Genomic DNA, 1009234 nt, shown 5'->3' with positions numbered 1-1009234 from the left:
CTTGTGCTTGCTTCGGCGGCACATATACTAAAATTGGAACGATACAGAGAAGATTAGCATGGCCCCTGCGCAAGGATGACACGCACATTCGTGAAGCGTTCCATATTTTCTCTTCCCGCCTCACTACTGTTGTTCACACAGCCCTCAGCAGCAGGAGAGGCTCAGCAGGGCAAGCGGCGGCCTGCTCCATTTCTGCCCACTTTGCCCTTGTCCTGTTTTGGGAGGGACCAAAGGGGCCTCCGGCAGCACAAGGCATCTCCTGCTGCTTGCCCTGCCCAGGTGCCACCTGCCGTGTCCCCGGCTGCCTCCCACGCAGCCTGACAGACAGAAGAGGACCACTTTCTGGGAACAGCCAGCCCCGAGACACAGATCGGGAGGAGGGAGAGGAAGAAGACACCAAGCAGGATGTCCTTCCGCGGGAAGCCTCTCACCTCTGGGATGACCTCGAGGCACCGACGCCCAGAAAGGAAAGCCTCCTTCTCCGAAGGCCACGCCTTTGGCCCTTTGCCTCCCTACCGATTCTTCCTCGCCAACAGGGGTCTCCCTCCACGGCACACCTCTCCTTGGACAGACCTAGCAGGATGTAGACTGGCCAGGAGCCCTCACACAGCTCGCCTCGTCTCTCGGCCTCTATCTGCTGGGCCCTTCACTTCTTCCAGGCCCAGCGGACCGCACTCCTGCCACTGCAGAGGATACTGATTCCCAGTATGCCAAGCCCTCATTTGCATATCATGACCTCTGCCACTTGTGCTGGACTGGCATTTTCTCTTGCCCACCGGACAGCGGCAGACTGTCCCCATTCGAGGGGCCAGGGACGCAAGGAGGAAGTCAAGGACTCCGGTCCACGGGCGTCTCCCTAGAAGTTCCGTGCCTGCCTCTCTCTCCCTCTCTCTCTCTCTTTCGCTCTCTCTCTCTCGCCCTCTCTTCAAAGTCTCACCCTTCCCTGGCCTATTTAGAGCTTAAGACCAAAAAAAAAATAGGTTGTGTTCCATTTGGTTGCACATATAGTAAAATTGTAATGATACAGAGATCAGCATGGCTCCTGTGCAAGGATGCCAGGCACGTTTGTGAAGCGTTCCATATTTTCTCTTCCCGCCTCACTACTGTTGTTCACACAGCGCTCAGCAGCAGGAGAGGGGATGCTGAGCTGACCACATCAGATCTCTCCCTGATTCCTGCCTGCTTAGCCCCTAGCCTGTCCTGGAAGGGACCAAATGGCCTGTGAGCAGCATAGTGGTATCTCCTGCAGTTTGCTGAGCCCAGGCAGTTAAGCGGGCTGATGGAAAGAAGAGGACTTCTTTTTGGGACCAGTGAGCCCTTTTTCTGGGACCCCAGTCTATAAATACCCCTCTGAAACCCCACCCCCACTCATGCATCTGATGAAGCAGATCTTTTCCCACAAAGGCTTAGTCTGTAAGGTGCCACAATAATTCTTATTGTTCTCGAAGCTGTAGACTAATACAGCCACCTCTCTGACACTGAGTCATCATGGTATAATATGAAAAATGATCGGTTGTAAGAGACATTTTGTTTTAAAACTATCTGATTTACGTATGTTCATAACTCACTTTGCATAAATTATCCAGATATGCTGACAGATACGTATTTCCTAGTTTTTAATAGCAGATTTTAAAAACCGTATTGTTTCATATTCTTCAGGATAGTCCATGTTATGAAGGGTAGGTGAGCTCTTGCTACTCAAATGTATGGTTAGTTTTGCAGTATTTTTTTTTTCCCTGTCAAGCTATCAAATTTCTAAAAACCGTGTTCTAAAGTTTCCTCGTGGATATCAGTTGAATGTGCATCTTGGTCACTTACTCATGGCTATTTTTCCTCCATCTCAAAGCAATCCAACATTGCTGCGAATTGGTTTGGCTTTTCATCCCCCACCCCACTGAGAAGCTCTTACTCTGTGATTTGGTCTCATTCTGGCTTGCGGTGTAAGCGAATTAGGAAGACTGTGAGCAGTGTGTGTTTCTATTGTGAATTTGCTCCTCTCAGTTGGCTTTGGTGAACGACTCTTCATGGACCTCTCGTAAGTCTGAATCTGCCATTTGGAAGGAGCAGTGCAAGTGTTGATACAGCCCTGGACCAGCGCCCAAAGGGGCTCCAGACCTCACCTCCCCCGGGCAGCGCTGCTCCATGACCCCGCGCAGGGCCGCAACAGAGCCCGCCTGGCTGGAGACTGGGGGGGAGGGGGTGGGGGGGGCGAAACGGGTCACATCAGTGGGCGCCGCGACCCCGCAGGGGTTGAGGGTAAACGGGAGCGGGGCTCGTGCGTCATCGTTCTGCGCCGGGGCCGGCGGGTCACGTGCCCCGTGTTTATCTCGTTGCGGCGGGTCGCGCGCGCCACCGTATCGCCGAGGGCCGCGCGCCCCCTGCTGCAGTTGGCGTCGCTGCCGCTGGCGGGACTCCCCGCTGGGAAGTGCGCTAACGACGGCCCCCGGTGAGGGGCGCGCCTGGCAGACGGGACCCCGCTACCCCGCGGGGATCGCTGCCGGCACGGTGAGTGGGCAGAGGGGACTCAGGACGGCGCCTGGGCGGGGCGGCCCGCGGCTCCTGCGTCCGCTTGGCTCGAGCCGCCCCCCGGAACAGAGATGTGCCCCAGCGCGGGAGCGGGCCGGGGACGCTGCCGGAGGGGCTTGAGGGGGCCGAAGGGGCTGGAGTGTTTGCAAGGTCGCGGGGGCGGGGATAGTGCGTGTGCCCGGGTCTCAGGCGTGTTGTGACCTGCGTGTGGCCGCGCCAGACAGGTGCTCAATGCTTGTTTGAAGTCAGCAGCACCTGGAGGTGCCCAGCAGGTCTCTGAGCTCCCGATGGGGGGCGCGGGGGGCACACCAGGAATTCGGTAAGGGGTTTAAGCTAACTCTGTTCTGTGATATTAATGGAGGGAGTGTGGGGGTCTCAGATGCAGTCTGCGTGCAGAAGGGAGCTTGGGTAAGGGATTTGGGGTGCAGCAGTGTGTGTGGGCTTTGTTTGAAGGTGGGGTTGTGTCCTGGGTTAGGAGACTGAGGTGCAGGAGGGGTTGCTGGGTCTTGGAGTGGGTATAGGTACGGGAGAGGATCCTTACATGGAGGAAGACTGTACGAGGGGATGCAGGGTTTGGAAGGTGTTTTGACGCGGGTCAGGAGTACAGGAGGGGGTGCAGGGATCTGAGTTGTCCTGTTGGGTAGGAGATTAGGGGGCAAGACCTGGGAGAGTTATAGGTGCAGAGAGTTTGGGTTATGTGGGGGTTGGGGAGAGAGGGTTGGAGGAGGGAGTGGCTGAGGTGCCAGAGGCATGCTCTGACCAGGAAGCATGTTACCTGTGCAGCTCCTGGTCAATAGCACAACAGGTTCTTCATCTAGGCTCTCTGCCTTTCATGCCCCCACAGGCCTTTCCAAGCACCTGAGTCTAGGGGCCCGTGTGCACGTGTGTGTGTAGCCAAGTGCTTTTCTGAATGCTGGGGGGTGGAGGGGTACTTTGCACAATGCCCATCCTGCAAGCAGAGAGTTGCCGTTAGCTGGAAACTGGCCAGCATGATCTGCAAGATTTTGCTGGGGCAAAGGGCCGTGCATGAAGCCTCTCCTCTCTGGGATCATAGCATACAGAGACATGCACACAGCTTCTGTGAGTGCCAAGTGGGGCGGGATAGGCAAGGAGCCTTGCTGAGCCTCCCAGTGGACCATGGGCTGGATTTAGCAGTTTGGCAGACCAGATCCAGCCCAGAGGCTGTATTTTGCACATCCCTGCTCTATGATAACCTTTTTGAGCCTGAACTGTGTGTGAGGTGATTTAATTGGTATATTTGTTCCTGTGCATTTGTGTAAATATTTCAGTGTTTGAAATTAGCATTTGCAGTAATGACTTAGAATACTGACATTTGCATTTTTACTATTATTTCTCTTTATTTGTAAGCTTACAATGTCATTACCAGCAAAGAGATGCGGTAGACCTCCTGTATTGTCATGCTTGGAAAAGAAAAAGAGGAAGCAAAGTCTCGACAGAAGAAGAGGGAAAACAAGAATATATGTGGGAAACCATATTGATCGATGGTTGACTCTTAAGGAAAAATTGGATTTCAGAAATGATGCCGAAGTTGCAGGATTTTTACTAGATTTGTAAGTAAAAATATCACCGTATTTAGTAACACTTAGGGGAGCCGAAGACTGTTCTCAAAGTTAATTTAATACCAAATTTTTTTTGTGATATAGATACGACAGCTATGACCCATTGTCAAAAGCATCAGTTTGTTCTTTGCCTGAAGGTGTGAGAAGAATTATAGTGAAAGGAGAAAGAGAGTTGCCAAACTTGCCAGATGACACTTCTTTGATAACAGCGGATGGAACGTTAGTGACATTCTTTATTTCTACATGATTAATATAAACAGGTTTGAATTTGTGTTGGAAAGATGACAGGAGAGTCTTTTTTTAATTAACATTCTGAGAGTTCATGGACAGCAGGGGTGGGCAGTAATTTGGAGGGTAGGAGACACTCCAAGGTTTTAGTAGGTGGGTCAAGAGCTGCACTTTTTTGTGAAGAGGTGGGGGGTCTGGGATAGAAATGTTGTAGGTTAATCAGTTAACTGGTAAACTTCATCCTAAACCAATGAGATTTACTGGTTCTGGTTACCTGGTAGGGGCTGGAGCAGCCCCCTGCTGGTGTGGACAGGAGGTTGCTCCAGTCCTGCAGGGTGCAGCAGGTTGTGGGGGATGCTACAGTGTGGATGGAACAGCCCCAGTTCTTGGGGTGCCACAGTGCTCAAGCCCGGTTACAGTAGCCCCAATCCTTGGCCTCCGTTTCCGTAACTGATTAGCCGGTTAAACAGTAAGTTTACCGGTTAACCATTTAACCAGGAGTTTACATCCCTACTGTGGGATGGAGGTTGGGTGCAGAAGGGAGCTTGGGTAGAGGACTGGGGTGCAGGAGAGAGTGGGATATCTGAGGTGAAGGAGGGAGCTGTGACATGGGGCCGGGTATGAGTTTTGCAGGGTCTGTGATGGTTATGGGTTCAGGAGAGGATTCTCGTCTGTAGGAGGGAAGTGGGAGCAGGTGCCAGGTCTGAGAAGGAGTTGTGACATGGGGAGGAAGGCCCAGAGGCTTTGGGAGGTGACCTGGGGTAGGGGATTAGGGTGCAGGAGAGGATTCTGGTCTGGGGAAGATGTGTAGGAGCAGGTCAGGGTCTTGGAGCGATTTGGGGAGCGGTACCAGAAACAAGCTCTACCTGAGCAGTGCTAAGCTAAGGAGATCTTGGCAAGCAGCACTCTCAGGCAGGCTTTCTTGCCTGCCAGCAGCCCCAGCCCTCTGTCTGTTTAATGTGGCTCTCTGTGCAGGGAAGGAAAGCTTCTTCCCTAGCAATATCTTTCAGCTCCTATTGGCTATTTTCATGCACAACACTCACGTTTTGCAAAATCTCTCAGCTGCTGTTGGCCTGAAACCGGCAAATGAGAGCTGAGAAATGGTGATTTGTTGTCCTGCCACCAGCAAAATCTCTCATCTCCTATTGGCTGTTTTGTGTGCTGCTCTCACCCCCCAAAAATCTCTCAGCTTCTGTTGGCTGGAAAATGGCCAGTGGGAGCTGGAAAATAGTTCTGTTGCCTCTTCTGCCAGCAGAATTTCTCAGCAAACCTTGGCTGGTTTTATGTGCTGCTCCAAATTGCAGCCAAATCTGTCAGCTCCCATTGGCTGCCTTCTGGCCAATAGGACCGGAGAGATTTTGCTGAGGAGTGGGGAAGCACCTCCAGTTCTCCCCACTCCATGGCCTTAGGGGCAAGTGTCAGGCTTGATGGGCTGTATCTTGCTCACCCGGATGTTGAAAAATCAGCCCTTTGTTTTAATAAAATTGGAAATCTCATAGCATTCACCAAAGAGGTGGTGGCTTTCCCTTCTGTTATCTGTAGAACTTAAAACTTCTAATTATATTTCAAAGTTGAATGTATTTTTTCAGGATTCTTGAAGAGAACAAAAGTAAAAGTAAGCAATCTCATTAGTTAATTATGCATATTTTTCTGATACAGGTATGACGATAATGATCAGTTGCCTAAAGAATCTACTTGTTCTGGACCTGAAGATGTGAGAATCATAACGGTTAAAGAAGAGAGGGATTTGCCTGACGACTGTTCAGCAGAGACAGATGACACGTTAGTGATGCTGTTATTTTAGCATGTTTTATGTCTCAATATTACTTTGCAGCCATTTACTCACTTTTAGTTTTGCTTATTGGTAATCCATACCATTCGTGCTTTTATCGTGTATTTAAAAACAACTTCAATGTTTTTGACTGGTCCAGATGTGGGGAAAACCTGAAGTATGTTGTGGGAAAATTGAAAACCTTAAGGGGAACACACAGGAAACCTGCATCTCAATTTGCTGCGTTCCATAACAGTGCGCAAAGCTTACTGACATAACAAGAAAATGTAGGGTTTAGGTACTTTACTAGAAAATTATCAGTACATTTTGATACTTGTAACAGAATGCAACTTGGTGATTAATGTGTGTGCAGTTAACTTTCTTGGAAAAAACAATGTTTCGTTGTTGCCTGTTTTGGAATATTATATACAAAGTGACATGTTAACCTATCTAAAATAGTGTCATGTTCCTCGAGGCAACCACACCATCAGTCGACTCCACTGGTTTCTTTTACCGCAATACCAACAGTAACTGGGGCATTCACAGTTGAGCTCAAAGGCACCTCAAATAGGTATGCTTGTCCATTACTCTTTCTTTAGGTTTCAGTTATCCACAATAGTATTACTGAATGCTTTAACTTGGTCCATAATTAGTTATCTAACTTTCTTTAAAAATGTATTTTTAATGTGTGCAGGGAACACTGAGAGCCTAGGACATTACAATGGCATTGCATGGTGTGTCCAAAACCCTCGCTAATATGGTGAAGTATGTAAGGCATGAAGCATGTGTTCACATGAATCTTTTCTGCTGTTCTTTTTGGTAACTTTGTTAACTTTTACTACTTTGATTTTTGACAGATTAACAAATAGAGGTTTCAGCAAGCGACTCCTCTTGTGGTTCAGAAGAATGGAAAAGTAGAGGAAATAGCATAATCGATGAAACATATCATATTCAAGTACATTCAAGAGAGCATCATATTTTGGCAACAGAACTTCTGTTTGGTTTAGAAAGCAGCAGGGATCTGAGACTGATTTTTGTGAGACTGATATATCATGGGTAAGTGAAACTTTATATTTAGTACTTGCTTTATGCCTTTTTAGTATGTCACAATTATTCCACAAACTGAATGATCATTATAATTTTCTAAAAACCTACCGTTAGGTAGGTATATAGTACTTCAGAGTAATCCTCATCTATGTGAAGATAAATATATGAATTAATATTGCTATGGTGCTCTGAAATAGAAAATCCTGGGGTAAATGAGTGTTAATAAACAGGTCAGATCACTAGGCTTATGCATGCTTAAATACATGCAGAGAAATCTTAGCCATGCTTAAGAACTAGCAAAGTTGGGAATATTGAAGTCTCTGTCTCATTCATGGACCAGGAAGCATTTAGGGAGCTACAAACTACCTAAGAGTTTTTATTTAATTGTCTTGAATGGCTGAATATGGATATTGTTCACATAAAACGCTATCTTAGTAGCATACATATGTGGCCATCATTAATTTAGTATCTGATCACCTCACGATCTTTGTTTTTTCACAACATGACTGTGAGATTGGGCAGTAATGTTATCTCAGGCTGTCTAGATTACAGTGATTTGTCGACAAGTTTTTGTTGGAAGATATCTTCCGACAAAACTTCTGTTGATAGATCAAGGCCAAATTGCCAAGTGGATTGAAAGCGATCCGCTCTGTTGGCAGAGAACAGCTGGACTTCCCATCTGCTCTCTCGACAAAACAGCCAACTGGAAGCACAGTAGACAGGGCTTCCCACTGTCCAGGAAGCCCCCTCTGTCAACAGAGGGGCCCCCCAGAATGGCCGGACCGGCTTCTGTTGATAGATATCTGTCGGCAGAGGCATTATGCCTCATTGGGAGCAGGATAAGTGCTGCATTCTGTTGATTGTGTGGTTGGCAGAACACTTTGGGAATCTCTGGATACTCCACAGGTTTTGTTGACAAAACCCTCTATTGTAGACATAGTCTCATATTACAGATGGGTGAGACTGAGGCATGGAGAGAGCAAGTGAGTTGCCCAATGACACACAGCACATCTATGGTAGAAAAGGAGATTGAACCTAGTTCTCCCACATCTGGGACTAGCATCCTAACCAGTTAAGCAGTGATGCTTTAGATGGATAGGAGAGCTAATAAGGTGTCAGCATCTTAGAGAATAATTGAGTTCACCTTTTTTCAGAAAGGTGGTGATGGGTGTTTTAATGCACAAAAAATATTGATGCCCAACAGTCTTTCTCCTGGCTGCAAAGGTTTGAAAACATACTTCATAGAGAAAGGCGGGTAGGTGGGCAGGTACGTTCCTGGTGCCTTGGGATTGTAATGCTCTGTTGACTTTCCTGTTGTTTTTTAAATATGCAGAATATATTTTCATTATAGGTAGATATATGAGAGTGGGGTAAAACAGTATCTATATAGTAAGTTCTCATTGTGGTTTTCTAATTACACCATAATACTGGTTTATTTAGCAGGATACAACAGCAGTTTGTCTTCCAAGCACACTAACTTGTTAATTTTGTAGGTGTCTTTCAGAGGTCACAGAGGGTAGCTCTGTATATCATAGGCCTTCTCAGAAACTTTAATGATTTTTTTCTTTCTTCATTTTGGAATTCCATCCATCTGATGTTACCTTTAGGTTTTTTGTTTTTTTTTTTTTAACTGGAAGCAGTTCTTGAGTAATTGGGGGTCTTTATTGGAGGAAGGGTGCTGAGTGAATAAGTTTGTAATCAGAAACATTGGGACTTAAAATCCATCTCCATCAAAGTATCTGCTGGCCGTTAAGAGTAGAAAGATTTCTGCCAGTGGAGGAAGAGAAAAGTTAATGTGGTAATAAGGGAGAAGAGATTCCAATGTCTGAAAGTCTGTTTTGAACAATAAACCATTAAAAGAACTTTGGCTGAGGGGAAGCAGTTTGAGCACTTCTCCCTGGGTTGCTGGATAAACTAATTCTTTTCTAACATGTACACTCTGATTATACTCCACCTTAGAATGTTGGAATGCTAGCCATGTGATCACACTGATTGCTTTCAAGTCATTCTTTCAGTTCAGTTGCTGTGAGTATGGAGCTTGCTGTCCCAGCAAATTTTAAAAAGCTGCTTGTTCTGCTTATTTGATATTTCTTCTCAAAAAGGAGAGGAAGAAGATTATCCTTCTGTGATGAAAGGGTGGGGTTTTCTGGGGCTTAATCCTGGAACATAAGTGGATATATATATCCAGACCAAATGCATTTTTGTTTTCATGTTATACAGGGGGGTGGGTTTTTTGTTTTTTTTTTTTTGGCCTGAGCAAAAGATCAAATCTGGGGGATGAATTGGTGATGCTCATTGGTACTGCTCACAGAGCAACATACTAATACAAAGCTGTGTTTCTGGGTCCAGTTATTCCTGTCCATGCTGAAGTAGTTCTAGCAATAACTCTATTTATTCCTAGACAATTTCCACATTTTTTTTTTTTTGGTTCTGGGAGCCACTCTGCATGTAAGAATCCTCTCCTTCAAGTAATTTGTCTTACTTTAGAGGGCTGGGAAAATACTGTCCAACTTTGTTAGTTAAATGTGACCACGACCATTTTTAAACAAAATTCAGAGTTTGGTGAGCCATCCAGTAGCTACTAACCTGAAGACTTAGTCCCTAACAATGTAAGGGAAGGGAGGTGCATAGCAGTGGCTTTGAAGTTCAGATTGTAGCTTCAGGAGATTAAAGTTTTTAGAATCAATGCTCTGTTATGATGAATGGAAATGGCTCATGTTGCTGTTAAGGATAGCCTTGTGCTTTGTGTAGCCATAGAGGACTGTCTTTTTGGCTCTGTCTGTGCTGAGGCTTTTTGGAAACTCCCATCTTTCTCTGGGCAGTGTTAAATGATGTGATTTTTAAAATGTTTCTAACCAGTTTGGAGTTATGTTGGGAGACTTCTGAGAATTTTCAAAGTAAGCTAGATCCGTTAGGTCAGAGGTCTGCAACCTGCAGCTCTGGAGCCATATGCAGTTCTTTAAGGATTTCTTTGTGGCACCTGATGCTATAATTGCAAAGTAAAAGCAAAAAACCACTCCTGATTATTTTTGATAAACAGTGAATGCCTAAAAGCCCAACAGTTAGCCCAACTCATATCTAACTAGCAAATGCTATGTGATCTCGACACTTTGGATAGCTCCTCTTTTAATATGTGCAGTGCATTGTGGGATAGGATACTGTATCCATGATTTAATTGTGTTGCTAATAAAGTCTTGATTTTGAAAAGGAAAAGGAAGCTTGAGGCATTCCTGCTGCGAAGGACAAAACGCATTTTAAGGGGGGGAAAAAAAACCCTGAAATTAAACATGAAATAAAATTGGCATGATTAAGTGGGTTCAGGAGTAAAAAACAGGAAGATAATGGTACAAACACACACATGTAAAGTATGAGGCAATAGAACATGTAAAACGTTTATGAACATTCTGCGGTAAACATGTATTGCATTACAAATCAATTGTGTGTGTGCTGTTCTTAAAAAAGGGGTTACAAAAAGTATGGTTTGAAGTTATTTATTAAGGACTGTCTCATATTCACGTGCATTATGGCTATTGAATTATTGACTTTTACTGAATTAAAAAAAAAACAAATCTCTTCTTGCCCTTTTGGTTGCCAGACCCTGTACTAGTGGAAACTGTGTAGTTGAACTTCACTGGGGATGGGACAAAATTTTAGGGAGCCTGTATGGGACATGATCGCTTCTTGGAACGGTGGCTATTTGGATAAGATGCTGATGGATCTAGTTACTAGTGCATTACTTCTGTTCATGCAGTGTAGCAAATGATGTGGAGGAGGCTACTTTGTAGTTGCACTAACACCCACTTGGTATTTTTGCTGCTGTATGGTGGCCTTGGAAGTATGAGGGAAGGGACTGACTCTCAGCCCTATGGAAATACCCAGTATTGCACCTTGGTGCAGAATTAGGGTTTGAACTTAAGTCAGGTCATACCTCTAAGTGTTTTGAATAGATTCAGTAAGACAATATAGCACTGGTTCAGATATGGGGGGGTATCTTTTCAGTCATAAAGATGAAAACATTTTTAAAAAAGCTTAAATTGTCTAGAAAACAGGTAAGATGGCCAGATTACCTGGGAAAGTTTTCTGCTAAACATTGGCAAGTGGGTTATTCTCGAGCTTTGGCCATTTCTGCTAGCACATTATGAAATTAAGGGTCCGCTGTACCAACACAGAAATTCAGACTTCTCAGTAAAATGAGACCGGTTGTATTCAGCTTTCTTTTTCAGGCTGTTTTGTTGATATTTGCCTTGGAAGATGTTTGAATCTTCTATTGCTGTTTTATTGCTATAATTAGAAAAGGAATATATGTAACTATTTTTGTTTTTAGAAAAATAAGATACAATATTTATTAAGTTATTTTGTTTGTAGCAATATCTGCTAATTTGTATTGAACCATAGGGAGAAGAAATATTGTGAAAGTGTAGAATGTCAGTAAGGTAAAAAGTATGTGTTGTACATGCAAATAGATCATTACCAATTTAAATAGTTTCATGTAGTCCAAAAATAACAGGTAACAAATTATTCATGTAAGATTCCACTGACAAGTAGTTGACTTAATATAACCAGTGAAAAATGAAAGATTATTTTTATTTAGGTTCCTAAAAGTCAGAAAAAACACTATAATGATCATTGTCACATTACTTTTCAGGCTGGCCAGCAGGAAGACTATCAGGCACTTACATAATGACGCTGAGACGTTTTTGATCACTTCTGGTTTTGCTGTGAGGATATTTTTTATTATGGAGAACTTATTGTAAGTTGTAGTATAAAATTCCATGTTAATGGTTGAGCAACAAATTAAACTTCATTAACTGAAACTACATTGTGGTATGTTAACATTAATAAAGAGTGTGGAGTGAACTATTTTATTATGGGAATTCACAATGAAAACTTCATCAGTGTCAGACGTGGCTCTTTGATGGGAAGGAGAAACAGCAAAGTACACCAACACTAACAGGATGACTTCTGATCAGCCTGAGACTGATGGCTTGTTTTCTGTTTTATTTACACCTTAATATATAGTGGTAATGGTCAGGTGACATTCCAGAGTCAGTAGTACCATCTCATGTTCATGTTTTCTTTCTTTTTTTATTCCTAAAGTCCTTTTGCTATGGTGCAGGTTCAGCACATGACTGGATTTTCTACAGAGATGTTGTGCACTGATAGATGAATTTTGATAGGTAGCCCTGACAAGCATTTGAACGAGCTTTCATTTACAAACAGGAGTTAGGCTATAATCAGCCAGTTCACATACCATGTAAAATACTTACTTGGTTAAATTTCAGTGTTAATTTGATCTCTCATATATTAGTTTTATTTAAAAAAATAGTGCTTTTTGAACCTTTGAATGATTTACATTTCAGTTGCAAAGACCACATAAGCATGGGACATACATAAGAATAATTACTAAAGCTCAGTAGAGTAGTTGTGATTCTGAATATAATTGTAAGTGTGTGTGGGTGTGTAGTTATTAAACATGAATAATCCTAACAAAACTCTGGGCGGAATGATTTAGTTGGGGTTGGCCCTACTTTGAGTGGTGGGGCTGGACTTGATGACCTCCTGAGGTCTCTTCCAACTCAAATATTCCATTATTATAAATACATAATTGAAATATTTATACTGTTAAATTTATTATGGGAAGAGACAGGAAAACCGATCACATATGCATTATATCTTCAGTCTAAAGCAAAGTACTCCTGCAGTGGCCGTCCTGCAATGGATAGCATCTGAACATATAATCATCTGTATGCTCTATTTTACTTTACTGTTGAATTTTTCTTGAATTTCTATTCTAGGCTATGTACTTGGAGTTGAAAGGAATTATGGAGGAAAGAGTAGGGACTGTTTCTTTTCTTTTGTGTCTGTCCAATGTGCTGTGATTATATGCAGAAGTTTATACACAGTTGAATATTTTAAGTGGCACGTTCTGGGGGGTCGAATTGGATGGTGGTTTTGCCAAGTGCATCAAGTACAGCAGTAAAGTAGAATATATGTTTAAGTACAAGGGGGGGGAACTTGTGGCCATAAAAGTTAGTTCTGCTGTTGTGCTATGAATCTATTCAGTAGAAAAGATTTACAGGCAAATGACTGTTTATGTTTTGAGCCAAAATGTAACTAGCCTCCCAGCAACATGAAATGTACAAGTGCATGACTCCAGCAAGCTTGTGAAAGGATGACATAGTTAGCCACTTCTTAGTTATTAGCTTACAGTTGAAGTGCCTAAATGGATAAAACTGCCACTCTGTCACAGGACAGATAATCAGAATCTTTAAAAAACAAAACAAAACACACCCACCCACCCACCCACCCCCTGAAGAGTTACATTTCATGTCAACCATTCTTTAGTTACAGGACATAGCCTACAGCTGTATGATTTAAATAGGAAAAAAATGTTTGCTGTAGAAGGTTGTTGTTTTGGTTTTTTTTAAATAAAATAAATGCAGCATTATGGTTGGAGGTTTTTGTGTGGCTATAGGTTTTGTATTTACTTTACTGAAATTCAGAAAGAGCTACTAAATCTTTGAAGCATTAAGTATTCTATCTGTATTTAAACTGGGATACCCTTGGAAACCTCCATGTAAATGGAGGCACGTTTATTAGTGTTTTACATGGAAATCTAAATACAAAAATAACTACTCCTAAATTTGGCAATTGTTTTCTCGCATTCGTTTGTTTTTGTAAACAACTTTTCCTTGTTTTAAAATAATAAATTCTCATTATATGGATTGAAACACTTCAAATGCATTTAGTTTAGAAGTAATTACTTTTTTGGTTAATTATTCTAAAATTTTCAGGAGATCCAGTTTTCTTTTGAACAACTGTTGCCATTTATTTAAAATAAGGAATAATTAGCCCTGTAACATTACACCTGACGTCTGAGTATTATGGGAGTAGGTCTCCCCCCCACCTTCAAATAAACATGTTTGGATGTCTGTGTTGTAGTTACACAGGAGAGCTATGAATTCCTGTGAGGAATAAGTAGTGGGAACAGATACACCTTCGAGAAATGCAGGCCTGTTCCTTTATACAGTAAAGAATAAAGAAAATATGGTAGTTAATCAACCATTGTTTTTATAGAGAATATACTTCTATTTTCTGTGAGACAGTAATAATTCTGTATCTATTATAAAGGCATATGTTCAGGATTTGTCACGAAGTCATAAATCAGAAAGGGAAAACAAGTAACATTACTTTGGATATGTACTGGGGACTCAAGTTTTTGGTTCCAGTCTCAGCTCTTCCATAGACTTACTGGATGATTTTTGTGGAAGTCACTTTTTTCTATGACTTCATTTCTTCACTGATTTAATCAAAAAATGCCTCCCATGTGGGGGAATTGTGAGGTTAAAGCGTGTTTTGAGTCTGTGAAGGAAGGCGCATCAATACAAAGTATTTAATTAATAAATAAGGCTCAGCTCTAACTGTGATGCTTGTAGAAGTGGAAGCTAAGATTTTCCAAAGGTTACTAGTGATTTTCTTCACTGATTTTTAAAGTATCCAGGTCAAGATGGCTTAAGAGCCTCTTTAAAGAGTGTCAAGTTGGGCAGAGAAAACTGCTAGTCACTTACAAAAATCTTAATCAATTATTTTTATGTTCTAAATGTATACTGGGTAGACAGGTCTGTTAGAATTTTTGTCATGAACACTTGGAAACAAATTTCCTTGTAAAGTTAGTCCACAGACTGCATAGTGAAGAACTGGTGATTTGAAGCAACACTACCTCTGTGCAATGAACTAGTTGACTTAATCTCAGTGAGTCCTTAAATTTGACACAGTTTTCTTTGCTTGCAGGATTTTTTCCCTTTTTTAAAAGAAAGTAAAAGTTAATATTAAGCAGGTAGTGGAGAGAAGGGAAGCAGGGGGTGCTATTTTTCAGTGGCAGGGAGGGCAGAGATGGATGACAGAAATAGTGGAGAGTTGGCCTAGTAGCAAGTTTTGGAGGGGGGCGCTGTGAAGGATGGCATGAGAGGAGTAGCAGTTGTGTGTGAGGTGCACAGAAGGAGCAAGACTGTATGGGTGATCATTTTGTGTGGTAATGGGATTTCACTGTGGGTGGAAATGATGTAGCATAACTGCAATCTGAATATTTTTATGGCTTTTCCTAAGCCACAAGTGGTCTCTAATTCCACTTTTCTTTCCCTGTTCTAATGCCTCAGCAGCAGAAGCTCAGCTTCTCCCTTACCAACATGACACCAGAGTCATGGTGAGTGGACGTTTTGCGTGGAGTCATTTGGGTTGTTGAGAAATAAATTAGGCAGCTTCTATAGGTTGTACCTCTGTCATATAGCATCCTCAGGACTTGAATGGTCCTGGACAAGGGGCATTGCTGGATGAGGGGAGGTCAAGTTGGTTGCCTGGAAGGGCTGGCCCCCACTCCGGCCGGCCTCCCCCGCCCCCCACCGGGCAAGGGCTGCCAGGCTCCCCCTGTACATGAGAGTTGCCACGCGCCAGCTGCAGGGCTGCCAGAACTGGCTGGGGTCCCTGGCTGCTCTCTGGTCCAGAAACATCCCTTGTCTCTCTGGACAAGGCATGTTGCCAGACAAGAGAGTGCCAGATAAGGGAGTTTCAACTTACAGTACCAGTTCTCATTTCATTTCTTTTCAAATATACTTTACCTTATGTTGAAAAAAAGTGGTAACTTGGATAGCAAATTTAAAAACTGCTCTGTGTAAAATATGCTATCAAAATGTTTGTGAGAGAATTTTGGAGTTTGTGGTTATGCTGGTCCTTTAACAACAAGGCTTAAGTGTTTATATTGCAGTGCTCTCTCTACCAAACTTACAGAATCATTGACCAAAATGTATTATGGAAAATTCACTTGTTTCCTGATGAAGTTGTTTTATATATGGAAACTAAATTAATCATTGATGTGTGAAATGAAGCAGTTCCAGTCTTGCTTTATTTGCAATACTCAGTAAAATGATAGGCCTGTTTGTCTGTGTATCTATACACTCCAGTTTCTTTTATTTTGGAAGTCTGGGATGGTACTGCAAAAGAGAGGCTAGAAAATGTGGCATGTGCACTCATCTTCCTTTACTGTATTCTTTTCTCTTTGCCCGTTTCACCGCTATTATAACACATTTTTTAAAAAAGTCATAACTTGTCAGCATGGGAATAATTGTCTTTCAGTTTCTCAGCTTAAACATGGTTTTTATGTCTGCATTGTGTAGGTATAAAAAATACTGGGTTTAGATACTTTTTTTGCATGTGCAGTATGACCTGCACAAGTATATGTAACAAGTGGTTTTTTTTATTAATTTTCAGATACGCGACAAGGGACTTAATTTCTCAGGCATTTAGGGAAAGCATGGGCTCCACTAGGTGGGTCTTGAACACCATGTCTACTGTTGAGACATCTTACTTTGTTTCTAAGTATATTTCACACATTGATTACTGCATGTTTATACCATTGTGAAAACTGCGTTGGAGCTCGCAGAACATGGGGTTGCATACCTTTCTGTAATTCCTCTGTTTAGGTGAATATGGAAGAATTAATCATTTAGTTAAGGTTGGTTTTTCCTTAAATTATTCCATCGCAGTCCAACCAAGGTAAGTGGAAAGCTGTGTGCGTATCCTCTGCCAGGACAACACTCTAGGTTGAGGAGAAACTGGACAAGGCATTTTGAGGCATGGGTATTCTGCCTACTTGAAGTTTCTGTGTTTTCCCCCTTTACAGATGAGAGAATAAAAGAGGAAATTTTGAAAACAGAGGAGCACTTCTGATTAATTTTCCAGTGGATAGAGGAGCTACTGTTTTGGGAGCTTGGGGGATTGCCCTTACACAGCTGTGTAATGTGGCTGGAAGGGTAGGTTACTACTTCCCCGTTGCCCTTCCTGCATGAGTAGGATAGATTTATGGCCCCCATGCATGTGGATGTGCAGGTATTATTGCTCACAGGTTCCTGCCTAGAACAGCCTCTCCACACCACCCCCAGAGAAGGAGGAAGGAGTAGGGAAGATCATAGCTTTGCCCCCAACCCATGCCATCTAGCTTTTCTAGCTAGTCTTAACAAGAGGGGGGTGACAGGGAGAGAAAGATAGGTGTGTGCCACACCACTTAATGGTTTCACAGATTTAATTCCCTCTAATATACCCAAAGAAGTCTAGGAGAATGCTTTACAATGCTGTATCAACACAAGGCTGCCACAGTTGAGCCCTGATTTAAAGGTGGGAGAGGCCAGTTTGATTTAGGCAGAGTTTCTCATCTGCCACACATAATGCAGGCATTGTACATTAATAAATGTATGTGGACCTGATGCAAGCTACCTTTGTGTGTAGATCCAATGCATATATTGTACTATCTGAACTGGATGCATGTCATATTCTAAAAATGTATACAACACTGCATGTAAGTTTATGCCTGAACATTGGACAGCTGCAATTCTAATAGTAGAAACTATAAATCCACAGAAATAAACTTTGGTGTAGGCTGAAAACGTCACACCAAATGATCCTTAATTAACTTACTAAAACATTAATATAGCCACAGATGATGCTGGAAGAGCTAAAACTATTGCCCCCATTATTGAAATTCATAGGAATACCCTACACATGGGCCATGTCTACACTAGCCCCAAACTTCGAAATGGCCATGCAAATGGCTATGTTGAAGTTTACTAATGAAGCGCTGACATATATATTCAGCACCTCATTAGCATGTGGGCGGCCGTGACACTTCGAAATTGACGCTGCTCGTCCAGACGGGGCTCCTTTTCGAAAGGACCCCGCCTACTTCGAAGTCCCCTTATTCCCATCTGCTCATAGGAATAAGAGGACTTTGAAGTAGGCGGGGTCCTTTCAAAAAGGAGCCCTGTCGGGACGAGCTGCGCGGCGGCGAGGAATGTCAATTTCGAAGTGCCGCGGCCACCCGCATGCTAATGAAGCACTGAATATGCATTTCAGCACTTCTTTAGTAAACTTCGAAATGGCCATTTGCGTGGCCATTTCGAAGTTTGGGGCTAGTGTAGATGTAGGCATGGACATAATCAATTCCAAATGAAATAGTTGGCTTGTTATTCTGCCACCTCCTGAAACTTTTGATGCTGTAGTGACATTTTTATAGTTAATAACTGTGGATATATTATGGTTTAATTTTGTACATAAGTAGTTGGATTAATTACTTATTTGTGAACAATAAGATACTGCTTCATTCATGGTAGCTGCAGTAGCAGCAACATGTAAGCTTTTCAGAACCAGGACCTTTCTTCATGTATGTGTGGAAATCACTTAGTACATAGGAGTGGTGCTGTAAATCACTCTAGCTAATTTTACAGGCTGTTTATACAGTAGCCTTTAATTGAAAATACCCTTGATTTAACATGTTCACTGGAAGTTCCGTGTAACAAGACTGAATATAAGTACAAGTAATGTTATCAAAGCATTCAGAGTATGAAATAGTGACAATTTAGTGTGTCACAGATGCTATATATGAGGATCACATACTTCTATTTAAGATACCTACAAAAATCACAGTCTTGACTCTTAATAAAAATACCAGGCAGATTCTTAAAACACGCTAGACTTAGGATATCCACAGCTGGCAAACTTCTTAAATACCTTACTTACACTTTCAAGATTGACTTAAAAACAATCTCTTGGGGTATCAATCTTAGAATTTGTCAAACTGAAATACATATATCAAATTGCACATGACACAGGTGGCTGGCACCTAGCCTGCTGATCATAGGGAGTAGAGAGAATGTGGTTTGGGTGCCCCGTGTGTGTTTCCAGATTTTCAGGCTTCTTAAAACTGGTAGTTTCTTGGCATTACACATTTCTTTAAATTTAATGGGGCTCTCCAAATTGTATTCCTTTTAATTTTCTGTTACTTTTTAAAAACATGGAGTTAATTTTTATCTTGGCATTTTATATATAGTTTCTTGGATTTTTTGTTGTAAAAATATACCTTCAGAAAATGCCAAGGTACACTTTTCCGATTTTAAATATTGTTATTGCATATGTGCACAATATTTCTATGTTTCTTCGATGTATCATATGCTCTGTAATTATGCAAGCTATGTATCTATTCAGATATTAAATTATGAATATTTAATATTTTCTAGATAATTACTTTTGTAATTAAAAAGCCTTCTTAGTTATTCCAAACCTTTCAGCCATTCACAAAAACAATTGGAAGGAGCTGTAGCCTAGATACCTTTTTTGTGTTGTTGTGGTCCTTTAGACAAATACATGCTCTAACTTTCAGTGACCAATTAAAAATAGTAGTAGAAATTTAGTGCTATTAGGGATCTGATTTTAAAATGGCAAACTTAGGAAATAAAAAATGCTGCTTTTTTCTGAGCATTGTGAGTCAAAGATGAAGTGGTAACAGCTTTTATTAACCATCTTGTCTAGGGCATTCAGAAAAATAATAGCTAACTTTTTTTATAGTTCCTTTTTTTTCCTGCCTCTTAGAATCCTTTGGCAGTTACTAATTTATTAAAAACTCTGTAGCTCCTTGTGCACCATGAATTACAAAGGATCTCTCTGGTATTAGTTATATTAATGAACTGTTTATTTTAGTGTCTTGAATAAACTAGGAAATGAGAGCTCTTAGGGGTGGGGGAAAGAACTTTAAGAACTAAATGAAATTTTCTGTGCTGAATGATGCTTTGTTTCCTTCTTTCCTCCTCCTGCTGAAGAAAAAGCCTGGTTAGTGATGCAATTCAGTGATGTTTCAGGGTTCAAGTCAGCTACAATTTCAGCTTTCCAGATTGCCTTTTAAGATTGGAATGTCAGTTCAATTATTTTTATTTAAAGAGGTGGATGACTTCCAAAATTCAAACCCATCCCCCACTTAAGTGACACATTTTGTTCTAAAATGTCGTCTTTACATTGTGACAATATTAAAAAGAGGGTTACACTGGTGTTAACATTCTATATCAGCTGTTGGGAAACTGAGACATTGTCACCCAGGATGATAATTATAGATGAATGCACTCTGAGTGCATAGTCCATGGACTCTTGTCAGAAGGAAACTGAAATTGGTTAAAATCCTGCTTTGTGAATGTACGACTGTAGAATTCTTACCAGTGTCAGACCCCTGCTGGCTCTCAAATATGGAGTTAGCCATGATAAGCAATAAATGGTATAGCATGCATCTTTGATCATGGTACATATTGGGTTTTGTTTATATTGCTTAGTATAATCCTGGTTCTGGAGAAGTTACTGCAGCTCCTGGTCTGGTGTATTAATCTGCCTTTCTTGTAAGGAAGAATCATCTCTAAAAATACAGCAATTTGGGTGTCGATTTTGTTTTTAGTATGAGTTTTTTGGATCTGTCAACAATTATAGGCTGATACAATTTTGTGTATAATAAGTGTACAGTATTGGAATGTGATATGTTTGTCTAAGCTTCAATGTGTAAAAAGGTATGAACATCTAAAGCAAAAGTGGAATGTGTAAAAGTAGCCAAAAAGTGAGTCATGAGTAAAAGCTATGGTAAGCATGCTGTTAGGATTTATAGCTCTTTGCTTTTTGTTTAATCAAAACAGAGCATGAAATGAAAGAGAGCATGCACAAGGCCTTATATGGTATGTCTACACTTCAGTGGGAGCTCGTGCTTGAGGTTAGACTTGAACGTAGCACTCCCTTTCACCTGCACAGTAGTTGTGCTAACCTGAGGCTCAGACCCAGGATCCCTGGACCTTGCAGGGCTGGAGTGTCCACAAACAAGTCAAGCTGAGATTCAGGGTCCAAGCCCTGTTGCTTTGCAGTGTGGATGCACTCCTGTTTCACTTGGGTTCTGGTAGTCTGCCAGAAGAATCCCAAAATTCCATGGGACAGCTTCCTGAGGCCTCTCTATCACAATGTATACAGTCCACTGTACAGTAGACCTGCAACTTACACAATTTTGGCTTATGTTTCTTGCAATAATGGGAGTCGAAATTGTAAGTGGTAGAAAGACAGACAGGAACCCGGTGGCAGCCTGGCTCCCAGCTCCGCACCACGTGAAACTGACCAGCACAGGGACTGGGGACCAAAGGAGGCAGGACGCCTCCCCCACCCAGTCCCAATGTGCGCAAAATTTGACTTACACCGTGGTTGCCCAGGAATGCAACCAATGCGTAAGTCGGGAGTCTACTGTATTAGAAATGGCCCCCTTGGTGAATGGCAGCAGCTCAGATAAGCATTGAACCGTTCTTTTCTGGTCACAGAACTGCAAGCACAGTATCAGAGGACCTGTTGGGTCTGTAACGGAGAGGAAGTCAGTGAAGTCTTTTTTATAAGCAAACAGTTCCATGGTCTTGGAAGAACAGCCAAATTTTGGTGAATCTCAGGTCTGAAGCAAGCAGACTTCAGCAAAAGCACAAATTGACCACCCATACTGGCAGATAGTATGGACAGATGATCAGTGTAGGGAGTGCATTAAAAGGTTGAAGAGCAAGCAGCAGAAGACCAGAGACAAGAACCATACCTCAGGCAACTGGCCAACAATATGCCTACTTTTTGACTACTTTGACAAGATTCTGATCACTTCGGCCTGTTACCAGCACAGGGAGCAAAGTGGGCAACTGCTCCGGGGCCTGGCAATTTCAGAGGGCCCAGGGCTCCCAGTGGCCACTGCTGCTGCAGTAGTGGTGACAGCTTGTTTACCAAGTCCTTTAAGTTTCTGCTGGAACCCTGGCTGCATGCTCTGGATGATGCTAAGGGTTGGCTGGGGGTAGAGTCCAGGCAACACTGAGGGTTGTCTGCCCCCATCCTAGACTCTTCCACCAGGGACTGTGTCAGTTCCAGGAGACCGGAGCTGCACCCCTGTTCCCTCAAACCTTGCTCTGAAGCCTGACAGTTTTGTCAGCACCCATGTGGGCACCGTACCCAACACAGAGCCAACTGTATTTTATGATGATCTGGTCAGCCAAGATGATGCCCTGTTGGCACTTTGCTCCAGCATGGGGACTGATGGGAGCCAGCTCTAGGCTCCCACTAAGGAACAGAGCAGGGTGTATATTAGAGACAGCAGAAAATTCAGTCCCCACTTGGAAGAGCTATTTGATTCAACTCGCCTACCAAGGAACAGCCTGTGGTTGAGTCTGCAGAAAAGCTGGTGGAGACAGAAGTCACCACAGAACCTGGTAAGTATATGACCCAAATGTACCATTTATTATTACAATGACGGGAGGGATTTCTGCTGTAAGAAGTAATGCAAAAATATCTTGCTAGTAATTTGTGGCCACAAGCAGCAGACGGTCTCATAGTGACTTGGTGTCACCAGTTTCCCTCAATAAGTGAAGTTCAAAAGGGTGACTTGAAATTTCAGATATTCTTTAGCAGCTGTAAAGATTATTTTAACTGTTAAATCATAGGTGTTTGCTAGGGACGTTCAGGGTTTTCTTTCAGTAATAAATGCGCCACTCTGTAACTGGTTCTCAAGGGTTCGTGGAACAACATTTGAACAGTGTGTGTGTATTTGGGAAACAGTATGCTATTTCCAAATTTAGTCCATTTAATTTAAAGGTAATCCATGCAGTCTCATGGTTAAAAAATCTCTTCTCTAAGGTATGACTGTTTTTTTCCTTGTTTTTTCTCCAAGAACTATGCCTGGTACAGGGAAGAGGAACGCTGTAGATTTCAAAATGTTTGTATGCATCAACAATGGAGTAAGCCACATGTGAGCTACTGCAGCACATGTTAATTCCCTCATAGCTTACGATCCAAACTTGACTGCTGAGAGCTGTGAACTTTCCAGAAGCAAAAACTGCAAATGATCAGTTACACTGCAGTTACATTTTCTAGGCTTACCCCTCCCACTTCACTAACAGATGTGCTGTTCTACCATTAAACATTTGAATACAAAGTAAACTGCATACACTGCAGGTGTCCCTCCAGCAGGTTAGAATAACATCTCCCTCTGCCACTAGGCAAGACAAGCATTTATGTCTTTCACAATATGGAGGTCTTGAAATTACATTTAAAAAAACCCTATTTTTCCACAAAGGCATTATCAGCACCTGCCACCAGCCTCCTCACCTGTGTTCCCTCTAATTTTTTCCATCCATGGGTGGAATAAATTTTGTTGTGTGTAGCAAGGCATGTGCAGATGTGCAGCATCATAGAAACACATGCTGCTGGCTTCGGGCAGATGTGGGGCCGCTGGTAATCAGCTTGGTGGCGCCTGAATAACTTCTGGGTGGTCATCTAAGCACTCCACTTCCAGGAAACCCTGTTCCCCACCATGGAAATTTGTTAGAAAAATTTTATTGAATGGAAAAATGGTTATAATTTTAAACTTGCCATGGTCTATGCATTTCTGTGACTGCAGTTTCCCAAAGCTGTATACAGAGACAGTCTGAGGACTGAAACATTTCCTTTGTGTTATGCATGGTTCATTTTGAAAGTGTAACATTTTATTTTGGAGATACCGCAAAGATTAATTCTGTGCTCCTTTGAGCTAGTTTAAACATTAACCCCCTATTTAATTTCCTAATTCAGGTCTCATATCCTGTTCCACCTTCTCTTTTGCAGGAACTCAGTCCTTGACCCAACATTACTTCATGGATCATTCCAAAAGGAAGCATTTCTGTGATGTTTATGAAAAGGAAGACCAGCAGATAAGGTACCAGAAGAAGGTGACAAAAGGCTGGAACAGTGGCATGCTGACAGGTGGAAGGACAGGTTGAGATTCAATGTACAAGTGGCGGATGACATGTTTCAACAATGGAGTAGGCACCTACCACATAACTCCTGGCGTAAGAACGGCAGCTAAGGAGAAAAAAAGAGCCCAACAGATAACCAATTCAGCAAGTGCTGTGCACGGTTAGTGGAAGAGTACATCTGTTGTTGCCTCCTTAACTTCATGGCATGATGCCCATGCAACATGCTCTCAGTCCAGCAGAACTTAGATAATTCTGTTCAGAGTGGCCTGTGCATTAAGAACTTCTGAGTGGCTGGGCAGGGCAACTAAACCCTGTGCAACCTTCTTTCTTCAAACACTCTCCACCTTCTCCCCCTTCAGTCTCCCCCCGCCCAAGGAGATCTCCATCTTCGCTTTCTTTAACCCCTCTTCAGTGGAAATCTCACCACCATCATCACAGAATGAGGGGAGAATATGTAAACAGTGCCAGAAGAACATTGTAGCAGAGGATGTGTAATGGTAGGGGATTTGTCATGTATTAACTATTTCGTGCCCATGTGTTTGGGTGGTTTTGTAATAGCATCAACCCTACCCAGGGCTCTGATTGTTTTACTGTTTTAGAATATGTTAACAAATAAAGGATGTTATATCTTCAAGAAAATTTAATATAATTGCATCGCATCATAGAATTATGGTTTGAGACGATAAAGCTAAAAGCATGTTGAAGTGCAATTAATGCACTTTCTTGCCAATGCTGCTTTTATTTAGCTATGCACATTAATTCTTATTTCAATAAATGTGTACATGCATTCCTCCGCAACCAAATTCATTGTTCATCGTTTTATTCAGATTTACTACATGTCAGTCAGGATCACACCCCTCCTCAGAATCATTGCTCTAAAAAATGAATAAGCTGCTTTTTGTCCACAAGCACATTCTTACAGGTACTATCCCCTGCACACTCTTTGAACCATGCAAGTTCGTACTGTGAAAACACAAACCATCTGTGACTTCTGCTGCTTGGGTCCAGCCAGCTCCCACAGTGGTAGCTATACTTCCTGGTCAAGGGCACTGATCCCCTTGCTGTCAGAAGTCCATTCAGGGAAAAAGTGTTCACCTCTGACTCCCAAGGCTGTGAAGAGTGCAGCAAGCCACATTAATGCAGACAGTGTTGATGACACTGGCATCCAGATGGGTTTTTAGACACCTCCAATGTGATTTTTAATTTGCCAGTAGCACATTCAACAGTGATTCAACATGCACAGAGAGTATTATTTGACCTTCTTTTGCCAGTGTCTGAAATCAGGATATGACTTTATATGCCAAAACAAAAGGGAATATGCAAGATCTACCGGAATAGCACTGGGGAAAGCAACAACGTTTACGTCAATGTCATTTGGTGGGAATAATGTTCTAACGTGCTCATGAATGCAGACTGTCAAGTGGAAAGAAACTCTGGCATCAGAACTTTTCCAGTACAGCCCATGTGGACATTCAGAAATCTGCCTCTGTATTCTACTTGTTCAGGGGTCTCAAATTCACAATCGAGGAACCATTTGTAGCCACAACAGTTCCATGGCTGTTGGCACATGTCTCTGCGGCCTTGAGCGGCGAGGTCTGTACCTTCCTCCTAGTCCAGCCCCTGCTCTGCCTCAGTCCTACTTCTTCCCACCCCGTTCCACCCTTTTCCTGTATTGCACTCCTTCCCTCAAGCCCTCTCCACCAAGACTGGGAGATTTTGGCAGAATGGAGCAGGTTGCTGTATGGTTCCCACTGCTGTGGTGAATGCGGGAAAGGGGGAATCCCAATCCTTGCTACTGGCCACAGCTCACTCAGGCCTCTGCAGGCTAACCAGAGCATGGAGAATGGTGCCAACTCTGTAAGGTGGTTAGAGTGGCTAGCACAGGGCCTAGGGAGGCCATGCCAAACTGTCTTATGGATGGAACAGCTGTGTGTGCACTGCCTCCAGGACACAGGGACAGTGGAGCAGAGTTAGCAGTAGAAGGCATTCTAATCCAGCTGTGCTGTTGGTGGTACTGGAGGCCTGGGGGGAGTGAGGGGGTGGAATTAAATCACAGCAGGTGGGGCCAGGGAGTATGCAGGCTGGTAGGCAGAACTGTCAGATGCATGGGGAAGGGACCAAAGAAGGCACTCCCCCAGAGTCCTGCCAGACACAGGTGCCTGCTGACCCACTAGGAGGATTTGAGGACTAGTATTGGCCCAGAGGTAAACTGAGTTTGAGACACTTGCACTAGTGCCTGCATAACTATGGAGTAGTACCCTTTGTGGTTACTCCCTCAGGAGGGCAAACTGGGGGCATGAGAGTCCCATCAGTGATCCCAGCAGTTAGGAAACCCCATTTCCTCAAAGCTGGCAACTACCCCTGGAATATATTTAATGCATGCCACCTTGGGAGATGCTAGTCAATTACCTTAGTTGCTTCTGCCTGCACTTTACCGACAGGCAACCTTACAACGCCAAACTGTTTGGAAATGGACCTGTAGCAATCTTGGGGAGCCAGTTTCCCAATGGTTATAAAAACCCACTTCTGGACTGGCCAGGGTGATCTCAGATGTGTGTCTGTCTGTGTTGGAGGGTGGGGACAAGCTGCTCACAAAATTCCAGAAATGTGGCTTTCTTCATGTGAAAGTTCTGGAACCATTGCTGGTCTTGCCAGGTCTGCATGATGCCATTGGCCTGCCTGGCTGTGCTTGTGGGCCTGCACCAGAAGCAGGAGTCTGCGTAGGCAGCACAGGGAGCAGCATCTCTCTATGCAAATCTGGGGTGCCAGTATACGCTCATCTCCTCTTACAGATCCATCAGGAAATCTGTCAGGTACCTTTGGTAGGACAGAAAACTCCACTGAAATGTCTACCAGTAGCTGCTGAGTATGCTGCTCTTACCAGACATAGAAGTAAAAATGCGAGCGTGAGAAGTTTATCAGAAAAACACCTCTTTCATGTTGCTGTGAGTGCACAGACCAAAATTACTGCTTTGCAGGTGTTGTCATCAGGTTGTTCAAACTGCTGCTCTCCCTGCACATTACAGGAAAAGTTTTCTTACAGTGCACCATGACTAAAGTGGCCATATTTCAGGAGAGTGCTAGGAACTCTGGGATATGGTTACTTTGACTTGGTTCTGTGCACTGCAGTGTGGATGCTAGCGCCCTAGGTTTGATCATGGATTAGGGAAATCTTAGTTGAGGGTTAAAGATGCTTCAGCCCAGGTTTTACTCACACGTCAGCCAGCTTGAGTCCCGCTAACCGTGGGTTTATATTGCAATGTAGATATGTCCATAGTGTTGTGTTAAGGTCATACCTTGTCAACCACCCACCCACCCACACACACAGGAAATCCTCATGGCTAAAGTTGATGTCACAAAAAGTGAAAAACAACAAGAAGTCCTGTGGCACCTTATAGACTAACAGATAATTTGGAGCATAAGCTTTCATGGGCAAAGACCTGCTTCATCAGATGCATGAGTGGTGGGGGGGGCAGGTTTCAGAGGAGGAGTGACAGGTGTTTCTTTCAGTGGTGGTTGCTCAAGTGGAATGCAGGAATAGTTGGGGGGTTTTTTGTTTGCTTTTTTTTAAGGGTTTGGTCAGAGTCTCCATAATCAATAATAGTCCTTGATTTCTTTCAGAGCTGCTTTATGCGATCTGCTTGGATGAAAATGTTTGTTTGGGTGTTGAATGTGAGATGATCCGTTCTCTGAAATTGGGGTGATGGCATATGTCTGTCACACGTTAAAGAGTGATGGTGCCAAGATGGGGAGATATACGTATGGGAACCTTTTGTTCAGTAGACAAGGTCTGCTGCTCTGTTCTGTTAGTATACACAGTGTTGCTCTGCATACACTATTTGGATGCACTCTTAACATACAGTCCTGCCAAAGCACGTTGCATGCTGTGGACGGGTCCATAAAGGTCATTGTTAATTTGAAGCCCACTTTTTGAAAGTGAGCTTCCATGTATGTTGTCCGGATGATTGTGTGACTGCAGGTACTTTGTCTTACCTAGAGACTATATTATGTTATACATAGCAATAATATTGGCCAGTAGATTTCCAGAACACTGGTTTCTCTCAGATTTCTGGATGGCAGTGACCTTTGCTTCCTTCTATAACATGGGTATTTGGCTAGGTCTATGCATATTGTTAAAAAAGGCTGTCGGCCTGCCATGGCCATTCTGATTTAGGCTTTTCAGAAATTCTGGGAAGATACTGTCCGAGTCAGCCAATAAGAGTTATGGCCTTATCCACTTCTTTAGTTAATGGCTTTGATGGATCAGTGTGGCTGGGCAGTTGATAGAGAGTGATAATGAAGCTCTTTCTTCACTTTCATAGCATCTGTGAGGCTTTTGTCCATCTGTCTGGTTTAGTGAAATGCAGCAATTCCAGGAACATGTTACAGCAGTTGGGTTATCAGTTGTCCTATACTCCTGATCGTCCATCTCTGAAGATCTCCCCCGCTTTTGTCTGCCAACCAGAGGGGAGTACAGGCTTTCCTGTAGTCATGGGAAATGTTCCTTTGGCAGTCACTTTGAGGGAGTTAACTGTTCTAGCTGTTTTGCATTTTCAGGCATTTGGTTAACGACTCTTTTACTTAGCTGTTTCTTTCAGTCTTCCTGAGGTTCCAGTGTGGTTTCAGTAGTGATTACAGAGACTTGGAGATCAACGTGTTTAACCAATAATCTCTCCATGCTACTTGTGCTGTGTTGTTTTTTCCCCAGGAAGAACAAAGCTGCCTCCAATAAATCATGAGAATTATTCTTCTGAGGAAATTCTAATGTTCTGTTCTGTGCCATAATTGTTTGTTTACCATATTCATCATTGTAGTATCCAAGAGTCTTCCAGGAGTGTAGTAAGCAACGTACCTAGGATCTGTCACGTTGTTTGTTCTCTCCCTCACTCCCTATAGGGAGAAGTGTGTGTCTTGTTTCAGTAATGTCTTGTTTCAATATAATTTACTAGTATAGCTTTCAAGAGAGGCCTTAGCACTGCCACTACTGTGTCTTTCAATTGTCAGGATCTCTTACAAATTGAGTAATGTATGCAGCTTTATTTGCTCCATTTTTGACAAGATTTAGTTTTCTTTTGTCACAATGGCTGTGCTGATAAGAGACTGAAACTTTACTTCCTGACATGGGTCAGAGTTATGAGAGGTTAGAACCCTGTCATACAACATGGGCTAAACCCACTTATTCCAGCGCTTACTGTTACAGAGTGGGAGCATCCTATTAGGGGTTTCATACAGAAAGAACAATCTCTCTTAATTCTCTTAGCACATCCTGCCATTGTTACTCAAATCTCTTGATTTGAGGATGTATAGAAATTATCCTGAAGAGTGTATAAACATTTTTAAATAGTGTATTAGTAAAGTCTCAATATATGATGCTTGCTTACAGAGATTTCAAAATACAGTGTGATTAAGGGTTGATTAATTATTCCTGGAAAAAAATGCAGAAATAATTTCTGAGCGTGCCTCTACTTAGTGGAAGATTGACCCGCTGGCGGTCAATCTTCTGGGGTTCAATGTATTGTGCCTAGAGAGGCCATGCTAAATCAAACATTCAGGGTGCAGTTGTTGACCCCAGTATTAATGGCAATCACAAGGAGTAAGTAAGACAACTGGAGTGTTTCTCCCGTCGACCTCCTGCTGTGGGGATGGCAGCAAAAATCAATTTAAGGTATGTCAACTCCAGCTCAGCAATTCTCATAGCTGGAGTTGTGTATCTTAAATAGATTTCCCGCCCCCCAGTGTAGACCTGGCATCAGCTTAAAGAGAGTCATGGCACAGTATTTTAGTAGGTCCTTATCCATAGATTTTGCAGTTGTCAATAACTATTAAATACCTATAGTGAGCAAAACACCAAATTAATATAAAGTACCAAGTACGGTTACAATATAATGCTCAGTACCAAGCTGGAGTGAACTAACAAAACTACTGATGTTCATTTTTGGCAATGAGATCATGGTTGTAATAAACAATCAAACTTAACCATGATGACTAATACTAAATACAGGCAACACTGCAATCAGTGTGTGTTTTGCTTCTGTGGTATAACAACTTGTTTTATGGGACAAAATTAGCATTTTGGGAGTGAAGTGGGAGAACTACCAGATTAAAAGTGTTTCTCAACAGTATATCCCAATTGTTAAGGAATTGTTTCAATAGCAACAATAATATAGAATAGTAAAAAGTTATCCAATTAACACTTAATTTGGCAAACATTATTGTACATCCAATATTAGGTTGAACTACAAAAATAATGGTGGGGTTAATATTTCCAGTTAAAATAAGCCTTTGTCTTGATTTAAAAAAAAAAAAAACAAAAAACCAAAAAACTTATCGTTGGTTTCTTTTGAGTGCCTGTGTGGATTTGCTGGTGTTTTTTAAACAAATATTTTCTCTCTGTGGGAGTGCACCTGGAGTGGGGGAGCTGGTAGATTGCGTTTTTTGAATATCATACTTCTGTGTGAATGTTTTAACTTTCTCTTTCTTGTAATGCCTTAGAAATGAGAGACCATACTCCCCTCCTCCCCATTTTTTAAACTTAGTTTGCTTTTGCATTTATTACTTTTTGGTTGGCATTAATTTCACTGTGTTATTTGCATAATATTTGTTTCTTTTTTGGGTGGGTCTTTCACTCATCAACACTGGAGAACGAATATTTTTAAAAACAGGGAAATCGGTTTGTAAAACTACAAAAATTGACATAGGAACTTGGGCCTGATAGCACCTGAAACGACTTTAAAAAAACCCTAGGTTTCAAATTTACAGTGGCCCTTTGAGCTGCTGTTGGCTCTGCTGCATCACATGGCTTCTTACATTAGACACTGTTATCTGTAAAAACACATACTGTTGCCTCTGAAACAGTCTCTAGGGCAACTGCAAGCTGTGTTTCATTGACATAACTGCCTGGAGTATGCTCAGGTGGTGATTGTTCTGTCTGCCCCACCCCCAGGGCCCTTCTCACTGTTTACAAACACACACTGCCTAGGTCACTGCCCAGACATTGTTGATGATGTCATCTAGAAAGCACATGTCTCTCTGCAGCTTCAAAGCTTGCAAATATCTCCCAGCAGGGTGGTGTAAAGTGCACTTTGGAGGGGAGGGGTCTCAGCTTGCTCCCCACTGATGAGGCAGACACCTTCATACACCTTATTGCTGTTCCCATGCTGCATGCTTTTAGTTAATCAGAGATTATTGCTCTGCACGTTGCAACCTCCATAAGCAGCTTGGAACTTGGAGCATCTTGGGTAACATGGTTTGTAAACCAACTGCAGACATATGTGCTGGATACAATAAGTGGCATGGATTTCTCAGTTTGCTGGACTGGAGCTGATTTAGAGAAAAACCTGTCATTATTCACAGTAGTAACATATAATACTTAGCCTCAAATGTTTTTTGACGATAATTAGCATTTACATATCAAATACAGCTGATTAGTTTTGACTTTTTCTAACTATTATGATATCATCTACCTATTTTTTGGAATTTGTTTTAGATTTTTTTCACCCATGTTTTTTCAATATCCAGTAGATTAGTACAGAAGAACAATGCAGATTAGGGGGTCTGGCTTAAAAACTCTTCACAGCCAAAACAAAAACAAAGCAAAACAATGTTCAAGTAAACTAGACGAGGGATATTTAATTGTGTTTTCTCTAAGGGTTTGTCTACAACAGACAGTGGATTTATTGCATCTGCTTAGATGTGATAAATTGACCTCTGAATGCTCTCCAGTCAATTTCACTACTCCACCAGAATGAGAAGAGTAGCTGAAGTTGACAGGAGAGCAGCTCCTGTTGACCTTACTGCATGGAAGACGCTGCAGCAGGTATGTCAACTTCAGCTACGCTGTTTGTGTAGCTGCAGTTCCATAGGTTAGGTCAATGTGGGGGGTGGAGGGTAATTAGGCATAATTTACTTTAAAAACTTCCTAAAAAAATCACACATTTTGATAAAGATTTTGGTACTGGTTTTTAAGATCTGTTTTGTGAAGGCTAGCGTTCCTGCTGTGAGAGAAAAGTGCTGTTTTTCTAAAATTAACTTCTTGAAAATAAAAGTAACGCTTCTCAGATGACATTTTTGATTTTGCTGGATTTTAAGTTATAACAACTGAATTTTATAGATGTTTTAAGTGTATGCATGGCAATTATTTATTAAGTGAGAGATTTCCACACAAGGTCTCATCCCATTGGAATTTTTTTATATCTTTGTTTAATTTTAACGTTATCTTGATCAATGGCAAGATATTCAATTTGCCACTTGCAAAGCAAACCATTAAACTAGGGCCTTAGTCCCATAAAAACTTAAACAATTAAGCAAGAGATTAGTTGTTAGTGTGGTCACTCGCTTAAAATAAAACATGTCTGTAAATCTCAGCAGGATTGGGGCCTATATTTGGGAGCTGTTGTTACTACTTACAATGGCCTTGCAAGCTGATAATCGAGAAAATGTGTGTGCTTCTCAGGGGAAAACCCACATAATTTAAGGAGAGATAGCTCTTGAGAATTTCAGGATCATCAGTTTCTCTTCAGCTCACCTCCATTCAGCAATGTGAATGTTCTATGTTTTGTAAAACAAGAAGTAAATGAAATAATATAAGGATAGAGTACAGCTTCTGAATTTGAAATATTTAATTGTCTTTAATTGGATCCATAATGTTGTTTATGTGAGCTTTGTGGTTTTTGTGGATAAATCCAAACTCAGAGGAATCATATGAGAGACTTCTGTAACAGGGGGATTATTGATACATCATTACGGTTGAGAAGATGCTAACATCAATTTCCAATGTGTACTTGTAGGCACTCAATATACAGATCAATTGGGCTGCTTTATAATACATTCTGTCACATGGGTTGAAATACGCATATCTGGAAAATGATACTTTGTTAACCCATAAGTAGGGTACATGTGTAGAGTAAGTATGCATGAGAGAAATCCTCTAGCTTGTCCTGAAATTATTTTTACCTTTCTTAGAAATACAGGTTGGGGTATCGTAGATCATGCCAAGAATTATTTTATTTTAATTTAAAATGGATATAGAGAGTGTATGGATGAACCCTTATATACCAAGTAACAGTTCATTTTAAGGTTGAGTAATAGATGCTGAAAATAGGTCTCTTTAACAGAATTGCTGACAGACCATGATGCTAACAGGTGCTGCTCTAGTATGTCAGAGTGGATTAGACAACGTTCAGCTGTTTAATAAATCAGGACTAAGCCAGTGGGGTGCTATGTGCCCACAACTCCAGGAGGTTTTAGTGAGACACTTACACACTCAGTGCACTCAAAAGATTGGAGTCTGTGGCCCAAATCTACACCCCAGATCCTGGCCTTAATAGGCCAGATGGCATTTGGGAAGATGAATCTCCTTCCCCTTTCCCCAAGACTGTGAAGCAGCTGTGGTATAATTTGTGGCCCCATATGTAGTCCCATTTCCCCTGCACCAGGAGAAGGGGACACATGCAGTGATCGATCTTTAACCTCACATTGAGAGACCAAGCACAGAATGTCTGAGTTTTATACAGAGGCTGTGGCTGCACTGTGTCTGCCTCCTCTCTTCTCATTTTGTACAGCAGAATGTAGAAGCACAAATGGGAGTCTTGCTGTCATGGATCCCTCTTTCCCTGCAGAGAAGGGGTGGGGGAATTTCCTCCTTGGTGAGGAAAGCAGAAAAATTCCTTCTGTCACCTCATTAAAATTGCTGTTACCAGTGCGTCAGTAAGATAACTTGCTTCTGAATGCTGTGTAAACTCTTTTGCAAACAAGCATACTGGTTACAGGACATTTCAAAAGATAATTTATGATTGCATTTAGTACTCTGTATTCTAATTTAGTGGTTGATATTTAAATATTTTTTCTCAGCGGGTTAGCTGCATTAGTCTATAGCATCACAAGTAACAGTTTCTATAGCACCTTAAAACTAACAAACTTATTCGACCATGAGCTTTCGTGGGTAAGACCCACTTCTTCAGATGATTGGACGCTTAGAATCCAGGGTTTAGATGGGGAGGGAAGTAAAGGAAGGAGGAAAAAAGGACTGGGGTTACATGTCACTAGAAGGACCAGCAGAGGATGCAAATTATGTTAAGTGGGATGTGTCCCATTCCTGAGGACACCCAGAAGGGGAAATTGCCCTTGTAATGCATAAGATAGTAGAGGTGTCTGTTAAAGCCTAATTTAAATGTGTCAGATTTGCAAATGAATTACTGTTTAGATGTCTCCCTCTGTAATCTTGTGGTAAAATTATTTTGTAGAAGAATGACTACCTTAACTTCCCTGGACATTCAATAGTGGATTTAAAAGTGGGTCTGTCCCACAAAATCTATCACCTAAAAAATATTGGTAGTCTTTAAGGTGCTACAGAACTGCTTTTTTGTTTCTTTGTTTTGTGAAGATACAGGCTAACAGAGTTATCTCTCTGGATTTAAAAGTGTACCTCTATGGCTACGTCTGCACTATCCCAAAACTTCAAAATGGCCATGGAAATAAGAAGGATTAGGAATAAAGGTATTTCGAAGTTGGTGGGGTCCTTTCGAAAAGGACCCCTGCCTGGATGAGCCACACAATTTTGAAGTGCCGCAACCGCCGGCATTCTAATGAGGCGCTGAATATGTATGTCAGTGCTTCATTAGTAAACTTTGAAATGGCCATTTCGAAGTTTTGGGTTAGTGTAGTCACGACCTATAGGTTTATGTGTACTCTAATTCCTGATGTTGGTTTTATGTCCATTCATCCTTTGGCGCAGAGACGGTTAGTTTTATCCAATGTACATGGAAGAGGGGCATTGCTGGCATATATCACACTAGTTCTGTACATTCTTTATGCAAACAAAAGAGTTCAGTGTGAACATTTCATATTTAGCACAGTTTGAATACTAGCTGCTCTTTAATGTGTTTTTTTATCAGTTCTATTTTGAAGATGCTATCCACTATTAAATTAGTATTAATAGATGAAACATGCAGGCATAAGGGCAATTCAAAGTGAACTGTCTGTAGCTGGCCAGTTTTGCCTGGTTCCTGTTCCAACCTTCCTCTTCCCTCCATTCCTTGATGTAGGCCCTGTGGCAATCAACTTTATGGCAACCCTCAGCTCATAGTACCTTAAAGACCATAGCCAGTTATCCTAAACCAGGGCATCCCTTAGACTGCTCTAATTTACACCTGAATCAGTGAAGGGGCAGGTTGAAATTCAGGAGTCATAACTGCTTCCTTGAAGCCCCCTTGGTATCTGTGCCTAGCATATCTTGATGTAGGAGAAAATCTATCTTTACATCTCAAAGTATGGGCAAGATTAATCAAAAGATCTTGAATTGAGCCCACTGCAATATATGACTGTGTGTTGGACTCTTTTTTATTATTTTTTTTTAATTTGGAACTGGTAATGCACATATCTGTGACTGTCTCAGAGTAACAAGTATATATATGGATGTCAACCTCATTCACTGTTGGCATAAGCAGGCAACTCCCTTGGCTTGGAAGGTGTAGCACTTGCTCACGCATTCAGTGAATTTGATCCTAAGATCACAGAACACTGGCTTGATGTTACTTTGCACATAGTATGCAATGTGTGTGTGTGTTTTTTATAGCATGCATGTTGCTATATATTCTTACTATACACTTTAACAGTAGATACAGTAAACTCTTGTTCATCTGGTGTTTGATCAGCCGGAACTCTCAAATAACTGGCAAACCTGGAGCCATGACACGGCTTCCCCTTCTTACTCTGCTGGAGAGGAGAACTGAGTGTGGGAGCAATGCCCTACCCCTCAAGGGGTTGGCGTGCTCAGCATCTGCCATGCATCCCTCTATGCTGTGTATGCGGCCGGTAGGTTCCTGTGCTCTCCCACCCTATGTCCGCAGCACAGCCATGTGCGAGCCCTGCAGTTGGCTCCTGCTGTCCCCACCAAAAGGTAAACAGGGAAGCAGTTAAATGGGAGCTGATGCTGGGGGATGGGAGGAGCTGAACTTTCTTATGGAGCAGGGGGCACTGATCTGTGCTTGTGCCTCCTCCCAGCTGCTCTCTCAACTGGTATATTTGATCATCCTGCAATCTCCCAGTCCTGCGGTTGCCAGATATGAAAGTTTACTGTATTAATATATATTATCTTGTTAATCATTATATTTTATCCTGTTAATTTAAACTTAAAAAAAAAGGTACTTAAAATCGTGTAAGTTTTGGACTAGATATCTGATCTGCCTTTTAATAAGTGAGTTCTGTTTTAGTTAAAGCATGAAAAAAATGCATTTCCAAATGTATTTTAAGTTCTCTAGGGAGGCATACATATGTCTCTAAACACCTTGACAGATTGCTTACATAGCTAATATTTTGAAACATTCTGCTTGGAAATAAATTGACTGTTAGTCACTATTTCATCAGTATCTATTGGCGTCATCTAACAGCCAAACCAAAATATCATGGAGACTTTTAAGATCTTCTGTTGAAGTGTTTGTGTCATGTCTGTATACAAATATAAATAGGCTTCTTTGCAGGGGGTATCAATATGCAACATCATGCTCTAATGAGAGATGTTAAGACAGGGGTCCGGAATCAAAATAGCAAGAAGAGCCATTTTTTCGAATTCTGTTTAAAAAAAAAAAAAAAAATCAATAATTCAAGAGCTGCAACGCGTGTGAATACAAGACGGTCCTTAATAAATAACATCAAACCATAGTTTTTGAAACCCTATTTTAAGAACGGCACATACACAATGATTTGTAATGTGATACATGTTTACTGCAGGACATACACAAACTCTTTACATATTCTGTTTCCTCATACTTTACATGTATGTTTGTACCACTATTGTCCTGATTTTCACTTCCGAACCTATTTTATTTATGCCAATTTTACTTCACTTTTAATTTCAGTTTTCTTTCCTAAAATGTGTGTTGCCCTTCAAAGCTGGAATGCCGCAAGCTTCCTTTTCCCTTTAAAAAGCAAGACTTTATTAGCAATATGATCAAAACACAGTAATGTATTTTATATCACAATGCACTGTACATATTAAAGGAGGAGTTATCCAACATTTCATGATCACATATCATTTACTATTTAGATATGAGTGGTTCATTGTTGGGCTTTTAGACATTTACCATTTATCAAAACGAATCAGGAGCGTTTTTATACTTTGCAATTATAGCATTAGGAGTCACAAAGAAGTCCTTAATGAGCCACATATGGTTGCAGACCCCTGTGCAAAGACGTATAGCTGTGCTATCATATTCACATTTTAAGCACACATGTTCTTTTGAAGGCAAAGACAATGCATCTGTTTGCATTGTCTAAATAGAACTATACATGTCTTACATGTTGTACAAACTTAAATGATCTTCCCTTATTAAAATTACATTTTTGGTTGACAGTTTCTATAAGGCAAACCCTTGAAAGCAGGAAAATCAATAATTAAGATATTCAGTTACCTGTCCAACATTGTACTCACATCTTCCCTTTCTACAAGCTACAGCGTCTATCACTTCACTGTGTATTTGTAGCAAGAAAATGTCCCAATTAATGTTTTAATTATAGGTGAATACAATAATATGTAAATGAGATATAGGTTTTTAATTGGTAAGGTGTTTTGTAAGTGGAAGTACTTCAAGAGAAGCTTAACATTTGAAGATTTTAGTGCAGTTAGCTAGGGCCTTTCTTAATATTTTCATATGTTTATACTTCTGGCCCTATCTCTAACTATTAAAACCTTGAACAATCCTTAGCAAATGCCATGGCTCATCTGACATCTACATTATAAATCTAGGTGGGAAAGAGGTGGAGAAACTTGCATCCTTTTGACATACTTGTCTTATAGGTATTTTACAGCAGAACCCTCAGTATAATTTTAAAAAAAATAGAATAACTCCTTTATGAAACAGGCTGCAGGCAAAACTAGGGGTTAAATGTGAGGATGCATGTGAGAAAGTTAGTTTCTTTCACTTCCTACTTAGCTTCTTCTGGACTCAACAGAGTAAAATCTCTTGTGCATTGAGGGAGGAGGCTTAGCTGCTGACAATCATATTATGTAGCCCAAATGGGGCCTTTGTCAAAGGTGCGTTCCAGAGACGGGGTGATCCTCTGGCAGCTGCCTAGAGTGTAAGTACAGAGGAGTGGGGCTGGCTGTAGCCCAACATCTTCTGGCCAGCAGCTGTGGAGCCCGAGCTGGCCCCCCTTGGGAGCAAGCCACCCCTTCCACTGATGGGAGATACCAGAAGTGCAGCTGGTATCTCCTCACATCTTATGGTAGGGTCAGGTTTTGTGTTCATGGTGGCATGTGTGTTGTGCAATACAAGACAGGTTGTCTTCAGAAATAGGAAAGTTTGATTTAATGTAACTACTTCTTGGAAGCACCCTTAATGTGGAAAAGCAGCAGTCTTGTGCTTGCATCCCTACCTTGGCGTCCAGGTGTCTTAACTCCTCCAGTCTTTGCAAGGTCAAGCAATTCACTGGCCTCTGTGTTTTAGTGCCTGTCTATCAAATTGGGTCTTGTTTACATATAAAATTTATACAGATTTAACTACATCTGTTTAGAAAGGTACTGAAAGCTGTGTGAATGCCTGGTGTGGACACACTTTAAATGGGTTTCAGTACCCATCAGAGGGTTGTACTCATGAACTAAATCAGTATCTAAACTAATTTAATTAATATGTGTACCTTTATGTGTTGAGAGAGAAACCTATAGGAGGACAAACTCATGAGTTGATAAACACTTGGCCATCCTGACAGCCTACAGGCTGCAGGCAACTAATTCTTTCTGAAATAGCACCTAGAGTAAACATAACTCAGGTATTTCTATTTTTGTTGTTTTAGTTTTCCTTTTGGTGGCCTCTGATATAGAAAAAGAGGGGAGTAACAGTGGGTGAAAACTGCTGACAGTATTTTTTCTGAAGTGGCTTCTATGGTGTACTAAAGGACAGGTGTCAGCTGTTTCACCATGGTGCGGCTGCCCTAGTCAGCCCTCAGGGTGATGTGGGACTGTGCAACTCTCCTGCATCAAACTGGAGCTCAACCACAGATGTTGGCTGGGAGAAATAAATATATTGCATTGCAAATGTCTAGATGTGTGTAAAGCTTGGTGGTGACAGTAGACACCATTCCTCAGGGGCTTCCTGTCTGAGTTGTCAGAGGGTGTAAAAGCCCTTGGCCAATTGTGCTAGACAGAAATCTGGGGTGAGACACCAGTGAGCACAGTGCCCTCTGCCTGCTGGGGCAGGGGCTTGTAGTTTAGCTGTCACAGCTTGTCCCTTGTTCAGGGCCGGCCTGCTTGTGCCTGTCATGTCCCTCTAGCAGTCTAAGCTAAGGTTTCTGCATGGCGGGGGCTGTGCAGTGCAAGCGCCTCCTGGAGTCGCTCCCGCTCTACCCAAGTGTTCCACTCCGCGTTTTCCCGACCTCCGGGCGTTTGCCTTGTTCTTGGAGGCTAACAGGCTAACTTGTTGAGCTGCGCTGGCCCCAGCGCCTCTCGCCATTGGCCGGTACGGCATAGCCCCATGGGCGTGCGGGCCGTGCATTGGCCAGGCTCGGCCGTCCATCAGCAGGAGGCGGACTGCGTCAGGTTGGGTTGAGTGGTGTCCCCTTCCCTGCTCGCTGTCTGGCGGCGGCGGCTGCGGCGCCGGTGCGGGTGGAGGGGGCAAGGCGGGCGGCCCGCTCGGTCGCTCGCTAAGATGGCGGCGGCGGCGGCCGTGGCCCGGCTGGAGGGCCGCGAGTTCGAGTACCTGATGAAGAAACGCTCGGTGACCATCGGCCGCAACTCGTCGCAGGGCTCGGTGGACGTGAGCATGGGCCACTCCAGCTTCATCTCCCGGCGTCACCTGGAGATCTTCACCGCCGCCCCTCCACCGCCGCCGGACGGGCCGCCGCCGCCGCCGGGGGATGCCGGTGGCGGGGCGGGAGGAGGAGACTTCTACCTTCGCTGCCTCGGCAAGAACGGAGTCTTCGTGGACGGCGTGTTCCAGCGGCGCGGGGCGCCCCCGCTGCAGCTGCCCCGAGTGTGAGTAGGGGCTGCGGGTTCGGCGACAGCCGGGGGGCCAGGGGAGCGCTGCCCCCGCTCCCGACGGGATTCCTACTGGAGGGAGGGCGGGAGGCGCGGCCTCCGCGCGCCGGCTGTCCCGTTTCCATTTTGCTGGCACATGGTGCCTGACAGGCAGGGAGCCCTCTCCGGCCCGGGGACACGCTGCGTGGGTGTCACGCGGGCTGTCCAGAGCAGCCCGCCACTGCTCTCTGCAGCCCCCCCCGGGAACTGCCTTCGCAGAGGCTCCCTGCACGTTGGGTGCGCTGGTTGGTGTCCCTGAACTGTACCCACTCGTCCAGCGCGACTCTCCTTCTGGGGCGGCCTGTACCGCACAGGTGGCAAACATGAAATCACAGGAGCCTCGGGGGCGGCTTTTGGCGTGTGGTAGCAGTGTGCGATGGGAGCACTGCACAACTCTTAGGGGCTGCGATTGTTGGTAAACGGAATCGAATCCGTTCTTGCATATTGTTTGTGTGTTGCAAAGGAGAAGTCAGTTACCATGTACCTGGGTTTTCAGATAACCACTAAATCAATTTTGCTATAGTATTTGTACTGTTTTAATACTCTTGTAGAATTTTATATATGTTCTGTGTAGTTTGACTAATTCATTTTTATGGTTCCCAAAATTGAATTGTCTGTCTTCAAATATTAGTACTCAGAATTTTAGTGTAGTTCCTTAGGTAACTTAACAGTGAAGAGAGTTTGCAAACAACAATATATTCATTCACTTTAAGTAATTTTTTTTTTTTTCGGAATATTTTTCTGGTGAAGTGTGAGAGGCCTGGGATTTTTAAGGGTGCACTGATTTACAATATACATTCCATCCTTTGAAGTTACATGTGAAAAGTGAGGCATATGTCACATTCTAGGCATCCAAAATGTAAATATTTCAAAACATAGAGTAGTTTAACTAAAATATACACAACTTTTTTCTTTGCCAAAGAGTATTTCTAAAATGATGTAGGATTATGTTTTATAGAAAGCATGCCTTCACTGACAGAAGAATCTTGTTACCATGTAGCTTTTTACCTTTATTTTGGAGACAGAGGGTGTGGCTTTGCTATTTTACATTTTTATGTAATTTAAGCAGTTCACCCATAAAAATAATACTAGCTTAAATGTGTGCTTTCTAGGAAATGCTAATTCTGACGGGGCTTGCTACGTGGCTGTATGTGTAGTGCTATATAATCATAAATGCAATTGGATGACTTGTTTGACCTCTAACAACTGTAATGTCTTTTTTGCTTTTTTACCGTATTGTGATAACTATGTCAGTCATATGGTTAATCTATTTTTCTTCCCTTTTATAACTAGTTTTTAAAATACCTTTATCAAGAGATATTCATTAAAGACGGGGGCAAGAATGCACTGATTTTTAAGGAATCCAAACATTTTAAAACAAGCCTTTAAATTGTTACATGATGTACTGCAAATAGACTTAAAATTAATTTGAGCAACTTAATCTGGTAGTAGGTTTCTGCAAAAAGCTGGGGTCATCAAAAGCAAAACATTACATTTACTGTTTGCGCCTGTTGTTATCACTGGATCTTGAATTGTATTTTGCTTTAATCCTTTTAAGTCTGTAATCTTACCACAGAATTCTTACAGAGGCAGGGAGTGCTGACTTGTCTTCAGGATAATTTTACACACCACAAACCTTGCTTAGTGAACGAAGGTGAATTTTTACGTAAGATTAAATTATTTTATGAGTATAGGTTGAGTTAAGTAAACTAGTATTCATTTGAAATTTCATCAAATGGTAGCATAGGTACTTGGACTACACTAGTAAGGCTAAGCTTTGCAAATTGATTAAGGTAATATTTCCTGGCTACTGAATGTACTGGTGACTTTCAGTTGAGCCTTGTGAACAGGTTAGTAAACCGACAGCCATTGTCAGAAATTGTAGAATAAGTAGCGTTATACACGAAATAGATTATTTCTGTGGATGAGAATAACTTTTAAAACTGTAAGCTGAGTGATTGGTTGGCTGCCCATGAGAGATCCGGGTGCCACCCAGGTGATTAGCAGAGTACTGACAGCTACCCACAGTGGGCAGCATGTTTGTATCAGTGGTGCATATTTGCACATGCTATGGTGCACATAAGAAAACTTATTCCACCCATGGAGGGAAGAAAATAGAGGGAATACTGCTGTAAAGCATGCAAATTGATGATGTCGCTAGCAGGCTGTTGAACAAGATCTATTTTTTGCTAAATGCTGTTGGATTGCTTATCTTTATCATTTCTGAAATATTTAAAAGACCACTTTTTTGGATATAAGGTAAGCTTTAAAAATGTATTGTGAAGTTGTACCTTTCTAGTTTAGGAAAGTTCTCTTGTAGCAATGCTTTGGCAAATCCAATGCAGACATCAGTTGCTTATATCAAGTAATTATTGTGAAGTGTGAATAACTAATGTTGTTTGTTGAAGTCATGTCCTTCAGTTTCACTGTCAATTTAAACTGAAAGACTGAGAATTATCTGCAGAGATTTAAATATAAATAAACTTAATTTGAGTTCAGATGAGCTAGCTGCTTTAATTGGGAAGATGTATTTTAAAGTTATATTTTAATTTCAAAATGAATGATGTTTATTCATATCTATGTACACATGGCCCAGGAGGTGATCACTCAGACTTAAAAAAAAAAATTCTAGTAAGTTGCCAACAATATGTCTGACTTGTAATAATACTGTAGTTTTAAAAATTGTTCAGTGGCAAATAAGCTTAAACAAATCCTGAAGCCTGACTGATTCAGCCTTTAGTTTTAATGTTTCTCAACCTGAGGGTGGAGAATAATCTTAAATTTTCATTCATCAGAAGATTATTTATATAAAGATTAAAAATATTGCTGTAAACGTTTACAACAGAATAGTATTCCAGTAGCTAAAGCCTGTAAGATTACTTGCAGTTAAACTGTTACATCTGAGTATGGATATTTTCTGGATTTAAGCTTTGGGATGCTATGGGATAATCTTGAATATATGGGTGTTTTGTTTTTATGGTTAATGGCCACTCTTTTTGTAGGCTCTGAATACACTGTTATAGGTGTGAAACCAGTTGCAGTAGTTAATTCAGCAGCCTTATTCCCAGAGCAGTTTTGATCTCGGTGCTGGTGCAGTAACAAGGAAGTAAACAAAAATCCAGGGTACTTTAAAGTTCCAGTAAAAACCCATGGATTTTTTTTTTCCTCTTAATGGCAAAGGGAACACAATAAGTAAAGATGGAAGAAGAGCTTTCCTGATTTCTCAGTAGTAGTGCAAAAATGAAACTTATAACAAAAATCCATCTGTGCTTGAAAAAAATAATTAAAATATTTAATTTGTCTCTATCCCTGATAAGCATCTAAAATTGCAAGGTCCCTGCCCTCTGACATAGTACAATTAATAGGTGAAAGTGATATAATTAAATTTTTAATGTTACAGGCCTACCTGGTTCTGTAAGTAAGGAGCTGAAATAAACTTTATCAATGTGCTGCAGAATACACACCTTAAGAAACTGGAAAAAGGGAAGCTGTGACAGTTTGGTAAACATAATGGCATTTTTGTTCCAATAAGAGTATTACAAAGATGAACACTGTGTAATGTTTAATTACTATATTAGTTGACTTTCTGAGTCACTGAAGCTTTGTTTTGATTACACTTTTCTGAAACTTTCCATCACAATTTACATGGCTTTTCAGTCTGGGAGCACTGTCAGCAGGAGCAGTGTGGTTTTTGTTCTCAGGCCTAACATGGTCACATATACACAAAATAAGTCACTTAGCTAGAAGAACAAAATGGGGGAAAATGTAGTAACAGTTTTGCACTCCACAATGAATACTGCTTTGCTCTGTGTAAGCATTCTGAAGCATGGCGAAGTGTTTAGAAACCTCTGTTAAACTACTTGAGCTTGCTTATCTTTAAGTAAAATCCATTGTAATTACCTTTGTAAGACCCACATTTTGATTTTTGTTTTGTTTTGTTTTTGTTTTTAAATAGTTTCTGAATTGGATCCAGTTGAAGTCTGTGTCAGAATTCCCACGGGCTTAATTGAGACCAGATTAGGCCAATAAATCATAATGAAATTGGAGAATTGAATTTTAAAATACTGTATGTGTGTTGTGTATTTTTTCTCCCATTTTGACCAGAAATAGAAGGTAAACCTATAACAATAAACTCTTTCCCTGGCAGTGGTAGGTTTCAGTATAGTGCAGTACATAGTGATTTTTTTTTTTTTTTTTTTAAATTTGATAGGGTCACTTACAGCTGATGTAGGATATGCAAAATAAAGTGTGATGTAACAGCTGTTGTCCAGTCTTAAGGCAGTAAAGTCAATGATGATCTCTCAGCTTTTAAGAGATGTGTGAATCAGAGTTTTGAAGTAGGCCGCAAGTTTGCTGGTCAGTATGAACTCAAAGTACTGTATAGCATTTCAGCAGTTAATTTGAAGAACGAAAAGTGTCTTTGCTAGGAATAGAAGCAGTTGGCTACAGTGTTGTTTAACTTTATTAGTATTTCTTCCATATTGTTATCAGGTTAATAATTTTTATGTAGGCGGTAATGTGCATGTGAGTGCTTGAAGGTACGTGAAATTTGGTATTAAGTGTCCTGACACAGTACACCTGGTATTAGGGCATTTTGATGAAATCACAGACTTCTATCTTAAGTAGTACTGATGGGGTTTGGCGCAAAAAAAAATGAATAAAAATTAATATAGTGTGTGAAATAGTAATCTGCATATAATGCAGGAAGGTACATAATACTTCAAACTCACTAAAGAAGTGCAGGTGTTCAGCACGTTGTGACTCCTCTTGCAGCTGTAAAATAAAATCCCAGTGCAAATTTGCACTGCTCTGAAAACTACAAATATTATTTGTATTTTTATATTTATGTACCAGCACCTTACTTATTCTGAGGGAGGACTAAGTTACATTTTTATTTATATGTTGTCCAGGCCTACAAAGCTAGGGCTGTATTAATACCGTTAAATTATGGCATCTTCTGACTCATTAAAACTAAGGTCTAACTCAACTTGTACTTAGTGAAGTTACTCTTTTGTTCAGCATTGTTTTATTGGGGGGGAAAAAGAGCTATTTCAGTGCCCTTGTTTATTTGAACACTTGCCAATGCAATATCTTGATTTATGGGCACAAATCCAATTATCGTATAAATTGGGTTCACAGTTATACACATGCTAGATGGAAGGTGTCACCAGGGTTGAGTTACCAGTTGAGATGAATGGGAGGGTAGAAAGACAATTGTAGTTTTTCTGGCATATGTTCAGTTCATGTTTTAAAGGACAAGCAGCAGTGAGCTTAAATTGCAGCATGGGAGGCTTAGGTTGGATATTGAGAAAAACAGCTGAACTGTCCAGGTAGTTAAGCGCTGGAATAAATTGCTGAAGAATCTCCATCATTGGGGGAGATTTAAGAGGAGATTAGCTAAACATCTGTCAGGGGTGATCTTAGATAGTGCTTGGTCCTGCTATGGTTGCAGGGAACTAAACACAATGACCTCTTGAGTCCCTTCAAGTTGTAGTATTCTATGAATATAAGGAGTGGATTAATTTCTACAAAAAGTTCATATTCTGTAATTTCGAAGTGTCACAGCAGCTAGATAAATACCTCAAGCAAGCTGTATTTGGTATACAGACAAGATTTGACTTCATTGGCCTAGATAAAGTTGTTTGAAAGAGACAAAGTTCAAATGTCGCTGAAAGCTATGGGTGAGGTATTCATTTGAGGGCTTGATTGGGTGAGTGGCTTAGAATTTCACACAGATGAACACTAAACTAACTTATCTGTTCTTAAATTTTAAGCATAATATTAAGAAAAGTGAGAGCTGGCCTCGGACCTGTGAATCAGACTTGAGAATTTTATAGTTTTTTAGACTGGGCCATGTGTAGTCTATTGACAATAATGTTTAAGGTTAATTGGGAATATGTTTAATTGGTATTTGTGGTTACTTTAAACTTATGGGTAGCAGACGTAGAATCTCAGACAGCAAGCACAGTGAAATCACACTTCACTGTTCATTTAACAGTGACAGAGAGATAGTCCTTAGTCTATATTCTATCAAAACAAAAAAGCAGTCATGTAGCATTTCAAAGACTAACAAAATAATTAGTGCTATATGACTGCTTTTTTGTTTTGATCATTCACAGGTTTAGGTGCAAACGAATGTGTTGTGAGTAAAGATAAAACATGCTATGTGAAGTGAGACTGCAGAAATGAACATATTTATATAAAGTGGCCTTTTTATATAGCACTTGCAAGACAATTTCACAGTTCAACATTGAGATTATCAATTTGAGTGTTGATGTTTATAGTTTTAAAATAATATAAATATCCAGGCACTAATCTATTGGTATGCTGTATGGAGTACAATATGCAGTCAGACTAATATGGTATTTTCTATGTCTGTAAACCTGTTTATGGTGCCTTATATTCACGATCTGATAGCACCTGCAATGTGCCCCTGTAAAATGATTTCACATAGGAGAGCTTCATTGCCTTTTTTAGTAAGCTTATAAATGACCACACTCCTTAGTTAACTGTAAGAGGAAATATATTTTCTGTACTGTAATATGAATTAGTAGAAACCAGGAAATTCATTCCAAGAATTGGCAATTTTTCTGTCATACTGTTACAACTCTAATCATGTGAGAAAAGAGCGTGGTTCTTTCGTAATACATGCATAGAGTAGACACGATGATTTCCTGCAATTTTATCTCTTTTGGAATTAAACCATAATGTCTTTGAGGTTTTGTTTTGCTTTGGAGGAGGGGAGAAGAGTAACAAATTGTTCTGCATTATATTTTTGTTGCCACTAAGATTAATATGCAGAATTTAAGATGAAAATTACTTGGTTGGGGTTGATTAGTCCTGCTCGGAGCAGGGATTTGACCTAGATGATGACCTGAGAGATCTTTTAATCAGTGTTCCCTCTAAATTTTCTGTCAGTGGGCAAAATAAACTTTTTTGTTTTGTGCACGAAGGCTTGAGCAGCACCAAGAGAAACAAACGCGTGGCTGTCCGCGCTCTGCTAATCAGGTGGGCGGCACTTGAATATCTCTAGGGTGGCCGCCCAAGCATTCATCTTACAGGTAACACTGTTTCCAACCCTAATCTCGTATGGGTTCTGTGACAAAACAGGGAAAATGGCACCACGATATCTTTTATTTCCCTCCACAAACCCAGAGTGGAATAGTATTGTATTGCTGGTTTGTTCTGCCTCATCATGAGAATAGTTATGACCAGTAAACAAGAGTTATGTGTAACATACTACACCCCAAAGATGTCAAAGTAATTAGGACATGTCATACATTTTAAGCCTGGATGAAGGTTATATTTTAGAAAGTTGTCCTCTCTGAAATAGTATTACATTGTAGGGGTCTATTCTGCATTTCTGGGATGTGGTGGTTGCGTAGTGCACAGTACAAATACTTATTTCCTCATACCAAGACCAATACTGCCTTCGCTACATTTATTGAAAAATACAAGAATGTCTTCAAGAAATCCTAATCTTAGTTTTCTTGTTGAAAAGTGTATAAATATTAGAAAATTAAAGGTATATATTTTGTAAAAAACTTGAACCTTTAAGTTATTCAGCGATGTAAGGTCATGTTTTCTACTACAACTAATGAGTTTTATACAGTACTAAGTGTAATAACTAGTTGACCTCTCCCATGAAATTCCATGTTGAGTTTTTTGAGAAGGTGATGGCTTTATCAACTGTCTCATTCATTATGACTTTTAAAAGCTGAAATGTAGTGATAGTTGTTTCCTTTGCCCTTGGCCTCTGAGGCGTTTTTTTAAATCTAATTATAGCTGGGGGGTCGGTGGGGGAAGAGATGGACAGACTTGTTAATTCTGCAACTATTCCTTGTTGGATGTTACAGTAAATGAATGTCATGTTCCTAAATTGAGATTTCATTACTGTTTTGAGGTTTCAGGGCTTTTAATAGGTAGGTGTAATGCAGGCCCAGTGTTGGTTCGGTGTGCTGTTAACAGGAGCTCCTGTCAGGCCTGACTTACTAGAACTAACACACTGTTATAATCTGTATCTAACGGGTTATGCTAAGATATCCTGTACCAACTGGTAATATGGTGATCTGAAAAATCATTACATGGCATTTGTATGTGTGTGCATATAAAAGGTCATAACTATGCACTAAAATTAAGTCCTTAAAATGTTTGGTAAGCAGCACATAAGACCAATCTGCCTTAGACAAAGGAGTGTATATTTACTTCTCTGGGCAGCCTGGGTGTCAGGCAGAGAAAGGTAAGGTGTAAGTATATATATGGCAAGCATGTCAAACATGCGGTCCCGTTGAATTTTCTTGCAGTTCTGGGGCTGGGAGCTTGCTGGATCTCTGCCAGCGGCTCCAGCCGCAGGGACCTGTCTGAGGTAGCCTGGTAGCCCTTGAGTTGGGAGCCTGATGGGGCGTGGAGGCCTGCCATCATCTCCAGCCCAGGAACCCACTTGGGGGAACTGTTGTGTTGAATAATGTTTTCCCTTTTCCTTTCTAGTTCACTCCATTGTTCCTTCCTATGCTGCCTCTATCTTATAGATTGTGGCTCTGTCTTTAGACAGTGTCTTAAGTCAGGGATGAGGGAACTTTTTATGTCCGGCCCCACTTTTTGTCCCGGCAATTAGCAGGAGCCTCTCAACCACTCTAGTGAAACCAAACCAATGGAAATTTTGGCTGTGTTCATATGAGAGAACCTTTTTGGCACGTGTATGAAGATAAGTGTGTAGAATGTACAAACTGTATTAATTAGTATATAAATGTGAATACACAGAAATAAAAACTGTAACGCATTTCAACATTTTTAATGAGATGGACGAGCCTGAGACCCAGCAGCCAATCTTGCTGTCCCCCCCCAGCTTATGAAATTTCACATCCCCCTCACCTACTCTGTACACCTCTGTCTTGAGTAACTCTTCTGTGTTTGGCCCAAGTCCACCACCACATTAGCACAGAACAAAACCAGTCCTGTCCAGTCAATGTCTTTACACATGTCAATCTATGAAAAAGAGTGAAATTGAAAGTCCAGAGCTCTGAAAAAGCAAGAGCTGGTTGTTAGGTTGGATACACTAGAGTTTTGTGAGACTAAGTGTAGGTGTAACATGTTTATGGTAAGATTTAGTTATAACACTTATTTTTAAATTAGAATTTTAGTATTTTATTGATGATTTTAAAAAAAAACTGATTTTTTTAAAATATCTGATTTTTTTGTACAATTGTGTTCGTGTGATGTCGAATATCACTTTTACAATGTAATATGCTAGGGGAAGGCAAAATAAGGCCTGTGGGCTAATTCGAGCTTACCAAAGCACTAGATCTGGTCCACCACCATCCTGTGGCCCAGCTGGAGCCTTAGGCAGGCTCCCTATCTGCCACATACCAAGTCACAACCCGAATCCCTGATCACAATCTCCTTCCAGACCCTGCACCCTCTCCTGTACCCCTTGTCCAAGTCAGATTCCTCTCCTGCATCCATATCCCCTCCCAGAACCTCACCCTCTTCCTGCACTCTTATCCTCTGTCTCCTTCACCCAAACTCCCTCCTGTACCCATGTCACCTATTCAGTGTTCTCTTCTGCACCCGACCTTCATCCCTTGACCTTGCACCTCCTCTGTTAATGTCAAAGAAGTGTGGCCATTGACCACTTCTCATTTCTTGGCATGCCACCCTCCTATCAAAAATTATTGTCCACCCATGAGTTAGAAGTATGGGTAACTCTGTGATTATAGGTTAGTTAGCCTGAGATCCTTCGTGGGCAAAATAATGAAAAAGCGTTAGAAAAGGAAGGGATTTAATACACAAAGGATTGATCTTTTCAACCAAGCACTGTTTCATTTTTTGAGATTACAAAATGGCTCAATAAGGATACCCTGTAGATGGAATATATGAAACATTTTTTTAAGGATTTGACATAGTACGTCACAATATTTTGATTTATAAAATTGGCATGATACAATATCAATGAAGTGCATGTTAAATTGATTAACAGCTGGCTAACTGACAGGTCTGGGGAATTGTCATTGGGTGGGTGTGGGTCTAGTGGAGTCTGCAGGGTTCAGGATTAATCCCAATGCCATTCATCAATGATCTGGAACTAAATACAAACTAGTGCTGATAATACTCGAGAATGATGCATAGATTGTTAGTGTGGTAAATAATTTTGCGGACATGGCAGTCATACAGAGCGGTTGAGGGTGGGCCTTGACTAATAACCGTTCAGACCAATTTTAAAGTTAGTCTAGAAATAAGGAGTGGAAAGATAGCCATTCCAATGTATTGAGAAACTGTGTCTTGGAAAGTAGTGACTCTGAAAAGGACTTTGGGGTCACAGTGGTTAAACTTTCAGTACCATACTGTTTCAAAGAGGGCTCGTCTGTTATTTGAATATATAAACAGGAGTAATAAATAGGAGGCGGAGGAGGCAGGTTCAACTGATACTGGACTATTGTGTCTAGTTCTGGAGTCCACATTTTTAAAATAACGTTGAATAAGTTAAGAATGGGAGAAAGAGCCACAACAATGATTTGAGGACTGGAGAAAATACTCTTTCATAATTAAATGCAGCAGCTCCATGAGTTTGGTTCAGGATATGGGTCAGACACAGTTCATCGGGGTTAGCTGCTTGTGGGCCCGCAAATGGTTTGTATAACTGAAGCATCTTCAGCCATGGCTGCTTGCAGCTGTAGGGGCTGCAGTTCACTGTTTCCAGCTAATGGGATGTGTAGGATGCAGTGGCCCAACCTGCAGAGCTTGCTGCATTGGCCAGGAATGCTGAACCATGTCTACTGGGAGCTGCAAGCAGTGGTGCCTGCAGATCCTCTAACAAAGTGGCTGGAAGCTGTTAGCAGCTGACCCTTATGAGCTATGTGGTCTTGGTCTTGAGGTTCCCCAGCCCTATTTCAGTTTAAGAGAAAAATGCTGAGAGGTGGCTTGTGGGAGTACCTTTACAGACAGTATACTAGGTACTAAAGGGCTGTTGAATTTGGAGTGACAAAAGCCATAATCTGGAATCTGAAGCCAGATGTTCAGTTTAGGCACAAATCTTAGAACTGGAAGGAACCTCAAGGTGATCAAGTCCAGCCCCCTGCAGTGATAGTGGGACTGAGCACACAGACCTGGTCTAAGATGCTCTTAATAATTTCCAATAATGGCGTTCCATAACCTCCCTAGGCAATTTATTCCATTAGTCAACCACCTTGACAGTTAGGAATCTTTTCCTGATGTCCGGCCTAAACCTCCCTTACTGCAAATCAACTCCAGTACTTGTCCTATCAAAGGTTAAGGAGAATAATTTTTCTCCATCGTCATAACAACCTTTCAGGTATTTGAAAAGCACTTATGTCCCCTCTCAGTCATCTTCTCTTTTCCTGACTTAAACCCATTTTCTTCAATCTTCCCTAGGGTCATGTTTTCTAGACGGTTAATTGTTTTTGTTTTTCTAGTTTGTTGAAATCTTTTTTGAAATGTTGCACCGAGAACTGGACACAGTACTTGAGCTGAGGCCTAATCAGCCCAGAGTGGAGAAAATCTCTTCTATCCTGCTTACAGTACTTCTGCTAATGTAACACAGAATGATTGTTCTTTTTGCAACAGTGTCAGTGTTGATTCATATTTAGCTTGTGGTCCACTGTGACCACTACATCCTTTTCCATAGCACTCCTTCATAGACAGTAATTTCCCACTTTTTATGTGTGCAACTGATGGTTCTTTCCTAGGTGAAGTACTTTGAAATTTCTTCCTGTTTATCTTGGACCACTTCTCCAATTTGTCCAGATCATTTTGAATTACAATCTTATCATCTGAAGCACTTTTAATCCCTCCTACCTTGATATTATTTACAAACTTTAGAAGAATACTTTCTAACCTATTTAAATTGTTGATGAAGATACTGGACAGAAGCAGTCCCAGAACTGATCCCAGCAACCCCCACTTGTTATGCCTTTCCAGCACTAACTATTCTCTCACAATGGTTATCCAACAAGTTATGCACCCATCTTACAGTGGCTCCATATGTGTTGTAGTTCTGTAGTTTATTGATAAGGAGGTCCGTGCAAGCCTATCAAGTGCTTTAGTAAAGTCTAGGTACACCTTGTCTACCACTTCCTGCTTATACACGTGGCTTGTTAGCCTATCAGTGAAAGTTATCAGGTTGACTTGACATGATTTGTTCTTTACAAATCTGTGCTGACTGTCACTTACCAAGTTATCTTCCAGATGTTTACAGATGTTTGTTCCGTTATCTTTCTTGGAACAGAAGCTGCACCAACTGGTCTGTAGTTTTCTGGGTTGTCTTTATTTTCCTTTTTATGGGTGGGCACTATATTTGCCTTTTTTTCAGGCTTATGGAATTTCTCCTGTCTTCGTCCATGACTTTTCAAAGGTTATGGCTAATGGCTCAGATTCCACCTTAATGAGCTCCTAGAATATTCTAGGAAGCATTTCATCAGGCCCTGGTGACTTGAAGATTAGGCACCGCTGTCATTTCCACATTTTCTGTTTTTCCTTCTGCATTGAGCGGGGGGCCATCCCTGTCTTGTGTCTTCCTCCTGCTTCTAATATATTTGTATAATGTTTTCTTGTTCCTCTTTTGTCTCTAGCTAGATTGACCTCATTTGTGCCTTCGCCTTTCTAATTTTGCCCCTACATACTTGTGCTTTTGTTTATATTCATCCTTTGTATGTTGACCTAGTTTCCACTTTTTATAGGATTCTTTTATGATGTTTTGATCATTTAGTATCTCTTGGTAAAGCAGGGTGGTTTCTTACCATACTTCCTATAGTTTCTGTGCAGTGGAACAGTGAGCAGTTGTAACCTTAATGTCCCTTTGGAAAAACTTCCAGCTCTATTTCAGTTGAAAAATCTTGCTTCCCATTAAATCTCACCTACTAGGTCCCTGAGTTGGCTGAAGTCTGCCTTGTTGAAATCCATTATGTTTGTTTTGCTACTGGTGACATACAAAAACCCGTAGAACACTTCAGTCTCCCTGGACATTCAGTAGCAGATTTTAAAGTAGCTTTCCTGCAACAGACACTTCAAAACCAGACTGCAAAGAGAAACTGCAGAACTACAATCATTTGCAAATTTGACACCATCGATTTAGGATTGAACAAAGACTGGGAATGGCTGGCCAACTACAAAAGCAGTTTCTACTCTCTTGCTGTTCACACCTCCAAATCAGCTGCTGGAAGTGGACCACATCCTCCTTGATGGAATTGGCTTACCTAATGCTGGCCTTCCTCTTGCTTGGTACTCCCTTCTTTTTATGTGCCTGTATATTTATACCTGCCTCTGGAATTTCCACTCCAATGCATCTGAGAAAGTGGGTCTTTGCCCACAAAAAGCTTATTTTCCAGTATATCTGCTAGTCTATAAGGTGCCACAGGACTTTTCCTTGTTTTAATTTTGTTCTCCCTCCTGCCATTCCTTAGCATGATAAATTTTCATGATCACTTTCACCCAAGCTGTGCTCCTCTTTCAAATTCTCAGTTCCCTATAAAATCAAATCTAGAACAGTCTCCCTCTAGTAGCTTTCTCCACCTCCTGAAATAAAAAATCATGTCCAGTACATTCCAAGATCCTGTTGGTTACTCTGTGCATTACTGTGGTGTTTTCCCAAAAGATGTCTGGATAATTGAAGTCCCCCATCATCACTGAGTCCTGTGTTTTGGATGATGTTTAAAAAAGCCATTTTTTTTTCTTGTTTAGGTAGTCTGAGAACCTTACCATCACCTTTTGTTTTTTACCTTTTAACGTGACCCATAGACACTAAGCTAGTCTCTCTCAGGTCCATCTCAACCTCCGTCAAAGTTGTATACGTTTTTAATATATAAGCCAACGTCTTATTGCTTTATTCCCTGCCTGTCCTTCCCGGGCACATAATACCCTTCTATACTAGTATTCTAGTCGTGTATATTCTACAAGTCTCTGCAATACCAGCTTGTGTCAGAGTGGTGTTTGTTTACTATCATTTTAAGTTCTTCCTGCTTATTCCCCATACTCCTTGTATTTGCATGCAGACAACTAACATACTCATTTGATTTTTACACATGCACATGCACACACCCAGTTCTGCCTTGTATCTTCTTTATCCCTCCTGTTTCAGCCCATGCTTCCCCTGATTGCTGACCAGTCTCCCAGATGTCCATGTTTTTGACTTACCTTTTGGCTATTGTAACTTGCCCCCATCAAAACCAGTTGAAAGGCCTCCTCGCTAGGTTAGCCATTCTGTGTCCAAATATTCTCTTCCTCAATAGATGGACCTCATCCCTATTCCTGGAACAATATCCCATAGTCAAGGATGGCAAAGCCTTCCTGGTGACCTCTTCTTCCACCCAGGCGTTCCCCTCCAAAATGCATCTCTCTCTCTCTCTGCCTGCACAGCTATTGTCAGTCATAGAGGAGGATTAACTATATCATTGAGTCCCCAGCTTTATACCTCATTGCTGCCCCCGTCCCCAGAGCTCTGGCTGGTAACAGAACCATGGAGGTCATGTCTGAAACAGAAGTTCAATTTCTGGTCCTCAGATCCTTTGGGATCAGCAGGTTGTTTTAAAATTTCCAAAGGGAATCTGCATTTCCATTCAGAATGTTTTTAGAGGTCTTCAGGTGAAAAAAGGTTGAAAATCACTGCTTTAAAATGAGGTACAGCTTTTATTTGTAATAAGTAGGCACTGAGGCTGGGATTGGTTTTTCATATAATTCTTGAACTGATGAATAACGTCTGTTTTGACACTTGTATGCATCTATATTTTTCTGCTCTAGACTCAGATTCAAATTTAATAATGTATTAATTTTCTTAATCATGTGATTTATCTTGCCACCAATAAATATCAAAATCAGTTGCTTATTAACAGTGTATGTGCAGATACTTGTTGTGAAATACAGATAGTAAGGCCAAAGCCTTTTTATCAGTCTTGATACTGGAAGTAAGTCAGGTCGCTATCTAAACAGTGTGGAAAAATGATTTCTTTTTACTCATTTAACAGGAATTAAATCTGGGTTTTCTAAAAATAAATGAGAACATGACGGGGGGGCGGGGAGACCTTTATGATCTGGAATTTTGAGCACAGGGTTGTGAAGGTTGTGATTTCCTAATCTTAGCTCTGCAACTGACTTGTCATTTGTGCTGGTGGCAATTTGTTTAACCTTTTTGTCTTTTCTCATTGTAAAATCTGGGTGATGACTTATTGCTAAAAGGTGTTGGGGGGTGAATGTCTGTACAATACTTCGAGCATGTAAAATGCTGTGTACATGCTAAGTATTTTTTTATTGTACCCATGGTTTCAGAATTGTAAACCACTCCCTATGCTTGTTCGTGTCAGAAGAAGAGTGTGTCTGAGAACTAGAATAGTGTGTGAATGTAACATATTGTTAGAATATATAATTGGATTCAGAATCCAAAACTACACTGGGAAGAAATAACTTAAATTGCCGTTTAAGCACAAATATTTCTGCAAAAATGTGAACATGGAATTTTGATATTTTAATGCTGTGGATCTCAGTGATATAAAATATTGTATGAAGCTGTAGCTTAAATCCTATATAGCTATGGAACTACAAGCACTTAGCTTTTTTTTAACACAACTAAGTATGGAATTAAGGACATTAAAGACTTAAAATCCAGACTGCATGAGCTAAATAAAGGCTTTGTGTGAAAACATGGTTTGTTGTATATGGTAATATGGGGATGCTCAGTGCTTTGTGGACAGAACTCTTACCTCAGTAAATTTTTATTATAGATCAAAGAAAGGAGGTATATGGCATGCAACTAATATAATTTGGATTTACACAAATATGCTGGTCCCAGGTGTTATGTTTCTTTTAGTTTTGTAATTAAGTGTATTTAGATCTAGAAACAGTGAAGGATGAAGGAATAGTAATTTTTATAGGATGTCCTTGAACTAGGAGATCTAGGAAGCTTGGAACACAAAGTGGGTGGTGGAAGAGTATTAATGTGTACAGGTCTGTGTGGGAAAAAGTTGCATGTGAGAGGGAGGAGATGGAAGAAATTGATAGAGCATAGTGCACAAATGGGGAAATAATAAAAAAATTAAGACAAATCAGAATGAATATACTTATGTAGAACTTGAATGTAAGACTGAGGAGTTGAAACTTAATTTAAAATGAGCAAGTAAGCAGCAGGGGGATTTGTGCATGTGGGAATATTATAACAAACATGAGACAAGGAAGTTTTGATTTTTGCCTCTGGGGTCTTGTGTGTTAAGAGGGGAGAGAGGAAGTTGCAGTACTCATTTGATGAAGATAACACAGGCCAATATTTTTACATTGGGGATGGTTTGGAAGTAATGGATTTTCGAAAATATTCAAGGGGGGAGATGTAGCAAGACTTGATAATAAGTAAGGGTGGGGAAAGAAGTTGAAGATGAGAAAAGCTTGAGTGACTGAGAGGTGGTTGTCAGCCTAGAACAGAATAAAGGGATTTTTGGGTTTTTAGCATTTAATTTGAATAAATATAATTGAGGAAGATATTGAGTCTCATCAGGCCATAAAGGTGGTAACGGTAGCCATAAGAGCAGGTAAATTCTTCCATGATGCAAGTGTTGTGGGGGCAAGGAAATGCCATTAATAGGCTACAAAGGCACAAAAAGAAAAGGGAAAATAGAGTAACCACTGAAGGCATGTTGGCAACATGAGAGAAAATAGTGTCAGGTAAGGAGAGCTTCTCAGTGAGACGGGTTATAAAGATTTGTTTACAGTTTTTGCCACTCTTTTTTTCTTCTCTGCCTCTGCTCGTCTGCACTGCAGCAGGACCTCTTAAATTGCGCCCCTGCTCTCCACTGGACACAGTCCTGGGCAAGGTTCTGCCAAGTGTTGATGCTGCACTGTTGGTCTATTGAAGGAGGTAATCTATCTCTTATGATGTGTGAATGAGAGTCTGGGCTGACCACTGTTTATCTGGAGGAGTAGGCACAGCTTTGTGCTGCTGTTCCATGGGTGGTCACCCAGGTTCCACATTTTGTCTTGGGGCTAGTCACAAACCACAGCAGATTCTGGGTGCAAAAAGCAAGGACCCAGAATGCCTTTGTGTTCAACTAGAAAGTATTGACCGTGTAAGCATTTCCATCTCCCTTCACCGCTTTGTGTGTGTGTGTTAATATAAATTAATTTTTGTGGAAATACTCCAGAGGCCTGTGGCAAAATGTTAACCAGGTTGTGCTCTGTGCTGTACAAATATTTGTAAATAAATGGTATATGTCTTGAAGACTTGGCAATATAGTCTTAGCTAACTCTTTTTATTAAAATGACCTGAAATATGGACTCTCCAGTCATACGTTCTGAGTTATAGTAATGGCATTAAGTGCTAGTCTCCTGCCTTTTTCCTTACAGCAAGTTTGCAACTGCATCACCCAGATCAAGTGTAAATACTACAGTTTAAAAAAAAAAAAAGAAGTTACCTTGTCAGTGCGAGTATGTGTTTTAAAATGAAGGTAGAAATGAGTTTTCAGTTTAGGGTAGACTTTTCAGTTGTCATTATTCATTCAAGTTTCTTGATATTGATAATCCCAGCAAACATTTATTGGACCTGAAAACCACAGTGCATTTGTCAGTTGAAATGATCAAATGACAAGCACATACGCAGCATACAGGAAAGAGATTCAGTAGGTAAAAACCACAGAAGAGCTTCAGTTATTCTCTTAAAAATTAAAGTTGAGGTATTTCTGCTTTAAAAAGTGTTGCTGGTACATAAGATTGACATTGTGTTTAAACAGTGCTGAGACATCCTGGGAATATGTATTGGTTGCATTTCTCAAAGTTCACAGTGAATAGAATTGGTCAGTAGTAACAGAGAGGTAGCCATGTATCTGGTCAAGAAAGAGTTTAGTCAGAAAATGCTGCTTTGTCAAACTCTCTAAGGCTGTGTCTCCACTAACCCTCTTCTTTGAAGGGAACATGGTAATCAGCCTGAGGGAGAATACTAATGAAGTGCTGTAATGAATATGCAGCACTTCGTTAGGCTAATTCTCCCTGCAGCAACCTCAGAGTTCCCTAAAATTTTGGGGAGTAAGAGTACTTCGAAGCTGCGTGGATACTTCGAAGTGCCTGTGGCTACATGGCATGCTAGTGCTTGAAAGTTATCACCTTCCAAGTTGCCTAAATGTTTAATGCAAACTTTTTGGAGTTGACAGATCTTCTCTTTCCAACTTGAAAGCTGTGAGTGTCCTGTTTTCAGTAATAACATAACTATCTTTCAGGAAACGAGATATTTTAAATGTTACTGAAACTATGTTTTGGTCAAGCATGGTTGCTTGATGAGCCTTTTTTCTTCTCATGAGGATTTTTTCCATTGTGGAATGACAGGTGGAGAGACATAATTCAGCCAGGCAGGCCCTGCAGAGACGGTGCTGGCATGGTATCTCCCAGGCAGTGTGTCTTCAGACACTCCATGAAGAATCGCAGAAACTGTGTTTCTTGTTTGCTGTGCCCTTTTACTATACCCTAGGCTTGGAATATAAAATGGGTCTTTTACTGGAGGATATACTAGTTACCTGCTCTTAGTGGAAAATAAAGTGAAACCTCATACTTAAATGCAATCTCTTGCCCTCGAGAACAGGAACCAACTTCTTAAGTCTCTGCTTTTATCGGGGCACGTTCATCTTTGTTTAAAGAGGCAGGGAAAATTATTTCCAGATAGTCTCAAACTGGCTTCTTTCTTCAGTAAAGTCCACTTTCTTTGACTTATCGTGAAGTTTGAGGTTGTCCAACCTGGGGGTCCAGGTTTTTCTTTCTCAAATCCTTTCTTGGACGTGATGAAACGAGATTACATTTTTCAGCCTACTACTTCCCTCCTTTTTAATTTGCCCCATAGTAACCTCCCACTAAGCTGTCTGCCTCCATGATTGGGAATTGGTAGTTTCTTATTGAGGCAGGTACTCTTTCCACCTCAAGGATTCCGTCCTTGTCCAGTTCAGTGTGAGGTCTGTACAGAAGGTGCATCAGTTGGTAGGGGAGGGAATTACTGTTCCAGATCTCTGATGCCAGAATCACAGAAGATGTATATGGTAGTTGATTTGGCCCCCCACTATCCAGGAGGTAGGGAACCATTACTGCCCTTTTTCAGATGGTGAAATTGAGGTAATGAGAGGTTAAAAGACTTGTCTAAGGTCACACTAGAAGGGTAGAATTCTCATCTTTCAGTTCCCTTTGAAGTGTCTTTCACACCCAACTCTCCAGTAAACCCTTTGGAATACTCTAAAATTACTTGCCGCAACCGGGCAGTTTGAAATGGTGTTACTGTTTGCTGCCACTAAGTGGTCAAACCCAGCCCTCAGATACACTGTCTAGTCCGGGGTCAGCAGCCTTTCTGAGGTGGAGTGCCGAGATTTGACCTTTTAACGTCTCTGTGTGGTCCAAGTGTCAGTGATACTTTTTAAAGTAATTAATAGTCCTGTTTACAACTGCTTCATTAATAAATAAAGATGCAGAGCTTTACTGTTTCAGTCTCTAAATCTCCATCCTGCTGGGTTTTTTAATTCTCTTAAAAATGCCTGGGATTTTAATACAGGTTGAACTTCTTTTTGCCCGGATTCTCTGTTTGGCAATATCTGTGGTCCACAGATGTTGCTGAACCCAGGAGCTCTAACCATAGAGGTTGCTAGGTGCTGGGAGCTCAGCCAGTCTGCCAGGCAGCCGCACTGGCAGGAAGCAGAGTGGCAGGGACCCCAGGCAGCCTGGGGTGCACAGCCGGTGGTAGCCCTAGGTGGGGGGGCCCTGATGGCCAGTATGTGCAGAAATGCTACTGCCCCATTCTGGAAACCCCACTGCTGACAGGGAGCCAGCGGTGGCCTTGGGTGGGGAGTCCCAGCTGGCCTGTGGGGGACAGCTACCAGTGGCCCTGGCAGAGAGCCACTGCAGCGAGCTGCATAGGAGCAAGAGGTGCAGGGCTGAGCTCCCACCCGTGTGCCAAATGAAATGGTTCACCTGCCGCTCCTGGCACGTGTGCTGGGGCTTGCTGACCCCTGGTCTAGTTTCTGTCTCAGTAGGATAGTCCTGATTATAACAGTGCTCTGATGGTAGAAGATGGAGGCTGGAAGTGATTACTAGCCCCAGCTTACCATATAGCTGTAAATAAAGCTCGTCTTGTGAGGACTGAGTGGCAGTAATAAGTAACCAGATAATTTATTATCGTGATTTGCCACCAGAACGGATGCTTGTTAATCCCTCTATGGAAAGAATCCATAGAACTTGTTCCTTACATACACTGCTGATGCTAACTGTCACTGCTTTTAGCTGCCGCCTTTATAAATATAATGGTTGTTGCGGAAGTCTCTCTCACAAAAACACATATGCTGATGCAGCTGACTCAGCTCCCAAAAGGAAATGTAAAAGTATACTCTAAGAAAATGTGGTTTTCTTTCTGAGTATTGGAGTATTATCTCTAGCAATCCCTCTGGCCTTAGGAATAGTTATGATGGGGACCAAGAAGAATAGTGTTCTACCCTGCCTGTACCAAGGGGACATCTGCTGTTACATACTATGCTGTATTGTAGATGACATTTGTGAAACAAAACAAATTTCTGCCCTGAGTTGCTTACAATTTAACAACAAATTGTGTATAATAGAGAAGAAAAGCAGTCGCGGGGGGGCGGGGAGCGCACATAAGTTAACTATTCAAGTACCAAGCAGAAGGACAAATTGGAGGCTGAAGAGAGCAAATCAAGAAAGAAAGCATTTCAGCATGATCATCTTTGGCAGTTTAACCACAATTCATAGTTGGATGGAGGATTACATTTTGGAGTTTCTAGAGTTATTAGTGTACGCTCATCCCTCGCTAGATGAGCAGAATTGGTTCCCAAATTTCTGCTCATAGGTGAAAACTTGTAAGAAGGACACTAAATTTCCATTAAAATACACGTCAAAGTCTCCGATTTGTTCCAAGTGCTTGTAACTCAAAGAAGGAATGGCAGCATGTGGCACTACTTTTGAAAGGTAAAAGAACCTTTGGTTTGGTGGGGGTTGGGGAGGGTTAAAGGCTGGGGGCAGTTTGGGGCCATGAGTGGGAGGGAGGGAGGGTTAAACCTGGTGGCAGGTTGGATGGTGGGGGTCAGGCAGCTGGGGGTTGGGTCCACAGGGAAGGCAGGGGGTCCAAGCTGAGGCAGGTTGGGTCCACAGGGAGGGCGGGGGGTTCAGCCTCAGGCAGGTTGGGTCTGTGGGGCCAGTGGGGTTTCAGGCTGTGGCAGGTTGGTTCTGCAGGGAATGGGGTAAAGCTCGTATTGGGGGAGGTGTTCACTCATCTAGTGAACAAAGGTATATGTGTTTGTCGTTTTAGCGAGTACTTGTAAGTAAAGTACTCATTTAATGAAGGATGACTGTATAGCAAAAGACTACAGTTTTAGAAGTGGAGGAATAACTTTAGAAAGAATTTGCTTTCGTCTTTGCTCTTGAAGAATTAATGCTAGCCACGCTAGTCTGCATCTGCAAAAACGAGAAGTCCTGTGGCACTTTATTGACCAACAGATTTTTTTGGAGCATAAGCTTTTGTGGGCAAAGACCCACTTCATCAGATGCATGTCATGCCCACAAAAGCTTATGCTCCAAAAAATTTCAGTAATATTCACTGTGACCGCTTCCAGATGTATAATTGGTGTAAAAGACTTCTAATATTAGTTTTGAGTCTCCTCTGTCAGTGATGTTCCATTGAATTTAAAACATTTGATAGTTGTTGTTAGTCTGATTCTGATACCAGATTTAGCTTCTTGTTCTAGTTGGATTTCATACACTGGAAGATTGAGTAGTGCAGGGCTAATTATTTCCAGATAAATATAGGCAAGTACCCTGGGGTTTGGGCTGCTGCAGTTACAATGACATTGCATTTCAACTTAATGGTCCCTGGGCTCTGATTAAAGAACCAATGGCTGTTGGTTGTGTTATACTAATGTACTTTTTGTCCTACTTGTTATTAGTCTTTGTGAGAACTGCCTGTGCAAACTTTTTTATGTGAGGCTTGAGGAGGAGAATGTCTTAGACCTTTTGGGAGATTTAGACCAGGATCTTGACCAGACAGTAACACAGATGCAGTATTGGGGCCATACTGAAGAGCACTAATAGGGAGCAAAGATTTGGGGGCATATGGGGAGAGGCTGATAGGGCTGTTCATTGTGAGTGAGTATGGCTTTTATTCATAAATACTTTGGAGGTTCTCAAATACTATGGTGGTGTGAGATCATAGTGATACCTAAATAGCAGTTGACTAGTCATATTTTGAAGACATGCTAAATGGAGCTCTGTGGAGTCTGAAAGGTTGTCTCCTCCATTACCGGAAGTTGGTCCAGTAAAAGATGTTGCTTCACCTTTGTGTCTCATATCCTGGACCCAGAGCATGGATGGTTTTCTGAAATCATAGAATCCTAGGACTGGAAAGGACCTCAGGAGGTCATCAAGTCCAGCTCCCTGCCTAAAGCAGGTTCAACCCCAACTAAATCATCCCTGCCAGGACTTTTTTCAAGCTGGGACTTAAAAACTTCTAGGGATGGAGATTCCACCAGCTCTCTATGTAACACATTTCAGTGCCTCACCACTCTCCTGGTGAAATAATTTTTCCTAATATCCACCCCACACCTCTGCCTCTGTAACTTGAGATCATTGCTCCTTTTTCTGCCATTTGTCACTACTGAGAACAGCCTCTCTCCATCCTTTTTTAGAACCTCCCTTCAAGAAGTTGAAGGCTGCTATCAAATCACCTTTCACTCTTACTGTCTGCTAACAAAATATGCCCAAATCCTTCAGCCTTTCGTCATAGGTCACATGCTCCAGCCCTTAATAATTTTTGTCATTCTCTGATGGACCCGCTCCAGTGCATTCACATTTTATACTGGGGGGGCCCAGAACTGGATGCAGTACTCTAGGTGTGGCCTCACTAGCCCTGAACAGAGGGGAATACTAACTTCTCTAGATCTGCTGGAAATGCTCCTCCTTATGCACCCCAATATGCCATTAGCCTTCTTGGCTACACGGGCACACTGTTGACTCATATCCAGCTTCTTATCCACTGTAACCACCAGGTTTTTTCTGCTGCACTGCTCCTTAGCCAGTTGCTCCCCAGCCTGTAACAGTACTTGATTCTTCTATCCCAAGTGCAGGACTCTACCCTTGTCCTTGCTGAAATTCATCAGATTACTTTTGGCACAATCCTCTATTTTATCTAGGTCACTCTGGACCCTGTCTCTACCTCTAGGTTGGTGTCATCTGCAAATTTGTTGAGGGTGCAGTCCATTTGCTCTGTGTGGAGCAAGAGTCAAAAAAGTGAACAGAAGTTTAGAAACTATTAGGAAAAGAATCGATGAGCTAGAAAATATAATGCCACTGTATCGATCCAGGCTGCATGTGTAGTTCTAATCCAGTCGCAGGATATTAGAATTGGAAAAACTACAACAAAGGGCAACAAAAATGATTAGGGATGTGGAAGAGATTTCATAGGAGGATAGGTGAGAAAGACAGACTGATCAATTTGGAAAAAAGATGACTAAGGGGGAGATAAGAGGTTTGGAAAATCCTGAGTGGTATGGGGAGAATGAATAGGGAAGTGTTATTTACCCATTCACATATTATGTGAACCAGGGGTCACTTAATAACATTAATAGGCAACAGGCTTAAAACAAATGGAAGTACTTCACACAATGCCCAGTCAGCCTGTGGAACACTTTTTGCCAAGAAATTTTATGATCACCAAAACAGTAACTGGTTCCATGAGAGAAATGGCTAAGTTTCTGGAGGGTAAGTCCATCATTAGTCAAGGTGCTCAGGGTGTCTATAAATCTCTGACTGCCAGAAACTGGGACTGGACTTGGATTTACTCAGTAATTGCTCTATTCTCTTAATTTATTCTGAAACATCTGACACTGACCATTGTCATAGAACAGCATACTGGGCCAGAGGGAGCACTAGACTGACCCAGTATGGCTGTTCTTGTGGTCTTACGGGAGCAACACAGGTACAATAACAACACCTCTATATAGGAAAGGCAGACATCCTTGCACACCTCCCCTCCCCCGAAGAGTGTAACATTTCATAAAGAAGAGAAATTCAAGTATGTGGGGAATTGATAATCTTTCATCAGTCTGAATCCAGAACAGGTCCATATGATCAAAAGTTACTGTGTTGTGGCTACTTGATGGTCCCTCTGTTTTCATTGAACATATGTTCATATTACTATTGGCACCAACTGGCAAGGACCCTTGTTGGCACCATCAGTTGCAGTTGGTTTTGTTTATTGCACAAAGTTGGCTGTTGCAGAAACTGACTGAAAAACGCAAGCAGCGGTAGCAAAGCCATGGCTGATTGGGAAAGGAACTGCACTGTGGGAGACAGGCTTTGATAAACCTAAATCCATCACTGAGGTGTGTAAACATGGCAAGAAAGGTATGTGTGAGTAAAGACTGAGGGAACTGTATGAGGAAGCTGTTTGATGTTTCAGATAATATTTAGTGTGGTGGTTTTAAGTACAGATGATAATTAGCATGATGGTGGTTTTAAGTATTGCAGTTCTGTGGCTTACCAGTTGGGAAGTGATTAACAAGCCGACTTGTACTTTTTAGGGGGAGGCATCTTGTTCTTAGTTTTTGTAATCAAACTCCTGTTTCCTGCCTTGAAGGAGTGGGGCAGTCCACTGATGATATGGCTTTCGTGAGGAGTTGTGTAAGTCTACAGTCACCCGTTTAAAATGATATACTTCATTATTACAACAAATACAGGTAAAAATGAAAAATATATATCTGCAATTAAGCTGAATAGTAACAGATGGAGCCGTGCTAGTCTATATACTATCAAAACAAAAAAGCAGTCAAGTAGCACTTTAAAGACTAACAAAATAATTTATTCGGTGAGCTTTCATGGGACAGACGCACTTCTTCAGACCATAGCCATACCCGTCTGTGCTGGCATAGCTATGGTCTGAAGAAGTGGGTCTGTCCCATGAAAGCTCACCAAATAAATGATTTTGTTAGTCTTTAAAGTGCTACTTGACTGCTTTTTTTTGTTTTGATACAGTTAAATTGTTATGGCTCTATAGAAGTGCCTGCCTTGTCCTCATCTTGCTGTCTTCCAAACCCACGATCCTCCATCTAACCCTGGCCTGGGTCAAGCTGCCCCTTATTCCAGAGACTTGCCTGTTGTGCTGCAGCTTGTGGGCTACCAAGCTAAGTGAAACCCCTAGCAACTGGTCCCCACCATAGGGCCCTGCCCTCCCTACCCCAGTCCTATTACCTGCCACCAGTGTGTGTGAGAGGAGTGGAATATCTGAGAGACCATCTACTCTATCCTTCTCATGCTGCATGAGTAAAGAGTCTACAGCAGTCAGACAACCTGATACCTTGCCCTTCCTCCACCCCACTCCCCCCATCACCCTGGGGGCTGCCAGCAAGCAAGCAAGCAACAGCATGTTTAAGCAATCTGTTTATAGAGTTCATCTGCCTGCTTTCTCCAGCTAGCTCTTAAGCAACAGGGGCCGTCTGTTCAAAGAAGCTATCTCTTTAAAATTCATGTCCCTGCTTTGAAACCTACCGGACAAATCACTTGTTTTTTAAAAATAAAGTCAGTATGCTTTCCAGTGAGATTTAAAAAAAAAAAAAAAAAAAAAAAAAAGGGGAGAGTCCTGGCTAAAACGGGACGGATGGTTACCCCACCCTTTGTGGTGCCTATCCCATTTCATGAGAAAATAGTGAGACAAGGAACAGACGTGTTGCGCATCCTGCCGTTTCCAAGCCAGTGCAGCATATCCTTTAGCTTCCAAAATGTTGTTGTCTCTGGGGTCCCTTTCTCATTTAGATGTAGCCGTAATCTTGTTAGTCAGAAAATCTGTGCTCTTTTTGGAGATTTGCTATGAAATTGGTGTCTTTCTAATGAGGATTCTGGTCCACTAGGAATTAGTGACACAACCAATTTCATATAGACCAGCAAAAATGCTAGTAGATATGGATTTCTTGTCACTACTAAACTGTGTTGGATTTGAACGAGATGATCTAAAGGGCTTTCTATCCCATTGCCAGTCTTCTGCTTCATTGGTGGTCTCTTCCCTTACCGCTTTCTGAACACTAAAGTGAAAGTCGTGATTTCTTTTTCTGAAGTTGTTGGAATTGTCTCATGAGAATGCAATTAGCTTTAAGATACAGTTTTGTAACTGAGCTAGTTTAATGTTCTAAGCTCTTAGTGATGTGGTTTCTGATCCTGATTAAGGGAAAATTAGTTTTAAAATGCCAAACTTTGACTCATATAGAAAATAGGTTAATACGTTATGGCAAATTTGTCATATGTTGAAAAAAGTTGGAAGTTTACACAATGTTACAGATGTTAAAAACAATTGTCTTTACAGACGAATGCATTGAATGCTCCAGGTATCTGTAACAGCAATGAAGGGTCCTGTGGCACCTTATAGACTAACAGAAAAGTTTTGAGCCAGCATCTGATGAAGTGAGTCTGTGCTCACGAAAGCTCATGCTCAAAACTTTTCTGTTAGTCTATAAGGTGCCACAGGACCCTTAGGCGCTGTTACAGATCCAGACTAACACGGCTACCCCTCTGATACTTGACACCAGGTATCTGTAGTCTTCCTTTTCAGTTCCCGTTTCATTTCAAAACCTTTACTGCTTTCTTTAAATTCTGGAAAGGACATATATGGTCACAGAGAATAGCTTAATACTAGATGAAGCCATACAAATGCCCCCAATAAATGTACGCACCATTTTTTTTTTTTTTTTTGTATTTCTGACTTCCCTCCCTCTTTTCCAAACTTAACCATTGGTGCTTGTTCTTGTAAAGTGTAAAAACACAAATAGCGTACAGTCTTTCACTGTTCCAGCTGCCAATATTAATGATCTTCTGACTGCACAAATAAATTGAATTATGAGTTTGAAAACTGGCTAAAATGGTTACTTACGGTTTACTAGTATTTATCTTTGCCACTGTATTTGTCATTGATATGCTTAAATAGAACTGCCAAAAATAATTTGGTAAATGTCCAGTTTTCAGTGCTACCTGCTTTCGCAATGAGGATTTTGTTTATTTTCATGGATTGTCTTCATGATAGAATGTTTGTGGGTATCAGTGAACAAGATGTAGCATCTGTGCATGGAAATTAGGAAGTTCTAAGTAACTGCACTTTTGTAGCAAAGGTAAAAGTTTTGTCTTGTTACCATCTGGTTGAAACCTAAATCAAGGTTTCTAAATTTTCAGACATGGCCCCCTGTTTGTGTCTGAACATAAACATGAAACTTAATATATAGCGGCTGTGGGGCATATTTTCAAGAAAGACTGGAGTTCTGGTTTGTCACAGTAAAATGTGTGCACACGCTATTTTAAAGGTATAATTGAAATGCTTCCATGTTTCTCTTTTTAGACATAGGAATAAGTTCTGCTGTGGAATTTTGAAAAGAACATATGAATGGTGAATATGTTTAAAAGATATGCAAGTTTATTTTTATTTCTTTGTTTATACTACAAAGTAATATGTACTGTTATTTTTATATTATCCAGTGTTTGTGCATGGAACAAAATAAATTTAATGGTATTAAATTACAGTTCTTTATTAAAGTTAAAAATCCATCAAATGTCAGTTGTGAAAGATGAGGGGAAAAGATCATTTCACAATACCTCGACACTTGTATCTGAGAAATCAAGGTAACAGGTGGTTTACCAGGCCAGTCAATGTACTGGGGAAGCTTGACTGAGCAAAGTTCACAGGTTTTTTTTTATATTGAGCTCTAATACACGTAGAGCAGCTTTGCAGATTTTTGCCCACATGAGGCAACTTGATTGTTGGAAAATTTCTTACATTTTCAGTTTGTCCTGGGGTGCTGTGGCAGACTTTAATTTTTGTAGTGTTCCTTGTCAAAGGATCTGAACATATTTCACTAACTTATACAGCTATACTAACATGATTTCCTCTGAAGGGAGGGGGAGACTACTACAGAGTTAGAGCAACGAAGGGTCCTGTGGCACCTTATAGACTAACAGAAAAGTTTTGAGCATGAGCTTTCGTGAGCACAGACTCACTTCATCAGATGCTGGTCTTGGAAATCTGCAGGGCCAGGTGTAAATAAGCCAGCGCGAGGGTGGGGATAACAAGGGGATACTACAGAGTTAGTTACTGCTGTGGAAAATTTTGAATAATACAGGCTAGTTTTCATCTACCCTGTAAGTCTTGGAGCTGCAGGGTAGGGGGTTTGTTTAAGCTTGGGATGGGGTGGGTGGCAGTTTGTGGCTGCTAGAGGTTAAGACTGTGGGGCCAGGTTTGGGACTGTTTTGTGTTTGGTCCCTGGAACATATAAAAAATTGCCATGTGGCCCCTGATGGAAAAAAAGTTGGCCACCCCAACATAGTCTTAACAACTTGTCAGTTCTGTGAGACACTCTACTGTTCATGTGTTCGGAAGTTATTTAGCCTGATTTAAAGGAGTTTTTCAGCTAGCAGTACTGTAGATCAGTTTTCCCCCTAAAATGGGCATCGGACAAAGATTTGGAGTGAAGGGGTAGGATTCTAGGGTTAAAGAAAAGGAGTTAGAACATCCAATTTTATGTGCTTCCTGTAGTGCTTTAGACAAGTCACTAACTTCTTTGACTTTTCCCCTTCTGGAAAAGTTGGGATAATACCCAACTTACATGTGTGTTCTGTGGTTTAATTCATTATGTTGATCCTTGTAGTGCTTTGAGATCCTCTGGTGGGAGATGGATGGATGTTTTCATTACACCACAGATGTAACAGAGAGGGTAGCATTCAGTTGTACATCAAATATAATTATTTGCTTTAATTTAGTTGACTATAAATTTTATTCTTAACTTTAGTTCTACTAGTTGGGTGTTTAGACTGGCAGAGATATATTTAGGTAGGTTGTTTCAGCTTAAGTGATGTGATTGTCATTAACATATTCATGTTAAAGTAGCTAGCTTCTTTGTCACTCAGTGTTGAGCACAGAACCTGGTAAATAAGGATGAAGACTTCCTTTCACAGCTGGTCATTTGGAGGGCCTTGGGCTTCCTGAAATCAAGTTTTCTCTCACAACTTTTCCAAGCATATGGTTAGAGCAGTTTACCTAAAGTAGTACATTCTTACAATATGACTTTTAAATGAATGTGTTATGATGTCTGGTAATGGGTTCTAATAATTTTGCAGAGTCATTTTAGAGAGAAGATGGGCATGTGAAGAACAAAGGTTACAGGCCCCAAAGGGAACTGTGTTTCAGGAACTCATAGATATAATTAGAATCAACGACTTAAACTAAGAGCTCTGGGAATCGGTTTCTATGTGATAAATTTTAAGTTGGCATCAAATTTGTGGGTTCAGTTTTCAACTCTCCTGTTGACCCTTGGAAAGATACTCAGTCTCTCCATGTCTGTTTCCTCATTTGTAAATCTTCAGAATACTCAATGCGAGGATCACTTTCTGTAATATTTATTTTTTGTGCAGAACAAAATTTCCAATATTGTCAATGTCTTGTTAAATTTAGTAATGATTACTGTGTATTTCCTCTTTGCTATCTTCCCCATGTTGTACTTTTCTGTTCATATTTTAATTGTGTAGTGTGACTGCACATACACAAGGTCGTAGCCTCTTAGGGCCTCTCTTGAGGTGTTTTGTGGATGAGAATCTGTACATTGTACTTGGGTCTATACCAGTTGTTCTCAGTCTGTTGATTCATTGTCAGTTGTAAAAAACTCATTGTACTATGTCAGCTGCATCCTCTGCTTGTACGGTCCTGACAATATGTGGGTTGCAGCTGCGTGCTGATTGGGCAGCAAGTGGCTCACAAATTGAGAACCACAGATCTAAACCCGTTAGTGGTACAGTATGTTAAAAACAGAGCTTAGAGCAAAGCTGAAAACATAGATGTCTGTTAGCACTTCAGGCTGCACCCCGTGGGCAGTTGTAGCGTATACCCAGTGATACAGGTGGAAGAGGAGTCTGGCAAAATTATGTTTTCTGATCATCCAGAGTAGATTTACAGGTGAAAAATAACATTTATGTCTGCTTGAAGTTGGGATAAATATGAAGAACTACTTATATCCTTTTGCTCACGTTTTCTGTGTGCTGTTGTAATCATGGATTAACAGATGAAGTAATGGACGGTGTTAGCAAAAATAGAGACTGGGCTTCTCGGAAGCTGAGGCATAGTCTATACGTAAAACTTAACTTGACCTAGCTGTGTCACTGAACAGTTTGTTTTTGTTTTGTATGTTTATTTTCTAAAGACATCATTAGATTCACTAGCTGTTGATCTACCTACTGCCTCTGTTGGGAGTGGATTAAATGTACTGATGTGGAAAAAGAAAACCCACTTCTATTTCTGTAGCAGCTGTCTACATGCTGTGATACTACAGCAACACGGATGCAGTGCCATAGGTGTGCAGCTTTAGCAGGTGTAGTGTAGACAAAACCCCTAGTGTTAAGGAGACTTCATACTTTTGCTTCAGAAGAAAACTTGAGGGTTTTGGCATAACTTGTGATAGAATGTAGGTATCTGGTAAAGAAGTAAATGTACCTCACTCTGCTAACCTGTGAGCCATAATTGCCTTTTATAATTATGCACACATCAACATCTCATGTCAGCACTCTTTCTCTACTTTTCATTGTAAGGTACTCTAGAACACTAAAATGCTCACTTTTTAAGTATTGTTAGTTTAATAGGGGTTTGCAGGAAAATCTGTTGCTGACAGTATACTTAAAAGTGAATAAAGATACTATTAGAGTGCAGTGTTTCCACATGTTCCTTTGCAGTCAAGCAGTACCCCCAAGATGTGCTGGAGGGGAGAAAGGTTGAAGTGACTACCTGTGACTGGCCCACAAAATAGTAAAGGAATATAGCACTGTTATTTTGTATAGTGTCTACTTTTACTAAAAATTAATACATTTTATAAAAAGCTAGAGTGTTTCAGCACAGTTGAAAATGTAGGTTTACATTTTTGCTGGTAATAGGAGAATGCATTCTAAAATGTAACTGTGGATGGAAGAGAAAGGAATTGATTTTATTTTTGTTTTTAACTAAAAGTTATGGTGTAAGGATAGGATTGTCAGGTGCTCAAATAGCCATTTTGTAAATGAGGTACAGGTATAGGCATATCAATTTTTAATGTAAATTTTATCATTTTAGGATTAAGTTTATTGATAGTGACCACACAGCCAGACTGCACACTGCTTTTGTATACAGAGATGCTAAATACTTGAAAATGCAGTGTTTCCATAGGCAGTGTTTCTTTTGTATTCACGGACTGGGGAGCCTCAAATTCCAGAGGCATTACATGAGCAGTTTTAATGAATTAGTGTCTGGTTTTGCTGCAGCAGATGTGACAAGCAGCTTTATAAGCTGTTTCCCATCGATCGCTATTTTCCAGCTCTTTTGTGTCTTTCTTTTGCTTAGAGAAAAGCAGTGAAGAGCTTGGTTTCTACAGTAACTGCTGCCTACATTCCTGCCTGCAGGCCAGTTTCTTTCACTATCCTTGCTGCCTATGCTGGGCTACTGTATTAGGTTTCTTTAGGGTTGTTTGTTTCCCCACCCCCTTGTGGCTTTAATATTTCACCATGTAACAATGAGACAGTCTTGTGGTGGGAATTTGTAGTTTCAGTGTAGGGATTTCTAATTAGGCAAAGCACACTTCCAATGTAGACTAACACCAGTATCGCTTGCAGCTGATGAATGCCAAATTTTGTATGTCTGGTACTTGAAGAACATTAAATATCTGACTGCAAATGAAAAATTATGATGTTGGCTGAAAATCTGGGATGCCATTGTCATTAATGTGTATTCTGTATCAGTATGGCAGAGAATGTCATTCAGTATGTGATATCGATAGTGTTGTTCACATACATTTCAATCCCTGATAGTAGTGAGGTGACTGTGAGGGTTGCCTGGCTTTTTTCAGCCTTCACACTCTCAAATGTCATTTTAAGCAACTGGAGTGAAAACACACACACAATACAACGTTAAATTATTTTTGGGAAAGAAGTGTTAAGTACATATGTTTATACTTCCTGTTTGTTCATTCCCAAGTATGCATTAGCTGATAAAGGTAAATATGTCTGTGAATATTTGTATTGTTCCTCTTTCTCAGCCACCTTCAATATCATTGTGTCTTAGTAACATTCCTTTTCTCTGTCTGAGGCGAGGGAATTCCATATCCTTCTAGAAGTAGTCAGTAGCCATTTCAAAAGGAGTACTGAGATCTTTATAGACTTTGAATGTGCTCACTTTTTCCCCTCAACCTGCAAGGTTGTACCTTGAATCTCTTGGTTTTGCTGGCATGTTTCTGTCTGCCTTTTGAGATTCTGCAAAATTGTAATGTTGATAAGGTTGTGCAACTGGAGTATTATCTTGACATAGTTGGACACTTCATTTGTATTGAGTCCTAATTTACATGCGAGGTTTTGCATCACAAATCTGAAACTGTGATCGTTCCTTTCATAGTTGTTAGAACTTGTGAACAATAACACCATTTGCTAAAAATATAGAAATGTTTAAATGGAAAAATGTGCCTCATGCAGAAGAGATCTACTTGTCAGTGAAAGGATACTGACGCCTTCTCCCCAAACTGTCTTGAAGCTGATTGTTGCAGAGGCACTGATGTTGTGATATTGGTGGGAGACTAGGTTTTTCAACTTTCAGCTCTTTGCCAGTTATGCAAAGGAAGTTTCAATAACTTATAGCCGCATAAAACAAAAAAGCAGTCTTGTAGCACTTTAAAGATTAACAAAATGATTAATTGGGAGATGAGCTTTTGTGGGACTGACCCACTTCTTCAGAACAAAGTACACTGGCACAATGAGAAGTTAACAGAAAAATAGGAAAAAAAGAAAAAAGTGAAAACTGATGAATCAGCTAACAGGACAGGAGGAGAGGGGGCAAACGGTGGAAAGGAGGAGAAAATTGCTTACTGCAAGTGAGTTGCCTGAGATCACTACAAATATCAAAGATAGGGAAACTGTCCTTGTGATGTGTAAGCTACGTACTATCTTTTTTGAGGACAAGTCATAAAGTGTCAAATTTGAGAATAAACTCCAATTCAGATGTCTCCCTTTGTAATCTGGTGTTAGTCTTTTTGTTTTAGTTTTCAGGTCTTGGATGCTATGGCCTGCTCCATTGAAATGCTCAGTGATGGAGTTTGTGTATTCAGATTCCTAATGTCTGTTTTGTGTCCATTCTTTGGTGAAGTGATTGTCCAGTTTGTCCAATATACATAGAGAGTCATTGTTGGCATATGATGGCACTTACAACGTTGGTGGAGGTAAAGGAATATGAGCCCCTGATTGTGTAACTGCCGTGGTTAGGTCCAGTGATGGTGTCCCCAGAGTAAATATGTGGACAGAGTTGGCAATGGTGTTTGTTGCTGGGATAAGTTCCAGGATTATTTGTGGAGGACATGCATCCCCCCCCCCCGCCCCCCGAAATAGTTGTCCTTACTTAACGTGCAGCTGCTCTTGATGACTTCATTTAGAAAAGTTTAGTCATTCAGTAAATGGCCAAACTTAACTGAGATGGAAATAGGTCACAGATTAACCAAATCAGGATTTATTTAACACCAAACACACATACTAATACCCCACCGCAAGCCCAGATTGAAAATTTGTCTTCCTGCTTATACGAAGCAACACTGCTATGTTGCTTGTGTAGTTATTTACATTGCTGGCAAAGGGTGTGGCCTACAGTAGGGGTGAGCAAACTTTTTACATTGGGCTGCACTTTTCATCCCTGAAATTAGCAGGGCCCCCCCCACAACCTGTCTAATATAATGCAAAATGACAGCAATTTGGGTTGTGTTTGTATGAAAAACATAAAACCCTTTTGGCATGTGTAAGAAAATATGTATGTAGAATTTTTAAAATCTTTGTCATGATAAAAACAGTAACATTTCAACATTTTTAATGAGATGGATGACCCTGAGACCCAGCAGCTGATCATCCTGCATCCCCCTTAGGAATTGTCATGCCTCCTGAGGGGGCCCACCCCCAATTTTGCACACCCATAGTCTACAGCAGATAGAAGAACTTCTTTTTTAAATAGATTTTAGTGTTTTGAAGTTTTCATATTTCAGTACTCTTACTGTTGACTTTAATATTTAGCAAATAAATTTCCTGAAGTCTTATGAAAAATTCACTCTAATTTTTCACACCATACGTGAATTTTTATGATTTAGTCACAAAATGCCTAAAGCTGGAATTTCTGCTGCAAAGACGCGTACAGATAAAAAAGCAGCTTAAAAATACACTGGACACCAGAACCTCAAGATTTGGGGGGAGAAGATTCAGAGTAATACCATTTTCATTGCAAGAAAATTACTCTTTCCTCTGAAGTCTCTGTTACAGCATTTCTTACACTGTTAGTAGTTGTCTTATTTGGGTACAGTAATCCCCTGAGATACACGCATTTGAAATGTGCATATCTTGCATGTATGTGAGGGTGTGTGTGGGGAGGATCAGTGCCGTGGTGGGGTAGACCCCGAGCCCTGCAGCTGGAAGCTGGCAGAGCCAGCCGTGAAGTCCCCGGCTGGGGGGTTGTGAGACCCATAACCCCACAGCTCGAAGCTGGAAGAGCCAGCTGTGGGGTCCTGGGGCAGGGAGACCTCACTGACCATGTCTGGGAAGCAGCTGGGCTCCTAATCCAGCCATCAGTGGCAGTCCCTGATGAGGCTGCCTCTTGGTGTCCCTCTCCTTGCTGCTTACAGGACCTGGGAAACTGACCAGCCTGGTTCCTGTCTCCTCTTGAGTTGTGCGAAGATGTGAGTTACGCAGGGGTTGCAGGAACACAATCTCTGCGTAACTCGAGGTTTTACTGTACTGGTGATACTTAATTTTTTTTTTTTTTTTTTGAAAAAGGTGTACTTTACACACACAAAAAAGTTGAGAAACACCTAGATTATAAAAACAAAGAAAGATAAACCTAGGTTAAAGTCGAGTTTACTTAATAAAACAATTTTAAAAATGAGGCACTGATACTAAATATGTACCACTCACAAGAACATTCCTTCCTGCACCTTTTCAAAAGCAGCTTTGCTTTTGTTTGTTTGTTCATTTAATAAAACTACAATAGAATGTCAGAACTACGAACGGACTGATCAACCAAACACCTTATTTGGAACCCGGATTACACAATCAGGCAGCAGCAAAGATTTTAAGAAAAAGCAATCACAGTACAGTACTATGTTAAAAGTAACCGAGGGAGAGAAGTATTTCTTCTGTGTGAAGTTTCAAAGCTGTATTGAGTCAATGTTCAGTTGTAAACTTTTGAAAGAACCACCATAATGTTTTGTGTAGAGTGACAAATGTTTGTTACAAACAGCCTCTGTTATTCTCAGGATATTTGTAACTCTGAGGTGCTACTATATAAATCTGTAAGGATCATTTTGCAATATGGTTTTTAAGGTTTGTTTGTCAATAATCATTGGCAAAGCCTGTCAGAAATAACATGTGAACATGGCCATCCTTTGTATCCTTGGCACATCTGAATGATTTCAGACCTGTACATATCTGACAGATTTCAAGAGTGGAGAGGGCAGAAATGCGTGTGATATTGTTAGATTATTGTTGATCGTGAGCAAAAGGTAAAATTACCTGAAATGATCTGATGGTGCCATGGTTAATAACAAAATTCAATTTAGGTATGTTCATATCTGTGTATGTACACGTAAGCAGGACGTATGCTGTATCTATTTTTAATTGGGTTAATTTCTAAATGCTATACTGTTTGCCTAGTAAGACAGGAAAAAGAAGTATTTTAAAAGTTCATTCGAGTTTTTAATGAATGTATACAAAATTAAACATTTCTCATATTGTTTGCAAAACTGGATTATATGATATTTAAAAAGTATACAAGGCAAATGTGCAAACTTAAAAGTGACAATTTTTCATGTTAAATCTGTCTTAAAAAGTCTATTTTTCAAAGCCTAAATCAAGGCTACACTTACCAAGACCCTTCATTTCTTTATGGCCTATTGCTTTTGCAGTTAGGCACCTTTTAGTATTGTTATATGTGTAGTAAATAAAATCATTTAGGAGGAAAAAAAAAAGCAAAAATTCTTTTAACTAATACTGGTGAAATTATATACACGATAATGTCATAAACACTTATCCACCTGCTTAACTTCACTTCTCTGAGTAATTTCACAAGGGAACTACTCAGAGTAAAGTTAAGCAGCTTCGTAAATATTTGCAGGATTCAGGGCCACAGTGGACAAAATGCTAACAATGAATACATTTTGGAGCACTTGTTGGTTCTCTTACATAGTTACTAACAATTCATTCTGCTTAAAAACTGAGGTTTGAAATTTTTCTGTGACAATTATTGATTGTTAGGAACACTAAACAATTTACAAGTTAATACACAAAATACACTATTCCTTCTTGATGTCATTGGTCAGATGTTTTCAAAATAATACCCCATTTGGAGTGTGTTTCTAGTTCATCTCAATATGGACTACAGGCAATTTAGAGAGAGCTGCATCTGTTAAAATAATTTGTAGACTTAATACAGTTATAAAGTCCGAAATTAAAACTTTCTAGTGTTGATTAGATGTGTGTATAATATGAAGATAATTGCAGATCATTATCCAAAATACGTTATTTACTACTTTAATCAGGATAAAGTGTTGCTTGTGAGTTACACAAAAAAGTCTTATGTATTACCTGTAAGGTGTGTGTGTGTGTGTGTGTGTGTGTGTGTGTAAAATATAAAAATAACAAAAAAAATTGTTTTTATTTTTCAGATGTACATTCAGGTTTCCCAGCACAAACATCAAGATAACGTTCACAGCTCTGTCCAATGAAAAGAGAGAAAAACAGGAGTCCCCAGAGTCTCCAGTGAAACCTGTGCAACCCCAGATCTCTCCCTTAACAATAAACATTCCAGACAATATGGCTCACCTGATCAGCCCTCTCCCTTCTCCTACAGGAACTATCAGGTATTTAAAATTTGCAAAATTGCTATCGGGTAACACCCGGTTACTGAATCAGTACAGAGATGTAGTTCATATGATGTTGCCTTCCTTAAGTAATATGTTGGAGCTCAGAGTAGCCTAAGATGAGCCTTGGAGTAAACTTATAGCATTGTGGTTTTGTAAATATACAAATCTGTTACAATCGTTAATGGTCTGACTTTAAATTGACAAATGGACGAAATTGAGGTAGGGCTGTACTCTGAATGCATCCTTTTGTTCCAAGTATTCTAGAATATGTAGAGCAGTGAATGTGCCTAAATTTCCCAATGGAATTGAAATATTTGTACACAGAAGTCAATTTAAGAATTAAGCATCAATCTTAATTTACAGTTTTCTTGCCTTTGGTCCTCATTCTACCTGTGATAACATTTTAATATAGCTTCTATTTTTATTTCTGTTGTTAATGCCATTCTTAAGCACTTGGCTGAAAGCCAGTGTCCTCAGTGAGTATGTTAGGAGAAGTACATTTTAACAGTTTGGCAATGCTTTGTAAGCTAATGAATAAAAGAAGAGTCTCTAGCTAGTGACTGCAGTGACTAAACTAAGCTTTTTCATCTATAGTATATCAGCAGAGCATCAGTGGTACAGTAAACCCTCAAGTTAGGTGGGGGTTGCATTTCTGCAACTCCTGTGTAACTTGAATTTTCCCTCCAAGTCAAGGGGAGATGGGAACCAGGCTGCAGGAGTTGGGAAACTGACCAGCAGAACTGGTCAGTTTCCTGGCTCCCAGAGTGGCAGAGAGCCAGGAACCCAGGGGCAGCCTGGTTCATGTCTTGTTGCCACTTGTAGGACCTGGGAAACCGAACAGCTGCTCAGTTTTCTCGGGTCCTGCAAGCGATGGGGAGCTGGGAATCATGCAACAGCCTGGCTTCTGGTTCCTCTCCTCTTGCAGAGCCAGGCAGCACACTTGTTCAGTTTCCTGGCTCCAAGTAAATCAGTTGTTACCCCGCAAGACAGATTTTGATTCCAGTTTTGTGATGGTGCTTGCATGGTGTTTGGAAATCATGCATTTGGAAAAAGTGATTTGGTAGTATAGCAGCCTGGGGTTTTTATTTAAACCAGGAAAAAATTGTTTTTCACGAGAAATGACTGCGTTCACAAATGTTGCAAGAAATATGTCACCACTGCTTTTGTATTTTCTTGGATGTTGCAGTTATCTCTCAAGGCTATTAAACAACTTTTAAACTATACCATTAAAATTGCAGCAGTTCTGAGTGTTTGGCTAGCCTGAAACTTTCTCCTTTTAATTCATCCTGCTTTGTAAAGGATTTGGAAACTTTGATATCATGTGTTGCTGTGTGAATACATGGCTCAGTGAGCTAAATAAAGGGATGCTGTCAGTTGATATGTGTAAAACTTACATAGCACAGTACTGACCAACAGTTTTTAAAAAGTGCTGACCCTCTGACAAGGCCCATTCCATACATCATTGTTAAAATTCCACCTTCCCTGCTGGATAGTCCACTAACAGCAAACTCTAAGTTTCGGAATTGTGGGAATACAAAGTTTATCTAGAAGAACAGTGTTTTTGTATGTTACTGTGTCCGCATACAAGAATATGGCAAGCATGACAAAGGGAGACAGCGAAATCTTCCAGTCTGCCTGCAAAGCAGATCCTTGCAGATCCTACTTTGTGTCTCATTACAAATTGTATCCTTTAACTCTAGTTTTCCTTGAAGTTTTAGATTTAAAATAGTCTCTTTAATTTGGAACAACGCTAGTGGAAGACCTCATATACCTGCTTTTATTTACATAGGTGCATTTTTTGATGCTGCTGAGAACAGAATTGCATCCTGTAATGATGCAAACCTTTTGGGGCTTATTGCATTACTTGAAAATATGTAACCAATGAAGGGAAATTCTGTCAGAATACCTCTTTGCACAGCTGCCCTCAGGTGCTTTATAAAAGGTGGCAAAAAAAAACCCCTTTCAAAAGACATGGTAAGAACTAATTGGAATTTTAGAAGTAATATTTTATTCCTTACCAACATAAAGGCGCCTTAGCAAACTGCCAATTATAAAATTTTACCTTTTTCTACTGATTAGTTGATATGCTTTCCCCTAAGTCATCATCTCGCTAATCTTTGGCCTATTCAGTTACATGAGGATTTGTAATATTGATGCAGCTCAGCGTTTTTATGTAATTCTAAATCAATTTACTGGAGTATTTGATTAAATAAGAATCACCCAGAGCTCTCTTCTAGCTTGTAACTTTATTTTCAAATATGCTGTTTCATCCAGACCCATTAATACTTCAAGATAACCATTGTTTGTGACTAGGCTTAAAAGCAAGCATGAGGTGGAAATCTCTCACAAGACCTATTTTTTGAAAATTTTCACATGGGAGGTTCAGATGAGTATCTGGTTGTATAAGTAGACAGACTCTCAAGTGACACGGACACACTATCAGTAATCTTAGATAAACACAATATAATTTACAAAACAGTTAATCCTTCTTTCTTGGAAGAGAGAAGCTGAAATCTTGTTTGACAGGTTTCTGCCTGGAGTGATTTTGATTCTTATGACAAGTTATAAATTCCATTTTCTAAGCGTTTATGATGAAAATACTGACAGACCCTTTAAGACAGTCTGGGCACGCTATTGGTTGAACCTCTCTCGTCATCCACTCATATGTTGTCTGGCATGATTTTAGTTAGCTGGATGTCACTTATCATGGGTTTGGCCAAGTTTCCTTTAGTCCCATAAAGTTTGTTTACACCCATCTGTCCTGGCTTTCAATGTTCTCTGCTGTTATTTAGCTATAACTTACCCCTAAATGTCTTCCAAGAGCTAAATAATTAGCGGAAGTGTTGATAATGCTGCTGGACAATATTGACTTTCCATGTGGCCCAGCAAATTCTTTCATTTCACACCAGTCAGGTCCTAAGGGTGCTGAACTAGAGAGGTTCAAGCTGTAGTGACTTTTCCTGCAACTAGAACTATCTGATTACACAAAATATGGTGATATACTGTATAACAAAATAGTAGGATCCTTTTTTTATATTCTACAGTGCTGCAAATTCCTGCCCATCAAGCCCGCGTGGTGCAGGTTCTTCAGGGTACAAAATGAGTCGTGTAATACCATCTGACCTACATTTAATGGCTGACAATTCACAGTCAGAAAATGACAAGGAAGCATCGGGTGGTGATAGCCCAAAGGTAAATGTTGCACAGAATAAAACTATAAATAAAGCATTGGCACTAATGTTGGAAATTTGTTGTGTCTCTATGAACTTGGACATACTTTGGCATTCAGAAATTGAAAAGAGATAGGAGCCAGAGCTCTTTTGTGGTTTGGTGTGCTCTTTAGCTTGATTTTTTTTTTTTTTTTAAAAATCTAGATCCCCATTGAAGATTTTCATGTCTGTATTGGCTTCTAGTAATTTTCATGACCATTATTTCTTAGACAGTAGATTCATAGTCCTTGCCTAAATGTTGCATTTGTTTCTTTTATGTTTAGTGTCATCTTAAATCCTAATTGAAAGAGAGAATTTTTGGCTTTTCCTTTTGAAATCAGGCCATCTCGGAGTGTACAAAAATTAAGTTAACTGCATTTTGTAAATTTAGAGGTATACTACTGTAAAGTTTCTGGAGGTAAATAATTTAAGGATTTTTATTTTTTTTATAGGATGACTCAAAGCCACCTTATTCCTATGCACAGCTAATAGTACAAGCAATTACAATGGCACCTGATAAGCAGCTTACACTAAATGGAATTTATACGCACATAACTAAAAACTACCCATACTACAGGACAGCAGACAAGGGCTGGCAGGTAAATCTCATTTCTACTATTTCTTTTGAAAGTCATGAATAAATATGACTATTTGTATGGTAAATACACCAACTTGTTTTATTTATACTAATTATATTTATGTTCAGTAGATTTTTGGTGGACTGAATGGGTCATAAATGCGTATGTGATCAATTTCTAATCCTAAAATCTCAGGGTTGGCGGGGACTTTGGTTTACCAAGGCAGCATTATATTCTATTCCCTAGGTTTTCAGTAGGGCAATTTACAGGATTTCTGTTGAAGAAAAATATAAATATCAGTAGAAATGGATTTGTGTGTTTTTGCCATAAAGGAGTGAATGCTTTATTTTAATTTGTGTTTTCATTAACATATTTGGCTTGTTGAGGTAACATTACAAAGTAAGATCCCAAGTACTCTGAATACAAGTTTGTTGAAAGCTTCACTCTTGATCTTAATCCCTCCTTAGCTACTGGTGTATTATATATCTGGCTTTACCTTGTACTGTCAGCTGCCTCATCTTTTGATTATGCTCACACAGGGAACTAGAAAGTTCCATTTGTCCACTTAAAACTGATGAGAATCTGCCCTTGCTGGGTGTGAAATGCTACGCAGAATTTAAACTTTGTTAATAAACATATTTCTAAGAGAACATTTGCGAGGATAACTAGTTGAATATAAACCAAATGCACTGCTTTTTTTTCCCAAGTACAAAAACATACAGCTCCAGTGCCACCTCTTCTGCTGCTTTTAGTTCTAACAGGTGACAACAGAGAACAATTATCAAGACTGGTTGGTTTCTTTCTGCTCTTCAGAACCTTGTGCATGCCTTTGAAATCGCTGTGTCAATTATGTAATGTCAGTTTCACTGCCTCTTGCTCAGAAGAGTTTTTATCTGCAACAGAGGCAGATACCAGAGTTATTTTCAAGGAAAGGACAAGAAATGCTGGCTGAGAAGGGGTAGTGGCAAAGTTACCTTTCATATTCACAGCTAGTTAAGTGCTTCCATCTTCCCAACAGTAGGGCAGACAGTTCACATTTGATCATGCCAACTAGCAAGAAGTATATATAACAGACGGATCAGCCTGGTAGGCATCCCAATGCCCTTTTCAACCCCAGGAGCTTGAGAATACCACACTTACGGGCTTCTCAGTAGGGACTTGGCTGGCAAAGGGCCATGCACTTCTTAGCTTTTGGTGTGGTATACATGTCTAGTAAATTATTCAGACTGCTAAGTTGTGTTTTTTTTCTCTTTCATGCACACAGTATAGGTTTTTTGTGTGTGTAGTTTGTGTAGTCAGTTCTGTTCCATTTAAAAAATATTTTTGCAAGCCTTGTATAAGATATTCCAGGATTTTGTCAAAAGTGTGTTTGTATTTGTATGTGTATTTTTTCCATAGACCCAAGTGAGCCAATTCAGAATCATATGATTATTTATAATATGCACTAAGACATCTAATTTTAAAATTGGGTGCTAGATCACTGCGTGTTTACTTTGAAACAGAAGGGGGTGTGCTGTGCCTGCCATTTTGTTTTTTGCAGAGAATTGAGTAAGAATTACAACTGTGCATAACAAGTATAGGAAAATATAGCAAAATGAAGTAAGTGGCTCTTTTGGTCAGGAATCTTGTAAAATATTGCCATAATGGTAGGAAGCTTCTAATTTTTAATAGTATTCTTAGCTTCTGGCTTTAGGCAGTAGATGACCATTTTGGTGAGTAACCTCTATGCTTCAGGCTTAGATTTTTGGATAATTATTGCAATGCTTAATCAGGTTATAGAAACATTGATATATATCATAGAACTTTTTTTAAGGCCCATTTTTGGACCCATTCTGTTGTATGTTTTTCCTTCAATCCCACACAAATGGATTCAGTGTTCTCTTCTAGCTAATGGTGACACAAATACAACTGATAAACTTATATTCTTCACAACTTCTGCTAGATCTGGTTGTCTTTGTCTTTGATAGGAGAAGCCCCTTGTTTTAACATCAGATTGCACTGAAGAAAATGTAAAAGAGTAAAATTGCCCTAACTTCTTTAAGTGTACTGTCACGTTCATAAACCACATCAGAGGCTGACCTATGACTAGGTTTGGATTTAATTATGGAGATTCTGAGACATGTTAATTTGGTTATTATGAAAATTTTTCCCCATGTGTTTTAGTGCTAACATTCAGTGGATCAGAACTGGATAGTTAGTACAAACCCCAATGGTTTCATTTGTTGCCCTCCACCTGAATTATCAAATTATGAGAGGTCTCAGTGTGATAGACTTTCCCTTTGCATCAGAACATTGGTACCTTCACAAATATTTCCATCTAAGTACGCTATGAAGTTGCTATGGATTTTAGTCTTCCTGCCGCTGCATATTGGGTACATGATAAAATGCAGATCACAGCAAAGTAAGCTGCTAACCCTGGGGAACTGCATTTGGACCTATTGCCATTCAGAGTTTTCCTAGGCCTACCAAATCCTTGGCATTTCTGTTGAGACTGTCAAGTGATTTGAGATCTTTCCATGTTTTGGGGCATTAAAACCTGGGAACATAAGTTACCAAGAGAATCCTCCTCCTTTGTGTGGCTTCTGGTAAGGAAAGTTGAACTGCCAACTATATAGCTGTAGCTGAAATTTCTTTAATCAAACTTTTCCTTTCCTTGCTATAAAATAATGAGTGTTATTGTACAAGATCAGAATCGGCGTATATGGTATGTTTTGGCAGCCCAAAGGGGAAACGGTTTCAGCTTTCATTTTGAGCAGTGGAGAAAGGTATGGTGTTCCAAGTATTACTAATTTTTCTTTCTGTCCAGTGCTTTGTCTACATCTTTAGAAACCATGTGTTGTGATTGCTGTCTTCCTTGTGAGAGGATTGAAATGAGATTCCCTTTAGGAGCTTGTTAACATTTATTCATTAATTGCTGGGAGAGGTTTGGGCAATGCCAAGATTCCTTTCCCAGCCTTAGTGTGCTGCCTTTAGAGCGCTCCCATGCATCTGCTACCCCGAGGAGCAGGAGACTTGAACCCTCAGTCTCCCAAACTACAAACCACTGCACTAGGCCACATTCTTACTCTTTAGTAAAAATATATATGAATTCTACATATTTTTTTATGTTCCATAGAATTCAATACGCCACAATCTCTCTCTGAATCGTTATTTCATCAAAGTACCACGTTCCCAGGAAGAACCAGGCAAAGGCTCATTCTGGAGGATAGACCCTGCCTCTGAAAGCAAATTAATAGAGCAGGCTTTTAGGAAAAGGCGGCCTAGGGGAGTACCTTGCTTTAGAACCCCTCTGGGACCACACTCTTCTAGGTAAGGAAAACAGATGAACAAACAGACATTGAATTTTCCGAAGTTTACCTTAAATGTTAAATTTCCTGCTGGAAGTAACAGAGAACAGTGCTTTAATTAGTAACATGTTGGTATGGTAAGACTTGAATTCTAATTCTATAACAGAACCAAAACGATGGCAGTTTTTAGCCATCAGGCACATACAAATCAGATAGTTTTGTATACAGCACTAAAATCAACAAGTTTAGTTATTCTAATTTAAAACACTGAGTCGGGATGAATTCTGTATAACACACCAATAAAGACTGCCCTCATACACGAGGTTGGTTTTCTATTGCTTTTATAGTGCTAATGTGCTGGCTCAATTTACCGAAGTAATTGTTAGCTTGTTAATTATGGAATTATGAAGGGCTTTCTGTACTTCATTGTTACATAATTATGATTTTAATTGCCAGCTTTATCCCTTCTATGCTTTTAAAAAGTGTTTGCAAAGAAAATGTCAGGTCTCAGCTGTTACTATTTCATTCACGTACAGATGACAAATATATTTAGTTTGATAATGTTTAACAAATATTCTTAACGGTGACATATATAGCCTTAATTTTTAGCTATGTAATGATTGTCTCCCTTTTCTGTTGCTGGCTTGCTTTGACTTACTCTTTATATAGCTTCTTATCATTATGCCTCCCTCCAACAGACATTTGTGCTGTTGCATGGATTGCTTGGAAACACGCCATCAGAAAATGTCCCAATGTTTCTGTTCCCTTAACTTTAGCCAAGACTTCCTTTGAATTCTCCTCTTGGCTAGCAGAGGCTTTATGCAGAATCAAAATCATGGATTTGATGGTACTTGTTTGGTAGAAGGCAAAGAGTTCCCCCTCAAGGAAAGTACATGTATTACAACTTTTTTAGCAGCAGTGTCACTCATCTTTCACAATTAACTTAATATGCCAACTGCTGCTTTCATTTTTTTTTTTTTTTTTAAAATACAGAAGTGCCCCTGCTTCTCCTAATCATTCTGGAGTGTTGTCTGCCCACTCCAGTGGTGTACAGACACCTGAGAGCTTGTCAAGAGAAGGATCTCCAGTTCCAATGGAACCTGAGCCTGGTGCTATCCAGCCAAAACTAGCAGTAATACAAGAAGCACGATTTGCACAGAGTGCCCCAGGTGAGAATTTTTAAAACTTTTTTTTTTTTGTGTGTGGTGATGAGGGAAGATATGTTGTCTGAAACAGTCTAGGCAGAATTCTCTCACTGAGAAATCACTGAATGTTTTCAGATAGGTAATGAACTTGTTAGCTTTTAAGGCTTAACCTGGAGAAGTTCATAAACTTGGTGTGTGACATATTTCCTGAAAATTACTAGTAGGGTCAGTACATTTTCATTCAGGTATGTATGCTCATTCCAGCATAGATAGATGCTTACTTTGCTGATAAGCAGAGACTGTACTCAGTTAAGGAAAGCAATAGCATATCAATGACATCTTTTCTAGAAAACTATTCTATCCTTTCGTGCAGCACACATTCTTCATGGGCAGAACATGAATTTGGATAAAAACCTCTATTAGGAATGATTGGTGAAAACCAAAGTGATTTCCTGGATCGGGGTTGCTGTACTAAATAACATCTTAATTTAGTGCGTATATGCGACCGTTTTGCTCTTACCAAAGGTAGGGGGCAAGAGAAACAGAAATGAAAAGGGTTGAGGTATTGAATGATGAGAGTTTCTTTTGTATTGACTCTTCCTGCCCCAATATTTAGCTTCGTTGTATTGGCAATTTTATTTGTGTTCTAGCTACCAAATTTCCTAATGATATCCCTTATGGTACAATGAAGGCTGTGTAGATATTTATTTAGGCCTCATGACAAGATATATGGAGCCAGCAACGGCAGTCCAATTGTTCCAACTCTACATGCTGAAATTGTAAGGTGCGATAAGTCTTTATTATCCGTGCCTGAGCTCTTTTTGCAGTCTGTGAAAGGGAGTAATGAGTGGTGTTGCTTTTACAAGACTTCGCTGTTCAGTGTATTTAATGGAATGATTAACTAAAAACATATTTGATTTAAACGTCCTGTCTAATTTATCTTTGTCTGTTTTGATAGGATCACCTCTATCTAGCCAACCAGTTCTAATTACTGTACAACGGCAGCTACCACAAACTATTAAACCCGTCACCTACACTGTTGCAACTCCTGTGACAACTTCAACATCTCAGCAGCCTGTAGTTCAAACAGTTCATGTTGTTCACCAGATACCAGCTGTGTCTGTGACAAATGTGACTGGATTAGCACCAGCAAACACTTACACTGTAGCTGGACAGGCAGTGGTTACACAAGCTGCGATGGTAACCCAGCCTAAGGTAGAACCTCAAGAGAATGGAGACCACAAGGAAGTAAAAGGTGAGAACTGTTCCAGTTCAGTGAATCTGATATAGCGATTGTCTAATGCTTTATGTATCTTTTTTAAAAATCCCTTCATAGTTGCAAAAGAAAAACAGTATTTAAAATTGAATTTTTGTTTCATGGTAACTTTTCAGATACTTTGAGATTATTAATAAGATTAATTATGTTCACTGGCAGGATAAAGTAACTAAACTTTTTTCTGTTTGGTCTGAAATTGTGTGATCTTGACATAACATTCAAGAATGTTTGTTGTTTTCCAGTTAAAGTGGAGCCTGTACCTGCTATTAGCCATGCTACAATAGGAGCTGCCAGTCGCATCATTCAGACATCTCAGACCACAACCTTACAGACAGTTACTATAGTGCAACCAGCACCTCTAGGTCAACATCAGCTACCAATAAAAACTGTAACACAGAATGGAACGCACATAGTACCTATCACCACAGCGATACAAGGGCAGGGCAACACTGGTAAGCTTTTGGCCAATATTTCTTATAGCCATTTGATTTCCATTTTAGGAACTACCTTCAGAATGAGCAAACTTGTAGAATTTCTGAGACTGTCCATTGAAAAATCTCATTATTTAGATTGCATCTCCTCTGCTTTTACTAACACAGATGTCTGTTGGAGTTGCACATACAATTTCATTTTGGATCATGTAGCCTTATGCATGTGAGAGAAAAATTGTTGGTGTTTCCTTTCATTGGCTGTTACCAGAATGGGAATTCAATCTCTGAACTTCTTAAAGGGGCACTTTCAGGTTTGACAATTTAAGTTAAACCCAATGTAAAAATAACTTTTTCTTTAGTTCTTGAATCTCTGTTCCTGCAAAACAAGGGCTGCAATATGACTAAAATGGACAACTAGTTTTCTGGGTGGTTAAGAACAAACTGGGTGCAAAGCATTTGCTGGACGGGGGGGTTGGTATCTGCTTTTTAGGTGAGTCTTCTGTTCTACTTTCTCCAAAGTTTGTGAAGAACAAAATATTAACATTTAAAACGATTCTAGAAGAGTCTTTTGCAAGTATCTTGCATATCTTACTACCTTTGATGTCTCAGTTTTTGCGTATGCAGTCTGATTAGATGGTATAACAGATGTTGCTATTGAATATAGCTTCTGGCTTGGTTTGCTGATTATATCTAATTTCATGCTTATTTGTTTTTAGAGTTTCCCTTTGAAATAAATATGCCCAAGGTGGATTAACAATTAGGGTTTAAAAAGAATCTATTGGTTATTTAAAGCAGTTTAATCTGTATGTTGCTAATTCTTTGCTCTTTTTTCATTTTATACATGGATATCGATGAATTATTTTGTATTGGTTTCTTTAATGATGTTTGCTGATTGCTCTTAGAATTTCAGATTTTATATGGGTACTGCTTTCTAAGACATTTTCCCACTCAACTTGCTCATGTGTGCTTGGGAGAGTCAAGTCCAGGGCATTTTTAACATACTTTACTGTGAGAATAATACAAACTCAGACATCAGATGCAACAGTAGCACAGGCTAATGGGGTCATCAGCTAACACCCCCTTCCAACATAATGAGCTTCCACAAGTAGCATATCTGGTATGTTTCAACAAAGCTGAACTCCTCCGTCAAGGTTTGTAGTTGAAGTCAGTTAAGAGTTCTTGAAAAAGCCATTCTTGAGTGCCTGGCTTTGTATTTAGGAACATAATTTTAGGCTTCTATTCTTAAGAATATCATCCTTTTGTATAAAAAAAGTTGGAATATTTTTGAAAATCTGTGTAATTTTCATTGCTCGTCCTGTTTTGTTCTGAAATGACTAAAAATTTGTCACTGCAAGTTTTCAATAAAAATACAGTTTTAGTCCCTGATGATACAACCAGTTAGATGTGTACGTAATTTTCAGCTCTGGTGAAAATTACAATTTCAGTTAACAGCAACGAAGGGTCCTGTGGCACCTTATAGACTCACAGAAAAGTTTTGAGCATGAGCTTTCGTGAGCACAGACTCACTTCATCAGATGCTGGTCTTGGAAATCTGCAGGGCCAGGTATTAATAAGCTAGAGCAAGGGTGGGGATAACAAGGTTAGCTCATTCAGCAAGGGTGAGGCTTACTACCAGCAGTTGATCTGGAGGTGTGAACACCAAGGGAGGGGAAGCTGCTTCTGTATTTAGCCAGCCATTCGCAGTCTTTGTTTAAGCCAGAGCTGAGGGCGTCGCATTTGAAGATGAATTGTAGCTGAGAAATTTCTCTTTGGAGTCTGGTCCTGAAATTTCTTTGCTGTAGGATAGCAACTTTTAAGTCTGCTACTGTGTGGCCTGGGAGATTGAAGTGCTCTCTTACGGGTTTTTGTATATTGCCATTTCTGATATCTGATTTGTGTGTGTTTATTCTTTTACGTAGAGACTGTCCAGTTTGTCCAATGTATATAGCAGAGGGGCATTGCTGGCATAAATTACATTGGTAGATGTGCAGCTGAATGAACCCACGATGGTGCGGCTGATCTGGTTAGGTCCTGTAATGGTGTTGCTAGTGTAGATATGTGGGCAGAGCTGGCAACGAGGTTTGTTGCACGGATGGGTCCCTGAGTTAGAGTGACTGTGGTGCGGTGTATAGTTGCTGGTTAGGATTTGCTTCAGGTTGGCAGGTTGTCTGTGGGCAAGGACTGGTCTGCCTCCCAAGGCCTGTGAAAGGGGGATCATTGTCCAGGATGGGTTGTAAATCCCTGATGATGCGCCGTAGAGGTTTTAGGTGAGGACTGTAGGTGATGGCTAGTGGTGTTCTGTTGGTTTCTCTCTTGGGCTTGTCCTGTAGTAAGAGGCTTCATGGCACATGTCTGGCTCTGTTGATCTGTTTTTTCACTTCCTCAGGTGGCTGTTGCAGTTTCAAGAATGCTTGGTAGAGATCCTGTAGGTGTTTGTCTCTGTCGGAGGGGTGCGCACGCACACACACACACACACCCCACCCCACCCCCCACCCCCTCTGTAGGAGAGCACTTCAATCTCCCAGGCCACACAGTAGCAGACTTAAAAGTAGCTATCCTACCGCAAAGACATTTCAGGACCAGACTCCAAAGAGAAATTTCTCATCTACAATTCATCTGCAAATTGGACGCCCTCAGCTCTCGCTTAAACAAAGACTGTGAATGGCTGGCTAAATACAGAAGCAGCTTCCACTCCCTTGGTGTTCACACCTCCAGATCAACTGCTGGTAGTAATCCTCACCCTTGCTGACTGAGCTAACCTTGTTATCCCCACCCTTGTTCTGGCTTATTTATACCTGGCCCTGCAGATTTCCAAGACCAGCATCTGATGGAGTGAGTCTGTGCTCACGAAAGCTCATGCTCAAAACTTTTCTGTTAGTCTATAAGGTGCCACAGGACCCTTCGTTGCTGTTACAGATCCAGACTAACACAGCTACCCCTCCGATACTTGACACCATGCAATTTCAGTTAAGGGAAGGTAATTGTGACTGAAAAGTGCAGAAGCCACTCTTAATACCTTAGCCCCTCTCTAATGTGTTTTGCATAACCAGGATGGCAGTATAAAGGTGATAAAATGCACATTCTTAGAAGATAGCTCATATTCTTCATTGGTTTACACTGTAACAATCAGTGACTCCAATGGCTAAGAATGGTGGCAACGTACCCCCCTCCCAATTCTTTGGCCACAAATAGGATTAAGACTCTAAGGGGAAATATCTTCTGCAGCCAGAAAATTACAGCTCTCAGCCAGAATGGACAAAAGGAAAATAAATTTGGCCATCACCTGGAAAAGGAAGCTAGATAATGTATGCAGCATGGTGCTTTATGAAATCATGTTCTGAATATAGTGACTGAATCACCAACATCTGAAGTAACAGCTTTGGGAGTTTAGTCAAAATCAGTTTAGCATCACACAGCACCATAATTGAAACTAAGAAGACTGTTTGTTTAAAAACTGATTTTGCTTTTGCCCATTCAGCAAAGACATTAATGGGTGCAATGGAAACTGATAATTAAATAGGGATGAGAGTATTTAGTTTTTCAGACTAGACACAGGCTTCATTAACGCTATTAAAAAGAGTTAAAAGCCACTTGCTTCTTCAAATAACATATATGGATATATTTCAGATAGCTCTTATTTTAAACTTCCTTTACAGGTTTCAGATTAATCTGTTCTTACTAAAGTATAGTAGAAAATGCCCTTTCAGTTACTGTGTGTGACCAGCAAGCAGCTTAATTGCATCTAATGTCAAGATGATTTTCTAATATGGAGTGTTTTCTCACAGTGAGACGGTGTTCCTGCTATAGCCTTTTTGCTGGTTTTTGCACAGCTCATTAGCTTTCTAGTGAACACTGTGCTTAACTCTATCTGATCTCTGAATAACCATCAAGGAAGAAGACTGCTTTTTTTTTTTTTTTTTTTTTTTTGCTGGGGGGGGGGCGGGGGGAGGGAGACGGCTGCAGTTAACACATAAGGGAAGTTATTTTCCCTTTTCCCACCCTTTTTCTTGACTATTTAAATGGTGAGTTCTTCAGGGCAGGGATTCCACTGTTTGTATAGTGACTAGAAGAATGTGCCCTGAATCCAGTTTGGAGCCTGTGATTCGCTCCTGTAAAATAAGTCATAATTACAGTGCTTGTATTGTCGATTTCAAAATTAATTTTGGAATCTGAAGTTTTCCTTCTTTTCTTTTTTTTTTACAGCTGCTGCAAGTCCTTTGCATATGTTAGCAACCCATGCATCCGCCTCAGCATCTCTTCCAACAAAACGCCAGAATGGAGACCAGTCAGAACAACAGGAACTTAAACGTATCAAAACCGAGGAGGGAGAAAGCATAGTCATAGCTGTTAATGTGGACACCCCAACTGTTGCAGTGAGTGATCAAGGCAGCCAGAACTAGAAGCTAGTGGAGTTTTTTTCTTTCTTTTTTTTAAAATTAGCTCCATGGTGCCAAAAGGAGACACTTAAATGTAACACCTAAAATATTGGAACATGTTCTCACGCAGTGGGGAAAGGGGCCCTGTGATCAGACTTCAACTTTCAGCACTGAAAAAACAACACAGGTGGCCTTAAAACTCAGTAATTTAAAAAAAAAAAACTGCAAAACATCTTGTTCCAGAGGCTGTGACCCTGCTTGTCCTCACCCCCTACTGAACAAACTTTGTATGCTGAGGAGAACATCCAGTGTTGGGGAGGGCTGCAGCTTTAGGAAGTCTTCATTGGATATTTTAAGACTGAGTATCTCAGTGTAATGGCAGCATGATAAGCGCTTAGTGTGAACTGGTTTCAAATGATTGTATATTCCTTAAAGGGAACAGAGGCAAGGAGCCATTTCCTACATCTTGGCAGCTAGCCTTTCATAATGACCTACCCAATGCAGTTGTTGGTAGATATGCAGTATTTTGTTGTTCACATGTGGAATTAGAAACTTTCGAGGTGTATTTTCATTTCTTTGCAAAATAATGGGGTCTTTGACATTTCAAATCACTCCAGTTCTACTCCGGAAACTTTGGAATCACACAATACTTTTCACGTGAAATTTTGTTTCGTAAAAAACTGAATGTAGGGTTTTTTAACCAATGGAATGATTTACTTTTGTCTGTCCTGTTAAAGTTCAGATAAATCTACTTTATTACATCTTCAAAATGTCATATTTTAGCAGTTGCCTGATAAATTTAATCAGATTTTATTACCATGTGTAGTGATCAAATGCTTCTTCGGGCTTGCATGTAACTGATTAGAAATTACAATGTAAATGAGCCGTTAACTGACGTAAAGAACTGCTATGAATTTGACCAGAGCTGCACTTACCTGTTTCTCTTTCTTGCTATCTTTTGCTGTTTGTTACTTTGTGTTGACTTTGACTGTCCCTGGCATAATTTTCCAGTCTAAAGTAAAACAAGAGTCTCGCTTAATATTGTGTATGTTTAAGATAACAGACTGTTCTTCATTTAGAAAATATAAAATTCTTCTTTATCAAAGTCCTTTTAAAAATTTAAGAGTAAAAATTATCTTGTCAGAGGTATATTCAGTATTTTTAAGCTTAAGCACCCATCTGTAGAAATTAATCTGACCAGTTTATCCATAAGACTTTTGATGTCGTACACAGACCCTCTGAGGTCTACATTAAGAGTAGCTGTTGTGGTTTTCTAACAGTGGCTACCATATAATAATAATAAAAGGGGTTTTTTTTAAGTGTGTATTCTGCAGTTGAACAGTTTAAAATGTATTGGTAATTATTCACTTTAAAGTAGTAGGTTCCACCTTACATTTCCGATTTCAATGTAAAGTTTAGGCGGCTGTTCAGTCTTCAATTCATACAATGACTTATTCCTTCGTAAGGGGAGATGAGTGAAGGCTGGAGAGTGGGCTTTCACTTTGAATTCCGGTCTGTTACTTTCTGTTGTTATGTCATTATTTATATATTTTGCATTTCAAAGAGAAAAAAATCTGTATTTTCATGGAGGATTGAAACAGTTTATATTTAGGCAGCTTTAGGAAACTATTTACCTGAAGACCAAATTGAGAAATCTGTACTATCGTGTTAATCCACTAAATGGAATTGTTACAATGTCAATGCAGATAATACATATTAAAAATTATGAAAAATACCGTACACTGAGTTTGTAAGAGGCATTTAAAACTAATCCATGATGTAAAATTCCAAAATTTTATTCAGAGTGCTAGAGGGAGTTTAAAAAAAAAAAATTCAGGTCAGTAAGCATGCCTTGGTAGTAATCTTGTTTTTGTTATTGGACATTTCATAAATTGTATACAGCCACATAGATTTAATTTAAAATCAAGGCATAATTGGATATAAACTTACTGATTTATTGGTTGGTTTATGTTCAGAAGTGAGAGTCTGTTCACCACGAGAAATAAACAAATCAGTGCAATCTTTATAATAAAATGTTACCTTATTCAGAAAGTGTCACTAAGTTAAACAAGCAAAGTGTTCTTTGCTCTGTTGCTTGGACCTGAATGTTTAATCAGCAAAGGGCAAGGCTGACAAACTGGTCCTGATAATATGAAACAAATATGGCCCTAACTCTGTAGTACCTGGAACAGTCTGCAAATGGAAATTTGGTAGCAATCTTGATTTGAAACCATTTTAGATGCATGGAGTTTGTCACAGGAATTTGCCTTTATTAAAGGAGAGGAAATCCTGTGTGTGAACTCTGCAGAATGTGTTTCTTTTAATTTGTGTTTCCAAGCAATGTTTTAAAATATTCAAGTACAAAAATGCATAATCTCTTTGATGGGTGCAGTAAAGGATTTAATTAAAACCATGTCATGTTACTTTTAAATAGAACTGTTCCTTTGGCAGTTTATTATACTGTGTAGTATCAGACACATTTGGCGGCCAGAAGCATCTAGAGATGGTAAGGCATAAGGTAAGACAGGCTTCTTGGGAGTCTAAACACACTAGGACTTTTCTTGGTGTGGTCCTGATGACCTGACTGAATCAGAGTAGAATGTTGTTCACTCTGAAATTTCACAGGCTTTTGCATTGACTAAAAACTTCTTCAGATGCATCATAAATGTAGTACTTTGGCTTTCCTTGAATATTGATTAGTCTCTGATCCGATTGCCTCTTGTAACAGTGAAGTACTGTATTACCTGCTCCTGGATTCCTTCTCAGGTGTCCACCTCTTTTTTTTTTTTTTTTAAACCCTGCTCTTTATGAAAGGCTGAAAGTGTCTAATATAAGCAAACCAGCTTGTAGTACTGCACATGGGATTTGACCAAAGCATTTTATAACTTCCTGCCTTACTTGGAGATTGTCTGCAATTGGCTATACTTTGCTGATTCAAATATGGAAGATTAAAATATTCACTAGCATCCAGTACTAGTCTGAGTCTTGCTCTTATGCTGACTTCCCTGTGTGATATGATTAGTGTCTCCAACACCCCATCTCTCAAAGAAGATGACACTTAAGACATTGGAGTGGCATGGATGGTGGTCGCTTCACTTCAAGCAGGATTTCAACCCAAGCCTCTGGGAGATAGGATCTTCTTTTGTCCTTTAGCTTCTCCTTGTGATGACCTACCAGCTATTGAAATGGTATATTGCAAGCCACATTCAGAGTCCAATCCTAGTCTCACTGTACCAGCAGTTGTGTTTTGTCCTAAATACTGTTTGTTCTAGGTGAAGTTTGACATATTTGTCTGCCACTCTGCATACATGCACAATGGCTTACAGTTACACTAGTCTTGTCTGCACTGTCAATCTACTTGAGCTATACAAATAGCAGGGCTGCAGTTGACATACCTACTGCAGCAGCTTGCATGTGATAAGGTCAACAAGGGCTCCTCTCCCCTTGCCACTGATTACTCATCTCATTTTGGCTGAGTACTGGTATTGAGAGGAGTGAGCTCAAAGTTTGATTCACCACTTTAAAGGAGATGCTATAAATTGATAGCTGATGTATCAGTCTATCACATAGTGGAAACAAGGCCTGATTTAGAAATGGTAGCCTGTGCTAACTACAGGGGTATCTGTGAAAGTGCTGGGGTGAGTAATCCACTTTCTAGTTTAGATAACTAGACAAAAGAGCAGTGAGAACTCATTTTCATTTTTTTGTTCCAGCACGAAAGATTTAAATCACCCCTTTTAATAATTTAAAATCAAAGTAGGAACCTTGATTTAAATCAGTCTTAATCATATGCAGTGTACTTGTTTTTTTCTAGGAGATGTTGATTCTTATTGGCTGTTAACCATTAAATATGTAGATTTGCAACTAAATAGAGCCTTTACACTAAATTTGGTACTACTTTTTGCTCACCAGGAGGATAAAGTATATTTATACAAATTTATGTAAGTACCTGTATAGCTAAGCACATTTATTCAGATTTTTTTATTGTTTCAAAATAGCAAATGATGCATTTCCTTATTTACTAGAGTAATTTTTTACTTGTGATGTGTGTCAGTCTACAAGTGGCTGGAAGTTGGAATTCAATTAAAAATGCACAAACAAAACTTGGATTGTTTTTTATTAGTAAAATAAATGTACCTTACATGTGCTGGATCTCTAAAGAAAAAATGATCAGTATAGCTGAATTTGTGTAGTGAGTGAAAAGAACTGATTAGTTCAGGTTGTCATGCCCCTCAAGTCATAGAGCTAGTAGGTCTTATCCTCCTAACTCATTTGAGTCTGGAATTAAAAGCAAGGTTTCCTATTGCTTTAACTTACAGCTGCTTAGTTTTGAATGAATGAAAATAATTCTCTTGAATCCTGGAAAAAAAGGGTTAGTGCATCAGCAGCTTGATTCTAGGTACTAGCCAGTGTCATCCAGCACTTCAGCCTTTAAAACTTCATCTGCATTTGTATACTAGTCCAGCATGTTTGTTTATAGTTCAATAGATACAGTATGTCTAGGCTTTAAGTTGCTATAACTTTACTTGTAAAATGGTAAATCAAATTCAAATATCTCCCTGCATTTGTTCATGAAAGATTCAGGGACTGTATTAGCCTCTTCCTTTTGCTGAAGCTGTATGGGAAACAGCACAATTTCCAGCATTGTAATTAAAGAGTCTGCAAAATGTCATTTTGACAGAGGTAGCCAAAGTACCCTGAAAGTTATGAGTAAAAGTGCAGCTGCTGTATCTGGATATTTGAGTACAATTAAGATTTAACTTGTGCATGTACCTTTACTCTAGTAGCTTTCCAACTGGTCACAGGTGACTTGTACTTTTACTCAAGTAACTCTTTGGGTACTTTTCCTACCTCTACATTTTGAAAGGAGATCTTCTAGAAGTCTTAATACCCCACCCTGAAGAAAAACATTCTTTGTTAGTGTGCAGAAATTCCACTGACAAAGTAAGAATGCTGCACACGTGTCTCAGTGGCTAACCATTTTTCTTTTCAGATTCTTGGGATTGCACAGAGATTACCAACACCTTTTCATCCTGTGTTCAAAGGCCTGTTCCTGAAGTTGTAATGCATATGAAGTCTTTTGGATTAAGAGACCCCTGTTTTTGATCAGCAATAAACTGTTGTGGGTCTTGCCAGTACCTTAGCAATACAAAAGTTCATTAAATCAAGAAGGTCCTGTTATCTTGTCAAAGCTGCTTGGTTTGACTTTTTCCCTTGATAAATACCTGCTAAATGGTAGTTCATCTAAGCAATTTGCAAATGCTTAAGTTGGTTGCTTCAGTATCTTTCCCCATAGTAGGAGGATAGTAGTCCAATGCTCTTTGTTCACTTTTTGGCTAGAAAAGGCACATAGTGATGCTGTTGTGCTACACCCTGTAGTACCTGGAGCTAAATGCTCCCCTAACAGAGCAAGAGCTGCTGCCCTAAGAGGAGTGGAAATTCTTTAGTCCAGGGTTTGGGCTTTGTAGAGCTTGCACCTTGCCTGGTTTGTGCATGGGGCTCTGCAGGGGCCTACTTACCAGCATGCAACAGTTGCAAGCTTTGAAGCTTGGGCAACAGTACATAGTGTTGTCTGATGTGATGCTACTCAAAAGAAAAACTTACATTAAAATATGTAAAAGGGAATAGTGCATATTAGCTGTAACATACAAATCCAACACCCTTCCTGATGGCACGGAGGAACTGAGGTTAGGAAGGGCTCTAGCAGCACCCTCTATGGTACAGACCAATCCAAGCATAGCCCAGGCAGCTGCTGTAGCCCTACTGCAGGGGAGTGAACATGAACTAAACACTTCACCAGTAAGAAACAGTTTCAGCTCTTTCCCTCCCCCTTCAAAAGTTAACTACTTAGCTCCTTAAAAAGGGACATCAGCCACTCTTAGGAAACAAGACTGATGGGGTACTACAGGAAAGAACTGTTGCCTTCTAATGGAAGTAGTCTTAAGAGGGCTGTATGCAACACAACCACCAATTTAGCTATTCAATGTTATGCATATTAACTATATTTATCTAATTGAGAGAGAATCTTTTGCTTACCTCAAATGAATAGAGCAAAATTAGTCATTTATTAAAAAGAAACATTACAAATAAGTGTGCAAAATAAATGATTAAATACACAAAAGCAACATGCAAACAGCCACAGAATCTGCATTAAAAGTTAGTCCAGTTTATTACTGGACTCCAAAGAAATTTGCAGCTAAAGAGAACTAAGACTTCAATCTGTGAAATTAAAGCTGTGGTGCTGTATGAATGTGCCTCATGTAATGTAGTAGTAGTGTTCTATTTATCAACTTAAGAAAATGTGCCTTATTTCCAAAAATTAGTGATCCATAGTTGCCCAAACTGAAGGGGCAGAGGCAAGAGAGGGGGATGCATGTCAGCTGACTGGATGTTTGCCTAAGTGCAGTTAGGTCAAACCAAACACCATCCAGAAGTATGCAACACTTCAAAAACCATTTGCAGACTTTGAATCATAACAAGGCAACATAATTCACACCACTTATTTTAGAAGTACCCCACTGCAATTAAGGTTTACCTGTACTGGATGTGTTTCAGAACAGAAGGAGCCTCCCATTAAACCATGAACATTGTTTCCACACCATCCTATGCCATTTATTTCACAGGCTGAGTAGTGGTTAACTACAACAGCACTATCTAAAGTGTGCCTTTGGGTCAAATATGTACAGTTTGGCACCACTGAAAATTACATTAGTACTGATAGTTAATTCAACTTAACCAAGAACATGAGGGTTTACATAACTAAATCTGTGCCCACAAGGTAACTGCCCCCTAACTCCAGCACAGAGGGCAAGTACAGCTCCCGGGGGGGGGGGGGGGGGGGTTATTGTAGCCATTGTGTCCTCTCTTCCCTTCTCAAGGCAAGCTGCTGGTTACCAGTTCGGTTACCTAGCCTTTAGTCATTTCCTGCCCCTTACAGAGGTTCAGTGGAAGTGATGTAATATGCTCAATAGCTTTTCACAGGCTTTCCTGAAGTTTGTACAAAACCCCTCTAGTACATGGCTGGCACTCATCTGCACGCTACATTTCACAGTTTAACTAAAAAGAGAGACCCTGGTGGCAGAATTTGTTGAAAGCCACTTCTTGAAAACGGAAGGGCTGACAGAAACCACTTTTTTCCTAGTATTGAAGAAATAGCATGAGTTTAACAGGCAGAAGTCCTCTACATCAGAGCTTTTGGCTGCCAGTGACAAGGCTTCTCAGAGAGGTCTGTTGTACATCTTCATCAGTATTGGACATACCTACCCACTCCTACAGAAGCAGAATAACCAAGGCAGTACTTTGACCAAAACACTTTCTTCCTCAGTTTGGTCAAAGCTTGTCATCAGTCATTTCTAGAAACTGAGCATAGACATCCCTTGCGCATTCCCCTTTTTGGTTGAATAAGAATTTGTAGTAGCTACCATCAGCGCATATTGCTGGAGGAAGAAAAAAAAAAAAAAACACACAACACACTTTATGGTTAAGTTTTACACATGAAATAGCACATTTCTCCAACAAGCATCTTTTCAGAAAACTTACTGTTCTTGGCCAACTAGGGGCCACCTTGTTGACCTGTTTGGCTGGCTGGCAAAAGTTAAATTTCTTTAAGATGTTCCTGCTAAGCAGCATTCAATGCAAGGACAAAAGCAGTTTTGCTCTGCTCAAAGCACACATTAGTGGTCCTACACCCACAGTTCTCATTAGCACAGCTCCTATGGAATCCCACAGGCTTGACCCCCCAGGAAGGTTGGCTTGCTCATTTTTCCAAACACGATGGGCCTTGCTGTGGTTACCATAATCCCTCCCTGGACTGACAAGCTCCAGTGCCTTAGCCAATTATCCTTTCTAGCATAAGAGAAGAACCTCTGTCTGGTCAGGGGCCACTAGTGAAGCCCCACACACCACCCACCTCACTGATGTAATCCCCAACTTGGGCTCTGGGGTCTGAGCAGGAGTGCAGGTTCCAGAAGAAGGCATACTGTAGGAGATGGGGGCAGGAACAGGCTGGGGATGGGGGTCTAAGCGGAAGGAAAAGTGCAGGAGGTTGCGGGGGGGCGGAGTATGGACAGGAGCAGTCAAGGGGCACAAGGTCTGGGTAACTGGAATGCAGCTTATCTGCTCACCACCAGCCACACATGGCTCTGCACCTCCTCAGTCTGTTCCCAGGCATCATCATCTGTTGCTCAGATTCTCAACAAAAAAAATCTGAAGCAGCAGGAACCCTTTGGGCAGGCAGCAGAGGCTGCTGCTGCTCTCCCTCCCGTGACCAGCAGCGGACCCCAGAGCTGCTTCCTGCTCTCCTATCCTGGCCTCTAGCCAAGCCCATGAGCTAGACCTATCCTGATCTAGCCTGTGAAGCTTGGGGTGGGGGTAACCCCCCCACTCCACTGCAGGCTGGAGTATATGATGGGAAGCCCCAAGCCTCAGGGTCCAGATCCAGACTACGGGCCAGGGATTCTCCACCCATTTTATAGTATTAAAATAATCCATCAGCACTAAAACTTGGTCACAGAGGCAAGAGTGTGCCAGGGTTTGCTTTTGAAACAACCCTTGGTGAAGGTCAGGTGACTTACCTATGACAGCATTTGGCTCTGTTCCAAAGGCACAAATGCATGGAGAGCCTGAGGGAACCTGGAATTTGGAAAAGCTCCATTTGGAACTGAAGTACTTGGGGAGGAAGCTGGCGGAGGCCAAACTGAGAACAGAGAGAGAAGATGATGTACATGAGAGCCACAACAAGGATTCTGATGCCACCTCTCTAAATGTTATGATGCAGGTCCAAAGTAAGACCTGTATCCTGGCAGTGCCCCCTAAAATGCAATGCCAGAAACACAAATGAGGTCCACTAGAGGACTTCTCCAGTACTGAAGGAAGTTTTTTTTTGGGGGGAAAGGATTTGCCTGTGTGTGTTGTGGCAGCATAAGTTCTCTGCCTCTTCTCCTCCCCGCCCCCCCATACCAATGATTTCTCTTCAAACAGCAGCAGGCTGAGTTTTTGCTTCATTAAGTGTTACTATGGAAAAAAACAGCTTCACTCTGAAGAAGTCTGGGGGTGGAAGTAGAACATTTGACAGACTTGCCAGCAAGTGTTTAATATCAACAGTTAAAACCCCCCAAACAAACAGACCTCAAATCAGCAGGCCAGAGAACAGACGAAAGCCTACCTAGATTGCTTGTTCCTTTTGGGGTCTTCTGCAGCAAAGATATGTACTGTGCCATGATCACTTGATACACAGATTAGGGATGCATCCTGATTGAAATTGATGCTGTAGAGACATAATTGCAGACTTGTATTTAGCCTTCCTTCCCTTTAGTGGCTTGATAGGTAAGATACATCTATTATACTTAACCTAGAATTAGTGAGGCATAAAACCACAAACACTTAGCACTTGAAACCCCAGTTAAGCCTGTACACGCAACCTGAATTTCAAAAGGGACCTTGTCCTTTTGTCATCAAACTCCCTCCCAGAGGAGATGATATTTCAATCTCAGCACAAAGAGACCCATCAAAGAGAGCAAGTATATTACTGAAGGAAGGTTGGAGAGCAGGGGGGGAAAATAAGCTTACCAGTAGATATTAGCTGCTTGCGAACCTCTACGTAGCTCCTGGATTAAATGCCCTGATGAAGTATCAAATATTCTTATGAGGGTCCCCTGGAAAAAGTAAATTAAGCATTTTTTTTTTTTTTTTTAAGTAAAGATGGAAGAAATCTTGAGCTATCCTACAGTCATAGAAGTATTACATGATCACCACATGCAAACACCAACATCCCAAAACACCAACACTATCTTTGTCAGAGAAATCCTAACTGACTTGTGTAGATTTATTTTATTTTATGAACCAGGAGGATCCCTCATTAAGATTATGCTTGAAAGTACCATAGTCTCCCGTCCTACCCGCTACGTATTTTATGGCATGGTGCCTTTAGTAATGTACAGATGGACCAATTGTAACACTCTGAAATGTTACTAGAGTCCTGATACTGGTTTAGAGGAACATTTTTCACATTCAGAATTCATCCTCAGTCACTAAACCAAGACCAGACAGGATAAGGCAGGCTAAGCCACAAAGCTTAGTACATGTTCAGAATTTTCTGGAAGGATTCTCTAGGCACTCGAGTCCAACCTAAACATTCTTCACACCACCTAGCATCAGGCAATCCCCACTGCAAAAACACTGGTTGCAAGTGCTCTGAAGGTTAGGATTAATATTCAAAGAGATCTGGACATAACCAGAGAAATAAAGAGTCTAAGAGCAGCGAAGTACTCCACTTTGGAAGGAACAAGCAGTTGCATGCATATAAAATAGGGAATGACTGCCTATGAAGGAATAGTGTGGAAAGGGACCCAGGGGTTATAAGGGATCAGAAGCTAAATGAGTCAAGAGTGCAACACCATTGCAAAAACACCCCAAACCAACGTTCTGTACTTTATTGGCAGGAGTGTTGTAAACAAGACATGAGCAATACTTCTTCCACTCAGCTCTGCTTAGGCCTCCACTGGAATGTGGCACCAATTCTGGACTCCACATTTCAGGGAAGATTTGCTCAAATTGAAGGGGGGGAAAAAAAAAAAAAAAAAAAAAAAAAACCACAAACAAAAATGATTAAAGGTCTAGGAAACATCACCTAAAAGGAGAGACTGAACGTATTGGGTTTTGCTAGTCTTGAGAAGAGCAAAGAAGAGGTTTCAAACACATTAAAAGATTGTTATGGAGGAAGAGCGAGAAAAATTGTCTCTCTAAACCTCAGGGGATGGGACAAGAAGTTTAAACTGAAACTAGACATTAGGAAAATCTTCCTAAATATCAAGATGGTTAAGCACTGGAATCAGTTGCCCAGGAGGTCACAGAAGCTCCAGTGGGGACATTCCTTGACAACTAGCAGCATGAAAAGAAGTCAAGTTTAAATCTGCTTCCATCTACCTCCTGTACTGGCTGGCTTTAGAGAGCTTAACTGATTCAGGAGTACAAGGCCCCCCGACTGAGTGGAAACTTGTGTGTCTTAGATGCTTCTAGAAACCTGCACCTAAAAAAATTATGCAAAGGAAGTTATTTGCTGTTTTATATAGTTAGGTGATCTGATTGTGACACCAATATTGAAAACAAGGTGGACAAACAGGTATATAGTCCTCTAGTCCTCAAAGTTAGGAAGGCTTTACTTTGAAATGGAATGGTCCTCAACCGATGCATCGTGGCATTGAAAAATCCACTTGTATTCCATTGTTAGTAACTTTTTAAATTATGCAGTTCTAAAGGGTCTGGAAGAGCTTCTAGGGAGTATTTTACAGTGCATGAAGCTTGGAAAACCAAACAAACATTCTCCAACATGAAGATCAAGTATGTTCCTCAATCTAAAGCTAAAAAAGGTCAAGTTTAACTGAAGCCAGCAAAAGACTGGATGGTAGAGCACCTGACAGACTTGCAGAGTGCCCTCCCTTCCAGAAGTGAGCTCTTTATTACTATGTTGACCAGTTACAGGTTTTTACAAGGTAAGCTAGGATAGTGGAAGAGGACAATATGTGCCAAAGCTTGAGGTTCCCAGGAGGTTGTATTTCAGTAACTCCACAAATTCCTTGGAAGCAAAATTAAGAATCCAGTATAGTAAAAGCGTATTCTTGGTTCCAGACAGCTGGATTCAACTTGAGTAGATCCACTGGGTTTACTGGATAAAGTAATGTTGCAGCTCAGGGCTGCCAAAGTAGTGACAGATATCCAGGAAAACAGCTTTGCTGAGGGAGCAGTAAAGATGAATGGAAAAATTCTATGGGCACATATCCAAGTCTCAGTAGCTAGGTTCCTTCAGTCACTCTTCCAATAGTTACATTGTAACAAAGCCTTTGTGCCATTAATATTGGGACCACAGGGCGTGTATTCATAAACAGCCATAGGTAATGGAGCAGTTGCTTACTTTTTCTGATGCTGTTGCAATTCTTGTTCCCTGCAGGTTTAAAGCTATGCAGCTCAAGACTCCTTCATGAGCTGGTATGTCTACAGGAGGCTTTTCTGTATTAGCCAGATCCACAATCTGCACATGCCCAGTGTGTGTTCCAGGGAATGCAAGAAGGGAGTTATTACTATTTGGACATAGGACACAAAGACCTTTAAAAAAAAAAAAAAAGACAAAAGGAGCAATTTATTTTCAAGATATTAAAAAGCCCACACCTATGCTTGTTTTTCCATACACCGCAATAATTTTAACATAAGGAATTCCTAAAGTCACATGTTAAATTTAGAAATGCATTTCTGAAATTTGTTGCAAAATTTCTAATGTCTCCAAATACAATCCAGCAGTAAGGACAATGCATGTACAAGCAAATGTTGGGGGTAGTTTAAAAGGAGCACAACAAATGAACACAAATTGATCTGAGAGACTGCAATTCATCCCTAAGTACAACCAGTATAGTCCATGCTCTATCTAAGAATGTGGACATTTTCTCCAAGTCGCTTTACAGGTCTGATGTATTACTTACCATAAGGTGTTCCAAAGTCCATAGAAGTCTGACAAAAATTAGTTTGCCCAGCTAAAAGATTTTATGCTAAAAAATATTTTAATTGGGAAGGGCAAAATTAGCTTCTACATATGAAATCAGAGCCAAAAAAGTTAAAAATCAGAAGCAGGTCATCTTCTGAAGATTTATGTGCAGGTTTCCTTTGAAAATGAGGACAAAGGTCAGAGATAGGGAAGATCACTTTTGGGGGCAGGGAGAGAATATTGGCCCACAAGTAACAGGCCATAATATTCTTCCGTGCAAGTTCATTTGAGCACGTAGCGATTGTCTCATTTTATCCACAGAGTTGTTACCAGGGAATTGAGTGCTCTGGATGAGTTACACCACATGACATGACAGACATTGTGTGGGACCCATGGATCTTGATAGGTATTTTGATCACTGTAAACAGGGAAGATAGGGCTGCAGGTTTTGCATCTGTTGTTCTGGCAAGGCCAGGTGCTATCCAGAATTGATATGCCCTGGACTGTGGAGAGCTTGTTTCTGAGGGGCTTGGAGAGGTTGGAGGGTTGTTTGAAGGACAGAAGTGTGGTACAGGAAAGATGTTTGGGTTTCAACTGCTTAATGATCCCCCTGTGGATTCCAGTGTGGGGTAGGAGGTTGACAACTTGGGCCATGCTATCAGGTGGAATTGGGGGGGGGGGGTTGTTATTTCCCTATTTGAGCAGTTTCTCTCACTATTTGGGTGGCCTGTTCCATGATGTTGGCTACTGTTCTGTTTAGCAGGACCTAATCTTGATTGTTAGTATTCTGTTGGAAAAAACACTCCCATTTGTAGAACGCACCAATTTGTGACTTCATGAATCCGATGCAGGAAAGGGTAGCACAATCTTTGACAAATCAAATCCACATATGATAAAACCAAAGCGAGCTCTTTCCTGCAATAAAGATTCATGAAGCATTGTGAAATAACGCTAACTATCTACAACAAAATCATCCCACAAGGGTACAACTGTAGTGTTCCAAAACAAGACATTGGTAAATGAAATTAAACAGAAGATGAACAATAAAGCAAGGAATCCACAGTATATAAGTAGTGTAATGGTAAAAATGTGACAGACTAAAAAAGTAACAAAAGGTCACAAAAGAGCACCTTTATGTTCAGGACTAACCTTTAGGGTTGTAGCAGGTTTCAAAGACGTGCAACTGGTGGGGATTGTGGGTGAATGTAAAAACTTTAATCATGGAGTCCAAAACTACCACAATTCTGGAACAGATAAAAAGGAAATATCGTCTAAATCGAAAGCAGGGAACAGAGATAGACGGACACAGCCACTGCTGCATAATCAGAAGTAGAAATAGTAATGCTACTCAAGTAGGTTTTTTTCAAAATTTATTTTTGTGGTACTTTGACTTTTACTCAAGTCTTTTTTTCCCCCCCCCCACTCTGCTACCATGTCCAGATGTACTTAGTTACTCGCTACTTTCACCATGCCACTGACTCTTGCAAAAGCCAGCATTCTGCCAACCATGCAGTGACTTTTTTTAAAAGAAAAGAACCAATTAACAAGTACAATGACCCTGTGAACAATGTAGCTTTTCAAAGGCTTCCTCAACACCTTCTTCATTCAAAAACAGTATCTATGCATGGGTGGAGGGCTTGAGCTTCATTGGCTGGATCCAGCACATAGGAGAGAAGAAGCGTGGCACTGTGCGCTGCTGCTAACCCTCCCATTGGCTGGGGGAACACGGAAGTGAAACTGCTTGTTTTGGCCAATAGGGGCAGCAGACAGTGGTACCTGGAAGTGGCAGGAAGTATGGAGCCAGGTAAGTGCCAGTCCCTGCATCCCCATCCCTCTCCCTGCACAGCTTTCTCAGCCCCAGTCAGCTCCTGCACTCCCCTCCCACCCTAAATCTGCTCCTGAACTCTCCCTTGCTCCTGCACCCTTCTCCCTGGCCACACACCCCAACCCCAGCTCACTCCTGCACTCTTCCAGACACCCCACTCCCAGCCTGCTCCAGAACTCTACCTGCCAGATTAGGGATGGAAAAATCCCATTTAATTGTGGGTGGAGAGCACCCCAGTAAGGCCAGAGCAACCCCCGCTCCACAGCAGCCCAGTCTGGGAGTGTCCTCCCTGCCTCCTGGCCAGAGCAGTCCCTATCCAGAGCAACCTGGGCGTGCCATGGGACAGGGTGCTCCAGCTGGACCAGAACAGTCCCTGTCCTTGGTGGTCCTGAGTGCACTTTGTGTGGAGAACGTTCCAGCAGGGCTGAAGCAGCCCTGGTCCCAGTGCAACCCCTAGTAATTTGAAATTTCTGTAGTTTGACTCCTGTATTTGTTTTGGTCATTCTTAATCTTTATAAAAGAGTGCTGTGACTATATTTAAATTCCATAAATGCATAGTATAGAATACCTGCGTGTGGGCATGTAACAGGTTGGACAACTTCACAGAAAGCAGTTACTAATGTTTCACAGGCATGACAGAAAGGCATAGTGGGGATATGCAAGGACCAGTTTTGGGCCCAGTATTTTCATCAAGGATTTAGATAAAGGCATACAGAGTAAGCTTATCAAGTTTGCAGAGTTGGGAGGGACTGAAAATGCTTTTGAGGTTGGAACCAGATTTCAGAGAGGTGGTTTGAGGAAAATATAATAAAGACAAAAGTGAAGTACTCCACTTAGGAAAGAACAATCAATCAGTTTCATACATACAAAATGGGAAGGGACTCCCTAGGATGGAGTATGGCAGAAAGCGATCTAAGGGTCATAGCAGACTACAAATTAAGTATGAATCAGTGTGACACTACTGCAAAAAAGGCAAACATGATTCTACAGTGCATTAGCAGGATTGTTGTGACCAAGACATGAGAAGTCATTCTTCTGTTTTATTCTGAGCTGATTAAGCCTCAGTTGGAGTATTGTGTCCAGTTCTGGGCAACACATTTTACAAAAGATGTCAAGGAATTGTAGAGAGTGCAGAGAAGAGCAACTAAAATGATTAAAGGTCTAGAAAATATGACCTAGGAGGGAAAATTTAAAGAAATGGGTGTGTTTAGTTTAGAAAACAGAAGGCTGAGAGGCAGACAACATAGCAGCTTTTGAAGTACCTAAAAGGGTGTTACAAGGATGAAGGAGATTGATTATTCTGCTTAGCCTCTGAAGATAGGACAAAAAGCGATGGGTTTAAACTGTCCAACCTAAACCTCCCTTGCTACATTAGAAAAATGTAGCCTACCTGTCAGGGTGATTAAGTACTGATATGAATTACCTATGGTGGTTGTTGAATCTCCATCATTGGAGATATTTAAGAACAAGCTGGATAAATATCCAACAGGGATGATACAGACAGGGCTTGGTCCTACTGTGAGGGCACGAGACTGGATGACTTCTTGAGGTCCCTTCCATTTCTAAGTGTTCTATAATATACACAACACACAAGCGTGTGTGTACACATGCACACTGTGTGTGTGTAAAATATACACATGGGGAAAATGATGATTCCCTATGATAACTTACGTGGTTAACCACAGGACACCTACTTTTTACTTCTGCATACTTGTGTACAATTAAGATGCAACATTTGTATTTTTACCCAAGTAGTTTTTCTGAAGAATGTTTTCAGTTAGTTACTTCCCTTCCCCACCCCCCAAGTGTAGTAGTACTTTTACTTGTAACTTTTGTGGGTACTTTTTGCCATCACTTTGCATAATTATTTCAATTGTACAGTGTCTTCGTCATATTTTAGTTTGATCCTTACACTTTTACCACCCCAACCAAGCGTAACTGCAGTTCCTAACAAAACACTGTCATGGCTGTGGGTTAACCTACATAAGTGATAAAACATGTAACAAGATGGACAAAGCTAACTGTTCACAAACTGAAGCACAGGTTCCCACTACAGACCAATAGCAACTCCCAACAACATTTTTCTGTACATGACAAAGCAAGTAAGTGTCGGTGATAAGAAGCTATATACCAACCTACTTGAACTATGATCCACTCTTTCAGAGCTTATCCAAAAGTCCCATTTTATGTAGGATTCTAGCAGCAGACATATGCTTTATACAATTTCCTTCCATGGACATCTGAGAATCTCAAAAATACTTCAAATAATTTTTACTCATACCTACCTATCTCTTCGCAATTTAACTGCTTTGACTTCTGTTGAAAATTCTATTTCAATCACTGTCTTCTTTTTCAGATCATCCCAGATCATCACTGAAATGGTGGAAAAGATCTCATCAGAATAGCAGTTATCTTTCATTTCAGATTTCTAATAAGTTTGACACAATCACTTCAATTGGAAAGCACTTATATAAATTTGAAAAACTAACAATGAGAGACGTTTGTTGGACACTGGTCCTGATTTTGCATTCAGCCTGAGCATACAGCACTGAATGGTTGCTTTCCAACTCCACCTCCCTCCCCACAGTCTGCCCAATTAAACAGTAAAGAATTAAGACAGAATCACAACTGTCAAGGTATTACTAGAGTATTAATATCCCAAGTGTTTCCAAAATGCTTTACAAACTATGTACAAACAAAAAAGTCACTTTACTGATCTCTAACAGCAATGAAGGGTCCTGTGGCACCTTATAGACTAACAGAAAAGTTTTGAGCATGAGCTTTCGTGAGCACAGACTCACTTCATCAGATGCAGCATGTTAGTCTATAAGGTGCCACAGGACCCTTCGTTGCTGTTACAGATCCAGCTAACACGGCTAACCCTCCGATACTTTACTGATCTCTGAAATTCAACCAAGTCTGTAAAGGAACTTGGATCTGTTTAATAGTATACACATATCAAATACTTTAGGATAAGAAGTGACCAATTGATAAGAAGTGACCAATTGAAACCAGAGGATTTAGGCAGCTAGATTAAATTACGGAAATAAAACTAGACATTAAGACAAATGGACAAAAATGACAAGTGGTCAAGACCCGCCCCGTAAACGCTATCTAAAAAGCTAGCACCTCCAGTACAACCATGACATCATTCCATATAAACTGAAAATACTTCCACTGAATCAAACCATATTGCATCACCAGAGGTTTTTCTTTAGCTTTCTCCCATGAAATTAAATGGATCAGAGCATCTTAGTAAAGTTTTAGGTTGTATAGTTGCAGTATACAATACACAGGCTGACACTTCAAAAGAAAACTAAGGTGTGGGATTGGATGCCTTGGTGATTTGATCGAAGAGAAAGCCTCCCTGTCAGGTCAACTGCTTGAGTAGGTTGATCAGTTTCAGTGGATTCATATTTAAAGACAAATGCAAATAGGTCCAGTTGTTATTAGGATGAAATACAGGCTGCTTCACCGTTACATCACGAGCATTCATTCTAAGCTGGCAGTGTCAAAAAACAACAACACCCCTACACTAAAATGGGATTTTTACAATTCAGCAGTGAGGGCAGGCAAGCTTCACTGACCTGGGAACAAGAGCTTAGTGAACAAGTGAAAACACCAAAACTAAGTGCCAATCTTTCAGTCTTTGTGCATCTCAAGCCATCAAGTTGTCCAGTTCAGAAAGACTTGGTCACAGAAGTGGCTTTATTATTATTTTGTATTTTGCCTAATATGTTTAGAGAGCTTGACAAACATTAACAAGTGCTGAGTGTAACTATGGCTTCCCGGAAACTTTCCAATATTGTCAAGATTGACTGAACTGTAAAACTATTACTGCAAAAAAATTTGTAATGATTTCCCCTATGCTACCCATCTTATAAACACAGACTTTTAAAATATTATGTATTTGAAAGTTTTAGCAAATTTACAAATCACTAGCCAAGCTTGCAGCTCTGTCAGATTTCCTTTCCATTTCTCCATGGCAGATTTCTATTGGCATGAGGTCTGAGTGATGATGAAATCTCAATCACAAATGCAAGAATGCTTAAGTACAGCGTTTCTCAAGCAGGGATCTCCAGGAGCTTGCAGGCCCCATTGATCAACTCTTTCCCCTTCCTCTGAAGCAGGCTCACTACATGCTCTGATTCCATGCAACTCCAGAAAGCGGCCACCAGGTCCTTGCAGCTCCTAGGCACATGGGCATCCAGATAGGCTCTGTGCAATGCCCCAGGCCACAGACCAATGCCATAGCTTCCATTGGCCAGAAACCACATCCAATGGGAGCTGCAACAGGAGCAAAGACAGTATGTGGAGCTTCACTAGCCAGCCATGCATTTAGGGACCATGGGGATCTGGCAGCCACTGCCTGGAACCCACAGTAAGTGCCACTGGAATCCCACACCCAATCCAGAGCTTGCACATTCCAAAGCCCAGACTGGAACCCCCACCTGCACACCAAATCCCTCACCCCACAGCCCGCACTTTCCTCCCAAACCCCTTTTGCAGCCCAATGAAAGGGAGAGAGAGTGGGAGAAAGCAAGCGACAGAGGGCGGATGAAATGAGTGGGGTATGGACAGGGCCTTCAAGAAGGACCAAGGCAGAAGGTACCTAAAAATAAAATGTAAATAAAAATGCAAGTATTCAGGTTGCAAAAGTTTGAGAATTATTCTTAGAAGGTTTTTTCCTGTTTTTAAAGAAAGTTTATTTTCAACAGCTCTTAGCAAATGGTGAGCAAGTCACTCACCAAGTAAAATGATGCACAGGTTGTACCTCTCTAGTCTGGCACTCTGTCAGTCAGCAACGTCCGTAATCCAGCATAATTTAGTTAGCTGGATGACTGCTTATTATAGGTGTGGCCAAGTTTCCTGTGGCCCCATAAAGTTTGTTTACAGCCACCAGTCCTGGCTCTGTGCTGTTACTTAGCTGTAATTTACCCCAATTGTCTAAGAGACCAGTAAGCAGGGAAGTGGTAGTAATGCTCCTAGACAATATATGGACCTCTCCTGGTCCAGCAAATTCTCTTGTTTGGCACCAGTCAGGTCCCCAGAGTGCTGGACAAGAGAGGTTCAACCTGTAGAAAAGAACCACAGATATTCCAGAGCAAACATAACACAAGAAGTCTGGAATCAAATTCTGCCGTGACACAAGCATCCACAATTTCTCTTGACTTAAGACGAAGACACACCATCATTTGATGACTTCAATATTAGAGACCTGCCAGCTTCTTTGGAAGAGGGGGGAAAAAAAAAAAAAAAAAAATCTAGCTTGGGGTTTGTTGTTGGACACAGATGGCAGAAAGTTTATGCTTAGTGGTCAATACTGTACCTTTGTTAGGTGGATATTTTGGCTTTTTTCCTCCACCAACTAATGCTAAATAGTTGCACCGAAATAGCATTTCAACATGGCCAATGCCGCCTTCCAGAAATTCTGTAAAACAAAACAGGAAATGTGTAAATATACTCAGCTATTAATTTCACTGCAGAACAACTAATAATTGGAACATTCTCCTCTTTTTAACTAAGTGTGACATTTAAGGATCTCTTACGGAGTGTAAAATATGGTTCAGGTCAAGACCACAAGAAAATGCACTGTTATGTGTGTAAGGTTCTCTCAGTTATCCATGCTGTGAAAAAACTGCACAGATCTCCCCTCCGGACCCCAGCTGGATACGAAGACAATCAGAAGAGTAATTACTCTTAGCTGTAATGAGCACCTCTTCTCAGTAGACACCACAAGTTACATTGAAAAAAAAAAATCCCAGGTTATTCAAAAGTTGTTTATCAGTTAAAGAATTAGGTTGTCCCTCCCCTCCCCCAATGAATGATACTGAAGTGTAAAATGGAAAATAAGCAGGTATTTATTTATGGTATGTATATAGCTTGATGATCCCATTAAAAGTATTTTTCTAGTAGAGTAACATTTTTTGAAGGCAAGAAGAAAGTTTTTAGGAAGGATTTTGAATAAGAAAAGTGGATGCTTAGTAAATACAGACTAGATAGGCATGCCATGTTTATGGGCACCATTGGGGGGGGCGGGGGGAAAAAGCAGAGATGAGGCAAAGCTAGCATCAACTATGGTGATAAAGTTGTACTAGGTGCCTCTTACTGTTTATTTTCCCTTGCAGTTTATGTATTTAAAACAAAACTAAAAGACAGACTGTATTCTAGTCAGTTTTGTCTTTTGGGTCTCAAGTTCTATCATCCTTCCCTACAGCTTCAAGGGGAAGATGGAGCTGTTCATAAATCTCACTCTCTGCCCAGTGAGCTCTATGGTCGCCAATACCTGGTGGAATAAAGTTTCATAGTTGTAGGGCAAGTGCTTAAAGTTCACGCCCATCCCCCTGCGAGTCTCATTTTCAAACCCTGACATCACAGGCTCCAATCTCTGCAGTTAAGTACTAAGTCCTGGTTAGTATTAACGTGTCATAAGTGACAATTCAATGGGTTATGAAACACTGCTTTGCATATAGGGTACATACTCCATTAGGATCTTGACCTGGATCTGGTATTGCAGGTTGCCAGTACAGCATGTGGGTTGGGGGAAGAATATGCTCCATCTGTTTTGCTCTGAACACAAATCAGTACATGCATATCCATTTGGAGCTTCTTCATGGTAATCACTTCCATCACAAAGCAGCAGTGAACCAGCTGGACTAGGAGGTAATTATACCTGGATCCCCAAAGCTAGAGCCAACGGGCATCCAGAGCAAGAGTCCACAATGACACTATTCCAGCCTCATATTGATGGTCAGTGTGCAAATGCCCTACCATTACAATTTTAGACAGTTACCCCAACACAGATTGTCCACTTACCACCACCACTTCTCTCTTGCACAGATTACTTTTCAGCCAGGAAACCAGCATGATAGTGCTTTTTATGTCTAATGTGAAGGTACGACAGCCACTATACTTGAGAACTGTAATGGAGTGGATGCAGCTCAAACACTGAGGGAGTGGAAGCAAGATATTCAGCATGGATGAGATCAAGACAGATGTCACTAGTACTTTGGTGCAACGTTCCCTCTACTTGTTCCATCCACGGGCAGATTAAATGATGCGCACCAAGGCATCTGCAAATTCCACCACCAGCAGAAACACGTGCTGCTGGCCGTGGGCACTTTGCTGATCAGCTGGGCAGCACTTGAATCTCTGCTGGATGACCACCCAAGCACTCATCTTACAGGCAACACTGGTTAGGGGCTACATCCCTCTTTGGGCACCTAAAGTACGTGCACATGACCCAGAGACATCCGCACTACTGGAAGTTAGATGAGAATGCTTAAGATAGATAACTGGAAAGCAGTGAGGCTCTTAGGAAACCTCTGAGGTTTCACTGACAGGCAAATGGAGGGCTCTATGAGAAGGGATTATACCTGTGGTGTAAAAAACACAGCCATTCCTCTCAGAACAGATGCAGCCTGGTTCATTTCACTGGTTAAAAAGGATTTTCACCAAGGCTTGGTCTACACTAGGTAGGTAAGTCAACTGCACACCTGCAGCCATCCAAACAGAGGGAGTAAAAGGGTCAACTTTCGACCCCAGAAAACTAGATTTTGTGCCACGCTCTCTCATGTGCACAAAACAAAAACAAAAAAAAAAAAAAACACACACATCGAACTCCAGAAGATCGACCCTGACCAGGTCAATCATCCCAGAAGCACAGACATAGCCTGAGTTTCTGGCAAATTTTATTTTTGACCAAAACTATATACACCTATGATCCATATGGAGTACAAGGATTTAAGTCAAGTAAGTCAAAGCAAATTTTACCTAACAGATTTGGGCAGAAAAAGCTCCACACTTGACATGGGGCTCTAGTTTATAATATACATCTGAATCTGTAGTTTAGGCTATGACTTTAAAGAGCCACCAGAGATCTTTCTTTAAGTGAAGGTTACTCACCTCTGCAGTAGCTGAGGTTTTTCAAGATGAGAGTCCCCTTGGGTGCACCACTCCAGGGACGCACCAAAGCCTAGAGTGGAGCATCCATGGGGACATCTCTCAATGAAGAGCCAACACTTAGAACATATTACAGACAGCTCCTCTAGTAACCAGGGCAGAGGTTTCAGTCCGATACTAGCTTTGAGCCTATGCTGCTGAGCCTGTTAGCTCAGACAGTAGAGGACTACCAGAAGTTCAACTGCTAATCTAGAAGTGGCATGAATAAACTTGCTTAGGAGCTGGTATTGTCCTCCATGACTGAAGGAACATCATTGAATAAGGACTCAATGCACAAAGAAAGTAACCCAGGCAAGAGTCCTGCAGAGAAGACAAGTAGGCTGGACTTTCAAAACAGAACTAAGAAAAATGAGAAAGCATCTCCCACCTTGTTTCTCCTTTTCTTTGAGAGGGTCTGCATTATAAACTCTGAATCCATTTTCCATTCCACATGCAAAGCATCCTTAAAAAAAGAAAAAGCATTAATTATGAAGCGCAGGCAAAACAGAGTAAGTCAGAGGGCTGGGAGGCCTGTGTCACTATTCAAGAACTTTAAGACCAATGAAATTTCTTTCAAGAAGAACATTGTCTGTCTTTAATAGTTCAAAATGGAAAACAAGTAGAAACTGCAGAGATGGCTTTTATACTTTGTTTCAAGGTTAGAAGTTCCTGGTGTGTGTAAACAGGTGGTGAAGAAACAATAAAAGGAAAGGAGACATTTCATCAAACGGGAGGCAGTTTCACCTTGAGTCAATAGAAGGGAACCACAGTACTAGCATATCCTTAATGAATCTTACACACTCAGCGTTTCCTCAATGGATGGTCCATGAGCTGTCACCAGAACCTAAGATCCCCTTGACATAGCTTAGGAAGGCAGCAAGCCAGTGCCTGGTCTCAAAAAGGTTGATAAATGTCACACTAGATTATGACATAATTATATGCAGTGAAGTATCTGCATGGCACCACAAATATTCAGAATCTTGTGATTAAGTATTATCAATTACACACTTAGATAATTTTAAGATATGCTTATCAGATATGACAGACCTTGAAAAACAAGTGTATTCAACAGTTTTGTTTCACCTGAAATTTGAACTAGCCTGAATCAGCAAATTATCAATTTCAGAAAAATTTGCTGAGGACTGACAATCTCCTGTACTTATATGCATGGACCTTCCAGGTCAGCAGTCAAGACAACAATCGGTGTACAATGAAAACCCTACCCCTCTCAGAGACCTGAAATACTGCCAGAATCCTGAAGTTATCCAATAGCCTAGAAGTTTGAGGGAAAGGGGATGGAAGAAAGTGACAGGAGAAGTTGGTGCTGAGAATTCTGAATAAAGAATCCAGTGATTCAACAATTAATTCTCTTTTCCTCTGTTTGGTTGCCATTTTACTTTAATACAGTTTCATCTCAAATATGACCATACACCAACTTGATTAGCTGGAGCTCAGCCATTCTATCATGCACAGGATGCATGTTTTGGAGTGTCCTTAGGATTCCTGACTTAGCTCATAAAAAGCAACAATTACTGCAGGAGCACTGCTCCTCCTGTTTGTATCAGCAAGTGCTTGGCCACTGATTTCCAGGCAGTGCAGTACCAGGCTTTTATTCTGCAAGCACTCATTGCTAGCAGACCCCTGGAGCAACATAAGCAGCTACCTCTGAACCTGCTTTCAGTAGCTATCTCACAAGAATTGAGGAGAAAGATCAATGGATCTTATTCACAGGCACCCATGTACTGGTCTGTAGAGCACAACTTCATGCTAAGCCTTGAGATTTCTGCTTGGCCCAGTTTCTAAAGCAGTTTTGTGTATGTACACAGAAAAAGGGCAAACTGTTAATATTGCCAATGAAAGTTATTTACTAAATATAACATTAAAGATGCTTTAACATTTTGAATGAACTGCAACAACGGAGTTTACATTTAGCTTTAATATTAGTGAAGTACCATAATTTTATGACAAACCCTAACGGAGTGTATGTTACAAGATATTAACATTTGCTAGATTGCCCCTGAATGCTTTATAAAAAGGCAGACTTCCCAGAGAAAGGCAAGTTCAGACATTTCCTGGAAACTTAACAGAAGACAATATAGTTAACGTATGTCTACAATGCAGCTAGACGTATGCCTCCCAGGCCAGGTAGACAGACTCCCACAAGCTTTGCTTGGGCTAGCTCACTAAAGATAGTCTTGTCGACACTGCACTATGGGCAGCAGCTGAAGTTACCCACCTGAGCTCAGACCCAACAAGTCAAGTGGACTTGGCCTTGGACACAGGACTGCCAGACAATAGCTGGATTCTATTACCAGCACAGCAGTGTGACCTTTGGGGGACCAGAGGGAGTGAAAGGAGAGGAACCCCCTTCAGTATGTGAAACTACTACTTCCTTAGCACAGTGAGAGGGTTTAAAAGTGCTATCAGGTATTATACTAGTTAGACTATATAGTAAACCCCCAATTTAATGCAGGGGAAAAGGGGTGTTCGTTAAACCCAAACGTTCATTAAATCCAAGGGTTTAGTGCCTCTCCCCTGCCCCCAAATAATGCTGGCAACTCACTGGACCTGCTGGAGCCATTGCAGCTGAAGCCACCACCATGGCAGCACCTACCTGTGTACAAGCCCCACACCAGTAAGAGGCGCACATGGTGGCTCCAGAGGGGCCTATGGTGAGTTGCCTCACATACTTTTTTTTGGGGGGGTCCCCCCCAAGACTGGTGGATTTAGCAGACTTCAGGAACAATGGAGGTCTAGTGGACATCTCTTATTCCGGAAGTCCACTAAATGGGGGGCCATAAAATAGAGGATTTACTGTATTTTACAGTACAAATATCACCTCTGGTAACAGGAAAATAGTTACAGTAGCTTGCAATAAGCTGCTCCTCAGATCAAGAACTACTTTCCTAAAGTCCACACAACTCCTCTGCACATACTGTTGGTGCTACCAGAAATAATTTGTCAAGTGCTTTGAGATCCTGGGACAGATCTCAGAATTAAGATTATATCAAATTTTACATTAATAGAAACTGACAAAAGTAGTTTGTTGTGAAGTACTCGATAGCACTTAGCCTCTTCTGCCAGATAATGACCCTTTAGTTCAAATATTTTTAAAAAGTTTGTAATGAAACACACCAGTCACAGACTTAAGTTCTTTTCCATCCCCATTAGATCATCCTTCTCTTCTTCTTCTGAATACAGGATTGGCTATTCTGGAGTTAAGAAATGAGGCTAAGATACTCACACTAAGTTTCAGCACTCCAATGACTCACTTTTCTATTTCTGGTTAGTAACAAAATGGAAGAAGTACAGTTTTGCTCCTAGGCACGGTTATTAGAATTACATTCACGATAATAAGGAAAAATAACTAATAAGATAAACATCTTTAAAACCTCTCATCACGCTAGCAGGTACCATACTGGTTTAGGCTATATTTTAAAGTCCAATATACCAGTAATAGGCAAAAATAGCTATAGTAACTTGAAAACAGAACCTCCCTCACTTTGCCAGTATTTAAAACAGATGATTGTGAGAATAGGTACCTAACAATGCAGTTAAGGGAAGTCCCTGAGCTCAGGCTCTATCTTCCTAAAGCTTGTACAACTCCTTTGTACGTACTGGTGTGCTACCATAATTAAATAATGCTTCACATCTGGGGCATCTTTTTCTGACAAATTCAGAGGGTGGGAGCAAAGTTGAGTCAGCATATACAACACTGTCCTAAATGGCATCGTTAATAAGATAACTAGACAATTATTTCTTTCCTAAAGACTACATCATTCAAAGTTGAGGGAGCCTAACCCACCCCCTCTCACTCCAGACAAGATATCTGGCACTTATTTCATTCTGGAAACAATGAAAGTTGCAACATCAAGATTTTTTTTAATTCTAAACTGAGCATCTGATGCTGAGACGGGCAGAATCTTGTAGCACTGGCTACAGGACCCAATCTTAAAATATACTTCATCACTCCTCACTAGGCTTAGCACATACAGAATAAGGACCAGAGTTAATCTCTAATGTCTGAAGACACATTCTCAATGGCAATTAAAGTTAACTACAATTTTGTTGACTAGATTAAGACTTATTCTGGACAAAAAATTTGGTACTCATTCGCAAGACTTCTCCCCTCACTGCTTCCCCTAAACGCAAGGGAAAGATACTTTCTCAAAAGACTGATACTTTGTATGCTGAGATAGCAGGATTAGGAACATATACACAGTTTCTTGGGACAGACAACGATGGAGATTTTCAAAAAGCATCAGAAACAACAATGCACCTAACTGCTATTAAAAGTAAATCAGATTTAGGCACTTAAACTTGTGCCTTAGAAAGTCTCATCACATTTCCCCGAGAAAGGAGTGCCAAACATAGGACTTGAAGATTTAATTAGTTTTTTCCCCCACCCAGTGGTCTCTATATATCATTAGACAGAATAAAACTACTGACCTATTTTTATTGTTGTGTTTTAACCAAAATTTAAAAGTAATGTTTCTCAAAACGCACACACCAGGGACTTTTGTGTTGTCATAGCTTCCAGGGCATCCTACTCCATGGCTGGTATCAGTGGCTGGACTCTGCCCATCTCTGGGGATCAAAGGTGGAAGACTGGGCAGGTCAGTGATTTAACTGTCCCAGGGCTGGAAGGGTTAGGCTTCAGCCCTTGGGTGGTAAATGCCATTCCCCATGATATTTTTTCCTCTTTTGCCTCCCCCCACCCCATCCAGTTATCCTGATTTCCCATATCCACCTTCACATTTAGGGCTTAACACACCACAAGCAGTCCTGTAGCACCTTAAAGACTAACAAATGTATTAGGTCATGTGCTTCTGTGGCAAAGACCCACTTCCTCAGACTAACACAGCTACCCTCTGAGCTTATTTAGGGCTTAATCTTCCCCCAGGTTCACCTTGGCTAAGTAAGTCCGCCGTGATAAGCAGTATTTATATGTTTATCATCATTTTTCACAGCAGATTAAGTAGCTTTTTTTTGGTTGCTTGTTATAAAAAACAATCTGGGGAAAAAAACCTATCCCATTCAAATTATGATTTAGGCATGTATGTGTGCATGTGTGTTTTTCCTCAAATTAAGTATTTAAGAAAACATTCAGAGCTGCATTCTGAGGGCCCCTGTGGGGCAAACTGTTGTGAGAACCGCTGATTTAGCACACAAACTAAAATCTCCTTTGCTAACTTGTACAAGATAAAATACAATTTAAAGTAATACAGGTACATTTGTATTGCAGAAGGTTTTACAATGCAAGTTACAGCTATTTGGGCATATCTACAGAATGAATGACAAATGAAAAAAAATCAAGCCCCCGGTATTCAGCATAACAGATGATTCAAACAGGAGAGGCAGACTTCACTGAGAATGGTGCAGAGCTACACAACAGAAGCTAAGTGGCTCCACACTGGACAGAGAAAGATGGAAGGAAATAGTGAGAGAGGCATCAGACACCAATGGGTGCTGAGCCATGGTTTTTGAGGACAATGAAGTACATTCAGCAAATTACTTCCTCAGTGAATTTCAAGAGAACCTCTTTTTTAGGACAGAAAATTAAAAAGCCTTGTAAAAAGCTACTCTACAACTTAATCTGCCACATCAATGATTAGTGATTTTTTCTGTGCCAAAATTAAAAATCTACTTTTCAGAAAGTGACAAGGATTGACCTTCTAAACAGGAAGGACATCAAAAAAGTCACTAATTGTTTTTTAAAATTCTGATGACATTGTGGCTCCAAAGCATTCTTTTTAGACTTGATGGCAGTGAGAAATGAACAAATGGAGGGCATGGCTCTGCAAATACCATATAGAAACCTCTAGTTTAAGAGACCCAAAAGCTGCTTCAACACTGGTAAAAATCCAAGTACACAGTGCCCCACCAGCCATACTAAGAGTGGAAACAGTAACATACACAACAAGATGGTAGCAAAAGGCACTCTGAAGTGATAACTTTTACTATTACCAACATGAACAGCGATAAACTATATACCAGAGTTTTCCTAGTACACGCAAAGCATTTCTAAACATAGTTGTTGCAGAAGCCACACTAAAAAAGGTTCTAATTCTGATATTTCCCTTCCAGCACTAAAGCTAAAAGCGTTACCTACTGTCGCACTCTAAAACTCAAGCCACTTCCAAAACTTGCACTGAGATTTGATGATTCACAGCAGTGGTGCACCAGACCCCAGAGTTCAGTCATAAGTCCGAACAGTGCCTGGGGCTACCGGGACAGAGGAAGGAAAACGGCACAGGAAGGGACAGAGGAGAGGCTCCCACACAGCACTGGAGGATCATTTCAGCCCCATTCTGGGTAGCAACAGATCATGCTCCACTTCACCACCACGGTGAGCTCCAGCCCCTCACCAGCTGGGGGGCTAGTTCGTGGCGCCCCAAAACTTTTCTTTGGTTAGAGATTTTTAGGGGTGGGTGGGGGAGAGAGAGAAAAAAAGGGGGGGGAAGGGTTGAGGACAAAAGGACGGAGTATTTCCCCATTGTCCAGCTCCCACACTCAACCCCCCCCAACCAACCTTTCCCTCCCTTCACCCTCTCCCTCCTTCCCCTCCCCCAAGCCCTCAGCCAACCCCTCCCCCTCCAAAATCCCCCTCTCTCTCCAGCCACCCCACCGTCCCTCCCTCCCAGAGCCCGCCACTCCCACCCACCCCAACCGAACCCCGCAGGGACCGCGCATTTCCCGAGCTGCTCCGACCCGCGCCCCGTCCCTTGGCCGCCCCCGGCCCGGCCCGGCCCGGCCCGGCCCCTCACCGTGGTCCTGGTTGAAGCCGGCGTACAGCAGCCCGTTGCCGTGCGGGTTGGCCGGTAGCAAGTTCATGACTCCTGCCGCTCCGGGCTCGGGCCGCGGCCTTTAAAGCATCGCGACCGCCGGCGGACGCAGCCCACACGCCGACACTCACCGCGGCCGGGCGGAGATAGGGACAGGCCAGCGGCCGCTTCCGACCCCGCCAGGCCTCGCTCCGAGCCAGACAGCATCCACCCGCCAGCCGGGGAGCGCCGAGCAACCGAGCCGCCGCCGGCACCGCCCCCTTCTCGGCACGGGGCCGCCCCGCCCCCACGCGCGAGGGCTGGCGGGAGAGTGGGGACCCGCTGTCCCTCAGTGGGGTGCTGGTAGGGAGCCACCGCCCCCTGGGGCCTGGAGCGCTTCTCTAGGGCTTGTGTGGGGAGGTATCTCCCGTCACGTCCCGCGGCTGCTTGGAGGGAGGCCCACATATGAGGCTGTCCCAGGTGGAGCCTGGATGTGGGGACTCCTTGAGGGCCTAGAAATCCGTCAGAGGGGGGTCTTTGCCCGCGAAAGCTTCTGCTCCAGAATGTCCATTAGTCTGTTAGGACTGTGGCACAGAGGTCTTTAATGAGACCTTTTGCGTCCCCATGCAAAAAAGCAGATCAAAAGAGCGAGCTGGTCTTTTGAAAGAGTGTCCCCGCAGGCCCTGCTCTTTCGAAAGAACAGGACGGGGATTGAAAAATCAGTCCCCATGAGGACTGCTCTTTCGAAGCATCTACGAACGTTTGCTTTCAAAAGAAGCTTTCGAAAGGGGGTGGGGGGGGGCGCTTTTCCTGATACAGGAAAGGAAGAGTGATTTCGAAAAGAGCACCACATTCTTTCCGTTTACTTTCAAAAGAACGTTTTTTGTGTGTAGGTGCTTCATGGGATATTTCAAAGGAGACCCTTTTTGAAAAATGGTTTAAAATAACTTGCTAGTGTAGACGCAGCCTGGTTGTTTTAGAAACCCATCATGTAGCACCCGTGTTCCAGATGGGTTGAGGTGGCAGGTTTCTGTTGGGTTATAAACACGCATCCGCCTACTGAGGAGCACTGTAACCTCCCTGGACATTCAGTGACGGATTTGAGAGTAGCCATCTTTCTACAGAAGGATTTTACTACAAGATTACAGAGGGAGCCATCTGAATTGGAATTCATTTATAAATTTGACCACGTTAACCTTGGTCTGAGTAGAGATCTTAACTATCTTATGCATTACAAGGGTAATTTTCCCCATGTTTGATATATGCAGGAATGGGGAGCAGCCTGCTTAATTTGCTTCATTAACTGGTCTTAATAATAGCAGGTAACACCTTTTCTTTCTGTCCCTCCTCCCCCTCACTATATAAATCCTGGATTTGGTTTTTCCTCTCCATTTTTTATCTGAAGAAGTGGGTTTTACCCACAAAAGCTCATGATCTCATAAATTTGTTTAGTTTAGTTTGTTTTTTGTGAAACTAAAGGAAGGAAAGAGGATAAGGACAGTAAAACTAAAGGTTGAAACACAGGCTGTGGCTACACTATAATTGCTGTTTTGGGATACAAATTACACATGTATCCCAAAATAGTGACACGACTATTTCAAGTGCAGTAGTCCGTTCCAGTACCCCTCATACCCGGAAACTTAAAAAAAGGTGCTTATTTCAAACTTCAGTGCCACATGGATACAAATTGCGTAAGTTATTTAGAGTTACGGCTATAGTATAGCCATAGTTTAACACTCTAACCATTTTCAGCCAGTCACTTCGTATTTCAATTTTATTATTATTCTTTAGTAAGCATTGCCTGTTTTTTCATTGTTACTAACTATTAATACTGTTTTAATTTCACATGCTTCAGAGGTTGTGAGCCTATGAGCTACGTTATAGAGGTAAACTGCCTTTTCTGACCACTCTTGAAATATCTGCTGTTGAGATGTTCATGGGAATATATTTTAAAATGGCAAGAAGGGAAAACAGTATTTTGTTTTGCTAATCTCAGTATTTTTATTATTCCATACAACAAAGTGAACATAGTGTTACTAAGTAAGGCCCTGATCCTTCAATGACTTTTGCACATGCTTACTATTACCCACTGTGACTATTCCCAAAACAAAGTCACTGTGAGCTCAGTGGGATTGCTTACAATCCATAACTTTAGGCAGATACCTGAGTCTTTGATGAATCAAAGCCTGTGACTATAAAGTCAAGATCTCAAAAACTGAGTAATGCCAGGATCAGTGCTTTCCTTATGTTGTCTTACATGATGAGGTACAAATTTTTCCACAGAGACCCAGCCTCAATCAGCAGTCAGAATGAACAGTGTTTACTGAACAAGGTGGCCACTCAAATTTCCTTTTATCTTTGTTATGCACTCTGAGGGACCAGGCCTTATTTATTACACTCTAAATTGCATCACTTGGTTGCAGCCAGAAAGGACCATTATGCCAGTTGCTGAGCCCTTGAGCACAGAGACATTCTGTCCATGTACACTTTTCCTGAACAATGCCGCATACGCAGGAGTTCTTAGCTGGCCAAATCTGCTGACTTTATGGTTCTTTTGTACTAAGGATACAGAAGAGAGACCCACATTTACTTGTATACAATATTTGTAGCTTCTCTTGCTGTACTGTATCAGCCCACTTGCCATGTGTGTGTATCTACTGTGCAGTATGCAGTACCATTGCAGCCTTTATCAGCAGCACAAAAAGAGGTGAATTTTCATCCCTCTGATTGAGAGGCTTTGGATACAATGTGCCCAAGAGGTCCACATTCAGGGAGTGGCTTTTGGACTCTCAACTTCCCATGGTATCCCAGAAAGGCTGTTATTCGTTTGTGAGCTTTTCCTTCACAATATGGTCTAATAATAGCCTGAGGCCCTCTCTAGATGACAGGGATTTGTCAACAGAAGATTTTGTCAGAAGATATCATTCGACTTCCCAGCCGCTCTCTCGACAAAATGGCCAACTGGAAACACAAATGCCCAGTATCCTGGAAGCCCTGTCTGTTGACAGAGGCCCGCCCCCCAGAATGTGTAGACCGGCTTTCCGTCAATAGATCTCTGTGGACAGAGGCATTATTCCTTGTGGGGAGTGGCATACAGCTGTCAACAAAAGTGCTGCGTTCTACTGACTTACTGTTGACAGAATGCCATGGGAATCTGGACACTCCCTGGGTTTTGTTGACAAAACACCAGTTTTGCCAACAAAACCCTCTAGTCTAGACATAGCCTCAGAGCTGTAACCATGTTAGTCTGTATCTTCACAAAACAAAAACAGTTGTCCTGTAGTACCTTAAAGACTAACAATATTATTTATTAGGTGATGAGTTTTCATGGGACAGACCCACTTCTTCAGATCTGGAGAATAACTCATAACTCAGACAAATATAATTTAAAAAAAATAAAAAAAGCTGAAGAATCAGCTAGATGGAGGGTAAGTACAGGAGCAGTGGCGCTGCACTAAGTCATGTTTGCCTATGCTATAGAAGGAAGTAGGGTAGGTTGTGTGCAATGTAATTTGAGCGGATAGGTAAAAGGTTTTTGTTTTTAAAAGCATCTATGTTAAATATCATGCAGGTACCTCATGAAGTTGCATTGGTGCAGTTTACACATTTTTAATAAGACTGCATAGTCAAGCGAAGAATCTTTCTCTGCCTAGCAGCCAACACACTTTGTTTCTTTGAAACTACAGTTGAGAGGTGGAACAATAGCCAAATCCTAGGGCACTACCTTGCCTGCTTTGCAGAGAGAAGAAAGACACTTTGCATTTGTTTGCCTATGCCGGACACGCCTCATAAATCTAAGGATATTGAATGTTGTGTGTGTGCTTAAACACCTGGAAACACCCGTCCTTTGGAATAATTAAGACAGGTATACAGTTTACAGATGAACAAGAACTGAACTTTACTCTTTTGTGGATGATTTTTTTCTTTGGCATTTAACTGCAGGCACAACCTTCAATGAGTCAATGTTTTTCCTCTCACCAGACAGACTGATCTCTTTTGTTTTGTTGAATAAAGGAAGAAAAAAAGAGTTCTAGTCATCCATGTTTTGGGAAACAATTTCTTTATAGTCAAAGGGAAACGTGTATAAGACCAAAATGATTACGGGGTGGGAACACATTACTTACGAGGAGAGGTTGAGGGATTTATTTAGTCTACAGAAGAGAAGAGTGAGGAGGAGATTTGACAGCAGCCTTCAACTATCTGAAGGAGAGTTCCAATGAGGATGGAGAGAAGCTATTTTCAGTGGTAACAGATAACAGAATGAGGAGCAGGTTGCAGTGGGAGAGGTGTAAGTTGGATATTAGGACAAGCTATTTCACCAAGAGGGTGGTGAAGCACTGGAATAGGTTACCTCGAGAGGTGGTGGAAATTTCCATCCCTAGAGGTTGTTAAGTCCCAGCTTGACAAAGCCCTGGCTGGATAGATTTAGTTGGTTTTGGTCCTGCTTTCAGCAGGGTGTTGGACTCAATGGCCTCCTAAGGTCTCTTTCAATTCTATGATTCCATAAAAATCATGGTATTTTGTGAGATTTGAATTCTGTCCCACATTTGCATAGGCAAGTTACTTAACCTCTTTGTGACTTACTTTCACAGTTTGGAGGATGGAGAAGATAATATTACCTACTTCACAGGGTTACAGGGCTCATTCAGGACTTGTAAATTGCTGAGAAAGCTTTAGTGGCAAACACTAGAGTATGTTATAAATAGCACCCTTTCTGTTTTCTGTTCCTGCCTTTCCCCACAACTCCATTTGCTCACCAGCCTCTGTGGTCAGTTGGCATTTCTTCTTATGTTCTCCCACAAATTCAGACTGTAGATTTCTGAAGACAAGGAACTTGTTATAAGGTGGTCTATAAAGTAACATGCACACTACATAATGGAGAATGCCGATACATGAAAGACTAGCTATCTTTGATAGTTTGTAGATGGAGTCTTCCCTCACTCTTTCTTAGCACTTTAGCCTACCAAAGGCAATCAAAGAGACTTTCTCAGACCCTATCTTTTTAAGGTAGTCCATAGCATTTAATTGAAAACTGTATTTCTACTGAAGAGTTTTATTGGACAGTTAAAAAATGTACCTCAGGGAAAAGTTATTTTCTGTTCAGCTATATAAATGGAATAATTTCTATAGTCCTTATCTCTTCTATCCTTATTACATTCTGTAGGACTTTTCCAGAGCACTATTATGCTCAAAGGTTATAGTTTTGGATATCCAGCTATCAGTTTGAGCCTTTGGTAGCAGTGAACGTAGTAGAAGCAGGAATTGGTCCTCGAATGTGGATGATTATTATTCATTTGAGGCAACATAGCCTGTTGTATTAAATACAGAAAATGAGAAATCTGATTTTACACCCAATACTGCCCTATTCCCTTTGTGAACTATGTCACATCATCTTGTTCAGGGATTTTCTTTTTACATGTATTCACTACATGTGAATGCTCAGTCTGAGATACCTAGAACATATGGCTTGCACTAGCTTCCACTTAAGTTGCATGAGCTCAGCATCTCAGAAATCAGGCCTCTCAAGTTGTGGAAATTTAGATGTGACAGACCCTTTGAAAAAAAATGAGACTTAACCCAATTTGTTTTCTCTATCTGTAACACGAACAGAAAATAGTGAGGTACCTCACAAAAGGTGTTGTATTAAAATGAATAGAGCACTGTTATTAAAAGCCATTCCCTTCCCTCCAAAACAGAAAAGGGTCATGCTTTTCAGTGTTTGTACCAGTAAAGCCAGTGCTTCTTTGCACTTTCTTGAAACATTTATTTCATTGCACCATTAGAGCAATATTAAAAAAATCTACTATATAAATAAAGTACCTTTTTGAACACAAATTGAAATATACAGTTTAAGAATGTGACAACACAAATTGATTTTATACAGAAATTAAAAGCTAAAAGGAGAGAGAACTGATCTAGTACCAATTAAAAGAATGCTTTAATCTGATCCCCTGAAATAAACACATTATTAAAGAAACAAGTATAAGTCAGTTGTAATGGTTACCATTTAGGATTTGCTTTGGCTATTTGGCTTTACGTATCAAATTTTATTTTGGAAAATGGTCTCACTGTCCCAACTTTCTAATTCCCTCTTGTGCTTATTTGGTTACCCCTTCTTCATTGTCAGGACTGAGCTTGGAGAGGGAGGGGAAGTTTTCAAGACCCCAATTGTAAATTAGTTTGATGTTTTAAAAAGAATCAACATTTTACACCTTTACTATTAGACCACAAGTACAAAATGTCAAGTTGTGAGAGTGTCAGAGTTAATCATGATAACCCAAATAATAACCTGCCTTGGTGTCAAGAGTGCCAGAAGAATTTGCTCTGCCCTTGCAAAATGGGGACCTTCTTTCTATCCATGTGCCTGCTTTGAGATGTTCTCCCTGGCTGCACCTGCAAAGATCACTGAGAAATAATAATCCCCAAAAGAAAACAGATGAGAATAAAAGAGAAAGGGTGGATGTTTTCCCTCAGATTTAATCTGTATAACAAGAGCCTCTCTATACTTAAGTATTACCATCTGATCTTCTAACACATCTGCATCTTGTTATCATTTATTAATATTTGTATATAACCTAGTGGGCTAAAAACCCAATATAGCTTTGGCATTTCACACTTGATAGTCTTGCACTACATGTGTTTTGTTGCTATGGAGATGTAGGGACATCTATGATGATGGAGAACTACTGCAAAGATGTTACCAAGTTACATTTCAACAGAGGCACCTGTAGATGCTGCAGTGCGGCTACTTACCCTTTACATCAAGAGCAATAAAACTGGTATTATCATTCCTCTGTATATCAGTGAGCGTAGTGTCATACTATTTCCATCAGACATCTTTGCCCACAAACTGAGTATTTAACTCACTATGCCTGTCAAAATGTTCACTGTCATTTTTGAAGATCTATGCTGTATGAAGGGAATCCCCATGATCTATGAAATAGCCTAGCCATAAAAGGAGAGCAAGCCACTTCTTAAGAATATAAAACAGGTTTTGTTTTACCAGGAACATTTATTTTTAAATATTGTTCTCTCTCTATAAAGCAGCTCTTTAGTCACATTCCTCTCACTGCTGTTGTGACTACTGTCTTTGGCATTTTCTTCCTATAACTACCTTTTAAAACATCTGGTACAAAAAGGTAGGTTTACAGAAAAATAACAATATAAACCACAGATTAATCCCCAAAAGTATTAAATAACATAGCAAAAACTTTATCAAATCTGTTATGTACGTATATATGTAGTGTATAAACACTAATAGGACAAAAACATGTTGTGCATAATATTCTATATACACATTTGCAGCTTAGTTAAATTAGTGCTTTGAGGTTAGCAAGGAAGTTGTACAAAAAATAATCAGATCCACTATGGGAATAGTACTAGACTGTCTCACCATTTGTAAAATTTACAGTGTATACAATACATTGCATTTAAAAAAAATCTCTGAATCTATTCACTGACATGCTAATTTTTGACTATTTGCAAATAAAATTTAGATAAAACAGATTCTGACCTATTGAACTACACAAATAACTTCCAAGATCTTAGAACAACTCAATAAAATAACAATTCTCTTTATAAAAAACACATCTAAAAACAAGGGCATTGTGCACATCAAAAATTCGAATCTAAAAATCCAAAATAAAGTGTGACATCCATTTCTGTTGCACTGAACACGTCATTCATTCCAAAGCAGCATTGTTATAGTGAGCACATTCTAAAACAAGTTTTTTCTTATTTCTGTCAATGTAGTGTGATACACAGCAGATGCTCAGTTATTCAACAGGACTTCCTGTGCTCAAGGCTCCATGTGAAGAAAATCAACCTGGTTTTTCAGCCACACCAGGTTTAGGAAATTTTACAGCTGTTTCTTGTACAGTTTTTGGGAGGGCTCTGTGGGGGACGGATAATTTTAGCTTTCTTCAGGCTGTTCCTTTTGTTATTGTTGCTGGTAGTGAGTGAGTATGAGCGTCCATGCATCATCCTGGCATTAAGGCCATTGGCCATAGAGAAAGATTTGAGATGGCTTCGTAAGGCAACCGGGAGAGGGAGCTTGTCCACAAGATGTACAGGGGTGCAGGAGACTATGGCACGGCAGCAGAGATCTTGCAGGCTCAGTACTTTAAAAACAAATAAACAAAGTTGTATTATCATACATAGCATGCCTTTGTCAGCCACATGGTGGCAGCACCGTGTGATGCGTGTCCACAGTACTTTTTTAAACCAATCATCTTACTTTTCCCCTTATTACAGTTCATTTATACCCTTCCTCCAGTACCAGATACTTGCCCATAACTCTAACCTGACTTACAGAATAAAGGTCCAATCCTGCATGCCCTGTGCACACAGAATGTTCATTGACTTCAGGGCAAGATCTTGCAGATTTGTCCCCCAACTCCTGCACAAAGTTGAACAGGCTAATAATACCATTTTCAAGAACAAAGCAGTGATTTGGGAAACTAAGAGACATTTCAAAAATTACTTTAGTTTTTGCCTCATTGAAAGTCAAAGATTAAATTTACCCAACACTTCTACTGAACTCTCATTGCACTGCTTTCCATTTAGCTGAAATCCTCTCTGAATAATAAGACTATTCTTTGAAGCTTTTAATCTTTCACTCTGGTACTTAAGGGAGATATTTATGGAATGAAGACAGCTATGCATCATTATTTACCTGCATATTTATTAGTATCCAAGAAACCTATGGTTCTGTTACAGTCCACTGTTTGTGTCAAAGCCATGGGAAGGCCCAGAATATGTACTTTGGGGAAACATTTTAACAACCAGAATGAGAGAGAACTTTGAGGCAAATGCACAGATGGTTTAACAGTCTTATAGGATGTGTATTTTTTTTCTCTGCTCCTCCTTTTCCATGCTTATATCTTGGAATCAACTGAGGTGATTAATTAATATATCTGTTTCAGAAATTACTCTGTTGAAGCATAAACCATAATCACAGTAAGACAGAGTCCATCCTGCGAGATCCTGAGCATCCTCACTTCCAACTGGCTTGAGAACAGAGGGTGGTCAGCATCTTGTAGGATCAGACCTATAAAATATGATTGCTATTCAAAATGAAACTGTCAGAATGTGTCATTTAATGAAAGACCAACTGATAAGATTATTAAAAACCCAGTGTCTTTATGCTTTTATTTAGCCAAAAAAATGAATAAAGCATGTGAGCTACATGTCTCAATGTTTTCAGGTTTTCACTATTATCCTTAGGCTTTCAGAGATTCAGTATGACAGTTCTCAGAGTGATGAACAAGAATGAACATATTATGTTTTGCCTACCCTTGTTTGGCCTCCAGAGCCGGTCCATCCCATGTCTCATTAACACTATCCTTGCCAGCTCAGTAAAAGACTCTGTGATGTTAAAGTTACAAAGTGGGCTAACTTCAAAAAAAGTCATGCCTAGTCTCTCAGCATAGGCTTGTGCTTGTTCAGTGGAGACTTGACGCTTAAAGGCTAAATGAAGGCGGTTTCCAACCAGGATTTTAGGTACGCCAGGGGCATGCTGAGAGAAGAGAAACAGTAAGAGATTAGTGTTATAACCCTTCACACCATTTACCAAGAAAATACTTTACCAAGAAAAAACAGCTTTTTACAAAAACTCAGAACCCATGTTCTACCCATGAAGCATGGAACATGGCAAAAGAATGCATGACATGAGGCAAAAGTATCATCAATGATAAGCGAGTAGGCTGGGATGAGAAATTAAGGGACTATGCTTAGTTGTTATTTCCTCCCATTGTTTACAACCATCTTTCTCCAAAGCATCTTCAGTCAGAATACAAATATGTATTTTCATTGTTAAGCTACTTCTGTAAAAGCACAATTACTCTATGTTCACAGCTAAATTCAGGGCAGAATTAATTTTTGGGTACGTAAGCACCACACAGACGGCGTATGACTGCAGCACATATAAACATACGCAAGATCTTATAATCTGTCTAGCATGGGTACGAATAGCCATGAAGCTTCTTCATGCCCAACTGAGATCCCGGGTAATTACTTGGTGAACTGCACTGAAGCATCCCTCGCCCCACCCCTCTTCCCCACCTGCATTAGTCTTGTTATACAAAAAATTATATTCTGGGATTCACTTTACCTCATTTATCTCCTTTATCCATCGATCAATGCCATCAAATGACCAGCGATTTGTAATGTCATACACCAGTATCACCCCCTATGTGAAAGAATGTTAACACAAAGTTCACTTAACATATAAAATGTACAATCCCTGCAACTAAAACTGACATGTCAGAATGTAAAAACATTAAATATAATGTAGCTGCACCAACATCTGAGACTGTGGTAAATGACTGAATATATAGTATCCCCCAATCCTTGACAAATTTACATTACGTATTTACCTTTCTGGTCAGACACAATTTGAGACAGTTTAGCATATACACTTGGGTTTTTGCTCCTTGAATAACATTCCCACGACACTTCTAGCTTTTACTGCAGTCTCTATTCAGAGGTGTAATGATAAGAAGGGCTGGATATGTCTGAAGAGTGTACAGTATACACACTCCTCCTTCTTTTGGTTCAGATATAGTGATTGCTAGAGGGCAGTATTAGCCATGTAATTTCTCTAAGGATTCCCTTCCCCCACCCCACCCCTTCTTACTGTAGCATCCAATTGTGGTATCCTGTTAGGCTTGATACCCTTCCTCTCAATGATGATAGCAAAATTATGAACCATAGGATACCAACATGAAAAAGAAACTTACAAAAGTGCTTTACTTATGCGGCACATTTATACATAATTTTACAACAGCCACGTGGTGGATTTGGCCTTTTACAAACTCACCTTCCAAAATATACAGCTCTAACCTCAAAGAGCTTACAATCAAAGCCCTTAATCCTGCTGAGGGAACCATGTAGACAGAATCCTGCATGCACATGACATCCCATTGATGTCAACTGGGGCTCGTTTATGTGGTTTAGATTTTATCACCTTAGCTTGTTATTCATCACACTGCTGAGTGATAAGGAATGCCAGAGTTCACAGAAATATGACCAGGCAGTGACTCAGATCAGGCACATAAAAATCATGATAGTTCAATACAACAACAAGAGGTTCAAGTCTGCTGTGGGGATGAAAGTAGAGCCCAAAGGGTGGAGTCAAAGATGGGGTGACACTGCCAGATCAAAAGGTGACCAAAGGGAACCAATATAATTTCAGCAACTGTGTTTTGAATTATTTGTAGGAGGCACATGGATGTCCACGAGGTTGAAGACAACCTGGCTACAGTAATCCAGACAGGAGATGATCAGTGCCTAGATAACAGTTTAGACTTTAGAAACACAGAGAAAGGACTGGAATTTAAATTAAGTTTAACTGATTCAAAGAACCCTGGGAGCAGTTCTGATCTTGAGGGGAAGCTAAGATTATGCAGAGAGAGTCTGAGGAAAAACCCAAACAGATAAGGTAGAGCAGAATCTGGGACCCATTTATCTCCTGTGTAGGATTTTCTGCAACAATGTAGTAACATTCTGCTATAGCAAGTCAGATCTTTCCTTTTGGGACCAGCTTCCCCTCTTCTGGCATTATCCAACCTTCTTGGTTTGCATGCTATGCAAATTTACAATCTTCTTATAATTACCCCTCTTTTAAGCACACACTGAAATCCGTCACTATCAACAAAACACTAACGAGCTTGCTTAATTTTAAGCACATGCTTTACTGAATAGGGAGCTGCTGAAACAGAATCTGAAAGTATAAGTGCTTAATGCTTAAGATAAAGGGAGAATTACTTTGGGTAATGACAGACTGTTGTAGTTCCTAGGGCCTTCTGGGAGGGGTAAGAAGTAAGACTGTGCACCAAGCCAGTGCACCAAGCCAGACCATCACTTCTTAAATTTAATCTTGGTCTTGATTTACTTAATAAAAATATAAAGAGATGCTTTGTGCAGGTTGCTCCTGTTTCTTTCCCCCAGAAGAACCCTGTGTTGTATTCAGAAATATCACAGAATCTTATTCTAATTTACTTCATAGTGTGAACGCTAAGAGCCAGTGTAATAAGCTTCGCTACTCTTGTGATATATCTTTATCAGCTCTACGTTCATTTATCTACCAGCAATTACATATTACAATGAAGATAGTTTTGAGCTTACCTGAGCACCTCTTGAATACGAACGAAATATGGTGCAGAATCTCCCTTGCCCAGATGTATCCCTAAACAAAATAAAAGTTACAAGCTATTGAGAGAAGCAGGCAACATTTTATGTTAAGAATTAGATTTTATCAGCTCGTACTGACTGGAGAGTAACATTTTCCTACCATTTCGCAGGCAATAGCAGCCTCCAATACACAGAAGAGTTTTTCAATCCTCTGCAGTTAATAATATGTTGTCTTGCTTTCTATGCTCATGTTCTAACTGTTTTCAAAAAATAAGAGGACAAGCTCTTCTAAGCCTTACACAAGCTATTGACAGTGGAAAACAAGGAATAGTCAAAAATATTTTACAGAACCCTGTCTGGAGCTTATTTCATCCAAAACAAGGTTGTTTTCTGGTTTCTGAAAGAAAAGCCCATCTTTTACAGCAAAAGAAGACAGCAAATAGATGATGTCTACAGGTGACCCTGGTGTGACTATAATAAATTCTCAATGGAGGGGCACAAGAGTGCCTTGTAATGCCTCGGATGATGGCATGGGACCTTGTGAAGAGAAGCAAAGATGTGTTTTTGAGGCTTTTTGGGAAACCGAACGTGTGTCTACCCCAAAGTCTCTTAAGAAGAGTATATAGGATCCATCAGAATCAAAAATTATCAGCAGAATATTATGATTCCTCATGGCAAACTTCTTATTTCTGAATAAACTACAGAAAGACTTTCAATCCGTTATCCCATATAAATGTGCTGAAGGCTTAACATACATAATTCTCCTATGAAAAGCCATGAAAAACCCCTCTTCCTGGCAGCTTCTCAATGAAGCTTGGTGTTCGGTTTCAACAGTGCCTTGTATAAAGTGGAAGAAACACGAAGAAAAATAAGTACTTGTGTATGAAACCAATCAAAACAATCAAGAAATTATAATGCACAAGTGTTAACATTAATTAAATGATGAATAATTGTTTGATCTAATTTTCAAAACCATAGAAGTATAAACATGAAATCAATAGCAAGCTTTACACGAGTTGAGAAACAATAAATAAATTCTAGCTTTGAAAAATACATGTATATATAAGTCCCTTAAGTGCTTTTAAAAATACCAGCCAAAATAAATGCTTGTGTGAATGTGCAAGTTAATCCACATAGCAAGACAAACTACTGCCATTGCTATAAAATGGTACTTTGTGACAATTGTGGCAATGGCCCCTCTTTCTCTGGCCAGTGTTTGAGCCAGCAGCTCTCCCCCTTGCCAGCAGTTCAGCTGGTTCACCATTTTTGGTTTGCCTTTTCCCTACTCCATAGCAACCCTTTGGTCTGACGTTGTCGCACAACATAATTGGTTTTAGGCCCACAATTCTTCACTCCTTCCAAACCCTGCTTGTGTATAGCAGGGAACAGACTCCAGCTCTTCAGTTCCTGCTCCTTTTCTGCCCATGCCCTGCTCCTGCTGCCCAGTGTGCCCCTTTGTGCTGGAGGTTGCAGGGAGGATGGCTGATGCAAGTGCTAGCATTATCTCCTTCAGATTACATCAGCTGGGAATTCATCTACCCAAGGAGTTGTCTACCAGCCATCTTCGACCATTTTAAGACACAAAACTGCCTTAGTGGACCAGAGATCCACCCCCAAACATTAGACATCCATTCCAAAAGACTTGTTTGCAATGTCACTGCTTTTCCCAGAAACTGTAAGAGGTGCTATAATAAGATACTGTCAGGTGCCAGTCTTACACAACAGTGAATGCACTACAAAAACATAAGTAGAAATATTTTGCCTCACAAAGGCTCACCTATTTGTGTTACAGGTGTTTAGATTAATTTTTAGTCAACTTTACTGTTATTACTAAACCACTGTTTAGAGTACATTAACATCCATTCTGTGATAAGATACTCATATTGCCACCTTCTCCCCATTATCTGTGTAATATCTATGCACTTCCAAATCTTTTGTGTATTTAATCTCACAACCCCTGCATAAATTATAGAAAGACTATAAAGGCAGAGGTAGGAAAGCATTATTAGCAACACTTCACAGATGGCAGAAGCAAGCCAGAGACCAACCAAGCAAGCTAGCTGCCCAAGGTTACAAAAGAAGCCTGTGGTGGGGAAGAGAACGGAATCCAGATTTTCCAGTGTCTCGGCTATTGCCCTACCTAAACACCAGACCATTATTCTTCCCTTTGCTTGGCATTTTCAGAGTCCAGAAGACAGACAATACCTGCCCTTAACAGTTACAGTCCACTGACTAATACTGTTTAAAAGGCATTGAGGAAGAACAATTGAATGAATACTTACCACAGCTGTAGTTTTATTCGACGGCCATCCAGAAGTATGGTCGTTGTCTTGTAATCAATACCTGAAAAAAAGGTCTTGTTTAGAATTAGAATCTTAGACCATCTGCACTACATACAATGTCTAGACAGTTAAATCTGTAATGCAAGTTAACAAGAAGGAGCAAATATAGTCACTAGAGCAAGGTGTATGGGTAAAACATATCCTGTAGATTTGAAGTTATGGGGACCTCAAAGCATGAGTGTGGTCTCCTCATTGAGGAGCACATTTTCCCAGCTCTGTCTGATGGGCCACCTCTATTCCCATCCATGATTCTACAATACTCTGCCAGTTAAATGCTACTGCTTTCCTTCTGTTTCTCTGGATACGCTGCCTTGTTTATAATACCCCCTGGAAATTCCTCTCCCATGGTAACTCTACTGGCAGCTATGAGTTCCAGGAACAGCTCTCATGCTCTCTTACGAAGCAGCTGTAAGAACCTGCCCCAGCTTCTTCTGTCCAACTCTTCTCTCATCTCTATTGAGAGATTAAGGTCAGAAAGGGACTGCTTAATCTATTCTAATTTCCTGAATAGTACAGGGTGGGCAACTCCACATACCAAGTCCTTACCAAGCCCATAACTTTTGGTTGAGCTACAGTATATCTTTTAGAAAAAAAGTGGGTTACCCCCTCTAGGCATTTAAGAGTAGCTCTGTCTCCATCCTCCTGGCACATGAAACATTAAGGCTACGTCTTCTCTTGGGCAAAACTTCGAAATGGCCATACTAATGGCCAAATCGGACAATATTAACGAGACGCTGAAAAGAATATTCAGCGCCTCATTAGCAGGTTGCCAGCCGCGGCACTTCAAATGTGCCACGTTTCGCTTGCGAGCAGCTCATCTATACGGGGGGTCCATTTTGAAAGCACCCTGCAAATGTCAAAATCCCCTTATTCCTAGCATGGACATTTTGAAGTTTTGCCCAAGTGTAGACATGGCCTATATAAATAGTACTTGTGATGGTATGTTTACAATGCAGACACCAGTCCACTACAAACTGGATCAAGCTGGATGAAACTATCACTCATTACACATGAGCAACATAAGAGGCTGTCAGATTTGTTTTAAGTCAGTCACTTCCTATTTAATTCAACATGCTTATTCAAGAATTCTCCCAAATCAGGGATGCAAGGTGGGGAGTGCAAACAGCTAGTAACAGATTCTGAACTTCTCTGCAGTTAGCATTAGTCACTGTGACTTTTTTAGACATGAATCATCAGGAACAGCACGAAACTGTAACAATGATCTCAACAGATGTTGATTGTGCAGTTGTAGAAATGTAATGGTCTTTCAAGATATTATTCACTCATCTATGGAATAGCTTCTTCTGGCTTCAGCTTTAAGGATATACAACCTGCAATAGGGATACAATATTTGAACTTTCAAAAAAAGGGGACACCTCTGACAGGTGAGCCCACCACTGGGATCAGTGGGGCTCCTTGCCTGCAGGCACTCAGGTAAGCAAACCATTTGGTGGCCTGCCAGCAGCAAACCTTGTTCCCCGGTTATGAAATTTCACACACCCCCAGAGGGGCCCACCCCCTACTTTGCATACCTCTGTACTAGATGACATTTGCAGCTGACGTGCCCTAGAGATGTTACAAATGTAAAAGTTAACTTCAGAAGTTAGACATTTAAGTCAACTAAATGTTGGTTCTGTCTTCTAGATAGATCACTGCTAGGGAAAGCCAATAAAGCACAGTTTATTGCTTACAAAGTGTTAAAAGTATGTGTGGCTTCTTTTAACTCCAAGGAACACCTGTTAAGTTTAGGAACTTCTAATTCAGGGACCCCTTGCCAATTTCACTTCATATTTGGGGAAAAAAAAGTTTTATCTTGGCCCCAGATCCTATCTACCAATGGTGAAACTGCTTAGATTTTTGTGCTTTTATAGGATGGCAGTCCCCTTCCACCCCCACCCCAACCCTAAAAAAGGCTTAGAAATGGACCTCAGTAACTAATTTTAACTGTAATGTGACTGACATCACTTCATAATCTAAACTAACATTACTACAGTCATTACCAGTGCCACAAAAAACATTTCCAAATATAGATCTATAAAAATGTTTGTGGCTATTTCTGATGATATTCAATATGGGCCACATATACTTTTACCAGTGCAGCTGCCTATATTCGCGTGTAGGATGTTGCTTCGAGTAAGCTTTTTCCTTTTTTAATATAATATCTTTTGAGTCAAAGTAGTTTCCTAAAGATAATAAAATGCATATTTACAAAAAACAACCCAAGGAAAGAGAAATTGGTTAACAAATTAAACATTAAAATAGAGAATGCCAATCTAAGACACATCACTGTCAGTTAAAGGATATTATCTTGTAAATCTGCCAGTCCATTCTTCAGCAGAATTTCTTAGGTACATTAGATTACTTGACTTTCTTCAGTGAACATGCAGAGTGTATTTAAAAGGATACTCACGTTCATATAACACTACGAAAAAATTTAATATCTCATTTTAAAAAATACTTTTAAGCCTTGAATTTCAAGTAACAACCCACTCCGTTACTGCTGGGCAACTTTACATAAATAAATTCAGGAAACTGGTTATTATACTGAGGTTCAAAAACAACGGAGAAAGATTGTGTGATAGTTTTCTTTTAAGGCTCATCTGTTCCATTCTTATGAACATGACAGACTTATAATTTAAAACATATAAGAAGCCTGCTAAGTATATATCCCACTCATAGGAAAAAAGGCAAATAATTAACATATACCCTTACAGTACTGTGTGCATAACCTTTTAGGAAGCAGGTTTGCAAACTTCTTTTTTTGGTCTCATGAAATATTATGTAGGTGTATTTTGTAAGTTACAAAACAATCTCAGTGAAGTTTGAATGGAGGAGTTATTTGCATAAAAAGATTGCTACTTCGTTGAGCTTAAAGTTTTACATTTCAGCTTTCATGGCACAGACACTAAGCCTACATCTAAACTGCTACGGAGGATCGACCTGCTCAGGGTTGATCTTTCAGGGTTTTGTTTCACGCATGTGCAAAATGGTGCTTTCCTGGGTCAAAGTTGACCCTGGAATGCCTTGTAAGTGGCAAAGATTAAAGAAGGTTGATGGGAAAAAACACTCCCATCGATCTTCTTCCATATAGACAGCCATTGAAGTCAACCACCGATAGATCAATTTTAGCTAAGCAATTGGCTAGATGGAGCTTTGATCTGACCCACTATGGCTGTTCTTATGTTCTATGCATATTGTACCAGCTAAATTCACACACTGATATTTGTCAGGCCCGAATCATCTATTACACTAGATTTCATCAGATTTCACATTTAGGAAACCTGATGGAAGAGACTAATCTAGTGAATTCAATATCAAGTCTGATCTTTTTAACTTTATCAGATGCTCTGCCCACCTTCCAGAAGTTCTGGATTCCAGCAAAGCAAGTCCCCATCCTAGCAGTGCACAACTCCATTAATTTGCACATCTTCAACATCTAACAGTAGTGGATTCCACCCACTAGTGAAAGCCTCTTCTCCTGTCGGCAGTGTCACCACTCATCCACCACCCCATAGGAGTAGTAGTAGGCATCCTTCAGTCTGCATAGACTATGGATCGCGCCCTTTATAGTTTCAATTGAGGACTTCATTTACAGCATCTACTGTGACTATGAAGACCCACACGAGAGTGACAGTCCTTGCTGCATCTCTTGCAGATGTGGTGGGTGTCTGGCAAGTCCTTAGTGTGCTTTCTGTGTGCTCGCTTCTCCTCTGCTAGCTGTCTGATCCTCATCTCGCCCTTCTGAAGGCCCTTGTGTAACCCCTGCCTCCATCTGCTGCGGTCGTCTGCTAGTTCTTCCCAGTTGTCCAGCTCGATGTCTACCTCTCTGAGGTCTCTCTTGCAGACATCTTTGTAGTGCAAATGGGGGTGTCCGGGAGGTCTTTTGCCAGAGGCAGCTCACCATACAGGATGTCTTTTGGAATCCTTCCATCATTCATCCTGTGGACGTGGCCAAGCCAGCGGAGCCGACGCTGCCTGAGGAGGGTGTGCATGGTTGGGATTCCAGCTTGCTTGAGGACGGCGGTGTTGGTCACTTTGTCCTCCCATGATATTCCAAGGATGCGCCTGAGGCAGTGCAAGTGGAAGGTGTTCAGCCTCTTTTCCTGGTGGGCATACAGGGTCCAAGTCTCGCGGCCATAAAGGAGAGTGCTGAGGATGCAGGCTCTGTAGACTTGCATTTTGGTGTGAGTGTACAGCTTGTTGTTATTCCACACTCTCTTGCTGAGTCTGGACAGAGTTGTGGCCACTTTTCTGATCCTCCTATTTCGCTCAGTGTCCAATGACATGGTGTCAGTGATGGTGGACCCGAGGTACACAAACTTGTGGACGACCTCTAACGTATAGTTGTCAGTGCTGATTGATGGGGATTCAGCAACATCCTGACCGAGTACGTTTGTCTTCTTTAGGCTGATGGTAAGCCCAAAGTCCTTGCACGCTTTGGAGGACTGATCCAGCAGTTTTTGAAGCTGGTCTTCTGTGTGAGACACTACAGCAGCATCGTCTGCGAACAGCATGTCTCTGATGAGGACTTCCCGCACCTTAGACTTACCTTTCAGCCTTGCAAGGTTAAACAGTTTCCCATCAGATCTTGTGTGCGGCAAGATGCCCTCTGTTGAAGATCCAAAGGCATGCTTCAGGAGTGCGAAGAAGATCCTGAACAATGTCGGAGCAAGCACGCATCCTTGTTTGACACCGCTCCTGATTCTGAAAGCATCCAATAATGCGCCGTCATATTGGATGGTTCCTCTCATGTCTTTGTGGAACGACTGGATCATCTTGAGTAACCGTGGAGGACAGCCTATCTTGTGGAGCAGTTTGAACAGACCATCCCTGCTGACCAAGTCAAAGGCCTTGGTCAAGTTGATGAAGGCTATGTAGAGTGGCTTCCTCTGCTCCCTGCACTTCTCCTGCAGCTGCCTTAGAGAGAAGACCATGTCAATGGTAGACCTCTCTGCACGAACCCGCACTGCTATTCGGGGTACACCCTCTCAGCAATCTTCTGGAGTCTGCCAAGGATGACGCGAGCGAACAGTTTACCAGTGATGCTTAGGAGGGAGATTTCACGGTAGTTGTTGAAGTCGCTTCTGTCTCCTTTGTTCTTATACAACGTTACAATGTTAGCGTTGCGCATATCCTGTGCAACCTCATCCTCTTTCCAGCACAGGCACAGCAGCTCATGTAGGGGTTCCAGGAGTGTGTCCGCGGCACACTTGATTACCTCTGGTGGTTCACCATCCTGGCCAGGGGGCTTTCCTGCTGCAATGCTGTCGATGGCTCTCTTCAGTTCATCCACAGTCTGTTCTTGAATTCTAGATATTTCAAAGTTTTCTTGTTTCCTAAAACATAACAAGCAATTGATTTGCCCATTCGTTTCTATTCCAAAATAGCTGGATCTTTTAGTTACATACTGGAATTACAGACTGTTTTTCATAAGAACACCTTTCAAGTGTGTTTAGGTATTTCAAAGTGACACAGAAGTTCGCATTCCATCAACTGTCCTATCCCCTTGGTCCAAAAAGATCCCACCATCATAGGTGCAGGAACTAGGCATGTGGGACAAGCTGCAGCACCCCTAGATTTCAGCTGGGACTCTGCCACCAGCCCTGTGTGCCTGGGTCTTGGCTGCCAGTGCCATGCCCCATGCTGGGTGCAAGCCCGGATTCTGGCTGCCATCCAGCTTGGTGGGGGACAGGGCAGACATGGTAAGGAGGCTGACTTTCATCACTCCCACTCTTCAAAGTTTTCCCATGTCACTGCCCAACCATGAACTGACATGGACAAACACTCAGAGAAGAAGCTGTCGATTGAGTCATCTTCAGACATGCTAAATGTCCAAGGCAGCATGGTAAACAAAGGACAATCTTGCTCGTTCACTGTGATGCCCAAATATTAGCTAAGAAGCTTGCAAAGAAGCTTGATAAAATTCTACCCTAATGTATTCATGTAAATCAGGTGAAGTTCATCCATCACAGTCGTGGCTCTGACAATTTGCTTCAGATGATTAGCATTATTTTAGGATCCTCTTACTGACATATCCCTGGGTGCAAAAAAGGCCTTTGACTGTGTGCGTCTCCTGGCATTACCCTCCATCCATACCCAACGAGTCCGGCTCCAATAGCAGCCCCTGCCACTCCAGTGGCTCCTCTGGCCCCAGCTGCTCTGGCAGCTCCTCTGGCCCTGATGGCCCCAGCCGCTCTGGCAGTCCCCCGAGACCCAACAGCTCCACCAGCTCTGGTGAGTCACCAGCATTTATTTGGGGAGAGAAGGGCCAGCGGACAGCATCTGTTATTTCTGAAGTCTGTTAAATTGGGGTCCATTAAATCAAGGGTTTACTGTACATGATGTTTAAAAATCAGATTCAGTTTACAATAATGTTATCTAAGATGGCAAAATGTGTTGAACCCATATGAAAAATATTTGTTGAGAAAAAGAAGGAAACTCCAGTTGGCACCAGATAGTGAATTGTCTCTTAACTGAAGTAACAGCCAGTGAACTATGCCCATAGAGAGGAAGTAGAGAGCATAATTGAAATCGCATGTAATTCCATCCTGTCCTAATATTTACTAGTTAGTGATGAAATAGTTTGTTTTTATCTTCATATCATTACAGACTTATCTTGCCATGGAAATTAGAACTAAAAATGTTCCATTACAAACTTCAGTATTTCCTCTCCTCCGCTCCTCCAAAAGGAAAGGATATCAGAGACAGGCAGTAGCTCATTAACTGAATGTTTACTACAGATTTTGGTTAGAATCCTCAGATGAAAGGTGCTATATATAACATGTTATTGTGTATAAGTATTATTAGCATTATAGGGGAAAAAACATGCTTCCCTTCTTTTGGTGTGTTTCAGTCACAGCTTTCAGAAAAGCTGGAAGGGACTATCATCCTGCATGCTTCAGAAATCTCACAAAACTCATCAATTTTTTTTTTTAAAGAAACATACAGAATGTTATACAGAAATGGTATTTTTGTTCAGTCTCTCTGTTCAAAGGGACTGCATGAAAAAGAGATGATCCTCTTTCAGTTCATTCTCTATGAGCATGGCCTTGTTTCCCCTGGGGCCTGCTCCTCATTGGGAGATTTACCGTTAACTAATATAGGAGCAGAAACAGGCCTTAGATATTCCTATATTCTATCTTGAGAAACCACCTGCTTACAGTCATGACCACTGGGTTTTATATTATGCCCCTTTCAAGCTAATCCATCCAGCATGACTTTTTTTTTTTTAAATATTTCTCCCAAAGCAAAGACAGCCTCTCTCTCAAATGGCACTTTTTATAAATCTTGATGCATGTTTGTATAACAAACAAGACCTCGCACATAAATTATGTTGTGTGAATACTCACTGTATATACTATGACTCCATCTCTTCGTCAGTATGTCTGCATGTGTGCCCATACACATATGTGCTCTCTCTCTCTCTCTCTCGCTCTCTCTCTCTGCCCTCACCATAGAGTTTTACCAATCAACATCACCAGACAGACAATCTACCCCTACACACAAATGTATTTTAATGAATACCAAAGCAGTTTACTTTTACCAAAATGACAGACATGCTAGAGCTACCTTTCTAGCCAACAATGCTCAGAGTTAAGTTTATTTCAGAATACGTTACAAATTAGAGAAAATGTTGTTTTTCAGCCTAATATACATATTTTTAAATCATATTATCCTGGTTTTTAAAAATCTTTTCCAACAGCAATTCTGCACTCATGCAAAACTGGTGGAAGATCTAATACAAAAAGAGTTGGAATGGTTTTCTAAGAGTGCCAATATTCGTAGGTCTCAATTCTTTCCTCATTTTCACACTGGCATACCTGTGTCATGTTTTGTGCTCATTTTTTTTTTGTAACATATTTACAGTCCAACATTTGTCGCTGCAGACTGAGAGGAGCTGGAGCCGGGGGGAAGCCAAGAGTGAAGAAAAAAAAGAGAAAAATTAAATATATGGAACTGTATGGATAAGTACAAAGAGAATTTGGTACATTGTGCACACTCATGTTTGCGTTTACTGTTTTAAATCCTCCATCAAAGTGAATGTACGTGACAGCTATTTGTAATGTCTTTGAATATACAGAATACTAAGGGGCTTATTCTCTGAGGCTATGTTTAGACTGCAGGCTTTTGTCGACAAAACCTGGGAGGGACCAGATTCCAAAGCACATTCTGTCAACAGTAAGGTGACAGAACGGAGTGGTTTTGTTGACAAGCCGTACCCTGGTTTGCCACAAGGAAAAATGCATCTGTCAAAAAAAAAAAAAAAAAAAAAAAAAAAAGGCGGGTGTCAACATTCCAAGGGCGCCTGCTGTTGACACAAGAGGCCTTCAGGATGTCATGCAGGTGTCCCAGGGGGGACACTGTCCACAGCACTCTGTGGTTCCTGCCTCTGAGCCTTCTTAAATCCGCAAGGAGCCCAGGAAATCCCATGGCAGGAAGCTGAGCGCGTGGGAGTAGCCGCGCAGCATGCATTTCCCTCCACACCCACACTGGAGCAGACATGGCAGAATGCCAAGTATCCCGTGACCCCTCTGACCCTCAAGGAAACAGCCCCAGGGGTCCCATGATCCTCCCCAGTGCCCCAAGAGGCGTGCATTCTGTGCAGCCAGGGAAGAACAGTAAATGGAAACTTGGCAAATGTGATGTACCCTCATCCTACAAAAAGTACAATGACTTTCCGAAAAGTTGTCTTATCTGAGCTTCCCTAAGAATTTGCTTTTGGATTAATGTGAACAGGGCAACTGATAGAAGTGCCAGGTCCCTGGGCAAGGTGATGATGGGGAGGGGTGGCCTCAGGATCCTGGAAGGGGCAGGGCCTCAGATGGAACGGGGTGGGGGGGTGGGATGACCTTGGGTCAGCCTCCCCCCACCCCCTCTTCAGTGCCACCTGGCACTCCAGCAGCAACTTAAAGGACCAGGCAGGCCTGAATGTGCATGCCCAGTTGTTTAGGTATAACAACTGCTCATTTGGCTACTAAACTATAACTGTTTGGCTTCTTGTGCTATTTACACAAAGGCAAGATTGGAAATACAAAAGACTGCTTTCCAGTTCTTACCAAACTTTAGTTTACTTACTTCTTAAGCGCAATGTTTAAAACACAGCCAAAGTTTGTACTAGGTAACTGCTTCAAAATTCAAACAATAGTAAAAACAGATGCAATACTTCACATTTCGCAACATATTCTAGAAGAAAAACACAATGGCCTCACATCTTGGCACTTAATCATAAACACATTTAGTTGGATCAAGAGAATCATGTACTCAATTCACTGAAGTTAGTGAAAGTCTTTCCAACGATTTCTTTCGGGGTTTGGATCAGGCCTCAGATGAAGAAACTGATCCTAAACAAGCAAACCCACTTCAATTAAAAAAAAGATCTAGCTGTGAGTGGGACAAGATGCATGCAAGCTTTGTAAGTTGAATTTTGTGAATCTACGCTGTGCTACCACAAACACTGTGAGAAGCTAAGACGACCTTTGTCACACTGCAGTATCCTTTGATAGAAAAAGGGGAGATCCAAAATATGTATGTTATACCATAATGACAGCATTTTCCTGAATCTATATATTATACATTCAACTAGCAAAAAGAGAATATTTGAAAATGTTTTTGCAACCTGGAAGACACGCACATTAAGTTCACTCTCTATAGTAAAAAGACAAAACTGGGTAGTCACAGCCAGCACATACATACAATGGTTATTTAACTTTTTATAATAACGAAATGCAACAAATTCTTGCTGGTAAATTCATAATTCACTCATGTTTGTTTTGTCAGTAAACCTTGTTTGTCATTGATTCAGTCTCCACTGAGGAACTTTCTTTAAAGCAGAAGGTTTCGTGATCCTTAGACACCTTTGCCTCCAACCTTGGAGCCATGACAGTCAACACCTGAAAAGTCAGGCACACTACCCATGCAGCACTGGCACTTACAATGACAGATTTCACCAAAAACTGTTTCCAAGTCCAGCAGAAAAACTTCTTTAAAATGCGAGACTCTAAATCATGTTACAAATATTAATAAATTCAGACACTCCATGAGGAATGTTATGGGGCTATAACCTGGTTTCCCCCCTTTACAGATGACATTCCTATAAATCTCAGAGTTCAAAATTCATGAGACTCCCTCAGAAATACATACACACATCTACATGATAAATCCCATGCATTTGGGTTCTGGCTTCTGATTTAGCTTTCGGCAGAAAGCCTCCCTTAACCTCTGTGTGCATTCATCTTACAAGACAAAAATGCAACACAAAATGCATGCAAAAATGGAGTTTTTTTTTTTTAAACAAGGTATTCTCTATTAGAATTTATAGTATAAGCTCTGCCATAGTTCCCTGTTCCTTACTCTCCTGTCCCTGGATCTCCCAGTTTTTCTTATGCCCTCTCCAGAAAGTTCCAACTTGATCGACAAACTGTTCTGTACCTGAGAGAGTAAGTAAAGTAGGTATTTGTTCCAGCACTTCCTGAGATTGCACATGGATTACCCTCCTTAGTACACTGGAGAAAGATCCAGTTCTCTTGTGCTCTCCCATCTTGCTGTTTCTTCAAGAACCCTCTTCTCTTAGCTGCTCAGAACCAGCAGGATGGACAGCCCCTGCAAGCCTGGGTGCAAGATGTGTGGGGCCTGGCTTCTTGCCCCCAGAAGGGGCAGAGCTAAGGGCAGTCAGTCCTTAGAACTGCCTGGAGCCTGGTGCTGCCTCCCTTCCCAGAGTTCATGGCAGCAGTGGCTCCTGGACCTCTGGGGTCTTTTGAAATGCCGGGCTCCTAGGCAGTTGTCTCCTTGTACCTCTTCCCCTACTGGCAGGCCTATTCTGACCACAGGAACCACAGTCAGCTGCCTCTTAGGAAATGGAACCACTCAGCAGCAGAAACTACAGGCAAATGAGCCAGAAAATCCTACACTTTGTCTACACTATGGCAGTGTGGTCATAGTACCAACGGCGGGAGACAGCTCTCCCTGGGGAGTAGGTAAACTACCTCCCCAATCACAGTTGCCAACAGCTTTGGGAGCCTGTTCACACTGGTGCTTTAGAGTGCTGGGGCTTGCTCTGCCAGGGGGAGGGTGTTTTTTGCACCCCTGAATGAGAAAGTTACACCACAGTGATTTGTGAGTGTAGAGAAAGCTCTTAGTTGCTCACTGCCATTCAGGAGATCGGGGACAGAGTGCAAAAAGCTGCCCCTAAATTATGATACAAACAATAGTCTTTCAATGCTGGCAATTCTGAGACTGAAGACACTGAAGCACAACAGGTTAGTTTATTTGTTCCTTATACTGAAGAATCTGTGGCAGAACCAGGACCCTGTAAATCTCTCAGTCCCTTGCCAATGCAAGAAAATGATTCGTCCTGTTAAGTATGGAACTCTTGGATCAACTGGGATCTACATGGACATATTACAAACAGGTGCAGGAAATCAGAGCTAATGCACAGCAGTTTTGGAGACTTTGAGAGGATGCCAAGTGAGCAGAGAGAAAAACAGCAGTAGAGTGTTGCGTATTCAATTCGCAATTACCAGTACTCCATAACTATTATTTGTATCATAATTTTGGGGCAGCTATTTTGCAGCTGAATGAGGGTCATGCACAGTGAAGGTGCCACATGTATAACCAGGGAGAAGCCTCTCAGGCAGGGCCATCCTGAGGATTTATGGGACCCTACGCAAAGGTATTAAATCCTGTACCCAAAGGCAGCCAAGGGGGATGATTTTTTAGAGATGTGATTTTTGTAATCCCCAGCAACACACTAATGAAATATTTCTAAAGAGATTAACACAGTTAATTCGTAAACTGACAGCATCTACCTGAGGTTGGCAAATGCCTGTTAACTTTCACAAGTTCAGCATTCTGTTAATAGGTCTGGCAGACTTTTTCACTTTTAACTAGATCCTCTTTGGAGGAAGCAGAGCCACAGAATATGGATAGAAAGATGCGAGTGGGTGGACATTAAGAACAAGTAGTGCCCCAAGTTTCTGGGTACCCTACACAGCTGCATATTCTGCATATGGGTCAGGATGGTCCTGCTCTCAGGGAAGACGTGGAGCTAGCAGAGGAGAGTTGGCTTTGTGGAAAGAGAGCCGGGATGCTGACATGCCACTTCAGAAGCGTTTCAAAACTGAAAGATTTTAAGTCACCAATGAGAACTGAAGGAAAGCAGAAAACTGAAAACACTGAATGCACTCAATTGGTTAATCTGACTTGACAGACTGGATATATACATTGTCGTGACACACCTAGTAGGAAAAGATTATAAAAGTAAAGCGTGTCACGTATTCACTACAAACCCTACAGTTTAATGTGTAGTGCCGCTGCCATGCCTGTCATTGCTATATTTAATTTTAGCATTCACTAGTAATCCGCAACAAAAGCACTGCTACACACATATACTGACTAGCGCTGTACTTCTCTTACACCAGCTGAGATTTGTTAGCAAGCAAAGAGCCAAAGAAGCTTTAATTGAAACCATAATGCTTCCCAGGAAAATGTCCTTTTTCTAAGATGGGGGGAAAAGGTGAAAATACAAAAGACATCTAAAAATAAAGAAGTACAGCAAACCACTACAAGTACTGGGAACTATACAGAGGGTGGTCTTTAAAGCAAGATAATAATTTTAGTGTATCTACTGAGGTGTAGCAGCAATGAAGGGTCCTGTGGCACCTTATAGACTAACAGAAAAGTTTAGAGCATGAGCTTTCGTGAGTTAACTCACTTCTTCAGATGCTGGTCCTGGAAATCCAGGATTTCCAGGACCAGCAACTGAAGAAGTGAGTTAACTCACGAAAGCTCATGCTCTAAACTTTTCTGTTAGTCTATAAGGTGCCACAGGACCCTTCGTTGCTGCTACAGATCCAGACTAACACGGCTACCCCTCTGATACTGAGGTGTAGAAGCCTTAACGCCGATTTCTATTAAAAACACAAGCTAAGAGAAAAAAGTAACTCTAAAGTCATGTATGGCTACCCTTGTGGCTTGAACACATGCAATTTTAGAGCATCTTAATGAAGATGATGTACACCCACCAGTATACTATCTTAAAATTAATCACAGTACAAACTCTGAGTATTCATTCAAGCAATGAAGTCTGATGAGAGACAGTAACTACCGTACATGAAAATACAGATACTATCTTTAGCTACAAGTACTTGTTTAAATATATTATTTATTGGCAGAGAGCCTAAAGTTTTCCATTATACAGAGACATGTACGAACAATTTCTCACTACCAGAAAGACTCCTGCTTTAGCAGGTTACGTAAAAGTAGAATTTTTTTTCATATCCAAAATGGAAGTTAGTATTTTTATATTGAAAACCTTTAAAAGAAAAAAGATTATATAAGTGTCAAGATAGATGAACGCACAAAATACTGAAAATGTCATAAAAGTAACCTTGGTCTCTTCCATTCTATCACCCTCAAACAATGTAGTGCTTTTGAACAAAGCCAAAAGATCTCTGTAGTGGAGAAAAACATTATGCAATATGCACACATCTGTTTTTCCTTCAGTGATATGTGCAGTTTTCTAGATGGCTGAACAAAACCTCTTATCAATCTCAACACAAAAAGCAGTCAAGTCAATCTGAAGGAGTAAAAGAAAAGAGCCTATATTTCTAGCATAAATGTTTATAAAAATGTTTGTGTTATTCCACAAATCAGTCTACACCAAAGGATTTTTAATCAAATAAAATACATTAGTTTCCAGTTGAGTAGAAAGATGATATAAAAGTCTGTTTTCTGCTGGACATCAGTGTAAATTATCAGAATTACAGATTTCCAGTCAAAGATTAATTATTCCCTATGTAATTTTCTACATTAAACTGTCTGCCTTGCAGATGTCAGAGAAAAAAATCCTATGTAGGCTGAAATTAGATAGTTGTCAACAAAATTACACTTCTCTCAAATTTTAAGCTAAAACACACCCTGCTTGTAAATAAAGACTAACATTTAAAAGCACAATATTGCATTACAGTTTCACTAGATAGTTAAAGAGGTGCTTGCATTCTCAGTATTTACCTGGGCTTTAAGTCTTTTTAAGACAGTCTTCATGCTGAAATGTTTCATATTTTGCCTTAGTCCACAGATGCACTTTTACCAGAGACTGAAGAAAATCAATTTATTTGAGTCTTAAATCATGAAAATTTGATTTATATTTAAATAAAAGATAACCAAATGCATTTTTTGCACACCAGTAATTTGAAAGTGGTTTGAAGAGACAAGGCTCACCGTATGCAGTCCCCAGTAATTATGTGTTAGTAAGCAGGAAGAAAGATTTGTTACAAATTAAGACAAGAACATAGGCATGAGAACTAGGTATGCAGGGGGTTGTTGTGCTGCAGCAACCCCAGGTTTTAGCCAGGGCTCCACTGCTGGCTCCCCTGCCCCAGTCCCAGCTCCCAGAGACCAGCTGGGTGGGGGAGAAAGAGAGACAGTATCCCCTTCATTTGAAGTGTTCCTGGTCAAGAATGATTGAGATAATGCTTTGTGCACACAAAACATTTTCCCTTGTTGATGCAACTGTGCACTGAGTGTAGCTATCCACAATACCAACACACTGGATTTTCCCTTCCCCACCATTCTCTTCACTGCACAGCCCCTTGTATCCCCCTTACTAGAGCTACCCTTTAAAAGAGCACGAGAGAGGCCACCAAGACTAGTTGGGTCCCTTTGCTGGTTTGGGGCTGTAACTTCAAATTTCTCTTTGCTCTATATATGGGATATTTTGATTAGTTTGTAAACACCAATGGGCACCTCTCCTTTTCCCCTTTTGTTAATGGGCATGGAAATGGATATAATATATATATAACTTTAATTTTACAATTACTAATTTAAAAATTCAATTCTCAGTTAAGCTACCTTTGATAAGAAAGTACTGAATTTATGTTGTTGATTAAGTTTTATAACACTTTTCTACTCTCATACAGATATTAAATTTGTTTTCAATGAAGGATTTCTGGGCAGACCTAATCATACTTTTCCTAAATACATCTTCTGTATTTTAATTCTGTACACATATGTACCAGTTCCCTTTTCAGTTCTACTGCTGCAATTATTGGGCAACACCTTTTTACAGAGCCTGGGAAGTATCCTGCATTTAGCCTCACTCCAGAGCAGCAGATAAGGTGATGCAACTGACCACCACCAAAACAGTGAAACCAACCATACATTAAGGCTATGTCTACACTAAAGAATTTTGTAGACAAAACTGGGGTTTTGTCAACAAAACTCGCAAAGCATCTACACACATAATACGTTTTGTCTACAGAAACTGTCAACAAAAAAGACATGTAGATCCTCCAGGGACCCTTTTGTTGACAGAGCGGATCAAAAGATTGATCCACGTTTATTGTGTGGATGCAATCTGTCAAAAGAAGTTTTGTCAGAACATCTCTTCCGATAGTAAGTTCTGTAGACAGATGCTTCTAGTGCAGACATAGCCTATGTATTGCTTACTGTGAAAAGCAAAAATTAAAAGAAAAGTGTTTGTCTCTTTTCATCTCAGATGCTATTTGCAACAACAGATAGAAATTTAATTTTAAAATTTAGAGTGTCCTTTTAAAGTGACAGAAAATAATTTGGCTTTCCCCAATGCAACTGTAACTGAGCCACATTTAATCACATCTAGCCAGAGACTCATGTTGCTAAAGTGAAGATTGATAGACTTAACAACAGTGTTAGGGAAAATAACAGGAAACATAGTAAGAAGAAATAAGTAAAGACAGTATTCTCAGAGATGTAAAAAAAACTTTTGTTTAAGTATGTGCCAACTAAAATCTAGACATGCAAAGGGTAAGCATATGGACAATGAAAACCAATATAACTTTCTCACGTATGCCAGGAGTTAGTTAATTTAATTACTAAACATCAAAGCTATCTAATTAAATTACTTCTTTTTTTACATTTATAATCCATCCTAATGGTAGTCACCCACACTTTTAGTAGAGTTTTTTTCTGTGTCTTGCAATAAACAAAGTGAAAGATTGGATTTATAACAGAGGCTTGGTCCCATCTTTATGGCAGGCAGACAAGGTTGTCTCTTTGCAGATAGCCATACTTTAAGAGTGCATGGCATTTTTACAGAAGCTACTGTTTAACAGGAAAATTTAAGGTACTGAAATTCACACTATACAAACAAGAATATATTCCAAATGTGAAGAGAGTTTCTGGTGCTGTAGGAAAAATAATCTTAATCTTCTGACTTTGGAGTATTCAAAAATCTCAATATTGAAGCTGCATTAATCAATCACTGTCTCCTCTCTCCTTAGTTTTATATCACATTGTCTATTATCCCATTCCCATAACTTTTATCTTTCCTTGGATTGTAAGCAGGGATCATCTTAGTCCTAAACATCTGAAAGAAGTGTCCAGAATTTAATAGACATTACTGTTAATAAATGATCAGTGCAAGCAGTTGGCACATGCCTGTGTTGGGGTAACTGGGCAATGATGAATGGGAATCCTGATCCAAACCTATTCCTGTCATTCTTGTCTGAGCTGCTACAAATACTTTCTACTCAGAACAGGACTGACGAAGTTGGTCTTTGCCCACAAAAGCTTACATTCCAATAAATCTGTTAGTCTATAAGGTGTCACAGGACGACTCGTTGTTAGAACAAGACTGCAATCTAGTTCAGATGATTTTGTCGTATTTTGAAGATTGCAGATGTTTGCTAATTCATCCTTTTATTTCTCATGCATATAACCTGATTGGTCTTTTCTCAAACTTGATACGCAGCAACACAGAGCAAGTTTGTCAAACATGCGGCCCCCTGCAATCAAATTTTTTTGCAGCTCCAGGACTGGGAGTCGGCTGGGCCACAGAGCCCTACTGGCAGCTCCAGCCTCAGGGACCGGGCTAGGGCTGAGGAACCCCAGCAGTTCCAGGGCTGGGAGCCACCTGGGGTGCAGCACCCTGCTGGCAGTTCCAGTCCCGGGGACCCAGCCACAGCCAGGAAACCCTGGCAGGCTAGGGGCTGGGAGCCAACCGGGGTGTGAAAACCCACCAGCAGCTCCAGCCCCAGGGACCCGGCCACATCTGGGGAAACCCCAGCAGTTCCAGGGCTGGGAGCCCTGGCAGCAGCTCAAGCCCCAGGGACCCAGCCAGGGCTGAGGGAACCCTGGCAGCCCTGGGGCTGGGAGCCAGCTGGGCACAGAGTACCTTAAATTTATATTTAAATTAAAAATATTATATGAACAAATAATTTTACATATCACATTTTATGAACTATTAATAAAACAATAAAATTCATATTAAAGTGTTAAATTCTCAATTAAATTTATAGTATTATAATCAAACAAGACCTAAGCAATTATAAATATCTAATGTGCAGAAAAATAGGTACCATCATACTGATGTACCTGAGCTACGCCATGTCAGGACAGATAGTCTATCAACAGAAGAGTCAAAGTGGGAAGAATGGGGTATGAAGAAATGGAAAAGAAAACAACAGAACTTGTCTCTGAAGAAGGCTGGAAGAGCTATAGGTCCCTGTGACTACTTTGTCCAAGTAGGATTTCCTTTAGTATTGAAGGCTGAAAATAGCCCTGATTCTGTGACAAGGCATACTGACCTGAATAACAACTGTGGATTGTGTCAAATTACTTAATGCCTGAAGTGAGGAAATACCAAAGCCTTTTTACCAAGTGGCTGATGAAGGGTCCTGGGAACTGGGACATCTTGAGATTTCTCTGCGTCAGGCATGTCAAACTCAAAGCCTACTAAGGGCTGCACAAAAACTGATAGCCTTCAGGGCCACCACAGAAAATGTACTTCTATCGGAAAGTTGTAATTTATTATTATAGATTATGTTTTAGGTACAAGATGGATCCAAAGAGCGATCTGCTCTGTTGACAGAGAGCAACCGGACTACCCAGCTGCTCTATTGGTAAAACAGCCACCTGGAACCAAAGTTGGACAGGTTTGCCGGTCACCAGTTCCTTTCAGGAGCCCTGGCAAACAGCGCCCTTAAAAGGAGCCCTCCAGATACCCGTTTCCTGCCTCTGCTGCAGATGTGCCTACCTCCTCAAGGGACAGCACAGCTAGCGCAGTGCTTCGCATCTTTGTGGGCAACACCGCTGATTCCAGGGAGCCATGCCTCCAGAGCTGCCCCTGGGCTTGCAGTGGGCATCGGCCCCACACAGAGATGCTACAGCAGCTGCTGAACTTCCTGAAAGCCATCCTTCTCTTCCTCATGGATGGTGAGACCAAGACCACCTGTGAGGATCTTGCTTTGGCTCCAGGAAGTTCACACCTGCATCTGCCCCCCTGCCCCTTCCTGGTGCAGTTCTGAGTGGTGGGACCGTCTGATCATGGGGGCAGTGGAATAACACCAGTAACTTCAGAACTTCTGAATGCAGAAGGCCAATTTCCTGGAGCTCTGTGCCTGGTTCGCCCCCACCCTTCAGAGACAGGGCACCCAGATGCGGCCTGCCATCTCCCTGGAGAAGTGGGTCACAGTCGCCCTCTGGAAGCTTGCCACCCTGACAGCTACCACTGGGGCCTTCCTCATGGAGGTAATGCACTCAGGCTGCTGTCCCGGCATGGCTGAGAGGGGGTGTCCCAGCAAAGGGGGACCCTTAGAAAGCAGGGTCAGACGTGTGAGGGAAGCCCCATCCCTGGGGGACTATGATGTCCCTGCTCGGTGGGGGGGGGGGTGTGGCCTCATGGGGAGAGATCCCAGAGAGCTCGGAGGGGAGGGGACCCTCCTGGGGCCTAGGGACTCCCTCCCTCAGTTCCTGATGCGTGCGGTCTGTTGCCTTCCTCTGCAGGTCATGACAGCCATCCACACAATCCTGCTGCATAGAGTCATCTGTCCTGGAGAAACTGACGAAGTTCTAGCCGGATTCGCTGCCGTGGGGTTCCTGAACTGCGTAAGGGACATCGATGGGACAGGTAGCTCCATGATGACCTGCGCTTGCAGGGACCACCCCCATCCCCTACCACTCCCATTGACCATGATTCGCAGCCAATGGGAGTGGCAGGGATGGAGCCTGCAAGCAAGCACAGGGTCAGAGCTTCTCTGTGCTTCCATTCCCCCAGCCAGATGGATGGGAACACCAGCATGTAGAGCTGCTTCCCCCTGACCCAGCCAGGCAGAGCCTGCAGACCAGATGAGGTCCATGGCTTGCATTGATCTGACAGGCAATAGTTGGCAGGGAGCCAGAACCGGATCACCTTGTTGAGGGGACAGAACTCTGAGCCTCACGGGCTGGATCAAGGCAAGCAACAGGCAAGATCTGGTCTATGGGCTGTAGGTTCTCCATCCCAGCTCTAAGCATTTATTATTTTTATATATTGTTGTAGTGCATAGGATTCTCAGGCATGGACCAATACTGCACTGTGCTAGATGATGTACAGACACAGAAAAAGGGTGACTTTGGCTACATCTACATGAGACACTTTACAGCACCATAGCTGTATCACTGCAGATGCAAGGTCTCCTAGGTAGCCACTCTAAGCTGATAGAACAGTGCTTCTCTCATTGAATTAACCTCATTAACACCGTTAACACTGTCTATAAAGTGCCACAGGATGCAGACTAACTTGGCTACCCCTCTGAAACTCATTAGCACTGATGTAACACTGCCATCTCCATAGGTTTGTATAAATCCCTGCCAACTGAAGCTTTCACTTCATGCATCTGACGAATTGAGCTCCAGCCCACAAAAGTTATGCTCTGATAAATATCTTCATCTTTAAGGTGTCAGAAGACTCCTCATTTTTACTGATAACTGTGTTAGTGTAGACACAGTCTCTGTTTCACCTTTAATTTGCAGGCTTGTGATGTTAGACATGCATAACTTTAAACTCTTACCTAGAATCTACACACATTAATTCACAAGATGTTCCAACCAAACACTGCCATGATTTTCCATTTCTTCCACGTCTCAGGAGAGAGAGGAGAGTTAAGGTCTCATAAATAGCCTAAATGCTTAAATCTTTAGAACAGCTTGTGGCAGTGGACACAATGGTGGTGGGAGGAGGGAGGGAGAGAGAAAACTATGTTGGTAGCAGAATTTGAAGGGGCTATGTAAGCTAAAACCAATGTGTTGAAGTACAAAGCCTCTGAGATATAATATGCACTACTCAGACTTGGGATGTTGGACATGTTAATTAGACTCTTAATCTAGCTGTATACTTGTCAGGGGACTATTTGCCAGCTGTCTTCTGTCAGTAGAACATTAGTGGTGGAGTTTTCAATTTCACTAAAACATAGGTTTTAAACCAAAAAGGAAAAACTTGAGGGAACTGTTAAGTCCTGCATGTAATGTCCAGATCGGCAAGGTTGGTAGGGGTGTCTATGCAGGGTGAACGAAGTGAGTCTTTGGCAACTGTGACAGGTAGGGGCAAGATTTAGAAACGTAAATAACCTAATTTCCATTTAAAAGCACCTTCAGCAAGCTCAGTAATTTGTGATTGCTGCGTAGGCTGAGACACAGCTGTGATAAAAGGCGTTGAGTTTTTTTTGGTAGGGCGTGAGTGGAAAAGCTATTTATTTCTCATGAAAAATTGACTTGCTGGTTATAGTATGACTTTGACACTTTGCTGCAACTTGTGTTGTTCACAGCTGTTGATGTTGAAATACATGGTAGATTCAAGTCCTCTCATCCTACATATAATTTACCAATGTGACAGAACAAAACCAGCAGTCACATAGCACTTTAAAGATTAACAAAATAATTTATTAGGTGATGAGCTTTCGTGGGACAGACTCACTTCTTCAGACTAACATGGCTACCTCGCTGTTACTATTCAACGTGACAGAAATTTGAAAGAAATGTGATAAATCAGTTTCAAAAGGGGATGGTGACTAAGCAATCGTTGGTGAACCAAGGGTAGAAAATATACATACTTCGGTGGACCAGTGGTGTGCTTCAAAATCATGATGGTGCTTACCTACCCCTGCTTGGCCTCCTCCTCCCAGAACCTCACTCATGCATGCGTCACCTGAGACACTCTCCCACTGCTGACCTTCCCCTAAGATCCCTGCTGTTCCCATCTCTTCACTTGATCTTTGCATGGATACAAAATTTTTATCTACTGATATAAACTGGTATCCACAGAGCTGCAGGGCAAAAGCAGCAACATGTTAGGCTGCTGCTTCCAAGAGCCAGAGTCCCATGCCAACACCACCTCTCATTACTGGTGTAGCTATGCTGCACCCTGCCCTATCCACTGTGGTGGGCACCAGGCTCCTTGGCAGCTTTCCTTGGCCATGCTAATCTGTACCAGCAGCTCATATGCCCCCCAGATGGGATACTCAGACTGCTGCATGGAAGGAACTTCTATGCGGGGCTGTCACACTAGTGTGAGTGGGACAAGGTGCTGGTGAGCCTGTTGCCTGCACCCATGGGTGGGACTGGGAGCAATCTGGCTACACCGGAGCATCTGCCAGAGCAAAGGCGCTGGCCCCCTCTGAGTGGCAGACTGACATACCACTGCTTCTGCTGCTGCAGTTCCTGGTACAACCCTGCAGATACCCAGGTGCCCATTTATATCCATGCAGGGCTCTGTTCTTCACTCCCACTCCCATGGCCAATTCCAAATGCTTACTTCTCTTTGACCCCTCCCTCAAGGGGCCCCTGCTATTGCCTCTTCGCCCCTTTCCCTGATGGTGACGCTCTGCCAGTCGCACTTCTCTGCACACTGCCCTGACACCAGGGCCACTCCCAGAGGGTTGCGGGGCCTGAGACAACCTCCCCTCCATGCTGCCTTACCCACATTATATCCCATTTCCCAAGTCCCCACCCTGCACTCCCTGCAAGCCTCTTCCCTAAGTAAAGTGACCTGAGGGATTAGCAGGACACCTGGTGCCACAAGCAGAAGTCAGGCCTGCCTCTGCACTCACTGGCAGCAGGAATCTGAGTGACCTGGCCCCCAACCCACTCCATTCCAGTGGCTCCCAGCTGTGTTGCTCTGCTTCTCACCACCACCGAGTGCAGGGGCAAAGAGAGCTGCGCAATGCCCTGCTTGCAATTTAAAGGCTCCAGCTGCTGCTAGTGATTGCAACTGGGAGCCCCAAGCCCTTTTGGACCCTAGTACAACTTCCTTCTTTGTCCTCCTGTTGATGAGCCTGTCTGGCAGAATCTGGTGCTGCTTTGAGTGGATGTGTCCTGGTCTGAGCAGACCTTTTGTCTGATGGTGAATCTGGCGAGGTGTTTGAGATGGATAAACAAACAATCACCTGTGCGTGAACACTTTACACAAAAGCAATCACTGTATGTCTAATATACCAGTCCTTCTCCTCAAAGAAAACCTGAGCAGCACTTTCAAAACGGGATCCTAGAACATTAAATTCATAACTTTGCTAGACACCAAGGCTACATCTACACTACAGCTATCTGTTGACAGACGTTATTGTCGGAAGAGATGTTCCAACAAAACTTCTTTTGACAGATCGCATCTCTGTATGAAAGTGGAATGATCTTTTGGTCTGCTCTGTTAACAAAAGGGGCCCCCTGGAGCATCTACACAGCTTTTTTGTCTCCCTCGCTGGGGACAGCCAGGTAAGTCAATTGTAGATAAGTCAATTCCAGCTGCATGATTGTCATAGCTAGTATTGCGTATCTACAATTGCCTTTTAAGGTCTAGTGTAGACCTGGCCTTTGTGTTTCTCTCCTAACAGATGTTGAGCCAAAAAATAAATTATCTTACCCAGTTTGTCTGTCTAATATACTGGGACTGAAATATCTACAACAACACTGCATACAGATTCTTACTTGTTAATTTCACTTCTGCCTCAATGAGCACCAGTAGAGGCACTTTTATGTGTAGCAGCCTTATTTTAATAGCTATTCTGATATAGTTTATTCCAGAATAGCTTATTTCAGAACAAAGTTGCTGTGTAAAACATACCCTTACATTTAAAGTTACATGAATAGTAATCCACATTTTTGGCTTTTTACACTCAGCACATCATTTGCCGACTACAAATTAATTTTATAATAAGCATTTTTGTAGAAAAATTTTAAACATACTTTGTGATGCACAAAAGTTACAATGAGCACATGCTTGAATCTCTGTTTAGCACATAACATATTAACAATGCATGTTTATTTCAACAGCTGTTGGGTTGCAAGCTAAAAGAAATACTTTGTATTATCTTGTTTAGTTATACTTTGTTTAAAAAAAATAAAGTACAACCATCAATGTGTAAAAGGGATGTTGACTTTGTGTTCCTCTGTGGAACTGTTGCCATTGAAAGCAAACCATTTTTAAGGAATGAACTAGAACACTCCTAAACATTCTGCTGAAATTACTCTAATTTATAAACAAAGAAGAATTTCTCCCAAAGCTCAACTCCCCTCTTTACTTACTGCTCACAGGGAACACAGACCAGAATATTAGGATAGCTTTCGATCAAATGACCCCCTACTACAACCAGCGATGTTTACTTCTTTGATAAAGCATGTCTCTCAAGTCTTAGCTCCCAAAATAGTTCTTAAGTGAAGACTTGCTGGCGTGTAACTTGAAATCCAAATGGAGAGTGAGTCTACTTAGTGTTTGGTCCTTCCAAGAGGTCAGGGAACTGGACTCTAGGAGGTCCCTTCCAGTTCTAGTGTTGTATGATTCTACCTTCCCATTCAATAACATACTTGGCAGTAACACATCATACCACTTCTATGCTCCCTGCATCCTTCCCATTCCAGCTATGCCTGGAGACACCAGAGCCTTCTCGAGTGAGAGCTCTGTGGATGCAGCCGTTTCAAACGTGTCAGACAATTGGCAGTTTAAGGATTTAGGTGTGTCATTCTGCCTCCCATTCAAATGTAACCGCTCTACAACGGAACTTGATTGCTATAGTCTGGAGTAGCCTAATGGTGGCTTTAAGCATATATCGTTAAAAGGGAGGCACGGGGCAGCACACTGAAGTAGAGAAGTTCATCACTGTCAAAGTGGAGAGGTGGGAGAGCCTGGTAGCACTGAATTATTCACAAGAGAAGCGGGGAAGTAAGGGGAAACGAGTTACCATGTCAAATACACTTGCAGGAGTGGTATGGCCTCAGTCCTACTTACCCATGTTGTACCCATAGGGTGACTCCGTGGCCCCATCCTGCAGGCTAGCCAAGATCTCGCCTTTGCCCACGTCGCTGTCCCCCACCAGCAGAAATTTCAATAAGAAGTCATAGGCTTTCACTGGGCTGCCCACGTGGCTCATCCTCTTTCTCCCGGGCCCCCTCGGCCAATCTCTCCAGCGATTCAGCTCCCAGAGCCCATCCCGGGCACCCGGGGCGGGGGGTGGGATCACCGTGGCAGGAGCAGCAGCAAACAGCAGCCGGGGGCAAACGTAGGCATGTCCGACCAGAGCGCAGCCGTTCAGGGCAGGGGGCTCCGGCCAGTCCCGGAGGCGGCGGCGTGCACGATCCCCTGCCACCGGCGGGCCCTGCCTGCGTGATCCTCCGGGAACCGCTGCAGCCTAGCGACACCGGCTGGGGGCGAGCCGCGCGGGCGGGGGCGCTGTCACATCGCAGGCGGCGGCGATGGGGCCGCGCCCGCGCCCGCGCCTCGGGGCAGTTACCGACCCAGGGGGGCGCCCGCCACGTGTGACGGGACGGAGACGGAGGGCACCTCTGAGGGACGGAGCCGCAGCTGCTCAGCGGACGGGGTGCGCTAGGGAAGGGAGGAAGGTGCCTTCCGAGGAGGTCACGGGCCAAGCCCGGGCCACAGCGCGATCCAGTCGCGAGGTTCCCAAGCGCAGGTGCGCGACGCCCAGTCCGGCGGCTCCACCTGCCGCGGCGCCACCGCCCCGGCTCCCCAGGGCAGCGGGGGAGGCGGAGCCCTACCCGGGCTGGAGCTCAGTCCCCGCTCCCTCAAGCGAAGCGCCGGACTGGGTCTCGCGCTGCTCCTGGCCGCGCTCCGCGGTCCCCGCTGCCACCCCTCAGCTGGGCTAGGTCACCCGCCCTGGGCTGCACACTCGACCCCCGCCCGGCCCCAGCACCGTGACAGCCGTCCCGGTCCCGGCCCCGCCCCTTTGGGCTCCCATTGGTGCGCCGGTATCCTCGTTCCCACCCCGTTTCCTATTACAGCCTTGTGTGGAGGGCCCGCCTACCTCCTTCTCCATTGGGCAATGGGTCGCCCATCTGCGCCCGCCTCTTCTTCTACTGGAACACTGAATCTGTCATTCCGGCCCTGCGCTGTCTCCATTGGGCAGCAGGCTTTCGATGGCCCGCCTTCACTTGCCCCCATGGGGGCACAGCGGCTCAGTTGCTAGGGTAGTTCTTCCGCGACGTTGTTGCTGCACTCCGTCATCGTGGATTTCCCCGCCCCCTGCAGGAATAGGGGGTGGGGCCTATTTCGTTGAGGGGAGAGGTTTGGCGCTGTTTAAACTGGCGCCAGGGTCGCCGGTTCGATTTCCGCTGCCGCCCCTGGGCCCTTGCCCTACCATCAGTTCAGGGGCTCGAGGCTGTGGGGAGCTGCCCTCTCTCACAGCAAAGCTGTAGCTCAGGAGTTTCTGCCGCTGGCTGTTAGCTTCACTAGGGCCTGCCCTGCTGACAAGGCTGGGCAGTGCAGTGCAGTGCAGCGTCCTGATGGACCCTGGCTATCTTTGAGTCTCCCAAGGTCAGTTCTAGCATGGGGCTTGGACAGCCATTGGCCCTGTTAGCTCATTAGTGCCCCTGTGGGAGGAAGACAGCTTTAATCTTGGCCCTGTAACCTAATCTGCTGGTCTGACCCAGGGGCTGTTTTTTGCTCACATCTCAGAAAGCACATGTGAGAAGTCAGCATGTGGGGAGGTCACTGTAACAGGTGTTTCTACCTTTCTAGGGGCATTGAGCCGCGATGTAGCCAAGTGAGGTGGGACGTGTGCTTCAAGCCCATCTAAAAAGTCAAAATACACATTGAGAAAATTCAGGATTTTCACTGATTGTCTAGAGATGGTTCCCCTGGAGGCTAGAATTGTTAATTATAGTGCTATAATTGGTCTTGGCACAAATAGCAAAGTCTTCTCTACAACAAATGCCTGTCTTTGCCTGAAACTGATTGCTTGGCAGGATTTTATATAACCAAATATCTGCACTCTAGAAATGCCTCACTCTTTTAAGGTAAAGTTCCAGCCATTCTATTTAACTATTTACAAGTAATATTAGTTCTTAGACGTCATACTACTTGTCAATACCCTATGGCTATAAATATTTGTTCCACAAAATCATTAAGTTTCAAAAAAATCAAACACTGCTTGACTCATTGCTTTGGTTTGACACTGAAGAGACAGCATTACAAGTAGATAATAATGCAAAGTGGAATGGAAAAACTGGAGGTTGTTTAAAGCCATATTCTTTTGAAGTGTGATTTTTATCATATTTCACAGGGTTAAGCTGGGCAAGTAGTGAGCCAGGTGACCTCCAAGCAAAATCTCCATATAGCTGGGGGAAAAAAAAGTGGTTGTAGTACTGATTTTTTGCCAGTGCTGAACAAGTGTCTCAACAAAGTACTACTAAGCGGTATGGTGCTGAAAGTGGTCTGCTGTGCATACCCTCTTTACCCTTCCCTGTCAAAATCAGCAATATAAACTCTGCACGTCTACCTTAGGCTATGTCTACATGGCAACGTTATTTTGGAATAAGCTATTCGGGAAGAGATTTTCTGGAACAGCTTCTTTCAGAATAGCACATCTACATATAAAATGCATATCAAAATAGTGCTCAGCTGTTTTGAAGTACCACTGATGTGTAGATCCTAGGACAAGGCCCCCTATTTCTAAATAGAAGCCCCCTACTTCAAAATAGCCCCTATTCTGTGTCTATACAGCCCTTATTTTGAAATATCTATTTCAGAGTAGGTGTAATTCCTTGCACAATAAGGTTTACCAAATTCAAATAAACCATTGGCTATTTCAAAGTTATTTTGAAATGCCGGTTGCATGGTGTAGATGCTCACAAAGTTATTTTGGAATAGTGGCCATTATTCCTCAATAACTTTGCTATGTAGACATACCCTTAGGCTGTGTCTACACTTGCATTCCTCTTTCGAAAAAGGTATGCAAATATGGTAATTTTAAAATGCAAATGAGGTGAAAATTTGCATATTGACACCTCATTTACATATTCTTATTTCAAAATAGCTTCTTTCGCAAGAAGAAAACCAGTGTAGACACTGCTCGTTCGAAAGTAAACCCCATCTTCAAAAGAATCCTTCTTCCCATACAAAAGGGAAGAAGGATTCTTCTGAAGATGAGTTTACTTTCAAAAGAGCAGTTCTTCTTTTGAAAGAAGCTATTTTGAAATAAATATGCAAATGAGCTGTCATATATGCAAATCTGCATCTTATTTGCATTTTATTTACCTAATTTGCATACCTCTTTCAAAAGAGAAATGCAAGTGTAGACACAGCCTTAGAGATAAGCATTAGTCACGCTAATATACCTACACTAAATCAATGGAAAAAAGGAGCAGACAAAGCCTTACTGTTAAAATTGTAGTTTTATATTGTCTGCAGCATTTCATAGCAAATAAGTACAGTATTGGTAAATAACATGTTCCAAAAAGTCCAATAATGTTCAACATAAACATGTTTTTCTAATGTGGAGGACAAATATAGAGCTGCCACTGGCATAAAATACATATTTTTAAAAGCAGTAAGACGTACAAGAGTTAGAGGTGAAACTAAGGAAACAATGGCTTTGGTTAACACAACAGTATAATGCTGTGCAACTAGAAAATATAGCTGCATACATGAATCTTTGAACTGGAAAAACAAGCGAATCTTGTCTTGCTCTTTTTTGTTTTGTTTTGCTGGAAATCCAAGCATCATTACTAAGAACGTACTACTGTTGGAACCAGCAGCAAATACAGCCTGTCAGGGTTTACTCTGGGTCATCTCCCTTATCATACTTTTTACTGTAAACAAAAGAACTTTCTTCCCTGCTAAATACTGTGCACATGGGTGTAACAGAAAGCCAGTCTATAGGAGTTAAATTTCAAAGCTTCATCCCAGTCTCAAGCCAAATTATTTCATTATTTGTTTAACCCTTTGGGATTAGATGTTCCCAACCTTTGCAATGCATACAGACTTAACAGCAACTTGCCAGAGGAAAATGGTCTGTTTCTGGGTGGTGCTGAGCACCTTCGCCTCCCGTTGACTAAGGTTACCATATCTGAACATTCAAAAAAGGGAATACCCCGATACAGAGTGTATGAAGCCACTTCTATTTTCTACAATCATTTTTATGGATCTTTTTTTTTCCAAGGATATGTGTATATGCACATTGTATGTATTGCACATTGCACTTGGGTGTTGGGGAAAGGGTTGATTTATATTTATATAGCATGTATGGACTAGTGAATGATAAGGGTTAGCAGGTGTAAAATTAAACATGCAACTTTTCTGGAATACTTACAAAGTACATGAAATTCAATGCGCATATACACATATTTGGTGTGTGTATCCATGTCAGTCTCTAGGTGCATACAATGTACAGATGTGTTGCTTGATTTGCAGAAACAGGAATATTCTGAGGTATTTTACTAGTTTTCTGGTTAGTAGCATTCAGTCAGAATTTTTTAAAAGAGAGTTTATTAAATAGCGTACTCTGTGATCAAGTTTTGGCTATCAGACCAAAATAGAGGAATCCAATTGGAAGCTGAGATCTGAAAAATTACCACCTCCAAATCACAGTAACTTTTGTATTCAAACTTTAAAAAAAAAATTATATACATGTATAAGATTTTTATAGGAAATTTTAAGACTGCATTACTCTAGACCAGTGGTTGCCAATCTTTCCACTAGTGAGGCTGCCCAATCACCATCTACCCAAACCACTTGTGGACTCCCATCCAAGCCAATTCTATTTTCTATTATCTTTTTTTATCTTCTATTTTTTTCATGGACCCCCAGGCTAGGAACCACTGCTCTAGACCATTTCATGGCAACATGAACATAGCACAACTAGAATCGTCTGCATGTATGTGTAATGTATATACTTTATTTCTCTGACCTGGCACAGAACGCTTGCATTTCTGTCTTTCATTTTAAATCAGGAATTTTCATTTAGCATGCTCACTCTGTTGATAGTTATATCTCTATCTGCTCCATTTATTACTTTATGGACTCAAAGTCCAACTGAGTATATCAAATTTGTTTTCTGCAATAAATTCTAGTTTCAGTAGTGTGATAATGTGATCTTTGGCTCAATGTATGAGCTGACCGAGGAACTTTGCTGTACAGTAGCACGTGGCAGAAACTACTGCTTCTATGTGTATATGTGAGAAGTGTGCTGATTTTTCTGGCAGTTCCCTGTGCCAGATTTCGTATTTCTAATTTTTAAATTTTAGCTTACAGACATTCTGCTGTCTTGGTGGCTTTCAGTCTTTTTGCAATGCAGGCAACATTCTATACTGGTTAGAGCAAGGGTCAGCAACCTTTCCGAGGTAGAGTGCTGAAATGTGACCTTTTGAGCTCTATGTATGGTCTGAGTGCCGGTGATACTTTTTAAAGTCACTAATTGTCCTACTTACAACAGCTTCATCAATAAATACATTCAGACGCAGAGCTTTACCATTTTGGTCTTTAAACCTCCGTCTGGCCAGATGTATTAAATATCTAAAAATGTCTGGAATTTTAATACAGGTTGAACCTCTCTTATCTTGGATTCTCTGATCCAACAACATGTGTGGTCTGGCAGGACCACAGATGTTGCTGAATCAGGGGGCCCCAGCCACAGAGGGTGTTAGGGACTGGGAGCTCAGCCAGTCTGGCAGGCAGCCCCACTGGTTCAGAGCAGAGCTGCCCATGGCCAGGGCAGGGAGCCCTAGTGGCCAGGGACACAGGGCTGCTGCTTGCCTTGGATGGAGAGCTGAATGGGGGGAGGGGCATGGCTGAGCTCCTGCATGCATGCCAAAGAAAATCAGCTTGCATGTCAAGGGTGGCATGTGTGCTTCAAGTTGCCAACCCCTAGGCTAGAGACTAGCACTGGACGGCAGGAGACTAGTGTTCTAATCCCACTTTCATGCTAGCTTGTTTTGTGATTTCAGGTGAATCACTTCAGTTCTCTGTGCATCAGCTTTCCCATCTTGAACATAAGGCAAAAAATTATTTACCACACGTATTGTTAATGAGCGTTATGAGATTTAAACAGTTAATAGCTGTAGAGTTCTCTCAGATCCTCGTATGGAGTGTGCTGTATAAATGGTATTAATTATGATAAATTACATTATTACATTTCGCAACTGTGTGTTTTGTTTGGGTTTGTTTGTATAGTTGTAAAACCTTTCTGCTGGGGGTAATCCATTCATTCTTTACATTTTTTCAGGTTTAATTATGGTAGAGTTTTCCTTCTGGAAAAGTAAAGGAAGAAGAGGAGCTGAATTCTTGATACGATAAAACTGATGGTTAAATTGCACTTCACTGGATTTTAACTGTAATGTTGGGGTTGTTTATATTGTGAAACATTGTAAGAAATATGAAAAACAAATATCATTTTTATTACAGGGATTGGGTGAGTTGTTTTTTGATTGTTTCTAAGCTATAGCATTAAAACATATTTGTCAAATGTTTATTCTGATGTCAAACTATGAAGCTCTGGAATGGTTCCCTTTTCCTGAATATTTCCATTTACCTTTGACATTTGCTTGTAATCATTTTTGGAACAAGCGCTTGGGACAAGCCCAGGTTTGTTTTGCACAGTAGTTCCTAGTCCACTAGTCCTGTATAAAGTGCAACTTCGAATACGCCCACAAGTTCCTTAACCCATTGGTTGTTCAGGAAGATCTTTTAAAAAAATCTGCTAATCTGCTTTAAAGTATCATCACTACCTGGTTAGCAACAGGTGAATATAATGTTTTTTAAAAACAGGAAAGGAAGTAAAGATACAGGGAGTTAGTATGTATAACTAAGGCCTGGGTCTTGCAACCACTTTTGCATCTGCTGAGCTTTACTACTGTGAGTAATATGTTTGCAGAATCAGGGCATAAGTGCTGTGTCATTTGGTTTTCTGCTTGTTTCATTTACTCTTGTTTGCTCATAGGGCTACTCAGAGTCTGCTGCTGTAATAGAGAGCTACAGCAGAGCAGCCTGCACTGAAGCAGCTGTGCTGTAGTGCAGATGCTCAAAATCCAGAGGCACAAGCTCTTCAGTTGCCTTAATTCATGTGTGCGCAAACTTTTTACGTCAGGCTCCCCTTTTTGTTGTGATATTAGCAGCCCCCTGCCCAAACCTGTCTAAGGTAATAATAAATTTTAGTTATGTTCATATGGAAAAAAAATGTCAGCATGTGTAAGAAAATAAGTATGTTGAATGAAAAACTTTCTTAATTGGTATATAAATGTGAATGCACATACATAAAAACAGTAATATATTTCAACATTTTAAAGAGATGGATGAGCTGAGACCCAGCAGCCGATCATGCTGTATCCCCCTTTATGAAATTTCATGCCCACCCAAGGGGACCCACCCGTCATTTTGCACACCCCTGCCTTAATGCCCTCTTTCTTCTTGGCAGTCAGTCAATAACGAGTAGGACATCTTCATGTCACCCTGCCATTTGTGAGTCCATTGATGGCTGATTCTGGAGCCGCAGGTCTTATTGTAGAATGGGCAGGTGTTGGTAGCTGTTGGAGGAGAGAGGAGCAATTTTTGAGGCTCTTTTCTTCTTCTCTGCCTCTCCTTATCTGCGCTGCGGCAGGACATCTCAAATTGCGCCACCCTTTCACAGATTACTGTTCTCTACGGGGGACAATCCTGGCGAAGGTTCTCCCAAGTGTTGACACTGATGCTGCACTTTTTCATGTGTATCTTCAGCACATCCTTATATTGTTTCCTCTGGCCCCCAGTGTTCCTCCATCCTTCTTCCAGCTCAGAAAACAGAATCTATTTGGGAGGCCCTGATCAGACATCTGAACCATGTGACCAGTCCAATGAAGTTGGTGAATGATAAGGGCTTCAGTGCTAGTCATGTTCAAGTCTAGTTAGCCCCCCTGCACTGGGCGCCAAAAGCATAAACAGTTCCAAATTAAAAAGAAAAGAAAAATTTCCAGGATGAAAATGTTATTAAGGCTGAGGTTACATATCAGTAACTCTGAGGTTAAACCTTATTTGCATTCTGGCTTTAGTACAGGAAAGATGAAGAGAATTAAATACATCTAGCTGGGCTAAGCTAGTCCAAAGTAAAGAAGTAAGATTCTAATGATATTGGAAGAATTATCACATAAATTAGGGATGGATTTTTTTTAATGTTGTGAACCAGGAATAATGGGATTAAGTTAAGAAAGGGAAAAACAGGGTAAATATAAAAGTAAATGTCATCATGACATTAGAATGTAGTCAAGTATGGAACACTACCCCAAGGGAAGTAGTGGAATTACCATCAGTTGAAATATTTAGGACTAAACAAAATATAAATGGAAGAGTGCAGTCCTGCACTGTCAGGGAGATGAATGGGAAACGGATAGTACTGTTTCGTCACCTTTTTGGACTCATTACTCATTTGTAAATGTTTCTGTCCTGTGGCAACCCCCAGTAAATAATCTGGATGGAATGGGGGGAGACTTCAGTGAGATCCTGCCCCCAAGGGGCATTGGGTCCTGCATGACACTTACTCCAGTGGTGACTCCAGCAACTTCTGCGCTGTTGGGCTGATTGGGCCTGTCTCACCTCTACAGGGGATGCAGCCTTTGAAGCTGCAGCACTGCTTAGGGGTGTCCTTGCCCTCCTGATTGAACCAAATTTGTGAGAGCAGAATTGTGACCTGGCTCATGGGGTTGCAGTGCCACTCACTCAAATTTGGCTTACCTGGATTCTTGTCATCACGACAGCTAGGCTAAACCTGAGTGATGCAGTGCCTTGGCGCAGGGAGGTGAGCCTAGTCCACATGCTAGGACAGAAGCTGTCAGGTGAGCCTTCAAAACACTCTATAAACCACACCATGGGCAGCAAAGAGTTACGGGGTTATTTTTGGGCCCAGCCAGTGCCACCACCTCCTCCTGAAGCAAATGCTCCCTCTGGTGGAGAAATTAAATGATAGCCAGGTAGTGGGAAGTCTGAAATCTCTAAGGGGTCTGAAGAGCCCTCTCAGAGGAATGGGAGGATCTAGACCAGAAACAGAGTGGGAAGTGTCCTGCTCTCCCTTACATATGGACCTTGGGCATTGGTAATCTCTGTTTTAATGGACTATTTATTTTCTGGTTTTCCCACCCTGGAAAAGCCTTGGACTGAGCTGGGGTAGATTGCCCTCTGTAGGAAGTTGTCTAGAGAGGGAGATCACCAATAGCCCCAAAGGGACATAGGCCTGGTAAACCAGGAGGACCAGGATTCCCCTAACAACAAGAAGCCCCCATCTGTTCCTAGAGGCTGTAGCTCGGCCATGCTTCCTGACCAACTCCTGAGTAAGGAGCAATTCAATTTTGAGTCCTGATCCACAGATTAAAAATCCCTGATCCAAAGGATCTTCTCCATTTCCAAATTTGGAAATTCTTAGTTGCAATAGAAAATCCTTTGTGAAATAAATAAATGAAAACAGATGTCCAGTAGGAAAGGAACACTATCATGCTGCATAATATAGCTTCTCTGATTAGTTCCTATTAGCAAAATATTCTTGTTGAAGAACAAAATGAGTATGATTCTGTAATAACCAGAAATAAAACCACATACTTTTAAAAAGCACAGTACTTTTTTTTTCACTGACAGGAGAAAAATATGTTTTCCTACAGTGTGTTTACATTCTTCCCTCATAAGCAGAAGAAAACAGTTGGCAGGGAAATAAGTTCAAAGGGAACCGTTTTCACATTCTGTTTGGGAAATAAAATACTCCAAAAGAGAGACAACTGGGGGCCATATGAACTGACTAGCCTGGGTACCTGCACCTTGTGGACTAAACAACCAGGGGAACCTCTAGAATTATTTGGCCTAGTCCCTGTTTTGACAAACGCTGGAGGGGAGGAAGGGTGGGAGAAGGTGACTGTGAAAAACAAGGTGTCCCCTTTGGTCTTTATGTCCTGCTGGGCCATGAGCCTCCCCCTCCCCCAAAAGCACATGCAAACAGTGACTAGTCGTTAGTTTTCATTCTCTTCCGGGGTTCAGCTCTTCTCCCCCCATGCAATGTGCAAAAGCAGCGATCCCCTCCCCTCAATTCACTGAGCATCAGCCACCATTATCCCCCGCCCCATACAGACGCGATCTCCTCTCTGCCCCAATGCAAAGCAATAAATACCCCTTCTTCCGGCTCTACCCGAACGCACTTGATTCCCTTCTGGCTGCCTCTAATGCAACAGTCTCCGGCCCCGCCCCGCCTCCCTTCTGGGCGCTGAGCTGCAGGGGGCGCCCTAGGCCGAGTGCAGGCGGCGGTGGACACTGCGCATGCCCCGTGGAAGCGGGGTTGGCGCACGGGGAGCTGCATGGAGGCCGCGCTGAAGCGGGAGCTCGGCACTTCGGTGCTGCGGCCCGCGGGCCACTCGGGCGGCGGCTGTATCAGCCAGGGCCAGAGCTACGACACCGACCGGGGCCGGGTCTATGTGAAGAGCAACTCCAAGGCGGAGGTGGGGCTGTAAGGGGGCTCGGTTAGCGGGGGGGGCGGGGGACCCTGGCGGGTAGCAGGGAGGCTCGGTTAGTAGCAGACGGCTGGGGGCCTCTGGGAGGCTGGAAGGGGGCTCGGTTAGTGGCGGGAGGCTGGGGGTCCCTGGGGTAGGTCTGAGTCGTGGCCAGTGTTCCCGCCAGGCTTCTGCCTCCGTGTGCGGAACGAAGTTTGCTGCGTGCGCCAGTGTGGAGATGGTGTGTGGCTCCTGGGGTGCAGAGCAAAGCCCATTCTGCGCGTGGGTGATCTGGTGTGAGGGGAGGGCCGGCCCAAGAGCAACCCCCCCTCCTCCCCGCAGTGTCGTAGATGCGGGGGGAGACATTATCTGTACAGCCTACTTCTGCCCTGACCAGCCGGGTCCGATGGCAGCAGCTGGGGGTCACCTTCCTTCAGCCCTTTCCCCCGATTCTGTTCACCAGGGGGTGCAAGTGGTAGCCTGGTCCCTCTCCACCACCACAGGCCTTCCTGGCCTGGGGATCCCTGCTTCTCTGTGGAGAGGCCGCAGCACAGCAGAGCAGGCTGCCACACTGCCCGCATTGTGAGGGCTAGGAGAGGCCAGCCACAGCTGCTGCCACTCCCTTGTCCTGACCCAGGTGTTCACCCTCCCATCCACAGGATGGCTGAGGCAGCTTATGTGGGGCCCCCAAAAGTGCAGGGCCTGGGTGGCTGCCCCAACTCATCCTAAAAATGGGAGGGTTGTGGGCTCAGGGGTTCCACTCTTGATAGGGGGTGAAAAACCTGGCTTGGGGTGCAGGATCTGGGGTGGGGTAAAGGATAAGGTGTTTGGGGTACAGGAGGGAGGTCTGTGCCAAAGTTGGTGAGACCTAAGCTGGAGTATTGTGATCAGTTGTGGGTGCCGTGGACATGTTGTGGACAAATGATGTGGGCAAATTGGGGAGATTCCAGAGACCAGCAAAAATGACAAAAGCTTTAGAAAACTTAAAGTAGGAGGAAATGTTTTTTAAAAACACAACACAAATTAATCTTGAGAAAAAGCTGAGAGGGATCTAATAGGTTAATGGTCATTATAAAGTAGATGGATGATTGTTGGCAAGGAAGATTTAGGTGTCAATGTTAGGAGATATTTTCTAGCTTCAGGGATAGTTAAGATCTAGACTCAGATTTCAAGGGAGATTGTGGCATGCCAGTCTGGAAGCTTTTATGAACAAGCTAAATACCTGTCATGCATGGTTTTCTCCTCCCTGAGTGTAAGTGACTAGACTGGATGATTTCCCTTGATTTCTTCCCACTCTGTATTTCTGTGGCCTGGTCTACAGAACTGGTGTGCCACTCAGCAGGCCGGACTGCTGCCAGCATATGCCAATTCCTCCATTTTGTCTGTTCTGGTACATCTCTGTTTGTGTCTCCCTCACATTCTTCCTTGTGCTGGCAGCCCCTGGCTAAGCTCTGGACAAACTACAGCATGAGGTTTGCAGGTGTTTGCAATGTGGATCCATGGTTTTGGGGTGCAGGCAGCCCTAGAAGAGAGGACTACCCCCAACCCTCTCTCACTGAGCAGCTTGGGGCCAGGTGAAAGGTGCCTGCCCACAGCCCCTGCAGCTCCAGTGGGCAAAACTGGGGCGGGGCACCTGTCTTCCAACTGGAGCAAGACGAGGCTATGCTGGGTGGGGCCAAGGAAGGATTGCCTGTACCTGGCAGTGGCAGGCCCACTACAGAGGGGCCATGGGAAGCAAGGAGAGAGGCACCCTCACCTCCACCCCCAGCCAACATGGAGCAGCTGCAGCTAGGGGGAGCGTCCCCTCCTCACTGACGTTGGCAGAAGGCTGCCGGAGCAGCACCATGTTGGTACTGGCAGGTAGAGGTACTTCTGCTCTGATTGCCAGAGCTTCAGGCTGGTCCAGGAAGCACAGATGGCACTGTGTGGCCATCCTGAGCACTTGCATGGGGTTTCTTAGGTAGCTGTTTGCCTGTTTGCCATGCATCTTTTATAGCCATCATGTCTCTTCCTAACCTTCCTACCCTTTCCTGTATGGTGATATGAGAAGCAGGACAACGTCACTGAAGTATGCTCAGGTCCTAGCTGGAAAGGTGCTCAAAGAACTTGTCTAGTACTAGACCTTGAACACCTAATATGGATGGCAACCTAGTAATTCCATTTGGGCCACAGATAATACATATATAATATGTATGGCAATAATTCTTTCTGCACATTTGGCAGTGCTTTAGAGAACTAGGAGGAGGATGGTGCTGAACAGTAAGTGTGGTGGCAGGGGTATTAAATCAGAAGTCCTGGAGTTATTTTCTATTCAGCTGGCCACTGTTCTCTATGCGTTTGCATGCATCTATAGATGCAGAGTGCTGATGAAAGCAAACCTTCACTTGACTCTATTATAATGTTGTGCTGTGTGTGCAGTAATGCACTGTATCAGCAGTATACAATTTGGTTTTAGTTACTTACTCTGTCAAAATTTGCAGCTGGCTGAAGCCTGGCATATTTCAGACAGATACAGTTTTATTTAACCAATATAGGTATTTGTAAGTCATAAAGTATCAAACTCCTTAACAGATAATCCAAGAATTTTTTCTTGCCTACCGTCTGGGGAGTTTGTAATCAATGCAAACTGCAGTTTGTCCTGTGACTTTAATTCCTGTATCTGGCACCAAACTATTCTGTTTCATTCACTAGTCAGCTATGCTTAATTAGTTTTCATTAGTTTCATAGGCTGCAGCTTCTTTAAGAGGTCTTCTGTCCAACCCTTTCTCTGCTTGAATACTAGTAACTTATGTTACTAGCCTTGTTGAAGTCATTTGGAGAGTATCGCACAACAAGAATGGCATTGGCAGAATCAGGCCCTAAAATTGGAACTTGAATACATTCTCACTTGAAAGACCATCATAACTGCAGTTTAGCCACAAAGTCTTTCTTTGTATTTCTCCTGAGAACACAAACTTAAGAGCAGCCACTATTTTAATATTTATAGGTAGAATTTCAGGTAGACTATTAATTCTGTGCAAAGCTATACAGAATGCCAATGTGTAATAATTTTTTTTAACGTATCCATGAATGATGTTAGAAAATTCATTTTTCTACTCAGATGCTACACATCATGTTGATACAGTATTTTTGTCAGGAGTATGCATGTGGAAGGAGCTTTTGATGTGACCCTGAATTTGCTTTCATTGTTGTTTTTTCCCTGACACTATACATGTGAGAAGCCACCTTGGTTTTATAGGGACAGGCTTATAAGGAGGAAAGGCTATAATTCTGAAATTGCTGTCAGGTATTTGGGTCAAATTTAGTAGTCAAGGCATTACAATTCTGGACTGCTGATACTTTGTATGTGCTCTAGCAAAACACCAAGCTACTCTCTGTTCAAAATATTTAAATCTCTTTTACTTGAGAAAAGACCTTCATTTAGCCAGAACATTTTCCAAGGTGAATAATGCTTTTCCTCTATATTTGACAGGCCAGAAGAATGTTTGAGGGAGAAATGGAAAGTTTATCAGCCATCATGCAAACACAGACGGTAAAGGTGCCCAAACCTATCAAAGTTATAGACGTGCCAGGAGGCAGCACTCTGTTTGTGATGGAGCACTTGGAAATGAGGAGTCTGAACAGGTAAATTGTAATTGCTTCTTGCTGCAACCAGAAATGTAGCTCTAAGGACAGACCATTTCCCTAGCTCCAGCACAGCCTGGGGTTGGAGAGAGTCCTATCTCACTAGCAGCCACAGCTGGGAGTCAGGTCATCTCAAACTTCCCACTCTCACTTGCTTCCACCCATGTCCTATTTCTCTCTCCCGCCCCCAGCCAGCTTCTCCCAATCCACATCCTCACCAGGGTCCCTGAGACACCTAATTTAGTGGAGCTGCCTGTGTGATTCCACTAGTTGGCTGCACAGCCCTTCATTCTCTCGAGCTGGGCCACCCAGGTGCACACCTTACAGAGAACTATTGTCTTGAGTATTATATGGTAGGCTTCTATTTTATTTTGTGGGAAGAGGTGCAAAATTATCTAGAGAATATGACCTTGTGCTTGGAAAAAGTCTAAGTAAGGAAGGTTAGAATGAGAGATGATGTGAGCTTAGAAGTGTAGAGGAGTAGATTCTTAGGGAGTTTTTGAAAAGCTGAAGGATAACTTTCAATTCTGTTTGTAGACAGATAGAAAGTCATTGAAGTTACTGCAAGGGATTTAGTTTCCTGGAGCATGAGAGCAGTTTAGCTTTAGCATTCTGGTCTCTGATGTTGAGATCAGAGGTCTCAAAGAGCCAGAAAATTGCAATAGATGAGGCTTAAGGTAATGAAAGGAATACATTTGCTTCCAGGTAGAGAACTTTTCCACATGGTCAGCAAATATATATGAGTAATTTTCTGCATATCAAGATGTGAACTCATTAGTTACTATATGGTTCAGTGATGATGATATAACTTATTATGGTTTCTTAGACACTCAGCAAAGCTTGGAACACAGTTGGCTGAGCTTCACCTTCACAACCAGAAACTTGAAGAGAAGCTGAAGAAAGAGGGGAACACTGTTGGTACAGTATATATTTGTCTGTAAATTTAATGTCAGAAAACTAATTATCAGATAACATATAAAACAGGCATTGGCTATAATGACTGTTACTTTGGGAACATGTATTCAGATCCAATAACATTGACACACGAATGAACTTGGAACAAATACCTTTTTGTACTTAAAAAAAGATTATAACTTAGTATAAAACTCTATCTATTTCATGGGCAGAACATTTCTTAGATTTGGTGTCCCCACTATTTTTTCCAGATCCATGCCTACAAAAGCCTTGTTTTAGAGGTGACATACGACCAGATGGTATGATTAAAATTAAATCTGAAACGTTTTCAGTCCTGTTCTAAAGTTAACTGAAGGCAGTTTTATTAAAGATATTGTGCTGTAATCTGTCTGCTACCAGCAAACTGCTGTACCTCCATCTGTTTTAAAGCTCACCTACGCTGCAAGTGCATATCTTTGTAATCCGGTGTTTTTATTTTTTTTGGTTTGCAAGGTAAAAGTGAGGGGCAGACAGACATCCAGTCTGTGGATCGATTTGGCTTTCATACAGTCACGTGTTGTGGCTATCTTCCACAAGTAGGTTCTGCTTAAATATTGGATCTTATTTAAGCTATTGGCACTTTTATTGTTTATATTCTTAGGGGATTTTAACTGTAACACTTAGCTATATATTTTTCTAATCATGGAAGATCAAATGCTTGGCTTGTAGGAAGTGAGTTTTTGCTTTGCTTTGGAAACAGAAATGGCCAGAATTAGTCTAGATGTAGCTCCATTGATTTCAGTGGAGTGACACGGGGACATAATTTGCTCCTGATAGCTTGGAAAGCAACAGCCCAAGACAGTGTTTGGAGCTACCTGTGACATTTCTGCTATTGCCTTTATCCCATGAATACAATTTTTAAAGAAGACTAGAACCTTTCCTGAACACTGGCTATGATAGAAACTGAAATAGTAACAGCCTGCACTGGACAGCTATCAAGACACAATTTTATTTCTTCAAAGGTTATATTTTTAAAAAAAAATGTTATTCTGTGTGTCCAGTACCTAACTTGTGATCTCACTTTTCTAGGTGAATGACTGGCAGAATGACTGGGTGACTTTCTATGCCAGGCAGCGAATTCAGCCCCAGATGGATATGGTTGAAAAGAATTCGGGAGACAGGGAGGCAAGAGAACTTTGGGCACAGCTTCAGGTAGCAGAGTTCCCTGTGATCTGTAATGTATTAATAGGTAGGGGTAGGTTAGATGACTTTTGTTTTAATAAAGAAATTAGCTCCATGTTTTTGTGAGAAAGGGTCCCACAGACTCTAAACCACCCTCTTTGTGATAGTAGAATGGCTTCATGTAATGCCCCCATAGAGTTTTTCAAACTTCAGCGACCTGAGGACCCTCATTTTGATTTACAGCTTTTTTTTGGGGGGACCCCTTGCTCTGCCCCTTCACCATGGCCAGGCCATGCCCCACCCCTTCTCCAAGGTGCCCGTTGTTGCTCGCTCTTCCACTCCTTTACTTTTACCAGGCTGGGATAGAGTATTGGAGTGAGGGGGTGGTGAGCACTCCAGCTGTGGGTATGGACCCTGGGTTGGGCCAGGGATGAGGGATTTAGAGTACACGAGTGGGCTGTGAGCTGGGACAGCAAGGTTGGGGTGTTGGGGCGAGTACGGGCTATGGGAGGGAGTTTGGGTGTGGGAAAGGATGGGCTGGGGAAGGAGATTGGGGTGTGGGATCCCATTGGTGTTTACTGTGGCCATCAGGTCCTTCTAGCCCCTAGGTGCATGGACAGCCAGTGAGACTGTGCGCAGAGCTTTGCTGGCCATCCACGTGTCACCTAGAAGCAGGGCAGGTATGGAGCCTGCCTGAGAGGGAAGGGGAGGAATTGATCAGTGGGTCCCATGACCCCCCTGGAGTTCCCTCAGATATATCAGTCTGAGAAACCCTTTTCTGAAGCAAATCCTTATAAGCTAGTCCTTTGGGTAGTGCTGTGCACTTTCAGTCAACAGATCTTAGTTTATCTTCATATCTCCTGCCCAACAGACAGGGAATGGTATGTGTAGGGGAATGCCATAGGTTACCATTTCATGTATGGGTTGCCTTTGTCTTTTTAAGTGGATGCACTTAGGCTGTTTTCTCACTATTTTGTAGAACTCTGTTCATGGTTTACTAGGTTTCTTACCCCTTCTTCCGGTGGGCAGGGCAGTTGCTTTGAATTTGTTTGCAACTGGCTAAATCTGGAATACTGGGTGAAATTTTCACTTTTTGGCTTTTTGAACACCAAAAAGCAATTGTGGCATATACTAAAGTTAAGAACAAGTGACAAAAAGGCAAGATGGTTTCTATAACAGAGATATGTCCCTGTATTTCAGGCTTGTGGATGGAGTACATGGTTGGATATGACTATGGTCTTCAACCACTAGTGTCTGTGATTCTGGAAAAGTAGAAATCATGTTTATTCCCCTCTGAACTTTGTAATTTAAAACATCAAAAGGTGCTAGTCTGTTTTGATTTACAGTTAACCAATTAATTTTTAAGAATTTTTAATTCACGTTCCATAAACTTTATATGTGGGCGTGCTTACTCTGGTAATTTTAACATCTGCTGTCTGACATAATTTACATCCTTCATCTTGAGGCATCTCACTGGTAACTCTTGCTTTCTTTTCCCTCCCCAGCTGAAGATACCCAGTTTGTTTGGTGACATCGAGATTGTTCCTGCTCTCCTTCATGGAGATCTGTGGGGAGGAAATGTAGCTGAGGATGACTCTGGCCCCCTTATTTTTGACCCTGCCTCCTTCTATGGTCATTCAGAGTATGAACTTGCAATAGCAGGGATGTTTGGTGGCTTTAGCAACTCTTTTTACTCTGCTTACCATAGTAAAATTCCCAAAGCTCCAGGGTTTGAGAAACGACTCAAACTGTACCAGCTTTTCCACTATATGAATCACTGGAACCATTTTGGATCAGGGTACAGAGGGTCTTCTCTAAACATCATGAGAAACCTGGTAAAATGACTTCACCCTCAAACAGAGTGACTCTCCCCACACTTAGGAAAATGCACACTTCTTGGTGAGGCAACTACCAACTGGTAAAATAGATACTTGATCCCCTCCCTCTTTGCACAGCTAAAGATCTAGAATCAGAGTCCTGCTGAATCCCAACTGTGACATTTTCCAACCTGATACAATAGTCACTTGTTGCAGGAATAATTCATTTGCTGTTCAAGGAAGTATGAATTCCAGAGTTACATGAAAGAGCTTCCAGTGTCAGGGTGGGGTTGTACAGTTTTGTTTGGGCAGGTTGAATCAGAGAAGGTGACTCTTGTGTGCAGGTGACTAGGAAGAGGTCCTTTTGACAGAGACGAACTGTGCCACATGTTGCTAAGTGGCTGCACTTGCACATTGACTCAAAAATCAGCATGGAAAGCTTGGTGACATGGCATGATGGCCTTTCCTTACATACCAATATAATGGCTGAAGACGTTGCTCAGTGAGACTTTCTTCCTAGCTTGCTTAGCCAGATTCTTTTCAGCCATGCATTTCTAGGTACGAGTACCAAAGGAAATGGGTGGAGTCCTCTGCCCATTCTGTTGCATAGCCCTGTGTTCAGATGTCTCAAATGTTCTACATTTTGTGTGACACCGTGTCTTTGGGTCTTGGTCCATTCTCAGACAACTAGTATCTATGAGTCACCCAGCTTCCAGTTAGCATCTTTTCAGAGCTCATACTGTCTTGCTTTTTTAATAGCGCTGTTGTCTGATAGGATTTCCTCTCCTGTTGGATGTCTTCATGCAGGGCTGGCTGCATGTATTTTTGGGGGCGGGGGAAGGAGGTGCTGCTGGCTGGCACACATAACTGCCAATCATTTTTGCAGTTGCCATCACCCACATGTAAAGAGAGGGTGGTTCAGTGCCATCAGATTAGTGGGTAGTTTCTGCATAATTTGTCCAGAGTACATGCAGCTGGAGCTATAAAGTGTCTGTATTTCTGAAAGACCCACAGGTTGCACTACTTCCCTGTTGGCATTAGGAATTCCAGACCAAGGGAAGTCAAAATTGGACTGTGGATGCGTATAAAATCATCTTATACTCAATACCTGTCACTAAAATTTCTTCAAAGAATTAATACAGGAAAACCTTAGGTTTCAGGATAGTAACTATTCCATGTGTGCTTGCAGCACAATAACACTAAATCGATACTTCTGCTATGTAGTTTTGAGCTTCTAATGAAGTTTTGACAAAAGGAGACCAAGTAGGTGAGAGAGATGCATGATTCCTTATGTTGCGTGTTAAGCATATCGAAGTGCTTTTTTTATTGACCTAACACGTTTCTTTTATTTATTTTTTTTTTTTTTTACTGAATTTGAATCAGTACTCTGATGTGTTGAATTTCTCTGACTCCTGGTGTTGCAGCACACACCAATATGAATTTTGATGACTTCTATTAGAATATTTCTCCTCTTCACTAGTCCTTGTTTCAGTGGCTGTTAAGTGTTGGCTGAAAAGAAAAGAAAAAAAAACAGAAAACAGAAAAATCCACCAAACATCTTGCTTTGCAACATAGGCTTTTTTCCATCTCCTACTGTTTAAATAAAATATTAGTCTCCTAATCGATTATTGTTGTCTCTTGTGTGTATGAATAGCTTGCAGTGTACTTTCATGACTGGGAAGCTGCTCTAAACTAAGGGAGAATAAACAAAAATGGAAATACGTTACTGTAGTGTGGCATTTAATTTCTGGCCATTCAAACAGTGGTCTTTCCCTTCGAATTAGTGATTTATTTTATTATCCTAATTTATGCAGGTGATCGGAAGATACTGTGGAATGGACAACTGGATGTATTTCTGGCTTCTCTATCTTATAAAAATTAAATGGAAACCAGAAATCCTTTCTTGGTAGGGGCTCCTTTTTAAATATAAGTACGGACTGCACTTCTAAAGCACAGTTGAGAGTTCAAGTTTTGAAGAGCTAGAAAATATTAAAAAAAAAAAAAAAAATCAAACATGGAGTGAATCTGTATGTACTGCAACTTACCCAGATTAGAGACCTGAATACACTACATGTTCACAGTGCTAGCATATGTCAGACCCAAACCATGTTTTATAAGCAGTTTAAGGGTTAGGAGGTGTCCTGAGCTTCCTCTCATTTGTGCATCTGCAGACTTGAATGGAATCACACATGACTTTCAGAGGTCTGAAATCAGAATCAAGCCTTATATCACCACCCATCGCAAGCAAGATTTTGTCAGGGCCTTCAACAAAACCAAAGGATGCCATTAATTTCCCTGACTATGTAAAATCACGTGAAAGGACCAATCTGTCAACTTTTATGATAATACCTTTATTAATCTCTTACAGTGGATTGTGTTAGGCCACCCTTACGCTGAGTAGAGCTTCATTCCCCAGTGGGATTACCTGACAAACTATTTCTCAATTGAGCCCTCAGTTTGCTGCTTATCAGTAACAAATAAGTGTAGTGATTTTTCCCAGTCAGAGAGGAACTCTAAAATAGTGAAAATCTAAAGTATATCTTTAAATGCAAAGCAATACTAAGGAATTTCAAAGGTGGCATTTAAAGAAAATAAACTTTTTATATAAAAAAGTCATATTTTGTGTTTTAAAGGCTCATTCAGCAAAGTTCAAATCAGTATTAATACTCAGTGCAGCAAATTGCTTTCTAACATCAAGTGATAGCCATGAGCGAGTGTCACTGTAGTTACCGTTTGCTGTTTTTGATAGAGCTGGCAAGTTCTGCTCTTCTTTATTCAGGTGCAGCTCCACTCCCAGCAACTTCAGCTCTGCCCAGAGTTTGCAATTTGATCTTGAGAAGTGCTGTGCCTCTATTTCAGCAATGGGTAACTCAGGCTAGTGATTGGGCTTCAGCTCAGTGGACCACACGATTGTGTAACCAAGATGGTCTTCTGGGATAAGGTAGTTTTGCCAACTGCAATTGCATCCCTAGAATTTGCAAGTCGTGCTGATTGAACTGTAGCAGTGCTTGGCTGCAAAGGGAGGGAACGACTCTTACACTCAGTGTCATTCCAGTCAGCATGCACCTCAGTTCACGTTCTCTTGCTTTAGCTATGTGACGCTTCAGTAATACGGGTAGGAAAAAAATGGATGAACACCACCAGAATCTGGCAACGCTGCATGTAGGTTGTGGTAACAACATGTTGGGCTGCCAGTAGGGCTGCATTCTCCCCCTGGCTCATTTTAAATGGTATTGGCTACAACCATAGATATTTTTTTCCCCATCTCTGAGCAGAATAAACTTTGTTATGTGCACCAAGGCATGTGCAGATGTGCACCACTAATAGAAACATATGCTGGTGGCTGTAGGCCCTCTGCTAATTGTCTGGGCAGCACTTGAATCTCCTGGGTAGCTGCCACCTTGCAAGCTGACAGCTGAATGAGCACTGTTGAGGAAGATTCCATTGAATTGCATTTCTTAATGTATTGAGAGAACTATTGATTTGTACTGGTGACCATTTCTGCTAATGGATTCATTCTGACAACAGGAACTAAGTGCCTGTAACAGCAGCAAATGATACAATGGAATGCGAACTCAATAGAAATATGAAAGTACATTTTCCAAAGAGCTAAACCAGGTTAATGTAATTAATCTTGCCAGCCTTCCTCAGGGGAATATGCCAGGAGGAGGGAGAAAAATCATTCTCTTTAATCTCTGCTGATAGGACAAGCCGCAATGGGTTTAAATTGCAGCAAGGGAGGTTTAGGTTTGTCATTAGGAAAAACATGCTCAAGTCAGGGTAGTTAAGCACTGGTATAAATTGCCTAGGAAAGTTGTGGAATCTCCATCATTGGAAATTTTTAAGAACATAGAGAAATAGTTGTCAGGGATGGTCTACATGGTGATTGGTCCTGCCATGAGTGCAGGGGACTGGATTGGATGAGCACTTGCGGTTCCTCCCAGTTCTACTATTCTGTGATTCTGTAATCTCATACACTGGGACATACAGGGTCTCCTCAGTGATCCTGGATAAAGAAACCCAAAGTAACCTTGCAGGTTAGGGTGATTTTGATATGGCTTACCAGGTCACAGAATAAGGCTATTTTATGTGTAGTTATGGTATATATGAAGTCCAGAAAAGGCTGAATAAGTAATCCCTTTCCCTGCTCTTCATGGCGCTCTCTTCATTTTCCGTTCATAGTTCATTGTTTAAATGTTAGCCTTTGTGATCTGACCATGGTGCTGAAATGCTGATGGGACAGAACTGGGCTTTCTCCAAGGTGGTTATTTTGGGGCATTTCCAAATCGGTTTATTTCCATTGTATTCAATCAGGATGATTTAAACATGTTGTTTTAAAACAACAGTTCAACTTGATAATAGGTTTTGACCCACCTCTAAATCAACGTTTCAGTTCTAGCCCAGGTCAATAGCAGATACTATCTCATGGCTGTTCTATAACCTATGTGAAATAATTGGCTTAGTAAGCTCAGTCAAGTTCTGAGTAGATAAAGATCCACAGCACAAAAAGACACCACATCAGTTGGCAACCTCCTTAAAAAGCTCATTAAAGAAGCCACAAACTAATTGGACTGTGGAGATGGAAAGTGAAGCCTAGGGTGGGGCTCAGGCACAGTCACTGCAGTAAGGGTGAAATGCGGCCTGCTGTATCCTTTGCTATGCCTGTTCAGCAGTTAGAGAGAAGATTTAAGTTGCCAGGCTTGACAATCTGGCACTTTTCCCTAACGCTCTCTGGAGTTCTCTGCTCAGTGTCCACAACTGGTTCCTTTATTACCACCTATAATCACTCTTTTTGCCATTTTTAGTGGTCCCAAAATTACATGTGTGTTTCTGTGCCATTGGGATCCTCCTCCTCCTGTAAAGCAAAGGCCATATTGGTGGAGCCTTCTTCAGGATCTCTACCTGCCCTGGAAATCAAATAGACTGTCCCTTCACTAGCCACACATTACAGCCATGCAGTGGTGCTGCCATCTGCCAGAGGCAAGGTGGAATGGGGGTCCTGCTCTCCATCACTGAAAGAGGCAGGGTCAAGTGTGGAAGTGAGGGGTTAGAGAAGTCAGCCCTAGTCTGCCTACTGCATGTGGAGCAGTGGCGTAGTGTTTTTTGGCATTTCAAAGGGGCCCAGAGCTCCAGCTGCCACCACTGACAAAGTAACTCAGTGCCCCTTTGAAATGCTGGGCCTGGGGGCAACCCCAGGATGGTGGGCCTACAGCCATCTGATTTTTAAAGCCTAACAGGTACAGTCCAGGATCCAGGAGAATGGAAAACAAATGGTAAAGTTTTACAGACATCTTTTAGAGAAACACTGTGGAGTGAGGTAAGTACTAGCATCCTTCACCGATTATTTAATTCTAGTGAACAGGTAGGGTGCATCTACACAGCAAAGTTATTTCAAAATAGCAGCCACTGTTTCAAAATAACTGAGCATCTACACAACACAACCACTATTTCAGAATAGTGGATGCCTTTTTTTGAAATAGGCAAGATTCCTCATACCTCATGAGGTTTACCAATTTCAAACTAGGTATTTTGGAATGGGACTGTGTAGACTGGGAATAGAACCTATTTTGAAATAAGCCATAGTGAGTTCAGTGATTGCATTTTTGAAGTAGGCTCTATGTATGTAGATGCTCTATTTCAAAACAGCTGAGCACTATTTTGACCTGTATTTTGTGTGGAACTGCGCTATTTCAGAATAAGCTATTCTGGGATACCTCTTGCGGACTAGCTTATTCAGGAATAACACTGCTGTATAGACACAGCCATATTATTCATCCTGTTGGATGTTGGTCCCCCTCACTAAACCACTCTATAATTTGGAACAATTAATTTTTACTGTCAGCTTCTGATCAGGGGAAACCCAGTATTCAAGTATCAGGAGATTGCTATCCCACCCCTCACTTTAAAAGTTGAAACATCTGTAGCTATTCCAGATCGTGGATCCCTACAAAGCTTTTACATGTTTCCATTTTGACGGGTGGCAGAGGATGACCTCTCTCACTGAGTATTGAACATTCAACTCTCACCTTGATGCCAGCCACCATCACCCACTTGCTTCATTTTCACAAAAAAATCTTTGTGTTTTCTCACATTGGGCCCCCTCATGATTGGGAGGAGCTCCCTGAAATTACCTATAAAGCTTTCTCATTATCCTCCTTCAAATTCTTCTTTGTTGTGATGCCTTAAAAAATAAAACAAAAAAACCAAACAACTGTTGATGGTTAGACTCCTGGTATGCTGAGACCACTACTTACCACACTATCCAATATTGTCTTATTATTCGCTTGTCCTCTCCTGTCAACCTGTCAGTATCCGTCTGTTGTCTCTGATCTTAGACTGCAAGCTCTTTGAGGTAGAGACTTTTTGTTCTTTCTTTGTACAACACACGCCGCCATGGGCCATGACTGGGGCTCCTAGGTGTGTGGCAAGTGTGCGTGAGAAACAGAAATAGTAAGTGCCATTGCCCTTTTCTGTGCTGTTCGTAGATGAAGATTCTGTACAGATTCCATGACATGTAAAACATTGCAGCTCATCTTCCTGGCAATTTGTGGGAAGTAACCTTTGGAAGGGACAAATCTAACTCTATTCTGTTGGCTAGGCTGCTTTCTATAGCTATATAGAAAAGAGTAACAGGAGTTGAAAAGCTTGGAGCATATCCCAGTTCTTATTCTCTACCTACCACAAGAAACTACTCAAGATCTCCAAGCTTGAGTAATAATAGTAATTATGATTAATAGTAATACCCAGCTCCTACGTAGCCCTTTTCATTATTTTAACTTTGTTCATTTTATCGTTCGTTGGAGAACTAGAACTGTTTTCGGACAGAGGTCAAAGGAGTTAATTCTAAACACAAAAAGAAGTCTGCATTGATGAAATCAGTGTTTCTCTAGTAGATCTAATCATTCCCTAACCTTTGTGTCTCTCACAAGCTGCTTATCGTTATCCATATTCACAAACAAAGCTGTAAAGAAAGATAAACTCGTGATAAAATCAGCTGATCATCATAGAGTCCTCGGGCTGGAAGAGACCTCAGAAGGTGATCAAGCCCAGTCCTCTGTCCCTGGATTATGATTTATGTTTATATAAATTGGTTGTATGTTAATGGCAGGGAATCCATTTTGTGAAACAAAATGGTAATTTGGTCAGGTGACCTTCAAGTTGACCATTAGATCTTCTCACATTTTTCTTGTGGTAAACAAATTCCAGCCGAATGTGGATTCCAGTCAGAAATCCTATGAGGCTTCCCCTGCAGATGCAAAATACATGGGGTTTCTGGCATGGGTTTTCCCACCTTGGAATGTTTAAAAGGTGAGTGTGGGATCAGTTAGACACTGCCTATGCCAGTGAGAGAGCTGCACTCCAGAATATCATAGAGGCTCCAATCAAAATACTAGCCAGCCATTTGTTACCAGAAGGCTCCGTTCCAGCCAGTAGCCTGAAACTCCTAACATATTCCGTTAGATGTTGAGGGATCATTTAGTGTTCGTCTCTGAAGACTCCACATGAGCTAACAAATCTGCAGTCCTGAGCAATTGATCAGAACTTTTAAGAAGGTTTCTATCAACTATTTATATTTACCTAAATTGTTTCCTGGCTGAGGGTTTTATACTGGGTCTTGGTGTTATACCACAGGGTCTGACTAATATATTTTTGTCATGATTTTATGTTGTTTACAAATGACCCCTTTTACCTCCCTTATTTGTACATTTATCCTTAATAAACTTTCATTTGTTTGGTTTCCATAAATCAAATCCTTTTCTTTATTATTACAGGCAACAATCAGCAGGTGATTGAGATACTGGCTGGCACTGACATGGGGTAGGGGACCTATTTTACTACGGGGTCCCTTACAGCTTTATCTTAAAATCTGCAAACCTAACAGCTGCTGTTGACGGCAATAGGAATCTTTCCACTGACTGTAATTGGAGCAGGATCAGGCCATAGGCATGAAAACTAGGAATGTGAGGGAGAGTCCTGTAGCAGGTTTTTGCCCTGGCTTCCCTGTGCCCAGGGTCTGGCCCCACCAATCCCATGTCTGGCCTCTGGGTCCCATTAATCCACTGTCCCATCCTCCAGATAGCCCCTCTGGGGTCCTGCTGCCCACTATACCCACAGGTTCTGCAGCTGCCAATCCATGGGATGCAGGCCACTGGCCCTGGAGGCCAAGCTGTTGCTCCGGGTCCTGCTACTGGCCCAGGGTTCCACAGTCATCTCCAGCTGGGGCTAGGCTGCCGACTCTCCCAGACCGGACAATGTGTGCAGCAGTGGCATGTGGTTTGTCTTGTTCAGAAGAGTTGGCAGCTAGGTGTGACCTCCATCTGGGGCAGTGAGGGGCACAAACAGGTTGAGGGAACACAGCTCAGCGCCCACTACCCTAAAAATAGTTCTAGTGTCACTGGGTCCCCTGAAGATGGCACACGGTCAAATGTGTCAACTGAGACATGGTGGTTCCTAGTGTATGCAAAGCAAGTTTGAATGGGGAAAAACTATTGCTTCCTCCAAACCCCAATTTACTGATTTATGGTTATGTAGAAGCCTTTGGATATCCTGATCTCAGCCACTCACAACACCACAAAGCTATGGCTCCTGCACAGACCTCCATAAAACATAAGCAGTTTATGTCCCCTAATTTGCATTGCAGAACTGCCTCTAGTGGCTGATGATTTAATCTTTCTCTCTCTGGTATTCATGTGAGCACAGAGCGCGGGGGCGGGGGAGAGAGAAAAGACGTCACGCTGATATTTGTCCGCATGAGGAACTACAAATACCGGCAGGTCTCTGGCCAGCCATGGAAGGACCCCAGCAGAGTGCAACAAATTATTTTTTTCCCTAAATATCTATTTTAAAAACCAGTGAAAGCGCTAATCTCTAGAAATAAACATTTCTGGCAAATTTGGACTGATTTGATTTTTCTATCAGTTCTTATTTTTCCTTTCTGGTGTGTGTCAATTTTTACCTCACAGCAAAGACACAGCAAAAAAGGGAGGACCCAGACCTTTAATCCTGTTTTCCAGTGGTTCTGAGAAGAAACAATTGCAACAGGCTCGCGTTAAGCGATGGAAAAGCTTCTGAAAGCCGAACTGAAGACCTCCGTTCTGAAAGCATTTGGGAGCTCAGGAGGAGGTTATATCAGCCGAGGGCAGAGCTATGAAACTGACAGCGGTCGAGTGTTTGTGAAAATCAATCACAAGCCTCAGGTTAATGCTGATAATATTGCTGCATGTTCACTGCAATGTGGTTAATTGTCTGGAGAGGTTTTTTGATGACTGTAAATTGTGTTTTCAAGCTTAACGTATTTTTCTCCTTTTAAGACTGGAAATCTTTTAAAAGCGTATTCTAGACAGCAGGTCCAGGCTGTTAATGTTTATTTGTATTGCTGTTATGATGCTTCTTGACAGTACAAGGTCTGAAAGGACTTACATTGTGCGTAGAACAGAGCAGTTCCCTCATGCTTAGAATTTATTATTAGGCTGAGTGAAATTGCTATTCTCATTTAGGGCTGAGGAACAGCAGCAAAATAGATTCTTTTATTGGGGAAGGGCTTTTGCCCACAAAACCCAAGATCTCTTGTGATCTGCAGAGGTGCTGAGTGTCTGTAGTGCTTCTTGGCACCGTGGCAACTGAACTCTACAGGAGATATGCCTCCATCATCTTCTCTATCCATTCTTGCTACTCGGTTCTCCTGAACACAGAGTTTCAATTGGTGCAGTGAAAATTGAAATATGGTAATTTAAATCATGGAGAGATACACATCTTGGAGAGCTGGGAGGGACCTTGAGAGGTCATCAAGTCCAGTCCCCTGAACTCACAGTAGGATCTATCACCATGACTGGCGGACTTTTTTAAAAATCTAAACTGCCCCACACCCTCGGAAGGCCCACGTCAGGGACTGAGCTCACAACTTCAGGTTTATAAGGTCAATATGCTAACCCCTGAGCTATCCCTAACAGCATCAGAAAACCTGAAACAGTTGTGGGAGAAGGTAGGACTACTTCCTAAACTCCACTTCCATCTTGATCCTACCACACAGTCTGATCCCCATGGAACTGAGAGGAAGAAGGGAGCGTGCTGTGGCATTGGTGAGCAATGAATTTGAATGTTCTTATTTTTTCTACCCTCTCTTCACAGAAATAGGGAAGGAAGTGGGCCACTGTTACGTTACATTATTATTTAAATTGTATGATATGAGAGGAGAGAAGGCCAGCATTTGCCTGGATAAGGGTGAGAGTGTTGTCATGAGCTATTCAACACATATATGGTTAAAGCATTGCCACTTACTCATGGAACCTAATCATTTTTGGGGAGGATTCCTAGAGCCCTACACATGTATCCCTTCTTATGTTTTGTGTAAATCCAAAATAATAAAAGTACTGGTTAGCATTAGGTCAAAACTTGAAATAATACTTAAACACACCCTCCAGTTCCAAACACCTTGTAACCTGGGGAATATTAGCATTCAGATGTGATGTCTGTGGATTGGGCTGTTTTCTAATCAGACCAAGACTATTGGTCAATTGACAGCTGAGACATAGGAGTTCGAATATGTGGTCTAGTGGAATCCAGATGCACAGAGGAGCTGAGGGAGATCCAGCTCGGGCAACTTTTTGACCACCATCTACTGACTGATTTTTAACACACAGTTGTCATAGACACCCCTGGGGACCTGCTTTCAGGTAAGAGATATTGGTGCTGTGTTGGTGGAATTTGCTTTAAAAAAATAGAATGACTGCTTTAGCCAGGAGAAGAGAATGAAATCAGCTTGACATGTGCACATTGGGATTTGTGGTTCTTCCACATCTGGGAGATTTTTAAAATGGATGATAATATTTTGCTGAGCGAGGGTATGTCTACACTAGGAGATTAATTCAGAAGAGTGTAGCAATAGCTCTGTGGAAACTTATAATGCTAGACAGCTATGGGTCAGTGGGTAACCAATTTGGAGTGGGTAAATCTTCAGAGGGGGCTGCTGTAATCCAGGTAGCCAAGGCAGTCAGTACTCGTCTGTGACAAAGGGCAGCGACTCTGGGAAATGTGCAGGACGTAGTGAATGGTTTTGCCACTATAAGGTTCCCTAACTGTGGTGAGGCAGTAGATAGAACACAGATCCCTATCTGGCACCAGACTACTTTGCCACAGAGAACATAAACTGAAAGGGTGTTGTAGGCACTGGTGGCTTGCAAGGGCCATCTCATGGACATCTAAGTGGGATGCTCGAGAAAGGTGTGGATGGGAGGAGGGTGCCAGGGTTGTGGTCTAGGCAATGGGGGGGCATACCTCTGTGCATCGATGCTACTGCTGTTGCCCGCTTCCCTGGCTGGGGGAACAGCAGTGTGGAGAAAAAAAAAACCTGGAGAGACTTTTCTTCCACTGCCCTTTCCACTCTCCCCACAAGGGAAGCCTCTCCTGGCAGTGCTATGCTGACATTCCCCCAGCCAGGAGATGGGGAGGAGGAGCAGCAGTGACACTGGTGCGTGCTGCCCTTACCGGGTAGAGTCCATGGGCCAGATCGGTCCCTGGCTTGCCTGACTCCATCTGGTGAGGCTTGGGGCTCTGCAATCCCCACCTGCCATGGGCCAGATGCTGGGGAAGGGAGCCCTGAGCCTTGAGATACAGATCCAGGCAAGCCGTAGTCCAGATCTGAATCAGGGGCTGAGGGTTCCCTATTCTTGCTTTAAGACTTCTGAAAGAATGCTCCACAGCTCCTCCCTCTAAGATTTTGGAAGGCATGTCCAAAATCCTCCACCCCCACTCCAGACCCTGTCCCTGCTCCAACTCTTCCTTCAAGTCTCTGTCCCTGCCCCACCCCCCATTCCATGCTTGCCCCATGTCCTGTCCCTCTTCCATCTTGCCACCATTCCACCTTGTTCCTCAATCTCCTGCCCCACCTCTTCTCACCATCCCAGCTCCTCTCCCAAGCACACCTTGTCCCTGCTCCTCCCCTCTCTAGTCTAGAACTTCCTGAATAAATCAGTTGTTTGTGGTGTTCTGGAAGCTCTGAGAGGGTAGGAAAGGAGCTGGTTAGTGGGACCACCAGCAGGCGAGAGGCATGGGTGGCAGAGGAGGGCAGAGGGGAAACTTGGCTGGCAGTGAGGGCTCTGCCCCCATTAATTTTTCCTCATGGATGCTTCAGTCCTAGAGTCAGTGCCTATATCCTTACTAATGCCTGTACTTGCCGCATGTTGAATATAAATAGTTTCCTCTCTCTGTGTGGAGCTCCACTGACCTCAACAGGGCAATAACAATAATAGGATTGGGGCTTAAAGGCCTGATCCTGTCTATAGTCTTAACTGCAGCAAGGTATCCATTGACCCTAAAGGAGGTTTATCAGTGTAAGGAGTGCAGTAAGGAGGGCACACAGTCTCTTCCTTCTCGTAAAAGGCCTTTCTGTGCCATCATTAAGGATGATCCGGTGCTGTGGGCACTAATCTAGAATTCATGAAACCTGGCTTGAAGTCTCTGTTCTGCAGCTACAGACTCCTCGTGTAAGCCTAGGGATGTTACTTAGGGAAAAGAGAGACATTCTCTAAAATGGGGATAACAGCACACCATTACATCCCAGGAGCACTGTGAGGTATTTAGTTACTATGGTAGTAAGAGACATGTGAGTACCTAAGATAGGCTAATGAAAGGGGTTGACTCCTAAAATCAAATAGGAAGTAACAAAAGTGCTTGGAGATTTCTATTACTGAAAACCAGAAAGCAGGTATGCAATAAATATGTAGCAGAAAGGTAAAACTTCCCTTACAGAAGAAAATGTGAGAGCTTCAGTCTTAGTTCAGTGGGATTTTTGAAAGAAAAGACATTAATTATCCAGGACATGCTCTTACCTCTTCTCTAACTAAATAAAGGCAAACGAGAAAATACAGCTGAGAATTTATAGCCCGGTAGATGGGAAACTGATAATTCCAGGTTATTTTGTTCTAAAACATGCAATTAAAATGGATGGAAAGACCAATACTATCACTTTAAAAGTCACACTACTCAGCAGTAAGTAGACTGTTTTAATTAATCTGATCAGTCTCCTCTGATTAGTCACAGTTTAAAGGTTTACACCTTTATTTCAACTGGAAGGAATTTGTGCTTTTGCTGATGATTACCTGCTCTACCTATCTATAAGGCCAGACATTAACTGCACATAGCTGCTTTGTGTATTTGGAAACAGCAACGAAGGGTTCTGTGGCACCTTATAGACTAACAGAAAAGTTTTGAGCATGAGCTTTCGTGAGCACAGACAGATGCATCTGAAGTGAGTCTGTGCTCACAAAAGCTCATGCTCAAAACTTTTCTGTTAGTCTATACGGTGCCACAGGACCCGTCACTGCTGTTACAGATCCAGACTAACACGGCTACCCCTCCGATACTTGTGTATTTAGAGTATTAAATTTTGTAATCTGTTGTACTGTATTGAACTTTCAAGAAAAGCAATAACAATACACTTAAACAAATTTATCCTGATTAAGATTGAACCTTGCTAATTTGCTGCTACATTTTATTATTAAGAATAGTAGATTTATGGACTTATAAACAACAAATATTTTCCTATACATGTACTGCAGAAATGCATCATTTAGGCCAAGGATATTTGCTCCAGTGGAATTCTTGTTTCTTGACAGGCTAGAAAAATGTTTGAAGGTGAAATGGCAAGTTTGGAGGCTATTCAGAAAACAAACACCCTTCGAGTGCCCCAGCCCGTTAAAGTGATTGACCTTCCAGGAGGGGGTGCGATGTTTGTCATGGAGTACCTGAAGATGAAGAGTCTCAGCAAGTATGCCTGAACTTCTTCCTTTCATTGGTACTATGATTTTGAGAGTCTCTGCTATACTTCTGTTGCCTCAGTGGGAATCTCTGAGAGTATTCACTATTGTCTGCAATGGCTATCACTGGCCTGTCTAGCAACTCTATAAAACAAAGTAAAATTGAAATTAAAATCAACAATAAAGCTTCTGTGCCAAATTCTCTGCTGAATTTGGCACATTGTCTCAGCAATGTGTGATTTATTCATCATAGTTCATTTTTTACATTTTTACATTTATATGACAATATGAACTTGGTGCTGATAGGTGCTGTCTGCCTACAACTGGGTTCACTTATTCTAGTGTTTTCTCTTCCTCCTGATTTTTAAAACTGTCTCCTACTTTACAGAGTTATTCCCTATCTTCTCTAGTTTTTAATTCTCTCTTATTTAAGAACTGACGTTTAAAGGAATATTTTGAATAATCAGCTAAAGAATGTATGGTTTTATTTCCCTGATCTTACAGACACTCCGCAAAGCTTGGAGAACAGGTAGCAGATCTTCACCTTCACAACCAGAAACTGGGAGAGAAATTAAAGAAGGAGGGAAACATTGTTGGTAGAGTATAGATATAAATGTACTGGTGTAACTCATTTGGATATATAACAAGAAGTCCTGTGGTACCTTAGAGACTAAAAAATTTATTAGGTCATGAGCTTTCATGGGTAAAAGCCATGTCATTTAATGCATGTAACATTATAATTATAATGACTGGAGAAAACCAGTTTAAAATACCAAATATATAAGTATATTTTGATCCATGGAATATCAAACTAAAATAATGTTAAATTCTTTATTTAGCTCTACTTTTGCAATAAAAAACAAACAAACAAAAAACCCCTGCTGACAATTATAAAATATTTCTCTTAGTGAATTTTCATAATTTTTCATGTATAATTTTCATAACATAAAAATGTTGACTCAGATTTACCTTTCAGTATCCCTGTAAGACTTTCATTAGCATGAACATAAATTATATAACCCCCTGAATGTTTTCTAACCAAAGTAAAAATAAATAACTATTAAACATACCTAGAGTTCAGATTCACTTTACTTGTTATAAACATCTAATAACATTTAATAAAATATACAGAAATTCCCATGTGCTACATGAGAGATCTACTATACATTTGAGTGTTTGTGCATCTATCTAGGGGTCACTAAATAAAATTAATGAGTAGCAGGTTTAAAACTAACAAAAATAAATTTTTCTTCACACAGTGCAAAATAGGTCTGTGGAACTCCTTACCAGAGGATGTTGTAAAGACCAGGACTTTTACATGGTTCAAAAAAGAACTAGATAAATGCATGGAAGTTAAGTTCATTAATGGTTACTAGCCAGGATGGGCAGGAATGATGTCCTTAGCCTCTGATTGTCAGAGGCTGAAAACAGATGACAGGAGAGGGATCACTCAATGATTACCTCTGCTGTTCACTCCCTCTGGGGCATCTGGCATTGGGCACTGTCAGAAGACAGGATACTGGGCTAGGTGGACCTTTGGTCTGACCCAGTCTGGCCACTCATATGTTCTTATGTCTGTGTGTCCATCTGTCTGTGAGTCTGTCTGTTCAAGAACTCTTCCTAAATGGCAAGAGCTAGGACCACCAAATTTGGCATGCAGGTTTCTTTTATCATAACTGAAACAAGGTCAGGTTTTGGTTGTGTCAAGACAATGGGATAAGTGTGGAATGCAATTGCTTCAAATGGAAAGGGAAGCATGTGAGAGAAGGGACAGTTGTACTCATGAATGACCAGAAGGGGGCAGCAAGCATTCCCACCCCACAGAGCAGCTGCTAGCTGGACAGACAGCCCCTGCCACCACAGCTTGTCCCCAGAGACCCGCTGCCATGCAGCCCCTGCTACCCTGGGCCAAAGCCAGTGGGCGGGCTGTGTGTCCACCACCCTCCTGGGCTGGGCCTAAGGAGAAGTCATAGCGTGGAATACATGGCCACCAAGGTCTAGCCCCAGGAGTCAGGCAATGCAAAGTCTTCCAGTGTTTTATAATTCTCACATTCAGTGAAATATAACACTTCATGAATTTAATAAACAGAGGAGTTAGTTCACCTGAGTATAACTGATCTTCAAGGCAAAGTTAAATCTGCAGGGTCCTGATCCAGGCTCCACTTAAATCACTGGAAGTCTTTTCAGTGATTTTGAGTATGGCTTGATCCAACTTCTGCTGATCTAGACATGAAGCAAAACAAGATTGTGTGTTATTTCTGGGTCAGTGGTATTCACATTTAATGTCCAACTTTTCCACCTAGTTGTATATGCATAGTTTCCACTGATTTCTGGGGGAGAGAGGGAAGGACAGAATGTGCCACATGGTGGTAGGCCTACTACTGCATTATTGTAATAGTTGAGTGATGTTGTAAATAATTTACAGTGTGAGAAACTGTCAAAAGTCTCATTTAGGAGGTAGCTGGGTAAAGTGGTTAAATCAAGGGTCCTGAAAATCAGGAGAAGTGGGTCCTGTTCCTGATTCTGCCACTGACTTGCTCTGTGGCCTTTGCTAGTCACTGAACACACTTGTATCTCAGTTTTCGTATCTGAAAACTAGCCCGGATGTGTTACAGCTTTAAGTAGGCCTGTGATCCTCCAAAGAAAAGAGCTATATAGACACATCAGAATTATTGCTGTTAGTTTTTTTCAAGAATTTTGTTTACCCATTATCTAACATTTCACAAAACTTTAACTACCCCCCCGCCAAAATAAAAAAGCATAGTCATAACAGAACTGGACTAATAAACCTGAAGCTCTTGAAAAGTTCAGGATTGGGGACAAAAAAACAAAAAGACCCTGACATGATCAGTGTTTTTCTTGTTAGGTAAGGGTGCTGGATATTCTGATCCTCAGTACGTGGATAAGTTTGGGTTCCATATAGTCACATGTTGTGGTTATATACAGCAGGTAAGTCAGAGTCCTAGGACAATTATTACATGTTAAAATAAGATATAAATTCTATATTCAGTGGATTATTTTATTTACAGTAAAGCAAGATGTGTTCTCACTGTCTCATTTTCATCTTACGGGGTTTGTTTTTCTGCCCAGGCCCTTTATTTTCTTGGACTGACAAGGTTTTGTTCCTAATTAAAAATACAAAAGTTCTGATCAACAAAAAGCTTATTAATTGCATAACCCTGTGTCAGTCACTAATCAATGGCTATTCTGTGCAGTGATTAAAGTGGGAGTCCTGTGGAATATATTGTATAGGATCATGTAAAAATGATAATTGATATGTGTGAGGAAGCAGAATTAAAATTACATGAGCTATCTTAGATTTGAAATTTCCCAGTTTTTGTTTGATCTTCCTAATATTTGAGTGCTCTAATTTTGCAATTTTAATTATGATGTTTTAAAGTAGCTTGTGTATGCATCTTAGCACATGAAAGGCTGGAATAATCTAACCACTTGTTGAACTGCAGCCTCTTCTGAGGTGGACCTGAGAGTACACAGAAAGCTCACACAGCAGTTTTGGTTAGGAGATTAAGACTATTCATTGGTTCTCCGACATTCAGACCTCTTGCTAAGAAAGGGGTCCCTTCACAAATCACTTCTGTCCCCTTCCAGACCCACTGTGTTGTTCTCAAAAGATGAAATTTCCTCCATCATAAGGGCCAGTCATGGCAATGTCTGTGCAACACTTAAGTTTCACTTAAAACCCTCAGAGCAAGTTTTATATAGTGGATGGGCTTTTTGCTGGCTCTCTGCACAGGGGGGTTATTAGTTGTGAGAGAGCCATGATTTGAGAACCATAACCTATTTGTTGTATCAGGGGACATTTTGGTTAACCAGAGGTAATGTAACTTGGATGAAGGTTTAGATATTTTTAAAGTGTGCAAGTGGTAGGTTTATATCTCATATGAAAGATGCTCCTTCCTTAAGATGGACTCAGAAGGAAGAGTAGATTTATGTGAACGATCAATACAACATCTAATTATATCCTAAAGTTTTCTTTGTGGTCACCCATACCAGAAAGGTCAAAGCCTTGAACCTGTTTAGTTTACAAGCGCAGAAGTAGCAAGGCAAAAGCCCATAGTATCAATATGCATATTAATTTTACAGAGACATCAACTGAAAATGATTAAGTATCCGTTACAGTGCTGTTTCCTCTTCTATTGATCATGATATCCTGAAATCTTGAGCTCTCATTTTCCAGGTGAATGAATGGCAAAGTGATTGGCCTACTTTCTTTATATGTCACCGACTTCAAGCTCAAATGGACTTGATTGAAAGAGATTATGGAGACCGAGAAGCAAGAGAATTGTGGTCACAGCTTAAGGTATGCTAAAAAAATACCTTTATGCATTTTAGACAGCTAAAACATTCACTGTACTTCTAAAAATATAAAAAGATGAATACTTCAGTGGAATGTTAAATGTCTTTACGGAAGACTTTATTAAACAGGGCTAATTTCATGCAGATCCAGATGGCAGAGTAAAGTAAAATGAGTCTCTGTTTCTGTAATAGCCCTTTAAAATGGGTGCAGAAGACAGCACTGCATCTTGTCCTCAGAATGTACATTTTAGATTCCCACCTTACATTGACTAGACTCTGTACCCTGGCGAAAAAGCCAGAGCATCTGTGAATTTCAGTTCATTTTAATAGATTGGGTGTTTGTAGATCAGCTACGCCTTTATTCCTGGTATTTATTGCAGGATTAGATTGTTATTCATTGACTAGAATCTAGTCAAGACAAGGTCAGGATTCTTGTCAGTCTCACATGTGCCACTGTTACTTCATTATCTTTGTCATGATATTTAACCCCTTTCTTAATTTCCCTGTCTATCCAATAGATATTGCAGAGTTTAATAAGTGCTTTGTGATCTAGGCTATGTCTAGACTACAGGGATTTGTTGGCAGAAGTTTGTATCAGAAGGTATCTTGTGACAGAACTTCTGTTGACAGATTGCGTCCAGACTGCAGGGTGAATCGAAAGAACAATCCACTCTGTTGACAGAGAGTGGCCGGATAGCTTGGCCACTCTGTCAGCAAAACAGCCACCCGGAAGCACAGCAGACATGGTTGCACGGTGTCCTGGAGGCCTTTTCTGTTGACAGAAGGCCCCCCGAAACTTCCAGACTGGCGTTTTGTTGACAAATCTCTGCTGACAGTGGTTTTCTTCGTCATGGTGAGCTGGTTATGTCTGTCAAAGTTACTGTTGACAGAATGCTCTCGGCAATCTGGACGTTCCGCGGGTTTTGTTGACAAAACGGCCATTTTAATTCAGACATAGCCCTTTAATCTAGACAGGGCCCTAGAGGTGAAGGGTGTAATGGAAGTGCAGGGGCTACTGGGGCCAGTGGGGGGAGGGGTTCAGGGAGGGACACCCAGAGTGGTGGAGGTACCATGTGGGGGTACCCCATTTAGCAATTAAAATTTTGCTAAGGGCAAAGGGAGGTGGTGCACCTTCTGAGCGCTACCACAAGTCACCTAAGCAGAAGTGCTTCTTGTTACAATAAAAGCACATTATATCATATGCCCCCTTATTCCTATGCTTCTATGATTTTACAGTGTTATAGGTAGGGCTATGATAATTCAATATCATAGGAGTTGGTTTTGCAGATTTAGCAAAATGGACAATTCCAAGTGCGAGTTATTAAATGAGTCTAAAATCGTCCGGAACTGTTTGTTGATTCTGTTCAGCTGTTTTCATTCACTGCAAGATTCTACAGACTCAAAACAATATTGTTACAGATATACCTTCTGTGGAGGGCTCCCCTTGATGGCACACAATGTGTGCATCTACATTAGGAACTAATGTCAAAGTTAGGTGCTACTTCAAAGTTGCCTTCAGAGAGTCCACACACATTTTTCCTTATTTAGAAGTTAACTTCAAAATAGGGAGTCCAACTTTGAAGTCCTTAGTTCGTTCCCAGGAATGGAGTAGTGCCCTATTTTGAAGTTTAACTTGGAAGTAAGGTGTGTGTAGATGCTCACCTTTGAAGTTTGTTACTTTTAAGTTATTTTTGTAGTGTAGACATGGAATAAGAGGAAATGTTGCCTCTTCCTGTGCTTTGACCTTTGACAGGATTCACTAGCTCAAGAAGGGAAAGCTAGAGAGACAGTGAGTAATCACGTGGCTGCTTGGTTGGTTATCAGAACCACTGTTCTGTTCTGACACTAAAGCATAAAGTTTGTAGATCTTTGCTCCATAATGGCACTTAGTGAGACTCTGGATTTTGATGCTATAAGTTGTTTACTTCTTAGAACTGTTCCAGCAAAGGGTAGTTGTCCTTTATTATTGGAATAACGGGTATCGTCTATGCCTGTAAGCAATACTGAATGTGGGTACAAGTGAATAATCCATTTAGTTCACTTCTGGCAGACTTTATCAACAAGAATAATTCTTACACATTTAATTTGCTTCTGCAGTCATTGACTGTAGTCCAAATAGGGCTTCCTACTGACTGAAAAGAGAGGGTGACTTTTTGATTGTGTCATTTGTATTCTGTTGCCTTTTAGTTTTTTCCTTGGCCAAATTACAGTTTTTGCTTATTTGTTCATGCATTTTCAAGCTGAAGATTCCCGAGATGTTCCACGAAGTGGAGATTGTTCCTGCTCTTCTTCATGGGGATTTGTGGGCAGGAAACGTTGCAGAAGATGATTTTGGCCCAATTGTCTTTGATCCTGCTTCCTTCTATGGCCATTCTGAATTTGACTTAGCAATTGCTGGGATGTTTGGTGGCTTTAACAGCTCCTTTTTCTCTGCCTACCACAGTAAAATCCCCAAAGCTCCAGGTTTTGAGAAACGAAACAAGTTGTATCAGCTTTTTAATTATATAAACCACTGGAACCATTTTGGGACAGAGTACAAGGGACCTACTTTAAGTGTTATGAGAAAGCTTTTAAAATAACCTTTTTGAGGGTGTTCCTCAAATAGAATCTATTATAGCCTTTTGCTAATTCACATCACCTACTTGTTGATAGCAACACGAGAAGAGTGACACATGAATGAGAAACCCATACGGCAGGCAGATGTGGGAGGAGAGTGCACCTTTGCACACAGACAAGCCCATTAAATGCTTGCGGTGGTTGTATAGTTTCTGCATTGTGTACTTGTTTACTAGCACAGATCCACAATGGTGAGTTAGGAGACCGTGTACCATCTTATCCAGTTGATGAAGTCTGGTGGATGAAGAGCAGTCTGATAGTCTAATCTCATTCTCTCATTGGAGAACCCACTTTCCTCCACTCTTTCATTGCCCTTTCCCTCTGCTCGGATGTTATTGTGGGTTTCACAATAGGAATAATTAGCAATTTACCACCACCATTACCTCCTCTTCTCCCTTTGACTTCTGCTTCTCTGTTCCCTTCTATCCATCTCTCAGAGTATTGGTGCCAGCAACTGTTGGGGCCAGGGGGAGACTTTGGCTTTGAGGGAGTTGAATTATGTATACATTTGCATATTGCAGGCTATAAGTTAGTATTTTACGCTTATTAAAATGTTTGTTCTAAATATTTTATGACTCTCTACAAGAAAAAATCATTTGATATCCCTTAGAGGTAGTCCTCTGTGCCTACTTGAAAATGAAACATGGGGCAGAAAATGGATTACCATTACATAAGATGTAGATAAATATATATTTTCTTTAAAACAACCTTTTTAAAAATATATCAAAGCACCCCCTGCAGCCAAGCAGGCTTAGTTATTTGAGAAGAAATCAACAAGGCCCAAATATTATGCGGATTGGTATTCATTACATTTAAATATATAGTAGGGTAAACTACTCTATTCTATCATTGCTGTTTTACTAAGGGTATACTGTCAAAATGGTGAGGTCCAAAGTTGAATTGTTTTATGCCTGTTTCTGGAGTTCCTCTAATTGTTTGACAGCTCTGTCATTCTTTGGAGCACCACAAAGAGACTGGATGTTTTGCAGATTCATAAGCACCATTGTTATTTATTAAGCCCCTCCAACAGTTCATCTGTATATCCTCATACAGGAACATACCTGTTTACATAAACTTCTCCCTTAGCCTGTTTTTCAGGGAGGGAGAGGGAAAGACCCCTCAATTCTTAATCCTTTCTTTGTCTCCTCTCATTGTACTTTCTTTCTCTTCTTCAACCATTCCTTGATGGGTTTGTTGTTCTCAGTAGCTCAGCAACCTCCTGCTTAAATTAACAACTATCTCCCAAATAAATCCACTCCAGGGGGGAATACCCAGTACCATAGTTACTAGAATGCTGCATTAGCACTAGGCTCCTAATACTCTTTTCAAGGTGTTGATCAGCTTTTCTAAGAGACTCTGCTTGTTCTCCATCTTTAAACAAGAACATAGATATGGTATTAGCAATCCAGATTTGTGAGCAACCATACAACAAATCTAATTATAACTGCTTTTGTGCAAGAAAAGAAATGGTAAAGAGTAATTAATTTGATAAATATGTCCATTAATAGTGTTTATGGGGGGAATCATGCTTGTAATTTAAAGCTTTCAAGGATTTATAATGACTTTATTTACTTTATTTATTTACTTTATAATGAATTACTCTAAAAACAGTTAAAATAATCAAATATGCTTGCTTTGCCACTTTTCTTTTAGTGTTAGCACTGCTATTATGAATCACAATTGGAAAAACACCATCTTTCCAGTAACATAAATCACAACAGCTATTGAAAGAATGTAGATTTCTGTTTATATAGTTTTCATTCTTTTTATTTAGATTAGTGTCATTTTAAACTTTCAAACTTTGGACAGGAACCAACTGAATTTTCTTTGTTGTTCAAAAATGCAACAGCAGAATGAAAAGTCAGATTAAAACCATATTACTTCTGAATTGAATTAAATGAGGCCAAATTATCTCAAATAATTGAAATTATGATGCTTGGTTCTGTGATTGAAATGGAAAGATGGAATAATCTTGCTTATGTTCTAACTAAAAGTCACAGTGTAGTTATTAGATGGAGAATTCAGGTCTGAGACAACCAAGTTCATGAGAGCCAATACGCATTAACTAAAATGTAAATTAAAATACATGTACTACTTTATAAAGATGTGAAGTTAAGGTGTGCACAAATAAAATCTAGATACTTGCATTGCAATAGCATGATCTTGATGTGTCTGCGATCTTGTGATTACAGCTTTTTTGTGTTTGTGAAATTGAAACTAATAAGCGGACTGTTATTTGGGAGGAGGTGGAATTGGGTTGGAACTACTAAACCCAAGAGGTATAGCAGGAAGGAACAAGTAGAAAATTAAATGGTGGGGTCTAGGTGGGCACCCAGTAGAGCAGGACTGGGCAAAATACAGCCCGTGGGTCAGATCCAGTTGACCAAACCACTGGATCTTGTCTGTTGACACAGCAGGGAGTCTCGAGCAGGCTCCTTACCTGCCTTCCCACCCCTGCATGCCACTCAGAAAAATGTCTGCAGGGTCCTATTTCTTTCAATAGCTGTGAACCCGGGAAGGGACGAGGGGAGGGGGAGGAAGTCTACAAGCACTGCCCCACCCCATTCAATCCCATTGCCTGGTTTCTGGCTAACTGGAGCTTCCTGTCTGAAACACTCCTCCCTCCCGCTCTTCCCCCAGCCCCTGCAGTTCAATCCTCTGCATCAGATTACAACCCTCTCATGCCCTAAATCACAACCCAAACCCCTACCTCCCAGTCCCTTGACGCTGGTCACAACAGTCTCCTTCACCCAGACTTCCTCCCAGACTTCATGCCTTCTCCTGCACCTCAATACCTTACCCCAAGCTCCATTCCAGATCCCACATCTCCTCCATTAATATAATGGAAGAGTGCAGCCCTCAACCACTTTCCAAATTCTTCGAGTGTGCCCCCCCTGCAGTACAGTGAACTTGCCAACTCCGGGATTGCCCAGGAGTCTCAAGGAATTAAAAATTAATCTTTAAAGTTTATGTAGTGGGATGAAACCTCCAGGAATATATCCAACCAAAACTAGTAACCTTACAACAGTGGATGAAAGTACGGTCCTGGAATAGATTTGAAGAATGGCTGGAGGGTGAGCTGTTGAGCTGTAATTAACCCATGTGGAGAGTGTCTGGGGCTAGCCGATGGCCCGCAAGAAGGAAATATGTGTAACATAGGGGAGCGCTGTCACATGGTAGCAGCCATTTTGAGTATTTACACAGAGAGACTTTTCTCCCAGACATAGACTGAATGAAAATTTCCAGTTTTATTTCCAGAACAGAGTATGACTGGTGTCAGGATGGGAGACTGTCTTATTCTATGCTAAAACAGAGACTGCATGTTTTTGAATGAACTATGTAGACAACATGGAAAGGCTCAAGAAATAGTAATTATTTTGTCAGTTGGGGCACAAATCTGTTCCCCTTCCAGGTAAAAGGGGAGCCAAACCATTTCACTGTAATATGGGTGAGGTTTGTTGCTTTGGAATCAGCATCTTCATCTGGGGCATGCCTCTGCTTTGCCTCCTGGTTGGGCACGTAACAACAGTTATTAGCCTTGACTCAGATCCTAACAGGAGAGGAGACAGAAGCCATCTACTCGGGCCACATCATAAGCAGAGTAGCCACAGTCCAATCCCACCTCTGGTTCAGAGTGGGGCAACAGCACAGTCAGTGAGTTTAGCTTACTTGCAGCTGGAGCAGCAAACAGTTCAGGCTCTGCTTCAGGTTCAGAGCAGGATAACAGCATATTTAATCAGCTTAGGCACGCTTTCATGTAGTCCCTCCCCCCTTACTCAGGCTGTCACCCGTAGATTGGGTGGCAGATGTGATATGGGCCCACTTACTCCACTGTATCCCAGCCCAGGGACCTAAAAATGACAAACTGGACTGCTACTGACTCGGTGGAGATCCAAACTTACCACTCTGTCAGCATTACAGCCGAACAGAGAGGTAGCCATGTTAGTCTGTATACTTGCAACCCCAGGCTTGCATGTTCAATCCTTGAGAACACTTAGGAGTCTAGGGCAAATAAAATAAATATATATATATATGTATCAGGGATGGTGCTTGGTCCTGCTGAGGGGGTAGGGGAGTAGACTTGATGACCTCTCAAGATCCCTTCCAGCTCTATGAGCTATGTATACATGAAACAAATAAGCAGTCATGTAGCACTTTAAAGACTAACAAAATATTTCATTAGGTGATGAGCTTTTGTGGGGCAGACCCACTTCTTCAGACCTGGAGACCATTTCCAGTACAGCACTATTTCCAGATCTGAAGAAGTGGGCTTGCCCCATGAAAGCTCATCACCTGATACTTTATTTTGTTAGTCTTTCAACTGCTACATGCCTGCTTTTTTGTTTTCTTAGCCTAACAGGAGTCTACCATCCCTGGGCCACCTCCACACATTATTTATGAGGCGATGCGCTTTCCTGGGGCAGACCCACCTTTGCAGATCTGGAGATATGTCATTTGCAGTACAGACCGGCAGCTATTTAACACAGAGGTTAAAAAAGTAAATACCCCAGTCATCAGTTTGCACCGGTGTGGGATCAATTTCTCCAGGGGCCTAGATAGCCCAGGCCAGTCATCCCCTTCTTCCAGGTCTACCATCACCGGGCAGCACAGGCAGTCAGAGCAAGTACCCATCCCTCACTTGTGACCACGCCCCTCTGCTTCGGGGTGGGGGGGTGAGACTGGTCTGGCACCGCCCCCCCGGATATAGCCAGGTGGTCTTCCCCTTGCGACCCTGACCGTTGGCCCGCCGTTCGGCGGGGATGTCGCCCCTCCCCCCAGCGCGCCCCGGTCGGAGGGTGGAGACTGGCCATTGTCGCTACCAGCCCCGTCCCCCTTCCTCCCTGCGTGCGAGCGGCGCCTCTGCAAAAGCCCGTCTACCCCCGCCCCCCGCCGCAGGGAGAGGGAGGGGGCCCGCGTTCGGAAGTGGAGCCGCACGCGACTCGTTCTGTCCCGCGCGGCGCTCCGTAGCTGAGCAGCTGGGCGGGCGGAGTGGACCTGGGAGCGGAGGGCCCGGCTAGCGGAGCGGCGGTTGCCAGGGTACTGCGGCAGCTCCCGGGCCGCCGGCTCTGGGCTGCCCCAGGCGGATGGCGTGAGGGGCCCTGGGGGAGGGGGTAGCTGGCGATGGCGCGTCCTCTCCAGCAGGGCTCCCTAGCCCGGGGGGCGGGGATGGGGCACTGGGGAAGCGGCACCCCGCGTGTCGGAGCTGACGGGGGGAGGGAGCGGGAAGAGTCAGCCATGGCAGGGTGGCGCCTCCGTCAAAGCCCCCCCCGCACCCGTGGGGTGCTGGATCTTGGGCGGGGGGCACAGGGGCTGGAACGGGGTGGGATGCCACCCCCACCCCAGCTTGAAGTGGGTTTGGGGATGCACAGTATGGCTCAGTGGATCTCTGCCCCACCCTTGTCCACATTGTCCCAGCGCCCTGCGGTGGTTATCCACCTTGAGTCCCGCCCAGCCCCTGGTGGCGGATGTTGGGACAGGCTTGCTGGTGGACCCTCTTTCAATCCCACCCACCCCCAGGTGTGGGATGTTGGTTTGCGTGCGGGGACTCCTCTTTCATCTCACTCTGCCTCTAGGGGGGTTGTGGGATTTAAATCAATTGTAAAGGATTGATTGTTCTTCTGTTGCCAGGGAAGAACTGGCTGCTGGAAATGGCATTGAGTGAAATGGGTGATGGCTCTGAACAAGAACAAGAGCAAGGCCGGTGCCAGGAGCCAGATGTCATTGCCAGGGGAAATATACTGGAGAGTTTCACAGAGAGTGAAGAAATCAGAGGGTTAATTAACAACTTGAGAGGAGTGTATGGGGACCTGGGAACACGAGAGGTGACAATTGAAAAATTCATAGGTAAGATTTCGTGTTTTGAGGATGTACAACCTAAAGGGAGTGCATTTTTATGTTGGTTGAAATATTGCCAAAAGTCAGAGGGTAAACAAATGTTTTAAGACCAGTTCTTGGTCGCAGAATTATTCAGAAGGAGTTTAGTTTTATTATTTTAGTCACTTGACCTTTCAGATAATGTACCAAGCTTATTAGTTATGATAATGGGAGACAGTGCTATCTTGTTTCTCTCAGCTGTCATGTAACATAAGATCCTCTCAGGGTATCAAGGAAACCATTCCAGAATGAACATGCACTAGGTTTAGGTATATTTTTTTTTAAATAATTGACTAGGGCTAAATTATCTATCCTTAGACTCGGCTCTAGTCCCATTGAAGACAGTGCAAGCAGGAAGTAGACTTTTTTAGTTAGCCCTTGTCCTGATAATGTCAATGATTAATTATTAGTTTCATGAAATGAAGCATTGCCATCTAGCTCTTAAAGCACAGGTCTTGGACTTGGAAGAGCTGAGTTCTGATGCCAGTTTAGTCATTTACCTCCTGTGTGACTGTTGAAGGGTAATTTAAGTTTAAATAATCCCATATGGTTGTGAATTTTTTATGATCAGTGTTGCTGATCATCTGTGCTTTCCACTGAAGTCAACAGGAATCATAGTAGCTTAGCAATTTTGATAGTCAAACAGCATCTCAAATTAGACACCCCAAAATTAGGGATGCTTTCTGAAAACTTCAGCTTTAGGTCTTGTTTGTGTGTTCTCCTGTCTGTAAAGTATAACTAATATTGAAGTATGCCATGGAATATTGTGAACATTCAGTCCATTATATGTGAAATGGTTTGAGATCCTTCTGTAGATGTTCAGTGTATATCAACTAGCAATTGTGGCTAAACTGAGAGAAGTGTCAGAGAGCAGTGACAGTTATCAAAGGTGATACCTGCAGCAAAGATAGGTGAGGTAGATATCAACTAGATGGGCCAGATAGTCATAACACATTTCACTCCGTGTAAACCTGGAAAAAGTGAAGAAGTGACTTTCTGTTTCCAACAATTATTTGGGTAATATCACAAAACACATGTTTGGCTTTTAAATATATATATTATTTCTATGCATATATTATTTCTAGAGTTGAATGTTGTTTGATGTAATTACTATTGAATATATCATGTGTTTCATGGAAAAGGACTTCTTGATTAGAATGTTCAGGTTGTGCGGTTAAGCACTTAAGTCAAGAAATCCCCAAGTTAAAGTTGCATGTGCAATCTTAAATTTGCTTTGTATGGGTCACAGTACAATTGCATTCTCTTTTTCAGACACTGCACTACAGTGTATTATACAAAAAAATAGGTCTACAATCTTAAATACACATGCATGATATTATTCAGTTTTTAAATGAATGAATAACTGTTTATTTTTTATAATGTTCCAGTCTGTATGTCTTTTGTGAAATAAGATAAAATATATTGCTAACATCTTGACTACCGCATGCAGGTGTGGTGGTTGTTCCAACTCACGAAAGATACATTGGAATTGGAAAAGGTTTGGAAATGGGCAACAAAAATGATTAGGGGTATGGATTAACTTCTCTATGAAGAGAGATTAATAAGATTATCACTTTTCATCTTGGAAGAGAGATGATGGGGAGCTCTGACAGAGGTGTTCAAAATCATTATTGATGTGGAGAAAGTAAATAAGGATGTGCTCCTACTTCTTATAACACAAGAACAAGGGGGTGCCCAAATGGAATTAATAAGCGGCAGGTTTTAAACGAACAAAATGAGTTATTTCTTCATATAACATACAGGGAGACTGGAGAACTCTTAGCAAGAGAATGTTTTGAAGGTCAAGAGAGTGTTCAAAAAAAGAACATGATAGATTCACAGAGGATAGGTCAATCAATAGCTATTAGCCAGCATGAGTAGGGATGGTATCGTAGTTGCTGTTTGTCAGAAGCTGGGAATAAAGGAATGGATCACTTGATTGTTTCCTGTTCTGTTCATTCCATTTGGGGAACCTGACAATGGCCACTGTTGGAAGACAGGATTCTTGGCTAGATGTGCCTTTGGTCTCACATAATGTGGGCATTCTTATTTTATTTCTAATATTGTAATTTATTTTGTCATTACCCATGCTCCATATATTTTCTTTTCACCTATAAGCACAGCCTTTCCAGAGAGCAGTTGTTAGAGAACGAGGCAGTAAGCTGCAAAGCTAATGTAACTATATTTTAGCAAATTTTCACTAGTACTTGTAATGTTATATGGTATGCTTGAGAGCAGGCACTGTCTCTGTGGACCTTGCAGAGTAGAAAAGCTTGAGAAAGGGCTACAGCATGCTTTACCTGGAGCAGAGGGGGAAACCTCACTCTGCCGCTCCTTAGAACAGTGGTGGGCAACCAGTGGCCCATGGACCTCATGTGACCAACTGGTGCTCCACCTGTGACCCATGGACTCCCTGATTGTCCTCCTCCCGCATGTGCACCGGGGCCCCACATTTTCTACTCTGCCCTGCTCCCTCCCAGCACTTTTGGAGGTGCCTCAAATTGTCCGATTCATGCCCCTCCCTTTCCCTCCCAGAGGTGGAATACCACAAACAGCTAATTTGTGGCATGCCAGCTCTGGGAGGGGGAGGAAGGAGCAGGTAAGTTTAGGACTCTAGTGCCCCGGTGTGCAAGAGTATGTGGGGCATATGGCAGGGCCGTGGGGCCACAGGTGGAATTCCAGTGGGTTACAGGCTGCTGGAGCCCACTGACATGGAGGAGAGCCACTCATGCAACCTGCTTACTATTTGGGTTAGCCAATCCCTGCCTTAAAGGTCTATGGCAGGGGTTGGCAATGCCTGGCATATGTGCTAAGAGTGGTACGTGAGCCGCTTTTGAGCAACATGTGGAGGAAGCTCAGCCCTGCCCCTTCTCCGCCTGTGCAGCTGGGGGACACAGAGGGAGAGAAGGGCGAGTCCTGCCTGCTCATCTAGCAGGGGGCAGGCAAAGCGCCTGTGCCACCACCCTGACTTCCTGCTCCCTCCGTGTGGAGCAGAGCAGGTAAGTCAGGGTGAGGGGAGTTCTGTGGGGGCAAGGCTGCAGGACTGCTGATGTGGGGGTGGGGGAAGGGGGTATCTGTGGGGTGCCCCAGCAGGCTCTGGCTCCTTGCTGGCTGTGGCACCCTGTTGCCCCTGGCTGGCTTGGGCCCTGCGTGGCCGCAAGCTAGCAGGGTCTTGCTGCCCTTGGCTGGCTGGCAGGGGCTCCCTGTCCCCTCTGCGACTGCCAGACAGTGAGACTGTACATGCTACCACTGTCTACAGCACACTTTACGTTGCTCAGGGGTGTGAGTCAGTGTGGCCCTCCCAACAAGCAATGTAAGTTAGACTTACCTAAGTGCTGGTGTGGACAGCACTAAGTCTGTGGGAGAACTGCTGCTGCAGACATAGCTACCGCCACTTGCTGAGTCTGGAGTAATTAAGTCGGCAGGAGAGCTCTCCACATCAGCTTAGTGCTACTTGTAAGGTCTCTGGTGTAGCCACAGTCACAGTAAACCCACTCAGGTACTGCTCAGTTGTTTTTCTGACCCCCTTCTGTGGGAGTCAGTGGAGTTTTTGTTTGCGGTTGCTTAGGTCTAATCACACAGTTCTTTACAGGCAGAGCAACTATTGATTTTTAATATGATATTGGCTTTTGTGAGACTTGCAGACTTGTGCTTGCTGCTAATAGGTAGAATGGCTGTGTTACCCATCCCAGTGGAGTTTACTGCTGAATTGCTGTGGGCTGCAATTAAGGGCCACTGGACCTGGCAGAGCCCAGCTCTCACATGGAGGAGATTGCTGGGAGGAGGGGGAAGGAGCTAGAGGGTTCCTGGCAGTTAGTGTGTCCTGCACACCTTAAGGGAAGGAGCCAGCAGTGTGCAGGAATTGTCACACAAGCCTCAAACCCAGCAGCAGACTGTTTCTCCCTCTGGATCCCTGGGCTCTGAGGGATAGGGGTGCAGGTGTCTGGGGTTAGGGGACACAGCTGAGCTCTGGGAGGAAGGTGGTGGTTATCTGGGTTGTGAGGGGGACACAGCTGGGCTTTGGTGGGGCTGTGTGGACCCTGTGCCTAGGCTTTTGGGGAAAAGAGGTGCAGGTATCTGGGCTGGAGGACCAGCTGGCTGGATTCATGGGGAAGAGGGGTGAGTATTAGGTTGTGAGACAGCACGGTTGGGCTCTAGGGGAGGGATTATGGGTGTCTGTCCCACCAGCTGGCATCTGGGGTAGAGAACAGGAGCTAGATTTCCATAGGGGTTTCTGTAATCCTGGAGGAATTTTTGTGTGTCTATATTGTTACAGATGTACTTACTAATAGGTGTTTTGAAATAAATACTACAATAATTGAAAGTGGTGTGATTATGAAGTGTTATTTTATCAAATAATTTTTAGAATTTTAAAATATCTTATGCAAAATTTTTAATTTTATGGGGTGGAATTGTTAGGCTTTTTTTCCCAGAATGCCCCCAGGAGTGGGACAAGTAGGGATGAACATAATGATATTAGCGTGAGAGTTCTCATACATCACTGCACTGCGATCTCCTTCTGATAATAAAGATTACTACATGATAACTGTGAGAAAGGGGACTCAAGCCTGAGCCCTGCTGTACTGGGTTGGTGGAGCCAGAGTGCAAGCCCTACTGCTCTGGCCATGGCAGGAGGCAAAGCCAAAGTGTTTTTGGGGTGCTTGCAAACTGAACCCCACAACCTCGGTTTGATGCCTTTTGGCTTTGGCACTGGGCCTCAGCTAGCTTAATGCCACCCTCGGTGACTCCATTAAAATTGGGTCACAAGAGACCCACTTTGGGATCCTGGCCCATAGTATGCAATCTGTTGTATTAGTGGATCTGTCAAAGTTGTTTCCTTAGTGCCATCTAGTGGTATTTATGGCATGTTGCTGTTAAACTTGTATTGCATCAGGGTGCTAATAGTTAATAGGGTGAAGAGAGGAAAAAAACACAAGGGCTTTGTCTACACTAGCATTCCTCTTTGGAAAGGCATGCAAATGAGGGAAATTGAAAATGCAAATGAAGCACAGATTTACATATCTAGCACCTCATTTGCATAGTCTTTTGAAAGAAGAAAAGCAATGAGGATGCAGCTGTTTCAAAAGTAAACCCCATCTTGGAAAGAGCCTCTTCTTTTTTTTTTTTTTTAAAGGAAGAGGGGCTCTTTTGAAGGTGGGGTTTACTTTTGAAACAGCTGCATCTTCACTGCTTTTCTTCATTGGAAAGAAGCTCTTTCAAAAGGTGATGCAAATGAGGTGTCAGATAAGTAAATATGTGCCTCATTTGCATTTTCAATTTCCCTCATTTGCATATCTCTTTCCAAAGAGGAATGCTAGTGTAGACACAGCCAAGGAGAGGAGCAAATGAACAGAGAGCAAGACGGTTTGCACAGGAAAGGAAATGTAGAAAAAAGGAAGCGTTAGAAGGGTGTTATTTTTGTTTTAAAGGACAGTGTGTGTGTGTGTGTGTGTGTGTGTGTGTGTGTGTGTTCTGAGAGAGATGAGAGGTACGGAAGAAGAATAACCAAATGACATGAGAAGGAAACATGCAAAAGACAAAAGATACGTTTTAGACAATGTAGTGTGGCTCGAAAGCATCATCATTTAGGCTAGTATCTTGATTTGCCTGGCGTTTACATGTCTTGTATCTCCATCTCAGCATGTTCTTTTGTTGCAGAGGTGATGCAATTTTTCTTGGTCTTGTTATTCTGAGACTTGCTGTTTAATTGCTTTTTTGTTGTTTTGGGCAAGACCATTACTACTTCATCTTGATTTTTTTGGTCCATTTTCCTAAATGAGCAAATTTCAAAAATGATCAAGATTATATTTGATGTAGCACTTCTAAAATGAATCTTGCAGGTTGCTTGAAGTCAGAATTTCTCTGGAAGAAACTACATTGGTGTAGTGGGAGATGTGGAAATCTCTTGGATTTGTACAGTGTTTGACTGTCAGAAAGGGGTTCTTTAGCGTGTTTCTGTAGTGATTTAAATCTTATTCAGGCAGGACAAAAGAAATCCACTTGCCTGCAGTTAGTAGGAAACATCTCTGGCAAGTTGGAGTTAAATTTTTTTTTTTTTAAAGTTAGCCCTTGTACTGGTGAAGAAAGCCTTCCAAAAGTGAAACAATACTGTATTCTTTTCTGAACGCCTCAGGTAGCAGCCTGCACCCCTGAGCTCCCAACCCTTCTCCTCTCTGAACTTCTTGGTGCTAGCCCAGATCGTGCTCCTGCACCCCAAGCCCCTCATCTTCAATTCCACTACAGAGCCTGAATCTTCAGCCAGAGCCCTCTGCACTCCAATCACCTACCTCAGCGTGGAGCACCCTCCTGCCCAATGAATCCTAATTTCATGTCCCACCCCAAAGCCCAAACCACCATCTGGAGCCTCGATCTCCTCCCTAACCGCTGCTTCATAACCATTCATGCCCATCCATAGAATTTCCGTACCCTGTTGTGCCCTCAGATCTGCCTTAGTGGGAAGTAATATGTCTGTAGGTGTCTAGTATGAATCTTGTACTACAGTAACAATACTGGTAACCCCTCTGAGAATGTTATACTCTTTGGTATTCTTACAAGCCACGGAGGGTGGTGTCAAAGGTGGCAAAACTTTATATTAAAGACGTTTGTAGCATGGAGTATATTTAAATACAGTGAACACCTTTTCATTCTAAAGAGAGATCTACACTATAGGCTAAGGCCCTAACTGTACAGTTGCCAGTTCTCATAAACGTAGCTCAGACAGGTGCTGAGTATGTATTCCAGGGGTTCTGACAGGTTTATACTCACCACAGCTAAGTTACGCCCCCACTATCCAGGCTATTGCAACTACGGTACTATTTATTGTGGCTACAATACTCTTATCAAGCTAGTGCAGGTATATGTACGTGAGATGGAAGTCACTCCCCTACCTCATAGTGTAGATGTAGCCCAAAGGAGGACCTTTCTCTTGAAACACTTAAATCTCTCTTTTCAGTTATAATGGACAAGTACCAGGAACAGCCTCATTTGTTGGATCCGCACCTAGGTAGGAATGTCATCTCTGTATGTTTTTTGTCTATATGCTTTGATACAGACTGATAAACTTAAATGGTTCTTGTTTGTCTTGTTAGCCTACTGTGGCTGTTGTTGAACTGTGTGCAAATATTGTTAAACAGCAAGAGGTTGTACCTTCCTTGTCCGACCCCTTTGAGACCTGTCCCAAATGAGGGGATTTGCTGAATGTGTTAGGCTTCCTGGCTGGCCTGTGGGGGCGCACCAGCCTGCTGCTGCAGGTTTTCTGCCCCTAGGCTGCCTGGAGGAGGGCCCCACTCCTGCAATGCTCCCCAGTGGAGCTGCTGGGCTCCCCTGCCCTGGCCAAAGTCCCTGCGGCTGTGGGGCTGCTGGTGGGGCTCCCAGCCATAGCACTGCTGGCCTGCCCATGGGCTCCCCATGGGGCTCTATGTCCTAGCTAGCTCCCTGCTGCAGGCTGCCAGGCTTCACCAGCCGTGGGTGGGGTCCCTGCACTTTTGGAGTTGTCGGAGAGGATCCGTTCCTGAAGGGGGACTGCCTGGCTCCCCCTGTCTGACAGGGGTCCCTGTAGCTGCACAGTTCACGGCTGGGCTCCCCACAGTGGGGCTCCAGGTAGTGGGGATCTCACCCTGGCTCCTTGCCCTGGGGCCCCCATAGCAGGGTGCCAGCAGGGTTCCCTGCCACTAGCAGGGCATCTCTGCAGCCTCACAGCTGGAGCTCTCTTGTCTAGGCGCTCTGGGGTGCAGCAACATCCATGGTACTGCTGGATAAGGGATGTTTCTGGACGAGAGATTTTCCACCTGTACTTACTAACATTTCATGATGAGGAACATGCAAGCTAATTTTCATGCATCTTGTTTTTTTTCTTTTTTTCTCCTCTCCCCTTTCTTCCCTAGAATGGATGATGCACTTATTGCTGGAAGTAGTTCGAGATAACAGCTCTCCTTCTCCACTAGTACATCTGGCTTTTAAATTTCTTTATATCATTACAAAGGTATATCTGAGTTTTAAAAATGTAGAAAGTTTCAACAACTTATTTTGTTGGTTACTAATTACTTTCTTTTTAAAAAATGTGGAGCGATCTTTTACTTCAAAATATTGCAGTTGTTTTGAATTAAAAATAACTTGCACTGGGGTATTTTAGAACACATTAAAAGATTATACAAGTATAAAGTAGTCACCCATTTTTCTCATAGTCTGTGTCTACATTTGAATTCCTCTTTCAAAAGAGGCATGCAAATAAGATGCTGATTTACATATCTGACATTATTTGCATATTCTTTCAAAAGAAGAAAAGCAGTGTAGATGTGGTTCTTTCGAAGGTAAGCCCCATCTTTGAAAGAACTCTTCTTCCCTTTTACATAGCTCACTCTGTTCACTCACTGCCTCTGGAGCGAGTCATGGACTTCTCAGTAGCAGCCTTCTTGGAGCCCTCTGTCTGGCTTCCCTGGGAGGCAGCGAGCTCAGGTTTCGCATTGGGCAACAGCTGCAGCTGCTCACACATGGCTTCGCTTGTCTGCTGCTCGGTAGGAAGCAGGGCTGGGCTGGAGGTGGAAGACAGTGGAGACTTGGGGAAACAGCAGAGGCCATGGGGGGTGGGAGAGGCCAATCGTTCTGTGCCGCTCTTTTGAAATTTTGCACCCCACCCGAGGGGGCACACCATCCACTTTGTACACCCCTGCCCTAGAGTCTAGTCTAAACCTCCCTTGTTTGTTATTGAAGCTCATTGCTCTTTGTTCAGTCCTCAGAGATCAAGAATAATTTTTCTTTCTTCTCCAAGTAACAACCTTTTAGAAACAGGTTGAACCTTTCTAATCTGGAACTCTCCTGTCCGGCAACGTCTGTAATCCAGCATGATTTTAGTTAGTTGGACAACACTTTATCATGGATGTGGCTAAGCTTCCTGTATTAGAGAGGAAGCCGTGTTAGTCTGCATCTTCAAGAACAACAAGAAGTCCTGTGGCATCTTAGAGACTAATAGATATTTTGAAGCATAAGCTTTCATGGGCAGAGACCCGCCTCATCAGATGCATGAGGTAGAGGGGTATTTAAAGAATGGGGTCCCAGTAAAAAGGAGAGCCAGAGCTGACAAGGTCTATTCAGTACAGGTGGAAATGGCCCATTAGTAGTAGTATATATCAAAAGAGATAAAAACAAGTCAGATCAGATGGGGGATGTGGCCCACTGTCAGAGTCTAATGTGGAGATGTTAACACCCAGGGCAGAGAAGCTGCTTTTGTAAAGGGCCAGCCGCTCCCAGTCTCTGTTTAATCCTTGGTTGATGGAGTCAAATTTGCAAATAAATTGCAGCTCAGAGATTTCGTTCTCCATTTGATTTTTGAAATTTCTTTGTTTTAGGACTGCTACTTTTAAATCTCTTATTGAGTGTCCAGGGAGAGTGAAGTGTTCTCCCACAGGTTTTTGTGCATTATCTTTCCTGATGTCTGATTTATGTCCATTTATTCTTTTACAAAGGGAATGACTGAATAGACCTAGTCAGGTCTGGCCCTTCCTTTTACTGGGACCCCACTCTTTAAATACCCCTCTGAACCCCCACCCCACTCATGCATCTGATGAAGTGGTTCGTTGCCCATGAAAGCTTATGCTCCAAAATATCTGTTCGTCTATAAGGTGCCACAGGACTTCTTGTTGTTTGCTAAGTTTCCTGTGGTCCTGCAAAGTTCCTTTACAGCTACCAATCCTGGCTCTCAATGTTCTGTGCTGCTATTTTGCTGTAATTTACCCCTAACTGTCTTCTAAGAGCCCAGTAAGCAGTGGAAGCATTGTTAATGTGTTAGATAATATTGACATCCTGTGGTATGGCAAAATGCTATTGTCCAGCACCAGTCAGCTCCCGGGGTGCCAGACGAGAAAGTTTCAACCTGTGTTGGAAAATTATTGTCATGTCCTCTCTGTATTCTCTTTTCCAGGCCCAGTTTTTTAGCATCTTCCTGACATGTTATATTTTCTAAAACTTGACTCAATTTTAGTATTTTAAGATATAAAGTAACTTTCAATTAATATATCACCTCTATCTATTGAACATCATATGGAAGATGCTTTGTAATATTGTCTTTGTAATATTGTCCTTTTAATGTGTTCCATTAAATTATGAAGTCATTTCTTGGATAGGTACGAGGGTATAAAATTTTCCTCCAGCTGTTTCCTCATGAAGTAGCTGATCTACAGCCTGTCTTGGATATGTTTGCAGATCAGAATCCTAAGGACCATGAGGTGAGATTTCCTTCTGTTTTCCCTGCTATGTTTGTGTTAAAAGAAAAAAATATAAAGGAGGTATTATGCAGGAATGAAAAAGTGCAATGTAGTCTGATGCAATTCATCTATCTCAAATGGGATATAAAAGTGTATATTACCCATCACAAATGAAACCCTTAGAAATGTCAAACTGCGTAGCTAGGTATAACTTTCTGAAGTATCCTTTTGAGAGGAAAAATGTAGTCTTTCTAAAAGATGCTTGTTGGATTATTCCATTTCTATTTTTGGTAGTAGGGAGCCGTGTGAGGAGTTTTGAGTGTTAGTAGAATCGGTGTAAACTCCAGCAATACAAGATATCATGACTAAAAATAAACTTCAGTGGACAAGGGAAATTTGAAAGGGAAAATAGGAAAGGCTTAAATACTGCAAAAATAATGGGGAAAAATAAGTGGAGGGAAGAGGGGAAATAAGTAAGGGACTAAGGAACAGTTTTTATATTTATAAAAACACTTTTATAAAACGTGTTCTATTCCAGATCTCTCTGGATAAAGGGGTTTATATTATAGTTTGTTACATCAAAATGATGGAATACTGTAGGGGAAGAAAACCTGCAGAAGTAGGATAGTTCATTCTTGTTTGAGGCCTGAATTTCTGTCCATATAAGTTGGCATCAGCTGAATATGTTTTAAGTGGAGTCCTGCACATGGATACCCATGGAGCTGCAGGCCTCTACCAGGAACTGCACTGGTGAAACCAGCAGCATGTTGGGGGTCACTGCTGCTCCCACAAGGCAGTGTCTTATGCAGGCAGTATCTCCAGTGTGGCTGTGCTTCTCCAAACCCCATGCGCTGGGGTGGGCCCAGGCTCACTAGTACCTCTCCGTGTTCATGCTCGTTTATTCAAGTAGCTTGCCTGCTCCTGGACAGAAACACAGACCTCTCTTGAGAAGGACTCTTCTCTGAGAGTGTCCTCCTGGGAGAAAACAAATTATATTTTGGGGACATTGAGAAAAATTGTAACAAATTTGAGTGAAACGTATCAGTTATATTATTCAACTATTCAGTGCCCAGTCCTGAAAAAACCCTTAAGCTGTTTATATGGTGGCACCTGTTTTCTTTTCAGTGAGGAGTAAATTCAGGAGACTGAGGTATCAGACTATGCTATGAAAGGACAAAAAATTATTTTAATATGGAGCCAGCTGATATAATGGTTGAGATTGCTGAGAATTTTCTAGACACACAAGTCTGTTTGCTTAAATATTTTTCTTCTATCCAACAGCTTGACATGGTGTGAAGTGTAGTTTCTGAATTCCTGCCTAATGTGGCGATTGGGTCCAAAATTTGTGGTGTTTGACAACTGCATGGGGAAAATTATACAAATGTCTTATTACAATTTTTTTTTAATTTAAATTCATTCCTTTATATTGGTCAAGGAACAAGGCTCCTTAGTATGAAACAGTGAATTGCATTGTAGATGAGGTTGAAAATCCACATTTACCAGTTACTAATTATTAATATCCTTTTGTTCTTGCTTATGTTGTGGTCCATTATTATTAATGACCAATGCACAAATAATAAAATGGTCAAACAGAAATATGGGGTGTTTTTATTAATAAATATTTTGATTAAAATACAGGAATTGTATTCTCTCAGTATTAAATAATTTAATAGGAATTGCCAAAGACACTTCTTCTCAGAACTTGAATCTGTGAATAAGATCTTTCCAGAGCATAGAACAGAAATATGTATACAAAGGTTGAACTTGCTCGAGCAGTGAAATGTGATTTCTCAATAGGGATGTTAAAGGTTAACTGGTTAGCTGGTATAGGCTGGAACGGCCTCCTGCCCATCACATGTGGGGGTTGCTCCAGCTCTGCAGGGCTGCTGAGAGCAGGGTTTCTCTAGCTGGGCTGGAATAGCCCCATCCACAGCGGTCCCATGGGGCAGGGTCAACCGGAAAGAGGGCCTCAGCTGCCTCCTCTCCTCACCTTTTTAATCAGTTAACCGCTTAAACCTAGCGTTTAACTAGTCAGCTACTTAATTAAATGGGATTAAGCAGAGACATGAGAAGTTATGAAAAAGTTGCAGATGCTTTCTCTTGTTAAAATTTTTAGTTATGTAGAAATTGCCTTCCAATGGTTAGAGATGTATCACTCTAGACTACACTCCTATCAGAAAATGTTTTATTTACTGGTACAAGTAACATCTAAAATACAGTAAGAGATTAAAGTGAAACACATTTCTTTTTGGTTTTGTGCACACAAAGTTACACTTTTTCACCTGTATAGTCTATTTCCCCATTGTTTGTGGTGTTCCTTCTCACCACAAGAACAGAGAGAGAAATTTTTAAAAAAGACCCAAGCAAACAAGAAAATGACAAAAGCTAATTCATGTGGTTTTTACAGGGACACTCAGGAGAGCTGTGGTACTTGACGGTACTTTTAAACTTAAAAATGGGTAGATTTCAAGTTCCTTTAATTTGATAACAGCTGTGGCAGGACTACCAGATATCCACACTGAAGTTGATTAATCAGGACATACTGCAAAGACAATTCCCCAAACCAGCAGTTATTCTGATAGTTAGATTTGTTAATGCAGCAGCATAATAGCTTTTACCATACCTTATTATTGCTCAAGAGTCAGAACCGCAGTTCCCTTAAAGCAACCCAGCCTTGAGCTACTACTCAAGGGGCCAGTCACGTGTGATGTGGTTTACTGAATGTCTTGTTCTTCATAGTAAAAATTCTACAGTCTCAAGGGATCAAATAGATTACCTACCAGGTCAATGACTATTTCAAATCTTAAATCAAAATGTGCTTAAAAAGGAAAAGGGGGAGTATATGGGTTAAAAGACAGACATGAATACAATACTTAGGTCAGTTTCATTCTTAGGTCAACATTTAGGTAAGCGTTAGAGTTGTAAAGAGATCTTTCAGAATAAGTTCCTTGGATGATAGTCCAATATCAGAGTAACCCAGACTGGAGACCTCAGTCTTGTAACTGAAACTTCCCCTGATAGAGCTGAAGCAGATCTGAGATGGTAGGTACTACAGTTCTTTTTATAGCTCACTGTCAGCCTCTTGATAACAAGTATTTCTTGGGTGAAGCATTGTGGCTTTGAAGCAAAACTGACAATTAGCTTCATAGATTAAAGTAAGGCAATTACACATTTCTAACCATTTACAAATATATTACTACAAATTCAAAGAGAAGTTAAGACAGTGATATTGTTATGCCCAAACTTAATCAAAATGCTAATATTCTCTTTTAGAGTTTTGAACCATTAGAACATAGTGACAGACAGGAACCTCTGGTTGTGTTGTCAACATCTAACTATACATGTAAATATGCAAAATTACCATAGTCTGTGATGTCTCTAAAGGTTGAATTCAGTCCCTTTATCCTGTTAGTTGGGCAAAATTGGGCAAAGCATTGCACTTAGGAAGAAAATATCTCTGTGAGTCTGGTTGCTTATTGTGGCCCCAGCCACACTGCTCATGGAAGTGCTATGGTTGGAGGCAGCTGGCAATTGTCTATCTGTGCGCCTCCTGTGGGGAGGCAGCAGATGTGAGAATACTGCCCTCATAGTCACAGCTCCCATTGGCTGAAAACTGGCCAATGGAAGCTGCGGAGGTGGTACTTGCAAGCACAGACAGTGCGAGGAGACTCACTGCCCTCCTTTACCCAAGGGGTATACAGAAATATGCTTGCCAACAGCAGCTGGCAGCTTTGAGCCCACACCTCCTCTATTAATATAGTAGAAAAGTGAAGCCTGTGATCACTTTCCAAAATTCTTGGAGTAGCCTCTCACAAAAATTATTGCTCACCTCTGTGCTAGTTTCTTAACCCCTTCTGATTCAGTGACAGCATTTTTTAGTATTTGGCGATGCCACACTCCTGTCTCCTTAGATATTTTAGGGCATCTCACCTCTGAATGGTTTTCCCAGTGGTTGTTGCAGACTCTTGAGACCATTGGCTGTGTTTTTGCTCTAACAGTGTACTTGAAATAACCAAAACAAGTTTTTCATTGTATTTTTTTCGTAGACGTGGGAGACTCGCTACATGCTCCTGTTATGGCTCTCCATGACATGTCTGATACCTTTTGATTTGGCTCGTCTTGATGGAAATATCCTTTCTGAAGGACGCAGTCGAATGCCAATAATGGATCGCATACTCAAAATAGCAAAAGTAAGTGTTACTTGATTTTTGTATAGTATATGACCCTTTGACCTTTTGATTCACAGGCCTCATTTGCTTATGTAATGCAAAAGAGCTTAGTTCACCGTTCCAAATTCTGCATATACAGTTTTTCCCATTCTTTAATATCTAATAGGCTATTTTCATTCTTGTAAACTGGTAGATTATTTAATTGAAAACTGTGTAATATAAGTACATATCCTGTTAGACTAGGTGATTTCAGACGTAAATAACTAGTTATTTAGCCGCAATTTTACCCCTAACTGTCAGCTGAGAGCCAGTAAGCAGTGGAAGTGTTTGGTAATGCTGCTAGGGAATATTGACTTTCCGTGGTCCAGTATCATCTGTCGTTCAGCCCCAAACAGGTCCGAAGGGTGCTGGACGAGAGATGTTTAACCTGTATTATAGATATTAGCCTGTACTGCTTTAGTGCAAAGGTACAGAAAAGATTATACCACTTTGATGTCTGAAAGCTTGTGCCTTGCCAAATGGAAGATGGTTTAAACTTCTTGTGCTTGTAGGCTCAGCTTAATGTTTATAAGAATGATCATTAAGAAGTATATATTTTCAGATTTGTTGTGTAGTTTTATTACTTACTCTGTCTCTGCAAACTCTTTGACAATTAATTTTCTTTTTTCCTTTAGTCTTACCTAGTTGTCAGTGATAAGGCTCGAGATGCAGCTGCTGTACTGGTTTCCAGGTAAATCTAGTGCTGGTCTTGGCAGAAAAGAAAAGTGTAATTTTCCCTTTTAGTTTCTTAATTTTTAAAAGATTTCTACTGGCAGTACTGGGTGTGTTTACAGGTTTGGCAGGAGTACATGTAATACTTTACTTGTATAAACCTAGGCCCAAAATATGGCTTGCGATCACCATTACCATCAGTACAGCCCAGAGGGATGCAAGTGTCCACCTGTGGATAGACATCAATATCCATAGATCAGCATGGCTCTTCTCCCGGTAGAGAGATCGGTCAGCGGAGAGGAGTGTGCTCCCGTGGTTCTCGGGAGCCAATGCCCTGTACTGGCAACTCCTTCAGGCAGTCTGGCTGTACTTCCCCAGCCCTGCCGCCAGGAGGTCTGTACCACCACAGACAAGAGACACTGCAGCTGGCGGTGGTACAGCTGCACTGCCTGGAGGAGCTGCAAGTCCAGAGCACAGAGTGCTGGCTCCTGGGAGCAACAGGACGATGTTCTTCTCCATTAGCCACACTGTCGCTTGGGAGTAGAGCCCTGTGGATAAAGATATATACATGTGTTGGTAGATGTTTATATTTATGTAGGGGTCTAGCCCTCAGGCAGCCGTTTGGTCTATCTGAAATAAGCATGCTCCTTTGTGTTTGGCTATGTCTAGATTACAGTGATTTGTTGACACAAGTTTTTGTTGGAAGCTATCTTCCGACAAAACTTCTGTTGACAGATTGCACCCAGACTGCCCAGCTGCTCTATTGACAAAATGGTCAACCGGAAGCACATCAGACAGGGCTGCCCAGTGTCCTGAAGCCCTGTGTGTTGACAGAGGACCCCAGGGAACGCTCACACCAGCTTTCTGTTGACAGATCTCTGTCAATAAAGGCACTCTGTCTCATGGGGAGTAGGGTATGGCTGTTGACATAAGTGCTGCATTCTGTTAATTTACTGTTAACAGAACGCCTGGGGAATCTGCATGCTCTCTGGGTTTTGTCGACAACACCCTCTAGTGTAGACATAGCCTTTGAGAAGATGGGTGTCTAACACAGTTGATGCTTTTAGCAATCTTCATCAGCACTTGCAACAAAATGGAATTTAAATTACATTATTTTGCCTGTGAGGAGTGCTATTTAGTATTCAGAGATTGTGGGAAAATAATTCTCTACTGTTGATGATTATGTGGATTATGAGGGGTGTTCTATCTTCAGGTTTGTTAATCTGGAGTGTTCTTAGAACTCTAAATTCAGCAGGCGGACTAGTAATATTTAATTTCATTCTGTGTATCAGGCCTTTTGTCTTCTTTCTACTGCTCTCCCCCAAACAGTAGCACTGCTGTATTCTCTGGTTTTTATTATCAAAGAAGCCTTAAAGTAAATTAGATATAGGAAGATGGAACACCCTAAAGCTACTTATCCTAGTCACACATGATCAAGTACCAAACAAACCCGCCAGTAATGAAGTGACAACAATTCTGTCTGTCATAGGCTAGCAAGATCAGAAGCTTGTCTCTTGTGAACAGGTTTTAGTTTAATAAAGATGTTACTTCTCCTATCTTTCCTTTGTAATAGGCCAGTGGATGTATATTTGGTGCTGACAGAAGCCTGTCCTCGTTTTCTTGTTCTAGTCAGTTTTAAATGTCTTATCTCTATTGTTTTTCAAATGTTGCTTCTATGGGAAAATGAGCACGGCACAAATTGGGCTTCGTAGTCGCTCAAAAACCCACCAATAGGTTTGTCAGACAACATATTTGCATTGAGGGATAGCAGAAGAATAATTTTGAGTGTTCGTCACCTACTCTGCTACTTCCCACAAGGACAAACCAAACCAAACTCTTCAAAAGAGCTAATCTGCATCTTTTTTTAATCTTCTTTCTCTCACTCCCAAAAAGTTTAAAATTCCATCCTTCGCTTTGCACTGTAAATTCAATGATTATAAAGCAGGGTTTTCCAAATTGTGTTCCATGGAATCCTGGTGTTCAGTGTCATGTGAATAGGTGTTCTGTGGAAAAAATTTCTATGCTAGAGATAACAAGAAGTCCTGTGGCACCTTCTAGGCTAACAGATGTTTTGGAGCATAAGCTTCTATGGGCAAAGATCTGCCTGATCAGATGCATCTGATGAGGTGGGTCTTTGCCCATGAAAACTTGTGCTCCAAAATATCTGTCAATCTATAAGGTGTCACAGGACTTCTTGTTTTTGAAGATACAGACTAATTTGGCTACCCCCAATAAAATATTAAGAAATTATGTGTATCGAGAACACTAAGGTTTCTACGGAATAGCGTTTCTCATTCCATAGCCCGAGGGGGGTCTGCAAGCCCTTTCAGGGGGCCATGAGGCCTCTGCCCCCCCAACCCCCCACCCAGAAGCAGGTGGGGCTCAAACTGGTATATCCACCCCCCCCGCAAAGGCAGGAGCTGAGTGGGCTAGCACCGGCAGCCTCTTCTCCTCAATACTGGAAGTACTGAGGGGCTGAAGGTTGCACACCTCCTACAAGCCAGATGTGCCATGGGCTGAACGTGGGAGTCCCAACCTTGACTCCCAAGCTGGGAGCCATGCTTGAGAGCCCCCTCGCACCCATACACAGCCCCGAACTACCCGCTGACTCCTCTGAGAGTGGTTTTCAAGTCTTTTGCTACGTCCTCTCTTTGAGTTGTATTTTTGATTGCAACCCCCCGCAGCCTAGACAATCTGGGTGACCTGCTGAGGTGAGTCATGGGGTCGAGGTAGTGCTCCTTGCCTCGACTCTGCTGTGCAGAGTTTGTCTGAGCCCTCCTGGTCATGGGCTGCTGAATATGAGAGAGTTTACTGCATTGCCATATCTCTTACGGTGTGTTGAGGATTAAATAAAAGGTTTTTCACATGCTTAAATAAAGGAACTACGAATACAGAGATATTTCTTGAAATATCTAAGACTAACATGACTAAGCTGCTCATGATTCATACTGAGCAGTAATGCATCTTTTGAGCAAATTTCTTCAAATTTGCAGAGGGTGATCATTTTTATTTGAGTGCAGTGGCTTTTCATAAAATTGAAATAGGAATAATAATATAAAGCATCTTTTTTGGGGATTCCTGAAAAACCTAATAATTTGTATTTCATGACATTTAAATTGATACCTTTCTTAAAAATACCAGTTAGAGGCTGTTGTATACCAGTTATAAAAGAAATGAAATATGCTAGGTTAGGACTTCTTTTGAAAATGGCAAGGTTAAACATCTGGAAATTGGAATGTTCCTGACAAAAATGTGCATTTGACAGTTGCCTTTAGGAACAGAAACCAGTTTGGGTAAAAAGAAGAAAATACAAATTGGATTGCTCTGGAAGGATAACTTGAAGTGTTTTTTTTCTGTGACAGGTTTATTACCCGTCCTGATGTCAAACAAAAAAGAATGGCAGACTTCTTGGACTGGGCCCTTTCAACATTATCTAAATCCTCCTTTCAGACCATGGAGGGGACTGTTGTAATGGATGGCATGCTTCAGGCCCTGGTAAAAAGTGTTGATACTATAAAAGATAATCCAAGTCAATTCAAGCATTTATGTGTTTTGTTCCATAGTGTTCTGTTGCTGATACTAACTAGCCTGTTAAATATTTAAAACTTGCAGAATTGTGTTTTTCCAATAGATTGTTTGTTTGGGTTTTTATGGAATAGCATTTCTCATTCCATAGCCCAAGGGGGGTCTGCAAGCCCTTTCAGGGGGCCATGAGGCCCCTGCCCCCCCCACCGACCCCTAGTCAGAAACAGGTGGGGCTCAAACTAGTATATCCACACACACACACACATCCCGCCCCCCCCCACAAAGGCAGGAGCAGAGTGGGCTAGCACTGGCAGCCTCCTGTCCTCAATACTGGAAGTAGGGAGGCTGAAGCTCGCATACCTCCTACAAGCCAGATGTGCCATGGGCTGAACGTGGGAGTCCCAACCTTGACTCCCAAGCTGGGAGCCACACTTGAGAGCCCCCTCGCACCCATACACAGTCCCGAACTACCCGCTGACTCCACTGAGAGTGGTTTTCAAGTCTTTTGCTAAGTCCTGTCTTTGAGTTGTATTTTTGATTGCAACCCCCCGCAGCCTAGATAACCTGGGTGACCTGCTGAGGTGAGTCATGGGGTTGAGGTGGTGCTCCTTCCCTAGACTCTGCTGTGCAGAATTTGTCGGAGCCCGCCTGTCCTGCACCCTCCTGCCCGCAAAAAAGAAGTACAACTGTGCCTATGCCCAAGGGTCACCCACCTGCCCTCTCTGGGCCCAAAAGTTTTTATTGAGTGGTGCCCCAACAAGAAGAAAGGTTGAGAGCTCTTATACTATAATTCTTCTAAATACAGTATGTGATTTAGTGCAGGGTCTCTCACTGGTGACTTGTTCTTTGCCACTGACAGATTAAAGTGGGTACCCTACCTAATTTTTAACATACACATTTGAATACATACTTGGTCTTTTCCTAATTCACTATTTATTTCCAGTTTGTTACAAAAAAGCTGAAACAGTGGCATAATAGTGCTATTAATTGACAATTTCCAAAATGGAAAGGCTTAGAGTTTCAATAGCCTGTACCTCTTCTGGAATAACATTTTAACTGCTTTTAACAGGCTATTTTATTTAGAGTGTTTTTGTATAATGTTTTTTTCTTTAAGTGCATGTTACATAGTATTATTTTTGTATTTAGTCTGTTTTCCAGCTCTTCCTATCTCCATTGCACTGCTTGTATTAAGTAGTACTAATTGTTGGTAAATCAAAAAAGTTTATTCCAAGATTGACATTAAAGAATAAATTTTCTCCTATGAGTAGTCTATTAATTTAGTATAGTGCGTAATTATAATTACTCTCTTAATCAATGATCTTTTGGGTGATTGTAACCTGTGTGATATGTACAGATGTTCAAGATGTCATAAAGATCATGTTTTTGGTTTGTCCTTATTACACGTGGATAATTTGGGGATGACACACGTACATGATGCAGCACTTCACAATATGTAGTATATTGTAATCTGGCATTTATTGTGATGTTTTTAAAGCGCCAAAATAGTGCATTGTATTTTGGTTAGCTTTTCACTGAAGTTGAAGTAACATGAGTGCCGTTAAATACAATATGTTCTTGCATAATCTAATTGGTTTTAATATTTTGTTAGTCTTTAAAGTGCCACTTGTCTGCTTTTTTGTTTTAATTGGTTTTAGGCTTTGCTAACGTGCAATGAGAATTTCCATAATTTACATAAATTTGCCACTCTTAAATAACATCACTATATGTTTGTTGTTGTGTATTATTAAACATAAAAGCAAGTTGCTGGTGCTTGAGTTGACATTTTAGTTTTGGTTTTCCCTAACTATATTTAGAATAACTTGTTTTAAGCCTTGTTCAAGGAAAAGGAGGTATTGTGCCATATGCACTGCAGTGCTTTTTCAAAAGAGTTAGAACACTGTTTCATCATTGTTTGTTGTTCTGAAGTACGTGATGAAACCTGCAGGGCGTATATTACATTAGTGTGCTGTCATTCCTTTGAATTTGGCTTTAGATTTATCCACTTGTTCATTAGTGCGTTGTAAGCGAAACAGGTGAACACTTCACAACTAGAATCGAAACCAGAGTATGACTTAATTTTCCTGGAAGCAACAGGCTTGATATGATGATTTTATTTTCTTCCCCTTGTGGGGAGGAAGCAACTGTTTGGAAAATTTGTCATTTGTGTCTTCTGTTTGGTAGCTCTCATTCAAGCCCTTATTGGCATTGTGTAAAATGCCCTTAAAACTTGTCCTTTAATATCAATTATAGAAATGAGAAACAAATGAAATTGAAAGGAAGAGAGTACAAGTAAATGAGTAATTTCTTTCAGGAAATCGATTTTAGGGAGTCTTAATTTTTTATAATGCACACCTGGTGAAGTAAGTCAAAGTATAGATCATCATGAGTCAAAATACTGGTATTGCCTCTTGCTTGGATAGGCAATATGCGTTTTGTCCTGTTAATCCTAGTTGGAATTTTGTGTAACTTATATTCAGTAAATCATTTCTGGGGATGTATGGAATGAAATGTAGCATTGGTGTGTGACCGCTGAGATTTTTTAATAATCTCAAAAAAGAGAGGGGCAGTTCTTTTCCTGGGCTGCTTCTGGTATAAAACTATTGTGTGATGTCCCTAACATAGTGAGTTTTTGTGTATGCATTACATCTAGAATCTTGTCAAATGAGACAAACTAATCTTAGCTTATAAATATCACTGGGGTGATGACAGAAATGCTTTTTCAGAGTCATACTTTGGAATTTGCATTCAGTGAGCCTGGAGGTGGCAAAAATGTTTTGAATTAAAATGAAATGCACAAATTCTTTCAGTGCACTGCAGTGTACAAATTTCAATTCTGATAACAGTGAATCCTCCACCTATTGCAAAAAACTTTCTTTTTGTGTGGGGGAAAATCTTGTCTATAGTAATACTCCACTGATTACACACAAATGGGAGAGTTCTACTTTGCTTCTCTTTAGTTTTCCTCTTCTTGGTTTTAAATTTCAGTGCCTGGTTATGTTACTGTTTAATCTAACTCAGCATTTTAAGTGGAGCAGGCAGTATTGTGTCATGATTCCTGTTGAAACATGCGCTATGCATTACACATCTAAATTCCAATGAGGGGCTTGGTTTTTTTACACCTGCTGACAGTAATACATCATTTCACAACAGGTGTGCTCTAGCAGGAAGCACTGCTTGTAGTATTTCAGATGCTGTTTTTTAAGAACTTATTATCTTTTTCTATAACTAAAAAGCAACATTTTAAAAATGTATCATATGTATATATGATCTTGCATTTCTCTAGGATACACAATGTCACAAAAACGGCATTATGAGAATATGATTTTAAATTTGTTTATGGGAACATCTAACATATTTGAAATATCTGCATTCTAAATTATCTGTGTCTGAAGGTTTCCTTTTAAACCTGCCATTATATCAAGCAGTCTTTTAGATATTGCTGTAGGGTGTAGCACTCCCAGTTCTTGCGTGACAGAGATGACATAATGCAGAGGTAGCTTGGGGCATTGAAACTTATTAAATCTTATTTAATTTTTTTTATAAGTGACTCAGTACAGTACACAAATGTGAATAATAATTAAAAATAAAACGCCCTACACAGTGATTTGATGAAACTTGGAAACCTGAAGAATACATTTATTTGCATCTAAGAACAGGGAATTTTTCAGAACTGCCTATAGTGCTAGGATTGTTTGGTAATGGTTTCACACATATGAATTGTGCCTCAGAGGAGAGACAGCTCTGCTACACTGTCCTTTCTGACCCCGAGGCACAACTAATAAATGTTTGGCGTAAACATGGGACAAGTTTTCTTTTAATATTTTTGGTACAGGTTGAACCTCTCTAATCTGGAACTCTCATCTGGCAACATCCATAATCTGGTGTGATTTTTAGTTAGCTGGATGGCCACTCACCATGGCTGTGGCCAAGTTTCCTATGGTCCCATGAAGTTTGTTTACAGCCACCAGTCATGGCTCTCAGTGTTCTGTTCTGTTATTTAGCTGTAATTTATCCCTAAATGTCTCCTGAGTCCAATAAACAGTGAAAGTGCTGGCAATGCTGCTAGACAATACTGAACTACTGTAGTCTGGTAAATTCTCTCATTTTGCATTGGTCAGGTCACAAGGGTGCTAGATTAGAGAGGTTCACCCTGTATTATGTGACAATTAGTAATTTTGGGATGGTCTGTTGATCTTAGGGATTTTATCTTACAAAAGAACATTGCTTAGTTGTTTAGGGCAAGAGAAAAAAGGAGCACAAATGTAAGGAGAATGAAGGGAGAGAGGAGAGACTGATGTGTCTTTCCAAACATTTGCCTCTTCACTGCAGAAAATCTCTGTTGCCTCCATGATACAGTGAAGTTTTCAAACTTTATGCTGTCACTTTAGCAATTTTCCTTCCTATCTTTCTCAAATCAAATCAACAATTTATTTACTTATACTTTTCATAAGAGTTTTCACAGTGATAAGTTTGAAGTTCAGAATTTCAAGTATCAGAAGCTAGCTTAATTTCTTGCCAAGCCTTTGTTGCCTTGGGCAGCAGATATTCAAGTTGTAGTCTTTCAAATCTGTATGTGCTCAACTAATCTAATTCTTGACCTCTGTGTAGTTAACATGGACATGAGTTATGCAGATAATCCCCCCGCCCCCTAAAGTTTTAAAGTATTGCTTATACCCGTGTACTACTTGAATGGGACAACACACTATAACTTCTGTTTTGCCTTGGATTTCTTTCCTATGTCCTTATTAATATGATAACCTACTTTTCATACATTATTGTCCCCTTTGAATTAGCTTTTGAGTGTGGTGTGGAGTTTAGCAATTCCTGGTGGTAAAATTTTGGTATTGAAATATTTTATACTGCAAACCAAGAACTTTTAACAAAATATATTGCATGAGAACATGATTTTAAGGACTGTTTAATGTAAAAGGTTCACTTATTCTCTTGCTTTATTGTCTGATTTATAATTATGCTATTGTGAGTTAATGAGGCTGCCTTAGGTTTTCCTCATTACGGAGTCTTTATTCAGCAAGGTTTAAAAATAGATAAATAACAAGCTTAGCTTTCAGTTGCTCAAAATGTGGAGAACTTCTGAAAACTGAGCTGTTTCCATCACTCTCTGCATAAAAGTATGCTACATATGGAGTTTTTCATTAGTGTACTAAACTGCACGTTCAGATTTGCTACATAGAGATAGATGTGAATGCTCTGAACTATTCCTGAAAAATGCTAGTTTTCTATCTGACAAACAGAAATTACATGAGGAATAAAATAAAATAATATAGCTACTTTGCCATAAATTACACACATAATTTGAATTTAATTTATTTAATGTACTAAACGTATAGTACATTTACTCATTTAGGAATCACTAGGAGGATGGTGAAGCACTGGAATGCATTGCCTAGGGAAGTGGTGGAATTTCCAGCCTTGGAGGCTCTTAAGGTGAGGTTTGACAGAACTGGCTGGAAAGATTGATTTGGGATTGATTCTGCTTTGAGCAGGGAGTTGGACTGGGTGACCTGAGGTCTCTTCGAGCTCCAGTCTTCTGTGATTTTATGAAATAGTCTTTTGTTTTACTGATGTCCATTATTCTTACTGGTTTTCATCTTAAAATGTTTTGTCTGTATTACAGTACCTAGCCCAGAGGCTGAGATAGCTGATAGTATTCTGGACATTATTCATTTGACCTCTAGGGGTTGCTCCAGAGTGATAGAATATGCTGGTTTTTTTGGCTTCTCTGAAGGCTGTGATTATGCTTCCTCATTTTGGTTTATTACAGCCAGAGGATAGCTTCAAACTTGCATCTCCTGTTTGGCAGCAAGACATGCTTGTTGCCAAGCAGTCAGGCCATCCTTAATAGTGATGATTTGTATAGTTTGGAGAATATATCCCAGAGGTAGTAGTACTGATTCAAACATCTCATAAAGGCCAGGCCTAACTGGGATATGTATGAAAGGCGATGTGATGCATGTATGTGTGTTTTTTTTCCTTCATGTTTACTAAAGGTAGTTTTTGTTTGTACCTTAAAAGAACAGAACTCAACTTGACAGTCATATCATTAGTCATAGAGCAACAATTTTCTTTAATTTGTAGGTGGCATAATTACTTACCTTTCATCAGGTTGGTTAAGATGGCATATATTATATGTTCTTATTAACATGGCATAATTTTATGATTAATTGGTGCATCCATGGGCAACTTACTTTAAAAATTGTCACCGATGTTAAATTTTTCTGAATAGAACTCATAGGAAGCTTATTGTTTCTTAGAGTTATGTGTCTTGCTCTTTTTCTTGCTTGAAGGTGAGAAGATTGAACCTAAATAAGCTTACTTGCTCTCTGTTCACTCTTTCCTCATCTTTTTTCCCCCTTTTCTTTTTCCATTTTCCTTATATTGGTGTGAAATTTAATTTTTCACATTTGCTCTAGGATTGCAGAGTTGTTCAGAGTCCATCGCTGTACCTTATGCATGTAAATAACCAATCCTATCTGCCCGGAGAAAATGTGGATGTTACTTTTTTAAGACCACATTGCAATTAAAAAGCATTTAAAAAATTCTCCTGGAAAATAAATTTTGTGGAATTCAAGTTTAGTGGTAATATAAAAAGGATTTCTTTGAAAACTGGGCCTGTCATTGTTTTTGTTTCTTTACAATATATAAAGAAAGCCTGGATTTTTTTTGTTTTGTTTTGTATTTATATCAGAAATACCTGGAATATCAATCCAGGTTTCCTTAGCTCTGCTGGAAGATCTATTGGGCACCTAAGAAAGTTGGGCACATTTATTTTGACCTTTCACAACTTGGATTTCTCTCCATCTGGCATCTTAAAGCATAATTGCTGGGTGAAAGTGATATTAGTGTTAGTTTGCTTTGGAGAGACAAATTTATCTGAAACATCTTTTACAGGAACATAACTATTTAGTGGAAGACTTTACTAGTCCCTGTATTGTGTTTGTTGTATGTTTGCAAAATAAATCTTTAGATGGCTTTTGACTAGGGTTACTATAGTTAAACTTTCAAAAAAGAGGACAGATAGTTGGTAGATACTTATACAGATGACACCCCTGAGAAGGGGTGTCTCTTTTTTGAAAGTTCAACTGTAGTAAACCCTATTTTGATGAACTGTAGCTTTTCAGCTGTGACCATTTTATCTGGTGGAAACTTGCTAGCTGTTAAGCTGGACATTTTAGATGGACAGAGATTTTAAAGATGAACTTTCTGGATGAACATTTCATAAAATACTTATAGGACATCTGTTAACTAGCTGTCATGTGGTTATGTTAAAAAACAATAACAGTTTGTTCACGTTGTAGAAATTTCACTGCTGCTGATTTGTGTTGGTCCTGTTAAGAGGTGTGAGGGAAAAGCTTGCTTTGTGTCCAAACATTTACTAAACTCAAGGCTGCTGCACACCTCAAGGAAAGATGAATCTCTAGGTACAGCACCCAATTTGGGTGCTCCAGCACTGGTCCTAAAGACTTGAGGAACTGATACCTGTAGTGATCCAGCCCATCAGTTAATGAAACCAGATATGGAGGGAGAGACACTCACCTGTAATCGGTCCCAAAGCATTAGGGCCTCAAAGACTATAGCTAGTTTTTTTTAGGCTGTTCTGTGAAGTGAGTGGTTGCCAGTGCAAAGCTTGGAACTTGGTGTTATAGACTCATAGCTTCCAGTCCTGTTAAGCTGGTGAGTCACTGCATTATGTACAAGCAGGAACTTTTGGGCGCTTTTCAAAAAGAGCCCTGTGTAGATAACATAATTATTTTGCAGTGTATTTTGGAATATATATATATATATATATATATATATATATATATATATATATATATATATATATATATATATGGTGTGTGTGTGTGTGTGTGTGTGTGTATAAAAAAACATAGAAAATCCACGCAGGGGAGTAGACATGAAAAATATGTTCTTTATATAGTGCACTGTACTCTTGACTACAATGACTACTTCATTTGTTAATTACTGGTCATTATAGTGAATTAACCTCCTTTTACTGAATGATCCAATAACTCAATACTTACAGTAGACGCAGGGTTAGTCTTTTAACATTTGCTCTGTGTGTGTGTGTGTGTGTGTGTGTGTGTGTGTGTGTGTACACACACAATAAAAGCTATGGCTGGCCTGTGCCAGCTGACTTAGGCTTGGGCTAAGAGGCTCTGTAATTGTGGTATAGATGGTCAGGTGTGGGCTGCAGCCTGAGCTCTGTGGCCCTGCAAGGTCGGAGGGTATAGTATTCTGCCGAAAATCTTTGAGAAAGGCTTCCTCAGGGTACTGGGGTCTTGTTGGTAGATGGCAGTTGATGTATCACAGCCAGGGTGTCAATCAAATGAACTTTAGTAGCATGCTGTGAAGGCCTTCTTTTGTAAACATAGGGGCAGTCTTAAATTAGTTTGTTACAATAGGTGTTTGACCAGAATTGGACTGTGTATTTGAAAAACAATTATTTTTGTACAGATTTGGTGCCTTTATAAAATGTTTATGATGGTAACTTTGTTGCTACTGACTTCCTTTTTTGAGAGCCAGAGGTGTGTCTGTAGCATTTCCACTACTTAAGTTATTTAGGGCTCAATCGTGTGCTTGAAAATTTCCCTAGAATTTATGTAAGCTCTGGTACAAACCACTCTCAGGGACAGGATATTGGGCAAGACAGATCAGAATCTGACCCACTATGGCAGCTCTACATTCAAATATAAAATAAACCGATACAAATCTTCAAAGCCCACTGTGTAGCGCGTAATACAGTGATCAGAAACGCTGATTTGGGATCCTGAAGTACAATTCAATAACAAACTAAAAACAGGTGCATAGCCTCAGGGGATTTTTGTTGCTTTTAAACTATACTTGAAATGACATAGGCATGTAAATGGTGTATACGTGGAAATATTTCTAGGGTAGGGCTGGATTCCTATTACTTTAACTTCTTGCCATATTTACCTCAGAGAAAAACAAGGTACTTTGTACAGTATCTTTGTTTGCATGTTTAGAGGAGTGTTTACAGATTGTGCAGAGAAATTCTTTGGGTACCTTTGCTGTGCTTAAGCAGTTTTCTGTTGATTGTAATGTGAAGTGAAGCTTAATCCTGTTGAGATTTTTAACAGTCGCTCTAAATATGCCCTGGCAAATTCTGTTTACACAGTAGATTTCATTTTATGTGGGTCAATATTGTGTTTTTATTTTTCAGAAGGTTTATCGACATTTGTGACTGGTGGGTGGGCAAACTGGTAAGATAGGAAAGTGAATCATATATATTTATTGAATGACACACACTTTGGTTACAGCATCATTTTCTGTTTTTAACAATTGACATCTGTGTAAGAGTTGTAGATTATTAAAGCCTTAACTAAATCCTTCATTTAATGGAAATTATAGTGTCCTTCATTTTTTCTGTGCTACCATCCTAAAGGCCCCAGGATACAGCAATATACGTGAAGAGGTGTATATTGTACAACGTGACAGGCGTAACCACACCTTTTAAATTTGTGTGTATGCTGACCAGCTTTCCAGATGTGATTTTCTCGAACAGGTCTCCTGTTCATCCAAAACGACCTGTAATACAGTGGAGGTTATTACACAGCAGTGACTGCTACATGTGTCAAAGGTTCTCAGCCTGTGGCCCAAACAGCACACTACTGCACATGTGACATCCTCAGGGCCATACAGGTTGTATTGGATGCAGCCCACATTAACACACTGTGGGTTGTGTATGTGGGTGATAGTGGTAAACGACTTGAGAACCACTACTAAATGGCTTAAACAAACAGCTCCAACCACCCGCAGCTTTTGCTATGCCATATAGGACAATCTTCCCCACAGATGTTAAATCTGAAATGTGTATCGTGACACTTATGGTTGAAGAGATTCATGAACGTCAGTTGCTGAACTTGTAGCAACAGAAATAAAAAAAATTTTGATTGAAACTAGTAGAGTCCTTTTCTCCTATATTAGCTTTGATTTCTGAGGAATAAAATTCTCTTGATTTCAGAAAAAGTTGGAGAAATTCAGCATTCTGACAAAAATTACTGTAGTTTTTATATACACTAGAGGCCCAGTTGCAGCTCTGCTTGCAAGCAGCAGTTGGGCTGGAAGAAAGTTCTAGACAGAATCTTGTTGTAATGCACATCCAAAGTGTATGGGCCAGGTCCTGCGGTGGCTGGGGGAGGAGCTCTGATGGGGTCTGGGCCAGGCCCCACGCTGGCTGGGGTTGGGGCTGGGGTTGGCATGGTGTGTTTGGGGGGGCTGGGCTGAGCCCTGTGCTGACTGGGGAGGATCTCCATTGGGGGAGGCTGAGCTGGTCCCCATGGTGGCTGGAGGAGGGGCTGGGGCTGGTATGGTGTGAGGGAGCTCCATGGGGGGGCTGGGCTGGGCTGGCTGGGCCCTGTGCTAGGTGGTGGAGGGGCTGGTGCAATTCTGTGGGGGCCAGCGCCCTGCGCTGGGTGAGGGAGGGACTGTGGCCCACGTGGTGCAGGGGGGAGCATGGTAGAACCTTGCCTAAACAAACAGATGGACAGACAACAAACATAATATGCAAGATTTGGCTTATTTTCCATATAAATTTGTGATGAGTTTGGACCCTAAAGCTGGACATACTGAATCACGTAGAATTTATTAATATGATATAGTGGACCACAAGCTAAATATGAGTCAACAGTGTGATGCTGTTGCAAAAAAAGCAAACATGATTCCGGGATGCATTAGCAGGTGCGTTGTGAGCAAGACACGAGAAGTCATTCTTCCACTCTACTCTGCGCTGGTTAGGCCTCAGCTGGAGTATTGTGTCCAGTTCTGGGCACCGCAGTTCAAAAAAGATGTGGAGAAATGAGAGAGGGTCCAGGAAAGAGCAACAAGAATGATTAAAGGTGTAGAGACCGTGACCTATGAAGAAAGGCTGAAAGAATTGGGCTTGTTTTAGTTTGGAAAAGAGAAGGTTGAGGGGGGACGTGATAGCGGTTTTCAAATATCTAAAAGGGTGTCATAAGGAGGAGGGAGAAAACTTGTTCTTCTTGGCCTCTGAGGATAGAACAAGAGGCAATGGACTTAAACTGCAACAAGGGAAGTTTAGGTTGGACATTAGGAAAAAGTTCCTAACTGTCAGGGTGGTCAAACAGTGGAATAAATTGCCAAGGGAGATTGTGGAATCTCCATCTCTGGAGATATTTAAGAACAGATTAGATAGATGCCTGTCAGGGATGGTTTAGACAGTACTTGGTCCTGCCGTGAGGTCAGGGGGCTGGACTCGATGGCCTCTCGAGGTCCCTTCCAGTCCTGGTATTCTGTGAAATCTATGATGTTAGTGTAGGTGTAAGGGAGCTAGCAGAAGAGGATAAAGAACAAGATTGTATTAAAAATATTGAGTGAGTGTAGGATTTATTGTAAGCTTTTAAATACTGAGAAATGTAATTAAGCAATGATCTTATGCTCCCCAGACAAGCCAATTTTTCATGTCATTTGGCATAGCACCTTGTTTTGAGAAGACTTGAGCATCTTTTTTTGCCAATTCTGTTTTGTGATACCCGTAATTTTAATGGGAGCCCCAAATGGATATCAGACAGCACAATGTGGACTGCAATATATATTTATGGTGGCTTGGCTTACAACAGACTGATTTTGTTTTCCTTTAGAAATTGTCCTCTGGCCCCAGCTCATATTTCATCATTTCAGCTCATAGTATATGTTCAGGGAGCGAAGGTTCCATGATTATCAAATTACATCCTAAAAACAAGGCATTTGGAGTGTGTGAAGATACATAGACTGTTTTGTCTTTTATGCAGAAGGATAAAGTATTTTTGTAAATTACTCCAATAATGTATAATGTGCTTTGCTTATACAGATGATGTGCTGCCAGAACGTGGAATTTTTAGTCTCTTATGTGATCAGCATTACCAAGATCTTAATTTTCTTTTGTTAATACTAGGAAAGAGATTATGACTGAAACCCTTACTCTGGCTCTGGCCCATTTATACCTGGGGAAAAAGGGTCAGAGCAATGTAAAAGGTCTCTAAAAGTCTTGGGTGTTGGAGAAGAATTCCTCTGATGCAGTCAATGTGGAAGATAGTTGTAAGGTTGCTTCTGAGAAACTGCCTTCAAGCCCTGACATAGGGAGTGATAAGGGAGGGATTGGGATGGAGCTACAGTATACAGAATTGCCCAGATTAAGTGCAGCGTTATGGCACATTGTATGTCCTAGGGAGACTGATGTAATTTAGACAGGTCCCCCGGCTGTCTAAGCATATGTCTGCACCTCAATGAAACACCTTCAGTTGGTCCCTATCAGCTGAGTTGGGTTCTCAAGGCCACAGAGCTGTAAAATTGCAGTGTAAATGCAGTCCATGCCTGAATGTCTGTACCAGGGGTCAGCAACCCCTGGTACGGGTGCCAAGAGTAGCATGTGAGCCAATGTTCATTAGCATGTGAGGTGGGAGCTCAGCCCCGCCCCTTAGTCCCCATGGTGCCAGGAGCTTGCTCAAAGCCATGCTGCCTGTGGATTAACAAAAGGCCAGCCAATGCTACCAACCATCATCTAAACGGTAAATCTCAGCATCTTAATTTGTTTATTAATGAAGCTGTTGTAAGTAGGACTATTAGTGACTTTAAAAAGTGTCACCGGCACTTGGACCATAGATAAAGGTCAAATTTCGGTACTCTGCTTTGGAAAGGTTGCTCGATATTGTAATTTGATGGCTCCTCAGCACAAACCCCATGAGCCTCAGTCAGCTCCTATGGGCCAGCTGTGGTGTTGAATTGAAATGTAGACATATCTTAAGTTAAGTCATGGGCCACTCCAGACCCACTGCCCCCATCATCTGGGCACTTATGTGGCTTAACACTACATTAGACCCACCCAGCCGTCTTCTCCTGTGATTGCAAGTTGTGTGTTTTGCTTCTTAGGATATATTTATACTGCAATCTGTCTATGTTTTTGAAGCCAGTGAAGTCATGGCATCATTGGCCTCAGCATGGGTGATACAAAGCCCATCTGGGACCCCCAATATGTACTTAACAAGCTAGTCCATACTGAAGTCTCTGCCGCTGTAGCTTCACTACTGTTTGTATCCAAGGCTGCTTCTACACTCTCAATGCCTCATTGGAGGTGGCATGGTAATGAGGAAATTTGAAGTAGGCTAATGAGGTGCTAACGTGCATATTCATCCCCTCATTAGCCTAATGGGAGCCCCGCAAATTTCAAAGTGCAGACTTCGAATTGCAGACTGACAGTGTAGAAGGGGAGCAGCTTCGAAATAAGCCCCCCACTTGGACATTCCCTTACTCCCACAAAACTAGATCGGAGTAAGGGAATATCAAAGTGTGGGACTTATTTTGAAGCTGCCCTCCATCTACATTGTTAATCTGCAATTCGAAATCTGCACTTTGAAATTTTTGGGGCTGCAGTTAGGCTAATGAGGTGCTGAATATGCATGTTAGCACCTCATTAGCCTGCTTTCAATTGGCTCATTTACAATGGCACCTCTGACAGAAGAGTGAGAGTGTAGAAGCAGCCCAAGATATTAAATTAAAGCCAGGTCAGAAATGTTTATATATGCTGCAGCCACACCTTTGTTTACCGTGTAAATATACTCTTTGATGTGCATTACAACATATTATATTGTATGTCTGTAGATTATGTTAAGAACAGTGTAATATTGCAAGAACACTGAGGAATGCTTTGGATCTGTGAGCTTGGTAAATTGTGCTTTATAAGTTGTAATTACCATGTTTCAAAACATTTTTCCTTATTTATTATCTTAGGCGCAGTTATTTAAACATGGCAAGAGAGAAGATTGTTTACCATATGGTAAGGCTGATATATTCTGTGACATTTATGCTTAAGGGGTAGTATTATCAGTTCAAGAAGTTAGGAGAAACTGTTTTCAAAAAAGAAGTACACTATGTAGTCCACTTTCAGAGCCTTGCAGTGTGAGGTCTTGGGCTCCTGTACTATATAGGCTTCTTTTTGATCACTAATCCTGGACCAGTGGTTGGGAAAATTTTCCTGGGTCTTGAAATCAGTTGTGTTGGGCTATTAAAGGGATTGCAGACTTGACAAATTCATCCTTAAAATTGTCATAAGTTTCCCAACTTGAATTTTGACATGATTTCAGCATTCTCTGCCTAGAATTGCTAGAGATGACTTGTTAACGGAGTTGTAAAGCTGGAACGATCCTGACCTTTGAGAAGGGATAAAGCAGTAATTTCTCTTCACTTGAATAGTAACTAATAAAACCATGGTAAAATTAAAGAAGTGATTGGAAATGTGTGTTTTTTAAGACAAATAATTTTGAAATTTTCCAGTGCTAGAAATAGGTGCTCTGTGCTATTTGAAAATTAGAAACATGTGGCTAGATTACATATGGGTTTTGAAACGCTCAGTGTTAGGTCAAAGCGTTGGTATCTTTTTAAAATATAACCACTTTTAAACAGGACTAATACACTAAATTGTAGTACACGTAGGCCAATGTAATGTTTAAATATTTACTCTTGTTGCACATTCTGTAAGAATTAGAGTTGTCAGTTAATCATAGTTAATGGATGTGATTAACTCAAAACAAATTAACACTTTTTTTAAAAACAATTGTTAATTGTACACCAGGGCCTCATGCTGAGGGAGGTGCCACACCTCTAGGGCAGGGGGTGCCCTTCCTCTGACTGCCTTGCTCTTTTGCTGATCCTGCCTCTTCCCTGCCTCTTGTGGAAATGACCTCAGCCAAACTGTTCTGGATTGAGAGCCCGTCTGGTGTGCAGAGTCTGGTGGGTATCAGGAGGGGCTGATGTCAGGATGTCCTTACTCCATTCCAGCCCATCTGCCTGGTCACAACTGAGCAGGGGTCAGTGAGCAGCAGGTGCCTTTCTATTGCTGCTGACTAAGGAGTGGGTACTTCCCACCCAGCTCAAAAGTATTCAGGCTCCTGAATGCTCTGCTTAAAGAGAAAGTGCTTGCCCATCAAAAAGTATTTAAATGGCATTCAAACTGTTATTGTTTAACAGTGCAATTGAAACTGTCATGAAGTGTGATTTTTTTTAAATAATTGGACAGCCTTATTAAGACAGATAGCTGCATGACAGAGAGTTACTTGCCTGTATTAGTTGCTTCGTAGGGTCCTATATCATAGCATTCAGGAACCATGTCAGGTTGCAAATATTAAAAGGCTTTGTTTTTACTTGTACTCCAAAATGGAGTCTCCACCTTGAGTACCTTTAATCATACAACTTTATGTTGAGAGTGATAGTCCTTCTAGTTTTGCTCATCAGTGAGCAGAATACATTTTGTAATGTGCACGGAGGTAATATGTGGATGTGGGTCACCAGTAGAAACAAAAATACATATTTCTGAAAAGTTACCATAAGGGCAATTTACTCCAGCCAGGACGGGATAGTCATTTTAGAATTCAGTACTTGAATAATGTAGGTAAAGGAGAGAAATAAAAATTGAGATTAAATAGACCAGTCAAAAAACTAAACTAACACACCTTGAAAGAATAACATAGAGAATATATGTGCAGCAAGTGCCAAGAAGTCACATCAACAATAATACAAGTATGTGTTGAGAGATGAGTGAATGACTGACTCTGTGTGTGTGGTAAATAGGCACGCATGCGCGCGCGCGCGCGCGCGCACACACACACACACACACACAAAAAAAAACAAAATATTCTAGCTTTTGGGTGAATCTCTGCAGGACTGTGTGCTGTCTCTCTAAGACACTCACTGCCTGGAAGGCTTGTTCAGACATAAACAGCTTATTTCTCGTCAGCCTTGATCTTCTTGCTCCCCCATCTCCTCCACTTTGTAGACAATGGGTGCAGCAGTGGCGGGGACAGCCTCACATCTGCACTATCTCCCAACCTTCCCTCTCTTCTACTCTGCACAGTCAGAAGGAACCCCTGGCAACCAGCTCCCAGGACCCTCCAAGGCAGAAGTCAGTTGCAACATGGCTGCAAAGCAATGGAGGAAGGGCACCTGGAAACATGTACCCAGATGTCCATTGGACTGCTAATCAAGTGAATAGTAACAGAGAGATAGCTGTGCTAGTCTATATGCTATCAACAGAAAAAAGCAGTCCAGTAGCACTTTAAAGACTAACAAAATAATTTATTAGGCGATGAGCTTTCGTGGGCAGACCCACTTTTTCAGACCATAGCCATACCAGAACAGACTCAATATTTAAGCCACAGAGAACCAAACATAGTGATCAAGGTTTTATATTCAAATTTGACACATTAATACGTGGTTTGAACTGGGATGGGAATTTTCTAGTTCATTATAGGGGCTCTTTTGCATACTTGGCTTTGTCTAATTCTTGACACCCCCTCCCTTCTGCCCTCTGCCTTGATTATATTTTTCTCATTTGTCAACCTTGATTACTATGTTTGGTTCTCTGTGGCTTAAATATTGAGTCTGTTCTGGTATGGCTATGATCTGAAGAAGTGGGTCTGTCCCACGAAACCTCATCACCTAGTAAATTATTTTGTTAGTCTTTAAAGTGCTACTGGGCTGCTTTTCAAATCAAGTGAGTGGCACTTGAATCTCTCCTGGGTAACTGCTAACCAGACTGAGAGGCTGCTGAGTTATGTATTTACGTCATGAGCCTACCTCAACTCACTCTTTCCACCAGATTTTGAAAGTTGTATGCATGTACTGTATATCAGTGATTAAAGATAAACCTTGTAAAGATAATTTTGGTCAGTAATACATATGTAGCACTTTTCATGTTCAAAGTGCTGTACAAACATTAATCCTCACTGAATTCTCTTGGAAGAGAAGAAGATACTCTCTCCAATTTATATGTAGGGAAAATGGATGACTTGTTTGGGGACACAGAGGAAGGCTGCGTGGGAACCAGGATTAGAATTACAGGCTGTCCTGTTCTCTGATCACTCATTAATAATGCTTAGTGGTTTTCATGTTCAAGGTTCTTAACATATGTTTTAAAAATTAATGTTTTGTGCTTTCCCTGGGAGGTGAGTAAGTAATGTTCACCCTATTTCATCAATGGGGAAATTGTTGCAGCATGGTTAAATAGTAATAATAAGAGATTTGCACCTCAATCACACCATAAGATGAGGATTTCAAAGCATAAATAATCATGAATTTTGCTACCTAACTCTCCTGGAACATAGGCTTTAACTTTTTCTTTTGTGAATGAGAATGAAGAACCAGGGACACAGAGGGATTATCTGTCCTGCTTAAAGTCAAATAGGAAATCTGTGGTGGACCCAGGCATGTAACTTAGATCTCTCAAGTGCAGTCCTGACCCTTAACAAAAAAAAATCCATATTTTATATATGTATATAAATATAAATTTTTTTTCTCCTCCAAAGCCAAAGTGAGTTAGTAATGGAACCAGGTTTTAGGACTTGGGGTTACTGGATCACAGTCCGTGTTTAAACCATCAGGCCACCTTTATTATAATTACTAGCAGGGCCACCTCTTTGTGGCAGCTACAGCCAAATGATTCATTTGGCCAGGATCTGCTGGTGGCCTTGGGCAGGGAGCCCCATTCACCAGGGATGCAGAGCTGCTACCGACCCTGGGCAGGGAGCCTGGCCAGCCAGGAGTGCAGAGTTGCTGCAGGCCCTGGGCAGGGGGCCACCACCAGCTGCGGGAAGGGGCAGCAAAACCACTGCAGGGAGATAAGCACCTTCCCTTCACCCAGCCTGCTCCTGCCCCCTCATCCTGCCCAGACCACCCAACTCTGCTCTTACATCCTCCTCCTGCCCAGACCCCCACCCTCAGCCAGTTGCTGCACCCTCCTCCTCACCCAGATTTCTCACCTACAGCCCTCTGCTGAACCACCCACCCACTGCTGCTCCTTACCTGCCGCCCAAATCCCCAAACCACAGCTCATTCCTGCACCCTTCTTCTCGTCCAGACTGCCCACCCTTAGCTCACTCCTGCATCCTCCCCCCCAGCCGGACCTCAATCACCCACCCCCAGCTTGCTCCTGAACCCTTCCTCCTGGCCAGAACCCCCATCCCCAGCCCATGGGGGAGGGGGAGAGAAACCAACCTGCAGCAGGTTCTGCAGCACTTCTGCACTGTGGAGAGGGCTGCAGGGGGTCTCTGTCCCCAGCCCCATGCCATGGAGAGGTCTCCAGGGCACCTCTGGCCCCAGCTTTGCACTGCAGAGGGGGCTCCAGCCCTGTGCCACAATAGAGGCTATAGGGGGGCTCTGGCCCCAGCCCTGCTCTGTGGAGAGGTTCCAGGTGGGGCTCCAGCCCCATGCCGCACCTACCATCCCAGGTCCATGCTGTGGCTCCGGCCCTGCGCTGCACAGGCTCCAGCCCCAACACTATGGTGGGGACTTGTGCTGCAGTGGCCACCGAGGTGGTGCTTTGGCCTTAGGCTTGTGCCACAGAGGGGGGGCTCCAGGGGGGCTTGGCAGTGGGAGCCCCCATCCCACTCTCCATTCCCCTTCTGTGCTTCATGAGGGGAGTGGAGGGGCCGGCTGATCTCCCACTTTGTGCCATTAAACAATGAGATTGACAGACAGCTCTCCTTTTATAAATAGTATAGATGCTTATTATGTTCTAAACATTTATTGTTTCATGATATTGATGGGCAGCAATATAGGGCAGTAAGGTAGATGGTTTAGATATAGACCTTGTAAATAAGACTGAACTTATAAGAGAAACATTTTTGTTCAGCACATTTCCTTTTCCCCTCTACAGCTTCTACTGTACTCGAATGCCTTGATAATTGCAAGCTGTCCGAAAGCAACCAGACGCTTCTTCGTAAACTAGGAGTGAAGCTTGTTCAACGACTTGGATTGACATTTCTAAAATCAAAGGTGGCAAAGTGGAGGTTAGTTGAAAAAAGAGAGAGCAGACTTACATGCATTTTGAAATTCCAATTCACTTGTATAGATATGGATAAGTAATAAAACTGTACATGTTAACTGGATTACAAGATTGTCTAGTTTAAATGTTCAGTCAGATATACTTCATTTGTTACTTAAATACAACAGTTTTTTTGCTTTGTTGCGCTCTGAGTAACTTCTTGTTTTTGCTTGGATTTAACGTGTTCCATATTTAGCTTAGCAATTACATAGTGGATTTCAGAGAGGGAGCCGTGCTAGTCTATATACTATCAAAACAAAAAAGCAGTCAAGTAGCACTTTAAAGACTAACAAAATAATTTATTAGGTGAGCTTTCGTGGGACAGACCCACTTCTTCAGACCATAGCCATACCAGAACAGACTCAATATTTAAGGCACAGAGAACCAAAAACAGTAATCAAGGAGGACAAATCAGAAAAAAAATGATCAAGGTTTTCTGATTTGTCCTCCTTGATTACTATTTTTGGTTCTCTGTGCCTTAAATATTGAGTCTGTTCTGGTATGGCTATGGTCTGAAGAAGTGGGTCTGTCCCACGAAAGCTCACCTAATAAATTATTTTGTTAGTCTTTAAAGTGCTACTTGACTGCTTTTTTGTTTTGATAGTGGATTTCAGTGTAAATAAAGCCTTGTGACGTGCAATTTTTGTTACATGTAGTGCAAGCCTAAATATATTCACAGAAAAGTTCTCCATTTTATAATGTGTTACAAAGTGGAAACGTAGTGGCTTCATCACCAAGGTTGATTTTTAGTTTAGCTTAGTACAGAAGTTATGCCCAGTATCACAGAATTCTTATTCCCTGATCAAATGTAGTGCCTATTTGGAGAAAAACCTATTCATAAACCTGCATTATTTAGTTTATCACTTCAACCAAATGCTATTGTTACCTTTTCTCTGGTGACTTGTTTTATTCATTGCCAATGGGCAGACTCTTTTTTTTCAGATTTCTCGCACTGATATTTTAAAATTATAGGCTTCCTTGTCAGCTATTTTTATCATTTTGGATTGTATCTTTCACCTTTGAGAATGTCCCTAGGGTTAGGAAATTCTTTCTAGCTGTAGAATGTTCCCCCTTGCTGCTAAAAACAAGCTAAACAATTTCACTTGATTGCATATTGTGTTTTTTCTAAGTTGCACAAATGGTGGTAGTCATGACATTGAGTAAATTGTCTTAAGATTTTATTTTTTTAAGAACTAAATCTTTTCAGTGTCTGCCATAGATGAAAACTTTATTTTCAACTTTATTTTAGTCTAATACATTTTAAAATTCTGAGTTAATCAATTTTCCTTTTTGATATCTTTCCTCTTCACAATCTTAAGAATTTGCTTTCAGTGGGAAGGGTCAAAAACTGCCATCTTACCCTACCGTTGGAATTTGATGGGAGCTGGAAATTTTACATCCAAGGGCAGAATTTAATCCTACTTGTTTTCATTTTCACCCTGGATGTGCTAGAGGTTATTGCATTATTTTCTTCATTAAGTGCAAACACTTAACTCTCATAATAATATTAATTATTGTGTTGCTTTTATCTGAGAGTACAAAAAGTTGTCAGTTACGTAGTGTATGTAATCATATTGGCCATTGATAATTTCATTATTTAGTATTACTGTTTAGCTCTTACCTAGGCGAACTTCTGTCTAACCTCTAATGGTAATAAAATGCAGTGACTAAAATGGAAAATTTCTAGTATACATGTCCACAGTATACATGTCCTTGGTAAGGTACCTTTTTCCTCACATTTGACACAGTTTTCAAGCACTATGAAATACAAAGCTAACCAAGTTTTGAAACTTCAGTTATGTGAGATATTGGAGTATAAACTTTCTTATTAAAAATATGGGAAAAACTTGTGTGTGTGCTTCAGTAAGTGAAAAGGTGGAGTTGCAGTACAGTTAAGAACAAGCATAGAAAATAAATGCGAAAAGAAACTTATTTCAGAAAACTTTGAGCAACTAACTAAAGATTAGAATGGAGTTTGGAATTCAACTTTTTCTATATTGAGTATCTTTATGTTATTTACAATGAGTTGCATTTGTTGAGCAAATTCCTAACAAAAGCTACTTTGATAAATAAATGTAAACTAATGGACAAAACTCACATAGGAATCACTTCTCATACTGCTAGCTAGATCTATATGTGAGGTAGAATCTTGCAGTTGCTTTACAGTATGCTGAAATCTAGTGTAGGAAGTACTAATAAATACTATGTCCACATGTGCTGAGATGGGGAATTTGAGGCAGAAATTAGTCATGTAATTTGCATTTTTTCAGGAATTTTTCTGGAATTTACTAATTGTTCTTTGTATAGGCGACATGCAAGCTTAATTTTAATTGTTATTTATTCTTATTTATTATTAAGTTATTATTTATTCTTCCTATCATGGTGTACAGCCATCAAAACGACGTCATCTCTTTCTCAAAAATTTAAGTCTGGTTAAGAAAATGTGTGATTTTTAAAAAGTAAATGGAGGCGAAAAGGAGAAAGTAATAAGCTCTCAAATTTTCTTGAATTTGCATGCTTTTTAATGTAAGGTGTGGTCGTGGGAAAAGGTGAAGGAGGTTGTATGGCATATATTTCATTACAGGGACTTGGAAAAGCGTAGAGAGCTTGATTAGTGAAAGTTTGAAGGAAAGGAGGATTAGAGGAGTTCAGAGTCCAAATGAGGAATAGTGCTTGCTGAGAGAGAAGCAGGGACATTGAGGAATTTAAACATGGAAAATAATTACTGCATTTAACCTGTTATTTGCATCGTATCTAAAAGATGATACAGTGCTTCTTTGTGCTGCGCAGGAATGTTGACTTCTTGTTGTCATAGGCTGCTTACACCGTGCACCAGGAAAGTGATTGCCGGCTAGGATACACATACTTACACTATGATGAGTGTAATTAGTAGTGTAGCTCTGGTATCATGGGCAGAAGTGACACAGTTTAAGTGTGCTGAATACACACCTTTCCCAACCTGTTGGTGTGAACTCAGCATGGCTAAGCTTTTTCTCTGTTGCTTATGGTACTGAGGCTGTACTGTTACTTATACTTGTGATAAGTCTCACTGAGCTGCAAGTGCATGTATGCATATTGGGAATCACACTACAAGCTCATAGCATATACATAGCCATAGAAGGATGGATGCTACCTACTGAATCTCTAGCATATTTTTTGAAACAAAAAGCAGTCAAGTAGCACTTTAAAGACCAGCAAAATAGTTTATTAGGTGAGCTTTCGTGGGACAGACGGGTCTGTCCCACAAAAGCTCACCTAATAAACTATTTTGCTAGTCTTTAAAGAGCTACTTGACTGCTTTTTGTTTTGATAGTGTATAGACTAGCACGGCTTACTCTCTGTTACTATATTTTTTGAAGCAATTAGTTGTTCAATGGAGGTCTTTCATCCAAGTACTAAGCCAAAATGAATCTGATTTGCTCATGGAAACTGATAGCTCACAGCAAAGGTACTATGAAAACCCAAGTTCTATATGTACTTATATATGGTATTCTTTTGAGTACTAAAACTTTTTTTCCACAGTAGATAAAAAATACTGCTGTGACAATGTGCTACACTGAGAGATGACTTTGAGGATGTTACATGCTGTGTTTTAAGAATCAACTTGGCAGAAACAAACTTAGACAAAAAATTGCAAATAAACTTTGTTTCTTACAGGTATCAACGTGGCTGCAGATCTTTGGCTGCCAATTTGCAGATGTCTGCCCAGGTTCCTGTTTCACAGAATCTAGTAATTACTGCTGTTGCTCAAGCTGTTGATGATGAAGAGGAATATGACATTCCAGGAGTGGTTGAGAATGTAATAGGTGTGTTGGACACATATTGAAATTGTTTGTTTAGCCAGCGAGCATTACAACCGGTAACAACATGGGAAGGACTTAAGAAAGAATTATGGCTACAAAAGCCGCTGATAAAGTAATGGAGAAAATCGTAACAAGATGCATCTGCATATAACTGGACAGTATTTACCATATATTGTAAAATTTTACCATTGTTTTCAGCATGTCACTTTTCCCATAAACAAGAATGGAAAAACTCCCATGTGTAAAAAGAGGTTTTAATTTGAACTGCACTTGTCCAGTCTTACCCAGTAACGTGATACATGGGCATTTCAGGGGCTCCATATCATCTGCCCAGGCTTCTGCCCTGGAGGGGTACTCAAGCTTCACCTTGAGTGCTGACACAATGCAGGACGCAGCAATCACCAGTTCTAAGCTCTTACGCCATGGAATAGAGTTGAATGTCAGGGCAGTCAGTGATGACGGGAGAGATCATTGTATCTCAGTAGACAAGCACTGCCTGCCATAAAACTGGGCAGCCTCCAGACAATAAAAGTGTTGTCCTGTCACAGTCTGGCTGATTCAATGGGTAGTTGGAGCTTAGAGTTTTATAACTTGACAAGTGGACAGTAGCCAGTGCACCAGCTGTTGAGGAGCTTAGTCTTCCAAAAGGAAAGGCCCCTGGGAAAGACTGCATACCAGCAAAGGTCACAAAGTGTGGAAAACATGTTTTACTGGAGCATCATCATGAGTTGCTTTGCTTGTGCTGGAAAGAAGGCAAATGTACACAAGACATGAGAAGTGCCAACAACATCACTCTTTAAAAATCAATGTTTTGATAGAATGCAGACTAACATGGCTATCTCTCTGTCTCTATGAAATCAAGTGTGACAACTGTAATAACTCATGGCATTTCCCTTCTTACTATTATGGGAAAAACCTTTGCCCGAGTTGTCCTGAACTGACATCAAATCCTGGCAGACAGAATCTATCCTGAACCACAGAGTGGCTTCAGAGCTAAAAGGTCTACTACCGACATTAACTTTTTTTCTCAGAGACAACTAGACAAGAAATGCAGAGAACAAGAAGGTTCTCCATAGCCTTCATTGATCTCAGAAAGGCTTTTTATTTTTGTCAGCAGAAGTATATTGTTTGTAGTTTTTGAAAACATTGATAGTCCCTCCAAACATGATTTGATCCTTCTGTGAAAACATGCATGGCACAGTCCGATATGGTGGCTCAGTCTCTGATTTGTAGTGGAGTTAAGCATAGTTGTGTACTTGCCGCACGGCTTACTCTCTGTTACTATCTATGTTTGGGGTTTTCTTTTCCCTATTATTGAAACAAGCTTTTGGTTCCCCAAATGAGGGAATCTGCCTACATTCAGGAACTGATGGAGAGCTGTTCAATCTTGCAATACTCAGATCTAAAACCAAGACTTGGGAGGCCAACATCTCCCCTTTGGTGATACAGCAGTGACAGCCCACTAGAAGCTCATCTTCAAAACCTAATAGACAGTTTTTCTAAAACCTGCTAATACTTTCAGCTTACTATAAGCCTAAAAAAGACTAACACACTGTGCCCTGGGGTAAGGATGCACCCAGCATCAAGATCAACAACTATGAACTTGAAGTGGTGAACAAGTCACATATATCTATTATTGCAGACAACCTTTCACTTGAAATGGAACTCTACATCCACTTTATAAAATCTGCCACAGCAATGTCTAGACTGAACAAAAGGGAATGGCAGAACAGCAAACTGGCAGAACTTACAGTGGTCTGTGTGTATGGGATATGTGTTATCAGCACACCTTTGTATGGGAGTGAGACGTGGACTTGTATTCTCACGAGGAGAAGAGACTTAACAACTTTCTTGTGTGTTGCTTTGGTCCAATCTTTGGAATCTCCCAGAAGGACAGAGTCACCAACACAGAGGTTTTCAAATGGGTCTGCATAGTCAGCATGCAAGTACTCCTGGCTTGGGCATGTGTGCCACATTCTAAAGGATGTGTTCAACAGTGAGTGACATCTAGAGAAAGACCTAAAGGGTGCCCCAACTTGCATTTTAAGGATGCGTGCAAGTGAGACCTCCAAAATAATGGATGTAGATAAATGGGAAGCTCCTACTTAAGACCCCAGTCCAGCTTAGTAACGGACAAAAGAGTTTGTAGAAGGCAAAGTCCAAAGGATTGAAATGTGACAAATGCAGCCAAGATTCGTCTTTCTCAAGTGGGTCTGTTCGGTCATGCAGCTGCCATATGACCAGCTGAGTAGATTCTTTACCTCTCAGGGGCATGTACTCATGGTCTCTTGAGACTGGGGGATATCCAATTCTGGTAACCATGGATGATAGAAAGGAGCTAGGCATGTCACACATGCTTGACTGTCCTTCCAAGAAAATAGCCCAGATATAGCAGGAGATGCCAGTCTTTCTTTTCTGGCAAATGGTTATAGCTTCATATCAGCAAATTTGATTGGACTTGTAGGAGCCACATCAGAATCAGTTCCAATCATGTAACCTTTGGAAGCTACTTCATCCTGTCTGCTGGATATGGTCTGCTATACCTTCAGATATAGATTCAGATTCATGGTTATCCTAGTTCATTTAATTCTTTGCTACTATCCTTTCTCTTTCTTCCTTATTTAGGGGTCCTTCTTATGAGAGCATACCATGAGTAGAAGTTGCCTTGGTGCTTTGACTGGGAGCCATAAGGATCTGCCACCTGAACATATGAGAAGAGAGTTCTGTTTCAGCTATTTTCTTATCCTTTGTTCATCAGAATATTTTTATCTTATTGCAGACCAGGGTAGACCATCCACAAATGATTATTGTGGAAGTCCCTTGTAGAGCTGATATTTGCTCATTGGGGGATTCCTAGAGTAAATCTTTTCACTATGGAGAAAAAAAACCAAATGTCCAAGTTTTGCTCCAGAGGAGGCATGAACCTAGGTTCAATGTCAAACTTGTTTCTGTTTCAGTGGAGTCAAGATGTCTTTTATCCCTTTCCACAAATCCCTCTGAACTTGAGGGTGGTGTCAAAAGTACAGATGGGACAAGTCCACCCTCTATTGGCCAAGAGAGTATTGGCTATCAGACTTATTGTAGATATCCGTCTACTGTGATCTGTTTCCCCTCCCCAGCTGGTCTGAAGATATCACCACAGAATCATGATCAGATATTTCACCTTGAACCTACAGTGATTAAATCGAGGGCTTGGACGTTAGCTGGTTGAGCAGTACTCAAAGAGACTGCTCCTGACAGGTTCAGGAAATTCTTATACAGAGCAGAAAACATGATGTAGATCCAGCAGAGGCCTGGATGCCAAAAATAATTGACTGCTTAATCCAACAAAAGCTTTTAGGAGTCCTCAGCAGCTCTTTAATTTGCAAGACAGTTGAGAGAGGATTATAGCCATTCCACCCTGTATGCCTTCAGTGGGAGGAAAGGAATATTACACCTGTGGCCCAGCAGTCTCACCCATTTAAAAAGTTTGTGAACTTGCCTGCTTGAGATACATGTATGCCTACAGTGGGGTCTACATTGATTACAATGTCTCAAACACAGTTACTGCAGGGAAACCAAGTGTCAATGAAAGATGTGCAAATGCAGACAAAGAGTTGTGTGTGTACTATAAGATGAGATATGGCTGAAGGTGCCTGTAGTCATTTCCCAAGCTTTCATTGAACTGTCTGACCTGTGGCGGTTTGGGCTAGCTGTTCAGGCTGTCTCAGCCTGTTAGGGTTCCCACCTGGAGTGTGTACTCTGCCATGGCTTCACTGGTATTGCTATCTAAGCTAAGCAGATCAAAGCTATCTAGGGATGTTGCAGTATAGACATGCTTACACTCTGTGCTAAATTACAGAGCTACCATCAATTCAGAAACCACTTATACACTTTGCTTGCTTTTGTGGCTTCAAATTTCATTCTTTGTGACAAACACCGGAATCATGGGGGCAAATGCTTCATTTTAAATTATGAGTTGGTTGTGATAGTAGGGAAATAAGTTGTAGGAAAACTTCTCTAAAGAACTTGGAGTAATCTGCTTTGTTTAAAATATTTTCTACAGAACAATTGTTGATTGGATTGAAAGACAAAGATACCATTGTCAGGTGGTCTGCTGCAAAAGGGTAGGTTTCTTTTATTTATTTTGAAACTGATCAAAAACACAACAACTAAATGTTTCTTGGGGTTAAATAATTGCATGTTGTTCTTTCTCAGTGTTCTCAGTTACTGATGATGGTTGCAGCAGGAGTGATGACATGGGGCCCACATCTGCTGGTATTGTTATATGGAGGCTAAAGTTGGGGCAGCCAACTAGGAAATTTTAACTCTGGTTGGGATTGGAATGACATGAAAGAATTTAACTTGGGGCTTGTTTGCAAAATTGTTTCTTCCCCAGTTGGCTGATACACATTTTCTTCTTTTCCATTTGAAAATCTTATTTTTGTTATGTCAGGCTAGAAGCGCAAAAAAAAAACAAACAAAACACCACCCTTCCTTTGTGTCCTACTGTAACATAGCTGAAATAATGCATTGTCTGTAGTTTGAACCCTGTTATCTTATTTAATTTATCTTAAATTATTTTAATTATATAACAAATCATTTTTTCTTCTCTTTTGCCAGGATTGGTAGAATAACTGGAAGACTTCCAAAAGAGCTAGCAGATGATGTGGTTGGGTCTCTGTTGGATTGCTTCAGGTAAATACTATTTTGTGTTTAGTGCAGTGGCTTGCATCCTTGTCTTAAAACACTCATATGCTTTATACATAATTTCACAGCTGCCATGTGGTCATTTCTTGAGTGGGAGGGCAAAATTCAGGCAGGCAACTGGCCCAGAGCACACGTAAAACAATAAGGAGTTTTAGAATTTTGGTCAAGGGCATTGGGGGTAAACACCTATTGTGTGAAAAGTACTATTGGAACTTTGATGGCCAAACAAGCCTGGACTTCATTTTTGGGGTCTCAGAAAGAATAAAAGAGAAGTGCGAGGTGGTTTGCATTTAGCCGACGAAGTTTATAACGTGTTCAAGATATGGTATCATGAATTTGTATTTTAACTTGATGGCCTTTCCCATCTTACTCTCTGATAAGTACTTTTCTATGTAACAAATTATGCAGGTATAATTTTGCTGTGATTTGCAGTGCAGCATGTACCAGGTCAGGAGTGAGATGCATTGTCAAAGCAGTGTGGGGAAGTTTGAACAGTGTCCTCCCACTCTGTTGTTCTGGCTAGTACTGATGTTATGTCATGTTCATGAACACCACAACATATGAAAGAGAGAAGAAATGTTTTCTTGTAAGAAGAGCAGAATTGTTTTATGTGGGAAAACTAAATTGCTATGAAACCCCTTTCTTCCCTGAAGAAACTTGCTCCTGAAGTTGCCTGTTGTGTTTTAAAAATACCGGAAAAGCTGAAGTTGGTTTACAGGTTACTTGTACTGGAGTTAAACATCAGAAGTAATGCTTCATGAGGTAGAAGTGTGTGGTCGTGTTTGTCTTGCTAAAAACTGTATCAGCATACTGCATACAGGATTCATACATAGCTTGCTTACTCAACCTAGACAGCTTTGCAGGCATTTAGCCAGTATGAAATATTACTCCTTAGATGTGCTTTTTCTTGTATGTAGCTTTTCACGTGCCCAGGGACAATTTAAAGAATGTAATAACTGTCATATGTTGGCTTGTGGATTATCATTTGCAAACTAAATAAAACATGTTAAGAATATCCTATAATGGGATTATTCAAATAAAGGTCTAAGAAGGAAATCACAGTGTCATTTGACCAACTGTTGACATTTTAGTGCATAATAGGAGGATATACCCCGGCAACTGAGCTGCAACAGGTTAGAGCATTGTAGATTTCCACCTCAGCTTGCTGCACACTAAGTCACCCAGGAGACATGCCATTTGTATATTAGGAGACAATCTGTCTTTGTTTTTTTGAATATTGGAGAGGATTTGGAAATAAATTATATTCAGATAATCTCATTCTGAAGACAGAGTACTAGATGTACATTTCAAAATCTGAGGATATTCAAAAACCATTAGAAATAATGTTCTCATAGAATGTCCTTCAAAATAGGTAAAAATGTATTTTTGTCTTGTTCAAGAAGATGGGAGGCAATCTCATTATGTATTACAGGTCAGACCAGAGTGCAAATAAGAATAAAAAATAAGAGGGGCTAATTAATACATCGGGTAGATGCTGCTTTTTGCTATGGGAGTCCCAGATTCTGTGATTCTTCTCCCTCCATCAACACAGTTATTTTAAAATCACCGTGATAGTTGGTCCTCTGTGGGTTGTTTTCTATTTGGCACATGTGTTAATGTGACCCTAAGCATGTGAACCAGTTTCACTTAAATCCTGAGCTGCACAATTTAAAAAACAGTCCTGTCTGGGTGACTAAGCAACCACACTGTGTCAACACAAAAAACCAGAGCAGTGAGGTGTTTTGTTGCTCCAGGATTAGAAAGCTTCACCTTCCTTCAAGGTGCTTTTTTCCCTTTTTTAAAAGATATAAAACCCAACCCCAAAACATTTCAGAAATCACATTCAGAGAGAGATGGGCTTGGGTATGTCAGTTATATGTCTTGTTATTAACACTATACAAGCATGGTTAGTTAAGCATGGTTGCTTAAGTGTATTTAAATATACTTAAACATTCACAACACTTGGGTTTTTTTTTTAGTTATTGATTTGCACTTTACTTTGATTTTTTTTTCCTACTCCCACTTTATCGTTCCATGGTTTCTCTCAAAATACTAGAGTAAAAATGCCAAGTTTAGGATGGTTGACACAATGCTAGAGTGTTGACAAGAGTCAGCAATGGCAATAATTCTAGCATTGTTTTGCTGATCTCATCTGAGATTGGGGCAGAACAGATACATGACAAAACACTTCCTCCATTTTGTACTGTATTAAGGAAGTGCTATGGGGACCAATCAGGAGGTGCACATCCATTTTGCGCTGAAGAATATAACTAGACTTTATGTAGAGCCTTATGTAGAGACAGCAAGCCGTCTACATCAGAAAGTGGGGCAAACTGGTTAGTAAGTAAATCTATTAGAAAATTCTTCAGTTATTCCAACTTCAGTCTTGATATGTTAAGTTACCATATCAGCCCAGCCTGTTGCTTGGATCTTTTGCATGGCTGAATAAATTTTCTTAACGACTAGGTTTAAGAAACTTAACTGTACATTGAGATTCATAGAACTATCCAAGGTAGTAAGTAGCTTCAGTTGTTCCTTGGTTTCTCCCTTACAGGTTGGTTATCTTGGATTTTATGATAAACTGGCAGTGGTGAATAAGTTAAATTGCAGAAAACTTTTACTTGAAACATTTACATTTACTTCACTTTGACGATGTGCCGACCTACTCCGGGTCCCGTGGGTGCGCGTGGGGTGTGATACAGCGGGGGGAGTCGGGTGGCCCAGGACCAACCACCCCACCTTTATAGCAGCCTGATATAGTGTAGCAGCAATATGTGATTCAGTGTATTCACTTTAAAACCTAGGTTTCCACAGTATTATGAGTACCAGAAACAATAACACTCCGATTGTGAACACCACAATGCCCTGTGGCTGTTCTAAGTCCCAATAATTCTCTATACAGACCCAGCTAGACCAGCTAGTGGTATTTACCAATAGTGATTTATTCATTTATTTGTAACTACAATTACTTAACACTTGTTATATATATATATATAGATAGTTATTTATTTGGCATAAGCTAAATACTAGGTTACATATAACTATATATAATTACATGTGACTTACCAATAACATCCAATGCTCCCACATCTCACCAATAACTACGTTACAGCGGCCCTTCAAGTCAGAGATACGGCTTGGTTGGGACCTTTCGTGGTGGTGACGTCCGGGTGATCAGGCCGGGGTCTGCTGTCTGGACTGGAAGTTGCTAGCCTCCGCCTTGTGTCCAGGAGCCCACCCCCTTATTCCTGTTAAATCACCTTTTATATTGTTTCTTACTTGGGGGTTCGATACCTGGCCAATTAAAGCGTTTGTTACCTAATTTGGGCTTTCTATCCTCCTGGCCTGTCAGAACATGTTACAAGATTTCCTCTGTCCTTGGTCTTTTTCTGAACCTCCCCTGAGACCCTCTGATGTTGTACAACCAAGATGTTCTCTTTGGGGGGCTTCCAGCTACTAGCCCCAGCTGTTCTCTTTGGGGGCTTACTATCTGCTTGTCAGGATGTTCTCTTTGGGGACTCTCCAACTACTTGTCAACTTTCTGATTTCTTTCTCCTGGCCTGACTTCAGACCTTCCCGCCGCTGTATGATAGCATTCCAAGATGGAGTGTATGGTCATTCTGCCTTGCGAGTGAGGCCCGGCCACCAGGTGCTTGTGCTCCCACACACTTGAGGAATAAGAATGGTAAACTATAGGTTATGTATGTAAAGAAAAGTAAGAATATAACTGATCTACTTGAACAAGAATCACTTGGATCAACGTGAAAGATGAAGAACTTCCATGACAAATGTTCAAAGCAAGAGATTCAAATTTGTGTATTCCAGAGCCTTGCTATTTAACACTTCAATAAACAATAAAATCCATGTAATATTCTGATTTGGAGATTTATGTTTAATTGGAAGATGGATCAGGAGATTGTGCCTAGTGATACTGGTTTGCTCTAGACTGCAGTCAGCCTTGACATGGGCCAGTGAGGAGGCATCATATCAACTGAAGTTCCAGCCCTGGTGGTTGAATACAGAGAACTTTTTTGAATTGGCCACTAATGTGCTGTTTTACCTCCTGCCTCCATTTGTCTTTGAGGTGATGCCACATGGTCATGGGCAAAGAGAAGCTTATACTGCATTGGCTTTTCTTGGGCTGTGGAGGGAATGAAGATGAACCTGGTGCCCGTGATTACTGAGAGATAGGACTCCTCGGCTATGTTTAAACTAGACATAGAAGTTGACCACTCCACATTATCTTTACTGGCACAGAAGCGATTGACTGGTCTGTAAATTTCCTGGATTTTCCTTATTTCCATTTTCATACATAGGCACTACATTTGCCTTTTTTCCAGTCTTCTGAAATCTCTGATCTTCTGAGACTTGGTCAGAGATAATAGCTGGTGGTTCAGATATCTTGGCTTGAGTATTCTAGTATGCTTTTCATCAGGCGGGATGACTTGAAGACATCTACTGTGTCTTGAGTAACTTTTAACTTTGTTCTTCCCTATTACAGCTTTCTGAATCTACGCCATTTTTACCAACATTCACTAAATTAGGTGTCCAGTTGCCACCACCCTTCTTGATGAAAACCAAAACAAAGCCATCACTCACCTCTGCCACTTCCATATTTTCTGTTACTGCTTGTCCCTCTGAATTGAGCAATGGACCTACCCTGTCCTTGGTCTTCCTCTTGTTTCTAACATATTTGTAGAGTGTGTTCTTGTTATCTTTCATGTCTCTAGCTAGCTTGCAGTTTATAATAATTATTATGTTTTGTTTTATTTGAATTTTTTGTTATGTTTTTGGTGTATGTTTCTCTATTGTAGGTAAAAAATGTAATGTATTCTCTTGTATTCATTTTAGCATGAACCTGATTTAGCTGAGGGTCTGGAATTGGCAAAGGAGCCCAAGATGCTCCACTCTGTGGAGCACTTTTGACAATCTCAGCCAGAATACATGCATATTCTAATTGTGACTGTAACTGATCATTTCTTTGCTTAAAAAAAAAAGTTTGTGCTCTTATTTCTGTAGTTCAAAGAAACTACACTTTGTAAATATCATGCTGTTACAAAACATTAAAAGTGAATGTATTGAAGATCCTAGAGAATTTAAATTTGAAGGATTTCCAGTAACAATTCTAGAATTCTCACTGATTTCATATTGTTTTTAGGTTTTCTTTCTTGTTACCTTAACACAAAATAAAATTTTGCATATATACGTGATATTTGAAAGCTCCTCTCATCTCCTATTTGTTTCTGCCATCTCTGCAAATGTGTCTCAGTTTTGAACCACTTTTCCTATTCTTATTTTACATCTTACTTCTGAGCCACTACCAGTTCGTTCAGTGTCTTTTGTATTGTGGATATAACTCCACTACGTAGACAAGCACTTGTTTATTGTGGAGATACAATATCATTACATTAACACACTGTGGCACCTGGCCAATTTATTGCCTTGTTTTTAGTCATGCATTACTTTACTGAAAATAACTTCCATTTTGATGATGAGATTTGATAACTGGCACGTGTGTATGAAGTTGGACTTTTTGTTTGTATCTGAAGGTGTGTGTTTATAGCAAAATGGTTAAGCGCAATGTTATTTACTGAGTTCAGTAGTTGCCATTAATACAGTAGTTAAACTAGGAAAGAATAAACATTTAAAAATATTTATGCAGTGGTTTCTCATTTTGGGGGAAAAAAGCCCACTCTAATGCTGTGAATACAAACTGTGGTAGACTAATAGTATTGGATTACACGTGATAAAACTCAGAAAAATGAAACGAAACTTAACAGTATACTTGTGTTTTACAATTAGTTTCCAGGAAACTGACAATTCTTGGCATGGTGGATGTCTGGCTCTGGCTGAATTAGGCAGGAGAGGATTGTTACTCCCTTCCCGAATTGCGGATGGTAAGTTGTTTTTTTTTTTTTTGAACCCCCATGAATTTACATGTTGAACCTCTCTTGTCTGGCACTCTTGGGACCTGACTGGTGCTGTACCAGAGAATTTGCCAAATTACAGGAGGTCAATATTGTCTAGCGGCATTACCCACACTTCCACTGCTTATTGTGCTCTTAGAATGCATTTAGGAGTAAGTTAGGGCTAAATAACAGCCCAGAACACTGAGAGCCAGAGTTGGTGGCTGTGAACAAATTTTATGAGACTGTGAAATTTGGACACACCCATGCTAACTGGACATCTGACTGGTTAAAATCATGCTGGACCATGGATGCTGCTGGCCCAGAGAGTGCCAGACTAAAGAGGTTCAAGTTGTACACAGTAATACTGTATAACAGCATGATATAGGTGTGTATTTGGCAGCAGACTTGTATGCACTGACATAAGTTGGGCTAGTAATGGCTGTAGCAGGAAAGACGTTTAAGGCATTTTGTCAATAGAAATCATTGTCATGGGGTGTGCCTTTAAAACCAAATAAATAAATTTTCTCTCCAAAACAATTACTAGGATTTATTGATGTGGGTGTATATAATATTTTAGATAAACTATATCTGTTAATGTTTTTATTCTGCTTTTAAATTTTGTGTTAATTCACTGATCATTAACTTGCATATTTAGAATGATTATTTGCATTAATCTGTACTACTTAACAGGGTGAATTGATTTAAATAAAGGTGATTTGAATCACCTAAATAATTCATTTATGTAAATCAGGTTATCAAAAAAGCTAAAGTTCACTGTGCTTAGGATGCACGTCATTTTATATAAGCCCTATTGACCTCACTGTCAAATATGTTTCTGCTGATTGCCACTATCTAGTTACTTTGGCCCTAATCCTGTAACTGTATATATTATGGGTAACAACTCAATACATGAACAGTTTCATTGAACTCAAAAGTTAAGCATTTATATAAGTCTTTACAAAACTGGAGCCTTAGACCTTCATGCTTTGAATCGAATAGCCTGATAATGCAACATTTTCTAGTAAAAAATAAGAAGAATGTCAAATGTAAATTAAGTGGTTCCAGGAAGTTTAGAATCAGATGTGGCTGTTTGGAATCCTGGCTCTGACCATGATTTGCTATCTGCCATTGGGCCTCATGAACTTTCATAAAAAGATATAATAATCTTTAGCAGGACCCTGTTACAGGTTCACAAAACCAGTCCCCTTTTTCCTTCCTTCTTTTCCGTTTAGAGCAGCAGTGGGCACTCTAGGATAGTGACCCTCCGTCATCTCAGTGGGATGGAAGAACATTGTTACAAGATGGTGTCCTGGAGTAGGATAGTTTTGCTAACTGTGCTTGAGTACCTAGAATTTGAAGGACATGTGGACTGAACCATAGCAGTGCTTAGATGGGATGCAGAGGAAGTGCATGGCTCTCAACTCAGTCTTGTGTGTAATGAGCCTGCACCTCACTTCATGTGTTCTTGCTTCAATGTGTCTCACTTTAGTAATAGGACTAGGAAAAAAAAATAAAACCCTACGTGGATGCAAACCAGCAGAATCTGGCAAACCCATGTTTGGGTATTGGTAAATAAAATGTCTTGTGCGCCGTACACAGAACCTCGATGGGCTGCACATTGCCATCGAGCGGCAGCTAGGGGCCCAGTTCTACTCCTTGTGTTGCAAACATAACTCACAAATGGAGCCTATGTGTGCTCAGCTATCATTTGAGATGTTGTCGTTTCTATATCTTCCAGTTGCTTATTCCAGCAAATTAGTGTCACACACTCAGTCTTATCTGGATTAAGCTTCAGGCGGATCATTCTCCTTGAGGCCCAACACCCCCCCAAATATTGGGTCAGGAGCTCAACAGCAGTGGATGCGTATCAGCATACTGAAAGTACCTGATCTCTTATGTCTTCAGTAATCCTTTAAGAAGCTTCTTGTATGTGCACTACACAGATGAAAGAGACAAGGTGAATGCCATACACTTTTCTCTTAGGTGGAAGAAGCAACTTCTGTGAATACTCATTGAGTAAAGAATGAAATTAACCAAGAGTATCATCATCCCTTCCTGCAGTGATCTGCTTGTGCAACTATACTTCTGAACCAACTTCTGTGTGACTCAGCCTAAGTGCATGTCTCCATGAGCATTTACTGCATAGCAAGCTGAGATATAAATCTATATTGCTTCAGAGTGCTGTGCAGTAAGTCTCCACCTGGACTGTTCTGCTGCCATATAAAAAGTTCCCTAGTGTTCATTGGCTACTGCAGTTTCAAATAGTATGCAAAGCCTATTGAGAGTAAATTGAAAACTTTGCCATGAAAGTCACCCAAGTGCTTGTACTCATATAAAGCCAAAACCACTTCATTTAGACCTTTTTTTTTCAAAGTACTGTAGATGAAACACTTAGGTCTTGTCAAAACAGCTCTTTGGGAAATACCATATGTTTTGATTGATTGATTTGGTTCTACTTTGGGATATAAGATATGTAGGGTAAGGGTAAGATATATAGAGTAAGACCAGACTGTTCTGAATGTGGAAGCAGATCCTAAGACGGGCAGAATGAATTTTGTAGGCATGATGGTAAGGGAATATGTGGTAAAGAAGCATGTTTTTATGAGATAGAATTGTGATGTTTGCCTGAGAAAATATGTAAAAGTCAGTAATGATCGAGATGGAGGAGATCAGCCAATTGCTCAAGTCTATCATTTCCAATAAGTGGACATATGAAGAAAGTGGCAAGCTTGTGTAAGGCTAACAGAGCCAGGTTGTTGGCAGGAAGAAATGAACCTGAGACTTCAGGGGCTAAAGCAAGGTTGGGCAATAATTTTTGATGGAGTGGGGGACCATTCCAAAATTTTGGTAAGTGGTCAAGGGCTTCACTTCTCTTTGGAGAGGAAGTGGGATCTTGGCCGGAGGTTGGGTGCAGAAGGGAGCACAGGGGAAGGGGACTGGGGTGTAGGATAGGGTGTGGGATCTGAGAGGGAGTTTGGGTGAAGGAGAAGGGTCTGACCTGGGGCAAGAGATGAGGGTTCAGGGTCTGGGAAAAGGTATGGGTGCAGGAGAGGATTCTGGCGTGGGGGAGGGATGTAGGTGCAGGATGTGAGAGGGAGTTGTGACCTGGGGCAGGGGGTAGGAGGGTGCAGAGGGTTTGTGTGTTGATCTGGGGGACGGGATTGGGGTGTGGTTCCAGAAGCAGACTTTGGCCAAGAGGTGCTTCCCTAAGCAGTTCTCTGCCAGCAGCCCCAGATCACTCGCTGTTCCATGTGGCTCTTTGCATTGTGGGGAGAGGCTTTGTGTGCTGCTTCCACCCCCCAGCAAAATATCTCGGCTTCTGTTGGTCAGAAACCATCCAGTGGATCTGAGAAATTGTGCAGCATTGCCCCTGCCCACCGCAAAATCTCTTGTCTTCAGCCAATAGGAGCCACGAGAGGTGAAGTTCTCCCTGCCTACCCCACCCCACACCCCCCTCAGCAGTGCAGAGAGGCACAGAAAGCAGCCAGCAGCTTTGAGCTGCTTCTGCTGCAGGGGCAGGCTTGTTGGGCCAAATCTTGCTTGCCCCTTAGCTAAAGCCATGTGCTCTATTGCATGAGCTTAAAAACCAGCTGGCTCTCAGTCAAGGTTGTAGAGCAGAGACTTCACTCTCCCTCGTCCAGTGATCCCAGTGCTTTTGGGGTTACGTACTTTTTTTCAGCTGAGGAATCACATCCCGAGCATCTGAGACATTCCATTGGTTCATTCTGGACGAGCCCACCACTTGTAAAGCCAATGGACCCATTTATCAGCAGGAGGGACGTGAACCTGCAAGCTTAGGGGCTAAAGCCACATGCCTCTACTGCATGACCTAAAAGCCAGCTGGCTCTTATCTAAGGCTGTAGAGTAGCAACTTCACTCTCCTTTGTCAATGGTCTCAGTACTTCTGGGGTTATACTTGCTCAAGCAAGAATATGAATACAAGGAATCTTCAGAAGGATCTCTGGGTATGTCTACAGAGCAGTGTAAGCAGAGGTCTAGCGGAACTTGAGTCAGATGAGCTGTATTAGGGAACACGGTGCACAGATCTGAGTCAGTCATCCTATCCCAGAGTACCTAGCAGCCCCCTGCACCCTCTGTATCCATGCTCTAGTCCTACTGATATTGATGGGACTCAGGTGCTCATAACTGAGCCAGAGCCACCGTTAGCTTGCTGCCCTGACAGTGCATGCACATTCTGCTGCAGGAAAGGCAAGAGGGACTGGTGAGCAAGAGACAAAGTGGAGTGGGGACCAAGTGGCTGACCTGAAGGGAACGGTAGTGGTGGGGCTCCCAGCTCAGCACATTTGGGGGAGGGATGACCTCTAATATCCCAGCAGCTAAGAGCCACCTTCTGTCTGTCAGCTTTCCTCCCTGCTCCAGATGAGATCCCTGCAGCAGAAAGGAGAAAGTAGAGGAGCTGCTTCCACTGTATGAGGAGCAGGAATAGGGAGCACAGTTGAAGAGGCAGTAATGATGCTTCTGGCTGCCTGCAGCCCTGAGCCTTTTCTCTTGGGACCTCTGGGATACACGCAGAAGACTTCCAGGACCTGAGTCAAGTCAGGGCTGGATGCCTACAGAAAAGTAATAGGGCTTGGGACCGTAAGTCCCAGCTTAGTATGGGCTTGGATCCTCCTGTCTTACAGAGTCCAGGGACTGTAGGTCTGAGCAGTACATTACCACGTGTGGTTTGTGGATGCACAGCTTGTTAGGCTTGAGTCTGGGCTCAAATTAAGGCTTGTATTTCTATGTAGACATACCCAATGTGCAGCTCATCTGTGAAGCTGACTGCCTTGGTGTATTATTGATGCAATTGGCTTATTTCTGCTTAAAAATATATATATATTCTAACAACTGTGTGTGCGGTACAAAGGATAAAGTAACCCTTGTTGTTTATCTTCATGAGTCAAGGCATTAAACTGCCTATGATCTAGAGGCAGGGAGAACTTCTCCCTCTCCTCTTGGTCACTTGGTATTATATTGTTAGGCAAATTATAGTTATCCTACCCTTTCTTCAGAAACACCCAGAATTTGTGACGGTTGGCTTTCATTGGCCTTTTCAGCTTGCACAGTCCTGTGTTCGACATCAAATTGGTGTACTTTTCTTTGACGATTTGTGGGAAGCCCTTTTTCTTCCTCATGAAAGAATGTAAGTGAGCAACAAATTTATTAGTGTTGGTTGGTTGGTTGCTAGAAATAAGCCAAACATCTAATTAATCTGTAGTTAATATTTTCTTAACTTGCTCAACCAAGTCCCTCTTATCCCAAGATACCATATTATTTGGAAATTAGATTGTCCCCAAAGTCCATCAATTGCATTGAAAAGTACCAGTCCTACTTTAAATGCATTTTATGTCTGTTGCTATCTTTTGTATAAATGAGGCTCTCCTCTATCTGAGTAATTGGTCAGTGTGAAAGATTTAAAGTGGATTCTGATTGATCTTTGCTTCTTTTACTCAGGCTGATTGGGCAGTTTCTGCTTTTTAATACAAGTTATATTAGCAGCTGCTTAATACCAGTTATATTAGCAGCTGCTGTACAAGTCCAAACACAATTATTTATGAATCATAAGTACAGTTTTTTGTTAAACTTGTGACAAAGCTTGTCTGGATAACATCTTTGTGGGATTTTTAGGGAGTGCCTGCAGTTTACCAAATGATTGGGATGTACAGTAGGCAGATTCATTGACCTGTGGCTTTCCAGTGAAGGAAACTAATTTTAAAATACCAAGGTAGGGGCTGATATGGTAGGCCATGATTTGTTTTAATTGCTAGCTCAAAAGCTAAGATTTATGTTTAATCTGCTATTGATTATTTTTCTTGCAAAGCACACTTTACCAACAATGGCAATTTGTTCCTTTGTCATTAAAATATATGGAATTAATATTTGAAGTACAGTATATAGCTTTATTTGACAAATGAGATAGTCTTATACACAATTATAGAATTAAAAATAGTTTGTCTGCAAAAACACATTAAGTTCCAAATTTAGTGATACACATTTATGAAACTGAAACCTTCACCAGCAATGGTTTCCTCAAGTGAAGTAAATTGTTGTCATAAATATCCTTTTAGGCTGGGATTTCCGAAGGTGCATAGAGGTGTTGGGTGCCCAAATCCTGTTGAATTTCAGTGGAATTTGGACACCTAACTTTTTTTGGAAAATCTTCCCTAGGGCTCATCTGCACAAGGAGCTGCACTGGTAATTCAAGCTATAAATTTGAACAGGTTTGAATTAAACTGGTGCAAGCCCTGTGTGAGCACTTTTATTTCAAGTTGAGGCTTATTTTGGTTTAAATTTAAACATATTCTTAGCTGACTGAGTTGATTTCTGGGCCTTTGCTATGTCTGTGTTTTCCTGCAGGACTAATTTGATTAAGAACAGGTTTAATTTAAACCATAAGAACAGGTTTCATTTAAACCAAAGTAAGCCTCTCCAGTTGAAATAAAAGTGGTCATGCAGGGATTTGCACATTTTAACTGAATTGATTTAATTAAATTGGTGCAAGCTTGCGTGTACCAAAACCTTAAATTTATGAATGTTTCTTCAGTACAACCATTGTGATATATTCATCTTCAGAAAAAGTATTAAAGCTAAGGTCTAAATAAACAAATTTAATTTTAAGGTGAATGTAAAGTACTGCAGAATTAAAACGTATTTCCTAGGAACAAAAAAATTAGACTCAAACAAAATTAAGTTAAAATGACATGACAGTACATGATGAACCATATACTGTTCTTAAAGTTTATGTCTTGTAATAAAATCAGGTGTAAAAGATGTTTTACCATATTGCAAGTCCCAAGAACATTAAACATCCATTTTATGTACTTTGGTTGGTTTAAGTTAAGAATGCAGAAGGTTACTCATGAAAATCTGAGTTTACAGATAGGAAATTTCTGGTTCTTAAAAATATTAGTACAAAATTACAAACACTATTTACATGGTAATTTTTACATAAGTTCATATTCACCATCTCCCCCACCCACAAAGAAAAAGTCAGCCAAACAAATAAAGTTGGTATGAAGAAACTGTAATCTATCAGATAAGTTTAGCAGTTGTTCCATGAAGTAAAAGGGAAATACATTAGCAAATGAAATAATATTACGATACTCGTGTTCTCTTTCTTAGAGTAAACACTCTGCTGCAGTCATTGGGTCTTACTCTTTTAGACCCTTGCTGTGATTTTGCTGATTCTTTTTGATTTGTTCTTTTTTGTCCTTTTGCTTTGTGATTGTGGTTATTTTCCTGAGTATCTGGAGAATTGAGGGTAGGGTCTGTACATGGAATACTACAGTCTTGAGAACTTTTCTCTTCACTGTCTGTTATTACTTTACTAGGACTATATGCAGCTAGCTGACAAAGAGCAACAGCTGCTGTTTGTTTTTGTTCATCAGAATTGTCAGTAACTCTTAAGTCTTGGACTTCAGTAGTCTGTGCTGTGAAGGAAGGTTCATTACAAGCATTGTTAGAATTTTTTGCATTGTATACATCTTCAGAATTTTCATTTTCCTTGTTTGGAGTGCTGGCAGTCCCAGCATCGTGTGTTGAGTGCAGAAAGGAAGCTTTCTGGCTGATGGCATTACAAGAATCTTTCACTGAGAGATTGAGAGGCATGTCTTGCAATTCAGTAAAATTCTGAATTTCCATTTTGGAAACATTTTTGTACAGATGTTTGTGAACAATTCCTGTGTGTGTGTCAGGCTTCTTTGAAAGATTAAGTGGAGTTATCCCTGTGTCGTCCTCTGTATTGGGCGGCGAGACCTCATTCTTTGCTTGATTTTCAGTCTGAATGTGTGTATCTTCGTCAGTGACCTGAACACTAAAAACAATTGAAACAAAAAATATAATTAATTGTTTTTTCTGATTGGGCAAGGGGGAGGAGAAAAGTTTTACCAGAACTCTAACTACATTGGGCACTGTTTAAATGTGAAAATCACTGTACATAATATCACATTTGGTAGTGTTCTGGATACTTCTTTAGAGTAGATGTAGGTTGTAATGGAACTTCTGATATAAGTTATTTATTTAAGGAAAACTGGCAAGCTTTGTTAGTTCAGGGGTGAGCAAACTTGTTACATCGAGCCCAACTTTTCATCCCTGCAATTAGCAGGGCCTCCCAACCTGTCTCATGTAATCCAAACTGATGGAAATTTTGGTTATGTTCATATAAAAAAATTCTTTTGGCAGGTGTAAGGAAATAAGAGAATGTAAAAACTTTATTAATCGGTGTAATAATATGAATACACATACATAAAAACAGTAATATGCCGCAGCATTTTTAATGAGATGAGTGACCCTGACACCCACCAGCCAATTGTGCCGTGCCCCTATTATGAATTTTCTTGCCAACCCCCACTTTGCTCACCCCTATATTAGGTGACCACTGTACTTACAGGTTTTAGGGGAACTGGTATACTTTGCACAGATATGCATATAATTTTTTAAACACATAATGCTGAGATGTTTTTTGTCCAAGACATTTAAAATACAGACAGACTTGTATTTGCTTTTCCCTAGTAAATCTCGAAAAACCAATTTGCAAAGGTGTTTTTAAAATTACCTGGTAGGTGTATCTCCCCTGCCTTGCTGGTTCTGCACATTCTGAAACAGAGGTGATTGTTCTGTGCTTTTCCTTGCAAGTTTGAAGGCCGAGAAATTGTCTTCCAGTTGGTCAAACTTGCTAGTTACAGTGGGAGATGATTTGGTGCAGAGGTCGAACAGGCCTTCGCAAATATGGCTGGTCTGAGTGAAGTTAGTTGGGCTGGGTCTACCGGGAGAGCCTGTTGCTGCGCTTCCTGCACGGGGGCTCATTTTGGCATTCTCTCTTTCGTTTGGGTCATCTTTTGAATGGTTTTTGGCCTGCAGGAGTGGAATTTCTTTTTCATAATCAGTCTGCTTTTTATGGGAGCTTAATGGGTATTGTGATGGACTTGAAGAAGTTGGGTACAGCAAAGTAGTTTCCTCCATTAGATGAGAACTTGGATCTCTACTAATGCCAGCTACACGTGGAAATCTATAAAATGGAGGATCTGTTGGTCTGCAAAATCCATATGGCACTGGGGGACTGGAATGATATTGTGGGAGTAATTGGTAGGGCTCATATGATGATGGGTTTATTGGCTTTGGGAGTGGCCCAGGGTGGGGAAGAAAATGTCTTTGATCTTGTGTCCCATAGACAGACAGTACAGAGGTTTCACACTCTGGTGAGCTACTTGGAAGCAAGTAAGGTGCATAGATAGCAAGTCCATGCTCATAAAAAGGGGGTGAATACTCTGGAATCATTGGATGCATATAAGGTGGAATGGGACCAAAACCTTTTGTGGGAGGAACTTTATGTGGAAAATCTGATGGGATAAAAGTAGAACCTGTTTTCCAGGGGTGGTTTGGAGCATGAAATGCAGACTTTGCATGAAAAGGCAAGCTTTTGTTGTTTGAATTAGACAGGGATGTCATTTCAGCTACTTCATTAGATTCTGGGCCTTTGCTATGTCTGTGCTCTCCTACAGGAATGAAAGCTGAGGGCCTTAAAATGCCATCCAAAACAGGCTGCATGTTGATTACACGTTCTGAAGTAGTACTGACAGGAGTTAATTCCTTCTGTATTACAGGCTTTTGTCCTTGTGCTGATTTAATTGTTGTCTGATTTTGTAATTCTACATTTTCCTTGGCATCATCTTTAGCAAAAGCATATTGAGGCTTAGAATCAAGACTTGATAGACCATTTGTGATAGATTTAGAAGAAGATGGTTTTGCTGTATGTTCTATCTGATTGATCTGTTTGGTCTCCAAGGAACTGGACTTTGGGCACTTGATAACTCTGTCCTGCTCTGATACTAAAGTAATTGAGTTTTTGCAGAGGCCATACTTCATATGGTTAAAAAGGTGGGATTTCTCATTGCACGTAAAGGGGCACTGAAAACACTTATATTTAAAGGGTTTTCCTGGAGGCCTTGGGATATAATGAGGCTTCTTCGGTTTACGCTCTTTGAGGAGACTCATTTTTCTGCTTTAATGGTTATAGTTAACAATCCTTTACAAAATGATTTTTTTCAGTTTTCTTCAGTTGCAAACTGTTGATGTTTCCAGTCTTTCAGGTTTCAAGAATCACTTCTCTTTAGAAAGGAAAATTTGATTTGAAGCCAGTTCATCTGTTGCAAGATGTTAGGGAAAAAGCAATACTCCAGTAACTTATAGAACAGGAACTGTAACAGAAAAATTAAAATCAAATATGCTTGCGCAGAAGAATTAAACAAAACTGAGTGCATTCTTTTGAACACATTGATCTGAAGTATTACTCCTGTTGAAATGTGTCAATCACATAAATTACCAATATGTAATATCACGTGGGCAAATGGAAAGTTTAAGGCAAAATTTTCAGACTTAGGTGCCTCAAATTAGACACTCATGGGTATATGTAGACGCCTAAAGAAGTGGCCAGGTTTCTTTTTCCCCCCCAGAGATGCTCTAAAAAAGCTTCTTCTGAAAACTGAGGGAACATTCATTACAAAACAAAAAGCAGTCCTGTAGCACTTTAAAAAGTAACAAAATAAATTTGAGGTGATGAGCTAATTCAGAATCTCCAGTTCTGAAGAAGTGGGTCTGTCCCATGAAAGCTCATCACCTAATAAATTATTTTGTTAGTCTTTAAAGTGCTACAAGATTGCTTTCTTGTTTTGTGAAGATACAGACTAACAGGGCTACCGCTCCGTGACTATTAATTACAAAGTAACTGGGACAAGAAAAGAGTTTCAGTAGGTGGAGCTGTATGGGGAGAGAGAAGAAGGAGGGGAAGAAAGCAAAGAGTGAGTTCTGGCAACTGCAGGCGGGATGGGGCAAGCCTGACAGGCTAGCTGCAATCCCTCTTCCTCTTTCACTTGGCTGGGAGGTTAGGATGGAGAGTAGGGTTGGCTCCACCCCTTGAGAGCTGACCCAGTCTTTTGCATGATCAACCAACACTTCTACCTGCATGGGATAGCATCTCCTGGGAGTCTAAGCAAATTTCTGAAAGCTGGTCAGTCTTAATGGGTGTGTTAGGACCAGCTAATGTCTGAGGAATAAAAACCATCCCCCATTTTGGGTCTTACTTAATTCAAGACATGGACATTATAATCTCTAGCTAAATTGACATTTCACATTCTTCATCTATGTAGGTGACCTTGTGGGGGCAAGAGGACAGACTGAAAGTGTGTGTGCACAATATAATAGTCAGGCAGAAACATGTCAGACAACTGTTGATTAATAGAGGTATGATCCACTTGCTTTTTTGCAGAAAACTAAAGCAATGGATACTTTATATAGCCTTGATGATTTTTGTGGTAGATAAGTCAGGAAGACTTGTATCAGCTTGTTCCAGTATGTTCACTGATTCTGAAGGCGTGAGAACCTCTCAGAGTCAAGTTCTCATGATTTTATAGGATGTGTTATGGCAGAGATCTAAAAACTGATGATTTCATCATGAAGTATAAGCATCATTATCAAAATGATGACTGTTGCAAAACCACTTACTCTATCTATTGTATTACCCGAAACTACAGGAATCCTAATTGTGAGTGACTAGTGTAGTCTGCTATTTTTCTAAATGCTTTATTTACATGAAAGCTTGAATTAGAAGTATTAAAAATCTTAGATTTAGAAAATAATTACTGGTAACTACATGCTGATTAGGTTTTATTTGCAGTATCAAGATGTCTTACATTTCTTAAATCAGACACTTTATTAATGTAAAATTATGTGCAAGAAATTAACATTGAAACCTGAAGGCAAAGCTAGAAAATTTTTGCTTATTTGAACAGGTATTGTAATTTTAGAAAAATGTTCTTCTTTGCATAATAGAAATTATATTGACTGTTTTTGGTAGAATTTTAATCTTAACGACAGCTTAAATGAATTCAGCAGTATTTTATGAGTGGAAGGGAGGGAAGGCTACATTTATTTGCCTATAAGAATAAGCCTGATTTTGATTCTTACAAACATTTATTTTATGTGACTTAAGTAAATAGCTTTACAACAATTTATATAACTAGAAACACGTTGTATTGTAATATTTAATGCATTTTTGTACACCAGGAAAAAAATTCAAAGCTTTTTTTTTCCTTTCAGATATAGATACTAGTCATCTCAATATGGTGATAGTAAACTACACACCAGCATGTTGAAATTTGTCAGTACTGTATCCGTCATTTGTTAGACTCATGATTCAGTAAACAGAAGAAAATTACCAGACAAATGAAATTTTGCTAAAATTTCTATGAAACATGAAAGAAGTATAACCAAAATTGGGTTTATTTGGTTTATTTTCCCATGTTTTGACTGAAATAAAATTTGCTGCATTATTGACTAAGGCATAACTGAAGTGGAGAGCTTATAATAGACTTGGTCAAGTCAGTTTAGACTTGTCAATCTTTGTACTTTCTTGAAAGTTCCAGAACTAATTATGCTTGAAGACAGCTTGTTGTCAAAACAAACAACCTGGTGCATGCATACTTGAGGAGTTTACATCAACAGTTTTGAGTTTGTATTTGAATTTCAGAGGGCAGTATTTATTACAAAGAGAATATTAATTAGTTTTTCTTGTTTGAAAGTTTGATTTATAATGTAAATTCCAATTTTTTCCTCTTTGTGTATGTTTTTTCCCTTATTGAATAGGGATAATTTGAATAATATTTTAACAATCCTTTCTTAATGTAGATGGATAGTTGCACCTTTCAAAGCTGAACACTCATATTTTTGGAGTTGGCAATGTTTATGCGGTGTATGTGTAGAATGGCGAGAACTATAAAAGCTTTACATTTTTTTTTAAAAGGGTATTTTACCCTGATGTGATTTTTTTTTTTCCACTCAACCAGGGTGATACCAGTAGTGCTTAAAGAGGAAGTTGCCCTGACACGTCAGGCAACAAATAAGTATGTTGAGGGTTAGTTAAAGATTTTCACCCCCTCTTAATTTTAGGCCAGTATCGGCCTGTTGTATCTGTCACCTCTTCCTTATTAGCAGCAATTCCAAGAGAAACCCTGGCTAACCGTCTTCTGGTTGAAAATGCCAACAATAAAAATGCTTCTGGTCCCAGCAGAGACTGAGAAATCCATTTCCAGTCTCTAAATAAAACCCTGTTAACAGTATGTGCTGTGGAATATATAAAATAATTTAAAATAATTAACTCATCACAAAATAAATAGAGCTAGGAAGAAATTAGATGATCTCAAATAGCTCTAAGTTTTTAAAGTTGCTATATGCATAGTACTTACTATATGTCGTTTTGTGTGCCAGGGAAATTAAAGTGTTAATATTAATTAACTCTAATATTAGAATAATGTTTTCTATGCTCTCATGAGGAAAAAAAAGTTTCTTCTTAGAATCTGAGAAGCACACAAATGTAATATTTAAAATTTATCATAATCCTTAGCAATAGTTATAATTTTTGGTAATGTGTGTTTTATTTCTTTAATTTTCTCTTCAGATTGTATAAATCCTTTGCCTTTTACTTAGTTATCTGATTTAAAAATCACATTATTTTAATCAGTTATAACAGAGTTCCTATTCCTAGTTTACAGTCTCCTTGGCATTTTTAATGGAAAATACATTTGGTTACTCTTTGATGAAACTAGAGCAGAAGTGTTCATTGCCCTTTTGTGAATTGCTTGTTTATGAATAGGTCTTTTAGTGAAGACCAGAAGTAATCAAATATTTTTGTCAAAGTCCATATTTCTTGGTCAATGTCCATACTCCAGAGAAACATTTTTCCCATTGCAATACCAAGTATATAAAATGTTTTGAGATCTCTTCAAAAGTGTTTGATGGTCCTGATCTGGCCTGTGGGCCACCTCTTCGGAACCCTGTAGTAGGCAGTCATTTTACTTGACAATCCCTCGCTTCTACTCCTCGTCTGAGATGTGGATACAGGGTGTTTTTTTGGGGGGGAGACAAAACTGTTACCAGTCTATTATTTTTATACTATGCTACCAAATCCTACAGAGTTTTGTAAATTTGTCACTTTACATATAAATAGTTGGTATGAGGGTTCTTAGTGGTCAAAGTTATTTAAAAAGTCTAATCTACCAAACAGGTAGTTCCAGAATTGTTTTTATTGCAAACATGGTGGTAATTATAATTTTTCTTTATAGGACATTGCTATGACAGGTTGTGTAACAATTTGTCATACCCATTATACATATGCTCAGTTGTTGTTGCAGTATTCCTTTTGCTGATGTTGATTTTACTGACCCAGAGTACTCATTGGGGTGGAATATTTTTAAGAGCATGCTATAATTAAAATATTGCAATGTGGCATTATTGCATAACTCAAGGACATGCCATTGTCACCTAACTTGTGTGTTGCAAGAACAAGATTTGTGAGTTTTATTCCAGTTGAGATTTTCCAGTGATTAACTGCCACTCCCTCCTACACTTTCAGTTCTTTTTCAATTGAAAAATAAATGTTAGCACAACTATAAGGTGATTGGGAGGAAACACCAGGAACAGGGTATTTTGGTGGATAGGATAGAACATATGTGGTTGGGGAGAGAAGGGTTTAAGACTGCATGAATAGCTCATGCAGGAAGCACAAGATCATACCCCCAATCTGTGGTGTTAATACAAAGTTAATAGATTCAGACTTTCATCAAAACAAAGTAAACCGTGTTCAGTCATTTTCATAAATCAGTGATTCCATATTTAAACAATTTGACTGAAGTTGTTACACTGTATAAGTTAAATTGATACATTTTAATTAACCAAACTGATGATTGTGACTTAAAAAAACAGCTGAATTTTATTAGACTGTGTAGACTATACCTCCTAGAAACTTAAAGAAAAATTAGAACAAGCACTCAGTACTTTAGTTCATACAAGTTTTTAGATTGGTCAAAATATTAATATTATGTAGTAGAGAATAATGAACAGAATGATATCTTCTAAATAAATGTTTTGTTGTCATACATTATTCCACACTTAAAATTGTTAACTAAGTTGGGGAACAGGGTAAAAATTAATATAAAAAGTCAATGGATGCTGAATGAAAAAAATATTTTTTTTCTCATAAAATAAACCAGTGATTTCACTTAAAAAGTCTTGTTGAAAATTTCATCCAAAAGCTTCTGTGCAATAAATGCACCTGCTAGAAGAGGAGTTATTTTGCTTATAGAGATAGTGGTGTATAAATGCTAAAAGAATAAGGGAATACATCTTGATCACTTTGTACTGGGCATCAGTCTGATTACTATTATTCTTTAAGTGAATTTAGGTTTTAAAAAGTACTCACCAGATACGTATATGGCCGTACTGTTCAAGGTGATCCCTGTTGCTAAGCTCTGTAGCTGTCACTGAAGAGAGAGAAGTACCTGTTCTGTGCTTGATGGCTAAGTGAAACTGAAGGAGGCTGTTTCAGTGGGAGGGATTTAAAAAGTGTAGGAGTTGAGCCCTCAGGGTGTAGAGATGCACCTGATATTACTCCAGCCTGAAGCTACGATTCATGTGTGTGTATCCACTGCTTTCTTTCAGCATTACCTCAGTATCTGAGCTAACAAACAAAACTCCTGTCACTTTTGTGCCCTCCAACAAGCCTGTTTCTCTGTTCCCATAGATTGTCATGTTTGTGCCACTGTGTAATGATCCGCTGTCTAAGTGGGGTGAAACTTGGTGTAGATGTGTGTTTATGTGGGGTACAGATCAAAATGGTTAATTGTAGAAGTAATTGCATGTAAAACACAGCAAGCTGCAACAAACAATAATTGTTTTGTATGAATGCTTTTGTTTGTTTAGCTTTTTAATAGATTTGCATATTATCTTTTTTCTCTCTTTTTATTGAAATTCCTTTTTTCTTCGTGAATGTCTTTTCTGGTGAAGGTGGGACTCCGCTAACTCCAAGCTGTTTTTTTTGCCGTAGGGGAACCTGGCAAAACTTGCTTATAAGTACACAGCCACATACAGAGATACCACAAATGGAAAGAATATTGATTGTCATATCCTCAGATTCGCTTATTTTGCAGTTTAACTTTGACTATTGAACAAACCAAATTACAGCCCTTTGCTAGCACTAACACTTGCTTTTAGTTAGATTTATAAGTATGACAAATTTATTAATGTATTCACCAGAACTAAACCAGAGATCTGAAAGTTAACTTTAGAAAGTTATTAAATGAGAGAATATAGTTCATATATTCCATACCTTTAAAAAAATTGATGCTTCATACTTTCTTTAAAATAAATTTTCATTTTCAAAGCTAGAAATGGATATAGGTAGAGTAAAAGTTCATGTGAAAAAGAGGACTATGAAACAACTCTCCTCATTTAGTTTCATAAATTCCTTCATTTATACCTCCTGTGAGTTTAAGGAGAATTCAGGCAGTCAGCTTCAGTTTGGGCACCAGTTTTTTTCCAGCGTGAGAATCAGTTGTAGGATTTCGAAAGAGTTTCTGCTGATGTGAAAGGGAAGGGTGGGTTTTTTCTCACTGGGTGTGTTACTTCAGGAAAGGAAAAACCAGAGGGAATGTTTTTGAATGAATACAAATTTGGTAATTTGCCACTGAGAGGGCTCTTTTGACAAGAACATTGTGTCAGACAGAGCTCTACCACAGGAATATGGAGATCAATAGAGAATTAGTTCTGTAACTGCAGTTTCTTAGTGTGTATGCCATGTTCACTGCTGGCATAACCAGGGATGATTTTGGGAGTTGTTTGTTTATGCCAACAGTAATTTTTGTTGTCCATAACTGTTTTAAATCTGTATGATCAGTCCTGTCTCCTACGGACTAAAATGGGAACTGTGCATATGAAAATTAATTTCATATTAGGCAATACAGTGTTCGGTTTGGGTATAGTCTTTCTGTTTGCACATTATTTCCCATGATAGGGTCCTGAGCCTCACTGAGGCACTTATGCTACTGCAATATAGAAAAGTAATAAATGAAAAATTTTAAGGCCCTGCAAAAAATGTTATATTTGTATTACCATGCTCATACAGGACACAAAATCACACTTGTCTTTAAAAAAGTATGATGTAAAATTATTGTTAAGAAAAGGGACACAGTGTATTAAGTGTTGGCCTACTATGGACCTTGTGTGCACAGACGCATGCACACGCACACGCATGCACACGCACGCACATGCACACATACATAAGCACACACACACAAAACCACCAACAAGCAACCCTAAAGCAGAAGCTTTCACATTTTTTTATAGTAGGACCCAAAATTTAGTAAATGTCCACAAGTCAGTTCACCTCCAGTTCTGTTCACAGTTACACAAATCACCTCCCTTTCATGTGCCAGTTACAGTGGAGAAATAATGTTAGGAAAAAGAATTTTTAGATTCTTTTAATGCAATTTAGCAGTTTGAAAGGAGTACCAGCATTGTGTTACCATCAGGCTGGTGGTTATATTACACTCCCCCAACAATCTCCTCCCCACCCCCAGTTTGGAGAGACCTTAGAACAGGGGTCAGCATCCTTTCCCAGGTGGAGTGTCAAAATTCGACCTTTTGACCTGTACATATGGTCTGAGTGCCAGTGATACTTCTAAAAGTCATTAATAGTCCTCCTTACAACAGCTTCATTGATAAATTACGATGCAGAGCTTTACCTTTTAGGTGGTGGTTGGTAGTATTAGCAGGTCTTTTGTTTAATCCCCAGGCAGCATGGCTTTGTGCAAGCTCCCAGCTGCATGGAGGAGGAAGGGTGGAGCTGAGGTCCTGCTTTTTGGCTCATGTTCCACTGTTGGCACCTATGCTTGGGGGTTGCTCACCCCTGTAGTCTTAAGAAAATTTTAACCAGAGGGAAGTGTGTCATGTTTGCTTAAGTTTAGTATTTCTCAGAAAACACTTTTCCTGAAAGGAGAGGTCCTTTGTTTCCTCAGGTATCTGGGGAGCTTTTCCTTTAGTCTTCCTTTTCCCACTGTAGGGCATCTTTCTCTTTTGCTAATGAGACTGAAGTAGAACATGAACGATATACTGAACATTTTCCTTGTTTCTTCTCGAAAGTGTGCATTGTTTGTTTTTCCATCTCCTTTCCATGACATGAGAGAGATGGGCCTGCTTGACTTGGGAAAGATGAGGTATGTTTTCCCGAATAGATTCTGATAAAATACATTGAAGTGCTCAACTGAACTTCCCAGCTTTTGAAAGTTAAAGGAAAGTGCAGAAGTTTATTGGGTAGTTTGTTAACAAAGGGTGTAATTTATTGAGCTGGGACAGAGGGTTAGTTAAGTTTGAGAAACTGTTGTTGTGTTTGGTTTTTCTAGCCTTGCTCTGACAAGTATGAGGAAGACAGTGAATTACTATTGTGCTGCTGCTTTAATCCAGATATAACATGGAGTGTATTACACTTTTAGCCACTCCCTAGATATGGCTCTGGGTAAGCAGCCCCTGTGGCTGCAGCAGGGAACAGCTAGAGAAATTGGAGGTACTATGCATATATTTAAAATGCATAAAAGACATGAAATCCAAATTCTTAGGAAAATTCCAGCTGGTAGAACCTAAGTTAATATAATAGCCTGTGCATAACATCTGCTGAGAATAATACATTTTGGTAACTGATATTTAATTTTTATGTTAATTCATTGTATTTGCAGCTTCTGTCATTATTAGATAAACCTAACCAGTCAGCTGATGAGTGACACCCTTGAAATGAGGATAAATTCAATAGCCAGATGGCATAAACTTCAAGATTTATGCAACATTCTGTTGCTTATCACTGGACGGTTCCTTTACCATTGTTTTAATTTTTATTTCTGCAGAGGTCTGTATCTCTAGATTTCTGCAGACTAGGAAATGATGCCAGTGACTCATAAATGGGATTTAGACCAGTCTTCCTAACAATCAAATAAGTGTTATGTAGTGGCCATCGTTGGATTCCCCTGATAACTGTGCTGTAGCAACCAGTCTTTCCTTAAGATGCCGAGATATTAGAATACTGGTGCTCTCTATATAGTGAGGAAGGAAGCTAAAGATCTGTATTGTCTAACTGACACTTCATTTCTGAGGCTCAAAAGTGTAGTTGTCTTCTTCCTGGTAAAGCTGTGGGGAGTTTTTGTAAGAGCCTATGATCCCCTCCATGTTTTTGGTCCATCTTTAATGTAAAAAGCTGTTTTTAATACAGCAAATTGATAACTACATTTACTTTCTTTCACCAGTCTTATTTTATAACTCCACCCTCAAGTTACGAAGTAACTCCCAAGATCCTTAAGGTCTCTGTAATAGTGTCTCTCTGGTGGTCATTTCTTTCCATGGTCATTCTAGCCGTTGCTATCGTTGGGGCTCCTCTGAAAACAGGAGTCTGAGTTCTCGTCTCAGATGAAGCAGAGGGTGCAATAGCTGAGGCATTTTTGTTGAAGGAAAAGAGAGTTGTGTTTCCTCTCTACAGACACTGCTGAAAAGGGATAACATTAAGTTTCTGCATCTTAATAAAATGGTATTAAAAGTCTAAATATGTTGACCAGCAGTTCAGATAATGTGAAGAATCACAAATAAGTGTCACATTAACTCATCTGGTTGAATACTACAGATGCTTTCATTTAAGAATGGGAATATTACTTAAAAAAAAAATCACATCTCACAATTTAACTGGCTGTCTCTTAATATTGGATCATTTTCTACCTGTTACATGCTCAAGGCCATATATTCAAGAAGTCCCCATTTTCCATTGCAGAACCTGTAGGTGTAGTTACATGTTGACAAATCCAGGAACAATTAACATATAGATTACATTACCTCAGTCAATTCCAAAATAGCAGAATCTTCTTTGGATCTCTTTGATATGACTCCAGTGTTACGGCTCCTGTGCTCCAAAACATGCCTGGGTTTTACACTAATGTCCTCTTAACCATCCTCTCCCAGTTTCGTATGCATAGTTATTAATATAAATGATTCTCCAGTGCCACCTTTTGAGACATGTTTTTGTTTTTTATAACAACTTTTAATTTCCTGACTTTTGAGATATGTCTGGGCATGTTAGTTTGGCAATCTTTCTGTAAGTCATTTGTCCAAGTTCACCTGTTCAACTTATTTGTACAGAAAATGCATAAAATTCAGAAGTTTGATACTAAACTACAAATAATATTTTCATGTGTTTATTTTGACCTGTATTATAATTGCCTTTTTTTGCACTGGAAACTAGGATGATTCTTGTGTCGACTTCTAACTGCTCCCTTGGCTAGTGAACCAGGACAAGGGAGGTAGGTTACTTGGGAAGTAAACTCTCGGAGAAGTGTTACAGACTGTTTATAATAAGGGCTTTAATAGTCATTGTTTTCTTTGCGTACCAGGCACGTAGAGAACCACAATATGCCTTTTCATTTTTCATTTTCTTATAATCTCCATATTTGCTTGGGATCTCGAGCACAAATGTATTTGCTGATATACTGTATTGCATTTCATTTTTAATTAACTTGTACATATCTTAGTTATTCCATGTTCAATTTTACTGTACCTCAGATTGTATTAGTTACTTGTCAGAATGTTAAATTCAATGGGCTAATCTTCTTAGTTATATGCAATATATCCCAGGTACAATTCTAAATATAGTTGTTTTTTTTTTCCCTCTGTCTTAGGAATATGACTCTAACTTCCTTGAAAGATGTTAATATATTAAAAAACTTAAGTAGAATTTTAAAGATTTCATTGGAGAGAAGAAATATCCCTTATGGTGTGTTTTCTTCTCTACATTAGAAATTTGTTTTAATTAAAGTATGTAAATCATCGACTAAAACACACTTAGTTGAATAAGAATGGAGAGGAAGCCGTGCTAGTCTATACACTAACAAAACAAAGCAGTCAAGTAGCACTCTAAAGACTAGCAAAATAGTTTATTAGGCGAGCTTTTGTGGGACGGGGTCCCATGAAAGTTCACCTAATAAACTATTTTGCTAGTCTTTAAAGTGCTGCTTGACTGCTTTTTGTTTTGTTAGTTGAATAAGATAATTATCCTATTTCTGAAAAAGATTGAGTGAAATTGCTGTACAGTTCTTATTAACCTTGGGCTTTTTGGAAAGGGAATCTATCAGGAAGTGAGCTGTCTTATTCTGGTTTGTGAGACTATTTCATTGTGAGGCTTTTGGCAGGTGTCCAGGGACTTTTATTCTTTTTTTTTTTTTACTAGATATAGGAAGAAACCAAGATTATTTTAATTGGGAAAACAAAGAACACAAGGACTTGCTACTGCTAATTTCAGAATACTAGCATTCCTTTAACACTTGCAGGGATTTTTAAAATGATGCAAGTTTTTAAAAATACATAGAGAAAAATGATTGGGCATTATGATTGGGGTGCACAAGACCCACACTGGAGAGCAGGGGTGTAAGGAACAGCTATGGACTTAGGTGGCCTTGCCCAGCTGCACCTGCAAAGCGTGTACATGCTGGGAGCAGTGTTCACCTCTGAGCAGAATGAATTTATGTTCACCAATGTGGAGGTGCTGTGTGACACATCACCTCTGTGTTGGTGCACATAATACAATTCATGTGGTGCGGGGTGGGGGACAAGTGGCTCTGTATGAGGGAGGGGGCTCAGGCTTGGGACAGAGGGCTGGGGTACAGGAGTGGAGGGCACATCTGGGGATGAAGGCTGTGGGGTGGGGTGGTGAAGGAGGGGCACAGACTTGGAACAAAGGGTTGGGGTGCAAGGGCTCTATCTAGGGGAGGCTGGAGATGAGGGCTTGTGGTGGGGGTGGGGATGAGGGGCTCAGGAGTAGGGTGTAAGGGCTCTAGCTGGGGTGTGGGCTATGGTGTGGGGCTGGAGCAGGGGGTAGGATGCATGGGTTTGGAAGCCAGGCAGGGTCTCAGGGCCAGGCTGTGGCAGGGGGCTCCAGGGTTGGAAGGAATGCCAGCACTGGACTGTTCCAGCCACAGCAGAGGGGATGTGTGTGTTTGGTGGAGAGGGGAACTGGGTTAGGTTGCAGTAGGAGTGGGTCCTGGGCCATGCTGCTTCAGCCATAGCATGGTTTTGGGGGCTGGGCCATGGTTAACTTCAGACCAGTAGAGAGGTGCCTGGTTCAGGCTATCCATTGAGCAAGGCAGTAGTTAGACAGCTGTGTGGCAATGCAGCTTACAGGGAATTTATGATGAGAGGCAGTACTTTAAAAAGGGGAGCAGAGCAGCTCAGAGTCAGGCAGGCAGTGGAATAATGCAGATTACTGCTCTGTGTCTTTAGAGGAAAGTGGCACCCAAGAGCTCATTGCCTGAGACTTACAAAACAGACCTGCACAAACCTGCCACGGGAAGCAAGGTGACTGAGTGTGAAGGTCAAAGACTTGATGAAAAGTCTGAAGCTAAAGAAGCGTGGGGTGGGAAGTGATCCAAGAGGGCTGCTGCTTAGCACTGCAGGGTGTATGTAGCCACCGATCATTGGACCAGTATTTCGATCTGATGATGTGTGTGGATGCCCAGGATTTTGGATCGATATTGAATTTTTTTCCATAGTGTTTTTGCATGTATCCTTGAATCTTAGCTTTGATCTTCCTCTTGTTTTCAACCAACATGATAGTTCTAATGTTATGTTAAAGGGTTGCATTTTCTTTTTTTTTTTTTTTCCCCTATCACCTAAGTATAATCCAAGATTTACACAGTTTTCTTGTCTCCATAGTAAGCAGCAGCTGCAAAGTCAGGAACAAAACAACTATTTCTACATCTCCAAAAACCACAGGCCGGTACCACTTAATCTAAAGGAAGAGCTAAGTTAGTAGTCAGATATTTAAGAATTCTTTGTTTTGATAGGGAGTAAATAAATTAAGTCCTAGAATTTTAGGATTCACTGCATTTGAGTGTTGAAAGCGAGGTAGATCCGTGACAGGTGGTCAGCTTTTGCCTTTCCTTTCATTTTACTGCTGCTGAGATGAATCTCCTGAGGAATTCTAGTTTTGGTGGTTGCATGACTCTAATTGCAAGTCCTCACCCAGAGTTCATTTACCAGTCGTCTTCATCACTGGCCCCATTCCCTTCTTAAAGGGTTAGAGATGATGTAGTGATATGATCCTATCTTGATCTTTGCAATATATTTATTGCTAGAGTATTGTCTATCCAGAAGAGAAAACTTACCTAACAAAAAGTTAACAAATTAAAACAAAATGTCCTCTATCATTGAACCATCATTTTGAGGACACAAGGAAGAGGAAAGACAAACTTAAATTAGTTTGTTCTGCAAAAAATGCAGAGGAAGAAATTAAATGTGTGACAGTTTGGGGAAAAATTTATAGTGAGATGAGACTTTAATTACCAAAAAAAAAAAAAAAGAAAAATCCAGACAAACTTGGTAGTGTTATACGTTTCCTTGTTTGGGAATAACACCTTTCTCAACAGCATTCTTTCGACAAAACAGCTGTGTAGATTATCCAGGGCCCTTTTGTTTACAAACAGGGCTTCTAGTTCACTGGGCAGCCCTGTTTGCAGAACTTCCCGTCACCCATTCTGTCGAGAGTGGGCAGGTCAGTCTGGCTACTCCCTGTCAACAGAGTGGCTTGCTCTTTTGATCTGCTTTATGTGTAGCTGTAGTTTTGCCAGGAAATCCCTTCCGACAGTGACCTCTGACAGAGGCATCTCGTGTAGACATAGCCACTGTGAAATGCTGCCATGAATAAGATGCTTTCCTAAATCTGGACCTAAACCCAAATATTCAAAACTAACCACAACAGGGAGGTATTTAAAGTAATTTTTTTCTGGAGACAAAAGTGAAAAAGTTCAGACTAGAAAGACTGAAGTAAATATAAGTGGCCTGATTTTCACAGATGCTGGGCACCCACAAATCCCATCAAAGCCACTGAGCGCTGTGTGCTCAGCACTTTTGAAAATCAGGTAATTAAATATATAGTTACACATAAATATAGGAGTCTAATTTTAAGTACCTAAATTTGAAAATTTTGGTCTTAATACTGAAACTGCTTGTGATCACGAAATTAAGATAGCTAATGGTCTAAAATGAGAGCTCTTGGTTTGACATTGGAATAATGAAGAAAGATATACAGTATACAAATGCGGCATTTGACTTGCTGCAGAAAGGGTGTGCTCTTTCACTCACTCCTCTTGATTGTTCTAGGAAATGGAATATGGATACCTCCACAATAGGCTCTTAAACGAAGGATACCTAAGGATACATTCCCAATATGTTTGTTTTGGGGAGTTGTATTCTGTGTTTCAAATATGTGAATTTTAGTATGTTTCTTGAACAATGTTACTTTTACCCACCTATTTTTACAGTTTTGTTCTTACACCTCGTTTTTCATTAATATTGCTGGCTTGCTTACTCTTTTTAAAAGTTCATTTTATGCAGTACTTTATTAGTAGTTGTGATCTAACTTTTTGACTGGAATAATTATACAACCATTTAGTATTTCTCTCTTATTTACACTCCTTAAATAATAGTAACTTTGTTTGTTATTCTTACACTAATTTTGGTTTTCTGAATTACATAATCCCAAGAAATGAAAGAGAGTCAGACCTGCCCAAGGAAGTTGCACCAGGTGAACTTGTTGTTTTTAAAGAGTGGTTGATTTTTATGTTAGCTTAAACCAGTTCCTAACTAATTTAAACTAAACCGAACTAAATATTTCTTAAACCAAAACAGTATCTGTCAACACAAAGCTTTGCATGAGTTTATAATCAGTTAAACCTATGTGAGTTTCTTATGTGGACAAGCACTAAGGCAAAGGGAGAGTATTTTTATTTATCCTATTCCTGTGTTTTCTATAATAAATATGACAATGAATGGAAAGCACACAACATGTGATAGTGAAGTCTAAGCGCATTTGTTATTCTTGATATTTGCTGTATTTCAGCTGCATGTAGAGCACTTTTGGAAAAATCAGTTGATTTAAATACTGAAACTAGAAGCATTTTTGGTCATTTAAATTGAAATGTCTTGACTAATATGTGCTTTTTAGTTTAATGGTAAAGTGTGTTAAGATTTTCAGTGTAAGTTGTTACAAAGTATTTGCCTAAAACTGTTAAAAAGCAAAACATAATTTATGTTCTTTGTTTCCCTGCAGTCTTTGAGAGAATCTTCTAATTTTTGTAAAGAGAGGAGGACAGAAGTTGTTTTTCTGTTTTTCTCACAAGACCTGAACAAAATGGGGTGTTGCAACCTGCAGTTACGTTGCTAGGTTGTGCAGGGTGAGGTGTAACAGGTGCTTATTAATACCTCTAGGCTATAGCTAAAGGTGACTGTATTTTCTTCAGTATTCACAGTGTTCAGCAGGTGGATACTACTTTTAAAACTTGATCAGGCGTGGATTCAGTTTCCAATTTGAACAAGATGTGCATCTAAATCCATAGCAAAATTCAGAAATGGTCCATTTCAACTACAGTTGTTCAGCTATTCAAAATAAATAGGCACATTCCCACGTCTCACAGTATGATGAGACAGACAGACAGATTTTCTTTTGGAAGTTGATTGGAGTTACTATAAGTTGGTGGAATTCTGTTGAATTTGTGAAAATTGGAATTAAAGTAGACACACATGCACAACAGTGTGGAAATAAAAAATATTTGCGTTGACTGCGTAATGAATTGAAATTACATCACCAATCCAATACAAAAGTTGATTGTAAAGCACTGGAGTCTTTTACTGCTAACATGCCAAACAAAGAGAGAGAATGAACCTAATCTGTTTATTCTTAGAAAAAGCTTAGGCAAGATGCAATTAATAAAAAGTGTGTTCATTTGAAGAAGTAGGAATTATCTGTTCATAATCAGGTAATAAGCTTCATGGTATCAAGAATTTTGGGGAACGGGTTTATGAACAAAGAGCCAGATGCTGCAGATATTCCATGCTCACTATTCTTCGTTGACTTGATATGGAATCTTATGTACGTAGCCTCTACAGCATCAGTCCTTGAGTGATTTCTGTATTGTTAGAACCCTGGGCTAAAGAGTATCGGTATACTGGGAGTAGTTCTGCTGTGTTTTTGTATTTATGGTGCTTGAATACCAAGTTGAAACACTGTTAATTTAAGCTTTAAAATTTGTTCTATGTGGTTTGATTGTAAACCTGCAAATGTTTAAGGTCCTGAATAATCTGGTTGAACTCAATCAGGTGGCATATAATGTTACACACAAATTGAAGAATTTGTAGCATTGGGTCCTAAGCACTTGGATTAATGTATTTGTAGACAGAATTTTGTCTGTTGTATATAAAAAGCTCTCTCTTCTGTCTTTGATCCCTTTGCCTCGCTCTCTCATCACAGGGTTGACTCTACCAACCATCAGGGCTGGTGCACCTTCAACATTGTCTTCCATTCCTGCACTTTCTATGTGGGGCATCTCTGGCAGAAATCTCTTGAACAGAGTGACTTCCTCTACCCTAAATTCATTTTGTACTCCTTGAGTTATTCATCTTTCTTACTAAATAAGCCTGCTTATCCAAAAGAATTGAATCCCATGTATGGGATTTTGCTACATTTTAACTCTGTCCCCATACCCTTCCCCCACTTGCCTCCTCTTCCCTTTTTGCACAAAACTTAACAATTTCTTCCAAGAGAGAATTAAGAAAATACAAGTGATCTTTGATCTTCTCCATCCCCTTGGCTTGCCTTCTGTTCTCCATTTACAGCTCTCTTTTTCCTTTCCTTCTCACGTTAGTGAAAACACCAATGACTCTAATGATCGCTTCTTAGCCATATCTTAGATCCGTACTCATTTTTTCATGATCTGTCAGCTGCTTTTAAACACTGTTGAACACACTGTTCTTGAAATCTTGGGTTCTTTTTGCTTCTGTGGCTCTTACTGTCTTCTGGTTCTCCTACTACATGGTTATTTTGTTGACTCTTTTAAAATAATGGCATAGATCTTCCCCCGCTAGAACTATTTAAAATCAGGAAAAGTGGTTCAGAGAACTTGTCTGTATAACCCTAGATGTATACAAGAATTGTATGCACAGCCAATCTGCAGGCAAATTTTGCAGGTATGTGCAAGTACCTGGATTTGCGGGCTCTACTAACATCTGCATTGGACATTGTGCACCAGTGACACAGGGGAGTGTCAAGCCTCTGACACCCACTGTCCCTGCCTTCTCCCCCAGAGATCTCCTGGCCCTGCCCCCCACTTCACCCCTTTCCTTAGGCTTGATATCCAGCCACACCTTCATTCCTGTCCCCAGTCTTGGACCCTGGTTGTTGCTCCGTTGCTGGCGTTGTCCCACTTCTGGACCTTGCTGGACAATATTCTTAGATGACTATCACTTTTTTATTTTATTTTTTTTCTTCTGGTCAGAGTTGATCATGGTTGTTTTCAGGTTTTGAGAAACTGGCCCCTTAAGGCACCAAGTATATGTATTGATAGTTGCAGTTATATTGTCTCTGCACGTAATTAATGTAAACAAGTCATAATTGTATCTAGGTAAGCACCGATATTTAGTTCAATGATCAATTCATATTTATCCATCAGAATGAGGTCTGATTATAGAATTTCTGCAAGCTGGAGACACTTTTATTTTAGGAAGAAGTTTAGTATTAGAAAATTATCTCTCTGATTTGTAGAAAGAGTAGACATTATATGAGTTCCCAGTTTGAAATTGCTGGATTTTCTTTTTTATGTAGTCTACATACTATATCAATATTTTACATATTATAAAATCTGGATAGATGTTTAAGAAGCCACTTATTCATTTCTCTTGTTATGTTTAGTTTAAGGGGGAAGACAGAGCAGCCATAAACATCCAGACTGGTGGAGTAATCAGTCTTTGCTGAGGGAAATTTGTAGTTATTCTGTGAAAGTGCCTCTGGGAACTGTTTCTTTGTTCTTGTAGAACCAGCTAAATGCATTGTTCTGTCAGTTAATACAGCATTTCCTAAAGCCAGTTAGGCTGCATTTTTTAAGATGGTGATATTGCTGTTTGTTTCAGAAATGTAAAAGGAAAAATGAATATATCAACTTTGCTGTTCCATTTTTCCCTTGAAGACAGGTTGTATGCCCCATGTTTAATTTGTGTAAGATATGTTATCTTATGGTCCTTGGAATATTTTTCTGAATATTACTCAATTTTTGTTTAACAAGCTAAAATTAATTTTAAAGGTCATAAATTGACATAACGCATATTGATATTTAATCACTATTCATTACTTTTTCTTCTTGTATTTCAAGAGTAATTCACTAAGGGCAAGTCTACACTACAAATTAAGGTATCCATTACAGTAATTGAATCCGTTTTCTATGCCCATGCTATCTATACTATCTGAATTGGTGGCAGCAACGGTTTGACGTAAGCAGTGCACTGCACTGCAGAGACCAGGGGTGTCCAATGTGTGGCCCATGGAGCCTTTTAATCCAGTCCATGGAGCTGGCAGCAGCACCATTTTTAAAAGGCAGCTGCACAGTTCTCGGTGTTGGGTGTGGCTCTCAGGTCTCATGGTGCTGGGTGTGGCTTTCGTGGTAAGTCCCTGGGGGTGGAGTGTAGAATGCCTGGCTGAGGGGGAGGTTAAGTCAGGGGTTGACTTGGGGCTGGAGGGGTGGGGGTTTAAATCTGGGGGTGGGAGGGTTTGGGGCTGTGTGGGGGGTGGGTTAAGCCTGAGGGCAGGAGGGGCAGCCGTTTGGGGTTTTTTTGTGTTCAGCCCCTGGAACATGTAAAAAATTGCTGTGTGGCACCCGCAGAAGAAAGGTTGGACGCCCCTGGAATAGACGTAACTACATCAACTTCAGTGCTAAGCCTCTTGCAGAGGTGGAATAGCTAAGCAAAGTATGTCTACTTGTAACACTTCAAGACTCACCGCTGTGATGTCACCTGTTGGTCTATCCAGAAAGTAGCTCTTCCAGCTCACCCTGGTGTGGCCCCTGTTGGCTTGCCCTTAGTCACTTGTCGTCTTCTCCACCACTTCAAGTCCCATGTTCCTCCCAGGCTATGGTGCCTCCTCCCTTGTGGTACTACCCTTTGGCAGTCTCCCCACATTCTGGGCTCCTTCCCACCCAGGGAACCCCAGCCCGCTATACCCATCTGACCTCAGTGACCCAGTGGCAGTCAGTCATTATCTAGCCTTTGCATTGGGGGAAACTGCCATGTGAAGTGCTCACTCATCACTGGCAAAGGGGTGTGGACCCGCTCCCCTGGCTGCCTCCCTGCAATCCTAGAAAGCAAGGCCTCAGCCTGGGGGTTTGCCTGGCCAGAGCTCCCCAGCTCTGCTTATCCTTCCCCAGCGCTACGCTGTCTCAGGTGCCCTCTCTAGCTTCCTAGGGAGCCAGGTCCTTCCTTCTCCACAGCTGGAGCAAGTGTGTATGTATTCCCTCTAGGAGCCTTTCTTATAGGACCTAGACAGGCCTGGATTAGCTGTTTCTAGCCCTCTTCTGGTTGGCCCATAGTCCCAGCCATCTCCAAGGTCTCGGTTTAATCTTTATTTCCCTGGAGGAGGGAGACTGCTCAGCAACACTACACCATCAAGGTTGTCAAATGCTAGCTCTTTTGGACCAAATGGTGTGGCGGCAGGGTGGTGAGCAGGATGAATCAAAGTGGCATATGGAGAATACTCTGGCTGCACTGTTTCTATTTTTATGTTGATTGAGTTGTAGCTCACAATGTGGCAGAGGAGGACAGGCAGTATAATAAGTAGTCACCTCCTAGGTTTTTTAAGACTTATTACGTCAAAACATAAACAGGATTATCTTTTACCTTTCTCAATATCTGACTGAAACCAATATTTGGATGAAAGTAGGCACTTAAAGCCTAATTTAGGCAAGATTGAAGAATCTACCTCCTTTATAACATCCCACTCCATCAAGGGCATCTGTGTTTGTTTAGGTGTCGTCTTAGATTCCATAATGCTTTTGGAAATCCAAACAGCTATGGCAGTAAAAACAAACAAACAAACAAAAACCCAAACAATCCCTCATCCCCATGTCACCAGCTTCTGTTGGTATTTTATCAGCTATCCATCCTGTCAGACATATTCTGGTCTTGGTTTATTCCTGTGCTTTCATGACAGTGCTCTTTGTTGCCACTTGGAATGAAAACACAAGTAATGAAAGAACTCCTAATGGTACAAAAACCATCTATTCATCTGCTTCATAGTGCCGGTTACTGTGGAGATGTTATATTGAAATTCTGTTGTATGCAGAGGCTATCTGCTCAAGACAGTGTCCAGTTCAAGATCCGTATTCTGGTTGTTTGAAAGCCCTTGCTAATTAAAAAGTGTCAGACTGCAGAATATGTGTTGCAACAGATATTGCCCAACCATAGGCCAACTGTGCTTTTTTTATTTTATGATATTCACAAGCCAGTATTTATTTTTAAGAATTAGATATTGCTTTGTAGTATGAAGTGCTTTAAACAATAATGCCCTTATGTCTATTACTGCTAAATAATATTTAGAATTGTTCTTAATAAATATAAAAATCCACTGTCAAATCTCATTTAAAAGGAAAGTATACTTCTGATGCTTAAATGAATGCATCAGTTTTAAAATTCTGTGTAGGTTCATTATTCTTAAAGCAGGTTTTCAATTTCACAGCCATGCTCAGCAGTCCCTCTAATTTTTTCCGTCCATGGATAGAATATATTTTGTTATGTTCACTAAGGCATGTGCAGATGTGAAACACCAATAGAAACACATGCTGTCCATTATGGGTGGCTGTGGGTGCTCTCTTAATCAGCTGAGCGGCACCTGACTCTCTCCTGGGCAGATGCCCAAGCGCTCATAGGGAACGCTAGCCAGGATACTTTGTTTTAACAACCAGTTTCATGTTTCTTTGTTGTAGAAGCAGCTTTGTGGCCGCTGAGTGTGAAATACAGAAAACATGACGGACGGGGAAAATAGATACACAGAAATCAGTAAAGGGAAGATCAAAACTATGAAGGAAATAGAGCAGAGTTCCAGCAGGCCTTGGGACCAGGGGGAAGGAAGAAGGGGCAGGAGAAAATGCTATTTATAATACATACCCCTAAAACAAAACTATCTTTCTTACCTAAAATGCTGGGAGAGAACTTGTGTGGGTGGACAGATAATTTCATTTCTGTTTGTATTTTGTTTGAATGTTCCTGGTACTGGCAGCTGAAGAAACAACTTATGTGGATCACAGTGTGAATCTGCTCTGCAGTCTCTCTCATACCTGGCAGCTGCATAAATGATTTGGGTGCAGATCTGTCGGTTTCATGTGTTGGCTATTGCTGCGTAGAGGTGTTATACAGGAATTACTTGAAACGTTAATATGTTCAGTTGTGGAACGTTTAATGCATAATTCCCATAACAGATGGGATTATGATAATTATTGGTTAAAAAGATCTCACTTACCCACCCTGAAATTGAAGGATATAATCATCGAATAAAGGAGGCATGAGATATTAAACTGATTTAAAAACATTAAAGCTAGTGTTAAATTTACATAATACAGGAAAAAGTGTGTCTGTACATCTGGGTATAATGCTTAGATTATCCACAAATACAAAAACGTTTTAAAAGACATAAGATATGCATATTACATAATTAATAATAACCCACATTTAGGTGAATGCATTTGGCAATATAGTTTGGAGATCAGCATCCTATTATGTGGGTACATTAGTCATGAAAAGTTATACAGAGAGTTGATTCTGGAAAGCAGTTATATCACTGAGTCAAGACTGATCCCCAGTAACTGAGAATTTGCACTCAGATAAAAAAATCAAGAAGCAGAGAAATAGATCCTAAAAATTTGCTGAATGGCTCTCTTTATTGTCCAGAGTTCTCATGGTTCTTAATGGTACTGCACGATTTCTGGTGTTACTATGGGGAAATTAATTTTTGTGAATCTCCTTCTTCATATTGGCAGGCTAGTCTACATTATTTAGACAGGGTTTAGATCATCTTCAATACTTTTCAAAGTGTTGGGGAATTAAGGACCATTTTAGACATATAATTCTACCTGTTTGTTTGGGTGGCAATTTGGAAATTATGAGTGTTAATAGCACGTGTATTTTAAAACATTAAGGGTGCATCTACACCAGGACCTAAGTTCAAAGTAGACTCAAAGAGAGTCTACACGTTTTCCATTACTTCAAACTTAACTTTGAAGTAAGGGAGAACATAAGAATGGCTATACTGGGTCAGACCAAAGGTCCATCTAGCCCAGTATCCTGTCTGCCGACAGTAGCCAATGCCAGGTGCCCCAAAGGAGGTGAACCGAAGACCATGATCAAGCGATTTGTCTCCTGCCATCCATCTCCCGCCTTCGACAAAAGGCTAGTCACCATACCTTACCCCTTGCTAATAGCCATCTATGGACCTAACCTCCAAATATTTATCGAGCTCTTTTTTAAACTCTGTTAGAGTCCTGGCCTTCACAGCGTCCTCTGGTAAGGAGTTCCACAGGTGGACTGTGCGCTGTGAGAAGAAAAACTTCCTTTTATTAGTTGTGAACCAGCTACCCATTAATTTCATTTGGTGTCATCTAGTTCTTATATTATAGGAACAAGTAAGTAACTTTTCTGTATTCACTTTCTCCACACCTTTCACGATTTTATATACCTCTATCATATCGCCCCTCAGTCTCCTCTTTTCCAGACTGAAAAGTCCCATTATCTCTAGCCTCTCCTCATGTCGGACTCGTCCCAAACACTTATTTGTTTTAGTTGCCTTTTCTGAACCTTTTCTAAAGCCAATATACCTTTTTTGAGGTGAGGAGACCAAATCTGCACGCAGTACTCAAGCTGTGGGTGTACCATAGTTTTATATAGGGGAAGTAAGATATTCTTCGTCTTATTTTCTATCCCTTTTTTAATTATTCCTATTATAACCCTATTTGCTTTACTGACTGCTGCTGCACACTGCTGTCCAGCTTTGAAGCCTTTACTCCTTTCCCAGGAATGGAGTAGTGCCCTACTTGGAAGTTTTTTATTTTGAAATAGCGTGTGTGTAAATTCCCAGCGTCGCAGTCTGTTGCTTACAAGTTATACTTTGAAGTAAGCCACTTCAAAGTTATTTTTGTAGTGTAGACACGGCCTAAGTGTCACTCATCTCATGAAGATTGCTTTGTACTTTACTAAACTTATTGGTAAATTAGAGAGATAAGGTGGGTGAAATAATATCTTTTGAGCTTACCCTGAGCTGTGGTATTCTATGTTTAATTTAGGGCACGCTGTCCAATATGATGTCTAAAACTATACGTACAATAGTATAAAAATAGTTCAGTTTTAGGCACTCAAAGGCCAAATTGAGGGCATGCCATTTTCACCACAAGCAATGCCTGCTGTAGTTCAGAAATGGAGGTGGAGTAGATTGTTACAGGACTTTCAGTGGACCTGTATCAAAGTGGAGCACGCATATTATATTATATTATATTCTGTAAGTAAATCTTTGACCACATCTGTCTTTACATTATGGTGTTTGTAGTTTGGAAAATAAATATACACATTGCACTTTGAATCTTCAAAAGAAAGTCTTAGAATGAAAGGTCATTGCGGAAGCCATACAGTGTGTCAATTTTAGGCGTTCCAATCTGAATGCCCATTTTAATTAATAAACCTGTAAAAAGTTTTATGAAGTTTATTTTTAGGCAGCTTAAAAATAGAGAATCAAACTTTTTTGTCGTTTGAAGTAGTTTTCTACTGTACTTGCTTATTGTCTTAATATTCTTTGTCTAGCAAGATACTTAGAATAGTTCAAGATATTCCATATGTGGACTCACTAGTATTTGGTCCTTTTACCCTCCGTTAATCTAGCATGTTACCATCTGTGTATTTTTCAGTGTGAGAACAATGAAATGCAGCTGAGTGAGGTGGGCCGGGCCGGGGTGGGAGCGGGGAACCCAGAGGTTATTAGCCAAGAGACCAAAACAGCATGCTAACTAAAAAATCCCACTTTTTATTTTATCCCTAAAACCATAACCACTGTGCCCTGAGAAAAACACTGCATTTAAATCTTGCTTAATGTTGAATGGCCTTGTTATGTGGTATGCTTTTTTTTTTTTTTTTTAAAAACTATGTTTAAATTCCTAACTCTCTTTTATGAATTTCTTCACTTCCCAGTTGTTCCTGTTATTCTAAAAGCATTGACATATGACGAGAAGCGGGGAGCCTGCAGCGTGGGTTCCAACGTAAGAGATGCTGCATGCTATGTTTGTTGGGCCTTTGCTCGTGCCTATGATCCCTTAGAACTGACGCCATTTGTTAATCAAATTTCAAGGTGAGTTGCTACAGTGAGAAAATTAAGAAATTCATTTTTTTCCCCTTTTGGATCTTTATAGCACAGGGAGTAGAAGAGAACAAACAGAGATTGCAATGACTTAAAACATAGGATAGTGTTAAAATCACTGCATGTCTAAAATCTTTAAAGTAATTTTAAAAAATTGAAATTAAAAAATAGAGTAAGGATAATTGGTAAATGTTGTTCAAGAACAGAACAACTGGTTAGGGGAAGTAGTCCCTCAATTTAAAAAATTGCCTTGTCACAGGTGATGTTAATGAGATTAAATGAGCTGTGAAAATTCTCACTTTTTTATCTTTGTACTCTGTGGAACAGATTTGTAGCTATGTAGACTTCTTTTAATAGAAATGATGTACTGTCGGTGGTACTATGAATTACGCTGGACATCTGAATCAAGGTCTAACAGCAGTGTAATGTTTGGTGGTTGTCTTTAGGAGGTCCTGCCTCCCTTTTTGTCTTCAGATTTTCAGAGGATCATCACTGAAATCTAAATTTTTTGATCTTTGAGGAAAAAAAAAGTAAACTGTTTAAATACATTTTTGATAGACTGAGTGTGACTAATTTTCTTGTATTTCCCTGTTGCAATAAAACAAAGCTTAAACCTAAAGAAATCCACCAAGCAAAAATTACTGAGGGGACTGATGCTGCTTGGCGTGAAGGCTCTTCCCATCTCACTTGCTTTTCTGCCTGTTCCTCAGCTCTGGGGTAGTGTCACAACAAAAGGCTATGACACCAGTGCTGCTTTCTCTCAGATCAAAATACAGGAGAGGTGAAGCATACTCTGTTCTAGAACTGAGTGGTGAGTATGTGGAACAGTGTGTGGTGGAAGCAGTAGCAGGGGCTCTATTAAGGTATAAAGCTGCTTCGTCCGCTTGTTTTCCCAAACACACACTTGGTTCTAGTGAGCAAAGAATTGTGCTGTTTTCTCAGATGGTGAGGTGCAGTCCACTAAGCACTCCCTCACAACCAGTTTCTAGCTTGCAGCCTTCATGGTGAGCAGCAAGGGTTTAGAAGACCTGGACTCCCTCTCTGCCTAATGAGATATTTTTAGATTCTTTTGGTTTTTATATACCAGTATTTCTTCTGGTTCTCCTTGGAGTGGCACAGTTAAAAAAAAGTCCAGTGATGAATAACTGATGGAGGCTTTTTAACTAGCCTTTGTGGGATGATTATTGCTTTAGATCAGTGGTGGACAGCCTAGGCTACAGAGTGGACTGCATGTGTTGCCTGCCTTCATTTCAGTGGTCTGCAAAATTGTCCTAATCAAGACAGTCTCCCAGGGTAGAGTAGGTTTGCTAACTATGTTTGTGTACCTAGATTTTGTGGGTTGTGGTGGGTGAACCATAGCAGTACTTTGATTGGATGCAGGGACACAACATGACTCTCAGTCAGTGTTGCGTGCAATCAACATGTGCCTGACTTTGTGTGCCTTTGGTTTACGTGTGTGTCACTTCAGCAATATCAGTAGGTAAAAAACTACGTAGACAGAAAACAGCAGAATCAAGCTACTCTGTGTGAGGGCAGTAGTAAAACAAAATGTCTGGTGGTCCACACAAAGAATGCCAATTGGCCAAATATGTACCCTGGGCCACAGGTTGCCTTTCACTGCCCTATATGCTAGACATGGCTCACTTTTTGGAAAAACTTGTACTGGAAGATAATGTTAAAATAGCTAATTGAATCACGTAATACTCTCCAGTAATGTATCACTCCTGTTTAATTGAAGCTGGAGAAAGACAGTCTAGCCATAATCAGTCTCATTTATTTGTACTTCATTTATCCATCCACATGTTAGATAGTACATATTTCAGCTGAAGTCTCTCTCCATTTCTCAGAATGTTAAGAACAGAGCTGTGGAATGTTGTCTTGTGTTAGTAAAAATGCATTTCTTTTGCAGGCTAAACCATAGAGCTTTGTTACTTATAGCAGGAAAGGTTATCATAAATAATTGAAACTTAGCCAAAATTAACAAATAAATGTGCAAAGTATGTTGTGCCCTCTGGTTCTTTTGTTTTCATGGAATAGCCCTCTACCAGTCCAGTGTCACTACAGGGGTAAACTCTGCTGCATGTGGTTTAGAGGGAGAAATCTTCCACTGTCTGTTTCTGATAGCATATCTGTGCTGCAGTGAGCCACCCAAGATGTGGTGGATAGACATGCCAGTGGTACTTGAACTAGTGTGCTAAAAATAGCTGCTCAGACATTGAAGCTTTGGTGAAGACTAGGGCTAGTCAGCTGAGCTCATGCCTACCTGATCCACTGTGCTTGAGCCTGGGAGGTTAGTCCAACTCTCCCTTGAGCTGCAGTACCTGCAAAGATACTGTAACGTGCTACCTCTGAATTTTGCTAGGTGAATCTGTCTTGCTAGACTGAAAGGCTCACTCCTAGATGTAGTGTTGACATATCCATAAAGACTGAGCCCTCAATGCTGCAAATAGACTAGAAATGTCCAACAGTAGACAAGAAACTAGTGAAGTTTTCCTCACCCACTACGGGGATTGCTTTTTTGCTATAACGCATCCTGGTTTTATGAGTATGTAGTACCATGCTTTCTATAAACTCAAACTATTAAATGCACCAGAATGGGGCATATTGAAAACAACTATATTAATAAATCAAAGCCATGGCCATTAAGTAAAAGCGTAAAAAATACGTACCGGATCTCTACAACCCTAAACAATTTTTTTGTTAAAATAATTCTTTTCTTTCTTACCTTTAAACCATTAACACCTATGCTAACTCTTTCTAACCTTAAATCATTAATGCTTGTGTAAAACATCTCTTGTGCCTACAATACTAAGACCAAGTTAGACTGAGTTTATTCTGGTCCAGGCCAATCTCAGCTGAGTGGGAGGAGGTTGAGGAATTTCCTGAGGGTCTGAGCTGGTTTGAGCACTGATAGACTGCCCGCAAATTGGTACACACTGAATTTGCAAGCACAGCTGAGAGGTACAATCCAGCTAGTGCTAGTCTCATAGTAGAGTCATGATTAAAGGTTCTTGTAGTTATTTGTCAGTGTGTTTTCTGAGTAGAGTGATTTAGTTTGAGCTCTCACAGAGCTAAAGTTGCCAATTTGAGTATAAACAGGTAATAAAAAGTATTCAAATATAGGATGACACATAGTTTCACCTATTGTGTCATCACACCTTGGTTGAGGGCCAATGTAATGATCACACTTTTTTTTTTCTTTTATTGTTTTAAACATTGCCTTAGATGTGTCAGTATTTCACTTTAAGAAGAGTCAGACTTTTAGTCACAAGCAAGTTGTTAGCTAACTTTTGAAAATGCAAAACTCAGCACTTTAGAAAAAAGAACTTGATGTTCATTGTCAGTGCATTTACACAGCAGAAACATATTCTTTCTCTGTAAAAATAAGCTAAATTATCACAGAAAATTAAAACTGGCCAACTTACTTTAAAAACCCCCCCACATTTCAAAATGCTGTACTTTAATATTTTCAAACAAATGAATCCTGTATCACAAACACTTCTGTATCCCTGTATCACTCCTTCTGGGTGATTAGGGTGGAAAGACTTGCCCTTCATAGCTCTTTAAAACTCATTAACTGGATGGAGATGCTCTTTTACTACTGTACTGTGAAACGTGTAGCAACAGAGGCAGTTATCATCCTTGAAGGATGAGGTTTTCATCATAGAGTAAGTGTATTGAAAGGTTTGTAGTAACTAAAAATTGATAGTATATGATTGTTAAGTGGGTGTATAAATTAAGTTTACAACATTGTTTACAACAATTTTAACATAAATTGATGTTCTTTTTGAGAGTCAAAGAGGGAAGCAGCATGGGAACTGAACTGTATCTGTGCCTCATTACCATGGAATCACAGGGTTGGAAGAGACATAAAATTAGTCTTTAAAGTGCTACATGATTACTTGTTGGTTTTGTGAAGATACAGACTAACACAACTATCTCTCTGTGATCAGTAAAGATGTTGAACAAAATGTATCCCAGCTGGGGTACTCCTCTTGATACCAACCAGATATTGAGCTACCTATTGAGCCTGACGATCTTGCCAGCTTTGTATCTGCCTTACAGACCATTTCTCCAATCCAAACTTCTTTAATTTAATGACAAGAATACCATGGGAGACCATACCAAAAGCTTTGCTAAAATTAAGGTACATCATGTCCATTGGCTTCTCCCTATCCACAGAGCCACTTACGTTGTCACAGCAGGCAATCAGTTTGGTCAGGCCTGGCTTGGCCTTGTTGAGTCCATGTTGGCTATTCCTTATCACTTTTCTCTCTTCCGAGTGATTCAAAATTAGATTCCTTGAGTATCCCCTTCATGATTTTTTCTTGGGCCTGAAGTGAGGCTGACAGGTCTGTAGTTCTTCGGATTCTTCTTTTCCCTCTTTTAAAGATGGGCGCTACATTTACCTTTTTCTCAACTTTTTACTGGTTTAAGTTGTGTTGTTTGTTTATTTTTTTACCCTTCACTGGTAGCTAAAGCATTACTGGTTTGAATAAATAACCCTTTTACTTCTAATGAAGAATACGGAAAGAATCGATAACATCTTACCAGTTGGCAGAAAGTGAAATCTTTTCAACAGAGCTACTTTTACATTGGCAGGATAATGTTAGACAAGCTTGCTCTGTCACCTGCTGTATTGTATTTGGTTTTTAGTTAGGTTTATTGCCTTTCACAAGTATTAACATTAGCTTTAACAAATATATAATAATCTTACTTTATAATAATGTATTTTTCTGTACAGGAAAACTTCTTTGGTTCACAAAATGGTGACTCGTCACTGCCTTTTTGTGGGCATACATGCTGCGTTGCTAGCGAGTATCGTTCAGCATACTGATCTGACAAACTTGTTTAAGGGGGCCGATAGGACCTGGATTATTTACGCTTACTGTGACCTCAGTACTACTGCTCTTAAATAATCATGACTGTAGATGAACAAAGTCCTTGCCTCAGAATTCTAATACTTTTATCTTCATACTTATCTTGACTATTTTTATTTCTGTCCTTATTTTGGTATCTGAACCAACAGAAATGCCCTTTGGAGTGTTTATTTTTTTAAAGTCTGGTTTAACTGGTTTAGAAAGGAACAGTAGTTCTAACCCTTTTCTGCACTATCCAGAATATAAGCCCACATGCAATGCAAAAAAAAGTTAAGAGCATGGATAATTAAAAATTAACTAACATGCTGAATTAATTGCAGGACTGTCTTCCCTTCTTTTGGAATATTTGCATATAGGAAAACTATCATTGGGAGTATTGTTGGGGAATTTACCTTTTGTTTATAATGCTTGATTAACTTATCCCGCTGTTTTAATGTTTCTTCATTACTAAGAGAGTACAAATAGCGTGTGGCTTGAGAACTTTAAGGGAGGATAATTCTATCCTCATACCCCAGAAAAAATCCAAAGGAATAGATTTGTAGTAAGAAGCAGCTGTTTGCTAGGAGATAGAGATGTTCTCCCAGTTTGTCTAAAGCCTTTGTGAAAAAACAGGGTAGGGAAATGCACTTCTATTATTTGCATAGAGTTTTTGTAGTAACTTCTATATTCTGTTTTAGTTGTCACCTTCTGTATATATTTAACTACATTGAGAAGTTGGAATGCATTTTTACACCACTGAATAAAATGACACAAATGATCAATAATTGAGTTGTTCTCAGCATTTGTTATTCTTTTGCTAAGTTACAGTTACTGCCTACTCTCTCACCCCTCCTCCTCTCTCTGAATGCAACATAGCATTGTACTGTACAAATAGTGTGTCCAGTATAGGAGTGCAAGAAGTTTAGTCTTCCCTGCGGTGGTGTGTTGTTTGTGGTAAGAAGAAAAAGAAGGGCGTGATTATTGGCTAAACTGAGGTGGCTTGCTCCAGGGCAAGATTGTACTGGAGAATCAGGAAATTTGAACATTGCTGTGAGCTACATCTTGTGCCCGGATGAAACCATTAGAATAATGTCCACGTATAAATATGTATTTGTTGGTTGAATACTGTCTTTAGAAGAGAGAGTTGTTGGATAGAATTAGCACCATTTGATGATCTTGTTTTTCTGTAGTGTAAAGCTGTTTGCTAGAACTTAATCATGAAGTTAAATGATGTCAGCTATTTTTTATTCATGTAGAGAGTGTTGCATTTAAGCTCCTTGCTGTGATCTCTATCAATATTATTCTTTCAAAACATTTATTTATTGAAATACACAGTTTGCGCACAGTACGGCTGGCATTACTGTGGCCTCTTGATGTTTTTATTTAAGAAGTGATGCTAATATTTCTACTTTTAATATTGAGATGTTTTGTAAAATTAGACACTGATAAGTTCTGATGCTCTGCCAGAGCTGCTTAGGACAAAAGTGTGTCTGAAGATTCCAACACAGTTCTGTCTAAGAGTCAAGTTAAGTTAAGCTAAAGATAGTATTGTAACAAAAAACTAAGTAAACTTCAAGGAACTACAAAAAGTGTCTCCTGGGTTCTCAAATGAGTGAGCTCTCCTTTGCTCTACCTGTTAGAAATCAGGTGCAGTAAGTTGCAAACAAGTCAAGACAAGTTTCTTTAACTGCCTTAAAAAAAAATCCCACTTCATTTGACATGAACTGTTCCTTTCCATTGTGTCACAGACTCCCACAATGAAAGCAAACAGGTGAAGTCACCTTAAATATATTTCAGTTTAGAAAGATTGTTCTCATGTCTAGTCTCATTGCATGTAAAGGCAGAGAGTGCACAAACTTACTTAAAATATGAAGGAGGCAAACTTAAATAATTCATTAACACAAGTTGATGGATTTTAAATATTCTTCGTAAAAGGATTAACACACGACTATAACATAAACATAGAAAAAAGGGGTTAATTTGTGAACACAACAGTTAAAAGGGGGCAATAATTCTTTTACAAGCTTAGAGTTGTAGAACACGGTGCCTCAGATCAATAGTATATAATCTACTTCGTGGTTTCTCTTGTGTGGTCAGTAGGTCAATTTCCTCTTTTGTTTGTGTGGGTCTTTCATAGCTGACAGAGGAAAAACATTAAAAAAAAAAAAAAAAAAAAAAAAAAAGGTGACTTGTTAAAACTACAGAATTGGCTACAGTGCTTCCTTTAGGCATGGAAACCTGAAACTATTTTTGAATTCAGTTTTTGGAATTGAATAGATTTCAGGTTTATTGCATTAGTTCATTTTTCCTTTTAAATACAAAACAGGACTTGATTTCAAACTTGGCAGATGAAACTGGTTTGTTTAAACTTTTAGGGACAGTAGCATATTAATTATGACATTGAGAACATAAAATGTCATGTCCGTTTTTTTTTTTTTTTTTAATAGTAGAGTGGCTTTTCACATCTTAATCTCAGTAACGCTACCATTGTTACAAGAGAAACTGAGATTAGACAACTGGAAGCTAAAGCAGGTATTCAGTCTGTAACTGTGAAGGCAAAACTTTCCAACAGTTCAATTAAGGACGACATATGTAACTCTGAACTATCTGGCTTGGATGCTTTGTGTCACAAAAGAATATTGTCAAAGGCTGTGGGCACTCTTGGCCAAAACTTTGAAATGGCCATGCACATGGCCATTTTGAAGATTACTAATGAGGTGCAGAATTGAATATTCAATGCCTCATTAGCATTAGGACGCTTCCAGCCACGGTGCTTCGAAAGTGCCGCTTTTGAACCCGCATGGCTCGGCGTAGCTATGCGGGGGCTCTTTTTGAAAGGACCCCACACGTTTTGAAGTCCCCTTATTCCTCTCAGTTGAAGGGAATAAGGGATTGAGAAATGTAGAGGGTCCTTTCGAAAAGGACCAAGCGGCGCTTTTGAAGCGCTGCGGCTAGAAGCGTGCTAATGCTCATGAGGTGCTGAATATTCAATTCAGCGCCTCATTAGTAATCTTCAAAATGGCCGTTCCAAAGTTTTGGCCAAGTGTGGCCACAGCCAAAATGTTTCATAATTTACAGTTCATGTTTTAACCTTATGGTGGCTCATATTTAATTCTTTGGAAACCTGAAACAGAAATCTGGGTGTTACTCTTTGCCAGCATAATTTTTTCCTAATATTTTTTTATACTCATTTTTGTGTTTATAGGGTTGCTGGCACTAAAAACAGATACTCCTCAAATTCCCTTCCTTGGCCTCCACAAATGATAGTACACGTAAAACCCACACATAATGTAAAAGAAAAATAATGAGAATTTGTCCTATGGGGAAATGCTACATATTCCAGGGATTTTCATACTGTTTTGTAAGATATATCTTAATAGAGCATATGTTGTAGTCACCTAGTTTCCCAGTAATTCTTGTACAAACCATCACCCCTCCTAGTTCGTAATCACATAAATCCTTATAGTGACAGCCATTGTGCACATGGAAAAGTAGTATCAGGAAAATAATGCATATCCTTAGCTGTCTTCAGTGCAGTAAGAGTTGTATATTATTTGAAAGAACATTGAATACTTGGTATGTTTTTGCTCTTCATGTCATGTCTCCCTCCTGCGTTATTTTTCTCAGTCAGAAATAAATGGACACCTCAAAATCAGATTAGCCGTACATATTCATATACATGTTTTAATAGTGCAGTATTCTTTAACAAGAAACTCTGATAATAGTTATTTAAATACAAGGTGATTAGTATCTTTACAATGAAGCAAAGCTATTGTGAATTCACCTTTCAGCTTGTATTTATTTCCTGTTTTGCTTACAGTTAATAAAATAATGTAATGAAGAATTTCAGAGTGTGAATGGAATGATTTTCTGCTTAAATGATTTGGCTGAAATAGCGATTACTTGCCAAAGCAGTTAGTTGAATGCTGTAGGTAGGCTTCTCTAGTTTCAGACAGGATCTTCTGGGATGTACTTTACACCTCTCTTATGTGACACATTTAAATATCAGCTCTGTTAATGTGAACGGGTCCTGAAATTGGCAAAATCATAATGTCGTATGCATAAAAATGCATCTTTTGTTTTCTAGGCGAGTGCTATTCTAATTATTCTTTGGGTGCATCTACACTAGGAACTAACTTTGAAGTTAACTTCTAAGTTAGGTGCTACTTCGAAGTAGCCTGCAGAGAGTCTTCATGCATTTTACCTTACTTCGAAGTTAACTGTGAAGTAAGGCAGCCTGACTTCAAAGTCCTTACTCCATTCCTGGGAATGGAGTAGCGCCCTGCTTCAAAGTTTTAACTTTGAAGTAGGGTGTGTGTAGACGCTCAACTTTGAAGTAATTTTTGTAGTGTAGACATGGACATCATATATTAAAAATTTGATTTGCATGGTTTAGTTGTGCCTTTTGTAGCAGAGTTTTTACATCATATTGTGGTTCTGTAACCACAGCAGGGCCAGCGGGAGGTATGGCCAGGGAGGGGCTGTGGAGGGGGGTCTGGGTAGGCCAGGGGGGTATAGGGGCTAGCGGGAGGGGCCGTGGCCATTGCTCATTGAAGCTGGTGGGTGGTCCAGGGCACTGTGCAAGAGGGCCAGTGGGGGTGGCCACATGCGGCTGGGACTGCATGTCCTGCCGGACTCTGGTGACAGTGTCACACTGGGACATTAGCTGGTTCCAGGCCCGCGACTGCCACTCCACGTCGACTCTGAGGAGGCGCTCAGATGCCCTTGAACCAAAAGCAATTAAAAAGTAGAACTTTGATGGTAATTTAATGTAAAGGTTAATCTTTAAAAATGTTCTGAAATCTTAATTTAGATTTATTTTAATTCATGTCTAAGCCATTTTTGACATAATTATATTTAAAATAAAGACACGCTCACATAATCGGTAAGTGTAAATGTTATATATAAAAATACTGAAAAGTTTCCTATTGAAACAGGAATGGATAATATTAACAATGTTACGGTTCTTGTTGGTTGCTGGCCCAACATCCTTAAGCTTTCCAGTTAATTCAAATAGACAGTGTCTAATATTGCTGTTCATTAATCAGAATTGCCTGGACAGGCCCACTGCTGGCTTTTTCAGTTTGCATTCCCCTCAACTTCCTTCTGTCTGCTGCGTAATGTGACGAGGGATTGATCATTTTTGGATTATGAAATACTATATCCTTGATTGCATACAACAGGTTTTACCTGTGATAAGTCACTTTTCACATTCTCATAGGAGATTCAGGGAATTATATTATGCCTAATAGTGTCTGTGGATTTCTTTTCCTTGTAATGATCTGTCTTAAAAATTTATGTGCATTTGTTCTTACCCAGTCTATGAAAATGAGCAAGGGAACTTGCTCTTTGAAATATGGTCATGTCCATGGGTTACTTCCATTCATCAGAGAAATTCCAAGACACTGTTTGTTAATGAAACTTCATGAAATTCCAGCAGTTGCACCCTCTAAAACTGCCAGCTGTCTAATGTGTGTCTTTTAATGCTCTAATCTTCTAGTTGTTGGTATGCATATTGAATCCACTTTATGCTATGAAATCACTACATGTGCTGTCACATTTAAGCTTTTCTGTTTATCAGATGTTATTTATGAATGTCTCCATTCTACAGATAATAACAAAAGCTTGCAAGACCTGTTTAATAATGTAACCATATGGTGGGTTGTTACAGTACAGTATTTCATTTGCTAGCTCATTATAAATTAATGTGAATCATACTTGCACAGGGCTTGCCACTTGCACATTTCCTTAATTTTCCAGATGTGTGAAAAGTAATTCTGTAAATACAGGGAAATATTTAGTTAGCTAGCCAGATCTGAGTTAAACTGTAACTCTGATTTGCATTAAGAAATCGTAATAGTTAATTATGAACTATATATTTTCATTACTTATCCCTGTATTTTTCTTTCTCAGTGCATTGATAATAACTGCAGTTTTTGACCGTGATATTAACTGCAGAAGAGCTGCCTCAGTAAGTTATTGGTCTTATTTATGCCTTTCCTTTTAAAAAATTATTTATCGTTTGCTTGCAATAGAAGCTAATTGTGTATAGCTAGAGTATTTAAAAATGTTTTATGCCATGAACAGTAAGTACTTTGTTAGACCCTATAAAATATGGTCTGAGTACATATTAAAAATGCAAAACCCCATGGCTTTACATTTCATATAATAGCTCTATAATTAAAATGTGAACCCTTTTATTACCACATTGCTGTAGTGCAATATGTTTCAGAAAGTGTTGTTTAGTAATGTATTGTGACTGAGTAACGTGTGTCACTGCTAATATACAAGATGGCATCTGTTTTGATGCTCTATTCTAATTGTGTCCATTGTCATTTTCTAGTTTCATTAATACATTTAAATACTCATTCATGTAGAAGGAAATGGATTTCCTTATAAAGATGAAAATCTTTCTGAAGATTTAGGATGTTTAAAGTAACTACTTACCTAAGTCACTGGGATAGGATGACCAAGCAAGCCAGAAACAGTGTCGTATAGAAACTCTGTGTAGGACACTGTAATGCTGGCCAAAAGATAGGAAGAAAGCTTAACTACTGAGAAGTGGGTATATGGAGAGGAAGTTATGATATTTAAGGGGGGATGGGTAGCAGAAGAGAGGCTTGTTATGCCTGAGGATGTAATATTCTGTATGGTGTATCTGTAACTTGATTAGACTGAATTTTTTTACTTCCTTATGAAGATCCTAGCCCTGAGGGAGGACTCACCACCTTACAACAACTAGAACAAACAATACTTCATGCAAAAGTTAAAAACCTAACACATACTTAATAATTTGTCCATATGAATAACACAGAGGACCTAAAATTAACAGTCAACAAACCCATGTGTCCCTATCATGTGAACCATCTTTCCAAATGCCCCAAAAGAATGGTGGACTTTGTTGCATACCCAGTAAGTGTTTAAAAAAAAAATCTGGTCTCTTATTGGGTAGTGTTTTCCAAAGCCAAGGAAGATCAGTCACAAAAAATGCTCCTGACAGCATTTCTGTCATTTCTGTCTCTTAAGTCTCCCCCGACTGAAACTGCCATGTCACAGTATCATGTAGAAAGGGAGTCATTTGTCTGTGTGACCAGATCTCAAACCGTTTGTGGCTTTATAGGTTAAAACCAAAACCTTATACTTAACTTAGAAGTTAATAGGTAGCAAGAGGAGAGCACAGAGTACCAGTATAATATGCTCCCTGCATAATGCATCTCTCGACAAGTGGGTGGCAGCTATGCTTGTTGCCCTAGTTTCAGCTTCTGTATAGTAAGAACATGTTGCCCCATGTAGAAGGCATTGTACTAAATTAATTTCAAAGTTAGAGTGTATTACAGAAGGGTCTGTGTATGAAATTAAAGGTTTGCACCTTCTTTATTCCAAGTATAAATTTTTTTTAAAAGCACTGAGAATGAAATTGTCTAGAAACTAATTAGTTAATTTTTCAAACTGAGAAATACACAAAACATATACAACATGGTGCAAAATAAAATAGATTTAAAAATCTTGCTTTAATAATCCAAATATTTAATTGTAATGTGGGAGAAAAAACATGATTTTTCAGCGTGACTGCTCCTTTGAGTGCACACCTAAATAGAATTTTGTATGAGTGCTCCATACCCATACTTTACTTAATTAGCAGCATCAGTAAATAACCTCAGGAACAAAGTGATTCCCATCATTCTTTTCTGAAAGTACAGTTTGTACTGACTGCTTGTAGATTGATGAGGAGAGCAGTCTCTGCATCTGAATTGGTCCACATAAGCCATGGCTAAAATTAACCTGTTTAAATATTTTTTTCCTGGACACCTACCCTGTCCTTGCAAATAATTTGCTTGGTAGGCTATGGATTTTTATTTGTTTGTTTGTTTGTTTATTTGTCTCCAAGTTGCACTATTCTGTGTCTAAATAATAAAACTGATAATTTATGAATGAAGGTGCCAAAATTAATACTGACTAGAAGAATACTTACCAGTGAGGCACAGCGCGGATTCCTTCTCAAATGGATGCAAATTAAAATACAAGTATTTGGTTATTTTTGTATTACTGTCCCTGTTCACTTAGCAGCAGATGGCTTGAAAACATGATTGTAAATGCCATTTATCACTAAAAATTTAGTATATCATATAAAGCTTTGAAACACTTTTACTCTGTGCTGTTTATCTCCTTCCTTGAGTGAGGTGTGTTTTTGTAGGTGGGTATGGAAAGCAGTTCCACTGTCCATTCATGGTAAAGTACACCTTCTGTGGGCTGTGCTGTGGCTAGTTTGTGGATGGAAATTACACTATTAGAATGAATCAGAGGCTTTGGTAATTTAATCATACTGATCCTTCCCAGTTTGGATTATGTTATAATCATAGTTGCAGGGTAACAGTGCATACAGTATGTCTGTTAAATCCCACCCCAACTGTACTCCTTGTTGTACCAAAGAACTGCTTTTCACAGAGAGCTGAAACTATGTTATGAGAAAAATCTATAGAAAATAGTCACCAAGTGTGGTGAATGTGCTCTAGTTGTTATTAAGCAGATTCTTGACGTGCTTGCATTTTTAAGTTTTTAATAAACTATGGACAGAACCGCAATTACAGCAGATTTGAAAAATACCTACATTTGTGAGTTTGAAAAAATCCAAATTTAGCATTTTGCGAATGTGTCTATAGGTGGCTTTTTTGATTTATATGTTACTATTCAATTTGGAAACACTATACATCTGTCCAGGATCTTAATTACATTAAATATGCATATCCATGTATACCCATATTATGTGTGATTGTTCTCTTTTTAAATTCTAGTTCTGAATGCTGATAGACATTATGGATCCTTGCTATAAGAATGCAGTTTAGCAGTGGGAGGTTGTGGCTGAGTTAGAAAATAAACAGCATCTCAAAGAATCTGAGTTTTTGTACCACTTAAATTTAATAGCAAGCAAAAACAAATGAAAAATAATTCCTCCAATTTATACAAATTTTAAGGTCAAATTTTGTAGAAATCTAGAAATAGGGCAATCTAGTGGAAGTGTTGAAAAAACTTAACCAGAGTGATATGTGAAAAATAAAGCTTATTTTATGGATTACATGGATTAATGTTAGCTCTACCCAGGTGGTTTCTGAATATAAAGTTGAAATAAACTTCTGGAGACTAACATTGTTTAACATGCTTTTCTTGCTTTTCGCTTTTTGTTTGAATTCTGTTGATTGTATTTTCTCATTAAAATGAGTCACATTTCCCCAAGACTTAACAAAAGGTATTATGCACAAAAGTATCCACTGGCTTTTTTGGATAAGTACCAACAGTTCAAGCTAAGACAGTTTCAGCTTGTCACAAATACAAGAATAAGAGTTAATAAAAATAAAAAATGAGTTTTAAGTAACCACTCCCCCCAAATGAAATTGACTATCATAGTTTTAACCAAATTTAGTTGGGGAAAGTTTCAAAGAGTTGTAGTGTTATGTGTGGCACGTAAAATAAAGGTCTAAATATTTTACAAATTCTAATCTTTATAGAGGCTACTGCTTTTATAGTGTACTGAAACATATATTTCTTCAAGTTAACGGTCCGTGTGGTTGTTCCACAATTCTCCTTCCTCCCCTCTACTTCAAAGTAACCTGCTGTTTCTCTAGATTAGAGAAGGAATGGAGGGCTGTTGGCAGCCCATGGTGGTTAACCATTTGCACGAGATGGCCACTGTGCATGCGCCACCACCTAAGGTGCTGTTGCTACAAATCTCTAGTTATAAGCCCAAGATACCTAATGGGCAGCACACTCATGGATAGCTATCTCGAAGAACCTCAGTTAGTGTACCAGGTGAATAACCTTCACTTATTTGATTAAAACAATTCCTAAACTAATCATAATGCTGCTGGTCAGTGATTTGAATTACTGAGTCACGTTGGGGCATATACATTAAGGGTGAGAGCCACATCCCTGTTGTAGCCCCTTTTATACCAGGAAAAAGGAGTGGTGATATTAAGGAGTGCTGTAAAAGTCCTGTATCTGACCAGGGAGGATTACCCATTAGAACATTTATAAAGCCTGAGTTTCTCCCTTACTTCTCCTGAAAAAAACAAAAAACCCACAGCCAACAAATCATAATCCTTCAGGGCCTATTCAACTAACAAAGCTGACTTCATTTTAAAAAGTAAAGCCAGGGGTCATTTATATTGCGGTGTGTTTGTTTTGAATTCATGCTCTGATTTTTATCAAAAAGCAAACTGACTCATTTTTGTATGTTTGCTCTCTCTCTCTCTCTCCATTAGGCTGCCTTTCAGGAGAATGTTGGAAGACAGGTAAAGTAACTTTTCTGACTCTTCATTCATTAAACTTCTAGTAGATACATTATAACGTGTAACTCCTAAACCCAAATAAGTCAAACAAACACCAAATTTGAGGAACTTGTTTTAGAAAAATCATGTAACAGATTTTCATCATTTGAAACACGGGTTCTTATGTACTTTTTTTTTTTCTTTAAACTTAATTGTGAGCTTTTAGGGCATAGGTTCCAGAAGTCTCTCTTGTCAAGTTGCTTCCAAAAAGCAAAACCTGGATGTAAAGTCTCACAATATGCCTTATCTCAGGGTTCTCAACCTTTTTCTTTGAGGCCTACCCTCCAGCATGACATCAAACCTCTGCAGGAATCTGAGTTTGGATCCTTGTGGTGTGTTTTCTTCTCCAAGGGCTGACATAATTGACATAAAGCAGAGCAAGGAGCTGTGTTACATACACTAACATAGGGTTAGTGATTTCATCTAGGTAAAGAAGCACGGAAGGTTAAAAACCTCATTTTAAACTATTTTGAAAGTCCAATACTCTCCTGGCATTCTGCATTCTCACCATATTCCATTTTCATTATTTTTATAAAAGGTTATCTGGGGGCTTTATGGATATGGTGTTTCGTGATTGCATGGTGTTGCCTTGATACTTATTTTTACTAAGATTCTTTTACGCAACTAAGGAAGTGTAAAGAAGCCTTATAGCATGTGTAAATGTTATATTCTACTGGGTATGTGTTGGCTTCTATGTTAACCTCAGAGAAACACGTACCTAATGATGGTCTCATCTTGCCTTCACTCGGTTTCATGAGAAGCAGTGGAGCTGTCCCAGAGGGAGAGGAGCAGGCATTATTGAGCCCACCACTTTTAAAAGTTAAGTCCAAAGCAGTCTGCAAAGAATTAGAAAAGGATCTTACAAATCTGCATGGTTGGGCAATAAAATAATAGATACAATTCAGTTTTGATAAATGTTAAGTAATGCACATTGAAAAACAGTCCAACTCTACAGACAAAATGATGCGTTCTAAAATTACTGCTGCCACTCAAGAAAGAGATCTTGGTGTCAACATATATAGTTTCTGGAAAACATCTGCTCAGTGTGCAACAGCAATTTAAAAAAAAAAAGACTGGCACTGTTCAGTTTAGAAAAGAGAACTATGGGAAGATAAGATAGAAGTCTGTGGAATCATGAATGTGTGGAGAAAGTGAATAAGGAGGTGCTGTTTTCATTCATGAGCTGTAAGAACTTCAGGTCATTCAAATAATAGCCAGCAGGTTTAAAATGAACATAAAGTGAACACCTTCACACAACCCATTGGCAACCTGTGGAACTTGTTGCCAGCAATTATTGTGAATGACAAAAGTGGAACTGGTTTCAACTAAGAAATAGATACTTTCACGGAGAATAGATCCATCAGTGACTCTTAGCCAAGATGGCCAAGGCTCCAAAACCATGCTTCAGGCTTCTGAGTGCCAGATGTTCTGTCATGCCAACTGGGTGTTCACTCTCCTAATGATGGGAAAAGGGCAATAGGGGATGAGGCCAGAACTGATTTGCGTTGCAGGATGAAGTTTGAGTAAGAGAGGAAGAAAGCTTCAAGGGTGATGTGGACTAGCATGGCCTGTGGTAAAAGACAACATCCTGATTTCCTTGTTTCTCTGGAGTGCCTAGTCATTGCAAAGCCAGTCATATTACTTCCATATCATGTCATACTGGATAAATCACAGGGATATCATTCTTGTTTTCAGAGTATAAGAGGTGGGGTGCTGCCCCGTGGTGCTCCAATTTTGCTGTTTTGCCTAACCCAGCTCTGCTGAGAAGTACTAGACATACACGAATGGGTCAGATTTGACTAATTGCTTCTCAGAAGCATCCAACAAACTTTGGATGATTATGCTGATTCTTAAAAATAAAAACAGTGTAAGAATTGTCAACACCTAAAGTTGACAAAATATATCTTGGTGTTGTTGAGATGATAGGTCTGATTATGCAGACTTGTTTTACAATGAAGGGTCCTGTGGCACCTTATAGACTAACAGAAAAGTTTAGAGCATGAGCTTTCGTGAGTTAACTCACTTCTTCAGATGCTGGTTAGTGAGTTAACTCACGAAAGCTCATGCTCTAAACTTTTCTGTTAGTCTATAAGGTGCCACAGGACCCTTCGTTGCTCTACAGATCCAGACTAATACGGCTACCCCTCTGATACTTGTTTTACAATGACAGTGATTATTTAATGTCTAAAATTATTTTTGTCTTATTTATAATATCAAGGTTTTAGGATACCCTCTATCAGCTGTAAGTGTTTTCAATACATTACAAGAATCTTAGGCTGAACGGATGGAATTGCACATCCACTCAGTGCGTTAATATTAGTTTATGCTCTTTTCCTGAAAATGTCAATTATATTTTATTCTTTTACGAGGAAGTTTCAAGAGAACTACACATAAGCTTACATGATCAGACACTTTTCATGTCCCCCGTACTAAGTTTATTAACCCATTAATAGAATCATAGAAAATTCGGGTTGGAAGAGACCTCAGGAGGTCATCTACTCCAATTCCCTGCTCAAAGCAGGACCAACCCCAACTAAATCATTCCAGCCAGGGCTTTGTCAAGTCTCACCTCTAAGAATGGGGATCCCACCACCTCTGTAGCCAACTCATTGTAGTGCTTCACCACCCTCCTAGTGCAATAGTTTTTCCTAATATCCAAACTAGACCTATCCCACTGCAACTTGAAACCATTGCTTGTTCTATTATATGCTACTACTAACGATAGCCTTTGTAATCCCCCTTCGGGTAGTTGAAGTTTGCTGTCAGATTCCACCTCACTCTTCTCTTTTGCAGACTAAATAAACCCATTCCCCCAGCTCTTCCTCATAAGTCATGTGTCCTAGCCCCCTAATCATTTTGTTAGCCTCTGCTGGACCTTCTCCAATTTGTCCACATCCTTTCTTTAGTGAGAGGTCCAAAACTGGACACACTACTCCAGATGTGGCCTCAGCAGAACCAAATAGAGGGAAGTAATCACTTCCCTGCATCTGTTGGTAATGCTTCTACTAATGCTGCTCAACCCAGGAAATTACAGGCCAGTCAGCTTAACTTCTGTGCCAGGAAAGGTAATGGAGCAGGTAGTTAAGGAAGTCATCTGCAAGCACTTGGAAGGTAGTAAAGTGATAGGGAACAGCCAGCATGGTTTTGTAAAAAACAAATCATGTCAAACCAACCTGATAGCTTTTTTTGACACGATAACGAGACTTGTAGATAAGGGAGAAGCAGTGGATGTGGTATACCTAGACTTTAGTAAAGCATTTGATACAGTCTCGCATAATATTCTTATCGACAAACTAGGCAAGTCCAACTTAAATGGGGCTGCAATAAGGTGGGTGCATAACTGGCTGGCTAATCGTACCCAGAGTGTAGTTGTTAATGGTGCTCAATCCTGCTGGAAAAGCATAACAAGTGAGGTTCCTCAGGGGGTCTGTTTTGGGACCAGTTCTGTTCAATATCTTCATTAATGATTTAGATATTGGCATAGAAAGTACGCTTATTAAGTTTGCAGATGATACCAAGCTGGGAGGGGTTGCAACTACCTTGGAGGATAGGGTCAAAATTCAGAATGATCTAGATAAATTGGAGAAATGGTCTGAAGTAAACAGGATGAAGTTTAATAAAGATAAATGTAAGGTGCTGCACTTAGGAAGGAATAATCTGTTTCACACATACAGAATGGGAAAAGACTGTCTAGGAAGGAGTACAGCAGAAAGGGATCTAGGGGTTCTAGTAGATCACAAGTTAAATATGAGTCAACAGTGTGATGCTGTTGCAAAAAAAGCAAACATGATTCTGGGATGCATTAGCAGGTGTGTTGTGAACAAGACACGAGAAATCATTCTACTGCTCTACTCTGCGCTGGTTAGGCCTCAGCTGGAATATTGTGTCCAGTTCTGGGCACCCCAATTCAAGAAAGATGTGGGGAAATTAGAGAAGGTCCAGAGAAGAGCAACTAGAATGATCAAAGGTCTGGAGAACATGACTTATGAAGAAAGGCTGAAAGAATTGGGCTTGTTTAGCTTGGAAAAAAGAAGATTGAGGGGGGACATGATAGCGGTTTTCAGATATCTTAAAGGGTGTCATATGGAGGAGGGAGAAAACTTGTTCTTCTTGGCCTCTGAGGAGAGAACAAGAGGCAATGGACTTAAGCTGCAGCAAGGGAAGTTTAGGTTGGACATTAGGAAAAAGTTCCTAACTGTCAGGGTGGTCAAGTACTGGAATAAGTTGCCAAGGGAGGTTGTGGAATCTCCCTCGCTGGAGATATTTAAGAACAGATTAGGTAGATGTCTATCGGATGGTGTAGATAGTGGTCGGTCCTGCCGTCGGGGCAGGGGACTGGACTCGATGGCCTCTTGAGGCCCCTTCCGGTCCTAGTGTTCTATGATTCTAATATGCTCTACTTTCTTGGTAGCAAGGGCACACTGACTCAGATCCAGCCTCTTGTCTACTGTAATTCTCAGGTCCTTTTTCCACACAATTGATGACTAGCCAGTCGGTCACAGCCTGAAGCATAACCTGGGATTCTTCCATCTTAAGTGCTGGACTCTGCACCTGTCCTTGTTGGAACGTTGCCAGATGTCTTTTGGTCCAATCTTTCAACTTGTCTAGGCGACAGGAGGATAGGGATAGGGTCCAGAGCTCCTCCAAGCTTAGTGTCCTCTGCAAACTTGCTAAGGATGCAAACTAACTCATCATCCAGATCATTAACGAAGTTGTTGAACAAGACTGATCTCAGGACAAACCCCTGGAGTACTCTGCTTGATATCGACTGCCAATTAGATGTTGAGCCATTGATCACTACTCCACTCAGCCTGATCTAGGCAGCTTTCTATCTGCCTTCAAAGTCTATTCATCCAAGCCATACTACTTTAACTGTGGGAGACTGTATCAAAAGCTTTCCTAAAATCAAGATATATCACATCCACTGCTTTTCCCGTATCCACAGAGCCATTTAGATCATCATAGAAGGCAGTCAGGTTGGTCAGTTTGCTTTCATATCATGTGGAAGATTTAAGTCCCCATGTGACTGTTCCTTATAAGAAAGTATACATCTTACATGTATGCCATTTCTGGGAAATAACTGTTTCCATTGCAAATCTTAGCATTGTTTCCTTCGGTCTTCAAAGATGTGGACAAATCGAATGAGTATTTGGGCAAACACGTTAATTCAATTAAAGATTTACAGGGTTGTTTTTATGTCAAAAAGGTTCAATCCCAAATACTCCATAGCCAAAAATAATGTCATTGTCAGCTGGATGTTGCCACGTGCATTCCTGCATCTGAACTCATTACATACAGATAGGTAATAGATTTTGCATCTGCTCTGACATTTTCTTGAGGGATCTACAATGAAACAACAAGTCACAGTGGCACAGAACCTGACAGTGAGATGATACAATATCCGTGACTCACATTCTTCCTTTGGGAGGGGTAGTGAACCATTTCTTGCTGCCTAGGAGAATGGCTACTTCAAACCATTGGATACACCCATTCTATCTCTTTATCTGTGTATAATCTCGTGCAACTGACTTCCTTTCTCCAGGTAGGCAGGAAGTAATGTAGTTATTTTCCATCTGACGCACTGATATTTTTAATAATTAGCTGAGGGGGAAAAAGAGCAGTTTTGTTGTTGTCTTGTTCCTGACTGCATCAGCTCTGTAATCTATTCTTTGTTGCAAGTGAGAGAAGTATCTGTGTGTGTGACATATCATATACGTTGCTTTTTACAGCTATGGGCAGATTTAAAGATTCTCTGTAGGTGAAAACTTCTTTTTTTAAAAAGGGCCCAGAATATATTCACGAATAAATGAAATTAGGAGCACTTTTTTTAATAAAATGAATTTTAATATTGAAGTGCACTTTCCAAAAATGGTTTGGATGCTTTATACGTTATTTTGCATTCCTTTAGCCCAAATGGAGGGGAGGCAAATGAAAGAAATTGTCCAGATGTTCCAGACTCTGTAATCATGCACAGCATCCTTGTTTACATATCGTGTGACGTATCTCTTTTGTAACTAGGGCTATGTCTACACTAGCCAAAAACTTCGAAATGGCCATGCAAATTGCCATTTCGAAGTTTACTAATGAAGCACTGAAATACATATTCAGCGCCTCATTAGCATGTGGACAACCATTGCACTTCGAAAATGACACGGCTCGCCGCCGCACGGCTTGTCCAGAAGGGGCTCCTTTTCAAAAGGACCCCTCCTACTTCGAAGTCCTCTTATTCCTCTGAGCAGATGGGAATAAGGGGTCTTCGAAATACGCAGGGTCCTTTCGAAAAGGAGTCCTGTCTGGCCGAGCCACGTGGCGGTGAGCCGCATCAATTTTGAAGTGCTGTGGCCATCTGCATGCTAATGAAGCGCTGAATATGTATTTCAGCGCTTCATTAGTAAACTTTGAAGTGTCCATTTGCATGGCCATTTCGAAGTTTTGGGCTATTGTAGACATGGCCTAGGAGTAGTGTGTTCAATTGTTGGTTAGTTTACATTTGCCCTTAATTATGGGTTGAGTATGCCATGCTGCCTCTTCCATGAGGAAATATAACTTTGTATCATAATGCTAATTGAAATCAAGGTGAACCAATCAAAATTTTTAATATATTACCTCTGTATAAGCAATTAGACATGGCTGGCAATGAATTGGCTACATGCATAAACATGTCATGAGTGTCTTCCGAAAAGAGCAATTATACATTTGTATAGCACAATGAGAAATATGATTGATGTGATGGAATTACATTTTTTTAAAATTGCTGGTTTATTTGAAAAGTTTCTCAATGGATAAATGCACCATGAAGTGAGTGAGAGAGAGAGAGAGAGAGAGAGTGTGTGTGTGTGTATGTATGTATGTATGTATGAATATATAAATCTCTAGTGAGTGTGTTTCCTTTTAGCTGATCTGAAAATTTGATTCTGCTTACGTGCAGAACGTCATCTAATTTGTGATATGCATTGTAGAAAATGTAGTATGTATCTATAAGATTTATATGACATTATTTTCTGTGAGAGTAACATTATTGCTAGTATAACCCACACACCTAAGCCATGTCTACACGTGCACGCTATTTCGAAGTAGCGGCGCCAACTTCGAAATAGCGCCCGTCACGGCTACACGTGTTGGGCGCTATTTCGAAGTTGAAATCGACATTAGGCGGTGAGACGTCAAGGTCGCTAACCCCGTGAGGGGATGGGAATAGCGCCCTACTTCGACGTTGAACGTCGAAGTAGGGAACGTGTAGACGATCCGTGTCCCGCAACATCGAAATAGCGGGGTCCTCCATGGCGGCCATCAGCTGGGGGGTTGAGAGACGCTCTCTCTCCAGCCCCTGCGGGGCTCTATGGTCACCGTGTGCAGCAGCCTGTAGGCCAGGGGTTCTGGCTGCTGCTGCTGCAGCTGGGGATCCATGCTGCATGCCCAGGGTCTGCAACTAGTTGTAGGCTCTGTGTATCTTGCGCTGTTTAGTGAAAGTGTGTCTGGGAGGGGCCCTTTAAGGGAGCGACTTGCTGTTGAGTCCGCCCTGTGACCCTGTCTGCAGCTGTGCCTGGCACCCTTATTTCGATGTGTGCTACTTTGGCGTGTAGACATTCCCTTGCAGGGCCTATTTTGATGTGGTGCTGCGCAACGTCGATGTTCAACATCGACGTTGGCAGCCCTGGAGGACATGTAGACGTTATTCATCGAAATAGCCTATTTCGATGTTGCCACATCGAAATAGGCTACTTCGATGTAGGGTTCACGTGTAGATGTAGCCCTACTCAGCATTGTTTACATTCCAATGCAGTGGCACTTTGCTCTCTTAAAGAGGAAAAATGAGTCCCTCCTACAGCCTTTGCTAACAGGCAGCTGCCTTTAGCTCAGCTGCTAAAAGTTCGTGCACTAAGCTTCAGTGGTCTTAAGTTCAGTTCCATTTGTTGGTATTACACTAGTGTGGAACAAGTAATTGAAGGAAAAGCTCTTGTTTATAATGAAGTTTGTCTTAAATGTAAAGATCTACTCCCTCTAATAATGCTCCCTACTTCCCTGAGCCCTTCATTATAATGTAAGGTGTAGTTAATTAGATTATACAGTATGAAGTAGGGATGTAAAGTGATGTTTAATCAGTTAAACAGTTGAACACTAAGGTTAACTGGTTAACTGATTAAATGTGGTGTGGGGAGGGAAGGGCAACTGGGTAGGATGCAAACAGGGCAGTTCTGGCTGGGCTGGAGCACCCCTGCCCACAAGGTTCCCAGGCCATGCCCACTGTGGATGAGGGCTGTATGAACTGTACTGGAGCATGCCACCAGCTGCAGAGGGCCATGTGGGGCTGGAGCACTCCCCTCCCTGTGGTGAGGGGTGGGGTGCTTCTCCAGCCACCTCTGGTTGTTAGTAACCAGTTAGCCTCATCTGTTTAGGGTAAGGCTTGCCAGTTAAATGTGAACATCCCTTGTATTCAGTAGGAGGGGTTTTAATTTTATAGCAGTGTTCATAGGTTGCTCATCAGCTGTTGTCCTATTTGTTTTACTCTGAAAATAGAAACCGTTTCTGTCCATCAGAGATCATCTGAAGAGGCTTTCATGAAAGCAAATCATCATGAATGCAGGTGGCAAAGAGTGATTTCAGGGGGAAGGAGACTCCTCTAAGGCCAAACTGAAAGTGATGTCTGTAATTTTCAGTTGGTCAGTGGTGGATGAGCTGGATGCTATTACAGTGAAAGATTAGGATGGTAAACCTATTTCAGGAGAAGTAGATAAATATATATTATACTATGTTTAGGGAAGAAAATTTAAACCATAGTGGTGAGAGTCTAGTTACAGCGTTTGCATCACTTTGTGTGTATGTAGAGATTATAGGTCTAGACTAGGAGTCAGCAACCTTTCCAAGGCAGAGTGCTGGAATTTGACCTTTTGGCCTCTCTGTATGGTCCGAGTGCTGGTGATGCTTTTTAAAGTCACCAATAGTCTTGCTTACAACAGCTTCATAAATAAATAAATAAAGATGCAGAGCTCTACCATTTAGGTTGTGGTTGGTAGCATTAGCTAGTCTTTTGTTAATATGCAGGCATCATGGCTTTGAGCAAGTCCCAACTGCGTGGGGGATGAGGGGTGGGGCTGAGCTCCCACGTGGTGTGCTGATGAAAATCGGCTTGGATGCCACTCTTGGCATGCATGCCAGGCGTTGCTGACTCCTTGGCTAGATAGATGCAGACTGTGGTAACAAAACAAAGGAAACAGGTTGTGAATCCACTTACTGATACAGACTCTTTCTTCACATTTAAAGTGAATGGACAAACAGGCCTGTATTCTGATTTCAGATGCACACGTGGCTTCCACTGAAATTGGCCATATATCCAAAGCCATATTTTGGCAACTTTGTGGAATATAGAAAGGAAATAGAAAAGTGCAATTATAAGCTTCTGAAGTTGAGGAACCATGGCAAAATATATTTAACACAGTTAAATTAATGATTTCAAATTATTTTTAGTATTATAGAAATTGCTGCCTGTTATGGTTTGCTCTGTCTTTTGGCCGTGCTCTTTGAAGTGGAGTGAGCTGTTCATCACTTCAGACATCTCTTTTGCATAGATATAATTTCCACAAAATGAGGAGTTAATGTGGATAGGTACTGCCTGCTGGTATTTCAGCTGTTGATTCTGCTGCAAGATATACTCAGTCATTGTAATTTTTTCTCTTTTCTTAATATTGATAGGGAACTTTTCCACATGGCATTGACATTTTGACTGCAGCTGATTATTTCGCTGTTGGTAACAGAGTTAATTGTTTCCTTAATATAAGGTAAGTTCACATGTATTAGTTTTCCTACACTTAAAGCGCCAGCTTTATGTGTTAGAGCATGTATTGTTTTGTTTATTAAGAAACAGAAAACTGATTTTTCGTATTCCTACCTGTGAACACAGGTTGCATGCAGAACATGGCAGAAGCTTGACAGTGAGGTGTCCCAAGGTTTTGAACTAGTTCTGATGTTCTTTACTACATCATCTTGTTCATGGTCACTCGATAACAAGTAGGGGTGTCTTCATGTCACCCTCCTATTTTTGAGTCCATTGATGTCTGATAAGCCTGATTCTGGAGCTGCAGATCTTGTCACAGAAGGGGCAGCTGTTGGTAGCTTTTGGATGAGCGCGGGGTAGTTTTTGATGCTCTTTTCTTCTCCTTGTCTGCACTGTCATGGGACGTCTCAGATTGCACCATCCCTGCATGGATTACAGTTCTCCATAGGGGATGGTCTTGGGCCAGGTTTTCCCAGATGTTGACACCGATGCTGCACTTGTTCATGTGTGCCTTCAGCATCTCCTTATGTTGCTTCTGCTGTCCCACAGAACTTCATCTGTCCTTCCTCCAACTTGGAGAACAGAATCTGTTTTGGGAGGCGCTGATCAGACATCTGAACCATGTGACCAGTCCAACGAAGTTGTTGGTGAATGATATTGGCTTCCGTGCTGGTCATGTTCGACTCTCTTGAATCTTTGGTACTAGTTAACAATCAGTAAATGGAGGTAGTGCACAGTTTGGTGAAATTTACAGGTGACGTGAAATTACTTAGCTTAGTTAAGAATGGAGAAGATTTTGAGGGACTTTGGAATCTCAGACAAATAAGTGGTGATGGGTATGATGGGGAAACAAATTAATTGCTGACATACTCAAGGTAATGCACATTGAAAGGAGTAATTTGAACTACTTTTATCATTGTGTTCATGAAAAGTTACTCTGAGCAAGCAAGGATGTAAATATACAATGCACCAGTTTGTTGTGTAGTAGTTTCCTGTGTGGATACTGGCAGTGCAGTGAAAGTCCCTGACTATGGCTTACTGTATACTACTTCAAAGTGTACTCCAGACTGCATTCTGAGTCTTTCATTTTGCTATAATAGCGCCCATATAGGACACTTCTATATATCAAGTTAATAAATTAGACAATAATGCTGGCTTGCTCACTAGTACCACACTAGAGAGACAAGTCATTATTTCTGTATTAACTGTAAAAAACAGTTCTATTGTGGTCTGTATAAAGAACTGTCTGAAGAATAATATTTATAGAATTAAAAAAGCTATTGTGAATCACAAACAAAAAAACAGTCCTGTAGCACTGTAAAGACTACCAAAATAATTTATTAGGTGATGAGTTTTCATGGGACGGACCCACTTCTTCAGATCTGGAAATTTTTCCAGAAGATACAGACTAACATGGCTACCTCTCTACGTACCATTATGTTATGGGATGGAGGAATGGACCCATGAAAAAACTGCTAGCACAGAAATAAGGAAATTTCAGAATCTGTTAATAAAAATGACGTGGCACAGAGAAGACTTCCATGTGAAGTGAGATTGAAAGACTAGAAATGTTTAGCTTATAGAAAAGATGGATTAGAGAGGCTCTCCTGTTAATCCTCTCCTCCATACAAGAATAAGGGGACGTTCAGTGAAACAGAAAACAAATTTAAAACAGATTCATGGAAATAGTACTTGGTATCATTTGAAACCAAGAGATCAGCAAGACTCAGGGTATGTCTACTCAGTGATGTAAGCCCAGGGTTAGTGCATTCAAGTCACCATTTTATGAAACCTTGTGCGCATCTGTATTGTATTTTAAATCCAGTTTAAGACTTTTTCTAAATTGTGTTTGAACCAAAGTCTCTGTACACTGAACTGCAATACATAGACCTGAATTAAAGTAATCATATCCCAGATTTACTATTTTACTTAGTTAAACCCTTGTACTCTGAGTAGAGCATAGGTCATCTACAGGTCTCCTTCACTTCACTCTGTCTTGGGACGAAACTTCTAGATGGCTCCCAGAATACCACAGTTCTTGTCCTTCAGTTTCAGTAGATATTTTGCATATTGTTCGAGGTTTTCTTCGTTTGCGTTTTTCTTGCGGGTTCCATTTGAAAGCTTGACGGACTATGATGGATGATGGTTTTCTGAGAGTGTGGGCTAGCAATCCTTACTTTCTTCTCTTGATTTGATTATCAAGTGGTTCTTGTCCTGCTCTGTTCCAAAGCTCCTCATCTGTGACAAAGTCTTGCCATTTGATGTGAAGGATGTACCTCAGATATATTGTTTGTGAATGTCTGTCTGTAGCTTGTTATTTGAAGACTTTTTAGTATGCCAGGTCTCGCATCTGTACAAGAGCACACTCTTCACATTTGTGTTGAAGATCCACAGTATAGTCTTCGCAGATGTGATTTGTGAATGCCGTATAGGATGGGGAGTCGTGACTGCAGCTGTTGCTTTTCCTATCTAGGCATTGATATCCTTATCTGTTCCTCCATCTCTGCCTACAGTACTCCCCAAATAGGTGAAGTTCTCCACATCTTCCAGGTCATTCCCTCCCAGTGTGATGGTGGTGGTTTTGGACTGGTTGATCGGGTAGTTCTGTGTGGTTTTTTTACACCCCAAGCAAGAAAGTTACAGCACAGTTAAAGTGGTGGTGTAGACAGGCTTTTAATATTCACCTGTTGGGTCTGCTAGCAATAGCTGCAATTAATCGGGTCAGTACTTCATTAATTCTTTGTCTTAATGACATCAAAGTGCAAGGACATTGTCTCGATAGAAAATATGTACCATTATGTTATGGATGGAAGAATGGACCTTTCTTACAGGACCTCCGTGAGGTGGTATAATTGATTAGGTAATTTTGAAAGATCATAACGTAGGGTACAGTTTCCATTATTCTTATTTAGACTTTCAGCCCTTCAAAGAGAACTGTTACTTGACTCTTATGTCTGCATAGATTCCCATTAGCTATGAAGGGAATCTGTGTAGGTATAAAAGTCTGTATAGAGCTTTCTTTAAGCAACCATAGCATAATAAAGTTCTTACTATGGATGTTTATTGTTCTATGTGTTTGCATTTTCTGCATTTGACTATTTTTTAGTAATGAAGATATATAAAAAAGTTCTGTGAATATTGCCACATAATATTTATTTAGTCTGGTAAGCCTGTATATTATTAAAATAGCTGAAAACTTCCTATTAAAAACCCATTTTCAGTTGTTTATAACTTTGCTGAGCTTAATTGTTTGGCCTGACACTTTCTGTGCTGAATGTCTATCTCAGGCTTTATTTTGTTTAATGTCTTTTTAATTTCAAGTATTAAGGATTCTGCCTTTCTGGAAGCAATTAAATAAAAATGTCCATTTTAAAAAAATCTGGTGACCTTATCTTTGAAATATTCTGATTTACCAATACTTTAAAGCAGGGATCTAAATTTGGCTGGGGGAGTAGCAGGGTTTTTATCACAGATGTGCCTTTTTCCATTCCAGTGAAAAATTTCCCCTAATTGGGCCAAGTTATAAGACTTAAAAAAAAATGCCAGCTTGTACATACTTAGGCTACATCAACACTGATTCAGGTTCTGTCTTTCTGGATGCCATTTTGCACCTGTGTGAAATGGCTTATTCCAGGGTCAAGGTTGGCCCTGGAAATCCTCACAAGTCATGAGGATTAAGGAAGGTCAATGGGAGGACTGTTCCCATCAATCTTCTGCCATGAAAACAAGCATGGAAGCTGATGTCTGAAAAGCTGATTTTAGGTACACAACTGGCATACCTAAAATTGCATATCAGCTGTCAACCTTCTGGGTGAGTATACACACAGCTTCAGTAGGTAACTAGATTTTAGCAGCAAAATTCCCCATTTTGTCAGCATTGAGTGTGTTATAGCCCAACAGTGAGTAACTGCAGCTCTCAACTGATGCAGATCATGCTGGGTTTGGGTATCTGAACTGGGAGTTGGGAGAGATGGCACAGAGTCTGTTAGCTAGGTAGGGGAACCAGGCTGGGAGAATGGGATTCCCTAGGTAGGGTGAGGAGCTTGGAAAACTGGGACTGAAACCAAGGGAAGAGGGATGGGGACACTGTACAAATATGAAGAAGCATGAAGGTATGTGGGCATCAGCATAATGATTCCACATATTGGAGTTTGTGTTTTCAGTTTGCTTGTGTTGGTCAGCAGGAGATTTGTAACCTTCAGATCCACTGTCATTTGACTAAATGGAGTAACTCATAGTAGTAATTAGACTTTCCTCCATGTATATATATCAGCACTGGTTGGGGGGAAAGGAATGATGCACATACCGTGCTTATACACTATACTGCCACTGAATTATATCCCCCAATCTAGCCTTGGAAGAGCAAAATACTGTATAGGACTATGATAAATGTAAACGTCTAACCCAAGAAAGAAAAAAAAAATTTAAATTTGACAAGGGAGGGAAACTGTTTTGTTGGCAAATCTTCAGTGAAAGTATTCTTAAAACGAACAACATGTGCTGACTCATCTGATACTGTTAACCTGAAATGTATGGCAGAACACGGGTAAAACAGAATTGGAGACATACCATTCTCCCCTAGGGAGTTCAGTCAGAAATTTAATGAATGCATTGTTTTGGTTTTTTTTAACAAGCATTGTCAACATGGAAGCATGTCCTCAGGAATGGTGGCTGAAGAATGAAGGGACATAGGAACGTGTAGCATATCTGACATGTAAATGCCTTGCAATACTGGTAATACCTTGCAAGTTCCACGCAAATGACTGTCCTCACTTTCTGAGGACAATGTAAATAAGTGGGCAGCATTATCTCAAAAATATAAACAAGCTTGTTTATCTTAGAGATTGGCTGAAGAAAACTTAGGAATGAATGAACTTGTAGGCCCTAACATTTTACATTGTTTCATTTTTTAGAGTGGAGTTTTTTAACCAAAAAAGTCTACATTTGTAAGTTGCACTTCCATGGTAATACACTACAAGTACACTACTGTACTTATATGAGGTGAACTGAAAAATACTATATCTTTTATGATTTTCACAGTACAAACATCATAAAAATAATAAAAAGGGAACACTTTACACTTTGGATTCAGTATTGCAATGGAAATGAATATATTTGAAAATGTAGAAGAACATCCAAAATATTTAATAAATTTCATTTGTTTTATTACTTAACAAAACAATTAAAACTGATTGACAAATAATTTTATATTGCAGCTAATTTTTGAATTAATTGTGTGAGTTAACTGTGATCAAACAACCCTAATTCTACTGCACGTGCTAAAATTCAAACTGATATACATTCTGTACTCTCTTGTACATATGCATGTACTTCTTTCTTTTTTAGTGTGTTCATTGCTAGTTTTCCTGAGTATACACGACCTATGATTGACCACCTGGTTAACATGAAGATCAACCATTGGGATGGGTATGTTTCAAAATGTAGCTTATATTATTATCTGGAAGTCAAGTATTCTGTAAATTTTACTTGTGGCTTTCTTTAAAGGGAGAAGGTGGTTGTCCATTTGTGTTTATCTGTGTTGTGATAGGAACTAGAAACCTCTACCGGGATCAGATTTAATTGCACTGGGCTTACAAATCTTGATTATTTTTTCCTAGCTAAGGGACTGCTTTTAAAACTATTTTTAGAATTGCTAAAGTATTTGATTGGCAGTGGCTTACATTAGTCATTCTCAATGTAGGGAGGGATCTCAAAATTTTCTAATGAGGCATGAAGAGCTCCCACTTACTTATGGGGTCACAATGAGCACTTTGTGATGATATAACGGATTGTGGGAACATAATGAAATTATATCTTGTGGTGCCAGGAGGTTGACATGGATGCCTCCCCACTGTTGGAAAGCTTCACTTAAAACATGTTTTTAGTTGTTGCGACTTTTACATCTAGTTTTAGGAGGTGAGTAAAATGCATCATTATTTAATACATTATATCAAATATCTGATGTCAGCATCATTACTATATAATTATTGATTATGTAGACTTAATTTGGGAAGACAAATGTAGTTGTATTCATTGTTGCATGACCATTGACATGGGTATATGTATAACGTAAATGTGATGAAACAATACTATAAACTGTTATTACTGCTCATGATGTCGTCCCTCACAGTATTTGGTCTGAGCCCTTAGGTGCTACCATCCATATTTATTCTGCTTTTCCTCTTTCTTTGTCTCTTTCATCAGTAAGATTTCATTCATGCAGCCAAGAGCTAACTTTAGGCTGCCTGATTTGGGCCACTAATATTTGGAGGAGTGCCATATTCCATACTATTGGGTGGTGTCTTTATATGTGGTGTGAAAAATGGACAGTCATGCACTGTAACTGTGCTTTTTTTACATGGCAGTTCTTGACTGGATTGGATATTTCCGTTAACTATTGGAAGTGTTTTTTAATGGTAATTTGCTTTCAGGAATACTACACCAGGGTAGTACTTAAAATTACTCTCTTGTTTTGGCATGGGCAAATGCAGGGGGAAAACAAAGCACCCATTCATCTCTTTTTGTGAGACTTTTATTGTTTTGTTCACCATTTTATTTATGTTCATATTAATTAAATGTTTGTCCATACAAATGTCTATGTAGGACTTTCAGAATTCAGAAGTGTCTCTTTTCTGTTTTAATTGCACTGTGTTGTAAGTGTTGCAAAATCAAGGTATGTAAGAAATAAGAAATTTTCAAGAGATAGGTGTGATGGTGTATTTTAAGGCTTGAGCTTCCAGAAGAGCCTCAGGATTTTCAATTGGAGGTGGGCACCTAACTTTTCTCGGCTCTAGAATGGTTGCATAAATGTTCTTTTGCATGTAAAATGACACATGTAAGTAAAGCTGTAATAATTTGTGCATATCTGATGTATGCTGGACTTTCCCTGATTTAAAGAAACAGCTCCATCACCGTTTGTCAACTTTTAAAATTGGTGTTGCTCATTGTGGTGAAAAAATTATATTTAGTAATATACGTGTCACACAAAGCTTTTGTGATTAATTTTATTGACTCTGTGAGCTGTTAGATATATGTATTTTAAAAGGAGTCTAAGCCTTTTTATTAGGGTTTTCAATATTCTTTTTTTTTTAAGAGAACTATAGACCATCAACGCTGGAAATTTAAATTTAAAAACATTAACTATGGTCTTGCCATTCCAGGGCCACAATTATCCTTTTCTTTTAGTCCATGACAAAAAGCATCTGCAGCAATTAAATGTTTCATTTTCTAGCTTCCCTGTCTTAAGAAAAATCTAATTAAGCCAGCACTCTGTGTAAAAGGCAGTTTGACTTTCTGTGAATTAAGAGTAGTAACTAGCAAGGGACAATAAAAATGTTAAAAATGATGGTAAAACATTTCTCATCTTAATGAGAAATCCTTAATGTGATTTGTCAGCACATGCTTTTTCATAGATAGTTGTGTCGCCTATGGTTTAGCTATCCTTCTGTGCCCCCTCAGGATCTTTTTAGTGTGTATGGGCTAAGGTGTGTGAGCATGGGGTACAGTATCTATTGAAGAGTGTCCACATATGTATAATTCAAACAACATGTATGAAGCTGATTATTTTTCATTCATCCCTTGAATAATAGAAATTTATTTCTTCACTAGAAGAATGTTAAATTGTCTCATACACAAGAAGTTGTTTGAGGTGCTGACAGGATTCTTTGCAATGCAGGGGTTTGTCTGTCTGCAGGTCTGATTGCATGATGGGGTCATAACAGGCAACTGCTTTTGTTATGAAGAAAGAGTAGCAGTCAGTAACTGATATTTCACCGATTTATGGAATCTGAACAAGAAACTTTCTTTATAATCTCCACAGTGTTATTCGAGAGCTGTCAACCAAGGCTCTGCATAACCTAACTCCACAGGCTCCTGAATATATGACAAATGTGGGTGAGTAACAGTAAATCTGTGTTTTACGTAGCACCTCATATCAAGTGTCTCTGAGCGCATAGCAAAAACATACCAGGAAAACAAGACTTAAACAACGTCCAATTTATTATGGCTTATTAAAAGATTAAACAAGATTTTTCCCACAACTGAATATAGTGATGCTGTAATTCCGATGGCATGAAGACTTTCTTTTAATGAATTACAGTGATATTTGGGAAGGGAAAATGTAGCAGAATTTTGAAATGCAGCCTTCAGCCAATCCAATGTAGATGAAGAACCACATTTACGTATCAGTTAAAAAATTAAGAAGTGACTGAGTGCATCTTGAAACCCAAAAATGTCTTGATTAGCACATGTAACAGCCAGCAAGCTGCAGATTTCTGTAAATCTTTCTAACATACGTAGTTAGGGTAGGTACAATGAAAATCAGTGCATTTAAAATCTGGTTAACAGAGAACTAAAGGAAGTGCTTGTTCATAATGTGCCGCTGGAGGGAGACCATTTTATTTATGCCAGCCTGAAAAATCCAACTGGGAAATGGACAGTTTTGATATATTTTGATAACACTGGCTACTCTTACATCTTTAAAACTGATTTTCATGTTTAGGGATCTGAACATGTTCATGTTTTCTGTAAGCCAAACATTTCTGGAGAAAACAACTTTCCTAGAAATAATTTGTCCACATAAATTTCTAGACAAAAGCATTTATATGTAGTAATATAATATAATATGTAATTACAATTTTTTAATTTCATTTCTTGCAGTTTTGCCCGGACTGCTACCATTAGCAGTGGGCCCAGATTTACACACTCGTCATGGGGCCATTCTTGCCTGTGCTGAGATCGCCCATGCACTGTACAAATTAGCAGCAGAGAATAACAGGTATGAAAACAACAATATCTAAACTATCATGTTTCTTATTAACCTATGATCTTTAAGAAACTTCTCTAATACGATTACAAAAAACTCTGTCTTAGACACCTTCTCATCTATTGTGATTTTTTTTAAATTTTTCCCAAGGACATCCTGGGCCCCCGGATGATGTGGGGGGGGCCGTTCGGGAGGGTTAAGCCTGGCGGTTGGTTGCAACATTTGTCTAGTGAGGGCTGTTTTTGAATGTAAGTTCAAGAAATTTCAGTGTTTGGACTTAAAATCTTTTTGTAATATTGCAGATCAATTATGGATTATTTTGATGAAAAATCGTTGGAGGGACTTAAGCAGATCCATTGGGAGGTTTGTGCCAAGTATAAATAGCTGTGTTTACATTCTTGTACAAAGGCTGTCAAAAGGTGTTCTTTTCTTCCAAAATTCTCCTATATCCTACACGTTTTTCCCTCCCTCCCATCCTTTTCTTCACTTCTGGTCTCTTGCTGCTGAGTATATCTGGGATTATGCTGACTGATTTTATTACAGATTTGTTCTTTCCACTTCCACTTTTGATATGTTCCTAGTTAAGGAATGCTATCCTCACTGAATGCCATATTTGAAATCTTAGGCTATGTCTACGCTAGGCATAGCAGTGGATGGCTGATAACGCGATTTTAGCTATGCAGATTGCCAGGTTCCGCTAGATTTCATCCACATAGCTTTTTTTCCAAATGGTATTGCAAAAGTCACATGCATTTAAAGTAAGGGCCCGTAAAGTGAGGTACTTGCTGATTGCACACAACATTGTGAGAGCCACGTGCTCCCTCTTCATCCAATTGAAGTGCTGTGATGGTTCATTCAGCACACCCCTCAAATTCTAGATAGGCAAGTGCAGTTAGCAAAACTATCCTATCCCAGGAGACCCTCTTGATTACACCAGTCTTGCAGCCCGGTAGCTTAGGTTGCCTCTCACTGCCTTAACTTGTCTTCTGCTTTGAAATTATCAGTCATGCTTTTCTTGAAATCCTATCCTCTCTTGATTCCATGACTCCTGGCTCTTCTCTCACCTCTCTAATTACTGTTATAGCAAGTTCTTCAGAGAATCCTCCTCATCTGCTCTACAACTTTCTGTGGGAGTTTCACAAAAAGCTGTCCTTGTTGTCCTTCTGTTCTCTTGCTACATCTCATCACTCAAAATACATTCAAGGTATCATTCATAGGACAACTCACATTTCAGTCTCTCCTTTCCGATGTCTCTTTCTGTTCCAGACTAACATCTTGGCTTTACTTTTTGATATCTCCTTGGCCAGCCACTAGCTCAAGCTCAGCATTGCTAAAACTGACCTCTCAATTTTCCCTGCAAGCCCTCCCGCTGCCCTCCTTTTTTTTTTTTTATTCTCTATATAGGCCTCTCTCTAGATTGTCACATCCAGGCTGTGTCTAAACCTTGCAGATGCATTCTGTATATCACCTCTTAGGTAGGCCTTTCCTGTCCTTCCACACAGTTTGAATTTCACCCAGTCTCTCATCATCTTGCAGCATTCTCTTTGTTTTTTGACAAATGTTATTTTGTCCCAGTTGCATCCATTTGCAGTGCACATACAGAGGTCACTTTCCTAGCTCATCACTTTCACCTTCTCTAGCAACCCTTTCCCACTTGTATGAAACATAAACTGCTTGTTTTTACTTCAAGAGCACTTCATAGCCTAATTATATGCTACCTGTCATCTCACATATGCTTTGAGGTGTCAGCTTCTACCCAGGTTGGCTAATGCAGCCAGACTTTATCACCTGCATATTAAATTTTCAACCCCCACACATCTTTGTAGTTTCTCACATGGTGCCCCTCATGCACAGGAATCGCTGCCCATAAACATTGATGAAGCCAATTCATTGTCATCCTCTAATCCCTCCTTAATTCTTTGCTGTAATGCCTGCTGTGGTGGGCAGTGGTTGAGCAGCTCATGTGCTGAGACTACAGCCTGATATGCTGCTGTTTTCTTGTGCAGCCTTGTGTGTTTTAACTTGCCGCTTGTCTAACATCTAGTTTGTAAGATTTTTGAAGGGGACACTTTTTTTATTCTGTGTTTTTTCAATCTATGCAATATGGGGTCTTTATATAAAAGTACCATTTTTTTGAACATATATGTTTAATAAGAGTAAATGAAGAGGCAAGCAGATTTTGCACGGTGGCGGTAATATTGAATATTTGTTTGCCTTCGCTGTGAATTCTGACGGGGTCTCTGAAATTTATTGTTTTGAAAATGAGTTCTGTGAAAGAATACAAACTTTTTTTTTCAAATTATATGCCTTTGGATTCCTTAGTCCTACAGACATACTTCTGTTACCTAATATGTATTACAGAAGTCGCATTAGTTTGTGTGTGTTTCAGGGAAGGGTTGATTTACAGGTCAATTTTTTTATCTGTTTTATTACAGCTTTGCAGTCGTCAGTTGTACAGGTAAGAAATTTGAAACCAAAGTGGTTGTTTAGACCCGATAAAAATTGGCAATTTAGCTTTTAAAAGTTGAGTTACATAGACATGTTCCATTTAATAGATCTTAGAATGTCAATTTGATGGAGGGAAAACTCAGATTTGTTTCAACTCTGCCCATAGCAGAGCGTTTTACCTAGGATTCTTACTAAATCAGTGCTGTGGAGCTGGAATTGGGATTGTTGATGCATGTTATGTGGTCATTCCTAATTAGAAGGTGATGAGAACTGCATGTGATGCTGTATTGTAGATGGGATTGGTACATACTGTGCCAAAGAAATGTCTCAACTCTGTGTTTCTCAACTTAGTCAAGAGACATGACCTGTAATCTCTCCTTATCCTACAAAATGCTAAAATTTCCAAAAGAGTGCCTTGCAGTCAAATAATATTTTTACTTTCTACATCCACTTTTAATTGATTATGTCAGCAGTGTTACAAGAAGTTTAATTTTGTTTTTCAATTCTTGGGCCAGATGAAGATTGGATTGAATTGTTTTTTTCTTTTCATTCACTCCTTGTTCAGTGAAGTCTTCAGTAAGTAAAGGGTAACTTGACTGAAAATTTGAGTAACAAGTGAGTTAACACTAAAATGAGACTTCAAGTTTTGGCCCTTTTATGTATGAGAATTGAGATCCAAATAAATTACTTGTGTTAATTTAAACTGTGGTATGTTCTTGATGTTTGTCTAGGTGAGTATGGACATGGAGTGTATGATTGTGAGATGCAGTACTATAGTAAACTCTTTCATATCCGACATGCTATCATCTGGAACTCTCAAATTACTGGTATTTTAACCATAAGTAAATTTTAGTTATATTTTCCATAAGTATAGTATAGTGAAAGCAAATACAGTGTAAGTTGTCAGTGTACAATACTACTGTTCGTAAATATAGTACTCTGCTACATTTTTGTTTGTTTCTTACTATCTAATCTTGTTTTTCTTTAGTGTTATGCATTGTTAGGTATACCTTTCTATTCTCCAGAATATTGGAATATCTGCCAACGTCCTGGTTCCAGGGCTGCCAGATATGAGGGAGTTTACTGTATACCATTGGTGCATTTGTAACATAGAACTTAATCTCTGTGACCAGTAACATTACTTAAAATGTTTCCCATTCCGTGAAAGCACATTTGCATTTATTAAAATTTGAGATACTAAAATGTGCATAGCAAAGGTCATGGTTGTTTATTTGAAGTAGCTTCTGCTAGTTCCTTGCTTAATGTGCCTGATTTTTTGTAACATTGATGCGTTGGTAGCAATGACTTTGTGGGTGGCTGTTTCGGCTTTTATAAATTCTTTAATGTCAGGGTGGAGCATGGGTATAATTTTCTTGTTGTCACAAAGTGCACATCTTGCACTTACTGGTGTTACAAGATGCCTTTTAGTGTTTTCATCAGAGGTAGGGCTTCTAAATTGGAATCTCATGTCAAATTGGCGTATTAGATTAACTATAATTTGCCCTAAACAATAGTTGTAGAAAAACAAAAATGTGTCGCTTAATGCACATTTTAAAAATATTAGTGTTATTGGGTAAAGGCAATTCTTTAAAATTGCCTGAGAACAATAAACCTTTGGTTCAGGTTCTAAAAGCAAACCAGCAATTTGACTTAGGCATTACTGGGTGAGTGCTTGGTGGAACAAGCTGAACTAGTTTGAAATGAGTAATCATCACCCTTAATGGTTTCCATTTGAGAGAAGACTCTTTGGAATCTTCAGTGTATAACAAGACCTAGTAAGAATGTTGAAAATTAAATTGCTTCCTGTGAGTGAATTTTATTGCCATTTTTTGGTTCTTAAACATAAATTTTATCAAAAGATTTTTCATATGTTCATGAATGTCATAAATGTATATTTAATACTGGTCAAAAGTGGAGCCACAATAAAATATTTCATTTTTTTTTTACTCTAATGAGTTCTAACATGTTGAACAAGGTAGATCACTATAAAAATGACAGGGTATGCTAGAAAATGAAGTTGAGTAAAGTGTAGAGTTGCATGTTTGAAAACTGGTATTGGCAAATTTTAGTAGCTGTAAGGTACATTGTAAGAGGCTATGAGTTTGCTAGTGCAAGGTCTTTTCATACACCATCATTCTCCCATCTGGGATTTAGTAGAAGTCCTAATACTGTAAGTGGGGCATTGGCTTACATAGTATTACATGCAAATTAGCTTTTTATTCGTGACTACCATTAGTAAGACTAACATTATTATGAATTGTGGAGTTAAGCTATGCCTGAAAGAGTTATTGGGCAGTTCATGATTTTTAAATATGGAAAATAAATATGGGCCTAATTTTGATCTCATACTAGAATTAAATCAGAAGTAATTCCAATGAAGCTAATGAAACTACATCAGTGTGAGCTGAGCATCAGGTCCAGTGTACCTTTTTAAAAACTGTGTGTTATTTTGTAGTTATTGAAAAACTGACATGCCCAGACACACTTTAAAGCACTACATAGTGTAGGGGTCAGGAACCAAAATAGCAAGAAGAGCCACTTGTTCAAATTTTTTTTTGTTTTTTAAAAAAACAAAAACAAAACCCTCAGTAATTCAAGAGCTGTAATTCATGTGAATATGAGATGGTCCTTAATAACTAATGTCAACCCATACTATTTGCAACCCTTATTTTAAAAACGGAGCCCACACAATGATTTGTAATGCAATACATGCTTACTGCAGGACATTCACAAATTTTTTCCGTATTCTGTTTCCTCACACATTTCATGTATGTGTATGTACCACTGTCTTCCTGACTTTCACTCCCAAACCCACGTTAATTATGCCTATTTTACTTTACGTTTAATGTCATTTTTTCTTTGCTGCAAGCTTCCTTTTCTTTTTTCAAAATCAAGACTTTATTAGCAACATGATCAAAACAGATATAGTATCATCCCACAATGAACTGCACATATTAAAGGGGGAGTTATCCAACATTTTGAGATCACATATCATTGGCTATTTAGCTATGAATTTCTCACTATTGGGCTTTTAGCTGTTCATTGTTTAATCAAAAATAATTAGGAGAAGGTTTTTTTTTTTTTTTACTTTGCAATTATAGTGTTGGGAGCCACAAAGAAGTATTTAAAGAGCCTTATGTGGCTCCGGAGCCACAGGGTGCAGACCTCTAGTCCTAGTGCAGACAAGAGCTTCAAACATAGCACGTGTACAGAGATGTGTCTTCAGCTATCTCATATGAGAAAAGAGACAACTATCTCAACCTAGCTATATCTGAAGCATTTTAAATCCAGTCAGTGTGATGGTCACCTTGAAAAAAGCACGGCTGATATCTTTTCTTGTTAGCTGGGATGTCATTGTAATACACTTAAGTCATTGTAGTAGTAGGCATTACCAAATTTGTATTTTGAATAGTGATCCTTTTCTTTTTCCATATGATTATTGAGACTCTTGAGGAAATTTATGTGAAGAGAGTTTGTGAACCTTAACTTCTCTCTCGTTTCTTGACTCCAGTTCTGAAGCTGATGCATATCTTGCCATGAAGACTGGGGTAACACAAAATAATTTAGAAATGGATAGAGCACTGATATAAGATGAAGTGCTGTGTTTCTTCCAAGCTGTTGCGTCTGGCTTCCATGCTGATAAAAGTGGATTTATTAGGCCTTTAAGGTTTCAGTCAGTGCTGACTGTACTATGATGCATAATGTTATTCATAGAGTTGTAGAAATGTAGGACTGGAAGGGACCTTTTAGAGATCACCAGGTCCAGTCCCCTATGCTTAGGCAGGACCAAGTACAAGTAAACCTAAACAAGCTCTAACAGTTATTTGTCCAGCCTGTTCTTATGAACCTTCAATGCTGGGGATTCCACAAGCTCCCTTGGAAACCTATTCTGGAATTTAATTATCATTTTTAGATTTTTTTTTGTTCTCTTCGGGACTGTCTCTAGTTTGTTCACATTTTTCCTGAAGTGTGGCTTTCAGAATTAAACATGGTTCTCCAGCACAAATTTCATCAGTGCCTTATACGTGACATTCCTGTTAATGCAATTCAGAATACTAGCTTTTTTGCAACTGTGTCATATTGTGGGCACTTATTTAATATTTAATCCATCATAACCCCCAGATTACCAGGTAGCCAATTAGTCCCATTTTGTATTTGCATTGTTTGATTTTTCCCTTCCTAAGTGCAAATTATCTCACTTTTTAAAATTTCATCTTGTTCATTTCAGATCATTTGTCTGACTTGTGAAACTCACTTTGAATTCTAACCCTGTCCATATGTGTATTTTATGACCATATCCGCTATGTTGTTCATGTCCCTTGCACCCCTCTAGAGTATGCCCTCCCAGTTTAACAGCAAACCAATGATAATTACTCTAGAGTACCGTTTTTCAACCGCTTGTGCACCATTTTATAGTAATTTCATCTAGCCCACATTTCCTTTGTTCACTTGTGAGACTGTCGCATGGATTGTGTCAGAAATCTTACAGAAATTGAGAGCTATTGTGTGCTGCTTCCCCATATCTGCTGGTCCAGTATCTCTATCAAAGAAGGAAATTATGTTAGTATGGTGTGATTTGTTCTTGAAAAATTTATATTGGTTAATCCTTAAAACCCTATTATTCTTTAGGTGTTTACAAATCTATTGTTGAATAATTTGTTCCATTATCTTTCCAGGTTTTGAAGTTAGTCTGATAGGTCTGTAATTCTCTGGGTTCTCTTTGTTCCCTTTCAATAGGTACTGCATTTTGATATTTCTGATTTATACTGTGGTCAACTTGTATCAGAGAGGTAGCAGTGTTAGTCTGTAGCTTTGAGAACAACAAGAAGTCTTGTGGCACCTTATAGACTAACAGATATTTTGGAGCATAAACTTTTGTGGACAAAGACCCCGCTCATCAGACGCATGAGGTGGGGGGGTGGTTTCAGAGGGGTATTTAAAGAGTGGGATCCGAGTAAGAGGGAGGGCCAGAGCTGACAATGTCTATTCAGCAAGGTGGAAATGGCCCGGTACCAACAGTACTTATCAAAAGAGGAAAAAACAAGTCAGATCAGACGGGGATGTGAGCCTTTGTCAGAGTCTAATGGGGAGATATTAGCCCCCAAAGCTAATGTGGTAAACATGGAACTTTGAGTTTAGGATGCTGTGTTCTGTATTCAGGTTACTGCTTATGTGTTTACTAATGAGTTCAGCTGTTGTTGCAGAATTCTTATGCAACAAAATGTGATGACTTGCCTAACTTAAGAACTGGCTGATCAAGCACAGCTGTTTTGCAATTAGTTGAAATACAAGTATGTATCATGGTCCTGATTGCTGGGATGACAAAGCTTCCAAATAAAGTATTCCAAATCCCACCCTCTTTTTCTCTAACAAACCTCCTAGACATGTGTTGCAAAAGCTTTGTGCTTGCAATGAAAAGTCTAGGATATTTAAACCTTGTTGAGAGGGTAAGACAGCCTGCAGGTATCAGCAAGTACCAGGCTAAGTATAATAAGCTTGCCTCATTGTTAATAACCTCAAAGGTCTTTGAAATCTCAGTTGTTTCAGGGCAAGCATGCCTTTTGGCATACCTCCCAGTGAAAGACTCTGAGGCATATAAACTTAGTAGGTAACAAGTTCCAGTCTTCTAATTCCTACAGATCCAAATTATTTTCATACTGCTTCTTCCAGGAATTCATGTTAACAGCAGTACCCTGTGAAAGACATACTTAATATTATAGTGACTTTAAAAAGTTGTGTTTTACATCTGCTTTTTGTTAAAACTGATTCACATGGTGATGTGATGTTTTGTTATCAGCCTTCAAGTTTTGAAATAGGCCAGTGTCTGATGAGGCCTTAGTAGTAGCTAGAAGAAACACTGATTACAAAAGCTACGTCTACACGTGAATGCTACATCGAAGTAGCTTATTTCGATGTAGCGACATTGAAATAGGTTATTTCTATGAATAACATCCACATGTCCTCCAGGGCTGGCAACGTCGACGTTGCGCAGCACCACATCGAAATAGGCGCTGCGAGGGAACGTCTACACGCCAAAGTAGTACACATCGAAATAAGGGTGCCAGGAACAGCTGCAGACAGGGTCACAGGGCGGACTAGCGCTTCCGGGGCAACAGCTAGCTGCTCCCTTAAAGGGCCACTCCCAGACACACGCAGCCTGCACGGCACGCGGTCTGCAGAGCCATAGGCACGCACACCTCGAGCGACGCAGGCATGGACCCCCATCAGCAGCAGCAGCCAGAGGTCCACACAGCCGCCCCTGCAGGAGCAGTGCTCGCCCTGCTAGATGCCATGCGGGAGGCAGCTGAGCACCTCCTTGCCACAGAGGAGGAGCTGCCCGCAGGGGAGGAGGACTCAACCCCCAACCCTACAGCACCCCGCCGCCCCCCCCCGCTGCACACGCCGCTGGCTGTGGAGCTACCCCACCAGCACCGACTGGTGGGAGTGGCTGGTGCTCGGAGAGTGGGACGATGACCGCTGGCTCCAGAACTTTCGGATGAGCCAGCAGACATTTCTGGAGCTATGCCAGTGGCTCACCCCTGCACTGAGGCACCAGGACACTGCCATGCGGCGTGCCCTCAGCGTCGAGAAACGGGTCGGCATCGCTGTCTGGAAGCTGGCCACTCCAGACAGCTACCGATCCGTAGGCCAGCAGTTTGGCGTTGGCAAGGCCACCGTCGGGGCTGTCCTCATGGAGGTAAGAGGACCCACGGGGGGAGTGGGGGGAGGCAGCCCTGGCAGGGGAGGGGAGGGGAGGGGGGCCCTGGCAGGGGAGGGCCACACACACCCTGCACACCCCTCATTGGTGCTCTCCCATGTGCTTCCCCTGCAGGTCGTCCGCGCCATCAACGCCCTGCTCCTCCACAGGCTCGTGAGCCTTGGGGACCCGGATGCCGCCATCGCGGGCTTTGCCACCCTGGGCTTCCCCAGTTGCTTCGGGGCTCTGGATGGGACTCACATCCCCATCCGCACCCCGGAACACAGTGGAGGACGCTACATAAACCGGAAGGGCTACCACTCAGTGATCCTGCAGGCCTTGGTGGACAGCCGGGGCTGTTTTCTGGACATTTATGTGGGCTGGCCTGGCAGCACCCATGACGCCCGGTTATTCCGGAGCTCGGGCCTGTGCTGCCGGCTGGAGGCGGCGACCTACATCCCCCAGTGGGAGATCCCTGTGGGGGACACCACCATGCCCCTCTGCGTCATCGCAGATGTGGCATACCCCCTCCGGCCCTGGCTCATGCACCCGTACACGGGCCATCTGTCTGCCAGCCAGGAGCGCTTCAACCAGCGCCTGAACCATGCGTGCCAGGTGGTGGAGCGCACATTTGGCTGCCTCAAAGGGCGCTGGAGGTGTCTCCTCACCCGCCTTGATGCGGGCCCCACCAACATCCCCCAGATTGTGGGCGTGTGCAGCGCCCTACACAACCTCGTGGAGAGCAAGGGGGAGGCCTTGTTTCAGGGCTGGGCTGTGGAGGCCGGCAGGGCCGATGTGCAGCCACGCGCTGCCCCCAGTCGCCAGGTGGACCCCAAAGGGACCCAGGTCCGGGAGGCCCTGCGGGCCCAGTTCGATGAAGCCGCAGGGTGAACGCTGGCAGGCCCCCCACTGCACCCCCCATCCTCCACAACACTCCCTGCCCCTACGCCCACACCATAGAGCACCCCAGAGCACACCCCCCAACTTTTCTTGTAAAAATAAAAGCAGACAGTTGTTTGTCAACTCAAACATTTTCTTTACTGCAACTCTTATTATTATTATTATAAATATTCTGAACAAGACAAACTATGTACAGGGGAAATCAAAGTGATAAATATATATACATTATAAAAACTTGGATAACATGAAAGGGGAAGACAAGGAAGGGGAGAACTATTTACATGGGCGGGTAAGGATCAGCATAGTAATGGGTCACAAATACAAACTATTTACAAGAAAAGAACAATAAACTTGGGGGAATATATACAAAGGGGGAAGGGGGGCCACGTCCTGGGCCCCACGCCCCTACAGTCCAGCGCTGCGGGTGGGCGGCTGGGATCCCCGCCTCGGCCGCAGCCCGGGCCGGGCGGACCAGGAGATATGGCCGGCGAGTGTCAGCTGGCCCCAGGTCCCCCTCGGCAGAATTGCCCTCGGTGGCGGGTGGCGGTGCGACAGCGGACGGCGCAGCAGGTGGAGCAGGCAGGGTGGGCGCTGCGGCGGACGGCGCGGCCTGGGGGGCCAGGGAGTCCGCGATGCGGTTGAGGGTCCGCATGTAGGCCCCCCATGCCTCCTGGCGCCAGGCCAGCGCCCGCTCCTGCAGGTGGAGGCAGCGTTCCTCCACCCGCAGCCGCTGCTCGGCGACCTCCAGCTGCCGACGGTGCAGGGCCAGCAGCTGGGGGTCCGTCGCTGGCGGCTGGTGGTGCTGTGTCCGCCGTCTTCCCCGCCGTGGGGCCGGTCAGTGCTCCGCCGAGGGGCTGGCCTGGAGTGATGGCCCCGGAGGGCTTTCCAGGACCACTGACGCCTCGCCAGCACTCTCCGGTCCTTCCGATGGTGCAGCTGTGGAACACTGGAGGGTGTAGCCAGACAGAGTCTCCCTCTTACAAGCCAGCTTGCTCATTGCCCCCCCCCCCCGCCCCCGAGGAGCACACAGGGTACGGAAATGGCTGCTGACAGCACAGTCTTTGATGCCCTCATTGAGGCCCAGATATGCTAGCTTATCGTGACCCTGAGAAGCAGAAAGTACAGCTAGAAGGCTAACAGGCCAGACTGTCAACATGAGGGGGGGGACCCTCAAGAAATCACCCCAGCTAGCTCTCCCTTCCCCTAGCCTCTAACTGCCGCCCCCGATTCAAACCCAGCTCGGCTCCTCCCTCCTCTTTGTTCAGGGCAGAGGTGTTACCTGCCAGTTGTAGCCCCAGGATCATCCTTAGCCACGGGGAGCTATTCAGCTAGCTTCTCATATCTAGCCTGAGTCTCGCATTTGCATTCCCCCCACTCCATCACATGCTGCTGCTGGGTGTCGCACCCCGTCCCCCCGGGGGACCCTAGAGGTTCCGCTCCCCCCAGCCCCCGGGGATGGGGCATGGCACTGTCGTGCTGGGGGTGGGGTGGGGCAGGGGCTGATGCACTCTTCTGAGGGACATGCCACTGCTGTCCTTGGGGCCATGGCCATCTGGGCATGTGGAGGGCCCTGGCCATATCTATTACCCCCGCCCCTCAACCCCGGGGGTGTGCACCAGGGGGGTACATACCTGACGGTCCACTCCCATGGTTGGGGGACACCCGGGGGGCGGACGCCCGGCTGGAGCTCCAGAACGGCAGCATTATGTGGAGGCCGGTGTCGCTGGAGGAGGAGTCCCTCTCCTCCTCCTCCGGTGCCCCAGGGGTGGGCTCCTGGCGGGGCCCCCGGGGTGCGGGGCTTGCCTCCGGGGCAGACTCCACCTCCGGGGCCTGCTGGGCCTCCTCGGCCGAGGTATCAAGAGTGGCCGGAGGGGAGGAGGTGTGCCGGGGGTCCAGGATGTCCCTGAGCTCCCTGGAAAAGGGGCAAGTGATAGGGGCGGCCCAGATCGGCCGGCCGCATCCCGGGCCCGGGCGTAATGCCACAGCTCCTTCACTTTACTGCGTACGTGATCCGGAGTGCGGGCAGGGTGACCCCGGGCGGCCAGGCCCTCGGCCAGCTGAGCGAATGCATCCACATTCTGCCTCTTGCTCCCCATTACCTGGAGCACCTCCTCCTCACTCCAGAGCCCCAGCCCCAGTGTAGAACTCTGCACTTCTCCTTGTTGAACCTCATGAGATTTGTTTTGGCCCCTTCCTCCAATTTGTCTAGGTGACTCTGGACTCTATCCCTACCTTTCAATGTATATACTTGTCCCCCGCCCCCAGCTTAGTGTATTTGCAAAGGATGCAATCCATTCCCTCATCTGCATCATTAATAAAGATGTTGAGCAATATTGGCTCTAGAACCAATCCTTGGGGCGCTCCACTTGAAACTGAATGCCAAACAGACACTAAGCTGTTGATCACGACCTGTTGGGTCTGATCACCTAGACAGCTTTCTATCTACCTTACAGTCCGTTTATACAATCCATACTTCCTGAACTTGCTGGCAAGAATATTATGGGAGACTGTATCATAAGCTTCGCTAAAGTCAAAGTATATCACATCCATTGACTTCCTCATGTCCACAGAGCCAGTTACCTAATCATAGAAGCTAATCAGATTGGTCAGGCAGGACTTTTGCTTGGTGAATCCATGTTGACTATTCCCGATCACTTCCCCTCTTCCAAGTTCTGGAAAATGAATTCTTTGAGGATGGCCTCCATGATTTTTCCAGGTACTAAGGTAAGGCTGACCTGTCTATAGTTCCCTGGATTATCCTCCTTTCCTGTTTTAAAGATGGGTACTATATTTGCCTTTTTCCGATCATCTGGGACCTCTCCCAATATCTATGAGTTTTCAGAGTATGGTGAAATGCTCTGCAATAACATTTGCCAATTCCCTCAGGACCCTTGGATGCATTACATCTGGATCTATAGATTTGTGTATATCTAGCTTTTCTAAATAGCTCTTAATCTGTTCTTTCTCTACCGAGGGCTTCCCACTTCCTTCCCCTACTGCATTGTCTGATGCAGTAGTCTGGGAGTTGACCTTGTCTGTGAAGACAGAGCCAAGAAAAAAAAAAAAGCACTGAGTATTTTAGCTTGTCCCTTATCATCTGTCACAAGGTTACCTTCCTCATCCAGTAAGGACCCCACACCCTCCCTGATCTCCCTCTTATTGTTAACATGCACATAGAAACCTTTCTTGATTTAGTGATTGGTTCTATGTTGTCTGAGCCTATATTAGTTTCTACATCATTTACCAATGATCATAACAAATCCCTTCATATTCTCAGCTATTCTATATCTGACCACTCAAGGCTATTTCCCTACATCTCATTTGAGAATCTTTTATGTAGACAACATGCTCTCTGAAGATATTATTAATCATGCTGCTTTATATTCTGCTGTCCTGTGATGTATAAATGAAACCATAAAATACTCTTGTAATTCTATATGGCGTGGGTAAAATCCCTTCAGAAACTGAATAGCTATAATTTATTTTTGAGACAAACATGTTTGGTCAAGCCCGTCTTTTAAGAGACTCATATCAAAATAGTTTCTATCTGCATTTCTAATTGTCAGATTTGTTCTGCTTATTCTCTAAATTACATTTAAGAGCTAAAATATCCAAGCTTGATTCCAGCCTTAATCTGGTTTGATAAATCTCTTAACGTTTTCCAGTATAGTACATTTATGTTTATAATATATTCGGTTATTGTCAATTGGCACACTAGGGCCGTGTCTACACTAGCCAAAAACTTCAAAATGGCCATGCAAATGGCCAGTTCGAAGTTTACTAATGAAGTGCTGAAATACATATTCAGCGCCTCATTAGCACGCGGGCGGCCGCGGTACTTCGAAATTGACACGGCTCGCCGCCGTGCGGCTCGTCCTGACGGGGCTCCTTTTCAGAAGGACCCTACCTAATTCAAAGTCTCCTTATTCCTATGAGCAGATGGGAATAAGGGGGATTTCGAAGTAGCCGGGGTCCTTTCGAAAAGGAGCCCCTTCTGGACGAGCTGCGCGGCGGCGAGCCGTGTCAATTTTGAAGTACCACGGCCGCCTGCATGCTAATGAGGCGCTGAATATGTATTTCAGCGCTTCATTAGTAAACTTCGAAATGGCCATTTGCATAGCCATTTCGAAGTTTTTGGCTAGTGTAGACACGGCCTAGGTCTTTTAGCAAAATTGTGAGCTGCAAATGTCTCTGAGGAAGTTCTAATATATGCAACATATGTGAAGGAAAGATTGTAAATTCCTTTCCAGAGAGGTTAGTTAACAACGTAACCTAAAGTCAAAACAGAATAATGAATACTATGGATGTCTGCGAGCAGTTGTTTTATATAAGGAAAGCATGGGATTGTGTGCATGTAAAGCTAGAAATACGTTAACATTTTTAAATTTTGGGAAGGGGCAAGCATATTTTTTGGGATTGGGTGTTGTGAAACCATGGCACACTTGTTTAATAGTTCTCATTATACAAAGATTGTATACATTGCTGCAAATCAAAGACTAATGCTAATACTGAATGCCATATGTTATCAGAGCTTTTTAGCTGTCTGTAAATCTTTCAGATTGAATGTGTTCAGACATCTAAATAAAACTTACTGGTTGTGATGCCATAGATGCTGATCAGATCTCAACTACTTCATGTAATGTTATCCTTGTAATTTAAAAGGCTTGTATCCATCTTCTAAAGCTTTACATTTTGTTTTTCTGTTACCAGATAGCACTGAGCAAAGTGGCTTTGAAGCTTCATGCAGAAGAAGAAACTAGGCAATAAAATTTTAATAGCTTTTGAAAAGATTTTCAAACAGTTGCTTTTCAAGTGGAAAGGGTCTAAGGTGGTGACAGAACTATTATGACTGAAAAAATCCTGGAGTAAATTCCAGAGGGTCATAGTCTCATGAGAAACACTATCAGAAAGTGTGAGGGACCTCTGTGCTTTTTATTTTTTCAAATGGGATTAGAGAAATTAGGACTGTGTAATTTAGAAGAGAAAAGATGGATTGCACAATAAGGTTTTGTATGGTACATTTTGCAGTGAATTAAGGAAGGAGTGGTTGGTACAGTGCTGTTTGAAAGTTGGTCAAACATATAAGATTGGAGGGATTACAAATTTAATTCTGGAAAGATTTGAGTGTTGCTAGTTGAACTTCTCTAGCTACTTTTCATCTGAAAACTTCTTGTGTTTCAGTAAGCAGTTTACCTGATTGTATGCAATAATTGATTATTTGAAAATAACACCTTTTATGTCTATTTTTTCAGAGGTTTAGGCGGAGAACTAATGAGACCAGCTGGTAGGTGTTCCACTGTGTATTTGCTGGCTGGTGCTGTTTTCACTGACTTCAAATAACAAATTTATGTTGGTTAATTTACTGTTTTTTTCCCCCAACTTTTGCATCTCTCAGGATTCCATTGTTTTCTTGCAATATCAACACTTAAATTTGATAAGGTCTCTGTCTCTCTCTTTCTTTTCTCTCTTTCTTTCTCTCTCTCATGTTTACACGTACTTACATTAATAAATCATTAAAGTTAGTATTTAGGTTGTCTCTGCAACTTTAATTTGGCACCTTGTGTCATATGCATTATGACAGTGTCTAATTACATGATCACATAGTAGGGTTTTTTTGTTGTTTGTTTGTTTTTCCCACAGGAAGCCTATCTCATTCAGTCCTTCGGGTAGAATCACTCTGGAGATGAATCAGAGTAGTGTAGTGTAGGTGACTGATTCATTTCCAGAGCAGAGCCCTTTGCCTGTTTGTGGTCATAAAAAGCAGAGTGCCAGTGACCTTCCCTCAATCTCCTTCTGTTACATGTAGTGGTGACAGAATCCAGTGAGTGTCTTAGTCACTACTTCTCCTAAGCTTCAAACTCTTCCTTTTTTGATTAGTTTGTTGAAGAAAATTGTCACTTTCCCTATCCCTTACTTTCTTAACTTCGAAGGGTTTTTGTTTGTTTTTTGTGAAGACAGTCCTGTATACTTCCTTGCATAGCAGAGAGGAGCCTTACACCAGTCATAGTAGAAGAATCTAAACTGAAGATTTAAAACCTGTCTGGCCTACAATAATGGACTCATTCCCCTGATTGGTGCACATATTCTAGGCATAGTCAGTCAATGGAGAGAACCCTGTTTCTGATAGGTGCTTGGTGTATATGTCCTTCCTTCCTGTTGAGGATTTGCAAGTAGAGGGATCATGATGAGGCTCAAGGTGCGTTTAAGGCTCCAGCAGACTCTACTATTTAAAAATTAAATCTAATCTTACGTCCCTAAGCACTTAGAGACTAACACATCTCAAAAGACCATAGTTACTATAGCATAGGTTCTTTTTTGATGTTGAAATCACATGCCTAATTGCATTTGTTTTCTTGTTAAATATTTATTTTTGACATGTTAGAATATTTCTATTTGCAATATTTTCTGTTTTTGTGTTGTAAATACATGTTTTTAACAACTGTATATATTATATCAGCACTTGTCTGACTGCAGGTTGTCAAAATGTATTGCAATTTTCAGAAATGATATAATTACCTTTTTTTTTCTCCCCAGTTTGCACTTTAATTGAAAAGTTGTCAGTTTCAAAAATGCCATTTGGAGGGGATGCCGTAATCGGTATGTGATACTTTCAGTGGCCTTATATTGTGGCATCATACTAATTAAAGTGTTTGTTTACATAATACCAGTCAGTGCTGTTATCCTAGAAAACTATGTTTTGATAAGATGTTAGTGAATTAGGGCAGGTTAACAAATCTCAAACAGGTACACAAATATGTGGTTGATTCAGTTAATTAAGAACATTTGTGTTTGCGTCATCCCTAATCAAGCCTCTTTCTCTCGAAGTTGTCAAAAAGCTTCTGAAAATCCGTAATATTTAGCATGGGAAAATATGAGTCTTCTTTTCAGAAATTATCTGATTAAGGGTAGGTCAGAAACTATAGTGTTTTTTTTCGAATAGAGGGTTCTTGATGGAACGCCCCTTTTATTAGTCCCCACTTACGAAATTCAGCATCACTGTTTCTGACTGAGGGCTAGTCTACACAGAGAGCACTATGTCGGCACAGCTGCTCTGCTGTAGGATACCCTGGTGAAAATGCTCTGTGCTGATGGGAGAGGGCTCTCCTGTCAGCATAATAAATCAACCTCCATTACAATGGTAGCTATTATGTTAGGAGAAGCTCTTCAATCCGCACAGCACTGTCTAGGCTGGCGCTTAGGTGGTATGACTTGGAGGATGGAGGGTGTGCTTAATAACACCCTTACATGAAGTAAGATATAACTAAGTAAGTGGTATTTAGAGCATATGCCCTGAATAAGTTGCTACAAATCGTTTCTTCCTATCTGTTTCTCACATTACAGAATCTGGAAAAGAGCACTAGACTATGGTTGGTGTATTCAGGGAATGGAAGCAAAATAATTGTAATTCATTCCTTTAGTTATTTTAGAAAGAGCAACAAAAATAAGTAGTTTTAATTAATTGCTGAGCACTATAAATAGATGTCTGTACACGTAAGGCTGTGTCATTAACATTTTACTGAATATTTTTTCTACCATTCCAGATGGCTGGCAATGGTTGATAAATGACAGTTTAAGAAGTCTGCCTCTTGTTTCAAGCACTTCAAGACAGCAAATAAAGGTACAGTAATCCTGTCTTCATTACATAAATACGATAAAAGCAAACATTTCTTATTCCTCTGAGCAACATTTAAGCCTTTTCTAAGCTAGAAGTTCTCGCTTCCTGATACGGGATGGGAGAACAAAACCCCCTCTCGCTTCCACCACAATAAACCCCAGAAATTAACAGTGGAACTGTGGAAAAGTGGATCACCAAGACAAATGGTTTTGTCCTTCTTGGAATTCTCTTTCCTGCCATTGTGGAATGGCATAACCTGATTTCATTGCATTGTGTGGAATTATCAGAAATGTTTTTGCTGCTTTAAAACTAAGCAGTATCATCTTTGCTTTTGTAAAATTTCACCCTTTGTGATGATTTATTCTGTGGTTTTCCATTCCCTCTTTCTTTGAACACTCCTTGTGCATTTGCATGCATGCTTAAACAGACAACTCTTTTGTAAGCTTTTAAACGTGTTGTATGTTTTGCCTTGTGAAACTTTACTTTTCTGGAGGAGTGAGACAGCTTCCTGAATGTTCACCTCTTTAGTTGAATAAAAAAAGTTTCTTCAAGTTTCCAGTATTCAAAAAATCATCTTTTGAGTGATACTTCCCATGTTCAACAGTTGATATTGTAGAGGTATTAGCATTTTGGACAGGGTAACGCTCGTGAACTAAAACAATTACTGACCATACTGCTACAAGCTGACATTTGCTACTGTTTGCCATTTGATAATTGCTTTTGAAGTTATTTTGTTTTGCGGATTTTGTTTTGCTGATTTTATTTTATATAAGGGACTTCATTTTGCCTCTGCTGATGTTACTTTGGATGTCTCAATTTTCATTATGGTAGAGGCAGTGTAATACAATGTGGTCATGTATTTAATGGTAAATAGCATGTGTTGAATATTCTGCCCTGCTTTCCTAATGATTGGAGAAATGATAACATTTCACTAGATTGTTCTTTTTCCCTTAACTCCAGGAGACTCTGGTTTGACATGGCTTTATGTATGGAATAAACTTTGCTGCCTGAGGGGTAGGGTGTCTCAGAGAATTTTGTAAAAGCTGCCACAATTATCCTTTCTTGATAACTTTTTCAAATCAGATTTAGTGTGATTGTCCAGTATATCTGCACTACATACTCAGTCAGAGATGTAAAGCTCCAGTTGTATTCTTTCTACCTATAACTTCATTCTGAAAATGTTACTGATGTGTGAAACACAATATTTCTGACTTGCTGCAACATAGGTTTTTTGGCTCCATAAGGCAAAATTGAATTAAAAAAAGTTTTTGTTGGTAAAACAAGTCACTGTAACTCAAACCACACATTACATTGAGTAGAAAGCAGCACTTTCTCATGCAGCTTTTATAAGCGTAAATAAACTTTAAAAATTCCCCTCTAAAGCCTATTTTAATGACAAAAATGTATGGGCATTGCTGGCCCAGTTTTTTGAATATGTACTAGTTCAGGAGAGGAAGAGAAGGCAGGAAGGTATCTAAATTACCAGAGAAGAATCGAAAACCAGAAATTTGGCAATCCATGAAAACTGTGGATATGTAGACAAGACTGATACATCATTTATTATAAGAGCTTATGACATTGAGTTCATAGGCAATTGATCATAGACTTCAGTCAAGAGAATTTCAGCTGAAAAACTTGATTTTTAAAGTTTGCTGTGGTTGGATGTTGCCTCGCAAAGTTGAGTTAATCTGTTTTCGTGGCTTATGAACATCATCTTTGCTTATTTGATCCAGTTTCCTGCAAGCAAACACTGAATAGAGAAGGTTTTAAAAAGGCATTTTATGTGACGCTAAGATGTGGATCCATATTGATAAGATAATTTTTTTTGTCTAATATAAGTTGAGTAATCACCAATAGTAAAAGAAATACAGTTGGGGAGGCAAGAGGGGATGGGGGTGCAGCACCCACCATGGCCACGATCCACCAAGTGAATCCCATAGGGAGCTTGGGCAGGAGCAGGGCAGCAGGCATGGTGGGGGACAGCAGGTGCAGTGGGGTGGGGCAGCTGGGGTAGGAGGCTATGCCAGCTGCTCCCTGAGGGCCCTGCTTGATGGTGTGTGTGTCACCCATCAGCTCAGCCCAAGCGTCCTGACACCAGGCTAGGTCTGCCTCATTGACACGCAGCTGCTATTCTGCAAGTTCATTCTGGTGGTGGAGGGAGGCTGTGTACATAGTCATGGGGTACCCCAGCCCTCCCTTCCACTGGTCCTGGGCTTCCTAGCCTGATGATGTGGACAGGGCTGACAGGCCCTAGTGGTGAGGTGGGCCTCGCCTGGCCCTCAGACAGTGCAGCTGTAATGATGGAAGGAGAGAGAGAGATGGAATGTCAGTCCCACACCCCATCTCCGAGGCCATGCTCCCCAGGCCGAGGGATGGGGTTGTCCTGGGAGCAGTGGTATGTATGTTCTGCGTGGTGGGCCCTGCTGCACATGGACTCTGCAATGCCTTGGGGAAGGGGGCTGACCATTTGGTCCCTCTCTCCCCCAGGGAATGGGCTGGCAGTCAAGATGGGATGTCCAGACATTGAAGGGTCCCCACATGGGTGGTGGGTGATCTGGGAGCAGCCTGGCCCTTCCTGCGCCATGTCCCCCCCCCCACACCTGCACCCGTGGATCAGTGCATGGGGGCAGGTGTTGACTGTCGCCTGTGGGCATGCTTGCGTGCTGGAGTCACAGTCTTTGGCAGGGTGCCGTGGCTGGCCTGCCTTGGGCCATGGCAGGGGCGGGACCTCCCCATACCATGGGGTGTACAATGCACTGGACGCTAATCGGAGGGTCCCACAAAGATGTCCAGGCACACCCGGCTTGAGGTAGCTCGACTCAGCAAGCCTGAGGGCACAGCTCTAATCAGGGTCCCATCAGTCAATTGTCATCCAAATGGGTCTCCATTTCCAGCTTGAGTGTGGTGGCCAGGCTGGAGGGTCCCAGATGGTTCTCATCTGGCCCTGGCTCCTCCTCTGGCACCACAAGGGGCTGCTCCAATGCTGTGTCTAGCATGGTCCGGGGTGGGGAGCTGTCTTTGCCCACGAGGAGGCTGTGGAGCTTGTAGTCAAAGGGGCAGGTGGCCAATCCTGCCTGACCGCCTGGCCATATCCTTGGCCCAGACATACTCCTGGCACATCTCCTTTACCTTGGAGCACATCTGCTCTAAGATCTGGGTTACGTGTCCTCAGGCTGCCTCTTGCCTGTGACTGCCCTCATGATGTCTTCCTCCTGCTACAAGCCCAGCAAGTCCCTCAGTTCAGGCTCAGTCCCGGAGGGCACCTGGTGTTTGGTGGCCCGGGCAGGCTCCTGGGACCCCTCGGCTGGCTCCCTGGGGAGCCCTGAGGGTCACAGGTGGGCTGTCTGCCTGACATGGTCAGAATGGTCACTGCAGTTGTGGGTGTGAGGGCATTGGGGCTGCTTGGTATCTGTCCTTGCTGCCTCCATGTTCACAGCTTCCTGCCACTGGGGCTCCCTGTGCCTTTAATGAGGCCAGACGTAGGGAGCATAGAGCTGTGATAGTTCTGGCCAGGGCGTCTCTGAGCTCCAGCTGGATGGCGCCATGAAAGACTCCTCTTTTTTAAGAAGGGCCCCTGGAGCATCTACGTGCTTTTTTTCCCTGAAAGATTCTTTCAGAAAAAGCTACTCTTCCTCATCTGGGAGCAGAGGAGGGTGACCTCAAAAAGCGTGGCGCTCTTTTGATTTGATATTGAAAGAACGTGGTTTTTGTGTAGATGCTCCATGTGTTTGTTTCGAAAAATAAAATAAAAATAAAAAGTTGATTTCAGTAATTGTTATAGGGAATAGAATAAAGAACCGTTGTAAATAGAATCAGTATAAAGAATTCACTTGTGTTTTCTTAACTCTGGGCAGTTATGGCTGAGTCGACATTTAGAGAAATACGATATTAAAGTTAATTTTTAAAGCTCACAATTTTATTTCAGGAAGCTGCTGTTTCTGCACTTGCTGCATTGTGCAATGAATATTACATCAATGACCAGAGAGAAGCTGATCCAGCTCTTCAGGGTAATGATTCATATGCATTGTCTCTATTTTCTTTAATGAATGTCTCTTAATTATTTATGTGAGTTATACGGGTAGGAGAGATTCATAGGAGGCAAAATAGGTTGTTTAAAAAGCACCACAGTGGATTAGCAAATTCTGAAGGCCCAGCCCAGTTATGTACCATTTTAAAGTACATTTAATTAGATGTACATCTTGATGTAACTAATATATACCATGCCTATGTTCTATATCGAAAAATGCCTTGGAGGGATAAAGGAAAAGATTGTATGTTTATAGGACAGTGTTGTTTGTAATGCCTTGGCTATTTAATTAGTGAATTGTGCTCTTAATATACAAGCTCATGGTTTGTGCACTCTAGAAAACTACCCTTTCTTCTATCTACTTCCATGTAATTTAATATATTACCTCTAGTAATCAAACCAAGGTAAGTAGAAATTCTAGCAATTTACAGGTTAAGGAGCGACACATAGATACTTGAGAACTAGCTTACGTCCTTTTTTCATCACAGTCTTTCTAGGAAGAAATGATGGAGTGTGAATGTGAGGAGAAGAGACTTTAAAGGGGTTCAGAGAAGAGCAATGAAAGAGGTTAAGGGCCCTGAAAACTCCCATTGAACTCCCATTGACTGAAGAGTGGGAATGTTTTATTTTAGAAAAGAAGTGACTACAGGGCAACATAAGTGTGCAAAATAATGACTGGTATAAAGAAGGCAGATAATTTTTGTTCACTCTGTTGTAGACCAAAGGTAAAGGGACTTTCAGTGAAACTGAAATATGGTAAATTCAAAACTAATAAAAAGTAATATCTTTTCATATAATTAGTCACAGAACAAAAAAGCAGTCCTGTAGCACCTGAAAGACTAACAATATAATGTATTAGGTGATGAGCTTTTGTAGGACAGACCCACTTCTTTAGATCTGAAGAATTCTAATAAACTATATTGTTAGTCTTTCAGGTGCTACAGGACTGCTTTTTTTGTTTTGGGAAGATACGGACTGTCATGTTTGCCTCTCTGATGTAATTAGTCTGTGGAACTCGTAGCCACAAGATGTTGAGGCCAAAAAAAGCAAGATTCAAAGAGGGAAAGGACATTTGCAATCTTGACAAAGTTGACTGGAGTTGTTATAATTACTGATTAATTTGTTTAATATAAAACCTCATGCCTTTAGGGTTTAAAACAGTCACATATTAGGGGCTTGGGAGAGACATTGGCAGCAGAGGCAGGTGGGTATCCATGCTAATCTAGTTCTTAGCATCATCTTCCGAAGCATCTGGTGTTGGTCATCATCAAAAACAAGCTGTTGGACTAGATAAAATGACTAGTCACGTTCAGTATGGCAATACCTACATTTCCAGGTTTAAATACAAGAGTGGAATTGCATTCATTTTTCACAGGAATCATGAGAATGTTTTCCCATATTTATTTTCTTTATCATTCCTAAATTGCATATGTGTTACAATAGTCCATTATTTAGTTCTATTCTGGTAGTTCCCAGAATCAGCTAGGCACTGCCCACGTGTACAGGAAGATGGAGTCCTTTCCCTAAAGAGCTTGCAGTCTAATAGGACATACAAGCAGTATATGAGGGGGAGAGAGAAGAGATGCAGTTAAGAAATGTCCAGTTAGTAATAGGGCCCTACCAAGTTCATGGCAATGAAAATTGCATCTTGGACCATGAAATTTGTTCTGTCCCACTTCCCCCACATATAAGAGTGTGTGTGGGTGTGTGCGTGTGTGCTTTTGCTATGTATTATACAGATTTCATGGGGGAGACCAGTATATCTGAAATTGAAGGTCCGGACCAAAAAGGGACGTATGGAGGAGAGAAGGGCTGCAAAATTATTTTACGAGGGTCATGGTATTGCCACCATTACCTTCAGTATCCTGCCATGCCATCCTTACTTTGGTGCTGCTACTGGCAGTGGGTCTGCCATCAGAGTTGAGCTCCTGGCCAGCACCATCACTCTTCAGCTGCCCAGCTCTGAATGCAGCACCACAGCTAACAGCAGCACAGAAGTAAGAGTGGTAGGACTGCAACCCCTCAACTTCTTTTTGGGTCAGGACCCTTACAATTACAACACCATGAAATTTCAGATTAAATAATTGAAATAATGAAATTTATTATTTTAAAAATTCTGTGTCCAAGAAATTGACCAAAATGGACTGTGAACTTTGGTAGAGCCCCAGTTGTTAAATATGCTTTGGGGATTTTGTTTTTGTCAATCAAATACATGTAATCTAGACTCTGTTGCCCAACAAACAGTTCATTATTAGTGGGCCTGTTTACGGATGACAATGTAGAGTGTTTTGATCATTTTGGAAAATGGGAGGTTTGAATGTTGAAGGTGAAAATAAAAGTGACTTGTTGAACTCTTGATAGCTGAGGGAAGGGGACTGTATAGAGAAGACAGTAATGTATCAGAGTCATAAGGAAGAGTGAACATGATATAGGAAAAGGGAAGTAAATGACTTAGATCTGGTCTACCTTAAAAAGTTATATTTTCATTGGTCAGGAATACGAAAAAAGTACACCAACCCACATAGCTATGTTGACATAGCTGCATCTACACTGGGTTTAGTCAGTCGAAAAGTGCTCCCATAGGACATGATTCGGAGGGGAAGTTTTCCTACACTGGCTATATCTACATTAACACTTTTGTTGGTGTAAGTTATGGAGCTCAGAGGTGTGAAAAAGCACCATCCTGAGCAACGTAAGTTACGCCTACAGATGCATCAGTGTGGATAGTGCCATGTTGGCAGGAACTGCACTCCCACAGACATAGTCACTCCTGTTTGTTGGGCATGGGATCTCTTTCCCATTGGCATAGAACAGCTATATGGGTGATCTTACAGAAGCTCGGTTGCATTGGAATAACTGTGGTCTACCACGCTTTTCTGGATATCTATGCAAGTGGTGATAACAATTGCACCAAAAATGTAAACAATTTTTAACCAATGTCAGTATGTCTAGGTTTGTGTATTTCTGTGGAAATCATACTCTTCTCTGTGTTACCAGTAACAAGTATGTGCTATGTATCTCTAATCTACTTCTAGGAACTTCCCAGCATTCCTGCAAAAGTTGTGTTATACAGTGTATCTACCAAATAGGTCCATGTTAATAGATACGCCTCTTAGAGCAGGTCCAAGCAGCAGGGGATTTTGGTAATACTGTACCAGTGTTACTTGAGTGTGTGGTAGCTATACAATACCACAAACTTCAGTGGTTTGAAATCTGAATTTATTCAAAGCAAGGAAGTCCCAACTAGCCTGCACTGTTGCTATCACATCACTTCTTTCCTTTCTCTTTGTCTTCCACTTTCTTTCCTCTGCACTCTCTTATTTGCTGTATCCCTCTTCTTTCTTCCATGTGTCATTTTCACTCTTTCTCATGTGTGCCTGAAACTTGCTTTTGAGATTCTCTTCTTCTGACTGTCTCTCGGTAGCTGCAGGTCCTGTAAATTGAAAATTGTAGAAACTTCATGGGCTATGGTGTTTTACCAAGCACACACCCAGAGGAGGCATGTAATGTCACATTGCCAGAGGCCAAATAATTACCACTGCTTATCAGTTTTCAGTAAATAGCTGCTGGTTTGCGTTCTGTCACTTGTGAATTTTCTGTCATTTGGCTGAGACCTTCGGTTTGAAATGAACATCAGTCATAGCAATGCTTCTGCAACCACATTGTTTGAAATGTTGTCAATGAGTACTTACGCAAGCATGGTAGCAGCATATGGCCTCAGGGATCTGCATATGGGTCTGTGAATGGGAAGGTTTTAAAGTAATACACATATCTGTGTGAAAATGTGTTAGCTCTAGAATAGGTAACTAGTTTCCTGATGAGATGTGGTAAACACCTGCTGGCTGTACGGGGGTTTAAAAATAATGTGAATGGAGTAATGAGTAGTGATTAAATGCATTGCTCCATGATGAATTATCTTTCTTCCTCTGGCAAATACTGCCTAATCATTTAATCTTGAGATGACAGGTAGAGCCTTCACTCTTTCAGTCTTCATAGCCATTCTGACTTCTATGTCTCTAGTAAAGTTGATGTTGATAAATGCAAAGTAATGCATATCAGAAAATATACTTTGGACTATATGAATAAATGATAAGGACTAAATTAGCTGTTACCAGTCAAAGGAGAGATCTTGGAGTTCATTGTGGATAGTTGTCTGGAAACATCCACTCCATGTGCAGCTTGAGTCAAAAAAAGAAGCAATATTAGACATCACAAAGAAGGGGATAGAGAATAAAACAGAAAATACCTTATTGTCGCTGTATAAATCCATGATACACCCATATCTTGAATGCTGTGTGCAGATTTGGTTGCCTCACCTCAGAAAGATGGCATTGGAAATAGTTCTGAGAAGGGCAAGAGAAATGATTAGTGTTTAGAATGGCTGCCATATGAGGGGAGAGTAATAAGAGTGGGACTTTTCAGTTTGGAAGAGGCAATTAAGGGGGGAATATGATAGAGGTCTATAAGCTCATGATTGGTGTGGAAAAAGTGAATTGAGTGAAGAATTATTTTTAGAGTCCTTGTGCAAGAACTGGAGGGGCCTTACGTTCCTGTCTGTTCCAGGAACAGTGTTCAGTAGTATTCTCTGGGAGAGAATGAAGACAGAAATTCATAGCTCAGGGAAGAATGGGTCGGCTTCCAAAGCAAGAGATCTTCTGCTGACCAAATAGCAATTTTCAGAGTGATCGTAGAACAGTTGCTTCAGTGGAACTCCCCGCCCTACATAACTTTCATAGACTTTGAAAAAACCTTTAACAGCATTGATAGAGACACTTGGTGGAAACTGCTGCAACACCATGTCATCTCATCGAAAATTATTAACCTGATCCGTTCAACATACAAACCCTCAACATACCAAGTTGTTCGCAGTGGTGTCTTGACAGAATCTTTTAGCATACTCTCAGGTGTGCGACAAGGGTGCCTATTGTCACCTTTCCTATTGTTGGTGACAGTGGACTGGATTATGGGCAGGACAACAGATGGCCATCAATGGGACATTCAGTGGACACTTTTCAAACACCTATAGGACATTGAGTTTGCTGATGATATGGCTTTCCTTTCACACCAACATAAAAGCCTGGAAGACAAGGGTGCAACACTAGACAAAACTGCCTCAGTGACTGGAATGAGCATTAACAAGGAAAGACCAAGACAATGAGGATCAACCAGTCCAACAACACCAGGATCACACTGGGAGGCGATGACCTGGAAGGTGTGGAGCAGTTTACCTACTTTGGTAGTATTATGGACAGAGACAGAAGAACTGGCAAGGATGTCAGTGTCAGAACAGGCAAAGCAACAGCTGCTTTCAAGACTCATCATCCTATGTATCATTAACAAATAACATCTGCGAATACTAAACTGCAGATCTTCAAATGTGAAGAGTGTGTGCTTGCGTGGATGCGAGACCTGGTGTACAAAAATGTCTTCAAATCACAAGCTACAGACATTCATAAACAGATGCCTGAGGTACATCCTTCACATCAAATGGCAAGACTGCATCACAAATGAGGAGCTTTGGAATAGAGCAGGAAAAGAACCGCTTGATGCTCAAATCAAGAGAAGAAAGTGGGGATGGCTAGGCCACACTCTCAGAAAACCATCATCCATTATAGTCCATGAAGCTCTCAAAGGAACCCTCAAGAAAAATGCAGAAGAGGAAAACCTCAGACAATGTGGAAAAGATCTACAGATATTGAAGAACTGTGGTATTCCTGGAGCCAGCTAGAAGTTTTGTCCTGAGACAGAGTGAACTGGAGGAGACTTGTAGATGACCTATGTTCCACTTGGAGTACAAGGGTTTAAGTCAATTCCCATAACACAAGAACTACCAATCTCCGGATTAAATTAGTAGATAGCAGGCTTTACAATAAACAAAAGGAAGTACTTCTTCATAAAATGCTCAGTCAACCTGTAGAACGCCTTGCTGGACGATGTTGTTTAAGAAAAAGAGCTAGGTAAATTCGTTTAGGATAGGTCCATCGATGATATTAGCCAAGAGGGCAAGAATGGCTCTCTAGCCTGTGCTTGTCAGAAGCTGTGAATGGGTGATCAAGGATGGATCACTGGATGATTACCTGTTCCTTTAATTTCCTCTAAGGCACCCTGCATAGACCACTGTCAGAAGACAAGGTACTGGTCTTAGATGGACCTTTGATCTGACCCGGTACGACCATTCTTAATGACTGAAAGCTATCTAATTTTGTGACTTAACTATTTTTTTGAAAAGAGATTATGTAAATTGCAACTCTCAATCAATTTTAGGTGTGAATAATTACACATTACATGGGTTTTACTTGATCATATATTTTGCTCTTCATTTACGAAAAAGTTTGATAAAGTAGCTGAAATCTGATCAGTCTGTTTCCTTCCACCCACGCCATTCCTGGGTTCTAGTGATTTCTTTTTCTTAGTGTGTGGGTCCATCTTCTCATTCCTCTAAGATCATTAGAGCCACTGTCCTACCTCTTCACACTGCAGTATAGAGATCCTGAGCTCTGCAGGATGAAGATTTCTATCTTGAATATGTTTTGGGCCTCAAGGCAGCCCAGGGATTTATTTATTTATTTATTTATTTGTTTAAAAAATCCCTAGCATACATTCTGGCCAGGCAGTTACCATGGTCCTAGGAGCTGTGGGAGAATCATGAAGCAGAGTCAAAAAAAGAGCCATGAAAATACATAAAGGGTTAGACAACTTTCTCTATAATGATAAGGTCAAGGAGTTTGATTTGTTCTGCTTAACAAAGAAAAAGTTAAGGGTGACCTGATTATAGTCCACATATACCTACATGGGAGACAAATATTGATTATGGGCACTTCAGTCTACTAGAGGAAGGTATAATGTAAACCAATAGCTGGAAGATGAGACTAGATACTTGCAAACTGGAAATGAGTCATAAAATTTGGAAAGTCAGAGCAACCATCTGAACAAATTATGAATGATTGTGGTGGATTCTTTGTCACTAGCAATTTGCAAATCAGGATTAGATGCTTTGCTTAAAGATATGTTCTAGGAATTATTTTAGAGATGTCTTCTGGCCTAGGTTGTATGGGAGTCAGACTAGATAATCATAGTGGTCCCTTCTGTCTTTGTAATCTGTGGTACTGAAGTTGTTTTGGGTGTAAAAGGTTGGGTCCCTACGTGCCTGCATAGAGTGCCTGGCTTTATTATAAGCTCTGTTGAGCACTTGGTTTTGGTTTAAAAAACAAAACACGCGGCCCGTGTCTACACTAGCCCAAATCTTTAAAATGGCCATTCAAAGATTACTAATGAGGCGCTGAAATGCATACTCAGCACCTCATTAGCATGCCACCAGCCATGGCTCTTCGAAATTGCCGCTTTTCGCTGCTGTGCGGCTTGTCCAGACAGGAGCCCTTTTTGAAAGGACCCCGCCAACTTTGAAATCCCCTTATTCCTATCTGATGAATTGGAGTAGTGTAGCCATAGTCGCAGAAACATTAAAATAAGAGAAACTTAACTGGTGTCACTCTTTGGAAAGAGCAAATTTAAAATCATTCTAAACTGAGTTTGTCACAAGATTAGCATTCCGCAAGCTATAGCCTACGTGTCTGTCTGTCTGTCTCTCTCTTTCTCTCTTTTTGTTAAATCAGTACTTTTTCTGTAAGAACAGAATGTCTTGCATGTTAGCAAGAGAATTTGGATTGAAGAGAATGTTAACACAGGCTGTCTGTTCTTCTATTGGTGGGCTAGCTATGTAATTATGTAGTCTCTGGGCTTCACTTCACAATTGTATTTTTCTAGGTGAACTGTTGCAGCAGTATATATCAGAACTTCAAAACACAGAAGAAATGATTCGTTGTGGTTTTTCGCTAGCCCTTGGGGCTTTGCCAAGATTTCTGCTAAAGGGCAAACTCCATCAGGTGAGATGAAGTGTAGTCCTTAGCAAATAAATAAGGGGAGAGGGGCACACATTTTAACTGATTCAGAAAATGGTTTGAGTGAAGTCTGAATGTTTTATCAAATAAATGGTAGAAGCTCATTACCATGAGTGTTCATGTGAGAGTGTTAAGTTTGTCCTACAATAATTCAGTCAAGCATAATAATTTTGGCTTAACATATATTCATATAACTAAAATCGAGCCTTTTCTCAGCAATCTGAGTGTAGAAGCCAAACACTGACTTGGAATAGAAAAAAGAACTGTCCCTTTGCTAATGCCCATTGTTTTAATGTTTTTAACAATCATCTCCTGAAAAAATCCTGGCCTTTTAAAAAAAAAAAAAAAAAAAAAAAAAAGCCGTTGTTTGTTTGGTTTTACCCTTTTTTTTTTCCCTCACAAATTTTGGATGTGCTGGAAGTCCCCAGACTTAGCTCCCTGCTCAAGAAGGAGAGATGGTGGTGGCTTGGTCACCCCTTGCAGGTCCTTGGTACTGAATGGCACAATGTCCCTGTGCAGAGGAGGGCAGCTACTGATGGAGGACAGCTTGTCTGCTGTGGAGGGAGAGAGATGGGCAGGGAGCTGGATCTTGGAAGCCAAGACTGTCTGACTACCGCAGTGTTAGGCCTTTAGGAAGTGGCAAGTATGGGAGTAGTAGGCATCCTTTATTCTCACCCATATGTCCCAGTGAATAGTGGGCACACACCATCCCCAGCCCTCTGCACCCTTCCCCTTCGTGTCTGCTGCATCCCATCGGCACTGACCTCTCTGAATAACCCTTGTGAGTAGCTTCAACTTCAGCTCACCTTGGGGGCATGTGATCACCCAGAGAGGAGCCCCAAGGCACAGAGCTGTTGTCTCTGCTGCTGCTGCTGTTTCCAGACAGTGGACATTCCTAATCCTGGCTCTGATGCCCCAGGGCTGGAAACTGGGCACTCTAATCCCGCTGAAACTCCTGAGAAGGGAGCTTGAGCAGTGATGACCCTCCTGCTGCTAGTGGGTCAGTGTGACAAAAGGAGCAATGTCCAGTGTCCATGGCAGGATTATTTTCTGTTTATTCATCTCACTCTCAGTCAGAGCTCCCAACCTCCTGCTCTTCCTCTCAGCTCTGCCCCACTTTTCCCTGCTTTCTCCTGACCCCAGCTCTGCATCTGGCTAAGTAATGACTTGGGAATAGGAGTTCTGTTCAAGTAACATTTCTTGTTACCAACAGTAAATGATTTTAAAAAGACAAAACTATTGTGTAATGGGGGTTAGAGAAGATTTCATAACTCCTAACATTTCACCATTTGTTTTTCCACAGCCCATAATATTAGTTCCAATATTTTCTTTGAAAATAGAAGTTAATATTTTGCAATAATTTTTTGTGCAAATTATGATTTTTTAAACAAACACTGATAAATTCAGGGAAATTTTAAAAAAAGGAAATGAAGGGCCTTATTCTTTTCCCTAAAAAATTGTCTGCTTATGTTGGGGGAGGTAAAGCGTATTCAACGGTCTCTGTGTAGAAGCTGGCATTACCTTCTGCTTGTGCAGCTCTTATTCTGCAGATAAATGGTTGATTTCATTCTGTAAGACTATGTCTACACTTGACCCCTACTTTGAAGGCTACACAGCCTGCTGGCACTTTGAAGTTGTCGCAGGGAGAATTAGCTTAACAAAGTCCTGCATATTCATGGCAGCACTTTATTAGTATTCTCCGATCAGCCTGGTTACCATGCCCCCTTTGAAGTAGGAGGCAAGTGTAGACGTAGCCTGAATGTTTTTAAATCTAGTGTCCACCGTGAACATGTAAATTTGCGGTTATCTTTTTTAGGTTTTAGAAGGTTTGAAAAAAGTTATCTGTATTTCCCACAAAGATGTGAGCTTTGCAGAATCAAGAAGAGATGGCCTAAAAGCAACCGCAAAGTATGTTTTGTCAGCTTTATATTTATCTGATTTCAAATTACTGCATGTAAAATGTTTAGCATTCATGTTATTATTCTAACTTGGCTATATTGGATTAAATTCACCTCCAAAGGGGTTGTTTTATATTCTTCATGGGTCATAAGGACCCCCACTACCTGTCTTGCTTAAATCAGTCCTTGATGCCACCTGCCCGTTCTTTGGACAGATGGGTACTAGATGGAACTACCTTTGGGAATTGTTGGCATTGTTTTTTTTTTTAATCAGCCAATTGCATGTCTATTGCATGTTAGGAACACTCCCTTCTCATGACCTAGAAGTTCATGAGCTCATTGTACTAACCTGGATTATGATAAATCAGAATTGATTAAGTTTGTGTTTCTTTTTCAATGACGTACAAATCCTGAGAAAATAAGAATATCCTGTATTTTCATTCTTTCTTTCTCTCGAGGGAAATATTCAAGGTTGATGAGTTGAGTGATGCTATCATTTTTGAAACTATCATTCCTGTTTGTGTGTAAAATACATGAAATATATTATGTTCTTAACTTTATACGATGATTCAGATAACCCTGTTACATCATTTCCCAGTGTAAATTAGTATGTGATACAGATGAAAAATACCCCCAAGTTAGCTATTAATACCAAATACATGGCACTGGATTCCTCTGTAATCGTGTGTACAGATATCACATTGGTCCTCTGCTCTACGTGTTTGGTTCATTACGGGGAATAGCTGGATGATGAGGATGTAAAATAATTGTGCTTCTTTATGCATTTATCCTACAAGTAAAAATGCATCTGTTGGGCCCAGACTAACACAGCTACCTCTTTGTTACTGCACTACATCAGTGTACTTGTAGTGCTGCAACGCTGTATGTCTTTAGTTTCATGACCTACCGTGCTTGATACCCAGGCACCTGAAGTCTCCCAAACACATGGTTTATGTAACTATTTCAATGTTGAATCAGAAATTATGAAATCGGAATGTGACAGATTCAGCCAGAGGATCATGCTGCATACCCCTTTTAGAAATTTTCTGAATGGATATGTCAAGGATATTTATATGTCCAAAATACTGGAGTGTGAACAAAACTAAGCTTGGCATGATTTTGTCCTTTTTCTCGACAATTTCTTTTCTGTTTCTCTGTTAGAGTTTGTCAGACAGTTGGTGTGAAGAGAGAAGGATCACAAGATCAATTTGTATGCAAAGATAATGTTATTCAGATCTATACAATGTTACTTAATGGTATGAGTGACTACACCACAGACAGCCGAGGAGATGTTGGAGCATGGTAAGTCCTCAGGTATTTGGAGACTAAGAAATTGAATTTCTTTCTATTAGTATTTTGTTACCACTGTGATGTGGTCTACTGTAAGTCTGTAGTTAGACTCAGAGATTTTCCAAAAGCTAAGATGGGACAAAATGAATATACCCCAACGTTTGAAGATTTGAGTAAGGGTAGAAATATTGTGTAGAAAATGAGGACAGTGTTTTTCCACCTATGCCTCAAAATAGAAACAAAAACAAAAAAAAAGCTTAACTCACACGTGGCCCTTTTCTGGCTTTTACTATCTTCTGTTTCCAGGTGATGAATAAAGCCTCAGGCTAAATGTGAGTCACTTGTGAGGTTAGCCTAAGATGCAGTGTTTACTCTTCGCTTACAGTTTTTTAAATATCATATTTGCCCTTAGTCATGCCTCAAACCAGAAGACCAGTTTAAAAGTTTTCCCAATGACAGCTTTTTATGTGGCTGACTGACCAGCAGAGGGAGCTGTTGTACAATTTGTTAAGTGCTTCTATTTCATTGAGTTTAAACACAGGTTTTTAAGAAATTAAATGTTTCGTAAAGGTATAGTAGTCTTTGTTTGCTATACTGAAATCAGGGTTTCAGTGGCTTCAGCTCTTACCTCTAAAAATAACAACTTTAAATATATACTAATCAAAGATGTGCATTCATTGTGTGCTTTAGTCTTCAAACCTTAATATGTATAAAGTAGTAATGTGGTGAGAAATTGTTCAAAATGTAAATTAGTGAAATGAGACGATTCTGTGCTGTTCCCTCAATGAGCTGGGATAAAGAGTGTGGTTTTTAAAATGACAAAAAATAAAGGCATTGTAAGAAGTTTTTTTCATAAGTGACCTTAGATACTAAAGTACACAGAATTTGGTATATGAGTTCACACACTGGTGGAAGATCCCTGCATTCCTTGAGTGAAATGGACAATAAAAAGGGGTCGGGTCTGCACGTTGTTCTTCATATTGTGAAATCCAGAAGAAAAAAAAATGTGAAAGACCCAATAAAGAAAAAAGCAAGTCATCTTACTAGGTCATTGTTCTTTATATATTAAATGTTTCAAGGGTGCATGACCCAGAACATTTCTAAATCTTCAGGAATTAAACAGCTGTTCTCTGACTTCGATTAAAAATAGTGCAAGTATACATGATTGCATCTGCTTGCAGGCAGACATGTCCCTTTAGCTTAGCTTATTTGATGAGGTAACCAGAACTGCAGACAGTATTCAAGGTGCAGGTGTACCTTAGAGTTCTATAGTGGCAATGTATTCTTTTTGTTTTATCTATCCCTTTCCCAATCTAACATTCTGTTGACTTCTGCTGCACTTTGAGTGGATATTTTCAGAGAACTATCCACAATGACCAAGATCTCGCTTCTGAGCAGTAATGGCTCATTTTAGATGTCATCATTTATATGTGTAGTTGGGGTTATGTTTTCCAATGTGCATAACTTTTCATTCATCAACATTAAATTTCGTCTTCATTTTATTGACCACTTACTCAGGTTTGTGAGACTCCTTTGTAACTCTTCTCAGTCAGCTTTAAATATCTTGAGTAATTTTGTATGATCTCAACAGGTTTCAGAGAGGTAGCTGTGTTAGTCTTTTTAGCAGAGCCAATGAAGAGTAGTCTGGCACCTTAAAGACTAACAAGTGTATTAGGGCATAAGCTTTTGTGGGCTGCAGATCACTTTGTCAGATACGTGAAGTGGAAGCTTCAGTATGTCCTAATACATTTGTTAGCCTTAGAGGTGCCCCAGAATTATTAATAAAATTATAAAAATAAAATTCATATTAAGTATTACATTCTCAATTAAAATTATTGTTATATTCAAAGAAGACCTGAAAAAATATGATAAAGTATGCCTTAAACATAATCTATAATAATAATAGATGTGACTTTCTGACAGAAGTACATTTTCTTTGGTAGCCCTGAAAGCTACAGTAGGCTTTGAGTTTGATATGCCTGACAGCACTCCAGAAAGACAAGACCATTGTGGAGAAGCTTAATTTTAGCTTCTCCACAATGGCCTTGTCTTTCTGGAGCATTCATGTAGCACTTCATTTGTTCAGTGGCCCCACGTTATTTGGCTGGCTTTCTGTGTGTGTGCCTGACTCCTGGAGATCAGTTATACATGTCATTTCTGCTTCTGATATACTTTGCTGTTAGTTTTTGTCATTTGCTGATTGCTCTTCAAATTCTTTTGTTTTCGTTGCCTACCTAATTACACTTTTATCCTTTCCTTGATAGAGTTTATCCTTCTTTCTATTCCTCTCCATAGGGTTTGACTTCCAGTTTTTACAGACAACAAGAAGTCCTGTGGCACCTTAGAGCTAACATATTTTGGAGCATAAGCTTTCGTGGGCAAAGAACTGCTTTGTCTAAAAGAATGCCTTTTGCTTCTAACTGCCGCTTTTACTCTATTGTTTAGCAATAGTGGCATTTTATTTTTCTTCTTACTGTAATTTTTTATTTGGGATATACAATTGTTTTGAGCATTTACTATGGTGTTTTGAAATAGTTTCTGTGTGGTTTGCAGGCACTTCACTTTTGTGATTGCTCATTTTAACTTCCATTTTAACTATTTTCATCACTTCTATGTATTTTCCCTTTTTGAAGTTAAATGCTACTGCAGCCTGTTTCTTTAGTATTTTTCTCCCTACAAGGATATTAACTTTAATTACATGTTAGTGAGATGTTCAGCGGCACTCATTCTTTACCAGATCCTCTGTACTACATGAGACTAAATTCAGAATTCTCTTTCTTCATGTGGATTCCAAGATTAGCTGCTCCCAAGAAGCAGTAATTTACAATGTGTAAACATTTTATCACTGCATCCCATCGTGAGGTGACATATTCCCAGTGAGTATGGGGATAGCTGAAATTCCCCATTATTCTTGGTTTTTCTTTTTTTGGAGTCTCTCTAATCTCCTTGAGCATTTCACAGTCATGTCACTGTCTTGGTTGGGTGATCTGTAGTATATTCCTACTGATATACTCATATTATTCAAGCATGGAATTTCTATCCGTAGAGATTATGTGGTACAATTTGATTCATTGACGTTTTAAGATTTTTACTATGCTTTCTTTCACATGAAGAGCCATTCTCCCACCAGCAACTTAAGATAAAATAACACAAAATGCTGCAATTCAGCCTATTATTTTATTTTAATGTGAGCTATAAAATGGAACAGTAGATTTCTGAAGTTCCTTTTCTTTTGCATTTTTGTGTTTTATATAGCTTCTGAAAATCAAAAAGGCATTTCAAAGGTTATTTGAAAGCCTTACTTCCCCCAAGACTGGTCCTTGGATTTCTGCAACACGGGTGATTGCGTTCTTGAATACTAAGCCCTCTGTGATGCATTTGGCTTCTGCTGACCCTTGGCCCAACAGTGGCAGCCAGTTTCTGAACTCAGTGTTCATTGTTCAGTATTGTATAAACCTTTGCTACCTGCAATTTTAAAAGAGGAGAGGAGAAAACTTCTGTTGCTTTTCTGCCATAAAAAGCTTGTTTTCCATTCTATTTAAGTTGCAAAATTTTTATTAATAGGTTTCTTTGTGTAAAGAAAGCTTTATTGATGTCTAAAATAGTATGATACATTTATGGAAGAGTCATCTGGCTTATTTGTAATTAGAAGTATTTTTAATAAGGTTAGTACTGTTTTCAGTGAGTTGTATTTTTGTTGTTGATTATTCTAATGCACACAGTAAAATATTAGTATATATGGAATCTTTATTATACTCTGAATTTTTGCATACCTAATTCAGGATTGTTAATATAGATTGAGCCTCCTTGATCTGATGCCAGGGCTTGGATGTTGCTGGATGGAGTGACCTGGGCCAGAGAGCCCCGGCAGATGGTGTGGGGTTGGCTGGGAGTCTGTCTGGGAAGCTGCCAGTCTGGCAGTTGGAGGCCTGGCAGCTGGGAATCTGTCTGGGGTTGCCAGGAGTGGAGCTGGGCTACGGGATCAGCAGCAAGGGAGTCAGATTTACTTCTCCAGGTCAGCCAAGTTCCTTGTTCAGGATTGGTCAGGTCCTGAGGGTACCAGACCAGGGAGGTCCAACCTGTGTAACTGAATGCTGGAGTTGAGTTATACATGTCACTTATGAAGCCATGCCTCCAGCTGTTGCAGCAAGGCACCACTGCTATCTACCTAAACATGACTAAAACAAATGAATTTTTTCGACAGTTAAGCACTGATAAATTGGCCGCAGAGTTCTCTGGAGCACTTGTCATCTTGCTGTACAAGGTGACTGTAGACTTTCCCCCACACCTAATTTTTTTCTGTTAGTTCTAGTTTGGGGGGGGGGAGGTCTCCCTTTCACCCTTTTTTCTTTTTCGTTCTGTGCTAGTTTGCCTCTTCCCTGCCCCCCAGCATGCCCCCGGGAGTTTAAGAACTGTGTCACTTGTGTGAAGTCTACGCCCAGAAGGGACCCACCTACGGTTAGCCTCAAGAGTTTAGGTGAAGGGCTCTTAATAAATATATGCAGTATGTGTAAGTGCTTCAAGCCTAGGACTAATCCAGAAAGTGATCAGGGCTTGAAACTCCTACTTATGGAGTCCGCACTTCCCTACTAGCTACTTATAATCTTCCTTTGATGCTTTCTCTCTGCGGTTAATGCTTACTTTACTGCCATGACCATCCCCTGAGCTTTTTAGTAGTAAGAGGGAGACACATTCCCACCCAGCTGCCTGGCAAGATGGTGATGCATGATTCATTTCCTGCCACTTGTGTCATGGGAGCATGATATATGCATCTGCTAATATGCATATGCTAATTTTTTTTTTTTAAGGGTAAATCATTTTCTCATACAGAATCCTCTGTCAGCATCTATCATTCATCTGTTACTATGCGAGCCTTATGGCAAAATCTTTGTCACGTGTCTCCCAATGCCCTGAAATTTTCAGAACCCATTTTAAGTATATTCAATAGTAAATTCTGCCTCACAGACATTTTAGTAGGAATTTTACAAAACATTGCAGTTTCAATTTGGTGCCATAAGGTTAGGATGTGGGTTGTCACATCCAGAGTTGTTTCTTATTCAGTCACATAACATCTGTGTGGCAACTACATTAATTGCTCATGTGGAAACATTAATATTAGGCAGTTATTTGATGATGATGATTTGTGTTGTTTTAAATAAGATATAACAACCAGAAGAAAACAAGACTATCTTCCTTCCTGCACCTCAATATGACTCACCACTTACTACTATGATGTTACACATCCTTGGCAGGTGATATGTAGGTGATAATGTAGGTCTGTCCTTTTTCCCTCCTATTTCCTCGCTGTTCAGACTTGTCTCCATGGGGCAATGCACTGGAATAGCTTTTGTCGAATATGCTATTCCAGAATAGCACCTTGTGTGTGCAGCCTCTTAATCTAACAAGTGTCCAGTGGACTATTTTATTTTGCAGTAGCTATTTGGCTCCGTTAAGCAATGTAGAAAAGTCCTGATTAACTTCCCCATTCCTCTCATTCCTTCCTCTATTTCTGCCTTTAATTAAAAATAAAATCTTCAGTAGACCCTGGGATTTTCAAAGGATCCTCAGTGATGTAGCTGTCATTGAAATTCAAGTGGGATTTGGGTGCTAACCTCCCATAAGGCTCCTTTCACAGCACTAGCCAAAACCAACAATAACATATAACTAAAGAAAGCAGCTCTCAGTGGGGACTGTTGGAAGCTGTGTACTTTTGAAAAAATTGGCCCCGAAGGTGTGAATGTTTCCAGCTTAGTTTCTTTCAAACAAATAAGAGTTATGTGGAAGCACTGTAAGGAAAAAAATCAGTTTTGCTGTGAAAGAGACATTTTCTTTAGTGTTGGGTTTCTTTCTTTGAAAGATTTGTGGGAGAGTCAATTAACTTTACTTTGTATATGAAAACTTAACATTCCTTATGTCAGACCGGACAAGTCCCAGCAAACAATCTGTCTACAGGTGTGAATAATGAATATTCAATAGTAAGTGTATGAAGGAGAGAAAATAATACATGATGAAAGACTGATAAGATGTTATATTGAATTTCATCAATTGTTTTCTAAGTAGTATAACTTTTGTACTATCACTTTATAAGTGGTTCACCAATTATACAATCATAGAAGAAGATTAAGGTTGGAAGACTCTTCAGGAGGGTTATTTAGTCCAACCCCAGGCTCAATGCAGGACCAACCCCAACTAAATCCTTCCAGACAAGGCTTTGTTAGCTACTACTACTTAACCCTTGTACTCCATGTGGAGCATAGGTCATCTACAAGTCTCCACTTCACTTGGGACAAAACTGCTAGCTATCTCCAGGAATACCCCACTTGTTGTCCTTCAGTCTCCATAGATCTTCTCCACGTTGTCTGAGGTTTTCTCTTTTGCATTTTCCTTGTGAGTTCCATGTGAGAGCTAGACAGACTATGATGGTTTTCTGAGCGTGTGGCCTAGCCATCCCCACTTTCTTCTCTTGATTTCAGTGTCAATTAGTTTTTGTCCTGGTCTGTTCCAAAGCTCATCATTTGTGACAAAGTCTTTCCATTTGGTGTGAAGGATGTACCTCAGATATAAGTTTATGAATGTCTGTAGCTTGTGATTTGGAGACTTAGGAAATGCATATGCTCCTAGATATTGTGGCAGTGGAGGAATTTCCTCAGTAACTGAGGAGCAGGGTTTTCTTCTCCTGATACTTTCTTGTCCCCAAGGCAAAGGAGTTGGGGAGTGGTTTCCCACCCATTCTGTAACTCAGGAAGCTCAGTGAGTTTGTCATCAATCTAAAGTTTTGGCTGGTTTCTCTGAGCTCCATCCTCACTTCCTTGGATCCTAGTGATTGGTATACCACCCTCTACTTAAAGGACGCCTACTTCTATATTGTGATTGAACCTTCTCACAAATAACATCTCTGCTTTCTGGTGGGGCAGGCTAATTTTCAGTTTACAGCTTTCCCATGTGGGCTTCCTATGGTGCCCCGAGTAATCATCAAAAATATGGTGGTGGCGGCAGCCTCCTTTGGGCATCATAGGGTTTACGTATACCCTTACTTGGAAGACTGACTCTTGAGGGGCCGTTCCTACCAACAGGTGGAGGCACACATCACCTTTACTTTTGAAAGAGTAGGCCTACTGCTCAATCCTGGGAAACCAACCCTCGTGACCCCGCAACATACTGAATTCATCAGGGCAGTGCTGAACATCACCAGGGCTCAGGCATTCCTGCTTCTTCTTCGAGTGTCCCCGTGGGTGCTCCACAATAGGCGTCGGGCTCGCCCGGTGCCGCAGATCGGATCTTCCAAGCAGTCTCTGCCGGACCGCGCATGCGCCGGCGCACGCCGCTCCCCCACGCGCTCCTGGCCACGTGCGCGATCCGGTCCCCGCCAGTTCCTCTTAACTGCTGTCGGCTGCAGACGGAATCCAAACTAGGCTAAGGCCAAGTTAGCGTATTCAATGGTTTTAACTGTTTTTTCTTTAAAGTTTTCAAGTTCTTAGGCTACTGCAAGTTAGCTAGTTTTTTTTTTTTTTTTTTTTTTTAAAATAACAACAAGCGGGACGGCATTCAGTCCAGTCCCAGTAACAAGCGGAACACCAGAGGCCAGGAGCCTAGGGCCATCAGCCCTCCTGCCGCGGCAGGCTATCGGAGAAGGGGAAAAACAGCACAGAGAAGGTGCTAAGTACCCATTAACAACTGAAAGACTCACCAACAATGTCCTCTTCAGGATTTAAGAAATGTGAGTCCTGCCGAGAGGCAATGCCAGCGTCTGATGGGCACAGTCTCTGCATAAGTTGCCTGGGGGAGTCCCATGTCACGCAGAAATGCTCCTTCTGTGCAAAACTAACAGCCAGAGCAAGGAAGGACAGGGAGATGCAGCTTAAAATGCTGCTCTTCGACAAGGCCCTCCAGCCAGACGTGCTGGAGTGGCCACAGCAGGAGGGACCCTCCGGGGCCCATAAAAGGAAAGCCGCCTCCCTCACCCCATCAGCACAAAAACGGAGGAAAGCCTCCCCAGCCCGATCCCTGCCGGCAGCAACAGCGAGCGGGACGGGAGGAGCGCGCAGCCCCCAGCCGCAGCAACAGCTGATCGGCGGCGGCACGGAGAGCCACGTGGAGGCGGCTCAGCCTCCGATAATCAAACAGCCGCCCTGCACCGCAGGCAGGGCGGCGGCTAAACAAGCGCTGGTACCGGCGGCACCGCAAGCAGCGGCACCGATCCCCGGGGAACTGGCGGTGCAGAGCGCGCAGGCACGCAGCCTGCAGGCACCGGAGGACACCGCCTGTGCGGCACCTCCCATGAGCGTGCTGAGCACGGCGCGGACGGGGCCGAGATCCCCTACACGTCAGGGGGCGGCGTTACCTCCTCAAGGGAGGGGGAAGGCTGCACACAAAACGAGGCACCGCAGCCCCTCTCCATACAGGGCTGCGGAGTTGCTTTCTTTCAGCCCTCCGCTTATGCTGCAGACTCCAACCAGAAGGCAGGGGTCCCCCCTAGCCTACCCGGAGCCCCCGTCTCCATTTTTACAACCAGCCTCGCCCTGGCTGGGACCACCTTCACCCTTCCTGGGGTTTGAGCCGCTGGAATACTATCCAAAATCGCTCTCTCCAGTGTCCCAGATCTCTTGACGATCTCGCTCCCCCAAACGCAGAGGGTATGCACCAAGGGAGTGGTCTAGGTCACCTTCCCAAGAACAGTGCCTATACTGCCATGGTCGCCCCTATCACGCGGGGCATAGACACCACCGGCAATCTACCAGGGAAAGATCCCCACAGACGATCTCGTATCCCCGAGGGCAATCGCGAACGGGGACAGAGACTCAAGTATCTCAGGGGGGACTGGTTATGGAACCCCGAGATTTTCCCTCGCAAGCCTCCAGCGAGAGGGTGTATCATCACCAACAGGAACTGGAAGGGTCCAGAGAGGCGTACCCCAGTGGTTCCTCGCTCTCCTCCCCGGACGAGGCTACGGCCCCGGGGGACGTCCATCCTCCGGACGATCTCAAACAGTTTCAAGAGCTGTTTAAGAGGGTGGCCTTCACGCAAGGCATCCAGACAGCAGAGGTGCAAGAGAAACACCATAAGCTCCTCAAAAATCTGAGACCTCTGGCCTCCTCCAAAATAGCAATACCGCTTGATGAAGCAATCTTGAAGTCCGCCACTACGATATGGCAGACCCCTGCGACTATTCCGCCTGTCCACAAGAGCGCGGATAAGAAATACTTCGTGCCGGCGAAGGGCATGGAGTTCCTGTTCAGCCACCCACAAGCAAATTCCTTGGTGGTGGAGTCGTCGCAACAAAGATCAAAGACATCTCAATTTAAGACAGGGGGAACAGACAAAGATGCCAAGAAGCTAGAGCTGTTCGGCAGAAAGGTCTACTCCTCCTCCACTCTACTGTTGCGAATGGCAAATTACGCAGCGCATTTAGCGAACCATAATTTCGACAACTACACTAGGTTAACCTCCCTCATGGACTCGCTTCCAGAGGACAAGAAACCGGTGCTCAAGGCCATCGTGCAAGAAGGCTACACGACCTCGAGGACGGGAGTTCAGATCGCCCTGGATGTTGCGGACACAGCAGCACATTCCACAGCTACGGCAGTGGTGATGCGAAGGGAGTCCTGGCTCCAGACTTCGGGTATACCGAGGGATCTGCAGGCAAAGATAGTCGATCTTCCCTTCAACTCGCAGAAGCTGTTTGCTGAATCAACTGACTCGGTCCTTCATTCCAGTAAAGATTCAAGAGCCACACTTAGGACCCTGGGGATTTACACCCCTCCATACAGACAGAAAAAGTACTACCCTCAACAAAGACGGTACCAGTACCAGCAACAGTGTCCCCAGTACCACAGGGGTTACGAGCAAGGGCGACATCAACAGCACCAGCAGTACAGAACTCCCAGGCGACGTTCACAACAGAGCCGCGCGTCCTCGGGGCAGGGCCAAAGGCCACAAGTTTGACACACAGATCCAGGGCTGCGCCATCACTACCATCGCACAAGGTCATCCGAAACGGCTATTCCACCATCGCCTCCGACCATTCTACGACCAGTGGCAAAGGATCACCACAGACAAATGGGTGTTGGAGATCATAGCCACGGGGTACGCCATCCCCTTCCAGTCGCTCCCACCGCCACGACCTCCACCCAGGCCCCACCTCCAGGAGGCCTCCCACGGAGCGAGGCTCAAGCAGGAGGTAGACCATCTCATGTTCATAGGGGCAGTGGAAAGAGTGCCGGAGCAACTGCAAGGAAAAGGGTTCTACTCGAGGTACTTCCTCACGGAGAAAAGGACAGGAGGCTGGAGGCCCATCTTAGATCTTCAAGGCCTCAACCGGTACCTGCGCAAGCAACGTTTTCGGATGATCACAATCGCCTCCATCCTTACGGCACTGGACGATGGAGATTGGTTTGCAGCCCTCGATTTGCAAGACGCGTATTTTCACATAACTATCCATCCGGCTCACCGGCGATTCCTCCGGTTCATGGTAGGCAAAGAACATTTTCAATACAAGGTCCTACCGTTTGGCCTCTCCTCGGCCCCCAGAGTCTTCACCAAGACCTTGGCAGTGGTGTCAGCCTACCTGCACAGACAGGGGGTATTTATATTCCCATATCTAGATGACTGCCTACTCAAAGGGGCCTCGAAGGAGGAGGTACTACGCATGATACGCGTCACAGCAGGCACGTTCTCTTCGCTCGGCCTGGTTATCAATCTGGCAAAATCAAAGATAGACCCCACACAGGACATAGAGTTCATAGGGGCACGCATAAATTCTATTACAGCGAGAGTATATCTACCAGAGACTCGCTTCAGGGCCATCGGCTCCCTCGTGCAGGTCATCACCTTCAGCCCTACGGTGCCGGTCCTGACGTGCTTACAGGTGCTGGGCCACATGGCAGCGGCGACGTTCGTAGTACAGAACGCCAGGTTACACATGCGCAGCATGCAGCACTGGCTGGTGAGCGTATACAAACCGGCAGCACACACCGTTCACAGGGTGGTGTCGCCCACAGCAGAGGTGCGCAAATCCCTGCAATGGTGGGTAAACCCCAAGAACTTGCTAACAGGGGTACCCTTCCACCAACCACAAATATCGGTTTTTCTTACTACAGATGCCTCCCTCATAGGGTGGGGAGCACACATGGGCGAAGAGGTGACTCAAGGGCTGTGGTCCTCCACGGAGCAGTCACTGCACATAAATATACTGGAGCTCAGAGCAGTGTTCAACGCCTGCAGACACTTTCGAGACCATATACAAGGCAAAGTTGTCGGGATCAGTACAGACAATACCTCCACCATGTTTTATATAAACCGGCAAGGAGGAGCTCAGTCCCGTGCCTTATGTGCGGAAGCAGTCCGGTTATGGAACTGGTGCATCGCCAACAATACAATCTTGAAAGCCTCGTACTTACCAGGCGCTCACAATGTGAAGGCAGACCAGCTGAGCAGGCGTTTTGCACTCACGCACGAGTGGCAGATCCGTCCCGATCTGCTACGACCGATTTTCCACGCATGGGGGTTTCCCCAGATAGACCTGTTTGCCACTCAACACAACAAGAAGTGCCCACGATTCTGCTCCAGGGCAGGACTGGGACGGGGGTCCCTGGGGGACGCATTCGCGATCTCGTGGAGGGGACCCCTGCTTTACGCTTTTCCTCCCACAGTGCTGATCCACAAAGTCTTGCAGAAAGCCAGGAGGGAAGGAGCCCGAATGATCCTGATAGTCCCAACGTGGGATCGACAGCAATGGTTCCCCCTACTCCTGCGCATGTCGGACCGTCCACCGATGCCCCTTCCGGTGGCGCCGGATCTGCTCACGCAAGCCCAGGGGTCCATAGTGCATCCGCACCCCCAAGGCCTGCGACTACAAGCGTGGTTAATCCATGGCTCAGCTCCCTAGAGAGCACATGCACGGAGGAAGTGCAGCAAGTCGTAGAAAGTAGCAGGAGGACTTCCACCAGGAAGGCCTACAAGCAGAAATGGACTCGCTTCACGGCATGGTGTTCTACCAAACAGCTGGCCCCCCTTTCGGTGCCTATACCTGTAATATTAGAGTATTTACTGGACCTCAAGAGAGGAGGACTCTCACTATCCTCGTTAAAGGTCCACCTTGCCGCCATTTCGGCATTCAGACACGAGGAGGAAGGGCACACGCTGTTCGCCCATCCCATGGTTACCAGGTTCCTCAAAGGGTTGGTAAACCTATACCCCCCTCGGAAACCGCTTCCACCTTCGTGGAACTTGGACCTGGTGCTTAACGTGCTAACGGGACCACCGTTCGAGCCCTTGGCCACGGTTTCCCTCCGCCTCCTTACGATAAAGATGACCTTTCTTCTCGCAATTACGTCAGCTCGCAGGGTGAGCGAGCTTGCGGCAGTTATGGCAACGCCACCCTGCACTGTTTTTTCCAAGGAGGTGGTAATCATATGGCTGCATCCAGCCTTTGTTCCCAAGGTTTCTTCTGAGTTTCACATTAACGAACCTATTGTTTTACCCTCGTTTTATCCAAAGCCTCATAACTCTAACAAAGAGGCGCGCCTACACCTCCTGGATGTGAGGAGGGTGCTAGCCTTCTGTGTAGACAGGACCAAGTCCTTCCGGAAAACGGATAGACTCCTAGTCTCTCTCGCTCCCAAATCTAAAGGAGAAGGTCTCTCTTCGCAGAGAATCTCGAAGCACATCGTATCCTGCATAAAAATGTGCTACGAACTCAAAAAGACTCCTTTACTGGCCACGCCCAGGGCTCATTCCACTAGGGCGGTGGCGGCATCAACAGCCTTTTTCAAGGGCGTTGCGCTAAAAGACATTTGCAGAGCGGCGACCTGGTCATCCGATGATACCTTCGCCAAACATTACGCCCTTCACAGGGTATTCTAAGAGGATACCCGTCTCTCGACAGCGGTCCTCTCGGGGACAAGCTGCACATAATCCGATTACCCACCTCCTATCTTGGGTTACTGCTGGGTAGTCACCTATTGTGGAGCACCCACGGGGACACTCGAAGAAGAAAGACAGGTTACTCACCGTAGTAACGGTGGTTCTTCGAGATGTGTCCCCGTGGGTGCTCCACCACCCGCCCATCCTCCCCGCTTCGGATCTCTGTTAAGTGTTTTGCAGGAGCATCCGAGGCGGTTGGTCAAGGAACTGGCGGGGACCGGATCGCGCACGTGGCCAGGAGCGCGCGGGGGAGCGGCATGCGCCGGCGCATGCGCGGTCCGGCAGAGACTGCTTGGAAGATCCGATCTGCGGCACCGGGCGAGCCCGACACCTATTGTGGAGCACCCACGGGGACACATCTCGAAGAACCACCGTTACTACGGTGAGTAACCTGTCTTTCCTGACATTAACCCAGCTGTTGTGGTCACTTGCTGACTTTCCAGTCACCACGGTCAGGATGTGCCTCAGACTCCCAAGGCACACAGTGACTTGCACATACATCTTCCTGTTTGCCAGGCTCTGCCTTTGGTCTCTCCAGCCTTGACTAGTGTCAATATATCATCTAGGGCATGACAGCATCAGCATGGTGGTCATGGTTCCCAGCTGTGTGATTCACACCCTCCAGTGGTTACTGAACACTAAGATGGTAATGGTCTGCAACTAACAGTGTCCCTGATCACAGACACGTCTGCTTTTGGTTGCGGGGATCGCCTCAGGCATCTCACCACTCAAACAATGTGGAAAACAGAGGAATTGTTTCTCCACATCAATGTCTGTGAGGTCTGGGCAGTCCACCTCATCTGTCTTGTGCTTCTACTCCACATTCGGCATTGGTTTGTGGTGATCATATCAAACAATACCACTGCCATGTACTGCATCAACAAACAGGGTGAAACTCAGTCATCGCCACTTTGTTTGGAAGCCCTTAATCTGTGGTAATTTTGCATACCCCAGTCCATTCATTTGGAGGCATCTTACCCCAGAGGGGACCAGAACCAGGTGGTAGATCACCTCAGCCAACATTCCTTCACTCACAGTGGTCAATCTACTCAGACGTCCTCAATGACTTTTTTTCAGAAGTGGGGGTTTCCCCAGCTAGACTTCACCTCCTGGGACAATTGGAAGTGCCTGTGCTTCTGCTTATTTTGGAGTCTGTCTGAGATTCCTGGCAGATGTGTTCTTAATCCATGGCAGACTGGCCTGCAGTATACATCCCTCTGGTTTCCACCTGTCTACAGTTTGCTCCTCAAGATCTGCAAAGACAGGGCAAATGTTAGTTATACTGATAGCTCCAGCCAGGGCCTGTCAGCTCTGGTACCCCATCTTCCTGCAGCTGTTGGTACAACTGCCCATTCTGCTTCCCCTGTTCCCAGACCTCATCACACAAGGCCATGGTTGTCTCTGCAACCCAGACCTTTGTTCCCTTCACCTCTCGCTGTGGTGGCTCCAGGGCTAAATCCTGCTGAGCAGGTTTGCTTGGAACAGGTCTGCCACATCCTTCTTGGTAATAGAAAACCTTCTCCTAGACTCACATAGTTGGTTAAATAGAAGCATTTCTTGTGGCGTTGTCTGCAACTTAACCTGGCCCCCTTGTCTGCCTTTGTCCCTGAGATGCTGGAGTACCTGGTGTTCATAAAGCGATGAGACTTGGTGACTTCATTGCTGAAAGTGTGCCTGGCAGCTATGTCTCTGCTTTCCATCTTGTGGAAGCTGATCTTTCTGTTATTGCAAACTCCCTGGTCAGATGCTTCCTCAAGGGTAGGGACAAACTCAACCCCGGTGTCCTGACCCTACTTGGGATCTTAATCTGTTTCTTGCGGCGCTCATGGGTGCCCCTTTTGAACCTTCAGCCACATGCTCTCTCCTTCCCATGGAAGGTGACTTTTTCTGACCCCTCTGCCTTGATAAGACCTGTGAATCACCTGATTAGAACTGATGAGCAAGCACATAAAGAAGGAAAAACAATTATTCACTTTTGTAACAATTTTTTCTCAAGATGTGTTTCTCATATGTGTTCTATACCCACCCTCCTTCCCTGCTGTCAGAGTAACTGGCAAGAAGAAACTGAGGGATGGTCGGGTTGCCTGGGTCATACATAGTGTGCCTCACCAATGCCTCTCTATGGGGCTCCACAACCAACCTGACCAAACTAGGGGAGCTAGGAGAAAGTGGGTGCACACTGATTGGAACAGATGCAAGTTACAAAGGTGAGTAACTGTTTTACCTTGGGAATAGTGCAGAATCGTGAGAATAGGTTTTTCACTATATACAGGTGCAATTCTCATTAAGTTTGAGATGCTATGATGAGTCTGTATTGAAAAGGGAAGATGTTGCCAGGAGGATTGTTTTGGCAATTTGATGTGGGGGCAGGTGACCTGTAAAGCTTTTGAAATTTATCCCAGCTGAGGATCTACTTCTGCGTTGCCTGTACGCTGGAAGGAAGTTAACAATGAATATCTTTGTGCTTATAGACTTTGTGACTTTCAGGGATGACATTTTATTCTTTAAAATTTTTGCCCTATTTACCTTGTAGCCTTTATATCAAAATGATCTTATTTAATCATTAAGAAGGCAGAAGCCTTTTTACAGCATTTTCAAAATACCACATTAATGTTCCCTCTAATCTTTTCCATCCATGTGTGGAATAAATTTTCTGCATGCAGCAAGGCATATGTGAATGTTCACCACCAGTAGAAACACAAAACCTAGCTGTGGGTGCTCCGCTAATCAACTGGGTAGCATCTGAATTTCTCTTGAGGAGTTGCACAAGTGTACAGCTTACAGGGATAATGCTGGAGCACAGTCCAGTACATAATAATCTGTTGTTTAAAAAAGTTCCTATTTTCTGGTATTTATATTACAGCTATAAAACTACAGAACTCTGCTCACATACTGTTCACAGTTTTGAATTGTGTATTTTATTCAGGTTGAAAAAATATTAAACTGAGAACATTACATTAAATATGGCATGTCTTTGAATTCTTTCAATACAAATGGTGGTTGTATGTTTTAAAATGAAAAAGTATGTGTCAGCCTGTGTGCAGGAAGGCATTATATTGAAACAGCCTTACTATTTAGGTTTAAAACAGTTTGCTAGGCATATATACTTAATAAATTCTGTGAAGGCTGTTCAGAGCCTAGAGCAGGACTGCTCTAGGACCTGACTGCTCTGGAATGAGAGAGTTTGTCAGATCAGAGGAAGTCATTGCTGGCCCTTCTGCTGCCACTGGCTGTGGGGCTCTGCTTCAGCTGCAGCAGAGAGGCTGGCATTGACTGAGTGGTTACTGAGAGGTGAGAGATGCCCTCTTAGGAAGAGGGAGGGTAGTTGTGGAGCCCTATGACTGGGAGCCATGAGCACAGCCTGCTGGGAGTGTAGGTAGCCTGGCCACAGCGATGTTAATAAGAGATGTTAAGATGTCAGATATTAATGAGAGAGCTCATCCTTTTGAATTGAGAGGTACTCAGCCATTTTGAATGTCAAACCATTTTTAGGTGCTGCGTCAAGCCTTGAATTTGTGCCCCTATATTTGGTTAATTAGATGAATTGTATCTGTGCATTTATTTTAAAATGGCTTTACTTCATTTCCACAGGGTACGGGAAGCTGCTATGACAAGTTTAATGGAGGTGACGCTTCTGTTGGTACAGAATGATTCAGAGTTGCTTGATGCTAAGATGTATGTAGCTTGTACATTTTTATGCCATTCTTTGATTTTGTATTTAATAGCTTCCTGTTCCTACAAGAGAGTATATCATCATACATATAATACTCCCTGCATACTGCATACTTACCAAGTGTTATAAATCTTTTTACAAAAAGATGTGTATTACACTGCATAGAATATTTACAAGCTAGGGAAGTAATATAGATTATCTCAGTGGTGACTGTAACCCAAGTGGCATCCCCAACCTGATCCTAATCCAGGTCAAATGTTTGGGATCTTGCCCCAACTTGTTCTCCTTGTGAGTTTGTCTGTTGTTAAGTTTAAAAAAGCAAAAATAGCCAATAAATACTAGCCAGACCAAGACTGGTCCTCAAATATTCCCTTACAAAACCTTGCTTTCTAACCAGAGTTCTCTTTTCCTCTGAAAGGCACTCTTACCCCTTTATATTTTGGTAAGAAATATTGTTAAGCATCAGGGCTACATCTTTGCTTTTCAAATAGCGATCAGCCCTGGTTGCTCGGCATTACTACAAATGGGATAATTTTTTCTGTGGTGCAGGTATTGTCATCTGCACAGATAAGTGAGCACGTTCCAAAATTAGGAAGGGGACTTTCAAAGTTCCCAAGACTTTACAGAGGGAGAGGTGGGTATCTGTTTACCTGGTGCCAGAGCTGCTGGCCAGAGTGGACACACACCTCGGCACTGTGGGATATCCTGAGATGGCAAAATCTTCTGCATATAGCAAGTGATGTCTTCATTTGCACACAACCATAAAAGCATCACTGGTAAGTGGTGCACACCTCTGACTGAGGTGGTTTTCTTTTTGCAGTGAAACTTCAGAATTTCACTGGAAAAAGTGATTGGGAAGTATAGATGCTCCCACAGCTTTTGTGCAGTAGGGGTCTTTTTCAATTTTAAATGGCCAGTATAGACATGCCCTTTGTAACCCACTAATACTCCTTTGTCCTATGACTGCAGCAGTGCTAATTGCCCACTTCATTCTAAGTGTTCTCCAGCAGCTTGTTTTAACCCTTTATGCTTAACAGTCTGTTCCATCTTGTACTTTGGTTGTAATACTCTGGTTACTACTACTACTATTCTTATATCAGTCCCTGGAAAAATCATGGAGGGACTCCTCAAGGAAGTCATTTTGAGGCACTTGGAGGAGGGGAGAGTGGTCAGGAATAGTCACCATGGATTCATGAAGGGCAAGTCATGCCTGACCAATCTGTGGATAGGGGAACATCAATGGACGTGATTTATCTTGACTTTAGCAAAGCTTTTGATACGGTCTCCCACAATATTCTTGTCAGCAAGTTAAAGGAATGTGAATCGAGTAAATGGACGGTAAGATGGATAGAAAGCTGGCTAGAAGGTCGGGCCCAGCAGGTAGCGATCAACGGCTCGATGTCGGGATGGCGGTGGGTTTCTAGTGGAGTGCCCCAAGGTTTGGTTCTGGTCCTGTTCTGTTCAACATATTTATCAATGACCTGGATGAGGGGTTGGATTGCACCCTCAGCAAGTTTGTGGATGACACTAAGCTAGGGGGAGAGGTAGATACGCTGGAGGGTAGGGACAGGATCCAGACTGACTTAGACAAATTGGAAGACTGGGCTGCAAGAAATCTGATGAGGTTCAATAAGGATAAGTGCAGAGTCCTGCACTTGGACCGGAAGAATCCCAAGCATTGTTACAGGCTGTGATCTGACTGGCTCGGTAGTAGTTTTGCAGAAAAGGACCTGGGAGTTGTAGTGAAAGAGAAGCTGGACATGAGTCAACAGTGTGCCGTTGTAGCCAAGAAAGGTAATGGCATATTAGGTTGCATCAAGAGGAGCGTTGCCAGTAGATCCAGATGAGTGATTATTCCTCTTTGTTCAGCTTTAGTAAGGCTGCATCTGGAGTACTGTGTCCAGTTCTGGGCCCCTGATTATAAGAAGGATGTGGACACACTGGAGAGGGTCCAGGGGAGGGTGACCAAAATAATTAGGGGGCTGGAGCATATGACTTATGAAGAAAGGTTGAGGGAATTGGGACTGTTTTGTCTGCAGAAGAGAAGACTGAGGGGGGACTTGATAACAGCCTTCAGCTTACTGAAGGGAGGCTGCAAAGAGGCTGGAGAGAGGCTGTTCACAGTGGTCATGGATGGCAGAACACGGAACAATGGTGTCAAGTTGTGGTTGGAAAGGTCCAGGTTGAACATTAGGAAAAACTTTTTCACTAGGAGGGTGGTGAAGCATTGGAATGGTCTGCCCAGGGCAGTAGTGGAGTCTCCATCCATGGATGTGTTTAAGTCTTGCCTCGACAAAGCCCTGGCAGGGCTGATCTGATGGGTTTGGTCCTGCTTAGAGCAGGGGGCTGGACTCGATGGCTTTTTTTTTAGGTCTCTTCCAGCTCTATTGTTCTATAATTCTATTCCGAGACCTGAAGAGCTGCGTAAAGCTTGAAAGGTTGCTTTTTCCCATCAGGAGAAACCAGTCCAGTATCAGATAATACGCTCATCTGCCTAGTCTCTCTGTTGCTATTACTGTAATTTGTGCCACGCCTGAAGGTATGAAGAAGCCTCACAGAAGGGAGACTTCTCTTCCCTGAGGGACTTAGTCTTCTAAATACATGAATTAAGGGGGAGAAAAACAGGTGGGTTTGGACTGATATATTAAAATAATGAAGTCATGAGATTAGTGCACTCTTCTTGATGTATGTAGCATACATCTCCCCACATTTTTCATTTCTGCTTTGAAACACAATTGTCTGAGTATTTGCTATATGCCCACCTTAAAGGTGGTTGAATTTCATTGGTGGTCCCTGTACCACAACCATTCCAAAATGCATTTTGATATCTTTCTGGATGGAAGGTGCCATGTGAGTACATGGTATGGTTAATATAATTTTCTTGTTGATTGGACTTGGAGGTGTTCAATAAATTAATGTAAGGCTGTTCTTTACTTATGGTGGTAATAAAACTGTAATGTCATGTATCATTTCACTATAAAAACTCTAATAGAATAAAAAAAGCAATCCCATTTCACAGTTCAATATTTTTGATAGTTCGATGGGTACAAGAAATTTTAAATTGTTTCTTTAAGCAGTTTGTTTAAAGTGCAGTCATTCATTCATTCATTCATTCATTCATACATTTTGATTTGATGTATTGAATTAGTTTTTTTGTCTCTTAATTTGCAGTTGTGAACAGATTATGTGCTGCCTAGCCCAGCAGTCGGCTGAAAAAATAGATAGATTTCGTGCTCATGCGGGATCTGTGTTCCTCACTCTTCTGTACTTTGACAATCCTCCGATTCCACACATACCCCACCGGGAAGAATTGGAGAGGATATTTCCAAGGTAATCTAGATTATTATCAACTTCTGCTTTATGAAGGTGAGTACTTGGCAGGTGGGGGGAACCTTCGGTTCCCTGCTTATTTTGATCTAGCCTGTGGCATGTCTCCATGTCAGAGTCCAGAGTCCCTGAGACGGTTTCCACTACAGGCAGAGCTGGATTAAGTAAAAGTCTTTTAGGAGCCCCACAAAAAAAAAATCTCCGGGCCTCCAGAAGTCCAGCTGTTTTTGTGAGGTCCCCTTAGCCCAGGGCCCTGGACTGGAGGTACTAAACCCCCTGCACATTATCTGGCCCTGTCTTGGCAGGGGAGCTGGCCCTGCCGCTTCTTCCCCCCACTTGTATGGAGCCATGTTGCTGCTTGTGCCGGAGAAAACTCCATCTCTGTGCTGTACTCTCCTGCAGGTTTTGCCCCCACAGCTCCTAGTGGCCAGGAATCCACCCCCTGGTGGTGTCTGCAGCCCAGTGCACACTGCCCCACTTGCTTTCCCCCTCCTCACCAAAGGGGAGCTGCCACAGGTAAGTACCCCAATCCCTTACCCCAGTCATGAGCCCTCTACCTCATTCTAACTATCTCCCATACCTTGGATTCCAAGTCCCTATTACAACTTCCCCATCCTTCAGTCTCCTCCTCCCCTTCTGCATCCTAAGTCGCAGCCAGACTCCATTCCCCCAGCCAGTCTCATATCCTGATTTGCCTCCCCCACTCCAAACCTCTTGGCATAAGCCTGGAGCCTCTTCCTGTACTCCAAACGCCTCATCCCATCTTGCACCCCCAGTTGGAGTCCTCATCCTCTCCTGCACCCAACTTCCTGCCTCAACACACAGCCTCCCACACTCTGGGCCCCCCGTTTTTGGCACCAAGCTTGAGCCTGGGGGGTTCCCCCAAAATCTAATCCCCCCAAGGGAAAAATCCTGACTATTGGAGAGTTGAATGAAGTTTCTTTTTTCTCCCTTTTTGGCTTGTGTGCAGTTTTTTTCTGTGGGCCAGTGGCTCATGATACAGTAGAGGTTTCCCTCCCTTGGTTTATGGTTTGGATCCTGTGTGTGAAAATTCTTGCTGGTCTATATCAACATACTGAATATATCAGTGCATAAAGAAGTCCAAGCAAGCTATGATTTGTTTCTAGCTAAATAAAATTAAGAACTAAACTACATCTTGGTAAAACAGATTTTTAAAAAAGTAGTTGATGTAAATATCAATAGAAAAATGTAGTCCCAGTTATCTGGAAGTACATTGTAATTGCCTCTTAGAATCCATCAGATATTTAATATCTCTATTGGGTGGTTAGAAGTGTTAGGATGTGGCTACACCTAAACTGCTATAGCTGCACAGTGCAGGTGTAGGTAATTCACGCCCCCAAGAGCCAGTAGCTAGATTAATGGAAGAATTCTTCTGTTATCCTAGTACGGATTGCACCAGGTGTTAGGCTGGCATAACTACGTGTCTCATGGGTATAGATTTTTCACATTCTTGCGAGATGGAGCTATGCTGATGTAAGTTCCCAACTCTAGATCCGCTCATAGGAATTTCCATACTGGTTTAGTTAAGTAGTCTCTGTATCCTGCTTATGTAAGAATGGCCCGACTGGGTCAGACCAAAGCTCCATTTAGCCCAGTATCCTGTCTTCTGACAGTGGCCAATGCCAGATGTAGTTGGCACCAGCTGCTTCAGCATAAGCCTGGCAATGAACAGTTGAGCTGGAGTTTATGTCCACGCACAATGACTACATATAGGTGCCATGCACCTCAATGAACTCCTCATTTCCATTGCACTTTCCCAGGAACCTAAAATAATAATACATGCAATTCATATATTTCTCAATGTGTTTCTTCCATTACTGATGCACTCTCTCCTAGTGACAAGTTTCAGAGGGGGCGGTAGCTATGTTTTTTTCAGCAAAAGCAATGAGGAGACTGGTGGCACCTTAAAAACTAACACATTTATTTGGGCATAAGTTTCATGGGCTGGAACCTATTTTGTCAAGTGCATGAAGTGGAAACTTCAGTTTGGAACATATATATACACATGGAAAGATGGGCGCATTCCATTACCACATGGAGGGCCAGTGCTAATGAGTCTCTCATAGCAGGGCTGTATTTCAGGATTCTGTGGAGACAGGTATAAAGAAAAAAGTATGATAATTTTCTTTTTCTCTGGACAGGTCAGAGGCTGTAACTTTAAACTGGAATGCCCCCTCGCAAGCCTTCCCTCGAATCACACAGCTTTTGGGTTTGCCAACATATCAGTATCATGTGTTGCTGGGTCTCACAGTGTCTGTCGGTGGATTAACAGAGACAACGGTAAGCTATTAGGGCACAGGCTGTTTGTTTGCTAGAGATTGTTTGTTTATTTTCTCTATAATTCCATACATTGTTTCAGTGAATATTATAATACTTGTAATGGAGAATTGCAATCACAAGTTTTTGAAAGTTGTGTGGCAAGCTTATTTGTTTTCTGTTTCTTGGTTCATTGAGGAAGTAGGAGATAAGGAGTGAGGACTCTTGTCATACACTTCTTTAGCTGGCAGAAGCTAGGAATGTCACACAAGCAGCCTTAAAGCTGGGATGATAGACTCCATTGAAGTCACTGCTCAAACATCCGTTGAATTCAAAGGGGCCAAGATTCACTATTAATGACACTGCATGAAAGTATGGTTGGCATCTTTGGATGTCTTTCAAAAACAGAAATAATATCAGTGTTTTTAAAACAAACAAACAAAAACAAAACCACCATATTTTAGGCAAGGTGACCAAAAAACCCCTCAAAACAAACAGCAACCTTTCCGAGGCCGAGTGCTGAAATTTGACCTTTTGACCTCTATGTATGGGGTGAGTGCTGGTGATACTTTTTAAAGCCACTAATCGTCCTACTTACAACAACTTTGTTAATAAATTAAGATGCAGAGCTTTACCATTTAGGTGGTGGTTAGTCGCATTCGCTGGTCTTTTGTTAATCCACAGGCAAAATGGCTTTGAGCAAGCTCCTGGCTGCATGGGGGCGGAAGGGCAGGGCTGGGCTCTCGCCTTGTGTGCCGATGAAAATCAGCTTGTGCGCCACTCTTGGCACCTGTGCAGGGATTGCTGACTCGTGATCTAATCTGACTTTTTTTGCATTAGCTATCTCATTCGTGGGGATGGTACATTTTCTCATTGCCTTTGGTAGTCTGTTCTTCTACCAGAATGATTCTGTTAAAAACATGAATTGTGTCTTAACTTAACCTTAATTCTGGCCATTGTTACTTGTCGTATCTTCCAAGAAGAAGGTGCCTTAAGGGAACTGTGTGGAATATATGTCACTCAGAAGCATTTTGATAGCAGATATTTTCCTTTGAATTTTTTTTAGCCCATGTATTTCAAGTAATCAGAAAAAGTAGTTGTCGTTTGGAGTTTGAGTTTTGACATTCTGCAGCATGCCTTGCTTCGAAAGCTATTTTGTACAAAAGGCTCTTCTAACAGTATAATGGGCTTGTGATAGGGCATATTTCTTACGGCTATGAAACAGAAAACTTCCTGGTGCATAGTATTTTGAGAACAAATTGGTGTAGTCTCTGTAGTTCTCTAAAGTTCTAATTTCAAGCATGTTGCTTGATGATGTTACACGCTTATTATATAACATTATATCAGGCTCCTCCCGGCATTTGTTCAGTATAAATAAAAATAGTGTGAAATGTTATAGATGTGTAATAAGTAAAGACATGAACTCTTCAAGGAGATACTATTTTGTACAACAGTCCCATTGGAGGACTGTGGGTTTTTGCCTGGCAACAAGTTTAAAACAGTTCTGTGCTGACATATGTTATTTGCAAGGTGTATACCACCCATTGCTGGATCTGGGTAGCTATTAAATGAGTTAAGTTAGTCAAGCGACAAAACATAAAAGTCATAACTATGCTAGCCTTATGTTAATGTTCTGTATGTTTAGAATCTATAGTGTGTGTGAGGATAATCTTTCCCAGAAATTAAGTTCTGAAATAGACTCAGAGTTTGCTGGAAACTTAGCAACTTCTTGTGCTGCTTTGGAAAACCTGTTGCCTCTTTGAGCAGTTTTTGTCTTGATTGTCTTACTAAATTAAAATACAAGGACATATTTTGATGGTTTGAAATTTGAGATGATGATTGCAGTTCTATGATAATCCAGTTATGTTGTCTGACGCTGCAACCCATGATCAGAAGAGAATCCTTTGCACTGCCAAGTAGCCCACTGGTTTAGAAGAGTTTGCAGGAGTGGGTCCATGGGTCTACATTCTCAATTTACAAGTTTGTTGTCAAGCAGGTACCTTTTAAAAGAAAGTATTGTGAATTGTTTTTATTACTCTCATGAAGTGTCATTGACATTGAACTTCAGAAGGGTTATGTGCCTTTGAAGATTTGAAGAATTAAAAGAAGTATTGTGAGCAGAACCATGCAGACATGGGCTCACTTGTGTTAACTACTAGACTTTATTATTTTTTAGTTCTAGGGAAAACACCCTGTTGCTGCTTAAGTACAGTAAATATGTCAGGATTTGAAATGATCCAGGAACAGTGCTGTTTATTGAGCATAACATACCCTAATGTACATTTCATCTTTTTCCTGCACGTTTGGGAACATTCTGACTCTGTGAATTGGTTTTTATCTGCACCATGAAAAGTATGTGTATCAGTTTTATATGAAAATTTTCACTTGGAGCAACTCTGATTTTTAGATTCTTTTGACATACATATGTCTCCTGTTCTGTTTACTGCTTTTGATGAAGACAGTGTTTTTAGTAGCCACTGCATCAGATCAAAGGGTAGGGAAGACTCAGGCTCTCATTGTGAGTACCTCTTACATATTGTTTTAAAAGGGCAGATATCAGAGGGGTAGCCGTGTTAGTCTGTATCCGAAAAACAGGTCCTGTGGCACATTATAGACTAACAGAGTATTTGAAGCATAAGCTTTCATGGGCAAAGATATCTGACACAGCCGGTCTTTGCCCATGAAAACTTATGCTTCAAATAATCTTTTAGTCTATAAGGTGCCACAGGATTTCTCATTGTTTTTATAAGGACAGAGTCACTCTCAGACCTCATTCCAATTCCTGCCCGCTGTTGTTTCTGAGTTCCATGTGAACCATTATTTTCCTTTCTTTTTGTTGTTTAAAGTGGATTCCTCTTATCTACCTGCAAGCAAACAATTTACTTCTTGTTAGTCACCAAGTATAGAACCCATGTGGACAGTCACTCAAAAAAAGAGACTGGTTACTTGTATTAACTGTAGTTCTTTTGAGATGTGTTATCTATGTGCATTCCATAAACTGCCCTGCTATCCCAATTTTATGGAATCCTATTCCAAGTGTTTCTCATAGTTTTGTTAGCATATTCCAAGTGCTGGATATTTATATTAGCTCTTCTCACTTTTGTCCTTTAATGACGTTTCTGTGAAACTGTGTTGTTTAATTTTTTGAGACTTTCAGGGAAAAACATCTGGGGACTTAGCTTTCTTAAAATTATGGTGGTAATCTGAGACAGCTGGAAATTAGTTGGTATGAAATGTAAGTTAGGAATGTTGCTGAAAAATGTATAGTTAGACAGAAGCTTTCTGTAATATTTCCATGAGACTTTACAGATTTCTTCATGTCACCCTCTGCAATGTTTGGATAGGGAAAGCTCTTGGTTTATTAAAAAAATTATTTAAAGAAAGGGGACTGCTTGCAATCATGAATCATTTCTTTCCTTAGCAAATATTTTGTTATAATGCAGTGTGACATAATTAATTGGGTATTGAATTTTTCAGTAAATGTCTTGTACTATAAATCTTTTTGTGTACTGTGAGGTCCTTAAACATAAGCATATATAGCATACTTTTAGCACAAGAAGAAACTCCTTTAAATTACAATTCAGTTAATATTTTCTTTGTGGGCAGTTGGTTTTTACAAACATCTACACAACGGTTCTGTCAAAGCTTGATTATTAGTTTTGAAACTGCCTACCTCAGTAATTACTTGGTATGAACAAGATATATATGTAGACAGTGCAATTTCTACTAATTTGGAGGAACTATGGTATGCTATTTATAATGTGGTATATATTACTCGTAAAACTTATCAAAACACCTTATGGAAAGGTATTACTTATATATTGGCTGAAGTATTTGAAAACTAATTCTGTCTGGTATATGTCTAAAACTCTGCAGCCTTGATGCTCCTGTGCACATGCATGTCTGCCAATGATGCCTGTGCAAGTGAGTCAGTCAACGAGGGCTTTGCACTCAGTTTGAAGCATAAAAGCACCGTAATGGGTTTTCTGGGTTATTTTGATCTAAATGTTAATCTTGCACTCAGTTTTTCTTCCTTTCCCCCTGTTGGTTTAAGCTCCTATAGTGGCAAGTCTCTAAAGTCTTTTACTGTAAAAACAATACAGCTTAAATGGAAAGTGAAATGCCTCTCTTCCTGTCAAATGCTGGCAGTGAGTTCATACACTCACTGTTGGGTTTGCTGCCAAGGAGTATCTTTTTCATAGTAAAAATGCGCAGCTCAAACAGTGAGGATGAACCTATTCATTTCATGAATGTTTATATCTTATTTATTTCAGCTCCAGCCAGGTATGTTGTGCACACTGCTTCACTTGAATTCCTTATCTTTTCTAGGTCAGGTATTCAGCCCAGAGCCTCTTCGACTATATGAAAAAAATCCAAAATGATCGGCGTGCCATGAATCTCTTCTGTGCAACATTGCTGCGGGTCTTTGAGGATAACCTGCTGAATGACCGGTAATCTTTCTCATAATGGAGTTAGTTGAAACAACCTGCGCTGAGCAGATTGCGGATTATGACCAGTTGTCTCAGGTTGAACCATGCAGATGTTTTAAGCTATTGGGGAAGAAAGTGAGTATCTTCAACAGGAACTAAAGCCCCAGAAAAGACAGAATTATGGTACAGTATCCCATGTAAAAAAGGAGGCTTTTACCTTATTGCAGTTATGTGATGAGCTGTAGTATTTTCATGTGTTGCAGTATTCAGGGGGAGCTGATGATCACTTCGATCACTTGGGGTATCGGCCCTCCCAGAGAGGATGCTGATCATATGTCAGACATGGTGTTTTAGCCAGTCATCCAGCCACCCACTGGCCAGAATGTCAGTGACACCAGACGTCTAGTTAGCATAGGTCAGAACCCCTAAACCATCTGACATCCTCAGCCTCTCAAGTAGCTGGATTACAGGTGCTTGCTGTCATGCCTGGTAGTGCTGATATTGGTGTGATAAAACATATGCGCTGCATGTATTTAGAAAGGGTTTATTTAGGAATATGCAGATTGTAACTCTTTAACATAAAAATAGAGCAGCTGAAAAACCAGATTATTTTACATAGCAAGAGTTAGTCACCTAAACCCCACTTATGAAAACATGGTTGTGAGTGTGTTTGTTTTCCTGTTCATGAAATTGAGCAGCAATTTTGGTGTCAGTTTTGTAGTTAACTCAGGAGTGGTAGCTGAAAATGCGTGTGCAGCTGTTTTGATGCCTAACCCATGCTCTTATCCATTCAGTAACTAGGTAAAATTAAAAGTATTGGCATATTTTAATAAACTCAGTGAAGTGCATTCCTAAGATTCATAAAAAATTATCCTGCAAGTTATAGTTGTGTTTCCAGCCTCCAAAGATTTACACCCACACTAGTTGGTGATCATCCTCTTCCCTTTGGCTGTAACAGAATGCAGCTGTCTGAGCCAGAGAGAATGATTTTAGCCAATTTACAAGTAGCCTAGCAACCTTCCCCAAGGGTAGAGTGGAATTCTAATTTAGATAGATGTATGTAGATGGAAGATTCCCCCCCATCCCACCCCTTGCTTCCTATATAAGTAAGTGGATAAATTAAAATTTGTGCCAAGAAATGTCTTTAGAGTGTGTACTTTCTTTTTACATTAGAGTGTCTGTACCCTTGCTAAAGATGTTGGACCAAATGCTGGCCAATGGCTGCTTTGACATTTTCACCATGGAAGAGAAGTAAGTGTTAATTATTCCGCTTTGAAATTAAGACACTGAAAGGATAGCTGCTGCTTTCATTAATGTACATGTTTGTGTTGTGTTACTAGTGAGAATGTTATTACTGGTTGAATGCGAGTGTTCTTAAAACCAAAATATGATCATCTGCATTTCTACAGTGGTCCTTTCTCAGAAGATCTTTTTTCCTGCTGAAAAATGCACCACAAATCCTGATAATTACAATTACTGGGAGACTTTTGGTTGGACAATATGCTGTGTGCTTTTTAAAATTGTGCAACAAACTAACATAATGTACATATAATGGTAGTGCGAAGCAGGAGCTGCCTTAGACTGAGGTGCATGTTAATCTGGATATTAAGCAATTTAATCATGTTGTTTAAATTTCCATGGAATTGCAATTATCCAGTGAGCAACTAACCAGAAATGTACATATTCTTGAGAATAAATATATTGTTTACCATGCATTTCATTGCCAGTGTTTCTCTATGGAAAAGGCCAGCGGAGGCATTTTGTCAAATTGTTCTTCTGTGAGCTGCAGGGCAAGGCCCAAAGTTTCCAGTCAGAGTTAAATATTCGGGAAGGTAATACCTTGGAACTGAACAAATGTGAATAAGAATTCCATTTGGAGCCTGAAAAGCAATATATTTGCACATCTGCAGATACCTGGCAGAGCTGTACAGTACACAGGATGCTATATGCAATTTTATAGTGCATTTGGCATCTATTTTAAAAAGTTGTCTCTATTTTAATGTTGCATCTCTCACAGTAAATGCACTTCAAAAGTTTCTCCTGGTCTGAAGAGTTTAATTCTGTGAATATTTCCAATTACAAGTATAGGGTATATTTCTTAAATTGATAGCATATTTCTAAATGGCAGAAATTGGAATATTAACTATTAAAAATCCCTATGGTTCCTGCAGAATAAAACCATATGTTAATCTGATTAATGCCTCTCCCATCCTCATTTAGAAGTTCCAGAAAGTTCACTTATCTTGCAACACAGGCCTAATTCATGTAGGAAGAGCTTAGAGGATGTCACTGAAAACCCAAAGTGAGCTAGAAAGATTTCCAGAGTGCTGTCCTGTGTTTGCAGTATTTATTGATTATTCTGGAAAACAACATTTCTGAGGTGGTTAAGATATAGTTAAATACTGGCCCTGGCTCACTTATGTTTGATGCCCTGCAGTATGGGAAGACACTGCTTTATAGGAGTGTATGACTGCTGGAGTGGATTTCTTGAGCACAACCACTGTTATGCCCCCATAGCTGAGGAAATGTCCCAAAAAGGGATGTGCAAATACAGTGCAAAATGTATCAACTGAAATGTGGACACACTGCCCTGTAACATGCAGCCTGCAATTTTAGAGCTAGAATTAGTATACCAAGTGCTAGGTGCTGGATGCACAGAGCTGAATGCTTTGTCTCATTTTTAATGCCAACATGTGCCCCACAAAATCAGCTAAGAATTACAGGGCTGAGGGATTTTATTTACCATGAAAAATGTTAAATACAGCGAATTACATTTGAACTTTGGAGCTTTTACTCAAGAGCCTGGAACTTGGAATATCAGCCTGTAAAATTTACTGTTGGAGTTTTTCTTAATGTGGTCATCATGGTATGATCCTCTTGTTTTTAGAATGATCTGACACCTGTGATTTTGATGCAAATGACTGCTTAGTCTTCAGCTAACTATTGTTAAATTCTAAAAAGTGAGCATTTTGCAAATACGGACCTTCTATTCTGTTACAGTAAGAAAGAGATATATATGCCTACATTAGGTCACCTTTTTTCTCTCCAACAGTAGTTGCAAAAAATATTAGCTGTCTGGAGCAGATAAATACTTTGCAAATTGTTGCAGAGTTCCACATTTAAGTAATAGCAAATGGATTAATTGTTTGATACCCTTTGGGGCACAAATACTTTGCCTTAGCCTGAATTGCCACTGGATGTCATTCTTGCTTCACAGAAACACAGCTTGGAGTGCATTTTCTTGCCTGTGCACAAGATTCCTCCCTAAAGCTGGGTTTGGAAAAGACAGTGGAAAGCCCTTCTCAAAGCTCAGTTTAAAGGACTTTTAATGCTTGTGAAATGTGCTCGGCTAACAATGCGAGGACTCTTTATTACATAGAGGACAAATGCATCAGTTGGCAGTTTCCCCAGAACTATCCTGTCAGTGTGATTCAACCCTGTAGGGTTGAGAGTGGAACTGAATCTTCAAAATCCATTCAGTCTTTTGCACCTCTACTGAGGCTGCCAACAAGGAGGCCAGTTACAAGATGGACACCTGCTTAATAGGGAATGGCAGGAACCAAGTCTTTTCCTAAGTGACCAAACTGCTGCCAGTAACAACTTTCATTTGGTGGTGTCATTGGCCAGGTTTGAATGTGGGCTATTGAGATGAAAAGTCTGCATGCCAGTTCTCGTTCACGATCTAGTCTCCTCTTTTCCTCTCTGATAGCTGCAATGCAGTATTTTCCATTGAAATGTGATGGTTCTTTTGTGGAGGTGCACACTGCTTAATAAAACTCTGAATTTTAGCCCATTTAAAACTGTGAATTGGTATGGAATTCATATGATCTGTTCCCCATTCTTCTTCATGGCAAAGAATAATGTAATTCTGACAGGCTGCTAGGTCAGGAATGGGGGCAGAGGCCAAGGCTGGCACATTTCACCAGTGGTTTTAAAGTCCATTATCCTCTAAGGCTGGTGTGCCAGGGTTTCCAGAATGCTTGCTGAAGACTGAACCTGCAAGATGTTAGGCGGAAATGAGGGTATTTGGCATCTTGCAGAACTGGGCTGTATTACACTGGCCCAGATTGAATTTCTTGCCCCACGGGAGTAGTTTCACTGAAGAAATACCTAATTCCTGGACCAATAGTGTTAAAAATACTTAGACACACATCACTTACTAAGTTTGAACAGAATAGACTCAAACCATCTTGTTGTTGGCATACTGTGCACTTGGGAACATCCCATAAGTGTCTGTGTATGTTCAGCTATTGGGACCTTTCATTTCTAAAACTATTGATGTAGGTTGAATGTCTCTAGCTCGGCAACATCCTTAATCTGGCATGGTTTTAGTTAGCCAAAGAGCCATTTATGGGTGTGGTCAAGTTTTTCATGGTTCCATAAAGTTTGTTTATAGCCCCCAGTCCTGGCTGTCAGTGTTCAGTGCTGTTATTTAGCTCTAATTTAACCCTAAATGCCTTCTAAAAACCCATTAAGCAGTGGAAGTGTTGGTAATGCTGCTAGATAATGTTGACCTCCCATGGTCTGACAAATTCTTTCATCTGGCACTGGTCTGGTCCTGAGGTTGCTGGGCAAGAGTGGTTCAACCTGTATAAGAGTTTGCAGAAGGTTTTATGAAGTGCCATAAGGTGACATGTTTCATTACTGATGTGACTCTTAGATTTTAAAACTGGTGATTCCTTTAAGTAGTGGTAATTCCATTCCTTAATAGAGCCTGAGCTGAAAAGGACACAGCATGGCTCTCCTCTGATTTCAAGACCACCCCAAGTAATGTCATGACTGATCTAATTGAAAGGCAGCTCACCTTAAAACAAAAATTCTTCTTGCAGCAACACGTGTGCCCAATTTACATAAAGTAAAGACTTCAGACTGATCTCTTTTCCCCAGATACTGTTTCTGTTTCTGTTGGCGCCATGCCCACACAGGAGAAGGAATTTTCTCAATTTCCTTTAAGGAGGCCAAACTACTTGAGTCATCTAAGATCACACATAGGTTAGGTTTAGTTATTACAAATGTGAAATTGGCAGATGACAGAAAGGAAAGTGTGTCTGTTTTAAACACCAAATGCAGCACATAAGGTTACATGTACTAAATTTTTTCCAGATGCTCTGTTCCAATTGACTTCTTTGTTGCAATGCTCTTCAGCAATGTCTGTATTGTTGAATCAATTTAGAATTTCACCTCATTCACCATGTTGCTGTTATCCTGTGCTGAAAGGCAGGCACGCACCGCAGATACTGTAATTAAACTCCTGTAACTGCCAGCCAATCTGTGAATTAGCCTTGTGTAATTTGCCAGCACAGAAAAAAAATGCTCAGTCTTTAATATACGACGCACACAATTCCACCCTACTCGCAGCCATACACTGGTAGCTGGGTATTACCTAGTTTCCTAAGCATATAGTCTTGGACATAGATACACATGAACTCAAGAATTAATGCATTTACACTATCCCCCTCAAATGTGTCACACATGTACACTTTTCTCCCCAGCCTCATTCTCTTTGCAGGGATGGAACAATGTTGATGTTACTTGGGGCTGTGATGGTGCCACAGAACTTACCACCCTAGGCTCCAAGTTAGATAAGAACATATGAACAGCATTACTGGGTGATGTCAAAGGTCTGTCTTGCCCAGCATCCTGTCTTTTAACAGTGGCCAATGCCAGGTGCCCCAGAGGTAATAAACAGAACAGTAGTGATCAAGTGTCCCATTTCCCTGTTGCCCATTCCCAGCTTCTGAAAAACAGAGGCTAGGGACAACATTCCTGCCCTTTCTGGCTAATAGTCATTGATGGACTCATTCTCCATGAATTTATCTAGCTCTTTTCTGAACCCTTTTATAGTCTTTAACTTCACAACATCCTGTGGCAAGGAGTTCTACAGGTTGACTATGCATTGTGTAAAGTACTTCCTTCTGTTTATTTTAAAACCAAATACCTATTAATTTCATTTGATGTCCCCTAGTTCTTGTGTTAAGGGGGAAAGTAAATTACTCTTCTTTATTCGCTTTTTCCACACTGGTCACGAGTTTATAGACCCCTTTCATAGCCACCCTTAGTTGTTTCTTTTGAAAGCTGAAATAACCCAGTCTTAACAAAGCTCTCCTCATATGGTAACTATTTCATACCGCTAATAATTTTTGTTGCTCCTTTGTAAACTTTTCCCAATTCAATATTCGAGATATGGGTATACTTTGGATGGAGGCAATGAGATATTCTTTGTCATTTTCTCTGTTCCTTTCCTAATGATTCTGAACATTGTTTGCTTTTTTGAATGACTCCAAGGACTCTCTCTTGAGTGGTAACGGCTAATTCAGTCCCTATCATTGTATTCATATATTTGGGATTGTGTATTCCAATATGCATTATTTTGCATTCATCATCATTAAAATTCATCTGACATTTTGTATTACCCTTTTGAAGCTCTTCACAATCTGCTTTGGACTTAATTGTCTTGTGGAGTTTTGTATTATCTGCAAGTTTTGCCCCCTTCACTCTTGCCCCTTTTTCCAGGTCATTTATGAATATGTTGAATAGGATTGGTCCCAGTATGGGCCTCTGGGGGACACCACTAATTACCTCTCTTCATTCTGAAAATTAATCATTTATTCCTACCCTTTATTTCCTTTATTTTAACCAATTATCAGTCCATGAGAAGACCTTCCCTCTTATACCATGACAGTTTCCTTTGCTTACGAATGTTGAGTCAGACCTTGTCAAAGGCTTTCTGGAAATCTAAGAACACTTTATCCACTGGCTTCCCTTCCTCCCCCATCCACATGCTTGTTGATCCACCTCAAAGAATTCTAGTAGATTGATGAGGCATGATTTCCTTTTACAAAAACCATGTTGACTTTTCTCCAACAAATTATGTTAATCGATGTGTCTTACTGGGCCACAAAAACAGCATATGCCAACTCAGGAATCTTGAAGATCTAGAGTTTGCAGTGACTTAGCCCTTCTTCCAGACAAACTAGAGCATATACAAAAGAAGATGGATGCCCAAAGGAAACAGTTGAGCGAGTAAGCCTCAAAATCAGTCAAGAGAAGACTAAGTTGGTGCACGTTAATAATAGACAGGAAAGCGAAATTACAATTGAAGGAAAAGCAGTGTAAGATGTTGACCAGTTTGTATACTTGTGGAGTGTTATCAGCAAGAAGGGAGGCACCGAAGAGGACATCAGTACGAGAATACAAAAGGAACTACCAACCTTTGCCATATTACGACCAGTCTGGTGTACAAGAGCCATTTCAACAAGAACCAAACTATGTATTTTCACTTCCTGCGTGAAAGTTGTGCTGCTGTATGGCTTGGTGATGTGGCAATATTAAGAAAATTCAGACATTTGTGAACAAATACCTTAGATATATTCTCCATTTAAAAGGGTATGATAGAATGCCAAACAAAACCTTGTGGACCAAAACAAAGCAGAAGCCAGTGGAGGTCCAGATCAAGAAGGGAAGATGGCAATGGGCAAGCCATATCCTGAGTAAGGACAGCGAGGAATGTACCACGAGACAAGTATTAGAAGGGAATCCAAAAGGAAAGAGGAAAAGAGGATGTCCCAAACCAATATGGCAATGAGGTTTCCTGGACAAAGTAAAAGCAGCTGGCTTAACGTGGCATCAAATCAAGACAATAGCCAAGGATCGCAGGATATGGAATGACTCTGAAGGCCCTATGCTCCAGTAGGAGCCCAAAGGATCAGTCATCACGTGTCTGACAGTTCTGTTCCTTAGTATAGTTTCAACCAGTTTGCCTGGAAGGGACGTTAGACTTACCAGTCTGTGATTGCCAGAATCATCCCTGCAGCCCTTTTTAAAAATTGTCATCACGTTAGCAATTCCCAAGTTATATGGTACAGAAGGTGATTTAAGGGGTAGTTTACAAACCACAGTTAGTAATTCTGCAACTTCATATTTGAATTATTTCACAACCCTTGGGTGAATGCCATCTGGCCCACGTGACTTGTTACTGTTCAGTTTTGCAGTTTGTTCCAAAACCTCCTCTGACACCTCAATCTGGGATAATTCATCAGATTTGTCACCTAAAATAATGGCTCAGGTTTGGCAATTTCCATCATGTTCTCAGGCATGAAGACCAATGCAAAAATTTATTTAATTTCTCTGTAATGACGTTATCATCCTTGAGTGCTCCTTTAGCATCTCAATTGTCCAGTGGCCCACTAGTTGTTTAGCAGGCTTCCTGCTTCTTATGAACTTAAAATATTTATTTTCTATTACTTTCTGAATTTTTGGCTAGCTGTCTTCAAATACCTTTTTGGCTTTCTTGATTATATTTTACACTTCATTTGAAAGAGTTTGTATTCCTTCCTATTTTCCTCACTAGGTTTTAACTTTGTAAAACGTAACCAATTCATTATAACTACATCAGTAGTTTGCTGATTTCCTTTTAAAATAACGTCAAGCACATGGACACCTACTGTATGGAAATTATAACTTCCTGCCATTCCTATAATCTTTTAGTGTTGCAAAATAGATAAATTATATTGTACAGCTTAATCTTATTTTAGAGCTACAGCTTAAATCAACACAACAGATAAATGCTAAGAGCCAATGAAATATAAACAAACTGGCTATAAAACACTGTTTGTGCAAGCATCTGGGAAAGAGCTGTGAGAACTGCATTTCCCATATTGCGTATGGAAAGAAACCCACTAAATATACAGTAAACTCTCTCTTAACTGTCATTCAGATAACTGGACTTCTGTATTAACTAGCATTCCATTGCGGCCAGCAGCTCCTCCGCTGTCCCACCCAGAGTGGGTCCTCCTGTGGCACGGCCATGCTTGAGCTGCCCAGAGTGGCTCTTCATGTGGTGTGGCACCCAACCCAGAGTGTATTGGAACCTCCTGCATGCCTGGCACATTTGAATATCTGGCATCCTCCCAGTCCCGGGGTTGCTGGATATCAGAGAGTTTACTGCATTTCAGGATGGCTTCAAACTCTACTGCATTTATCAGTAAAGCTTTGGAGAACTGCTGTCGCTTGTAATATTGCAAAAAAAAAAAGTTTTTGATGAATTTTAAAACTGTGGGATGGTTAAAGGCTAGCTAACAGAGCAATGCTTAAGAGAAGTAGGTTTTTATGTGGATATAGAACGTTTTGTTTCTTCCTTTGCCACTGCTAATCCAGCACAAGTTGGAAGTAATAACAAGACCTGGCATCTAATTGTTTGGGGGCATACATGGAATGAGTTTGGTTATAGTTCACTTCCTCAGTAGATAAGTATTAACAGCACAAAACAATTAGCATTTATTTCCACTTATCAGTGTAGATGTGAGTGACTGAGAATGCATTGAGGTTGAAATAAATTCTCACCATTAGTAAAGAGGTCCTTCGAGAAAGGGGTGACTCATATTAGCAGAGCATTGTGGGAGAAGTTTCCTCTATTGTTGTCCTGTGTTTGATCTGTGAATAGTACTATTAATGTGGCACCCTCCATGACAGCTGTATTCATTTAGAAATACACTTTAACATACTGTCAACCTAAAAGAATTCTGTTTGGTTTTATCAAATTAATAACAAAAATAATTTTTTTTAATATTGTCAGCCATCCATTTTCTTTGAAGTTACTTACACTTTGCAAAGAAGAGATCAAGAAATCCAAAGATATTCAAAAACTTCGCTCCAGCATTGCAGTGTGAGTTGGTACTTTTCTAATTCATGTAATGGAGAAAATCAACTTCTGAGCACAGAGAATTGGGGTGTGGTGATTGGAGTATTATTCTGTTTTGTCTATTTGGTATGAAATCTACTTGTAACCCCAAGCAAATGAATGCAACTGAAAGTTTTTGTTGTCGTTACAAGAGATTTTCCTTAAAACACTTAACATGCACAACGCATCAATAAAGATTTCATCTCAGGTATTTCCAATCCAAACGATTAACTGATGGTGCCTTAATGGGTGGGTTGAATTTATTCTTTTTTTTTTTTTTCATTCAGGGGAGCTAGATAATAAACATAATCACATAAATCTTCCTAGGTCTTATTTGTGAAGTAGAACTCAAAACCAATGTGGGTACTTCTGCTCCAGAGAAAACTAAGGCTAGAGTAGCAGGAGAAATCATGGGAATATAATTATCAACAGTGACCTTAGTCTGGATTGATGTTCCTTTGCAGAAATTGGAATGAAAGCAGGGGATATACGTAGAATATTCTTGACTCAATGTGTCAGTGCTCCTAATCTACAACCAGTTAATTTTTTCTACACTAGCATCTGAAAGTGTTCTAGAAAGCTTAAAATCAACCATAACTTACATACCTGTACTGTCCTAACCAAATCAGGCATTAGCTTACACAGTGTCCTTGTTTCCCTGTGTGATAACGTGTTTCACTTTGTGGTGATTTTCACTCACATTCTTTGATGCTGTCTGTTTAATTTAAAACCCATATTTGTATTTGGCATAGCAGTGTGGAGCCCCAGACATTGTTTACTAACCATTGACAATTTTTACTGTACTTTCCTTCAGTGTTTGCTTTCCCACAGTGGCTAGAAAATAATGTAAGCCTTTATGAGGGGAGCAAAACATTTATTTTATTTCTACATCTTTATTATTAACCCCAACAATAAAATATACCTTTGTGACTAACTAGTGAAAGGCCACCACTCAAGGTCTATGTATTCTGATTTTCCTAGGTTTTGTGGTATGATTCAGTTTCAAGGTGACATAAGAAAGAAAGTTTTATTTCAACTGTTTCTTCTTCTTTGCCATCCATTTCCTGTGGTAAGTATGAGAGGTGTTGCCATAAGACATAAAAAAAATTGTTTTATGAAGAAACAAAGTTATTAAATACTGCTTGAAGTGAAAGGGATTGAAATTGCATGTGACATGCAGCGTTCATATCTTTTCACAGATATTTTAAAAATATGTGTTTTAGTGTAGGTTCTTCTCTGGAAGTTAGTCATCAGACATCTAGTGTTTGCTAATTCTTTATTGATTTGCTTATGTGTTGTATCCGTATCCTTTTCCCTTCATTTGTGTTTTACCCCCAAAGCATTTATGATCTAGAAAATGCTGTTGTTTTGTTTGTACAGCACACTGAGGTGCCAATCTCCATTTGTTTTTTGTGTGCTATCATATTGTAAATTCTTCCTTCAGTTATGGGTCCTACAGCTGCCCCATGTAAGGGGTGTGTGTGTGTCTGCTTTTCTGGTGGGTTTTGTGTAGAGATTTTTGTTAGCAGTGCCTTTGTGTCTACACCAGTCCCCTACACCTGCTTTTGTTATGGCATAAGGGAATACAGAAAAGAATAGACTCACTACTGCTCAAGTTCTTTCTCTGACTCCTGTGGTTTAAGATCTAGTTCATAGCTTCTAATTGCTAACTGATGCACATATTTATTCTATCTTATTCTATTTTACTTTGTGTTTCTTTATTATGTAGCACAGGCTTCTGCTCTGGGGAGAGAGGCTACGCCTCTCCTTTATATTTCATGGTCTTCCAGCTTCTCCTAGTAGGTTATGAGAAGAAAACAAGAAAACCCACTGGATTCAAACCTTGCCAGACCTGTCATAGGTTTTGTCTCCCTCAGTGATGGGTTTTCCAGCTGCCTCTGTTGCCCTGGAGACCCTTGGGTCCTGTCCACGTGTAAGGTCTGATCCTGCTTCAAGGACAGATCAGCAATACTGAGCAAAGTTAGACTTAAACTGATCCTTATGGAACACTCCTTTAGAAGAGTCCTACACCCTCATTTCTCTTGATAACTCTGCCACACCAGCTCAGAGAATTTCAGTAATTTCCTCAGCTCCTGTTTCATTAAGCAAAGGCCTTGGAGCAACTTCAGGTGCTTCAAAGCCGCCTAAATGGGAAAGGCTCATTTCCCCTAAGACAGATCTCGAGAGGACAAAAAGACATCCCTAAGATCAAGGAATCTTGTGGGCCTATTGAGGCTTCTAGGTCTCCTAGGTAAGACAGTTCTACCCATCAGTGAGCCTTACTGTCATCAGCCTAGCTCATCATCCAACATCCCTCCCATAAGCAAAATGGTTGATAAGTGTTGTGTGCAGGCGAGGCGCTTGGAGTATGTAATTCTTTGGCAGTGGTGGCTGTTGTCAGTGAAAGACGAAACTTATTTCAGATCAACACAGTCTTTGATAAAATCCTTAAGTTCTTCTTGGAGTGATTTCTCACATCCATTCCACTTAGATGTTTGCATGCACACATGCTGCATGATGGTTGGAAGGTTTTCCCTTAGCGGTACCCATTGGGTCAGCAGAGGAGTCCCATGGAGTGGTGCCCCCACAGCGACACACACATATGCCCCAACCTTCTGTCCCCCCAGTTCCTTTTTACTGCCTGTGACGATAGCTGGAGCATCTCTGCCTTTGCTTTCCACAGGCACCTTTCCTAGAGGTTTCTAGCGCACATAGTTAGAGGTGGGTTTGTTTAGTTATTGTAGTTCTTAATTAGTTTTGGTTGTAGATAGCTTCTGGGGATCTTTCCCACTTCTTGTTTCCCTGGACTTGGGTATGGCTTGATTCCAGGTCTTCAAGCCTTATAGTAAGTGCTCAATGTCATAACCCTCATGACTCCTGCCTAAAATCCTTGGGAGAGGATCACCGAGCTGAAAAGTACAAGATCTGCAAGGGCTTTAAGCCTCTTACAAAGAAGTGGGACACTCATTTCAGGCTCCTTCTCATGCACTTTGCTTGTAACCGGCACCAGAACCAGTGTCCTCTGTGCATAGTGTGCCAGCCTCAGTGCAGGATGCTTCAGCACTGCAGAGCGACCATGTTGAAAAGCATCAGCCTTCCTTGGCACTGAGGCCCACCACCAAGGTGTAGAACCATTCCCAGTCTCTGGGGCTGCACAAGATAAAGAGGGTGGAGAAGAGCCGCTCTCCACCCCAGCATGCTACACGAGTGACACTACAAGCCTGCTGTGCCTGTGGTTCCCTGGGGCTCAGGCTGCCCCTAGGGAGTTATTGAACCTGGTTTGAGTGGACTCCCCAGAGCTAGATGATGTGGTGGCAGATGATCTGGATCTCCCATCCACACTGGTCACCTCTGAAGCCACCAGGGATCCGAATGAGTTAATTCAGCCCCGGGCCTTGCCTGAAAGGCTCGGGGACAATGCTTGGATGGGTGAGCCATGCATCAGCTATGGCACTGTCTACAGCAGCAATGTCAGCACAGAGGTCCGGCACCAGTGCCAGCACTGCCTGTAATCAGGCACAGAGACAAGCCAACCGTGACTCAGTGCTCCCCATGGTACCACTCCCTGGCACCATTATCCACAGCACTGCCCTGATCTGCATCAGAGTACTTCTCAGAGGCAGAATCCTACCTGTCCAGGGCTACACGGTACAGGTCCCAGTACCACATCTCTGCCTCCCAGCTGCCACAGGCACTATGGCCAACCCAATGGCAGGAGCCTATGCAGTCACCTGTTTGTACCCTATGGGCATAATACCGGGGTCAGGGCTACCACCTTTTAGGGCTGCTTCTGCATACTTAGTCCCCCATGGTACCCCTTCAGCTGCCTCACTCGCCAAGGGCCCAGGATCCAAGTCTAGGAACAGCCACCTTTGTGCCAGCCCTCAGCCTCCACTTGAGGGCCCTTCCAGGGTGGTTAAGAGGGCGGTAAATGCTAAGGAAGAGTTATGGCAGACCCCAGCTTCCATCCCACCTACAGCAAAGAGGGTGGAACTTTTGTACCACAGTGAAGCCATGCAGATATTTTCACCCACCCCCTGGTGGGGATCAACACTTGGAAGTTCTGAGACTTGCTTACAGCTTGTATATAATCCCAGAGTTTTAAATGGCATATTAAAACACATCAGTAATTAGCAATGTATAACCCATGTTATCCATATCAGTTACCTGTTTATCTCTCTGTAGATTTAGGTCCATATTCAGAATGATACATGCCAGATTTTAAACATGTGAGTAGTCCCATTGGCATCCAGTAAGAACTATTCTGATACTTAAAGTTAAATACTTGCTTTGGTATTTTTCTGAAGTGGGGCATTGTGCTTGTGTATTTTCCTATAAAAACAAATTCCCTTTGAGAAGTAAATGTTTTTTAAAAAACCCAAATAATACTTATCAGTAAAAGTTAAATGTAGGCTGAAATTTTGCTTACAAAGCCTTAATGGGTGATCTAGAAAGAAAAAATCAGTTTATCCTGTTTTAATCCAATGAGTTTAATAAATATTCAGTGTAATCTTGCCTCGTAACTCCAAAGGGGCTTCAATTTTGAAAAAAAAAATGACTTTTTGCTGTTTTTTTTAAAATGTCATCTGAACGTTTTATGTACGTTTCATACTGTTTGCAGAGTAAGTAGTTTTCATAAGTAATACTGCCACCTATGCTTAATGTACTTTCCAGAATCTATATTTACAGTACACAGTGTATCATGGTATAACAGCTGTAAAGTAGCCATTATCTGTTATGTACATAACATATTATTTTAAAATGTTTTATGTATTTACATTGTAAATGAGAGTAGTGTATTGCAATAACATTTCCCATGAGAGAGTATTTTGTGGCCTTTAGTTAGTCAATATTGAAATAAGCAAGTAACTGCAGAAATCCCTCTCCTTGAACACTGAGGTTGTTACACAAGCCAACAAAAGTGAATACAAAATTCTTTTGAATTGCACCCTTCCCATTTTTGTAATTTTGTTTGCGTTTTCATGCTAAATGTCATTTTTATTCTCTGCCTTGAGAGATGCCCAAGTAGATGGACAAGCATTGAGCCTGGCATAAAGGGAGACATTTGGACCTTGAGCATAGCAGGAGATAAGGAACAGCTGTTACAGAGATCTCCTGATGCCTTGCTCAGTGGTTGGATTTCACTGATGAAGCAGTGCAACGTGTGTTGCATAGAGACTGGATGGAGCCAGGAGGTTCCCTGTCTTCTGTAGTAGAAATTAAGTGATTTATCATTCTGAGCAGTTACATAATCTAAAAATGTATATTGTCTTACTAGGCTGCTTGCTGTATATGTAAGTTTGGGTAACTGGACCACAACTAGTTATATACCAGCACAGAATAGAAGGCAAATAATGATGTCCACTTTTTTGGCACGCTGAAAGTAAAATACATGTTGTACGGTAGCCACTTGTAACATATGAACATGCTAGAGGAGAACTTGATATATTCTACCCTGAATACATGAGTATGTATCTGTAGAATTTAACATCTAGCATTCTATGCCACATTGTGGGGAATCACAGAGAATATTAAGGAGATTCTTTCATAACTGATTAAGAAAATTATATTGCTGAAATTCTGCCAAAAATGCCTGTATGGCTCATCTCAGCCTTGGCATCCTGGTCTGTAAAATTGAGGAAGTAGTTCTCTATGTTATAGATTTGTCATGACGGTACTGTTTGTAAAGCTCATTGCAATTCTTTAGCATCATCTATCTGTTATCATCTAACACTGTTAAATAGGATAAGAACAAGGCAGGCAAAATTTGTAGGCCATATCATTATAAAGTCTGCACTTGAAAATTTAGTGACAACAGGAAAGGATAATGGAAAGTGAGGACGAGGTAGACAACGTGAGAAAATATTGGATAGTATCACTTCATGGTTGCATTGCCACAGTACCATGGAGATGCTCCAGAGTACTCGTAATAGACAGGGTGGGGGGCCATGATTGCCTACGCTGATCAGAATGGCATGAATGAATGAATCTGAGGAGCTCCAGGTATTAAAGTAGAACATAACAGCTGTTTCTGAATTAGTCATGCATACACTCATACTTCCATTACCTCTTTCATTTTGGGCGCACCATACTTTTAACATTACACTCACAACATTTCTTTGAGATTATGGAAGAATTGCTACAATACGCATTTTGTAGATGTGCAACCTGCAGCTGAGAGGTGAAGTTACTTCCCCCAGTTTCCACAGCACATCTCTGGCAGACTAAGGATACGTGTCCCAGCTCTGCATTCTGGACAGTTTGCAGCCTACTCCAGAGGTGTTCAGTTGGTGCGCTGTGAGAACTGTCAACATGTGCCATGAAAATTTTGTCAACTTCCTCTCTCTGTGGCTCTGCAAAAAGCCATTGAAAGGGGAGAGGGGGAGACTGAAAACCCCAGGTGGGGCTCAAGCAGCAAGGTTGCCTGAGCCCCAGCTCGTGTGGTGTTTGTCAATTTCCCCTTGCAGTGGTTCTTTGCAGAGCCACTGTGAGGGGAAACGCCAACACCTCGGGAGCCCTTTCGTGCTGAGGCAGCTGAAACTGTTTCCCAGACCATGACCCCTCCCTGCTGTAGCAAGAGGCGTGGGATAGTGGGAGCTTGTTGGTGTCCCAGCTCCAAAGGGTTGCTGGGGGGGGGGAGCTGCTTCCCGCATGACCCCCACCCCCAACAAGTAACTTACTAATCACTGAAATTTTCAGTGGTCACTTGATTACTCAACATCGCATCTGATCCCTGTTTAGCGTCTTGTATGCATTACTATGTTGACAATCTCTCTAGTAAGACCATAACCATAAGTAAATGTGATGGTTATGAGCAATCGATTCTGCTGGAAAGACTGGGTGTGCTGTGGAATTGTTCATCTCGTTGAAGTGTGTGGTATTACTGAAAAGGTTGGGATTCACTGGTCTACTCCACTGAAGTATTCAGAAAATACTGTGAAAAAACTTGTAGGTACAAGTAACTCATATGCAGCAGTCTGGGTAATTTCACTGTTTCTGGCAACTAGAAATCGTCTCTCTGCTTCTTCTCTCTAGATAAGGAAAGCAACAGCCAGTCAAGCATATGAAATGTTGATAACTTACAGTGATATTGTCGATCCTGATATTCTGGAGGAGGTCATGACAGTACTTAGTGACACCAATTGGTGAGTGAATTCACTGTCAGAGAAATTTTTAAAAATAAGGCTGATTTTAATTATTATATCTATGAAATATTTGTTTATGAGAAAAAGTGGAAAAGAATTGTAAACCAGTATTTCGCAACCTTTTTTTATAAAGTACCCCCTTCAAAAAAATTGCAAGTACTCCCAGTACCTGCAGTTTTCAGACACAGAATTTTTTTTCTACTATTGTAACACACTTGTTCAAAAAACTTAATTATAACTGGTTGGTTGGAAGAAATTGCCTATAGGCAATAAACTTGCCATTGTACTTATAATTATGAAAAAAGGGTAAATACAAAAATTAGATGAACATAAAATAAGTAAAATTTTTTAATTCATAAAAAGGTTGAGAAACACTGAGTTAATGTACTCTCTGGAAGACCTCTGAGTACCCACAGGGGTACACGTATCCCTGGTTGAGAACCACTGTTGTAAACAACATTGTATCTTTTATGCAATCTGCTGTATGCATGGATTTTTTAGGCCAAAAAGGGTGTTGCTAAAAAGGACCTCTCTGTCCTGAAAGCTTATATGTTGTGTATCATATACTGGTGGTAAATAAAGATGGCATAAAGAAGATGGATCATCACAAATATGTTAAAATTCTCATACTCTCTGGGCACTACGGGAATGAGTTTATACTTCTGAATTAAAATAAATTTGTGATGACATCAAGAAGCTGAACCAGACTCAAATATTTGGCCTAAAAAAACCCAAACACCAGCATCTGCATGTGTAAAATATTCTCCATATCGCAACTACTGTGCATTTTTGTGACAAGTAGTTTATAGTGTAACAGAATGTGCTTTTGTTTTGGCTCAAAGGAAGTTTGCAACTTGCTGAAGTTGTCAAATATCCTTCAGAAAGGCCAGGGGTATTCAACATTTAGCTTGTGTGCCCCCCCCCGTTTCTGCAATACTGGAATTGTAGTATTGTCCTCCTCCTAGAATTGGTTCAGAATTATTTAAGTCATTGAGTATGAAACTCTGTCTAGACAATGGCTATCTTTACTAGCATGACCATTTGCTATTGGCATAGAGAATATGCTTATTAAGTTTGCAGATGATACCATGCTGGGAGAGGTTGCAACTGCTTTGGAGTACTGCAGAAAGGGATCTAGGAGTCATAGGGGACCATGAGCTAAATATGAGTCATCAGTGGGATGCTCTTGATTTAAAAAAAAACAAACAAACATGATTCTGGGATTCATTAACAGGAATGTTTTGAGCAAGGCACGAGAAGTCATTCTTCTGCTCTGCTCAGCACTGATTAGGCCTCAGTTGGAGTAGTGTGTTCATTTCTGGGCACTGCATTTCAAGAAAGATATCAGAAACTGAAGAAGGTCCAGAGAAGAGCAACAGGAATGATGAGAGGTCTAGAGAACATGAGCTATGAAGGAAGACTGAAAGAACTGCCTTGTTTAGTTTAGAAAAGAGAAGACTTGAAGGGGACATGACAGTGGTTTTCAAGTACCTGAAAAAGGGTTACAAGGAAGAGGAAGAAATTGTTCTTCTTGGCCTCTGAGGACAGGAAGAGAAGCAATGGGCTCAAACTGCAGCAAGGGAGGTTTAAGTTGGAGACTAGGAAAAACTTTCTTACTGTCAGGTTGGTTAAACATTGGAATATATCGCCTAGGGAGGTTGTTCAGTCTCCATCACTGGAGATATGTAAGAGCAGGTTAGACAGACACCTATCAGGGATAGTCTTGACAGTGCTTGGTGCTGCTGAGAAGGCAGGGGACTGGACTCTGACCTCTCGAGCTCCCTTCCTCTCAGTTCCCATTGCTCAGAAACCAGCCAAGCTTCCTGGGCTGTGATTTTGGGTGCATGAAGTTCATGGAGCCCTCTCCCCTCATGGCATATGCCACAAAGAGATGCACATGTTGGCCCCAAGTACCCAGCTGCTTTGAGCAGCGTGTGTGGCCATGGCAGGGAAAAGATCTGCCTGAGGGTCCAGGGTAAGTGTCTCCTAGCCAGAGCGTGCACCTGGCAACCCTCTCCTCCTTTCCTTCAGTCCCTGCCCAGGTCACAGCCCGAACACTGCAATGCTTCTTGCACCCTTAGTCCAGGTCACAACCCAAACACCCTGTTCTAGGTCAAAACCAACTCCCATGCACCCCCATCCTTCCTACCCTGGTCACAACTCCCTCCCACACCCTGCACCCCTTCCTCCATCCCTCCTCCAGGTCAGAATCCTCTCCTGCACCTGCATCTCTTCCCAGACACTGCACCCCAATCTCCTGCCCTGGGTCACAGCCCCGTTACCCAAGTCGCAACCCAAACCCTCTGGACCCCTGCTCCATCCTCCCAGACCTCACACCTCCTCCTGCACCCCAGTCCATTACCCTGAGCTCCCTTCAGCACTCAGGCTCCAGCCCAGACCCCACACTTCCTCAGTTTGTATAGAAGAGTGTGGCCCTTGACCACTTCCAAATTCTTGATCACCCTTGAACTAGATGAAATATTTCCATCTCAGTTGAAGTTTGTTATACACTCCTGATCCTGCTCTGATCCCATCTGAGGCAAAGAACTGCTTTATCTAGAGCAAGAAAAAAAATTCAAATCCAATGCTAAAATAAAGGTCTGTGTATGGCAAATGTTAAATTTCAGGAATGCAAAGATCTAAAGGAGTGAAAAGAAAAAAAGTCTTAATCAGAGATCAGAAATGCTCATTAGTAACTAAGGGATGACTATCTTGAAATGACATTTTTACATACTGTATAGCTGTTGAGTCCACTGGTTTAAACACAGTGCAGTAAAAATGTTCAACTTTTTTTATATCAGTCAAATTAGAATGTTTTAAGTCATCATTCTTTTCATTGCATCTTACAAATTTAATCAACTTCAGTTATTTTCTTTTTGGATGTGTTGAAAACATTAACATTAAAAGGAATGCTCTTATCTTCTCTTGCAGGGATGCTGAGTTACCACTAGTGAGAGAGAAGCGTAACTATCTGTGCGACCTAATGAATGTGCCGAAACCACAACTAGTGTCCAAGGTAGAGCGTGGGGTTAGTGCTGTAGAACTCTCCTGAATTAAAAGCATCAGTATTTTCACTAAATGTCGTGTACTTGTTAATGACATCTAGAAATCCAAGACCCATGGGATTGTGCCAAAAGCCTAAGACTTAAGTATACAATGTATGGAATTGTCTAAAGCTGTTCTTTTATAAAACCCTCCAATCCCACTCCTTGAAAACATTCCAGACTTCTAGTAGAAAGCTCAACTTACTGAGACAATGTAAGCATGAAATAACGTAGCACAGATGCCAGCCTGGGTGTATACTGTATGTGTCTGTGTTTTGAGGAAAAGAATGGTAAGAATTTCCCCTTCAAATTTAATAGCAAAACTAAAATTCCATGACTTACGTGACTTCCTATAAACTGATTTTGCATTTAGGACAAAATAAGGATTCAGCAATATTGTATTCTAAAACTTAATAATAGAGCACTCCTGAGAAGTGACAACAAACAACCTTAGGAAAGAATTTCCTTACTTAGTTTAATATATACAGAGTGGACCAGATTGGCAGAAGTATGCAGCACAAAGCCAGCACAGTTTTGAGTACAGCTCATCCTCTGCAGAAGAACTCTGCTTTAATCACAGTAAATTTAAGCTAGAGAAGCATGAGGGAGGTTCTTTTCCTCCAGCTATTTCAGACAATGAGCTGGAAGATGTTGGTTGGCAGGATAAGCAGGCTAGGTAGAGCAAAGGACAAATATTAAATACACTTGACCTCCCTCTTCATTCCTTTTTTCATACAAGCTGTTTGGGAGGCATGGGATATGGTTCAGATGGCAGGCCCTGAAATTCTACAAGGTCACCCAAGGTGCACTCTTCACTAGCTAAAGTTGATGGAATAGGTAAGTCCTGTAGGGACATGTGGATGCCATTTTTACACCAGACTTCAAAGCCTCAGCAGCCTTAGTTATTAGCAAACACATGCCCTGCTGTGATGAACTAAAAATCTTTACTTTGTGATCAAAGAATAATCAGCTTGATACCTAAAGAAATACCCATAGGTGCTGCATTGGGTGGAAGGAAGATGCATGGATTCTCAGGAGTCCTGGCACTAGCTCTGACTTAAAACTGACAATCTATTTATCTGTATCTCAGAAGTCTTAACTGGAGTCCCATTAATAGAAAAGCTTTATAAGATTGTAACCCATTATATGGACGAAGTATTAGTTTCCTGCTCCAGCGGGATTGCAGAAGGGCGGCAGGAATAAGAGACAAAGAGAGGCAGTGCCATCCTGGGCTCTTGGTGTTCAACCTCTCCCCATTCCTATTCCTACCATTCCTGAAAGGTCCCACAGCAGGTTATTGCTAACGGGAGAGACCTCTCCCCTACCCACAACGTTACCTCAGTGATGTCCAATAGGAATTCAAAGATTGTCACACTTCTGGTTATCGTCTTGGCATATTTGCCACAAGCCCGCTACCCCAGAGACAGGAACCTCCAAACCCCCCAAAAATGCCCTCCTTCTATAGTGGCTACTGCTATAATGAACTATTCACATAATTCTGAAAATTGTTCAAGCCAACTACTCAACTGGCGAAATAGCCACATGGGGTAGTGGTTTTCGTGTTGGACACCATGGCCCTAAGAAGATAACGAGGTGATAAGTAATAGCATGGATTTGTTCAACCAACCTGATAGCTTTCTTTGGTAGGATAACAAGCCTTGTGAATAAGGGGGGAAGTGATGCATATGGTATTGCTAGATTTGAGTAAGGCTTTTATACAGTCTTGCACAACCTTTTCATTAATGAGGGAACCACAACCTCGATGGAGCTACTGTTGGGGTGGAGGGTGCATAACGGGTTGGCTAACCCATCCCATAGAGTAGATGTCAATGGTTGACAGCATTGCTGAAAGGGCATGGCAAAGGTGGTGCTGCAGGGATCAGTTTTGGAATCTGTTCTGTTTAGTATCTTCATCAATGATTTTGATAACAACATAAAGAATACACTTTCAAAGTTTGTGGCTGACACCAAGCAGGGAGGGCTTGCAAGTGTTTTGGAGGACAGGATTGTAATTCAAAATGATCTAGACAAACTGGAGAAATGATCTGAGATAAAGAAAATGATGTAAAGAGTGGTCAGATCCCAGGCCCTAGTTCTCATAATCACTCTGACATCTGTTGGGAGACCATTATAGCAGTGCACAAGCAGTTGAGGAAGCTTTTAGAAGATGTTGGGGACAGCTTCCTGGTGCCAGTGCTGAAAGAACCAACCTGAAGCCATGCTCAGCTTGACCTGCTGCTCACAGAGAGGAACTGATAGAGGAAGTAGATGTGGGTGGCAACCTGAGAACCAGTGATCATGAAATAGTTTAGGTCAGGATTCTGACTAAAGGAAGAAATGAGAGCAGCAAAATACAGACCCTGTACTTCAGAAAAGCAACCTCTGATTACCTTATTTGCACTCATTTTGTATTCAACACACTAGCTCATCTATCTGTCTAGGTATATCACTGAAGCGTATTGAGGTTCCACAGAGTAGCACTTCTTCCCTATCTGGCATCTGTCTACAGTGTAAAGACTCAACTAAACATGGCATTGTACTCATTTTCTGTCAAGTGATGCTTAGTTGTAACCATGCCAGCTAAAAGATTCAATCCCAGCTATTGCCCACAATGTATCATCTGTGAGAACAATGCTGGTCTTACTCTTGAGAACACATGATTCTGGGGTAATTATTCTTTTGTTTTTTCTGAAAGCCTCAACACCAAAAGAGAGAGCACGACATGTGACAGGTCTAAGAGTAAAGCCTTCCTTAGAAAAACTTTTTTACTGGTTTCCTTCTACCTTACATGCATGGTCCTTGAAAAATATCTTAAAAATCATCCATTCCTGGGTCATTTAATACTGTTCCTGAAGAACATTCATTAGAGTAGAGCCCCTTTCCATTCTCTGCAGCCAGACCCAAAATCTGTAAAATGGCTACCTGGTCATCTGTCAACACTTTACATGCTTAATGTGCATTCTGCTACAATGTCACCAGGAGAATTGCCCATAGCACTGGACTTAAAACAGAGCACCTGAGGGAAACAGCAGCATTTGTTTGTCTCCTGTCATTCCAGTCCTACTCATTCTTTGCTATTCTCTGTGCCCCAGATTGCGAGGAAAGATTTTGACAGAGAAATGTGTTAAAATGGGGCAAACCATGGGAAGTAAGAATTTGTGGTTAGTTAATAATGTATTAGTTAAAATGCAGCATGGCCCACCCCCACAAGTTTAGAGGTATTTATACTAGTGGAAGGCTTATGGCCAAGCCCTGGAACATCAGGCAAACACCAGAGACTGTTAAGTCTTGTAACTTGTGTGGAGCTCTAAGAGCTCAAGTTCAAAAAGTAAATCATCATGTCATGCCTCAAGTTACAAAATCAGTTACTTGATTTTTCCTGAAAACACTGATGGTAAACAGGCCAAGAAAACTAACCGCTGAAGTGATTCTAACTTCCATGATACCCAGTTAATTTGTACAATAGCTGGAACTGACAACTGTGTAAATTTGTAAACAAAAATTCTTAAGTTCTCCTGTAGTAAATCACTCTTGTTCAAAGTGAAAGCTAAATTTGAGTGCTGGGGTTTTAATGATTTGGGAAACTTATCTTATCACTGTTTTTGCTTCATCGATGGTGTGATTATTTTACATCCTTTAAATTTTGAAATGCTTAATTGGTATGAAAATTGTTTGAGGAGCCAGGTGAGTTTTATTCTTAAATACTGGGAGACTCATATGGGAAAGAAAAGTGAATCTATGTGATGTAAACAAGATAAAATTATATACTGAACTGAAGTACTGGACAGGTGTATGGGGAAAACATTTAAAAACTGAATTGGGAATCTTTCCTTTGCTATCTTTTATCCCATCAAAATCAATAAGGTTATAGGCACTACTTCCTCCTACATACATTTTCTAGCATTGCTAATTAAAACATTTATGAACACTTTATAGAAGAAACAGAAGTTTTCAAGTAAACGCCAAGGCTGTTCTTTTTCCCACTAGTTTTATAGAATGACAATCCCACCTACAACCTGTTGAGCATTACTTGTGGGGGAGTTAAATCCAATGACGCACACACTTTTCCATAGGGATAGGGGATGTATGAAAAAGTAGACAGCACACTACCTTCCTAAGAACTCACTTTATAAAAGTAGAGAAAACAACAAACTCAACTGGAAAACCAGGTATAATGTCAGCACACTTTCATTTTACAAGCCCCTTGAACTTTATTCATCTTTTAGAAAAACACGCCCCTTGAACGAACATTTAAAATATTATTCATCTAAGTTTTTTCTTTTAATCTATCAGATATTTACCATTGGTTAAAATGTCATGTCCTATTTTCCTTCCGTTTGCCTGGATTCATAGCAATGAATTCAGTTATGAACTGATTAAAAGTAGTTAAGTACCACACCTAAAAGAATTTAATACATTCTTTTTTTTTTGTTTGTTTTCCATCTTTAGAGCACAGCTCAGTGAAGTGGTCAGTGTTCTGTTGCTTTGAAAACTGAAGCTCCCAGGCTTGTGTCATGAAGGAGGAAGTGATGTCAGCCGCAGCATCTTGATGAACTGGAATGTCAGATTGAGCTACAAAATATGATGATAAACAAAAATTAACATGAAGGGTAAAAGCATGCGTTCAAAAGCATCACACACAGATGTGTCACTAAATAAGGTGACTGTTTGTCAGCATCTCTGACCACAATATAAAGAAGGCAACAAAAAGTCCATTATATTTTCAGTTCTTAAATTTGTCATCTGTAGCCACAAGATGGCAGTTTGTCCTCATGATCTTTGTAATAATTGAGCTGCTTTTGAATGCCAGTGTTCTACATTCCACCAGTAAACCTCAATGGATATTTCTCCTCTAAAATCACTGAGCTTGTGTGCTTGGGTATGACATACGTTGATGGTTGTGGCTAATGCTTGTGGTCAGGCCACTAATATTTAAGATGATAATGCAACAATTCACAATGGGAGAGTATTTTTTTCACAGTAGCAATACTTAATGGTAATGAACTCTTTCATCATTACCAGCAGGTAAAACTTCTCTCAATAAACTCTTCTTTTATTGCTGTCAGTCCTGACTTACAGTCTACAAGCAAAAGCAGACAATCTTCATTCTGGGTAAGGTCAAACCCTAAACTAAACAGATTGCTGAATGGCGACTTTGTGTTAAAGCTTGAGTTCAAGAGCCATCAAGCAGAACCTCACTTTTCCAACTGAGGAATACAGCAGTGACAGGTCAGTGCTTCAGTTACTGCCCTTACTGTGAGACATTTTTAAAAATCAGCCATCCATTATCAGCTCCTCTCAGCAGCCCCACGGGCATCGGACATAGACCAGCAATTGCAGGGTACATTCAGAGTAGCATGGGTAAACCCTATTAGTTGTAGTTTCCTCCCCATGTTTTCTTTGTGTTACAACAATTTATATATGGATTATGCAAATTCACAAACATGAAGGGCATGATTACTTAGTATTCACTGTGAATAACTGTTCAAAAACACATCTTCTCTGCTATTCTCAATTTTAATGAACCCTGTTTGTTGTGACAAGGCACCAGTTGTCCAGTTATTTTTGTTTGATATAGAAAGGCCAACTATCACTACCCCCCATTTGAAGTAGAGAAAACCTTCTTCTATCCTGTCACTATCTTTAAGTAAAGCTTTTATTCCACTGCACTCTAAGCACTTGCACCATCCTCTGCTCCAACAGAAGAAACTGATTTTTAAGCTTATCTGACATACAATAGTAGGTCAAAAAAAATTACCATGGGCTCATTTAGTATGCTGTATGAACCTATTCAGTTCTTCTAGAGTCACAAGGGAAGCTTGCTATATGAATGTTTTGCAACAAGTGTTTTACATAGTCCTGTTCCTTTTGCAGAGGGGAAGGAGAACTATCCAAAAGCTAAGGTGGCATAATTTTGCAGAGTGAATAAGCCAGAAAAAAGCTTTTGTTGAAATTCATACCAAAATGACCCTCAGGACCTGACCAGTGATGACTGAAGAGAATTTGCTGAACCACGGGAGGTCAATATTGTGTAGCAGCATTACCAACACTCGCTGGGTTCTTAGAAGGCATTTAGGGGTAATTTATAGCTAAATAACAGCACAGAATGCTGAGAAACAAGGATTAGTGGCTGTAAACAAACATTATAGGACCAACAAAAACTTGACCAGACCCATGATAAGTGGACATCTGGCGAATTAAAATCATGCCAGACCACAGATGTTGCCATCCAAGAGATTACCACATTAGGGCCATGTCTACATTAAGAGAAATCTTTGAAATAGCCATGCTAATGGCCATTTTGAAGAATACTAATGAGGTGCTGAAATGCATATTCAGCCCCTCATTAGTATGCCACTGGCCACAGAGCGTCAAAATTGCTGCTTTTCACTCCCGCGCAGCTTGTCCAGGCGGGAAAGGACCCCTCCAACTTTGAAATCCCCTTATTCCTATCTGCTAGAATAAGGGGATTTGAAAGCTGGTGGGGGTCCTTTCAAAAAGGATCCCCGTCTGGATGAGCCACGTGGTAGCAAAAAGTGGCAATTTCAAAGCGCCATGACTGGTGGCCTACTAATGAGGTGCTGAATATGCATTTCAGTGCCTCATTAGTATTCTTCGAAATGGCCAATAGCATGGCTATTTTGAAGATTTCTCTTACTGTAGATATAGCCTTAGAGAGTTTCAACCTGTTCACACTTCTAGGAAGAGGTCCACTACTCTTGAGGACCTATCTTCACTGGCATTAGGCTCCTACATCAAGTGCCACTCCTTAGAGTCAGGTGGTTTGTGTAGCTTTGTAGAACAGAGGTTTCTAAACTGCATGGCAAAGCCCTAGAGAAGAGAAACGTTCCAGCGGCTGAGCAGGTTGAGGACAACCTCAGCCCCCAACTAGCCTCTTTTTTGCTGGGGTAGGGTTAGCTCAAAAAGTTTGGAAACCACTGTTGTAGAAGCATGCTCATCCTAGCCTGTGCATCTCAGATTGCTGCTGATTACGGGTGCAGATTCTGAGTCATTTCAGACCATTACTGGCAACATTTGTTTCTTGCTTGGTGCAAAAATGGTGCTGCGCCAAAGCAAGACAGAATAGTTCATTACTGGAAACAAGACAGGATCTTCTCTTGCACAAAAGCATGAACTCATTTATTTAAAAGCTATGAGAAAATTAAGATGGGTTGCAGTATCTCAATACAGGAGTGTCAAAATACATTTAAGTCAGAAAAAATGAAATTAAAAGACTACTCAAATGTTTAGAGTTGGCACCTTGGAGGAATTAGTCACAACTATAGACCATTTCCCCTAATACTACAATTAGGAAAAAATCTCAAGCTGTATAATGATATGCTTTCAGAATACACTATTACTAGAATCTAGAAAGCAATTTTACAGAAATGTTTGTTTTAAATTGTTGCCTGAGTATACTCAAGCAAGTGACAACCTTAGGAAGGGTAGGTCAGAATTGAGCATCAAATTTCAGAAATACAGGATTGTGTTCCTTCGCAATCTAAGATCGGTATCTCCCTTCTCTTGGTCCTATCTTTGTGGGAAAGTGTGTGCCAGCCACTTTCTGGGCACAGTTATAGACTATAGGCACTATTGGAAATAAACAGTAAGTCATATAATCACTGTTTGAACTGTCAACTTAAGACACCAGTTGAAAATAACTTTAAGGTCCCTTAAAGAGGGACCTTTCCTTTTCTTCTCATGTAGACTCAAAGCATTTCTACTTACTGTTTCATTATCAACTCGCAGCTTGGTACACTCATTTGTAGTGTGGAACATTTGTTTCTTTTTGAAGATTTGCTATAGAAATTGGGCATAGGCTGAATTAGGAAAGGATAAAGCTAAACTGGGAATCCCCACACTATCAGAAACTGGTTTTATACAAAATGAATATTTTTATGCCACAATCAACAGAAAAACTGTTACATGAAACTCAAAACGAGAAATATCCTCTGTGCTACAACCCTCAGCATTGGCTCTTAAATGTAAAATCTGAGAAATGAGGTTAGCTTCACAGCTGTGCAGCACAAAACCCTGCATTAATCCACAGAAGAGGTACAACATGGAAAAAGATAGGACGAAGTACCCATTCCTGAACAGGACCTACCCCCTATGCGTAAACAAGCTTGGTTGCTGTAGGTCTCACAAGCTTGAGCTTCTTTGCTGAGATTACCAAATTTGGTTGCATTTGAAATTCAATGAATGGACACCTCTCTGTGCAAAACGAACAATGCAACATTCCAGTGAATGGCTCATCCTTGCTTGAAAATCTGGGCCTTGAGGGTTAAAGGTTATGTATTTTGTTACCAATCCCCTCCTCTGAAGGGCCAAGAACATCTTTTCCTGTGCTGTTTTAGAAAGAAAGCTGCAGCCACTTTTTCATATGAATATTACAAAGGATAAACATTCTGCATTTACAATAGCCTTTGCTTCAGCTTGTACCTAGAAGGCATAAGCAGAAGACAGCAACACAAAACATGATCAGCAACTAGGGAGAGCAGTAGAATGGTGATCTTAGTACTGTTAATCTACACATGGAATTATAAACACTGCTGCTGGGATGGGGTCCTGAGAACAAGAGTGAAGTGATGCACGTGATTAATCAATTCAAACCAGGGGCTGCATGGCAATAGCAGGGAAATGCAGAGGCAGGCTCTGAGTTACCAGCCTTTTTTCTGAAAGGAGCCATTATTAACTAGGCATTTTAGAGGTGGGAGGCACTTTTCTCTACACAGATTTTATAATTAAATTCTGCACAGCTGGGCAAGGAGCCGCACGGTTGAACTAACTAGATAGACAGCACTTGGTGGAATTCTTCAGCGTGTATTATATTAAATTTAAGTTTATTGATGGCATAACATAGGCCTTAAGTGCCTCTGGCTGCTGTGAGCCATTTCACCAGCTAAGACCCCTAACAGAACCTTCCTTTGCATCCAGTGTAGTGTCATACAGACAAAGAAAAAAAAGCCAAACAGCGGATATTGTGTGGCCCCTCGATATTATGCTATTTTGAAGCTGTTATAATCACCCAAGGAACAAGAAAGAAAAACTGATAAGGGAACAACAGTGCCTCAGATAACACTGTACTCTCTGGTTAAGTAGTTAGGGTGACTAGCAACCAAAACATGTTACTTAACCAGAGTAAAGATCTAAAACAGCAATTTTAGGTGGCCTACTTAAACGTTAGTAGTATCTAAATGACATAAAATGTATAGAATCAGACCCATCTGATGTGTCAAGCTGGGCCCCCAGAATCACTAGGTAAGTTATATCTTTATTATGTTAATTCACTTCTACTAAACCACTGAAGTGGCACATTGCACCCGAGGGGGACAGTCTAAGCAGAAGCTGACCTGATTTTTAGTTCCTTCTTGAGCAAAAGTTATATCAACATCCCCAGTGCAAGAAAAATGTTACTTCAGTGTTAGCAAAAATGCACTTATTTTTGTGCATACACAATAGGAGGCTACATGAAAGCACTGAGCATCTATATACATCAGTCTCTGGCTTCCAAATCACTTCCCATACATACGCACTGTATGCCTAACAAGCCCAAGTCACAGGGATGCCATAATTTAGGGCCTCTTTAATCCCTTAGCACTAGTAGTTCACTTAGATACAAAGCAGTAATGTAAAGATTTTCTCTCAGGAAACACCAGCTGCTGTTGTCAGTAGCAGGAGATTAACCAATTCCAGGGAATGGCTTGGGGCCCCTGACCACTCTTGACAGAACCCGAGTCACCAAGGTCTGTAAACACTTTCATTGTTGTGAACATTGAAACTGATGTGCATTGTTTGATGTGGCTTCAATGTTTTCTTATGGTAGCAGCTTGCTCTGTAATCTAATATAGTGTTGGATAGGCTACTTACACCAAGAGTATAACCACCAACAACACATTTTGCATATATAAAATTAGCAGCAAAAATGGCACATTTTAGGATACTATAGTAAACTATTCACTTGTGTTTCTGTGACAGTAAGCAGAAAAATCACAATTATAAACTGCTAAGCCTGTAATGTGTCCTGTTCGCATCTGGTAAATATAGGTTTTAAAGGTATACCTTTATCCTGTCCTCGAGAAAAGATTAAAAGATCAGAAGAGTGAAGTTCTTGGGTGAAGCTCAAATTATTAACTATAAAGCTCAGCTGTCTCTGAACACAATTTTGTTTTTAACATACACATCACTCAGGATACATAAAGCATGAAAATTGCAGCTATACCTTGGTGTTCAGTTGAAATGATGATAATCCAGGCCCTCTTTCAAGTCTAGTGTGTTGAGGTTTTCTTCAAATGCTCCACCTGTCAGATCCTGTGGGATGAGACAGCATCAGGTCAGGTGAACCCCATTTCATCATTCATTGAGGATTTATAGACCATTGAAAGAAAAGCCAGTTCTTGATATAGAAGAGAGTTGTGCAATCTAGCAGTGCATACACTTCCCGCCTCTCCACTTCGACACCTCTAAAAGTATTGCATTCGTTTAGAAAAATCATGAGCCTGGACAGCTTATTTCAAGACAACGGAGAGCTTTAAAAAAAGTTTTACTTATAGCTGAGTTGAAAGTCTGTTTTGGTCTTTCCTTCCTGAGCTGGTCATGTTCTGGATTGACCCCCAAGCTGCCCTTCTCCCCTGTACAAACCCCTGAAAACAAAAACTTTGCAACTCCAGAGAAGAATACTAGCAGCTTTCAGCCTCTTTTCATCCTTAGTTCATTGGGGTGGGGGGGAAGTGGCATGTTCAAGAACATTTCCAAGCTCGCCTGGGGGGATGGTCACCATTTCAGAGAGCTCATTGTAATGACTAAGCACAACACAAGGTTTGCACTGCAAGCAGCTCTGCAGAGGACTGAGTGTGCTGCTTGGGGTTTTTTTTTTTTTTTTTTTGTAATTTGCAGGCTTTTTAAGGGGCTAGAACCAGGATGCCATTTAACCCCCCCCCCCCCCAAAAAAAAAAAAAGCAATTGCGTATTTTGCACAGTGATGCGCTTATCTAGTGAATTACACCATCAAGCAACTGGCATACTCACCCTAACACTAACCACAGTTACAGGTATTTCCTTCAAAGCCCTTTTATTGCAAGGCAGCGATACAGACACCAGTGCGCTAGTGATGTCATTAGGTAAACATGCCAACCTCTGCATTTCCATTGTGATGCTTGGCTCTTCTACAGTTTTTCACGTATCTCTGAGCTCTTCCTAAATCATTTATTGATCATGACCGTACCCTATGATGCAGGTAAGGGCTAAGATAGGATTGGTGCAGCTGCCCTCTGAGTAGAACCCAGCCCCTGTTTTAAGAGCTTTCACACCACAAAAGCAAATGAGGCAGAACTGAACCAACAGGAGGAATTCAGGGAGGCAGGCAGCTCAATTGTCCTGGTCAGAATCCAATGAAAAAAAACTGCTGTGGGATCTTTAATGAGCACAGACTGGTGGAACTTAAACTTTACCGCTCCCTCAGCGGAGGGCACCTCCAGCGTCCTCTATTGCTGAGGAGCAGGCAAGGAAGAGTGCCAGCAACAGAGTCTCTTACAAACATGCCTCCTCATAGCATCTGAGTGGTCCCTGGCAGCCTCCCATTCACGCAGTAAACTTCCCTAATCCTGCATTAGCACAAGGGACATGACAATGCTAACAAAAGTACCCAAGCGGTGCTAATGTCATGTCTCCCGCCTGGCTCATTGCTGCCTTTGGGGAACTAAATGTTGGATGGTGTTTCTCAGTAAAGTTATGTTCTGCCTTCCTTTCATGTGCCCCTCCTTCCCAAAGGGTCAGGTCTGTGGTTCAGACTTTTTAAAGAACAGCTCTTCATTCTTTCTCCTCCTTGAACTGACAGATGAAAGGAAACATCTGCAAGCACACTGTGTCAGCCCTCAAACCCACCCTGGTGAACTATGCCTCAAAAACCATATGGCTCTAATTACCTATTTTCTGTTCTACTTTAGTCTACATGGCAAAAAAATATTAAGAAAGCTGCTGCCATCCAATCTGAGCAAGGCCTAAAGCTGATATTTATACTGCCTGGGAACGATACAGTGGTAGCTAATACAGACATTTACATAGTGCCTTTCAGAGGCTAAGACACTTTACAAAGTGCTCAGTAAAATACCTAAGTAGAGTAGCTGCCACTCACCACCCAAACACTGCTAGCTCTGGGGCAGAATGAGGCTGCTGGACACAGCAAAATTAAACTGCTTAGGATGGGACATATAGACAATTATACCGAGCTGGACGTGGCAATGAAATGAAAAGTGGCGATTCGCACATGGACACTGAACACAGAAGCTGTGGCCTTCAGCCCTGAAGAAGGCCTTGCTTCACAAAAACAATGCCCACTTGCTCAAAGCTGTTTGATGGGTTCCTTATGTTCTGAGCCAGTCAGTGCTAGGCTGGTGTGACAGGCATTTTTGGGAGCACAAAGTCCATCGCCCACCCCTTGGCGAGACATCCTCCCCCACCCCAACTGCAGGATCTGCTGCTTTGTCTATCCCTTGCATAAAGAGCATAAAAACACCTAGGTAAGGTCCCATCACAGTTAGCTCCCAAGCCACCTTCCTCTGGTCAGCAGTCATTACCACGGCACCTCCCGCTCCTCTCAGAAGACAGGACAGTCCCCCCCATGACAGCAAACTGTGCTTTACAGACAGACAGTAGCCTTCTCCACCACACCCTTCTTTTAGGAGGCCAATAGCTGCAGGGCCCTGACTCATTTGCTGAGACCCTTTTCACCTATTGCAATCAGTGGTAGTTGAGAGCTCGCCGCTGTTTGATGGCCTGGACCCTAGTTTTGCAATTCACTTGAGACCAAATCCTTTCTATGTGCAAAGACTTCCCCACTTACGTTCATGGGGACTTCTACTTAACAATAGCTAGCTAAGTTATGCTTTTGGTCTTCCTGCACCTCTCACTGCCTGGTCAAAGTTCTGGATGTAGGTTCATTTTCAAGCTTTGCTTTTGCTTTTGGGAAGCTGAAGCACACAGGGTGAATAATAGGAATCCTGTCATTGGACTGACCCAGGACTTTCCACAGCTGAACTAATGCAAGAAGCTGCCAGTAAAACCTACTATATTTCCCCCTGCTGTAGCTTTTGGCTTCTTAATTGAGTTTTGACCATAGAAAAGACCGTTGCATTTGGAATCCAACTGGAGCCACCACACTCTGTGGCCTAGAACTGCAACATGCTCCTCCCCTACTCTGGGCAAAGTGACAAAAAGCACAGCATGTGACGGTGCAGGTGAAGCAGGTTGTTCAGATTTCAAGTGAGCAGGCACAAACCATGCATAATCTGCAACAGCTGAAATCTACAAGGGAACTGAAAACATTGATTGAAAAAGAAAGGAAAACAAGCCTATGGGTTGCATTCTTGCACAACATTTTAAACACCAGGACAGGCCTTCAGGAGTAATGCCAACTTATCCCAGAGCTCAGTATATTGGAGCCCAGGAAGGCCTTAAGAACATGAGAACATAAGAATGGCCATACTGGGTCAGCCCAAAGGTCCATCCAGCCCAGTATCCCGTCTGCTGACAGTGGCCAATGCCAGGTGCCCCAGAGAAGGAGAACAGAAGACAATGATCAAGTGATTTATCTCCTGCCATCCATCTCCTGCCCTTGTACTGAAGGCTAGGGCACCATACTTTACCCCTGGCTAATAGCCATTTATGGACCTAACCTGCAAAAATTTATCAAGCTCTTTTTTAAACCCTAATGGAGTCCTGGCCTTCACAGCCTCCTCCGGCAAGGAGTTCCACAGGTTGACTGTGCGCTGTGTGAAGAAAAATTTCCTTTTATTAGTTTTGAACCTACTACCCATCAATTTCATTTGGTGTCCCCTAGTTCTTGTATTATGGGAAAAGGTAACTAATTTTTCTATATTCACTTTCTCCACACCATTCATGATTTTATATACCTCTATCATATCGCCCCTCAATCGCCTCTTTTCCAAACTGAAAAGTCCCAGTCTCTCTAGCCTCTCCCCATATGGGACCCGTTCCAAACTCCTAATCATCTTAGTCGCCCTATTCTGAACCTTTTCGAATGCCAATATATCTTTTTTGAGGTGAGGAGACCACATCTGCACGCAGTATGCAAGATGTGGGCGTACCATAGTTTTATATAGGGGAAGTATGATATCTTTTGTCTTATTATCTATCCCTTTTTTAATAATTCCTAACATCTTGTTTGCTTTACTAACTGCCGCTGCACACTGCGTGGATGTCTTCAGAGAACTATCCACTATAACTCCAAGATCCCTTTGTTGTAGCTAAATTTGACCCCATCATGTTGTACGTGTAATTTGGGTTATTTTTTCCAATTGGCATTACCTTACACTTATCCACATTAAATTTCCACGATCAATGCTCTCTGCATACCTATCTGTCAAACCTCTATGGTACCATATGCACCTTGTGAAAAAGGCACCTCAAAATTGTTATCTTCCAGCTTTAAAATCTAAGAAGGCTGAACATGGATGAAATTATGGTGTGGAGAAGGGGGCCATACTAATGAGTCTGAATATTCTTTGGGTTAAACGGACAGGAGCTAGGGAGCAGATGAAAGGCAATTCTTGAGTAAGGGAGCACCTGGCCCTATTCCAGGGCACTAACTTGTGCATTGTGGGAGCAACAGATAAGGGACAGACAGAGGAGAGTGAGGAATAGCCTTGCACAGAAAGGATTAATCTTAGAAATACAATAAATGGAGGACTACATAGTCTTTCCTTACAAAAAAAGCAGAAACCTTGCAGCTTAAGAAGGTCTCCCAAAGTGTGGACAGCACTGAAGGCCTGTGGCTGCAGAGAAAGAGACAAAGGAAAGCAGCATCAATGGAGAGATAACTCTGGAAGTACTGCAGCACGCCACTGAGGTCTCACATCAAAATGTAAAGAGAAAGCTGAGTCCGGTCGCAGCCTACACTGTATGTATCATACAGGCTGACATTATAGGGCATATTTCATTTTTTTTCATTTCATATTACATATCCATGAATTTTTCCTTTGTAGTATCATTTACTAGTCCATCTTAAGTTACCAAACATAACTTATTGCATATCCCTAAAAAGATACTGCAGAATTTATTCCTTCTTTGAAACCTCCCTTTACAAATGGTATTGCAAGCTTCCACTGCTGATTTGGTCTCTCAGCCTATAGTTAATAAGTGCTCTTTACAATTAAAAGGAGATGCCTTATAGCTCTGCACATTCAGACTGGAAACAGAGTCAAGTTGAGTTAATTCCTGCTCATTTATAAGCAAGGACAAGAGATTCTGCAAGCCCATTTATACAGCTGCACAATCTCACTGTTTCCATTTGCCTTCAAAGGTTGCATGTAACGGATGTCACTTTTGTCAGAACAGAACTACTTTTTAAGTAGTGGGGAACCTCTTAGGAGCAACTGAAGGAATCTTACAGACAGGTAACATTCCTAACTTCACCATGTTAAAAAGGTAAGATAAAGAGGTGATTAATCCTGCCAAGATTTTGACAGGAATAATTGTTTCAATTTATACTATGCCCACCGTCTACAGCAATATGGGGGGTGGGGGGGCGAGAATCCTGGTGCATGGGTTCAACAGCCCAGGAGATTCAGAATCCTGTTAATGGGTTCTGGTTAAGACCAACTTGACTAAGAGCAGAGAGGGTGTGCTGCTGATTCTGCCTTCCAGAATTCTGACAATTCCTAGGAACAAGTTCGGCCAAGTACATCTGGCTGGGTCATGCTTGTTGCACTAATACATATTGAGATTTAAGAATAACTATCTTTAAGTGTTTCGGAACAGGGCACTTAAGACCGTTTTATTTGTCTGTGTATCCTGAAACACACACCTGCGCAACATGAGTCACTGCGAGATGGTTGGAAAGGTGGGTCTTTGTAATTTCTCTAAAACAGGCATCTTGTTTCCATAGGGCATGCACACAAAAAGGTATTTTTAGAGAGGAAATCCATGTCTGAGAGAGAGTAAACTTCAAGGATCCTCCTCAAGTCAGAGTGTGGTTCATTAAATCAGCACTTGTTTTGCATCAATACAACAGATGAATTTGTGTCCAAAGCACTACAATGCCAAAGGTAGCCACAGTTATGGGAAAAGCTTTTCGTTTAATCAGAGTTAATATTAGTTTGTGTCAATTCCCTTCTCACACCAGCAGTGATCATAGCACTATTGTTCAGTCCACTGCATCTAGCTGACCCTTTGCTTTTGATGAGCTGCATAACTGGGTCCATAGGCTGTTCTGCTACCTCTAGCTCTGGTGTGATTGTCAGCAGAGATTGTGAAAGCTCAGCTCTGACAGCACATGCTGGGGGAGGTGAACTTAGAAAATAGCAATGAGGTACATTTGCTGTTCAGCTCATTTTTTTTACATGTGGGCTGTGTAGAAAACAAAGCAAGTTAAAACAGTCTAAAAATATAATAAAAAACCAAATCCCCAGCTTTATACTTCGTCTGCACAGCATCACCACAGATCAATGAAAGTTCAACATCTCTGTGCAGGTTTCAACCAGCTTAGAAACCATTTCCTCTAGTGGTCAGGTCTGAAGTTTGAGGCCTTCTCCACACAAGAGACCTACATGTTTTAAACCACAGTCAGTTACAGGCTTGTTTTGTTTTTGGTGTAGGGCTGCTTTCTGTAGCAGATTAAAACTGAGTACTGAAAGGTGTGGCCATTCCAGTTCAGCCACAATAGCACAGCCAGTAAGAATTAGGTTTCAAGTTAAACCAAGCTCCTGCGCCTCTGTGAGAAGGTGGCATACAAATCTAAGTCACCACATGTGTGCTGTTGGCAGAAAGGGCTATTGATGGAAGAACAAGCCATAAAGGTGGTCAGCAAGGGCAAAAGTGGAGAGAGGCTGACTGCTCCAGTGGACAGGGCCATGGAGCGGGACTCAGGAAACTACGGACCACTTTAGGCAAGCCATTGCACCTCTCTGGCTCTGCTTCTTTCCCATCCTTTGTCTCCTCATAGATTACGACTATGCTATGAAATAAAGTTGATTTGTAACTGTGGGTTTTATAAAGTCTAAGTTGAGTGTCTGCTCCTCCCTCCAAAGTCGACTTTGTGCATCCCCACTAAATCACCAAAGTTTGGCTGTTGCAGCAGTGCACTGTGGAAACCTATCCCACAGTTCCCTCATCATTATGGAAAAAAATGCACCACAAGTGGTTGTGGATGTGTGCCCTCCTTTCTCTCCTGTTGAAAACAAATGGCCATTTTTCAGAAGTTTCTTTCCTCAGAGAGAGAAATTGTTTGAGTCAGCCGCATTATGAACTTTTAACCAAATGTGTCCTGAGAGCACCCAGCTGACTAAACCATGTTACCAGGTTGCTCAACTAGTTTTCCCCTGGTGAAAGAACACCAAACAGTGGAAGAATCTGGGAATAGGACAAGATTTAATATTATTCACAAAGAAGTAAAGTAGGGAATCCCCAGGAAAAGACAAACAGGTGGTGGGCTTCGGCAGCTGAAGCACCCTTCACAAATGTGCTCTGGAAGCACCCAGCTGACTGCGCCATGACAACAGGCTGCTCAGCTAATTCCAGGGCGGTGATGTTTAACACTAACCCTAGGAGGCGCCCAGCTGACTGCGCCCATGCAAATTGGGAAAGACACTGTATAATTCTCAAGCGAAGTAGGCAAGAAAGTAGGGAATCCCAGGGGAAAGAAAATAGTGACTTTGAAAAATAAGGGTGCACCGAGCGGACTGTGCCATGTCAACAGGTCACTCAGCTACTCCCCCCACCAGTGAAAATACATCAAGCAGGCCAAAGCAGAGACTGTGGCTCCACCGAGCCACATGCTTTGGGAAGGGACGGTACCGGAGAAGGTTCTGGGGGCTAGCCCCCCACCCCCTGGCTGGCAGCTGGCAGGGGCCAGCAGAAGGACCAGTTGACATGATGTGGCCAGTGGGTTTCTTGAACAGATGGCAAGCCCCCAAAATAGGTGCTGCTGGGGGAGCCATCCCCCTGGAGAGTGCTGCTTCTCAGGTGCCAGCCAGCACCTGAAAATATTTCTGGGAAGGGGGGCCAGCCCGTCACTTAGTGAGCCCCCAGAAAATATGACGTGCAGAAACCTTCACCCCGTGCATGTCAGGACATGCTGTTGTTTGGAAGTACACCTGCTGGGCATTGTGGGATACGTTTGGAGGCCAATAAAATCGATTTAAAGAACTGCTGTTTCCACACTAGCATTAATTCACCCTTTTAAATTTGAACTCTGAATTATGCCGCATTGGATGGTTGATGCAAGAATGTTGACCTCAATGCTCATTAATTTTGACCTAATGGTGTTTGTAGTGAAGATAGTCACATTGTAAAATTCAGCTAACTGCCTTAAAATTGACTTTATGCTATAGTGTAGCCATAGCCTTAGTAGACAGCAAGCTTTTTGGGAACAAGTCCTTGCTAAATATCCAAACTGTGGATTGCACTGTGGAGCCCTGTCCTTACTCAGGGCCTCCAGGCACTGTTATAACACAAAGACAGTAAAAGCTTTTTTATATCTGGCATGCTGGGGAAAAGTGGCTGCTGGTAAGTGACAAACTGCAGCTAATGAAGAAGGAGGGAGTTTGGGTGAGGAAACAACTCTGGGCAGGGGTTGAGACACAGGAGGGGGGCTTGGGTTGCCAGAACTACAGGGTACTCACTTTGAGCCTCTCCCCACAAGCAGCAACCTGTCCCTGCTGCTCCTGGTGCAGGTCCAGCTTGGTAGCTCTGAATGCTGCCTTTGCCCACAGGAATCATAGCCAGGAGGAGCTGTGGAGCCAACACTCAGGGTGCGGGCAAGGACAGCACGCAGAGCTGCACCTCTGCCAGAAGCAGCAGGACAGATCACCACTTGTGGGGAGTTGCCTGAGGGGAGCACACCCCAAATCCAGCCCTCCAAAACTTCTCCCACATCTCCACCACCAGCAATTCCTCTGCCTAGGAGTAGCAGGGATATGTCACTGCTTCTGGGGAAGTGTGCCGGGCCAGGTACAGAGCCTGGCAGCCCCAGTGCAACAGACGATAAACTGGACTTCCTATGAAAATTAGAAATAGTGGTTTATAGCGCATTCCAGTTGGTTCAGGGCCAGATACCACAGCTTACAATAACAACCACCACCACCACCACTATCACCACCCAGGCTTTGAGATCAGGTTCAGTTCTAGCAGAATTCATAATCTCGGCTCCAGTATCGTGAGTGTTACCATCAGCCAACAAGACAGGTCAGGCATTATGATGCAGAAGTGCAAATGAAGACGTGACCAGGCCAATATCTCTCGGTATCTGGCACCAAAACTAAGACTATTTTCATTCTTAATTTCTCATCAACAGGAAGGTGATTAAAAGATACTGAGATTCCAGTGACTATCACCCAAACATTCCATCTAAGCAGATCAAATTGTGGCTCCAAAACCACTATGTTTAAAGGTGTGATGCAATACCGTGCACTCTGCTCACAAAATATTGTCCCTGACAGAAAAGGACTACAAAATTACAGCTGAAACCGTGAACGTGTTTTCAGAGTAGATAATACATTGTACAGTAGCATCCTTGTCAGAGCTTCAGAAACTGAATGTACTTTGTACCAGATCCACAGCAGTTTTGTCCTCAGTCTTCCACCTGCCATTATATTTCATATGAAAAATTCCATTAGTTGCAAAAATTACCTCTCAATTTCAGGCTTATTACCCCCTGTTGACAGTACATGATAATGCCCTGGAGTTTCTTGCTGCCTGGGTTTGCAATTGTGAAATATGATCTCTGTGCTGACCCTAACATTGGGGGCACTAAGGTCACGAGAGGTGGTAGGGGATGAGTTTCAGTTAAACCATCATCAAAACTGAATCAGCTTTAAATGGCTTGTTTATAGGAAGGAAACTTCCCAATTGTTTATTTGAAGGAAACCTGCCAATACATTTTTTACTATGTCGCTTTAGTTACAAGCAACAGAACTTCCCTTAACTTAGTAACTTGTAGTATTCACTGTGAGCCTCTGAGCTGATGCCTCTGTGTTGCTCCTTATTTGTGCTGTGGTCTGTTATGTTGATGTAATAGCAGGATATCTGATGATTTGGCTTTTAGTACTTCAGTAATTTAGTAATTCAACCAAATGAGTGAGAGAGCAGTTGCAGTCTTTGACTCTCAGCAGCACTCAGACACAAGAGGCTTAAGGATGGGCATGTTGCATGCGAGGACTTAATGACCCAATTTACAAACCCAAGTCTCTATTTGTACATGGGCAGTTTCTGTGCCTGAACACAGTTATTGTTGCAATGTTTGGGACATTAAAAAGGGCAGAGTAACCAACAACATCTGCAAGATGCAACCATCTTTGTGCTTACAAAACTATAGGTCAAAAAGGGAGAACAAACTAAGGACCTTTTAAAGGTATCCTAGCTTTTATTACTCTGACTAGTTCTCCATCACTTCAACTCCCAGCAATAATTTCCAAAAACAAATTCACAAAATTGGTCTCTATGTCTTAGGGTGAATTTTGACTAAAAACATGCATATAAAACTTCGGAAAATGTATTTTCTAATACAAACAAAAGTACAGCCTTAATTATGGTGACACTAGCAGATACAGATGTGGGTCATTTAGCTTAAGCCAGAAAACTGTACTCACCAACTTTACGCAGATAATGAAAGGTGGGGTTGCATCTCTGAAATGTTGTATGGGGATTTTGGGTTTTGGTGTCTCCTGCAAAGAGTGACGTTTGATTAGAAGACAAAGGGCTATTTTTAGTTCAGTAACGGGGCAGCTAAGAATTTGAGGGAAATTGTTTTTGAAGATCATATATCAGCATGGTTCAAGTGGTTACATATGCAGGCTCATTACTTTGCCTTTCACTTGAAATGCAATGTAAATTTGGGTCACTGTAAACAACTACTTTCTGTAACATCTAATAACTAAGTTCATTTGACTATTCCTCTTTTAGTATAATCAACTTTCTTAGCTTCAACCTATAGAATGTTGGAATTTTTACATGAACACAGAGCTGAGATGTATACATGCCTTAGACTGATGCACACATGATCACAGGCCAGAGCCTGAAGGCCCTGGATACTACAGTTATTAAACACCCTCAATTCTCATTGTATTTAGCAGGGGCTGATGGCATACACCAGCTTCTCAGAGTACTGGACTGGAAGGGTCTGACTGCCCAGTAAAGCCAAGAACACTGAATCTGGCCTTATGCTTACAGTAGATTCTGGTTAGTGTAGCTAAATTGTTTTACTACCCTAAAAATCAATATTGCACCAGGACTGAGTTACTTGTTTTAGATAGTTAATTTACAACCATTAAAATATCTTCCTCCTTGCTCTGAAGTAGCACAAAACCAGTTGCCACCAGTTGTTCCAGTGATTCCCAATTGAGATAATGAGAGACATGTTACAATTTTGCATATGGAATCATTCACAGAGAAACAATGGGCTAGCTTGAATATTTCTTTATAAATAACCAATCCTCCCTCCCACCGCCTACCCACTTTCTCTCCCTCTCTCCCTTCATTCATTCCTCCTTCCGTCTCCACAGCTTTTAGCTTTTATGAATCATAGACAAAATCTTGCTCCCAACAACGTCAGCTGCAAAATTTCCACTGAAATCAACAGAAGTTTAGCGCCATACACCAAATACACTCAAAGATATTTGTTTTATTTCTCCCATAAACTGATCACGTTTTCAGTGACTGCAATATGCTCCTGGCTCCCTCTCAACTACCCTACGAAGAACTCCCTTATCTTAGACCTAAAAACTGACCTCTCCCCATGCACACTTGCTGCTACCATGTAATTAGTGATATAATATATTGGCAAAGGACATTCTAAGTCATGAAATCCAACAGCAGTCCGTTTTCCCTCTTGTACTCAAGATCAGCTGAATCTTTGTAGAAAACATTCTTCAGGGAAATAATTCTGCTTCTGTAAGACTTCCTTCCCCAGCCACATAATTCTCTTTCTTGATCTGCATTCTAGAGGTACCTACATGAAAACAGGATCTTTGTTTCTGAAGAGTCTCTGTTCTTGCATGTTCACTCCTGAACTGTAACCACAGCTACTGGTCAGAAGACCTGAGGATGCTGGATACTAATAAAAAAGAGGCCAGTCGTTTTATTTCAGCCTGGGCTGGGACAGACCAAAACATGTTACCGTCTGTTCCATGCACTATGTAAAATGAGTTGCTGCCCCCATGGGCTGCATCTACACCAGAGATTTCTGCTGACAGAACTCAGGGAACGTCTATATTCACAAAGCCTTCTGTTGACAGAGTCTTGACAAAACTCTGCTTTTGCCTTGACAGAGTTATCCCTCAAAAATTTGAGGCATAACACTCTGTTGACAAGAGTTCTGTCGCCAGAAGTGCAGTGCAGACATGTCTGTTGACTGAGAGGGCTCTGGTTCACTGGGCAGCCCTGTTTCCAGAGCTTCAAGTCAGACGTTCTGTCAACAGAGGGCCGGGCAGTCAGAGTGGATTGCTCTGATGATCTGCTTTTGTGTGTAGATATACTCTGTCAATAGAGTTTCTGTCAACAGAACTCTGTCGACAGATCTTACTGTTGACACAGTGCTGTAGTGTAGACGTAGCCCATGGAGTTTTTATACTACTAAAAAGCATCATCACAAGTGGTGCTAAAAATCACTCTGACTCCCTACTGTACAGAAAGAAAAAATCCACACATTCTATTACCCTCCCCAGCCATCTAGACCCCTAATTAAATAGACTCTGGACTGAATACTATCTTCCTCGATTTTTAAAATTAGAAACCATCTTTTGCTGCTTGCCCAATGAGCTAGAATGTCACTTCTCACAAGACCATTCCACATGACAGTAATAGAAGTTATTACTAACCTTGGATTCCTGGTAAGTGTAGAATCCTTTTGCCAGCTTATTTTCATCAACATCACAAAATGCAACCACCTAGTGAAGAGGGAAAAAAGGAAGCAACTGATTTAATAAATACCAGTGCTATTCACTTGCTTTCATTTCCATTTCCTGGCAGCACAAGCATTTTCCCACTAAACTTGTTCCTCCCTCCCCTTTCTCAAGGTCACCAACCCCTCTAAAGGGATCTCTTCCTCAGCTACTTGAGAGTGCAGGATCTCAGGTTTCAAATTTTCCATGAATCTCCACAGCCAGGGGTTTGCAACCTGGGGCTCCAGAGCTGCATGTGGCTCTTTCAGGACTTCTTTGTGGCTCCCCACATTATAGTTGCAAAGTGAAAAAAAACCCTCTCCTGATTCCTTTTAATAGTTTGGGGACCATCTAAAAGCTGAACAATGAAAAATTCATATCTAAATAGCAAACAATAAGTGATCTCCAAATGTTGGCAACTCCCCCTTTAATATGTGCAGGGCACCGTGAGATATGTACGCACTGTTCTTAAAATAAGGCTTACAAAAAGTATGGTTTGATGTTATTTATTAGGGACCAGCTCATATTCGCATGCATTGCAGCGCTTGAATTATTGAGTTTTTTTACCAAATTAAAAAATATGGCTCGTCTTGCTCTTTTGGTTGCTGACCCCTGCCCACCGTCCACACAACATTAGCTAGTACTTGGAAGAGCAAGCAGGTCGCATGTATTCTGATTCAGCAAATGCTCATTCGTATGAGTAAAGCTGAGCACGTGGGAGTGAGGGGATGGTTCTAGCTCTCCTTGTTGGAGCTGCGGTATCTCATTTAAAGACAGCTTTCATATATTATAATTGAGGTGGGTGATCGCTGTGGTTTGTGAAAGGGATGTTATGGACTTAGATATAGGAAAGCCGGTGATCTGTGAGATTGCCAGTCGGAGGGATGGTATCCTTGGATGCTACTTGCATTATGAGCATGGCTGATCGAAAACATTTCTGTTTAAATGTTTCTCTGGTGGGAAGCAGGGTTTTCTACCAAATGAAAATTCTCACAGAAAATGTGTGCTTTCCTCAATAGTATTTGATTTTTTTTTTAATGAAAAGTTGAAATTGTCCAAGGGGAAAAAGTCTGGCCAATTATGGAAAAGTCTGAGAATCCCTGACACAAGCATTATCAAATTCTAACAGGTTGTCCTTCCTAAAGTTCTGGAACAATGCCCTATGTAGGCAGGTGGTGAAAAGAAAAATACTTCACTGGCCTCTGAGTGATGTCAGTTAACAAGAAGCAGGTTGCACCTCACTGATAATGACTCCAACATTCTAGCCTGTTCCTCTAACATTTTTAAAACTTAAAGATCAATTAAAGACTATTAAATATTGCTTTAAAAAGACTTAGTAATTCACTGCACAGAGGTATTTTCTGGGACAGTCTTCAACATTTTGCTGACACAAAAACATACAGAAAGGCTTTGACATATATTTGAATTTTTAAAAAAATCAGCCTATTATAATTTAGAATATTTCCTGCTGCCAAACACACACATTCAGAGCTTCAAGACAAAGAATATTTAAAAGCACCAGCAAGAGAATACATCACACCCCTTATAGCTCAGAACAGGGAAACCTGTTTCTACATTATGGCTCAACAATAGACCAGAAATACAACACATAGCACAGACCACAGGAGTGTGGATTAGACAAGCCCAAGTTTTATTAGACTGTATTGTGCATTACAACTAATGATAAGGCACAAGAATCAAAAAGCAAAATAAGGACGCTGATCTAAAATTACATTAACACCCTTAGACAAATGTCATTCATGTTCTGGATAACTAGAGGCCCACCAAATTCACGGTCTGCTTTGGTCAATTTCACAGTTTTTTATAAAATTGCAACTGTCATGATAGCAACTCTTTAAATCTAAAATTTCATGATAAGGGGAATTCACAAGGTTATTGTGGGTGAGTTTGTAGCACTTTTACCCTCAGTTCTGCACTGCTTCTGGCAGCAGCACTGCCTTCAGAGCTGGCCAACTAGAAAGCAGTGGGTGTTAGCTGAGAGCCCTCCTCTAAAAGCAGAGCCACTACCAGCAGGAGCACCATAGTAAGGGTAGCCTGATATGGCATTGCTGCCATTACTCCTGCTCTGCTGCCAGCAGAGCTGGGCCCTCACTTAGCAGTCGCCACCCCTATCCACCTGACCCTAAACGCAGCACCACAGCAGTAAGGGTGGCAATACCACCCCATCCCCCTAAAATAACCTTGCAACCTGCTTGCAACTCACTTGTGAGTCAGGACCCTGGTTGAGAAATGCTGGTCTTCCCCATGAAATCTGTATAAAACAGGGTAAAGTCACACAAAAGATCAGATTTCAGGATCCGTGACGTGTCTCTTGGCTGTGAAGTGGGTAGGGCCCTATGCAAATACGATACCTGCATGTTGACCTGAGTAGAACAATTCTGAACTAAATATTCATTAACCTACACAGGATAAAGCACTACAGAACCTACCTGTGGAGCTAACACATTCCACAAAAGACCTGCGTACAAAATTGCTGGAATACTGCCTGAGACCATTTCTGTGATAGTACAACAAATTCCGAATAAGAGTGCACCGAATTCTGGGGCACCTCTATTTTACATTTTTTATATGTATGCTATATTTATATTTATTATTTCATATTATTACACCAAAATCTACATGTGTGTTTTGCAAAAACACACCTATGTAGTTATAAACAGCCTTATGGAAAATGGACACCAATTTTGAAACAGCTTTATGGAGCAGTGTAAATTACCACAAAAATACTTTAGTTTCTCTTATTGTGTGCTATAATGAAGCAGTATTTCTAGACCAAAACTTGCCAAATATTTCAGATGTGTACTTATTTGCATTCCTCATAAATATGCCTGTGATCCCAGTTATATGGTGGCTCATATTTAAAGCATGGGTTGCCAAAACATCTTCCAGAGAATTTCACAAATGTGGCCTGTTTTCCTTTAGTTTCCATTGCCCCATTCATGCTACCCTCTCAGGCCTGTCAGATTGAAGCAATGCATTTGTTTGTAGAAAGGTCTCACAGAAATCAATTATTCTGTGGAGGAATGGGTGGCATTTTTCTACCCTTTTAATTTTTGCATTAAAAATTGATTAACAAAATTTAAACAAGACAACCTGAAAATTCAGACAGCTGGGTTTTTATTTCTTAAGTTACATAATGCTGAAAAAGGCTGGATCCTTTTCAGAGTATTGGCCACCTCATTTTCTTGTTATAATTAAGATGATAATTTCCCTTCCCTCTGAGGACCATGGAAGTTTTTCCATTAGCTACAGTGGGAGTTACATCAGTCTCACAATTTGTGGATACACTCGAGAACTTCCAGGGGCACAGCAATACCAATGCAGTATAGCCACTCTAAGAAGCCAGAAGAAAGCTCTCAGTGGTTTAATTACTCCAGCTTCTGCAAGTGGTGGCAGCTACTGCAGAATGAAGTGCTCGCCTGTCCAACATAGGCATACTGGGGCTTAAATCAACATAAATTATGTCATCTGGGTAGTAAATACACACCCCCAAGTGACACAACTTTTGTGGAGTTAAGCTGTAATTTTGCCATCAGTCATTGACTGATTTACTCTACCTTCTTGGAGCTCTCTGCCAGGCTCGCCCCCACCCTCCAGAGATGCAACACCCAGCTGCAGCCCACCATCCCTGTGGAAAAGCGAGTTGCAATACCCTATGGAAGCTCGCCACCCCCAACAGCTACCGGTTGGTGGGCAACCAGTTTAGCATGGGGAGGTCCACCATTAGGGCTCTGCTCATGGAGATAACACACCCTCAGGCCACGATCCTTGCTTCCTGTGGGGGAGGTGGCCCTCTAAAGTGTGACCCTTGGGAAATGGGGTTGGGGGGTGTGAGGGGTAGAGGTGGGGTGGGAGGAAGCCCCATTTCCCAGGGGATTGTGCTGTCCCACCCTCACAGAGCCCTGCTGCTGGGGAGCAGCCTCATGGGGGCTGGAGGAAGGCTCCTGGAGGGCCATGAGGCACCAGATGGGAGGGGATCGGTGACCCCTCCGGGGTTCATGTACTCCCTCCCTGAGTCCCTGCCCTGTGTGTTCAGTAGCCTCTCTCTGCAGGTTGTGAGGGCCATCAACTCAGTCCTGCTTTGGAGGGTCATCTCTCTAGGAGACCTTGACCAGGTCATGGCTGGATTCACTGCCGTGGGGTTCCTGAACTGCATCAGGGCCATCGATGGGACCCGCATCCTGATGCACGCCCCAAAACATCATACAGCCAAGTTCATCAACTGGAAGGGTTACTTCTCCATGGTGCTGCAGGCCCTGGTTGACCACTGTGGACAGTTCATGGACATTTACATCTGGTGGTTGGGCAGGGCGCACAACACACACATTCCACAATTCCAGACTGACGGAAGCTGGAGGTAGGCACATTCACTCCTTGCTGTGAGCTGGCAGTTAGGGTCATGCAGATGTCTGCATTGTGGGGGATGCAGCCTACCCTCTTATGCCGTGGCTGATGAAACTGTATACCGGACAGCTGGACCCCAACAGGGAACAATTCAATGAGTGCCTGAACTACGTCAGGAAGCAGGCCAAGTGCACCTTTGGCCACTGTAGCCAGACAGAGTCTCCCCCTTACAAGCCAGCTTGCTCGTTGCCCCCACTCCACTGAGGAGCACACAGGGCACGGAAATGGCTGCTGACAGCACAGTCTTTGATGCCCTCATTGAGGCCCAGATATGCTGGCTTATCGTGACCCTGAGAAGCAGAAAGTACAGCTAGAAGGCTAACAGGCCAGACTGTCAACATGAGAGGGGGGGGTGAACCCTCAAGAAATCACCCCAGCTGGCATTGATCAATATGATGCACACACACAATCACTCAGAAGGGGACGTGCCCCGCCCGCACAAAAGAATGTCCTGTACTCCTAAATTGTTTATCTCTTGTCTTACAAGTGCAAACTAAGTAGAAATGCCCTTGTAACAAACTGGCATCACAAAGACAGACCAGTATGATCTGGCACCATAGATAAGAAAGAGAATACGTAACCCAAAAGGGGTATAAAAGATGGGTCCAGCAGAACTCTAACTTTGAGTGCATTCGACCAACTTCCTGCTGGTCGGGTCAGGTGATTGCCTCCCGAGGTCCACAACTGGGGACGCCCAACCTCGTATTCGTCTTTCCGCGGAATTGAGTGACCGATCCGGCTTGGCTACGCTGGTATCGAGAGACGCAGAGAGGGTAAGATACACCCATGCTAGGTCTCTGACTTTTTTTTGTGCACAGCTAAAGAATTAGAGCTCTGTAACTAGTGCCAAGGTATCATTGTGTTAGATGATAACAGATATCTTTGTATTGGATTGTAATGTAACTTGTTAACACCTGTACTTTGCTAGCATATAAGAAGTAAACAATAGCCTTTTGTAACCGCACATTACCTGGCCACCGGCTAACAGCCACCTCAAGGCATAGCTCAGGTGGGAGCTTGTTGTGTCCTGCACAACATCATGGAGGGGAAGAGGGAGGCCTTCCTCCAGGTGTGGGGGCAGCCACTGCCTGTGAGGGGACAGCCTATGAGCAGCCAAGCATAGCTGCCATCTGCCAGGCCCATCAGGATAGGGTGCAGATCCAGAAGGCCCTGAGGGACACCTTCTCCCAAGAACTCCAGTAACCCTCCCAGGGCCTAACCCAGTGGGGGCTTCGGGCCCGCAACCCTAGCCTGTTCCCACCCCAACCCTCCCTTCACCCCACCCCAACCCCTGCATAATAAAGGCAGAGACTTGTGTGAACAATTACTGGGTTTAATGTGAAAACTATGTGCGAAGTGTGTGTGGGGGGTTGGTGGCTGGGACTGTGGGGTGCCTTTCAACTCAGATGTGTGGGGACTTGGGGGGGCCTCAGAACATGGGGGATGGTGGGCTGCAAACCCGAAGGGGAGAAGGACCCCTCCTGCCGACAGAAGTCATGTTCCCTACCCGCTGCACCCCTTCCAGAGGAACCACGCTTGTTTTTTGTTCACAGATTCTGCCCGGCGGTGGTGATTTGCTGTCGACAAAATGCATTTTTAGCGTGGACGCTCCCTGGGTTTTGTCGACAAAACACCACTTTTGTCAACAAAATCCTCTAGTGTAGACGTAGCCCATATGTTTTCCACACTAAAAATCCAATCCTCAGGTTATCTGACATGAACTTTTCAGTTAAAGGAAATCACATATGAAAGATTCAAGTAAATATAATATACAATTTATTTACATAGCAATAAGTGTAACACAAATTTCTCTTGAACAATGGGATTGATTCAACCTGAGTTAAAGTTTTCTTGTCAGGAAGATGAATGCCTAACAGAGGTATCTTTATGTGCAACTTCCAAGGGGGTTAGCCTACTAAAACCTGATAACTATGGTATTGTAAAACACATTAGCCTTGAATAGGTAATTCTTCCACTAGATTATATGCAGTGTGGGTGGTCCAAGAAACAGTTGATTATTTTTCTGCCACCACAATTTATTTTTAATTTTAAAAAGTGTGTGTCCAGAAACCGGATACAGAACTTACAACCGTTTATGCAACATGGCTTGTTTACTTTAAATTAATGGTCTTAATACAGAAGATCTTATTTATTTGCCACCGCCAATTGATTTTAATCTTTTGTCTTTCATAAAGACCATCCATGTCTGCAGTACTGTATCCTAGGAGAAACATATGAATTATAAAATAATGTAATGGCTAAAAAATACCCTAAAGCATCTTTGCTGCAACTAGAACATGCTGGATCATAAGTAAATCAGTTGCCTATTCTAAGGCTTATTTACTGCTTTCAGTTGTCTCAAATGCCAAAATAGGCACTATTAGGGAACAAAAGAATGCAATATTGCAATGACTTCTCAGTTTCCGTGACTGATTTATCAGATAATTCTTTGGTTGTGAGGAAAGGGATAAGTAGCAAAATAGTTTTGTTTTGATAGTCTGTGTTTTCTCAAATCTTCACAGTTCCAAAAGGAAAAAAAACCCCCAAAAACAAACGAACAAACAAAAAAACCTTGGTACTTTTCCAAGCTAAAATACAGCAAGGGAAAAACAATATATCGGCAGCTACACATAAGTCATCAGTTATCCAGTTATTATGAGGAAAACTGATTTATTGACATTGCTCATATCCCATGTAAACATCTGTAGTATTAAAACCAAACCAAAACATCACAAAACTCTTTCACAACAAAAAGTTTATCTGGACCAAATTTCAAAATCCTAAACTCTGACAAATCTTCCACTGGGGAGATATTCCACACTTGGGAAGAAAGAAACATATTTCTGGCGAATTGTTTATAACAAAAATGGTAGTTGTTGACAGACTGCTACAGACAAGGACGGTTAGTTAGATAATGCTGAGCACGTACCTTCTGATAATGAGCCCCCTCTAAAATGTCTCTCAAATTGGGGATCCCAAAACTGAGGAACCCCAAATTACTAGCGGGTTTTGAAAATAGATCTAGGATGAGAGCTTCCAAAGAAGTCAATGCTTGACTCTGCTCCCACTGAAGCCACTGGGAGTCTTACCACTGATCTCAATGGGAACAAAGTTAGGCCAACCTTGAGTATATCCTGGAACTCCCTATGCTAATATACAATACAGGAAATCGAGGATTCACCCTGGAGTTCACAAATTATTACTGCAAACTTTGTTTTTTGTCCCCACCCCCCAAATTAACAGTTGTAACAAGAGAAACAGCAGCTCATTTGATACGTGATGGGCCTTCTGATTTCTTGTTCACTACAGGAAATAGCTTTTAATGCATTCTCTTCTACTCAGTGTTTTTTTTTTTCCTTAGGGAAAAATAGGTGCTGGAACTCAACTACCCACACATCCCGCACCCAGGAGGCTTAACCCCCTGCAGCCCCAAACTGCCCCCCACCTAACCTCCAGGCTTAATCTCCTCCATGCAGCCCCAAACCACTCCCTCTCCTGCCCCCAGGCTTAACCCCCCCCCCACATCCTCAAACCTCCCCCACAGCCTCAAACTGCCACCCACCCCCAGGTTTAACTCCCCCCCCCCGCAGCCCTAAATTGCCCCCCCACCTACCTCACACAGGAGTGGCTGGTAGCTCCTCTACTCTCCCGCCCAGAGCGACTCCCAGCACACCACAGCCATGCGCAAGCTGCCCAAAGTGGCTCCCAGTGCGGCATGCCAGGGCATGGCCCAATTCGAGCCGGCTAGCCATTCATGAGCCACCCAGAGTGGTTCCCAGTGCAGTGTGGCCCAGTCATGTGCCAGCTACTCAGAGTGGCTTCCAGCGCAGCACAGCCTGGCCATGTGAGAGCTGCCCGGTGCGGCCCAGGTGGCCATGCACCAGCTTCTCAGAGTGGCTACTCATGTGGCATGGCCATGTGTGAGTCACCCAGAGCATCTCCTTGCACTGCACCCTGCCCCACCCAGGGAACAAAGGTGCTGGAACACCATTCTGTGGCTTTCTGGCAGAAAAAAGTCCTGCCTCTACTTATCATTGTATCAGAATCCCCAGTGGTAAGGTCTCTGGAGACTTGAGCAACCTAACACTAATTTTGTTGGCGGGGTCTTCTTCACCATATTTTCTTTCTTTGGAATTATACTTTACCTTGAAAATGAGCCTGAAATCAGTTGCAGTGTGCTTAACATGATGATGCTGAGGAACCTGATTATAGCAAACTGGGACAGTGAACTGTACAACAAAGTACAGTGACTTGATTTTCTCTACCACCTACCTAAACACAACATCCAGTACTAGCTATAATGAACCTCTACACACAGTGAAAACTTTATTTGAAAAAATATGCTTTACTGCCAGCTAGGCTTGTGTGAATAAGCCTTAGAAAACTGTATAAAACACCTATCTAGTCATTTCTACATTTTCCCTAGACCATACGTTGAAGAATAACAATAGGGAATTTTATTGACTGGGCTCATACATCACTAATATATTTTAAATCCTGATGAGCTTCACGATCTTGCTCTTTGTTCCAGTTTCTTACACTGGAAGTGGCTTGAAGGCCTAGGGATTCTTTTAATATACATTTCTGGAAAAGTAAAATCTATTCTTTCTACACACCTCAGGAAAAGCCCTGCAGTGCATAAGCATTATAGTGTAATGAGAGAAAGTGAATTTAACGTCAGACAGAAAGAGACACCATTTCAGATGCACAGTTTATCTCAAGTGGAGCCAAAAAACTAATCAGCATGACCATTCTTACACGGAATCCAAAGATCATAATCAGCAACAAAGAACCAATCTCATTCCACCTGTTCATCTTTACTGCTAAACCACAGGAAAGGGGTGTGTCTTAATTCCAAGCATGTGCTTGCTTCATTTTTCAGATCTGAGATACTATTCAGAAACAGCTCCACTACGGCTACTCCAGCTACTGCAGGATAGGCCCAAAAAGCCAATAACAGAACACCATTTGTCATTACCTACAGCCCCCAACTCAAACCAGTGCAACGCATCATTAAAGACCTACAACCTTTCCTAAATCGTTATGCCACGCTCCAGAAGGCCCTAGGTGACGGGCCTGTTCTTTCCTATAGACAACTTCCCAACCTTATGAGGAGTCTCACTAGCAACCACAGGCTAGATCACAATAATACTAATCCCAGAACTTTTCCTTGCAACAAACCCCATTGCCAACGTTGTCCACATAACTATTGTGGTGATACCATCACTGGACCCAACTTTGTTAATTACAGAATCACATACACATTCTCCTGTTCCTTAACTAACATCATATAGCCATCATGTGCCAACAATGTCCACACACCATGTATATAGGACAGACTGCCAACCGTCTTAGACCAAGAATGAATGGACACAGAACAGACATCAAAAAACTTCAAATACACAAACCTGTCAGCCAGCCCTTTAATGGAATGGGCCATTCTCTTAAAGATCTGGAAGTCTGTGTTCTACTGGAAAGGGAATTTAACAACTGTCTATAGATTGAATGCTCAGAACTAACATTCATATTCAAATTTGACACATTAACACGTGGTTTGAACAGGGACAGTGATTACCTGACCCACCCCACGCTCACATGCTGTCCCTCTGCTCTTCTGATTTGCCAACCTTGGTAACGATTTTTCTGACTTGTCAATCTTAATAATTTTTGGATCTCTGTGCTGTATATATTGAGTCTGTTCTGCTAAGGCTGTGATCTGAAGAAGTGGGTCTGTCCCACGAAAGCTCATCATCTAATAAATTATTTTGTTAGTCTTTAAAGTGCTTCATGACTGCTTTTTTGTTTTGATAGAATACAGACTAATACAGCTATCTCTGTGTCACTATTGCTCAGTACACTTAAACATAACATTACTCCTCATCAGTAGGCTGCAAAGCCACTTGAATCCCAGAATCCAGTGCCTATCTTACAGCCAGCGTATGAGGTAGACTCTTCTAAGCATACACAGAATTCTTAACTACATGCAAGAAATAACTCCAGAGAACACAGCTTGGGACATACTTGTAAGTTTCTCTCTTCTTCAGAAATGGAGGAAGGCCTTTGGTCATTTCTTTAGCAGACAATTCCTATTAAATACCTTGAGGCTGCGCTTCTTGTCCCTCTGCCATCTCCTCTACTTTCATTGTTTTAACAGCCAGAAAATCCAAAACCTGACATATGATGACCCAAGCCATTAAAATGCTTTGAAACAGACGTAATACCTTCTCTAAAATTACAGTCCTGTTGTCTGCTCTTAATCCCTGGGCATGTGTATGGTCTATGCAGCATAAAAGTCTACCAGTATAGTAGTTAAAATGGTAAAACCCCTGAACATGGCTACCTCTCTGTTACTCCCCTAATGTGGGTGCAGTTATACAGGTATAAAAGTGCTTATTCCCATAAGGGATGGGGAATAAGATAAACAATTTTAATAGCATCCTGATAACGAGGGGCTTGTAAAGGATAACTAGTGCTGTAAAAGAAATCAGAGCCCTAAACAAGAGTTGAACCCATAATATTTTCAAGCGCAGACCAGTGTTCCTTCTAATTTTTTCCATCCATAGGTTGAATAAATGTTGTTATGTGCACCATTAACAGACATACATGCTGCCCACTGTGGGTGGCTGTGGGCACTCTGCTAATCAGCTGGGTAGCACCTGAATTTCTCCAGAGCGCCTGTCAAAGCACTCAGCTTACAGGGAACACTGGTGGAGACCTGGCATAAATTGCAATCACTGTGCTGCAGCATCTGTACTGCAAGTGCTTCTTCACATACTGTCTCCTCAATATCTTTCAGAATGGGAGCGGCAGAGAGATTTCCTGGATATCTTTAATCCAGAAGTCAGATTTCTGTTCAGTCAATGATGTGATATTGGAGAAAGGGTGTCTCCATTTCCTGGCTCTCCACAACTGGGCTTTACTGAAACTTCCACTTCTCCCCTGCCCCTCTTCTTCCTGCCTTCTCTCTTTGAGCTCTTCTGTAAAACAAGTTCATAGCAGCACTATTTGTTGCTTCACTAAGGGCTTGTCTATACTACATGGAAGGTTGACCCAATCAGGGTCAATCTTCTGGAGTTAGATTTTGCGTGTTCGGTAGAGACGCATGAAATCAATCTGTCTGGGGTCAGCAGTCGACCCCTGTACTCCTATTGCAAGGAGTAAGGAGGGAAGACAGTCAGGTAAGTCCATTTCAGGTACATCGATTTCTAGCTACACAATTGCTGCAGCTAGAATTGTGTATCTGAAATCAACTTATTCCCCTAGTGTAGACCTGGCCTAATTGCAGGGATATAAGATTGGTTTCCTCTACTTATATCTCTAGAGTCTCAGTTCTCCCATTGTCACTCCTTGAAGCCCTCCATGTATTGTTTTGAGTATTTTGAAACCGCTGCAGAACTTCTGATCTTGTACTACAGATACAGGACTGTAGTTGCAGCATGGACAGACAGTTCTGTTACTGCTCAACCATGGTGCCTTGGTTACAGCAAAGGCCCATATCAGCCTCAAGCATTTGATTTAAAATTATTAAGTGGACAGAACACATGGTACAAAAGGGGATTCACAATGTACTTTTCTGATATCTACTAATGGAAAGGGTTGTCATACACGGGTGTTTGGAGTTAGATAAGCAATGGCATTAAGGATGTATTTTTAGAGATGCTGTCTCCTATTAGATTAATTAGCATAACTAGATCTTACTCATTGCTTCTCTCTTTGTTTTTCAGTTGGCTGTTACTGTGCTGTACTCTCTGGAGCACTCTGTCCAGCTGTGGCTTTATGGAAATGGTACAGAAGCAATGCAGAGGTACTCCTTTTAGCTGAGATTTGACATGCAACAACAGAAAGACAACAAAAAGATATATAACTGCTCAGAAACATTTTGGTTTCCATCTTCATCTGCACACACTGACAAAATGGATGTGTTTTTAATCAAAAAAAGGCCTGTTCATTTTCACGCTTGGAGAAATGCTAACACAACCCTTCTGTCCAATCTTTGAATCAAGAAGGATACTGCCAGGAAGCAGTATTTCCTTAAGAATACTGAGATACTTGCAATTGAGTCATTAAAAATACTAGTTAACTAAGCGTTGTTCCTGATAGGTTACTATTTGGCTAGCATAAACACTGAGCTCTGAATTCTTGCCTAGACTCTTTGAGGACAAAACTTTCCTTTTAATCACCATGACATTTCTTACAGAGGGGAGGAGGATATTGGCTAGATGTCCTTTTCCCTTAGAACACGGCCACAATGCCATTTCAGACTATTTTCAAAACACACTTTGATAACATTTTGCAACAAATGAAGACCGATGCTTCTGGAAAATGTCAAGTTCTCTTCTGAAGCACTATTGCTATTAAGTATACAACAAATATACTTTTTGAATACTTCATACACACCTAATAAATATAGGACATCTCACTACTAAGTATACCAGACACAGCCTCTGCTTCAAAAGGATCAACAGCTCAGGAACTGTCACATTATGCGTTCCATACTAGTTAGTCCAAACCAGTTAATCCCCATAATGAACATTCAGGTATATTTAAATTTTTGCCTTGCTCCAATCAGAATCTAATATGTAAATAAAGTTTACACAAGTGCCTACATGACTAAAGAATCTAAGCCCATTTTCAAAATTAAATTATGCACTACAGAGACTAATTTTTAATGAGGTGCTAATACTTTAATAGTAACAGGAGGTAGAAGTAATAAAGCTGAATATAGGTACATTTTTTCAAAAGCATCTAAGTGGCTTAGGCCCTGTGCATATGTGTCTAAAAGTAATTTGCATACAGGTGATGCAGCAGATTCTACACCATTTAGGCTGGCAACGTCATTGAAGAAAATGGTGTTGCACTAGTAGAGAACAACAGATTTTGTTCATAATGTTCTATACTTAAGTAGGTATTTTAAGTAGGTGACATTTTTCGTTTGGGTCCTTGGGCCTTTATTTAGTATTGTGGACCAATACCAATTTACAGATTCAAGGACGAGTAATACAGGTTGAACCTCTCTAGTCTGGCACCCTGGGAACCTGACTGGTGCAGAATAAGAGAATCTGCCGAATAGCAGGAGATCAATATTGTCCAGCAGCATTTGAACATTTCCACTGCTTACTGGGCTCTTACAATATATCTGGGGTAAATAACAGCACAGAATACTGAGAGCCAGGACTGGTGGCTATAAACAAACTTCATGGAAAACTTAGCCACACCCATGATAAGTGGTCATCTGGCAAGCTACGATGTTGCTGGGCAAGAAAGTGACACACTAAAGAGGTTCAATGTGTACCACTGTCATATCTATAATCTAAACCATACTAAATTTTTCAGACTATCCTATAAAGATAATTTCCCTATATCAACCTAAAAAGATAATTTTATGATTATATGTCTGGAAAAGGTGAAGGAATAATTATTTGCTATCTATGACCATGTAGAATTCTGTTGTTTAAAGTCATTGACACAAGTTAGAGATTAGTTACACAATACTTGACAGATTTCTGAGGAAAAATCAAAGATAGGATACTTTGGGTATTTTTTCCACTGTTGATATATAGAAAACTTGATATGCTTTGAGTCAGATATAGCAAACGATAGTAACATGCTTCTCTAAAGCAGGCTGCGTGAACTGCTGAAAATTGCTTGATACTGTGAATCAGGAGATTTTGACTTCATTCCAAAGTGTTGCTACTAACTTGCTGGGTGATCCTGAGCAAACTACTTAAATCTAAAATTTAAAAAGCACACCTTGATTTTGGGTGCCTAGTCTGAGACACCTGGGGTTGACTTTTAAACAGGCTGAGAATCTACAGAGACTTTGTTTTAATTGCTACTTGCTCCCTCTCAAAAAGAGCCAGGACATGCCTATATTTTACCAGCATTTTTCTGCAGAACACCACTGAAATGAATCAGTCAGCAGTGTGTGTTTGGTATGTACACCTGCAACAGGCAAGTGTATTTCCTAGATGTAGCTGATGTGGCATTTAGTAACCAATGGGTTAATGGCTAAAGCCATGTTACAGTTCTCAAACACAGCATACTGAAATATGTTTAATTGCAACCTTGACAGAGGCAAAATAATATCATGGTCTGAAGTGTTGCCAAAGCAAACATTATACAAAGGTCAGCTGGAAAGAAAGTCAGGATCCCAGTTAATTAGAAGCACCTCAATAGTGGTAGAGTACTGCTGAAGCAAGGCTGCTCTGTACTGCAAAAGGGATATAGCTTAGCCTCTAAGCAGAAAACCAGCCCAAACAATACCATGACACTGGGGTTTTTTGTCCTTTTCATTTACTTTGCAATAGCATCCCCAAGTTATCACTGTTTACTACAGCACAGGGTATTAACTTCTCTAGAAATAGGTGTCACTTGCATCACAGAATTACAGAATCTGCCTTAAATCAAGCTGCATTTCAGATTGGTACATTTATACATAGTTAACAAAGCCAAAGAGGTGCTGCTTTCAACACAAACACCACATACTGTTTTCTGGTTTTCATTCAGAAGATCCTGCTTTTGCAGTGTCACTAATCACCTTCCCACCTCTTACTTACGAAATTATTTGCTAATTCTTACAGGGCCGTCAACTGGAAAGTATGATGAACTTGGGAGAGTTAGGGGAATTCACACAGCATTCTGCAAAATGCTGACTACATACAGAGGGCATTTTTATAGAAACCTCACAGACTCACACTGCCTCAAGGGACCAAGAAAATGACTCAACACTCTGAACCAAACTGTTCTGTCTTTTTACTGAAGTAATTTTTCTCATGCATTCAGCATTAAACTTCGCCCCACTTGCAATTACTTTACCCACTGCCTCATTCACGGATAAAGGAGGACAGCACTGGACTGACATGTTTAGCGCCTGCTACTATAGACCACTTATTTGACTGTCTTCCACTGCTACCCAATGAATTCTACTGTGGGTGTATTCATTTGTTTTGCTTTCTTACAGGATGTGTGTGGTCTAAGGACCACTGGATTAATCAGGTTCCCATGCCTTTATTCTCCTGCTTTCCTTCTGTATTTTTTGTAACAAGAAGTCATAAAAATGAATGTTTCAAGGCTATTTCATCTGATTTTTAGAGGCCATGGTATTTCTAAGAATTCTTTTGTTCATAGGCAGCAGCTACACCCTGGCCCTAGAAGGATAAGTTAAGGTATGTCTGCAATACCTGTAAGATCAACCCCGCCAAGGTCAATCTTCTGGGGTTTGATTTCATGCACCTAGTAGGGATGCACAAAATCAAACCATCTGAGGTTGGCAGTTACCCCCTGCACTCCTCAATATCCCAAGAAGTAAGGGAGGTCAATGGGAGAGTTTCTCCCATCAACTTCCCTCTGTGAGGATGGCCCTGTAAATTGATTGTAGATAAATTAATTCTAGCTATGCAACTGTCGTAGCTAGAATTGCATATCTACAATTGACATTAATGCCCGGTGCAGACCTGTTGGACACAGAATTAGACAAAAGGAAAGAAAAGAGAGTGCTTTCCTCCAGGACACACCTTAAACACACAGATTAGAAAACTAAGAATGGTTTTGAAAAATGCAAGGCACACCTGCTTTGCTACAGTGACCTTAACTGTCAAGGGGCTAGCGGGCAAAGGAAGGCAAAAAGAAACATCTTTTTCATATATTTTACCCATTCTTAATTTTCTTGACCTCTCACCTTTTTCTGATTAGCTGGTGATAAGCTTCTATAGAGCTTCCTGCCCTGTTTGCCAGCATTCCAAATAGTAAAAGATGTCCAGTGCTTGAGGGCTCTCTCTTCCAGAAATCTGACTCGGTAATCCCAGATGGTTTCCCTAGGAAATTGGAAAACAGGTGAGTCTGGTCCCTAAATATATTAACAATGTAAGAAATAGCACTGTCAACACAGACTCATTCTTGATGTAAAAAGCACTTTAACAACTCACACTAGCAAAGATTCCAGCAGAAATGAATGCTGTGGCTGGAAAAAAAAAATCTCATTTAAACATTAAACTTGTTGTCTCTGAGGCTTGGAGACTATGGTCTATTTACAATATTCAGTTCATATATATATATATATATATATATATATATATATATATATATATATACACGATATGATCTTTCAGTCAGCACTGGACGGTTTCTGAACAAACTAGATCACAACCAAAATTCCCTCTTCAGTTTAAAATATATTCAATAAGAAAAATATTGATAGTAGAAAAACTTTGCCATAAAATTTCTATAAAGGTAAAATTTTCAAAAGCACCTCCGTGATTTAGGAGACTATAAGCCATTTTTGTTAATGACCTAAGCGCTTAGGCTGTGTCTAGACTGTGGGGTTCTGTCAATTTGCATATTTTTTGCCAACAGTTCCTTTGAAAGAGGCTTTTCCGACATTTGGCCCATTCACATGGGGCCAAATGTCAGAAAAAAGCCCTCTGTTGAGACATCCCTTCTTCTTCATTGAATGAGGTGTACAGGGATGTTGAAAGAATGCTCCTGACTGGCAGATCTGCAGTCTGGATACACACTCTGTTGACAAAACTGTCAACAGAAATTTTGTCAACAGAAGCCTGCATTCTAGACAAAATCTTGGAAGCCTAAGACCCACTTAAAGTAAAGGGGATTTAGGCTCCTAAATTGCTTAGGTGCTTTTGAAAATTTTCCTGTAAGTGATTTCGCCCTTTGTGATTTAAGAACGTAAGTTCCATTCACTTTCAATGAGACTTAGGCTCCCAAAGCATCTAAATCACTTTTGAAAATGTCACCCTAAATCATTTCCCAATGAGAGTGTGAACAATTCACTACAATAGCATTCTGTTTCATGGTTATGTTTTAGGAAGAATTTTGTAAAAGTTGAATTCTTGGATTCAAAAGGCAATCAAAAGATGGGTATTCATGTTACTAGTCACTGTGTACCTGTGCACACACAAATGTGTATACTGCACCCCTTTATCTGGATGGTAGAGACTAACAAAGTTGTTACCAACAGGTTTTGACTGCCATGATCTCAAACTTCTACAATCATTTCATCCTTCGGCCTCTACAGCCTATTTCCTCCACACTCCAACCTCTTTTTTGGCAGTTTCCTTCAATGACTGAGTTTCTACCTTGAAAGATATTGTTAATTATAGGAAGGATGTGGATACACTGGAGAGGGTCCAGCGGAGGGCGACCAAAATAATTAGGGGGCTGGAGTACATGACTTATGAAGAAAGGTTGAGGGAACTGGGACTGTTTAGTCTGTAGAAGAATGAGGGGGGACTTGATAACAGCCTTCAACTTACTGAAGGGGGGTTGCAAAGAGGCTGGAGAGAAGGTGTTCACAGTGGTCACGGATGGCAGAACACAGAACAATGGTCTCAAGTTGCAGTTGGGAAGGTCCAGGTTGAACATTCGGAAAAACTTTTTCCACTAGGAGGGTGGTGAAGCATTGGAATGGTCTACCCAGGGACGTAGTGGAGTTTCCATCCCTGGAGGTGTTTAAGTCTCGCCTTGACAAAGCCCTGGCTGGGCTGGGCCGATGGGTTTGGTCCTGCTTGGGGCAGGGGGCTGGACTCGACTCTTTTAGGTCTTTTAGGTCTCTTCCAGCTCTATTGTTCTATGATTCTATGATTAATTGGTCTTCAAAAATGCCTCCCACTGCTCCCAAGAAAGTAACTCAGGGCCCAAGCCTGTGACGTGGTGAGCAACTTCAGTTACACGTGAGAGGTCTCAGCTCCTCACAGCAATAGACAATAGAATGAGGAAGGAATACAAAGGTCCAAAGCTTGCTGAATTATGTCTCAAAACATCCAGTACTGGAGCCTCTTGCAATTATATGCTCATTTTATGCAGCATGAATGCTCCAGTTTTTGGAGTAATAAGAGATTTTGACTTGAGGTAATACTTTTAAAAGAGAATTTTTTAAGATAGTTCACAAAAAAAATTTTTTTAAACCACACAATTACAAGTTGGGAATACTTACATTTGAAAATCATACTGCTGAGCTGAACCAAAATAACTGAAAAGTCATCTGGATGTGAACAGCTATGTTTAGAAGACCAAAATGTTGATTGTTCTCCTGAATATTACAGTATATAAACTTCTAAGTAATAAACTCCTACATTTCCCTTGACTAGTTTCCTAAAACCCTAAAGTGTTCTAATTGAAAACACAACTCAGTCATCAAATGTCCTGGTTATATTTATGTCTTTCAGATAGCAATAATTTCTTTCCATGTTACTTAAACATAAAATCACTCCTTAGCTCTGACTATATCCTTGGTATATTTTTAAAACAGAAGAGCCTCAACTTTGCCTTTCAAGATGTTGCATCTATTTGCTAAAATATATCAAAACTAATTACACCATATAAACACACCATCCTTTCAAATACCAGGTTCCCACAAGTTAACACCATGAACATTTTGTAGGGCTTTTAATGGATTTATATTTTAGCGTTTCAGATATGTTAGCGTAAAGGAGTCCAAAAATATCTCAAAATGCAGAATGGAGGGATAAAGGAGCTTTTAGTTAGACTTAGGCTTGTCCTTCACAAAAGTTACAATATTATTCTTTAAATGCAAGTGAATGAGGCCACAGGAAGGATTTCCGCCTGTGCACGTGTGGGAGGGACAGAGAAATTCAAAACCTCTCAGGGCCAAAGTTATTTTCCCCTTGACCAGGATTTCTCTTTCAAAATGATACTCCCAACAGAACATGGTCTATGCCATAAAATACAGCTCCCGGTTACTAAAGTACTTCTGTGAGTGAGTCACAGTGGTATAGTGTTTTAGTCTTCCACTATATATTTAAGAGAGTTTGTCTGTTGAAGAATTCCTCCTAACCGGTAAGAGCTAGGACCACCAAATTTGGCACACAGCTTCCTCTTATTATGACTTAGAGCAAGGTCAGGGTTTGGTTGTGCCAGGAAAATGGGATGCAACTGGAACAGGATTGCTTCTCCTAAAACCATACAGAAAAGAAACTATCACCAGGAAGGTGAAAGGGGCTAGCTGGGTGCACACCATGTCCCTCTAGGACTGCCTCAGACCTGAGACTCCCACTTCCCAGGCACCTCTTAGGGAGAGTGGGAGGGCTAAAACTCTCCCCCCATTTGTGCAGGGACATTACTGGCTACTCTTCATAAGGGAGTGAGGGGAAACTACACGTCCTCATGAGGTTCACTGGGGAGTGTGGGGGCAGACGAATCTGATCCTGCCTCAGCCAAGGGTCATACACCCCTCCCCCATCCATGCCCACTGAAACTGCAACACCCCTTGAGAGACTTTTCTCACTTGGCCTCAAACTCTTAACTCTTTATAGCCTTTCCTTAGCCTTTCCCCCTCAACATACATAATTATTTCCACGTCCCTTTTTCAACTCAGTTTCAAAACTGAATCTATTTACAATGCAACAAACCAATGTGTGCAGCCCAGCATACAAGAAAAGGCAGTTTGCATTCCAGTACTCATGAGTATGCCTACAACAAGCAAATATGCAAAGCTCACAACTTATGGGCAACCCTGCAACAAAGAGCAGCCTGCAATGACCAAAAGTCACAAATAAGCCTATAATAACTAATCAGTGAGTATAACCCAAGCTTCATGATCAACCATACAACAAACCAGGCTGTGTGCACACTCACACCAGACAAAAGAAAACTGATCCAGGAAGTGACAGCTTTGAAACTTCCTATGGATCATTTAAGAGTGACATGAAGAAATCAACTGGCATTTCTCTTTTACTGTTGTGTTTTAGTTGGGGTTTTTTGTGCATTTGTTTTTTCCAACAGAAACATTTATAACAAACAAAATTTCTAAAAGAAAAATTACAGTGGAAGAAATCACTGGGAAAACAATCCTTTCAAATGAAGTTGTAAGGCTGACAAAATGACTAAAAAATGTGCTGCTCTCAAATAAAGTGAGCAAGCTGGCAGATGTCTGTGTATCCAAGTGCATTTTTGTATCTGCAGATCTGAAATAAATTCCACAATGTAATTTATACAAATCTGGCAATGTAAACAAATGTTAGACTGATACCAAATGTTGAGTCCACATGGCTGTGGGACCATAACAAGCAAACATCTGTAAATGCAGAGGATTGGATGGGATTATCAATTTCAGCAAGTTCAAAGGGTATGCTCAAGAAGAGGAGACAACTGAAGGCAGACATTTTGTTCTCGAGCCCTTCATCATGATTTGGCTGAATCTGTAGTTCTTCGTGCTTGCAACAATTTATTTCATTTTTTCATTTGTGCTCATTTCCTATTGTCTTCAATCACTTTACTTTGGCTTTTCCAATAACTATTCCCACAATAGAATGTAATATTTAAAATAGTATCGTTTACACTGGTTTAAAGAAAATTTATTGTAGCTGAAAACAGTGGTTTATGTTCAGGATTTTTTTAGTATTCAACCTAGAACTCTACTTAATATTTAAAAATAACTACTAGCTACAATTCATTGATTTGCAGTTAAATTTATGTCTTGAGTGAAGGCAGTTGAAAGTTAGCACATTAAAAGTGGCACTATTTTAATTCTACTCAAACAATTTAAAAAAAAATTGTGGTCTCCATCTAAACAAAATTATCCAAAAACCACATAAAATAAATAAGAGTGTCCCACTGATTTTACTGATTGATCCATTAATCTTAGACTAACATTGTATGGGGCACCATAAGTGTACACTACTTGTACTTCTTGATATGTCCATACACAACAGCACTGCCAGGAATTTTACAAGCATTAGCGATGCAGATTGGTTGCAATACCTGAGTTTGGTCTTTAGATGAGGTCTCACTGATCTAAGATACAATGACTTTCACCAAAGTGTGAATGGGGAGTCCCAACCACTGTAGTCTCAGCAGTTCAACTGGTCCTCTGACCTCCATTCTATAGCATGGCACACAGCATTTGGAAAGAGGTGGTTACTCACCTTGTGTAGTAACTGAGGTTGTTTAAGACAGTTGTCTCTGTAGGCACTCCACTTCAAGTATCTTGGAGCCTTGTGCCTCTAACTGGAGATCTGTGGTAACAGTGCCCCATTAGTTGCGGACAAGCAGCAGCCATGCCTTTTCTAGCTGCTACCTCATATACACAGCCAACAGTTCCTATCTTCGCAGGAGGATCAGCATGTATCTCCAAAGCAGAGGGAAAGAGAGGGGCAATGGAGCACTCATAGGGACAATCACCTCTAAGAATATCAGTTACTGCACAATGGAAGTAACCTTCTCCTTTGAGGAGTGTCCCTGTGGGTACTCCACTTCAGTCGACTGTGGAGTAGGACCACTCAATGGAGAGAGGGGCTTTGGAGTTGCTTTGTTGACAGTGGATAAGACAAAATCCAAACTGAGTGTCAGCAGCGAACTGTTGTTCCAAGGCACAGAATATAGTAAAAGTGTGGGCCGAGGTCCAGGGAACTGTCCTGCAAATGTCTACAATGAGCATATTATTGAGAATGCTATTGATGTGGACAACGTTCTGGTGAAGTGTTCCGGTGGAGTGTGCACAAACTTCTGACGGAGACAGGATATTATTCCCGTGATGACACAGGTGGATACAGCCAGAATTCCATTTAGATAGTCTTTTATACATGGCCTCATGTTTTGATTATTCAGTGATAGAAAGGGACATGGCAACATCCTAAATGTTTTTGTTCTTTGTAGGTAGGTCAGAACTATATGTACACTGACCACATGAAGAGAAGCCCATCTGGTGTTGGCATAGAGTTTAGGAAAGAACCCAGATAAATATATGGGTTGATTTAAATGAAACAGAGGCTACTTTAAATATAAATCTAAGGTGAAGGCATATGATTACTTTGTCTCTATAGAATTTGGTATAAGGTAAGTGTGCCATTAGGGCTCCTAGCTCCTTTACCTGCTTTGCCAACGTGATGACAATGACAACCTTCATGGAAAAATGCAGCAATGAGCATGTTGCTGGGTGTTCAAATGGTTTCCCCAGGGCAGTACAGAGCACAACGTTAAGGTCCAACACAGTGGGAGGGTCATTCAGAGGTGGGTACATGTTCATCATGTCCTTCTGAAAATGCTTAGTTGTATGGTGATTGAAGATGGAGGTGCCATCTCCTTTGTCATGTAGCAAGGGTGATGGCAGCTTGGTGCACTTTTATAGAACTGATGGAGACCCAGTTTTTAAGGCCTGGGATATAGGCCAAGACTTGCGTAAGAGAAGAGACATGGCATGTGGTTAGCCTTGCACCAGGAGCAAAATCGCAACCACTATGCATGTTTTCTGTGTGCTCCACCGACAGCTAGTCACAAGGATGACTTTCATGTTCTTGCAGTAGTCACCATCCAGACTCTCTAACTATGTAATAATCAGGTCTTGAGGTAGAAAATCTGTTGGATAAGTTGACTGATACAGACCACATCTTGTGTGAGGAGGTGAGAAAGCAGCGGAAGTGTTAGAGGTGGGCTTCCTGCCATCTGTCTCAGGCAAGGGAACCATTTTGAGCACAATAAGAATGACTCTGCCCTCACCTGTCTGATTTTGTGTAGCACATGGTTCAACAAAAGGATTGGGGGAAATGCGTAGATTAGTTGTGCCTTCCATTTCATAAGGTAATGCTCAGGTAGTGGTGAACAAATCCTGCTCAGGAACAATACTTTAGGCATTTTGTATTGTGAGCCACTGCAAACAGATCTACAATAAAGAATCCCCATCAGCTAAATATGCTCATGAGGGTCGGTCAATCCAGCTTGCACATAATCGGACTGCTTCCGCACATAACGCACGGGATCGTGCCCCTCCTTGTCGATTGATGTAGAACATAGTGGAGGTATTGTCGGTATTGATCCCGACTACTTTGCCATGCAGGTAATCTCAAAAATGTCTGCACGCGTTGAACACTGCTCTGAGCTCCAGTATGTTCATGTGCAGTGTCTGTTCCGCAGGGGACCATAGCCCTTGTGTCACCTTGCTGCCAATGTGTGCTCCCCACCCTATGTGGGAGGCGTCGGTAGTAAGAAAGATAGAAATTTGTGGTTGGTGAAAAAGGCACTCCCATTAGCAGATTCTTGGGATTTTCCCACCACGCTAGGGATCTGCGCACCTCCGTCGTGGGAGACACCACCCTGTGGAGAGTGTGGGATGCTGGTTTGTAAACACTCGCCAGCCAATGCTGCAGGCTTCGCATGTGTAACCTGGCATTCTGTACAACAAACGTTGCTGCCGCCATGTGCCCCAACAGCTGCAGGCACGTTAGGACCGGCACTGTGGGGCTGTACGTCATGACTTGCACCAGGGAGTTGATGGCACGGAAGTGGGCATCGGGCAGGTATACTCTTGCTGTGATAGAGTTTATGTGTGCCCCTATGAACTCTATATCTTGTGTGGGTTCGGTCTTTGACTTTGCGAGGTTGATAACTAGGCCCATACTAGAGGCCCAACTTAAATGTATACCCCAAATAAAAAAACACAGTAAGAGACCTAACAAAGAACCACCATGGCTAAACAGCCATGTTAAAAAGGCAGTGAGAGAGAAAAGGGCAGCTTTTAAAAAGTGGAAGTCAAATCCTAGTGAGGAAAATAGAAAGGAACATAAACACTCCCAAATTAAGTGTCATAGGCTGTGTCTACACGTGCCCCAAACTTCGAAATGGCCATGCAAATGGCCATTTCGAAGTTTACTAATGAAGCGCTGAAATGCATATTCAGCGCTTCATTAGCATGCGGGCGGCAGCGGCGCTTCGAAATTGACGAGTCTTGCCGCCGCGCGGCGCGTCCAGACGGGGCTCCTTTTCGAAAGCACGCCACCTACTTCGAAGTCCCCTTATTCCCGTGAGCTCATGGGAATAAGGGGACTTCGAAGAAGGTGGCGTCCTTTCGAAAAGGAGCCCCGTCTGGACGCGCCGCGCGGCAGCAAGGCTCGTCAATTTCGAAGCGCCGCTGCCGCCCGCATGCTAATGAAGCGCTGAATATGCATTTCAGCGCTTCATTAGTAAACTTCGAAATGGCCATTTGCATGGCCATTTCGAAGTTTGGGGCACGTGTAGACGTAGCCATAATGTAATAAGAAAAGCCAAAAAAGATTTTGAGGAACAGCTAGCCAAAAATTCAAAAAACGATAGTAAAATGTTTTTTAAATACATTAGAAGCAGGAAGCCCGCTAAAAAAGCAGTGGGGCCCTTGGACGATAAAGATATAAAAGGAGCGATCAAGGAAGACAGTGCCGTTGCGGAGCGAGTCAATGATTTCTTTACTTCAGTCTTCACGGCTGAGGATGTTACAGAGGTTCCTAAATCTGAGCCAGCCTTTTTAGGTGACAAATCTGAGGAACTCACTCAGACTGAAGTGACATTAGAGGAGGTCTTGGAGTTAATTGATAAGCTGAATAATAACAAGTCTCCAGGACCAGACGGCATTCACCCAAGGGTTCTGAAAGAACGCAAATGTGAAATTGCAGAGTTATTAACAGTGGTTTGTAACCTATCCTTTAAATCCACTTTGGTACCAAATGACTGGAAGACGGCCAATATAACGCCAATATTTAAAAAAGGCTCTAGAGGAGACCCTGGCAATTATAGACTGATAAGTTTAACATCAGTACCAGGCAAATTAGTAGAAACACTAGTAAAGAATAAAATTGCAAGGCACGTAGAAGAGCACGAATTGTTGGGCAAAAGTCAGCATGGTTTCTGCAGAGGGAAGTCGTGTCTAACTAATCTATTAGAATTCTTTGAAGGGGTTAATAAACATGCGGACAAGGGGCACCCAGTGGACATAATATACCTAGATTTCCAGAAAGCCTTTGACACGGTCCCACACCAAAGGCTTTTATGTAAATTAGGTGGTCATGGGATAGGAGGAAAGATCCTTTCATGGATCGGGAATTGGTTAAAAGACAGAAAACAAAGGTGGGAATAAATGGTAATTCTTCACAATGGAGGAGGGTAACTAGTGGTGTTCCCCAGGGGTCAGTCCTGGGACCGATCCTGTTCAACTTGTTCATCAATGATCTAGAAAATGAGGTAAGCAGTGAGGTGGCAAAGTTTGCAGATGACACCAAGTTGTTCAGGACAGTCAAAACCAAAAGGGATTGTGAAGAACTACAAAAAGATCTCAGCAAACTGAGTGATTGGGCAGCAAAATGGCAAATGAAATTTAATGTGGGTAAGTGTAAGGTAATGCATGTTGGAAAAAATAACCCAAATTACACGTACTACATGATGGGGTCAAATTTAGCTACGACAGATCAGGAAAGGGATCTTGGAGTTATAGTGGATAGTTCTCTGAAGACATCCACGCAGTGTGCAGCGGCAGTTAGTAAGGCAAATAGGATGTTAGGAATTATTAAAAAAGGGATCGATAATAAGACAAAAGATATCATACTTCCCCTATATAAAACTATGGTACGCCCACATCTTGAGTACTGCGTGCAGATGTGGTCTCCTCGCCTCAAAAAAGATATATTGGCATTAGAAAAGGTTCAGAAAAGGGCGACTAAGATGATTAGGGGCTTGGAACGGGTCCCATATGGGGAGAGGCTAGAGAGACTGGGACTTTTCAGTTTGGAAAAGAGGCGATTGAGGGGCGATATGATAGAGGTATATAAAATCATGAATGGTGTGGAGAAAGTGAATATAGAAAAATTAGTTACCTTTTCCCATAATACAAGAACTAGGGGACACCAAATGAAATTGATGGGTAGTAGGTTCAAAACTAATAAAAGGAAATTTTTCTTCACACAGCGCACAGTCAACCTGTGGAACTCCTTGCCCGAGGAGGCTGTGAAGGCCAGGACTCTATTAGGGTTTAAAAAAGAGCTTGATAAATTTTTGCAGGTTAGGTCCATAAATGGCTATTAGCCAGGGATAAAGTATGGTGCCCTAGCCTTCTGAACAAGGGCAGGAGATGGATGGCAGGAGATAAATCACTTGATCATTGTCTTCTGTTCTCCTTCTCTGGGGCACCTGGCATTGGCCACCGTCGGCAGATGGGATGCTGGGCTGGATGGACCTTTGGTCTGACCCAGTATGGTCATTCTTATGTTCTTATGTTCTTAGGCCTAGCAAAGTAAACGTGTTCGCGGTGACGCGTATCATGCGTAAGACCTCTGCCTTTGAGGCCCCTTTCAGCAGACAGTCATCCAGATATGGGAAAATAAACACCCCCTGTCTGTGCAGGTAGGCTGATACCACTGCCAGGGTTTTGGTAAAGACTCTGGGTGCCGAGGACAGGCCGAACGGAAGAACCCTGTACTGGAAATGTTCCCTGCCGACCGTGAAGCAGAGGAAGTGTCTGTGTGCTGGGTGGATTGTTATATGAAAGTAAGCATCTTGTAAGTCGAGGGCTGCAAACCAGTCTCCATCGTCCAGTGCCGTAAGTATGGAGGCAACTGTGATCATCCGAAAGCGTTGCTTGCGCAAGTAACGGTTGAGGCCCCGTAGATCCAAGACTGGCCTCCAGCCTCCTGTTTTCTTCTCTGTTAGGAAGTAGCGTGAATAAAAACCTTTCCCTTGGAATTGTTCCGGCACTCTTTCCACCGCCCCTATGAACATGAGGTGATCTACCTCCTGCTTGAGCTTCGCCTCGTGGGCAGCGTCCCTGAGATGAGGCCTGACGGGAGGCTTCGTCGGTGGACGTGACTGTAAAGGGATCATGTAACCCGTGGCTATGATTTCTAGCACTCATTTGTCTGTGGTGATCTTTTGCCATTGGGAGTGGAACGGTTTGAGGCGATGATGGAACATGAGATGAGAGTGGCATTGAGCGATGGTGTTGATAGTGCAGCCCCCGACATACCCGTCAAACTTGCTGTCTCTGGGCCTGCCCCGAGGGTGTACGGCTTTGTTGAGAACGTCGCCTGGGAGTCCTGTATTGCTGCTGCTGTTGATGGCGCCCTTGGTCGTAGCCTCGCTGATATTGAGCACGCTGTGGTTGGTAAGCATGGCGTCTTTGCTGAGGATGAAATTTCTTCTTCTTGTATGGGAGAGTATAAATACCAAAGGTCCTAAGTGTGGCCCTCAAGTCTTTGCTGGAGTGGAGGACCGAGTCGGTTGAGTCCGCAAACAGCTTTTGCTTATCAAAGGGAAGATCTACGATCTTCGCCTGCAGGTCCCTGGGGATACCAGACGTCTGGAGCCAGGATTCCCTAAGCATTACCACTGCTGCAGCTGTTGAACGTGCCTCTGTGTCCGCCACGTCCAGCATAATCTGGACTCCCGTCCGTGATGCCGCATAGCCCTCTTGGACAATCGTCTTTAACACCGGCTTCTTGTCCTCTGAGAGTGAATCCATGAGGGGAGTGAGTCTAGAGTAATTGTCAAAGTTGTGGTTTGATAGATGTGCCGTGTAATTTGCCATTCTCAATAACAGGGTAGAGGAGGAATATACCTTCCTGCCAAACAGCTCTAGCTTCTTAGCATCTTTATCCGACCCCCCCGACTTGTACAGAGACGTCTTCGACCTCTGCTGGGACGATTCGACCACCAAAGAATTGGGCTGCGGGTGACTAAACAGGAACTCCATGCCCTTGGCTGGGACGAAGTACTTCTTATCCGCTCTCTTGTTTGTAGGCAGAATAGAGGCCAGGGTCTGCCATATGTTAGTGGCTGACTCCATAATGGCTTCGTCCAGCGGGATAGCGATTTTTCAGGAGTTTATGATGCTTCTCCTGCACCTCTGCTATTTGAATGTCCTGCGTGAAAGCTACTCTTTTGAACAGCTCCTGGAATTGTTTAAGGTCATCCGGAGGAGAAACATCCCCGGGGGCCATGACCTCATCTGGGGAGGATGATAAGGAACCACTGGGGTACACCTCCCTCAAATCCTCTGGCTCCCGAGTTCGGTGATATACTTGCTCCCTGGAGGACTGTGAAGGGAAGTCTCGGGATTCTGGACCTAATTCCCCCTGAGACAACTGTGTTCCCGTCCCAGAGTGAGTGTGTACACGGGAGTATTGATGAGTAGCAGGGGAGGACCTGCCCTTGGATCTAGACCTGCGGTGTCTGTGTTCAGCATGATGAGGACGACCATAGCAGCACGGGCAAGGGCCCAGTGATGGAAACCTGGACCACGATCGGGGAGTGTACCCATGATGACTGGGAGAGTGGGACCTCTGCGATGACATAGATAGTGGTGAAGCTGGTTTGTGATAGTACTCAAGGGGATCCATGCCCAGAAATGGTGAAGATGGCCCAAGCCACGGCGAAATTGGTTGGAGGAACGGAGAGGGAGGCCCTAAATAAGCTGGTGGAGTTACAGCCCGTCGGTGCGGCGTGTGTATCTTGGGGGGGTGGCTAGGAGATAAGGACAGCGCAGCCTTGCCTGGAGATGGACTGAAGTGCCGAGTTTTTGTTTTTGCCATGCCCCTCCCCTGCGGGGTGGGCGCCGCCCCTTCCCGTGCTGGGAATCTCGGCCCCGTTGTCAGCGCCGCACTTGGCACAGTCAGCGGCGGTGCCGCACGGGTAGCTTCCTCCGGCGCCGATAGGCTCCGTGCCGAGTGCCCCTGCGCTGTCAGCGCCACGGGGGCCGGTGCTGCATGCGTCGGCGTTGCCGATTCCGGTGCTTGCCTCACTGGCGCTTGCGGCGCCTTCCGTGCCACCTGTTGTGTAATCGGAGGCTCAGCCTCTGCCACGTGCGCTGCCGCTTTCATGAGCTTGCGGCTGGGGGCTTTGCGTTCTGCTCGTCCTGCCCACTGGGCCCGCCGGCAAGGATCGAGCCGGGGAGAGTTTCCTCCTCTTCTGCACCAAGGAGGTCAAAGAGGCTGCCTTCCTTTTATGCAACCCAGAGGGCCCTTCTGCGTGAGGCTTCTCCGGCGGTTTCGGCTAGAAAGCCTTATCAAACAAGATCATTTTGAGCCTCATCTCTCTGTCTTTCCTGGCCCTGGCTGTAAGCTTAGCGCAGTGGGAACACTTCTGGGTAACGTGTGACTCTCCCAGGCAGCGAATGCATTCACTATGCCCATCGGAGGCCGGCATAGCCTCGTGGCATGACTCACACTTCTTAAACCCCAAGGAGCCCATCGCGGTGAGTCTTTACTGTTAATAGGGTACTTAGCCACTAATCAGTGCTTTCTAACCCAAAATAACATTCACCGGCCTGTGGGGCAGCGGACGGCTTAACTAGCCTTCTTGTCCGCCCCTCTCTCCTTCGTTCCTCTTCTTTCTGCTGTCTAATATTCTCTTTCTTTCTCTTCTTTTTTTTTTTTTTGATAGTGACAAAAACAAACAAACTACACGTAAAAACAACTATCTTATCTGTCTCTGGCTTTAGCCCGAGCGGATTCTGTCTGCAGCTGATGGCGGTTGAGAAGGAACTGGCGGGGAGCGGATCGCGCACATGGCCGGGGGCGCGCAAGGGAGCGGCGCGCGTCGGCGCATGTGCGATCCAATAGAAACTGCTAGAAGAATTCCGATCTGCGGTGCCGGGCGAGCCCGACACCTATTGTGGAGCACCCACGGGGACCACTCAAAGAAGAATCATAGAATCCTGGCACTGAGAAGTGACCTCAGGACTCCTCTGTCAAATTACACAAACTTGACAAATCAACATGCAATAATCAACATCATACAAGGCAAATAATACATAGTGCATATGTGCTGGGGTTTGCATTCCAGAGATGGGAAGTGTCTGAAACAATTGTGTGGGAAAATATTCATGCATAAATAAACAGTTAAATGTAAAAAGAAAAACCCTAAAATAACTATTACCATATTTTTAGTACATATTTATGAGAAATCCAGATTGCCCTAATTTACAGCATTAGTAATACACTCAAGAGAAGATTATACATGCATGAAATGCCAGATTTTTCTCTGGAATTGTAATTAAGATTGTACTAGTAATTTGCTCCCTGTATCCTCAAGTTGCTTATTGTTTTCTCTGCATTCCTAAAGGAATCCTGGGAAGAACCTGATTTTCTTTGCAAGAAATCGTCCTTGCATCTCATCTTTGAAACTGCACGTTTTCAACCACCTGTCTAACTCTGTTCACTTGGGCTATGTCTACACTACAGCAATCTTTCAAAAGAAGTTCTTCTGAAAGATTTCTTTGGAAAAAAATTCTCTCGAAAACAGTGCACCCACACACAGAAAAATGGATCAAAAGCTCGATCTGCTCTTCAGAGAGAAAACAGCCACACTGCCCCACTCTTTCAAAAGATGTGGCCACGGATTGAACTGCTTTTTCGAAAAAAGGACCCCCGGGGAGTCTACCAACTTTTTTTCCTGAAAGAATATTTCAGAAGAAGGCACTCTTCCTTATCTGGGAGAGGAACAGGGCTGCTTGAAAAAGTGCCATGTTCTTCTGATTTCATATCAAAAGAGCACATTTTGTATGTAGACATTCTGCAGGTTCATTCCAAAAAGGGCCTGCTTTTCTGAAAGAACTTGCTAGTGTAGACCCAGCCTTTGTGTGTAATTTATATGTCAAGGGTCTGGAAGATAACATAAGTTTCTCATCCTACTTAAAGCTGTTTCTTAATTCCATATTCTACTCTTTGGTTTGTGCTACAGCAATTCAGACTCTCAAATTTTTTCAAATAAATATTTTTTAAACAATTGGAGATACACATCTCCTAGAACTGGGAAGGACCTTGGGAGGTCATCTAGTACAGTCCCCTGCCCTCTTGGCAGGACCAAGCACCATCCCTGACATCTATTTACCCCAATCCCTAAATGGCCTCCTCAAAGACTGAGCTCACAAACTTGGGTTTAGCAGGCCAATGCTCAAATCACTGAGCTATCCCTCCCCCATACATAAGTGGTGTCAGTATGTCTACATGAACACGTGTGGGGCTATAACTTAAATCACATGCCTGAATTTGGACAACATTTTCTGACTTTTCCTCCTTTTACTGGGATATCAATGATAAAAAAATATGAACTGAGTTGTTCCAAATTATTTTCATAATGTGGGTAATGCTAAACATTTCCAAAGTTGTAATGTAAATCTGGTCCTGGCATTTTGTTTTTATAAACTTTTCTAAACTTTAATACTAAGGAAATCTTTATTTTTATTAGCATCTTGATCATGTATCAGGTCAGTGATCTGAGTAACTTAAAACCGGAAGTAGTATATGTAGCACTGAGGTGTGAGGATTTCTGGGGGGATTATTAGTTAGCTTCAGAGAGCTAAGTTAACATTAGCATCTATGAGTTTTTGAGCCCAGCAAATCCCATATATGGCCACATAGCACTTAATCACGGGTGGTGGTGTCATAACTTGGAAATATTTCATACCCATAAATGAATGAACCCTGTAAGAATAGCCATTCCATCTGAAATTTCAGCAATGTGTTGAGGCTAGGGGTACGCTCCTGAGAGCAACGCCAGCAAATGAAAAGAATTTTGGATTTGACACAAAGTATTTTTAATACACTCATAAAGGCACATTCCTGATGCAGGGATTTAGCTGCTGCTGTCATCCTTTTACATTTGTTTTTTTTTGTTTTTTTTTTAAAAGGTATTCTTTATAGCATGCTATATTCCCAGAAGGAAAGTTAATGGAGAGACATATGCAAGTTAAGTATTTTTCCAGACTTAGATATTAGTGGAAATTCTAGAGTTCTGATAGTTTCTCAAAAGAGAGGGTAGTAGCTTAAATTTAAGGAGAAAGTTTTATAAAAAACCCTGATTCTATGCTGAAAAGTGACTATGTAAAAATGGCCCTTTCTTACTCATCTGACCTGATCTCTCCAAGTATTTAGAATCAGATTTCACTTTAGTGGCACACACTTTTATGGCTGTCAGAACTGAAGAGCCAATACAGTTAAAGAGAAAGCAAGCAAGGTTAAATGCTGGTTTACACAGCAGCAATGGAGATGGAGTTCTGGATGGATAAAGGATTTGTGTCAGATAGCATGTAGAAGTAAGGATGGGAGAGGAGATAGGACAGGAAATGTGGGCTACCAAGGGGTTTTAGAATGAGGGAAAGAGGAGAGGTGAGGGCAGCAGGACATTTTGGTGGTATGTGGGATGATAGAAGAATTAGGCAGGGACCATAGGGCTGGTGGGAAATATAAGTTGTCAGGATGGGAAAAGGAGAGCAGAGACAGGGGCATGAGGAAACAGGATGATAACTAGCTCAAGGAAGCACCACACTCTATTGAGCAGCATTCCTTGGTGCTGGAGAATTCCTACACAGATTTGGTAGGGTTTGCCCTACACAGAGAGAAAAAAAAATGGTTACCCACTTTGCGTAACTGTTGTTCTTTGAAATGTGCTGCTCCCATCCATGCCAAGAGAGGTAGGTCGATGCCACATGCACGACTGTTGCAGAAATTTTCCTCCAGCTGTGAAGCCTCCTGGCATGGTGCCTTCAAGGCGTGGTACATAAGACACTGAAGATCCCCAACCCTCAGTTATTTCTTGCTCTATTATTCCAACAGAGGGAAGGAGAATGGGATTTGGAATGGACATGAGCAGCACATCTTGAAGAACAACAGTTACGAAAGGTAAGTAATGTTTTTTCTTCTTTAAGTGACGCTCATGTGCATTCCAATACACACACCAGCCATTTCCCTGGGAGGAGGGGGTTGGAGATCACCTGGCTATCGACTGCAGCCCTCCCTGACAAAAGTGGTATCCTCCTGTGCCTGCCGCATAATGGCGTTGTGTGACATGAAGGTGTGGACGGATGACCACATGGCTGCACAGCAGATGTCCTGGATAGGGACTTCTGGCAAAAACACTGCAAAGGAAGGCTGCACTCTGGTGCTGCATGCTATCAGCACCATTGCTGGTTCTTTTGCCAAGTCATAGCACACCCGGATGCAGGATGAGATCCAGAACAAAAGGCATTGGGCTGATATGGGGAGGCCTTTCATCCACTTCACTACTGCAATAAAGAGTTGCATTGACTTACAACATGACTTCATACTCTCAGTATAAAATGCCAGGGCATGTCTGACATCCAGCATGTGGAAGGCCTGTTCCCTATTGATGGCAGGGGATTTCGGAAAGAATGGCAAAAACTTATCCTGGTTCATATAAAAATGGGAGACCATCTTAGGCAGAAATGCCAGTTGTGAGCACATTTAAACCTTGTCTTTGAAAAAGACAGCATAAGTTGGTTCTGAGGTGAGAGCTCAGAGCTTGGAAACCCATTTGGCTATTTTTATAGCCACCAGAAAGGCCACCTTACAGGAGAGATATAACAAGGGGCAGGCAGGTTGCCAAGGACTCAAAGGGGGAACCCAGGAGCTTAGAAAGGATTAGGTTCAAGTCCCAAAGAGGAACTAGGTCCTTAACATGAGGGTACAAGCTATCTGGACCCTGTAAGAATCTACCCATCACAACGTTTCTGAAAACTGATTTACCTCCTTCTCACGGATGGAAGGTGGAGATTGCTGCAAGGGGGACCCTAATAGAGAAAATAGCTAGGTCCTGGAACATCAGGTGTAAAAGGTAGTCAAGCATCAGAGGGATAGGGGCCTGCAATGGAAGGAACCACTATACAGAAGAACAGAGTGAAAATAGTTTGCCCTTTGACACATTTGTTGCCCATGTATAAGCTTTATGGCTAACCAGGAGTTCCTCAGATACAGCAGCCGAGCACTTACACTCGAGTTGGATTAATTGTGGACCATGCACACCATGAGGTGGAGAGACTCCAGGATGGGGTGCCGGAGGCAGCCACAGTTCTGGGTGATCAGGGCCAGGAACAGAGGCATCTCTATCAGAATGTCCACCAGAAGGGCCAGGAGCTTGTTGGACAAGTGCTGTCTGAGCGAGGCTGGCACCACCAGTATGAGGGACTCCCTGTCCTACTGTACTTTGAACAGGACCCTGTGCGTGAGGGACCATTTGTGTGAGCATGTGAGAGAGTCCGGTAGGGCATTTTGCACCCTGGGCAGGTAACAAGTGAGTAACACAGGCAACACAGGAACGGGGCTTCTTGGTGCCATTACTAGAGTCAGTGGCAGAGGGAAAGTTTTATTAGTGGTGCCTCAGAGTCAGGTCTTATGCCCCCAAAGGTGTTTTCTCTAATGCATATTTTAGACCAGAGGTCAGCAACCCCTGACACACGTGCCACTCTCTGCACGCAAGCTGATTTCGAGCAGCACTGAGTGGGGGCTCCAGCTCTGCCCCTCCTCTGCATGCAGCACGGGAAGGGGAGCATGGGGTTGGGGATGCAGCCCCAGTTCAGAGCTGCGGCACAGAGCCAGGGCCAGAGTGCAGGGCTAAGACAGCAACAGGAGCTGGCCCACCCCATATTCTGCCTGTATGCAGCAGGCATGAGGGCCCAGGGCACCCTGGCCAAGCCCCACGCCTGCCGCAATAAACAGTAAACCTCTGCATCTTAATTTGTTTATTAATGAAGCTGCTGTAATTAGGACTATTAGTGACTTCAAAAAGTATCACCGGCAATCGGACCTTACACAGAGGTCAGAAGGTCAAATTTCAGCACTTTGCCTCAGAAAGGTTTCTGACCCCTGTTTTAGATTGTATAAATAAGGGAAATAAATACAAAACTATAATCCCCTTTGCCTGCATCATAATTTATGGGAGATCACTTCTATGGCATCTGTTGAAAACTCATTACCAATGAGCAACTATCAAGGGCAGATCCACTGATCCTCAAGAGACAAGGCAACAGGTAAGTTTTTGCATGGCATAACCATATCTTACATGCTTATTTGTACAATATTTAAGATAAGCCATCAAAACAAAAAAGAAGTCCAGTAGCACTTTAAAGACTAACACAATAATTTATTAGGTGATGAGCTTTCAGACCCATGAAAACTCATCACCTAATAAATTATTTTGTAATTTTTCAAGTACTACTGGACTGCTTTTTTGTTTTGGTAGGATATAGACTAGCATGGCTTTCTCTCTATTACTAAGACAAGCCAGAGAGTCTGCAGTGTGTGTGTGGAGATTCACACTGCATCATATGAATCAATACTATGTGAACGTGGGACTGAAGGGGAGAAAAGCATGATTGGCTATTAATGACAGGTTTTTTTGTGCTGGTACAGGAGGGTACGCTGTAGTGGCACCTGGGCAGCCCCAGCCAGGATCGCCAGCCAGGTGGTAGAGGGCCCATGTCAGCCCCACGGCTGGGAATCAGCTGGGGCACAAAGCCCAGCTGGCAGCTCCAGTTAGGGAACCCTGTCAGGTGGGGTCTGCATATCAGCTTCTCTCTCTCTCTTTTTTTTTTTTTTACATAAAGCACTGCTTTTAATCGATAGGATATTTAAAGTCTCTGTGAATCAGCTATGAACAATTAATGCAACTCATTTATTTCAGCAAAATTAAGCTTAAGGAGTGTCAAAAGAAACAATTTCAGTTATACCCTTTGGGTTTCCGGTTCACCTCGGTTGCCCCTTATGCTGGGCTGTTCCCAGAAAATGTAGTTGGGATTCCTGCCTTGGGGGATAAAGGAATGCCATTTTCCCAGACTTCAAGAGCCAGTACAGGTGCAGCAGAAGTGAACTGCAGCAACTTGCAAACAGCAATTAAAGGAAGTGCCTTAAACAAGACTAAGAGCAATTATTTTAGCTATACAAACCCAGTCTCAGAAAAGATTCTCACACAGTTATTTTCAGTCTTTGCATTATTACATGTTCATAGCCATCAGCAACAACTAAAGGGATGATTATGCTAAGCTACTGCCAAACAGTAGTTCCTGTGACAGAGAGGATTAAGCCGTACTAGCACAATAGCTACTGCTTTCCTAGTGGAACTGAGCTGCATTTTGTTCAATTAGTGAAAGATGGGCCTGAACAGAAAGACTGGATCCAAATACCCCTGAACACAAAGAAGTCCAGGTCTGGATTTTAACCTACCAGTTTGGGCCAAATTCTTGAACTAAAATTCACTTCTGTTTCTTTCATTTTCTGGTGACTTTCTTGTATTGAAAAAGCTATTGAAAATTATTGCTACATCTTCAAACAGTTTTTCCAGATCTTTTTTGCTATGCCTCTTATGCACCCATCAGTCAATTAGGGATGGATAGAAGTACAGAAGCCAAAATTTTGCAGGAGAGAAGTGGGGGCATTCATGCACGGTGGCAATGCAGCTATACAGTATATTCCTTTGCTCCTGAATAGTGATTGCTATCCCATTCAAACAAATAATGCAACAATGGAGCTCTGTGTTAAAAGGCACACTGACCGGCTGGGTGAATGCAGGAATCAGGGAACATCTGCTCTGTGCAACATATTTCTAGTCTGAAAATGGCAAGATAGAGTGACAATAAAAGCCATATGATTTAAGTCTTCTCTGAGCAGTATTAATTTCTCTTCCATGTTGTTTGATCATTCCCCTTTCCCTCCCTCCCAGATTGGGTTACATAAGTGAATCAACAGAGCGATAATACCAGATGCACACACATAAGTCACACATTTAGCCTGATATTCTACCCATGGATGTCTGGCTGTTGTAGTATTGTAGGCCTGTATCCCAGGCTTTTTCCTACACCCACTGGTCCTCCTCTTTATGCCGAGGACAGTGGAACTGATCTTTAGAAGACAGAGTTATTCAGGTGTGTGTTCCCTCTGTGGCTTCTTATGCAGAAGAGAATCAGAGCGGCCTATAACAGGGATGAATCCAAGAATGTAAATAATGAGGATTGAAGAGATACCTATTTAAATGTAAAGTTTTGACAGAAAAAAAATCTTTCAATCTAAACTACACATGGTCTCAGCCTCAGTATCCAAGAACCCCAGAATTTGCAGAATTTGCAGAACATGTGCTGAATCATACCCATTTCTCAGTCGAATCTCATCACAGTACTAATGGCTGAACTGATCTGTTTTTTTTGTTCTATTTTATTTGTTCTGGTGAACTTCACATGAACTTCATTTAATTGCTGGATTCTAATGTCTCCCTGAGTTACTACATTTGTACTATTAAAAGGTTCTGTTACTGTCTGAGTTCATCTTCAGGTCACGGGTCATTAACTGAGACAGAGTTTGCACTGCAGCCTCTTTTTCATGAAAGACTTATTAAGCACAGACACGGACCTCCAAATGTTAGCATCATCTACACTTCAAGGCATTAATGAGGTCTGTGGTATTTAAAATCCCAATGAAGAAGTGGAAGTGAAAGTCAAAAATGTAACTGACCTCAGTTTTGTTTCATTTCTAGTAAAATATGTTACATTCTTAGCATGTTTATTTTAGGATGACTATAGCACTGTAGGAAATGAGGTAACCATTCCTGTGATCATCACTTAAATGAGGCCCTTTCTGCTGAAAACCACTAAAACTACCCAGCCATGCATCTTTCATACTGAATATTCTCTTTTCCCTTGCTTGGACAGCACTGAGAGTCCATGGGCTCTGAAACCACAGGACTTCTGTGAACTGTTATTTCTTTATACTTATTTCTTTTCAAGGGTACAGAATCAGGATCTATGTTGTTAATTCCACTTTCCACAGACAGTATATTCTGAAAATTCATGGACAGTACTGTAAACCATTAGCTTTAGTCTCATTTTTCTGGACCAAATCCTGAAAAAACAAATAAAACAAATTTTTTTTCCACTGCAAGAGGGTAGTAAAAATTTTGCTGTTAGTGAAATTTCTCTTAACCAAAATGTGCAGACTGGAAAAGAATAGCAGCATTTTACATACAAATAAAAGTATTCATGCGGAATGCTGCAGAGAAGGTAAATTGTAACTTTTTTTTAATGTTTTTTTACTAAGCTCATTTTACTCCACAATGAATTTAGCAGTTTAAAGTATGGCTCACTTTCCTCTTTCCTCCCCTTTGGTATGCTAAAAATCCACGATTTTACGAACTACCTTAACTTGTCTTAGAATACTTCATATTAATAAACAACCTCTGATCTCCATCAGATTGGAGAATCCTGGTTTTGTAGCACAGAGCATACACTACCAAACAATATATGTCAATGAGAGCTAAAACAGTTTGGATCCCAGGGATGCAGTTTATGGGATTTTAATAATTTTTACATATTAAACTTCACAGAAAAAAATGAACAATTTTGTGATACTTGTGCTGCTTTTTCCTACAAATAGCCTCTGTTAGTCATATATTTTAGTTGATAGTATGATGAAAATATTTATAATCATTTATATATGTTTATAATCACTATATTTATAACTAGAAGATTTATCCAGCATTGCTTGGGTCCTTCAGAGCAGGGAGCTGAAGGTGTGAGGGGTGTTGGAGGGGGCTCAGGGCAAGGGGTACAGAAGTCAGGGCAGGGAATGAGGATGGAGGAGTCAACACAATGGGTTGGGAGGTGATGGTGGTGGGCTTAAGGGGCCACTGTCAGACCAGTGGCTGCTCTCTCAGGGTGGTGGGGGCCACACTGCTTGGCCAGTGCCCGCTTTACAGACCTTTAGGGGTGTCAGAGTACTGGGGAAAATGGTTGCTTGCTTCCCCCTGTTGTCATTCTGGAATATAGCTGTCCTCCCATCCTTGCTGCATCACCGCGCCCCGCCCTCCATGATTCTTCTGGAGTGTAACTGTCCCTGTTATCAAAGCCGTTCCTTTCCATTTGATGAAAAACAATCACATTTCCAGGAACATCCATTGTCTTGGCACAACCAAATCCTGCCCTTGCTTAAAGTTATAAGAAGAAGTTGTATAACAAATGTAGTGGTCTTAGCTCTTACCATTCAGGTGGCTAGTAACAGGAAAGTAGCCGAGTTAGTCTGTATTCTAACAAAATAAACCAGCAGTCATGTAGCACTTTAAAGACTAACAAAACAATTTATTAGGTAATGCGCTTTTGTGGGGCAGACCCACTTCTTCAGATCTAGAGATATCTCCAGATATCATGTAGTGGTTGCAGTGCAAGAGCCTATCATATTAAAAGAAGTCATGCACAGGCATCTTCCTCTGCATACTACCCTCCTAAACTTAAGCCCTATAGTGCTCAACCACCATCCACCTCAACCTCCCTGACTGGATAACCATGCCCAGGGGGTTCAGCTTTATGTTGTTGAAAGAGAATGTTAAACTTTGAAACATGGACTATTCAGACCCTAATGAACAACCCAGACAGATGGCAACCTGAAAGATGCACAGCAATTATCACCTGCGAGCTGCAATTATTCAACATCAAGTTAGCTGCCCTGGCAGAAATGCGTAGATCAGAATAGGGACAGCTAAAAGAAGAAGGAGGTGGGTAAACCTTTTTTCTGGAAAGGAACCCCACAGGAAGACAAACGAATTCATAGAGTAGAAATTGCCATCAAGAACAAACTGACAAAGATCCTATCTGAAATTGCTGTTGGCATCAATGAGCGTTGCATGACTCTCCACTTGAAGCTTGCCAAAAAACAAACAGGCAACTGCTGTGAGTGCTCATGCACCAAATCTTGACACCGAAAAGGATGTGAAGCAGAAGTTCTACACACAACTGGACACAGTCTTGAAAGACATTCCCAAAGAAGACAAGATTATTCTCTTGGGGGATTTCAGTGCCATGGTCAGAAGAGACGCAGAACTCTGGCAGACTACCATTGGGAAAGAAGGTATCAGCAACAACAACTCCAATGGAGTGCTCCTCGTTACGAAATGTGTGGAACACGAGCTTGTCATCATGAAGAAGTTACTCACTTGTGTAGTAACGCTGGTTCTTCGAGATGTGTCCCCATGAGTGCTCCACAGTAGCTGTTGCGTTCACCCCGGCACTGCAGATTGGAGATTTTCAAGCTGTCTCTTGTGGGATCGTGCATGCGCAAAAGCGTGCTGGTCCTTTTGGTCACGTGCGCGATGCAGTCCACACCAGTTCCTCTCAATCGCCAGTGGCTGCACATGGATTGACACAGCTGCCCACTGACCCAGAAACCCTGTCTGTCAACAGAGGGCCCCCGGAGCGTCCACATGCCTTGCCTGTTGACAGATTCTGTCGAGAAAGGCATTCTTCTTCATGGACGAGAGGCAGAAAGCTGTTGATGAAAGTGCCAAGTTTTGCTGACACACTGTCAACAAAACACATTTTGTGTATGGACACTCCGCGAGTTTTGTTGATGAAACCCTGGTTTTGTCCACAAAACTCTCTAGTGTAGATGTACGCAAATGGTTTATATGTCTCAATGGGCCTGGCACTCTAAACATCTCTGGCTGGATGAGGGGAATGGCTGTCACAACTCCTCCAAGGACCAAAAAACTGTTGGTTGTTGGGTTTACTAAAGTGAATCACTTAAATTCTCAACACTTCCAGAGAGGTACCTATGCCCCACAGAGACTTAAATATGCTGGTTCAAAATGAGATATTCAGAGACCAACAGACAAATAAGCCACCTGATATAAGGAGAGCGCGTTTAAACTGACTCAGGACCTTTTCTCTGATGTTGCAAACAGAGGACCTTCTGCGGTCCTTCCCAAAGACAGATCCCAACCCTTGTGGAAGGGTTGGGATGGCTATGGCCTGCTCAGGCCCTAGCAGACTAAGGCATGTCTCCTGGTACATTTAGTGTGCATTTAAATCTGCTTATTGCTTTTATTGTTTTGCCTGTAATGCTTTTATCTTATCTAGAAGTTGCTGTGTGGTAACTAGTAACTGCTGTTCACAGCCCTAAGAGAAAGCAATGCACTGATACTTCTTGCTATCCTCAGGAAGACAATCTCCCTGTCACAGAGTAAGGCAGGGAGCAGTGCAGCCTTAAAACCCTGGATCAGAAAGGAAGGGGAAAAAGGGTCAGTGCCCAGAGACATGGTGTGGCTCTGGGCAGCAACCCAGCCTCTAATGCCAGCTCCACAGTAGACAGGGAGCCTGTAAGTGCAAGCAGTCTCCTCAGAGGAGCGACCCTGAAACTGTCTCTGTGTTCCTGATGACTCCCAAACAGTCTTGTTTTGAACAGGCTGGATGCTGTCTTTCAAAACATCTGCTGCTTGCAGAGCTTCTAGGAGGGTAAATCTCAACAGGAGCGTAAGCTCATCTGGAACTGCTGAAGTAGCCACAGTCACAAAGAGCTACAGACCCGGTGTGTTTGCATTGTTGCTCAGAGGATCCCCTTCAGCAAACCGGAGGCCCAGGGCTATCACTAAGAGGGTACACTCCAAGAAAACCAGTATAATGGACAGAGGCATAGCACACCTCACAGATCTGCTGCTGTGGGGAGATGGGTTTCTAGACAGGTAAAGGAAACTAAGAAGCAGCTTATGAAGACCTTACGTTACTAATACAGTTAGATTCTTGCGCAGGTGTCAATGAACTTCTGTTTTCCATTGTTTCCTAACAACAGACATCGAGATCATTGGCATCAAACAGTTCTCAAAGTAATTTACAACTTTGGCAGAGCATAGTATAGTATAAGAATCCAAGAAAAGAGATATTAGTCAAGTTCATGTTAAAAAAATCATATAAAGTAATAGTAACAGCAAGAACAATAATAATGGGGTGGAGAAGCCAACAGGAAAAATGGCAAGACAGATTGCTTAAAATGAGACAGAAAGGTGCCAATTTGGATGCCTAAAACTGCACATCTGAAACAGTTTATAGACATTCCACATTTCCCTAAATGTTATAATCCAGGATGCTTATGCCACACAACTATGCACATCTGAATAAGCAATAGTTTGCAATACATTCAAAACATGGTCATTTCCAAAAAAAGATGCTTTCCCACAGAAACAAGAAACAATTTTCCAAAAACTTTTAGCATCCTGCAGTAAATGGCTGAGAAATCTGTAAGTAGCTGCCAAATTGGTCATTCATATGCACAGAAAAAAAGCACTCAACATTCAAATAATAGTAAAAGGAAAGTCATTCACCTTATGTTTATTTGCAAAATTAACTTTTTTTCTACTGCTTTAAGCAATTGCATGAGAGTTTATTATGTATATTAAAAACATGTGGTTGCAGCCTACAATGCACCCTCAGCAACTCTTTAAGAACTAACCAATGTATGGAGACAAAACCATGCTTTCAGTTTTAGTAATTAGCCCCACAGAGAACATACATCTAAGATTCAGGTATTTTTAGACTGACAGAAGCAAAAAATTCAAGGGTTAGCTACCTGCGTTAGCTAATTTAGGTTAAAATCATAGTAAAGACATGCAACTCAGCTTTTGGTTAGCAGGTCAACTTTCACCTAGAGCTTACAGGAGAGCCTGGGCCTGAGTTCAAGGAAACCCAAGTGAAAAGCTGAATTGCTCCATTTTAACCAAGTTAGCTGATGTGGGTTGGCTAACCCAAGTGAGGAACATACTTTTTATTTCTAGCATTGACATACCTCAAGTCAATGAAAAGAGTATTCTGTTTCATGCATCACTAACAAATTGATTAACTGAATAATGTTGCAATGAAGGAAAAGGTCTCAATGAAGAAATAAGCTTTTATTAGTAGGCATAAATTATTACTAATCATGATGTATAAGAAGGAAACAGCCCAACTCTTCTCAGATCCCAGGCTGAGCATACAGGACTGACAATTAGAAAGATCATCTTCTGATGTGTAAGATGATAAAGGGAATCACCAACAGCATGTCACAGAATTTCTTTTCAGGATACAACAGTACTGTAAATTCAGTGACTGACAAGAAAGGTCTTGAAATAATTACTTAGTTTGAGGGAGGGAAAGAAAACAAACCATTAAACAGTGAAATTATCACATGAGAAGTTCACTACTAGCTCATTTTTTTACTTCTTTTAAAACAACCTCTTACATATCTGAGAAACCCCCTTACTAAGTATGATATTTCTTTATTAAATTAAATTTTCATTTACTTCATACTCACTTCCTATTTCAGGGCTCAGGTACCAACTTTATTTCGAGCTAATTATAGACCAGTCCTAAAAGTCTAATATTACTTAGTAATTGCAAAGCATTATTTTTTCGATTGAGGATCTCAAAAACATGTTACAAAGACTAAATAATTAAGTATCACTTTGTATGGTTAGGTATAATTGTTCCCCTTCTACAAATTGATAGACTGAGGTACAGAGTGCTTAAATGATTTCGTCAAAGTTGCTCAAAAAATGAGGACCACCTTAGATCTCAAGAAGTGCTAAGAGTTCAAACACCAAGATTCCACTGCTTCTCTCCACCTGGTATTACAGTGACAAAAGGAAAGGCAAGCAGCCTTCCACTATCAAAAAGTGCCACTACCTGTATGCTACATTATACTCTACATATCATTAAGACACTGAGGCATAGTTGTCATGTTACACAGTTACTAAGTCCCCTTGTAAAAGTGCTAGAACAAACAAGTGTCTTAACTAGCTACACTTGAGAAAGCGATTAACTACCTCACTTTCATTGTGAATAACCCAAGAGGTGAGCAAGTTTTATCTCTGATAAAAATTTAACTTACTCTAGAACAGAATGAGTAGCTGCCTGTGGGTGGTAGCGATACTGGAGGAGGCACTGGTCAACTCGAAAGACTCCACCACCCTTTCGAATATGTTCATAAAAAAACAGCAAGTCTTCTGGAACACCCTGTGGAGAGAGAGCCCATTCAATACAAAAGTCATCGGCATTCGTAGTTAAAATATTACAAGAGCTATCGTTTGGCCAAATAAATAAGTTTTAAAATTCATCTCCTGAATCTCTTTTTGTTAGACCTGAAAGTTGTCTCATGTGTCTTTAAAGACATTTACCCAAACATAAAATAATGCTAGTTGGTAACGAGTCAACTCTACTTGAAACTAACTGAAGCACTGGACGCCACAGCTGTCCATGGGGGACAAGAATGGTAAAATATAGGTTTTCTTATATTGATCACACTTGTCCTGAAGCCATGAGAAAAAAAATCAAATTTTAATGTCAAATTCAGCTGAAATATTCACTTTTTTGCTGCATTTAATCATATTTTCAGTAAAATATTAGAGAGGTTAGATTTCAATATTTGTCAGAATTATTCATCACCAAAGAGCACCCTGCAGCATCCAGGAGTGTCCTGAAAGGAAGAAAGAGAATTATTTTTAACAAGGGGACGTCCGAATTGTGTGAAGCTAACTTATTTACACCATAAATATTTCTATAAATGCCAACTTTCTCCTACTTGCTACAGGTTTCTTGGAAAATCATTAATTTCTTCTTCAAGCCACAGGTTCTCCTCAGTTTGCTGACAGTCAGGACAGTGGCTGAATTATTTGCTATTTTTTCCAGCAGAAGGTAAATTCTATTCACTTTAATTTTTAAATAGCAATTATAGGCCTATAACAGTTCACCATGTCTGTCTTCATGTGTGTAATGATTTTCAAATCATTTATAACTGTTTTAATTAAACGTGGATATTAATTAGATTTGGCAGCTAAGTTTGTGTAACCAAAACTTACTGTTAATTCTTTCCATACATATACTGGTCTTGTTAATTACTGAATTTTTAAAGCAATTGTAACAGTATTTTATTCAACTTCCGTGAGTTGACAGGCTGAAATTTTTCTGATATATTGAAGGCCCAAGGATTTTTTTTTTCATTTTTGTGACAAAGAAAATGAAGTATGATGAATAGTATATCAAGTTTGGCTTCACTGTCATAAAAAATGGGACTAACCTCTCCCAGTATATCATATGCCATGCAGTTCTCAGCAATGATGCCATGAGACCTGGCTGTCTGGAGCAACATTTGAAAACAAACCAGAAGGCAGTGGAAGACAGGCCAACAGAGTTTTCGTTGCCAAACTTCAATGCTTGAACTGCATGAAGGTGAAGGCTACCTGAGCTTTTCATCAGGAGACTGCCAAACTAGTGGAAGCATCTTACAAGCTGTCACTACTCTGCCAAAGCAATTAAATGTCTCACAATTGGAGAGATACTTGTGAAACCGTGATTGTTGAGTGCTGTAAATATTGCACTTGGTGCCAAAAACCAGAAAAAGTTATAAAAAAATTCACTCTCATAACACAGTGAAGTGCCACATCCATGAATTTGCAAAGGACATAAAAGACTAGTTTTGCAAAAAATAAAAGCATCCAATTTTTTTGCAGTTCAGTGCAACAATACCACTGATGAGGCTCAATGCTGTCAGTTGCTTGTCTATTCTCGATTTATGGGTGATGGAACTGTGAAAGAAAAAAAATGCTTTTCTCACAATCAGTGGAGAGCACATCATAGGCTTCTAACATTTTGACAGCTTCTGAGTTTTTTCAAATAAGTGGTCTTTCCTGGGAAAAGCTAATTGGTGTTTACACTGATGGTGCACCAGCAATGCTTGGCTCTCGCTCCAAATTCAAGACATTGGTCAAAGAAAAGAATCCAGCCATAACTGGGAATCACTGTGTCATCCATAGACAAGTCTGGGCTGCTAAAACCCTTCCAGATGACCTGTGTAATTTGCTGAATTTGGCGATCAAAGTTGTTAATTTTGTGAGGAGGTGTGCTTTAAATACAACACTTTTTTCAGATCTTTGTGCAGATTTGGGATCTGATCATAAAGCTCTCTTGTTTCACACAGAAGTGTGCTGGCTTTCAAAAAGAAATATGTTGAGCTGACTCTACGAACTCAAGCATTCAGTGGAAATTTTTCTCCAACGTCAGAAAAAAGAATTGTATGGTGCTTTCACAAATGAAACATTTCAGCTTTCACTGGGGTACATTGCGGACATTTTTGAGGCTGTCAACAACCTCAATTTCAAGCTACAAGGAAGAAACAAACAACATTCCTCATTACAATGCAATCAGAGCTTTCATGGAGAAAATTCAGCTTTGGAAGTGCCAACTTCAAGCTGGAAACTTTCTGTCATTCCCTCATCTCAATAAATTCCTATCTGAAAAGGAAGATCTTGATCAGCATTACCTGGATCAAAAGAACAAAATTATGTCTCATCTGGATTGCCTTGCTGAGGAGTTCATGCACTATTTCCCAGATGCCACCTTGGATAATCCTGTTTGGAAACTGGTGTGAAATCTGTTCAACACTGATGTGGGCTCATTGCCGGAACCTTCTGCAAGAACAGGACATCAAATTGGAGTATGATTGAAGTACAAAGGATAGTTCTGAAAACCACGAGTCTGGAAGAGTTTTGGGCAAAATACCTCCCTATTTACCACAATGTTGGACAAGAAGCGCTGCATTTCATCATTCCCTTTTCTTCCATTTGTCTTTACAAAGTTGGCTTTTCAACTCTCGTATTAAGAACAAAACAGCACCATCGGATGGAAGTGGAAAGTCACTTGCACTGTGCTCTTTCATCCTTCAAACCTAGAATTTTTGAGCTTTTGAGGGAGAAAAAACAGTATCATCCATCTCGTTAAATTAAATCCAAATTGCTTCTATTTGCTTAAATTTCCGTTTTAGCTTCAAAAGTAAACAACTGGAGAAAAGTCTTTCAGTCAACCATTAACTACTGGCATGTTGTGGTCTCACTCATTACTGCATTTTAGCCAAGTTTTAGTTAATTTTGAAGTGGTCTGAATATGATTTTGAAGTGGTTTTGTGATATGAGTTAATTTAAACTCTTATACTTGGGGTGGAACATATGTCATCTACAAGTCTCCTCCACTTCACTCTGTCTCAGGACAAAACTTCTAGCTGACCCCAGGAGGACCCCAGGTGTTGTCCTTCAATCTCAGTAGATCTTCTCCACATCGTGTGAGGTCTTCCTGTTTTGCGTTTTCCTTGCAGGTTCCATGTGAGAGCATGACGGACTATGCTGGATGATGGTTTCTGAGAGTGTGGCCTAGCCATCCCCACCTTCTTCTCTTGCGATATGCTACTTTATAAATGTTGATTAAAATATATACATTGACATTTTTGTTCATTAGGAAATTTTCAATAAAATAAAATAAAATATTTAATGTTTTATGTGTATTTTTCAATCTTCCCTCTATGCATTACATACATGGGTACAATAATTACAAGTTAGTTCATCATGAATAATATAAACACAAGTGTAAATGGTTAAATTTAATTCACTCAAAAATGGGGGTCATGAAGGTTTAGTGAAAACCAAAAGTGGGGCATCATATCAAAAAGTCTGGGAACCACCGTTCTACACTATCTCAGATGACAGCAGGTAGGTAGAAATAGTGCTATGTATTTATTGCAGTTATTAATTGTACAGAACAAATACTAAATATGTTAACAAATAAAATGAAAAATATTTTTCCTGTTGCCATAGCTTCTCTGCTCCTAAACTCATTCAGAAAATACAATTAAAATAAATAATTTCTACAACCTAGGACCTTGCCCCTCACTCCATTTCACACTATTGGTAGCACATGGGGAAAGAGTTATAAAGTTATAATTAGAAATGGAACCACAGTGTCTATTGTAGCACAGAAGAGACAATGGTGCAATTAGTTAAAAAAAAGGGTTCTTTGTGGAGGCTGGGGGACTAAGACTCAGCCCTCGTCTGGAGCCTCTGCCTGCAACTCTAATTCCTCATCCCCAGCCACACACCAGAGCCTGCACCACCCCTAGTCGGAGCCCTCACATCCCCTCTACGTTACCTCACTGCTCCAGCCTGATGAATGAGGGTGAGAAAAGTGAGAGACAGAGGGAAGGGGGGATGGAATGAACAGTGGGCAAGGCCTCAGAAATGGGGTGGGCCAAGGCAAGGTTACTCAGTTTTGTGCAAGTACAACGTTGGCAACTCCATTCAGGTCTCTCTCTATAAATTGGTTGAGTTGAAATACTGAATCTGATCCCTGAACTCTGGGAAGCGCATATTCAAATCCAATTGCTGGGTGACAATAGTCCATCTCTAATGGGTATGTTTATATTATGAGACACTTGCCCAGTTTTCTCATACCAGTGCTCAAGCTTTTAGAGAGCTTTGTACAGTTTGCAAATTACATGGATATCTAATGCTTCAGAGGTCACTAAAGGAATCTGGGTGAGGGTGCAGAAGGAGAAAACAGCTGTTCCCATCAGAAAGAAAAAGAAATACCACTTAGACTAAAATTCTTTGTTTGCCAAGTCACACATTAAATTGAGCCAGGCTGAGAGCATGATTTTATTAAATATCAATCTACTGCACTGTCAATTTTTGGTTTGGAAATATCATTACACCACTTACAAGCACTTATTTTCATGTGGAGTCTCATTTTCATGCTTAAAATTGCTAAGGCTGAAACATTTACCAATGTATTCTGGACCCACATGATTTGAATACCTATTGCCCAGTTGCTAATATTCCATTCTTGGGCAAGGTACTCAAGCGGGCAGTGACATTGCAACTCCAGGCATTCTTGCCTGAAACAGACTATTTAGATCCATTTCAGTTTGGCTTTAGGCCAGGTTTTGAAACTGAAAGCACCTTGGTGGATGGCCTACTCCGAGAGATAGATGGGGGAGTGCATCCCTGTTGATTCTCCTGGACCCCTCAGCAGCTTTTGATATCATTGACCATGGTATCCTTCTGGAAGACCTGGCAGAGTTCGGTATCAGAGGCACTGTTTTGCTGTGGTTCCAGTCTTACCTGTTGGGACATTTTCAGAAGGTGGAGCTAGGGGGGCTGTTATTAGACCCTGTGGCAATTGTGCTGCAGGGTCCCACAAGGTTCCATCTTGACCCCTATGCTGTTTAAAATCTACATGAAGCCACTGGAAAAGGTGATAAGGCATTTTGGAAGACAGTGCCACCAATATGCAGCTCACACTCAACTCTGTTTGCCTGTGAGATCAGAAACAGGTCTGGAGGCAACTGATCTAAACCCATGTCTGGAGGTAGCGATGAACTGGATGAAGTCAAATAAGCTGAAGTTGAATTTTTGGTTATGAAGAGGAAATGAATGATTTTCCAAGGAAGTAGTAGCAAGTCTTGGTTATGACCTATAATGCCCCAAATGGGTTGGGTCCGGGGTATCTGAAGGACTGTCTTCTGCCATATGAACCTGCCAGGGACTGTCATCAGCTGGGGAGGCTCTGCTCCGTGTCCCCCCACTTTGGGGGATCAGACTAACATCTACATGGAACAGGGCCTTCTCAGCTTTTGCTCCCAGGCTATGGAATTCTCTTCCCCGGGATACTAGCATGGCACCAACATTAGCACTGTTTCAATGTCAGACTAAAGCCACCCTTTTTACTCAGTCTTCTATTGGTGTTTGAGTTTGTATGCATGTGTGTGTCCCTCCTCTTGAGATGTTTTAGTAGGTTTTATATCCCTTTGGGGTTTTGTATTTTTAATTTTTATATATATATATTTATATTGTTTTAAAACTTTGTAGGCCACATCAAATATTTTAAATAGAGGGGTAGGGTAAAAATATTTTATATAAATAAATAAATTTCAGAACACACTAACTACAAACAATTATTTCTGAACAAAATTATTCCTCTAAAACTGGGATTTGATTCTTTGAGACTGTTTCTAATTTCTCCTACTGAAAGGGGTATTTCAGAGCAACGTGCCCAGTTCCCAGAGATGAGTAGATGCCTTGCATTGCTCACCTCTCAGCTAATGAAGCAGTAGGATTACCAAAGGAAATGCACACATTTTGCAGGGAATAGAAATATTTGACTATGCCATGGGTCCTGTCAGGATAGGACTACTTAAGGCTCTGGTGATGATTGTGCTACGGCAGTTTCTTCCATTTTGAGATATAATCAGTTCCAGCAATATTTCCCATTTCAATTACCACGAATCCATCTCACACTGGTACTGCCCTTCAAAGTAGAAGAAATTGTGACCACTCTAGGGTTACATTTTAATGCTTTTTGAAAACTGATGTCTCTAGCTATAAGAACTACATACCAAGACACACAATCATGTAGCTAAAAATGTATCTTATTTTCACACATCACAAACATAGCCCAATAGCACAGTATCACAAATCAGTGAAATACGTATCAATAATCCAGATTATAAGAAAAACTAATTTATATACTCTCATATTCTATTACTAATATTCCACCTAGACTAACACACACCAGGGCCTTCTCTACTGCTAGCAGGGTTTTATTTCGTTATAATTCTCCTACTGCTACTCAGAGTTATCTCCAAACTTTTCCCCCAAAATTGCTCAATACTTCAGATCGCTAAAGAAAAGCCACCGATTCTATTAAAAATAGTGCAGAATTCTCTCCTTTCTCTCAAAAACTGCATCTGAAGGGTCATGGTTAAAAAGATATAATGTATTACCCTAGGATTTTCAGTTAAATAGCATACTTGACAAATTTCACTCAGAACAGATCATAAAAAAAGAAACTTCACATGTTTTACAGATTGTCTCTTGTGTATTTTTTTAATTTCACAAAAGACAAAATATACCAGGAAAATAAAAACACTTTTTTATGTATTAAATAATCCATCAGGTAGGTAGAAAGGTGTTTCCAAATGACAAAATCATGTAGTAAAGTCATTTTTGAAAGGCTGCTTTACCTTTCTCCTGAAGACGACTTTTGTGCAGCTTGTCTCTTTTACCAACAGAAGCCGGGTCACTAAACATATTACCTAACTCATTTTACCTCTAGCCTGGTAGTCAAAAGCAGGAAGGGCATTTGGGGGGCAATTTTTCATCAGGAAATAGAAAATAGACCCTCTGTGGATAACAATCTAGGCTGTTGCAGAATTTTAACCACCCAAAATAAACAAAACCAGAGTTTTTGCAGCAGAAATCATTATATGTATAGCTCATCTGAAAGCAGTTACTGCACAGAATATTCATTTGTTTTTCTGTACAGTTGCCCAAAACGGATTATCCAAATTTACTATGGTGATGTGGTATTCAATATATTTTGGGAAAATATGTTTGTGATATAAATATACCAAAACTGAGATATGCTTCATGCAAGATGGCTCATGTAAGAGATCACTGGAAAGTTTATGATTTACTGAATATGATGATCCCATTCATATGAATATGTGGTCAGTTTTACAAATGAAGAGGGGCAATTAGTGTTGTGCCATATGGACTCATCCTTTTCAACATGTTGATAAATGAATATGGCAAAAGGGATAAATAGTGAGGTGTCAAAATTTGCAGATGATACTAAAGTGCTGAAGATCGTTAAGTCCAAAGCAGAATCATAAAACTAGGTGACTAGGCAACAAAATGGCAGATGAATTTTAATATTGATAAATGCAAAGTAAAGAGCATTGGAAAAAATAGTCCCACCTATGCATATAAAATTATGGGGATTAATTTAGCTATTAGCACTCAAAAGAGACTGGAGTCATTGTGGACAGTTCTCTGAAATTACTCAATCAGTGCGCAGAAGCAGCCAAAAAAGCAAACAGAATGTTAGGAATCATTAAAAAAGGGAGAGAGAATAAGAGAATAGTTCATTGCCTGTATATAAATACATGGTATGCCACATCTGAATACTATGTGCAGATGTGGTCAGCTCATCTCAAAAAAGATATCCTAGAACTGAAAAAGTTTAGAAAAGGGGTTTGGAATGATTGCATATGAGGATAGATTAAAAAGACTGTGACTTTTCAGCTTAGAAAGAGGAAACTAAAGGGGGATGTGATAAAGGTCTATAAAAATATGACTAAGTAAATAAGGGAAAGTTATTTGCTCCCATAAAACAAGCACTAGGGGGATCACTAAATGAAATTAATAGGTAGCAGATTTAAAACAAACAAAACAAAATATTTCTTCATGCAATACACAGTCAACCTGTGGAACTCCTGGATAGAGGATAATGTGCAGACTAGGACTTTAACAGCGTTCAAAAATAGCTAAATAAATTCATGGAGGACAGGCTCATTGATGTCTATTAGTCACAATGGCTATGTCCCACAGCTATGGCTATTAGGACGGTGTCCTAAGTCTCTGACAGAAGTTGGGTATGGTTGAAAGGGTAGAGATCACTTGATGACTACTTCTTCTGTCAGTTCCTCTGGGACACGTGGCATTGACCACTCCTGGAAGACAGGATACGGGCTGGATGGACCTTTGGTCTAACCCAATGTGTCCATTCTGATGCTCTTATGACACCTCTGGTCTGTGAAGGACTGTCTGAAATGATGTCCAGAATGAGAACTTCTTATTTGTAACCAGTTTCTTTACTGAATCCACATTAGTAATCAGTTTTGGCCCATTTGCTACCTCGTAGGCCTATTAAAATGCTGATGTGGGAGGCAGAGGAGATGTCTCCGTTAACTATTGTGCTAATGCAAATGCTGGTGAAAGTGGAGTATGGGTTTTTGAATTAGGTTTCATATACATTGTTTAAAAAAGGACAAGAAAGGCTAATCTATCATTGCAACTACACTATTAACGTATGAGGGAAATCTGAATTGTGGGGGAGGAGAGCTAGCCAAGTCTTTTGATCAGAACTCTCAAGAGAAATCAGGCTGTGATTTGGAACATTTTTTCCCTTACCGATAAGATTATGATGGAAAAGGCTGGAACCAGAGTGAGCCAAATTTATCTCAGTCCTCAGAGCTAACTCAAAGTGCTGAGAGAAAGAGTGAGTGGAAGAGGAAATGATTTTTGTCTCCATACTTATCTGATTAATGAAGTACAGTAAACCCTCCATTTAATGGACTAATGGGGGAAGGGGTGTCCATTAATGCCAAAAGTCCATTATATCCAAATGGTTATACTGTATGATCCCATCCCAGCCCATCGCTTACTCCTGTCCTCTGCACCCCTTCCCTTCCCTTCCCTTCCCGCCTCTTGCCCCATTTGTCCCCGCACATCTCCATCTCCCAAGAGAGGAGCCGAATGCTGGCCTGGCTCCCTCTACCTCCTGCAGCTCTCAGAGCTGCAGTTTCTCCAGCCTCCAGATCCAAGCTGCCCATGCAAAGGTAGAGCATGGCCGCCCTCACCCTGCCAGTAGACAGACGCCTCCAACACCATGGCTGCTACTCAGTGCACTGCAGGCAGCAGCAGCTGGGCACCAACATGCTCCACGCACAAGATGCTGGAGACGAGAGCTCCTGCACCCTTAGCAGCTCCCACCCTTAGCTCCTCTGGCCCCCAATGGCCCCAGCCACTCCAGCAGCTCCTTCAACCCCGGCGGCAACTTTAGTGAGTCTCCGGCATTTATTTGGAGGGGTGAGCAGGGGGGCCGGCAGACAGCATCTGTTATTTCCGAGGTCCGTTGTACCAGGGTCTGTTAAATCTACGGTTTGCTGTATTTTAGCAGGATTCTGATGCCAAAGTTTTAAAGCCATTCCATACTTTCTACCATAGGCCATGCATTTAAAAATAATCCTAAAACACTGCAATAGTAATATTACACTGGAATTGTACTGGTCTGGTTGCCAAACTGTGCTTAAGACCACGTCACTATGTCTCCACTAAAGCTAACACAGTGATGTTTACTAATGCTGCAGTCACACCTTAACTTTGCAGTGTAGACATAGGGTCAGATGTTTCAAGTGAGATTCGTGGGTATGCATTTTTTTTTAAATTATGAGCACTGACTGAGAGAACATAATCTGAAATCTCTTTGAATTTACAAGCTTGATTCTTTATCTCTGCAAATCTTACATTCCCTTTTCTGTCTTAAAGAAGCCTTGTTAATTTTACTTCACAAACCTGTTTTTTAATCACCATTAGTTTAGCCTCCATAAGGACAGTCACAAAAAAATAAGCTGGAGGACCTACTAGAAGCCACCCCATTAAATTACTGCACTGAGTAATATTTGAACTGGCTTCTTTTCAGAATTATCTAAAACACTTGCAAGCTGCTTCTTCCTTTTTTAGATCTATGACTGTCCCTTTGCCCATACCCTGATAAGACTTTTAAATCATTTTGCCCTGATTATAAAACAGGAAATCTGTGACAATGTTATATTGGCGTCAGTCTTTGGGAAATAAAGTTAAAGGATTACTGCAGACTGCACTTTTTCTTTCTCCTAAAAAAGAAATGTTTTGCTCTACTGGCAAATAGCAATTAAATTAAACAAGGAAAAGGTGAAAGCCAAAAGGTCAGGGTAGGGTGAATTCAAAAGGGCGCTTAATAATACACTACCAAGAAATGTCTTTCAAAGTGGAGGAGGAGATGGGATTTCACATACTGTGTATGTATAATTTATCATCAGCCCCAGCATTTTCTTTTCTTCCTGTATATTGCTCAAATACTGATCTCTGTTCAACTTTAACTGTACCATGCCAAGAATACTAGGGCCTGTGTTTTGTCCTGATATTTCCCCAGAGCACCTTGACAGGTCATTTGATAGGCTGACAATATTCTAATTCATGTTCCAAAACCCCACAAATGTCTCCTTAACCTTTCAACTTCCAGGGTTTATCATAACTGCTTGGTTTCTTGGGGGAATTCTGATGGCTCCCTTCTGGCCCAGAGAAATGGAGAAAGGTACTAGTTAGCCCCTCAAAGGCTATAAAGCTCCTTTAGACATTTGATGTACTCCCGTGCACCAGTATTTCTCTCCTATGCACCAGGATGTATATCAACACAACCTCAGTGCTTTCCTTCCCTGATCCTTTATCATAAGAACAGATTCAAGCTGAGAGTCAGCTACTGTATTCTGAGCTGCAGTTTTATTCAGAAATGTTAACTGCTCACACAACACAGTTATACCTGGGGCTCCTTAAAAAATAATTTCCCTTTGTTTGCACTTTTAGATAAATTTCAAATTTTACAAAGTTACAAGTCTTAACTTAAATGTCTAGTCTTGATATACTTAAAAAGAAAAGTTAAGGACAGGGTTGTACATCTGGGGTGGGGTGGAGACGGGGTAGGCTAAACAGATAGTTCAGTTAGAGGAGAAAATATTCTACGTTAATCTGCCCTGGAACTCTGGGACAAAAAGATTGAGGTATTCCCATTCTAATCCCATGGTGAAGTGTGTTCATGTTAAAAACATGATTGTGCAAACATGATTCTTCTTTGTTCAGTAGAAGTTTGAAGCAAGAGGAGGAATCTCCTGGCTAGACAGGCCAGAAAAGATTTTGGGGTTACGTATGTCTTGTGTCCCACAAATATTTTCCAAGCAGTAAGTTAGGATACTTTAATGCAATTATGCAGCACTGAAACACTTACAAATAGGTCACACAAGACATTAGAATTAAGAAAATGTTAGCTAGTATCCAGGTCATGTGTCTTTTACAAAAGCACTATGGGCCGTTTAACTTTTAATTGAATGCCCAAAAGAGACAGAGCAAAGCCCTATGGCAGGGGTCAGCAACCTTTTCAGGCAGAGTGTGGAAATCTGACCTTTTTTATATACAGTCTGAGTGCTGGTGATACTTCTTACAGTCACTAACAATCAGATTTGCAACAGCTTCATCAATAAATAAAAAAAGATGCAGAACTTTACTGTTTAGCTAGCAGTTGTTAGCATTAGCTGGTCTTTTGTTAATCCACAGGTGGCATGGCTTTGAGCAAGCTCCTAGCTGTATGGGGGAAGGAGGGGTGGGGCTGTGCTAGGGGTTGCTGACCCCTGCTCTATAGTATAATGCTTCATCTGAAGGAGTATTAGTATTAGTTGGATATGTTTATTACTAGGATATATTTAGGCAGAACTACATGCAGGTCCATAACTAGAATAGCAAAATATGTTGTTGGCCTACAGGCAATCAAGTTTTGAAATGCCCCAGTCACCTGCTGACACAATGAAAATGTATGTAGAGCTAGAACCCTTCATTCTCAATGTAACTTTGTGTGACATTTGAGACGCCCATGATGTCTTTTTAATAACACTTCTACATATTGGAATCAACTTATATGCAAGGTGTAACACACTTCAAATAAATTAGGTGGCATCTCACACACACAAGTTTCCCAAAAGAAAAACATTTTCACATAGTAAACTCATAAAGTAACAGAGAAAGCCGGGCTAGTCTATATACTATCAAAACAAAAAAGCACTCCAGTAGCACTTTAAAGACTAACAGAATAATTTATTAGGTGATGAGCTTTCATGGGACAGACCTACTTCTTCAGATCATAGCCATACCAGAACAGACTCAATATTTAAGGCACAGAGAACCAAAAATAGTAATCAAGTTTGACAAATCAGAAACATATTATCAAGGTGAGCAAATCAGAGAATAGAGGGGCGGCGGGTGTGTGTGTGTGTGTGTGTGTCAAGAATTAGATTAAGACAAGTAAGAGTCCCTATAATGACCTAGAAAATTCCCATCCTGGTTCAAACCACATGCTAACATGTCGAATTTGAATATAAAAGAGAGTTCAGCAGCCTCTCTTTCCAAAGCAGTGTAAAAATTCCTCTTCAGCAAGACGCAAACCTTCAGGTCATTAACAGAATGGCCCACTCCATTAAAATGCTGTCTAACCAGTTTGTGGATCAAGAGTGTTTTTACATCTGTTTTGTGTCCACTAATTCTTTGTCTAAGAGAGTTTGAATTCTATCCAATGTACAAAGCATCTGGGCATTGCTGGCACATGATGGCATAGATGATGTTAGTTGAGGAACATGAGAATGTGCCCGTGATTCTGTGAATAACCTGGTTAAGTCCATTGATGGTATTTCCAGAATAGATATGTGGACAAAGCTGGCAACAGGCTTTGTTGCAAGGAGAAGTTCCAGGACTGGTGTTCCTGCGGTATGAACTGTGGTTGTGGGTGAGAATCCTCGTAAGGTTGGGAGGTTGTCTGTAGGAGAGAACAGGCCTGTCACTTAGGGCCTTCTGGAGTGTGGCATCCTGATTAAGGACAGGTTGTAGGTCTTTAATAATGCTTTGCAGTGGTTTGAGTTGGGGGCTGTAGGTAATGACCAGTGGTGTTCTGTTCCTGGTTTTTTTGGGCCTATCTTGGGGTACCTGGTCTCTGGGTATTCGTCTGGGCCTGTTAATTTGTTTTTTTATTTCTCCTGGTGGGTAATTCAGGTTTATGAATATTTGGTAAAGATCTTGTAGTTTTCGGTCTCTGTCAACAGGATCAGAGCAAATGCGATTGTACCTAAGGGCTTGACTGTAAACAATGGATCTAGTTGTGTGTGCGGGATGGAATGTAGAAGCGTCTAAGTAAGGATAGAGATCAGTGGGTTTCCGACAGACTGTGGTACTGATCAGGCCGTCCTTGATTTGTACTGTAGTGTCCAGGAAACGTATCTCTCGCGTAGATTAGTCAAGGCATAAGTTGATGGTGGGGTGCAGATTGTTAAAGTCTGTGGAATTCTTCTACAGTGTCTATACCATGGGTCCAAATTATAAAGACGTCATCATTGTATTGTAAGTAGAGGAGGGATAATGGGGATCAGAGTTGAGGAATCATTGTTCCAGGTCAGCCATAAATATATTAGCATATTGTGGGGCCATGCGGGTGCCAACATCAGTTCCACTAATCTGGAGGTATAAAGTGTCCCCAAATTGGGAATAATTGTTCTGATTTGTTCTCACCCACAATAAGAAAGTTAACATCATTTCACGTGCTCTGTTTACTTAGATAGCCAAATCACAACCTCTCCAACAGCTGACATATGAAAACAGGTGTTCAGATTTAACTCCCAGTGAGAAGAGCAGCTTTCCAGCATGGAAACAGTTTTGCAAAGGGAAACACTAGAATCTAGAGAATTCTTGATCTGTTTCTGCGCTTACTGGCTGCAACATAATATCTATAGACTGCATAATTAATAGTAACTCAGAAAGGTAGAGGGCTATGATTTACATGTGAAATGATGAGTTAAATCAGTATATGCACATACAAAGAGAACCCACTGTAGAGTTATAACTCTGTTCCCATTGATGTGTATGGCAAATATCGCATTTATTCCAAAGGGAAGAGGGAAGCTAATGCTGTGCACTTCTGAAAATGCCACCTAAATGCTTTAGTTTGTTGTGACTTGAGACTGCTTTCCTCCCTTGTCACAGTCCTGCAAGTGTAGTCAGCTACCGAATGAGAGACTCCTGGGCTGCAACTACATTAGCAAGTTCTTTCTAAAAAAACAGGCCTTTTCCTACAGAACCCATGGAGTGTCTACACACAAATTGCACTCTCTCGATCTGAAATCGAAAGAATGCAGCACTTTTTCTGGTGGCCCTCTTCCTCTCCCAGATGAAGAAGAGCACTTTTTTTCTGAAAGATTCTTTTGGCGAAAAAAACATGTATAGACACCCAGAGGCTCTTTTTTCCCCAAAGAGCAATCCTCATGGCGCCAGACTTTCAGATCCCTGGCCTATTCTTTAGAAAGAGCAGGGGCAGTGCTGACACTATCTATCAAGAGAGTGGACTGATTTTTTTAATCCACTTTTTTGTGTGTGGACATGCTCTTTTGAAAGAAGTTTTTTCAGAAGAGATCTTTGCTGTAGTGTGGATGTAGCCCTTGGTTTAGAGACGACGGGTTAGCAGTAGGGCATTTTCTTTGAAAGTCCCTGGCCTCCAGAACTCAATCTCATCTACCTGGCAGAGCTTGGATTTGTTGACCTGGACACCCCACAAAGTTATTATTATCCCATCAGCTGTTTAGGGAGGCAGCAGATTGTGGGAAATTAGGCCAACATTTAAGAAGTTTTAATAATTTCTGATTGGCAGGTAATTTTATGTAAATTATATTTATTATAAATTCAACTTCCTAGACTTGGCCTAAAGGCCTTTTTAGTGGATCACATTTTAGTCCCAGGAGGCAGGTATACCGTAAAATAAAAAAGAAAGTAAGAGGTCAAAAAAGCCCAAACCAAAACAAAAACAAACCATGGATAAATGGCAAGCGTTAAGAGGTTATTTAAGTCAAATGGATATTATTTGGAGAATGGAAATTCAAGGTAAGCAACAAATGTGGAGGGAGGGAGTGGGAGTGGAAAGAACGAAGAAAAGAAAGATCTGTTTACTGAATAGGGCATTCAACTGAGTCAGGAGACCTGGGTCCTACTCCAGGCTCTGCCACTGACCCACTCTGTGACCTTAGGCAACACATTTCACTGCTCTGTTTTTGTCCCCCTTCTCCACCACTGCCCCGCCCCTGGCCACCACCACCACACACACTTTTCTGCTTCTCTGTCTTTTCTATTTAGATAGTAAGCTCTTTTGGATACTGATTCTCTCACACATTATTTTTTCTGAATGCCCAGCATAATGTAGCTGTACTTTCAGTTAGGGTCTGCAGCTGACAATCTAATCTAATCACAGCAATGTTAATAATCTAGTATTGTAGTAGTAGGAATTACCTCCAGCAATTCTGCAGTGCTACATCTGGCAGCATTACATAAAAGAATTCAGCTTGTTAATTATCAGAATGTTCTTCCATTACACAGAATAGGTCTACACAGCAGTTAGAGGTCCCAGCTTGGACAGACACACTGCAACATCTGTTTGGGCTAGCACCTAAAAATAGCAGTATCTTCATAGAATCATAGAAGATTGGGACTGGAAGGGACCTCGAGAGGCCATCGAGTCCAGCCCCCTGACCTCATGGCAGGACCAAGCATTTTCTAGACCATCCCTGAAAGCCATCTATCTAACCTCTTCTTAAATAGCTCCAGTGATGGAGATTCTACCACCTCCCTTGGCAATTCGTTCCAGTGTTTGATCACCCTGACAGTTAGGAACTTTTTCCTAATGTCCAACCTGAACCTCCCCTGCTGCAATTTCAGTCCATTGCCTCTTGTTCTATCCTCAGAGGCAAGGAAGAACAAGTTCCCTCCCTCTGCCTTATGACACTCTTTTAAATACCTGAAAACCGCTATCATGTCCCCCCTCAAGCTTCTCTTTTCCAAACTAAACAAGCCCAATTCTTTCAGCCTTTCTTCATAGGTCATGTTCTCTAGACCTTTGATCATTCTCGTTGCTCTCCTCTGGACCCTCTCCAATTTCTCCACATCCTTCCTGAACTGCAGTGCCCAGAACTGGACACAATGCTCCAGCTGAGGCCTAACCAACGCAGAGTAGAGCGGGAGAATGACTTCTCGTGTCTTGCTCATGACACACCTGTTAATGCATCCTAGAATCATGTTTGCCTTTTTCGCAACAGCATCACACTGTTGACTCATATTTAGCTTGTGGTCCACTATAACCCCCAGATCCCTTTCTGCTGTACTCATTCCTAGGCAGTCCTTTCCCATTCTGCATGTGTGACACTGATTGTTCCTTCCTAAGTGGAGCACTTTGCATTTGTCCTTATTAAATTTCATCCTGTTTACCTCAGCCCATTTCTCCAGTTTATCCAGATGCTTTTGAATTATGACCCTATCCTCCAAAGAAGTCGCAACCCCTCCCAGCTTGGTATCATCTGCAAACTTAATAAGTGTACTTTCTATGTCAATATCTAAATCGTTAATGAAGATATTGAACAGAACCGGTCCTAAAACAGACCCCTGCGGAACCCCACTAGTTATACTTTTCCAGCCGGATTGAAAACCATTAATAACTACTCTCTGGGTACGGTTATCCAGCCAGTTGTTCACCCACCTTATAGTAGCCCCATCTAAGTTGTATTTGCATAATTTATTGATAAGTATATTATGTGAGACCGTGTCAAATGCTTTACTGAAGTCTAGGTATACTACATCCACCACATTCACTGTGGCACCAGCAGTAGCTCAGTTTAACTGCCCGAGTTGTACCAAGGATGTATGGCAGGATTATACTCTGGTGTCTAGCATGAGCTGCTGTCTGTGCCATGGTGGCCACAGTGCTATTTTTAGTCCCTAGTATGAGCAGAGTTAGTGCATGCGTGTCTATTTGAGCCAGGAATCACACCACACAGCTGTTGCACAGACCTAATCAATGTTGTTTCAGCACAATGCACCAAAACCTTTACTCTAGAAACATACCAAAAAGGTGGGGGAGTTTTTGTGGATGAACTGAAGTCTTTTCTGAAATTTGCAAGACAGAAGAGTGAAATTTTTGTTCTCAATTTTTGAATTTAGTTATTCACACATGAATTAGTGTTCTAACTGTAATCGTGTTTTACTGTGGCCCATTTAATAATAATAGGAAAAGACCACTTGAAAGCATAACACTGCCAGATGTCCTGCTAACAATCGTTAACAAAATGGAGTTGAAAACGCAGTATCAATGATCTTTTTTTTTTTTAAAATCAGCAGTACTCACCTTCCCGCCCTCATCAAATTTGCCCACATGAAAAAACCATTCTCGGGAGCAGAACCAGGTAGGCATGATCACAGTGGGTCCATGGGATGTAAAAACCTAAAAAAGAGGTGATAAGAAACAGACTTAGAGAAGGAGAATAGTTCCTAACAGATATATTCTTTGACAATAAGGTCTATTTTCTTTTATGCCCTGGTCCTGCAAAGGCTTAGATTTATCTTGGACTTTAAATACATCAGAACTCCCTTTGAATTCACTAAAACTACTCATGTACTTAAAGTTCAGCACCTGCACATGTCTTTGCAAGATCATGATCTGAGAGTTTAAACATCATATTCACTTCTTCATATACTGTAGCACTGTGACAGTTCCTATTATTCATAACAAGCTGTATATCAAATCCTAAGACCTTGAAACTGTAATTTAAGTTCAACTGAATGTCCCACTAGTTTTACTAAAAATAGTAATCTTAGGTGTGGTCTACACTAGGCAGGTAAGTCAACTGTAAATACACGATTCTAGCTATGGTAATGGCATAGCTAGAATCAACTTACCTGCAGTCAACTTACCTGACTGCCTTCAAAGAGAGAGGTTGATATGAGAAACTGTCCCATCGACCTCCCTTACTCCTTGTGATATTGAGAAGTACAGGGGCCAACTGCTGCCCCAGATAGTTCTATTTTGTGTGCTTCTACCAGATGCACAAAATCAAACTCCAGAAGATCAACCCTGACTGACTTGATCTTCTGTGTAGTCCAGCTGTACCCTTAATAGTGAATGAAAAATACACATCTAATGGAATGTCTTCATCCAATTCTAGGGCTCCAGTGTGCATGAGAATGTACAATGAATGGCGTGGAGAAAGTGAATACAGAAAAGTTATTTACTTGTTCCCATAATATAAGGACTAGAGGACACCAAATGAAATTAATGGGTAGCAGGTTCAAAACTAATAAAAGAAAGCTTTTCTTCACACAGCGCACAGTCAAACTGTGGAACTCCTTTCTAGAGGATGCTGTGAAGGGCAGGACTCTAACAGAGTTTAAAAAAGAGCTCAATAAATATTTAGAGGTTAGGTCCATAGATGGGTATTAGCAAGGGGTAAGGTATGGTGCCTAGCCTTTTGTTGAAGGCGGGACATGGATGGCAGGCGACAAATCGCTTGATCATTGTCTTCGGTTCACCTTCTCTGGGGCACCTGGCACTGGCTACTGTCGGCAGTCAGGATACTGGGCTAGATGGACCTTTGCTCTGACCCAGTATGGTCGTTCTTATGTTCTTACAAAATTACAGGCTCTGATCTATTTTCTGTTATTTCCATAGAAGGCAAGAAAATAATACTGGGAAAAGTGCAGTACAGCTTAATTTTAAACCAGAACAATACGTACACATTGCTACCTGGTTAAACTAAAAATCTTGGAAAGAAACATATGATTTGGCAGACAACATGAATATAGTTATTAACTTTAAATTTCTGAATGCTCACAGCTTCAATGACTAGCACCAACACAGCTAGGAACTGTGCACAATCAATTTAGCCATCTTAAACAAACATGTCATAAACCCAACTCTGAAATAAACCAGAATATCCAGATTATATCAAATAAGGAAGGAAAAATACCTAGCAAATTGGGAGACTGAATCTCTCAAACAGAAATCTGAAGTTAAAAAGGCACAACAGTGTCTAGCTGCAAAGAAAGTTATCCATACAAGCAGGTTTATGGAAACAGAAAAATAAAAACCAAATTTATTGCCAGCTTCTACTGCTAACAACATATAGTGGTCTCCTTAGGAGATCAGTTCACAGTATACTATAGATGCAATAATTAATATTACCGTACAGCTAAAATTCTCCAACATGGTTGCACACGTTTATCCTTCTAAAGCCATAGTTACATATCTAATTTCAAACGTGCTACACACCTGTTGCTCTCATTAATATGAATTGAGTGGTTGCCTAATTCCTCAGGGCATTTTTCTCTTTAAATAGATAAATAGGGATTTAGGATCTCAACTTCAGGCCAACAGATTTAAATATTTTAAACATTCTGTATTAAAGCACCTAGGGATGGGATTTACAAAACATTTAAGTGATTTTGGAACATAAGTGCCACTAGAAGGGATGACTATACTCGGCAATTACTGCTCTGTAAATTTCTTGTAATTTCTTGTGAAAAAACATTTCCTTGAGAGCAGCAAGTTACAGTTCTCCCAGACTTCTTAGCTTCTCCCGCTTTGGTTTACCTAATGCTGTGACCAGACTGCTGCATCACAGTACTGCTGTGGCAGTGTTTTAAACTTTATCTTGTAGACCACTTGCTCACTAAGGCCTACTTCAACACAGCACTTAAGCATGTGCTTAATTTTAAGCAATGGAAGTGGTCCAATTAATTCTAATGAGACTAATCAAATGCTTTAATTCCGTGTAAAGAGAACACAATCTCAAGAATAAATGCTGATTGTGACATAACATTCCATGTTCTACAAAAATATGCTTATGCTATGAATATATCATAACTGAGGTGTACTTTATGCAAGATGGTTCATGTGACATATCATTGGAAAAGTTATGATTATTAACAGTAATTATCCAATTTATATGCCTGTACCATTTCTGTACCTGAAGGTAAACATATTGACCATGTATCTGTATTTCATACGTGCTACTTAGTGTGATGCCCCCTGATAATGCGTTAGGTACAACAATGAAAAAGCCAGATGGGGATGATGACCAGACAGCACAATAGGCTGTGAAAAGATCTTTCTGTGGATGCTCTATACTGCTAAGTGCTCGTAGATACAATTCTGCTACAGTCAGGTGACTTGATCACCTAATACTAACCTCCGCCCTGGACTTCTGAACTGTACCACTGGGAGGTTAGAGAATCCCACAAAGAATTCTCACCTTACAAGAAATATATATAAAGCAGGGAAGGAAAAAAAAAATCAGGGTCTTCAGTTGGTTTCTCCTTGGCTTCCCCACCCAAAGAGATACTTAAACACACCTGGAAACCAAATGAAGGTGGGGTGAGAGGAAATACAAGTTTTTGCAGTTAATAAACGTAGTTGGGGTTTACAATGTAACCCAGTTTATGTAATTTGTAATAGGTTCGGGGATAGGAATGTGTGTATACCTTCCTCCATAATGAGGGGGAGAGGTGAATTACGTATAATTTTGAGTTGGTACTCCAGAGGAGGTGGATATCTGGGTGCTGTAGCAAGTCCCTTAAACTGAGCCTTCCCAGAGCTGATCTCAGTGTCCATATCATTATGTACTTGTGTGTGGCATGCATGTTGGAGAAGGCTTAAGAGCCTGGTTCTACAAGACAGAGTTAAAGGATGCCCAAGCTAACAGAAAAGGTGGGCTCAGTGGTATCTTTAGCACATGAAGTAGCATCCCAGATGGTCCAATCTGTCACATCCCATTCATATACTAAATAAAACTTTGTTTCATCACACACACAGCCTGCAGGCCACAATGGGAGGGCCACTGGACTCTGGGCCTTGCCCCACCATGGCATGCAGGCTGCAGGAGTGCTGGAGTGGGGACAGCTTCTAGAGCTTCACAGGCCATGCCGGCTGAAGAGGTGCTACTGGAGGCCAGGGACAGTCTCCAGATCACCAACCCCACCTCAACAGCCTGCAGGCTGTGGGAGGAGGCACAGGAGGGAGGGGCAGCCTCCAGAGCCTGCTTCTTGACAGCCTGCAGGCTATACGGAGGGGCACTGGAGGCTGTGAACAGCCCCCAGACTACCCCACCAAACAAGCTGCAGGATGGTGGGGGCCTGTAGAGGACAGGGGAAGCTCCCAGAGCCCCACACACCCCAACCAGTTGCAGGGTGGGGTAGCTGGAGGTTGGGGCCAGCCCAAGGAGTGCTGTCACCTCTAACAGGCTGTAGGATGGGGGTGGAGGGAGCACGGCCCCAAGCAAAGCCCCCTTGGAGCAGCTGCAGGCTGGGGCACGCATCCAGAAGCTGATGCAGACCTAGAGACCCCCCACCCACACTTGAGAGAACGCAACCCCAGAATCCCTTAGCAGGAGGAGCCACTGGCCAGGGAGTGCTTCCCTGGCCACCTGGGAGGATCTGCTGTCAGAGCAGTACCAACTCTGCCACCATGGGCTGCCCCAGTTAACCCCCTCTCCTCCTAGCCCTCTGCCCTGAATCCTGTACCTCTCATCTGCCTTGACTTCCGCACCCCCATCCCATGCCCTGAGCGTCCCACCTCCTGCCTTTTGCCACCCACACCAGGCTCCTCCTTACCCACCCCTTCACTCTTCATTTTTGAAAAATGCGATCATTGAAATGAAGCACGTACATTTTTCACTTATTTTCAAAAAGTTACTTCAGCTAAAGGCCCTAGCAACAGTGGGTACCTCTACTGGTAACAATATACAGAATACCTGATGAGACAGGTAATAAGCAAAAGAAAAATAAATCGCTTGAATTAAAATGAGCTTTGCATTTTTTGAAAAGGTTTGCTCTCACATATGTAGAGTAATGAAGATATTTTTATGCAATTTATGTACAATGTCCTGTAAAACTACAGTACTATCAATTTACCTGGGAATTAAGGCAACATTTGCGTTTAAATCAGTAGTCTTGTATTTCTCTATAGAGATGCAAATAATTTTTTACATAGTTAGTTTGAGGGCAGGGCTAAAATTAATCTAATGGTAGATGTTCACTTGCACAATACCTGGTCATGCCAGTAAAGTTATTTATAGTGAAAGCAATGACGACTGAGTTAGATGATGACCATGGAAAAGCAGACAAAGAATTTTAAAATTTATTATCCTGAAGAAAATTGTCCCACGCAGTCATAGCAGGGAAGCAGCACAGTTACTCACACGTAACTATTTTGCTACATAAAAACGACACTATTGGGCCAGACCAAAAGTCCACGTGGCCCAATATTTTGTCTGTGAAAAGTGGCCGGTGCCTGGTGTGTCAAGAGGAATGAACAGAACAGGTAAACATCAAGTGATCCATCCTCTGTCATGTATTCCCACCTTCCAACAAACACATTAGGGACACCACACATGCCCATCCTGCCTAAAAGTCATTGATGGACTCATTCACCATGTATTTGCTTAGCTCTCTGTTGAACTTTATCAACTTTACAACATTTATAGACTGACTATACGTTGCATGAGGAAGTACTTCCTTTTCATTGTTTTAAACCTGGTATTAATTTAACTTAGTTCTTGTTATGAGAAGGAGAAAAAAAAACAGTCCTGTATTCATTTTTTCCACAGCAGTCATGATTTAAAAGACCTCTATCATATCCTACTTAGTCATCTTTTCTCTGAGCTGAAAATTACCAGTTTTATTAACTTCCAGCTGTCCCATGCTCCTAATTATTTTGTTGTTCTTTTCCATACCCTAGCCTATTCCAAAATATTTTTTTGAGATGGGCTGACCACATCTGCACATGGCATTCAAGATGTGGGCATACCATGGATTTATAGAGATGCAATATGATATTTTATGATGTCTTATCTATCCCTTTCTTAATGATTCCCAATGCTCTGTTAGCATTGAGTGGATGTGTTTTCAAAAACACTATCCATGAGGACTCCAAGATCACTTTCTTGAATGGAAACACGTAGTTTAGGCCTCATTGCTTTATATATTTATTTGGGATTATGTTTTCCAATCTGCATTACTTTGCATTTACCAACACTGAATTTCACCTGCTGGTTTATTTCCTGCTCACCCAGTTTGATGACATCCCTTTGTAAATCTTTGCAGTCTGTTTTTTTGACTTTATTATCTTGAGTATTTACCTCCATCTGAAAACCTACCACTTATTTCCTACCCTCTGTTTCCTATCAATTATCCAGTTATTGATCCATGGTAGGACTGTCCCTCATGGTCCATGACACTTATTTTCCTTGAAAGCCTTTGATGAGGGCCTTGTTAAGAGCTTCCTGAAATTTAAATACACCTGTGCACTATATCACTCTTGTCCACTAGCTTGTTGACCCTCTCAAAGAATTCTAGTGGATTGTTGAGGCATGATTTCCCATTACAAAACCGCACTGACTCTTCCCAACCAAATCACGTTTCTCTCTGTCTGACAATTCTCTCATTTACCCTTGTTTCAACCAATTTGCCCTCTACTGAAATTAGGTTTACCAGTCTACTACTGCTGGCATAGCCTCAGGAGCCTTTTTTAAATTAAACTGACATCACATCAGGTATTCTTCAGTTATCTTGTACAGAAACTGATTTAACAGATATGTTACAGACCAGTTAGCAGCTCCATATTGTGGAACAGCTTTTGACATAAATATATAATTAGCTTGCTGAAAACAAAGCTAGTTTTACTTCTGAAAGTTATAAACAACACAAACTTCAAATAAAATTATATAAACAAAAACATGTTAGCACAATATGAAGCTACAGAAGTTTCCCACAACTCGCAACATTCTGATCCAGTGCTTTTCAGAGCTACAAGCTGAATACCTAACATCAGATGAAATGACAGGCTGAAATAGTTTATTTCTGAAACCCAAAAAATTATAGTGTAGCAATTTCAAAGGACATGATATGCAGCAGAATGGGTGCATTGTAATTTACAACATGTTATTACCATAATCACATCACCCTTGATTGATGCACTTAACCTGCTTTTAAAAAGAAATCCAAAACTAACAAATAAAATCAAACACAAGTAACTTATTGAAATCAGATAAGCCCACTTATAGTCCCATATGGTGCCATCTAGAAAAGTCTAGCTCTATGACTGAAGAAATGACTAACAAGTTGAAGGGCATATATTTCAACACAGTGTTTTTAAAACTTACTATTGTCATATATAAGAAAACTATTCAGATACTTGCCTGTTCCTCACAGGAACTTTCCCATGGTGATATACAGCAAATGTAAAAAGTACAGAGATAAAAATGACTTAGGTAATTCCAGATCAAAATTTTATATAGGTCATGTAAACCTCTCCATTCATGGACATGCACTTATTAAATAAAGAATATTCAGTACCTTCCAGTATCAGAATCTATTATTCTCTCTGTTCAGTTCCCAGCTCTACCCCTAATTTGCTGGGTGACCCTGGCTAATCTCACTTCCCTCTCTGTGCCTCAGTTCATCTAACTGTAAAATGGAGACACCACCACTCATCTCCATTGTAAACTGCTTTGAGATCTTGAGTATAAACCATTATGTAAGGGCTAAGTATTATTAGGTTAAGATGACATACTGCAGTACATAAAGTTTAGAGTGGTTGAAACACATCCTGTTTTGGCTCAGAGACAAGTATCTATGAAATCAGTTTTAAAAACAGCATTTGAAAGTGTATAGTTTTAATGCTACACCTGCAAAGAAAGGTATAAGAGGCTGCTACCTTCTTGGACGCTGACAAAGTAGGTGGGATACTTCACCTTGAAATATTTTCAAATACTGGGCATTTGAGGTTTAGTGCTGACTTTTTAAGAGTTCTTCCGAAAACAAAATTCTTGCTTTCCCTGATTTGATCCCAGGAACCAATTCCACACTGTAAAGTACTCCCAAACTAAATAGTGTTGGTTTTTTCAGCTACTCAAAAGGAACATTTTGTCGGAATGTACCAGTTTTGACAAAGATTTTCTCAGGCAGGACCTCAGATACAGGATGGAATTTGGGGCAGGCAAGCACATAGTCTTACCTCACCCTCGAATAGTCAGTAATCTGGTGGTTATAGCACTCACTTGCAATATGGTACATTCAGGTTCAAATTCTTGCACAAAACAGAAAGAAGGATCTGAACCCAGGTTTCCTATATTTCGAGTGCTCTAACCCTTTTGGCTATGCTAGAATTTCTCCTTTTCTTTCTCTCTTTTTTTAAGTGAGCATTTTTGCCAATTCAGAAAGGAAAAAAAATTGATATTTTTGAAGTAATTTTTCCTAATAGCCAACCTAGACCCACCCCCATCATCGCTACTTGATATCACTGCTGCATATTTTATCATCTACCACCAGCGAGAACAGCCAACCTCCACCCTCTTTTGCAATCCCTCCTTCAGCTGCTATCAAATTCCCCCTCATTCTTCTCTTCTGCCAATTAAAAAGCCCAGTTCCATCAGCCTCTCCTCACAAGTCATGTGCCCCAACCCCCTAGTCATTTTTGTTGCCTTCTGCTGAACTCCCTCCAATTTGCCCACCTTGTTTCTGTAGTGGGAGGCCCAGAACTGGATGAAGATACGGCCTCACCAGTGCTGAACAGAGGGGAATAATTGCTTCTCTAGATCTGCTTGCTGTGTTCCTACTAATGCAGCCCAACATGCCACTTGTAAAAGACCTACCCATTCACATATATATCTTCTGCAATCTACTCATTGGAGCACTGGATTATGATTTGATTCAGAGTCCTTGTTTGGCCTGCTCTGGATTTTTCAAAACTATATTGTATATTGCCTGTCTTTGCACATATTTGGTGGAACACTGTGAAGTTCGTAGAATGGGTTAATAGGATCTGCAAAAAATATTCTGCAAGTTACTTGCTCCAGGGTTTATTGCTGAATTGTTTTTTTAAGAGTACAAAGTTCATAACTAGAGAAACAAACATGGTAGTCTCACAATAATCAGAATGTTAATGGAAAAAACCCATGGACTGCATTATAGTCCTAGTAACCAACACATTATAAAATTAAATTCAGAGAGCTTGGTCCTGACCCAAGGCTGCAGCACTACGTCCACTCCAGGAACTGCCCGATACTCCTAGGGTCTTCACCACCCTTCCAGTGCGTCTCATGCTACTTGGTACTATGCCTCCTCCCTGGGATCTCTCCTGACTGTTCCCCCTGGGTGTCACACACTGACCAAGGGATGTGAAGAGTAACAAGAAGGGTTTCTACAGGCATGTGAACAATAAATGGGTTATCAGAGAAGGTGTGGGTCCATTACTGGAAGAGGGAGGTAACCTAGTGACAGATGATGCAGGAAAAGCTGAAGTACTCAATGCTTTTTTTGCCTCAGTCTTCACGGACAAAGTCAACTTCCTCATAACAGTCCTAGATGATGCAGTATGGGAAGTTGGAGGCCAGCCATCTGTGGGGATGGAACAAGTTCTGAGCTATCTAGAAAAACTAGATGTGCACAAGTCCATGGGTCTGGATTTCATGCACCCTAGGGTACTGAGGGAATTGGCAGAAGTCACTGCTGAACCTTTGGCCATTATCCTTGAAGACTCTTAGAGATCGGGGGAGATACCGGATGACTGGAAGAAGGCAAACGTAGTGCCCATCTTTAAAAAAGGAAAGAAGGAGAATTCAGGGAACTATAGACCCGTCAGCCTTACCTCAATCCCTGGGAAAATAATGGAGGGAATCCTCAAGGAATCCATTCTGGAGCACTTGGAAGAGGGGAAAATGATCAAAAGTAGCCAACATGGATTCACCAGGGGCAAGTCCTGCCTGACTAATCTGATTAGCTTCTATGACGAGGTAACAAGCTCTGTGGATGTGGGGAAGTCAGTGGATGTGATATACCTTGACTTCAGCAAGGCTTTTGATACGGTCTCCCACAACATTCTTGTCCATAAGTTAAGGAAATATGGATTGAATCCTTGGACTATAAGATGGATAGAAAGCCGGCTTGATGGTCAGGCCCAACGGGTAGTGTTCAATGGCTCAATATCTGGATGGCGATCTGTTCCAAGAAGAGTGCCGCAAGGCTCAGTTCTGGGGCCGGTGTTATTCAACATCTTTATTGATGACCTGGACGAGAGACTGGATTGCACCCTCAGCAAGTTTGCGGATGACACGCAACTAGGGGGAGAGGCAGATTCGTTGGAGAGTACAGAGAGAATCCAGAGGGACCTGGATAAATTGGAGGACTGGGCTAAAAGAAATCTGATGCGGTTCAATAAGAAGTGTAGAGTCCTGCACCTGGGATGGAAGAATCCCAAACATTGTTACAGGATGGGGACTGATTGGCTCAGCAACAGTACGATGGAAAGGGACCTAGGGGTTATGGTGGATGAAAGGCTGGATATGAGTAAACAGTGTGCCCTTGTAGCCAAAAAGGCTAATGGCATACTGGGGTGCATTAGGAGGAACATTTTGAGCAGATCTAGAGAAGTAATTATTCCTCTTTATTAGGCACTGGTGAGGCCACATCTGGAATATTGTGTCCAGTTTTGGGCCCCCCAGTATAAAAAGGATGTGGATTTGCTGGAGCAGGTTCAGCGAAGGGCAACAAAAATGATTAAGGGTCTGGAGCACAAGACCTATGAGGACAGGCTGAGGGATTTGGGCTTGTTTAGTTTACAGAAGAGAAGACTTAGGAGTGATTTAATAGCAGCCTTCAACTTCCTGAAGGGGAGCTCTGAAAAGGAGGGTGAGAAACTGTTCTCAGTGGTGTCAGATGTCAGAACAATGAGTAATGGTCTGAAGTTGAAGAGGGAAAGGTATTGGTTAGATATTAGGAAAAACTACTTCACCAGGAGGGTGGTGAACCATTGGAATGCGTTGCCTAGAGAGGTGGTGGATTCTCCATCCCTTGAGGTTTTTAAGTCCTGGCTGGACACGGTCCTGGCTAGGATGACTTAGTGGGGGTTGATCCTGCTTGAAGCAGGGGGCTGGACTAGATGACCTCCTGAGGTCTCTTCCAGCCCTGTGATTCCATGATTCAGTGGTCACAGCCTGGCATGCCTCCCCATTGCTGTTTGAGAAAATATAGAGCAGGGCTGCTGTGGAACTCATTGTGCACAGAGACACTTATGGCACAGAGAATTTACTCAGCACAGACTGTCTGTGGAACCATGATTCTGCCACGCCTGTGTTATCAGGAATTCCTTGGACTAGCAGCTCCATGCCACCATCAAAACACAATGATGTAACAGCACTGCTTATATGCAGGGAAGAAAGGGGCAAGATTCAGAGGGAAAGGAACTGGATGCATGGACAAGGGACTGGAACTCAAGAGAGAGAAGGGATCCAGTGCTACCTCTGACAGCAAAAATCAGTTATAAAATCAGGAGGCAAGAGGTTTAGGTTGTAAACAGGAGCCTTCCCGGTATACTGGGAGACTTGGTCAGTCTGGTTACAGAAAAAGCTCTATAATAACTAGGTTTGGTTTCCTGTATTCTCTCATTTCCCAGTCCTGCCTCCCTGATGAACCCTGCCCATCTGCATGAGATCTTCATAAGGAGCTAATTTCCTTCTTACAGGAAAGCAAGCATGTCCTTTATATTTGATTACAAATATCATCAGAAATTTGGTCATGTTTCTACTTCATAAAGTTGCTGTTATTTAGAATATATTATAAGGTATAAGATTAGTTCATTACAAACTGGCCAAAAGAAAACAGTTTATTAAAAATAATAGTTGAGGTTAACAATCAGTGAAGGTATAAGTTTTAAAGCACTAGATTTAGACAAAATAAAGTGGTCTTTGATATTTACGAGGTTAAGACACTAGTCCATCTAGTGTGTGAACTAGCCTTCCACTTCTGGTGTTCATGTCACAAATCAGACACACATGCATGTATATTTGGCATCATCACCGTGCCCCAAACCAGGGTGAACACAAGTTTACCAAACAAAAGCAACAACAGTTCACTGAAGCTTAAAAAACCTAAAAACCAATTCCAATTTGGTTTGGATTTTGGAGAATGAGGCCTGAATTGGTTCTCATGATACCTGAACTGTCTATTCATATTCCCTTACAGACATTTGTCAGTATCATCAAACCAGTGTTCATCTTGGCTATTAATCCCTGTTCCAGGAAAGCCCTGGACTGGGACAGCAGGGGATAAAGCTCAGAAACAAGGCCTGTTGAAATTCATAGGGAAAGCTGTTGCTTGTACTGCACGACAACTGCCTGACACAGATCTGGTTGAAGTCAGCACTACTGACCCTTCAGTCACAAGACGACATTCACCTGAAAACATTTTGTTGGGAAAACAGTTTCTTTTAGAGACTAGAAAACTAAGTTATTTGCCATGAGCTAGTTGAAGATAAGATAAATCTACCACAGGCAAGGTCAGCAAAATTGATACAAAAGTTCAACAGAAGACAGCAAAGAGATGGGGCCATCCTGAAAGACAGAATCCAGGGGAAGTTGAGAGCACACCACACCTTCCAGAAACCAGTTTAGGCCAGATCCTGGAAGTCTGAGCACTGAAACTCACACTGACTTTTTCACCATTTGAGGACTCACTGCTTCAGGAGCTAACAGTGCTCAGATCCCCAAGGGAGGCATTTAGTACTGGGCAGTAGATTTGTTGTGTACTGTGTTGTCAAGGTGATAACCAGAAAAGCTTTTGTGTGGTTTCAGACAAGATATAACCTGCTTTTAGCTTGTTTTTTTAAATGAACTTTTGAAAATTACTTGTCAGTCATCAGTTTTACCTTCAGTAAAATCAATGTTTTAATTTATCATTGTATAAAGCTTGTCAGCTTGAACACTCCAGTCTAGTCATCATGCCAAGAACTGTAGTATTTCTTATTCAACAGCAAGTGCACTAATCAAGTTTTCACTCTGCATAAAGATGTGCCAATCCTTTTCTCCAATATAAGCAAATAAGCAACTTAGCATAGATTTTTATAGAGATTTCTTGTGGAACATTTCTAGTTCACATGCTGTCTTTGAACACTCACAAGTCCCAGGTATTTAAATTAAATCAAACTATTCTGAATTTGTAAGCAACCCCACCACACTCTTGCAACTCAGAGCCAGAGGCCAGACATAACAACAGCAATATCCTCTTTCAAAGGCAAACTCTTCTGCCTGATGCAAAGTCCACACTGATATTTTTAGAACACTAGCACAAGCAGAGGTAGCATGTATCCATCCACCCAGGTTGAGATGCATGCTCCCAACTGCAGTGTAGACACGACGTTTGTGAATCAAGCCCCCTCTCCATGGAGACCACTGAAACCAGTTCAAAGAGAGTGAATCAGACTCGCAGATGTAGGAAGATCTGTTCTTGACAGAATCTAAGTTGGTTTATTTTCTATTCCTGCAACGTAAGAGGAAAGCGTGTCTAACTTAGTTTGTAATGAAGTACAAGATAAAACATGCAAGTACAATTTGTTTTAAATTCTTTTTCTCTAATGTTTATTTCCAACTCCTAAATAAAAATCCTTTGTTTTAAGAAGGATGATGACGAGTTATCACTGGTCACAGGTTTCTGAACACCAGTCACAAGTGGAGTATGATAAGCACTTAGCACCGAATAGCATACATTGGTCCTGGTCTAAGAGTGAAAGAACTGAGATTCCCCTCACCTGAGATGTGGACATGCAGAAACCATATAGCAGACAAAGATGAAGTTAATCCCATAACTAAGACACTTATCAGTCGTAAGTTGGCTGCTTCCCTTTTTCTTTGCTGAAATAGAGTTTTTCTGCTTTAAATAAAGATGAATGACTTCACATGACAACAACATCCCAGCCAGCAATATTCTTCTGCAGCCAAACCCTGGATCGGTGGAACTCTCTTTGGTGATCATGGGATGAGAAGAGGATCATATAACACATTAATGCCAAGATTTGCAACTTAGTGGACAAACTAGTAAAACCTTATAAAAATGGTTCAAAAATTAATCTGTGAATGTAGATCTGGTTTCTCTGATGAGATAATGAGTTTATTCTTCATTTTCTGGCTTGCCTTATGGGAGGTTAAGTCATACTTTTAGCAATATGTGGCTTTTGAGTTAGTCACATCAACTTGATTTCCAAAAGCTGTGGGGAGAGAATGCCAACTGACAGGGTGTTTCAGAGCATTCTTAACTAAATGGATAAATTGCTTTGTGTCTCTAAAGACTTGTGTTGGTGTCTTTATTCAGTGGCACTATGCAGGATGCAGTCAGTCAGTCTATTGAGTAAGTTCACACTGCTATACAAAAATGTTTATGGAACAAAGTTCCTTCTGTCACTACTCACTGATGCCTCTTCAGTTCATTTGATTCTGCTGCTTTAAGTTACTGACATTGAGAATGAGAATAGCACCATGGTTTTTATGCTGAATTTCTCAAACTGAGCACTCCTCCTTTCTGAGTAGCTATCTTCCGTAGTCTCCAGAATAGAAATGATCTTCTGAAAAGCAAATAAGGTAGGTTGTGAAGGCTTCTGCTATAGGAGGAACAACAGTGTGACCCTGTAGCTTCAGCCTGATGCTGAGACCACAGTCTCTCTCTTAGCTAGTGTAACAGTAGTCTATTTTCCCAAATGAGCCTCATCAGCAGCTTTGGCATACGCAGAAAGTTGCAGCCAAGATCTTTATCCTTACTCAGATCATACCTGTATGCTATGCTTCAGATAACAATCTGGATTCTGTTAAACCTCATCTGCACAAAATATGACACTTCCCAGGATAGTTTCCATAAATCCATTTTCATTTCTTAGTCACACAAATTTCTTTTGTCCACCGCATCTCATCAGGCAGTTTGAAGATGCAGTACTCTCTTGTATTCCTCCGGTTTTGGTCTTTATTATTTCTGCTACTAAATGGAAAAGTGAATCAAGGTGAGCTACCCCATGAATGGTATTGGGCTTATTGCTAGCACTAGGCAAGGATGGGAAGGGTGTCTTCCATCTAACCATTGTTGGTGTTTGTCCAGATTAAAGTGAAAAGATCCCATAGTGCTGTATCAGTGATACATGTTGTTCCACACAATCTTCCTCTTGTTCATAAAACAGGGTTGAATGTTCATTGCACTGGCAAGAATATCACCCACATCACCAATTATTTACATAGTGCCATAGATGTCCATGAACAAACAAAAAACAGGGTCAAAGCCTCAAGTTGGATACAATCCCAGTTAGACACTATTTACACATAGGAATTTGTAAGCAATGGTGAATGTATTACATTTCAAGCATGGAATATTTTTTTACAAACATCTATAACAACTTTAGTTAATTGCAGCAGTAAATGTAATGACATAAAAAGCTGATCTTTGATTTTATTTTATCTTGGTGTACAGTTTAAACTATGTAAATTTAGAAAGAAAAATTGTCACTACTTTTTAAGTACCTTTTAACCCAACTGCCTTGAGCGATATGTTACATGACTCATTCACATAAACCCCTCTCTCTCCTCTCCCTTTCCAACCACCCACACTTCCCTTTGTAATTATATGACTAGATAAACTGGTAGGAGGGTAAAGGAGAAAGATTTGGTGCAACAAACTCTATTTTCCCTCACTGTTACTACTTTCTTAGTATGCCAATTTATGACATTAATTTGTAGGTAAGCAAACACTGTGGTCCTTTGTATGATGATTCTTAAATACGAACTATTGCATAAATAGAAGTTTTCAGCCAGTACAAAAGTTGGATATCAAACTCCAGCACTGGGGGAAGGGGAAACAGTATGACTAATTAGGGAAATATGCTATTGCTAACTATCCAAATAATCAATTGCACGTTCACAGTATGACCTAAAAGCAGATGCCTTTCTTTCCTACTCCTCTTTCCCTAATAAAGCTAACTTCTAATGATGGCAGCATGTTAACCTACTGATTAATGCTGAATTTAGGAGACTCTCAGCAAAAGGAATTGTGTGTATAGGTCGAGGAAGTCATCACAAGTCTGGCACTCCCTTTTTTCCTGAACAAACTGTTCAAAATTCATCTTTCAGCTTTTGTGCCTCAACAAGCTTCTCCCGTTCTTGGAAAGGTTCCATTGCTAAGAGTCAAGTGTTTATAAAGCAGGAATTACTACATCCATAAAATTAAATATTAAGTGCTTCGAAGTTATCTACACAACTTCTAGAAGTTTTACCGTTTATGCTGGCTTATACCTCAGGAAGGAAAGAAAAGAATCTGTTTAAAGGCATATTAACAGACTAATTGTAAAGAACAAAACAAAAGTCTTTGTCTTACGACACCATGAAAATCAATGTTTATGTCATAAATCCTTAAGAATTGCCTTACTATTTGACCTGCTTTCACTTTAGGTTACATAGTTATTTACAACCTTGCCATAATGAAAAACAGAGAGAAAAAAAAACAGAGAGAAAGAATCCCTTTCGTAAATGAAACAGCAAGTAATCTCAAGCTATTAAGATCACAAGGAGCTAGACTTACTAAAGGACACCCATCTGATGAAAGGCTGTGTAAAAAGGGCAGCTGACTTTCACATACCTACTTTCTCATCAGGGGGTGCTCAGGCAGTGCAGGGCAACAGCACCTACATTTCTACTCAATGGTCCAAAAGAGCCAGTCACTCTCATGCTTCCAGCTCTCCAGCCATTGCCTTTCTGAGCAGAGACCAATCTCTCCCTCCCCTCTGGGGTTTTTCCAGGTGGCACAGTTGCCTGACTTTGTTGTGTCATTCCTATCAGAGGAGTGTTGCCCATGCTTGCTTTCTCTTCCAAGAATGAGAACAGAGTGATTGTCAATAGTTATAAGTTACAGCACAGCTCTTTTTCTAGAGGGCTATTTTATTCTTCAAGTAAAGGTGCTATAGAGAAAAGATTAAAATCCATTAAAAGAACCTACACCAGAATTAATCCCAGAAAAAGCTAACCAGAATTAATCCCAAACCTAGGGTGGGCTCTATAAAACCTAGAAATTATATTCAATGTGTCGTATTCCTGTTTGGTACGCTTTCATTTCTGAGCCACATTGTCTCAGAATCTTTTATAATAATCCATGGAAGTGCAGTCTTTCAAAAGATATCTTAAACCAAGATTCTTCGTTTTCCATCTCTGGTGACTTTCCATGTTAAAGTTCCCTTGATATCTTGACTAGAAAGAATAAAGCTACCTCTACATAAGAGTAGTGCATAAGTTATTATGAACCTACAGTGGGAGATATGAAAAAATACCGTAGGCTCTTTATATGGAATTCAGACCTAGCAAGCTCTACCTATTGTTATTCCCCCCAAAGGTTCCGTCACCAGGGAATTATAAGCTTTGCTAGAATTTACTGAAATTTTAGACGTTATTAGCAAAGTTCAGCGATTGCTTTGATGTGGGCTCCACAAAGGGAAAGTTACTGTATGTTGTTAGGCAGCTTTGCGGTCTTATAGCTACTTAATGATTTGCATGTGATGTCATAAAAGTGGGTGTTGTCGGTTTGTTGTTATCTTATCTGGTAATTTCAGATGTGTCAAATGATGATTTTTCAGTGGCAACCGTTGCTACAAAGCATAATCTAATTTACTGACTGATTATACTCAAGAATACAGAAAACAGCAAAAATTAATTGATTTTTAAGTCACTGATTCTCTCCATAGTAACAGAGAGATAGCCATGCTAGTCAATATACTATCAAAACAAAAAAGCAGTCCAGTAGCACTTTAAAGACTAACAAAATAATTTATTAGGTGATGAGCTTTCGTGGAACAGACCTGAAGAAGTGATCTGAAGAAGTGGGTCTGTCCCACAAAAGCTCATCACCTAATAAATTATTTTGTTAGTCTTTAAAGTGCTACTGGATTGCTTTTTTTTGTTTTGATTCTCTCCATATTTCAATTTTCTGAGTTCTGAGTAACCACCCATGAGAGATCAGAATTAAGATGTTCATTGAACACTGCTGAACAAGTATAAAGAAAGAGGAGGCAATATCTTTAAAAAAAGCAATTATCACAGATGATCAGAGAGACTATATCTGAGGAAATAACAGCATTCTATGTTTTGGTTTTAATCAGTATTTCCAGTTACTGATGTTAATCTGTAAAGCACAAAGATCTCTTTATATTTGAAAGTCATAATATATTTCTCCAGAACTTATTTGCAAGGCAAGTGAAGCACTACTTGCCAACTTTGGTCATGCTGCTTTAATTTATATAACAGTAATTTGTATCCAGAATTTTTATTATGGTCTTAGCTTGATTAAAATACGATTTGCATTTTAGTGCATCATGGATACTAAAAAAATAAAAATCACATGCCTTTTACTGATTTTAGGCCAAAGAATTATGTAACAATTATATCTTTTTTAAAAAATTATGTTGACCAACATAAACAGACTAAAATAGACTGGTGCTCACTGTAAGACGGCTTACTGACTCTCCAATTTGGCCAATCCAACATGCAAATTAGAGGCAGTACTGCAAAATCTGATTCAGTAATAAAATTATACTTCCACCAGGAGCACACTTCTGGAAGATCAACCTTGGTAGCATAGCTGGGTGTATGCTAGAACTGGTTCTTTGTCGCTCCCCTCTCTTTTTGCCAAATCACTTTGGCAAGGCGAGGCAGTTTCAGCTGGACTCTACACCCTGAGAACAGTGGCACCAAGGCGGCTCAAAACGTCCTCAGATGGGATAACACTATTGATACTGATGGATAACAACAGATTTCAGATCAATTATTGTATGGTTTCATTTTTATTCTGTGTTTTTAGATGAATCTTTTTATAGATATTTACTGGCCTCTTGAAAAAAGAAGCTATGAGCCCTTGAATAAGTTCAGATGCCAGCAAAACAAAAAAATGAGCAAAACAGTCCCCAACACAAAAAATATTTTCTGTCCACAGATGATTAGACAGCTCAGTCTGTTCTTCATTTACCTGAAAAAAGAATTCTGTTCTTTACAAGAACACCCACTTTTATGACATCACATGCAAAGCATTAAAAAGCTATAAGACTGCAAAGCTGCACAGCAACATACAGCAACTTCCCCTTTATGGAACCCACATAAAGCAATCTCTGAATTTTGCTAATAACATCTAAAAATTCAGTAAATTAAAACAAAGCTTATAATTCCCTGCTGACAGAACTTTTGGGGGAATAACAATAGGTAGAGCTTCCTAGGTTTGAGTTCCATATATTGAGTCTACAGTATTTTTTCATAACAACTTCTGCTCTACTTTGGTTGTCTGTCCTATCTGAACTGGTCAATTTGGCTAGCAGCATGCAACAATAAAATAGCGAACAAGCTGTTACTGCTTTAACTCTTGCTCAGCCTATTTACTGACCTCTATAAACTTAGGCCTGCTACCATGATCTGTAACAACCACTTCTTGTATAGAAATGGTAGCTACAACACAGGATGTAACAGAGATCCGTAAAGTTAGTGAAACTCAAGGGAGAGTGGAAAATGTTTCAGGATATGTTACAAATGCTGAAAAACCCTGATGGTAGAAAAGGAAAGATAGAGATGAATTGTTAAAAATGAAGTTCCAGGTTTATACATATACATAAATAATTCATTACATTAACATGTAAGTGTGATAAACAGCAAGCAAAAATGTTCCAAATGTGACACTTCATTCACAGTTGAAGATAATTCTTCTAACACTGATCAGGAGAAAGTAAGTGAAGCTGAAAACAGAGCTTGCTCCTATCTTATATTTTACATTTACACAGCATCTCTTATTCAGAAGAGCTTTATGAAAAACTCCAAAACCAAAAAAAAACAAAAAACCAAAAAACCCAAAACCCCAGCTAACTAACAAAACAGATGTTCTAAGAGGACAAAACTTAAATACTAACAGAAAAGTGATAGGGTTTTTAATATTCATGCAAAGCAGATAAGGATTATTTTTAAGGAGGTGTCAGTAATTAAGCGGTTTCATTTTGGGTCTTAAAGCTTTTAAATGATATTTTCCCAGAATAGTATCTCTCTGAAGAGGAAACTTGTTTTGAAACATCAGCTATATTTGTTACTTGTTAGGTATTGGTTATATTTATTAAATATTTAATAAAATATTACATATTCTTAATTGAGTATTTTCTCATTTGGAATGTGTGAGTCAGAGCCTGACTTTTTGGTAATTTACTCATTTTTAAAAAGTCTCATAAGACACCATCATTGTATATTCTCCATGGAACACAATGTATTTACCACATAGGACTGATAGGCTTGAATTTGAACTGAGGCTCAGTTTGCTACATTCTGTGTTTGTACCATGCTCAGCACAATGAAGTCCTGGTCCATGAACAACATTCCAAGGCATAACCTCAGTACGAATAATGATGATAATATGAAGGTTTGAAAAATCGCTAATATATGTCCCTCCTAACTGAAACGTAGCATGGGTTCAAAAACTGCACACAAAAAAAGCTATTATCAATAGATTTTTAACAGATCAGCAGAATGCAATTTGACTAGTAAAACAGAAATACCATATAAAGTAATAGTTCCCTCAAATCTGTAGGAATTTAATGAATATACGCTAAGCTCACTCTCCAGGCTCAGAATACTTCAGACATTCTTGCCAGTGACTGAGTCACAGTACACATATTTTCTCCATTTGTAGATACCAACATCATTTAGAAGTAGTATTTCAGTGTTTGGGAGTCACTCAGTCTGATACTTATCTGCTATTCCTCCTTTGGAATGCATAAAGAGAAGTTACTCACCGTAGTAACGATGGTTCTTCGAGATGTGTCCCCGTGGGTGCTCCACGATAGGTGTCGGGCTCGCCCCGGCGCCGCAGATCGGATCCTTCCAGCAGTTTTTGCCGGCGTGCACATGCGCCGGCGTGCACATGCGCGATCCGGTCCCTGCCAGTTCCTTGACCAATCGCCTCGGATGCTCCTGAAAAATACTAAACAGAGATCTGAAGCGGGGAGGATGGGCGGGTGGTGGAGCACCCACGGGGACACATCTCGAAGAACCATCATTACTACGGTGAGTAACTTCTCTTTCTTCCTCGAGTGTCCCCGTGGGTGCTCCACGATAGGTGACTACCCAGCAGTAACCCAAGAAAGGAGGTGGGTAATTGGTTATGTGCAGCTTGCCCCCGAAAGGACCGCTGTCAAAAGACGGGTATCCCCTTGGAATACCCTGTGTAGGGCATAATGCTTGGCGAAGGTGTCGTAGGATGACCAGGTCGCCGCTCTGCAGATGTCTTTTAACGCAATGCCCTTGAAGAAGGCTGTTGATGCCACCACCACCCTGGTGGAGTGAGCCCTAGGCGGGGCCAGTAAAGGAGTCTTTCTAAGTTCGTAGCACATTTTTATACAGGATACGATGTGCTTCGAGATTCTCTGCGAAGAGAGACCTTCTCCTTTTGATCTGGGAGCGAGAGAGACTAGGAGTCTATCCATTTTCCGGAAGGACTTAGTCCTGTCTATATAGAAAGCCAGCACCCTCCTCACGTCCAGGAGGTGTAGGTGCACCTCGTTGTTGGAGTTATGAGGCTTTGGATAAAACGAGGGTAAAACTATAGGTCGTTAATATGAAACTCTGAAGAAACTTTCGGAACAAAGGCTGGATGCAGCCGTAAGGTTACCGCCTCCTTTGAAAATACTGTGCAGGGTGGCGTTGCCATAACTGCCGCGAGCTCGCTCACCCTGCGAGCTGACGTGATTGCAAGAAGGAAGGTTGTTTTTATCGTAAGGAGACGGAGGGAAACTGTGGCTAAGGGTTCAAACGGTGGTCCCGTTAGCGCGTTAAGCACCAGGTCCAAGCTCCACGAAGGTGGAAGCAGTTTCCAAGGGGGGTACAGGTTTACCAGCCCCTTGAGGAACCTGGTAACCATGGGATGGGCAAACACCATGGGCCCTTCCTCTTCATGCCGGAAAGCCGATATAGCGGCAAGGTGGACCTTTAACGAGGATAGGGAAAGTCCGCCTCTCTTGAGGTCCAGTAAATATTCTAATATTACAGATATCGGCACATCAAGGGGAGCTAATTGCTTCGTAGAGCACCATGCAGTGAATCGAGTCCATTTCTGCTTGTAGGTCTTCCTGGTAGAAGTCCTTCGGCTACTTTCTAGGACTTGTTGCACTCCCTCCGTACATGTACTCTCTAGGGAGCTGAGCCATGGATTAACCATGCTTGCAGTCGCAGGCCTCGGGGGTGTGGATGCACTATGGACCCCTGGGCTTGCGTGAGCAGGTCCGGTGCCACCGGAACGGGCATCGGTGGGAGGTCCGACATGCGCAGAAGCAAGGGGAACCATTGCTGTCGATCCCAAGTTGGGACTACTAGGATCATGGGGGTTTCTCTCTCCTGGCTTTCTGCAAGACCTTGTGGATGAGCACTGTGGGAGGAAATGCGTAGAGCAGGGGGCCCTTCCACAAGCTCGCGAATGCGTCCCCTAGGGACCCCCGTCCCAGTCCTGCCCTGGAGCAGTACTGAGGGCACTTCTTGTTGTGTTGAGTGGCAAACAGGTCTGTCTGGGGAAACCCCCATGTGTGAAAAAGCGGTCGTAGCAGATCGGAACGGATCTGCCACTCGTGTGTGAGTGCGAAGCGCCTGCTCAGCTGGTCTGCCTTCACGTTGTGAGCACCTGGTAAATACGAGGCTTTCAAGGTTATATTGTTGGCGATGCACCAGTTCCACAGCCGGACTGCTTCCGCACATAAGGCACGGGACCGAGCTCCTCCTTGTCGATTTATATAAAACATGGTGGAGGTATTGTCTGTATTGATCCCGACTACTTTGCCTTGTATATAGTCTCGACAGTGTTTGCAGGCGTTGAACACTGCTCTGAGCTCCAGTATATTTATATGCAGCGACTGTTCCGTAGGGGACCACACTCCCTGCGTCACCTTTTCACCCATGTGTGCTCCCCACCCTATGTGGGAGGCGTCGGTGGTGAGGAAGATAGAGATTTGTGGTTGATGAAAGGGTACCCCTTTTAGCATGTTCTTGGGGTTCACCCACCATTGCAGGGATCTGCGCACCTCTGTCGTGGGCGACACCATCCTGCGGACGGTGTGTGTTGCCGGTTTGTAGATGCTCGCCAGCCAATGCTGCATGCTGCGCATATGCAATCTGGTGTTCTGTACTACGAACGTTGCTGCTGCCATGTGGCCAAGCAGCTGTAAGCACGTTAGAACCGGCACCATGGGGCTGAAGGTGATGACTTGTACGAGGGAACCAATAGCGTGAAAGCGAGCATCTGGTAGATTAACCCTTGCTGTGATGGAGTTTATGCATGCCCCTATGAACTCTATGTCCTGTGTGGGGTTGATCTTTGACTTCGCGAGGTTGATGACCAGGCCCAGCGAAGAGAACGTGCTTGCTGTAACGCGTATCATGCGTAGTACCTCTTCCTTTGAAGCCCCTTTCAGTAGGCAGTTGTCCAGATATGGGAATATAAACACCCCCTGTCTGTGCAGGTAAGCTGACACCACTGCCAGGGTCTTGGTAAAGACTCTGGGGGCCGAGGAAAGGCCAAACGGCAGAACCTTGTATTGGAAATGTTCTTTGCCGACCATAAACCGGAGAAAGCGTCTGTGAGCCGGGTGGATTGTTATATGGAAATACGCGTCTTGTAAGTCAAGGGCTGTGAACCAATCTCCATCGTCCAGTGCCGTGAGAATAAAGGCAACTGTGATCATCCGAAAGCGTTGTTTGCGCAAGTACCGGTTGAGGCCTCGAAGATCTAAGATGGGCCTCCAGCCTCCTGTTTTTTTCCTCTGTGAGGAAGCATCTTGAATAAAACCCTTTCCCTTGGAGTTGATCCGGCACTCTTTCCACTGCCCCTATAAGCATAAGATGGTCCACCTCCTGCTTGAGTCTCGCTTTGTGGGAGGTGTCCTTGAGATGGGGCCTGGGTGGAGGTCGTGGCGATGGGAGCAACTGGAAGGGGACCGCGTAACCCGTGGCTATGATCTCCAGTACCCATTTGTCTGTGGTGATCTTTTGCCACTGGGCGTAGAACGGTCGGAGGCGATGATGGAACATTAGCTTTGGATGACATTGCGCGATGGTAGTGATAGTGCAGCCCTCGATCTGTCCATCAAACTTGTTGCCTTTAGCCCTGCCCCGAGGATGCACAGCTCTGTTGGGAACGTCGCCTGGGAGTTCTATACTGTTGGTGCTGTTGATGCCGCTCTTGTTCGTAGCCCCTTTGGTACTGAGCACGCTGGGGTTGATATGGGTATCGTCTTTGCTGAGGGTAATACTTTTTCTTCCTGTATGGAAGCGTATAAATCCCCAAGCTTTTGAGAGTGGCCCTTGAGTCTTTACTGGAATGAAGGACCGAATCAGTTGATTCAGCAAACAACTTCTGCGTGTCAAAGGGGAGATCGACAATCTTCGCCTGCAGATCCCTCGGGATACCCGATGTCTGAAGCCAGGATTCCCTGCGCATGACCACTGCCGTAGCCGTTGAGCGTGCCGCTGTATCTGCTACGTCCAGGGCAATCTGAACTCCTGTCCTCGAGGCTGTGTAGCGTTCCTGCACAATGGCCTTCAGCACCAGCTTCTTATCCTCTAGAAGCGAGTCCATGAGAGAAGTCAGTCTGGAGTAATTGTCAAAATTATGGTTCGCTAGGTGTGTTGCATAATTTGCCATTCTCAACAGTAGGGTAGAGGAGGAGTAGACCTTTCTGCCGAATAGCTCCAGCTTCTTGGCATCTTTGTCCATTCCCCCTGCCTTGTACTGGGAAGTTTTCGACCTCTGTTGAGACGATTCCACCACCAGTGAATTTGGTTGTGGGTGACTAAACAGGAACGCCATGCCCTTCGCCGGGATGAAGTATTTCTTATCCGCTCTCTTGTTTATAGGTGGAGCGGATGCTGGGGTCTGCCATATCGTGGTAGCAGACTCCATAATTGCTTCGTCGAGCGGAATAGCTATTTTAGAAGAGGCCGGAGGTCTCAGGTTTCTTGAGGAGCTTATGGTGCTTCTCCTGCACCTCTGCTGTTTGGATGCCTTGTGTAAAGGCCACCCTTTTAAACAGCTCTTGGAACTGTTTGAGATCGTCCGGGGGGTGGACATCCCCTGGGGCCGTAGCCTCGTCGGGGGAGGACAGAGAGGAACCACTGGGGTAAGCCTCCCTTGAGCCCTCGGGGTCCTGTTGACGATGATACATCCTCTCGCTGGAGGCTTGCAAGGGAAAATCTCGGGGTTCCAGAACCAACTCCCCCTGAGATAGCTGCGTATACGTCCCCGTCCGCGATTGCCCTCGGGGATAGTGAACTGTCTGGGGGGACCTGTCCCTGGGGGTGTGCTGTCTATGCCCAGCGTGATAGGGGCGACCATGGCAACGCGGGCACGGTTCCTGGGATGGAGACGTGGACCACTCTCGAGGCGCATATCCCCGGCGTCTGGGGGAGCGAGATCGTCTGGGTGATTGAGACAGTGGTGAAACTGATTTGTGGTAGTACTCCAGGGGGTCAAATCCCAGAAAAGGCAAGGGTGGCCCGAGCCATGGTGATGCTGGCTGGGGGAACAGGGAGGGAGGCTCAGGGTAGACTGGGGGAGACCCCTGCCTCCTTGCTGGAGTTCGCAGCATAAGGGGAGGGCTTAGAGAGAGCAGCCCTGTCTGGAGAAGGGCTGCGGTGCCGGGTTTCCTCTGCTGCCTTTCCCCTCCCCTGTGGGGCTGACTCTGCCCCTTTCCGCACCGGGGATCTCAGCCCCGCTGTTGGCGCTGCGCTTGGCACGCTTAACAGCGGTGCTGCATGGGTGGTCTCCCCCGGTGCCTGCAGGCCACGTGCCTGCGAGCCATGCACCGTCGGCGTCCTGGGGGTCTGTGCCGCTAGCTGCGGTGCCGCCGGTTCCGGCGCTTGCCTGGCCGCCGCTCTGACCGCGGTGCGGGCTGGCTGTTTAATCATCGGAGGCTCAGCCTCTGCCACGTACGCTTCCGCGCCGCCGCTTGTTTGTAATTGCGGCTGGGGGCTATGTGCTGCACCCATCCCACTCGCTGTGGCTGCCGGCAGGGATTGGGTTGGAGAGAGCTTCCTCTGTTTTTGCACTGATGGGGTGAGGGACGCCGCCTTCCTTTTATGGGGCCCTGTGGGTCCCTCTTGTTGAGGCCGCTCCGGCACGTCTGGCTGGAGGGCCTTATCAAAGAGCAGCATTTTTAGCCGCATTTCTCTGTCCTTCCTGGCTCTGGCCATGAGCTTTGCACAGAAGGAGCATTTCTGGGTGACGTGAGATTCCCCCAGGCACCTAATACATTGAGTGTGCCCATCGGAGGCCGGCATAGCTTCGCGGCATGACTCACACTTCTTGAATCCTGAAGAGGACATTGCGGTGAGTCTTTGAGTTGTTAATAGGGTACTTAGCACCTTCTCTGTACTTGTTCCCCTCTCTCGGACCCAGCCTGCTGCGGCAGGAGGCCTAATGGCCTTACGTCCCCGGGCCTCCGCTGCTCCTCTGGTTACTAAGGCTTTCTGCCTATGCTGTTATATACTTTTTTTTTTTTTTTTTGCGATAAGAGAAAACAACAAGCTGACTGAAAAGAAACTCTAAAAACACTAAGAACATTAAATACACTGACTCTGGCCGCAGCCTGAGCGGATTCCATCCGCAGCCAATGGCGGTTAAGAAGGAACTGGCGGGGACCGAATCGCGCACGTGGCCGGGAGCGCACAAGGGAGTGGTGCACGCCGGCGCATGCGCGGTCCAGCAGAAACTGCTGAAAAGATCGGATTTGCGGCGCCGGGGCAAGCCCGACACCTATCGTGGAGCACCCACGGGGACACTCGAGGAAGAACTAACCGTCCTCAGTGAAAACACTGGTCCTCCCATGAATGTCATATGTACCACTGATTCATCATTTGAAGACTACCAAATCTGACAGAAATGTCTCACTTTCCTGTTCAGCAATCTGGCAACTACATGTGAAATTATGGAGGGAAATTATAAAGGAAAACTCTTATATTGCAGGGCGCTCATTTCCTGGCTGACTCACAGGTTCACATCAGCCATTCATCTAGCTCTGCAGATCTGTTTCTACCAAAGCTAGGACTCGTGTGAACTTTTATTTAAAAGCTAGGTTAGGGAAAGAAAAATACACAGCTCAAGCAGAAGGGGGGAAAAAACACTTTCTGTGGAGTACTGTTAAAAAAACCCGTTACCCGTTTCCATAAATAGTGTTCTTCAAGATGTTTGGGAATGTCCATTCCAATGTAGGTGTGCATGCCTGCACATGCCCAGTTGCTACAAGTCTTTTTGCCCTAGCTGATAGCCATCAGGTTGGTGCAGCACCCTCTGGAGTGGTGCCGATATGGCGACCAATATATATACCGCTCAACCCACTCCCCACTCAGTGCTTCTTGCTGGCTACTCCAACAGCGGGGAAAAGTAGGTGGGTTTTGGAATGGACATGGGCAACACATATCGAAGAATAACTGCTACAGAAACGTAATTGTCTTTTCTTGTTTGAACGATTGCTCATATGCATTCCAATGTAGGTGAACGCACATTGACGTTACTAGGTGGGGTCGGAGCCCCACAATGACTGCAGCACGGCCCTTCCCACACCAGTGTCCTCCCTAGCGTGCTGCGAAATAGCATAATGGGCCACAAACATGTGTATGGAGGACTAGGAAAGTATATATTTAAGAAATGTGCATGCGTGTCTGTCGGTCCACCTGTGAGTACTCCTAAATGGTAAGAACACCTCCTATATGGTACGAGCAACGACCGCCAAATTTGGTATGCAGCTTCCCCTTATCATGACTTAAAGCAAGGCCAGAGTTTGGCTGTGCCAGGAAAATGGGATGTGCATGGAATACGATTGTTTCATATCAAACAGAAAGGGAAGGGTGTGTTGGCTGGGACAGACTTTATGCAGGGATCATATACTCCAATATGATCACAGGAGGAAAGCAAACATGGGACAGGAATGACTGATGGGAGTGGGGGCAACAAGTGCCCTAGTGAGTAGCCACTGGCACCAGCAACTGCCACTGGGCCTACCCCAGGGAGCAGCTACTGTGTAGGCCCTGCTGCCCTGGACTGCCTCAGGGGAGCACCACTGGGTGAACTGCACAGGTCCTCTGTCCCAATCATGACTGGACCTACATGGTGCCAGAAGGTAGCCTGTGCACCCCCTCAACTGACCTAAACCAACCATAGAAGAATCTAGCAGGCAGGGTGCACAGCCATACCTGACCTGGGCCAGCCCTAGGGAGAAGCCACAGGCCACCCCCATCCCCTCCCCTGATTCCTGCACCCTCTGTCCTGATTCCCTCCCCAACCCTTCCCCAGAGCTCTTCCTCACCCTGCACCTCCCAACATCTCCAGACTCCCTCTCTAAACACCTCCTCAGCCCCCAACCCTGCCTCCTGCACCCCCCCATGTTGCCAGTCTCCTGACCTGAAGGACCCAAGCAACACTGCATAATTTTTTTAGTATCATCATAACTATTAAAGAGATTACAGTCTAAATGGTAATTAACATGACTTTGGTATTTGCATACCCCCCAAGAATATGTAGGTGCTTCTAGAAACAAATAATTAATAATTCCTATATATGTCCAGTTTGCTATATTTTGGGACTCTAGTTTTGTTTTTCCAGATAATTTATGGGATAATCCTATCAAAATTCACATTATTTTCCTGTATTTGGCTTTTCACCAAATGTATTTTAATTGGTTAAAAGCTAGCAAATTTTAGTTTTTAGCTAAATCTAACAAGTTAAATCAGAATTACCACAGCTTATAATGGAATAGCTTGAAGTGTTAAATACTGATAATAAAGTTTGCATAGAAATTTGTTTTTCCTTTTAAGAGAGGGAGCAGTACCAACAATGTCATAGCTTCCAGAACATGAGACTCTAAATCTTCAAGTGACATTTAAATGGTAATCATTTTTTAGTATGTTGTGTGTGCCAAACAAAGGTGTTTGTGTTGAATGACCCATGAAAGTCCTGAAACTGTAAATCAGAAGGACTGCTTAGCAGATCATTGCCGGCTGTTGTTCTGGGCTTGTCTATACTCATGGGAAGATCGATGTGCTGGCAGTCCATCTTCCAGAGTTCGATTTTGCCTGGCTGGTGAAGACTCAGCAAAATTGACCTCTCTGGGCTTGGCTGTTGACCCCTGTATGTCACGCTATTGCTTGGAGTAAGGGACATCAACGTGAGACTACAGTGGCTCAGACTTCACTAGGGAAGAAAGCTGATTCTGATACATTGATTCTAGGTATGCAAAACAGTAAGCAAGGAGGACAAATCAGAAAAAGATAATCAAGGTGAGCAAATCAGAGAGTGGAGGAGCAGGGGGGAAGGTCAAGAATTAGATTGAGCCAAGTATGCAGACAAGCCTCTATAGTGACTCAGAAAGTTCCCATCTCGATTTAAACCACGTGTTAATGTGCCGAATTTGAATATAAAAGCCAGCTCAGATGTTTCTCTTTCCAAAACGGAGCGATAATTCCTTTTCTGTAACACACATACCTTTAGGTCATTGACAGAATGCCCCATTCCATTAAAATGTTGACTAACTGGTTTGTGGCTATGGAGTGTTTTGATGTCTGTTTTGTGCCCATTGACCCTTTGCCTAAGGGAGTTAGAAGTCTGTCCAACTCTCTGATTTGCTCACCTTGATTATCTTTTTCTGATTTGTCCTCCTTGCTTACTGTTTTTGGTCCTCTGTGCCTTAAATATTGAGTATGTTCTGGTCTGGCTATGGTCTGAAGAAGTGGGTCTGTCCCACGAAAGCTCACCTAATAAACTATTTTGCTAGTCTTTAAAGTGCTACTTGACTGCTTTTTGTTTTGACACCTTTAATACGACAGCCCCAAGTTTTAGTGCTGTTGCTTCAACAAAAACCTTACCATAACCCTGTGCTTGGGTATGCTCTTTGTGGAAAAAGCTTCAGTACCACCAATCGCTGATAGTCAAGGCTTTCCCCAGCAACTTCACCTATCATCTTCTTGTCATTCATTGCTTTACACAGGATACCGATTCAGAGTTTGCAGCTGTTCAGAAAAACTACAAGCAGCAGCAACGTTTGTTTGCAGACTCAGGAATGCACTGCAACATTAGTTCACAGCTGGAGGGGTACGTTATTCAAATAAAATCCTCCATTCTACAGGGTCTGATTGGCTCACTATGCAAAGCTCCCTACTTACCACAGGGCAAGTAGATTTATCAGTTGCTACACTGCAGGCACCCTATACCAAATCTCATTTGATAAATCCACACTTGGATTTATGGTCTGATCAAAGTGGATTCTAAAAATAGCAGTTAAGGGCATCCTTTTGATCACAAGTATGGCCATCTTCCTTCTTATCTCAGGATCCAAAGACTTCTGAAATGTTTTTAACGCTCTCGATTGATGGGTAGATGGAAAATAATTCAAGCCAGTGTTAGGGAACAGTAAGTGCAAATAGGAATAAAGCAGGAATAAACACTGGTCAGAGTAGGTAGACAGGATTCTTAACTAGGGCGCTGAGCAAATATTAGTGAATGAAGCGACAAAGCTTAATTTTACGTGTAAATCTATCAACATGTTACTTGGGAAGCTGACATAGGTAAGTGTTAGTAGGAAAGAAAAATATTTTATTCCTGCAAGCCCTCACTTTTTGCAGAACTTTGCAATTCGAAGTACAATTTATTATTATTCCAAGTACATTCACAGCATTGGCTGAGAACATGGGAAACTAGTTTTGCTGTTGCAGAACAAATTACTGTAAGAGTCTGGAGCCCTATGTGCAGGTTATATCACAAGTGTGCTCACACACACTTCTACCTTTCTTAAAGTGCTGATGTCTCCTTTCCCAATTTTCTAATCAGCATTGCATGTATATTTCAGGAAATACAATTTGAAACAAACTGCAAGGTTACAGTTACACTCCAGCACTCTGTCAACAGAAGTCACTGTTGCAAGAGATTTCCCATCAAAACTGTCCACAGAGTGTAGCCACACACAAAAGCCAATCGGAAGAGCGCTGAGCTGTCAACGGAGCAACCAGATCTGGCTGCTCTCTCAATGAAACACGCACCTGGAAGCACAGCAGACAGGACTGCCCATTGTTGTGGATGCCCTGTCTGTTGAGAGAAGGCCCCCAGAGCATCTACACAGCCTTTTTGTTAAAAGAATCTGCTGAGAGGCAGCACTTCAAGGCTGAGAGGCAAAATGCTGCCATCGAAAGCACTGAGTTTTGTCGACAAAACACATTTTTTGTGTGGAAGTTTCACCAATTTTGTCAGCAAAACTCACTAGTGTAGCTGTAGCCTAAACGTATGGAGCTCTTCACAATTACATACAACTATGTGGTTGGGAAGGGTTGGAAAGTATTTAACTTTTACATGATATAGGCCTTTTATTATTGTGAATCAACTACATAATGTTTTTTTAAAAAATGACTTTAGTTTTTATTTTCAGGCTTTTCCTTGTCCTTGCACTTAAGATTTTGAAGTGATCACAGAAAATAAATTAAAGTTCCTTGGGTCACTGTAACGAACACAGGACTCTGGCATCCCCCAAAGATTTGTGATGTAATAAGAATGCACTGGGGAAAGATTTAAGCCACCGGTTACTTTGATTTGCTAAAGAAAACATTCTACTTGTGAGGTTACTAGGTAGTAGATTCAAATCTGATCCTAATTTATTTATCTTCTATACTTATCTTCTATAAATCCTAAAGGCCTTTGAGGGAAAATTGAAATGTAATACCATATATATTAAAATAAATAAATTCAGATAGGTTACATAAATGTTTAATGATTTTTCCTGTGGCTCTTTTGCATTAAATTTGCAAGTACTGTTAGTTCAGCAGTTCAGTTTCACAAATGAATATGTCCAGAGTTCTAGCTCTATATTTGTCTGAAATACAACCATTCAGGACCAAGTCAGGTTTTTTTGAAATTACATGATTTAACTTGGCTCCTGTAACCCTGGCATGGGCTTCACTGGTGCAAATGCCAACTTTCCGTAACTCCGTTAACTGAACAACTGCCAGCCACACTCAATGTACATAAATGAGTTATGTGTCTTAAAATTCCTGCTTCCTTGAATTTAGCTCTAAAGGATCCCTTTACTATTTCTAGCTCATTGTAGGGGAACTTTCAAGGTCTGCATTTACAGACAAAAATACATATTACCTATCCTGAGAAAGAACAAAGTTAACAGAACAATGAACTAATGACTTTAGGGGATGAAGACAAGATAAAAGAGAGGGGATGAAGACAAGATAAGACAGGGGATGAACAATGTTTTCATTGTCTTGTGTTACAGAGAAAGGTTTGGTTTTCTGCAAATGAAATATTTGTATTTCTCAGGTCCAATGCAGTTTAAAAAAAAAATTACAGAGTGGCATCTGTTGTGTTATCCATACTCACCGACATACAATGTTCACCTAGGTTGTTCCAAAATACATTGCCCATCAACCTGATGGCCCTGAGCTCCCTCACATTAATGTGGAGCTCAAACTCTGACATGGCCCAGAGTGCTTGAGTCCAGTGCTCTCCCAGATGCATCCCCCAGCCTAAGTCTGACACATCAGTTAACGGGGACAAGGAAGGTTGCAGAGGTCTGAAGGAAACCCCTGCACACACTGTTTGAGTGTCCAGCCACCAATGCAGGATTTGCAGTACCTGGTACTGCAATGTAGCTAACACGTCTATGTCATCCCTCAAAGCATGGTGCACCGAAGCAAGCCACAACTAGAGAGGACAAACCGGATGCCTACTGTGCTGCACCACGAACGTACACACTGCCATGTGTCTGAGGAGCCTCATACAGTGCCTGGCCATTGTGGGGCGAAACCTGATCAGGTCATATATGATCTGGGCCAGGGCCTGAAACCTGATCTCTGGCAGAGGCGCCCTGGCGAACACCAAGTCTAGTAGAGTCCCCCCCACAAACTCCATTCTCTGTGTGAGGACCAGTCTTGACTTTGCCCCGTTCAACGAGAACGATGCTGTCAAAAGTTTGATGGATGAACTGACTGTGCTGTTAAACCTAGGCCTGTGAACTCTCTTTGACCAGCCAGTTGTCCAGATACAAGAACAACTGGACACCGTGCCTGTGGAGGAAGGCTGGTACTATTGCCATGAACTTGGTGAAGACTCCTGGAGCTGACAACAGGCCAAACGGAAGGACAGTGAACTGATAATGTCCTCTGTTCACTACAAATCTCAGAAACCTCCTGTGAGGAAGATAAATCGCAATGTGAAAGTATGTGTCCTGCAAATTGAGAGCAGTGAACCAGTCCCCTTGATCCAGCAACGGAATGATAAGCCCCAGGGAGACCATGCAAAAACTGATATTTTTACAAACTTGTTCAGGCTTCACAGGCCCATGATCGGTCTCAGACCCTCTTTGGATTTAGGAATTAGGAAATAGGCTCTGAAGCCTGGAGACTTTGGCATGCCCTGGCATCGGGGCAACAAGAAAGGGCAACCAGCCTCCCAACTCAGGCCCAACAAACTATCTACAACAACAAACTATTAACAACTACCTAACTATAAACAATTATCTACAAATAGGCAACTTTATCAGCGAAGATAAGGCCGCTCATACAAGCAACAGGAAGTTCTGCTAACTGACACCACGGCGAGAAGGAAATGAGTGGGGAGTGGATCAGACAGTGTATATATTGGTTGCTATATTGACGTCACTTCAGGAGGTGCTGCACTGACCTGATGGCAACTAGCAAGGGGAAAAAGACTTCCGGCAACTGGGCATGCAACACACAAGCAACTTGTGGAACTCATTGCCCTGGGATGTTGCAAAAGCCAAAAGTAAAACTGGATTCAAAAAGAATTAGAAAATTTTGTGGAGTTCATCCATCCATGTCAAATCATCCATCAAAAGTTCACCCATCAATGTCTTCCTAGCTAAAATAGTCTGGGATGTCACTCCACTTTCTGGATAAATATAAACCTTTGATTGTCTGATAGTGGAACTGCATGACTAGTGAAGATCCACGGCTGTCCCTACCCATGTTGGTGTTCTATGCACCCCAGCACCACAGCTCCTCACTCGCAAGGGAAGTGACTGCTCAGTGGGGGGAGAAGAGTGGGAGCAGAAGCTGTGGCAGGCAGGGGGTTGCCAACTCTCTCAGACCAAATGGACAGGAACCCATGTGTTGCCAAGGTGTCTGGTCCATCAGAGTTGGAAAACATGGGGGAAGGAAGGGAGACCCACCTGCAGCCTCAGGGGAGATTTGGGCTTGCAGCAGTGAGGAGTACGAGCACACATCGAAGGACTCAGGTGGAGCAGAGGGCAGCTGCACAGCCTTCTGCAAAGGAGCAGAGCAGTAAAGAGGAAACCACCTGTCTCCAGCTGCCAGCCATGCAGTCACCCTCTGCCCTGGCTGAGTCCTCTGGCCTGCACTTGTGCCACTCTCCACCACCTAGTATGTGGGGGCTGGGTGCAGCCTGGGGGGAGTGTGGCTGGGGCACTGGGTCTGGGGGCTGTTGGCCCACATGTGGTGTGTATTTGTGGCTGTCAACTTTAGTAGTGCCCTATGTTGCTGTGTATGCCTAGTGATGCCCGTGCATGGGTCACTCACTAATTGTCCTTTTCTGGTTGTCTTCTTTGAAGAATCTGGAATTGGCCACTATCAGGAGACAGGATAATTGTCTGACTCAGTAGGCTTGCTTATGTTCTTCTGAATGAATTTCCACAATGTACTATCAGATATATTCCAAAGCTTGTGTGTGATTAAATGGCTTCAATGAGCAGCACAGTGAATGGTTTCATAAAATGACAGTTTTTGCAAAATGGTCCAAATTAGCTGTGTAATCTACAAAATAATAATTTGCCCAGATTCTCATATCTGGTACACTGGTCTAAATAGAATCTTCAGACCTACAGTGATGTAATAAAGACCAGATTTTGCCCTGTGTCTTTTTTTTTTTTTAATGTTGGAGGTACTGTTTATTTCATTTGGAGAGCATCCTGTATTCTGTCTGGTGGGTCTTCATCACAACAGTAAAGTTTTGGAACATGATACTATACTCCCTGAAATACGTAAGTCGTGGCATCCACTTTTAACATCATAGTAATCTCAGTTCATTTGTTCATGCCTCCTAGAGACATGAAATTGTGTTAAGTTGAAGAATGCAGAAGGTAGGGAGAACAATCACCCTTGGTACCACATATCATCTTTGATACTCTGATTAATAAATTGTTCAGCTAATGGCAACAAATTTTGTTCTCTGGAGTCTTTACTCTGGGCTGCAAGCTAAATATGGCTGAAGGGAAAAACAGTGTAATATTTACCATTTAAATTCTTTAAATAACTTTCATTTTTTCTTCCATGACCAGAGGCCAAATGCTGGAAATGAATAGGAGACAGAGGAAGAGATTTTCTTTGTTTTTGTTGCATGACTACACCTTTAAAATAACAGGACAGCCTGACCACAAAAATGAACACATGCAGAATTTGGCAACAGGCACTTAATTTCCATGTGGCATAAACAGTCTTCAGAAGGGAGTTGAAGGGAGGTCAGAATAAATGAGGAAAGATCTAGGCCTGATTATGGAAGCTGCACAGTGGGAAAGACTTTATATACATATATACACACATTATAAAAAAGAGTGAGAGATTATGAAAGGAATAATAATTGGAAATCTGAGGAAACCAGTAAGCAAACTTCTATAAAAGAAAGTTCTCCCTTTCCATTAAAATCACCTAGCATCTTTCTTGTTAAGCTTGTTAGCCATTAACATTAAATTGAAGTGCCACATAGTTGTTCTCCTTACTCTTTTTCTATCTGCTCTCTTCAGCAGCACAGTAACCTATAATGTAAGTAATGCTATAGACCACCCCCAACAGTACACCTGTGGAACTCCTTGCCAGAGGACATTGTGAAGACCAAAACTTTAACAGTTCAAAAAAGAAAATTAGCCAGGATGGGTAATAATGGTGTCTCTAGCCTCTCCCTGTTCTGTTTACTCCCTCTGGGACATTTTGCAGTGGCCACTGTTGGAAGATAGGCTACTTGGCTAGACGGACCTTTGGTCTGACCCAGTATGACCATTCTTATGTTCTTACAATACAAATTACTAACAATAGTAGGGCTGTCCCACCTCCAATCTGACAGTCTTGATGCTGTTATGGAGGATGAAAGGCTCAGGGAAGGAGAGCAGTCAATGGGAGCAGAGGGAAACCATCCCATAGTTGGGACCCTCCTTACAGAGGGTGCTATGGTATCCTCTCGCACCAAGGATACTTCTCCGGGGGAGGGAGCGCCAGCTGTTAGGAAGAAGCAGGTTTTAGTAGTGGGGGATTCGATCATTAGAAATATAAATAGTTGGGTTTGTGATGACCGGGAGAACCGTATGGTGACTTGCCTGCCTGGTGCGAAGGTTGCGGATCTCTCGAGGCATCTAGACAGACTTATGGGCAGTGCTGGGGAGGAGCCGGTGGTCGTGGTACATGTCGGTACCAATGACATAGGGAAGGGTAGAAGAGATATTCTGAAGGCCAAATTTAGGTTACTAGGAAAGACACTGAAATCCAGAAAATCTATGGTGGCATTCTCTGAAATGCTTCCAGTTCCACACGCAGGGCCAGATAGACAGGCAGAACTTCAGAGTCTCAATGTGTGGATGAGACGATGGTGTAGGGAGGAGGGGTTTAGATTTATTAGGAACTGGGGACACTTTTGGGGTAGGGGGAGCCTATACAGGAATGATGGGCTCCACCTAAATCAAGGTGGATCCAGACTGCTGGCATTAAACATTAAAAAGGTCGTAGAACAGTTTTTAAACTAAGAGGTGGGGGAAAGCCGATTGGTGTGGGGGAGCACCTGGATCGGACGGAGACTTCTCTTACATGAGGCTCCATAGATAGGGATTCCCTAGAAGTTAGTCAGATAGGGAACGTGGGAAATAATATATGGGCAAGATCAGATACGAAACAATCGCATATAAAAAAATCCAACGCGTCTGTGAAAGGTGGACATATAAATAGTGGTAGTTTTTTAAAGTGCTTTTACACAAATGCTAGGAGTCTGTCTAATAAGATGGGTGAACTGGAGTAGCTCATATCAAAGGAGGAAGTTGACATAATAGGCATCACAGAAACATGGTGGAATGAGGACAATCATACCGGGATATAAATTATATTGGAAAGACAGAACAGGTCGTGCAGGTGGCAGAGTGGTACTATATGTGAAGGATAATATAGAATCAAAAATCCTAAAGGAATCAAAATGTTCCATGGAATCATTATGGATAACAATTCATTCCTCTAATATGAATATGGCATTAGGAATATATTACCGACCACCTAACCAGGACAGCGATAGTGATGCTGAAATGTTAAGGGACATTAGAGTGGCTACCAAAATAAAAAACACAGTAATAATAGGAGATTTCAATTATCCCCATATTGATTGGGTACATGTCACCTCAGGACGGGATTCAGAGATTAAATTTCTTGATGCCTTAAATGACTGCTTCTTGGAGCAGCTAGTACAGGAACCCACAAGGGGAGAGTCAATTCTCAATCTAGTCCTGACTGGAACGCAGGATCTGGTCCAAGAGGTAACTGTTACTGGACCGCTTGGAAATAGTGACCACAATATAACAACTTTTAATATTCCTGTGTTGGGAAGAACACCGCAGTGGTCCAACGCTCCGGCATTTAATTTCAAAAAGGGGAATTACACTAAAATGAGGAAGCTAGTTAAACAGAAACTAAAAGGTAGAGTAACTAAATTAAAATCCCTGGAAGCTGCATGGAAACTGTTTAAAGACACCATACTAGAGGCCCAACTTAAATGTATACCCCAAATAAAAAAACACAGTAAGAGACCTAACAAAGAGCCACCATGGCTTAACAGCCATGTTAAAAAGGCAGTGAGACAGAAAAGGGCAGCTTTTAAAAAGTGGAAGTCAAATCCTAGTGAGGAAAATAGAAAAGAACATAAACACTCCCAAATTAAGTGTCATAATGTAGTAAGAAAAGCCAAAAAAGATTTTGAGGAACAGCTAGCCAAAAATTCAAAAAATGATAGTAAAATGTTTTTTAAATACATTAGAAGCAGGAAGCCCACTAAAAAAGCAGTGGGGCCCTTGGACAATAAAGATGTAAAAGGAGCGATCAAGGAAGACAGCGCCATTGCGGAGCGATTAAATGATTTCTTTGCTTCAGTCTTCACGGCTGAGGATGTTACAGAGGTTCCTAAATCTGAGCCAGCCTTTTTAGGTGACAAATCTGAGGAACTCTCCCAGATTGAAGTGACATTACAGGAGGTTTTGGAGTTAATTGATAAGCTGAATAGTAACAAGTCTCCAGGACCAGACGGTATTCACCCAAGGGTTCTGAAAGAACTCAAATGTGAAATTGCGGAGTTATTAACAGTGGTTTGTAACCTATCCTTTAAATCCGCTTCAGTACCCAATGACTGGAAGACGGCCAATATAACGCCAATATTTTAAAAAGGCTCTAGAGGAGACCCTGGCAATTATAGACCGATAAGTCTAACACCAGTACCAGGCAAATTAGTAGAAACACTAGTAAAGAATAAAATTGCAAGGCACACAGAAGAGCACAAATTGTTGGGCAACAGTCAGCATGGTTTCTGCAGAGGGAAGTCGTGTCTAACTAATCTATTAGAATTCTTTGAAGGGGTTAATAAACATGCGGACAAGGGGCACACAGTGGACATAATATACCTAGATTTCCAGAAAGCCTTTGACACGGTCCCAAACCAAAGGCTTTTATGTAAATTAGGCGGTCATGGGATAGGAGGAAAGATCCTTTCATGGATCGGGAATTGGTTAAAAGACAGAAAACAAAGGGTTGGAATAAATGGTAAATTTTCACAATGGAGGGGGGTAACTAGTGGTGTTCCCCAGGGGTCAGTCCTGGGACCGATCCTGTTCAACTTGTTCATCAATGATCTAGAAAATGAGGTAAGCAGTGAGGTGGCAAAGTTTGCAGATGACACCAAGTTGTTCAGGACAGTCAAAATCAAAAGGGATTGTGAAGAACTACAAAAAGATCTCAGCAAACTGAGTGACTGGGCAGCAAAATGGCAAATGAAATTTAATGTGGGTAAGTGTAAGGTAATGCACATTGGAAAAAATAACCCAGATTACATGTACAACATGATGGGGTCAAATTTAGCTATGACAGATCAGGAAAGGGATCTTCGAGTTATAGTGGATAGCTCTCTGAAGACATCCACACAGTGTGCAGCAGCAGTTAGTAAAGCAAACGAGATGTTAGGAATTATTAAAAAAGGGATAGATAATAAGACAAAAGATATCGTACTTCCCCTATATAAAACTATGGTACGCCCACATCTTGAGTACTGCGTGCAGATGTGGTCTCCTCACCTCAAAAAAGATATATTGGCATTAGAAAAGGTTCAGAAAAGGGCGACTAAGATGATTAGGGGCTTGAAACGGGTCCCATATGGGGAGAGGCTAGAGAGACTGGGACTTTTCAGTCTAGAAAAGAGGCGATTGAGGGGCGATATGATAGAGGTATATAAAATCATGAATGGTGTGGAGAAAGTGAATATAGGAAAATTATTTACCTTTTCCCACAATACAAGAACTAGGGGACACCAAATGAAATTGATGGGTAGTAGGTTCAAAACTAATAAAAGGAAATTTGTCTTCACACAGCGCACAGTCAACCTGTAGAACTCCTTGCCCGAGGAGGCTGTGAAGGCCAGGACTCTATTAGGGTTTAAAAAAGAGCTCGATACATTTTTGCAGGTTAGGTCCATAAATGGCTATTAGCCAGGGGTAAAGTATGGTGCCCTAGCCTTCTGAACAAGGGCAGGAGATGGATGGCAGGAGATAAATCACTTGATCATTGTCTTCTGTTCTCCGTCTCTGGGGCACCTGGCATTGGCCACTGTCGGCAGACGGGATACTGGGCTGGATGCACCTTTGGGCTGACCCAGTATGGCCATTCTTATGTTCTTATGTTAATACAAAATTGATAGTTTAGCACTAGCCAAAGATATCCTTCATGACCAAATAGGTTTCTTGTTTGCTAATTTCTATTACTTTCCCTTCTTTATTCATATGATTGAATATTCCCCAGTTCTTCTCATCACAGAAGCTCTAATGTCACATAGTAACAAAGGAAATCTTTAGCTGGGGCAGTCCAGTGGTTCGGTTAATCCAGGATCTTGTGATAATGACTGGTAGTGGCTGCTTCAGAGAACAAGAAACGCATACAACGAGTAGTTAGGGGAGAACTGGTCCCCAAGGAACTTTTTAATTCTGTACCCCTCTCATTAGAAGTTGACATACACCTTTATGGCCAAAGGCTATTATACTTTTCAAAACTCTTACTATAGAAAGAATACTATTATAATTCTGGATATTTTTATTATTGATGGAGATGTCTAAGCTATTTTGAATCTTACTAAAGTCTTATCTTATGGCAAGGAGTTTGACAGCCTGATTGTGATTCTGTAGGAAAGAATTATTAGTGCTGAATTTGTCACTTTTCAGTGTCATTAGATGTTCACAGTTCATGTTTTATGAGATTGAGAACTCCTGCTCATCCTAATTGACTTCATCATTTGGAATAGTTTTATCACGTCCCCTCTTACAAATTCACAGCATTTAAGGCCTGAAGAGATCATTACATAATCTAATCTGACCTATTGTATATCACAGGCTATTAAATTTCATCCAGTTACTCCAGTATTGAGCCCAATAAGTTGTATTTGGCTAAAACATATCACGACTGGAAGTTCTGCAAGATTTGAGGACATCGAGAAATGGAGAATCCACTGCTTCCCTAAGTATTTTGTTCCACACTTTTAAAAACTTGTGCCTTATTTCTAAATTTGATTACTTTCTAATTTGCTAAATTCTATGTGTCTCCCCTCTACATTAAAAAAGTTCCAGTCTTTCAGTCTGTCTTCCTATAAAGGTTTTTTGTGTCCATAGTCATTCTGGTTGCCTGTTCTGATCCATCTCTCTTTCTGCTAAATCTTTGTTGAAAAGGCATTATCAGAACTAAATGCAAATATTGTATCTTTGATTTATATAGGGGTAATACATTTTTTGCAGTGATCTTCTAGTTGTGTTGGTCCCAGGATTTTAGATAGACTCTCTAAGAAGAGTAACATTTTCCATATTATTTTCTATACTTTCCTGTTACTTGTCTCAGTGGTGACAGATGACAGAACGAGGAGCAATGGTTTCAAATTGCAATGCAGGAGGTCTAAGCCACATATTGCACAAATCTTTTTCACGAGGAGAGTGGTAAAGCATTGGAATTGTTTGTCTAGGAAGACGGTGGAATCTCTATCCCTAAAGGTTATTAAGTGCCATCTTGACAAAGCCATGGCTGGGATGATTTTGTTGGGATTGTTCCTGCTCTTAGCAGGGTATTGGACATGACCTCCTGAGGTGTCTTCCAACCTTCTGATTCTGTGATCAACAAAAATAGTTTTTTAAAAAGGTGACAGATCTATAAAAGCTACACTTGTGTTATGAGGGTTACTTGGGTCTTTTCTACTGACTGGAGGTCACTGCTGTTAATCTGAATTTGGAGGAACAACTGCAATTTGCAACCTTTCAAAAACAGCTGAAAAATTTTAATCATACATAGAGTTCCATGATAGCAAACATGACCCTCCCCTTCAAAAACTTCAAATATTCCCAAAAAAGTTGTAAAGCTAATGATGTATAATGCTTTTAAGACTTCTTGTTCTGGCACATTTCACCCAACACACTATGAAAGCATGACAGCCATACTGGACCTGTGAAATACAGCCTGTTCTAGCCCAACTGCTGAAGTACCACTCAAGGAAGAAAGGATGCAGCAATTCTTTGGATTCAAATTTTCAAACTAAACAATGCTTTTTTATATGCAAATATATAAAACAACAAGGTGGAAAAGCTTCCTAGCCTGCCAAAGAAGAAGGTCTAGAAGGAATTTGTTCTTTAAAGGTCACACTAAAGCTACGTCTACACGTGAAGCCTACATCGAAGTAGCTTATTTCGATGTAGCGACATCGAAATAGGCTATTTCGATGAATAACGCCTACACGTCCTCCAGGGCTGGCAACGTCGACGTTCAACGTCGACGTTGGGCAGCACCACATCCAAACAGGCACTGCGAGGGAACGTCTACATGCCACAGTAGCACACATCGAAATAAGGGTGCCAGGAACAGCTGCAGACAGGGTCACAGGGTGGACTCAACAGCAAGCCGCTCCCTTAAAGGGCCCCTCCCAGACACAGTTGCACTAAACAACACAAGATCCACAGAGCCGACAACTGGTTGCAGACCCTGTGCATGCAGCACGGATCCCCAGCTGCAGCAGCAGCAGCCAGAAGCCCTGGGCTAAGGGCTGCTGCACACGGTGACCATAGAGCCCCGCAGGGGCTGGAGAGAGAGCGTCTCTCCACCCCTCAGCTGATGGCCACCATGGCAGACCCCGCTATTTCGATGGTGCGGGACGCGGATCGTCTCCATGTGCCCTACTTCGACGTTCAACTTCGAAGTAGGGCACTATTCCCATCTCCTCATGGGGTTAGCGGCTTCAACGTCTCACCGCCTAACGTCGATGTTAACATCGAAATAGCGCCCAACACGTGTAGCCGTGACGGGCGCTATTTCGAAGTTAGGGCCGCTATTTCGAAGTAGCATGCACGTGTAGACATGGCTTAGAAGAGGGAAATGATCCTATTTAACCCTCTGAACTAGGGTCCACTTCTTTTTCTACTTTATTGACATGTCAGAAATTTTAATTTTGGTTAAGAGGTAAAGAATGTGGTATTATGTCTCCTTCTTGCTATATGTACTACACATCTGCCATTTAGGACTAAATAAAAAACCCATGCGGCAGAGGAAAAGGTCCACTTAATATAAGCTCAGGCTGCTTTTCTGACCCTGGTGTGCCAGCTTTATGGCACTGAAGCAAGGCAACATTTCAATGTTATTTCTAATACCCTTTATTACCCAGGAGAACGTCATACACGTTAATTCCATTTGTCCCTTGAAAGAGACAAGTCAGATTAATGAACAATATCTGCAAAATGTAAAGTTAAAAAATTCCATCAAGATGATGTGTACTTATACCACTCTTTTAAAATTAAAAGCAGAACATCTCTATTTTCATTCAGACCAATGAAAATGCAGAGAAATTGCACAGACTTTCATAAAGTTACATTGGTGTATGTGAGAGGAGTCCAGTATTTCCATTTCCTGATGAATAGTTCATTTAGTAAAAAGAATATTTTAGAATGAGTCATAAAATGATGCACCCTAATGACACTGGCATCAAGAAGGTCTTGTGTGAAAAACTTCATGCTTCTGTATAATTTTGACTCTTTGTTGGAGCAGGAAATAAAAACACACACACACGCACAGCTTGTGAATTTTCATGCCACTCACTATAACAAACCAAGACAGATGTGTTATAGTATGACACAAAACAGAACGCAGCCTAGTTGTGTGTTTTGAGTAATAGAAAGCTAACTATAGGGCTTTCTTACTACAATAAAGATTAGACGAGGGACTTCCTGCACTCCATGACACTCAAACAACATTCACACACAAAAAAAAATGATGATAAATTTTAGGCCTAACAATGTTAATTTAATCACCACCAAAAAACCAAGTATCTTTATATCTCTGAATGAAGGTGTGGCCTCAATTCCTAATCACAGTAAAATTACACCATCAAGCCAGTCACTTAGTATCACAATCCATGGCAACTGTTCAGTAAATCCTGAAACACGCAGCTTCAAGTTGCACATAACTCGCTTTAATACGAGTTAAGCACAACTTGAAGTTGCTCTGTTGCTTTGAGCCTGCCTTCCTCCAGTGGCGCAGCTGCCAGGCTGACGGCCGCATGGTTGGGGGAAGGCATGAAGAAGCAGCCAGGAAACTGACCAGCCCTGGTGGGCTGTTGAGTTTCCCAGGTCCTGCAAGAGGTGGGGAGCTGGGAAGCAAGCAGCAGCCTGGTTTCTGGCTCCCCACCCTGACGTGCATGAAAATTTGAGTTATGTAGGGACTGCAGTAACGCAATCCCCACGTAATTCGGGGTTTTAATGTTCCTCTATTTACTCTCACTGGGCCAGCGAGGGCACGCACTCAGGCTTCCAGCTCCTCTGGCCATCACCTCTCTTGAGTGAAGGCACCTGGATCTCTCCTTTCTGACTGGGGTATTGCCACGCTGAACAATTTCCTGCCATCACTATATTAGTCCCAGTAGAGACAGGCTGTCCAACCAGACCTGCTTAATTTCTCTTCAGAGGCTAACATTGTCATTGTCCATGGTCGCAGATCCAACAGACGTCTTTTTATGCAAGCCTATTTTATTCTTAAGGTAAAAGCATTACAGAGAAAACAACTTATTAAAAACACAAGAATCTACATGGGTGCTAATAAGGTTACCAGTGACTACCCCAACCATAACATGGGTTCTGTCAGGAGCAGTACTTCAGCAACTCATCTCAAGAGTTTTCTTGTGTTTCCAAAGTGCACCATAACTTCAGTTCAAGACAATTCATGACAAGCACACAGGCTTATGGAGACCCAGTCCTTTCGAATGTTCCCTAAAAACTGGGGCTCTCTGTGGACCAGGTCTAGCTGTCTTTTGGATCAGGAAGAAGGCTCTGAGCCTGTTTAAAACCAGGTGATTTATCAAAATATCCCTTCATCATCTGTTGGTCTCTGGACAATCCCATTGGAACTAGCATACACAACCTTTTCAGAGGGTGGCTTCAGAGGGCTAATAACCAGAGAAACAGCATTAGTATCACCCTCCTCACACATACAAGGCTACATTCACACATCTCCAATTGCATTTTTAATTCTGGGGACACCGAAGGTGTTAAACCTCATTCAGCAAAGTTTATCTTAATTCCATAAAGTTTGTCCTTGATGCTGCCTATCTTGCCACAATTCCCATTTACCTTTTCAAAACAATAGGCAGATTTTCATTGATTCCATGCTTTTGCAGATTTCCTTGGGAAAGCAATTCTACAGATTACTTTCTACCTGAAATAGGTCTACACATTTGCACTCTCACTTCTATTAAATGAAATACACCAGACTAAGCTGAAAGCAAAACCTCGTTTTCTTTTAACTACTTTCAACTGCACATTGAAATAGTGTGATGGGTGCCTTTTGTCTCCTTTCATCTACAGGAAGTCATTACTTAGCTTGAAAGGCCTCTCCTTGACATGATACATTTGGTTAGAATCACAAATACACAACAGGAGAATATGTAGTATCTTCCTCTTAAAAATGTACTGGTAGTTATCCTGGAAATTACAGGTCAGTAAGACTTACTTTAAGATCCCAAACTGGTTGAAATGGTAAAGTAAAACAATTTTAAAACACATAATTACCAGAAATGCACACAATATCCTTTATCTGTAGAGGAAAGCAGAGATGGTCCAGGTTGGGTGCTCCTCCAGTTCATGAATACTTAATCTGTCTCACACCTATTCCTTTTCCCCATCTGACCCCTTGATCAATGAAAATTCTGAAGGAGAACAGGTGAGCCTAACAATCTCTCTGCATATGCCTCTCTCAGTATCCTGTTCCTGTATTTCCATTGTCTCTTTTCAAAGCAACACCTACTCTGATGTCCATTCATGTACACTTACCGTTAGAGTTACTAAGTTAGGACTGCTTATTCAGTGCCAGAAGATAGTATTTTGCCTCTCATGTCATTTTCAAATAAAGTAGTCCTTTTCATACCTGCAACTCTGATTAAATAAAGGAAATGCGACTCTTTCAGCTTTGTTTTTCAAGACACAAAATTAACAAGGAAAAGAAAAAATAAGAAAGAAAAAACATGAAACCTTTCAAAACTGCCCAGCTGTCATCACAGCTCTAGTTCTGGTGCTTGCATTGTGTTTGAATATTTTTATTCACTTGTTTATATGACACTCAAACTGTTCCAAATAACATAATGCATATGCACTGAAACAACTCTAGTGCCTTGGTCATTTCTGCTTCATGGAAGCAACTAAACTTGAACGAACCTGTTGCTTAAATTTACAGTTAGAGGAAAATGGTCTTTCAGAGCTGTTCTTTGACACACCATTCAGACCTCTCTTCTTCCTGCCAAATTTCAGAAAGCTCATTGTTTCTTTTGATTGCAAAGTGTTCAATGTACCTCAAGGAAAATATTGTACTTATGATCTAACATTTTTGGCAAAAGGATACTTGGACATATTGTTACAGTATGATACCTGTACACATTGCAACAAGTGTGCACGTTGAACACTAAAAAACCACTATTATTGTTGGGGAATTATTTGTATTTTTATTTTTATTCAGACAGAAACAAGACAATCTGCAGACAGTCAGGGATTTAAACTGTAGCTCATTTAAATTAAAGACTACAAGGTTCAAAATGCTATCCTCTGCTCTCTTTCCACAAAACCTACACCCATATTTACTAAAAGTGACACAAACTACATTCAAGTTTTTAAATCATCACCACTAGATGATCATTACAGAGAGGGTAAGCCAAACTTTTTCATAATATACTGACAAATAAACCCGTTCATAAATCAAGTGTTAGGAAACACAAATGGACACCAAAAGCATCACATAGCTGATATTTTCATGGGTTCCTAACATTCTGAAAGCTGAGTTATGCTTACCAGTGAATTAAATTCACACAAATGCTTCCCCTTTTAACCAACTTCTTTGTGTTTCTAAGAAAACGTGTTGTTCATTGTTGTTAAATCAAACTAGACTTTTAACAGGATCTTACAGTTTAACTTTTCCAAGCATATTATATGTTGTTATAAGACAAATTTTTAAATGTTTCTAGACTCAATTTGGGCTTCCTTAGATTAGCAAGATTCACCCATTCGTGTATTAAGATAAACAGTTAGTCACTACACTTAAACATGATTTCTCCCCTGCCAGCTGTAGTAAGAAAACACCCTCAGTACTGCAGCTGCTTACCAAAGCTAACACAGATTTTAATAGAAATATTTAAAGGGACAATTTGAAGTTTACATCCAAAATTTGACCCGCCTTACAATTATCAGCTACCGTCCAGCATCCTCTGGGCACAGTATATACATTTTTGTTTAAAAGTAACTAGTATGACAGCAAAAATGTAAACTATAACCATTGCTTTTGCAAAACCTATGAAATTGTGTGTCTTGCATTTCAAAACAGAGTGGGAACATAAATCAACTAACAAATGCTAACAGAAATTTATTGTGAGGGCCACCCAAGAAAGTAAACAGAAACGCCATGTTGATTTCAAGTTCCAGCAGAAACAGGATAAGTTTGTAAAATGAGAAAAAGAAAAAAAATCAGGAAGACGTGTAGAGGGCCTGACTATCTGCTGCCTAGCAACTGTCATAATTTATACCGGGGTGAGGAATCTACAGCCCATGGGCCAATCAAGGCTTGGAGTTCAGCCCTCCCTCACCCATCCTGAGAGGCGTGAGCCAGCAGTGGCTCTCCAGCCATGATAGGGGTTAAGTGGGCCATGGCTGAAGCACAAGCATCAACTCCCTGCTGGCCCAAACCTGAAAATAAAGGACCAGATCCAGCTCACAGGCTCTGCCTGGCAGCAGGACAGAGTGGCTTTGTGCTTGGAACTGCTTCTTGAAGATATCCCACCCCCATCACTCCTACTGGCTGAATTGCAGCCAATGGTAGTGGCAAAGGCTGGTGCCACCAGCAGGAAGTTCCCTATAATGCACAGAGACAGGCAGCCAGGCCATGTGTGGTCCTCCACCCTTAAGCTGCACCAGATAGGTGCCCATGTCCCCATCTCTGTCCCTTCCTGCTCAGACCCAACATCACCTCTTCAAGCCCCACCCCCACCTCTAGCTCATTCCTCACTCTCCTTTCTCCCCAGATCTCTCACCCTGATCCTTCACCCTCCAATCCATGCCGCTCACAGCTAGCCTGCTCCTGCATCCTCCCTCCCTCCCTCCTGTCCTGACCCCCCACCCTGCTCCTGCATCCCCTTCCAGAACTCAACCCCACATCCCCAGCCCACTCTGCCATGTTACATCCTGCACCACAACCTTATTTCTGCACCCTACCTCCTGCTCAGACTCAACATCCCCACTTCAGCCAGCTCCCCAGCATCTGGAGTGTGGCCAAATTTCCCGTAGTACCGTACAGTTTGTTTACAGCCACGAGCCCTGGCTCTCAGTGTTCTGTGCTGTTCTTTACCTCTAATTTACCCCTTAATGTCTTCTAAGAGCCCACTTGAAGAAGAAACTTTAAATTCAATCTTCAACCAGCTTCAAACACAAGAAGGATGCTTTTGCACAGGTTATTGCAGAACAATTTACAGCAGTATTTTCATATAAACAATTACTCCCTCTGTACACTAAAATCACTAACATTGAATTGAGATCAGTGAGCAATACTAGACATAACGTTTGAATGAAAAACAACAAAGGACTTGATCACAAACACCAGCATCTTCCAGGGACTAAGAGTCACATGTGACATGACCTCAAACATAATAAAATAAAGTCTGGTCTCCTTCACACTGAAAGGATTTCAGATTAATACTGCTAGGATAATAAAAAATAGAGTTTGGCTATTCTGAATGATAATTTCTGACCTGTTACAGACTTGTAGCTTGTATTCCACAGATACAAACAACAGAGGTTCAGTACACCACCACCACTCGCAAATAGCTTGAGAAACAATGGTTCACTGATAGATTTCATTCCACGAGGATGACATTAACTGTCAACAAACTGAATACTAAAAATGAATTGGGATTCCTTTACTGGATTAAAAGCAACTAATTACACAATTACTGCTTGTTGGGACAAGTCCTTTGGACAGTCCTTCTGTCAACAACAGATAATCTGTTTCACCCACCTGAAAATTATGATGCCCTATATGAATAAAGAGGGAGACCCACATGAGTCTACTCTGTCTTCAAACTGTACAACACAGCTAAGACACATGAGAAGCATGGCTCATTCTAGCTAGTTCTGACTGAGAATATTTTCTCTCAGATTACTCAGTTGTGACTCCAGGAGTCTGAGATGTTTTGCGTGGGTCCCAGAGCACCAGCCCAGCAGCACTGGAGCTGTAGGAATACTATTTGCATGATTCCATAGAAGTGTAGCAAGCACTTCCTCAGTTAATTAAATTAAAGCAAATAGCCACAATGAGATGGGGCCAAAGCTAGCACTGAATTCAGCAGAACTGGGGTCCCATTACAATACAACAAAGGGATCCCAACAAACCAAAGTGTCCATGGCACTCCTGAACCCTTATCTTGTTAAGGTCATTTCCCCAGCCCTCACGGTAGCCTCCAACAATTTCTGGTGGGCAGATCCTGACTGGATTTTTGGAGGGTCTGTATAGTTTTTACTCATTATATACTGTACAGTGGTGTTCAGGAGATGGTGGAACCTTATCATAGCAGTGTCACTTAGGCTGTGTATACACTTGCAATTCTCTTTGGAAAGAGACATGGAAATAAGGGGAATCGAAAATGCAAATAAGGTGCATATTTACATATCTGGCACCTCATTTGCATATTCTTCTTTCGAAAGAGCTTCTTTTTGGTAATAAGGGCACTTCAAAGTGCCTGCAGCTACCCGGCTTGCTGGCACTTTGAAGTTGCTAACTTAGAAGTTCCCGTGGTGAGAATTAGAAGTTCCCGTGGTGAGAATTAGCCTAATGTGGTGCTGTGTATGCATCGCAACACCTCATTGCTATTCCCCACTCAGGCTGATTACCATGCCCCTTCGAAGGAGGAGGCTAGTGTAGACAAGCCCATACTGACTTTCTGAACAAGAAAACTCCAGTTACTTATATTTCAAGATCTCATGTCTATTTATTTTTATATGTATCTATATAGAACTTAGAGCACACCTGATCAAAATACCCTGACAACGTACAGAACATAGTATTTTACATGCTTTCTCTGAGTATCACACAAAGACCCAAACTTCAGACACTCTTCAAATTTTCAGAACATGTAAAAGTTTATGTTTGGTTAAAATCAGGTTTTAATATGATACTCGAAGACAGGGATTGCCAAGATACATCATTGTTCGCTGTGGCAATATTAACCTGACAAACTGTATTTTTAAAATATTTGTTACTTAATATTTTGTTGAGCTTTAAAGCAGTCAATATTATAGATCCCAACAACTGAATTTCTCAGACAAGTTCACAAAAAAACATCCAACCAGTACTATGTTTGCAAGCAAGGGCAGAATAAGTGAGGGGGCACACTAAACATTTGAATATAGCATGCATAGCTTTGTACTGTATAGAATCTTTTGCATGGAACTCTCTTTCCAGTTTCCCAGATAGGCTTTAGAAAAGGTTTTTAGATTTCATGGCATGTATTCTATCAGTACAGAGCACCACCAACAAAAATCTTGCTCAAACTTTTACATAGCAGTTATAACATGAGCACAAGCTAAGGCATTTAGTCCCATTAATGTACATGGGACTTCATGCATGACACAAGTTGTACATCAAGCAGTTCACTTTATCAATTCAACAGCTATTTAAGTACAAATCCATTCCTCTGAGAAAAGTGCAATCTCCTCATAGTCTGGATTTCTGTTGCATCAGCTTCAATGTTATTGCATTGTTTTAGCTTTCTGCATGTGCTATCTTCATTAATGTTCTACAGAGGTGCTCTTTCAGTCTGACCTCCAAGACCATATTTTACTCAAAATCTACAGACTCACCTGCAAGATGCTACCAAAAATCCTGTCTTGACTTACACATTGTTTTATTTCCCCCCTATACTCCTGAAGATTATGGCCCTTATTGTGCTTCCTCATATTCTTTGCATTTTTTCTCATGCAAACCTACATGCATGGCTCAGTCTTCAAGCAATCTCCTCTGTTGTCTTTGCCCTCATAAATAATCCCACATGCTCCCTGTCATGACCTCCCTGTGGTCTGCCCTGCTTAGACTGCAAACTCTTTGGGGCAGGAAACATATGGAGCTGTGTAAATCACTGGGTAAATTTATGCAACTGTGTTGTTCTGTCCAAAAATAAAATAGTATTATTTATCTTATCAAACACCACCGAAAAATTTTCCCCCATATTAAAAGTATGTGGAATTTTTATGGGGAAGGGCTCTGACAACTGTAAAATGCATGTGCTGGAAAGATATTAGACAATGTGCACTGAATCATGATTTCATCAGTGTGATACCACTGATTTTTATCTGGAGGAGACTGGCACATTGCCAGCAAACCTCGCTGTGGAGTCTCTCTAATTAAGTACAGGTGAGGTGCATTAAACAGTATAATTTAGTGTCTTGAACTTGCATTAATATAATTAATTTCGTATGATCTTTAAAAACAAATTGTAATGTCAACTTGATATAAAGCAACTTTTGTAACCATGTTTCAGTCAACTCTACCATTGTTCTCTTTCTCTCAACCCTTCCAATTATTGTTTACACCAGCTAGCTTGTTCTCTTTTTGTTAAAACTAGCTATAAATTCTTTGGTGGAGGAACTTTCTCCTAAGTGTCTGTAAAGTGCTTAATATGATAGGGGACCAATTGTGGAATAATAATAGTAACTGTCATCATAATTAGGTATTTTCTACAAAAATAAATCCTATGGATTTAAGGACATTGGAAATTAGCTAGCTAGCCACAGGGCTACTGAAAAACATGGTATAATAAAAACCAACTGATACAGAACACTATTTTCAACAAGATTGGTGTGCTGGACACGTGAAAAAAATTACAATTCTAAATAGGCACATATCTTATGATTTTCAGCACATGGCCTTTTATAAAAATATTTGGGCACATTAAAGAGAAAAAAATCCAGCAGAACAGATCTGATAGTACAGTAACCATCTAATTATACAATTGCTTTTTCAAGCTTCCAACCAAGACACATTACATGATTCATTCTCTACAACCAAGCCCTAAAATACAATTGTATCTGCTCCAATCCCACGGACAGAGACAAAAAACTACAACATTTTTTATCAAGCGTTCATAAAACTTGATTACCCACTAGGGGAAGTAAAGAAACAGATTGACAGAGCCTGATGAGTACTCAGAAGTCACCAACATCATGATAGGCCCAAGAAAGAAAATAACAGAACACCACTTGTCATCACCTATGGTCACCACCTATAGCCCTCAGCTTAAACCCCTCGAACGCATCACTGACAATCCACAATCTATACTGGAACGTGATCCCTGACTCTCACAAGCCTTGGGTGACAGGCCTGTTCTCTCCTACAGGCGAACACCCAGCCTCAAGAAAACAATCACCAGCAGACACTCACCGTACCACAGAAATACTAACCCAGGGATGTATCCCTGCAACAAACCCCATTACTAGCTCTGTCCACATATCCATACCCATGACACTATCACTGGACCTAACCATATCAGCCACACATTCAGGGGCTCTCACACCTGCATATCCATTGAAGTGATATATGCCACCATGTGTCAGCAATGCTCCTCTGCCATGTACATTGGACAAACTGGACAGTCTCTGCGCCAAAGAATGAATGGACATAAATTCTCCATCAGGAACTGAAATACACATAACCCTTTGGGGGGTACACTTTAACTTCCCTGGACATTCAATGAAGGATTTAAAAGTAGCCAGTCTTATACAAAAGGATTTTACCACAAGGTTACAGAGGGAGACATCTGAATTGGACTGCATGTGCAAATTTGACAATTTTAAATTAGGCCTTAACAGGGATTTCAAATATCTTATGCATTACAAGGGCAATTTTCCCACCTTTGAAATTCACAGGAATGGCACACTTCCTACTTAACTTAATTTGTTCCTACTTAACTGTTTGCTTAAGTGACAGAAGTATTAATTTTACCTCTTTATTCTCTGTTTACTATTTGTGTGCTAAATTCCAATCAGAAACTCCTGAGAAAATCTAAAGGTAAATAGGTTTGTACAGATGTCATTAACAGAATAATTTGATGAAAATGGCATTGCGCAATTGTAACTAAGCACTGAACCTTTATTACTGTTTATGGAGCTTGAGATGGAAAGCTAGCTTGAGTCTTAGCATATTTAGGATCAGTTCACATTTATGGGTTTTAGAAAAGACATCAAGAAACAGAGCACTTTAGCTGGAGTCATTTAGAAATAGCAGACATGGACCCCAAGTATATGGGTATTTTTAAGTCAATTTCTGGAGTAGAGCTATATTTTAAAAGGACACTGGTAGGCGGGAGTGAAAGTGACAAATTTCTTACATATTCTGGCCTACCACAACCTGCCCCCTCCTCCCGGAGCATGGGTTGTGATAGGACAGAGCTGTTACCTCACATCAAACCATACATAAACTTATTCCACCTGACAAGAAGTAAAAACTGAAAACAGAAGAGGATTTGTAACGGTAAATAGTGAATGTAAAATATATGTAATTTATGCAACAATTCTGATTTTCTGTTATTAATGCAATTTCAGTCTCAGTGCAGTGTGTGCAGGCATGGGGGGGCCTAAAGCAGGGTGCTAGGTGTATGTGGGGGAGATGCAGGATTCAGGGCAGGGTGCTGGGGGCAGGGGGTGAATGTGAGGGAGACCCTGGAGCTGGGTTACCTCTCCTGCCATAAAGGAGCTGTGGGCTGTCAGTGTGCAGGCTTGCTTCAGGGAAACCAGCAGACATGTGAGACACCTCCTGATGGAATTGCTCCCCTGCAACCCCCTCAGCTGGGTCTTAAAACAGCATGGCCACTTGGCCAGCTCTTGCTAGAGTAGCACACTCTGGAGCACCCCTGACTTCCCCCTCTGCTGGTAGATCTAAAATCAGATAACTATTGCATACCTTCAGTGTGAGAGACCTCCTGGCTTCTTCCCAGGGGTCGCTGGCAACAGTGCACACCAGGGATAGCACACGCAAATGCCCTGAACAGAGACCCCCTACAGTGTGCCCCCAGCTGGCTCATTTAACCTGCCTGCTGCTTCACTGGCTGCATGAGCTAGTTTATCAGCCCCAGTCTGCAGCAGCAGGAGCCCAGCTGGGAGGGTGCATCACAAGCTGTGCCTCCGCCCAGCTCGTTGCAGTATTGCCCCAACTCCCCTCCCCACAACCAGCTCTTTAAAAAGTGCTGCCCTCCCCCCAGCCAGCTCTTTAAGCTATCATGCCCCCCCATATCTTTAAACAGTGCTGTCCCCCCGCCAACCCCCTCAGCTGGGTCTTGAAACAGCATGGCCACTTGGCTGGTTCTCACTGGAGCAGCACACCCTGGAGTGCCCTGTACTTTCCTCTCTGCTGGTAGGTCTAAAATGAGATAACTCTTGCACGGCCTGTTCTTTTACACACTGCCACCTCCATTCATCTGAACGCTACATGTTTCTACTTTGAGAATTTTGTGCTAGAAGAAAGGAGTCTTGCAGATTTCACTGTGATGCCACCTTACAAGAATGAAAGTAACAAACAGAAATTTGGTGTTAATATTTATAGTATGTACTTAGATTTGTACCACTCCCACAAACTAAAACAATCGGATTTCCCTATACATTTCTAGGCGTCATTATCCTTTACTTTTTTAAAGTTACACTCTTAGGCTGATACTATCAAAATTGTTCAGGTCATTTTATTTCCAAAAGTGAACTGAACAAAGTTAGACCTTCAATATTTCTAGCTTAACCATGTCTATGCTAAATGGCAAGACATACCTCCTGTGGTTATCTCCTTTGAAACTGGTAGCAAAGCAGGATGTGGAGACAGTGTACCAAAATTAATATAAACTGTAAGGAGGTACAACAAGAAGTCCTGCGGCACCTTCTAGACTAACAGATATTTTGGAGCATGAGCATTTGTGGGCAAAGACCCGCTTCATCAGATGCATGAGTGAGTATAAGGTGCCACGGGACTTCTCGTTGTTCTCGAAGATACAGACTAACACAGCTATCTCTCTGGTACCTGTAAGGTGGTACGTCAGTCTTTTCTGGTAATAAGCAGCTCATCATGATCTCCTGAAATTGTTTATGCTTTATTTGTTAGCTTTAAAAAAGATTTTAGATAACCCAAGCTACCCCCACATATCAATATACCAAGATAAGGCAAGAAGAAAAGCAGAACAGTCCATACATTCATAAGACAGTGATTCAAAAATCCATATTTATGTGTATTAGTCATTTTTTTATACAAGGGCCAGAGTGTCAAAATGCAGTTATCAGGCCTTTCCCAGTTTATCCTATTTTGTTGTCCATTCAGGACAGACAGAAGCTTTGTAAATGTGAAGTGGGATTGGCTTGGGTGAAGGAGTTGGAGAAACTGGCAAAAAGGAAAGCCACGTGCTAAGATATCTGGAATGGCATTCCAATTGCTCAGTGAGTCATCAGGAAAAAGAGGAGTTTACTCAAATTTTTCATAATTAAAATGGGGTGTGTCAGATTATCTGGGTGCCTGTGATCTGTCTTAAGTAGAAGCTTAAAAGCAACAATTAACTATTTTAAATCAATAGATTCTAGACTTCACTGAAGTCAGTTGGAAATATATATTTGCTGCAAGACGTTAACATGATGAATGATGCTTCTTAAAGATTAAAACATATTATTGCCTGATCTGAGTAATAGAAGGCAAAGACCAAAAAGACAACAGTACACCCACAATATTCAGACTTACTCAACTGTGAAGATTACCATGTCATAAATAGCTAAGAATACTCTCTGTATGTTTGTTTCAATATTACTATTTACTGGAAATATTCTGAGTATCCTCCCCCATTTTTTTCACTTTATTTTCAAAATAGGTGAAGCAGCAGCACACATCTATAGGCTAAACCATAGGCCAGTTATACTGGAGCAATAATGCAAACTATGTTCTGGGTAGCAGATGCAGAGATGACAGACATTAGCTTTTGAAGTCATTAAACAGCTTACAATTTTTGTACACCATGACTTATCAATTGACAGTAGTTAGAGATAGTTTCCATATAGTTAGTGACAGCTCCCAGCAGTTCCCTGTATCACGATGATACTACTCAGTAAAATGCAGAAATATCATGTTTCACTACTCTATTTTGGATAAGTTGTAAAGAACAAAAGAGTGGGTGATCACAAATTTCCAATATGCAATGTACAGATGTTACCTAACAACAGTGCTGACTGGTGCTCAAACTATGTGGCAGGTTGAACCTGGCAATTAGATAACATACAAAATCATTTCTGACCTTCCAAATAAAATCCAATAACTGAATAGTGTGGGGCTCTTCCCACTTCTTTTACCCAATATTTCCTATGTAACAATGCCAAAAGTGAGCAGGCAGGCCCATTCTGCTCTGTTCCATCCCATTACCCCTGACTTGGGCACAGGATCTCCCTGCTCCCCATTTTAATTTCCCATCTCTCATCATCTCTCTCCGCATGCCTCAGGGCCAGGTCACAGGTTAACAAGTCATTACAGAGCATGTGAAAATAGTTTATTCTACTCTAGTTCTTTATTCCACTTTTCAAGATCATATGCCTCATATTTATTTACCTTTTATTATTTTAGAAATTTTAAATTAGAGTTTGAAGAGTATAAGCATCTTGAGTATTTAGGACAAAATGGCTAAAAGAAAATTCTTAATGGTTTATCACATTGGCCCCAACGGTGCCATCCTTATTCAAATACAATGACTACTGATTGTAAATAATGAGATGAAAGTCTGGCTTCCCTCAGGTCAATGTGAGTTTTACTATTGACTTCAAACCTACACTATCAGAGAGCAGAGAAAAAAAAAAAGAAAACAAGTGAATTTCCAGATTAGAAACCATATTTTTTTCTTTTGAATGACCAGATCTACCAATGAATGCTGATTAAAGCAAGACTTCCAGCAATAAGACTCCTAATAATAAGGACCAACAGCAATAAAAGATGGGGAAGTAAGCTTAGAGGCTACTTCTGGCAACAAAAGTCAAATTTGTGGGGAAGAAATTATTCAAGGCCCCAGATAGCGACTCAAGAAACCACTTACACAATGCTGAGTCTCTTTCAAGTTGGGAAGTCAGAAAAGTCTATGTGGTAAGTGTTCTTAAAAGGGCAAGAATATTACCAAAGTTAACTATGAAATCTGTCCTCAAGGGAGAAACAGCCAAAAGTCAGTGTGTCAGTCTCAGGACCCAAGGCCCTCAGGATATGCTGGCTGAGATGTTGCCAGTGCAGGAGCTGTCTTCGCTGGCACCGAAGTCTGGGCCAGTTTGGGAGGCTGTACTGGGGAATGCAAATAGTTCCGAGTAGGAGGCTTTGGAGAATTCCAGTCCTGAGGAACATCCTTCTTTGGCACTGGGCCTAGAAGCAAAGACGGTGTACGGCACACCAAAGAATTGAGTGCAGGCTCCTGCCTCTGAGGCTGAAGTGCGTATTCAGTAAGGAGCTGCTGAAGTCAAAAGTCACACTCCTTAGAGGTACATGGCTTGAAAGCCTTGTAAATCTGACACTTATCAGCCTGGCACAAGTTGTGGGGGTTGCTCATTGGCACAGATTTCAAATAAGGTTCAAAGCCCTGGAACTTTGGAATACCCCAAACCCAGAGGGGACATGGGGAGAGAAGGGAAAAGCCCTTCTCCACCCACTTACTTCCAATACTAAATACAGCTACCCACAACTATTTACAAGCACCTAACTATTTACATAACCAGGACCCAGGAGGTGTGGCATAGTTCCAAAGCACTTGGGCACAGTTCCAACAGCCCTCACTGGTGCTAAGAAGGAACTGAGGGGCAGTTAGGTGTTGATGGTTTAGTCACTGGGCAACACTTTGTCTTGCTGAATGCTCTCTTGATTTGGTGTTGGTTCAGCCAGTTGTCTCATGGCTCCACTCACTCCACCTACACAGCTGAGTGACACCCATACCCTACATTCCAGATCTGTTTTAGCAGGAGACAAACTTTTTTTTTCCACAATTCAAAGTGCAATGAGACACTGAAGCATCCATTGGATTAATAAAAATATTACAGAAAATTCCTATTTCAGCACCAGACACTATACATGGCCCTGTAATATTAAAGTGTCAAAAAAATCTCCAATGTGTTTAGCATCATAACACCCCTGTCAGTTTGGAAGTATTTTTATCTTCTCTTTAGAGACAGGGAATAAAGAGGTACAGAGAAAATAAGTGACTTCTCCAAGGTCACACAGGAAGTCTGTGGGAGAGCAGGGAACTGACTCTAGGACTGCTGCATATCAGGCTAGCACTCTCTCCCTCCAGGCTAGCCTACTTCCTCTCTCTAAAAAGAAAACAACCCACATAAAACACTTCCTTACTTTATTCCCAGATTGTATATGAAAGTATAGACAAAATTGATCTTGGTTCATGTATTCACTGACTACCACAGAAGTCGCTTAATCAGTAAAATGTCCAGTAGATGGTCTTGATAATGCAGTCACAAGTAACACCTGAATGACCTTAATATAAAATCATTAGTACATGGCCTGAGTGAGTACATCACAGAAGTTCACAATAAACAAAATTTACAAAAATTTAATGAAATATGTGCCAAACAAGAGCCCCAACATTGAGCTAAAAGATTTTTTTTTCCCTTCCTAACTATAAATACAAGTATTTTACCCATAAACCCACAGCCACTATTGTCTGTTTCCCCTTAAGTTAAAAGAAGTGTAACAGGAGCTCCCAAGGGAAAAACAAAGAGAAGTTCTGTAGCACCTTAGGGTGCGTCTACACTTGCATTCCTCTTTCGAAAGACATATGCAAATGAGGGCAATTGAAAATGCAAATGAGATGTATAGTTGGCACCTCATTTGCATAATCTTATTTCAAAAGACGGGAAGAAGGATTCTTTCGAAGATGGGGTTTGCTTTCGAAAGAGCAGCGTCTGCACTGGTTTTCTTCTTTCGAAAGAAGCGTCTTTGAAATAATATGTAAATGAGGTGCCAAATATATAAATATGCACCTCATTTGCATTTTTGATTTCCCTTATTTGCATACCTCTTTCGAAACAGGAATGCAAGTGTAGACGCACCCATAGAGATTAGTAACATATGCTTCCATGGCTAAAACCCACTTCATCAGATGAACTGGAGTGAAAATACAAAAGCAGGCATATAAGAAAATTACTGCAAAAGAAAGAAGTTACTATCCATTGTAAATTAGGGTCATCAATCAGTGTGATCACTGTCATTCAATATAGCTGCTGGGGAGAAATGGATATCCTTTGAGGGGAAGTTGCCTCTACAGAGTGTTAACCCATTTAGATCCTTATTGAGGCTTACCTATATACTTTGGAATTTGCAAATGACCTTAGATTAAGAATGAGAACAACTGACAGTAAGAACGTTAGCACCCTGCCTACTTAGATGTTACACTTCTCGTCTGCCTCAGGGACAGAGCTTGCTTCACAAAGCTCTGTGCCTACAGGCCTAGGATGCAGCAACAGATTGTGAGAGGGACAGCGTGAGTTTCTTTCACTTGTTGGCATGCTGGCATCATGCCCAGCAGCTCAACCCCCTTACTGTCTCTCTACAGACACACGCACACCCAGCCTCCCTCTGTGATCTGCTCTCTGCTGCCAGCTGCTCTCAGCAGAGGTGCCCAGACTGCCATGAAAGAGGTGTGTGTTCCCTACAGATTTCTTTACGCCTCCATTTTCCTGTAGTGGAGCCAAGAAATGTGGAAGGTATTAATTCTGTACCTCCACAGAGACACAGAATTCCCACAGGATTGAAGGTGGTATAGACTGACCCACTCTATGGCAATTACTATTTGGGGTGGAGGCTGTATCCCAGTAACTCCAGGGTTGGGCACAGGTTGGAATGAACTATACTGAAAGTATTTTGTGATAGTGTAACAACCCACAAAAAGCCATTGCAAATGGGTGTACTTGGCACAGCCCTGGAGCTGCTCCAATGTGTGCAGGGTCCAGGCAAATGTCTGACCTGGGCCACAATTAAGAAATCTGAGCACTGGATTAAGCCACCTTTGTCAGCAGGAAAGACGTAAAGGAGAATCTAGCTATTATATAGAACTCTTATTATTGATTTAAGATATTTTAACATCTTTTGTAAACTGTGACAGGTCTCTGGCCTTCAAAGTGCCCTGGTCTTTTGATTTACTGTTTGAAACCAGGAATGCTAGGATGGTGAAGCATATGACTCAGGAGATCATGTGAATGTATATGACTAAAGAATGTTTAAAATTCAGTCTCTAGGAGCCTGAAGTCCGGGCAAGACCAGGCATAGGTGCTCCTTAGCTTATGTCTATGTTACAGTTAGACACCTGTGGCTGGATTGTATCAAGTGACTCAGGCTAAGGGTCTGTTTAATTATAGTGTAGACATTCAGACCACACTTCAGCTAGAGCTCTGGAACCCTCCAACCTTCCAGGGTCCTAGAGACAAGGATCCAGCCCAAGCCCAAATACCAACATTGCAATTAAACAACCCCATAACCCTAGTCAGAAGCTGGCTTTTAAATACAGTACACATACATCCAGTGACCAGGAAAGGGATGAATGAAATGGACAGAAAATAGTCCAAGTAAAGAAGATACTACACAGTGACAATATGCTTGACATCCTGGCAGTTAAGTGTCTTTAGGCTGGAGCCTACAATAGACACAGGGCCTCTTTCCCCACTCCCCCTACTCAAAGGTTCCTTAGTGACCCCTGAAAGGTGAATACAAAGTAACAGAATTGGAAAAAAGATGGAAGAATGTTTCCTAAAACCCATGGAGGGGGCCCACAAGACTAGAGGGCTGAATCCAGAAGCAGGTTATGAGAAAAACTGGTTCTGTCTTTCATTACACCAGAAAAGGACAGACTCTGTTGAAACTAGCAGCTAAGGCCTATCTGATGGCTATTTCTTTTATCACATTCAGATCTGCTAACTTGAACACATACATTTTGCAGACAAATTACCTGCACAGGATTCCTCTGATCACCCATACAACCTGCTGCTAACCACTGTGCAGAATTCTGTGATTGGAGCCCTGTTTTCTTTTCAAACAGACATTTGGAAGGAAAAGGTTGCCCTTTGACACACAGGCTGTGTTTAAGCATCAAAACTATTTTATCTGGCCTTCATCAGATCATGCCCTTTGCCAATCATAAATATTTCCAATTAGGCATTTTTGGGGGAGTGGTAGAAGAATTCAAAGTAAACTAGGAGGATTCTGTGGTTTCAACTGTCTTTCTACTTGTCTACAAAGTTATACTAAAGCATTCTAACCCCACCAAGTGAAAACAGATGCCTATGAAATTAATTCACAAAGTTCACTGATACATCACTCACGTTTTCCTGTACTCCTACTATGAGATTAAATTACAACCAACATAGTCTAATGATAAAAGAAAGCAACTCAGTTTCATTAGTGAAGCCGGAGATCTGGTCATGCCTATGGCGCAGAAGAGGAATTTTTTAAAAAATGCGTTCCATGGCAAGGTTTTTTGAAAGAAAATACAAAAGGTAAAGAGAGCAGAGTACTAAAAACAGTCCTATGAATATTAACTTATTTCAGAAATGGCTAAATGGAGCCACAGTCTCTTGCTCAAGGTCACACAGTTAACAATAACAGAACCAGGAGGCCTGATTATGATAATCTCATATTCTAACACATAGGCCACATTACTGTACTTTTCTATTCTACTGGCTAGAATAGAATATTGTGTCTTTTGCCTTATTCTTATTATTAAGAAAAAAAATCTATGAATGGCCATACTAGGTCAGATCAATGGCTCATCTCACTCAGTATCCTGTCTTCTGATAGTGGCAGGTACCAGAGGGTTTGAAGGAGTCAACAGAACAGGGCAATTTATTCAGTGATCTATTTTCGGTCATCTAGTCCCAGCTACTAGCAGTTAGAGGTTCAGGGGCATCAATACATTGATCACTGGGTTATGGCTTTGCAGTAGGACTACTCACAACAAAGCTAGCTAATGCAAAAGTCTAATCACTCACATTAACTCTGCAGTGAATACATGCAGCCTCTTATTAGGAGATTCAGCTACATGACTTTAGCCTGTCCAAAGCATCTTTGTATAAATACAGAAACTCATTAAACTGTAGAAAGTATTCATAAATTCAATCTCACCACCCTGAAATGGGAAAGTGGAGATCTTGTTTTCTACTCAAACAAATACAGTTGGATTGTTTAAAAGTCCAAAGATTTGGCTTCTCTTCTTTTTCCTTGGCTAATATTACTGACTGTTCAGCATAAAGATGTATAAAAATGCAAAAAACTGTATTTATATACTTATGTACATATACATAGTGATAAAGAGTGAGAGAGCACACCCAAAAATGACGGCAAACAAGAATACAGAAAGAACATATTGGCTACTTCTACACTAGCACACTACGTCGAAATAGCCTATTTCGAAGTAAGGACATCGAGATAGGCTACTTCAATGCATATCGTCTACATGTCCTCCAGGGCTGGTGCCGTCGACGTTCCATATCGAAGTAGCGACGGGGAACATCGAAAGGAGCCGCCCAGAAGGAAATGCGGAGCGTCCACACACACAAGCGCTCCCCGTCCAAGTAAGGGACCAGCAAAGCCCCAAGCCGCTCCCTTAAAGGGTCCCTCCCAGACACACTTGCCCTGCACAGCATGAGATCCACAGAGCCGACAACCGGTTGCAGACCCTGTGCATGCAGCTTGGACCCCCACCTGCAGCAGCAGCAGCAGCAGCAGCCAGAAGCCCTGGGCTAAGGGCTGCTGCGCACGGTGACCATAGAGCCCCACAGGGGCTGGACAGAGTGTCTCTCAAACCCTCAGCTGATGGCCGCCTTGGAGGACCCCCCTATTTCAAAGTAGCAGGACGCGGAACATCTACTCACGCCCTACTTCAATGTTCAACGTCGAAGAAGGGCGCTAGTCCCATCATCAGATGGCAATAGCGATTTCGATGTCTCACCCCCTAACATCGATTTCAACGTCGAAATTGCACACGGCACGTGTAGACACGACGTTTGCTATTTCGACGTTGTGCCAGCTACTTCGAAGAAGCTGGCTAGTGTAGACACACCCATTATGTTTAATATAAAGGAAATAAAAAATATTCAGGTAAACAAGTCAAACCAGGTTGATGCATGCTAACTCAAATGTTCTCCCTGAATCTGAAAGATACAACTAAGAATGAATTTAAAATAATATGACTTTTATCCTGTTCCGTTGTCTCTCCTTCTTGTCCACAAATTCTTCACCAGCATATATTTAATTATTCTCAATAAAGGGATAGTGGTAAATAAAAAAGCCCAAAATCTGGCACACTGTACCGTTAAAAATCAAAAAGTTTGTTTTTTTTTCTCCCAAAACACACTGATGCTTGAAAACTCTTATTTAAATAAAAAGGAAAATTTTAAAACGGCAATGAGAGTTTCAAAGCTAACTATACAGTAGAAATATATTATAAATAGGATTCATGTCTACAATGACAACACCGTGTACAGTGAATGCAGACACTTACTATATATATATATATAACATGAACTGGGGAATGTCTATGTCCTGCCATGCATAAAGTTGTGTTTTTGTGCAAGGAGCAACATGAAATATAGCTAAGACCATGATTCCTCTGAGCATTTCAGGAAGCAAAAGTATTCTACATTTCTGTTTTGCTGCCTCCGGATAAGAAAATGGTCAGAGAAGCACAATAGAGAAAATCAGGTGACCAACCATGCTACACATTTGGCCCACCAGCCTCAATAATATTCGTCTAAAATACAGTAGTTTTCCCTGGCAGAACAGAACACACACAGTTCGAAGTCTCTGCTAGCATTATGTTAGCATATCTTTTTGCACTGCCACACATTGTCTCATTTGGAGTCTTCTGTAAATATACACATTTATTTTATTTTATTTTTATAAGCATCATTTTCACATCCATTTTGAGTTGTCTCCTGGGATAGTGCAGTTGTGTCACCTCTACATAAAAGCCCTTGTCTCCCTTCCAGCTGTTAGCTTTTCATTCCCTTCTGGCCAACACTTAAAGGCTCAGAAGAAGAGAGCCAGAGGGAGTGTCAATGTAAATGCAACAGAAAAAGTCCAGCAAACAGCAGAAGTTTGTCCAGTGGTAAAGCAAGATGGACAAAAGTAATGATTTCCAAACTTTTAAATTGATTTTTATTTAAATTATGACTTTTTAAAAAAATCAATTGATCTTTAAAATTAGCTTTTCATTTATCTGTTACCAGTACTTTATTTTCTTCCCTAAATTGATGCTGTAGATAGAGGTTATGATAAGAGAAAACTGTATACTAAATTTGGTGGTCCTAGTTCTTACCATTTAGGAGGAAGTCTCAAACAAACAGGCCAACAGATACAAAGACAGACAGACAAATTCAAAAATACACTAGATTTTAGCCCATGATGCTGGCTCATTTGCTGTGCCCTCCCTAAGAAATAATGTACATACTTAATTTGAGTTAGCTAACTTTTGTGAAAACTACAAACTCTTTACGCAACATAAGGCTTTTACCTTATGTTAGTTAATTCAAGTTAAGAACACACTTTTTTCCCTAGGCTATGTCTAGACTAGAGGAATTTGTCAGAAGAAGTTTTTTGTTGGAAGATATCTTTCAACAAAACTTCTATCTACAGATTGCAACCAGACTGCCAAAGTAGATTGAAAAACCGATCTCCTCTGTTGACAGAGTGGCTGGACTGCCTGGCCACTCTATCAGCAAAATGGTCAACCAGAAGCACAGCAAGTAGGGCTGCCCAGTGTCCTGGAAGCTTTTGTCAACAGAAGGGCCCCCAAAAATTCCAGACAGGCTTTTTGTTGACAGATCTCTGTTGACAGAGGTGTTCTTCCTCATGGCAAGTGACGTACAGCTGTCAACAAAGTGCTGCATTCTTTTGACTTACTAGCAACAGAACGTCCTTGGGAATCTTGACACTGTGGGTTTTGTCGACAAAACCGTCTAGTCTAGACGTAGCCTTAGTGAAGACAAGGCTACTGAAGAGATCTTCCATTCAAGGAAACTGAGTCCCTAGCTCTGTCACAACCTATATGATATTGGTTGACTACATCACTTAATCTATGCCACAATATTCCATCTGCCACATAGGTTAATAATACTTCCTTTCTCCAACTCTTTTTCTTGACTTTTTAGAAAGTAAGAAGCTCTTTGGGACTGGAAATGATTCTTATTACACTCATCCCTCCCTACATGAGCACAACTGGTTCCCAACTTTCTGCTTGTAGGCGAAAACTCATAAGAGGAACACTAAATTCCTATTAAAATACATGTAAAAGTCTCTGATTGGTTCCTAAGGGCTCCTAACTCCTGCTTTTGAAAGGTAAGTGAACCTTGGGCTGCGGAGGCTTAAAGGCTGGGGGCAGTTTGAAGCCATGAGTGGGAGGGAGGATCAAATTCTGGTGGGGGTTCAGGCTGGGGAGCCGCAGGGGGTACATGCGGCAGGAGAGGGGTTTGGCTGTGGGGCCAGCAAGGGGGTCTGGCTGCCACAGTCTGGGGACACGGGGCTGGCGGGGGGGATGTCAGGTGCCAGGGCCAAGGGTCTGGCTGGGGTGCGGGTGGGTCTGCGAGGCTGGTTAGGCTTCTGCGGTACGGGGCTGCGAACCCGGTCAGGCTGCCATGTTTGGGGCTGTGGGGCCAGTTAGGCTGCTGCGGTACAAGGCCATGAGGCCAGTAGGAGGGTGTGGCTGTGGGGCCACAGGGCCAGTTAGGCTGCCGAGGTATGGGGCTGGCAAGGGGATGTGGCTGCAGAGCCGGTCACGCTGCTGCAGTCTGGGGCCTCAGGGCTGGTCAGGCTGCCGTGGTTTGGGTCTGCGGGTCTGATCAGGCTGCCGTGGCTTGTAGTTGCAGGGCCGGCAGAGGCTCAGGCTGCAATGGCCAGCAGCGAGGGTCTGGCTGCAGTGGGTTGGAGCTGCGGGGCTGGTGGGCAGGGGGTGTCAGACTAGCAGGGGTCGGAGCCACAGGGAGAGGGTTACACCTATTAGCAGGGGGAGTTCACTCATTGAGTGAACTAGTGGAGGTATATGGGTCCCTCATGTAAGTGAGTACTTGTAAATAAAGTACACGTTTAACGAGGGATGAGCGTATATATTCGTACAGTGCTAGCAAAATGGGCCCTTGGTCTTATTTGGGGCCTCTGGGCACGACTGTGATAAAATTAACAACAATCTTACCTTCCCCTTCATTAAACTATTTTCCAACATCCCCACTGTGAATGCTAGCAAATGACAGCAACCCCTGGAACCATCTGAGCAGAAACTGAAGTACTACATCAAGCATCCAATCTAGTGCTGGAGATCGGAGAGTAATGGTTAATGAATGTGGAATTACGGGTCCAGTAATAGCTGTACAAATTTCAGAGATCTAAATATTTTGGGGACAAACAGCAGAGGCTGCTGCAATGCAGTAAAGTGAGCTCCAAGCCTTCCTCCAAGCCTTCCTGGGACTATGCATTTTTAAATATTTGGTTTAAAAATATTTCAGTATCTTCAAATAAAAATAGTAAGGTCATTATTCAGCTTTCCTTCAAGTATGTTTTTAATGTGCAATACATATAAATTAACCTTAAATTGTTTATCCTAAGAAGATAAAATAGACAACTAAACTTGGCATATGCAATACAATACCATACTAGACTCCTGGGATCCCTTATAATTCTTTCTAAGTGTTATTGTATGAGAAGACCATTTTTGAAGTGTATTAGAAATTTTCTAGTATTATAATATTCTTAGTACTCACATGACAACAAGGATGACGTACAAAATCAAATTTAAAATTACTAGCTTCTGGGTTCAAAAAAGTAAGCAACATAATCATAAGAAATTAAGAAAATATAGTGCCTAATAATAGAAATGTTTTGACAGTCAAAAGCAGTTATTCATTTTTTCCCCGGATGATCTAAATCATAAAGGCTGATCTATAGAGAGTAGTGTTGCCAAAGGAATGGACACCAGTTTGTAAATTATAGGATTAAAAACCGCAGGAGTAGATAAAATAGGCAACAACTATGCACATTTGTTTTAATAAAGGCTCAAATTCATGGAAAAACCCTAAAACTCAACCAGTTTTACTAAAAAAAAAAAAAAAATTCACCTCTGTTTTTTTGGCCTGAACAAATGAAAAAATAATAATACTTTACAGGCAGAATTCTGAAATAAAAGTCACTACTTATAGTCTTCATGCACAATCCTCTATATTTCACCATAAACCAATGACTGCAATTGTCTTTCATACACAAGTCTTTTGGTCTAAATACTCAAGAAACTCATGATGGACAGTAACAGAGAGACAGAATGAAGTTGATATCAGGAGTAGGATTTGAACCCCCACCTGTCTTTGGGGACCAGAATATGCATGGGAGGGAAAGACAGTACCTTAAATCTGGTGCCTTAGACCACTCAGCCAGCCTCACACTGCTAAAAGGGATTGGAAATTTTAATGCATCCTCACCAAGTGAGCCCCAAGAAATAATCCAGAAACACAGCCCTATAGTTTGTTCTCTTGATCAGAGGCAACTGACATTCATCAGCTAAAGGTCAATGCACTTCTTCCTTTATTCTTTTGAGTATTAATATGACTGTGATGCCATTTTAACAGGTTCTTGTAAGCCATGGTAGACCAGCCTTAAGGGGGATGGGAAAGTTCTGATAATTTCAATGATTAAACTAAATTATCTAGTACATTGCAGGATCCTTCCCCTTCATCCTGTTGCACTGGTATTTCCTTTTTTTAGCCTTCTTTCTTCCCTCCCTCCCAAAATGATTCTCACAATCTAGAACTCCCAACCAGACAAATACCTCAGCAGGCATCCCCGACTGCCACCCTTTTTCTGACCTTCCCAATATACACACTTTTTTTTAACCAAGTATGGGACCTTGCAACTTCTTTGCTGTCTGATGGATGTAGGGAACTGTTCCAGCCAGGGGAGTCAGGGGTCCGGTGTGGGGTGAGGGACGAAGCATTCAGAGAATGGAAAGGGACTCCAGGCTGGGGACTGGCATGCAGGAGGTGGTGCAGGGTGTGGGTTTTGGGAGGGAGTTTGGGTTAACAAGGGAGCTCAGGGCTACAGGCTATAATGTGCAATTGGATGTAGGGTATGGGACCCAGGAGGGAGTCTGGGTGTGGGAGAGGGCTCGGGGCTGTAGTATAGGAGCAGGTGAGGGGTACAAGCGAGGGATACAGGCATTGGATGGCTCCCCACAAGCAGCAACATGTCTCTTGGCTCCTAGAGGACGGCTCCTGGAGGCACGGTCAGGAAGCTCTGTACACCATCCCCACAGCTCTCGCTGGCCCTAGTTCCTGGCCAATGAGAGCTGCAGAGCCAGTGTTCTGAGTAGGGCAGGGGCAGAGCACAGAGCCAGAGCATGTGGCTGTCACGCTATCTAGTAGCTGAGGGACATGTTACCCCTGTAGGGAGCTCTACGAAGCCACGTAGGGAACCTACCAGCCCTGTGCAAAGTGGAATTTTAACAGCACAGTTAGTGATTCTGACTGGAGACAGCAGGGTCCATTTTTGCCAGGCATTCTGCTAGAAAACCAGACACCAGGCAACCCTAATGGGAGGTCTAAGGCAGGGGATTCCTATCCCTTGCAATTGCATCAACCCAGCTATGGAGTGAGGGAAAGAAGCTTGTTAAAATGCTTGCAGAGAAAAATGAAAATATCTAGCCTTAAAAATGTTATGATTTCATTCTGACAGTTAAAAATTGAGATTTAGCCACTCCATTGCCTAACTGAAACCCAAATTCTATGAAAAAGGACCAACTGATTGTGAAGTATTTTAAAAGTATCAGCCCTATCCCTTTCTATTTTTTGTTTAAGTGCTTCACTTATCATGGTGGAACAGCCTGCCCAAACACCAGCATTAAACTCTTTTGCCATTACTCATGGCAAAAAAGAAGCAGGAAGGACAGCAAACACAGCGGGAAATTAGCTGCACCCCAAGGACAGAGAGAAGTCAATAGTAATGACAGGTGACAGACTGGAAGGACTGTGAATCATATGGAAAAGAAGCAACAGGAATGGTCTGCTCAGAGGGAAGAAAATAGGAGTCAGAAATGGGAAGCATTAAGCATCAAGAAAGAGAAGCACCAGGATGGGGAACAAACCTATCTGCAATTACCAATAATTCAAGAGAACAAGGAAAGCAAAGCAAAGCAAAGGAAAAGGCCCAAAGACATTCCTTTGGAACTGTATCATTGCAGGACTGCCACTTTTGCAGAGTTAAAGAGCTGTGGATATTAAAGAAACTACATTTGCAAGGCTGGAGCATGTCACCTAAACTGCTCTTTCCGGTGGATGTAAAGGTCAGCTGTGTGGATGTACTCAGTGCCAGACAACATCAGGAACATCCTCAATTTCTCTCTATTTAAGTCACAAATTACACTTTGTTTCCAACAATTTACAATAATCTGCAGGATTCTCTGAAGCACTATGATGTTAAAGAGGTAGTTATTAATTCAGAGATTACTGGCTAAACAGATGAAATGCAGGTAAAGGCTGATTAAGAAATCCACTTCACTTTAAGTAAAAAACGTCTTCCTTCACTTGAGACTTAGAGGTTCTCTGTCCTTCCACTACAGATTGCAGACGATTCACAGCTGTTTGGCATCTGTTGCAATATTCACCATTATGCTCATTCTCTTATTGGCATTATATAACTATTCCAACATGCTTCCATCATCGTCAGCATCATCCACAGTGGTCCTTTTATAGACATAGTACTGCAGATCACAGAGTTCTGTATAGGTACAATAGATCATACAGCCAGACACAGAAACCTGCAGGTGTGATAAGTTGTCTACATTTCAGCATAAATTTGATTTCAAAGCACTTAGCTTGATTTTAAATTGCAGTAAACAGTATTAGGTCGATATTACGGGCTCTGTGGCTGATATTCTTACTCCAACAACCTGAGTGGGATTAATGGGAAATTCAAATTAAAGCAGGCAGATTTATGGTAGCGTGGAAACAGCTTTGATTTAAACCAGGTTTATTGGCCTCCAGAGGAGTCCCACGTGTATCCCACAATGCTCCACAGTTGTCCATTCTGGCCGCTTTCAGTTCGGATGCTCTCCAGGTGCACAGGAAGTAGGTAACAGGAATTCAAATTCATTTTCTTTCTAACCAATGTGGATAGCACACCTCAGCCATCCACTGCATCCAGCCATCATGTGTACTCAAGGGCCTTCTCTGGATCTGAGTTCTCAGGGTCGCAAAAGAGCTCCAGCATGGACTCACAATGAGATACTAAGTCTAATTTCTGTGTGGGGAGAAGAATCAGTAATGACCAGACTGCAAGCAAAATGTGACCATTTACAAGAACATTTCACAAGGCATGATCACTAAAGAGTACACCCAGGAAGCTCAGAAATGCCAGGTGAAAATAAAGGAGCTCCAGCAGAGCTACTATAAAGTTCAAGAAGCCATCGGGTTATCAGGTCATCTCCCAAGATGTGCCAAGACTATGAGCACCTGGACAGAACACTTGGGAGTGACCCAACCACAGATGCCTGAAGAATCCCAGTTAGCTTCAAAGACCATGCTGAGGACTCCAACGTGAGCCAAGAGTGGGAGCAGCAGCAGGAGCAGGAGGCTGATGAAGAGAAGGCTGCCACTGTTCAACTTGTGCCCGTGGAAGCTGATCCGGGCGGTCCAGAGCTCTTCACACTGGACCTCAAGCCAGTACGCTCCTCATTGACACCTGAAGCTATGGTGTCCAGCAATGGTGCTTTGTGGGGCTCTTCTGGTGAGTGTTTTTGGTAATGCTACAAGCAAGTAGAGTTTGGGGTGTGAGTTTACTTTGGTAGAATGCAATTTTTTTACACTGCTATAAGCAGGTTGTTTCTCAGGCACGCGTGGTGGCTCAATGTCCCTTTTTTAGAACAGCTTGCTAATATTTCTTGGGATGGGGCACTTATCGTCTTTGGAGAGCTCTATAACGGTCAATGATTTTTAGGACTGACTTGCCGCTCTGCCTGAGAAAGCAACTGGTCCCTCAGCTTGCCCCTCATCAGTTTCCCGGCGCGGGGGACTAGTCTTCACTGCCAATGAATTTTGGGGCTGGCCCCCTCCTCCCCTCAAGAAAACCCAGGCCCTGCTCCAGTACTCTCTCTTCTCAAAGTGTGTGGCCTGGGGGAGACACAGTTTCTCCTGTGTATTTATTTTCAAAGTGGGGAAAGTAGCTGACAGATCACTTGACATGGCACAGTCACCTAGGTGCTCCCAGAGTACATACACATTGTGGTATGAGGGTCTGACAGTTCCCTGACATGCTAGTTGGCTGATTAGGTAGAAGTCCTATCCTACCTAAAGGGAATACTGCCCAGCTTTTCTTTCAATGGGAGAACAGTAGCCAAGGGACAAGTTGACATAGAACAGTCACTTGGGTGCTCAGAACACATACACTTTGTGGTACGTGGGTTTGACAGTTCCCTGATGTGCTAGTTTGTTGATTAGGCAAAAGTCGTACCTAAAGGGAATACTGCCCATTATTTCAAATGGAAGGTGTTCTTTCAACGGGGAAAAGTAGCTGAGCGACCAGTTTACATGGTTCGGTCAACTTCTGAAGTGAAGCTATTTGGTTTTCTTTCGCCTGGGATTCCCTGCTTTTCCTTCTTTCCTTCTGAAAAACTGGCCAGTTGCTTTCACCAGGGAGGGGAATGAGGGCAATGCAATTTGTGAATAAATAAATATATGGTGATAGACATCTAACAGAACTGGAAGGGACCTCAAGTGGTCATTGAGTCCAGTCCCCTGCCCTCTTAGCAGGACCAAGCACCATCCCTGACAGCTTTTTTTTTTTTTTTTAATCTATTTGCCCTAGACCTGTAAATGGCCTCCCTAACCTGGGTTTAGCAGGCCAATGGTCAAACCACTGAGCTATCCCCTCCCCGGCCCCACAACACATGATATTACATACCCACAATCACTTGCATGGCATTTTTTTTCCCGTACTCCACCAACAAAAAGACACATAATGCTATGGGCTCAGGCAACTCTGGGATAGGTTCCCACAATGTAGTGCTGCAACAATCAATCTATGATGATTTACTGCGGAAGCACTAAGTTGACTTTGTGGGGATGTGAGCATATTCAACTTCAAATATATAAAACCCAGTATTTACAAACTCAAATTTAAAAAATTCGAATTTATCTCAGTGTAGATGTAGTCATAAATGAGCTATTTTTTCTCCCTAAAACAAAACTGTGTTGGATTATGGAGCAATATATCTCAACAGACCTCCAGAGCAGGTATTTTCACCTTGTATCATGTCTATTACTGAGAGAATATAAATATACTAGTAGATTTACCTGGTGTTGCTCAGGTCCTTAACTCAGTTCAGGTTGTTTGTGTGAAACTAAAAGGAAAATGCACATACTCTACTTAATAGTAACAGAGAGAAAGCTGTGCTAGTCTATATACTGTCAAAACAAAAAAGCACTCCAGTAGCACTTTAAAGACTAACACAATAATTTATTTGGTGAGCTTTCGTGGGACAGACCGACTTCTTCAGACCATAGCCATACCAGAACAGACACAATGTTTAAGGCACAGAGAACCAAAAACAGTAATCAAGGTGGACAAATCAGGAAAAAAATTATTAAGGTCAGCAAATCAGAGAGTAGCGGGGCAGAAGGGGTGGGGGGGGGGGAGAGAAGTCAAGCATTACATTAAGCCAAGTATGCAAACAAGCCCCTATTTTCTGGGCCACTACGGGGGCTCATTTGCATACTTGGCTTAATCTAATTCTTGGCTCCCCCCCTTCTGCTCCTCCACTCTCTGATTTGCTCACCTTGATTACTGTTTTTGCGTCTCTGTGCCTTAAACATTGAGTCTGTTCTGGTATGGCTATGGTCTGAATAAGTCAGTCTGTCCTGTGGAAGTATAACATTGTATAAGTATAACGTTGTATAAGGGGACATGCTGGATACATTGTATATGAGAGGGCATGCCAAAACGTGTTACAAAGTATCTGAGGGAGCACACGTAGGGACAGTTAGCTTTTGAATGGAGAAGCAATTAAGATGGAGCCAGCACGTCTAAGAAGCAGGCATCAGAATGGAAGGTGTGAAGGGCAATTAGTTAAGTTAACTGGAAGCTGTTAAAGGAGATTGTTAAGGGTGGCAGGTAATTGAAGATACGTGACTGGTCTCAGGGATCTCGAAGGGTGGTGACTAAAATCTTTTTCTTCTTTTGTCTGTAACTTCTCTGTAACTTGTTCTCCAAAAAACTGTATAAATTAAGAGACACAAGCCCCACTCGGGGGGCTCACTTCTAAATGTATTAGCAGAGCGGCTTTGCTAATAAAACAGAGTGGTCTGATAAATTGTGAGTCTGAGTCAAACTTTGACAGTCCCACGAAAGCTTACCAAATAAATTATTTTGTTAGTCTTTAAAGTGCTACTGGAGTGCTTTTTTGTTTTGATACTCTATTTACATTGTTTTATTTTTGAAAAATATAGTGTTACTTTATAAGTTAGTTTTTGTTCTGGATTTCTTAAAAAAGGGATTGTTAAAATTTTTCCATTTAATATTTTTAACAATTTCTTTAAAGTGGGAATTCCATCCAGTGTATTTTTTTCTTCATTTCTAAATAACCTTAACGCTCACTGTGTTTTAATGAAGAAGGGCTTTAGTCAATTTGGTTTCCAATAACATTTTTTCTAGTTTTCAAACCTTTAGCTGTGCCAAAACAGAGCACTACTCCAAATTTCTCCATTTTCTTTCTTTTCTGTAATTTTCATTGAGAAGTAATCCTAGTCTAGGTTCATGCTATTCTCCTGGCTCAGCTTGGTTCAGTGTCTTTCAACATTTGCTCATTTTATGTCAGTTTAGAGGCCTGTACTTGATTTGATGATTCTGTCTCTTTTCTGCTTAGTTTTATGAGAAGTAATCCCATTCCAGGCACATCTCATTATTGTGGCACAACCAAACCCTGACCTTGTTTGAAGTCATGATAAGACGAAGCTGTAAACCAAATTTGGTAGTCATAGCTCTTACCATTTAGGAGGAATTCTTCTCTAAAATATGTGGTAGATTATCTTTTAAAATAAACCAAACGTGCTTGTACTAATGGTCCTTTTTCAAAACCCAGCGAACCTGCATGCAATTAGAAAGGCAACAGAGTAGCAGCACTTTTAATTTATGACTAGATAAGCTTCTTGTTTACATTGCGATTCAGAGAAATGCATTTGTGACTCAGCGGTTTATTTTGCGAGCACAGGATGAGCCAAATATTGGTTGCTTTGTTTTCAAATGAAAAGGCCTTTCAGAATCTGAAACTGATTATATGTTCTCAATTAATTTTAACAGCCTACAAAAATAAAAGTTAGATTAATTCTGGCATCAGTTTGTTACACTGGACTGTGTGGGCAACGGATCTCATTTGAAACAGCTGTGTAATTTACTCAAGTAAGCTTGCTTTTTCTCTCTTTGATAAGTGTCTAGCCTGCCTGGGAATTCTGATTTATTCCAAATCTCATTCTGGTAGAGTTTATTTGCCAACCCTCTCCCTTTCACAGGCAGAAACGCTCTCATTTTCAAACAGCTGCTGACATGTGAACTTCCATAAATTCCACCCACACGGACATATAAGCCACCTCAACATTCTTATACACTTAGACTGGATTCAAACTTTAAACTCATTAAAACAGAAAGTTGGGAGACAAAGTACAGGCTGCATTTAATTAAATGAATCGCAAAAAGAAAGTAAAACAGCTAAACTTCTTTCAGTACCATAGAGCTCACTGAGAGAAAAGGAGCCGTGACAAACCTTTTGAGGTAGAACATCTCTGAGGATTTCCTTTGATATCTGTAGTTGATAGGCTCCATTACAGAACTGGCACACAAGAGCATGATAAAATTTATTATGTGAACCATAATGTCATAAAATAAACAACATGAAAACACCTCACAGTCAAAAAAGAGAACACACATATAAAGCAGATATAATATAGCCGAAAAAATGGTGTTCAAGAGTGTATGGGAGGATCCAGTAATGTGCGCATCTGTAAATAAAATAACCTTGAGCTCTCATCAATTGCAAATCCCTGCCATTCACAATCTCTAAAGCAGGAAATAGCAAAGGGAAAGACACACTGCCATCTAGGCAGCCCTGAGGGCTGGTTGCTCTGGCCCCGCCCCTTCCACCATTGGCCCTGCCCCTTTCAAGCCTCAGAGCAGGCTCCCACCTTGCCCAGGGTTTCAACAAGGCTGTAGGTCCCAGTGCATCTTCTCAATCTACACTGATAATTGATACTGATAGCCCTGAGGCACTGCAAAATACTAAAATGCTTCTGGATCATCAAACAAAGATTAAATTATGTTCAATATGATTTTAGTGTTAAGTGTATTATTAATGATATGGGAGTACACCATGTGCTGCTCAAAGTGACATCTAGTGTCATACCATTACCTGTATACACCTATGTGCCTCAAGAAATCAACCACTCTACAGAGGATTGATGAGCATGTATATACTATTTTACACTTTATTCGTTTTACTGCATTTTAATTCTTTGAAAATTGATCGTCCATTGTTAAAGCATAATTCAATTAACCAGAATGGCACCTCCCATTTCCCCAGCATGCAACATAACAGAGCAGTATGTAGGACACTACCAAACCCTCCCTCTCTGTCCTTTTTTGCCCAAATTTTCCAACTGGGGAGAGGTTGGGAGGATTTGGAATGAGCAGCACATCTCAAAGAACAAGATAAAAGAGGTAGGTAAATGCTTTTTTTCTTCGAGCGCTTGCTCATGTGCATTCTAATAGGTGACTCACCAAGAGTTTCCATGGAGGAAGGGTTGGGAATCACATGGCTACTGCCTCTACGAATGCCCTGCCAAAGGCTGTGTAGTTTTCTGCCTGCTGGCTGATGGCACAATGTGATATCAAGGTGTGAATAGATGGGCACATGACTGCCTGGCAGATGTCCTGGACAGGGACTTGCACAAGGAATGCCACCAAGGAAGCTTTTGCCCTCATGGAATGGGCTGTCAGGGCCAGTGCCAGGACCTTGACCCAATCATAGCAGGCCATGATGCAGGAGGTGACTCAATAAATGGTGTTGAACTGAGATGGGGACTCCTTTCATTTCTTCTACTATCTTAATAAAGATTTGCATTGACTTACAAAATGGTGTTATGCCATCAATGTAACATGCCAAAGCACACCTGATGTCCAGGAGATGCAGGACCCTTTTCCTATCATTAGCTTGGGATGCCTGGAACACCACCAATAAAAAGATGTGCTAGTTTATATGGAAATGCAAGACCACCGACAGCAAGAATGCTGGGTGATGGCATAGTTGCACCTTGTCCTTAAAATGACATTATATGGTGGTTCTGAGAGGAAGTCTTGGAGCTCAAAGACTTGCCAAGCTGAGGTTATGGTCACTAAGAAGGGCACCTTCCAGGAAAGGTAGGACAAGGGGCAGGTCTCTAGGGACTTGAATGGGGGACCCATAAGCTTAGGAAGTACCACATTCAGGTCCTTTTGGGAAACCAGGTCTTTGAACTGGAGGTACAGACTGTCTAGACTCTTGAGGAAGGTTTCCAAAGATAGATTTGTCTTCCTTCCCTCGGTGAAATGTGGAGAAGGCTGCTAGGAGGACCCTGATAGATGAGATGGCCAGGCCATGATGCTTTAAGTACAGGATAAAGTCTAGACTAATGGGGATAGAAGCTTATGGGGGCGGGCCTCCAGCTAAATGAACCAGAAGAAGAAGTGCTTCCACTAAGCCAGGTGTGTTATCTGAGTACCCAAGAGGACCACTGGAATAAACTGCCTGAGGATGTTGTGGAATCTCCATCACTGGAGATATTTAAAGCAAGTTAGATAAACACCTGTCAGACACCTGTCAGGGATGGTCTAAAGACTCTGGACAATGCTTGGTCCTGCAGGGAGGGCAGAAGAAAGGACTTGATGACCTCTCAAGGTCCCTTCCAGTTCTAGTGTTCTACGATTCTATGGCCTTCTTGCTCTCTGGGGTGAGAATTCAAGTGCTGCCTTCTTGTGTGTAGCCACCTCCAGTGCTGGTGCCACCAGGAATGGCCCTTGGTGCCATGCTCAGGACCTGTATGCAGGTGTGTACCACTGCTCCCTTGGATAACGGCATCGATCGGGTGTAGCAGATAGAAGGGTGTGGGAAATGGACACCACTGGCATGGCCCTAAAGGGCTGCCCCTAGGCTTGGTGGCAGGGCCACAGGGTCCAAAAGAGACACTGGACTGGTGCTTGCCACTGCTGTGGCTAGGGAGGCATTGGTGCCAGTGTGCCTCTAGGGCTACATTGCAGGAAGTAGTACCAGGAACATGAGCAGCGACAGCTCTGTGTAGATGCAGAGAACTCCTTACCCAAATCTGATGAGTATTCACAGCCTGATCATGGCAGTGCTCACAGGACCAAGGAGTGAAATCATAGTGACAGTGGGAGACATTGCATCATTATGGGTCTCTCCTGGTGTTAGCCTACCTGTGCCATGGCCGGTGTCAAGAGATGCGGCAGTGCTGGGGGCCTCACTCCCAAGGGGCTATGGTGGTGCCACCAAATTCTGTGTTGGTTCCAGTGCATGGACTTTATAATCTGATGTTTTCTAACTTGTTGAGGGAACTTGGAGCAGGCCTCACAAGCTGCACCATGCACCAAAAGGGGGATGTTGTGGTAGGACTGAGCTACAAAGGGTTTTTACTTTGAAATTAAGTTAGCGTAATAATGAAAGTGCTCCCTCTTTGTGTAGGTATATTGCAGTCATCTTGCAAAGAAACACAAAAATGCACAAGATTAGAGGAAAGCAATGATATTTTATGTACCAGGAGACATACATCTTTTAAAAGGAGATACTGAACCTTCAAGCAGCTTTAGCCCTTCAGCAATAAAACAGAACCTGGCCCTCACAAAAGTTACTTTGTACGAGCTAACTGGGGTATAGCCCACAAAAGCTGCTATCGCTGTCGCCCAGCGTGCTGACAGGAAATACTTTCTGCCTTGAGCCTTGATCTACCCACGTGAAACAGAGCTTGCTGGCTGACCACAGACCAGCCTCTGTTCCCTTTACAATTGTCAACATCTGCTCTGCAGAGCTATGAATAATTTTATAACAAAAATTCTCTCCTACTGACTCCAAAGCTTTTTCACACATGTGTAATCTGAGGCAGACTTTAAAAGAGATCTTGTTTTGTTCACAGGTTTGGTTTTACATTCTTTTAAAAACACCATAAAAATGGAATTCACAATGGGAGAAATGGCTTTGGTGGCTGCTTGCTTTTAAAATCGGGTGGCTGGATAAATATTGGCAGTGACTAGAAGTCACCATTTTCAAACTCCATGAAGGCTGAGGGCAGCCGACTTACGGTGGGACTCCATGGTAGCTGAAACCATAGCTGCAGTTACACTGGTTATTGCAATTGATCCATGCTCAGCTGTAGCAACTCTGAACTCATAAACATCTTATTCCTGAAGGATGTGTAGGACTGCAGGTAGCAGGCATCTAGGATGGGGGCGGTGACTGTAAGCTACAAGAAATAATAAACTGAAGGACTGGTTGCCAGAGTTATTTCTTGGGAGCTACACTGTTTCACTGATTTCAAGTGTGCTGTCAGAATGAGACACTCCAATTATAAATGAGCAAATCTAATCAATTTCATTTTTTACATTTGTGGTCGCCCCCAGAAGAAAGGAGATGTGGTTATTAGCACAGATGTAGGTTGAAATGTGGAGATCCTGTTGCACTGACGTCACAAATTCATTCCATGGTAGGAAAGCTTTATGAAAGGAGGGAAATTAAATAGGCACTGAGGCTGCTGTCACTGGCTGAGCAAATAGTACTTGACTGGTAAACATGAGAGACAAGATTCAAGATGAATGCGAAGATGGGTTTATGTTAGGCTCAAAAGCTAAAGGATGGAAGATTTAAATGTGATACCAAGGGCAAAGTGGAGGCAGTGCAGGTCCAGTGTCACATAAAAGCAAAAATTATGGAACAGAGCTGTTGTCAATAAAGCTTGATTAGAAAAGGGTAAAATTGCCAAACATGCTTAAGTTGCTTAGGAGCTTAAGTTACATTTTAAAAAGTGAGCTACTCTAAAGGATTACCCACACCAGTAAGGGGTTTGACTGCCCTTATAAGTTTGGGTTCATTAATACAGCAAAAGCTCAGAGCCTTGAAAGCAGAAGCCAGTCTACAAACAATAAGGTCTCACCCCTGACTTTCACCAGAATAGTTACTTTTTGCAGGGTGAAACCAACAGCCCTTCTAAGTCCCAGTCTCCCCAAACTGGTCTAGCGCAAGTTCTGAATTATGACATGCTTGGACTCTCCCACCCATCATTCCCCCCTGAAAAAGTGAAATTTGCTACCTAAGGAAAAAGTTCACTTTGGCACACCTGCACCACAATGTCTGCACAACAGAGACCCGTTTGGTATAAAAATAAATGAAAGACTTATTTAATAGAAAAGTCATAGATTCAGAAAGAAATGGCTACGGGAAAGCAAACACATAGTGATTTATGGTGAGGAAAACTCAATTCTTGCTTAGGCTTTAATTACAATGCAATGTTTTGTTAATAAAAAGCAGCTTTTTTCAACAAAACAGCGAATATGTCCAGTGTGATGACCCTTTTGGCAGCAAATATTGCCTGTTTTGATGGTAAAATAAAACTAACCCAACGAGGCAAGTCTTTTTCTACAAAATGCCAGTGTAGACATTAAGCTTGAATTTAGAATGAATATAAACAAACAACATGAGTATACAGGGATAAAATTAGAAAGGCAAAAAAAAAAAGCAAACATCGTTCTGGGATAGATTAGCAGGAGTGTTGTAAGAAAGATACAAAAAGTAATTCTTCTACTCTACTCTGTTGATTAGGCCTCAGTTGAAGTATTGTGTCCAGTTCTGGGTGTCACATTTCGGGAAAGATGTGGACAAAGTGGAGAAAGCAAAGTAAAAAGCAGCAAAAATCATTCAAGGTCTAGAAAACATGACCTATTAGGAAAGATTGAAAAAAATGGGTTTGCTTAGTCTGGGAAAGAGAAGACAGAGGGCACATGAAAACTATTTTCAAGTACATAAAAAGTTGTTACAAAGGGAGGAGGAAGAAAAATGCTTCTTAATCCCTGAGGACAGAACAAGCAGCAAAGGGTTTAAAATGCAGCAAGAGAGGTTTATGTTGGATATTATGAAAAACTTCCTGTCAGGATGGTTAAGTACTGGAATAAACTCCCTATGCAGGCTGTGGAATCTCAATCTTTGGAGATTTTTAAGAGCAGATTAGACAACCAGCTGTCTGAACTGGTCCAGCTCATGCTTAGTTCTGTCATGAATGCAGGGGACTGGACAATATAACCTCTTGAGGTCTCTTTCAGTCCTACGATTCTATGGTGTTCTCTCTTTAATTGTCCTCTAGGTCCAAAAATGCCCATCATGACTAGTCTAATCAGCAGTTTGATTTCTAATACCCTGCACATATGTAAACAATTATCTGCCCCTTCTCTTTCAAGTCCAGGAATTTTTCTAACTCCATTTCCTGTTTGCCCTGTGCAGAACAGTCTCATTCCATCATCCAAGGTGATCTTGGCAGGTTACCTCAGCAAAAGCTGTCCCACTTGGATCACTGCAGAGCTCCTGGATCTGCTCTGAATATGGGGAGTGGAGATGGCCACAGCAATAGAAATTTTGATGTCTATGGGGAGATTTCTCCAGGCTTGTGCAAACAAGACAATGGAGGGACAAGCTATAGTGAAGCTGAAGGAGCTAAGGCAGGCATGCCATAAGGTGAGGACAGCAAACCATCACCCCAGTGCTGTGCCAGTTCTTTAAGGAGATGGGCACTGTCCTTAGTGGTGACTCCACTGACAAGACTTCTGTGGATACTTCAATCGGTCTGAACAGAACATAAAAAGGAGTTAACCTACAGGACAAAGAGAAGTCTTGTGGCACCTTATAGACTGACAGATATTTTGGAGCATAAGCTTTCGTGGGCAAAGAGCTGCTTCATCAGATGCCTGACTCTGGAATACACAGACTATGATCCAACACCACAAAGGAGAACACGAATTACAAAATGAGGGCAAATTATTGCATCAAATGAAAAATAAGTATAATAATCATCAAGACAATTAGGCAGAAATATCTCCTGTAGATGAAAGAGTTCAGTTTTGTGGGTTTGACATGTATTACCTTAAAAATAAATTTCAATTAAGCTGTGAGCAAGAAGACGTTTCTCACTGTTCATCTGGTGACTGAAGGTGTGAAAAAGTAGCAGTGGATATGGTGCAAATTTTCCAGTCATTGTTTCTGACTTGCACCTAACTGGTGTTTTTTTAAAAACAAAGCATATCTTTTGGGAACTAACACAGATGTCCTATTATGAGTCACAGAACAGGCTGGGAACTGAGATAGGGAAGTAGGACCTAGAGTTCAATGTCTTGTCTTGCACTGCTCCTAATTCTGACATAAAACTGATGTGTTCAATCATCTAATAACTTCAGCAAGCATCTATTTTGATGCACATCTTCTGAATCCCCCTTGCAACAGAACTGTTGTTGCTTAACATCCAAGCTGATGACCAAAGCCATACCACATTTCTGCAAAAAACATTAGGTCCTGCTTGAAGGGAGTGAGAGATTGTGCTCTGCAAAATAAGTTAAACACATTTTCCAAACCTGGGTTTGGACTTTCAAAGGGACCTAAGGGAATTAAGTGTCCAGTTCTCACTTGCTTTCAATTAGAGTTGGTCACCTAACTCCCTTGGGTCCTTTTGAAAATTCCAGTCACTCTGCTTTCATCCACATGAAGATTCAGAAAGGTTTCTATTTTGTCATCCATTAGTCTTTGGGATTCAGCATGCTGGAAACAATTTCATGGAAAAGGAATCTTCACTGAATCTGTAGATTTCACAACTTCAACAGCTACATTCCTGAGTTATGTAAGTGGTACATAGTGGTTATAGATTCTTGAATATATAAGTGGTTCTGTCTGCCCAACCACTGAGTTTCCAATCCCACAGGTCACTCCTAAAGCCTGTTTAGAGAGTCTGCCCTGTGAAAACAGTCCCTTTGTTAATTACTCAACTGAAAAATAAAAGGATTGAGGCCACACTTCCTCACTGTGTGGAGACCACAGTCCTCGTACTGTTAAAACATTAGGGCTACGTCTACACTAGCCCCAAACTTCGAAATGGCCATTCAAATGGCCATTTCGAAGTTTACTAATGAAGTGCTGAAATACATATTCAGCGCCTCATTAGCATGCAGGTGGCCGCGGCGCTTTGAAATTGACACAGCTCACCACCGCACAGCTCGTCCCGACAGGGCTCCTTTTCAAAAGGACCCCACCTACTTTGAAGTCCCCTTATTCCTATGAGCAGTTGGGAATAAGGGGACTTCGAAGTAGGCGGGGTCCTATTGAAAAGGAGCCCCGTCGGGATGAGCCGCGCGGTGGCAAGCCGCGTCAATTTCAAAGCGCCACGGCCACCCGCATGCTAATGAAGCGCTGAATATGTATTTCAGTGCTTCATTAGTAAACTTCGAAATGGCCATTTGCATCGCCATTGTGAAGTTTGGGGCTAGTGTAGACACGGCCTAGTTGTGGTGCTCAGCAATGCTAACAATAGGAGCAAAACAAAAGATAGCTTGGACCCACCTCATTATTAATTATAAGGGTCAACAGTCTATTCAGCATAGCACAGTACACAAAAAAGAGACAAGAACCTGTCTCAAAGAGTTCATAGCTAACAAATGTCTCTCATCTTACAGAAATAGAGACAAAACACGCCAAAAAGGAATGGCATGAACATTCTGTATGGAATACAAAAAGTGTGAAAGTTCCCCATGGAATATCATTATATGGGTGCTCAAATCTCAGCACAATAGCCCCTTCTCTGGAAAGTTGCAGAAAAATTGTGTTCCGGAATATAAGCACTCATTGTTCTTCAATTAAATTAAATCAAACTATAGCTACAGTTTGAGATGAAAATGTGATTTCCACCTCGAGATGACATGTCTCACTGAGACAGCCCTCTAAGAATAGAGTACAGCTATGGCAGCAGACTCTCTGCTTCAAGTGTGTGCCTGTCCAAGACCAGGATTATGCACAGAGAATGGCTAGCTCCTACCTCCATGGTGCTACCATGGCTACAATCTATTTCAGCATGCTAGCTCAATGAGAGCTAGCACAAATATGAATCAGCAAGCCATGAATAACAATCCCAACTGTAAGTATAGACCTTCTGTGTCCAGTTTACACCACGCTGTCAATGCAAAGAGGCTTTAAACTGGGCATAACTGGCTGGATCATGAAAAGCCTAGTTATAATTGAGAAAACCATTCCCATAGCTTCTCAAGCCCCAAAAGTGCCAGCCACCCTCTGTCCAGCTGCCATAACCTCCAACTTACCCATCTCTCCAACATCTTCTAGAATGCATCAATGTATTTTCAATGCAAAACCTTCTGACATTGAAAACTGATATTTTGGAACCAATATATCATCAATGGAATTTAGTACATAAATAAATAACACAATGGAGACTGCACTGATCGTGTTTGTTATGCATTTGCAAATTTTATTCCTTAAAAATACACCCCTAACTGAAGTAAAACAAAAAAGCGGTCCTGTAGCACTTTAAAGACTAACAAAATAATTTATTAGGTGATGAGCTTTCATGGGACAGACCCACTTCTTCAGATCTGTAAAATTCTGATAAGGGAGCATAAATAATCATAAATAATAAATTGGAGAAGGGGGGCCATCCCACGAAAGCTCACTACCTAATAAATTATTTTTGTTAGTCTCTGAAGTGCTACAGGACTGCTTTTTTGTTTTGCGAAGATACAGACTAACATGGTGACCTCTATGTGGCCTGACTGAAATAGTTATACTAGGAAAGCTTTTGAGAATTGATCAGTCCAAACTGACAGAGAAAAAAATGAAATACTATGTTAATATTAAGCAGCAGAAATGTAGCACTTTAAAGACTAACAACATGATTTATTCGGTGGTAAGCTTTCATGGGACAGACCCACTTCATCAGATCAATTTCATTTCCAATACAGACTGACATTCATAACTACAGAGGACCAAAAAAAAAAATTACAATAAAAACTTGACAAATCAAATAGGATTGAAGGAAGGGGGTGAGGGATGGGGGGATGTTAATTGTCTTTCAGAGCTACCTCTATGTTAATATGAATCACTATTGAAACACCAGGATTCCTTTTTGTGTTTTTGTTTTACTGTTCTGAAAAACCCTAACAACCCTTCCATCTTAAAAGCAATCACTATTATAATGTCGTAATATCACAGTTGAAGGCCTTCAGGTGGTTAGTCAATAATGAAGAGTAAAGAAAATTCTTTGAGCAAACTGGGGTTTACACCTCATTAGAACAACTTATGTTAACTAACACTTTGACTCATCAAAGCCTTCATAGGCTCTTGCAAAATATTTCGTCTTTATTTTGACAGGTGCATTTTATGGCCAGTGCAGTAAACTCTACAAATCCTACAGCCATAAGGCATCGGTAATTACTGAAAATACTTAAAATCTGTCCATTAAAACACAAACCGTCAACATTTTGCAGAGTAGCTATTTCATTACATCTTAACAAAACAAAAAAATCACTGCAGCTAGCAGCAGTAACTAACTTGTGACACTTCTTGTGATACATGCATCTTTACCTACGGAGAAGTGGGTCTTTACCCATGAAAGCTTATACTCAAAAAAGTCTATTAATCTATAACGTGCCACAGGACTTCTTATTGTTTTTACTTAATTTAATATAATCAGAATTAGCCATTTTTGTAAGATATCTTTTTTTAAAAAATAACTGCACAAACCATACCAGTTATACACTTCTCTCCCCACTTCCTCTTTTGACTTTGTAGGAGGTAGGCACTGAAAGTGATGAAAAGGTTAAATCCACCCACATCATAGAAGTCAGCTCATTCAGGGAGGTGGCAAAGGACCAAAAGTTACACTAGCAGCCAGATGCACAACCATTTCCTTCCCCGTTGTACACCCCATGCACTGCAACTGCTCAGATTTCCGTTTGAGCCACGCCTTGGCTATCCTCCTGCTAACCACATGCCTGCTCCACCCCCTCTTCAATCCTAGTTCTCAAAATGCCATCTGCATACTCAGGCTGTACTTTAGATGAACTAAACCCATGCTAATCATACTTAATATCATGCTATGGGCATATTTTAACAGACACACCTATCTACTACTTCAGGAAAAGGACACAGCATTCATAGTTGCATTTAACCAGTACAAGTCTCAGAAATTTAACTATCACTCTTGATCCAAACCCACCATGGTTCTAATTACAATCACACTGAACAAATTAGGGTTGCTGAGCATGCCATAGGATTGGGCTTCTTGTGTCCAAAAATTATAAGAAGGGCTCACAGCTTGTTTTCAATAACTCATGGAAAAATACATTTTTTAAAAAACTGCATCAAAAGTGTACATTCAGTAAACCCTTGATCTAACAGACTAATAGGGGAAAAAGGGTGTCCATTATATCCAAATGGTTATACTGTATGATCCCATCCCATCCCATCCTGTTCTCTGCCTCCCATCTTCCCTTCCCTGCTCCTGCCCCATGCTTTCCCTGACACCTCCATCTCCCTTTTCAATTACCAGGAGAGAAGCTGAATGCCAGCCTGGCTCCTTCCACCTCCTGCAGCTCTCAGCACTGTGGCTCCTCCAGCCCCCAGCTCCGAACCACGTGTGCAAAGGTGGCTGTCCCCAGCCTGTCAGAGGACAGCAGCCTCAGACACCATGGCTGCTGCTCAGTGCCACTGCAGGCAGCGGTGGCTGGGCACCGGCATGCTCCATGCCACAGGGCTGGGGCAGAAGAGCACCCGCGCCCCACTGCAGCCCCCCCCCCCGGTGGCCTCACCTGCTGTGGTGTCCCCTCCTGCCCAGTAGCCCCAGCCACTCCAGAATCGTATGAGGTAGTGTGGGGTCTGGCAGACATCATCCATTATTTCCAAAGTCCATTACATCAGGGTCCATTAAATCGAGGATTTACTGTATTCTTAGTACCAATGAAAGAAACAGGATTATGTAACTGTGACTTAAAAGAAAGCACCCTGGCTAGTCACTCATTTAAAAACAGCAAGAACTACAAGGATAGATATTAAACATGCTGAATTGAGCCTACTTTAAAGTTTTGAGTGTGAAACTAAAATACTGTTTGCTACAAATCAACCCAGTAACTTTATGTATGACAGCTTTTTTACCTACTATCCAGTTTGTCAAGTGATGCTCCCTTCTCCCAACTCTTATAGTGAGGGGCACCACAATTTAAGCTAGGCATCTAAGATGACAAGCTCAGACAAAGGTCTCTAAACAACCAAATTAGTTTTCAGTTGGCTTTACTGAAAAGAACTGTGCAGCAGCATAGTAAGAGCTGACAAAATCATCAGACCATTTTTCAACTGCACTCAGCGCCAATGAAAACAACAAAAGTACTTATATGGAACTCTTTTGAAAATCTGGTCCATTGATTACTGAGCAGAATCTGGAATGCAGACTGAAAAAGACTAGAAGATTAGTTATTTTCCATCATTAAACAACTTTCAAGTGTCTGGACTCCTGAAATCAGAAGCCTGGAAAAAACAAATCAGATAGGAAATTAGACCATTTCAAGCTAACTATGAAACATCAAACACCATAAAGCAACAGTAACATTTAATATTTCAAAAGGTGTACGCTATTCATACTGTTGAACATGCTATTTTGAAATGCATTCTTTTGTGCAGCTGTGTTATTTTGAAAAAGATACGGATTATTTCAAAATAACGCTGCTGTGTAGATGCAGCCTAAGTGAAAATTTAAATCGACTGCGACTATTGCAAATCTCTTTTTAACATTTAAGAATATTTAACCTTGAGATGCCTTGACATGATGCCTCACTAAGAAGCTCCAATTATGCTTTCTTAGGACTTCTAAAAGCCCCTTGGCTATACACAGTTTTACAAGTTAAGATATACGGCTCCCAACAACCCTGTGCACTTTTTTCATGCAGCTCTGAAGGCAAGGAGAAAAATGAAGCTGATAAATAATTTTAGTTTATTGTATATCCTTAGTTAGGCCCAGACAGTTCAATATAATGCATTCAAACCATCCAGTTTGTAACTTCAACTGCATTTGCCCACGTCAAAACTCAAAGGACTTCACTATAAACTTAGCTTTTGGATTCATCAGAGAATGGAGAGGGCAGAGGGGAACAAGTAAAAAAACTAAAAAAATCTTAGCTGACCAAACCTAACAGTTGTCCTACAGAATATGTTAAAAGTCTCCAAAAGAATATTTTCTGCTTCATGAATATGTTCTCCTGAGAAAGTCTACAGTGGTTTAGTTTTCAACAAGGGCATCATTGTTAATGTAAAATCAGAAAGTCTCTCAGCCCCACTTCAGGCTTTACTAGCAATGATGAGCAACATCTATTGTGAACAGCTGTCCATTTTCTTTCAAGCTTTCAGCTCATTTACTTCTATTCTGGCTCTAAAGACATACCTGCAATCACTCCTCAGCATTAATAAAGCCCTACTTGGCCTCCAGAACACATCTGAGAGAGACACAATGGCTTAAATAAAAAGAGGCACTGTTTTTTAATTCAACCCAACATCAAAGTTAATTACAAATATGTCACACAATGGCTTTTATTCAATACTAATTCAGAACCACTTAGGATTTATAGGAGGATGTACAAAAAGCTTCTGGACTCAAACTGGCAGCTTTAGAAACCTGTTGGGTGAATCCAGCAACTGGTATTAATGAACAGAAAGTACCATGTGAGAAAACCCCAATGTGCTACATCCTTCCCTCTCTTAGATGACCCAGAGAGATCAGAAAACTGCTAACTCTTACCTAAAGGTATGGTTTGAATATACAGTTAAAAGTTACAGTCCACTAGTTCTCTCTGAAAAGATTCTAAATCCAACCAACTCAAAGAATTTTCCAAGATAAGGAAACATATGCATTGTACTTCAGAGGGTGATATAGATCTGTCAGGGAGTATATGAAGTAGAACAAGGACGGTGAATCTCTGGCATGTCAGATGCATGCAGTTCGTTAGCTTTAGCCACTGGTTGGCCATGGATAGTGTGAGTGTACACAGGCATGGCTGCTTGCAGCTCCCACTGGCCACAGTTCACCATCCGTGGCCAATGGGAACTGTGGGAAGTAGCACAGGCCAGGCCTCTGCTTCCCACAGGTGCCATTGGCCTGGAACAGCAAACTGCAGCCACTAGGAGCTGTGGATGGGTATGACTGCAGATGCTTGGGTAAACAATTTGTCTGGCAGCCCATCAGCAGCTAACCCCAATGATCTACATGTGACCTGTGAGCCAGAGGATCCCTACCCTGAGAGACAGAGATGCTATAGCTTCTACTGTGATAGATCGAATTGAGAAATTGTTGAACAACTTCAGTCTGAGTTAAAATTATACTGATCAACGTCAAAAACAAACTTCAAAAAACTACTTAGACTATCTGCATAATTTAAACTAACACTAAAGTATCATGCAGATAGTTTTAATTTATAAAGTTCAGTAAACTTTTCAATTTCTGGAGCCCTCCAGGTAAGACTGCAACAAAATTTCAAATTTAGAGGTCCTACAGGATTCTTTTAAATCTGTAATGTCTTCCAATCACCAAAGAAGAATACTGAAACAATCAATTTCATTTAATATTTGTTGGTTTGTTTCATCCTCTGATGGTTAGTGTGATACAATTACATAAATGGCCTAACACTCAAAACATTCAGCATATACTGGGCCAGAAGGAAGCCTTTAAAAAACCCTCTGAACATGTTTATAAGCCATGTAATAATGTGTCTGGAAATGCGTATCTACAGTACATACAGTATACTTTTTAATCCCTTAATTACCATCTCCATCCCTAAATTATACAAAAAATTGTATACAAATGACATTTAAATAGTAGTAAATGCTGATTTACAAAAAACAAATGAAAACTAAATTAAACCCAGTTTTCTGTGATGGGTACACCCACTACACAGGCTTGTGGGGGCAATCAGTAAAGAAATAAATATTAACTCACCTTTTAAAAGACATTTTGTCACCATCAGTTATGCTCTCTGGTTCCCTGAAAGTAGCCCAGAAGGCACATTATGACATTATAAATACTTTAAAATATATGGGATACGATTAAATGTATGGTATTTGGAATGTCACAAAATAATTCATTTTGGGGGATACATTTAGTGAACCAAGAGTACAACAAAATGGGGAAAACAAAAATTAAAATGAAAAAGCTTTTCTTGTACTAAAAAAGACAGCACTCAACTCAGAAATCTGGGATTAACTCACACGACACAAAATGAGAACAGCAGACACTCATTCACAAGAGAGGTAAAGTATGAATTTCAAGCTGCACCCCGAATTCCTTGCATTTATCAGTTTCAAAATCACATCTTTAACATAAACATGTATTCTTAGGAGGCTATTTGATTCCTTTCTTTAGTGGGCAAACCTTGTATGGCTCAGAAACATTTCAGAATTCTCATCACAAAACTAATCTACTAAAATGGCAACTTTCTAGATTACAGGGATTTGTCAACAGTTTTTGTCCGAAGGTATCTTCCAACAAATCTTCTGTCGACAGATCAGAGTCAGACTGCCAAGCTAGCCATGGCAAGACTGCCCAACCATTCTCCTGACAAAACAGCCAACTGGAAGCACAGCACACAGCACACAGAAGCCCTGTGTGTCAACAGATGGCCCCCTGGAATGTCCAGACAGGCTTTCTGTCAATAGATCTCTGTTGAGAGAGGTGTTCTGCCTCATAGGGGGAAGGCAGAATGCTGTCGATGGAAAGACTTGGTAATGTGGATGCTCCGTGGGTTTTGTCAACAAAATCATCTAGTATACACACAGCCTTAGTTACAAACTATCAGCACAATCAAGCCTTGGAGGGGGAAAAAAAGATGGTACTATTTACACCTCTTCAACCACTGTTTCTTGAACTTTCTGACACCACAGAACACCAAACAATAATATTTTTAATGTGGAATGCCTATGAAATTTTTTTTAAAAAAATTGTTGTTAAACCCAAAATAAAAAAAACCCGACAACATATACAGCAAAACTAAAATGAAGTAATTTAATCAGGTATCATAGCAATGAAGAAGTAATAGTGTATCTAGTTTTAATAACAGAAAATATGTACCATCAGTATATTTTTCCCAAACACTTGCAGCTCGCCTTCAAGTTGTTCACAGTACATCAGTGTTCCGCAGAACACAGATTAAGAAACTATGTCTTATACTATTGTCTTTTTTTTTTACCAGTTCCTTAAGGACTCACTCCAAAATTCATTTACAGTCAATGGAAAGATTTCAATGGATGTGGGATCGCTTGTTATGCCAGGATCTATTTTCTCCACCACTTTCAATCACATGCTGTGATCATGTAGTCTGAACTTTCAGGGATATATAATATTTCTCAAACCATCAGCCTCTTCTATTGCCAACAATGTTAACATATTCTACTGGTAACTGTTTTACTTTTATAATTTTTACTTGATTAATAATCTGAGACTAACATTTTATTATTACAGGGTAGGATAACCAAACCTTTATAAATGACCCCTATTGCCAACATCCCTTCCCAAAGCTGAGAAATCACCACGTATCTTTTTTCTTTTCCCCAGACAAGCTGATGTACGACATCACTGGCAATTTAACCTGGTGAATTCTTTTTAATAAAATTATTGTCCTTTTGAACAAAATAGTCTTTTGTGTTTCAAACCTGTGTTTTTTTGTTTTTGTGTATTTCAACTGTTTCCACCGCAGAGCTCTGTGGGTTCCTCTTTGTGCTACGCTTACCACTCCAGAACCTCTAAATAAACCTTTAGGGTTATGGCAGTGGGTAACATAACTAAGTTTACAATATGAAGTCTAACAAACAAAAATGTATTCATTTCTTGCGACATTTAAACTTAGCAAAATTAAAAACAAATGTCTTCCTGATATACCACCACAAACACTAAGCCCAAAATATGTGCTTTAAAGCACGCTAGGACAATCTTTCACTAACCATCTATTAGACTTCTTATGATACTCAGCACACACATTCTTCTATGAAATGGACTGATTTCTTCCACAGTTTAATTTGTTTTTGCCAAAGACTCTTAGTTCAGTGTTGGCCATCTGCCTAATAAAACAATCTCTTTTAAAGGCAAGTCTGCTGTTTTCAGTTGCACAAGATGCATCATACTTATAAACAAGGATAATGCAACCTGTGTTTAAGCCCTGAAAAAATAATACTTTAAAATATCTCCCACAAGAGTTAACTAAGTATGCCCATGTACACACACGAGTAATGTTACAACTAAAATCCTCTCAGGACAGAAGACTTCTTTTCTATTATTTAAATATGTATGCTAAAAAGAAAACCTTATTCAAATACTAGGACATCACAGGGACCAGCTGTGCAGTTAACCACAATGTAACCACCAAGCAGATAGGAGAAATATGAAGCTCACTAGAAAGGAAAAGTGAAATAAAAAAGCTTCAAACTCCTGAAGAGTATCACTATGCAATAACCATATGGCAGTTTGCAATAACCAAAAACAGTTTTTCCAATTACAGGCACTAATATTATATTTTAAAGGGCATATTAAAATATATTATTAAATACATTACTATAATTTACTTTCAGTCAAATAACTGGCAGATTTTCAGGAAGTATTTTTGCCTTTAGTTTTTAAAAGGACAACTCTGATCAGCATCAAGTATCATTAGTAAATGAGAAAACACAACTAAGCAACTCTATCTACTACTTTAGCACCACAGATTGAATCCCATCTGAAACAAGAATACCTGTGTAAGAAATTGTCCACGTGTCAGATTATTGATCCAACGCGTATATCGTTCAGTAGAGTCCAATGGCTGTCTCCTGACTTGGCAACCTATAATCTAAAGCAAAATAAAAATCATCAACAGTCAAAACTCAGACATTCAATCATCAGTAAAAACATCTGGAGTTAAATATAATTACATAAAAATCCCTCCATTGCACATTATTATGGTTGCAAGATCAGGCACGCATAATTAGAAAATGCCTAAATTACAGTTACCTTGTAAATTCATCCCTTGTTGTGGATACAGTATGATGAAGTCTTAAATTTACATAATATTTTTCTCACAAGACCCTCCAAGTATCAGCTGCCAACCCTTCCCAGGCTCCTTGTCCCAACCTATTCCCCGTCCACCAACATTCAGCTCTTGTCCCTTCTGCATTCAACGCTGGCAACTTCTTCCTCCAGGCTGCCTGAGCTTGGCAGGATACCTCACAAGATCACAGGACAGACAGCTCCACGTTTAGAGTGACCATATCCCCCTATTCCAAATGCAGGACAGGGAGTTATGGGGTGGCAGCGGTGCCCGTGCTCTTCCTGGCTTCTCTGAACCTCAAAGAGACGGCAGGGAGGCAGCAGCAGCTGCAGGCTCTCCCCCAGCTTCCCCGAGCCACAGGGAGGTGAGAAAGCATTGCAACCTTTTTAGACCCCCCAGCTGGCTCCCTTTTCCTGTGGTTGGACAGTACATATTCATTCACATGCACTACGTGCTCTCCAGCCAGCTGGCTGGTGAGGAAAAGGTCACTGGTGGGGTAGGGCACCAAATACAGGACAATTAGCTCCTTTCTAAAAATAAGTAGGGACACCTTTTTGGAGCCCGAAACACAGGACTGTCCCACCCAATACGGGACAGATGGTCACCTTACCCATGTGCCCAGTCCACGTGCTCAGATCAAGCATAGCCCAGAAGCACCAGCTGCAAGGAAAGTCCTGCGCCATATGGACAGAACCTTTGGAGAACATAGCTGTTAAGAACTAATCTGTCTTTACTGAGCACGTGCACACTGGGATTTTTCTGAAGGTTTATACAATGAGTAAATAGAAGTGGAATTTCACAGGGATGACAAAAGATGTCTCTCTTCCACAAAGGTCACTCTTGATACATTTCAATTCCTTGCTCCAAAGCATGCGTATAGTAGGGCTTTTAAAAGAACAAGTCACCAGATTTTTTTTTCATGAGCAAGACAATGTAGCTTTCCCTAGCCTCATTCTCAAGTATCTAAATAATTTTCGCTGAAAATTTTCAAAGAAAATTATCAGATGCAAATACTCTGCATGTAAAATTTCAGTCCAAACAGTTAAAGTCTTGTGAAGTTATAAACAACTGAAAACAGGGTCTTATAATGGGCAACCTTAATAATAGGTTGTGCTGTTAGCTGGGCCTATATATTGTAATAGAGTAGTTTATATCAAATGCATTTCTCACTGGGAATTTAACAAGACAAATCAAAACATCAAGATAGTAAAAAATCTAGATACTGTATTTTAATAAATTATAACTGTTCATTCAAGCAAGCATAATAGTCCCATTGCACTAGAACAAAATTCGCTTCTCTGACTTCCAGCATGTAGTTCTACCTGCCTATGCTCTGAAGAAGTGGGTCTGTCTCACGAAAGCTCACCTAATAAACTATTTTGCTAGTCTTTAAAGTGCTACTTGACTGCTTTTTGTTTTCATATACTACGAGTTTAAGTATGTAGAACTCTTTGAAATTAAGAAAAAATTACTTTGTGTGTGTATGCAGAGGACAGAATATAAATGCATTTTTTTAGTTTTTATTAACCACACATGCATTAATATGTATCCCATGGAATTCCATGTGATCGTTTAATTATTTGCTTTAGAAATCCTTGTTCAAATAAAGAAGACAGTGAGGGAACCCAGCAAAATCAAGTATCGGAGGGGTAGCCATGTTAGTCTGGATCTATAACAGCAATGAAGGGTCCTGTGGCACCTTACAGACTAACAGAAAAGTTCTGAGCATGAGCTTTTGTGAGCACCGACTCACTTCATCAGATGCTGGTCTTGGAAATCTGCAGGGCCAGGCATAAATAAGCCAGAGCAAGGGTGGGGATAACAAGGTTAGCTTAGCAAAATCAAGTGGGTTGGAGAAGTAGACAGACAGCCCACATAGTTTACTACTCTGCCTAGGCCTCTGGGGCCACAAAAGTGTTCTCATTATCTCTCTAATTAATTATGTGTCCAGCAATGTTGCTGATATTCCACACCTGCTGCACTATTCCTTTTCCACAGTAACAGAGAGAGCTGTGCTCGTCTATATACCATTAAAACAAAAAGCAGTCAAGTAGCACTTTAAAGACTAGCAAAATAATTTATTAGGTGAGCTTTCGTGGGACAGAACCACTTCTTCAGACCATACTTGTCGGTGTGGATGTGACCGCTACTTGACCAGAAATTAATATCAACATTGCTGTATTAAGAATTCTGATCATCGAGTTGGGATTACAGGATTTTGTTTGTTTCAGTCTGGGAATATTTTTAACTGCTTCTTTTTTTACATGTCCAGAGGGAAATATAACTGCACATATTGAGGTCTGCTGTCATACTAAATGCTTTGAACTCCTATAGTCATGCAAATGTCTTTAAATTCACAAATACAAGTGGTTGGGTTGCAATTACTTGTGTATATATCCAGAACAGAAACAATACCAGGTGATTTATGTGGCCAACTTTAACTAATCGTCAATGTTTTAACACACAAAATTTCAGAGGGCTATTGGCAATCAATCAGCAGTTAATAAAATTCACAAAAGAATGTGATGAATAATTTTTAAAAGGTAACAAAATCATGATTAACGTATCCCACACAAAGAAAAGCAGGAGCTCAGCTAAATGTAAATTATTTGTTCAATTCTACCTTTGACATAGCACAATACATCTTTAAAATCCATTAGCTTTCCTCTGTATTACACTCAAAAAATCCTGACAGCCAAATCCACAATTTCAAGATATTTTAATAATGCTAATTCCAATTTTTAAAAAATTGATATTGAATGTAAATGTTCTAATTTCTTTTTTTTTAAATGTAACATTCCATATTTTAAATGTTTCATAAAAGTAAATGAGAAGTACATTCAAATCGTCTTTCTACAAAGGGCATTATTTTTAAGCAAACTATTTTAAAAATAATGATTTACATAGGCTTTTGTTAGTATTCTTTAGGGCACAGATAAACTGTATTTCTTGCATTTCCTGGGGATTTATAGAATAAACCCTATGTGCACTGTAAGAACTATTTTCAGAAGAAAACTGGCAAAATACTAAGTGTTTTGCTAGTCCTGTCTTTCTGAAAGGTATTCCATAACAGAAAGATAAGAAAGCTTAGCTTATATACATAAATGCCCTCATCCTAAGCTCTACAAATACAAGTTAAAGAACAGCTGTCATGAGGTGAGAGATTAGTATGGGAGCCCAAACTTGTTTTCTGAAACCTTGGTTTCCAATTAGAGAAGAATTGGCCATCTCTCCCATACCAGCCCGAAACCTCAGAGAGGAACATGGCAGGTTTTTTGTTTTTATTATTTCCACTTTGGACTGCTTCCAGCCCACCCGGACCATTACTAGCAGCACTCAAATGTGCCCTCTGTTTTAAGGCTACTTCTTAAATCTGGAACACTGTTGCGTACAGGCTCTCAGATAAGCTATGCAGAACTACTGTCACAACTCTCAGCAGCACTGTGTTGGCCCTTTGTTCTTCCAAGACAGATGAAATTAGTTCCATGAATTTTACTGTGTGTGTGATGGAAGGATGGAGGAGATATTATGCAGTTCAGGCCTATAAAAATGAAGTACCACTTGCTCTTCTCTTGAATGCATGTAATTTTCCATAGCAGTAAAGTTTGGCTCTGTGACACTGGCCAAAATTTCCCCTTCTTTCCATGCTTCTGTACAGGGTGTTGTACAATGTTGGTTGCTGCCACACCTCCCACTCCAGCTCTGGTTGCATTTCAGGGGTACATACTGTATACAGTTTGCAAAAAGTTTTGGATCCTTTGGGATAAAAAGAATCATGTTAGTGTAAAATATTCTTTATCCCTAACAAATCGAACAAGGTTTCAAGAATCGCTCATGGTTTCTTTATCAAACAAAACAAAGGCAGTTGCCAAGTAAATTGCTTCATTCCTGATGAGAAAGAGATTACTTAACAGAATATCTTGAACTTTTATTTGAAAATAGTTTGTTTCAGATACAGTTATAGGGATTGGAAAGTCTAGCTGAGTGATTTAAGTTACAGCAGGCTTTTGAACCTGTTCATCTATCCCACCTACATGCCAAGATGAGTATACTAGGACAATCAATTTACTGTTGATTGTTCTGGTAACCTTACAGTTGTGTAACTACAAGAGATGGAGGAATAGGAATGGTCTGGAGACGTAGTTAAAAAAGAAGAAAAGAGAAAATGATAGTGGTGGATAGTCTTTAATCATCATCCATGGCAACGCACTACACCTAACAAAAACGGGGCATGCATTATTCTGTCTCAATATGTTTATATTAATTCAAAATAAAATGTAAACTAACAAATATAAACCCGACAGTGCAATGGAATTGTGTGAACATTTTTAGATGTGGCGATAACTCAGAATTTCAACAACCAATTCACATGTGACAACTCCAATAAAAACCTCCACACCTCTTTCCCTAAAAATAACACTGATAAGATTGATAGATTTTCATGTTACTGAAATCTAAATATGTTCTTTCAAGAAGTTGTGAAGAAGGGTTAGAACAATGAACTATGCCTATCCAAAGCAGAAGGAAGATTAAGCCACTGAATTTTGATTAATACAGAGGAAAATGTCAACAACAGGTCAACTCCCTGGACTTTCACACCAAGTAATTGAAAAACATTTACATTCTGTGTTCATTAATCAGTGTAATTTGCTTATCTCTGCCCAATCTTTGAGCTTCTGAGTCAGTTTGAGTTCCTACACCTTCCCATTGACCATGTACCAGAAAAACATCTTGTATGCAATGTGATATCTATATAAGAAGTTAGCATCTTGGTCTGTTTTGATGAAATACACTTCAACCCTTAATCTGGGTGTCTGTGATCCAGGAATATCCATGAAGCACCACGGCTGGCTCCACACCGCAGGAGCAAGCTGATATCCAGGCCTTGGGGGTCAGATCCAGGTAAGCCACATGCTGGATCAAGCCTGTCGGCTGTGCCTGGCAGGGGGAGGAGGAAGTGGCCCTGCATGCCGCCACTCCCCTTCACCCCCAACTGGGGAAACGGCAGTGCAGCAAAACACTTACCTGGAGACTGTCTCCCTACCACTCCTATTGGCCGTGAATCGCTGAAAATGGTGACGGCAGTGCCTGGGAGCAGTGAGGGGTGCAGAGCCACGTGTGCCCCTGGGAATCGGACACTACGTAAGCACCCCGTCCCCTTCATGCCCAGACCTCACTACCCCACCCACCTCATGAATCCTCCCTCCCAGTCTCCACACCACGACCCCACTCCTGTTTAAATACAGTGCATTTAGAATATTTCTTATGACATGTTATACATGTATCGTTGTCTATAAAGGTTTGCATATACCAAAGCTTTAGTAATAGACTTTGTTTACCATACCCATGACACAGAAAACTCCATAATCTGCATGACCTATTTCCCAAGGCTGCCAGATTAAAGCGGTTCAAGTGTCCCAGCATGCTGTGATTTTTCATTCAGAATTACACAAAAAGTCAACACTGAATTTCACTGCCCTCAGAGTAAGACATTTAGTTTTTCCATTTTAATATTGTAACTGTTCCATTTCATCTTAATAATACTTTAAATGTTTACAAAGTATCCTATGCATAAAGAAACCTAACACAATATCACAAATGTTATAAAACCAGAAGTATTATTCATACTTTCTTTGCCATTTTACAGAAACATGGACTTGTAAATTGGACTGCTTCAACTTTTGGTAACAAACTTCAACCTTCTCAAAGGGTCTTAAAACCAACAAGACGTCCTGTGGCACCCTATATACTATCTCTCGTGTGGACTCCTCCAGGCTCTGTGTGTGTGTGTGTGTGTGTGTGTGTGTGTGTGTGTGTGTGTGTGTGTGTGTGTGTGTGTGTGTGTTTATTTATATATATATATATGGAGATATACCTATGTCTTAGAACTGAAAGGGACCTTCAGAGGTCCTTTCTCAGTGTTCACAGCTTCACATCCTCCCTGACTGAACTGACCGTGTCAACTCGGGCCTTCCTCTTGATTATATTCCCTCCTTTTCATAAGCCTGTATAATTAGACCTGCCCTGGAACCTCCATTCCAATGAATCTGACGAAGTGGATCTTGGCCCACGAAAGCCTGTGCTCCAAAAAATCCATTAGTCTATCCACAGGAATTCTCATTGTTTTTGAGGACATAGACTAACATGGCTACCCCTTTGATCCTTGTCAAAGGGCCTTGATTTCGGAAAGCATTGATTGCTCATGCTCTGAAAAATGAAGCCCCTTTAAATTGTTAAGTTGGACATCTAAAAAAACACTATCACTTGAAAGTCTTCACCCATAATTTTTAACCAGAAACCTGCCCAAACCACAGTTTGTGAACTAAAAGTTTGTATTTTGCAATGATGAAGTTGAACAAGAAATGGGAACTAGTTTTTGCAGCACTAGCCATGAAAAGAAGAGTTGACAATGTGCCATTGTCAGTCTTCTCCAGTATAAATCACTTAATTTCTCCATTGAAACATCTGTTTCAATGTCTGTTTCTTCTTTGCTTCCACTATGCCCATGGAAAAACATTCAAAACCACTAGAATACAAGGAGAGTAAATGTCCTGACAGTTCAGATACAAATAATTTTTAAATGAATACTTCAAAATAAAAACACACAAAATTGTATAAAAGTTTAACATACTAAAAAAAGAAGCTACTCTGATTAGTTAGGAAAAACAGACCCTCAGATATCTGCAATAGAGTAGCTTGATTTACGGGCCACATCTACACTAGCAAAGTCTTTCAAAATATTTTCCAAAGAAGGGACTCTTTCAAAATATCCAGAGGAGCATACACACACAAAAAGCATTCTTTCAAAATTAAATTGAAAGAATTTGGTGCTCCTTTCTAAAGTGTTCCTCTACTCCCATTTCAGGAAGAGTATCTTCTTTCAAAAACTTTTTTCGGAAAAAAAATAAAGTATGTAGATGCTTTGCAAGCCTTTTTATTTTTTTAAACCAAAGAGTAGTCCTCATGGTGCCTGATTTTTCGATCCCAGACCTGTTCTTTCAAAAGAGCTGGCGCTGTGTGGACACACACTTTGGAAAAAGCAGATCACTCTTTTGATCCACTTTTGTGTGTGTGGATGACAGAAAAAAATTAAAAGAGAGGAAAAAATGAAAGAAAAAAGCTGATGAATCACCTAGATGAGGGGAAAGAATGGGGAGGAGAAAAAATTCTCCGCAAGTGTATTAAGTGGGATGTCTGGGATCACTGCAAATATCAAAGATGGGTAAATTGCCTTTGTAATGTGTAAGATAATTGATACCTTTGTTGAGCCTATGGTGATAGGTATCAAACTTGAAAATAAATTCCAATTCAGATGTCTTTTTAATCTGGTGTTAAAATCTCTTTGTTTTAGAACACACACCATTAAGTCTTCGATACCGCATCCTGTCAAATTGAAATGCTCACTTACGGTTTATGGCTAGGGCTACACTGAGCCGTAGTGTCAGCAGCTGGATGCAAATGAGCGGTCTTGAAAATGCAAATGGATGCTCATTTGGATATATGCCTGGCTAATTCACATATTCATGTGGGAACACCCTGCCAGCAGAGGCTTCTGTTTGCAGAAAACAAGCAATGTAGATATGGTTCTGGTGGCAAAACCCGTTTGATGGCAGCCCCTTATGCCTGGAAAAAATTAAAAGAGGGGGCAGCCGACAAAGGGGGTTTTTGCTGACAGAACCATGTCTGCACTGCTTGTTTTCTGCTGTCAGTATACAAAATATTCCCCAAAGATAATTTTCCAATCCTAGCACTTTAATCATATCACTCCTCTCTTTGCATCTCTCCACCAGCTATTCCATCTCTCACATTAAGCATAAACTACTTGTCTTCTTTGCCAAGGCTCTTGATTGTCCATCTCTGCTCTACCTACAATCTATCATTCACTGCCAAAAATTGACTCCTGTATACCATCACCCTATAAAGCTAGCCTCCACTTCCAATTGTTAAATACCCAAACAAATACTTCTGTACTTTCTCCCATGATGCCCCTCATGCTTCAGAGGAGCACTCCATAAACATCTACAAAGCTACCTCATTATCTTCCTTCAGAGCCCTCCTTAAAACTCTCTTTTTCCAGTCCAAGAAAAAAATTGACAGTGGTAAGGATGAGACAGCCAACCATACTCTCCAATACTGGTTCATTATGCTCCTTCATGCATTATGCTCCACCTATTCATGCTTGTTTTATTATTAGACTGTAAGCTCTTTAGGAGATGTACTTTTTGTTTTGTGCTGGTACAGCAACTAGCACAATGGGGCTGCCCTGGTCCATCATTTGGGCTTGTAGGTACCATGACAAACAAAGATGATAAATAAAATAATAATATAAACCATGAGTTAAACCATACAGATATTGAAAAATCACCTGTGCCATTCTATCTTGCCTGCTAATAAGTGTGGCACATTTAATCATTTTCCTATTCAATCTAATTAGTTAATTTAAAGCAAAATCTAAGTTGTTCCTTTTACTTCCTCATGGTATTACACAGAAACAAATACAAGTAGTTTGTGGTTGACATTCCTCCTCATGTACCCCCAGTATTCCCCACAGTTCTTCTACTTTCACTTCCCTGAATATGTCCTCAGAGTTTGTTAAATTCAAGTCAAATGCTGGTTCATTACAGTTTTTTTCACTACTTAAGGTTAAAATGGCACCTTTCATTAAACTCTTACTATCCCTTGTTTCCCTCCAGCTAGACTCGCAGCAAGTAAGAGAAATAACCCATTATTACATTTTCAACACTACAACCCTAAATCCATTAGTATTATCCGAGCTCATACTGTACTTCATTCCCTTCCTGGTTGAAATGGTTTGATTCATATGAGAATTTCAACAGCCTAAAGTTTTAAATACAAGTTTTAATCCAACTGACTAAGTATTTCATTTGTTTGGTTATTAACCATTCCAATGGTAACTTTATATTCATTTGGCTTCCCAGAAAGCAGGAGACTGAATTAGACATTATAGATGCAGTGTACTATGGATCCTCTGTGGAAATTTACCAGACTGCACAAATTATTTGACTTCTCAGAGAGGTAGTAATGTTGGCCGAAGAAGGAACAAATCATTTATGTGGTTGGCTGACATTAAAAAGCTATGTAAGTTCATGGGGAAAAGTGAATCGAAGAGAGAATATACTTGAACAGGAAAGGAAAACCCAGGAATATTTTCCATTGCTGTACAATCCAGATCCATCATATTATGTCAGAAACGGTGTCTTATTGCACTTCTTTCGCTCTTTAAATCCCCTCACTCATGCATCTGATGAAGCGGGTCTTTGCCCACAAAAGCTTATGCTCCAAAATATCTGTTAGTCTATAAGGTGCCACAGGACTTCTTGTTGTTTTTATTGTACTTTAATAACTCCTAAAGATCAAAATGGCAAATCATGATGCAGAAAGACATAAAGCACCATTTATATTATAAAGCAATGAGAAGAACTGATGGGTGAGAAATACTGAATATATTTAATTAGCTCTATCTTAATTCCAATTCATGCTACAAAATCTCAAAAGCAATTTATTTTTGTACGAAAGACACCAACATACTGATTACATGCTCTGCCACAATCCTGAATCTCAAGATAAGAGTGAAATCTAGCCACGAATTTTAACTGAGATAATAAGAACTTAAGTCACAGATCTGGTGCTCCATTGCTTTACACCAAATTTTATGGCACTGTAATTCTACTGATTTCAACAGTGTTAAAACAGACATAAGAGAGGAAAGAATGAAGTGTTTCATTTAAGTGTCATTCTAAAATGGTCATTGTTTATTGTTCTAAAGACAGAGCAGTGAATTATTCTTCTAACTATGGCTTAGTAAACACAATCAATGTATTATAAATTTTAACTTTCTGCTAACAGACATCTGAATCCAGACTAAATCAAAACTGGTAGTTAAAGCCACCACCAAATTTAAACATAAATGGTTTAAAACAGGGGAGGAAGTGTTATTGGCTATGTAAGGTTAATTAAAATAAAACTCACAGTAAAGAGTACAAACTGGAAATTTAGTCTACTGAAATACAGGGGTGTTATCTATACAGCTTCCTCATATATTTGGTTTGCATAAAAGTAAATGTGCCATTTCAGCAGTGATAGTTCAAGCCTGATGTACCAGCACCTTTTTCAACAGTTCACAAAGAAATTTTTAAAAATGAGACATAGTAGGAACAAGTTCTGATTTTCATCATATTATTTCTTCTCATTTTCCCCTGCACATTCAAGTGGAAAAAATAGAGTGGGAGGAAACAAAGATTAAATCATTTGACAACTTCTGAGCAATAAAAAAAAATAACACAAATTATGCTGATGTGCTATTTCTTATTGCTCCACTTCTCTTTAGCATAAACATGTTTCTCTCTCTCTCTCTCTTACATGAATCAATTTATGGGTACTATCGTCCCTTTTTATAGAAAACCCCACAAACAGGAAACCATGTCTGTTTGACTTAGACACTTATATGGCTCTCATTACTGTTAACGTCTGAGTACCTCACAGCCTTTCATGAATTTATCCTCCAAATGTGCCTGTGAGGCAGGGCAAATCTATCAGACACATTTTACAGAGGGAGAACTGAGGTTCAGAAACACTAAAGCTCAAGGTCACATAGCAGCTCTGTGGTGGAGCAGGGACTTAAACTCAGGTCTACCAAGGCTAATGCACAAATTATATGATTGTCCTTCCTCACTCAAGAGCCCTGATCTTCAAACTCCAGAACCCGAGGTTTCCAAGACATTAGTTCCTAAATCTTACTCCCCAACACCTCTCTGTGCTGCACCCAAACCTCTTCTCTCTGGAAGCCTGTCTCAGGAGCCATTCTATTGCTTTCCTGAGGACATGCACTATGATGACTCAGCTTTATATTTCAAGAGCCTTTAAATAAAATACGGTGCCCCTAGCCTTTAGTCAAAGGCTGGAGACAGATGGCAGGAGACAAATTGCTTGACCATTGTCTTCGGTTCACCTCCTCTGGGGCACCTGACACTGGCCACTGTCAGCAGACAGGATACTAGGCTGGATGGACCTTTGGTCTGACCCAGTATGGCTGTTCTTATGTCCTTGTGGAAGTCTACCAGGCTGACACATTTCACAGGGGTAGCTGTGCTAGTCTGTCTCCGCTCTGGAAGATCTGTGAGGGAAGAGGCAGAATAGGTAAGTGAAGGGCTCCCTGTGCATGAGAGGCATGGGGGAGTGGTCAGAAGGCTGTTATGTGGGCTGCATGCAGACCCCTGATGGCTTGCCCTCCACTGATTTAAGGTGAAATGAAAAAAGCAAAGAACACACAAACTCTGCAGTTTGCATCCTTTACCATTTTTTTATGAAAAACAAAAAGCTTGTTTTGTTTTTTACCACAAAACTAGATCTTGGTTTACTTGAACAGTGAGGTCACACGAGGCAATAGTCTAATGTGCAGTTCTCCCTCCTTCTTACATGGCCAGACTGCATTCCACTTCGTGGACTGTATAACACAGGAAGGAAAAGGAGCCACTCATGTGACTGAGAATTCAGAGCTGCCAATAAGTCAAAAAAGACCAAGGCAGTAAGCATCAAAAGTGGAACAGTAAAGGGACAAACCAAAACTGAGAAATATCGCTTTACAGTTCAGCTTAAAGTCAGAGCTGTGTGCTTTGTAAGCATTAATAGTGAAAGTCTCTCTCCATTTGGAGCTCTCGTGACTTTATAAGTAAAGCATTGACTTCACACCCAAGTAATAACTATACCATCCCACATTTGCGTGTTGCACAGATGAACTCCAACAGGATGAAAAATACAGACAACCCAGGAAAATCCTCCTCTTAAGTTTCAAGAGCCAGTGTTCCCTCTAATTTTTTCCATCCATGGGTGCAATATATTTTGCTATGTGCAGTAAAGTATGTGCATCACCAACAGAAACACGGGCTGCCAGTTGTGGGCATCTGTGGGCACTCTACTAATTGGCTGAATCTGAATCTCTCCTGGGTGGCCATGCAAGAGCTCAGCTTACGAGGAGCACAGGTCAAGGACTTCTTGGATACTGAAATTCCAGAAGCAAAGTGGGGTATATGCTGCATATCCAAGAAGCAGAATAACCTTACTGTCCACAGACATTTCATTGGGGCATTAGAATCAAAGCTCTGGGAACAACCCAAACAACTAGATGTAAGATGCACAGAGCTTGTCGGCAGCATCTGATTCTGTCCCCCAAGCCACCAACCTCTCTTCACCAAGACACTTCTAAGCAGTGTCTTCTTCCCTAAGAAATGAATGTATCATCATTTCACTTACTTTAAAAAACAAGATGCAGACACACAGTTATCCCTTCACTTCTACATATCGTGCTGTCCTGCCTCTTGTGTTTCTATTCTTCAGACCACAACTACTGAGAGATGGGAATTGTATTTTGGGGCAATGCACAATGCCAAGCATAGAACCCTAACCAAAAACAGTTTTAATTTAAATTTTTTTTTATATTTAAAAATGTAAGTTAGAAAACTGTATCTTTATCTGAGAAGAGGTTATTTTACTTATGAGCAATTACAGTCACAAAAGACAAATGGGACAGACTGATGATCTTCTTGTAACTTGATGTCCATCCAAATCCTACAAAAATATCTTAATGTATTTACATGCCATGTATGCTTTTAAGAGTCCTTTTTGTATGCTTTTTAAGTCCTCTAAGCACTCCTCTCAGTAGAGGACATTATACAGTTGATTAACACATTTGGTGCTTTGGCGAGTAAAAACTTTCTGAGCAGCTCCTCTGTCAAAATGTACCCATAATTAAGAGAAGTAAAAGCATGTACATGGTTGGATTGCCAAATTTAATTTGGACTAAAGATTACCTACTGGTGCACTGTCCCTTTCCACTTGGACACACTCTTATTCCTGCGTCATTAACATAAGAACGGTCAAATCACCAAGCTCCGGTGGGTTAAAACATAGCTCGTGTCGGGGGAGAGGACTACTTCAAGTAAATCATAAGATTATTGTCGCATAAGCAAACTAAATTAAGGGATACTGAAAACCTACAGCACTGCTGGACTTTCAGGAAACTGATTTATTTATCACATTCATTACATTTGGCATGGTCCATTCATGATGAACAAGAAACAAACAAAAAATAAAACACCAGTCACACAAAACAGCAACTTAGTCATTGTAAAGTCCACAGAAACTGGGAAGAGATTTGTAAACTTACAGATACCTTTTGCATTGTTCTTTCACATATGCACACCAAATATTTGCATGCTGTTGAGTGAAACACTATGGCTGTGTCTATATATGCCACCTCTTCATTAGTATATTGGCACATGGTTCGGAGTCCACAAGACGCTCTTCCAGACTCCAAAATACACATGTAGATGCGCAGCCCACAGTGATTTTTCAGAAGGAAACCCTCCTCCTGGAAGCCCATTCTTCCAAGTCAACAGCTATAACTTATTAGCTTTCAACCTGTTACTCTTCTGAGGACTTTTTTCTTGCTTCGGTTCAGTTTTGTCCAGGAATAGTTAAATATAACAGACAATATAGAAACAGGAATCAACTAGACTGGCTTAAAGCACTTTTGTACAAGTATAATTGCATCCACAATAGGTTGGTTATAGCACTATAACTACCTCTATAACAAAAATTGTATTCCTGACAAAAATAATCATACCAGTACAAGATGTGTGTATAGACAAGCCCTAGCACACTGAGTAAGAGCTGTCTACATAGATGGAAGCTTCGCCTGCCAATCTCTCTCTACATTCAATTTCCTTACTAAGCAACATTTTCAAAACTCTTGCAGCAACATCCTCCGCTGCTCAGATAATCACTGTCTTCCAGCAACAGAAGACTGAAAGGGGTTTCTTTTACAACCTTACATGTAACAAAAGAAAACACACTCAGGAGAGCCTCAAACTGGTCTATGAATTTCAGTATATGCTGGACATAATATTCATGGCATAAATCAGAAACAAGAACTGTCACACGCGAAGTAATCTAACCAAGATCTTTACATAAATTTGATCCCTTATGCACTACAGGTAATAGCATATTACCATCTGAATACAGTGCTGAATACAAAACCTCTCCAAAATATTTCTTTTACATATCCCCTCTCTATTTCAATTGCTTGGAGAGCCTTTAGCCCTTTCGGGGAAACCTGTCTGTCTGCAAAAGCGTATGTATGATGGATTCAAATTCAAAATTCAATGTTAAATGCATGTGTGGAAATGAAGGACTTCCAGTTGCATACTCACACAAAACTGCTCTCACTGGGGGTTTAGGGTGGTGTCATTCTCTCTCTCCATCCCTTTATTACCATTAGCTTGTTTATTTCTCTTTCCTCTCTCCCTCCCTAACCAGTCTCCTCAACACTTTTATTCTCTATTGATGCTCTTCCCCAGTCTGTTTCCAGCCCACTGCTCATATCTTTCTCATCAGTTTTTTATACCTCACAAATACCCGCCACCTCTTTCTGATCCATTTAAACCACTCACTACCTTCCTAAGCCTCTCCAGTCTTGCACCTTATCTAAACATCCCCCCGCAGTCTTTGTCTTCTACCCTTTACATTTCCCTGAACCCCTAACACCCTATCCTACCCCTTATGTTCCGCTATCCTACCCCTATTACTTTTTCCTGCTCTGAACATCCCTATCTCCTGCTGTATCTTTTCAGCCTGAGCATTCCCTACCCAATCCCTAATTCTGGACAAGCAGCCTGGATTCTGTATAATTAAAGAACAGTGGTAGATGGCAGCCATTTTTTTTGCTATAAGCAGCCTCAAGCTGCACTGATATACTGTTTGAAAATTGTGGCCTTCTCAACTGAAGGCAGGTTTGCTTCAGGTCAAATGAAACATTATTGCTAAATAAAGGGGGGAAATGCGATTCTGAAACCAGGAACCATGAGCCCATGTGAAACTTTAGAAGTAACCTACAAAATATTAAAATTGTAAGATTTGTGGTAAAATCACAAAAGCTGGCATGGTGTGTCTAACGCATGTATCTTATATGTTATAAATAAGGGCACATGCAATCTAAATTTAATGCAAATTATATGTTGTTTTGGAGCTCCAGTGAAAATATGAATATACCCCTAAGTTGGACAAGTGAGCAAAGGGAAGAGACAATTTATTATTAAAATACATATTGCTATTTCTCTTCTCTCATTTGTTCTTGTGTACTAAACACACACTACACACACACAGTTTCCGCAAAAGGCATCACATTACCTACATAGTTCATGGCTAACTATCTGATATATGAAAAAGAGAAACTGATTTTTGAATATTTAACACTGTGACTGTAGTTATGATGATAAACTATAAAATATGATCAAGATCTATGCAACTGTGGATCTATAAATATCATGCAGCAATAACAGAATGATTGTTAGATGTGGTTATTGGCATGTGGAGGCCACAGTGAATACACATTTAATTACAAAAATCATATAAGTCGGAATGTTTTTCATTTGTGATGTTTGATTAAATGTAAAACAGACTTAAGCTAACACCATAGTTTTGAAAAATCTACTGCGGTTTTTTATAAACATTAAATTGAAAAGAATACATAAGGGAGCAGCTTAATGGAAAGCAAAGACACACATGAATTCTACTACATTCAGAATGATTTATGTATAAATACCCACACCCAATTGATGAAAGCTGTCAGAAGAACAGTGCTTTCATCATCAATGAATATTTCCTTCTCTGCCTCACAGAATACAAAAAGGCATCAATCTGTTTCTTTTGGTTTTTCTACTCTCATCACTTTGGACCAACACATTCATATTACCACATTCAGTCTCCAATCGTCAACTCCACTAGAATTTCTGAAACCTCACAGATTATTTAAAATCTTTAACTTTCATTTGGCTGGTGAGACATGATTCTTTTCGATATTTCATAAACTGGATATCTTTATTTTGAGAAACAGTCTCAGTATACCTGTAGGTTAGATAAACAGAAAATGGTCAGGGAGGCTTAGTGCATTTCCGAGATACAGCAGAAGTGATTACTGAATACCAGGCACATTTCAGTACAGTTCTAGTAGCAAAAAGGATGTTTTAATTCAGATCATCACCAACCTAAATAGTGTGCATTTTCCCCAAACTCTTTATGCATACTCAAGTATACCAGCTCTGCTGAACTTAAACCAAGGACAACTGACAGCATTAACATCACCTATAAAGCTAATAATCTTTAGTCTTTTTTTTTTTGTTTTAAAAAAAACACAACCAAGCAAAACCTTATGACTTGAAAGAGTCATGTCAGGACTTGTTTACACAAAAAGTGTTGGCACTTTCACAGTGATGGTGCTAGGCATAAGCACACTAAGCAATTGCTTAGAGCCACAAAGAGCTCCATTTATCTTATTTAACATGGATTTTTTAGCAAGTGTGTTCAGAGGTACTGCATTGGTTTGTTTTCTGATTTCTGGAAATAATGCCATTAGTAATTTTAGTGGGCGAGTAAGGGTAAGAACAGCCCCTAAGTATTCCTGTTCAGGGACCCAAGTGGCAAGCACCGCTTCTGGGCTTTAACTAGTTAAAGCAGAGCGGAAAAAACTAGTTGGGATGCAATCCTTCTCTACTCTAGAAAGTTTGCCAGTGTAGCTACCAAGGAAAACCTTCCTAGCCGAGGCCCAGTATATACCAGGAAAAGAGTTTCTTTGGCTACGTCTACACGTGCACGCTACATCGAAATAGCTTATTTCGACGTAGCGACATTGAAATAGGCTATTTCGATGAATAGCGTCTACATGTCCTCCAGGGCTGGCAACGTCGACGTTCAACGTCGACGTTGGGCAGCACCACATCGAAATAGGCGCTGCGAGGGAACGTCTACACGCCAAAGTAGCACACATCGAAATAAGGGTGCCAGGCACAGCTGCAGACAGCATCACAGGGCGGACTCAACAGCAAGTCGCTCCCTTAAAGGGCCCCTCCCAGACACACTTGCACTAAACAGCACAAGATACACAGAGCCGACAACTAGTTGCAGACCCTGTGCATGTAGCATGGATCCCCAGCTGCAGCAGCAGCAGCCAGAAGCCCTGGGCTATGGGCTGCTGCACACAGTGACCATAGAGCCCTGCAGGGGCTGGAGAGAGAGCGTCTCTCAACCCCCCAGCTGATGGCCATCATGGAGGACCCTGCTATTTCGATGCTGCGGGACGCGGATCATCTACACGTTCCCTACTTCGACGTTGAACGTTGAAGTAGGGCGCTATTCCCATCCCCTCATGGGGTTAGCGACTTCGATGTCTCGCCGCCTAACATCGATTTCAACTTCGAAATAGCGCCCAACACGTGTAGACGTGACTGGTGCTATTTCGAAGTTGCCGCTGCTACTTCGAAATAGCGTGCACGTGTAGACGCGGCTTTTGACAGTTTATGCAACTCTCCAAATGAAATAGGCTACTCCAGCAAAATAACTTTTTGCCACAATAACTAATCTGTGATTTTGCTGGCAGAGCTATGTTGCTAATCAGTATGATTTTTCTGCACACTCATAACCTACACACCCATGACAGAAAAACTTAAGTGAAGACCAGGGTGTACTTATATTTATACACCAATATAGCTTATTCTTGTTCAATAAGTGAAATGAGCAATACTCATACTGCAGCTAGCATTTGCCTAATTACTGGCTAAAAAATTGCCTACCTAACAGACATAGTTGTACTGGGTGTAAAACTTTTTGAGTAACTGGGTCATAAGTACTCAAGCAGCTAGGAAGCACACAATTTACACCATCTGTAACATTTTTAAAATACAAACTGCACTGAAATTCCAGGTAGCTCAGATTTTACATTAGCTTGAAAAGTAAGCTTTCAATACAAACAGCTTTCATCCTACACCCTGATGAACAACTTGGGCAACTTTCCAGTTTCACAAGGGATAATGTGCGTCTCTATTTACAGAAGAAAGAGTGCTGGTTCCAACAAGCAACTCAGGGCTTTCATTTTCATTTTTAATTGAAGTGTTGGAAAATGTAGTTGCACCACTTAAAGGAGGGGTGGGGAACCTACAGCCTGTGGCATGCTTTGATCTGGCCCAGAAGGCTTGGGACTCTCTCCAACATCCCCCACCAGCAAGGAGACAGCGCTGGATCTCTAGCCACACATGGGGGTACTTAACCCCTGCATGGCTAGAGTGCCAGTGCCAGCTCCCCACGGCTATTGGCTTGGGGGAGCCCTGGACCTCACAGACCAGATGAAAGCAAGCCACGGTTGGCATCCGACCCACAGACTCTGTGCCAGAATGGCAGAACAGGGAAGATATGTCTCCTTAACTGCTTGAAGGCTCCACCCCCATCACTCCCATTGGCCGTGAATCCCAGCCAATGGGAGTAGCGTGGTGTGGTGCCTGCCCCGGATGGCAGTGCAGAGCCATCTGTACCCCTCCCTATGCTGAAACTGAGTCAGGTTGGTGACCCCATCCCCTGCCCTAATCCAATATTCCCAGATCACTCCTTTACCTTTCCTCCCATGCAGCCCCACTGCCCCCAGCCTACTCCTGCACCCTCTCTCCTGCCCTGACCCTGCACATCCAGCCACTCCTGCACCTACCTCCTGCCCAGGCCATCTACCCACTCCTGCACCCTACCTCCTTCCTAGACCCTGCACCTCCATCCCCAGGCTGCTCACCTGCAACCTCCTCCCACACACTAAACCTCTCATTCTGGGCACACCCCAGAGCCTGGGTGCTCCACAAAAACTTAGCTCTGCGCCCAAAAGAGGTAATCCAGCCCTGAAGGGAAGCCCAGAGCCTTGGTGCCTCCCAGGCTGGAACGTGACTGGAACGCAGGCACCCCAAGTTGTATGTGAGACAGGGGCTGTCTTTTTTTTTTTTTTTTTTTTAACTGCTTATCAATCTGTGGCATGTCTATTACGATTTTTGTTTTGCTCCCTTGCATGTGGCCCCTGACCCAAATGAGATTCTGGCTTAAGGCAATCTTGAGAGCTGGCACATGTCTGATTCCTGTATTTATGTGCTTTTTCTTGGCATCATTACTGGGCAAAATTTTCACACAAATTAGCTATTCCTGAATAATACTTTTCAGTATATTAAGCATGAAAACAGAATTTTCTGCAAGCTGAGAAACGTGCATATATTCTGTCCAAGCCATATTCTCTATCAGCATGTCAATATGTTTCTGCGCCTTCCACCTGTTTCTACAATAGCAACAATTCTAACATTTTTTTTCCTTCTCACATTTTAAGACCTCATATTCACCCATCTGGCCAACTCAATATTTACTGCTCCCCCAGAGCATTAGCTCTGCTTTGGTGGAAAAAGAAAAGAGATTCTGACATCCACTTATCAACAACCCGGTTAGTAAAATCTGGTATTCTCCCACTAAAATAAATTAATTTTGTGCTCTCCTCCCTTAACTAATGAAAAATGAGCACTTCACATGGCTAAATCAATAGATTCTGGGCTCCTTCTCCTTTATCTAAATAAGCGAATGCCAAATCATGATGCCCTTTAAAGAACCGCTCCAGGAAAAAGAGAAGTTTTAGACACTCTACATCTTCCCTGCATCACCATTCCTCCACTCCTGCAAAAGCACACCAATTCCTGCCTTGCTACTTCCTTATCATAGAAGAAGCCCGTGGGTCCTTAGGTCCCTTTAGTCCATTCACTTGGACAAAGCTTCTCCTCATCTTGATCTGGTTAAGCAAACAAGTGGGTTTTTCATGCCCTTTTATTAGCTAGCTCATTTCTATTCAATATCCATTATATGGCTAAGTCTTAACTTTTAATGTGTTACTTTGCATCACTCCCAGCCAGGAAATGCCCACATAATATGTTCAGCTCTGTCACAAACATATGCTGAGGAAGGGAGATAAAAGAGCAGCTGAAATAGTGTGATTCCAATTGAAACAAGGATTAGCTCAGGGTTTAGCCCATGAAGATAATTGCGCTTGTTTCTGAACAGAGTTGTAAAAAGAAAACCTGATGATGTGTATGCACTGATTAGAAAACAACATAATATCAAGTGCCATAGGACATTTGGGGCTTGTCTACACTAGTTCCCTACTTCCAAAGGAGCATGGTAAGCGAGTGTTAAACAAAATGTGAGGAGTAAAGGGACTTTGAAATTGCCCAGGTACTTTGAAGTACCAGCGGGTAGGCCGCAGCTACATGTGAGCCAGCACTTTGAAGTTGCCGCAGGGAAGAATTAGCTTAATGAAGTGCTGCAGGGAAACAGCAGCAAGGAGAGGGAATGTGCAGACTTGGCTGCTGGTTATAGGTTCCCTGAGCTGGAATCCAGTATGGTGCATAGGTTGCCCTACCAGCACTGGTAAGGTGGACATAATCCAGAAAATGGGACCAGGACATTGGAAAGCCTTAAGGAAAGGTATAAGGACCAGGAGATGGAGGATCAAGAAATCAGTCTGTTTTATGTTGGGTTTCTGTTATCTTAAAAGGAACTACTGAATCATGATGTAGTAAGAAGGCCAAGTTACAGGGTGTGAGACCACTGTAGCAAGAGAGATCACTGGCATGAGGTGCCATGCTGCGGGGAGAGCTGCTAAGCCACAACTAGCCAGATGGAGGCACTCCTGCAGTATGAATATCACTCACAATGCTAAATTGATCAACATAAGCAGCAACAGAAAAGGGAAAACTTAATGCAGGAGACAACAGAAAAGCTTTAAGTCAACCATTCCAACTACACACACAGATGACTAAGCAATAGGTGAGGATGTGTCCAAGGTCACAAGAAATCTCTTAGTAAGAATGGGATTCATACAGAAATATCCCTATTATGCAGCAGGTCCAAACAAGAAAAATTAGACAAGGCAAATCCATGAACACATTTATCTACTACACAATATATTTCTATTAGGAGGAAATATATGCACTGAAATTTGCCAATACTCCATAAAAATAATTCACTTTTGAGCTCAGTTGTTCTTGCGCCTCTGTCGAACAAAGATGCTCTGCCAAACTGTGTGGAACAATGCTGCAGGCTAGAGGCATGCCTGAAAAAAAAAAACTTAGACAACTCTTTTTAGTTCACCTGCTGCTTTAACAATACCTGTTTACAGTTTTACCAGAGGTAAAGGAACAGTAGTATGGACTAACACATTACTCTAATTTGCCCAATCCATAAGCTACTTGACAATTACATCAATCATCAAAGATTCATATAACTAACCAGCATGGAGTTCACTCACTTTCATACTATGAGATAATACTGTGTAAAAATGGCGAGGCATTTCAAAATTTGATCTAAACACAAAATACAGCACTAGGCGAATTTTTGCTTTTCAAGTTGGAAAGTATCTTGCAAATCTTGCTGAGGAAATAAAGATAATATATTCAGTTTTGCTACTTGAAAAGTAATGTCAAGTACAGCACACACTCGCCTGAGAAGTTAAATAACTCTACAACAAACACAGGCTGAGTGACATCACCACATACAAACAGCCCCTGCTCAGCCACAGACACACTGGGTAGCAGCAATGCCCTTTTACTTCCCTGTCCAGATTGCATTAATGCCTTGGGGAAGGGAGAGCATAGGCTACTTGCTAGATACTAGTTCCTGAGAGCAAGTGGGTCAGGAGTGGAAAGGAGTGCAAATGGAAAAAGCCCTGTGTCTTCTGCCCCAATTCATTTTTGAAAACTGTTGCATCTCCCTAGTGCAGAGACTTTGATACTTTCAGACACTGATTTTTTATGTGAATTGTTTTCCTAATTTATTCTGTGATTATGAAAACAATTAAGTTATGAGCTACTATTTAACAGAAATTATGTTTATAAAGATCAATATCTAAATACACTCAAGAAATCAGCATGGGAGAAGGACACTTCTCATAACTGTCCAGAAAAAAAAAATGTATGTGCCAATTCCCTTTTCAATTCCTGCTATTTTAATATAAAATTAAGTTGATTTCTACATGTCACTACAGAAATACCCACACCATCTGCCATTTATTTCTATTCCGGCATGTTTACAGTACTTCTCAATAACAGTCCTGCCAATCCCGTAAACTATACAGAAAGGCATATATCTCACAAGAAATCTAAATGTGTGAAGCTTTGGAACACACAGGTGTGGAGAAGAGCAGGTGCACATCCCAGCACTGAATAACAGGTTGTTCAGAAGACATTCTTTAACTGGAAGAACCACAGTGCTCTCTATTCTGCACTGAGTGTGTTTGGGAGGGAAAGCTTAAAGTTCACTCAGAGTGGTAAATTTAAGAATGTCTATGTTGATTCCAGACCTCCTCTGATAAATACCTTTTGATAGATAAAAGTCAATTGACTACTGCTTTACAGAAATCCCTTGAACACGCCATGCAAAGCTTTAACATTTTCCCTGGGGAAGTCTATTTTTATCAAACAACATTTTTGTCAGATACATAATTAGTTTTTAGAGGCAAAGTTTTTCATGTCAATCACATATGAACAAATAAAAATGATGTTAAACATCAACATGGTGATAAAATTCATCATCTTCAGGAAGGTAAGTGGAATATATATAAGAACTCTAAATGGTCCTCTACAATTGGTCCTAACAATTGAGATACATTTAACACGGATTCTAACCACCACACTCTTCAAAAAGCCTTTATTTCACTGAATAGGCACATTTATATTACCGGCATAAAGAACACTTTTCCTACTGAAGATTACTTTATTTATTTTATAGCCAGTTTTTTGGGGGGTGGAGGAACTGTCAATTTAACTACAGGCTTGTGGAACAATATACAAAATAAACCATATTATTCTATGGTTTGAGAAAGTGTAAACATTAACCTCAATTTTAAATCATTGTTGTAAATGCTCCTTTGTATGTTTTCATATTACATGGTGTGTTACATCAAAAAGTGTTATAATTTAAATAACAATCTATTCTAATTCTGATTTGGAGAAACCTTTATAACCTATTTAAAACTAATGAAAAAGGGGGTTTAGTTTACCTAACAGCAAACAAGCACAAGCAAAACAATTCAAAGCAACTATTACATACAAGGCTATAGCTAAAGGAAAACTGTATGTTAATAATGCTTAGCTGACACTGCACCCCAGTGAAATTTTCCCATCCTTTCAAAGAAATGTTATCTGGCTACACAGTTTTACGATTTGGGACTTTTGCCCCCCCCCCCTCTTTTTTTTAAATGAGAATGAAAGAAGTACTCACACTGTTTGGGTGCTGAATGGCAGCTTCATGCTGCAATCTCACCCTCTGTGGCATCATCACATCATCCTGTAATAAACAGCACACTGTTACTGAACAGAAGAAAGCTCACAGTGCAGTACTGAAACACACTCTTGAATATGTTGTTTGGTTAATAAGCATTTCACTGGCCTGCAGACAAAACCTTTTCTAAAATACAAAGGCAGCAAATATCAAAACTTCTTTGGCAGTTGTTTGTTTTCATTTTAAACAGATTGCATAAGAGAGATAAAAGGTATTTTTAAAAAGGAACCTTTTTAAATAATGCAGAACTAAAAATGAGACATTAGTCTTCAGCCCTTTTTGGGGTCTCTAGGAACATGCTTGAGTGCAGATCCTCTTTTGCCCTCTCTTGAGCATTTAGGACTATTGAGTCTACTAACGTGCCCCTCCAAACAATGCTGAGCCCTGGACTCCAGCTATAGCTTAAACATGCCCTCTTCCAGAGCTCCACTTGAAGGTGAGAGTGTTCTGGTTTACCTCTTCAAGAACACAGGGTAGGTGTAATGCATTACATTTGTATAGGATTCTAGCACACTGTTGCTCTTTACTTAAGCAGGAAAACACAAAGAAAGTACAGACTAGCTAGCTCCACAGGGATTTCTTGGTGGGGGAGTCTGCTTTCAGGTAGACAGATGTTAACTGCCTCATCAGGCTCGGGCAGCAGCTTCAGTGAGAGAGTGAGTCAATAAAAGTGGCTGAAGGCCTAGTTCTTCTGTGTGGGTTCTAGGAGGTTGGGAGGCTGGGGGAGAGTTAACCTGGTGTAGCACATCTGTAGCTGAGTAGTGGGGCCATGCATAGTTAGAGAGTCTCTCTGAAATTTCAGTCCAATATGGATGTAAAGAAATCTAACAGAAGGCACTTAGCACCCTCATTCAAAATGAAGGTCGCATCTTGGTAAAGACACGCACAGATCAATTCATATGTTGCACACACAAATCTCCCACAAGGCCTCTAAAGGCACATAATAGGGAGTTGCATTGTTCAGTGTTTTATGAGGTGTAGGGATCAGGGCACATAAGCATAAAACAAAGCCATGTACAGCAGAGATCTTCAACTCCACAGACAAAGTAGAAATCATTCACTGAAACTGATAAAATGAAAGATATAGCTGATCAAGTCCTTCTCTCAAAAGTCCTTTATCAAGATGTCCCCAAAGTAATGGGAGAGAATTAACTCTATTCAGGTTAGCTTAATGGAACATTTCCATACCTTGCAATGTTTGGTGTCTTGTTTCATGTTGTTGTTAAAATGCAACTTTAATATTAAAATTCCAGACTCACTATGGCCATGTCTACACTAGCATGTTCTTTTGAAATAGCTTTTGAAAAGGAGGGACCTTTCCATGGATCCTGTGGAGCAGCTACACACAAAACATGATCTTACTAAAGAAACTTCAAAAGAACATGGTGCTCCTTTCGAAATTGCTCTTCCATTCCCGTTTCAGGAAGAGCTCCTTCTTTTGAAATCTTCTTTCGAAAGAAGGCATGCATAGATGTTCTGCAGGTCGCTCTTTCAAAAGAGCAGTCCTCCATGGCGCTGGCCAGCTGATGTGTGGCGGTGCCCCTGCCAGAACAAGTGGGGCTCTATGGTTGGCGCATCCAGCCATGTTTAAAGACACAGGGACCCAGAAACCACATGGCAGGAAGCTGAGAGTGTACTACCTGCAGGAACCCCATGAGCCTCCAGCAGCACACTCACCTGGTGATGCCAGAGCCCAGCGAAGCACCCCACTCACCCCATGACCAGAGCTCAGGACCCTCATGCCCCCCGGAGGTCCCCACCAACCCACCAGACGGAGCAAAGAAGGCCAGCCAGGTGCTGAAAAAGATGGCCCCCTCCTGGAGTGAGGGGGAGATTAAAGACCTTGGATAATGGGGGGATGAGGTTGTCCTCCATACCAGTGGCCAGCACCAGAATGCCACGGCCCTCATATGGCTGTTGGGACTCACCACCATGTGCCATCACACCCCATCCCCCTGCACAGCCAACTATATTAGATCGAAGGTCAAGGAGCTGCAGCAGGCATACACCTGGCCCTGGGGAGCAGCCAGCCGCTCGGGGGCAGCACTCACCAGCTGCCCCCACTACAAAGCCCTTGATTGACATGTTGGGCCGGCTCCTCGCAGTGCCCCAACCAAGCACATAGCTGTACCACTCCCGCCAGGCCTTCACCTCCCTTTGGTTCCAGCCTCAACCTAGCCCCACCAGGGACACCGGACTCAGGGGGGTAAGACTCCCACAGCTGGTATGGGTCACAGCCCCCCACCCCCTCACTGCACTTTACACCGTTCCCCCCATTCACCCCTGTATACCCATGCCTCAATCTTTCAAAAAGATGGATTGGAAGATCGATCAGCTTTTGGGTGTATGCACACTCGTTCAAAACCAATCTTTTGAAAGATGCCTTATGGAAGATCGCCTTTCGAAAGTGTGCTGTAGTGTAGACATAGCCTGTAAGATTCCCTCAGGTAACTAATGAGTGTTTTCCATTTTAAATCCAGATAAAGATTTTTGTACGTTATACAATTCTGGCTTTAAAGCTCTGATCGGGAGCTAATTCTAGAATGCAGCAGCGGAGTCCAACCTGGTTCCCACAAAACAAACAGACCTGCTGTGTGGGGTGGGGTAAAGAGGTCAAGGTTCATATTCTTTAGCATGACCCTATTCCTCGGCATCTTTCACTCCTTGAATTATTTATGCTCCTGGCATGAGTAATCTGCACACAAAGATGTGAAAAGATCATATGGGTTCTCACACATCAGCACTTCTTTTGTAAAAGCAAAGAGGTCTAGAATTTGGCCTCTGACATGTTTGCAAATGCCTTTAGCCATGACAAGTATTTTTCAACTACTGGTTTGAATTGTTCAATTTTTTCAAATCAATGTTATTAAATTTTTCAATCCTTTATAAAGTTTATTAGTTCACTAACTCACTTCTTTTTAAGACACCCTTTTTGAAAAAAATCCTTTCAACTCCCATGATGATCAGCTTAGTGAGCAGGCATACTAGGAAGATTTGTAGAATAGATAGCTACAGTAGACACCCAGATACACAGAGAGTAGCACTGAACAACTTAGAACCCATGAGGAAAACAGTAATCTCAAATGTCCATGGATTACAAGAATCCATGAATAAAAGTAAAATGTTGTCTTCCTTCTCAGCTTAGCTCCTGATGTCATTCCATAGCAGAAGCAAGGAGTGGGGGATGACTGAATTGTCAATGTATCTAAAAACTGGAATCACAGAGCTATAATTCCACCAAGGGAGTCTTGCGAGTTTGGTTTGGTTTTATAATGTGAAGACATTACACATTTGTTTTTATAACGTGAAGACAACAGCAGACCTCCTTGTGGGGTTTTTATGAAGAGAAAAATAAGCCTGTTCTTTTCATTAGCTTTTCTGAGCATCCACAGCATTAAAATGTGAAAGTGGTATGAAGACAAACACTAATCCAGAAAGACTGTACGAATATTTCCAGAAGTAGAATACACAACAAGTTTCGCTTTAGTAGCTCTTTTAATGGGTATCACACAGGTGACCATTCTATCTGTGTATTTTTTCTAAGGTTTCTTCCTTATATTTACTTTTCTCCTTTACAACCTGCTGAGGCTTGGCTTTGCATTCCAAGATCTTTTTGCAATCTTTGTCCAGTTTTAGCCTAGTAATCACCACATTGCTAGGATGGATTCCAAGATGGACTGTTGTGCCATTGGCCTTTTCTTGCCACATGCATACAATGCAGATGATCTATTTTTTTCCTGTATACCAGGATTACCTTGCCAATCGACTGGTCTTTGTAATGTCCCCAGACAACCTGTGCTTTGTCATCTTTTCAGAAAGGCAAAGAGCATACACTGTATTTAACAAGAGCTTGTTTTTGATTTTGTATCTATAATCCATGCACACCAGTCGTCGTATACAAAATTACAAAATGTTACAAAAAACCCCGAATTTTACAGTATTTTCTGCATGCAAGACAACCAACCAGTGAGCTAAAAAGTATTACAAAATACAAATAATGGGGCTTTTGTTTTTTTTAGTATTAGAAGTATAAAAGTCTATTCGCCCATTGACTTATGGGCCAGTATCCCAGGAAACTCATGCCTATGAATAATAATTACAGGTACATTGCACCCAACACATCAGTGATGGAAATGTAAACTACAAACTGGGTGTGGTGTCCCTGTTGGGTGTCCCCACTGCATGGCGCCCCTGCCCCCGGGGTTAGGGCACAGTGCTGTCCATGCATGTAGGTGCTGATGGCCATGCTGCCGTCCTGGGACCGTGCTATGGCTGGGCAGTTGCGGGTCAGGGTCCGCTGGTGGTGTGTGGGGCTCCTAGTCGTGTCTGGTTCCCCTGCCCCATGGCCTGGGGGTGCGTGCCCTGAGGGGTATGTACCTGACCATCCACTGCTGCGGTCGGGTAACCTGGGTGGGCGGATGGCTGGCTGGTGCTTCAGGAGGGGAGGTCTATGAGGAGCCCACACTCCTTGCTGCTGGACCCCTCCTCTACCGTCCCAAGGGTTGGCTCCTGGGGTGGGCCCCGTGGTGCAGAGCTGGCCTCTGGGCCAGACTCCAGCTCCGAGGCCTGCTGCGACTCCTTGGCTGCGGTGTCCAATGTGGCCTGGGGGGAGTAGGTGTCCCGGGGCCCAGGATGGCCCTGAGCTCCCTGTAATAGGGGCAAGCAGTGGGGGCAGCCCAGACAGGCTGGCCAAGTCCTGGGCCAGGGTATAACCATGCCGCAACTCCTTCACCTCACTCCAGATGTGATCCGGAGTGTGAGCAGGGTGACCCCGGGTGGCCAAGACCTCAGCCAGTCAGGCAAACACTTCCACGTTCCACTGCTTGTTCCCCATCACTTGGAGCACCTCCTCCTCACCCCAGAGGGTCTCAAAGCTCAGCCTCCGAACAGGAGGGGCCCTGGGCCTCGCCGCTTTTTGGCCCCCTGTTTGGTTGCCGGGGGTGCCTAGGTCCCCTCTGGGGGCTGGCTCGATGCCATGGCTGGTGGATGTGAGGACTGGGGCCTCTGAAAAGCGTGCAGGGTTAGCACATGCGTGTGCTGCTGCCTGCATGCTCTCAGCTTCCTGCCACAGGAAATCCGGGTCCGTGGTGCTTTAAGGGCTGCTGCACACAGCGACCACAGAGCCCCACAGGGGCTGGACAGCACGTCTCAACCACTCAGCTGATTACCACCATGGAGAACCCTGCTATTTCCAAGAAGCGAGACGTGGATCGTCTACACACGCCCTACTTCAATATTGAACGTCAAAGTAGGGCGCTATTCCCATCTTCAGAAAGGAATAGCGATTTTGACGTCTCACCACCTAACATCTACTTCAATGCTGAAATAGCGCACGATCCGTGTAGATGCAACGCGTGCTATTTCGATGTTCTACTGGCTAATTCGAAGTAGCCAGCTAATGTAGACATACCACATGTGTCAGTATTTCCTAAACACGGTTTAGGTGGGGGACTTCTAGTTTGTGAGAAATTTTTAAGAATTTGGTTTTGATCTGCTTCAGAACTACACAACTGATATGTCTTGCAAATGTAAATGTGCAATCTCAAGTTCTGACCAGCTCTAATTGCCATCCTGTTGCATTTCTATACAACTGCCATTTTTCAGAGATCTTTACTATGAATAAGTAACAAATATTTAATCAAAAACTTCCTTCCTTTGTCATTAAAAGTTTAAGTCACACCAATTCCAGTAGGAGTGATCTAAGTAATGCTCAAAGAATTGAATAACCTTGATACAAGGTCAACGCCTATAGTTTATCAAAAATGAAAACAAGAAATGAGAAGTTCTTGGAAGTGGATCCCACTAATTAATGCACTTCAAGGTTAAACAAACTAATGAAATAATAACAGATGCTATTTCTTATCATATACACATAAGTTTCAAAACACAATATATAGTTAGAAGTACTTCTTAGTATTTAGTCATTTGGCAACATTTTACAATACAATGTAGGAAACATGACTGATTTGCAAAGATATTGGGGTACAAAACCTTATTAATCATTCCACGCATAGTCCAGGAGGTACAATATTGGGAAGACTAGCACTATAGCTTAGAAAGAGTAGACTATGGCCCACGGGACCCTCTTGTCCAGCCACTGAGCTCCTATCTGGGGATTCAAACCCCCAATGCCCCTGACAGACTCAGCTTGTCACACCACTTGTGCCTATGTTCTGGGCTGCAAAGCTGAAAGCTGTAGAAGGCAGTACAGATATAGTACTGTGAGCCACAGTGCTCCAGGCAACATGGTTGCGGACAGGAACCAGAAGGCTGGATGTACGTGAGAGGTCCAGGGGAGCAGCCAGGGGCAAGGGGTTTGAAGAGGGTGGAGTTTCTGGGGGACAGGAAGTGGAAGGGATAGGACAGAGGATAGCATCCTGGCCAGGGAATGATCAGGAGTCCGGGAGCAGGGGATCTGGATAAGAGGCAGGTGTCAGGAGGGTAGTAAAGGGGTCAGGTCACAGCTGGCTGTTTGAGGAATCTCTACCCGGCTCTCCGTACAATTTCAGAATCTTGACATGGCACCCACCAAAAAGTGCATCCATCAGTCTCAGTCATTTCCATCTGCTGATAAAAGTCCTTACACTTTTAAAGCCACATTGCACCACTAACTGGAGCTCCCTCAGAATGCTTCAAGGAAAACCATTTGTCGAGTACACTGTCCAATTGCTCCAATTTTGGTTTGTGATGTGTACCACATTTCTCAATTACTTTGCTTGTCTCAGCGCTTGACACAGATTTCATCAGCTCTGCCTTCAGCACCTTAATATCATAGATCGTAAATGAGCCAATCCCAAACTCTTACATCAACTGGCTCCTGTTTTCTCCTCTTTCAAGGCACCTAATTAGATCCAATTTCTGGGTTACAGTCAACACAACACAACACATTTTCTTTTCTGTCATTTGCCTGTTGATGTTATTTTGCTAGCCATAGCTGCAGTATGGGCCACATAACATTGAATGATGGCACTATATTATACTCAGAGGCATAACTACCTGAGTTAAGAATGAAATCTAGACTCTAGCTTTAACATCTCCATTCTTAAAACAGGTCATGGCACTTTTTATAATGATCACAAGCAATCCGGACTTTGATGTTACATTGTATCCAAAGAACTGCAATGCCAGCAGCATAGTACCTCTATCACTACACAAGCTCGTGGTTCAGTTCCAACCCAAATTCCTTCTGATCTAATTATCAACACCATCTCTCCTGCAGCACATGAGAACTCCTAACACCACCTAAATATTGACCTGTCTCGGGCTTGTTCACAGCAGCTTGTGAGATCAGATCAGATGGGATCAGACCAGAAGGTAATACAGCTGCAGGCTTTTCACAAAATTGAAAGTTAATACAAAGTTGTAATTTATACTTAACACATGTAAAACACATTCAGATAACTTCATTTAAGAAAAATCAACCACCATGTAAGTGTTTTGTTGACAAAACTAAATAAAATGTAAAGTGTTAACTTACAGAATCCAGAAAGCAGAGGTAGGTCCCCGAGCTCTGTATTACTGCTTGGTTTTTAGCAAAGCCAACTGAAGAGAAAGTGGAGAGATTATGTCACACATAACTTTAAAATTATTTTATCCCAGTAGATGTAAAATTATACTACAGTCAAGATTAAATGAGACATTAGTGGAAATCTATGCTATGAAAAATGTTTTGTTTTACATGCCTTAAACTGGAATCTTTGAAATATTGTGGCTACCTCATCCAGTCCTGCTCGCTCAAAAAAGAGAGAGAGAGCAAGCGAGCAGGGGAAAGGGGTAAACTGGGTCTCCTAGAATTACTATGGGTATTTCCACATCCCACACAGTAAGCTTGTGGTCTGTAAGAAAGTCACCACCTGTAGTTTTCTATACAGTCCAGTGTTCTTGAAGACATGTGTCATACCCTTTCCAGGCCACTCTGTATTGATGTCTGTGGAACACCCAAAGTGATCCACAAGCACCTGCAGTGCCACTGAGAAGTATCCCTTCCTGTTGATGTACTCTGTGGTAAGGGGGTGCTACACATAAGTTGAATGTGTGTGCCATATATTCCCTCACACTCACTCCCAGTTAGAAAAGCCCATCTCTACAAAGCCATGCAATAGGGGCGGGAACTCCCAGAACACAGTCCACATCCGGACTGCAGCTTGCCTAGATCCAACCCCAACCCTCATTTTTGGCCCCACCCCAGATCCTAGAGGGGCCCACAAAATGTAATAGTCCTGGCCCCCTTAGGCTTTGGGGCTGGCGTGCAAGGGGAATGAGAGCAGTGTCTTTTGTTGTTGTTTGTAAGGCAGGACAATCACATCAATGAGGGCTGGGTGGTTTGTTTTTTTTTTTTGCTTCTCACTAATTTCTGCTTCTGTGGATCAGTGACTTTCAACCCCAAAAAAGTTCTCCATCCCTGTCATGAAGTATGTCATGCACATTAAAAATCCAATTTTTAGATAAATTGGTTTTTTTCCTCTTTAAAATAATCAATACTAAATATTTCATTTAAAATAACTGTTACAGTAAAATTTCATCACAAACATGCTGCATATTTAATTAGTTCTAGTCTGTCCAGCCGAACTACTAGTTCTTTCTTTTTAAAAGTTCTAGGCTTCTCAGCAGACTAAAAAAAAATAGCACGTACAAAGAAAGACACAAGCTGGATAGAATTGGGGTTTTTTGTTTGTCTGTTTTTTGATTGGGTTTTTTTTTTTTTTTTGGTGCTTATGTGGTAGTAGACCTTGGTCAAGTACGGCAGAGAAGTCAGCGAGGACATTGTCCTAAAGACAGAGACAAAATATATAGGAAAGGCAGAGGCAACACAGAAAAGAACAGTGTAGAAGACAAGAAAGAAAAAGGGAACACGTTACTTAGCACGTACACAGCTTCCTGTATTTCCCCATACTTTTGTTACAGAAAAGCTGGCATGGCTTCTGGGTATAAAAGAAACCCTAACTGGTAATATTTTGAAGAAATTCATACTCTGGATAAAGGAGGAAAACATGTCAAGGGTAAGCAGTGCAGAAAGAAGAGGCATGGCCTACTGGTAAGAATGAATCATCGTAAGGAAAATTGCTTATTGGGAGAAAATGATGGGGATGAAAATGTGGATATGGCTGAGTAGATCAACTGGTTACTAACTTAAATGCTTCACTTTGTAATGCATCATTCTTCAAAACTCTCTCTATGCCTTCTAGTGTAAATGTGATTTGACAAGTAAATCCTAAAGCTGCTTGCTGTGTTGGATGTTGGTCGAAAAAAAAGATTAGCTTAGTTAATCCTTACAGCTTGTTTAGCTAACCAGGGTCAAAATCTATCACCCAAACTACACAGTACAAAAAGCTGCAATAAGAGCAGGTCAATCTTCGGCAGCAGTACAGACATAAGCTGAGTGTCACTTTATACTACATAATACATCCTGGCCACAGACCATTATGGTGATGCCATATGTCTGTTTCCTATATTACTTCAGCATAACTCAGATTTTCCAAGGGAACCCCATTCGCTACTTGTTTTCTCAAAAAACAGAAGTGCCCGAGAGTTCAATGGGGCTTACTTCAAAATTAAGTGCATTCCATGCACGGTCTCAGCTTTTCTGGTTACTTGATTTAAATCAATAATTTTGGGAGGGGCTGGGGGGGTGAGATAAATCATGGATTGAAATCAATTATTTAAATCATCTGGATTTAAATCGATACACACTGTCATTTCCCAGAGTTGTGGTCCTTAGTAGCAGCATATGATTTATTGTCCTGCACACCAGCAGTGTTGGAGCCCTAAAGGTAGACTTCCAGCACGCCAAACCGATTTGCAGTGAAGCAGCAGCAGCAGTCAGGAAGCACCAGCTTCCAGAGACAACTTGCCACACACTTCTCTACAAAGAGAACAGCCCTCATTCTGGTTTCCTTATGCCCCAGTTCAGAGGGAAGCTCAGCACACAGCTCCAGGAAAGTTGTTTCATGCATCTAAAGTTCTGTAGCCATTGCTCTCCATCCCATAACTGCATGACAATGTAATCCCACCACTACGTGCTGGTTTCCGTAGCCCAAAAGCAACGGTCTACACTGTGCAGCTGCTTTCTAAGTGCCAAATGCAATGGCAGATTTCTGCTGTCCATCTCACACAGAATCTCAGTCATCTCCGAGTCTTCTTCCATCAGTAAATTCTGCTACAATGTGTGATGTGTGCATGACACTGAACAGAACAGATGAGAGAAGTGTGGGATCCAGGCTTTCTCACTAAAGATCCTGGAGTGACCAGCACAGAACAGCAGTTGGAAGAATGGCATGAAAAGAAGACAGAAACCTCCGGAGATCTGGGAAACAGGACAGTGCCTGATGGGACATTTTGCACAGACCCAAGATGCACAGCACCCCATACCACAGCAGTGTTCCCTGTAAGCTGAGTACTTGAGCAGATGCCCAGGAGAGATTCAGATGCCACCCGGTTGACTACCAGAGCCCCCTCAGCTGCTCACAACTGGCAGCATGTGTTTCTACTGGTGGTGTACATCTGCATGTCTTCCTGCACATACCAAAACTTACTCTGCCCACGGATGGAGAAAATTAGAAGAAACACTGTTCCACAGTGCCGAGCAACACACAGTATCACCAGGCACTATGGGCTGCCTTCCACAGTGCATTGCTCACACTTTCGACACGGGAGCTAACATGGACACAATCTGTTGACAGAGGGAATAAGTATGAACATGCTTTGGCAACTTTTTTTGTTGGTAACTCGTGTATGTTCGTGTTGGTTTTGGTGATGAAACTTTGTAGTGTGGACACAACCTCATTCTAATAAAGTTCCAAGATCAGTGTTTATGGAAAATACTTTCAGTCAGACCTAGATAAGGCATGCTCCCCTTCCAAGCTGGAACTCTGAATTATAATTTATAATGTAGACAAATTCACACAAGTCAGCCAAAGACCAACTGTGCTTTTACAGTCTTCCATGAGACAGTTATAATACGTATGAGTCTTTCACCATTCTTGGTGTCTGGCAAGTCCTTACTGTGCTTTCTGTGCACTCGCTTCTCCTCTGCTAGCTGTCTGATCTTCAACTCGCCCTTCTGAAGGCCCTTGTGTAACCCCTGCCTCCATCTGCTGCGGTCGTCTGCTAGATTTTCCCAGTTGTCCAGCTCGATGTCTACCTCACTGAGGTCTCTCTTGCAGACATCTTTGTAACACAACTGGGGGCGTCCGGGAGGTCTTTTGCCAGAGGCTAGCTCACCATACAGGATGTCTTTTGGAACCCTTCCATCGTTCATTCTGTGGACGTGGCCAAGCCAGCAGAGTCGACGCTGCCTGAGGAAGGTGTGCATGGTTGGGATTCCAGCTTGCTCGAGGATGGCAGTGTTGGTCACTCTGTCCTTCCATGATATTCCAAGGATGCACCTGAGGCAGCGCAAGTGGAAGACGTTCAGCCTCTTTTCCTGGCAGGCATACAGGGTTCAAGTCTCGCTGCCATAAAGGAGGGTGCTGAGGATGCAGGCTCTGTAGACTTGCATTTTGTTGTGAGTGTACGGCTTGTTGTTATTCCACACTCTTGCTGAGTCTGGACAGAGTTGTGGCCACTTTTCCGATCCTCCTATTTAGCTCAGTGTCCTACGACAGGGTGTCAGTGATGGTGGACCCGAGGTAAACGAACTCGTGGACAACCTCTAATGTATAGTTGTCAATGCTGATTGATGGGGATTCAGCAACATCCTGACCAAGTACGTTCGTCTTCTTTAGGCTGATGGTAAGCCCAAAGTCCTTGCACGCTTTGGAAAACCGATCCAGCATCTGATGCAGCAAGGACTGTCATTCTCGTGTGGGTCTTTATAGTCACAATAGACGCTGTAAATGAAATCCTCAGTTGAAACTTTAAAGGGCACGATCCATAGTCTATGCAGACTGAAGGATGCCTACTACTACTACTTTCACCATTCTGCCCAAGAATTCAAAGAAAAAAAGATAATTTCCTCTCTGCATTTTCCATTACTTTCAGGAAGCACTTTGGCCCAACCACCACCAATGTAGTAGCACTCAAGGTTATGCCTAAATGAGTTGTTTTTAAATACCTTAGATATGCAATACAAGTTGAACCCCTTTAGTCCAGTACACTCTCTTTCAGGGATGTTCACAAGTTTCCTGTGGTCCCGCAAAATTTGTTTACAGCCCCCAGTCCTGGCTCTCAGTGTTCTGTGCTATTATTTAGCTCTAATTTATTTCTAATGTCTTCTAAGAGCCCAGTAAGCAGCACAAGTGTTGGTAATGCTGCGAGACAATATTGACCTCATGTGATCTGGCAAATTCTCTGGTTTGACACAAGTCAGGGTCTCAAGGGTGCCAGCCTAGAGAGGTTCAACCTGCAATAAATCATAAGACAAAACCAGTTGGTAAATTCAACCGTTCTCACAAGACTAAAGCTGAATTTCTGGTATCTGAAGCTTCAATGAGAAACAGCTAAAGCAAATCAGCCAGGTCTGGACATGCCAAACACAGATCCATAGTTCTGAACAGTTCTCTCCTAAAGGAAATGGAAAAAAGAGTAGTATGGAGTTGACCTTGCTCCAATAACCCCTATGCTGGCTCAATACCTAGTCTACTGAGATCAGCTCTAATCAAGCCTATATACATATTTCACTCTGGGTGTGTCTACACAGGCACAAATCTTCGAAACAGCCATGATAATGGACATTTCAAAGATTATTAATGAGGCGCTGAATTGAATAGTCAGTGCCTCATTAGCATTAGGACGCTTCCAGCCACGGCGCTTTGAAAGCGATGGTTTTGAAAGTGCGGTGCTCCGCGCAGCTACACGGGGATTCTTTTCGAAAGGACCCCGCACCTTTCGAAATCCCCTCATCCCGATCACTGATTTCCTCTCTGCATCTCTGATTGGGATAAGGAGATCTTGAAAGGTGCGGGGCCCTTTTGAAAAGGAGCCCATGTAGCCATGCTGAGCTGCGCGCTTTCAAAAGCAGCGCTTTCAAAGCGCCACAGCTGGAAGTGTCCTAATGCTAATGAGGCACTGAATATTCAATTCAGCACCTCATTAGTAACCTTCGAAATATGGCTATTTCGATGATTTGTGCCTGTGTAGTCACAGCCTCTTTGTTAATAGCATGATATTTCAACAGTTATTATGGTAAAATGAATGAAGTGCAAGGAACCAGAATTCAAGAAAAAAAGGCAAAGTGACTCAATTTTAAGATGAAAGTTAAAATATGTAAATATAAGGAAATTTTGGAAAGCTGTTAAGATTCTGCTTTTATATCAAATCTTTTAGGAAAAAAATACTGCAGTATAAAGTGCTTATGATGCAAAAAAGTATAAACTATTTTTTCTAGATTAAAACAGATGTCTGGAATTTAATTAAGGTTTCCTTGTAACAACAGTATCTTAAGAATAAAAAGGTATGCTAATTTTATTATTTAAGAAGAGATTTCACTCCCTGGGGAAACTAGATATTGAAAATTGGTTTCCCACAATGAATCCTGTGTTTGACATAAGCAAAGAATTTGTTTTAATATTACTGTACTGAAGAAAATCAAATGTTTGTGCCAGAACTCTGTTTGGTAAGGCCTGCTTACTTGATGAAAAGAGCCTGTTACTATGGTCACAACAGTAAAAACTTAAGCCTCAGTGAGATATTAACATTCCTTGCTCTTGGAAAGAGAAAGGATTTTTTTTAAGCCAGTGACCCTTTCTTTTTAAGTTTTTTTCCTCTTTTTTTCTTTTACATGATAGAAAAGAATCAGAAATGAATCTGAATCCCCTATAAATAGTCCAAGACTTGAGAATGACTGCTACATTGTTTCTGTTCTGGGACTTCTTTCATGGGAAATATTCCTTACTGACATAATAACTCATAAATATACCAAAAATAAATCACTGAAAACAAAAGAATAATTAAGGTTTCAAACTACCTGGGCTCTCCAAATGTAACTACCACTAAAACAAGAAAGGTCCTTATTTGAGTAACGATCTAGCACTGACTTCTATACATTATGCTTGGTTTTAAAAAAACAGATAATTTTATTACTGTTTATTAGATGACATGAACACCCTTTTGCTTAAGTTTTGTTTGCTAAAACTAGAGCACATGTTGCCATTCACAAATTAATTCAGTGCACAAACAAATTTTTATTTATTTCCATATATTGGCACCAAAACTTTTTGGAAATGTTTGTGAAGAGGAAGTTAAAAATTACCTGAAATAGAATCAGGTCTTTCTTGAAAGGTACCATATCATCAAGAATGAGTACAGGTTTCTTTTGGGATGCAAAGAGGTTTCTTTATCGAAGAAAGTAGAACGTGACGCAGGGTATTGTTTTTGGGTGTTCCAAAATTGTGCCTCTCAAATTATTGGAATGTTGCAGAACATTTATTGAAGGTCAGTTTTCAATCTCCATTCCCCTATCCATCCGCAGTGTCACTAAATCCTGCCTTACAGGGGGTTGCCTATACAGCTCGCACAGAAACTATCGGCACACCAGTCTTCTTCGGCTTCATTCTTATAAATGCAAGTAAGACAAGGGTCACTGCAGTGTTCCCTCTATTTTTTTTTCTGTGCATGGGTCTAATACATTTTGTTATGTATACCCAGGCATGCACAGATGTGCACCTGGCTGTGGGTGGCCATGGGCACTCTGCAAATTAGCTGGACAGCACCTGAATCTCTCCTGGGCAACCGCCCAAGTGCTCATCTTACAGGGAACACTGGTGTCCGCCACTTTCCATATGTGTAAATGCTCTTAGGACCAGGATTCCACTTCGTTTTCTGCTTGTGTGTTAGTGTGAAGAAGAGCTCAAAAAGAGAAGTGAATTGCCAGTTTGGGAACAGCATGAGCACACATACATAACTGTGAAGCTAGAACGCAAAAGAGGGACAGACAGAGAACGGTGAGAGGAGAAACAAAAGGAACAATTACATGAATTGCATTGCAAGAACCAATATCTCATATTATTTTGCAGGTGATGTGATTAAGATGTACATTTAAGGCATCATAATTAGACAGGATTACTTTTCTTCTTTCTTAAGCAGTGTCTGAATCTCTTCCAACAGAACACACAAACTGCAAAACTAAAAAAGTACCCAGATGCAATGAAATAAAAATGTTTTAAAAATTCTACTTGGTGACACAAACATCTACCTATGAAGAGAAGCGTGGCTAATTCATCACACATGAGAATGGGAAGCAAAGAAGATGTAGTTAAGCACTATATTAATTATAGTATGACATTACTGCTTACTATACGAATACCAAATGGCAATATTTAATAACTTAATGGAGTTGAATGTTGACTGCAGACCTACAAGGCTGCCCCCATGCAAAAGGAATGAACTATATATCTACTGAGTACTTGACTATTGGGTAAATGCTGTTAAAAAAAAAACTGCTAAAACATCTGCTCATTGTCAACAAAACTACAATCTTAATTTCCAGCCCTGCAGTATCCTGGCAGCACACGGGTAACAGGGAAGAAGTAGATGCAAATGTTTGGATTTTAACACCACAGACTAAGTAGTCTGGAACCTTTTCAGCAAATGTCCACGTTCAAGCTGTATCTTGAAAATGTTATGAATGAACTGGATTTCTGTGAAGGATTTAATTGCTAACTTTTATGACAAATTATTAGTGAAAAAATTTGAAAACCATATTTAATAAGCAAACTTTAATGCTGCTGTACACCAAAAGCCTCACACTTCAACATATTTTTGCCCAATTAAGTTTTATGCAAAATTGTCTGCAAAAAATGAACTATGAAAAAAATATGAGTAAAAGAAAAGCAAACTATTAGAAGAGTCCTTCCCCTCCCTGCCCCCTTTAATATGTACATTTAACTCAAGGTTTTGACGACAGATAAACACACAGATCAATCAATTATTTAGCCATTCTTTAAAATCACTATTAAATACATACCTCCTTGGGGCTGAGGTGAATCATGACCACCAATGACAACCCGAATACCCGCATCTTCTAATCTGAATTTCCATTTTTCAATTATGTTAATTGAATTGTCCTGGGAAAACAGTAATATAGAGAAATCAATTTTAACTTACAGAAGCTAAAATAAATAAATATTCTTACAAGAGTTAGGTTAAATCATATTTTAGAATTAGATAAAAAATATGTACCTTACTAGCATCATTAAACACAGACAGCTCCATGGTACCTTGAAAGTCTTGCTCCAGAACAGACTTCAAGCACTCATCCAACCAACATTCAGTATTGTGAACTGGTAGAATAATAGACTACAATGAATAAATAGAGAAAACACAGACATGTCACAAAACATGAACACATCCATTCTCCTTGTTTATTTGCAGTTTACCCAGAGAATCCTCATTTTAAAAAGGAAAGGGACTGACCTTTCATATTCTTTCTCCAAATATGTACACTAGCCATAAAAAAGAAAAAAAATTACTATTCTTTTCTTCACAAGTAATAATATTTCTTCTCCATCAAACTTCCATTTTTTTTCACTGCTCAAAACCCATTGGCTGTGTCTACATTAGTTCCCTTCTTCGATGGGGGTATGGTAATCAGCCTGAGCAGAGAACACTAATGAAGTGCTGTGATGAATATGCAGCACCTCATTAGGCTAATTCTCCCCGCAGCGCACCAGCATACCATGTAGCCGCAGTCACTTCAAAGCACCCATGCAACTGTGAAGTGCCCACACTACATGGCATGCCAGTGCTTTGAAGTTTGCAACTTCAAAGTTGCCACAGGGAGAATTAGCGTAATGAGCTTCTGTATATTCACTGCAGCACTTCATTGGTGCTCCCCGCTGAGGCTGATTACCATGGACTAAAGTGTAGACACAGCCATTCTGTGTTAATTTCTGTGGTTTCATTTCCTTGAAAATTCTTTGAATAAAAATCAAACAAAATGCCTACACCAACAGTTATTTACTCAAACCACTAGGAAGCACTGTCTCCAGTTCCCTACCTTATCCTCAACATCACCATTTTATCTCCATTTTCTGTCAATTCAGAGGGGTCCTGTATTACATAACATAACATAACATAAGAACAGCCATACTGGGTCAGACCAAAGGTCCATCCAGCCCAGTATCCTGTCTGCCGACAGCGGCCAATGTCAGGTGCCCCAGAGGAGGTGAACCGAAGACAATGGTCAAGCGATTTGTCTCCTGCCATCTGTCTCCAGCCTTTGACTAAAGGCTAGGGGCACCATATTTTACCCTTGGCTAATAGCCATTTATGGACCTAACCTGCAAAAATTTATCAAGCTCTTTTTTAAACCCTAATGGAGTCCTGGCCTTCACAGCCTCCTCTGGCAAGGAGTTCCACAGGTTGACTGTGTGCTGTGTGAAGAAAAATTTTCTTTTATTAGTTTTGAAACTACTACCCATTAATTTCATTTGGTGTCCTCTAGTTCTTATATTATGGGAAGAAGTAAATAACTTTTCAATATTCACTTTCTCTACACCATTCATGATTTGATATACCTCTATCATATCGCCCCTCAATCTCCTCTTTTCCAGACTGAAAAGTCCCAGTCTCTCTAGCCTCTCCTCATATGGGACCCTTTCCAAACCCTTAATCATTTTAGTTGCCCTTTTCTGAACTTTTTCTAATGCCAGTATATCTTTTTTGAGGTGACGAGACCACATCTGCACACAGTACTCAAGATGTGGGCGTACCATAGTTTTATATAGGGGAAGTATGATATTCTTCGCCTTATTCTCTATCCCTTTTTTAATAATTCCTAACATCCTATTTGCTTTACTGGCTGCCGCTGCACACTGCGTGGATGTCTTCAGAGAACTATCCACTATAATTCCAAGATCCCTTTCCTGATCTGTTGTAGCTAAATTTGCCCCCATCACATTGTGTGTATAATTGGGGTTATTTTTCCCAATGTGCATTACCTTACACTTACCCACATTAAATTTCATTTGCCATTTTGTCATATTCTTCTCTACTCCAGCTACCTCAACAAAACTTGACAATGGGCAAAGACTTTGAGATGGGAAAGCACACAAATAGGAATTTGAAATCATTTCAAAAGTAACTACTAATGCTATGCTTCACAGACTGACTCTGTTCTTACGTTTGATTCACTAAGGATTTTAGTACAGTCAGTCCCCTATGTAAATCACTCCAGTATAAGTTGTCTTCACTTACACCATTGAAACATGATATAAAACTTCCTCACACTTAAATTGTTACACCATCTAGAAAAGGGAAAATTAGCATATCCCCCCAGCATCCTCTTCGACTCTCCACTGTCTCATGCTGCACACAGGATAAAAAAGGTTTAAAAATATATTTTGGGTTAGGATCATTTCTTTAAATGTTGCTTAAAATGCTTTAATTCATGTATGGTAATGTCAAGTAAAAATACCACACATAGGATAAAAATGGTTTAAGAATATGCTAATGCACTTTGGGTTAGGATCATTTTTTTAAATGTTGCTTAAAAGTCTTCAAATGTATAGTATAGCAAGTGAGTGGTACATTAGTGTTCAAATGGTCGCCTATGCAAAATTTATGCTCTTACATTCCCTATCCCCCTCTATTTACATTATTTCTTATGGGGAAAAAAAGTTCCTCATTATGTATTGTTTCACTTTAAGTCACAACTTGACAGTCCCTATCCCTGACGTATACCAAGGACCCCTTGTAATCTGTAATTCCAAGATGGCATTTAGAGTAAGGCTTCACATTCTGACACCATGTTAACCCAACATTATTGTATTTATTAAAAAAGAAAAGTACGCTCCCCATGTCTTCTGACAGGCTTACTGATATCATTAACTAGCCACAATCCATGCAAATCAGTGGTTCTCAAACTTTTCTAACCAACTTACTTCAACACAAAATTTGTTTGGCTGACTACTCTATCACCACTAATTTGAGTATTTGAAAAAATACACATATAATACATTAGCTGAGTCTTGCCTATATTTTTCTTGGATTTTATGTTTCAACGAAAGCAGAAAGGCAATTACCCAAACACTCTTACATCCAAGATAAACAGGCAAATGTTGCAAAACCAGCACTTTCCTGGTGCAGCCTGTATTACAAAATGTGTAAACTACCACCTGCACCATCAAAGTGCTAGGAGCTCTGCACAATAGTTTATAATTTTCTAAAAATACTAAAATCACGTATCAAGTTTCCTGTCCTCTGAACCATGACCATAAAAGTGAGATAGATGCCTCAAATTGAGAGAAGTCATGCAATCCCTGAGGACAGCTCTGAGCAGAAGTCTCAAGAAAGTATTAAATATATACCTAAAACAATATATATATATATAATTGTGAGCCAGTTCACAGTGACTGATGACTTTGGGGTTTTATGCCACCGCTTCAAGTTTTATCCCTTCTCAGTTTACTAGTAGTCTGTGGGTCCACTCAAGTCTGGACACACAGGTTACAAATACCATGACCCAAAGCTTTCATTTTTGTCCTCAGTTCATTTCTCTCAGTTTTTAACTTGAATTACAAGTTGCATTTGGCAGTGACCCTGTACTGCCTCTGCTAAAGCAGGTGCTCCAGTTAAAGTGTTTCAGTTAAAGTGAGAAAATAACCACGCAAGGTACCAAATTTCATGCACAGGCCCTCGCAGGGCTCATTATAGGAATACATTACATGCACTTTCAAAATAATTATGAGCAAATAATTTTACACATCAAATATTATGAACCATTATTAAAATAATAACACAATAAAATACATATTAAGTATTAAATTCTCATAAAATTATTGTATTATATTCAAACAAGACCTGAAAAATATTATAAACCATACCTATATAATCATGACTTTCTGAGAGAAGTACATTTTCTTTGGTGGCCCTAAAAGCTATCAGTTTTCATTTGTGCAGCCCTCAGTAGGCTTTGAGTTTGACATGGTTGACTTAAAGCAAGGGCATGCTAAGTGCAGGGCACACTGATTGCACGCAACTTGGTGAGATCCATGCGCTCTCACTGCATACAATCAAAATGCTGCTATGGTTCACTCAGCACTCCCAGCAAATTCTAGGTACATAAGTACAGTTAGCAAAACTACCCTGTCCCAGGAGACTGTCTTGGTTATGACAGTCTTGCAACCCACTGAGATGGAGGGCCACATATTTGGCCCACTAGCCCAGGCTGCCCCGCATTGCCTTATATTGTTAGCTAAAAGCTCTTCTCCTCATTGACTCTATCTGAAGATCTTTTTCCCCCTGTGCACGAATATGTTTTGTTTCAGTAAAGCAAAACACAATCTACAGTTATTGTTGAACCAAACAGCTATGTCAATAAAATGAAATGTTTTCCCCTTCAAAGGAAACAAACAAAAAAATAAAAACTCCTTGCAATGAGTACAAAATATAAAACAACCAATTGCTCTAAGAAAATTTTGGTAATGTCCTTTCATATTCAGTCCTGGGACCACAGTATGTGCAACCATGACAGAGAATTGCCTTTCCTCTGTAAGTACAAATATTTGGAAAAAGAGAGGGCCAAAACACTACTTGCTTTCCCTAAATGTGTGAACTCCCCTTCAAAGGTCTAAATATGGCAAGAAGAAATTGGCAACAAAGGGAACAAGTCTTTAAAAGTCCTTAGAATGACACCTAGTAAAGAAGACTCAGGGTGGGTGGAACTGGCCAATGGGAGCTGACAAATTTTGCTAGGGGCATGGGCAGTGCAGTTCCATTTCTCAGCTCCCATTGGCTGGTTTCTGGCCAATACGAGTTGAGAGATTTTGCTGGGGGCAGGGTCAGCATGTGAACATACACCTATCAGAGAATGCCACATGGAACATCCACTGGGCTGGGGCTGCTCGCATGCAGGAAAGCTTGCCTGAGAGTGCAGGTAGTCAGGAGCTGCTTAGGTAAGTGTCACCCTGCTAGAAGCCCAGAATCTTTTTCTGTATCCATACCATCTGTAACACTCTGCAACCTAGTCCCCTGCCACAGTTCACAACCAAAACCCTCTGAACCTGCTTCCTCTTGCCCCAGGTCAAAAGTCCCTCTCAGGCCCTGCACCTGCTCCTGCATCCCTCCCCCAAGCCAGAAGCCTCCCCTGCACCCATATTCCCTCCCAGGCCTTGCAGCCCAATCCCCTGCCCCAATTCACAGCCCCCTTCTTCACCCAAATTCCCCCTCAGACTGTCCGCTCTCTTTGCACCCCCGTCGACTACCCTGAGCTCCCTTCCACACCCAGCCTCCATCCCAGACCCCCTGGGCCCCTCCACAGAAAAGTGCAACCCTTGGCAACACCAATAACTTGGCATGGCCTGCCCCATCAAAAATGACTGCCCACCCCTAGTCAAGAGCATAAGTGTGACAATGAGAAACATACCACTTGAATTCTACATCCTTCCCCCATTACAGACTCCAGTGAGGCTCTAGGCTGCAGCTGGGGACTGTCGGGCACCCGATGTAACGGAGCTCCTGAACATCGAAAGGTGTCCAGTGCAGAATGACTGGCAGGCGGTCCTCCTTCAAAGGGGACTTGACCTCCAGCTGCTGAGGAGGGGCGCTGGGGAGCCCCAGCTGCTTGTGACATTACCAACTCTCTCAGCCTGGCAGCGCACACATCGGGCCAGCTCAGGGGCGGGGAAGGACACCACCCCTAGGGTACCACAGGCTGCACCAGGGCTCTTGAGGGAAGGAAACCCGGGCCCAGTTCTAGCCTGTGCCCCAGACGGGACAGAAGGCCCCGCTCCAGGCAGCTGCCAGTGTGAGAAACCCACGTAGTCCAGTCAAGGCACGCGGGCCTCAGGCTGCAAGTACCAGGGGCCGGGCCGGGCCAGGCTTAGCATCACTCCGAGCCCTCTCCCGGCCGGCGCTGCTGGCCCCTCCTCCCCCAGGGAGTTTCACCCGCAAGGCGCTGCTCAACGCCCTCCTCGGCGCGCGCCGACTCCTCCCCCGCGCCGGGCTCAGCTTGCCCGCTCGCGCGAGGCCCGCCGCCCCAGACCCCCGAGCTCTCCACCGCGCGCATGCGCGGGGATTGCTTGGCCCTGGCCCCGCCCCTTGCGGGCACGCCACGCGACGGGGGAAGAGGAGTGGAGACGGCGGCTAGAGGGGCCGGAAAGGAAGCGGAAGGGGTGGGAGATGACGGTTGTAGAGCGGGGGCGGGTAAAGCGGGCGGTTTTTGGTGTGGTGGGTGTTCGGGAACCCGGCGGACCCGGGGAGCGGGGAGTGTGGGGTGGCTGAGACCGGGGCGCAGGAGGCGGGCGTGCTGTTGTCTCACCCCCTGGCTTGAGGGGGGCGCAGGGTTTCCGGGCTGGGTCCGCGGATCTCAGCAGCCCCAGTGTACTCAGGGCTACATCTACACTAGCCCCAGACTTCGAAATGGCCATTCAAATGGCCATTTAGAAGTTTACTAACGAAGCGCTGAAATGCATATTCAGCGCCTCATTAGCATGCGGGCGGCCGCGGCACTTCGAAATTGACGCGGCTCGCCCCGACGCGGCTCCTTTTCGAAAGGACCCCGCCTATTTCGAAGTCCCCTTATTCCTATGAGCAGATGGGAATAAGGGGACTTCGAAGTAGGCGGGGTCCTTTCGAAAAGGAGACCCGTCGGGACGAGCCGCGTCAATTTCGAAGTGCCGCGGCCGCCCGCATGCTAATGAGGCGCTGAATATGCATTTCAGCGCTTCAGTAATAAACTTCGAAGTTTGGGGCTTGTGTAGACACGGCCCAGGGGTCCTGCCCGGCTGCTGGGAGGGTGTTGTAGGACAGGGTGAAGGTAGCAGAGGTGGGGCCGGGTGGGAGGGCTGGAGGGTGTGGTGGGGGGTGACAGGTGGGAGGACTGGAGGGTGTCTCAGGGGGCTAAAGGGGGTGTGTGAGGTGTGACAGGTTCAACCTTGATTTCCACTTTGCCTTTGATGGTTAATGTGTGTAAGAACGGCTGTTTCCACTGGCCACACCTGTAACAGCATGGAAATGCCCTCTAGTTTCGTGAGCCCCAAGCAGCATTGTTTTGACAGTATCTGAATGTGTGGGTGTGTTTCACCCAGCACTGCACCTTTAAACATAAACATCCTATTTCTTGATGTAAAATGAAACTTAGCTGCTATGCAGGTAAATATTGTTTGTTTTAAAAACAACATTGGTGCCTGTAGTCTCACAAGGGTAGCCATGCTAGTCTGTATCTTCACAAAACAAAGCAAGCAGTTTTGTAGTACCTTTGTTTTGTAAATATGCAGATAAATGGGGCTACCCCTGTGAGGGCTTTTCTATACTTACCAGAAGATTGACACACTGCAGTCAATCTTCCAGAGTTTGATTTTGCACCTCTGGTGAAGACACAGCAAAATTGACCTCTCTGGGCTTGGCTGTTAATGCCTGTACTCCATGCTATTGCATGGAGTAAGGGACATGGGAGCTAAACTAAAGAGGCTTGGACTACACTAGGGAAGTTAGTTGATTCTGGTACGTCAATTCTAGCTACACAAATGCTATAGCTAGAATTGTGCGTCTGAAATTGACTGCACCGTCTAGCGTAGACCTAGCCTGAGACTATTTACCATGCAAGGTACTGCATTTAGTGATTTGGGGTGGAAATTCATCAGCTACATGAAGAAACTCACACAGGTACACACAGGCATCATTGGTGCTTGTAGTTAATCTTAGCTAGTCTGAATGTGTTGAAACTTCTGTGTGTGTGTTTTTGGGTGGAGGGTTCAATTAAAAACATTCCCTGTCTACATCTACACTAGCACAAATCTGTGAAATGTTCATGCAAATGCATATTCAGTGCTTCACTAGCATGCCACCGACCACAGCTCTTCAAAATTGCCATGTTTCACTCCCACACAGCTGATCCAGACAGAGGTCCTTTTCGAAGGACCCCAGCAGCTTTGAAATCCTCTTACTTCTATCTACTGATAGGAATAAGGGGATTTTGAAGTTGGCGGGGTCCTTTTGAAAAGGACTCCCATCTGGACAAACTGCGTGGGAGCAAATCACAGCAATTTCGAAGAGCCGCAGCCAGTGTCATGCTAATGAGGTGCAGAATATGTATTTCAGTGCCTCATTAATAATCTTCAAAATGGCCATTTGCATGGCAATTTCAAATAATTGTGCTTGTGTAGACGTAGTCCTATTGAGTGAACATCACTGAGGGAGATCAATGCATAAAGGCTGCTGAACAAAGCAATCACTCATGATTTCTTGACCGACCCAGAAACTGGTCAAATGTCACCTGGGCACAAGGGTCAGTGAAACAATTTCCTGCCACCTTCAATGATTGTCTTCTTGGAACAGCTTGTTCTAGACCATGGGTCAGTAACCTTTCAGAGGCAAAGTGCTGAAATTTGACCTTTTGAGGTCAGTGTATGGTCTGAGTGCTGATGATACTTTCTAAAGTCACTAATAGTCCTACTTACAACAGCTTCATTAATAAATAAATAAAGATGCAGAGCTTTATCAGTTCTGTCTTTAAATCTTCTAAATCTATTTAAATATCTAAAACTGTACAGGATTTTAATACAGGTTGAACCTCTCTTATCCTGGATTCTCTGGTCTGGCAACATCCTGTTTGTCCCCAGACAGCTGTCAATCACAGAAAACAATTGACTTCCTGTGGGCGAATGAGTGAAGGCATGCTCTTAAAATTACACAATATTTTTTGGGGTCAAACATATTTTCAACAGCAATTCTTTTTTTCACACAATTGAAAAGCAAACGAATGCAGATTTACAAGTGCACTCTTATTGTAAGACCACTCCTGAAATGTTTGTTTAATGATGTTGCCAACTGGAGGGCACTGAAGTCCATTAATCTGTAACTGGAAATTTTAGTGTTAGCATTTGTCATACTCATCTATGTAATATGACAGAATGGCTTTGGACACTGATTGCTGAGAGCCATTTGAGGATGATGGCATGAGGGCTCTGTTTAAATTTTCAACCAAGCAACTCTCTCTTTCATTTTTACAGAAATCTAATATGATCATGCAAATAATACAAAGTTAAAATGTATTCGCTAAAGATGCTAAAAATATACTTTTGCATAAACAAACTGTCCATGTGTAAATAAAAAGCATTTAATTATTGAACACACTGAAATAAGTTAAACTAGATTACATTAACTGCTAACTACAATGTCCCCCTTCCAAAGAACAGAAATCACAGTATCAGTAACTCAAATGTTACAGCATTTTCTGTAAGACAAATAGTTGCATCTCCCCCTGCAGCAAACACTTGTGACTGCCCCTCATTGTGTGTGAGGATGGGAGTGAGGCAGAAGGTGTTCAGCTGTGAGCATGACTGTGGGGGCAGGTGCGTGGGGCACAGAACGGAGGCTTATCTGCTTCTCCCACTCGACTCCATGGGGGCAGCAGAGTCCCTGCGTGTTCCTTCAAGCCACAGGCTGCTGAACCCGACTTGAGGCATGAGCCGTCCACCAGTTTCCTCCATGTGCTTACTCAGTGGCTGCCACACCCCCACCTGCTGCACAACTCGGGGGAACTGGGGAGAAAGGACAGAGACCTCCCTGTCTGCCCCAGCCATGAGACAGATTCCTCCTGATATAATGAGGGAATTACACTGGTGCACCACAGGTCTTTCTTTGTATAGGGCCCTTCATAGTAGGGCAGTCTTATGTAAAGTCAAACTATCATAATGTACCAAAACAAAAAGCAGTCAAGTAGCACTTTAAAGACTAGCAAAATAGTTTATCATAATGTACTAATACTTAATTGATCACTTCCAGATGGAAGGTTCGTGTCTTCAGAAAAATGTGATCTTTCTTTAAGAGAAAACAATGATATTAAAGAAGCAATTTTATTGGAGAATGTTATGCAGTTTATTGATAGCACTATATGGGCTATCCATCCAGGATAGTGCAGTATGGTTTTACTTTGAAGTAGTTCATCTAGAATCCACTAAAGTAAAAATGGTGGTCCCCCAATTTACCAAAAATGCTTTAGTGGTTGAATTGTTGGGAAGAAAATGTTATTTTCAAAAGGCTGCAATATTCAGTTGGTGAAGACAGCTGAAACTTAGCCTGTAAGTCCCATTTCCCTATTCTCAAGTATTCTGTGTGCCACAAGTGGTAAACTTTTGAGAATCAAAGGTTCTCCTTGAGAAAGAATAAATCTTTAGAAAATTAAGTTTGCATGTTTTGTTTTTCAAAGTCAGGCATCCTTTTGATCTTCTTAATGACCTTGGTGCCAAGCACTCATAAAATAGTTGTGCTGGAGAGCTGAGGAGAGCGGGTGGAGTTGAATACCTTCCAAAAAGTCATCGGTAAATGCGTAGAATTTGTTGAACTTCAGTACCTTAGGGAAGTTAAACATTCTTGTATATAAGTGCAGGAAACAGACAACATTTTAAGATGGGAGAATGTTTAAAGAAATAAATCACACCCTTACAAAGGAATGTAGATGTAAAAGCAACTGGAACATCTATAATATACAATGATCCACAGGACAATTTATTTGATGCCCATCTTTTTATGGCACATGAACTGGAAGGAAAATGATTAACATTAGTTATAGTTTAGTCACAGGTTTCTAAAGAAGAAACTTCAAAAACTATCCCTCATCCTTGGAAAGGGAACACATTAAGTGGTTTAAATCTTTCCACTTCACTACATATGATCTGTCTATTCCATTATTAGTAAAATGTGCTTCTGCCCTAAAAAGGGACCCTAAACAGTAACATAATTGGTACTGTGCTTGTGGCTGATTCCATACCAGATCTGCACAGTCTGAGGCTATATGTACACTACAACAGAAAGTCAACAAGATATGCAACTCCACCTACATGAATGGTGTAGCTGGAGTCAACGTACCTTAAGTCAAATTACTGTGGAGCCTGCACTGCATGAGGTCAATGGGAGAATCTCATCCACTGACTTCCCTTAATCTTGCATCCAGGGTAGAACTAACAGGCTGAATCATAGAGCAATCTGCAGTTGATTTTGCCGGTCTTCTCTAGACCAACTAAATTGACTGTGGATGGATCTATCTCAGAGCAGCGATCCAGACTGTAGTGTAGATGTAGTCTTAAAGAAGCTTTGTTCCTCAAACTAACTCATCCTGGGATCTGAGAGTCAAATCCTTTTCTTTTGGATTTATCGATCACCAATAATAAAGATTTTGCAACTACATCTAAGAACAATTCTGTTGATAATGCATGAGCCAAAATACAGTGTAGCTCATTCTCTTGTAGCTGCATTGGCTCTGCATTGTTAACAGCAGTAAAGAGCAGTAACAAGTGATTTTTGCTACAAAAATAAACAGCTATGAATAGAACAGAGACAGGAAATTGTTCTGTCAGTAAGATGTGATTTCATTTTTGCATGGCACTCCTGTGGCACTCATTGCTGGGGTGTTTGTGAAAGCCAGTACTATAAGTGGGTTCAAAAATAATTAGCTAAGTTCATGGAGAGTAGTCCCATCAATGGCTTTAGCCAGGGTGGTCAGGTATGCAATCCCATGGTCTGATTATGTCTAAGCCTCTGAATGCTAGGTGCTGGGATTAGATGACAGTGGATAGATAATTACTCTGTACATTTCCTCTGAAGCCTCTGGCATTGGTCACTGTTGAAGACAGAATACAGAGCTAAATGGACCATTTGTCTAACCCAATGTGACCACTCTTACATTCATAGCACAGGTACCTCCCTTGTCCGGCACCCTCAGGACTTGAGAGGTCCTGGATGAGGAGATTTCCCGTGGCCAGAGTGCCTCCAATCTCCCTGCCAGGATTTCCATAGCTGGGACTGTTGATGGAGCTCTGTGCTCCAGCCGCCTCTCAGCTGTGGGGCTGCCAGACACGGCTACTCTCTGGTCCAGCAACTTCCATTGTTCTGCTGGACAAGGGATGTTGGCAGACAAGAGTGTGCTGGATGGGGGAGTTTGAACGTTTATATCTCAGTTATTTTGAAGATTGGCTGAATGTTGGCACACAGTGTGCAATAGCTGTATTATTTCTGACTATATATTTCACTCTATGATTTGAAGAAACAGTGGTAAAGTTCCTTTAAAGAAAGCTTTATGTGACAGTATTTAGGGCTAGTATTAAATGAAATTTAGTTAGCAAAACTATTTCAATGTAGATCCACAGAGAATACAATCAAATAATTTAATTATGTAGATGTTCTTGGCTAATATAATTTAGAAAGTATTAAGATATGAGACAATTACAGTAAAACAAGCTACATATGAGGCTTTTCTGTGTCCTCCCTGCTCCTACTTAGATGATCCCTGCTTGTGACAAACTATATACTCATCTACTCCCACAGTGACTGTCTGATCTTTCCATAATCAATCCAGGTATTCTACTTTTACTGAGACTTTTTCTCTCAAGCAAACTCCCCAATAAAGGGTTTATTTTTTCCTACCTCAAGAAATAGATTAAATTTCACCATCTATGGAGTTAGCAGCCTCATTTGATTTCAGGTGAAATAAACCAAAAATATTACAGAACTTAAATCAGGAGTTCTCAAATAGAGCTATGTGTTACCCCTGTATGTATACAGATGTCTTCCAGGAGCACGTCACCTCATTTTGATATTTGCTTAGTTTTAAAATAGGATAAATGAAATGTACAAGAAAGTTCAGCGCAAACTAAAATTCCATATAGACCATGAGTTGTTCATACTGATCTGTCTACTGTTTACTGAAAGGTAAATATAAGACTTTTATTCCAATATATTTTATTTTTTAATTATGTGGTAAAAGTATCAGCAATTTTTCAGTAACAGTGCACCGTGACACCTTTGTATTTGTATGTCTTTTTGTAAACAAGAATTTTTTACTGAGCTGAAACATGAAGTACACATGACAAAACAGACTCCTGAAAGGGGTGTAGTAATCTGGAAAGCTTGAGAGCAACTGGCTTGGACTACCAGTCCCTTGATTCCTCTATTTTGTCCAACATCCAGGCCCTTTGGGACAGATTTTTCAGCTGGTGTAAACAGACTCAACTCCACAACTCCATTGACTGTAGTGAATCTGGACCTCATTACAGCAGCTGAGGTTGTGGCCAATAGGGCTCAATAGTTATGATTAATAGGGATTTATTCTAACATTCACTTTGTTGGATAACAGAAACTCAAGTAGGCTTTGATAGTTTATAAACATTTTCACCCATGAGTAAGTGTATATGCATGTGAACAGTCCCACTGAGTTAAATATGACTCCATATGTGTAAAGTTATGTTTGTAGGTGTTTCCAGCACTGGTTACTTGCTGGGTTATAGGTATAATCAATAACCTACATGTCAGATGTAGTTATTTTGCATGCTAAACTGAACTTTGACAGTTCAAACTGAGGGCATTAATGTGTTCATTCTTTTACCTTTCCTCAGGCCTGATTTATGTGTTGTTCATATTGCTTAGTAATTGTGAAATGATTGGATTACATCTGTCTTGGTCAAAGAAAGGAAACGAGCGAGAAATTTACCTGAAAACCCCAACTCACTGAACACCACCTGACACCATCTAAGGCTTTACTTAAGAAACCTGAACTCAGGTGAAATGTGCAAAGTAAACAAACTGTCTTTCCCCAGTTGACCATCTTGAAAAACTAAAAGCAGTACTGGCCTCTTCAGAGCTTTAGGGTTCAGCTGGTGTAGCTCATGTCCAGCTCAGTTCATTTGAACAAGTGTTTCATTCTTCAGCCAGATAAATCAGTGTTGTAATAGGGATTATTATTACATTTGGACTTCATCTATATATGTAATTTGTTTAGGACTATATCTTTCCAGATATGAGGAAAGAAGAAACCAAGAGAGGAAGCAGTCCTTGTGCTGCTTCAGTATTGTGACTTGCAGCCTCTCTCAATGCATAACAAAGGATTAATTGTATGACTGCCCAGCTGAGCCAACAAGCAATGAATAAGCAAGTGATGGTCAACAGTGCATGTACTGGATATCCCAGAGGGCAATTCAAAGAGTGTATAACTGTGAAAGGAGTGAGGAAGGTGTAAAGCAAAATAGAACTAGAGAAGCAGTTGTAGCCAGATATAAAGGTTGTTAACAGTGTTAACGCTGTCTCTTTTATTGAAATGGCTAGTTTATCATGGGGAAAAGGAAGATATTAAAAAGAGTATTGATAAGTCGGTGAAGAGGCAAGGATAACCCTGACATAGTACTACTTCAAACATGTGGAGATACAGGAAAACAGTCCCTTTTCTGCAGTCTGAGAGGAGGGAGCTGTCAAACCAGTGTCTGATCTTGGCGAAGAATGAGAAGTACTCTCTGTGCTGATTAGATTTGTGAACTGAGATCCAAGTAACATCAGATAAAGAGTTAGTTCACTGAAAGAGAAATAAAATGTTAACGCCTGTGAGGAGATATTATCTAAGTAGTATTGTTAGTGTACAGCAGTAACAAATGAGACAAATTCAGCTTTCTAATAGTAATACATAATAGAAATCACAGAACTAAAGGACTACACTGAGGCAGGATTCTGTAGTATCTAGATCAGTGGTTCTTAACAAAGGGGAAAAAGTACCCCTGAGGGTACACAGAGGTCTTCCAGGGATGACATCAATTTACCCAGATATTTGCCTAGTTTTACAAGAGGATATGTAAAAAGCACTAGTGAAGTCAGTACAAACTACAGTTTTATATGGACAATGACTTGTTTGTACAGCCTTATATATTATTAAAATGTAAGTACAACATTTACATTCCAGATTATTCATTCACATGGTAAAAATGGGAGATTGTTCAGTACTAGTGTGTTGTGACACTTCTTATTTCTAGATATAATTTTGTAAGTGAGTGCTTTGTAAGTGGGAGGAAACTTGGGGATAATCAAGACCAATCAACCACCTGAAAGGGGTACAGTAGTCTGGAAAGGTTAAGAACCACTGGTCTAGACCAACCCGTAGGAGTGTGTCAAACCTGTTCCTAAAACCCTTTAGTGACAGAGATTGTACAATCTCTTGAGGTAACTTGTTCCAGGTTTAAGTACTTTTACAGTTAGGAAGTTTTTGCTAATATCTAACCTAAATCTGCTTTGCTGCTCTTTAAGCCCATTACGTTTTGTCCTCTCCTCAGTGATTAAGGAGAACACTTTATCACCCTCCCCTTTATGTAAACCTTTTACATTCCTGAAGACTGTTACGTCCCTCCTGTGTCTTTTGTTCTCCAGTCTAGACAAACTCATTTTTTAAAAATCTTCCCTTGCAGGCCATGCTTTCTAGCCCTTTAATACAGGCCTGTCCGCAGGGAGGTGTGAAGGGTGCAAATTCATCTCCCCGGGGACCAAAAAGGTCCACAGCACTTGAAGACCTCCTGGCTCCCCTGCAAAGCAGCTGTGATGGGGAGAGAGGACAGAAGCTGAGCCAGCCTGTCTGCAGGCTCAGACTTTTAAACGTAGGGCAGCAGCAGGGAAAACTACCTGACCCCAGTGCAAGCGGGTATAGAGGCTGAGCCAGCCAGGCCCCATTTCCTTGCGGGGCGGGGGGGAGCTGTGAGTAAACAACAGCACTAACTAATAGGCAGATGCTTATCAGTTAGTCATGTAAGCAGATACTCTATCACATCCCTCCTATGCTCCACAAACTGCAGCTGTCCTAAGGCATCAGCTCTCCCTGATGGATGTTGCAGTGCCTCTAGCTGTGCTGCTCCATGGGCAGGTGACTGGCTGCTGTAACACACCCCACATGCAGCATGTGAGGGAGGGAGTATGTCGCACATTTGGAGGCTTTAAAAATCTTTTGTGAGTTTATATGTCGAGTTGAAGTCTCATAACAGTTCACAAATGCATCTTATCTGCTGCTATGACTCCCTGCATTGCTCTCCAGCCTTGTAACCAGAGGTGGAAAGTAACTACGTAGAAATAGTTAGTTACACTGCTCAAATACAGTTTTCCGGTATTTGCATTTTACACAAGTATTTTATTTAACTTTTACTTTTTCTCAAGTTGTTTTTCAAGAAAATATTGTACTTGTTACTCCACTACCATGTCCAGAATCACATAGTTACTCCCTGCTTTCTCCACCCCACTGACACTTGCACAAGCCAGCATTCCAGTTGGCTGAAGTACAGCCACATGCTGGAAGCATCCCATTGCCATGGAATGACAAGTTTAAAAAAAAAAATCAACAAGCACAATGATCCTGCCAACAAAGAAGCCTTTTAAAAACTACATCAACACCTTTTCATTCAAAAACAGGATCTGGGCAGGGGTGGGAAGCCCTGCGCCTCATGGCCTGGATCTGGCATGCGGGGGAGAAAAAGCGTGGTGCTGTTGCTCACCCTTCCCGACAGGGAGAACATGGTGCGGGAAACTGCTCGTAAGAGGGTTTCCCCACTGCTCCTATTGGGCAGATTTTGGCCAATAGGAGCAGCAGAGGGCAGTACCTGGGAGTGGCAGGCAGCGTGGACCCAGGTAAGTGCCCCCCCCACTACCTCCATGGACAGCCCCCGCATCCTCATCCCTTTCTTATGTTCCCTCACCCACCACTCAGATCTCCCAGCCCCGTCAGTTCCTGCACCCCTCTCCTGCCGAGCTCTCCCACTCCAAGTCCGATCCTGCACTCTCCCTTGTTCTGGCAGCCCCCCACTCTTCCAGACACCCCACCCACAGCTCACTCCTGCACTTCTCTCTCAGCCACACCTCCACTCCCAGCCTGCCCCAGCATCGTACCTCCCACCCAGACTAGTGATGGAAAATCCCATTTAATTGATTAACTGATTAAATGAGCGGGTGGGCAGCTGGGATGCCCCTGCACATGGTGCACTGGGACCAGGGTGCTGCTCTGGTCCAGCTGTAGTGTCCCTGCCTGCAGCACCACTGTGAGTGGAAGGCACTTCAGCGTGGCCAGAGCAACCCCCATTTGCAGCAGCCTGGCCTGGGAACGCCCCACCTGGCTGGAGCAGACCCCAACCACAGTGGCCCCAAGCATGCTGCAGGAAGGGGCACTCCAGCTGAGCCAGAGCAGTCCCCATCCTCAGTGGTCCTGGGTGCACTGGGGGCAAGGGTGCTTCAGCTGGGCCAAAGCAGCCCCAGTCCTGGTGCACCTCCTGGTGATTTATAATTTCTTCAATTTGACTCCTGTTTTAACTTGGTCACTTTTTAGCTTTAGAAATGAAGACTGTGACTATCGTTAAATTCCAGATTTGAAACATAAACATATGGTATACATGTGTGTGTATAGTATATAATACACACACAGCTACGCATGTGGGTGCACAACTGGTTGGATAAATGTTCACAGAGAGTAGTTATTAATGGTTCTCTGTCATGGTGGAAGGGTATAACAAGTGGAGTCCACAGGGGGTCAGTTTTGGGGCCAGTTCTGTTCATCAGTGATTTCAATATTGACATAGAGAGTATGCTCATTCAATTTGCAGCTGATGCCAACCTGGGAGAGGTTGTAAGTGCTTTGGAGGATGAGGCCAGAATTCAAAATGATTTGGACAAGCTGGAGAACTGGTCTGAGGTAAATCAGACGAAGTTTAATAAGGACAAATGCAAAGTACTCCACTTAAGGAGGAGATTTAGACCTACTAAATCCACTGCCAGTGCATCAATCTCAGAGCAACAGTCCCAGGTATAGTGTTGATGAGCCTGATAGGTTAATTTGACCTAATAAAGATATTGTGAGACAAAGTTTCTAACAAATAAAAATGAATTAAATTTGCATCACTTTCCAGCCGATGTATCACTGGTGGTCAGGCAGGAGGAAAAGGCATTCCCTAGTTTTGCCTCCCACCCTCTTCCTCACCAGATTTGAGGGCCACAGATATGACCCACCTATTCTTTTGTACATGGACAGATGTGGAGGGGCCTTTTTATGACTAGATCTGAGGAATATTACATGACCTAGACTATTGTTTTTCTATGAGTTTTTCCCATAAATATCCAAAAGCCTTAGTTTCCTGAGAAAATCTCTAAATGAATTGGCTGGTCATCCAGGTTGTTTTAATCCATCCCCAAACTTCCCATGATATAAATGTTATCATATGCCCTAGAGATTGGGTTGTAGCTGGAAACTGCATTTATGAATCTTTTAATCCCCCACTCTCTTTTAATGGTGTGTTTGTTAATAGGTCACTAATAAAAGCACCACTGCCCTCCACCCACATGTTTACACTTAGTAAATGGATTTTAAATGAGTCACTAAGATTAATAAGAAATGAAATCAAAGTATAACTGATAACACTCTAGAAACAGCTAGCCAAACCCTGCTGCCCTACTCAAGCATAACTTCTGTAGAACTGAATGGAAGTTTTGCTAAACAAAGATTGTATAAAGACTTCAGTACCAGGTTCACTGTGAACACATACTGCAGCAGAATCCTGGAAGGACAGAGAGGCCATTTGTAGGCTAGTGGCGTAGAGGTGCTGGCCCTCATTCAGTAATTAAGATTGAGGTCTATGTTGTACTGAAGAGCGGGATTCAGTCTCTGTGCTATATATATAACATCCACTGTGTCCAGCAGACAGTGGGGTCAACAGTTGCGGCAGGCCCTGGGGCAAGGTAGCACGGGGCCCGGCTCTGTGGCCAGACGCGGGGAGCCCAGGTGCAGAAGGGGCGGGGCCTGGGACAGTCAGTCACCACTGCTGCCGGGACTGCAGTGGTGGCTTCTCCCCTTCTCGCTCACACCTGGAGCAGCACTGCCACAACACTTTCACTTTACTATAAACACATTTTAACACTTGTGTGTTTGTGTACCAAGTGACTCCTTGTAGTATAAAGGTCGTGTTTACCTTGTGGTGGTGGCCATTGCACTACTGCACTGTCTTATCATTAGATAATTCTGGGTAGCGAAATTACTTAAACACGCTAATGCTTACTGAGTACTATAGACCTGCAAGCTCTCCAGCAGCCTATACAGAGAATAAGATTCTTCTCTGAGGAACCCTGTTGTCCAGCCAAGTCTTCAGGGCTGGATTTACTCTTCTGGGAACCTCAGGCTCTGGTATGGGGTCAAAATGAAGGGTTTGGAGTGTGGAATGTAGCTGTGGGCTGAAGCAGGAGGGTAGTTGTGGGAGGGGGTTAGGACTCCGACAGGGGGTGCAGGCTGTGGGATGAGGCATATGGGATAAGGGAAGGGGCTCCAGGCTGGCGCCAAGGGGTCTGGAGTGTGGGAGGGAGCTCCGGACAGGATATTAGGGTGAAGGTGTGGGATCTAGGAGGGATTTAAGGACTTAGGATGCAGGATGGGGCACAAGGCTGGCGTGCAGAGTCTGGGAGGAAGTTAGACTGGGGGAGGGGTCTCAAGGCTTGGGCAAGGGCTTGGGTTGCAGGACACTTCTCTCTGGGGCATCTCCTCTTTGTTCAGGGGGATAGCAGGTGGCTCAGTGCTGCCCGCATTCCCCTGCAAGCCCCACCCCTCACAGCTCCCCTTGGCTGGGGTTCCCAGCCGATGAGAGCTGCAGGGGCAGAACCTGCAGGCAAGGGAAGCGCAGGGTTGGAGCTTCTCCCAGCACTCGTGGCTGGAGGCCAGCAGGGGTGTGCAGGAAAACAGTGCAGAGAAGCCTCTTCCCCAGCACTGTCCCCCACTCCCCAAGCTCCAACAGGCAGGGCTGGGTAACGTGCAGGACCTTTAGGGGCTGCGTCCACAGAACTTGTGCTAACAGGGCTCCATAGAAAGATCTGGACTTTTCACAAGCCAGAGATCTTTTTGTGAGGATCCCTTTAGCCTGGGGCCCTGGGCTGCAGCGTCTAAAGCCCTTTTCTTAATCCACTCCTGCAAGTTCTTCATTGACTTCAGTTGAACTACTCCTGAAAATAATTACTGTAAGCAGAAATCACTGTAAGCAGAATCTCACCCAGCTCTCAGAAAGAGTTACTGTTGAAAACTACACATGAAATTTGCAAACTATTGAGCTGATTTATTTACCTTCTGAGCTCCTCATGACTGTAAAAATATCCTCTTCTCTCCTGGTAACCTAGCAATGAATACACAGTACAAGACTATTTTTTCACATTTTATAGTGAACTTACATTACAATGCATTGTCTGGCCTTAAATCCAGGACAAGCATGCAGCAAACAGCACTGCAAATGTTTGTTTATACTGGCAAGCATTGCATTTGTTTAGTGTAGTATTATGTCCAAATATCGAAGCAGAAAAGAAAATAGATTCTTATTTTCAGAGAACTGTTACAAATATTGTGTTTAGTTTTGTTCTAATGTGAAGTGACTATGGATGTCTTTGGACCTGTCTTTTGCTGTCATGTGCTCATGCTATGTGTTAGAAACCTTTGCATAATGTTTAAAGTATTACTGTCTCCACATGCTGGGTCCACAAGTTGTAATGTGCGTGCAGGCTGGAGGAATTGGAGAAAATGGAAAAGTAAGCCAGCCAAGAGGTTATGCATGCAGATAAATATCGGATTCACCAGTGGCATAAACTGAGTTTTCTAAAACAGGAAATTAATGTTTTTAGATTATAGGAATAAACAACTGTTCCCCTCTAGAAGTTTCAGATTAAATACAGTTTCTCCCGAAAGCTTGGTTTCTGAGACCTTTTTGGCAAATGTCTTAAAAACGTAGCATGTAAGTTATTGTGAAACAAAAACAAACAGTGAAAGTCCTGGACAAAATGCATAGAATTACCTCCCCTAAAACAATATGCTGATATCTATTCTCAAAATTTCCTTTTTTGCTTTAGTAGTACAAAGTCCCAGCTATGTGAGCATGGTTTCATGGGCTTAGGTACCAAGTCTTCTGCTTGAGTTCCCAGTTCCCTGCAGCAGTTTCATTGTGTGGGAGGAGATGTGCCCTAGGTCTTTCACCCATCCGTTAAACTTTGGGTCCCCCTCTAGATCTATCCAAGAGAAGCTGCAATCAACTGGGTATCTAGGTCCAGCTGTGACGATCTTCCCTGTTCCGCCCTGCTGTGTGTGATTGGGAAATGTACTTTCTGTGCTCACCTGAATCTCTGATGCTGCAGAGCAGCTCAGCAGTCTCATGTGTGGGGAGAACAGGGGCACAGAAGAGGAGAGTTTCATAACCCCAACACTGGCTTCTCAGACTTGGCTGGGGTTCAGGTTGGTCTAACGTTACCATTTTAATCCCTTTTTAACAGTCACTTTCCCTTCATTCTGCTACCATGGGGATGGGGACTGTTTTCTGAGGCCTGGAAGGATGGATGGTCCTGTGGTTAGGCCACTAAGATGGGACTAGAGAGCTTTGATTTCAATTCCCTGCCCTTCCACAGGCTTCTATGTCCCCTGTCCAAATTACAAAACCTCCCTGTGCCACAGCTCCCCCTACATAAAATGGAGATGATGATGATAATATAAGACTGGCCATACCACCGAATGGTCCATCTGGTCCAATATTTGTCTTCTGACTATGGCTAGGGCCAAATGCTTCAGAGGAAATGAACTGAACAGGGCAATTACTGGGTGACCTACCCTCTCATCCAGCCCTAGCTTTTGGCAGTCAGGGGTATGAAGATAACCAGAGCATAGGGTTGCATCTTTGTCCATCCTGGCTAAAAGCCTTTGATGGACCTATCCTCCATGAATTCAGGTATTTTTTTTTTAACCTAGTTATGCTTTAGGCCATCACAACATACCGTGGCAAGAGATTCCATAGGTTGGATCTCTCTTCTAAGTTGAAAACTTCCATTTTAAAAAAATCTCTCCTTGTACAGTAACAAAGAGGAAGCCGTGCTAGTCTATACACTATCAAAACAAAAAGCAGTCAAGTAGCACTTTAAAGACTAGCAAAATGGTTTATTAGGTGAGTTTTCGTGGGACAGACCCACTTCTTCTACAGAAGCTGTTCCCTACCTCTAATCATTTTTCTTCTTCTCTGTACCTTTTCCAATTCTAGTATAACCTTTTTGAGATGGGACGACCAAAACTACACACAGTATCCAGTGTACGGCTATATCGTGGATTTATACAGTAGCATTATGATATTTTCATTTTATTTTCTATCCCTTTCCCAATGGGTCCTTTTTAGACTGTTGCGGCATGTTAACATGTTTTCCCACGAACACCCCACAGGGACTCGAAGATCTGTTTCTGAAGTGGTAAGAGTTAATTTAGAGCTCATAATTTTATATAGAGATTTGAAGTTATTTTTTCTAATGGACATTACTTTGCACTTCTATTCATTTGAATTTCATTTGCCAGTTTATACATAGCGAACTGACTTCTCATTTTGCTGAGGGAAGGCTGACCTGTGGCCCCGCTGCCTTCACCCACTCCCCACCTTGCCTCATCCTGTCCCTGCACTGCCTCCTCCCTTCTGCAGCTTAAGCATTCTGAATCAGCTGATCACAGTGCTCCAGAAGCACTGGGAGGGAGGGGGTGGAATTAGTGCATAAGAGGCATAGGGGCTGAGGAGGGGAGCTTGCTGCCCTATACTTAGTGACTCCTTTCTCTGTGGGGGCTTCAGCCCTGCAGCATCCACAGAGTCTGCAACTTTGATTTTGTTGCCCAATTGCCCAATTTTATGAGAACTCTTTGCAGTCAGCTTTGAATTCACTATATTGAATAACTTTGTATTGCCTTCAGACTTTTCCACCCATTGTTTTTGGTGTGTTACCTGTAGGAAATTGCTTGCCCAGACACTGAAATTTCAGGGGATTCCTCTTTATAGGAGAGTTGGATTTCAAAAATCACGCCTCCCTCTTGTGTCCACAGCAATCCATTAATTCTAGAGGTAGCTGATCGCAATCCTAATTCAAACACCCAGAGACGGAAGTTGAGTTGTGCTTGTGGCGTGAGCTGCCAGTTCAGTGGATAGTTTTGTTTATCTGAGAATGCTGCCTGTGTGTTCTAGGGAACAAGGACTGCACAGCTCAGAGCAGTTTCTCCCTTGCCTTCAACACTTAGCAAATACTACCATACTCTTGTTAAACAGCAGAGCCTAAATTTACTCCCTTGCATTAAAAACCGTGATGTCTGTAGCTGGAGGTCAGTATAAACTCAGGCACTCCTCTGAGATATCCTCCCTGGGGAAAGTTTTTTGCAGGGGATTGTTTGCTTATTTTCTATTTTTTTTTTTAAGCAAAGGTTGTCACCTGCTGCGGCCTGTTACATTCCAAAGACAAAATGTCTGCTCTGAAAAGTCCTTTGAGCTAAGGTAAAAGTCAGCCAGGACTAGTCATGGCTTAGGAGCAACCGAATCTATACTCAGACCCAAGGTGATGGGACTCTTCTAATAGACATGGACAGATAGATATAATCTAAAAGATGTGATTCTGGCTGAGTTCATTCTCACCTCTCAGATTAACTCTTTCCCAGGCAAGGATATGCTGTGCCCCAAACCGCTCAGTTCAAACACTGAACCTCCTTCCTACTCCATTATTCTCAGACCCTCTCCCTCATTTGCATGCTGTCTCATTCTCTCACACACATTCCCAAACTTATCACACTCACTGGGCTTGCCTACACTAGTCCACTCCTTCGAAGGGGGCACGTAAACGAGCTGGAGCGGAGAATAGCAATGAAGCGCTATGCTGCATATAAAGCACCTCATTAGGCTAATTCTTGTTGCAGGAAAGAAGCAATGGCAAGCTGTGTAGCTGCAGGCTCTTGGAAGTACCCGCGCAACTTCCAAGTGCCCTTACTCCCAAAACAGGCAGGCATTCTTAGATAAGCAAAACATGTTGGGAGTAAGGGAACTTTGAAGTTGCATGGGTACTCCCAAGTGCCTGTGGCTCCATGGCTTGCTGGTGCTTCGAAGTTTGTAATTTCAAAGCTCCCATGGCAAGAATTAGCCTAATGAGGTGCTGCATATGCAGCGTAGCACCTCATTATGATTCTCCCTTGGGGCTTGTTTAAATGCCCCCTTCAAAGGAGGAGGTTAGTGTAAACAAGCCCATTTAGAGTAAATATATAAAGATTTACATTAAAACATTTTTACTCAGACTGTGTAATCCACACACCTACTTGTGGTTCACTGTCCCTTGTGGTAGGCCCTATACCACTTACACAGAGAAAGAATGAGCCTTCTCTACTGCCTCAGCTGAGAGGTAGCCAGCTTTTATCTCAAACTCTAGAGGCCCCCACACTAAGCTGCAAGAAGTCCCAGGTTCACATCCAGCTGTGGGAGGTTACAACTGCAAGAAACAATACATCCAAGGTCTGGGCATGGGTCACAGAGCTTGGAAACCTGCTTTCCAAACCCATGTAATGTGGTAATTGTGGAGATTATAGGCCCTCGTTCTATCTGCATGCAAGAGGATGCTGTGTAGGGTGTATGTATGAGTACTTGAAGGTAAAAAAAATGTGAGTTTGCCCACAAATGAGCAGGACTACACTGAAAGTGTGTGGGTTCTGCAAAATACAGTTAAAATTTAAAACACATTGTTGAAAATATTCTTTCCCTTTTCCTTGAAAAAATATAACTCCCTTTATGTCTCTTCTGTCACACAAATCTAGGACTAAAGATTATCCATCAGCATCTAGAGAGGATCTTGCAGGTTAGCACCAGGGTCCCCACCGTAGAGGGGAGGCTGGATTTATCTCCTCCAATGAGAACAGCATGCTTTGTCTGAGATGAAAGCAAATCAGCCAAGCAAGATCCGGTTGTAGGGGGTTGCAAAGCACGCAGTCACAGGCCAATAGCCGCCTATTGGTTATGTAATCAGTAGCATGGCTCTCAAGGATTTTGCTGCATATGTATTTTCTCCTCATAACAGTGTTGAATGAGGCTGAATGTGTTCACTCTGCCATGCTATTTACACCAGCTTTGTGAGTTCATCTGAGATGTACTTAAAGCAAAATTCTGGATCTGAATATGCCCTTGTGACGGTTTCAGCCTGCTCATGCACAGATGTCCTTTGGAGAAAGTTTAAATCGAGATCTCAGTTTGAATCCATCACCAAAAATCAGTAGATTTTTTTTTTCATATTGAATTAATGTACCTGTTTTCTTCCCGGAAAATCTCCCTTCCTGCAGTTTCATATACTCTCAGTCTTTTAAAAATACAATCCTTTTTTGGCATGGATACATAACTGTGAACATTCAAGCAAGTTAATCTAAATGAAAATGTACTAGCAATCCAGTCAATAATTAGGACCTTGATGCTTCTACTTGTTCAGTGAACCTGGACCCCAGCGGAGGGTAATGGAGTTTAGATGGGGTAATATGCAATCTTGGTGTCTAAGGTCCTGTTTTAGAGTAATTTTACTTATTAACTTCAATTTTCAGGGTTTTATAAATCAGCCACAAAAGTAAAACGTGCACGAATACTTGACGAAAACATGGTATGTTGTGCATAGGAATTATCTGATATTATATAGCTGATTATTTTCCTAGGATTTTCTTTTCTGTTTCTTTGTAAGTGCAAAAATGAGCGTTCTGAATGTTCTTTGTTGAAATATTTGCTTTTCGCAGCTCAAACAGAAAAAAGCTCAGTGCATCCAAAAACTGCCTCCACCTTTGAGTGTGTTCCCAGATTTCAGCCAACAGCACTACTATGAACTAACTGTGAGTAGCCGGAAGAGCATTCTGGGTATTGATATGCAAATGAGCACACCAAGCATCCCACTTTTGTTACAGAATTTCTATATCTGCTACTGCCAGTCATTTCGAACTGGGGAAGGCTTAACCTAAGCATGGTTTCCAGTAGTGGTTCCTTGCTCTGTTCATTTTTTCAGGCAGTGCTTTGCTCTGGTGGAGATGAAGCTGACAATATGGGACAACTCAAACACCACAGAGGCAGGAAGATTAGAAGTGGCTGTGGGCTGCCATGCCTTTGTCATGTGATTGGGTCTGTTGAACTAATTGACACAGGAATTTCTGAAGTAAATAAAGACAGAAAGCTAGCACTAATGGTCATTTCAAAATAGCGCCTGTTACTCTAAGTTCTCCCCGATCTTATCTCTTTTTTCCACAACTCACTGGGTTGAAATTAATCTATTGCAAAGGCTATGTTAGGTACACAACGGGCAGGAGTGAAGGTACACATGGGAGCATGGACAAATTTAAGACTAAAAGAACACAATGCTGGTTTTGTACGCTTTCCTTCCCAGCATCGTTTGCAATCAAACTGTCTTTGCAAAACAATTGAGGTTCTGAACTGTAAAGTTTGGGTTTCTGCACACAGGTGGCATACAGACTTGGCAGACCCCGGGCAAGGCGCGGTGGGGTCAGCTCTGGGATCCCAGGAGGGATGAGTCTTCTGGTAGGAGAGGCGGGGTAGGGGTACCCTGCCCTCAGTGCTGCCCAGACTCCGCCACGTCACACTGTGCCACCCCAGGCAGCACTCAGGACCACTCCATGCAGAGCTCCAGCGGCGATGTAAAGGGTCTGGGGCTCTGGCCGCTGGCCACCACCACTGCCACAGTAGTGGCAGCAGCAGGGAACCCAGGGCCCTTTTGAACTGCCAACCTCTGGGGCATTTGCCCCCTTGCCTCCCCACTCCCGTTGGCAGGATTGACCGCAAATGCTCAGTAGAATAAGGAATTTTGCATTATGGCATGTTTCATTACATTGCTCAGTGCTGTCTCTGCATATAAATTACATGTTTACATGCACTGCATCATTTGACATAATTACAATAATTATGTTGATCCTCTAAAAACAACAAATATCCCTAATTTACTGAACAAAAACAACATGAAAAAAACAAATCCAGGAATGGAAGGCAATGGAGTGTTCCTTCCATGAAGAGTAGCACCACCTCACGAATATAGTATGTTGGTTTGTGTATAACATCCAATCACACAACATCCCGACACCTGTGAAGAGTGCCTTATAGCAATGATATACCAACGGTATGATGATATACCACAGTGCAAATAAGATTGGAATGTTTCATGCTTATCTGTGAACTTACTTGAAAAACTGGTGTAGGGCTGTTAACAGAATCTGTTTGACTGATAATTTCAAGGACACGGTGGAACAAGGAGATCAGTGATCTGGAAATAGTTTAACTCCTTTCTTAGCTGCAGAAGTACCTTTATAATTCTGCCACTGCACTGCTGTTCCACTCAAGAGAAATGCAATACCTCAACAACTGAAGAACGGTTTGTGTGGCTCTGCACCCCAGTGCTGCTAGACTGAAGTTTCTCTCCAACAATTTCCATAAATTACTCCTCTGATCTTGATCCCAGTTGTTGCTGTTGTTATTGTTGTTTTTTGGGAGGGGGCAGTTCCTCTTAGGCCTTGTTCCTTTCTTGTCACCATGTTCAGATTTTTGAATGCATTTCCCTGCTGCTGGCTTCTTTCTCCATCACTTGCCAAATAGCAACTGGGTACCTAGAATCAGGGTGCTGGAACAATTTTGATAGTGGGGGATCTGTGGTCCATGGAATCAAACTACAAAGCCAGTATACAATGGGGAACCACTTTAAGGCCAGGCATGCTGCAGCAACCCTCACACAATTAGTTCCATCCCGTATGCATCTCATTAAAGGGTTTACAATCTAAAATCACCAAGACAGTTAAGTAGGGGCATTACAAACAAGCCAAGAAGGTACCCAGAGTGCGGTATGCTCATTAGAGTTTCCAAGTTTTAGAAATCAGAGGGGATTCGAGCATTTCCTTGGAGGTTAGGTCCACAAAAGGCTATTAGCCAGGGGGTAGGAATGGTGTCCCTGGCCTCTGTTTGTCAGAGGCTGGAGATGGATGGCAGGAGACAAGTTGCGTGATCATTGTCTTTGGTCCACCCCCTCCGGGGCACCTGGCACTGGCCACTGTCAGCAGACAGGATGCTGGTCTAGATGGACCTTTGGTCTGACCCAGTAATGGCCATTCTTATATTCTTAAAGTGGCGACAAAGTACGTGCTTCTGCAGAAAGACATCTCAATTAATGTAAACCACGCAATTTACATCAATAAGTTACCACTGTAAGTTGCATTGGGACAAGCCCATTTCCCCCCACAGTGGCCTCACACAAGTCAAGCAGCACATGGCCCAACTTCCACAAAGTTGACAGACCCTAGCAGTGATAACAAACATCTTGTCTTTCCAACCGAAATGTAAGCCTTGCTGCGTCTTTGATTTCCTGCTAAGCAACATGGAACATATGAACCTCATACACACCCACATTTAAATACCGGTGGCAGGAAGGAGGAAGAGAAAACACATTGCACACAACTTTTCCCTCTCTTCAGGAGAGGAACAGAGAGAAAACTTCAGATGAGAGATGCTGCTCTCTGTGTTTGTACTTAACTCCAAGAGGTGTTCCAATACCGCCAGAGGAGCAGGGCAATAGGTTGCAGACCTAGCAATGCTTTGCACAGCTGCAGGAATAGGGGGTGCTGCAGCAGCCCCATAGTTTTTTACGTGGGGAGCTGCTGCTGTCTGGTGTCCCAGCTGTGACCCCAGCCTCAGCCCCTTTACCCCTGTCCAGGCCCTGCTACCTGGTGAGGTGGTTCTACTCCCAGCCCAGCTTGGGCAGGGGAGGGAAGGCTTGGGTGAGGGAAGGGGCAGGCTTTCAGCACTCCCTCTCTGAAAAATGGCCCAGTGCCAGGGATGCTTTGGTTTCAGTCAAGTGGGGTGAATGTGGGGTGCGTTCTCAGCACCCTTTTACCTTTGCTGTTGCTCCCACATTCTGAGAGAGAGGCGCATTTTTTCAGGCCTCTTCAAGCACTGGCTACTTGTTGATGGCATCAGGGTTGCAGCACAGGGAAGGCGCCTGGTACTGGGCAGCGATGCCACAGGTGGGGGACCGGATCAAAGCAAGAAGGGAGCTGGGAAAAGACAGCAGAGAAGAGCAGCGAGGCTTCCGCTGGCCGGGCCAGAACCCGGAGAGAGTGCATGGTGACGCTCTGCATTCGGTCCCTCCCCAGGGGCTGCTCCGCCCTCTGCTGCGCTGGGTTTCCAACAGGAGGGGCGCGGGGTCCTGACCTGGCCCGGCCCATGGTCCCCGAGGGGTGACCCAGGAACGCTCACGACCTACTAACAAACGCCCTCCGCCTCCCAGGCGCTGCGGCACAGCCGGCGGGGGAAGGGCCGCAGCCAGCGCCAGAGGCTCACGTGCGGCGGGGCCCCGGGTCGCGCGCGCCGCGATCCGGGCCGGGTTTTGTGGGCGGCCGGAGGGAGGCCGGGCCCTGCCCGCCCCCCCAGCTGGAGAGGCGGGGAAGGCGGGTCCGAGCCAGTGGAGCCGAGCGGCCGGCGGGATGGGCACGGGGTAGGCGCTCTGCCGGCATCTGCGCGCCCCGCTGGCCGCACCATGTAGGGAGCCCCCGGCGCGCCGCGGACTCTCCTGCCGCCTCCAGCGCGTCTGGCCGGCCGCGCACCAGAGCCGGGGGGCGGCTGCCAGGGACCATGCGGGGCGCTCCAGCGCCCGGGCTGCTGCCGCTGCTGCTGGGGCTGCTGCTGGGGGGCCGCGGGGCAGCGCAGTACTCCAGCGACCTGTGCAACTGGAAGGGGAGGTGAGAGCCGGCGGTGGCCTGGCGGGAGGGCGGGGCGGCTGCAGCGGGGCATGTCCCGAGCTCCGGCGGGGCATGTCCCTTCCCGCGGGCGGGGCGGGCAGCGCGGCCGCATCCGCGCTCGGTCGGTTCCGGCGGCCCCCGGGGGGGGGGAAGGGGGGTCCCACTCGCCGTGCACAGCGGCTGGGCATCGAGCCAGGCCGGGTGTCGCTCTGCCCCGGGGCTGGGGGCGGACGGGGCGCGCCGGGGCTGTTGCGCGCTGCCCCCCCGTGGCGCGGCTCCGGGCTCCGGCTCGGCCGAGGCTCGCCGCCGGGTGGGGGCCCCGATTCCCGGCTCGGCGGGCTCGCTGGGGAGCTCCCGGACCCCCACCCGAGGGCGGTTTGCGCCTGAAACGAGAAGGCTCCATCCGGCCCTGGGGCAGCCCCGATCCCTCCGCCCGGGGCGGGCGCGCGAGGTCTGTGCCGGCGGGAGAAAGGGGCTGATTGACATTCCCCGAGCAGCGCCCGGCAGCAGCGCAGCGCCCGGGCCGGGTATTTCTGCTGGCCGCCGGGCGTTCCGCGGCTGAGCCCCCGCACCCCGTCCCGGAGCTCCCGCCCCAGTCACTTCGCTGCCACGCAGTACACCTGCGAGTCCTTCCTCGGAGGGACGTTGGCGGTGCCCGGCGCAGGCACAGAGGGAGTTTGCGGGCTTGCCTGAGTCGGATATTGTTGCTTTCGTGAGAGGGGGGTGACCTCGTATTTGGTTCGGTTCGGTTCGGTTCAAAGCATTTGGACGGTGCGTGCCGAGTTCTGCCCTCGGCGGAGTTACACTGGTGGAAGAGGGAGGAGAGTCAGCTCTTTTCATGTCCCGTTGCCAGTTTACCTGCCTTCATTCAGATTTTGCCCTTCTGTAGAATTCACTGCTTTACCCCACCCCAATGCAGAAAGCTGCTGGGCCGGATTCGGATCTTAGTTACACTCTTGGGTCACCAATTCAGTAGCTTCAGTGCAGGAGCTGAGGATTTACATCAGTGTCACTGAGGGCAGATTCTAGGCCATTGTTCTTTGGCTGCCGCTACTCTTCTAACTTTTTGAACACAGCGTTTGGCTCCTAAACTTTCATCTTCTGCAATAAATGTAATGTGTCTTCGTGGTTTTGCAACCTCTTCCAAAAAAACCCTGTGTAGTCACAACCCATAGATTGTAATCAAAACTGCTGCTAAATTACTTACCCACATTACTTTATGTTTGGTTAAGCCAATTTTTAATGGGGGTAACAGTGCATGAATTTATTACATTAACCCTGTCACACTTGTTCAATCTGAATTTATTAAAACAAGAGTTTAGGTTAACTTGCAATGGAAGGATATTTTGGAATGGAGAGAGCTGAAAGCAGTGAAATGTAGATTTATTTAATCTTGGTCTAGATTTTTCTGAGCTATCTGAAATATGCACAGAGTTAACTGGCAATTCTTTATGAAGTTCTGGTACCTCTAGGCAATTGGTAAAATGTTGAACTGTAAATCCAGTTGTGTATATGTGTGTGTGCAGTTGATACAGAACAAAGCCTTGTCAATTTCAGTAGCCGGTCCCTAACAAATCTGCTCTTAGCCCTGGGGCTCTGTTGTTTGGGGGCAGACCCTGTCACCTCAACTCCACCACTCTGAGTGTTACAACTTTGCATAAGCCAGGCCTAGAGCATGGACAGCAACATCATGAACACCCACAGAAAAATCCAGTTTGTTTTTTTAGGACTCTTGCCCCCCTTTTCCGATCTGAGCTGGTGACCCTCCCACAGCCCACCTAGAGCTGGACATATGAGAGTCATTCTTTGCTACTGAGAGTTTGGGGTGGAATTAGTGACCCAAGCTTGGAATTTCCCCATTGTCACCAGGTCAGCCCCATTTTTGTTCAGCAAGGAAATGACACCATTCGTGATGCTCCTTCCAGTTATGCAAGAGCAGAAGGGCTGAATTCTTAAAAATAAGTGCAACTGCCCATATTGAGCAGCATATGTATCATTTGCATTCTGCAAATTCTGAATTGAGACAAAGGCAATCACCCAGAGATTCAAGCTGACCTCTTAGACCTTCTGAAAGGAGGTAGAGAGTCAAGGACTGATACCCTTCAATTATCATCTAATTGTCACCTTATGGTTACTGTTTGTGCGTCATCCTCCCAATCCATAAAAATGTTTGTACTTCTTAAGGCTCAATAGGTACTGTAATTAACTTTTTTAGACGGAGGACAAGGGGGCAATCAAATCTTAAAGGCACAAGCTCTTCGCTCCCTGGGGTCAGGAAGGGATTCTCTATGCAAAGTATAGCATTTTTGCAACCAGTTAGTTGTATTTATAGCTGTGTGTTTGTCTAGGCTATATATAGGTGCCTATCGGCTTGGAGTCTAAGTGCCATTGGGAATTCAGCTTTCCTCCTGTAGACAATCAAAACACTCTGTCACTCTTGTAGGCTAGTTGTAGGTTATTGTTGCCAGATGCTTAGCGAAAATTGTCTAGTCCATATAACTTTAGGCAGCTTTGAAAAATCTCTGCCACGATTTCTTTGTGTCTCAGATTTGCCAAGGAAAGTTTGCCATAATGTACAATCTAATTTCTTACACTGCAGGGGTCTTTAGCAAGGTCTTGCACTGCATTAAAAGGTCTAATGGAGACCTCAAACCCTTGAGCATAAGCTTTCGTGGGCAAAGACGATGGTGTGGTCCAGTCAGTATTCATAATTATTTTGTTTATAATAAAGACGGCCCATTTTCTTTGAGCGAAAAGTGCTGTTTTGACCCCACTGAAACCTGACCAGTGTAGCTTTTAACTCAGGCTGTGGGCTTGTCTAGGAGTACACTTAGTTCGTGACAAGCTGGGGTATAAATCTGCCCCTGCTGTGTTCGTAAGTGTCTGCATGAAACCTGCAGCCACACACTAGCATGCTTTGATCTACTCCCATGTCAAAGCTGCACATTTCAAAGTGCACTAGGGAACCGTTAGTGCGCAGCAGGGTGCTTTGCAGAGACAACGTGTGGCAGGCTTGTGTGAGGTCAATTTACCTGTTGGCTTGCCACTAAATAAGTGTTTGTTTAGACAAGCCCTAGGAGTAAGAACAGCCCTGGTCTCTTCCCAGTTCTTCCCTGGACAGGCTGTGTGGCCTTGGACAAGTCACCTTGCCTCTCTGGGCGTCTGTTTACCCATCTGATAAAAGGAGACAAATTTGCCTTCTCCCATTTTTAAAAGTGCTTTGAGAGGTACAGATTCATAGAGGTTAGGTCCATCAGTGGCTCTGAGCCAGGGTGGGCAGGAATGGTGTCCCTAGTCTCAGTTTGTCAGAGGCTGGAAATGGATGACAGGACAGGGCTCACTTTGATGATTACCTGTTCTGTTTAGGCCCTCTGGGGCATCTGGCATTGGCCTCTGTCTGAAGACAGGATGCTGAGCTAAATGGACCTTTGGGCTGACTCAGTATGGCCATTCTTATGGTTGTAAGAGGCGCACTTTTCTTTTACACAGCAATCTTTCCTGCTGCTATGGTGGATGCATTCTCATCTTCCAAACATTGCCTGTTGCATTGTCATCTGTAATGACAGATTTCACAAATGGCAGTAGTGGATCTTCCAAGACATGCAGTTATGTGACTTCTTGAGATTTCAGGATGGGTGAACATCAGATAGACAAGTGCAGTGGATCAATGTATGTCTCTTGGGACCTGTAGAAGGAAATCTTATTTATTAGGACCTTCTCCTAGAACAAACAATACAATGGGGCAGGGAGAGGAAATGCCTCAGTCATCGGCACAGCCATAAAACACCTGATGTGCAATGCCATAAATTTTAAAAATAAAATAAAAACCTCAAGTTAACTTCAAAATAGCTTTTATGACCTCTGCATTATGTACATGTAGGACAAGTTATTGCTGGACACTGACAAGTAAAAATGAAATGGAACAAACTTTCACTATGGTGATAGATGGCAGTATTATGCAAGTTCCAATTTCATTTGGACTAGGTCTTCAATATTTTGCAGGTTTACCTCAAGTTTTGAAACTCCATTATAATAGAGCATGATGTAGACTGCAGGTTCCTGTACATAAGAACAGCCAGCCTGGGTCAGATAAGGTCCCATCTAGCCCAGCATCCTTGCCAGCAAAACTTGTGGAGCATCTACACACAAAATATGTTTTGTCAACAGTTTCTGTTGACAAAAAAGCTGTGTAGGCGCTCTCAGGGGCCCTTTTGCCGACAGAGTGGCTCAAAAGATCGATCCGCTTTTATGTGTTGACATGATCTCTTGACAGAAGTTTAGTAACTTCTGTAGACAGGTGCTTCTAGTGTAGATGTAACCCGTATGTTTTAATAGAAGCTTTCTAGGGTGAAATTCACTCCTGTGCAAAGGACCCACACAGGTCCTATGCATTACCTAAGTCTTAGTTTGAGAGTCCATGTGGGATCTCTGTGATGCGTAAGTCTTTCTACTGAGGGGTGAATTTCACTGCCCATCCCACTCCCACTATACTTTGGAACACTTTATTCACTGGCAGAGAAGGAATAAAACACTGCTGTCTTCATTTTTGATTTTGGCTGAGTGTCATCACACAAACAGAGTATTGAAAAATCAGTTTTTGTGGACAAGATTTATAAATGGGCTGTCACTATGAAATAGCTCATTGAAACTAATGTTTCTTGAATATGTCAAAGACTACTGTGCATCTGAGGGCAAGAGTGTAAAGGTCAAGAACTGATTGCTCTCCCCCCATCCTTTGTGCTCTTGATGTGGCTTTCAGGATTATTCGAAAGCATGTTTGTAGACTGTATTATTATTAAAACAGTTTTTCTGAGCTTCCTCATGTAACCTCTATCAAGTGGTTTACACTGACAGTAGTATTAATGAGTCACATCAACAGTAAATGCAAACCATATGTTGGTTTGTTTTTCTCCTTTTTTACACGTGGCTTCTTGTAACTTGCCTAACTGCTGACTAAGTTTTACTCTGATATCATTTTGTTCTTTACCTAACTATACCAAAGAAGTGGGGGAGAGGGAGATGTGTGCTGGAGATATGTGTTGAAGGACCAGAATTTCACATTTATAATTTATGCCATGTACTTCCTGTATGACCTTGGACAAGTATCCATGCCTCAGTTTACACATCTATAAAATGGAGATGTTGTGAAGCTTAATTACTTAATATTTATAAAATATGCTTGAGATTTTTCTGATGGAATATGCTATAGAAATTCACTTTTTAAGGCTTCCAAAAGGAAACTAAAGGGAAGCTGAAAGTTTAAACTTTATTTTTCAGTACCACATCTCCACTATAATGTTTCATGTTCTTAAATCTTCAGAGTTATTCACTGCATTTTTCTGCCTACTCAGTATTGTCTTAGAATAAATGTTATTCAACACAGTTGTTGGTTTTTGTTCTTAAATGTCACTGTCAAACTTTAATTATTTCTTGTGGAGGAGAGCCTGAGGGCCTCAGCGGAAATCCAGGGCCCACGTCGCTTGCATGCTGCTTAGCACAGAAGGAGAGGCAGTCTCTGAGCTTGGGACATATACCCAAAGAATGGGAAGGGAAACAAAGGCACAGAGCTGAAGTGACTGCATGGCAAATTAGTGGCAGGGCTTGGCCTGGAATACATATTTTCTGACTACTTGTCCAGTGCTTTTTACCCACTTCCTTCAAATAAGTTTACTGAAAAATTTAGAGACAACACTGCATATTTTGTGTCATTTCTTGCAACCCCTCTAGGCTGCCCACGCGTGTCCGGGTTTTCAAGACCATCCACTATATCCAGTAATACCAAAGGACTATATATCAATAACATGTGGAAGATCGCCTTTTAGGGCTGTCCTTGGTTTTAGGCCTCATTCAGGCAGTGGAGGCTCCTCAGATCGGACAGTTTAAGCTTAGTCTACTTGGAAGTGAGATACAAGTCCATTCCTTACCTTTCACTGGAAATGAACTGTATGTTCTCCCTTTTGCGTCACTTTTGTCCACCCCTTTTCCAGTGTCATTAGAGTCTGGTGCAGTTCTTGTGGGGGTGTTTTTGCATAGGAAATAGGAAAAGTTAATTCTTAATTCATTTGGGTTTCATGTCTTGTGGATTTGTCTGAAGCTCTTTTAGAGCCCAGCCCAAAATATCCACAATTTTCAGGGTGTTGATCTTGCAAGATGATCCCTGTCAACCATTACAATGAATCAGTCCCCTTGTGCTTGGTAGTGCTATAAAGAGTTTTGCTGACTTGCCATTTCTCTGAGATTATGAATGGTGTTTACATAGTTCTACCACTCATCTAACTTCCCTGTTCTCTTTCTCCCTAGTGGCTTAACCCATGAGTCGCATAAGAAGGATGTTGAACAGGTCTACCTCCGCTGTTCCGAAGGATCAATAGAATGGATGTATCCCACTGGAGCGCTCATAGTCAATCTTCGACCCAATACATTATCTGCCTCTTACAAACATTTGTCTGTTTGCATAAAGCCTTTCAAGAACTCTGCAGGAGCAAATATTTATTTGGAAAAAACTGGAGAACTGAAACTATTGGTCCGAGATGGAGATCGCAGCCCCAGTAAAGTGTATTGCTTTGGCTATGATGAGGGGGGCCTGTTTATTGAGGCTACCCCTCAGCAGGACATTAGCCGAAAAATTACAGGCTTCCAGTATGAATTGCTAAACAAGGGGACGGCATCTGATTTGCACACTGTTTCTGGTGAGTTTTCTGCATGTAATGGATGGACAAGTTAATAAGTGAGAACACATCAAGGGTTGAACTTCATCCACTTTGGGGCATGCTAATACACAAATGTTTCTGTAGACTAGTTTCATGTGAGAGCTAGTTACATGGATTGAATTCCAGAGAACTGACCCAAAACAGCACAGAGTGACTGCCTGACATACTTAAGTCACATCTACACTACTGGCATGCAGTATTAGTACTGTGGCTGTAGTGCAGGTGTTTTCTATGGTGATGAAATTGCCCCCCACCCCATATCTGTAGTGAACCCATCTGTCAGATCAGCAATGGTAGCTGGGCAGATGGAAGAATTCCAACCTAGCTCTGTCTACACCTAGGGTTAGGTCACTGAATGTTGACTAGTAAGAGAGAGGTAGCCCTGTTAGTCTGTATTCTAACAAAACAAAACAGCAGTCATGTAGCACTTTAAATCATTTTGTTAGTCTTTAAAGTGCTACATGACTGCTGTTTTGTTAGGATTAGGTCAAGTTAACTGGTGCTTGGGATGTGTGAATGTTTCACACTCTGAATGACATAAAACAAGGATGGTCTTAATTTTTCTATATTGGCAGTCCACAGTGATAAACCTGGAGTAACTCCTCTGAAGTTGCACCCGTTTAAAGCCATTCACCCATTGAAAGCCACTCACCATTGTGAGTCAGAAAAGAATCAACCTCCGGGATTCTAGCTTACTGCTGCTTCCCAGCTTTTATTGTTTTAAGACCCTCCTGAGTGTTTGGAATAGCAAACATTTTAACAAGCAGAAATGCCTCCTTTTGTTTTCTTTTTCTCTTTACAGATACTCCTACTCTGCTGACCTAATTACTCCTTTTACAGAGATGCAAAGTAGGTGAGGTAATATCTTTCACTGGCTCCAGGTCTGTTGGGGAAAGAGACGACGTTTTTTCAAACTTACATAGAGTGGTTGAAGCTTGTCTCTTTCCCCAACAGCAGTTTGTGCAATAAATAAAAGATATTGCCTCTAATATCCAAGGATTCAGGGGAAAACAATAATGCTACAGATAACTAATTACTTTCTTTTAAAAAAGGAAGTGGTGGTGTTCCCTCAGGTGGAGCTGTACCTATTGTCTTTGTATTTGCAGGGACTTAATCCCAGTGGGGCACTGTAACACCTTCATAATGCTACTACATGCACAGGAGTAGGAGTTGGGACTGTATTTCTTATGCACCCCGACCCCCATTGCAATTCCCTGTCCTTATAAAACCTATTAGTTGAGATTTGCAGCGTACGCTGGAGGACAGCAAATGTAAGTTATTTTGTAGCAAATGATGAAGTAAATTCCAAAGTTAAGAACTTCATGGAGAGTGGCCTGCCAGTAACCCCTCCTCTTTTAAGCTGATCTCAGCTGTGACAGCATCACAGGAAAAGACTGGTGTCTCCTACGTAGTCAGGTCCAGGGTTCCCTGTAAGCTGGGCGCTTGAGTGGCTGCCCAAGAGACATTCGGCAGCTGCCTAGCAGAGCGCCTGCAGCTGGCAGCTTATGTTTCTGTTGGTGGTGCACATAACATTTATTCTGTACATGGATGGAAACAATTAATGGGAACACTAGTCGGGAGCTGAGTCCTTTAGGGCTTTACAAATTAAAACACAACTTACTCAACCCTGAGAACAATAGGCAGTCGGTGCAGCCTCTGAGGCACTGGAGTTATGTATTCCTAGTGAAGAACACCATGTAATAAGTGGTGGCATACTTGATTATCTTCCATTTTCTTATTCACCATATTTTGTTTGCATATATCATTTATTTCTACAGAGATTTTATGCTAAATAGATTGTTTAAAAGCCCTCTCAGAAAAGACTCCAGGTTTCCTTTTGTGTGTAAATACTGTTTATACTGCCAGAAAATTCTAGTGCTTTGATGTCAGTTCACATATTATATTCCTCTGAATACAAGGGTTAGTTTATGACTGTGTTCATGATGTTAATTGTTAGTTTGGGGAGAGAGTAATTTATAACTCATGCAACACCCACAGTATCTGATAGGTGGCGCATTTGCCATTAAAACCAAATAGTTAGGGTTAACAATGCTTTTATTTATCTGATGAAGTGGGTCTTTGCCCACAATAGCTTATGCTCCAAAATATCTGCTAGTATATCAGGTGCCACAGGACTTCTAATCTTGCACAAATTCAGGACTTCTGGTTGTTTTTGAAGATATAGACTAACTTGGCTACCTCCCTGATGCTTATTTCATTATGATAATTGTGCAATTTTGTAGCTGGATGGCTAGGATTCATTATGTCTACAAAGAATTATGGACTGAATCTTGATTGCTAAAGGTGATACAAATGAAGTCACTTAAATAATCAGAGAGAGGCTGTTTCTTTTAAGATCACTTCCGCAAAGACTTACTAAAAACGTCATCTGTTAACTGCATAGTAATGTCCCCCTGTGGAAAACGTTTAAGTCTAAATAATCTTTAAGTCTGGTGTATGAAAATCAGTGAATCTGAGAATTTTTCTGTTTGTATTGGAAGAGTGGGAGATATAATTGCACTTGTAATAAACTGTTCCATATATTTTTATGATTTTAAGATATTTTGTTTTGTTTTTTAAAGGTGAATTTTTCATGTAGGCAAAGTTAGAACATGCAAAATAATTGCCCTGGTCCTGCCATTTACAGTTCACTAGCAGACTGGTTTTTGGGGAGTTAGCTATGCTGGTTCAATTAGTTCCTAATAAAAATATATTGTTTGTTTAAAATCTTGGACATATGTTGGAGGTCGGAGCAGATCACATCTTCAGCTTTCCAGAAACAAAATTGTTGATTGTATGGGATCATATTCCTTTTCTCTGATAAGGATATTAAATCACTTTATCTAAGATTATAGCATCTTTGTAATAGCCACTGGTTGAATCCCAATGCTGTTTTTCAGAATTACCTTATCCATAGGCCATGTCTACACTTACAAGCCTACAGCAGCACAACCATACCAGTAACTAAGATCATTCATGTAGATACCTTATGCGCAACATGATAGCAGCCACCTGCGGCTGGTTCCGTGTCCATGAGAACATCTCCCACCGACCATAGCACTGTGCACACGAATGCTTTGTTGACACCCAGGCTATGCTTATACTACCCTGGAAGAATGACCCACTCAGGGTCAATCTTCCAGGGTTTGATTTTGTGTGTCTGGTAGGGACTCCTGTACTACTCATGAGGTGCGAGGAGTACGGGAGGTTGTCAGGACCCTTTTGAGCTTCTTCGGTGAGTACAGTCAGGTAAGTCGATTGCAGATATGTAGATTCTAGCTACGCAATTGCTGTAGCTAGAATTGTGTATCTGCAGTGGACTTATTTCCCTAGCATGGACATAGCCCCGGGGGGCTATTTTTCACACCCTAAGTGACAATAAGTGCTAGTGTAGACATGGCCTATATGCATGCTTGTGTCAGATGGGACATCAAGTGTCTGTCTGTTTTGAAAGCACTTTTTTTCTTTGGTGCTAATCCCACCACAAAATCTTCAGAACAAACTCAAAGGATCATCAAGTTATATTTTAAATTATTATCTGGTTTTGGAGCCCCTGGCCTCAGGCATTTTCCTCATATGTTTTCACCATTTGGTTCCAGCCAACAGTCGAATTAACCTGATTTAAATCCTGTGGATACTTACATGACTGGGGGAGCTGCCAAATAAGAAGCTGCATACACCTGCAGTAGATCCGTCAAGATGTCTTGCTTATTTGATTGCAAATGCCTTGCTCATTTGATTGCTTATTAGGTTTCTGCTTGTCTGGAAGATAAGTTTACAGTCAGTTGCTTTCTCAACCACTGTTCCTTCTTCTGAGAATAAAGGCCCACCCAGAGCAAACCTTTACTATCTATAAATTGAAGCCTGATCTGAGGGGCTGTTTCTAACTGACGGGGCGGTTTGTTACTTTGCACTTGTGCATTCTGCCTGTTTCAGACGGGAAAGTGAAATGTGATCTGCTATTCGCCGTCTGGCGCAGTTCAGCAAAGGTGGAAGCATCTTCTTGAAGAGATGCCCGTGATTAGCGCTGCTGTTGAATATCAAGGTTGAGATGCGCTATCAAAACCACAGGAAAGTTTTCCTATTTCCTGGACCCAGGCAATGCTGCTAATTTTGCACTTACTTGTGCTTTAAACCAAGCAGTGTATTTTAAAAGATGAAGAACAATAACAAAATAAACCAAGATTTAAGTGACAAGTACCTAGGTACAGTTATCTTGCACTTTCTGTTTTCAGGATAGAATATTCAGTGTAATCAGGTAGCCTAAAATTTCTGTGTACTGTTTCCCTACATAGTGTTTTTGTTTCCTGGTGATATTCTTGTACTCTGCCCTTGAATTTATCCTCTGTTCCTGACCTGGCATCTCAGCTCTGATTAAAGAGTACAACTCATCGGTTTAATACTTCAGTGAACTATTGTGCCCCCTAGAATCTTCACATTGCAGGGTGCATCAATAAATCAGCACTTCTTGGCAGGGTACCCACGATTTAATTAGAGGATCCAGAGTTTTATTAGTTTACAGTCATTCTCTCTCATTTCATTGGAATTTAGCAAATAATGTAGAGAAAACCCTAGATTCTGAACAGGCTTTTTAATCTTCTTAGTGCAGTGAAAAAACACAGTGCTAGACGATTTCCTAAATCTCTTGATTCAACCCTTTCCTTGGCTTTAATCTTTGATAGCTTTATTCATCATATTCTCTAAAGCTGCTCTAGAGAACTGTGGAGCCCATGTTGTAATCCAGATTACAGTAATTCAGTACTGGGTGAGTTATAGCATGGACTTTATTGTTTTAGTGATTTTTTTCTTTTTTTTCTCATGCAAGCATATAATGCATTTAACTAAGGGAAATAAGTAGCAGACAAGAAGGCAAATGCATCAGTTATGCAAATCTATCCAACCTGAGTGTATTTGAGCTGGGGATAAATATTTGGGGTTCACATTTCCAGTGATGAAAACAAGTTTTCCAAGACAGACCCCCTCCAGTTTTCTAATTTAGACCTCACTTTTAGTTAATACTGTACTATCTTATCAAACAGTGCACCCCATAAGTGCCTGTAATATGTGGATTCAGACCATAGAAACTACAGGTCCCACAGTGCTAAAGTCTCATTTGCTGTGAAAGGCCAGTTTAGCTGAGGACACTGTGAGCAGTAGTTTCTGCGGGTCGGACCTAATAGTAAAGAGGCTAGCTACAACAATTAGCTTATTTGCATCAAATGGAGCCATGTGCAAGAAATGGTTACGTTGGTCTTTATGTAATTTGTTAAAGTTTGGCAACCTCAGTTTTAATGCATTCTCCATATACACAAAGCAGTTGCTGAGTGTTTGCTGATTCTCTAGTTTAAAGGGATAGGAGAAGTCAATAGAAGTCCTTCCATTAGCTTCAGTGGGCTTTGGATCAGGCCTTGTGTTCTTAGAAGGGTGTCTGCTCAACTTCAGAATTGATGTTCTGGCCAGTGGCCTTTGAGGAGGAGGAGAAATTTCACTTTGCTTGCATTGTTAAATGAGATTATTTTAATATTTACATTTAAGTCCCACTGCTGTTGTGGTGTTTTGTTTTGTTTTTTTTTTAAATCCATGGGTGCTCTGGTCCCAGAGATGCCTGGAGAGAGTGCCTGTCTGTGTAGCCCCCTAGAATAAAATGCTTAGGCCTTGTCTCCATTAGAAAGGATTAAGTATGTAATTTTTTTCCCCTCAACACGCCCAGTTGACACAACTATGCTACCCAGTGTAGACCACAGGTAAATTTTCTACAGTAAAGATATAAAACATTCAGATTGTAAAAGCTGTGGATGTCTATTTGGGACACTTTAGTTTTCAGGGTTAAAAAAGTTGCTTGACAGATGCTGAGTAAGGCCCAGGTTTGGATTCACTTATGTGGAGAAGCACCTCACTTAAATGATTGCTGTCTCATCAAATGTCACCTACAGTCAAATTTGAATAAGCAAGTGTGTACTACTTCACATAAGATGAGCCAGGGAAGCTACCCAGTAAAATGGGCAGTGGGTTTAAAACACACAGAAGAAAGTACTTCTTCCCACAGCACACAGTCAGCCTGTGGGACTCGCCACAAGATGCTGTGATGGACAGAAGTAGAACAGTGTTCAGTAAAGAATGAGAAGTTCATGGAGGATAGCTCCATCAATGGCGTTCAGCCAAAGACGGGGATACAACTCTGTGCTTTGAGTTTTGTAATCCTCTGGCTGCTAGATGCCAGGACTGGAAAATGTGAGATGGGTCATTCCGTAATTGCCTTGTTCTGCTCATTCTTTTGGAAGCATCTGGTGTTGGCCACTGTTGGAAGATGGGATATTTAGCTAGATGGATAGTTGGTTTGACCCAGCACGATCACTGCTTGTGTGTTATGTTCTTTTAAGTGGATTGCTGGCATTGGCTGCTAGTATTTCATGTGAGTTGCTCTCTGCTAACAAAGTCAAACTTTAACAGAAACACCCTTTATCTTGATGACATCTATCCATTATAATGCAGGTCTGCTACCCATTTTATGAGTTTCTTTCATTAATGCTGGGTAGCCAGCTGAGAATGTTTATAGGTAGCCGAAGTGCAACATTCAAATGCAAAAATAATAATTATTGAGAAATCCAGTTGTCCAGCTGAGAACAATATTCAGATACTACTTGTAAGCTGTTTATTCACTGACTGGAGTTGGTACAAAGAGTTAGCACAGTGCAAATATTTGGAAGCTTTCTTTACTCCCAGTCAGGTATTTTATGACTCCTGTGCCTCCTTCCTGCACTAGAATGGGTACAAGAAGACACCAGAAATGGGTTAGCCTTCCATGCCAGCATCATTAAAGTGCTAATAGCCTTCAGGTGTAGTGGGCACCCTACTCTGGTCTGTATTTGGGAACAAACACCTTTTGCCTCATGGGCTTGTGGCATTGCTGATTTCCCATTATCTAAAAAGGCAAGTGCATAATGCATTGTTCCTTGCCTCGGAATTGTCTGTGAGGCAACATTGCTCTGTTGGGCATTAACGCCGAAAACATCCAGGGATGTAAACAACTTGAGGTTGGGATTTTTTATGTGTGTAAGAACTTGTGGGATCACAGGATTGGAATTGGATTACATCCCCATCCATAGTGTGTGCTCTTTGGCTACAGCAGCAGAAAAGGTGCTAGAAATGAGAAGGGCTCCCAGAGAACTTTAAGTAAAAACGCAGTGACGTGTGTTTTACTGGTACTGCTTCCTGACCTGTAGTGTGAAATGTCTTTGGTGCTAAGACTTGCTCTTCAATTTTCAAGTATCAGAGAGGTAGCCGTGTTAGTCTCTATCTTCGAGAACAAGAAGAAGTCCTGTGGCCTTGTAGACTAACAGATATTTTGGAGCATAAGCTTTCGTGGGCAAGGACCCGCTTCAAGCAGGTCTTTGCCCATGAAAGCTTATGCTCCAAAATATCTATTTAATTTATAAGGTGCCACAGGACTTCTTGTTGTTCTTCATTTTTCTGTGAATGTCAGACACCCATGACGCTACCATAATAGGTTCAATAGAAACATAGTCTGAAATTCAGTATGTTAGCAACCAGATCCTCTGGTGCTAGGATTACCTTTCAAAAAAGAGGACACCCCTGAGAGGAGGGAGTGTATCTGTATCTACCAACTCCCGTTGTATTAATGTGGTTTACGTTGTATTAATGTGTTTTATGTTATAGTACATTCATACAACGGGAGTTGGTAGATACTGATACAGGTACACTTCCTCTCAGGGATGTCCTCTTTTCTCATATGGTAGCCCTATCTGGCACTATTTTGCAGCTCTCACTGGAATCAATCCTGTGAGGAACCATTTACATTTCAAAGCATTCACTTGTTTTTTCTTCTTTCCTAGAATCATCTATTTGTCAGATCTGTTAATTTTTACCAAGTGACCTTCAGTAGTAGCATTAAAAACGCTTCCTTGCCTTCTGGGGATTTAAGCCATGTCTACACTAGTGTGTGTCTAGTGGCACAGCTATAACAGGACTCCTGTAGCAGCTCCTTGCCAGCGGGGGAGATCTCTCGCAGCGACATCCGTAAAACTACCTCAATGACTGGTGATAAGTGGGTTGGCTGGAGAAGTTCTCCCACTGGTATAGTGCTGTGACAGTGAAACTTAACCTCGCTAAGGGGTGTGGGTTTTTTCACACCCTTGAACAAGGGAAGTTTGCTGACATGAGTAGTAATGTAGAGGTGGCCTCAGTCTTGCCAGGAAAAAGGGACCACTTTCTGTGGTCCATTTGCCTCTGCACAGAGCGGAGGAATGTGTTCTGTCGCAATTCATCAGCCCGTATTCATTTGCTGATTGCGTAATAGGCTTCAAACAAACAAAGCTGCACGTCTAGCCCAACAAAGGCTACACCCAGAAACAATTGCTGGTGACTGACCTGTGAGTCTTTTGAGTCAGATTTTCAGATAAGGGTAATAGGTTATTAGCAAAACAAAATTGTGCTTTCTTCCCTTTGCACATCCCCCTCACAGACAGGCTTGTAAATAAAGCCGGTTTTTGTTACCTATGCCCAAAAGTCGGTGAGAGTCTGCCAGGTGTACACATTAATGGCTAAAGAATGAAGCAAAATCCAGTATCACAGGCATTAAAGAAAAGTCAGACAAGGTGAGGGCTTTAGTGTGAGCTACAGTGAAGGGTAAGCAACTAATTTGGCTTGATTGGTTATTTGTAAAGTACATTCTTATCTAAGCAGGGAAGCTACAATAGGATTAGATCTGTGAAGCCAGAAATCTGTTTCATTCATGTGGTACTTTAACAGATGTTTTGGAGCATAAACTTTCGAAAGCTGATGCTCCAAAAAATCTGCTAGTCGATAAGGTGCCCCAGAACTTCCTGTTGCTTTTGCAGATACAGAGTAACACGGCTCCCCTTTTGGCACTTGTCATTCATGTGTCTCTGGAAGTTTGAGCCAAATATGCAGTAGTTGGCAGAAATGGAGAGACCCCCATGCCCAAACTGTAGATGTCACCCTCAGTGTGAGGAAAGTGACCCCTTGCTGAGAACGATTTTCTCTCCCTTAGTTGGGGCAAGAGATACAAGCTTCAGTTATTTAAACTGGAGGGTGAGGAGGAAGCTTGCAGGGCCTGAGTGAAGGATAGTAAATACAACTTTGCTTGAATCAGCGCCTTTAAATCTCGGGAGGGGAGGGTCAAAAAGGACAGTCAAAAGGGACGGTCACACAACAGTGTGAGTAAAGTCTAGTATAATGCTTCACCACATTACCTGTCTCCAATTTCCTGAGTAACATACTGGTACTGCATCTCCTTTCCTCCGTGTATTGCAAATGCAACAAACAGCTGTAGCTGCGCTTTGTTGCCAGAACAATACATTCTGCTCCTTCAGTGAGCAGAGGAGGTGACAATGTAGTTGTGGTGATAAATGCACAGCTGCAGGGGAGAGGGTAGAAGAAAATAGCTTATTTTTGCTAGCTTCATCATGAATGCACTTATTTCTCAACTCAGTGGGCAGTCAAAACTAATGAGCAATCAGGTGTATTATCTAGACAGCTGGAGTTCTGTTTGCGCTGACCCCTATGTCTAGCAGAAGATAGCCCCAGAAACAGATTTGCCATCTAGCAGAGTTGCTTGGCAGTCTCCAAGAATGCTCCGTGCTTGCTCTGCAAAATTGCGTAGTTTGCTAATTCCTGAGGCTGTAGTAGAAGAAAGGACTGGCGATGAGGGGGAAGGGAGACTGCATTTTTCCCCCTCTCTGGAGGGGACTCTTGTTACTACTGAAATGGGGGCCAGGTTTTCACATGCAGGGACCTGATTTTAATAAATTGCAATATAAAAAAAACCTTTGGAGCTTTACTCTTCTACATTATTTTCAGTAAACACAAAATATATAGAGCAATGCATAATTGGAGTGTATTTAGGGCCTGACTTTCACTGCTTTAAACCTTCCAGAGTCACTTGTGCAGTGTGAATGTAAAGCTTAGCCAAATCAGAGTGGTAGCAGTTTGTATCCATTTTTCCTAGGGGCAAATGCCTACAAGAGGCACAAGATAGTGTAAAGTCTCACCCACGTGGCACAGAAGCATAATCCTACTGCAGAGAAGAGCCCTGTATTTTTATGTGGTATGTGAATCTGTGGAACGTTGCAAACCAAAATGAGTGTGTAACTTTGAAGGGGAGAACAAACATGGCCATCAAAAACAATGCGATGTTTCAGAAAATGACTTGCAAGTTAGATGCTTCTTAAATTCCATGCACAGGCCTCCAAGCTCTCCCCCACAGAGAGGAATTCCACTGCTAGGAACTGGACAAAACAGGGCTCTTTAAGTCTTTTTTTTAAGGCTCGCTTAAACTTTGATCTTTCTGTACTTCACTTTCAGGTTTAACTTTAACTTTAAGCAGCTTCTTGTCAATTAATTTTATTTCACTCAGATCCAGACTGCATATGGGGTGATGGTAGGAGGGTGGTTGAAAAATTCCTGGCAATCATCCAAATTGTGTTAATCAGTATTTGCTCTTTTTTTTTTTTTTTTTATGATGCTGATACCAGAGAGCAATGGGAACACTGAAACTAGAGCAGAGTGCCTGGTTTACCATACAGTTTCATTAGCACAGCAGCAAGAAATGGGTGACCTACTGGGTGTGTCTATCATACACAGCCTTGTACCAGCACAGCTAGAATGGCATAAGCCCTAGTGTAGATGTAGCCTATGCTGCTAGACAGTTTTTCAATTGATACAGGAACACTCCCCTCCTCGAACAGCATTATCTGCATCAATAAAAGATCTCTTCCACTGATGTACCTGCATTTACATGAGGATATTGTTATCATAGGTATGTCCGTCAGAGCGGTGGTTTTTTTTCCACACCCCTGACCAATGTAGCCGTGCCAATATACCTTATCAGCATAGACCAGCCTTTTGTCATGTCCCGTCAGCTTCAGATGGACATCCCATTTTTTTATCTTTGTAATTGAAATTTTTTTAAAAATATTTCACATGTAATTCTATGTTTCCCCACAGCCTGTCATTAGCACATCATTCAGGGAAACTGAAACTTAACTGCTGCTACCAAGAAGTTCCCTGATGAGTAGGTGTTGGGAGGGAAGTAGCTGAGTCACCAAATTTCTGCGGAATTTAATCTTGTTTTAAAATAAGTTTTCTAGTCCTTCGGATGACGATGACAACTTTCTGAATGTGAACCCATTCGGAGCTGTCTTCCTGAGTCTGCAGACATGCTGCTCCAATGCCTGGGATACTGATGAGGACTATTTTATGCAGCAAAGAAGGGCAAAGTTAATACTCTGTCAGTTTCACTATTGCAGTTCAGAAATCTGTAGAACAGACAAGAGTCATGTCCATAGGGAAATCGCTTGAAGCATGGCAATGCTATAGCACCTGTGGCACCATTAGTTCCAGCAACTATGTTGCTGCTTCAGGAGTGGTCAGATTAATAGTGGAGCTTGTTACAGAAAAGGAGGAAGAAAAACAGGACGTTATTCTATGGGCAGAATATTCCTTTTCTCTTCCAGCGGCTAAAAGATTGGGCAGCTTTAAATTTCTCAGATTCTTAATTAGCCAGAGGCTGATATAAAAGATGAACTTGCTTATTGGGGCCTGGGGTAACACTCTGTAGAAGTCTCAGCACCCTTCTGTTTTTCAGTGGCTGGGCTACACAGTGGGGGACTGCCTGTGGGCCTTCCAGATGGAGGGAGAACCCCCTCTTTCTTTTTTTATGGGCCTTAGGCAAGGCAAGTCATTGACCGGTGAAAGCTCTAAGCCCTGTCTATTCACTTGCTAGATGCAAGGGCTGCTCTAGGTCACTTCTGCGGAGATGATACTTTTGCAAGCAGCTGCTACACACAGGGGAGTGGAGAGGCATGCACTGTGGGATAAATAAACACATGGTTGTTTATGGCTTCATGTCAGTGTCTTGTGTAGATACAGACACCACAATTCCCACCACCTCAGTTCACTTTTTAGTGGAGGTATGAGGAAGAGAAGCAGAGAAATAGCTATTACATATTTGCCTCTACAGCAAAATGAAACAAAACTAGTCCCAGTTTTAGGGATAACAGCATCTGTGTTCCGGGATAGTCCAAGGGATTTAGCTGAAAAATGCAGGTTGCACAAGTGATTTTAAGCACAGAAAAATATTCATGATGTGCAGCTATCTCTTGTTCCAAAGGGCTCATTGCAGGCAGGCAGATTTAATCATATTTACAGGAACGGAGATGGTGGTGGTGCAACTGCTGAGGCTCAAGAGTGCTGATTTTAATTAACTCTTCATTTGATGCACCTGTGTTAGTCAGCTGGGCTGAGGCAGGAAAGCCTCACCCATGCTTGACTGAGTCAGGCCTGCATGGATCTGAGGCTGTTACACATCACAGTCTTGAGTCCTTGCTCTTTGAAGTGTGTGTATGTCCACCCCCTTTGCTCAGGGCTGAGCCAAAAAGGTGCAGTTTCGCCCTACATAAAGTTGTTTGAATGAAAGATCAGTTCTGCATTTTCTAAATCAATGCACGTCTAGCTGCCGCTTGAGCACATTTAATGGCGTGTGTGCTGTAGCTATGAGCAGCTGAATGAGGTTAGCTTGACAATTTTAAAAAAAGAAAAGAAAAAGGTACTGAAGATCCATTGTTGCTTCTGCCAAGTGAAGTTTCATTTTTGCACATGGTGTTTAAACACTGGGCTCATCTCACCAAATTCCTTAATCTGGAACTGTTGATGTAAACCTGCTTCTTTGGTACTTAAAACTGTAATGCTCTGTTGGAAAAAAAATTCTATTTAAAGTTACATTTTGATTTAGGAACGTGCATGGATTGTAGTTTCTCAGGGAGCAAAGGTCATTGTGTCTCTACCACTAAGATTTAGATGGTGCTCCCCTTACCCCTTCTCTCTTTACAGGGAAGGAAGTGGAGTTCACTCAGGCCTCTGGGCACAATCCATGACACAGCATCTTAAAGTCTGAATTTCATTAAATGTATCTGCAGGTTAAATTACTCTTGGAAAATTGAGTACCCTGGCCCCAGTCACTGCCTAAGGCTTGTAGATTTGTGAATGTTGAACTGAACATTCAAAGTGATTTAAGGCGGTGAACTAGAGCTGATTTTTTTTTTAACCTTGTTTTTCTGTACTTTTATTCTTAGAGAAAATAAGTACCCTCATTTCCATTCTGTTAATACCAGGCTAGATTTTATCTTACTTTGCTTTTTGGCACTGCTGTCTTTGTGTAGACACTGCTCCGGAACTGTATCACCCCCTCTTCTGCAAAAGACTCTTTGTGTATGTTTTAGTGTCGTGATTGACAAGATTCAGGCCCCAACCTGTGGTTCATTGGCCAACTATGTGTGCCTACGATTAGATTATCATAGGCCAGCTGTAGAAGGGAAGCATAGTGTGTAGTATGATCTGTGTTCTGGGCTGCCATTTATATCTCCCTCTGTTCAGCTTAGCCCTGCTTAATGACATTAATTAGCTCCCTGACAAAGGCTGTGAGCTGAATTTATCCCACTTGTGATTCTATGAATTGCAGTATGATTCTGTAGACAGGAGAAGTTTTTTAGAGCCTGTCAACTGCATGACTCACTTCTACCAGCCAAAGAGAAAAAGACCTTCTCAAACCAGAATTCTGATGTTACTTAGTGCCGCACATGTTCCACTCCTTGCTCTGTTTATACAGTTTGGAATTTTGATACTGGAACATCAGTTTAGGGAGGTTGCAGTCCTTGCAGAGAGCTGTGTTACTATCCCAGTATAGAGTCAGGGAGATGCCATCAATATAGAGAGTGAGGAGGTGGCTTCTTTGGGTCATGTGGTCTGGAGTCATTTACTTCCACCACAGCTAAGGAGAAGCTCTCTGCATTAGATAGGCACGTTTTCTCCATTGTGGGGCTGAAGTATGCTGTGTGTGGCTGGAGGTATTGTCCAAAGTGCAGGTGGCGTCTGAGCTGTCCCTAGGCACGTGAAGAGTACGCAGCTGTGTAGGGCACTGCAAAATTTAGGGCACCACTTTTTCCCCCCTATGCAGCAGCTGTGTTTGCCTAGCACAGCCGGAGGACAGTGACATCTTCAGCAGCTCCAATCCCCCGGTCTCCACTTCGCCCTGCCTCCTGGTCCACTCACCCTGCTCCTCAGTGCCCCACTCCACCTCCCAGCCCTCTGGCCCAATCACCTGGACCCTCTACCTCCCTGCCCCAATAGCCAAATCCTCAGTCCCTCACCCTCTGCTCTGACTGCCCCCAGCTCTAGTGACCCCAGTGTCTTGGCACGCTGCCCTACCTCCCAGTCCACAGCTCTGGCAGGAGGCTCCCCTACCAGCCTCCCTGCCCTGGTCCTGCCCCCAAACTCCTGAGCACAGCTCCCCTCTCCCCCACAACTGCAGAGTTGCTGCCCAGTGGGCGGGATGCAGGTGCTCATGTTGTGTAGGGCACATAAGGACAGCCCTGAGGGGCTTGGATCTAGTTCTGTTAATGCGAGGTCAGAGCTAGCCTGTTTGATCACATTTGAGATGACTGTCCTATCCTAATTCAGGCCCAGGGGCATTGACGCCTTTTGAAGCCCCATTCTGGCTTGCGGTGAGGCAGGTCTTAGAATCCAGATCCAGAACTCTAATGGGAGGAGAAGAGTCGAAGGCTTATCTAGTGAAGCCTGTCAGACTTCTGTGATGCTGGTTCCCTTTCCTTGTGTTTTGCTGTCCCATCACTGCTCAACTTGCGGTGGGTTAGAGCGACCCAAACTGAATGAGAGGTAGGTAGTGCATTGATGGAGGAAGGCACAGTCAGAGTCTGGTAAAAGGAACACTTGTCCAGAAGCCTCAGTTCCCACTGGTGCAGAATAGTGGCTTTTTGGACTGAAGTTCTTTTGCTGAGACGATGTTGAGAGCTTCCAAAAGGAAGCCGAAGTCCACCTGTGGAAAATTAGCGTGTAAAGGGCATGCTCTGGTTGCAGGCACCAGGAGCAGGCTTGGGCTATGGAACAGGAATATTTTATTTTTCAAATACTCCACCACCAGCAGAATCATTGAACACTAGCAAGCTGAGTCTTATTTTGCGGAGCCTTGAATAGAGATGACTGTGAGAAATTCACACGAATCAGCGGCCACATCTGTGCATTGTACAGGTAGGTTAGGTCGCAGGAGTTGCTGAAAATTAATAGTTTAAAGTTCTTTGTTCCCTGTGAATTTGGTGCTGATGCTCCTTGGAGGCAGAAGTCCTCTAGTGGGGCCCCAAGAGAAACACAATGCCCATTGCTGCTGTGCAGATTTCCTGTACTGCACTAACCCTTATCTGAAAGGAGCACCTCTATGTGTATGAGGTCATTTCAGTCTCCAGGCCGTGTTAGTCTGTATCCGCAAAAACAAGAAGTCCTATGGCACCCTATAGACTAACATATTTTGGAGCATGAGCAAAGACTCACTTTTTCGGCTGCAATGTGCAGTGGAGATTCCAGAGAGACTGGGAACCAGTTGTGACAGTGATTTCCTGTATTGAGCTAGGCTAGTCACTTTTATTTGGACACATGTGTATTGTGGTAGCACATAAGACTCAATAGGTAACAGGGTTCACACACTGAGTACTGGACAAGTCTTTATTCTGAAGTGCTTGTGGTCTTCGTTGACAAAGGTGGGGAAACAGGCTGTTCGTTCTCTCTCTCACACACACACACACACACACACACACACACACACACACACACACACACACACACACACACACACACACCCTCCCCCCCAATGAGATGGCAGCAAGTGTCAGGTACTTGGTTGTGTGTATGAGTGTAAATTTAGTTAGGAGGAATCAGACCTTCAAAACGGCTTGGGTCCCCACAGCAGGTTTTAAAGGCAAACCTAGTGTTCACCTGATTTATCAAAAATCCTTTGAAGGGTAGTCAGGTGAGAAAATGACATCTTCTATGGGTAATGAGACAAACCAGCGCTATCTCCTCATCCGCCCCACCACAGACACACACTCCTACTTGATGAAACCAAAGGACATGCCTTGGTAAAGTGGTTTTCTGCAAACACTTTGCAGTAAGCCTTTCCACTTCTGCTTTCTAGCAGCCAGGTTCTTGTAAACTTCAACATGCAGCTTGCTGAGAGTAGCAGAGCAAAGGGATGGGATGAGGTGGGCTGGGTAAACTGGGCCTTTGGGGATTGTTGAAGGGATGTTTCATGAGATGCTGGAAATTTTCACTGCTGGGCCCCAGGCATTGGCGGTGTGGTGGGAGAAAAACGCAAATGTAGTTGAGGATTCTGCTTATTCATTGTGGTTTGGAAATTCCTGACACTGGGCTGGCCATCTTCTGGTTTGCCTCTTGTGCAGTTATTTGAACCTAGGCTGAATGGATATGAAAAAGACACTGGGATCTGGTTGGATTTGCCTTTTGCAATGCCCGGGTGTAGACAGTAAGCTAAGGTGCAAGGCATGGGAGAACTGAAATCGCTGAAGATAGTTGCTCATAACGTGGAGATTATACATATCTCACAGAGCGGAAAGAGACCTTGTGAGGTCATTGAGTCAGGCCCTTCTGTGAGGGCAGAGAACTGATCACCAGCCCCAAAGGACTTTTTTTTTTTTTTTAATTTAACCTGTGGCAGACCCTTGAAAGGCCCTCTCAAGGACTGAGCTCACAACCCTGGATTTACAGGGGGCCATGCTGTAACCACTGAGCCATCCCTCCTAACGCTTATAGCATGTTATTGTTGGGAATATGGCTTGTAGGGGTTCTGAAGGGCCAGTTGGAGGGTTCAGGAGAGAAGTGGTTATTAGGGATTTCAGCTCAGAATGTAATCTTTCTGAAACAATTACCACCCCCTCACTTCCAGGTGTCAGCAGCCATGCACATATTTTGCCTTATGTGGTTTGGAACTGTGCTGCCCATCAGGAAAGCAGGTCCCAAAAGCTGGCTCTGATGGCGGATCTGGGTTGGCCCCAGCACCTGCCTTTGGCTATGGAGACAGTGAGAACACCAGTTCTTTATCACAAGATGCCACATTAAAATCCCACTTGAATCTAGTCTCTGTGTTGAATGAGATCTCTTCCAGACCCATTCATCTTTACTTCCTTTCCAGCACATGCTGTTGGAAAGCTCTTTGAGCTTAGAAGCCCGGAGCAGTGATCACTTGCATTTGCAGTTTATCGGCAGTCTCTCTCTGCCCCACTTTCCCGCATCCCCACAGGAAGGACAGAGAGAGAGGTTCAACCAGTCTGCTGACCAACAAGTGCAGTCTATTGTTAGTATCACCAGTCCTCCTCAGTAACATCAGGTTCAGAGGGCAAATCACTCAAAGCAGCTGGGACATGACTGCTAGCTTGTGAGGAATGATGTAATTACATCCCCCTCTGTAGTGAATTGAATAGAGAGGCCTTCAGCCGCACTTGCTGGGGGGGTTGGGGTGGGGGGGAATAACTTAGGTTACTTCAGGTCAGGATACTGTCAAAACCCATCAGAGGAATTCCCAGTAGATTTGGCAGTAACGTACACAATGCCGGCATTATGAGCGGTCTAGTTGAGTTACAGGCATTTGGGCCATGCAGGGAACTAATAAAATGTTGCTTTTTCCCCCTCTGCTGCATGAATTAAGGCTTGTTGAATGAATGAGCATGAAAAAACCAAACGGGTTGAAATTCAGGGTTTCTCTTGTCTCTAGCGCTTAGCATTGAAAGTGAGGGAACCAAGTAAGCCAGAAAACTTAGCAAGCTGGGGAAGAGGATGCAATGTGGAGTTTGAGGAAAATACTCTGTGTGAATACTGCTGTGAATTGAACAGTCTGTCTTTAATAACTGTGCAGGTTTCTCCATAAAAGAACTTCAGTCAGATCCTAATTCTCCTGGGACAAAATAAGTGTTTTACATTTTTGGTGTAAATAAATACACACTCTGCATTGTAGGATGGGGCCAGGGTGTACATGGCCCATCTCAGATTTTACATGCTGGAATGGGTCAAAGTCCAGCACTAATTTAACATGTTGGATGTGTTCTATCCTAATGAAGTACGTGATTTTAAAAACTCCATAGGCACTGACTCCCCCGGGACTTCCTGCTCTTCGTGAGACTGTATGAAATTGAACTTATCATTTTAATGGCTTTGAATGTCTTCTGCCTTTTGACAGTCAGTTGGCCTCAGCAAGGATCAATGTCTACTGTCCACCTCACACTTACATGCATGACAAAGTATACCCACCAGTCTGCAGTCTGAATGCAGGTAGCTAAAGGGTGGTATGGATGCTGTGATATCACTGTGATAGGCTTTGTGTTGCAGCAGTGGGTGGTGCTGAACATCCTTCAGGACCACCAGACTGTGGCAAGTCAGCTTGGGGCTGGAAGGAAATTCTGAGCAGCGGTTTACACAGGGGACAGCAGTAATTTTTGATGATGGATTTTGGTAAGTGGTAAAGGGCCACACTTTTATTTGGAGGGGGTGTGGAGTCTGGGATGGAGGTTGGGTGCAGGAGGGAGCTTGGGGTAGGGGTCTGGAGTGAAGGAGAGGGTGTGAGGTCTGAGAGGGAGCTTGGTTGAAGGAGGGGATTGTGATCAGGGGTGGGGTATTGCGGTGCAGGGTCCAGGAGGTAGCGTAGGTGCAGGGAAGGATTCTGGCCTGGGGCAGAGATGTAGGAGTGGATGGGTGGTATAGGAGGGATTTGGGGTGTCGTGCTAGAAGCAAGCTCTGGCCAATGGGAGGTGAGAAATTGTGCTGCACTGTTCCCATCCCCAGCAAAATTTTTCCGCTCCCATTGGCTGCTTTTGTGTGCTGCTCCCACCTCCAGCAGAACGTCTCAGCTCCCATTGCTCACTTGCCGGTCGATACGAAATGTGAAAGCAGCCAGTGGGTGCTGAGAGGTTTTGCTGAGAGTGGGGTCACTTCACCAAAGCTCACCTCGCTCCAGAGCCCTGGGCTGGATCTAAAGGCTTGCCAGGCTGGGTCTTGCCCGCCTCTGGTGTTGTGGGAGATGTACAAAGTATCCCCTTTTGACCTTGAATCAGAGGCGGACTAGGGATCTGTGGCCGAAAGTCTCCCTTCAGTGCTCCTAATGGGGCTGGGCTCAGGAGCTTTCCTGCTGCCTGGCAGGAGCACTGCCAGGCCCAGCCTTAGGCAAGGTGAGCAAGCTGGTTGCCTTGGGCCCTGCTTTCAGGGCCCCGCCCACGTTCTGACTGGCCAGGCACAGCGTGCCAGCTTGGGCCCTACCTGCTCTTTGGCCAGGCTTGAGCACTGGGTGGTGCAGGGAGCAGGGGTGCCTATTTTTCCAGGGGTCCTCATGGTCCAGTGGCTTAAATTGCCACAGGCTAGAATTGGAAAGGAAAAAATTAACAGGTTGTGGGCTCTCCTCGCTCATTAGCATCTGTGTTTCTGAGCAGCTACTGTTCCAGGGACCTTGTTCCATATGTCAAATATACCAACAAATGGCCTCCTCTCTACTACTCCCATTAACCTATGAAATTGGAAAAAAAAGAACCTCTGAAATAATGTTTGCTTTTCAGGTCTAATGCTGTTCTTTGCATTGCACGGTGGTCAGAGAACTCAAATGGGTTAGTTGTTCTCAGGTGCAGATATGTTGTTTGGGTTTCTAAGAGCTACTGAGAAGTAACGGGATCTAAACACCACACTCTTCTCACTGACATAGTAAATATCATCCCAGCTTTTCCGTTAGTAGGTTATGCATAAAAACGTGTGTTTAACTTTGTCACATACATAGTCTGCTATGGCCCTGCGGTACTTAAGCGCCGTTAACCTCAAAGGAATAAAAGTACAGGCATGAATCAGGGCTTTGCTGCATTGGGCTGTGTTAATTTTACTAGCTATCAAAAGGTTGGAACCTTCGTCTGGGTACCATTTAGGCTCGAATTTGGGTTAGAAATCTCCCATTCAAGCTTTGGTGGGAGACTTCAACTATTTCCTGGTTCTGGCCAGGTGTTTGTTTTCTAATTTAATCCTCAGAAGTTCTGTTTGCTTCATGTCTTAGGTCAGGGCCGTTTATCAAAACCATTTTGCCTATTCTTGTCTGGAGCTCTTGAGAATTTCACAACATGTTTTGAGTAATTCTCTCAAATCTTTCCTGTCCAAAATGTGCATTTTGAGTTTCAGTTAAGCCTATTAAGCTGTGTATTACGTGAGGCATTAATCATCTGACTGGTAGTAGTGATTATTCTCTTTGGATCACTGCTTTGATATGGGACCTTGGGAAACAAGGCAGATTTGCAGTGTGGTATGGTGAAGAAGTGTTATGCTGTCTAAAATAAGGATGAAGGTTAAGCGTGGAGGAGCTAGCTGAACTAGGGGCCCTGTTTGGATTTTGCTAAAACTCTTAAGGGTACCTTTTAGTGCAATGGATGAATGTGCCATTAGGGTTGAAAGGGGACAAGTCTGCTTATTAAATATTTCAGATGATGATTATAGGTAACTTTCAATTGCCCTAATCTTGGATTGTCTGATGAATGTATCTTTGCTTAACACTTAGTTTGGTCCCCATTGTGTGGTCTGCATTTAACTATCATTGCCATTGTAATAATTCAGAGAGAACAACACAGCTGATATTTTTTCTTGTCATTTTTCTTACTGATATTCAAGTGCAACTTCAAGATAACATCAAGCAACAAGAGCCTGCTCTGCTCCCCGAGCATTCAATGAGAAGACTTAATTAGTATTGCTAGATAGTGGAGACCCTGAGAGTAAGCAAATTCCTTCACTCAATAGGGTATTATAGAAACATCTGTACTGTGATTACAATACCTTCTCTTCAGAAGTAGCTGGCTGAGTACAAAGAGGAGCCACATTCCTGCATTGATTAGATTAGTGCAGATACTAAGATATTTCTAGCAGTGCAGGAAATGGTCTTTGTACTACTGGAGTTTTAACAAATATAGTCATGAGTTTCCTTTCTGTTTTGATGTGCTCAAATGTATGCTCCCAGCCCACCTCGAAACATACTGGATCTTTGATCTGTTGTTTGGCAAAATGATTCGCAAAGTAGTTCAGCTACACTTACATACGTTTTAGGAAAGAGTTTTTGCCCTAATGTTTGAAGTCGTCAAAAGATTTTTACAAGAGCTTTGAATTCTACAGTGGATAAATAAACCCAACATTCCCTGTAAGCTGAGCATGTGGGAACCTGTCCTGGAGAGACTCAATTGCCATCTAGTGGATTAGCAGGCTGCCCACGTTTCTGTTGGTGGTGCACATCCTTGGCGTACACTACAAAACTTATTCTGGCCATGAACTGAAAAAATGAAAGACGATGGGATAACACTGTTACGATACCCATAATACATTGCACCTGGACACATCTGTGAACTGTGTGCGCCCTCTTTAAGTGTTGAGGCATGTTTTTATATACCAAAATGTCTCCTGGGTTATACATTTAATCTAAAAGGTCTGATCTGCAAGGTGACGAGCAGTGAACACAGTCAGCTTTGCGTCATGGCGATTGAACCCTGAGTGTTAAGTCATTTGATTGCAAGCTGCTTGTTTACTGACCGAAACAATCCTGCAAATTTCTCTTGCAGCCTCTCATGATCTCTGTCCCTTTTCTCTCTAGCTCCCTGCCGTCCCTGCAGTGATACAGAAGTCCTCTTGGCTGTCTGCACAAGTGATTTTGGTGAGTTTTTCTTCTTCTTTGCTGCTGCTCCATCATCCTCTCCCTTTACCGTGGTGTCAGCTGGATTTGGCTATAGAAACCTCTGCAAACAATGTATTTAAATTTCAACACCAAATTGCAAAAAACAGGAAACTTTCATCAGTTTCTGTAAACAAACCTTGAATGAGGGGGACACAGAGAACGAAGAGAGAACCAACATTTTTATGGGAGGAGACAAGAAGGGCCTCAATTAAAGCCATTGTATTTGGCTAGCTCATTCTGTAGAGGACAAAGAGGAACCTAGCAACAATAATAGAGGTAGAAGTTCAAAGGTTTCTTGGGGGCGTGCAGTAGGATTTTTCCCTTGCTGTCCTAACATGGGCCACTAACAAAAGACCAAAGCTGTTTTCTTGTCAGATTTCTGAAGGGGGGGCAGTTAATGTTCAGCTAGTAGTTGAAATTATAGCAGCAAGCAAAATGTATTGACAGAACATTCATGTTTCTTTCTGAACATGCTTTTGACTGTTGTGTGACTTTTCTTACGGTTAGTATGTTAATATTTTAAGGTACCTTTTGCATGCTTGAGCTTCAAGTAATAGAAGCAAACTGAGCCTGTGTAGTCCTGGAGGTGGGTGGCAAAGATCACTGGCTCCCATTCAGAGCTGATAGGACAGGATATCACTCCTGCTTGTATGGGCACTGAACTTGCATCCAAGCCTCCCGAAGCAATTTAAGGTAACCCTCTCCCTTGGTTCTGTTTGTCTCCTAGTTGTCAGAGGTTCCATCCGAGATGTAACAAATGAGGCAGAGCAGCTGGAATCCATAATCGATATCAGCGTAAACAAACTCTATAGGCAGAAGAGTAAAGTCTTCCAGCCCACGGAGGAAAATGGGAGCTGGCAGGGACAAATAAAGACCCTGCTGGAATGTGGCGTGAGACCAGGCGATGGAGACTTCCTCTTTACGGGACGCATGCAATTTGGGGAGGCTAGATTAGGCTGTGCTCCTCGTTTTAAAGACTTCCAAAGGATGTACAGAGAGGCAAAGGACAAAGGGCTAAACCCTTGTGAAATTGGCCCAGACTGACAACCTCTATTTGGCGAAAGATTGCTCTTAGCGTTTGGCTGGAACTTATTTCTGGCCCTGGTGAATGCTCTGAAGAACGTGGTAATGAACAGAAAGCATGGAGCAATCTGGTGTGCAGAGCGAGAGCCACGTGGAGTGCATCCATAGGAGCAACAAAGGTACGAACTCAGAAGGCTGCCAAGCAACCGAGGCTGGATTTTTAATCCATCTTGTCCCTATGAACTAAGTTATTATATTTTTTTAGCAAATTTCTTAGGCAAACAAGCAAAAAAGAAGCTCCAGTGTCTTAAAAAAAACCCAGTGAAAACCAACTTCTTTATATCTTTTTAATACTAATGTTTTAAAATGTCTTAAGCTGATGTAGCATTTGATATGGTATACTCTATAAATGGTTGAGAATGTGATAGAACACGGTAAAATCATCTTAACATTGATGCTTTGTAAAAAGCTTGGTGTACAATTTGAAGATGTTTCTTATGACAGAAATTTATGGAGCCAAATTCTTCTTCTTTTTTTTTTTTATTTGAAAGAATGTACAATCGCCGCCTGCAATTCTTCGTTCAGGCCGGCGAATAGTTTCCATTCCAGAGAAATAAAAGTCCCTTTATTTGACCCACATTGTTACCACTTTTATTCTCCTTCTCTGTAATGGTAGCTTCTGCCATTCCAGATGTGCATGTGAATCATGTGTCCATGTGCTACAGATTACTGCCTGCGTATTTTGTGGCTGCTGAAACCCAGGCTCCTATGTGAGGTTTTCAAAGTGGAAGTAGGATCTATTTTTGGAGATTTCTTAAAGAAACACATCCCAGTCAAGAAGTTGGAATAACTCTTGCTTTCACCCTTGGTGGATCACTTTGGAAGCCCGTTCAAAACAAGTACTTCCTCCAACTGGGGCATATTCTAGTATATGCAGATTGGAGCAGCAGATTCAGCTGAGAGCAGGGGGTGGGGAACTGGACTGGTCCTGGAAAAAGAAATGGTGTCCCTAACTGAGAAGTTGCAGGGGGGAGCCGGGGGGGGCGGGGCTGGGGGGAAACAACACACTCTCCAAAGTCCCCTCAAGCTCCAGGGACAGGGAGGTGCTAAGGCTCAGGTCTTATCCAGGACTCACTTAACTCTTTGGGGAGCCTGGAGCTGGGGATACGGCTGTGGAGTCTGGGTGGGAGGGAGGGAGCACGGATGGAAGTGTGGAGTCTGGATGGGACGGAGGGTGCAGGAGTGGACTGAGGGTGGGAAGCTGGGGGGAGCAAGGTGCAGGAGCATGCTGGGGGTGAGGGTGTAGGGGCAGGGCAGGAGGCAGTCACCGGAGCATGCTGAAGGTAGGGGTGTGGGGTCTGGAAGGGAGGCTGGATGCAGGAGAGGGCAGGGGATTGGAAGCCAACCTGGTGCAGCTCCCAGGGAGGCACAGGTGGCTCTGCATTGCCTTGTGCTTGCAGGTATTGTCCCCCCGCTGCTACCATTGACTGCGGTTCCCTGCCAGTGGAGGTGATGGGGGGCAGTGCCCTTACAGCGTGCAGAGCCACTTCCTCACCCTGCTCGGCAGAGCCTGTGGGACGCATGCAGCCTGTGGCTTGCCTGGGTCCAGCCAGCCAGGTTAGGGGCTTCCTTCCCACAGTGGGGAGCTGGCACTGGTGATTCACCCACGGCAGGTGCTGTGTCACTGGAGGGCCTCCTCCCCCTGCTGTTTGTGTGGGGGAAGCCCTGAGTCTCACAGGCTGGATCAACCAAGCCCTGGGCTGGATGCAGCTCTGAGCTGTAGGTTCCTCATCCCTGGTCTAGAGTGCCAAGGGCAGTGTGGACAAACCCTCTCATGCCAGCGGGGGGGGCACTTTCACACCAGGGCAGGTTCATCCTCTCCTACTTAATTTTACCTGGAACAGAAGATTGTTTGAATGGCCAAGAGACTGGGGCATGTGCAGTGGGGCGAGCTCTGAACGACAACACTGCAGCTCTCGCTCAAGGAGCAATGACATTCCACTTAACCTGTTGCTACAGATTTGCTAAAGCTCTGGTTCAGTGCTGCCACTTTGGGGGTGCCTGGCTGTTCTTGTGTTCCAAACCCAATATTCCCCTCACCAGTCTCTCTCTTCCACTAATGCTCCCCGACTAAACCTTCCAATAAGGGATATTCCTTCTTCTCACCCAGTCTTGCAAATCTCCCTGTCCATCCATTTGAACCAGCAAAACTATTGCCCAGGTTTGGCTTTGCCCCTTTGCATGAAAGTTGAGTTAGCTGCCATGGCTGGACAGCTCCAATGAGCAACTGTGACTTTTTTTTTTTTCCCCCTCTCACTTGAGAGTCTCAAATGGGCTACTGTGGTGATGGAACAGTCCTCTAAGACATCCTAGGAACGAGCTCATCGGGGTTCTATTGAAATTATTGACCAGGGTATGGAGGGGGTTCTGGGAAAGGCAATTCCCACCAGTATCCTCTGGCAGAGCTCTCTCCATGCCACAGGGACTGTCTCCCTTAACCTGGAGAGAAGGCCGTAGAGTCCACCCCCAAACCCACACTTGGAGATCTCTCTCTGGAGGCCACGGCTAGTCACACAAAGGCCTGTACCTCTGCACAGGCTGTCTCCAGGCAGTCTTACCAGCTTCCTGAACTTGCCTGTCTGAGACCGGCTCTGCCTGGGGCCCCCCCTGCAGGGATCAGTGATGAGAAATCCAGTCCTGTGCTGTTACCCTTTCCGAGGTACCCATCAGCCACTGTGTGTGTGTGGGGAGGGGTGTGAGGATATGACCATGTGCTGACACTGTCCCTGGCCCCAGGATAACCACTCTGTTCTCCCTCCTCCAGTACAGATGCAGGACATGTTAATGAGTCTGCAGTATCTGAAGGTGTTGAACAAGGCATCTGAAACCAGGTCTACAGGAGACTTGAAAGTCGATCCTAGGTACACAGTTCCAGCTAGAACACTTGCATAGCTGGAATCGATGTACCTCTACAATCGACTTAATCTGGCTGTCCTCTCTGAGGGGAGCCAACGGGAGAAACTCGTAGCTCCCTTACTCCTTGCGAGAATGAGGAGTACGGGGGTTGACTGCTGATCTCTGATAGTTCAATTTCACACATCTGCACTAGAGACATGAAATTGAATCCTGGAAGATGAACCCTGACCGGGTTGATCTCCCAGGTGGTGTAGATGTACCTTCAGCCTCACCCCTTTGCCACATATGAGTGGTTGTCCTCTCCAAGTACAGACTGACAGTTGTCTGATGCAAGCCACAGAATTTGTGGAATACTATTCTATCATCCTTCACCTATAAAATTCTATTCTTGGATAATCGTTCTCTACTAAATCCCAGGGGATGTTTCACAAACTCTTTTGAAAGGGTCTCCCTTTCATTTCTGTAGGGTTTTTCTAGAAGGATAACAAAAAGTCAGTGGCTCAATGGGCACTCTTTCTGGCAGCTTGCCTCCGAGAGGTATTGGAGTCTGTCCGTGTATGGGAACTGTGCCAGCAGGGTCTCAGCATTGCCTGCCTGAGGTCAGACAAGGCCTTGTGCAGAGCCTGCAAAGGAAGGGACAGCCATGGGTCACAACTGGGAAAATCTGCTGCTGCCTGTCACTACCCCACTGCTCAGCCAATCAGCATTGAGACTCTGCAAAGTGGGAGGCTGAAAGGTCTCACCAGGCATCCCAAGGGTGGCCAGGTCACCACCAGAGGGGATCAGTCCCAAAGCAATTCCAGCCTCCCCTCTTTGGGAAAGCCAGAAAAGTGGTGAGGGGTTCTGGGGCAGCCTCTCCCTTGCACTTCTGTCCTTCCTGGCTGATGTCAGATTCTCTCAGTGAGGTCACCAAGCTCCCACCACCTTTCTCCACCAGGCTGAGGTCCTGCACCAGGCCTCTGTGATTTGACCACCACACCCACCCCTCCCCTGCAAGGCTGGTGTCCTGGCCCCAGCCAGCCCCTTGGGACATGCACGGTGTAGCGACCAGTCAGCTATCAAGCAAGCTACAGACCAACCATTGCTCATAGCCTTAATTCAGCAAGTACTTGAGAAGAACTGGGCACATCAGAGAGAACCAGGAACTGCACAGAGGCAATAATTGCAGGAAAGCAGCACCCAGCGTGGAGTCACTTTCACTGGACATCCAGCACAATGTGTCCCTGCTGCAGGCAGGGGCAGATGCACCCTCCAGGCTCAAGTTGGTAGGGCACTGGAGTACGTCGGCCCAGCTCAGTGTCTTAGGTCCTGGCAGCTGCTTGTTTGCCTGGGGGCTGGTGCCTGGCCTACTCCTTCCACCCACTGCCTGCTGCCTCATCTCTGCAGCGCACTGCTCTTGGCGTGGGGTCATGGCCAGCTGTGCCGGGAGGGAGGGAGGGAGGCTTTGCCTGCCCGGGGGGTGGGGGGGCCCTATCTAGAGGACCGATTTCTGCAGTGGAGCTGGTAGGGGGATTGGGCAGTGTGGGCCTTTAGCTCCCAAGGAGTGTGGGTGGGAGGAGGGCAGCTCACCAAGGCAAAGCAAGGCCCAGGATCACACTGCATGGTAATGCTCTGCATCTTAATTCGTTTATTAATGAAACTGCTGTCAGTAGCTCTTTTATTGACTTTAAAACGTATCACTGGCACTCAGCCTGTACATAGAGCTCAAAAGGTCAACTTCCAGCTCTCTGCCTCAGAAAGTTGCTGACCCCTGCTATATATCGAGGCAAGGAGACTTGATTATTCGAAACATGGCTTTGGCTGCGGCTTATCGTTTGCAGTGGTTGAATTAACAGTCCCCTGGACCCCCGCTTCCTCCCAGTATCAATGCTTGGATTTAAACCCACATTGCTTCCTCATTCTAGCCTTGCACCACAGGCAGATTTTACAGCGCTGCTATTGGCCAAAGTAGCACACCTTAGTGCAGTCTCTGGCAGCTCCTTGCACGTTCTGCTACTGAAAGGGGTCAGAGAGGCTCCAGCGCTCCCTGCCCCTGTGGCTGTGCTGCGCCTCCCTTCTGCAAACTGCTGACACCCACGTCATTAGAAAAGCCCTCCTGGGTTGCCACACGCTCGTCACGTTACTGAGCGTTGCATAACTAAAATTACAAGGGCCTGAAGGGAGGGGCTGACTGAGGAATAACTCAGTGCAAAGCCCAAGTCCTTTAGAAGTATCAGCTCTCTATGCAACTTCTTCTGTTTTCGCCCCAGGGTAGATGACCAGTCATGCCCTGGCCTTTCAGCATACTGTGCGTTGGTGCCGCCTGCTCCACCCACAGGTTGCTCTGCTGCCACATACGTACGTATGCAGGAGCATGTACTGGGCACACAGTCTCTGCAGTGAAGGCCACGGTTTTTTGCGACAGAGTCCCTTTAGAAATGGAACAGCCACTGAGGTGCTGCGGAGAGCTCACAATCCGACACATACGGGGTTAGGTTGAGGTACATTTGTTGCCACCTGTTGGGGATGTTGTGGACAAAGATTATCTTAGTTAGCAGATCATCACGGACAGATTAGGTGGTTCCAAAGTATTTTTTTTGCAGTCAGTGTATTTGCTGGGGAAGCCCTTATTACCGAGGCCTAGAGCAGTAACGACTGTGCATGGTGATGCAGTAAAGTAACCATCATGGGATAATTGGGGTACCCAGTACTTGGGGATGGAGCCATGCTTCACTCCCTCCCCTACTGGTTTCATCAGGGGCAGTTTTCCTTCCAGTTCAGGTTGTTGTGAGGCAGCTGCACAGCGTTAAGTTTCCCAGCCTCAGCCCTGTGAGTAAAGGGTTATTGGTGCACCAAGTGGGCACTTTACAAAAGGTTATTGCTGCGCTCACAAGTGCAGGTCAGCAGTGTGTGTGTGTGTGTGTGTGTGCGCATGCGCCCCACTCCCACATCAAGATTTGGTGCTTGACTTATACTGAGCATGTGTAACCCACACACCAAGGCGTGGTTCACTGTCCCACGTGGTGGTACTTGGCCCACTTACACAGGGAAAGAATATTTCTCCTCTGCAGCCTTAGCTGAGTGCCTGCTGGCTTTTAGCTCAAGCTGGAGTGCCTGCACTAAGCTCCGAGCCTGCCTGTAGGCGATTTCACATGCTCAGTGAACTGAGCTAGCTCATTCTGCTCCCCCAACTAAGGATAAGCCTAGGTCAGCTGTGGCTGTGTTCCAGAATATGTGATCCCTAAACTGTGGGGTAGCCCCCCAGGAGGGACCTGGTGGAATCTTTAGAGGGGTATGGTGGGCCAGACCATCCCCACAGAGGATGGAGGAGAACTGCCCAGCCCCCCACAAGGAGATCAGGGGGAGAGCACTGTCCGGTCCCCAGCTGTGTCCCAGCCCTTGGCCCCACAGAGCTAGGGGCTGGGGGACAGTTTGCTCTGCACCAGCTGGCTCTAGACAGGGTGATTGTTCTCTACTTTCAGCAGCAAACAATTGTGACTGGTGTGTCTGCAAACACCGTGATTAAAATGACTATTGACTTTGAGCCTAGCAAGACACCAACAGGTTTCATCTAAGTAACATTTACATTTTATCTCTCAGCTCTTAGCAATGGCCTGGGCTACAGGGGAAGATCATATGGGTTGTAACTACTGCAGGCAGGGGTTAGGGCTTTCTTTTGTTTTTTAACCAATATACCAATACAAGTCCCAGGAACGACAATAGTGCGGTAAAATACTTTTATGCCAATATAACCGCATCCACACTGGAAGGGTGTATTGATATAGCTTTGCTAGTACAGTTAAAATGAGACCAAATTTCTTATGTGGACAAGGCTTTGTTTCCTAAAACCTTACCCTGTTGCTACGTCCCATATAGCTCACTTTGGCTACGTCTACACATGCACGCTACATCGAAATAGTCTATTTTGATGAATGACGTCTACACGTCCTCCAGGGCTGGCAATGTCGACGTTCAACATCGACGTTGGGCAGCACCACATCGAAATAGGCGCTGCGAGGGAACGTCTACATGCCAAAGTAGCACACATTGAAATAAGGGTGCCAGGAACAGCTGCAGACAGGGTCACAGGGCGGACTCTACAGCAAGCCGCTCCCGTAAAGGGCCCCTCTGAGACACAGTTGCACTAAACAACACAAGATCCACAGAGCCGACAACTGGTTGCAGACCCTGTGCATGCAGCATGGATCCCCAGCTGCCGCAGCTGCAGCCAGAAGCCCTGGGCTAAGGGCTGCTGCACACGGTGACCACAGAGCTCCACAGGGGCTGGAGAGAGAGCGTCTCTCAACCCCTCAGCTGATGGCCGCCATGGCGGACCCCACTATTTCGATGTTACGGGACGCAGATCGGCTACACGTGCCCTACTTCGACGTTCAACTTCGAAGTACGGCGCTATTCCCATCCCATCATGGGGTTAGCGACTTTGACGTCTCGCCGCCTAACGTCGATTTCAACGTCGAAATAGCGCCCAACACGTGTAGCTGTGACGGGCGCTATTTCGAAGTTGGCGCCGCTACTTCGAAGTAGCGTGCACGTGTAGATGCGTCCTTTGTAGGAGTGACAGCAGCAGTACTAGTGTAGACAGGTTACTGGTGTTTTCAGCCACTTCCCACTGGACGCTCTTACATCTGATCTTCAAATTTGAGAACTTCAGTGTACAGAGGCCTGTGTGTTATAGGAGCTGCCTCCTATCTCTTGATTAGTTGTGCTCCTCTAGGCGTTTACAAATGCCTACATATGCAAAGGCTTTGGGGCAGATTATTATGCAGATAGGGGGCCTGTATCTCTTCCACTGAAAAAAAAATTAAGGAGATATTACTCTTAATTGAAAATTAGGTGTGGTTCTTAATATTACCCTCATGAGCATGGGTGGAGAGCTACATTCCATGCCTGATGTGGCTGAGAAGGAAGTAAATCACTGATTGGTCTCAGCAGAATTACTTGCGACATTGCAAAACAAGCAAGCCTTGGGACAAATTCCACAGTGCTGCTAGGAAAATGCAGAACAGGGTTGACACAACTCTGCCCAGCCTAAACCTCCACATTTTGCTGCCTGACACACAGATCAGCTGCAGGGGGTGCTGGGCATTTCAGTCTCACCACCCAAAACTCTAGCCAGGTGAGCAGCACGGGAAAAAATGCTACGCATGAGCTTGAGGAACTATTGATGAGCAGTTTTGTTTGATCTTCTGCCATTCTTTGGCAAAGGTTCCTGACTGCGGCGTGAGTGTATAATCGAGGCACATGGGTCCCTGGCCAGCCAGGTGTGTGTGGAAGAGGAAAACTGTTTCTCACAAGGCTGATATGTTTTCATCACCATTCCATATCCATCTGACACTTGGATTGAGGGTTCATTGTCCCCCGCAGGTTCTCCTTGAGATCTTCCAGTCGTGTTGGGAGACGAGGACTTTTTTCCTTGTAGGAAGGATAAAAGAAGAGAGTTTACCCAGCCACCTTTGCACCAGCACCTGGTCTATCATAGCACAACCCTCAGCTGCTACTGAGCATATGGTATCTGATAAGACAAGGACTTACTGAAGAGAGAGTTACCTGGGAAAATATAGCAGAGCCAGATGCTTAGCTGGTGGAATGGCAATGGGGATAACTATGAGCTGCTGCCAAGCTCAGCTGGCTTCTGACCAGTGAGCTAGAGATGAAAGTTTCCATTACCTCTTATCCCTCCCACCCCATTCCCAGCTTGCCCGTTACAGCTGTCAGCTTCTTCTATATGCTTATTTTGCTCTTGGTTGTTCCCATCTCCTCTCTTAAAAGCTCAAAAGTGCCCTTCCTCCAGATTTTTGCCATGCTCTATTTGACAAATTGTGGCTTCAGTTTGATTTCTATCTCCGCTGCTGGAGCCAGCATCTGTCTTTTATTTACTACTTAGTCCAAAATGCATCATTAACAAAAGTTCCCAATAAAAGTTCCCAGCTCCAGGAACAAGTTTGTTCTCATGAAGTGACTTGTGGGCAGGGAGAAGAGCACCAATATTATTTCAGACGGTGTCACCAGCAAAAGTGGGTCGGAAGGGTTCAACTTTTACAACAATTCCAAGCAACTGAATGGTAAATGTAAAAGCTACTAGCAACAGGTCCACCCGAATGCAGCAATTTCTGGAGGAGCTCTCACCTTCGGGGTAACTCCCATAAGCATTCAAAGGAGCTGCATGGAAGAAAACAAATTAAATGTTAACTGATCAATGCAGCTTATGCTTAATACTTTCTCCTCCACCCATAAGAGTTTGAACAAGTTTGTTTGATCTCATTGGGGATCAAAACCAAGCCATGGGGTTGTTCTGAGTTGAATCAATGGGAGGCTGTTTGTGGTGTTCCCGTCCATCCTCCATTAAAGTGTGTACCAGTTGCTATTAAAGGGTAAATATCTTCTGTTGATAAGTAAGGTCACATTCACCTAAGAACATAAAAATGGCCGGACCAAAGGTCCATCTAGCTCAGCATCCTGTCTTCCAACAGTGGCCAATGCCAAATGCCCTAGAGGGAATGGACAGAATAAGTAATCGCCCTTGTTGCCCATCCACAGTTTCTGGCAAACAGAAGCTAGGGCCACGATCCTGGCTAACAGCCACTGATAGACTTATCCTCCATTAATTTATCTAGTTTTCTGTTGACCTCTGTTGCAGTTTTGGCCTTCATAACATCCGCTGTCAAAGAGTTCCATCATCTGACTTTGCAGGACATGAAGAAATATTTGTTTAGTTTAAACCTGCTACCCATTAATTTCATTTGGAGACCCAAAGTTCTTCTGTTGTGGGAAGGAGTAAATAACACTTCCTGGTTAACTTTCTCCACATCAGTCATGTGGAGAAAATAAATAAGAAAGTGTTATTTATTCCTTCTGACTCAGGAGGATACAGCAAAATAAAACGTATTGTGTTAGTGGGACAAAATGGTAGCAGAGAGTATGTCTTCACTATGCAGAAGATTGACCCCAGTCAGGGTCAATTTTCCAGGATTCGATTTCATGCACCTAGTGGGGACACCTGAAATCTAACTGTCTGGGGTTGGTAGTCGAGCACTGTTCTCCTCACTCTCACAAAGGGTAAGGGAGGTTGACAGGAGAGTTTCTACAATCAACTTTAATGTTTAGTGTAGACCTGGGCTTAGTTCCTTACCAGAGGTCTGATCTGTTGTTGTGTTAGCCAGTGTTGTTGTTTTGGCAGATTCCCAAGCCACCAATTGGGCCATCCAGCGTGTGTCCCTGCGTCCCCACGTTGATTGTTGTGTCATGGCTCACAGCTCCGGGCTCTCTTTCAAGTCCAAGGGATTTTGATGACTGGAGAGGCCAGAAAGCTGGGACATACCATTCATCTTGGAGCTAGCTGTGTGCTGACCAAAATGGCCATGTGATAAAGCTACCCAGGGCAGAAAGAGGCTCTCTACAAGGCCTAGGAGGAAGGGGAGCGAGAGCAAGGAGGAAGAGCAGCAGGCTGCACGCCTGGGGCAGCTGACTAAACGTTTTCTTTGGCTGTTGCCAGGCGCTGACTCAGGCGTTCTGCTGGTTCCTACTCCTTCTGAAGAAACAAGAAAAACCTGCAGTCAGCATCAGAGGCCACAGAGCTGCGAGGGTGGGGGTGGGGGTGATCCATGATCCTTCCCTGTCTGGCTGCCCCCTGCATGCCTCAAGGGAATGGGCAAGAAATAAAATGAAAGTCTCAGGGCTGCTTCGTGATGCAGATGTTCCAGTTGGGATGTTGAACACACGCCACAACCATGTCACAACCACACCCGGGTGTAATTAGTGGGGCAGGCCAGGTGTTGCAGCACGACAACCTGTGTAGTAACCTCCCCCAGCAAAGGGGTGAATCAGTGTGTTAGATTCTCCCTCCTGTTTACAGCCATCTCTGACCCAGCGATAGGGTTTCCAGTATAACTAGTTGTGTACATGTTATGCAAAATGACAGAGTCGGCGGCAGACCTGAGCCTGAGCCACCGAGCGTGTTCTGAGAAGCTGCCTATCCTAGGAATAAACACACTCTTGGGCCTTGCTCTTTACTGGAGAAGGATCCAAGCTACAACATTCAGGTTTGGTTCTGAGATGCAAAGCTCAGGGGTATGGATCACTGCAAAGATCTGGGATTTCAGCTCTTGCTGGTATACAGACAAGGACCATTTGAGATTTGGAGCGTGGTTTGGATTGGGAAACACTCCAGGCACAGTTTGGGGATGTTCAGATCAAGGGCTAGGGTATACCAATCTAGTGGTATCTGAGCATGGGGTAAGCCTTCTGCTGGGGATCCTTTTAGGTTATGTCTATACAACACAGCTTTTAGCAACAAGGCTGTGTCAACACAGCCCTGTGGCTGAAAGTCAGCCAGTGTGAATACTGTTTGTTGGCTCTTGATCGACTAAATACCTCCACCCCCACGGAGGGGGTTTCACTTTGTTGGCAGCAGAGCTATCCTGTGGACAAAAGTTCTGTTTACACTTGTACTTGACCTCCAAAGCTGAGACTACACCGACTTCCCCAGTCTCCTCCAAACACAACACAGGTTGAACCTCTCTGGTCTGGGGTGCTCTGGTCCAGCAACATCCATGGTCCTGCTGGATGATGGATGTTGCTGGACCAGAGAGCTCCAGCCACAGAGTTTGACAGCATCAGGGGGCTCAGCCACTCTAGTGACAGGAAGACCCGCTGCCTGAGATTGGAGCTGCCACTGGCCCTAGGCAGGAAGCTGCCGGGGGCAAGAGACCCCACTGGCTGGAGTGGGGTGGCCCAGAGTGGCCTGAACTCATCTGGTCTGGCAAAATCCTTCCTTCAGGAGTGCCCAGGTCCCGCGGGTGCTGCACCAAGGAGTTCCAAGCTGTACTAATAGGCAATGGAAGCTACTCAGTCTTCTATTGCAAATACCAATCTCCCTTTTATCTCAATGGGTCATGGGCTTGATGCAGTTTGTAACGTGAGTTGGAAACCTGAGGGATAGAAGCAGGGGCCCTTCAGAAATCCCTCAGAGTTGCTGTATTTCAGGTAAGAGAAAGTGGCTCCTTGAATGACAGGTCTCAGGAAGGAAGAGATTTTGCAGGATGGGTCTCAGGGTCATGTCAGAACCAAGTGAAAGTCCTTCCTAAATCAGTGGACCATCCCAGCTGATATTCCCACTAGCCTGGAGGGTGTGAGATGATTTTCACTTGGAGGAGGAGGTGGAGGAGAAGAGTGGGCACAACTTACAACAGCGAACACAAGAACAACCACATTGTGTCGGAGCAGTGGTCCTTCTAGCCCAGCGTCCTGTCTTCTGACAGTGGCCACTGCCAGAGGCTTCAAAGGGAATGAACAGAACAGGGCAGTTTCAACAGATCCGGCCCCTGCTGTCCAGTCCCAGCACCCTGCAGCTGGAGGCTTAGGAGCAGTAAATGAAGATTTGGCAAAACCGTTTGAATCTGCGCCAATAATAATCACAAACGCCCAGCACATGGCCCTTATTGCCACAAATACAACACAAATTGAGCAGGCCTGGCCTGCGCCCGGCTTGTTAACCGGTTAACTGCTAAGCTTCACCCTAAACGGACGAAGCTTGCTGGTTATGGTTAACTGGTGGGGGCTGTAGCAGTTCCCCGCCTGCCACATTCAGGGGGCTATTCTAGCCCCACGGGCCTGCTGCAGGCAGGGGCTTACCCACCCAGCTGGAGCAGCCTTGGCCCACAGTGGCCCCAGGAATCCTGCAGTGGGGGGCACTCCAGCCCGGGGTGTTACATCCGTAGCCAGTGCTGCTTTTATGGATTCAATAGGAAAGAGGCACAGGGTTCATAGTTCCACATATGTAGCACAGGTCATTTTATTTTGCTGTGGCAACCTCAACATGTGGAAGTGCAAACCAGTGGAGGGACGGCATATCTGGCAGGAAAGTCGAAGTGCATTCCCAAGCCATTTCACAGCACTCATGCTCAACAGGGCAGGCAGCGGCCAGATTGGCTCCTGCAAGTCTCCCTTGCACAGGTCACCGCCCGCACGCAGACTCGAACCTGGGTCCACTGCAGCTTAGTGCAGGAGCCGCTGCAGTTGGAGCTAAAAGACAGCTGGCTCTCAGCTAAGGCTGTAGCGGAGTCGGAGAGTCTCTCTCTCTCTCTCTCTCTCTCTCTCTCTCTCTCTCTCTCTCTCTCTCTCTCTCTCTCTCTCTCTCTCTCTCTCTCTCTCTCTCTCTCTCTCTCTCTCTCTCTCTCTCTCTCTCTCTCTCTCTCTCTCTCTCTCTCTCTCTCTCTCTCTCTCCCTCCCTCCCTCCCTCCCTCCCCCCCCCCGGTGCTACTCCATGGGACACTGAACCACACCCCTAGGTGTGCAGGTTACACACACCCAGTAAACTGGTGCCCGTGATGGAAGGGGTTGCATGGAGGCATCTGGCAGGAGAGGGCACGAGGGCACATGCCATTTAGTAATCAACATTTTGGCAGGGTCACTGGGGGCCGTGCACCTCCAGGGTACTCCCACAAGTAACACGTGTTTGCACAAAAGGCCATATCCCGGTCCCTTTGATGGCAATGGCAGCTTTGCCATATGCTTCAGGGACAGCAAGAAGAGGTTTTCTCTTCCCCTTTGTCCTGTTTCAGTGGCAGACAACCTGGGGCCTGTGGGCTGCCTGCGGGCCATCAGGGTTCTATGTGTGGCCTGCAAGACACTTTGTTTACTGTTGCTCACGGCAGGGTTGCCAGATTCTGCTGATTTTGGTCCGCGTAGGCTTTTTCCTACTGGTATTACTAAAGAGACACACACATAAAGCCCAGGCATGTGAAGTGAGACGTGGGCTATTTGAATAAACATTGACTGTGAGAGCCGTGTGCTCCCTGTGCAGCCGATCAAAGCCCTTTTGGGTTGCAATTCGCAAACCCTGCACATTCTAGGCATGTGAGTGCGTTAGCAAAACTCCCCTGTCCCAGGAGACCATCTGGGTTACGACCATCTTGTGACCCACTGAGATGGAGGAGGGTCACTCATGCAGCCCACTCGCTAGCCTGGGTAGCACATTGCTGCCCTATGTGGATGGTAAGCTGCTTGGGGTAGAGTCCCTAGGCTCTATCACAAGAAACATGATTCATAATACTAAGTGAAGAGAAAGGGAAGGTTTTACTACAGGACTGAGGCCAGTGTCTACATGACCCAGGAGATCGACCTGCACAGAATCGAACTTCTGGGGTTCAATTTCACATGCCTGGTAGGGATACACGAAATCAACCTATCAGGGGTTGGCAAATCGACCCCGGTACTCCTCAATATCGCGAGGCGTAAGGGATGTCAATGGGAGAAACTCTCCCATCAGCCTTCCTCAAAGAGGGCAGCCAGGTTAATCGATTGCAGGTAAGATGATTCTAGCTATGCACTTGCCGTAGCTAGAACTGCATATCTGCAATTGACTTATCTGCCTAGTGCAGATCAAGCCTGAAAGAGGGAGACTTTATGCAGCTCAGCCTAAAGGGGTGACTTTCCTGTTCTCTTTTACTTATTGATCGGCAGGAGGAAGATCTCCAGCCAAATGTGGCAATGACTTCACCGAAGGGAGGGGCAAGCAAGCATGACGGTGAGGGGGTGGAACAAGTGGGTGCAGGTGGAGACAGATGAAGTCAGAGAGGATGGGTGTGAGAATCCAGGCATGCAACACATCTGCCATGGGGCATTGCTAACGAGTTCATAATAGCCACCGTCCCTGTCCCAGTCGGACTCAACATGCCTCCACACGGAACACAGAAGAGCAAGGCTGGGAATGAGGGGAATGTTGTGGGGCTGGTGATGTGCCCATCAGCTTCCTTGGGTGACAGTGTCTCTTCAGAGCTAGCTGTGATCATTGTGTGTGTGTTGGGGGTGGAGGAGCGACGGCAAGTGGTTGCAGAATCACCAGCCACGCTCTCTGGTTAATTAGGGAAGTGCTGAATCCAGTCAAAGTCCAGGTGGTTGGTACCTGTGCTCTACTCACCTGGGAAGGAAAAGAAAAAAGTAAAACCAAGTTTCGCACCATGAAGTAATGGCTGAGAAAGGCTGTCCGTTTGTGAATGAATTCAGACCCCCTCCCTCCCTCACTAAATCTGCGTGACAGCTCTGGCACTGGGCACATGGGGCAGCCAGCAATTGCTCCTCTGCCAGTGCCCCTCAGTCCATCCCTGGCCTTTCTCTCCTCAAATGGCTACAGGTAGATCTCCACTAGACCTAAAAGTCTGTCCTAGATCTGCAATTCCAGCTGTAACAATTGCCCACCTGAAATCGACTTACCTGTGATTGACTTATCTGGTCGTCCTCACTGAGGGAGGTTGATGGGAGAAACTCTCCCGTTGACCTCCCTTACTCCTCACAATAAATGAGGAGCACCGAGGTTGACTGTCAAGCCTTGATACTTCGATTTCATATGTCCCCAGTGGGCATGCGAAATTGAACCCCAGAAGATTGACCGTGGCTGAATCAATCTCCCAGTAAGCATACACGTACCCTAAACCTTATCAATGGGATCTTTGCTGTGAAATTGCCTCCCCATAGCCCTCTCCAGCCCACATTCTTTTTGGCCCGTGCTTTCATTTAGCAGATCTTAATCACATTGTGGTCTGAGGCAGAGGACAAATGAGGCCTCAGATGAGGTGCAAACAAACTTATTTGTTTATAGTCTGAGCTAACAATTTTCCTGGAAACTTGTCAAAACTTTGCATGGACAGACAACAGACAACAGTGAGGATATGACGTGTGTATTGTCTGTTCTGCAACCCAGACAGGGAGACATCCATTCTAGCACAATCTGGCACCCTAGGGATGACTAGAGGCTTGGTTGTCACGATCCCCAGACAGTGAAAAAGCCCTTGTCGTAAGGGCTTTGGGGCAGCTCTGTCTAGATGAGCGAATGTTTTCCTTTTTGACTATGAAGAGTTACTGGCTTCCCCTGGACCACTTCTTTCTTCAGGACTTATCCTGAATCAGTTGATATTTGATGGGCAATTCTAATATCTCTGAGTCTTAAATTCAAAAATCCCTGAAAAAGAAGAAGCCATTGGCCTAGCTAAGGAAAACTGCCCTGTCAAAGTTGGCTCAAGTACACCTTTTCTGAAACTGTTATTTTCCCCCTGAAGTGGACACTTCCAGCTGTTGCTCTCTTTTACCATGAAGGGTGTTACAAGCCATTGTTTGTACTGTACCTGGTTTTAACTCTGTAAATAGGTGTGTCTTTCAGATTCTTCTCCTGTATGTGCTGGGTGATAGATGACAAATACTCACTAGGCTATTGGGTGGGAGAGCTGGAAAGGCAGGGAAGAATAACAAAAGGGAGAACAGTGAAGGAACCTGACACTATTTAGTCAAGCACAGAGAGAGCCAAACTCAACTGCTGTGTAAGTCAATGTCTATGCTGCTGCTGTGTTTGCCTGCCCTGAAACACATACTCTGTTGAAGGTGTTGATCCTACTGGGAAAAGTGATGTGGGGTCTGCTGATGCACCAATACAGATGTCTCATTCCCCCACCTGGATACAAAAGGAGGTGGGAGTTTTTCTCCCTGGAAAGGATCTAGGGCGTGGACTGAGCAGACCTCACAGATAAAACCAAAGAGCAGCTAAGCTTCAGAAGAAAGCTTCATCTTCATTTTATTTTTTGATTTATTTGTCAAATCCAAAACCCAGCAAAAGGGGGAATCTGGACTCCACAGGGAAGGTTGCAAAAGGTATCTCCTTAGACAGGGCATTTCTACTGGGATTAACTGAGCTTTCCTCCTCCTCTTATTGGGATTTATGTTGGCACTAGATGCTGAATGTTAACATAAATACATATGAGCAGAGAAGGGAAGCTGACATTATGCAATGGTTGCGTAACGAGCCCGTTTTGGGGAAGTTACTGCAGAAATAGAAGTAAAGCTAAGGAGAGAAATTGCTATTTATATCGCACTTCAAAGAACAAAACAGTCATGAGACTAAGTTTTCAAAATTAAGCCCTCACTTGTCTCACCTTTCCATGAAGCTATGGCCTTTTGAGAGACGAGCACACTGCGTGTAGGAAAGCAGGACAAGCTGAGGTATCTGTCTCAAAATATTGCAAAATCTTCTGACGGTGTGATGGTTATGAAGATTTGTAATTGAGGCTAGCGGGGTGACAAAGAATTCAAACTAACACATTATTCAGCAAGTAGAGACATCTCTATGGAAGCCTGGGAGCAAAAAAGAGTAAAGCCCTTGTCAGTGTGGGCCTCATGACCAACCTACATGGGGTGATGTGCATGTATTGAGGTGAGGCTCCTTGGCCTGCTGGGTCCCGCACTTCCTGGAAGCTTTTCTCATGTGCCTCAGAGGCTCACGGCAATCCTTCAGCTGCCTCAGGTCTTTTCTGAGGCAAGAGCCTCCACTTACTGAGCCATTCTCATCATAGTCAAGCACAGTGCAAGACCCCTCAAATGGCCCTGGCTCCCCCTGTACTTCTGCTTGGGCAGCTCTCCAGGGGAAGCGTGAGGAAACCCAGGCTCACCCGCTACCTTGGGATCTGACCTAGGGACCCTAAATAGAGGCAGCTGTTGGGGTTTTTTCTCTGTTCCAATGACAGAAGTCTCTCCCTGGGCCATTTCTCCCACCGCTTCCCTCTAGCACCTTCTCCCTGGTACCTGGCTGAGTCTCCCCTCTCCTCCAAATCTCAGTTCTCCAGTGACACTTCCTGGTCTGTTCCTCTTCCTCTTTTCCCTCCTTCACTGAGGGGACCCTTTCAAAGATTAGCCTGCCTGCCTGCCTTAACTGGCTGCAGGTGTCTAATTTGCCTGCTACTGCAGGCCAGCTGTTACTGAGCCCTAAGTGTTTTTTTATACAGCGAACTGAAACTCTTTCACCCAGCTCCCAGTGTCCCTGCCATCAGGCTCCCACAGCCCACTGCCTTCCATCTGCCATCGCATACACCAGTGGTGTTCAATAGGAATTCAAAGCTTGCCACATTTGTGGTTGGCATCTTTCCATATTCGCCACATTATATTATACAAAACTTTATTAAATAGTATAAGAATATTGGTAGCTAAATAAATGCCCTCCCCTCCTCCAGAGCCAGGCACTGGTGGCCCCTCCCTGCTTCTAATTCAGTGCTGGTGACTCACCAGAGCTGCCAGAGCCACCACTGAGGCAGTTACATTACTGATTGTTTTATTGATGTAGAGGGCTCCTGTGTCTTGGCAATGGGCTTCTATATGGTTTTCTACATCAATGACTACTTACATGTGTCTGGGGTAAAGAATTAAACAGCCTGTCTCCACTGTCCAGCTGACTTTGGGAGCCACGTTTCACTGGGAAGAAAACTGGTTATATCAAGACCTAACACTGTTTCACCCATTCTGTGACAACTGGAGTTTTCTTCTACAGGTGAAGGGATGAGAGGCCTCCTGGACCTCGCCCAGTTTTGGTGTTATTAAATCAGAACTTAATGGGAATCTTTAATGATTCATTTTCCAGCTGAAACATGAGTGTTTTGTATTTGCCTGAAACAAAAAAGCAGGCTTGTAGCACTAACAAAATGATTTATTAGGTGATGAGCTTTCATGGGACAGACCTACTTCTTCAGATCTGGAAATTCTGACACAGACTAACACGGCTACCTCTTTGTATTTGCCTGTAAAGATGGAGCTGTTTTAATTCTTACTCTTTTGGCTGGAGTTTTCCTCAAATCGCCTTGGGGTTTTTCCTCTGCCTGCAGAAAATGATCATGTGGAGAGATTTTCTTTCCCACTTGCTTTCATTAAATTTCCATTCTGTGTATGGAGTGAGCATGAAAAGGTTGCAGTGAATCAGTGCAAATTAGTTACATTCAATTATTGCAGCAAAGGCTATGCAAGAACTATGGAACTGCTGTATTCCGTTCCTTCCCTCTTGGGTTTCATTCCCATTTCAGATAGTAAATGAACAGTTCCTTCTCTCCACAGCTGTCTTCTGTTGGTCAGAGTTGGGAAGAGTCCTTAGACCCGAAATCTATGGGCTTTATTTGTGGTTTCCTTGGCTTGTCAGAATCAAATTGATGCGCAAGACTAGTTCAGCACTGTTTGCTGCTGCAAAACAGGCAGCTGAGCAGTGGGACTCAGAGAAAGAAAGGGCACAGTCCAGGACCCGTTGGTGCTTAAGGGGACTTGGTGCACCGTTGTCACGTTATCGCCCTGTCCTTGGAAAAGAGACTCACAGTGGCCAATACCAGCTTTTTTTCTTCCTGAGTCTGCGCCAGAGATATTAAACCCCAGAACTGCTGGAACAACACAATAGGTTCAAGCCAGAGTGAGGTCACAGGAGGAATGAGCTGGATCCTTCTCCACTTGCTTTCTTCACGGCCTGCTGTCAGCGTAAGAAAAGTGCAGGCACCGGGCCATGTCGTTAAGATGAAATGGAACCAGGCACAGGTGCAAATGGCCCTCCTCCAGCCTGCAAAGGAGACAGAGGCTTTACTTGGAGTTAAGAACCTGAATCTGAAATGGAAGAGGCTGTTTTGCCAGAGCACTGCAGGTATTTTCACTTTGTTTGAAAGTGTGGAATTTGCACGGCTCCCGCTAGGGCTTTGTGCATCACGTGACATTCTGAAATGTCGGAGCAGAATATTAGATTAGCGCTTGTCCTAAGCCTTGAAAGAACTGGGAATCTGGCTGCTCTGGCTCATCTCTGTGGCTATGTCTAGAGTTGAGCGATTTGTCAGCAAAAGTGTTTTTTGGAAGATATCTGGCAACAATACTTCTGTCAACAGAGAGTGTTCAGAGCACAAAGCAAATTGAGAGAGTGGCTGGACTGCTCAGCGGCTCTACTGGCAAAACAGCCACCCGGAACTACGGTAGACAGAGGCGCAGGCGACCATTTCTTTCCCGGAGCCCTGGCCAGGTGTGCCCTTACAGCGACCCCCGCAGACACCCGTTCCCTGCCTCTTTGAGGGACAGCACAGCTAGAACAGGGCTTTGTGTCTTTCTAGGAGACAGCTCATTCCAGAAAGCCACGGTGCCAAAGCAGCCCCCGGGCATGCACTGGCCCCACACAGAGGGGCTTCAGCAGCTGCTGAGCCTTCTAATGGCTGTCCTCTTCCTCACAGAGGGCAAGCCTGAGACCACCTGCAAGCACCTTGCCATGGCTGCAAGACTGTCACACCTGTACCCACCTCCCTCAGGTGCATAGGCAGCGAAGGAGGCACCACACCATTTCCAACGGGTGGAACTGTCTGGTTATGGGGCAGTAGGTTGACTAGCAGTGACTCCAGAACTTCTGAATTCAGAAAGCCACCTTCCTGGAGCTCTGTGCCTGGCTCGCCCCCACCCTCCGGAGACAGGACACCCGGCTGCGACTCACTATTCCCATGGAGAAGTGGGTTGCAGACGCCCTCTGGAAGCTCACCAACCCCCAATGGCTACTGCTTGGTGGACAACCAGCTTGCCATGGGGAAATCCACCTTTGGGGCCCTCCTCATGGTGGTAATGCACTCTTGGGCTGCAGTCCCTGCATGTGGGCTGTGGGGATGTTCTGCTCAAGGGAGACTCTTGAGAAACAGGGTCAGGGGGTGAAGGTTGGGGTTGCAGGGAATCCCCATCCCCAGTTGACCGTCCCACCTTTGCACAGCCCTGCTGCTGGGGTGGCAGGGGGTGGCCTCGTGAGGGGGGGCTCCTGGAGAGCATGGTGGGGGTAGGTGGGAGGGTACCAGGGACCTCCTGGGGCCAGGGACTCCCTCCTTCAGTCCCCCATGTGTGCATTTGGTTCCCTCTCTCTGCAGGTTATGACAGCCATCAACACCATTCTGCTGCAGAGGGTCATCTGCATGTGAGATGAGGGTGCAGTCGTGGCCAGATTTGCTGCCCTGGGGTTCCCAAACTGTATTGGGGCTATCTATGGGACCCACATCCCGATCCATGTGCCAGTGGTGGTGTCAAAGCAGGACATGAGCTGGTCCCAGGCCTGGGACTACCACTCCATGTCAGCCTGCAGCTGCCTCCCCATGATGTACACCATCATCCAGAGGGTGGCATCGTGGTCCCAGTGGAGATCCTCGTAAACGCACCAATTGCCCTTCTGGCTGTGGGCTCGCCCTGGTGGTGAGATGGGGTTGGCTCGACTGTTGGTCAGGGTGGGTCCATCCGTAAGGAAGAGAGATGGTGAGTCATTCATGCAACGCAGCCCCGGAGGACCTGCCCCCCACCATGGGCAGTGACTGACACACCCCTGGGCCAAGGGATGGGGATGTCCTGGGAGTCGAGCCATGTGTGGCTTGCACAGCAGGCCCTGTTGCATGGGGGGTGATCCATGGTGCTTCTAGGACCGTGCTGACCATCGTGTTGCCACCCCTGGCTTGACGGCAAGTGGCCACGGGGGCTGTCTGGCCACTGGGAGGTCACATCGTGGGTGGTGGGTGAGCTGGGAGCAGTCTGGCCATCCCTGGGGCCCACTCGCACACCTGTGGCTCACAGTGCTGCCCTTGGGAGTGGGTGCTGCTTCTCACCCGAGGGCCTTCATTCCTCAGCGTGTCTGGGGTTGGGCTGGCACCCTTGTGGCTAGCCCACTTCCAGCTGTGGCAGGTGCTGGGAGCCCCCCCGCCCCACTGAGGTCTGGGACTCAGCCAGACTTCTGTGAGGCTGGCAGTCAGATGCCGCCTGTGCCCAAGGGCTGTCTGCTGGGTCTGGGTGACACACACTACCTTGCACATGGTTCCCCGTGCCGGAACTGCTGCGCGAGGTCCTGCCCGAGCCGGCCAGGCGACACTCGGAGCACACCCTGTCTGTGCCCACCTCCCATGTCCTGGGGTGTGCGACACATGGGATAATCACCAGACGGACCCTGACCCAGCTCAAGTGACACCTGGACATGGCCTGACTGCTGTGATGTTACATGCACTATGCATGCAAGATCAAGCTGGCAGGGGTGCAGTCGCTCTTGTGGGATGGGCCCACAGCTTTCTGGCAGTACCGGAATGTCTAGTATTCTGGGAGTGAGTCAGTGGCCGCCCTTGGCCCTGGCTTTCTATACTCTGGCGAATTTCACCCATTGTGTGCCTCATATGGGGTGAGGACTGCCGAAGTGTCAAGGAAACCATGGGTAAGAAGCCACATGGTCTGAATGGGTTCAATGTTCCCAAAGTAGTTTAACAGCAGAAGGAAGGACTAGGATAACACAGAAAGCCAAAGGAGCCACATGTGTGGTAACAAGAACAATGATAAGGTTGCTATGTTTATTGTACTGCACAAGTGTAAAGTGAATGCAAAATGGGTGTAAGATTCTCCCACACTGATTGGGTGAATCAGGTCCCCAAGTTTCTCAGTCTTTTCAACCTAGTCAGTAAGTTCAAACACATTATTGTTAAATATTTTATTTGGATTTCAGTAGCGTACAGAGGCCCCAGCCAGGATCAGGGCCCCTGTGTCCTGGGTACTACATATCTTTAAGATCCCCCAGCTAGATCTCTGGCATCTTAAACTGCAAATCAGACCCTGGAGAGATGACAAGACTTTGCAGCTATTTCAGTCCATCCAGAGGACAAGTAAGACATGGATTAGAGCTATGAACTTGTCATTCTCTGCCAGAACATTGCTTTTATAATTAAAACCCACACAGCCCTCTGACTCTGGCTGCAGCTTGTGTTATCCTAACGAGAAATCTGACATTTGACACAGAATGGGAAGTCGTAGAATGCAAGGAATTCGGTGACTCAACCTAAGATTTATCGTACCAGTCCTGCCGCTTAAGCCCATGAAATGTAAGATTGTTTTACTGCATGTCGTGGCGTTCTGTGGAGCTAATTTATAAAAAAACAATAATTATTCAAATGGGAATTTTTTTTGGAGCCGACATAAACTTGTTATCTGCTTGGCAGTGTGAGATGCTGAGGAGAAAAGCGCCATTACAGGTTTTTGCTCTGATGACGTTTACTTTTTCTGGAGCAGGCCAAAGTGTGTACGCACTAAAATGCTTTTGAATTTTACTGGGCACCAAATGGTAGGGGGAAAAATGTTGTTTTTGTACAATGATGCCACTATGTTAGATTCTTCATGGGTGTGCCAAGCAGCCTGTGCCCTGGGTGCTGACTAAGCAGTAAGAGGGAGGTGGGGGAGGCAGGTCCCCCATTCCTCCTGTCCCCTTTTACCAGGGCTCCAGATCCCTCCTCTACTCCCTCCCCTTCCTGCTCCTTTAGAGCATCAGACCCTTCCCATCCTCACCCCATGGCACTGGATCCCTCCTGCGCGCCTGATCCTTCCTACTCCACCAGGCCCTCCATCATTCTCTCCCCTGCCCCGCCATCACTGCCTGCCTCCCTGAAAGTTGGGCCCACGCAATTTTCTTGTCCCGGTTGTGCCACTTGGATGGAGACATAGTGTAGCTCAGACTTACACAGCTTGAGCCATTTTTACAGCGGCAGTTTCAGCTGCAGCTCAACAAAACTGGCTTGGGCCTCCTGCGCCTGGTCTGTGCTATGGCTCCAGTCAGTTTTCAGACCATTTCAGCTGAACCAGTTTTAACACCAGCTAGAATTTTGGGGAAAATTCCCCCAGACAATGACAGGCCTTCGGTGGCTAAGTCTGGCGTCTTTTGACAGTGTCTGTAGTGGTCTCTTCACCATGTGAGAGGGAAGTTCAGTACCCGTATCCATTCGTTTGCTGGTCTATCAAGCTGAGCTTTCCATCTCAGACAAAACTTAACCAAGCCTTGTTCTGTACTAGGCAGTTAAGTTAGTTGCAGATACCCAATTCTAGCTACAGCAATAACACAGCTAGAATTGACATATCTGCAATCAACTTACTTGGCCATCCTCACTGAGGGAGGTCAATGGGAGATACTCTCCTGTTAAGTTCCCTTACTTCTTGTGATACTGAGGAGTACAGTGGTCGGCTGCTGACCCCAGATAGTTTGATTTTGCATGCAAAAATCGAACTCTGGAACATCAACCCTGACCGGGTCGATTTTCCACATAGTTTAGATGTACCCTAAGACAGTTTTAGGTTTCTACTGAAAGAAGCCTAGCAGAATAACTTTTCTAGACAGACAAACCAAGAAGACTCCAAAAGATCTGGATATTTCCTTAAAAACGTGAAAGCTCTTTTTTTTTTTTTTTTTGATCAGGGTGCCTGATTCAGGAAGTTGGAGATAACTTTACTGAGCTACAGTCAAGGTTCTGACCAGTTCAGTGACTGCTGAGACCACCAATGTGTGATTCTACTAGTATAACTGGGCAAAATGTCATATTCTCCATGCTGCAGCCATGGGCTTTGTTATTTGGCGGTGAGCTCAAGTGATGGAGAAGGCAATTCTGAGTCCCGCCCTGTCTCTGAAGGATTTCATATATTTCACTGCCAAAAGAAAACAACATAAATCATCCTTCTGAGCCCAAAGCTGTCTGGCTGCCTTGGAAGAAAAGTGCAGAGTCAGGGTGGGGAGGGAGGACACAGGGGTGAACACTTCATGTAATTGGCAGTGTATGTAAATCCCTCTTACGCTGCCGTAAATGCAGTAAAAAGTTGGGAGGAGGATGGACCATTTCTCAGAAATGCAGGCACCCAAGGACCAGTGCTGGGCATGGTGTGTGTGTGTGTGTGTGTGTGTGTGTGTTTGGGGGGCCCTGCATTTCCTCCAGTGGAGACCTGTGCGTGTCTTTATACAATCAGTTGCACTGGGTGACATCATTCTATGATGGATGAGACATCAGATCATAAATTTCAGGAGTTAAAAAGACCCCACCGAGAGTCAGATGCTGGCAGTACGTTCAGATAACAGCTCATTAGTGACTCTTCTGTGGGATGTTATTTTTAATTTTTCAGTGGGAGAAAGGCAGCTGTTTTGCATCTGTTCTGCATTTCCATGAGCTGACACTTCTGATTAGATAACACTGCCCCACCTCTTCTAGAGCTGGCTGAGGATTCTCCCACCCTTCAGCTCTTTCTTTGTCTCTGGGGTCAATATGTTCAGGGTCTGTCTGTGCTTTGATCCCTGAGCTGGTGCCATTATTGTAAGACGCTCTGAACGATGGCCCACAGGACTCCTTCGTTATTGTCTGTGTAGAATCACAAAGGGTTCCATTTGGCTCCATCTTCTGAGTGCATGTGGTGGGCCCCAGAGAGGGCAAAACACATGTGTCCCCACTGGGATCTGGAGGTGGGCAGAATGTGGATTCTGGAGCTTCCTGGAGGTCGTCTCTGCATGGCTGGGGGTGATAAGGGTGGGGGCAGAGATCCTTCAGGCCTATCCCCTACAGAGCAAGGGAGCAGGTACCCCATAAACTGTCATGGCCTGGGGCCCTGGAGCAGCTCTGCAGCCAGGGAGGAGGATTCCTTCAGCAGGAGACCTACAAACGTTCCCTGTGTAATCTTCTTGGAGAAGTCACTGACTTGTTTTGTGCCTCAGTTCCCTCACTGTAAAATGGGACTAATAACACGTCATGAGGGTACATACTTTGCAAATTTTGTGGTGCTACAGTAAAGGGGGGAGTCCTAAAAGTGCTCAGATATGTAGACTGCCAGATGCTTAGCAAACAGCATTAAAGACAAGGGCCCTGTTGATGTCACAGAGAAAATGCCCCCTGACTCCCAGTGGGGTTTGGGTTAGGCCCTCGCAGTGCAAACTGACAGTGTTCTGACTGGCTCTGCTGCACAGTGATATCAAGGGCAAGATTCTCACATTCCAGAGCTTCAGAAAGCAGATGCTGTCTTTCAGGAAACAGGGAAAAACTGTGTTCAGGGCAAGCAGATCCCTCCAGTTCTGTCAAATCTGTTGACAAATGCAAGGACCACAAGATTCATGTATTTATTCCTTCTTTTCCCCTGCTGCTACCACTGCCAATCGGTCACCAGATGCTTAGAGCCGATGTACCCATTCGCAGCTTTAGCTGGCAGAGAACAGAGGAGGTGCATACTGAAAACCAGGCTTTTGTGGCCAGAGCTCTATCACGTGAACTTTACAAGCCTGTCAGATGGAGCCAATAGGAACCATGCAGCTAAGCTTGTCTCAGCTTGAGGACATTTTTTGGCATATCCACTACATGCCAGAAGAGGGGGTGGGGGAGGTTTCCATTACAAAACAGTTTTCTCATGGTAGGTTTACAGTAGAGGACTAGATGAATCCAGGACTTGCTAACAGGTTACATCACCTTTCACCATTAGACTTCTGGCTTGAATCCAACCCAGACTGGCAGCCACCAGAAATCGCCATCTGAGCAGCTGTTCAGGGGTTGTGTGAAATGATTAGTAGCGGACAGAAAGCTGCATTACAGTTGGCCTCCTCCACTGAAGTTGCAGTGAAGAAAGTTAGTTCCCTTTTTACTCCTATGGCTGATCCCTCTAAGTCAGCTGTGAGACATACGGATGTGGAGGATGGGGGAGGTTTGTGTGGCTGTTGTCCCATTGTGCTTTTTTGTGTTAACCTGAAAGACTCCACTTCTCCAGCTGGTACATTTTGCAAGCACTAAATGAATGAGAAGCATTAAAAAAAAAGCTTCTAACATTTGGCTGCCTTGGCATCTGATTGCAGCTGGTGAGCTCTAATTGTGTTCTCTTGTGTCATGAATGTCTTCTGAGTAGGAGGTGTTGAGCTTTGGCGGCACTGGATTGCTATGCATGTGCGTGAGGTAGCCATGAGTAGACTGGTCCTCACAATCATGCTGTGGACAGCTCATTGTAGATCATATGGCTAGGCTGAAAGTCATGGGACTTTTTCTTATTTTTCTCAGGTTAGTGTCTGGGCACCAGGGAGATTGTTTGCTATGGAATGAGCGGAGCAGTTGCCTCTGACTTTTCGTTGGTCTATAAATTATCTGCAGAAAGAGAGAAACAGGGAGGTGGCAAAATTTGCTGGTGACAATAAACTGCTCAATAGAGTTAAGATCAAAGCTGAGTGCAAACAGCTTCAAAAAGATCTCAAAACTCAGTAATTGGGCAACAAAATGGTATACGAATTTTAATGTTGATAAATGTAAAGTGATGCACATTGAAAAAAATAATCCCCACTCTCTACACAAAATGATGGGGACTAATTTAGTTATAACAACAAGAAGTCCTGGCACACTTTATAGACTAACAGATTTTTTGGAGCATAAGCTTTTGTGGGCAAAGACCCACTTTGTCAGACGCATGTCATCTGATGGAGTGGGTCTTTGCCCATGAAAGCTTATGCTTCAAAAAAATCAGCTAGTCTATAAGGTGCCACAGGACTTCTCATTGTTTTCGCGGATACACGCTAACATGGCTAGCCCTCTGATACTTGTCAATTTAGCTATAAGCACTCGAGAGAGATCCTGGAGTCATTGTGGTTAGTTCTCTGAAAACATCCACTCGTTGTGCAGCAGCAGTGAAAAAGGCAAATAGAATGCTAGGAATCACTAGAAAAGGATAGCGAATAAGACAGAATAATCTTATTGCCTCTATATAAACCCATAGTACGTACACCCACATCTTGAATACTGCATACAGATGTGGTTGCTTCATCTCAGAAAAGATATATTGTTAATGGAAGAGGTCCAGAAAAGGGCAACAAAAATGATCCAGGGTTTGGAATGGGTGCCATATGAAGAAAGATTAAAAAGACTGGGTCTTTTCATCTTAGAAAAAAGGAGACCAAAGGGGGATAGGATAGGGGCATATAGAATCATGACTGGCGTAGAAGTAGGGAATAAGGAAAAGTTATTTATTTGTTCCTCTTACATAAGAACTAGGTGTGACCAAATGAAATTGATGGGCAGCAGGTTTAAAACTGACAAAAGGAAGTTTCTCTTCATGCAGAGCGTATTGGGCCCATGGAACTCCTTGCCAGAGGCTGTTGTTAAAACCAGGACTTTAACAGGGTTCTGGAGGTTGGTTCCATCAATGGCTGTTAGCTAGGATGGGTAGGGTTTCTGTTTGTCTGAAGCTGGAAATGGATGACAGAAGAGGGATGGCTGTTTAATCCCTCCGAGGCGTCTGGCATTGGCCACTGTTGGAAGACAGGATACCGGGCTAGATGGACCTTTGGTCTGACCCACTATGGCTGTTCTTATGTCTGTATATTCCTTTAGGTCTCCAACTTCCTCCTCACCGCTCAGCTTTGCAAGACATACTCTAATCAATCACCTGTAGTGTTCTATACGCTGGCACCACATTGCTCTGTCCAAAATTTTCCTGAAATTGATGCCCAGATCCATTAAGGAACCCATTGTCTGCTGCAGAGCACATCTCTGCATAATTGGTGTGGAGAAAGTTAATAAGCAAGTGTTAGTTACTCCTTCCCATAAGAGAAGAACTGGGGTCCCCAGATGAAATTAATGGGTAGCAGGTTTAAACCACACAAATATTTCTTCACACACTGCAATGTCTGACTGTGGAACTCTTTGCCAGTGGGTGTTATGAAGGCCAAAACTGTAACACAGGTCAACAGAGAACTAGATAAATTAATGGAGGATCAGTGGCTGTTAGCCAGGATGGTGGCCCTAGCTTCTGTTTGTCCGAAACTGGGAATGGGCAACAAAGTATGGATCACTTGCTGATTACTTGTTCTGTTCATTCCCTCTGCGGCAGTTGGCATTGGCCACTGTTGGAAGACAGGATACTGGGCAAGTTGGACCTTTGTTCTGGCCGTTCTCATATTCTTAGGTGAGTGTGACCTTAAATTATCTGCAGAAGATATTTCTCCTTTAACAGTGACTGCTACCCACTTGAACGGGGGAAGGAAGGGACCAAAACAAAACAAAAACCCCCCACCCCTTCACGGACCAAAACTAGCAGAATCTGGCAACCCTGTGATGTCGGCAACAGTGAACAAATGGTTTCGCAGGCCACACGGAGAATCCTGCTGGTACTACTAAAGTGACACACACGGGAAGCCGGGGCATGTGAAGTGAGGTGCGTGCGGAGTGCACACACCATTGGCAGTGAGAGCTGTGAGCTCCCTGTACGGCTGGCCTGTAGCAGGCTGCAAGATTGGCTAGACATCTGATTGGTCGGAAGAGTCAGCAGCTCAGCTCTGAAACCCAGAAGCAGCTGAGGAATCAGCTCAAAGCATTTTAGCTTTAGAGGGGGCAGCTCTTGTGCCGGTTAGTCTCTGCCATGCCCACTGTGTCCCAGCCAGACCCTCCTGCATTGCCTCACTCATCTCACCCACGTCTGACCCTGGGCTCTGACTCTAGACTCCTAACTTCAGCTCTAAGCCTTGGCTCTGGCATCTGGTGTCTGAGTCCAGTTCTGACCCTGGCTGCTGCCTCCTGGCTCCTGACTCCAGCTCTGACCTTTGGTTCCAACTCTTGGTGCTGGCTGCAACCATTGCCTCTGGCTCTGGCTTTGACCCTAAATCTAGCCCCACTCACTCCTGACCCTGTTTTTGACTCCTATCTCTGACCCTGAATGCTGATTCTGTACTCCAACCACTAGGCATTGATCACCCACATCTTGGTCTTGCGACACCTGTCAACAACATAGATCACAGAGATCACAGCAGAGGACGCTGCTCCTTGGAGAAGAGAGTGAGGGATGCAAGCCGCCTGTACCTCAGATGCAAATGTGAAAGATCACAAGTGAAAAATGAGATATGCCCTTTTCTCAAAAACAATGTTTCTCTGGCTCAGTTCAAGATTTTGGAAAAAACTTCAGTTTAGATTTTACCCCATCCTGACTGAACGCTAAATAAAATGGGTGAAGTTAACCTTGTGCAGAAGGACAGTCCACTGTATATGAGCCACTTCAATGCAACTTAAGCTGTGTGGATTTCAGTGGGTCTCGCATGGTGCAGAAGCCATGAGCTGGGCATTTGTACCTGGGTGGATTTCAGCCAGCATAAAGGGATTAGAATGTGGAGAGAACTACTGGAACCTTGTGCTGCTGGTATAAACTGCATTGTGCTGTGTCAGTACAAAATCGATTTGAATCTGTAGCAACACGTTTGGATTTGAAAAGGAGGATAATTTGTTTTGTTTTACCAGAGCTTTGTAAAAAGAGAGATGGTTCCAGATGGGATCTGCAGCTCTCAGGTTCAGGTATCAGTTGCATAATTTCCTGTGTTATTCCACCACAGTAACCTTTTTCTTCTTTTTTCGTTATCTTCTTTGCATACTATGTACGGTTTATATAAGCACATGTTGGGGATGTAAATTTTTAAAAAGTATGTATTTTCCTTGGCACTTGATTCCTGCCCCATGAACCAGCCCTCAGAGCCATCAACCGCAGCTGTATAACAGACGTGAAGTGCCTATATAATCTTTCATTTCCATATCAAATAAGTGCATCAAGCCAATTTCTTTATCTCAAGTCCCTTGTTGTTGGAACAGCAGAATGCACAAATTGCTGAGTTCCCTTATAGTTTTTACAACAGACATTTTTGCAAAAATCAACAGGGTCTCTAAATGAAAACCAAACATGCTGAATGCTTTCGATGAGTGAGGAGAACTGATCACACATATTAAAAAACTAAGAGAGATAAACTGGAGGAAAGCCAATTGCAGATAATCATACTGGGATTAAACAAAACCAGGTGAGCCTCCAGCTATTGTAAAATGCAAAATGTGCTTTTCTTTGAGGCGCATGTGGTATTTGCTTCATGAGCATCCTGAGATTTTCATTCTTGCTATCTGTGTTTTTGTTGGCTTGGCAAAAGGTGACAGAAGAAGGTAAGTGACTGAAGGGAACATTTTCACAATAATGACATCTGTCACATCTGCATGGAGAAGCTCCCTCTCAGAGGAGGACAGTGAAGACTGTGGTATGGAATCACATTAAAATCAAACTTAAAATAGGAGTGTCTCACTTGAGCAAATTATTAGATGGGGCCCAATGCTACAAATAACTATACCAGAGAGAAATAATCTGCATTGTTCCCCAAATACCATTCAGATATTGGACTCAGCCATCTATGTGCCCCCGAAGCACTCAGGGTGGAACCCTGCTCTAGCTGATTTTACTTCTGAGGCTGTGAAAAGTAGCAGTAAGTCTGCCTTAAAAGGGCAGCCAAGGATCAAAAAGGGATTGTTGGATGTCACAAAGCTGAGATAAATGGTTGAAATGCCACTCACCCTTTCCTTGCCCCAAGAGCAGGTGGAAGCATTGTAGAGCTGGTATTCAGCTGCTCCAGTTGCTGGGTTCCAAATGGCATAATTTAGAGCAGCCCTGGAACTGCTCTAAGCTGTGCCACTGTCCATTTCATTTCCTGGATGGCCTAAGAATGGGGCATAAGAAACTTGGTATATTTGAAGAAGGAGCCCAGACTGTTTCTGCTCCTACCCCAGTGAATTATGCTCCCTGTGAAATGATTGAGAAGACTCAGACTGATTTCAATTTGTCTGTTTGTGGACTGTCCAAAAATCCAGCCTTTTATCACTAACTGCCTCCGTAAAATCCTCCAGATCCATTGGCTGTACACCATCAACAACTAAGACCTGTGGCAACTGACTCACCAACTTTCTGCCAAAGAAGAAATCAGGAAGAGAAGATTGTGATGGATTTGACATACCCTTAGAAAACCAACCAACATCACAAGACAAGCCTTAAGTTGGAACCCACAAGGAAAAAGGAAAAGTAGGTGCCCAAGGAACATCTGGTGTAGAGGCCTGAAGGCAGACTCTAAAAAGGTGGGTTATACCTGGTCAGAACTGGAAAAGATCTCTCAGGACAGGGGACACTGGTGAATGGTTGCAAATGGCCTATGCTCCAAGATGTGCGAGTGAAAGAGTCTTACTGCTACTGCTACTGTTTGTGGGACAAAGCCTAAGTGAGTAGTTAACTAGAGTGCTGGGAATGTGAGAGTAGGCCCTTTATGGAGGTTTTAAGCACACTAAGAACTGTTTTAAGCATCCACTAAAGGGACTACTCATCAAGATTCAAAAAAAGAGGTAGGATAGTTGTATGGCTATAAAGAATATCCAGAGGGATGATAGTTAATGCTAGAAACAATTTGGAAGGGACATTAAATCTCCTGCATCAGGGGTTCAGCCATTCTCTAGCTATTGGAAAACAGAATGAGACCCAATGTAGAATACAGAATATCTATCATCTGGTACTGCAGCATTCTTATAGTTCTCTGTGGAACGTCCGCTCTTGGCCAGCATGGAAAACAAAGACATTGGACTCGGTAGTTTTCAGGTCTGATCCAGTCTGGTATTTCCTGTGTTTCTGTGGATGGACTCAAGCTGGTTGAACAGAGATGCTCTACTGGCAAAAGTGGGACATAATTATAATCCATATGTTGCAGATATTTCAGGGAGCTCTCTCAGGCCAGGAGGCCGGTAGCAAGCATGGCCTCTAGTCCAATGTAAATTGTAATTGAGAGGCTGCTTTGAAGTTGGCATATGTAATTTACCTCTTGATAGTTTCTTTTTGTGATGCATGAGGTACTGCTTATGTGAAACAGAGGTAAGTCACTAAAGTCTCTTTGCAGTATTCATTGATTTAAAAAAAGGGGAACTTCTGAGAAAAATGTATACTCCCAGCCTCTTCACAAATTAACTTTGTATATTTACTTCCCATGGAGTAGGCAAAAGCTACTGATAAAAGGTCTAATAGGTGATTCATCCGGATGTTTCAACAGTAGTAGAATGGGTTGATGGAAAGAATGAACTGGCCTGGCCTGTAAAGCTGCCAGCACGTGCAAGTGTCTCTTAGAGCCACTTAGCTCTGCAGTCAGCCCATTCCCAGCCGTGTTTATAATCAAGCCAATTATAATGCATCCCAGGAGGCAAGGTGACTGGGGAACACCTGCCATTCTTCGATGGATGAAGGCTTTTCTCCTTCAAGCTTCTGCTTCACAGTACACAGCATGTGAGCTAAAGCTGGCCATGTTCCCATTTGTTTTTACTGACATGGAACCTTTATGACTCAGTTGATTGGTGCACGCTGACGGGGCGTGGGGGGTGCATGACCCTGTGCTGTCTCTGTCATCCTTTCATAGGGTACAACAACTGCACCTCCTGCATGAAGCCCCTACTCTTAGTGGTGCAGCAGGGGGACAAGCCTATGACCCTGCCCTCGATACACCCCCGAGTCACAAATGATGAACAAGGATGAATGTTGTTCTCTCTGTTACAACCAGCATCCATACGTGTCGTGATTACTCTGACACTGCCACACACTGAAGAGGTGTTTTTTTTTTTTTTTTTTTGCTTTGGGATTACTGTGAAATCCTTTTCCCTGTGTGCTAAGGACTGATTTTTCCCTGGCTGCAGAACAGGAATGAAGTCCCTGATCCAGAAGTGCCAGGGTGGGCCTATCGCTGCGGGAACAGTAGGACTGGCGAACTCTGCTAGGGGCTGCTCACTTCCCTGTGGGAGGTGCAGCTTTGCTTGGCTGAGGCTCCAGTGCCACAGCTGAGGGGTGACAGTCAGACAGGAACATCAGCCCTTGAGGGGCAGGGCCAATGAAGCTGCCTTATGTGGGTCAAATAAGCATTCTCCCCATGGAGGGAAGACCACCAGCTGCCATGTCCCATTCTGTAGCTACCTTGTCTTTACTCATCAACATTTGGATTCTCAGCATCAGTCGTTCTGGCTGCCTGTTGGTCTCAGGATTAAAGATTTGTAAAGATCCAACATGTAGCCATCAGGGCCTGGATTCCCCACCATCTTTTTAAGTGATTTCATTGTTTCTGGAATATCAAGTGTAAGCTCGGGTTTACCTGAGTTTCTGCTGGAGCATCTATAATAGAGAGAAGTTCTCACACCACATAAATTCTCCTGGCTCAATTGTCTAGGGGAGGTTCACCAGTATGCAATTGTTGGTTGTATTTGACAAGTAGCTGCCTCTTTTTCCTCTCGTTTGGTAGACCACTTTCTTCAGTTTCAGGGATTTCATTTACATGACCTTTCTGGCAGCCTGCTGCTTCTTACTCGATAAAAAAGCCAAAAACCAGTCAGCTTCTTCTACTGGGTTCACCATTGCTTCATAGATGTGACCTCATTTATTGCTCAATCTCTTTATACTGTATATTTGTTAAGCTTTCCCCCAGTTTCTCATATGGCTTTGTTGTTGTTAAGACATGTGTTAAGATTAACCTGTTTGTATGTTTTTTTCAACAGGATTATTAGTGTTCTGTGCCTTCTGAAATGTGGTTCTGATTTGTTCTTTTGTCTGGAATAGTTTGGTTGATCATCTGCCACCTTTAATCCTTACATTTGGAGGAGTGGGGGTAAAACTCATATTGCAGATGAGATATAGAGCTACATTATAGGTGAATTTATCCCCCTGAGCAACAGTAATGAAACTGAACAAACTCACAGAAAGGTTAACGAGTAGACATTATCGGCAAAAGGCCATAGTGTCCTACCTTTAATATATCTTTCCCAAACCCCACCTATTGGCAGAGAAGTGATTGGTCACTTGGACAGGAAGAGCTAGGCTGCATTCCCAGTCCTAACACTGGTCCCTCCAGGACATGGTCACGGCTCAGTGGTGGGGCCATATGGCATGTATTTGTGTTGCTACTGCCAATGTTGTGTCTGTTCCAGGGATAAATAGAAGACTTCAGTGTCTGGAGCTAGTAACTGGCTCTTTTATGAACGCTGATTCACACACATTTTAGTTTTGGAAAAAAGCCCTTTCAGCTGGTTATTCGTTGGAAGACTGATTTATGGGATGCTAGAATCCTGATTGGCTGAATTTGCAAAGCTGTGAAACTTAACCAGGTGTAGCTTGGTATGAGCATCTGGTTCACCTCAATTTGTGCACACATGAGCTTTGGGACACTTGGTCTTTGCCATTGCAATCTCCTTTAATGCATCTTCCAAAGGACATTTTGGATAAAATTTAAGGGTTTCATTAACTAAGTGAAATTCAAAATGAGAATAACCGAAAACAAACTTTCTGGAGACCTCTTTCCCTGTGTAAGAGCCTAGTCAATGGCAGCCAGGGATATTCCAACCACTTGGCAGCCCTTTGCCCCTCGAGCCACCAAAGACCAGTGTTGTCTTTGGTCTTTCATACCAGGTGTAGACATAAATCAGTGCGGGCAATGCAACAAACTAGGAAAAGGCACATTTTGTTCCATATGCAGAACAAAGAATAGGGCACAAATTGGTTTAGAAAAGCGAGCAATTTGCAAAGGTGGAAGGGGAGAATGTAATGATCTGATCGTAGAGAGGGGAGGGCGAGATTTTTAAAGGTCCCAAACAATGCTGATAGGCACCCCGTGGGATTTTCAAAACACCTAGGCCAGCAAGGCAGTAAAATTTTGCTGATGTCAAATGGGCCTTGGCACCATACTCACTCGCATACAGTACTTTAGAAAATTCCATCCCACATGCTTAACTCACTTTTAAAAATAGGACTTTATATTAATGTTCTATTGATAAATGATTCACAGAGAATTAATAAGTTATCAACTGGTATGATAAGTATGCCACCAACATCAGTAGTACGTGTTGTTGATGGTTATAGATACTTGAACAGAAGGTTTTAAGCATGGATACACAGATCTCTGTCCTGCTGTGCTCAAATGATGCCTTCATTAATATCCACCTTCAAACTTCTTGCTATTCAGCATCACTTCTGCAAACTTCACTGGCTAAAATAAGTTTGTAAGCAGCTTACCAAAACATCCCTAGGAACGGGGGATAGATTCCACTCCAGCTTGAACATTATCGGTAGAATATTTAACTGAGTGGTAACCAAATCATCATGGAATCATAGAACTGGAACTGGAGACATCATCAAGTCCAGCCTCCTGTTCTCATGGCAGAACCACCCACCACCTAGATCATCCCTGACAGGTGTTTGTCTAACCTGCTCTTAAAAATTTCCAGCGATGGAGATTCTGCAACCTCCCTATGCAATTTATTCCAGTGGTTAGTTGCTTTGTGAGATCTTTATTTCTGATGATAGGTGAGCCTGCTATTTGGATATCTGATTGCAGGAAGAATTTGCAGGACAGGAGATTAGAATCATACTCTGTACTTTTAAGATGAACCACTTTAATCTGGAGTAAGGAAGACACCACAACTCTGTTACCTTCCAACAAAGTCACTTTTCAGAGCCGAACATCGCTGTGTGGATGTTCAGCAAAAAAGGCTCATCACAGGCAAACTCCTTCACCCTGCTCTGCTTCTGTTCCTCATACTTTGTCTTGCCTGCTGTGAACATGATACTTGATGGTCTCTCAGTGCTTGTACAACTTCCAGCCCAGTGGGGCCATGCTCTCAGTTAGGGCTTCTAGAAACTCCTGTTATGATAATAATGAATGGTGGATAATTACATTGTCCCCTATTAGATGCCAATCAGAGCAAAGTTTAGGAGGCTAAATGTGATGAGAAAGTTACTGTTTTGGTAAAACTGCATGGGAAATGGGTTTCTTGTTTGGCAAGAGTTTCTGAAATTGTTCCCAGCCTGAACTGGAGTTGAAAAGTCAAAATCTTGGAAAATTTTCACAAACCAATCATCAGGACAAAAAATCTGCTTGTCTCAATAAAACATTTTTTTATCTCCATAATTTCTGAATATTTCATTTTGACTTTAACTTTTTAAAATCTTTAGTATTAATATTTTTAAACAAAAAGTCTCTGTGAACCAAATCCTGAAACTTTTCTTTCTGAAAATGTCCATATCTCCCATTTCTATCATTTCAAAACCTTAAGAATAATGTTTAGAATCAGGTGGTTTGTTGAAACCAAAATCATTCCCCAAATAGTATCTGCTTAGGCTAACCAGCATTTCTGTTTAAAAAACAAAACAAAACAAAAAAAAACAACTGTTGGAATATTCCCACCTAATGCTATTTTTCAATTCTAATGGTGCTTAATTTGATATGATGCATAATGTAATATGGCCAGATCTCAAAAAAAGACTGCTTGCTAGATCAGGAAAGCCATTGGACAGGCAGAGCTCACATATGGGCCCATGAGCTGATGGGAATAAGGGGACTTCGAAGTAGGCGGGGTCTTTTTGAAAAGAAGCCCCGTCGGGACGAGCTGCGCGGTGGCGAAGCGTTTCAATTTTGAAGTGCTGTGGCCGCCCGCACGCTAATGAAGTGCTGAATATGCATTTCAGCGCTTCATTAGTGAACTTCGAAATGGCCATTTGCGTGGCCATTTTGAAGTTTGGGGCTAATGTAGACGTAGCCTAGTATGCCATCAAGGCATAGGATTTTCCGTCTGTGTAAACATGAATTCTTTGTTAATAAAAACAAATGTCTATGAGGAGTGTGGCTCTTTCAACACAAATGTTTGGAACTTGCAAAGAGATGAGAGTGACAATAATCTGTTGGGCTTTGTTTACATGAGGATCATCTGTTGACAGATGCGACAGTCGGAAGGGATTTCCTGGCAAAACTTCTGTCGACAGATTGTGTTTACACATAAGAGCGGTTCAGGGGTGCTGATCTGAAATACCATATCTATATAGCATTATTTCGGAGCAAGATATTCTGGAATAGTTTATTTCAAAATAGCCCCTATTCCCTGTCTACCCAGCCCTTATTTCAAAATAGGAGCTATTCCTTGTGGCTGCATCTACACTGCTCCTCCCATTCAGAAATGGCATGTAAATGCAGTGGATCGAAAATGCTAATGAGGCCCCAATATGAATATTCAGTGCCTCATTTGCATAATGATGGCCACTCACCAAGTTGAAAGTGCTGCTTTCAAAGTGCAAAATAGCCATGTAGACGGGGTTCCTTTGATAGGAAGTCCTGCTTTTGAAAGTGCTTTTGAAAGCAGAGCTTCCTTTTGAAGGAACCCCATCTACACGGTTATTTTGCATTTCGAAAGCAGCACTTTTGATACAGTGAGTGGCCACCATTATGGAAATGAGGTGCTGAATATTCATATCAGTGCCTTGTTAGCATTTTTGATCTGCTGCATTTACATGCCCCTTCTAAAAGGGAGGGTCAGTGTAGATACAGCCTGCAGAATGAACTTTACCAAATTTGAAATAAGCCGGCTGCTAATCTAAAATTATTTTGAAATAGAGCTGTATTGTGTAGCTGCTTGCAAAGTTATTTTTAAATAGCAGCTGTTATGCTGAAATAGCTTTGCTGTGTAGACACACCCAAGGTGTGACTCCTTGTCATGCTATAACCCAGCACAAAGGGCCCTAGAACTGGTGGATCCAGCTACAGTGGAAGCCGTGGCTTGGTACAGAACTTGTGTAGCATCTCTGTAGCATGTCCCCTGAATTGCAGAGCAGCCTAGGAAATGGGGTGTGGAGATATGATGTGCTATAGCTTTTCCCAGCTGGCACAAGGCTGGGGGCTATTGGCAGTAGTATCTAACTCAAGATGAGGCACAAGAGCAGAGCTGCATAAGTGACATAAAGTGACTTTTACTTTCTCTTGCTCATGTCTGGCGCTGAAAAGAGGTTGGCCATATGTGAGAATTAGACCTTCTGTAGGAAACAAAAGAGGAAGGGCACTCAGCTGCATACTGACCCCCTTCTTTTGTAATTAATTGTCTTCTCTGTCCATGCCATGCTTCTTTTATCTGCCAAAGGCACAGAAAATTCCTATTTAGTGCGGCTAGGTAAAAAACCGTAAACCATGTGTGATGGGGTGTTTAAACCACACAGGGGGTGGAAACAGCCATTACAGACCAGTTAACCACTTGGTTGCACCTGAAGGCCAACTGGGGAGGAGCTGGGCGGTGCTGGAAAGAGATGATGTTCAGAGCAGAAGTTGGCTCCAGCAGAAGAGGTAAGAACTTTGCGGTTGTCTCTTGGGGCTAAAGCGTGGAGAGCATCATGGAGAACAGAGACTACCTGGAACACACAGGAGTGGAGCAAGCTCCTGTGGCTGACCTGGGCCCCAGTGCAGGATCTGGACCTCGGGGGAGAATCTCTGCCTGGCATTGCACCAGGAACAGGCTGGTGAAAAGGCCTGAAAAAAGACAGATGGTAGGAAGGAGTCTGGGTAAGCAGGAGCAAATTGTCAGAGGGAGAAGATGGTGGGTGCTCATCCTAGGGCACTGGACTGGAATGGGGATTTGTGGGTTGCAGTGGAACCTATTAAAAACTGGACTCATACCTGTGGGGATCCATGCCTCAGATGCTAAGATGATGAAGACCCGATACATACCCTGATATTACACTTTCTCTCTGATTTGGTGCCAGATGTACCCTCTATTTTTATGTCTGTCTCCTTGTGTTGTCCCTATATACTGCAAACAAACCTGTGATTATGGGCCCAGGTTCTCAGATTGTCTAAATCACCATAGTTCTTTTGACTTCAATACAGCTGAGGATCTGGCCCAAGCTTTATAGGGGAGAAAAGTGAGAAAACAAAACATTTATCAGGAATTTTGTTATTAAGAGAAACCATGTTGTTCTGGCATGATTAGAAGAAGAACAGAAACTTGAAAAGATGATGGACATCACCAAGTTTGAGCCAACAGTAAAGCAGGGATGTTTGTGGGGAATCAAAATAAGCTCATATATTTCAATAATAAGATAAATTGCCATAAATCACAGAGTCTCTGAGCCAGTGTCCCCCAAGCAGGCCTGGAAAGCACTTCTTTGCAGGGGAGCAGCCAACACATGTTGAATGGTTGGGCTGAGTGTTATTTTGGTTTGGCTGAAGCAAATGATAATTTCCCTTCTCAGTGCAATTTTTGAAAACACAGGTTATCATTTTAAGGAAATAGTTTACGAAGTAGATGAATGGTTGTTATAATAACTTATTTGCCAGAAATAGTTATGGACTCTGTAATTTAGTTGCAAATTACAGGAAACTAAATGCGGATCTTGGATTTGGGATCAAAACTAACTAGCTAACCTTTCTTTGATATTCTTGATTCTATAGTACAAGTCTCTTTCTTGCTCTCTCTGTCTGTCAGTTTTTGGATCCTAACCTGAGTCATGTCAAAGGGAGATTTCAGAAAATGATGAGCACTCACTCACTGAAAGATGGGCCATATTCTCAAGTTAGGTAAACTGTTGTACCCCAGTAAGGCAATGGAGCTCTGACCACTTACATTAGGTGAGGGTTTGGCCCTGGGCCTTCTTCAAGGTGTTTTTCAAGATGGGCAAAAATGGAGCCATTCAAAATGGTAATGACTGAGGAAGCTGAAATAGGCATAGTGACAGGACAAGAATGGTCGTTGTAAAAAGATAATTGTGCTTTTTTGAGAATGTGGAACAGTGAAGTTTGTCAAAGCAGTCGGTAAGTGTCAGAATGTTTATTTAACCGAGAGCAAGGACGATGGAAAAGCACTGCAGCTGGGGAGAAGCCCCAGAGTGCTAAGGAGTGGAAGGGAGTCTAGATTTAGTAGCTGTCGCTCCTTGAAAAGAAAAACAAGCCATGCTAGAGCTGGGGAGGACACAACGTAGCGGTTGACTGCTGGCTTTTATAAAGCAGCAAGGTTAGGGTTTTATTATCTGAAGTTCATCTCCAGGTTAACAGCTTGGAGGATGTGGTTGCAACCATAGAGGAACAAAATTTAACTCTTTTCTAAACCAACAGTAGTTTTGTGTGAAGGCAGAAACTCTTTTTGGTTGTGCTTTTACAAGGGGTAGACTGACTCCTCACAGCAGAGGAACACTGCCTGAATTCTTTCAACGAACAAAAGGCAAGAACTTGACTTCACACACACTGTACAGGGCCAAATTATGTTGGCTGACATCTTGAGGAGTCCCATTGAAGTGTTAAGGGTACAACTTGACTTCTTCTGTGGGAGGCCAAGAAAAGGAAGGAACAGAGCATATTGTAATGAGATGACGTTAGATACACAGACCTGACTCTGAGTGGACAATCTCATTGCCACCCCCCCAGAAGAGATAAAAATTGGTCAGAAACCCTTCCATTTTCTGCTGAAAAGGAACAGTTTTGTTCTTCTTGAAACTTTTCACCAAAAGTTTCAACTGTGTCAAAACAGAAAATCTAAAATATATGGCTAAATATGGGATATATTTGACCAAAACCCACAAAACTTTTGGCTGAAAACAAGCATTTTTGGTTTTCTGATGGAAAAATTGGAAATTTTAGAAGCCAGAAGACTTTCTGTGAAAATGTGCATTTGGTTGAAAACCCAATTATCCATTTGAGAAAAACTTCACAGAAAATTTCCAACTGACCCTAGCTGGGATATTTAAGACTAGTCAGGAACTAGAAAAAACATGGAATAAACAGTCCTGCATTGGCTGGGATCAGCTGCATGACGTAAGTTTGGTATTTCCCTCGCTCTGATTTCTGTATTTTTCCTTTATGAATGAATCAGAGCAAATCATTTAATGTTGAAATCAGGAAAGCAGTTACCTCCAGGCCATTTGCTCCTTCTCTGAAAACATACCCACCCTCTTAAATCTTAGCTGCAAAGCTTTAGAGACCCTACTGTAATAGCCTAAAAGGAGGCAGTAGGGTTTCCACTGGAGACCAGTTTCAGATGTTTGTCTGGCTGCCTTTTGGGTGGTATCTTTGCAATAGACTCCAGGCATCCTAGTCCCTCTGCAAATATTTCAAACCCCATAAAGCCTATTTCAGAGACCTAATTGCCTGTAATTTACATGCCTCTCCTCACTTTGAAACACAAGAAGATTGATGATAAGATCACGGGTGACAGAAGTGGTATCTGTTGTTAATTACAAGCTGACAATATGGTCCAGCAGAGCCATGGGGACCATAAAAAGCTCATTCAAGGTCTCCTACCACTTCAAACACAGGCTGGACAGAAGGCCTTACATTTTCTATCCTCTCAAGGCATGTTCTTTCTGAGTTATGCCTGCAGTCCATTGTTCAGGAGGTGGAGAAGCTGAAAAAGCTGCAACAGTGTGTTCTTGAGAAACAGTGATAGTGTAGTGAAGAAGTTCCTGTACCTTTTTTCTGAACAATTTGCCCTCCTGTAACTCTTTCACCCAAGAATCTCTGAACATTTTCCAAACAGGTATTGACTCTTAGAGCGTTCCTGTGAGATAGGTAAGTGTGATTATAGCCATTGCACAGACTGGTAAACAGAGGCACAGAGCAGTTCAAATAGCTTGCCCCAGGTCACACAATGAGTCAGAGCAAGTTCGAGGCATAGAAGCCAGCATTCACTTGTGTTACTCTGACCTTGTGGGAGGAATAGGACCTCAAACCTGGAGGCTCTTATTCTAGGCAGGATACATGACTCTGTGCTCAGGTAGGGGAAAATGGCCTTTCCTTGCGTGGTTTTCCACGTGCTACTGTCTCTTGGGCAATTATTGCTGCTGTCCCATGTGGCGCCTTGCGTGTTGCTACGTAAAAAACGTGTTAGCTTCTTTATAAGCGTGGCTTCCCCACCAGAAGTCATTGGGAGTTAGAACCTCCAGGAAATTCACCCAGAAGGACAACAAACAGGGTAACTGCCCTTCTGCCAAACTCCAGCGGAAAGGTCCCTTGTGCACTGACAGGGCTGTCCTAAGTGGGGTGCAGGGCCTGGGATAACCTCCCACCCCATGGGAGGCAACCCTGCTGCCACCACCATGCCAGACCTTCATAATCCCCAGATCCCTCCTGTTGCAGGATGGTTGGGGTGGCTGCCACAGGGCCCCCAAAAGCACGAGGCCTGGGATTGTGACCCCGATTTGTCCTATGGATGGGGCAGCTCTGTGTACTCCTTCTCCAGGGTGAAATGCGCCCCTTGGCAGAGGGCCTGCCGGAGGTCTAGGCTCTTCCCAAGGCCTGGTCTGTGCACAGAACTGCATCTGTTTAGCCAAAGAGGTGATTTTTAAACTGATTTGTTGTAATGGGTACAATTTTGTGAGTGGATGGCAATGACTGTTTAGGCCCATTTAGATCAGACATGCTGCAGCCTATGTTGGCAAAACTTATGTCATTCAGGGAGGTGAATACTCTCCTGCCCTGAGTGACCTCAGTGACACCAACATAAGCATTTGTGGGCATGGTGCTACGCAGGCAGTAGAGTTCTCCTGCTGACGTAGCTTATGCTGCTCCTGTTGGTGTAGCAATCTTAGTGAGATGCACTGCAGCAGCACAGAGCGTATAGGCATGGCCTTAGTGTGCACTTGTGAGGGTGCGTCTCCATGTTCGCGGGAACTGAACTATTCCATGGGCTGTGATTCATACCTGTGGCTGTTCCGCGGAAGCCTGTGCATGGGTAGGTCAATGTAATTGAACCTGATATTTGAATGGCTTCTGTTACGTTGAAATAGGTTGCTCCTTATCAGAAATGAAAGCACCCATGCCAATGTGCATCAAGTTACCAAAGGCGTGAGTTTCAATGGATGTAGTTGCAGTTACTGGATAACATAGCGTACAATTCCAGCACTGTGCACTGTATTTAGGGACAAACTAAGCTGATCAAAGCCACATTTACACTGATACAAGAGTGCACACATTGGGGTTTGCAACAGTTAAAGCACACTGGCTTTTAGAACTCTTTAAAGTGGTGCGGGTTCTACATGTTAACAAGCCCAAACCACAGCAGCCAAGCTCTGTATTATGTTATGGCCTCCTCAGGCAGAAAGGGCCACAGGGCAGGTGCAAAGCCACTTGCTGAATAGCCAGTTTTACAAGTGTTGTACCGCACCTGCTGAAATACTTGGAGAATGCTGAGGGGTGGAGCAGACCAGGGGTGGGATGGGGTGTGACTTGTGAGGTCTTGCTGCCCTGTAACTCCCTCCTACCGCAAACCTTATACAGACTGTCAGCATGGGCCTGAGTTAGGACAACACTGTGCCAGGGGCTGTTCAACCCCTGGGAGACACTGAAAAGCACATGTGCCAGCAGCTTGCCTGCTGTCCTAGTATCCACACAGGAGCAAGCTCTCCCTTTCAGTCCTACTACCATGTTGCTCAAGATGCATGAGGGCCATGGTTACACAGATCCTATGATGTTGAGGTCAAGCATCAGACAAACACACCAGCAAATATGTGGATGAACAATTAATATTGGTGAGGTCACCAGCAAACCCGCAAGCGCAGAATTGGGTATGTGGTCTTTTCAAAAGCTACTGTGGTACAAACTGATAGAGTGAAGGGCAATGACCAGCTTTCTATTCCCATCCTCCGTGTCTTCTAATTACCAGCCATTACCCATACTGGTGAGCCTCCTATAGCATCCCATTTAGAGAGTACTGTGGTTTTGGAGCTGACCACTTGATGAGCTGCTTCTTTTGTCCTTTTCGGCAAAAACAAACAACCCCCACTGCCCCCCCCAAAAAAACCCAACCCCCTAAAAACTGTGGTCACAAATTGCTCAGTAGATCTCAACTCTCCAGTGTCAACCTCTACTGCATTCCACAGCCTTTGGTCTCCTTGGAATTCTGCAACCTCAGCTGGAAACTTGACCCTAAGTACATTTACAAAGATGAAGCTGGAGTTCCATAAGGTTTTAGGTAACTGTCTTTCGAGACTACAGAACCAGAAACGTGTGGGTAAATGATGGATATACCACCAGGTTACTGAGAGCAGGAGGCAGGCAGATGGGTTCAAGAGACAGGATAGCTGGTGAAGCTAAAGATTAAATCTGGTTTACTTAACAAATGTTTTCAGCTCAAACTCCTGAATTGTACACAAACAGAAATTTCCCACTCTCCTGCATCGTATAAAAGGAGCTTTAATTCCATTTCTGCTATGTGCAAGGTTAATCGTGCTGTTATACAAGGCCGTTAGCCCAAATTTAATGTACACATGGTGTTTCAGAGACTTGGAAGGGCTAATTATGGATAACAAGCTCCTGGATTATAATAGTCTCCCCAGTTCAGAGGCACACATTTGAGTTAACATTGGGAAGAGTATAATTCTGCAGCAAGAGCTCATTATCTTTCAGTGGCTGAGCAGTTCTGCTGCAATTAAAACTACAGTAAGCTACAAAGGGCATTTAGATATTTTGCATCTCCTTTTCAGGGGCATGCAATACAAGTAGCCTTGGCAGAATTCACTTTTCTAAAATAATTTTGACAGATACTCTCAGTTAATATTTAATAATTTCCAATTTATATATTTGCACAGTTCAGAAAATTGGGGGAGGGAGTTAGACAATTACTTAATGACATATGACACAAGGTTCAAAAAAGTTAGAGCTTTGCAAACAAATTGCCAACATCACATCAAAATATCCTGATGTGGATGCATTGGAGCGGGTTCAGCAGAGGGCAATGAAAATGATTAAGGGGCTAGAGAGCATGACCTATGAGGAGAGGCTGAGAGATTCTGGTTTATTTAGTTTGCAGAACAGAAGAGTGAAGGGTGAATTAGCAGCAGCCTTCAACTTCCTGAAAGGGAGCTCTAAAGAGGATGGAGGGAGACTGTTCTCAGTGATGACAGACAGGAGAACAAGGAGCAGTGGTATAAAGTTACAGAGGGAGAGGCGTAGGTTGGATGTTAGGAACAACTATTTCACTAGGAGGGCAGTGAAGCACTGGAATGCATTAGTGAGACAGGTGGTGGAATCTCCATCCCTAGAGGTTTTTAAGTCTCAACTTGACATAATCGTGACTGAGATGATTCAGTTGGGGTTGATCCTGCCTGAAGCAGGGAGCTGGACTAGATGACCTCCTGAGGTCCCTTCCAGCCCTAGAATTCTGTGATTAAATCCATCCATCATATGCACCTGCTTTTATTTTCAGTTTGCTAGATTGTTTGTAACCAGCCTAATTTAAAAGTCTAAAACCCTGGATTTTGACTCAATTCTCAAGCAGCATTGCTCATGCTTTCCTTAGCTATACATTTTGATCCTTATGAATGAGATGATTTTTATGCTGGCATGTGTAGGGTGAGATCAGTGCTTAACAACATTTCCCAATAATCTAATTGTTCTAAGCCTGAAGACAGGCCTGCAAGATAGACATGCTGGGGAATTTGAAAGAAGCAGTTGCAAAACCCAGCAAATGTCTTGCTAGGCCTAATTGTCAAATGTAAAGATTTGGGAAAATTAGGGGGTCTTGGTAATGGTGGAGAAGAGGCCCGCTCAAGGATTGTCAGGCCAGTGAACACAGGTCAGGAGAGCTAGCAGGTAAAAGGCACCATAACCCAGAAGCTGCCTGTGATCTGCACACTGCAAGCTGATGTATACAGTGGGAAGTTCCAGCTGAGACACCCAATTGGCTATTGCTCCCTGACCCATGTGCCAAGGTGCCCCTTTGTCTTGGTTCAGGTCCCTCACTGTAGCTCATCCCCTGCTGTAGGGTCTGAGCTGCAGCTACCCCTTCTGTGCTGGTTGGTGGCCAGTCTCATTTCTTCCTCTCTCACTACCAGAGCTGTCAGCCTGGCTGAGGAAGGGAAGCCCCAACACACCTCCCTCCCCAGCTCTCTTATGGGCACTCTCTCACATCCTGCTCTACTTGGCACTTATTTCCCTCACTCTTACTCATTCTCCCTCCCCAAAGCTACTTGCCTCTGTTGCTCTTAAGCCTGCCAGCAGTCGGCTCAGCTGGTCCTTGTTAATTGATTGCCTGCACCACAACTTACTGCCTCCACCTGGGAGCTTAATTAACTCTTTCTGTTTTTCCCCTAGCCCAGGCTGGGTCCTAGGTTACCTTCTACCCTTCCATGTAGGGTCTGATGTTCTGACCCTCTTACACCCCATAAAAGCAAACTGGACAGAGCAATTAACCCAGACAATGGATCTGTGATTGCCTATCAGGATAGCATGACTTGCATTATTCTTTTCCCTATTTCATATTGGCAGAACCTTTTTTGAGGCCTTTTCTAGTTCTGGCACAGAGGCTACCTGAGAAGCGTTCGAGAGGAATGCCCTACAGCTCTGATATTTGTTTGTTTACATAAGTAAATCCCAATAATGGTTTTAATGACCAAGAAAGGCCTGATAGGTACCAAGAAAGAATAATTAGCCTAACCCTGTGGCTTTGGATTTATCTGCCACGAATAAAATACTAGTTCCAAAATATCTTCTAGGATTCATATATAAGAAGGTGATGATATGAGCCAGAGTCTGCACCTACAGACTTTTGACACAATAGTAATGTTTATCAGGGTAGTTTTTTGTTTTTTGGTGGTAGTGGCGGTGATAGGGATTTCACATTTCTAAATCAGCAAAAGTCCTAGTCTAGCTGCAAGAAAAGTTCTTTTGCTAGTGTGGTAACCAGAGGCACTGAGAGCTCATCTGGGTAGAGTGAAGTCTCTGCTCTATAGCATCCATTGAGTGCCAGCTGGCCTTTGGCTCATGTGGTAGAGTACAGGGCTGTAGCCCTTATGTTTGTAGGTTCTATTCCTGGGGCTGGCAGCCCGGGCCTGTTGGTGTCACACTAGGATAACTTTTTTTGCTCAGTGAACTTGGACAAAGCTGTACCTGCACTCAGAGGTACCCCTGGTATAAGTCTAGTAAAGTTAATATATGTAACAAGGGGAGCATCACTTGAGCTGAACAAATAAGAGATAAACTGGCTTCTCTCACCCCTAGGGTTGCCAGCTCTCCCTACCATCTGGTTTGGAAAAATAGGCAACCTTATTCCCAGTGTCTGAACTGAAAGAAATTGGTTAATTTGTAACCCAAACTGATTTTTTCCTTTCTGAAATTAAAAACAGAATGAAAGGCTCCCTGCTTGCTGATCCAAAATGTTCATTTGAATCAAAGTTCTTCAGAAGGTTCCTTGCTATTTTTCCCCTCAAAATAAACTACTTTGATTTTTCCAAAATTTGTGCTTTTTTTTTCCCCAGGCAAAACTGGTTGCCAAATCCAGTAATAATTCTGGTGCCTTCCAAAAAGCATTTTGGAAATATTACCATTTGCTGAGAAATGTCACCCAACTCCAACTGTCACTTCATAGGCTAACAGAGCCCGTTTAATCTCACAAATAGAGGGGATGAAAGTTCAGTGAAGTCTAAATGGATAGCGTGGAAGACCTTCTCTACCTTTCTTTGACCCTCACGGAGCCTCAGGGGTCTTTTCTCTGGAGTTCAAAACCTGCCCAGAAGAGAGGCAGCCTCATATCCCCAGGAAACTTTCTAGACTCAAATAGGGGAATTAAACCTATACCTATCTGCAATAACTTTCCCACTTTCTGAGTACCCTCCTCCTGAGGGAAAGGGATGTTCCAAGTGAGTACAGGAACACCCTGGCAGCAAGGGGCAGCTTAGCAAACAGGGGCAGCTAACAGGGAGTTTCATGTGGGAGTTCTCCAGGTGAAGAAGCAGCGATTACGGGCTCCTTGAGATAAGCAGCTGTCTGTGGTGCGTGTGCTGGGGGAACTGGCTGTTTACTTGCTGTGTGCTGAGCTTGCTTTTGTCTGTTTGGTTGGAGATCCAGGTGCAGAGCTGTTTGTTTGAAGGACCCACGGCTGAAGCTGGCAATTGGAAGCTGTGAGCTTCTGAAGGAGGATTTGACATCTAGAACCCTCTGCTCATTGGTCAAGAGAGCTGGGGGCACTGGGATAGCAGAAGGAGCCAGGAGGCAGTAGGGAAACACAAAGCATTTGGAGTCCATGTTTTTTTTTTGAGGGAGAAGGGGAGTGTCTAATACCAAACCGCTTCTAGAAGAGAAAGAAACGGGTCAAATTCTGTGATTATTTGTAGAGAATCCTGCAATCGGAAACTCTCAACATTTTCCCTCCCTTGAGTGACAGCCGCCCTTGCAGAGGTCACTAGGGCTTGTGGGTAATAAATGTTCTTTGCAAAATAAGGTGAGAAGAGTGATGGTTGTGTGAGAGGAATGCTCACAATTAGCTTGAGAGCAAGCTGAGGCCTGGCAAGGGCGCCTAGGGTCTGCTTCCTTGGTATATTTTATTTCCCAGGAGATTTGCTGATATACATGGGATCATTGTCGGTTTGAAAAGATGCCATCTCAGGCCTTGCCTCGCTGTGCCACATGCAGGTGGAGGGATTAGAGAAGAGCTGGAGGTGGAGTCACAGCCCCAGTGTGGTTTGCCTTTTTTGTGCAGAGTTTTTGCTCTCTCCCGAGCTGTCTGGGGTAAAAGAGAAATCCAGCCCCTCTAACTGGCAGTGATGGCTTCCCTCTGGATTTTTTGCTTATTGCTTGAATTTGTGGTGCGTCAAATGTTGCAAAACCCAGGGAGGTTTATGCGTGAAATGGTTTTGTACAGTGAGGTGAAAAGCAGCATGTCTACAACCCTGGCTCACATCAGTATGTCTGTGGTAATGGGATTACTTCATGGCAGCAGGGGTTCGTGCGCTATTAATTGCTCATGGGATTTCAGCATGTGACTCCTATCAAGCAGTTTGGTTTCTGTCAGAAAACACTCTTGTCTTTCCTGTGCAACTCCCAGCCAATGAATAGGAGCCAGAGAGATGCGTGGTGCAAACAAGGGAGGGGTGGATGGAGTAAACCCTCCTCTGTCAGCTGCAGGGGCTCTCAGGCAGAGGTACTTCTGCTGCTGGGGGAACACAGAGCTCTTTTAGGGGGAATCGACTCACCTAGATCACTATTTCTCAACCCAGAGGTAGTGAGTTCCATGGGGGTCATGGGATGAGACAGGGGAGGGGTGTCAAAAGTGGAGGGCCAGCCCTGGGGGAGCAAGGAGGGTAATTGCCTGGATCCTTGTGCCACAGGGAGCCTCTTAAAGATATGTTACATACTTCAGCCCCATGTGACAAACACAGGTTTCAGCCTATCCCTCCAGGGCTTCAGGCAAGGCTCACAAGTGAAAAACAGGCTCACTATTTCTAGTCCAAACCATTTTTTCAGCTTTAAATTCAAAAGGAAAAAGTCAGCTCCTTTCTCAGGAACAGTGCGCTGACACTTGTGTATTTTGGCATCCGTTTTTGTCAGCAAGTAGTTTTTAAGTGAGGTGAAACTTGCGGCATGCGAGACTAATCAGACTCCTGACCGGAGCACAGTAGTCTGGAAAGGCTGAGAACCACTGCCCACATGTGGCAGCAATGGCCCACACAGAGGGTATAGGCAGGAGAGAGACAGGCCTGTAGTTGAGCGTGGGCCTGAGCGATGTAGATCTGGTGGCCATTGGCTCTGAAGAGTGATAGTGCAGGAGAGCCAGGGGTTCCCTGAGGCTGCAGTAGCAATTGCAGAGTAGTCTGGAGAAAGGGCTGTGGATTCCTCCCCTCCAGCCCCTGAGAAACACCCCTATGTCAATGTTCTGAGGTGTCCCCTGGGACAAGGTGTAATCCTTACCTTGTAATTTATCTGACTTCCCTGGATTAGCTGCATAGACACACCCAGATGCATGTTTAGAGTGTGAGAAGCCCAGAAAGATCTCAGGAATAAACCACAGCAATTTCGTTATCCTCCCCTCCCTCAAAGGACTCCCTCTTCCCAACTACCACAGAGTAGCACCTGTTAGTGGAGTTGCTCCCCTTGTCATAGCAAATGGTACCACACATGCAGGAATGAGCTCTTCACACTAGGCTCTTCAGGTCTTTAGACAAATGGGCCTACATCGAGTGGAGCTGGGAGAGACAGACGTCTCCTTGTATCAGGTACCACGGGCCATGCCAGTGCCAGGTATGGAAAACCAGGTGTCAGAAGAGCTATTACCAGCTCTAGTACTGATTTGCTGGGTGACCTTGAGCAGGACTCTTAGCTTACTTGGACCTCGGTTTTTCCCATTAGCAAAATGGACCAACATTGGTTAGATACATCAACATTGTCTAAAGTACTTATCGAGATCTTTGGATCAAAGATTCCATGTGAGTGTGAAGGGTTCTGTTCTAGTCACACTCTGGAGCAGATTACATGGTGCACTGGGCTGGTGTTACTACATTACAGGAGTTGGTCCTGGAGAGCTCCCCTCCAGACCAGAAGACTAGAGCGGTGCTGGATTTCTTTGAGGGGTGATAGTGGTGGGTGATTCAAATAATTTCGTTAACTTTGTTTCACCTTTCCCTGTTTTAATGCCTTACAGCTCATTAGGGTGGGGATTTAACTCCTTGTATGCTGTGAAAGCAGATTAAGTGCAGAGATCTCAAACTGACCCTTTTCCAGAAAGGCTGCAGTGAGTCTCTGGCAAAGGCAAATGAATGCAAATTTCTGCCTCAGTTTAAAAAAAAAAAAAGGACTATTAGGTCTAATAACAAATCCTTAACAGCCTGTGCACATGTCCATGTGGTGTGTGCAGCTCTGCATATCACCCATGATTATAACAATATGCTGCTCAAAAACATGAAAGATCATCTACCTCCTCTTACTTTTTTTTAGCTGCTTAAGAAATACACACAAGCCTGTGTGCACAAATACACAGACACATGTTTACTTTCACAGGAAGTCAGCAAATAGTTTTAGAGATAAAGTTTCAGCCCATTGTGAGTTATATGCTCTGCCACGATTGTTTCTTTTGCGTCACAATTTACAACTGGTTGAGAGGAGGAGAAGCTGAAAAATCTCTCCAAACCCCTTTGGTCCTAGGAATAACCCACAGGAATTTCCATTATCCTCCCCTCCCCCAAAGAAATATGAGATTGTTTGTAGAAGGAAAAGGAGATGAAACACTCCTTATCCTTTCCCTATATTGTGGGGATTAATTCTTCTAATCTTCTTGCAGTCATCACTCAATTATGGGAGGCTGAGCCCATGGAGCTTATTTCCCCCACTTGTGGGGATACCTGTAGGGTGATGAGAGGCTGAAAGTCCAAGGAAGGAAGGGATCAATGGAGAGGAGAAAACTTTTCAAGTTAAAGATGACTCTTGTTCCTGACTTAGGGGCCTTTGTAAAGCTAGGTCTGCATTGGCCTCCCTCACCCCAAAAATGTCCCATCATTCACAGAACCAGGTCAGTTCCTTCATTGTCAGCAGTAAGGGCAAGGCTAGAGTAGAGCAGCCACTGGTGTTGTAATCAAGGTGTCAGAGCAGGTCTAGATGACCTGGTATTTGAAATGTCAGCAGTCACCACGGCCTTGTCTACACTAGCACTCACTGCACACTGAGGTTACGTCTACACTAGGCAAAGTAAGTCAACTGCAGATATGTAATTCTAGCTACAGCAATTGCATAGCTATAATCCACATATCTGCACTTGGCTTAACTGCCCATCCTTACTGAAGATGGTTGGCGGGACAGTTTCTCCCGTCAACCTCCCTTATTCCTCTCCTCTTGTATCTCATGTCTCATGAGGAGTACAGGGATCGACTCCGACCCCTGAGATGTTGATTTCCCGTGTCCCTACCAGATGAAAGAAATTGAACCCCAGAAAATTGACCCCATCGGGTTGATCTTCTGAGCTAGTGCAGGCATGTCCTGAGAGCAGCTAAAAAGGCTCATATAGACAAATTATTTTGTAGAGACCAAAAATTAGGAATCAGATGGTAATGACGTCCACTTGCTGCCAGCCTGGTCTGGAGTTGAACTGGTGAGCAAATGGGAGCCCATAGTCCTCATGTTCGTTTAATACAAACCTGTATTTGTTACCAATAACAAATAGGTTGAACTCTGCAGGATCAGCATGTATCTTATCCCTGTTCATTAGAGGCTGTGACTGATCACTCGAGAAAGTAATATATCCAGGGCTTTAGGGGGTTGCTTAGCAGGACTGGACATAGCTTCCTTTGCTTGTAAATTAGCCGTATATGTCTATAGATCTATCTTTAGTGCTTGTGTCCTGGGAGAGGCCATCTCATGCTCTAGTGATCAGCCCTGTCTACTCTTCAGAACAACTCCAAAAGCAGCCATTATCTTGGACTTCCAAACCTGACCTCTGACCTTCCAGGCACCAGCAATTTGCTCCCACACCCTGATCCCCCCTTCATCCGTTCCCCTCTCAAATGCCTGTGTACAAAGGCAACATGGCTGGAAGGAGAACAAATCTGAGCAAGAGGAACCCTGGAGACTAGGCACCCTCCAAGAGTGCCTGGTCAGCATCTCCCTGGTCACTGACTGTGGCTGCGGTAATACGGCGTAAGGCAGGAGGCTGTCATTCAGTTAATGGCAGCACAAACCGTTTAGAACTTTAAAGGTCAGAACCAACCCCGGGAATGCCGTGAAAAGCCTCTTGGCCACTACTACACCTCACAGAGCCTCAGGGTAAGCTCAGCTTCTTAAACAGGCTGGAGCATTCTGGACACAGTTCTGCTTCTGGATGGTCGGAACGGCAGCCCTTAACCTCAGTCTAGGGCATGGTAGCTAGACAGTCTCCCGGAGCCCTGCTTGCATTGCCAGGGGACAGGGTAGTTAAATTCATGGTCTAGTTGTCAGGGCTGAAGGGCACCCTTTTAGGCCAAAGTCTGCCTTTGGCCACATCTGAACACCTCTAGTGAATTCATTAAGTGTTCAGCAGGACTGGTCATGACAGAATTATTCAGCTCTTTGTCCACAGGCGAGAGCCGGCACAGCAAAGCACTGGAAGAAAGCATCCTTCAGTCCCGCTGGTCCTGCTAGCTCATCTCTGTCCGTTAGACTCTCCAAATACAGGGAATAAAGGCAAACTGTTTAACTTCTAAGATGATTAGATGGGATACAAATAGCCTGGCGGGTGTGTATTCTTCACATCAGCACATGTCTGAACCAGCGCCATGGGAACCAGTCATGACCACTGTCTGTCTCCGTGGAAACTGCTTCCTGTGAGGTCATTCCGCCTCTAGTGTCCTCAGTTAGCGCAAGCAAAGCCGTGGAGGGCTGGTGAAATGGTCAGAGTCCACAGTGAGGGTCAGAGGAGAAACTTAAGGTTCCTGGAGTCATCAGTAAATTAAACTGGGTAATGAATGCAGCTATGATTGTGGGCTTCCCCAGCCTGGAATCCTGCCCTGAATCCATGGGGGACTCTCAAAGTCTCAGGAAGAGGCTTGAGGGGAATCTGAAACCTGACAGACGGCTCCCTGAGGGGCAAATAAAAGGCAAAGGTGCTAAGGAGATAACAGACGAGCCCCCATTCAAACCAGAGAAGGGGATTGTTGGCTGAAAAGAGGAGCTGTGCATAGAAAAGCAAACAGAATGAACTCTGACCCTGCTGCCAGCAAGAATGAGAAAGAGATCCAGGTCTGCGGCTTTGCTTATCGGGTCTGTTAGGCTGGTAAAGCCAGAGGGGATGGCAGGCTTAAGAGCCAGGTTAATGCTACAGGGGAAGAGAGAACTGAACAATTCCGCCGCTTGCTCTTCCTGAGCTTCGCTCCACTTTGAGACCCCAATTCAGCAAAGCAACAAAGCATCAGCTAAAATCCAGCTCAGTTAAGGAAAGCTTTTAAGCATGTGCTCATGTCAATGGGACTTCAGCATGCTAACTGGATATGTCTCAGAGCCTTGTTGTATGCTGAATTGGGCCCCTCTCCCTCTCCCTGTCATATTATCCATATAACTTTCTTGGCGTTTCCTCTGGGTGATAACTGATGAGGACCCCAAGCTGCCAAAACTATATAGTTCTTTGTTAAGAGAACTATTGACAGAGATGCTGCAGTGAGCACGTGCTTGCAGGCTCACTTCCTGTGGCTTTCTCCAAACTCTTTCCTAATCCCTCCTGCACAGGCTCATCCTTCCAAATTCCATGCAGATCACTACAGTTAAGGCTTCTATAATAGACACCTGCATCTGAGACCCTTTGGGGCAGATGCTGTTTCTGCATGCATGACTCCTGTAGTCTTTTCTGAAAGCAGTGCCCTTGTGTCTGAGAGCAGGATTTCTGGATTCTGCTTGTGAATGGACTAAATGTCACCTGACAGCCTGATTTGCTGTCATGTTCCTCCAGTTTTTATCAGTGTATATAAACTCCTTGAGATCAGTGACATTACACCGGGGTAAAACTGGAGTCATGCAGTGGTGGATCTGGTCCTTTCTTAAATGAAGAGCAGGGAAAGATACCAAACAGGTAGTGGGTTTTTTTCTGTTCCACTTTAAAGGCTGCTACACTGCCTCCCCACTCCTTACAATGTGTATAGACCCCAGAACTGACCCACTGCCTTTCATGAAGTTGCAAAGGATGGTGCCTGTCTCTTTTCTGGGACCCTGGTGAGCCAGAGCAATAATTTAGCTCCAGGTTGCAGATGGGGCAAACAGAGGCTAAATGACTTGCCCAAAGTAAGTCTATGGTGAAATACCAAATTAAACATGGATCTCCTATAGCCTTGCCCAACACCTTAACTTACCGGCCAAATTTCCTCCCACTAACTGCAAGAAGAAAGACAAAAAGGGACTGTGCACCCCAGATGGCATTAATATTTAAAATGACCACATGACAAAGGCTTGTCCAGTTACAGTAATCAGTCATCTCTGGATCCCACAGGATTGCGGGGCCACAGCCCAAGATCCACGACCAAAACTGGCCTCCTTGTTGGCAGGTGCAGCAGTGAAGCTGAGGTTTACGTCTTCCATTTGTCCCATTAATGACAGGTGACTCTCCTCCTTCCTGCTGTCCTTCCTCCCCTCCCTCATTCCACTCTATAAACCTGGGATTCTTATTTCTGTTCCAAAACTGAAGAAGTGGGTCTTACCCACCGAAGCTCATTACCTAATAAATAATTGTTTTAGTCCCTAAGGTGCTACAGGACTGCTTGTTTTTTGTGAAGCTACAGACCAACATGGTTATCCCTATTTTTTCACTAGTGTTTGTTTCACTGCTGAGCTTGCTCCCGCTTGGGTTCCAGCATGCCAAAATATGCCAGAAAGGCTTCTTCCCTTCTGTTTCTGGTGCTCTTAGATGCTGGAGATTGCAGGGAAACTGCACGTGGCTGTTCTCAGGGGATCTCTTGTTTCTGCACAAGCGGAGAATCTAGCTGAGCCCTGGTGGATCGATGTACAACCAAGTGATAAAAACCAAGCTCAAATACTGAATGTTTCCTGGGTCACTGCTCACCGGGTTGCCTTCCTGAAGGTCAGGGCGGCCGGGGATAAAGGAGAAACTGCAACACACTCTCTGCTCATCTCGGGTCTTTACGTTCTTATATCCTCAGCTTTCAGTTGTTTTCGAACATCAACCAGGCCTGGAAAAAGAGGCCTTTACCTTGACCGATTCTATGCTGTTGTTTCAGGTGTAAAGGCTTCAGGCCTGATTTTGATCTCATTTTCTCTGGTATATTTCTGGAACTCGCTGGAGTTGCACCAGTGTAAAATGGGTGTCAGTGACATCAGAGGGAGTTCCTTACTATGTAAAAGTAATTGCAGGGTTTGTTCTCAGTCTCTCAATGAGAAATCTTGCTACTGATGTGGGAGTGAATTATGAGCAGCAAGGGAAGCGTCCTTATTTAAGTTGCCCTTTTAACACTGACCTTCCGAGCAAGGGATTCGGATTATTTGAAGGAGAGGAGTAACTGACACTGGGTACAGCAACTATGAAAGTGTTCTCATCAGGGCTGTTTGTGTCTTGCATTGAACTGCATGTCACATTGAAAACTGATATGGTGAAAGAAAATAGTCCCTGTGCCCTCCCCCTATGGAAATCCAAGGAGTGGTGTATTTACTTCTAAAGATATTTGATCAACTCCATGAAATACCAAAGGAAGAATTAAAGAAATAAATAAAACCCCCATGATTCTCTTTTTTGTATTTTGTTTTAGCTGAAGCTCAGATGTTTAGCCAAACGGTAAGGAGAGCAACTGTATGCCATATAATACCTAGCTCATAGAACTGGAAGGGACCTTCAGAGGTCATTAATTCCAGTCCCCTGCCTTCTGAGCAGGATCTATCACCATTCCTGACAGATTTTTTTGTAAAAATCTGTTTGCCCCATATCCCTAAATGGCCCCCTTAAAGATTGAACTTACAACCCTCAGTTTAACAGGCCAATGCACAAATACAGTGTGTGGTTCTAGGTCCCTGGAAGTGCTCATAAATGAGTTAGAAGTTGCCCCGTAGTGTTCTGGCTGGCATGTATGAAACCACAATGTGAAGTGCAGCCACAGCTCTTAGTGGCTAGAATCATTCAGTTGTTTGTAACTGACAATGTTATAACCCCACTGAAATCTGCAATGTGTGAACCTAAATATATGGTGGTGAAATTTGGATAAGCACCTGGAAGCCATAGTCTTTATGGGATCAGAGTCTGCAAAGTCTGAAGCCTTGCAAGGAACAGAGCCTCAGAAGATTCTGTGAACTTCTTGCTTCTGCTCAGATCAGAGTTTGAAAAGTGCAAAGGTCATCAAAATGAAAACTGAAGGGGAATGGAAATGTGACACAAACATCCTCCCATCTCAGAAATAATTTTATTTGAGTTCTGGGCAAATGGGTTTTATTATATCCAGACCAATTTCTCCATCTGTAATTAAAATCTGTTCCAAGGGTGCCAGGACCTGTCTTGTCTCTTATGTAAAAGAATAATTGCTACAATGAAAATTGCAGGGCTGGTAAGCTCAGATTTTCAAAGGTGTCCACAGGAGTTAGTTGTCCAACCCCAATGCAAGTCTCATCTGTGTAGTGTTCTGGAATTATACATAGCACAGTGATAATCATTATTGATCCTCAGCAGCCCTGGTTATGGTTGTGTTTCCTTGTGGTAAGGATTATACAAATACAGGGTAAGACAGTCTGCTCTCAGTTTAAAGTACAAGATGAAAGCTAGGAAGCGTATGTTCAGGCAAGTTCTTATTCACAGCCAAATTTCCCTCTCATTGGTGTAGAACCTTACTGAAATCAATGGAGTTGCACAGGTATCAGTGAGAACACAATTTGGCCTTCATGCAAAACTCCCTTTAGGTCAGCCCTCAGCTGGGCTAAAGTCAGCTAGGTGACTCAGAGTGACACCAGCACAACTGAGCAGAATTTGGCCCAGGCTGAGTAATGATTTGCCCTGCATTGCTTTTGTTTTTGAGATCTGGTTTTTTTTAATATACAAACCCTGCATCTTTGATCAGTTTCTCCCCTCCTCAGCCCCAGTGGAGTCTGTCAGGCTTTGCCTGAGATATCTCATATTCTATTTTAGATGAGGTGGGCTCAGGCGGGCTAGGGCTGGGCTGAATTAGTTTGTGTTTGGTCAGCACAAGGCATTCTATAATTCCTCAGCATTATTATTGGCTGAATGTTTCTTGCTGCTTTCGCTTGCTAACCCAACCCAGGCCTTGGCTCTCCTCTGGTTTTGCAAAGTGTCATTTTGCACTTTTCAGGCTAGACTCCTTGCCAGGACATTGACAACTTGCATTACAAGTCACGGATGCTCACAGAGCAAGAATAGCTATGTGGTTAAGCACTGGACTGGGAATTGAGAGATCCTGGATTATATTTCTGGCTCTTCCCCTTACTGACCAGGTTCCCTCTAATTTTTTTCCTTCCCTGGGTGAAATAAATCTTGTTATGGGCACCAGGGCATGTGCAGCTGTGCACCACAGGGGATGCTGCTCCTTACATCTTGTGTGATCTTGTGAAGGTTGCTTCCATTTTGGTGCTGATGTTTTTGACTCTGAAAAATGGGGATGAGAGGAACGGCCATACAGGGTCAGACAAAAGGTCCATCGAGCCCAGTGTCCTGTCTGCCAACAGCGGCTAATGTCATATACTCCAGAGGGTGAACAGAATAGGTAGTCATTGTGTGATCCCTCTCCTGTCATCCATTTCCAGCCTCTGACAAACAGAGGCTGGGGTACCGTTCCTACCCATCCTGGCTAATAGCCATTGATGGACCTAAGCTCCATGAATTTATCTAGTTCTTTTTTAAACTCTGTTAAAGTCCTGGTCTTCATAACATCCTCTGGCCAGGAGTTTCATAGGCCTACCTTACCTACCACTCCAGGATATCGGAAGACTTAAGGCTCGTCTACACTAGACCTTAAAGTCAATCTGAGACATGCAGTTCCAGCTACGGTAATGGTGTATGTGGAATCAATGTTTCTGTGATCGACTTACCTGGCCATCCTCACCAAGGGAGGTCCAAGGGAGAAACTCTCCCTTCAACCTCCCTTACTCCTCACGAAAATGAGGCGTGCAGGGGTTGACTCTCAACCCCCAGTAGGTTTATTTGGTGTGTCCTCACTTGGGGTGAAAAACTGAATCCCAGAAGATCAATTCTGATCGGCTGGATCTTCCAGTAACTGTAGTTGGACCCTAAGTGCTGAGATCCTTTGGTGTGGGAGAACGTGTTGATTGTTAGTATGAGATCCCTGCTGAAACAGGGAGCGTGTGCGTCTGTGAGCCCCGGACCCCGGTTTCAGAGAGATAGCAGCAGCGAGGAGGCGGAGTCTTTCTGTGTTGCTTTTCATCTGCCCTGGGGAGAAGAAGAGGGTTCGACGTTGGAGTTTAAGTGTTCCTTTGATGCAGAGCAGTTGCTATGGGTGGCTTATGGGGACATGATCTTGCCAGATCTCGCATTTCTTGAGTACCCAAAACGTCCTGCAATTCCAAAGGAAGTCAGGACCCTTGTGGAGGAGGAGGAAGTCATGATACAGGGTTATGCCAATAGACAGCAGAATGAAAACTCAGATCCTTTATGGCCCAGGGACAAGGGCAGAGCCTGAGTGACTGGACATGATCCATGGTGAATGCGGGTCAGAGGTCTCCCTCTGCAATCACAGAGGAGCAGCGGAACCATACACCTCTCATGTCTATAATGAAGCTTCTCTTCTTTCCTCACTTACGGGCAGACCTGAAAGTCAATCTGAGATATGCAATTCCAGCTATGACAATCACATACCTAGAGTCAGTGTATCTAAGAGTGATCTATCAGGCTGTCCTCACTGAAAGAGGTTGATAGGAGAGTAAATCAAACCCCAGAAGATTGACCCTGTTTGGGTTTATCTTCCAGTAAGTATAGACACACCCTAATTTGCTCCAGTCCTGTGCTGCAGTGAAGCCCTCCACACAGAGGCGTGGGAATCCCCCAGTCACTGGGAATAGTTGAGTGCTACTGCCTTTGAATCTCCCTGCCTCCGTGCTTGTGTTTTGGATTCTGCCCTAAGCATTTGTCTGGAAGGGAGATTAAACTTCCCTTATGTGAATTCTTTCATAGGTATCGTCTAGCAGGCATTGTGATTTCTACCTACCTTTAAATCAGAGAAAATCGGGTGACTTTTTGGTTTTACAGCAAGCTTCAAAGTTTTTATAAATATTTAAAAGCACATTAAACTTGGCATCTGCGGCTCTCAAAACATAAACGCTGAATCCACGCCTTGACGTGGAATCAGTCATTGAGTCATGTCAGCTGGGCTTTAAACATAGTTCTAAGCCTAATAAAGGAACAAGATTATAGTGAAAAATGTGCTGCCCTCAGCAGGAAGCACCTGCCAGGCTGTGGGCTGCTTACGCCAGTATTTAGCAGCAGTAAATCTTCGCATATGGAGGGACTCAAGCAATGAAAACTATTTGATTTCTCGCACTCTGCATCTGAAATGGCACTTGAGACAGTTTTCCTATCATCTTTTAACAGCTGCAGGAGCGAGTGCCTAAGTGCAGAGGACATCAGGAGTGAAGGATTTTACTTGGGATAGGCCAAGGGAAATAAACATCTAAGAATCAAAGAGGGAAGGCAAGGAAGAAAGTGGTGATTCTGCTCTCCTTCTGGCGGCCCAAGGGGAACAGCCAGTTCTGTGTGTGGTTAAGGAGTGAGTCGGGAGCCTGGTGGTCAAAACCGCGGCTTTTCCATGGAAACCCTGTTGCCACAGAGGGTCCACACACAGTTCATTTATTTAAGTTATTCAACAGCATTTGACGAGGTTGGATAAATGCATCTCCAGATGATGTATGGTGACATGTTTTGCTCAAATAAAAAAAATCAGCATTCACACCCATCAGGGCTAGTTTTGAGAAATCGGTTTGCTTCACTTAGACATCAAAATCAGTACGGTCAGCTTTTCAAAGAAGCTCAAGTTTTGGGGGTCAAGCAACTGTGAATGAAGGTCGTGTTTTATCCCTACTGAGAAATGGGACAGGAGTTTGTTTATTTAATGTTGCTAAAAATGCTCCTATTCCACTTCTGAAACTTGACTGTCCTCTACAGACTTGTGTGAAGCTTTTGTCTTTAACCAATAGTTGATGACACCTGCTTACCTCATGGTATCTGTAAGTCTAAAACAAGCACTATCCCCTCTCTAAGAAGCTCCTAAAGGGCTGGGTTTCCATGTTGTATCTTACGTATCGATTGCAATCCAGAATCATAGTTTACCAGATGGAAAGAGAAACCACCCCGGCAACACAAAGGTGTGATAGTGTCAAATACAATTTTGATTTGTCCGGTGGGCAGTAGCATCAACATTTGAAGACTCAGATTCTGCCCAAACAGCTTGTGTAGCTCTACTGGGCTAAATTCTCCCTCTCTCTCTCTCTCTCTCTCTCTCTGTGTAGGACAAATCTCTCTTGGTGACAAAGTGTTGTTTGGATTTAGACCAGGAACATAAGAACAGCCAGACCAAAGATCCACCTAGCCCAGTGTCCTTTCTTCCAACAGAGGTCAATGTCTGATACTCAGAGAGAGTGAACAGAACAGGTAATCATGAAAGTGATCCCTCTCCTATATCCATTTTCAACCTCTGACAAACAGAGGCTAGGGACACCATTCCTACCCATCCTGGCTAATAGCCATTGATGGACCTAACCTCCATGAATTTATCTAGCTCTTAGCTGAACTCTGTTAAAGTCTTGGTTCTCACAACATCCTCTGGCCAGGAGTTCCACAGCCTTACTGTACGCTGTGTGAAGAAAAGCTTCCTTTTGTTAGTTTTAAACCTGCTTCCCATTAATTTCATTGGATGACCCCTAGTTCTTTTGTTATGAGAATAGGTAAATAACTTTTCCTTTTTCACTTTTTCCACACCAGTCTTGATTTTATAGACCTCTATTCTATCCCCACTTAGTCTCCTTTATTTCTAAGCTGAAAAGTCCCAGTCTTTTCTATCTCTCTTCAAATGGCTCCCATTCTAAAACTCCTCATCATTACTGTTGCTCTTTTCTGAACCTTTTCCAATGCCAACAGATCTCTTTTGAGATGAGGCGACCACATCTCTTCTTTCTTGGAACTCAAGCTGGTAGCCCGTAGGAAGCAGAACATTACCTGTGATTAGTGATGCCATATTATTTTTGTCCTCATTTCAAATACAAGGACAGTCTTGCCCAATGACCTGCAGGAAACCCATGAGTCAAGACACGCTAATCTCAAAGGATCCCATAGGAAACTGGCAGAGGGTTTGATCCTGTGCAACTGAGGCATGGAGGGTTGGCCCTTTAGGTACAAGGAGGACAGGGAATGTGGAGGTACTTGGTCCTGGGTCAAGAGGGATGCTGCACAGCTGGAAGGTTATTCCCCCTTGCTAGTAGGATTAAAATGGGAGTGTGTAGCTAAAAACCTAATTGGCACACGTAGTTCATTTCTCTTGGGATCTGCCCATTCTGCATGCACACCCCACAGTCTCTAACTCTGCACATCTGAGAATGCACTTGCAACATACCTCCATTCAGTTCAGCATATACCTGGGGGTATTCATGGAGTGCTCACCCTGGCTCGCAAAAGAGCTCAGATGCTGGTTTTGGAATAGAACAAACCAGCAGTCATGTCCCAGCAGTCACGTAGCACTTTGAAGACTAACAAAGTAATTTATTAGGTGATGGGCTTTCGTGGGGCAGACCCACTTCTGAGCACTCATAGCTGTCAGTTTGTCACAACACTTTCTAACCTGGCAAAAATTGCCCTATTGAACCTTGTCTCTGGTGGGTGTAGCAAAATGCAATTCTGCCAGCTAGACACAGTCAGGAGGGCCAACATCTTCTGTAGGCCCCCAGGCAAAGAGAGTGGGGCCCTAGCTCTGTGCCTCTGGAAGGGGTGGGGCCTCAGGCAGAAGGAGCAGGGCTGGGGCAGCCAGCCCTCAGCATTAGCTGGACTATGGTGCTGGCTTCCCCCCAGCCCTCAGAGCTGCACAGAGTGTGTAGGTTGGCACTCTGGTGGCAAATTAAAGGGCTGGGGCTCTGGCTGCTGCTGCTACCGCAGTAGCGGTGGTGGTGGCTGGGAGCCCTGAGCCCCTTCGAATCACCAGGCCTCAGGGCAATTGCCCCCTTAGCTCCTTCCCGCTGTGGGCAGCACCTGCTCATGGGCTTGGACACAGTGCATGGATGCTGTACAGCTACTGGCCCAGAACTGGGCATTCGGAGTCTGATTCACTGCCCGTTGACGTCAAAGCAAAGATTCCCATTGACTTCAGAGGAGATTGAACTGGGTCTTTCATTCTCATTTATGCTATGCCCTGATTGCCTGACGGGCTCTGAACTGTCTAATGGTTGTTGCCCTTCATCACTGTGGTCAGAAGTCACCTGTGTGGTTTCCTGACAGTTATCTTGTCAGTTCACTGATGACACCTGTCCTGCTGCCCTTGTGCCTTGCACTCGCTCTGTGCAAGTAGCCAGTACAGCTGATGCTGAGAGAACTCCCAAAGACCACAAAGGCCACATCTACACTAGCACACTACTGCGAAGGAGCTGGCGAGTGTAGACACACAGTATGAGACATGGTGAGAAAGTGCCCAAGCCAAGTGAACCACAGTAGTAGCACTCTCAGGAGACTACGAATGTATGCCCCCCGCCCCCCGAAAATGGACTCAGCTCAGCCAGTGACCTGATTCTTTGCTGCTTCCTAGGCTGGACGAGGACAGCCCCTCTGAGATACATTTTTTATGCACAGCTACATCAGAAGTGATGTGCAAATTGTTTCAGGCTGCCACCAGCTGAGGTTTCTAGATACCACCCTTTGCTTAGTACAGGTTGAACCACTCTAATTCGGCACACTCTCATCTGGGAACATCTATAGTGCGGCATGATTTTAGTTAGCCAGACGACCACTTATCATGGGTGTGGCCAAGTTTCCCATGGCCCCATAAAGTTTGTTTATAGCCACCAGTTATGGCTCTCAGTGTTCTGTGCTGTTGCTTAGCTCTGATTTATCCCTAAATGTCTTCTAAGAGCCCAGTAAGCAGTGAAAGTGTTGGCAATGTGCTAGACAGTATTGACCTCCCATGGTCTAGCAAATTCTATTGTCCAGCGCCATTCAGGTCCAGAGGATGCTGGATGAGTGAGGCTCAATGTCTGTGGCTGTTCGATCATAACATCACTGTCCATCCTGCTGTCCTTTTAGACTCCGTCCCGAGCCTGGTTGATTTATGCCTGTTATCTGTGGAGAGTGTGTTGGTACCAAGATGTTTTTTTAAGGAGGCATTCTGTGACAATTCCTCTAAAATACGTAAAGGGCCTGTGCCTCGTACCTCTTAGGTATGTGTGTTTCTGCTACATGAACCCTGTTTTGCCACCTTCTGTGAGCTGGATGTGCCTCTCACTGTCAGCTTAACTTCGCTTTATATTAGCAAAGTCTTCACCGTTGTTGCTTCAGGTGTCACACCACGCCTGTGGCGGGCTTTCATTTTAGGCCCTCTTCTTACTGTTAGTCATTGTTCCTCCATGAATGGCTTATCCTCTTATTCTCTCATTCTGAAATATTTAATTATTCCTTTGGTGATTGACGAGGGAACAGATTCAATCCATATGGGTACCCTCTCCTGATCTTCCAGGGGTCTGGATTGCCCCATATCATGTTTGCACAATTCAGTCATTTTGTCACTCATCCAATATTTTGCCTGGTTTTTTTAAATTCTCTCTCCCGTGTCATTAAATACTAACTATCCTGTTCCCATGGTGTTCAGACACCATGGTGATGTGTGCCTAGAACAGAACTGAATACACTTGCTGAGTGGTGCCACCTATGGACCAGGATGAAGGGAATGAGTGGGTTTCTTTTCCCTCCCCCCAAGTATAAGGAGGTGAAGCCATTGAGCAGGAAAATGTCTGTGTTAGGTTAATACATTTTGCTTTGTTTTTTCATAGGTCACATGCAGCATGCCAGTGCGTTAGTTTTTCTCACCCCTATCTCCCTGTAGCGCAGGGAGATGTGGGTTAGAAAAACCAATGCATTGGCGCATCAGGTTCTATTACAACACCCACATCATGTTTTATTATAGCAAACTTGTCGTTAGGATAGACAGGAATAGTCATGCTGAGCTTCATGATCTCATTGAAATCAGACATCGCTTGATTTATTAAATAGTATTATCTGCTCAGAATCGAAACCCAGGAGTCAGTTCTACGGTCTTTCCCTCTCAACAGTGGTACTGACATGCAATGTCCTGCCTAGTTTAAACCTATTAGGCCTTATTCTGCTCTCACTGTTACTTCATTGGAGTGACTCTAGGTTTATGCTGCTACACAGTCGAACTTGGATCACTTTATTCTCTAAAGATACTTAATCAACCTATAGCCTTTGTCAGTTCTAGCAATGAATAAACTTTCAAAGGTTCAGGCTGATGTTTTCAAAGGGTCACAAAGGCATGATGACCCCAACTCCCCCTGAATTTCATGGGTACCTTTAGGCTTCTTTGAAAACCCCAGGCTTTTGCTTTCAGTTTTCTGAGGCACTTGAATGTTCAAAGGGTTGTCCAGGGTTTATTCAAATTCATCAGTAGCTCTCACTACAAAAAGAGATCTGGAAAAAATTAGATTCTGCTTGTGTCAGATATCTGCGATTCCTTTTGTTTGGCTAGAGGGGACATATCATGAGAACAGCTCCTTTTGTGGTTTTACTATTTCAGGTATTCGCCAAAACAAGAAATGAAGAGACACACGGAAATGGTGAAATAAAATAAGCCCAAAATGTTCACTTGACATTTTCAAACCTCAGAAAAGGGTGGAATTGAGCCCAAGTCAGTTTTGGACAGGTTATTTCATCTGATCTGGCCAGGACCAGATGCTTTTGACCACACCAGAAACCAAACATTGATTGCAGAGCATTGGTTTGCTGAGCTGCTGGAAACATCTGTTCCTTTCCACGTGGTTGTAAGAGGAGATCGCTTGAATTCTATCCAAGTCCTAAAAACAAAACTAAACATGGAGTTTCTCCTGGAATTTGTACTTCCAACCTTCTATCAAAATGATGGTGTTTGGAACCTGAGCTCTGGATTATTTCAGAGCACAAAGACCATTTGCGTCGGCTCCTTGGCGTGAGTTATATGCACACACGCTACACTGTCTATTTCACATATTTTAATCTGTTGGTTTGTATCCACAAAAGTGGTGTGTTGGGGCACTAGGCAACATTCACTGTGCTCACAAGGGCTGGATATCTGAGTTACCTCAAAGTTTCCCTATTTATTTCCAAACTCTTCAGCTGTTTCTGTAACCAAGGGAGGAATGTGCACGCTGATAATTTGATCTAATTATCACCCTTTAGTCTATGGCTGTCATGTCAAGAGCTCTGCTTACTTGCCCCATTCCCCACATGCTTGGCGTGACTGCAGGACAAGTTGCAGTGGAAAGGTGAACGCAAGAAAACTTTGTCTGGGACAATTAAGCTCTGAAATCTATGACAGGCCGAAGACTAATTTGGGTTCTTTATTTCAACCTTGTTAACCTACCAGCCCTTAAGTTACATTGTTCTACAATGGTCAATCATCCCCCACTCTTCCGCAAGATATGAGAAATTCATTTGGAGTTGACCATTGGCAGCTGAGGGGACACTATTTGCTGGAGGAGGGGACTGAAGAGTTGTTTTTTAACTTAATGGTGTTTCTAATGGTGAATTGCAATTTGATGCTCTTGCACATGGCTGGGCATTGCAGATGGTTACTTCACAGGGCACAAAAAACATTTGCGTTGGCTCATTGGCAGGAGTCAGATGCACACACCACGCTATCAGAGGGGTAGCTGTGTTAATGTGGATCTGTAACAGCAACGAAGGGTCCTGTGGCACCTTATAGACTAACAGAAAAGTTTTGAGCATTAGCTTTCGTGAGCAAAGGCTCACTTCATCAGATGCTGGTCCAGCATCTGATGAAGTGAGTCTTTGCTCAGGAAAGCTCATGCTCAAAGCTTTTCTGTTAGTCTATAAGGTGCCACAGGACCCTTCGTTGCTGTTACACCCCACCATCTATTTCACATATTTTAACCCACTGGTTTGTATCCACAACAGTGGTGCGCTAGGGCACTAGGCAACGTTTAGTTACAAAAGCAACCAAACTGATTTCATTCAGCTTCTTCTCTGGCCATTGTAAATTTATGTGATTCCAGTTTGGAACGGCCAGGGGTCTGACCCAGGGCAAATACAGGATTATCAACTTTCCAGACTGGATGGGCCAGACACCATTTGCAGTAATGGAACGTTGGCTGCTCTAGGCAAATATTGCAGGACTGGGTCATCCAGGGAAAGGAGCATTTGAGCGGACCAGCCATCTGCTGACATTCATGCGGACACAGAGGAAAGGTAGCTATTAATAGGGACATCAAACGTTCATGTCTCCTATCATCCCAGGTGCTCATGGGGTTTTACCTAACATTAATCAGTCCTGTGAGATAGGTAAATATTGTTGCCTCAGTTTCAGAGATGGGGAAACTGAGGCAAAGACAGCAAGTTGCCCAAGTCTACACAGTGAAGAAGAGGGCTGAGAATAGAACCCAGGAGTTCTTTGAGATGAAAGGCAAAAGACAAGGGTGCAGGAATCACCAGGAAGTGGGAGAAAGCATCAGGGGATGGAAACCTAATTTTAAAAGCATAACAATGGGAGTGCAGTTTTTAGGACGGCAAAGTGCCTACTAAAGTCATAGGGAGTTTGGCTTGAGTAAAGAACTGTCAAGTTTGCCCCAGTAAATGTTGACATTGTAGGTTTTGTGGTTTTTAACCAGGAACCCTTTTAAAATCAAATCTTTCTTTTAAACCTCCGCTTAAACCCAGACCAAACCAAGGCCGGCAAGCACCCAGATCCGCAATCCACAGGCCACTTTTGCTGCCTCATCTTTTCAGTTTGAGTGAATAATTTCCAGGCTTCATTCCCTTTTCACCCAAACTGCTGCCGAGTATGAATCCTCTCTCTGTAGCACATTGTACTTATTGCTGATTACTACTCTGTGGGCTAAATGACTGGAGACTTCGATCTTCTGTTGACTTCTTTGTATGGAAAGGGAACAAGTCCATTTCTTTTGTTCGTTCCTCATTTCCGCAGAAAGGTCACACTATTGGGGTGGAAATGGTAGGGAAAGGCTGAGAGAAGGAGATCTGTGAGTGCCCTGGTGGAGAGAGCGCAGCCCAGGTCTGCGATGGACAGCAGGAATCCTACCCCACAGTAAATCAAGGTGAAGTCTGAGGGACAGAACTGCCTTATGTTTCCTGCCAAAAATGTAGATAAATTTAGGCTTTCTTCAAAATACTCCATTTTTTCGATCAAACGTCAACAGTTTGGGGTGAATTTTTCCATTTAGCAAACAGGCCGGTTTTTGCTGGAGAAAAAAAAATTGAACTACAAGTTTTCTGCTCAGGTTGGGGCTTGCTATCACTTAACAAAGCCCCAAAGCAAATCCCTCTGACTCCTTGTCCATGCTAACAGGTGCTTGCAGGACTAGTACTACAGATGTCACGTTTCATCCTCTTGTTGCTTTTCAAGGTGGGGTTTCACTTTTAAAATTCCTCTCCCTGAAGAATTCCATTGAGCTGAAGCACGTTTTCTGCTTACAAATCATCAGCGACTCTACCATAGGGTTGCCAAAATGGAAGAATCTTTCTCCACCCCTTGGTCTGCCCCATTTCTGTGGCCATGCCCACAATTCTCCTCATGCCCCCCCCGTCTCTCACTCTCCCCCCGTCCTCACTCACTTTCAGAGGGCTGGGGTTGTGGTGCAGGGTGGTGTGAGGGGTCTGGGTCAGGGTGTGGAACCAGGGGTGGGTCGGGGGGGTGGGTCTTGGGCCAGGGACAGTGCTCTGGGCTGGAGCAGAGGGATGGGTGTATGTGGGGGATATGAGGGGTCTGGACCTAGGCTGGGGCCAGGGATGAGGGGTTTTTGGTGTCAGAGGGGGTTGAAGTGGGGCTCCGAGGTGTGGGCTTTGGGAGGAACTTTGGGTGGAGGAGGAAACTCTGGATTGGAGCAGAGGATGTGGGGGAAGGAGGGAGTGCTGGGTCGCAGTACCAGTAACCAGGGATCCCAGGAATTGTCTGTCAGGTCCCTGCATCCTCTAGCTGGGGGTGACCAGGGCAGCTCCATGCACTGCCTTCCTGCACACAGGCACAGCACCTGCAGCTCCGATTGGTTGTGGTTCCCAGCTAACGGGAGCTGTAGGGTAGAGCTGACACCCTGGCAGGGGTCTTCCTGCACCTAGGGGCCTGAGGAGCCTGAGGGCTGCATCCAGAAGCTGCATGGAGCCAAGGCAGGTAGGGAACCTGCCTTAGCATCGGTCTCCTGCTGCACCACCAACTGGACTTTGAACAGTCTGGTTGGCAGTGCTGATTGGAGCTGCCAGGGTCTGTTTTTGGCTGGCAATCCTATGCTACCTGGTGGCATCACTGGACTCAGCCACTACTGAGGCACAGGGCTTTGAGGAGATGACCTTGGTATCTGCCAGGTTTGGGGTGAATGCAGAGGCATTTTGGGGACAGGGGATGGGGCAAAATGCTACCTCCCCAAAAGGCAAAATTGATGTTTGGGGAAATCTCTGTGCTAGGATCCTTATGGTGCTCTCTTCCCTTGGTCCCCTGCAGGACCAGATTTGCCACCAGAAGACGATGTTGTGAGGGAGAAAATAACTTCACTAATGAATGCAGCATTAATAGTCTCTTGGGACAGGGAGGCTGAGTGCTACATGGCACTCACTTGGTCTCCTGGTTTCACTCCTGAAACAGAAGAGAATGGAGAAAACAATGTGGCTTTTTAAATCACAACACAGGCCATCTCCTCAAACCTCAGGGCTAAAGGACACTTAAATCTTGTCTTCATTGCTAAAAAGGGATTTTTTTTCCCTCAGAATATCTAATAAACCAGGACTGTATACCCATCTGGCATTGCCCTCACTTAGTTTGCTTCATGCTGGAATTAAAGCATCTTTCTTCACTGTTTTTTACAATAGGAGAGTTCACACATGTTAGTTATCTTCGGGTAAAAAGAATCCACATTTTTAGCAGTGAAGACAAGACCTTATGCAGAAACAGTAGGGGGCTGAATGGGACCCTTGAGAAATGGGAAAAGACCAAATCAGACTTTTATTTTTACTTTTTATCTTCTTTCTAAAGTCACATACTTGTCTCTGTCTCTCTCTTTTCAGGCTTTGGTGCTAGTCTAAAAACCCAGATAAACCTAAAAACCCACCAGCAGCCATCCTCTTGAACAATCCTACCATAACAAACCAGACTGCAAATCCCACCATTCAGGACCAAGGTGCCAGGAATTTTTTTAAAAAAAAAAAAAGCTTTAGGTGCTGCAGATCCAGGTTCTATTTGCAGATCTGATGATTTCTGGAAGAACTGAAACTTTTAAAAAAATTTAAAGTTTCTAGCCCATCTGGTTGGCTATTGCTGCATAACGCAAATTGATTGCTGTCTTGTTTCCATATTGCCTGCATCTGGAGCCATTACTTTATTCACTGTGGGCCTGGTTTCTCAACAAATGAAGAGGGAGGGACCTTGGATTTAATGTCAAGATTCCAGAGTTCAGTAAGTTCATCTACACAGCTAACAAAGGCTGTTTTCCCCATTCATTTCCACTGAAAAAGATCTATCCCCTTTCTGCTGTAGATGGAAGAGGAAGAGGGACTTTCACACATACCAAACCCATGTGTCCTGGAAAGGTACCTGTGTCCAGCATGCAAAATCTCTTATGCTTCACCTTATAACTTAATCTTGTTCTGTTGTAGCTTTGTGGCCTCTCTGGTATTAATGGCACTTTGAATTTTGTATCAGGATGTACGTAGCAGTCATCCCTTCTGCCTCTATGATGGATCATGACTTTCCTCCAAGAGCCTGCATAACTGTCCCAATGAAGGTGGAAATCCATAAACTGCTTTAGGATCGTAGCCCCATTGGCTAGACACTGTACACATGTAAGAAGATATAGTCCCTGCCTTGAACACTTAACCACATGCATTCACAAGTCCTGTTGAACTGGTGGGACTTATAAACCTAACTTTTAAGTTAGTGCTCTGCTGAATAGCGAGGAAAACAAATGACAGCTTTAGTAAAAATAGTAATGTACACTCATCTTCCTATGAAAACTAAAAAACTGTCATGTAGCACTTTAAAGTGCTACATGACTACTTTTTTGTTTTGATAGAATACAGACTAACATGGCTCTCTCTCTGTCATCTTCCTATGGTCTAAGTCGCTCTGTTACGCCAGTGAAATCCTGTAGCTGTGAACGAGAAAAGTGGGAAATACTCTAGTGCTCTATACATAGAGTCCAGGATCCCTTTATATATCTCTATGAGGAGTGTTTTGTTTGCTATTTTTGTCTAGGAAGGGAGTCGAAGATATAATATTATCCCAAATCCTGCATCTAAGTCTATGAAAGCTCCCAGTGGACACATTTTCCTGCATTTCATGCTATCTCCTCAGTTCATTTTCCTGTTTTGACTTTGATCTTATTCTTTTCCTGGATGAACTCTACTCAGTGGACGCTCAATGATGTGTAGTTGGAGCAGATGGCAACGGAAGTAATGTTGATGTTATTCTTAACCTCTAACCATATAAAAATAGCCATGGTGAAATGCTGTTAATGTCAGTAACACTTGTCCCAGCTTAGTTCACCCTAATTGCTGGGATAAGAAATTTACTAACAATCACAAAAATAAATAAAAAATGTTTTTGTAGACTTTGGGAACTTTGGCTTAAGAAAAGAATGTTCCATTTATAACAGTGAGATTGTATATTTTTAAAAGCCCAAAGATACACAAGTGTGCCAAGGAATCAGAGATGCTCTGCAATTCAATCCAAGTTCTTTCTTTGACCTCGATTGGATTTGTGGAGCTATAATTTACAGCATGACCCCAGGCCTCAAATGTTGCTTATATTTTATAGACTTCAGAAATGACCTCTCTCGAGAGTTGAAGGTGATGGATAGACGGAAGAAAAAATCCATCAACCTCAGCTTTTTTTACAACTCAGAATTTATGCACAGGAACATAGAGAATGTAGAATTGTTTGGATGAAAGCTAGTTCAGAAAGCTGCAAAAGGAATGAGGCGTATGCTGTGTAAGTGTGGACATTGGGCCAATGTACAGCTACATTAGAACTGTGATAAAGGCGCCATTTCAGCAAAGCATTCAGTACATGCTTTGTGTCAGCACAGGGCCAAATGTTTTTGTAGATTTATAACGATCATTTTGAATTATAATCATCTTGTTCTTCCTCCTGCATAATGCAGGCCAAAGAGCCTCACAATTATTTCTAATTTTCTGCTTCAGCTATAACATGTTTTGGAACGAGATCCAGGTTTGCTGAATAACGATGGGATTATTGACAGGCCTAACATTTTGCCACCTCAGGACCATGTCCCCTTAAACAATTACTCCTTTGTGCGAAGGGGGAAAAGATCCTGCCCAGCTTTTCTTCCATAATTCCATTATTTCTGTTCTCTGGTGTCCTGCTCTAGGCAGCCAGGTTGAAGACCACTGCTTGATTTCTCTGGGTGCTGTCTCAGAGGGCTGGCCATATCGGTCTATAGCTTCACATAAAAACAAGCAGTCCTGTAGCACCTTAAAGACTAACAGTTTTATTTGTTAGGTAATGAGCTTTTGTGGGTAAGACCCGCTTACCCTTGAAAACTCATTACTGAATAAATGAAATGGTTAGTCTTTAAGGTGCTAGAAGACTGCTTATTTTTTTCTGTGTGCTGTGTTATTCTAGTTTTTCGCTAACACAGTTAGATACTGTTAACCAGTATTGACAAATCTGAGGAACTATCCAAGACTGAGGTATCCTTAGATGAGGTTTTGGAACTAATTGATACATTTAACCATAACAAGTCACCGGGACCAGATGGCATTCACTCAAGATTCTGAAATAACTCAAATGTGAAATTGTGGAACTATTAAGTGTGGTTTGTAACCTATCCTTTAAATCAGCTTCTGCACCCAATGACTGGAAGATAGCTAGCTTAATGCCAATATATACATAAAGGGCTCGCGAGGTTATCCTGGCCATGACAGACCAGTAAGTCTAATGTCAGTACCGGGCAAATTAGTTGAAACCATGGTAAAGAATAAAATGTCAGACACATAGAAGAACATAAGTTGATAGGGAAAAGTCAACATGGTTTCCATAAAGGGCAATCATGGCTTACTAATCTATTAGAGTTCTTTGAAGGGGTCAACAAACATGTGGACAAGGGGGATCCAGTAGATATAGTGTACTTAGATTTCCAGAAAGCCTTTGACAAAATCCCTCACGAAAGGCGCTTACGTAAATTAAGTTGCCATGGGATAAGAGGAAAGATCCTGTTATGGATTGAGAATTGGTTAAAAAACAGGAAGGAAAGGGTAGAAATAAATGATAAATTTTCAGAATGGAGAGGGGTAACTAGTGGTGTTCCCTAAGGGTCAGTCCTCAGACCATTCCCATTCAACTTATTCATAAATGATCTGGGGAAAGGGGTAAACTGCGAGGTGGCAAAATTTGCAGGTGACACCAAACTGCTCAAGAAGGTTAAGGCCACAGCAGGCTGTGAAAAACTTCAAAAAAATCTCAAAACTGAGTGACTGAGCAACAAAATGTCAAATGAAAAATTTAACATGGATAAATGTAAAGTAATGTACACTGGAAAAAATAATGGTGGAAATAAAAAAGTTATGAGGATGGCCTGTTTTCAGCATGAATGAATGAGGAAGCCAGTTAGAGAAAAGAAGAGGAGAATTTAGGGTTAGTGGGTATGGACATGAGGAAAAGATCCAATGAGTATGTTAGAAATATGATATTAAACTTTGAAGTGGAGGCTAAGAGAAGGGTTGGAAAAAGCTGGATGGATGAAATACAAAAGGCTTTGGTTGAGGAGCTTCTGAAGAACTGCTTGTAGACAGAATGAAATGGAGAAGGTCTTAAAGAGCTGACCCCATATAAATGGGATTAAAGGCTATTAGAATGTGATTTTTTATAAAAATAAAGACATGATTAAACATGCACAAAAGTATCAGTCACCTGGGACACAAGTTGGTGTAAAAAGCGTCTCAGTTTCTGATCAGTGCTTAGGCAAGGAGTGGACAGAAGGGAGTGGATTTCAGCACTTCAGGTTTGGCTCTGGGTGTATATCGACACTGCACTAAAAAAACATGGCTGGCCCATGCCGGCTGTCTTGGCTTGCAGCCCTCAAGCTAACGGGGTGTTTACCTGCATTGTAGATGACTCTGCTGGAGCCAGGGTTTAGAGCATTTTTTTCTTAAACTATGTTTTGCAGAATATGTGTTCCATGAACAATTCGCATGTATGTCACAGGCATTTGGAAAAATACAAGGATGGTCTATATTTTCTGTTATTAAAACCAGATACAACGTTACTTCATTGTTATGATGCCTGATTAAATTATTTCTTTTTGTTTTTGCTGTTTGCTTTTTTTGATCTGACAGCAAATTTTTTTAAAGAAAATTTTCATATGCGTTCCTCATTAAAAAATATTATTGTTGGGTGTTCAGTGGTCTCGAAATGTTTAAGAAACACTGGTCCAGAACCCTGTGAAGTTGGAGCTGCAGAAGGGCTGCCAGAGAGAATGACAAAGATCTCAGATAATTATCCCACATCTCAAGTGAAATTATTGGACACATATGCAAGGGCTAATGGGTCTACATTTCCTGGAGAAGGTGTGCCTCTTTGAAGACCATCCCCAACATGGTCATCATTCTTCTATCATGAGCTGACACTGACCATAGAATACCCCCTTCCTGCAACGCCCAGGTAGGTCTCTGCATGGTTCCCCTTTGCTGTCACCTCTGTGGGATTTCCCCTCCATGGACAAACCCTAAGGACTGGAACATTAGCCTCAAAAATAAGGTCAAGCCTCAAAACTTGGATGCAGGCCCAAACTGTGAATGTCCCAAAATTGCAGGGTGTTTCGACTGAGGAAGTTTGGCTGGGCCCCTTTTCACGGGCAGTATATGGGTGGAAAACAGATTGTGAGCAGCTGTTTTCATGAAGCATTCATGGATTATGCAAACTTTAAATCACACCAAATGGGATACACATGTTTTATAACTAACCAGTATGAGACTCAGGAAGTATGGTGTTCTGGATCCAGAAAGCTAATCTTCTTGCATGATTCAATTTAATAATGAGTTTATATGCTGGAAAGCAACCATGATGCAAACAACAGAGTGAAGCTTTCCAGACACTAACCACAGTTTAAAACTGAAGGAATGGGAGAGTTACCCTCCTGGATCCACAATATCTTCCTCCCAGGTCTGCTTATCAGAGTTTAGCCTCCATTTCATGTGTGTGATTTAAAATGTGGGATGTGTTGCCTGTAAAGCCTACTTTGGAAACAGCTTTGCTGTGGATCAGAATCAATTTGCAAGAGTTCCAGAACCTGAGGATTTTAACACTCATTATTTTCATGTCATTACATCAGAGATGAGGTGATTAAAGTTTATGGACCCAATTTCCCATAATGGAATGGTGAGCCAGGCTGCAAAGGCCAAGCCCAGGGACAAAACTCTCCCCTGAGCCATTTCAGTGGGAGTTTGCCTCACTGAGACCAGAGTAAGAGCTTCTGAGAACTCTTTGGGAGTTTGCCCCACTGAGAACTTCTGCATCTGGCCCCCAGGCTTGGTGTAACTTGGCCCTTACACATGAGCCCTACCTTCATTTGGTTTCAACTCCAAATGCCATTTTGAAAACCTTCTCTGTACCTGCAGAAACATTTTTCATTCATTAAAAGTAGTGGCAGAAGTAGAGGCAGAATGCCTGGGAACACAGACACTCTTAGACAGAGCCATTTCTGCCAATGAAAGCCGGAGGCCCTGCCCGAAACTTGTTGAGAATTAAACTTTGCTTACTTATTCAAACAACATGTTGTGGGCCTGCTGATCTTGGACGGTTGTCATGGTGATTCTGCACTGGGTGATGTCATCCTCCTTTTGTAGAAGCAAGAGCTTTTCAGCTGACCAGCTCTGGGGAGAGCTGCTTGAAATGCTAAGGCATCCCAGGAAACTTACTAGGGCCTCTGCTTCAGAGAATGCATAAAAGATGTGAATGAGATGGCACCACTAAAGCTGCACAGGAATTGATGGGAAAGAAACATGGACGTGCCTGTACAGGGCAGACACCAAATGTATTGTGGGTAAACAATGGTGGCACTGATAGGAGCAACAGAGATTGGAATCAATGAAGAAACTAATTGAGGCCGTTGAATAGCTGCAAAGAGAGAGCCAGTCAAACATGTACAAAAGCATGGAAAAATGAACCAATAAATTGTTTGCATTGGGCCTTAGGAATTTAAAACCATGATAAGGGTGCTGAGTGATAAATTACTCCAGGATGTTGCGTGTCAGATCTAAGGGTCTATAGCTGACATCTTTAGGTCCAGGCTTTAACCCATGCATGAATAATAGTATTTTGCCAATAGGATGCTGTGGATGAGTCCCTGAAGGCTGAGGAGCCTAGTGGCTAGGTCACTGAGTAAGTGGTGGAAAAGAGCAGGACCAAGGCAAGGGGAAGTCTGGACTCTTCTCCCCCTATATTCCTGGTCCAGGAACGCCAAGAATTTTAGTCTTTGAATTTGGATGTGGCCCCAAGAGTCCAGATTCCATTTTATCGGGGTTTTTGAACAGGTTCCCTGCTTTTCCCCAGGGGGACAGGGTGGGGCTTACTTTGCTCCCATGGCTGCTGTGCAGGCAGGTGCTCGTTTGTGCCCACAGACCACTGAACCAAAATCATGCCTCCTTGCTAGTCACCCCCAAACTGAGGCAGACTCCTTTTTAGAATCATAGGGTAGGAAGAGACCTCAGGAGGCCATCAAGTCTAACCCCCTACTGAAAGCAGGACCACTTCCAACTAAATCATCCCAGCCAGGGCTCTCTCCAGCTGGGACTTAAAGACCTCTAGGGGTGGAGATTCCACCACCTCTTTAGGTAACTCGAGTTTTTCACCACCCTCCTACTCAAATAGTGTTTTCAGATATCCAACTTAGACCTCTCCCACTGCAAAGTGAGACCATTGCTCCTTGTTCTGTCATCTGAACATCCTCTCTCCATCCTCTTTGGAACCCTCCTTCAGGTAGTTGAGGCTGCTGTCAAATCCCCCCCTCACTCTTCCCTCCTGTAGACTAAATAAGCCCAAATCCCTCAGCCTCTCCTCATAAGTCATGTGCTTCAGCCCCCAGATAATTTTTGTCACTCTCTGCTGGACTCCCTTCTATGCATCCACATCCTTTCTGTAATGGGAGGTGCCCGAAATTGAACACAATACTCCAGATGTGGCCTCACCTCTGCTGAATAGGGGAATAATCACTTCCCTAGATCTGCTGACACTGCTCCCCCTAATGCACCCCAATATGCCTTTAGCCTTCTTGGCTACAAGGGCACTCTGATGTCTCATATCCAGCTTTGGGTCAAATCCTGTGCAGAGCCGAGCCCCCTACAAGGCTCGTTGATTGTAACGGAGTCCAGGATTGTTCAAGACCTCTCAAGATTTTGCTTTTTCTTAGTAAAGTTCTGACCATAACCCAGAGAGAGTCTTGTAATGCTCTTCAGTTCCACACACCATTCCTCAAAGTTCTTAGATTTCTTGAAGGGCGCTAGTAGGCTTTATGTTGCAGACGTGTGGTTGTGTTGCCCCTTTACTTTTGTGTTGCTGATTTGTATTAATATCTTGCTCTTGATCCTAGAATTGCCTTAGTATTTGTAAATCTTTGCAGAGCTCATTTCAGGAATGCTGTTGTGAATCCTAAAAAGCTCTACATATTAACATGGAGACAGAGTCTGGTTGGCCTTTGGAAGAGTTCAGCATACCTATTGAGTGGCATAAGCATTGTATATTTTCTTTCAATTTCCCACACTACCAAGCTGCTTTAGAAAAATGCCTGCTAGTCATTCCTGGTTCCTTCTTTGCACTCATGGACCACGTGTGTTTGCAGAAGGAACGCTGCTGGAGGTCTCTTTGCCTTGGAAAAACTCAACAGACAATACAGCAAGTCATCAGGATCAAGCTATTCTTGATCCTGCTTTCATCCTTGTTCTCAAGTCACTTTCTCATTGGTTTTCCTGCAAGACACAAGAAGAGAGAATCAACAAAACTAATCCCCAAAGGACATCTTTACACTATGGTTCATGGGCTGTGGCTTTGCCAAGGGCATACTTGAAGAAATGTGGTGCTCTGTTCCAGAACAAGTGAAGGATGGAAACGATGACCACGCCAGCCTAGCCTGCAGGAATCCACCATGTGTGATAGTTTCTTCCTTCACAGCTATGCAAAAAAAAAAAAAAACCAAACCAAAACAAAAAACCCACCCTCCAACCTTGTTACATACCTACAATCTATGTTAAACTCACCCACATTTGGCACAATCTTTAACTCTACCCAAATTCAGTGGGCGTTTTCTTGGGAATTGTAGACCCCTGCAGAAATCTGGGCCCAGTTTCGTATGAACCTTTGGGATTCACTGTTGTATGGAAACCAGATTCAGTGCTGAGCTGTTCACTGAATTTGCCAGTGAGTTTTGAATTCCAGCTCAAAGAAACTAGAACTAAAGAGAAAGTTAATCCAAACTGCTTTGAGCTCAACACTTTGCATCTCAGCCACACTTAGCCTGCTATGCTCTCTGTCGACAAGACTGCCCTTACAATGTTGTTTTGTATGGTGTGGGCACCTGTCCACTAGGAACTGGGCTGGGATTACCAAGTTTCTGTCACTATTAACTTGGCCCTAAATTTGACCAGGTCACCTAGAGGGACAAGGCATTGTGCTATGTGCAGTCCGCTGAATAGCCTCAGTTGCCGAGGCCTGTATTGACTTTTCTAGCCCCAAACCCCAAACTAATTTGTATTACATCTGGCCTCGGGTTTGAAAAGCGCCTGCTTTTGGCTGCCTTTCATCTGCTACCTCTTTAGACAAAATATGGGAATTTTTTGCCTGATAACTTTGCTCACTGAAACTCCCAAAAGGATTTTTCTTTCATTTGCCTAAAATATTCCAATTAGATACAATCAGTTCCCTGGCACACCACCACTTTCTTGAAACTGTAATCCCTTCACTTAGGCTCAGTTCTCTCTTTGGGCTACTTAATTGCTTGCAACACCCCCTCCCCTGTGTCAAAGGGTCTTTTCTATAAATTGTTCTGTAGGGTTCCTGGAACTTGTTAAATTTCTGAGCTATGTAGACTGTGTTTGAGTCCCCCGAGGGCCTTCTTGCACTTGCCAAAGCATCTCCTGTTTCTGGGAGATCAAATATATGTTCTCCTGACCTGCAGCCTTGTTAATTCCAGGCTCCTTCAACCTTGTAATGTTTCTAGTGTATGTTGCTACTTCCCAAATCTTCTTCTGCACCCAGAAGAAATTCAGTCTACAATGTAGGGCTATCACCCCCATTCCTCCTTTGCGCCTATATGTACAGGGATTGCTGGATAGTTCTGTCACCCTCAGATATGCAGGCTGCCAGTGAGTGCTGTTCACTCTCTTTTTCCCCTCTCATTTGAATAGCTCCTTGATGGCATAGAAACCAATGGTGTACTTACTTTGAGTTCAATTGCTTTGGTTTTTATTATTTTTTGTAACCGTACTGTGAATGTAGCTCTTGGGAAAGCCAGGGGCTAATAGTGGTGCAGATAAAGGAGCAGGGCCAGAAGATAGAGCCCCTGGTTTCTATGTTTCTCTCTGCCACTGACCAGTTGTGTAACTTTCAACAAGTCAGGTCAATCCTCAGTTCTCTTCTCAAGCTTCTTGAGTCCTGATCTATGCTAGAGAGGTTATTTCGAAATAAGAAGGCCCGCTGTTGGGGCAACATATGGCCATTCTCAAAGCACATCACCAGCATCTGAAGCAAGACCTTCGGTGCTGACTCAGGGATTGTGGCTGGGCTTTATACACAGAGCCTCCCAGGATGACAGCCTTCGCAACTTTTCTTCACAGCTGGGCCATCTGTGAGTCAGGCATGTCTCCCACTTCCCATACCATTCACCCACCTGAGTGGAATCCTCAGGAAGGAGCACTCCTGGGATGGTCTGCCCCAGGAGCAGATGGCCTGCCTGTGGACCATCATGGAGGGCCTGGAGGAGGAGCGGGTGGTTCACTGAGTGGTGGGTTGGAGCACTGGTGGGCCACCTTATGTGCCAGCAGGACACCTTGGCTGTGGCAGTAAAACGCCTGGTATCTTGCATACAGCCAGCCACCAGTCAAGTCTCCACCCGCCTCCCCGCCAGTCTTTCCCTCCCCGTCTCTTTAGGGACTGCTGGGGACCAAAAGCATGGGAAGGCATGAGCCCCTTGGCAGCCTCAGCCTCCCCAACACCTGGAGTCAGACAGCGTTCACAGCCCCAACCCTTAGCCCCATCCCCTCTCCTGCATTCCAGGGTCCTGTCCCCTTCCCTTCCCTGTTGTATGTCCCACCAGTAAACACTCTGTTTTGTTGCAGAAAGTGTCCTTTATTGTTTGTTGTGCAGGGATGGTGGGGAAGGTGGAAAGGGCAGGGTGGGAGATGAAAGGCACACATAGAAAAGCAGAGGCCCCTACTCTAATTAACTTTATTTACTACTCCATGCAACAACGTTTCCACATGCAGCTCTGGCAATGCTACTCGTTCTGTCCTTGCAACACATACCTCTAGTCAATGCATGTGCCCCAACACCGTAATCTTGATCTGCAGCAAGTACTGTTCTTTCAGAGCTGAGTCTGTCCTGGTCAGAGGCTTTCCGTCTGGAGACTTTGTTTTGCAGCTCTGCAGGGCATATGATGAAACCTTCAGGATCCTTCATTGGATCTGATATCCTCCATTAATTTAGTTGCCATAAAAGAATACTTTACAGTCCTCTGAATTTGACCTATAACATATTCTGGGATTTTGAGATGACGGGCTTGCTCCTACAAGTGAGTTCCACCAGATTACTCATGCAAGCAAAATGACTCCCTGGTATGTTTGTTTCCAGTATTTTGCCCCAGATCAGTAACGACCCAAGCTTCATCATCATCTGGGATCTGTCTGATAGCCTCCATGGGACAAATCTGGGGAGATTCAGTGCAGTTGCCAGTACAGAAGAGTCCATATAATCACAATTAGCATTAAGTATCTGCTTGGCAGGCTATGCAGAAGATCCAAGAATTGAATTATCCATGGAAATTGGCATTTAACCTCACTCCTAAAAGGTCTCTGCTTGGATCAAGGCAATAGCTGACTCTTCTGTGGCTCCCTGCCCTGCTGCTGCTGAAACAGTAGAATATTGTACAAAATCCAAAGCCTGGATAGTTTAGCCTGATTTCAGCTCATGGTACAAACTTTAAACTCAGCCAAGGTGCTGTGAAAATGTAACCCACACACAGGATGTATGATTCACTGTCCCATGTAGTGGCATTTGGAGCAACTACACAGAGAAACAGTCAGTCTCTTCTGCAGCTTTAGCTGAGAGAAAGGTGGCTTTTAACTAAAACTGCAGAGGCTCCTGCACTAAGCTGAAGAGGTCCCAGGTTTGGTTCCACCTGCTGGCATTATGAAAACAGCGCTGGCATTTGACAACCCTCTTGGAGAACCTAGGTCTGGCTTATGGCTGAAACTTGTCCACGAATTGGTAGCATTGCACGGAAACTAGCGGGCAGACCCTCACCTGGGATAAGCTGCCATCACTCCACCGAAGCCAGAGAAGCAGCAGCTGAGGATCTGCTGCTGGTTTCTTGTGAGCAAATCTGGGCCCAAATCCAAACAATGAAGGGCAAACAATAAACATTGATTGGAGTGTGGGACCAGCTGCCGGATTCTATTTTTGGTCATATTTTGAAGTGTTTCCCCTCCCTTTCTGTGGGAGTGCAACTTCTCAGACAGAGCTCGTCTCTGTCAGAGGCATGCTAGCCCTCTGCCTCCAGGATGGAGAAGAAAGATAATTTTTGACTTAAAGCAACTGGTTACAGGGCTGGTTAACAGCTTCTATGACTTGCAGTGCAGATGTATTTGCTTTGGCTGATGTGCAATCTAAACAGTTTTCAAGCACCTCAGATCCGCAGCTCGTTGTGGTTTTATCTCCATTTGTTCCAACAGTACGTCAAAGTAAGGGCCAGCAGCTCCTGTGGCACAGTCTCCTCTCTCTCTCAGTACTAATAGGGACTGACATTCACCTGAGTCCAGAAGCCTCTTAATCCCACAGGCCCCGGCCTGCTAAGCCCTACAGCCACACTTCACTAGCTCTGTGAATGGCCACACTGGCTTCCTTGGGAGGAAGAGCAAGTCCACAGGCCAAATGTGGATCTGGTCTAAACAGGCCCAGCTTCATTGAAGCCACAGGGCTAAAGGAACTCTAGAGGAGCTCAGGCCCTAGAAGTGGGGTATCTGCTCGAGAGGGTGCAGCTAGACTTGAAGCCCCAAGTGGAGGGGGAAAGGAGCTATAACAGGTGGCCAGAACTCCCTCTTCTGCTTCAGCCTCTTCTTCAGGGTGGGGCTAGAAGTGTCACTTGTCCTGCTCTTTGGAGGAACCCTGCTGTACTACCTGGGGTTTTATTAGGTCCCTATTGCAATTTTATTAAGGCCCCAAATACAACAATTGTAGAATTCCCCCAGGCCTGATTATAGACCAGTCTGATGTCTATCCCTGCAGGATCTGAGGCTTAGATCCTCAGAAGTTTTTAGGCACTCAGCTCCCATTGAATCTGGCCCTATCTGATACCAAGCACACATCCCCGAGTCTGCAGTGGCGGATGACTCCAGCCCAATGGACTCCCACCTGCTTATACAAGGTCCAAATTGGCCCTTAAGCATTTAAACATGCCCTAAAGAAATCCCCACTGCCCCAAGCTATGCTGGAAATGTAAAGCAGGTCTTTGTTTTTGTTCCTTTAATTTTATGAATTTCTTCCTTTTACTATCAAAACAAAAAGCAGTCAAGTGGCACTTTAAAGACTAGCAAAATGGCTTATTAGGTGAGCTTTCGTGGGACAGACCCACTTCTTCAGACCATAGCCAGTCCAGAACAGACTCAATATTTAAGGCACTGAGAACCAAAAACAGAGTGTTTATTTTTTTACTCTTGCACATGGATAAATATGGAGTGTGTTGCAGTGGCATGAAACTTTCAAAGCTGTGGCCAGCCAGGCTGTTCCATTTCAGTCTGCCTGATGCACTACATCTGTAGCACAGCCGTTGCTGCTAGGCCGAAGACCAGTCAGTTCCTTTCTGCTTGCTGGTTAGGGTAAGAAAGTCCATCTCTGCCATCTCTGTAGAGCAATGGTGGCTGCAGGGCCCATTAGCAGTGATCCAAGTCAGACATATGCTTGGTCTTCTCTCTGCAGAGTTCACAGTGCATGACTCAGAGCAGGGGAGCAGACAGTGCAACATGCCAAAAATTATTTCACTTTGTCAGCTTAGTAAGAACACTATTATTTTGATAGGAGGCCATGTTTTTATAATGTAACCCTTTGAGAAAACAAACAGAAAAGTCCCCCTCTCCAGTACCCTGACCTTGCTCCACTTCAAGACTGCTGAGTCATCAAGTGCACAGGTGTAAGGAGAATCCTCCACTCCCCACCTACAGTCCACGGAGCTGGACTAAAAGTAGGTGTCACTCTTTCAGCTTTGTCTGGGCTAGAATTAGGAGCACTCTCGGGTCCAATGCCTTGATTGTCCCCACAATAGGACTTCAGGACAGAGCCTTCGCTGGTATAAACTGATTAGAGGTGGGAAAAATACCCCCCCCCCCGCCAAAAGTTACTGGAGTAAAAATACAGCTACTTTGGAGGAAAAAGTAATTAAGTAAAAGACAGAGTATACCTCTGGAAGACTACTTGAGTAAACACACAGACGTATCACACCTTAATTGTGCTCAACTACCCAGAAGTATCCATAGATTTGCACAGGATGGGTACTTTTCACTTCTGGATACTTGAGCACAATTAAGACGTGATACCTTTGTACTTTTACTCAAGTAGCTTTCCAGAAGGAGACTTTGACTTTTACTTAATTACATCCCTCCCACCCCAAGTACCTGTACTGTTAAACAAGTAACTTTCTTGGATTCTTTTTCCAGCTGTGAAACTGATGCGGCTGCATTGATTTCACCAGAGCTGTTGGTGTCAATCCAAGCTGCATCAATGTATATTAATAACATTTTTTTGGTTTTGGTCTTGTGTTGTTTCTCTGTACCAAGAGAAGTGACATTTTAGCAGATGCCCATTTGTTAGCCAGCTTGCTTGGTCTTGTCAGCACATTTACCGCCTCTCTTTATAAACATAAGGGGAAAGCAATATACTTCAGACTGGATTGCTTCTGGGTTTTGTTTCATGTCTATGCTGGGATCCATCATCAGCCTAGCTTCTCTCATACACAAAGCTCATGTAGTGTGGTCAGCTCTCAAGATTATATTATGAACCTTGCAATATTTGGTGGGTTCTCTTAATGCCTTAGCGGCTGGAGGCATATGATTATCTGGGAATCTGAACTTTCTTCTTTAAAAAAAAATTTCTTGCCCTCTTTGCTGTGGAAAACAGCTTGAATCTAATTCTTGACTTCCCTCACCCCCGCCCCTCTATTCTCTGATTTGCTCACCTTGATAATTTTTTTCTGATTTGTCAACTTTGATTACTATTTTTGGTTCTCTGTGCCTTAAATATTGAGTCTGTTCTGGTATGGCTATGATCTGAAGAAGTGGGTCTGTCCCATGAAAGCGCATCACCTAATTAATTATTTTGTTAATCTTTAAAGTGCTACTTTTCTGCTTTTTTGTTCTGTTGACAGATCACTCTAGTGTAGACATAGCCTGAGTTACACTGACCCTTTGTAAGGGCTTAATCCTGAATTACTGAAACTAATGTGAATTTTGTCATTGGCAGTCAGGATTCGTGCTGCATATTTGAGTCAGAGCGGTCACTCCATATTTACACTGTAACTGCATTGATATTTTGATGTACATTGTTTTTACCTTGGTCTTTTGCAGGAGCTCTTAGAGACAGAAGTCCTGTCTTCTGTGCATGACATTAAAGATTCTGGTGTTTTTCATGTGCATTTCCCCCAGCATCTTAAACTGAGATTTCCTCTGTCCTTCACTGTTGGCCTTGTTATCAACTAGCATATCTATTGGATGGTATTTACATCTTCTGTAGTTGTTTTGTACGAGTGCTTTGGGATGAACGGTACTGTATAAATTCTGTATGTTAAAAATAATAATCAGGATGCTACAGAGGTCTCTGGCTTACATCCCTTTGTCCTACTTCCCGGAGAGAATTATGCTGCCTAGAAATTGCTGTGTCCTGGACATATAATACGAAGTTATAGTAATAAATCCCATATACTGCTTTAATATTGTTGAGCCATGAAACGATTTGCAGTCTAACCTATTTGCATTATGTTAAACAAACACAGAGGCTCCTAGTCCTCAGCGAGAGGAACATCTACTAATCATATTGTTTGCAAAATGCTTATTTGCTGATTTGGAGGTCAAGCATGTTTGGCATTTCCAACACTCACTTAGAAGTGAACTCTGCTTTACACTGGATGCAGCTCTCTGTTTCTGCAAACCTCACTTTCATTTTACAGGGAAATGTTTATTGCTTGGAGGTCACTGACATCATTTTAAACATCTGCCTGAGCACAGGAAAGGGGATGATTTTAATTGTTTTCCTCGTGGCCTTTTAAAGCTCCGGTTACCCTTTTTCACACTCTGATTCATGCGTCACAAACCTACTTGCTTTGAGCATCCTGGAAAGCGCGAAAAGAGCAGTTACATCAGTTATTTCAGCGCAGTGCTGCCACTCACATGTCATCACTTTGCTTTCACAACTGACGGAAATTATTTGGAGTGCTCAGGAAGAGTTGGGCGAGAGCTAGAAATGGAAATCTTGTGGAAGTACAGTTGAGGCAGTGACGGAAACCCTCCCACACATCAGCCCAGGTGACCACCCACCAGCGTGCTTCAGACCGGCTCTGAAGGGTTGGGTCGCGAGAGAGGCTTTGTCTCTGGGGGAAATTTACCACTTTTGCAGCAGCAACAAAACTACGAGTTGGTAGCTGGCGAGCTAGTAGAGATGGAATGCTGGCAAACTCAACATCTATGCATGCTCTGAGCACATGCATATGGAGCTCTAGGATCCAGGTTTTGCACATGGCTCTGCAGGAGTGCATGTCATCTGGTGGCTGTTGAAGACTGATTTGGAGTTTTTTTATAGACTCAGAATCCTAGGGTGGAAGAGACCTCTGGAAGCCATTGAGTCCAGTCCCCTGCCTATAGCAGGACCATCCCCAACTAAATCATCCCTGCCAGGGCTTTGTCAAATTCTATTTTTTTACTTAAGGAGAAGCTACTGGGCATAAAAATATCACTAATCTAATCTTGTTTGTCAGAGGAAATCACGAGAAGTCAAAGGAATAATGTTGCGGGACAAATTGCTTATAACAATTTCAAATCTGTATCTACTCTGCTGGTTATAGAGAAAACCCAAGTAGCAAAACAAAAACAAAAATCCCCCAAAAGCCCATGGAAACACATTGAGTGGTGCGCAGGGTGGATGAGGGAGACTGTGGCTTGTACTTTTCTCTGAAGGATCTGGCGCTGGCCAGTGTTGAGGAAAAGACACTGGGCCGGATGAACCTTGGGTCTGTTGAAGTCTGGCAATTCCTTTGTTCCTATAAAAAAAGCAGTAGATGCCATGATTTCTGTCCTAGAGCGCATAGGCCCAGAGTTATCGTGTCCGTGCTGTGATGACTTTCCAAAAGTGTTCATTGTTGGGCCAATTCTGTTTCAAGCAAAAGGAGATAACTCAAGCACTGAGTCCATTTGACAATCCTGCCTGATGAGATTCATTTGTTTCTGTTGATTTTGGCATCTGTATTTATGTCCTTGTTTATGTGTTGGGTGTTTTGTAAATGAAGGGATTAGTAAATGGATTGTTGTCTTAAACAAACTTAGCTGGTTTTTGAAATGGAGGTTTTGGAGTTAGGATCAAAGTACGCTTTTCTCCTGACAGTAATGAGAAGTAACCTGCAAATCCGTGGATATCCTCAGCTCATTTTTGCAAATAGGGATGCGGATACAGATACAAATTTTGCATCTAGAACCTGCAAATTTGCAGACATCCGGTGATCATTTTTTCAGAGCCAGATGCAAATGTGGACACCAATTTTGTAACTGCCAGCTCCACATCTACAGTTATTGTCTAGTTATATTTTTATGGGTACAGTGAGTGACTAACATATCTTCCCTGTTTCTATTATTTCTGACTGTTATATGCAATTTATGAAACCTGGAAAAAAATCCAACTGTGTTGGCTGTTTGCAATTAACGGCTCCCTTTCTTGGCTAGAGCTGGGGAGGTGATGCAGAGTTTGACAATTAACTCCTGTTTTTAACATAAAAGATGCACTCACTAACTTCAGATGGGCTCAGTAATACTTCTCCTGAAATCTTCAGTTGTACCAAATTCCTTTTCACTTTGCTCTCTGCAATTGTTTATTTTATGTTGTAGACTATTTTGTATTGTCAGGACATCATCATAGTCCAATATTTTACTTGGCAATAGCTCCCGGTCACAAGCTCAGCTGCTCAAAATTTCCCATCGCTAGCAATCAGCAAAACCCAGGCAGGCTTTTACCATCTGCTAATGGACTTATGTGGCAAAGGGGAGGATTAATAAAGAGGTGATCTCAGCTGCTCATGCTTTGCATGAAGCATGCATGGTAATGGAACAATCATAATTTCAATGGCTACAGCTGTAGATTGCTCACTCACTGTTCAGATCCTGAAGGCCATCTATCCAACAGGTGTGAAAAGAGGGGGTTAAGGAGGAGGGAATGCTTGTGCGTGTTGAGCCACACAGTTTAGTTTGATTCCTTATTCTTTTATTAAGTACTAAAGTGTTGGTCAAGGTGCTATGTCCCAGGTTCTCCAGCCTGGCGGAAGAGTGCTCATCATGTCTGGAGAGATGTATCTGGAAGACCCCTGATCACTAGGAGAGTTGCCCTGTTTAAATTAGAGCAGCCTGGAGGCTACTCTGTCATATGCTGGTGGTCAGTGATATCCGGAAACCAGATGAGCATGAGCTGGATGCAGGAATATCGTGGCCAGTCATTTTTCCTTTGGCCATGACCCCAGGCCATATGCTGATGTAGGAGTTGCCATCCTGACTCACTACATCCTTGGGATTCCCCTATCCTGGAAACGTCCCCTGCTGGCTGGCCTCGCTGACTTGAGGAAAGCTTAGTCCCACAGGAATTTTTCAAAGCCACCACAGAGCACTGGCGAATATAGTGAGTCTTAGAGAAGCAATATGGCAGCGTCTAGTTGTCAAGGCTGTTCACCACTCTGAGTGCAGAAGGTGGGGACCTGTAAGAGACCTTAAAAATCCCTTGGTTCTGCTTAAAATCTTCCCAAGGTCACAAATTGCCTGACCTTGCAAGGTAGCTGCCACATCCTAATTGGGAAAACCCCTTCTTAGAACCCAGGAAGACACAACTGGGATGTCTCCTGGTGGGGTAACTCCAGGTTAATAATCCCCCTTGGGAGAGAGCTTGAAAACAAAGAAAACAAATTGCAGTCTCTGAAGGCAGTCCTCCCAATCTTAGGCATGGAGACACAGAGATCTTCCTCTGTCTTCCAGGACACGAGGCTCAAATTGTCGCCTTATAAGGTGATTTTATTAACAGAACAAAGACATACCTCCCTAATTTGGCCTCTTTGCTGCTAATCAGCAAAGAAGCCCTTGTGGAAGATGGTGCCCTAGACTATAAATTCCCCTGCTGCCTCAACTGGTTGTCCCATCAGGGATCAAGCACAATGGGCCTGAATCTCTACTGCTTTGCATGAATGTCATCATTTACACTAGTTCAACACGCCACCAAATCAGAATGGAGGCCTGGCATTTATTCGGCACAGGGATGAACGACCACACAAATGCCAGGTAGCAGGAAATCCAGCCAACTGGTGAGGCAGAGTAAAGTGGCTTTTCACTGCCACGTCTCTTCTGCGAGGCTTCCCTGTGAACATTGCAGGGGTGTCGATGTGGCATTGCTTTGTGGCACTTGCTTCCCTTTAACTCTTGAAAACCCACATCCCCTCTGTACAGCGCTGCACTGTCATGCTCTCCCAATCTTTCTCCTACTTACAAAGAGCCCAGGCAATCAGCCTCCCCTCACCCAACCCCGGCCTTTCACCATCTCTGCCTTTTTTAGCTGTTTCTAGGAGGCACCATCCACTGCCACTTTTACTGCACCGAGTGGTCTGGCAATTGAGCTGTCAGAATGAAAACCAACAGCAGAGTGATTATGCTGGAAGAAGCTGAGTCCAGCATTGTGCTATGGTGCATTTAGCTCCCCGGACATTAGGAAGGGTTCCAAATAAAAAACACTGCATGGACGGGCTACCCTTGGAAAGCTGAGTGGCGTGAGCCTGCAGGCCTGAGTTTTAAGAGGTCTGTGGATTAGACACTAAACCAATCATCAGCAGATTGGCCCTAATTGTCTTGGAAAGATTCATTGCTGGTCACCCTTTTTTTCTGGGGAAAAGCAAGACCTATAATGGAGCTGCTGGAAGATTGGCTTGTGTCTCATCTCTCAAGAGTACTATGGGCTCTTTTGGCAGAGTGCAATGGAAAAAAGCATGGGCTATGGCTGCCTTCACAGCTCTTGGCCTTGAGCATAACTTAGCTTGTTTCCAGCCCCGCCAGACCCCTTTGCCTTCACTAGCACAAACCTCAGCCCAGAGAAAAGCAAAAGAGAGCCCTTCCTCTGGCTTCTCCCTGTTCCATACACTACGGATGTGAGCATTCAGCAGATTCTGGCATTAGTGAACTAAAAGGAGATGGTACAAATTACAACTCCTGTCATCTCCGGTTGGCGTTTCAGAGCCCTGGAGTTAGCTTTATCCCGCAGGATTGCGTTTTGTTTTTGACTTTAAGTGGCTTGGCTTGCACCCATCTGACATTTTTCAAATGGTGTAAATCTACAGCCATTTGCCTTTGGCTCAGAAAATTCCCCACATTGAAGTCAAAATAAATGAGTTTCCCAGAGCCAAGGTCAGCATCTGTAGTCAAATAATGAGATTATGCCCCTCCCTTGCCCTGGCAGAGAACCCCCCCCAGCCAAACAAAAAACACTCTTGTTGTTTTTCACATGATTTGTTTTAAATGTATTGAAATTGCTGTTATCCATCCTGTGGCTTCAACCGTATTCCAGCCAGATCCCATCAATCCAGGCACAGGAAGATCTGGTGCCATTCTCCAGGGACCGTGGGGTAACCTGTTGGTCTGTGTCCACAAAAAAATGAGAACTCCTGTGACACCTTATCCACTAATAGATTTTTTGGAGCATAAGCTTTCGTGGGCAAAGACCGAAGCTTATGCTGCAAAAATCTGTTAGCCTATAAAGTGCCACAGGACTTCTTGTTGATTCTCCAGTACGTCTGCCATTGCCACAAAAGATGAAAACCTCCTGTTGAGCTACGAGTGTAACTTTCTGGCCTGCATTCCCCTCCCTTCCCTTCCCTTCCAGCTTCCTGTGTGAGGCTTTGGAACCATCTGAGCTGTTAGCCCTTGGACAAACCCTTGTCACGAGCGCAGGCTGGGAGTCCTGCAGTCAGGACTCACGAGTGATGTAGTCAGGAACGCTTACTAGTTCTTCACCCCAACTCCCAGCAACCAGGAGTGCTCCTAGAGATGAGGCATGCTGAGGGAGGGGCTCAGCCTATTATTCTGGGCCATGATCAGCAAACTGGGATGTTCAGAGGGTTAGAGGAAGAGGGGAGGGAAACAGGATGGGGTTGAGCACAGCTTTCCCTCATCTGTGGGAGTCCGAGGTAGAGCTGCCCCTCTGAGCTGGTGGGATGATAGTTCCCTCTCCTGTTCTGTTCCGCACTCAGGTTGGTCTCTAACACTGGGTACCACGGTCACCCCCAGAGCAGGCCAGAACTACAACCCAATGTGCTGTGAGGTGAAACAGGAACTGAGACCCTCTCTCCCTCACCCTGTGTGTGCAGGTTCCTTGGGTCGGGGTGGTGAGGGGAGAACGTTCCTCCATCTCTGGGCGGGTGGCCGGCTCGTTGCGAGCACCATGCTGGCTATGTTATGTGCTACCAGCTAGCTCTGCAGCAAAGTCTCCCTCACTGGGATGCTGAAGTGAAAGCAGAACTATGTTTTGGGCTGCCTCTCCCCTCTGTGATGTAAAGCTGATTAGCAAGGAAAACAAAGCTGCCCCACCTATCAGACCAGAAGTCTCCTCCGCCCTGCCAGCTCATCACACCGATTTAACTCAAACCCTGGTCGGAGACACTTGACTGACATTGTGCTGCCAAAAATATTGAAGGTAAAATAATTCCTGACGGGACAGCTCTCCCCTGCTGCTCCCAGGTAGAGTACACAGTGACCCCAGCACTGCCTGCATTTCCTGTGCTTCTTTAAATTAGTCAGTGAATTTAGTGCACAAGAAAGTGAGGGACAAGTAGACCCGGTTAGAGCCCTATGTGATGTGGAAGGTGGCGTGCTCACTTCTTTCTCAGGTCCAATGTCAGTATTTTCCAGTCTGATTAGAATTAATTCTGATATCGGCTGAACCTTTCTAGTCCAGCACTCTCAGAACCTGGCCAGTGCCAAATTACACAATTTGTCAAACCATGGGAGGTTGGGATTGTGTAGCAGCCTTACCAACACTTCCACTGCTCACTGGGCTCTCAGAAGAAATCTTGGGGTAATTACAGCTAACTAACAGCACAGAACACTCAGAGCCAAGATTGGTGTCTGGAAACAGTAGGAAACTTGGTCACACCCATGATAAGTGGACATTCGGAGAATGAAAAATATCATGCTGGACCATGGATGTTGCTGGACCAGAGACTGGCAGATTACAGAGGTTCAATCTGTGGTAACTTCTTGGTGTTACCAAAGAACCTAGGAATGGAGTCATGGCCTAGGTCCCTGTTGTGTTAGGTGCAATGCAAACACAGGAGCAAAAGGTGGTCCCTGCCCTGCCCCAGAGAGTTTCAGTCTAAATCTGAGACTTGACTTGAAACATTGCCTAGTAATCTGAATCTTGAGCCCCTCTTAAATCAAAATTTCTGACTGTTTGGGATTGTAGCAGATTTCAGCTGAGCTCTGATTTGGGTGAAACAAATAGTTTGCCTGTGACTTTCTAGGAAGGGGAATAATTCACACAAAGGCCAGGGAGTTGCAGACTGCGGTAAATCCGGTGAGGTAAAACATTTGGCAACTCATATACTGCAAACTCCAGAAGAGTGGAGAAGGATCAGGGAGAATTGCCTTTCCACTGTAGTCACGTTTTTGAGCTCTGGGCTGAAGCATCTTTTGGTTTTCACTACGTATGAGTCAATATTGAAGCTGTCTCTTGTAAGCTTTAATGTGATTAATGTATTTCCACCTCCAACTGCCAAGGTGCTGAGTTACATTTTGCCAATAAACAATAGTCTCTGTTCTAGTCTTATCTACCCTGCCTAAAAATCAGTCAGCGAAGTTCCTCCATGTAAAGCGTGTGTGTATGCGTGCATGTGCTCGGTAAATGGTAACAGGCACGTAAGAGCCTTAGCAAGAAAGAGTAACAAGTTCATGTTTTAGGACACTGCTGTATCTTCAGCTGTGTGCTTCAGTAGAGGTCTGCTGAGGTCCATGGAGCGATGCTGCTTCTGTACACCAGCTGGAGACCTGCCTTCAGAGTATTTGCTTTGCAATTTGGTGTTTATATGCTCAGCTATGTAGTGTTAGATTACATAGCTTCAGCTTCTTGGATCTTCTCACCAAGAAGTCTTTTGGGTAGACCCAAAACATTATGTTTCCTTTTAACACATAATAAAACTTTTCCTCTTCAAAGCCCTGTGTAATCCCAGGCTGATAAATCCTCAAAGTGATTCCCTGAGAAGCAGGCAAGGCTGATTATCCACATTTTACTTAACCTCTTTCACTGGGTTTCCATTAAGGCTAAACTTCCCACGAGAGTTCTCCAGTGTTGGGTGGCTCCAGTTTTGTGTTTGATTTTTCCAGAGGGCTGACCACCCTCCACTCCTGTTGAAGTCAGTAAGATCTGCCAGTGATTGGGACCTTTGAATATCAGGCCCCAGATATCCTGAGTGTACCCATAAACTGTAGCCACCATACACACAAGCCACTGCTGAATATTTTGGCCTGTCTATTCATGTCTGCTGAGGAGAACCTCAAGAAAGAGAGAACTAGGGGTGGGTTGAGAAAGATGGATTGGCAGAACAGAGAATGGCAAGGTCGCAGATCAGTGGTTTGGTGTGTCAGTCATGTCTAGCTTAGTTTCAGTCACCCGTGGTCAGGAATACCCAGCTCTCCTCAGATCAGTTTTAAGACTCACTTAGCCCAAGGAATGAGCAACAAGCAATTCTGTGACACCATCGTCACTATCAAATTTATTAGGTTAGGAACTTCTTTATTAGGTCAGTATGCCAGAGGACTTCACTGGAATGGACTGCTTAGAGAGGCGGTGTAATCTCCATCCCTAGAGATTTTTAAATCCTGGCTTGACAAAGCCCTGACTGGGGTGATTTAATTAGCATGGATCCTGCCTTAAGCAGAGGGGTTGACTTGATGACCTGCTGAGGTCTCTTCCAACCCTACGACTTTGTGATTCTATGCTTGTTATTTTTGAAGTCATGGACTAACATGGCTACGCCTCTAAGACGTTTTATCAAGGAATGTTGACTAAAAATTGCTCAGTAACAAAGAGGTAGCCACGCTGTCTGTACTCCAACAAAACAAAGCAGCAGAAATGTAGCACTAGTCATTGAATAAATCATTTTTTTTAGTCTTTAAAGTGCTACATTTCTGCTGCTTTGCTTTGTAAAAGTTGCTCAGACAACCTCTGCCACCTCCTTTGGATCCAGAGTCAAAGTCCAAACATCAGGTTGTTTCCCTGAGTGCCCCAGTGCCATACTGAAAGATTGTCTGAGACGCAGGCATCAAGGGCACCTTGCGTAGTCGTTTATGCCAATGCCACAGGGTGTAAAATGCATCTGTTTTGATGAGGCGGCCTTTCACTCTCTCTTTATGCTGGTATAAATATGGGCAGAAGGTACAGAGCAATGGCAGATCTGGCTGAGAAAGTTTATAGCATCCTATGTTCTTGTTTGGCTTGAATCATCAGCTAAGGCTGCCAAGTTTGGTCGTGTGTATTCCTGGAGGCTTCGTCACATGGCATGAAGACTCCAGGACTATCCTGGAGGGTTGGCCACCCTGTTGACAACTCATACTTTGAGCCCACAGGTCATCCCTCTGCCTGCATAAACCTGGAGAGTTTTGCTGTTTGTGCAGCTAGGGTAATTGAGTCACGCACCAATGACTCCGGTAAATACTTAGCCAAAGAGAAGCTCTGTTTTTCTGCTCTTGAAGGCTTATGAGACGCCGATTTGCTTAAGAGGGTGGGATATATACATCTTTTCTAAACATTGAGCTAGGAGCTCACAGGGTTAGCGCCCTTCAGTCTGCCTAAGGTGTGCGTATTTACAGACAACCTGACCCCACAATGAGTAGGTCGTTCGAGTGCATTTGGTTCCGCTTTCAAGCACAGGACCTTACCTTATGTCTCAGATTTTTGTAGACTTTCTTGGGAGGGGCAATCCCTTGGCAAAGTTTGGCTACTGTGATGGGACCTCCCGCCATGCGCCTCTTCCAAGGGTTCCCACCCAATATCAGCTTCCCCCCGTTAGTAGTCCTATGTGGCTCAGTCACCCTCTTAGTCAGGCCCAGCAGCCTCATCCTTTAAGTTTGGGCCCTGTAGTCCTGTCACGCAGGCCTCAGCAGCTTAGGCTCTCGCAATCCAGCCTCAGCAGCCTAGTCATTCCCTGTCATTGCCATACTCCCCGGTCCACTTCCCCTGTGACTCTGTCCATCTTCTGGGTCTCTACCTCATGGCCTGCAGTCCTGCAGGAGTCAGGCTGGAACCTTCCCCAAGCTCCCGTTACCCTGGCCAGCACTATCCGATCTAAGGTGCTAGCTCTCTCTGGGAGCTGGTCCCTGCACTTCCCTAGCTGGGACCTAACTGAGTCAGCTCTGCTGGAGCAGCTCCTTATATGCAAGGCTGCCCCAGCAAGCTGCCCTCTGATTGGCTCCCCCGCAGGAGCTCTTCACTCATTGGCTGGTGGAGCTGTGCAGGCTCCCTCCAGCCTGCCTTAAATCTTTTCTTATAGTCATGGGGCCCTCGCCGCACTACAGCTACCATGTTATTTCTTTTTATCTTTATTAATAGTAAAAAAGGAAATAGTTATATTCACAATGGGGTCCATAGCTTTCAGAGGGCTGAACTTCACCTTCTCCAGAGGTCTATCCTACACTTACATCCCATTTAAACTGTTCTTTGGAGACATAACTAATGCACAGGCCTTATGCTGGCTTTCAGTGTGGAGATAAATTTTACTTGAGGTGTGTAAAGTTGTTCATGGGACCCAAACCTGGAATAACAGGAACCACAGCACATGCCCCTATCAAGTAATGTTGAACTGTGCGGCTATTGTAACAGAGGGCAGGTCAGGTTCATTGACAAAGTGGAAGATTAGCTCTAGGCAGAGGGTACTGTAAATTAGGAATAAGGCACATTGGCAGAGATATTCTGTGCCCAAGAACAGACTCGCCAGAAATGCCACAGGTGACAAGCAATGTGAATTGGAAAATCTGTAGATCGAGAGGAGAGATCTGGAATAGCAGAGATGCTTTAGGCCATGGCTGAAGAACACTGGCACCACAAGGATGGCAAGTTTTCACTCTGCCTCATTCTAGTTGGGGCTGTCTGCCCTACACATTCACAGATTCACCAAGTTCATGCAAGGCAAATTAGCATGGAAGAATATTTCTCTACCAATAGTCTAGCGTGCTCTTGGGATAGCTGTTCTTTTAACTGAGTTCAGGTATTCTCCATCCTGTGAAGGATGTGATGGGTCATACTCGCCTCTCATGAGGACCTCCTTTTGAGTGTGGGTGAACCTGCACTCCTTCTCCGCTCATAGTGTCCTCTCTTGGCCATTACTCTCGTCGAGTGAGTCTTCAGTGGCTCAGTTCTCTGGACAAGTCACACCCAGTCTCACTGCATAGAAGAACCTCTTCTGGATTAGTAGAAGTTCAATGGGACCTGTCACTTTGCCCTTTTTGGCATCTTTAGCACTGTCTTTGGGTTCAGTTCTCAGCCCCTTCTGGGCTTGCTCAAATTCTGTATCTGCCCTCATCCAGACCACTACCCCCACGCATTCCCCATAGAGATTTTTTAAGTCCTGCACTTAATTTGGGCTTCTGAACAAGCCTTATTCCCTCCTCAGGGCTTAGACCATCCTGTCAGTAGCTATGCAGGACGGGAGACCCAGGACTTCCCACTACTCTGGATCCTGACCCAGAAACCCTACAAACAAAATAGGAAGCAGGATTCTTTCAAAGATGGGGTTTATTTTCAAAAGAACCCCGTCTACGCTGCTTTCTCCTCTTTTGAAAGAAGCTCCTTTGAAAAGAGGTGATGCAAATGAGGCACCAGATATGTAAAGCAGTGCCTCATTTGCATTTTCGATTTCCTTCATTGGCATGCCTCTTTTGAAAGCGGAATGCAAGAGTAGACACAGCTCATGAGTTTATCTAGTTTTTTCTTGGAACCCTGTTAAAGTCCTGGTCTTCACAGCCTCCTCTGGCAATACCATGGAAGAGAGCAGCCCTGGACCACTTACCAAATTCCTGGAGTGCTCCCTCCTCAAAATTATTGCTCTAAAGTCAGGGCCCTGCCAATAGGCACTGTCAGATTCAGTTGGTTTAACAGCTGGCAGGAGGGATTTGGCCCTTACACCTGCTGAATTTCATTCAATCATTTCAGCAGCGGAAGGGCAGGGATCCACAGAGGAGTCAGCGATGGCAGCATCCAGAGCTGCAAATGACTCCATTCAGTCCCCAGGAGAGAGCGGTCTGGCCCTGGAGGGGGGGACTGGATGGAGCGGTTCTTCGTCCAGACAGGGTTCCTTTTTGCAAGGACCCCGGCAACTTCGAAATCCCCTTATTCCTAACAGCAGATAGGAATAAGGGGATTTCAAAGGTGCAGGGGTCCTTTTGAAAAGGAGCCCCGTCTGGATGAGCCACGGCAATTTTGAAGTGCCGCTGCTGCTGGTATGCTAATGAGGCGCTGAATATGTATTTCAGCGATTCATTAGTAAACTTCGCAATGGCCATTTGAATGGCCTTTCGAAGTTTTGGGCTAGTGTAGATGTAGCTGAAAGCTTGTCTCCGTGCCCCATAAAAGACATAACAACACTCACCTTGTCTCCCTGCTATGATATCCATCTAAACCTGTCAGTAAAGCTGAGAAAAGTGCTCTAAACTGGCATGCCACGAATGTGGCATTACAGTGTAAAAATAACTTTACACAGAACTTTTATTTTATTACAGCAGTTGCTATCATTTCTGTTCTGGCAGGGATTCTTGACCAATCAACTCTGATTTTTGAGGCGGTGTTAGAAGTCAGCTGCTTCAATTCACTTCAGGCTGAAACTTGGCCTGAAGACATCCCTGTGTAAAACTCATCCCCCTTTGTGTTCCCAGAACATGCTTGATGCACACACGGCTGTTGTACAAGAGTTATCAGCTCAGATACAAAGTTTGTCTTAAATCACTCTTTATTGGGTTTGCAGTACAATAGGACATTATTACAATGCAGAGGCAGCCAAAGGAAAAGCCAAACACAGCAACAATTCAGCCACCCAGGTACAATAAAACAAGCTCTGATATGAGCACGAAGGTCATACCTCGTATTCCTGTTCCTTATTTTTGTTTATACCATGTTTTATTCTTTCCAGGGACTGGACAGAAAATAGGAAACATCTTGTGGGTTCATTTACCACAGTGAAACTTATATTTGTTCTGAGCGGCAAGTGTTTGATGAATTGGAATGCACAGCTAGCGATTTAACAGGCTCTTACCTTGTGACCTTCGTTCGTAGATGGATTGTGTTATAACATCTCATAGAGGCTGCACAACAAATGGAAAACTGATTGACATGGGAACGTCACCCCTACACGAAGAACCATCTGAAAATATTACACCTCACTTCATCCCATGTAAGCCACTGGGGTTGCAGTGGTGCATGGGTCCTATGTCTGTATAGGGCTGAACATCCGCTGTGGCGTTACACATCACAGAGCTGGCTGGGAAACAGGAAGAGAAAATTTGTGAAAACATCACCACTTTTGGAAGTTATTTTTCTGCTGCGTGTTTTGAACATGAACATTTTGTTGTCCTTGGGATATTTTCATAAAAATGCCCTTATGGAAAATTGGGTGTTTGAATATTTTGCTTTTTTGGGTTTTTTTTCCCCATTTTTCCTTTTTCCATTCTACCACCAAAAGGGTGCACGTGTGTGTGCGCGGGGGGGGAGACAAATATGTGAGTTGTAGAGTTTTTTAAAGGAAAACCCCCTTGGTTTGATGCTCTAGGTTGGCCTCAAAGATAATTAGCCTTATTGGGGAAAAGTGAAAGAAGCTAAAAGAGGATGGCTCTGTCATCTAAAAAGACCAGTCATGTTTAATCCCAAGAGGTGGTTGGGTAGCTAGGTGGTGGCTGTAGCTGGTTAAGGTGGGAATACTATCTGGATACCTCTTTGGCCTGTCTGGTCAGGACATATCTCAGGACCATGGTGACAAAGGTCTGCAGCACTACCAGATGGGTAAAATTTGCTCCAATAGACAATTTTTCTCCAAAAATATCCTTCTTTAAGAGCCCAAAAGGGAGTGATGGGCAGAATAGTCCATCCCGTTATTATTTTGTCCACCAATTCTGACATGCCAATTTTGGTTTTGGTCTTCTAGGTTATGTCTATACAGCCAAGTTATTTCAAAATAAGTTTGGCATTGTCTAAATGATGCACAAGTTATTTTAAAATAAATTCGAAATAATGAGTGTCTTATTTCGATTCTGGTAAACCTTATTCTCTGAGAATAACTTCTGTTTCGAAATAGGTCATAATAGGCTCCAATGGCACTTGTTCGAAATAGAGTTATGGATCTGGAAATGCTATTTCAAAATAGCTCACTGCTACTTTGAAATGCATTTTGTGAGTGGGTATTTTGAACTAGGGCTGCTGTGTAGACATAACCCTGCTTCCTCGTTTATCTAGGCTGATACGCACAAATTTCTGTTGGGTTCTGTGTGTGCTTTTGTTCTGTAAATGTGGGCCACAAATTTTTTAAGTATAAAGGCATACAAAAGAGTCATGCAATGAGTATGCATAAGAGAGGCTAATGAAAAATTTGAGTGGAAACAGTGATTGTTAAAATCATTTTGTTAAAATGTACTAACGTTTATACAGTAATAAAGGTTTTATAAAAGTTACTTTCTGGGATTTTGCTGTAATACCATAATTGAAAAACCATATTCTAAACTATTTCAGTCTTAGTCTTCAGAGTTTTTCGGAAAAGACTATGTATAAGCTGGTAGTACAGGATGAACCTCTCTTGTCCTGCACCCTTGGGACCTGACCGGTGCTGGAGGAGAGAATTTGTTAGGTTGGATGACGGGTCAATATTTTCTAGCACATTACCAACACTTCCACTGCTTACTGGGCTCTTAGAAGACATTTATGGGTAAATTACAGCTAACTAACAGCACGGAACACAGAGAGCCAGGACTGGTGTCTATAAACAAACTTTACAGGATCACGGGAAACTTGGCCACACCCATGGTAAGTGGTTGTCTGACTAACTAAAATTATGATGGATTATGGATATTGCCAGGTGAGAGAGTTCTCTATTAGAGAGGTTCATCCAGTAATGAAACAGATTTCAGGTAACAGCAAACTTCTCTTCATGACAGTAAGTTCACAGCAGTGTCTTTCCTGTTGCTAGCAGCCAAGGGCATACTGGGAAATGTAATCCCTTGCCTACTCCATGGCTAGTTCTCTAGGTGAGGAGTTGGCCAAGGAACTACAGCTCCCAGGGTGCCTTGGGTTGCCCTGTCATGCATTGCAGGCTCCCGCTGCACAGCACAGCAGGGATGAAGGGAGAGAAACTGGACATGGGGGCTGTGGAGGGTGGTACATTCATGCCCTTCACACACTCTCTGAATACATGCCTGTTATCAGGCTAGATTTTAACACAGTCCTTGAGTTACATCAGCAGGCTCTTTTGTTTGAACTAATTCATCCCTCCTCTCTCACTCTTGCACCCTTTTTCTATTAATGTATATTATAGGTTAATGTGACATCTTACGAACTTCCATTTACTATTTACAGTTGAGCCCACAATTAAGGTAAACTTGGAGGCCCAATTATTATAATTCCTTTCCCACACGCAGCCCGCATTGTTCCTGAAGCTCCTTCTGTCTTCGGTACAAAAATGGCCTGTGCTGGATTTCTGGCATTCCCACAGAAAGCTGTCAGTGACGTATTAGATGAAAAATCCTCTCTGGGGAAATAGAATCTGTCAACAGTTCTTTGAAATCCCCAGCTAAGATAGACTCACAGCAGCTCACCATGCCAGAGCCTCAGATAAAGGAAAGGACAGGAAGCTATTTTAAAAATAACTATGTTTCCCTCCCTCAGTCCTTCTCTCCCTGTTCCCTCTCTGTTCTTCCCCCAGAGGAGCCTTTGTTTGGGATACAGACAAACAGCAACTTTTCCTTGTATGCATGATCCTGTTCAGAACTTCACCATGCCAAATCCTGGTCCATTTAATAACACTGTTTCAGGCTGGACAAGAGGGGAGCTGAGATTTCTTCTATCATGCTGTTTTATTACCTCAGCTTTACTCCCTTTTGCCTCTTGTCTACCTGCCTCCTCCTGTCTGATACCTAGATTGTGAACTTTCTGGGGCAGGGCTCGCTTGGTTGCCTGTCCATGCAGTACCTGCTTCAGTGGGGTGCTCATCTTTGACTGGAGCTCCTCAGAGTGACTGTTACAGACGTAATGTCTCACCATCAAAAAGTGGGCTATATTGTCAAGAAATTTTATGGCCTTAAACAGGAGCCAGGCAACATACTCCAGACAGCAAAGCAGTCAGTTCTTTACCTTACATTGTAAATACACCACTACTGAGGCTTGGTACATGCAGTCATTCCTGAGGTGAGTAAAGCCTGGCTTACTTTTGTCAGTAGACAGGACCTTTACCATGCTCCTGATTCACAATAGAGCCCTTGATTCTCCAAGGCTGAATCAGTGACATAGTCAAAATCCTCTCTACACTACAAAGACAGTGCCACATTTGGCCCGGATCTGGGAATGGCCATAGATGATGGGTCACACAACATGCTTGTATTTGTAGTTAAAACAGGGCTTGAGTGTATTAATTCTTGGCTCCCTACAACAATTACATCTGGTTGTCTCCCACCCAGCTGCATTTCTACCTAAACCATGAACTCCAGTTAGAGCCCTGTCAGCTGTTACCAGTCACTGGCCAGCTCATCCTATGACTCAGTTGTACAGAAGGAACCAGCTCAAGAATTTGGAGGCTGTGTTCCTGCCCAGGTGCTGGTCCTGTAGAAGGTTTGATGCCCCTGTATGATAAATCAAGTCAAGCTTGGTCCAATTCAAGCTACCCAAGTGGGACCCATCACAGCCTGAGGCTGAGGATAACCATGCAGCCCAGGCTTTCAGTGTGTGGGTGAGTGGATAAGATAGTGATTGAGAGGAATTTGAGTTGCTTGTGGGAGTAATAAACTCCTGCTTGCTCCTTTAGGATCCAAGATAATGCGTGGGGAGAAGAGGCGGCTCTCCTTCTCCGAGGCCAAAGTTTGTTTATGAAAAATGAATTACTAGCTCTGGTTCCTGCCACTGACTCCGCGCCTTTGGGATTTCTGTGCTTTGCGGTCGCATTTTGCAGACATCTGGATTCAATAACCTCATTGACACAGCCCATAAAATGAGAAGAAACTGAACACTGTGGAAGGCAGAGGTCAGGGAGTGATTCATCCCCCTGTGACGTGTTGGGGCGGAGGCACTCTGAGATTAGCTAACAGAAGGAGTGGGGTTCCAGGGGGCGGGGGCAGGGGTGCTGTGATGGTGCTAGCCCTGCTCACAGCTCTGAGCTCAGTGAGGGGAAGTGGGAAAGGAGGGGGAGGCTGTTGTCTCCATAACTGTTTCCCTGACCTTGTAGAGCAGCACTGGGGACCGGCAGAGCTATCACCATAATTCTCGGCACTGCGGTAGTATTCTTTAGCCAAAGGCCTCTGCAGAAGTTTGCCCTGGGACTGAAGATCCAGTGGTTAAGGTGCAAGCGCAGGATGCAAGAAACCTGGGTTAGCCTCCTCTGCCACAGCCTACTTGTGTGACGTTGGGCAAGTTACTTAGGGTGGGAGAGACAAAAGGACTTAGATGTGGCAATCCTGAGGGTCCTGGCACCTGACAATATCAAAGGGACAACCACACAATCCACAAAGCTGAGCGAGGCTGCCAGGTACGCCGTACAGTTGACACAGGGAGTGAGAAGTGCTGAACAATGTGAGCCACACAAGCCAGCATCCTAGGTAGGGAGACACCTGAACTAACCAAAGAGAGATGCCAATGACAGGGACGTGTGCTGGCCCCAGTCCTTCTCTCAGGGAGAGGCACCTCAGTTCAGACTGCAGAGTGGCGCCCATCTCTGCTCAAGCAACGAGGGGTCCTGTGGCACCTTATAGACTAACAGACACGTATGAGTGTAAGCTTTCATGGGCAAAGACCCACTTGGTCAGATGCAGGTGTCCTGCATCTGATGAAGTGGGTCTTTGCCCACAAAAGCTTATGCTCATACGTGTCTGTTAGTCTATAAGGTGCCACAGGACCCCTCGTTGCTTTTGCAGATCCAGACTAACATGGCTACCCCTCTGATACTTGACCTCTCTGCTCAGTGACCCACGAGTGGGAACTTGCTGCTCAGAGCAAGGAATCGTAGGCAGCTCAGCCACTTCTGGAGGGAATGAGGCCAGGTCTACTTTGGGCCTATGTTTAGACTATGGTTGCTATTTCGGGATACAGATGTATCTCGAAATAGCAACTCCATGGCTACTCCCTGTGGCTGAAATAGTGCAGTATTCCAGTTCTGCTATCCCTTGTCATGAGAGGGATAGCAGGAACCTCAAAATAGGTGCTTCTCTCGAACGTCAGCGCTGTTTGAATGGGCCTAAGTTCGAAATAAGGTAATGCAAAATAACGTGCTCAGTTTGTGCTGTGCAAGTTGTGCACATTATTTCAGGTTAGGGATACAGTCTAATCACAGCCTAGCAGATCAAATCGGTTTTAGATAAGCAACTCATGAGAGCTGTGAAGCAGGAGTAGAAGCATTTAAAATCAATTGTTAGTTTCCCGACATCAGGAGGTTGGTGGGAGAAACTCTCCTGTTGACTTTCCTCAAACTCTCCCGTCGACTTTCCTCAGATGTATCAGGATTGTCGGGGGGCACTTTGACAGTTGGATTTAATGCGGCCCCGCTAGGCTTGCTAAAACAAACCCCAGAAGATCGACAGCCAGCACGTGGATCTTCCAGTAAGTAAGGACATACCCTGAGTTTATCCCTAGCCTCACTCCACACAGAAGAACCTGAGGAGGGGCTGGTGGTGCTACTGCCCATCTTGTAATCCCTAACCTAGGGGTTACGGCCCTCACCTGGGATATAGGAAACTCAGGTTCAATTCGCCTCCTCTTGGCCAGACAATAGGGAAAGATTTGAACAGGGGTCTCTCACCACTGAGCTGTGGGTTGTGGGGGGTGCCTCAAGCTCTCATCTTGAAGCTATCCTGCTGTGGATAAATACTGCAAGAGTGATTGAGTATGGGAGTGTACTTGGGGTCTCTCATCATGGTGATCTAACCACAGGATTGCAGAGTTATTCTTTCTCCCACTCGGTCTCTGGCATGGCAAGTGAAACTAGGTGCCTGTCAGGTTCATTAGGAGTTTTGTAAATTGTAGTGGAACAAAAGTGGGCTTAGGGACCTCAAGCCCTTTGTGGATCTTGCCCTTAGTCTCTCTGTGCCTCAATTATCCATCCATAAAATGGGAAAAAGAGCACACCTCAGATAATGTTAATGTGGGCCTGACACAGGTAGCTCATCTCTGTGGATAGACTAAAGCCAGTGGCTCTGGACTGGAGCACTTGAGCCCAAACCAGCTAATTCAAGAGGGCTGGGCAACACCAGGACCTATAAAAAACTGCTGGACGGAGGAAAGATTAATACAGGCTAAGTCCTGGGGAGAAAGTCAAAGTGGGGGTGCAGCCAGGTCCTGTGGTGGGTTCCTGGAACAAATGGCTCTACAGCTGCTGCTCCATAATGGGAGCAGAGCTGATGGAGGCTTCCAGGAGCTGGAGTGCCAGAGACGTTGGGGCCGAAAGCTGATTTAGGAGCGTCTTGAGTGTTGCCAAACCTCTGTTATGAAAGGACCCTGGTTTACTTTGGAGCTGGGGAGGAGCGATGGCCCTTGTGAGAGAACCACGTCAGTACTATCGTTAGCGTGCAAGTTAATTAATCATTGCTCCTTGCCAATGTGGAGCTGGAGCTGGCGCTAGATGACGTATCATCTCTCCTTAGATCCAGCTCCATCCCTTCCATATGATTCTTCTTTTGGGGCTTCTTGTCTCCTGTGACACCATCACAGTCTGGGGCCCTTCTTTCCCACCCTCCCTTTGCCCTGGCAACAACCTGAGTGGGGTGGGATGGGGGGGACAGAAGGGGCAGTTATGGGGTTCAAGTACAGTACAAGCTCCCAAGTCCTTTATGTGCTTGGTTCCTACCCTGGATAGAGAAGCCCGGCTGGCTAGAGGGTGCTTTGCCTTTCATGCTCATTTATGCCGAAGTTGCCTGCTGGGATGGTGGATTCAGCGGCACAGAGGTTTGTTTGTTAAGGTTAATGGTTCGATAGCCCACAATCTCTTTTTTTAATGGGTGACCTTGGATTACCAAGGACTGGGGCCAGATTGGTGTGGGTGACTCAGAGGTGAGAGGTTCCATCAATGGCATGCTGGTCCTGCCCACAGCCTGACATGTGACAGCCCTCCCATCTGATCCATGGAGAAGAGCCCATTCCTTGTTGCCGTGTGATGTCCAGTCAGTTTTTGGCCCCTGGGGACGTTATTCTCATTCCCCTCACTCAGAAACACCCAGTGATCCTTAGGAGGAAGGTGAAAACCTGCACACAGGAATTCAACAAAATTCACTCAGGCCCCTATGCACGGACCCAGCTGAGGTTCACGTGGCTTTAACCACACTGATAGAATCAAATCCCACAGTAATACTCCCAATGCCAAATATGCAAAAGCCATGAGTCAGCCTCTGCCAAGCCTGATGTTTGGCTTAAAAAAATCATGAGATTTAAAACATGTGGCTCTTCATAATCCCCTTCCATTTACTGAGCCGTCAGGGTATTTCATGGGTCCCATTTGCAAGCTATTTTCCATCTGCAACCGAGAGTGTGGATGGGCATGGTAGTCCCCTGTGTAGTTCTACCCCAAAACAGCCTGCACCCTTCCTGCCACCCAACCCTTACACCCCAAGGCCTCTCCTGCACCCTTCTCCTGCCCAGCTTATCCTAACACCAGCCCACTCCTGCACCCCTCTCTCACCCAAACTCCCCATCTCCCAGCCTGTTCCTGCACCCTCTCTCCTCCCCAGGCCCCACACCCCAAGCCTGCTTCCTGGCAGCCTCTCCCATTGAACTCCTCATTTTTGGCCACACCCCGAAGCCGAGAGGAGCCCACAAAATGCACAGGCCCTGCCCCATGCGCCCCAGGCTCTGGCTCTGATGTGTGAGGGGAATGAGGGAAAGTCTCTGCTTTTGGTATGTTTTTCAGTTGGGGACCACATCAGTGATGCTTTTTTTTTTTTCTTTTCTACTTCTCACTTGTGTGGCCTCCGACTGATTTTTCTGTGGGTCCAGTGGCCCCCGACCCAAAAAAGGTTCCCCAACTGCTGATGCTGCCTGCTGACCAGTGCAGTGAACAGGGGTGTTTCATTTCTGTGTGGTTGTCCTGCCATGAAGACAGTCAGGCTGCAAGCACCCAGCTGCCTTGCATTAGTTCACAGTGCCCTGCCAGCCTCCCTCTTTTGTTTAGAATAGCTGCCATTGGATAGGAAAGGGGGAACCTCAGAGTGGCCGCTGATGAGATGTACTGCCGCTAAAGCCAGGGAAAGCAGGCCTAAAAGTATGACTGCAGCTTAGGGCTGGGTTTCTCCTTGTCACTGAGTCTGAGCCATTCCTCCAGGTCACCGTAAAGGACTGTGGCTTGGAAGGTTTTCTGGCCAACTGGAATCCCAGAAGGAGTCAAAAATGTCAGTTTCCACCCCCACACTTGCATGTTTCACGCTGCACACTGGCAGAATTGTAGAGTCCATGATGAATGCAGCTTTTGGGGTGGGTAAGGGAGAGGGAAATCCTGGACTCAACCCCCAGCCCTCTGAGATGCTTGAAGGCAGACCCCAGACAATTGGGGTGCATATGTTTGAAAGCCCAGGGTTGGCCGGGCAGTGTAGCAACCCTGTGCCTGACCAAGTGGGAATCCCCATCCTTCTTTTGAATTCTCTGAGCTGTTCTGGACTGGGAATTCTGCAGCAGGGGCAGTTTCTGATGTTATTGCTCAAGGGATGATGCCTCTTAGCTGCTGGGGAAGGAGGAATCCATGCAATCCCTCCAGCAGGTGCACAGTTCAGCTGACAATGATCAGTAGCGTTGGGCAACAAATATTGACTGAACAGTAAGCTTTGCAAGAATGGATTTCTCAGGATACAGTTTATGAATTCAGGTTGAAGTTAGTGAATAGTGTCAGCTGACACTTTTTAATTGTGGAAATGTCAAAATGTTTCATTTCACCCAAATGAAACATTTTCATGTGTTTTAAAGTTTAGATGAGGAGAAAATTATTTTTGCTTTCTGGGTCAGCCATCAAACTATTAAATCAGTTATTCGGTCAGCTCTAACGATAATGATACTTTTAATCTTTGTGTCCTTAAGCTTCTTCTGTTTTTTTCCCCCCCACTCAGCACACTCCTTCCAATGCTAAACAACCGAATTCCTGGCTGATGCAGTCATGTTTTCTTTTGCCCTTTGTCTGACATAAAGATCCCTGCAGCCAGCCAGCCAGGGACTTCCTGGGTGAGTTGTTTTATGGATAATAGTATGTGGTTCCCTAGCGAACACAGCTAATCACAGCGCTTACAACAAGGAGTGACAGTACGCTGCTGTCCGAAGCACATCTCGTCATGCTCACCGAGACCGAACGAATTGGAGACCCCTCCTCCCCTCGAATCTCCAGCCTAAGTGAAGTTGTTAATCTCAAAGCCTGAGACCGCTCTTTCACGCCCACCAGGTCAAATCCCTCCCTTTGCTGGGAGGCAGCTTACTGACAGCTCGCAGTGTTTACACTGGAACACCTGAGAGCTGTAAACAGCACACGCTCCAGTTCTCCCACAGGACTCTAGGCTCCTCGGCTGTGCTTACACTGAGCATCCACTCAGATCCTGCAGCAGTGCAGGCACCCAGGGCTGCAGGCAGGACTCTGCCTGTATAATCTAGACAGCAGGCGGGCGGCTGTGCTAGGCTAGTGTAACCCACACATCTATATGGGGCTCAGTGTTCCAGGTAGGAGCACCTAGACCACTTACCCAGGGAAAGAAGGGGTGTCCTCTACACTTCCTGTGGGCAGTTACACCTGCACGCCCTCTGTTGCTGGGGCCAGTGGGGTGACGCTTGGGCTACAAGAGTCCTGGGAGTCTTTCGTGAGCCCCCGAGTGGAGACAGGGCCTGAGAGAACTGGAAGCAATAGGAAGAGAGTCCTTTGCAGCGAGCGTAGGGAAAGGGACCCTCCCGGTTTTAATTTGATGGCGGTGGGGTTGCCAACTGTCTAATCCAGGAGTGGGCAATCACTTTTGCTCTTGGGGGCACTCGAAGGGTTTGGTAAGTGGTCAAGGGCCACATTTCTCCATGATATCAGTGGAGGGGGTGCGGGGTCTAGGATGAAGGGTGGGTGCAGAAAGGAGCTCAGGGTGTGGGGGTTGGGGTGCAGGGTCTGGGAGAGGGCTTGGGTGCAGGAGTGCATTGTGACCTGGGGGATGGGTGTAGAAGGGGATGCAGAGTCCGTCACCAGGACAAGGGTGCAGAGGGTTTGGGTTGTGACCTGGGTCAGGGAGTGGGGGAGAGGGAAGGAGTGGGGTGCCAGAGGTAGGCTCTGGCCATAGGTGGTAAGCAGCCCAGCCAGCAGCCCAGCAGGACACTTGGGCAAGCTCCCTGCCCTCTGTGCCCCAAGATGTCACTCAGAACAGCCAGCTGCCGGGGCAGAGTGTGCGTCTGGCACAGCACATGCCACTTGGGGACAGGGAGAGGAGATGTGAGCTGCCGGGGCCTGCAAGCATGGTTCGGGCAGCTCCTGTTGGTTGGTTTCCAGCCAATAGGAGCTGCGAGGATTGTGCTGGGCGGGGTGTGGGGGGGTTGGCGGGGTAGTGCTAGTGTGCAGAGACCCTCCCTTCACCCCAGGGGCGCACGCTGCAGAGATATGCACATGATGGCCCCAGCAGCTGGCCGCCTTGCTGGTCGGTGGGAGCGTGGCAGGCAGGGGGCTGGCCCTGAGGGTCCCACGGGGCTGTGGAACACTGGTGGCCTAGGGGATTGTGGTGGGCTGGAGCTGCATGTCTGGGGGGCGCAGATTGAGCCCACAGCCATATTTATCCACCTCAGTCTAACCACACAACCACAAACACCTTTGCCCTGACCTCTTCCCCGGCTGTTCTCCAAGCCGTGCCCCTGTCCTCTCCATCCCAACCCCTCCGTCCATTATTTGCTAGCCACATCCTCACTTGCTTTCACCAAGATGAGAGAGGGGCTGGGGTGTGGGCTCCCTCCGGACTGGGGCTGAGGAGTTTGGAGGGGACAGAGGGCTGAGCCTGGGGCAGAGAGTAAGGGTGAGGGCTCTGGGAGGGGGCTTAGGGCTGGTGTGTGTCTGGGGGAGGCGTGAGGGCTGCAGGCCCTGGCTGGGCAGCTCTTCCCTTGGGCAGCTTCCAGGCGGTGGTGCAATGGGGCTGAGCCAGGCTTCTTGCCTGCCCTGGACATGTGCCGCTCCCAGTAACGTCTAGCCGTCCCTTGCAGCCCCTGGGTTTCCAGCCAATGGGATCCGTGGAATTGGGGCTTGGGGTGGAGGCAGCAGCGTTGACAGCCATTGCAGGCCATGGGGCAAGGTGGGAAGTTGGGCCCGGCCCCATGCCCTGGAAGGGGCGGGGCCCAGAGTGGAAGGGGTGGGGCCAAGCGGAGCACAGCGGTAGGGCCCCTGCCACTCTCTCTCAGCTGCACGCACCCAGAGCAGAGGTGCTGTGGCATTTCAAAGGGGCCCAGAGCTCCGTCACTGCTGCAAAATAACAACGGGCCTGTTGGTGGACCTGGGTGGGGGCAGCCTGTGGAGACTCACGCCCTCCCTAGGCCACAGTGATGTACTGGCTGCTTCCTGGAGTGGTGGGGGGCCAGGGCGCGTGCCTTAGCCCCACTGCGCCGCCAGACTTAGCTGCGTAAAATCGTCCGGGTCGGCCTCAGTAGACTCCAGGAGATAGAGGCCAATTCCAGGAGACTCCTGGGAAACCTGGAGGGTTGAGTGCCCTAGATGGAAGGTGCCGGGGGAGAGTTCTCGAAGCTGCAGCTGTGATCATGACTTGTAACACTGATGTATGCTGTGGCACCGAACAGGCTTGACCCAGTGATCTGCTACACAGTCACAGAGCAGTGCTAGTGCAGACAGGTGCTGCCTCTGCAAGGCCCTCCTCAGCCCAGGCCGAGATGTAGCCATCGTGCTGGGAGCTGCACAAACAAAAGTGAGAGCTAGGTCCTGCCACAGAGAATTGATGCCTGAGTACACAATATGGACACAGGGTGAGAGGCAGTAGTCCCTACAATTTCTTTTCATCCAGGTGCAGAATAAATTTTGTTACATGACCAAGCTATGTGCAGATGCGCACCAACAGCAGACACACCCGCTGCCGGCTGTGGAAGCTCTGCTGATCACCAGTTGAATCTCTCCTGGGGGCCACCCAAGCGCTGAGTTTACAGGGAACACTGGTGAGAGAGGAGCAAGATCGCCGGGTGGGTAAGGAGCAGAGGCAGGAATGGAGCCCCAAATCTGAACCCCAGATCAGTGCTAAACCCGTGGGGTTGTGCTGCTTCTGAGCAGCTTGGCTTCCTAATCAGATGGAGACCTCTTAGGTTTCCATGATGTAGTGGCAAGAGTAAAACACAACACCAGACAACCCTCCAGAAAGTTTAAGCAGGGAGAAGAGTTCAGCTTGGCTGTTCTCTCAGTTCCTGATGTGCTCGGTTTCAGCGGCCCTGATCTCAGTGGAGGGGCAGAGCTCCATGTTTTTCAATGCCCATGGGCTTTGCTTCTTTTCCATCTACAAAGGGGCACAGTGCAATTCACGTGCAAGAGTAGACGGCCACTTAGTTCTGTAGCAAGCTCAGCAAATCAGAGGAGGCTTTCGTGTCTTGGGTCACGGAGGAGGGGGAAGAAGCTAATTAGGCTGAACAAATCACATAGCGGGGCTTGCTGGTAACTAGCTCAGACCGAAAGCAGCAGCTGTGTGCCCTGCTCCGGTTCCCACTGGGCAGGGGAATGGCGAGAGATGATCTTGCCCCGAAATGTTACTGGGAGGATTGTGCTGGGATGCTCTTGACTTGTCAGCACAGGGACCCTTTTAGCAGAGCACAGGGGTGTAAAGGCCTCAGCATTCAGGAGTTGAATTTATTCTTTGCTGAGTCGAGACCAGGGGACTCGCAGAAGGTGCCAATCTCCTGGCGGGAGACTGACCAGACAGGTACAAGATGGACCAGGGAAGGACCAAAGGGAAGCCGAGGTTGCAAAGACTAACAATATTGACAAGGCGCGTGAGCAGTGTGGATTTAAGGGGTAGCTCCCGGAGGTCTTAGCTACAGCATCAGGTTTCAGGTGATGCCTCTTGCTCAGCTCTTGCTTTCATGAAGTGCTCAGCCCCCGGCAGGAGCGGGCCCTTGGTTTGGCATAATTTGTCTCTGCATTCACCTTCACTCCGCCCCCATTCACCACTGGTGTGATGAATGCCTCGAGGGATCCTGGCTTCTGACACTATGAGTGGGTGCTATGTGTGGCCCTTTCATACCTGCAAGCAGAGAAAAGCAGCCAGTGCAAAGGCCAGTGCTTTCTGCACAGGCTGAGTCATCAGGACCTCCTGCTGCGGACCAGCTCTCTGACTCAGGCACGTGGGAGATGTGGTTTTGTGCCCTGGGTCTGATCCCAGGCCTCTAACCCAACTGTAGCTTCTGAGCTCCTAGGGTGTGGTGCAAAGACAGCGACTTCTGAATCGCTTTGCCTTCTTGCAGCTGAGCCACACTTTCCCGCACCCCCTGAGCTGTGTAACTGGCGCTGCCCTCCTCTGCCCCCGGGTCTCTGAAAGCAAAGGGCACACCAAGAGTTTCACACATCATCCAGTTTCAAGCAAATGTTTTCTGCAAAGCTGACTTCAAATCCTGTCTGTTACAATTTCCACTCAAATGAGTGTTATATGGCTCTTGCGACACACCAGAAAACCACGGAAACTGGAGCGCCGGAGCCATCTCTCTGTCAAGTAATTAATACAAATCTCCAGTGTACGTAGTGGGGCTCAAAGTGCAGGGCTGTGTGTGTGTGTGTGTGCGTGCGTGTGTGCGTGCGTGCGCGTGTGCTACCACACCTCCTGGCCTGAAGTGGTTTCCATTGCATATATTTGTTTCAATTGCTCTCAGCGTCACCCCATACACTTTTGGTCTGGTCCTTGTCTACAGAGAGGGTCCCTGGAATCCCAGTGGTTACAGCAAGAGCCTGTGGAACTTGTCAGGATTCTTGGGGAGAACAAGGTGAACTTTTTCATCCGAAACTTTTTGTAGGAGAAAAATGCAGATTCAGTGACACCAAAATGCTTAATGAATTTGTGCCAGTTTGCCGCGTTGCTGACATCAGAAACCACCCTCCGCCCCACGTGAAGAAGTTCAAATGTTTTATTTTGACATTTCCGAAATGAAACATTTTGGTTCTTTTTTTGTTCAAATTTACTTTTCCCTTTCAAAAATTCCTTCAAATTTATTTATTTATTAACAAGTGTTTAAAAAAGTGCCCAAAATCTAAAGAAAACATTTTGTTTGGCCGCAAATGAAGTCGTCGTGATTTTTTAATTCACCAAAAGTTTTTAAAAAATTGTTTGATTCAACCTTAAGCATTTTTTATTTTTTTTTTGGCATGGCTAGAGAACTGAAACATCTGTTGTTTGTACAACTCTGCTCTTGGATTCTATTCGCAGCTCCTCTACAAATTCCCTGTGACCTGGTGCGAATTACTTAAACCCGTCAGAATGTTGATCCCTGGCCCAAAGAGCTTACAATCAGCTTTTTGGAGGCCTGCATGAAATGGCTTTGAGGGTCCCAGTACGTCAGCATCCACAAACAACCACTTCAACTGCTTTCCCCTCTGGAAAGAAAAAAAAAAAAGGACTGGTTTTAAATGATGTGTTTGTCAGCATTTTTCTTTGAAAGTTTTTTCATTTGTTTCAAGCAAACAAAAAATCCCACCAGATATCAAACTTTTTCGTGTTTAGCACAACAAACCAAATTATTCAGGTTGACTGATGTGCTATGTTTGTGTAGCGTCTGGCACAACAGGAGCCAATCTGGAGGTGGCTATTAGGAACTACTGTAATACAAATATTAAAAACAATTTTCGCAAATGAAGGTGGTAGTCTGGATTGCAGTGGATGGAGCGGAGAACAGCGATTCTCCAGGCCCACTGACAACCTTCCCAGCTGGCTAGCTCTCCCAGGACTTTATAAGTTTAGAAACTTTTGGCTGCTGTCTTCAATAGTTTTGTTGCTCTCAAGCTGCGAATATGTTGAGAATGTGGTGAGCAGCGAAAGTTCCCAGCAACATTCCTTCTCTGAACTGTTCCATTTGTGCCTAGGGACAAGAAGGTTTCATCTTGCATATTAAATCCCAAAGCAGAGTGGAAGAGAGAAAGGGTGACGCACAACAGCCGTTTTAAGAGCTCTGAATATTTCAGGCCTCCTTGGAGTTTTTTAAACTTTCGGAGGGTGACTGGACACAACTTTGCAAATCACATGTTGTTTCTGTCTCCTGTTTGGCTGAGTGTTCACACTATTCTAGGCCATGTCTACACTGGTGCTTTTTGCGCTGCTGTAACTACAGTGGTGTAGCTGAACCAGGGTAAGCTGGGTGTAAAGCAAACAGCTCAGCTGAGAAAAGTGGAGTTGGGGTCAGCATGGTTTCAAACTTGGGTGCCCTAGGGCAAGTCACTCATTAACCACCCTCAGTGTGCCTAACAGCAAGGTTTGCACCCAGGACTGCCGACAGGGGAGGCCAAGGGGGCAGCTGTTACAGGGCCTGGCAATTTAATGGGGCCTTGAGCTCCCAGCCACTGCCTCCTGTACTTCTGTTTTCGTAACAGCTTTATATGGGACAATATAATAAGGACTCCTCCTGACATTACAAAGCCCAGTGGCAGGATACTCAGCGTTACTCTTTCTTCATTCCTATTTCTTTGCTTTGCTTTTGCTGGTGCAAAGGCGAACAGCTTCTGCTCCTGTGCTGAGTTCCCACTGGGGAGCTGGTAATGCTGGCATCCTGGTAATGAGGTCAGAAATCACTGATACCGTCCCAGAAGTTAAAAACTTCCCTTGGCTGACCGGAAAGGTTCATGCTGTTTTTCCTTCCTAGTCCCAGTTGCTATCCATTTTTATCCGCTGATTCAGGGTAGTTATCCAAGTTAAGAATGTCGGGTGGGAATTTCTCCCTGCATATCGTCCAAGCAGTTCAGGAGAGATGTTCAACAACGCCGAAGTCGTCACTGCAGCCTCAGCCTCAGTAGCAGGTCTGAACCTCTTGTTGGGCCAAATGTGGCCCCACCATTTTGGGCCTTCTCCCAGTGAGACCGTCATAGATAGAAGTGGTGGAGATCATGCTCTGGAAATCGGCATAGCTACAAAGCCCTGTTCCAGTGCACCCCCATGGGAGGTCAGGGGTGGGTGAGCTGGGGGTTTTGTGACTAGCTGGATCCATTCACCTCACTCCCCATGAGGGAGAACACACTGGCCATGGGAAGTGCTACAGCAGCTGCTCTGTGACTGATCTGTGGTGAGAGAGAGGGCTGCTTCACCGCCTCTAGACTCGCTGTGATCCCCGGCACACCAGCTGCAGAGCACTTCCGGGATTGAACTTTCTGAGTCTCTGTAGTCCTGGATTGGCAGAAGCCAATAGGCCCCAGGGTAAAACTGTCTCAGAGTTTACGACCTGAGCTTCAATCCCCTACAGATGGAGACCTGAGGCCAGGGGCACAGTCCCTGTCTGTAGCCCGTGCCCAAGTTCTTGGACTGTCAGATGATACTTAGGTAGCCGAAGAGAAACAGGGTTATGCCATCTAACCCCAAAAAGTCTGAGCCTTTGTTGTGTGGGAGGCCTGAAGGGAGCCAGATTGTATGAGACAATCTTATGCAGGCCAAGGATTTGGGCTGTTCTTTCATCCCCACCTACTGGTTGATTTGGGGAAGATCATTCTTACGGTGAGTAGTAACCGAGAGAAAGCCGTGCTAGTCTATATACTATCAAAATAAAAAAGCAGTCAAGTAGCACTTTAAAGAGTAACAAAATAATTTATTAGGTGATGAGCTTTCGTGGGACAGACCCACTTCTTCAGATCATAGCCATTCCAGAACAGTCTCAATATTTAAGGCACAAAGGACCCAAAATAGTAATCAAGGTTGACAAATCAGAAAAAAATTATCAAGGTGAGCAAATCAGACAGTACAGGGGCAGAAGTGGGTGGGGGGGAGTCAAGAATTAGATTAAGCCAAGTATGCAAAAGAGCCCCTATAATGACCCAGAAAATTCCCATCCTAGTTCAAACCACATGTTAATGTGTCGAATTTGAATACAAAAGAGAGTTTAGCAGCCTCTCTTTCAAGATTGTTGTGAAAATTCCACCTCAGTAAGATGCAAACTTTTAAGTCATTAACAGAACGGCCCACTCAATTAAAATGCTGACTAACAGGTTTGTGGATCAGGAGTGTTTTTATGTCTGTTTTGTGCCCATTAACTCTTTGTCTAAGAGAGTTTGAAGTCTGTCCAATATACAAAGCATCTGGGCATTGTTGGCACATGATGGAATACATGATGTTAGTTGAGGAACATGAGAATGTGCCCGTGATTCTGTGAATAACCTGGTTAGGTCCAGGGATGGTATCTCCAGAATAGATACATGGACAAAGCTGGCAGCGGGCTTTGTTGCAAGGAAAAGTTCCAGGACTGGTGTTCCTGCGGTATAGACTGTGGTTGTGGGTGAGAATCCTCTAAGGTTGGGAGGTTGTCTGTAGGAAAGAACAGGCCTGATTTGCAAACAGGCTTCTTGGGAAACAGCCCAGTAACACCAGCTCAAGTACAGTCATTCCTGCACTGGAAAGCAGGAGGGCTGGAACAGTTTTTATAGTGGGGGGTGCTGAGAGCCATTGAACCAATGAGTAAACCTGGTATATAATCTCTGTGAGGTAGTCATGTTAGTCTGTAGCATCCAAAAAAAAGCAAGCAGTCCCATAGCACCTTAAAGATTCACATGCTTTTTTATTAAGTCATGAACTTTTGCAGGTAAGATCCACTTCTTCAGATTTTCAGACACCTGAGAAGTGGGTCTTACCCAGAAAAGCTCATGACCTAATAAATAAATGTGTTAGTCTTTAAGGTGCTATCGGACTGCTTGTTTCTTGCATATAATGGAAAAAGCTTCAAGCTGGGGGGTGCTGCAGCACCCCCAGTTCCAGCACCTATGTTTGGGAGTGCACAGCACAGCTGGAATCCGGTCTGCGTGTTGCAATGTTGACAGAAAATGATGAGAGACCAGCTGTGGGGGAGCATGCTGGGCTCTTACAAAGCCCCCTATGCAGGGGCACTGGAATGGTTTGTGTAGCGGGGTTGCTGAGAGCCCCTGAACCAAACTGTAAACTCTATATATGCTGGAAACCACTTTAAACCAACCATCTGTGTGTTAAAGGACAGGGAAAATCACTGTGCCCAATGATCATTGAGCTGACATGTAACTGGGCTCATAATGAGGCAATCTCACTATGACTGGGCTCTCCCAACCTGTTGAATCTAATCCAGTACTGCTTCCTGGTACGTCTTGGAAGGAAGGACAGGCAGCCTAATGCTGCTGCTGTAGTTAAGGTCGCTGGGTTTTCTTCCAAGTCCTCCTGCTAATTCTCTGGGTGACCTGGGGCAGATCACAAGCTATCTGTGCTCTCCACATATTTGCGTGTAGAACAGGTGCTCTGCCTGTCTCTACAGAGGTTTTGTGAGGCTTAACTGCTGGTAAAGCAGGTTGTACAGGATTCTCCTGTGTGTGTCATCACTGGCACCTGTTCAGAGTGGGTGTGACATGCCAGCCAATCAGAACGGTTGTGCTTTGGCACCCTGCTTATGCACAGATGTAAACCACAGCAGGGTGCAGTCTGGTGAATCAGCACCGTGGTCTGGTCTAATGCACAGGTTTGTACTCCTGCAGCGAAACTGGCTCTGCAACTGACGTAATTAAAGCAATACAACCCCTCAATACCAACCCAGTGTGGCTGTTTCGGAGATCATAAAAGTGCTTATAGCTTATTCCTGGAACTAAATAGAGGTGAAACAGAGGGAGAAAAAACCCTTACACCTCACTACTCTTAATCTGCACCCCAGAGCCTATAGGCTTCCCTTAGTTCTGGGGTAGGGCCAAAATGAGGGGTTTGGTGTATGTGAGGGGGCTGCCAGGGAGGTAGGGTGCAGGATCAGAGTGGGGCTGTAGGGTCTGGGTGGGAGCCAGGGTGCAGGAGGAGCCTGGGGGTGTGGGGTTTTGTGGGAACACACTGGGAGTGCGGGGGTAAGGTCTGGGTGTGAGAGAGGGTGTGGGTGTGGGAGTGGGAGTGGGGTGGGGATTGGAGAGCCAGCACTGGCTCACAACTTTGTGGGGAAAGGAGATAGGGGCAAGTCCTGAGCTTTGGAGGCTGCATCCAGGCAAGCCATGGGCCAAATCCAGCCCGTGGGCTGTAGGTTCCACACCCCATGCTAAAGTCTGGCCCAGCTTTGGCTGGTCAAAAGTGTTCCACCAAAAACCTTTTTAGCTGGAGAATTCGGTTTTCAGCTTAACATGATTTTTCATGAAGAGTGTGGGCTTTCTACAGCAAGCCTGGACTTTTGGATGACAAAGAGGACATCAGAAAAATGAAAAGGGTCAATTTGGAAATGCCATCCCAGTGCCCCTGGAGAGCCAAGGTTTGCATGCCTCAATCCCTCATTCTCCTCTGTGGGCGAGGTTCCTCAGCTGGACCACATCTCACGTGGCATGCTGTGGACAAGGGCTCCTGTGGAGTATCACAGCAGTTCATCAAGAGGAGAGGAGAGTTACTCTGGTTTACCCCAGCTGAGCCTCTGGCCCAGAAGAATGAGGTGAGAGTCTCCTTTCACTTCCATCAGTCTTCCACCAATGTAAAATACTGACTTCAGGAAGGTGGATTTTGGTAAACTCAGAGAGCTGGTAGGTAGGGTCCTGGGGGAAGCAAGACTAAAGGGAAAAACAACAGAGGAGAGATGGCAGTTTTTCAAAGGGACATTATTAAGGGCCCAAACGCAAGATAGTCCTCTGCATAGGAAAGATAGAAAATATGGCAAAAGACTGCCTTGGCTTAACCAGGAGTGATCTCAAAACAAAAAAGGAATTATATAAAAAAGGGAAACTAGGACAAATTATGAAGGATGAATATAGGCAAACAACACAGGAATGCAGGATCAAGGTTAGAAAGGCAAAGGCACAAAATGAGCTTAAATTAGCTACTGGCATAAAGGGAAACAAGAAGGCTTTCTATAAATACATTAAAAGCAAGAGGAAGACCAAGGATAGGGTAGGCCCATTGCTCAGTGAGGAGGGAGAAACAGTAACGGGAAGCTTGGAAATGGCAGAGTTGCTTAATGACTTCTTTGTTTTGGTCTTCACCGAGAAGTCTGAGGAAGGAATGGCCAACATAATGAATGCTAGTGGGAAAGGGTTAGGTTTAGAAGATAAAATAAATAAAGAACAGGTTAAAGATCACTTAGGAAAGTTAGATGTCTGCAAGTCACCAGGGCCTGATGAAATGCATCCTCGAATACTCAAGGAGCTGATGGAGGAGGTATCTGAGCCATTATCTATCATCTTTGGAAAATCTTGGGAGACAGGAGAGATTCCAGAAGACTGGAAAAAGGCAAATATAGTGCCCATCTATAAAAAGGGGAATAAGAACAACACAGGAAACTACAGACTGGTCAGTTTAACTTCTGTGCCAGGAAAGATAATAGAACAAGTAATTAAGGAAATCATCTGCAAACACTTGGAAGGTGGTAAGCTGATAGAGAACAGCCTGCATGGATTTGCAAAGAACAAATCACGTCAAACCAATCTGATAGCTTTCTTTGATAGGATAATGGGCCTTGTGGATAAGGGAAAAACAGTGGATGTGTATACCTAGATTTTAGTAAGGCATTTGAGACGGTCTCGCACGATATTCCTATCAATAAACTGGGCAAATACAACTTAGATGGGTCTACTATAAGGTGGGTGCAAAACTGGCTGGATAACCATACTCAGAGAATAGTTATTAATGGTTCTCAATCCTGCTGGAAAGGTATAACAAGTGGGGTTCTGCAGGGGTCTGTACGGGGACTGGTTCTGTTCAATATCTTTGTCAACGATTTAGATATTGGCATAGACAGTACGCTTATTAAGTTTGCAGATGATATCAGGCTAGGAAGGGTTGCAACGGCTTTGGAGGATAGGGTCAAAATTCAAAATGATCTGGACAAATTGGAGAAATGGTCTGAAGTATATAGGATGAAGTTTAATAAAGACAAATGCAAAGTGCTCCACTTAGGAAGGAACAATCAGTTTCACACATGGAGAATTGGAAGCAACTGTCTAGAAAGGAATACATCAGAAAGAGATCAAGGGGTTATAGTGGACCACAAGTTAAATATGAGTCAACGGTGTGATGCTGTTCTAAAAAAAGCAAACATGATTCTGGGATGCATTAACAGGTGTGTTGTGAACAAGACACGATGTCATTCCTGCACTCTACTTTGCACTGGTTAGGCCCCAGTTGGAGTAGTGTGTCCAGTTTTGGGCACCACATTTCAAGAGAGATGTGGAGAAATTGGAAAGGGTCCAGAAAAGAGCAACAAGAATGATCAAAGATCTAGAGAATGTGATGTGAAGAAAGGCTGAAAGAATTGGGCTTGTTTAGTTTGGAAAAGAGAAGATTGGGGTGGGGGGGCATGACAGTGGTTTTCAGGTATCTAAAAGGGTGTCATAAGGAGGAGGGAGAAAACTTGTTCTTCTTGGCATCTGACATAGAACAAGAAGCGATGGGCTTAAACTGCAGCAAAGGAGGTTTAGGTTGGACATTAGGAAAAAGTTTCTAACTGCCAGGGTGGTCAAACACTGGAATAAATTGCCTAGGAAGGTTGTGGAATCTCCATCTCTGGAGATATTTAAGAATAGGTTAGATAAGTGTCTATCAGGGATGGTCTAGACAGTACTTGGTCTTGCCATGAGGGCAGGGGGCTGGACACAATGACCTCTCAAGGTCCCTTCCAGTCCTAGCATTCTATGATTCTAAGATTCTATGACTTCAGTGTGATTCTTCTGACTTAGGGTACATCTATACTTATTGGGAGGTTAACCTATTGCTCAGGGTTGATCTTCTGGGGTAAGATTTTGTGTGCCTAGTGGGGACACACAATATCAAACTATCAGGCTCAACAGTCGACCCCTGTATTCCTCATTGTTGCGAGGGGCAAGGGAGGTCAATAGGTAAGTTTCTCCTGTTGACCTCCCTCAGTGAGGACAGACAGAAAAGTTGATTGTAGATATGTGGATACCAGCTACACAGTTGTACTGGAACCGCATATCGAGGATCAACTTTCAGCTCTATTGTAGGCGTGGCCTCACTTACCAGGGTTAGTGAAAGAGCACGTCCCACAAGGGAAGAGATTTCACCCTCTCACACACAAACTATATGGTAACTTTTCTTGTGATTTTTAATACTAAGAAACTGTATATTTATCTACCCAAAAATATGCTACTGTTTCTGGAACAAAACTCTCATGCATTGAAAAGAATCCCAGCTGGTTCAGACATGACTACTTCAGACCAAACACTAATATTGCCCTTGGCATTCATTTGACTCTTGCAGATGAAAATAGTTAATCTGATTGGAATTGGGGCTAACACGCTCTTTGGTGAATTAGTAGCTTACTCGCTGTATTAGCATCAAATGGCTGAGCTGCTGCAGCCAGTGATGTCCATTAGATCCATACTATCTAACCTTAAACTTCCTGTTCTCTTTAGACCAGCCTGGCATTCACATCCTTTCACTGACACAGCCCTGAAAAGCCAAAAGATCTCTGCCGTTTTACTGAATGGACGCCTGTACAGTTCTTCTCTTTGTTGTTATGCTCTTGAGGGTTCTGGAGTGGCTTCTGTATGAGGAGAAATTAATGGGACTGGGACTTTTCAGAGGGGATATGATTGAGATTTATGACTGGAGTGGACAAAAGAGACAAGGAAGACCATGTCTAGACTACGTGGAAGATCAACCCTGACTGGGTTGATCTTCCGGCATTTGATTTCACTCACCTAGTGGAGACGTGAAATCACACTAACTGGGGTTGGCCATCAACCCCTATACTCTTTGATATCATGAGGAGTCATGAGGTCAACAGGAGAATTTCTCCCATCGGCCTCCCTCTGTGAAGATGGCCAAGTAAATTGATTGCAGATAAGTTGATTTTAGCTACGCAATTGCCACAGCTAGAATTGCCTATCTCCAATTGACTTAGCTACCTAGTGTAGACCAAGCCGAAGTTCTATTTACTTCATCTCATAATGCAAGAATTACAGGGTGAGCAAATGAAATTAATAGGCAGCAGCTTTAAAATAAACAAAAGAAAGTATTTCTTCATGAATACAGAGAGTCAACCAGTGGAACTTTTTGCTAGAGGATGTGGTGAAAGCCAAGACTGTAACAGTTTAAAAAAGAAACTAAATAAATTGATGAACGAGAGGTCCATCAATGGCTGGTCAGAGATGGTGTCCCTAGCCTTTGTTTGCAAGAAGATGAGAATGGGCTGATTGCAGCGTGGAGAGGAGAATCTATGCTGGCAAAAATGCTGAAGCAGCTGATGAAATGCCGGTATCTTGGCCAAAACTGTACAGGGCATGGTGAACAAAGGACACCCATCAGTGCCATGTGAAAAGAAAGGAGCTCAGGCAAGCCCACTGGATGACAAAGGAGGCAAAGGGTTGGTCTGGGTCAGAATCTCAAATATGCTGCTTCTATGAGCAGCTGCAGGGTATTCTAGGGGAAGACTTTTAACATTCAGTTCTGGGTTAGGTGTCTAATGCCTAATGGGACAAAACCATTGTAGTGGGTGGGTACATGTTATCAGCCTCCCATGATGAGTCACAGAGGCCGTGTCTACAAGTGCCCCAAACTTCGAAATGGCCATGCAAATGACCATTTCGAAGTTTACTAATGAAGCGCTGAAATGCATATTCAGCGCTTCATTAGCATGCGGGCGGCAGCAGCGCTTCGAAATTGACGTGGCTTGCTGCCGCGCGGCGCGTCCAGACAGGGCTCCTTTTCGAAAGGAAGCCATCTACTTTGAAGTCCCCTTATTCCCATGAGCTCATGGGAATAAGGGAACTTCGAAATAGGCGGGGCCCTTTCGAAAAGGAGCCCCGTCTGGACGCGCTGCGCGGCGGCAAGGCGCGTCAATTTCGAAGCGCTGCTGCCGCCCGCATGCTAATGAAGCGCTGAATATGCATTTCAGCGCTTCATTAGTAAACTTCGAAATGGCCATTTGCATGGCCATTTCGAAGTTTGGGGCACGTGTAGACGTAGCCAGAGAGATTAAATGACATGGTGAAGGTCACGCATCATGCCAGTGGTAGGATAAGAATCTGGGTAGAGTTCTTGGTATTTGTCCCAGTCATTGGGTCACACCTCCTCTTGGACAGGTGGAATAAGAGCCTCATCAGATAGTGAGGAAAAACATCTCCATAGTTGGTTATTTCATTGCAAAAGCAATCAGCGGTACGTTAGTGTTTCTTCTCAGATTCAGGAATCCTTCACTGAAGGATCCTGGGTACAGTGTGCCAACCAAGAAAGGCATTTAGGTTACAGTAACTTTAATTAAACACTGTTTGGACCATTGAGTTTGGAGAGCAGGGTCATTCAGGGACAGACTTTCCAGAATTAGAACACTGATCTCCCCTGCCCTACTCCATATCTGGAGAGATCTTCCACTGAGGTGAATGGCATCACATCAACAAAATGCTATTGTTAATTTGTTCCATTAAACTGAAATAGGACCTCAGTAAACCTATTGGCAGCCCAGTTTCAAATACCACCCCCCAACCTCTAATCCAACTTCAGTTTCTAAGCTTTTCATCTTTAAGAAGAAAAAAAATAAAGGAAAACCTTTCTAAAACTGCAGCCTCGGCATTTGACAGTCAGAGAATTGACTGGGAAAGCTTTACAGGTTCACTAATTACCCCTAAAGGATTACACAAAGTACAGATGGGTTGCTAATTGCTTGCTTCAGTACCAGAAATTTGCTGTCATTGGGGAAATTAATTAGAAAAAATAAGTTGTGTTGATAGCCATAACCTTGTTCTTCAAACATCAGGTGGGCAGCTGTACTTCGATTGAGTGTCCAGCAGATTGTTGTTGATTTCTAAAGGATACTTTACAGAGCGAATTCCAGAATCCATTTTTGACCAGCGAAACAGATGTGAAGGAAGAAACATAGCAAGCACTGGGGCTCTGACTGAGCAAAGCAGTTAAGCATCTATTCAAGTCCGTCCCTTCAGCAGAGCATTGTAAGAGCATGTCTAAATCTGAGTGCCTTGCAAATCATGGATGGATTGCTGAATGGACACCTGGCTTCTGATCCTCCACGTACCTTTCAGTTTGCATCACTGTCCTTACGCTGTTGCTTGTGATGAAATACTGGAGTTATGGGACAGATCACTAGCTGGGGTAAATTGGTGTAGCACCATTTACTTTAATGCCTTAATTTACACCATATGAGATTCTGTGATGGGGGAATAAACCTTTTGCTATCCTTGACTTGTCTGTAAGGTTGATCAGCTACTCTGGCCAAATGGTTTTATTCTAACAAGCAAAAATGTCTCTTGACCCTTCTTGTAGCATCACTATGAGATGTTTTGTCCTGGAATTCACCTCAATTAATAAATACTCTATCATAATAACCCTACTACCAACCACTGCATTGCAGCTATAGGCCTTTGGCTCAACTCTATGGAGTTCTGCATCATTTATATTTATTTTATGTATAGAAGCAGGTTATGCATGCAGGGAAAAAAGTCTTTAATTAGAGTTCAAAGCAAAATTTCTTTATTTTCAAGGCAACTTCTGGAACAGATTACTCACTGAGATGTCTACCGTGGTAGCAAACACCAGTGAGATCTGCTTAACTGAGCATTACAAAGAATATGAAGGTAAACATATTGATGATTCTAGCCAATCTTTATACTGTATATCTAAAGCCCTGAAAATCCAGGGATATCCATTTTATATCAGTGGATCTCTGGATGGAGATATTCATGGTTTATTTTTGCAGATATGTATGTGGATCCGACTATAAATATTGTATGTAGAGTCTTGTAAATTTGTGGATATCTGTTTTATATCTACAGGTATCCGCATCCATGGATGTGGATATCCATGGATCACTTTTGCAGATGTAGATGTGGATGTGGATACCAATTTTGTATCTATGCAGGTCTCCATCAATATGGAGATCTGATCTTTAGCCCAGCTTCAAGGAAAGAGAGAAAGGAAAACTAAGGCAAACAAGGAGCCATAAGGCAATTTGCTGTGAAATGTGTCGGAGCACAAAGCTAGTGGACAGTCAGAACTTGGCTCTCTTTGGCTATGTAATAACACTTATGAAGAAGGAAACATCCATAATGTGCTGGAGTGGACACATGATCCTTCTAAGATATGATCTAAATTCTATATGCAGTTGTAACAAGGGTCAGGTGTAAATGAAGAGGCAAATTTCTCTCTCACTAGCTTCTTAACCAGTGCCCTTCATGTCTGAATGCGTCACAAAATGAGTGTACTGTCCACATTCTGATGCAATTCGCCCTCTCTCTCCTCTGTGAGATGCAGGGACCAGACTCTTTTTGGCATGACTGTGGAAAGGCCAAGTCAAGAAGGTGGATTTGCATTTTCAAAACACAGATGCTGAGCACCGTGGTGTGCCTAGGAGTGCAAGCAATGACAGACTGAATCTGACGAGTCCATCCCATCCAGTATCAGCTGCTTCAGAGGAAGTTGCCAGAAATTTTGTAGTAAAGTTTCTTTCTGCTCCTGTTGCTTAGAGGAATCTGGTTTCTTATGGTTGCAACGTTTCTATTCATGAGCCGGTTGCTGAGAACATTTTCCCCTCTGTGCAGGAGTCCAGTTTTTCTGGTTGCCCATTCCAGGGGAACACAGCAGCTGTGGCAGGTCCTCTTTAGAGCCCTTCATGGGACAGACTTGACCTGCTTTGGCTGATCTTCTCCTTACATGAGCACAAAGACTGAAATCTTCGGTGTCCCAACACCATGCCAGGGCTGAGGTTGCAGGTTCGTGGCGCTCCCTGTGTTTGAAGTAGTGTTTTACTGACAGCTTAAAATGTTACATTTCTTCAGGGGTGGCTTATTGTATTTCTGACATGCTGGGCTCATATTCCCTGTTGCTCAGCTGCTGGATAATCTCTGGGCTCTTATCCTTCTAGGAGACTATTTCTTTGAGTTTCAAGACTATGTAGTAGGTGATAAAGTACTGCACTGGCATGGATTTCCCACTGTCCATGTCCCAAGCACCTCCTTGTCTAGCAACTCCTTGGAAACCTCTTCCTAAGGATGGCAAATGTTATTTCAGGAACAGAGAGTGGAGATTTATTGGAGTCATCAGATTGTATTTCAAGCAGGTGTCAAGAGGTTAATAAAAGGTGTAATTTAATATGGCCTTAAAGGATAGTCACTATCATCCAGGCGCCAACAGAAATACTGTAAATATAATTGGAGCCATCTGTGCAGACCTGCAATGCTGGTATTACACATGCAGCAGAAGCCAATGAGTTGGCTCTCTAGCTGAGCAACCTTGTAGAGGAGTCAGTGCCTACAACAGCCTTAAATTCTGCCAGAGATAGGAACACTTTAGTGTGAGTCTGGGTCCCATGTTCATATGGCTAATTACAGCCCTGCCGCTGCCCTGCTTGACTGTAAAGCTGTTTGCACACACCACTGAGGTACCTGCCTCTCTCAGCTGGGAGACAACCACCAACTGGAAACTGAGCAGATATGAGATACGTGGTCCCACATCACAAGAGGCACACTGAAGGTTACTCTTAATTTGGTTAGTAATACTCTTTTTTGCACATCAAGAGGGATTTTCCACAGGCACTCAGCACTGGCGTAACTCTAACCCTACCCAAGTGTGACCATTCACTTTCTTGGTAGCACAATCATGCCAAAGCTAAGTGCTTTCAAAAGCCCCACTCTTTATTTTTCAGAGCAGACACCGCACTGGACAGAACTGTCTTTGAGGATCATTATGTGCAGCATCTTCTTGCTCAATCCGGGATCATGGAGGGTGGAAAGTGGCAGGAGAAGAGCTCTGAGAACAGGACAAGAATGTGTCTGTCAGAGGCAGATGTAATCACCTTCGGGGTTACAGGTTGGCCCAGATAGGAAGAGAACTGGATGATAGTTACACTTGTTCTGTAACGCAGTTGTATGTATTGACAAAGAACGTACCTGCAATCCCAGCCTACAGGAGGAATCAAACAACAGGAGAAAGTTATGTGGTTTGCAGCCCCACCTGTGTGAGCCAACATCAGACACAGGAGCCCTGTCTCTGGCTCCTTCTGCGGTCACACACCAGGTTTGTCCAGGCTGGGTCTGCCTCGGAGTGTGTCCACATGGCCATCTGAACCCACAGCACTGAGTCTTGGAGCCTGGGTCAGCTGATCTGGGTTCATGCCGTGGGACTAAAACTAGCTGTGTAGGGGCTGGAGCTGGAGGCCTGGCTCCAGGCTCCTTCCTCCTTGCCCATGAGCTAGAAGGTTTGTGCAGTAATTGTACAGCCCTGTCAGCCTGAGTCAGCCGCTGCCATGCCAGAGGTCTGGTAGTATCCTTGCTGATACAAGAAATTTAAGCAGGGCCTCCTGACTTCTTGTCACATTAATTAACAGCAGTGATGCATTTTCTACACCCCCGCATTAGGGCTCCAGTCATGGGAAAGGGAAATGACGGCTCCATGGCGTGCAGGTGAGGGACATGCTACATGCTGTAGGAGTGTGACATCACTTTGCCCCAGGGCCCCATGGTTTTAAGGACTGTTGCATGGATAAGCACAAATTGGTCATGCAGTTCTAACCAACGCTGCCTTAGGAGAATCCTAAATATCTCTTGGGAGGGCAGGCGCACGAACACTAGCGTCCTGGAAGAATCAAACATGACCAGCATTGAAGCCATTATTGTTCATCAGCAACTTCATTGGACTGGTCACGTGTTTGGATGTCTGATCAGGGCCTCCCAAAACAGATTCTGTTTTCCTAGTTGGAGGAAAGGCGGCGGCGCATCGGGGGCCAGCGGAAGCAATGTAAGGACATGATGAAGGCACACATGAAAACGTTCAGCATTGCCATTGACACCTGGGGGACCCTTGCCCAGGATTGTCCCCAGTGGAGAGTGGTAATCCGTGAGGGGGTGGTGTAATTTAAGAGGTTCTGCTGCAGCACAGATGAGGAGAGGTGAAGAAGAAGAAAAGAGCATCAAAAACTGCCCTGCGCCCGTCCAACAGCTACCAACACCTGCCCCTTCTGCGATGACATGCAGCTTGAGAACTGGGCTGATCAGCCATCCACGGACTCCCAAGTAGGAGGGTGACATGAAGACACCCTACTCATTATTGAGTGGTGGCCATTAGAGACAGAGAGAGGAAGAGACTATCAGGATAGTAGAGGAACCACATAGCTATAAAATGGCTGGCTGCTTAAGGCAAGGATTTGTGGTTTCTGCACAATAACCAGAAGCAAAGGCATTCTGGGAAAAAGTTCTTAGAACTCAAAAGTGCATTGGCTACCCTGCTGAGGAATCAATATTTGTGTGTAATAGTCTGGGCCCTTCCTGGTAATGTCACCCAGCCCATTGTAAAGCTAAGAGTCTTTTGGAACTAACTGGAAAAGTAGGTGCTCCTAGCTATGATTCCTCCCCGCACTTTTGAAGCATGCAACTCCCACTCCATCCCTGCTCCTTCCCCTCCCTCCGGGAGCTGGAATGTTACGAACAGCTGATTTGTGGCTTTCCAGCTCTGGGAGGTGTGGGGGAGGAGTAGGGATGGAGTGTGAATCAGGTGGTTCACATCTCTTGCTAAAGAGCTGCAAGGGAGGAGTAGGTGCAGGAATTGTGGGGCTCTGGGTCCCCAGTGCATGAGAGGATCAAGGGTTGGGGGCAGCCCATGGGTGCACGAGAGAATCCCGGGTTCTGGACTGCAGGTGGAGCTGCAGTGGGCCACAGGTTGCCCACCACTGCCTTAGCCTGTAGATTCTTTGGAGAAGGCATTGCACTGAGTACTACCGCTGATATACAAGGCTGGCGCCTATATAAATCTTCCAGGAATACTTCGTTCAGTTCTCAGCATTGTGACAGAAGAGATTTGCTAGTTTTGCAGAAGGGCTCAATGAGCTACAAGTTTCCCGACATGTTCCAGTACAATTGTGTTGCCATGGCTTTAACTAGACCTTTGAAAGCATGGCTGGCGAAGGGCTTACTAGCTGTTCAAGTTCTGCTGTGCCAGCAGTATTCGGCCTTGATGCCGTTTCTCCCCTCCAGGGAGGCAACAGCCATTCCACGCCTGCCCTCTCCCTGTGTTTCACCTGCTGGGATGGAGGTTCAAGGGCCCCAGAACTGGCTGGAAAATGGTTTTCTCTCCTTCAGCTCCTGATGAGAATTTTGACAAGAACAAAAAGTTGTGATTCTTGTAAAGGATTATTCGATTTCAGTAAAACCAATGGGACATTTTGACTTTTGGTTACCACTGCGCTCCCCTTTCATTATATCTTTTTTCCGGTGAAAGGAGAAAAAAAAATCAACCGAACAGGAATGTTTTCTCAAATATTTTGTTGGTCCTAATGATTTTTCTGGCCAAAATAAAGTGAATTCCCTGGTACAGTCCTGCCTAGACACCTGGCCAGCTGCAGTCCTGCATCCACCCCATGCCCTCTTGTTAATGTTGCCTGTGAGGATCCACCCCATGAAGTACACCAGTTTTGCCACCTTGAAAACCTGGGGCTGTGGGCCAGGTCTCCGCAGGAGCCAGGTGCTCTCTTTCCTTTGGGGGTGTGTGGGGGGCTGCTCTGTAGTGTTCCTGCAGGACACCCTCATGACTCCAGACTCCGAAGCCTGCTGGCAGCTGGAATGGGGGGACAGGTTGTCCTTCTGTCAGCTTGGTGCCCATTCTGCAGGGTGGTTACTGCGTTCTCTCCCAGCCTGAGGTGCTGAGGAGTTGTCCCGGGCTGCCTGCTGCCTGTCTGGGCCCCCATGGAGTGGGTGACATTGAACCTGGTCAACATCTACCTCCCCCTCACAAGCCCAGCCCAGGTGCTTTATATCAGCAGGTGTCCACCTTCCTTGACTCCCTTTATCCTCATGAGTGCCTGGTCCTGGGTGGGGTCTTCAACACCACCCTTGAGGACTGGGATCACTCAGGACTTGTGAATTGCCAGGTGGCTGCAGGTGACCTCGGCGAGATTGTAGACCACCAGGTGCTGGTTAAAAAAACAAAAACAATTTTTTTGCCTCTGAGGGGTGCATCTCACAGTTGAAAAGCAGCCCTCCGGAATAAGCAGGTGGGATTTAGCATCTTGCCTTTCAGCCCACTGGAGACTCACAGACAACCGTTTTTTGCAGTTCAGTCAAACAACGTGCCACGCAAGAGCCCATGCTCCAGGAGATACACCAGCATTAGTTCTTGCTATGGGAATACGCGTATGTCTGCCAAGCAGAGCTCCTAAATAAAACCAAGGCGCTGTCCTTCGAGCTGGTCAGTGGCTAGAAGAGCAACGTGAGAATACGGGCCTGAGCCTTTCAGAAGAGCTCGGCTACCTTTCCTTTGGTCCTATAGAGAAAGGGTTCTCCCAGTGCTGGCCAGCTCTCTGCTCCTGTGGCAGGTGAACTGCACACAGGGGGCTAGTGAACACAGCACCCAGAGAGCCCACCAGGGGTTACAAGTCTAGCAGCTGGCATGTTTGCAGTATTTGCCAGTCTGGGCTCTTCCACAGCTGCATTAAAGTGACTCTGTTAATCTTTAACCCCTGGCACAGTGGCGGGGCCGGGTAGTGGGGTGCAAGAACAGATCCTGCTAAAGGAGAGGTTTGCAAAGTGCTGCAGCTGAGCACCTGACCCATTTTACTAGAGGTCAATAAAACTTTTTAAAATAAACAGCCTTTAAAACCTCTCTGGCTCTGTGACAGCAGTCGCCAGCTGCCTGCCTCCTGCAGCAGCTGGGAGAGAGAGGTTATCCTGTAAACCAGCTGAGGTGCAGGTCAGATAAGAGCCCAGAGGCTCTGATTAGGCATGGGTCTGTGTGAACACTGGACTCCGTGTGTTCCCCCGCCCCCACCCCAGCATTTGGGGCTTTGAATCCAGCCAGTCCTTATTGCTATTGTGGGCAAAACCACATCTCCTGCCTGACAAACTGAGTCTCGAATGTGTGTGTACTGGGGCTGGCTAACCCCGCCTGCTGCTCATGCTGACTTCTTCACTTGCTGCTAGTGAGGGAATGACTGCTTCCTCCTGCTGGAACTGACACCTCCAGGCCACAGAGCAGACATGGCCTGAGTCTGCTAGGTTAATACCAGAATGTAACCTTTCTGGCACCTTTATCTGCTGTAAGCACTCATGGGGCTGCCATTCCTCTCACAGCTGTGCCACTCACACTTCCATGTATTCGTGCTCACAACATGCTCTGTGAGGCAGGGTGGTGCTGTTATGCCCATTTTACAGGTGGGTAACTGAGGCAAGGAGCACAAGTAGCTTGCCCGAGTCACAGCAAGTCTGCAGCAGAACAAGGAAATATGCCACAGTACTGCTGGGTCTCCAGGTAATACTCACACCAGCCCCTGGGAAAGGAGCCAATGGATATTTTTTGTAGGCTTTAGTGCAGTGGTCTCCAAGAGGAATTGGAAGATTGTCACACTTATGGTTGCTGACTTACTATATTCACCAGAAAGCCCTCCTGCAGAGCCAGGCTCCTTCAGCCCCCTCCCCATTCCAAACAAATGCCGGCAACTCACCAGAGCTGCTGGAGCTGCTGCTGCCGCTGGAGCTGCCGGGGCTGGAGGAGTCACTGGAGCCAGGGCTGGATGAGCCGCTGGGGCCGTTGGCTCTGGGGCTGCTGGGGCCACCACAACAGAAGCTGGGGCTGCCGGGGCTGGAGCCACTGAGGGCAGAGTGGAGCCACTGGGGCTACCAGGACCATAGGAGTGGCTGGGGCTGTTGCATCCCTAGCTGATGGGCTGCTGCCGCCGCAGAGGCCGGGGCTGCTGGGGCTGGAGCGGCCGGGGGCTGGAGATGCAGCTAGGCTGTTGCTGCAGCAGCTGGGGGGGCCACCAGGGCCACTGAGCTGGCGGAGTGTCTGGGGCCGGGGACACTGGAGCTGCCATGAGCTTCTCCCACCAGCGGTGGGGCACACGCAGGGGCAGGCGGCGCTCACGGGCAGCTCTAGGAGGAGCTCCATTTAGAATCATAGAACCCTAGGGCTGGAAGGGACCTCAGGAGGCCATGGAGTCCAGCCCCCTGCCTACAGCAGGATCAACCCTATCTAGCACTCCAGGTTAGCTAAAGGCTCCAAGAGCTGGAATTGCCACATGGGGTGAGCGGCGAACGTATTGGACACGGCGGCTTTAGTGTAACTGCCCAGAAGTGGGTGCAAATCTGGGACGTCCGAGGCTTAGTGCAGGAGCCTCTGCAGTTTGAGCCAAAAGCCAGTTGACTCTCAGCTAAGGCTGTAGAGATGGCTCAGTCTGTCTCCCTGTGTAAGTGGTCTTGGGGTCACTCCATGGGACTGTGACCCACATCTGGGTGTGTGGGTTACAGTAGCACTGCACTGTGGTTTCAGTTCTTCGGGCTGAACTATGGGGGAGTTTGAGGTTAATTCCCCCCCAAGCAGCTTTCCTGCGGACAGTGATGGGAACGCAGGAGATAGGCGTGTTTGCTGCAGATGCCCTATCTTTTTAAATTTTATTTCATTTTATTGCATTCAAGATAAACAAAAGGAGGTGCCGTTTGCATGGGAATTAGACTCTAGTCATCACTCCCATCAGCTTATGACCAAAAGAAGAGCTTAGCCCCCTCGAAGGAGGCCGCAGGGTGGCAAAGGTATTTTCCTGCTGTGCACTGCAGAGGGAGGATGTCTGCAGGCGTGGGGCTGGCCTCATGTCTAGGTGCATTGAGGAGGAAGTAGATGGGGGTCCCCACTTTTCTGAGCACTTGGGGTGACAGCTGTGGACAAGTGCTGGACCTTTTGTACTGGGCACACTGCGGGGCGGATGATGTGATGAAGGATGAGCATGCGCTGAGAGCTGGATTTGAGAACAGGAGTACTGAGAGGGCACAAGGCATGTGGAGGGGAATGGTAGGGCCAGATTAACTCCTCTGCAGGCCTGGGGACTAGAAGATTTTGTGGGGCCCCTAGGCTACAGGGTGGGGCAGAAATGAGGGGTTCAGTGTGTGGGAGGGGGCTGTGAGGGACTGCGCTTGCTGTGCAGGGTCTGGGCGGGAGGTAGGCTGCAGGAGCGGGCCAGGTGTGGAATGCATGGTCTGGGCAGGACATATGGTGCAGGAGCCAGGTATGGGTGTGGGATTTGGGCAGGAGGGGGTAGGAAATTTGGCACTTACCTGGAGTTGAACAGGGGACTCTATGTGCCCCTGTGCTTGCAGAGAATGCCCCCTGCTGCTCCCATTGGCTGTGCTTCCCAGCCAATGGGAGCAGCGGGGATGGAGCCTGCAGGCGAGGGTTGCTAATAACAGAACACCCAGTTCAGCTGGGGGCAGCGTGGGGGAACGGCAGTGAGCAGAGCTGCACATGCAGGGGTTTTAGAGCCTGGGGAGGGAGGGGCTTAGCTTGGGGCCTTTGGCTGCGGCCTCTTAAGCCTCATTCCTAATCCAGCCCTGGAAAATGTTAGATTGGTATTGCCAAGTGCCAAGGTTGAGCAGGGCAGCACTCCAAGAGCTTATCAGTGCACCAGAGAAATAATGCACCCCTGCACAGAGGCAAGGGCCTCACGCTCTGAGCACCCACAGAGCCGCTTAACATGGTGAAGACTTGGGCAGGAGACATGGGGAAGAGCTGCTAGAGTGGAAGCCCTGGGAGATCTGGACTTTTGTCTCCTGCGACAAGAAGGAATGGATGGGACCATTCAGAAAGTACAAGATGCACCTGCTTGCCAGGTAGGGTGTGCCATGCCCCAGCCTCAGCTGTAAGGAGCCCAGCGTGCCCCCTGGCCCACACCTCTGCTGGCCTGTCTTGGGCTTGGCAGCCAAGGCCCAAGAAAGAGAATCCTGCCAGCCGAGGACGTTGGAGAAAATCTTCGGGGTTTAGTCTGTGGGACCAGTTCTTGGAACGAGGTGCTTCAAAGGCACTTCTGGAGCTGTTCTGCTCAGCAGCCGGGATGGTCACATGGGCTACGTCTACACGTGCACACTACATCGAAGTAGCTTATTTCGATGTAGCGACATCAAAATAGTCTATTTTGATGAATAACGTCTACATGTCCTCCAGGGCTGGCAACGTCGACATTCAACTTCGACGTTGGGCAGCATCATATCGAAATAGGCGCTGCGAGGGAACGTCTACACACCAAAGTAGCACACATTGAAATAAGGGTGCCAGGAACAGCTGCAGACAGGGTCACAGGCGGACTGAACAGCAAGCCGCTCCCTTAAAGGGCCCCTCCCAGACACAGTTGCACTAAACAACACAAGATCCACAGAGCCGACAACTGGTTGCAGACCCTGTGCATGCAGCATGGATCCCCAGCTGCTGCAGCAGCAGCCAGAAGTCCTGGGCTAAGGGCTGCTGCACACGGTGACCATAGAGCCCTGCAGGGGCTGGAGAGAGAGCGTCTCTCAACCCCTCAGCTGATGGCTGCCATGGCGGACCCCGCTATTTCGATGTTGCGGGACGCGGGTCGTCTACACGTGCCCTACTTCGACGTTCAACTTCGAAGTAGGGCGCTATTCCCATCCCCTCATGGGGTTAGCAACTTCGACATCTCGCCGCCTAACGTCGATTTCAACTTCGAAATAGCGCCCAACACGTGTAGCCGTGACGGGCGCTATTTCGAAGTTGGCGCCGCTACTTCGAAGTAGCGTGCACGTGTAGACGCGGCCACGCTCTGCAGAGCATCCATCTCGAATTAGCCCAAGCTGGGTCCTTGTGCCTCAGGCTGAAGATGCCTTGTGTAAGCGACATGCTGCTGCCCAGCAGGATGGGCTCTGGGCTGAGTGTGGTGTGGAGGGATGGTGCTGGTTTTTGAAGGTCAGGCTGAGCGCCAGTGTTCAGTGAGCTCAAGGAGACTGGCTGGGATTCAGCAGCAGTGGTGGGTAACTACTGTGCGCTGTAGCTATTTTCCGAAAAGGGAATGGGAGGGGCAGGTGCTAGGAGATAAAATTTGTGGTCAAGCAGTAAATTAGGGCCAAGATATTTTGGGCACCACCACCGAGTCCTGAGGAAGAGCCAGGTATGGTCAGTGCCCCTTCCCTCATGGCTTCTGTCACGTTCCCCGTCGCAGCAGTTCAGCCACTGTCAGGTAGTTCTTGCAAAATCCAAAGGACTGTAATCACTAGCTCTCCTCCCCCGGGGTTTTCCTTCAACAGGTGTCTGGGGACGACACTGCCCCGCACATTCCAGTAAGTTGGCTAACGCCCCCCGGACGTACCCACAGCAGGCCCAACCTGTTCAGTGCGAAAGACAGCCTCCTTTCATCTGGGGATAACCTGCTCTCCCGGGTGGGGCTGCGGCGGGTTACCAGCCTGTCGCTGCTGACAGGAATGAAGCGATGATGAGAGATGGCCGTGATCAGCCCAGGAAAAGACAGAAACGTGTCTCCAAATCAAAGCACAGACCCAGTTTACTGGGAGAACAACGTGGAGCTGTTCTCACCATCCTGCTCCAGTTTCTCTCTGTCGCGCTGTACCCCCAAATTACATCTTATTGGCTCTGCTGCCATTGGTGCAGCTGAGTTTGTTGGATACTTCTCCTTCTGCTGCCGTCGGTGGGGTTGTCCTACAGGTGTCAGTGTCCCTTCTTGGTGATGATATTAATAACAAACTGCTCAGTGGAGACATAGGTGGAGCTTCCCACTTCTACAAAGACTGGTGTCACACAGCATCTGGCACCTCAGCTAGGGGCTCTGCCTGGGTGCTCGGGGCTCTGGCAAACAGGCTTGGCATTTCCTCCAGGACTTTCTCAATGCTGCTGTGCTTGCATCCAGCATTCTGGTCTTGGCCATCCAGGCTGGGCTCTTGGCTATGGCTCAGCATCCATTCTTGGTGCTTCAGCTCTTCTGCACGCCTTGCCTCATCATCTGCTCTCTGCTCTGTCCCTGAAGAGGGCTGGCAGAAGGGCATTCTGAGCGCATGCCCCTTTCTCCCTGCCCCCTCAATGAGAGCTCTCCCAGCTTGGCAGCTTGGGGAACCAGGGTGCCCAACAGAAAAGATAGTGGGGGAGGTGAGGTTGGGGAGGCGCTGAGGAGCCATACAGGCAGGCTGTCCAGAGCAGGGATGAGGATGGAGGATGGGCCTGGGGTCAGCAGTGGGGGAGTGGGCATAACAGGCTCCATGCTGAGAGGGGCCTGGGTGGAGCTCACAAAAGTATCAGCTAAGTTCCAATCCTCCACTTGTGCCCCCGCCCTCGGGAGTTTGGTTGCTCACAGCAGCCTATAGGGAGGGCTAGAGCAGAGGGCAGGGAAGGGAGCATCCTGCTGCGGATCCTTTCCCTGCAGTGGGCTCACTCACTCCTTGAGGCTTCCCAGCACCTGGGTGCATATCCTACATGCCTCCCTTTAACTTTCCAGTGCTCTGGCTGCAGAGGGTCTGTTCACAAGCCTGCTAGAGAGGGCCTCATCCCAGCACCTACAAGGTGAGACCTCTTCCAACCCAGCACCCTGGAAGAACAAGGAGCTGGGTTCCTCAGTCCAGATCCCCCTGACTCACAGATCATCAGGTCAGATCCCTCCGGCCATTAAAAATGGGGCTGCTCCCTCAGGTCATGGGCCTACAGCAGGCCAGTGGGGCTCTACACATCCCTGGCTTGCACCTCGTGTCTTACAGAGAAACCCAGTCCAAGGGAATAAGGCTTTACAGATGAACCTCAATATGACAGGGCTCCTAAGTGCTGATGTACCTGCTGGTCTAAGTCATTATAATGGGGCGATAAATCCCAGGAGGTATTTCTGTCTCACACCCTGCCTCCCCTGCCCTTTGCCTGCTGTCATCTTGCAGTCAGCAATTTGCTCGGGATTCCCTGTGTCAGCCAGCCTCACAGCCGGTCTGCGCAGCTGGACTCTTCCATGCTGTGCTGTTGCCATAGAGCCTACGGGGAAACCTAAATGTTTTTTACCTCTAGATGTCTCAGGTAAAATGCAGAGAGATGGGGTGAGCGAGGTGACACTGGACCAGCTCCTGGTGGTGTAAGAGACAAACTGTCCAGCCGGACAGAGCTCTTCAGGCCTGGGTCTGTAAGCTGCTTGCTTTCACCTGCCCAACTGGGTCCAGTAAAAGGTGCTACTTCCCTCCTCTTGTCTCCCTAATAGACCACCACAGCTGCAACAATACCTAAATCAACCGAAACATGGAATTTGCCTTTTAGATAGCACCTTTCTCCCAAGGAGAGGGGTGGTGCCCTCTAACCTCGCCTGACAGCAATTTACCATTGGACACTGGGATGCAAGAAGGTCTCAAAGTCTCCAGAATAACAGAAAAGCGTTGTTTACCATGGAGGCCACACCTGAACGCCTCAGAGGCTTTCTGTACTCTCTGCCCCTCCCAGGGCCCCTCAGCAGCTGCAGCAGATAGCACTCAGGGCCTGCAAATTGCTGGTGAGGTGAATACCTTCTTTGACACCAAGAACTAGACCGAAACTATGTCAACGGAGGGAGAGCTGGGGTGGCTTTTCCTGCTCATCCTGTTTGAGGCTTTGAACTGCATCCCGGAGGGTCTGTGTGCGGAGGAGACGCTGGATTGGATGGCAAGGGAGCCTGCAATCCAAGAGCCTGGGAAAGAAGAAACCCCTTGCCTGGGAGAAGTATGGGTAATGAGGCACTTCAGAAACCATCACTTTCATCTCGAGGGGATTAGCCAGGAGGGAGGAGGTGGTTTTGGCCCCTCATTCCAGACTGCACATGATTTGGGGCATGAGGGGAGAGGCTGGGGGGCAGGGCTGGAGGGGATGTTTTGGCAACCCATTCCTGAAATGGTGGTCGGTATCTCCTACTGTGCACAAGCATGAAAGGAACAGCCACCATGACGACAGAGCTTTACTCTCTCCAGTGCCAGAGATTTCAAAGCCTTCACCAAACGGACACACAGGGCCCAGTGCAGCCATCTTCGGGGTTCAAAACTCGCTGCTATTTACCAATGATGCTAGAGCCAATGAGCCTGATCCTTCAGTGGCGGAAACTGGTGTAACTTCACTGATTTTAGTGACGGTATGTCCACTACACCAGCAAAGGATCTGTCTGGTTAAAGCTGTAGGATAGGAACAGATTGAGGGAGGCAGAACTGAAATATTCCCAGGACATGATGATGCCTGCTCCTGCTCTAGTAGAAAGGGGCCTTCAGAGAGCAGGAGGGCCTGGGGTGTACAGCGGAAAGATAGAAATGCAGGGAGGCTAACACCTTGACACAGCAGGAGCACACCCCTTTGAAGTCTTGGACCTGCTCTGTGCTCAGTGTCTGCAGTGCTATACCTACATGGGTTAGGAGTGTAATTTTTTAACCAATACAGTAATCTCTCGATTTACATGGAGGCTGCATTCTGGGCAACCTCCGCGTAAATCAAATTTCATGTAAATTGCAGGAGGGAGTTGGGGAGATCCTCGGAATTCCCCTGGCTGGGGGAGAGGGTAGCTGGAGCCTCTCTTGAATCAAAATAGGAAGATGGGGTCTTTCGAAAATGGGGTTTATTTTCAAAGGAACCCCGTCTACACAGCTATTTTTGCTTTTGGAAAAGGCTCTTCTGGAAGTGAGATTGTGTGATAATATGTAAATGAGCCATGGGATTTGTAAATCCCTCTCTCATTTATATTTCTGATCTTGCTCATTTGTATTCCCCCCTTTCGAAAGGGGAATGTAGTGAAGACGCAGCCAAAATGTGCATCGAAACAGCACTCAGCTATTTTGAAATAGAGCGTCCAGACACAATAGAGGCTGATTTGGATTACAGCCCTTGGAGCACTATAGCTTACTTTGAAATAGCCCCTGTTCCCTGTCTACACTATTCCTCATAGAATGAGGTTTGAAATGAGCTGTCCTCTATTTCAAAATTGTTTTGGATTTGCTGTGCAGATGCTCACAAAGTTATTTTGGACTAGTGGCTGTTATTCTGCAATAACTTTGCTGTGTAGACACACCCAATGTGGGCACAGTTATGCCAATGTAAAGGTGCTTCACATCCGGTGAGTTTATGCTTCTTCCTGTGCAGGAATAAGCTAAGATATACTGAGCCATCAACACCTTTCTTTGGGATACTGTGCCCCTGCGTGGGTGGTTTTACTGCTGCAGCTCTAGTGGTGGGGTTAAAGCAACACAGCTTGGTGTACATACAAGGCTGGCCTACAGGCCTAGAGACACTTGTGCGGTTTTCTGCTGCCCTCTGCTGTCTAATGTGCTTGGTGCAACTGCAAATGGCTTGAGCAGCACCTGGTTCCCTAGCTGAAATTTTTACTAGGGCAACGGAAACTGCTGAGTCAAACCTGCCCAAGACATTCCCCTGTGTGTCCCTTTTTTGGGAGGCACCCAACACATCACTCGGGGCTGTCCAAGACCCTCTGGGGCATGTCTGCAGTGTAGCTGGGCATGCTCAGGAAAGTGAACTCTTAGGCCAGGTCTGCACTAGACCTTAAAGTCGTCCGTAGATATGCAATTCCAGCTACGGCAATTGCGTAGCTAGCATTGACTTATCTGCCACTGACTTACCTGGCTGTCCTCACAGAGGGGGGTCGACAAGAGAAACTCTCCTGTCGACCTCCCTTACTCCTCGCAATACTGAGGCATAGAGTGGTCAACTGCTGACCCGATAGTTCAATTTCATGTGTACCTACTAAGCACGTGAAATCAAAGTGAGGAAGATTGCCCCTCACCTGGCTGATCTTCCACGTAATGTAGACATACTCTTAAAGGAAATTAGTTAAACGGCAAGTAGATTAGTTAAACCCGTGTAGATGCTCTGAGTCAAATGACAGTGGCCTTAATTTGCTTTTCCTTAATGCACTCTGGCTGGCTCTAATTCTTGCAAGTGATACGGTCACCAGGTGGGACACCTACCCAGGGCCTGCTAAACTGGGCCTCACAGGCAGGGGTGTCGCTGTATTTTCACATCCAGAAATGCACGTTTTGAAGCATTGGTTCAGAAACCTGAAAATTCCATGAACTTTACAGCTATTGTCCCACTTGGGGGTTAGGGGGTGGTGAAGGGGCCGTGTCTGAGCTCTTTTTACTTCCAGCAGCAGTGCTGGTGATGCTGGATACTCCAGTTTCATTAGCTCTCTGTCTGCGTAAAGCAGCTTCAGGGAGCACTGCCATGGCCAGCCCTGGTATAGAAACCACCGTGGGAGAACATACCCAGATCTGACATTGCGTGAGACCTCAAGTGGAAGCAGGGCAAGCCCCACCTAAGAAGTACGTCTTTTAGCCATGACTGCAGTGTAGCTAACCCTGGGCATTGGAATGGGAGAGGCTCCATCATCCACTTCCTCAAAATGAAAATGAAAAGCTCACCCCACCCATTCATGGCCTTGTTTCAAATGCAGAGCAGCCTCCTCAGCTGCCTACAGGACCTGAGAAAGGAACAGACCGGTTGGTATTGGCAGGCAGTGGGACGTGATTTTGGGAAGCGTGGGGTGGCTACTTTGAAAACAAACCTGTCCCAAGAGCACGGCTGAGGAGTGTGTGCCTGCATGTGAGTCAGAGCTAAGCAGAAGGCTGCTAATTGGAGAGGTTGATGCCAGGGCTGTGGGAACATTGCATCTTGGTTTGTGGTGGGATTATGAATTAATTGCACCTGGCTAATTTTTTGTAAACCAGTTTAACAAACATTTCTCCCCCTCTCCTCTGCAGCAAGCCCTGGCCTCCTTCATGAAGGAGTGTACACGAGGCATGGGAGAGAGACCAGCCAGAGGAGGAGCAGTGTTTGAAGATGTGGCTGTGTGACTCTGTCTGGGCACATACTAAATCTCAAACTTTGCTTAATCTGATGCAAACCTTGTGTGCACAGCTCTGGCTGCTGTCCCCGAGCTCTGTGGGTGTGAGTGAAAACATGAGCCTTTCACAGGAATGCTTTCAAGCGGAACTGACCCGAAAAAAGGTCATGATCTTGGCTCCATGACATTCTCCACACTCAGGTTACAGAACACTCCCCAACACTCTGGGCCAGAGCCTCAGCTGGTGCTAATGGCATCGAGCCATTTGGTTCAGTGGAGCCAGGCCAATCTGCAGCAGCTGAGCATCGGGCTGATGAGATGCTTTGGGGCCTACTGGCTAAAGCAGGGGCCTTGGAATCAATAGAGTTGGTTCCCTTAGTGACAGCTACGGATTGCCACCTGCCCTTGGACAAGTCACTTTTCCTGTTTCCCACCCCTAAAAGCATCTTCCTCTCACCCCATTCCCAGGGAAAGCTCTGAATAAACAGAGCTCTAGGAGTGGGTCTATCATTACGCAGCATGAGGCTGAGCGCTTGAGTTTAGTTCAATTACCCATGCACCTTCCAAAGATTTCCACCTCCTCTGGGGCTGCACTATCCCAGAGGTGATACCTGCAGGCTATCAGGCAAGGACATGCAACACACTCGTGCATAAGACAGGGTACATCTAGGTTATGTGGAAGATTGACCCGGTCAGTTTGATTTTGTGTGCCTGGCAGAGACGTGAAATCGAACTGTCTGGGGTCAGCCGTTGACCCCTGTACTCCTCAATATTGTGAGGACTAAAGGAGGTTGCCATCCCATCAACCTCCTGCTGTGAAGATGGCCAGGTAAGTTGATTGCTGGTAAGTCAATTCTAGCTACGCAACTGCTGCAGCTAGAATTGTATATCTACAATCTACTTACCTGCCTAGTGTAGACCAGGCCTAAGCTAGTGGACACTAGGTGAAGGGGAAACTTCAGTGGCATCCTCCTCCTGACGGTACATATTACAGGCAGGAGACAGGAAACTTCCACCGCCACACTTTGCACGGCTGGCAATACGTCCTCATGCCAAATGTGTTGCTATGGTGACACCTAGTGGTACAAATGAAGAGGAGGAATAAATGTCTCTTCGATAGGTGGCAAGAATGAAGGATTTTCATAATTATGCTAATCAACTATTCCTGAAGAGGTTTTTTTTTTTTTTTGCTCTGGCATATGCACTAAAAGGTATAAAATACATGTAGGGAAAAGTAAACCCAGATGGTGTTTTCAAAAGCAATTTGCATGTGAAAAACTACTGGGAGAAGTAGATATGTTGCAAGGGCAGGGATGGGGTCCAGATTGGCTTAGTCAGATTGGAGGATTGGGCCAAAGGAAATCCGACAAGATTCAGCAAGGTCGAGGGCAGATTCCTGCACTTGGGATGGAAGAATCCCCAGCATTGTTACAGGCTGGGGACCAACTGGCTAAGTAGCAGTACAGCAGAAAAAGACCTGGGGATTACAGTGGATGAAAAGGTAGATATGAATCAACAGTGTGGCCTTGTAGCCAAGGAGGCTAATGGCACATTGGGGTGCTTTAGGAGAAGCATTTCCAGCAGATCTCGAGAAGTTATTCCTCTTTATTCAGTACTCATGAGGCCATACCTGGAGTATTGCACCCTGTTCTGAGCCCTCCAGTATAGAAAGGATGTGGATGCATTGGAGAGGGTCCATCAGAGGGCAACAAAAATGATTAGGGGGCTGAAGCATATGACCTAGGAGGAGAGGCTGAGGGATTTGGACTGATCTAGGTTGCAGAAGGGTGAGGGGCCATTTGACAGCAGCCGTCACCTTCCTGAATGTGGGTTCTAAAGAGGATGGAGACAGGCTGTTTTCAGTAGTGATGCATGGCAGAACAAGGAGCGGTGGTCTCAAGTTGCAGTGGGGAAGGTCTAGGTTGGATATTAGGAAAATCTATTTCACTAGGAGGGTGGTGAAGCCCTGGAATATGTTACCTAGAGTGGGGGTGGAATCTCTATCCCTTGAGGTATTTAAGTCCCAGCTCAACAAAGTCCTGTCTGGGAAGATTTAATTAAGGTTGGTCCTGCTTTGGGCAGGGGGCTGGACTTGATGACCTCCTGATGTCTCTTCCAGCCTAAGGATTCTTTGATGCTATGAATGCTGGGTTGTGTTCATAGACTGAAGGGAAGAAGCATGGTCCAATAGTTAGACCTGGGGATTGGGATTCCCCCCTTCTGTTCCTGGGTTTGCCAATGACTTGTTGTATACTCTCAGGCAAGCCACTTGTCTGCTGTGCCTCCATTTACCCATCAGTTCAGTGGGGTAGCCAAACTCATCTACCTCACTGAGATGGTGCCAGGGTTAGTTATCCACATTTGTAAGGTACTGCAGAGGGAGAGTGCTGTGTAAGTACAAAGGATGATTACATGTTGACCAGAGCTCTCTGGGCTGTGGGAGAGCCTGAGCTCCCAGTGGAAACAACAGGAAGCTGCAGACAGTTGCAGTGCTTGGGGATGAAGTGGAGCACGCTGCAACGTGCATTCCCGTTTTCACACCACACCTGCTGCTATGCAAGGCCTGTCCCTCTTTCTTTGCCATTGCCACTTTCAAAGTGCAATGAAAGTCAAGTGGCAGCTGAATCTGAATGAAAATCCCCATGAAAGCTATCTAGACAGCGGGGTAGGGAGCTTCGGAAGGCCTGGGTGGTGTACTTCTCCTCCCCCGTTCTCAAGTAGGTGCGTGGACTGAGTAACGTACTGGAGGAGGACACAACAAGGGAGAAGCCTTCCTTGTTTGCAAACCAGGGGATAACAGGTTCAGAAACAAAGCACACGGAGGCTGTTTGTGTCCGCTCGTGTTCTACAAATCCCTCTCCCATTGCCTTCTCCTCTGCAACAGCCTAACGAAAATGGGCAGGTTCCCACCAATCTTCTGTTGATTGTCTGGAGAAGCTTGGTCTGCATATTCTAGCAGCACTCATTAGCTCCTTGTCCAACTCCCTTTAAAGGCAATAGCCAAATGGCCAGGGGCCCCTCCAGTTAAGGCCAAGGACCTATTTTGGATTGTTGGCTGGATGAGAATGAGGGGGACTAGATGCTAAAAGAGTGCATACGAAATAAGAATTTTGGAAAGTGTAACATCACAGAGAGCAGAGCACACAGGATGAACTTCCAGATGAGGTGGTGGAGTCAAGTACAGCATGAGCCAAATTTGGATGGCCATCTGCTATGGCCTGAATGATATTAGTCCACTGTGTACTTGGGAATAACAGACCACATGTGTAAGGGAGGTCTTCCCTGACTGTAACTTTTGCATCGTTCGTCTTGCTTTGCATGGGACATTTTTCCTGTTCCCTAGCATGAGATATTTTAGGAAAAGTTTATGGCTGCTTGTAGAGGATGGAGTTGACAGTTTCCATCGTAACATTTCAGGCATGAAGGTTGCGTAGTTTACATGTGGATCGTCAACACTATCCATCTTTGGGACAAATGCAATTGTCATATGGACAAGTTCATGTATCTTTTTATGATGTTCTTAGAGCGCTCTGGCCTGGGTCATCAGGAGGCTGAATTTATGAGCCCTGGAGCTGAAACATGAGCCCTTGTTACCTGAGCCAAAGTACAGAGCTGTTGAGAAATTTTCCAGTGAGACATCTTTGTTAAAGGAAAATGCTGATTGGATGAAATCATTTCACAGGAACATATTCAATGAAAAGTTTTTGCAGCATTTTATTTTGATAAAGTTGAAGCACTTTGGTTGGATGTTGTGTATTATACTTCTCATACTAGCAGACTAATTGGCATTGCCTGGGTGCAGCCGGAAGGTGGAGGGGAGTGGCCGTGCAGGCTGGCCCCATTGGCAGTCCCCCCAGGCCTGAGCAGGAGGATGGAAATTAGTTTGTTCAGGAAATGGCTTTCAGCAGGAATTTTTAAAAATTCCACTTGGGGCAAATAGAAATTGCATAATATCAAGCTTCCCTGTGGCAATGCAATTCTGTGTGGTGCCCAGCTATGCTAAAGAACCAGCTCCCTCTGCCTGAAGGCAGTAGCAGACTCATCAGCCCTCCATGCCTGTTGTGTTACACGGATATTACCTTTCCTGCTTGCATTCTCTCTGCAGATACTGGCTAATGGCGATTGCTGGGCTTGGTGAGCCAGAAGAATAATAATAGGGAGAGCTGCCAGTGGCCCTGGGGAAGCAGGAATAATGCGAAGGAGAAGGAGCCTGCTGGTTTCTTTAGGAGGGATTCATAACTTCGCTGTCACTGTGCTTGAGCCAGGGACCAATAATCGCAGGAATATTCCTTCTTGTCAGTGGTCCCTCTAATTTTTTCCATCCATGGGCAGAATAAATTTTGTTATGTGCATGAAGGAATGTGAGGATGTGCACTACCAATAGACACACATGCTGGCCACTGTGGGTGGCTGTGGCTGTTCTGCTCATCAGCTGGGCTGCAACTGAATCTCTCCTGGGTGGCTGCCCAAACACTCAGCTTCCCAGGAACACTGCTTCTCGTCTTTATCAAATTGCTCCTGGGCATCTGTAGCACAAGGCCAGAGCCTCTCCATTGGTGAAAGTGCATTGAAGCCAGCGAAGCGATCATGATTGATATCAGTAGAAAGGATGCGAGGAGAATAATGAACTGAGATCAGACAGAGCTTTCCCAAACATTCCCGCTCTGCTTGTACTTAGCTTCAGCTTTATCCTGTGTAAAGGTCATGGAGTACACAGGCAAGCCCTCTGGCCCCAAATACTGTCACGTGCTGAAGCCTTGAGAGATCCCCACTGCTGAGAAATGAGACAGAACTGCCGCTATCCGGGGCTTCCTTTTTCCTAATTAAACAGCCGGGTGTCTGGGCACAGCTAAAGCTAACACAGCTGGCAAGAAATTAAAATTCCTTCCAGCACAGGCCTTAGCCAAATATCTCTGTCATCTACCGTGATGCATGAGAGACAGCATAATCCCGTGGGATTGGTTCAGATTTGCAGATAGAAATCCTGCCTGCTCCCGCTCCACCTTCTGATGCTGAGCTGAATGCATGAGCTGGAATAGCTGTGGAGTGGGCTAGTCACTGGCTGTCGGAGGTGACCTTCCCTCTACAGCTCTGCGCAAGGAGAGCTCTCCGGTGGAGGTGAAAAATGAGCCAATCACCTACTGGCAACTGACCTCCGCTTTTTCCAATGTTACATTTTCCCTTGGTTGTTCGTACATGCTCTTCTGATTACATTGTAAAAATCCTAATCATGGCGCTTTGCTTCAGAGGGGATCTCTCCCGCCCCCACCGGTGCTTTCCTGGAAACTTTGCTTTCGTGTTTTCACACTGTTGTTCTTAACCTAGACTAGAGCTCACAGCTGGTGGGGGCACAGTACTTCCCCTTTCTGTAGGACATACTATGGACGTTTTCTTGCCCCGGTACTAGTCCCTGAAACCAAACCCTAGTTTGTGTGTACAATGCTTGTAGACTCTTTGAGGGCTCGTCCTTCCACTGCTCTGCAGCCAGCTGCAGACATGAAAAGCTGGTGAGGCCATTTTTAGCTCCTTTGGCTCCACAGAAGAGGGTGATAGTCGCCTTCCAGTTGCCAAGTCTAACATCTGGTGGTAGCTTTGAGCTCGTCCATCCTGAAGTGGGCATGGGGACCAAAGCAATCCCCCCAGCCCAATGCCCCAAGCACGGGGCCATGGGCAGCCTCCATATGCTGCAGGCCGCCCCCCCCCCCCCGCAATTAGGCTGGGGATTATCTAGGACAGGGCGTGGGAGGCAAGGGCAGGCATGTGGCACAAGCAGCAGCCTGCTCTGCTCGGCCTTGGCCTCCCAGCTCTCTGAGTCCCGTTTCTCCTCTGGTGGCTGGGAGCAGAGGCTGCTTCCTGCTGCTGAGGGTGTGGTGGAGTGGAGCAGGCTGCCACTGGTGCCACGTAGAGAGGTCAAGGGGAGTTAATCCCTGTTCCCACTGCCCACACCCCACCCCAAGTAAGCTGCCATCCCACTTTGCTGGAGGAGGTCTAGGGCAGCCTCTGGGGGATACCAAAGCACAGGGTTGGGGGTTGTCCTTGTCCTATGGTGGGACAGCTCTTCCTCTGAGACTTCTGAGAGGAGCCAACAGGGCCAAGGATTCCATTGCCGCTGGTGCCACACAGGTCAAAGTTTTCATAGGATTCAATATTCTTCTGGCTGTAGCCTGCAGTATAGTGGGGTAGGGTGCTGCTGAACAGCTTACGTGCTTCACCCAAGAGGTGGCTGCACATTCAGGGTAGATGAATGATCCCTATGTGTAATTTCAAAATGAGAAAGAACAGGTACAAGCCATGGTCCCTGGAAGCTGAGCACTTGGGTGGCCACCCAGGAGAGACTCCAGTACCATCCAGCTGACTAGCACAGTTCCCACAGCTGACGGCCTGTGTTTCTATTGGTGGTGCTCATCCACACGTCTCAGTGCATATAACAAAATTTATTCTGCACAGGGATGGAAAAAATTTAGAGAGAACTACTAGAGGCATCATATTCTATGTTAGCACTTGCATACCACATTATATCTTTTGAAAAAGAGCTCTAAAATCTTTAGTGCAGCCTATTCCTGCACCGTATTCCTTTGGTGCTCACACAATAAAACTGGGACTTAAACTGTATCAGCTGTGCTACCCAGGAGCGACGGGCGGCTAAAAGTCGAAAAGAAAATGAGCTCATATTTTGTGCAGAAAGATCCCAAACAGTGTGTGGATATAAATAATCGCTGCCTGACCACTTGGCCTTTCATGGTGAAGTGGTTGCAAGATGAAAAATGCTACCTACAAATACTAAACACAGTTAGCGGGACGATTCTTGGCTGTCTCACTCAGATGTTAGTCAGTGCTTGCTTACTCAGTAATGCCATTTGAATAAAAAAACTCATCCAGGCATCCCAATATGGCCTACTCAAGGAGAGGTTTGCCATGGAAAGACACCAAGATCTGGCTCTCTTATATTAAGAGCTCTACGTTTTGTTAGGGTACAGGGACAAACATTTTCCATCAAAACTTTTTTTTGCTTTGGAAATCTGGGTATGTGGTAAAATGAACATTGCGGCAGAAAGGGATTCCTTTTCTTTGAAAATTTGTGATTTTTTTTGGTTGAAAATGCAAACCAATTTTTTCTGGGTTTATTTTCAGCTGTTTTCAGCTGAAACTTTGTGGATTCCTGAGGAATATTTGAAATTTTACTTTTGGGTGGGAGAAACTAAACTTTATCCACGTAGTTCTGCAGACAGGAGGTAGGGTTCAAACAGAGCGAAAGTGACAAGAGGGACAGCTGTATGAAGCAGCACTTATTTAGAGCTCACATACCTGTTTGCTGCTTGGCTCTGATTGCAGTTCCACTTCCTGAAAGGGGCTGGAAAGCGTTAACCGCTTCAGGCACTTGGGTGAGTTAGGTGTGTCACTTTCTTTCATTCTTCCTGCTCTGTGCAGTTACTGAGTGCACACCTTGGAAGGCAGAGGAACTTGGAAATGGCTGGCCGTGACTCCCAGGAACTGGTGCTTGGTACCCCTGTTCCGAAGGAAAAGGGGTTCCAGGTTGGTGAGGGCAGTGATTTCTCAGGTGAGAGAACAGAGGGTGAAGAGACGAATGGCCATGAAAGGCCTGAAGCCACTAGCCCAGGATCTGACGGGCAGGGTGATTTGATTGTAAATGGCTCCGAGAAGACAATAGGCCAGCCCAGCTCTCTGGAGCAGAAGAACGGTCTGGGAGATGGACAAGTGATCCTTTGTGACTTCTGTATGGATCAGAAGGCCCCAGCAGTGAAGTCCTGCCTGACCTGTATGGTGAATTACTGTGAGGACCACCTCCGGCCTCACCTGGAGAACAGCAAGCTGAGGAGCCACAAACTGATGGACCCTGCAAAGGACATTGATCTGCAGACCTGCGAGGCTCACAAGGGCCACTTGGGGTGGTTCTGCCAGACCGACCTGGTGTGTGTCTGCGAGGAGTGCCTGGCCGAAGAGCACCAGGGGCACAACTTGCTTACCTGTGAGGCTGCCAGGAGGGACAATGAGGTGAGTCACTGTCTGGTATTTATTGGTCTTCACTGAGGTACTGCGTGAGCCAGGTTGCCACGGGCCATAGGGACAGGGTGGGGCCAAGGGCATCCTCACTCACAGATGGTATATACTGGTCTTACACTGGTGACATCAGTGGTTTACACCTAATTGAAGCCTAATTGAAGAGAGGAGTCCTGGGTCTTGCCTGGTCTGTGGCCACATGTAGAGCTTTTGGTTTCGTCAATGAGTTACTTGTACTAGTCTCAAAGAGGGTTTTGTTTTCCATGTCTGTGGGCCAAATCTTCTGGTTCTACCCTTCCAAAATCACTGCTCACGTTTGGTGTAAAGCAGGAGTAACCCCTCTAACATCAATGGGCCCGAAAGTCCAGGGCCTGAGGCCTTGTGTCACCATTTCCCCTTGTGCTGAGGAGGTATTAAATAGCTGCTGTTCCAATTGTGAGCTCAGAACTGGGCCCAATGGAGGCACAAAGGAGCAAGACCCACTGAGGGGGTGAGGTGGGCACCCTGACTTAGTAAGGGCTGAATAAAGTCTCTAGGATTTGCCCTTACTGTGCACCATAGCACAGTACATAAGTGCAAAAGACTCTGGTTTTACGAGTACACATGTGCATGGGGTGACAGCACTGATGCTGCCTCCTGCACAGAGTGAGACTCAAATCTGTGCCCTTTGCAGTTCCCTTCCCTTCCCACTCCAGGCGGGTTGGAGGGACACAGGGGAACAGGCTCCACTCTGGGTAGCGTTTGTCCTACCTGCACGCAAAGCTGTGTGAAAAATGCTGCTGATTTGTTTAGAACCTGTGGATGGGCTGAAGGTTTCTGGGTTTGAAATGAGCCGATCTTGTCTCTCAGTGCTGTGTGCTTGATACAGGACATTCTAGCTGTGCCCTAGAGCGGGCGTTGCCCAGGCCACCTGGCATCCGGATGGTATGTGAGAATCCAACAGGCCCTTTCGTGTTAGTACTGTGGATAAAATTGCTTAACAACCTGCGGGACCCAGGCATCCGAGTCCCATTTGCAAAAGTGACTTTGGGGCGGTTTTAAAAGGTACGGCGCCTTGCGGGGATTTGTGTGGAAATCGGGTCAGGTGCCTGGGTGCCTGGGGTCCACTAAGCACATACCTGGCTGTTTGGGTGCATGGACATCTTTCGAATCCTGGCCATTAGTCACCTTTGAAACTGGGACCTGGGGTCCAAAGTCACCGAGCTGCTGTTGACAAATTTTCCATATGACACATTTAGGTGGTTAATTGGGGGGAGGGGACATGATCCTGCAGACGCTACTTGTAGGTGCCGTCCTTACTAACACAAAATGGGACCGCTTGCCTGAGGAAAGGGGGGACTCGTGAGTAAAGAAATCCCTGCTCCTGTTTGCTTCTCCCCCTGAGGAGCCTCTCTCCGCTCCCTCTTTGCACACACCTGTGAGTAAAGCATATGTCCAGGCAGCTGCTGTGAATCACAGCCTTAGCCGACGGGTGGAGACAGTTTCCAGTTGTCCTTGCAGCATCTATGAAGTAACCTTTCCTGTTCTGACATGCCCGCATGGGATCTGACAGCCAGGGTCTATTCTTGCAGTTGAAGGCTTCACATTATCATCCCCAATCCCAACCCCCTTCTCCTGCTCCACGGTTCCACCACTGGCTTTGCAGAGTTCAGAGCCAGCGTGAGTTTTCTCTCTTTTCTGATTATCTTGCACTTAGCACACTCCTTCCCCACTATTTCATCATTTAACACCTTCCAGGTCTCAATAGCATTCACACACATGATACCGTTCCTCCTGTGGACGCTTGTGTTACCGCCCACATGTGGGCTCAAACCCCGGACCTCAGGAGCTTAGTGCAGGAGCCTTTACAGTAGGAGCTAAACGCTGGTTGCCTTTCAGCTAAGGCTCTAGAGGAGACTCAGTCTTTTTCTGTGTAAGTGCTCTAGGTGCCACCACATGGGACAGTAGATGTCTGGGTTATGCTTGGGCTGTTTGCAGCAGCAGCAACAACAAAAAAAGATAAAACGTGTGGCCTGGAATGTGCTGTGGAATATATTTCTCTTTTGCTGCTTGGGGATGGCAGATGCACAAAGGACGAAAGACTAGGAGGCACTGTTGAATAATTCCTATTGCTTATTTTATTGGGAAACCAATTCTGAGTCACTCCTGGTACTCTTTGATGAATGGTCAATACTGCTGTAGACCTGTAGGGTCAGGCTCCCAAGGAGGCTCAAATCCCATCTATATGCTTAAGTGAAGAGGTCAGATTTTCAAAAGTGTCCAGCACCTAGCAGTTGGAACTGCTGGGTTCTGAGTAATCTCAGATAACCACGCATGGTCTTATTTATAGATGTCTAACTTTCTTTTAAATGTATTTAAGCTTTAGTCTACATTATCATGTGGCAGGGAGTTCCACAGGCCATTAGACATCCAAACTCAGAAGATATGGAGTTTAGAATTGGTCTGGATCAACCAAACATTTGGCTCCTTCTGTGAATTTGTGATGTCTTCAAAATTAGACCAGAAAATTCACGAGAATAACCTTTTCTGGGAGAGTTTTAGCATTCTAGCTCAAGTCCAGGTGTGAAACCAAGGGTCTTGGTTCTTTGCTCACTTGTAAATCAGGAATAATGGCACAGAAGGTGTGAAAACAGGTGTGAAAACCAATATAAGTGAGAGAAGAGTTAGAACCCAGAAGGGAGAGGGCAACGTCTTTCAGAACCTAGAAAAGCTTAGCTTCGCATTTGGTTATAGAAATGTTCCAAGATTTCTGACTCAGTCCCAAGTCCCAATTTTGTCTGTTGCTGGAAAAAATGACCTATTCCCCAGCTCAGATAAATCTAATAAAAAGTGTCAGGTGTTTTGAGTTCGTGGGCTCTTCTTTTTCATGGGAAACAGCATGGTCTTCAGTAGCGCTGCTTTGGGTACCCAGAAACTAGGTGGAGAGGTTCACAAGCCCTCTCCTGGCTGATCATCGTGACAGTGGATTGCTAACACTTGCTTCATCCCTTCATAGAGTGAACTTCTGCAGACCCAAGAGGAGTACAATTGGAAACTGAAGTCTGCTGAAAATGCAATTGTCAAGTTGAAGAATAATACACAGTCTATAGTGGTAAGGACAGGAGTTGGGTAATTTCTCCTCCTCAGGTTTAAGTTAACCAAAAATAATGGCACGAAAATGGGAGTATGATCTTTAAAGGGAGCCTGGATAAAGGTCTTACACTCCTGTATGTGTGAAGTGCAGGTAGCCTCCATGTTCCTGTCATGCACAGACATCTCCATGCCTGTCCCATGCTGCCACTGATGTATGGCATGCTCTTCCCTCTGTGGTCCCAAGCCACTACTCACTCTCCATTAAAAACCCTCTTTTGGGATGCCAACATGAAGCAAGACAGTAACAATGGGGCAAGTTGGGACTGGCCTGATTTATCAAGGAAGGATGTGTAGGAAGCTAACTCAAGACTTGGCACGGGGTCGGAGGAGAGAGATCAATTGCTGACTCTGCCACGGATTTCCTGCATGACCCGGGGCAAGTCATTCAGGCTAGGGCTACACTGTAGCTCCATCTCGGAATAACTTACACAACGTGCATTGAGCAAATTGCATAAGGCATGTCAAGGTAACTTATTTCTAGCTCAGCGCAGGCTACACGGCGCCGAAGTTGGAAATAAATGCCTATTTCGAACTTCCTGCTAGCCAATGAAGGGTAGTGGGAATGAAATACCGCACTCAAAATAGCCTTGCACAGTGTTTGGCCAAAGGATTTCTATTTTGGGATACAAATGTATCCTGAAATAGGAACCTCAGTGTAACCTTGCCCTTAGTCTCCCTGCGGCTGTGGTTCCAACCTGTGCGACAGGGGAATAGCACTGCCTTGCCTCTCAGGGGTGTTGTGAGGATCAATATATTGAAAACTGTGTGGTGCTCAGACATGACAGTAATGGCGGGCAGGTAAGTACCTCAGACAGAGAGATTTATACTATTGAGCACTGAGCCCACTTAGTACATGAAACAACTCCGCTGAGCTGAGCCATGACAATGCCCCCTCACCTATTGCACAGCTTCAGGACTGTACTGTATTATCAAAGCCCATGACTGGCCCTGCCCAAAGACTTCCCTGTTGATGGCTGCCCTGCACTTGGTGTTTCATGTCAGAAGTTAGATTGTGAACTTGCCCAGGCACAGACCAGGAGGGAAAATTCCGACCTCCTTGAAAGCAACAGCAGCACTTCTACTGACTTCAGAGGGGCCAGGATTTCATTCCAGGGCTTTGTATCCGTCCTGTGAAGTCTCTACACAGTATTCTATGGCAGTGCACAATCCTACTAGCGACCGTGTGCCTTTATGGAGCTATCGATATTGTTTCATGAGAACTACCCCTCTGATTTCCTCCAAGTCCTCCCCCCCAGCAGTTTAACACAGGCAAAGCTGACGGTGAGTTTCATACAGATCGGAGATGGGGGCTAAGCTGTTACGATAGCTGCCATGTTGGCTGACACTGAAGATTGAACTCAGAGCTAAAAGCATGAGCCATCACAGCTGAGCTAAGAGTCCCTACATGGGGCTGTAACCAGTTAATTTCCTCTGGGGATTGTGCACAGAAAGGGACCTGTAACAAACATTCACCCGTTAGTTACACAGGGATGCCGAATCCCGAATTAATTAGACAACTGCACGGTTCAAACTCACCCTCAGCCTTGCTGTGCATTTATCCTGAAAAGTGACTACAAAAAGACTTAGTGGGGTCCTTGCCTGCACAGAATGGCAACACCCAGAGGCCACGTGACAATTAAAATGCACCCATATCAAAAGCTGAAACACTCCACTGAATTCCGGGCTTGTTTTGAATGGTGGGAGAGATTTTTGTTTATCTCAAGAGGGAATGCTTCCAAATGCCAAAAGATTTAGCGATTCCAGGGCAGGATCATCTTTGTGTGGGCTTCTGTTGTGGAGAATCAACCCAGAACCATTGTTTGATGATATCATCCATCCGTCTCTGTGAGGCATCTTCGGTGAGTCACATCACCACAGGGCATTGGGCTGCCAAAGAGCAGCGTTATGTTTAAACAATTGGAAAAGGTGATGAATCATATTCATGTTTGCCCTCTTGAAAGGGTGCTGAGCCAGTACCATTTTATGTATTTCCACAGATTTCACTCCATGGTACAACCTCCACAGCTGCTTCCTGGATAGCATGGTGCTGATGCTGTTTTTCTGCATGGCAATTCATGGTCCTTCCAGAACAAACCCTCAGGGCAATGGCTAATGAGACGCAAAGCTCTTCATTGCTAGGTGGCTGTTTCAAATCTGGGGAAAAACCATTGTCTCCTTATGGCCATTTGATGGCTTCTGTGAGATAATTTGGTGGCACAAGTCCTTTTAACAGTATCCAGCAGTTCCACAAGTTGAACTCACTTAACCCTTCTGTCACACACTGGCATTTCCCTGGCTCAGACCCTCAGTCAGGCAGCATCCAACAGCACTAAATTCCTTCCAGGGTGTTCAGAAGCATGCTGGGGCATAAGACCAGAATCTGCTGGAAATGGTTTGGGAAGCTCCTTGTAAATAAATGTGTGGCCTCCTTTTGGAATATGGGGGAGTGTGGTGGGGTCTTTCAGAATCTGGGGTGTTTGACCATGCATTGATCTGCTGTGGGTTCCAGTTCCTTGGTTTGGATCCACTGTTTAGCTGTGGCTGCCATTGGCTTTGTGGTGTGGAGGAATATCCACAGTGATTAGAAAATGTTGTTTGCACGTCTTGATGCATTATTTGCTGGTAAGGCGCAGTGGCAACACTGCAATGCTGATGGCAGCAAGAGCATGCAGAAAGAGAAGGCAGAGGTGGCTTTTGTTCCTGTAGAGTTCTGTCTCCGGAGTGAAGAGCCTGGTGACCAGGCAGTTTGGGGAGCTGCTAGAGGCCGTCAGGATGGCTCAGTCAGAGGTCCTGGCATTTCTAGAAGAGAAGGAGCGTGTGGCGGTGAATCAAGCCAATGGGATAAAGACCCATCTGGAACACAAATGTGCTGCCATGGAAGAGAATAAACTCAGACTGGAGAAGATGGCCAGCCACACCAGTGACATCCTGTTCCTTAAGGTATCATGATGGACAAGGCCCTTCCATTACAAAGGCCTGGGGGACGGTCTGCCTGGAGATTAGTTTCTGGTTTGAAGCATTTAGGGCAAGTGTGAAGTGAGATCAGATGGCAGTACACCATTCTGTGACTGAAAAATGGTGCCAGGCTTCCTAAGGACATTAGACCCAGCCTGCATCTTCTGTAATCGGAAGTGGAGATTCAAATTCAGAAATTCAGAACTGACTGGACTCCCCTGGGTTGTGGAATGTAGGACAGGGAATGTCAAAAGCAGCTCCCAGTTCTAAAGTAATTTGAAATCTGTGAGGTGAGAGGGGGAAAGATTTTTTTCACCTTTGTTTTTAAAGAAGGAAAAAGTTTCTTCAAATCTCTAATGGCCCCATTTTTTGAGCCAAAAGTGGGCAAAGCTCCTGGGTGAAGAAATAGAACTTTGCCCTAGTGGCTTTTATCTATTTCTAGAAGTTTCTAAGACGTCTTTTCATTCTCCCTGGAACTGGCTGAGAAGCATTATTAGCCTACAGCCAGCAGTCTTGCCGTTTCATTATAAATGCTGGGTGTGTTGCTTCCTTCATTATTTTACGACCAGACTCTTATTTTTCTAATGCCGTCAGTATGGGGATACTTGGGCTGCTGCTACACTACCATTCTCCTGTCGGAGGTGGCATGGTAACGAGGCAATTTGAAGCAGGCTAATGAGGCAATGAGGCATCAACGTGCATATTCAGTGCCTCATTAGCATAATGGCAGCCGTGCAAAGAGACTTCGAATTGCAGATTGACAGTGAAGATGGGGGCAGCTTGGAAATTAGCGCTCCACTTCGACATTCCCTTACTCTGATCTAGTTCTGTGGGAGTAAGTGAATGTCCAAGTGGGGCAGAGTTTGTCTGAGGAACCTTATGTTTAGCCTGATCTTAAAGATCTTCCATAGAAAAGGTTCCTCTATCAGCTGCATCGAGGTATTTCAAGGCGGCAAGGGAATGGAAAAGGTTAGAGGTCAGAGGCTGCTCCCACTAAAGTCAATTGGGATTTTGCCCGTAACTTCTTGGTGAGATGGATCTGGTGTGAAGTCAGCCAAATATACGAGGAAATGAACAAAAATAGATTTTTTTTTTGGCAGGAATATTGTGAATTCAAGAAGCACACAGGGGACGATGCACTTCCCAGTGTTTACATTGGACTGAAAGATAAACTGTCGGGGATCAGAAAGGTCATTGTGGAGTCAACAGATCACTTGCTAGAGCTTGTGCAAAGCTCTTATAAGGAAAAGCTCCAGGAGTTTGCAAAGGAAGGTGAGTCTCACCCTCTGCCTTGCAGCTGTTTAAATGGCTATGGTCTGAAGAAGTGGGTCTGTCCCATGAAAGCTCACCTAATAAATTATGCTGTTAGTCTTTAAAGTGCTACTTGACTGCTTTTTTGTTTTGATAGTATATAGACTAGCACAGCTCCCTCTCTGTTACTGTTTAAATGTGCATTTGCAGAGCTCAGCATGTGTGCAAACCAGATGGCAAAAGTCAGGCTCTGATAGAATGCATGCTTCTCAGGCTCCCAGGAATGAGCAGACTTGGGAATAGAGCACGGCAGATAATAATTCCTATCTGCAATGAGATCATCACACACTGTTAACAGATTGTGATGTAGAGATTGCGATTTTACTAGATGGCCAAGCATGAGAGACAAATGGGCGGATTAGGGGATGAGTGTGTTGGCAGGGATGTTTCTATGCAAGCACAACACTGTGATTAGAAAAGAGCGAGCAGAGTGTTCCATTCCCTGCTCCCACTTCATTTTAACTTTGTTCAGACTCTCTTTCACATAAGCAGCATGTCCAATCAGCAGTTAATGGTTTACTGTGTGAAAAGGCCTGGATATTTTTAAAGTGCACAGTAGAAATCTGATAGGCAACATGAGTCTGACACAAGCCAGCTGAATTCCTCACCCACCCATGCATTAGCATTATCAGCTGGCACTAATCAATCGCACTTGTTTATATGTAGTCACTCCTGTTTTCTCCAGTAAAACAAAGGTCATGTGCTGCTAGGGAACTAGTGCTCCCTCTTGCCAGCTGTCCAGCATCATAGCACCAATCCTGGCTTATCTGCTGTGCTGCTGAGTGTCTTGAAACAAATAACAAACAATCCTGTAGCACCTTAAAGACTGACAAATGTATTTATTAGGTAATGAGCTTTTGTGGGTTGAAGGAGTAAATAATTCTTCTTTATTAACTTTTTCCCCACCAGTCATAATTTTATAAACTTCTATCATATCCCCCTCCTTTATCCTCTCTTTTCCAAACTGAAAAGTCCCAGGCTTTCCTCATCTGTCATCATAAAATGCCAGTTCCTAATCCCTAATAATTTTTGCTGCCCTCTTCTGAACTTTTTCCAATACCAAGTGTTTTTTTTTTTTGAGATGAGGTGACCATTTCCACACACAATATTCAAGATATGGTTGTATCATGGATTTATAGAGAGGCAATAAGATAGTCTCTGTCTTATTCTCTATCCCCTTCTTAATGATTCTCAACGTTCTGTGAGGATTTTTGACTGCTGCTGCAAATTGAGTTTTCAGAAAGTTATCCATACTGACTCTAAGATCTCTCTCGAGTGTCAACAGTTCAACTTGCCCCCATCAGTTTATACATATAGCTGGGACTGTGTTTTCCAGTTTGAATTATTTTGCATTTATCCACATTGAAGTTCATATCTGTCATTTTGTTGACCAGTCACCTAGTTTTGTGAGATCCTTTAGGAGCACTTCATGGGCTGCTTTGGATTTAGGGTCTCATGACTTAACCGTCTTCAGCAGTTTTGTATCATCTGCAAATTTTGCCTCCATCAAACTGTAAAACTTGTTGAAGGTCAAAACAAGACTGAACTCTAGGAGTTATAGTGGATAGTTCTCTGAAGACATCCACGCAGTGTGCAGCGGCAGTTAATAAAGCAAATAGGATGTTAGGAATTATTAAAAAAGGGATAGATAATAAGACAAACGATATCGTACTTCCCCTATATAAAACTATGGTACGCCCACATCTTGAGTACTGCGTGCAGATATGGTCTCCTCACCTCAAAAAAAGATATATTGGCATTAGAAAAGGTTCAGAAAAGGGCGACTAAGATGATTAGGGGTTTGGAACGGGTCCCATATGGGGAGAGGCTAGAGAGACTGGGACTTTTCAGTCTGGAAAAGAGGCGATTGAGGGGCGATATGATAGAGGTATATAAAATCATGAATGGTGTGGAGAAAGTGAATATAGAAAAATTATTTACCTTTTCCCATAATACAAGAACTAGGGGACACCAAATGAAATTGATGGGTAGTAGGTTCAAAACTAATAAAAGGAAATTTGTCTTCACACAGCGCACAGTCAGCCTGTGGAACTCCTTGCCAGAGGAGGCTGTGAAGGCCAGGACTCTATTAGGGTTTAAAAAAGAGCTCGATAAAATTTTGCAGGTTAGGTCCATAAATGGCTATTAGCCAGGGGTAAAGTATGGTGCCCTAGCCTTCAGTACAAGGGCAGGAGATGGATGGCAGGAGATAAATCACTTGATCATTGTCTTCTGTTCTCCTTCTCTGGGGCACCTGGCATTGGCCACTGTCGGCAGACGGGATACTGGGCTGGATGGACCTTTGGTCTGACCCAGTATGGCCATTCTTATGTTCTTATGTTAATTCAAAAAATAATTAGATATGTTCATGGAGGGTAGGTCCATCAATGGTGACTGGCTAAAATAGGCAGGGATGCAACCCCATCCTCTGGGTGTCCCTTAATCTCTGAAAACCTGAGACTGGGGACTGCATAACAGGGGACGGATCAATTGCTGATTCCTCTGTTCTGTTCACCCCCTCTAACGCATCTGGCACCAGCCACTGCTGGAAGGCAGGACATGGGGCCAGAAGGACCATTTCTCTGCCCCGGTCTGGCCATTCTTATCTCCTGTCCCCTGGTCTGACAGAAGTGGCAGACAGCATGTGTGCCACTCCTCTGCTCTAGCTAGCTCACCTCAAAAGGGCTCACTAGTTTTATTCTCAGACAGCAAGCTGTGCACTCACTGTCTTTTTCTTGTTGAAGAGGATTGTGGGATCAAAACGATGGTGTCTGCAATCGTACCATCCAGGTACCACATGTCGGCTCCGGATCCAGAGATGAGGCAAGACTTTACGAAGTGTGAGTATTGGAAGTAATGGCTCTAAAGTAGGTGAGGCCCTGGAGGAGTGGGGAATGGGTGTTTGGCAGAGGTGTCTAGAAAGTGACCTGGTTCTGTAGTTTATCTTTGATTATCCACATCTTAGCTATCTTATGAAAATCGCCTGGGCTATCCAAAGGACTCCAGCTGTGCTGTGATGCACCGGTAATGGAGTGTATACAGTACTGGAGTAGGACCCATAGCTCATATCTTGGGTTAGTTAAGCAGCAGAAAGAGTATCCCTTGGAAAAGCCATGTTAGCCATGCCAGTAACCATTTTCTTTTTTCATTTAGACACATGCCCGTTAATGTTTGACCCAGTCACAGCCCACCGATATCTCAGGCTCTTGGAGGACAACCACAAAGTAACCAACACCGCTCCCTGGGAACACTCCTACCCAGACCACCCTGAAAGATTTGAGCACTGGCGCCAGGTGCTGTCAGACACGAGCTTGTATATGGGCCGCTACTACTTTGAGGTTGAAATAAGTGGAGCTGGCATTTACATTGGGATGACGTACAAAAGCATTGACCGGAAGGGGTCAGAAAGCAACAGCTGCATCTCGGGGAATAACTTTTCCTGGAGCATCCAGTGGAATGGCAAGAGCTTCTCTGCATGGCACAGTGATGTGGAGACACCACTGAAAACAGACCCATTCAGTCAGATAGGGGTCTATCTGGACTACCCCAAGGGCACCTTGTCCTTCTATGGCATCACCCCAGACACCATGACTCTGATACACAAGTTTGAGTGCGAATTTGCTGAGCCAGTCTACCCTGCGTTCTGGCTTTCGAAGAAAGAAAACTCCATCCAGATAATCAAAGCAGGGGATGCTGAGGAGAAGACTCCAGCCTCTTGGGCTTCCCCAGAAGAAGCTGCTCCTTCCAACACATGCTCAGCGTCCATGGTGGCAGGATTGGCTGAGGGTCCATGAACAAAGCTGTTCTCAGCTTTCTATGCCTGGAAAAGACCTTTTAGGTCATGTAGTTTATCTCCCAATATAGCTTGTTCCCTGCTATTTATTCCTGAATGCTTTGTTCTGTAGGCTTCTGCCTTACTTAAACGTGATGGGTATTCTAACGGTTCCTTTGAGAAACTACCCCAGCTGCGATAGACCTGATTCTGCAATTAGTTATGATGGTGTAAGCCGGGTGTAACTCTAGGGAAGTTAGCCTGGGTGATTTATGCCAATTGGAGATCTGGAGTGGGGCTAGGCTGGTGCACAGGCTATGTCAGAGGTGGATCAGGCACTAATAAGTCAACATCTCACCATATCAAAAGTATTCATAATATTCAACCAACACGTCTTTTGCTCAGTTTCATTCTGTTACACCTGCTCTCACAGGAGGCAGAATGAGTCAGTGGTTAGGCAGGCTGCTCCAGCAACTGGAGAGCTATCATGGGGGTAGGGGGACCAGTGTTCTCCTCCCTGAACCAACACAATCTCCTTGTGTGATGTCAGGCAAGTTGCTCTGTGTCTCAGTGTCCTACCTGTTGGGTGTTGCGAAGATAAACACCCCAAAGAGGGTGAGATGCTCATACCACAGCGGCTGGCACTTAAGCAGCTTAGGGAGAATGCTGGCCTGGCCTGGCGAACTTCTGTTCCTGAGTTGACCGGAGACCCTGTGCAACTGCATCTTTGTGCCTCTGCTAACTGATGTGTAAAATGGGACAAGTATGCTAGCCCACCATTGTACAGCGAGGCAGCTCTGCAGTGCACATTTCTATACTGGTTTGACCTGTAAGTGCCATCAGTCTGGTTCCACTTTGGTTTAGGTGGAGTCCATCCTTCTGTATAAGCTCTCCCTACCCCAAAAGCTTCCCCCATTTCTAATAAATTTAACCCCCTCCTCCCTACACCATCGTCTCACCCATGTTTTGAGACTCTGAATTTCTGCCTGCTTACTTGGCCCTGCATGTGGAACTAGAAGCATTTCTGAAAATGCCAGCAGTGAGGTCCTGGATTTCAGTCTCTTTCCTAGCAACCTACATTTAGCCCCCAGGAAGTCTCTCCTACCCTTCCCTATGTCACTGGTACCTACATGTACCACGACCACTGGCTACTCCCCAGCACTACACATAAGTCTATCTAGATGCCTCGAGAGATCCAAAACCTTTGCACAAAGCAGGCAAGTCACCATACGATTTTCCTGGTCATTGCAAACCCAGCTATCTACATTTCTAATGATTGAAACTCCCATTACTAATATGTGCCTTTTCCTACTGACTGGAGTTCCCTCCCCTGGAGAGGCATCCTCAGTGTAAGAGGATACCACAACATCATCTGGAAGGAGGGACCCAACTATGGGGTGGTTTCCCTCTGCTTCCATTGACTGCTCTCCTTCCCCAGCCTTTCGTCCTCCTTAACAGCACAGAAGCTGTCTGACTGGAGTGGGACAATTCTATAGTGTCCCAGAAAACCTCATCAGTGTACCTCTCTGCCTCCCTCAGCTCCTGCAGTTCAGCCACCCTGGCCTCCACAGCCCACACTCCGTCTCTGAGGGCCAGAAGCTCCTTGCTCTAAATGCACACATTTGCCACCAGGCCATGCAGCAGGTAATCATGCATGCTACACTGGATGCAGTAAACAGGATAGCCCCCACTCTGCTGCTGGACTTCTGCCTGCATTTTCTATGGACAATCAGATTACATATGGGGTTATTTAAATGTGGTGGTTAGGGGTATAGTTTAGTAAAAGAGTTTTAAAGAATGTCAGAAGTAACTGGCTCCCTCTCAACTCCCCTCTCAAACCTCCCTCCTGTTTGCAATCACCCTGTTTGCTTACTAGCAGGCTTTATAAGCTCTGGCCTTCCTGATTGGTAGCCCCGCCCCCAGCTACAACTCAACCACTGAGCAGAAGGTTCTTGATTTCAAATCCTAACTGCCAGCCTCAGCACAGGGCAGTGTTTCAAACAAACAAACCAACCAACAAGCTCAGAACATGGATCTGCAAACACACAAACAGACAACACAAGCCCCGTGCATGGTCTCAAGTAACCCCCAAACACAAACACACCCACTTCAGACAGCCACTTACCCCCAAGGTCCTGTGAATTGCTCCTCCTTCACCTGGAGAGCGCCCCTCTCAAAAACCTCCCTCCTGTTTGCAATCAGCTGGTCACTTACTAGCAGGCTTTATAAGCTCTGGCCTTCCTGCTTGGTAGCCCTGCTCCCTGGCTACAGCTCAACTGCAGAGCGGAGGGGTCTAGTTTTCAAATCCTCAGGGCCAGTCTCAGCACACAGTCTTTCAAACAAACAACGCATCATATGGATCTGCAAACAGACAACACAAGCCCAGTGCACAGTCTCAAGTAACCCCCAAACACACTCATTTACCCCAAGGTCCTGTGAATTGCTCCTCCTTCACCTGGAGAATGCCCCTCTCAAACCCTCCTGTTTGCAAGGAAGGAAGGAGCTCAGCTTAAGGGGAAAGAGTCCAGGAAGGCAGCTTAGCAGGGGGGTGGCTGGGTGTTTTCTCTGGGGCTAATGGCAGAAAGAGGCCTGCGGCTGCAGTTAGTGAGATCTAAGTCAGGATACATAGCTGGGTGTCTGGAGGTAGGTTGATGTGAGCCAGCTGGATGCTAGAGGCAGGGAAGCCTTAGGGATTTCTGGAACCAGAGTACAAGGGGCTACAGGGCATAAGGGAAGAACTCTCCAGCCCCACTCCTGGCTGTAGAGAGGACAGAGTACTGTGGGGAACTGGGAGGCCTGCAGGACCAGGAAGAAGCCAAAAGAGGGAATACTCCTAGAATTCACAGGTGTGAGGCAAGGCCCTGTGTGTGACCCTGACCCAGCAGCAGGAATCAGGCCTATGGAGAGAAGACTTTGCTGGCTTTTATTTGCTGCAAAGAGCCCAGGAAGGGGCTGGCAATAAAGACCTGAAGAAAAGCTATGGGTAGGAAGGCGTCCTGAGAGAGTGCACCAAGGGTCCGATGACGCAAGCCTTGACTGCTTTTCCTAGAGTGCCTGGACTGCACCCCAGCGTGGCGGGTTTGGGGGCAGGGCTGCTACTGCAAGAGTGGTGTAATCCTCCTGTTGTAGGGAGGTAAGCCTGGTTTGGGGCCTGGAGAGAGGCGTTTCCCATGTACTGGGCCCAGTGCCAGGAGCTGGAGATGTGACAAGGAATTATTTGTTGGGCTCTGTTATCCTAGAAGAGGTGAGACTTGGAGTATGTCTACACTTACCAGAGTGGACTCTGACAGCCTATTTTCTGGGGTTCAAGTTAGTGTGCCCAGTGGGCACATGCTATATCGAGCCATCAGGGCTCTATGTTCGGCCCTGGCACTCCTCATTGTCGCAAGGAGTGAGGGAGGTCGATGGGACAGTTTCTCCCACCAGCTCCCTCTGTGTGGAAAAATCAGTCTAGGATATGTCGATTCTTAGATGGACTTTTTGGTCTAGTGTAGACCTGGCCTAAATGTGCCTGGGCTGCATCACTGAGTTAGGAGTTGGGGTGGCCCATTGGTGGGGACATGTGAGAGCTGCTCTCCCTTGCCTAGCTGTGAAGGGGAGCTCCAGCAAAGGGGAGCTACAGACAAAGCCCTCTTACAAGACACACCCTCATTTCACTAAGCCCAAGGCCCAGGGCTCTTCACCTGGAGCCTGAGCAACTTAGCTTTGCAGGCCCCCCTGTGGTGTATGACCCCAGGCAGTTGTCTGCTTGCTACCCATTAGCACTGGCCTTGACATTTCCATGCAGAAAAAGAATTGTTGAGCACAGGTGGGCCGTGGAGTTTTCAGTATGTTTGTTGTGGGGATGAGGAAACTCAGACAAAGGCTGAGCACCCCTGCCTTAGTGGGATTAAAGAGATAAGGCAGGTGAGGGAGACAGTTGGCATTATTGCAGGTTTATGCCATGATAAGTAGTAACACCATTTCCTCCCTCCCCCTGATGATGTATCAGTTTCACAAGCAGAAGGATTCATGCGCTCTGAAGCTTACTCAGATTGCACTGAAAACCAGGTATTATGAAGCCTGTTTCTTGCACTTCCTAGTGGAAAGAGTTTTTACACAGCTGTGAAATAGCAGCCTGCACATGCAAATGCTAAATTGTGATGGGTTTGGTCACAGAGATTCCCCTGGAGACTGTCACCTGCTGAGCTGAAAACACCACCTGCCCTCTGAGGTGTCCCACCACCCTGTCCTGCTGAGCCAGATCCTCTGGAATGATACATACACACAAACAGAAAGCAGATGTTCAGCAGATTATGCACTTTCCACTGATACCTCACCAGAATTATTGTGCCTAAAGCTGTTTTGAGTTAGCCTATTCGTACTGATAAGCATATTTTCATGAGGCATGGGGAGGGCCCGGTCACACTGGTAAAGGGAGATTTCTTGTGCCCCGGCCCACCAAAAGCGGGTTATAAGATACTTCATCCTACAACAAATTGCAAGGTACCTGGTGGGTGGGGCTGGGTGGGGTGTGGGGGAGAAGAGGTCCCTTCATTTTCATGGTTCATGCGAAGACAGAGGAGAGGTGACTCCTTCGGCCAATGAATATTACATTAAGCTCTTGTGCTGTTATGTCTTGATCCTTGACTCCCGCTTTCTCTCCCTTAATGTGGACACAGTCTGACAGTTTCATTTGTGCCCCTAAGGCTGTTGGCCTCATCGGAAAAGCACAATACCTAATTTGGCTTGATTTCCTTCCGCTTGCCCAGGCCAGGCCTGGTGGTAGCCCAGAGACTCAATCATGCCTTGTCCCTAGGGATGCTGATCCCGCAGGGTGAGGGCCGAGGGGCACCGACGCACCGAGCGCTTTGTCAGCCCTGCTCTCGTCCTGGCAGATGATAAATAGAAGGCTTGAGTTCCCGTCACTGCTGGTCTGTTCACCTGACACTGCGTGACTGGGAGAGGAAGGAAGCGACTGAAGGGAAAAATGAGAAAACTAATGAGCTTGAAAACCCGGCTGAGGCGAGGATGGAAGCCGAGTGCAGGGCTGTTGTCACTTCATACACATGGCTCCTGCATACAGCTCAAGCCTCTTGCATGGCAGGTTGAGATTTTCTGAATGGCCAAGGCGGCCAGTCAAATCAGAGGGGTTTTCGCAAGAGAGGTTGCAGATGGTTACAAAACCTAGCAGGCAGATCCCTACCTGGCACCGCAACCCTGCTGACTCCAGCGGTGCTGGGCCGGTTATGGACGAGCTGGCTTAAAATCCATCTTCTCCCTTGCCCCATTGCTAAGGTAAAAGTCCTGTGGTCAGTGTCCTAGTCTGAAGCTGCTTCTTCCAACAGCCAAGATGGCTGTGACGTATCCCGTGGTACTGGCTAACCAGCTGCGTGTAAATTCAAATGCCAGGTGTTTCCCTTATGCTGATTGTCACAAATGTAACAGTGCTGGTATCACTGGAGTTGCTCCTGGCTTATCTCAGTTGCAACAAAGGGCATGGAGCTCTGGCTGCTACCCCTGTCAACGTAGCAGTCGTGGTGGCCAGTGATCTGGGCCCCTTTGAAATGCCGAGTCCTGAGGCTGCTTCCCGCTTTTGCCTCTCCTTCCCCCAGCTTCAGCGAGCCTGGGCCTGATCTTCTCCTGCACTGAGATCTGCTCAGCAGGGCAAAGGAGAGGGCACTGGGGCATGGTTACAGCTCGTTCCTTCTTTGCTTAGCCCTTCTGCAATTTGAACCCGTGCCAGACGGAAATGACCACACCTGTGGGCGCGCTGCCCTGCAGCCAGTGTAATCCCTATCGTAGGGGAAAGGCAGTGTAGGAACCGGCTATGCCTGCTCAAGATGCCCAGTGTTCAGCTTCCAAACACCCTTTTTTGATGCACCCAGGGGGCACCAAACCACGTCCGGGTGCTGGTTTGACTGGGATGCATTCCTGTATGCTCTCTGTACATTAGGATGTCCCAGAGTGCACTGCTTACTTCCCGTGCATGCTCCCCTTCTCAAGCACTGTGGGATAGCTGCCCACTTTTCCCCAGAATGCACTGCTGCAGTTATGCTTAGGCAATGCAATATGTGCAGGTAGACAGACACAGGGTATGTAGCCTAGACAAGGTCTGCAGCACCTGAGAATTCAGGGAGTCATGTATGGCACAAATCCCTGTCAGGGGCTGTGGTACTGGGGGTTGGAGGGAAGTCTGTGACTTAAAGAGATGAGCTTCCCAGCACTCACACAGCATCAAAGTGGGGCTCTGAGGGTCTTACTATTACGCAAAGCCAGCTGGACCTAGGCGTAGACTAAAGCAGCTCCCTTTAAAGCACTTAAGCATTGAGTGAACCCTGAACAGCACAGGGGCATAGGCAGGCTTCACTAAAAGAGATTCAGGGACCTTGAGGTCAGACAGGTGGGTCCTGTACTGCAGCTATGAAAGCTGTCTGCAGAAATAAATAGACAGTTCTGCCTTTTTAGACCTAGGTACCGATAGGCACACACAACATGATGGCTGCGGTTACGCTACAGCAATCCATCAACAGATGTTACTGTCGGAAGAGATTTCCTGACAAAACTTCTGTTGACAGAGTGCGGCCACACACAAAAGCTGATTGGAAGAGCGTTGGGCTCTGTCGACAGAGCAGCCAGACTGACCCGCTGCTCTCTCAATAAAACAGGCACCTGGAAGCACAGGAGACAGGGCTGCTCATTGTTCTGGATGCCCTGTCTGTCTGGAGAAGGCTCCCACCAGAGCATCCACGTGGCTCTTTTGTCAACAGAATCTGTTGACAGAAGCGTTTTGCCTCATGGCTGAGAGGCAGAATGCTGCCAGCGAAAGTGCTGAGTTTGGTTGACAAACTATTGACAAAATGAATTTTGTGTGTGGACGTTCTACCAGTTTTGTAACTGTAGCCTGTGAGTGCCAGGAGAAATGGGTCTGTAGTTAGGTTTAGATCATATTTTTTTAAGAGAAGAAGAAGAAGAGAGAGAAAACCTGCATTTTGCCAAAAAAGTCAACAATTGGAATGTTTTTACATTGCATTGTTTGAAACTAGCTCATCACAATTTCATGGTAGATTTTTATTTTCAGTAGAAAACATTGAAGAGACAATCAAGATTTCTGGAGAACCATGACACTAATGCTTTCCATCTCTTCAATAAAAAGTACCATAGTTTAACAAAGTTGACAAGCTTTTGGGAAAAAAATTCTCCATTTTTGAGTCACACATAACACCGTTCCCACATTTAAACACGGAATAGTTTATTCAGAAATAATTCCGATGTATAGACATAGTATTTTGGATTAGTGCCCCTGGAAGCTCAGAGGCAGAAGGCTGTCAACAAAAGTGCTGTGTTCTGTCAACTTGCTGTCAACAGAACGCATTTGTAGTGTGGGTGCCCCGTGAGTTTTGTCGACAAAACTCTCTTGTGTAGATGTAGCTCATGTGCTTGTTAACCGGAACAGCCATGGGCTGAAGTCCTGGGAGGTTCTTTGAAGGCTGCTCACTGTTGTGAAGAGAGAGAGCCCGATGGCCTCAGATTTCCACAAACTGGCTGTTCTATAGTTTCAGAGGAGGAGCCGTGTTAGTCTGCAGCTTCACAAAAAACATGCCGTCCTGTAGCACCTTAAAGACTAATCCATTTATTTATCAGGTAATGAGCTTTCTGAAGAAGTGGGTCTTACCCACAAAAGCTCATAACCTAATAAATAAATCTGTTAGTCTTTCAGGTGCTACAGGACGGCTACTTTTTTGTGACCATTCTAGGTAAACCCAATCTGGAGACTGAAACTGACCAATCAGAGGGGTTAAATAGAGACCAGCCCAAATTCAAGTAACACAGTTGCTTTAATCTGTGGAGGCTGGGGGCATTGCACCTGAGTTCACAAAGTGTGCCCTGTAGTAATTAATAATCATTAAGTGAATTCTGGCCTGGTGATATTGGCTTGGCTGCAGCTGTGCTGACAGCAGATAGCCAAGTTGTGTCATTCGCAAGAGAGTGGCAAATTGATGTTCAAAAGTCAACATTTTGAACCAAAATCTTGGCATGATTCGTGTGAGCTTTCTACCAATGAAGGGTGCGGCCTCTTTCACATGTAACCCAATGGGCACATCTGGTACCACTTTAAAGAGCTGTTGATGCATTGCAGAAATTTCAGACACCCCCCACTTCTCTTCAGAAGGGATTCTCTTCTGTGACTTTCTTCTCTCCTCTTTCTTTGTAGCCTGAGATATTTACAAGAACACACGATCATGGCAGTTTCATAAGAGTTCATGATGCTATGATGCTTCTTCCTCACTTAACTGATGAGACTAGATTTATCAGCCTCTGGGATGGAAAACTCATCATTTATATTACTTTTAATTATGTCCAACTAGCTCCAGTTTTACTCATTAGCTGGCCTCACTGTCCTGCCAATACAATGGTGAGCTGGCTGGAATATTTTTTAAGGAATGACACATGGGATAAGGAACAAACATCTGCACATAACTTGAGGCTTTTGGTTTGCTATGTTGGTGGTTAGGAGAGTGGATGCAAGGAAAAGAGCTGAAGGAAGAGAAAAATACATGTAGAGAGAGGGTCATCACGGTAACAGACCCAAGATGGATTCAGAGCGTTACAGATTACATGAGATCACACTGCAAACCAGACTCCTAGGGAACTCAGTAACTGTAAGCCAAGATGAGCCTGAATATAAATTGGACTCTACCTACGTTGGTGGTGGGTGATATAGGCAAGGAAAGGCATCGGCTTCTCAGAAAGACCCCGTCCTGCCCACCACACTCTGTCTGGCTGCAGTGTGGCTGCTGGCCAACCAGTGCTCCAGCCAACTGGGAAAGCTGGGGCTGCAGAGAAGCTGTCCAGCTGCTCCCAGGGCCAGACCTGGAGCCTGTGCTGGGGCCAGGACTGTGTGGCTGCCTGACTGCTCCCAGGGTCAGGGTCATGGGACCTGGAAAGGGGAAGCTAGGGCTGCCCAGCACTCGGGAAGCTGGGAAGGGCAGCAACTGTGTGCCTGGCTGCCCAGCACACTGTGTGTGTGTTGGTGGGGAGAACCAGGGCTGGTGGCCACAATGGAGGATGGGTTCTGGTGGGCATGGAAGGGGTGGGGCTGGGACTTGCTTCCCCAAGCCTGACCTTCACCCACTGCCCATGTCCACCTATAATATGCAACCAGATGTTACTTAGCAACAGGTGTTGATACCACAAACTGGAAGCCATCCCAGGTTGTTAGTAAGGAGCAAATAAATCCCTGGTACAGCTGCAGCCCAGCCAGTGATGCTATTGTGGGGGCTGAAGTGGACGCTGGGCAGGGGTCTGGGACAATGTGTGCAGCAAGGCTGCTGAGAGCCCTTGAACCAAACCACTTCAAGGCGGGGGCGGGAGGGCAGCATCACCTGCGACCCTGGGGTGTTGCAGATGTTGCTGAACCTAGAACTTCATGCCTTGGGGCTTGGTGTTGCAAAGGGGCCCAGAGCTCCACTGCTCTGCACGGCTGTGAAGGAAGGAGGGGCCCAGTGCTGTGGGTTGGTTAGACTAAACTTCCTCTCCTCCTCCTTCTCATGAAAATGGGTCTGTCTATTGCTCTGCGTCCAAACTTTAAGCTTTTCTTGGCTCCTCGTTAAGCAAGGAGGGCAAAGGGATCAAACCGCAGAATAATCCATATGTAGATGGAAGATTGGCAAAGCCAAAAGGATTGCTCCAGGTGACACCAAAGTTGTGTTTGGCTGATAGGGAAGGTAAACGTGTGGTTCACGAGCCCCTCAGAGATCAGATTAACCTGTCGCTCCAGAAGCTATCAGAGGGGTTGTTGAGTTAAGTCCTTATCGTCAGAAGCAACAAGAAGTCCTGTGGCACCTTCAAGTTAACACATATTTTGGAGTATAAGCTTTTGTGGGCAAAGACCTGCTTCAGATGCATGAGAAGCTCCAGAAGCTGAGCATCAGAGAGAACTTGCCCAGCTCTGCCAGTAGATGTCTCTCTTACTCTTGCCTAGATTTTCATCAGAAGGCAAAGCGGATCTCTGTGTACCTGGCCCCATCATGAATGATACTAGCAGAGAGTGGGCAGCCCTGCCCTGCAAAGGGTGTGTGTATGCAAGGCAGGAGCTCAGAGCATGGCCACTTTTTTCTTTCTGGTTCATAGCACCCAACACCTCGTGTCACCCAGCAATCTGTAATTAATGAGCTGGGTTCATAGTAGCATCATTGTTTGGCATGTGCGGGATATTTAAAGGGCCGCCCTCCCTTCTGCAATTACCTCATTGACAAGAACCCAAGTGACACTCTTGAGTGAAATGAGGCTTCTGTCAAAACTTAGGGCATTTGATTGAGCAGTAAATAATGATCCCCTGACCTAGACCTGCAAACATTTACATTCCCCTGGCTTTGCTGATAGCTTTTCCCACCTCTCACCTAATCAGCAGAGGGCTGCAGTGATCCAGTGAAAGAGGCTTCAGCTCCATTTTCACCTCATTTGTAACTCATGCAAATCTGCTGACATATCAGTGGTGAAGAGGTACAGGGCAGCAATAACACATGGCAAAGCGTGTGGTTATACTGAGGGACTGGTAGGATTCAAATGCATCAGGAGCTAGGAGGCCAACGTCCTGATCCCTACAGCTGCCCAAGAAGAGGGATTTTGTATCTCTGCTATGCCTGTTGTTGAGTATACCAGAAAGGTAAAATTCAAAGGGGACTGCACATACTTCACAGTTACTACTTACAGGGCTAGTCCTTAAAGGTTCCAGTCAAAATCAGGGCCCTAGGGGACTAAGGGCTGTATGAACACATAGTAAAAATCAGTGCCTGAGCCAAAGAACTTAAACAGGCAGGATAAGGTGAAGGTGGAACAGGCTCAGAGAAATGAACTGGTATGCCCAAGGTCACAGATCAGGTCAGAAGTAGAGGTGGGACTCGAGCCTGATTTTCAAAGTTTCTTTTTGGTGGAAGAAAAAAAAATCCGATTTCTCTATTTTTTAAACTTTTTTTTTTTTTAACTTTGGTCACATAACAAAATGTACACTCACAATGGGCAGCATATCCATCGCTGGAGATTTTGATGAGCAGGTTACACCAACGCCTGACAGGGATGGTCTTTATGGTGCTTGGTCCTGCCATGAGATGGGCCTCAATGACTTTTTGATGTTCCTTCCAGTCCTACGAGTCTGTGATTAAGGTTGCACAGTTTGAGCTTAATTCTGGTATTTCCTAACTTCTGAGTGCTTAACTTTGCAACCTTAACATTCTTACAGCTTAGTTTTGTGTGTATGTGTCTCTCTCTTGCACATGCTTAGTTCAAAGCAAAAAGCAGTCAAGTAGCACTTTAAAGACGAGCAAAATAATTTATTAGGTGAGCTTTCGTGGGACAGACCCACTTTTTCAGACCACAGCCAGACCAGAACACACTCAATAATATAAATGTTCTGGTCTGGCTATGGTCTGAAGAAGTGGGTCTGTCCCACGAAAGCTCACCTAATAAATTATTTTGCTAGTCTTTAAAGTGCTACTTGACTGCTTTTTGTTTTGATAGTATATGGACTAGCACGGCTCCCTCTCTGTTACTATGCTTAGTTCAGTTCTTCTGCATCATATCCCAATACAAGAGTGAGCAGTAAAGGGTGTGAGGCTTTATATGGTTCCTCAGAGACTCATCAAGCTGTAGTGTGGGAGCTGTTGAAGCACCACAGGGAGGCTGTTGTCTGTCTGTGGCCACTCGCTGATAGACCATAACTCTGGCTACCTCTCCTCCCACGTGTGCTGCAAAGTAAAGATACCTTCCTGACCTGGTGCTGGCTGCACATGTCTCACAGACAGACTGATCTTGGTTCATCCCTGACACTCACCAAACCCTGGAGCCTGTGCTTCAGAGGGGGCTGAACTCGGGCTGTTTGCTCTGAGCAGCAGGATTCACTTTTTGAGCTGCCATTTTTGGGGTTGCTTATTGCACAGGTTGCCAGAATCCCTTGCAGAGCCGGGTTCCTGTCCTCTGCCTGCCATCTGAGTAGCACATACTGCTTTGATGCAGGGCAATTACCTGCTGCAGAATATAAGAGGTTTCCCTGGAGTCCACAGACTCTGATTTTAGGAGCTCCAAGAATTAGCCTGAACAATTTCCCGGCTGTTTGAAAAAAAGCACCATAATAAATTGCTGCTTGGGGTAGTTTTTCCTCAAGGACATAGGGCTGGGGTACAGAGATCTTCACTCTCCCAGTGGTGGGGAGCAGGTGACAGCTCTGCTTTCTGTTCCCCTTTCACATACTCGTTCCATCTTTGAACAGCTTGCGCCACCTCCAGGCGGTTTGCCCATCTGCTGTCCTGCACCGGCCTTGTTACTCTGGCTTGCAGGGAGAGGACAACTAAAGGAGTGTCTACATTGTAATTGGATACCCGTAGCTGACCAGTGCCAGCTGATTTCAGCTGTCAGGGCTGAGGTTAAGGGGCATTTTACCAGCAGTGTACCAATTTGGGCCCAGGCTAGAGCCTCTGCTGGGAGCCTCCCAACTTTCAGGGTCCTAGAGCTCCGACCGAAGCATCCTAGAGCCTGGGATCCAGCGGGAGCCTGAATGTCTACAATATAAATGCCAACTTCCCCCCTACCCGCAAGGTGCTCAATCCACTCACCCCAGACCCTACCCTCCTCCATCCTTTCCTCTAAGCTCTTCCCCCCTTCCCCTGCTCTGCCCTCAGCCTCTCTCCATCCCCACCCCATCTCCCCCCCTTCCACTGAGTGCACCTCGTCCCCCTCCCTTCTGAGCACTGCAAAACAGCTGTTTGCAGCAGGAGATGCTGGGAGGATGGGTGAGGAACTGATTGGCAGGGCTACCCAGGCAAGAGGTAATGGCAGGATGTGGGGTGGGGGATGTGGGAGGGCTTGGCTGTGGTTGAGTGCTCAACTGCACCTGCTAATTTGTCTCCTTGGGTGCTTCAGCTCTGGAGCAAAGAGCCGTAAGGCAACAGTCCCCACTTTGCCTTGCCAGAGTCTTTCCAATGTCCCTCCTCCACTCCTCTTCTGGAGCCACATTCTTCCACATTCCGCCACCACTGGGACCTGGTTAGCTCTTTAATTGGATCTTTGGAATCACTGGGATTCTGCAGGTCATTGCGGGGGTTGGGAGACGGTCAGGGAGCTGGGGCCCTGGGAACCCCACTGGTGTTTTATTAATGTCTTACTTCACATCTAAATTGGAAAGGTACATGTCAAGGGCTCTGAGCAGATTATACAACCTAAGATGCTCATTGTCCAAAGACTCAGGGTCTGTCTACAGAGCAGCCTTGTTCCGACATACGCTATTCCGGAAGAGCTGTTCCAAAATAGCTTATTTCAAAATAACACAGCTACACACAAAATGCATTTCAAAATAGCACTTGGCTATTCTGTCTACATACAAAGAGCCTATTTTGAAATAGAGCCATTTGATGTACTATGGCTTATTTCTAAATAGATCCCATTCCTCGTCTGAGCAGCCCCTATTTTGAAATAGGTGCTGTTCCTCTTAGAATGAGGGTCACCAATTCTGAAATACACTAAGTGTTATTTTGAAATGATTTTGAAACAGTGGTTGCATTGTGTAGATGCTAGGATTGTCATCTCAAAATGACCGTGCTGTGTTCTTATGCAGAGAGCCCCCAATAGCATCTCAAAGTCTCTGTCTTTTAAACAAACATCAGACGTGCCCATTCCTCCAGCACTAGCCATGAAATTAAGCTCCTGCAATCCTGCATGTCTCCTCTCCTTCGCCAGCAGTGCCTGGGTAAGCACAGGGCCACAGGCAGTGTGCAATGTATTTGTTACCTACACGCACACTCGTGAACATCCTGCAGTGCTTGCCTGCATACACCTGGGTGCACTCACACACAAAGGTTTTTTCTTTTCTCAGTTCATGGGCTCCTGGATTTATTTGTTTGATTTTAGCTTCTTCTCCACAGTCCCTCTCCCCAAGCATCTCACATGAAACAAATGTTTTTCACAGCTAATTGGATCTGAGCTCGGGGACATAATGCACAAGGAGAGAACTTGGAGACACACAGATGGGCAATTTTCACCTATTTGCAGCAAATCGTCTGTGGCGCTTTCTTCTGATTTGGCTCCTGACATCTCCGTGACCTTCTGCCCCCTGCCACGGCGCCCCCTACTGGGATACGAGGTGTCCTTGAGGCTCCCATGGATTTGTACTCTGTGTGAGACTATAGGGGAGCAATGAGCTGTGTGTCAGATATGACCTCCAGCTGCCCCTTCATTGCTGATGTTCCTGTCACAACCCAGTTGGCCGAATGCTCTCAGAGAAGCAAAGAATGATTTTCTTTCCAACCACTAAACTAATACAAACAAAAATCATTTTAACCGTAGCATGAACAGCACAATGCCCTGGGCTGAAACAAGGGTCTTATCCACCTGGCACTGGATGTGGCTGGTGTCATGGCTGGTGCCGAATTAGAATCTGAACCCTGACTTCCTTGGGGGCCCTCTGATGGGGCCTATAGCCGCCACTGGCGCTCATAGGGTTAACTGGAGCTCAGTTCCTCCCAGGCTGCGTCAGCGCCCAGTGGGACTGGAAAAAAAATCCAGGGCTGCCTTGACTTGTTGCTCGCTTGGAGACTTGCCTGGGCTGGCTGGACAAGTGGCTGTCTCCTCTGGAGCCCTGCTGGGAAGGGCACACAAGAGTCTCTGCACCTGGTCTTGGGAGGCTTTGTCCAAGCTCTGCCGCAGTTGGTGCAGTATATCCCCATTGGAGTAGATGTGGTGGGGGCTGGGGGTGCATTGCCGCTGGGAGCTGCCCAAGGGGGTCGTCCATATCAGCCTTAAAGAGGTAGCCGTGTTAGTCTATATCTTTGAGAACAACAAGAAGTCCTGTGGCACCTTATAGACTAACAGATATTTTGGGGCATAGGCTTTCGTGGGCAAAGACCCACTTCATCAGATGCATGAGACACGTCATGTCATGCATGTCGGCACTGGAAGTCTCCGCAGCAGCAGGTCCCCCACCAGGGCAGAGCTGGGGACATCTCCAAGGACTAAGGTTTCATACTCAGAGGCTGATTCCACTCCCTTCTTCCCGTGCAGGATCCTCAGCCAGATGCCCCTCTCGTTGTCCGAGTGGCTCTGCAGGACAATGACCTCTCTGCCCTGCTTATGGACGTGGATGTGATGGCATTGGACTGCGTCAGCTTCCGGGGTCACATCGCTGCCCACCAGCAGCACAGCATAAGTGGGACTCAGTTAGGGGCCTAGCTGCACCTCAACAGTGGGCTAGGCCCAGTTGGGAGAGGAGCTGGGTGATGAATACAAAGGGAGGAAGCCTAGAGGTGAAGGAGCTGCAGGCAGAAGAACTTTCAAATCCCTCCCTGGTTGCCAGAGGGAGGCAGGAGCACAGTAAGCCCGGGGCAGGGCTGGGGGAAGGGCACAAAGGCTGTCTAAGTAGGGGAAAATGCAGGGAGGTAGTGAGGCAAGTGAGAAGCAGATCTACTGGACTGGAGCTCCAAGGAGCAGGAGAACTCTAGGTTCCTCTGCTGAAAACCATGATGAGGAACCCCCTCGAAACAAGGGGGAGAAGGACTATTGAGCGTACAGTCAGATCTCCAGGGAAAAAGCCCGGAGGTCTGTTGTGGTGTATGAGAAGGGAAACAGCCCTGCAGTGCATGGGTGGGGTGATAAGATACATTTGCCTGAGTTTAGTTTGTGGAACTCTCTGTTTCTCGGCGTGGGGTGGGCCTAGGTGTGCCCGGACTGCAAGGCAGAGCCATATGAAGAGGCAGGTTATTGCAGGGCTGGATCAGTTGTCAGCAGGGGGTGCAAGGAGAGCCATGCCCAGCCACAAAGCATGCACCCGCCAGGGTCTTCTTTTATGGGTCTATTGATTTGCCTGGGAAGGTTCCCATTGCTTTGGAGCTGTCACGGAGCACTCTGGAGGGCCACCGCTGGAGGGCTGGTTTGCTTTTTTCACAGGAGGGTTTGGTGCTGGCTGGGGATCCACAGGGGGTGCCTGTGAGCGCCTCACACCATGAATCAAGCAACCTAGAGGCACTGTCTTTGGGAGCAAGTGGGTGGGTCTCCTTGCCCTCTGTGCTGACAAAGGTGTCAGTTGGTGGCTACAGGAGAGGCCATGAGGGTGGTATTGTCTGCTGGTAACTGGGAGAAACTGTCAACTCATCTAGTGGTAATAATGGGCGTTATCCTGCAAGGGGCTGAGCTTCTTCATCTCCCCTTGCTGTTAGATGGTCCCTCCAGGACAGGGTCAAGATGCACTACAACGTCCTTCCCACCCCAGTGTAAGGCCATGAGCCTGCAATGAATTCTGCATCGCTGCACCATACAGAGTCTCATTGTCTTCAGCGGGTTGTTGTAGTCCTCCTGTGGCAGAACAGGGGCTCGTGGCCAGTGTTGCATCTAATTTTTTCTATCCATGTGCCGAATAAATGTCATGGGCAGCAAGGCATGTGCTGTCAGCTGTGGGCACTCTGGTGATCAGATTGGCAGCTATCCCTTTGCTCAGCTTTGAGGGAACGTTGTTCACAGCCCAATAGAATAATTGATATTGATGCATGTTGCACTGGAGCCTAGGTTTGCGAAGAGTGTGCTCATATGTACCCCTTTACTGGCTAAGCAAGCTTTTCTTCTGCAGAAGTGTGCGCGCGTGTGTGTGAGCTGTCACTTTTATGAGGACAAATTAATATTTAAATTAAAAAACAAAAGCCAGGACATTCCGGTCACATACAGAACAACTCTGCTGGGAAGGAACATCGTAACTGTTCTTCCTGGGACACCCAGCATGGCCCTACAGCCTGGGATCCCTTTAAGTTACATTGTGGAACTGGTGGTCATAAGCCCACCTTGTCCAATTTGCCAGCATTCTGCTAAGCTGTCATGTACATGATTTATCTGTAGGAAGGGATAAAGAAGGGGGCACAATTACAAGCCTGACCCTCCATAAATTAAAAAAAGAAAAGTTGTTTGTGCTGGCAGAGATTGAGTTACCAGAACAATGCGCCGTATTTAGAAGGGTTGACCAATGGGGAAATGAGGAACCTGGGCTTAAAGGGGGCAGGCCAGATCTTAAAAATGCAGTTGCAGGAGTTGAAATAATGGATTGTGGAGAGCGAAATTAGTTGAATATGCTAAAACGGGATAAACCAAAACCACCTCTGCCTGATGAGAGCTTGGAGCAAACGTTCATTTGGATAACAAAAAAATCAGATAATGTATTTACTAATTGCCAAGCCAAATGCAATGGGGTGAGAAGTTGGAAAACAGGCAGGACCAATTGAATTAGCAATGCCCTGATTCTATGTTGGGAAAAGGACTGGGCTTAATGTAGTGTTGAGGGAAGGGGAGATGAACACCCATGTTATGACTACGTGAGGGAAAGAAAGTTGACTTCAGATTTGCAGTTCTAGCTATGGCAATTGCATAGCTAAAACTGTCATATCTGCAATCAGAGTAGCTGGCTGTCCTCACTGAAGAAGGTTGATGGGAGAATGTCTCCTATTTCCTTACTCCTCATGTCTTGCGAGGAATACAGGGATTGATGCCGACCCCAAGAGGTCAATTTTGCATATCCCTCCTGAGCGTGTGAAATTCAATCCCAGAAGTTCAACCCTGAGCAGGTCGATCTTCTGGGTTAGTGTAGACACAGCCTTAGAGGGACGGAACATGTGACTGACCCTGGTTCATGCAAGTGATGCGGTAGAGAAATGGGCCACCCTGTGGCATCTTCCAGAGGGGATTATACTGGGATGATCAGGAACTGGTAACAACTTTCCTTCTGCACTGGCAAGTGCAGTTGCATTGTCTCTTAGGGCATTGGAGGAGACAGCTAAAAATACTGGGTTTCCACCCCATCTCTCTCTCACTCTCTGGCCTTGGAACCAGTCTCATAGGGCAAAGTTTGATGGTGCTGAAGGGAGTTCCACAAGTCCTCTCCCAGCTCAGATGGGAGGCTTCAGTTTCTAGTCGGTTTGGTGCCGTGTTCCTGCTGCGCTTGTACCACCAGATTTCAGTCAAGACTTCTGTATTCCTGAAACAAAACAAAAGTTCCATTTCCCACTATTTGCATGTGTAGAGCTCCAACTGGCAATGAAAGCACCTGCAAATCCCTCCCTGCCCCCAGTAAATTGCTGTATGCTCTTTATGCCAGTGAGGTTCTGCACTTGGCAAGTTTGCTCATGCAGCAGCTACAAGTGATCTTGTGAAGAGCCAGAGGATAAAAATGAGATGACACTATTAGCAAGGCACACTTGTGTTCTTTGTTTGTGGTCTTTCTCCCCGCCTCCTGTGAGCGCGTAGGCACCCTTTCCCTACCCTATTTGCCACTCTTTTCTCACCATCCACAGCAGAGAGACACAGAACTTGACCTGGAGGGCTCTTAGCTGTTGCGGGTTTGGACCTCAGTCCTCAGTCCTAGCCTGCAGTTCTCCCTTTTCCATGCTGGAAGCCTTCCACCCTTCTGACAGTGCACCTCAGCCCTCCTGGCTGGCTTCAGAGCAACCTTGCAGGAGGCTTCTGTCTCAAGTACGGTACGTTCAGAGCATGCAGGGCATATGTACACGTAGACAGGCAATTGCCTGAAGACAGCAGTAATAGGTGACTGAGAGCAAGCGGGTCAAAAAAAGTCCATAATGACCCCCCTTCACCATGTTGGCTTGCACATATCTGCATGTCCTTACTGCCGGTTGCTGAGGCCACAGGGACCATATGCGCAGATACTTAGTGCTCCTATGTCCTAACAACTCCAGATCTGAGTTGGAGGAACCTGAATTCTCCTACAGCCCATCCAGAGCTATTTGGTTCCAACAGCTTCAGCCCAATCAAAAAGCAAGACTGCCTCAGGCTCAGTCAGCACAACCCTCTGTGAAAATGCAGCTCATCTTTTTTCCTCAGTTGGCAAGTCTGCTTTTATGTCTTTCAGCAGCCAGTGAGTGAGGCTGGGCATAGGACTAGCTGGATCAGTGATGGATGATGTGTCCAGAGATGTTTTACACGTCATTGTGGGGCACTTTATTTGATGCCACTTTGAAGCAGACAAATGATTTCTTATTTACCTTCAGTATTCATTTTTTATTGATTTCCGCCCTCGTTCCCTCAGCAACATGAAATTACAAAAGACCAGACAAAGCCTGGGCTAGGTGAAAGGGAGACAGCTTAGCTCAAGGGAGTGTAGTTTAGGACTGCAGGTCACTGGTTCACATCTCGCCTGGGTTGGCTGTGGTTGAAAGTCGTTACTGGCAGATGGCTCTTTGGTGACCTGTGCGAAATGAGGTGGTGCTCGGCTAGAGAGACTGGGACTTTTCAGTTTGGAAAAAAGGCGATTGAGGGGCGATATGATAGAGGTATATAAAATCATGAATGGTGTGGAGAAAGTGAATATAGAAAAATTATTTACCTTTTCCCATAATACAAGAACTAGGGGACACCAAATGAAATTGATGGGTAGTAGGTTCAAAACTAATAAAAGGAAATTTTTCTTCACACAGCGCACAGTCAACCTGTGGAACTCCTTGCCCGAGGAGTCTGTGAAGGCCAGGACTCTATTAGGGTTTAAAAAAGAGCTTGATAAATTTTTGCAGGTTAGGTCCATAAATGGCTATTAGCCAGGGATAAAGTATGGTGCCCTAGCCTTCATAACAAGGGCAGGAGATGGATGGCAGGAGATAAATCACTTGATCATTGTCTTCTGTTCTCCTTCTCTGGGGCACCTGGCATTGGCCACCGTCGGCAGATGGGATGCTGGGCTTGATGGACCTTTGGTCTGACCCAGTATGGCCATTCTTATGTTATGTTCTTATGTCCAGTCCTTACCAGACGAGTGCCCCATGTTGCATAAACCATCAAGCCCACTGGGACCCTCAGCGGAAAGGCCAAGAATTGGTTGAGCATCTCTGGAGAATGAGGAATTCAAACATGGTCACAAGTGGAAACAAAAGGGATGGTTTCAAAGCCGGACCCCGTTAGTCTATGTTGCCCAGGGGCCTGCGATTACAGGAGCACAGGGAGCTAGGCATCACCAGAGTGATATGGGAGAAGCTTGACAGGCAAGTCTCGGCTCTGTGTGTGGTTTAAGAGCATGCTAAGAGCCTCTTGCTGCCAGGGGCAATGGGATGTGTTGTAAATGTAACCCAAAGGCACTGAGACCACCAACAAGGGAGAGTGAAGTCTGCTCTGCAGCCTTAGCTGAGGGGCAGCTGATTTTTAGCTTATGGGGTACAGGCTCATGGCTTTAGTACCCAAGGTTGCAGGTTCAGTTCCACCTGCTGATGAGCTGGTTCTGTCGGCTTCAAGAGCCCCTACTTGTGAAGCTGACAGTCTGGTCATTAGCAGGTGGATCTGGCCCACAGGAGCATCAGCTGGCTCCCTGCCTGCCCTGCCCTTGCTTGGTGCTCAGAAAAGCTGGCTGCAGGGCTCTGGGATGGCTGCAAGCTGAGGGAGGGGAGAGTAAGATTCGTATCATTCTGTCTCTTCCCCAGAAAAAGCTTGCTGTGCCCATTGGCTCTGAGCACTTGTGTGGACATGGAGGCAGGGACCCCGTGGGGCTGTTGACCAGGAGCTACCCAGGTTAGCGCCTGCTTGCTAGAAGCTGTCTCTGGTACCCCCGTCTTTCTACCCTCCCAACCCTCTCCTCTCCCAGATCCTACACACCCTCTTGTATCCTAATCCCTTACCCCAAGCCCCCTTTTGCACCTAGCTTCCATCCCTGACTCCACCCCTTCCAGTATTATCATGGGATAGTGTGGCTCTTCATCACTTATCAAATTTTTAGAGCAGCCCCCGCCCCATCTAAAACGATTGCCTACGCCTGGGTAAAGAGCTAAAGCCAGGAGCCTCTACCATGTGAGCTAAGGGCCGACTGGCCTATAGCTATGGCTGTAGAGCAGACTTCACTCTTCCTTGTCAGCTGTCTTAGTGCTTCTGGATTACATACTTCCCTCAGCTGAGAAAGCACATGGTGAGCTTCAGAGACTGCTGAGCAATTCATCCTGGATGCATAAGGCCAACAGACCCAGGTTGTTGGCAGATGGGATTGAATCTACAACCTCAGAGGCTGAAGCCATGGGTTAAAAACCAGCTTCCTCTCAGCTAAGGCCATACAGCAGCTGTCACTCACTCTTTCTCAGTGGTCTCAGTGCCTTTGGGTTACATGAAGAAACACTGACCTAGGTCCAGAACCCCTTTGATTTCTCAGAAGAAAAAGGTCCCCAGATTAGCTCAGACCTGGTTGCTGTGGGGTAGGAAGTTGTTCTAATCCTAAATTGGCTCCTCATTCCCAATGGCCCTTGTGCTCCTGAATCCCAGAGGTGGTTTGACAATCTCCCTAAAACAAACCAGAAAAAAACTTTTTGGACACTTGGTTGTCTGGTACTCCTGCACACCCATGGCCTGTGTCCATTATCTGACAGATTCAAGCCCATCCTATGGCGTCCTGCAGCAATCAGCTGTGTGGCATGCTGCAGCCTGTGTTCACCCATAACGGCTGATGCCTTGGCTGGCACACCAAGAATTAAACCAGGAACTTCCAAACCACTCCCGCTGGAGTTACCAAACCTGGCTGTCTTGCCCTTGGTACATCAGGCACAGGGCCACTGACGAGTGTGTTAGATGACTGCAGCATTTCAGTCATAGGACCCAAGAGAAGGCTCTGGAGACCCAAGTTTCTGTTCCTTTGTAAGGGGGCATTTTTTTTTCCTGGTGCTGTGTTTTTCAACTGAGCAGCACACTTGAAATGAAAGCATGGGGGGCGCCCGAAGCACTTTGCAGGTATCATGCAGGAATGCACATGTATCCCTGTCACACATGCCAACAGGACTCTCGCGGCTGATACCTCACCAGATGCCACCCCCACACTGCCACCTTCTTACATGACTGCTGGGGGGCACACCCAAAGACTCCTGGCAGTTAACCTCCATTGCATTGCCTAATTGATGGGCAGGCGTTCCAGACACAGCTCCCTTTGAAGTTGGGCAAATGAAGTGGCAGAAGAAAGTGGGCACTTGAGGATGCTTTAATTGCACCCCCCACGCTCCCCCTTCTAGGGATGCACTTGGACTTGAGGGGTCCAGCTTTCAAATATTTTCAAACCCCTTTGAAGTAGAAAACCAAATTGTTTCTTTCCCGCACACCCTCTGGAGCCCACCTCCTTTTAATTGGCTCCAGCTGATGCTCAGAGGCTTCTGAGGAAGAAATGTATTTTTTTAAATGAGTTAAAAATAATAGAAGCCACCAGGAAGCACAAGGAGCTCTTTCATCAGCATGCTGGGCTGATGATAAGGAGCCTAGCGGGAATGAAGCTGACTGCGTGCAGGCTATCTGTGCCCAGACAGAGCAAGGATTCCCCCTACCTGTTTTGCTGGCAAAAGCATCCCCTGGACAAGATTGTAATAACTAAAAATGCCATTAAATTGAATTGTTGAGTCACCCCTTTCCTCTGGCTTTTGTGTCATGGGACAATGGACAAGAATGACCAAACGACTCCTTTCTTCTCGTGCTGAACAAGGAGTCTCTGTCTACACGACAGCAGTCCTTTGAAAGAAGTTCTTCCAGAAGGCCCTTTTCCGAAAAAAAACTTCTTTTGAAAGATTGTGTCCACACACAAAAAAGCAGATTGAAAAAATTGATCTGTTCTTTCGATAGAGAGCGTCCCCACAACTCCTGCTCTTTTGAAAGAACAGGCCAGGGATTGAAAAATCCAGCACCATGAGGACTGCTTTTTTGAAAAAAGGGCCCCCAGGCTGTCTACACACATTTTTTTTCTAAAAGAATCTTTCAGCTGGAGATTAGTACCATATGGAGGGCAGCCAATTACCTAGAGAGGAGTCGAAATCACCACCCCTAGAGGTGTTTAAGTCCCAGCTTGACAGAGTCCTGGCTGGGATGATTTGGTTAGGGCTGGTCCTGCTTTGGGCAGGAGGCTGGACTCCATGATGTCCTGAGGTCTCTTTGGCTATGTCTACACAGCAGTATTATTTGGAAATAGAGTGTCCACACACAATGCAGCCTGTTTCGAAATAGAGCTATTAGCTGCACTAAGGCTTATTCCAAAAGAGGCTCTATTCCCTGCCTACACAGCCCCTGTTTTGAAATAGCTATTTCAAAATGGGTGTTATTCCTCATAGAATGAGGTTTCCCTATTTTGAAACTAGATAACCGCTGTATCAAAATTATTTCAAAATAGCGGCTGCATTGTGTAGATGCTAGCAAAGTTATGGCTGTGCTTAGTGCATTAGGACCCAAGAGACCTGGATTCAGTTCCCTCCTCTGACACAGCCTTCCTGTGGGGATAACAGTATTGTCCTACTGCACAGGGCTATTGTCAGGATAAATGAATTAAAGATTGTGAGATGCTCAGTTGTGAGGGTTAATGAGGGCCAGATAAGTATCAATTGAGTTTCTTCATGAAAAGCGGATTATGTTGTCTCTTAATCTGACACAAAGATCAAAGAATCATAGAGCATTTGAACGGGAAGGGACCTCAGAAGGTCATCAGATCCAGTCCCCTGCCCTTGTGGCAGGACCAAGCACCATTTATATAATGTCTGTTAGATATTTATCTAACTTGTTCTTAAATAAAAAGCAGTCAAGTAGCACTTTAAAGACTAGAAAAATAGTTTATTAGGTGAGCTTTCGTGGGACAGACCCACTTCTTCAGACCATAGCCAGACCAGAACAGACTCAATATTTAAGACACAGAGAACCAAAAACAGTAAGCAAGGAGGTCCTCCTTGCTTACTGTTTTTGGTTCTCTGTGTCTTAAATATTGAGTCTGTTCTGGTCTGGCTATGGTCTGAAGAGTCCTCCTTGCTTACTGTTTTTGGTTCTCTGTGTCTTAAATATTGAGTCTGTTCTGGTCTGGCTATGGTCTGAAGAAGTGGGTCTGTCCCACGAAAGCTCACCTAATAAACTATTTTGCTAGTCTTTAAAGTGCTACTTGACTGCTTTTTGTTTTGATAGTGTATAGACTAGCACAGCTTACTCTCTGTTACTATTGTTCTTAAATATCTCCAATGACGGAGATTCTGCAACCACCCTAGGCAATTTGTCTCATGTGATCTTTTTTCCTCTTATCTGCAAAAGCTTCATTTCTCCTTCAAATGCAGCCTTCAGAACTGGCCATCACAGAAAAGAGTACTTCCTTCAAAGGATTCTTTAGACAATCAGTGCCAGTAATCTCAATGATACTTGTGCTCTAAAGTCAGGAAATGGTGAGTTACAGCAGAACTTTTCCTTCCAATAATGGTCTCTTGTCTTCGCTATTCCTTTGCTTTCTTCTGCCATAGCCACTTTACATGCTGGTTTGGCTACCACCATCTCAATACAGGTTAGGGGAATGCTGTAATTGATACTGCACCTTCCTAGCCCTTTTGTCCTTGATGAAATTGCAATGCCTGGGGTTGTGTCTGAGTGGGAGACATGGAACTTGCTTTCACTGGGGTCAACATTTCAAACCACAGAATATAGAGGCAAATTCTGCTTTCTGATGTCCTTGGAGTGGTTTAAAAGAAACACATAAGTATAGATTTTGTGCATAGGTGTATACAGACTGAGACATAATCCTGGACCATAAACTATAGATGCTTGTTTTGCAGATACCCACATTTTGATATGTTGGGCTATGGTCACAGACTCTTACACCTGAAGGAACCATAATGAGCATGTAGTCTGATCAGAGAATGTTCTCAAATTAATTCCTACAGAGCTTTTGGAAAAATAGCGACTCTTGATCTAAATATTGTCAGTGATGGAGAATCCACCATGATCCTTGGTAAAATTGTTCCAGTGGTTAATTATGCTCCCTGTCAAACATTTACACCTTCTTTCCAGCCTCAGTTTGGTCAGCTGCAACTTCCAGCTATAGGCTAATGTTAGACGTTTCTCCGCTGTGTTGAAAAGCCCATTATGAAATGTTTTTGTCCTATGTATGCATTAATATCAAAACTTTACATGATGGTTGGTGCCCAGCAGGACATCTCCAAGTATTCCCCAAATCTGGGAAAATTCAGATCTAGATCTAAACTTTGCAGGTGATGTAATTTGTAGTAGGGAAGACTGCCTCTTTAAGAGAGGGACACCAAGACTGGGCTCTGAGATCCAAATGCAGAGTCCCTAAAATGCAGCCCAGAGATACATGCTGTCCCTGGAAGTGGAGAATGAGTACAAATCAGTCAAAAGCATATTTTTATTTATTATGGTAAACTCAAACAGCCAGCAACAAGGAACAAGAAAATAAAAGTGAATATAATGGTTACATGCCTTTTCCCTGGGATGGAATTATTTATGTAAATTATATGCAAATTGTCCATTTCCCTCAGGCTCCATGGACGTTGCCGTTGCATTCCTGGTATGACAAAATCAGGGCTAAGGCCTACTCTGAGACCAGTGTTTCCATTGCAGAGGGTCTTGTACATGAGCTGATCTCATTGTAACATATGGACATTGGACAAAACTCCACTCCAGTTTCATTGGTTCTTTTAGTGTCTGGGCTTCCAGGACTACCCAGTCTTTTAAAGGGGCTTCCCATCATGTTAGTTCATTTGTCTGGGTGAAAGAGTGCACCTTCAGCTCTCTGCAGTAGCTCACCAAACAAAAGCACATGAAGAGGGAGAGACTCTCAGTGAACGCTAGTAATCTGGAAGTGCAGAGCCCCAATCAATTAGAACACATCTCCCACAATGATTTCCTTCTCCAAAGAATACGTCTGATATTAACTATGATTATGCAGAGTCACATTAGTGAAGCTGTGCAGCTGTGTCTCCAGCTGTTCTTCCCTGGCCGGTGTCCTTGCTGTGAAGGATAAACATTCAAGGGACTGGCTAACAGATTTGGTTATCTGGTGCAGCCTGCATCTGCAGACCGCAGCCCCGAGGTGATACCTGCAAGGCAGCAGGTTTTTGCTGGCGCTTTTCAGGGGTGTGGAAGGCAGCTGTATGAGTGCATTAATGGGGCTGCTGGCCTTAGTACACGGGTTACCTGAATTCCCCTCTCTGTGCTTATCTTCTATGTAACTGGAGCTTTGCTAACTCAGACACTGCTGAGGTATCCATTGGAACACCTTTACAGTCCTCACGAGGAACAAGTCCCTCTTCTGGTTTAGGAAACCTCCATTAAAGATGTTTCACTGAAACTGTATCAGAGACACACCACAAACTTCTTTCAAACCACCCTTTGTGACAGACTGACAGCATCTGGTAATATTAGGGTTACCATATTTGAACTTTCAAAAAAGAGGACACCCCTTAGAGAGAATGTATCTGTATCAATATCTACCAGCTCACATTGTATTAATGTACTATATATATATATATATATATATATATGACAGCACATTATTTTTTTATTTTTATTTATTTATTTAAAATATTTTTCCCTACCTCTCTACTTAAAATCTTCAAGGCAGCTTGCAAAATTTTAAAAAATAGAAACACAGATAGAAAGGTTTAAAAATACAAAACTCCAAGAGGACATGAAACCTCCTAAAACATCTCAAAAGAAGTAGCACACACATGAACCCAAACGCCATACGTGGGGTGGGCATCATCAGAAGAGAACCACTGAACTGGGTTCAGCAGCTGGTGATGACTGATTACTAAGTAGATGATTGAGGAAAGAGTGTTCCGGGAGAGGGTGGGACATCACAGGACAGACTATCTGGGAGCAATTGGGACTGGGAGGGTGTTGTGAACGCTCTGCAAAAAGGATAATGGGGCAGTGTGCACCTGAGGGTGACCTGTAGGCTGGCTGCTGGTAACAAACTGAGAGCCACAGCTGCATAGCATTTCAGGCACGCAGAGATGCAAAGCAGGCAATGACACAACCCTGGTGTGGGCTGAACCCCAAAATGTCACCAGAACAGATAGATTCATGCTTCAAGGCACCAGTTGGCAACAAGGGAGAAATATCACTGTTTCTGAGCTTTGCTAAGTGGTACATGACTGCTGTTTTGTTTTTTTACAGGGTACACGTTTTTCTTCGGAAGCACCAGGTGTGAGCACTGGCAGGAGAGGAGTTCTGATCTTGATGACCGATAATCTTATCTAGGAGAGCAACACCCAGGGTTTCTAATGTTCCTGATGAAAACCAAAAAGAACCGGCTAGGCACCAGGAGGACTAACGGACATGCAAACATTGGATAAAGTGATGCGGCAGATAGCGTGGGTGATCCAGGGGCCTAGCCATCCTGCAAAAGCTGAGTCTAGCTGGGGAACATATTGCTCAGAATTGCCGTTTGTGGCCAGTGAGGAAGTCTCCAATTTCCAGATGAGCACAGGCGGAAAACAAAGCCACAGCCAAAAGCAATCTAACGGCAAAGATGAAGAAGAGCCTAATTTTCGGCTGCTGCGAAAGACTGACTTCAGCAGAGTTATGCCAACAGAGAGCTGAGCCTCAGGTCTGTTGGGATCATCATTCTGCAGAATGTCCCCTCCCCCCGCAGTGAGAAAGTCCCCTGGACATCGAGAGCAGATAATGCCACCATGGGGGAGAGCAGCATTTCTGAAGAGAGCTGGGAAACATATTGTTGATGGGTTTTGAATGACTGAGCTCAACAGAGGCCTTTGCGTACATCGGATGAGACCTGCCTGCTTTTGGAGGCTAACAAAGTTTACTAGCAGCATGATTTGCTCTCAGCTTCTCTTTATATCTTTCTGGCTGGCTGAACTATCCACATGCTCCCAGTTCCTGCAACAATTTTAGCAGATTAGTCTGGAAGAACTGGTGAGGGCAGAATGCTAATCAGCTGCAAGGTGCCATGAGCCACAGGCGACTGAAAAGGGATATGTTTGCTTTAACTGCTTCACTCCTGTCAGTGCATGCAGCAAGTGCAAGTCTGCCCTCTGTGACCTGGTGTCCCACTGATGCCTGTGGAAATACTGGCCCAGGTGTACAATGTGGGGGAGAGGGACAAAAGGTCTTTTCCAGTCATATGGGACCTCTCCTGATCTCCATGAGTTTTCAAAGATAATGGCCGAAGGCTCTGAAACGACATTTGCCAATTCCCTCTGTACCCTTGGATGTATTAAACCTGGACCCATGGATTTGTGTATGTCTAGTTTCTAGGAAGGGATAAAGGTTACTGAAAATCAGGAGAGAAAAGTATGAGGACCATCAAACCAAGAGAACCAAAGGGGCAGTGGAATTTGGTTGTGTGGGACTTTGTTACCCTGGGAAGGGTGGAACTAAAACACCACTTGAACAGAAGTCTAAGGTGTGAAAAGAAGCAGATGGGAGGGGGACTGGAATGGCCCTTGGCCCACAATATGAACAAGAAGAATGCTGCTGGGGAGGCCAAGCCATGAGGGCCTGCACCTGCGGTGACTCAACTCTTCTTCGGCTTTCTTATGTCCCATCTGTCACTCTCTCTCTCATTTTGGAGAGAATTTCACCACTGTTGAGGCACAGCAATAAAAACATAAGGCCCCATTCTCTGCTGGTGTTACCTGGGCATTGTTCCATTGACTTGACCAGAGTTGGCCACAGACGTCACTGTAAAGGTGGTGGCCTTGGGTGGAAGGGGCGGAGCTGGGGCAGCCAGCCCTCAGCACCATCCGGATGATGCAGCAGCCTCCTCCAGCCAGCCCTACGCTGCCCAGACCATGCCAAGTGAGTCTCCAGCAGTGATTTTATAGGGCTTGGGGTTCTGGCCAGTGCTGCTGCCCTGGTTTTTGAAATCCCTGGGCCCCATGGCAACTGCCCCTTTTGCCCCTCTCGTTGGTGGCCCTGGACTTGACTTTGTTTAAAACCAGACAAGATGAGTCTGACTGACAAACCACAGAGCTTCCACTCCTGCTGTACCTGTGATCTATCCCAGCCTGAGACACGGGCTGAGTGAGATGAATCTCATCATGTGGCCTCAATGGACTTTTCTCTGACCCCTTGTTCATGGTGGCATTTGTCTGGTTTCTTTTGCTTCTAAGCTTCTGAGTCTGTCCCTTCTTCCATTGCCCCTTGCCAAGCAGTCTTCTCTCACCTTCCACTCATAAAAATGCATGATAAGGTGTATGATTGGAGCAGCTCAGTGAGATATGGGTGGTGTTGTCATGCGAGTTGGATGAACATTTCCCAATAGGATAGTGTTTTGGAAAACAGAGTCCACAAAACCAAAATGTTTCAGGGGATCGTCTCCATGGTGTTGAAATTTTCTATGTGAAATTAGTGTCGTATTTAGTTTTGATCTTGTTATTTTGAATGTCCCAAAGATAATATTACAAACATTGGAATGATAAAGCGAAAGTGAGACATTTCAGTCAGGTCAAAATGAAATATTTTGGGATATTTGCAAAAAATTCAGAGGTTTTTGCTCTTCCAACTGGAATGAAACCAAATTTAAAATCTTGGATTTACCTTTGACAGAGCTTCTATTTTCTGACCAGGTCTCATTTTGACAGAGTTTATGATGGCAGCAGGAATCTGATGCCTTTAAACACAATTGTCACATCTACCTGAAGTCTGAAAAAAACAGCCTGCAATAGTATATGCACTTTGCTATGTCACACATATCGGTGGCCTCCTGACAACAGCCCCATGGAGAGCCTTTGAACCTATCTAGTCTGGCACTCTCTGATCTAGAAATATCTGTGGTCTGGAATGATTTTATTTAGCTGCATGACAACTTACCATGGGTATGGCTAAGTTTCCCATGGTCCCATAACATTTGCTTACAGCCACAGACCTGGCTCTCAGTGTTTTGTGCTGTTATTTAACTCTAATTCACCTCTAAATGTCTTCTAAGAGCCTAGTAAGCAGTGGCCGTTTTGGTAATGCTGCTAGACAATATTCACTTTCTGTGGTTCAGCAAATTCTCCGGTTTGGCAGCAGTCAGGTACTAAGGGTGCCGGACTAGAGAGGTTCAGCCTGGACACAGTGGAGCAGAGATGCCAAATAAGCGGCATGGTAAGGCTCAAGTCAAGCTCACATTGTACTTTCCCAGGCGACATGTCTATATGAAATCTCCACACTGTCTGGAAATTAAAGCACTAAGGAAGGGGATTTGAGGGACTGAAATGGTCTTCTTAAAGGGTGATGCCTTGTGCTGCCTAAACACAAATCCATGTTTTCCTGTTCCTATACGTGATTATAAAAACTGTTCTCACACGTTTTTGTGCATTGGGTTGGAGATCTGAAGGCCTTTTCTTTTCATGAAGAGAAATTGACCAGAGGGAACAGGCAGTAACCAGTTAGTTTTGCAGCTCAGCTGGTAGACCATCTGGAAGTTAATCAAGGGGCCTGGGTTCACTCCTCTGATAAGTCATCAATTTCTTTCTCACCAAAAACATCTGGTTTTGGATGCTGAGTTATGAGCTAATATTAAATACAAAAGTTTATAGCATCACATATATAATATTGTTGATTAGAAGCATCAAGTAAAGTAATTGACCAGAGGGGACTTGGTGTGAGCAGCTGGTAGAACATCTGGAGGGGAGCCAAGGGGCCTGGGTTTAATTCCCAGGTCATCTATTTTTTTCTCACCAAAAACATCTGGATTTGGATGCTGCAAAGCTATGGACTATTGTTTTTTGCAAACATGTATGGTATCATACATTTTCATATCGATCTACACGGAAACACGCACAATCCCATTTCTGTCCAGTGTTTACACACACAGAATGCCTGAAGAACAACCATCAGGAGAAACCCAGACAGGGAGGATGAAATCCTGGCGCCATGAAAGTCAGTGAAGAAACTCTCATTGACTTCAATGGAGCCAGGATTTCACGCAGACTCTAGACTAAAATCTCTGCTTGAACACTTTGAGCATCTCAAAATGTCCACTTAACCCTCTAATGATGATCCAGGAATGGTCCTAGGTTTGGTACACAAAGCCATAGCAAAGCCATTCCTTGCTAATGAATCTACACCCACTGCATTTGGGGATGTTGCTAGATTAACACGGGAGAAGGGCCTAGAATACTTCAAATCAAGCTCAATTATTTTTATCTGAAGAAGTGGGTCTTACCCACAAAAGCTCATGACCAAATAAATGTCTTAGTCTGTAAGGTGCCAGGACTGCTTGTTATTTGTGAAGCTACAGGCAAACACAGCAACCTCTCTGGATCAATTACCCTATGTATTCTGACCACGAGGTGTCAGCAGAGATTCACGTTTGCATCAGCCAAAGCTATGTTCCCCGAGGCAGCTGCACCGCTCCTCCCGCAGAGAGGGCAGCCATCATCCAAATGGATTGCAGATGACTATGCTCCTCCATTTAATATGGGCATGGTGGGAGAGGGGTGGTTATCAGTGTGGGGCTTTATTCTCAATGGCTTTCACAGGAGATGCATTTCCCAGTCTTCCGGAAAATGCCTTTGTAGATGCTATAATGCTTGATAAATGGGAAGGCAGCAAACTTTTAGTGCATGCTCTGTGTACTGTGCAGATCTAGTTTCACCAATTCCCTCACCTCTGTGGGCCTTCTCTCTTCCTGTTAGAGGCAGGGTGACCACCTGCAACTCAAGGAGAGAAAGGGCAAACCCATGAAGAAAAAGGACAGAGCCAGTTGATTTCTAAGGACATTTGCTACCCATGGTACTAAATCCTTTGTTCTGCAGCATACAGGCTGGTGCTCTACGGATTTGAATAGAATCGCACCAATTTACATCAGCTTAGGATCTGGCCTTCCATCTTTTCCATTCAAGTGCTTTTTAAGTAGCTCCTAACTGGGTATGAATTACAGGTTGCACCTCTCTTGTCCAGCACCCTTGGGATCTGACTGATGCTGGACAAGAGAATTTACCGGACCACGGGAGGTCTCGCACATTGCCAACACTTTCACTGCTTACTGGGCTCTTAAAAGACGTGTGGAGTAAATTACATCTAAATTACAGCACAGAACACTGAGAGCCAGAAGTGGTGGCTGTAAACAAACATTATGGGACCACAGGAAATTTGGCCCACCCATGGTAAGTGGCCGTCCAGCTAACTAAAATCATGACGGATTACGGCTGTTGCCAGATGAGAGAGGTTCACCTGTACAAACTATAAACACTGCACAAAGGACAAGCCTTACAGCCATGACGAGTGTTATCACACACGGAACCCACAAGTCTCCCTGTTTGCACACCCAGCTTCCACCTTTGCAGTTGCTCTACTATGGACCGAGGAGATTTGTCCATGCTTACGCTATAGAACTTGTTAGACCCTTTGATCATTTACACAACAAAAAGGTCACCACTGACCAACCCATTCTCTGCAGGGGTTAAGGGTCTTTGCACAGCTGGTTCCCTTACTGTGGGCCAGATCATTAGCTGGTGTAAATCTATACAACTGTGTGCCCTTCACGTTTAGGGATGCTAAACTAAGGGTACACCAAAGGCTCCCATTAAAGTCAGTTGGAGTTTTGCCTTTTATGTCTCATAAACAAATTAGGAAAACACAACCTAGAAGGAGCTACTACAAAGCTGCGTCTACACAGTCCCTCCCTTTTGGAAGGGGCATGCAAATGCTGCCGATCGAAAATGCAAATGAGGTACTAATTTTCATATTGTGTGTCTCATTTGCATAATGGTGGCCACTTGCTGTTCCAGAAGTACAGTTTTAGGAAAAAAACCAGCCATGTAGACAGGGTTCCTTCAAAAACAAACCCCATTTTCGAAAGATCTCTTCTTCCTATTTTGTTCCAGCTACATAGCTGTATTTTTCCCAAAAACAGCACTTCTGGAAACGAGATTGCATGAGAGTATGCAAATGAGGCATGAGACTTGTAATTATCTCACTTTGCACTCCCTGGTGTGTGTGTAATATTGAGATTACTGTTATGTTTAGCACTCCCTTGTCATAGTCATGGACGATGAAAGTAACTGCCTGCATATGCAAGGCTGGCCAGCCATGAACTCTGTGGGAGGATGTGAGTAAAGTTACGTCTGTGATTTAAATGCTTGCAGAAGCTAAAGTTAACATTTCCAGAAGCAATCAGAGATCTTGGGCATTTCTGTTTTGGGATGGCTCCTTTGGTACATCTGAACAGGTGTTGTTTATTGAAAAACACTCAGCATCACCATCTGAAAAGCAAGTCCCATTAAGATGTCAGGTTGGGCATCCAAAAACTGAGGAAGACAAAATTCCTAGCCACCTGGAAAATCTTGTCTCTGTATTTTTGGGAAGAGCGCTTATTATATTATGTCTATAAATTCCTTAGTATATACTGCTGGCTAGGTAAATTGTTTTATAAATACCACTCCACCCCATGTGGGAAAATCCACTCAGATTGGCTTACTACCAAGACAGTCCTCTAGAGGCCTAGAAGGTCCAGAAGAAATTACTGACCAATAAAGAGGCTGCAGCCCACTCAGGAAGGGTTACTGGGTTCCTCTTAGGTCTGCATGGGATGAGAGTGGAACAGAGGAGGAATGCCTCAGTGATAGCCCAGGACCCCAGGGACATGATCTGAGGACTTCACTAACTTGACCAGAGGTTAGGGGTCTGTTTCAGGAGTGAATGAAGTTCTGTGGCCTATAACGTGCAGGAGGTCAGATTGGATGCTCATGATGGTCCCTTCTTACCTTAAAGTCTATGAGTCTATGGCTTGATCTACACTAGGCAGGTAAGTTGATTGCAGATATGCAATTCTAGCTATGGCAATTGTGTACTTAGAATCAACTTATCTGCCATCAACCTACTTGGCCATCCTCACTGAGGAAGGTCGATGGGAGAGTTTCTTCCGTCAACCTCCCTTACTCCTCGTGACAGCAAGGAGTACAGGGATCAACTGCTGACCCCGACTGATCGATTTTGCGCATCTCTACCAGGCCAGGTCGATCTTTCGGCTAATGTAGATGTAGCCTAACAGGCCCTCAAGCACTGCAGGCAGACATTCACTTTGGAGGTTTTGTTTGTGTATTTAAAGCCAAAGGCTGCCAAAGTTTGAGATTCTTATAGTCACTGAGCTGGATATAGACTGACATCAGCCTTACACCTACCACTGAGGTGGGAAGCACCGTGGGCCCAAAGGAGGTGCTACGGAGTTCATATATATATGCATTAGGAAGCAGGATTGAGTTCATGATCGTAGACATGTCCACAGGATCTGCCTCACTTAGTGCATAGGATGTTGTCTTTGCCTTTTATTTATAGCAGTATTTATTCAGTGTTTTGCATCCTTGGACTGTAAAACTATATTTATCTCTGTTACATATTTATGTGTTTTTAAAGGCCCTTGAAAGGAAGGAAAAATAAACGAGTTAGAACAAATTCAATACTTGTCAACTTATGGGGCAAAAACATCACCTCATTCATCCTTGCAAAATTCTACTCACTCACTTGTCTGGAGCGTGCATATTGTTTTGACAGGTAAGTGAAAATATATTTTCTTTCACAGCCGTCGAGGTAAAGGACAGATGAATTAGTTTATGTCTAGGCAGGTAAATTTTCATGATAACATTGCCAGGCTAAGCCAAGTGTGTGGTATGGACTGGTAGTGAGAATGTGATACTAAGACGGATGCCTATCCTTGTCCTGACAGTTTTAGCTGGGCGCCCAAATCTGCCGTCTTTTAAACAGGCAAATCTTCTGTTGTCCTGAAAAATTGGGAGTGCCAGTGAGAACTACATGAGCCTGGATGAAGCTGCAAGGCTTGTATTTTTTGGCTCTTTGTTTCGATGGTCAATATAAAAATTAGAGATGGACCTTAACTATGGAACTTGGATCTAGATCTCGGAGAACTGATAGTTTGAATGGGCCTAGTGCAATGAGCACCCGTATAGTTGTAAAAGGGAAATGAACCAGGCAGATGCAGAGCTGAAAGCATAAGCCACTGCAAAGCCTGAGCTAAGAGGTGAAGTCTTATGTCAGGCACTTGTAAAAGACTCAGATCCTCTGTGGATGGGGATCATCGGAAGACAAGTGATACACAATATACGTAGCCCATGATGCGTGGGTTCCATTTGGCACCAAAGCTAGGTTGGGCTGATAATGCAACACCTGTTACTTTGCATCAGTGGTGAAATGTGGCTTGACTCCTGTCTGCCCTTCTCCTTAAGGCCGCCTGTAATTAGAAAGTAAATACTCTGTGTTATCTAACGTCTCTGGAAAATAGAAGGGCTTTTGGTTCAGAGTTGGCTTTCCAATTAATGCCCAACAGGCGCGTTATGAAGTGCTCATGAAGTACATATAAGTGCTGCTATTTTGAACTTTCACAAGTAGTTGACAGATTTATGCAGGAAATTAAACTGACATAATCTGTTGGAGAGATTTTGAAGGCGGCTGCTAAATGAACGCTGAGAAAATAAAACAAGGGAGGGGGGTTTGTTAGCTGCTGGGGAAGGGTACAGAAAGGACTGAAAGGTGTGCTGGCTTGTAGATTGAATATGCTGCCTATGAAGAGGAGCTCTGTAATGTTGGCAATTATCGGGGGTCGCAGGAATCACCAGAAACATGGAGTAGCAAAGGAGGAGCTTAGAGAGGTGCAACAAGGCTAGTAAGAGAGGGATTGAGGGAAAGGACTAAAGCAGTGGTTCCCAACCATTGCACAAGTGACGCCCCCGATCACCCCCTCGCCTGTTTATGGAATCCCAGTCGCCCCCCACAACCATTCACAAACCCCAACAAAGCCAATTCTAGTGGCTATGTGCACTTCATTAGATGAAAAAGGAAAACCACAACACAGATTTTTGGGCATTATTGGAAGAGATTGCATTTAAAATTATCAGTTGATTGTAACTTTGCAATTTATTTAAAACTTATCTCCTATGATCATTTTTATTTACCTTTTATTTTTTTCACAGACCCCCCTACAATATTGAGTGTCCACAGACACCCCCCCCCGCATTGGGAACCCCCTAGAGGAGAGCAAAGGAGGTGGTAAGGAAGGGACAGGAAGAGGGAAAGGAGTAGGAGGATTAGAGAGTTGTGAGATGGGTGTTTGTGTGTGAAGGTTGGGCATGAGTATAAAGGAGGCTGTGCATGCACAGACCCTTAGAAAGCAATGCTTAGTAATTAGTCTGTTCTCTCTAAATTTCCAGGTCATTTGCAGCTCCATCTCAGCCATTTGGGTCCCCAGTTTAGCAAAGTACTTCAGCACATGCTTAAAGCGAAGCGTGTGTTTACGCGCTTTGTTAAATAGAGGTCTCAGGCAGTGTTTGGTGTGTGAGGTTTCTGTGGAGTAGCTGGTGTAGCTCTGCAGCCACAGGACATGTGAGGCACACCACCAGTTTGAACTGGAGGTGGCCCCAGACTGGAAACTGAGCCAGTTGAAATTTTTCAAATGAAAAGTTTTTTGTTTTTTTTTTGTAATTAGAAAAAAGGCCTTTTTAAAAATGTCACCAATTTTATGTTTTTAAATGAAAAAAGTTGCCTTTAAAAATAATGCTTCACAGTTAGGGTATATCTATACAGCTGTGTTATTTTGAAAGAAGGGTGCTACACACAAAATGCATTTTGAAATAGCTCTCAGCTATTTTGAAATGGAACGTCTACACACATTAGAGCCTATTTCGAAATAGAGACACTGTACGCACTTATTTAGAAATAGGCTTTATTCCTTGTCTACACAGTCCCTAATTTCAAATAGCTATTTTGAAACAGGTGCTGTTCCTTGTGAAAAGAGGTTTACCTATTTTTGAAATAAGCCAACCACTATTTCAAAATGAAGTGGAGGAGACTTGTTGATGACCTATGCTCCACACGGAATAAAAGGGTTAATTAGTAGTTGTAGTATTTCAAAATTATTTTGAAATACCGGTTGCATTGTGTAGATGCTAGCAAAGTATTTTTGAAATAATGGCTGTTATTTCAAAATAACTTGGCTGTGTAGACCTACCCTTAAAACCATGAAAATGACTATCAAAAGACGTACTGAAAGGTCACAGTTTTGGGGAAAGGGGGCTCAGTCCTTTTCAAAAACCTGTGATAATTTTCTTTTTAATAAAAGTCTAAAATAGTTAAAAAATGACATTTTTTAAAAAAATGCTCCACTTCAAAGTTTCAGTGAAAACAATTTTGAACCCCTGTCTTTCATGCCTCCTCCAACACCAAAACTGATTTTGATTTTTTTGACCAGCTCTAGCTAGTTTTGATTTAAAAAAAAATATTCAGAATTTGATCTACGATCCTGCAGGCTGTGCAGTGTTTTCACTTATTGCTGTACCATCAGGTTTGGTCTTTGTCCCCTAGTTTAACTGCCTTTAAAACTCCGTAGGCTTCAATAGTTACTCCTGACTTATCCTGTTGTAAGTAGGGGGAGATATTGGCTCATAGGCACTGAAGGGTTAACTTTTTACTACTAAAGGTTGGCAAGCGCTGATTTCACCCTATATGCACAAACCCAAGAATGTATTTTCATTGCTAATAACTGAAATTTACCAATAGACAGCATAAGAAAAATTATGCTTGAGAACTTACTAGAACTTGATTTAAGGATATTCCTTTGTACACTTTGACAAGTGACAGTGATGATTTGTGTTGGTCTGCTTATAAAACTGTTAACTCTTAAATCTCCGCATGGACGTTGATTAAATAATTAATGTCTGGCACTTCCCCTTGACTAATTTCTCCCCTCCCTCATAATTTCCTGCAACGAGAAAACATTAATGGATAATTTTTAAAAAAATGATTAAAAAGAAGCTTCAGGATTATCTGATGAAATGATTAAAATATAAGCATTGCCAAACCAACCTAGGGAATACGTGGTATTTCTTGAAACACAGAGCTGACCCATAGGATATACTGCAGGTTTTATTTTTTCATAAGGATCATATAAAAATGTGTTTTCTCCCTTGCTGGGAATACCCGGCTTGACCATCTGTTTTATGTTTGCTTTACTCCTGCCGAGGAGGAGAGGAACATTTTGAAAAGGGCGGGTGGGGGGGAAGCAGTTTTAGCTGGCAGTGTCTTGAGTCCAGATTCTCTTGTAAATTGAGCGCAATCAGTAACAAGCCAGGGGACCTGGAAGCACTTCCTGTTAACCCTGCGTGGCCTCTATTAGCAGAAGCAACATGGCACCCAAGACGGAGACGACTGCAGCAGGGCGACTGTGATAGAACATCTGTTGATAGCATGGTCTGTGTCATAGCAACTAGCACGTTAATAACATAATGAAAGCCACATTCCTGTAATTGTATAATATATGGGCTCAGCATTGTAACATCACTTGTCTAAATGTGATACAAATTGGTTGCAGAAGCTTAGCTGCTTTGGCAATAGCTTATTCAAGGATTATTATTTTCATATATATGTTACAGTTGACTTCAGCCTCATTTGATGCCAGCAAGTCTTATATTTACCACGTCGTGGACACAGACTTAACCCTTTAAAGAGTATCAGTCCAGAAAGTAAGTGGCCTTCTGGTGTTTCGTGTGTAATTAATGAAGCTGAATGAACCACAGCTTAACACGATCCACATCTGGATGGATACGAAGAACATTCGCAGCTAGGATAGATAGGGTGAAGTTCGGTCACCTTCTTCTGAGGTGTCTAGCATTAGCCAAGAAAGAACCAAAGCTAAGTCTGCCTGAGTAAGCAGTGTGCCTGTCATCCATCACACTGCGACAGCTCAGTCGCATCCGTCAGAGGATTTGCCCTGCTGACCTCTGCGCACTCAGAATGCGCAGGCCCAGCTCATGAGAACCCCAAAGGCAGCACTAAGATTGCTGTTTTGGTTGGATGTCTTCCTGGAGGTTTTGTTGTAGGATATAACCTTTAATTACAGGTTAATTTTTAATTCCTGGAGATCCCAGGAAAATCCTGGCGGGTTGGCAACCCTACACAGCGGCACACTTGAGTTTCCCCAGGGCCCAGACAACCTCGCCCATGATAAGAGCAGGGCCGTTCAAGGGAACATGCCAAAGAAGGACGATTATTACTTCTGTCCCACCTAGACAGTTTGGGTGAATATCACAGGCCCTTACAAGGCCTGGGCCCGTGGTGTTTTTGTGTTTCACAATGTTCCTGTGACTAGCAAAGTGCAAGAACCCCCCATTTCACATCTGAGGCCCAGAGACGTGTGACAGGCCAGGGAATTTATCCCAGGCTGCTCGTACCTCCGACCAATGAACTCAGGGGTGTTCCTACTGTTGGGCAGTGGAGGAGCGGCTGCTCCATGGCGATAAGGCTGTGGGGACGGTAGCTGTAGGGGAAAGTATGTCGCCAGCTCTCTCAGATCAGACACCATTTGCTGCGGGGCAGGGAAGGAGGCTCACCTGCAGCCTCAAGGCACAAGCAGTGGTGGGTGTCTTGGGTGGAGGAGCAGGTGTCACCACCCACAGGTAGACTCCTACCTGGGACCTCTGGAACTTAGTGGAGGAGTCTTTACAGCGTGAGCTAAAAGCTGGCTGCTGCTCAGCGAGGGCTGTACAGGAGACACATTCTTTCTCTGTGTAAGCAGTCTAGGTGTCACTCCATGGGACAGGGAAACGTGGGTTACACAGGGGACAGCCAGAGAGAAGTGGCACTTAGAAGGGGAAACCACCACTTCTCTCCAGCTACACAACTGCACTCAGTTCCCTCACAGTCCTCTGGCCAGAGGTGACTGTTGAGGGCATTCCAGGGGACTGTCCCTGCTCTGCCCTTCCACACCCCTGCTCTGCATATGACCCACTCACGGCCCAGCGCTCCCTGCCCATACGTCAGACAAAGTGCGTCTTTGCCCACGAAAGCTTATGCTCCAAAAATCTGTTAGTCTATAAAGTGCCACAGGACTTCTCGTTTTTCCCATCTGTACAACAGGGATAACTAATCTGACGGTGGTTGTAAAGCTGCAGATGACGAGTGTTGTGTAAGAGATAAGTGTTGGTGAGTCTGGATGTTGCTGTCAGTGTTGTCTGCTTCTGGTCCTAGCCACAGTATTACATAAAACTTCTTGTACCTAGGCATGTTGATGTCTGCTCCAGCTCACTGTGGCTGGTAAAGTGCAAAATACTGCCGTGCCTTTTTGAAGCCTTAAAACAAGGAGGTGCCCACTGCCTTCTAGCAGTAGCTGAGAGAGCAAGTTTTGCCTTCTTTACTGCCCAGGGGAGAGCACAAGACAGGGTAGTGTGGGGAAAGCCCTTGTTTCAACCCAAATCAAGGACAAACCAGGGTATGCGCCAATGAAACATACACCAGGATACAAGAATGCCCAAGCTATATGACTTTTATTTGCTAGAATTCAGCATTTTCCTGAATCCCTTGCAGGAATCCCTCCCTCTTGAAGGGGACCCATAAGATGTTGTGCTCTTGTGTCACTTCCAGGGAGCCCCCAGGCTTGGACTGGATTATCTGAAGGTGGGTGGCAAAGAGTGCTGTGTAAAGGTGCTGCTCTGTACCGGCTTACAGCAGCACAGGTGTCAGATGCAAGTGGAGCAGGCTACACCATGACTTGCTGCGTGCTCATGTAACCTCCCCCAGGTGGATTTGAACCTGAGACCTCGGGAGCTTAGTGCCAGCACTGCAACAGCTAGAACTGAAAAAAACCAGCTGCTTATCAGCGATGGCTAGAGAGGAAACTTGTGCTGTCTTAGAGTAAGTGGTTTAGGTGCCACTACATGGCACAGCGACCCACAGCCTAAGCATGTAGGTTACACACACGGGTGTGAGGGCAACAACACATGGGCCTGCTGCCACCTGCGCATACACTCAGTTATGGGTCTAGTCAGTAGGTGTGCGTACGTGGGTATGTGCAACATGATTGTGCACACGAATGTGTATGGCCGTGTGTGTACCCATTTGTGTATTCCCATGCACACACATTTAGGTATGCAGGTCCGTGTGTGGTGGTGAGTGTGTGTTGTGGCTTCCCAAATTAGACGCAAGAGTTGAGGTGCTCCTGCACTGAGGCTGCAAGGCCTCTCCCTGCCCCTGCAGTGAAACGCTTGTCACTATAACTGCCTGACATCATTCTCACCCTAGAGCTCACCAAGCGCTGAGGCCCTCCTGGAAGGTGAGGAACAGCTCTCAGAACCTGTGGGCTGCAGGAGGTGTTGAGAGCACTGAGCAGAATGCAAGGCGTGCACAGCTCTTTGCAGGATCAGGCCCATTTTTGGGTCTGACCGCTGGAAGAGAGACAGGGTGGCCCCCTTCCCTAACTGTGCCAGTTCAAAGTGAGGGTCGTCTGCCTTCCCTGAGGTGATTAACAAAGATTTTGACAGCATCTGCCAGAATTCTCTGGAGCTGATGCGTCTTTTGGGTAATTTTTCAACTGTCCTTTTGGAAACCCTGGGGGCATCGCAAGTGAATTTGTCAGTGCAGGGGGTAGCCTGTTTAATGCAGGAGGCCAGTCTGTCCCTTGGTATTAGGTGGCATTAGAGCAGAAGGGCTGCAGAATAGACCCTCTCCAGTGCAGCCGCCTAAGCTTTTGTAAGCAGTGCCCTGTGTGGCGTGTGTTGTTTTATGATTGAGCATTGGGCTGCTGCTTGCATATGATCCTGTTAGAGTGGATGCAAATTACTTGCCTTTCTCTGTATAAACTTCTGCATGAGGCTGAGGGAGCATGTGGGGGAAGGTCCATCGTAGGGCTTATTAAAGCTCCCTAGCTTGTGTGCAGGACGTCCTGTGGTCTAGGGGATGAGTCATGGGATTCCAGCAGCCGAGGTTCTATTTCTAGTTCCTCTGCTGACTCCTTTGGGAGCTGCTCCTTCCCAGCCTGATTTCTGTCTATTTAGGGCAGGGGTGCCCACAAGGGACAGCCAGGGCATTGCAGTGGCTGTGCCAAGGTGGGTAGGGCTCTCTTTGTTTTTGCAGCACCATGGACAATCACGGTTCACTGTAATGCAAATCATCATAAGCGTTTGGCTGCCCGGTGCTCACCCAAAGGTCTGGGCAGTGGGTATCCAAAAGCTTTAAGCTGCTTTGAAAAAAAAAATCAATCCAAAATTTGGCAGCCCCCCCACCCTCACTGGTGAAAGTGTTTCAATTCCAGTCCATTCAAACCTACTCTACCCTCAAGAAGAGCACAGGTGGGGTTCACCACCACAGGTGAAAAAAGCGACACCATGGGTTTGAATTCGAATGGGGGAGTTTGGCTTCAGATTACCAGAGTGAATACAATCCAATTAGTTTCATTAAGGTTACACCTCATTCTGTTAATTAACTTCTTGTTCTTGTCCTTGGCGAAGTAGTAATTATTTTTTAATCAGCCCAACACTGCGCATTGAGGCGCAAGCCAACTTCAGCCTCATTTCGCAGAGAGGTGTCATATGAATTAGCTTAATTAGCTTGTCACTGTCTGTGTAAAATATAGCTCCATTTGGCAAAAGGACCCTTCCTTGCTGCTCCAAGGTTAATTGAAAAACATGGTGCAGGAGAAGGTCAAGCTGGTTGGCATGAGGCAGATGCTGTGATTTGGCCAGTGCTGTGATTAGCATTGCGTGTGAACGCGAAGGCAGAGAACATGTACCCTGATGGAACGATGCAACAGTTCCAGGGGGCTCCATGCCTCAGGACTTGGGACGTGAGAAAACACTGCAGCCGGGCTGTGGGGGGTTCTGCATGTGAGCGGCTCCGTGTAGGTCAGAGGTGCCATCTGTCAGCGTACAGAGCTCCTCTCGGGTCATGTGGGACAGATTAAATGGCTAAATCAAAGTTAGCATCAGCATGACTGGGGAAGCAAAGGCTTCTCCTTCCCATAGGTGGGCTGGAGGTGCCCAACATGGAGACCCAAGACATTGAAGGACCAACTTTTTTGACATACCATTTTCGAAGAGCTCTCAGCCAGCTCCACTGTAAGCCAGCCCTGGGATTGTTAGCCCAATCCCAGACTTGGTGGGGTGGGTGAGATATGAAGTTCTTCTTAGACGCAGGTACAGCCTGAGCTTGTAACTCGCCAGGCTGGGTCTATCAGGCATGTCCTGACGCAGCTTTCCGCCTGCTCCCAAGGGCATGTCTACACTGCAGTAAAACACCTGTGGCTGACCTGTGTCAGCTGGCTGGGCCTGGGGTTGGGACCTGCTAAAATTAGTCAAAAACGCAGAATTGCTGTGTCTCTGCTCCCACCTTAAGCTGTGTTAAGAACATCCCCTCATGGAGATCTTGTATACTGAGACCCATGAGCCTGAGTCAGCCGGTGTGTGTCAGTTGCGGGTGTTTTGATGATGTGTAGCCATACACCTGGAAGCAGGCTATGAAAGGAACCAACTGTGGTCCCACTGAGATCCAAGTAGCAAAGCTTTCATTGACAGCAACAGGATCAGGACTGGGCCCTGTCTTTGCAAATCTCCACCTTGGTTTGATTTGGGGATTTGCTTTTCTGCTTGCCCATTAGTCAGAGCAACTGCTATAAACCACAAATGCTCCAGTGCTACAGACGGCTAAACCTAATGGCAGTCGAGGTGCTGGCGACAAATAGGACCAGGAAAGAAAACAAAGAGCTCTTGGCCCCCTCTTGTTCTAGGGCTGAGTTATCAGATGGCATTCTTGGTGCTTGGGAGCCTGAGGGAAACCTTCTTTCCCAGAGCGTCTGACGTGCACAGTAATCAGTGTTGTCCACTCTTGCAATTTTATTACGACTCTTGAGATATTAGGTATTTTTCTTAAAGCCCACCTGCTTGTGGAGCAGTTCACTGCAGATGTGAAGCAGTTCACCTACTTGGGGAGTATTATGGGAAGAGACAGAGGAACAAACAAGGATATCAGTGCCAGGATAGGGAAAGCAACAGCTGCAGTCAAGACTCTCTGTCCCATATGGAGTTTACAAATAGTATCCGAGATGAAGAAACAGCAAATCTTCAACACAGAAGTGAAGAGTGGGCTCTTGTATGGATGTGAGACCTGGCGTACTACAAAGTCTTCAAATCACAAGCTACAGACATTAGTAAATGGATGCCTGAGGTACCTCCCTCACATCGAACGGCAAGACTTGGTCACAAATGAGGAGCTTCGGAACAGAGTAGGACAAGAACCACTTGGTGTTCAAATCAAGAAAAGAAGGTGGGGATGGCTAGGCCACACTCTCAGAAAACCATCATCCAACATAGTCCATCAAGCTCTCACATGGAACTTGCAAGGAAAACGCAAAAGAGGAAGACCTCGGACAACATGGAGATCTACTGAGACTGATGGACAACAACTTGCAGTACTCCTGGGGTCAACTGGAACTTTTGGCTGGAGACAGAGTGAAATGGAGGAGGCTTATAGATGACCTATGCTCCACTTGGAATACAAGGGTTTAAGTCAAGTAAGTCAAGCCCACCTACTGGAGTCACATGATTACTTTGGAATTCCAGCTGTCTTTTTGAAGAAGAAAAAAAAGTTTCTAGCCCTCCTAAATATGAAGTAAAGTTTGCAGCTGAGACTGGTAATGCTTTAAAGCCAGAAGACAACTGCAAAAAAACCAGCATTTATGTTTTTGAAGCCAATCTCATAACTTCTGAGGGGGTGACCCAAGATTTCTGAAAACTTGGAAGCAGCTTTACGAGAGGACTTTGCAAAATATATACCCAGTGTCCAGAGAGCTTGACACCCTCTGAACCCAAAGGTGGGTGCTCAGCTGAGCCTCAGACTCTCTGGATTCCCACAGGTGACAGCAGAAGTTGGGGGACTATTTAGCTCCCAGTGTAGCTGGACCCACTTGGATATAGCAAGGTTGTATGTGCTGTATGATTGTATCAGAGGATGGGCACACTTGCTGTAGCATTAATCTAGGCAGCAGGGGTGTTAATAGCAGTGTAGATGCAGATAGCAGTGTAGATTTTTAGCAGAGGCTAGCAACCTGAATGCATACTCAGGATTCCCAACAAGCTTGTATGGGGTGGCTGGCCCCTTCTGGAGCGAATCTGGCCCACGGATGATCACAGCCCCTTGTAAAGCTGTCCCCTCCCACTATGCACACAGAGAAACTGATCGTAAGACAAGCCTGAACCAGCCACTCATGGTAGGACATAAATCAACTCAGCCATGGCATACAGACTATTTAGCTCTCTGGGGCTACGTCTACACGTGCACCCAACTTCGAAATAGCTTATTTCGATGTTGCGACATCGAAATAGGCTATTTCGATGAATAACGTCTACACGTCCTCCAGGGCTGGCAACGTCGATGTTCAACTTCGACATTGCTCAGCCCAACATCGAAATAGGCACAGCGAGGGAACGTCTACACGCCAAAGTAGCACACATCGAAATAAGGGAGCCAGGCACAGCTGCAGACAGGGTCACGGGGCGGACTCAACAGCAAGTCGCTCCCTTAAAGGGCCCCTCCCAGACACACTTTCATTAAACAGTGCAAGATACACAGAGCCAACAACTAGTTGCAGACCCTGTATATGCAGCACGGACCCCCAGCTGCAGCAGCAGCAGCCAGAAGCCCTGGGCTAAGGGCTGCTGCCCACGGTGACCACAGAGCCCCGCAAGGGCTGGAGAGAGAGTATCTCTCAACCCCCCAGCTGATGGCCGCCATGGAGGACCCCGCTATTTCGATGTTGCGGGACGCGGATCGTCTACACGTCCCTACTTCGATGTTGAACATCGAAGTAGGGAGCTATTCCCATCCGCTCATGGGGTTAGCGACTTCGACGTCTCGCCGCCTAACGTCGATTTCAACTTCGAAATAGCGCCCAACACGTGTAGACGTGACGGGCGCTATTTCGAAGTTACTGCCGCTACTTCGAAGTAGCGTGCACGTGTAGACGCAGCCTGGGTCACTTTTTACCAACAGTGTGATACAGTAAAATAAAGTAGCTCTGATCTATACGCACCAAACTCCCTGCTAGATGTGGAAGGCGGCGGGGTGGGGGTGGGGTTTAGTGGTCAGCACTTAGGCCTTGTGACCCTAACATAGGGGTTTTAATCCAAGGTCTGCAGTTGCCTCACTAGGCGAGTCATTGCACCTCATTGCTGTCTCAGTTTCCGCATCTGTGACATAAGGCTCATAATGCCCATTTACTTCACAAAGACAGTTGGGGATTTTTTTGTCTTCAATGGGAACATTGTTGGCTGAAAAGCAAAAAAATTTTAGTTTGGGGACTTTCGTTTTTCCAATGAAAAGTTAAAATTGTCTGTGGAAAGCAGATGCTTCTTGGAGAAGTTTTAACTAAAATTAACTTCTCTGCCACAAAAACAGTTTTGACAGAAAATTTATGGTAGGCCCAGTTTGAAAGCACCTGTCTGCTATCTGAGACAGGATAGGGAATTAGATGGACAATGACTGCCATCCAGGATGGCAATTCTCACATACCTGTGCTAACTCTTTGGGAGCTGAACAACTTGTCCTGGATGGTGAGGCTTTTGTGATTGCAGTGTTCCTAATTGTTTGGATATGGTTCTTCAGGGAAAAGACACAAGAAAAAAGGAAAATCAGCAATGCCTGCACCCTCCTTCAACAAATAAAGACAATAATTTAGGCTTTAATAAAACCATAGTGTTAAGTAATCTGCTGTGAAGAGCCTCAACCGCAAACTACAGCGAAATTGGAGTGGGACTGAGAGTTGGAAAGAACTACAGCCATTAGCTGGAGATTAAATATGAATTAAATTACTTTTGATTGTGTCAGTCCAGCCGTTGCAAAGATTAAGCTTTTTAAAGGCTTCCAAGCTAGTGGGGACAGGCCTGCCAGCTGGTTTGATATTTAGTGTAGTGAAGATAAGAATTAGGGATGAGCAACGATCACTCGACTGATGTAACAATCTATGTGCATTCCCCAACTACGCACTAGGTACAGTGCACCCAAGGCAGCTGTTTTCTCCAGGTTCGCTGCCTGGAGGAATGATGTCACAGATTCTCTTCAGCCCAGCATTGTGTCTTCTGGATGTGCTGCTGTTGGGAGCATGGGGAATACTCCCTGCAGTAAAATGAGACAAAACTGGTCCCCAGTGCTAGGCAGAGAATCTGTTTGATTGAAACACCAAGAGTAAGACGAGGATCTGCTAATGCTGGGATTGTGCCTAGTTCGGACGACTATGGACAATTTTGTATCTGGCCATTGCATGTCTGTATCCGGCGTGTGTGTGATCTTGCATGTGTGCTGGTGTGGGGTAGTCTGAGTAATACAAATAGCCTTGTGACCTAGAGCAGGCTGCTCACTCTGCTTTTCTCGAGGCTCCTCTCAAGGAGCAACCACCTCAACAGCTCCCCGAACAGCTGCCTGTACTTGGCATTGTATGAAAGGAAAGGCCTGTCTTTGCTGTAATTGGATACAATTAATCAGTTCAGAAGGGCGCTGTTGCAAGTCAGCCCAATGCTGTGCCAAAAACACCAGTCTTAATTGGAGAGGTCCTGACCCAGAACCCTGGATTTAAATTCTTTTAGACGTTGATGCTGTATGTATCTGGGCCAAAGCTGTCTCGTCCATAGGACGAGGCGGGGCTCTCTGCTTTTGGAGGCCTCAGGGTGACCACACCAGCTGTCCTATGGACAGGAGAGATGGTGGGTTACCAGGGGCAGGGTGTGTAATCTTGGGGTCACTTCCCTTCGGCCTTCCCTCTCCCCTGCACTCTCCATGCACTGCGAGCAGCAGCCTGCTCCATGCCGGCACAGCCTTCTGGCCTGTTGAGTACCGCTTATTGGCTCCCAGCCACTCTTGGAGAAGGGGGCTCAGCAGGCAGGAAATGCCACGGTGGGAGCAGGGGAGGGGGAGGAAGCTGAGGGAGGGTGATCCTCTGCTGCTGCCACCATCTGTCGTCGCACCCTGCCCCAGGTAATCCCCGGTCAGACTGTCTGGGGAGGGGACAAAGTGGCAGGGTGGAGGTGGAGTTGGAGGGGTCGCCTAGGGCACTGTGTGGGACTTGCCCCAGGCCTCACCACATGTCGGCACAGCCCTGATCTGGCCTTCGGTGTGTGCATGAGAGTTGGGGGGGGGGGCGCTGTACCAGTATCTCTCTAATGGACCCAAGGAAAACCTTAAATCAGAAATGTTCCTCTCCTCTGAACTCTGTAGAAGTTTGGATCCAGATGTTCTAGGGCTGCCAACTTTCCCTGTTGGATGGACTGGGCGCCGCTTGTGGCAATCAGCCTGCTCAGGAAAGTTGGCATCTCTAGATCCAGCGCTGCTTATTCATATGCATCCCGGTCTGTGACCTGCTAGCTTGTTCAAGGTTTAAATGTACCATTATTTGCTCAAGTAGATGTGTGCAAACCCAGCCCTAAGTCAGTTACCAGTAAACATTCCAGGGACCACCTCAAACTGGGCAAACAATGAGGGAAATGGAAAATCCTGATTGCTCGGCATGTGGCTCATCCTTAAAGACCAGAACTTTTAAAGAGAAAGCGGGGAAAGAGTTTGTGTAATAACTATTCAAACAAAGTGGAGAAAATGTTGAGGCAATGCCCGCCTGTTATCAAACCTCGTTGCTCGCAAGATTAAAATAATCCACTTTAATCTCCTTGCTCACATTCCAAGTAGCTGTAAGGCAGGCGTGTCGGCAAAAATGACTTTCCAGATTATGAGTCAAATTGTAAAAGAGCTCAGAAGATGTTCATGAGGTGTGAGGAGGGCACAACATGATCTTGGCGGCTCCTGCTGCTGGATTCGTTGCTGTTTACAGGAGCGTAGTGAGGCCAAGGAGCAGAGCTAGTGTCTAGCTTTGGGCTGTTGAAAGACTTGAGTTTCAAGCTGCAAAGGGAGCAGGCATCTTCCATGTCTGTAGGATTAGACAAAGCTTGTACATACTGCCTGACGGCATGTCTCAATGGGAGACAAGGCCCTGTGCATCACGTTAGTAAGCCAAGTGACACTCTCTTATCAGAATACGGAATTTGCCAAAGCCCTGGAGTACTTGACCTTGCCAAGCGAGTTGTTTCCGGCAGCCTGCAGAGCACTGGGAAGCATGACTCTCTGGTGGGGAGATTAGGTCTATTGTATTCTGTTGTTATGCAGTTGTGGTGGAGTGTCTACAACCCACAGTGGTTAGCCAAGGGTTAACAGGAACCTGAGCTCAGTTAGGTCGCTGGGGAGCACCTGGAGGGCTGTGAGGCCTAATTAGTGGCAAAACCGGGGTAGGGAGGAACTGCAGCTAAGAAGCTCAAGGCAGGGAAAGGACAAGACCTGGGTGAGAGGCAAATCTGAACTTCACGGGCGGTCAGTAGCTGTAAAATAGATTGAATCAACCCCCTGGGTGTGTGTGTACTGAAGATCTTAAATCTGGATCCATCCCAGACATCTGTGTGTGAGACCATCTTTAACCTATTAACATAGAATTGCATATGGTCTCCTTCAAAAAGCTGTGTGCCCTCAGATAGACAACGGATATTATTGTTAGACTACTTGTTTAACAAAGTTAATTTACAATAAGTGAGCAAAAGACGTAAGAGGAGAGGTTTGAATATTAGCAGATACCAACTTTCAACGTTTTTCTCTTCTTTTCAGTGCCATCACCCTCCACCTAGACTCATGGCAAATTTGGAGTAGGATAAAACATGTAGGCTCTCCTCTCAGAGTCATGGGAGAGACCTCATGTGGTCATTGAGTACAGCTTCCTGCTAAAAGCAGGACCAATCCTAACTAAATCATCCCAACCAGAGCTTTGTCAAGCTGGGACTTAAAACCTCTAGGGATGGAAATTTCACCACCTTCCTAGGTAACACATTCCAGAAGTTCTCCAAATGTTTTGAATTGAAAATGTCAAAGTGGAAAATTGCAATGTTTTCAGTGAAAAATAAATGAACAAAAAATAGTTGGACTTCTCAAAGTGCCGTTACATTTTTATGTACTTGTTTAGAATATTGTAAATGTTAGTGGAAACAACATTTTCCAGTGGGGGAAAAATTGTCCTCTGACAAATTCCCACCCTCTCATAGCTGTGCATGTGCTAGTTTCACACACCACAGGGCCTCCTGCATGCAGGCTCTTAGCTCAGGAAAGCATTTCTGAACATGCTTAACTGTAAGCCCCTACTGTAGCTCTCTTTTGAAGAAGAAGGCTTTCCTGAACTGTGGTCACATTTAGTACAACACTTGGGATCTACCCCAAAGAAACACCTGGTAAGAGTTAACTGAATGTGTGTGTGTTCTATCTGAGTAGTGGGCTCAGAGATGGAGTAAAGGTACCCCCAAAAGGGGGATCTGCTAGGCTTGCTCAGTTGGAAAACTGACTTTGACATAGAAAGAGCAGATCTCTCTTGCATATTGGAATGTGCTATCTCCTTTCTCTCCACTCCAGACATGCAGTTTCCCTACTCCGTCTTTGAGTCTGCCTTAGCAGCCAATCCCTTTAAAAGCCGGGGCCCTCTGCTTCCAGCTGTAGCAGAAAGGTTTTTTTTCCTTCTGACACCTGTGAAGCAATCTGGAAACAGAGCTACAGGGCAGTCCCACTGAGCCAGGCAGTGAGCAGGAAGCAGGGGGTGAACAGCCCCTCCAGGACACCAATCTGCTGCCTTGCACAACTGGGGTCAGAGCCTCAGCTGGCATAAGCTAGCATAACTCCCTGGAGTTCAATCAAGGATCTGGCCCACAGGGTTGTACTCCTTTAAGGAGAATATGACCTGGGATCCATAAATCACAAACACATAATATATTATTAGAAAATCTCCTGTTCTTCTTTTTCAGTTTTGTTTATAAAATATTCCACCAGACATCATTGACAAGCCTAGATGGGGAGAACAAAATGAAGATAATGACACTTCTCTCCCCTCCCCTCTCTCCCTTTCTTTCTTCTCTTCCCCTTTGTCTCATGCTTCCAAGTTAAGAGGATTTTTAAAGCACATTAACGAGCGCTTGCTTTGAACTCAGAATATGTATGCTGCTAGAAAGCCTCTGGACCATCCTTACTTAATATGCCCAAATATGATTAGTGTCAGACTGTGAAATATCACTTCCTTATCTCCGGCAGCCAGCAGACAGGAACATTTCTAGGGATCAGGGTCTTTTATTTGGTTGGCAAATGCAGACTTTCAGAACAAGATGGCTTGTGTATGGCTTCTTCACTGTCGTTTCTTTCTTAAGTCTTTAGAGGATCTCTGTCTCTCTCTCTCCCTCCCCCATCCCCCATCTGTCTCTTGCTCATTCTTCGCTGCCTCATCTGGCTTGACATTAATTCATGATCAAGAGACATCATTTCAAAAATGGCAGATGGCTTAGTCGGGTTTCGGTCTCAGCCATGTCACTGTCTTTCCCCCATCTCATAACCAAACACCCTCTTTTCTTGAGCTAAACTTGAAGAGGTGCTTCAAAGGATACCCCAGCTGTGGAAACTAATTATTTGGGCCATAGCATAAACTACATTGTGGCTGTTTATCTGCCAAGAAATGCTGGTTTGGCATAAAAAATACCCACCCTGATTTATTTACTTATTAGGGGTCTTGCGTATCAACAACTGCAAACTGTGGATAAAGGATTTGCATCTTCTGTAATTTCATGGAGCTGTGCGATGGTTCTGTCAAAGCAGAAAGGGGGAGGAGGGGAAAGCTATCATTAAAATGTGTTTCCAACGCCCCTTTCTGAACTCAGTGTGCAAAAAAAGGGGAGAATAGGAGAAACTCAATGCAAATTTATTATTTCAGCTCCTTGGAATGCCTGTGAACAGTTTAGTTTGATTCTAAGACTCTAAGATTCAGACCTGGATTCAGATGTCCAATCTGGATTGAGGTGGCAGATCTGGGGTTAGAGTATTATTGCCTAAAGTGATCATCACGATCTTGGAATGTGGGTTTTGAACCCATTAAAGTTCAGGGAAGACTGAATCGCAGGCATTGGTTGAAAACCATTTGTACTTAGAAGCCTTGAAAGGCTTAGAATGTTTAAATCATATAATAAACGGGCGTCTGGTATGTCTGTGCACCAGGGCCTTCGGATGTAGGGGACCAGAGCAGCTCACCTGAGCTGAAGGTCCTATAATGCAGACAAAACTGTAGCCATCAGTGTTATGTGGAGCACGTGCTTTTTGGAGCACCGTTTCCTCAAACTTCTGAGGAGGCACCACGGGTGACATAAGCACAAATGACAAACTTTGTGTGGCTGTGGGTCTGTTAGACTTATTATTTGAACTAGAGATGGGGGATTAGTCCAGTTGTAATATTATGTTCCTGACATTCCTAATGGACCCAAACCCCTGTGCTCTGAAAAAGTTCCATCAACTTTGTCTATTTCGGTTCCTTGTTTTTGACCACAACTGGGACTGAAAGGACTGAGATACAGGGAGAAGGGCTGTATGTACAGCTCAGACAAAAAATCAGGCAGTACGACAGCTCTTGTGAGTTATCTAGAGTCCATGGAGGTTTGACTGTCTTCTGAGAAGCATCTGAAGGTTCAGATGCCTATCCAAGGAAGGTTCAATGTTCAGGGCTCCCACTGGCTAATGAGAAGGATTATTTTTTGGCTAATGGCATTACACACCACCTGCCTAGGCTAGCTCAGAGCATTTAAAACAAACTGGCACAGTCTCAACAGAGCAATATTGCATGTTTGCCATTTCACTGCAACTTTTGTGTGCTTTAAGAGTTATTGACCTTGGTTTTGGATGACATCTTGCTTGCTGTATGCATTGATAACAAAAATGCTAGTGTCCTTGACTCAAAAATACAGGCTGCAGGTCTTTGTTCAGGTCTTTGTTCGTCCCTTTTTACTTTTCTGGCCTATATCTTCTTTTATAGGTTGGCTGGAGATGGCTAAGATCAGCAAAGTGGACAGTGCTGGTCTTATACCCTTACAAATCCTAAGTGTTTGCCAAGAGCCATTCCTGAGCCACTTTTCCCTGTTCGCCTTTTGTCTTGTTCACTTGCAGCCCGAGGCTCAATCACCCCTGCCCCCGGCTCCCTTTATACTGGCTGTTAGGTTGGGGTACAGGATTTAAAAAGGAGGATACCCAGTGGTTGAAAGGAGGAAGGGGAGCAGGATAGACATGGTTATCCAGGTCTGAGCTGGGTAAGCCTGACTGAAGGAGACAAGGGACCTGCAGAGCCCAGCCAGGCTGGAAGTTTGGTTGTCTTCACACTATGTTGGATGTTGGTAGAATTGCAGCCCCATATGGAGCCTCAGAATATGTCAAGTGGTCAGAGCAGACCAACGGAACAGAGGCAATGTGGCCGTATCTCTACATTTGGCCAACAGGGAACATGCTGGAGCAGCAACTTTACTGCTGCCCCGAGATAACTTTTGCATGGTTTTGCTAAAGTTTTGCCCAGTCCTATCTAGGAGTCTGAGTGCTATTCTGAGCTCCAGCCCAGCCTTCCTGTGCAGCTTGGGCAAGTGCCCTAACTCTTGGGGTCTGTTTCTAAAATAGGGACAATATCACTTCCTGTGAGGCTTAATTGGTTGAGATGAAAATTTCAGCTGCAGATCACATTTGTTCTCAATGGGAGCTGCTGGATATTGAAAATCTGTTCTTTATTTTGGCTCCCGCACTGGGGAGGGGCAGGGCTGAGCTCTTCTGAGAATCCAGCAATTCTTGTTTGTATATTTTGTATAAATCTAAGCGAATAGACAGCCCTATTCAAAGCCCTAAGTGCCCCTGCCATAAATTACAAAAACAATCATGCTGTACTTTGCAAATCTAAAGTGCCATGTAAGTGCTAAGTGAATGGCTTATTAAAATTCCTCTAGAAGTGCAAGGTATTTCAGTGCAAAAGAGAGACCTGGTGACTGACTTGTTTAGCAACCAGTTTATTTGATGCTATTTTATGGGAGGAATGAATTCTTAATAGGAACAAAAGCGGGGTGGGGGGGGAATGTCCAAGGTAAAAACATTCCCATGATGGCAGCAGGGAGGGGACCTGAATTTATGAACCTTGATTTTGCAGTCCAGTACAGACATTGGAAACCCTGCTGTTTGCCAATGGACAGTCCAACTGATGGTCCAACCACAGAGCCAAGCATTAGGATTTTATGTGCAGGAAATGTTATGAGCTAGTGGGCTTGGGTTGCTTTTTGATAGCAGGAACAATTTTAAATGGCCAAATACATTTCATCTCCAGCTGTCCCTTTGCACTCACTACTCTCTCAGCAGCCTTGCAAAGGTGTCTTTTCGGCTTTGAGTACATTTGCAAAAGGCATCTAAATAAACAAAAGAGGAACAAGAGAGAATTATTGATGGAGGCATCAGGCCAAAATTATTTACCGCTAAGGCAATTGCTGGGAAAAAGAGGCTTCTTCCACAGGGGCTTTTCACGCTTTCAAACAGAGAAGAAAAAAATCAGACCCAGAAGTTCGCAAGAACAGGGTGCCTGTGTGCATGGGTGCAGTTAAGAAATTGTTGTGTCTTCTGGAAGGCTCATGCAGGCCCAAATTTATTATTGATGCTATTGCCCAGGAGTTAAGCTCTGTGTAAATTTGGCCAGTACTGTACCAAGTAAAGCCCATTTTCCATCTAGCTCTGTGGTGATGTATGCAGTCTTTGGGCAGTGTCCTCCGCACGGTGGTTAGATGAGTTATTGCCTAGTTTTACCCATTATTTTCCACAGAATTATCATCTTGTTAACACATGGTTTGTGTGAAATTCCATGCGGTATTCTGCAGTAGCAGTGTCAATAACTCCTCTTGCTGGCATAAGAACACCTCTCCTGGGAAGTAACTATGAACACATTGCTGTGACGCAGCAGTAGGGCTTTGTGTTGGAATCATGGTCTTTCTACATAACCTCCTGCGTTGCACTGCATGAACTGACTCATCGTCCCATGGATCCAGGCAGCTGTGTACACAGCAGTAAGGAATTTGATCCCCACCAGCTCCCCCAAGTGTCTGTTTTGTTTAGCTGGACTGGGGATTCTCTAAACACCCTGGGTTTTTATAGAAAAAACCATTAAAACATGAAGGGTGTGTCTACATGTGCATTCCTCTTTCGAAAGAGTTATGCAAATAAGTCAAATTGAAAATGTAAATGAAGTATAAGTTTGCATATTCAACACCTCATTTGCATGTTTTAATTGCAAAAGAGCTTCTTTCGAAAGAAGAAAGCCAGTGTAGACACTGCTCTTTCGAAAGTAAACCCATCTTTGAAAGAATCCTTCTTCCCTTTATTTAATGGGAAGAAGGATTCTTTTGAAGATGGGGTTTAATTTCGAAACAGCAGCGTCTGCACTGGCTTTCTTCTTTTTAAAGAAGCTCTTTCTAAAATAGAATATGCAAATGAGGTGTTGAATATGCAAATATTCACATCAGTTGCATTTTTAATTTGCCTAATTTGCATATCTGTTTTGAAAGAGGAATGCATGTGTAGACACACCTGGGCTACGTCTACACGTGAAGCCTACATCGAAATAGCTTATTTCGATGTAGCAACATCGAAGTAGTTTATTTCGATGAATAACGTCTACACGTCCTCCAGGGCTGGCAACGTCGATGTTCAACTTCGACGTTGCGCGGCACCACATCGAAATAGGCGCTGTGAGGGAACGTCTACATGCCAAAGTAGCACACATTGAAATAAGGGTGCCAGGCACAGCTGCAGACAGGGTCACAGGGCGGACTCAACAGCAAGCCGCTCCCTTAAAGGGCCCCTCCCAGACACAGTTGCACTAAACAACACAAAATACACAGAGCCGACAACTGGTTGCAGACCCTGTGCCTGCAGCACGGATCCCCAGCTGCCGCAGCAGCAGCCAGAAGCCCTGGGCTAAGGGCTGCTGCCCGCGGTGACCATAGAGCCCCGCAGGGGCTGGAGAGAGAGCGTCTCTCAACCCCTCAGCTGATGGTCGCCATGGCGGACCCCGCTATTTCGAAGTTGTGGGACGCGCAACGACTACACGGTCCCTACTTCGACGTTGAACGTCGAAGTAGGGCGCTATTCCTATCCCCTCATGGGGTTAGCGACTTTGACATCTCGCCGCCTAACGTCGAAGTTAACTTCGAAATAGCGCCCGGCGCGTGTAGCCGTGACGGGCACTATTTCGAAGTTAGTGCCACTACTTCGAAGTAGCGTGCACATGTAGACACGGCTCTGAAGAGTTCAGTGATTGAGACACACTCCATCTTCTGGTGCACCTCAGGAGCATTTCGAGTGGATCTAGGGGAGTGGTTGTTCCCCTCTATTTGGCATGCTGAGGCCACATCTGCAACATTGTGTCCAGTTTTGGGCCCCCCCCCCCCAGTATAAAATAGATGTGGATGTGCTGGAGCAGGTTCAGTGGAGGGCAACAAAAATGATTAAGGTGCTGGAGCACAAGACCTGAGGATAGGCTGAGGGATTCGGGCTTGTTTAGTTTTCAGAAGAGAAGACTTAGAGGGGGGTGATTTAATAGCAGCCTTCAACGTCCTGAAGGAGAGCCCTAAAGAGGAGTATGAGAAACTGTTCCCAGTGGTGTCAGATGGTGGAACAAGGAGTGATGGTCTGAAGTTGAAGAGGGAGAGGTGTAGGTTAGGTATTAGGAAAAACTACTTCACCAGGAGGGTGCTGAAGCACTAGAATGTGTTGCCTAGAGATGTGGTGGATTCTCCATCCCTTGAGGTTTTTAAGTCCTGGCTTGACAAGGTCCCAGCTGGGGTGACTTAGTGGGGGTTGATCCTGCTTGAAGCAGGGGGCAGGACTAGATGAGGTCCCTTCCAGCCCTAGGATTCTATGATTCTATTATATAGGCTCAATAACATGCTGCAGCCAGGGTCCTGTGCTAATGCAAACCAGTGCAGTTCTATTGGCTTCAGTCGGGCAGTGCCAATGTATGTCAGCTGAAGACCTGGCCTCCATGTTTATCATGTGCAGGTTCCTAGAATCATAGAATTCTAGGGTTGGAAGGGACCTCAGGAGGTCATGTAGTCCAGCCCCCCACCTAAAGAAGTTGGATGTAAGTGGCCAGCTCTTTCTCTGTCCATGTCCTGGCCATTGAAGTTGAATGTCTTTGCGAGCTGCTGGCAACACTTATAGCTTCCTCACCAGATTTGCCAGCTCACTACAGAAGTGTCTAGGTTATGGGTCACAGTATGTTGGAAGCACAGTCAGTGTGTGTGGGCATGGTCTGGTAGGCAGAGTAATAGGTTGACCCTTCAGACATACCACGGACCCTTATTCACCATGTGACTGTGAGTGAACTTCTACGCGGCCAGTTGGAAATGGTGTCATTGCTGAAGGTATGCAACAGAGCTTGTTTGATGGATCATAGAAGATTTATCACTTGCTTTTTCTAATATGTCCCCTTTCTCAGTCTGTTACACTGATATTTTTGAATTAAGTTCCCTTTATAGCCTCAGGCAGGTGGCTAGCTATATCCAAATAGTTATTTTTAATGACTAGGACTCTTCTGTTCCTTTGGGCAGGTGGCTAACATGGGAGCCTACAGCCTGACTTTGAGGCCAAGAATGTTCTGCAGCCATATGTCAAATCAACAACCACTTTATGCCATAGGAATCTGAATTCACCATTCAGGCATTTGGATAGGTGTCCTCGCCCCTGGGGGAGATAAACAGAGCAGTGAAAGGCTTCGTCATGAAAGTAGCTGGTGTTTAATGAGGTGTGCTTGGGATTTAGAATTTGTGTCTCAGGCACTTGCCTTTACTTGTGTTTGTGGCTTCAGTTTTTCCAAAGTTCTTACAGACTTTTAGAATCCCTCAGGGTGTAACTCAGTCATGTAGTATGTTAAAAAAAAGTCATGTCCCTTGGTGGCATCTTTGCTTTCGGAGGAACCTATAAACTCAGATTCTAGGTTCCAGAATGCTGTGATTGTGAGGTGTTAGCTACATCCCCACACAATCCCAGGGCTTAAGAGATGACATAGCTAGTCATTGCCATTTTGCCAGGCCTCTGTATCTCAAAGATAAATGATCAGAATTCAGTACTTCATATTATAGCACTGGCTGGTGTGGGTAGTTCCGATTACAAATACAGTAATGAGGTTGCATTACAACTGTATCTCAGGATATCTGTGCTAAGAATGAAGCCAGAGCATCTGCCATGACTGACATGCCATTGGGCAGTCGGAAGGACACGTAAAATGGGCCCAGTGAAAGAATCTTTTAAACATCAAATGGCACTTAGGCTTAACATTGCTGGGACATGTGGAGAGTGGCCCAGGACAGACAGGGTGTGGGGAACTTCTTTGTGCCCTAAGTGATCTTTGATAGCATGGGGAGAATTCAGATTCAGACTATATATTCTTATGGAAGTTGTTCTAACTGCCTGTATTTTGCCAACTGATGAGGCAACAAAGAAGATAATGGGTAGGGCGCTGCCATGAAAAGACAAGGAATGTTGCTGCACCTTAAAGACTACCAGATTAACTTGGGTATCAGATTTCATGGGTAAAAAACGCTTCACCAAGGGTTTTTACACCAAAAGTTTAGGCCCCTATACACCTGTTCCCACAGGTCTCCTCATTTTTTTGCAGGAGAGATTTAAACTGATACAAACTGTGGCCAAATAACCCCAGAGAGACACAGAACACCAGCTTCACTGAGGACAGAGGGAACTGTGGATCTAAAATAAACCTGCTGTACTTCACTTCCCTACATGATAACTGAACTACTAGGCTCTAGCTCATTACTGTACAGATACCCCTGGTGATATATTACTACATAAATGGGGATGCTGATCTGGTCACAGGGCCTGATCTTTCTCTTTTTGATGTCCGTGGATGGGGTTGTGCTAGGTCCAGAATAAGAACTGACGTGAAAATTCACTACCTTCTTCAACTGAATATGACTCCTGCTTATGATGTTTGAAAAAGTTGAGTTAACTTGTTTCTCCCGTTGCCGTTGGACTTCATAGTTTTGGCCATTCTGCCAGCTGAAGTGCCACATAATAATAATAATCTTGTGATCTTTTCAGACAAGAACCTCTCAGAACTCCATGAGAACAGGCTCCCCTTACCGATTGCTGGCCCTTTTCTGTGCAACCAAAGAACTTGGATGAGGGTCAGAGAAGAAGCCAAACTTTTGGGCACATATTCCAGCGGAAGCTTTGCAGGTTTGCACTCAGGGCTGGTTCTATAATACACCTCAACAGAAGCTCAGCATTTTTACCTCACAGTGAGCATGACTCAGCCTTTCTCCTACATCCACTGTTGCTTTCAGTTTTTCCCTTTTAAAGCCTCCCTCTGAGGAAAAGTTACTTCCTGGCACTGAGATTTCTTTTGCAGTGATGTGACAGCTTCTAAATTAAGGGTAGGTCACCAGTATCACATGTATAAGACACTCTTTTCCTCTCATGTGATACCATTTGAGTAGAAGATTAAGCTTTTAACCTTGAAATAAAAGCAGCTCTCTCTCTCTCTCTCTCTCCCCCACCTCCACTATCATTTAGATCAACATCAACTCATCCTGCTTGTCTGGGGAGCAATCCATCCTGAGACTTGATCCTGTGACTTAATTGTCTTCAATTAAGCATGAAATTGAAGGAACATTCAGAACCCGAAATGAAGGGGGAGGCTGGGTGGAAGATACTTTGTAAGTTGCTAAGAAGTGCAGGTGGATATATTCTCTACGACATCAAGGAGTTATTGACTGCTATTGCTAGATAGCTAGACGGGGCATATGGGGTTGGATTTCTTTTGGTTGTGGGGAGGTCACCTGAGTTTGTTAAGTGGATTCCCAATACTAAATCCTTTGCCCAAGAGAACCCTTCTCCTTTCCAAGCAACCACAGTTTCACCTGAAGTAGAGGTGGAGGTATTGTCTCCTTCATCTTTAGTAATTGGGCAGTAAGTAGTGATATGTTCGATGGTCAGCTGTGTGTGATGTGCTACTCCCACACTGGGAAGTCCTGGATTTTCTACTTGTGCATTGGCTGTCTGCATTTACCACGTATGGTTTAGATTTGGTTCAGGGCACTACACCATTGCCATCCTCACTTCTCTGCTGCTGCTGCTGGGTGCATGCTACGTTTGAAGCAGTGCTACCACACAGCAGTCACCATTCTCTGGCCACCCAGCTCTGAGAGTCGGGGCTGATATTTCCTCTTAGTCCTCCAGACAGCTAGGGCTCTGGGGCCAGTTTTCTGCCAGACCCACTAGTCGGTTGGGGCTCAAAGGGGTAGCACGGGCCATTTCACATACTGGCTGTGGAGCAGAGAAGGGAAGCTCAATGGATAGAAATAGCTCTTTGAACTGACCAACTGTGCGTAGATGGCAGCCTCCATCATGACCTCACACCTGGAGGGGAACCACCATTTCTGGAATGAGGCTCTGCTCACACTCAAGGATGCAGAAGAGGAGCCCACAAATGTCAGCCTAGAGTTCTGCCATCCATAGACCTGGTCCAGCTTTCATCTTTATAATGGTCATCTCCAGCCTTAGTCTGTTGGCGCCTTTGCTCATTTGCCTCTGTGGCTGAGTGGGCACAATCATTGGTTTTTGTTCTGTAGTCTGGAAACAAGGCTGGGGGGCGCCACTCAGAAATTAGATGAGCAGTTTGGCTCTCTGCTGCAGCAGCAACAGCAAAAGGACCTGCTAATGAATAAAAGCCCTCCCCCCGACTGTAATTGCTTTTGGATGATATAATGGGTCTACCCCTACTCCTGCAATTGGTTATCTTGGCAAAGGACAGGGTGAAACAAAATAGGTTGCAATTACTTATATGCCTCCACTCCAACACCTACTAAATCTGTAACCTAGGTTGACAGTCCACAAATTAATGATTCAGTTGTGGCTGGTGGTATAGGACTGAGTTAGGCTTCCTGCATCATTAGATCTTCCTTCCCAGATGTTTTGGAGCATAAGCTTTGGTGGCAAAGACCTGCTTCTTTGCCCATGAAAGCTTATGCTCCAAAATATCTGTGAGTCTATTAAGGTGCCACAAAACTTCTTGTTGTTCTCGAAGCTACAGACTAACACGGCTACTTCTCTGATACTTCCCAGATGATAACACCTAGCTCTTATTTGGCACGTTTCATATGTTGCTCTCAAAGCACTTTTCAAAGGAGGTCAGTAGCATTGTGCCCATTGTAAAATGGGAAACGGAGGCAGAGGGGTGCTAAAGTGACTAACATAAGGGCACCCAGCAGACTGGTGGAACAGCCAGAGATAGAATCTGGGTCTCACGAGTTCAAAACCACAGTTCTGTCCTCTAGGACACAGTACCTCTCACACAAAGCCAGTTCCAGCCCAGGAGACTGTCAGTGTATCTAACAAACAACAGCCTCTGATCTCTGGTCATACTTTCTCTAGAGCAATCACACCTCTGGGAGTCTTCAGTATCCATTCCCACTTGTTCAGTTTGCCTCACATGAAAGACCCTGTGGTCCTATATAATTAGCAACCAATGGGTATTTATTCCTTCTCCCTGTCCTCCCTTCATCACTGCCACTAAAGATAGTCTTTCTACCACACTGAGCTTCTCTCCTTCCTGTTGCTGTGACAATTCTCTCTCCCCCCCACCCCCACTGCCTTTGGAGCTGATGGCTCATTTGGTAAGGGGCTGGGTAAGCACCAGGAGGCCATCAAACATTTCTGCCTGGCAAGAGTACCACTCAGACATGCTTAGCTGAGAGTCTGCAACTTAATCACCTCAAGCCAGGCGCTCTCCTCCCTCCCTGTGACCTGGAGAGCACACCGTCCGGGTGTTAGCGCTTCCAGCCCATTGGAATGAGGCCTCCCAGAAGGGTGCCTCCCTCCATCAAACTCATCCTCTACCACCCGTCTACCACATGTGGAGTGGAGCTGCCATTACTGGTCATTGCTCCAAAGGGGTCTGTGTAATGTGCCGTAATCCAACACCCCTTTGGATAATACAGTGTTCAAAGGCAGCCATTTCCCACAGAGAGCATCTGTCCCTGGGGAACCTATCTTTTCACTTGCTTTCCCTTCCCCACTAGGAACCACAGGGAAGCCTTGCAGACCTGGAAGGCATCAAACTGCAGCGCAGCTATTTCTTATCTGAAGGAGGGCGTGTGGGTGGGGGATGGAGTGGGGGAAGGAGATGGGGGTTTTGCAGAGGCCTATTTGGAAGGTGTGCTGGCCTGAGAGAGCCACACTGGGAAAGGTTTTCCTCCCAGCAGGGCATCTTCCTATTCTCTCTGCCTGCCCCAACCACAGGCAGCCAAATGAAAAAGGGAAAGTGAAAATAAACACTCGAATAGCTGAGTCTGCCTGGGGATTCCAGCAGGGTCAGGGGGGCCAGGAGTTTAATCTTGAACAGAGGCCAAGGTTAATATTTGACTGAGATGCCCAGTCGAGTGTGGAAGGCAAAGTGATAATAGCAGTGAATCAGCGGGTCCCCACTGGTCTTGGCGAAACACCATCAGCCTCCATCTGTTTCCTCAAGTGCAGGATCCAGAGGAGCCCAAAGCTCAGTGAGACCTGTCAACATTTTATTTTTGAGCCTGAAAAGCTTCAGCCCAGCTAAGGGTGTTCACAAGGCTTGCACTGGCCTTGAAAAAAGCCGGGGACTTGGCTGCTGAAGGGTCTGGAAAGCACCCGCAGGTTGGTACATCTTTGTTCATTAGCCAGTGCTTTGGACTGAGTCTGGATGTGCCTCATTCTGACTTCTGTAACAGCAACGAAGGCTCCTGTGGCACCTTATAGACTAACAGAAAAGTTTTGAGCATGAGCTTTCGTGAGCACCATGCTTTTCTGTTAGTCTATAAGGTGCCACAGGACCCTTCGTTGCTGTTACAGATCCAGACTAACACGGCTACCCCTCTGATTCTGACTTCTGGAACTCTTGGCATTGTTCATTAAATCCCAGCCCACAGGCGGTCATGTTGTTGCAGATCAACTTCACGATAGCTTGAGTCGCAATAGCAAGGTCACAGACTATGGAGTGGCTGAGCTTGAGTAAACTCCTGGATGCTGAACTGTGAAAACACCTTTAGTCCCACTGACTTGGGCAAAGGCACTTTCATATGGCCTGAAAACTGGCTGAAGAGCAATAAAAATAGTGCAAATTGTGCAATCTAAGGAGCCACTGTGAGTTGCGCCTGGTGAGGATCTGGCACATGGTACTGATATGTGTAAGTGTGCAGATCTGGGGGAAGTGGCCTGACGGGATAATAAAGAGATTCTTAAGGAGTGAGTTTTATGTCCTGTTTATGTGCTGAAGCAGCTTGCAAAGCCACAACTTGAAGAACCACACTCCTTACAATTGGTATAAAAATGTGGTCTTTCCACACTTCTCAGAAAAGATTTAGTAGCAGTTGCTGTAGCAGGGTCTCATATTAGCAAGAGTTCATAAGTTTTATACAATATTCTTCCACCTCTTTATTAATATACCACGTAGCTTGTTGAGAAATAAGTTAAAACTAAATTACAGTTGCAAGAGTGGCACCAGCCCCTTCCCATTGCAGAGGAGAGGGGCTGATGTGGGTTAGATAGCAAATTCAGAGGGAATGGCTGTGTTATACATACACCCCCTACAAACACTGGGCCCAGAGTCATGGAGGAGCAGGGGTGGGATGCCTGGGAGAGGCTCCTACCATATGCTGGGTTCCAGCTGCTAGTCCTGACTGGGATGGAGAGGGATGGGACGTTTTCTTCCCTTCCACAGGACAGTCCTGTGGCCGGGTCAGACCCACCTCCAGGAATCAGGAAGCTCCACACCTTCTCCTGTTGCCATTGCTTTCTAATTTCCCCCTTCTCCCCATTCCCCAGGGCACTGTTTTTCCCAATGGTTGGTCCTGGACATCATCAGTGTTCAGAGCTGGGCAGCCAGAGAGTGGTGGCTGCTGGCCTGGTGCCCAGCTCTGAAGGGAGCACTGCCAGCAATAGATGCACAGAACTGCAGAGGAAGGGTGGGATGGTATGGCCATTCTTACTACTGCGCTGCTGCAGGCGGAGGCACTGCCCTTACCGCTGGGTGTCCAGCCAGCAGCCACTGCTGTCTCCACTCGGTCTTTAGAGCTGGGTGGAAGGAGAGCATCATCTGCTGGTGAGTCACGCAGCTCTGAAAAGCAGAGCTGCCGCTGCGCTCTCTCCTCACCAGCCAAGAGTGAGAGGCAGGCACGTAAGCTGTGTACTTTCCCTTTACTCCCTGAAAGTTGCGGGGAAGGGGACAAAGAGCAAGTGGTGTCTGGTACACAAGGCTGCTCCTTAACGCCCCTTTGATTCCAGTACTCTTACACCCTAGTGAGCTGTACCTTAATCAGGAGTGGTCTCTCCCACTGGTTTCCATGGCACCACTTTGAGAGCATTCTACGCGTATATCGAATAGTACCCTAAGCCCAACTTTATTGTCGTATATATCGGCTATGACCAAAACACGTCGGCTTTTCTAGTCTATAAATATTCTGACTCTTCTGTACGGCTTCGTAGGAGGGGTTCAACAGCATGTTAATGTCATTTGTGGATAATATTAGTTTGGGAGATGGTGCAAATAAAAGGGCGGAGAGAGAAATGTGCATGTTGTACATTTGATGATTATCCACCTCAGAGCGTCTTGCGCCTTTCTCTGACACGTCTGTCACTTGCTACTGCTAGAGACAGGGAACCGACCGGGCTGGACCGGTCTTGAATTTCCTTTGCTGTTATGTAAAATGTACTAGGGGGATCTAAAAGGGTGTTGGAAACACAGAGAGGAAATGACAAAATAAGATGGAAACTGTAATAATGGCACTAACACCAACTTGGGAGAAATACGTAGGAGGTGAGAGGCACAAATTAGGAAGAAATTTACAGTGTAATACACAGGTTTCGTTCTGAAGCCTGTGGTTTTTTGGTCTGTCTATGCAGACAGCTTATCACAGACTGAGTAGGTGACAGCTTCTTTCTATGCAGCAAGCTTGAGGCTGAAGTCAGAATTGTGCCTTTTTGTTGTCTGGGTGCCTTGACTGCAGAAACACGTGGACAGGTTGGAGGGAAACTGGAGAAGTGCAACAACAATAGAGTGATTAAAGGCCTGAAGGGGCTGAGTCATGCCGAAAGACAAAAATAACTACGAATAACTTGATCTAATAAGTAAGCCCTTGATCCTGTAATCTGATCCCTCAGGCACATTCCCTGAGTTGAATGCTACCTACACAACTCCCTCTCTATGGACCTGGTTAAAGAGGGAGGGGTAGCATGCAACCACTTAGACGTAGCCAAAAATGAAGAAGGATTCTTTTGGGCTTGGACAAGTGTGATTGAAATTTGAGAGTCACAGAATGAAATTAAGAAGAGGAAAGCGTAGGCTGCATACCAGGCCAATTTCCCTACTAATGGTCTCTGTGAGAGGAGCAGTGTGTATGAGGAAAGGGGAGCAATAATATAGCATCTGAGGCATTTACACTGGGGCATAGGCAAAAGTGGCAGCCAAATTATGGGTACCAATACTACTCTGGCTGCAGTACTGGGCTTCCAACATGTTTTCCCCCCTCTGGGTTGGTTTTTTTTATTTTTTTCACCTCAGAACTTAAAATAAACCCTTCAAACTTTTCAAAAATTTGATAAACTTCGTTACATCATAGGGATGCTTCTGCGCTTCTTCTCATCACATAAGCAGAGGCAAAGGAAGCTTGAGACAATGGAAAAGAGTTTTCTAATATGACACCACCAGACCATGCTGGAGTTCTTGAGGGCCAAGTCTGCTTTTGAGAGATTTCTGGAGCCAGGAGTTTCCCAGACTTTCAAACAGGTGTCTAGGTTATTGAGGGTTATTGGAAATGAAGCTGTGGAGACATTTGAGCTGAACCTACCTCTAGGCTCTGGCCTGGTTCTCTACCACCTGCCACCTTGTGCAGTTTTTGCCCCAGTCTGACTATTTGGTGCTTGCAGGGATGTCAATGACTGACTGTACCAGCTGCTGTACAACTGGGCACGAAAACAGAATCAGCCCCTGTGGTGTTCGACTCTTTCCCTTCTCCCTGATCCAAAAGAGAAATCCTCTGCACTTCAATCATTGGTTCTTTCTCAATTCAGTGTGTTCTGATCAAACTTATTTAACATGCACACGTATTTGCCATGAGAAGAAAAAAGACCAGTCCAAGCAAGGGGTGATAATGACAGCACCAGCCAAGTACGCAAAGGGCTCCCTGTTCCAGGAGCCAAGTTAAACAAGACTCAGTTAGGGCTAGGGTGCCCCTCGCACCTCCCAAATGTGGGTTAATGGATCCGGAGAGGGTCAGCGTTGGACCTACCATGTCTTGTTTAACTTGGCCACAAACACAGCCCTTTTGTCTTTCACTTGGCACTCTCTGTGCATCTCACACCTGCAGGAGGCTCAAGGGCTGAAGTTTTGTTTTGTTTTCTTCTTCTCTCTTCATCTACATTACTTAGTTTTGATACAGAACAGTGTACTCCTAATTTCGTTCTGCTGAGACTTCAATGAGAAGAGGAATCAGAGGGACGGATGATGGCTCTGAGTTTCTGATGTAACCTCAGAGGTTGCAACACTGCCAGTTATTCAGTAACAAGAACTTTCTGTAAGCAGTCCCGTTCTGGGGTGCTCCAGACCAGATTTTGCTGGTCCTCCTTTTAATTCTGTCTCTCAGCCCCAGCATTAGACATTCATGGAGATAAACAGATATATTCTTGGATAAGTGGCTTCTACGGAGGCCATTCTAGCTCTATCCAAAGTATCTAGTCAAGGCCGCTACTGGCAACAGAACATTGGGTTTCTGTCAAAGGACCACTGATTTAGTTTGGAATGGAAATGCATATGAGACACAGTGGTGAAAGAGTGTTACAGAGAGGTTCCAAGGGAGCAACCCTTTCCCTCTGTGATAAATATTACTGTCCCAGCCTCAGACCTTGCACACTGCTGTCATCACAAGTGGGTTGTATGGATTAGATCTTATATGTACAGCACTATTCCCAGCAGCCCCTGCTCCTGTAAGGGGATAATGTTAAATTTCCATTATGAGCCCCCTTCTTCTGTATGAATCAGTAAAATCCTCTGCTGGGTATTCCAAGAGGCTTTCCCAACCACCATACTGAAAAAAGGAAAGGGGAGGAGGAGAAGGATGCCTGGACCAATAGAAAGATCAGGTAATGCGCACTCATGTCTTGATAGTGCTTATTGCAAACCCCATCACAGTCACCCTTCCAAGGAAAGGATCTGGAGAGACACAAGGAGCTCCCAGACACCCTGATATCAAAGTGCCCATTCAGAGACAATCTACAAAGAGCTGTAGGTGCTTTGAGTCTATGAAGTCCTGTCTAATCCCTGAATGGTCACGTGTCTCCTCCATCCTCCTGTTTATTAGAGGGAAGTGTATTCCCCTTCTCTCCACTGGCTGCCAAAAGGCATCCAATTTCCAAGTGAGGAAGTTCTCTTCTCAAGTGTCCTTCTGGGAAGTTTGGGCCCACAGTTTTTATTAGAACAAATGCATGTTGAGAGGAGCATGTGCCCTTTGTGTAGAAGAGAGATTTTCTTGCAGCTTTTCTGTACCCTCTGGCCATGCTGAGAAGCATGGGCACTAGCTGAACAGGGAGGCAGTATAGCTCAATGGATAGACCAAGGGCTTGGGACTTCAGACCTTTGGTTTCTGTTCCTGGCTTTGCCACTGGCTGTTTGGGCAAATCATTTCACTCCAGGTGCCTCAGCTTCACCATCTGTAAAATGGAGATGGCAATGACCTCATTTGTAAAGAGCTCTGAGATCTGAAGATGGAAGCAGCTGTATCATGGCTAGACATTATTGTCTGTTACCAATTGGAGAGCAATCTAGTTTCCAACAGCAAGAAAAGATGGAGGTTTGGTAACAAAACAGATGGTCTGCCTGAGAGATGTATAGTATTGTAGAACCTGAGATCAGAATGGCAAGAGGTGTTCTGTGAAAGGATTAAAGTGTGTTGGCAGAGCCCAGGGTACATTTAGGGCTTTGATTTAGGGATCAGAACTGGATTAGCCATAAATGCTGCAGGCTGGGATAGAGGAGCATTGGTAGAGTCACGGTAGACATGGAGGGACACAGGAATGGAAGGGATGTACTCAAAGGGTGATCCAATGGTTAGGATGCTAATTTTGGGCCCATGAGTCCTCTCTGCTAAAGATTCTCGTGTGACCTTAGTCTTAATCCCTCTGTTCTTGAGTGCCCCATCATTACAATGGGACTGACAGTATTTTCCTACCTCCCACAGGGTGTTGTGAAGCACTAAAGTGCTATGGTAAGGGGGCCAGATTAGTGCCTAAGAGACAAAGAGGTGCATCTGTAGGCCTCTGTGAGGGCCTAGAGCTGAGTTAGCTGAGATTCTGCAAGCCAGCACTGGCGTGTGTGGTGAGGAGGAGAAGGAGATCCCAGAATGCAGTGGCTGTGGATGTTCTGTGTGAGCTGTAACAACAAGAAGTCCTGTGGCACCTTATGGACTAACAGATTTTTTGGAGTGTAAGCTTTTGTGGGCAAAGATGCATCTGATGAAGCGGGTCTTTGCCCATGAAAGCTTATGCTCCAAAATATCTGTTAGTCAATAAAGTGCCACAGGACTTCTTGCTGTTTTTGTGGACTCAGACTAACATAACTACCCCTCTGATACTTGTGTGAGCCGTGTTGTCCACTGCTCAGATGCTCATTAAATTCACCCACAGATTTAGAAGGAAACAGAAATAAAAACATGGAAGGTCCCATCATTTATAGCTACCAGAGGCAAAAGCACTTTTTTGTTTTCTTATAGTTTACATCTGCTCTATTGTCCCCCAGGGACTGGACAGGGTGCCTTGCTCATTTCAGAAACACAAAAGAAACATAGAGGGAACTTTTAAGTAGTTGTTGTTGCATATTAAAACCTCATTGGGACATTAGAGTTTTGCACAGACTTCCCCACTGAGCAAGGTTTCCTGGAGACGCAAATGTAAGGACAATAACTGAGAATTACAAAAATGTTTCCCATTGTACATTGTCTCCCCTGGCCCCAGGCTTGCAAACGGAAGGCTCCGAGGCGTGAACAGAAAGTTGTTATTAGCCCTTGGAGATTTGTCAACGGAGAGCACAGGTTGAATGAATGAATGAATCTATTGTGTCTTCACTGTGTTCGATAAAAGTTGTGAATCTTAATTAAAAGCTTGATCGTTTGCATTTATGGAGACATTGTTCGGGCTGTTTCTTTAGCTGTTAACAGGTTGTAAAGCATTTTAAGAGTCTCTTTTTATTGCATTTATAGTTGGCTCCTTTTGAAAGAGGCAATTTTATACAAAAATTGAGAGCAGCTTAAGTGATCATGAAAATGAAGGAACAGTACTAAACAAAAATAGGCAGAGAGTTCCTTTCTGGGGCTTTGCATATTTTTGTCCAAACAGTTTTGTGTCATATTTTGACACAATTTTGCCAAGTTTAATTTAATCATTTTTTCTTTAAACTTTTTTTTTCCAGAACAAAATAGCAGAAAAGCATTGTCAAAATGTCCTGTTTCTACATTTTCATAATGAAAGGGTTTGATTTGGTTTGCTTGAAAGTGACTTTGCATTACTTTACATTTAAAATGGTCAAAACTGAAACAAAACATTTTGGTTCCCTGAAAATGTTCATTTTTAAATTTTTTTTTTTGTGAAAGTAAAAATGAAATTTTGGCCTTTCAGTCTTATTTGCAGTGAGCGGAAAAAATCAGAAGTTTGTAGTGGAATGGAAACCCTATTTTCCTGCCAGTTCGTAAAACAAAACCTCTGATTCTGGCTAGTGGCAACACTGTTATTTTAGAGAAGAAATGGTCTCATGGCTCTGCAGCCACAGCTCTTTCGAGGTCAACTGCATTCTCTGCTAATGTGTTCCAGCTCTTTTTGCCATTTATTCAAGTCTATGGATCTCCATGCAGCTCTGCCAATGCCCCTCATATCTGAGCTATGTTTAAGTCCATGGTCGATGGGTCCACCAGTGGTTGTTAGCATGCTCTGAGTGTCTCTAAATCACTGGCTGCTAGAAGCTGGACTGGACAACAGGAGCTGAATCACTTGACAAATTGCCTTGTTCTGTTCATTCCCTCTGAATCATCTTGTTGGAAGACAGGATTTTGGACTCCATGGCCTGTGTGGTTTGACTCAGTACAGGCATTCTTAGATATTTAACTGCATGATCATTTGCTTTTCTGGGCTGGAGCACATCTTGAGGCGTGGATGAAATTTGTGCCCCGGTGGGGCAGAATTTGCAGTGGCCCAATAGCACTAGGATGAGACACCATTCTTTCCCTCAAGTTCTCCGGGAGCTGCACATGTAAAACAGATGAAGCCAATTCTCAAGGGCAGTGAAAGTAGAAAACACAGTGAAACTCTAACTTGGCTTAAAATGAAAGTGTTGTTTTCAGTTCAGCCTGATTCTTATTTTCCCTCACTCTCTTCTCCCAATTCTCACTGCTTCCCTCACTGTCTGGGAAAGGAGGGGTTGTTTTTCATTCACTGTGCTTCAGGGTCTCCTTTCTAAATCTGAGCAGTCTGGGGAAGTCAGCCCAGAGAAAGGTTCACAGCCGGCATCAAATGGTACTCAGGTACGTGGTTGCAGCTTTCCTGAGCTTCATTCAGCATAGGAAAACATGGCTGCTTGGACTCCCTAATCAGCCTGATGTTCTGCATCACTTTGTGGAATACTTTGGACAGAGCTGTTATTATAGGACCCACAGAAATTAGTACAGTAGGTTGGAGAATTATTTTTCCTCCTAAAAATAATCAGCAACAATGAAAATTTTGTCAATGTTTTTATGTGAAATTGGTACATTTTTTGCCAACCAACCACCTCCCCCATATTTCAGTTTTCAATTTTTGGTTACTATTTTTTTTGCTTGTTTTTCAATAAAAAGCTAAAAAAAAGTTTACAAAGTGGATGTTTTTTCGCCCCAAATTTCCCCTTTGGTGAAAAGGCTTTTTCTGCTAGAAAGAAACATGTTGATGGAACATTTGGAGCCAGCTCTAGTAATTAGCCTTTACTAACAAACTCACGGGTCTGTGCGCAGGTTTCCAAGTGGAGTGACCTTTGCTCGACGCCGTAGCCTGCATGTGTTGCACTGAAGCAGCATAACAGTATGATCATATAACAACTGAATGTTCACTTGGGGTGAAATTTTGTGACAGGTGATATTTCCTCCACAAGAATACCATCTGCAGTTATTTCCCGACATCTCGTGTCAGGGAAAGTTCTGTCCCAGGGAACAAGTCTCAGTGGTCTGTTTTCACTTTCGACACTCAGCCTTTCACTTGGAGGTGAAAGTTCATTGGAGCCAGGTCTTGGGGAAATATCATAATATCCAATTCCATGGCAGCTTCACAGAGTGTTTCATAACATTTTTGAACCAGATGTCAACCTGATCTAAGAGGCATCTTTATTGTGTCACCGTACTTTATCTTAGAACAAATAAACCTTCTAATTCAGAAAAGGGCGACAAAGCAACCCAAGCCCCTTGTTTGAATGTTCCCCTGATATCAGTCTTCCAAGGAAGTCAAAACATCTGCAGCCAAATCCTGAAGCTCTTACTTACTCAAAAGTCCCGCTGACCCTAGCAAAAGTTTTGCCTTATTAAGTACTAGCAATTGGCTGAGGACATGCGGATTTGGGCTCGGTATTTTATCATCAAGTCAGTCTTGGAAGAATAGAATGGTAAGTAAAATAACACTTTTCTGCTTGTAAGATGCATGTGTAGCTGCATGAGTTAGCAGCCTGGGGAAGCTGAAGGTACTTACTGTGTCCTGAGGCAACTTTTCCATAGGGGTCACTGGTCTGTTCTTGGAGAATGAATGGGGTCATAGTATATACACCTATGTAACTATAATGCCTTATTTTCCCTCCATGGACTGCCCTTTCAGGTCTTTAGATACACTGTTGTTTCCCGAGCTGGAAACCTGTTTTGTGCTCATCTGAGTGCAGACTGTTCTTGAGAAGCTACACACTCTGCTCTCACTTTACTTTTGTTCTTAACTACTTTGTTCTCTTTTCTAAACATAAGGTCATTCCCATTAAAATGGCCTATGCACCCTAACTTGTGGCATAACATGAAGAGGGGACTTGTTTATTCTGCAAGCCACTTATATGTTTCTTTGTTATGCCCAGGTTTATGCATGGCCTGATCCCATGGCAGACTGTGGGATTGCTTGAGTCAGATTGCTTGAGTCAATATTTTTTCTTCATCATCAGTCTAACACCAACTGGTGATACGGGCCATGTAATCTCTGACTGGTGCTATGCAAAAACAATCTCCGCTCTATTACCTTTTGAGGGCCAAAGCTGGGCAAGAGTGAATATAGCATGCACCTGATAGACCTACCACTGTCTCATCAACAAGCACTTGTTCTCCTTTCTTGTATCTTGGAGCTTGCTACTCATACAGGCTATGGTTACACTACGGCAATCTGTTGACAGAAGCCACTGTTGGAAGAGATTTCCTGACAGAACTTCTGTCGACAGAGTGCGGCCACACACAACAGCCAATCAGAGGAATGCTCCGCTCTGACGACAGAGCGGCCGGACTGCCCAGCCGCGCTCTCGACAAAACAGGCACCCGGAGGCACAGCAAACAGGGCTGCCTGTTGTTCTGGATGCCCTGTCTGTCGAGAAAAGGGCCCCTCAGAGCGTCCACACAGGTTTTTTTTGTCGACAGCAGTGTTACGCCTCGTGGCTGAGAGGTGGAATGCTTCGGATGAAATTGCTAAGTTTTGTCGACAAACTATCAACACAACTCATTTTTTGTGTGGACATTCCACCAGTTTTGTGGACAAAACGAGGGTTTTGTCAGTGAAAGTCGCTCGTGTAACTGTAGTTACAGAGTATAAAGCAAAGTTGCCTAACCTCATACTCTTCTTGTTTGGGTCTACACTGAGGGGTATTATTGCCCACAGCTTCATGCTAATGAGCAGTCTCACAATTGCAAATGGCTGCTCATTAGCATAATCATATGGCTAATTAGCATAGCCGCAGAGATCTCGCTGATGACAGTAAAGAAGCCATGTAGATGTGCCTCTGCCAGCAAAAACCCCGCTCTGTTTCCAGTCCCTTATGCCTGAATTAGCTCTGTCATAGCCTCACAGAGCTACAAAAGCTTCCAGACACAGGTGGGATACAGGGGTACAGAGATGTGACATAATTCACTGGCAGAACTCCAAGGACAATCCAGGTCTGCTCTGTCAGCATGCCAGTTACAGCCTCACCCCTCTGAGCCTCCATCCTGCTAGGGGTAGGTGATGATAAGGAGACATTAAAAACCATTTGCCTATGCCAGGGACTATGCCCTTCAGTCATACACTCTGCTGCCACACATCTATCAGGCCTGACTTGTAATACCCCTTCAATCCAATTGCCGGCTGCTGTGAAGCAGAGACTACTGAAAGCCAAAGGGGGCGGCAGGGTTAATGGTGTGAACAAACGAGGACTGAAACCACCAGGAGTCATGCTAACATATAGCCAAAGCCAGTGGTGGGTCTCTGGAGACGACGGGTAAGTGAATTAAACCTCTGTGCCAGCCCGCTTTGCCTCTGTCCTTCACTTACAAACAAATAAAATGTAAAACTAAGCTTGATCCCGAAGGGCACTTTAAGGGGGAGGCGAGGTCTCAACTTTGGGGTTAAACCGAGGGCAGCAAACTTGTTTCACGTATAATGACTCCAAAGGGGAACATCAAAATGGAACAAGCCGTTTGCTCGGCACTGCCTCTTTCCCACCCCTGCTGCCGGGACAGAGGAAGCCTTTCCAAGAGCTCTCTGCCGCAGTGGCAGAGCCGACAGCAGAGACAAAGCCCCTGAGGAACAAAGGGCTCTCTGGCGGCTCAGCCCCTCACTGCTCGAGTTCTGTGAACTGGCATTATTCCACCCTGCCCAAAGCAGGTCGATTCCACCGGTGAGCCCCCTCCGGGGATAATCCCCCACACTTGAAGGGTAAACAGGCCTCTTTAGCCTCCATTAAGCCAGGCCTCCATAATACACACTGGCACTGAATTAGCTGGTAATCGGCTTAGGATAAATTGCTCTAAACTGACATTCAGAAGCAAAGGCCCCCGTCAGCTCACTACAGATGAGAGGCCGGGCTTTCTGGCTCAGCCTGCCTCGGGCCCGAGCTGCTAAGAATTTGAGTTATTCCAGCCAGCACTTTTATTCTCTTACTCCTGGATGAGGTGACTGCAGAATTCTATGCCAAGTTTAATCACCCCTGCAAATCCCAGCAGAGGGAGAGGAAGGAACCCTCTGTCACTGGGGCAGAGGAGACTTGTCCAGGGATGAAGCCCACGGTGTGAATGAGATGCCCCCGAGGGTCTCAGCACAGGAGACAGCAGCAAACCTGTTTTGTGTATAATGGAACGACAGCGGAGACGCTGGCTCATTGTGACCATCCTTGGAGCTAGCTGGCCAGCCAGCAGTGCCAGCTATATGCTGCTCCTGTAGGTAGGGCTTCAGTCTAGAACTTGGCTGACCACCATTCAAGTCAGTCCTGGGTGACCTTTGGCAAATCACATAGTCTCTGTAGTCCAGATCTAACAGATGCGGGAATAAAGCACAGAGGCCAAATCGTAAACGTGTTTAAGCACCTACAGAAAATATCAAATCTGCTTCAAGTGCACAATTACCTTTACAATAAGGCTGCCTGTGCCACAGGTGCTGAGCTGGAAAATGCATTGGGTTGCCCCACCTTAGAGCGTGTTGGGAAGGTAAAGACATTAAAGACGGAGATGCTCCACTATGACTGTCCTGTGGTTCCTCAGTTTCAAAGTCAGGGTTCTGGAATGGGGGGAGGAACTTGGGCCCCATCATTTTTGACTGGCTGAAGGGTGTGGGGGGGAAGGGGTGAGGGGGAGCAAACTGGAATGGAGTCCTGGGGACAGGAAGGCAGCATAGGGGACGGGGCCACAATTTAGGCACTTGTGTCTCCCTTTGTTAGAGATGGGATAAGAGTTGTGCTCCTTATTTATGTGCCCAGCAATGTTCCCTCTGAGCTTTTCCATCCATGTGTGGAATAAATGTTGCTATGTGCACCAAGACGTGCGCAGATGGGCACGCCCAGGAGAAACACAAGCCTAGCTGTGGGTGCTCTGCTAATTACCTGGATGGCATTTTAACCACTCCTGAGTGGCCATAAAAGAGTTCACCTTACAGAGGACACTGGTGTCCAATGGTCACAGTGAAAGGAGCTTAGGAGATCAATCCTACTGCACCCTTACATATCACTCTTCAGACACAGATCACAAAAGCCAAAGAAATGCTGTTGTCTGCATTTTGCAGATGGGGGAAATTGAGGCACAGAGCCATTAAGGACAATATTTTCAAAACTATCCACCAATATTGGGTGCCCAGCTTCAGCCACCTAACAGCTGGCCATCTGTTGGCTCGGCTTTGGTTGAAACTGGGAATGCTTTGCCTCTCTGAAAACTAGCCCTCAGGTGTCTGCAATTTACGTGTCCCAAATGGATGCACCCAGAACCAGTATGATTTTGAAATTCTAGGCTCAAGGACCCATCAAGCACTTTGAGTGAGAGCTGGGAAGAGCAGTTAGGGCTTTGGATTCCCTGCCTGCTACCCAGCTCACTGGATTGCGTTCACTCCTAGATGAGTTGCTGAAGAAGTCCATGGAAAGATGACCAACTCTCCTCAAAAACCTCAAATGAAACCAGGACTAAAATGTTATTTCTGCCCCCCAGCCCCTAAGCAAATGCGTTTTGTCTCTCATCTGGGTGCAGAGCACAACTTTGCTGGTGAATGCAATGGGTCAGGGTCTCTCCTGTACAAGATCAGTGCCACACTGGATAGTATGTGTCTGTGTAGCTCTCTGAGGCAAGGACATCTCCCTGGGAAAGCGAGTGTTTTTCAAATGGGATAGCTCAGGGGTGAGCAACCTTTTTACGCCAGGCCCCACTTTTCACCCCTTCAGTGAACAGGTCCCCCCCACCAGTCCGATAGCATCCAAACTCATGGAAATTTTGGTTATGTTCATGTGAAAAAAAAAACTGAACCCCCTTTCAGCACACATAAGAAAATAAGTTTGCAGAACATACAATCTTTACTAAACGGTATAGAAATGTGACAACACAGACATACAAACAGCAACATAGTTCAACGTTTTCGTGAGATGGATGAGCCTGAGACCCAGCAGCTGATCATGCTCCCCCCCTTGTGAAATTTCATGCCCGCCGGACGGGGCTCACCACCCACTCACTTTGCTAACTCCTGGACCAGGATGGGCAGGAATGGTGTCCCTAATCTCTGGGTGTCAGAGGCTGGAAATAGATGACAGGAGAAGGATCACTCAGTGACAACCTGTGCTGTTCACTCCCTCTGGGGCATTGGCCACTGTCAGAAGACAGGACCCTGGGCAAGACGGACCTTTGGTCTGACCCAGTGTGGCCATTCTTATGTTCTTGGATGAAGGAAGCTGGTGTTTTAACACCTGCTGGCTGCTTACCCTACATGCCACAATTCCGGTCATATCAGCCTGCTAACAGCTGTTCAGACTACCACTTGCCCTGGTTGTGCTGGGACTTTTAGCCATGTGTGCTGCCACATTTGAAAAATGCCACTTTTTGCCTAGCGAATGGCAGCTGTCATGTTGTAAATCCCCAAACCCACCCCCACACCTTTGTTCCTAATCTAGACAGGCTTGAGGTGTTTAAGCTCCCAAAACAATGGTGTCTAGGGCGGAGTTTATATGGTTCATTCCGGGGCCTGAGCCTGGCAAGCTGTCCCACTGAATTTCCTATGTGGTAAGCAAGGAGTAATTGCATAAAGGTTATGCAGTTGGGCTCCTAACTGATAAGCAGCTGGGAGACAGAGACTTGTCGCTGGAGAGTTGTGATTTAGGGGCCTGATTCATTTCTCATGTCCACCGCTGTAAATTAGGAATAACTCCCCTGAAGCCAACAGTGGGAATAAAATTAGCTCTCACAGCATGACGTGGGTAATGTGGTGTCCTAAGGGGTCCTCAACTATTGGTATTAAAGGTTTTTATGACTGCCCCTCAGCAGCTTTTTCAGTAAATCCCAGGATTAAAACAAAACAAATGAAATGACTTTAGGAATTTTCTCATGTTCATTTTTCTTTATAATTCAGTAGATATTACACAGATCCTTCTTAAAGATGGGATCAGCTAGAGGAGGAGGAAAGAATCCTGTGGAGCAGCTTAACACTGCTAAAATGATGACCTTTAGATGTCAATAAAATCAAAGAATAACACGAAACTCTGTGCCGACTCAGATTCTTTGGAGCGATGGAATAAAATTGAGTCTTTTTACTTGTTTCAGCTAACTAATCTGGACTTGGCTACTGTGATGTCTGTCCCTCACCTCCTCTCCTCCCCAGTGGGTACTACCAACACATTGCAAATCAAAGATATACAAGAATTTCCTGAGTGCTCCTGGAGGGCAGGTTGACAGAGAGCACTTCAGCTGAGCTCCTGCCTGTAACAGATCAATACCTAGGATCAATCATTCAAAAGGGGGAGGGGAAATGGAGCTTTAGAACTCCCTGTCTTTTACTCGGAGCCGACTATTAAAGAAAACAGATTCATCCAGCTGTTCCCCAAGAGGATTATATTAAATATATACAAGGAAACTGATCACACGGTTTTCCCCATCTGTGCAAGCCTTCCTCCACAGTCGCTGTTTTGATATGATTCTTGGAAGCCAGAAAATGAAATGAAACTCCTTAGCCAATTTTTTTTCCCCGTAGCAGATTGGTTTGCTGTTACAGCTTTGTTGGCATGCTGCACATATTGCAACACTGAATTGTACACACGGACACATGCGCACACGCACACAGACATTTGCTATTGGCGAGCTGCTCCCAGTATGACACCCAGTGGCTTGTTATTGTCGGGCTGCTCGTGAGTTGGAATTGCACAAGCCGGTTTGTTGTTGTAGGGTTGTTCCTGAGTGCCGGAAAGGACAAAGTGCTTTGTTGGTTAAAGATTGTTCATGGGCCAGAGTGTCTGGGAATGATTTAGTTTGGTTTTGCTTTAGTTTACTTAAAGAAGAGGATACTCAACACAAATTATGCGGATTTTGCAAAGAGAAGAAAAGCTCTTGTACATAGGTGCTTTACGTTGGACTGCACTCTCTACAGTCGTTCCAAACTGCTTGTCATTTCTTATTTGAGAGACATTATTTCAAGAGGTTGCAGGACCTGTCGCGTCAGATTTGGTTTCCAAATTACATTTTCTGTGCATAAGCAGGCAGGTGGATGTTTTTTAAAACAACCAAACACCCCCCATGAAAAACAGTTCTACAAAACCGAGGACTAATAGAATATTCCCTTTCTAAAAACTTCAATTAAAGCAACATTTTAAAAATTCCACTAGATGCCTTTTGCTTGGTTGCCCTTCAGATTTTGCAGGTTGCACAGAGTAATGCATAAGGGCCAGAAAATGAAATTGACAAAAGTCAACAAAAGAAAAGCAGTTTGAGCCAGAAAGTTTAGATATGGAGATGGGGTTAGATTTTTGAAAAGAAAAAAAAAAAAGCGCCATGTTTAGGATTGGGATTAGATTCAGACCGAAAGCATAAATCATAAATTAATGAGACTTCAAAAATTCACTATTGATAATCAAACAGGTTAACTAGTGACAGAGCTATGGAATATTTACTGCAGCTCCATCCTGACAATGACCCCTGACATTCATAATCCCCTTCCTTCCTCCTTAGCCACATCTACAAACAGTTTAGTGAACTCTGATGCGCAGCGAGTGCCTCAAGATTTGTCCTCCGTCTCCTTTCAGATGTCTTTGCCAGAACAGAAGCCACCGACCCTTTGACTCCACCAGTGATGTCCCAGCCTGAAGTCAGGAAATGACCTTGTGTGACCGGTCGGGGTTACATGAAGAGCGTCTGCTGGGGGACATCATATTTCCTGCTCCAGTGAGGCTTCTGCTTGTGAAGAGGTTGCTATAAAAGGCTGGTTGCTGTATCACATGTGGGATAGGAACATGTGCCCCTTCTGTGCTATTGCACCAGCCTCTGCCATATGCTTCCTGTGCTACTGGAGGGCAAAGGTTGGGTGAGTCTGAGTCTCCTGGCTCTCTGCAGCCCCCTGCTGACCTATGGCCCGAGTAGCACCTGAGACGCACAACCCCCAAAGTGACCTATGTGCAAGTGAGTGGTGGCTGCTGCCAGGGTCCATGGCCTGCATAAGCCAATGGCTCCCAGTGCCTGTTGTATCCATCTGACACTTTCTCTTCCCTGTCCCCAGAGCCACTGTGCCCTGCCAGGTTCCAAGCAGGCAACGCCTCAACATCCCTGGCTGCCCCGATTTCTGACCCCGCTCTCACTTGTGTCCTGCTGCATCCTCAGCCGCCTCCTCCTCTGTCTCATTTTAACCAAACAAAGCCACATCCTGCGCTCGGCCCCTGCCGACAGGGGTAGTCCTCCACAGAACTGGGACTCAGCAGATTCAAACCAGACAAATGGCCTCCCTTCATCCAATGAGCTTTGCCCTTGTGTGTAGAGCAGTTCTGTCCAACAAGTGCAGTCCCAGGGCTTCGGGGGCATGTGTGGGAGTAGGGCTTCTTGGAGAATCCCAGCTCAAATTTAGAGCCTGGTTTTTGGTAAGATCCAGGTCGGGAGCTATGGGGAGATGAAGCACAGCATGGTGAGGGAGAGGCTGAATAGCCATGGCTTCTGGCCCCTCCTCAGAGACCACCAGGCAAACTCAGGGACTTTGGAGTGTCTCTTCACACTTGATGAGTGAAAATGTGTGTCTGGAGGCTCAAGCCTGGCCCCTTGAGTCAATGCTGTCATGCTGCAGGGAGTCGGAAGGGAGGGAACCCCTCTCTCCAAGAAAGGAATAAGGGAAAGACGAGAGCCCTTGAGAGCAATGAATGAGTGGGGGAAAGAGGTGACCCTGGGAGGAGACCTGTGAATGCTGCAGCGGGAGGGAGGCAGAGCCCTGTCTTAGTACGGCAGGGGAGTCCACAGTGCAAGTGGGTCAGCTTGCAAGGTCTTCTCCCAGTGCTGGAGGCTTGCTAGGGAGAACACGCCTAGCGGCCACTCCCCAGACAGCCACCAAGGGAAGGCTTTATAGAAAAACATCAGACTACACATTGGCCCTGTTCTCGCAGCATTTCCAACCAGCTTCAGCAAATGAGAGACTTGCCAGAAACCTACTGAACCTGGCCAAAGGGAGGCGGGTGGCACCTCGTGCTGGTCACGGCAGGAATGAGCTTGGCCCTCAGCAGGGTGCACCCTTCTGGCTGGTGTGTCACCTGTCATCACTCAGCGCTCTCTCCACGGTCTGCTCTGGACCTGCCCCTCGCTGGGTTATGGCACCCTCTTTAGCACGCTGCCCTCCGGCAGTGCACCACTACTCAGTCTCTCACCCCCTTCAGGGAGGTGGGTATTAGCAGCCTTCAGTCCCACCCGTTGCTGTGGGCAGTGGCAGCCACAGTCTAAAAACTTTGCCTGCTAATACAGGATTCATATTCCAGTGTGATCAGTGAAAATCTGTCCACAAGCCCATAGATGTTATTCTAAACATAGAAGGAAATTGTTTCAAGTAGACCTGTAGGGGACAGGTCCGTTCAACTGGCTGGCACAGGGATTTTGTACAACCTTGGCTTTGTGGTTGTTACTAATGAATTTTAGTGGTGCCACTAGGCTAACTGCAGGAACCAGTGTGCTTAAGGTGTATTATTAATCAGTGGGGAAAAAATATGTGCCTAGTCCCAGATGATCGACTGCAGTCAACATTCTCATGGAAATCTCTGAATTATCAATGTAATGACAAGGAGCCGCACAAGAAATGGTGAAATGGATGAGCCATGATCCCAGTCCTCCATGTATTACAGGGATTTGGCATAATGCTGCTTATCTTAAGGGCATTATGCAAATATGGTGCTTATTCAAGTCTTGACACACTCATCGGGAGCAGGTGCATTGGAAACTCTCTTTCCACCGAGGTTAATCTGTCAAATGTCAACCGTTGGTTTCATTTCCAGTGACTCATCGTTCTCATGAGTTACAGGTCAGCTTCTGGCCTTTTCCTCTCCAGTTCTTGCAATAAGACCTGAAAAGGGACATTTCTGAGCCAAGTTTCGAATTGTTCCATGCTTGCAGTGAAATGCAGATGCAGCATTTCCCAGCCAGAAAGCAGCGAGAGGGGGATGTTTTCCAGAGATGTAATATGCAATGGGAGAATTCAGGAGGGCACAGGCGCTGTTAGCTTGGCCAGAGGGAAGTTTGCCTTGTGGAGCAGGGGTGGGGAACGATTTTCAGGTCGGGGTCACTGACCGCTTAGACCAGCCAGTCAGGTGCCACAAAAGTGAGAAGGAAAAAAAATCACATAGATGAAGCCTGGTGTATGTTATGCTACAGCAGGTGCAAAGTCTGAATGTGTCACTCGCAGAGTAACTGTATTTCCTCTGGAAACAAAAGCCAGAGGGGCCAGGAAGGAGTCCCCAATTGTATGGGTACTAAGGGTCTGGGGGGAAGGGTGCAGGAGCAGGCTGGGGGTGGACCATCTGACTGGGAAGGAGAGTGCAGGGCCAAGATATGGGTGGGGGGATTTGGGTGAGATGGGGCATGTGAGAAGAGTGGGGGTCTGGGTTGGAAGGGGTGCAGGAGCTGCTTCCAGCTCCCCAGCACACCAGCAGAGCCCACGGTCTGGATCTGGCCCCATCTTGCCTGATCTGGCTTGTGGGGCTCAGTACTGCAAACTCTCCATCCTGCCATGGACTGGATGCTATGGAAGGGAGCCCTGAACCTCAGGTTCTGGATCCAGGCAAGCCAAGATCCAGATCCAGACCATGGGCTGGGGGTTCCCTACCCCCACATAGAGTACCTCCATGCACAGCAGAAGGGTGTCATTTGGAGTTGCAGCTGGGGGTGTGCAAATCTCGTGTCATGCGTGGTTAACAGGCCACAGACAACAGTTAATGCTGCTCTAGAATATATCCCTCAGGTGGCAGGAGAAAGTCTTGTGAGGGTTTGGTTGGAGGTTCATCTGGCTGCTCCGCCTCGTCGTCCTTACATACTTGTTCCGTGGACAAAACCTCCACGGCAGCCCGTTGGATCTGCTCCCATGTTAGCAAGACAATGGTGGTGAATATTAACCTCCCTTTTCCCATTGGAACCCTCCCTCCCAAATCCAAACACCTATTAGATTTGATCATATCTCTGCCCTCATTTTAATTTGTGAGGCTGTGAGCAAGAACTTCTCCATTGCAGGCTGTCCCTTGTTCCAATGAACCTAGTCACATACAAACCAGGCTACCTGATGTTGTGAAGGTGAGGACTTCAACAGAATTCAAACAGAAACTAGATAAATTCATGGACGTTAGGTCCATCAGTGGCTATTAGCCAGGATGACTGGGTACGGTGTCACTAGCCTCTGTCAGAGGCTGGAAATAAGTGACAGGAGACGTACCACTCAGTGACTGCCTGTTCTGCTCACTAATTCTAGGGCATCAGGCAGAAGACAGGATACTGGGCTAGATGGACCTTTGGTCTGACCCAGTAGGGCCATTCTTACGTTTCAACTCATAAATGAAAAGGAGCTTCAACTTCCTGCTATTATCCCACTTAAAAAGCTTCTGTTATCCAATGAGGGAGTGAAAACGATGACATGTGACCCTGGTGACCCGTGACACATCAGGGGTAATGAGTAGAAAACAGCTGAAAATCACAGAATCCAAACTGTCCGTTTCAACTCTGTGATGAGTAGCTCTGAATAATGATACCAGGAATCCGTCCACAAATTCAGAAGACTAAAATTCACTATGAACATTATTTGCACTTAATCATATTGTACATGGAGTAATAACAACAGGGCTTGTTTTGCCCAGTTTCCTGGGTGTTCGTGAAAGAAACTGATGTAATTCAGCTCTTCTCTACACAGCGCACTTGACAAAATGTACCTTCAGGAATTTCAAGCAGCAGTTGGGGCTGGTTGCAAGTCTCCCAAATGGTTTTTGGCAGAAAAATGGGCTTTTGAGCATACAAAAGGCTTCTTCTTTGCTAACAATCTCCATTTTGCTTGAGAAGCTGGTGATACTTCTCTGTGAACATATATAATATCATCTACTCTGCCGCTGGCACTCCACACCAGAGGCGATGCTGAGCTGTTTAGCTTCCCTTCATGTTGGCAGCACAGAATTGCAGAAGTGTAGGACTGAAAGAACTTTGGGAGGTCATCTAGTTCAATTCTTTGCCCTCCAATGAGCACTAAATAATATCTGGACTATTTGTGAATGGTGTTTATCTAATCATTTCATAGAAGCCTCCTGTGACTGAAATGCCTGAGGCAATTCCTTCCAGTAATTGCCTTGATAGTTAGGATATTTTGCCTAATGTCCAATCTAAGCCACACTTGTTGCAATTTAAGCCAATTGCTTCTGGTCCTATTGTTAGACGTTAATGAAAACAATTTTCTCCTTGATCCTTATGACCACCTGGTAACATTCTACATCAATTGTAATGGAACTTCGTGACTTTCCCGGGCACGGGGGGTCTTTGGTGGTATGGCACTCTGTTACGTGATGTACGTGGCACAGTAGGCATTAGCAGCATGGCAAAACTAATCCACAACTAGATCTCATTTGCATTAGAAGTGCCCTGGAGGTCATTGGTATTGCTTCCTCAGCTCTGGATTGATCTCTTCCTCAGTGTCCTTCTTAGAACAGGGTAGGACATTGTTTTCCTCTTTCATTAAAAACAAACCAACAAAAAAAAACTTTTCTCAAAAATATCCTGTTCCATTCTGGGATAAAAACTTTAGACTTTTGGGTATTTTTGGGAGGTGGGGAGAAAGCATCCCTCCCCCCAGATAGCCCAATGGTTACACGGGAAACCCAGCATTACGCCCCACCCCCTGCCCCGAATCTGGCAGAGGAGGAACTTGAATGCAAGTCTTTCAGCTGAGAGCACTAACCATGCAGGGTGCTGTTTGTTCATAGAATCCCAGTGCTGGAAGAGACCTCAGGAGGTCATCAAGTCCCACCCCCTGCCCAAAGCAGGTTAAATCCTAACTACATTGTCCTAGCCAGGAATCTGTCAAGCAGGATGTAAAAATCTCTAGGGACGGAGATTCCACCACCTCTCTAGGTAACACATTCCAGTGCTTCACCACTCTTCTAGTAAAATAGATTTTCCTAATATCCAACCTACATCACCTCCACTGTAACTTGAGACCATTGCTCCTTGTTCAGCCATCCCTCACTGCCGAAAATGGCCTCTCTCCATCCTCTTGAGAACTCCACTTCGGAAGTTGAAGGCTGCTGTCAAATCACCCCTCACTCTTCTTTACTCATAGGTCATGTGCTCCAGCCGCAATCAATTCTGGGTGTCCTCCACTAGGCCCTCTCCAATGCATCCATATCCTTTCTATTCTTGGGGGGCCCAGAACTGGATGCAGTACTCCAGATGTGGCCTCGCCAGTGCTGAACAGAGGGGAATAACTTCTCTGGATCTGCTGGAAATGTTCCTCCTAATGCACCCCAATATGCCGTTAGGTTTATTGGCTACAAGGGCACACTGTTGACTCATATCCAGCTTCTCATCCACTGTAACTCCCAGGCTCTTTTCTCCTGCATTGCTACTTAGGCAGTCGGTCCCCAGCCTGTAACAATGCTTGTTATTCTTCAATCCCAAGTGCAGGACTCTGGTCTTGTGATGGAAGAAAGGTTGATGGTAAGGAATGTGTCTCTCTGGTTGTGTCCAGAGTTCTTGGTCCAAGAAATCTTCCTCTTGCAAGTTTGTCAAAACGGAGACATTTCATTGAAAATTGAATCCTTTTGAAAAATGCCTAACCAGCAGCTGTAGCCTCCAACAGTTCCCAGCCCGCTGAGCAGAGAACTGGTTATTTTAGTTTGGCAGTGCGTTCCTTGGAAGAAGACATTTTGGGGAAGTCCCAAATAGTTGCTTAAGATTTCTTCACTTCCCCATGCTGGGGGCAAGGATAGAGGCTGCAGATCCCTGAAGACAGCAAAATTTTGCTACCATCTCTGGAGGATTAAATTGGAAAGAAAATCCAAAGATGAGGATTCTGTCCAGAGACCTCGCAGCAAGGCACTCCATTTGGCAGGTTACACCCTAGAGGGTGTTTAAAATATATGATAATTCAGAAGAGACAACCGTGTTAGGGTTACCAGTGGGACTCTTTGGCCAGCCTGCTAACTGGTAGAAGGTTGTCTACTAGCTCATAGTAAATCATAATGTCCTTGTACTAGTAGAACATATCTTACCTACAAGGTAATAGTAAAGCATGCCGTTATCTTGCTCAGAGATTGCCCCTTGCCTAGCATGTAGTAATTTTGCCCAGTCTGCTAGCCACATACAACTCCCCTTTGTTTTTGCTTTATGGGAATGAGATGGAATCGATTAGAGAGGACATGCTTCTCTGAACTGCTCTTCAGCCCCAAATATTGCAGTGTCGTGTGGTTGACATGCTTTCAGCTGGTAGTTTTGGAGGCATTTCCTTTTCTAAGCCTCAGTTAGAACCTAGCACACAAAGCCCTTCAGACCCACTGCAGTCCCAGCTGTTATCAGCCACTGAACCACCGTGGGGCAGGTCTTAGCCCTGCTAGGGAGCGCAGCTGAATCAACAAGCTAAGAGAGAAGGGAAATTTGACTAAGAGGGGCTTTGTGAGTTTCCAAATGAAGCAGCCGGTGAGATGGGCGGCTGTCTGGTATTTATGTTATTTTTCCAAAACTGCTGAGCTGAAGAGTGAAATCCCCCTATAGTTGCGGCACATGAGCCTATGAGGGGAAGCGGTTTAGAGAAAGGCGCTTAAGACGGTGCGGTTAACCATTGTTCCATTTCAAAGAATAATTCTTATTAAGAAAAGCGAGCTCTGGCAAGCAGGAAGAATATCATATAGTACAATGGGGAGAAGGAAGGAATAGTTTTTAAGCAAACCATATGGCACGCTGGTGCATTTTGTTACATCATATAGAAAGATTGATGGGCCTGGAATACTCTGGGTAGGGTCCAAGCAAACCAGAGGCCTGCTCACCTCCTGTCTCCTAATAAAGGCTTTGCTGTGTGGGAATTGCTATCCTCGTTCTTTTCCTCTCCTAATGAATCACTCTTTTGTATTCTTACGTGGCTCTTTCTCTTAATGTGAAACAAGCGGCTAGTGCCAAAGAGGGGGAATGTGCTCTCTTTCCATTTGACGGGGATATACAGAGCCTGGTCCAAAGCAGCCAATAGGCGTCTTCCCATTCCCTTTGGACTAGGCCTGCTCTGGGCCCAAGGAAGGCAACACTTCCTGTTTTTCATTGCACCAAAAATCTAACACCTTCCCCCACTGTTATCGACTCCCTTGTGGGCGGGGGTAAATTGGCATGGGGACCAATGACGCTATGCTGTTGTAGACCCACCAAGGCCCTGGTCTTTGTCTTTTGGAACAGACAGGCCTCTTTAGCTCCCCCAGGATGTTATAAAGTCTCTGAAGTTAGGAAGAGTTGCTGATCAGGGTCATGAGGGAGAGCTGCCTCCTTTCCACAGGTAAATCTTTTAAAACACTCACTTCTGACAGCTGACCTACAGGCACACACTGGGAGAGTCCCAAGTTCCAGTTAACCCAGTGTCTGGTCTCTGAGACGGTGTCCAATGCTGGATGCTTCAGAGAAACATGTGAGAACCCGACAATGACAGATGTGGGTTAATCTGCCCCCTGCTTATGTCTCACCTTACTTTCTAAGTTTTAGAGGTAGGCTTACACCTTGAAGTGCAAAGTTCAATGTCCCTTCCAAGTATTTGCTGTCATGACAACCACTATGAAAATTCCAACTAGGAATTACAATGTGATCATCAGCTTAGCTTCATTGATACCAATGCCAATTTACCCCATCCCAGAACTGAATAAAGTTGGGAAAGGTGTTAGACTTTTAGTGCAGCTGAAAACAGGAAGTGTTGCCTTCTTTGGGCCCAGTCGAGGCCTAGTCCCAAAGCTCATGGAAGCTAATGGGTCTTAATATCCATATAAATGTCCAATCCCTTATTGCGTCTTGATAAATTCTTGGCTTCAGTCAATTCCTGTGGCAATGAGTTCCATAGTCCAATCATTGGCCACATTTCGAATTTATTGAATGCCGTCTACGGGAACAGATTGGAGGCAGGGATTCCAGCTCAAGGAAATCTTACGTCCCTTGATAACTGCATCATTTTATGGCTGTGCATTTCGTTCTTTATCTTCCTGGAAGTTTTGTAGATTTGTCTGAAGCATCTTTTGTTGGGAGGCCTTGCCTATGATGAATCACAGGGGATGCTGGCTAGCCATAGATCCTGGTCTAGAAAGGAGAATGGGGAGGTGAGACAGTGAACTACTGCTCTCATGAGGCATCCAGGCAGTATTTACAAATTCAAATATTTAGATTTATGGTCGAAATATATTTGTTTTTTGGATGTTTGTATTTTTGTCAAGCGAGCAAACAGCTTTCCCCCTGAAAGCACGTACGTTTGTGAAATTCTCCATCAAAAAAGTTCCCTCTGTGAAAAATTGTTTTTTTTTTTTCCCCTAATTTAAACTGAACATGTTTTTTTTCCCCAATCAACTCGAGTAGTAACATTGATATAGGAGGGCACTGGCAGCAAAACACCATGGGAAAAATGGAGTGGTGCTTCTCCCTTTTATTCCTGGCCTGTGTGACAGTTGAGTCCCATGTTTGTATGGACGTTGAAGTCAGCCTGAGCATTAGAAACAAGGTATTAACGAGCTGTTCAGTGTGATTCAGTATCTAATAGGCAGGGTAGCCGGGAAAGTCAGAAGCTATTATGTAAGACTTACGTGAGGGATATTTCTTGTCTCTGGCATTCTATGGTCAGGATCATATAGTTACTGAATTTATATCTCAAGCTGCTTTTGAAACTCAATTCACAAGCCTTTGCATCCTTGAGATTTTAAAGAACTCTACAAAATTGGAACTTCCTGGATGACTTTTCAGCCTAATGAACCCGCCTCCCCAATCTTGTCCTACATGTTAAAAGTTGAGGTCAATTTCTTATCCAGAATTTATTTACCCAAGAGAGCTCAGTGATTTCATAGATCATAAAAACAAAACTTCTAAAGTCGTATTTTATTTCACAGCAGTGGTCTTTGCAGTGAGGTAAGGTCAGGTCAGGAATTCCAGGCCTGGGGGAGAGACACCAGCCCTTAAAGAACTGGTCTGAGGTCTAGATGGGGGAAACTTGCAGTGTTTTCTGGATCTTTCCCATAGGACGGCAAACCCAGCAAAATCAGAGTCTGAAGAAGCAGTGGTGTGACATGCTGGTTGGTGTGCCTTCCCAGCGTAGGGTGCAGCAACAAAGCAAAGCCGAAGCAGAATCTGGAAGACAGGTGGTCATGTAGGTTTCCTCCTGGGAAGCCCCTGAGTTGCATCTTTGGAGAAGGAGGGAATCTCCCCACTGCTGTCCTGTACACTGTCACAGGTGCTGCAGAAAGCACAGGACAAGTGAAGGGATGGTAGTACGCACCTGCAAAGCCTAGAGAGTAATAGGGATGCAGCACATAAAAAGAATAGACTAGAATTACCCTCTGGAGGATTCAGTGGGTGAATGGTAACTGTCTTGTTAAAAAATATAGGACCAGTCTGTGGGGACAGGATGCAGGTTTGATGTGGGGGGTGACCCCCAAAGGACTGTGCTGATCTGTGCTATACTGGTTCACTACCCCAAAGGGCAGAGATACACTTGATTCTGTGCCCAGAACAGAATTTACATGAGGCTGATCCTAGTGGAGTCCTTGCTAGTTCCTCCTGTGAGCGCACCAGAGGTGTTGTTCACTGTCGGATAGCAGGCTCTGCTAAGCCACAGGCGTTTGGTCCTGGGGCAAACATTTGCAGCTCCTCCTTGTGCAGCCTCCATTCTAGCCTGTAAAACCTTCCTCCGAGTGAATTCTATTCCTGAGTCCCCGCAGTGCACCTCCCCGAGACGGAAAAGCAAATCGCAACCGGCAAGGGAGTTCTCAACACCCCAGTGGTGGGAACAAGGGCCCTATAGAGCTAGGAGGAACTTGCCCACTTCAGTTTTGATTGTCACCTAAATTTCTGCTCTTTTGCTGAATACTTCCTCTGCATTTTCCCTTGGCGCAGCCCAGAGGCTCACCCTTGCTGACTGAGCTAACCTTGTTATCCCCGCCCTTGCTCTGGCTCATTTATACCTGGCCCTGCAGATTTCCAAGACCAGCATCTGATGAAGTGAGTCTGTGCTCACGAAAGCTCATGCTCAAAACTTTTCTGTGAGTCTATAAGGTGCCACAGGACCCTTCGCTGCTGTTACAGATCCAGACTAACACGGCTCCCCCTCCGATACTTGTTCTTGCTCTGGGATCCTCAACCCTAACTCAGAAAACACCATTCAGGGGCTTTCCAGAGTCCATTCAAACTCCAGGCTGGATCAGAGCCCTGAGGAGACTAGTGAAGGCTAAATGAAGGTGAGTTTAAAAAAACAGGAATGATTGTTCCAACCTGGTTCTTTAAACAGGGGAAGTACGAGGTAATGGGTCATTAACTTAGCAGCCAGCACTGCTGCTGCCCCATGAAAATAATAACGAACCCCTGCAGAATCGGCTTTGTTCTGGAATTGAGAAGAAATGCACTGCAAATGAAAAGGCATGCAAGAAGGAAATCACACTGGGAGAAAACTATGCAGGAGGAAGGAAAGAGCTGCAAGAAGTACAGGTCGAAATAACAGGTATGTACCACTGGAAGTCCTAAGGGCTCATTAACCATTGTCCAACCCTTGGTGTAAGCTGCAGCACAATCAAAGCAGGAGTTAAGTAAGGGTATGTCTATACTTATTGGAAGATTGACCGGGTCATGATTGATCTTCTGGAGTTTGATTTAGCACACCAAGTGGGGACGTGTGAAATCGAACCATCAGGGCTAGACAATCGACTCTGGTACTCCTCTTTCTCATGAGGAGTGAAGGAGATCAATGGGAGAGTTTCTCCCGTCAATCTCCCTCTGTGTGGACGGCCTGATAAATTAATCCTAAATAAGTAGATTCCAGCTACGTACTTGTAGCTGGAATTGCATATCTAAGATTGACTTTCAGGTCCAGTGTAGCCCTGTCCTCATTGTTGCTTGCTACCAATCTGTCTTGGAGAATTCAGTAATTTTGCACAAGAGTTGGTTGTGGGGGTGGGCAGGGAGAGAAACGGTAATGGAATCTCTTCCATTTTACCTCCCTGAAATTCAAAATGTTTGGGAATTATTAAAATTTTGGGAAAAAATGGCCCTCTCTATATTTGGTCAGTGAACAATGTGTGTGTGTGTGTGTAAAACTGTGAAAACTTTCTGAACACTCTTCTTGATTTTATTCAACTTCTGAAATTTCATTGGAATATTGGCATTTCAAAAATGCCCCAACAGCTCTCATACTGAGTACATGACTGGGCAAGGAGGAGAGATTGAGGTGTGTGGTGCAGAACAGGTGAGGGTCAGGTTCTGATTCTCTGCTTCTGCACTGACATGTCTCAGGAGGATGTAAACCAGGACAAATTCAGGACAGTAGCATTTCACACCCACTTTGCACAGGTATGAATAACTGACCAAGGGGCTTGGACAGTGAAGACTCAAGAGTCCCTAGTTTGGCTGTAGGTAGTTGACAATGATAAGTGGATTTGGTCAAGATTTTTTTTCTCAAGAAAGCATTTTTTGTCAGAAAATGCTGATTTCACAAAAGAAAAATGTTTGTCAGCAAGGGCTGATTTCCAAAAATTTCCCTTTTCAAAAATTTTTGGTGGGGGGCTGGGGGAAAGCCATTTGCATGTTTTCAAAATGAAGAAATTCTGTTTTATTGTTTGAAAAGGTGTTGTTTCAAATTTTCAGTTATAATTAAATAAAAAAACATAGAAGTGTAGTGGAAACAAGGCCTTCAGGTCTCTCTGACTTGCACACATAGCAAGAGTGAAATGTAGTGGATGTAGTGGAAATGGCATCTCACACACACACACACACACACACACACACTTCCCCCTCATCTCAAATATCCCAAGTCCACACTTCCCTTAAGGCATCTGACCCTGAAAAGTAGATGGTATATTTTGTTCTTCACATTTGCCAAAACAATGTTCTCCACAGCCAAGCCCAGGCTTGTGTCCCAAGTTCCAGTGCAAAGGTAACTTTTAATGCCATTATAAACCTGAAAAATACAGCTTTTATAAAGCAAGTGCCAACATAACCTTAAATACAGCCTGGCAAATGTAAGATTTCAGTAACGATCCTACCTGATTTCCAATGTACATCTAATGAGAAACTCCCAAATGGGGAAAAGAAAACAACTGAGAATTTACAGTGTAAAGCCAGCCTGGTAATTGCATTAACAGACCCTTCTAAGCAGAATCAGGCTCCCGGCTGTCGCTGAAACCCATAAAAAGCACACCATTAATTTTATTAAGAAAAGTAGTCATTTTAGTCCTCTGAAAGCTCTGGAGTCTGTAAAGATAAGGCGATGGACTTTTCTCGCAGCTGAAATAGCGACATCTGGAAAACAGGTCTACCATTATATGCCGAATCTTCAGGAAGCCCAGCCGAAATGTATTCCCGCAAAATATATTAACCACAAGTGCAGCCCTTGGCCGGAAGCCTACTTGCCTTAGCATAAGCACTTGGCATGGAAGGAGTGCATATTTTCCCACTGGTATCAGCAATTTTCTCACGTTTGTCGGAAAGATCAAAACTATGGTAACTTTGTTGGTTGTGTTCATGCAGGTAAATCTCAACGTATGTGTTTAGAAATCAGGTTGCCAGTGGAAAATATAATACCCCTCCCAGTGTTTCCCAATGTAATTTAGTTATGCATTAAGATTTGACTTCCCTGGCTGGCTAAGTGGTCACATATTTGATAAGCCCTGCTAATTTGCTGCTAAATTTGCTATTTATATGATCCTACATGATTTGTTAGGCTTTATTAAATATTATATACACACACACACACACACACACACACACACACACACACACTATACACACACATATTTTAACTGGGAGCAAGTTCTTTAAAGAAGATGTTTTTTCACACCACCAGAGTCACTTTTTTCAACTTATTGACAGCTTTATGAGCACGGCTGGAACGGGACCAGCTCCCTTTCTTCCAGTGCACTCCAGCTTTCTGGAGAACGAAAAAACAGTTTTTAAATTAGGGCCTGGGAGCCTTCATTTCACTCCAACATTCCCCAGGTACAAAGCAACACACTGGCCTTTCTTAATCACTTTTCCAGACTTCGGCCCACTAAAATTAGGTGGGCTCTGAGGTCAAATGTTTATTGGCCCACGGCCATCGCAGGAGTTTTATTTACCTCTACACATCTGTCTTCAGCATGCATCTGCATTCTGGTTTTGCTCTGCAATTAACCAGGGTTGTTTAGAGAATGGAAAAAGAACAAACAAATAAGCTTGTCCTTTTTATAAAAGTAGTCCTTTTATCAAGCTAATTCCGGCCTTTAAAAAATAAAGTGCAACGCTTCCATGTATTCTTCTTGCCCCAGTTTATAGATGGATTTTTATTATTCCTCTGTACTGAGATAGCTCATATTCTCAGCCTGCCCCGGCTCACTTTCAAAACTCTTAATGGGAATTTTAAAGTTTTGAATGTCTGTGGTTATGTTTAAACTCCTCCTCATCGTAATGGCACAGGAAACTGATTCCTTCCTCTTTCAGGGGACGGTTGTGGCTATATTCCTTTTAAAGTAAAAAGAACCAAAGGTATGCTGAGGGTGCTGGCAGGCTGGCCGCTATTCTGCATGGCGGAGTGATGTCGTCTTTTTCTTTTGCTATGTTAATTACACTTTGCCAGTGAATTAAAACGGTGCTGTTTAGAACACTGGGGAGTTAGGTGCCCACATCCAGAGCTGTCCCATTCATAGGCTGAAGTGGGGCATCAGCTACAAGCCCTGCGCTTTTGGGGGCTCCAGGGTGGCTGCCCCAGTCATCCTGTTGATGGGGAAGGGGCAGGGCCTGCAGTATGGGGTGGGGTTTGCCCAGGCCCCTGCTTCTGTGGCACTGGGGGAGGGTTTTCCTGGGCCCACCCCACCCTCGGGATGGCCCTGTCCATGTCCCACTATAATCCTGTGGCACTGGGTGAAACGTGCTGCGTACACGTTGCTCGTCCACATGCCAGTTACACAGTCCCTACTCTCAGTGGCACTTTGATGGAGTGTCTCTCTTCTGCCCTGGAGGGCAGTCCCCATGGACCATGGTATTCTTGCCCTCTCTGCTGATGCTACAGTGGGCGGGGTTTGTGGTGCAGTTGATTTTCACGAGGAGACAGGAATTGCCAGACTGGTGCCTGTTCCCACCCGTTTCTGACGATGAGTCGGATGCTCTATAGCAGGGAATAAAAGAAAATGCATGGAGGGTGTGGGATAGCTGCTCACCCAAAGAAATCTCTTTCTAAACCCTTACGGGTAGATACTGGGGCATGCCTGGGAACATGAGACTGCAGCTTCCTGCCAAAACCCGTCTTTTAAAGCATTTAGGTTATAGCTCTGGAATTGTACACGGACCTGCCAGAGAGAGGGACACAATCTGAAACCCTTGTTCCAGAGGGACGCCGCTGAACAGTGATCAGATGGTCAGGCATTCTGATTACAGCTGTGAACCCATCCTCACCCTCTTAACCCGGTCCCATGGCTTGTAGTAAAGCCTAGATGTGAATGCCAGTCCGGTGCTTGAGCGTCAAGCTCATCCATGGTCCAGGAGCATCTGCTCCTTTGCCTCTTTCCTCTTCCACTCTCTGCAAATGGGAGCCCCTTCTGGTGTGCGGCAGGAATGATGGGAAATGGTTTTGAGAAAGGAAAGAGCAGTGAATGGAATCAGCAGGAAGGAAGGCACATGGGCATATTAGTTTTACTGGAACCTTTCGAAATCCCTGGTTGTTTAATTCATTTACAGGATGAACCTCTCTAGTCCAGCACCCTCAGGATATGACCACTGCCAAATGAGAGAATTTGCCAGATTACGGGAGGTCAATATTGCCTATCAGCATTATCAAAATTGTCACTGCTTGCTGGGCTCTTAGAAGACATTTAGGGGTAAATTACAGCTAAATAACAGCACAGAGCCCTGAGAGTCAGGACTGGTAGCTGGAAGTAAATTGAGAAGTGGTTCTGTTTAACTAAAATCATGCCAGATTAGGGATGTTGCCAGATGAGACAGTGATGGATTACAGAGGTTCAAACTGTACTAAAAAGTTGTTGTTGATATTCTCCACTTACCCAGGCAATGAACCAAACAGGAAGAACATCTCTATGGCGCTCTGGGCCTTGAAGTGCTCATTCTTTCTCAGCTCTTTGCTGCATACAACCTGAACGTGTTGGACACAGGTCAGGAATTGTTGCAAGCTGTCAGTGATATCAAATGTATTTATTATAGGGATTAGAGCAAAAATCCCACTGCCTTCCAGTAGGTGGCAAGCATAATTTTTCTTTATTCATTGGTCTGTACCTGGTATGCTAGAGCCAAATGAGCCAGCCATCAGCTGCATGCCAGCCTCCCTAGGGAAGCCCACCCTGCCGCTTTGTTTTTGTTTGAAATCAATAGCATAGTCAGATGGAATTTTGATAGCCACACTTGTTGCTGACAATAATGTCTCTCTTCCCCCCCCGCCACACAGGGCCAGACCTTCTGCTCTTTATTCAGTCTCTGGCTACCTGTTGGTTTTTTGCTTCTGAACAAACTCCCCATCATTCATTATCTTCAGCCTTTAGCATTTCTAGCACCCTTTGGAATGGACTGTGCTGAAAATGTCCATATTTTATGCCTATCACAAGGCAGTTGGCGCTTTAAGAGAGAATGGGATCCAGTGGACATGTGATGGACAACTCCATCCCAGTAGGGCTTAAAAGAAAGCATCTGGGCTCTATAAAGGTGAGCTGTCTGGTTACAAATTGAAAGGGTCAGGGACAGAGAAGACTGAAAGAACCGGGCTTGTTTAGTTTATGAAAAGAGAAGGCTGAGAGGGGCCATGACAACAGTTTTCAAGTACCTAAAAGGTTGGTACAGTGAGGAGGGAGAAAAATTGTTCTCCTTGGCCTCAGAGGATGGGACAAGGAGCAATGGGCTTAAACTGCAGCAAGGGAGGTTTAGGTTGGACATTAGGAAAAATTTCCTGTCAGGGTGGTTAAACAGTTAAACACTGGAATAAATTGCCTAGGTTGGTTCTGGAGTCTCCCTCGCCGGAGATATTTAAGAACAGGTTAGATAAACATCTATCAGCGATAGTCTAGACAGAGTTTGGTCCTGCCATGAGGGCAGGGGATTAGACTCGATGACCTCTCAAGGTCCCTTCCAGTTCTAGTGTTCTGTGATTCTATGATTCCTTCCCAGGGTCCCTCCTGGAGCTGGGTGGCTATGCTCTGGCTCCTGCGCAGGACGTGGTGTTCTTGTAACTCAGAAACTATTCGACAATTGTTTTTCAGAATTTACAGAAACACCCCCCCTTTGCCAATACAGCAAATGTGGAAATTTATGGGGCAAAACAATCCTCCAACCCACCAAAACAGATGGCCAACAGTGGAACCTTGATATGCAGATGTTACTGTTTCGTCAACCTGAACAATTGGGTCCAAATGAATTGGATTCTGGAGAAGTTCAAATCCTGATCTACCACTGTGGATCTAACTTTTCCCTCACAGCAATACAGAAGCGGACAGTTGTGAACATTTCTGGCAAAGCATCCTGCTCAGAACAGGAGCTAATTAGATTCAATTTCAAAATGCTGGGCCTAATTCTGTAGTTAAAATTCAGGCTGCACTGTAATTGTTGCGTGCAGAAATGAGAGGCTTCTCATTTTACTCCCAGCATAATATTGAGGCAAAAAGCGTTTTCTGTTATATTTTGTTTCACTGCCACCACTAATGAATGTGTAAACACCTCCTGGCATAGATTTTCCAGTTTACTGGGGTTGGAGTTCACATCAATAACATGCGTCCCTGAATGAAGCGCTCCTTTCGTTAACCTCGTGCATCCACTAATTAGCAGGTCACTTGCAGGTCAGAGGTGTACTTATCTTCTGCTTCTTGGATGTCTGTTTTGTTATTACGGCAACTGTAAATGCCACATGCAACAGACTTGTCGAATGTGTTTGGAGGGCTACCCATGTAATTAGGGTACATTATCTGAAGGAGGAGCATGCCAGCTGACATCAAAGAGGCAAAAATTTTTGCTCCCCCCTTGAAACAAATTGATCCTCAAGAAGAAAGTATGGAATCACCCTGCATTTTGCAACTGTCTGTATCAGGGCAGGCAGCTCAGCAACACAACCACAAATAAATAAGCTTCCCTGCCCCCCACCGCCACTCCATGCAAGTTGGCTGCTATTCCACAGTGCTGGTAGTTGAATCTTCTCAAGCTATGGTATTCCCAACTATATGTGTTCTCCAGACATGAGTCAACTCCCCTCTGTCCCCAGCCTAGTCAGGAGATTAGTGTGGCAATCACAAAGGTTTTTGAGATACATGTTGGGTTCCCTGGTTTAAACCTTTAGGATTCATGTTTTCAAGTTTTTCTTGACAAACATGTGGAGGACAGGTTTGACTGTTTTTAAAGAAAGCTGAGATTGTCATAGTCTCACGAGACTTGGGAAGCTGGGACTTTAAGACAAATCACTGAGCATTATAAATGTTGAGTCTTTGCTCCTTGCAGAACGCAAGCCCTCAGTGGACAGCAACTGTTTTTATTTGTTTTGTGTTTCTACACTGTCTAGTGCAATAATGTTCTGGTCTGTGATGAGGGACCATCGCTGCTGGGATAATGAAAATAACAAAGTAAGACTATGAGGAAGCCAGATGGATACAGCCAGATTCCCAAGGATGATATATATTAAGGATGTACAAACATATAAAGCCTCGTTTCATAAGTGTGCACTCCTGCTCTGGCAGGATTCTGGTGGCCTCTGCAATAGAAGACAAATCAGGCCTGTTAGGGGACTAAACACCTATTTAAAGGGACATTAATCAAATCTTACCACTATAGTGAAATGCAGGATAAACTTCCAAGATGAGACAATGAGTCAGTTGAGTTACCTTTTGGGGCCTGTATCAGTATTTACTCTACTGCAAACCATTCATGCTCTGATGTCACAGTGTTTTACAGTCCCTTGCAAGAATACAAAGGAATACACAAATGGCTTGGATGATGAAGAATTGGCCCTTTTGCATTTCATCTGCAGCAGCGACTGAGCTTGTCAATGAGGTGGGGGAAGCTGGAAACAGAAGAGAGAGGGAATTAATTTTATGGTGGAAACATGGATATGAGGCAGACAGACAAGGAGGAAATGTGACTATTTGCAGCTCCCGAAGGTAGCAGAGCCAAGCCATGGATCCTGTTTGGCTTATTAAATGAACGAGAAAAAGTAAAGAGGCTTATATTCTGTGATCTCCCACAGGATCCTGCTATTGACAAAAAACATTTCTATACAAAACAAAACAAAAATCCCAGAGGGACCAAAACTCCCACTCAAGCCTGGTTGGAGGCCTCAACCCAGAGCCATCCAAACTGTTCCAGACGTGCTCTCAAAGAGCCGGCCAGTGCACTGGGAAAGGAATGGTGCATTGTGAATGCCAAAGGGGAGCACTCCTCTCTTGCGCATCAAGGAGCTGATGAGCAGCTTGACCCAGCTGGGAAGGGAGAGAAAGTGAACAATTCAGAGAACAAGATCTACTCTTTTATTTCATTTCCATTTTCTGTGGCCAGCCAGGCCCTGGAGCCAATGTGTCGAAATGACGTGATAAAAGCTGTTTTCACAGCAAGCAGGAAGTGCCAGAGATCCTGTGAGAAGGCCTGACTGGTAGTGATTTCCAGTCTGGACCAGAGCCCAAAGCATTGTGGATCAAGCAGATAAACACTCAAACTTGGGGATGCTTTCACATACTGGTTGAGCATCTCTAAAGGTGTGCCATGGAGCACCATGGAAACCAGTAGTATTCATGCACTTTCCTACATCCAAGAAAGTTTCATTAAATAGAGGACACAGATCTGTTCTCCCCCATGAAGCCCAAACCTCTGCAGATCTTTCTAGTCAATGGGAAGTTCTGCGCTTCCACCTGGAGAGGCAGCCTGGTCCAGTGGTTAGGGAACAGGCCTGGGATGCAAAGATATGGATTCACTCTTGTCTGCTCTGCTGCAGACTTCCTGCAGGACAAGGTAAATCACTTAATCTCTCTGCACTCAATTTCCTTACCTACGTGATGGAGAAACAGCGGATGTATTGTGAGGATAAATTCATTCAAGATTGAAGTGGGGGAATACTGAGCGTATGCAGGCTCCATGAGCAACTGTAGCGAGCTGCGCTGGATTGTCAGCTTGTGCAGCCATTCAGTTCCATAAGTAACAGCTATCTTTGACACTTGCAGAGCATGCAAATTTCAATAGCAACTGTCTGGGGAATCTCCCCTCTGTCCCCCAAGAGGGGTTCAGAAACCACTAAACCAAACCTCCACTCACAGCAGGTTTTTATGCTTGACACCCCTCATTCCGAGTGCCTTACCCCTCTCTGCAATGTATCAGCTTCTGCCCTACACCGGCCTCTGGAGTTCAACTTCTCAATCTTACCAGAATTAAGGGAGGTCGACAGGAGAGTTTCTCTAGTTGACCTCCCTCAGGGAGGACAGCCAGATAAGTTGGTCGTAGATGCATTGATTCCAGCTACGCAATTGCTATAGCTGGAATTGCATATCTATAATTGTCTTTAACGTCTAGTGTAGACTTGGCCTTAGTATTATTATTTATTTGTATGATGGTTCTGCTGTGGGCCAGGACCCCATTGTACTAGGTGTTGTAGAAACTTGTAGCAAAGAGACGGCACCTGTTCGGAAGATCTTCCATCTAAGCATAGGTGATGGAACTTGGAGTGCAGGGTGTTGCCACACCCTGACTTAAAGTGGTTTCCGTTATATACAGGGTTTACAGTTTCCTTCAGTGGTTCTCAGCACCCCCACTAGAAAAATTATTCCAGCCCCCCTGAATCTAAATACAATAGTTGGATACAACAGAGAGGAGCCCAGGGAAACAATGAGATAATGCAGGTCAGCATGAAAAGCAGGGATCACTGCACACCAGCTGTCTAACTGTTGCAGCCTTTCTGAACACATCGCAGGAGAGACGAGATCCACCATTCCTAAGAGCATTTGAATAAGGCCTGAGCCCCTGTTCCCACAACATGAGTAACTTTACAAGTGTGAGTGGTGCCATTAAATACAGGATTGCAGTAAGATGTGCTGTCATGCCTTTGCAAAAGGGTTTGCAGGACTGGCCCCTTCCCCCTGTAGGCTCAGTTGATATACGTGAGCTTGGCAGAAATCTATGGGGTTTTTGATCATTTCAATGGATAATATTACTACTGTTCTTGATTTTTATTGATTTAAATTTTCACTGTTGCTGACAGTTTCAGGGGTGGGGCCAGACAATAAATATTGAGAAACAGTTGACTTTGAGATACAAAAAGTTAAAGCTTTACTGCTGTTAAAATACAAGCTGTCAACATCTCATGTTAAAACATACAAAGTAAATACCCTTTAATCAAAGGCTCAAGATTTCTTAAGCAGAACTTTACCTATCTGTAAATTTAGCTAATCATGAATAGACATATTTGTGTTGTTTTGTGCGTGTACAGCGAACTGACATTTACTGACATTGACCAATACATTTTTTATCTTTCCAAATCTAGATACAAGCCCAGTGTACAAAGTGCATCTTTGTCAATGGTTGGCAAATGGTTTTCTTGATGTGGAAAATAAGCTGCCTGCAGGCTGGACTTAATTCTCCAGGGTTAGCCCCTGCAGGGCCACCAGACGTTGTATCTGTGCATCCACAGGGATGGTCACTCACAGCTCCCATTGGCTGTGGATCGCTGTTCTTGGCCAGTTGGAACTGTGGGAAGTGGTGTTCTAGTAAGTGCAGCTATCTGCAGCTCCCATTGGCCAGAAATGGTGATTCACAGCAATACCTGCAGATGTGCAGGTCAATAAAGCATCTGGTGACTTGCCAGGGGTAACCTGGTGAACTGTGTCCAGCCAGTAGGCCTAGGGGAGCCATCAGCTTTTCCATGGCCCCAGAACAAGGTGTGTGTGTGGGTGGGTAGGTGGGTGGGGGGAGGGCAGGGCAGCGCTGCAGTCCCAGAAGGGACAAGGCCATAAGCACTGCCCAGCATGTGCTATGCTGTCCCTTGCCCTTCCCCACAGCCCATAGTGCTGCCCATAGGGCATGACACAGTGTTCCCACAGTGATTTAAAAGGCCTGTGACTCTAACACCGTTGCCTCCTCCGCCCCATCAGTGGGCCTCAGTGGGCCCTTATTGCTCTCCCTAGCTCTAAGATTGAAGGCAATTTCTGACTACTGAGGATTACGAAGAGAGTCCAATGGTGGACAGATTATCCTACATCTGCCTACTGGGAAGTTTCTTGAACTTTATAGAATCGTAGGAATGTAGGGCTGGAAGGCCCTTAAGAGCTCATCCACTCCTGCCCCCTGCACAGAGGGAGGGCCAAATAAAGCTAGACCATCCCCTAGGTAAGGCCAGGTCTACACTAGGCCTTAAAGTTGATCGTATATATGCAATTCTAGCTGCAGCACAATGGCATAGCTGGAATTGACTTATCTGCAAGAGACTTACCTGACTGGACTCACAGAGGGAGTTTGATGGGAGAAACTGGAGCCTGCCAGCCAGGGTGCTGGTGAGCTGAATGAGCCAATCAGGTTCTCCACACATCTCCGGGAGTAGGATGCATCCCCGAGGGAGTATGGAGGAACAGCATGCGAACAGAGATTATTGTGTTGCTCAGTAAAACCGAGGCAGCACCCTTGTCATATGTTGCTCGGCCTCAGTAGATTATACCACCTCTCAAAGCCTGTGACTTTTAAGGTTATAGCACTCGTTAATAACGAGCTGCTAAACTTGTTGCAATTGCTGTGGCTCGTCATTGGTATAGAAATATTATGCTTTATAGGTACATTACCCCACAGTATTTTACTAGGCTGTTAAGACTGTGAACTTTCCCTTGCAGTAAATGTCAGGAAGGTTACAATAAAACTTAACACAATATTATTAAAGTTGAAATGCATCAGTATGGAATGATCATGCACATACACTAAAAATTCTTTATGATCGCTTCCTTCACCTTCTTTAGGAACTGTATGTTTTAAAATACAGCCATTAAAAGGATCAAAGCATAGAGGTCACTCTGGCTGCCCAGAGGTTCATTAGTATTTTCAGTTTAGATGGGAATTCTGTGACCCATTAGTTCAAGTAAATTAAGCATTAGCAGTTCAACTTTGCCAGGGAAATTTCAATACAGCTGTGTATTATAATACAGGTGCCGAGGTCTCCTCGCATTCACCTTAGCTTTCACGAAGTGGAACTGATTGGCAGACTGCTGGCCTCCTAAAACCAGTTAACATCGGGGGGGGTGCACATCACAACAAGGACCCATCCTTTCAGGGGTCTCCTATTAACATGACAATCCCGATCTCACTTCCCTTGAAAGCAAATCAATAGTCCCTGGCTCTTTGAGAACAATTTCCCTGACCTCCCAAGGTCACACGCAGCAAGGTCAAGCAGCACAGATCAAAGGCTCAGCTGAAAGATGCATCCCCTTGCTGACCTGGTTGGAGGGCAACAAATCAGTCTTACCTTGAATTATTTCCCAAATTTAAGAAACTGACTTTATTTACACTTGTTCTGGTTAGAGCAAAATCAAAATTAATGTTAAGAAAAGTTGAGTTGTCATATCCCACATCAATCAATCCTATAAGTGTTTTCCAGGGCATTTTTCATGGAAAAAAAATAAAAAAAACCCTCACACAAAAGAGCTGGCCTTAAGAGGCAAATAGATTTGATTAGAAATTCTTCAAAGATCAAGGCTATTTGCATCCAGACATTGGATTAGGTCACAAAGAAAGTGGTATCATATTTAGTTATTTTTGTTTTATGCAGTATTAGTCTAGCTGTGTTCGTCCCAGGATAGAAGAGAGATCAGGTAGGTGAAATAGTATCTATCATTGGATCAGCTGTTGTTGAGCAAGGCAACAAACTTGAATTTAAGCTGAACTCTTCTTCAAGTCTGGGATCATTCTTCCAGGTTCACCCAAAGCTAGGGTCGTGTATCTAGAAGTAAAATAATCAGTGTTTCCTGGTTCAGTTGTGCAGAATGTTTCCAGCGCCAGATCTGCTGGAAGTAGTTATTGCAACAACTTTTCAACAAGCTTAGTCCCATTTCTGATCCGGAACTTCTTGGAAACGGAGTGTGATTTTTGCTGGTTTGTGAGCTACTCATAATAAGAATTCAGGGCATTATATGGTATTAAGAATATAAACTCTGACTAGTTATTTCAAACACTCTATGTTCACAGCTGTGTGAGTGCACAGAAATATGCATGCGTGCACACGTGCATGTACAAACGTGTGAACTCACACACAGCAACACACAGGCACACATAAAATGACAGTGGCTTTGCATTCTTCTCCAGTTGTGTAGCTAGAATCAACTAATCTGCAGTCAACTGACCTGGCTGTCTACCCAGAAGGAGGTTGAAGGGAGAAATTCTCCCATTGACCTTCCTTACTGTTTGTGATATCAAGGAGTACAGAGGTCAGCTGTTGATCCCAGATAGTTTGATTTCATGTGTCTCTACAAGGCGCACAAAATCGAACCCCAGAGGATTGACCCTGACTGCAATCTTCCACATAATCTCAACGTACCCTCACAGGGATCATAGTCTTCTTGTCTCCCAGCCCCTTACTCAGCCAAGTGGGGAACGTTTGCTATGTGTTAACCAGCACTGCACAACGTGGTAAGGTGAGAGCTCTGAAACAAGCCACAAATGTCTTCTGTAACCAGTACTCATGGTTTGAAAGTGATTACACACAGGTGTGCCTGTGAAGTTCAGGGGTAACATCTGACAGAAGCGGAGGAAGGGGCATATGGTGTGTTTGGATGCTTTCTGACAAGTAAATTCAGCCACAGCCAGTCAGTTCTCATTAAGGTTCTGCCTATGGAAGAATAGCTACAGTGGACACAAGGCTGATGTCTGTTCCTCTGCCTTTACTCATCCTGTGACCTGGTGGCATGTTACAAAACTACAGGCAAGCTGGTCAACGTATTCTGCATTTCAAAACTTTCATTTTTTTTAATCAAAATTTCAGATGCTGCTGGGAAAAAGGGGTGACTTCTTTGGGGCTGGGGTTTCAACGAGCTGTTTGGTACTGGCAGGCAGGACTCTTGCTGATGTCTGAAGTAAGATACCCAAAGTTGCTACGCTTTAATATCCTGGCCTTCTGCCTATAGCTCATCCTGAGATAGTCATCTCAGTAAAGAGTGCTATAATTGTGAAAAAAAACCTGCTCTCCTTAATTCAAGGAACATAACTGCTGGATAAATAAAGAGTAAGAGCAAGATCTGAGTGGTTACATTTGTGAAACTTACAATACCCGTTGTCCTCTTTACGGCCAACAGATGGAAATCATTTTAGCTCTGGGTGGCTGGGACCTGGATTCAGAGCCTAAAGTAACAATTCATTAATGACTGGGGAAGGGCAGAGAATCCCTTTTCTAGATTGCTTTCTTTAAGTAGGTATAAGATGAAGAGTTACGGAGACTGCATCATTGGCAGTAAATGTTGAAATCAATATCACAAGTCCACAATTATACACAGTCTTGCCATGTGAAGACACCAGTGGTTGTACACCAACAAAATAAAAAAGTGTAACCAAAAAACCCCAGAACAACCCGCCAACTATTGCAAGGCTCAAAGGTTTTATTTATATAAAACTAGGACTTCGAATGTTCTATATATGTGTGTTTCTATAGGATGATTGATCCATCTGCCTAATTCATAAATCATAAACTTCCAGACAGAAGTTGCAATAAAACTAGGTGATCATTAAAGTGGTATGCACTGGATATATTTCCCTCTTCCTGTTTTGGTCTGAGGGCTCATTAAAAGTCCACTCCCTCTTGAAGTGTCTTGACACTAAAGGTGATGATAAATACAGTGACAAAGGTTGCTAATAATTTCCAACACTCTGTTAAATGAGATGGTGAGAGTTTAGGAACTTGTTAGAATGTGGTTATTTGTATTTATCATGATCACTTACTCCACAATGGAATTAAAATGGAAACAGCATGAAGCTGAGCAAGTATTTATTTTCTTTTTGGAAGTACATTTTAATTACAAATGAGCTGTTAAAAAATAAAGATCTGGACAGCTGAAAATTGCTCAGTTGACACCTCCTGGCCCCAGTTCAGCAAAGCATGCTAAATTTTAATCACATGCTTTTGTCTCTTTCACTTCACATGCATTAGTGATTTGCTGAATTGGGATGGGATTACTCATGTGCCCAAAGCCCAGCACTAAGAGCTATGGTGAACCGCGGTCTTCAAAATGGCACACTTCTCTCCCATGCAAGAACAACTCAGAGCAGGCTGCAATGGGATTACTTACCCTCAAGAGGGAAACCCACCAGCTAGAGGTGGATTTTCAACGGCACCAATGTGAATTAGGGCTGAAATTTTCAAAAGTACCCATGGACTATTTTCAATGATTTAGGCATTGACAAGCAATGTGATTGGGATCCTAAATTGTTTCTGAAAATTAGATTTAAGCTTCTAAACCTGGTAGGCTCTGTAAAACAGCATAACAGGGCCTAAAAGCTTTTAAAAATCAGAGCCTAGGTGTCTAATTCTCAGGTTTTATTTATTTTTTGTTTTACTTCCTGTAAGTGGGATACCTAATTTCCATAGGTGTCTTTGAAAGGCCCAGCCTGGATCTACATTGGTCACCGAATGCATCCCAGACCTAAGCCAGATCTTGAACAGAGCCTTAGAAATGAGAAACTTGCCAATCCCTTAAGCCAGGGGTGAGTAAACTTTTTACCTTGGTCCCCACTTTTTACCCCTGCAATTAGCGGGGACCACCCTGGCAAAACATGCCTACTGTAATGCTGCCTTCCTGAAGTGCAGTACTCACACCATGACGGCTCATTTTCTTTCTTTCTCTTGATGCTCTCAGATATAAAGTAAGTAAAGTAATGCTTCTGGAGTTGATGCTAAGAGAGTTGATATTGAGAGCTTTCGGGATCACATAAGCATCCAAGTCTCCTCTGAATTCCCTCATCCCTGAAAAATTTAGAGTATATCTCATCATAAAACATATTTTTCATCCCAAAATCCTGCTCCTCAATTTTTTTTTTAGTTGTTCTATTGTTAAGCTGTTTTCTTTTTAATTGGGTAATTGATGGCTTCTGGTGAACGTTTAATGTCTATGCAAGATTGTTCTTCTCTTTTCCTGCCTAACTCTGTAAAGGGAGTGTAAAGAAATGGAAAGGAAATGTGTTAAATAAAGATGTAGAAAGTGACAGCTGATTCCAGTATGTAATAACAGGCTGCAGCATTTCCTCTGGCCTTTGACTAGTAAAATACCTTTATTGCAAAAGGGAGGAAGGGGCAAGGTGACTGCGTCAGTGCATCCTTCAGGGAAGCCCAGGATGCTTTTGTTTCATGTCATGCAATAAAACAGGAATTTCACAGTGATTTTTCTCCCTGGTTTATTCTATGGGAGCACGTGGAGTGACAGAATTGCAGGTCACAGAGAGTTCAGTGGTCAGTATACACTCGTAAAGAAAGACGTGATTTTTCTCCCCTCTGCTTCTATCAAATTAGATAGATAAATTTGTCTCTGTTCATCGTGGTCTCAATCCTGTTAGAAACTGGATACTTTGGCCTGATGCAGCCGAGAGCACAGACCAGGGCTGTACCCAAATTTTACACACGTATAACTATTTAGTTAGGGGTCTGCTGTGAAATAGTTATAATGGTATGACCCCCTCCGTGAATGCAGCTATATCATTACAAAGGTGCCTTGTGCTGGCATATTTTATTCCCCTTCCCACACAATGATACAGGTTTAAGCATGTTTACGACCGTGTAATGATGTCCACATTAGTGGATTATACAGCTTTAACTATGTTAGTATCATTAAAGTGACAACTTTTGTGTGTAGACCAGACCTTGAGCTTGTGCTTTAAGACGACTTCAGCGGGACTACCAGCATGTTCAAAATGTCATAGACTTGTAGGCCAAAGGGGGATACAATGACAATCTAACTTGCGCTCCTGCATGGTAGTGTTTCACACACAGAACTCATGGCTTGGGGTTCTACTGGAGTTTCTCTGTCCAGTCCTGATTTGAAGACTTCCAACTGCTTTGTTAAGTTGACTCTCCAAATCCAGTGTGTGCTACTGTGTGTTGCTGGATTGGGCCAAGGTGTTCAACATCTGGTGGGACTGAACCCAAACTGTGCAAATTAACCACTCTTTTAGTAGACTTCTGTGTTAGGCAGCCTTGAAACTCTCACCCCTACATGAAGATTTCTGACCATGACTCACCTAGGGACTTCAACAGAACCCTGATTATACCCTGCCTCCTGCCCTCTCTGTCCTTTTCCTGGGATTATGCTTGACCATTGAGCCTGAGCTGCTCACTGGAAACACACAGAGAAGATAGAAGAATTCATAATGCCTCTTGCTAGAAGATTACTCTAGATCACTATTTTCTTCTGCAGAATTATACACAAGAACCAAAACCTGAGGTATGTCTCACCCCACCTTGCTAAAAACTGGCTCTTCCTAGACCCACTGTGTGCTTTGCTGGTTGACTGTGCCCAGGTTACAGGGATTCCCTTAATGTCCCCTGACTCATAAGCAAGACCAGGAACTGCCTCATACTGAAAGCTCACACTTAGCCACCACTAACTGCTTGCTCATATGCTGTCCTTTGTCTCCTTGTCAGCACATTCTGGTGTCTCGTCCTGAGCAATATTTTTCTTGCCACCATTCGCTGTTCCAACCATTTTCCTTGCTGTCCCTGCACTTGTCTTTCAGATCCTTGTGCACATAGCCTCAGTCCTCCTCCCTCCCCTTCCTGCTCACTAGTATGGTGCCCACGCTTTCTGCTCCACTGAATGCTCTCTCCCCAATGCTAACATTCTACTTACCTCCTTACAGCAATGCTCATACCTTGCCCTCTCTTAGCCTACCTGACATCTAGCCTGCTTCTGACTCTGCTTCTCATTCCCTTTCCCTCTGCTTTCTCTGGGATCCTACATCTGGTTCCTCCTTGTTCTTTTCCTGCTTCTCTGCTTTCTCCTCCAGCATCTCTTTGGAGGGCTTGGACCCTCCCATTTCCCGCTCTCTGGTTGTGTCTGCATTTCAAGTGGGGAAAGTGACTTCAGCAGCCATTAGGTAATGGCCCAGAGACTTGGCAGGATGGGGATAAACTTGGGTCTGTGGCAACACAGGTTCTCTCAGGTATGTTTACATGCACTGCAAGTATAGGTCCCAGGATACTACAGATGAGGTAAGGTAGGTGAAGTAGCTTCTCTCTCACCAATAGATGTTGGTCCAACAGAAGAGATTTCCTTACCTGCCTTGTCTCTCCACACAAATGCTGCAGTTATGCCTCCTGGGCATTACAGGTGTAAGGACTGTGGAAGCAGGAATGCGAGGAATGTGTTCTTTACAGATCACTTACATGAAAGGGGAAGAGTTTCAGGGTGTGTCTATGTAAATAGCTGCTTTGTTCACAAGAGCTGCTGGGTAGCAGATGAATCAGTGGTGTTTTTCCCTAATGTGCATCTCATGTGAACAGGAGCTCTTTGTTTAAGCTTGATGAAGCCAGTCGAGGTGTATTTGGTTTCCAGTCAGAACCTGACATTAAACATTTGTCCAGAAGGATGTGCCTTCATTTAACTACAAATAAGTATTGATTAAGAGACAAGCAAATCTGTGCAAGTATTGATCTGCTCTGCAGAGCTGGTGTCAAAACAACAAAACAGTTAAAAAACACAAAACTCCTCTGGGGAGGGAGTGGGGAACTTCAAGTACTGAATATAGGAGTGAAGCTCAAGGTCTCGTTTGCCTCAAGCGTGGTCCTGGGAATTACAAGCTGTGGACCACGAATTGTGGCGTGTTTGGAGAACTTCCTGGTTCCTGCTGGGCAGTATCCTCTGCTCCCAGCAGGATCTCAGCACTGACTGATGCAAGCAGAGAGCTGCAGGCTGCTGAACTGTAATCCTGTTCTTGGTTCTTTACAGGTAGTACCAAAAAGGCCTTATAGAGCACACTGAGAGGGTTGGGGAGCACGAGGGGTACGAGGTGCTTAGCAGAGGTGGCTCTCAGCCAGCAGTGCAGCAGGACTCAGGCAGGCTGCTACATGCCATGGATCCATGTCTCAAAACCTGACTCTCAGGTTGCCCCCATCATGGCTGCTGACGCTCTCTGGTCCAGCAACATCCATGGTCCTGCTGGGCCACAGATGCTGCTGGGCCAGAGAGGACCAGATTTCTGAGCTGTATTACAGCTATTCTAAGATAAGAAGTAAACTCTTTTCAATTAACTTATCTATATTCTACATGTTTTAAGACTGAACTATAACCATGGAACAGATTTATGTTAATGAAAAGACAAGTTTTGTACAGTGTTAATTGACTCAGTGCCATAATCATGATTATTTTGTTTTAAATTCAGAGAAAAGACTTGCTTGCAGTGGTTCCACAAAAATCTAATCAGCCCAGTGACCTAGGGGAGGAGTGCTGGAGGTGGAGCAGAGGGTTGGTGGGATGGAGGAGGTGCCAGAGACAGGCTCTGGCCAGGAGGCACTTACTGACATGACTCCAGACCAGCAGCCCTGCAGGACCCTGAGGCAGGCTCCATACCTGCTACACCCTTGCATGCTGTGGGGCCATGTGCTTCTTGGAGCAATGTTGTGAACCTTGGGAGGGGGCAGAGGCTTTGCATGCTGCTCCCTGACTGCAGTGCAGTCTTGCAGTTCTGACCAATGGAAGATTGTGCTGGAGAAACCAACCAATGGGAGCTGTGCGATTGTGCTGGGGGCAGGGGCATTGACCCCACTCACCAGGGTCAGCACAGCATTCAGGGCATATGGTTCCACAGTCAACTGCTTTGAGCGGTGTGCAGGGCCAGGGTAGGCAGGGCGTATGTCCAAGGCTCCCATTGGTTATGGGTCAGATCTAGAGGCTTCTCAGGCTGGATCCGGCTTGTGGGCTGTATTTTGCCAGCCCTTGGCCTAGTGACTAGGAGGAATCGCTGTCTCAGAGGGTGTGTCTGCTGAGCAAAGTTATTTTGGAATAACAGCCACTCTTCCAAAATAACTTTGTGAGCGTCTACACAATGCAGCTGCTATTTTGAAATAATTTTGAAATAGCAGATGCTTTATTTAGAAGTTGGTAAACCTCTTTCCAAGAGGAATAGCGTCAATTCCAAAATAGATATCCAGGGGCTGTATAGACAAGGGGGCTATTTTGAAATAAGCTATGCCAAATAGTTTACTCTGAAATAAAACTGCTGTGTAGACATAGTATTTCAGATTAGAGCCTCCGGAAGGAGTGCTCCAATCCAAAATAGCCTCTTTTGTGTGTGGACATACTACTTCAGAATAGGTTTCGCTTATTTTGGGGCTTCCCTGTAGTGTGGATGCGTTTTTCTGGAATAACTTATTTTGGAATAATAATTCTGGAATAACTCTGTAGTGTAGACCTAGCCACCTAGCCAGAGTGTCCCACATCTCAGATGAGCTCTGGGTGAAAGGTTATAAGGGCACCTCTTTTTCTGGTCATTTTGGACATATCCCCAAAGATGTCTTGTGAATCTAGTCTGAACAAAAAATCATTCTTGACTGGAACTTTTTGGGAAATGTTGTGTCAAATTCACAAGTAGGTACGGGTTGACAGAAACTGCGTTTTTGGTGGATGCAGCTAAAAAATTTCTAATGCTCATGAGCTATTTCTTACACACCACAGATACTCCCTGGTCAGCTAACAAGTGATGGGAAATGTCCCGAATTCAGCCAGACACACACACAGACTTAGCGGCTGGCTCCATTTTCAGATGTATTTTATGGCACTAACAGGTCACGTGTCCTAGTTTGTATCCAGTTCTGAGCACCCAGACTGGATGCCTGATGAGGAGAGTGGGAAGGTAAAAGGGGATTGTTGAGCCTGTGTCTGCCTGATTTACACATGCTGGTATTTTTGATCCTTTGTGTCAGCGAAAAGACTTTTAAAAAGCGGGAAAGAATCTACATGAGCAAACACTGCAACTATATCACATCCTATTATTTTAAAATCGCTCTGGGGAATCTGAACATTTTCTATAAAAGGTTGGGTGTCTGGCTCTAAAAGCCCTTGGAAATTACTACCTTGTAATAGCCTTCAGCAGCTCTCCTGCCTCCCCAGTTCATATCTAGCATTTGTGAAGTAAAAAAGATACAGACGCTGTTTGTAACTAAGCTTCAGAATGAATCCCACGTTGTCAGAAGCATGGCCCCTTCCTTCTGATGAGCAAGGCCTGCCACTGAGTGACTTGCAATTGACCAGCCAGTTCACCGCAGAGAAAGACTGATAAGTCTGCATTGGCTTGTGTGTCGTCTGCCTAGATTGTGTTTGTATTTGCCCCTTGTGGAAAGCGTCATTGTATGAAGGAAAGGGAGAACCTAACAGGAAAGCAGAATCAAAGGGAAGATTAATGCAGAAAAAGGGAAACGTATGTGGTGAAAAATTAAAATAAACCCACCTGTGTTTGTCTTGCAGTCATCTGCATTTCCCTTAATAGATATTAAGTTATTTCTGCCTGGGGGGAAATTAGCTTCTCCCATGACTAAGTCAAAGGTACGGATGGGTAACAGCACAAGAACTGGAAGTTTGTCTGGCTTTGCTCTCTGTCCTTACGCAAAACATGCTGGCTTAGCTCTTCATCCTGGATGAAAGAGGTGAGAAGGTCTGTCCCCGCCAGTATCTTTGCCCCGCTTATGATCACGCATGAAGATTCTCAGAGGGATAGCAGAGTTAGGCTGTATCTGTCTGTTAGCCTGTAGCACCATGAAGAAGTGGGTCTGTCCCACGAAAGCTCACCTAATAAATTATTTTGTTAGTCTTTAAAGTGCTACTTGACTGCTTTTTTGTCCTGCTAAATCTGTTAGTCACTAAGGTGCTGCAGAACTCTTCATTGTCTTGTCTGAAAACTAAACATTTGGCGATATCCCTTAATAATGCTAAGTCATTCAAATGCCTAAGGACCCTTCATAAAGTTCAATGCATCAACTGTTCATAGAATAAATTTTGCACATTTGTGCAAGTACATGTATTCAGATTCAGACTTTTTGAGGGGAGGCACACTGTTCATTCTCATGGGGGTAGTACATACACAGTCAGTTTAATCTTCAGCAAGGAAGATTTATGTGAGATATAAGGAAAAAACCTTCAGGCTATGTGGATAGTTGAACACGGGAAGTTGTGTAATCCCTGTCACTGGAGGATTTTAAGAACAAGTTAGGCAAACACCTGTAAGGGATGGTCTAGATATATTTGCTCCTGCTTTAGTGTAGGAAACTGGCTTAGATGACTTCCTAAGGTTCCTTCATGCCCTATGGCCGTCCATTACAGGATTTCTACAGTGACGTTACCTTTACTCTTTCTTATATTGCTGCTTTCCCTTATTTGACAATAAAAACATTATTCACAGACATGATATTGATATCTGTATGCAGAAAACATCACAGATATTATCAAATCAATAGTAAAGCCTTAGCCTTTTAAAAACACTTTTTTAAATTTTAGCATTAACATACCCGAACTTCCCCTAAAAGTAATATTGAAAGTTATACACAGCCTGTATTTTTACCTTTAAAAGACCCATTTATGTTTGGTCAGCCTCTTCTCATTACCCACACGTTTAGTTTGTTCAGAACCCAGAATGAAAATGTGATGGGAGACACAAACTTGCATTAGCAAAGAAGTGATGTGGGCCCCCACAGTGCCACCCTACACACCTGTAAAACGTGTGGGTTGGAGGAGAAGCTCAGAAGGATACCAGACCAACTCAGTAGCAGGGGTCTAGTGGAGGCAAATAGACCTACAGTCTTTGCAGAGCTACTGGGGGAGCTCTGCCTGTTGCAAGCTTTTACTGAACCTATTTGTGAATCTGAGGCCTTCTCTAGTACAAGAGAATCTGGATGGGCAAAGGTTCCCATACACTTCGGGAGTGGGACCTTGAACAGAGGGTATATCTCCACAGCAGCTGGGGGGTGGCTTCCCAGCACAGGCAGACAGACCCCCGTTATCACTACTTGAGCTGGTGCCTAAAACAGCAGTGTGGTGCAGCAGCTCTACCGAGTCACTCAAGAACTCAGCAGCGAGCCCAAGCTGCTTCTCGTACCATCACATCTACTTTCAAGCTCTAGCTTGATCAGAGCTAATGTGTCTTTTGTTGCCCTTATAAGTCCCTCCCAGCCCACTATAGCTGTGTCTACACGTGCACGCTACTTCGAAGTAGCGGCACTAACTTCGAAATAGCGCCCGTCACGGCTACACGCGCCGGGCACTATTTCGAAGTTAACTTCGACGTTAGGCGGTGAGACGTTGAAGTCGCTAACCTCATGAGGGGATCGGAATAGCGCCCTACTTCGACGTTCAACGTCGAGGTAGGGACCGTGTAGACGATCCGCATCCCGCAACGTCGAAATTGTGGGGTCCTCCATGGCAGCCATCAGCTGGGGGGTTGAGAGACGCTGTCTCTCCAGCCCCTGCAGGGCTCTATGGTCACCGTGGGCAGCAGCCCTTAGCCCAGGGCTTCTGGCTGCTGCTGCTGCAGCGGGGGATTCATGCTGCATGCACAGGGTCTGCAACTCGTTGTCGGCTCTGTGTATCTTGTGCTGTTTAGTGCAAGTGTGTCTGGGAGGGGCCCTTTAAGGGAGCGGCTGGCTGTTGAGTCCGCCCTGTGACCCTGTCTGCAGCTGTGCCTGACACCCTTATTTCGATGTGTGCTACTGTGGCGTGTAGACGTTCCCTCGCAGCGCCTATTTCGATGTGGTGCTGCGCAACGTCGATGTTGAACATCGACGTTGCCAGCCCTGGAGGACGTGTAGACGTTATTCATCGAAATAGCCTATTTCGATGTCGCCACATCGAAATAGGCTACTTTGATGTAGGCTTCACGTGTAGACGTAGCCTATGTCTGTAAACATAGCCATAGGCTCCCTTCACCTCTCCTAAGAGCACCCACAGATGCACATTTCTGCAGACCTTTGGAGGAGTAAGGCCCCATGAGACTCTGTGGGGGGAACCAAGCCTCTGGAACTTGGTTCCCACTTGCTAGGACCCAACCTGAGGGCTGGTGAGTGACTGGAGGCAGACTCACCATGACATCATGCCCAGGCACTGGGGAGAGCTCTAGTAGCGACTGTCTTACTCTAAACCACCTCTTTGGCCCTGACGTAAAATGACCTTATATGTGTCACGTGACTTCTATCATTTATGAACTGCATTTCATTTGTACCCCAATGGCCCTGTCAGGCTTGATGGAACCCCACTGGTGAAACAGAGGGAGCAGTGGTGGGAGAATGGGTGGGGGGCAAGACCAAAAGATACAAGGGCAAAGGGGCAGAGTGAAGGGCTTAAAAGCAGGAGAAGTTTGGATCTGAGGTGGTGGGGGTGAGGGAGCAAGTGGAGGAAGGGTTTACATTCGTGCCACAGAGTGTGAAGTCTAAAATGTTGCTTTTAATGGAAAGGATCCAAACGGCCTGATTCTCAGCTGGAACCAATCAATGTACCATGACTGAATTCAATGGAGCTGTATGATTTACACCACTTGAGGATCTGGCCAAAATCCTGGCCATGGCTATGTGCGTCCAGTCATGAAAGGGTTAACCGCTGTCCTGCACCGACTCCCGCTATTCCTCACCCATTAGAAGCATTGCCTATAAAGTTATTTTTAGATTCCTCCAGTGAGTGACTTTCATGGGAAGCCAAGAAGCCAGAAGCTGTTGGGCAGTTCAGAGCCTGCTCCTTCCAGTTTGCAGCATGTAATTAGGGGATAATCATGCCAAAATCAGAGACTAACAAGGCTGTTTCTAGGCCATGCGCTGACGTCAGTGAGCTTACGGAGAGCAGGTTATGGGTTGTTGGTTAAATACATTGTATTTCCCTGTGTGATTCTGAGCATTGTTAAAACATGAGCATTCTGATTCCTGCATTTCCCAGTAGGAGCTGTGCATGGGAGAGCTCAGACCTCAGCACTTGTCACTTTGCACTCACTGAAGTCTGATGCATTAACATGGAGCATTTCCTTGCATTAAGATTTTTTATTATGCCTTGACCACGGCTGGTAGTATTTCCAATAACTACCTGTGACTCTATATGAAATCTATGGACAGCGTTTTGGCCCCTATCCAGCAAACATTCTGTCCCCACAGAGCAAACGTTTAAGCATATACAGTATGTAACTTTAAAGCACGTATTTGCATTCCATTGGGATTTAAGCATATACTTAAAAACTAAGCATGTGCTTAAGTGTCTTGCTGAATCAAACCCTGTGCAATATCTGTAATTTTCTTTAGCCAATGGTAAATATGACAGCAATTGGCACAGCCATCTGACAGTTGGATTGCCAAGGGTTGTCTGCCCTTCTCTTTCTGGTTTGATAATATAAAAATATCTAATAATAGACATTTTAATTTTAGTGCATTTATAGTAATAATATTTAGGCCTTCTCTAGTGCCTCAGAATTTCAAGACACTTTACAAGCTCTTTTAGATTAAGCCTGAAAATTCCCCTCTGAGGTACAATAAAGTTGAGTTGGGTAGACAGATTTATCCCCATTTTACTGAGGAGAAAATTGAGGCACTTTGTGATTTATTTGATCTTGGGAGAGGACTAGTGTCAGAAGCAGGATTAGGAAATTAAGAGATCACTTCTGGCAACAACATGTATGATACAGGGCAGATTACCATGGCCTCCTTCACAAGGGCCACATGCAATTTTGAGGCACGCAATGTTTCTGAGAAGTAGCCTGGTCTAGTTGGTGAAAGCCTCATCAAACAAGGACAAAATAAAGAAAAGAGAGACTAAATGTTCTAAAGGAGGAAATGGAAGCTTCAGCATTTAAGCAACTGAAAACTAGATTGGACAAATGCAGGAAACCAGTGGAGATCACTCTATTTTAACTGGGGAAATGGAATGGCTGGACTAGCTGAGCACTTTCATCCTCTCCGTATCCTGGTATCTCTGTTTATTACATCAATGCCCTCCCCTCTCCCATCACCTAGGGAAATGCTTCTCAGCTCAGAAAGAAAAGCAGCCCCCACTTCATCTCCGTGAGGCTTTGGAACCGGTTTATATACGATAATAGAATCTGATGTTGGGAGCAAGGGTAAAACTCAGATTCCGTGACCATTGGAAAGTTTCACTGCAGAGAATAAACCTTTGTGATCTGGTTGCATTTTCTGAACACTTCAGCAGAGCTGAAAGGGTCTTTATCTGTGTCTGATAGTCCTTGAAGATTTGCTGCAATCCCCATCCAAGGCTAAGTAGTGCTCTGTACACTCTCACCTGTGAGTCTATAGCCTTGTGTTTCTATTTTGTGCTTGCTGGCTCATAGGAAAAGTAATGGGGGAAGTAATGGTTTAAGCTGAAGCTCTGAGAATCCAAAGTGACCTCTTGGTGATACGCCCCAACAAAGTATTTGCCTAGGAGATACACTTTGGCTGAGTTCATTCCTTTTTGCTCCTAATCGTACCAGAAGCTGGATATTTATAGAAAGTATCCCTTGTAAAAACAAGCTGAAATCACTAGGCTCCAAGCGTATGTAAGTGCTGAGAGATTTAGTAGTAGTTTGTCTGCCTGTCATATGGCAAATTAGTTCAATGGCTGCATATAGCGCTGCTAAGTAGCGCAGGCAAGCACCATTCAGCAGGAAGCATAATTCATCCTAATAGTTGGCTAGTGTGCAGCGTATCATATCAGCAATAAATTAATATCTTGTGTTATGGAATTATGGCAGGTGCTTCACAGAGGGGATTGCAAAGGAGGCTCCCCAGTTTCCCCAGGTACTCCTGTAAAAATCACACCAAACCACTCACTGGCGTATTCCAGTACCGCAGACCCCAGAAGGTCTATGTCATGTACCTCTTTCCTCCTTGCTTCCCAGACCTCCTTATTGCCTGGTCCCCACTCTCTGCAGTCCTCTGATGGTCCATATATAGAAAGGATTCTTCCTTGCAGCCGCAGCAGACCTTCCTACAAGAGTATATATGGATGAAGTGTATGGGAAGTGGGGGCTGATCACTATCAGGGGATAGGCCAGTTGAAATGTTCTGAACTTGTAGACTTTGACCCCCCAAACTTGTTTTTTCTGGGGGAAAAACTCTCTGAAACAACACAAAGTTTAATTGAACATGTTTCTCATTAGAGCAGTGCAGAGAAAGGTAATTTGGTTGTACAGAAGATTTCATTATTTCAGAACTTGGTTTTGTTCCAATTTGGAACAACCTCCCGATTTTTGAAATTCTCCCAGAAAGGGATGGAACAATCTGCATAGGAGGCGACACTAATTCTACAGACCCTGGAAACCCAAGGCTGCTAGCCCCAGAGCAGTCCACAGGGTGGTTGTCCTGGAGCTGCACACCCAGGGAGCTCTGGGGCAACCTGCTCCAAAGCAATCAATGTATGACTGAGGAGCCTGGCAGGGGAGCTGGCAGGAAATCAGGTTTCTGCTGAGCCTGGCAGACAGGGTTCCATCAAAACCACTTGCCAAGTTTCCATCAGAACTTTGTGGAAATCAAACCACGCTGTGGGTGAATTTAGCTGAATCAACAAAGTCAGGTAAAATAATAGTTCATCAAAATTTTTTTGACCAGCCCACTCAACCCATATTTATTATCTAAGGCAGATGTGAAGACAGATAATGGCTTCTTTTGTCTGGCAGGCTGATTCAAATCCAGTCAAAACCTCAGGAGAATCAGCTCGTGAGAAGTGCCACCCAATGAACACGTTATCTGATACTTAATGGTTCTTTAATCGAGCACACAAAGGCATGACAAGATCCAGTGTCTAGACTCCAAAATGGGAGATCAGATGCACATATATAACAGTGACAGGCCATGCACTGCTGGAATACTGTACCAAGGAATGTGATGGACTCTTAAGGGCTTGAGCCAAGAAGGGACTTCTTTCTGACAGATATTGCTCTAACTTGACCACAAGTTAGGGGGCTCGATGCAGACTTTGCCTCGTGAAATTTGATTACCAGTCTTATGACAGTGGTCCCGGCTAAAGCGTGTGATAGGCTGTACAAACTGCACACTGGCTAGGAAAGGGTTAATGAGCTGCTGTGGGGCTCAGTCGGCCCCCACCCATGGTGCCAGCAACAGCTACCTGGCCTGGAGGGAGGAGTTGGTTCTCCACTTCTAGCTGTGCAAGAGAAAATGACTAGAGATTACTGCCTGCCAGCGTGACCCTGGGGGGAAGGTATATCTGATGCAAGCCAGTGGGCTTGGAGTTACTCCTGGTAGCTTGCTAGGTGTGGCTGAGCCAGCCTGTTGTAAAGGACCCTGCTTGAAGGGGATGACAGGCAGTTTTTTAAAAAAATCCAGCCATCTGCCTTTTGAACCTGAGTGGGGGTGAAGAAATAGCTTTTTGTAACCACCCTGGGGCTGAGTCACTTCCGCAGATCTGAGAGTCAGAACCTCAGCCTGAGCCCTGTTCTAGTCTGAAACACAAATCTAATCCAGATCCCAACTTCCGCTGTTCACCAAATGCATACTGCAATCAGCAGCAGAGACCACACTGGTTTCTTTCGTCAAGCAGGAACGCTGAGTTCTACACGGTGCTCACAGATTCAGTTCAGTTCTTCACGGCAGTCCCATGAAGTTCTGAGGTTCTAACTTTGAGATCCCATAGTTCTATGTTATTCTAGGTCCCAAAGAGATATTTTTCTGTGGGGTCCTTCAATATTGGCACCTGGCTAGCTCTCAAAAGTGATCTCTTTTGCATCCCACAGAGCCCCTTCAAAGGTTGGATATCCGTGGCCTGATTTTCAGAGTGAGTGAGACCACTGGAGAGTGATCAGTGAGGCTACTGGAGTCAGTGAGCTCTCCACTCTCCATTTTTCATAGTCACAAAGAATTTGTCTCTTCAGTGTTTCTAATTATAGGATTTCACTCCTCTTTAGCTCTAAATTTATCTCTGTTCCTCACAGGCCTGGTGCTGAGGAGTGTTAATTACTGGCGTTGGGAATGCTGACTCATGAGACAGATCATTAAGAATGTCGCACGGGTTAAAAAATAAGCTCTGCAATATTTCAAGCTTTTCCTTTTGCTGTTGTTGCATGTGATGGGAGATTTTTAGGGCACACTATACAGGCAAATGCCAGATCTGTGGAATCTTAGGGAGGTTGAACACTGTAGCCAAGAAAAACTGGCAAGAAAAAAGGAGGAAGAGGTACGTTCTTAAGGCTCCAAATGCTATTTTCCCTAGAGACTTTTTAATAAAGGAAAAATGCCACTTCAGGGGCAGTTTAACTCAGCAGAGCAAATGGGTTTCTCATGTCTGAAGATGGTTATAGAGGGTGTTCGTAATATACCGTGAATAGTGGGGGCATGCAGACTTTAAGGGACTCTAGAGAAGGTAAAACAAATACCCGTTATTAGAAAGATCAAACCAGTCCCTTGTGGCACATAGGTTCCGAGATTTCAAGACCAACAGGGCCCACTGTGATCACCTAGTCTGATCATTGGCAGGCCTGACCCTGGGTAAATTGTTCCAATGGTTAGTTGCACTCTCTGTTTAAAGAAGATCATGGCTTGTTTCCATTTGACCTTGCCTAGCTTCAGCTTAGTTTGAAAAGTGCAGGACTAATTGCAGCATTTGCAGTGGGTGCTCTGGGGTTTGAGCCTGGCTCCTCTTGTGCGAGAAGTGACAATTATATCCCTAGACCACCTGCCTTACTTTCCCATGCTGACTGCAGATTATTTACAAGAGTTCTTCTCCCTGGGGCAGCAAGGGAGGGGCGGGGCTAGCTGGGAGAAGAATGACATTTAACCAGAGGGGCTGTACTCTGCAGAGTAAGGCTTTCCCATGTGAGTAATCTCTTTGAAGCCCAACTGAAGAGAAATTCCATTGTAAAGAATAATTTTGCTGTGGTAGGATGCCCAAAGGAGCAGTTAGAGCACCTTTGGAAAATAATTCTGGTATCCTAGAGTTCCTCCCTCATCTTCATCCTTATGGGTGCGTGCAGAGAACAGAGGGCCTTCATCCTGCTGTGTATCCCAGGAGAGCTCTCCATGCAGGTTGTGGGCAACTGTCTGAGTAAGGACCACTCTCAAGCTGTGGAAGTGGGCTATAGAGGACACTTTTGGGACTCCTCTGACAATGCAGTGCAAAATAGTGATTTTGTGTGTGTCCTCAGGAGCCATGTGTCCTTTCTTTCATGTGAGTACCCAGGTCCAGATTCAACACAACACTTAAGCACGTGCTGAACTTTAAGCTGAATGAGGACCATAACTGGGGGATTGGGAGAGCAGTGATTTCTCCAAGAGACCTGGGTGACCTCAGAGCACAGACCCCACTGAAAGTTGTAGGGTTACTATATTTGACCTTTCCAAAAAGAGGACACCCCCTGAGAATGAGTGTATCCGTATCAGTATCTACCAACTCAGGTTGCATCAATGTAGTATACAGTAAAATGCGAGCTGGTAGATACTGATACAGATACGCTCCGTCTCAGGAGTGTCCTTTTTTTGGTATGATAATCCTAGTGGATTTTCATCCCTAAATCACTTAGGGGCTTTTGGAAATCGACCCTTAATTGTTAAGTGCTAGATCCAAAGCTTGTGCAAATTGACAGCGGGGTACCCAGTGACTTCTGTGGGATTTGAAACAGGCCCAGACTCGACTTATCACAGAGGTTCCTCTTTGTATTACAGTGCTAAATGGGACAGCACGTTAGTGTATTTTGTCTTGTAGGCATCTGCTGACTGTACATGTGTTCTTTGTTGTAGGTGTGATTGACTTCCCCTAAGCTGATGGCTTGTGCCTGGACTCTTGAAATCTGTCCTCCCACTCTCCTTTTATAATCTTAGTGATTTAATGCTCTTTTTTGCAAGCTGGAGAGATTTCAGGTGCTGTAGACACTTTCCGGTATGGGAATCACTACATTTTGACTTTCCGAAGGATGTAGACCAGCGAGCTTTCATGGAGACAGACAAATTATGTCAAGGAAGGATATGGCCCACTATGCAGAATAAATCCACCATGACTTATTCTAGAAGGTTTGAGATGATTTTTTTCTCTTTGAATTGGAGCCCAAGTTCGCCAGAAATTCCTCTTCCCTGGGCTATGACAGAGTGGGACGGTGCTTAGTGCAAATCCTTTTCTGAAGACAAAATATTCTTAATGCTTCCCAACCCTTTCCCTGCGTAAAACCCTGCTGAGGTAGGAGTATTATATTTAATATAATAAATTATCAGATTTCCCTTCTCCCCTGCAGGCCTCAGCACCCTCTTCCTTCTGTTTTATCCAATTGTTCCAACACAGGAAATGGAGGAGTCAGGAAGCTATTAGAGATCCCCCTGTAGGAACAGATGCCAAAGGCATTGACAGAAGACACCATGGATCCTCCATGCAAATTGTCTCAGAGCACAAACCGTAGATTGTATCTAGCTGGAATTAAGCATTTCATTGTGAGATTTGCCATCCTGAAGGGAAATCCGAACTTGAGTTGTATGGGTTTATGCTGAGTGACGTAAGTGGTGTTGCATGGGAATGACACGTTGTAGAGTTTGGCTCTTTATATCTGGAAGATTGATTTGATCCTATTTTCCTCTCCTTTTCATGTGTATTTCTGTAATAGTTTTAGATCACTGAATCCTTCGTCGGCTGATTTCCTTAATCAGTTACTCTTCCAAGAAACCTTTGCAGTGGTGCTAGGAGTCGTACTGAAATTTGTCCTGCTGCCCCTATGAAACGGAATATTACACGGCTCAAGGATTGTGAATATGTCCTTCTCTAAGGGCTGTCCCAAAGAATATGCACTCATAATTCAACCAAGACAGATTTTCCTCAACATGGTGAAGATTGTCGTTTTGGAGAAGATCTATGTCTGCTTACCAGTTGTGCGTGTGTGTGTGTGTGTGTGTGTGTGTGTGTGTGTGTGTGTGTGTGTGTGTGTGTGTGTGTGTGTGTGTGTGAGAGAGAGAGAGAGAGAGAGAGAGAGACTGTAAACTTTCTATCACTGCAGCAAATACATTATCAAGAGTCCGGGCTGAGCCTCCAATGAATTGAAGGTTTAGGCTCAAATTTGCACGGCTGGGTTGCTGAAGTTAGGCTCCTAAATCAGTACTGAGGTATCTAATGAAAAGTAGGTTGATGTTCCCAGGTGCTGAATATCACAGTAGAAGGCAAGTGCACCTGTATTTCCCTTTAGTGGGCTAGCAAGGGCACCCACTCTCAGGCTTCCGACTGTCCAGCCAGTGTCCTTTGGGTAGAGACCCACATCTCCTTCCAACCACGGCACTTCCGGTCTGCACATTTCCCTGCCTTCATCGTTTTATTCCTTGCACAGACAAGTTGCCAGAAACCATTTTTCTTTCTCTTCATAGACTGACAGGTACAATTGTTACAGTCAGAAGGTACCACACCTCTTCCCAGGTATGCTTATTTTATCCTGATGGTAAAAAAGCATTACCGAGAAAACATATTAAAACAATCAAAGAATGTTACACGTACCAATAAGTTTAGCAGAGATCACTCAACCCAAACATGGGTTCCCAGGTCTTCAACCCCCCCCTCCCCCAATTCAAGAGGGTTCCTTGTGATTCCAAGTTCAAAGCCCAAGTCTTCTGGGGTCTCGATAGACCAAGTCCTTCCAACCCTCCCCTTAGGACTGGGGCTGCCTGTGGGTCAGGGACCCTGTCTATTTGCTGGATCAGAAGGGAGTGCCTATTTAAAACCAGGCTAGTTATAAAAAAAATCTTTTCTTTATCTCTTGGTCTCTGGTACCAACAGTTTGAAGTGGTATAGGTGCACCTCTGCATGGCTTCAGAAGGCTGAGAACTGAGGAATTCCATTAGCATCTCCCTCCCTGATAAAAAGGGTACATACGGTGCCACAGTAACCCACATTTTAATTCAATGTACCACAAAGGTGTTACCCCAGATCCCAGGAGGTTTAGTGTAATTCAGTGAACTGAATTCCCAATTGTTCAGGATGTTGCTCGTCCTCATACTGAAAATCTGCCTCTTCTTTGAATTGCAATGAGAACAGTGGGGTACATAGGGCATAGCTGTCCAATTGTGGATTTAGGAGCCTCATTTGATGATCTTACTTCCAATGGCCTGAGGCGATGTTCTCATGGAAAGCATGAGTTAGGGTAGATGATAATGTATGTTTGATTTGTGCTGTGACGTGTGTGTGAATCTGGGTGTGTACAACTGCACAAAGAAAGAGTGTGAGCAGCTGTGAGGGGATACATCTGATGAAGTGGGTCTTTGCCCACAAAAGCTGAAGTTCCAAAATATCTGTTAGTCTACAGGGTGACACAGGACTTCTTGTTGTTCTCATTTCTACTCTGTTTGGCTCGAACTGTCACCTCCAACAGTTTCATGGGCACAGTTTTGTAAGAGAAACTCTATAATGCCCATTCGCAAACCAAAGGGGTTAGAGCAGTCAATGTTTCATTCTCAAGCTGGAAATAGAATGTCTCCCCTCCAGTATTCCCTGTAAGCTGTGCACACGTTCAGCCATTCAGGAGAGATTCAAATGCTGCCCAGATGATCAGCAGAGCGCCCACAGCTAGGTTTTTGATTCCTATTGGTAGTGCCCATCCACACATGCCTCAGAGCATGTCAAAAATTTATCCCACACGTGAATGGAAAAATCCACACAGGAACGAATTATCTTTAGAGGGAACATTGTTCTTCTTGGCTGTGGTTACACTACAGCTCTCTGTCAACAGAAGTGACTGTTGGCAGAGATTTCCAGACAAAACTTCTGTCTACAGAGCATGGCCACACACAAAAAAACCAGTCACAAAAGCACTCCACTTTGTCGACAGAGTGGCCAGACTGACTGGCTGCTCTCTCAACAAAACAGCCACCTGGCAGTGCAGCTGATGGGACTGCCCATTGTTCTGGATGCCCTGTCTGTCAGGAGAAGGTCCCCCCAGGGCATCCAAACGGCTCTTTCATTGAAAGACTCTGTTGACAGCAGCGTTATGCCTCATTGCGGAGAGGCAGAACACTGCCAGCCAAAGTGCTCAACTTTGTCAACAAACTGTCAACAAAACACATTTTGTGAAGAGATGTTTGGCCACTTTTGTCAAGAAAACTGGGGTTTTGTAGGCAAAACTCACTAGTGTAACCATAGCCCTTGGTTTTAAACAATCAGAATTATGGCACAAATCTGATTTACTGGAACTTTCAGCTAAAGTATTCACTGTGTTATTTTGCTTTACGCCAAGATGCTGTCAAGGGCAGCCTAATAGGCCTTGTCAATGTGATAGCTGATGGAAGACCCTCGTCCTGTTTTCACTTCGGTGGTGAGGGAGTGGTTGTTATGTTTATAGATGTCAGACGTGTGGTATTTGAATGTTTCCCAGTTTTCTAATAATACTGCAAATCTGGGTGCAAGTGTAGGAAAATACTAGTTTCCATGGCATTTATGAGCTCATCCAGTGGGTTCCTCTAATAGTATCCACATAGGAAAAGAGATGGGGTGCGGGCCAAAGTGTTATGGCATAGGAAATGGTGTCAGATATGCATACTGAGATGAACTCAGAGGAGACCAGCAAGAGGCTGAATATGACTCCTCAGCCTTCATGTGTTGCAGAGGAGAAGCCGTTGGAATGCTTTGGTTCACGACTGCAGGAGGCTAAGCGGAAAACAGAGAGATATGATGATTAATGGGCCCAATGTGATTCCATTGGAGAGGTAGTAAAGAACTCAGTTCATAGCAAAACTGAATTGATGACCTGCAGCATGAGCTCAGATTGCAAAGTGTGAGGTCAGGGGGTGGGGAGGTAGGAGGAAGAGAATTCTTCTTCACAATGGATGATGAAGTTTAGAGCAATGGACAACTTTGAACTCCTTTGACCTGCTGCTACATCCTGTCTCCAGGAAGACTGGAATCCTGGAATTTAGAAACTGTGTTTTTTGGCATGTGAGGACTTGGTGCTGATTAGTGTTATCCATATTACACTGGTACCTAGAAGCAAAACCGGGGTCAGGGTCCCATTGTGCTAGATGTACGGGAAGAGAAAGTATGTGTCATGAAGAGCTTATAATCAAAACAGGCCTGGGAGACAAAAGGAGCGCTGTCTCCATTTTAGCTAGGATACAAAGAGATTCACTGATTTGCCCAGCTGCCCAGGGGAAGCTTGTGGAAGATAAGAATTAAACTGAAAATAAAACCTAGATCTTCTGGGTCCTAAGTCAGGTCCTTACCCACTAAACCAGCCTTCTTGTGAAGTTGCAACTCTCTGGGGAATCTTAAGTGTATGCGTATGTTGTCGTTCTGTAGCAGCTCTGTGCGGAAATCCTTACTAATGACTTTGTGGAGAGCATTCCAGACTACTTAAAAGTAGAAATCTGAAAATATGTTACTCAACCTTACCCCTTCCTTGCATCGCTATCTTGTTGCTCCTTGATGAACCAGGAAACCATAACTGGACAACCTGCCCACACATGCACAGTGATCATTGTGAAATGTGTGTTTCACTGCAGTCACCTCAGCTTCTGTGCTTGTGCAAGAAGGGACTTATGCCCATGGGTGAGTGAGAGGCATATGCTTGTAGAGCAGGGCTGGGTGAACTTTTTGGCTTGAGGGTTACATCAAGAACATAAGAATGGCCATAACAGGTCAGACCAAAGGTCCGTCTAGCCCAGTGCACTGTCTTCTGACAGAGGCCAATGCCTGATGCTCCAGAGGGAGTGAGAAGGGACAGATTATCATCAAGTCATTCCTTCCTGTCATGCATTTGCAGTCTCTGACAGCATTCCCAAGATATGAATATTAACCGACAGAGTGAGGCTGGTTATAACCTGCAGTTGATGCTCCTCTTTCCATATGAGAGGGACTGTCTGTGGATTACCTTCTGCTGCTTGTCAAGGAGTTTAATCTAAACTGAAAAAAACTGGTGTTATACCAGAAAAAAAGTGCCTCCCTGGGGGGTGAGATTAGTATAACTAGACCCATATGACTGGTAACACTTTCCTAGGTACAGCCCTCATTTTCATGTAAACACTTGTCTACATGGGAAAGTGTTACAACTGTTTCTGGTTATACTGGTATGAGCCCGCTTACGTGGAGACTTTTTTATTCTGGTATAAGGGCGGCTTTTTTTCATCTTAGCTTAAACCTGTTGCCAAGTGGGGTAGGTGGGTGATACTATTATAAGAGTGACTTATGGGAGGAACTAAACTTAAATCCCTTCCTAATCTGCACCAAAAATAAAAAGCCATTCTCACAGCAGAACAAGAGTATCCACACTAGTGTGTGGGTGGGTGTGTTAGTAATAACATTATAACCTGACCAATTTATATTCATGCCTTAATTTACAGCAAAAAAATCTTTGTGCATGAGGCTTCTTCTACATAGGAATCAGGTTAGACTTAATTATCAGCATCAAGAGCCAACTGCAGCTAGTTTCCTGCCTGTAAATGTTATACCCAAGCATCACCTCTGGATCCATCATAGTGCATGGGACCTGTGTTCACTATAATTGGACTGATAGACATCTCTGCTTTTCCCACCCAGCTGGAAGGAGGTGATTTTTTATTGGTACGTGTTGATTTCATAAAACCTGCACAAAGTGATGAAAAAATATTTCCATTGGTAATAATCAAAATGTACAGATAGACAAGGTCAGAAAAGTACTGCTTGAGAATTTCTAGGAGTTTGATATAAGGATATACTTACTATATTTTGACATGTGATATTGACAATTTCTGATTTAACAGATCTAAATCTTTAACTTCTTGAATCTCAGCATCTACAGCCAATAAATAATTATTGTCTAACCCCCATAATTTCCCGCAACTGTGAAAATGTAAATTGATTTAAAACGAAAAATGCTTAAAGATGAGCACCAGTATTCTGCCGCAGCAATAAAAATATAAACCAATCCGCCAAGCCTATATATAATAGGATGATTTTCCTATTGATTTTTCTCTCTGTAAGCTCCCTCCCTCATTTCACCTACTTTAAGCTAGACCTCCTTTTTGCATGAGAAGGAACAGCTCACCCCTGTGTGCCCAATTAGAGTAAGTTTTCTGTGGGCTGAGTGACTGTGGCTGAAGCTGTGTGAGGTGGATACAGTGGTTGTTACAGTCAAAGGTGAAAAAAGATAAACAACAGAAGTTAATATTTATCATGTGCATCTGTCAGTTAATATACTTAGTGGGAGATAGAATCACGTGGCTTCCTTGAATGCATAATTTGGCACTCCTTTGCCCAGGAAGTGCCAGGCTCTATTCCTTTCCAGACAAATTGTCTGATGGTTAGCAGTGTTTGGGTTTGTTTTATGGCTGATGAGCTGAAACCCCCCCATCAGATTAATATGAAAAAATGAAAAATTTCATTTGATTATGGCTCCTGGATCTTTTGCCCTCCCTAAGAGGTGGGAAGAGGGGTAAGATGGAATCATTTGTGTTACCACCCACAGTTGGTTTTGACCCTGGGAACCTTGGGAACTCAGTGCAGGAACCTCTGGAGGTGGAGCTAAAAGCCAGCTGGCTCTCAGCTAAAGCTGTAGAGGACACTCTTTTTGTAAGTGGTAGAGGTGCCACTACATTGGATAGTGAACCACACCCAGCGGGTATGTGGGTTACGCACTTCCCCTAGCTGAGGAAGTGCGTCCCAAGTTTCAGAGACGCAGTTAAAATCACAGATGAGCTGCCACTTGTAACCACCCACAGGCAGAGTCAAACCTGGGACCTAGATGTAGGGGCTATAATTGCTCAAGGAATTCTGTCTTGTCTTAGCTCAAACAGACCTCATCAGCATGTGACAGTGAGTTAGGGTCAGGGCTTTGATTTCTTCCAGTCCCACTTACAGAACAATTGTGGCAGATCTGCAAATGGAGTAAACTGGTATAGCTCCCTGAAATGAATGGAGCTCTGTCGATTTAGCCCAACCGGGGATCTGGTCCTACTGTGGGCGACATGTTACTAGTGGCACAGCTGGTTAGCAGGGATGTCTTCCTCTTTCCCTACTCTTCTTACACATGTGGCAGAAGATCCCAAATTGCATTTGCCCTGGGCTACCAATGGCCATGAAGCCTATGAAAGGTGTGTGTGTGCTGGGGGGGGACTCCTCAGAGTTCACAGTTCAGCTGGGAGAGTAGCCTCCAAGCCCTGCAAAGCAAAGGCCGTTCTCCATGCATCTGGGACTTTTCCTCCTTCACAGCCTGAAACGTTGTGTGAAGGAACTTACAGAATGGTGTCGCCAGCTAGCTGTGGCAGAGGAAGGAAACCCTCTCTGTCAGACTGCTTCCCATCACACTTACAAATATATTCTCACCACAGCTCATGCACTTGAATCAAAGTGTTTGTCGCACCTTGCTCAGCCCACAGTTCTCACCATTCATGACTCAGCCCAGAGCCAGCCTCAAGCTAATTAAACACGCGCTGGAGCTACTGCTCTTTACCTGGAAATTCAGCTGCAGAGTTGGCCCTTCCCAAGCACTTTCAAACCCTCCAGCTGTCATCAGAGGAGAAATTTTACCTACTGTACAGTTAGGCTCTCAAAGCTGCCTAGGAGACTTAATTTTCCAGTCCATTTTTAATGGGAACTGAGCAGTTCAATCCCTTATATGGCTCTGAATCTCTGTCTAAGGGTCCTGTCCTGTGATGTCTAGGTGGCATGGAAGGGTAAACTGGAAAAAAGTGGTGACAGGGCATCTCTTTCCCATCCCATCCGGATAATCCACCTCTTGCCTCTTCATGGTCTACCAGGTTGGCATGACAGTTAACCTTCAGCTTTTGTGGTCTGAAGCATTTATTATATCTGCCCTTTTCCCATCACTGTGGTATCTCAGGCCTAGACCTGCAGAGGTATTTAGCTACCTGATGCCCACTGAAGGCATGAGCTAGGAGATGTGCGTTTGGATGTTCATCGATCTCCAAACTGTGCCAGGGTTTGGGTGGGCAGCTGCGACTGGGCTTCAGTTCTGGCACATCACCGCTGTTCATAGGTGATATGTGATCCAACACCAGTACTTCTTGGCCATATTGAAATACAAGATGGTTGATTTTTTTGATAAAATAAGACATAGCCTCGTCAGCCCCTTTGCAGCCTTCCTTCCCAAAACAATCCCAAATGGAACCTCTCAGAAAGACTCAAATGGCTTCATTCACATTTCCCCACGTGTTTTTCATTGCCTTGAGCTTCTCCACTTCCATGGTCTAGCAAGGAGTGGAAGTGTTGAAATATCATGAGGGGATATTTTCACACAATTTTCAGCATGCCCAGAAGAAGGAAATACAGGCTATTTCCCAAGAGCCTGCCTTTGTGATGTTCCCAACCCAGTTTTCAGACTCAGGAATTTCAGAGAAGTTACCAATTTTTCAATGTGAAGCTGAACTACTGGATCTTTTGGGTTTCCCCCACACATAACAATAGATTTAGGCAAGAAGACCCCTGTCAGTTACTTTTTATGCTTGAAAGATTGGCTCAAGTACTTCTCAGTGAGTGTTTACTGGTGACCCATGGAGATATTTGATTACACTACATGGTTTATAAAGGTGGGGTATTCTAATATACTCACTATGGACCTAACTGCTTCCATTGTAGTCAAAGGACTGATGTCAGTGAGAGTGTAGCTGTATCACTATCGAGTTGAAATCACACTGCCAATGTCTCAGTCAGGACTGACTGTAATTTTCCATAAAAACTTTTTCCTGTGGCTGGGGATGGGGTGGGGAGCGAGGACTAGATTTTCAACTAAACTGAAAGTTTCATGAAACAAGTCTACTGTTTTTGAAAACTTTTGGTTGAAACTCCTCCGGTTTTGCACAGTTTGGGACTGGAGAACGTTGGTTGAGATGAAAACATTCAGTTTCTGTTCTCAGTTTTTCCTTAAAAAGTAAACATTATTCATGGGGCAAACTCTAGGCATGACAGCGAACTTGCTTCTTAGACTCAGGGCAGGCATATTGCTGCTGTTCTCAGTCACTCTTTTCTCTGTTCAGGCCTTATCCTTCTCAGTACAAATGAGTTCCTCCTTTTGCCAGCTATCCCCTTCCCCTTCACTTGCTTAGCAATATTTGCAAACCTCTGGTGAGAAGGGGGCAGGGCAGGGCATTCAACAGTTTTGCGCCTGGTGCTTTATTTTTGACTTGATAAATCAGCTTCTGCTTTTGCATTTGTGACTGACTGAAATGACTGAAATGTAGGCATCACATTAGAAGCTAGTTTGAAACACCATTCCCTTCCTTTGCTGTATGCTAGCACACCATCCAAAGAGACCATCTTTCGCTCAGCAATAAGGCTTGCCAGACTGTGCATGCCTGGTTGATTACAGTGCAGGTTGGGTGTTATAATATAAGATGTGAGGCCAAAGGCTGAGTGGCTTTAACCATCTGACAAGTGCAATGATTAACCTGAAATGCTTGGCATGGGGCATCTGGCAGCTATTATGATATGGAATTTATACACAGAAATAAGGCATACAGCTATGGGTATTTGCTGGACGTTATAGACATGATGTCATTAGCAGCCAGTCTGGAAGTTCCTTTTATGTCCAGATTTTGAAAGCCATTAATAAAAAGTAATAGATGACAGGGTGATAAGTAGCCCGTGCCTCCTTGTGCATGGTAAGACGCTGCCGGCATCTGAGGAAAAGGATGACTACCCTTTCCCTACAGCTGAGGCTTCACTGCCAACATGGATTGCTCTCCAAAAATCTTTGTTTCTTGTAAACACTATGCTGCCACATCCAGAGCCTTCCTCTCTTTACAGACCCAGAATGTCTTCCTCCGTGGCTTGTGGACTTTTCCTTTCTGATCTCCTTGTTTGAAACCTCTGAAAAATTGTTCCAAAACCTGTGATGGGTCCAACTAGTGACAAAATCCCCCAGATTATAAAATTCAAAACAAGATTTCAAACATTCCCAAGTCTGGAGGTATTTGGATTCAGGGTTGGGCTCAGAAATGACTTTCAAACTTGAATCCAGATTTGCCTTCCAGATGATTCTAAAGTATGAGGTGATTTGGGTGGGGTTTTTTTGTTTGTTTGTTTGGTTTTGTTTGTTTGTTTGGTTTTAAAACAGGCCCCTCTCTAAAAATCCAGAAAAAGCCACAGGGTTTCTATAGGTAAATGTAAATTCCCTGAATAATGTAGTTATTTATATCATAAACCTACCAACAGATTTACCAAGCATTCCTTGGGTCCTCAAATCAATTATGTTTTTTTTAAATAAAAGGAAAGTGCACATGCTTTATTCAAATTACTATACTTTTCAAAAATATTATTGCTATTTTTATTTATGCTATTTTATGAAGTAAAATTTTATTTTGGATTTCTTAAAAATAGGGACTGTTAACATTTGTCCATTTGCTTTTTAAATACATGTTTAAAATGTGTATTTCATCCCTATAAAGTCCTATCATTTGCTATAAAACCAACAAGAAGTCCTGTGGCACTTTATAGACTAACAGATATTTGGAGCATAAGCTTTTGTGCGCAAAGACCCGCTTGTCAGCTGCATCTGATGAAGTGGTTCTTTGCCCTTGAAAGCTTATGCTCCAAAATATCTGTTAGTCTATAAGGTGCCACAGGACTTGTTGCTTTTGCAGTTACAAACTCGGCTACCTCTTTAATACTTATAACTTGCTACGTTTTAACAAAAAAAAGGGATCTAGTCAATTTGGTTTCAACTAAAATTTTCTTTGAGTTTTCAAACGGTGAGCATTGATTTGGCTGTGCCAGAACAGAGCACTACTCCAAATTTCTCCATTTTATCTCTTTTCTATAAGGTTGATTGAGAAGCATTCCTATTCCAGGTCCATGCTATTTTTCTGGCTCATCTTGAATTTCAACATTTGCTCAATTATGTCAAATTAGAGGAACGTACTTGATTTGGTGATTCAGTTTCTTTTCTGTTTGGCTTTCACAGAATCATGGAGTTGGAAGAGATCTCAGGAGGTCATCAAGTCCAACCCCCTGCTCAATGCAGAACCAATCCCAACTAAATCATCCCATCTGATAAGAAGCAGGGACTGCGCTTCTTATGAGAAGCAATTTCATTCCAGGCACATCTCATTTTCCTGGCACAATCAAACCCTTACGCTGCTAAAAGTTATGATAAGAGGAAGCTGTATATCAAACCTGGTGGTCCTAGCTCTTACCATTTAGTATGAGTTCTTGATCAAACAGTCAGATAAACTCGCTAACGTATATAGTAGATTGTTTCTGACTCTTTATTAGTCAGACAACCTTCAAACCAGGGATTTCTTAACTCTTGAGTGTTTGACTTCACAACCATGATACTCATTCAATACACTTCTTTTTTGTATGCAACCTGCAGTTAATGCTCAGGAAGGAAAAGGCATAGTTTTCTTCTTATGTAATAGTGAAAATTTAAATAATTACACACATCCACAACCACTTGCATTTAATTGCATTTAATAACTTCAATACCCAAGGAAAAAAGTCAAGTTATAAAACACAAAGATGACATTTATTATAGAATAGGAAATATTAATTATGTTAAAACAAAATCCTTTCAAAACCAAGTTTATAGAGTTAATTTCTCTTAAAATTGGCAGACAAAAAGACCAATAGAAATGCAAGAGGAAGAAAGGAAGAAATATTTCTTTACTTCTAGGTAAGTGGACTTTTCCTATTAAATGCATAGAGGGGTTGGTTGTGTATGCTATTATTTCAGGCAGGAAATGTCTTTCAGTCGCCAATGGCTTCAGGTTGAGTTGGGTTTAAAATAGAATAAAGGATCTAATTTTGTCCTGTAGCTCCCCAACACCATTAAAATCTGTGTAAAAAGGTGTGAACTTCAAAATTTTCCATCCTCCTTGTTGTGCCTCAGCCCTGGCTGGAAGGCAAGAGTGGTACAGCAAGACTAAACAAACTCGGCTGGAGTTCCTTAGTCGCCTGTTGGAGCAACAACGGAGATGGTGAGCTGCCTGACTCTGAGGCTTAGTTTACATTCAGCAAGTCAATTGCAGATATGCAAATCTAGCTATGGCAATTGCACAGCTAGAATTCACTTATCTGCAATCAACTTACCTGGCTATCTACACAGAGGGCGGTCAACAGTGAAACTCTCCCATCATCCTCCCTTACTCCTTGTGATATTGAGGAGTACAGGAATTGTCTGGTGACCCCAGATAGTTCAATTCCACGTGACTGTACCAGGCACAATAAATTGAACTCCAGAAGATCAACCCTGACCGTAGTGGACATACCCTTAGCGGTGGCCCAGCCATATTGGTAGATTAAGGACACATTGAAGCCAGAAGCCAGTCCACACCTAATTAAATCCATAACACAGAGCAGAACATAGACTTACTTAGACTTAGGTCCGCCTGTGCATCTGGGCACACTGGGCAACAAGTGCTCGCCAGAACATAGAAGGGAAGTGAAGACAAAGATCTCCATGGCCAATGAGGGGACTAGAAAATTCATTAAAATTAATGGATGCCAGGTATATAAATCTCTTATGCAGCAATCTCAGCCTCTGTGGGGAGGTGAGGAAGGGGTGAGGACAGGGGTAGGGGGGTGGTGGGGAGTTTGTGATTTTGTTTCGATTTTGAAAAGCCACATTTTGTCCAGGCTACTGAATGGTTTGGATAGGCCCAAAATTTGCGGACTGGGGTATTTACTGAGGTAAAGTACAGGTCAGGCTAAGTAAGATTATGGGCAATCTGTGTTGATGTAACAAATACCTCTTTTTCCTTCTAGCCGGACACAAACTTCCTTCAACTAAAATGGAGTGAAATACAGGGTTCTTTGCACTTGCTAATATGAGGCAGCTTCGTCACCAGTTTTGTTAGAACCTGCAGTTTGTGCCTCCAGGTGACAGGAAAGGAGCATGTTTTAAAGATCAATATTAATAATAATAGCAACATTAAAGTATATGGAAGGACTACAAAGGTAATTGTGAGATTTTGCTCGCTAATGCAGGCTATTAGCAAAAGATAATCACCTCTAACTTAGTCGCCTTTAGCCCTGAAGTGCTGTGGAGGTGAAATAATTCCATTCAGTACAAAGGTAATTTAGATGGTGATGGATGAGCCTCAGAAGGTCATTGTTCGTGTTCAAGGAAGCCTCCAGATATTCAGGGGACAAATCTTTGAGCTGATTAAAATGCATCATAAATTAGAAAATCTGAAATCCATATACAACAATAAAAATGGTAGTGTATTGTTGGAACTGGGCTCTCTGCTCAGTCCCTCTGGGTGAAGGCTTCATATTCTTAGCTCAGTTAAACCAGAAACCCTCACACCAGCCTGTCAGGGGGTAGGGGGACTGAGTGTTGTTTTTGCTGAGTGAACCTCTCAATCCTGGGGTGAGTTGGAACCCTATCTGTAGAAAAATCATGAACATAATGGCTGGTGAAAGTGCCTGACCGTGAAAGGGTCCCCACCACAATCAATAGCTCCACACAGGGTGGTCTTCAAAGGTCAAAAACCTTGTATTGGAAATAGCATGGGACAAGTTAAAGTGATTGCTTATGCCAGCGAGGCAGACTGAGGTACTGGAAGGAGCCCCAAATGCAGCAATCACTACACTGAGTTATGCGTCAGATGAGCCTGGAGTTTAAAATTGTTCCCATAGGCCTAAAACCCTGTTAGAGAATAGTCCTGCTGGCACATTTTGAGTAGGAGACTGAGATCCAGACTGCCTCTTTCTGTCTACTGCCGGCTCTACATACCCTGCAAGCACCAGAATGCGCTGGGCTATTCCCCAATCCAGCACTCAGCGGCACCAACAGAACCTGTGGGCCCAGGGGGCAGCAGCAAGGTGACTCCCTGCCCTTGAAAAGGGCAGGGCCAAGACTTGAAGGGAGGGGCTTAGGGCAGTCAGCCCTGGCTCCCCACCCAACACTGCTTGCAGACAGGTGGCACAGTGCTCAATAGCATTTCAAAAGGGGCCTGGAGCTCTGTCTGCCACGGCTGCTACTGAGGTAGTAGCTGGAGCTCTGGGCCCCTTTGAATTGCCAGGACTAGGAGCAAATGCCTCCTTTCTCCCCTTCCCCTCCCCACCTTCGGCAGCCCTGTCCACACTATCAATTCATTCACCATTTGGAGTATAAGACAGAATGGGAGAACCACGTCCAGAAACCAGCTCTTTATAACCCTTTCCAGAGTAGTGCTTGGAGCCTCCTATACTCAGGACTGCCATTAAAAAGGAGTGATGGCCAGAGTGATCACACTGGGGTACTGTGGGACACTTCCTGGAGGCCAAGAACATCCAGTTTCTTCCTATGAACTACCCTAAAGTCCACCATGCAGGGTCCATTTTGGTGTTACTCCTCACGAAAAGCATGAGTACAAAAGTCGATCTGAGGAACCCTTAAAGTCGGTGGAATGGACCTTGTACTGTTGACTGATTGCTTAGAAAATTGACCTCAGGGTACAGCAACACTAATACATATAACACACAGCCATCCCCCTTGGCAATGTTATAAGAGTGTTAAGGTTGCAAAGCCAACCACTAAAAGGCTGAGAAATGCCAGAAGTCTGGCTGCCAGGGCACCATTAACTGGGTCCCATAGGGAGGTGTAGGCTAACAGTGCGATCCGGCATCCTGCATCCATTGCTTCAGAAAATTCCCATTGACTTCAGTTCAAGGAATGCATCTAGAAGTTCATCAGTTGTCCTTGCATCGCTTCTATTAACAACAATAGGATTTACACACAGGGAACGAGGGGAGAAAAGGCTCTCATAGCTTTGCTGCACACACTCGCCTGTGACCCTTGCCACAAAATAACAGAACATTCTGTACCTATTAACACTTCCAGGACATCACACACAGAGTAAAAGCTTGGAAGCAAAGTGAAGAGACACAGTGGGAGTGCCTGTTAATCCACAACATGGGGAAAAGAGATGCCCAACACAGCACATAGCTGAAGAAATTCTTTGGCTCTGTTTTATGTCTGTTTCAGTCTGCAAAGGGCCTCCCCTTCTCACTCTTGCTCTATTCCCTTGTGGCTTTCCCTGGATGTCTGCCTGTTTTGGCTTTACAGATATGGTGATAGGAGATCAGAGGGTGACTTACTCTGCGGTATTATCATAGGGTTGATGCCCCAAGGAAGCTCTGGTTACCTGTCCTCCAACCAGTGGCGAGGATGAGGAACTAACTTCAGGCCTGATGTCTGTGGATGCAGCTCCATTGACTTTAATGAATTAATGGAGCAATTGAATTGAACCCTGAGACTTTAAAGGCTGGTTTGGGCAATATTTTTTCTGGGTGAAGTCCTGTCTCTTGGCTATGAGTCTGGGATCCTGGAAACTCATATCACAGGCATACTGATCTTCAGTTGGACTTGTGCTCACTGTGGCTCTTTGGAGAATTTCTCACCCTGATTCTTCCCAACTAGCTGCTGGCCTAGCTGTCAGAGTGGGAAAGACCCGCTGCATTGAGAGGTTAGCATGGGATGAGGGAAATTTTCCCTCTATTTTTTTTTACTTGTCCATATGCAGAATAAATTTTGTTACAAGCAATGAGGCATGTGCGGACGTGCACCGTGAGTAGAAACATGCTGCTGGCTGTGGGTGCTCTGCTAATTGAATCTGGTAGCGGCCCAAGTGCTCGGCACACAGGGAACACTGGGTGGGGTAAGGTTAGTACTATCTACAGAGACTAAGAAAGCCTTCACTAGATGATGGTTTACACAGGGGGTGGTGGGACAAGCATTAAGGTTAGCATGACCTGTTGGAGAAAAGACCTTCATTGCAATGGGTCAGTGAGGTGAAGGAAGGGGAAATGAATTAGCGGTGCCCTCATGTGGACACGGTGATGATGTGGGGTTCAGCAGTCCACTGAGGCCTAGTTTTTTGCCTGACCTGGACTCAAACATGGTCTAAGCACAGCTGACCTGAATCTCACCTGAGAATGGCAAGTCATTTAGAGAGCTGACCCAACACTTCTCCCCAAAACTGGGTACTGCTGCCTCATCCTTGGGGCTTGGTCTGTTGTGGGCTTCTTGCTCCCCATCTGTCTGCAACAGCCTCCTGCACACAGGGGCCACTGTCATGCAGCACCGAGCAGGCTGCAGGCCAGGAGGAGATGCAATTTATGGGCTTCTCCTGGTGTCAGAGGAACCTTACAGTGGCAACAGCTGGCAGGAGCTGGGCACACAACCAACGCGTTGCCTATCCCAGGAGCAAGAGAAGGTGATCAGACACAACCCAAACTCAGCCTGAGATGGTCAGGTTGTTTTTAGACCTCACACGAATCCAACACTTGTAGCTGTACCCATCAGGTTAGGGTTGGGCTGCAAGGACTTAGAGGGACCAATGCTGCCTACCCATCTGCCGCTTTGATCAGTGGGGAGTCAAACCACAGCAAGCTGACTCAGCCATCCCTGAGCCACTTTCAGACTCCCCTCAGGTCATACCTCACTGGGCAGCAGGGAGGTTCCTCTCCATTTGGGTAGACTAGTGTCTCCACCCCAGCTTGCAGCTCCTCGGTGACGTCCAGTTGTGTGCCTGGTGGTCCAGGCCAGTCTTCAGTCTCCTGCAGGGCTGCATGAGCCCCCCAGCCTGGGATCTCAGGACCAATCTCTGGCTTCTCGAGTGGCTGGACCTCAACTGAGCTCCTGGTCTCGGCTTTTATACTGACTGTTCCACCCCCTTGCTTCCAGACAGGTGATAAGCAGGTGGGGGCGGGGCCTGCCTCCTGAGTCTTGGGGAGAGGTTCTTCCCTCTCCCTGTCAGTGAAGAGCTACTCCACCTCACTACAAGCAGTATGAGGAAGTCCTCCCTTACCACCTTTTGTAGGCGTGTAGCAGGCATCATAGTTTAGCCCTGAGAATTTACCCACTACATAGCTGACAGATGCTTTTATGGGGCAGAAACTCGGAAGGTGAAAGGCCACAGACTTCAGAAGAACACTGAAATACACAAGCAGTGGCTGTGACCTGGCCGGTTTGCAGGGCGCCGAAGGAAGTAGAAGGAACCTGGCACTTAGCATCAACCCAACATTGTAAGCATTGCTAAATGAAAGTTAACCAGTGGAACAAGACCGGAGATGCTGTCATTGACGCTTAAAGGTTTCTTTTTTCCTGAGTTGATATTGTTATTAAAGTTGACAACTGTAGCTGAAAAATCACAATTTTTGGTTACCTCTTAACAGGCCTTTGAAAAGACGCCATGCTGCGGTGGGAATCTAAACCGAAGCATGCAAGAGCCTTAGAACCAAACAGCGGAACTGATCAGAAACCGGTGGAAGCCCTGTAGAATAAGATGTTGAAATCAGATCAGGACAAAACTGTGACAGCATCTGGGAGGGGCGTGGGCAGATAGATCATTATTGTTGTTTGTATGGCGATAGCACCCGCAGGACCCAGCTGCGCTAAGGAATGTACATACATATAGTGACAGACAGGTCCTCCGAGCAGTCATGTCATCAGAGGGACAGGTTGTGTGAAGTAACCTCTGTTATGGGACCAGCCTGTAATCAATCAGATCTCTGACTGATGCAGAGTCAAATCCCTACTGCCTGTGCAATACCGGTGAAGACAGGGGCTTTCTGCTGGAGACCCTGCTGATGTGTCAAGAGGAGACAGGGTAGTTCATGATCAGAGCACTGTCTGGAATTCAGAAAAGCATTGAACACTCGTCTAGATTTTGCCAGGTTGCTCTACTCCTGGAGAAGGCAGATGTGGTGCATTAAACTCTGGTGGTACTCTACCAGAACAAGGGAATTTTGTCAGCCTTCTCCATCTCCACTGGATGCAATGAGACAGAGCCTGGCCGTTTGGAAAACAGGTCTGTGGTATTTTTCTCAGTCAAGAATGCTGGGCCAGGAGAGGAATGCGTTCACCTGTCCATTTTTATTATTCTTGCCCTGGGTATGTCACTGGCTGCTTTCAGTCTTCTGTCTGGCAGCTGTTGATTCTAGTAGTGGGCAAGTTCCACAGTCTTTGTCTCTGTGTGAGTTGCTGACAAATTCCAGTGAGCTGCCACACAAGACACAAACATCAAAGGGCTGGCATGTGTGTTTTCTGAAGCAGATTTCTAGGTTTTACTGGGCTATAAAATATAGTGAGGAGGATATAAAAACAAAGCTGTGATGGACTTAGCAGAGAGCCAAAGCAAGCAGGGAGAGAAACGAAGAAAAAGAGAAAAGGGGTAATGTGTAAGGAATGACGTCTCGGCTCTGTGTCAGGAAGAACAGATCCCTGGATAACTGTGAAAAGCATAAAACCGGTTTAGTCATTTAAAAAAAAAAAACCTGATAAAGGGAATAAGAGGGACTTCAAAGCATAAATTTCCCAAGTGTCTGACACTGGTGTCTGGAACAGTTGTTTGGTGAGAGATAGCGGCAGCGATTTTAATGAACTTTAAAGAGCGGTATAAATAGGCATAGACAATGAAAGGCAGTCGCATTAAAGCAGGGCTGTGAGGAGAACTAATTGCGAGAACAGGATTTAAGTGACACATTATTACTTTTATTTAGACGTAGAAAACCTTTTGCTTAAAAAGACTAAAGTGCCTCAATCCAGATTTTCTGGTGAACCAATCAGATGCTTTATTCCAATGAAACTCTTTAGAAAATACATGGGATGCTTAGCTGAAAGGCAGAGACAGAACTAAGTCAGAAAAGTAGGGGGGCTTTTTTTGGTTTGTAAGTAAAAAAGCATCTATTCTTTAATGTGCAATCCCACTTTGATATCTTACATGTGTTTTGCAGAGAGGCAGCTGGGGGAATCAGAGGATCAAAACCATCAGAAATGGGAAAGACCCCTAAGATGGGTCAATGTGCCCTTCACCCTGGTCCAGGGCATTCACAAGACATTAGACCTGACAATCACCTCAGTCTGATTCCCGTTCCGCCTTTCCTCACTTGACAGACTGAAGTTTGGACGTGGTTTAAGTGATATTTAACTGACCAGCTCACCCCAAGTCACATGTGAGATGTGGCTGGTGCTTATAGCTTGTTCAGTCTGCCTCTCAATAGGTTGCTACTAGGGGGTGCACAGATAACCCTGCATACAGTACCGAAACCTTTTAGTTCTGTAGATTATTTGGCCTGACAATGTGATGTAAAACAACCTCATGGGTTGAACCACTGCAGCCACTCATAGGACATGAAATCAGGAGTCTAGCGTGTCAATGTAACTCATATTTTGGGCCAGAACAGTAGAATCTGGTGAAAACCCAAATGGTTTCATTCACTGTTTTAATCACATCATGACTTTTATCAATCATTTCAGTTTAGGTACTTATAAATGGAGAGAAATAAAACAAAACAAAAACCCCACCCTTAATGTCAGTGAAAAACAATATTAATCATCAACTTGACTCCATATTTATTTGATGTTAAAAATGCTTCTTGAAGCTGTGTTTTTTTCATGTATTTATATATTTATTCTTCTTCTTCAGAAGTGGGACTGGCTAGAGACAAAGACATGTCTGAGCTTCTCAGCTGATCACAAACTAGAGTGACTTCAATTATCAGCATCGTGATCCAGATCTGTGTAGTGAAGAAAGGAGGGAGAGATGAAAAGACAAGGAGAGAGGCTAAGAGAAAGAAAATGTGTCAGTTTCTTGAGTAACAACTTAGAAGGAGATTTCCTTTAAAACGGAGGAGCCTATTAGCTACCTTCACCTGCCCTTTTTTCCACAGGACAAAAACAAAAATATGCATGAGAAGCCTTTTTTGTATCTTTTTGCCTCCAAATGAGAGGTACTATATGGATAGACAAGCTTGTTCAGAGGAAAAAGGCCTCGGAGAAATATTGCCTGTTTTTAGAAACAAACAGGATACAGAAAGCAACATCTGTATTCAAGACTCTCAATCCCAGATGGAGTTCACAAATAATATCTGCGAAGATGAAACGCTGGATACTCAACACAAATGTGAAGAGTGGGCTCTTGTATGGATATGAGACCTGGTGTACTAAAAAGTCTTCAACTCACAAGCTATAGACATTCATAAACAGAAGCCTGAGGTACATCTTTCACATCAAATGGCAAGACTTCGTCAAATGAAGAGCTTTGGAACAGAGCAGGACAAGAACTAATTGACAGTGAAATCAAGAGAAGAAAGTGGGGATGGCTAGGAGTTTGGAGTTTTTTCAAAGAAAAGGCCTCTAAGAAAATTTTAACATGAAGCCCTAACCTCATTCTCAAAAATGGCTGAACTTCTTTGACTCAAATCTTCCAGCAAAAGACTTCGCCTAAGGCATGTAAAACTTCAGCCCAAATTATTAAAGTTCTCAGCAGCTGAGAATGGGGTCTCACTGTGGGAAGTGTTGAGCAATCTTGAAAGGAGGTGCTACAAGCCCCACTTACTATTACATACTAGTAAACTACCAAAAGACTGAAGACTTGTCTATACGACAAAGAAGATCAACCCATTCAGGGCTGATCTTCCAGAGTTCGATTTTGCACTTCTGGTAGAGACATGCAAAATTGAACTATCTGCAGTTAGCAGTCGACCCCTGTACTCCTTGATATCGTGAGGAGTAAGGAAAGTCAACAGGAGAGTTTCTCCCATTGACCTCCCTCTGTGTGGACAGCCAAGTAAGTGAATTTCAGGTAAGTCAAACCTAGCTAAGCAATTGCCATAGCTGGAATCGAATATCTGCAAGTGACTTACCTGCCTAGTATAGACTAAGCCTTTTGAGGGTGTGAGGCAAGTACTGTAAAGTGAGGAAGCGTCAAGATGGTGCAATCTCTACATGTGGATATATTATGATCCTGCCTTTAATTATATTATTACATATTATGTTTCAGTAAAGCCCAGTTGCACTATATTCTTCGGTTCTAAAGGGTTAAAACAAGAAGAGAAACGACAAAGGATGTGCTGTTGGATGTATATACTGCTCCTGAAAAACACTCCATAGATCACTGACAAGAACATATCTTGGGGCACTTTACCAGAAATGAAACAAGTTCCATGAACAGCAAAATTCAAAACATATTTGATCTGCACCTACAACACATGGATTCCCACCAGGCATTGTCAATACAAACCTGTCCCCAGAACTGACCCGAAGAATTTTCATAGGTGTTTTTGGAAAAATCCTGGGTATAGATCTTGGAACCAGTTTTACAATGTTGAATGAAAGAGGAAAAGAGCGTAGGTAATAAAAACAAAAGTATCTAAAAGTTAAGATGATGGAGTCCTCCCCACATTCAAAAGATTTCTCTGGTTCTGTTTTGCAGTGATCACTTTCCATTTTGTCCCATAACTTAAAGTGGGTGGCAGGGTCCCCATGGTTAAAAACATACCTAACGTGTTCTATGTAATGAGGGAGGGAGGGAAAAAAGATAGCAGTGGAACGAACTGAGAACCAGTGATTTTTCTCAGTGAATTATTACTAGGTAAATGAAAATGGCAATACAAATAAGACATCATAATAACAATAATGCTGAGCACTCTTAATCATCTTTTCAAAATTGCCTGCAGCTATGTTGGTTAATAAAGAAATATGGTCAAAGTTACGGTGTTTTTTTATTTTAGCCCACAGCCGTTGGACCCAATCCTACACTGTGTACAGTGTCTCTGTTAACCTTCATTTGTGGTGTATCTGGCTTTTATTTATTTTTTAGAAAAAAATTGTTACCCCTCCTCAAACTCTTCCATCAGGCAAGGAAAGCAGATTTCAAGAATGCTGGTTCACTTCAATTAAACCCTGAGCATTAATCATACATTTGGCACGATAAATGTTTCTAATTAACATCTTGCTTAAAACCACATGTGCTTTATATTACTTTCAAAAGATCTATCTGTACAGGTAACCTCAGGAAAACCATTAACAGATGGCTGGACACATCTGAAATGGGGATTGACAGGAGGCATTTGCCAATTATAAGCCTGAGACAGCAAAGCAGAAGCTGGGTTATTAACATTGATAATTTAAGGCACCTGTAAACGTTGTGTCTCTGAAAGCTGGAATGGAACTCATCCTTATAGAGGAGGGATGGGTGGATTTGTTGCTGCCAGATAGGGATGGGACTCTGGGTTCAGCCTCACCGATTTCTTTTGTGACCTTGGGCAACTCACTTAATTGCTCTCTGCTTCAGCTCTCACTCTCCATAAATTGGAGATAATATCTGCTTTCTCCAACCCCTTCTCCGTCTTGTCTAATTAGATTGTAAACTGTGTGTGGGAGTTTCTGTATGTCAACACAGCTATCTACACACTTGCCTTTTCTTTCTCCAAGGTCAAGGCAATATCTTATCCCTCCCTTTTGTTAACAGCAGAAGGAAATCACTTCCACAATCCCTGGCGCCTTTGAGAAGGGAGCGGAAAATATCTCACGTTTTCTATATCTCCTCTGTTGCCTCAGCAGTGCGATCATTCACCTCTGGGGTTTCCATGGTACTTGTCTCCCTTTTTCTTCTTCCAGACTTTGATCACTGATTCTAGATACTGTATGGTTCTACTTTTTCTTGATCTCGCTGGTGGCAGCAAGAAGGTTTTGATTAAGCAGCTACAGTGATCTGATGTGCTTTCACTATTGATTCTGTTTCCCAGGTGCCAGGATTTACATTTCTGTGTGTGTGCGCTCAGTCCTCACCCCCTCACTCTGCCTTCTCCCCCAGCACCTCCCACTCACTGCTAAGCAGCTGATTGGTGGCTGGTTGGGTGGTGGGTGGCTGCTTTTGTGACAGAGTCGTACGTTCTGGGCTGAGGGAGGATGTTTGCTCTGTAACCTGGGTTGTCACAGGTGCTAAGATTTGGGAGTTCTGAGGTGTGTCATGTCCTAGCAATCTTTTCTGAGCCCATCATGGCCTCTCCCTGAATGGATCTCATTACTAGGTCTTTGTGACTTAATGGTGGGATGAATCTTTATAGCTTTGCTGATGTAAAAATTTCCCAAACTTAGTATGTACCAACAGATCATCTTTGCCCTTCACAGAGAATCCCAAGCAGGTGCATATCAGCTTGGGAATGGGCACTTGCTGTACCTATTCATGGGTTCTTGTCTGGACTTTTCTGCCCACTGTTGCCTCTTGGAGCTCTTGATTCCTTGCTTTTTGTCTCTTCTTTGACTTGCCCCTCTGGGCCCAAGAGGCCAGGAGACTGCACCTAGCTGCTCTGTTACTAATGTGATCACTGACAACTAGAATGGTGGTAGGGCTTCCTTTCCCACGCAACACAGAGCTGACCTCACTGTGCTGCTGAGGGCAGGATGTGTTTGAGTGCTCTCCCCGCTGCCTCTGCTCTGTTCCCCGTGATGCACATAACAAGGACAGGTATCAAAATAACGTTCTCTGCCTGGTTTGAGCTGATATTCCCAATACCAGGAAAGAGGTTATCACTGGTACTGGCAACAGCTTACTAGCAAAAAGGGCTAAACCTCTTAACTTCTAGAATATTCTCTAAGCCAGTGTTTCTCAACCAGGGGCATGTGTACCCTTGGGGGTACACCAAGGTCTTCCGGGGGTATATCAACGCATCTAAATATTTGCCTAGTTTTACAACTTTACATGAAAACACTGGTAAAGACAGTACAATCTAAACAGCCCTTCAGACAGTGACTTGTTTCTACTGCTTCAAACGCCTGATGCTGAAATGTACGTACAGTATTTCTGTTCCAATTCATTTATTTGATAATAAGATGGTAGAAAGTCAGCACATTTTCTGTAGTTGTCTTCTGTGATATTTTTGCATGTTTTTGTACTTAAGCAGTTTTTAAGTGAGTTGTAACTTGGTGGTGTGCGAAGCAAATGTGACTCCTGGAAAGGGTAATCTGGAAAGGATGAATGGAACTTGTGTCAAGACCTCAGATTACCATAGGACCATGTTTCTCAACCAGGGGTACACGCACACTTAAGGGTAAGTGAGAAAGTCTGGGGGTACTTATAATTTTTTTTTGAAGAAGGGGTACTCTATAAAAAGGGTTGAGAAACACTGCTGCGAGGTATAGTGTAGTGTTCTAATTGTGGCATTCAAGAGTAATCTCGTGACTCTGGCTTGGATACTTTAGATATTCTTTCATTTACACTTCTGTAAGTCATAAATGACTCTGGAAATATAGGAATTGTGATGGATATAAAATTCATTTGAAGGAATATTCAAGTTCAAAATGTTTCTAATTAAGGCTGGCATTTTGTGGTCTCTGATTTGTCACAAAATGAAACATGCAGTAGCGTAAGAGCATTTTGTTTTTAGTTTTGGCAGAAACAAGATAATCTCTCCCACAGATACTGATGAAGTTGAATGATATGTTTTGTGAGTCCCAATATTCAGAAAAGGCCTGAGAGAGAGGTCAAGATCGACTGCTCCTTGTGAATAGTAACAGAGAGAAAGCCATGCTAGTCTATACACTACCAAAACAAAAAGGCAGTCCAGTAGCACTTTAACAAAATAATTTATTAGGTGATGAGCTTTCGTGGGACAGACCTGGCCTTGATCTGAAGAAGTGGGTCTGTCCCACGAAAGCTCATCACCTAATAAATTATTTGATTAGGCTGGGTCTACACATGCCCCTTCCTTTCGAAAAAGGCATGTTAATGAGCGGGTTCAAAAGATGCTAATGAGGCGCTGCAATGAATATCTATCTCTGATCAGAAGAAGGGCTTTCAAAAACTGGGGGTGTTTTCGGAAGGTCCTGTCTCCACGGGCGGCACGCGATTCAAAAAGCTGCACTTTCGAATTGCCACCGCTGCCATTATGCTAATGAGGTGCTGCATATTCATTGCGACACCTCATTAGCATCTTTTGAACACACTCGTTAACATGTCCCTTTCGAAAGGAAGGGGCATGTGTAGACCCAGCCTTAGTCTTTAAAGTGCTACTGGACTGCTTTTTTGTTTTGCTCCTTGTGAAATGTGGAGGTTTAATTTCTAAACATGTGGGAAAGGCAGCCTTACCTCTGCTCTGTTGTGATACCCTGCAACACCTTAATGCTCATGTTTTTAAGGCATTTTATTGTTTGTGGTTCCAGTTAGATTTTAAGGTACCTGGTTTTTTAATTCTTAAGTTATTTAAAAGGTGAGACCTGAACACTAAAAAAATGCCATCAGAAAACTACCATGAAATACTTCAAATGACTGGAAAAACATATTAACCTTAAATATTTGCTTATATTTAAGTTTTCACAGGTAGATTGCTTTGGTGTACTGAGGAACATAAAGCTACCAGAAGGCATGGCCCATAACTTGTCCCTCTGAAATCAGTGGAAATACTTTTTAAATGCTACTCAGTGCGAACAGGGATGGGGGAATCTGAGTATATAAACCACAGCCCACATGTTTATTCATATATAGGATCTATGAGTTGGAGTGGAGACTTTACCCATATCTCAGATGCCCTATTCAGTGGGCTTTGAGCTCTGGTTGAGTGACTACTGGGAACTTTCATTCTGGAGCTGAGAAACCTTCCAGATGGGAACCTCCCTGGACCGGCATGTCCATAAACCTTTTTGTTCCAGTGAAATTGTGCTTTCCTACTGAGAAAAATTTCACTCATTTTTTTCCCCTTTGGGCCAGCTCTCCTCATTTTGGCAATAAGGACACATTTAATATGATTGACATTTTTACATACAATATTATTTTAATGAATGTCTATTAAAAATGAAATTGACAACCTTGAAAGATAGTGTTACAAAAAAATGCTTCCGTTTGTTCACTCCACAGCCATTTCCAGCAGCTGCCAAAGATCTGACAGAGTTAGGAATAGGTAAATCTCTTCCCTGTGCTAAACTGTCAAGCCTTCTCTTGTGGAACATGTCAGAAACATGCACCTGCTTAGTTGAGAAATTACATCTGCAATTCCCATGGAAGTCAACGGGCATTTTACGTCTGAAAAGAATGCAGGATTTGACCCTGGAAAGGAACATTTCAGGATAGTCCCAAAATTTTCCCTGCCCTTCCTTTTGATTTTTTTTTATGTGGCCCAAACAAATACTCCTTTAAACTAATCAGGCAATTGTTGGTCTTCCAGGACTAATGGGCACTCATGAACAACTTTCCAATCACAAATAGTCTATACAAGAGTGAGGGGGTTTTGACAGCAGCTTTCAACGACCCGAAGGGAGATTACAAAAAGGATGGAGTGAGGCTGTTTGCAGTGGTGACAGATGACAGGACGAGCAGCCAGAGTCTCGAGTTGCCGTGGGAGAGGTCTAGGTTGGATATTAGGAAAATCCATTTCACCAGGAGGGTGGTGAAGCACTGGAATGTGTTACCAAGGCTACATCTACACTTGCCCCTTCTTTTCAAAAGGGGCATGATAATGAGTGAGGTCAGAAGATGCTAATGAGGCGCTGCCATGAATATGCAGTGCCTCATTAGCATAATGCTGGCCAAAGCAATTTGGAAGTGCTGCTTTCAAATCGCATGCCATCTATGTAGATGGGGGCCTTTCAAAAGGACCCCCCAGTCTTGAAAGCCCATTATTCCTAAAACCAAGTAGAAATAAAGGGCTTTTGAAAGGCCCCTGTCTACATGGATGGCATGCGATTCGAAAGCGGCACTTTAGAATTGCCATGGCCTCCATTATGCTAATGAGGTGGTGCATATTCATGGCAGCACCTCATTAACCTCTTCCAACCCTGCTCATTACCATTCCCCTTTCGAAAATAAGGGGCTAGTGTAGACGTAGCCCTAGAGTGGTGGTGGAATCTCCATTCCTAGAGGTTCTTAAGCCCTCACTTGACAAATCACTGACTGGTATAATATACTTGGGATTGGTCCTGGTTTGAGCAGGGGGTTGGACCTGATGACCTCCTGAGGTCTCTTCCAACCCTATGATTCTATGAAATGTGTACATGTACCCCAGCATTCCTGAGCAATGCTGTGGTAACAACTTGGCGTGCACATGCCAAGAAGAGAGGAATTCTGGTCAGCATATACTTTTTTGTTTTCAACTGCGGAGGTGTTACCTACTGGCTGTCATGATTTACCACTAGACAGTTACCCTATTGGGTGAACTGGCTGTTAAATATATGACTCTCCTGCCCTCTACTGGATGATGTCAGAACTAACTAACCATATCATAGGCCGTACAAATCTTGCAGCTGGTGGTGGCTCTCCTTCAGTGCAAATGGTCAAAACCTCTCTCTTTGAAGCAAGAGCGGTTCAGTTCTATCTCTGCTGCCCTTGTAAGGTTCTCACCAGCCACACTATGCATTTAAAATCCAAAGGATACAGTTTTTAATGGTTATTACATGATAATGCAGTAGGATCTTTCCAGCATATTCCTGGCATCAACATGAAGACGACATGAAGAATTAACCATGAGCCACCTGAACACATTCTATGTCTCTCTTTTGTCCTCTTTATGGATGAGCCAAGGTTGGGCAAAGCTGCTCGATAGTTTGAGAGTGTCTGTGCTGCTACAGTGTGAATGGGGTTGTTAGTAGAGGATCCAAAACCCACTAGCAACATGCTGTGTCTGCTCATACCCAATAAACCAATTACCGCAAAGGGAACTGAAGGTGAATCTGATGTCTCAACTCATCATATGCCCAAATACATATTTAACACACATTTAAGAATCTATTTTTATGACATGTAACTGTAAATTGACAGATAAAAGAAACCTCACAATGCTGATCCTGAGGTCTGAAAGGCAAGGTCAAAAATCTAGTAAACAAGACATTAAAGGAGGTTTTTTTTAATCACACTCGCTTTATTGGATTATTTTTTATACAATAACCGTGAAAAGAATGTTAAAGGGACATTCATTTCCACATTTCAGTTAATTGTTTTTAAGAGATCAGGAGAGAAAAGAGGCTGAAATCCCAGGGCTTCTGAAATTAATGGCTAAACTTCCATTTAGTTGAATAGGGCCAGGGCATTGTTCATAATATTTTGCTCACATGGAACTTTGTCCAAATGACGTAATCCCTGGTGCTATAGGGCCAGACTCTGTTCTTTCAACTGTCAGGGCTTGTTTATCCTCTTGCTTATGGTAATGCAAATCAGGAGGAATGCCACTGAAGTTGATCCACTTATGCTGCTGTATAACTGATGTGAGAGGACACCCTGGCTAACAGTCTGCAGTGGGAATTCTTATGGCATAGATTGAGGCAAATGTTTATCTTAGCCATCCTGGTCCAGGGGGATGTTGTGTGGTAAATCTCTTCCCCTCAGTTTTCAGCTTTTCACAAGTGAGCACAAAACATGCTGTTTGCCAAGTCATTCTCTAAAGTTTTGGGCTGGAATTTTTGATGGTAGTTTTTTCAGGAGAACTCTGCTCCCATTTAGGCACCTAAATTAATGGCTGTATTTTCAAAGGAGCTCAGCAGCTTGAGCCCTGAAAATCTGTCCCAAGGACTATGGAAGTTAATAGACTCTCTTTGGCTTCAGAGGGCTTTGGGTCATCCTTTGCAGATGATGGTGCTGTGAATATATTCCAAGAATGAGTTGATAACATCCACTTCAGAGACCCTGGTCTTTCGTTAAACTCCTTAATGGTCTAACTTAGCTTCTGCAAAGGTGTCGCCCTCCCCAGGTATGAGCTACCAAGACTACTGCAAAGACTGGATCTGCTGAGGTACATGGAACCTCAGGTGAGACATCTAGGCATACGTGCAGAGTCCTCGGCAGAGGATCTTCAGCTATGGAACTCCTGGCCAACTATGACCCAGATCACCAGGAGTCTGACAGAGAATATTGCAGTATCCATCATTTTGTACAAGACTACTCCAGTTTTGTTGACGGACAAATGATGACCTAGCATCAGGTGGCAACTCTGTTTAATACCCGTGTCTAGACTTTTGCAGGATTGTCCCTTTGTTGAGGTAGTTGTGCTGGGAAATTGGACAGAGTGCTGTGTGTGTACATTGCCAGCTGCCCCATCCTGGTGTCTTTCATAGTGGCAACCCTGAGATTAAAATGAATCACAATAAGTCTCATAGTCTAGGGTGACTACATCTTGGCTGGGTGATAAGCAGGGCTCTTTGCAACTAACACAACGTGATTCTCAAGTTTGTACTATGGTGCTGGGTGCTTTACCCATGTGACAGGCAGGTGGCCATACAAGCCTGACTTTAGGGCAAGATGAGCAGGGTGGTTGCCTTGGGACCTGTGAGTTCAGAGTCCTGCACTTCAATTGACAACAGCAGGCACCACCCACCGGCCAGCCCCCAGTGTCAGTGTGCTGCCTTCGCCTCCACGCACCAGCCAAGCCCCACTATCATCATGCTGCCTTGGGCCCTGCAGACTCTTTGGCTTAACCAGTGGCCATAGAGATGTGGATGAGTCTCCCTGTATTCTTTGAGGCTACCAACAAAAATGCCAGTCAATAAAAGGAATAAAAGTTGATTTTTAAGTGAACAAGTGCCTAGTTGGAATTCAATCAACTTTCCAAATTCATATCACACTCAACTGCCCATAAACCTTCAGACAGTAACAATTTTCAGTTGTACTGATTGGTATAACTTGGCAGTGTAGAACAAGAAAACGATCCCTGGAGCCTTTTAGACATCAATCTTGCATTTCTCCAATAAGGGGCTGTGATTTTATTGGCTAATAGCAGCTCTGCAAATAAATGGTTGATTATTTATCATGACAGACTAGACTCTGTTGAAATTAGTTTTGGGGTAAAAATTTCAAACGTGCCTAAGTTCCTGGAAAAAATGCAATGGGACTTATGCTCCTAAATCACTTAAGGGCTTTTTCAAATGCTTGTGAGTCAGTAAGACTAATGTACACTCGTTCAATTCACGGCAGGCTTCATCTTGCAAGATGCTGAGAATATGATATTCCACAGATTCAAGTGCTCTACTTCACCTGGATTCCAGAGCTCAGCACCTTGAAAGGTTTGAACCATGTGGCAGTGGAGTTCCAGTAAACAACTAACAAGCTACAGGTGTCTATGCTGGCTGCTTAGCAAGTGAAAGAAATAAGAATGCAAGGACTTTTTTTATTTCAATATTGAATAAAAAGGGTAAATGTACATTTTTCCCCCTAAAATGTGTAGCACTCCCTGAAGGAGATCACCCTGATACATTCACGCTAGGCACTGGGTAGCTTAAAATCTAAACCTAGATCTGAATCCCTTTTCTTCGCAATTATTCATGGGTCCATGTGCCTCAACCTTTGGAATGCTTGAAATGTAGATCCAGATTCTGCAGCTTGGTCCCATCCCTACAAAAACACAGTACCTGATACCAATCTCAAACTAATTTTACACCAGTGTAACCTCAATGATTGCAACGGAATTCCTCTGTATTTACTCTAGGACAAGGTAATCAAGAATGCAATCAGAACCACAGACTCGGGAGAGACATTTTAATTCTATAGATCAAACAGTCTCTGAAACAAAATCTGAAGGACTGAAGACAGGAAATCTGGATTTTTTTCCCCAGTAGCTGTCCCATTCTTATACAGGGCTATACTGAGGAGAAAAGATGAGCTGTAGTCTTCAGGTTCACAACAAGGTTCCCAGATCCTCCACGGCAGCATTTGCATATTCTGTTCCCCATTAACACGAAGTGGTATTCCGAACGTTAGTTTATAGCATTCTTTTTTTCCACTGTACTCAAATAAAGATAGTTTCTTTTGCCTGCTGCGCTGAGGTGATTAGATCTACTTTTTCAGCATTGTCTGACAACAAACTTACTAATCTATTTGGGTTTATTTGTTTTACAAAAATATTTTCATCCAAAAGCAGTCTTATTCAAAGAATGTCACTCCAAATGCACTTTTTTTCATTTAATTCTGGAAGTAAACTGTAAGGGTTCACTTTTAAAGGGACACAGACCCAAAACACCCATAATTCAGATATCTAATTTACTTGCTTTTTGTACCATTTCTCTACTGTCTTCATTCAACAGCCAATGAAACTAGATTGCTCAGCTTTATTTTCTGGTAATAGTAAGTTTCACTTTAATTTCTACTTAACTATATGGATTGCCATTGCTTTTGGGAAAAGCTAAATTCCTCCTCAAGTCAACATTCACCTGTTGTAAGAGAAATATAAATAATCCTTAGACACTTTTATTCGTCTTAAGTTTTGTAAAAACATTTAACAAAACTTATATTTCGAGTCTAATCCTCTTGATGGTCCCCCTTTAACCTTATACCCATTCAAACTGTTATGAAACACATCCCATGAACTCAAAGACATAAAAAAATCTCAAGGCTCTGGATTTTTCAAAGGCCAATTGAAAACTTTCATCCAGGCTGGTTTTTTTTTTTTCCATTTGGAAAAGGCTTTTTGTCTCATCAAAATATTTCCATGGAGAGCATTATTTTTGTCCTCCCCTCCCCACAAAAATGAAAAAATGACAAAACATGCTAAAACTGAAAAATTTCAACTTGACTCCTTGCTTCCAGCTTTCCTTGCATGACTTGTGTTGCCCACAATGCACTGCAAAAACTCCACAGAAGGCATTCCGGCATAAGATGGTGCATGGCACACTGGCAGACCTGCCCATGGTGCACTGAATTCTGCATTGACATAAGCTTTCCTGGTCACTGCCTGCAGTGCTGATGCAAGCAGCCAAGCATGCACGTGCAGAAGTGGTATATTAGCCATGATTTCTCTACGCTGACCTAATGTGTGTTGAGCAAAGTTTGAGGTGGATGCCTGGCTTCACTCCCATGTTTGATAATATTAAGACATATGGCAGTAAATGATTTTGTAATATATACTACAGACATTGGAAAACACCACTGTTGATCAATTAAATGAGTGTTGTCAATCAGCATGCAACCATCTTCAGTCAGGTTTTGTTGATGATCTAGTAGAAGAGCTCTTTTCTCTGAGACAAGACGGATCCAATGGCCTGTGCTGCTATGGCATTACATTAGCTAAAACAACAACACCCACCCTGAAGGAACTGGATAACATGTTACCTGGAGGTGACTGCTGTGACAGGTAGGTTGCTGTAGACTGCCTTTAGAACAACATTGGACCGCCCACCTCCATTAGACCTTATTTTCAGGGACTTGTAACTTCTAAGAGTATTGGGTCAAAAGTATTCTCTTTAGACTGTGTCTAGTTGCCAAGTGGCATGTTCTCAAAGGAGAGAGAGAGTGTAGCATTCCTTGGACTTCCACTTGGCATGTTTAAATTAGAAGGCTTTGGCTGGCGATGTGGCCCAGAGAGGGCTTCATTCGTGCAGCCACTTTTTGGTCCTCTCCTCTCCCAGGGAATCAGGAGAACAAGCCATTTGTTTTGTGAAGTGACTTTCACTGGATGGACTCTCATTACAATGAACAAAATGATCTGAATCAGCATGTCCAATTCCCATGGAAACAAGGTGGGGAACAGACACCGTAGTTTTTACTCTAGCTGGAGGGAGACAAATATTCCCAAGTCAAAGGACAGCTGGCACCAGAAAACATGTACAGCTCATGAAAACCTTCAAGGTAGTTTGGACCACCTGCTTCCCTTTCTGCTGACAAATCACATTTCTTATGCTTAGGTTTTTTACTGCTGGCATCATTGCATTGTACTGTAATGACTGGCCAAGCAGGCAGGCCTCGTGTTTATGACGTGACAAATGATGCAGTGATTGAAGCTAGGTACACTTTCATTTCTTGTGTATGTGCTCAGGGAAATCTGAGCTGTAATGAGGCAGGTTGAGATGCTGGAGGCAGCGGGGAAGTTTGGCCATGATAGACTTAAGGAGCTCAATCCATTCAGTTTATTGAAGAGGAGATTTCAAAGCAACTTGAACATGGTCTGTAAGTCCCTGCACTGGGGAAAGATTTCTGACATTTAGCAAAAGTGGAGTAAGAACCAATGTCTGAAAGTTAAAATTAGAAAAAAATGGAAGTGAGGCATAACTCCCTAACAGTTGAGATAATTCGCCATCAAATCAGCTTACGAAGGAAAGGCATGAATTTATCATCACTCTGAATCTTTAAATGGGGACTTGGATGTCTTTCTGGTTCAACCACAAGTAATTGAGCTGGGTTAGTGTTATGCATCAGTGCACAAGTAAGACTAGCAAGAAGTGCCCTGGAGCTTTTCCCAGGCTGGCCAGGCTAACCCAGTGGAGAAGTGTGTCTGGATCTTGCCACTTAAGAGATCCCCTTAGCCTGGGTGGTCCTACAACAGAGGATGTTACTGCCTCACAGTACAGCACAGTAACTGTGACAGCTTCCCCCCATAGAAAATGTAGCTTCTTTTTTTTCAAAAATTTGAGAATTTAAATATCTTGGCTGAAGAACAAAATACATATATTGATTAGAAAATGATGTGGTGGTGTCAGCTGGGAATAATATTCCTTGTGTCTCAAGTTTCTATTTTATTCCGTAGGCTGGCTCCTGATTCAGATTACAGCTTCCATAAACCTTATTGTCTGCCCTGACATTTACGGGAGGGAGGTGAATCATGGGGATGCCTACCGGGCATTGTGAAAGATGTAGCTCAGCTGGGGAACCTGGCTGTTTAAAAGAGCATAGGGAAATCTGACTACAGCCCTGTGAGTCACCATCGCAGTCTACCCAAATCAAAATATTACCAGTTTGGGTGGAAATTTCAGTTGCGGGTTAGTTTGGACTTTTTGTGAAAAATCAACACGTTATACGGAAGGCTGACATTTAAATATACTAGTTTAGGTGGAAAAGCAATTGTTTCCACGGAACATTTTTGATCTATTATATTGAGAGCCAAGGACCATGGTGCCTACAGGCTGGAGGTCCATTGAAGATATTTGATCAGGCCTATTCAAGATCAGACCTCCCTCAGAAGACATCCGATGCTGTACAGTGCATACAACTCATGACATCTCAAAACTTGGGGAATTTAGTCAGTGCTTCTGGAGAATTGTTTATGTGGACTTGATCAATAAATACCTCTGCCCTGCCTCAACACAAGGGCTCCTTCACCAGGGACATAACTATCAATATGTCGAGCCCTGCAGAACGGCACAGCAGTTTGTCCTTTGAGCAGGGTTCTGCAACTCTGTCACTACAAGGCCATTTTACAGTGTGTAGTATTTTTCTCCAGAAAGGCTTGCAGAGTTAATGCCAGGTAGGCTGTTGCATAAATCAGCACCAAACATCTGAAGGAAGGCATCTATGCTTTTCTCCTTTCTCTGAGACATTGTTCTCAGGTCATCAGCTTTATAGCCGTGCCTTGGAATAGCTGAATACCTGACTCTAGTTAAAAGTTTTGGATGCTCCATTAAATCCGGGCAGCAGCTGACTCTCTGTACCCTTTCTTGGCTGCAAGTCAGCATAAGGGATTTGGAGAGTGTCATTTCATCTGAAGGGCTGTCTTGTTGTTCTGTTAGGCTGGGCAACTTCTGGAAGCAGTTTTCCTGGGCTATCAAAAAGTTTCTAATAAATCTTAATAAGACATCCATGCTATGATGAATGATCTGATTCCGTACTTGGATCTTGGCTCCTGTTCCCAGTGGAGAGAGGCACAACCTCAAAACCCTGCCCTGGAACGGTTTAAATGGTTACCTCACTGTTTACGATTCATCCAGCAGAAATGACATTATGTTTACAGGCTGGGAGCTCCTGAAGGTTTGTTGGTTACTTGTGCAAGTCAGCACTCATCTCCCAAGGCAAACTTCTGTTCTTAGTTTACAGATTTCATGCCTGTCCAAGCCTAAGCGTTTGAGGGAGCATTACCCATTGGAAAAGAAAGTGGCTGTAAAATGGAAAGCACAATTAGATCAGGAGGAAATTTGACCCATCCAGAACCTTAGGCTACCTGCCAGCTGATCTATAAAGCTTTGCAGTTTGGAAGAGCTGGTGTATTATTATTGTTTCAGTAGCACCTAGGGATTGAGATCTGGGTCCCTTGGCCCTTGGCCTTGGGGTGCTATTCTGTGCTCTGAGTCAGGCACTGTGTCCTACACTGGAAGCTTCCCGTGAGATCTGGGTCCTTTGACCCTGTACAAACACAGTGCTCGGTTTGAGGTACTCATGCTTTACACAACTTTGTCCATTTTATAGATGGGGAAATGAGGCACAGAGATGTGAGCTCTCTCTACACTGCAGTAAAAGACCAGCAGCATCAAGTCTCAGAGCTGGGATCAGTTGAATTTGTCTGGGTTTGCAGGACTGAAAATACCCATGTGGGAGCTCAGGCTCACACTGCAGCCCTGGCTCCAAAAGCCAGCCAGGGTCGGCTTCTAGCTCGAGCTGGACTATCTATCCTATTGGAGCCCCACAGCATGATCCTTGCAAACCCAAGTCAGTTGACACAGGCTCTGAGTGTGAATGCTGTAGGTCTTGCTTTTCAGCATAAAAACACCCTAAAAAACTGCTCCTAGGTTCCACAGGGAGTCTGTGACAGAGCTGGATGCTGGACGCAGATTTCCTGAGCCCCACTCCAACACCTTAGGCTTGGTCTACATTCGGCAGGTAAGTTGATTGTAGATACACAGTTCTAACTACGGCAATTGCGTAGCTAAAATCAGCTTATTTGCAACTGACTTACATGGCCACCTTCACAGAGTTAGGTTGACTTCTCTTGCTCTTTGTGATATCAAGGAGTGCAGCAGTCAACTGCTGATGACAGGTAGTCTGGTTTCACCTGTCTCTCCAGAACTCCACAAGATCAACCCTGATGAGGCTGATCTTCTGTGTATTCTAGACGTGCCCATCCAACCCTCCTTCCTTTCTGTGCCACGTTTTTTTAGCGTTCCTTGGATGCCCTGTCTTTTGCTGTCTGTTTTCAGCAGTGAGCAAATGCACTGCTACATGCTCTTCTGGAGAGATTTCAAGTTGGAGAAGAAGCTACGAATCTACCAGCATAGTCTGTTTCATTGAACTGGTATTCTTGTTGGTGGGGCTGACTGGCAAACAAGAATTCTCTCTCATGGAAACTACAAGGTTTCACAGTTGGCTCTCCTGAAATTCCTCAGGACAACTGAAATTGAGACTCCTGCTGAAATAGCCCAGTGGTTTGGGGCTCGGGTGCTATTCTCTGCTCAGAGTCAAGCATGTGGGCTTAGTCGCTCCACTGGTTCTGAGCTACCTGCCGGACGCTAAAGCTACTAGAGACGCCATCAAAGCTAAAGGCCTTCCAAGTCCCTGGTGGTTGGTTTAGAGGGGGGAAGGTCATGAGGTGACACTCTCCAAAAGCAAGACCCACTCCTGTGACATTTGGTGCAGCTTCGCTCTGCACCTCAGCACTTTCCCACGGAATGAGCTGGCTGCTTTATGGCTTTTCACAGAAAAAGGATCAGACAGCCCAGAGTGGCTGTGTCCTTAACACATGTGCATTGCCTTGTTGCAAACGAGGAGCCCCCGGAGAGTGATCCTCCATTGCAGGACCCTTTCTCCAGATGGTGAATGAAGAGGACTTTAGAGGTATCAGTAAATCAGGTATCACTGGAGCCAGCTAAGGAGTCCAGGATCAGGGGTCAGCAGGCACACTTCATCCTATTGGAAGGCACTTACTAAAGCCCCAGTCAAATGGAGAAGATGAAGGTCCAAACCAAAATATTTAAGGGACTTAAATAAGGCCTGAAACAGGCTTTTGCGAAAAGGCTACCGTGGTTAGAAGCTTTATAAAAATGTTTCAAGGACTCTTTGACGTGAGCAGCTACGTGTGGTGGTGCAGGCCCAGAGAGGCTCTCACACAGTCCTTCAGCAGTGACAGCTCTGTCCTGGGGATCTTGGTGTAACTGCAGCCACTTGGGGCGATAGGCCCTGCCACAGACGTTCCGGGCACAGGTGATTTGCAGGATTGGCCCCCAAGGCTCCCTACCAGCATGAATGACTGTACTCCTGTAGGGCACACTTCACTAGCACATCCGAAAGCAGCAGCATTACGAGGTGTTCCTGGACATTACACCTTGGGGGATTTTTTATTTCTAGGTCTCCCATCAAAATCTTAGGCTATTCCATGTAATGCATAGGCCCACATCTCCTCTGGTCACAGCCCAATGTGATGTGCAACAGAGACCCAAAATAAGGGACACACCAAGGTCAGTAGAACAGGAAACTTTGAAAGGCGGTGAGAAGCCTCACTTTAGTGCAGGGCTCTGCAATCTGTGGCTTTGGAGCCGCATGTGCCTCCTTAAGGACTTCTTTGTGGCTCCCGACATGATAATTGCAAAGCTAAAAAAACAAAAACAAAAAAACACCCTCCTGATTATTTTTAGTAAACGGTGAATGTCTAGAAGCTCCAAAATGAGCAACTCATATCTAAATAGCAAATGACAGATCATCTCAAAATGTTGGATAAGTTCCCCGCCTACTGTCCTCAAGAGAACGAGGAGGTGTGGAAGTGAAAGTTGGGAAAAGAGTTGTACAAACACACCATAAAGTGTGAGGAAATAGAATATGTAAAAAGTTTGTGAATGTCCTGCAATAAACATGAATCACATCGCAAATCGTTGTGTGTGTGCCGTTCTTAAAATAGGGGTTACAAAAAGCATGACATGACATTATTTGTTAAGGACTGTCTCATATTCACATGCATTGCAGCTGCTGAATTATTTACCTTTTTAAAAAATGTCTCCTTGTTATTTTAGTTGCCTACCCCTGCTTTAGTGTAAAGAACTATCGTGCCACTTTCTTAATGCTTTCTTTCAAAGTAATGGGAGCCAGCGTGAGAAGAGAAGTAGAGCAGCAGAAAAATACTTTCAAGTTCAGAAAAAATGTTTTAAAATAAGAGCCTGGCGCCAGCAGCCTCTTACTCATGGGAGTGATCCCGTCAACTTCTGCGAAGCTACTGCCCAGATAGCATCTTGCTCACCTCACTAAGGATTTGCAGGATCAGGGTCATTGAGTAGTTTCAAAAAAGCTGCACCAGAAAAGCGCAAGGGGCCAGAACCTCCTCTGGAGTAAATTGTCCTTGTTCTACTCACTTGAATGGATATTTACACTAGCTGAGGATCTTCTCTGCTGCCCCGCAGAACTCTACCATGAAAACCTGCCCCCACTGCTCTGAATACCAATAATCCATTGCCTTCAGGGGAGACAGGAGTTCTCCCCTAAACACCCACATTTCTAAGGTGGAACAGTTTTCCGCACTGATCTTATCAAGACTCTTTGTTCTCCTGAAGGCGCTACATGGGAATGGTGTTAAGAAATAGCTATAGGGTAGCACATAAAAAGCCAGCTGACCCATTAGTGAAGATGGAGAGAGAGATTACTGAATTGCATAGCTGTCAAAGGCCCTCCATTCTGTCCAGGACACCTTCTTTCTGCTTCTGGCATAACTTAATTGGCAGCTCTGGGCAAGACTCTCTCTGCACGTCAGGATTTCCCCATTGGAGAAAATCTGTCTCTTTACATTAGCAGCCAAGAACTGCCAAGACTGGGCTTAGTTTGAAACACTGGGACGGGCACTTCTGTTTTTTGTTATTATTAGCCTAAAATGTAGCATGTAAAATGCAGACCCCTATTTTCAATGCACGCAGTAAATTATGCATGTCCTAAGAAATAGCTCTCCTTTCCTCCTCTGACATTCTGCATAAGTTTACATCTGAAAAACATGGTATGGGAAAAAGAGCGGTGATGGAACCAGAGTAACAGGAGCACGAGGGGTAATAATGCTACAGATAAGCAGCTGCCCAGTGCATCCATCCGGTACTCTAATGGCCCACACGCACTGCCGCTTGCGTGCTGAGCTCAGGCTGCTTTGCATGCTTGCACCAGGCTTCTGTGAATACTTCCTTCAGGCAGAAAACCGCTCTCATGCAGTTTTCTTACTGGTTCAACCCCCTTGGGGTATGGCCGTGCTGCTAAAGCAAGCCCCCGCCAGTGAGTCACAGAACCTGGATCAACTGAGGTGAGGGATAAAAATAGCTTAGATTAGGGATCAGAAAACTTTTGGAGAACTGAAATTTGGCCTTTTGACCTCTATGTACAGGCCGAAAGCTGATGATACTTTTTTAAAGTCACTAATAGTCCTACTTTCAACAGCTTCATTAATAAACAAATTAAGGTTCAGAACATTACCATGTAGTGTGATCCTTGGCCTTGCTTTGCTTTGCCTTGGTGAGCTGCCCTCCTCCCCATGCCAACCACTCCTTGGGGGCTAAAGCCCCACACAGCCACCGATTCAGGCCCGCATCCCCCAGAGGGTGCATCTCCCTCTCCCAGCAGGGGCTCTGGTGGGCTGGGCCCCCTCCAGGGACACATTGTGCTGGATGTCCAGTGTCAGGGACTGCACGCTGGGCCCTGCCAGCACTGCTGCCCCTGACACCAACTTAACAGCCTCCTGCTTGGCCAATCAGCATGGAGAATGTGAGAGGTGGGAGAAAGGGGAGTCTCAGCAGATGTCCCAAAGGATGTCCCAGGTCCCCATCAGATGGGATCAATCTCAGAGCAACTCCAGCTGCACCTCTTTGTGAAGGTCTCCCAGAATGAGAGTAAACCTCCCCGGATACACCCCCGACCCCCATGACCACCATCATTCTTGGTGGAGGGAGGGAAGAAAGGAAAAAGGAAAAAGAATCAAGAGGCAACTCAACAGCCCCAGTGATTCAACAGGACAGTCTTTAACCCAGTGATTTTGCTCTGAGTCCCCCAGGAGAGACCATGAGAAGGAGCCTGGCTGCAACAAAGCCACAGGAGTCTCTGAAGTTGATCCTGCCTTGCACCTCCGTTCTGCCTGGCTGAAGTCGGGGTCACTCTCTGAGGTCACCACCTTCCCACCTCAGTCCTCCAATAGGCTAAGGTCCTGCAACAGGCCTTTGCGATGTCACTGCCATCTCAACCCTCCCCTGCCCTCCCTTCAAAGGCTGGATCTGATGAAGTGGGTCTTACCCATGAGAGCTCATTACCTAATAAATAAAACCATTGGTCTTTCAGGTGCTCCAGGACTGCTTAGTTTTTTGTTCGGTTTTGTTCTGGTTTTGGTGAAGCTATGCACTGACATGACTACCCCTTTGTGTCCGCTTCCAGCTACACTCATTTTGATCTATGCCAATACACGAGTGAATTGGCCTGAATCCACACTAGCACGGGGTCAGCACCCCAGCACACGTGACATTCCTGGCATGAGAGCCAGTTTACTCCAGTATGTGAGGATGGAGCTCAGTCCTGCTCCTCCTCACCCTATGCAGACAGCATGGGAGAGGGCTGGTGCCCCTGCCATAGCGTGAACCCCAGCCAGAATCCCTGTCACAGGGCCCATGCCAGAGCTCAGGGCTGGGGGTGCAACCCCTGCCATGGGGCCCTTCTGGAGCATGGGGCTTGAGCAGAGGTGGGAGCCGCCTTACCCCATGAGCAGCCTGCAGAAGGGAGGACCCAGGGATGCCCAGTGTGTTGGTGTCTGCAATGGACCAGGCCAGGGTAAATGTGCTGCTGGTGCAGGGGGATGATTCTGGGAGTAGGTGGCGGAGGTGCTCAGCCACTCTGTGTGGCCCACTGCCCTGGGTGCAGCTGTATCTGCAGGAGGCAGACCCATCTCTGCAATGCAGCTGGGAAGGGGGAACAGGCACTGTGGGGCTTTAGCTCCCAAGGAGGTGGGGGGAGAAGTGAGGGAGGGAAGCTCACCAAGGCAAAGCAAGGCCAAGATCACACTACACGGTAATGCTCTGCACCCTAATTCGTTTATTATGGAGGCTGTTGTAAGTAGAACAATTAGTGACTTTAAAAAGTATCATTGGCACATAGAAGTCAAAAGGTCAAATTTTGGCACTCCACCCCAGAAAGGTTGCTGAAATATCTAACAGGGATGGTATAGAGGGTGCTTGGTTCTGCTGTCAGGGCAGGGGACTGGACTCGATGACCCCTTGAGGTCACTTCCAGTTTTAGCATTGTAAGATTCTATAAAATGCAGCCACTTCTGGGTTGAAACAAAATGGACTACACAGCAACATTGCACAGTGCTTTAACATGGGAAAGGATAATGATTATGCCAACTGCAGCAGCTGGGGATACTTAAGGATAAAAAAAAAAAAAAAGCAGAAATCAGGTACTGAGTTGGAACTGAGTGTTAAAAACTCCCCAGAACATTTTTTCCCCTGAATCACTTAGAGAACCATCATTTCCCCCAAACAATGGTATATAACAATGTCAAGCACCTCTTGATACAGCAAGAGCAGGGGGACCACAAACCAAATTAATAATGGCTTGCAAAAGTCCAAATAAATTCCTGCAAAACTTGCCATTTTAAAAAGAGATCTGATGATAAAACTGTTCTGGAGGCAGAGTTAGGGTTTCCCAGTTCCACATTTAATTAACTCAGTCTGACTTTTATAGGGCTTTGTATTATGTGTTCTCCTGTTCAGTAAACAAATAGCAGAAAATTAAACTAGTGCAACTGCCAATGAAAAATACATTTAACAGGAAAATAAATTGCAAGGGGGAAAGCCAAGCAGTTTTACAAAGAAAGATTTTTATCCTGGAAAGCTTCCCTGGCATTTGTCAACACTTGAACTACAAAAAGGGAGTGATCAGGAAAAAATATGGGGCTAGCTAGTGAAGGGCTAGACAGCACCCTAGTTCATCATGCTTAGTTAAGCACAGGGACTCTGAATCCAGAGGAAAGAGGGGCTGATTCCAAGCACTTTGTGGCAACTTTTCATTGACACTTTGCTTGACTAAACAGCATGGCAAGGAAAGAAGATGAGCAGCTTCAATCTGTGAGGTCCAGCTGAGCAGAGTTTATGAGCATCACAAGAGGTAAGCATAGGTTCAATGCAGATGTGGGAATAAGAATAGCACTATGTCACCAGCTTGTGGCCAGGTACTCTTTTTGCATGGGTTTAGGCCCCTCACCTCTGCCCCTCAAGCTGGAGGGAGCAGGCTGTGGCTGCCCCCGTTGTTTGGGTCAGGGACAGCCTCCCTCCCTCTTCTCTCATTATCAGAGGTGTTGGAATAGCTGGGAGAGGGAAGCCCCGCCCCACCCCTCCTCCCTCTGTTGTAGGCACTCTCCACCTCCACTCTGCCTATTTCATATCCTCCTTTCACACTGTCTCTCACACACCCTTCTCCCCAGCTTGCTTTGCCTCTGCTGCTTTTATGCTGCCAGGCAGTTAGCTCAGCTGGTCCTTGTCAATTGATTGCCTGCATCTCACCCTACTGTCTCCACCTGGGAGCTTAATTAACTCTCTGTCTTTCCCTTTGCCCAGGCAGAGTTCTGGGCTGCCTTCCACCCAGGTCTGCTGGCCTGACCCTGCTACACAGCTGCATTCAGAAAATGGTCTGGAAAACAAGAAGAGAGAACATATGTTTAAGGCACAGCCCCCCACCCTTATAGTCTTAATATAAAATGATGCATTTCTGCCACCACTTCTGACCCTTTGCATGATTGTCACTTGAGCATGGACCTTTGGTCTGACTGGCTGTTCCTCCAGAGACTGAACAGGGCCTGGAGTTGCCACAAGCATTCACCCCTTTGTCAATTCAGTGTCACTTCCAGGAGTCAACATGAGTCACACAGATTCGTATAGAGTAAGCGGAAGCAGCCCCAGATTTGCCTCTCCACGAGCCCCATCATCCGAAGACCCTCTTACTCACCCACAGAAAACAACCAACCGTCTATTCTTTCATTTTAACCCCCCACCCAGCCATTTCACTGATTGCAAAGGTGGGAGTGGCACTGTAACATGGAGTGGCACCTAGAGCACTTACACAGAGAAAAGAGAGTCTTCTCTAAGCACCAGCTGGCTTTTAGCTCACACTGCAGAGACTCCTGAACTAAGCTCCAGAGGGCCCAGGTTTGAGTCTACCTGGGGGTGATTACGCTACTTTCTGGGGTTACTCAGGGTTGAGAAGCACCTCCCAACTTTAGCCTGTGCCTGCCGGGAACCAGCTCCATGACTCTGGCAGCGCTGGCTACCAGGCCACCACTGGCCCTGCTCTCTCTGCAGAGAGAGACACACATCAGCCCTGGAGAGCCTGCCTCTGCAGCACCCAGCGCCCCTTTCCCTGGACCATCACAGAACTCTTAGATGTGCATATCTCAAAGGAATAATACACAGCAGCTTACACCGTGCATCTCAGGTGCAGCGGTTGGCTAAAATTGCTGTGTAAATGTTCAGGCTTTAGAATCCTCTCTGTGCATGTCTATACTGTGATTTTATAGCCCCAGAGCCCAAGTCTTCTGAGCTGGGCCACTCACGGGTGTTTAACTGCTGTGTGGACATCCCCCGAGCGACCTCCCTGTAAACACATGGCCTAAAGATTAAGATGAGCAGTCTGACACACAAGAACAGCCATACTGGGTCAGACCAAGGGTCCCTCTAGTCCAGTATCCTGTCTTCCATCAGTGGCAATTACCAGATGCCCCAGAGGGAGTGAACAGAACAGGAAACCATCAAGCTATCCCTCTCCTGTCATCCATTTCCAGCCTCTGACAAATACAGGCTAGGAACACCACTCCTGCCCATCCTGGACCTAACCTCCAGGAATTTATCCAGTAACTTATTTAGATGCAGACTCTCATAAGAGATCTTATATGATATTCTTTTGTACAGCTCAGGGGATCCCTGTGCTTTCTGACAACTGGACACAAGATGTCCTTAGGTCACAATGGGAAAGATGCTGCTACTTTTTTGCATCTGTTTTATAAGCTCATCATTTCACAGGGGTTGGTATAATGGAACTACAAATACCTTATTCATGGGCTTCCAATTCACAGGGCTGGACATAGTCTGAATTTGGCTGACATTTGTAGCACTCCTGCTTTTCATTTCAGCCCATTCATGTTTTATTTTTAGCATTTATAAATTGACACGTTTCCATCTTTTAGATAATAAGATGCTCTCCACTCAGGTCAGCCTAGTTAATTTGATCCTTTATTTGATTGGATCCAAAAGTCTACAAACAAAACTTTTATAATAAAAGTATTTATGTACACAGCTTCCACTCTTTGTTCTGATCATTTTTGATCACTCTAAAGAGGAATTATAATTCAGCCTGTAGAAATCTGCCATTTAATTAATTAGAAGGGCCCAAACCCATGTCAAACAGAGGACTGAAAGGGCCCAAAGAAGAGACAAGAGGATTAACTACAGCTAAAAGCTGCATCATGTAGACACTAATATTGAGTAGAAGCACTTCTACATACTAATACAAACATACGGGCACAATGGGGCTTCCCTGGGGCAGAGAGCACCCACACTGCTGCTTCCCGGGGCTCTGACCCCTCCCCCCCACATTCTCGAACAGGAACGTTTGTGGGGGTTCTGAGCACAGAACCTGCATAAATGCTGGGACCCTACTGTACTCAAGTCTAGCTACGGCAATTGCATCAACTTACCTGTAATCAGCTAATCTGAAAAAAGTCAATGTTGAAGAAGGTCAACAGGGAAGTTTCTCCCATCGACCTCCCTTACTGCTCGAGCTAGCGAGGAGTATAGAGGTTGACTGCCAACCCCGATAGTCGATTTCACTCCTCCTTACCAGGAGCATGAAATCGAATGCTGGAAGATTGACCCTGAGCAGCTCGATCTTCCAGGTAATGTAGACATGTCCTTCAAGCCAGCGAGGGCTACATCCTATGCCAGCCACCCTGAACTTTCTCAGTATGGAAATACGGTGTCTTGAAATTCTTGCTGACTTTATCTAGCCAACAGCACTGCCAGTAGTAACATGTTCAACCCGTTCACTGGTGTTTTCACTTCCATCACCAGCAGATTCTAAAAAGCAATACACCCCCCAGCTTCCTCAAACTGGCACCGCAAGGCAAAGCCTTTCTACTGCCTGGTATCATTTAACTGTCACATCTGAGTGTTTCGTATCCAACTACAGTAAACTCTTTCATATCCTGCAGGCCCGGCTGCCAGATGTTCAGATGTTCTGGATAATAGAGAGGTGTACCTAGCAACGCATAACACCAGCGAAAAACAAGATTAGATATTGAGAAACAAACAAAAATGTATGCAGAGTACTTTATTTACCAACATCAGTAGTAATGTACACTGCCAACATACACTGTATTTGCTGTATTTATTTGTATTTCCTCTCACCATACTGTACTTATGGAAAATGTAACTAACGCACTTATGGTTAAAATGCCGGCTATTGGAGAGTTCCTGGTAACAGAATGTTGGATATGAAAGAGTTTACTGTATTTGGGAACCTCCTCTTCTTCAAAATTGCTGAGATTACCGTGAAGATGTGCACACATCACCACCCCTAGGCAGATTTGAGTCTGGGTCCTCTGGAAACTAGTGCAGGAGCCTCTACAGTTGGAGCTAAAAGGCAGCTGGCTCTCAGCTCAGGCTGTAGAGGAGGCTCATTCTTTCTCTGTGTAAGGGTCTTGGTGCCACCACGTGGGACAGTGAACCAGACCCAGTAGGTGTGTGGGTTACACGTACAGGGAGAGTAGACTGGCCTTCTCCCTAGCTAGAAACTCCTCTAGCCTGGGGAATGTTCAGTGGATATGCAACCAGTTTAAAAGGCTCCTACACCGCTCTCTGATGGAAAGGTGTGCAGGGACAGGATGGAGGAGGAGGGGTCATGACAGGAACACAAGTGTATTGGTTATGTTCAGCCGCCACAAGGTCCCTTGTGGATCATTGCCAAATGGTGCAAGCTAATGCAGCCCCCAGGTAGCCCTTGCCTGTGCAAGGGTCAAGCAGAGACTCAGAGCTATGAGCAGATCCCTTATGATCACTCTTTTGCTGCCAAGTTCAATCTTGGCAGACTGGAGAACTTAGGTGTCCTATATGGTACCCTTCCCCTCAGCCTCCAGGGCTGCACTGGTGATACCAGATTCATATGCTGACCTGTCAGGTTCTCACATCAATATGTCCACAGAGAAAACTGGAATTTCTGTTCTGTCAGAAATTGCAGTATTTTGACATTTATCCCAAATTGGAACCCTACTGCTCAGCAGTCATGTGACTCCCATGGTGCACTTACGTGGTTCCCTCAGGGGAGACCCCGGCACATCATGGGATATGTAATCCAACCAAGGATCCCAGCTTGGACAGTGAACTGAGACAAGAAACATCCAAACTACAGCTCCCATGAGGTACTGCAGTGCCTTAGAGAGGTACAGTTTAGTGTCAGCCTGATTCAGAACAAAATGTTCGGTTCAATTCAACAAGCCAAGTTGTTTAGATTCAGATCAAACCCACCTGAAATGAAGGTTCACCAGTGGAAATTTAATTTTTTCCTAAACTACATGTTGAAGAAAAAGCCCAACCAGCTCTATTGAATAAAAATGTTAATAATGAGGCTACTGGACACAGGACCTAGTACTCCTTTCGGGCTCTCTAGCTGTCTAGCACTCTACACAGTGTGCTAAGTGTACTGTGTCGACACAGCAAAGTTATGTTAGAATGATGGCTGATATTTCAAAATAACTTTTCAAGCACCTACACAGCAAAACCGCTATTTTGAAATAATTTCTAAATTGGGGATGGCTTATTTCAAATGTGGTAAACCTCATTCTACAAGGAAGAGCACCCATTCCAAAATAGATATTTCAGAACAGGAGCTGTATAGACAGAGAATAGGGGCTATTTTGAAACAAGCTATAGTGCTTCCAGTGGGTCTAATCTGAAACGGGCTTTATTGCATGTGTATTTTGAAATAGCTGAGCACTATTTTGATATGCATTGTGTGTGTGGATGCGCTATTTCAAAGTTAGCTATTCCAGGAGATGTCCTTTGGAATAGCTTATTCTAAAATAACACTGCTGTGCAGACATAGCTTATCTATGTTGTTGCATAGCATTCATCATAAGTGGTCTGTCCCATGAAAGCTCAGCACCAAATAAATCATTTTGTTAGTCTTTAAAGTGCTACATTTCTGCTGCTTTGTTTTATTGGAGTCAGTATTTAACCACAGCCTGTGCCGTGTAGTGGGTTTCTGGGCTGGGCAGTCATGGAAGAACTGCTGACTTTTCTACAAAAGCAAAGTCGCCTTATTTTGCCAGCGCTGGGGAAATAAATAAATGTTATGTTCTGAACACTGGAGTCCAGAAACTGTGTCCTGAAGATGCTGAAGGGAGAGTGGATTGCCAGAGTACAGCAGGAGCCGAATTCTAAATAATGAATTCTCCCAGTCATTCCTAAAGGAAGTTTTCAAATAAATCCCTCAGAAGTTAATGTATATTCATGGCAGTTGCAGACTTTGCTTTTTGGACACTCTGAGTGCACGTCTGGATGTGATCCATACCTGTGGGTTCTTTTCAATAAACAGCAGCAAATGTCTGTTTGCTGGATGCCACTGGAGAGTGCCACTCCCGGCAGGCATGTGAATGAAGATGGAAGGGATGCCCATGTGACAGAGATTACATTTTGGCAGCGGCAGGGCATTTCACTTACTTTCCATCAGGCAAAGAAAAGCTGTCTGGGCCAAATGCAGCCAGATGGAAACTACTTCAGGGAACATTTCTACAACTGACAAAGGCAGCTCTGTTTCCACTGGATCGGCAGCACAAAGGAACAGCCTACATGGCTGTTTAAAGCAGAAAGTTCTTGCACCCCTTTAACTTAAAAGGGTCATTTTTAATCAGATTTGTTAAACTGGTGCAAAAGATTACACGCACATTTTTGGCCCAATCTGCATTAGAAAAGGCTTGCTGATCTAGTGACACCAACAAACTATCCTCATATAGACAAGGCTTATGTTGGCAAAACATTTTGGCTTATATATAAAAGAGCTTTTGCTGGTACAGTTTATACCAGTTAGCTGAATTAAATAAGCTATACCAATGAGCACTCTTATGCTGATATAACTGTGTCTCTACTAAGGCTTTTGATGGTATAGAAATGTCACCAAAAAGTCACACTTGAAACCAAGAGTGGGTCTACACAGCAGCCTCATTCTGAAATAAGCTATTTCGGAGTAGTTATTCCAAAATAGCTTATTTCAAAATAATGCTGCTACACACAAAGATGCATTTCAAAATAGCACTTAGCAACTTTAAAATACATTGTCTAAACATATAGAACCTATTTTGAAATAGAGCCATTGGATGCATTATGGCTTATTTCAAAATAGATGCTATTCCTCATGAAATAAGGTTTACCAATTTCAAAACAAGTCGACTGCTATTTCTACTCCATTTCGAAATAGTGGTTGTGTCATGTAGACTATGTCCTATTTTGTTTCAGGAAGAAGAGTTCTTTAGAAGACGGGGTTTATTTTCAAAAAAGCCCAGTCCACACTCCTTTTTTTTTCTTTCAAAAGAATCTCTTCCGGAAAGAGACTATGCAAATGAAACAAAACACGAGATACGTAAATCAGTGTCTCATTTGCATTTTTGATTTCCCTCACATGCATTCCTCTTTCTAAAGAGGAATGCAAGTGTAGACTTACCTGTAGATGCTAGGTTACTTATTTCGAAAGAACAGGTCTTTTTTCAAAATAACTTTACTGTGAAGACCTACCCCAGCATTACAATGCTGACAAAATTTCTAGTATTGACTAACTTGGCACATAAAGATTTTATCATCTTAATTATACAAAGTTAGCTAAAGCAACGTACATTGCTGGTGTGGAAATGATTATATCAATATAAAAGTGCTCATTCTGGGATAGCCTGTTGCCACATGGGAAGTGGAATAAGTTAAATTTGTACAGCTGTTCGGCCTTGTAATGGTATAACTGATAAAAATCACTATCCTAACTGACATAGTTTAGAGGCTGTGTAGTCTACTAGAGAGGGCTCTGGCTTGGGACACAAAAAACGTGGATGCTTCTTCCAGATCTTCTACTTACTTTTTGTGAAACTTGGCCAAGACACATCCCCTCATTGTGCCACAGTTTACACTCCACTCTGCTGTCTCCTCAGTCTGTGAGCTCTTTGTGACGGGACTGTCTGTCATTACCGGTTTGTGCCATGCCCAGCTCAGTGAGACCTCCAGGGACTACAATCAGGCAAGTAATAGACGTGTATGTTGAACTGAGTGCTCAGGAGACTTTGAATTAACTTACATATCGTGTGTCAGGGAAGCAACAGACAAGTGGGACCACTTTCAGACAGTGGGCCTGACAGCTGTCACAGGCCCCAGGGCAAGGTGGGAAGGTGGCCCCGCTCCGCATCCCAGAAGGGGCGGGGCCAAGGGTGGAAGGAACTGGACTGCAGCACTGGGACAGGACCAAGGGTAGAAGGGGCGGGGCCTAGGGCCTGGACCATGGCACTGCCTCCTCCCACGCCCTCACAGGCGCCTGGCGTGGTGGAATGGTGCTGCTGGGGCACTTCAAAGGGGCCCCGTGCTCTGGCCGGAGCTTCTGCCAAAATACAGTGGTGGCAGCCAAACCTCCGGGCCCCTTTGAAATGCTGGGCTGGGGGGCAACTGCCCTCTTTGTCCAGCCACCCCCGGGTCGACAGGCCTGCCTTTAGCATCTGCATGCAGCAAAGAGAATCATCCTGAGAAAGCTGCATCACTGCAAGTTTTCAGGCATTTACAGTGTTAACAGTTTCCCTCAGAAATAGGTCAATTTGCACAGAAAATAGTCAGTTTTCCTTAAAGAAAAAAAAAGATATGGAGATTTGCCAAAACTTCTCAGCCTTCAAGCCGTTCAAATTCCGTTGTGGGTATTTCCATCTCCTCTCTCTCAGCTCATTCTGGTGGCATGAAATTTGAGGACTGGTGGTTCTCTTGTGGTCACAGGCCCTGATCCTGCCACCACCCACGTGACTATGAGCCTTGTTGGTCACTTCAGCGAAGGCAGGATCAGATCCTTAAGGAATAGACACATGCCAATGCTAAAAGGTGAGGTTTCCATTCCCATCTCTCCTGTCTTTCAGAGACTTGCCAGCTAAATGTAAACCTTCTGCCTGTTCACGCCCCGGATGAAGAGTAATCTGAATAGAAGGAACAATGCTAATGATCACAGCTCCTCTATTATTTTATTTCCAATTGGCAACTCAGGCAAGAAGCTTCATTTTCTGTTTTAATAGGAAAGTTTATGATATACGAAATGACTCTTTAATAGTCCTATTTGAGCTGCCCTGCGAAAGGTAAATGATTTTGATTCTTTATGATCATCATTAGCTTTATATTTTGTCTATTCCATAGGAAGAAAAGGCTACATCAAAAGATCTCTTTGGTTGCAAACTCAGAAATGAGGAAATGCCAAAGTTAGGATTGCTCAAACAGTCTAAACTCTGCCTGCTAGTGCACATGCATCACAAAGGGGTCTTTTTTATAACCACATGCTATTGTTTCTGCAGCCCTTCTCCCTCATCTGGTGCCTGGATTTTGGATCAGACCTTAAGTTGATAACAGCCTTAATCAATCAATGTTAGTAAATGAAAAAAAACCCCAATGATTCTGAAAATATGGATGGTAGAGATAGCCATAAAAACATTGGTACAACATGTGATTTAAAACTACTCCAGAAAATGTCATGAGAAGAGAAAACTTTGATAACGTGAACAGTTCTTTGAAAAAAGGTTGTGTTTGTGTACATTCATGTGAAAAATTTCAACTAGTTATATTGATAATAACAATAATAATAAAATGATTATAGCAGTTTTTACATGGTAGCATAACAGGAGTCATGCAAAAAAAAATCCTCATTTGATTTCATATCACTTGCCTAATTTTGTGACCGTGTGTGCATGTTACATATACAATATAGATTCTGCCACCTGCTATAAGACCTAGTTGTAACTTAGAAAGAATGCTGGGGACCCAGATTCTCGTCCTGCCTCTGGTTTCCTCCTAGAAATGAACCCATTCATTGGCTTGGAGACTTGTTTATTTAATGAAGTACAGTATGTGGCAGCCTCTAGTGGTGCTTGTATGCAAGTGACAAATCTCAATACAAACCCCATTCATTGCCAGCTCTGTCCACATACCTATACCAGACCTAACCACATCAGCCACACCCTCAGGGGCTCATACACCTGCACATCCACTAATGTGATATATGCCATCATGTGCCAGCAATGTCCCTCTGCCATGTACATTGGACAAACTGGACAGTCCCTGCGCCAAAAGATGAATGGACAGAAGTCAGACATCAGGACTGGTCAATACAGTCCTTTCCCCATGTATTACACCTTAATTCATTATCAAACAAGCATTAAGATGACAATTCTTGGAGCTCAGCAACCCTATCTGAAAACTTACGTAGATATACTGCAAAGCTATAAACCCTCAGTAAATATGGTTTGAGAGCCTTATTGATCGGATTTTACAACTTCTGAAACTGATACACATCTTATGATCTCATTAAGGTTCAGTAAGCATGTTTCTAATAATCCCTAATTACTGATGTTTAGCAGGTATTCCAGAAGTAGTTATCCATTACTTTGTGGCCCAACCTCAATAAACGCATTTTTTAATAATCACTGATAGTTCAATAATAGACAATAATTATTTTATTAGTATGAAATCAGATGCAATTCATGTGCCATCCATTTTTAGGGCTATGATGGATAATATTATTGGTCATCTTAGAAGGACCCAATCAATACTCATATGAGCCAAATGAGTCTGCCTTTGATTCTTGCCATTTGTGTGCAGTATCATTCTATTCCTTTATCTGGGTTTATACCTCAAAACAAGTATTTCAGTGCTGTCCTCTTAAATATAAGGAAGCTGGCTCTCATGAGTAGCCCTACAATGACAATTGGTGTCTGTGGTTAGTGACCAATCTTGTGGCTTATTAACTAGGGACCTTCAGATCTGAAAGCAAAGGCCCTACTGAAGGCATTTAAAGAGTAATTTTACAAGCTGGCAGCAGTAGTGGGCTAGGATTCTCTGCATGCACCAGCCACAAGAGGCAGCTTGTATTTCACTTTCATGTCACTTGTATGATGGAAGAAAATAATCATAGGAGAATACTGATTTCTTTCATTGCCCTTAAAATGGTGCTGACAGTTGATGACCTGTAAAAATGAACCGATGGGTCTCATCCCAGTTCCTTGTGGGGCAGGAGTCCACTTCACACCAGGAAACCATCACTGCATGGTCTGGCACGGACTTTTGCCACTTTCAGTAGATGCAATGGGTCAAGGGCAGTGAACTCTCATCTCATTCTCAGAGATGGGTCACACCAAATCAAGCCACAGCTTACTGGTGAGGGGCTGCAGCCTGCTCTCTGCTGATGCTTGAGTTTTCTCCAGACAGAGGAGGCATCAGTCCTCAGGACAGATAATGTCTATTTCTTCCCCTTTGGTTTGTCTCACTGTGTTTTCAGAAGGAGAAGTTTCTTCTGAAGGCTGGGCATGTGGTTCTGGTAGAAACTGAAACCCTCTCAAGCTAACAGCATGGGCATCTCCTGAAGCCAGCCTGCACATTGTGATCTGGGGTCTGTAGAGTGAACGCTTTCAGGACAACAAGAAGGAAGAGGGCATATTTCAGGGATCATGAGTGTAGTAGGGAGGCCAAGGCTGACTGAATGGGAAGCATCTCTCAAGGATCCCTGTGTTCTAAGTGCTCGGCCTTGGAAAAAGCATGGGGGGTTTTGGCCAGCACTTCCTTAGAACAGTACAGAAAGATCCTGTGCTCTTGGACCTCATCCCCGGACAATGAGCCATATGCCAGCAGAATCCACCTGCTCTCCATGCTCTGGGACGATATCCCTGGAGGACAGGCAGAAGGTGGCAGTCAGTGATAGAACCTGCACCCAAAATCTCTGGAGTTCATCTGTGCCCCAATGCTCCCTGACTTTAGACCGTTTCAGGACCCTCATTAGGCTACCTAGAAAGACTCTGTGCGCCACAGGTTCAGGAGGTAATTGTTCCAGCTGGGCAGGAACCTAGGACTTGGAAGCGATACTGCATCTGAAAGCTAAGACCTGGGATCAGTTCTTCCCTTTGCTGACCTACCGTAGGGTGTCTTACTTCTTCCTCTAAAGCAGCTATTATTAGCCACTGCTGGAGAAGGTTACTGGGCTAAGCAGATCCCTGTTTTGACCTAATATGACAACTCCTATGACCCTACTCAAAATCTCAGCCTAGCATATCTTTCCGCTTTGCTTTTTTTTCTTCTGATTATTAATCCTTAAGGGTTTTACACTGCTGCCCATCACCATGGCATCTGAGCACCTTCCACGTATGTTGACTAGCCACCAATTTTATTGATTTCCCTTTTCTCCCTGTGTGCACTGGTCTTGTAATTTAAATGAGTCTTTCTCTCCAAATTAAATGCTGTTTTTCAGTTCCCCTGAAACATAAGCAGTTCTGTACTCACCAGCAACTATACAATAACCTGCTAACCTACTCATAAAATGGAAGAAGATGATCATTATTACATAGACCCAACAATGAATTCTAGTTTTGTCTGGAAGTCAGAGACTGGTCATGAGTTAACTTTGCATTATAAATAATTTGGAAGCCTTTGAATATTTGTGCTGTTCGTGTAGCTGTCCCATTAACTATACTTGGATGGATAAAGGTTGAGTTATTAGACGTGATGCAGGAATTACTGTGTAAATGCTATGGTCTGTATTAAGGAAGAAGTCAGAGTGAATGAGCAAAATGGTCCCTTCTATGTTTAAAATCTGTGCAACTCGTGTGGTTTTAGAGCCAGGTCAGCTGATGTAATTCATCATGGCTCCAGTGAAGTAAATGGAGCTATGCTGCTTTACATCAGCTGAGGATATGTCCTTTAAAATCAATGCCGGGAAGTATACGGTGAATGCTGCTTTTAGCTGTGATTGAAGGGCAACGTGCCCTGGAATATGTCTTCAACCGGTGCTGAATGAATGCTTTGTCTGACCCTTATTTATTATCCTTCCCATTGTCATCTTTTGGTGAGTCTCATGATGGGGTCCTGGAGCTCGTGAATGGCCATGAGAGCACTCTAGCTCTACTACCCTGCAGCCTGGTGTTGCTAAACACAACAGTGCATTTCCTGCTTGACATTTCCTGTCTGCAAATTCTGTTCCATCTGCAACAGTCGTGATGAAAGATTTCAGGGCAGGCCAGCTGAATCCATTTCTGAGCATGGCAGATTTCCAAGTCACCTCCATCCCACATATTATCCTTCATAAAGAATATTTTGCTATTCTGAGTCCTTCAGTTGGAACAGTATTTTCCTAGCAAATTACTCCACGGTTCACCTGGGAAGGATCCTGTGATTTATGAGACAGATTTGCATGGAGGATACAGGCCCGCATATATAAGGTAGAATCATACTAGAGCTGTTTTCAGCCTCCCTTGTGGGCTTGGAATGATTCCTCCCCATCCCACTGGTTGCAGAAGGAGAGTAAGATGCAAAGAGGCCAAAATTCTGCTACAACCATCCATCCATGGATGATGTGTTCCAGTGTTTAGTCAGGTGCCGCTCGTCTGCCACACCCCATATCTTGTTATCTGACCTTAAATAAAACATTGCTGCTGTATATCAGGAAAAAAATGTCCCTCTCTCGTATACCATGGAAAGGAAGTTTATTTAAGTAATTACCAGTGAGGCATCAGGCACTTCCTGAGGATTAATGGCTGGCCAACAGTTGATAGCCTGGGGGTTACGGCCTGTGAGTAATTCTCAGGAAAAGTCCTGTGCCAAGATCCTCACTGAAAAGCTGAAAGAACAAGCCCACGTACATGGACGGTTTGTTTGGGTGGCACAGGCTCAGTGGAGCTCCTCAGAGCAGCTCTAGGGAATCAGCCAAGGGATGACAAGGGAGCTGCCGGTGCTAGATCCCTGCAACATTTTCTTGGTTTCTCCAGAACCCTAAGAACGTGACTCCCTTGCTCAGTGAGAGAGGTTTGCTGATGCTTAATGGTGCATCAGTTTCCAGCCATTGCCAGTCAGTCAGCCACCCAGCAAACTCATCAGAACTCTGCCCACCCTTTCTTTGCCTTGCAGGTTGCACTTGGTGGAACCCCAGTTCCCGAACTCCCTCTGTATCTTCCCGTCCCCATCACGGAACACTCTCAGTAATCTCCAGGCAAGCTGTCCCCAAAGGGACAGAGAGCTCAGCAGGCAGGTTGCCCTCAGGCACAGGTCCTTTACAACCTGTACTGTGATCCCCTTAAAGTGAAAATATTGAGAGTAAAGATAACAGAAATGGTTACAGGTAAAACAGAAATGTAATGTGCCTTCCAGAGTCTGGACCTTAATAGACTGCAGCCCAGGTCTCAAACAGTGCCTCACCCTCCAAGTGTTTCTGCCAAGTTTGCTCAATTTACTTCACAAATCTCTGCCTCAGTCAACGCTGCTCCTCTGTGAAATGGACATCAAATATCCTTTATTTATGCCTTTTATGTTTCCCAAATTTCATTGACTTTGTTCCCAGCATCAGGATGATCCTTGGAGTTCAGATTCCATGGTCCTCTGCCCTGTTGGTTTCAAATCCCCCATTGACCTGTTTTTCCTGTCAACTTCACATAAAATGAGGCTTGCTTCATGTTGGTTTCACAATACATAGTTTACAGTAAAGATGGGGATCGGTGACTAGCTGTCCTTCTGCCTGACAAAAGACTTGTTTATCCAGTCTGCTTTGTTACAGTCTTGAAACCATCTTTTTGGTATATATGCACAATTCTTTATATGGTGTCAGCACATAAAAGTTACTATGCTAAACATGATCGATATTACCAGCTGATATTTCCTAGGCTTTCATTGAATAGAATACAAACCACTTTTTGATTAAACATGGTGATGGTGTGCGGTCATGGAAGATCCCTTGAGATGTTCTCCAGTGCGCTGATCATGCCACTGACACCTTCTTGCTCTCTGGAGAATCCCCACCACTCTGTCCTGCTGATCCAGCTCTGCTGGTCTCTCCAAGCCAAGGCACAGATTTGGGGTTACTGACGCCTTCCAGAGGAATGCAGACACTGTTTAACCACAGCTCTAAGAAGGTGCAGTTTTAAGGCATAGCACCCTGGGAATCAACGACAAGAAAAGGTCAAAACTGCAAATAAATCTGCCTAACTCTATAACAGATGTGCACAGGGAAGGCTCATCAGGAAAGCCCCCTTTATCAATGAAAGGGAGAGGTGCACAGTGGTAGTCCTCTGGAGTTAATAATAATTTACACGGGGCTTGATTATAAACAAAATAGTTTATATTAAGCAAAATAGTAGGATTTAAGTGGTTATAAGTGAAAACAGGCAGATCAAAGTGAGTTAAGAAATTAAAATAAAAGAAAATACATATCTAGGTCCAGTCCACTAAGATTCTAGTTACTTGTGAGTTCTTACCCTAAAGAGATGTTTTTATAGAAGTCTAAAGCATCAGGTCAGAAATGATTTTATCCTGACCTGGCTCTTCAGTTCACTGTAAAGTTTTTTTTCCCTCTTAGGGTGTGTCAGGCAAGTTCCAAGGCAGACTGAAGACCAAGGTAGAGGAACCCAACACCCTCTTTACACCCTTTCCCCTTGTGGAGGAAATTTCATTGTTCTTTTTGTATAAAAGTATACTCCAAGGTAGAGATTATCACGTGATGAAATCACCTGTCCCTGGTCCTTTTTAGGCAATCAGCCACTACTTATATGCTGGTCTGAACATAGATGGCAAAGTTCTTCAGATACTAGCTGTCACCCATTGTTAGCTAAGTACTGCTAGTCCCTGACAAGCCATACTCTCACAACAGGGTGGCCACACTTTCCATTGAGGTCTTCACAGAGACAGACATTTGGAACACGTACGTAAACAATACTCATAACTTCGACAACAAAAATGATACATGCACACATGTAGGATTTACAGATCCAGCAGATTATGCCATCAAAAATAGGTTACAAGAGATATTTTCTCCAAAATCTCTCTCTGAGTTATGCATATTTATATTCATAATGCTTTTTCCACAAACCATGGTGGGGCCTGTCACAAATACTGGTGACAGTGATGTGTTAGGTGTACTGAGTTTGTCTAGCCTGCGAGGAGTTGCTGACACAGAATAATGAACCATGAACTGGCTTCTGTGTCAGGCTCCAAGGTCTGTTCAATTTCAGTGAGATTTGAGTGTCTAATTTCCTTACATGCCTTTGAAAATACCCGGCTAATTTCCCTCCATACATTGACTATTGAGCCAGCCTGAAATGCCCTCAGCATCTTATCCAGGGCTGGATCCTCAGTGGGTGTCAATCAGTGTGGCCACAGCATGTGTTTGGAATCGCTGTTTGGATTTTT

General features: G+C 43.2%; 10 protein-coding genes, 1 long non-coding RNA gene and 3 other non-coding genes across 21 annotated transcripts; 10 read left to right on the top strand and 4 right to left on the bottom strand.

Annotated features, from left to right (window-relative positions):
• The first annotated feature begins 3 nt into the window (after positions 1-3).
• LOC142023754 (U6 spliceosomal RNA) lies at positions 4-110 on the top strand. The gene has a single exon (XR_012648300.1). It is a non-coding gene; the product is annotated as a U6 spliceosomal RNA (small nuclear RNA).
• Positions 111-983: 873 nt separating this feature from the next.
• LOC142023760 (U6 spliceosomal RNA) lies at positions 984-1087 on the top strand. Its single transcript, XR_012648306.1, has one exon. It is a non-coding gene; the product is annotated as a U6 spliceosomal RNA (small nuclear RNA).
• Positions 1088-36354: 35267 nt separating this feature from the next.
• FOXK2 (forkhead box K2) lies at positions 36355-96132 on the top strand. Its single transcript, XM_075014657.1, has 9 exons — positions 36355-39711; positions 76437-76631; positions 79679-79826; positions 80296-80442; positions 83537-83730; positions 84702-84877; positions 85812-86108; positions 86372-86581; positions 90764-96132. Exons 1-9 carry the CDS (start codon positions 39386-39388, stop codon positions 90958-90960), a joined length of 1890 nt encoding a protein of 629 aa, XP_074870758.1. The 5' UTR covers positions 36355-39385; the 3' UTR covers positions 90961-96132.
• An 850-nt stretch (positions 96133-96982) lies between these two features.
• On the bottom strand, positions 96983-120306 carry WDR45B (WD repeat domain 45B). Of its 2 annotated transcripts, none has more exons than XM_075014659.1 (10): positions 119942-120306; positions 113563-113637; positions 110563-110664; positions 107519-107606; positions 104558-104652; positions 102845-103035; positions 100504-100589; positions 100100-100201; positions 99510-99631; positions 96983-98372 (listed from the first exon to the last, which is right to left on the bottom strand). In XM_075014659.1, the coding sequence occupies exons 1-10, from the start codon at positions 120006-120008 to the stop codon at positions 98266-98268; spliced, it is 1035 nt and encodes a 344-aa protein (XP_074870760.1). In that variant the 5' UTR covers positions 120009-120306; the 3' UTR covers positions 96983-98265. The 2 variants fall into 2 exon arrangements, with proteins under 2 accessions (XP_074870760.1, XP_074870761.1); XM_075014660.1 differs by lacking the exon at positions 119942-120306 and adding an exon at positions 112050-112181.
• Positions 120307-125687: 5381 nt separating this feature from the next.
• Positions 125688-159306, bottom strand: RAB40B (RAB40B, member RAS oncogene family). Its single transcript, XM_075014793.1, has 6 exons — positions 158420-159306; positions 134353-134413; positions 132065-132125; positions 130050-130127; positions 129233-129455; positions 125688-128058 (listed from the first exon to the last, which is right to left on the bottom strand). The coding sequence occupies exons 1-6, from the start codon at positions 158559-158561 to the stop codon at positions 127787-127789; spliced, it is 837 nt and encodes a 278-aa protein (XP_074870894.1). The 5' UTR covers positions 158562-159306; the 3' UTR covers positions 125688-127786.
• Positions 159307-168717: 9411 nt separating this feature from the next.
• On the top strand, positions 168718-178097 carry LOC142023424 (ketosamine-3-kinase-like). Its single transcript, XM_075014317.1, has 6 exons — positions 168718-168867; positions 172331-172482; positions 173309-173400; positions 173890-173972; positions 174466-174588; positions 176064-178097. The coding sequence occupies exons 1-6, from the start codon at positions 168727-168729 to the stop codon at positions 176400-176402; spliced, it is 930 nt and encodes a 309-aa protein (XP_074870418.1). The 5' UTR covers positions 168718-168726; the 3' UTR covers positions 176403-178097.
• Positions 178098-185150: 7053 nt separating this feature from the next.
• LOC142023621 (fructosamine-3-kinase-like) lies at positions 185151-199208 on the top strand. 3 transcript variants are annotated; one of them, XM_075014756.1, is made up of 6 exons: positions 185151-185572; positions 189989-190140; positions 190634-190725; positions 192996-193078; positions 194328-194450; positions 196687-199208. In XM_075014756.1, exons 1-6 carry the CDS (start codon positions 185432-185434, stop codon positions 197023-197025), a joined length of 930 nt encoding a protein of 309 aa, XP_074870857.1. In that variant the 5' UTR covers positions 185151-185431; the 3' UTR covers positions 197026-199208. The 3 variants fall into 3 exon arrangements, with proteins under 3 accessions (XP_074870857.1, XP_074870858.1, XP_074870859.1); XM_075014757.1 differs by lacking the exon at positions 185151-185572 and adding an exon at positions 186401-186454; XM_075014758.1 differs by lacking the exon at positions 185151-185572 and adding an exon at positions 186534-187048.
• On the top strand, positions 186553-186675 carry LOC142023756 (U6atac minor spliceosomal RNA). Its single transcript, XR_012648302.1, has one exon. It is a non-coding gene; the product is annotated as a U6atac minor spliceosomal RNA (small nuclear RNA).
• A 2732-nt stretch (positions 199209-201940) lies between the features above and the next one.
• Positions 201941-406427, top strand: TBCD (tubulin folding cofactor D). 2 transcript variants are annotated; one of them, XM_075014907.1, is made up of 40 exons: positions 201941-202099; positions 202691-202906; positions 209889-209939; positions 210820-210917; positions 213055-213156; positions 217182-217325; positions 217979-218034; positions 221378-221510; positions 235305-235350; positions 240223-240355; positions 244048-244196; positions 248239-248299; positions 248796-248870; positions 254685-254779; positions 288689-288845; positions 299627-299684; positions 303970-303999; positions 313726-313811; positions 319154-319234; positions 321627-321700; positions 322466-322583; positions 322874-322934; positions 325007-325029; positions 337869-337900; positions 339151-339213; positions 340158-340234; positions 344157-344238; positions 352023-352141; positions 353973-354064; positions 355216-355356; positions 371857-371940; positions 375110-375268; positions 377428-377566; positions 381872-381993; positions 383146-383223; positions 391547-391636; positions 392633-392720; positions 398687-398796; positions 401728-401824; positions 406290-406416. In XM_075014907.1, the coding sequence occupies exons 2-40, from the start codon at positions 202711-202713 to the stop codon at positions 406302-406304; spliced, it is 3615 nt and encodes a 1204-aa protein (XP_074871008.1). In that variant the 5' UTR covers positions 201941-202099; positions 202691-202710; the 3' UTR covers positions 406305-406416. The 2 variants fall into 2 exon arrangements, with proteins under 2 accessions (XP_074871008.1, XP_074871009.1); XM_075014908.1 differs by having other exon boundaries at positions 201943-202099; positions 401728-401812; positions 406290-406427.
• Positions 260095-264832, bottom strand: ZNF750 (zinc finger protein 750). The gene is made up of 2 exons (XM_075014610.1): positions 263349-264832; positions 260095-262607 (listed from the first exon to the last, which is right to left on the bottom strand). The coding sequence occupies exons 1-2, from the start codon at positions 264785-264787 to the stop codon at positions 261890-261892; spliced, it is 2157 nt and encodes a 718-aa protein (XP_074870711.1). The 5' UTR covers positions 264788-264832; the 3' UTR covers positions 260095-261889.
• Positions 406275-622444, bottom strand: QTGAL (queuosine-tRNA galactosyltransferase). 4 transcript variants are annotated; one of them, XR_012648282.1, is made up of 14 exons: positions 621830-622444; positions 616645-616761; positions 616430-616529; positions 608006-608070; positions 600469-600534; positions 577039-577134; positions 485838-485933; positions 468331-468455; positions 440835-440970; positions 424670-424738; positions 422444-422518; positions 412063-412151; positions 409569-409640; positions 406283-406412 (listed from the first exon to the last, which is right to left on the bottom strand). XR_012648282.1 is itself a non-coding variant. In XM_075014910.1 (13 exons), the coding sequence occupies exons 1-12, from the start codon at positions 622034-622036 to the stop codon at positions 412071-412073; spliced, it is 1233 nt and encodes a 410-aa protein (XP_074871011.1). In that variant the 5' UTR covers positions 622037-622444; the 3' UTR covers positions 406275-406412; positions 412063-412070. The 4 variants fall into 4 exon arrangements, 3 of the variants coding, with proteins under 3 accessions (XP_074871011.1, XP_074871012.1, XP_074871013.1); XM_075014910.1 differs by lacking the exon at positions 409569-409640 and having other exon boundaries at positions 406275-406412; XM_075014911.1 differs by lacking the exons at positions 409569-409640; positions 422444-422518 and having other exon boundaries at positions 406275-406412.
• Positions 622445-645476: 23032 nt separating this feature from the next.
• On the top strand, positions 645477-675682 carry METRNL (meteorin like, glial cell differentiation regulator). The gene is made up of 4 exons (XM_075014498.1): positions 645477-645739; positions 652040-652428; positions 673946-674005; positions 674754-675682. Exons 1-4 carry the CDS (start codon positions 645633-645635, stop codon positions 675068-675070), a joined length of 873 nt encoding a protein of 290 aa, XP_074870599.1. The 5' UTR covers positions 645477-645632; the 3' UTR covers positions 675071-675682.
• A 145758-nt stretch (positions 675683-821440) lies between these two features.
• TRIM16 (tripartite motif containing 16) lies at positions 821441-833996 on the top strand. Its single transcript, XM_075014580.1, has 6 exons — positions 821441-821890; positions 824892-824987; positions 827735-827968; positions 829084-829255; positions 832039-832134; positions 832448-833996. Exons 1-6 carry the CDS (start codon positions 821615-821617, stop codon positions 833086-833088), a joined length of 1515 nt encoding a protein of 504 aa, XP_074870681.1. The 5' UTR covers positions 821441-821614; the 3' UTR covers positions 833089-833996.
• Positions 833997-922026: 88030 nt separating this feature from the next.
• On the top strand, positions 922027-973878 carry LOC142023561 (uncharacterized). The gene is made up of 4 exons (XR_012648260.1): positions 922027-922121; positions 963383-964093; positions 965185-965376; positions 971835-973878. It is a non-coding gene; the product is annotated as an uncharacterized LOC142023561 (long non-coding RNA).
• The last annotated feature ends 35356 nt before the right edge of the window (positions 973879-1009234 follow it).

This window comes from Carettochelys insculpta, chromosome 20 (genome assembly GCF_033958435.1).
Source record: "Carettochelys insculpta isolate YL-2023 chromosome 20, ASM3395843v1, whole genome shotgun sequence".
NCBI classification, from domain to species: domain Eukaryota; kingdom Metazoa; phylum Chordata; order Testudines; family Carettochelyidae; genus Carettochelys; species Carettochelys insculpta.
This window is presented reverse-complemented; position numbering and strand designations above follow the sequence as displayed.

Excerpts from the sequence above, each read along its gene's own strand:
- RAB40B (XM_075014793.1), bottom strand. The coding sequence starts at position 158,561 with ATGAGCCACGTGGGCAGCCCAGTGAAAGCCTATGACTTCTTATTGAAA. Across the intron at positions 134,414-158,419 it reads ACCCTATGGGTACAACATGG|GTATTGATTACAAGACAACG; the intron begins GTAAGTAGGACT and ends CCTTTTTTTCAG. Across the intron at positions 128,059-129,232 it reads GCTCTGGAGGCCAAACAAGG|TACTGAGCCTGCAAGATCTC; the intron begins GTAGGCAAAACA and ends TTGTTTTTAAAG.
- LOC142023424 (XM_075014317.1), top strand. The coding sequence starts at position 168,727 with ATGGAGGCCGCGCTGAAGCGGGAGCTCGGCACTTCGGTGCTGCGGCCC. Across the intron at positions 168,868-172,330 it reads AGAGCAACTCCAAGGCGGAG|GCCAGAAGAATGTTTGAGGG; the intron begins GTGGGGCTGTAA and ends TATATTTGACAG. Across the intron at positions 173,401-173,889 it reads GAAAGAGGGGAACACTGTTG|GTAAAAGTGAGGGGCAGACA; the intron begins GTACAGTATATA and ends TTGGTTTGCAAG.
- TRIM16 (XM_075014580.1), top strand. The coding sequence starts at position 821,615 with ATGGATCAGAAGGCCCCAGCAGTGAAGTCCTGCCTGACCTGTATGGTG. Across the intron at positions 821,891-824,891 it reads CTGCCAGGAGGGACAATGAG|AGTGAACTTCTGCAGACCCA; the intron begins GTGAGTCACTGT and ends ATCCCTTCATAG. Across the intron at positions 832,135-832,447 it reads GAGGCAAGACTTTACGAAGT|ACACATGCCCGTTAATGTTT; the intron begins GTGAGTATTGGA and ends TTTTTCATTTAG.
- WDR45B (XM_075014659.1), bottom strand. The coding sequence starts at position 120,008 with ATGAACTTGCTACCGGCCAACCCGCACGGCAACGGGCTGCTGTACGCC. Across the intron at positions 100,202-100,503 it reads CAAGCAGCTAATATCTACTG|CATCAATTTCAATCAGGATG; the intron begins GTAAGCTTATTT and ends ATGTCTCTACAG. Across the intron at positions 98,373-99,509 it reads AGAGCCAAATGCTGTCATAG|CAATATGCGCTGATGGTAGC; the intron begins GTAAGTCACCTG and ends TTCTTCCTCCAG.
- LOC142023621 (XM_075014756.1), top strand. The coding sequence starts at position 185,432 with ATGGAAAAGCTTCTGAAAGCCGAACTGAAGACCTCCGTTCTGAAAGCA. Across the intron at positions 185,573-189,988 it reads AAATCAATCACAAGCCTCAG|GCTAGAAAAATGTTTGAAGG; the intron begins GTTAATGCTGAT and ends GTTTCTTGACAG. Across the intron at positions 190,726-192,995 it reads GAAGGAGGGAAACATTGTTG|GTAAGGGTGCTGGATATTCT; the intron begins GTAGAGTATAGA and ends TTTTCTTGTTAG.
- METRNL (XM_075014498.1), top strand. The coding sequence starts at position 645,633 with ATGCGGGGCGCTCCAGCGCCCGGGCTGCTGCCGCTGCTGCTGGGGCTG. Across the intron at positions 645,740-652,039 it reads CTGTGCAACTGGAAGGGGAG|TGGCTTAACCCATGAGTCGC; the intron begins GTGAGAGCCGGC and ends CTTTCTCCCTAG. Across the intron at positions 652,429-673,945 it reads TGATTTGCACACTGTTTCTG|CTCCCTGCCGTCCCTGCAGT; the intron begins GTGAGTTTTCTG and ends TTTTCTCTCTAG.
- FOXK2 (XM_075014657.1), top strand. The coding sequence starts at position 39,386 with ATGGCGGCGGCGGCGGCCGTGGCCCGGCTGGAGGGCCGCGAGTTCGAG. Across the intron at positions 79,827-80,295 it reads CGGGTGGTGATAGCCCAAAG|GATGACTCAAAGCCACCTTA; the intron begins GTAAATGTTGCA and ends TTTTTTTTATAG. Across the intron at positions 86,582-90,763 it reads ACAAGGGCAGGGCAACACTG|CTGCTGCAAGTCCTTTGCAT; the intron begins GTAAGCTTTTGG and ends TTTTTTTTACAG.
- ZNF750 (XM_075014610.1), bottom strand. The coding sequence starts at position 264,787 with ATGAGTCTCCTCAAAGAGCGTAAACCGAAGAAGCCTCATTATATCCCA. Across the intron at positions 262,608-263,348 it reads AGGGGAGATACACCTACCAG|TGTTCAGGTCACTGACGAAG; the intron begins GTAATTTTAAAA and ends AATTGTTTTTAG.
- QTGAL (XM_075014910.1), bottom strand. The coding sequence starts at position 622,036 with ATGTCACAAGCAGCTGGGGCTCCCCAGCGCCCCTCCTCAGCAGCTGGA. Across the intron at positions 616,530-616,644 it reads TGTTTAATGATGCTAGTAAG|GACAATTCAATTAACATAAT; the intron begins GTACATATTTTT and ends CTGTTTTCCCAG. Across the intron at positions 485,934-577,038 it reads GTGGACAATTTCTTACACAG|GTTTTTACATCCCATGGACC; the intron begins GTATTCTTGTTT and ends CCTCTTTTTTAG.
- TBCD (XM_075014907.1), top strand. The coding sequence starts at position 202,711 with ATGGCATTGAGTGAAATGGGTGATGGCTCTGAACAAGAACAAGAGCAA. Across the intron at positions 244,197-248,238 it reads AGTGGTTGAGAATGTAATAG|AACAATTGTTGATTGGATTG; the intron begins GTGTGTTGGACA and ends TATTTTCTACAG. Across the intron at positions 321,701-322,465 it reads TGAATATATGACAAATGTGG|TTTTGCCCGGACTGCTACCA; the intron begins GTGAGTAACAGT and ends CATTTCTTGCAG.